The following is a 1,144,807-nucleotide window of genomic DNA, read 5'->3' on the forward strand; positions in this document are numbered from 1 at the left end:
ACGATAATATTTCGATTCTGAACCATCGTTATTACGGCTGGTGGCCATCACAGAACACAAGATATTTGACGAACGCCTGAATCTCGCTCAGACATTTTCAAGATAAGCTTGCATCTGTACAAGTTCCGAACAACAACATTCAAGTCGTCGGTTTTTTTTACCTATTCTAGTAACCTCTAGGGTTTATTCTAGATTCACTAAACTAGTAGGTGAGCTCACGGGGCTCAAACCTGACGTTTATTTTTATTTTATTTTATTGTATTTATTGGGTACCAACATGTTATACACCAGCACAGAAAATTACAGGTATCATATACATTGATTTCACACTAAATGCTAACACAATTACAGGTATCGACTGCATGCATTGAAAAAAAAGCGGTTCGTTGTATTTAAAAAACAAAAAAACTATATATAACATTACATGAAGACCTTCAATTATTACACATTTACTACCAAATACGCTATTACTTAATTGAAAAAGCTCATTGAGCAAGGCTGTAGACTTCTCGTCTAAAACTGTCAACAGTGCCAGCAAAAACGTCCAGAGAATACTTTGCAAATTATTTAATTCCCCAACTAGTCTGCTGAGAGGCGCGTTCTTACCAAGGTTGTTGTAGTATCTGGGAACCCTAAACACCATCAACTTCGAAGCCCTCAAAGACGTTGTTACTAACACGAACCCTAGCAAGAGCCGTGCTTCGCAGAATCGGAAACGCGACTCGGAAACGCGACCCACTGAGAAGATCCCGCGAGAAACTCAGTGAGCTAATTTACTTGCCGAGCCCTTGGTCGTTCATGGGGTACCTAAAAGCACCGTTAGTGAACCGGGAGGATCCAAAATGACGTGAGACCGTCGTTCTACCGACCAATTTACAGCCACTCGGTGAAAGACCTTCCCTACGTCGTCGTTCCCAAAGCTATTATTCGCTGTATCTATACTAATATATAAATCTACCGTGGTTTTTACGGATGTTCCGTTATAACTACTGAACCGTGCATCCGATTGACTTCAAACTTGGCATCCGTGTAGAAAATATATGTACTTAACGGATAGGCTAATATTTATATGAATGTTAGACTCCCTACACCAGTTGCGGGGGCGTTAATGATAAGAATCTTTGTGGGGGTGAGAAATAATAATGTTAATTTTAAATGCCCAGCAAAGCGGACGGGTACTTTATAAACTAGTTAGTACTTTAATAGTAGTATAAAATTTTGCTGTTCTTTTAAAATGTATTACTGTTGCTGACTAGCGCCCCGTCAACTGAAACAGAACCACGCTCCCTGGTGTCTAAAGTAAGAAATACAGCTTTTTTTTCTTTTATTGCTTGGATGGGTTGACGAGCTCACGGCCCATAGACATCTATAATGTAAATGCCGCCACCCACCTTGAGACATGAGTTGTAAAGTCTCAGTATAGTACAACGGCTGCTCCGCCTTTCAAACCGAAACGCATTACTGCTTCACGGCAGAAATATGCAGGGTAGTGATACGTACCCGTGCGGACTAACAAGAGGTCCTACCACCAGTAATGATTTTTATTACACGAAGCTATTCCTTCACCATGGAAGTCAATTGTGAACATTTGTTTAGCTTTTTATAAAAATTCTCGCGCAGTATATACATAAGTAGTGACGGATCGAGCTATTTGCGAAGCTTCTGTTACGAACATTTTTTGATATCCGATTTATTCATCTGGTATCCCCGGTCCGGAAAGTCTCGTCAAAATCGGCCCAGCCGTTCCAGAGATTAGCCGGAACAAACAGGCAGATAGACAGACAGAATCTCATACAAATTATGTGTGGCACAGAAGTGGAGTGAGAATACGCCAGAGTTAAAGTAGGTATAAGGATTTCTATAGTGTGTCATTGTGAGACACTGGCCGGCTTTTCCTCCGACCTACATAATAATACAAACCCATCTGCTTTTCATATATTATGCATGCGTATAATATTGAAAATTAAGAAAGGTGGATTTGACCGAACTAAAAATAAAAAAAGTATTCTTCGCCATTTTTAAAATAATAAAAATAATTATGTCGCACTCGTTTCGTCTCTCTTAAGAATAAAATCAAAAATAAAACCGACATCTGAAAGAAAAGTTTATAATATAACAAAAAAAAAACAAAACAAAACGTGCGTATATTAAAATCTTTTGATTTAAAAGTATAAAGAAGGAACGATTATTTTGATACGATATCAATTTCAAAGTGCTTTCGAACAAGGAATAACGTTCCATGAAAGCAGTATGTAATGCGGTTTGTATTTTTTTCGCGCGAAATGTTTGATTTACTGTTCTGTCGGCCATTTTAAAAATATTTTTAGGTTATTAAAAAGTTTTTATGTTCGCTCAAGTTCCTTTTATGTTTTTTTTGGCTCGTAAAAGACTTTTCTCGGTAATTTAATTCAACTTAATTATTTTAAACAGATCACAAATTAACGAAATCACCGATTCCGGATTTGTTAGCGTTCGTTTTAAAATTAAAAAAAACAAAAACAGTAAACATATTTTCGCATTGTATTACAACACGGCAAAATTTCAATTCAGTACTACATTCAAAAGATTGCAATTGTATTAATTCATTTTTTCCTTCATTACACTAATAAATCATATTTACGTTTAAAACACTTATTTGACAGTTATAGGGGCTCAGCTGTGACTCTGCCATGATTACCTACTGATGTACTGACTGCACGGGCAACCTTGACCACTTGCCATCAGGACGTAAGCCCGTCATTTATTTGATTATAAAAGAAAATGTATCCAATGAACATTGAAAAAGTTCACAGTAACTATATAAAAATCGATCAAACGAGACAAATTCTCGATTGACAGTTTGACAGACTGACAATGAATACTAACATTTTAAACTGACATTCTACTTACATGCGCTACTATTGTATTCAACAGTGCTCTCAACTTGTATACCCATCCTGACTAGAAACTCATTCTCCGTCGCTTTCACACGAACAGAGCGCTACATATAGCGCTCTCTTTCCCACTTAAACGGCAACTTCACATAATTACACTTCACTGCACTAGCACATTGTAATGATTCCAAAAAAAAAAAACAAGACTTGTTTTCACAATTGCTTTGCACTAATTAAATTAAATCACAGAGCACATCGGTCACAGAGCGTGTGTGTAGTGAGGCTGCGTGCCGCCTCTAACGCGCCGACCACAGATCTGAAATGAAAAAACAAAATTTATTAAACTACATATTATATCTGTCGGTTTGTGGTTGTTTCACGAGCAGCGAAACGACACAATTTTTCACAATAATATAGTTTATGAGCTAGACTGAGGAGACTACTAGTTATCTTGATAAAAGAACACGTTTCAATTTAATATAGTTTTTTTTTTTAATTTTTATTGCACAATATATATGGTTGAACGAGCTCACAGCCCACCTGTTATTGAGTGGTTACCGGAGCCCATAGACATCTACAACGTAAATGCCGTCACCCACCTTGTGATATGTGTTCTAAGGTCTCAGTATAGTTACAACGGCTGTCCAACCCTTCAAGCCGAAACGCATTACTGCTTCGCGATAGAAATAAGCAGAGCGATGGTACCTACCCGCGCGAACTCACAAGAGGTCCTACCACCAGTAATTACGCAAATTATAATTCTGCGGGTTTGATTTTTATTACACGATGTTATTCTTTCACCGTGGAAGGCAATCGTGAACTTTTATTATTATTGCCCATGTAGGCAGACGAGCATATGGCCTACCTGATGGTGAGTGGTTACCCTCACCCATGAACTTCAGCAATGCCAGGAGTAGAGCCAAGCCGTTGGCTACCATAGTTTATGGAAATGTCCTGATAACAGTGCCAATTATTCTCTACCTAATCGCTGGCAGCCTAAGGGGATATTCCAACTACGCGCGGCTTCGTAGGTGAGCTCATGAAGCGTAACCGGAAGGACTAGCTAACACTAGCCCTAGCAAGAGCAGTGCTTCGTAGAACCTACTACCGGATCGGAATCACGACCCACTTAGAAGATCCGACGAGAAACCCAGTTGATTAAGCAGTGCAATAACCTTTTCTTACGTCAGAATTTCTCTTCATCAATAATCTTTTCATAAATACACGTACATACGCGGACTCGTAAACATACAATATGAATTTAAATTCTTACATTTGCCGACGTTTCAACAAGTCGTATTACAATCATCGTAAAAAATCGTTTGCTCTCTTATGAAAATACGAAAAAATGAATCTGTTGGAGTGATCGATACAATTAAAGTGAAGCCATCAACATTTACTTTTGACTGACTAGTTCTTGTCTTCAAGATGACAAACTCCGACTAGAAAAAGCAATGAACCGGTTTTTACGGGTTAAAAGAAGCAACAAAGATTTGCATAGTTAGCATAGTTCTCGTCTGTGTTTTTTTTGTTTTGTGACTATCCGGAAAAGCGCCTGTGCAATGTTCCGCTAATAATTAATTCTATTAGCTACTATCTTATCGATGTTAGAAGTTCTCCGCGCTAAAAGTATTGATAATCTACCTCGTTAAATCTCGACTGGGATTAAGACAAGGATTCGATAAAGCCTTTGACGGCTTCAAAATATAACAAAAAATTGTCCCAAAATTTCGAGGTAATTGTCGATGCTCATGCTAAAGCTCCATCGGACACAACAAGCCTAGCATCCCTTAATTTGTCATTCATTACGGATATGAATAAATAAAATTGTCATAGAACACATTTTTTTGTTCCACAAGTTACGTCAGTTCTATTTCTCTCAAATTTCGAAGGATTCGAAAAAAAGAAAAGATTATTGTAAACTAAACAAAAATATGTTTGCGTTGACATCTCGCGAATTTCGTAGCACACGATGACAGCTCTGTTATATTTTATAGCTCTATGATTGTGCAATAAAACAGTGTGTGATATTTTAATATTTATATTTAAAATGTATTTTGTGCATCTCGTGAAAATAGTTTTTAGAAACTGTTTGAATCTTAACAAGATTTCTGTAAGACAATTTTGTTATTGTTCAGTCGTATAATAATATATACATAGAGATATGTCTGAGTCTATTTCACAAATGATTCCGTAAATGTCACTTCGTGGTAACTATATTTTGTTTATTTTAAAATTCACCACATTCATTTAAAATGTTTGATTTACCTTAAATTATATTTTGTCTTTTGGTGCAGTCAGTTTTTTAGAGTCAAGGGGTGGACTTATTTCACATCTCGTATTGAGAAGAACACTGCTCACGGTGTGCCCATTTGGTGGAGTTGGATGAGCCAAACAATATTTATGGAAATTCTTGTTTTGAGTCCGCACGGATAGGTACCATCACCCCACCCATTTCCGCCGTGAAGCAGTAATGCGTCTCGGTTTGAAGGGTGGGGCAGCCATTGTAACTATACTGTGATCTTAGAACTCATATCTCAAGATGGGTGGCGGCATTTACGTTGTAGATGTCTATGGGGTCCAGTAACCACTTAGCACCAGGGCTGTGAGCCCCAATCACCTAAGCAATAAATAAAAAATAAATAAAATATGGGTAAATACCGAGACTCTAGATGGTATATCATTAACATAGTCCTGTTGTGTTAACCGATTTTAAAAAGGATATCTTCTTTAATCCGTGTCCAACTAATGTCGAGTGTAGGTCTCTTCAAGTGCTCTCCATTAGTTTCGGTCTTTTGCCTTTCGCGTCCACTACCAGCCACTTTGACCAGGTCCTCGATCCACCTCATTGTATGTCTTAAAAACGATATGACGAGCCAACTTGTTAGATCTTCTGATTCATTAAATCAAAGAGTGATGAGTAATTGAGTCATTTATTTTTGTATGATTTCCAATTTCGTGTCATCAAAATAGTTCTATTTATTGAATTAAACCAGAATTCACGAGAGCGCACTCGTTGCGTTATTTTTTTTTTTATTCCTTAGGTGTTTGGACGAGCTCGCGGCCCACCCGTTGTTAAGTGGTTACCGGAGCCCATAGACTAAATGCCACCACCCGCCTTAAGATGTGAGTTCAAAGTCTCAGTTTTTACAACACAACGGCAGCCTCACCCTTGAAATTGAAATGCATTATACTGCTTCACGGCAGAAATAAGCACGGTGGTGGTACCTACCCGTGCGGACTCAGAAGGCGTCTTACCACCAGTAATTACACAAATTATAATTTTGCGAGTTTGATTTTTATTAAACGCTGTTATTGCTTCACCGTGGAAGTCAATCGTGAACGTTTGTTAAGTACGTATTTTATTAGAAAAATTGGTACCCGCCTGCGGGATTCGAACACCGGTGCATCGCTACGATACGAATGCACCGGACGTCTTATCCTTTAGGCCACGACGACTTCAAGTTTATGCATTAAGTAAACCACGTCCTCTCGCAAGTTAGCGTGGCGTGATGCCACTGGACCGCGAGAGCGTCGCCTCTCGTACACATCTTGGTCACTAAACAATGATGACACAACATCGTCATCGATCCAGTGTCGTCACCCGTCGTCACCCGTCGTCACGGCTGGCGGTCGCTGCCAGAGAATGTTGGCACGCTATCGGGTCACCGCCGAAAATACGCCCAAAGTATCAGTGGCGTTGTCACGACAATTGTCAGCGAATATTATGTTCTGTTCCGGTGTCGTCTCTCATTGACGGACTCTTGTGTGTCTCGATATTTGAAGTCGAGGAGCAAACACCCTGGTTAAAGGTCGAAACGCATTTTTTTTAACCTATGCTAGTAGCCTTAAGCCAGCAGCCCTAGCGCCCTAGCGCCCCTAGCGGCAAATGTTGGCAAACGTTCCAACTCCATACAGATTTGACTTAACTTTTACGCTATCGAGAACGTTAAAAAGCTCGCACTAAGCACACTGGTGATCGAAACGCATGATTGCGTCACGGCAGTAATAGGAGAGACGGTGGTACTTAGATGACCAATAACAATTCTAGTTAAATGTGTGCCAGGCGTATATTTTGCGTCAATATATCTGATGGTGATCGGTGATGCTTATGGACATCTGCAACGACAGAGGCACAGCCAGGCCGCCGCCTAATGTAAATTAAATTCTTCAGTTATAAAGAGGTATGTTGTGGCGTTATGGGAACACCGTGGTGTAGATTTTCTTTCAGTATGAAATCGGAAAATCACATGTAGAAACGCGCTTTAGATTTATATTTGCTAAAGTTAACATGATTTGTGCTGTTTTTATTCGACAAAAAAAAAAGATTACTGTCAAATAGTAATAGCAAATATTAATGTATTTTTTTAAGTAAAAGCTACGATTTTCTGTTTTCACACATAAATTCGCTGGGTACGCAAAGCTATTAAAGAATTAACGGACGTCAAAAAAACGATAGCTATTGATATTGGCATTGAAATTTTGTTTTCGTCTCACGGTCGGCAGGAATGGCTGTGTTATCTACGGTAGGAACTTAGCACCTGGCGGGCCTTAAGCTCGTCCACCAACCCAAAAGAAACTGGGTCCTTTCCTTCCTGGAAAATACCTAGCAGCAATAGCTTTGCTTGAGCACACAACCAGAACACATCACACCGTAATTTACAAGATTAGTAAAAATGTGGGTGAAAGATCACAAAGTACACGCCCTATTCGTTCAATGCGACGAAGAGTTTGACATAAAACTTAACTCATAGATAGACACAATCCACTAAATTTCCACTCCGCAAGTGTATAGCTAGCTTTTTGGATGTCGGAGCACCACAGTCGTCAAAGACGGCTGCTGCTCTGATACCATGACCATTAACGCTACTAAGTTTCGGTGATCTCCCCCACGCATTTTATCCTGTATATCAAGAAATTGCTATATATGGATGCCATGCATTACTATGCGGATAACAGCACGGGTTTTTTTTTAATGCTTAGGTGGGCGAACGAACTCACAGCCCACCTGGTGTTAAGTGGTTACCGGAGCCCATCGACATCTACAACGTAAATGCGCCATCCACCTTGAGATATAAGTTTCAAGGTCTCAAGTATAGTTACAACGGCTGCCCCTTCAAAGAGAAACGCATTACTGCTTCATGGCAGAAATAGGCAGGGTGGTGATACCTACCCGTGCGGACTCACAAGAAGTTCTACTACCAATAATTACGCAAATTATAATTTTGCGGGTTTGATTTTTATTACACGATGCTATTCCTTCACCGTGGAAGTAAATCGTGAACATTAATCAAGTACGTATTTCATTAGAAAAATTGGTGCCCGCCAGTGGGATGCGCGATATGTCGGCCATCAGAATCCCTCTGGGAACGTGGTGCAGGAGAGATGATCAAAACTGGTGTCTGAATGAAGAACTCCGATTAGGGTGAATTGAATTTAGCTTACTTCAAACGAATCCCCGTTAATTATTTCCAATTTAATAAACACTTGAAAAAACTACAGGAATAAAAATATTGTTAAACTAGCTGACCCGGCATACTTCGTAGTGCCTCAATCGATAAATAAAAGACCTAAACTTTTGTATAAAATAAACTTGAAACAAACAAAAGGAATCCGTCCGACGGGGACACATCAAAGGAAAAACAAAATTGGTATTTTTATTTAATTCCGAGCATTTTCATATTTATCTACCTTTTAAACCTTCTCTGGACTTCCACAAATAATTCAAGACCCAAATTGGCCAAATCGGACCAGCCGTTCTCGAGTTTTAGCGAGACTAACGAACAGCAATTCATTTTTATTTATATAGATAATAGATAAATTAAAATCATTTAAATGGCTCGGCAAGAGGTCGAGATGTGATATTTATCTTTGTATCGGTTTCTTAATTTCTAACTTTTTACGTTTTCTTATTATTACAATAACCCCTATCAACGACGTCGATCTTTCTCCCCAATAACTTGTCTTCTTTCCAATAGCCAACGCTAGCACACGCTATCTAATACTGTGTATTATAACATATACCATAGAGCTTTCCACCTCAAATGACCACCAAATAACATCGGACACGTGACTTCAGAAATAAATAATTAAATGGTTTAAGACTCGCACTCTCAAGCCTGGTACTCCCTTGCAACCACGAATCGTTATTGCTTCGGACAAAATAAATAAGATAATCTAAACGAGAACCAGTTTATTTAACTATAGCCTGACCACGTTCGTATAAACCTAGATTAGAGATCAAATAAAATTATGTCTAATTATAAGACGCAAAAATTATTTTCAGTTCTTTACGTTCGTGTAATATTTCCTCTGCTTTCATCTCGGCCGTTGATAATTTCTTTATTCTTTGATGTGACAACCAAGATGTCGTTATAACGAGAAACATACGTAAATTCTGCTTAACATAATAATTATAATAATTTAATCATGGAGTTCAATGGACTTTGAATAGTTTTTAATTCTATTAATTCTCAGTGAAATATCGTGCTAGAAAAAAAAAATGTTTTTCAATCGAAATATTGATGGAGCCGGTCATACGCAGGTTTTTATGTTGTAGTTTGTGCAGAACTCATGACGTCTGACCTCAAGCATGTGGCATGCGCGTGTCCAATGTGCTTAGAGCGAGCTTTTTAAGTTAAAGAACGTTATAAACTCGCACTAAGCACACTGGACACGCGCACGCCCTTAGCGGCAAACCTAGGCAAACGTTCCAACTCCATACAAATTTGAGTTAACTTTTACGCTATCGAGAACGTTAAAAAAACTCGCACTAAGTACACTGGACACGAGCACGCCCCTAGCGGTAAACGTAGGCAAACGTTCCAACTCCATACAAATTTGAGTTAACTTTTAAGCTATCGAGAACGTTAAAAAACTCGCACTAAGTACACTGGACACGAGCACGCCCCTAGCGGTAAACGTAGGCAAACGTTCCAACTCCATACAAATTTGAGTTAACTTTTAAGCTATCGAGAACGTTAAAAAACTCGCACTAAGTACACTGGACACGAGCACGCCCCTAGCGGTAAACGTAGGTAAACGTTCCAACTCCATACAAATTTGAGTTAACTTTTACGCTATCGAGATCGTTAAAAAATTCGCACTAAGCACAAAGGTCGTAATCACAATGAGCGAATTCTGCAGTTCACAGAGCTCCGATTCGGTAGGGCTACTTCCCGAACAATTGAAGGAAGTTTAGATGTCTTCAATCAGGATTCACCCAGTACCCGAGAGCGAACTCCCTCGACCGTCCGCAGACACCTAAAGCATGCTTTCGACAAGGACGGTAGAGATTGCGTGCGCACTTCGACGGTACAAAAACGGGACTGAACTGTAAATACAATGTAAAGCAAACGTATATAACATTCGCTTAGTCTTAAAACCAATCCGAACGTGCGACACCTCTGCGCTCTCGTCTTTCTAGAGCCAGTCTCGTTTTGGCACCCTTCTAATTCACACATGATCAATTGCCAACATATAATTTTCGATTGCACCGATTATTAAGTTTTTGTAAATATTAATTGATCTTTGAAATTTAATAAATAAAATTCTTGTCTTTTTTTATCTGTTCACGCCTGCCCGCGTAATAGTACAATGCCCCGGATACAGAGGTTGATCGCACGGTAACGGTGGAGAATCCCGGTCATCGTTCTCGTCGAACCCATAGCTGGCGATGAAGGGCTCGACGAGTAAATTGACCCACAGACACAGCCCACTGAGTTTCTCGCCGGATCTTCTCAGTGGGTCACGTTTCCGATCCGGTGATAGATTCTGTGAAGCACGGTTCTTGCTAGGGTTTCTGTTAGCAACGTCGTCAGGTTTGAGCCCCGCGAACTCACATACTAGTTAAGGTTACGCTGAAATAGGCGCTTAGGTAGGAAAAAAAAGGTGGAGAATATTCAGTTTGAATGGCTAGAAAAATCAAATTCCAGTACAATTCAGAAATCAATCCCGGATTTCCAATAGCCACTTATTACCTCGTGTGAAAGTCGTCTTCTTGTCCACCAAACTCAGATAAACAGTAGATGAAAGAAATTGATTTAAAGATGGAATTACTTATCTGTTTTGTCATTAATTTTGAACCGAGAGAGAAGGCATTTATCGTTTGATTCAGAGTCGAAAATGATACTGCCAGAACGCTTCTGATAGACTGAATCGAATTTATTATAAAATAGTGTGCCAAAATAAATAATAACATAAAATATGTATCATAATTTTGAATACATGACGCAAGTTATTATGAATTGCGTTTGAAATGATCCGCTAAAACGCTCGAGTGACTCACGCGCGACGATTCGCAGTTTACTCTGTAGGTATATATTTTTTTATATATTAAAGTATAACTAAATATATATATGTGAATAATGGATATATACCGTCGTAGTTATATCATATGTCGGACTCAGTTTTTCTTAGTAAATACGTGTTCACGAATAACTTTCACATCGGAAGAAGAACATTTATAATATAAACATATAAATAAAATTGTGAGTATCAGTTTGTTACGTCAAAATAAAAGTTTTGTACTGAATGAAAATTAATGTTTTTGTTTTAATTTTTTTTAGGAAAACCGGATCGATGGTGACCGTAGCGTCTTTCAAAGGCAAGCACGGACAACCGTCCATGCATCTTGGGGAGAAGCCAAGCTTGAGAGGAGTTGCTTCAAGAATCCATTTTTTTTTTGTTGCCGTATAGGCAGACGAGCATACGGCCCACCTGATAGTGAGTGGTTACCGTCGCTCATGGACGTGAGCAATGCCAGGGGCAGAGCCAAGCCGCTGCCTACCGTTTAATACTCTCCACAAGCCTCGTTTGAAGAAGGACATGTCAAGGACAAGGATATAAAAAAGAATTTTCACATCGATCTCAAATTTCTAAACGCCTAAGTTGCTACTTATAGCGTTAGCAATCTGCCAGTGAAAATCCCGTTAAAATCGGCCGAACCGTTTCAGAGGTAAGCAAGAACAAAACAGGAGACAGCAAAATTAAAACCCAATTTTTTTGGCATATGCACCATCTATGTTTTCATTAACGTTCCGGTTTTAAGAGTGACCAGTATTTAAAAACAATATCCAGAGATCAACTTTATGTCTCAAGGTACATGGGGGCATTCATATTGTATATATATACATATATATTCTAGGGCTCCGGTGAACCCGTTATATTAGATAATCCGAAGCAATAAACAATGATATCTCTTATGAACTCAGCTCCAAGCATTTCCTAACGCCCTGTATACAACAGCGAACATAATTGGATTTGATTGATATTTCCTATTCGGCCGTTCCACTGTATTCACACATACTCTATTTCCGTTTGTATACGTGATAAAAAAAATTAGGTTTCGTAAATAATCCATTTTTATTACGCTACTTTGCTTTGTGTAGCCGTTTTAATGTTAGCCTTACAGATCAAGGTTACGCGTAATCTTACTTGAGAGTTCTCCGGCTATTAGAGATGAGCTCCTAGAAATGGTCGTATCATTTCTTCATGGAATTGAAGCAACCCCTGCTATTAAACAGTAAATTAAAATCCCAGCCACAGACGTCAAAGCGTGGATGCATTTATCGTGCAATAATATTCTTCAATATAGAATATCGCTTCTCCTCATGCTGTGGGTCCCGCACCCCACATTATCAGAGTTCACGTCTGTTTCCGGAATAACGCAAAACTGCTATTTCCATATCACTGATAAACTTTAGCAAATACTGCATTGGAAGAGCTCCAATGGGATACACCAAGATATTACCGTATATTTCTAGTGAAAAGTGAAAATAATTCCAGTTTTATCCTAATTAATGTCTAAGAGTAAAATTATTATCATTACTCTGACGTTGGAGCGAATTGTAGCCAGCACGGGTAGGTACATACCAAGCACCGTGTTCATTCCTACCCAAGAACCAGTTTAACGGCCGTCTGGTGTAGTGGTAAGTGACATGGTCACTACACAAGGTGGTCGCGGGTTCGAATCCCGCCTAGGGAAGATATTTGTATGGTAAATATAAATGTCTTTTCCAGGGTTATGGATGTCTATTAAGTATATGTATGTGTATAGTAAAAATCTTACATTTATTTCCGTTATCTGAAACCGGTAACACAAGTTCTTTACGAACTTATCACGGGACCAGTTAACGTGGCGTGATTGTTTTTATAAATAAAAAAAAAATAAAAAATAAAAAAGTATTCTGGTCTGAGGTCGTTACAATGCAATGCAGATTTCGATTTACGTCTCAAAGTGGATGCTGGTATACGCATATATCCTTTATGAGCTCCCATCACTTCTCAAAACCAGCTAAAGTATTAAGCAATCAATAAAATTAGGCATGTTAGACATAAACAGCTGGATATGTTTTATTTTATACCAGCACTGAGGGATATATGTGACAACAAACACGTTTCACGTACAACCGTAAAGGATTCCTTCTCAGACTTTGTTTGAAGACGGAGATATTAAATGCACTTGTTCAAAAACCTCAACAAAAGCACGGCAATGATGAGCACTGGAAACGCGCAAGCAATGAGGTCTACTTTAATATGGATGGTGCGATTTTAAAGGGGAGACGGCGGGAGTATGTCAAGTAAAGTAAGAGTACATATATCAAGTTTTGAAGTCGTCGTGGCCTAAAGGATAAGACGTCCGGTGCATTCGTGTTGAAGCGATGCACCGGTGTTCGAATCTCAGGCGGGTACCAATTTTTCTAATGAAATACGTACTCAACAAATGTTCACGATTGACTTTCACGGTGAAGGAATAACATCGTGTATTAAAAATCAAACCCACAAAATTATAATTTGCATAATTACTCGTCGTAGGACCTCTTGTGAGTCCGCACGGGCAGGTACCACCACCCCACCTATTTCAGCCGTGAAGCAGTAATGCGTTCGGTTTGAAGGGTGAGGATGCCGTTGTAACTATACTGAGACCTTAGAGCTTATATCTCAAGCTGGGTGGCGCATTTACGTTGTAGATGTCTATGGGCTCCAGTAACCACTTACCATCAGAAGGGACGTATGTTCGTCTACCTACAAGGGCTATAAAAAAAACCATTCTCTAAATTAATTTACACGTAAGAGCAGCAGAAAAACAAGTAAAGATCGTACAATAGAAAAAAAAAAACTTTTTTTTATTATTTTATGACCTGATAATAAAACCTTTATGCCAAGTCTTATAAATGAAAAACGATCTTTTTTTTTTATTGCTTAGATTGATGGACGAGCTCACAGCCCACCTGGTGTTAAGTGGTTACTGGAGCCCATAGACATCTACAACGTTAATGCGCCACGCCCGCGTTTGTACATGTACAAATAAAACCAAATTTGTATACCTTCACAGATGCTAAATGAACCACCCTTAAAGAGTTAAACCTCAAGAAACACAAAACCAGCAATTCACTTGTGTGAATTTTGTGTGTTAATTTTTTTGTGCTAATTCTCTGATCACTTTGCGGCCAAAAATTCCAGAAAAAAATACTAGAATAAGCTGTAGACAGTGAATTGAAGATCTCTGAAAAGGTTCCAATACAATTCGTGAAACAATAACATTTATTAAATAATAAATAATCAATAATATTTAATAAATAATAATAAATAATTATTTAAACACGAGTACTTAAACACTCTCCTTATTAAGATCTCAATTTTTATAATAAGCTTTTTGTGATCTCATTCTTAGATTTAACTTAGTACCTAGTTTAAATGAGCTGTAAGTTTCTCCTTCAAATTTGTATGCCAACAGGCAGAATGTAGTGGGATTGAAAATATTTTATACTAAGACCATACTTGTACCTGCATTCTATACAAATAAATAAATTATTATTATTATTATATGAATTTTATTCGAAAGTACATGTTTCATTTCCATTAACGTAGAAGGTCCATTAAAAACGTAATGTCGGTATCAGCGTATGAATGAATCTTTAAATTGAATATTTCGATCTTCAGCGGTTATTTTCGGAGCGAATTCCTTGATGTTGTTATATTTCTACGTCTCTTTACTTTCAGAATGAATTAATGTGTGTCAAAAGAATTTTATTAGATAAAGAATATTAATAGGTGCAAGGTAGAGGGGAAAGAGGTCGACCGAAGAAGACATGGATGGAGTGTGTGAATGACGATATGAGAGAGAGAGAGAGAGGAGTGAGTGTTGAGATGACGGCTGATAGAAGAGAATGGAAGAGAAAAATTGCTTTGCACCCCCACCTAGTGGGATAAGGTGGTGCAAAAGAAGAAAGAATATTAATAATTTAGTTATCCATATGTTTTTTAGTCTCTCCTCCTTATGTCCTACCGAAATATTCAGAAAACCCGTACGCTCCAAGAGTTTGGATGTACTAGATGAAAAAATAAACCGGCTGACATATTGCTGCTATCTAAACCATTAGACTTTTCTCCCTTACGACCATCTTCGAAATTTTATTTCCTTTCGAATGATGACTGGCCTTAACCTCAAACCGGTAAGGCTTTACTTATATATCGCCTGATGTCATAACTGAAAAACCATAGATTGCTATAGCTTCGCCTTTGACCATCAACGGCTCGACTGTCCTTATACTGCTCATATTTTTATTGCTTAGATGGGTGAACGAGCTCACAGCCCACCTGGTGTTAAATAGTTACTGCAGCCCATAGACATGAGTTCCAAGGCCTCAGTATAGTTACAGCGGCTGCCCCGCGCTTCAAACCGAAACGCATTACTGCTTCACGGCAGAAATAGGCAGGGTGGTGGTACCTACCCGTGTGGACTCACAAAAGGTCCTACCACCAGTAATTAAATAGTAATACCAAAAATACGTAACGTGTATATTAACCGGAATTTATACGAAAATTAACTAAGCAAGAAAATCTACTCCAATATACTCCAATCCAAATCCACTCCAATAAACAATGTATTATGATTGTTGTCGAAAGCGGTTAAATAAGCATTATTAAGTATTACCCCATAACTGCTGGTCAGAAACTTGACAAAATTTAAATGAGAACAACACCAGTATACGACAGAAGATCACGAATTTTCGAATAAAAAACAATCGACTCACCTAGAAAAAAGTTCTGAGGTAACAAACAAACAAAAAAGTACAGAAATCTGGAAATCGATTAAAAATAATCCCATATAGCCTCAAAACAATCATACAAGGAACTAGAATTCCAGAAAGTTCTATAAAAATCGAACTACATTTGTCAATGTTCAGATAATGATACATTTATCGCCTGACTGGGACATCGCATCGGTGACGACAGCACACGACTAAAAATCACTTCACTAACACATGCCAGCCGTATGTGTCATTGTTTGGAAACAATGGCTTGTTGGCGCGATGCGTTGTAACTCCGGTTAAAGGCTCAAAGAAAATGACTCATCAAGAAAAAGCATTAACAGCTTCACTAATCTAATATGTAAGTATTTGTCCTCTGTTTGGCAACCGTGTAAACAGAACTATGACAATCTTCTTCTCAGACATTCCCTCGTTAATGAGAATCGTGACTTCTGTGATATTCTAGCTGTGTCTCTCGACTTATTACTATTTTTTGACTTATGGAGAGCTTGGTTGAACGGTTTTTTTTTATTGTCCTTATAGGCAGACGAGCGCACGGCCCACCTGATGGTGAGTGGTTATCATCGCCCATGGACTTCAGCAATGCCAGGGGCAGAGCAAAGCCGCTGCCTGCCGCTTAATACTCTCCATAAGCCTCGTTTGAAGAAGGATATGTCATAGCGCTCGGGAAACACCGTGGAGGGGAGCTCGTTCCATAGCCGGATGGTACGTGGCAGTGGCTCCAGATAATATGGATGTTTCCAGCTGCTGCATGCCAGTGGCACTTTTTTGGGCAGCGGCCCGAACCTTCTACCAGGTGTCCGCGCCTAGGGAACACGTAGGGTATGTGGAACTTGACGGTCTGCAGATGTTGGGAACAGATCGCGAACCCAAGGATATTTTTAGGCCCGGGGTCTGCCGTACCAAGTGACAATCCTCGCACTCTCTCACCGGACATCCGATCTCCAGCCGGAGTCAGGACCCGGTCAGAGTAGAGTGTTACCGCGGTCAACACTACAATCAGACTCGTATGCTGAGTGACCTGACGAAGCCACCGCTTTAGATTTCGAACTCTAGGCATCTTGCCTACCGGTAGTGATGTAACTTTCCTAGTTATCAAGGTTTCAGCAGACAATAAGACCGAAATGTTGCAGGATCCGATGAAAACATACGGTTGACAGCTGTTTATCATTGGCAAGTATGATGGCAAAACGTGAAAAAACAAATTCAATTGTGTGTACGCAAGCTGTGCAGTTCCAACGGGAACACTGTAGTACAGTACATTAGTAGAGTAATTTGTTTAAAAATAACATTATCTCTTTTACACATCCATTGGTTATCAAAGATTACTCTTTTAAACTATTACTTGAAAAATTCATATTTGTATTTCGTATTGACCTGTCTTGTCCGCCTGTAGTCCCTTAGTTTCATTAGCGAAACAACTGTCCTCTAGTTGGTCAGTCTCCTTTGGAGGCGCTCAGGCAGCTGTTAGCAAATCCCACTTCTCCTGGCCGAGCCTTTGCTCGCCCAGCTGTCCTGGTAAACTTGAAAGGCCGTCGGGACACCAGTAATCCTTCCTTCCTAAAATAACTGTAGTCCCTTTCAAGCACTCACATCCTGTTGTTGTTTAAATATAATCTGCCCAACGTTTCTTAGTGCATTCTTGTCATTCTTTACGACTTGGTCGCATCTACCGATGGACTTCTCATCTCTTACAAATATATGTACTCTTAAGCAATACAACATACTACCAATTTCGTTTTGACGAATCCCATGTTTTTATTTATTTATTACCTAGATGGGTGGACGAGCTCACAGCCCAACTGGTGTAAAGTTGTTACTGGAGCCCATAGACATCTACGACATAAATGCGCCACCCACCTTGAGATATCAGTTCTAAAGTCTCAGTATAGTTACAACGGCTGCCCCGCCCTTCAAACCGAAACGCATTACTGCTTCACGGCAGAAATAGACAGGGTGGTGGTACCTACCCGCGTGGACTCACAAGATGTCCTACCACCAGTAATTACGCAAATTATAAATTTGCGGGTTTGATTTTGATTACACGATGTTATTCCTTCACCGTGAAAGTGAAACCATGTTTTTTATTGCTAATATTATTTCCAAGCATTTATAATAAGTAATGTAATGCACAATATTCAAATGTTTACCAATCACCCGACACCTTAGTCGTAAGTGCCAACGAAAATTATAAAGCATTACAATTATCGGAAATAATGTAATGACAATAAAAAACGGTTAATAAAACCGTGGTTTTAATTCATTTTCTGTAATACATTTTCTAATTTTTTTTCCATATTAACTATTTGGAAGAATTAATGACTAATTTAATGAATAAATAACGATAATCTTAAATTTCGTACGATAGATGAACGTTGAAGAAATTGAACATAACTATTTCATCTTTCCTATGATATAAAAAATATTTTTTTGCTATTTTTAAAGTTTTTAAACTACTATTATATATAGATCGTTTATTAAATGTCTCATCCCGCCCTGTATATGTCATGAAACATAAATTTTATCGATTATACATTCATTTCTGTACTTCACAAAGTTTAGTCACATCTGCCCCGATGAGTGGATTCTATTTTGATAGCACATCGTTTTATTTCTCGCGAGCATACATTTATACGCCGGACGTCTGAAAGAGACTTGCTACAATGTTGTATTCGATACAATTAAATGAGTAATATTAAGGTTTTGTGAACAACGCTATATATACGTTAATAATATAGCCGTATCAAATGCGGTGTCGTTGGACCTTTTGAATAAAACTGGACTCAATTTAAAGCGGTTATTTATGTTTAATTGTAAATAATAAATAACGCCTAGATTTCGGAGATCTTTATTCTATATTTATTTCTTTATATCTTTAATTATTTTATTCGGAGATTCTCTCCTCGTGTTAAGCGGTTACCAGAGATGGCAGACATAATGACATATACGCTCGATACGGAGTGCTCTGAGGAATTGTTCGAGATGATACCGACATCTCGCTTTTACCATCGCACCGCCCGCCACCGGAGTAGAGTTCATCCATACTACCTGAAGCCACTACGTTCATCCACGGTGCGTTTCCAAAGATCTTTTTTGCCACGTACCATCCGGCTATGGAATGAGCTCCCCTCCACGGTGTTTCCCGAGCGCTATGACATGTCCTCCTTCAAACGAGGCTTGTGGAGAGTATTAAACGGTAGGCAGCGGCTTGGCTCTGCCCCTGGCATTGCTGACGTCCATGAGCGACGGTAACCACTAACCATAAGGTGGGCCGTATGCTCGTCTGCCTATACGGCAATAAAAATAAAAAAAGCCACCGTATGAAACTTCGAAGTCTCAAAAGCAAGTAACATAGTCATTGAATGTCAAAATCACTAATGTATGTTCCAACAAAATCCAGTAGGAGCTCTGAGGAGAAACGTTGAAGTTAACTCACTGAAGGTTTTTTTACGTGGAAAACATTGCAAAAACATTGTTTCGTTTGGAACTGCGATGAAAAGGAAATTATACTAGAAAAACGATACTACAAAAACAGTTAATGAAGTTGAATACTTAGAAGCGTCAGTGGTACACTTAATTAAAAAACTCCTTTTACGTATTTATGTCGCTTTTTATTTTGTGATTATCTTAATTTCGACGTTTATTATTCTTTATAGTTTTCGTAGTCATTATTAATAATTTACTGTTATAATGGCTTATTTTATCATAGATTTTGTAGACGGCAACACTATGATCTATGGTTTCTATCGTTCATTTTTATTTATTTTATTGCTTAGATGGGTGGACGAGCTCACAGCCCACCTGGTGTTAAGTGGTTACTGGAGCCCATAGACATCTACAACGTAAATGCGCCATCCACCTCGAGATATAAGTTCTAAGGTCTCAGTATAGTTACAACGGCTGCCCCGCCCTTCGAACCGAAACGCATTACTGCTTCACGGCGGAAATACATAGGCGGGGTGGTGGTACCTACCCGTGCGGACTCCCAAGAGGTCCTACCACTACTGATAAATGTGATAAATCATATGTTCGGTACCTAGTTCATAGTTGTGATCATTCGTTCCTCATTGGTTAAATCCATAATTTGTACATCATTCGAGAGATCGAGATATCAAAGTCGAAGGGAGCTTACAGAATTGACATTAACACTAAAGAGAATTTTTCAAACAAGAAATTGAATTGAGATATGGAACTTATTCGGAGAGAATTTAATAATGACGATCTCTCTTACTTAATTTTTTTTAACCGTTCTTTTCTGAACTGGCGGCCAGCAATACAAGCCCTGCAAAGTTTGATGCATTCGTTTTTACAGTTAAAATTACGCCACGTTTCAATCAATTTTAGTTACACGAATATTTTTAGAATCGCTTTGAGTTTGGGCCATAAAAAAGACGTGAACGCATCGCTCATAAAACAGTCCCGGAACTGACGGCTTAGTTTTCACGTGTGACGTCATTTTACTACATATTCTCTATCACAATAACACACAAAATACGTTTATTTTATAGTGAGTTAAAAAAAATGTCGTTTTTCTTGTCTAGAGGCCACGGCTCGTCTGGAATTAAGTAGTTACTAAAGTCCATGAACATCACACCATGAATGCTAACAACCCACATGAGATAAAATTGACCACTGCCCGTTATAAAACGGCTGAGCCCGTTCACTATCCTTGGGGCATCAAGCTACCATAGCCCTAGTTACAAGTTAATTCTAGAAACCTATTGTTCATCGAAACTATAGCATTGCATCCCGCCAGAAAGGTGTTATGAGCTTCTTCAGACACATCATGCGGTCTCCCAGACATGAATTAGAGAAGCTCATAATTTTGGGTCGCATAGAAGGTAAACCCGCCGTGGGCAGAACACCAGCCAGATGGTCAGGTCTGGTTAAGGGAGCACTTGGTGGTAATCTGTACCATGCGGACCACGCAACTCAAGATCGAACACTATGGAGGAAAGTCACACGTGGTCGCGATCCTCAGCAGTTAGGGGACGATGAAGAGGATCTGGAGAAGCGCTGTGATTAATGCAATTTTTTATTATAGCAAAATAATCTCTGTCACGATGGAATTATTTGCTTATAACACGCCTCTGGTTCTATACGTTACAAAACACAGCGTGACCTAGAATCCCTTCACTGATCTCTGGGTCTAACTGTGTTACTATGTGTGGTACTAGCGACTGCTTACTGTCATAAATTTTGGGTAGTAGTCAAGAATTAAATATCCCGTTTATTCTCATCGAGGCCAGAGTCTGGCCCACCTGACAGCAACAATGTCGGCACAGTAAAGGCGCTTTTCTGCCGCTAAGGACCCTCTAAAGCCACGTTTGAATATCGACGTATTGTTATGTGCTTAACCTTTTTAAGACTGAGAAAAAGATAAACCTATTGACTCACTCCGAAGCTCATTGATGCGCTATTGAATTTCCACACTCTCGAAAGTTTTATATGGAGATTGATTAACAATAATCATGAGTTTTTGTCTCAAGCACCGGTACCGTGTTTTTGTTTTGATTGTACGCGGTTTATATCGTTCTCTTTTCGCACACGTATTTTTAATTGGAGGGCCAAGAGATGGCATAGATAATGAATTGAAGAAGGAACAAGGAAAATAAAGTCCCAACAAGTATCATAGGGCTCTGGCAACGCCATTGCGGAGACCTCATTTCTAAGTCGGAAGTTGCAGATTTTAAAAACGAAAAATCTTCTATTTTACACCTCTGAAAAAAACTGCACGTTACTCAAACATTGCTAAATCATTTCTAAAATTTATTAATAGTATTGTGTGTGTAATTAGCGAGCAATTTATGCGTAAAATTCGCGGCCAACGGTTATCGAACGTCGATACTCCATAATAATGATTCAGTGTGAAAATAATGCGGCGAATTTAAATTGATGCCTTGCCGATATGGTACGATGTGAGAGAAATTTACTAGGTACACAGTATATTTAAAATTTTTAACATCTCTCATCACCAGCGTACAATTGTTTAAAAAATCAAAATATACGTTTAAACTAACTGACGGCCCCTTCCGTGTTGGGGCACATGTAGGTACACCCCACTACACCTTTAGATATGATGCCGAAATATAAATTGTCTTACATGCCGGCTTTTCGTTCAAATCGGAACCCTGATTATTTCTTTTGGAACGAAGTTCCATCCGAGTCCGTTTCCGAGTACCCTAACCGGGAAAAAACGTCCGTAACGTAAGATTTTTATTAGTAATGCACACAGTGTACGACTTAACTTTGTAATAACGTACAAATTAGTAATGCACACAGTTTACGACTTAACTTTGTAATAACGTACAAAAAATAACATATTTTTTTATCATTCATTGACCACGACCTCAGAGCGTTCGTTTGCGCAATATACTAACTCTAAACAACCGTGAATGAAGTGTACCAGAATAAGTTCGCACGTTACCGAATGACCGTGGGTTGTTGCGAAACCTTCAGTTTTATTTCCTTTAGACCTCGAATAGAACTTATCATAAATATTTTTATAACGTCGTTCCTATCCGGTGTCCGGTTTTTTTTTTGCTTAGGTGGGTGGACGATCTCACAGCCCATCTGGTGTTAAGTGGTTACTGGAGCTCATAGACATCTATAACGTAAATGCGCCACCCACCTTGAGATATAAGTTCTAAGGTCTCAGTATAATTACAGCGGCTGCCCCACCCTTCCAACCGAAACGCATTACTGCTTCACGGCAGAAATAGGCAGAGCGGTGATACCTACCCGTACGAACTCACAAGAGATCCTACCACCAGCGTCGCTATAGAAATAAAAAAGATACCACCGATAAATATGATTTATTTTATTTATTGTTCGCGTTAATTTTACAACAGACTTTCCTTTCTTTCCCATGAATATAACAACGAACGCGACAATGATTTCCCTAAATACGAAAATTAAAATATCCGTCGTTTCCTAAACGTGTTGGCACAATGCGATTTCCTGTAACAATGACGCACAATAAATATCCTGAAATCGTATGAAAACAGTTATAGCACGCTGTAACATTGCAAATGACGGCAATAGACGCATCGGCACAATTAGCTACGAATATTGTAATGGTTTTGTATAATGTTAACATCACTTCCTTGGATTTTATTTTTGTTTGCTTTCATAGAGCTTAGAGACCATAGAGCTTAGAGATAAATATTGTCTATTTTTATTACTAACACTAATTTATTAGCTTGACCGGTATCTGTCGAAGAATCGGAATCTTTCAACGTTGTTTTCACTAACTTCAAGACGTCTTTAAATATGGCACACGTGTCAAGGATGAATGACATTTAAATATCTTTTTTTAAGGAATTTTATGACCTGGTAACTAAGACCTGTTTAAGTCATGTCTTATTTTTATTCTTATTTTTATTTTTATGAATGATGAAATGATAATATGGAGTGAAACGACACGAAATGAAATGAAGATGAACATGATTAATTTGAGACATTAATCAACTGGGATGAAATGAGATGATATGGGATGACATAATCTCAGTAAAATGGTGGTCATTTACAGAGATTTTTTCAGTTGGAGGATCCCGAGAAGTTGCATCCATCGGCTTTGTTTAATTTTCCCACATTTGTGCACTTTCACAGATTCCTATATTAAACAGTTAATAAACCCCCGTTATTACACATTTAAACCTGAAGAAACACTAAATAGATAAAATAAAACAAATCACACAACTTCACTCCCTGCATTCCCGCCAAAAAGTTCATCTAAATATCCTGACAAGGATTTCGGAGGTTATTTTAATTTTTTAATTCAAGTTATTGTTCCATAGTAATTTTTATTCATATTTTTCACTACTACTTACTCGTTTTTTATATAAGCACTATTTAAAATAATGATATCGTAAAGTGATAGGCTATTTAGTTTAACCGACATTTTAGCAACTTTACAGCCATTTAAAGTTTAAAATTTGGAAAAAATATCACAACTAATAAACTACTTCGGCTATTGAAATGGAGTAAACTTTATTGAAGTTCAATTAAAAACAACGAACTATTGATGCTAATACCAAAATACGTGGTAGGACCTCTTGTGAGTCCGCGCGGGTAGGTACCACCACCCTACCTATTTCTGCCGTGAAGCAGTAATGCGTTTCGCCTTGAAGGGCGGGGCAGCCGTTGTAACTACACTGAGACCTTAGAACTTATATCTCAAGGTGGGTGGCGCATTTACGTTGTGGATGTCTATGGGCTCCAGTAACAACTTAACACCAGGTGGGCTGTGAGCTCGTCCACCCAACTCAGCAATAAAAAAAAAAAAAACCACTGCGACCGACCTAAAAATCGTCTATAAACATCGCAGCTTTCCCTTCAAACGTTTACAAACGCATTCAAGTCAATAAAAACGAGTTAAAATAGTAATAATAATACGTTTCATAAATCATAAAGTACATCATAGCGCGAGCCTCGTACTACGAACTCATTTATCGAACCGAATACAAATAGAATCGCTAATGTACGGCGTATCAGCCGACGTTCGCTTTTATTACAAGACCGTACTCGGGGATCCAGAATGCCTAGTGCGAGTTTCTTAACGTTGTCGATAGCGTACGAGTTAGCCCAATTTTGTATGCAGTTGGAACAGCGCCCCTAGCGGCAAACGTAAGAAAACGATCCCATTCCATACAAGTACGAGTTAACATTTACGCTATCGAGAACGTTAAAAAACTCGCACTAAGCACACAGAATGTAAAGATTACGATCGAGGCAGTGAGTAGATTCTTTACTTTGCCCATGATATCAAAATTTATCTAGTTTTTCTTTAGTAATCTGAATTTTTATTGCCTTTTATTTATGTATTGCTTAGATGTGTGGACGAGCTCACAGCCCACCTGATGTTAAGTGATTACTGGAGCCCATAGATATCTACAACGTAAATTCACCACACACCTTGAGATATAAGTTCTAAGGTCTCAGTATAATCACAACGGCTGCCCCACCCTTCAAACCGAAACGCATTACTGCTTCACGGCAGAAATAGGCGGGGCGGTGGTACCTACCCGTGCGGACTCACAAGAGGTCCTACAACCTTTGTAATTAAATGGGCATACTGCCTATCGGATGGCAGGTAGTTACCGCCGTTCATGGACATCAGCAATGCCAAGTCATTGTCTACTACAGAGGAGCAAACCTTGTTCGAAAAAGGCCATGTCATAGCTAGTTAATGCAAAGGTAGTTAATACTGTAACTGTTAGTTTGTAAAACGACTGAAGTAAATAAATAAATAGCGCTCGGGGAACACCGTGGAGCTCATTCCAGAGCCGGATGGTTCGCGTCAACACGGCTAAGGTATGTGTTAATTATTTTTCCAGAAGTCGACGAAGCGTGGCCGCGTGCTTTCCTTTTTTACTAATATTTTTAGTTCGCTCCAAAAAAAATTAGTAAAAAACTGAAAGTACTGAATATAACCACGAGATACTCATTGTCCTCGCCGGCCGGCCACCAAACCGTTGGTCAGTTCAGATAACTGCGCTCACTGGACTCTCTGTTGCCAGCGCCATGAGAGAAGCCGAAAACTGAAGGAAATGGAAGCTGATGGTACAAAGAGCCACGAAGGACTTTCAGGGACACGACCTTCAGCAATGAAGTATGCGACTAAGAAGAACTCATTGTCCGGTTTGAGAGCTAAAATTGAAGTCTCAATTCATTAGTACTCATGCTGTCCTACCCCTCTAACTAGAACCAATGATTGCTTCGTCGCTTAAACAGAGAGGGTAGTTTTTTCCACCCGTGCGCGTTACAACATACCAGCTCTACTTGTAACATAAAGCAACAGACTACGTGTTAAGGAATCTGGTTGGCAAATATCGTTTCAAATATCGTTAGTTCCAATTCCTGATGGATAATTTGGATGGTGTAGCAATAACATACTTAAGGTGTTCAGAGCTACCACACTTTCTTATTAACAGATGGACATATTATTTTCATCAGGATTATTACAAGAATTCAGATATAGAACTAGGTTTTAGCCCTGAGATGTGAAACCGGAAATTTATACAAAACAAATGCAAGTTTAGAATCCGGATTGTAAATTATATTTAACAAGGTTTGACTATGAGTATCACCAAGGTCATTAGCTTCTGGGCCAATAAGATGGCCACTTTTTTTTCCTACCTAAGCTGATAGCCTTGAGAGGCTAGTTTAGCGTAACCTTGACTAGTAGGTGAGCTCACGGGGCTGAAACCGGAGTGATGCTAACACTGACCCTAGCAAGAGCAGTGCTTCGCAGAATCTACCACCAGATCGCAAACGCAACCCACTTAGAAGATCCGTCGAGAAACTTAGTGGGCTGTGTCTATGGGGTCCTAACACGCGACTTGGTAATCAACTATCTTGAAACGATATTGTTTAAATTTTTATCTAGATTTGCATTGTGTTGAAATTCCAGCGGAATGTCCGTGCGGTCGTATCGATGCGATTAAGTCGGTACTGCTTTTTCGTAGTAGATCTGCTTCGAATACGTGTTTATATGGGTGTGAATATGGGTTAATTCGCTCGTCGAGCCCTTCGTCGCAAGCGACGGGTTCGACGAGGACGGTGACCGGAACTGCCACTAAAAATCGCACTGACCTACTGAACTATGTTGGGTTAATTTTGACTCCCCCGCTTCGACGTAGATACGTCCCTGCCCACAAAATTGGATTATTCATTCGTCAATATGAGATGTTTATTTCAATCCGCAGCTCTGATAAACTGCGTATTGCCGACGATAAGATTCGCGTTGGTGGCAGAATGGAAAAGACTATCAAAAAGATCAAAAGCACTAGTGAAACACGCGAGTGTGCTTTAACGATTAAAGCGCTCGTAGACATCCGTGGCTTATTGTGAGTATAGAGAAAACAGACGTTTGGGATTATTCGCGGGGTCATTGGTTTTTTTCAAAGGTTTTGAACTCATTCAACGGATTCACTCTGGTAATTCGGGGAGAATATTGGATTGCCATATCCTAGGATACATCCGACAAAGATAGAACAGTTACAAAAAAGATTTGAATACTGTAAAGAGTTGATGACCTTAGCTGTAATACATTGTACTAGTTAAAAAGTTTTAGTCGATTCATCTTTCGTTAGTCACCTGACTCGATACTTTGTGTCATTTTAATGTGTCTTTTCTTCTTGCCTTTAGCCCACATTATACGGGGTCAGCGCAATATGTTCTCTTGTTCCATTCAGGACTATCATATATCATCTCTGGACTCACACCCTTCTCTCGCGAATTCTCTTTCACACAGTTCATCTAAGTCTTCTGAGGACGCCCTTTTCTCATATTACTTTTCATTTCATGCGTCGTCATAATGTGTGTAGTCAAAAAACATTAAGAAAAGACAATTACAAGAACTCTCGCGATTGCTCTCTTGCAAAATTATGAATTTTATAGTCGAATTTCGGACACAACTTATACCTGTATTAATTAATATCTGTCATACGATTTAGCTAATTTTAGTCTGCGAATTTGGCACAAGCATCTCATTCATAGTAACACAGATTTTTTTTTGTATTACAATAGGATTGAGGCCGTATCTTTTTTTGATTTTTTTGTAAACGTAAATACGTGCTCTCGACTTATCTGGAATTAATTTTAGTCTGCACCAGTAAATAATTACATACACAGGCCGAATGGCTCACTCAATAGGTGATGTGATTTTGGTTTTTGCAGCACATACCTATGAAGATAACTCATTAGACCACTACTCCAAACGCGATTTCCAACTTAACCAATACACTAAGAGTGACTTTAGCTTCAATTCTACTGGCTATCTTAACCTTCAAGCCTGAACACACTACTGCTACGCGATAGAAATAACCAGTCGGCGGTACCTACTCGTGCGTAAAGCCTTACCAGTAAAACGACACTAGTGACTTATTTGAGGGACAAGAGTAATTCATATGTCTCTCCCGCTGTAAAACTATTTTAGATAATCCTATCGAGCCTTGGTATATGTAAGTAGGGAAACCAAGAAAAGCTTACGTTCAAATAACATATATTTTGGACGAATCGTGAAGCAGCTAATTGCACCAGTAAGTTAATAAGACTTATCGTCACTCTAGCGCGCTGGCACCAAGAGGACGGGACGACGCGTCGGTGGCTGCGGACTGCAATGCGGTCCGCATTGTCGTCACCGAACTTACTGTGAAGGAGCAACACGGTCGACGGTGTACCGGTTTCCGACCCGGCAGGCTGGTTCTGGCCCATCGGGGTATTCCGGAACATCAGCGGCATCGCCCCGGGTGGCCTGGTAGGGCCGCCGTACCGTGAAGATCGGCATCGTTGGTCGTCGACTATCGCCTCGATCGGGCGTCCTCGGGGTGGCACCGCGTGTCTGGTTGTAGTGTCGACCGCGGGAACCCCCCTACTCTGACCGGGTTTTGACCCCGGACGGAGATCAGACGTCGGGTGTAAGAGTGCAGGGGAGTCGTTTAGTGCGGTAGGGCCCTAAAATTCCTTGGGCCCGCGGTCTGCTCCCAACACCTTGCAGATCGTCAAGTCCCACATACCCCGCGCGCCCCCTAGGCTCAGAAACCTCGTAGGAGGTTCGGCGCCCAGCACGAAAAAAAAGGAACAGAATGTATATGAGGACGCGACTGGCACTTTGTTGTTTAGAAAATGATGATATCTTTAATAATGTAGAATTGAGATCGTGGCACGTAAAAATAAAATTATTCCACTGTTGCACTTTTACATTTCTTTTCCAAAATCTTCTTTATTATAATATAATAATTAAAAATTAATTTCCATGTTTTTACGCCTTGCTCATTTAACCGTCTTCGCCATCTTCCTTTTTTTCCTGTCATTGTGTGTGTCATTCTGTTTCCCTTCCCGTTTTCTCTCACTCACATCTTAACACTCCGTTCCACTCTGTTCTTACGTTCCGTTCTTACCGATTCTACATTATTGTAATTGCCTTTCATACAGTATTTAAAACTTGCTGATAACTTACACTAAACTTACTAACACTGATAACTAACACTTAACTAATAGCCGACTGAGTTTGTCGCCGAACGCGACCCACTGAGAAGAGTGGGTCGCGTTTCCCATCCGGTGGTAGATTCTGCGAAGCAGGGCTTTTGCTATGGTTTATGTTAGCATCGTGGTCAGGTTTGAGCCCCATGAGATCAACTACTATTTAAGGTTACGCTGAAATCGTCTCTCAAGACCATAAGGTAGGCTTAGATAGGAAAAAAAAAACTAATTTTAGTTAAGTAAATAGTAGTGTGTTGCGCCGATATACAGACATTCTGTAGCGCAGTTAATACTTCGCGCACTGTGATTGATCTATCTGTTTTAATTACTGACGAACGGCGAATCGATGAAGGTCTCGTAGCCACAATATTCTCGAAATGGGTTTACGATCGGCAATAAACGGTTGCGCGAACGACGTGGATCAGAATGGCAGCGCACAGCGGAATCTTTCTTGTTTGACAAAGAAAAACGGATAAGTTAATAAAATATTGCTTTCCGACTTTGGAAGTCGAAAGTTGAATCTCTGTCTAATCGCCGCCATTGTAATTTAGGGTTGCCAAAAAAACCCTTGTCGCCAAATTGGGAAATTTCATCTATTTTATGAATGCAATTAAGATTCGAATTAGTGTTACAGTGGCCGCCGATATTTACGTTGAGGTTCGTCTATCTATCTAAATATGAAGCATTAAAGGTCTAGTCTAGTGGTGTTGCTGTGTTTCGCTTATAGAAATCAGACAAAAGCCTGAAACACGCAAACACATTTATTTGAAGATATATACAAAATAACTGGACATTATTATGAAAATAAAGAAAAACTAAAAATAGGGAATATTTTTTTTTTGGTATTTAAAATCTCAATCTTAGTGATTTTTTATACATAATTATATAGGAAACGTAAAACAAAAATTGAGGAAGTTTAAGAAACACCATTAGAAAAAAGAGAAATCCATATTCATATGGCACGTTGCAATTAATATATCCATTGCAACGTGCCATATGGGGCCATATCTTTTCTCTTTATTTTGCCACTAAAGATATCATCTATGAAGGGGTGACGTCAGATAGGGTGTACTTCAATTGATGGCCTGTTAGTTAAGTCGATGCCACAGCAGAGCCCTGAAACTGCGATGATACTTTAAGACAAATATTTTTTTGTATGGAAACTAGCGACATCTTGTAGCGGATGCCCCTAAATTTATATGTTGTTACAGCTAAGGCATTTGATTATTGTATAACTAAACACAGAAAATAAAACATTAATAAGTAATACAAGTCTTTATTTGTTATAGACAAATTGATTAAATTTTATCAATTTGTGGTTTCTGATAATTTACAAAATCATTCATTAAAAATAAAATAGAGGATAGGTAATATGTTACTGCCATCTATAGGAGCAATGAGAAACTAATCGAAGCAAAGCCATCTAATGGCCGACGCCCGGAAACATTTTTGTTGAGTGCTTGAGTTGCTCATCTATAACTAATTTATGTCTGTTGTCTATGGCCACAGACCGAAACGTTATGAAACCTATTGAGAGGATTCCTTTAAAACCGCTTGCTCGTTTGTTAGATACAAAATAGAACCTAACATATGATATTCAAGTGTGATGCGAAACGGCGATGAAATGACCGATAAAATAAACCTTATTCAATAACTCGCAGTCAATCTACAGCCGAGCCCTTGTTTAGTAAAATACTCTCCGAGCTTAACATGATGATCTCATTGTTTGGTTCGGCACCGCTAATGCACTGCGCACTGATTGATGATCGATTGCTTGACTCGTATCGCACCGATGCTATTTGTTGTAAAAACAAAAGCAGCCCGATTTAGTAGATCGGTTATTTACGAAAAGCGTGAATCGTGTAATTACTTAAAACTAGAGGTCCCGCAGTAGTCGAAATTCGACTATAATTAATTGGAATTGTAAGTTTGTACACTATTATCATTGTATTTTATACTTCTATAATCACAAATTTCGCCAAGACTACACTATAAAAAATATTAACAAAGACAAACAATATTTAAGCTATTCTCAATTTGACAACAGACGTCAAGAACAAAAGTTTGACAATAAATAGTATGCATGCGTGTGTGCGTCAAATATATGGTATGTAGTGTGTGTAATGTTTTCTTTATTGATTTAATGTATCTTTTATGCATTAAGTTAAAAAAATATTAGCATTGTGCACTTCTTCTCTATATTCTCTATAAGTGTAGAAAATTTCATACTCCTCCGTCCGCGCAATTTTCGTAAAAAGGGATACAAAGTTTTTGCTTCACGTATTAATATATAGATAAAGAAATCTACAATCAGAATTCCTTACGTTTTTGTTTCCAAATTAGTGTTTCCTCGTCTGGAGACAATAAAGAGACTGTTAAAAGGACAGCCAGATCCCGAATGCCGAATTTTCTGCCGAATGTTGACTGGTCATGTACTGTAAAAAGCTGAGACTTAGAACTCATTTCTCAAGATGGATGGAGACTTTTCGTGGTTGATGTTATGGTAGATGTAACCACTCAATATCATAAAAGAATTCATGATTAAACTACCACCATTTTCTACGTAATACGAGTGACTATTGTCGCACAGTGTCCGGTCATCGTTCTCGTCGAAACCGTTTCTTGCAACGCAGGACTCATCAAGTAAAATAACCCACAGACACAGCCCACTGAGTTTCTCGCCGGATTTTCTCAGTGGGTCGCGTCTCCGATCCGGTGGTAGATTCTCAAACCGAAACACATTACTGCTTCACAATAGAAATAGGTAGGGTGGTGGTAGCAAGCCGTGCGGACTCACAAGACGTCCTACCACGAGTAATTACGCAAATTATAAATTAGCGGGTTTTGATTTTGTTACACGTTAATTTAGACTCGATGATAACGCCATCTTGTTGTGTCTTTAAAGCGGTTAGTTGCCCTCAATTAACACGTTAACAGTCCGGTGTAACGTATGTGGTACACGGTGAGCGGTTCCGCCGAGTTCGTGTACCCTATGAGGTACACGAGCCGATGTGTTTCTCTACGGGGCCTAGATCCACGGACTTGTCAAATTAGTTAGTGTTTCTTTGTGGACTTGTGGCCAAGGATCTAATAAATGGAGAAAGTCGAAAACAAGTCATATTTTTTAAAAATTCTTAGTATAGCAACACGACATAAAAAAACTTAGAAAAAAAGATACAAATTTTAATTGGTGAACTAAAAGTTTAGAAAAACAAACAACGCAATATGCTTTTTTGCAAATTTTACATTGCGTTGATACCCTTTTGGCTTTGGCCTGTGCATATGGAGCAAATCGACCTTCATCAAGAAGGTTTTGGCAGCATCCCACGCATCGTCTTCGGATGAATCGAGATTCTTTCTTGCCCAAAAACTAAAAAAAATGTGTTTTTCTCAGCGGCGTAACTTGAACTTGAACGTTTCATGTGCTGCTAGAATGCTTTTCTCTCCTTCTCTCTTTCGGTAAACCTTTTCTCTTTTTATTGACTGTGCCACAGAGGTCTGTATTGCGAGAAAGCATAAATTCTGTCAAAGGGTCGCTCGTGTAGTAGTTGTCAGTTATCATGCAACGACCTTCATCAAGTAAACCTTCTGCCAATGTTACTACCATACTTCCGGAGGTATCCAAACCAAAAACTTGCACATTTTGACCATTGTAAATTTGGTATCCCTAAGTGTTCTGCAGACCATAGTTTATAGATCTTCATGTTATATTTATGTGTTTGAGGGTATGTATTGGCAGAAAAGTAGTTTGCCGCGGAAGTGTACCATCGATATGGTAATAAACTAACCATACATACGTCTACTGGAACACTCATGAGCCTGTGGTACACGTTAAAGGTACCCGGTAATTTAATTCATAAGTCCGTGTACCGCCCGCTGTACACGGGTATATCCGGGGTCAACGACCATATTTTGTTACTTTTAATGCATCAGCCGATAGATGGACATCTCATAATGGGCAAAAAATATATAATCACACTTGGACACATGGCGTGTTTCGGAACGCTTGTATGGGGACTGTTAACGTGTTAAGAAAAATAGTATTATTATTCGCCAATAGATGTCGGGAAGAGTTCATTATTGAAACATTTTCTGAAAATAAATCGTAGCGTATATCGATTTATCGCCCCCGAAATCCCCTGTATACTAAATTTTATGAAAATCGTTGAAGCCGTTTCCGAGATTCAAATTATATATTCAAGAATTGCTCGTTTAAAGGTATAAGATAAGATAAGATTATCTCGAAAACAAAATTTTGTAGATACCGTCTTATTTGATTGAGCGGATCACACGCGGACGATTACTGACGTTAATTGATAGGCATTGATTGAATTATTCGATTGAACTAATCGATCTTAGTTCAGACTGAGGCATTCCGCGAGCGAACTTCTAAAGCGAAAATAACAAAGAAATGCGCAAATGTATCGAAAACATAAATCCGCGAAGGCATTCGACAAATACGATATTTCAAACGTCAATATTCGTTTATTTGCTGCTCCTCCGTTTCTGCAACTGTTCAAATAAATATACAACGGAGCTTTTATTGGTTTTTATTGATTTCGCTCTGAAGTGAAGTATCTTTTCTTTTTTTTTTATTGCCTAGATGTGTGGACGAGCTCACAGCCCACCCGGTGTTAAGTGGTTACTGGAACCCATAGACATCTACAACGTAAATGCGCCACACACCTTGAGATATAAGTTCTAACGTCTCAGTATAGTTACAACGGCTGCCCCACCCTTCAAATCGAAACGCATTACTGCTTCACGGCAGAAATAGGCGGGGCGGTGGTACCTACCCGTGCGGACTCACAAGGTAGGAAGTAAGAATTCTGTATTTCAGCATTGTATGTGTGAATTTTAAATGATTTTTGTTTTTGTCGATGATTAGACGGACGAAGAAGATCATAGGCTACATAGTAAGAAATTGTTGCGAAAAATCAGAGACAACACAACATAAGTACTTCCACATTTGGTTGAAAACATAATTGTATTTTAATTTCAATTGTAGGCAGCGGCTTGGCTCTGCCCCTGGCATTGCTGACGTTCATGGGCGACAGTAACCACTTACCATCAGGTGGTCTGTATGCTCGTCTGCCTACAAAGGTAATAAAAAAATATTGTAAAAAAAATTAAAATACATGATATATAGCGACAAAAAAGCCGTAATGATGATGCCTGGGCGAGTTAACAATATACCACACTGTAACTACTGTTTATAAATGAACGAAAATAGGAAAATTTATATATCGATTAATTAATCGATCGTTTTGATAACTCTACGAGATCGAATCAGAAATGAGGAGATCTGTAGAAGAACCAACGTTGCTGACATAACCCGTAGGATTAGTAAGCTGGGGCAGAAGGATCCTCGAGTGGCGACCACGTACTGGCAAGCGCAGTGTGGGACGACCACCAGATGGACTAATAACCTGGTGAAAATTGATGGATCCGTTGGATGCAGGTGGAAACGGACCGGCCGCACTAGACATTAGTTGGAAAGGCCTACGTTCAATAGTGGACAGTGGACAGGCTGAGACGATTGATTACTCGTAGTTTTATTCTTTTCCATTATAGCAGTTCCTAAACACGCATTCGATACACGTTTACTGAGAAAAAGCAGTACTGACTTAATCGCATCGATACGACCGCACGGACATTCCGCTGGAATCCCAGCCCAATGCAAAGCTAGATAAAAATTTAAACAATATCGTTTCAAAATAGGTGATTACCAAGTCGCGTGTTAGGACCCCATAGACACAGCCCCTTGAGTTTCTCGCCGGATCTTCTCAGTGGGTCGCGTTTCCGATCCGGTGGTGGATTCTGCGAAGCACTGCTCTTGCTGGGGCCAGTGTTAGCAACACTTCCGGTTTGAGCCCCGTGAGCTCAACTACACGTTAAGGCGAAGCTGATATAGCCTCTCAAGGCTATCAACATAAGTAGGAAGGAAATTTTTTTTGGGACGAACTCACATTCCATCCCGTACGAGCCGATGCATCCAAATCCATGACAACCTAGATGGCTACGTCGAAATTTCAACCCCATTGAAACGTCACGGGTCACGGCTTCTACAAATAAGTAGGGTAGTTCTAGATTAAATTGGCAGAGAATAATTAAAAAAATCGCACAGATCACTGAGTGAATCATTGACACAAATGATTTCGTTTTTTCTTTATTGCTTAAATGGGTGGATGAGCTCACAGCCCACCTGGTGTTAAGTGGTTACTGGAGCCCATAGACATCTACAACGTAAATGCGCCACTCACCTTGAGATATAAGTTCTAAGGTCTCAAGTATAGTTACAACGACTACCCCACCCTTCAAACCGAAACGCATTACTGCTTTACAGCAGAAATAGGCAGAATGGTGGTACCTACCCGCGCGGACTCACAAGAGGTCCTACCACGAGTAATTACGCAAATTATAATTTTGCGGGTTTGATTTTTATTACACTATGTTATTGCTTCACCGTGGAAGGTCTCAAGTATAGTTAATGGAAATTGGAAATGGAAGTATAGTTAATGGAAATTTTAACCCCATTGAAACTGGTCACAGCTTCTTACAAATAAGTAGGGTAGTTCTAAATTAAATTGCCAAAGAATACTTAATTAAAAAATTCGCACAGATCACTGAGTGAATCACTGACACAAATGATTTCGTTTTTATTCCCAATAATCTAATCCTGTTTGAGAATACCCAAACGTTCATGGATCGAATTGCTAGCGTTTGTACCGTTCGTGAATCTTTGAACAGGCACGAAGCCAAATGCACTGCTAATTGAAAATCGTACGAACGTTGTACCATAAACTATTAATAGCAGGTTTAAAACTATTATTATTTGTGTTTTTGTTGTCGCATTGTAGTCGGTGGGCGGGAAGAAACCGTGAAGGGATTTTAGACAATACGTTACTTAGTGCGTGACTTTGGATTTCACGTTTACTTCATTGGTTTTTCTTCGGAGATCGCTTGAAGACCGCGTACCTTGAACTCTGAGACTGCGCCCAGTAATCCAAGATACAAAGCTTCTAATTAATTTGGCACTATAGATCTGCAACTATAATTGGCTCTATATACTATCTTTAGGTATCTTTAGGTCTATCTGTTGCTTCTTAATAATTTCTTCACCCCTTTTTACCATAGCAGCGTACACTGCTGTTACTTAAGAAAACGTTCATTGCCATGAGGTCACCGGTGCCCTACGCGGCGCACTGAAGTAATTATGTCGATTTATGTTACTAAGCTCTTACATTGCCTAACTTTGCCTTTGTTTGTTAATGTATATTTTAGTATTCTAGGTCCTTTTTTTATTGCTTAGATGGGTGGACGAGCTCACGGCCCACCTGGTGTTAAGTGGTTACCGGAGCCCATAATCATGTACAACTTAAATGCCGCTACCCACCTTGAGGTAAGAGTTCTAAGGTCTCAGTATAGTTACCACAGCTGCCCCACCCTTCAAACCGAAACGCATTACTGCTTCACGGCAGAAATAGGCAGGGTGGTGGTACCCACCCGTGCGGACTCACAAGAGGTCCTACCACCAGTATGAAATCTCTTAGAAATAGATTCATTATCAGTATCTTCGGATTCGTCTTTTCTAGTCTACTAGATAGTTCAGCGCCTTAGTAAGAATATCGAAGAAAGACTTCAGTGCGCCACGTAAGGCACCGGTGACCTACAAGGCAGTCAACGTGTTAAGAATACCGCGTTTATATTACGGCATCATTTTGGTCTTTTACCCTCTGGCTCAAGAATGAATATGTCTATCTCCGCGCTGTTTTCCTAAAGCTTTAACCATGGAATGCGCCGTAGACACATGGACCTTTGACAGTAGCTAAATACTTTATTTAAGCAACTTATATTTTTTGAGTATAAAAATATTGGAATTGAGATTCGAAAGCTTATTTTGATTCTAATCGTGAATGTACAAATCGACTAGAACAGCCTTTCCCAAAGTGGGCGATAACGCTCCCTTGAGGGCGCTGCAGGCCTAAAGGGGGCGGTAAGAGACCTAGCAAAAAAAATTGGGGCGTTGTGTAGAAGCTTGGGAGGAGATTTGTAATTTCATCTAGGACTCTTAGATACCGACTGAGCTCTCACTATAGTGGTTTTTAAGTAGGCGAATAAATGGGAGCGTTAAAAAACAATTTATTCTCAAAGTGGGCAGTAGAAAAAATAAGTTTGGGAGCCTGTGGATTAGAATATTATGTTAGTTTACAAGGAATTGTGTTCGAGTTGCATTCTCTGAGTCTTAGTGTCACATTTCATATTACAGCTAGGTACTTGTCGCTTTCAACTGTGAAACGAAAACTAGAAAATTAATGTGAAATGTATTAAAATCATATTCTGTCTGTAAATAAGTTCACAATACTATATATATTTTATTTCCAATTAATATTAAGATTTTAAATTTTAACTATGAATTTAATGGTTTTTTTTCTAATTGTCTTACTATGTATAGAAAATCTTGCGGTATTATCTCCCAACGAAATAACACTTAATGAAATGTAGTCTAGTTATTTTTTGGTCTCATTTACTGCAGTTTTTAAAACCTTCTTGTTTAAGTAAGGTTATGTTAATCTGAATTTTATAATTTTTCATTTTATTATTTTTCCATTGTTATCTTTTTTTTCCAACACGTTGTCAACTATATAGCACTGTAGTTTGTACGTATAATTGATGACATTCATGCACATTTTCCGAAATTTGTCGATATTCTAATTTCATTACTTTCTTTGGTAAAACTAATTAAATAATTAATTAAGGTAAGTAATACACGTGAATCGAAAGTACAACAGCTAGACTTTATTTCACGACAGCAAATTACATGGTAGCTAACTTTCAAGATCAAATTACGAAAATTAGTTTTGCTTGCGAGTTTTCAAATTAAATCACCAGTGATTATTGGATACTCTTTAATACTAAATTATGTAATTACTGATGGTAGGACCTCTTGTGCGTCCGTACATTGCAAGCCTTTGTAACTATACTTGAGACCTTAGAACTTATATATCAAGGTGGGTGGCGCATTTATGTTGTCTATGTCTATGGGCTGCGGTAACCATTTAACACCAGGTGGGCTGTGAGCACGTCCACCCATCAAAAGCATTAAAAATCAACGTAATCTGCAGTATAGTTCAAAATTAATAAGAGAATAAATACGATTCTAGCTTTTAAGAATTTTATTTAAAATAGACAATGCATTGTACAATAATAGTCCAGTAGTTGCAGTAGATAGCGGCTTGACTGTGTCCCTAGCTTTGCTGATGCCCATGAGCGACGGTGACAACTATAACCGGCCGAATACTTGCTTGTCTACACGAAAACTATTTCTAAATAATACACACAGACCAGACCTAGCAGTAGAGGCGACAGAAGAAAATAGAAAAACCGGTTAAAACTAATATCATTCTGCATCTCACAATCGATCCTCGATCGCGTCCCGAATCGACATCCATGTATCAGCTAAGCCCTGGGCTCGATCCCGGATATAAATAGAAGCACACGACAGACTTCTACGAAGCAACACTTGAAGTGTACACGCGAAACTAAAATAGCTACGCATCGCGACCCTGTGGATGCATCGATATCATTTCACCGACGCTACTAGATGTCGTACGCGGTTCAAACAAATAAACCGGCATAATCCCAATTTCCCGACTATAATCATGCGTTTCAATGCGGTTACATTTTAAAATATTGGTTTCTTTAATGATTATTATCAACTAGCGACCCGCCCTCGATTCGCTTCGGAAACTGTAATTTCTTATTGATTTCTCCACTATTTAATGGGCGTTATTATACATATAAACCTTCCTCTTCAATCACTCTATCTATTAAAAAAAACCGCATCAAAATCAGTTGCGTAGTTTTAAAGATTTAAGCATACATAGGGACAGACAGATATAGGGACAGAGAAAGCGACTTTGTTTTATACCTACTATGTAATGATTAAAATGACCAGTCTTCATTTTTTTCAATAGTGTCAAACGATAAAGAAGATTATTTAAAAGTTATTGCTAAGTCATAATCAGGAAGATAGCTTGAAAACAATTTCACAATTCCATCTAATCCGAATAAACAGACAAGATATTGATATTTCGATAAAAATCATACGGTCCTTCGACTGAGATTCGGCTAAATGGATTCGCTCGCTCCGATTTGAGTAGTCAACATATGACATACATAATCTATACTAATATATAAATCTGCAGTGGTTTTTAAGGAATTTTCCGTTATAACTACTGAACCTTGCACCCGATTGACTTGAAACTTGGTATCCATGTAAAAAATACATGTACTTAATGGATAGGCTAATATTTGATCCCTATATATAGATTATATAGATTATACCGTCAGTAATCATCGCGAGTACGTTATGCATTTAAAATAGCCCACAATGCTGTATAGTTAGCTGGCAGCTTACACCTCAACCCCGTCACGGTTCGCGGTTAGCGACTTTACGATATAGAGACCGCAGTCCGCTCCCGGAGTGAGTTTACTGCCTGTTTAATATCTACCGAACATATTCTTGTACTGCCGTCCTGCGTAGTGTTTGTATTTTTTATTTATTGGTTAGATGTGTAGACGAGCTCACGGCCCAACTGATGTTAAGTGGTTACCGGAGCCCATAGGTATTTACAACGTAAATGCCGCCACCCACCTCGAGACATGGGTTTTATGTAAGGTCTCAGTTTTTACAATACAACGGCAGCCCCACCCTTCAAACCCAAACGCATTACCTACTGCTTCACGGCAAATAGGCAGGACGGTGGTACCTACCCGTGCGGACTCATAAGACGTCCTACAACCAGTAATTATGCACATTATAATTTTGCATATATTATAATTAATTTTTTATTTTTCATTATAATTTTACACAGTGCGTTTCCAGAGGTCTTTTTTGCCACGTACCATCCGACTATGGAATAAGCTCCCCTCCACGGTGTTTCCCGATCGCTATGACATGTCCTTCTTCAAACGAGGCTTGTGGAGAGTATTAAGCGGTAGACTGCGGCTTGGCTCTGCCTCTGGCATTGCTGAAGTCCATGGGCGTCGGTAACCACTCACCATCAGGTGGGCCGTATGCTCGTCTGCCTACAAGGGCAATAAAAAGAAGTAATAACAAACAAGATGGACCTCTCCATCGTGCACAGCTATCAGTAGTCTTAGTTGGAAATTTATAGATTCTATCCCACCCTTCCAAGTGGAACTCTATGGCAACAGTAATAAACAGGACGACGGTAGTTTCTTTATCACTTAACGTAAATGCTGCCGCCTGCTTTGAAACATGAGTTCTACTTTTCAGTTTTATAGTACTATGGCTGCCCCATACATGCATGTTGCTAACACTGGCCCTGGCAAGAGCAGTGTTTCGTAGAATCTACCACCGGATCGGAAACGCGACCCACTGAGAAAATCCAGCGAGAAACTCAGTGAGCTGTCTATGGGGGAGTTTGCATAAACACTGGTAAAAACCCGTGCGGACTCACAAGACGGCCTAGAATCAGTAAATACTCAAATTAAAATTTTTGCAGTTTTGATTTTTACTACACCGCGGAAGTCGCTCGCGGACATGCGTTAAGTATTAGAAATATTAGTACTTGGCAGCGGGATTCGAACACTAAGACAGTCGCATCACTCGATACTAATGCACCGGGCGTATTATCCTTTAGGCCGCGACGCCTTCGAATACCAAGCCGCGCAGACTCGCAATGATTTCTCACCGCCAGAAATTATGCGAAATATTCAGGTTTCACCGCTGCGCAAACCAGTAAGTAGTATCAAATGCGTGTGGGAGCTGACTATAACATAGCCATGACAATGGTGAGCGCACCACAACTCGACAGCTTACCGTCGCACATTCAAACAACCTCTGTTTTGTAAACATGCCTACACACGGGAACAGCCGATCAATTACAAAATGCACAATACACTTGTCATTTAAGTTATATCCTCTTAACCGACTGCGTATCTATCAATGTTACCTTTGTTTTTTTTATTGCTTAGATGGATGGACTAGCTCACAGCCCACCTGATGTTAAGTGGTTACTGGAGCCCATAGACCTCTACAACGTAAATGCGCCACCCACCTTGAGATATAAGTTCTAAGGTCGCAGTATAGTTACAACGGCTACTCCACCCTTTGAACCGAAACGCATTACTGCTTCACGGCGGAAATAGGCGGGGTGGTGGTACCTACACGCGCGGACTCACAAGAGGTTCTACCACCTTTTTGTGACTACCCATCTGACTTGTAGACTAAAATATGCATAAACGTCTAAGGTATTTAAAATATATCAACGCGGGAACGAATAGCTAAACTATTCAAATGTCAATGTTAAAACCGTTACGAATTGATTTATTACGAGTAAAAGTAATCAATCGTGAAACTCGAGCTAAGTCTACAGCTAAGTTTTAATGAAATTTCAAAGCATTAGGGCGAGCCTTAATAATATTACTAATATATAAAACTACAGTGGTTTTTACGGATGTTCCGTTATAACTACTGAACCGTGCATCCGATTGACTTGAAACTTGGTATCTATGTAGAAAATACATGTATTTAATGGATAAGCTAATATTTATATGAGTGTTGGACTCCCTACACCAGTTGCGGGGGCGTTAATGATGAGAATCTTTGTGGGGGTGAAAAATAATATTGTTACTTTTAAATGCCCAGCGAAGCGGGCGGGTACAGCTAGTTTTAGTATAAATAAGGCCATCCGAAGGCGGAAAAACAGACACGTCCTAGGAATCCATCCAATTCACTAAGTATATCATTAGACTCCTGCATTTCTAACACTAGGAGCAGGCTTAGAGACCGGTAACTTGGTAACGGTACTCGTCGAACTCGGCAAAAAATTCTACGTGTAACCTAACTCATAGATCAGCCCGCTGTGTTTCTCGCCGGATATTCTCAGCAGGGCGCGATTCCAATCCGGTGGTAGATTCAGCGAAGAACTGCTCTTGCTAGGTCTAGTGTTAGCAAATTCTCTCAGTTTGAGCCCGCGAGCTCACCTAATCGTTCGCGGGGCGCGGACAGCTGGAATAGCCCTTTAGGCGATTAGGTAAAGAAAAAAAATTACAATATTTATATTGCCTGATTTGTTAATCATGCAATATAAATAGATGTATATGGGCTCCGGTAACCACATAAGATTAGGTGGGCCATGAACTCGTCCACCGACCTAAGCAATAAAAAAATGTTTAAAATAAAGATATGAATAAATCTTCCCTTAATAAAAATACCGGATACATACATTAAATTTTATACTAGACCACAAAGACTGACGGTAGCTTGACGAGATAATTATCCAACGGAAAACACCTAAGAAATTTTAAGGGAAGAGGAGAACCCGGCACGTGCCGGAAGGGCGCCGGACCGGCACGCCGTACAATACACGTCCGAACTAAATCCGACGATTCGTAATTTTAAATTCTAGAAAGGCCCGCGCTCCAGTCTCCTTTATTTTTAGATTTTAATCAATGACAGATGACGTTCGAGCGAGCCAGACTATATCTCTGCCTCGTTAATGGCCACAATAACGTCTAATTTCGCTATTTTGTTGATATTTATTGGCGCAAGCTGCATTGATCCCGAAAACTGGGTAAGTATTACGCGACGGCCATTTTGAATATGAATTAATGATTCGGTTTTTTTTTTTTTTTTCTCGAACGCGATTATTGTTTCGTTTCTCATTTGTGACTGATATTTTTTATTACGATTTCACTGTGAGAATGAAATGTATTCGTTGATGAATTAAGAACAATTTATATCTATCTACATCTAGATACCTACGCTATCATATAATCTACATCTATATATCTAGAGATATTTAAGCAATAAAAAAGCATACGTTTATAATAATTTAATCCATTAATTATAATCTTCCCCTTTTTCTTTGTTTGGGTGTAATAATTTCTAATTGTAATTAATTTAAAAGGTAAATATTTAATAAATTTCAAAACACCGATGACAGTCTTAAAGACATACAATCGCTGGATTGTATTCCTTTCGAGACTGTCCCATACGAAGTTTGTCATTCAGATCTTTGTCGTAAATAAGCAAACGCAGCGATACCAAAAAAAGTATGCCACCAATCAACTTGAGACACTAGTTTAAAATAACTATTACCCTCAAACGAGAACTCATAACACGTTGTAGAAATAGACACGTGCTGAATTATTATGCGTAAATAAATATTTTGATACTTGCCCAGAAAGGAATGGTCTCAAAAGGCTACAAGTGTACACCGATTAAGCCACAGATAAGCGTTAAAAAAAAAGTCCAAAGATAATCCACAGTGCAGCCCTGGGCTTTGACTTAGCTTTGGTCTTACGGCCTCACGGACTCGTCGAAGCCTAATTTTTTCTGCAGCAACTATGAATAATGTGCTTAAATATTTCTCAATATATAAACTTAAAAATGTAGTTCTTATTTTAATATTAGAGCTTGTTAAGGTTTAGTGTATTCTTCAACGTTCCAAGTGGCTTTCGGAATTATAGCATTCCCTAAAACGTTATTCATAATATACGAATAAGGTTTTATAAAAAATACAAATAGTTGCAAACCTTTTCAAATCATGCGCCTATTAACAAGTATTTCTTATAATACTGTAATGTAATAATTAGACAAAAAGAATTAAGCTGTGAATACAATTTTACTAAAAAACCTGCTAGAATTATTCACGGTCACTATTTTGAAGTCGAAAAAAAAAACTTAATAAAACTCCAATTCGGAATTCAAATAAATTCCATAATTAAGCTGCATAGCGAAGGGATTGAATAATAAAATTTACGAATGCATTCGAATACATAAATCATTCGGAACATTTCTCGAAGTGAGCTATAAAGTCGATATTTAAAACAACTAACGAACGATTTTAACGAACATCGACTCTTTGATCCGCTGCGTGTTCTATATCATGGAACTGTTGAATAAAAACCTTCAAACGGCATTTCGGAGCTGCTTACGTAAACACTGAACGATTTTATTTGAAAAAGTCATCGGTTTTATTTTTAAAATTGTCATTTCCCTGTGACCGTGACTGCTACGTCCGAGGTGCGTAAAATATACAAAATTATTTTTGTGCGAATTTGTGAATGTAACTACAATTAAATGACTTTGCGGTTTTAAATGAATTTGAAAATTCTAGTCGCTCCATCGCTTTTAAGGCCTCGTACAACGCACTCTGACGTCAGTGAACTGAAAATTGAAAGCCAAATGCAGCGACATGCAAACGCGACTATTAAATTATAAATAAAAATATTTGGCCTTTAATACAACGATATAAAACTGACATCACACCGCGCTTGTTGTAAATTGATGAAAATAAAGCTTGCCAAAATTAACTATGATTTAATTTCGGTGTATTAAAAAAACTTGTAAAGTTGTTAATATTTACCATTTCCTATATCCGTGCGAAGATCTGCAAACATCTACGGAAACCAGACACTAATTACAGCAAATCGATAACGCTATGTATAACAACCAGTCTCACTGTGTATCGGTTATTGAGAATCGATAAAAATCATACGACACACTACTTTAATTTTTCAAACATCGAACGGATACGAAAATTGTGAGTCGCGGGAAGGCGGGAAAAGTAATGAGCGGTCCGCCCGGCACACGCGCTCTTGCCACTGAAACTGAGTTCGATGCCAACATTGCCAACCCGTCAACCTAACCGCCAAAGACGACGTCACACAACCAAAGTTTGCCAAACACATTCGACCAATTCGTATCTGCGCTAATTCATACTAACCGTAATACATCATGAGACCATTTTAATTCGTTTGTTTAATATGACCAACTTTTATTTGAATTATGAACTCTTAGTGTATTAGTCGAACAGTAATGTTTGTGTGTGTAATCATTATCGATGCTAAACAAAGATTAGGAGATTTAGATAGAAACGGACTAAGGGCGGAGACTTTTGACTTCTTATTCTTCTTTCTTTCCTATTACCCTCTGCTGGGGTGTAGGGCTCGAATCAAATCCTTCCATTTACATCAGTCTTGAGGACAGAGGTGGATTATCCGTAAGGCAAACTAGGCACGTGCCTAGGGGCGTGTAGTTGCAAAAGCCGCGCAAGCTCAGAATTTTTAAATAAATAAAGAAAATAACATATCGACGATTAAGAACTAAATGCTGATCTATAATCTAAATCTATAATAGATTATATTGCACAAGCATCTACATACTCGTATTATGCAATATTGCGGGTTTGTTTGTATTTCATTCGCGCATTAGCGTAAGTACAAGGGTCCTTCCATGAAAAACTTTTAATTGACTACAAACATACTCGTAAGAAAAAACGTCTACTAATACAAATTGTCAAAACTTGTCAAAAAATTTATTAGTCAAAGTACTTCTTTCTACATTAATGAAGTCGTCGTGGCCTAAAGGATAAGACGTCGTCCGGTGCATTCGTGTGTAGCGATGCACCGGTGTTCGAATCCCGCAGGCGGGTACCAGTTCTTCTAATGAAATACGTACACAACAAATGTTCACGATTGACTCCCACGGTGAAGGAATAACATCGTGTAATAAAAATCAAACCCGCAAAATTATAATTTGCGTAATCACTGGTGGTAGGACCTCTTGGGAGTCCGCACGGGTAGGTACCACCACCCCGCCTATTTCCGCCGTGAAGCAGTAATGCGTTTCGGTTCGAAGGGTGGGGTAGCCGTTGTAACTATACTGAGACCTTAGAACTTATATCTCAAAGTGGGTGGCGCATTTATGTTGTAGATGTCTATGGGCTCCAGTAACCACTTAACACCAAGTGGGCTGTGAGTTCGTCCACCAATCTCAGCAATAAAAAAAAAAAGTTAAGATTGGGTACGTAGCACCTGTAGGTACTAATATATAAATCTACAGTGGTTTTTACGGATGATCCGTTATAACTACTGAACCATGTATCCGATTGACTTGAAACTTAATGGATAGGCTAATATTTATGAGTGTTGGACTCCCTAATAATAATGACAATCCCTACTAATATATAGGTAAATGTGAATGTAAGTTTGTTTGTTACTCTTTCACGCGAAAACTACTCAACCGATCATCATGAAACTTTGTACACATATTCTTGGAGGTATTAGAAGTAACATAGGATACTTTTTATTAAAAAAAAACAAATATATTTTACGAAAAATTAATAAATTGTTTGTCAAAAAATCTCAAAATCTAGCTTCTTCAACGCCACCTATCGGTTCAGTAATTAAGTACTAATCCTGAGTACTGTAATACCGTTGCACTGTATTACTGACGGTCACGTCAGTATCCAATCCAATTGACTATAGTTTTAGCTGTTTGGGATTTTTCTATATTTATTGTTATTTTCTTCTGTCATTTTCTTCTGTCATTATGCAAGCTTATCTTGAAAATGTCGTAAGCGAGATTCAGGCATCTGTCAAATATCTTGCGTTGTATGATGGCTACCCGCCACAATATGGAGTGAAACGAAATAAAATGAAATGAGATGAGATGATATGGAATGAAATATAACCTTAATATAGTGGTGGTCATTTACTGAGATTTTTTCAATGGACTTTTTGGAGGATCCCGAGAAGTTACGTCCAGCTGCTTTGTTTCATTTTTCCACATTTGTGCACTTTCACAGATATTAAACAGTCAATAAACCACCGTTATTACACATTTAAACCTGAAGAAACACTAAATAGACAAAATAAAACAAATCACACAACTTCACTCCTCGCGTTCCCGCCAAAAAGTTCTTAACGTGGTATTTAATTTCATAAAACAGAGTACATAAAGCGCCTTTTCTGTTGGAAAAATATAACTAGTACTTAGGCCATAACTATGTATGTTTTATATAAACACGTCCAAGCGACCTCTGTATATACCTACGAGTATGTAAAATTTTAATTGTGATTAATGAAATATACAGCACGTTCCATTTTAAATTAATGTAGATCCACAAGTCATTTTATTATCAGGTAAAACTGTTTTATTAGCCGTTTTACGTAAAACGGCTCGGTTAAGTTACGATTGTTTATATATAGATTGTCTTTGTTCGAACTTAGAGATCTTTGTGTCGACGAAAGCGTACGAATTTATCTTCATTTTAAAACGAGCCTTTTTATTAACGCTGAGGAATTTATCATTTCGGATACCCGGCCACCGAGATACGGGCCGGGTTACGTCGGGCCCCAGCCTTGTCTTGTTCTCTATAAGAGGGAGAGTGCGAAGACCGGTGTCCTCGTCCTCTTTCTATTGATCCTAGGACACCACGTCTTGAGAAAGGGGTGCGAAATTGAGAACAGTGTGAGTTGCGCAAGATCCGCCCGCAAGAACGACACCCGACTAACCCCATTGAGTTTCTTCACTCCGGCTCCGGCACTCGGGCTCCTGGGACCCCTGTACCAGGAGCCCCCACGCCCGGCATTCGACAGTCCCTGCCGAAGCTAAGCGGGAGCTTTCTGCTCACACCAACCACTCATCTCGCTCGCGTCACCTTTAAAAACCAGCCTAAAATCGACTAACTAACCAACTAGGAAGGAACTGGATACGTAATAACATTCAAATTCAATTCTCAGTCATAGTCTAACTCCTTTTATTTACATTGCCACTTCTATAATATTTATCAGACTACGAAATGCAATGGACTGATGCCAATTCTGATCGTCAGTCATGACTTACGGGAGTGTGGTGTTCGCTCACGTGGCCCGGACACCCATAGACACAATTCAATCCATACAATCCCGCTTTTGCAGGTTCGCCATCGGAGCTCCTTGGTTCGTGAGGAACGTCGACCTACACGACGACCTGAGCCTCGAATCGATCCACAAACACATGAAGTCAGTGTCGGAACGGTACTTCGATAAGGCTATGCATCATGATTATCGCCTTATTTATTTATTGCCGCCACTGACTACTCCCCGAATACTGCACACGCAGTCACCGTCGATGCCCTCGTTCTTACGGATCCATCAGAGCCAACAACCCTTGCACTAGACGCCTTTAGCTCTAACACTAGGAGCTGGCTTAGGGACCCCGGTAACCGTACTCGTCAAACTCGGCAAAGAGTTCGACGTGCAACCAAATCCATGGATCAGCACGCTGCATTTCCCGGCGGATCTTCTCAGCGGGTTGCTACTCCGATCTGGTAGTGGATTCATTCGCGAAGCAGCTGCTCTTGAGTTGTAAGGTCTCCTTCGGAAGCGCTCGGGCAGCTGTTAACTAATCCCACCCCTCCTGGCTGAGCCAATGCTCGCCCACCTGTCCTGGTGAAACAGGAAAGGCTTCCGAGCCACCAGTAATCCCAGAATCATAAAAAAAACAAGTGGTGACATTCGCATTGCAATGTCTATGGACTCTAGGACTAACATAAAACAATATTCGCCGAAAGTTTGTCTGCCCATTTGACGCAATAAAAGAGACGACTTTGAAAAATAAATTTAACGGTGATCATAGACAACGAATCCGAGCCCCGAATATTGAATACTAGCTTTTACCCACGACTTCGTCCGCGTGGAATAGTTACTTTGGCATAACGCTAAATTTTACCCGCGACTTCATTTACAGCACTCAGGATTGGAGCTTCATTACTGAACCGGTAGATGGCGTTGAAGAAGCTAGATTTTGAGATTTTTGACAAACAATTTTTTAATTTTTCGTAAACAATATTTTTTTCTTTTCTTAATAATAAGTATCCTATGTTACTTCTAATACCTCCAAGAATATGTGTACAAAGTTTCATGATGATCGGTTGCGTAGTTTTCGCGTGAAAGCGTAACAAAAAAACTTACATTCACATTTATATATTAGTAGGGATTATTCTTGTCTGTTTCGGAAAACATTAAGGTGATGGTGCTTTGAAGTTATTCTTAAAAACAATTTATGTAACAGTAAGTGAAATTTGCTAAACATGAAAAAAATTCTATTGCAAACATGATTTACGTTTTGACAGGCGAATGCACGGCACACCTGGTGTTAAGTGGTTACGGGAACACACAGACTTATTAGTTAACTACATCTGTTTTATTTATTTATTTAGCCAGCTTTTAACTCCTCGGCTGAGCGTCGAAATCTCTGATAATAATCTTAATACAATATTCGGTCTCCTATATCAGTTATCTTCAGCGCGGATAGCATTCACGCCTCTACAAGATCTATCTTCTTCCATTTTACCTGCAACGCAGAGCTTCTCTGGGCATTCTCCACCCCTTCTGGCAATGCGTCCGATGTATTCTGAGAACACTCTATACCCGTGAAAATCTTTGAACAGCTTCTTAGTACTGGAACATAAATTATCCGACGATTCAACTCGACTTCAAATATGATTAACTGATGTTCCTTACGTTCAGGGACACTACGCACATTTGCACGATCTCATTATATACATATATAGGTTTACTAACGTAATTAATACTAGTATTCTAATGTAATAAAAGTTTTTACTATGACTAAACAATTTTTTTTAGGACCTTTGTGCAAATCTGTGAATAGTTAATAACGAACACCATAATCCACGGCATACTGTTGGTAGAACCTCCTGTGAGTCCGCACGGGTGGGTACCACCACCCTATTTCTGCCGTGAAGCAGTAATGCGTTTCGGTTTGAAGGGTGGGGCAGCCGTTGTAAATATAGTGAGACCTTAGAACTTATATCTCAAGGTGGGTGGCGCATTTACCTTGTAGATGTCTATGGGCTCCAGTAACCAATTAATACCAGGTGGGCTGTGAGCTCGTCCACCCATATAAGCAATAAAAAAATAAAAATATAATAGGAAATAAATATCAAAGAACCATATACCAAGAATGGTCGTTGAGGTGTTTTCTCGCAAATATTCTCAAGAAATAACTCAAAATACCTACGGAAATAGTGACTACTTATTATTTTTTCGCAAGGTGTCAAATGGCAAACTCACGATGTCCGTCGCGGCCCCCCGGATCCGATTTATTGGCGGTCACAAGGTGTCCGTCGCGACTCACCGGGCTAAACATGGTGTCTAGTCTGGCGGGTTATGTAGTGGAATTAAAGATACGTTTACAGCTTACTGAATTCTACAGTATTACAGCAAAATTTACATGCATTGTCTATTCAGCATGAATAGGTACATACCGATCATCGTTCTCGTCGAACCCTTCGCTTGCGACGAAGGGCTCGGCGAGTAAGTTAGCCCACAGACACAGCCCACTGAGTGTCTCGCCGGATCTTGTCAGTGGGTCGCGTTTCCGATCCGGTGGTAGATTGTGCGAGGCACTGCTCTAGCTAGGGTTCGGTGAGCAACATCGTCAGGCTTGAGCTCCGTGAGCTCACCTACTCAATTAAGGTTGCGCTGATATGGTCTATCTAGACCATTAACTTAGGTAAAAAAAATTACAAGTGAATGAAATGAATTGCATGCTTCACTGTTTTGTCAACCATAGAAAATGTGAAGAGAAAGCTTTAAAAAAAACCGGTATATTTAGCGAAAACCGCGAAACACGGTTAAAAATCATCTTAATTTCCCTTCGAAGAATACACGTAGACACGATTTTCAGAGAAATAAAATTAATTTTTTTCTCAAAGTGCTTGTTAGTATTTCAACTGAAACACGAAGCATCATCGCCGCCGTGGCATACTAAAATACTGTTTAAATGTTTCAAACGAAGTGTGATTCGCTTGCGAACATGAATTATGAATTTCTCGGTAGTCTTAGATGGGCTGTGGAATTATCGCGACAATGTTTGTTTGGAGGCAAACTTTCATACAAAGTGATTCGGTACAGTAGCTTCGGTTCAATTTATGTGCTGCTAAACCAATTACCTAATCATAATTACGAGTGTCCGTGGAAATAAATATATCAATTAAAAAAAAAAAAAAAAAAAAAAAGGTGAAATAAGGACCAAATGGAAGATCTTTTAAGTAACGCATGACGTTTAATGTTATTTTTAGCTCTTCTATACTAATATATAAATCTACAGTGGTTTTTACGGATGTTCCATTATAACTACTGAACCATGCGGTTGACTTGAAACTTGGTATCCATGTAAGAAATACATGTTCTTAATGGATAGGCTAATATTTATATGAGTGTTGGACTTCCTACACCAGTTGCGGGGGTGTTAATGATGAGAATCTTTTTGGGGGTGAGAAATAATAATGTTAATTTTAAATGCCCAGAGAAGTGGACGGGTTCAGCTAGTCAATATAATTTTTTTAAGATTTTATGGGCTGCCAACGAGACCTTTAAGCCATAATAATGTTAATTTTAAATGCCCAGCGAAGCGGACGGATACAGCTAGTCAATATATATTTTTTAAGATTTTATGGTCTGCCAACGAGACCTTTAAGCCTTTTCACCTTTAATTTTCTCTAAGCAATGATAGTGTGTAGAGCTGATGATTGATACGACATTCATGCCGTATGGTTTTCTGTCTACAAGGACAATAAAAAAAAACTTGCACCTTCGTAGCATCATATAGCAGCTTCATCTATCTATGATTAAACGGATTCCAAAAAACGAGAAAGCAAAAGTCTAGAGTAGCGTTTACTTTATTATTCACGAAAATAATTAAACTCACCTTTTTAATTATATTCGTTACATATTATTATTACAAAAATATTACATATTTTTAGCTAAATTACAAAAAAGCAACAACGGTCAATCGTGTTGCTAAAAGCAACCTCTTCCAGATCACCATCAAATGGAAATGACGTCATCCAAGGGAATATATTAATTGCACAATACAGTTTAAAAAATACTAAGTGTAGTTTAAGATTTTTTATTTACTCCTAAATAAAAACATAACTCTAATAAATAAATACTAAACACATCAAAATTAAAGTACGTTTTTTTATAAGCTGCATATCGATTAAAAACATCTTCAAATACAAAGATGTTTCCCACAGCTCACTAAAATTTCATAGTTTTTTTTTATTGCCCTTGTAGGCAGACAAGCATACGGCCCATCTGATGGTGAGTGATTACCGTCGCTCATGTACTTCAGCAATGCCAGGGGCAAAGCCAAGCCGTTGCCTACTGTTTGAAGATCGTTTGAAGAAAGACAAGTCATAGCGCTCGGGAAACACCGTGGAGAGGAGCTCATTCCGTAGCCGGATGGTACGTGGCAAAAAAGATCTCTGGAAACGCACTGTGGATGAACGCAGTGGCTCCAGGTAGTATGGATGAACTCTACTCCGTTGGCGGGCGGTGCGATAGTAAAAACGAGTTTTTGTTTCTCACACAAATGCTGCGACCGAAACACAAGAGACGTTTGCAGCTAAATGATTAGGTGGTATCGTAAGCGGTGACCTGTCGAGACGTCTTCACAATTGTAACCTGACATAACCGAGGTCGACCCGACATGACGATCAAAGGAAATGAAAGGAAAACAGTGATATTTCACAGATTTATTTGAAGCAAAGGGAATGACGAGAAACATTTCTCATTGCCTTTTGTCTTTTCATACTTTGTTGTATATTTTCGGTAACGTAAACGCGTCTCGTTGTGTGTAACCTTCTTTCTAAATGTTTCCTTGTCGACCGGAGAACGCTTTCAAATCATAATAATACAATTTATATATATCACAAGAAGCACTTTGAAAGTGAACGAATATAGAAATCTGACAAGGAGTCAGGTTTGATTGAGGTCACTGCCAATCAGATATAGATTCATCTATACTAATATTATAAAGAGGAAAGATTTGTTTGTTTGTTTGTTTCGAATAGGCTCCGAAACTACTGGACCGATTTGAAAAATTCTTTTTCCATTAGAAGCCGACATTGTCCCTGATGAACATAGGGTACTTTTTTTTTAATTTTTTTTATTTTATTTTTTTGGTTTCATGTGTGTTTTAATGTTTCCGAAGCGAAGCGAGGGCGGGTCGCTAGTATGAATAATAAAGAAGTTGATATGAATTTTGAAAAGACATCTCCTTTTCATATTTTCTGCATTATGTATTAAAACTATTATTAGATAATTGCATACACGAAGTGTTAGATGATTACTAGGTTCCTAGATATCACAATAAAGGTAAAATTTGACTAAATTACATTATATTATAATTTACGTTTATATTATGATAAATTACGCATTACTCATTAAATTTGTTTAATAAATGTTTCAAAACGGCTGGAAAACGGACACATTCATAATTTTATAAAAGAACTTCTTTTAATATATATTTTTTGTATTTGCTGCAACTGTCATTAGACAAGTTCATGGTTACCTACCTTGTAATTAGTTTAAAAAGGAGACGTCATAGCTATTACTGAAAGAGAAAGATATTTGTGGAAAAACAATCCCTATAGCATTGGCATGGGCATCCAATATTTACTCTAGTGTCAGTCACGAAGGAAACTGGGGAATACGTTTGGATTAAACTCTTTTCCTGCTAATAATATTAACGCGAGTCTGTAAACCGAAACACAATGAAACGCCATGTCCGCAGAGTGCTGTCGGGCAAACTTAAACTCGAATTTCACATGAAAATTTATGTCCATTGTCGTTTTAGCGCGGAAATGTAAAATCACTGACGTCATCCACTTCTTCTAAGTAGGGCACTGAAATTAATTTATGTGTATCAGTAATTCGGTGTATTTCAGGATTATCCGCAACAAATCCTTTGTGTACTATTAATTTGATTAATTAATTCTAACACACATTTAGCGCGTAGTTTTCCTTGTATTTCTTCCCTACGTATTCGCTAAGAGGCTATTTCAGCTACGTCCGGACCGGTAGGTGAGCTCACGGGCTCAACCTGAGAGAATTGCTAACACTAGCCCTAACAAGAGCAGTGCTTCGCAGAATCTACCACCGGATCGGAATCGCGACCCATCGAGAAGACCCGGTGAGAAACTCTGTAGGCTATTTTCTTGTAAAACGTTGGCCCATTTACGAAAATGAAGCTGTTTTAAATTGTTTTTCATCTACCCTTAATCATTAAAAAACAGTATCGTGTTCAAAAAATCCCACACTTTCTTTTTATTGCGAGAATTGTTCAGAGGCTTGCCCTTCGGCTGTAGAATATCCATAGATGTATATGACGATGATCCAGGGATGGCTGAGAGGCAGTTCCGTTATCATTCGGTGGAACTGAGTTTATTGCAATAATTGGAATAATAGTCAATAAAACCTTTTGAATAATAATTATTGTAACTCTCAACATATAATTTTCACAATGACAGGATAAATCGTCAGTTTCGTTTCAACTGACTGACTGACTGAGACTGAGACGACTCTAGTAACCTCGATGAGTTATCTTAGATTCGCCGAATTAGTAGATAAGCTCACGAGGCTCATGACGTTGCTAACACGAACCCTAGCAAGAGCAGTGCTTCGCAGAATCTACCACCGGAACGGAAACGCAACCCACTGAGAAGATCCGGCGAGAAACTCAGTGGGCTGTGTCTATGGGTTAATTTACTGGCCGAGCACTTCGTCACAAGCGACGGGTTCGACGAGAACGATGACCGGTGCTTGAGGTACCTCAAAGCACCGTTAGTGGATGGGGAGGTTCCGAAATGACGTGTTTAGGGCGACGTCGACTGTTTACCATTCGGTCCGCAAGATTGGCTATGTAGTTACCGGCAGCCACGACGAGAGGATTCTCGTGTCGTGCCGCTTTATCGAAATGGCGCATTGATGCCGAATGTAGATGATTACTGATGGACTCTATGGCCAGTCGTCATGCAGGTTGACGTTCCTGACGAACCACTGGGCTCCGACGGCTATCCTGCAAAAACGGAATAGAATGATTTAAAGAGACGACTCTGTCCCCGTACCAACATTTTATACTCTGGCGTTACGGCGTCTACTCTACTTTTTTGTGATATTTATCAAAACAACATTTTATCATTTAAAATAATAATCAAAACAATGTCTTAATATATTTATTCCGATGAACAATAGGTTTAACATAATGAAAATTTGTCATAGTTCCTTTTTTTCAGGTGTACATGATTAACGTATAATAAAATATACGATGAACATACGATTTTAACCCAAAAAAATTAAATATACGAATGTGAAATTTATCGGTAATCTGACCCACTCTAGGATTCTCTGTACTGCGGGAACCAGAACAAAACAGAAGCGCTTTCAGCCAGCGACACATATATGTAAAGAAAGTTATTCATTTCTTTAATTTGAATTATGTCACGCATGCGCTGTCGACATGTGCCGGAACGTCCGCGCATGTGCTGTAAAGTCGAGAAGCCTTGACAGATAAATATTATGTCATTGTGTAAAATTTTATAAAAAATTATTTCTATTTAGATAGTTACAAGATTATAAAATAAACTTTAAATGTCGTTTCTTTGTTCTTTCGGAGCAACACATTGAAGTTTTATTTTAATAAACATATAATACATATAAATAAAACAACATACCTAATAATCTTAAATATATATAAAGTTTATAGAAACAAACCAGATACACAGCGACCACTAATGATATGGCCAATGACAGATAACAAGACGAAAACAAACAAACCCACGGCAGGAGCAAAACGTTAACAGGGTACAATGTACTTGGCTGAAGGCCAGCGTAGTGAGCCGCCCCAGCTCGTAGCGTTACGGCCGGGGTCTTCACCGAGCGACTATGGAAGCTTTTGGAATCGCCGAGCGCTGTCATTGAAGTACTGTTTAATTTTAATTATCTACGAACAGAATGAAGGTCAACATTCGATAACGACTCGTCTGCAAAGACGTTCCAGTGATACTCTTACCAAAACTGTTCGTTCGATTAAGTCTATAGGTATAGTTTAGCTAATGATCAAAGGTAGGTTATACCTTGGTATCGTGATACCTTAACAACGCTTGATATAAGAATAGTAATAAAAAATTAAAACAAAATGAAAACTAACTTCAACAAAATAAACTGAGAATATTATATATGTAGCCGAAGTCAATTATATGTACATTACGTATTACTGAAAAAGTACCGGTCAGATTTTTATAAAATTGGACCACGTGAGAAGCAAAAGATTTCACAAAAAAAAGAATCATCAAATCGATTCACCTAGAAAAACATTCTAAGGCAACCTAAAATTTACTGGTGGTAGGACCTCTTGTGAGTCCGCGCGGGTGGGTACCACCACCCTGCCTATTTCTGCCGTGAAGCAGTAATGCGTTTCGGTTTGAAGGGTGGGGCAGCCGTTGTAACTATACTTGAGACCTTAGAACTTGTATCTCAAGGTGGGTGGCGCATTTACGTTGTGGATGTCTATGGGCTCCAGTAACCACTTAACACCAGGTGGGCTGTGAGCTCGTCCACCCATCTAAGCAATAAAAAATAAAATAAAAAAAAAAACCCACATAGAAGAAGAATGTTCCTAGAGACAATTTGAAAATTGAAAAAGCAATGCCCAATGAGTTTCTCGCTGGATCTTCTCAGTGGATCGCGATTCCAATCCGGTGGTAGATTCTACGAAGCACCGCTCTTGTTAAGGCTAGTGTAGCAATTCCCTCAGATTGAGCCCGTAAGCTCACCTACCCGTCATCGCGTAGCTGGAATAGCCTCTTAGGCTACCAGTGAATGGGTAGGGAGAAAAAAGCATTATTTTTAAAGACAAAGTTTGTTACACATTTTCACCGTTACGTTCGTCACAGATTTACTTTATAAATATATTGGTATTTTGCCTTCTCATTGAAATTTTCTATTCTATTTACCTTCTGCATCATGTCAATCAAACGTTATACATCCTAATAAGCTCTAAGCTACTGACTCAGACTTATAAATAAATAAAATAAAATAATATAAAAATAAAAAAAGTCTTATTTCCTGCTAAAATTATTCATTCAATGTTTGTTTATCTTATCTTCACTAATGTTTGGCAGGAACCCATTAAACATGGTGAAGGCCTCTTCCAAGTCCTTCCATTTGGTTCTATTTTGGGCTACCTGTATCCATCGAGAGCCAGCAATAGCTGTTATATCGTCCTCCCATTTTAATATCGGGTTATCCTTTTTTCTTTTCCCTTCTTGTAGTCCATTAAGTCTTGCTACTCAGACTCTATTCAGAAAAAAGTAAGTCACGAAGTAAGTCACGCTACAACGAAACCGCGTCTTATTCATGTGCGGCCCTTTGTTCGCTTCCTGATGATGCATTTATTCTTAAAGTACATATTTTTATTACGTGTTTTCAGGGAAATTCGTAATTCAGTCTTTATTAAATTAAGTGTAGAACGACTGATTTCACTGAGCGTTTTGATAGCCAATTCATTATCCGTTTTATTATATTGAAAAAAAAAAACTTTAAGCTCTCTTGTTGTCACTGAGATGCAACAGACATTGTCAGGTAATGTAGTAAAATATACAAATCAAAATGAGTACTGTTTACGTTTGAAAATCATAAAAAATAAATTAACATACTACTTGTTGATTAAATACGTGTATAAAGTATTTCATATGTATCTTTATAAACATTTTGTTGCGAACTGCCTTTATTTTATGTGTAGTATCTATGCGAATATAGATTAATGTTATTGTGAGCAAAAATGTTACATTGTGTTCATAAAGAAATCTAATGAAATAATAATGAGTTTTAATGAAATACTGCCTAATTCTACTTAAAGCTGTTTACATATTGGATGTCAATTAAAAACGCGTCCGAAAAATCACCTATGTCTCTTTCACACAAATTAAAATCAGCTTAAACACAAATCTTTTAAAATGATACGTATTCATAGTTAGTTATCCAAGCAGATCTAGATTAGCACCACCAAATTTCATCCCCTGGGTGTCGTAAAGGTGACTGAAAATTTATTCGGAGAATGAACAGCAGCGTTCTCTGAATATTGTATAAGCGTAATGCCATTGGAAGCCAGCATTTGGTCTTGAGGTAGAGCGTATAATAGGACCACACGGGCTAGTACCAGCACCCGGCTATATCTGTCGCGAAGCAGTCATACTGTTACCCAGGTAAGAGTAACGCAATCTATCGCCGAATAGCAGAAACGACTATCACAAGATCTAGTGAGATCGAGAACGTTCGAGAAGTTCAACACCATCTATTGTCAAATGGCGGAAACGCATATCAAAAATATCGACTTGTGAGGAATGTTCTCGATAAATCTAGAGATGTTGTATCGACTATGAAAGCGTTGCAGAGATGGCACGCAGTTAGTTACTAATCGGAACTACTCGAAGTGAAACAGCGAACGGATCATCTGAAGCGAAGCGAAAGAAGCGAATTGAAAAGCGAAAAGCGAAAAAAGCGAGTTTACTGGTGGCAGGACCTCTTGAAAGTCCGCGCGGGTAGGTACCACCGCCCTGCCTATTTCTGCCGTGCTCTTACTTACCAGATGAGCTATCCAGGCATCTAAGCAATAAAAATAATAATAAAAAAGGGAAAGTAGTTACGACTCAAATTCAAAAACCTCATTCAAAGGTTTTATTCGTTTTCGGAACAAAGAAAAAAAAACGTTAGAAATTCAAATTACATATGTCTCGTGCAATCTTAGTTAATTTATTGATTACTTCGTACAATTTTAGTAAAATAAGAATAACCGGTACGAACACCGGGTAAGTTTAAAACGTGGAATAAATTAGAATGACGCTTTAAAACAGTATTTCTTATTGATCACTTCGTACAATTAATTTTAGTAAAATACGAAGAACACCGGGTAAATATAAAACGTGGAATAAATTAGAATAACGCTTTAGAACAGTATTTCTTATTGATTACTTGGTACAATTAATTTTAGTAAAATACGAAAAACACCAGGGAAGTATAAAACGTGGGATAAACCAGAATGACGCTTGCTTTAAAACAGTCTCTCTCCGTCGAAGGGAGCTCCGTCCAGCTCTGGTTGCCTGGTACCGTCGGGGGGCAGGCCCCAGCACGGCCGGCACCCGTTGTGCGCCCGGTAGCGCGGGATGCGGTCGTCGCGGACCAGCTCGTAGGCCAGCCGCGCCACGCCGCCCTGGTAGTCGCTCAGTCCCGTCCGGTACAGACAGGGACGGACGTATCCCAGAACTGGAAGAAACGTGATCCGCTAGTGAAAAACACCTATATATTTTTTTACTTTTTTTTCTTGTCCTTGTAGGCAGACGTAACTACATGAGCACACGACCCGCTGTATTCATTGATTTCGACAAATTATTATTCATGGATAAGTCTGAACTCTGTTTTCGCAGTACGAGTATATATATTCCTGCAACAAATTTACTTTTGTATGACTGAATCCAATTTCGGTTGAATTTTTGGGTCTCTTTAATTTGAATGAATTCATTTGGGTCTCTTTATTCCCAGATATTCTTACACGAGAGGTATGTATCTTACCTCCTCAGTGGTTCTGCGTTTTTTTTTTATTGCCCTTGTAGGCAGATGAACATACGGCCCACCTGATGGTGAGTGGTTACCGTCGCCCATGGACTTCAGCAATGCCAGGGACAGAGCCAAGCCGCTGCCTACCGCTTAATACTCTCCACAAGCCTCGTTTGAAGAAGGACATGTCATAGCGCTCGAAGAACACCGTGGAGGGGAGCTCATTCTAAAGCCGGATAAAATCTCTGGAAACGCACTGTGGATGAACGCAGTGGCTCCAGGTAGTATGGATGAACTCTACTCCCTATGCTGATAGCCTTGAGAGGCTATTTCAGCTTCGCCTTGACGTGTAGGTGAACTCACGGGGCTCAAACCGGGAGTGTTGCTAACACTGACCCTAGCAAGAGCAGTGCTTCGCAGAATCTACCACCGAATCGGAAACGTGACCCACTGAGAAGATCCGACGAAAAACTCATGAGAAGGAGTGCAGAATGTTAATATTTTTTTAAAGTATGCATAAAAAATACGTTAAATCAATAAATAAAAAATTACACACACTACCCTGTAGGTATTTGAAACAACACATAATTTATAATATACTCTTTGCATATTGTCAAACTTTTGTTATTGCTTATAGTTTGAAATTGAGAATAAATTAATATTGTTTATCTTTAATATTATTTGTCTATAGTGTAGTCTTGGCGAAATTTGTGATTATAGAAGTATAACAAATAGTCTTTGAAAATATGTAGAATCATAATAGTGTACAAACTTATAATTTCAATTAGTTATAGTCGAATTTCGACTACCGGGCGACCACTAGTTTTAGTAAAATTAACGAAATTACCATTGAAACGTGCCAAACATTTGACAACAGCAAAAAAACTGATTTATAGCGCCTCAAAATTTAAAGAAATCGCCAACCAAACCATTCAATTCGTAATAATACATTGTGGTTTATTTGTTATGTTCTGAATCAATAATAAACACGTACTCACCGAATTGTTACCGCAATAACGTCATAACCGCTCTGACGAATGCAAAACAAAACGATACAATGCCATTATAATCAATCACTCTGACCATTGAAACAAAACTAACACAGTCATAGCGTGTTCCCTTGTGTGGCTTACACAGTGTTGTGCGTCGGAATTGGCGCTAGATTTTTAAATAGTTTAACATTTTCGTCGCCTACGCATTTTAAAATCTAAACTAAACGTTTCCAAGGTGTCGCCACATTAATCTTCCAAATTAACAATAAATCTTATCGGTTTTTATCAATTACTAGCGGACCCGGCAGACTTCGTAACGCAAAGGAAAAACAAATTTGTTGTTGTTTTACTTAATTCCGATCATTTTCATATATATTCACCTTTTAAACCTTCTCTGGAGTCCCACAAATAATTTAAAATCCAAATTAGCCAAATCAGTCCAGCCGATCACGAGTTATAGTGAGACTAACGAACAGCAATTCATTTTTATATATCAACTAGCTGACCCGGCAGACTTCGTAGTGCCTCAATCGATAAATAAAAGACAAAAACATCCGTCCGATGGGGATTAAACCTTCTCTGGGCTTCCACAAATAATTTAAGACCAAAATTAGCCTAATCGGTCCAGCCGTTCTCGAGTTTTAGCGAGACTAACGAACAGCAATACATTTTTATATATTATATAGATTATTATTATTATAAGGGACACAAATTATCATAATAATACGCTACGGTTCGAATCGTATTCTATTACGAGTACTGATTAGTTATTGACCTTCTTTTTTTTCCCACCTATGCTGATAGCCTTGAGAGACTATTTCAGCTTCTCCTTGACGTGTAAGTGAGCTCACGGGGTCAAACTGAGTGAATTTTCTAAAACTAGCCCTAGCAAGAGCAGTACTTCGCAGAATCTACCACCGGATCGGAAACGCGACCCACTGAGACATTCCGGAAAGAAACTCAGTGGGCTGTGTCTGTGGGTTAATTTACTCGTTGAGCCTTTCGTCGCAAGTGACGGGTTCGACGAGGGCGATGGCCGGTGCTTGAGGTACTTAAAAGCATCGCTAATAGATCGGAAGGATCCGTAATGACGTGCTTAGGGCCACGTCGACTGTTTACTATTCGGTCCACAGAATCAGGTATGAAATCCGTTAACAAGACTAACTAACTTCTAAGATGAGTGGGCAGCGTCTCTAGAGTCGGTTCGTCCATGTTCCGTTCATAAATCTCCTTTGCAAGTTTCATTAGCTCCGTGTCCTTGATGGCCAGCTTCGGACCTAACTCTGGTGTAGCTTCCACCACCTGGTCGCCTTTTAGCGCGCAAGGTTTGAGTTTCTTATCGCGCGGTTTGAATGGACGAGTTTTGAATTCTTTTGCATGCATCAAAGAAAAGATATTGGAATACATATTTATAAAATTCTAGTGAGTCTAGTGAGACCGAAAATTTATATAACTAATTAGGTTTGATTTCGTTCCTATATTTTTAAATAATGGAAGTATTCTCTTTAGATCCTAACTCTCTTCATTCCCCCTCTTTCCTCCGGTAACCACTACCACTGATAAACAAAAGTACCTACACATATTCCAGAGAACTCACGTTTGGAATACTTTATTTACACTGTTAATGCAACTCTCAACAAAAAATAATGAGAATCTTCTAAATGTTGATTTTAACTGGCGGTAGGACCTCTTGTAAGTCCGCGCGGGTGGGTACCACTACCCCGCCTATTTCTGCCGTGAAGCAGTAATGCGTTTCGGTTTGAAGGAGGGGACAGTAACCGTTGTAACTATACTAAGACCGTAGAACTTATGCCTCAGAGTGGGTGGCGGCATTTGCGTTATAGATGTCTATGGGCTCCAGTAACTACTTAACACCAGGTGGGCTGTGAGCTCGTCCACCTATTTAAGCAATAAAAAAAGCGATTTTCTCAAATACGATAACTGAGTGAAAACCATCAGGAAATAATAGCGCCATCGAAATAATAACAATTAAAGGCGGCAGATTAAACCGTACAAAAATAGTTTTAATTGTATTTGCGGATTACGAAAAACGAAGGAAATACTAAACTATATTTATATATTGAAATCAGTTACCTGGCGACAAGTGCGCGCAGTAATCATTGTAGTAAGTGGATTGTCCGCGAAGGCTCTTCATTGTTGTCTTTATGAAATTCTCGATTTCCTCATCCGTCCATTCTCTCTTTAAAATGACAAAACTATTAAGAGAATATATATAAACTTTGCTTGGAGAACTCATCAAACTCATGAGAAAACTATACCTAAAGATCTTGTAATTATCCGCCAATCAAATTATAAATCTGACGGATTTATTTTTTGTGTAGAACAGTCTTTATTACTCCTCGTTAATTACTCAGCAGAACATAAGTAAGTTACACGTTGTACTTCTTTTTTTTATTGCCCTAATAGGCAGACGAGCATACAGCCCACCTGATGGTGAGTGGTTACCGTCGCTCACGGACATCAGCAATGCCAGGGGCAGAGCCAAGCCACTACCTACCGTTATACGGTCCATCTGATGGAGAGGGGTTACCTACGTTTTCCGAACCCTTTTTTTATCTCAGGTGTCCAATTTGTGCAAGTGCCTTGGGCCTCCAATAGGAAGTGCGGAGGTCATCTCAAATCACAGATTGATCCTTTTATTTAATAGCAATTTCAAAGTCTGACGATCCACCTCGTATTAAAAGGCCACCGGAGACCAAATACATCAGCATAACGTGAATATCACCATCGTTACGATTGATGCTTTTTGAAACGGCACCGCGACTCGACATGCCTTCACAGTATATAGGTACATGAAATACGTACTTAACAAATGTTCACGATTGACTTCCACGGTGAAGGAAAAACATCGTGTAATAAAAATCAAACCCGCAAAATTATAATTTGCGTAATTACTGGTGGTAGGACCTCTTGTGAGTCCGCACGGGTAGGTACCACCGCCCCGCCTATTTCTGCCGTGAAGCAGTAATGCGTTTCGGTTTGAAGGGTGGGGCAGCCGTTGTAACTATACTGAGACCTTAGAACTTATATCTCAAGGTGTGTGGCGCATTTACGCTGTAGATGTCTATGGGCTCCAGTAACCACTTAACACCAGGTGGGCTGTGTGAACTCGTCAACACATCTAAGCAATAAAAAATAAAATAAAAAAAACATTTCAAAGATTAAACCGCAGTTATAATACAAAATTTTTAAAGTTTAATTTTTAAATCAAAATGATAAAGTAATCATAAAGTAGTCTTACATCCTGTGTGCCGCCTCTCGGGTCCATCCAATTCCCTTCCAATTTCGCCCATCTCTCCTCCGGGCGACATCTTAGCATGAAGAAATATAATTCAATATTACGATATTAACTTTGATAGGCAAACCAGCTGGCGGTCACTACACAGAAAACACATCGTGAATGCGAACCTTGACTATTTGGCGGGAACGCGAGGAGCGAAATTGTGCGAATTGTTTTTTTTTCTGATAATTTATTGTTTCTTCAGGTTTAAAAGTTAATAACGGTGGATTATAAATTATTTTTTAAAATCTATGAAGGTATATGTAATTCAATTCAAGTTTCAAAATTCAAACTTCAAACGCAGCTCAAATGGTGGTAAAGAGCCAATGCGAATGTCGGCGACCTTGAAACATGAGGTCCCAAACTCAATTATTACTTTTTTTTTTAATCCTATCTAAGCTGGTAGCCTTGAGAGGCTATTCCAGCGTAACCGTAACTAGTAGGTGAGCTCACGGGGCTCAAACCTGACGACATGGCTAACACGAACCCTAGCAAAAGCCGTGCTTCGCAGAATCTACCACCGGATCGGAAACGCGACCCACTGAGAAGATCCGACGAGAAACTCAGTGGGCTGTGTCTGAGAGTTCAATTATTACATATAACGGCTGAGCTACCGAAACGAAAAATTCATAATAATAACACATAGGTACTTACATTTTCGTTTTCTTAATCGGGTGCTGACGATATTCATCGAAATATTCTGTTAAGAACGACATCTTTCACATCAAATTTAACATCCCTAACATATTCAATTAAAATGTGCACTAATTACGTGTATAAAACAATGCACCTACTTGTAAATAAACATTAAAATGACATCAAAACCAATCAGAAATCACATTTGACAATTTGACAATCTTTTTTTACGCAATTTGGCAGTTGTTTGCGGTTCCTAATCGACTGAATCCTCGTCGCTAACTTTTTTCATAATAAGGACTGAGTTACTGCGGTTTCGCATGTCAACTACAAGGTTTTTTTTCATGGTCTTGTAAACATTTTATGTTGCTAACGGTTGACAAATAATTTGGAGGATATTTACATATTTAATTTGTGGTTCATTGCCCTGCGGTGTCACCAGTATTTTCATCTCCAATGAAGATTCCAAGTGGACAGTCTAATATCCTTAGGTGCATAAATAACTCTCGCAATTATTCGTATCCATCCCGGTATTCGCTGGTTAAATTCTATTTAAGATTCAAAACTCTGTATTGCACTTTTCAAATTTAATATTTACGTATTTACCACCGAACTAATGCTACGGTAGATACGACTACAATAAATTAGAATCTAATTTTATCGAAGATTATTAATCGTTATACGTCAACCAACGGTTGGCAACCCCCGGCCATCCATTCGCGACCTCTGCACCGTCGTATACATTTAATATCCACCGCAGAGCGTGACCGGAGCCAGTAAATCATCAGATAGCCGTATTTTTAGAGCTTTGTCGTAAAATCGTATCTGGTATTCCGAAGGTCATGTTCAGTTTTAAACGAATGCTACAGTTTTGTTTTGTATATATACCTAAGAGAATATTGTTTACGTTTACTAATTTTCAGTCCGGAGCATCGCATGTTAAATTGTAAATCAAGTGTCGGTGATTTTCACGTTCTTGTTCTACCAACTAATAATATAATAAATAAATATATATTTACTAACAATCACGCCACGTAAACTGGTCCCGTGCTAAGTTCGTAAAGAACTTGTGTTACAGGTACCAGATAACGGATATAAATGTAAGATTTTTATTATACACATACATATATTTAATAGACATCCATAACCCTGGAAAAAACATTTATATTTATCATACAAATATCTTCTATCTACACCAGATGGCCGTTTTATACTTGACTTGTGTTTATTTTGATTAAGCAGGAAACTTAACCTAAGATTATTTTATCGTAGAAAAGACAAGTACAACGTTCAGCTTAGATTCGAGGTTAAAAAAATTCATATCGATTACAAGAATTATTTCACTGCTCGTGTAATTAAGAGACTTTTTTTTATCTTGTCCCCCTTCGCACCATCACTAATTCAAATTACATGCCGTCGTCTCCAATTATTGGCCAAAAATACGTTATAAATGTAAAATACTTACGAAAAAAGACTGTGGGAAGTCTGGCTTGTCTTACGTATTGTAAAATCACTATAGTCCGATACTAGGCAGCTTTCAATTGTCGACAGAAACTAAATAACGTGATGTGTTATACGGGCCTTACAAATTGGGATATGCTAGCAACGAATTTACGTATTTACTACTATGCAGAAATATAGCATGTGTTGCGATGATTCTGCAAGTGTTCTCCTTTGCCGCATGGAGCACCCTTATACTATACAAGCGAACCGCTCCGGCTTCGCTCGGGTCTTCAAACAAAAAATTCAACGATATTTGCCGTTGTTTAATTTTTTTAAATAAAAGAACACTTATTGCGGCATAACTATAATAGTTAGACATAATTATGCTGTCGCGACACTTTCTGTAAATAATAATGTGTTCTACAAAGTCGTAGTACATTATTTTATTCTATCATCAATAGTTTTCGCAGGGCACGCGATGTAAAGAATATTTTAGGTATTTTTTTTACATTATTGGAGTTTTAGTAAGGATCCCTATTTTTTTTTTCAAAAAGACCGTGTAGCTTCCAAACAGTGAAAGAATTTTTCAAATCGGTACAGTAGTTTCTGAGCCTATTCAATACAAGCAAACAAACAAATCTTTCCTCTTTATAATATTAGTATAGACAATTGAGACTTCCATCTCTTGTTTTAAGGTGGGGGATGAAATTCGCGTTGTCTATGAGCTACGGTGTGCACTCCGCGTGAACCTCAAGGAGACAACAAGGGCACCTACAATGAGACATACAATGGGTGCAACGGGTGTATAATTAAGAAAAACACAAAACTAAAACTATATGTATTAAAAGTTTTTATTTCATATGATCAGTCATTTAATACGATCATCATACATTTGTTTTTGTGGCGGTACCACTAACAGATACAATATACAAACTTTTACATAATGTATTCCGGAAAACTACGTATTTGAATATGTTCTTCATCAATTTCAATCAGTGGCGTACGATTGATTTTATTGTCCAAAGGTTACGTGCGAATGATCACCATTGCCTTTCAAACATCAAATATACATTTTCTATCCAGTGCACTACACTGAACCACATGCGCGTTGATTCATTTAAACCATCATTCGCTACTGATTATAATGTTAAACTATTTTAAATAATTAAATGCTGAGAGTGACAAGCAAGATTGAAATCGAATTAAAATGGTATAATTGCCATCACGCACACTTTTAATGACCAACTAATCAAGATTCAAGACAAACTTAAATAAGTGCAACCTAATTTTATATATGTTTTAACCTTGTGCCGTTAACTCATGCGAGTCCAGTATGCTCAGTGCGAGTTTCTTAACGTTCTCGATAGCGTAAAAGTTAACCCAATTTTGTATGCAGTTGGAACAGCGCCCCTAGCGGCAAACGTAGGCAAACGATCCCTTTCCATACAAATATTAGCTAACTCTTACGCTATCGAGAACGTTAAAAAACTCGCACTAAGCACACTGGACACAAGCACGCCCCTAGCGGCAAACGTAGGTAAACGTAGGTAAACACAAGGCGAATGTACTTGTTAAATTCAACTGTTACAACACGATCCGATGACCTGGCTTCTTGTATTTTAGACAAAACTAAATGTATTCGTATATACTTTGCTATATGATAATGTATTCAATATCAACCAAGATGAAGTTGATTTTTCTGAAATTTCAATAAATTTTGATGAAATTAAAAATCCGATATATTTGGTCGGAATTCATTAAGATTTTATTGAACTTCTTCGAAGACCCAGAAGTTTCACGTCCAACGACTTTATTTCAATTTTCCACGCTTGCGTTCCCGCCAAAAAATCCTGATGGTAATGTTGCCATTATAAAAGCAAAGCCTCGTATGCAACGGGATCCTTTGTTATACTTATCTATACTGGGATACTTATCAATGATTTCAAACTGACCCAAGGACATCCTCATAGAACATTTCGAAAAATTTAAGTTTATCGAGTTTAATCTCGTCAAACTATATCTGATTACTAGCTGACCCGGCATACTTCGTAGTGCCTTAATCGATAAATAAAAGAATTAATTAATTCCGAGAATTTTTATATTTATCTACCTTTTAAACCTTCTCTGGACTTCCACAAGTAATTCAAGACCAAAATTAGTCAAATCGGTTCAGCCGTTCTCGAGTTTTAGCGAGACTAACGAACAGCAATTCGTTTTTATATATATATAGATAGATAAATAAATTTTGACTCTCATTTTCTACTTCTCGGATTCTTCCTCCATCCAGTTCCAGTTATAGTGGTGAGATGGCTAAATCTCACACCAACACTATAGCGAAACATACGTGTTCTAACCTGATGGGTGGAACAGCCATCTAACAATACTACATTTCTGAAAGCCAGACCAACAAGAAACATTTTGGGTTAAGAGTATCAGTACAGAGACAGTTAGACCAAATACCCTATTGAGTCGCAGACGATAGGTCTAGTATAGGCCTGATGCTTCCAACTTCTCGTCGCCATCAGAAGGCACAAAACGAGAGTGTTCAGATTATCAGCTAATTTATTACCTAATCCAGATTTTTTTTTCGATACATATTTTAGAACAGAATAATTGTTGGTAGAATATAAATAGATATGGCACTAAACTGGGTGCTAGGAGAATGCTTCCGAAAACGAAGACAGACGATAGTAAACAAAGTAAATTTTGTGTTCGTTGACCCGAACATCAGCTGTTTTTGATTTTGTGTTTCATTTCTAGTTTTTTTTTATAGTAAAGATATAAAAGATATAAAAAAGATATAAAAAAAAATTTATATCTTTTATAAATCTGTCGTTTCATTTAGCTGTACTAACATGATGGAGCGTAAATAATACTAATAAAACTTTAATTAAAACTTTTTTTAACCAGTATCGATTTTTTTCGTCCCATCATCAAAGGTGTCATTAGTACTATCGTCTGTCTTTGTTTTCGGAAGCGGTTTTCTAGCACCCAGTATATTCCAATACCACCGTGTACAAAGCTTAGTAGATGTAATCATGTCTGAATGAGGATTGGTCTGCAATAGAAACTAACACACAATAGAGGTTCCCGCGTTGAGGTCTGTTCCCGAGCCGCACCCGGCGACCTCAACACGAAGAAGTCATTTCACTAATTGATTCCGGATATTAAACGAGTGCACTCTGTGAGGAATTCACATTTTATTACTACGGACGAAGCAACAGTGGTATTTTTTTTGTAGTAGAAGTAACAAATTTCTTTGTCCTTAAAATAATTTATTATAGAAAATTTAAAAGAATTCGTTTACAGTACCTACATATAAAAACCTATTTTTTTTTGTTCCATACGTTATTTTAAAACGGTTCAAATCTTATTTTAAGAGATTGTTTACAAGAGCACTCTTACTTCATTTTAAAAATTTCATGTTTATTTTAAGTGTAATTGATTGCAGAAAATCATAAAGTTAATTATGAGATATTTTATTCATTCAATTTAAAACTTTATGTTATATGTCGTAGAGCAACATATTCGATATCAGCACAATATATAAAAATACATCAGCGCTATCAGAGTTTCAACAAGCACATTCCTCGGGCAACGCCGCGTAACAAAAACTATTGGACATTAACAAACTAACGTAACTATGAGTGATCCTTAACCAATTACAATCTAGAAACAAGTTAGTTAAATCAAATTTCATATTATTCTCTTACTAGAGATGTACAGGACGCGATTAGCTCGGCCGGCCTTAGGTGACAAAGGTCGTGGAGTTCGGTCAACATTACACATCGTCTTCTCGCATTCAAACTATCAAATTTTACAGGAGAGTGTTTAACATAATATTATATTTTTAATATCTATCTTTATCATCTTTATAACATTTATTTTTTAATTTTTACCAGTTACATCATCTGTCTTTTAAAGTAAGATAAAATTATGTATTAATTTTGTTAATATGTAGTCAAAATATAGGTAAACAAAAAAAAATTTAATCTAAACTACGCTCTTATGTCTGAGTATTTATGAGAAAAATTACTAGTGATACCAAATTATTCCGCATATTAACTCAATTTCGAATATTTTTGGAAATTGTACACTTTGAATGCGAAAAGACGACATGTAACAACATACATACGGGGCAATGAAACACGCGGGTAGTTTAACTTTCCTTCTGTGAAGTCGACTTACAACCCGCACCCTTGGGGGGGCCGGACGGACCTAGTCCCAGTACATCGTGAAGTGCTACCTTCATATTTAATGGCAAATTAAATGCATTCTTACTGGTGGTAGGACCTCTTGTGAATCCGCGCGGGTAGGTAATACCCTACCTATTTCTGCCGTGAAGTAGTAATGCATTTCGGTTTGAAGGGTGGGGCAGCCGTTGCAACTATACTTGAGACCTTAGAACTTATATCTCAAGGTGGGTGGCGGCATTTACGTTGCAGATATCTATGGGCTCCAGTAACCACTTAACACCAGGTAGGCTGTGAGATAGTCCACCCATCTAAACGATTAAAAAAAATTTGGAGATTATCTTCAATCAAAATATGTTATAATGACTTTTTTCATGACACTATTTCAAAATTATTACAGTTTATTAATTCTTGTACATAGTAAAAAACATATGAAAATAACACTTCAACGACAAAGCTACAACTAAATTTTTTTATTTAGTTTTAGTCAAAACAGAGAATCACGTTTGTATTGAATTAGAAAACCACATCCGGACAGTGGTACAACAATATTCAAGACAAATGTCCGGCTCCGATGTACTATGTACAGTACCTTACCTAATATGTCTAGATTATAATTCCTTATCGTTATTACGCCTAAAACAATTTAATTCTTAAAGATTGGTCACACTTGAAACGTTCCGGCGCGACCCCCGCGGCACCGCACGGTGACGTCACCGACGCCGCCCACACCGCACGCGGACGCAGTGACGTAACGCTGTTCGGTCACACATCTACAGAGTATATAACACGGATTACTATTTATATATTATGAAAACTAGCTGTACCCGTCCGCTTTGCTGGGCATTTAAAATTAACATTGTTATTTCTCACCCCCACAAATATTCTCATCATTAACGCCCCCGCAGCCGGTGTAGGGAATCCAACACTCATATAAATATTAGCCTATCCATTAAGTATATGTATTTTCTACATGAATAGCAAGTTTCAAGTCAATCGGATGCACGGTTCAGTAGTTATAACGGAACATCCGTAAAAACCACTGTAGATTTATATATTCGTATAGATAAAAATTCTTTAGTTTTCAAAATGAAAAACCCTGAAGTATTACGTCACGAGCCGCATGTTCGGCGCGGGGGCGGCGGGGGGCGCGGTGAGGGGCGCGGTGAGGGGCGCGGCGGGCGGCGCGGGCGGGCGCGGGGGGTCGCGGCGGGGGTGGGGGGCGCATCAGAAGCGGGCGCGGATGTAGACGGCGGCCACGTCGTGGTTCGCGTAGCCGAGGCGCTTGGCGTGCTTGAAGATCTCGTTGGTGGTGGCCGTCAGCGGCAGGGACTGCTCCAGCGCGTCGCCCAGCCCCAGCGCGAGTTTGAGGTCCTTCTGCATGTGCGTGAGGGGCTGGTGCGTGGAGTAGGAGGACTCGATCATGGCGCGTCCCTTGAGGATGAGGTGGGGGGAGGCGAGCGGCGTGAGGGCCAGCACGTCGAGCAGGTCGGCCTGGCTGAGCCCCGCGCGGTCGGCCAGCGCCAGCCCCTCGGCCAGCGCGGCCAGCGACACGCCGCCCACCACCTGCAGCACGGAGTTCATCTTCGACGCGTTGCCGATCTCACCTGCAACAAACACGCCGCCCCACTCATTGTAAACTCATGCACTCCATTCCTTAGTCATATTATTTTTAATAAAAACATTTTAATTTAATTGTAGTTGATTTTTCTTTATTTTGTTATACCGAATTTTTACTTAATTCTGGCTTAAATTGATCACAAGACTCGCTCAAGTCATCATGTGTTATCTTTATGAATTTGAAACCAACTCTACATACTAGAGTACTGTACATAAAATAATAAAAACAAATAATAGCTCGCCATGCAGTAATGTAAGAACGCTTAGATTTAAACGCTGACAGTTATGTAACGGAGGCGGCAACCCTGTAGCCAGCCGCATGGGGCCGGGGTGCGAGGGCCGGGGTGCGGGGGCCGGGGTGCGGGGGCCGGGGTGCGAGGGCCGGGGTGCGGGGCCGGGGTGCGAGGGCCGGGGTGCGAGGGCCGGGGTGCGGGGGCCGGGGTGCGGGGGCCGGGGTGCGGGGGCCGGGGTCCGAGGGCCGGGGTGCGGGGGCCGGGGTGCGGGGCCGGGGTGCGGGGGCCGGGGTGCGAGGGCCGGGGTGCGGGGGCCGGGGTGCGGGGCCGGGGTGCGGGGCCGGGGTGCGGGGCCGGGGTGCGGGGGCCGGGGTGCGGGGGCCGGGGTCCGAGGGCCGGGGTGCGGGGGCCGGGGTGCGGGGCCGGGGTGCGGGGGCCGGGGTGCGGGGCTGGGGTGCGGGGCCGGGGTGCGGGGGCCGGGGTGCGGGGGCCGGGGTGCGAGGGCCGGGGTGCGGGGCTGGGGTGCGGGGCCGGGGTGCGGGGGCCGGGGTGCGGGGGCCGGGCGGGTGCAGATCGGAAGGCGGGGGGACGCTCGGGGGACTGGTGAGTATTTATCAAGCGTAGTAGTGCAAATGAGCTGACAGCAGGTCTGATGATAATCTGTGACTGAAACCCAACCATAACCCATGAACATTATATGAACATCGTACTTGAGTGTCGCCGCCTTCCTCGACACATGAAGTTGAAGTTCCCATAACAGTATAACGGCTGGTTCTATCCTTCCAGCCGCAATGCATATTATCTGCTTTGCTGCAGAAACAAGCAAGACGGCGGTACCTACCCGTGTGGGTTTATGAGGTGCCCTACCTCCAGTATTACATGAACATTTTGCGATGAGGTAATTATACTTCATTTTGGGACTCTGTGACTTAAGTACGTATATATTTATTAGTAAAATTAGTTACACTCTATCGGTCGCTCGACACGACCACACCGGCCGTCTCATGTGGACTGTCCTAATCCAGTGGCTTTGAGTTTAAACAAAAACTGGATTTTTTTGGAAAGAGTATGGTCGAGTGTGGACACCCCTCCCGCACTGCCTCCACTAGGGTTCCCCGACCCCTGCCCCGCCCCTCGCCCGCCTGGGGGTGCGACGCGTACAACTGTCAACGCTCAAGTTTCCTCGCGTCCGAAACCGGACAATCTGACTACTACCAAGGTAAAACGAGTTCTTGCTCATCGCCTTGAAGCAGGACTGGCAGTCGTCGAACAGCGAGCGGTCGCCGGCCGCCAGGACTATGAGCGTGCCCTCCTCCGCTTGCGTTTTCGATCCTTGAATCTGAAAAGGTAAGGTTCAGTTTCATTTCAAGGCTCAATCAACACAAACAATCTATCGCGGATCATTTCCCAATCTATCTATATATATAAAAATGAATTGCTGTTCGTTAGTCTCGCTAAAACTCGAGAACGGCTGGACCGATTTGGCTAATTTTGGTCTTGAATTATTTGTGGAAGTCCAGAGAAGGTTTAAAAGGTAGTTAAATATGAAAATGCTCAGAATTAAGTAATGATAACGATTTTGTTTTTCCTATGATGTGTCCCCCGTCGGGCGGATTCCTTTTGTTTGTTTCAAGTTTATATTATACAAAAGTTTAGGTCTTTTATTTATCGATTGAGGCACTACGAAGTCTGCCGGGTCAGCTAGTTAAATATAAATTAATCTTAAACAATCGATCGAATGTAATCAAATCTTAGTCATATAATTTATTTTTATTTTTGTTGTTAATGCATTGTCAATTGCATTGTTTAATTGAGGTGACATTTGCGATGAACTTTTGTCAGTTTGTCAATGTTTTGTATTGATGATCACTTTGTTGATGCAACTTAATAAATAAGTAAATAAATAAACCCTTGCGTCATGAGGGCGAGGGCCACGGTCAGGGATCGGTCCCGTCAGTCGGTCCCCCTACCCGCGCTCGAACAGTGACCGACCTTTCACATAGATGCTACGACATGCGACAATAACTTTTTTTTATTGCTTACATGGGTGGACGAGCTCGCAGCCCACTTGGTGTTAAGTGGTTACTGGAGCCCATAGACATCTACAACGTAAATGCGCCACCCACCTTGAGATATAAGTTCTAAGGTCTCAAGTATAGTTACAACGGCTGACCTGCCCTTCAAATCGATCGGTGGTGGTACCTACCCGTATGGACTCACAAGAGGTCCTACCACCAGTAATGTGACACTAATTTTAAAAATCAGAGTGAATACTGAGAATTACAGACTGTATTTTCAGAGATGTTAAGGTCCCATTTAAGTTTGTTTACATCTGGACGGAGCTCTTCATCAAACAAGATACAGACAGAGTGGGGTCCTGACCTGGGCCTCCAGGTAGCGGCCGCCCTTGCCGCTGATGGCTTCCACGATGTCGTGCGAGGTGTCGGCGTCGATCGAGGTCATCTCGACGTAGCCCTTGGACTCCAGCGTCGGGCAGTGCAGCACGCCACAATTACCGAACACCATCTGCAATTTGTAATGTTGAACAAAACTGCTTTCTATACGCATCTATACGCTCTCTCTCTCACACGCATAACGGACTTTATGGCGGGAATGCGAGGAGTGAAGTGGTGTGATTTGTTTATTTTGTCTATTTAGTATTTCTTCAGGTTTAAATGTGTAATGGGTGGTTTATTAACTGTTTAATAACTGTGAGTGTGCACAAATGTGGGAAAATGAAACAAAGCCGCTGGACGTATCTTCTCGGGATCCTCCAAAAAGTCCACTAAAAAAACCTCAGTAACTGACCACCATTTTACTGAGATTATATTTCATCCCATATCATCTCATCTCATTTCATTTAGTTTCATCACAGTTGATTAATGTCTCAAAGTAATCATCCTTATTTTATTTCATTTAACTCAATATTATCAATTTCCATAAAAATATAAATATAAATTAAAATAAGACATGACTTAAAGGTCTTAGTTACCAGGTCATAAACTCCCATAAAAAACACCCATAACGATCTTCTTAAATGATAACACCTAATGATCTCTCAACACTAGTCCGCAGCATCTGTTCACGACTTAACCTAACCTAAACTATCTTAGAAGGAGGGAGCCTGGTGATCAGTAATACAGATCTTTGAACCTAGTACCGACTTCAGCTCTATCAAAGGCTTACAAAAATAAATTATAAGGTTAATTTCTATTTATATTTGTACTATACCTTTAAGAGAGAAATAAATTATTGTTTTTTAATTATTGTTATTATTATTATGTTTCTACATTAAGTAATTAATACACAGACGTTTCTTTGATGATGATCCCACAGACACGGCCCATTAAGTTTCTCGCCGGATCTTCTCAGTGAGTTGCGTTTCCGATCCGGTGGTAGATTCTGCCGGCTCTTGCTAGGGTCAGTGTTAGAATCACTCCGGTTTGAGCCCCGCGAGCTCACCTACTAGCTAAGGTTACGCTGACATAGCCTCTCAAGGCTATCAGCTTAGGTAGGGAAAAAAAAAGTTGATGAGAACTCATCTTCTATCAAGTCAGCTCGACTGCTTTTTTTTCTACTAATTCGCCGGTAGCCTAACGAGCTATTCCAGTTTTTCGCCGATATTAGGTGAACTCACGGGCTCAACCTGAGAGAATTTGCTAACACCAGCCCTAGCCAGAGCAGTGCTTCGCTGAATTTCCCACCGGATCTGAATCGCGACCTACTGTGAAAATTCAGCAAGAAACTCGTTAGGCTATTGAATATCTAAGGGTACACTTTCTGTATTTTTCTGTATATTTGTTAATATATATATTACGTTGTGTACAAATTCAGCACTGTCTTGTTTTGTCGCGCGCACATAGCTTACGTTGCAAGCCAGATTTTGTTTCTTTTTACTTGTGTTTTTTATGTATCTTTTTAGCTTGTGATGTGTATTGTGTGCCTTATAATAAATACATGAAAAAAAATCAAAGTAAGTACTAATTTTTCGATATAGACTGAACCACACCAGCCTGTTTTAACTTATTCCTCGTAAATGTAGAGAGCGGTGAACCATAATGCTCACGCTTAGCGAAGCATTTTCTCTTTGATATCCTTCTGTCTAACCGAAGACACACAAGATACGTGAATAAATATATTGATGGATGCACGCACTCGCTCTATTTCCGTAACGCGCCACGGTTAAAGGTCGGTGGAGAGCGGACACAACAAGGTTGGAAATAGTACCGGCTACTAGGGGGTGGCTTGTCAACAATGACCTCGTAAAGCCATACTTTTTATAAATGTGAAGTGTGTTTGTTTGTATGTTCATTTCGTCCTTATTTTACGTCGAAACAAAGCAACGGATTGGCATGTTTGTTTAAAGGAATATTGTTTAGGTCAGGCGAGTAACATTGACTAACTTTTATCTCGAAAAAACATCTCAATCCCACGGGAAACTACACTGACTTTTCTTTTACCAAGCAGGCGAGGCCGCAAATAAAAGCTAGTGTGTATACAAGACAGAGATCATTGACAACTTTTTCTTTTAAATAATAATTTACATTTCACACCTATTATTTGATATTCGCGGCCCGCTACGGCTCCGCTATTACATTATTTTATTCTATAATCAATAGTTTTCGCAGGGCACGCGATGTAAAGAATGTATTAGGTAATTTTATTAATTAGTAAGGATCCCTATTTTTTTCAAAAAGAGATTAAAGCCTATATCACTCGGGAATAGTGTAGCTTCCAAACAGTGGAAGAATTTTTCAAATCGGTTCAGTAGCTTCAGCGCCTATTCAATACAAACAAACAGGCAAATCTTTCCTCTTTATAATATTAGTATAGATTGATCTCACCTCTTTAGCTGCTTGAGGGTCAGCCACACATGAGAACGTGATGTCGGCTTCCTCCACCACATCGCATGGTGTCACCGCAATCGTGGCCCCGACTTTCTCGAAGTCTTTGCACTGCAAAAGAATAAGGCTAAAGTTTACAATTTGTAGATAAAAACAGCATTTCCTCCTCTACAAGGAATTCGGTTTTCGACGATCTTATCGGGAAACTGAAAATACGAGTTACTTGTTTTATTTTATTTTATAAATGGTTCCAATGCCTTAGGCATTGATTATGTACGAGTGATTTATGGAAAAAATATTCATAATTTCACATAAATCATAGTCGTCGATAGAAATTTTAAGTTAAAATATCCGAATCAAGATTTTTTTAATACAGCGCCACCTATTGCTTCTAAATTCAAATACTATTGTTTCTAGTCTTCTCCTAGTCCCGCTAGATGGCAGTCTCAGTTTGCTGTCACAGTCAGCGCGTCCCTACGTAGATAATCGATAGACGCGTCACGCGGCTCGCCGGCGTCAACGACCGCCACGACCGCCCGACGGCGGCGGCACTCGCTCACAACGACGCCATTTTGATAACGGCTCTATTCACCAAGACGCAAGTCAGGCAATGTGCCCGTTTCTGCACGATTCACAACGCAAAACTAGACACGGTGTCGCTTGCTAGAACACATATTTTGAGTTCTTTTTGCAGTTTTGATTTTTGTGGTGAATTGATAAACTAATGAAGTTCCACGGAGTTTAACCTACCTACCATTATTATAGATCAGGCTATAAAGTCTATTTTTGTCGGGACCTCCCGAAGCGTTATTACTGTTGACATAACCATAAACCTCATATTTCGGCAATCCTGGGATCGTAATAATAAACTTCTATTAATAAATGAAACATACGAAGAATTTGGGATAGTTTTGGTTTCGTTCGCCTTACTTCAAAATATCAATATGTTGTAATTAGTGAATCACCAGAACTATAAGTAGGTACCTATATTATATTATAATAACAGTGATTGAATTTGGACTTTTTAGTACCAACCTAGCTAATCAATTTATAGAACATTTAGGCAATTTAGGTACCTACATAATGAATTTGAAGTTTATGATTTAACGGATAAATATCTGAAAATCTGCAAATGCTCTGTATTTTATGAAATAGCTACGAATAAATTATAATAACGACATTCGCAAGGCAGCGAATACAATTATTTAAGGATATTAAGCTATTTGCTTTATATTCCATATCTATTCTATTAATCTCAGAAATGAATTACATAATTATTAACCTTTTTTTTTGGTTTAACTTTACGGTAATTCAAATTCCCTAAGATAAAAAGACAGTCCATATCAATAAAGAGATTATTATAGCTTTTTTATTTTTTCTATGTAGATTTATACTTATCACTAGGTTTTAAATTAAATTTCCCTAAGATAAGAAGACAGTCCATATCAATGAAGAGATTATGGCCGCTTTTTTATTTTTTCTATATACATTGATATATACTTATCACTAGGTTTTAAAGCTTAAAGATGACACTTCTTTTAATCGTGAGTTAATGCTTATAAATATCCTTCGATCCTGAGGTTCATTCCTTATTTTCTATCTTCACATTGCACATTGTACCCGTTAAAAAACCACTAATCCTTATTGTCAATAATACTAAGGCAACTCTTACTCTGGCTGACAAAGAACACGTGCTCCTGAGGCTGTTATGAGGCTCAAAGCATTTTCACTCTAGATATTCTCTTGACCAGCGCATAATGTGATCAAACTTGATTACAACTGAAATTTATGCGCAACAAACTTGAAACCTAGATCTACCACCGATATCTTGTCGTGATTCAGATAAATAATCTCAATGTTAATATAGAGATCAAATCCTTATTCTTCAGTACCGCAAACCATCGACGCTTATTAGGTGGTTAATAAACGTTATGAATCAGTATGTCATTTAAACGGCTGGACCAAATGACACGCGTCCGAACAAGTTTTTGTAGCTAATTACTTGTAAAGGTCGGCTTAAGGTCAACAAAACAGTTCGCTGGTATATCTGTCCGTTTACCTAGCTCGTTACGCTAGAACGCGAAATTTTTGCATTTCAGATGTAGGTAGGTACCTACTCACATAATTTATACATCAAATGTACCGGACGAGGTCGTGTCATTTCTGTGAATTTTGTTATTCAACGTAATTTATTTATAAGAATTTTCTAGCGTTTCTAAATAACGCGTAGTAGTATTTTGAAATATTAATTTTACTAATTACTAATGTTGTTAATTTAATTTCTTTTACAATTTAATCATAATTATCCAAGACCTGTGAGAGTCTCGGAAAATGCGAAATTTTATATAGGCAAATATGAAAATTTAAGCAAATAATTTAAGCAAATAATTATAAAGCAAATAATTAAAAGAAAATAATTATCCTGCAATTCTTTTAATAATCGGATTAACTCTTTTAATAAACGGAAGTGAAACAGAAATCTTAACGGTTTGATTGTTCTAGAAGTATCTTATAATCTATACAAAATGATCGAAATGAGCCTTGTATTTGACACGTCCTAGATATAAATGGATCAGACTTATAAGAAAGTTTAATGTAACAATGAAAATATATTTAGTACCGTATTTATTCTCTACTTGATACTAATGTATTCTTTTAGGTTTTCGAGAGTCACAGGCATGATTTAAACTATTTTTACGCTTTAATCTTACGGTTATTATTGTCATTAAATACATAGTTTAAATAGTCCACACTGTAAATAATCTTGACCTGATGTGAAATTTGAAGAATGTAAGATTATTTACAAAGTATCAGTCCTAGCACATAAGTCTCGCAAGCAGTTGTTACCTAGCCCCAATATTATCGACCAGCGTTCAACACATATAGGTCACGAACGCAATATGTTATTTCATACGTTAGCAGGATTACTACTGACTAAACTATTTCTGGCGAATAGCACTCGTGTGCACTAGTTTGTACGCCATATTATTACTACTGGTGGTAGGATCTCTCGTGAGTTCGCACAGGTAGGTACTATCATCACCCTGCCTATTTCTGCCGTGAAGCAGTAATGCATTTCGGTTTGAAGGGTGGGGCAGCCGTTGTAACTATACTGAGACCTTAGACTTATATCTCAAGGTGGGTGGCGGCATTTACGTTGTAAATGTCTATGGGCTCCGGTAACCACTAAACACCAAGGTGAACACCACTCCGGTAAACACCAAGTGGGCTGTGAGCTTATCCACTCATCTATGCAATAAAAAAAAAATGTCACCCTATAGAAATGAGCCTTCGAAAATATTATGCCTCTAAGAAGGCAGCGCTACTGAAATTGTGACATTTTAAACAGATACATAGATTTCTAAATGGGACAGTTAGTTAGTCTAACGAATTGGCGCACAGAAAATGATATTAATAAATCAATTGACAACAGTGGACGCCACTAACAACCTTGAGACGTAAGGTCAATTATGTTTTAAGAAAAGGTTGTTCTATGATAATATAAAAACGAATCGAGCAGTCAATATTGATTAATTAAACATGATGTTGCTGCATTAATACGTTAAGAGTATAAAAATCAGAGGAAAGACGAATACTTTTAAATGAATTTAGTAATTGACGATATTATTAGATACATTGACAAATATCATGACTGCAGCATGATTACAAGATTTGGATATAAGCACTAAACAACAAACACTTCACCATAATATCGTTTCTTACATTATCGGGTAATTCATCCGCCTTTTTTTAGGAAGAAAGGATTACTGTGGACAGTAAAATTAATTATAGTTGCTACATGATATTTATTATATTACACGACGAAAAGAGATTCTTTCTTACGTGGTCAGGTGTCAAAAATCCAATCTTCCTCTTTCATATATCTTTTAGTGCGTAGATAATTCTTAAGAAAATTAATAAATCGTTAAGGACTTTACGGTAAACGGCGATTAATCGATTGTACACTTAGTATATCTAAATTCTTAAGCCTCGATGATAACCTTTTAAAAAAAAAAGGTCAGTTTATAAACTCGCAATTCTTATCGAAACAATCACCAGTGAACAAAATCGGGGCGTCGCGAACTAGTGTCGTATTCAAATTCTCTCTAAATCTAAAATCGATAACAAATATCGCGACTCCTACGAAAACTTTCAATGGGCTAGACATACACGGTATCTATATATTAATACGTGAAGCAAAAACTTTGTATCCCTTTTTACGAAAATTGCGCGGACGGAGGAGTATGAAATTTTCCACACTTATAGAGAATATAGAGTAGAAGTGCACAATGCTAATATTTTTTAAAAATTATGCATAAAAGATACATTAAATCAATAAAGAAAACACTACACACATACCATGTATTTGACGCACACACGCATGCATACTATTTATTGTCAAACTTTTGTTCTTGACGTCTGTTGTCAAATTGAGAATAGATTAAATATTGTTTGTCTTTATTAATATTTTTTTATAGTGTAGCCTTGGTGAAATTTGTGATTACAGAATTATAAAATACAATCATAATAATGTACAAACTTAAAATTCCAATTAATTATTGTCGAATTTCGACTACTGCGGGACCTCTAGTTTCTAAGAATAACGCATCGGTATATATTAGAGACAACTGTTGAACAACAATATCAAAGTACGTTAATCACATCAAAGCATTAGATTTGTTGACAATAAAATTGATCGTAAAACAAGCGTTTAATTATTCGCGACAGACACGACGAAGGTCAATGGCAAATGTTTGCGCAGATGGTCAAGGCTTGGCGTTTTACGTTCTAATGTTTTACTCTTTTTTTTTTCATTCAAACATATTGATGCAGTGAGCACCCCTGGCTGGTAAGAGCAGCGTGGGTTCAATTCCCACATCACACTATCACATTTAATATTTATATGTCACATGATGTACACATCAATAACATCTATACTAATGTATAAATCTACAGTGGTTTTTACGGATGTTCCGTTATAACTACTGAACCATGCATCCGACTGACTTGAAACTTGGTATCCATGTAGAAAATAAATGTACTTAATGGATAGGCTAAGTGTTGGACTCCCTACACCAGTTGCAGGGGCGTTAATGATGAGAATTTTTGTGGGGGTGAGAAATAACAATGTTAATTTTAAATGCCCAGCGAAGCGAACGGGTACAGCTAGTATTCAATATTTATATATGTATATATTTAAACGTATTGTATAATATAGCGATGTAAGCATATAATTTAAAAGTGTGAATTTCAGTTTCTGGTTGCCGTAGTAACAAGGGAATCCTAGTTTCGGGCCAGATGACCGTATGTGGCAAGTCACACACAGGTGCAATACTACACGCTGTAACATTTAATGAACTTTATCGGAACAATCAATTCTAATTTAAGATGATCATTCCATTTGCAATTTAGTAATTAAGTTTAACAATAATTTATACTCTTACAAAAAGGCAGTTTCGCTTATCTAAATAACTACTTCCCTTAACTAAATACTGTCGTTACTATCGTTAGGTTACTTGCCTTTATTTATCGTTAAATATAAATAATGTAGAAAACAGCCAATTTACCATTAAAAAAAAATGCATTCGATACACTGCAGTACTTTGATAAATTAAATAAACAATGAAATGATTTTGTCTTTATTTATTCATAAGCGTGACTTTAGTGAGAAAGATAAATATTATTTAATGGTATTTTAAGATAAATAACTTCATCCAAATTCGCGTCTTAAATACCATACAGTTATGTCCCGTGAAGCTCAGCCAAGATCGATATGAAATTTTCATATTTATTATAATTCCACATTTGGCAACAAATCTGCTATATCATTGCTTCATCATTAATCCACATTTACTTTTGACTACCGGACATGGCTATATCCCAATACCCTGTTAAACACATTGAAATCAATACCATATTACAATTTCTGATTTCGTCTACAGATTTAGAAAAAAAAAAATGTATTTTCATCCCAACAACTGAGTTATTATGGAGCTCGATACTACAAATCAAATACGATTGTCCAAATTGTTTTGGTTTCATTATATTCCATAATTAAACTTATTTTTTATGAACAAAGGAACATTCCCGCAATGAAACTTTTATATTATGTTATATTATTCTTTTACTGATTTACATTACTATTTAAGTCCGAGTTAAGGAAAATTTATATCCACGGTTCGTCTGCCCATTTGCACAAAAACACAAGAGCAGCTAGCAGAAGAGATCATTGCATCTGTGCCAGTTTGCTGATTTATAATTGTTAAATTGCGTGCGTACAGGTAAATTTTTTGACCGCACTTCTATTAATGTTATCGTGTCAAGAGAACCACCAGTACCGCAAAATTTGCTTTTGTTTTCGGCAACGGTTCATTTATTTCCGGTATACATCCTACTTAAATTCCGTGACTCGTTCTCTTCTGTTTTGTCAAGAAGGTTAATGCTATTTATAACGAATAGTTTTTACCAGCGTTACAGCTCGCATTAATGTAGATTTCGTCAATCGATTCCCACAGAGTAGATATTATTTTAGGACGCTGCTGTTAATTATGTTGTATGTCGTTTCGTTTGGCCCTAATGCAATAAATAAAACAAATTAATCAAATTATCCCTAATTGGCCACACGCGGAAATTTAACGAACATTCTAGATTCTGCGTGAGAAAAGCTTATATTTAGCAGCAAAAAGGCACTTTTTCGGATTATGCTATCTCCATCAGAAATACCACAGATATTTTTCATTGTTCTGTTCTCAAGGCATTATTTTGAAAGTTATTAAATTCAGTACGCCAAGCAGTTATTTTATGTCTAAACTCCGGTATATATAGTATTTCTTCTGAAAGAATGGTCCCCTATGTCTTTTTATGTATGCTTGACAGCTTTTACGCAAAATGTCACGACAATCTGTTGAGCAGTTAAAACATAAAAGCGCAAATTACTTTCGCAATTATGTTACTGTAGATTTATTCATTCAATATTACATATTAAAAAACAGTAGTCGTCTTCAATGTGGCTACACGAAATGGTACAATGATGGCAAAATTAAAGCCACCTTTATATTTCAGGCATAATTCAATTTAGAATCATTCAAAATTGAATCATTACGTGGGCTCAAATCAAATATGAAATTGGTTAATGCTAATCACATGTATTGACAAGAGCCATGTTTGGGGACAAAGAAAGAAATAAATAAATACAGCGTTTTTATACATATTATAGCTTTAGAAATAAAAACTTGCACATAAAAAGCTTTACTACTACGAGTAAAAGTTGTTTTTTTTTGTTTAACTAGACCTCCTTCAGAGATTAGATTTTGTACGAATTAAAATGAAATGCGGGAATACAATACCTGTCTTCTATAGTATTTTGTATTACTATCTAAAGTCTCTAGATATCACAAAGTGAGTAAGTACTGCATGACTTGAATCAAGACTGTGAATCACATTAAAGTAACGGCTAATGTGCCTAATACCGTAATCTGGAATACAATGTAATTACCAACAACCGCATTTGAAAAACCTAAAAATGAGATTTGGCACCACAACAGAACTCAAAACAGCTCAGTCTCGTAGCTATGACTTCTTGAATAACCGACAGACAATGTCGTGATACCGCTACGAAAACGAGCGTAACAACACAACATCTATACATATAAATAAAATTGGAGTGACTGTTTGTAATATTGAAATAACCGTTTTTTACTATATGCATATGAATACATATACGGTACATAGACCAAAATAACATTTTTAACAATTTTTGTCTTTCTGTCTGTCTGTCTGTTTGTTCCGGCTAATCTCTGGAACGGCTAGACCGATTTTGATGAGACTTTCACTAATAGGTAGCTGATGATATAAGGAGTAACTTCGTAGGTTGCGAGGTGATTTAAAATTTTAAGTACAAAACGGACTTCACTTCCGTAATTAATGTGACTTTGTATCCACTCTGAATGGAATTATCGGTAAAAACGCAGTAATAATATAATTGCTCCGACGATTAAAATGATGCAAATTGTAATTAAAACATAGCTTATGTTTGCGTGGTACAGCAGTTGAATTTGCATCTCCATTCTAAGTTATAATTATATCCTCCTTAGATAGGCTTTTCCCCATGATATATTTGTAAAAAAAATATGTACCATAAAAAGTATCAGCGGCTCGGGCGCTTCGTATTTAACTAGTTTTAGAGTTACATTGCCCAAAAATGATTTAATTGTCTTTTCAACTGCACACTGCACTCATTGTTTATATTTTACTTGCCTTATACGGAACATCGCGAATGCGTTGGCAAGGTCACTATATAAAATGATTGACGCCGCAGCAAACATGAAACACTTCTTTACTATTCAAATACTCATTTATTACTCCCTTTATTCTTATTACAGCACAGTATAAACTCGAAATATATACAAAGATATTGTCTGTCTTCAATTAATATTAACATAAACGGAGAGACAGAAACGATGATAACTAGCAAAGCCTTAGTTTAGAAGTTGCGTGAATTATTCAGTGCTATCTTCATGTGTATCAAACCCATTGTAGGCCCATAAGCATATATTTGACGGTACTTTAAAGTAATTTATTAGTAAAATTCCGCGAAAACGATGTTAATAATGCAATTGCAGAATTATTTCGTATTTATGACGAATTCTAACCAACATTGAGGTAAAGTTTATTATATAAACAAACTACAACTGGTTGTGTATCAACATAATATCTTGAGTAACGGGTTTAAGTTCGATTTTCACATGTTTTTAAAGTCATAGTTACGTTATTTATTTATACGAACTAGAGGTCCCGCAGTAGTCGAAATTCGACTATAATTAATTGGAATTGTAAGTTTCTACACTATTATGATTGTATTTTCAACGCCAAGACTACACTATAGAAAAATATTAATATAGACAAACAATATTTAATCTATTCTCAATTTGACCACAGACGTCAAGAACAAAAGTTTGACAATAAATAGTATGCATGCGTGTGTGCGTCAAATAAATGGTATGTGTGTGTAATGTTTTCTTTATTGATTTAATGTATCTTTTATGCATCATTTTAAAAAAATATTAGCATTGTGCACTTCTTCTCTATATTCTCTATAAGTGTGGAAAATTTCATACTCCTCCGTCCGCGCAATTTTCGTAAAAAGGGATACAAAGTTTTTGCTTCACGTATTAATATATAGATTACGAGTACATACATAAATATTCACTATTGGCAGCGCTTAAAGACTAGTTTAGTTTGCACCAAATGTTTCTACCAACTCAAACTAAAAAAACGATCATAGTCCGAACTTATACCTGATGCGCCTTATGTGCACGGAGACGGTTGGTACTTCCATAGTTCAATCCAAGACTTTGTGGCGTAAAAATACACCCTGACTAGAATGTTCCAAAGTATTCATTTTAATCGAGGGAGCATTCTCGTCAAAAACAAAATCCATTAGTCATTTTCTCACTTGTTATGCTCGTCATAAGTGTACGTTAATAATATATTATTACAGTACCCGGTGATAAATATTGCACATCGGCCGTGGGAAAGAGAGGGTGAATTTTTGCTTCGTAGAGCCTTATATCTGTCGCATTGAGATTTAGTCTCCATAGATACCTGATCGTTAGTGTTTCGTCGCACACAGGTAACGCCCTACAACAAAAACAAAATTAGACGACTGTCTCTTTCTAAATATCGATGTGCAATATTTATTGCCTGGTACTGTACACTGTTTTACATTTTGATCGAAGTTTCCTTAAGACAACATTTCTATCAACCAAAACGTCTACTTAATGATAGATAACTCTATAAAACTCGTTATATTTACATTACTAGTTTTTCCCAAGACATCAAACATTACCATTTTAGAAGCCACACTTCCACTGTATGGTAACAACAACAAAAAGTGGACAAGAACTATTTTAACTCACAAATGTAGAACATCAAAAATTTGGAATAGGCAAACTGTCAAATGAATATTGTTAGACGTAGTTCAGAGTTTGGTGGTAATCTTGTTTGAAAGTCGGCGAACTTGTCAGAAAACAGTAAACCGTAGACGTCTGTTGTGACTTTGTTACAATCGATTTTACAATCTTACTACATTTTTCGTTGATTCTTTTAAATGTCAGCGTCTTACATGTTTTAATTTTTTTTTATTGCTTAGATGGGTGGACGAGCTCACAGCCCACCTGGTGTTAAGTGGTTACTGGAGCCCATATACATCTACAACGTAAATGCGCCACCCACCTATGATAATAGTATGAAATCGTCCATCGTTCCTTCGTAGGGTTGTTAATTAACTTTTTTTTAATGGGCGTTTGTTTTCTAAGTTCCTTCAAGGAACCTCTTTGCTGATGGTAGGGCGTTTTGCTTCCGCACGGGCAGGTACCAGTGGTACCGTACCACCACCTTGCCTTTTTGTGCCGTGAAGCAGTAATGCGTTTCAATTTGAAGGGTGGAGCGGCTGTTGTACGCACTGTAAAACTGAGACCACTCAAGGTGGGTGGGTGGCAGCATTTACGTTGTTGATGTCTATGGGCTCCTAAATTCACTTAACGCAACATGTACCATCGGCTAGTCTACCTATCTACATCTAAATGCAGATAATGTTTGATGACCTCACCAGCGCTAGGTGCAGTCCCGGGAGAAAAATAAAAAGCGTTCTGCCATTCCCTATTGTTCATAAAAATAATTTTATTAAAATTTACTCTTGTCGTAGAAATTTTCCACCCGAAACGCTTCTGCGAAGACTGTTTAAGTCAGAGCACGTTACAACTCTTTTTTGTTTTTTTTTTTTATTGCCGTGTAGGCAGACGAGCATACGGCCCACCTGATGGTGAGTGGTTACCGTCGCTCATGAACGTCAGCAATGCCAGGGGCAGAGCCAAGCCGCTGCCTACCGTTTAATACTCTCCACAAGCCTCGTTTGAAGAAGGACAGGTCATAGCGCTCGGGAAACACCGTGGAGGGGAGCTCATTCCATAGCCGGATGGTACGTGGCAAAAAAGATCTCTGGAAACGCACTGTGGATGAACGTAGTGGCTTCAGGTAGTATGGATGAACTCTACTCCGGTGGCGGGCGGTGCGATGGTAAAAACGAGATGTCGGTATCATCTCGAACAATTCCTCAGAGCACTCCCCATGGAACATACGGTACAGAATACAGAGGGAACCGAAGTCCCTCCGCAGACCCAGAGGTTCCAAGAACTATGCCAATCTATGAGCTTCGATTATGCCCGTAACTATTTGCCGTATACGGGTTTTTAATACAGAGAAACTAGTGTAGTATTTGATTATGGAAATGGTGAAATGCCTTTCATCGCGCCCGATACTAATTACTTCAGAATGAATAGTTTTTTTTGCTGTATGCCATTCTATTGTATGTTTAGTCTATCGATCAAATTATACGACCGTATTCAACCGTCATTACGACCTTCACAAAAAGAAAAATGTCCGTGTAACACATCCATATTTTATAATGATTAATGCGTATATGGTTCAGTGGTGCCCCGGTTTTATAAATTGATTATAAACTCAAACTTTTGGATGCCACGAGATTGTGTGAAAACACAGATGCATATTTGAATTTTCAAATTTAACGACAATCAATTTCAAGTTTTAATCAAAGGGAATTAATTTCTAGTCTATTTGAAGTCGTTGTGGATTAAAGGATAAGATGTTCGGTGCATTCGTATCTAATAGCGATGCACCGGTGTTTGAATACCGCAGGCAGGTACTAATTTTTCTAATAAAATACGTACTTAACAAATGTTTACGATTGACTTTCACGGTGAAGGAATAACATCGTGTAATAAAAATCAAACCCGCAAAATTATAATTTGCGTAATTGGTGGTGGTGGTGGTGGTGGTGGACCTCTTGTGAGTCCGCACGGGTAGGTATCACCGCCCTGCCTATTTGTACCGTGAAGCAGTAATGGGTTTCGATTAGAAGGGTGGGACAACCGTTTTAACTATACTGAGACCTTAGAACTTATATCTCAAGGTGGGTGGCGCATTTACGTTGTAGATATCTATGGGCTCCAGTAATCACTTAGCACCAGGTGTGCTGTGAGCTCGTCCACCCATCTAAGATATAAAAAAAACTTCTCTTTTGAATTTTTTTTATTACCTTTGTAGACAGACGAGCGTACGGCCCACCTGATGGTAAGTGGTTACCGTCGCCCATGGACTTCAGCAATGCCAGGAGCAGAGCCAAGCCTTACTCAAAAGGGTTATTTATCTTTTTTTTTCACAAAATATAATACATATATAGTAATTCGTTTAAAATTTTATTAGTTGATATCGCCACATACGCACACTCGTCTCGTGATAGGGAATAGAAGCCCGCCCACGTCACGTGAAATATTGCATCGCACACGAGTCCGTGAATCGCAACTAGGCCAGCGCTTTGGTTGCGGCCACAAAAACGGCGTTTAAACGAAACGCAACTACGGTCTATAAAATTACTTAAAAAAAGGGTGCGTGTACTTATGTACGCGCGTAAGAAGTTATACTTTATTTTTATTAAATTTATTTCTTTTTTTTAGATATTAAATAATTAATGAGGTAGAGGGGGAAGAGGTCGACCGAAGAAGACATGGATGGAGTGTGTGAATGACGATATGAGAGAGAGAGGAGTGAGTGTTGAGATGACGGCTGATAGAAGAGAATGGAAGAGAAAAATTAGCTGTGCTGACCCCACATAGTGGGATAAGGTGGAGAAAAAGAAGAAGAGATATTAAATAATTAATAATAAATATTTAACGTTAATAATTTAATAATATTTAATATGAATAAATCATTAAATCTTTTTTTTACGAGTGTACATGCGCGAAAGTTCACCTGCGGCTATATTCAGACTCGCCAAGTTACGTCGGTCGTATTGTAATGAGCGATTTAGTGGGCAACTTCATTCTGTTAATTTTGTGTCACGGTGCGCGCGCATCGTAAAATTTCACTCTCATCAATTTTTCATAAAGCGCCTAAAGAAGTATAACTTCAATATTACTTCAAAAACGTTTCTAAGTCGTATGTCATAACACCGCGCTTACACTTGGCATCGCTTGGCTGCGTACGGGTGTGCAATATGACAAATCCATTATTATCAACCGTATCCGACGCGACGTATGAAACACACAATCGCCTACACGCACTTGAAATATCGCAACGCACGACCTAAATTTGCAACTCGCGAATTGCTGCTTACAACAGTCCAATAAAGCAGTAAATTGTAATTATGAAATGTTATGCGCAGACATAACTGCAATAAGAGTTTATCCTACATGAAAAACCAAGAATGATAACCCCGCAACTCTCGCGTATACTACAGTGTGCTTAGTGTGAGTTTTTTAACGTTCTCGATAGCGTAAAAGTTAGCTCATATTTGTATGGAATGGGATGGTTTGCCTACGTTTGCCGCTAGGGGCGCTGTTCCAACTGCATACAAAGTTGGGTTAACTTTTACGCTATCGAGAACGTTAAAAACTCGCACTAAGCACACAGATCTGTCTACGGCAGTGGTTGGCACACCAAGGCTCGCGAGCCGCATGCGGCTCTGACTCTTCGGCTACGCTTCTTCCACGAAATCTTTCCGACTTTAATTGTTATCTAATTATTTCTGTGATAATGTCTCTTCCTATAAAAGCAAAACATATCTTAAAAAAATAGCTCTTTGAATAAATTTTAATTACATATCTATATTTGCCTATTTTGAGTGACAAAGTTGCCGACAACTGGTCTATGGCGATGTCTTCAGCACGAACGTTAAACAAAGACATACGATCTGGAGAGTTTCCAGTATTTTGTGAATCTAGAGATGATTTATGAGAGGAGTGGGGTCCGATATGCGTAAACTTAGAAATGTGGTATGCCCCTAAAGAAAACGTTGCACATTCAATACTAGGTAAAAACGTGAATATGCTGCTACAATTTATTTAGGTGGTTGTTTACGGAGTCCGTAGTGAAAAGTGATAACGTCGCTTACTGAGTTTAACCATACGTAATATTAATGAATGTCCGATTATTCGAAAGAAAACGCAAGACTAAATAGAACAGACCTATATGGTCACATAAATACACATAATATTTATACTTAATACATAATACTTAGACCCAATAGGTCTGTGATATACTCATAATACATCTTTTATTGATTTTTTTTGCGAATATAATTTTATTATACGCGGATCATTGAAATTCATCGTGCTATGTTTCTAAAAACACATATTCCAATCAATCTTGTACCTTCTTGCTCCGAAAGACAAGTGACGAAGTCAATACTAAAACTACTTATAGCATTAGATTTAAACCATTATTTATTTATTTACAGTGCCCAAATCAAGAGATAGTCTAGCTCAATAAAGAAATATGTACATGTATAGATGTCATTATAGGTCTGCTAATTCAAACATTGTATACAGAATTTTTCAACTTTGAATAATTAATTTTAGTTTCCGTTGTCCGTATGTGTGAATAGACGCGATAAGGTATAATGCGGATATGTTACGCTATATGCGTAATAGCTGCTGATATCAGCACTTATTTTTTAAACAAATTTATTATTTCTATAAATAAATATATATTTATCGTTTTTATTATATTATTACAATTTAAGCGATGTTTAAATTGGCCTATTGGTATATATAAAGCCGTTGATTCTCTTTAGACTGGCTTTACACGCTCTTAATAAACACAGGAAAAGTTTGTCACAGAAATTCGTAAAAATCTATATTTTTCTTGACAGCACCCACACGGTCAAATTAATTAATCGATAAAAAAAACGTTGAACTTGAAATTATGAAATAAACATAAATTAAACCATAAGCTACTTCAATATGTCTACAACTTTGGTAACCCTTAGATCAGTCTAGTTCCTGTAAAGGGCAATGAGTTTTAAATATGTGAACGCGCTGCCCACCTGGTGTTACATAGTTACTGGTGGCAGGACCTCTTGTGAGTCCGCTCAGGTAGGTACCACCGCCTCGCCTATTTCTGCCGTGAAGCAGTAATGCGTGTCGGTTTGAAGGGTGGGGCAGCCGTTGTAACTATACTTGAGACCTTAGAACTTATATGTCAAGGTGGGTGGCGCATTCACGTTATAGATGTCTATGGGCTCCAATAACCACTTAACACCAGGTAGGCTGTGAGCTCGTCCACCGATATAAGTAATAAAAAAAAAAACTCTAGAAAACAACGTCACAAATGGTTCTAAATTAAATTTAATAATTTTACATAACGTGATTCTTTCAGCAATACCTGTCGATTACCAATATTATTTCACACGTTCGATGTGTAATTACGATTATTATCCAAACCCAAACGTTTTTACTAAGACAGTAATTAATCAGAACGTTTCGTTCCGTTTATATCCCTTACTGGTGTGGCGTAGAAAGCTATCAAAATATCAGACAGGCTATCAGACAGGTAGGCAGCGGCTTGGCTCTGCCCCTGGTATTGCTGAAGTCCATGGGCGACGGTAACCACTCACCATCAGGTGGGCCGTATGCTCGTCTGCCTACAACGGCAATAAATAAAAAAAAGTAAAATATGTTTTGCAATCGCTAGTACCGTGACTCCGACCTTACATCGTAAACGGAGCCGCAAGAGTTTTATGCTTCATCCACAATATCTGCTTGTACCGTGTCATTCACCGTTTCACTTTGTAATGAAATGATAAATAAAATAAACTAGTTGAGATAATTAATCACATTTTCTCCGTTGTATGATTTATCCACACTAATATTATAAATACGAAAGTAGCTTTGTCTGTCTGTTCGTCGCGCTTTCACGCCAAAACTACTAAACCGATATAAATGAAATTTGTTACACAGATAGTCTAGAGCCTGAGAAAGGACATGAGCTACTTTTTAATGAGAAAAAAAGGGTTGAAAGGGGGGATGAAAAGTTATGTGGAAGTATCGTCATCTTGATAGCTAAAACTTTGAAACTTATTGTTTAGGCTATGGATTCGATATAAATAAATATGACATTAAGCTTACACATCAGAATATCACATAGGTTATAATTTATAAAAGCATAGTGGGAATCACCCAAAATATAACGATAAGTGTAAAGTAAGAAGTAAAAAAATCAGCCTTCTGCGAGCTGTTTTTGCCCGCGCCGCAAAAACCGTTGGAGTTACATGTATGTAACGTAAAATGGGACTAACAAAGCCCCGACAGTACAACATATCTATCTTTTATTTGTAAGCCATTAGCATATGTCTATCTTTTATTCGTAAGCCATTATCGCAAAAATAGTGAACAATGAATGTAAGAAGAGAAAAAATTTGATTTTTTGTTTGTGGAAGCCAGACAGGCGACTTACCGCAACACTCTGTTTAGACCTCACTGAAAGATGTAAAAAATAAAGTAGACGCAATTTCAAAAAAATCCTTGCAGCATAGAGAGCGACCCAAAACCGTACACACTCAAAAGCCAGAAATGTCAAGATCACCGAACATTCGAAGGGCATTACTAAGGGAGTCAAATGAGACAAACTGATCTTTAAATAAAGACACCTACCTCCCTCTAAGATCCAAAAAAGTAGTTTCTAATCAGAGCAGAGAGCTTGCGGTGTCTATATGAATCTAAAGCACCATAAAGGGCAAGGCGGTTACGTCACGGTTCACAGACTTTCCGAAAGGTTATGGCTATATTATAGTGACCTAGAGAATTCTGGACGGAATAATAACATTACGTATTCTTGCGTAGTTTGAATACTTCGCTTCTATATGAATGGATTAAATATTTTATGTTTTGCATTGTATATTTTGTGGGCAGGACACATTGCTCGCAGAACGGATGGCCGTTGGGGCCAGAAAGTTCTTGAATGGTGACCACGTACTGGAAGACGTAGCGTGGGTAGGCCTCCCACAAGGTAGGCCGACGACCTTTTTAGGTTCGCGGGGATCCGCTGGATGCAGGCAGCGCAGGACCGGTCTTTGTGGCGAGGCTTGGGGGAGGCCTATGTCCAGCAGTGGACGTCCATGGGCTGATAGGATAGGAGGAGGATTGTATTTTTGTTTAGCTTTTTGTTTGCTTTTATTTTTATTGTATTGATTTCAATTACACATGATATTGAATTAAATTTCATTTTTATTATTGCCCTTGTAGGCAGACGAGCATACGGCCCACCTGATGGTGAGTGGTTACCGTCGCCCATGGACTTCAGCAATGCCAAGCCGCTGCCTACCGCTTAATACTCTCCACAAGCCTCTTTTAAAGAAGGACATGTCATAGCGCTCAGGAAACACCGTGGAGGGGAGCTCATTCGATCAAAATATTTCAATTATAATAGTTATACTTTTTATTATTATAAATGATGGCCGGATGACTCCACGGGCCTTCGAGTGTTAACATTATTATACGAAGAAGAAGAAATTTAAACAACTTTGGTATAAGTTTTATAAATGTACAACATTTACTGGTTACTGGTGGTAGGTCCTCTAGTGAGTCCGCGTGGGTAGGTACCACCACCCTGCCTATTTCTGCCGTGAAGCAGTAATGCGTTTCGGTTTGAAGGTTGGGGGCAGCCGTTGCAACTATACTGATACCTTAGCACTTATATCACAAGATGGGTGGCGCATTTACGTTATAGATGTCTATGGGCTCCAGTAACCACTTAAAACCAGGTGGGCTGTGAGCTCGTCCACCGCCCATCTAAGCACAAAAAAACACGTATTATATTATTATGTATCTAAATTATATTCGTAAACATTTCTAAACATTTCTAGTCTACATCGTATAACAAAGACAAATAAAATTATTCAAATATCATAGAATTGAGTGGATAGTTCACATATCGACACGAATCGATAAACGAAACCGGTTCTATATCGTTACCCGATATGACGTCGATGTGCAAACTAATCAATATTTGTCGAAATTACCAATACACAGTGCGATAACGGGACCATTGGATTTGTTGAAGTTCATTACCGACTTTAGTGGTTAGGAAATACAATAAAGTAAACAATTATTGTAAAGAAAATGAGGTCCGAGGTTTGATTTATTTTAAAATGACATTTTTATACAAACACACTGAATATCAAAGTTGCTTCAAATGAGTTACAATGGAGAAAAAATTATTTAACTATCTAATAGATTAATGTTTTATCATATCTCCAAACCAATTTATTACGTAAATTGTTTATCTTGTGTATTTTTCTTGAGATTCTGAATCGACCTGTAGACTGATTTTTAAATAGATTACACATAATAATATGATGTAACCTTACCCTAAAAGTCGCATTGAAAAATTATAATATTTTAGAATATCTAAAATATTTTTTTCTTCGTGCAGAAAAAATCTTCTACACAAGCGAAAAATAAAAAAATACATAAATTACAGTTGTATAATAACATTAAACGGCATACGACGCTAAAAATAGAACAATATCATATAACAACTTTTTTTCTTTTTTTCTATTGCATAGATGGGTGGACGAGCTCTCAGCCCACCTGGTGTTAAGTGGTCACCGGATCCCATAGACATAAACCACACTCAATACCTCGGACATTAATATAATAATATAAAAATTAATTGAGTAAGTCCTCAAAATTATCAGATGGCACAAAATAATAAATGGCTTATACCAATTACATTAGACGATGTATAAATTACGCAATACTTAAATGAGTTTATAATTATATAACGCATTAGACTAGGTCAAAATTTGAATGATCGTAGCCGAGATTTAATATCGCGCCTCGCATTTAATTGTTAATATGTAGGTACTTTGTTCACGAGCGCTACCCGTCGCTGCTAACATAGTTAATGACGTGTCAGTTTCCAGTCTGGTCGAAATATGACCAATGAAACGTTTTATATAAAAATCTGGTCCAATTTTACTTTACTGACTTATACGTGTGGGAAGGCTGAACGACAAAGGGAAGATCTTCCACCGAGCGGGTGATATTTGCTCGGTAGACCGACGGTCCTAATGTTTTTTTTCCTACCTAAGCTGATAGCCTTGAGAGGCTATATCAGCGTCGCCTTAACTAGTAGGTGGCCCTAATGTTGTTGTTCAGAATTTGTATATATGCATGCTTATCTTGAAAATGTCGTAAGCGACATTCAAGCATCTGTCAAATATCTTGCGTTGTATGATCATATACCCGCCACATACGCACATAGCTCCGAACCTATTTCTGTAGCGAAGCACTCATGTGTTCCTGATTAGAGAGCAGTTGGTATACAATACAAATAAAACTGGGTGACGTCATTCAAACCACCTCATTTGGGTGACGTCATTCCCCTCACAGACGTAATTGGAAATTGTACGTTCATCTAGTTAAAAAAATACAACGAAACGACAATGTGCACGAAGCGTAAACCCATACAACATTACATCTCGGCATTTAAGAAGTCGTGTTGTGTCGACCGTTTATCATTTTATTACATCGCTTTCATACACAGCTCTGTACAGTTGACCATTTATCTTTGAAATACTAGACTTTTTTTATTAGTTCAATTGAGTAGACCGCTCACGGCTCACCTGATGTTGTGCTCGTAATGGATAGACACGACAACAAAGATACTTCTCACATTGAAACAAAATATTGAAATCCCAATGGCATCAAAATAGGACCTTTCAGAACACAATGCATAATTGTTTCGCGGCAGAAATAGACAAAAAAACCGGTAGAGACTATACGTGACTACGGTCATGGATTTAATTAATTTCGGATGAAACATGTCACCGAGAAAATGAAATATGGTAGACTTAAACACAGAAGAAAATGTAGAAATCTTGTATGTTAGTTAGTTCTGAAAGTTCTCCCGATAAGATCGTTAAAAAAACTACAATCACATGATCAAAACAATTTTGTATATTAATACATATTGATAAATGATTCATGATGAATTTATCTTTGACGTTTGTCAAAATACAATTCCAATTATACTTTGGATTAATATCGCCAAATCATATTATTGCGCCATATGTGTATATAAAAGTAGTCTAGGTTCTAGTAATCTAATATGTATAGAATATATTAATTGATGTGGCATGGCCTGAAAGTAATTAGTCTACAGTATATAGTCTATTTATTATTAGTCTATAAGTCACCCAAGGAAATAATTTGTCAAGTTCAGGGTCACGTAACTATTCAACTTTAAACCCGATGTTTTGTAATTTCTTGTATACGCACTAATAATAAATTACTTTAATTTCAAACGATCCTCTCTCTCTCTCTCTTCAATCGATCCCTCATTGCTGAGGATCGTGACTCCGTTTGATTCGGTCAACTAGCTGTCTCTATCGATCCTGTTTTGTATCCTCCTGTGTTGTCTCCATCGATCCTTGGTGGAGTGCGTCGCTGACAGGTACCCTCAGTTCCTCGGCTATTTGGTCCGACCATCGTTTGGGATCTCTACCCCTAGGCCTTTTCCCTCGATTGTACCGGTCACCATTTTTTATTTATTTTTTATTGCTTAGATGGCTGGACGGAGTCACAGCCCACCTGGTGTTAAGTGGTTATTGAAGCCCATAGACATCTACAACGTGAATGCGCCACCCACCTTGAGATAGAAGTTCTAAGGTCTCAGTATAGTTATAACAGCTGCCCCACCCTTTAAACCGAAACGCATTACTGCTTCACGGCAGAAATAGGCAGGGTAGTGGTACCTACCCGTGCAGACTCACAAGAAGTCATACCACCAGTAAAATCTACCTACCACTACAAGGCGTTCCAAATTGTTGGTATCCCTGCGTGCAACATGACCAAAACGATCCTAACAAGTGAAAATATTGTATACATTAAACAAAGATCTAATCCGCGACCTTCGATAAATTACATTCATACATTATTAATAGTTGACTAAAAGTAGGTGAACCGGGTCCGCTCAATTGCACATGTTTTCGATTTTTAACAGCGTCTATATTGTGTTCAGTTAGTGTTTTTAATCGTGTCTTGTCTTGTATTTTATGCACCTGTGTGCGAATTTCTAAAAATATCCGTTTCAGTAAGAACCAGTCCGAGAGAGACGGACATTTCTCCCACGTAACGACCGTGTAATAAACTTCTTTTCTCAGTATACTTTGCTTTATTTTTCCTTTATGCAAATGCTGTTAAATTGGTTGGATCTTTTGCCGTCGAAAAAAATCGCGAAGGACTATATCATCAACTAGCGACCCGTCCTCGCTTCGCTTCGGGAACTGTGATTTATTATTGATTTCTCCACTATTTAATGGATCTTATAGATATAAATTTTCCTCTTCATTTACTCTATCTATTAAAAAAAACCGTATCAAAATCCGTTGCGTAGTTTTAAAGATTTAAGCATACATAGGGATATAGGGACAGAGAAAGCGACTTTGTTTTATACTATGTAATTATTATAAATTAGAGCGCGGCTAGTAAGTTTAGAACAAGAAAAAAGAGAAAAATTAAAACGGTGTCGATTCTCTTGAGATACCCTAAAATCAATTTTCAATCAAAATAATAAAATCCACATAACGCGTTAATTAAACAAAAAAATAAACCTTCTTCGCTTCTTTTAAGCATCGTCCAAAAAATGTTTGTCGACGAGAAAACCGCAACCGTTTGTCATTTCATTGTTATAATTTTTTTAGGTCATACGTATTCTTTCACCGCTGCGAGGTCGCTCGTTAAACAATGACGCGAAGTGATCGTTTATTACACGACACAACTTACATTAGAATCACTCTTTCGTATGTATCGTGTGACATACAAGAGCCCTTAACACGTCATTAGGGATCCTCCCGATCCATTAACAGTGCTTTTAGGTACTTCAAGCACCGGTCACCGTCCTCGCCGAACCCGTCGCTTGCGACGAAGGGCTCGACGAGTAAATTAACCCATAGACACAGCCCACTGAGTTTCTCGCCGGATCTTCTCAGTGGGTCGTTCTTCCGATCCGGTGGTAGATTATGCGAAGCACTGCTCTTGCTAGGGCTAGTGTTAGCAACACTCCGGTTTGAGCCCTATGGGCTCACCTACACGTCAAGGAGAAGCTGAAAAAGCCAATCAGCAAAAAAATATTTACAAGGACGACAAATCATTTTTTTATGTACTGGCGTATATTTTATTGGAGTTTATAGAAATGGAAACCGTTGTTTATTATTGTTTATTATTAGGAACGTTACAAATCATTAATTGTTTTCACTTATAACATATCTACTAACAAAAAAATATGGAAACAATTTATTTCTTTGATAGAATAGATAAAAAATTACACGAGCGATTAAAACCTTTAGACCATATTGACTTCAATATCTTCTAATCAATAAACAACACGATGACAATTTATATTTAATTCATGTTTCGTCATCCATGCTGTGGAACAAATCTCATTAATATCACAGTTTTGATTGTCTTGTTTTGATTAACTTTATGACGGAATTTGACGATAAGCTTCTTATTTAATACATTACTACTTTATCATAGATGAATTAAAACTAGAGAAAATTTAAATAAGTTCATTATTATAAGTATTATTTTATAATTAACAGTTTGAGAAGTAATAATCTTGATATAGTCTAGATCTATGAACCCATGATTAATAAGTTTTTTTTTTATTCTTAGAGCGTTGGACGAGCTCACAGCCCACTTGGTGTTAAGTGGTTACTGGAGCCCATTGATATCTACAACGTAAATGCGTCACCCACCTCGAGATATAAGTTCTAAGGTCTCAAGTATAGTTACAACGGCTGCCCCACCCTTCAAGCCGAAACGCATTACTGCTTCACGGCAGAAATAGGCAGGGTGGTGGTACCCACCCGCACGGACTCACAAGAGGTCCTACCACCAGTAAACAGTATCTGTAACTTCTGATCACTATCCGTATCAACCATTATATGTAAGGATTCTCTAGCATTGATTTAGGGTTTCATTTTTAAGAGTAAGGAATTTTACCGTTAAATGTATTGTTTGAATTTTGTCGAGTTTATAATACATATAATTAATAAATTTGATTATTCAAAAATAATACATTAAACTATTACCATAATACATTACATTATCAGTGCAAGATCCTTCATACCAGAAATAGACATATACAATAATTAGCACAACAGCACTGATAACAAAACGGAACTAGGGTAAATGTCCTCTTCGCAGACCAAAGATTATGGACATTTGAACTGGTTTAAGCGGAAATTTACATTTAGAATCCATCAAGAAATATTTAAATAGATACGGATATTTTTATTGACAGTCCAATCTTTAATACCGGCAAGACACTGAAACAACTTTATATTTATTATATTTTCATAGTATGCTATTCTTCTGCCAGCTGAAAGTACTTGTATACTAATAATTCAGAATAACAGAAAATAGCTTTTGCTCTCTTGAATCCTTCACTGGGTCAAGAGAAAATTCAACCGATTTTTTGTCAGGGTCGTGTACACATACAAAGCGTTGTTTTGGTGCGGGCTGTATGGGCCGGTTGCTGAGATTAAGAAAACTTGTGCTTTGTGCTGCAATACGGTTTATTTGTATGTTTATACACTTGATATTTTATTAATATGATAATCAGGAAGATTTTTTTTTTTTTTTTTTAATTTATTTACGGCCAATGGTTACAAGACCTTATAGCCTATCTTAAATTAATTTTCACGCATGGAGTATGTAAAAATTTACAAGTAGTTATTAAACAAAACAGTATCAAATTGAAGTATTAACATTACTCGTTTGTTTTTAAACATTTCCTATTGTGTTAATAATATATCTATAAATTGGTTTAAAATACAACGGGTTTGATAAAATTTCTTCTAAGTCCATCCTTACGCCTGTTTGTAAAGGCGAGTCACCCTTAGAAACATCGCCCAGCTCAGACACTAAAATTAATCTATTTATACTATATTTATGACATTTCATAACAATATGTTTCAGATCAGCGACCTCATTGACACAAAATTGACAGTTTTTGTCCGTTGCTAAACGTAGTTTAAACAAATGAGCAGGAATTCTACAATGACCGAATCTTAATCTATTAATGGTGGTAATGAATTGTCTGGAATTAGCTTCTTTAAATTTGTTATACCAAGGTACATGTGGCGGGGTATTCTGTATCTTTGTATACCATTTCCCTTTTTCTTGACTTATAGACCTCCAGTGTTCATACCACAGCGTTTTAACATTTTCCGATATTTTCTGCTGGAAGTCAGTAAACGGTACTTTTGTTACATTAGTGTGGTCTTCGTCACATGCACCTCGCACTGCACAGTCTACAGCTTCATTGCCAAAAATACCACAATGAGCAGGTACCCATTTAAATTGGACATTCTTTCCTCTTTCGTTTAAATTTGCCAATATTTCTTTTATTCTATAAATAATATAGTTCATATTAAATCTAAAAAGATCACTTTCTAGTGCTAACAATGAACTTTTGCTATCAGTTAAAATTAAAAAGTCAGAACTATTTACATTATTAATATACAAAAGTGCTGTATAGATAGCGTAGCATTCAGCAGTAAAAATACTGCAGTGACTGTCTAGCTTGAAGCATCTAGATTTCTTCAGTTGTGGATCATAATATGCTGAAGCTACTCTACCTGAACATTTTGATCCATCTGTATATAATTTATAAATATTTATGTTAGGTAAATTGTTAATATATTCAAAAAATTCAACTTTAGACCCAATTTTTTGGGAATCTGTTTCTACAGTCATATTTACAGTGGTATAATTTTTGATTTCATATATAGGCAAAAGGTTAGATGAGTATATATTTTTGAATGTATTTTTGATGCTAAGAGAAATTTGGAGCATCTCTGGTAAATGTTCAGACACAAAACTGCTCATATTGATACTAGAACTGCCCATAAAATCAATAGGCAGATCCTTAGGTATTATCCTGTCAATAACAAAAACATTGTCAGTGGCCAATATCTTCAGACAAAATCTCTGTGCGATCTGAAGACGCCTAAATTTTAACGGCATAATGCATGCTTCAGCTTCCATGGCATTAATTGGAGTTGAGCACATTGCTCCTGTAATAATTCTTAATGCCTTGTTTTGAATTACATCAAGTTTTCGTAGATATCTAAGATTTGCATTCATGTAAGCTAATGAACTATAATCAAAATGGCTCCTGACAATGCTTTTATATAACAGAGACAAAACCTTAGGGTCAGAACCCCAATGAACTCCAGCCAGAGATCGCAGAATGTTTAGTCCTTTGCAGGCATTTCCAATAATGTTATTAATGTGTGTTTCAAATGTCAGTCTTGTATCTAACCAAACACCCAAGAATTTTTTATGTAACAACCAAGACAATGGACTATTGTTGTATAATATAGGTGATATCTCATTTAGGTTGACAACCTTTTTACTGAATAACATTGCCCCACTTTTATTTACACTTATATCTAAATTTAAGCTATTGTAAAAACATTGAATTTGTGACAATCCATTATTCAAATTTCTAATGGCCTTGTTAACTTCTTTATTTACACTATATACAACAATATCATCAGCAAACAACAGGCATTTAACAGAGGGGTCTACTAAATATCTGTTTATCTGTGAAGTGTAAATGCCATATAATAAAGGAGAGATTATAGCACCTTGCATTGTGCCTTTATAAACATATCTAGGTCCATGTAGGATATTGTTATATTTGACATACATTAACCGTTCATATAAAAATTGAAATATCCATTTACAGACTTTGCCAGGGACACCAATATCACTAAGAATCTGTATAAGTAAAGAGGGATTGACATTATCAAATGCACCACTTATATCAAGGAAAGCGCAAGCTGTGTATGAATGGCTGTGAAAAGAATTTTTAATATCTGTAACCAGAGACATATAGTTTTCTGCTGCACTTTTACCTCTACGGAAACCAAATTGCTGTTCAGGTAAAATTTTAAATTTTTCACTATAAAATTCTAATCTCAATTTGAGCATGCATTCAAATAGTTTACCTACACAGGATGATAGTGATATTGGTCTGTAAGAATTGTAATCATTTTCAGGTTTATCAGGTTTTAGTACTGGAATAACACACTGTGTTTTCCATGAATCTGGAATCATTTGAGAGGACCATAATAAATTATATATCTTTAATAGAGTCATTTGGGCATTAGGGTGTAAGTTACTAATTAATTTATAAGGGATGTCATCGAGACCAGGAGTACTATCTTTTCTAGATTTTAAAGCTATTTTAAACTCATTAATACTAAAAGGGTTTGACAAAAAACAGCCTTCAATATTTCCAGGTGAATTAAAAACTTCATTTAACTTAGTCATGTCTATATACTTCTCCGGTGGAGATATTGGAGCTAATTTATCTAAATAAGAGGTGATCCATTCATCATTCTTAGGTCTATTTTTTAATCCTATCCTTTTAAATTTTCGCATGTAGTTCCAAATAATAGTAATAGGAGTGTATCTATTAAAATTCTCACATAATAATTTCCAACCACTCTTCCTTTTTTCATTTAGTAGCCTTTTCTTAATTGCATCAACTCTTTTGTATTGGATGTAATTGTCTATTGAGGGGTGGACTCTGTAGTTTTTTAGAGCTAATCTGGAATTGTTAACAGCTGTGAGACAGTCATTGTCCCACCAGGGAGCTGGACTTTTTCGTTTATAAGGAACCTTGTTTATAATTTTAGGTATATTTTCTGATTTTATTCTATACAATATGTTACAAAATTCATTATAAGTTTCTAGGGGATTGTCAGATTGAAATTTTAAATTAAGAAATGACTTTTCACTTGCAGAATGGTATGTTGACCAGTTGGTCTTTCTATATAAGAAGCGCTCTGATGGCTCGCCTATTACATACTTTTCTATGGATGTTTGGATATGTGTGATTGTAGGGAAATGATAACTCCCCATAGGATCGTTATGCACTGTCCATTCACATAAAGGTGCAACATTTGGACTAACACACATTATGTCAATTGCAGATGGATTGTGATGAACTGTACCTACAGTGGTTGGAGATCCGGAATTTAGAATGCAAAGACTACATTCATCTAACAGATTGAATACATCGTTACCTCTGGAATTTGATGAAGCACAACCAAATGCAACATGATGTGCATTCAAGTCGCCAGCCAGGAATACTGGTTTTGGCAGTTTATTGATAATAGTTTTTAAAGTTTTGTATTTAAACCGTCCACCTCTAGGAGGACTATATGCACACAACAAGGACAAATTTGCATTCTTGGTTTTTAGAACAACTGCAGCTGTTTGCAAATATTCATGGTAAGGTGTACAAATCACCTGATATTTAAATGTGTCTTTTAATAAAATTGCCACACCACCATGACCGTTGGGTCCATTTTGAAGAACAATATTGTATTCAGGTATATTGAAGGGACTGTTTTCTCTCAACCATGTTTCATTTAACATACAGATATCAATATCATACTCAGAAAGAAAGTTAATCAATAAAGGTTTTTTGTTACGCACACTTTGAATGTTAAATTGAGCAATTGTTAGAAAAGATTTAAAGTTACTCTGTAAATTGTTAAAACTAAAATTTGCCATTGTCTAGACTAGGTTTTTTAAAAATATTTCCTTTATTTTATTAATTGTTATATTATCGTCATTAGATGAGTTCGCTAAAGTAACTAGTGATCTTACAATAGCGTTTAATATAATGTCGTTGTTGGCAATTTGTTCTTTGTTCATAATAATATTATCTTTCTTGTTAAATGAGTTGCTATTGTTATTTACAATAGGTTTTTCCTTAGTTTTTAAATGTGGAAAATTTTTGTCATTATTTGCTACTGAGGCAAATGTACTGTTTTGTTTCGAAATATCTGCACGTTTTAATTCTATTTTTTTTCTTTTTATAGGGCAGTCCCGGGAGACGGCTAAATGTCCCCCACCACAGTTAATGCATACTAAAATGTCAGACACACACTCTTTGTAATGGTGATCTCCTGCACAATATGAACACATTTGCTTACTGCGACATACTTTAGCGGAATGATTAAATTTGAAACATTTGAAGCACTGTATTAGAGGTGAAATATATGTCTGTACTTCGCAGCGAAACAAGTTGAGATACACATAACGGGGTAATGTAGTTGTTGAAAAAGTTATAGCCACAGAGCTCATAGGCATTAACTTCTTGTCTGCATTTCTTTTCATAAACCTCTTAATAGATATGATTTCAGCATCGCTACTAATATTTTTATAGATGTCTTCGTTGGATAAGTCTGTAGGCACAAATTTAATCACACCCACCTTCTCTACTAAGTGAGCAGGAATAAAGGCGCGGAATTTGTGCTTGCTGAGAAAGTTGTCAAGTTTGATAAAGCTATTAGCATCTGCAGCTTTTTGGAAATTCACACCAATTTTATATGCATTAATTCGTGAAACACATGTAATGCCTTTGACATTTTCATTTAATAAACCTGTTAATTTTATTGGATTTTTATTTCCGAGTTTTTCTTTTTCCTTTGACTCCACATAAACGGTATAGTTTGCAGAGTCGTTTTCCAAGAACAATTTAGTGTAGTTCGTTTTAAAATAGATTTTATATTTTTCTTCTTCAAAACTATTACTTACATCTTTGGTGTTAGCGTATTTTCTTTTCTTTTTGTCTGAATGCTCTTCCCCGTCACTATGCTGTCCCATTTTATTAAATGGGACGCAGAGCGTCAAAACTTCAAGTTATTAACTTAGATATCAGACGAAAATAATTTAAATTCAATTACGAAATTAAAAAAGCGCGCCTTGTTTGACTTCCCGCCAAAAAGTCCAATCAGGAAGAGAGAGAACAATGTTGCCAGTCATATAATTTTATTTTCCATACTAAAATGTTGGAGTTGCCAACAAGCGTGATTAAAAAAGGGAAAGAACTGGAAAAGAACAATTAAGGTGAGGAAACTGCTCCACCTTCTCATTTACCTAACCATTATCTTCACGGGCTCTGATAGAAGTCATTCCCCTTCCTAGTGTCTTAAATGTCTCTAGAACACTGATGAACCCAAGAGCGTCTCACATTGCTCTAATGAAATATTATCCACGACAGTGTAATAATTATCGTGGTTATTATTACACAAAATAACACGATGTAAAGTTTAATGCTTACGACGTACGCTATTTATTTAGAATTTAGTATCTATTTCAACTACAGTCTACCATTAGTTGCCCATTCATTTAACGTATCAGCCATCGATAAAATCAGAGTAGAATGTTTGAAATGATGACGCACAAATTAATATAGGATAGATGTATATTTACGTCGGCGACAGGGTAAATATTTGGCGACACTCCATTAAAAATTATAAAGTTTTGCGATCACGACAGATCACTTGCGCCTGTCGCCTGCACATCGCGACTTCAAAACGCAATGTATCAGATTTTGTTATTTATTTTTTTGCTTAATTTACGTAGGTAGTTAATATTTTTGTTCTTCCAATTGTGACGCCAGACATAGGTCAATGTCGAGGGCCGTACTATTCTCAAGCTTGTTTTGCGTTCATGGTATTTGGCGTTACATTATTATTTAGTATACTTGAATCGTTTCACCCGTGTTAAGTTTACAATTGGAAATTCCGAAAGAATGAAACACGTCGCATCTTTCCGGGATTAAGAGTAGCCCGAACTACTCACTGGTTTATAAGATACTAGCGACCCGCCCTCGCTTCACTTCGGAAACATTAAAACACACATGAAAAAAAAAAAAAAAAAAGTAGCCTATGTTCATCAGGGACAATGTCGGCTTCTAATGGAAAAAGAATTTTTCAAATCGGTCCAGTAGTTTCGGAGCCTATTCGAAACAAACAAACAAACAAATCTTTCCTCTTTATAATATTAGTATAGATAGTATAGATCAATTAATTTATAGATCCGCTAAGGCGTAAAATCATGAACAAGTGACGAAGAGAAGACTGTCGTATTTATGATAGCAGATGTACGTGTCATTACCAGGTGATGACATTTACTGGGACAAAAAAATAAATAATAGTTTAAAAAAACTAACAAAATACGCTTTTATAGAAAATCCAACTAAAAAATAGAACATAAATTTTAATAAATTTCAATTAAAAATAGTGCAAGAAAAATTATTTTATTGTAAAAAAAACCAGGGATGCATTGTACCAGTAGTTATAAATATTTTATGAACAGATGAGTAGAATGGTTATTTTGATAATATCCTGAAAAGCACCCCACGCAAAATTTATTTTCTATTTTTTAGTTGGATTTTCTATAATAGCGTATTTTGTTAGTTTTTTTAAACTATTATTTATTTTTCATTTTCTAGTTGAATTTCAATTTTTTCAATTTTAATTATTGAACTGTCAACGGTCCTTAATAAGTATACCAAATTTCGAGTTAATCCGACGTTTTGAAGGGGGTCAAAATCATGTTCAAAGATTTCGTTACAAACATACATACGTCTGAAGCTAATAAAAGGGTATTAAAAACTATCTCATCTACAATGCAGGTTATAAACAATAATGTGTGAATTTTCATCCATTTAACTATTATTACGTGATGAATTAAAAAAAATCGAAAAGTCCAAACTTTCACATTTATAATTTAAGTTTAGTATAGTTTACCCATAATGTTAGTCAATTAGCGTCATCGTGACTATTTCTGCGTTAGAGGTAACAAACATTTCAAAGTGGGCGGGACGCCAGACTATTTCATATCTATCTATGGTTGTGTATTCCAGTAGCAGCTAAACTCCAGACGTACTTTGAGTTCATTACAAAATAAATCTCAATAGTTTTTCGTGTTGTTTTATTCAAACTATTATCATTCCCGCACCTGAATCAAGAATACGAGGCGGTTAAACACATTAGCGCTGGTAAACCTTATAATTTCAAAACGAAGACAGAAACTGTAAACAATTTCTAAACATCCAAACAGACTTCTCCGAAACTAGTGCAACCAGTCGTTACTTACATAATAATTACACAAATGTTATGTTAATTGCACGTTTGATGGCTGAATTTTGAATGCGGATGAACATTAGCGTATCGCTTTCCTCAAACGAAATTATATCTTTAAATAAAAGAGCACACGTTTTACAAATGTAAATGCCGCTTTCATCAATCTTGCTCTCTACTTCGGATTAGTACATTTATATGGATTTTTGGAGATTCCGTGTGTCGTAGATATGATTAAAAAAACCGCACACAGTATAGCTTAAGTTTTTTTTTATTGCTTAGATGGGTGGACGAGCTTACAGCCCACCTGGTGTTAAGTGGTTACTGGAGCCCATAGACATCTACGACGTAAATGCGCCACTCACCTTGAGGTATAAGTTCTAAGGTCTCAAGTATAGTTACATAGTATAGTAAACTTACTATGAAGTTAAAGTAAAGTAAAGTAAGACAAGTATTCTTCTTCTTCTTCCAGTGCCTCTTCAATCCTGAAGGTTGGCCGTTAGCTTCCTGTATTCCTTTCTGTCATCAGCCAGCCGGAACAGCTGTTCGACGGAGGCAATACTGGTCCACTCCCGGATATTTATAAGTATAATATAGTTATATATATATATATATATAATATATATTATATATAATATATTCTATATATATATATATATTATATAGTATAGATATATGGTCATATAGCAAGAAAACCCTCTGATAACCTGGAGAGACTCATAGTGACGGGTAAAGTGGATGGAAGACGATCCAGAGGTCGTAGCCGAAAAAGATGGAGTGACCAAGTGTCTGAGTGTCTGGACATGAGACTGAGCCACGCACTTCACTGTGCCACTGACCGACATAAGTGGCTAAAAATTACAAAAAAGGTCACAGGCGGGCGCATCACGATGCTCAGCAATGAGCGATCGACTGAAGGAGGAGGAGGAGTATAGTTAAATTAAAAAAACAATAGTATTAGAAGAAACATCGAAAAATATTTTGATGCAACACTTTATTACACTTTTTAACGGCCTGTATGCTATTTGAGAGTCAAACTGTAACATAATCCGATTTCACTGCAACATGTAGACTAATAAGGAGAAATTTCAAAATTCGATTCGATAACTGTTTCGCAGACCAGAAACCGATACCCGTCGGAAATATCATATTACTCGGCCTCAAGCGGGGAGCAGGAATTAGATGAAGTAATCGATCACTGAAATCCACCTCGCTAAATATAGATTCTAATTCATAACATCGATTTATCAGGTACAAGGCGGAACGTGAGTACGTCCATATTTTAACGAGTATATCAAAGAATACTCTGCGTCTTACTCATTAATCTATACTAATATATAAATCTACAGTGGTTTTTACGGATGTTCCGTTATGACTACTGAATCGTGCATCCGATTGACTTGAAACTTGTTATCCATGTAGAAAACACATGTACTTAATGGATAGGCTAATATTTATATGAGTGTTAGACTCCCTACATCAGTTGCGGGAGCGTTAATGATGAGAATCTTTGTGGGGATGAGAAATAATAATGTTAATTTTAAATGCCCCGCGAAGCGGTCGGGTACTAGCTAGTATGGCAATAAGTTTAATCAATAAGCCTTTCCATTTTTTTCCTAAAAGTATGATTATAATGTTTCGCGCAACCGACTTTGAGTATATCAACAGTTACAATGAAATCCCTGCATTAATTGTTTTATAATAGAGTTTGTTTTAAAATAAACGTTTATTATACGGACCAGGAAAGCCTTAATATGTTCACCTGTAAATTTCACTATTCCCTCAAATTATGCAAAAAGATTTAAATGAGAAGGAGCTCACTTGATGTTGGGTAGCTATCTTCTTCTTTGTCTCTACCTTATACCACTAGGTCGGCACAGCCAATTTTTCTATTTCATTTTCTTCTATCAGCCGTCATCTCAACACTGACTCCTCTCTCTCTCTCTCATATCGTCATTCACACACTCCATCACGTGTCCACACTAGTCACGTGCATATTCTCTCTACGCATCACATGTCCATACCACCATAACCGGTGTTGGGTAGCTACAGAAGACCTTAGACACAGAGAAGTGAATTTCGCTCTCATCTTGAGAGTCGTACTTACGCCACATGAGATTGAAGTCAAAATGTACGGTATTAACGGACGCTCTCCCCCAAGATTGCTTTAGTCCAGAAAGGATGCTAATATGTAACTTAACGAGCCCATGAAACTATGTCACAATGCCCTCACCAGTAACAACGAAAACCAATAGATCCTACGAGCTCGATCTTATCCCTCGTCGTGAATTTGATTACAATGTCAGTGGCGTTCACTCTACCAAAGAATGATTTTCTGTTGGACTGTTGGATTGCATCACTACCCGATACACATACATATACCGAGCGCCTCACCAATATACAGAGTATCTATTTTTTTATATTTTTTTTTATTGCTCTGATGGGTGGGCGAGCTCACAGCCCACCTGGTGTTGAGTGGTTACTGGAGCCCATAGACATCTACAACGTAAATACGCCACCCACCTTGAGATATAAGTTCTAAGGTCTCAGTATATTTACAACGACTGCCCCACCATTCAAACCGAAACGCATTACTACTTCACGGCAGAAATAGGCAGGATGGTGGTACCTACCCGTGCGGACTCACAAAAGATCCTACCACCAGTAACCAAATAGCTCCCAGCATTTTACCAGCAGATTTGTCTTTGTGGTGCTTAATTTGTTGAACAGACGGGGGACTGAATCGATCTCCATATTTCAATACACTTAATGTTTAATACATTAACATCAATTAATATTCGAGGGGAACGACTTCCACGGTGCAAATAAGCATCCGACTTCAGCTTCTGTGCCAAGTTCAAAATCAATTCATTTGATTCGCCTTGACAAGGTTTCAACGGCCATCTGGTGTAGTAGTAAGTGACATGGTCACGACACAAGGGGGTCGCGGGTTCGAATCCCGCCAAGGGAAAATATTTGTATGATAAATATAAATGTCTTTTCCAGGGTTATGGATGTCTATTAAATATATGTATGTGTATAATAAAAATCTTACATTTATATCCGTTATCTGGTACCTGTAACACAAGTTCTTTACGAACTTATCACGGGACCAGTTAACGTGGCGTGATTGTTTGTAAATATTTATTTATTTATTTAAAAAAAAAAAAAAAAAACTATATGCTTTCATTTTTGTAAGATCGACCTTGTACGTTTCTTATTCAATTAGGATTAAGCAGAGTTGTCCGTGTTATTAAAAATTCATTGGAAACGAATATTATTGTTCAGCGCGGATGATTCAGCTACGTTAAAATGCGTTTCTTTGTTTACACATTTACGTATTTCCTGTGACGTGTTGCATTCGCCGTGTACCGAGATGGCCTTTTATAGAAGGTAAGATATCTAAACCGCAATAGAACGTCGTATATCTTTGCAACGAGATTCAATTATTATTTTCATTACGTGTTTCGACCGCTTGGTAAGGTCCTGATATTTTTTTTCATAATGAAAATAACGGAAATCCTATACGCAATCCATCTGATGGGAAGAGATCCTAAATTTTACTTATATTTTATTCCAATCAAAATTTTAACCTCGCGCAATGTATTACACATTCATGTAGTAAAGATTAAGCTCAAATTATCTCATCAGGTCGCTCATCGTCCATTCACGATCAAACGAAAAATTAACAGCTTTATTTCATAGCCATGAAACATTTACTTCAATATTCGCCGCGGGATCAGAGTACTCTTTCACGTTGGCATATTTCCGGGCGTCCGATCGTCTCCGGTTGAAAAGTTTCTGCTAAGTACGAAAATAACTCGCGTGACTTTGACATGTGCCACATACCAACAGACGTACAGGGAGCACTCATCAATAGAGATGTCCATTATGCTCTATTTTATCTATACTTCTATACTAATCTATATCTATACTAATCTATACTAATAATAAAGAGGAAAGATTTGTTTGTTTGTTTGTATTGAATAGGCTCCGAAACTACTGAACTGATTTGAAAAATTCTTTCACTGTTTGGAAGCTACATTATTCCCGAGTGACATAGGCTATAATTTAAAAAAAATATCAGGTGTCCTTACTAAAACTCCAATAATGTAACCCAAGGTGTAAAAAAACTACCCAAAATATTCTTTACATCGCGTGCCCTGCGAAAATTATTAATGATAGAATAAAATAATGTACTACGACTTTGTAGAACACATTATTATTTACAAAAAGTGTCGCGACAGCATATGTCTAAATATTATAGTTATGCCGCAATAAGTGTTCTTTTATTTAAAAAAATAAAACAACGGACCCGAGCGGGGCCGGAGCGGGCCGCTTGTAAATTATATTTATGAAACAACAAATACAGCATTCTTTGAAAACAAGTTAGAAATTTGTTGCTAAAGGTGGAAAATGATATAATATCAATTCATAATTTAGACAATAATAAAAACTGGCTGAGAGTATTGGGCTATCTCATAAAAGTCTTCCGTGGGGTTATAAACCATTATGTTTATCTTTTTTCATTACTTGTTTAAGAACTTCATCGACCAGTCTATTTTACTTTTTTTCAATCTTTTCTCAGTTCTTTAAACGAATTTCGGAAACCAGGTAAATATTTCAATTCGGACGAATCTAACTATCATTTTGATAAAACGATAACAAATAATATTGTAGTGCAGTCGTGCAGTATCGAGCACGCTCGCTTCCTCGACCGGTATTTTTACATTCAAAACAATATCGTTCGACCTAATTCGTTTTTTTTTTTCAAATACATTCAACAGACATACATTTTGCAGATTTTTTCGATTATTTTAATTGTTCAAAATTTTATTTCCCCCTTTTTTTTTTAAGCTTCCGCACCTAGCGCATCTTTGTTAAGTATATTAAATAAATTATTTTCCAGAAAATAAGCCATTATTTTCATAAGCACGTACACATATATGACGTAGCAGTATATTGGATTTTTTGGATAACAAATTTGTTACATTATTATGGAGGTCATGATGATATAACAATTATATTATTATGTATAACAACAACACATGCTTACAATCTGCATGTCTTAAACTAAGCATTATACACATATCATACGAACACATTATTGTTAGCAGCAAAAAGTAAAGATATTATTTTAAAATTATAAAAACATCGTTAATTAAATACTGACGCACGTACTTTATGTTTAGCTGTAGAAGATGGAGCCAATGTGAAAATACATTTTTAATACGGTTATTCTAAATTATTTCTTACATTTATTTACTCATTCTTGTTGCCATAGGTGTCTATTTAAGGTGCATGTTGTCATTTATTATCAACTCCTCTAGCGTGAGTTTGCTGATAAGATTCTGAGCTACTGATCGTGACCTAAGTTTAAAAATTTCGCTTATTTTATATCGAAATTTGTCTGGTAAGCCGTCTACGACCTTAATCCCCATATAGAGCCCCGCTTATCGTCACTTCGTTGCTCGCCACACACAAGCATGACTTAAATAAGAGCCATTACACGGTAAGTCTGGTTCTTGCATTTTGTCCTCGATTCCACTTTCAGTATCACAGGTTTGTATTGTATTTTTCAGCGATTTGTTATTGGTTTCCCAAAATAAAAATTAACTAAGCATCGATCGACTCCTGTCAGTGGTTTTTTTGCCTTGGGAGGCGGACAGACATACGGCCCACCTAATGGTGAGTGGTTACCGTCGCCCATGGACTTCAGCAATGCCAGGGACAGAGCCAAGCCGCTGCCTACTGTTGTACTCTCACAAGCCTTGTTTAAGGAAGGACATGTCATAGCGCTCGAGAAACACCGTGAAGGGGAGCTCATTCCAAGGCCGGATGGTACGTGGCAACAAAAATTTCGGGAAACGTACTGTGGATGAACGCAGTGGCTCCAGGTAGTATGGATGAACTCTACACCGGGCGGTGCGATGGTAAAAATGAGATGATGGAATCATCTCATTAATTCCTCAGATCTGATCTGAGTGACAAAGAGAGCAGACATTTACAACGTTATGACTGGTATCCATAGGCCACACAAGGCCATTCACTTTAGCTTGTGAAGAAGTATAAATTGTATTAAGAACCCTATCAAGCAACGAGAATCTTGTTAACTTCGTTGCAGAAATGACCATAAAATAGAACAACGGATACAAAACGCATTGAGATAAAGTATTCTGAGATTTCAAACAAGTCTCAAAATATTTTAGTGACATATTTCTATTAATAAAACAAACATTTAAAGTATTTATTATTAAAATAGGTCTTATAATTTGTCATAATTATTGCACAGTCATTTTACAATCACAAATGCCGATTTCTTTTTATCGTTATCGCAATCCGTTACATCGTGACGTGACATCGTGGTCATGGCAGAGTCGCTGGAAGATTTAGGGCGTATGCTCGGTGACCTCAGTAGGGTTTCTCAACAAGTGGGTCTTAAAATGAACATGGACAAAACCAAAATCATGTACAATGTCCATGTTGCACCCACCATAGTTACTGTTGGGAGCTCTACTCTTGAAGTTGTTGACGAATATATATACCTAGGACAGGCAGTCCGATTAGGTAGGTCCAACTTTGAGAGAGAGGTCAGTAGACGGATCCAACTCGGCTGGGCAGCGTTCGGTAAACTGCACAACGTCTTCTCGTCCAAAATACCTCAGTGCCTTAAGACAAAGGCGTACAACCGATGTGTGTTACCAGTGATGACTTACGGCTCGGAGACGTGGTGCTTCACTAGGGATCTTTTTAGAAGGCTCAAAGTCGCGCAGCGAGCTATGGAGAGGGCTATGCTCGGCATTTCTCTACGTGATCGAATCCGAAATGAGGAGATCCGTAGAAGAACGAAGGTTGCTGACATAGCCCGTAGAATTAGTGAACTGAAGTGGCAATGGGCCGGCCACATAGCACGAAGAGAGGACGATCGATGGGGCAGAAAGATCCTGGAGTGGCGACCACGTACTGGCAAGCGCAGTGTGGGACGGCCACCTACTAGATGGACCGACGACCAAGTAAAAAGCGCTGGGTCTCGTTGGATGCAGGTGGCGGCAATGGACCGGTCACACTGGAAATCTATTGGAGAGGCCTATGTTCAGCAGTGGACGGCGATAGGCTGAAATGATGATGATGATGAATCCGTTAAATACATTCACACGACGTTTCTCACGATTGTTTTTCAACTTAACCTATCTGTGAGTAAATAAATATACAATTATATTGCAAGGCCCCGCAAAGGTGTGGGTATCGTGTGTTTTCGACTAGGTACCTAATTTTCTTGTAAGAAACTACTTCACACGAAAATTGTGAATGCTTCAGTTCATGTATTTTCCGCTTGTAAAGTACTTTAGACAGTTGAAAACAGAGTAGAAATATTCTTTATGTCTGTCTATACGTTGTAGATTTATTGTAAAAATAACACGCCCGGAAATAGAACGTACCTGAACCGCTCAGGAATTGATACGAACGAAACTGTGGATGAGAGCCACAAATAAACTTATACTGTCGAAGATTCCAGAATTAATTAGAAAAAAAAATCCAACCGTTTTTTTAAATACCCTGCAATCGTGTATTTCTGATATAAAACGGGGTCTAAGTATAGTATAGGGAACCCAGTAAGTATGCACGAAAAAATAATTCAATCGAGGAGAAATCACTGAGATCAGACAAAAAGTCTTTTTAACTTTTTAACTTCCCTATTTAATCCAAATTTATTTCTAAACTAATCTCATTCATTTCACGACCAAATTGAATTGGGAAACGAAAACGGATTTGCCCGAACGTGAAATGTTTGTTTTTCCCTCAAACTTACATTATTACTTCGAAATTTCCAGACTTTTGTTGAAACAAAACGCGAATTAGTTCTAATGAAAGCTTTTAGTATGATAAGGTTATCAAAGACGAGCGCACTAACTACATAGTTTAAAATACTGCAATATTTGGTGCTGCTGTAGTGTATACGTGAATATGTAGTCGTTTTCTCAGGTCCTTTTTCTATTACAAGTGCCTCAGAAAATAATCGGCGTATCTTAGAACTATTTCTGAATCATTGTCAATCGAGAAGCATATTATTACATAAAATAAAACTAACAAGAAACTTCACCATGCGAAGCTATTTCTTCCATGAACACGATGGTCTATATATATCCACGACTAAAAATTTATTATTTTGTTTTCAATGGAAAATAACTGTCTCAACGCTGTCATTTGTGAGACACTTCACAAAAAACTCACTGCAAATCAGAAAAAGGCATCTCTGAGAAAATGTTAAAAATACATTACAATAAATTTATCTTGAAATAATTATATAATCGGTCCAACCTTGATGCGTTTATCAACTGACAACAAATCGTTTTGTTTCATATCTATACTTAATATTATAAAGAGGAAAGATTTGTTTGTTTGTTTGTTTCGAATAGGCTCCGAAACTACTGGACCGATTTGAAAAATTCTTTAACCATTAGAAGCCGACATTGTCCCTGATGAACATAGGGTACTTTTTTTATTTTATTTTTTATTTATTTTTTGTTTCATGTGTGTTTTAATGTTTCCGAAGCGAAGCGAGGGCGGGTCGCTAGTGTAAGATAATTTGAGAAATTTCTTAACGCCTCGTGCTCTTGTCATTAAAACATTATCTAAGATGGTGTACCAACAGAATGTGTTATCTCTAACGTGAATATTACAGGTGAGATGATAAACGAAGTTGGATTGGACAGGCTTCTTTGCGTCATATTTACACGCATCTTGCAATAAGTACATGATAAAAATCGGAACGAAACAAAGTGGAATTTGGGACGGAATTTATTTGAAAGTGGTTATTTTTAGATTACAATTTAAATAGCACTTGCATACCTACAAATTTATGTCACAATATTCATCTATATATTAATACGTAAAGCAAAAACTTTGTATCCCTTTTTACGAAAATTGCGCGGACGGAGGAGTATGAAATTTTCCACACTTATAGAGATTATAGAGAAGAAGTGCACAATGCTAATATTTTCTTAAAATAATGCATAAAAGATACATTAAATCAATAAAGAAAACATTACACACACTACCATGTATTTGACGCACACACGCGTGCATACTATTTGTTTATTGTCAAACTTTTCTTTGCAGTCTGTCAGTTATACTCTGTCAAATTGAGAATAGATTAAATATTGTTTTCTCTTTATTAATATTTGTCTAAAGTGTAGTTTTGAATCTGTGATTAAAGAAGTATAATAGTCCTTGACAATAGAATCATAATAGTGTACAAACTTATAATTTCCATTAGTTATAGTCGAATTTCGACTATCAGGGGACCACTAGTAGTATTTAACTTCTGTCTATATTTTCACAATTAAATGGCAAAAAATCTTGAATATTTATTCGGAAATTGCGAGTGTGAGAATCTTAAGAGATAGGCTATAATATATCATAAGTATCAACTCTGGCTATCTTGTGCCACTCATTGTTACTCCTTCTAAATCTTCTACATTGACCTCGCTTCCTCAATTCGTATGTTTTCGTATCTAAACCTCCCTTAATTCCTCTCCACTATCCCAAAGAAATGAGACATCAACGTAAGACGCATGTAAGTATGTTACGATGTCTGCATACTTCGGTAACCGCTCAACATCAGAAAGACCATGGAATCACTTGCCCAAAAAATTTGATTTAATATTCGGGTATTGCGAATTCAAATTGATTCATTGTCATTGATTAAAGACGATCGCTTTTTTTATATTATAATTTTAATAATTATATTAACGTTAGTTGAATCCAGATTATCTTGACCTTAAAAAAATAAACCGGGTTATATCATTCGTAATTTTTTCATTAGTTTTTCAATGCTTACTACAATTACAGATATGCCACAACACACAAGATTAAATTAAAAAAACAAACCAGTTTATGAAGCTTTTACTGACCTTTCCGTCATCACCTCATCATATCTATTTGCTCGTTTTAGTTATTAGAACTCGTCTACAAGGTCTTGCGTTTCAATGAAAATATAAAACTAGAATAGTTTTCTCAGTAAAGACTCGTGTTATAAAATTAACGTTTCAATACTTTATTCATCGATACCCTACGTGGTTAAGTTTATACATCACACAGATGAAATTTAATGGTGAGCGAAAATGTGAGCGAAGTAGTTAGAAGTAGTGTGTGATGAAGTAAGACTGGTCTCGTCTCATATGTGGTGTTCGTAGCGGTGGTCAAGTCTCTGGGCTCCACACTGGGACCGGATTTTTTTTGAAAGTATTACTAAAGTGATGAAGCTCATGAGTGAACACAATTTCAAGCAGTCGAATTGCCTAGTTAACGGTTTTCATAGTGATTCCGTTTAAAGCCGATAGAAGCCTAACAACATCGGTTAATTAAAAAAAAACACTTAAGTAACTCACTCGCAGTCACCGATTTATTCTCTCGAATTTAAATCAAAAACAAAATATTTAAGAATAAAAACTTAATACCTATATCTTCAAAGCCAATTTGTATTCAAAGAAAACGAATAATGATTTCGAATACAAAATAGCAACCGAGAATACATTTCTTGAAAATCTTTCAACACGAAGGTCGGAAAACCTCGCCGGCGAAAGCAAAGTTTACAACCATTAACATAAATAGAATATAAAACCCATCGCCCCAACTGGTATTAACACATCACCTTGATATTGACTTTTATTTATTTATTACATAGATGGAAGAACGAGTTAACGCCAATAAAGATAATGGTATAATATAGATAATTTTTTTTCCTACATATGCTGGTAGAGAGATGCTTGAGAGGCTATTTCAGCTTCATCCTAACATGTAGGTGAGCTCACGGGGCTTAAACCAAAAGTGTTGCTAACACTGACCCTAGCAAGAGTAGTGCTTCGCAGAATCTACCACCAGATCGGAAACGCGACCCACTGAGACATTCCGGCAAAAAACTCAGTGGGCAGTCTGTGGGTTAATTCGCTTGTCGAGCCCTTCGTCGTAAGCGACGGGTTCGACGAGTTCGGTGACCGATGCTTTTGGTACCTAAAAGCACCGTTAATAGATCAGGAGGATCCGTAATGACGTGTTTTGAGCGACGTCGACAATATAGATACGTACAAATTTCTTCATGAAGCAAACAAAAAAACCGGACGACCTTGTAGAATTTCTTCGGTCCTCACCCACACATGTGAAACATACGGTATTGTCTCGTGTGTGTATGTGGAGCGCGCAAGGTGCGCGTGATAAACATAATCCGTTTTCAAACGTGTTAAACGATCGGTGAACCGAACATTTTGCAATTACCCGTTTTAGATCACAGTTACCGGCTTATATATCATGGTGAAAGACAATTTACAAGTGACACACTTCAAATAATGTCAACGGCCTGATTTAGTAAAGCTTTGAATCATGAGGATAGATTTTACTGGTGGTGGGACCTCTTGTGAGTCCGCACGGGCAGGTGCCACCACCCTGCCTATTTCTCCGTGAAGCAGTAATGCGTTTCGGTTTGAAGGGCAGCCATTGTAATTATACTGAGACCTTAGAACTCATATCTCAAGGTGGGTGGCGGCATTTATGTTGTATATGTCTATGGGCTCCGGTAACCACTTAACACCAACATTAACTTTTTTATTTTTATTGCTTAGATGGGTGGACGAGCTCACGGCCCACCTGATGTTAAGTGGACCGTGAGCTATATACTATAATGGAATTATAATCTTGTCTATTATAATGCTAGATCTATGCTATTCGAATCCCACATGTTACAATAAGTTGTTGCTGCTGTTAGGAAAATTACTTCGAAGTGAAATATGGCAAGTTTTGCACCGAGATCGTATAAATCTTCGGAATTATGAATTTATCTGCGTAAAATTATAAATACTTTAGTAGTCAGAGAACGCGCGGTTTAACACCTTCCTAAGTCAAACTAGATGTGCTAGAATATTTACACGACAATGACTTTAATAAAACACATAACAAAATACATTGAATATGTGACCGGCAAGTAAACAAATATAAAAATGTGGTCAACGAGCGACAGACTTTCCTATTTAAAAGGGTTGCGAAATTTATCCGAAAATACTTAGATTGTGGATCCCAATCAAAAGACACGTATCCCAGAGGTTTCTTCGTAATAAAGAAGTTCCTGAGTATTGAACCAATTCAAATACATTTTTTCTATAATAATATGGAAAGCGTTTCGGCAAAAAGTATTTGCAGATCTAAATAAAAAATATAAACTATTTTTTTATTATATTTATTTTATTGTTACGATACTCGGAAGAGCTCACGGCCTATCTGATAGTAATTGGTTACCGAAATTCATAGACATCGACAAGATAAATGCCGCCCACCCACCTAGAGATATTAGTATGAATTCTCAGATTTTTACAGTGCAACGATTGCCCCACGTCGCAACGCGTTAGCGGTTCACGGCAGAAATAGGCAGGATGGCGGTACCTACCCGCCCGGGCTCACAAGACATCCTACCACCAGTGAAAAGAAAATAGTACTTTTAAAGTTTCTACCATCATACCTATGTGTGTCTGGCGCAAGCGATCATCCGCTCCGTTTTGAGGGAAATTACACCATGATACAATACAATTATATTTATTCGCTGCAACACCAGTAAGAAAACGTAATTTCTCATATTAAATTTTATATAGTACAGCAGAGTATGTATAAGCTAATATCGTAACACTTATTTACATTTGAAACGATTACGTTATCATTTCACACATACCATGTACATATGTAGGTTAATACAATGACAAATTAACGTAAAATTTTTTAAGATAAAGGCGAAAATTAACGACATTGTCGTCGACAAGACGTGCACGACAATGTATGTGGCAGATAAAATTTAATATTAAATTGAATAATTTTTTTATAAAAATAAAATTATTGTCCTTGTAGGCAGACGAGCATATGACCCACCTGATGGTGAGTGGTTACCGTCGCCCATGGACTTCAGAAATGCCAGGGCCAGAGCCAAGCCGCTGCCTGCCGCATAAGTATTTGGATTTTTCAGATATCAGATTATTTATATATGAAGATTTGAGTTTTTCGAATTATTTTGATCTGCATATTGTAACATATTTATTATTTGTGTTTCCAGGGATTTACGTGCTTATTGATTTTAAAGTTTATACAAGACTGACAAGACTTTAACAAGACAATAAACAAATTTGAAGAATTCTTGTTCTTTTTTTAATCTATTCAGCATTCTATTGTTGCTACTGAACTAGGAACGCTTCTTTGCAAAATTGGATCCCATGATCCCAAATTGGATCCCAAATGTTCACGATTGACTTCCACGGTGAAGGAATAACATCGTGTAATAAAAATCAAACCCGCAAAATTATAATTTGCGTAATTACTGGTGGTAGGACCTCTTGTGAGTCCGCGCGGGTGGGTACCAACCACCACCCTGTCTATTTCTGCCGTGAAGCAGTAATGCGTTTCGGTTTTAAGGGTAGGGCAGCCGTTGTAACTATACTGAGACCTTAGAACTTATATCTCAAGGTGTGTGGCGCATTTACGTTGTAGATGTCTGTGGGTTCCAGTAACCACTTAACACCAGGTGGGCTGTGAGCTCGTCCAGACATCTAAGCAATAAATAAATAAATAAAATTGATTTCTTATCATATTCCTATTCTCCTTTCCTACCCCTATCCTCATACATGTACAGATATAATATGTATATCACTGTAGTACGTAAGTAGACTAGTTACACAAGTCTTATTATCCAAGGCCCATGAAGCCCTTCAGGTGGCAAGGGCAAGATCATTTTACACTTCGTACGGAATCCACATTTTGTTTTGTACCGTCAGAAAATGCACGCCCGATAGAAACTGTTTCTTATACTACTATGTAACATATTTACTTTACAATTAAATTACATTTGAAGAAAATTCAATCTATTTACCCACCTATAAGAGTTGATCAAAAATGTGAAGACGTGATTATCATTATATTAATTACAATTTCGTATTACTTCGAAAATCTTAATGATTGTTTTTCCTTTCCTTGAACCCGTGATATATCTTAATACCTCAAAAGACAAATAGCAGAAATGAAATATCGACTTTAAAATAAATATACATGATCGAAATAATTTATTACACCGATTTTAAAAAATTGCTTATTGACGGCTTTTACGTTCATAAAATTTTCAATTTAATTTCGTGTTTCACCTAAGGATTGGCGAATCTGTCAATCATTAATATTCTACAAAGCGTTAATGGATGGTAAGCGACAAAAAAGTATTTGAATTGATGGGTGGACGATCTCACAGCCCACCTGATGTTAATTGGTTACTGAAGCCCATAGACATCTAAACGTAAATGCCGCCACCCACGTTGAGATATGAGTTCTAAGGTCTCAGTATAGTTACAACGGCTTGCCCAACCTTCAAACCGAAATGCATTACTGCTTCACGGCAGAAATAGGCGGGATGGTGGTACCTACCTGTGCGGACTCACAAGAGGTCCTACCACCAGTTTAAATTAAGCCGTGTTTTCGCCCTCTCCAAGGTTATGTTCCGTCTATAATAATTATTCTGCATTCAATTAAACACGTAGCATTCGTGTTCGTTGTAAACGATTAAACCATTTATACAAAAATTTATAAGCACCCGTAAAACAAATACCCAGCGCTTAGATAGGGAAAACAAAAGTATGAAATATTCAATATTTTTAAACGATAAAAAAGGGAAATAGTTTCGAGTCTCGTGTACCAGAAAAAGTCACGTGTCCAACAATAACATTTCTTATCTCTATCGATTAAATAGAATAAAACGAGATAGCAGAAACACGTGGCAACAACCGGTGTTCAACGCTACCAAAAATACTCGAAAGAAACTCACCTCGAAGATTTCCAAGAGGCACTTCGTTTTATTAATGAAAGAGTCTACTTTTAATAATAGTTCGAATTGTACTATTGTAATTATTTGACATAGCATGTGCGAAGCCAATTTGTGCGGTATTCGATAACATTTAGGATATAAATTTGCGTGCTGTGTTTTAATATAGAGCAGCTGCGTAACGCGACAAAACAACATATAAATATAAATAGAACAATGTAATGATAATAAATTGTCGGAAACTTCTAGAATGCGAATGTCTTTACTTGAAATTAATATTGTTAATGCCTCTCGACACGAAGCTTTGTGGAAAGGTTCTCGTTTTTACAAATTCGTACGTATTCATATTCTTTGTCGCCATTCCTCTTGTGAATGGAATGGTGAAGTTTTGTGAAGTGACCACCACCTGAACTGATGACCACGACCACTCTCACACAAACGACTGAGAAAGACAATATTGTCTGTGTTCATAAAATCCCGGATTCGATTGAATCGGATCACCGTTAAGAGCATTACATTTTTTCTATAGAATAAAATATAAGCGGCTCCTTTTTTAGATTACACAAGGTGTCCCATAAGTCCTTTGAAATTTAAATTTCGAATAAAATGCATACGGCGCGTACTTAGTGCAAGCAAAACAGTCAACCGATTAATTGGGCGCTTAGCACATTAATGTCCTGGATCATCTACGATGTCCTTCATCATGAACGTCATTCGTGAACGCATTAAGCATGTGTAATTTGGAAAAAAATACTGTAAAGAAATAATGTTCTGAATTAAATTGAAAATATATATCGTAGGTACATATATCCATTACGAAAACATACCTTCTTTAGATCTTTAAAATGCTCATGACTTGATCGCCAATTCATATTCTACGCTAAGAAGAATGCCATAATTTACAGGGCGTACAAAAATTATTCCCGGATATGTAGAAGGAATAGGAAGATTATTTACTGGTGGTATAGCCTGTTGATCCTACTAAGCATTTTTTATTTATTTTAATAAGTATTATTGTTAATTATTTTTAATGTTTTCAGTCAGCATTGTGACAAAAAAATATATAAAATATTTAAAAAAAAACTTATAACAGACCGGACAAACTCATTACAAGCTTCTACCGTTACTCATAACACAAGTATAGCAACAGCACACAAAACCTAAATTGAATCTGAATCTAATAAACTAAATAAATAAATAAAATACGGAGTAAAAATAAAACCATACTCTTCAAACTATCAGGGTTTGTTTTATGAATAGATAAGACGGTTTAGATGTATCTAAGCTGTTTATTATTTCCGTTACGTTACAAAAAGGACAACGTTCGAAAGATTATGTTTTTCTAAATTTAAAACGCGATGTAAAGCAATTAGTAATCGGTTGACGATCAGAATTTGTAATTTCGAGAAATTTCGGGGGGCATGTGCTATCTGCGTCTCCGTTACATTGCGCATTCACGAAATATTGATTATTACCCAGTTATTCAGGCTACCAAGGCCCAAATAAAGGACACATGCTTGCAACTTGATCAATAACAATATGAATATCATTTTCCGTTTACGTAAGAGAAGTAGTTAATTCCCGTTTTATCCTCTTTGCACCCAATATATGAACTACTTGTCGGTGATTTTCCGTTGCCGGAATTAGTATTTCATCATCAAGTTTCATTTCTTAACAATACGAAACTAAATAAATAAATTAAATTATTAATAGCGCTATTACTAAGTCCGGGGAACAAAAGAAGAATTTGTGAATTTAAAAAAGGCATTGGCTCGTAGTATACTTTCAAAGGACTTAACCATCGACGAATATATCTACAATAAACCTTATGGTAGAGAGGAGATGCATGTGACTAGAAGATATGTGATGAAATGGTGGTGCAAGGTAGAGGGGCAAGCAAGAGGTCGATCGAAGAAGACATGGATGGAATGTGTGAATGACGATATGAAGAAAGAGGAGTGAGTGTTGAGATGACGGCTGATGGAAGAGAATGGAATAGAAAAATTCGCTTTGCCGAGCCTACCTAGTGGGATAAGGTGGAAAACAAAGAAGGTAAACATGAATAGATGAAAGAAAAGTTGAATAACATTATTATCCGACCTTATCCGCGTATATCTATCTTATTAACATCATCAGATTATTATAGTATTGCTTTCCATCCTAATGCCGTATGAATGGAATTATACCTAAATGGATGGAATCATAAATGGAAAAGAAAAAAGCGGTGAGACTACCCTTTGCGGCACTCTCAATATAAATTGATTTGCTATATATAGTATTAAGGTAGAGCAAGCCTAAATATTGATTATTGATTATTATTGGCTTTAGAGTACCTCTTAGTAGATATTAGAGTAGTTCATGCTCTTAATTACGTGTACATTAATAACAACCAAATGTAGACATTCGAAAACGGACATCACGTAGATATTAATTCCGAAAGTGAACGTTTATTTTACTGCCACTTTAGACACACGAGCCTACGGTCCATCTGATAGTATAGATCATGGACATTAACAATGCCAAGGGCACAGCCTAACGGCTACTCACTGCTAAACTTGATAATGTAGAAACTTGACCGAGAGCCATGGACTACACTAGACTATATAGTAACAACATATTGTCGTGATGCGTAACGTTTTGTTATACAACTGCAAACGATTGCGACACATTAATTGGCAACTGGGCGCACAGAGCACACAATCTCATCAATTTAGGATAAGGTCCATTGTGTCCAGAACAGAGAAACATCGTTACAACATAATTATTTTGCGCAATAAGCAAACCTGAGAGGCGGAACAAAACAATATCAACGGTAAAATATTCATACAAATTTCGGATTTAAATTTAAATTTTGTACTTTGTACTTTTCTGTATATTTTTGCAGCTGCAGCAGTACTCATTTCCAATTGAAGACATGAGTGGATGAAGGGGATATTATTATGATACAATTTGTTAATTTTGAGAAAACGGCAACAAACTTTTGTTACTTGTACTGTTTCTTAGTACATAACTCCTTCATCACATGCAATTTTTAAAAACAGCCTTAAAAACCTGGAGTTTAAGGTCTAATATGGTTTATAGGCACATAACACCTTCATTCAAAGTAAAAAATAAAAAATCTTAAAAATTAACCACTTTATCCACTAATGTCTTCAATTCTATTACCAGATATTTCGAATACCATCAGTTCTCGCGGTGACGGATGACAAACGTCACTGTGAACGTAATTGGCAATGGGCAGAAGCTTAATCCACCAAACAAAATAGCCTGCACGGTGAAAGATATTTTCCGTGAAGCCGATACGAAATATGCTATCTAGTCTTCACTTCACCATTAAATCGATATAAATACAAAACAGTTTGCCACACGTGTGAAGGAGCATCAATTGAGAACGGCTCGACCGAGTTGGCTAAATAATTTTTCGTTGCGTTCGTAATTATGAAAAAGTTAAAGTATGAAAAAAGATTTTTGGAAAGTCAATGAGAAACATTTCATGTTGTATGAGAGTGTGGCGTCACAGCCGAGTTTGAATAGTGTAAAATCCTCATTGATAACACTTTAATTCCGAATTAGGATCTTAGTTACGCTTATCCCATTACTAAAGGACATAGGTTAGTTACACTTAGGTGTGCTCTACTCAAGCGATCATGAAATTTGGTGTGAACATAACAACGTGTATAGCGAAGAATATTCCTTTCATCCATAAAAAACGCACTATTCCCGATAGATTTGTACATTTGCGCAAGTTAAAACTATATAGTTTGAATATAAAGCAAGATACCGTGCTCTAATCTCAGGATGTCTGACCAACTTTCCATGCGGGCTGTGAACGAAAGCCAAACAATTGTATAGCAACGGTTCGCACGACAGAATTTACTCGGCATTATCCAAAAAGTTGTGATAAGCGTAAACCTTCACGGTTCTCGATTCGGAAGTCTTACAATTATCGTACAGCTCATGGCCTCGTGTTATCGCAGGTATCGTACTGAAGCACACGGGTAATACAAATTAATGACTGATGCCGGCCTCCTTGTGCTACATACTAACACGACTTTTCTACTATCTGTCCGTAGAATGATCCCGCATAGAAAAGCCACTTTTCTTCTCTTGCTGGTTGTGAATTCTGCTTCGGTGAGACTTGGGATACTTCGGTTTCGACCGAAGGAGATCTTATTGGAATTCAAAACACAAATATCACTTTTTTTGTCCCAGCCAGTGAGGTGCTTTTGGAGCTTAACAACAAAAGGAAGATCTTCCACCGAATGGGTGAAATTGCTCACTAGACCGACGGTGCGAATGTTTTCGTTCGGAAATTGTATACAAACTCTGCAAACTTATCATGAAATTATCGTTAGAAAAACTCAAAGTATCTGTAAAAAAATCTTGCGTTCTATGATAATAGCTACGCGATACACACAGATCCGGCAATTTGCTTCCGATTCCAAGAAAAAAATATTTTTACCAAAAGTATAAATGTATAAATGAGCCAGCAAGAATGATCCATCCAGCCAGATCCAGCAGATTAGAAGCCTTTGCCGACTCACAAACCATTGCATTGATAACAGTGATCTATGGCGCTGTGGTTATTTAAAAGCGATTAGATCGAAATAACCAATGACGTCATTCAACACACCTAGTCAACTTTACGTAATATGTGCTAACGGTGGCACGCGATAACCGTAATTCATTGTTTTAACCAATGCCAATATCCACCTTCATTCATGAAATCGAAATTTTGTATCCATTTGCATAATAAAGGTCGCACATTAGAAAGTACACCAACGGAAAATTTTGTGTCTCTTTATATTGGTACGTCATCTCTACTAATTAATACCACATCATATTTACCACAATCATATTTAGGCCTTATTCAATTCTGAATACCACCTATTTTGTTGTATTCACTTATTTAAAAAAAAATTAACTTAGAATATCTTTTTTTTTATGATTGAAGTATTGCTGGTGGCCCTGAGGCCTTTCCAGTTTCACCAGGACAGGTAACTTGGAATATCATTGGAATAACATTGACTAACAAATTTAAACACTTACAATTTCAAATTACCATGCTATCTGTTACAGACGACTTTGATAGCAACAAAAATTAGCACATGCACATAAATGTATTTCTTCAATTTATATTAAAACTATTATAACAAGAAAACAATCATCTCATAAATACAAAATTTATCCGTTTTCCTCTTAAACAATAATAACACAATATAACTTCTCATTTAAAATGAACCGAGTTACTATTTCTCAATTCCAAGTATTTAACCAGATATTTATTGTTTACTAGCTGACCCGGCAGACTTCGTAGTGCCTCAATCGATAAATAAAAAACCTAAACTTTTGTATAATAAACTTAAAACAAACAAAAGAAATCCGTCCGACGGGGTACACATCAAAGGAAAAGCAAAATTGTTATTTTTATTTAATTCCGAGCATTTTCATATTTATCTACTTTTTAAACCTCCTCTGGACTTCGACAAATAATTCAAGACCAAAATTACCCAAATCGGTCCAGCCGTTCTCGAGTTTTAGCGAAACTAACGAACAGCAATTCATTTTTATATATATATAGATAGATTTAATCTAAAACCATTGCACGTTTGGGCGAAAATAGTTGATTATGTTTAAACGTTAGACTGATTTCCTGTCTATCGCACCTGTCAGAATGGGCGGCTTATAGCCGGCGACCCGAAAATACCGCAGATCGCAGATTAAGCACGGTAATAGTTACACAGTAGACAGAAACACTACAGTAACTCGAACGAGAATGGCTTCAATATACGTTAAAACATTATCGCCGAACCAATGAGGAGATTCAACGAACAGTCGTATAATAAAAATCAAACCCGCAAAATTATAATTTGCGTAATTACTGGTGGTAGAAGACCTCTTGTGAGTCCGCTAGGTACCACCACCCTGCCTATTTCTGCCGTGAAGCAGTAATGCGTTTCGGTTTGAAGAGTAGGGCAGCCGTTGTAACTATACTTGAGACCTTAAGAACTTATATCTCAAGGTGGGTGGCGCAATTACGTTGTAGATGTCTATGAGCTCCAGTAACCACTTAACAGCAGGTGGGCTGTGAGCTCGTCCACCCATCTAAGCAATAAACAAAAAAAAAGTTAAACTGAGTACCTAAATGATTAATCAATGAATTCCTTAATTTCCTTTTATCTAATCTTTATCCGTTATCTATTTTAGCACGTGACAAAAACTAGCGACCGTCTGAATACATGAATTGCAAATCTGTTCGAATAGATAACAGGTGATGATCTCGTATTGTTGTTTTGCGGACAGTCAGACTTACATACGCTAAAATAATTAAAGCTAGAAGGTAAATTAAGAACAACATACTGCTCCAATTACGCGGTCCTATAAAGCGCATCATTTTATTACGGTCAGTAAATTTAATCATTAGGGAAACGTAACGCACTTTTATGTATGTATTTAAGTTTATTTATAAAATTTCGATTTATTATTGTAATTAAGTTGAATGAAATTCGTTGGCCCGAACTGGACGTACCTACGTAAATTATCACTGCAATATTATCGCAGTGATAATACGTAGAAACTTGGCAATCTCTGTTTTCATTTACGTACAATACTAAAAATATTAAATTTTTATCTACTCTCAATGAATAAGCACATCATTTTCTAATAAACATAATATAAAACTATTAAATTAATGCAGAATCTTTGATCGCACAAAACTAAAGTGTTTCGTGAATTCAATTTACATTATTCGCGTAATTTATTTAAGTGCCGAACCCTAAACAGATCGGTCGTCTTCGGCCAAAAATTACTTGCAAGCAAGAATGCGACGCGACGGTGTGTAGTGTGTGTCGCGAGTACACGGCCCGTTTCCGAAAGCACTTTCGGGGTCGCTCGGCACTCTCCGCTCCCCACAGCTGACTGGTCGAACGTGCGAGCGAGCGAGGTGATACACGCGCCGTTAACGTTAGACAAGGATCGCGTGCCGCGCAACTCGACGGCCGCCATTTAGTATCCAGTCCTCCGCTCCAACGTAGTGACAGCTAGCGTATTTTACGAATCAAACGCAAAGAAAATTCGTTTATTCAATGAGTTATATTCAATTTAAAATTGTTTGTGCACTATGTTGAACGTGTGAATCGTGAATGTGCAATGGAGTTTCATTTAAAAAGGTGAAGTTTCGTAACGTACGAGTGAGAATGAGTGTCTTCGGCGCGTCTGTTGTCGATGTAAAATAACGTGGATTATGCAAGTTGGTGTAAAATGTGGACGTGTGTTAGGTAAATACCACATATTTACTTCATAAATGTGTATCTGACGAGTATATGAGACGGTTTCAGTTGAATAAACATGATAACGAAAGTGATGGTAGAAGGCTAGGTCACAAAGTCGTTTAAGAGAACGAACATTTCCAAGTTAGACGGGAGCCGCGTTGAATTGGCCCATTGAGAAACACAGAGTTCTGCATTGTTGGTTACAAACCGTAGATAAATAATTAGTGAAGGCAGGAAACGGAGCAGCGTTCTCTAACCTCGCGCACCAACATTTCACGATAAAACTAAACGAGTGCTAATTTGCAAACTTGTTTGTTGATATTTAACATGATTTGAACATATTTAGGAAATGTACAAAGTCTTTTCAATTCAATAGCGTAGAATGAGAGCCAACATGTTTTGGCAAAACAAAAAAAAACTACAATATTAACGAAATCTTCTGTTAATATAAATGAATGTCATAAAAAGTCTCACGAGTCGCCGGTAGTTTTAAATCTAGGTCTAGGCAGGTAACTTGTTACTGATTGTGCATTAACTGTAACTAATGAACAACGCGACCGCAATGCGTTCTCGATTAAATATAAATCTTTAAACACTAAACGAAAAACTTTTAATGTGTCTGTCTATTTCGATGTATTTCCAGAGCTCGTGAACTCAATTTATTATATATCGAGTTCAATAACAAGCGCTAGAAATTAGTTTATTAATAAACGTAGTTCATCAGAGAGTGCTTCAATAATTATCCACATAAAGCCACATTTATGTATTGAAATTTAAATTATGATACTAAGTTTGCTCATACATTAAGTACTTGGATAGCCTTATCAGTAAGCTTTTGTGACTCGGTTTGAGACATGTTTGAGAGTACGAATAGTCGTCTCCTTCCGATTTACATTGATAGAAATTCTGTAAGACCATATAATTTTTTTTTCACTTTATTGTATCATTAATAAGCGTTATAATAAACGTTTTTATCGCTAACTCCAATTTATTCTAGAAAACCTTAGAATAGAAGCGATTATTGTAAAAGCTGGTATCGGATGTGTAAACATTACAATTAAATAAGTCAAATAACAAATAACTTTTAAATATAAAACAATTTCGATATTACCCTCTCTGCTGCACAACGTATAATTCAAGCGAGGTTTCATTACAATAAAATATGAGATGTTTACAATAAGTGTACACGTTCATAGTCAAGTATAGATAACAATGCTACATTTGCTATTCGCTATGCATAAATTACGTTTCACTGAACGTGCTGTTTTCCATTGTTGCAGTAAATAAGACTATGAGGGTTGTAATATAATGCGGTGGCTGCAGGCAGTATTGTCAGTAGCAGCTAGTTGCGCGGCTGTGGGGGTGGCGGTCTGTCCTGACACTTGCACGTGCGACGATGAACACCTGACCTGCTCCAATACGTCCGTCCAGGACAACAAGCTAACTAAGACGACGCTCGCCAAATACGGAAACCTCTTAGATACAATAATCTGGACAAACTCTAATATTAACTACCTCGAAATTGATTTGTTCAAAACATTTCCAAGACTGTCGTACATCGATTTGAGCGGAAACGTTATCAAGAAAACTGGAAACGGCCTGTTCGCGCAGTTCGGTCGACTGATTTACTTGAACATTTCCAGGAACCAACTAGAGGATATACCGAGGTCCACGTTCGCCGATTTAGAAAATCTAGAAGTCCTAGATCTGTCCCATAACCGGCTCAGATTCATACCGTTTCAAGTTTTCGAACCCATGCCCAAACTTCAGTACCTGGATTTATCGTATAATAAATTAGCAACATTTTTAGATTACTATTTCAATCCAAACAAACACTTAAAAACGCTGTTCCTAAACGATAATAGCCTAGTCAAAATAACATCTAACGCTCTAGTCAACTTGAAGGAGTTGGAAACATTGGATTTATCAAATAACAAATTAGACTACATACCGAAATCATTTTTCGACAATTTTGAATTGCTGAGGGAACTTAACTTAAGCTACAATCCTTTTCAAAACATATCACAAGACGCTTTCAAGAACCTCAAGAAACTGCTGTGGTTGAACATGAGCGGCAACAGACTACGGCTGCTTCCTCCGGTACTCTTCCAGTATAACGAAAACCTTCAATCTCTCTACCTCGATCACACTGAACTAACAGTTATACAAAATACTAATTTCAAAAATTTAAATAATCTCAAGAGACTTTACATTAGGAATAATTCGTATTTACGTGAAATAGAAACGTACGTATTCCAAGATACTCTCAATTTAACGCATTTAAATATTAGTTCGAACGCATTAACGTTCCTGCCGTTGTCTTTGAGCATGCTGGACCAGCTCCGGGAGTTGTGGATAGGAGGGAACCCGTGGGCTTGCGACTGCCGAATGGCGTGGTTCGTAGACTGGGCCGAACCGAGACTGAGCAGAGGAATCATAAAGTCTGAACTGAGCTGCGGCCAGTCTTACCCGGGCGAGATGTTGCCGATACTGCGCCACACGAACTGCAAGCCGCCTCGACTGATCTCAAGCAGTCCGCTGACGCTGTATCGACTGCAGTCAGACGCGTTATTAGAATGCGAATTCGTCGGTAATCCGACGCCTTCGATAACATGGATCACGCCAACCAGGACCGTGTTCCACTGGAACCCAGACCCGATCACGCCAGACATATTCCACAAGCACGGCGTCGCCCACGATCAGTATTATAACGCGATAGACAATTCGAAATCGAGAGTGAGAGTTCTTGAAGACGGTTCGCTATTTATCGGGAATATACACAGGGAAGACTGTGGAAGTTACTTGTGTGTCGGAACCAATCCTTCGGCGAACGTTTCCGCCGAAGTAGTCTTGAATATAGATCCTATGACCATGTACGAAATCAAAATATACAGTTTGATGTGGGGAGCGATATGCGCTGCCGGTTTCCTGGGACTCACGCTATTGGCCCAGGCGTTGCGATACATATTTTTCAGGTCAGTAATATTTATATTTTTATATTACGCGACTAGCGTTGTTTTTTACTATCGGTCATATAAATTTTATATAATATAACGACTGATCTATTCTTCAAACAGGAAACGCAAAAATATATAGTATAGTGGGTGAAGGACGTTTAGTAAGTAGTAGGACACCATTAAGAGGTTATTTTTAATTATTTTGAGTTTGCATTTTACATTCCGTTTATAAATTTAAGCATGTAATTCGTGAATACATTAGGTACAAAGTTACTTTAAAAAAAAATTGCCTAGCTCCCTTCAAAGAACCGCGTAAACGATTCTATACGATATTTCCTACATGTACATGGAGCGTCTTATCTATTAAACCACGGGCGATTTCAATGGCAAACATTGCTTATGCTATGTGATATGTGATAACACGTGATAATTCGTGAAGACGCTTCGTCCTTGAATGATTTCTGATTTCAATTAACCGTTCATAAATGTTTACGTAAATATGTCATATTTTCAGGTTCCGATTGATGGAGACTTGTTGCAGTTGTTGCGGGTGCGTACGCCGCGACGCGCCGCGCTCGCGACAAATCTACAGTATGTTGGACAACATAGAACAATATAAGAGACAACAACTAGAAAAATTAAGAGAAAACTATGCCGTTCAGGTAAATTTGTTTGTTTAGTTTCATGCGTAATTTAAGCGTCAATGTGTTGTATGTAGTGTGTGAGTGAGGATATTTTTTTTCTAGGTACATCGAATAAAAGAAAATTGTACACAACAGATGGAATGGATACAGAACAGTTACTCGAGTCAAGCAAGTCACCTCCGCAACATTAGAGACATTGGAACGAATCATTTGACCGCCATGAGGGACCAGTATTACGATCAGGTAGTTTATATTTATTTACATATTTTATTTTTGTACGCGGCTCTCAAAAATTTACCGTCGAACTGTGACTTATTCCGTAGGTGAAGCGCGTGAGAGAATACTCGACCAGTCAACTGAACTGGGTGCGAGAGAACTACGTATTCCAAAGAAACAAAATAAGGAAGTTCAGCGCGCATCAGATCCTCCGCATCCGCGAGTCTTACAAGTACCAGCAGCAAACCCTGAACAAAGTCCTCGAGAACCTGCCGAGCTTGTACTTCGAGAACTGCCGCAGCGGTTCGTGCGGCCGCAGCGACTCCATGGCCTTCGACCCCGACGTCGAGGTCATCGACATGTACCTCAAGACCAAGATAGAGAAGCTGTCCAACCTCGCCAGCCCCATTGCGGACGACGAGAGCAAGATATCGGTGTACTACACGCCGACGGAGCGGTCCGTCAACTCGCGGCGCAGCTCGCCCGTGCCGCTGCCCGAGGGTATCCACATCAACATGATTGAGTGCGAGCCCGAGCTGTGCTTGGAGCTGCCGTCCACGTCGCGGGGGGGCGGGGTGCGGGCGGGCGCGGTGCGGGCGGAGGCGGTGCGGGGGGGTGCGGCGCGGGCGGGGGCGGGCAAGCCGGCGAGCGAGCCGCTGCTGGGCGGGTGGCGCGGCGGGTCGCTGGGCGGCAGCGCGAGCTCGCCGGAGCTGCGTGCGGCGCGCGTGCTGCTGGCGGTGGAGCTGTGCGACGACACGCGCTTGTAGTGCAGGCTGCGGACGCGCGTCTACAAGCTGTACGCGTTGTCGGGCCGGGCGCCGCTCCTGTGATATCCTAGACTAGACGTTGAGTGCGTTCGAACGACGGCATCGTGCCGTGGGTATTAGTGCTGTAAATAACTGTGAACTTCGTTTCGTTAGTTTTCCATTTTGATGTATTTTAGGATGAATTCTAGAGCGTTACGCGTTTTATATATTTGTTCAACTTGAATTGTAAGTAAGGAAATTGTTACAGTTTGTCTCGATTAGTGCGAGCCCGGTTGTGAGCCGCGGCGCGCGCTTCAACTCTTCGATGATCTATATCGTACATTGGCATCGCCTAGTTCACAATTTTGTCATCAAACTTTATCATTCGATTACATTGTAAATAATATATTTTGTGAGTTTGTCGTAAAGTATCTATGAGTCTTGCAGTGATTTGCCAAATACAATTCAGTAAAAAATATATTAAATATGACGTTTCGTATGTAATGTATACAAAATATTGTTGAACATTTTCTAAATATATAACAAAGAGAACAACTAATCATGGATAAATAAATTATTTTTCAATTTATTCTCTCTCGTATTAATACTACACGTCCCTAATGTTAATTATATTCGCATTATAGCGATGCGTTCCAACTTTAACTTGCTTAGTTACAACTACTAGTCATATTGAAACATTAAAATTTATTTTTTTCGTAAAACTACACGAGCCCGTCATCAAGTGAAGCATGTTTTTCTGTTCATAAATAAAACACAGATTCGTCATAGCACGTTTATTGTGAATGTGATATAATGACGACATATTTTAAACAAGTCTACGGAGAATATTTACGTTTAAAAATTTTAAGAGAGCTAAAATAATTTGGTAATACGAACTACTAAATCTAAAAGATAATTTATTTTATTCTCTATCACCTATTAGGTAAATCCCGGTGTAACAAAGAGGTTAAATTTAACGAAAACATTTATTTGATTAACTACAAGGTTGTTTAAATATTATATGGTATTTTAATATACGGAATCAAGAAGAGAAGTCTCAAGCAGCAACATATGTATCCAGAGGAAATTAAATTATAATAAATAACTGGGTTAACAAAATTGGTAGGAGGAGGTTGGTAAGAGATGTTAACTACGAATATAGAAGGCTATAGGGGAAGAGGTAGACCTAAAAAGAAATGGATGGATTACGTTAAAAGACAATATGTGTAAGAGGAGAGTGAGCGAAGAAATGGTATATGCTGGAGTATGGAAGGAGAAAACATGTTGCGCCGACCCCAGGTGACTGGGAGAAGGGCAGGAGAATGAATTGGGTAAAGAAAATTAATTTAAAAACATTCTAGTGACTTATTGTTAATACTTTCGAGAAAACTGAAATATATGCATATTAATTTTTTTTTTTATTACTTAGATGTGTGAACGAGCTCACAGCCCACCTGGTGTTACTGGAGTCCATAGACATCTACAACGTAAATGCGCCACACACCTTGAGATATAGTTCTAAGGTCTCAGTATAGTCACAACGGCTGCCCCACCCTTCAAACCGAAACGCATTACTGCTTCACGGCAGAAATAGGCGGGGCGCTGGTACCTACCCGTACGGACTCACAAGAGGTCCTACCACCAGTAATTACACAAATTATAATTTTGCGGGTTTGATTTTTATTGCACGATGTTATTCCTTCACCGTGGAAGTCAATCGCGAACATTTGTTAAGTACGTATTTCATTAGAAAAATTGGTTCCCGCCAGCGAGATTCGAACACCAGTGCATCGCTCGATACGAATGCACCGGACGTCTTATCCTTTAGGCCACGACGACTTCATATATATAATAAACTGGGAGACCATATAATTTACTACATTTTCACGACGATTTTTTCTTCTTACTCTATTATAGTTTTATAGAAAATCTTTTTTAATAGTACATTTACGAGTTCATGATACCGTTCGGTTTTCTCGCTGTAAATACATCTACTAATTTACGTTTACGGACGTTACGTCACTTTAGTGACATCACAGTTTATCATGAGCGAAACAACCGACCTAAGTAATATTTCTTAAGATAATACTGCTTAATATTATATATAATATGGTATGTAGTATAATATAGTGTGTGGTATAATATACTTCTATATAGTGTATTTATAATTATTGATCGAAAAGGCTTTTACTGGTAGGACCTCTTGTGAGTCCGCGCGGTTAGGTCCCACCACCCTGCCTATTTCTGCCGTGAAGTAGTGATGCGTTTCGGTTTGAAGGGCGGGGTAACCGTTATAACTATACTGAGACCTTAGAACTCATATCTCAATGTGGGTGGCGGCATTTACGTTTGTCTCTATGGGCTCCGGTAACCACTTCACGCCAGGTGGGCTGTGAGCTCGTCCACTTACCTATGCAATAAAATAAAAACGAAACTTTTTCTTCAAAAGCCAGCAGGTCTGTATAGATACTACGGACATTCAACAAGTGTGTTATACTGACATCTAAGTTGAAATAAATGATTTTGAATTTGAATTTGAATTTGAAAAAGAGACCTCCATATACGAAATATATTTAAAATACTATCCGAAACCGAAATTGCATCAAAAAGGCGCTAAAAAGTAATCACTAACAGCCTAGTACAAACCTAAACTAAAAACGCTACCACCACAGACCGATCTAATTTCGTTGCAAAATTTCATTATCAGCTTTGCAACTAACAGGTCAATTTACTTCTAGGAATCTAACAGAGCGCTGACTGACGCACGAGAAATATGTACCTACTAGTCGACGCGTGCGGTGGCATTGTACTCGGGTAATTGACTGTGGCGGCCGCCCGGTCATTCTATTTGAAAACAATTTGCTTAAAAGAATCGAGTTTTTTTCCTTTACCTATGCTGTAAGCCTTGAGATGCTATATCAGCGTGTAGATGAGCTCACGGGGCTCAAACCGGAGGTGTTGCTAACACTGGCCCTAGCAAGAGCCGTGCTTCGCAGAATCTACCACCGGATCGGAAACGCGATCCACTGAGAAGATCCGGCGAGAAACTCAGTGGGCAAAATTCCTTAGGCAGATACATCGTTACGTTGATCGTTTTTTTATTACAATGATTATGGTAAGACTAGCTGCTGTCGTGTCTCTTGCAAGACCAGCCCGCAATGTATTATGAATTAAGGTCTATCTATCTATCTCAGCCTTTACTCTCCACCTCTAAATCATGAGTTTTATTTAAACAACAGCCTGAAGATATTTCGGTCCAAACAACCAACACCTAACATATACATTATAATGATTACTAGAAATATACGAAGCAATGTTAATAAGCCTGCCCTGCAGTTGTGTTATTAAACAAATTCATTTTACAACGCGCCGCCATTTTGCTGAGTCGCGACATTCCTGAACTGACTCTAGATCTTCCTTTATTCGATATTTCAAAAACAATTTAGATTTGCTTTTTGAATGAACTCAAATCAGAGATTGTTCATGTCCCGTTAACTTTTTTTATCGTATTAGATCAGTATACGCGCTAACTGCCTGCCCGGATTAAGGTGAAAGTTGGCCATTGGAGCCCATGGACATCACAACATGGACCCCGTCCTGGTCGGACACGTAGTCTCAACTGTATCTACAAGGGCGGCCCGGGGTGTGAGCCAGCGCGCCCTACTAACGATACCTTAACAACTATGACGTGGTGACTAACATACAATTCGAAATTTTTTCTCAATTTCCTTGTAAACAGACAAAAGAAATTTTTCATTATAAAAAATTCTATTAAAATATGCGGAAGTTGTGATTGTTCTATGCTGGAAAGAGAAAGTTACGTCACGCCTTAGAGACGCCCTGCAAATTAAAACTAACTCACTTTGTGTGAAAGAGAGGGCGCATCCCCTCACAATCCCTATCAAAAGATTCAACAATTCATTTCGCAGAACTTTATGACCCGACTTAAATGGTTCTTCTTCAATATTTTATTTTATATATTTACACTCTTTTCTAAGCCGGTGATCATAAAAAATATGTCATGAGTCTTAATCTATATTATCAAATATGTTAGCAAATCCACCTCCCGACTGAGCCCTTGAGTTCTCGTCTACCTACCTTGGTGAATCTGGGAGGCCCCTGGACAGCAGCACTCACAAAAATTACGTGCGCTCTCAGCGAACAGCAGATAGAAAACAATAAAATGTTGAACCTGTTCTTTAAAACCAGCTTTTTGGTGGGTGTTCAATTGCGATTCGAAGACTCAACCATTCAGCGCCAGTGGAAAACAGTTCTCGAACTCAAGTTCCGTGAAGCCGAGCTTTTGATGAGAATAAGCAGCGGTCTAGTCTAAGACTTACCTTGGCCGCGGTTCTGTTCCAAACGATGACCTTGTGCCCAGAGTTGAGGAGGTTCTTCACGATACCCGAGCCCATGATGCCGAGCCCGAGGAAGCCGAACTTCATCTGGCTGGCCTTGATGTTCTTCTCTAGAAGAGTCTCCGAAACGTTCTCCAGGTCCAGCGGGGGAGTCTCCTGTGAATGCGCGACAGGATTGAACGCTTAGAACAAATGTAACGGGGCTGTGATTCGAGACTGCATTACGTACTCAAACAATGACGTCATTGTACAAAAGAGCGACATATCTAGTGAGCAATTTATTGTTTATAAATCCATAATTTCTGCGCAGATTTTAATTTTTTCTTCGTAACTTGACTGTGTGACTTTGATAAATATTTTGCGAGACAATAAAAAAATTATAAACATTATACGGATCATTGATTAATTATTGGTATATTGGCTTTGATTTTTACTTTGATAACCGAGCAACAAGGCATACTTATATGGCATATGCCAACGATTTGAACAATAAATTCTTTGTTTTCTTTTTTTTAGTTGCCTCAGAAGGGCAGACGAATTTACCACCCGGTATCAAGTAGGTCCTATTGAGACACTCACTTTGAGACATAACATGAGACATGTGGAAGCGCTATTGATTTTGTCTTGTCATTCTATCGTCAGAAGGCTCAAATGTTGGCCACAGAATTGAGCTTTCAATGTGCCCTTACGATTACATGTTTATCTACTACGTCGCGTGCTTATTTATGTTTGTAATTCAAAGCTAGTGATGTCTGATATACAAGTACACGATCAAAAACAGTTGTACTGTTTACAACGACGGCTACCACAGTTTAAGACACATCCGAATGTTTAGACGACATGAAATGTACACGAAATGGACTCATTATAACATTTTAAATTCCCGGTGACGCTTTCGCACGCACCTTCGGTTGCATGGTCGAAATTACATCACACCTGAGCACGCCACAGCAACGTGGCTTTATGAAATACCAGCAATGAGTTACTTAGTGGTGAGTACTTAATGGTAGGCAGTGGCTTGGCTTTGCCCCTGACATTGCTGACGTCCATGAGCGACGGTGACCACTTACCATCAGGTGGGCCGTATGCTCGTCTGCCTACAAAGGCAATAAAAAAAAATTAAACGCCAAGATTGCTAACGGACGATAGCGTTAGACTATAGACGATAGAGCCTATTCAATACAAACAAACAAACAAATCTTTCCTCTATAATATTAGTAGCTTTAGGTAATTTTTTTACACCTTGGGTTACATTATTGGACTTTTAGTAAGGATCCCTAATTTTTTTCAAAAAAAGATTATAGCCTGTGTAACTCGGGAACAGTGTAAAGAATTTTTCAAATCAGTTCAGTAGTTTCGGAGCCTATTTAATACAAACAAACAATAAAATCTTTCCTCTTTATAATATTAGAATAGATAGTATAGATATATTTGATCAAATCGAAAAGGTGCTTGTTTAAGCGACATTTATCTTTGTAATTAAGGGTCCGTTTTATTTCAAATTACCATCAAGGGTTCGATGTTTTTAATTGAAATTCAATTAAGTTTACTCCATTCAAATAGCTGAAGAAGGTTTTTTGTTATATTATTTTTCACAAATTTTAAACTTTAAATGGCTCTCGATATGGGATAGGCTGAGTGAAGTGCGCTAATTGCACTACTGGAGCAGTCACTCTGACACGTCATTACGGATTCTCCCGATCCATTAACGGTGCTTTTAGGTACCACAAGCACCGGTCGCCGTCCTCGTCGAACCCGTTGTTTGCGACGAAGGGCTCGACGAGTAAATTAACCCATAGACATAGCCCACGGTGTTTCTCGCTGGATCTTTTCAGTGGATCACATTTTCGATCCGGTGGTAGATTTTGCGTAGCACTGCTCTTGCTAGGGCCTGTGTTAGCAACACTTCCGGTTTGAACCCCGTGAGCTCACCTACACGTTAGGGTAACGCTGCATATAGCCTCTCAAGGCTATCACCATAGGTAGGGAGAAGGCACTGTGTGTGCGTCGGTACGGAGCCTAACGGGCCAGCGAGTGTTCACTTCAGCGAGTGAACCTGGCGTCGGCTCATATCATGCGCCATAAGCAAAAATATATCCCGTGACTATTTACTACAAAATATCTTTGTGCGAAGTTTCATCAAAATCCGTCCAATTGTTTTAATGTGACAGTGAAGAAAACCATCCATCTACCCTCACAAACTTTAGCATTTATAATCTATATATATAAAAACTAGCGACCCGCCCTCGCTTCGCTTCGGAAACATTAAAACACACATAAAACAAAAAATAAAAATAAAAAAAAATAAAAAAAAGGAGCCTATGTTCATCAGGGACAATCTCGGCTTCTAATGGAAAAAGAATTTTTCAAATCGGTCCAGTAGTTTCGGAGCCTATTCGAAACAAACAAACAAACAAATCTTTCCTCTTTATAATATTAGTATAGATTATATAGCATAGAAGTAAGAAGTATAGATTACTTTATTCTTTCATCAATAGTTTTCGCAGGGCACGCGATGTAAATAATATTTTAGGTGATTTTTTTACACCTTGGGTTACATTATTGGAGTTTTAGTAAGGATCCCTAACTTTTTTCAAAAAATATTATAGCCTATGTCACTCGGAAATACTGGAGCTCCTAAACAGGGAAAGAATTTTTCAAATCGGTTCAGTAGTTTGGAAGCCTATTCGAAACAAACAAACAAACAAATCTTTCCTCTTTATAATATTAGTATAGATTACTTTATTCTATCGTAAATAGTTTTCGCAAGGCATGCGATGTAAAGAATATTTAAGGTGATTTTTTTACACCTTGGGTTACATTATTGGAGTTTTAGTAAGGATCCCTAACTTTTTTCAGAAAATATTATAGCCTATGTCACTCGGAAATACTGGAGCTCCTAAACAGTGAAAGAGTTTTTCAAATCAGTTCAGTAGTTTGGAAGCCTATTCAAAACAAACAAACAAATCTTTCCTCTTTATAATATTAGTATAGAAGTATAGATTACTTTATTCTTTCGTCAATAGTTTTCGCAGGGCACGCGATATAAAGAATATTTTAGGTGATTTTTTTACACCTTGGGTTACATTATTGGAGTTTTAGTAAGGATCCCTAACTTTTTTCAAAAAATATTATAGCCTATGTCACTCGGAAATACTGTAGCTCCTAAACAGTGAAAGAATTTTTCATATCGGTTCAGTAGTTTGGAAGCCTATTCGAAACAAACAAACAAACAAATCTTTCCTCTTTATAATATTAGTATAGATGAATTGGTGTTCGTTAGTCTCGCTAAAACTCGAGAACGGCTGGACCGATTTGGCTAATTTTGTTCTTGAATTATTTGTGGTAGTCCAGGGAAGGTTTAAAAGGTAGATAAATATGAAAATGCTCGGAATTCAATAAAAATAATAATTTTGTTTTTCCTTTGATATGTCCCCCCTGTCGGACGGCTTCCTTTTATTTGTTTTAAGTTTATTTTATACATTATCGATTGAGGCACTACGAAGTCTGCCGGGTCAGCTAGTACTATCTAAATGTTAAATTCAGTAATCAAATCTTTTATCGCTTTTTCAGGTCACCGTTCTAAATTAACCCATAGCTATACAGAGCCCACTGAGTTTCTCGCCGGATCTTCTCAGTGGGTCGCGGTCCGCGGTAGATTCTGTAAAGCACTGCTCATGCTAGAGCTAGTGTTAACAAAGTCCTCAAGTTAGAGCCCCATGAGTTCACCTACTCGCCCGACGAAGAGCATAATCCCTCGAGATTACCAGCGTAAAAGAACGCTTTTTTTATTAGACCGACCTGCAACTGTCTACCTTGGGCCATACTTTCACTCACTCTTCTAAAATTGTATTGTATTTATAGTGAGTGCATTTTGGCAATAATCGCTTTATTATCCAGTCGGATACCGTTAATAAAATAATTAAATAATCTAAAAATTTGTTTGTTATCTATAATAAATAAAATAAATAAGCCTTTATTATTAATGCCATAAGTAAATAAAACTATGTAAGTACTGCATAAGGTTTTTTTAAAGACCAATCTAAACGTGTGATGTCATATGTGGCTAATCGTTGTTTTAGTGTAAGTTTGTAGCTCTCATATCACAACAGCTTCTAATCGAATCCGATTACAAGCTAGGCGGGTTCTTTGTTTATATTAACTGTTTGTTTATATTAACTGCAATTATTTTACATGCAGTTCTTAGCATCAAGATCATTTGCATTATCCCGTCCGCGAGAAGCTAGAAAAAACCCATAGGCTACCAGCGAATAGGTGGAGGAAAAAACCATGTATTACATCAAGACTCTTTAGGATTTGAAGGCCTTGGATGACGGCTTAGGATCGGAAGGTAGCCGGTACCGTATCTCAGTAGTAATAGCGGTAGGCAGCGGCTTGGCTCTGCCCCTGGCATTGCTGACGTCCATGAGCGACGGTAACCACTTACCACCAGGTGAGCCGTATGCTCGTCTGCCTGCTCGGGCAATAAAAAAAATTATAAAAAGTATTACCTAGTAGTAATTTAAAACTTTCGCTCAAAAATCGTGATAAGAACCTGTTCAATAACGATGTTTGTAAAGCGGGAGTAGTATCTGATCGAGGTCACGTGCCAATACCTTCAGAGTAATACTTACAGGTCTCAATATATTCGACGGGCGCTGCAACAGGCTGGACTTCTTGGAGAACGAGTGGTTCAGCATCGACGGCTTCTCATTGGCGACATCGGAGTCGGTGTACGACCTGGAGAGGGAACTCTTCGCCTTCTTCCGCGGCGTGGACTTGACGCCGGCCGACGAGGCACGCTTTATAGGCTTCACCTTTGAAATGCCCAAACGTATCTATAAATATTTGAGAATGGTGATGAAACATGAATGTTTTCGGTGATGAATAAACGTGAATCTAATTTGAAATCAGCTATTCTTCATTGATTATTATTTATTTATTTATTACACTTCATGTAAAATTGACATTGGCGGACTTAATGCCTAAGGCATTCTCTACCGGTCAACCAAAGGTAGTGCAGAGTAAGTAGTGGTAGGTGCAATGAAATTTATATTAAGTTACGAATACATACACAAAAAAGTATACATATATACATACACACATATATACATAATAATATTATTATTACGTGGCTAGCTTGTTATATGGCTACGTGAAGAGTTACACTAAGCCAGGCCACAAATTCTAGTATTTATTTCTCTTATGTCGTTACTATAAATGAAATGGATGTACACATGTTTATTACTGGTGGTAGGACCTCTTGTGAGTCTACGCGGGTAGGTACCACCACCCCGCCTATTTCTGCCGTGAAGCACTAATGCGTTTCGGTTTGAAGGGCGGGACAGCCGTTGTAACTATACTGAGACCTTAGAACTGATATCTCAAAGTGGATGGCGCATTTACGTCGTAGATGTCTATGGTCTTCGGTAACCACTTAATACCAGGTGGGCTGCAAGCTCATCCATCCATCTAAGCAACAAAAAAAAAAAAAGTTAATTGCTTGCTCGTAGAATAGTTCGCAATGATCCTTCATCTTTACCATGGAATTTCCCAAACGAAACAGAATTGGTCCATACTGACCGCTGCGTTTATTGACAGTGCATTGTCAGAGTTCTTTGGCCACGTATCATCTGACTGATCAATCTCCCCAACTAGACTAAGATATATTCTAAACAGATTATTCCAACACAAAACGCCTAAATGTCAAGTTTTGTTCCAACCGTCACAAATAAAAATTAAGGAGAAGATTAGTATGAGAACCCACCTTAGGCGTGGAACTCTTTTTCTTCGCAGACTCTGGAGCGGGTGCATCATCAGCTTCGGTCGCCTCCTCTTTGCTGTCGTCTCCTTCGACGTTCTCCTTCAGTTTATCGAATTCCTCCTCCACGTTACGGGTGTGGTCGTCTAGATCTCCGAATTTCTGGACGTTACATTTTAATATAAATAAGCATGACAGAGTTATAGCGTCAAGTGTGCTCACGAGTTCACAGCTCACTAGGAATTAACTAAGCCTGCGCTGATAGAAACCACAACGACAACGCAGACGAGTATCTTCAAGCACGGAGACTAGGTAACTTTTGCATTAGAAAGACTGTCGAATTTTCACTCCCGATAACATTATTAAGTACTGTTAGCAGGACGTATTGTGAGTCCGCACTTGTAGATACCACCCTGCCTATTTCTGCCGTGAAGCAGCAATCCGTTTCGGTTTGAAAGGTGGGGCAGCCGTTGCAACTATACTGAGACCTTAGAACTCATATCTCAAGGTGGGTGGCGGCATTTACGTTGTAATGTTTATGGGCTCCGGTAACCACTTAACACCAGGTGGGCCGTGAGCTCGTCCACCCACCTAGACAATAAAAAAATATTTTAAAAAGTACTATTTTGATGGGTAGTTGAACGTTCTACTCTGCTGTACCGTTAAATAAAAAGGCTATCGAAGAGAACCCTCAGACGCGATGTTGAGCTTCTCCAAGGCCCGTAGACATTACAACATGAATATCAGCCTGTGCCGCCCGCAAGCCGAAACAATTTGCGATTGCTTTGCATAAGAATCAAGCGAAATATGCTATAGCCATACTTCCCCACCAGCGCAACGAATCGTTTGTCAGCTGTTTTTTTCAAATTTAAATAATTATAATCCATTTAAAGTTTGGGTTCGATGCAGTTAATCTATTGCAGTTAAGGAGGAGAAAGTCGTGATCCTAAACCATGAGGTTGAGTACGTGTAAGGTTCGTTACAACCGTAGTAAATTTCTGCCGCTAAGTCAGCACGTATTCCGTTCTAATGAGAGCTCTAGTTAGAAAAACTAGTCTTTCCATTAGTAGTATTGTAAAAGGCTAGGACGGAATATCAAGACTGAGTGATAAGAGATTCTATGCAATACACAATTGCGAACGGAAACATTAATCATCAGACAATATGCGTACATACAGGGTGGAAAAACCGTTTTCAAAAGCCGACACGAGAACAAAATAAGACAAGTATCCCTAAAACAATATTGATTGACTAAGGTAAACAAGAATACTCATTGAATTTGTAAATTAATTTGTGACCATCAATCTATTGCGAAGATCGACTGATTTTTACTGTTACGTTGCGTGTTATTAAATACAAAAGTAGCTGACTTAACCTAATAGGTGTATGGCCCTAATAAAGAATCATCATTCATCATTATCCTGCCCTTCTCCCAGTCACCTGGGGTCGGCGCAACATGTTTTTCCTTCCATACTCTTCTATCATATACCATTTCTTCGCTCACTCCCCTCCTACCCATATCGACTTTCACACAATCCATCCATTTCTTCTTAGGTCTACCTCTTCCTCTAAATCCTTCCACATTCATGGTTAACACTCTCTTAACAACCTCATTTCTCATTTCGTCTCATCACATGTCCATACCATCCCAAACGTGCACTCCTCAGCTTCTCTGTCATAGGTGCCACTTTCAGACTTCCTCTAACATATTCATTCCGTATTCTATCCATTCTCGTTACTCCACACATCCATCGCAACATTCGCATCTCTGCTGCATGCAATCGCCTTTCATCCGCCACTTTCGTTGTCCAACAAGCTGATCCATACATGGCCCTAATAAAGAATATAAAGAAATAAAATAAAAAAGTTATACATTGTACGTTTACGGCCCCTTTTCTCATTAGTTAATTTGGGCAAAATCCTAGATTATGGAGATTTATAGGATGCCCAAAGTTCCTCTATTATCACAGACCAATAGTTTCTTTTAGATAGCAATGTAAAATATTTCCTGCGCACTCGTTGTTACTAAGTCCTACTGGAGCCCATAACGTCCACAACGTTGACCCTGAGACACTCTTCAAACCAGGAAACATAACTACTCCACAGCAGAAATAGGCGCGACGGTGGTACTCGTGCAGGCAGGCTTGTAATTACCACCAGTAAATGCCGGTTGGAGATTGTCGCACCAGGTTATAATACTCAGCGAGAGCTGTCCATTCTCTGGTGAATTTCGAGTCATCTTTTACGACACTCAACAGCAAAAGATTGGGTGATGACATTCTAAGCCCAGAGACAGGGCCAATCAGTCAATATTTACATACATTAATAATAGAAAAGTCGTCGTGGCCTAAAGGATAAGACGTCCGATGCATTCGTGTTTAGCGATGCACCGATGTTCGAATACCAGGCGGGTACCATTTTTTCTAATGAAATACATACTCAACAAATGTTCACGATTGACTTCCACGGTGAAGGAATAACATCGTGTAATAAAAATTAAACCCGCAAAATTATAAATTGCGTAATTACTGGTGGTAGGACCTCTTGTGAGTCCGCGCAGGTAAGTACCACCACTCTGCCTATTTCTGCAGTGAAGCAGCAATGCGTTTTGGTTTGAAGGGTGGGGCAGTCGTTGTAACTATACTTGAGACCTTAGAACTTATATCTCAAGGTGGTTGGCGCATTTACGTCGTAGATGTCTATAACCACTTAACACCAGGTGGGCTGTGAGCTCATCCACCCATCTAAGCAATAAAAAAAACAGACATTTTGTCGTTGTCCGAGAACAGGGACCATAAAAATATATTCACTGACCTCAGGATGTTCAATGAAGTCTTCGATTTGATTCACGGCTTCTTTAAACGCAGCCGTCTTGCAGGATTTGATCAACTGCTCCTTAAACTCTTGGTACGGCTTGATGTTGATGTCTTCGATCCAAGCACTGGTTTCCATTGATTATTAGTTATAATATTGTACGTGCATGGTTAATTAACCTATCTATTTACACTAATATTTAATGCTTAGAAGTGTGTCTGTATATTGTAGATGGTCAAAAAGATCATTGTGTAATATTGATGTGTACGTGACTCGAAATCGAGATTTTTTTGAGTTTATTTTTACATTTTTTAATATCTTTTAAATCTTATGAATAGACTGAAACATGGGAATATTAATACATTAAGTTTCTCTATGATTAAGAGAACCAAAGATTTGACAAAAGAAAATAGTATTGAATATAAATACAGTGAGCTTATTGCACAATCATTATTTATTTCGTATACACACTATAGATTGTTTAAGATAATTAGTTAATACTAATGTATTTAGTATTTACTTTAGTGTTTTCTAAAGAGTTAAAACCAAGTTTACAATTTAATCGCGCGTTTTATATTTTCACTATAAGTGATACATACAAACTAAAGTATTGGAAACTTGTAAATAACAAACTTGAAATTAAGTCTAAAAAAAACTAGTAGACGTAAAAATACAATTTACAAACACATGAATGTTAACTTCTTAAAATTTAACTAAAGGTAATAAATTAAATTGTAAATAAATAAAACGTAAAGTTGTACAGCAGTTTTATTCAGCGAACTCTTACATAGCGTAAAGTGGGGGAGGGGGGGGTTGCATTTTTGTAATTGTCGTTGCAATGGGGTAAATGTTCACTGTCGCTCACAAATCATCAATGCCATGGACAAAACAGGACCCTTCTCATATTTTCTTTGAAATAGGGAATTTTCGGAGTTCATTCCAAAGTCATATGGTAGCAAACTAGATCTCTAGAAACGCACCGTGGTTAAACGAAGGAATTCCAGATAGTATGGATGAACTCTGCTTCGGTGACAAGCGACACGATGGTAAAAAGGACATGAAAGGATGTGCGTGCTGCATTTTACACACAAACTACCAGTCGCCTTAGCTCTTATTTAACTTGACGCGTATGCATCACTAATTCTAATGGCTAATACTAGGGTTCTCGGTAAATACTATGTTCTCGAGATCTAACACAATCGATCTGCTCATTAGCCTGCGATTAACAGATACATTTGAAGTTTGAACACTATAGTGCGCGCATGATAAGTCTGCGCGCGGCCAAAATCGGAACTAATCGTGTGACGCTATTTTTGTGCTGTGTTTATTGAATTATTAATTTATTATTAATTTTCTAAGTAAATAACAGCTAGCATTATGCCGAAAGCGATTAAAAGTGCTAGCAGGGATATTGTTTTGCAGCTAAAACGTGCTTGTGAAGAAGAATGAGACAAAAACGAGCCCATGTCACCGTTTAAGATAATTTTTGGGGCTACCAACTCATTAAATTTCCTGCATTATTCTCGATTTTATGGTTAATTATTCAATTTGTAGTTCTCTTCATTCCTTATTAAAAGCTGATATTGATCATAGATATGGCAGAACATCTTTAAGAAGCATCCTAAAGACTATAGGCTACAGTTTTAAGAAGTCTCAAGTCTAGTGTGACTTCTAATGAAAATATCCGAATCGAAGGCATTGACTTACTGCAGCAGCATTCCTATATCAAATTTAAAAACACTGCAATATATTAAATAAACTAATATATTAAACTAACTAAAACATTCTTATTGCGTTTTAATTTTCTTTTTTATATTAAATCCTAATCGAAATAACCTAGTACATCAACTGTATTTTGCTAATAAATCTCAATTACTTTTGGTTTTTAAAATAAAACATCACTTCATTAAACGAAGGAATAAATATTAGTCAAGCTGGCAACATTATGCACGCCACAAGTCGCACACAGACTTATCTTGCGCGCACTCTAGCACTAATTCCCTATTTAAACATCTTAGGACTTTGCGTGCAAAATTTCAGGTTTCTAGACACACCAGTCTAAACTACACGTTTTACGTCAATCAAGATGAGCTGTGAGTTCGTCCGTTCGCTTCTTCGTTCGTCAACGCTAAAAATAATCTATTTTCTATACGTATCTATATCCTAAAGGTTACGGATCAAAATTTCGATTTGGCATCAAATTCAATCATTGAACTGGTCCATTTAGTTATACATTGCAACCTCGAGTCGGAAGTCACTTAGTCCCTGTACCAAAGGATATGCGCACGCACAAATTAGGATGTTCCGCTTGCACATCGGGCTTCTTAATATTATTTTTAGTCTGCCGATGACCTTTGAAGTCATAGAATCAAATACGTGGAGGCTGATTTAGTCGTCCTCGTCGATGACAAATAAAACAAGAGTGAGAAAAAGATTTTTGATAATTAACTACAAAAATTTTACTAGATATCTCGAAAATTTACCAAATTCAATAATTTTTTGTCTTCACTATGCCTTTATATTTGAAATTGTAAATCAGGCCGCACACCCGTGTGACCATTATTTTGCACAGGATTTGTGAAAATTTTAATTTTTATTAATTGCTACGAAATGCCTTTCTTCAAACAAGGCTTGTGGAAAGTGCTGTGGTAGGCAGCGGTTTGGCTGTGCCCCTGGCATTGCAGACGTCCATGAATGACGGTAACCACTCACCGTCAGGTTCTGTCAATGATGGCAAGAAAAGAAATTCTCACTACAAATATAAAACTGGTTACCTTTTCTGCATTGCAATTTATGTTTGGTATTTCTAACAAAGTGAATGCTTATATTTAAATGGAATATCGGTACAGAATAATTTTTGATTCAGCCCAGTACATGTTTATAATGCTACTAATAGTGCCAATGGTTGTGAATAACAATTTTGAAGTTCAGAGGTGGTTGTAGTGTGTGATTGGAAAAATGTACTAAGAAAATAATTCTATTTAAAACATTGAATTTAATAAAACATTGAATATTTTTACCAATTTCCCAGTAAGGTTAATAATACAGATAAATTTTGTTTGCAATATTTATCATCTATTTGATAGTTTTGAAAATTAACATATTGTTATATAAATATTGTAGATTTCTTTATTACACTTAATGGCTAGACAAACATAAAGGCTACTTGGTGTACAGTGATTACTGAAGCCCACAAACACTCGAACACATAAAAAAACAACATGTTTCTTTTAATTTACCTTGATCTATATAACTATTAACTCAATTAAATTTTAAATTTCATAAAACCTATGGTATACATTGAATGTTTGTAGTATATTCTGACTTGGATGTCTTAGAATATTGTAGGTCACCATTAATAACAGCAACCACTTTTTACTAGGTCGGCCATAAGCTCTGTCTTCATAAGCAATTACCTTAATTGTTGTGCTTCATGTTTGATCTTTATTTTAGAGCATTAAGTTCTATAACTAGTCTACTATCTCATTAGTCTCTAGTACATCATTATCTTGGACAATATTGAGATTTATTACAATAAAATGAAATTTGAATGCATGTCACTAAGATGTGACGGCTAAAATTTATCACTGTTCATTCCATACTCACTAGTTATTTGTACCAAAGAAGTAAATGCATTGTACGTTGGTGGCCTTCTTCGGCGTTCTTAGTTCAGGAGTGGGAACCGCTACCTGGAAATTATCAGGGATCATAGTTAGGTTATACATTTTATCATTTGAATCAAAACAAAATTTGAAACATCACCTGTACTGAAAACACGATTTATTCATTACGATAACTCGTATTAAATCGCTTTTGAAGAATTATTAAACGTCAGAAAGCTATCTTATTAATTTCCCGCCCATAATTATGTTATTTTGGTAACATTATTTTAAATGATAATTATCACTATTAGTGAAATTAATGTTATTAAGGCAAAAGTATGGTCATGTTGTATCTATCAGTGCAATTTTCTAACTTAATAGATATGTGAAAGTAGAAAATAAATAGCATCTTACCCGGCCAGGCCAAGGACTGAAACCCTTCATTTTCGCCCTGAAACAAAGCCAGTACGCTATAGCATCACTGTATTACAACAAAAACATGAAAAAAACAAGTTATGTACAATTTCAAATACATACCAAACTAAATCCCCAAGTTTATATCCTTCAGACATGATCTACGTGCACTACGAACGAATAACCAACACGAACTAAACCAGCGACAAAATTCAATTACAAACAGACGCGAAGCTTGTTGGCTTCACCACAGGACTTTAATAAAATATAGTTTCTACTCTATGGCCACTTTTCCGCTAATCCCAAAAACCTATTAGAAACACACCAAAAATGTATTTTTAATAATGACACACTTGGTTATTAAAATTCATCGTTTCTTTGCTTGCCTGATAAAAAGCTGATATCATTAAAGTAAAACAGTGATTAAATAGTTTGGCTGAATGCTAATGAAATCAGAGTCGCAAAAACGAAAAATAGGGTTGCGACTTTCATCATTATTCAAAAAATATTTATAGGAATAAAAAACTAGCTACCTATCTAAAGAGTTTTTTAACTTATTGAGTAGTCCAGATCTAATAGATACAATAATAAATTACAACGAAGTTTTAGCATTTTCAAATAGCATATTTTTAGCATATTTTCATATTACAGTGGCTTTGACAACCTAACAGAAATAAACAACCCTTACATTTAGAGATACCATCACTGGAGACATAAAATGCAGTAGTTGTTTTTTACTTCAATTAAATTATTTACTCATTGTTATCGTTCGGGTAGTGATTAGTCGTGAACACAATGCCAGGTATTTATTAAAGTAATAGAAATATTAGTACCACCCAAGAGCTTGGATGTCGTCAGAATCAAATAACTAGATAGGAGAACACATAGCTGACCATTGTCCCTACTTTTAATGGAAATTTATTGGAGATTGTGGATTCGTTACGTTGCGTTATTAATAGTTTCTATTTATCCCTATTTATATCTCATTTGACATTTGACAATTCTTGACTTGACAACCGACAACCCACAACCGGAATTACCAGGTTCCGTCAAAATTCAAAGTAAAAAATAAGATGATAAACATAGTGTTTAAAATTTTTTAATTGCAATGCACGCAGACCCATTTAAATAATTAAATAATCTATCTAATAATAAAATAATTAACAAAAAAAAATGTCTAAAAGATATTTCCAGCAGAATTATGGAGAGAGAAAAAAAGCTAAATTGGACTGGAGCACAACTGATCATAACTTCCCTATGAGTCAAAATACATCCGTAAAAGGTATATAAATTCTCATAAATAAAGTCATGACAGAAATACCATAAAATACTAATAAAAATCTTGTCTTTATCATCGGAAATAAAATAACTTGTTTTGTAGAATAATAATGATCTGAAACGTTAATATCTTCAGATACACAATTTACACAATCAAACTCTTGGGGTAACGAGGAAGATGACGAAATGCTACTCATGGCCAGTCAGGTCTGTGAAAATGCCTGCAACGATAGCCAACTTCCCAACTACAGTATGTTTATACCGCCAGCTTCAACTAGCACACAGCTTCCACAGCCAAGCACTTCCAAAAACATATTCAAAACCCCAACATTGAATCCCACGAATTCAATATCTACACAATTAAAAGAAAAGTGCAACAGAATTTCATCCCCATTACCAGGCATAGCAAATAAACTAATGAAAGATAACTTGCAAGTGAATGTACCTGACAATTTAATTATGAATGACAAGATATACGAGAAACAGGATTCTGAAACTATTTATAAGCAGTTACTTCAACTACAAGAGGAAAATGTCAAATTGAAATCTGAAAATGGAAAATTAATTGAAAAATGTGTAACTAAAGAAGGTGAAGCCTCAATATTAAGGACTCAGCTAAAAAGTATTCAAGTTGCCGCTGACAGTGCCAGGCTAGAGAAAATGAATGTGCAAGAAAAACTGCAGATGGAATGGACGGAGAAAATAAATGCTATTAACAATCAGATGCATGATTTAAGGACCCAATTAGATTTTAAGGTTCGTATATGACAAATGATTCTGATTCTGTTCAATTTGCAATGAAATACAACAATTTTGTTTTATCAGTATGATAGTTTTTACTGTTTTTAATTAGATAAAAAAAAACTATTTTTGTATCAATATACAAATTCTCAATAACTTTACATTAGGAAAAATTTAAGCAACCGCTAAGCTGCTATTTTTTTCCTACCTATTCATTGGTAGCCTAAGGGGCCCACCAAGCTATGCGTAGACGGGCTCACTGACCCAGCTGAGAGAATTTTCTAACACTAGAGCTAGTGCAGATGCAAGAGCAGTGCTTTGCAGAGCCTACCACAGGATTGGAATCGAGGCCCACTGAGAAAGTCCAGTGAGAAACTCAGGGATGTAGCTTTACGTTGAACTCTTCATTATAATCAACGAGCTCAATAAGGACTGTGGCCAGGCCCTCCAAAAGCCTAAACACACCGAGTAGAGAAAGAGAGAGAGAGAGAGTGGATCCGCGGATACAACATGTTTCGGGCGACAGCGACTTTGCTTTGTCGCGTCTTCTGGATCGATCATGCAAATAACCTCACACACAATATGAGGTTATTGTGTCACGCCGCTTTGTCGAAATTCCCTTCTGACACTACCTAAAGGTACTTATGTATCGGTTCTAACTTTAGATCTTTGTGAAGGTCGACATTCCACACGTATCACGGTGCTCCGACGACTATCCTACAGAAAAGGGATTGGACGAGACCTGGAGAGAGTTGATGTGTGTACGGGTCGCGTGAGCGAACACTTGCATAAGTCATGACGAAACGTATACAAGTTTTGTAGAGTCTTACGAAGGGAAGGGACAATATACTTCGCTCGCAGATCGTAAGATACGGTCGACCAAGTAGGCTCGGCTGTGTACTGACTTGAATGTGTGGGGACCGAAAGTCGTGCGTCTATCAAGGGTGACGCCTAGGCCCTTTGCCTTCGTGGCCCACGGTATGGGCTGGCCGAAGATTTTAATGGCGGGTATGAAGTTGCCGCTCCTAATTCGTGACGAGATACGAGCAGTGGTGTGGTAGGGCAACCCTTTTTGAAGAGCACGGCTTTGCTTTTCGTGGGGTTGATGTCGATGCGCCACTTCTGGAACCCCTGTTCTAAATTGGTGGTTGTAGTCTGGCGTTTACTATGCATGAAAGGCATCTTCCTATCCGAGTAATAGATAGCCGTGTCATCCGCGAAAGGGGCTAACTACTACTGCGCTGGCGCTATGACCCCGCAGTGGGTCTTGGTCTCCGATAATAAACTTTGCCACACCACCTTGCCAGTCCGACACTTGAAGCTCACGTAAAATTCCACCTACAGCGTCAGACCAGCGGTACTTGGGCCTCCCTACAGGGCGGAGTCCCTCCTGTACACTGTTTTTTTTTTTTGTTTTTTTTTTATTGTTTTTTTTAATTGCTTGGATGGGTGGACGAGCTCACACAGCCCATCTGGTGGTGAATAACATGATTATTAGTTGGTTGGGTAAAATTTAAAAAACGCAGTTATGTATTTCGTGGGACCCGGGAGCTTTCTGTGATTGTATGTTCGCGATTTCTTCCTTAATTTTGTTAACGGTACTGGAGAGTAACGCGTCTGAGGGCGGCAGGGAAGCTCTGCGCTCGACCTCCCTGTCGATCAACTCGGTGTTATCGGGGTCCACGGCTTGAGCTCTGGTGGTACACTGCTCTTGCAATCACCGAATCGTCACTGAAAGCCGGGGTTGGCTTGAGGGGCGTACGAGAGGAAGCATAGTGGCCTTGGGTTTCCGCTAAGAGTCCTAGATAGACAGACGCCAATATGCTTGGTGACAGGGCGAGAGTCCTTCTAAATAATTCTCCCACATTTTTTTACGGGCTTCTTCTAGGCGAGATTTAAGGTCCCGCTGTAGACAACGCATTTTGATCTGGTTTGATTCTGTGGAATAACGATCGTCCGGATTAACGCTTTTATAACTTTTACGAGATTCCTGAGCTCGGACATTCTGATTGTACCCGCTATAGTGATGAATGTTTGTTCACAGAACCTCGAGATAATTAATGCTAAGGAGAGATGTAAAAAATTAGAATCGAACAAGCTCAACTTAACACAAGTTACTATTTCAAATAATGCATTAAGGTAATCATTTATTTTGACGTAAACAACAATATTGATGTTACCAAAAAACTACCCATAACTAATTTGATTACTTTTTAATAATATTTTTTTTTATTGTAAAGATAATGAGATAATGTTATAAATAATTATATTTCTAAGGGCATAAAAATAATTAATTTATTTTTTACTATAGAAGAATTGAAATACCAATGAACAAATCAGGTTCTTATAAAATCTAATTAGTTATCATTTTTAGCCACACCTCAAAAACCAACGGAGTCAATTCCTCTTTAACTCAAAGCAAAAAAGTCAAGATGGTCTCTGACATAACGCAAACCGAGAGAAAACTACACTTCCTGAAGCTACCAAAGAGAATACCTACAGGTTAAAAGTATAAGACAAAACACTTTAAGACGTAGCTATTTAAAGCCATCGAACCATTAAATAAATTACCTTTTTCTGTGAAATATACATTAAGCAAACCCTAATCACAATGTGAGTTCACAACACAATAATTAAAATTACTTTAATGGTTTAATATCACATGGGTTGTTTAATCTAATTGTTTTGAACCTTTCTAATAATTGCAGTCTTCATGGTCACTCAAGACTACGTTTTTAATCGTAAACATTTGAATATTACTGGTGGTAGGACCTCCTGTGAGTCCGCGCGGGTGGGTACCACCACCCTGCCTATTTCTGCCGTAAAGCAGTAATGCGTTTCGGTTTGAAGGGCGGGGCAGCCGTTGTAACTATACGTGAGACCTTAGAACTTATATCTCAAGGTGGGTGGCTCCTCCCACGACATGCCCAAGACGCCTAGCTCCCCACCGACCGAGGCCAAGTTGTTCTGGGGCGGCCTCTCTTCTAGATAGAATCTAGAGTAGGGCTTATTATGAGGCCGCACGAGTAGGTACCATCTAGTCTACTTTTACCGCAAAACTACATAAATCTCATGTCTCAAAAGGTTTTAAAGTAAACAATTGATATATTAAGAAGAAGGAGAGGTATATATAGAGGAAGAGGTAGACTTAAGGAAAAATGGATGGATTGCGTGAAAGACGATATGTGTAAGAAGGGAGTGAGCGAAAAAATGGTATATGATAGAGGAGTATGGAAGGAGAAAGCATGTTGTGCCGACCCCAGATGGCTAGAAGAAGGGCAGGAGAATGATGATGATGATGATGATGATGAACTGATATATAGAGCGACTCTTCGAAGAATTAAAAATTAACGTTACAACTATCGTTTTAAGCTTCATCAAAGCTGAGTCACATACTGCCACTCATTATTCAACCAACGGTAAAGAAGCCTTCGATACTGGAATACAATGAGAACTTAAGGAGGTGTCCGGAGACCGCGGCCCAGTGTGGAATGCTCGGCACGTCCCTTGGTATCCCGTCCGGGCAGACCCTCGAACGAAGTGCGAGGAGGACAAACCTTCAGAGCATTTACGAGGATATATGTAGTATCGCAGTCGGGACCGCCGATGAAAATAATTATTGTAAGGTGAGGGATAAATGTTTCCAGTGTGCTTAGTGGAGGCCGCGTCCGCGCGGGTGGGTGCCACCACTCTGCCTGTTTCTACCGTGAAGCAGTAATGCGTTTCGGTTTCCATCATGACCATGATTGATGATTGATATGACCAATAATATCCGCGCTGTACAGAATAAATGGGCAATGGGCCCAGAATCGAACCCTGTGATACACCATTAATGACGTTAGCCATGTTGGATTGAACATTACCCTCACCGCGAGGAATTCCATATAAGTATGACCTAACTTTTACGCTATCGAGAACGTTAAAAGACTCGCACTGAGCACACTGTTTAGGACGAAAAGTAGTTCGTCACTGACTCACATTGAATAAATAAATTACTTCCAATTTTTTTTATTTCTGACGTTACTGTTAATTCACGGATGAGGAAGGTCTAGTTTTAAATGTCCGTGCTCACAGGTATTCGAAACAATAAAACTAATATTGCACGAGACACGGCAGCGCCTGGTCTCCATATCGCGCAGGATGACGAAAGCCTTCCAGAAGGAGATCGACGAGAGGTACGCGGAGAGCGCCTCGACCTTCGTGCATGTCGACAGGGAACAGTTGTTGTCCAGCACGTGAGGAAACTTCATAACTAAAGATCTAATTATATTCGTGGGACAGCTGGTCTGTGTGCTTAGTGCGAGTTTTTTGACGCTCTCGATAGCGTAAAAGTTAACGCAAATTTGTATGCAGTTGGAACAGCGCCCCTAGCGGCAAACGTACGTAAATGTTCCAACTCCATACAAAATTGAGTTAACTTTTACGCTATCGAGAGCGTTAAAAAACTCACACTAAGCAAACTGGTCCTTATTGAGACCTCGTTTCTAGTGCTTGCGGGCCGCACAAGGCGATGTCCTTGGACTCCGGTAACTTAATACCAGGTGGGCCGAGAGCTCGCATGTCAGATAACACATGTTCAATTCACAAGTGAAACATTCAGAAGTATTCTATTGCATTCTCACGCAGGCTAAATCTATTTATATATGTGTATGTTTGTCTCTTTTTAGCAGACGTCATTGATTGTGGTCGCATTTCCAATTATTAAGCGAACACTTTTATTACACAGAATAGTGACTTTTGCGCTTCTGATCTCGAGGATTCGTAACACAATATTTCAAGTACATTGACGATCTGAAGTTCAATAACGAATAGTTTTGAAGTCCACGTGATACAAGTTATATTTTCAACTCATTGAAGTGAAACTTCTTTAGAATCGTGATTTCAAACTCGATGAAACGAAAAAATAAGTCCATAGAGACACAAACACATAAATTTTTAGGATTCAGCCGGCGAGAGAATGAGATAGAACACATTAGACGTTCTCGGTCTCCTCTTTGTGCGACTCTTCGTAGCATCCCCACTATCGTCCACTAAACATTGTCCATATGTATGCTCCTGTGTAGTATATCTATATCTTATTTATAAGTTTCATTTCTACCCTGTGTGACTGGCACACACACACACATTTTGGTTTTTCCACTCTTGGAATCATTAAAATACATGGCACAATGCAGTGAGCTGTACCGGGACGAGCAGGACATAGAGGCGCGGCGGGCGGCGGGGGCGCTGGGGTACGTGCGGGGCGCGCGGGGGGCGGGGGACGGGCTGCTGGCCCAGCTCCACGAGATATGCTCTCTTATACAAAAATCTGTAAGTTTCTATTCCTTAGAATTATTTCTTCTTCAATTCAAGAAAATATAAAACATTTTTTTAAATTCTTTTTTAAATAGCTTTGGATGGGCTATTACTGCTGAGATGGCTCGTGGTTAACAGAGGCTTAATTAAAGCGTATATGAAACCAGCCACACGGACTCTTGCGGTTCACGGACTATTGTCCTGGTCCCGGCCTTCATATTGGCACACGGGGCTGCTTATCGGCAGAATACTGGTACTTGCCGGAGGGTTGCATCTAGGACACATTGACATTAAAAAATATACAATTGAAAATGGTCGGCCTGCTTAAATACTGAGAGCCAGGTAGGCAGGCATTACATGCGGTAGGATCTCTTCTGAGTCCGCGCGGGTAGGTACCACCACCCTGCCTATTTCTGCCGTGAAGCAGTAATACGTTTCGGTTTGAAGGGTGGGGCGGCCGTTGTAACTATACTTGAGACCTTAGAACTTATATCTCAAGATGGGTGGCGCATTTACGTTGTAGATGTGTATGGGCTGCAGTAAGCACTCTGTTGCAGCACTGCGCGGCGCCGCACGCCGGGGTGCTCCTGGCCGCGGCGCACGTGTCGGCGGGGGCGGGGGCGCGGGCGGCGCGGGGCGTCCTCACCGCTATAATAAGGGCGAAGCCGCCGCCCGCCGTGTCCCGCGCGACGCTGCGGGCGGCCGCGCGACTGGCGCACCGGGGCGGACCTGCAGGCGCCCTCTGTCCCGGGACGAGCCCGGAGAAGTCGGAACAAGAGCGGGACCAAGGTACGCAGCATATCGACGCTAGAGGCAAACGTGACTAAGCGACAATAACTGCTTTGTACATAAACGATAGGCAATAACCATATTCGATGCGCAAAAAAAAAATATTTCTAGGTCTATTAAAATCATTTCAAACCTACAGCTAGATTCGTTAAAAATAATTTTTGTTCAGGTATTTCAACTTTAAATTAGTCTACTGTAAAGTTCACTCATCGTCGCTTAGTCACGTTTGCCTTTCAAACGTCGATATGGAATAGTGCGACCGCAAGCCCGCCTCATTAGAACCCTTTACAAAACATTAAATGGAGACGCATTAATGATTTCAGAACCGTGCGCCATGCAGATGCTTCTGACGCAGATAAAAGTCTGCCTGAGGCGTGCGGGGCGAGAGGGGTGGGGGGGACGCGCGGTCGCCGGTATCGCCGGGGACTTACTTCTGCTGTTCGGCGGCCTGTACCCCCGGGGCGTCAGCTTGCTTCCCGACAAATCCAGGTAACAACCACCAAGAGCTCGATTTCTTATACTTTTTGAAGTGAAACTTCTTTAGAATCATTGTGATTTCAAACTCGATGAAACGAAATGAAACGAAACGAAAAAGTAAGTTCATAGAGACTCAAACACATAAATGTGTAGAATTCAGCCGGCGAGAGAATAAGATAGAACACATTATACGTGAAGTTAAAGTATCAATTCACAGAGGGCGCTACCTCACTATTAAAAATGATTTACACATATTCACTAATGAAAAATTTTTACATATACTTAGACATTTAGGATAATTGTATTTTAATTTTCGTAATTATTTATAAAAACACGTGTGAATTGCACACGTGTTTTTTTTTTCTGGAGACCAAGCTAAATGTAGACTGGAATTGGTAACTCAGTTGTTATCCGAGAGTTTGCTATTTGCTATTGATGATTATTCAAGGTTATGATGACGAAACAAAATGTAAGTAATGTAATGAGAGAATGTAGTGTTCTGGTGTCGGCAGGTGCAGCTGTCCGCTCGCGCTGGTGCAGACCGCCGTGCTCAGCCTCCGGGCCTGCGCCGTGAGCCTCCGTGAGCACGCTGCAGCGGGAGCGACATCCGGTAGGCTACTCGCACTACTTACTCCACGTCACGGAACTAATGTGGCCTATATATGGCCTATAATTATAATTTTAAGAGCAACCGGCACAGCGTGTTGCCATCAAAATTATTTTTGATGTCTTGATTCTGGCTTTTAAAACGTCAATAACATATGTAGTACACGAAATTAAATCTTTGCGTGAGAGAGAGAGAGAGAGAGAGAACATACTTTATTGCATCAGAAAACAGTCAACAAGCAGATATGTTTGTACAATAGGCGGTCTTATCGCTAAAAGCGATCTCTTCCAGACAACCGTTTAATTACCCGAAATTCTGGACAGATAAAGATACAGCAGGTGTTGCGGTGTACTATTAACAACACATTATTAGAGAAACTACATACATACAATAAATATATATATACCGTTAAAGACAATATGAAATCACCATTTTTTTTTTATTGCCTACATGAGTGGACGAGCTCACAGCCGACCTGGTGTTAAGTAGTCACTGGAGTCCATAGACATCCACAACGTAAATGCGCCACCCACCTTGAGATATATAAGTTCTAAGGTCTCAAGAATAATTACAACGGCTGCCCCACCCTTCAAACCGAAACGCATTACTGCTTCACGGCAGGAATAGGCAGGGCGGTGGTACCTATCCGCGCGGACTCACAAGAGGTCCTGCCACCAGTATCAGCTCATTAACTGATACACAACGGAAGTCGACACCGTGAGCCGGTCCTCTGCCCACAGTCCGTGCGTGGGAGGAGCTGATGGCGGCGTGTCGCTGCGGCGTGCAGATGCTGTACCAGTGCTCGATGCGGGACGCGGACTTCGCCGCGCTCCTCAAGCACAACGAGGGACACCTCATTCAGTTCTGCGAGATCCTGAAGGACTACCCGCACAGCGACGTCCACTGTGAGTGCTCCGCCGCCCTCCCCCCAACCGGCGTCCCGTACGGATACCAATAGTCTTCTTCTTTATTTTTTGGCTCCGGTACAGTTTGTGCATTAGCCAGCGTCAAGATTTTCATAATTCGCCGTTTTAATTGTTTACAGTATATGAATAATAAAAAACGAAAAAAAAGGAAACTAATTGCTACATAAGATGATTAAAAACGAATTAAATTTACAAATGAGATGATATGTGATAAAATATAATCTCAAAACGGTGGTCATTAACTGAGATTTTTCAACTTCGCTCCTCGCGTTCCCACCAAAAAGTCATATTACCAATAGTCAATTATTTGTATTGATTACATTATATCTTTTCATCTTATCTTATTATTTCTAATATTTTTCGACATCAAATACATGAGATCGAATATCCATGATATGAATTTAACATAAATTCGAATTAAATTTAATTCTGATATGTTTAGAAAGAAACGGCAAATTTACAATTCGGTACAAAAGCGATTCTAGCAAATAATGGATACGACCTTATGATTCTCAGATTTACTGGTGGTAGAACCTCTTGTGAGTCCGCACGGGTAGATACCACCACTCTGCCTATTTCTGCTGTGAAGCAGTAATGCGTTTCGGTTTGAAGGGTGGGGCAACCGTTGTAACTATTTACGTTGTAGATATCTATAATCTATAATTTACGTTGTAGATATCTATAACCGTAACCACTTAACACCAGGTGGGCTGTAAGCTCGTCCACCCATCTAAGCAATAAAAAAAAGATCACATTCAAAGTATTATGTGACGTTCCAGCCAGCATGCTCTCGGAGCTGTCGTTGCCCCTGCAGGTGGCGCCGCCCCACGCGCCCCCCTCCTTCCACAACACGCCCTGGCTGGACAGCTTCAAAGACTTCACCATATCAGATTAAACACGGTGGAGGAGCACACGCCGCCTACACGGACAGCAAGAGTAGCGAGCCACTGCATGGACAACGCCAAGATCGTAATGGCAATAATATTTTGTGAGTCGTCATGGCCTAAAGGATAAGACGTCCAGTGCATTCGTATGTAGCGACGCATCGGTGTTCGAATCCCGCAGGCGGGTACCATTGTTTTCTAATGAAATATGTACCTAACAAATGTCCACGATAAGCTTCCACGGTGAAGGCATAACATCGTGTAATAAAAATCAAACAAAATTATAATTTGTGTAATGACTGGTGGTAGGACCTCTTGTGTACCACCACTCTGCCTATTTCTGCCGTGAAGCAGTAATGCATTTAGAGTCCTTAGAACTCATGTTTTAAGGTGGGTGGCGACATTAACATGGTTGATGTCTATGGGCTCCGGTGACTATTTAACATGTGGGCTGTGAGCTCGTCCATACATTTAAGCAATAAAAAATGGGCGCATGACAGTAGGGCGTGCCTACCCGTGAGTAGTGACAATATCAAATTCCCTTGACCAATATGTTTTGTGACTATTAAAACGTACAGATTATCATTGGATGTTTTTAAAACTATGGTTCGTGCGGTGGCGACTTGTATGTATGCAACCAGACTTGTGATAACTTCATGTAACTCCCAACGACTTATTCAAACATATACAATGTTATTTATTAAACATTTATTATTGTTGTTGTTTATTTGTGATTTTTTCTTAATTTTTAATTAATTAAACACAGTAACAGATAAATAAATAAAAAACTTCATCTAACAGCCTATAATTGCAACTGTGCTATATTCAGTAATGTATTTTAATACAATCACAATCACATGATTAATTTTAATTTGAGAAATGGGAGTCGCAGCGACCACGTTTGCACTTCTAATGTAACGCGCGTTCAGTACCTACATACTAAAATATGTTAACTCTGTGTTATAATTTAAACATGTAATAAATATTTTAGGCTGGATTCCGATATGATCCAGTGATATGTTCAACAATTAATGAAAATCCACCATAATTTATTTGTTCTTTTTAAGTTTTCAAACGAAACGTCATGTTTTTAATGATTTTGTTTTGAATAAAACGAATTTGTTTATAATAATATTTTTTATTTCTTGCATAATAATGCTAGTATAGTAAACTTACATTTTTCTAGGAATGTGAAAAAAATTAATAGAATATATCACAATAATTCTATATAATAAATAGGAAATATATTTTAAGACAGTAAAACCAAGAAACTGATTTCCTGTTCAATAGACTTGTGGTCATTAAAGACAATGCAAAAGATTTCATAAATTTATTGGCTTTAGTCACGCTGTATGTTAATACAATTATCAATGTACTTAATTAAAAATATAATTATTCATTATGTATGCAAATGTCTTGGAGAAGTTACAAATTATGGAGCTATAGTAGCCACTGATGGTGTCACTGGCACGCCAGGAGCGCTTACTGCATTTGGTCCGTGAAAGAAGTATAACATAAAACCAGTTGCCAACAAGAAATGAAAAGCAAGAATAGATCCGACAAGTATATAAAAATATTTTGATTTCTTCAAAGCTGGCAGCAGCCAGAATATGAGGACTGCTCCGGAGACAAAGGCAGCCATTAACACAAACAACCACTGGAGCCAAGAGATCTGGATGGTCCAGAATATAGCCACAGGGATGTAAATGGAAAGTGAATAGCCATATAAACAGAACAGAGATATCATAGTTGGAGAGTTCGAGGTCTGAAAAAAATATAATGGAGCTGTTATGTGTCTGAAACTATTACTATCATAAACATATTTCAAGATGAACAATGGGGATGTGTTTATATACCATTAGTTGTATCAATGTCTAGTTTTAAATATAAAAAAATTACTGGTGGGTAGGACCTCTTTGAGTCCACACGGATAGGTACCACCACCCTGCCCATTTCAGTCGTAAAGCAGTAATGCGTTTCGGTTTGAAGGGTGGGGCGGCCGTTGTAACTATACTGATATCTTAGAACCTATATATCAAGGTGGGTGGCGCATTTACGTTGTAGATGTCTATGGGCTCCAGTAACCACTTAACACCCTGTGAGCACGCACTGTGAGTTCGTCTCATTTAAGCAAAAAAAAGATGTTTTAACGAGCATATCAAAGAATAGTTTGCGTCTTACTCATTAATATCGCAATAAGTTTAATCAGCAAGTCTTTCCATTTTTTTGCTAACAATATTTTTATAATGTTTCGGCGTATCTGTTAGAAGGCAGGGGGCAGCAAAAAAAAAATACGAACCTGCGTCTCAATCTCATCTTGTACATCGGGAAGCGTAGTCCATTTCAAGACACCCCACAGTGCCAGAGGGACCAACCAAACGTAACATACTATGGCTGTTGCTGCATAAGACACCAAATGAAAATCATAGCGCCAGTGGACTGCCTTGTTAACATTCTGTAGATAACTTGCTATGTTCCCGCTCACGGCAATTGTAAAGATCTGTAAGAAAAAAGTGTTAATTTTTTTGTGAGATTGTGATAAATGAAATAAGCATTTTTTTTGCAACAGGTTTGATTTTTTTGACTTGTTTTCTACAAAACTTCATTGATTAGTTAAAATTAAAATAATGTTATAGAATGAGAATTAAAAACACTTTTATTGCAGAACTACAAATAATACTCTGTAAATTATAATATAAACTCTATTAAATTAATAATTATATAACAGGGACAAAAACTATTTATGAAATGTATGTTTAACTATAAAAAGAAAAGAAAAAAACTTCAAATGATCTAGTGCCTCCGCTAACCACTCCACAAGCTGTGACTGGGTTTGTTCACCTATGTATATTAATAAATAGTTACAGAAAAATTGGAAGTTCTTCTTTTCTGAAACTAAAACTATCACATAAAATTATAATTTTTAAAGAAGAATAGTAATAACAATGAAACTATTCAAAAGGTTGGATTTTAATGGTCAGACTTCGAAAAATTAATAGTTTAAAATATTGTTACTTTTTTCGATTTTTTTAAATTAAAAAAGCTTGCGGTAGACAGCGGCTTGGCTCTGCCTCTGACATTGCTGAAGTCCATGGGCGACGGTAGCCACTCACCATCAGGTGGGTTGTATGCTTGTCTGCAAGGGCAATAAAAAAAAAAGCTGTCTTAAATGTAATAAACTTTAAAAACATTTGAACAGTTTAATTTTATAGGTACTTTTTCTGAAACTAAGACAGCGAATAAATAGTGTCCATGAAATGATTACCAGTCGTAGAGCATTGTACAATGATATTCTTGTTTTATCGCTGCATTGGATTTTCTTCATAGAAGTTTAAACACACAATCCAAAAGTTTTCCTTAGAAATTAGGGTAGTGCCCACCTATTCCTATAGCAAACTATCAGCTAAAATGATTGGGAATCGTGCCTACTTTTAATAATAAAAAAACCAAAGGTAAAACACATAATAGTAAAAACTAACTTTTTTTGTTTATGAAGATAAACATTATCATTGAACTATTTTAAAGCATTTTCTTGTTACTTATGTGGTGATAACATCAATATAATATTGCTTCATGTTAAAAAATAACTTGTTAATTGATTTAAATGTGTGTAAATAAAAGCACCAGTAATTCTCAATGAGAAAATTTCTAGAGCTGTGTGTGCTCGACACTTAAAGCCCGAATAAATGTGCTTGAAGTGAGAACTGGGTGGTAGTGTCTTGTGAATCTATGCGGATAGGTAGCACTGCCCTGCCTATATCTGCATTTTATATTAAAACATAAAAGCCATAAGACAATTGAGAAAGCACACTGTAAGATTTCAGAAGTTTTCATATCAATGCAAAATATGGTTAAAAAAAATAAAAATGACGGCATCAGTGCCACATATGCAGCACTAACAATTTAACACTACATTATACTTATAGACGTATACAACATGTAATTTCCTGATCTATGCCTAAATTAATAATAAATGTGGATATTTGGTAAATTTCATAAACCTCATCAGTCAAGATTAAACTACTTTAAAAAACTGTAATGGAAACTTTAGTTACCATAAAATAAGATTGGAGGTAAGATTACTCTAAAAAAAGTAATATTTTGTTTGGATCTTGGTACTGTTACCAAGATCCAAACAAAATATTACTGATTACAGTGCCACTTAGGCTTGTGGAGCCCGGGCTTAGAGTGCATGAGGAGCGGCAAAATTTTTGAAATGTCAGAATTTCAGAGACAAAAAAAGTAGAGACAGTCTCCTTTGAAAATAAGTTGTTATTTTTTATTTTCCTTTTTTAATTATTATTTTTTAAATGTAAATTAAAAATATTGGTTCAATATTAATAAGATTTATTCTAACATTGAGAGTGGCGTAATAAACAGGGCTTAGGGCGGCATCAAGCCTAAATTCATCACTGGTTGCAAGTCACATACATTTTACAATAGACAAAAAACTACTTACATTTTAATATTTGGATTTTTATTGTCATTTTATTATGAAGGATGATGGTGGGCATCCATAACAACAAAAATTGTTTAATCACACATGCAAACGAGATTAATGTAAATAAAAATTATAAAGTCAAGACTATCATACCATTTTTAATACACTAAGGAATACCATTTAGCAAAATGTAATTGAAAATGTATAGGACTACGAAATTGCCTTTTAGAATTTATATTTCTTGTTTCGGTTTATATAATTTAGCTGAATATTGTGCCTCATCAATTAACACAGATTTAAGGTGCCCATTACCAGAGTCAATGAAATCCAGATAGGTCCATACAAGTCGGGTTTGCCTTTTATCTTCTCATCAAAATAGTTTCTAGAGACTTTCTGGGGCAATACTGATGATATAATCCTCTCCACAACTTCACTGGTCTGCACATCAAAGTATTTCTGATAATACTCTATTGTCCAGAAGTTGTGATTCGCTAAAATAATAAATACTTATTTATTAAATATATTACAAATGCCTAAATCAACAAGTTTTATTTTACTGTACAGTACTTTGAAAATGTTTATTTTTTAGATATATTTACAGAAAAGACTGCACAGCATACATCTGGAGAAAAAGCAATGAAATAATGTTTTAGTACTAGCTTCGAAGGTTTCGATTTCTAGAAAAAAAAAAGAAATTCTTACACTGAGGTTGAGTCTCTGCTTCTGGAACAGCTCCGGGCGTTTCGTCAAAGGAGTAATTTTGATTAGAAATATTACTATTATTGTATTGATTTGTATGTACTGCCTCGACATCAATACGCGCAGTTCGCTCATTGTGTTCCGGGGAATAGTCCTGGAAATTTAACAACTCGCCCGTATGGACGTTGGACATGATGACCGGTCACTTAGAATGTTTTCTTAAAATAATTTTATTAGAAAAACGAAATCAAACAAATTTTAGAAAATTTCACTGTACAATATTGGCTTGTCAAAATGTTAACGTCGTACATTAAATTCCAAGTTATTGCAAAAGTATAAAAATCGATATTGTTTCAGACCAAGAAACGAAACTTTACAATTAATTTATGCTTTAATATTTAGGTACTCTTAAAATTCATTAAAGTTGCTTTTGAATCACTTGTAGGTACGATTCCTAGTTTCTTTACACTATTCACGTGCCATCTATCGTACATCAATGGAACTATAATCTGGGGATGTCAGCAAAATATTTAAATAGAGTATCTGACAGTATCTGTTATTTGGTGTGTTTATTAAGTAAGAAGGTTTCAAAATGAAAATATTTGGTTAACTCTTATGTTTCAGTAGGTTACTTGAAACATGAGAGTTAACCAAATATTTTCATTTTGAAACCATTAATGAGAAACAAAAGTTTATTTTCACAGTACACATACTGAATTATACTTATTAACTCCATGGTAAGAAGAGACGATTGATATGTCCAATATACTTTTTATTGAAATTATTATCAAATCAGATACCAAAGCTTGAAAAAAAAATCGAAATGAAAAATTTGTTGGAATTCTTGAGAATTTTTGACTTTTATACAGTGGTTTTTATTCATTCGTTAAAGTGACAAAGGAACTGCTACCAGTACTTTGTAAAAAAAGTCTGAAACAAAGTCTGTGTGTGGTACGAAATTGAATGAAATTGATTATAGTTGAGACAGCATGTTGGAGTTTGTATATAAATGTAATGGCAGGCAACACTTGACACTTGATTAGATTTCGAATATTAGAATTATTTTAAATGTTTAAAAAAACAGATTTTATTCTCGTAAGAAAATGTCAGTACTTCTCATCTAGACACGGCAAGAGAAACATGTAATAGTTTTATAAAAAATATAAAGATAATAATTGTATAATGGTGTAAAAGTGTTCAAGTTATCTGCAATATAATTATAATGAAGTTGTGTTTTTAAATAGCCCCTCATCACCTACAGAACCCAATCCCCTCAAATTTTAACCGTCCAACACAGCACCGAGCTACTCACACATTTTAATGAGGTCAAATGAAATAAAATCTCAGTAAAATAGTTGAAATATGAATAACAGTTCAATGGACCTGCAAAGCCACATCCAGCGATTTTGTTTCATTTCTACATATTTATGTACATTGAGCATATTGAGAAATACATAACAGCTTATTAACCTTTTGTACACGATTAAACCAGAAGAAACATTATATTGATAGGATCTGCATATGGATGACATTACATAAAATATTCCGATCAGGTGGTAGATAAGCCCCCGAAGCACCTCTCTTTGGTCTAACAAGCCCGCTTCGAAAGTGCTTGGGTGGTTGTTATTAGCATTACAATATATGATTTAAATTACACATAGGTACATTAAACATCAATTATGGGATAAAAATTTAATTTGTGTATTTATGAATTCCCAAGAAGTTAGACTTATATGTGCCAAATGAATGAATGAAATGAATTATTTACTAAATCAATATTCCTATTTTTTTGTTAACATAATTTTAGTCATAAAAGGCTCCAAATCTTAACTTACAATTTTTTCCTTATAAATTTGTTTAGCCCTTTTTAAATTTCTGGACAACATCGCATAATTAAAAAAAAAAATAGATTTTATGACCTGGTGACTAAGATTTTTAAGTTATGTCTTATTTTAATTTATTATATTCTTATCTTTATGAAAAATTACAATATAGAGTGAAATGAAATTAAATAAAAATGAAAACGATTAATTTGAGACATTAATCAACTGGGATGAAATTAAATGAAATGGTATGGGATGAAATATAATCTCAGTAAAATGATGGTTATTTACTGAGATTTTTTCAGTGGACTTTTTGGAGGATCCCGAGAAGTTACGTTCAGCGGCTTTGGTTCATTTTCCCACATATGTGAACTTTCACAGATATTAAATAAGAATATAAATTAAAATAAGACATGACCTATGAGTCTTAGTTATCAGGTCATAAAATTCCTTAAAAAAAATGCTATCCTTAAAAAAAACTTCTCGGGATCCTCCAAAAAATCCACTGAAAAAGTCTCAGTAAATAACCACCATTTTACTGAGATTATATTTCATCTCATGTCATCTGATCTCATTTAATTTCATGCAATGGTGTGGCTGTGTTATGGACACGGCCGTTTGTTGTACGTGAATACGTCTCGTAACGGGTAATACAGCCCGATGTCGATACAGAAGCGATTCATCAGCGCATCATCCATCTGCGTAATTTCAACCGTCCCAGCTGCAGATGTACTGGCACCGTCGTTGATCAGCTCGGCCGCATTCATTACTTTACGTTGCCGGCACTGCTTGACTCGATCATATGGTGTTTTATTGGTACCATTCGATTGCTGTTGAGATGCCCTTTCCAACCGTATACGATCTCTGTATTTCGATTTGGCTTTTCAACGCGTATAGGCCGACATTATATATTTTTTGATATTATTTTTTTATTTTAACACCTTATTATATTCACAGTTATAATTTTACACTAATGTTATATATATAATCGATAGATTTTGACGAGAGCTGATGATTGAAACTTGAATGAACGTCGTAGCTTTCCCGAGTCGAAAGTTATAGTAAATGGAAATCTCGATACGCAGCAAAATTACCTTCAAAATGGCGGGGCTGCCCCCTCCCCCGCGCGCGATGTGTTACAGTCCTTACTTATCGTAATAAATTCTTTGATTCTTTAGCTATCCAGTGGTGTAACTGAAATTTGGATGGAGATGATAGATATGTAGCTACATCACTAAACTGTATCCCCCGATTTTGTTATCATTCGTTTTTTGGATTGCGTCCCCATGGAATTAATTAAAGACGTATTCACGTCAAAAAGTTTTTATTAAAATTAAAATAAGGCTTGACCTAAAAGTCTTAGTTACCAGGTCATAAAATCCCTCAAAACCAACCAGTAGAATTTTAATTGCAACACTTCATTCGTGCAGTTCATTCCATTCTATTTCATTCTTTTTTGACACCCACTAAATCTACTGACTCTACTGTCCACCATTTCGTGTTCGACTATCTGAGTGACGACGTTTACTCTCGATAACTGAAAAAGTCTGCAGCGTGTTAAACAAAATTACGCGTCAGATTGGTGTGCTATTTGTATATTGCGTATCTAAGAACGTGCCGTGGCTAACATTACAGTGCTTTATCGTTGAACAGTTCGTGTTATATTTAACAACGTAAGTTTTGTACGTGTTGTCTTTGTGAAATGCTCGCCATGTTGAAATAACCACGTAACCGTATTTAAAAATTTACAGTGATGTGCAGTTGATGCTAAAAGTTCGTGTTTGGCATGCCATCGTGGGCGGCCGTGCATCATGTCGAAAGAAATCTCCGAGGAATATGCGTCCAGTTTGGCGGATCTGACCGTCAACAGCAAGCCATTGATAAATATGCTCACAATTCTTGCGGAAGAGAATATCGAACACGCTGGGGTTATCGTTGAAACCGTGGAAAAGCATTTGGAGAAGGTGAATTTCCATTTTTAACAAAAAATACTCTTGAAGAGTTATTGTCCACACGTTCACTATATTAGAGAAAGTGGTCGGTGTTGACGCACACCAGTTGTGATAAGGAATGGTGACACCTGTTAAGTTTCGTCAAACCTCGTTTGTAACCAGTTAAACACGAGCAGGCATCTCCCAATAAGTATTCTAGAAATTTTCACTTATTACCACACATTCGATTAGATATATTTCCTTCTAAATTTATTTTGTAAGGAAGGTAATTCCTATTAAACAATTAAAATTACATTAAAACCGAACCTGGACTTAGTAAAAAAGTTATAACTACACTATAAACTGTAGACTTCTTAAGTGAATTTCTTAAGAAAGGAAATTGGTTCATGTGCCTGTGTTAATTTTCAGAAACACAAATTAATATTTTATAATTTAAAGTTATTAAAAGAAGCTCAGTATAAAAATTTTGTCTTATCAAGTGTTGAGGAATATGTAAACATAAAGGGGCCTCTTTAAACGTTTGAACAGATTGATAGGTTTTCCAGCACTTATATGTACTTAAGGAATAAACTGATTTGAAACATTTGCTTTCCTGTATTAAATTATGGCAATTATTCACAAAAGGCAAACATTTGTCATTCAAGTGCAATCTTTAAATCACTACCACAATATTTACTCAAACATTTTGATATATCTCTTTAAAATTTTTATTTTATTAGTTGGAAAGCATTTGTATCGTAATACAAAATATAGGAATAGGGAAATTTAATGTGGATATGCACTACAGAAGTTATGTTTATGAGAGAAAATATATTACTTAGAGTAGAAGGAAATGTCTAATGATAAAAAAATAAAAATATGTGATTGAAATATAATATATACCTTAAACATTCATATGTATAATATCATGCACACGTTTTTCTTTTTGTATAATCTTTTACATTGTCAAAAAGAACTAGAGAACCACTTTTATTACTAAGGTTTTGTGACTTTAGAAATCACATTTCAATTGAATGAGTCAACAATATTTTGCATGAGAAATCTTTACATGTGTATATGAGCTATAATACTGCTGATAAACTTTGAGGAATTTGTTTTTGATCATGTTATCCTTTCATAAAATTTTGTAGCAATTTATGAATCCACTAAGGTATGAGAAAAGTTTGCCATTTCTATAGGAAAATATAAGTAGTTTGACAATAGTGCAATTGAGCATGCAGCTCTTTTGTTTAAGGCAGCCATTGTGGAACAAAAATATATGTAGTTAGTAGTTTTTTTTATTTCTACAGGACGATTGTGTATATTCCAAATTTTTTGCTGTTGAATAGGACTTAGCTTAGATCCATTTCATAGAGCACCACATATTGAATCCCTTGATTCTCTTGTTGACCTTTCAATTCATCTTCCGGGAGATGCCTGTTTAATGACCAGTTACATAAATTAATATACCAATAATGGTATCTAATCTGAAAACAATTATTATTTCAGTTATGTATCACCTGTGAATGTTCGAAATAAAGCATTTTGAAACTGATTTCTGATTTATTTTCTAATTTGTTTTGAATTAAAATATTCAAATTAAAATTTGTATTATTGTAACCCATTCCATTCAGTACCCGTGAACCTAGGGATGTCCTTTACTTCCAGCCACCAGTACACATAGAATAGAAATCATTTTTCCTCCACACAGGTGCATCCCGATATCAAGTTGCCAGTTCTGTATTTAGTTGATTCAATTATCAAGAATGTTGGCGGAGCCTATACACAAAAATTCTCACAGAGTATCGTCAATATGTTTACAAGGACTTTTAAGCAGGTAAACTGAAGTTTAATTAATTAATTCAATTGTTTATTGTTCTAAACAGACATGACAAGCTAAAATAACATAATTTCTTTTGTAGGTTGATGAGAAAATACGGTCACAAATGTTCAAACTTCGTGAGACTTGGCACGATGTGTTCCCAGCGACGAAGCTGTACCAGCTAGATGTCAAGGTCAACCTCATTGATCCAGCATGGCCGATACAGGCCCAACCCCAGCAATCAAACATCCATGTAAATCCAAATTTTCTGAAAAAGGTGTTTCTTTTAGTTTGTTATTGTTTCTCATGCATGCTAGGTTTGCTCTGGCAACTAATCTGAGAAGGAATTCAGAAATAGCTTATCTTGTTTTGGGAGCTCATTATATGCCATTTGTAACTTAAATGCCCATAGAATGCTCGCACAAAAAGTATCATTATAATTCCATTACCTACATAATGTTGTTCGTAAATGCTGCTAATCACAACTCTTTAATTTGGTGACGGAACTATTGTAAATGGGACTGAAGAAAGGGTTAAGGAAAATTATTGTCATATCTTAATGGTTTTTGCAAAAAAATAATATTATCTGAATTCAGTGAAGTGATTAAAAAAATACATTAGTTATGAAGGTCTCATAATTATTTCCAGCATCATCATTAGTAAATGGCTTGTTAATCACTTCCTTCCTGTTCTCCATTTATTTAATTGTATTTCAAATTTTTGCAACCATTTGATAATGATTCTGTCTGAATTTTCGAATATTTTCTAATTTTCTTATCTCCCTCATACAAAAACGACCATACGGTCCGTCTGATGGTGAAATGGACGTCAGCAAAGCCACGACCTATGCAAATTTTGAAAATGATAGGCAAAGAAACTAAAGTCTAAAATCTTTACAGCCACCGGCTTCCACACCGGTGTTGACTGACGAAGAACGAACCATCATCGCTAAGAAAGAGCAGGAGCTGCTCATGCTACAAAAGAAAAAGATTGAGTTGGAATTGGAGCAGACACGGAAGCAGCTTGAGGTAGCTGAGAAGAATGCTAAAAAGGTAAGGATTTTTGCACAGTCGGCATGTTAATGTTTTAAGAATTGATAATCTGAGAATTTAGCTGTATATCTGTATTAAGATTTAACTAAGAATTGAGAGTGTATTTAAACTACATAGATACATACAAGTGATAGATAGTTTATAAAAACATTTGAAAGTTTCTTGCAAGATTTCTGAACATATATTGGTACAAAAAAATTGGCTGTTTCGTTCTATGAATAGAGAACTTTTTGACTATTATCGATTCAATGCAATGCATCGCTATTAACCCTTAACATTTTGAATTGAAATTTTGTTGTTAATGAGAAGCAACGTCTACCACGTAATGTGCGAAACATACAGAGAGTTGTCATTTTATAACATATTTCGAGCTGTTGTTACAAAAACATTTGGATAGGATTTTTTAACACTAAGTATTCTACAAAATGACACCAGAAACAAATGAAAATTACTCTTAAAACTACTCAAATTAGAATAACTTTTCTTTTGCTTAATTTTTTACATGCATGTTTCTTGTGGCCTACTAGTTCAGAAACTTCTTTCTTGATGTTTCTGGAGATCGTCGTGACACTTATTTGGTTAAACCAGGCTTCTAAGGTTTTCTAAGGCCTTTGGTTATAAAAAAAACAATTTGTTTTTTTTTGTGCAATTATGTATGTACCTAGAATTTCTTTATGAATTACTTTAATAATGAAGGAATAAGGTATTATACTAAAACATTGTCCTGCCCGTTTCTATTAAGGCTGTCTAGTTCTGATGGATGGTAAAATAGTGGCCATTGTCTCAAAGTAGTGTTTACATTGTTATACAAAATAATGAGCTCTAAGCAAGTATGCCTTGTAAATCCAAAGACAAGTCTTTTCGCTAATCTAGATGCTTCAAACACCAACACTCGCCAATAATAATAAAAAATAAGTTAATTTAAACATTTTGGTATTATGTACAAAGATCCTATGTTTTTGAAACCGTAGTCTGCAAGTGACTTTCAACACTTGCAGACATATTAAAACAATGAACTAAAAATTCATTTGATCGCTAAATACAAAATTAACATTAAATTAGTTTTTTATTTTTACAAATTAGTTTTTTACTGTTATGATGGACAAACAGTCTACGGTGATGTTATTAATTAGTTTTGCTGAAATTAAATAGCTACTAGAGTTCGTTTTATGTTAAAGTAACAATTACAACTTAATTATTTCATCACCAAACATTACCTTAAGACATTCATAGCCAATATGTCATTAAGTCATAAGCTATGAATGGAATGGTTCCTTCATAGTATTTAAATTGAGGTGCTATACACTAGGACTACCAATGACTAAAAATTGTGTAATTATATCATCTTGAACAGGTGGTGACAGCAGTCCCTCCCGTGGTAGCCGCAGCGACTGCGCCCGTCGCCCCCGCCGCGACTCCGCCGGTCTCCGTCGCTGCGCCAGAGGTCACGCCTGTACCTGTCAGACAGAGGCTCGGACCGGTGAGTCGATATTTGCGTTTTCTTTTTGACGTAGAGTTAAATTGTGGAGCAATTCGATGAATTTAGTTTTCTTTGTAGCCAATAAACAAAACGGGCAGTCGGATAGCGCCCGTGAGTGCGGGGCTGGCCGCCATGCGCCGCGACCCCCGCCTGGCGCGCGCGCCCGCCCCCGCGCGCCCCGCCCCGCCCGCCGCGCCCGCCCCCGCGCGCCCCGCCCCGCCCGCCGCGCCGCCCGCCATCGCCCCGCACGTGTTCGACATCAAGCCGCTCGACCGCGTCACCAAGCGGAAGAACGTCATCACCATCGACGTGCGCTGCCCGGCGCCCGCGCCCCGGCCCTCGCCCCGCCGGGACCCTCGCCTGCACAAGCGCGGGGGCAAGGCGCCGGCGCCCAACGCGGACGGCTACGTCGACGCCTTGCCCGACCCTAAAAAGATCAGCAAGCTCCCGCCCATACCAAAGATAGTCCGGGAGGCGCCCTCCTCGAATAAAAAGCGGAAAGATTCCCGCGAGAAAAAGAAAAAGAGGGACGACAGCAAGGAGAGCTCGAGCGGCTCGTCGCCGGACAAGCGGCTGCGCGCCAAGAACGGGAACAAGGCCCAGAAGAAGAAGGAGCCGGACGCGCCCGTGGCCTTCAAGGAGCTCAAGAACTATGTGAAGGGGCGGTACATGCGCCGCAACAAGGAGCCCTCCGAGAGCCCGGAGAGGCCCGAGGCCGCCGCATCAAGTAAGATATCAGTCTTAGTTCCGCGCAACGGTCCCGCTCGAGACGGATCTGTGATACTTTGTTTTAAGCCAAAGCGTTTGACACCATGTTGTGTGAAAATAAAATATTTTTCAACTGCTGGAGTATTCATATTGACGTGTTCTACGCCGGAGTTTTTATACCCTTTACTCATAATCAAATCCGAAGTACTATATATACTTCATAAGTTTAGTGTAGCGGTTTTGTTAACTCACCACCGATTGTATTTATATAGTTCTTGTTACACAAATTCATCGCACATTTTCTTACTTGATCAAGTCGTTTTTATAAGACTTTTTTGCATCATCAATTATAAAAAGCATTTATTAATATAATTAGAGTTAGTATAAATTTATCTTAGTAAAACTCACATATACCGAAATGCTGAAAGTGATTAATTGAATTCTGAAAAATGATTCATAGCTTTTGAATCAAAAGTTTAATGTACTAAAGCCGCACACATTCCCACAATCTTGAATGTGTACTTTGTAAGTTAAAACCGCTGTTATATTTCTGGGCACATATATTAGTGTTTGATGCGTGGATGTTTGCTTAATCCGACGCCTGTAGTCGCGTAAGTATAGTCCGTTCTGAACTAAGTACCCTATTTACTTTCTAGTATATACGGACAACATGAAATCTGTTAAAGCATCATGTACACTGGTCGAGTTCGGTGCTAATTGGATTGGAGTAGTTTAAATTGCTGTCGTCTAGAGTACATTAATATTTTTTTATCATCAATTATTTCTTTGGTGATTTGTGTGCTATAAGCTTACGTACGTGCTCCCGCACGCCACTCGGTACTAGTAAGTCTTACGGTAATTACGATAAAGATTTCAAGATTTACGGTAAAAAAGTATTTGTGTGATAGTGGTATTAATAAGTGCACTTCGGCAGATCCCCGTGGATCTTTGGTTTAAGTGAGGACTTTATTTATTATCTTGACGACCACATTAATTGACAATATAAACCGTAGTACAAAAGTGAAAAATTAGTCCTTACGGTTTTGAAACTCGATATACGCCTTTGTGAGATGCTTGCAACCGATATTGCAGCTAGCCCTGTTGTTTAGTGACTATTAAAACTTAAGCGATTTTATTCTTATGAAAATTTTGCTTCCCTTAACATGAAGCTGTTAGCGGGACTGGCTAAGTTATTTAGGTGTCAACTTTTAGAATTTTACGTATGGTTTCGTAGACTTTTCCATGCTAATAGTTAAAAAAGCCTGTTTAATATCACTCGAGGTGCTAGTTTGGTACGAGCAGGAGAATTCTTTGTCCTGAGATCCTGGGTCTGCAATTCTGGCCTCAACTCAAGGACCTGACGCTACTTCAACGGCAGGTTGCCTAATGCGGCGTGTAACCACGGCTCTGGCAGATTGGACAACACCTGAGCGACAGTCATCTGTTGAAGAATGCAGTGCACAAGTCGCGACCGCTACGACGTCACAGATGAAGCCGAGACGTGAACTTCCAGATCCAGTCCACATCCAGAAGCAGAATACCTCTCGAAAGTCAAAGTTCTGCGTTAAGTGGATTCACAACCGATTTAGAAATGGCCGCTGATGTAACGAAAATTGAGGTCCGCGCGGCGAGTTGAGGGGAGGGGTGCTGGACTGTCAGAAGCAGGGTTCCAGGTGTATGTTCTGGTGATCCAGGCTGTGGTCATCAGCGAACGCTGCGTCGTGACCGTGCCATTTGCTCACTCCAGCTGATACTCTACCATAACACAATTGCACTACGGAATATTTACTCACAGTTACCTGAGTTCAACGTACATACTTGTGGTTTTATTCCATAGTAAGTTATCGGAGCTTTATAAGGCTTTTTATCGTTATAAGACTGAAAGTGCTATTCGTATTTTGAACTAATATTTAAGAACAAGACCGTTTTTGCTTTAGCAAGTTCAAATATCGCGAAGATAATGGCTTTAGGAATAGTTCCCTCGCAGGAGGTCTGGTAATAATAACAACATTGTGGTATGTGGACATGCCGCGTAAATGCGCGTTTAGTGAACATTTGCAATAGTTCTCGAACATACTCTGCAATTACGGCTCTAATTATTAAGTATATTGTGTACAAGCGCGAAGCATAATTTTAAAGGTATTAATAGTTCACTAGATTTAAAAACTGTTCGTAAACAATCAATTTGTGAGTAACATGTATGGTAGTTGTGCAATTTGAATTTTCCTAAAGTCCGTATGCAGCCCCGTGGAGCATACGAGTGCTTCCAGCGGTGTTTGTAGCGATCGGCACGGCTGGAAGTTGCGAATATACCGTTTGTTAAAACATTAATTGATTAGTATCGTATTTGAAGTTACAAAGTACAGTCGTGCATAAAAGCGTATTGAATTTTCCGCAGAAATTTAAGAAATGACTTTGTCGTGACATTGAAATCGTACAACGACATTCTGTTCGTATGTTGCACAAACGTTACACATTTTAAAGCTCGAATTGTATATGTAATTTGATGTAATATTATTTTAACCCGTAACGTTTCGGAGGTGTCGCCATTTGATGTGGTACCTTCAGTGTGCTTAGTGCGAGTTTCTTAACGTTCTCGATAGCGTAAAAGTTAACCCAATTTTGTATGCTAGTTGGAACAGCGCCCCTAGCGGCAAACCTACGCAACCGATCCCATTCCATACAAATATGAGCTAACGCTTACGCTATCGAGAACGTTAAAAACTCGCACTAAGCAGAAAGAGGAAGTCTCGGTCGCGTTTTACGTTAAATCGATAAGCGAAAAGTTCTCTCCTACAAAACATGTTTTTAAATAATATTTTTAACAACGACCGGACTCTTCTCATGGAAAGCTTTTTTTAACTTCCTTACGACTTCATTGTTCTTGACTTACCCGGTCCGTACTCTCGTACATTACAATGGTATAATAACCTTTATAAGTGTATTTAGAAAATGCCGAGACCGTTCAAGTTTAAATTTTGTATTGTTTACTTTAAAAACATGAGGTATAGTGGAACAAGACTAAACATTATGACCTCGTAAACTAAGCGCATTGGTGCAAAATCATTACCTACGTAGGTATTCGGTTACTGCGCGCGCAGTTGATTGTTCGGTTTCCAACTAATATTTTAATTAGCGATTTCAATCCACCTGTCGGGTGTCAACCATTCGAATCAGAAAAGAGTGGGAATTGTGTTAAAATAACGTAACATAGACATTTATCAGCTAAATAACTTTTAAATTTGTGACGAATCGTTTTAAAAATATTTTTAAACGTCCACGTATTTACTAAAATACCAATACATGTACTATTTTATGTCTTATACAGCAACATAAAGTATCAACTTCAACATCACTTATCATTTTTGTTATCATATGTAGCCTCATAAATACAACATAGTCTAAATTTTTAAACGCGTGGTAATACCGCATGTAACGGTTGTATCAAAATAGTATCCCGAAATACGTAAATAAAATTATATTAGTATGTAAGGCGGGCTCTAGTTGAATTTTTCTGGTTAGAACACTTTGCACACGGTTATTCTATGAAGTCTTTCTGAATAAAAAACATCTTCATCTTTCAATATCAATTGCTAATAAATTTGTTAGCAAAATAACATAGTTTATTGAATATATAATTCTGTTTGGGGTAATGCATCTCCTATTAAAATGTCACTAATCGGGATTGACTACGCACTAATTGAGTCAACGATACACGTCTTGAAAAACGAAACAAGACTCGTGGAAGGTAAAGCTTGGAGGTTTAACAATACATACAAATTGGGTTGTCGGATTCTACGAAAATACCCATAAAAATTTAGATAATCTTTCAGGTGTGCCCGACGTAGTCGTAGAGAATAAGGACATCGATCTCAGGGTGCTCCCGCCCGCCAGCGAGCCGCCGCCCGCGCCCGTCGCCCTCAAGAGGTCCTCCACTGAAACGCTCGAACCAAAACCTAAAAGGAACAAACTTGACAAATTTGATATGTAAGTATGAGAACGCGGTCATAGGTCAATAAATAGTAGTTGATGAATACCGTACTTTTGCTTTTATTGTCTTGCTTTAGCATTGTCATATAACCGGTCATCGTTCTCGTCGAACCCGTCGCAACCGACGAAGGGCTCGACGAGTAAATTAACCCATAGAAACAGTCCACTGTGTTTGTCGCCGGATCTTCTCAGCGGGTCGCGTTTCCGATCCGGTGGTAGACTCTGCGAAAGGTTTGTGTTAGCAACATGGTCAGGTTTGAGCCCCTTGAGCTCACCTACTCGCCCGGTGACCTCACCCACTCGCCGGTGAAGCTGGTATGGTCTCTCAAGACCATCAGCTTAGGTAGAAAAAAAAAACAAGTCATATAATTTGAACATGAATCATTAATTACGACTAGGTAACGTACATCTACAATAAACGCTGAATTTTTATTACTTGTGTAATTTATTTCCAGTCTCTTCGGCAATGAAGATGTTGATCTCCGGAAGCTGCCACAAGTTGAAGAAATTCTTCCAGTGGCTCCGCTATCACCGAAACACAATGACTTGTCTCAAGAGAGTGGACCCGATAAGGTCGTTTCCCCTCACGACTCTCCCAAACAAAAAGACTGGAATGAAGTCAAGGAGAAAACTGAAAAGAAGGCTCCATCCAAGTTAGATTTAGTGCGAGCCAAGCTTGCAGAGGCCACTAAAGGCAAGGACAGACTGGGCAGACCTTTACTCTTCAGTAAGTCGCCAAGTAAGTATATTCTTACCTCATTATTTGCCTTTGAACGTACTCAATTACAAACGATTATGTAAAATGAATTTTATTTTTAGGTATTGAAAGAGAACGGAAGCGTACCTTAAGTTCTGAGGACACTGACCTTAGAAACGAAAATTCCGACGAGTACGACACCGAAGACCACAAGAAGACAATTTCCATCATAATGTCGCAAGCCAAGGAGCAGTACAGCGACGGGCAGATCGACAAGAACCAGTACAACACGCTCGTCTGTCAGGTTCTGCAGTTGAACGAGAAACTGAAGTTGAAAGAGGCGAAACAGAGAGAGTCTCTCGAAGTTTCTAAAAGGAGACTCAACGCGCACATACTCGAAGATAGCTTCAAGGTCGCGTCCCCGAAGTCGTCGCCCGGCGAGAACAACTACGGCGACATCGACGAGCGGGTCCCGCCCACCGCCTACCTGGACGCCCTGCACAACGGCAACGAGCTCGGGCAGGACTCCGACATGCGCGCCGGACCCGCCGACCAGACCGACGGACACAAGGCCAAGGGGCTGTTACCCAGGCCGCCGATGATGCCCATGTTCGGACCCTTCCCTCCCATGTGGAGGGGACAGCCTCACCCCCGGATGGACGAGTACGGCCCCAGGAGGTTCCGAGGGCCGATGCCATTCTTTAGGGGGAAATTCGATAACAGACTTATGAGGCCGCCCTTCGACCCGCGGATGACCGTGCCTTTGCCGACCCCGAAGCTTGGTATCTGTCAAGGGGAGAGCCCGCTCGAGCCCTACGTGAGGAGCGAGTCTCCCCCTCCCCTGGGCGCTCCTGGGTTCGTCATCCCGCCGACTGACTACCGAATCTTGGAGTACATCGAACAAGATCCCGTGAAGACCATACAGATAGACGGCGTGCCGCGCGAGATACGGTTCTACGGCGACACGGCGGTCATCATGCTGGACTGGGACGACCCCAGGGAGATCAAGTTCTTGCCTGGCTCGAGGCGCGTCACGTTCGACAACAAAGACTCAGTGGTTCTCTCGTTCAACGAAGAGAGCAGACAAATAGAAATAGACGACCAAGTGTTCGATATAAAGTTCGGGGCTCCCACCCGGGAGCTGTGCATCAACGGGCGGTGGTACGAGTGCTTCTTCGGAGGCCAGCCCGTGGGCGTGCTCATCGACGGGCGGCCCCGGCTGGTGCAGCTGGAGGGCCCGCTGCCGCAGGTGGACATCGGCAAGGCGAAGCGGACGGAGCTGGTGGCCGGCAAGATCAACCTCATAGTGAACGCGACGCAGATGTGCCCCGTGTACCTGGACGCTAAAGTGCAGAAGTTTACAATAAACGGACAGTTCTTTACTATCAGATTTGTTGATTCTTTGAAAACTGTTTTAATAAACGAGCAGCCATTTAAAGTTGAGTTTGGTGATTTACCCAAGCCCATAAGTATAGGGAACGAAAAGTTCTTCATAAGATTCTCGGCTTTACCCAGAAACGTAAAGCCGGGCTATATACAGATAGCTAACATGGAGGGAGTCACGCTGCCCAGCATGACGGCGGCGCCCGCGGGCCGCAGCGTGCCGCAGCCCATGGACACCGACCAGGAGCCCGACAGAGCCGTCAAGACTCCTAGCCCGGATATCAATCACGAAAATCAAGGTGAGTCACCCACTGAATTTATTATCCATATTTTTTTTGAGCTTTAACAAGACTTGTATGGCCTTCTATGGTATTTGATCGTAAAAATGGTAGTTGGATATATCTTTGGTCTTTTTAATATATTGACTAATATATGGAATAGAACTAAATAGGTACCTGTTTGCATTTTCACCATTTATCAACGTAACAGATAAATTTCTTGAAAACGTGACTTATCTTTACGTTAAATTGCAAAGTTCTGGGTTGAAGAGTTTAAATACCTATTGAACTGTTCCTCTCATTTTCCTTGCCTCGATAGTCCTCAATGCTCCTCCCTCAATGCAACTCCCGGGACTTGACCTGTGAATAACCTTCTCTTGGACTACCCTGCGCCAGCTCAGTTTAAACTCGGCTGTGTGGATGGCAACCGGAACTTAGATGTTGAGGATAGAGCGTATCTGGTCCGATCAATGCACTGGACTACTACCTCTAGCTCTTATTCCTTGCCAACAGATTTGAAAGATTCACCCGGGAGATCAAACTACTGATTCCTTTGATGGGTCAGGAGCTATCTTAGCGGACGCTTACGAGCTTTAGTCTTCTAGACGATCAACACAATTTTTTTGTTATTGTTTATATGGATGGACGAGCTCACAGCCCACCTGGTGTTAAATGGTTACTGGAGCCCATAGACATCTACAACGTAAATGCGCCACCCACCTTGAGATATAAGTTCTAAGATCTCAGTATAGTTACAAGGGCTGCCCCACCCTTCAGACCGAAACGCATTACTGCTTCACGGCAGAAATGGTCAGGGCGGTGGTACCTACCCTCGCGGACTTACAAGAGGTTCTACTACCAGTAAAAAATGCGGTCAACAGTGCATTATGCTTGTTGCTTCACGGTATATGGCCACAGGATTGGTCTTAAATACTCTTTGTGAAGCGGTCAGCGGAATCAATAGATACTACAAAGTAAATTTCGCCAACGTCCTTACAACACAGGATCGAAGTTTCAATAGCATTAAATCAGCGGTCATTATAATCTACAAATCGACTACACTGTAGGCTGCTTGGGCATGCTATCAACAAATCTGGACTTAAAATACGACCGAAGACCGAAGCGATAGGATAATAATACGTCATTAGTTTGGAATCTGCGGCCTCTCGCATGACTGGCACCCAGGATGATGAGTATCTACAAGACTTCTAGAAGGATTCTTCGAGAATCTTTCCTGATGGCTTAACTATGAATTCTATCTGTTCCCGACGATGTTCACACTATCTATGAGTCGGTAATACGTCACACTACTTCAAAGTAGATCTCTAATTTGTCTTTAATTACTCTACTATACATGCTTACTATATTTTAAAACCTCAATTAAACAATCAGGGTGTTGTATTATTTTACTAGTTAAACTTAAAAAATATAGTCAACGAAAACGAAATAAAAATTTGTCTAGAAATAAGGAAGTTGCTAGCGCTTTAGTATCGTGTTAGATAGAGATCACATTAATTTGTACAGTGACGTCAATTTTCATTAAAAATTCCTACACAAAATATGCGTCGCAAAATAAGGACGTAGCTACCCTTCTTAATACTTAAAATACAGTCCTTAATTAATTATTTGGTTTAAATGAACTCTATATCTGTCTAATATTGAGAAGTTGAGGAGTGCGCGTTTGGGATGGTATGGACATGTGATGAGACGAAATGTAAATGAGGTTGGTAAGAGAGTGTTAACTATGAATGTGGAAGGATATAGAGGAAGAGGTAGACCTAAGAAGAAATGGATGGATTGCATGAAAGACGATCTGGGTAAGAGGGGAGTGAGCGAAGAAATGGTATATGATAGAAGAGTATGGAAGGAGAAAACATGTTGCGCCGACCCCAGGTGACTGGGAGAAGGGCAGGATAATGATGATTGAATTTTGGATTTTAAACAGTAGACCTAAAATAGCACTTCTAACGGACGTTGTTGATCGTTCATAAAACTTAGTTTTGGCTTCTGGTTAAAGTAATATACTTATCAAGGTCATGTTGTGAAAGTACGAGGTGATACAAAACCTCAAAATTGTCGAAGTGTCGTACAATTTATTACTCGTTCCCTAAAATCTATTCACGAGGGATCATGTAGGGGCAGTTTAATATTGTGTGTGAGCGTCCTTAATGCGTTGCCAAACATTAGTGAGGTATGGTTATCTGACTATCCGTACTCATAAGCAACTGAAAACGTTGTCCACCAGGTGAGCTCGATGGTACGTTATTGCTATCATCGGAACTACGCATAAGTATACTTGTAAGGTTTTCAAATATACTTCCTAGATTTATTACAATGGAAACGAGTGGAAGCTTACAATATTTGTATTTAAATCGAAACGACCCGTACATAGCGGCTTAATGTGCGTTTATTTCGTAATCTGTGCTACCAAATATAAAGTGAGGTAAATACAGTACCCGGCGATAAATATTGCACATCGGCCGTGGGAAAGAGAGGGTTAATTTTTGCTTCGTAGAGCGTTATACCTGTCGCACATTACCTAATTGGCATTTAGTCTATACCGGATATATACCGGATCGTTAGTGTTTCGTCGCTCACAGGTAACGCCCTACAACAAAAACAAAATTAGACGACTGTCTCTTTCTAAATATCGATGTGCAATATTTATTGCCTGGTACTGTAAGTTAAACGCTCAAAGACTTTGTATAAAAAACTCAATCGATTTCTTAATGCATTGATCAATTTTGCAGGTCTAGAAATGTTGGCCAGCGTGATGCCTTCGAGCATAGTGCCGGCGTCCGCGTCCGAATACAGCGTGGCCGAACCCTTATTCGGGAAGACCGACATGATCCCGGGCCTCGACACTCCGGCCGACGAGAAGCCGAAACCGACTCTACCGATCCTCGACAGCATCAACGTTAACGATTTGTTCGCGAAGCTGGTGGCGACCGGCATCGTCCAAGTGCAGAACGACAGCGCTAAAGACCTGAAGATTGAAACTAAAGTCGAGGAGAAGATAAAACCGAAGGAAGACAAAGACGTCACGCACAAAGTTGATCTCTTGAAACCGGAGACGCTAAGGAGGTAAATAATTGTTATGTTTTCGGAGTAGCGTAACGAAAGTGGACATTCGTAATTGCGTTGTGGCTGGTGGTAGAGTGAGTTGGATCAGTTCTGCCGCGGAGCAGCCGTGTGTTTTCGTCGGAAGGGTGGGATTATTGTATAATAAAATACTAAAACATCGCTTCTCTTTTCTCAAAATGTGTGATGACATGGATATTGCGATGCCCATGGATACTGTTTACTACTTGACCCTTTCACCGTCCTCGTCGAACCCGTCGCTCGCGACGAAGGTCTCGACGAGTAAATTAACCCATAGACACAGCCCACTGAGTTTGTCGCCAGATCTTTTCAATGGGTCCCGTTTCCGATCCGGTGGTAGATTTTGCGAAGCACGGCTCTTGCTAGGGTCAGTTTTAGCAACACTCCCGGTTTGAACCCCGTGAGCTTACTTACTAGTTAAGGTTACGCTGATATAGCCTCTCAAGGCATAGGTAGGAAAAGAAAGGCAGTCGACAGTCGATAAACGACCGTCTGGTGTAGTGGTAAGTGACATGGTCACTACACAAGTTAGCACGGGAGCAGTTAACGTGTTCAGTGGTGCATGTACGGATGGTGTGTCGGCAGCAAGCAGGGCGGCGTGGTGCGGCGGCTGTACGGCGGCATGCAGTGCTCGGGCTGCGGCGCGCGCTTCCCGCCGGAGCACACGGTGCGCTACTCGCAGCACCTCGACTGGCACTTCCGCCAGAACCGACGCGACCGGGACTCCGCCAGGCGCGCGCACAGCCGCCACTGGCACTACGACCTCTCCGACTGGCTGCAGTACGAGGAGATCGACGAGCTCGACGACAGAGGTAGCGCACACTACAGTTGAAACCTCTTCAGTAATGCTCAGTAAAAGTTATGATTCTATATTGTATAATGACGTCAATGTGCATGTGTGCCGTACAACTTTTACTTCAACACTCATTTTGTGGAAAACGTTAATTTATGAGCAAGCGAGCTAGAAAGAGGAAAATTATTATTTAATTCAATTCTGCACTGAGTCTCTTGGTTTTAATAAACCCTACAAATGATGTCACTCAAACCGACATTTGCTTCTAGACTTATATTTCTTAATGAGCGATATTAAATAATAAAAAATTGAAATTGAGTCGAGATACTAATAGACCTTAACTTTCATTCACAGAAAAGAATTGGTTCGAGAGCGCGGGCAGCGAGGGCGGCGAGGCGGGCGGCGCGGGGGCGGCGGGCGCGGGGGCGGCGGGCGCGGAGGAGAGCAGCGCGGCGGGCGCGCGGCCGCGGTGCGCGCTGTGCGGGGACGCCTTCCACATGTTCTACAACCACGACAAGGACGAGTGGCAGCTGCGGAACTCCGTGCGCCACCACGACGACAACTACCACCCCTCCTGCTTTGAGGACTACAAGGTGCTTATACAGCTGCTCCAACATATTATATGTATATTACTGGTGGTAGGACCTCTTGAGAGTCGGCGCGGGTAGACCACCGCCCTGCCTATTTCTGCCGTGAAGCAATAATGTCTTTCGGTTTGAAGGGTGGGACAGTCGTTGTAACTATACTTGAGACCTTAGAACTTATTATATATATCTCAAAGTGGGTGGCGCATTTACGTTGTAGATGTCTATAGGCTCCAGTAACCGCTTAACACCAGGTAGGCTGTGAGCTCGTCCACTCATCTCAGCAATAAATAAAAAAAACATGATCTTCAAAACGTGATTACATTGCTTATTGCAGGCAGAATTCCCACCAATCCAAGATCCAGTGCCCTAACACTAAAAGACCTGTGTTTATACCGTTCCTAAATTGAAAATTGAATATCATACGAAACTATGATAAACGTATTACAGTCACAAATAGACAATACTAAAATAACAGTAACTAAGCAATTAAACACCCGTCATCTCCGAAGATGAGTCAATGTTGGCAGCAATGTTCTGTCCAATAAAAAACTAATTAATTGTTGTGTATATGTGTGTAATAAAGATATATATCTCTCATAAATTTTACATCGAATCCATAAAAGATACCACAAACTGAAATAAATCATTAAACAAAGACGTAAGGCATTACTATGGATATATTTTAATATAAATAAGTCCCCATTTTAATTAAAGTAATGTTAAATAAAATAGTTGTTTAAATCCTTTCATATTGCAAGTAAAAAACAATTTCTTAAACACGTCTGCAATTGTAGGACGCTAACCTTTAATTTTAAATTTCGAACAAGTATTAATTTATATCTTCCTTCAGGCCTCTCTGGCTAAAGAAGAAGAGAAAGAGAAAGTTGAAGAAACCGCCCCAGAAAAAGTAGAAGAAGACAACGAACCGATAGAGATCAAGGACTTCGACGACACGCTCGACCAGTCCGACAACGAGTCGGTAGTAGAAGTCATTGAACCCCCCGTCGAGATACCAGAACCTCTATTGGTTAGTCTAACCTTTGTATATACATTTTACTGGTGCTAGGACCTCTTGTGAGTCCGCACGGGTGGTACCACCACCCTGCCTATTTCTGCCGTGAAGCAGTAATGCGCTTCGGTTTGAAGATGGGGGTAGAGGTTGTAACTATGCTGAGACCTTAGAACTCATATCTCAAGGTGGCTAGCGGCATTTACATTATAGACGTCTATGGGTTCCGAAAACCACTTAACACTAGGTCTGCTGTAAGCTCGTCAACCCTATGCAATAAAAATAAAAAACAAACTGCTACCGTACATCGCTACTTTACGTAACTTTAGCAATATCTTCTGCACCATATACAGTGCAATATACACAGAGCTAATGACCCCACGATACTGTAAACTGTGTTTCGTTGTAGATTCCGGGCTCACAAGTAGTTCAGGAAAAGAAGACTAGTTTTCTATAAATATTGTTGTAAGATAATATTATTGTTTCGTTTTGAGGCTCTATTGACAAGAGATATAAGCTGATTAATTATAAAATAAATAAATATATAAAAGGAAATCTGTATTTATAGCAAACTGAATATTTTATGAATTTTCACGAATCATGAATATGCTGAAAGCTAAGTAAAACTCAACCATATTTTAGTAACTTCACATTGAGTGGATGCTATCAGTTTTGTTTTTGTCTAAGTTCATATTTGTCTATAACTTTGTTAATAAATTGTCAATATCAATGTAGTCATAGTGGTCTCAGCTTAGATATTCAGGCTAAGATACTGTACTCTGAGCGAAGTCCTGAATGAATATGTAATATACTAGCTGTATCCGTCTGCTTCGCTGGGCATTTAAAATTAACATTATTATTTCTCACCCCCACAAAGATTCTCACCATTAACGCCCCCGCATCTGGTGTAGGCAGTCCAACGCTCATATAAATATTAGCCTATCCATTAAGTACATGTATTTTCTACATGGATACCAAGTTTAGAGTCAATCGGATACACGGTTCAGTAGTTATAACGGAACATCCGTAAAAACCACTGTAGATTTATATATTAGTATAGAAGTAATTTATATGTGACAGATTGACGAAGGAGATGAAGACGATGTGGTGCTGAAGGCCGAGCCGATAGTGCAAGTGGAGGTGCAGGACGACGACGACACGGACGACGAGACGGTCGCGCACCGCGCCGAGCGGGACAGGCTCGCCCGCATCGACTTCTCCAACGTCAAGGTCAAGCAGGAGCCCCTCGACCCAGGTCACTGCTTCATACTTCTTCATACTCTGATACACAGGTCTATCCGGTGTGAAGCTGTCACAGCAACACCTTGGAACATGAAGTCTCAATTGTAACATAATAGCTGTCCCGGATTTTGTTAGGAAAATTAGTCCTGTGAAAGCATTTCAACACACTGTCGCATTGTTCGATACGAGCACACCTTTCAATTACAGACATGTCTTGTACTATATTGTTTTTTAGAATATTTTACATCTACAAAAGTGCAAATAAATAGTTTTAAATATGATTTTTATATATTTAATACTATTGGTGTAGAACAAATTGACGATTTCTTCATAGTCTGCATCACAAAAATGTCACACAAGGTTTGATCGGAGTTGTATTGGAAATACAACAATTATAGTTAATTATTTTATATACTAACAGTCTACACGTAAAGGAGGAAATAATTGTTAAAATACAATTGAGTTGTAAATTAGTTTATCTTTTCCATTTTTTTATCATTTCTAGAAGCTCATTCTGTCAAATCATTCTGTTCTTTGATAAGGTGTTGAATTTCATTTAAAATATATTCTATCAACCACGCAGATGATGAACCAATAATAACGGCAGAAGAAGAATCAATTCCACCGCCTTCTGTTGACATGATCCAACCCACCGTCCACACATCAATTGATGGAAACGTTCAACTGGAAGCACCCGCAGTGGCTCACGCTATTCCCCTGAACACAATTCGCATCAACATCTCTAAATCTTTGCCGTTAACTCAGCTCCCAGTTTCAAACAATGGTCTCGAAGACATCAGTGCTGATGATGAGCCTCTACCTCCTGGTGAGGAGGTGGAGTTGGAATATACTTTGAAACCAACCTTGGAAGGCATTAAGTTCAGCAGACAACCCCCAGTCCAGAAAGGCAATGAGCTATCAGGACTCTGCTCCATAATGTGAATTAAGAATTCATTGTGATTCAGTGTGGTACACATTTTGAAGTGCTAATTTGTTTAGTGTTCTAATTAATAGAAGGAAGCAGAATTTTAAAATCAACAAGTTTTGATATGTGATTTTAAAAATAGAGACTAATGTTTCAGTGAATACGATTATACACGTATTTTACTATACGTAAATGATTATAATTTGGTTTATTTTAATTTAAAAAGGAAGTTAGTTATTCCGATTCGAGTAGGTGCAATATCTATAATTCAGGTATTGTAAATAATTAGTACTCGATTTTTGTACGTTAATACGTATGTCGTATTGTTATGTACTTATTATATATTTGCTTAATTTATAATGTGTGAGTGCCTAAGCAAAATAATTTTATAGTATAATAATTACAAGTCAAATTAATAGTAAACATACTAATTTAATATTAAGGGAGATTCTCTGCAGAAATTATTGCTCAATAATAAAATAAATCTTGTTTTTGTAAATTATCACATTAGAATTATTAGTCTTATTAATCAATTCTAATAACTGAAATAATCGGTTTCTTTGCTTTGATAGATATTGTTTAAAAAAATAATCATAAACCGAAGCATTCAATTCGCCTAGATTTAGTGGGACTAGTTTGCCAATCAGTATTCCTTTCTTTTATTTTACGAATACAATTTCGTTAGTTTTATCAACCTCGGAACTTATTTTATTGCGGATTTATGATTGTACACAACTCTTGAAGTTTAATGAGTAGTGTAGTCCATAGTTTGCGTTTATGAGTTGAGTAGTAGTATTTATTTCTTTTACTCCTCCACTTATCTTCTGCTTACTTACTCAGTTCATTGCTCGCAAGATTGAGTCCAAACATCACAATGTAAATACAATATTAAACCAGATAGAAGTCTCAATTCCAATGAATAAAGTAATGTACAACACAGAGTTCGAGAAATGCGAATTGTAAAAACACTAAATTAGGATCAATATGAATTTTTACATTAAGATAATTACCTCAATAATTTAAGTTTGCACTGTGTACTGATTGGATATCTTTTTGTCCTACATGAAGTTATTAGTTGTTATTCTACAAGTTTTTCGTTTTTATTTCCCCACCTAATGATTGCTGTACAACTGCTTCAAACGGAAACGCCTTGCTGCTTCACGGCAGTAGACAAAGCTCACAAATCGGTAATAGCTACCCGCGCGAGCTAACAAAGACGCGCTACCATAAGTAAAAACTTACTGTTCTGTAACTAAGGAAATTTGATTATATAATGTTCCTGAGTATGCCTCTGTATATATGAGAAACGAATGTAATCATTGTCGAATGTAAAGGTCGATATTGAAAGATTCATTCTAAAACGTATTTATTTCTTATCAACTAAAATTAAAACAAAATGTGATATTATAATTAAGTTTATTTAGCATTTTAATGTTTAATTTGTTCACGGTTCGTGTAGTTTTTGTATATTTAGGTAAATATTGTACATATACAATTTGTAAATAATTAGTACTTTGTAAAATTTTAATCAATTTGTTTGGGTAAAGCTACATAAAGCACTTTTCTGTGCGATCTTCCGAATCTCTAGTTTATTGTAAAATTCCATTATTAATAAAATTTTTGGAACTAATCAGTAAAAATATGAATTTTCTTTTTTCCTTTTATAAGTAAGCATGATTTATTTGTCACTTTTGGTTTGTTTTGGTTTATTCTTATTAAATAAAGGTTGTAGTGATTCATTTTCGTTTTCATTTATTACCTTAAATAAGAAACCTTGTCTATTACTATCTTCTCAGTTTGTGTTCACCTTTATCAAATTGAAATATATGTTACGGGTAATATCTGGCATTGGAAATGATATTTATTTATTTTATATACCTTTTTTTTTTATTGCTTAGATGGGTGGACGAGCTCACAGCCCACCTGATATTAAGTGGTTACTAGAGCCCATAGACATCTACAACGTAAATGCGCCACCCACCTTGAGATATAAGTTGTAAGGTCTCAGTATAGTTACAACGGCTGCCCCACCCTTCAAACCGAAACGCATTACTGCTTCATACCTAGTCATTTGTTTGGTTTAAGCCTTAACTTCTTCACATGTCACAGTTATGAGGCCATCTTGGGAAAGGAAGTGTGTCTTTTATATTATTAACACCACAAAGCACTTGTAGTAATCTTTCTAAGCCCAAACCAAATCCTCCTGTGGGTATGTTACCAAATTTCCGCAATTCTAAGTACCAATGCAGTCGTTCTGAAGGTAGCTTTAGTTTTAATTTTTCATAGTTGTCTTCACGCAAACTGCCTCCAACTACTTCACCAGTGACTGGTGTTAACAAATCTAAAGCATCAACCTGAAAAGAAAAGCCTTATTTTTAAAACATTATTAGCCTACGCCTAATAGGGATGTTTTAATAAATTACTAGTATTGAGAATGTATGGATCCATGTTATTGTGTAATTGTGTCTTGAATGTCATTTTATGAGTTTAAAAATTTTTATTACTGTAGATGGTATTAATTATTGTTTAGGTGTCCTGTTAGATAACTATTTGTTTGTCATTACATTTATATTTCAAGATGTCGCATCTTATCAGTCTTAATTTTAATTACCTTACTACTGTCATTGTTGCTTTCTTTCATATAAAACGACTTCATGTCTTTGGGCCATTTTGTTACAAATACAGGACCTCCACAGTGATCTACCAAAATTAATTCTTGTTCTTTATTAAAATCCCCTCCGGTCCCAGACCCCTTTGTATTCAAAATAAGCTGAGCTTCATCATAAGTCAAAGTTACAAATGGCTTGTCCAACCAAATTGGTTTTTTATTTTCCTTATCAATCAAATATATATCTTTCTCATTTGTATTTCTTGTTTCCGTGAATATATATTTTAAAAGTTCCTCAATTACTGTTTGCAACTGGACAATGTTCTCACAGAATGCTAATTCTGCTTCTAACATGTAAAACTCAGAGAGATGCAATCTAGACCTTGAGTTTTCTGCTCGAAATGTTGGCCCGAGTGTGTACACATTACCCATTCCCCGGCAAATGGCTTCTAAATGCAACTGACCAGATACTGTTAGAAATGTTTTCAATCCAAAATATAATGAATCTTTATCCTTTCCTTCTTGCATCATTGCTTTTATGGTATCCTCGTTGTCTGGTTGAACCTTAAATACTTCACCTGCCCCTTCGCAATCATTTGAAGTCAAGATCGGAGTGTGGATGTTGATATAGTTTTTTGAATAAAAAAAATCGTGTATATGTTTAACGACAGCACTTCGTATTCTGAGTAGTGCCGATATGTAATTCGTTCTCGAACGTAAGTGTAAATATTGGCGTGTGTATTCGGGCGGGTGTGCAGTTCTAGGATTAAATGGATATCCGTCTAAGACGACACAAGGTCCCACAACATTTACTTCGTTAGCTAAAATCTCCAGTTGCCCTCGCGGACTAAGAGACAGTTTTCCTTTAATTTTAACTGAAGAACCGTACGTTAATTGTTCTGCTTTCAGATGTTTCGGAATTATAATTTGTAAATTCTGCGCGCTCGAACCATCACTGATATCAGCAAAACTAAACTCTTTTTGGACACGTAAATTTCTCACCCAGCCCTGAAAAATATTGGAGATATTGTAGACACATTTTCAAATTAAACAACGGTTCTGTACTAATTGGTATTTTATAATTGGTATAATTGGTATTTTATTACCTTCACTTCAGTAATACTCCCTACATCCGACTTTTCAACGATAGCTGCAATAGCACAATATTTTCTAGTAATTCCTTTGATTTGAATATAGCTCCTACAGCTCCTTAACCTATTAAATTCTAATTTAGTACACAACATTGTACACAATATTTTAAAGACAAATCAATATCTTGTTCATCGGTCATCAACAGTTTATCGTATTGACATCTTTTCATTGAGGTTATGTTAATGTTTATATATTTTTTGACAAATTGCTAGTGTGTCGAAGCGATATCCGAAATATTTCAATATTTTAGCGTTTTGATCTTCGATCAATGATCGAAGGTTTTGATCATCGAGTTACTATACTTAATTTATTAACTCCATGGTTTTGATACAGCGGAATACGATAAATCGATTTTTAATTGATACAACACAATGAGACTTTTGGCTGTAAGGTATGGTTTCGCTGGAATATCGCATCTTAAAATATAATGTCGTGGTAAAATTTTGAAGTCGTCGTGATCTAAACTAATCTAAAGGATAAGACGTCCGGTGCATTCGTGATGAGCGATGCACCGGTGTTTGAATCTCAGGCGGGTCCCAATTTTTCTATTGAAATACGTACTCACGATTGACTTCCACGGTGAAGGAATAACATCGTGTAATAAAAATCAAACCCGCAAAATTATAATTTGCGTAATTACTGGTGGTAGGACCTCTTGTGAGTCCGCGCGGGTGGGTACCACCACCCTGCCTATTTCTGCCGTGAAGCAGTAATGCGTTTCGGTTTGAAGGGTGGGGCAGCCGTCGTTACTATACTTGAGACCTTAGAACTTGTATCTCAAGGTGGGTGGCGCATTTACGTTGTGGATGTCTATGGGCTCCAGTAACCACTTAACACCAAGCGGGCTGTTAGCTCGTCCACCCGTGTAAGCAATAAAATAAAAAAAAAACTTTTGTAATAGGTACGATGGGGTTAAGTACAACAAATACTTTACCAAATTTAAAATTATACTTTTTACCAAATGGTATTATGTCAGTTCACAACCAATTAGTGACTGTGTCGTATCAAAATTTATCGAAACAAAAATATCTACAAGATTCGTTGCTAGATAGAAAATCAGATTCTTTAACATATTGGACAGCGACAGCGAGGACCATTGTTTTGTCAAATCTTTACTCTAGCTCTCAAATCAGTGGAGGTGACATCAGGCCCGCCGTCAGAATGTTTATATTTAATGTATAGATACAATTAGTTAAGCCCTATTAAAGAAATAGATTAGGTTGTAAGGTCTGAATGCCTTAATTAAACAAATTGTGTGTTCCATCCTTGTCAATGGGAGTGCTAACCGTGGTAGTTTTCCAATTCAGCACTAGAGCGCATTATGCGGCATAATGCTCAACGTTGAATGTTCCAACTACAGCAACGCTTCGCACAATCGAGCCCTTTCAAAAGTACTGCCTGTCATCAAATATTTTATTAATGGCTCAAATAACTCATGTTACCTTACTGTTTCATTAACATATATATTTTCAATAAATATATCACTTGTGAAATAATTGATTGATTTAAACTCGGAGCACTCGATAAATCATCGTCATCACTATAATCTGGGATGATTCAATTAAAAAGTATATAATTTTCTTAGAACTCATTTAAAAAAATTACTCAAAACGTAAAAAAATTCTAATGAAATAATGAAAATCCAAATTACTTAAAATATCCGTAAATAGTTTTCAACTAATTATTAATGTTTACTATACATTATTTAAACATTAATGAGGTTGCTAGCTCCATGAATTTTTTTTTTCAACACTGAACTTAGCGCACTCTGCTGATGCATTTGAAAACTAATTCACGTTCCAATTAAGCTTCAGCATTATTCGGCATTGTGTGCCACTGAGTCGAGTTCTGTAATTGGAAAACTACCCGTCTCTCCTTTGAATAGACACTGTGAGGTCAGACATCTTCGCCTTTCATAGATTAGAAAAGTAATTAGTGCATTATGACATGACAAAAAGAACGTCATCTGTCATCATCATTAATTTAGCGTTCATCGGTACCTAATTGTCGTACCACGTTCTGTGTCGCGATTTTACCTATTATTTCATAGTATTTTATATAATTTTAGTTTTTCAAGCACGAACTTCAATACCTTGAATCGTAAGTAAATGTATTAAATCAAATATTTGTACATTAAAATCATTCTTTACATTTTAACACAGATAACTTGAAGAGTCTTGTCTTTGTGATGCAGCAATTTCGTCTTTTTAAGTTTATAAACAGGTTTTAGTCACCGTGACGTCCTTGATCGTCTATTATAAGTTTATTAACATAACATTAGAGCTTAAAGGTTATTTTAAACTAATTAAAATAATTGCTATGTTATCTTTAAAAATTTGGTGACTGTGCCACTAATCCACTTATGCTTCTTAAAAACTCAAACTGCACTTTCTAATGTACTTTAAACGTTGAGTAATCATTCTTTCTTTCATTTTTTTTAATTTAGTGAAACAAATTGCTCTTGTGTTAGAAAATTATATTTCGATATTTTATCAGTCTCTTATCAGATATTATAAAGATTTAATCGCTTTACAACGTACAGTGTTTTACTATTGCTATGCTATTAGAACATAGTATTCATGACAAAATATATTATTTCTTACATTTACATTTTGTCATTTTTGTTAAAAATATTGTAAATAGAAAAGTCCATTACAGCCTTTCTATTATAAAGCATACCTATTTATATTTATAGAAGCAATGAAATTATCTAATGAACAAGAAAGACAAGTGACTTTCAAACCTAATAATAAACTAAACAAAGATGAATAATGTCATAAAAGTAATTACATTATCTTCATCATTAGCTATTAAGGTCAAGTAAATGTTAAAAACTAGCGACTTTATGATATTATTTGAATGTCCATTATATAGAGAGAGGTAACAAAAGTTATGAAGTGTGTTTTGACAAGCACTTGAATTGCAATGTGGTACCTACTTAATATAATGTGTATATATGTGTATGAAGTGTGTCTCTAGCACATTTCAGTATTAAGCTGAGCATGTTGTCAGTTAACTTAAAATTATACACATCTATATAATGAAGAAAGGAAAAAATGCACATGAATGCAAAATTAAAAATTCAGCTTGTAAGCTGCAACAGAACTATTTCTAGAAACATTCTAGTTGTACTTTGAAATGATAACAACAATGTACTTGAAAGTCAAACATTCTTCAGCAAATGAGCTATGATTGTGTTATCTGCACTGGAAAGAAACACTGTCTATTACATATTGAGTACTTTTAAATACTAACAGGTTTATGGGAGCCAAAAAACTTTTGTACTGCCTTATGACTTGAAATTTTTTTTCTGGTAAGAACCTGTCCAAACTTTGGAAAAAGTAGAAGATTGTTGGTGCAAAGTCTGATGAGTATGGTGGATGAGTTCTTGTTGAGCGTTATAGTGTAGGAACAGTGGGGACGAGCAATTAACCAAGAAGCTTAACCAAGCATCACATGTGGGTCGTGCTCGCGACTGTCCAGTTTGTGCGGCTCTATCTTAATGAGCTTTTTTACCTTGTTAATTTGACCCAAATTCATCAAACATTGTTTTGATCCTAAAGTTGAAAGCTACTTCTAATTCAGTCCCAGATTGAGTATCTACATTTTCAGCAAGCTACAAACTTTGTTGTCTTTTTATTTATTGGTTAGATGGGTGGACAAGCTCACAGCCTACCTGGTGTTAAGTGGTTACTGGTAGATAGACATCTACAATGTTAATGCGCTACCCACCTTGACATACAAGTTCTAAGGTACAGTATAGCTACAACGGCTGCCCCACCCTTCAAACCGAAACATATTACTGCTTCACAGGAGAAATAGGCAGGGTGATGGTACCTACCCATGCAGACTCACAAGAGGTCCTACCACCAGTGACGTCAAAATTCAATAACACAGTTAGGATACCATCAAAAATTTAGATTAAGTAACACTTTATTCTCTTCAGATTCATTTTAATATACAATTAATTATTTTAATTTAACTTTAAACAGAATATGGCCGATCAAAATCAGCAAGCAGGCGACACGGGTCCACCAAAAGGCATCCCAGCCTTGAAAGCTCACATCATTGCCAATAAAATAGACGTAGCTCTTTGGGGGGTCCGTGTAATCACCGTGCTGTGTACCATTGGATATGTGTTCCCGTTGTTTAACAAGTAAGCAACTAAACATAATTTTACTGGCCTTCATAAATTTTGATAGTGTGGTTAGAAGTTACAGTTAAGTTATATAATTCACTATCCATCTAGTAACAAATACCACAAATTATTGTATGAAGTATGAAGAACCATATCAGGATTTTTGTCCCTTTTCTTGAAACTCACCAAGAGCAAGCCGGCTCATTTTCCCACTACTTCTTAGGACCTCTCGTCCTATCAACAATGGCCCTTACTCTATTATCAGGACAGCTTTAATGCTAACGAAATAGATAACATAGCTGACCACAATATATATCAGTCCACCTAAGCTTATAATTGCGATTAATATTTGTACTTTGCAATAAATACAAAATGTGCATCTGATACACGATATAATAAAGTAGATACATATTTATTAAATTATAATGAATAATTTCCTCACAGTCCAGTGTCGGCATTCTACAAAGCGTTACTTGCGAACGCTGCGACTTCAGCGCTGCGGCTACATCAAAGAATTCCAGCACGAGAGATCTCCCTCTCGCGGGAGTTCATGGCGAGGTTCTTCCTGGAGGACAGCGCGCACTATCTATTCTATTCACTCATTTTCATGAACGTCGTGCCCAATTTGTGTATCCTTTTCGACAACTAAGAGCAGTTTAGCTACAAAATTTCAGGGTTCGTCGTGTACTGATAAAGATACTATTCAAGATTTTTTCATTTTCTGAGATGCCAGTCAGTGAAGTCGCGGCCTAAAAGATAAGAAGTCCGGTGTATTTACATCGAGCGATGCAATTATGTCGGTGGTCAAATCCCGCAGGCAGATACTATGTTTTTTTTTTTAGGAAATACGTACCCAATACGTTACGTCACGAACGTCTTCCACGATGAAGGAGTAACAATTGTGTAATAAAGATCAAAACAGTAAAATATAGAAATTTGCCTAATTACTGGTGGTAGGGCATACAGCTGAGTTCGCACGATTTAATATCATCATCCTGCCTTGTTCTACTAATTCGTCTCGATCCTCGATCTCATCTAATCGGTCTAATCATCTAATTCGACTTCGATCTCATGTTTTGAGGTACCGCCCCCCTGCGAAACCCTTTAGTCCGTAGAACCGTACACGGATTTATTTAGGAACGTTTTGCGTAAAAACTGGACGTGACCTTTTTGTTGTGGAGAATTTTAGGAATTTATGTTTCGCCTCGATTTCCTTTAGCCACTTCATCGTATTTTATTTCTTCAGCAAAAAAATGTAACCCTATATTTCGGTGCAGATATTTGAGAATGGAAAACGTTTTTGTAGAAAGTATGAGAATGTGAATATAGCTGAGAATACATACGCAAATGTGAATCGGACTATTTCAATGTGAAAGTCGTACGTGATAAGTACGACACGGTCGCTTAATTACAAAGTTTCACATTTTGTCATTATAACATTCGGGCATCGAGCCGTTTGCGGCCACGAGCAGGACCTATAGGCAACCTATTTATTCGTAACCGCTCATTGACAGTGCGATCAGAGATATTTTTGGCCACATATCGTCTGACTCCCCAACGTATTTCCCGATAGTTAAGACAGGTCTTTCATCAAGCGAGGCTTGCGGAGGTACTCTGTGACTTGGCTGTTCTCCTGGGGTCACTGACGTGTATAAACGACGGTCATTACTCACTATCATGTGTGCAGTATGCTCATCTACTTTCAGCAGCAATTTAAAAAAAGATAATTCTGGGATCAGTTTGTTTCTTAGTTGAATGTGTATTAATTCTGTATAACCTTGGAAATCCGCATTGTGTTCGCTCTTCAGAAGTATGACGTATCTGATTTTACAATATATATATTTTTGCAATGTAGGTACTACATTCTTCACGGTCCTAGAGCCAATGTATCTGCGTTAGCTCTGTATGTATCGGATTTCTGATGGGATAATCCGTCGACAAGCTACTCCTTGTTGATATTTCGTTGGTAGATCCTTCGGAATTTCTGGTTCGATTCAGACTTTAATTCTTTCTGTAATTTGTATCTAAGGTAAAAAAATTGAATGAGAAAAATTCGACCCTCTTGTTACAATGTTGACCTTGGTCCTCACTCATACCGATCCTGATATCCCTGCCGGGCTTTCGGGAGTGCAAAGGATTCGTTTAGTGGCAAAACTTTAAAAGCGATCGGTATTTCTTATTCATCACTACATAGTATAAAACAAAGTCGCTTTCTCTGTCCCTATATCCCTATGTATGCTTAAATCTTTAAAACTACGCAACGGATTTTGATGCGGTTTTTTTTTAATAGATAGAGTGCTTGAAGACGAATTTATTTGTATAATAACATCCATTAAATAGTGGAGAAATCAATAATAAGTTACAGTTTCCGAAGCGAAGCGAGGGCGGGCCGCTAGTACTGTATAAATAATACGTTGAATAGATGTAATTTATATTTACGCAGTTGAAGTTATACAAAAATGAATGATTTTGTAATTTCAACGTAACTCAAGGTAAACTAGTCATTAAATCAACATTTTTAATGATTTTATGTGTCATTTTTCTTGTATTCAGAAAAGTGTTTAAGGATTTTCAAATATCTTGAAGCCATCGGAAGCTTGATTCTAGGGTTTGCGATGTGAGCAGGCTGGCACTAGGAAGAAGACACTGGGGGAAACAAAAAAAGAAGATCTTCTTTTTTAGGTATTGCTTAGGGGGGTGGACGAGCTGACAGACCACCTGGTGTTAAGTGGTAATTGGCCCATAGACATCAACAACGTAAATACCGCGGCCCACTTTGAGGCCACCTTTTTTCAGTCTCAGTATTCAATACGAAATGTATTACTGTTTCACGGCAGAAATAGGCGGGGTGGTGGTAACTACCCGTGCGGACTCACAAGACTTCCTATCACCAGTATAATTTGTTACGTCTAACCTAGAGAATTATCTTCCGTTTTTGTTATTTCCAGGTTTTATTGCTTCTAGAATATCGGCTCTTTATGTAATTTATTCGAAAATAAGTTGCTTAAAACTTTTGTGTGTTGATTGTGTAGTGTATGATGATTCTCCTTAATGTTCGTACCTACAGTAATATTGGTGCCAATATTTTTATTTGCGCTGCTACACGCTGCTTCGTATTCCCTGACTATCCTTGATGTAAGTATAATTTTAAATTGAAGATTTAATAAAATGTGTCTAAGTGCAAACTTTATTTAGCAAAAAAAAGCAATTTGTAAGGTTATTCCGAAAAGATGACAAGAAAAAACGCGGGTTTTTTGTTCTGCAACCATTTTCGAGTGGCAATAGAATAAAAACTTTTCAAGTGAATTTTCCACTCTTGAAATAAAATATACAAAAACAACTTTTCTTGAAATTTCGAAATAGTTTTGCCGTCAAAGTTGTGTATAAAGTACAGAGATTGGTAACGTATTGTGTTCTATTTTAAATAATTATTGTGGTCGTTTGACCACAGACTTTTGCGAAATATCAGAAGAATATTATGTACAGGTAATTGTTTAAATTTTAGTAATTAAGTTTTATTTAACACTTAACATATTATTGAATAACTCGAAAAAACAAAAAAGATATGTGCTTGGTTTAAAATTAAATGTGTTGTAATATAATGCATTAACTGGCCTTGAAAACGTCATAGTATTGACCAAGCTAAACAATATCGCAATACTGCTTTCGACCAGCCCTTTCTACGTTTTCATTATTATATAGAAAAAATCTTCCACGAAAATACCGAGAAAAACAACAGAAATGTATCTTAAATAGTTATTTTTGAAGGATAATAACATAATTATATTGTAATGGATTCGAGCGAAGTTTCCCGCGTTCACACCATTTAGGTTATGGCGGTTAATGAGTTATTCAGTGATTTGTCTCGCTCGTGTAAATTTACCGCGAGATTTACGTAATTTTATTCTGGTTTCTAGAGTTTTAACAACAATAAGCGGCAGGTAATGGTTTGACAGGGTTCCTCGGAATTATGATTTTATTAAAATTTTAATTTCGATGATCTCATGTAAAAAGAGTAATAATACATGTACATCGTAGGTTTATTTTCCGTAATAATAAAAACGATGAAAATCTCGTAGTCTCAAAAAACTAACGCTATTTGATCCGTGGGCCGGCACCGGCCATTGCAAATAATGTTAATCTGACTCGTGCATATTAAAGAAAAGAGCAGCTTAATAAAATCGAGTCCGTAGAATAGTGTCCTGTTTCTTCACAAAGAGTACTTACTATGGGCCGACACGACTACTATTGTCCTAACCGTTTATTTATTTTTATTTATTTATTTATGTACACACAAAAAAGAAGACATAGTACAGAGTAATAGGAAAATTATGTACAAAGGCACTGCTTATTACCGTTGTTAGATATGTTTTGACATCACGTCCAAGGCGTTGTTTATATAGGTAGGTGGGACCTCGTCTCTCTACTTAAATAAATAAAATAGATACAAGCGGATATAATATCAGGGTATTTAACGTAAATGTTGTCTTATTTGCATTCTGATGTGATAACACTGTGTTACTAGACTCTTGGTCAAAATTCGTTGTGGGTGGCTCGTCTGCTCATCTCCCTGGTCGAGTTCCAGTCGCGGAACATTCTCCGGGCCGCGGCGCTCGCCGAGATCGTGCTGTTCCCGGTCGTACTTATTATGGCATTGTTGTGAGTATTGATCAAAATTTTCAGGTTTCAAAAGTATTTACCTTGTCCGAAATATTTGGTAACACCGAGATTAGTACTGGTAGTACTGATGACCCCTCTAACTATAGACCTATTTCAGTACTCCCTACGTTGAGTAAAATTTTTGAAAAAATTATTTTGACCCAACTTTTAGAACATTTTAATTCAAATAACCTGCTTCATAATAAACAATTCGGGTTTACCAGGGGCCGCTCTACAACTGATGCAGGTGCTTATCTAGTCAAAAATATTTTTAAATCTTGGGAGGAATCGCATGATTGTCTTGGAATTTTCTGTGACTTATCCAAAGCATTTGACTGTGTTGAACATGAAACATTGGTGAGGAAACTACATCACTATGGTATTAGGGATGGTGCATTGGAACTTATTACTTCCTATTTATCAGGACGGATACAAACAGTAGATGTGAAAGGTAATAGATCTTCAGGCACCTTGTTGAAAATGGGTGTACCTCAGGGTTCCATTTTGGGTCCTTTTTTATTTCTAATATATATAAACGATTTACCTAGTTTTATTGAGTCCCGACACGAGGTCGTATTATTCGCAGATGATACATCTTTATTATTTAAAATTAAACGACAACTACAAGTCTATGACGAAGTGAATGATGCGATTTCGTGTGTGGTTCATTGGTTCCGTATCAATAACCTATTATTGAATAGTAAGAAAACTAAATGTATTAAATTTACTTTAAAATGTATTAAACCATCTTTAAATGTGAGACAAGTGGATAGTGATGTAATTGTTTCTGAGGAATCATTGGAGCTTGTTGAGTCAACCGTATTTCTTGGTATAACAGTGGACTCCAAACTGCAGTGGGGACCTCATATTCATAAATTGGCGAGTAAGCTCAGCTCTGCAGCATACGCAGTAAAAAAAATTAGAATGTTAACAAACGCGGACACGGCTCGTTTAGTTTACTTTAGTTACTTCCACAGTGTCATGTCCTATGGCATTTTGCTATGGGGCAATGCGGCCGATGTAGAAATGATATTTATTCTGCAGAAAAGAGCTATACGTGCTATTTATAACATGCACTCAAGGGAATCCCTGAGGGAGAAATTTAAAGAAATTAAAGTTCTCACTATGCCATCCCAGTACATTTTTGAAAATTTGATGTATGTTCGTAAACATATTGAGGAGTTTCCTAAACAGTCGGACATACATAATAGAAATACTAGGAACAAACACAAGCTTGTTGTGCCGATGAGTAGGTTACATAAGATACGAAATTCATTCGGGTGTTTGTCTGTGCGCCTGTACAACAAAATCCCACATGATGTTCAGAACCTACATATACATAGGTTTAAGAAAACTATTAAAGAACATCTGTGCAATAAAGCTTACTATAAAGTCAATGATTATCTAGAAGATTGCACAAAGTGGGAATGAGTTGCTCGCTCCAGGCATTTCAATATTGTAGTAATTGTTACGTTATAATACTCAGTGTAAAAAATTCATATTTAAAAAAATAATAATATTAAAAAATAAATAAATAATAATTTTATATGTAAAAAAAAAAGACATGCCCGCTGAGTTTCTTGCCAATTCTTCTCAGGACGGAGGCTAGTTCTTGTGAATTGGCGGTAGTTCTTTTGACGTTCAACAAGTATGTACTTTCATTTATGTTGAATAAAAATTTTTTGATTTGATTTGATTTGATTTGATTTGATTAAAATGCTAATGAAATTTTAGTTTTTATCTATAATTCTATACTTAATATTATAAAGAAGAAAGATTTGTTTGTTTGTTTGTATAGAATAACTCCGAAACTACTGAACCGATTTTAAAAATTCTTTCACTGTTTGGAAGCTACACTATTCCAGAGTGACATCGGCTATAATCTTTTTTGAAAAAAATTTGGGATCCTTACTAAAACTCCAATAATGTAACCCAAGATGTAAAAAAAATACCTAAAATATTCTTTACACCGTGTGTCCTGCGAAAACTATTGATGATAGAATAAAATAATGTACTACGGCTTTGTGGAATACATTATTATTTACAGAATGGGTCGTGACAGCATATGTTTAACTATTATTGTTTTGCCGCAATAAGTGTTCTTTTATTTAAAAAAATATATACGTCAAATATCGTTGAAATTTTTGTTAAAGTCCCGAGCGGAGCCAGAGCAGGTCGCTAGTGGTTTATATAGCTGAGGAGCCACTGTAGTGACTATTGGGCCGCTATTATTGATAAAGATACTGTATAAAAAGGATCACGATAATAAACGTTTGCCCGACAGCGGTCACTGCGGCTTGATGAGTCCGTTCGTGTACTACTACTTCGTGACGTGGAGGTACGCGTCGCGCCGGAACCCGTACACCCGCAACACGTTCCGCGAGCTCCGCGTGGCCGCCGACGGACTCACGCAGCGCCCCTGGGTGCCCGCCGCCCTCGCCTCCGCGCTGCGCTCCGCCATCGACATCGTGTGCCGCATGGCGCCGCCCGTCGAGCAACAACAACAGTTAGTACCTAAATGCGCGTTGCTACGCATTGTTCCAGTATTAGCCATGCATTGTCACAACACTAGCAACCTATTGTTACAACCCTAGCAACGTATAGTCACACCTGACTTCGTACTTTTAAAACACTAGCAACGCATTGTCACAACACTAGCCACGCATTGTCACACACTGGCTTCGTACTTTCACAACACTAATAACGTCTTGTCACACACTGGCTTCGTACTTTCACAACACTAATAACGTCTTGTCACACACTGGCTTCGTACTTTCACAACACTAATAACGTCTTGTCACACACTGGCTTCGTACTTTCACAACACTAATAACGTCTTGTCACACACTGGCTTCGTACTTTCACAACACTAATAACGTCTTGTCACACACTGGCTTCGTACTTTCACAACACTAACCACGCATTGTCACACACTGGCTTCGTACTTTCACAACACTAATAACGTCTTGTCACACACTGGCTTCGTACTTTCACAACACTAACCACGCATTGTCACACACTGGCTTCGTACTTTCACAACACTAATAACGTCTTGTCACACACTGGCTTCGTACTTTCACAACACTAATAACGTCTTGTCACACACTGGCTTCGTACTTTCACAACACTAGCCACGCATTGTCACACACTGGCTTCGTACTTTCACAACCCTAGCAACGCATTGTCACACAGTGGCTTCGTACTTTCACAACCCTAGGAACGCATTGTCTCACACTGGCTTCGTACTTTCACAACCCTAGCAACGCATTGTCACACACTGGCTTTGTACTTTCACAACACTAGCAACGTCTTGTCACACACTGGCTTCGTACTTTCACAACCCTAGCAACGCATTGTCACACACTGGCTTTGTACTTTCACAACACTAGCAACATCTTGTCACACACTGGCTTCGTACTTTCACAACCCTAGCAACGCATTGTCACACACTGGCTTCGTACTTTCACAACACTAGCAACGCATTGTCACACACTAGCTTCGTACTTTCACAACCCTAGCAACGCATTGTCACACACTGGCTTCGTACTTTCACAACACTAGCAACATATTGCCACAATACTAGCAATGCATTGTCACAATACTAGCAATGCATTGTCACACACTGACTTCGTAATTTCACTCATTAGCAACGCATTGTCACACACTAGCTTCGTACTTTCACAATACTAGCAACGCATTGTCACACACTAGCTTCGTACTTTCACAACCCTAGCAACGCATTGTCACACACTAGCTTCGTACTTTCACAACACTAGCAACACATTGTCATACACTGGCTTCGTACTTTCACAACCCTAGCAACGCATTGTCACACACTAGCTTCGTACTTTCACAACACTAGCAACACATTGTCATACACTGGCTTCGTACTTTCACAACCCTAGCAACGCATTGTCACACACTAGCTTCGTACTTTCACAACACTAGCAACACATTGTCATACACTGGCTTCGTAGTTTCACAACACTAGCAACACATTGCCATAATACTAGCAATGCATTGTCACAATACTAGCAATGCATTGTCACAATACTAGCAATGCATTGTCACAATACTAGCAATGCATTGTCACAATACTAGCAATGCATTGTCACAATACTAGCAACGCATTGTCATACACTGGCTTCGTACTTTCACAACTTTAGCAACGCATTGTCACGAGCTTTTTTAACTTAAAACTTGTTCATTGGTTGTTTTATTTTCTACAGGTAATCTGCGTACGGAAAAATATCAAGTCATAATAACTAACGATACAACGAGTAGTGCACCGTACTGCATCAGTGCATAGTTCGGATGGATCCTCACATTACGATTCCACTGTTTACTAACTTTATGCATTTACGTATCTCGGGAACAATTTACACTATAATAATTTTAAAAAAATATATTTTTTCTGTACATTTTTGCTGCCCTGTTCATAGTTTGTTTTTGTACACTAATTATAAAAAAAATCCGGAGAATGTAAATAATAGATAAATTTAAGATTTTGACAGAAAATCTGAAATGTAATTTGTTTTTTTAAACTGAATCAAAATTATACTAGTTTTAATTTCTTGTTCTTATTACCTAATTCAAATAGGGTAAATTAATTTTGTTTAATGGATTTTGGTACGTAGTGAAGTATTAACTTGGTATTGTATATTTTTAATGAATGGCAGTATTTTTTTGCACTCATTAGAATTGATTTAATTAAACTAATAAAACATCATAATACTATATCATATAAAGAAGTTTATTTAATATTTTTCGTTCATTTAAGGAAATTATTCTCTAAGCTGTAAGAGGTTGTCTGTATTAAATAATTTTAAGTTAATACAAGGTTGACTAATTATAATGCAGTGATCAGAAAATAAGGATATTTGTTAACTCACTTAAAATGATTTTTTGGCATCGATACTTAGAGAATTTCATTTCATAACAGCACCAATTCATTAATAAAAGTGAAATGGCCACATTTGTCAAATATAAATAACAACAAATGTAAGAAGTTATTGCAAAACTGAATTTAATTGAAATGTCCTTATTTCTAGATCTATAAGTACATAAACGCCGAAATGCATTTGTTATCACTCTCCTACATGTGTTATTTATTTATTCAGAATGTTTTATGCTCACGTAATTTTAAATGTATTTGTGACCCATACTAGCGCTTCAATCACATACTTAACAATCAAAAAGGGATTTAAATGCATTTAAAACAGTCAAGTTTAATTATCCATATTTAATTTGAAGTTATTATCTCAAGTCACAAGCGGGCTTGATCGACTATGTCCCGTTTTGAATAATTAGTAAATGTAATTATTCATTATGTGTGCAATAAATGCAAGTATTCTAATGTTTAAAACGAATTTAAGTACAATTATTATGAACTACATTTGCATATTTTTTCAACTGTGGTGTTGTTTCTGCTATACAAATAGTATCTGCGTAATGCAGTTGGTTTTGGTTGTATGTAGTAGTTCTTTTTTTAAATAAAATATATTGGTAAAAAGTATTTTTAATTTTAATTTCACATTTAGGATTTGATGAGCAGAGAAATTTACACAGTAATAAACATGATATTCATGTGGATATCGTTAGTTTAAATTGATACAAAACTTGCATAAGGCCCGTCATGACTTATGCGAGTGTGGTGTTCGCTCACGCGGCCCGCACACGCATAGACACCCTTCAATCCCTACAATCCCGCTTTTGCAGGCTAGCCGTCGGAGCTCCGTGGTTAGTGAAGAACGTTGACCTACACGACGATCTGGGCCTCAAATCAATCAATCAATTCGGAAACACATGACGTCAGTGTCAGAACGATACTTTGATAAGGCTATGCGTCATGATAATCGCCTTATCGTTGCCGCCGCTGACTACTCCCCGAATACATCACGCAGAAGCCAGACACCGTCGACGCCCTAGACGCGTCCTTACGGATCCATCAGATTCAATAACCCTTGCATTATACGCCTTTAGCTCTAACACTAGGAGCAGGCTTACGGACCCCGGTAACCGTACTCGTCGAACTCGCATCCTTTTTTTTTTTTTCGGGTCGGGTCCGACCGCGGGAGCAGATCGCGGGCCCACCCACTAAACGACCTCCCTGCACTTTTACACCCGACTTCCGGTCTCCGTCCGGGGTCAAAACCCGGTCAGAGTAGGGGGGTTCCCGCGGTCAACACTACAACCAGACACGCGGCACCACACAGTGGGTCGATACTATGATTTTAGTGACTTAGGCACCAACTTTGTTTTTTTACATTTTTCTTTATGTAGATAGATAGAGCTCGTTAATCTAAATAATAATTGTTTTAGGCAAAAATTACAAAAACTTTATAGTTTGGTCAGAAAAATGTGTTTTGTGATTTTTTTGTATGGAGCGGGTCACATTAAATTAAATTCCTGCTAAGTACCGCGAGGTCCCGCTTTGAAACTTTATTTTCCTTACACCTTGTCTAGTCTACTATCATTTGATGCTATGAACATGTGCATAAAGTTGCAACTCTGCCAAATAAAAGGATCGAAAAAAATGAATAAATACGTAGAATAAAAACCTTTATATTTTTTTTCGTAAGTGCTTTTAAGTTAAATTTGATATGGATTAGTAAGTAAAAGCACGTAATGATACCCATAATCACATAATACCTAACAACAATACATTTAGTAGGTCTCTAATTAAGCAATCTCTCTAATTATTACGATAGTTAACATTATTTAATGAGGATAACTAGTTAAGCAGCCATTACTGGGTAGTAAAAAATATAGTAAATATTTGTTTGTCTCTGGAAGTATAATGCGACCATGTTTATTATATACTAACTAGTGTTCGTTTATTCGTACTACTACTACTACTACTAACATCTCGTGATTGTCGTTGTGATCTTCCTTTTTCCGTTATAATGAATAATTTTGTTAACAATTTAGAATTATTTATGATTTTAAGAGAGCAACTACAGTCGCTTTCTGATAATAAAAATCTCTTTCAATTCCTACAAAATCAAATAAACGTGACCGAAGAGAAAAGTATTGAGCTCCAAAAATTCTGGACGCACTTTTGTTCAAATATAAGTGCAATATGAAAACGAAGTAGTCGCATGTTAGCACAGTTTATAAGAAAAAAATGTGATTGGTTAGAAGGTGCAATAAACTGGCCCGAAGGAATGATACCTGAAGCTATCAACACTGCACAGGAAAGGCTCGAGATTTCTAATACTGAAGATGTTGGAAATGTACCACCCTCAAATGTACTACAGAAGCCTCGACATCTACTTTTACACCACGAAAACCTTTTGAAGAATTGGGATCCAGGCAAAAACGAAGACGCATTGAACAAATTTACCAATCGCTTTCGTTATCCCCGGATGAAATGAAAGCTACTACAATTGCTAGTTTAAGAAACACTGGAAATGAAGATATCGGAGAAATAATGAGCCACTTGTCAAATCACCCCGAAGATTTAGCAAAAAGTTAAGGAGTGTTTAAGTACAAGTAAAGTGAAAAGTAGTACATATTCTCCCGATAAGGCACTATTAGTTTCACTTAAATTAAGTAAGTGGCAGTATATAAACCTAAGAGAAGCAGCAAGTGAAAATGGGTCTGATTTATACCCTTCTTAATATAAAATTAAGCAAGAAAAGACCAAATGTTATCCAGGGAAAGACGAGGTAATTATTACTGAAGAAGGAGCTGCTATTAAAATGCAAGCATTACTAAGCTTGGCGCTATATAGGCTTTTAGATGTGATTACTTCGGATTTGGACTCAGCAAGAGAGCTACTGCTTATAAGCAAATAGGCTTTGATAGAGCCCCAGGTCAAAGTAATTATAAACAGAAAGCTGAAACAGAGTTTGATGATTCATCTATTTTCATGGTCAGTCTAGTTCCTATAAGGCTTCAGAAATTTGATGGAACAGTTGTTTGGGAAAACGATCTACCCTAATCAACTTTTTATCGCCATCCAATAATGTTTAAATTTACAAAAGAAACGCAGTCAACAGTGGCAATTATAAAAGCTAGCATAACAGAAGAAATAGAAAGACTTCAGCCATCAAAAATCAAACAAGTTGAAGTTAATCATCAATTACACTTAACGATGATAGACGGCAAAATAGCCTCATATTTGTCAGAAACATTTTCTGCTGTCTGTGATATTTGCAAAGCAAAACTGTCAGGGCTTTTTGGAGACACTTGCTTGTCAAAGAGAAAATAATGAAGAAATATTCCAGTATGGAATGCCATCTTTACATGCCTGGATAAGATGCATGGAGTGCTTACTTCATATCGGTAAATATAATTTTATTACTTCACAATTTTTTCATCGTATGTAGTTTCCTGTGAGATTATTTTTTATATGACACTTTTTTGTTTGCCTTATCGTTTGGACTTCAAGAAATGGGGTTGCAAGGGGGGATGACAAAGAAAAAATATCAATCAGAATAAGCGCTATACAGCAAGCGTTTAAAAAGGAATGCGGTTTACTTATAGATGTTGTCAAGCAAGAAGTAGGAACAACCAATGATGGCAATACTGCCAGAAGATTTTTTAGGGATGCAGAAGGAACAGCCCGCATAACAGGAATACGTAAAGATTGAATAGAGAGGTTTCACGTGATTCTTCAGACTGTTGCATCTGGAGAGCGCGTGGACCTTTCCAGTTTTTCCGAATTTTGTAGATATACTGCAGAATTGTATCCCTGGTATTATATGCCTTTCAGTATCCATAAATTGTTGGTTCATGGCGGTGATATACAATAATGAAGAACTTTGGTGCCATTCGAATAGATAAGCTCTCGGAAGAGGCAGCGGAAGCTCTCAATAAAGATTTTCGAAATATACAGAGAGTTGTTCTTCTAGAAAAATAAGTAGAACGTCGACTAATGAGGATATTTTACACAATCTTCTTTTGTCTTCTGGCCCAAAGATCGAATGGTGAAACAAAATATATAAAACTTAGAGAGATTGCGTAATTAGAGACCTACAAATGTATTGTTGTTAGGTATTATGCGATTATGGGTATCATTACGTGTTTTTACTTACCAATCCATATCAAATTTAACTTAAAAGCACTTACGAAAAAAAAAAAAAAGGTTTTTATTCTATGTATTTATTCATTTTTTTCGATCCATTTATTTGGCAGAGTTGCAACTTTATGCACATGTTCATAGCATCAAATGATAGTAGACTAGACAAGGTGTAAGGAAAATAAAGTTCCAAAGCGGGACCTCGCGGTACTTAGCAGGAATTTAATTTAATGTGACCCGCTCCATACAAAAAAATCACAAAACACATTTTTCTGACCAAACTATAAAGTTTTTGTAATTTTTGCCTAAAACAATTATTATTTAGATTAACGAGCTCTATCTATCTACATAAAGAAAAATGTAAAAAAACAAAGTTGGTGCCTAAGTCACTAAAATCATAGTATCGACCCACTGTGCACCACCCCGAGGACGCCCGACCGACGGGTTGTCTTTTTATTAGTGTATTATTAATTTTGTTTTGGTAATTTTAAGTAATGTTTCAATGATACTATGTAGGTGTGGACTTGTCCGAAATAAAATAAATCATTCATTCATTCATACATTCATAACTGTAATTAAGTAGAGGAACTTCTTGCCTATTAAGCTATTGAAAATATTATATAATTTGTACCCATAATGTAGAATGTCTATAATTATATTAGTACACTAGCTGTGCCCGTCCGCTTCACTGGGCATTTAAAATTAACATTATTATTTCTCACCCCCACAGATTCTCATCATTAACGCCCCTGCAACTGGTGTAGGGAGTCAAACACTCATATAAATATTAGTCTATCCATTAAGTACATGTATTTTCTACCTGGATACCAAGTTTCAAGTCAACCGGATGCACGGTTCAGTAGTTATAACGAAACATCCGTAAAAACCACTGTAGAGTTATATATTAGTATAGATTAAGTAAAAGTCCCAAGTTTTTCAATTTTTTTTTATTAATATAGTCTTATATCCTAAGCGACAGCGGCGACCGGCTGCGGCAGAGGCGCGGGCGCGAGGGAGCGCACTTCGCTGGTCGGCTCGAGGGGCACGGGCTCGTCCTTGGGCTCTGTCACCAGGATGTGGTCTGGTTGTGGTTTCTTCGGGCCGTTCTTGCCTTGCTGGTCCCACGGCAACATGATTTTGACCTAAAATCATAAAGTGACATATGTTAATTTAAAGTATCAGACTAAATTCGTTTCCAAATGATTCTTGTCCACCTGATGGTTGTCTGGAAGAGATAGCTCTTAGCGATAAAACCGCCAATTGTACTTTTTTGTATTTAATGTATTCGTTTCCAAATGATTCTTGTCCACCTGATGGTTGTCTGGAAGAGATAGCTCTTAGCGATAAAACCGCCAATTGTACTTTTTTGTATTTAATGTATTCGTTTCCAAATGATTCTTGTCCACCTGATGGTTGTCTGGAAGAGATAGCTCTTAGCGATAAAACCGCCAATTGTACTTTTTTGTATTTAATGTATCACACTATTTGTTTTTTGGTGTACAATAAATACTCTCTCTCTCTCTAAAGAATTATAGGTTTGCTAAAATCTCAACATATAAAAAGAACTGCAAAAGTAAAGATTAATATCCATTCAGATCATGTCCGACACGTCAGATATTTATTATTATGTAATGTTAATAGTCGCGTAGAGAAGTGTGTGTCATTATTTACAGAATCAATAATACAACACTTCACTGAAAACCATGCACTGATTTGACTAATGTACATGTGTAACAAATATGCAAATAACAAAATTTAATAAAAATATTTAATTAAAATCAAGGAATAAGAGGTGCTAATTTAGAGCAAAATAGCTATTTATGATGGTGGTAGGATTAAACCTAAGCCAGACTAGTGTCAAAACTAGTGTAGAAAATTGTTTGGTTTGCACCGTAACAGAGCCAATATATAAAAGACCCTTCAATAAACAAGCCAGAATACTCTTCCACTGCAAATTAGATCAAAAGCCACTGAGAGTGCTTGCAATCCCTGATTGCGTGGATTTTTAATTTAAGACTAGGATAGACATTTAAGATTCGAAGATGTTTTTTTTATATAAAAATACACCATTAGATATATTCATAAAACTCTATGGCCGAGTTCAAAGATAAAATCCTTGAGTATTATTCAAGTGCATTGGACTTCTTAGGATGCTTTGAAAGGAGTTTTTTAAAATGTCTCTATATAGTGAAATCTAGTGGTGAAGTTAGTGTGAAGAAATATTTCGTTATGATGAAGTAATTTTGTAAATAAATATTTAAACAGGAATAAAACAGTAATTATACTATTTTAATTTAGCCTAGTTGAGTCTAGCCTACGTTAATTACGAAGGTAGTTAAATTCAACAAATACCATAGCGATACCTATGGTAACAAATACCATAATAACATACATTAGTGATTTTGGTGAAGTTTATAATACTATCTCAGACACACACCTTATACTTTTATTTTCAACCCTTTTGGTTTTATACCAGGCTTCATTCTATTTATTTGTAGCAGTTTATACAAATGGTAGATTAGGTTAATCTTACAGGGTATAATTGAAAATTTATTAAAATTTTAATTTATTAACAGTAAGCTGTTTCTCACCTTGATTCCTAGTACTCCTTGCCTGAGAAGCACATGTCTGGTAGCAGTGTTGACGTAATCATTGCAAGGGTCTCCAGAATGGATCATGAGTCCATCTACAAACTTCATTGATTTGGCACGTTGACCACGCAGCTTGCCAGATACAACAACTTCACAACCACGGGCACCCGATTCCATGATGAAACGGAGAACACCATAGCAAGCACGACGTACAGCGAGACCTGAGATTACAGTGGATATTACAATTTTTATAAAGATAAATACAGCATCGAAATAAACGATAAATACATTAATGATAAATACAAATTATTGAAACTATTCTTGAAAACATACATAAGGAGTAAAGATATAATCTTCCTAAAAACTAAAGAATTTCAGATTAATTTACATTATTGTACATTAGGATCCAGTGCTTCTAAGAAGTTTTTGCGTGCAATGTGACTTCAAGGTGTTTTAGTTGAATTTTCTTCAAACAGATAGCAACTTTTAAATGTCATATGTCTGTAACACATTGCAACTTTTAAATGTCATATGTCTGTAACACATTGCTAATCGACTTCCACAAACTTTGTGGCTAATTTATTACAATTCTATAATTACGAGATTTTTTAATAAAATTAATATACACAATAGCCATTCGTAGTGTGTCTTGTGCAGAGGCTGGGTATAGACTTTTTGATTACACATCAAAACAATTTACATTTAAAATTAATGAATAGGAATTTTTTTTTTTGTGTATCATGTATGTCATGATCATAGTTATAGGATAATTCATGCACAATTAGATGAATGAATTGTTTCAAATGATTCTAAAATTAGTATGCATTTTATACAATTATTTTCAGATTTCAATGTTACCAGCATAACATGCAAGCATATAGCAATAGGCTGATGCAGTTATGATATGAGGATGTTAATATAGCCTCAACGAAAAACACATCAACTTATTCTGAATTGAAGTGTCAGGTGTGGGGCATACATACACATAGATATTTAATGTTTGGTTTAGTATCTGTAAATAAGCCACACATGTTATTTTTAACTAATTGGTGTGTTAAAGAATTTTTCTGTGCTTTTCATGCAAGTTTCACAATGTAGACATACTAACCTCCGATAAGCTTGTATCTTAGAGATTCGGCCTGGGCGATAGCGCAAAGACCACGAGTAGCCACCTTTTCAGCATACAATTCTACAGATTGCTCTGGAATGTTGAATCGCTTCTGTACTACGGAAGTCAGCTCACGGATTCTGCGTCCTTTCTCTCCGAGCACACTCTGTGTCCTGGTGGCCATAATAATGATCTCCGAGCGGATGGGAGTGACCCGCACTTCCACGCCGGAGTAGCCGTCCTCGGCCAGCTCCCTAGTGAGGAACTCATTGAGTTCCGCCTTGAAAACCCCATCTCCAACAAACTGAAAAAACATCAAGAGGTTATGTTTTTAGCACGTCGCTCCTGCTTTTGAATATTATCTTCGTTCATTGTATGAAATCGAGATATTTGTTTGTGATGTAGAAGGCTCCAAAATCACTGAAGAAAACTATGTTAGTGTAAAAAATGATGAAAACTATTTCACCGCTGATCACAACTGAAAATATCCACTAACATCACAAATTACACTTGCTAAATAAACGAACTTTCTGAACTGGTAAATGAGTTGAGTATTTAAAAATAAATTTAACTAAATATTTTGCAGCGTATAACACTAAATAAAACGTACTTTTCGCTTCTTTGAAATATTGTTCACGGCCATGATTGCAACGGGAGCCGAGAAAAAGAGGGACGGCGATGGCTGATGACAACAAGAACGTCAATGTCAAGTAATGTCAACTGTCAACTGTAATCGTTTTTAAATGTCTACCTACTCAATTTGATAGAAAACATGCAAAATGAAATAACAATGTGGGTTTAGTCGATGTATTTGTTGATTTTCAAACTAGGTTAACTTTAGTTTCACTAAATAGGCGATTCATTAAACAATAGCGCAGCAAATGGTAGTTTTCCAATTACAGCACAAGAGCGCATTATGCGGCATAATGCTCAACGTTGAATGTTCCAACTACAGCAACGCTTCGCACAATCGAGCACTCTCAAAAGTACTGCTCTCGCGTGATACTCGCAATCGATACCGACTCAGTGACAGAAAATTGACAAGTGTTTTTTTTTTAAGTTGGCATTGATCGAAATTTTGTTTATAATGTTTTATATTATCGTTAGTAATTGTAAGGCTTTCGTTTCGTCGTAGTTTCTTAGAAACAATCAATGTTAATTAAAATTGTGCTAACTTAGCGCACTCTGCTGATGCATTTGAAAACTAATTCACGTTCCAATTAAGCTTCAGCTTAATTCGGTATTGTGCGTCACTGAGTCGCATTATGCTCTGTAATTGGAAAACTACCAATACTCTTCACATGTTTTTTTAAACAGGATTGAAGTTGCAATGTTTTATTTTTATTTTTTTGTTCCTTAGTTGGGTGGACGAGTTCACAGCCCACCTGGTGTTAAGTGGTTGGTTTCCCTTGGTCTCCCCAATGTCCTTATGTTGTTGTTTGGTGCTTGTTTAATTTAAATGCAAGCATGTATTCAAAATGTCAATAGCGAGATTCAGATATCTATCAAATATTTTGTGTTCTATGATGGTTACTGCCACTTTTCCATATTTATTGATAGAAGAAACAACGATAATATACAAGTAAGTATTTGTTTTATTTGAGTTATGATATATAGATATTTTAAAGTTTTGGTATTGAAAAATTTAAATTTTAGTCTTAATATTTATGATAATAAAATTCGTGTCATAGAATCAAAAACGGATGAAGGAAAAGGAAAAACAAAAAAATAAACAATAATCGGTTGTCTGTAAAGTCGATTTACTGACGATAGTTGAACGTGACAACGTCATAAGAAAATACCATAGACCTATATAGTAGGGACACGACATATTGTTCTATACGTACTATTGCTTATATAAATAGCACCCATTTTGAAGGCACATACATAAACATATATCTATCTCGTTCTTACTCAGCACTTTAAGTCGCAGGAAAACAATATAACAGTATTTCAGTGCGTACATAAAATGAAACATGAATATACGTAAATGTCTCCGTCTCCGTCTAATGAGGCCGAAAATCCGCCATGTTTAGCGCGCCAAATGTCATTGTCACGTCAGTTCGGCCGTCTGTTTTGGGTTGTACATTATTTATTGACTTTGATATCGATTTAATATGATTGCTTATATAAAATTTCATATTTTATCATGCTTAAAACATACAAAAATAGTAATTAAAACGTATTTTATAGGATTTCAAGAAAGTCGATGCCCCAAAACTATTATCTATATATATTTAAATTCATTAAGGAGCCCTCATCCGAAAAATCGGGCACCATTTTTCGGTCGGAATCTATTGATCATGACACTAATCATAAATACCTCTTTAAAATATGTCATCAAAACATATTTAGATATTCTGTTTAGATATTTCGGGAAAAAGGCTACCGACAAAATCTCGTCGGAACTATTTAAATAAAATAGTTTTATTCCACAGTGAGTAAAACACTATTGTAAATTCGTTAAATATTTATTAATTAAGTGATTTTAGAGAGGAAGTCACAAGGAATGACGTTTGTAATTTCATTAACGAATAAATGTTTTGTAGGTGTTTTTTTTTATCAGGCGGTCCCTTGATAAGTTTAAAATTTGCGTGCGGTGCGGTAGTGCGCTGCACCTTCCTTGAAGTGCGCTGCGGTAGCGTGTTACGGACTTTAGAGTCAGCAAAACAATTAAAATAGATTGTAATAGTCTAAGAAAAACACGTACTGAAAATACGATAACATTCAGCATGCTAGAAATGGGCTGATGGCACTGTACTATGCCATATCTTTATGTTTTGCGGCAAACGACAACTTTATAAAATCAGTGTAGCAAATTTTAAAAATCGTCATATCGTTTACTTGGAAAATTTGAAGCACGAACTCGTCTTAGATTTCACATAATATCTAAATCACATCATCTTTGCACATAACAATATACTTACTTCCTATTAAAGTATAAATTCTACAAATACATTCATACTCAACAATATTTAAAATAAAATAAGCCAAGAACGTTTATCGATAAAACCTACTAACATTAAAATCTTCTGGGCAGCACTAAAACCGCCATGTTTTGTGGCCAGATGACGTCACAATGGCACGAATTTTTTGTTGACGTTTCATTTCCATAGGTTTCCTACTTCAGTGGAAAATACTGATGGAATGGTTTCATTTTTCAATTATCGCAATTATCGTTGCTATAAACAATTGACTCCACATTCACTTTTCACTGAACTTCATACTTGACGAAAACATGTAAATGTATTATTGTATAGCAGCTGTCCACGAGGATGCATCGCTCTCTCAAGTAGGAGAGAGACAGATGTCGAACGCCGCCGAATGCGGAGGCCGATTGTGCCTTTTTGTCACTCCTTGCGCGCTCTGGCTTGCGCTTCAAACCTTAAATGGAACGCCTCACGAGTTATGTTTTTTTGTGCGTGCAGCCGGCTCCATCGAATTATAAGAGGTTGTAACGTCAATAAAAGTCCGTTGCTATGGCATTTATGACACTGCAATGGTTAAATGGGTATTTTAATATATATATAGCCCAAGGAGGATTGACGCCAGGCTGGCAGCCGGTTGGAAAATTCATGCTAAATCCTTTTTTTTAGGACTGCAGGATTACTTGTGGCCCGGAGACCTTTCAGCTTTCACCAGGAGGGGTGAGATTTGCTAACAGCTGCCCGACGGATCCGCAAGGACGTGTCTAGGGAGTCGACAGTGCCAACAACAAGTATATACAAGTATTAACTAACAGCTGTCGTAGGTTAAATTCATATTTTGTGAATAATCAATGTTAACTAAAGGCAGGACCCGGAAATTCAAATTAAATGTGAAACTGTAATAAAATTTTCAAATAAGTTACGTCGGACGATCCGATTGACATACGGCGCCGTCCGTTACTCGGGCCGGCCGGTTTAAAATATGTTCCCGAAGCTTCTACCGGGGTTCTACGACAGGCCCCAGTAACAAGTAATTCTAAAGGCGAAGCAGACCACCAAAATCGAGCAATTACCACTTCGTAACGAACATTGGATTGGAACATGGAACGTCCGTGAACTGTTAATTAATGGCTGGCAAAATATCCACATTGTACTTACAGAATGTTACAGAACAGGCCTATTAAGTACTCATAGGATTACTCTAGAAACGCTTTCAATTAAATTAATTAATTATGATTACTGCTATAATTTATTTTACATTGCCTATTGAGAATGTATGTAGATATGTTTATCCGACAGCGACGGGGCAACGCAAAGCCGGCGCGGCGCACAGTGGGTCGATACTATGATTTTAGTGACTTAGGCACCAACTTTGTTTTTTTACATTTTTCTTTATCTAGATAGATAGAGCTCGTTAATCTAAATAATAATTGTTTTAGGCAAAAATTACAAAAACTTTATAGTTTGGTCAGAAAAATGTGTTTTGTGATTTTTTTGTATGGAGCGGGTCACATTAAATTAAATTCCTGCTAAGTACCGCGAGGTCCCGCTTTGAAACTTTATTTTCCTTACACCTTGTCTAGTCTACTATCATTTGATGCTATGAACATGTGCATAAAGTTGCAACTCTGCCAAATAAAAGGATCGAAAAAAATGAATAAATACGTAGAATAAAAACCTTTATATTTTTTTTCGTAAGTGCTTTTAAGTTAAATTTGATATGGATTAGTAAGTAAAAGCACGTAATGATACCCATAATCACATAATACCTAACAACAATACATTTAGTAGGTCTCTAATTAAGCAATCTCTCTAATTATTAGGATAGTTAACATTATTTAATGAGGATAACTAGTTAAGCAGCCATTACTGGGTAGTAAAAAATATAGTAAATATTTGTTTGTCTCTGGAAGTATAAAGCGACCATGTTTATTATATACTAACTAGTGTTCGTTTATTCGTACTACTACTACTACTACTAACATCTCGTGATTGTCGTTGTGATCTTCCTTTTTCCGTTATAATGAGTAATTTTGTTAACAATTTAGAATTATTTATGATTTTAAGAGAGCAACTACAGTCGCTTTCTGATAATAAAAATCTCTTTCAATTCCTACAAAATCAAATAAACGTGACCGAAGAGAAAAGTATTGAGCTCCAAAAATTCTGGACGCACTTTTGTTCAAATATAAGTGCAATATGAAAACGAAGTAGTCGCATGTTAGCACAGTTTATAAGAAAAAAATGTGATTGGTTAGAAGGTGCAATAAACTGGCCCGAAGGAATGATACCTGAAGCTATCAACACTGCACAGGAAAGGCTCGAGATTTCTAATACTGAAGATGTTGGAAATGTACCACCCTCAAATGTACTACAGAAGCCTCGACATCTACTTTTACACCACGAAAACCTTTTGAAGAATTGGGATCCAGGCAAAAACGAAGACGCATTGAACAAATTTACCAATCGCTTTCGTTATCCCCGGATGAAATGAAAGCTACTACAATTGCTAGTTTAAGAAACACTGGAAATGAAGATATCGGAGAAATAATGAACCACTTGTCAAATCACCCCGAAGATTTAGCAAAAAGTTAAGGAGTGTTTAAGTACAAGTAAAGTGAAAAGTAGTACATATTCTCCCGATAAGGCACTATTAGTTTCACTTAAATTAAGTAAGTGGCAGTATATAAACCTAAGAGAAGCAGCAAGTGAAAATGGGTCTGATTTATACCCTTCTTAATATAAAATTAAGCAAGAAAAGACCAAATGTTATCCAGGGAAAGACGAGGTAATTATTACTGAAGAAGGAGCTGCTATTAAAATGCAAGCATTACTAAACTTGGCGCTATATAGGCTTTTAGATGTGATTACTTCGGATTTGGACTCTGCAAGAGAGCTACTGCTTATAAGCAAATAGGCTTTGATAGAGCCCCAGGTCAAAGTAATTGTAAAGAAAAAACTGAAACAGAGTTTGATGATTCATCTATTTTCATGGTCAGTCTAGTTCCTATAAGGCTTCAGAAATTTGATGGAACAATTGTTTGGGAAAACGACCTACCCTCATCAACTTTTTATTGCCGTCCAATAATGTTTAAATTTACAAAAGAAACGCAGTCAACAGTGACAATTATAAAAGCTAGCATAACAGAAGAAATAGAAAGACTTCAGCCATCAAAAATCAAACAAGTTGAAGTTAAGCATCAATTGCACATGATGATGATAGACGGACAAATAACCTCATATTTGTCAGAAACATTTTCTGCTGTCTGTGATATTTGCAAAGCAAAACCGTCAGAGCTTTTTGGAGTGACTTGCTTATCAAAGAGAAAATAATGAAGAAATATTCCAGTATGGAATGCCATCTTTACCTGCCTGGATAAGATGCATGGAGTGCTTACTTCATATCGGTAAATATAATTTTATTACTTCACAATTTTTTCATCGTATGTAGTTTCCTGTGAGATAATTTTTTAAATGACACTTTTTTTACGTCTTATCGTTTGGACTTCAAGAAATGGAGTTGCAAGGGGCGATGACAAAGAAAAAATAACAACCAGAAAAAGTGCTATACAGCAAGCGTTTAAAAAGGAATGCGGTTTACTTATAGATGCTGTCAAGCAAGGAGTAGGAACAACCAATAATGGCAATACTGCCAGAAGATTTTTCAGGGATGCAGAAGAAACAGCCCGCATAACAGGAATACGTAAAGATTTAATAGAGAGGTTTCACGTGATTCTTCACTTTGTTGCATCTGGAGAGCGCGTTTCCAATTTTTCGGAATTTTTTAGATATACTGCAGAATTGTATGTTAATTTATATCCCTGGTATTATAATATATGCTTTCCAGTATCCATAAATTGTTGGCATATGGCAGTGATATACAATAATGAAGAACTTTGGTGCCTGCCATTCGTATAGGTAAACTCTCCGAAGAGGCAGTGGAAGCTCGCAATAAAGATTTTCGGAAATATACAGAGAGTTGTTATTCAAGAATGAGAAGTAGAACGTCGACTAATGAGGATATTTTACACAATCTTCTTTCGTCTTCTGACCCAAAGATCGAAAGGTGAAACAAAATATATAATATTTAGAGAGATTGCATAATTAGAGACCTACTAAATGTATTGTTGTTAGGTATTATATAATTATGGGTATCATTACGTGCTTTTACGTACTAATCCATATCAAATTTAACTTAAAAGCACTTACGAAAAAAAATATAAAGGTTTTTATTCTATGTATTTATTAATTTTTTTCGATCCATTTATTTGGCAGAGTTGCAACTTTATGCACATGCTTATAGCATCAAATGATAGTAGACTAGACAAGGTATAAGGAAAATAAAGTTTCAAAGCGGGACCTCGCGGTACTTAGCAGGAATTTAATTTTATGTGACCCGCTCCATACAAAAAAATCACAAAACACATTTTTCTGACCAAACTATAAAGTTTTTGTAATTTTTGCCCAAAACAATTATTATTGAGATTAACGAGCTCTATCTATCTACATAAAAAAAATTATAAAAAAACAAAGTTGGTCCCTAAGTCACTAAAATCATAGAATCGACCCACTGTGCGGCGTCGCCCGAAACATGTCTTGTTGACTCATCGAACTTGTCGATTACGATGAAGAATTCGACGTGCGAAGTGGCCCGTAGACACAGCCCACTAAGTTTCTCACTGGATCTTATCAGTGGGTTGCGATTCCGATCCGGTAGTAGACTCTGCGAGGCACTGTTCTTGTTAGGGCTAGTGTTAGCAAATTCTCTCAGGTTGAGCCCGTGAGTTCACCTACCCGTCCGAACAGCGAATAGGTAGGGGGGAAAAAGTAGGTATAGTAGGAGGCACAAGTCATGAGCTCTCGATAAAAGAGTGGGGACCGTGTGCGCATTGTACACTTAGGTTAAAATGGAATGGCAAATAGTCCCCCTACGTTGACCGCTAGGAGCGCTGTACCAACTCCATACAAATCAAATCAAATCAAATCAAATCAAAAAAGTTTTATTCAACATAAATGAAAGTACATACTTGTTGAACGTCAAAAGAGCTACCGCCAATTCACAAGAATTAGCCTCCGTCCTCAGAAGAATTTGCAAGAAAATCAGCGGGCATGTCTCTTTTTTTTTTGAAATTTTAGATTTTTTTAAATATTCATACAAGTTTGAGTTAGCTTTTACGCGGTCGAGAAGTTAAAAAACTCGCACTTTACTCCACTTGTAGGCTGGTTTCATTAGTGAAATGAAACAAGACATAAGTAGTTAGATGCAATTCAATATTTTTTATTTACTCAAGTTACATACATACAATACAAACGCACCATAATATACTTAGCATAACAACAACTGAAACACAGGATGTCTAGCTCTTTACCTAAAATTCATTGAAATGGTCCTAGCAAATGAACGGTAGCTAATAACAGTTTTAAATATTATAACAAAGTATTGCAAGGTAATCAATGAAATATTTGGCTATGATTTTTTTAACAAACAATTCTAATTCTAGGTTTACTCAGTTTTTATTGAGATATTTTTCTCCTACATTCTTTTTATAAGGTAGAGAAAAATTGGTTTAACGAATTTACTATTTATTATTGCAACGTATTTGCATTTAAAGCCTTGATAAAATGTTGACTATTCTTAAGAAGTTTGAATTTTTATAACACAACAATTGCTTAGATTTATCAATAAAATATAATCGAAATATTATTTTTCTTAATACCTTTGACTTTTTAAACAAATTACGAGTTCAGAATAAACCGCAATCAGTTGGTCATTGTTAACTGGTATTAATTTATATGATAATTAATATATGTTAAAGTTTAAAACAATGTAACAATCTAAAATGCATAATAATAACAAATATTGTAATGATCTTACACTAACAAAATAGTCTACATTTAACATAATTCACATAAACACGTAATTAATAAAAGTGAAGATTTTTATAAATACGAAATCCTATTATTTTAGTGAAAGCCTATAGTGAAAGCCTAGAAACAAATAACTAGATTTTTTTTATCAAATTCAATATCAATTTTATCAATGGAAAATTCTGTTGCTTGAAAACATTGTTAAGTTCGGGCGAATTACTGGACTGTACCCATCAGTCTGGTAAGTTTCCAATGTTCACCTGAAGGCGCGCTGTGCAGAGATTTAGCTCGAGAGCCCACAAACTATCAGAAAATAATAAAATAACCATTTTTTTTTATCTTCTTCTGCTTACAAGCAGAGAGAGAGAGAGAGAGGCGTAGAAATTATCCAGCTCGACGTGAATGTAAATTGTACGTCAAGTAAATCACTGTGCCCGATTTTAAACTTACTGTGCAGAGGTTCATCACACATTGACATACTCATATGTAGCACATGCCAACATATTGATCGAAAAGTTTCAATAAAAAATGTAAGATTTGTTGTGGTTCATAAATTTTACTTACAATTAAAATTAATAAAATTTAAAGTAGTATTTACTAAGGCATGTTAGATTACTAGATGATCTGAATAACTTTAATCGTTCTAATTGCATTTAGCTACATAAGCAATTTCGGAAGGTATTGACCACGCGTTTACGTACATTGTAAAGTTCAGCTGAAATGTAAGCTTACAGAATAATTCTGATTAAACGTGGTGATTATAAATTAGGATTAAGAAGTGAGACAAATCCTGAATATTCTTATAGACTAGAAAGTAAGACAAATAAATTGACCTGTTGATGGTCATAGTCATTGATCGTAGTTTAAATTAATAATTTTTATTAAATATAAAACTGCTTAAGCTGCATTACGCTTTGTATGGTTGAAGGGCAAAGCCGATTAACATAAATTTAATGAGATTTATGATATTTGTTACATAATTACATCAGGTAATTAAAAATGTAAGTTTAAATATTTTTAAAGGCAATAAACCACCCAAATCTGAGTTTCATAGCTTAGTAATTTTAATATGAGGCTTGTAACAGTGAATAGTGCAAATATATTAATTATATTCTATTCTATGCGAAAGCTAAGCGGCGTGACGGTCCGTTTACAATCGTTTCCTACAAATTACTAAAGTCACTTAAAACTGACTTACAATCTATATGGACTGTGATATAATACACAAAGTGTTTCTTATTCTATCAAATAAAAATGGTTTTTTTTTGTTTATTTTACTTATAAAACGTTCACCACCTACCTATTAATCTATTTTAATCTTATTTTAATGGACAGAATTGCGTGTAGCTTATGTGTTAAGCGATCTGAGTGTTTTAATAATGTGACTGATTTCACATTGATAAGTGCGTGTTTAATAGAAAAATAAGCTTTTGATACTATTTTTTCGATATTATTTTTATTATTGATTAAAATATGTAGTTATAAACAGTTAAGCCAACAGTTAAAAGTGCTATGTAAAAGCTGTCCTGTTAAAGATATTGATACTTGTGTGCCTACAAGTTCTCAACTAGATGCCTCTAGTTTTTTATTAATTATAGAAGTAATGTATTCTATTAATAGTAATGAACTACTGCGGGACGTGAGAATAAGGGATTCTAAACATTTTATACAATCGATTCGACTAAAAGGACTAAAATTCGACTATAAGATCTTAATAAACAATCCTAGGCTACACTATATTAATGACCTGAAAATAATTTTTGCTATATTATCTAGGTCAGGAAAAAGGTATGCCTATGCGTCTAAGTTATAATAATTTATTATTGAAGTTTATTTAGTTTTTATAATCACTGTTTGTCTCTCAATTTTCTATTTATGTACATTTTGGCACAGTTATAGGATAAATTATTGTGTAATTATGTAAATTGTGCGGGAAGCAGCAAAAAATCGTGCTGATACTTGAAGTTGTTTGACTTCTTAAAGACACTGTTATTATGTTTTTATTTGACTAGGCAACGTTTTTGACAGTTATAACGATGCGAGTTCAGGATTTTTTCAGTTAATTATCATGCGAATCGTAGACTTTTACTATGTAAATAAACTAGAAGAATTTTAAGTTTCAGTAATTTCAATAGCAACTCAAAAGAAAACAAGGGAAGCAAAAGAAAAAGTCATAATATAACCATTTAATAAAACCAAAAAATTACAACAATTTCAACTAATATATTAAAATTAAGTACTTAGTTACATACCCTCCACCACATTTTGAGGAAATAAGGAAAATTGGAATGTTTCAAGTAAATAATACTAGATCTTCTACATGTATAATAAAATAAAATGATTTGTTTATTTAACATTTCACAATAGAAATTTTGGACTTCTTTTAATAGTATTTAGATAAAATCGTCCTAAAATTTAATAAAGTTGAGCGTGAAAAATAGATGCTGGAAGTGCTTGAAGTTAATTATAACGGCCCAAATATCCATAGCGAATGCTTGCGAAGAACATAATTATAGACTTAATTTCTATTCGACTATAAAGATGTGATTGCTTATAAAATGATCAATTACAATTCCTTGCTTGCCAACATGACCGACCATGTCGGACTCGAATTTACATGAAAAAGTATAACAACAACAGTGGACAGCAGCGAATATCTTTAGTTGGGCAGGGCTGTATGCAGTATAAGCACAACAAGAGAGACACGTGCTTATTTTGTCTCTGTAATTTCTTCCCCGAAATATTTTCTACCACATGGTGATTTCCTGTACATTTTAAAATTTCAAGTTGATAATAAAGAATTATGTTACCAGTATGAGGGGATAAGTTAAAGAAAAGAAATGTGACAAGTTTGATTAGATTATGTAAATAAACAAATCATTGAAAATATTGCACCTTAAACTCCTATTATAATACTTGGACGTCAAATAATCAAAAGAGATCTAATCATAAGTTAATTGCAAGTATAAATAGCGAATAAGCGAAATTATCTCTGGATTTAATGAAAAAAATAGCAGCTTTTCTATGGCACTACTAAAATATTACATAAAATATCTACTTAGGTACTACTCTATAGCTGTCAATGAATTTCAATTATGAAAATTATATAACTTTATTTTAAATAACATTAATAACGGTTAAAGCTTAACGTTTGGATTTTTGAAATAAGATAATATTGTAAATGGAATGTTAAAATGATGCCATGTTAAGTACCACGCCATTTAATTAACAATAAAAAATTCAGTCATATCTCTGGTGTCAAATTGTAGCTGCTATGTTTGAATTTCAAACAATATTATGTCAATATAACGGACAACAAAAAGTCGCGTTTTTCAATTTTATTATATCAGGAAAGACCAATTTTTACCATATTATTTTTGATCTTGTTGTAAATAGTGTTTAACATTTTAGTCGATTCACATTACATTAGTCACAACACTCACAATATTATCAAAACGATACACTGTTTGTCACGCGAACTAACCGATCTAACCTAACATTATGTTGTCGCTAACATTGCTTTTTGTATTATTATATATAAATTTATAATTGATTTCTTTTTAAATCTAGTTCGTTTAGAAACTAGTGTTTATCAAGCCTCAATATCTTTGCTGGTACTCGTGATGCCATCTGTTGAAGTCTATGTGGAAAACAACCAGGGAACCGTTTTCAAGACCTGCTAGTAGGAATCTGAAAATTAAGATGTATGTCAGACATAGTTGAATAAATGATGAAGTTTTGTCTTGTGTATGATTGGCCATTCATAAATGCACTACATATCGCGGGTGATATTATATTTAAGCCTTCGATCAACAATACTGATCGAAGATTTAAGCAATGAAAATATAATGTTAAACTTTCTGTTGTTTTTAAATAAAGTTATTGTAAGATCGGTGCCTGATATCTATTGTATGGTGGCTGTGCGATTACCAGCTTAGGTAATTCCAATAAATAACATATATTCCCATGGATGTCGTAATTTCTAGCTATCATTTTAGGACAACGACAGCATTCCCAAGGAAGGTTGACGACAGGCGGTCGTTCGTAAAACTCATTTCAAATCCTTATGATATTCATAGCAATGGAAAATTGGACGTCTTGGGTGTCTGTTCACGACACCTTTAAGCCAAGTCTTATGTTTCCTTATATTCTTCTAGAGATTAGATGGGATGGAATAAGGGTTTTAGTAAATTTGTGGTTATTTAATGAGACCTTTTCAGGCGACTTCATGGAAGAACCCAAGAAGTTACGTTAAGCGGTTATGTTTCAATTTCTCACGTTTGTGCCCTCTCACAGATGTTAAACAATTAATAAACCACTTTTATTACCCATTTAAACCTTAAGAAACATTAAATGAACGTGTGAGCGTGCGTGCGTGCGTGCAGTACGTACTTCTGGTCGTGCGAGAGCGCGAGTGAGGCGACGGGCGCGCCGGCAGGCGGGAAGGCGTAGAGCGGCGCCAGCGTGGCGGCGCGCCACACCTCCACCACGCCGGCCGCGCCGCCGCACACCACGTACTCGCCGCACCGGGACAGCACCACGCACTGCGCACACAACACACGCGCGTCAGCCGACCACAGCCACGGTCGTCTTATGTACATATATATGTCGTGTAAATAATAATAATTGAAAACAAATCACGGACAGTCATCCGGCCCCAATCGGTGGTAAAGTCGGACCCCCTCCCTGGCCATTTATACCCTGAGACGAAGGATGAATAGTGCATTTATAATAAAACTTAAAGTACATCCTTAGTTTTTTTTATTGCTTAGTTTTTTTTTTTTGCCATCCTCCTTGAGACATGAGTTTTAAGACCTCAATTTTAACAGTACAACGACTGCGTCATCCTTCAAAACGAAACGCATTACTGCTCGCGGCAGAAATAGGCAACGTGGTGGTACCTACCCGTGCAGACTCACAAGACGTCCTACCACCAGTAAAATGTCTCAGGGTGAGTGAATGGTGGAATTCCCATCTACACGCTCCGGGGAACACCGAACACCAAGTGCGCTATGATCTCGTCAGCTGATTATGCTCTCGTACACCCGTTTGAGGTGGTATTAACACAGAGACATTGCCGCATTCTCATGTAGTGCAATTAACTTTTTTTTCTTTCGACATTCTCTGTTAGCCTAAGAGATTGTTCTAGCTACGTTCGGACGGGTAGGTGAGCTCACGGGCTCAGCCTGAGGAAATTTGCTAACACTAGCCCTAGCAAGGACAGTGCTTCGCTGAATCTACCACCGACCCACTGAATCGCGACCCAATGAGAAGCTTCCGTGAGCGGTGAGACGAAACAAAGACGGCGATCGGTGCTTGAGGAGCCTAAGAGCACCAAAAGTGGATCCGGACGATGTGACAAGACATATTTCGGGCGCCGGCGGCTTAAGCCGTTTTCTTGTGAGCAACTGTGAACTTAGTTGAAAGGGCATTAGTTAATGGCGGTAGGTATCTGATTACAAATTTAGTCGGTGAGGATTTTTTGTAATGATATTTGAAAATACGAGCATAGGTAGGATTAAATAAAAAAATAATAAAAAGGTATTGACGTTTAGTGGCATCGCGTTGCATCATGTAGCCTTCCGGTAGCAATGATTACCTGGAAGTTATCGTTGTGCGTCTCATGCCTGAGCCTCCGTCCGTTGAGGGTGTAGGCGGCGAGGTGTCCCTTGGCGTACGCGACCACCAGCACGCCCTCCCGGGACAGCGCCAGCTGCTGCGGACCCGACGCCTCCCCGCTGCTCAGTGAGCGCAGCACCTCGCCGAACGTCGTGTGGATCAGCACCGGACCGTCTGTGTGGACGGCCAACTTTATATAACTCACTGCATAATAACGTCGCGTCGCTCGGGACTGCGGCCGTTCACCTCGTGTGTTATCGGATTTTTAATTGTGTTACATTGCGTGCTTGGAAAACATTGAATTATATGAGTTTTGAATTACTTAACGTTTTTAATGGTATCTACCAATGCAATTCCGTGGTTCTCTAGTAGCGTCTTGATTTTCAAAAATAGCTCATTTACAATTATTAGTATAATACATATTGGCAATTTCTTAATAAAATTTCTTTTTCGCTTTCTCTGGCCTTACATACGCAATATTGACACGTGTCTGTGAAATTATTAAATTTAAAAACACTTCATATTGAATTGATATTGACATTTTGCATATCACAAATAGGTGCACAACTCTAGAGGTGCACAATGTAACATAAACTTGTGACGTCATCTGTTAGCATAAGTTAGTTAGACGAGGTGAGGGCTGCACTGACTGAGCGAGGAGGAGATGACGAGTCCGAGTTCTGCGGAGACGAGCACGCCGTTGACGGGCGCGTCGTGTCCCGTGAGCGTCACGCGCGGCGCCGGACTGTCGCCCTCGCCGACGATGCCGCCGTGCCGGGCGGACCTGCGCGACACAGACACAACACGTTAATAAGACCTGGTCCAAAAAGGGCGAATAGACCGCGAAATGTTTCGCGCGTCAGTGAGATACTAGGCACCAATATATCGCGTCCACAAGCATCGCGCGAATTGAAAATACGCGCGTAAATCGCGTGCACTACGCCAGAGCCTCGACTCACGCGTGATTCGCGCGTAATGCAATGGCAGTTGTCACTGGTGGTAGGACCTCTTGTGAGTCCGCACGGGTAGCTACCACCACTCCGCCTATTTCTGCCGTGAAGCAGTAATGCGTTTCGGTTTGAAGGGTGGGGCAGCCGTTGTAACTATACTTGAGACTTTAGAACTCACATCTCAAGGTGGGAGGCGCATTTACGTTGTAGATGTCTATGGGCTCCAGTAACCACTTAACACCAGGTGGGCTGTGAGCTCGTCCAACCATCTAAGTAATAAAAAAATAAACTACATAACAAACAACATTACCAGTGTAAACTAATTAATAAGCTTTGTGAGTTCAACAACCTGTGTTTAGGTTCCACCTACGATTCACTGTCCGGCAGCCATATATATGTATATATGAGGCCGTCAGCGCAAAATTGGCCTAAGCTTACCATAGTTAGTACGAAGGCAATTAGGTTTGAGGAGAGTAGGCAAAAAAAAACCATACGCGCAAAAAAAATGTTTACAACCCTATCTGTTATCTATGAATGAAACTATGGATAGGCTATGGATGAAACTATGGATAGGCTAACTATGGATTTGCATAAAAAAAAATTATATTTTAAATAAATTCCAATATACGTCATATAAGCTTGAATATTTTTTATGTGGGTTAAGCCACTTTTGCGCTGTTGGCCTCATATATCCATCGGGTCTGTGTTCGTTACACGGGATGAGCAGCTGGCCACACCGGTGTTGATGTGGGGTTTTAGACTTTTTGGCGGGAACGCGAGGAGTGAAGTTGTATGATTTGTTTTATTTTGTCTATTTAGTGTTTCTTCAGGTTTAAATGTATAATAACAGTGGTTTATTAACTGTTTAATATCTGTGAAAGTGCACAAATGTAAGAAAATGAAACAAAGCCGCTGGACGTAACTTCTCGGGATCCTCCAAAAAGTCCACTGAAAAATCTTAGTAAATGGCCACCATTTTACTGAGATTATATTTCATCTTATTTCATTTCATTTAATTTCATCCCAGTTGCTTAATGTCTCAAATTAATCATCTTCCTTTCATTTCACTTCATATTATCATTTTTCATAAAAATAAGAATATGAATTAAAATAAGACGTGACTTAAAGGTCTTAGTTACCGGGTCATAAAATCCCTTAAAAAAAAAGTGGCGTTCTATTATATCGGAATGGCAGCTCGATACTGACCAATGCCAGAGCAGCACGGTGCAGTCCTCGGAGCCGGACGCGATGTAGCAGTCCGAGGTGATGTTGCACTCGGACCGGCACACGCACGTCACCACGCCGTAGTGACCGAATATTATTTGCACTATTTTAGCTGGGGAATATAAAAAAAAACATTATGATGTTGCCAGAGGATTTAAAATGGCTGATTTAGCTGGAACTTTATTGGTTCATGTAACAAGCTATAAAAAACATACGGATATGTAGATATATAGGTAAACCTACAAATTCCTAAGGGTGGGCTATTGCTCAGGTCAAATTTGGGTAATCGAGTTGACTATCGCACTCGTTGCCGTCTAGCTATTGAATTCAATAACTTTTTCTTTTTTTTCCCCTACCTATGCTGATAGTCTTGAGAAATTATTTCAGCGTAACCTTAACTAGTAGGTAAGCTCACGGGGCTCAAACCGGGTGTGTTGCTAACACTAACCCTAGCAAGAGCAGTGCTTCGCAGAATCTACCAACGGATCGGAAACGCGACCCGCTGAGAAGATCCGGCGAGAAACTCAGTGGGCTGTGTCTATGGGTTAATTCACTCGTCGAGCCCTTAGTCGCAAGCGACGGGTTCGACGAGGACGGTGACCGGTGCTTGTGGTACCTAAAAGCACCGTTAGTAGATCGGGAGGATCCGAAATGACGTGTGCAATAACTGGTGCGTTACGTCCGCTTATATATTGATCGTTGACGTCGTAATCTGCTGGTGATGCGTTGATTACAAATGGTTATCGTTGTGTATGTGAGCGCATCACAGTGCAGCGTTGTAGGTAAACTATACCGTTCAATTAATGAACCTTTGAACGCGCTCCGAGACCGCAGATATCTCACATCGAAGTGCATACAACGATTCTATCGCATCGACGGTTTGGGACAGTTTAAAAATAAGCTCCATATCAATGGAATTTGATGCTGTAGTTACCAGTTTCAGTTGAGAAGACCCTAAAGCTATTATCCCAGAAGCCGGCCGCGATGAGGAACTTGGAGTCGACTGTCGTCACGAAGCAGTTGGAGCGCGCGCGGACCCGCTGGCTGAAGTTGTCGCCGAGCTGTCTCCGCGCCAGCGCCTGCGCCCCTCCAGCGGCTGGACAGGGAACACGCACGTGTAGGATTCCCAACAGTGTACACATGCATGGAGGTACACAACGGCAGACGAAACGGAATACGTCCGTAACATAAGCACAAAACAATCATAATTAAGCTAAGCAAGAGTACTTCGTGGTCGTCGTGGCCTAACGGATAAGACGTCCGGTGCATTCGTGTTGAAGCGATGCACCGGTGTTCGAATCCCGCAGGCGGGTACCAATTTTTCTAATGAAATACGAACTCAACAAATGTTCACGATTGACTTCCACGGTGAAGGAATAACATCGTGTAATAAAAATGAAACCCGCAAAATTATAATTTGCGTAATTACTGGTGGTAGGACCTCTTGTGAGTCCGCACGGGTAGGTACCACCGCCCCGCCTATTTTTGCCGTGAAGCAGTAATGCGTTTCGGTTTGAAGGGTGGGGCAGCCGTTGTGACTATACTGAGACCTTAGAACTATATCTCAAGGTGTGTGGCGCATTTACGTTGTAGATGTCTATGGGCTCCAGTAACCACTTAACATCAGGTGGGCTGTGAGCTCGTCCACACAGCTAAGCAATAAAAAAATAAATAAAAAACTTGTAGTTTTAATATGGACATATCGTCTGAGCCTACATGTGAGTGAGTGTGACGTGAGCACCAGGGCTCGTGGGATATGTATGACGCCGTTCACCTTGAGACATGAAGTTGAATATTGAAAATCTGCAATTTGTGAATGATTTACGATGAAAATAGGTTAGTGATACCTACCCGCACGGCTTCACAAATACGCCCTATTATATCAGTAGATCCGTATGCTGGGTTCACACGGCATTGTCCTGCACGTTTTCTTTGTATTCGTTATTTTAACGTACAATCACCCGAGTGTTCATACGGTAGATTTTCATTCGTGTAAAAACGAATGTGTGAACGAGACAGAGCTATACTATGCGTCACTGCAACGTTATAGTTCATTCGTATTCCTTGACAGGTCCGCTGCGGTGTAACGCGTACGCGATGTATAGGCGGTGTACGGTATTTTTTGCAGTAGTATGAAGCAGTAATGCGTTTCGGTTTGAAGGATGGGGCAGCCGTTGTAACTATACTGAGACCTTAGAACTTATCTCAAGGTGGGTGGCGCATTTACGTTATAGATGTCTATGGGCTCCAGTAACCACTTAACACCAGGTAGGCTGTGAGCTCGTCCAACCATCTAAGCAATGTGTAGGGTGCGGTGTGAGTTTGTTAGTTAAAGATAATGTTACTTAAAAATGTTTATTGTTAAAATATAGAGAAAATAAATTAAATGTTAATGTTATGAATGCACCCGGGTGACGCGGTTATTGATCGTGCAATGACGATTTGTGGAAATGAAGTTAACGCGTCACGCGAATTATGCTGACAAAGGTGTTCGGTAATATATCACCGAACACAATGAAAAAAAAAAGAACAAACGACATGTGAACAGTTCTATGTACAATGTATGTGCCACTATTCATTCATTAAGACGTATAGGTTAATAAAGGTTAGTCACCTTTAAGACATCCACAAGAAGCGGGTTAATGTCATCATCATCATCATCATTTTTCTGCCCTTCTCACAGTCATCTGGGGTCGGCGCAACATGTTTTCTCCTTCCATACTCCTCTATCATATACTATTTCTTAGCTTACTCCCCTCTTACATATATCGTCTTTCACCCAATCCATCCAATTCTTCTTAGGTCTACCTCTTCCTCTATATCCTTCCACATTCATAGTTAACATTCTCTTACCACCCTCATTTTCATTTCGTCTCATCACATGTCCATACCATCCCGAACGCGCACTTCTCAGCTTCTCTGTCACAGGTGCCACTTTCAGACTTCCGCTAACATATTCATTCCGTATTCTATCCATTCTCGTTACTCCACACATCCATCGCAGAATTCGCATCTCTGATGCATGCAATCGCCTTTAATGTATCCTTTACAATAGTGTGTGTGGTACTCACCCCAGACTGGGTCCATGAGTAGCGGGTGGGGGTGGGGGGGCGGATGCGCGTCGGGCGCGTGGCGGGCGGAGTGTGCGCAGCCCCCCGCCGCCCAGCGGTGGGCCGCGAACGCACGTGCCGCGCTCACCTACGCCGCATCACACGTCCACCGTTACGTACAAAATCAGTATAGTTTCTACTTCCAGCGAGGTAGAAACTATACTGACCTCCTTCTTCAAACGAGGCTTGTGGAGAATACTTAACGGTAGGCAGCGGCTTGGCTCTGCTCCTGGCATTGCTGAGGTCCATGGGCGACGGTTACCACTTACCATCAGGTGGCCCGCATGCTCATCTGCCTACAAGGGCAATGAAAAAAAAAGCACCGGTCACCGTCCTCGTCGAAGCCGTCGCTTGCGACGAAGGGCTCGACGAGTAAATTAACCCATAACCCACTGAGTTTCCCGCCGGATCTTCTCAGTGGGTCGCGTTTCTGATCCTTGGTAAATTCTGCGAAGCTCTTGCTAGGGCCAGTGTTAGCTACACTCCGGTTTGAGCCCTGTGAGCTCACCTACACGTTAGGGTGAAGCTGAAATAGCCTCTCAAGGCTATCAAAATAGGTAGGAACGTAAATATTGCGTTTTACATTTATTGAAATTAACACGTTTTTAGCTTTCAAACGTTGGGACTTTACGACATTATTATGTAAGGGACAGTGGAAGTACACTGAATGCGACCCGCGTGGGGCTCCTGGGACTGGACATACCGTGACAGCAGCCGGCATCGCCAGTTGCGGGTAGGTGTTGGCGGAGACGTGTACGACGGCCGCGTTTGAGGGCAGCTTGAGGCGGAGACAGACGTCGTCGGGGGCCGCCGCGAACATCAGGGGCGCTAGGTGCAATGCAGACGCGCGCGGCGGGTGCGGCTCGCTCAACAACTGCGCTGGGGTCTGACCGAAGCTGCGGATCTGGTCCTCCACGGCGGTCCTGGTCACGGGCTCCGTGATCTGGTCGAGTCTGACTCCGCCCTCGTACGTGAGGTAGTAGAACACGTTGGTGGCCCGTACTGCTTCCGGCCCTGGCGGTCACAGCGCGATGTACAACAATGATACGATTTAGTTAGGTACGTAGAAATGTTTGTTGACTGTTTCACGTGACTTTGGTGTTCAATAATGACTTGAAATTTATACTCAATCGACATACATACATTTGAACCTTTAAATTAGCACATCTTAATTTAGTAATAGTATACGAGAGGATGCACTGTAAACCTATCTCTATTTTCAGAGCGGCACTTATGGATGTTACAATTTTCGCGCCGTCGCTACCTTTAAGGACTCAGAAAAGAAACTAATAATTTTGTTTTTTAATTTAAAATTGAAGTAGCTTTATTACAAGATGAATTACTAAAATGGATTAGGATGGACTAATATGGAATAGGAAAATTTTAGTTTCTTAAACTAGAATAAAATTCGAAAAGCCCTGTAAATCCTGATGTACACAATAAAGGAAGTCGTGTAAGTTGTGGTTAAGTTAAACGGTCACCGAGCGGTGTACCGTAGTTCAGAAATATTCAAGCCAGAAACACAGAAAGAAGAATCAATTTATTATTCACAGCTATAGAAAAAAATATCATTGAAGGCCACAGCTTGAATATTTACCTAACACCAAAGTTAACGAAAATACCAAAGAGATCGAAATATCCCTTAAACAAATGACGTTGTCACAAAGCCCTACCTCGCTGCTTGTATCCAAAGATGAGATCGATCCACTGGTGAAGTTGGCAGCTGACGAACTCCGACTCCAAGGCCATGCGGTTGATGCGGATGAACTCCTCAGGCGATGAAGCCCATGGTGGAAGAATGACGTCCCCGGACGGAGACTCTGGGATGCCTAGCTTGTAGCCGGAGCTGTTTATCAGCATTTCAGGCAAGAAGAACAGCTCGGGGATCAGTTCCTGTGGGATGTCGAAACAATTATACGATCAAGATTTATTAACACGCTTTTATTAGCTTAGTACGTCTGTACGTTAGAGAATCTTCGAGCATCATTTTATTTTAACTTGAGAATTTGGACATGCTATCAAGGATTGATGACGATACAATAATTTTATGATTTTGCTCTAATATATTAACAGTGTCAAAAGAGCGAACGATTCAAACGCTTCCGTCGCACGTGACATTAACTATGTCACTTTGCATTATCCTTACTTCAACTCTAGCAACTCTCAGTACCATTATCCACGGAATCTACGTAATAAAATTGATGCCTGTGTAATTTATAAATTTGCGAAATTATTAATATCGTATTTGTGATGCGAAGTGGTCATGTCTATTGGTTTGAACAATTAAAATTTGATTCCATGTGCCATAGTAGGTCCGGTAACCACTTAACACAACATGGACCAAGTTCTCGTCTTTTCATTATCAAGAGAAAAAAATAACCAGTTCTTACGATACATAGGTACTGTTTTAAAGAATCTTGTCATTACGGATCCTCCTGATCTATTAACGGTGCTTTTAGGTACCACAAGCACCGGTCACCGTTCTCGTGGAACCCGTCGCCTGCGACGCAGGGCTCGACGAGCGAATTAACCCATAGACACAGCCCACTGAGTTTCTCGCCAGATCTTCTCAGTGGGTCGCGTTTCCGATCCGGTGGTAGATTCTGCGAAGCACTGCTTTTGCTAGGGCCAGTATTAGCAACACTCCGGTTTGAGCCCCGTGAGCTCACCTACACGTTAGGGTGAAGCTGAAATAGCCTCTCAAGGCTATCAACATAGGTCGGGAAAAAAAGAAACTTGAAGAGTAGTGATGTTAATTTAGCGTTCTGAAATCATAGAAATATTAAACATTTTTCGTGCCTTAACATCGGATGTGTCGCGTTGGCAGTTCTTCCAGGACATGGCGATGGAGGAAAACAGTCTGTTCGGATGATCGAATTTACCTCCCTGCAGCGCTAGGAACATTGTCGTCATTGGCTCCTGTGAAACATAAAGACATTATATGAAAATTGGCAAAGAGATGTTGCATTGCTTATGAAGTCGTCGTGGCCTAAAAGACGAGAGGCCTTGCATCGAGCGACGTGAAAATACCGGTGGTGTAATCCCGCAGGCGGTAATAGTTTTCTTACAAACGTACTTTACATATTCACGAAGGACTTCCATAACAAAGAAACAGTACAAGAACTATGTGACAAAAATATTTGCAACAATAAATTTCGGTAATGGTGGTATGATGGCCTATTGTGGGTCCTGGTGGTTAGATCTGCCGCAAAGCAGTAGTAGTGCGTTCCGGATCGAAGAGTGGGGCGTTTGTTGTACTTTGTTGTAAAAGCGAGACTTCGAACTCATGTGTCTAGGTGACAAAACAAAAACATGATTATGCCCAAAGCATGTTTTTATTTTGTCTACTACAATCGTAGTAAGGTCTATTTTACTTTTTTATTAGTCCATTTGACGATGCGTTTAAAAAGGATATTGGGTTGAATACCTACGTAATGGAATCCTTTTTATGAATGTGTATGTACAGATTTATCGATTAAATCCGCGAATAGTGAAAACGCGAATGAGGGAAGCGCGAATAGGGAGCTTTTACTGAAATCAAGTCGTGATCTAAATAAATAAGAATTAAGATTCCGTAACATTACCGTGATAAACCGTGGTAAGCGTTAACCGAATTACGTAAGCAAATCGATCCATTCACTTAAAAACGAACCATTATTTTGTAATTTCATTACGTTTTGTTGTGCAATTAGATCGTTGTACATTTAATCCATTAAGTACTGCGGTTTGCTGTAAGCTGTAACTGCTAATGTTGTTGTGTGCTTGTTGTACGAGGTAATATTATCTGTTAAAATTGATTTATTATAATAAAATGCATAGCAAATCATCATCAATACTCATTTATTTTCCTTATTATATCCTCCGCTATTGAGTGACGTGACTTGGCCAGGGTTATAATCGATTGTGTGAACGAAATACTTATCTAACAAATCTTCACAAACGTCTTCCATTATGAAGGGACAATGTAGTGTTATACAAATTAACAATGCAACTTTATTGAGGAATTATTGATAGGACGAATTGAAGTGAAGCTGGTAGTGGAATGGCCATATATGCTGTAGAAGTGACATCGCTAAAGCAGACGGATTCTCGAGTGGAGACCGCGCAGCGAAAAACTTAACGTGGGACGCCCTCTGGCTAGGTGGTTCTATGACCTCCGAACGGTGGCCGGCAAGAGATGGATGAGGAGAGCCGAAGACCGGGCTCAGTGGTGTGGATTGGGAGAGACCTATGACCAGCAGTGGACGACTGTGATGATGATGAGGGCGGATTTGGAGACAAGTTGGGTACCACGGTTTTGAATTCTGTTGCCGCGAAGAATTAATGTGTTTAAAGCATGGGGCAGTTTTTGTTTTAATTGCCCTTGTAGGCTGACGAGCATACGGCCCACCTGATAGTGAGTGGTTACCGTCGCCCATGGACTTCAGCAATGCCAGGGGTAGAGCCAAGGCGCTGCCTACCTACCTACTGCCTAACGTAATTGACGTGTGTGGTGTGGTGTCATTCACATTGTAATATCTATAGTCCATAGAATAATGCTTATTATAATAATGCTTATATTAGAATAAAACTTCACAATCTGTATGTATAAAAGGTGAGGTGTGTGTGTGTCTGCGTATACGTTCCATATAGACTCTGATAAGGACGTACCGACTTTGATGAAATTTTCAGGAAATCTTCAGATAAAATTTTGGTAGCGATCGGATCGAAGTCAAATCAAAGATCGGCCTGTAGAGCCAGCTAGGGTTTGACTAGCATGTCATAAGGCGATTTTTTTTTGTAGCTTAGATAGCTGGACGAGCTCTCAGCCCACCTGGTGTTAAGTGGTTACTGGAGCCCATAGACATCCATAACGTAAATGCGCCACCCACCTTGAGATATAAGTTCTAAGGTCTCAAGTATAGTTACAACGGCTGCCCCACGCTTCAAACCGAAACGCATTACTGCTTCACGGCAGAAATAAGCGGGGTGGTGGTACCTACCCGTACGGACTCACAAGAGGTCCTACCACCAGTAAATGGTAAAAATTATGGACTCACGTTCCAACTTATTTCTTGTAACTACTACTTACGATTCGAACGAGCCAGTTGAGCACGAAGGCAGCAGTGGAGTAGTGTGTGCCGTAGTGGAAGGGAGGCGTGGACTCGTGCTCCCACGTGTTATACCGCTCCTCGAAGTACGCACGTCGGCTGGGGTTCAATGCACCTATGGGCTGTAAGGCAACGAGAATGTATGGTTTACGGTTCGTTCAACATGTTACATGGTAGCGTGTCCAACTAATAATGATCAGCTACGGCAGCCTTTCCCAAAGTGGGCGATAACGCCCCCTCGTGAGCGCTGCAGGTCTACAAGGGGGCGGTAAGAGACCCAGAAAACAAAATAGAGGCGTTGTATAGAGACTTGGGAATCGATTTGTAATTTCATCTAGGAGGACTCTTAGACACCGACTGAGCTCTAGCTATAGTAGTTTTTAAGTAGGACAAAAATATTGAAGCGCTAAAAAAGAATTTATTCTCAAAGTGGGCAGTGGACAAAATAAGTTTGGGAACCTAAGCTTAACCTTAAATTTCTAAATTTCTCTTCTCTGTTCACTTTCTACATAAGTATATGTGATTTTGATTGTGGAAACATATTTGGTTATTGTTTTAGCTATATTTTTAAAAATATTATATGTTTGCATTGTACTTTTGTTTCCCAAATAAATAAATAAACCCCTGACAGCTACGGGCTTCTCAAGCCACTTTTTCCATTTAATCTGTCCGCAGTATCCCCGAATTATGTATTTGAATACCTTCCCCTACCACTAAAACATATATCGAGTAGATAAGTTCTTGGCCAGTATAAATATTGACGTAATATTGCAGATACGTGTTTCTCGGAGTAATCTCGTATAGCAATGATATTATACAAACATCATTTAAGAAGTTCAAATTTTATAGCTACATGATCGAAACTAATTCAGGGTATTTTCATTCTAACCCATAGACACAGCCCACTGAGTTTTTCGCCGGATCTTCTCAGTGGGTCGCGTTTCCGATCCGGTGGTAGATTTTGCGAAGGACTGCTCTTGCTAGGGCCAGTGTTAGCAAATTAAAATTTATTATTACATAGCACGGCCGTAAATACTAGTCGTATACTTTGCCAAGTGGATCGGCGCCCTGTTTTTCCAATCCTTTGAGTGTGTCATCTCGGTATAGATGTGAGTTTATTTATGAGATCCTGTCACGAGTTAGTCATTTCCTGTCATGTGTTGGGGAAATTGTCAATTGTCACACACACACGCGATGTGGCAAGCTCTATCAAGTGATCAGATCAGGCGCCAAGGCGTCGGAGATACTGCTGTTAATGTTATTTCATACTTGTATTTGTTTTGTGGACGTTTCTTTACATCGTCCCAGGTGGTAAACGAAGATGCAGTTCATCTGATGGGTTGTGGATAAAGTCGCCAAGAGCTTTATGTAATATCAGGTTCACAATGGCGGTTTGGGTGGCCGTATACTGTAAATTATTCTCTTAGTCAAGTTCAGCTAAACAGTGCTTGAATTTTTTAATAAACAATTATCATACAAATTTTTCACACGTGTTATTTGTTCCTGCTGTACACAAGGCTTCACTTGTGAACATCCCGGTCCATTAACGGTGCTTTTAGGTACCACAAGCACCAGTCATCGCCCTTGCCGAGCCCGTCGCTTGCGAAGAAGGGCTCGACGAGTGAATTAACCCTCAGACACCGCCCACTGAGTTTCTCGCCGGATCTTCTCAGTGGGTTGCGTTTCCGATCCGGTGGTAGATTCTGCGAAGCACTGCTCTTGCTAGGGTCAGTGTTAGTTACACGCTCGCATACCTTTGATAGATCCCTAAAGTTTGAAGGCTGGCTAAGGTCGAGTTCTTCGCTCTCATAGTTGGTGAGGATCCACGGGAACACGGGGTACTGGTTCAAGTCGTTGTACGTGCGACCTGTAATTAAAAAAAAACTCGTTTATATTATATGCGTAATTTAATCTTACTATGTCATATAGGAATAGCACCACTCAATTTCTTCTGGGAAATGTCGTGAGACGACTAAGGGATCCAATGGAGGGCAACGGAGTTCTATGTGTTCTCTGTCTCTCTGAGTATTAATATCAGCGGATTACGGTCGCGTAATCCTTAGATGGGTGAATTAGCTCACTGTCTACCTGGTCTTACTGAAACCCACAGACAAAACAATGTAATAGCTCACCAACCTTGAGACATGAGGTTGAAGTCACGTTTGAATCATATAACGATTGTCCCAGTCAGGTGTTTCGTGTCAGAACAGGACAGGAAGGTGGCATCTGTCCGTGCGAGTGCACAATACGTCACACTGGATTTCAATGTGCTTAGTGCGAGTTTTTTGACGTTCTCGATAGCGTAAAAGTTAATACAAATTTATATGCAGTTAAAACAGCACTCCTAGCGGCAAACGTAGGCAAACGTTCCGAATTCATACAACTTTGAGTTAACTTTTACGCTGTCGAGAATGTTAAAAAACTCGTTTTTTATTCCTACCTAAACTGATGGTCTAGAGTCTAGAGAGACTATATCAGCGTCACCGGGCTAGTAGGTGAGCTCACGGCGCTCAAACCTGACGATGTTGCTAACACGAACCCTAGCAAGAGCCGTGCTTCACAGAATCTACCGCCGGATCGGAAACGCGACCCAGTGAGAAGATCCGGCGAGCAACTCAGCGGGCTGTGTCTGAGGGTAGACTCGCACTAAGAACTCGCATAATCCAATCATTCGACATTAATTCACAGAGCGTCTCATCCATTAGGTCATGACGCTTCAGTCGTGATGTTTATTATTATAATTTTTTATTTATTTCTTAGTTGGGTGGACGAGCTCACAGCTCACCCGGTGCTCAGAGGTTACTGGAACCCATAGACATCTACAACGTAAATGCGCCACCCACCTTGAGATATAAGTTCTAAGATCTCAGTATAGTTACAACGGCTGCCCTACCCTTCAAACCGAAACGCATTACTGCTTCACGGCAGAAATAGGTAAGGCGGTGGTACCTACCCGCGCGGACTCACAAGAGGTCCTACCACCAGTAAAAATTACGTCAGAATATGTTCACCGATGGTCGGGCAGAGAGGTTTGGTCAACGGTTGCATTTGTGACGTCGTTCAGTTTGAGCTATCAATAAACATTTAAATCATTACATAAGAGATCGACCACACTTCGAACCGAAATTCACAGTTGACTAGTTGTTATCGCAATGTGCAGCGTAGACTTTCTTTGATTTCCTCGTATTATTCAGCACTAGGTCGAGTAACTGTAGTTAATGAAGAATTTCGATTCCAGCGCTCGCGACCTTTTTGTTCGTATGTAATTTTAGTTACTACGCCAAGTTATCTTTTATTGGCACGCTTTTATTAGCTAGTCCTCTATTTATCAATGTAGCGGAATCTTTTAAACTAATTTACAATTAACTTCGAGACGATTAACTTGAAAGTTTGCATATGTATCAAAAAACGAAGACCATACAATAATTTTAGTACTTTAACCTAATTAAATATTATCTTAATTTTTAGTTTGGCTTACTTATATTTATTTAAATCAAAATATGTCGTATATGTATTAAATATATTTGTATGAAGATTTTCATCAATAAACTAGTGATCATAAAAATTGCTTTCTACAAATAAAACCAAATAGCATGTTTTCTAATTTTTTTATTGCTTAGGTGGGTGGACGAGCTCACAGCCCACCTGGTATTAAGTGGTAACTGGAGCCCATAGACATCTAGAACGTAAAACCTTGAGATATAAGTTCTAAGGCCTCAAATATAGTTACAACAGCGCACCACCCTTCAAACCGAAACGCAGTGCTGCTTCACGCCAGAAATAGGCAGGGTGATGGTACCTACCCGCGCGGACTCACAAGAGGTTCTACCACCAGTAAACATATTTGTCTTATTAAATTTAGACTGATAGAAGTCTAAATCGAAACGTTATCTTAAGTTCCAGCAGCCCATAACTCCGGCCTCGGCGCAATGTTGTAACAAGCAAAACGTTTGCCAATACATCCTTCGCTTATTTTCTAGTCATAGGCACTTCAATGGTTTTGATAGTTGCATAAAAACTCATTGTCTATGGTATTGCGATTTTTTTTTTTTTCATAAGAAAATGACCTAGTTTTCGCACTGGAGATTTTTAGTTTGAGAATAAATACATCAGAATTGAATATTTGATGTTAATTTTATGAGTAAGCTGTTTAATTCTTAGAGGCAAGCTTCTCTTTGACTTTTGTATTGCGTTTCCAAATATACCACCTACTATCGTTGTGTAGGATATTTTTCCTGAAATTCCAAAAAACAATACTAAGCTCAATAATCGATAATAATAAATGCGCCATTGCATAGAAATAAAAAAGGTAAGATTTTCATTTTGTATGTATGTACCTATCTAGATTATATTACAGGATATTTTATGAATCCGCCAAATATTTGTAGGCATTTTATATATATATATTAATTATTTTCACGTTTCAGAGATATCGACATTATCATTTTTTTTTTTTTTATTGCTTAAATGGGTGGACGAGCTCACAGCCCACCTGATGTTAAGTGGTTACTGGAGCCCATAGACATCTACAACGTAAACGCGCCACCCACCTTGAGATATAAGTTCTAAGGTCTCAAGTATAGTTACAACGGCTGCCTCACCCTTCAAACCGAAACGCATTACTGCCATACCAAGACAAGACCAATTTGTTTGTATGATATAAAAAAAATGTGAAATTTTCAGTTGGAGGCTGCGTTAACTAGTTCATTACTAAATAAAATTGCCTATTTCTGCCGTGAAGCAGTAATTCGGTTCGGTTTGAAGGGCGGGGCAGCCGTTGTACCTATACTGTGATCTTAGAACTTGTATCAAGGTGGGTGGCGCATTTACGTTATAGAAGTCTATGGGCTCTAGTAGCCACTTAACACCAGGTGAGCTGAGAGTTCGTCCACCCATATAAGTAATATAAAAATATTAATTAACTAAATATTAAATATTAATATCAATCTACAAACATTTATACATACATAACATATTATTGTTCATTTTACAAATAATTGTAGTTTACAGTGAAACTCGGTCACAATCCGCTATCGCTTATTGTATGACATACATGATATCTTGAAACTACCGTCTCCGCGCGCTTCCTATCTTACGTCGAAGGCGCTAGGATAGGAACCTTCCTTAAAGTAGCAGTAACTGTACTAAGTTTCATCAGTATTGGTTTGGGAACGCATAGAGGACAAGCCAACAGACATAATTTTGTTTCCACCCGTACAATGTTTTTTATCCTTTGGTTTTAAGATTCCGATGTTTTTTTTAATGATGGTAGGACCTCTTGTGAGTCCGCACGGGTAGGTACCATCACCCTGCCTATTTCTGCCGTGAAGCTGTAAAGCGTTTCCGTTTGAAGGGTGGGGCAGCCGTTGTAACTATACTGAGACCTTAGAACTTGTATCTCAAGGTGGGTGGCGCATTTACGTTATAGAAGTCTATGGGCTCTAGTAACCACTTAACACCAGGTGGGCTGAGAGTTCGTCCACCCATCTAAGCAATAAAAAAACGAGTATCGAGTTTAACAGTTATCTTCAGTAATTTACATAGTTTGATTATATTTAGTAAAATCGGCTTCCAGGTGGTCGACCAGTTTCGGCATTCGCTGACAGATGCTCGAGAGTCTCCGAAGGGGATCTAATCGCCCAAGGGCAGCTGCTTTGCGAAAAAAGATCTAGATACATATCGGTTGTAATGTCAGTCCGTCAAACCTCTCAGGTACTGAATGTAATTGTTTGTTCGTCCTTTGACCTCAAGCCGTTATCGGCGGGTTCAAGACGACGATAAACGACAGTAACAGTTCAATTGTGATACCGCATTGTACTTTTCCCGGCCGGCGGGACGGTCGTCGCACGTAACCAGACAATTGAGTGCAGTGGGTCGTGGTAAAAAGTTACGACAAAGAAAAAAAAACTAACAAAATCGGTGTTCGAAAATATGTGTTTTTTTTTCAAACAACAAAATGAAAATTTAACCACCAATATCGTTTTGTTAAAAAAAAGAATAATTGTAAATTAAGAAACGAAGAAAAAATAATAATAGAAAAACAAAAAAAAAATGGCGTCCGAAAATTGAGAGTGAGTTTAGTTTTAAACACTTTAATCTGCGAATCTTTCAACAGATTACCGACAAGATAATACGTACATACATACGTTTTGTTCAATACTAATATTATTAATCCTGACATCAATGAAATTAAGTATACAATAACGAATTGTATGATAAATTAAATTATAAAATGTTACCAACGATAAAATTTTAAAATAAACTAAGTTTTCAATCTGCTAAAAGCAGTTTAGTGTTTTTTTTTTGTCAAAACAACTTCAGCTTGTATGTAATTTTTATATCAAATACTCGCTTAACACTTAACTTGTCCGGTACAAAATATATTATACTTAACATAAAAAAAAAACATACAACCACATATTTGTATAACATTATTAATACATTTGAAAAATGTGTTAGCTTATATGGCTTCCAAAATATTTTTGTATAAATTAAGAAAATTGATTGTGTTAGAGACTAGATGAACACAATTTTGCACCAACAATTTTGGACCGCGGCAGTGTGACTTTCTAAAGACAGTCAACGTTCAGCACTTACTAAGACATTCGGATTTAAAGTCAGTTTTATATTGAAATGTTCAAGAGGACAGCGGTTGAATTTATTAAGCGGTAAGTTTTACTATGAAATGCATTAGTATTAATAAAAAAATTAACACTCTTTAATTAGTTTGACCTCTACGTATATATCTACTGCTACTACTACTACTACTTCGAATTGGTGGTAGGACCTCTTGTGAGTGCGCGCGGGTAGGTACCACCACACTGCCTATTTCTGCCGTGAAGCAGTAATGCGTTTCGGTTTGAAGGGCGGGGTAGCCGTTGTAACTATGCTGAGACCTTAGAACTGATATCTCAAGGTGGGTGGCGCATTTAGGTGGGCTGAGTGCTCGTCCACCCATCTAAGCAATAAATAAAAAAATAAAAAACTATGTGAAAAAGCTACGTGATATATGAACGTAGTTTTAAACAATACAAGACTGACTTGAAAATTTGCGCACGTATGAAGGATCAATGCAGATGCAATAATTTGGTTTAATGACCTGATCAGAATGACCAAGATAAAAAGTTAACTTTAGTTCGGTTTGATTTGAAAACGTGTTTTTTTTTAAATTATAAACTTCATTTCAGGTACTATCATTGGATAGTTCCCAAAAATGTTTAGTAACTCGCAAAAAAGCGTGATAAAAGTTATTAAGTTTATCAATTGGGCGTCACGATCGGTGGTGATTGGATAACTTATATAATTTTTCTTCAGCAAAGCCCAATTACTACCCGATTTTTTTTTTAACTATTCGTATTTATAAAGAAAACGTTTTAGATTTTTGTGAAACCGCGGTTGCGGATCTACTGTGCTCTTGGTAATACAGAATACCAAGAATGCCAGAATTCCCCGTGAGCACAAGTAACCCATAAGATGGATAAGATGGATAGTAAAAATCGCTTAACTACAAATTTCGTCATAAATTATATCTGTAGGCTTCCTTATTTATTTGTTCGCCGTCGTTGATGTTCGTGGGGCGTGGTCCATTCGCGAAATATTTATCCAATTGAGATTATTGGACAGTTGTTGTCGTTGGTACCTACTTAAGGGAAGAAAAATGACGTATATCCACTATATACGAAGAGACGCAGTAAACATCTTATAAAACTGGTGGTACTTTACTGGTGGTAGGACCTCTTGGGAGTTCGCACGGGTAGGTACCCACTTACTTTCGCCGTGAAGCAGTAATGCGTTTCGGTTTGAAGGGTGGGGCAGCCGTTGTAACTATACTTGAGACCTTAGAACTTATATCTCAAGGTGGGTGGCGCATTTACGTTGTGGATGTCTATGGGCTCCAGTAACCACTTAACACCAGGTGGGCTGTGAGCTCGTCCACCCATCTAAGCAATAAAAAAAATAAAAATATTTGGTTTAAACGACATTTTTGTAATTTTACAGGATAGTCATTTAAAGTTGAACATTTCGAAAAAATATCGTAACAAAAAAAAAACTTCTTCGGCTATGACAAGAGTAAATTTAATTGAAGTTCAATTAAAAACATCGGACTGTTGATGCTAATAACAAATAAAACGCGCCTTTAATTACAAAGATCAATCTCGCATATTAAGCGAAATGTCGCTTAAAACAGACAAAATGACAGAAAAAATGAAGATGGCGAAGACGGTTAAGGCGTAAAAAAAGGTGTTAGATATTTTTTTATTAAAATATAATAACAGAAGGTTTTGGAACAGTGGAAGTTTTACTTTATGCGCTGCGATCCTTTTTTTATGATTGAAGTATTACTGGTGACCCGGAGGCCTTTCCAGTTTCACCAGGATGGGTGAGCGAGCAAAGACTCAGCCAAGAGGGGTGGGATTTGCTAACAGCTGCCCGAGCGCCTCCGAAGGAGACCTAAGAGCTCAAGAGCAGCTGCTTCGCGAATGAATCTACTACCGGATCGGAATCGCGACCCGCTGAGAAGATCCGGAGAGAAACTCAACGGGCTGATGTTTAGGTTAGGTTGCGTGTCGAACTCTTTACCCAATTCGATGAGTACGGTTACCGGGATCCCTAAGTCTGCTCCTAGTGTTAGAGCTGTAGGTATCTAATGCAAGAGTTATTGGATCTGATCGATCCGTAAGGACGTGTGCACTGCGATCCCTACTCTACATGTATGTATGTAAGTCTCGGGTGTATCATTTACTCCATCATCTATCGTTACTACGCCATCCGTACAATTACAATACGGATGTCTTCAAACATTCTTATTGAAAGATAGAATAAAATCTAGCAAGAAGATTCGCAATCTTGAGAAGAAACGAATTAAATAGGGTCACTATTTAATTCGTTTCTTCTCATGCATTTTTATGTATTTATACAATTCAATCGATGTAGATTCCTATATACGACAGCGAAATTAATAATGTATTAAAGTTATGGGTGAAGTGCGTATGAAGCGCGATTGAAATTCAATCGTAGTATCTAATGATTATTACAGTAAACAGAGGAGGCATACAGTATTAAATTCCAAAAGACGTATTAATTACAGAACGTTGATAGGTTTATATAATGAAATGCGCGTTATTAGGCTACGGAAATTGTATCGTAACTTTTTAATAAATGTCGGGCAACTGCACGTAAGGCACACGAAGCAGATCCGAAGTATTCCGCAGTAGATTAAATTGAAAACGTGGTAGGACGTCTTGCGAATCCGCACGGGTGGGTACCACCGCCCTGTCTATTTCTGCCGTGAAGCAGTAATGTGTTTCGGTTTGAAGGGTGGGGCAGCCGTTGTGACTATACTGAGACCTTAGAACTTGTATCTCTTATTGTATGACATACATGATATCTTGAAACTACCGTCTCCGCGCGCTTCCTATCTTACGTCGAAGGCGCTAGGACAGGAACCTTCCTTAAAGTAGCAGTAACTGTACTAAGTTTCATCAGTATTGGTTTGGGAACGCATAGAGGATAAGCCAACAGACATAATTTTGTTTCCACCCGTACAATGTTTTTTATCCTTTGGTTTTAAGATTCCGATGTTTTTTTTACTGATGGTAGGACCTCTTGTGAGTCCGCACGGGTAGGTACCACCGCCCTGTCTATTTCTGCCGTGAAGCAGTAATGTGTTTCGGTTTGAAGGGTGGGGCAGCCGTTGTGACTATACTGAGACCTTAGAACTTGTATCTCAAGGTAGGTGGCGGCATTTACGTTGTATATGTCTATGGGTTCCAGTGACCACTTAACACAAAGGTGGCCTGTGAGCTCGTCCACCTATCTAAGCAAAAAAATATACTTAAAACTGTTCAAAGTTGTGGGTTGTGTAGAAAGTTAGACTTTCCACAAGTAATGTATTCTTTTGACATTTAAATTATCTCTGGCGCTGAACAGATTGGCGCGCGTGTCTACAACTGTATAACTTGATGGTATTGTAATTTTGTGGTGTTTTTACGGAACGTCGTGTTTGCTGTATTATTTTATGTACCTTTATGTTTTCGTTTCGTTTCGTTTCCTTAATGTTAATAGAAAGCGAGGAAATAATTGATATTATAATATTATATATTTTTTTCCAATTTTATAGATTGCGCCAATAATTCGATGTGAGCATCAGAGAATGGAATTCATGAATGTCTTCACACATTTATGTTATGATGTCGTTTTTATTCTTTTTGATTTTAATACTGTTTCTGCTGTTGGGAACGATCGGAAGGCTAATGTTGGTTTAGATTAAACAGGGCACTACTGAGGCTAAATTAGGTAGTCTAACACCCGTATCTTTAGTCGTTCACATGAGCTTAACTCGACTCGACTCAACCTCCAACGCGCGTTTTGGTATGCTTAGTCGTAAAAATAAACTCCACTCAAACGTCCTTGGAAATATTTCCTAACCGGAGTGAAGTGAGCGAACTGTCAAGTCAAGGTACGTCGCGACGTACCTTGAACGTTCCTCAAGGCTGGTTTTCTATCAATGTCCACATAGTATGTGGACCGCAAATGGAAATATATGATATTGTTGTGCAATGGCCTGGATCTGTGCATGATTCCCGCATATTTTGATAATTTAATTTTGATAATATTTATTAATAAAGTAAATAGTTCGAAGTTAGACATTTGAAACACTTTATTTTATTTACCTACACAAGATTCATATTTTGCTTACTACCTGATAAATAAAGTAAATGCGATTATAAGTTTTATTTATATAATAATAAACTGGTGGTTGTGGAAAAGCACTTCAACAACACGATGCAACCAAAATCACACAAAAGCGGCGAATAAAAATACAAAGCCGGATCCGAAATCTAAAATAATAATAGGTTAGAAAATAAATAATACACTTTCAGATTTACCGCACGCGCACATATTGACGAATAACTCAGCAACCAAAACATTAAACAAGTTCATCTAGTGTCAAACAGACAGCGGCAGCTTGAGTTTGACATTAAACAATGACCATAGACTACAGAACACTATGGGTTTGATGCTAGCTTGATCAAATTTTCATCATTATTACCTCACTCGAGGACAGTTGAGGAATATTGTAATGGTCGACTAAAAATACCAAACTCGAGTAAGTTTGGAGGGAATGCTCGAGCATCATCGGATGAGTTAAGAGTGGAGGACTATTTTACGAAACGTCTAAAGATACGGGCATAAGTCTTGTCTAATCGACCGCGTTTAGGGCAATTACGAAGAGGCGTTCTATGTCCTGTGTTCGTTGCATATAACGGTCTCTGCATACGGCGGTCGCACTGACTCCAAATATTGCTTTGGAGCTAACAGCGTTACGTAAAATCAAAGAGTTTCAAATCGTGTTTAAATTCCATAGTCCGCGGCGATATCACTACATACTATAAAACCAAGTCGCTTTCTCTGTCCCTATATCCCTATGTATGCTTAAATCTTTAATACTACGCAACGGATTTTGATGCAGTTTTTTTAATAGATAGAGTGATTCAAGAGGAAGGTTTATATGTATAACAACATCCATTAAATAGTGGAGAAATCAATAATAAACTACAGTTTCCGAGGCGAAGCGAAGGCAGGTCGCTAGTGACTAATATACATTGTTCTTCAATATACTTTTATCAGAATTATTTTTTACACCGATTACAATCTATGTATGTGTCAGTTTCGTCCCGTATGTTGTGTGCATGGTAGGTAGCTAAACGAAATCAAAATTTCAGAAAAAAGAATCGAAATTTCGATTCCCATAATTATCAAGAGGCTAGACTACCATCCAATAGGTAGGCTAAAAAAGAGAGAGAATAAACGCTTCGTACTGTTATAGACGGTACAAAGTTTTGTGCAAAAGCTTACAAAGCATGACCCCAATATTTCCACACAAGTGTAAAATTGAATTTAATACACGTGGTTTTGGAAGAATTTTTTGGACATCATAATTACTTAGTACAGTCACTTTTTTTTTTTTTATTGCTTATATGAGTGGACGAGCTTACAGCCCACCTGGTGTTAAGTGGTTACTAGAGCCCTTAGACATCCACAACGTAAATGCGCCACCCACCTTGAGATATAAGTTCTAAGGTCTCAAATATAGTTACAGCGGCTGCCCCACCCTTCAAACCGAAACGCACTACTGCCTCACGGCAGAAATAGGCAGGGTGGTGGTACCTACCCGTGCGGACTCACAAGAAGTCCTACCACCATTACTTATCCGGTAATCGTAAATTAAGAGTAGTCTTCAGTAAATAAAGTCAGAGTAAAGAAAAATAGTTTTTTTAAAAAGGATCCACGGAGAACAATCCTAAGAGTACGTTCAAGCGACCCGAATGATCACCGATGTATGCAATGCTGTGCCGATCAATCGCGCACATTACCATACAATACAACGAGTTTATAAACCATCAATTTTTCCAACGGTCAAACAGGAATTCCTCAATTGATCGAATCATTAATCAATCACAATGCTAATGCCACAATTACCTGTACAAAGTTGTCATTTTACAGGTCTTAAGTTGATTAGTTTATTACTTTTATTTATCATGGTGGTAGGACCTCTTGTGAGTCCGCGCGGGTAGGTACCACCACCCTGCCTATTTCTGCCGTGAAGCAGTAATGTGTTTCGGTCTGAAGGGTAGGGCAGCCGTTGTAACTATACTGAGATCTTAGAACTTATATTTCAAGGTGGGTGGCGCATTTACGTTGTAGATGTCTATGGGCTCCAGTAACCACTTAACACCTGGTGGGCTGTGAGCTCGTCCACCCATCTAACTAAGCAATAAAAAAAAAAGGAATTATTTATTCAGTTCCGTAAATTATATTATTAGGTTACTTATTATTGACGTTAAATAGTACACAATTAATGAATACCATGCATATTTGAAAACGATAGAACAATATCAACAATTGTAAATGTTCTGTTGTGTTATTACGTACGTATGAATATGTATAGTAAATATATGACGGTGTATGTCGTTACGTAAGTGCGGAATAACATCAAGTAACATGTTCGTTGATTTATCTATAGTTTAGATTTAGTAGTAAAATTTAATTTTTTTTATAGATGTTTGGCATCTCCTTAAGTACATTATAAGCCTTTCCCAAAGTGGGCGATAGCGCCCCCTTGTGGGCGCTCCAGGTCTAAAGGGGGGCGGTAAGAGACCCAGACAAAAAATTGTGTAGAGCCGTTGTGTAGAGGTTTTAGAGGCGATTATTTAGAAGGATTTTAGACACCTACTGAGCTCTCGCTATAGTGGTTTTTTTACTGCTACGGAATTACTGCTTTACGGCAGAAATAGGCGGAGTGGTGGTACCTACTCGTGCGGACCCACAAGAGGTCCTACCACCAGTAAAAGAATCCGTAAAACGATACTTTTTATATTGTATTATAGATAGCCGCGAAAGTTTAAAACAAATCGTTCCTATTGATCTCAATTAGGTAAATAAATTTGACAAAGTAAATAAGAGTCCTGGAAATTTTACATACTTGCTCACATCCAAAATCATCTTGTACGATTGTTGTCAGGGATTGGCTCAACGAGTTAGATTACGAATTCTTCGAAGATTTGTTACCACTTGAGTTTTTGATATTTTACATGGAATGTTGTGCCAATTACACGTTACTTTTAATACATATACTATTTACACACACATACAAACGTGCACAAGTTATAACTTACTCAGGAAACTAAAACATCTCATTAGTTAGTAGTGACTCTTATATTTTTAGTTATCAAGTCTCGTTATCTTTGAAGTTGTCATGATCAATGTATTTTTGTTGTGACTTTTCAATGTTGTTGTTGTGTATCACAGGAGCACATCAAAATGGATACATTTCTATTAACTTTCTATCAAAGTATAAGTTATTCTAAGAATGTATTAAAAATCTGTCAATAATTATAATATTTACTGAAAAAAACAATTTGCTTACTAATTTATCAAAATTGCATGGTACAATTAAGTTGCTTTTTGAAATAATTCAGCGAACTGAATTTTTTTTAATAATCATATAATTAAATTAAAAAATCAACAAACAAAATTTAATCTCTGTAAAAGGTAAACCAATTCATACGATGTGAAAAACACCAATAAATACCTACACCAATAATAAATAAATCAAACCCACATTCCGTGGTACATTAGTCACGATCACTAATTACTGAACCATGGAATTATTTATGCAGGATTGAAAACCTGTTATTATTTCTTAAATTGAGATTAATATTATTCAAAGTTCAATACTATGAATACGGCATCAACATGGCATCGTGCTAATAACATTTAACAGGCAAAAGAGCTACCGCGCGAAATGTCTTGACCTATGTCTTTTTTTATTATATGGTTAGGACGAGCTCACGATCTACTTGGATCTTAAGTTGTTTAAGGAAGTTCCGATCCATTAACGGTACGTTCTCCGTCCTCGTCGAACCTGTCGCTTGTGACGAAGGGCTCGACGAATAAATTAACCCACAGACACAGCCCACTGAGTTTCTCGCCGGATCTTCTCAGTGGGTCGCGTTTCCGATCCGGTGGTAGATTCTGCGAAGCACTGCTCTTGCTAGGGCCAGTGTTAGCAACGCTTCCGGTTTGAGCTCCGTGAGCTCACCTACACGTAAGGTTTAAGCTGACGTAGCCTCTCAAGGTTATCAGCATAGGTAGGGAAAAAAAAGGAAGTTTAACTCTCAACAATATGCTCACGTATGGTAACATTGGAACTTACCTGCGATGGTATTCAGGAACATGAGGTACTCGAAGTTGGAGATCTCCCGTCGCTGCCACTTCTGCGTCATGTTTGAGTTGCGCATCAGCTGCCGCGGAGACATCATTGAGGCGCGTCTGTAGAAGGAATTACACAAAAATTCAATAAACTACATCGCAGAGACGAAAATTTCAACCAATAACAAATTTAAAAGAACTAGTGTTCCCGCAGTAGTCGAAATTCGACTATAATTAATTAAAATTATAAGTTTGGACATTATTATGGTTCTATTGTCAAAGACTATTGCATTTCTATAGTCACAGATTTTTCCAAGACTACACTATAGACAAATAGTCGTAATATTACTAATATTACAGATAAAGAATATTAACCTATTCTCAATTTGACCACAGACTTGAAGCAATAACAAAAGATTGACAATAAACAAAGAGTATACCTATGTGTGTGTGTGTCAAATACATGGTAGTGTGTGTAATGTTTTCTTTATTGATTTAATGTATTTTTAATGCATAATTTGAAAACAAAATATTAGCATTCTGCACTTCTTCTCTATATTCTCTATAAGTGTGGGAAATTTCATACTCCTCCGTCCGCGCAATTTTCGTAAAAAGGGGTACAAAGTTTTTGCATCACGTATTAATATGAGTTAGTTTCGCATTGTATTATATTTAAAGGAAGGTATTGACAACGTAATGCACTCTGTGCAGGATTGCGCGCTACATTCAAGTTTTATTTATTTATCATAATAAATAAAATAAAATTAACAAATAAATAATTGGGAACAAAAAACGCACAATCATCCGACCCCAATATAATATTATTGGTACCAGAGACTGACAAAAATACATATTTACGTTTAAATATATACACATAAAGATAATACACGCCCAGACAAAGAACAAACAAAATTGTAGTCACACGATAGTTTGCCCGATGTGGGAATCGAACCCAAAACCTTCGGCGCAACGGTTAGATGCGCTAACTACTGCACCACCGAGTCAGTCAAAATAAACCGAAGGATGAACTAGCTCACGACACACCTAGTGAAATGTGGGACACCGGATAGGAACGAAGTTCCTTAATATAAAAATATTAATTTTAAGTTCTATTCTAGGTATAAATAAACTAAAACTGGAGGTTTCGCAACAACCCATGATCATTCGGTAACGTGTAAACTTATTGTGGTACACTTCATTCACGGTTGTTTGCATAAGAGTTAGTGTATTGCGCAAACGAACGCTCTGTGATCGTGGTCAATGAATGATAAAAAAATATGTTATTTTTGTACGCTATTACAAAGTTAAGTCGTAAACTGTGTGCATTACCAATTTTTACATTATTACAAAGTTAAGTCGTGCACTGTGTGTGTTACTAATGAAAGTCTTACGTTACGGACGTTTTTTCCCGGTTAGGGTACCTCTCCGCATCGTCCCATAAGGAACTTCGTTCTAAAAGTTAGACTTTGATAGTGTTTTTATTAGGATCAGCTTTAACAGTTCTCAGAGTTAGGTAGTGGTTAGTGCTGGTCATTCAAATTATCAAAGAACACGTGTTAGGCGAACCGTCAGGCAATTTAAAACAAACCTGACATGCTTCAAAATTCCTCGATTCATTAGCACATTTATTACAGTTCTCATATGTTCAGATCTTTTTTGAATTTCACAAACTTTTTGTGAACGTCTCGATGATGTGTGTTTCCTTGAGTATTAAAAAAAGGGTAATAATGACCAGTAATAAAATCAAATTATTAAAAGAAACGAACTAAAAACTGTACGGTTTTATTAACGCGTTCGTATGGTGTTACCTATTATCTTACAATTTCCGTCGTTACAAAGACGTTGCATTTTCGTGGTCAAGGACGATTCAACAATCGCGTATTAACTGCACAGCGACAACGCGATACACGGTAAGAAACTAATAGTGTACAGAGTAGAACGACTAACCGAGAGGGGCGCGGGTCGAGACCCGGCAACCCGAAATGACCCGAATGACTGTATGGTTCTTTTTTTCTGATTCGTAGGTTTTGTTAAACGAGTCGATCTAGTGAACGACTCATATTTTTTTAAATGACCCTATCGTTCGCGCGGATTTTGAGACCCGGGTCGTTTGATTCGTTCGTTCGCGAACGACACATATCTAGTACAGAGGTCCGTCTGTTTCTACTTGGCATTTCAACTTCGATATAAAAAGATCTCAGCTGTCAGGAAACTGATCTAGTCAAGCAAAAGTCTAATATGTAAATATACGACTCACACAACTAATTAAAGGACCCGTTATACTGGTCCGATCGGTACTATCGATATTTTTGTAACGAATCAATTACATTGACACTAATTGATAAACCAAAAATCGTTTTAGCAGGATTATAAATGACCTGGAAGCTGCTTTGAAATAAAACCACTACTTATATGTACGTCCATCCATTTTAGGAGCCACAATGTCACATTAAATCTTATATTTTTTGCGACGAATCGCTAAACCATACTATATTGTTAGTTAATTGGTTTGTTTATTAATTAATTGTTGTTTAGATGTATGCGCAATAAATTTTATTTACTAATCTAGTTTTATCGTTTGAAAAAAGAACACTTTTCTGTAATAATAAATTAATTGTAATATTAAATTATTATTATTATTATTATTTTTATTAAAATGATATTCAAAACTTTAAAAGTCAGCATTGATTTTATTTTTTAATTCACACACGGTCGTCTAGTCCCGAACTAGGATTCTTTTCAGTATGGGAATTAGAGACTGAGATACATTAAATTTTTTTATATATTTTTTATTGCTTAGATGAGTGGACCAGATCACAGCCCATCTGGTGTTAAGTGTTACCGGAGCCCATAGAAATCTACAACGTAAATGCCACCACCCACCTTGAGATACGAGTTCTAAGGTCTCAGTATAGTTACAACGGCTGCCCCGCCCTTCAAGCCGATACGCATTACTGCTTCACGGCAGAAATAGGCGGGGTGGTGTTATCTACCCGTGCGGATTCACAAGAGGTCCTACCACCAGTAATTACGCAAATTAGATTTTTGTGGGTTTCATTTTTATTACATGGTGTTATTTCTTCATCGTGGAAGTTAATCGTGAACATTTGTTAAGTACGTATTTCATCAGAAAAATTGGTACCCGCCTGCGGGATTAAAACACCAGTGTATCGCTTGATACGAATGCACCGGACGCCTTATCCTTTAGGCCATGACGACTTCAAGAAGCAAACTTGTTCATAATACGAACTTTGGCTTGAAGCGAGAATCGAACCTACAACTCAGTTCAGCAGTTAGAGGCGTTACCTGAAAATCATGAAAAGGTACAATAAAAACTATAAATAACCTTTCCGCGTATCGCAGATATAAGTAATTTTTTTCCTACCTAAGCTGATGTCCTTGAGAGGCTATGTCAGCATAACCTAACAATTAGGTGAGCTCACGAGGCTCAAGCCTGACGAGGTTGCTAACACTATAACTTTAGCAAGAGCAGTGCTTCGTAGAATCTACCACCGGATTGGAAACGCGACCCACTGAGAAGATCCAGCGAGAAACTCAGGGGGCTGTGTCTGTGGGTTAATACCCACTACTGAGTTGCGTCCTGAGACCTGAACCCGTCGCGTTCGGTGAGGACGGTGACGGGTGCTTGAGGTACCTAAAGCACCGTTAATGGATCGGGAGGATCCGAAATGTCGTGCTTAGGGCGACGTCGATGGTCCGCAGGTTCGATGATATAAGTAAAGGAAGTTTAATAATAATTGGAAATAATGATAAACGGCAAATTTATAAGGGATATGAAAAAAAAAAAAAAACATTAAAAGTAGTTCTCAAATAAAATTCTTCCGAATATAATCCGAAACAGGTTTCCATAATTTGTGAGAAAGTGGTTTGAATAATTTAGATCCTAATACTTTTATGAGTGAGCTGTTAACGATGTATTTATTCTTCACCATGTTATTGCGTCTTGTGGAAACTTCTAGAACTGAATTATAAAATGCACTTAACGAGATTGTTTTGATATAAGCAGTTTTAGGAGTAGGGTATAAAGTTTTTTGCGTGTAGTTATTAAATTTCAATGAATGCACGAGTTTTTTACGATGTACCTAGTTGACTGATTCATCAAATTATAATTATTTAATAAAAATGTATTAAATCCAAAGAAAATTTGAATACATTAAGCCTAATTAATGGATACAGGACGCAGAGCACGTCAAAGCACATGTGAATGAATTTTATCACCAAGGAAAATCTTGTGTTAATTTTTTATTTTTGTTTTCAAGCTAGTATATATTTTTTCCTTAAAAGTAAACCATTATTTGTCAATTTACATGAAAGGTAAAAAAAAACTGATGAAGAATTCATAAGTTTTCATAAACATAGTTTTCATTCTAACGAATGAAATCTACTAGGGTAACATAGATATGAAAAAGTGTGTTGACACAATAAGCAATATTAATAATAAAGTTTTTTGCTCACCATTCTGCAGACCAAATTAACCATTCTCCAACTTTTGATACATAAACTAACAATTAGTATAATAAAATTGTTGCAAAAAAAGTATAAAATACATCAAATTATGCGCTATTAATTCCAATCTGATATTCGTATTGTAATTATAATGTGAGAATAGAAAAAGAGGACTACATCATTTTAGTGGTTTTTATCTGTTATTTTGATTTCCATTTGAATGATGTTGTTAAATGTGTTTGTTTTAACTTAAAGTATGATGACAAAAAAATTTTTGTAATAATTTTTCTAATGAAATACGTACTCAACAAATGTTCACGATTGACTTCCACGGTGAAGGAATAACATCGTGTAGTAAAAATCAAACCCGCAAAATTATAATTTGCATAATTACTGGTGGTAGGACCTCTTGTGAGTCCTTTTTTTTTTTTTTTTTTTTTTTTCTACCTATGCTGATAGCCTTGAGAGGCTATTTCAGCTTCACCCTAACGTGTGTAGGTGAGCTCACGGGGCTCAAACCGGAGAGTTGCTAACACTGACCCTAGCAAGAGCAGTGCTTCGCAGAATCTACCACCGGATCGGAAACGCGACCCACTGAGAAGATCCGGCGAGAAACTCAGTGGGCTGTGTCTAGGGGTTAATTCGCTCGTCGAGCCCTTCGTCGCAAGCGACGGGTTCGACGAGGACGGTGACCGGTGCTTGTGGTACCTAAAAGCACCGTTAATGGATCGGGAGGATCCGTAATGACGTGCTTTGGGCGACGTCGACTGTTTACCATTCGGTCTACAGGATCGGGTATGTAGTTTCCAGCGGCCACGACAAAAGGGTTCTCATGTCGTGCCGCCTTCTCGAAATGGCGCAATGATGCCGACTGTAGATACTTACTGACAGAGTCGAGCTCCAGGTCATCGTGGAGATCCACGTTCCTCAGGAACCATGGTGCTCCGACGGCTATCCTGCAGAATCGGGATTGAATAACCTGGAGGGGCTTCAAGTTGGTGCGGGCTGCGTGAGCGAACACTACGCTTGCATACGTCATAACGGGGCGTATGCAAGTTTTGTAGAGAGTTACCTTATTACGGAGGGACAGTTTGCTTCGCTTGCAAAGCATAGGGTAGAGACGTCCTAATATGAAGGCGGCACGGTCGCGTACCGTTTTAATATGTGGACGGAATGTCATCCCTCTGTCGAGGGTGACGCCTAGGTATTTGACCTGCGAGGCCCACGGTATGGGCTGGCCAAAGAGAGTGACGGGGCTAACGGCGGAGGTGTTTGCGCGCCTATTAGGGAGTGGGATGCTCGAAGTGGTATTCGGAGGGCGACCCCTTTTGAAGAGCACCGCTGTGCTTTTCGTGGGGTTGATGTCGATGCGCCACTTCCGGAACCACTGTCCCATGGTGGCTACTGCGATCTGGAGTCGCCGATGAAGCAGCGACATCTTCCTACACGAGTAGTAGATAGCCGTGTCATCGGCGAAGAGCGCTAGATGGGTCTCCGGAGACCGGGTATATCATTGATATACAAACTAAATAATAACGGGGAGAGCGCGGAGCCTTGCGGGACTCCGGCAGTCAGTTGACGGGGACGAGAATGAGTTCCCTCTACTCGATATCGAAACGAACGGTTCGACAAGAAGTCTCGTATGATGAGCACAAGTCTGTCTGGCACTCCCATGTTGTACAGTTTGTAAATTAAACCGTTGTGCCAGACTTTGTCGAACGCCTTCGCGATGTCGAAGAAGAGGGCGCCGGTCGGGATTTGTTTACGCCTATTTAGTCCTATCAGGATGTGCTCCGTGAGGCGGTGCACTTGTTGTACGCACGAGTGTTTAGAGCGGAATCCGAACTGTTCGTCTATGAGAATTTTGTTCGCGGTAACAAAATCCCAGAGGCGTTTCCTAAGGAGCCGTTCGTAAATTTTTCCTATCGTCGGGAGGAGACTAATCGGACGGTGGACTTGTGAGTCCGCGCGGATAGGTACGCCTATTTCTGCGGTGAAGCAGTAATGCGTTTCGGTTTGAAGGGTGGGGCAGCCGTTGTAACTATACTTGAGACCTTAGAACTCATATCTCAAGGTGGGTGGCGGCATTTACGTTGTAGATGTCTATGGGCTCCAGTGGACTGTCCTACCACTGTCTTTGGTAATGTTATCATGAGGATAGTATTATTTATATCTTCGCAGCATGTTCAATTCATTCTTTTGTAAAATGCGGTAAAATTTTAATAAATGTTTGACTGAGGGCAATGATTATCGAATCATTTCTCAATTAACTATGAATTAAAAGAATTGGGATGTGGCGGTAAATTTTAAGTTTCTTACGCTAGCATTATCAGTAGTCGAGGTCTGGTCCATCATCTGGTTTGAAGTGGTTTCTGGATCACATTGAGAAAACGAAGATTATACGATGTGAACACCAGTTGCTGCACGACTGTTTATTGCAGATCGGAAAATGTATTACTGGTGGTAGGACCTCTTGTGAATCCGCACGGGTAGGTACCACCGCCCCGCTTATTTCTGCCGTGAAGCAGTAATGCGTTTCGGCTTGAAGGGTGGGGCAGCCGTTGTGACTATACTGAGACTCTCAAGGTGTGTGGCGCATTTACGTTGTAGATGTCTATGGGCTTCAGTAACCACTTAACACCAGGTGGGCTGTTAGCTCGTCCACACATCTAAGCAATAAAAATAAAAAATAAAAAATTTACTCAATTTTTTTTGTAAAACTTATCAGATTTCGCACAATCAGCTCAAGATATTTCATTGTTCGCAAATCCTAAAAGTGTGTCAAATGATCTGACACAGTTCTGTATGCGGGCTAGTCCGAGGCTGACATCAAATCGCGATCAATGCTGTACGAAGGTGCATTAATAAGAAATACAGATTCTAGAACGTCGACAAATTAATTTAGATAACATAGATTAGTTTATGGTGTGCTAAAACCTATACGGGCTAGTTGTACGCGGTGTATGATGGTATATGCTTATGATTTCCGTCTGTAGCTCCGTGGTAAATACATATCGACAAATCCCGGTGTGATCTACAATCAATTACGTCGTCTCATAAATATCAAATCCTCAAAAATTATAATTTCCGTAATTAAGCAATTGGTAGGGCGATTTGAGAGCCAGCACGGGTGGTACCACCGCCCTGCTTATTTCTGCCTTGAAAAAGTAATGCGTTGTAATACTGAGACTTAAAATTCGTGTCTCAGAATGGGTACCGGCATTTATGTTGTTGATGTCTATGGGCCGTGAGCTTTGTCCGCCCATCTAAGCAATAAAAATAAAATAAAAATACTTCCACCGACTGGCTGGCTAAGTTTTAGAAAATTCAATTGTATTCGTTCCCGGTAATCTTTTTGGAATAAAACACCTGTTTTTATCTTCTTACCAAAACAGTTTAATTTTTAGGTTTCAATAAACAACAAAAATAGGAATACTTTGAGTTGAGAATATAGAATATAGGCATTGGAAACAATCGTGTTATTTTATGTTCGATTTTATTAAAGTCGCATTTGAAATAGCTATGTACTGTGTTGATTGATAGACACGATGACCTTGCAACAAAACTGACAGACAAATGGTTTCTATTATGATTGACCAACATTCAAACATTTCCTCGTACTCATGTCGCCCTGGTATAAAGATTGTCGAGACATCCTTTTGTAAAGTTTATCCTCACAGCCCACCTGGTGTTAAGTGGTTACTGGAGCCCATAGACATCTACAACGTAAATGCGCCACCCAGCTTGAGGTATAAGTTCTCAGTATAGTGACAACGGCTGCCCCACCCTTCAAACCGAAACGCATTACTGCTTCACGGCAGAAATAGGCAGGGTGTTTTTATCTTTACTTCTTTTATTCAGAGTATTACGATGTGGCATACATTAATTTAATAGTCCTTATTTTTATCAGAATAATATGAAAATTAAGCGATTGCAATTCGATATTATTTTTCCTACGTATGCCAATAGACTTGAGAGGCTATTTCAGCTTCTCCTTGACGTGTAGGTGAGCTCACGGGACTCAAGCCGGGAGTGTTGCTAACACTGGCCCTAGCAAGAGCAGTCCTTCACATAACTACCACCTACCACCGGATCGGAAACCCGACCCACTGAGAAGATCCGCTGAGAAACTCATGTGTCTATGGGTTAATTTACTCGTAGCCCTTTGTCGCAAGCAACGGGTTTGGCGGGGACGGTGACCGGCTATTTGATATGAATATGGATGCTAACTTACTTTATCATAAAGTTGAGAATCGTGGAACGTTTTATTACTACTACTTTTATGGTTGAATCTCGCGGTTATTATTTCTAACGTTTCCATGACTTTATAGTTTTCATGGTCACGGACAACTAAAATGAAGTCTATGTTTAAAATTAAATATTATAGACAGATAGTTCAGTAAGGCATTTTAGAAACATAATTTCTTTCGACCATTAAAAGAAAATGCAAATTTATTTATTTATTTATTAGATTCACACAACTGGATGAAAACTATAAACATTAAAATTTATCTTAAATAATAATAAAAAATAGTGGTGGGTGTGAATACACTTTCATAAGGTCGACTTTTATTTATTAAATAATAAAATAACAATATAATATGTGTATGTATATATAAAAACGTATCTAAATATTCAGATGTTATTTAATTTCTTTTATTGGCCGAACACTAGTAATAACAAAAATCGTAAAAGTATATTTAGTTGTCTGAAAAAATCATAGCCTTATCCCGATAGCTTATCCCCTTATCCCCGATCCAGGGGACAGAGTGCTCACGTATCCAGGTCGGCGGCGGCACTTGCGTCGCGGTGTCTATGGGTCCAACACAGGCCCACAAAACAAGTCCCCTCGCATAGAGGTTCAGAGGTCGATCGGCAGAAACCTTGAAGTGGTCTCCGGAAAAGATGCGAGTGCCTTGCTGCTTTATCATATTTTATACCTTATGCGTCGATGCGTCTGAGATTCCTAATTAATTAAAATATGATAAACAATTTTAAATTACATAATTCGCATAAACATTAGTTTATCAATATAATTCATTTATTTATTATACGTTATTATTTATGTTCATATATAATATTTATATATCTGTATTGTTTTGCCAAAAATTCATGTTCGTTAAATTGAGATTTTATATTGGTTCCGTCAAACAGTAGTTATGTTTAAATCTAGATTTAATATTTTATAAAAGCTAACAGAGTGTATCATTCTCCTACCCTTCTCCCAGTCACCTGGGGTCGGCGCAAAATGTTTTCTCCTTCCATACTCCTCTATCCCGTCACGAGGTCGTATTATTCGCTGATGATACATCATTATTGTTTAAAATTAAACGACATTTGGAAGATTATGACGATGTGAATGATGCTATCTCGCGCGTGGTACATTGGTTTAGTGTTAATAATCTGTTATTAAATAACAAAAAAACAAAATGTATAAAATTTACCACACCTAATGTTAGACAAGTTGACACTAATATTACTGTAAGTGGAGAGACACTGGAGCTTGTGGATTCGACAGTTTTTCTTGGTATAACAGTTGATTCTAAGCTGCAGTGGGGTCCTCACATATGCAAGTTAGCGAGTAGGCTTAGTTCTGCAGCGTTTGCGGTAAAAAAAATACGAATGTATATTAATGAAGATACGGCACGCTTGGTTTATTTTAGTTATTTTCATAGTGTTATGTCCTATGGCATTTTGCTATGGGGCAATGCTGCCGATGTCGAAACGATTTTCATCCTGCAGAAGAGGGCTATTCGTGCTATTTATAATATGCACCCGAGGGAATCCTTGAGGGACAAGTTTAAGGAAATCAAAATTCTAACTTTAGCGTCCCAATACATTTTTGAAAATTTATTGTACGTGCGTAAAAACATTGAACAATTCCCCAGAGTCTGCGATTTGCACAATGTGAACACTAGGAACAAACATAGGCTTGCGTTGCCGGCGGCTCAAATTAAGAAAATAAGCAACTCTTTTAGGGGGCTGGGTGTACAGCTTTTCAACAAGATCCCACTAAACGTTCAACTACTACCTGTTCATAGATTTAAGAAAACTGTTAAGGAACGTTTGTGCAACAAGGCATATTATAAAGTTAAGGATTATTTACTAGATGGCACTACGTGGGAATGAGGCGCTCGCTCCTGGCCTTTTCATTTTTCATTATTATTATTATTTTTTTAGACTTGTTTTTTCTTTTATTGTGAATATTTCTATTTATTTAAAAAAAAGAAAATATTTGAGAAAAAACAAAAAGAAAAAAAAAGCCCGCTGAGTTTGTTTCGCCGGTTCTTCTCAGGATTGTGGCTTTTTTTGGAACCGGTGGTAGAGTTAACATTGTTATTTGTATTTCGACATTCAACAAGTGTGTCATACTGACATCTAAGTTGAAATAAATGATTTTGAATTTGAATTTGAATTTGAATTCATATACTATTTCTTCGCTCACTCCCCTCTTACATATATCGTCTTCTTAGGTCTACCTCTAAGCTAACACAGAGCATATGAAATAAATACATTGCTACAATCATCATGCTTTTTTAATGGATAGGTTACCTTCAAGCTGCCTGTTTTTGGAGCAAAGCAGTCATTATTTCTGATTAGAAAGGTGGGTAGCCGTTATATAACAAAATTTATACTTCAACCTCATGTTCCGAGGTGGGTGTAGGTATTCACGTCGTGATGTCCATTGGCTACAGTGATACTAGGTGTGGATAAAGGGGGGAGAAGGACGACTGTGTGGTAACCGGGAATCAAAGACAGAGGTCAAAATATTGTTACGCACTTCGGGGTAAATCAATGTTCCACCAAAGTACAACTTAAAACTGTATTTATCACTTGGAACACACACAGAATACTTTAAGATTTTCAATTCGCTTCTTCCGCTTCGCTTCAGGTGATCCGTTCGCTGTTTAGCTTCGAGTAGTTCCGATTACTGATTGACTGTGTGCCATCTCTGCAACGCTTTTATAGTCGGTACGACATCCCTAGAATTATCGAGAATATTCCACACAAGTCGAGTATTGTGTGTTTCCGCTACTGACAATAGATGGCTTTGTACTTCTCGATCTTTCTCGATGTTACGAGTTCCTTTGATATTCGTTTCGGCTATTCGGCGATAGATGGCGTAACTCTTACCGCCGTAACAATATCTGCAAAATCGCCTGGTGTTCTGAGATATTAACTAGATTTACTCGGTGGAGCAGTAGTTACCGCTTCTGATTATTGCGCCAAGGGTAGTTAGTGGGTTCGATTTCCATATCGGGCGAACGTGCTTGTTATAAACAGGTTTGTTTGCTCTTTGTCTGTGTGTTTATTATTAAAAAATACTTCAGGGCGAGGTTTTATGCAAAATTACTTCAATCATGTCGAAAATTTGTACAAAGTTGTTTATAAACTGCAATAAAAAAGCGCTTTCGTTTTCCGCATTTAAGCGTTCGACCTACAGAATTGTTTATCTACATTAAATTTAGCAACGTACAGTCGTCTGTTGGGAACGGAATATTCCCTCAATAAAATTGTTCTTGAAGCTGTTGGCATTAATGGAACTGCTTCTAGGCAGGAAACGGAACTTTTAACATTTGAAACGGATTGTTTTTGATAAAAAAAATAGTCTCTCAACTCGTTAATGATGACAAACAAGAAGAAAAACCGGAAAATTGAATTTCATATTTTTCCATCCCATGCGTCCCTGCGATGTTAAATGTGTTGTAAAAATCTTTAATTTAGATATAGAGTTATACTCATAGATTGCTATGAGTATAACTCTATGAGAATAAGACGACCCGATTTTATTCGGCTATATTACTAATTAATTTAATTATCCAGCCACCGAAACCATAAGCATAAATTAAAATTAAATACTAAACAAATCCAGGCGCAGCGCTAAAGTGGCCGATGTGTGTCATGGCCGCGAGGTTATTGACCCGTCTGTTGTTGTGGTCGTGAAACCTTTTGGTGGTTACACGTACTTTTGACAAAATTGTATTATTAGTGTTGTGACAAAATATTTAGTACTAAGTTGTAGATTTGTGTCGATTTTATTCACGAACTAAACGAAACGGTTTTTGGAACGCGATTCCTTTACGCGGCTTGCGTTATAATTCCACTGGTAGAATTCGTCACGTACCGAAAAAGCGTTATGATCGGTCCATGCGACTCTCTCTCTGTCTCTTTCATACGCAAGTGTGTTCGTGCCTGCAAGTATCGAGATTCGAGCAGACGACGAGCATTTCGCGCGGATTTCAATTAATTTTAAGTGGTTACCGAAGCCCATGGACATCAACAACGTAAATGCCGCTTTTAGACTTGATGTTAATGTTCATTTTTGCAGTACAACGTTTGCCCGACCCTTCAGAATGTCTTATCCGACCGCAACGGGGCAACGCAAAGCCGGCGTTGTCAGCGAAATATGTCTTATCGGGTCCCCCAGATTCACTCTCGCTGCTTTTAGACCTCTCAAGCACCGGTCACCGAGCGAACTAACCCTTAGACACAACCTTACTGGAGTTCGACGAGCGAACTAACCCTTAGAACACAACCTTACTGGTGGTATGACCTCTTGTGAGTCCGCGCGGGTAGGTACCACCGCCCTGTCTATTTCTGCCGTAAAACAGTAACGCATTTCGGTTTGAAGGGCGGAGCAGCCGTTGTAACTATACTGAGATCTTAGAACTTATATCTCAAGGTGGGTGGCGCATTTACGTTGTAGATGTCTATGGGCTTCAGTAACCACTTAACGCCAGGTGAGCTGTGAGCTCGTCCATCCATATAAGGAAGAAAAAAAAAAAAAAAATTGAGTTTCTCGTCGGATCTTCTCAGTGGGTCGCGATTCTGATCCGGTGGTAGATTCTATGTAGCGCTGCTCTTGTTAAGGCTAGTGTTAGCAAATTCTCTCAGGTTGAGCCCGTGAGCTCACCTACCCGGCCGGGCGTAGCTGGAAAATAGCCTCTGAGGCTACCAGCGTATAGGTAGGGAAAAAAACTTCAAACCGAAACGTATTGCTGTTTCACGGTAGAAATCCGAAGGGTGGTGGTACCTACCCGTGAGAGCTCACAGCACGCCCTATCATCAGCAAACTATGCTAGCAGCAATTACGCTTTGTCAATAAAATCTATGTACTTAGTCTGGCCATAAATACTGTTACAAAGGAAAACAAAAAAAAAACTATGGCAAATAACATTTATTACTTTTACAGTGTGTTAGTTTAAAACATAAATATAAAACAATTTATAGTATAAAAAGCTTATTCGAAGTGGTCTCCATTGGCTGCAATACAGTCCTTTAAACGTTGAGGCCAGTTATCAATAGAAGCACGCACTCTTTCCATGGGAAAAATTTTCACTGCCAATCGTACGGATTGTTTTAGGGACTCCAAATTATCATGGCGTTTAGAGCAAGCCGTACTCTCCAAAACTGACCATAAATCATAATCCAGCGGATTAAGATCGGGACTAGACGACGGCCAGTCTTCAGCTCTGATGAAGTCCGAAACGTTCGTTTCCAACCAAGACAGCGTAGACCGAGCTTTATGACCTGGCGCCGAGTATTGCTGGAAGGACCATTCTTGATTATTGAACATGGTATTGTTAAGGGGCTTCACTACCTTCTCAAGAATGGTATCTTGATACACTTGTGCCGATGTTTTGATACCTTTTTCACAAAAGTATGGCCCAGTCACTCCTTCATAGCTAATACCCCACCAAACCATCACTGAAGTCGGATAGTGCCCACGTTGCACTCTGTCGACTAATTGGGAAGCTTCCTTAGAACTTTAAGCATAAATACGGTCATTTTGTTTGTTAAAATGTTGCTCAATTGTAAAAAATTTCTCATCCGTAAACAAAATTTTTCTATGACCTCCCTTTGCGTACCGCTTCAATAGTTGTTTTTCTGTCACAAACAGAGGAGGTCTCATTGCACCTATTAATAGCCCGGTACACAAACATTTTACTAATACCAAGCGTATGGAGAGTTTTAAAAATTGCATTTGGCTCCATACCTACTTTGTGTAATGCAATCACAGCGATTCGGTTCTCTTTATTACCCCACTCCATTTTAATATCGCAAAATATTGTACAATGTATTGGCGCCAAAATGAGAAAACTCAATGAGCAATCATATAAAAATGACAGATTCCAAATTAAAGTGTAATATTTTGTTTATTTTTAATTGTAACAGTATTTATGGCCAGACTAAGTATATTAATACGTGAAGCAAAAACTTTGTACCCCTTTTTACGAAGATTACGCGGACGGAGGAGTATGAAATTTCTCACACTTATAGAGAATATAGAGAAGGAGAGCAGAATGATCATATTTTATTTAAATTATGCATTAATAATATATTAAATCAACAAAAAAACATTACACACATTACCATGTATTTTGACACACACACATATATGTATGTTCTTTGTTTATTGTCAAACTTTTGATATTGGTTATTGCTTAAAATCTGTGGTCAAATTGAGAATAGGTTATTTTATGGTTATTAGGTTATGATATTGTTTATCTTTAATATTATTTGTCTATAGTGTAGTCTTGGCGAAATCTGTGATTATAAAATAGAAGTATAATAGTTTTTGACAATTGAACCATAATAATGTTCAAACTTATAAATTCAATTAATTATAGTCGAATTTCGACTACTGCGGGTTCACTAGTTATTTTAAATTTATAACGAAAACAAAAAATTCATTTAAATGTTTGGAAATACGGATCTGTATTTTTTACTTTATATAAATTAACTAAAAGGGCCGGAAGTAAGGCGGAGGTCAAGTGAACTTATCTGTCAAGTAAACAATTACAAAACTGGGAACTCACTTGATTATATTGTTTTTAGAACACGTCCATTATTCATGGAGTTTTCGAAAAACAAACTTAATTTTAATTATCAATAATTTAACTCGTAAACAGTCGTATTTCAAATCGACTCGATTAGATTACAAAAGCTCTGGCGTTTCTTTTAAGTTATTTTTGTTTAATTACGCAGTCGCGATTTAATGTTGCATATTGAAATCTTTAATTTAGAACGTAAATGCCGCCACCTATCTTGAGATATGAGTTCTAAGGTCTCCATTTTTACAGTACAACGGCTGTCCCAGTCTTCAAACCGAAACATTACTGCTTCACGGCAGAAACAGGCAGGGTGGTAGTTCTTACCTGTGCGGACTGACAAAACGTCCTACCTCTAGTAATTACGCAAATTATAATTTTGCGGGTTTGATTTTTATTACACGATGTTATTCCTTCATCGTGGAAGCCAATCGTGAACATTTGTTATGTAAGTATTTTATTAGAAAAATTGATACCCGCCTGCGGGATTCTTATCCTTTAGGCCACGACGACTTGAAACATAAAAATTCATTAATATTATTTTTAATGCATTGATGAGTGAACAAGATCGGGAGCCTGGGGGATCATGTGACAAAGTGAATGCCGTCAACCCCATTTGAGGTCTCAAATATATATCTCAAATATACAATATAGTATCTAATAAATAAAATTAAAATAGATTCCATTTATTCCATAAAGGTCCTACTTGTAACTTCCTAGTTGTACTATCCTATTAATTAACTATCCTACTTGTAACTTCAAAAGAAGAAGAAGAAATTTTCAGATCAACAGAAGTCAGTCTTTACTAAGTTATTATTATGAATTAAAAATATTTGTTTTTAAAAAAATCGAATCCCACGCATCGAATTAAACGTATTGGAGATTATTTTGGCGAATTCACCTCAGATGTTAAGGTCGTCCGAGTTTGGTTCAATGTTCTTTTTGTTGTCTCAAAAATAAATTCGTTATCTTGCGCAAGTCTCCACAGATTATTTAAAAAAAAAAAAGAATCGAGATTATATTATTGATTATTGTCTTTGATATTATACGATTTTTTTTTTAAATTGTTTTCTTCTGGAAGAGCGGTACACACCTTATGTAGTTTTCTGTATCGCTGAGAACATATACGCAAAATATCATGATGGTCGATTGAGCAGTAAAGTAAACCAACAAATTTATCTTTCGTATTTATTCTATTACTTAGTAGTTTTTGGAACGTTTGCTTTAAAAACGTTTATGTTGCATTCCCCTACATTATTTTCAATTTTACAGTATCCAATGTTGAAACAGTTTTATCATATTTGCGAGTACGGGGTTGTCGTAATCTGAACACTGCATGTCTCTTTGGATACAAGGATATTGAGGTGTGGCGGTTTGTTTGGCTTCAGGTTTCATTTTACGATAAAAGGTTCCTAGTGTGAGTTAGGCGCTGACCATCTTCGAAATTATATATATATATTTTTTAAGAAACCTATTCTTTTTCTCCACCTTATCCCACTAGGTGGGGTCGGCACAGCTAATTATTCTCTTCCATTCTCTTCTATCAGCCGTCATCTCAACATTTACTCCTCTCTCTCTCTCTCTCTCATATCGTCATTCACACACTCCAACTGGTGGTAGGACCTCTTGTGAGTCCGCATGGGTAGGTAGCACCACCCTGCCTATTTCTGCCGTGAAGCAGTAATGCGTTTCGGTTTGAAGGGTGGGGCAGCCGTTGTAACTATACTTGAGACCTTAGAACTTATATCTCAAGGTGCGTGGCGCATTTACGCTGTAGATGTCTATGGGTTCCTGTAACCACTTAACACCAGGTGGGCTGTGAGCTCGTCTACCCATCTAAGCAATAAAAAAAAATGTTTTCTTCGGTCGACCTCTTCCCCCTCTACCTTGCATTATCATTTCCATACATCTCCTAGTCACGTGCATCTTCTCTCTACGCAGCACATGTCCATACCACGCTTTAAGAAGCTTTTTTAAAAAAAATCGTTTGTACTTTATCCTACGAAAAAATTCGTAAGTAGGACAATTTTTCATTTTTTTTTTATTTTTTTTTTATGTCGATCGAACAAAGAAATGAAACCTTCGTTGAGTAAGGACGAATGTGGTTGGCAAGTTTATTTCCTCACACGTAATCGTTATTACCGATATTAACACATACATTATATAGTGCTGTAAGCGGCGATCGTATACACTCATATATGGCGTTTAAAATATAAACATTACATGTGATTTATCGTATAGATCAATAAATAAAATGTTTTTTTTTGTTTAATAAATATATGTAGTTATATTTATTAATCTGCAGTAAAACTGTAAAACATAAGCTGATGCAAAAGGCAGGCGATCAGAGTTCTAACACAAAGTCTCTGCAGTTAATGATCAATGGTTAAAGTCGAAATCTTTTTGATTCAGTTCAAGTATTGCGTGTTGCTTGACGCGTCATTTGCGTCTTTCTTAAAGGTTGTATGTTTGTCACTCACAAGAGACTCACAAGAGGTCCTATCAACAGTAAGGGTGGCAATGTTTACATTGTAATCTATTGGCTCCGGTAATTGCTTAACTAGAGGGTCGCTCGATCGAATGACCATCTCCGCTAAAACATTAGATTTGAAAAAAATTGTGTGGTGTCGTGGGATACCGGATAGGAACGAAGTTCCTTATTATAAAAATATAAATTTTAAGTTCTATTCGATGTATAAAGAAAATCATTATTCGGGTATACATTTTTTATTATGATTTTTTATTGATAAAAACAAAAGTTATTTTTGTACGTAATTACAAAGTTAAGTCGTACACTGTGTGAATTACTAATTTGTACGTTATTATAAACTTAAGTCGTACACTGTGTGCATTACTAATAAAAATCTTACGTTACGGACGTTTTTTTCCGGTTAGGGTACCCCTCCGCATCGTCCCATAAGGAACTTCGTTTCAAAAAAAAAAACAAAAAAGGAATACCGGAATTGACAATTTACGTCGAAATTCTCTACAGCCTTTAAAATGTTTAACAAGAGTAGGCGTGTGCAAGAATCTATTTTAGATAAAGCTATTAATTTTATTAATAACACTTCTATATGATATGCATGAGGAAGTCCGGTCACTTCCTATACGAAAGCCTTTATTATATTCCGAGCGGAAGATGGAGTTAAAGGCGGCGGTATACTTGCGATTTTATTCTCTTTTTTTTCTATGGTCTTGAGAGATCATTTCAACGTAACCTTAACTAGTAGGTGAGCTCACGGGGCTCAAACCTGAAACACTAATTTTATTCAGTTATGTAGTTGTACTATATCATACTAATTTTGTTTCTGAATAATAATTACTAACAGGCTCTTTTTGTACTTACATAGATAATTTATAATTTGCAAGCGGTCCGTAGAATTGAGTATCTTAAAAGTTCTTGTTATATCTCAGTAGGGTTGCTTGTGGACACGTCGACGAGCGAATTAACCCATAGACACAGCCCACTGAGTTTCTCGCCGGATCTTCTCAGTGGGTTTGCGTTTCCGATCCGGTGGTAGATTCTGTGAAGCACTGCTCTTGCTAGGGTCGGTGTTAGCAACTCTCCGGTTTGAGCCCCGTGAGCTCACCTACACACGTTAGGGCGAAGCTGAAATAGCCTCTGAAGGCCATCAGCATAGGTAGGGAAAAAAAAGTGAACACATTGAGAAACGGAATATTGTTTTTATTGGCAATTGTTGCGTAACAATGATGACAGAGTCACGGTTAGCCCAAAGCCAGCCCAATTAGTGTTTAAGAACATTACATGTGTGTATGTGTGCTTGTAAAGAGATTTTGCATATTTAGGGAGATATCACTAAAAATCTTCTATCAATATCAATATAACTTGTCACTATCAATATAACTTGGAGAAAATTCTGGAGCTTAAAGGAAATTCTAAAAGGGTCCTTCCCTCTTCACCTGAAAAAGACTGTGATGGATACCTGTATTCTTCCGACTCTCTTATATGGGTGCCAAACATGGACTTACAACACAAAAATAAAAACAAAATTAGCGACCTGTCAGAAAGCGATGGAAAGAACTATATTGAATATAAGAAAAATACAAAGGATAAGAAGCGAATACATTAGAGAAAAAACAAAGCTGATAGATGCTCTCAGGTACGCTCTGACACAAAAGTGGCGCTGGGCAGGACATCTTGCGAGATATACGGATAAAAGATGGACATTAGAAATTACAACATGGGAAGGACCAGCGGGCAAAAGAAGAAGAGGACGACCAAGAAGCAGATGGATCGACGAAATAATAGCAGCAACTGGAAAAGAATGGAGAAACAAAGCCAAGGATAGGGAAGAGTGGAGCAAGCTGGAGGAGGCCTATACCCGAATGGGGTTCCAAGCACAAGTTTATATTTAATTTTGTAATTTTTATTTGATAAGGTGTTTTTTTCTTTTTTTCTTTTTTTCTATTTGTGTTTTGGAAATAAAATGGGCTTATTATTATTATTATTATTATCACTAAAAAGGGAAAGGCCTCTGGAATGCGGCACTCTTGGTTACAGAAAGTCAGGGTGCGGTTTGGCCGCTGTATAATTTCGGTGCATTATTCATCAGAACAGACAGCCTTGACAGTTTCAATTGGTTTGCTGTTGTTCATCCTCCTTCAAAAGCAGTAAAAACTTAGAGTGGAACTTGAATAAGAAAATACAACATCTTGAATTTTCTGATGAGAAGGTATTTACGATAACTATTGTTTATTGTAAATATTTGTATTTATTAAAAAAAAAATGAGAAAGAATAAAAAAAAAAGCCCGCTGAGTTTGTTTCGCCGGTTCTTCTCAGGACTGTGGCTTTTTTTGGAACCGGTGGTAGAGTTAACATTGTCTATACTAATATTATAAAGAGGAAAGATTTGTTTGTTTGTTTGTTTCGAATAGGCTCCGAAACTACTGGACCGATTTGAAAAATTCTTTTTCCATTAGAAGCCGACATTGTCCCTGATGAACATAGGCTACTTTTTTAATTTTTTTTTTAATATTTTTTTTTGGTTTCATGTGTGTTTTAATGTTTCCGAAGCGAAGCGAGGGCGGGTCGCTAGTTATTTATATTTTGACATTCAACAAGTGTGTTATACTGACATATAAGTTGAAATAAATGATTTTAAATTTGATTTGTTATGAAAAACACCTTGTTACGTACCATTCAAATGCCAAATTTCAAAACCTACACGTATTTTTCAAGGAAACAATAAAATTTGCTGCACGCATTTGTGATGTGAGACTAGAAAGATTTAAGCAGTACCACGTATTCGATGAATTGCTTAAATTACTTAAAATTCCACGAACACAGCAGATATTTTATATTCGTTAAATTAACAGGATGCGTCAGTCGTAAGTGCGTGGCGTGCTTTACGTGTATTCATTCGTGCAGAAGTCGAGCACGCGCGTTACGTCACACATACGTATCATGTACATATGTAGGCTTCCTCCCCACCTAATCGTTGGTAGACTAAGGTGCTATTCCAACTTTGCTCAGATCGTGTTCACCTTTATTAAGACTATTATTTACATATTATTATTATCTACACTAATATTATAAAGAGAAAATATTTGTTTGTTTGTTTGTATTGAATAAGGCTCCGAAACTACTGCACCGATTTGAAAAATTCTTTCACTGTTTCGAAGCTACACTATTCCCGAGCGACAGGTTATAATCTTTTTTAAAAAAAATTAGGGATCCCTACTAAAACTCCAATAATGTAACTCAAGGTGAAAAAAAATTACCTAAAATATTCTTTACATCGTGTGCCCTGCGAAAACAATTAATCATAGAATTAAATAATGTACTACGACTTTGTAGAACACATTATTATGTAAAAAAAGTGCCGCGACATATATATGTCTCACTATTAAAGCTATGCCCCAATAAGTGTTATTTTATTTACAAAAATGAAACAACGTCAAATCTACGCAAAAAAATACGAAATAAATCTATAAAATTAAATAATCTAATTTAAAAAAAAATCATTTACTCAAAACGACATATCCTACATAAATTGAATTAATGTAGTAGAATCCGGTATAACCGTATTTTTATACACAACAGTCTTAATTAAACACCGAAATGATACGATGAATCCGTTAATTATTTAATTAGACAAAGTAATGAGGGATTTTTATGTTGGCTTAATCGGACAATTGAATTTAAGATTTTGCGGCGCTAAGCGTGTACAGAAATGATTATTAGCCTTTAGATTTTTTTATTGTCTTTATACGCTAACGAGAACATGTTTTTTTTTTATAAAGCGTTAGCGATAAATCGCTTATTTATGTGGGCGAAGCATATGGCTCACCTGTGGTTAAGTGGTTACCGGAGCCCATAGATATAAGGTAGATTAGATTTAAGGTAGTTGGCGGCATTTACGTTGTAGATGTCTATGGGCTCCGGTAACCACTTAACATCAAGTAGGTGGTGAGATCATCCAGCCATATAAGCTATACAGCGTAAATGCCGCCATCCACCTTTTTTTTAAATTTATTGCTTAGATGGGTGGATGGGTGGACGAGCTCACAGTCCACCTGGTGTGAAGTGGTTACTGGAGGCCATTGACATCTACAACGTAAATGCGCCACCCACTTTGAGATATAAGTTCTAGGATCTCAGTATAGTTACAACGGCTGCCCCACCCTTCAAACCGAAACGCATTACTGCTTCACGGCAGAAATAGGCAGGGCGGTGGTACCTACCCGCGCGGTCTTACAAGAGGTCCTACCACCAGTAATCTAGTCCGTCTAAGTTCTCAATAGTTCAATGGACGAGCTTGTCCGATTCAATTGCTTACCTTTGAAACATCAGTTCGGAGTCTCAACATTGACAATACTGATATAGAAACCGACACTCCTGATTATTTCAAGGAGAAATAGGCATTCTGTCTTGGACTTATCAGTAGTAGAATTGCCTACCTTATTATACCTATGTGATATCTATGGGGTCCGCTCACCGTTTAACAACAGATGAACTGTGAGCTCGTTTACCAGTCTAAGCAATAAAAAAATGAATTTATATCATTAGAATGTAAATAAATTACACGGTTTCTGAATTTCTTATCGGTAGCTCGACCCTAATATAAGACACTGAATGACGCCAATCGCCACGATATCTATGATCTCAAATGTTTCCTTTGCCCCAAAATGCTGACACACATACAGTGATCTACAACCGTAGTGTTCGACTGTCACTAAGCAAAATAGATTGGCTTCGAATTTCAAGCTTGTCTTACAGAGTCAGATAATAGAGGTTAAAGTATGAAATTGCCGTTTTATTGTAATAGGTACTTCGAATTGAGATAGAACCTTTATGGTTTGAGATTTATGAGTGAAACTTTTTTCAATTGGCACCTATGAAGTTTTTTTTTCTTTTCTTTTTTAGCTTGCACGGTTTGTGCATTTAGCCACATACAAGGGTAAAGGTAGGGAAACAGGAGAAAAAGGAAAAACGGATAATTAAAAAGAATGGATCAGGTAGGTATGTATATACATAATTACAATTTGATAATATGTTTCAGGATAAAATTTGAAATACATAAATAAATATCATAGTTCATAGTACATAACAAAGTATTGATAGAAGTCGGGAGTGGAATACCAAGGGATGTTAAGAAATCAATAAATGAGGAACAGTCATTTAAGGAGCACGCGAAAAAAATATGATTTAAATTGCCAACATCAGCGCCGCTATCACACATATTGTTATTGACTATACCCAATCCAATGAGGTTCTTCTTCTGGTAGGTGGCGGCATTTACGTTGTAGATGTCTATGGGCTCCGGTAACCACTTAACATCAGGTAGGCTGTGAGCTCATCCAGACATATAAGCTATACAGCGTAAAGGCCGCCATCCACGTCCTTCTAATGTGGACGTCCATAAAATGTGCAACATTCGATTATCGACTTTAAGTTGTTTTTTTTTATTGAGCTTAGACAAGAAAAAGGGATACTTCGAAAATTCGAGTGATTTTTGAATACGAGTTCTGACGCGGAACTAACGCTGCAGAAACAGCTCGCAATATCAACGTTGCGTTCGGAGAGGGGACTGCTAATGAACACACTGTGCGATTTTGATTTAAATGAAGGAAAAAAAACGAATTATAACGCGCACATCCCTATTTTGTTCTACTCGTGGGTATTGGAGGGGCATGGATGCGGGCGGAGCGGCAGAGACGTCGCCGGCCGACCACGAAGCTTCGAGAAACAGTCAGTCGATATAGCACCAACGAACTATACCTTACACCGATATCATTAAAATTATACACCTTAGACTGGGATAGTTTTAATAATTCGTTATAGAATTTCAATTTTTCAGTACAAATCGGCAATTTCATACTTTAACCCTTAATATTTTAAAACACTATTAATGTCTTATACGTATTACCGATGCTAGTTCAATAATCTCAAAAGTAATTTGTTTAACGCCGATCTATATTAAATACCCGTTATGCATTCAATCTATTTTAAAGAGTATAAATTAATTAACACATTAGTATTATCTCTTTAATTAAGAATATTGAAATAGTGTGTCTTAAGAATAACAAATTTGAAGGATTGGCGACTGAGGATTTGGTTTTCTTTCCAAAAATTAGTAAAATAACAGTTCTATGTTCGCTGATAATCGAAGAAATACAAATAAATTTAACTAAACAATGGCACCATAGCTTTATTTGCATTTTTGGTACTATGACTTAATGAAGAAATAATAAAGTGAATTCGTCAAATCGCTTTGTATTTCCGTAAATCTGTCCGCTATTGTTTTTTTTTTATTACTTAAGACGAGTGGACGAGCTCACAACCCACCTGGTGTTAAGTGGTTACTGGAGCCCATAGACATCTACAACGTAAATGCCCCACCCACCTTGAGATATAAGTTCTAAGGTCTCAGTATAGTTACAACAGCTGCCCCACCCTTCAAACCGAAACGTATTACGGCAGAAATAGGCAGGGTGGTGGTACCTACCCGTGCAGACTCACAAGAGCTCCTACCGCCAGTACAGTATTGAGCTCATTAGCTGATGAAAAAAGGTTACCCATTTTGCCTGAAGCGAGCTTTGTCCTGACATCGGGTCCGCGGTTCTTTGGTAGCTTTTTTTTTTTCCGATCTAAGCTGATAGCCCTAGCGGCTATGTCAGCGTAACCCTAACTTTAGTAGGTGAGCTCACGGGGCTCAAACCTGACGTTGTTGCTAACACGAACCCTAGCAAGAGCCGTGCTTCGCAGAATCTACCACCGGATCGGAAACGCGACCCACTGAGAAGATCCGGCGAGAAACTCAGTGGGCTGTGTCTGAGAGTTAATTTACTCGTCGAGCCCTTCGTCGCAAGCGACGGGTTCGACGAGAACGGTGACCGGTGCTTGAATTACCTAAAAGCACCGTTAGTGGATCGGGAGGATCCGAGATGACGTGTTTTGGGCGACGTCGACTGCTTTCCATTCTGTCCGCAGGATCGGGAATGTAGTTACCGGCGGCCACGATGAGAGGATTCTCGTGTCGTACCGCTTTATAGAAGTGGCTTTGGTAGCAATTAACCCAAACATACAACGTTACAACTGCGAATTATAAAACCAAATAATCTTTTGTGCATAATCATAGTATTTTTTGGACAAAAATACGTTTTTTTCCCAATTATATTGAATCTACAATAATATTTGTTGTACGCAATGTTGAATGACGTTTCCACGATGATTCGACAATAAATATGTGTGTTCGCAGGAATTATCATAATTTGTTTTTATTCTACATGAGTTTGTATTGGTTCTTGTTTAGAAGATCGTTAGAAAGTATTTGGTACTCTGCCAAAGATCTTAACAGAAATTATGTGATAATACAACAGCAAAACGCGCGGGAAACACCGGTTATCATCCGATCACCGAAGTCAAATAACATCAGGTATGGTCAGTACTTAGATGGGTGACCGTCTGGATTTTTCTAGTCGTTGTGGCCTGATACACCTGATTACCTACACGAATGGAATGAGTATGGCGGTTCTCAATTCTCACAGGCAGCAAAGAACATACTTTACTTATGTTCAAAACTTAAACCTTCAATGACTACATATAATTTTCGGTAATTGTATGTAAATTACGAGAATCTCTCATTTTCGAACCACCACCAACATTTTTTTTTGAGCAAAGCGTATAATTAATTTAGAGACACAGCCAAAGTCAAAGTAAAACTGTATTAAAAAAATATTGCCTCCTAGTTTTGAACGGGCGTTATACAGTACGCAGATACATCCAAGATTTAATCAGGAACTGCTGATTTCCGTTTCATGGAGATATTTAAAAGAATTTATTCGAAAATAAAATCAAATCAAAAGAAAATTTTTTTTTTCAAATTAATTTTTTTTAATTCGTCATAAATGAAAGTACATACTTGTTGAACGTCAAAAGAACTACCGCTAATCCACAAAAACTAGACTCCGTCCTGAGAAGAATTGGCAAGAAACTCCGCGGGCATATATATTTTTTTAAATATTAGATTTATAATTTTTTAAATTTTTGTTGTTAATTATTGCACTGTCGATTGCACCTATAATTGAGGTGACATCTGCCATGAACTTTTGTCAATTGTTCAATGTTTTGTATTGATGATAACTTTGTTGGTGCAATTTAATAAATAAATAAATAAACATAGTCGCGGTCACCCGTGCCTCCGCTTAAAGCGATATGCTATTAAATTCCCATCAGTCCTAGTGGAACTAGAGAAACATTGAGCCACTCACCCATCCCAATAAAAGGTATTCGAAACAGCTTCCGATATGAATATAGCTTTGCTTCAAAATTGACTTCAACGACAGTTCGTTAGTATGATAAAATCACGCCAATGTGGTTTACTTGTATTTTGTGAAGGAGGCCAAGTTGACAGTTCTCCGTAACCTGAGGTCGTGTGTCACCCACCCGTTCTAGGACAGGGTATGAATTTTAAATGAGCACTTGGAAAAACCCCGTTTCGCAAAACGCATTTTGGTACGTACGTACGTACGTAGCAATTCTGCGATTTGTCTAAAGGTCTTATTGATCAAAACATTTTCCTGAGGTTTTATGTATTTTTTATTGGTTTATTGTTTCCGAGGACTGGCCTGTGCCTTTGATTTATCAGTGATTCTGAGGTTCCGTAGAAGTGAGAAGAAGAAGAAGAAGGGTCGTCGTACCCCCTTACGGGGGTACGGAACGGGCCTCGGGGCGAACCCCACTGCCCGGGCAGAAGCTCCCTACCACATAGGGCAGGGGTGAGTTGATGCAGGGGGGAATGGGAAGAGGGTTCGTATGCGCGTTCGGCGCACTCCACATCGACAAAATATATACATATACATAATACGATGAGCTTGATGTAAGCGACGGATTGATGCCCGCGGAGGTGGCACCCCGGCGCCGGCTGCTGTCCTTGGCTTCGGTTTTTTTTTTTTTTTTTTTTTTTTTTTTTTTTTTTTTTTTTTTTTTTTTCCCCTTACAATCTAACTAATTCTAACTAAACTAACTACAACTAACTATACTACTATATACATCTATATACAAGAAACCAGGGCAACAGACAGCATACGAGGGGCCCGCCACCGGCCCCATGCCGCGGCCCCACCTCTACAATTCAGAGGGGGGCCGCGGCACTAGTTTGGCGCTCACCCGCTAAGAACTCACCAAAAGGGGAAGGCCGTCGCGGGGAGGGACCGACTTTTAGTCACTCCCCATAAGGGGGAGTGGTCCACCCAACGGGGGTGGGAAATGGGTCCCCATAAGGGGGCACCCCAACAATGTGGGGGGAACTGACGAGTGTGGACAGCTCAGTCCCATGGGGGCACTCATTATGAGCACTCCCATATCACTCCGGTTAAGCCGACTATCTTACCATAGAAGGGGGTTCTAGTAGCTCCCTTGGTAGCGCCAGACCATCAGGTGGTCTGGCGTGCAAGGGAGCTAAATTGTGGAGATGCTCGTGGGGTCCACCGTCAGCCCGCTCGTAAAGATTACGAGCTAGCCTCCGGATGAACTCCTCGAGCGACTCCACATCCAGATCCCGGGCGATTACGGCATTACTGACGTAACGCCCTGCTCCGACTATCGTGCGAAGAGCCAGATTCTGCTGGGCCTGTAACTTCACCCGCATGACCTGCGGGATGAGGTGATACCAGGCCGCAGCTGCGTACGTGATACGGGAACGGACATACGTCTTATAAATGCCGAGCTTAGTCCTGACCGGCAACCCGGAGGCTAACACCGGCCGGAGGAGGAATCTCGCGTAGCGAGCGGCCGCCAACGCCGATTTGGCGTGGGCGGTCATCCTCAAACTCCGGTCGATATCGACCCCCAAGTACCGGACGCTGGATCTAAACTCGACATTAGCGCCACGGAGACTGAGCTGTCCCGGGACGACTCTTGTGCGGACCGGACCGAAGAGGATAGCCGCAGTCTTCCCCACGTTGACCGCGACCCTCCATCGGTCCAGCCACTGGGGCAGTAAGTCCAATAGCCTCTGCATCCTCGAGATGGCCGCAGAGGGGAAGTTGGATGACGCGAAGTAGGCGCTGTCGTCGGCAAACAGCGCCAACTTCACGTCGGCTTCCCACGCTTGGAGGTTGCCCTCAAGCGTGGGAATGTCGTTGGTATAGAGAGCGTAGAGGAGTGGTGCCAGGACACTCCCCTGAGGAACTCCGGCCGTGACTGGGCGCACCGACGACTTGGCGCCCTCGACCGCGACAAGGAAGGATCTTCCCTCCAGGTACGACCCCAGCAGTCGCACGTAGGCGTGCTGGAGGTCCGTGTTCCGCAACAACTTGTGAACCAGTCCCGCATGCCAGACACGGTCGAAGGCCTTCTCGATATCGAGAAAGACTGCGGCCGTGTACTGGCGCGCGTTGGACCGATCCGCCAAGTGATGCATAACTCGGACCAATTGCAGCGTTGTCGAGTGACCGCTGCGAAACCCGAATTGCTCGGGTCTGAGAAGGATGTGCGGCGACACCCTTCTCAGCAGCAGCCGCTCGAACAACTTGCCCACATGCGACAGCAAGGTGATCGGACGGTAACTGGAGGGATTTCTCCTATCCTTGCCGGGCTTGGGCAAGGCAATGACCTTGCCCAATTTCCAAATTCCCGGGAAGTGTCCTGTGGACAGAATGGAATTGAACAGCCGTGTCATGTATGACACGACCGTTTCAGGGAAGTGGAAGAATGCGAGGGAGGGAATACCGTCCTCACCCGGCGCCTTGCGCCTCTTCATCCGCTTGATGGAGAGGCGCAATTCGCCGGGAGTGATGAAATCATCATCTCCCAACGGTGGCACCGGGGAGGAGAGTAGGTTCGCTACGCTCTCTTCCACCGATTGGTGGAATGCGGCCTCTGAGGATACAGAGTCATTTGGAGCGAACTGCCGCTCCAGCATTGCGGCCAGGACATCGGCGCGAGCCTGAGCCGAGAAGCATCGGTTGCCCCTCTCGTCCACAAGTGGACAAGTGGGGGCAGGCCGATTTGAGAGCTGGCGGCAAAGTCGGTGGAGGGACACGGAAGAGGGGTCCTCACGGGCCTCCTCAATCCGTTCCTCCCACGCATAGCCCCGAAAGGAGCTAATCTTCGCCGCCAACTCCGCTTCCAACTCATTAAGCTCGCGCTTGATCCTGGGACAACGAGTTGTCGCCCAGAGCCTCCTCAGGCCCCTCTTCCGGCGAATAATCGCTTTCAGATGGGCCGGGAGTATACCTCTGGGCCCGCCGCTGGGCACAAGAGTCGTCGCCTGGTCAATCGCTCCCCTGATGGAGTCGACAAGGCGGACCGCCGCGTCGTCGACCCCCTCAGGGGTGTTGGGGTCCTGAATTACGGGAAGGTCGACCAGTCGTCTCTTAACGAGCTCCCAGTCGACCTTCGGTCGTAGGGGCGAGGTCGCAACCCGGGTGAGCCCCATACCCAGTGTCACCAGGATAGGGAGATGGGGGGTACCCAGGTCGTACCGTGCCTCGATCGTTACGGGGCACCGTAGCCCCTTATGAACACACACGTCCAGTACGTCGGGCTGATATCGCGCGGCGGACGGGACGTGCGTGGGTTCGTCAGGGCCGACCACGGAGTAGTCGCCCCTATCGGCATCTTCTAACAGCCGCCTGCCCACTGCTGTGTTAAGTCGGGAGCCCCACGCGACATGCTTCGCGTTGAGGTCCCCGACCAGCAGAGCTGGGCGGCTGTCGTAATTCAGGGCCCGTCTTATATCCTCAGGGTGGAACTCAGGCCCCGGGGGTCTATACGCGGCATAAATCCGCATATCTCCCCCCGAGGTGTGTACCCTCACACCGACTGACCTTGTCGATGTGAAGGACAGCAAATCCAACCCATCATGTACCACGTCCCGCCTGACGAGGGCCGCAGTGCCCCTGAACGGCCGCCCGGCAGGGGTAAGCTCGTCACGTCGGTACATGAAGTAGTTTGGAATCCTGAACACATCCTGAGGACGTAGCTTGGTCTCGCCCAGGAGCACAACCTCAGGGTTGTACTCCCGGGCGAGAATCAAGAGGTCGTTCTTACGGGATTTAATCCCGTCGGGGTTCCAGTAGATGATGCGCAACTCCTGGCTAGCCATTGAGCCGCGCAATCATCTGGTAGAACCCCGACAGGAGCGCCCCGAAAGGGCTGGCTCCTGAGGCGATCTCACGGATTACTCCGGAGATCACCTCAGACAGTTTCTCCCATAGCTTGAGCAGCCATGCAGCAAAGCCGGCAGGCTGGGAGGCCTGCCGACCGCTGCGCCGCTCACGCTGCGGGCGGGGTGGGAGGGTTTGCAGATTTGGGCCCGAGGTCGTTGGGTCTTGGGGCTTCTCGATCGACGTTTTTTTTATTGGCCTGGATGTAGAGGAGGTGGAGGCTACTGCCTCTTCCGGCTCCACATACTCCACCTCCATTTGTTGAGGCGCCTCTTTTTGTGGCTTGGATTGGGCAGTTAAGGTACTGCCTGTGGCCTGAGTTTGCAAGGCTTGTTCTTGAGCCTTTGCCGCAAGTTTCTTCTCCTTTTTCTTTAATTTTTTGTTTTTATTTTTTTTTGCATTTCTTGCGGCTTTCCCTCCGGTAGTGCGTACCTGTTTTGCGGACGCAACAGCTGGAGCTCTTGGGACGGGAGCGGAGGATGTGGAAGGGCGTGGTGGGTTAGCCTCCGCCATCAGCGTTGCCGCTGTGGCGTGGGCCTCCACATTCGTAGGGAGGAGTGTGGGTTGGGAGGGAGGAAGAGAAGATTTTCCCTTCCCCTTACCCTTCCCTTGGGGGATCGGTAAAGGGGCAACGGTGGGAGTAAGAACTGGGTTCGCCCTTGGCCGCGGCACCGGTGGTAATGGAGGGGGAGCGGATACCCCCATCATCCTTAGCCTCCTGCGGTAGGTTACACACCGTCTGTCGACGGCGGCATGATCCTTACCACAGTTGGCACAGGTGAAGGGGCCCTCCCTCGGCCTCGGGCAGTCCGCCACAACGTGCTCACCTGCACATCGCACGCAGCGGACCGCTCGATGACAATTGTAGGAGGCGTGACCAAAGGCCTGGCAGCGGTGACACTGCGCAGGACCCTTGCCAGGACGCCAACCCTCAACCGTCACCCCCGGCAAGTATAGCAGTTCACTGACTGCATACAGGCGGGCGAGGTCGACCTTCGAGAGGTGGTCTAGAGCTACATGAAAAATGCAGCTCGGCCTACCTCTCTTGGCCTCTATACACCGGGCATAGCGTGCCGGGAATCCCAGTTCTTTAAGGGCGTTGATGACTGCTGCCGAGTCCGTGTCGGCAGGGAGGCCCCGAATCGCTACCTTAGTGGGAATGTCCTCCGACATTGCGTAACAGTACCACTTAATGGTACTGTCCGCGGCGGAGGCCCCCGACAGGTACGACTGGACCGCCCTGTATTCCTCCACGGATGTAGGCAGGAATCGAAAACCGGACCCATGGGGTCTCACCGAAGGAGCCCGGCCTAATCGCTCCCTAATGGCGGCCATGTGGCTAGGCCAATTAGGGAGCACCTCCACCAATATAGGTGGGTGGCGTTTGAGCTCTGGGGCGCGGCCCCTAGTGCCCGGGGTAGGAATGGATGATGTTGATGGGACTGAAGCTCTTGGAGGGATGGAACGAGCTGGAGGACGAGCTGCGGCTTTAGCCGCGTACGACGTTCTTGGGATGGTAGCTGGGGCAGCTGGGATCACATGAGACTGCGTGTGCGTATGCAACTGCGTGGCCTCTAAGTCCATATACCTCGTGGATTCGAGGTTGCCTGCCGTGCTGCTTAGGGCAGGGGCACCTCGAGGCCGAACAGAAGGGATGGGAGATATAGGAGGAGAAGGGGAACGAGGAGGGGTTCTCTTGCACCGTCGTACTTCCGCCGTACTGGCAAGAGCCCTTGGCATAGGAGTGGGTTTAGGAGTGGGAGTGGGTTCAGGACTACCACTGCGAGAGGAGGAACAAGAAGAGGAGGGAGTCGTGGTATAGGAGGGAGAAGAAGAGGAAGACTCCTCGCTGTTGTTATCCTCCCTAGACCTAGACGACGGTCCTATCCTGGCGCGCTTGTCACCTCCGGATGAGCCCTGGTCCGACTCAGACCTGGCCTTCTTTCGAGACTGAGTGGCCCCCGAACGAGCGGCCGGAGTAGGAAAGGTACTTTCCCCCGGACCGGTCTTCGGGGACCCCTGGGCCTCTCTGGAAGGTCCAGGCCGATTGGCCAGGTCAGGGTCCATAAGACCGGGGTTAGAGGTCGAAGGGCGGTGGGCAAACATGCGTGAGACCGCAGAGCGTCCCTTATTGGACGGGCCGGGTGTGCTGACTATGGGGGTGATGTCCCCCCAGACATGTTTTTGCCGACTCCTATCTTACCGAGTTCATCGGTCTTCCGAAGTAGTACGGATAAAGTAAAGTAAGAAGAATCTAAGGTTTAACCGGTAAGGAAAGCAACTTAAAATATGACGAATATAACTAAAACTACTTTATTATCAAACTGAACTGAACAATTAAGCAGGTGGCCGGTCGATGCTACCGCTATCTATTAAATTTATTGTAAACCTGTCAATGAAGTATCTATACTTTAATAATTATTAATGAACTGAAATTATTGGTAGTTTATGAATCAACTACTAGGTGGAGCTGTAGCTAGTGTTATTATTGAATCTAATTTATTTTGTAATAATAAGTGAATACTGAATTAATAAAAAAAACTAAGGGAGTCACACTCCGCGCAACGCGACAGTGGCTCAACTAATGTTTTTAACTAATTAGTTAGCTGAACTATTAAAACTAAGATCTAACCACTATGATATTGAATCAAATTCAAATTAGTACTGGACTGTAAAAACTAAAATAAAGAAAATTAAAAAGATAAACGTTATAATGAATAATGATTGTGATTAATTAAAAGAAAACAATTTAATTAAAGTAATTAGTAATTAAGTACTTGATTGAAACTATAAACTATCCTAACTAATGTGTCATTCGACGGCCGGCGGCCGAAGACCACTCGCCAGCGCAGCTCGGCCAGCCAGAGGACCCAGGATCTCAAGGTTGACGAAACAATTTCGTCGCACTATGAACCCCAGAGTCGACTGGCAGGCAGAGCCACTACCGAACACACGGTCCACGAAAACCTTCGCCAAGCAACACCACAGTTTACTAACCTGGTCGCTGGTCAGCTGTACCACTGTCGCGCCCGCAGGATCTGTCAATCTAACTTAATAACTAATGCTATCTACTAAAGAATTTAATGTATAAATTAAATAAACTAATCAAAACGATATATAATAGAAGTGTAGCGAAGGAGGTACAAACGTTGGTTAATTGTATAATAAAACAACAGTTTGTACGTGGTTAGTAAGGAAATGAATTTAGAAAGGCAACGGCAATCAACGAACGGCCCACTTACCATTGGGTGGGATTTGGTAAATTTCCTTGGTGCTATGTAATAAATTAAATTTAATAGAATTTGGATCAATATGAAAAACAAGTCTAAATGTGGGTAGTTGGGTGAAGAAAAATCTGTGTAAAAGAACAACGCCTCTGATTGGCTTACGGAACTATTGTAATTATTGAACTAATTTTATCTTAAACTAGGGAAATTTACCAATTAACTATGAATCTATGAATCTAACAATATATATACAAAATGAGAATGAATAAAAAACTTAACTACTATTTACTTACGGGGGTCACGATAAACTGGGCCACGGCTACAAGGAGTCAGTTAACCGGGTTTAGTAGCAGCCCCGCCTAACCCCTAAGGGTAGGGGAGGACTGGGAGCGGACACGGATGGCCAGACTCGGTGGCGCTAACGTAACTCGGTTTTATTCTTAAGAATAAAGTGAGTACGCAGCTTACACAGGTATGAACGACACCCACCCGCATTAACAGACGTTAAGAAATATGGTGTCGAACAACTTACCTGTTCCCGGGTCCCGAATTTCGTTTGCTCGGAGCGTCACCACACCGACACAACACTTCTGGATCACAACACTCACGCTTTGGGCACACACAATCGCACAGCACAAGCAATAGGGGCCTCGTAGCACTGGTGTCCCGGGCTGTAGAAGTGAATGAAACCCTTGTAAGTTTGTTCAGGCTGTCGTTGCCTCCTCAATTACGGATGAGGTTTGGTTGATAGGAAGATGTTATTAAACTCGCTGAATACAGGATTAATCGCGGTTACAAAAAATAATAATATAGTTTTCATTACCCTAGACGAATAAAGAAAACATGTTCTATAATCTAAATTTAAAATTTGAAAGAAAAAAAACCGACTACATATTTCCAAAATATTACCTATTGATAAAGTTAACAAACAGGCTTTTTAATAAAATATGTGTTTCTTTATCATCGTCAACCCACAGAAGTCCACTACTGGACATAGATTCCCGCCAAGATTGAATCCTGCCGCAATTTGCCGATTTATATAAAGATTGTTATAGTCTTCTTACTTAAGAGTTATAAACTATAGCATATGCAGAATTCGCATGTCAGATTTCGGTCAATAAGACGCTTTTCTACATGAAATTCTATGGTTTGATGATGATATGGAATGATTGAAGACGAGAAAAAGAAGACGAGCATACTACGCAGCTTACAGAAGTGATTAGCGTCGCTCCTAAAGTCCGCTGCCTATCGCCGAAGTTCAGAGAATTTAGCCAAAATTAAATTAGTGTATTGTCGTCGGTATCTGTTCTGATATGTATACAAATTTTTAAGTTAATCGGACATCTTGAAGTTAACAAAAATTACATTAAACAATTCCGTTACATAAATATATAGATACAAACCAAGTTATAAGTCTCCATTTTCCAGAAACACCCATTAAATAAACACACAAAACTCAATTTTACGTCTGTCATGTTATCGTAATTTCTGTAATGTAAACAATTTTCAGTTTCCGCTTAGGATCTCGGGTAATTTCTGTAGATGACCGCACGGTTTGATTGTTGTGTATTTGTTTATAGCTATTTTTTTTATTTCCCACCTGAACTCATCACACACGCACGACCCATATAGTGGTGAGTGGTTAGCTTCGCCCATGGACGTGAGCAATGCCAGGGGCAGAGTCAAGTCGCTGCCTACCGCTAAGAACTCTCCAGAAGCCTCGTTTGAAGAAGGACATGTCATAGCGCCCCACTTCAGTAGGGAAGAGCCTATTCCAAAGTCGGATGGTACGTGGAAAAAAAGATCTCTAGAAAGACACTGTGGATGAACGCAGTGGTTATTGGTAGTATGGATAATGGTGATTACCAGTTTATGGACTTTCTTACCCACAGCAAAATACCTTTAAACCAATATAAAGTCTTTAATTTCTCGATGTCGAATATGTAACGTAGTAAGCGACACGCTAAGGAAGATATTAACAAGCCTTATACATTACGAAGATTTTGTAATTATAATAACTAGAGGTCCCGCAGTAGTCGAAATTGGACTATAATTAATTGGAATTGTAAGTTTGTACACTATTATGATTGTATTTTATACTTCTATAATCACAAATTTCGCCAAGACTACACTATAAAAATATTAACAAAGACAAAAAATATTTAATCTATTCTCAAACAGACGTCAAGAACAAAAGTTTGACAATAAATAGTATGCATGCGTGTGTGCGTCAAACACAAGGTATGTAGTGTGTGTAATGTTTTCTTTATTGATTTAATGTGTCTTTTATCCATTATTAAAAAAATATATTAGCATTGTGCACTTCTTCTCTGTATTCTCTATATGTGTGGAAAATTTCATAATCCTCCGTCCGCGCAATTTTCGTAAAAAGGGATACAAAGTTTTTGCTTCACGTATTAATATATAGATAATAATTTCAATCAATACAAAAATACCTATTTGAAATTAATAATTTCTAGAAAAGGCTTTTAATAAAATTTGCATTGGAGAATTAAAGTAATTTTACTTTGTATAGTAAGTACCCAAGCTAAAATAATAGGTGTTACCAAACTACAGTTTACGTGTTTGGTGACGAGCGTACGGAAATACGATCTATTTGTTTATGGTAATTGAAATGTTTTCATATTACTCAAGATGTTATTGTATTCGATATTGAAACGCTAATTTCTGAAACGTTCCGACACTTAAGATTTCAAACTTGCGTCACACAATTTCATAACGTTACATTTGGAAGGTTTCAATGATGATTGTCTGACCTCTTTAAAGTACTGATACTATATAATTCAGTTTATGAATTCTTTAATGAATCGAGCATGTAGTTGCGAATAATAAACTATACGAAAACATGGTATAATTGGCGTTATCAACACTGAGGGCACTGTCCATAAAACCGTACGCATCTAGTAAACACCTACCTTTCTTGCATCCATTTTAGTGGTATTCTTATCTATTTTACTAAGCTCCTTACTCTTAACCTGGTAATTTCTTTTTAAGCAATGATGTCATCACGAACCACCCTATTTCAGCAGCGAGGCAACTATTGTATCAACTGCATAACATTTCATCCGAAAACTTGCTCCATTAGCTAATAAAAAAGTTTTGCAATTAAAATTATTTGTTATAACAATAAGTATTTAGTAGGAACCTCAGTTCGCTGGTGGAAAGATGGTAAGTGAATGAAAATCCTTAAAAACTATTAACCGCTGCAACTAAATTAGCTTTTCTATAACTGCACATTTATGCACACAGAGATCACAAGTGAAGATTATTATAATGTCTTATATAAAACCGCAGCGTTCATATACAATAATAGATATTTTCAAGTGCTATTCACTTTTCACGATGATGTAAGATTTTAGTTTTAAAGATAGTAGAATTATTATGAAAGTTTCTAAAGAGTCTCTTCGTTGAAAATGTGTGTCAGTTTAACTAGCCTGTTTTTCAATGGTATGTTTTCAATATTTTACGCTTTCTAATATCAATTGTTCACAGTCGAACATCGATTTGTTCATAATAATATACTTTTTTTTAATAATAAATGGATACATATTATCGTAATTGGTATTAGCATAAACAATGATGTAATTTTATACATATTCATAACCAGATGTGGCCCGCGGTTACGCCGTCCTCAATTTGGAATTCAAAAATAATGAAACATGTTGCATTTGTCGCCATTAAATGCATATTAAAGTTTAGTGAAATATATATATATATACATATATTTTTATTGCCCTTGTAGGCAGACGAGCATACGGCCCACTTGATGGTGAGTGGTTGCCGTCGCCCATGGACTTCAGCAATGCCAGGGGCAGAGCCAAGCCGCTGCCTACCGCTTAATACTTTCCACAAGCCTCGTTTGAAGAAGGACATGTCATAGCGCTCGGGAAACACCGTGGGGGGAGCTCATTCCATAGCCGGATGGTACGTGGCCTCTGGAAACGCACTGTGTGGATGACCGCAGTGGCTCCAGGTAGTATGGATGAACGAATGAAATATATAAATACACATATATAATACGAATATGAAATTTATAATACGAATATATAAATACATTCGACTCATAATTTATGTGTTTTTAAGAACTATGTACTTTCGTCGCTGCGTTGTGGAGACAAACCAAAAAACTCTCGCATCTGAATTATATTTATTTGCAAAATGTTTTAGTAAAAGGTTAGCAATAACGGCAATAGCCAAATCGTACAGGATTAAGTTTCCGCATCAGGAATACTGAGCTTGAGCACCGCAATTCGGAATCACATAATTATAACTAATAACGAAGTCTGGTGTCAGCGGCGGGCTTGAATGGATTATGTTAATTCAATAGATAGTTCAAATGAATAATATATCTACTATAATTTGACTTTTGCCTGTTGCGCAGTTTAATTCAAGAAAATCAGAACAAAATAATACCATATATATTATTTACTGCAAAAGGATCTCGAAGAGGATATTCGATTATAACAAAATTCATTAAATTTCGAAAAATAAACTTTCTATTACACGGCCTAAATAAGCATATACGTACGTATTGTGAGCGAATGGTATCGTATGAATGAGATGAGACTTACTGGAGGCTACAGTCTATACTGTACTGTGTTATTGTTTGTAAATCAGTTTCTGAGAAGTTCGGTGTGCGATTTCTAATGCGCGAATGTCATTTGTTATCGGTATTAGATTTTAATGGTTTTTATCGGTACGCGAGTTTTATTGTAATAGTTTGTTCATTCGAATAAAGCCGTAAGTACTATTCGGTACAGTTTTGCAATTGAGCTTATGACTGATTGTTTTGAAATGGGAATCGATATTAAGGATCTTTAGAAGTACAAATAACCATATAAAACTAGATAGTTATAGTTAGTTATTTAGATTTATTTAGTTAGTTATATAGATAGATAGTTTGGTTATCCTTTGTAGCCCACTGAGTTTCTCGCCGGATCTTCTCAGTGTGTCACGTTTTTTTCATATTTATTTTTATTGCTTAGATGGGTTGACGATCTCACAGCCCACCTGGTGTCAAGTGGTTACTGGAGCCCATAGACAACGTAAATGCGCCTCCCACCCTGAGATATAAGTTCTAAGGTCTCAAGTATAGTTACAACGGCTGCCCTACCCTTCAAACCGAAACCCATTACTGCTTCACGGCGGAAATAGGCGGGGTGGTGGTACCTATCCGTGCGGACTCCCAAGAGGTCCTACCACCAGTGATATTGACGATTTTTAAGAAGTACAACTAACCATATAAAACTAGATAAGTTTGTTTATCCTTTGTAGCCCAGTGAGTTTCTCGCGGGATCTTCTCAATGGGTTGCGATTGCAATCCGATTCAGCGAAGCACCGCCCCTGCTAGGGATAATGTTAGCAAATTCGGTGATCCTAGTATAACCCCTCGAGGTTATTAGGATAGGTAAGAAAAAATCCTTTGGAGCAATCAAATAACGTACTACCAGGACCTCCATGGGGGAGCGCCGTACTGTATCTTCCTACCCCCGCGCGCTTTTCAGCAGGGTAAAGGCTTTTTCGGAGTTTTTTTTCAGTGGGTTTTGAAGTCACTTTTTGGGTCCGTGCATGACACCTCAGCTTCAAAGGGTGGCAATTAAAAATAATTGGATCCAAATTGGATGCGAATTTTATTAACTGTTCATCCAGGTCTTCGCTAGGCCTGCAGCGTATCCTCGATATGTTCTGACGATTGCATCTGATGGAGTGCCGAACAAAAATGTGTTCAGATTTCAGATAAGGCATCGAGTAGAATTGGGTCGCTCACGTACTTCATACAACTAAATATTGGAGCGAAAGCTTTCGTCCTCAACATATCAGGCGGGGTCCAGTACTTGCTTGAAGCAGGAAGCGTCGGGAATGCACGGGGCGAAATTGAATTCGATGCTTAGATCCATCCATCGCAATGAAGAAGCATCGTGGATGCCTTTCGTCCTTTCTCGGATCACAAAGTTACTTTAATGTCTACAAAAAACACAAAAACTGTATCGAGAGCAATGTGTCGTCTCACAGAAATACCGAGATAATTGATTTACGTATGGTGTATGTAAATTTTTGTAACTGTTCAAAAGACTTATCCATTGTCGGTATGTATATAAATGACCTTTCGTTTATTTTCAAGGAATCCATGTGAGTAACGGTGCAGTAACAGTCATGATGTTGCCATAATAATAATAAATCCGCGATATTGTGGGCATTGTGAGGAAGTTTCTCACTCTGGAGTTTTTTTTCCTACCTATGCTTATGATAGCTTTAAGAGGCTATTTCAGCTTCACCCTAACGTGTGTAGGTGAGCTCACGGGGCTGAAACCGGAGTGTTGCTAACACTGACCCTAGCTAGAGCAGTGCTTCGCAGAATCTACCACCGGATCGGAAACGCGACCCACTGAGAAGATCCAGCGAGAAACTCAGTGGGTTGTGTTTATGAGTTAATTCGCTTGTCGAGCCCTTCGTCGCAAGCGACGGATTCGACGAGGACGGTGACCATTCTGGAGTCCTAACTACTGGTGGCTTGTGAAGTAGACACCGCCATCAGCGGCAATCTGTTTTTATATAGTGTTTTTTCCAAATCGTACATTTAATGTAATTGATAAGATTTTAAATAAATATAGTAGAATAATAATAATAAGCCTTTTTATTTCTTGTTTTACAATCTCAAGTAGATATAATAGATTACATTAAACTACAAATTTGACTTTTATTAGTAAGTTAGCTTAAATTATGTTAGTAATATAAGTACGTGTATTAAAATAATTGTAAATTAACCCGAGAAGAGAAAGATTAAGAAGTCCCGGTTTGGGTAAAGTACTCCTTTGCCCATTTTTGTCTGTCTTGTGCTATGAGGTGCCAAATATTGTCATACCGTCCACCAAACTCGAACAGAATGCTTCAAAAAGTCAAGTTTTAATTTCAAAAATCATGATCATGTTTGCGTGTAGAAAATTTATTACAGTATAAGATTTTCATTTTACGGTTCACAAATTGTTATCATTATAAACAAAAACAAAAAAAAAACGTATACTAATAGTTTTTGATTGTGGTTTTAATAACAATTATCACATGATAAAACAAAATTACAACATCCCAAAATGATTTTAAATTGTTGACGAAATCACTTAATTGACGGGCGCGAGAATAGCGAACGTCATATCTTATACGTACTGGTTCGAAACATCATATCACTTATCAGTCGCTCAGAAAGTTACGAGAACAACAATGCGTTATAAAACAAGAAGTGTGGACTAAATAACGCTTCAGTCCGCGAGAGCACATCGCAAGGTCAAGAACGAGTGGGCTCTTTGGTACTGGCTGAAAGGAGCACAGCGCGACACGACTTTATTATTAAAAAAAAAAAGAAGAATAAAATATTTTTAAATACAATTCGAGATTCAAAAATACGAATCGTGTGCGAGAGACGCACGTGCGCGGACGCGTCTTAATAACAACTAAAAAGTAACAATTGTGTCAGTCGAAGCGATCTATTTCGCAATTTCATTTATAAAAAATTGCGCTAAAAAGCACTGTGATTTTTTTTAAAAATAAATACACATATTCGTTCATATTGTGTACAATTAAATCGTTAAGTTGGGTGACTACGGGAATTTCGTTGAGTGAGTATATTTATTATTATATATTTATGAAATATAAATTAAATACTTTACGTAGATAATAGCGGTATTTACAAAATGAGATAGATTTTTTTTAGATGAAATAAAATACAAAATACAATAAAATAAATAGTAAAGATTAAATGAAAACAAAAGCTAGAATGTCAAGAAATATAATTCAGGTGTAGATATACTTATACACCCTTGAATATGGTCCCATTAATGAGTGATCGAGTTATGGCCAGCTATGGCAGACCGTGAGAAAACTTGAAGGCAACAATCTAGGAATTCTCAATATACCTAAAACATTAATTTTGTTATATATAAAATTTTGCAGTAGGCAGCGGCTTGGCTCTGCCCCTGGCATTGCTGAAGTCCATGGGCGACGGTAACCACTCACCATCAGATGGGCCGTATGCTCGTCTGCCTACAAGGGCAATAAAAAAAAATGCATACGACATTCTTGCTCATACGAATCTAGCTTTTCCTGAGCTATTTCATTAAGCATCGAATTGTAAACATCGAATTATATATTTTCCGTCATTTTGGCGAATCGCAGATCTCAATAAATCAAATGAAAACACTTTTAGTCTCTGAAGGCCTCCACACGCTTCGTCGTAATAACGCGGTTGATCGCTAGTAAAATTAAATCTATGTGACCGCGCCCTCAGAGCAGTGATTAGCTGGCAACCACCTTTTAGTCATTACATTCAATTTTTGCAATCATTCATGACGGAATATACAAAAAACAGTAGGTAGCGGCTTGCAGTAGGCAGCGGCTTGGCTCTGCCCCTGGCATTGCTGAAGTCCATGGGCGACGGTAACCACTCACCATCAGGTGGGCCGTACGCTCGTCTGCCTACAAGGGCAATAAAAAAAAAACATACATATAAATGTACATGTTCTAGAACATCCAAAATATCCACGCATTTATCGTATATGTACGTCATTACGTATTATTATTCCCGCCAAAATATTTTATCTTACACTTCGAATATCAACTGAAACGGATAAATGTCAAATTTGAGCACTTGTGTTTTTAATGATATATTTAATAAAATTTGTTATAATGTAATAAATTGAGAACTATTTATTTTAGATCTTACGAATTCAAAACCGCTTTTAGTTTGACGTGTTCTGCAACTATGCACAGAAAATTATATTATATAATATATTGCAATATCATTAAGAGTGCTTTTATGGTTTAATCTTGCGTTTTTTTATTTCGCACGTCTCGAGAAACACAGAGGTTTCGGTCACGGGCGATTAAGACGTTACTGAACGATATTTTAATGATGTGGTTTTGATATCGTCGGAAGCTCTAAAAAGTTAAAAATAAACGTTAGATTAAAAAGAAGTACTTTTGATTTCATTTGCGTCACAAATAAACCGACATATTATATGCTAAATATTAAAGTTAATCGGAAAGTAATTTTTTACGTTTTCAATGAGCGCCGAGCAATGATACTTTGTCTAGTTTCGCTTAATTATTGTTATTGGTATATTGGTATGAGGTACCAACAACAATTGTAACAATTTTAAACTGAACTCTAGAATGGATGCGGGGCAAAAACTATCCAAATTTTTTATGCATATATCAGATGTGTGTCGAAGCTCTCGATAATAGATACTACAATTTATACGTTGTCAATGATGTTGTGATAATTTATTGATTATTATTATTATTATTAGGGACTTTTTGGCGGGAACGCGAGGAGTGAAGTTGTGTGATTTGTTTTATTTTGTTTTTTAGTTTTTCTTCAGGTTTAAATGTGTAATAACGATGGTTTATTAACCGTTTAATATCTGTGAAAGAGCACAAATGTGGGAAAATGAAACAAAGCCCCCGGACGTAACTTCTCGGGGTCCTCCAAAAAGTCCACTGAAAAAATCTCTGTAAATTACCACCATTTTACTAAGATTATATTTCATCCCATATCATCTCATCTCATTTCATTTCATTTCATTTCATAAAACTAAAAATATAAATTAAAATAAGATATGACTTAAAGGTCTTAATTACCAAATCATAAAATCCGTTAAAAAAATTTACTATTTTTAGTTTGGCCGACGGTGGCTTGCTCGTCTACCGTCGTATCTATCAAGCCATAAGATGTCTAAGTTAATCATGAATGAAAACAGTAGTTGGATTCTTCGTATGTAGTTCGGAAAACGCTTTTTCTCCGTTATCGTGCGCCAGTGACGTACATCACAGCGTCACACATGTAGGTATGTATTTATCCGGAATAGCTGAAACTCTTCCAAGCGGATGTTTATCAGATGTTTATTGACATGTTTTGCGTTCCATACACGAACCAATGGTACGATAGTTTATATCTTCTCTTGTTAGTAATGAGCTATCAATTATTTAGGCTTAATTTAATTTAGTGGTGGTAGGACCTCTTGTGAGTCCGTACGGGTAGGTACCACCACCCCGCCTATTTCTGCCGTAAAGCAGTAATGCGTTTCGGTTTGAAGGATGGGGGACAGCCGTTGTAACTATACTGAGACCTTAGAACTTATATCTCAATTGGCGCATTTACGTTGTAGATGTCTATGGGCTCCAATAACCACTTAAAACCAGGTGGGCTGTGAACTCGTCCACCATCTAAGGAATAACAAAAATTAAGGGTAATGACCTGTACATATTGTATTTAATATCAAATGAAGACATAATAGATTGGTACGTTCATTGTGTTTGATCTTGAACCGCGCTGTTTATTTATTGTGCTCGTGGCTTAGATATTTGTGTTTGTTTGCCAGAGAAGTACTCACGATTAGCTAATTAAAATACTGCAGATTTATAAAATCTAAACGCGACTGTAGAGCGATTGCTATTCCTGACTTCAGTTAGGCCATGAGTGAGCCTCTACGCTGAAGTGCTAATTAATTAAACTTTAGATTTTGACAAAAACAGCGTTATTTTAGACAAAGTATTACACATTACATTTACTGGCGGTAGGACATCTTGTGAGTCCGAATGGTAGGTACCACCACCCCACCTATTTCTGCCGTGAAGCAGTAATGCGTTTCGGTTTGAAGGGTGGGGGACAGCCGATGTAACTATACTGAGACCTTAGAACTTATATCTCAAGGTGGATAGCGCAATTACGTTGTAGATGTCTATGGGCTCCAGTAACCACTTAACGCCAGGTCGGGTGTGAGCTCGTCCACTCATCTAAGCAATAAAAAAATAAAAACATTATCAACTGATGACTTCGTAGAAACGACAAAATTCGATATAGCATACACACATGCATATTTGTTCAGTTTTAATTTCTGTATTTCTTTTTATCAAGAAATAAATTTGCATCCCATTATATGTCATTGAATAATAAACTAAACCGAATACGAACTACGAAGAAGATAGCACACGCCGAATTCGTGCGTTGTCTGACAATGTTTTGACGCGACCCATGACTCATCATCTATACGGCAATAATTAAATGAGCCTCATTAACATTTCGTTAAGCTTTCGCGGGTCATAAAGATGTTTAATATTACTGCGACGAATAAAACCGATCATAGCGAGACGTTACTCAAAATCACAAAACAATGTAATCATTACGATCGGTCAATGGCATCACGCTAAGATCATAATGTGTCGTATGTGCCGAATAGCGATTATCTATCTTCTATCTATATATATAAAAATGAATTGCTGTTCGTTAGTCTCGCTAAAACTCGAGAACGGCTGGACGATTTGGCTAATTTTGGTCTTGAATTATTTGTGGAAGTCCAGAAAAGGTTTAGAAGGCAGATCAATATGAAAATGCTCGGAAACAAATACCTAGTCAGGTCATAAATTCTGTCACATGCTTAATGTAAAATAATTGAAACAAGTTTATTCATTATGTAACCATTCATATACCAAAACGAACTTAACAAAACATAGATTCTTATGACACTAAAGTTTATTCAAAATGACCTTCGTGATTTTGAATACAGGCCTTCAATCTGCGCGGCCAGTCGTCTATCGCAGCACGAACGAGGTCCATGTCAATATCGGCGGCTGCCTTAATCAAGGATGTCTTGAGTGACTCCAAATTGGGATGAGGCTTTGAGCACGCCTTTTCCTCCAAGTCTTGCCATATCTTGTAATCTAACGGATTCAAATCTGGACTGGAGGAGGGCCAGTCTTCGTGCCGGATGAAGTCGATTTCACGCGCCGCCAGCCAGTCTTGTGTGCTCTTCGCTCTATGAGCTGGCGCCGAATCTTGTTGGAATACCCAGTGCCTGTTATTGAACATGGTATGAGAAACAGGTTCCACAAGGTTCGTCAGGACTGTATTTTGATACACAACTGCATTCTTTTTTACACCTTTCTCACAAAAATGTACCTCTGTTAAGCCCCAATAAGAAACTTCCAACCATACCATGAGCGAGGATGGAAAATGACCTCGTTGGACACGCGGAATACGGTGCTCGCTTCTTCACTACTGTGTGCGTACACCTTATCATTTTGTTTGTTGTAGCTCTCTTCTACGGTAAAAATTTTTTCATCCGAAAAAAGAATTTCCCGATATTTTTTTCCCGCGTACCGCTTCAACAAAGCGCGGCATCTCTTCAGTCTCAGGTCCATTAGACGAGCATTCAAACGATGTCCTGTTTTTCTACGATATGCCCGAAGCCCTAAGTCTACATTTAACACCCTTTTCACCGTGGTTCTGCTTAACCCCATCTGCAGGGCCAACAGTTTCTGCTTACGTTTGGGATTTCTTTGAATTCGCGCCTTCACAGCTTTTATCACTGCTGGAGTCCTAACAGACCGAGGGCGACCACTTCTTGACCTGTCATCTACACTAGAGTCTTCATTGTATCGTTTGATGGTACGATAAACGAATCTTTTGGTTATATTCAAATTTTTCAGTATGTTAAAAATTTGAATTGGCGCGTAACCGCAACGATGCAACGCAATAACTGCAACACGGTCTTCTTTCAGCGTCCACTCCATATTTTTGTAATGAGTAAAATTTTAAAAGTATACATTTTTATTTTCTTGAACAATTCGAAATTCGAATTCAATAAACTTTTTTGTGGCCAGCATTCTAAAAGAAAAGTTTTTAGTGTGTGACAATACTTATGACCTGACTAGTTAATTTTGTTTTCCCTTTGATGTGTCCCCCGTCGGGCGGATTCCTTTTGTTTGTTTTAAGTTTATTTTATACAAAAGCTTAGGTCTTTTATTTATCGATTGAGGCACCACGAAGTCAGCCGGGTCAGCTAGTATTTAATAAAGATACTGACTACGATTGGGAATGGGAATGTAAGCCTGTCAATCGCCAAGACAATAAGACGATCTCAAAAGAGCGCAGGTATTCATTTTTAAGGCGTTTTCGTCCGCCCAATATCAGATACTTAATTTTTAAGGGATTTTATGACCTGGTCACTAAGACCTTTAAGGTCATGTCTTTTTTATTTTTGTATTTTAATCTTTATTCTTATTTTTATGAAAAATGATAATATGGAGTGAAATGAAATGAAATGAAGATGACTAATTTGAGACATTAATCAATTGGGATGAAATTAAATGAAATGAGATGATATTGGATGAAAAATGATATCCGTAAAATGGTGGTAATTTACTGAAATTTTTTCAGTGGACTTTTTGGAGGATCCCGAGAAGTTACGTCCAGCGGTTTTGTTTCACTTTCACACATTTGTGCACTTTCACAGATATTAAACAGGTAATAAACCACCGTTATTACATATTTAATCTTGAAGAAACACTAAACAAACAAAATAAAACAAATCATACAACTTCACTCCTCGCGTTCCCGCCAAAAAGTCCTATATCAGTTGCCAACATCGCCAGACGGATGTCAATGCATTGTCAACATGCACACACAGGTTTAGTTAAATAAATTTTAATAAATTTGAATTAAAAATAGTTTTACAATAAAATAAATTTTTCTTACACTATTTTTAATTCAAATTTATTAAAATTTATTTTAAATTTTTTAGTTGGATTTTCTATAAAAGCGTATTTTGTTAGTTTTATTAAACTAATATTTATTTTTCCTTTTTTTTTGTTAAAATCATTTTATTTTTTAAATATTGAATCGTCATCGGTCCCTAATAAGTATACCAAATTTCGAGTTTATCCGATGTTTTGAAGGGGTCAAAATCATGTTCAAAGATTCCGTTACAAACATACATACGTCTGAAGCTAATAAAAGCGTATTATAAATATTGCGTTTATTACTTTTAATATGTTGAGTGGTTATCAAAGCCCATACAGATCAATAGCGTAAATGGAGACATTTCTTCGCGGCAGAACTAGACAGGGTGGTGGTACCTACCCGTGCGGACTCACTAGACGTCCTACCACCAGTTAATGTATCTCAGACACCGGACTGCAACGATTCTTGTCTAATTTGAAAACGTTAACTCCTCGATTCGTAATTCTAGAATATTTTCAAATTTTATTTTTGAGTAGCAACGAACAATAGTAGTTTATAAATGCAAATCAGATCTTATCTGGTTTTCGGTTAAATTAATTAGACATGTATACGATGTGAAATAGTATCTCTGTTAAGTTTACACGAACATCCAGATAACGTTTCGCAGCGTCAAACCATTCTTTATGATTTATTCTAGCAATTTCCTTTGATGAAACTTTGTGTTGAAATTTTTAAGCACAAGTGAGGGTGTATTGTTTTGCATTTCTTACCATATTATTAACTGGCAGTAGGGTTTGTCGGTAATCTGGATGGATAGAGAACACCATCGTATTTATATCTGCTGTGTGTATAGAGAATATACATGCATTCTAATTAGAAGTATGGGACAGTCTTCTTCTGCCTCGTGTCTGACAGAGGGACTCATGTTGTAACGTCTATGGGCTTTTTTAGTTAGTGAAGGTGTGGGTCGTGAGTTTTTTATTTTATTTTTTTATTGCTTCGATGGATGGACGAGCTCACAGCCCACCTGGTGTTAATCCCACCATCTACAACGTAAATGCGCCACCGGCCTTGAGATATAAGTTCTAAGATTTCAGTATGGTTACAACGGCTGCCCCACCCTTCAAACCGAAACGCATTACTGCTTCACGGCAGAAATAGGCAGGGCGGTGGTACCTACCCGCGTGGACTCACAAGAGGTCCTACCACCAGTAAAATTCGTCCAATTAGTGAAAAAAAAAACTACTCCGGTGCATCATCGTATCTTAAAACGAGCTTATCATCATCCGCTGTCAATGCAATGTCAAGATAGGCAGGCGAGCTTTGGGTTTGCCTAACGTTAAACAGTTCTCAAAGTTCACAACTCGAATTCTGCCTCTCTTTATTGAGAGATGCGAATGTACCATCCATTATTAGAACGGAGAGAACAATTTCATTATAACTACGTTTTGATTACAATTTAACCAGTTGGGCGATAAATTTTTAATAAAAAAACGATTACATGTAATTGATATTCACATAATTACCATTTACCGTATCATTAATATATAACGTATGTTCAATTTATTGGTATTGTAATAAGCATTTCTTGTTTTGGATCGAGACTTTAACGTTAGCAAGATGTCCTGGTGATTTCTGCCGCAAACCAATCAAGTTTAATGAATAAGTAATCCGTTATTTCTACTCATCTGCGAGTCTAACCTCACCCCTCAAAGGAACCGAAGATATTCACTATGTGGTTTCTTAAAGAACCAATCAAGATGTGACCTTCGCCTACACATTTACTCCAGTATAAACTATTAATCAAAATCTTAGTCATTAAGAATAACATTTTGTTTAATGATCTGTGAATTTTATTGCTTAGACGGGTCAACGAGTTAACGGCCCACCTGGTGTTAAGAGGTTACCGGAGTCCATAGGCATCAATAACGTAAATACTGCCACCCATTTTGACCACGACCACTCCTAAGTCTCAGTTCTATGGGCTATCCCACCCTTCAAGTTGGAATGCATTAATGCTTCGCCGCAAAAATAGGTGTGGTGGTGCTCACCGATCCGGACTCACGAAATGCCCTACACTAGTAAAAGTACTCATTACGACAACTCTAATGAGGTCAAACTCATCGAGTTTACTGGTAATTATTAAATGGTTACTTTTATCTATCGAAGACATGCTTTCATTATCAGTACCGTATTGTTACCCAGATTACGTATTCTTTTAAAGTCACAAAATTGATATGACCTTTAGAAGTAGGCGACTTAAAATCTCACATACATATAAGACTTTCATGATTTGTTTACCTAGTCATTTATTTTAAGGAAACACGATTTTAACAGATAATATGAGATAATTATTACTACTTGTTACTGTTTAATCACGCTTTTTCATTGATTGTCATTATATTATTTTTAATGTTACCGATACTTTATCGTCGATTAAGCCATAAGAATATTTATACGACTCGCGAAGAAAACCAAAGAATATTCTAGATCACATAAGTCTTTGAGTTGAAGCTAAGTAGTAAATAAAATTCAGCGGAAAGAATGGTAAGCAGTCGACGTCGCCCAAAACAAGTCATTTCGGATCCTCCCGATCCACTAACGGTGCTTTTAGGTACTTCAAGCACCGGTCACCGTCCTCGTCGAACCCGTCGTTTGCGACGAAGGGCTCGACGAGTAAATTAACCCTCAGACACAGCCCACTGAGTTTCTCGCCGGATCTTCTCAGTGGGTCGCGTTTCCGATCCGGTGGTAGATTCTGCGAAGCACGGTTCTTGCTAGGGTTCGTGTCAGCAACGTCGTCAGGTTTGAGCCCCGTGAGCTCACCTACTAGTTAAGGTTACGCTGGAATAGCCTCTCAAGGTTACCAGATTAGGTAGGAAAAAAAAAAGTAAATAAAATTTAAATTTTATTGAAAGACATACATTTAATTCGATTTCTTATGGCGTGAATGAAGGGTGTAAGACTTGTTTAATGATATGTATTTACACTCGTTGAAACAATGGCGATTGTTCGAAGAAATGTTTTAAACAACACACATGGAAATGAATACTAACAAATGTTAAATGTGTTTAATGTAATTTGTATGTTAATTACTTTTTAATTTTATCGAATTGTACTATTGAAGTATCTTTAGCTTATTCAATTTTCGAATGTTATAGCTGTTTTAGAGAAGTTATGATCACACTAGCCGTACTCGCCCGCTTCGCTGGGCATTTAAAATTAACATTATTATTTCATAGTCATTATGGAGTCCAACACTCATATTAATATTAGCCTATCCATTAAGTACATGTATTTTCTACATGGATACCAAGTTTCAAGTCAATCAGATGCATGGTTCAGTAGTTATAACGGAACATCCGTAAAAACCACTGTAGATTTATATATTAGTATAGATTAAAAAGCATGCATGTCAAACGCTTCAAGTACTGTAATGTTTTTATATGTTCGCATTTATTTTCCGTTTTCTAAACAATAAATATCGTCTGCAAAGATTTCACAGCTGAACGCCTCGTAACTCTTTCCTAATCTATCCACAATTATATTCAATTATATTCACAATTATTATCTGTTATTTTGTTAAAGCATTGCCAACATTTTATTTTTAGCAAATCCAGCGGAAATGATGTAAGAACTCGCTCCCAATGAACATCTATTTTGGAGATAATATCGTCACTCAATAATTTCAATATTTCCAAACTCGTTGTGCACGTGCTTTGCTTACACGTGCAGGTATTATGCAATAAACACGATATTAGTAGGTAATAATAATCTCCAACAAATCTTTGGGCGGTTGATGAATACAAAAGGTCAAAGTCAAGATCGAACATGTACAGAACAACCTGCTTAGTGAGAGTTTTTTAACGTTCTCGATAGCGTAAAAGTTAACTAAAATTTGTATGGAGTTGCAACAGCGCCCCTAGCGGCAAACATAGGCAAACGTTCCGGCTCCTTACAAATTTGAGTTAAGTTTTACGCCATTAAGAACGTTAAAAAACTCGCACTAAGAAAACAGATCACTGGTTCGCCACAGATGCATCTGAGGCGCAACGCGACACTACAACTAATGCCTGCCTGTTCTATCCGCTGCAAAATCTTCAAAGACTGCGGCATGAAGATTTTGTAGCGTTTGACTTATGTTAGTAGAATATGAATAGAACGCCAAAGTTAATGGGCGTTCTATTTGAATAGAACAATTACATCGTAATTCAAATTGTACTGTACACGGCGGCTATGAAAATAAAAAAAGCAAAGCATATGTACGTACCAAAAATTACTCGTAAACTATTCACGATTACGTTTGAGAAAGCATTTGGCAGAGAATCAACTACGCACGAGGCACGAGTATTGTTGTGTTGTCTGTAATATTACAAACTAAGATAATATATGTAGATCGTTACACAGATTTAATAGGTGTGTTTATGATTATCGACGCTCACGCTGCCGTGCACACAGAAATCCAACATCTTCCTTCGATTTCATTGGGACGTGTTAATTAAATAGTTAAAATACGGATCTTCGGACGGGTCGTGATTCTGATCTGATGGTACATGCATTCGCGAAGCAGCTGCTCTTGGATATATAGACGTCCTTCGGAGGTACTCAGGTATTTGTTAGCAAATCTCTTGGCTGAGTCCCCGAACCGATAAAACCTTCCATGCCAAAAAAATTACAACGTTCATGGTAGATTGTAATTAATACTGAATAATAATATGGTATAGTAAGAGATGCATTATAGATAGCGAATAATTAATAATTATTATTTGTTACAAAGCTAGACTTTTAACAAACACAAATATTGAACACCTAACTGTGTCAATGAAGTCATTTATCGTTGTTTATTTAAACGATACAATGCTGTAATGATTCACTATTAGAATTGTCTTAAGAACATTAACACGATAGGCAAATTAATAATAGATCACATACACAGATTTAGGTATTTGTACATGAATAGAAGTGATAGGAGTTTTAACAAAAATCATACTTGTTTCAATCACAATCACGTTTTGTTCGCGTCATCAATAAAAACGTGGTGATACGGTCAGAGCCGGTCGGTTTACGCGTCTTTGTACAAACACGATAACCATTGCTAGACTATGAAGGCCTGGTACATCCATCTTGTCTTTTTGATATTTTACATTCGATAATCTCTTCAAAATAATTATTGTAATTAAAATTAAAATTATAATAATTATTAAGATTTTGTAACAGCCGATCTGATATTTTTTTGGAGTAGATAGTAGAGGCAAGGTGAGAGATTCGCGCGATGTTAGACATTTACTGATGATGCGCGTAAACATGCCCAACGCCCGATCCACGGCTCACATTGAGATCTGAGGCCTCTACCGGATTGGAGTATAGGATATTCTACCTACAAACATAAACGGATAATTGCTTCGCGACAGAACTAAATAGGCAGACAGTACCGACCCGTTGAAACTCTGAATATACCTAATATTCGTAACCAAATTAGATAAATGAAATATTAAAAAATAAAATAAAAAAAACTTTGCAGTTTTGATGTCTCTAAGTTGGCTGTTCCTGTATTATCGGAACCAGGGATAATACTTACTTCTATGGTACGCGAACTTATAACGAATAAATATATATATTTAGTACATATTATATATTGAATATCCAAAAGCAGATGTAAACAAAAGTAATCATGACATTATAAATATGTTAGTAACAACTGAAATGTTCAGAATTTAATAGATTTAAAATCTTACAAAAATAGTTTCTCTGATTATCTCAACACTTCAAAATTGACCGATAAGTGCTAAAGTGAAAGAAAAAAAAATCGATACATCACTGAAATGATGGATTTCGATGATTCCGATTACGATACGCATAATGCATATGATTTGTGACGTAAATAAGTGAGATAAATGAGACGATGAACTACCACTGAACACGGCCGATAATTCTCCATCTAGATTCTCTTTGTTTTTTTTTTCCCTACCTATGCTGATAGCCTTGAGAGGCTATTTCAGCTTTACCCTAACGTTTGTAGGTGAGCTCGCGAGCCTCAAACCGGAGAGTTGCTAACACCGACCCTAGCAAGAGCAGTGCTTCGCAGAATCTACCAGCGGATCGGAAACGCGACCCACTGAGAAGATCCGGCGAGAAACTCAGTGGGCTGTGTCTATGGGTTAATTCGCTCGTCGAGCCCTTCGTCGCAAGCGACGGGTTCGACGAGGACGGTGACCAGCTCTCTTTGTGATTTTGCGGTTTACTTGACAACTAAACTCAACACAGTCGCGCGCAAGATCTAGTCCCAAATTAAAATCTTCTTAGATTTATTGAAACGTTACAATTTCATTCAACTCTATAAGATTTTTAACACAATAAGTTATATGTAGTAGTTTTCAAAGAATGAAACCTCAACGGTTTTGATTTTATTACAATCGTAACAGACTAAACAAAAATATTTAAGCGATTAACTCCATATTTCCGTAATGTGTGACAGACACGGACATTTTGGACCCTTTAACGCATTCATAATTGGCAAACTGGATCAAATGACATTTAATTTTGTCTAATGTAATCATGTGGAAGAATACATTAAAAGTTGTTTAATCATATGAATAATTGTTCGATTTACTTTCAAACGTGTGAAGGTCTAATTGTTTAATAAAAAATGAGAATATTCCTTTTCCATGGCAACTTGAATGATCGCATTGAGTTCTTAGGTAGTACGTTCGTATCTTTTTCAATAAGTGGAATGGATATATGATTTATTTACTTTTTTACTATCGTGGGAGAAATTTACGTTCTACACAGTCTAAAGATGATACCTATAGATAAATCGTCCGTGCTATTATCTAAAACACACGAAAGCGATTAGGATTCGCAGATGACCGCGCCGCATGGATATTCCGGTAGTGAGAAATCATGCCCGAGTGTCAATCAGCAAAAAACAATCCGTATAATTAAAATCTTATTTATATGCGGAATAATCGGACCAGTCGGTTTTAAATGTTGAAATGCCCAGAGCATTTCCAAACATCCATACAAAAAATAATTGTGGCTATAGTTTAAATTCCTAATTAATAGTAATGTCGTAAGTTTATTGTGGTCCTCAAAAAACGTACATTTTCATAACAAAAATGTTAAATTTAGCATTTAGCTGTCTGGTTCGTACACGATCCGTATCGTTATCGTCAAAATTCTTAGCCAGCCAAACGTGAGAAACACAATGAGCTTTCGCATCTCTTCCTGTGTATCAGACACGTAGAGAATCTAAGTTATTTTAACAGACAAGCCTTGTAATTGTGTTTTTATTATTCTCCCTTCTCTGGGTCTACAGACTATATAGTCACCTCATTTTTTTGCTACGATTATTCCCGGAGAAGTGCTCTAAGGAATTGTTCTAGATCCCGTCATCACTGTTGTTATCAGACCAGTCGACCTTACTAATTGGAATCACTGCGTACATCCATAGTACCTTCGTTTCTAGATTTAATCTTTGTGGCTTCTTCTTCTTCTTATCTTTATCGCGACGCAGCATATCATCTTTTTCCATTCAGGCCAATTGCACATGATATCTGTACTCACACCCTTTTTTGCATATATCTTCTTTCATGTAATCCATGCAAGTCTTTTTAGGATACCCTCTCCTTAGATTTGGCCACATGATCATCCTTTCTTCGCATAACATGCCCACACTACGATGACTTTCCCTTTTTTTTCTGTCCCTACCGCTATCTTCACACTTTTCTATATATGCTCGCTATATATCGCGCGACACAGCATCAACACAAAAGCAATATTTAGAACCTTAAAATAATGTGTAACTAATTATTATTACACAGTTCTTAATCACCATTTAAGGCAACATAGTTTGTTGACAATTTGAAATTAATTGCATGTGAAATTAGTACATGGCTTATTTCAGGATAATGTGTGTATGTGTTGTATCAGTCAACGCGTATGTTTATAACTTTCAATACCAGTTTACTTCAGTTTCAGCGGATGCGTTCATGAATACTCACATAGTATAATACATTTAAAAAAAAACAGATTAATTTAATACATTAAGTCTAATAATTCCAAAAAATATCAGTGATGGTGAAGTCCCATGTTAGACTTAGAGGTACTGTTTTTATTTATTAGACGGCTAAACGAGCTAATACCTCCCCGGTGTTAAGTAGTTGCCGATAGATATTAATAACGAGTATGCTGTCACCCACCTTGAGACATGAATTCTAAGGCTCAGTACTGGAACGCATTACTGCTAAGCTGCAGAAATAGTTGGGGTGGTGGTATCTACGTATATCGCTCAGAAGACGCCCTTACTGCCTTTATTTAAAGTTTCAATTTATTAAAAAGGTGTATTTTTAAAGTGTTTTTTTTTATTGCTTCGATAGGTGGACGAGCTCACAGCCCACCTGGTGTTAAGTGATTACTGGAGCGCATAGACATCTACAACGTAAATGCCGCCACCCACCTGGAGATATGAGTTCTAAGGTCTCGGTATAGTTACAACGGCTGCTTCACCCTTCAATCGGCAGGGCGGTGGTACCTACCCGTGCGGACTCACAAGAGATCCTACCACCAGTAATAAAAATGTAATTTCTCCTCAGGAGCGTCCGAAGCGCTCGTGTAGCGGCTTCTGCTGCGGGCTCGGCCACGTGGAGTGAGCACCGGACACACAACATGTTGGCGAACATCAAAGGTTTCTGGAAGGTGTGCCGATATGGTGACCTATATATGGTATGTCGATTTTGTACATCTGACGGCCTTAAAACAAGTGGTTTCTAGACAATTATGGCGTAACGTACCGTGGATTGGGGGGAATCAGGATCCTTTCCAAATCCAACACAAATTTTCAATGGTTTTTCTTAGGGTAATTAATACCAATAAATAGAAATTAAAATGGTTCCGAAGGCTTAAATTTTTATATACGATGCGTTATTTATACATAGTTCATTACAAAAACTGAAAAAAACTAACTTGATCCGATTGACATTGGCTTTGGGGTTCATCAGATTACGTATGGGGACAACAGTTTTTCGATAGGGCTGACACTATTTAGTTGTTAGGTAGGTACCTAACTTCAGGTAATTAACTTTTTAATATCTTTAATGAGTTACAAAATTTTGATGACTAAATTAAACTATTTAATATTTTTAAACACTAAATAAAAGTCAATTTCAGTTCAACAAAGTTAAATCTAACAACTCCACAAAAGTATTGTGACATCCCTGATTTGTCCCTATTCTAACTCTGGTCTCTTTTCCCCCTAATCTAACGTACTCAATGACTTTTAGAGTATTACAAGTTATCTACATACCGAGGGATGAAATGGTATTTTGTTTAAGCGACATTTTTTGCAAAATTACAAGAGAGCATTATTTGAAGTTTAAAATTGGGTAAAAATATAATAACAAAAAAAACTTCTTCAGCTATTTGAATGGGATAAACTTAATAGAAGATCAATTAAAAACATCGAATTGTTGATACTAATATCAACTAAAACGGATCTTTAATTACTTTTTTTTTTCCCTACCTAAGCTGAGAGCCTTGAGAGGCTATTTCAGTGTAACCTTAACTAGTAGCTGAGCTCACGGGGCTCAAACCTGACGACGTTGCTAACACGAACCCTAGCAAGAGCCGTGCTTCGCAGAATCTACCACCGGATCGGAAACACGACCCACTGAGAAGATCCGGCGAGAAACTCAGTTGGCTGTATCTGAGGGTTAATTTACTCGTCGAGCCCTTCGTCGCAAGCGACGGGTTCGACAAGAACGATGACCGGTGCTTGAGGTATCTAAAAGCACCGTTACTGGATCGGGAGGATCCGAAATGACCTGTTTTGGGCGACGTCGACTGCTTACCATTCTGTCCGCAGGATCGGGGTTTAATTACAAAGATAAATGTCGCGTATTAAACGAAATGTCGCTCAAACCAAATAACTTTTGACCCCTCGATATGATTCAAGTCAATGTTTAATAAGTAAGATGCCCGGTACAGTCGACCTGTGCTGTGAGTATTCTTCTTCTATATCGTTCCCTCACTACTAAGGATCGCGACCACACGTGACGTTCCTCCACAGTGTTCGATCATGGGTGGCAAGGACTGCATGGTACAGACTACCACCAAGTGCTTCTCTTGCTAGATCTGACCATTTGGCTGTAGTTCTGCCCACGACGCGCTTGCCCTCTATGCGACCCGTAATTATGAGCTTCTCTAATTCATGTCTGGGAGACCGCAAGATGTGTTCAAAGAAGCTCTTGACACGTTCCCGGCAGATGGAAGAGAGCCTTTTTCGGATGTTTAGCTTCCTTAGAATGGATTCGTTGGTTCTCATGGCAGTCCACGGTATTCGTAGCATCCTTCGCCAAACCCACATTTCAAAGGCATCGATCTTTTTGATATCCCGGCTTTTCATGCACCATGTCTCCGCCCCGTAGAGGAATATGGGAAAGATCAGTGTCCGCACCAAGCGCACTTTATATATCTTAGGACAATTCTTAGATAATTAAGAAGAAGAGAATGTAAGCTTTTGTTTACGAATCGCTTTCACGAGATAAAACGTAATTTATTTATTTTATAACGTAAATTTTCAAAGACACCTTTCAAAGTATTGCAATAAATTGCTCAACAGAAGCGATTGTTCAACAAATCTAGAACGATATCAACGCGACTCGGTCTGTGGGTGTCGTGAATTGTTTAATTACCTTAAACGGCATATTATTGCAAAATATCAATTAGAACGCTTAATACGCCTCCGCTTAATGCGTTTATACACTAAAACGTTTTATTAATTCCACCTTCACCTTGACACAACGTGTACGGATATGTCGTCGAAAAAAGTTAATTTTTTATTTATTTTTTTATTGCTTAGATGGGTGGACGAGCTCACGGCCCACCTGGTGCTAAATGGTTACCGGAGCCCATAGAAATATACAACGTAAATGCCGCCACTCACCTTGAGACGTGAGTTCTAAATTCTCAGTATAGTTAGAGCGGCTGCCCCACCCCCACCCTTCAAACCGAAACGCATTACTGCTTCATGGCAGAAATAGGCGGTGGTGCTTACCCGCGCGGATTCACAACACCTCCTACCACCAGTAAATAAATAATTCAAATTTACGTTTTCACGAACTCGAGTAAGGCGAATGTGTGAGCCGAAAGATTATTTTTAGAATTCTCAAAGTTTCCACGAATATTATGAAAAAAAAAATAGCGCAGAACAAAAAATCTAGTTCACGGATATGAATCTACTATAATATATTTTTTTAAAAGGTATTTCCCACTCGTATGCATTTAAGATGTTTACAATTCGCGCCACATTAAAATGCTTTAGCAATTTTAGACGTTTTTTTGTTGTTGTTGTTTTAACAATACGATTATCTTGTTCGCATTTCAGAACTCAGTTACTGTAAATGTCAGAGTTTTTTTCTCTTCTATTGTTTTTCTATTGTTCTATATTTAGGCGCGAACATTCGTTACAGACTATCACGGTTCTCGCAAACATAAGCATTCGCATCGCTAAGGTCGGACATTCGGACGAACATTTGTGGAAAGTTTATTTTTTTATTTTTATTATTTAAATGGGTGGACGAGCTCACAGCCCACCTGGTGTTAAGTGGTTACTTAAGCCCATAGACATCATCGACGTAAATGCGCCACCCACCTTGAGATATAAGTTCTAAGGTCTCAAGTATAGTTACAGCGGCTGCCCCACCCTTCAAGCTTTGTGAAGTTTTTTGTGAAAGTGATTTATCTTTTCCGAAACCCATTGTGTTTTTACAATAGTCTCCTCCATGCTAGCAATGACTAGAGTTTGAGAAAATATAATACAAATATTCGACCATTGTCACGTCTGTTATCTGTCTGTCTGTCGTTAGCGTGGACTCGCGTAGATCGAAAAAAAATGCTAATTTTTATTATTATTATAAACAAAAATTCAACGAAAAAAGAATAATAGGCAAAGCTGCAATGACCGTGGTTATGCAAGTCCATTTTTAAACATTCAATAAGCACTTCCAGTTTTTTTTATTCGTACACAAAAACAAACGAAATGTTATTCTATATTACGAAACCGAGCCGCAGCCACTGTCAAGGTTAACTGACATATTCATCTGTATTGCATGAAATTATTAAAATGCTACATCATTACGTAACGTCGCGTCGTTCGCGTCGCTACATATCGGCATTGTAATACGGACTATATAGTGTGTTTAGTGCGAGTTCTTTAACGTTCTCGATAACGTAAAAGTTAACCCAATTTTGTAAGCAGTTGGAACAGCGCCCCTAGCGGCAAACTTAGGCAAACGATCCCATTCCAAATACAAATATATGAGCTAACTTTTACGCTATCGAGAGCGTTAAAGAACTCGCACTAAGCACATGATGGTAGGACCTCTTGTGAGTCCGCACGGGTAGGCACCACCACCCTGCCTATTTCTGCCGTGAAACAGTAATGCGTTTCGGTTTGAACGGTGGGGCATCCGTTGTACTGTAAAAACTGAGACCTTAGAACTCATATCTCAAGGTGGGTGGCGTATTTACGTCGTAGATGTCTATGGGCTCCAGTAACCGCTTAACACCAGGTGGGCTGTGAGCTCGTCCACCCATCTAAGCAATAAAATAAAATAAAAAAAGTATAATAATATGAAGGAAATTGCGAGACGTCGAATACAATTCGTCCAGACTAGCATCTGTTATGAAATAAACGTGGCGGCATGAATCGATGCGGAAGCCTTCTGTGTAGCATTATGTGGTAAGATAATTTGGCGTGTCGGTGTACATAAAAGCGACTTACGAATTTTTATGCTTAACAAAAACGTAGCTTCTATGTGCATACTGCAGTTCGGAACATTCTCGCTAAATTATTATATCTTATAGCGCCACAATAATAACAGGACTTAATAATCGGTTTTTTTTTGAGCACTTACATTCAATTGTTTTTCAAAAAAATAAAAAAACTATTTCACTACCTGGAGCCACTGCGGTCATCCACAGTGGGTTTCCAGAGGTCTTTTTTGCCACGTACCATCCGGCTATGGAATGACCTCCCCTCCACGGTGTTTTCCGAGCGCTATGACATATCCTTTTTCAAACGAGGCTTGTGGAGAGTATTAAGCGGTAGGCAGCGGCTTGGCTCTGCCCCTGGCATTGCTGAAGTCCATGGGCGACGGTAACCACTCACCATCAGGTGGCGCGTATGCTCGTCTGCCTACAAGGGCAATAAAAAAAAATTAACTTAGTCTTGTAGTCTAAGCATTACATAACTTACATTTTCTTGGTTTCCTGCAAAATTATGTAGTTTCGCTTGGTAATGGCCACGTAATCATCATGAAAACATCATAATGGTCTGGCTAATATGGCGACTATATAGTAAACGAAGAACGTAAATGCCGGTCAATTAGTTGAGAGATTACTTTTAAATTGAATCAGGTAAACGACTGTTTTAATTACCGTCTTTCAGCGCGTTCAGGTTTGATAATAAAAAAAAGGTATCTATTTCTTTTTTTATACTTTTGGTCTGCCGTGGTATCTTTTAATACAAAATTTGTAGATACAACTTATATGGGTACAAGACACTATTGTAATGCAACTCTTATTTTAAACTTAAAGTACTTAAATTAGGGCATTGTAGTGTTCTCATTGGCTCATTGACGCTCACGAAAATCTAATAAAAATATTATATAAACGCATATATTTATTACAGTACTAGTGTCGTGTTCCGTCGTGATTATCGTTTACTTGAAAAAATCGAGTTATATGTATATGAATTACATATCGAATATGACCTATTCTGATGTTTAAGTTATTATTACACTAGCGACCCGCCCTCGCTTCGCTTCGAAAACTGTAATTTATTATTGCTTTCTCCACTATTTAATGGATGTTATTATACATATAAACCTTCCCCTTCAATCACTCAATCTATTAAAAAAAAACGCATCAAAATCCGTTGCGTAGTTTTAAAGATTTAAGCATACATAGGGACATACAGATATAGGGACAGAGAAAGCGACCTTGTACTATGTAGTCTCATGTATGAAGTCTCATTGGAATCCGTGAAGTAGTTTTTGTGAATGAGTTTATTTATTTATTGCCTAGTTGGGTGAACGAGGTCACGGCACACTTGATCTTAAGTGGTTACCGGAGCCCGAAGATATCTACAACGTGAATGCTACCTACCCACCTTGAGGCGTGAGTTTTAAGGTCTCACTTTTAATCACAGCTGCCCCGCCCTTTAAGCCAACCCGCATTAATGCTTCACGGCAGAAAAAGGCAGGGTGATGGTACCTACCCGTGCGGACTCACTAGACGTCCTACCACCAGTAACAAATATCTGTTTATCCTCATAACATTTATAATATAATTGTGTTTAAAAAGTACTCATCTACCGGCAAGTATTTAAATAGCTATTAACTGCACATGGCTCATGAAATCTTAACGTAAATTGTTCTAGAAATCAAAATGTACGAATTATTAATATTCATTTTTAACTACCTAAACATTTAAAATAGCTATTTACATTCAGTCAAGTAATTTACCTGCGAATTTATTTTCAAACCACAAAAAATATCATGCAACATTCGTTCGGGTATTAGATTTATTATTACACCGAGATTATCAGTATAAAAACATTGATAAACTATTTTAGTCTCATCAAATAAAAAAAAAACAAAGCAAAAAGCACAGTGGACTTCAATCTTATAATGCGTCCGTGGCTTTGTTTGAAAAAGAAAAACAACAATAAGTATGTAACTGCTTTCGCTCACTCACTCATTTAAAGGCTCTATATAAATCTATTTCCGTAATTACTTTACTGGTGGTAGGACCTCTTGTGAGTCCGCGCGGGTAGGTACCACCACCCAGCCTATTTCTGCCGTGAAGCAGTAATGCATTTCGGTTTGAAGGGTGGGGCAGTCGTTGTGACTATACTTGAGACCTTAGAACTTATAATCTCAAGATGGGTGGCGCATTTACATTGTAGATGTCTATGGGCTCCGGTAACCACTTAACACCATGTGGGCTGTGAGCTCGTCCATTCATCTAAGCAATACAAAAAAAAAAAAAAAAATCGCCAATTTCTGCCGCGGAGCAGTACTGCACTCCAGTTTGAAAGGCGGGACATCTGTTATACTATTCTAATGAGAATAGAGACAACGCAATACAAGGTTAAACTAGTATCTGAATACTAAAATAGTAAACAATAAAGACATAAAAAAAGAACTAAATTAGTGATATTTCTGATTACCCACAACCCACAAAAAAAAAAACTCGACATAAAAGACACCGGTTATTCAAAAATGAACCTTTTCATATTATGTAAAATTATTAAATTATTATATATATAAAATAATATATATAAAAATATAATATATATAAAAATTATTAAATAGCATATTATTTACGTTGGCATAAAGCATCGGACGGACGTAATAATGGTCTCCGCTCTAGGTACTCGTACAATTAAAGATGAATACGAAATATCGGTTACATAACCAAAACGGCATTGGCAACACCGACTCGGGTCGAGTTCAAGTTCAATGACAAAACAGAATCTCCTACTACGAGTCTGTATGATTTTTTAATTAAATTATAAAAGATTTGTATTGTCATTTCTAGGGTATTCGAATAATTGTTTTAATTTATCCAAAATGGACTTTTTTTTTATTGCCCTTGTAGGCAGACGAGCATACGGCCCACCTGATGGTGAGTGGTTACCGTCGCCCATGGACTTCAGCAATGCCAGGGGCAGAGCCAAGCCGCTGCCTACCGAAGATGAATAGGCATTTTTACTCAAGAGGATACGCTAGACGTTACCCTATTTATTTTAGTAGGGTATATAATATACACTCGGTTTTTATTTGCCAAGATCGACATAAGAGATGATAGCCCATTCGGTATTAAACGGTTCTGTGTGTTTAGTGCGAGTTTTTAACGTTCTCGATAGCGTAAAAGTTAACTCAATTTTGTATGGAGTTAAAACGTTTGCCGCTAGGGGCGCTGTTCCAACTGCATACAAATTTGAGTTAACTTTAACGCTGTCGAGAACGTTAAGAAACTTGCACTAAGCACACTGAGCCCATAGAGACCTTAATATCAATGGCTATACCATTATTATCTTTATTTGTTTTGTTACTATGTTTGTCTCGATCTAATTAATAGAAATAGTGTCGTTGCAGCCGCTCGTGTGCCCTTTGTGACATCCCTTGCCATCAGGACTTTGAATTAAGAGATTATGAACGAAATCTTAAGAAAGAGATGAAAGCTATGTATTTCATTATAAAGGTTAAATTCCGTATGACGTATCAATTTTAGTAACCACATGTAAACCGCTTATTGTACGTCAGTCATTTGTATGGAGAGCTGTATTAAAATGAAGATAACAATTTGCTGTATCTAACAAAGAACGTCTATTATTATTATTAAAAACAGTAGACGGTGCTGTCTAGATAATGCACTTCTTATCATTGCTCTGAAATATGATAACGACAATTAAATATCACTATAATAATTAAATTTCAGAAAATGTACTTTTTCATTGTTGTACTCATTCGAGAAGACGTTAGACCAGACGATGTGTTTTTACGTCATTTATTTTTTAAATCTTAAAGTTAATTGTAGTCACGAATCGAAGAAGGAATCATATCAAAATGGCGAGACTTGTCATTTTTTTGTATTAAATTAATTAAGTACTAAAATCAAATGTAAAAAGATGTAGGTTTTCTAGTTCTTTAAAGATGTTCTAGAAGTTTAAAGTCGGTCTCGTATATTTAACATTTGTAACTATTGAGAGTTATAAAGAGTTTTAAATTGTACTAGAGGTCCCGCAGTAGTCGAATTCAACTATAATTAATTGGAATTGTAAGTTTGTACATTAATATGATTGTATTTTATACTTCTATAATCACAAATTTCGCCAAGACTACACTATAAACAATATTAACAAAGACAAACAATATTTAATCTCAATTTGACAACAGACGTTAAGGACAAAAGTTTGACAATAAATAGTATGCATGCGTGTGTGCGTCAAATACATGGTATGTAGTGTGTGTAATGTCTTTATTGATTTAATGTATCTTTTATGCATTATTTTAAAAAAATATTAGCATTGTGCGCTTCTTCTCTATATTATCTATGTGTGTGGAAAATTTCATACTCCTCCATCCGCGCAATTTTCGTAAAAAGGGATACAAAGTTTTTGCTTCACGTATTAATAAATTGTATGTAGTCTTTACTGGCTAGGGTAATTGAGAGTTAGCGCTTTATAGAAAAAAAAACCCTCGTCTTGTCAATGATTAAAACGCGTACTTTTGTGCTATAATTTACTTCGAATTAAAATTTTATTGTTGTTTTTATGGAAGCATTAAATAACGTTTTTATTTAAGCCCAATAAATATTTTTACCGCACACACGTGCCACAGTTAAGTTGTGTAACGAAATTATTTTCGCTCGATTCCCCTCCAAATCAATTAATTATTTTCAATCGTAGAATGAAGATTTTTAAAGATTATCTTCTATATCGTATGATACTAGTTCGAATTAATCCACGAATATGTACTTTCAAAGTTTATATATATTATGATTTATATTATAATTTACGACATTTACCGTTATGAGGCCTCTGAACTAGAGATGAAACGGATATCCAGTAACTATCCGTTATCCGGCCTATCCGGCCATGTTTTCACTATTCGGCCGGATACCGAATAGTAAATCAGTATCCGGCCGGATTACGTATAGTAAAATTTAAGAAAATCTCATGGTTATACAAAAGGCAAATAATACCACATAGGTATGGATAACTTTTATTTTTATAATCGCGACGTCAAAAGTGATTGTTTGATTAATTAGTTTGTTTAATATACTCAAAATTAACAAGTGGCACATTATGGTGAATGAATACCAAATCGTGGTCGCGATCTCCGTTCACGTGCGACAACACCCGGACGCGCAAGAATATTTCCGAAAGGGCCGAATATCCGGCACTCCGACCTCGCAGCTTGCCGAATATTCGGTATCCGGTATCCGGCTAAACCACTATCCGTTTCATCTCTACTCTGAACGCAATGCAAAAGAAAGCAATCCAACAGTTAAGTGTTACTACGACGGCGCGAGTAGCACTCACGGTTATTAGCCAGCGAACAAATAATTACACGTCCATTCTAATTTTAGACATATTTTTTTCTTTTTCGTCGAATAAACATAATTATTGAGTCTGTAATGTGTTTTATGATGCATGGTTTATATGTACATGGCTCATGAAAAAAATACGCATTTATGAATTAAATTATATCTAAGATTTACGTTTCATAGGATAATGATGTTTATTGCAAAAAGGATGACGTGTTGTACTTCTTCGGCTATTTGAATGAAGTAAACTTAATTGAAGTTCAATTAGAACGTTGAAGTTCAAAACATTGAACTGTTGATGCTAATCTATATATGTATATAAAAATGAATTGGTGTTCGTTAGTCTCGCTAAAACTCGAGAACCGCTGGACCGATTTGGCTAATTTTGGTCTTGAATTATTCGTGGAAGTCCAGAGAAGGTTTAAAGGTAGATAAATATGAAAATGCTCGGAATTTAATAAAAATAACAATTTTGTTTTCCGTTTGATGTGTCCCCCGTCGGACGGATTCCTTCTGTTTGTTTTAAGTTTATTTTATACAAAATTTTAGGTCTTTTATTTATCGATTGAGGCACTACAAAGTCTGCCGGGACATCTAGTACCAAATAAAACGCACCTTTAATTACAAAGATAAATGTGCACATATTAAGTTAAATGGCGCTTAAACAAAATAGAAATTCAGCCCTCGACTATATTTCACATCAAAATACGTTTAAAATCTTTTTCTACTTAACCTCAGTAGGCATTTATTAGTTTATTATTTATATTACGTGCGTGTCGAATGGTAGTTCTTATCGGGCGGAGATGAAACAAGAATTGAATTTGTAGTTCATTATTACAAAGTTATTGGCAACTGTTTTCGAACAGAAATATGTACTGTTTGTTTTTACAGTAAAGGATATTTAAAAAAAAAAGATGTTTAAGTAAGATATCGCTGTTTTCTGGGAACTTTTCTTTCTCGTGCTTTAAAGCTCGATAATTAACTTTTTCCTCCGACGTTCCTCGAGCGTACTGACATGTTTTAACAAAATTAAGAATTTACAATTTTTTTTGTATTATTACGACTGTTGGTCAAGTGCCACAACTATTACACACACTATACACTAACTCATATTGTATCAGAGTCTCACCCCTCAAGCCTTCAAATCAAAAACAAATATCTTTGGCAATTATCGTCGTGGCCTAAAGGATAGGACGTCCGGTGCATTCGTGCGTTGGTAGGCACCGGCTTGACTCTGCCCCTGGCATTGCTGAAGTCCGTGGGCGACGGTAACCACTCACCATCAGGTGGGTCGTACGCTCGTCTGCCTACATCTGTGTCGCTGTCGTGAGCTTGTCCAACTATAGAAGCAAAAAAAAACATACGCATAATCCACGATGGTACAGAATTGAGGATTTGAAAAACATTAAGCGCTGGAAGCATGTTTACCTCTGTGCTCATTACATAGTTAGTAATTTTGCTATTAGAACGTGCTATTATTAACGAAAAGTGTTCAATGTTTTTATTAATGACACGTTTGGATACATTAAAAAAAAATGAATGAATAGTCTGATAGATATGGGTTAGGTTTTTAAGTTACTAACATAGACTGTAACAAAATGTTATGGTTTGTTTTAAACTGAAATAAAGTATTAAGTATTAATAATAATAATGGCGCTGTGGATAGTTTAGAAAAAAAAACAAATTGTTTTATTTTTCGTACTTAATTCGTGGCCAGCGTTGCTATATACGAACGCCTCGTGCACGGATTATCGATTTCATTGAGAAAAAAAATTGTAACATAATATTATGAATTATGTTTAAAAAAAACCTTAGTCAGTTTTCTTTGCGTTTGATATTCTTAACAGGGGCCTATGAGCATCGGAACATGCCAAATGCCGCTGCCTATGATTTCATGGTTTTGTTTTATCAGCTTGAAGCGACTCATCTGATGGTGAGTGATCACCGTCCCTTAGTCGATAGTAATATCGGTAATATCCGTAGTGTTAGAATTGGAGTCGGCTTGTCATTGCGAAGTTTTTCGTTTGATAGGACGGTGTGTTGTGTAACACAATACTATCATGTTATTTTTTTCTACCTAAGATGATAGCCTTGAGAGGCTATTTCAGCGTAACCTTAACTAGTAGGTGAGCTCACGGGGCTCAAACCCTAGTTAGAGCAATGCTTCCCAGAATCTACGACCGGATCGGAAACGCGACCCACTAAGAAGATCCGGCGAGAAACTCAGTGGGCTGTGTCTATGGGTTAATTCGCTCGTCGAGCTCTTCGTCGCAAGCGACGGGTTCGACGAGGACAGTGACCGGTGCTTGAGGTACCTAAAAGCACCGTTAATGGATCGGGAGGATCCGTAATGACGTGCTTTGGGCGAATATTGTTATGAATCCTGCTATGGAGCAGCCATGCGCTTCGGTGAGTCAAGGTTGGAGACGGCAGTTTCCATCGTGGAAAAAGAAGTGATTCTATAAAATAAAAGTATGTAATAGTCGTCGTGGCCGAAAGGATAAGACATCCGATGCATTCGTGTGTAGCGATGCACCGGTGTTTGAATCCCGCAGGCGGGTACCAATTTTTCTAATGAAATACGTACTCAACAAATGTTCACGATTGACTTCCACGGTGAAGGAATAACATCGTGTAATAAAAATAAAACCCGCAAAATTATAATTTGCGTAATCACTGGTGGTAGGACCTCTTGGGAGTCCGCACGGGTAGGTACCACCACCCCGCCTATTTCCGCCGTGAAGCAGTAATGCGTTTCGGTTCGAAGGGTAGGGTAGCCGTTGTAACTATACTGAGACCTTAGAACTTATATCTCGAGGTGGGTGGCGCGTTTACTTTGTAGATGTCTATGGGCTCCAGTAACCACTTAACACTAGGTGGGCTGTGAGCTCGTCCACCCATCTAAGTAACAAAAAAAAATTTTTTTTAGTATGTACCTACTATTTTTTTAAATATTTATTTACGTGTACAGTTTTATTTTAAATATCAATTACGTGTGAACATGCATACGATCGACCGCAAAACAACAATGACTCTAAAACTTGATCTAATCTTAGAAACACTACGGGTTGAAAATAATAGAATCCAATATTTGTTTATTTTAATTGGACAACCACTCGTAATGACGCGATTTGATGGTCGTTGTAAGAAAAAAAATTTGGTAAATCCGACTGTTTAACTTGAAAAAAAAAACAGTTTTGCTTTTATCTTCGGTGATCGTCATCACAATAACTGGTCCTGCAGTGCCGCACCCAAATGACTCCAGCGACCTTCACCGGGGCGTCGATCCAGTACAGTCATGTATGGCCATGTTGTGAGCTCGCACGGTTTCCACCACCCTGCCGCACCGATCTGACAGGACAGCTGCCTTACAAGCGTAATTTAGTCAATGATCTTGACTTTATATCGAAGCGAGGGCTATTATTAGGGTATTTCGATTTAAATTCCATACATCACTTGCTGTTCAATATTCATTATAGAACGGTTGATAAATAAAAACATCCAACGCTTTACCAAAATATAGGTCTTGCTGATAGAAAAAAAATAGATTGTCACGCGCGCATTGTGTGTGAGTCAACAAAACTACTCATACAAAACATTCACCTCCTTACGTTTTGTAGTAAATGGTGGTAGGACCTCTTGTGAGTCCGCGCGGGTAGGTACCACCACTCCGCCTATTTCTGCCGTGAAACAGTAATGCGAAGGGTGCGGCAGCCGTCGTAACTATACTTGAAACCTTAGCAGTAATGCGTTTTGGTTTGAAGGGAGAGGCAGCCGTCGTAACTATACTTGAGACCTTAGAACTCATCTCTCAATGTGGGTGGCGCATTTACGTTGTAGATGTCTATTTATACTGATGAAGATACGGCACGTCTAGTTTATTTCAGTTATTTTCATAGTGTTATGTCCTATGGCATTTTGCTATGGGGCAATGCTGCCGATTTCGAAACGATTTTCATCCTGCAGAAGAGGGCTATTCGTGCTATTTATAATATGCACCCGAGGGAATCCTTGAGGGACAAGTTTAAGGAAATCAAAATTCTAACTTTAGCGTCCCAATACATTTTTGAAAATTTATTGTACGTGCGTAAAAACATTGTAGAATACCCCAGAGTCTGCGATTTGCATAATGTGAACACTAGGAACAAACATAGGCTTGCGTTGCCGGCGGCTCGAATTAAGAAAATAAGCAACTCTTTCAGGGGGCTGGGTGTACAGCTTTTCAACAAGATCCCACAAAACGTTCAACTACTACCTGTTCATAGATTTAAGAAAACTGTCAAGGAACGTTTGTGCAACAAGGCATATTATAAAGTTAAGGATTTTTTACTAGATGGCACCACGTGGGAATGAGGCGTTCGCTCCTGGCCTTTTCATTTTTCATTATTATTATTATTTATTTGAATTGTATTTTTTTGACTTGTTTTTTTGTATACTGTAAATATGTTTTCTTGTTTAAAAAAAAAAGAAAATAGTTGAGAAAATACAAAAAAAAAAAAAGCCCGCTGAGTTTGTTTCGCCGGTTCTTCTCAGGACTGTGGCTTTTTTTGGAACCGGTGGTAGAGTTAACATTTTCTTTTACATTTTGACATTCAACAAGTGTGTTTTTGATGACATCCAAGTTGAAATAAATGATTTTGAATTTGAATTTGAATTGAATATGTTCTCTTGAAGTCGTCGTGGCCTAAGGGATAAGACGTTTGGTGCATTCGTGTTGAGCGATGCACCGGTGTTCGAATCCTAGGCGGTTACCAATTTTTTTTGAAATACGTACTCAACAAATGTTCACAATTGACTTCCACGGTGAAGGAATAACATCGTGTAATAAAAATGAAACCCGCAAAATTATAATTTGCGTAATTACTGGTGGTAGGACCTCTTGTGAGTCCGCACGGGTAGGTACCATCGCCCTGCCTATTTCTACCGTGAAGCAGTAATGCGTTTCGGTTTGAAGGGTGGGGCAACCGTTGTAACTATACTTGAGACCTTAGAACTTATATCTCAAGATGGGTGCATTTACGTCGTAGATGTCTATGGGCTCCAGTAACCACTTAACACCAAGTGGGCTGTGAGCTCGTCCACACATATAGCAATAAAAAAAAAAGATGTCTATGGGCTTCGGTAACCACTTAACACCAGGTGGGCTGTGAGCACGTCCACCAATCTAAGCAATAAAAAAAATCTGAGTTTTAATTCAATAATTATAATCGTGTGTGTGATTTACGATAGTTAATGTAAACAAACGAACATATTACAGTTGTTTAAAAGGCGCTCCGTGACATCCGATCTCTAATTGGTGTCATCATTGTTTTATGGGGTCATCGAGACGTCGAGATATCCCCAGCGATGTTTAACTAGATAGAGCGGCACTGAACATTAGGCCCTGCGGAGGCGGTTCGTTTACACACAGCGCGTTCACAAATAAAACAAGCATCAAAACAACTTAGGGAACGAGTTCAACACATTCGTAAGGTTAACAGCTTTTTGCGAAGTAAGAAACCAGAAATTTCGAGAATAAGCTTCTAAAAATACACATGCAGTGCATTGTTATTCTAAACATAAGTTTGAACACAGAACTGCATTCTTATCAACATTCTTCAACATGGTCAGGTGACCAACGCACATATAGACATCATACGCGAATGGTGCTGGGTTTTGAGTCATGAAATAGCAATCTTTAACAACTAGAAATAGGTATAATAGTTTACTCTCAACGCGGTCTACCATCAGCTGACTTAATCGAGTAAGTGTCTCACACACCTGAGTACAATTATCATATCGCTCACGAGACAAGCAGTGAAACACGATCTAGAATATTCTAGAAAATGCTAATGTCATCGATCGTGAATTATAAATAATGGTAGTATTAGCATATCGTTCGCAATTTATAAAATCGAACACGAGAATTTCTCACCTGTTGTTGACACCAGTCGCTGAGCTGTTTTAATCTTGTCTTGCTTAATGATACAGTTTTTGTAGGTTTATCAATTTACGTCCAATCCATCACTGCTGTTATAATGTCGGATTTTTTATGGATATATAAAAAAAAAAACAGAATGATCGAATTCGACGGATCAAAGCGGTAACATTATATTTTGTTGATTTTTAGTTCTTTATGTTCTCGATTTAAGTCAATCAAACCCTTTTGATAGAATTATCTGTAAATTTGCCGTGACCTGCTATGAATTTCCTACTATAACGATATATTAATACGTGAAGCAAAAACTTTGTACCCCTTTTTACGAAAATTGCGCGGGCGGAGGAGCATGAACTTTCCCACACTTATAGATAATATAGAGAAGGAGTGCAGAATGTTATTTTTTTTTATTATGCATAAAAAATACATTAAATCAATAAAAAAAACATTACACGCACTACCATGTATTTGAGACACACACGCATGCATACTATTTGTTTATTGTCAAGCTTTTCTTATTGCTTATAGTCGGTGGTCAAACTGGTGGTCAAACTGGTGGTCAATAAATTAAATACCTAATTGTCTTTATTATTATTTGTCTAAAGTGTACTTACTTAGTCTTGGCGAAATCTGTGATTATATTCGTAGAAGTATAATAGAATCACAATAGTGTACAAACTTATAATTTCATTTAATTATAGTCGAATTTCGACTACCGGTGTACCTACCACTAGTAATCATAATTCGTCTTTGACATTAATAAGTGTTGTACAACTTATAAATTAATAATAATATCAAACTGTAAAATTCTAATCGTTTAGACATTATTTTGTACGCCGGTACCAGGCGAGCATGAGTTCTCAAGAGACAATGACACATCGCGGTCGGGTGAAGGTAACGTCGGCACGATCAAGGCTGATTCGTGTGTTTCACTACGGTTTATTTTCGCATATCCTTCCGACTCATGTTGCCCTAGTAAATAAGTCACGATGAATGCCTGTTAATTATTTATACATTTTTTTTCCTTTTTATATTTCCGCTATTTCTCTCGTTCCGGTCACTTCCACGTTCATTGTAAAAATACACATATCGATCGGTTTGAGGAATGTAGCGTAAATCGCATAGATAGTTTAACAATGAAATACAAACGCTGAAATAGCAAGCCGAAATAACAATTAATTTTACCTTTTTTTACACACACACACACACACAAACACACACACACACACACACACACACACACACAAAACACACATCTATACAAACATTAATGGAAATAAAGCTACTTGATATTTTATAATGAATTAAAGAATATATTTACAATAAATAGTTCAATGTGAGAACGTCCACTTAATAATGAAATGTTAAGAAGTGATGACCGCTGAAATCTGATGAAACACAAGTGCAAGTTGCGATCGTCGATACTTAAGTACATGCACAGTAAAGAGTTGCACTTACAGAAATGTCACATACTCGGAGCAAAATGAAAAACATATTTTATGGCCTCCCATTCACTGCAGGCTACATCGAACGAATTACACAAACATAGGAATCGCTAGAAGAGCTATTTGTGCTTAAAATTTTACAGATAATTCTGTTTATCAAGCGGTTTCGCGGTATCAGATCTACAATTGTTTTAGATGAAATTTGTATTTGGTGGCTATAGATAAAACATTTTTTTCCTACCTAAGCTGAGAGCCTTGAGAGGCTATTTCAGCGTAACCTTAACTAGTAGGTGAGCTCACGGGGCTCAAACCTGACGACGTTGCTAACACGAACCCTAGCAAGAGCCGTGCTTCGCAGAATCTACCACCGGATCGGAAACGCGACCCACTGAGAAGATCCGGCAAGAAACTCAGTGCGCTGTGTCTGTGGGTTAATTTACTCGTCGAGCCTTGCGTCGTAAGCGACGAGTTCAACGAGAACGATGCCCGGGGATAAAACATAGGCAAATACATCTAAAGGACGAGGCTAACTAGCACCTAACGTAACTTCTATTTGTTTTACATTTCGTGCAGTTGAAAAATAATTAATATCAATAATTTGTCAATTACTGTGATAGGCATCACCACGACAATTCTAAATTTCCACACATTCCAAACAACTTCATTTTACTAAGTAGATTTTTGTGACGATGTAGACATTTTTATGGAGTAGTTCTAGTAATTGAAATTATTAAAAAAAAAGGTTTTATTACGAAATTTTGTAACACATATACCTACTCGTGTGTATTTTCCACAGCCAGTTGAAGATATCACTTTTAATTGTACATTCTGTATCTTGACTGATTTTATTTTATTTGTTATTGTACCATGAATTTATTTATTTACATAAATGAAACTACAATTAGTTTAAAAAAATAAGCTTTCAATAATAAACGTTAAACATGTACTTAACGAGATTAAAATTTCACGAACAACGAAACCCGATTTCTCGTAAAAGTCGCTTCCGTCAAAACTTTATTTCCGTATCGGTTCCAATAAATAATATAAGTCGACCAGTTCATTGTAAGTTTCGTTCAGTGTATGTTGCAATTTGTATAAACGTTGGGATGTATTACTACATAGGGAAACAGATAGAGAAATACTTCGATTCAATTGGGGCTAACTTAACTGTGAGTAAATTTTGTGTTCAAGTGAATTGTGCTATATACATATATAATAAAAAACGAGTGTTGAATTATTAAGAAAAAATTTGTCATTAATCAGTCGATGGAGTTCTCAATTGTGTTTCCAAATCTGCGCAGGCCGTGTTTCAGATGAAATACTCTTTATGTTTATTGTTTATCACTGACAGCAAGCAAATAATATGATTAATGTAGAATTACGACAGGGAACTGGATATCTTAAATAAAATGCAGGGGCAAAGATTTGAAGTTTTTGTTTTAATTCAGACTTCGGATTTAAGTTACCGCTGTCAAAAATGTAATTAAGTTTTCTTTGTTTCGTGTTTTTAATTTTTTGATACGTAAGTATTATGTATTTGAAAATTATAATGTAATATATTTAAATTAACCTATTGTGTTGTGTGTAGAATTATTTCGTTTGTGGACTACAAAAGAAATAATTTAAACTCAAATAATATTTTTTTAACGTCCGTGAATATTTCGGTATAAAATTTTACACTAATTTACGTCACATTTCACACTAGGGGCGAAACTTTTAAATTTTACAAAGTATTTTCTTAAAGTCCGTGGGCAATGAAGTCTAATTTTGATATCTCGTTGAACATTACATAATATTATGTTGTCAAAACACAGATGTAGCATTAGAAATGTGTCCGTAAGCAGTGATTAACCATTTATATCTAAAGCATCAAGGATAACATGACTCCAGATTGAAACCAAGGAAGTTATTATGCGCGTAAGGCAAACGGAAGTTTTAATTATATTTTGAAATAACAAATAATTATTTGCAAAAATGTTAAAAGGCCTTTTAAGAAGTGTCATATTATTATGTATTTGAAATGCAATTGTGGTTCCGCTTGTTGCATTTACATTATTTAAAAACTATTTTAACAAACAAAATAACGTTAAACTCTAAAACTATTTAGAGTTTAACGTTATTTCGTTCGTTAAAATTTAAGAAATAATCCATTGGATTTTTATACAAAGAAGTGATTGATTATCTCAACTTTGTTGTCACGGAATTGGGGTCTGGAATATGCGACCGTGGAGGTTTAATTAAGCACTAGTGGCCCCCCGGTAGTCGATATTCGATTATAATTAATTGAAATTATAAGTTTCTAAACTATTGTGATTCTATTTTCAAAGACTATTCTATAATCACAAATTTCGCCAAGACTACACACTATAGAAAAATATTAATAAAGACAAACAATATTTAATCTACTCTCAATTTAACCACAGACGTCAAGAACAAAAGTTTGACAATAAATAAATATTATGAATGCATGTGTGCGTCAGATGCATGGTAGTGTGTGTAATGTTTTTTTTTATAGATTTAATGTATTTTTAGGCATAATTTAAAAAATATTAGCATTCTGCACTCCTTCTCCATATTCTCTATAAGTGTGGGAAATTTCATACTCCTCCGTCCGCGCAATTTTCGTAAAAAGGGATACAAAGTTTTTCCTTCACGTATTAATATATAGATACCTCCTTCTCTAGAGTATCAATTTAAATCTTTCCCTTTAACTAAATTTCATAAAATTTTTATTGAAGAACAAATACAAATTTTACCAAATAAAGAAAATTCGTTGAAAAAGAAACAGCTTTTTTCACAAAGAGATTTTTTAATCATAATTTGTAATATGTTCGTGAGTGCATTAAATTGCTATTTATATATTAATGTTAAGAAACGTTCTGGTTTGCTGGCCACAAATGTTTATTCATATAAATTCGTATCCTCTGTTGATTGCGCACTGAAAAACTCGCAAAAACATAAACACATTGTTCCGAAAACGATGTCAACGTGATTTTTAATGTGCAAATAATTTCGTTTCAGCAAAAAATGTACCAGGGCGACATGTGTTTTAAGAGATACACGATGATCACGTTCAGAACAATAGTTGATTGCGTTGAAATTACTTTTTTTGTTTCCATTTTTAATACATTTTTATTCTTTTTATTTTATCATTGTTCTAAGGTCTCAGTATAGTTAGGACCGCTGCTCCACCCTTCAAATCGAAACGCATTACTGCTTCAAAGGCAGAAATAGGCAGAGTGGTGGTATCTACTCGTGCGGACTCACAAGACGTCCTACCACCAGTAATTACGCAAATTAGAATCTTGCGGATTTGATTTTTATTACACGATGTTTTTCCTTCACCGTGGAAGTCAATCGTGAACATTTGTTAGAAAATTACATTAGAAAAATTAGTACCCGCCTATGGGATTCGAAAACCGTTGCATCGCTAGATACGAATGCACTGGACGTCTTATCCTTTAGGTCACGACGACTTTTTATTAATTAAATTTAATAAAACACCTCTTTTCACCTAAAACGAATAATGCAGAAAGATCGCATAGAGGTTATAATACCATACTCGTCCTAGAATAGTTTTTAGATTTAGATAGTTTTTTAGTACCACGATATGCATAAAAGTACCAAGACAACAAACATAAGCTAAAAGAATGTAGTTCAAAATGTTTATAGAGTTTTTTGTATGGGAATAACTAAGAGGCTATTGCGATCCAATTGAATTACACATTTAATAGATGTTGATTCGATATGATTGTCTAGCATTAAAGGCATGAGCGCAGAAACGTGCCCGTTTAATATTGTTTTCTTACAGACCACGTTTCGTTAATCTGCACACTTTCAAGCGGAAATTTCCTTCTGACAGGCTCGACTTGGAAACGTGATAATTACACCCCCTCTGTGTATGTAATGTGTGTTAATCGTGACCAAACAACCTTTGATGACTATGTGCTGTGAAAACTCATTGACATCTAAAGAACGGCCGTCTGGTGTAGTGGTAAGTGACATGGTCACTACACAAGGGGGTCGCGGGTTCGAATCCCGCCAAGGGAAGATATTTGTATGATAAATATAAATGTCTTTTCCAGGGTTATGGATGTATATTAAATATATGTGTGTGTATAATAAAAATCTTACATTTATTTCCGTTATCTGGTACCTGTAACACAAGTTCTTTACGAACTTATCACGGGACCAGTTAACGTGGCGTGATTGTTAGTAAATATTTATTTATGTATTTATTAAAAAAAAAAATTATAGTGAATTAATTTTAAGAAACAAAACAATAAGCTATTCTTAACATTTCAAACTGTTTTTAAGTGATTTTAAAATTTTGTTTCGATAATGAATTTTATCTTGTGAAATTAGACGTCTACTTCAAAGTTTAAATGTGTTATTAAAGTCTTTGTTAAGATTCGCATAAGTATCGAGTGACGATCGATGAAATACAGTTAATATTTAACGGCTAATGTGATAAGATCAAAATTGCATATTTTAATAGAGCCACAGATGCACGAGTCCCAAATGATAGGCACGTTCGTTTCCATTTATTTTTATGATGGAGCAACTTTACCCCTTCAGCTTTCGATTCAGAACAGGATGCTCGTTGTGTTGTTCTCAGAAAAGCCAACTAAATCACAACGAGGCAGTGATATAACCACAAGAATGAAGAGAGCGTATGCATACAATGATCAAACAACCGAATCTATACATATTATGGGTTAGAAGATTAGTTAGATTTATTATTATGAGTTACGAGAAGTTAGTCTCTCAAATGTCTTCGGGCAAGATAAACTACACTAATATTTATAGGTTAAAATTTAAACAGTTTCACATCTTAACGGGTGAGTGGGGTGAATGCACTAAATACAATAGGTTTTTCGTCAATTTATATACAGCCTGCGTACTGGTGGATACGACCAAATTAAGATGAGAGTTTTTTTTTCGTAATATAAAGATTTGCATCCGGTGTTTATTGCAATATGTATTATTAACTAACATACTTAGGATTTTTTACTGTATGTTCCAAGGGGTGCGCTGGGGTTCTTTTTTGTGATGTCATTTTCTTTATACCATGCGTTCATCCACAATGCGTTACCAAGGATCCTTTTTTTTTTGTTTGATGGCTGGACGAGCTCACAGCCAACCTGGTGTTAAGTGATATAAATTCTAAGGTCTTCGTATAGTTACAACGGCTATTACCCCACCCTTCAAACCGAAGGTGGTGGTGGTACCCATGCGGTATTTGTCACATATCCTTCCGATTTGGAAGGGTTTACACTTCGGGGTTTTTTTCCAACCCTTGATGACCTTCTTCATCGCGTAAGATGTGGTGGGAAGGTAAAAGCAGGATGTCGCACACACGAACCGAATAGACCGCCATCATTATGACTCTTTGACTTTAGAAAAATTTGCATGTTATAATAAGGCATTTGAAATTGATATAATTATTACATACATTAAAAAAAAAACCTCATAAATCGTTTTTAAATCTAGTTTGAACAAGAACGTATTTTAAATTGCATTAAATATACTTAGAATTAAAAACGTACAATTCATTTCCTCGGTGACTGCTATGAATTGTGTATGTACCATACATTTAAAGGAAATTAAATTTAATCCGCGGAAGTTGACAAGTGTGTAACGATGTGTGATTATACGGCCGCGGTCGCGCAGAAATAGATGATTATTCCTCAACCACGTGTGATCGCTGGAAACTAACTAGCAAGCATTATTAAGGAAAAGATCATTTGATGTATGCGAAAGAAACTCCTTCTAATCTTCAAATTCGATATAAAGATAACATCTTTGATTCAAAGGTGAAAGAATATCGGCGGGATTTTAAATAAAACAATAATAATAATAGGCATAAATTATAAAATGATTTCTAATCTGAATGGATACTAATGATCAACCACATCGTGTGTAGGGTTTTCTTAGATGGTCAAGTGGTTACAGGAGCCCATAGACATCTACAACGTAAATGCCGTCACTCATCTCGAGATATGAGTTCTAAGATCACAGTATAGTTACTACGGCTACCCCACCTTTCAAACCGAAACGCATTACTGCTTCACAGCGTATAGCAAAAATACAGAAAATCGAAGAAATCAAGTCATTAAAATGTTTGTTTTAAATAGTTGAATGTACCAGGACTTCATAATTGTTCGCAGGTGTTGGCGGCCCTTGCCGCGCAATCTATCAACATATCGGTGGGTTTCTGTCAGGGCTTCTCGGCGGTTCTGCTGCCCCAGTACTCGCTTGAGTATCCGTCCATATCGTACGAACAGAGCTCATGGATTGGTAAGATTATTATTAATATATAAATATGTAAAGAAAAACCTTTTTTATGTCAACTATTTACATTAAAAAAAAATTGAGAAAAAAAAGAGGAGTTCAGGTTTACTTAATTCAATGATACTGTGTAAAATAATAATTAGTTTGTGGAAAAAGGCTTTAGATGTTATTTTCTTAAAATTGTACAGTAAACGCAATTAAGTATTTTCTTATTATAAAACCATTTTTAGAATATTTCATATCATTATATTTACATATATGTAAAGAAAAGCCTCTATCATTTAAAATCTTGAAAACTCTTTAGTTTAAAAAATCTTTTTCTCAGGCGGAATCATTCACCTGTCTGTTATTCAGTAAAAAGGGAGTTCAGTTTTTTATAGTATAGTAAATACTAATTTTAATTTTAAAAATAAAATATTAATTTTAAAAGAGATTAAGTAAGGTCTTTAAATGTTAAAGGTTTTTCTTTACAGATAATTATTTAAAAAATAATTTATATCATAATAAATGCGAAATATTCAGTTTATGTTATGACCTCGAAATAATTATATACAACATTAAAAAAAAACCGTATAATATTGTTGTATAAAGTGTCTCATTTATTAACCACCACACCACATTGAATGTATTCATTATGATAGTAACAATTATTAACATTTTCAATTAAATGTTATTTCATAAGTTTATAACATAGACTTGTCACCCTACATTTTAGGTTTACGTAGGTACATATCTATGTATACTAGAGGTGCCCCGGTACTCGAATTTCGACTATAATCAATTGAAATTAATTTTGTAATCAAAGAGTATTTATTATACTTCTCTAGCACAGATTTCGTCAAGACTAAACTTTAAACAAATATTAGTAAAGACAAACAATATTTAATCTATTCCCAATTTAACCACAGACTATGAGCAATAAGAAAAGTTTGACAGTAAACAAATAGTATGCATGCGCATGTGCGTCAAATACATGGTAGTGTGTGTAATGTTTTTTTTTATTGATTTAATGTATTTTTTACGAATAATTAAAAAAAAAATTACATTCTGCACTCCTTCTCTACATTCTCTATAAGTGTGGGAAAATTCACACTCCTCCGTCTGCGCAATTTTCGTAAAAAGTGGTACAAAATTTTTGCTTCACATAATAATAATAAGGTATAGATGGTACGGGCCTTTCTTGAACCGACTAGCACGTGTTACCTAAGTATTCTCTTATACTTTAGTGTGTAGGATGAAATGATGTTTCGATTCAGTTCGTATATTTATAAAGCTCACAATTCTCATGTTATTTTTGTGCCTGCTTCGATCTGGCACGAGATGTTAACACAACAAGCTTTTCAGGTCAAACGCGACCCCATTTCGAGTGAACCCAAACGCTATTAATAATACAAATCCCAAAATAAGTTTCGCTTGTCTTTTATTTTTAATTAAAACTAGCTGACCCGGCAGACTTCGTAATGCCTCAATCGATAAATAAAAAAACATAAACTTTTGTATAAAATAAACTTAAAACAAACAAAAGGAATCCGTCCGACGGGGGGACACATCAAAGGAAAAACAAAATTGTTATTTTTATTTAATTCCGAGCATTTTCGTATTTATCTACCTTTTAAACCTTTTCTGGACTTCCACAAATAATTCAAGACCAAAATTAGCCAAATCGGTCCAGCCGTTCTCGAGCTTTAGCGAGACTAACGAAGAGAAATTCATTTTTATATATAGAGATTAAAATAATGAACGAGTTAAAGGTTTAGGCTAACTTATCCGACGACCCTACGTGTTTTTAATGACACTCGATATTAATTGACATTAAGTTGACATTAAATGCCCACCACCTATTGAGGTTTTCAGTTCAACAGAAATCATGATTACCGTAGCCTTGAAACGAGTGCATACGATTTCTTTGTGCGAACTGACAAGGTTAATTATTGAAATCGGACAGTATAATAGCTCTGAGGCATACACCGGCGACCTATGGGACTCGGATATAATTAACTAGCGACCCGCCCTCGCTTTGCTTCGGAAACTGTAATTTATTATTGATTTCTCCACTATTTAATGGATGTTATTATACATATAAACCTTCCTCTTCAATCACTCAATCTATTAAAAAAACCGCATCAAAATCCGTTGCGTAGTTTTAAAGATTTAAGCATACATAGAGATATAGGGACAGAGAAAGCGACTTTGTTTTATACTATGTAGTGATAATTCAATTCAATACATCATCTATATTTTTCACATAATGAATGTTAATAAACATATTTGCATCCATAGTTTAGTTTATTGTACAGGCAGCTAGAGTCGCGCTACATACGTTTTGCAGTTATCTAAAATTCAGAGAAACTGAACAGAAATTTAACTTCGCATTCCTCGTCTTCTAATAAATCTCAAAAACAGGAAACATTTTTTCCAATTGATGTCATAAAATGTCGCATTTTACGGTAGAAAATTATACAACTAAGGCTTAGAATAGCACCACTCCGTCTTTCCCGTCAGTGTCGGAAAAGGCGACAAAGGGGTCCACCGGAGAATGAGTAGCGGCTCTGAGTATTATTACATTTACTGGTGGTATGGCGTATTGTAAGCCCGCACGTATCACCATCTGGACTATTCTGTCGAAATAATCCATGCCTTCCAGTTTAATGGATGGGACTGCTGTTTATGATTCAGTTGAGACTTCTAACTCATGTGTCAAGTTGAGTGGCTGCATTCAGATAGTTACGTCTATGGGCTCTATATTAATTCACCCAGAAGACAAAGGTTACAACAACCTGCAACCGATTTTGTGTCAATAGATGCAAAAAACACAATGTTTTCGTGTTATTTACAATTTTACATATGGAATAATAAACGTATATTCGTACAAACATCGGTTGTGTAAACGAGATAGCGTTTGTTTGTGTTCCTTCACATCCGTGACTCTAAAAATACGGGTGGCGTTGCGTGCTCGGGAGGTTACGACTCCGATGAATGCGTGGTCACGTTTATATTGGCTTCGATATGTTTTATAGAACTATTTAGTGATTTATAGTTGATTTCATTGAAAATTTCAAACAATAAACAATAGTTACTGGTGGTAGGACCTCTTGTGAGTCCGCGCGGGTGGGTACCACCACCCTGCCTATTTCTGCCGTGAAGCAGTAATGCGTTTCCGTTTGAAGGGTGGGGCGGCCGTTGTAACTATACTTGAGACCTTAGAACTTATATCTCAAGGTGGGTGGCGCATTTACGTTGTGGATGTCTATGGGCTCCAGTAACCACTTAACACCAGGTGGGCTGTGAGCTCGTCCATCCATTTAAGCAATAAAAAAAATATATAGAAGTGGCATTTTCCGTTAAGATTCGCCAAATTCAAGTCCACACAATACCTATACGAATTAATTTTATGTTTTGTTCATTAAGTCTTCCTCGTGTAGCAAATGCGAGTCGAGCTCGTCATAGAGCGTCTTGTTCTGAGACGTTATCGGCGAATATTTACAAACACACATCGCAAACAACACGAGACTCGTAAAACGTTAATTATTTATTTTTATTTAATTATAAACAATGCAATCTTTTTATTGTACCTAATCACTGACTGATTCAGCCTCAATGATATCAGATGTAGGTAATGTTACAATATTGTTATCAAGACACAGTTCCTCCAGTTGCGTTGTCAATGTTCTATATATACCTAATATTCCGTCATCTTTCAATTGCAACTGATCTGTTAGCGTTACTAACCAATTAGCTGCTTTATTGAGTTGAGCATAGGAGCTCATCTGTTTAATATGAAGTCGTGATTCCCACTACAGGTTCAGAGATCGTAATTTAATTTTAAATTATTCAATTGCGAGTATGTATTTATCTTTCACTACATCTCACTAAGCAAGTATTAGTAGTTAGATTTTTTTCCCACCCTAGCTAAATAGTCTTGAGAGGCTATTTCAGCTTCATCGTAAATAGAATACATAAATCTATTGAGTAGATCATTATTGTTTTATCAAATATGGATAACCCGTCATGGCCTTTTGTTAAGCAGTTACTGGCGTCCATAAACATAACAACGTGAATGCCACTTAATTCTGATCATCGTCTAAGATGCCCGGTATATTCTTAGCGAGTTTTGCTCCTGCAGACACAACCCACTTTTTTTTTCCTACCTAAGCTGGGCCTTGAGAGGCTACGTCAGCGTAACCTAACAAGTAGGTGAGCTCACGAGGCTCAAACCTGACGCCGGTGCTAACATGAACCCTAGCAAGAGCAGTGCTTCGCAGAATCTACCACCGGATTGGGAACGCGACCCATTGAGAAGATCCCGCGAGAAACTCAGTGGGCTTGTAGTTAGAGTTAAATGTTAAATGAACTGAAGGATCACCTGTAATTTATTCTAAGCACTCTTGACAGTTATTGTTTGTTGTGCTTTTTGCGCCCCACCTCTTGGTTCATTTTGAGCAGGCTCTCCAAGCGTTTTACTAAAGGCACGTTTTGTCAACAGCAAGTCTGGGTGTGATCTCCAACCCCATTGGAGCGCTACTGGGCGGCATGATGGTGGACGCAGTGGGGCGGCGGCTGCTTTTGCAGTCGATCGTGCTGCCGAACCTCATAGGCTGGCTGGTCATAGCCTTCTCAGAGACCTACGTCTTCCTCTGCATAGGACGATTCATCACCGGATTTACTATCGGTATGTTTTGTTTCGTTTTAAATTAATTAGAGAATGACCGAGCTTTGCTTGGCATGTTTTTTTTTGATAAGTTGTGTTTTTTATAAATTATATTTATATTATTTGTTATTTTCATTAATAAACAAAAAAAAGTTTATGTTTAAGTTGATTATCGATAAAGTTGATTATTGAAAACAAGAATAAAACAATATTTCCTGAAAATAAATCGTAGCTAGATCGATTCATGGCCCCCGAAATCCCCTGTATACTAAATTTTATGAAAATCGTTGGAGCCCTTTGCGAGATTCAGATTATATATACAACAATTGCTCGTTTAAAGATATAAGATACTTGAAACTAATAGATAATTTCCTTTCAAATTCCAGGAATGTCAACGGTATCGTACATCTACGTGGCTGAGATCACGACTCCAGAAAAGAGAGGGGTGCTCAGCGCTTTAGGGCCCGGCCTGGTCTCCACCGGGATATTCATCGTCTACTCCTTAGGAGCCTTCATTCACTGGCGAAAAGTGGCCGCTATTTGTGCGGGAGTGTCTCTACTGACTCCCTTCTTGATGTACTTCGTCCCAGAGTCACCTCTGTGGCTCGCCTCTAAAGGACAAATGAAAGAAGCTTACAACGCCATGTTCTGGCTCCGTCAGAACAACAGCACGGCGCAACAAGAACTCATGGAGTTCACCAAAGACCGGAAGGAACAGCAGATGACCTTCAAACAGAAATTAGCACTCTTCAAACGGAAAAACGTCCTCAAGCCCTTCGTATTGTTAATAGTTTTCTTCATCTTCCAAGAAATGTCAGGGATTTACATCATATTGTATTACGCTGTGGATTTCTTCAAGTCTGTAGGTACTAGCGTCAACGAGTTCACGGCTTCCATCATAGTGGGAGGTGTGAGAGTCTTCATGGGAGCAGTCGGCGCTTGTCTTATTAACAGCTTCAGAAGGAAGACCCTGGCAGCAGTATCAGGACTGCTGCTGGGCATCGCCATGCTGGGGGCCGCGGTGTGCGACAGTCTCAATGGACCTCCGCTAGTGAAGCTCGGCTGTGTGCTATTACACGTTTCCTTCAGCATGGTCGGCTTCCTCCAGCTGCCCTGGATCATGTCCGGAGAGCTGTACCCTCAGGATATCAGAGGAGTCATGTCCGGGGCGACTTCGTGCTGCGCTTACGTCCTCATCTTCTTCAACATAAAAACGTATCCGAAATTGGAGAACTTGCTCACGAGCAACGGGACTTTGTATTTGTTCGGGTTCTGTGCAATGATAGGAGCGGCGTATTGCTTCCTGTTTCTGCCGGAGACTAAAGGGAAGACCCTCACGGAAATCATGAGGCAGTTCGACGATGATAACAAAAATGAGAAAGACCTTGAAGCCGGCTACAAAAGCGATAAGGGATGCAGTATCGAGGACAGGCCGGTGCAGAGGAGACACAGCGCTGGAGCCGCTGTTTCTTTAGAAAAGAGCGAAGACTTTAAGCCTTGGAAGCCAGATGAGTTGAATAAAACGGACACTCATTGTGATTGAGCTCTTTGCATTTATGGTCTCCTGGTACTTGGACTTCGATGACAACTTAACGTTACGAAGTTATATTTGAATTTTTATTACTTCTTCGAAATTATGGCGGACATTCATTGTGATTGAGCTCTTTGCATTTATGGTCTCCTGGTACTCGGACTTCGGTGACAATTTAACGTTACGAAGTTATATTTTGAAATTATTTAACTTCTTCGAAATTATGGTCTCCTGATAATTTGAGATTTTATTGCAGCGAATTAGATGTTTTTATTAGTTTAATTAATAAGAGTTACCAATGAATTTAAAACATTAATTATGTGTACTAGTTGTTGTTATATTTATTAAGTAGTTTTTTTGTGTAATTTTAATTATTAATCGTGAATTTTGTGATCAGTATTATTATAGGTTCAAATATTTTTAATTGTAGATTTAAACGAGAAAGTTTAAACATTCCTATTCAAAGTTTTAGTTTATAAGGAGGTGATGATTTAATATAATTTCATTATTTTTAGGTACAAAATAAAGTTGCATGTGTACTTTTTGGATGTTTACATTTTAGGGATTTGATTGTTTTCGTCATGTTTAATTATTTAATAGGGTTCGGAAAAGCAGCGTGCAATTTAAATGTGATTTATATACTGTATGTTACCATAACGTATGTGTAAATATTATATTAGGTATAATGAAACAATAATAGTTAATATATTTAAGGCTCTATTAATTATTGTGTATGGTGATTCAACTGTGATGACTGAAATAAATTTAGTGTTTCTTTAAATTTTTACTTTTATTAAACTCTCCAGTTCTGTTCCCAGTTTTGTAGAAAATTACTTAAAATCAAAACAGTTAAATACAAAAATTCAAAATGAAAAACCGAATTTTGGTGAGCGCACCATTTGGCGTCGGCTGATCCGATAATTTCATATTTTAGGAAAACAAAAACTGAAATATTCGCGTGACGACCAAAAGAAAATTATACAAACTTGTACATGACAATGATTGTTGGCTCAGTTTATGTACTGATAAAATTCTGACTATAGCAGCGCGAGTTCAATTTGTAATTAGTAACGCCATCTATGAACAGATTCTACTAATTACGTCCTTTGGTTTATTTAGATTTATTACATAGTGTTATTAGATGGCAACACATCGCGGTTGCTTTAAAATCGCAGGCTTTTGTAATATTTTCAATAGATGGCGCTCGTTTCAAGATTCATTTTCTTAAAGGCGTAAAGTTACATTAAACCTGGATGAACAATTATCTGTTTATCACAGCATCCTAGGTAATCTAGAATGTTGGATTTATATATAAAGACACTTACCTGGTCTGCGGGATGCCATACTTGATGCCGACACCAACTCGGGGTAGCGCTTTGATTACTTTCTTGACTGTCGCTTGGTCGGGAAATGCGAAGAATATTGAAGCTGAAAAATAAAATTAGATTTTGTTTGTTTAAATCATTTTTTGACTATGATGTATTTCAAAGCCCACTTCAGCGCGGGCGACTTGGACAGGAATTTTCAAGATATGCGGAAGCTTTTCACAAATAGTGGCACTTGTTCAACTGAGCGGATATGAATCCAATTTTGGACACCCGCGGCGCCGCTCAAACTTTTTTTTTTTGGATTGAAGGGTTATTGGTGGACCGGAGGCCTTTCCAGTTTCACCACGACAGGTGGGCGAGCAAAGGCTCAGCCAGGAGGGGTGGTATTTGCTAACAACTGCCCGAGCGCCTCCGAAGGAGACCTAACAACTCAAGAGCAGCTGCTTCGCGAATGAATCTACTACCGGATTGGAATCGCGACCCGCTGAGAAGATCCGGCGAGAAACTCAGCGAGCTGATTCATGGGTTAGGTTGCACGGCGAACTCTTTGTCGAGTTCGATGAGTACGGTTACCGGGGTCCCTAAGCCTGTTCCAGTGTTAGAGCTGAAGGCGTCTAATGAAAAGATTATTGGATCTGATGGACAACCAAACTAATAAGAACTTTCATACGAACTTGTTCAACTAACTAATCTTGATACTATGTCACTTAGGTAAGTTCGCCTAAGAAAACCAAAATTTCTTAAGACGCAAGGCAGATTTTAACAGGTTAGAGATATTTTTACTCACTTCTGCTGGCGAGGAACAGCTCGACGGCGACATTCTGCAGCAGGTAGCGTCTCGAGAAAATAGCTCGTATCTCGCTGAAGTACCATTTCCCGTGTAGATGCTCACAATATTTCAGTACCTGAAGCGAATGAGAAGAGCAACTTCATTTTTATTATTTTTTTATTATTGCTTAGATGGATGGACGAGCTCACAGCCCACCTGGTGTTAAGTGGTTACTGGAGCCCATAGACATCTACGACGTAAATGCGCCACCCACCTTGAGATATGAGTTCTAAGGTCTCAGTATAGTTACAACGGCTGCCCCGTCCTTCAAACCGAAACGCATTGCAGCTTCACGGCAGAAATAGGCAGCGTGGTGGTACCTACCCGTGCGGACTCACAAGAGGTCCTACCACCAGTACCAAATAATATATATCACTGAAATAAATTATATACTTAGGCAACAAAAGGGAGATCTTACACGGAGCGGGAGAGCTATTATTACTCGGCTGGGTATCAATTTTAATATTGTAGTTTAGAACTTGTCGTCAAATTGATGCTATAATTCTTATATGATAATTGAGGCCGTCAGCGCAAAAGTGGCCTAATCTGATCATAGTTATTATGGAGCAATGGAGGTTTAAGTTTTCATGAATCCGAATTTGAGTAGGAAAAAAAACAAACAATACACGCAAAAATAATGTTTACAAAGCCATCTGTTATGTATGGGTGAAACTATGGATAGGCCGGATTTGCATCAAAATGTATTATATTTTAAATAAATTGCAATATACATATAAGCATGATTATGCAAAAATGTGGGTTAGGCCACTTTTGCGCTGACGGCGTCAATTACCGCTACGATATAAAACAATTTAACGCTCCATCCTTCTCCTCCGGTGGTAGATTCTGCGAAGCACGGCCCTTGCTTGATAGGGTTCGAGTTAGCAACGTCGTCAGGTTTGAGCCCCGTGAGCTCACCTACTAGTCCGGTGACGCTGATATTATGGTCTCTCTAGACCAGTGGTGGGCAAACATTTTTAATGGCGGGCCACAATGTTTAAGAAATTCTAGAGGATGGCCAGAATTATAGAAAAAATGCATTTTGTATTAAAGCTTTTTAATAAACAAAATATCTTTTACTTTTACGCCTTGTTAGGCGTGTAAGACGTGTGATAGATAGTTGAAAAGAATGGGTTTTTTTCCAATAAATAAACTAATACCTGTGACACACTGCCGAGATAATTACAATCTAGAGTCTAGACCATCAGCTTAGGTAGGAAAAAAAAGCTCCACCCTATTTACTCTTTTGATATTATGTGAATTATTTATTTAGATTAGGGACATATATTCGACATAGCGACAATGTTATCGGATCATATCATAAATTTCACGAATTAATATCGAATTAATTAAAACATGTTGTGTTCAAAACTAATAAAAACGACATAAAACTTTGTGTAAATATTTTATAAAATGACAGGAGTAGAATATTGCACAACTAAATCACATATTTCACAATCGACTAGGTAGGTACACCGGCCTGTCACATTTGCACACCTAAAAACTATATACAAAAATAGGCAAAAATAAAACAGATAAGCAACAGTTTTTCACTTCTTTTTTTTCCTAACTACGCTGATAGCCTTGAGAGGCTATTTCAGTGTAATATTCCTTAACTAGTAGGTGAGCTCACGGGGCTCAAGCCTGACGTCGTTGCTAACATGAACCCTAGCAAGAGCCGTGCTTCGCAGAATCTACCACCGGATCGGAAACGCGACCCACTGAGAAGATCCGGCGAGAAACTCAGTGGGCTGAAGATTTCATACAGTAGCTATAGGTAGACGTTTATTGATAGCTAGCTTCAGTTTTTCTTTAAAATTATTTGAAATCAGGTTTATTTATTTTTCGAAACATTCATAACAAAATGATAAGGTACAGTTTAAAATTTTCGCGATTATCTTTACGTTATGAGCTATTGTTTGGCGGTTTTGATGGATTGCTCGTGATCATGTCGCTTGCAACACAACGATATATCGGGAAATTTATAAAACCAAAATGGGAATACATAAAATATGTGTTCGATTTCGGTCTTTGAGCGAATACTAGTTTATATTTTACTGGTAATAGGACGTCTCGTGAGTCCGCACGGGTAGGTACCACCACCCGGCTTATTTCTGCGCTGAATCAGTAATGCGTTTCGGTTTGAAGGGCGGGATAGCCGTTGTAACTATACTGAGATCTTGGAACTCATATCTCAAGGTGGGTGGCGGCATTTACGTTGTAGATATCTATGGGCCCCGGTACCCACTTAACACCAGGTGAGCTCGCACACCGACCTATAAGCAATAAAAAAAATCGTTTGCCACAAATTAATCACAGGCGCAACAGTGAATATACAACTTATACATGAACAAAATTAACACCATTCTCATAATTGGTAAGATTTACACAATCTATACTAATATTATAAAGCTGAAGAGTTTGTTTGTTTGAACGCGCTAATCTCAGGAACTACTGGGCCGATTTGAAAAAATTTTTCAGTGTTAGATAGCCCATTTATTGAGGAAGGCTATAGGCTATATAATATCACGCTAAGACCAATACAAGCGGAGCATCAATAAAGAATGTTTCAAAATCGGGTTTTTTTCCCTTTTGAGAGCTTCCGCTGCAGAAACGGTTAAAGTTTCGCTAAAATAATGTATGACAGAATTGTTCCCCTTTAAAGGATCTAAAAGAAGTCTGCGACAGCATATGTCTATATGTTAAGGTTGGCTCACTATAACTTTTTTTATGCTGACCAAATTTGTTCTAAAACAAAGCATTATTTGTGAACTATTCCACGCGGACGAAGTCGCGGGCAAACAGCTAGTAAACAAATAAGTTTACCTATTCTGTGTAAGCGAGTGACGGTAAATCAACTTTTGAAATATGATACATTCGGCATGTTGCACTCGATTATCATTTTATTGCCGTTTCAACTCAACGAAACGAACTAAAATATTCGAAATACACGTCACATAAAGAATATAGGATTAACTTCGACAACATAAACTCTAGTTTGAAATAACATTATTGGAAATAAATATTTAAAGTTCTCGTATAAATTAATTAACGACCACGATTAACTACGAGTCCCAGAGACCACATTTTTTTATTGATTCGAATTGATTTCGTCTTCACGTTTTTATCGTCCTTTTTATTTCAATTACATACTTGTAATGGTTTAGATCAGTGATTCTCAACCTTTTTTTTTGTTGCGGCACATATTTAACGATTTTAAAATTTGGCGGCACACAAAAAAAAAGATAAAAATTATTTACTTACTACAACACACTGTATAAATAGTTTATCAAAAAATTTTAATATACGAAATAAACTAAAATATACTATAATTTTTTTTTTGGGTTTAAATATATATTCATGTTTAAAATATATTTTTTTTAAAATGATATAATTTAATAATATTAACATTATTATATAGTAGCCGACTTAACCTAATAGGTGTATGGCTCTAATAAAGAATTAAAAAAAAAAACATTATTATATATTCGCAAAATTTGGCGGCACACTTTTGAAATTTGGCGGCACACAAAAGTGCCGCGGAACAGTGGTTGAGAATCACTGGTTTAGATATTTCATGAACATTGATCACATTGACGGATATTAAATAAATAGCATTCTAAACTCCTTCTCTATATTCTTTATAAGTGTGGGAAATTTCCTTTTCTCTCCGTCCGCGCGATTTTCGTGAAAAGGGGTACAAAGTTTCTGCTTCACGTATTAATATATAGATACTGCTGGAATAATACAGTATTGTTCATCCATTAAAGAAGTCGTCTGTGAACTCAATTGTGAACTCACTTGTAACTATACTTGAGACCTTAGAACTTATATCTCAAGACGGGTGGCTCATTTACGCCGTAAATGTCTAATCAGTAACCACTTAACACCAGGTGGGCTGTGAGCGCGTCCACCCACCTAAGCAATAAAAAAACGTGGAGTAGTACGTCCTAGAGTATTCGCTTAATAAACAGCTACAAATTGATTCTGCTTTGATTCCTGCAAATTTCGCGCACCAAGGCATCAACCGAGAGTCAGAAAAATCTGGAAAAGGTCACAAAACAAGAAGACTATTCTAAGTATATATGGGCGCAAACGCCACTGTTGGCAATAATTAACATAATAATATATAGTTTAGTTTATTATATGTTAATATTTATTAATTATTAGCAACAAAACTGTTAATCTACCATATTTAATAATTAGCAGACACTGTTTTGATGTGAAAATGTTCAGAATATGTTTAATGTTTATATTATTGTTTAAAAACACAAATGACTGTATAAATGATTAAATATGAATAAAGCATAAATATTAATAATAATTTATATTATAATTAACAGTACTAATAATTTAATTAAGTATTGTAATTGTTATGCAATGATGTTGTTGGCGCCATCTATTATTAGGCTGGATAATAACAATGTTAGTTAATATTGCTTAAAAGTAATTCATGTACAGTAAATTAAATGTGAGTCATGTAAAATCACTAAAATATGTATTTTGAATATTAAGCTATGTTTTGTGAATTGTTTCGCAGTAATTACATTTGTTTGTATAAAAGAAGTTGTAGTTGCTATAACCAACAAAATGGCTAATTGTGTAAAAACCACTGAATAACTCAGGCGTGGCTTTTTGTTGTAAACAAGTAATGTTAAAGTTTTATAGAATTGTATTGTATTTTCATTGTAAAAGAACTTTGTGTGTAAATCGTGGCTTAACGCCGACATCAGAAGTGGGATCACAGCCCCAAAATCAATCGTAAGCCCCCGAATGAAGCAATCCACTGTTGAACAAGTGATGGGTCTCTCAACCTGTATTAAAAAGGCGAAAAGTGATGATAGCTGCAAATGCTGTACCCTTGCGGTGGCATTATAACTTTTATTTGCCGCCGTTCAACTCTGATGAGGGCGTGACATCAAGACCGATGCGGAAATGTGGAAACTATCATGAAGCTAATTGTTTCATCGCATGAACATCGAGTTCAAAAGAACAAGCAAGACATAAGCCGATATCTGGTCTTTGTATTGAACCGCATTGGAGCAAGTGAGGGACGAACTGATCCATGCATTCAGTAAGGATGTGGATATTTAAAATGAGTTCTAGACCGTGGATGTTTTGGAAAAGCTACTGACGCTGAGATGGTAAAAATACTGATTTCAGGTATTTATCTTAAATTTATTCGATCCAAGTTATTAAGAAATACGCTGTGGTATGTATTTCGCTTCCTAAATAATATCGATTCTAAAAACGTTCCGAAAGCGTCAAATTGAAAATATTCTGTAAATATAATGTTAATAATCTAAACATAACTCAGTTTTATCACAATCACATAATGATTCCTTCAGTTTTCGTGGCACTTTTAGTAACACTAAGGTTTTAAATGTGGTTACTGCGTCACTTGCGTCATTTCGAGACAACTTGTTACCGCCGTCAAGATGACAAACGTATCACCACAAATAAGACTTAAATCATTGCAGATCTAGTTTAGTAAGCTAAACAACTTCATGTAAAGTTTTTGAGCATAAGGGGTCAACTGATTTCAAAACAAAGCATTGTGACTTTTAATGGAGAAAAATATTAGAACTATTATAGAATTTCATATGGTAATCATAATCATATGGTAATACTGACAGTCTTGCTGACTTCCTAATAGGTTTTAATCTTTTAAAAAATAACTTCTCAGTGTTGCACTCTTTGAGGAGAACTTATCTATTTTTATAAGTTTCTATCCAGTGAACGCTCAAGTTTGGAGTCATTATTCAATCATCATGTAACTTTTGCAAATCATGTTTCATAGATGGTGATCAGGCAGATAAAAGTTGGATTTGAAATAATTAATTTGGATAGGATAGTACAACGCTGTACATACTGTATGTCTCCTGTTTATTGTGAGGAGTTAAGCATATTACAATAAAAATAAAAATAAACTTTTAATAATATGCCATAATAAGAGACAGCTCATCCCTGTTCAGCAGCTCCATATTATTACTTTTCCTTTCATAATTATTTATTTTTGGATGAGTGATTAACTCTCTGCACCCTAGGTTTCTAGTGGGGGTGCTGCTTTATTATTAGTCAAGAAAAAGTATGGCACAGATCTCTATGTGATTTCTGTTTTTAAAACCTTAGTTACATTATTGGAACCCTGTCACTTTTCACTGTTCACCAAGATAAAAGATAATTCAGGAGTTTCAAAAACTTGTGAACAGTATGAAATTCAGTACCACATTATTGCAAAGAGAACGAGCATGGTCAACAGGCATGCTGAACTATTGATGGGTCATAAATGTCACATGTTTGTAAAATATAATTTAATAAGCTCTAACAGGCAGCTATATGAATTACAGTTGATTAAAAGCTACAGCACAAAAATAAAACAAAAAATGCAGAGGCATTAGGAGGATGATGTTCCCTACCTGCCATTAAAATAAAGCAAATTGGAAATGGTCCGCTGAATGATGTATTAGGGGAAGTTGAATCAGCTGGTGAGAAATGGATGGACGAGCGGTCTCTGCCATCCAATGTGTTTTGGTAAAGGTAAAGGTAAAGGTTTGGTAATGGTAAAGGTTTGATACAGGTAAATCTATCCTCTTAATGTCAGAGGATTCTGATAACTGAAAAATTGACCGTATGGGCAGAGAGATTTGTTCTGCTGTAAAATGATTGATAATTTGTTAAAGTGGCTACTTTTATTTTCCTATCCAATTATCCTTCCTAAAACGCTGGCGGGCCACCATGCGAATCCTTAATCCTGGTCTTGTTGGCTAGATCCCGTATGGGTGATGCCTTATGAGTTGGCTAGATCTCGTATGGGTGATGCCTTGAGAGTTGGCTAGATCCCGTATGGGTGATGCCTTATGAGTTGGCTAGATCCCGAATGGGTGATGCCTTATGAGTTGGCTAGATCCCGCATGGGTGATGCCTTATGAGTTGGCTAGATCCCGAATGGGTGATGCCTTATGAGTTGGCTAGATCCCGAATGGGTGATGCCTTGTGGGTTGGCTAGATCCCGAGAGGGTGATGCCTTGTGGGTTGGCTAGATCCCAAGTGGGTGATGCCTTGTGAGTTGGCTAGATCCCAAGTGGGTGATGCCTTGTGAGTTGGCTAGATCCCGAATGGGTGATGCCGAGTGTGTTGGCTAGATCCCGTAAGGGTGATACCTGGTAAGTTGGCTAGATCCCGTAAGGGTGATGGCTTGCGAGTTAACTAGACCCGTATGGGTGATGCTTTGTGTGTTGGGTAATCCTCTTGTGTGTTAGCTAGATCTCGTAAGGGTGAATAGTGCCTTGTGTGTTGGGTAGATCCCAGTAGGGGATATGCCTTGTTTACTGTTATGTGAAATGCTAAAACAGCGCAAGGGACGCGCTGGAATCAGTATGGCCGTATGGGCGCAAACGCCACTGTTGGCAATAATTAACATAATAATATATAGTTTAGTTTATTATATGTTAATATTTATTAATTATTAGCAACAAAACTGTTAATCTACCATATTTAATAATTAGCAGACACTGTTTTGATGTGAAAATGTTCAGAATATGTTTAATGTTTATATTATTGTTTAAAAACACAAATGACTGTATAAATGATTAAATATGAATAAAGCATAAATATTAATAATAATTTATATTATAATTAACAGTACTAATAATTTAATTAAGTATTGTAATTGTTATGCAATGATGTTGTTGGCGCCATCTATTATTAGGCTGGATAATAACAATGTTAGTTAATATTGCTTAAAAGTAATTCATGTACAGTAAATTAAATGTGAGTCATGTAAAATCACTAAAATATGTATTTTGAATATTAAGCTATGTTTTGTGAATTGTTTCGCAGTAATTACATTTGTTTGTATAAAAGAAGTTGTAGTTGCTATAACCAACAAAATGGCTAATTGTGTAAAAACCACTGAATAACTCAGGCGTGGCTTTTTGTTGTAAACAAGTAATGTTAAAGTTTTATAGAATTGTATTGTATTTTCATTGTAAAAGAACTTTGTGTGTAAATCGTGGCTTAACGCCGACATATACATACGTGTAGCCGACATAAACACGTGCTCCGGTGTCGTTAACAGAACCACGGCGGGGCATCGTAAACCGTTCGTTAGCAGTTTAATTTACAAGCTCAATAATTGTGTAAATCAAACCTCAGAGGCCGGGTTTTATAATTGTTTTAATGTCTCACAAAACGTTCGCATCTTAAATTATGTTCTCAGTGAGTTCAGTCTCAAGTGCTCTTTTTTTTTTAAATTAGTCATATTAGGCGTACATTAATCCAGCTACAGAGCATAAGTTTTGGTAGCATTTTGGTAGGCAGCGGCTTGGCTCTGCCCCTGGCATTGCTGAAGTCCATGGGCGAGGGTAAACACTCAGCATCAGGTGGACCGAATGCTCGTCTGCCTACAAGGGCAATAAAAAAATAATATGTGACCACGAATACCGCATCATATTCGATATTATTACTCATTACAATGATGCGAAATTTAGTTTTTAAAATCGTGAAGAAATCGCTGAATTGCCTGAAGGGCTCGAGTTCAGTTCCAAGAAATATCAATAGAGGAAACAAAAGCAGTCCAAATTTTTCAATCATCGTGAGTAGATTCTAATTGTAACTCTAGATTCTAATCTAGATACATACAAATGAATTGCTGTTCGTTAGTCTCGCTAAAACTAGAGAACGGCTGGACCGATTTGGCTAATTTTGGTCTTGAATTATTTGTGGAAGTTCAGAGAAGGTTTAAAAGGTAGATAAATATGAAAATGCTCGGAATTAAATAAAAATAACAATTTTGTTTTTCTTTCGATGTGTCCCACGTCGTACGGATTCCTTTTGTTTGTTTTAAATTTATTTTATACAAAAGTTTCGGTATTTTATTTATGGATTGAGGTACTACGAAGTCTGCCGGGTCAGCTAGTATATAATATAAAATATGAAGAAACAAAGATACGCAAGTAATTCAGTCGACAGTCTAATAGTAACATTTCATATTAACTTTAGGTACGTATAATAGAATTTTGCCTTCACTCCTGTCGAGGGCAGCCAGAATGCTATATAAATTGGTAGATCTAGGTATAAAGCGTCGCGTTTAAAACATATTTTGTGTAAACTTTGAGGGTGACGTCTTGAAATCGAGAAAAACCTCTTTAAAATAAAAGAAAAAAAACGATATTAATTTAAATTAAACATAGCATTGGTCTTTAGTTGACTTCTTGCTCGTGGTAGGCACGATTGGATAGTTCATGTTGCAGTTTGTTAACATAATATCCGATGGGCATAACGAAGCAGAACTATAGGATTCGATAGAAAACTCGATAAAAGTAAGAAAACCAGATGTGAACTTAACAAAACTCACGCCAAGCTTACTGGTGGTAGGACCTCTTGTGAGTCCGCGCGGGTAGGTTCCACCGCCCTTACTATTTCTGCCGTGAAGCAGTAATGCATTTCGGTTTGAGGGGTGGGGCAGCCGTTGTAAATATACTTGAGACCTTAGAGCTTACATCTCAAGGTGGGTGGCGCATTTATGTCGTAGATTTCTATGGGCTCCAGTAATCACTTAGCACCAGGTGGTGGTGGTGGAGCTCACAGTCGTCCATCCATCTCAGCAATAAAAAAAAAGCTTCAATTGTACAAACTATTAAGTTGCTAAGTACCATCAAAACACTTCCTGTACCAACTTAAGAAACAAACAAAAAAAAAAAAATATTATAATTTTTTCGTGATCACGAAAGTGTACCCTGAAAAACTGTATATTATTATATAATTACTATGGTTAATTTTTCTCCTTAGGAAACGCCTCTGGGATTTTGTTACCGCGAACAAAATTCTCATAGACGAACAGTTCGGATTCCGCTCTAAACACTCGTGCGTACAACAAGTGCACCGCCTCACGGAGCACATTCTGATAGGACTAAATAGGCGTAAACAAATCCCGACCGGCGCCCTCTTCTTCGACATCGCGAAGGCGTTCGACAAAGTCTGGCACAACGGTTTAATTTACAAACTGTACAACATGGGAGTGCCAGACAGACTCGTGCTCATCATACGAGACTTCTTGTCGAACCGTTCGTTTCGATATCGAGTAGAGGGAACTCGTTCTCGTCCCCGTCAACTGACTGCCGGAGTCCCGCAAGGCTCCGCACTCTCCCCGTTATTATTTAGTTTGTATATCAATGATATACCCCGGTCTCCGGAGACCCATCTAGCGCTCTTCGCCGATGACACGGCTATCTACTACTCGTGTAGGAAGATGTCGCTGCTTCATAGGCGACTCCAGATCGCAGTAGCCACCATGGGAGTGGTTCCGGAAGTGGCGAATTGACATCAACCCCACGAAAAGCGCAGCGGTGCTCTTCAAAAGGGGTCGCCCTCCGAACATCACTTCGAGCATCCCACTCCGTAGTAGGCGCGCAAACACCTCCGCCGTTAGTCCCATCACTCTCTTTGGCCAGCTCATACCGTGGGTCTCGAAGGTCAAATATCTAGGCGTCACCCTCGACAGAGGGATGACATTCCGTCCCCATATGAAAACGGTACGCGACCGCGCCGCGTTTATTCTAGGACGACTCTATCCAATGCTTTGTAGTCGAAGCAAACTGTCCCTCCGTAATAAGGTAACTCTCTACAAAACTTGTATACGCCCCGTCATGACGTATGCAAGCGTAGTGTTCGCTCACGCAGCCCGCACCCACTTGAAATCCCTTCAGGTTATTCAATCACGATTCTGCAGGATAGCCGTCGGAGCGCCTTGGTTCCTTAGGAATGTGGATCTCCACGACGACCTGGAGCTCGACTCTTTTAGTAAGTATCTACAGTCGGCATCGCTGCGCCATTTTGAGAAGGCGGCACGACATGAGAACCCTCTCATCGTAGCCGCTGGAAATTACATACCCGACCCAGTAGACCGAATGGTAAACCGTCGATGTCGCCCAAAGCACGTCATTACGGATCCTCCTGATCCATTAACGGTGCTTTTAGGCACCACAAGCACCGGTCACCGTCCTCGTCGAACCCGTCGCTTGCGACGAAGGGCTCGACGAGCGAACTAACCCATAGACACAGCCCACTGAGTTTCTCGCCGGATCTTCTCAGTGGGTCGCGTTTCCGATCCGGTGGTAGATTCTGCGAAGCACTGTTCTTGCTAGGGTCAGTGTTAGCAACTCTCCGGTTGAGCCCCGCGAGCTCAGCTACTAACGTTAGGGCGAAGCTGAAATAGCCTCTCAAGGCTATCAGCATAGGTAGAAAAAAAAAAAAAAAGTTGATTTTTAAATAATATTTAATACCGATAAAATCTATTCATAAGAGAACGAAAAAAGCTTTAAGCAAATATGTCTAAGCCGTATTATTTAGAATTAAAAAAAAAAAGTGCTTGCGTACAAAGTACACATGTCAGAAGTGAAACTTTTTTGGCGAACTAATTTATAAGTCTTGCTTATATTTATACAAATCTAAAACTTTAGATTTCCGAGAATTAGAGGAAGGGAAAAAGGAAGATATGTTCCCGCCAAAAGTCTGTCAAATGTCAATCTCAAACCTCAGTGTTGACAGTCACATTATGTTTAGATTTCTAAATTGTAAATGACTAATATTTTGCCAATTGAATTGACTAATTTAATTTCATGCTATTTGATTAATGTTCCAAATTCTTTTCATTTCATTTCAATTCCTATTAACATTTTTCACAAAAAATTTATAAAATATTAGGCTGTATGGTATGAAACATTTGCCTTTCCAGTTGGAAAAATACAACAACTACTACTACTGACATTTGACAAGTACTTAATTTCAATAGTAGTTTGATGTCACTTCCGTTGCATACCTGCGTGACGTTCTGTAAAAATTTTACCCGCACGCGCCTAAAGAAGTTTCTCTTCAAAAAAATTGCAAAATATTAAAAAGGCATCATCATGTGTGTAGTTTCACACGCAAAGTACACACACGTATTGTTGTAAATTAGGCCAGATTGTTTTACTACCTTCAAGCGTCGAGATTTCTATGGGGATATTGTGTGGGGTGCGCTGTGGGGAGCCATTGTCCATTGATGGGAAGTTGACAGTTGGAAATAATGGGTCCCCTAATTAGCACGCTCAAATACATTCTGTTTTACATTTTGTTTTATTCGAAGTGCTTTTATAGTTAGTCGCCTTTTTTTATGATAGGTAGATTACTGGTGGCCCGAAGGCCTTTCCAGTTTCACCAGGACAGGTGGGCGAGCAAAGGCTCAGCCAGAAGGGGTGGGATTTGCTAACAACTGCCCGAGCGCCTCCGAAGGAGACCTAACAACTCAAGAGCAATTGCTTCGGGAATGAATCTACTACCGGATCAGAATCGCGACCCGCTGAGAAGATCCGGCAAGAAACTCAGCGGGCTGATGCATGGGTTAGGTTGCACGTCGACCTCTTTGTCGAGTTCGACGAGAGTCAGTCGCCTTTTGAGTGAGGAGATAATACATACTTACTTCTTTCAATATAAGAACAACTAAGAATGCATTGGCAGATTTTGCCCACTGAGTTTCTCGTCGGATCTTCTCAGTGGGTCGCGTTTGCGATCCGGTGGTAGATTCTGCGAAGCACTGCTCTTGCTAGGGCCAGTTTTAGCAACACTCCGCTTTGAGCCCCGTGAGCTCACCTACACACGTTAGGGTGAAGCTGAAATAGCCTCTCAAGGCTATCAGCATAGGTAGGAAAAAAAAGGTAAAAACACAAATAACTGATATTAAAGACACTAATTAAGTCGAAAGTCCATGTTTGTACATTTATAATCGTATCTTATTTAGCTGCCTGCAGTTTATTATAAACATCAGTGTCATTCTTTTCACATTAGTATTTCATGTGAAAGTTCTAGTCAAGAGTTGAATAGTCTAAACAATAAATAAAAATGCGATTATTGAATGTACTTCGAAAACGCCATAAGCGTATCCAACTAAAAAAACTACACACCCGCACATAAAATATCTACTTTTATATTGTTCGATTCCTTTAATCTTAACGAAAACATGCGTTGGTTTTTGTACAAAACAATAGTGGTACGTGTTTAGTGTCGGGGGGCGCGCGCGGCGACGTCCGATCCAATCTAAACACAATTTGTCAAACCTCCCCCGTCCTCTTGTGAGGATACACGGACGGTCATAATACCGATACGCTTTTATTTGAAAGCAAAACAATATTATTATTTTCCTTTTGTGGAGTGTTGATGATTCGGCGATTGAATATTTATTTTGAAAATAAGTACTTATGTTTAAATGTTTTACGCCTTGATTGAATGATACGTATATCGCCAGATCAAGAAATATTATTGTTTGCAAATTTTTAAAGTTATACTCAAAATAGTATCAGAACAATTTGATAGTAATATTTTTAACGATTTCGCGCTCAATAAAGACTGAGGATAATTTCATTAGTACAGACCGGATAAGAACTAATACAGGCTATTAATAAAGGATGTATATGAATGACATATTACAAAATGTTTTCACCTCTGTTTCTTAAGCTTAAAGTTCACTTTCAATGCAATTCGGCGTTGTTGCTTCTTATATGTTTGTTTATTTCAAACAAAATGTTAACGTAAGCTTAAGTTAATGAAAAATCCATCTGAATTGCTTTAGGTGTTACAGTGATTACAGGTGTACTTAGATATATCTCAAATCAAGAGGTTTTCTTTTTTCTTGCTTAGATGGGTGGACGAGCTCAAAGACCACCTGGTGTTAGGTGGTTACTGAAGCCCATAGACATCAACAACGTAAATGCTACAAGTTCTAAGGTGTCTCAGTATAGTTACAACGGCTGCCCCACCCTTCAAACCGAAACGCATTACTGCTGCACGGCTGAAATAGGCAGGGTGGTGGTACCTACCCGTGCGGACTCACAAGAGGTCCCACCACCAGTAAAGCACCAGATGCATTTCACATTTCAACACGTGACAAACGTGCTTCGTACTGTTGTTTTATACTCCATATCTACCCTTTTTGAGTAACAGGCGCTATGGTACACATTCTGAGCACATCAATAAACAGAGTACAACACGCTTTATCTATATCGAATGGATATTGGTAGCTCGAGGGTTATTTGAGCCGTACGTGAGAGATAAGACACGGACGCTTCGAATGGCAGGCAACAGGGGTGACGATCACACACAATTCTAATTGAATATGCAATTTCGAGAAGGGTACATCTCTGAAAATGTAAAATGTTCAGGAAATGAAAAAAAACTGATTATTTTCTAAAGCAAGTAAAATTTAAAATATTAACTTTTGAGATATATTTAAGTGTTAAGTAGCAATTGAAAATTACTGGAATTATTATAAAATGGGTGTAGGTAAGCCTCAAAACTACATGTACATATATGAAAAAACGTATTTGACAAAATATGCGACATGTGCCCTTTTCGAAATTGCATATTCAATTATAATACTCGTTAGAATAAATTCACGGTTTGTACTTTTTATTGAAGTGAAGCTTCTAATGCGACTTCCAACAAGGTTGCGTTAAACGGTTAACGCTCCTGAGGAGGGGGAATAGAAAGAGACAGAGCGAGAGTGTATGCGTGGCACTCGAACGCATACGCGTAGTATACCTGTTACAGGCCAGCGCGAGCGTTAGTAACGAGTAGCGTCCAATATTTTAATGAAGTGCTAAAAAAAAAAGTATATATTTATTTTTCTATCTATAATTTAAAATAAATATAATATAAATGTTGAAGATGTCGCATCTCGTATACACAGCATTCCCTATTACAAGAGTAATCTGATTTAAGGATGAAAAATGAAGGCAATCACAATACTACACATCGAAAAAGAAGTTTTACATCATTCACGTGCACAAAGTTGCAAGCGCACTGTTTTTTATTTTATTTTAGCAGCGTGTAAGCCCTGAAGTTCTGTGTCGACATTACGACAATAAGCCCACTGAGTTTCTCGAGGGATCTACTCAATGGGTCGCGTTTCTGATCCGCTGGTAGATTCTGCGAAGCAGTACTCTTCTTTGTAGAGCCAGTGTTAGCAGCGCCGTCAGGTTTGAGCCCCGTGAGCTCACTTACTTGTAAGAATACGCTGACATAGCCTCTCAAGGCTATCAGCTAAGGTAGAAAAAAAAATTGGTTTGTGTCTGCGGGAGCAAATCTCGCTAAGAATATGCCGGGCGTCTTAGACGATGATCAGAATTAAGTGGCGTTGTGATGTATCACGGACTGCAGTAACTGCTTAACAAAAGGCCATGACGGTTCATCCACATTTGATACAACAATAATAGTCTACTCAATAGATTTATGTATTCTATTAAAATTACAGCCCTACAGTTCTGAGAGGTCATTACTCAGGTAATGGTCTCCTCTCACGATATTGTGACCGGGTGAACTTAGATTGTGAGAATTTGCAACTGTTCAACAGATTTGAGCGTGATGGAACGAATTCTGGGCCCAACAACACGAGATACTTCTTCGCATTGTGATATCTGTGTACAGTGAGCTACAAAGTGCATGGATAGTACAGTGATTAAATCGTATAGACATGCAACGCCACCTAACTAGGGAATACTATTTTTTTGGAACGAAGTTCCTTATGGGACGATGCCGAGGGGTACCCTAACCGGGAAAAAAGGTCCGTAACGTAAGATTTTTATTAGTAATGCACACAGTGTACGACTTAACTTTGTAATAACGTACAAATTAGTAATGCACACAGTGTACGACTTCACTTTGTGATAGCGTACATAACAATATTTTGTTATCATTCATTGACCACGATCTCAGAGCGTTCGTTTGCGCAATACACTAACTCGTATGCAAACAACCGTGAATGAAGTGTACCACAATAAGTTCGCACGTTACCGAATGGCCGTTGGTTGTTGCGAAACCTCCAGTTTTATTTTCTTTATACCTCGAATAGAACTTAAAATTAATATTTTTATAATAAGGAACTTCGTTCCTACCCGGTGTCCCACGACACCACACATCTTATTTTTATTTATTTACTAGCTGACCCGGCAGACTTCGTAGTGCCTCAATCGATAAATAAAAGACCGAAACTTTTGTATAAAATAAACTTAAAACAAACAAAAGGAATCCGTCCGACGGGGGACACATCAAAGGAAAAACAAAATTGTTATTTTTATTCAATTCCGAGCATTTTCATTTTTATCTACCTTTTAACCCTTCCCTGGACTGCCACAAATAATTCAAGACCAAAATTAGCCAAATCGGTCCAGCGGTTCTCGAGTTTTAGCGAGACTAACGAACAGCAATTCATTTTTATATATATAGATTAGACACACAATACACATCACAAGCTAAAAAGATACATAGAAACACAAGTAAAAGAAATAAAATCTGGCTTGCAACATAAGCCATGTATGTGCACACGACTAAGCAAGACAAAGTGCTGAGTTTCTACACAATGGTCCTTACATCTATACGACAAAACAACACGATAACGAAGACTAATCTAACTTATAATGTAAGGAAATAATTTGTGGTTGGTGGTTATACATACTATTTTATTGTAATATGTATTATATATTTAGAACTCATGAGAATTTATCGTTAAAACTTATAAGTATATAGCATCGTATTTCGAATAAGGCACAAAATATTTAAAATATAAATTAAAGATTTCTTGGAAATAGAAAAACGTTGCAAATCTTAAACAATTCATATTCATTAGTTTTACTCAAATGTTTACATAAAACACAAATTTTAATCAATGTGATACTATTTTCTATTCATAGCAATAAATATGCGCAGACACGCGAATTTGTGAAAAATAAATTCTTCAATAATATAATATGGTCTAAAAGCCAAAAAGAATCGTTATTGATTTCTGAAAATATAAATTCTGCCAATCTCTCTTCACAATTTTTTGTTTTTTATTTTTCAACAAAATCCAATAAGTTTTATTTTATACTGTGTATTAAATAAAATTTATATATTATATAAAGGAAATGGAATGATTTTTTTCAAACAGGTGTACAGAAATAATCTAAAATATCGTTTTGTCGAACGATTATGAGCCTTTCTGAGTTGAGAAAGGCGGGGCAATCACTGTAGTAAATAATTACCAAATGAGTCGTCAACTTGTCATCTATTTAAACCATTAAAAATAATCTCAGAAAGTTGTTAAGGGTATATATCTGGTATTCAGAATGTCTCGTATCTCACTCATAATGACGCACACATCGTCTTCTCGCATTGAAACTGTATAATTTCAAAACTTACTAATTTTACAGGAGAGTATTTTAAAGATATATTATATGTTATATGTTTATTATTAATCATATTTGCAACACGTATTTTTTATCAGTTACATTATCTGTCTTTTAAAGTAAGATAAAATTATGTATTATATTAATTTTTTCTCCTACCTACGCCTAAAATTCGGTTTTCGTCCCGCTGTACAGGGAAGAAAGTGTAACTTGTTCTCCCTGTGTACTGAGAAGTGCGCATGCGCATTAGTGTCTACGTCTGCTCTCACGCACCTAAAATTTAATTTGCAATATTGTGTTTAGTGTAAAAGTGAAATAAACAAAAGGCAATAAAATTTAATAGTGAAGTAGTAAACAAAGATGAGTTCATCAGACAGTTCTTATTCAATTAGTAGTGGTTTATTTAAACATAAAAAAACAGTTAAATTGTTTTTTATGAGTAGGGAGGGGGGCTCCGACCCCCTACCCCCGGCCAGGGCTTCGCCCCTGGACTCCGGCTCGGTATTCCACGAACTTTCGGCCTGGTAGGAGAAGAAATAGTATGTGCACCGCGGGAAAAAAGTAGGACATCTCATCCCGCGTGTAAAATTGGCAATTGGTGCACAATGTACTATTGTTAATAGTAGTCAATATATACCTAGGTAAACTAAAAAAACGTAAAAGTAAACTACGCTCTTTTGACAGTATTTATGAGAAAAATACTGGTGGTAAACAAATGTTTACGCATATTAACTAAATTTCGAATATTTTTGGAAATTGTACACTTTTAATACCAAAAGGCGTTATATATTATTATGAACGACTTTTAGCTTGGGAATGTAGCGACCTTTTAATTAACACGATTTCAAAAATCTTAAACCAAACCGAACCCTTAAATTTGACAATTTTCCCTTTCAAAAACGTAAACAGATTGTCCCAAGAGATTGTGAAAAGATCTATAGTTCTTTCCTAGAATAAGAAAACGATGGGCCAATTTAAAAAAAAAATGTCCAAAAACGTTAAGAATCGACCGCATTCATCCGGTGTATGTTAAACACTACGTCCTACGACCCGGGTCCCGAGTCCCGGGTCCTCATGCCGCGATGTTATCGGCGCCTGTAAATAAGGGTCGATCGGTGACAAGTGCGACCATTAAACAACGCGAAAAAACCATGCACGACTCGAGCAGTAGCGTCGGCAGAACAACATACAATTTTTGAATTTCGACTATTATACTCCTCTGATTGTATTGTGATCCCACATGAGCACGGTTGTGTCTATTTCAGTGGCAGAGCAGTCATAAAAATATAAATTGAGAATCCTTTTTCTTTTGCTCAAGTCCTAATCTATTTACTCTGAAGTGGTAGGACAGACTAGGCCTATTTTGGCCCTAAAGGATTTTCTTATTCCGATCGGGGTAAATATTCTCATCCAGCGCAATAGATCGGTAAGGTGAAGCCGCTTGGATCTAGTTTCTAATTTTCGGGCCCGTACGACTCGTCTCCGAGTTCCATTTCGGTGGAGATTGGATGATTCGGTGGACGGGATTAAGCCTCAACATGTGGTGTGACCATGTCCTGACTATGGGACACCAAAGGACTTCAACCTTAAGAGGGCATTCGCGTTGTGAATTTCTGAAACTATACGAAATCACTGAATGCTAAAGATAGGTAGACATATGTTTTTCTCTTACAGTCTAGGCGAGTAACTCTTTATTTATACTTAACGTAAAGATTTTTTTTATTGCTTAGGTGGGTTGGACGATCTCACAGCCCACCTGGTTCTTTAAGTGGTTACTGGAGTCTATAGACATCTACAACGTAAATGCGCCACCCACCTTGAGATATGAGTCCTAAGGTCTCAAGTGTAGTTACAACCCCCACCCTTCAAACCGAAACGCATTACTGCTTCACGGCAGAAATAGGCGGGGTGGTGGTAGCCACTGATTAGCGCATCAGTTGGTGTTTCTTATTCATGACGTGCTCTATTAATTTGAATAAGCGGCGAAGACTTCTACATCTGCGATTAATTAGCGGCATATTATAGCATTTGGAGGTAACGGATTATGAAAAAAATTGAAGAATCTTCCACATAATTACTAACTTAATGCATGGACAGTGAAAATAAAATTTGGAGTTCCGTTGTGAAAAAGTTAAAAATGAAACTGTTGTGTCAGGTGGGCTTGTTATTTTTTAGTATTTTCAAGTATCTATACATAATTTTTTTACAGCGGTAAGAATGTAAACGTGTATGTAAAATTTAAGGCACCTTTTTATTGCATATGTGGATGGAAGAGCTGACAGCCCACTTGGTTTTAAGGGGTTACCGAAGCCCATAGACATCTACAACGTAAATGCCGCCGCCCACCTTTGGTTGACTGGTATACAATGCTTTAAGCATCAAGTCCGCCAATGTAAATATTACATGAATAATGTAGCATAAAATAAATATAAGATGTAATAAATAAACGCGTGTAGTTTCGATCCGAATATGTGTTTCTAGTGCCTCTTTTGATTTCTAGTTTAAAATCTAAAAAAGCAGTAAATGAAGGTAATAATTATTTTACCCTGATGATATTTCGTCAAAGTAATAAAATCATTAATTCGTCATCGATGCTTACCACAAAAATTACCAGTCTTACGGTAAAATTGGTGAAAGTTAATTTTAAAAAATTACGTAAAATCAATAGATACACATCGATTAACTAATAAAAACGTTTTTAAAAAATAACGTATTAAAGAAATACATATTTTAAAAAAACAAAAATACTGTTTTCCTGACCGTACAGAAGCAAGCTGCAGCGGTTCCACTAGGATATGTAAATGTCGGATCGTCACTCGTGTCCACCCGTCGCGGCGTCGGTCCGTGGACCACAATATATATAAGTGAGTATAATATGTGTATTTCGGTAAGCATTGCGATTCATTGGTTTTAAAAGTAGTGTGACGTGTAGAGTGGTGCGGAGAGCATCGCTGTGGTGAACATGATGCAACTCGACACTCTTGCACTACTGTACTTGCGATATATCAGGAGTGGCCAACTTGATTAGAACCAAGATCTACTGTTTACTGAGGTAGCACTCTACAATCTACTAATGACATTTCTTTAAATTTAGTGAAACAATGTAGTTCAGTAGTCAGGTCATAAGTATTGTCACACAGTAAAAACTTTTCTTTTAGAATGCTGGAATTTCGAATTGTTCATGAAAATAAAAATGTATACTTTTAGAATTTTACTCATTTTTAAATATGGAGTGGACTCTTAAAGAAGACCGTGTTGCAGTTATTGCGTTGCATCGTTGCGGTTACGCGCCAATTCAAATTTTTAACATACTGAAAAATTTGAATATAACCAAAAGATTCGTTTATCGTACCATCAAACGATACAATGAAGACTCTAGTGTAGATGACAGGTCAAGAAGTGGTCGCCCTCGGTCTGTTAGGACTCGAGCAGTGATAAAAGCTGTGAAGGCGCGAATTCAAAGAAATCCCAAACGTAAGCAGAAACTGTTGGCCCTTCAGATGGGGTTAAGCAGAACCACGGTGAAAAGGGTGTTAAATGAAGACTTAGGGCTTCGGGCATATCGAAGAAAAACAGGAAATCGTTTGAATGCTCGTCTAATGGACCTGAGACTGAAGAGATGCCGCGCTTTGTTGAAGCGGTACGCGGGAAAAAAATATCGGGAAATTCTTTTTTCGGATGAAAAATTTTTTACCGTAGAAGAGGGCTACAACAAACAAAATGATAAGGTGTACGCACACAGTAGTGAAGAAGCGAGCAACCGTATTCCGCGTGTTCAACGAGGTCATTTTCCATCCTCGCTCATGGTATGGTTGGGAGTTTCTTATTGGGGCTTAACAGAGGTACATTTTTGTGAGAAAGGTGTAAAAACGAATGCAGTTGTGTATCAAAATACAGTCCTGACGAACCTTGTGGAACCTGTTTCTCATACCATGTTCAATAACAGGCACTGGGTATTCCAACAAGATTCGGCGCCAGCTCATAGAGCGAAGAGCACACAAGAATGGCTGGCGGCGCGTGAAATCGACTTCATCCGGCACGAAGACTGGCCCTCCTCCAGTCCAGATTAGAATCCGTTAGATTACAAGATATGACAACACTTGGAGGAAAAGGCGTGCTCAAAGTCTCATCCCAATTTGGAGTCACTCAAGACATCCTTGATTAAGGCAGCCGCCGATATTGACATGGACCTCGTTCGTGCTGCGATAGACGACTGGCCGCGCAGATTGAAGGCCTGTATTAAAAATCACGGAGGTCATTTTGAATAAACTTTAGTGTCATAAGAATCCATGTTTTGTTAAGTTCATTTTGGTATATGAATGGTTACATAATGAATAAACTTGTTTCAATTATTTTACATTAAACATGTGACAGAATTTATGACCTGACTAGGTATAATAAGTAGTATATTTTCATTTATTGAAAATAATAACACACTAGCTTTTACCCGCGACTTTGTCCGCGTGGAATAGTTCACAAATAATGATTTATTTTAAAACAAATGTGGTTAGCATAAAAGACGTTATAGTGAGCCAACCTTAGCATATAGACATATGCTGTCACAGACTTTTTTTTAGATCTTTTAGAGGGGAACAATTCTGTTATACATTATTTTAGCGAAACTTTAACCGTTTCTGCAGCGCACGCAGCGGAAGCTCTCAAAAGGGAAAAACCCGATTTTGAAACATTATTTATTGGTGCTCCGCTTTTATTGGTCTTAGCGTGATGTTATATAGCCTATATATACTTCCTCAATAAATGGGCTATCTAACACTGAAAGAATTTTTCAAATCGGCCCAGTAGTTCCTGAGATTAGCGTGTTTAAAACAAACAAACTCTTCAGCTGTATAATATTAGTATAGATAAAGCTGAAATTATATATATTAAAAGAATACTATTGTGTGGAAGAGAGGATAAGTAATGTGACGTAATGATCATTAAGAAATGGCACAAGATGAAGATGGTGCGTGTAGCAATTGGTGATTAGGTTGCTCAGTCTGTTCTATGTATTTATATTATATTTACGATCGACTGAACTAATAGCCACGATCGACCGGTCGATCGCGATCTACCGGTTGACCACCCCTGAGATATACTAACTATAATTGCATGTGTAATGTTACCACATCCTTTTATCGGTAGGCAGTGGCTTGGCTCGTCCCCTGGCATTGATGACGCTCGTCAGGTGGGACGTATGCTCGTCAGCTTACAAGGGCAATAAAACACTCTATTTTTTTCTCCCTACCTACTCGTTACCCTGAGAGGCTATTCCTGCTACACACGGAAGGGTAGGTGAGCTCATGGGCTCAACCTGAGAGAATTTGCTAAGACTAGTCTTAACAGGAGCAGCGCTTCGGCGAATCTACCACCGGATCGGAAACGCGACCCTCTGAGAAGATCCGGCAAGAAACTCAAAATGAAAATACCTTGCTTTGGAATTAGCTATAAAATTTGAATTTCTTAAATGATGTTTGTATAGTATCATTGCCACGAGATTACTTGTACAATGTTATTAATATGCAGAACCATTGGTTCTAGAATGACGTTTACTACGGCCAAAGAAATTGTCTCTTCTTCTATTTAATTTAATTAAGCGTCGTTATAAAAATGCTAATATAAGTGCTGTGTTTTGAAAATACGATAGTCATTTTACTTAGTTTTATTATAATTTCGTCTATAACACAGTTGAAGCGACAGATGCCTCGGTACATAATTTACTTAAAAACCTCTCCAAGACTTAATTAGGTTGTTGATTTCTTCAGACATCTTTTGGTTACTTTAGTGTTTTTAAATGGTTCATAATTTTAATGGTCTCTTCGCGGGATTCGTGAACACATTCTCGTTAATTTAAATTTACTTTGAATGTCATCGTATCGAATGTATAATGAAAAGTGTATTTTTTTTTCAAAACTCAAATTGAATTTACAATATCTGTCTAGTCTTAAACATTAATGGACATATATTTATAATCTCGAAGTTCACATCTACAAGCTCACATTGATAATTTAAAAAGCACGGTGTTTTTTATGTGTACACTTTCATTGATCGAGGTTCGAAGCGTTGCTTTAATTATTAACATTTTTCATTGCGTCAGTAACAGAGTCGGTGATAGAACTAAAAACTAAAAAAAAAACTAAAGTAAAAGTCATAGCTTGTGTGTGTGTATGATATTCATTCAAATGAGCTGATTTCAGATAGACGCCCTCCAAACACTAGGATCTGGCTTCCTTGGGTTAGCGTTCAGCTGACCATGGTACACAAAGAATCTAAATCTTCTCGATGCTATCAGTAATATTATAAAAGCAATATCGGAATGTTACTTCATTATTATGACCGACCCCAGCCACATCCCTGTCTAGGTTCACGAAGCAAATCATTAAAGGCCGATATCCCAAAGACATTCTGATGGATCCGCTTGATCCATTCTAGATGCTAGAGCACGCTACTGTGTTAGATCGAACAGCGATGCATCGCTACATACAATAATGTAAAATGACATAATTTTGAGTAAGGATACGGCGGTGTATTTACGTCTGCTGAGCACAGTGCTCGAGAGATACCAGGACATTTTGATTCATGAAACCATACAGGCATATATTTTTAAGAATGGCGCGTAATCGCATTGTTACAGAAATAAAGCCCACTGAGTTTTTCGTCGGATCTTCTCAGTAGGTCCCGTTTCCGATCCGGTGGTAGATTCTGCGAAGCGCAGCTCTTGTTTGGGTTCGTGTTAGCAATGTCATGAAGTTTGAGCCCCATGAGCTCACCTATGAATTCGGCGAATCTAGAATAGCCCCTCTGGGTTACTAGAATGGGTAGGAAAAAAAATATTGATAATCATATCATTCAAAATACCTTTCACGTGATTCATTTGAAAATGTAGTTATAAAGGAGCTCGCGAACGCTTCTCAAATGTGAGATGCAGCGTAGGAGAGTCGCATGGGAAGTCCTAATTAAAACTCCATACATCAGCGTCGAGACTACTACACTCGGCGCCCATTACTGAACCCGCTACCACTGGAACTCGATAACAATAATCCAATTGATATATGTATGTACTAAAATGTTTATTTTCAAAGGGTTCTCAACTAGATATAATATCAGAAGTGTCACTGAATGCTGATTCTGCAGTGAACTGATGCGGGATAGTAGGATTAATAAATAGCTTTTTTTTTCAACCTACCTATGCTGATAGCTTTCAGAGGCTATATCAGCGTTACCCTAGCATGTAGGTGAGTTCTCGGGGTTCAAATCAGGAGGTGTTGCTAACACAGGCCCTAGCAATAGCATTTCTTCGCAGAATCTACCACCGGATCGGAAACGCGACCCACTGAGAAGATCTGGCGAGACGGTGGGCTGTGTCTATGGCTTAGTTTACTCGCCGAGCCCTTCGTCGTAAGCGACGTGTTCGACGAGAACGATGACCGGTGCTTGAGGTACCTAAAAGCATCGTTAGTGGATCGGGAGGATACGAAATGACGTGTATAGCTTCTTAACAAGTTAAACGTCATAAAATTGAGTATTTTCATTCAGGCCGCGGTGCTCACTGGTGAGTCTTATTTTACTGAACCATTCGGGCCATAAGGGTCAACCGTGAGCCTTTTAAAATATCTAAACTAGATGGTAAACGTCGCTAATTATTAGCTTCCGTGCAAATTATCGCATTATTTTAGAATGAAATACTCAAGTTGATAAAAATTACTGATTCCCTGATTTTGGCTTGGCCCGAATGTCATAGTACGCTAAGCCCACCGGTGGGTCCTAAGGCGTACAACGTGTTAAGCTCAGTTGTCAGTGACCACTAAAACCGTAAAGTATGCGCAACGTCTCGTCGGAAGTAATCAAATGGTGTTAAAAAGCGAGATTAAACCTTAAAAGTAGTAATTATGTCTACGACTCCTGAGCATCGAAGTATATATATATAACTGTAAGTTAATAAAAGTCTTGAATTTATTATTATGAAATAAAGTGTTCTTCTTTGTATGTAGGTATTGATATACATATTTCGGTTATGTCGTGTTTTTTGTTGACTTCAATCGGCAGACAAGGGAATCTTTATGAATTGAATAGTACGCAATTCGAGTAGTTTTTTTATTTTACTTTTATTGCTTAGATACTTGGAAGAGCTTACGGCCCACCTGGTGTTAAGTGGTTACCGGAGCCCATAGACATCTATAACGTAAATGCCGCCATCCACCTTGAGACAAAGTTTTAAGGTCTCACTTTTAAGATTACAAATAGTAATAGGAATACGTGGTTTGGAGGGAAAGAACCCCCGTGCGTATGGCGTGCCGCAATCATATTCCAGCCTCGTGGCTTCATTGTTATATCAGTGAGCATTGCAGTAAGTACTGCAAATGAACTCGAACACGAATTAGCAGTTCTCTGTTCGCACACATAACAAAATGTTCCACAGGAGAAATCTTACAAATATCTCATATCAAACTCGATACATTAATATCATTCTCGACAACACATAGTATCGCTCAAATGTTCCCCGTTTCGCAGTTTGTCATTCCAAATGGTTAATAAATTCCCTGTCATCAGGACTGCTCTCGCTTCAAAGACTATTCCCGGATTCTTTTTTTGGGAGGCGAGTGAGTTTCAAGACATATTTTTTTTTTTCTTTCGTTTTTGTTTATATTTTACGGCGAAGTGCGTCTTTACTTATTGATTTTTTTTTTTGGTTTTGAGCGCGATCGTAAATATTAGAACAAAGTTATAGTAATGTGAGGTTCAGTTTTATTGTATCTGTGCAGAAGACTAAATACTAACATTTATATATATGCACGAGGATTCATTTATCTTAATGAAATAGGTGGATTGTATTTTAGTTATGTTATGGTATTTTATTTCTACCCTACAATTTGTATTTGTAGACGTCGTCGTATTTTTAAATTTACTAGTGGTCCCGTAGTAGTCGAAATTCGACTATAATTAATTGGAATTGTAAGTTTGTACACTATTAAGATTGTATTTTATACTTCTATAATCACAAATTTCGCCAAGACTACACTTTAAAATATTAACAAAGACAAATAATATTTAATCTATTCTCAATTTGACAACAGACGTCAAGAACAAAAGCTTGACAATAAATAGTATGCATGCGTGTGTGCGTCAAATACATGGTATGTAGTGTGTGTAATGTTTTCTTTATCGATTTAATGTATCTTTTATGCATTATTTTCAAAAATATTAGCATTGTGCACTTCTTCTCTATATTCTCTATAAGTGTGGAAAATTTCAAACTCCTCCGTCCGCGCAATTTTCGTAAAAAGGGATACAAAGTTTTTGCTTTACGTATTATTTTTAAATTTACTAGTGGTCCCGCAGTAGTCGAAATTCAACTTTAATTAATTGAAATTATAAGTTTGAACATTATTACATACAGCTTCTGTTATCACAGATTTAATATACTTCTAAAATCACAGATTTCTTCAAGACTACACTATAGTCAAATAATATTAAAGATAAACATTAATAACCTATTCTCAATTTAACCACAGACTTTATGCAATCAAATACATGGTAGTGTGAGTAATGTTTTTTTTATTGATTTAATGTACTATTAATGCATAATTAAAATAAAATATTAGCATTCTGTACTCCTTCTCTATATTCTCTATAAGTGTGGGAAATTTCATACTCCTCCGTCCGCGCAATTTTCGTAAAAAGGAGTACAAAGTTTTTACTTCTTTTTTTTTTAAGAGATTTTATGACCTGGTAACTGAGACCTTTAAGTCATGTCTTATTTTAATTTATATTATTCATATTTTTATGAAAAATGATATTATGGAGTGAAATGAAATGAAGATGATTAATTTGAGACACTAATCAACTGGGATGAAATTAAATGAAATGTATTGAGATGATATGGAATGAAACATAATCTTAGTAAAATGGTGGTAATTTACTAAGATTTTTTCAGTGGACTTTTTGGAGGATCCCGAGAAGTTACGTCCAGCGGCTTTGTTTCATTTTCCCACATTTGTGCACTTTCACAGATATCAAACAGTTAATAAGCCACCATTATTACACATTTAAACCCGAAGAAACACTAAATAGACAAAATAAAACAAATCACACAACTTCACTCCTCGCGTTCCCGCCAAAAAGTCCACAAAGTTTTTGCTTCACGTATTAATATATAGATTATTTCGGACGTTTCAAATAGGTACTTCCCGAAATGTCAACGTCAAACCATAAAGGAAGAACTAGCTGCTAAACAACCGAGATTGGTCAATCGCTCTAGGCCACTGCTGCTTCACGACAACGCAAGACCACACACTGCACAACAAGCAACCACTAAGTTAGATCCGGCTATGGAATGAGCTCCCCTCCACGGTGTTCCACGGTGTTTCCCGAGCGCTATGACATGTCCTTCTTCAAACGAGGCTTGTGGAGAGTATTAAGCGGTAGGCAGCGGCTTGACTCTGCCCCTGGCATTGCTGAAGTCCATGGGCGACGGTAACCACTCACCATCAGGTGGGCCGTATGCTCGTCTGCCTACAAGAGTAATAAAAAAAAAAGAAAGATGAGCTACAATTGGAATGTCTGCGACATCCGCCGTACTCCCCGGCCTTTGCTCCAACAGATTACCATTTTTTTCCGAAATTTAGACAACTTCTTACAAGGATTTTTTTCAACTCCGATGCGGCACTCCAAACCGCCTTTAAAGAGTTTATTGATTCTCGCCCTCATAGTTTTTTTTTTGAAAAGGGATCAATGAACTACCTATGAGATGGCAAAAGTGCATAGATAACAACGGTGCATATTTTGATTAATTAAATATATTTTACAAAAAAAAAAATTGACTTTATATTCCTCCCATACAAAACGCCAATTTCATATTATGTAAGGACCTAATATTATATCAAGTGGGCCGCAAAACCGTTTAGCCGTCCGTTATATTTCTTTTCAATCTAGTTCAAAAATCGATCGAATAAACATTTGCTTCAGATGGATATATTATCCACGTCTTTCCTAAAGATTTATTTATCTATATATTAATACGTGAAGCAAAAACTTTGTACCCCTTTTTACGAAAATTGCGCGGACGGAGGAGTATAAAATTTCCCACACTTATAGAGAATATAGAGAAGGAGTGCAGAATGTTAATATTTTCTTAAATTATGCGTAAAAAATACATTAAATCGGTAAAAAAAAGATTACACACACACGCGCATGCATAATATTTGTTTACTGTCAAACTTTCGTTATTCCTTAAAGTCTGTGGTCAAATTGACAATAGATTAATATTGTTTGTCTTTATTAATATTTGTCTAAAGTGTAGTCTTGGTAAAATCTCGAAGTATAATAGTCTTTGACAATAGAATCATAATAATGTACAAACTTATAATTTCAATTAATTATAGTCGAATTTCGACTACCAAGGGACCACTAGTTTTATTTTGTTGATTACATAATCAAGATTATTTAATAAAGTTTAAGTAAATAGTGATATGTGCGATAATAGTGATACCTATGCCAAGAATACACGAATCACTTCCTAAAATTTTACGAATAAAGGATTTAATTTTGAACTGAGATACAGCAGCGAACGTCTAGTATAATATAGTATCGTTTTGGGCCATTCTTACTATTAATTAACGCTATAGCAATACAGTTAATTAATTGCCACACTCTTTGCTTTAGGTGGTCGAGAATGGCGAGAAACGCGACCCACTGAGAAGATCCAGCGAGAAACTCAGTGTCTATGGAAGATGATGTGCACACGTAAATTCATTGAACCACGAAAACAGCAGACAGCACAAAACAAAGTATATAATAGATTTCGATAGTAATTCAGATAACCAGGAAAAATATCGGCAGATCCTAGTCCGAGAGGCGTGCGTAAAACTATTAACTGCTAGTCTAAGAGCGAGACGCGACCTAGTTTTTTTTTGTTGTCGCGACATATGCCATGGGATCAACGCGACATACGAGGGCTGTCAGTGCGGGATCACGGGATCTCAGCGACATGAGCACTGATTGTAAATCTTATGGTTTCCCGGGATTAGAGATGAGAGGTTATTGATGACGGTTGTTGTATGAGGATTATCGGTGTTAATGTTAATGGTTTATAAGCTTTAATGCGTTGAACAAATGAAGTTCGAATATTTCGTAGAATTAAAAAGCTATTACGTTGGTCTAAAACTTCCGATGCTTCGGAGATGCCTACTCAATTAAAACCAGCTGCATCATTATGGAAAGAAACAAAAATGACAGTGAATAAATTTTATTACGAAGTGTGCATGTGAGATGCTGTCTTGAGATATTAACACTAGATATGAAATGTATATGAATAATTTTTAACAACAAAATAATCGAACTGTTTTAATAGTGTAGCAATTTTTTTTTATTGCTTAGATGCGTGGGCAAGCCCACAGCCCACCTGGCGTTAAGTCGTTACTGGAGCCCAGAGACATCCACAACGCAGACGCGGCACACACCTTAAGATACAAGTTCCAAAGTCTCAGTATAGTTACAACGGCTGCCCCACCTTTCAAATCGAAACGCATTACTGCTTCGCGGCAGAAATAGGCAGGGTGGTGGTACCTATCCGCACGGACTCACAAGTGGTCCTACCACCAGTGATTACGCAAATTATAATTCTATATGTCTACCACTAATAACGTTTCTATTTGTCTTACAGAAACGTTCTTCATTTAAAACATCAATGAAAGCGTACTAAAAAGATTCACATGCGCAAATTAACTCTTCAAGTTCAGGTGAATTTCTAATTAAGATCGTTGCAAGCGTTTTTTTTAAAAATACGAATAAAAAAGTAAAGACCGGTGCAGACTGGCGTAGCGTCGCAGCGTCACGTTCGGTTAAGTCCGAGTGCACACGGCGCGGCGCGTGGCGACAAGCCGGATGTGGAATTACCGGCTTGCAAACAGAACATCTTGATGGGCAAATAATTTCCAAAATAATACGTCATTATTGCTACTTAATAGTAACTAGATGACGACCGAGCTTTGCCCGGTTTTTTTTATTGATAACGCCATCTTGTTGTGTCTTTAAAGCGGTTAGTTGCCCTCAATTAAGAAAAATAGTATTATTATTCACCGATAGATGTCGGGAAGAGTTGATTATTGAAAACACGAATAAAACAACATTTTCTGAAAATAAATCGTAGCTAGATCGATTTATCGCCCCCGAAATTCCCTGTATACTAAATTTTATGAAAATCGTTGGAGCCGTTTCCGAGATTCAGATTACATATATACATATGTAGCGGGTTTATATTCAGGTATCAACCCACTAACAGTCGATACGTTCAGGAATCGAACCCGAACGGCGTCCGGCCACAAGCAAAACGATGTCGGTATATTAAATGAAACAATACGGGAAATAGTTATATATTACGACAACACGATACACTACAGATTATTAACAAATTAACGAGACACAAAACAAACGACTAACAAATATGTGAATTTACACATATATACATACATATATATTAATTTACAGCAATTGCTCGTTTAAAGGTATAAGATGAAGACTCCATTGAGCGGTTGGTGGTGCAAGACGAAAATGAGGGTAAAATATCTCGCGATCTCCAACACGATGGACCGACCTCATAAAATTATTTGACTCACTCCAACATAAAGTCGTCGTGGCCCAAAGGATAAGACTTCCGGTGCAAACGTATAACTAGCAATCGAATTCGTGTTCGAATCCCGCAAGCGCGGGTACCAATTTTTCTAATGAAATACGTACTTAACAAATGTTCACGATTGACTTCCACGGTGAAGGAATAACATCGTGTAATTAAAATCAAACGCGCAAAATTATAACTTGTGTAATTACTGGTGGTAGGACCTCTTGTGAGTCCGCACGGGTAAGTACCACCGCCCTGCCTATTTCTGCCGTGAAGCAGTAATGCGTTTCGGTTTGAAGGGTGGGGCAGCCGTTGTAGCTATTGTAAGGTTTATTGTAAAATAATTAAAACAAAAATAATAAAATGTATCATGTTAAACTTAAGGCAATTATCGGATTGTCAAATAGCAACACTGTTAGTGGGAGCAATGGCAGTAGTGGGGACGTGACATAATAAAAACGGCGATAGTCTGTAAAAACGACACAGAAATCAGTGTATTGAGTAGTGAGCAGATATCTAAAGATTGTACAAGTGGAGTTACAAATAAAGCAGTATTAAGTGAACTATTGCAATCTGTGTATTTATTTACTGGCTCTGGAGTATGAGTCTACACTATACTGAGACCTTAGAACTTATATCTCAAACTGGATGGCGCAATTACGTTGTAGATGTCTATGGGCTCCAGTAACCACTTAACACCAGGTGGGCTGTGAGCTCGTCTACCCATCTAAGCAATAAAAAAAAAAACACAAATGATTGCTCTCACTCTGCGAAACATCGTGCCACATGGCGTCGCATCGTGAGAGCATCGGTATCGCAGGATCCGACTGATGCATGGCCACGACCACTCTGTCAAGAGTTTACGACTATAGGTATAGGAAGAAAGAATTGCTACTTAATAATATTTCGAATATAAGGCCTTGAAGTTATGCAAGTGACCTTTAATGTAACCCGCAAGACCAATTAACTATAACTAAGTAAATAATTGTGCATGTTAATAAAAGTGAATAATTCAATAGATCTCGACGAATCTTAGTTTAAGTTCTTAGTTTTAACCGATTTAGTGGGTTTTTTTATTATCCTTGTAGGCAGAGCATACGGCCTATCTGGTGGTGAGTAGTTACCCTCGCCCATGGACTTCAGCAATGACAAGGGCAGGGCCAAGCCGCTGCCAACGGTCTCTTTGTGTTATATTCGTTTTGGAGTCTTTATGTAATTAAATACCGCCAGCCTCATACATGTTTTGCGAGTGAATTCGATCAACCATTTGCACCTATGTATTTAAACTGTATCTGAAAGAATTATTGATCAGTGATAGCACTGCTCACTGTACTTACTTTACTACTACATACTAATATTGCACTATACAATTTGTTTTGCACGTGCTTTTCTAGTTTTACAAAATAGTGTGATATTTTTTTTCAAATTATATTTCAAATCCAAGCTTAGGATAGGATATGGTCGTCAATTCTGTCTGTGTTGCAAAAAAAGAAAACCTAAACGATTCTTATTAATAACTAGGCGTTTATCAATTTAAAATCATAACCAAGAACACCTTAGCCGTTACAGCCCACGGTACTGCACAATTAACTAGATAAATATTTTTATCACGTACATTTTTGGTACTGGCAACAAACAACTCAATCAAGATAAAATCTCCTCTATACAAATTAACGAAGCTATAAACCTCATTTCACACTCACCGTTCGGTAGTCGCAGTTTCTTATCAAACAACACGAAACACACCAAGTAGTATGGGTTCTTTAAAATTTGTTAAACGCCAGTAACGCTCGCGTTGAAGATAAAAGCGCATTGTCGGCACTCCGCCTTATCTCGACTGTTCGACTTATCTCTAACTACTTGTAGTTCTGTGTCAGCAGCCTTGATCGTATACTGCGTTATTTATTGGAATTAGAGGCTCCACGGCGACCAGAGACGTGCGAACCATACAAATGTTTAAACCGTTTCGTGATAGAAGTCGTATCAATGAAAGTCATATCAGTGGTCGCAGTTTCAAGAACGGGCTCGTGCTATGTTATCACTTGAAAGTCGTACGTGACTCAGGAATGCTCACAGTCGTCCTTTTGTGTTGTTCGCGAAATGAGCAATGTCTTGCGGCAGGAACGGTTAAGCCGCCGGTCATCGTTCCCGTCGAACCCGTCGCTTGTGACGAAGGGCTCGACGAGTAAATTAACTCATAGACACAGCCCACTGAGTTTCTCGCCGGATCTTCTCAGTGGGTCGCGTTTCCGATCCGGTGGTAGATTCTGCGAAGCACGGCTCTTGCTAGGGTTTGTGTTAGCAACGTCGTCAGGTTTGAGCCCCGTGAGCTCACCTACTAGTTAAGGTTACGCTAAAATAGCGTCTCATGGCTATCAGTTTAGGTAGGAAAAAAAAGGTTAAGCCGCTTTCTTGTGCGCAAGTGTGATCTTAGTTAAAATGGCATTAGTTAATGGCGGTAGGTATCTCATTACAAATTTAGTCGGTGAGGATTTTCTGTAATGATATTTGGAAATTACGAAACCATTGTTCGTTCTAAAATATTAGTGAAATGAATCTTTACACCACTATTTTTATTTCGTGTTTGTCTTTAACAAAACTGAACACATTGTTACAATCAGAGGTCGAAGTCGGCCCGGTCCGGCTAGTAGGCGTTATTCTTTAGACGAATTGTGAAAAAGTCTTGTACACGTTTTGTCTTCGTTAGTGGAATGGCCATGTTATATGTAAATACAAAGGCTCACTAGTGTTCTTTTTTAATTCAAATGCTTGCGTCGTTCAGAATCAATCGTTGAAATAATTGTCTACGAGTTTTGGAGGTACATTTCCTGTGAATACTTTCAAGCGTTTTAAGCGCTATTGAATTAAGTTCTTACTCACACTTATGTTTATTAAATTTCCTTGGGCTACGTATACGAACGAATGCGTTCTATCGCTCGAAAAACATAAAGGGGCCTTTGTTTTTTATTATATAATAAATATCGGAGCCATGTTCGGTGAAATGCTCTGCATATATGTATATTTTTTTAATTTACATACATATCACTGCGTTTCTGTGTTCCAATTCGATTGTTAAGCGCATTCGATTTAACAGATACGAGTTATTAAAACTCTTAAACCAAAATTAAAGATACGAAAATTACAAAATTCAAATTTACAGTTGTGGTTTTTTATTAACAGTGACTATAAGCAAAAACAAAAGGAAACAATCAAAGGAAATCAGAGTTGAATACAGCGCGACACACAAAAATAATTTGCGCATAACGATCGGACATGAAAAGAGCCGCATCGGAAACCACCGCCACGAAACAAAAGGAAGAGTATTATTATCTTAAATCTTTATAATAATTGCGAGCGACGTGTACGACTCAATCTGCGCCGTGGCGATATGCATCCTGAATCCAATTATCTTCAAAACGAAAATATCACAAAGAAACATAATTGTGAACGCGCACAAAAAAAAATACACTGGGCAACCCTACGTGACGAGCGCCGCAAGCTTAAATGAACCTTATGTCGCGTCGCTAAAGTTTATTCGGTGATCCACCACAGGGTGTACATGTGATGTTTGAGCATCAAGTATCTCGGTGCGGGCGTGGTATGTCCCCTCCTTTGGCGTACAAGGGTGGGCAGTTTAGTGTCAGCGGTGGGGGAAGACGGATGTCTGCACGATAAAATACTTCATACTTCAACACGATAGCGCATTCGATCCGACATAAATATTGTAGTCCTGAGACGTCTGGTTGTTTTTAATAGCCAATATTTTGATAGCGAATCTGAGAGCGCTAATGATTGGGTTGTGTCGTCCATCACTTTACTAGTAAACGTAATTATTTTGAATAGTTTTGACTGATACGTTGTTTTCTGTTATGATTCGCATTATTTTACTGTTGTTTAAGGTTCAGTGATAAATTGACGCAAGATCGGAACCTTTACGATCTCTTCGTCTCTGTTTGTCCGTGTGTCACAACCATTATAGATTATTGAGACCTTTGATGAGATTTTGAAGGTAGGTGTGTTGTTATTAATTGCTACATAATTGTTAATTACCATGGAGAAATACTAATTAAGGGGTTGAACAATTCAAAAAGTAATACGACTAAATACTTTTTTATTAATATCGGATCTTTTTTTGTAGGTTTAATGTTTTTAAGGTTCTATATCAGAATGACAGTACACAGGAATCAAAGTGTATACCTATATTTTTCCGCGTAATCCTTCACAAAGGTTACAATTGTAGACGCTTAGTTGTCTCTAAATAAATGATGTTTGTATTTTTTTTTAGGTTTGCATACATGAGTGAACTAGCTCACGGCCAACCTAATGTTAAGCGGTTGCCGGCTGTGATTCTACAAAACATGACTACTGCCATCCCCCTTGTGATGTGAAGTCGAAGTCTGAGCTGTGTTGTGTAATACATTTAAAAGTATACAAAATTTTATCTTCATTAATTTTAAAGTCAATATTCATTAAGCCTTCGCAATTTTACACACATGCAATAATCATCACATGAACGATAAGGCAATTGATAACTGGAATAATTTCGGTTTAAGGCAGCTTAGAGGTTTAGACTTAGGAGCGTTATGTGTTCTCAAACGCTCATATGTAGGTATTTTATAGACATCTTTCTGGCTTCAAACGCAATAGTCACAGCCAAGCTGCTGCTTCTATCACGTCCAGACTGATCCTTTTGGTTTTTCAATCACTATTCCATTGGCTGTTTACTGGTAAAGCGGTGACAATGTCAATGACATAAACGACGGCCAGGTGTATCTATCGGCGATCTCATAAAATATATATTTTTAAGCTTTCGTTCCTGCGGTGAGAATGTAAAATTTACATTATATAAATATTTATTATCGTATTCCTTGTCCGTTGCCCGATGCGTGGTTCAAATGTAAATAGAATTACTGAATGCGATAGTTCGTACATGTTTATGTGAGTCGGTGTCGGGTCGGTACGTCGTCGCGACGTTGTGAGAATGGATTGCGAAGGATGTATCCATAGAACAATGTGAGATCAAAGGAAGGGATAATAGCTTGTATCTGCATTGACGTATGTCAATAAACAGTGTCAGTGTGGAAAATTTTCAAGAATATGTCAATGAACGATTAGTTCGAGACTGGTGATTCGAGACCACCCTACCTATTTTTTCCGTGAAGCAGTAATGCGTTTCGGTTTGAAGGGCGGAGCAGCCGTTGTAACTATAGGTACTTGAGACTTTCGAACTCAAATCTCAAGATGGGTGGCGCATTTACGTCGTAGATGTCTATGGGCTCCAGTAACCACTTAACAGCAGGTGGGCTGTGAGCTCGTAAACCCATCTAAGAAATAAAAATAAAATAAAAAAAAGACACATCGTCTTCTCGCATTAATACTGTATAATCTCAAAACTTACTTATTTTGCAGGAGAGTGTTTTAAAAGTTTAGCATATTGTGATATTTTTAATATTAATCATCTTTGCAACATTTATTTTTTATATTTTACCAGTAACATTATCTGTCTTTTAAAGTAAGATAAAATTATGTATTAATTTTGTTAACAGTAGAAACAAAACATAGATAAACTAAAAAAAAAAAAACTAAAACTAAACTACGCTCTTTTGACAGTATTTATGAGAAAAATACTGACGATACTAAATGATTCCGCATATTCGAATTCGAATTTAGAATATTTTTGGAAATTGTACACTTTTAATGCGAAAAGGCGACATGTAAATTATGAATTCTTATTCATTTAAAAACAGTAATTGGCTCTATCTATATTGGTTTCGTGTTAGACATACCTATCTAAGCTTATCCAAATCAATTCCACTGAGAGTGAATGTCGCATTATATCACCTTCTTCAAAAACCTATTTTACGAGTAAGTAAGTATAGGTACCTATCAGCCAAGGTAAAATCTGGAAGATAATTAAATTACTTCGCTTCCTTTTTTTTAACAGTCCTTGTCGAGAATACGACCCACCTGTTGGTGAGTGGATACCGCTACTCATCGACTTCAGCAATTTCAATTTTTTTACAATTATTCGGATATCTAATCAAAGTTTTCTTCATGCCTAATCCTGGCCGTTTTTATAACTTGGTCACAAGAGACTCATGTTGTCTCCGACGAGCACTTATTCACGTAATAGATTTAATATAATCTGCCGCGGAGCCATCGCGCATTTCGGTTTAATGGTGGGACATCCGTTTTACTATGCAATCGAGAGTTCAACACGTGCCGGTCTAGGACTCCTCGGAATTGAAGAACGAGATATCATTGCTGATGCTTAGGTGACTTACGAAGGCCACAGACACTAAAACTAAACTAATTTTTCTCTTCCATTCTCTTCTATCAGCCGTCATCTCAATACTCACTCCTCTCTCTCTCATATCGTCATTCAAACACTCCATCCATGTCTTCTTCAGTTGACCTCTTCGCCCTCTACCTTGCACTACCATTTCCAAACATCACCTAGTCACATGCATCTTCTCTCTACGCATCACATGTCCATACCACGCTAACCTAACCTAACTAAACCTTAACAACCTTGTTGTTATAATGAACAAAAACATATTTTATTAACGACTTATAAAAAAGAATACGGAAGATAAAAGTATCTGTACTTCAATCCCCCTTATGCTATAATATTAATTCAACTGTATCCCTTGGGGTAGGTATTAAGGTGGGCGTGGGTAGGTCGGACATCCGGCGGAAGTGGGCGGGGCGTGTCGGGCGCCATTTTGCGGTTTTCGCGCGCGCGCCTTGCGTCTTCCCCGGTGAAATAAACCGACTGTTTTAATGTGGCTCTCAGATTACATGTACGGAGGATAATGTTTACTACATCAGAGTCATATGATTTAACAGAGATATTATCCAGGGTGAGCGCGTTGTCTGATAAAGACAAGATAATATGCTCAAGGATTCCTGATACATTTAATTGTTGAATATGGACTTTAATTATTAGGATTTTCTGCGAATAAAAATGATTTAAACGCTACGGTAAATAGTAGTTTTTATTAATTTCTCATAGTTACTGTAGATGCACGATCATGTTGTTCGAACGATTAAAATGTAAATAAAGAAATAAAATATGTTACACATAAGTGAATGAATTTTCTACGGTTCATTTCTAAGCGTATGACGTGTGTGCTGTATTTAACGTCGTTCAAGTGACGTCATCATTTCCCCTCTCCCGCAACTACCCTGGGAAGCATCGTAGCGAAGTAAGACTACAGCGGTGGTGTCAATTAAAGGTCTCTCGTTCGAGAAGTCACAGATTGAAAATTGTGCACACATTTTATGTAAATGTCTTTTAATGTTTTCGAATTAGTACGCAGCATATCAAGTAGCGTTGTTGGAGAACCTTCCTATAATATATTTGAGATGTAGACCTCATCTAGAGTCTTTGTTGCTCCGTTACGATGAAAGTCTTTATCAAAAATTGTTTTACGCATTATTTCAATGCGTAAATGCTTATTTTTATCGAACAATTTTGTTAAAACTTCGTCGGATATTTTCAAATTTCGTTTAGATCACCATTAGGTAAAATATTAATTTTGTTATTATCTGGTCACAACTTGAAAATGAAGGCAAAGGAGCTCTCTATAGTTCCCACAGCCTACACACTAGAGAGGAGACAAACATATTATAATTCTTTAGAACCAACATAATTTATGTAAGCACTATTAGGTATCTATATATTTTGTGCGGTCAAAATTCTCATCAGATTAATTATTATCATAAAGCCCGTTGCGATAGTCGTTCGAGTGATTAATTTATCAATTCCGTAGCACATAAATATGTTGCGCATTTGTGCTCCATAATTAATCGAGTGAACTGTTTCTCGGATGGACGCGATAAAATGACGAATCTAAACTGCCATCACATTAAACTGTCGCATTATGATTCTCGTGTGTGAGATATAAAACGCAAATAGACTCGTTAGGAGTTGCGCACAAATAAATAAGCGCGGCTGAGGGTTAATTTCCCGTTTCGGTCATCGAAACGTTTCGTTGATGCTACCAGGAGCTCATGAATCGCGAGAAGTGAGCCGCGACGTAAATCATGCAGCGGCCCGCTATTCATCACGCAACCGAAACCCATCAATCGTCCGAGACTGAAATAGAACGGCCGCGTATAGAAATGGGCATCTCACCTAAGGAAGACCGCGGGGAATGTGAAGTTGACGGGAATGCAACCGCTTGTATGCGAGTGAATGGATTGCTTTAGGATTTTCGAACACTTCTTCGTATCGATGACGACTTGGTAAACGCAGATGCATTGGTAATAATATTCGATACTGATTTTTTTTTTATCTCAACGACGTCCGACTAAGAAATGTTTTGGAACAGAAACAACAAGCATTGAACCGATATGTTCATTCCTCTATCTACATGGTAAACCCACTTAAATGTACTTCTAATTTATTCATTTGATTAGTTATATAATTATTGTGTATTATGCTATAAAATTATGTCAATTTTATTACTCTTACTAATAATTTCAATACAAATTAAAAATGTGAATGTTTAACGATAATTTATATAGAAATTCAAAATCGTATTATTTACAATCAGATTTGTTTTGACTAAACGAAACGGTCGCTCACAATAATATTAACTCATTCTACACGGAAACATTATCACGAAATTAATCAAACATGTAGGCCATCTAATCACGACATGCTAAACATCCTAAAATCAAATTAATATCCCCAATTAGACGCGAGATAACGAGCGGGCAAAAAATAACCTCATTAATAGATACGAACTTGTTGCCGCTACCGAATTAACGAGACGACGCAATCGTGTAATTACAGACACCTCCGCAGCCGGGAGGACCGCGATACCTACGGGCCGCGGCGGAGGCGGGGTCTTCCCGCGATCAATACTCCACAACGACTCGACTGGAACCAACCACCGCTGTTCTCGTCTCGCTCGCACTAACGTACGACCCTTCGAGGAGCAAGCGAGGCGGCACAGGCCGACGCCATTCGTCGGAGCGTCTCCCCATGGGCGTACTCGGACCTTCGTTAGCCGATAATCCGACACGGCTCAGTCGGCAAAAGACCGCGTGCTGTGCGCGTGCGTGCACCGCCGCACCCGAACCATGAGCTCCGCGTGAATTCCAATACAGCCACCATGCTCGTTCCCCCAGAGATGATGGCGGCCCAATCTAAACTAGTCTATCAAATGAATAAGTTCTACAACGAGAGAGTCGCCAACAGGAAGGCGCAAATCACAAAAACGATACATGAAGTGTGTCGGATTGTGCAAGATGTACTCAAGGAGGTGGAGTTGCAGGAGCCGAGGTTCATATCCTCGCTCACCGACTACAACGGCAGGTTCGACGGCCTCGAAGTGGTCTCGCCCCACGAGTTCGAGATCGTCATCTATCTCAATCAAATGGGAGTGCTGAACTTCGTGGACGACGGCTCGCTCCCGGGCTGCGCCGTCTTGAAACTGAGCGACGGGAGGAAGCGTTCCATGTCCCTCTGGGTCGAGTTCATAACCGCTTCGGGATACCTATCGGCGCGCAAGATACGGTCGCGCTTCCAAACGTTGGTAGCTCAGGCCTGTGACAAGTGCTCGTATAGAGATTGCGTGAAAATGATCGCGGAAACGACCGAAGTCAAGTTGCGAATTCGTGAAAGATACATAGTGCAAATAACCCCGGCGTTCAAGTGCGCCGGCTTGTGGCCGCGGTCCGCCGCACACTGGCCCCTCCCGGCGATACCCTGGCCGCATCCCAATATAATCGCCGAAGTTAAAACGGAAGGTTTCGATTTATTATCAAAGGAATGTCTCGCGTTGCAAGGGAAAAACTCCGCGATGGAGGGAGACGCTTGGGTGCTGAGTTTCTTAGAGGCGGAGAACCGTCTGCTGCAAGGCGGATGTCGGCGGAAATGTCTGAGCATACTGAAAACAATAAGAGACCGCCACTTGGACTTGCCGGGTAACCCGGTGACGTGTTATCACATGAAGACGTTGTTGTTGTACGAGTGCGAGAAACACCCGCGGGAGCACGAGTGGGACGAGGCCGCCATCGGCGACCGGATCAACGGGATCTTCCTGCAGCTGATATCCTCGCTCCAGTGCCGACGCTGCCCCCACTACTTCCTGCCGCACGTGGACCTCTTCAAGGGCAAATCGCCGACGGCGCTGGAGAACGCGGCCAAACAAGTTTGGAGGCTGACCAGAGAGATGCTCACTAATTCCAGAGCCTTCGAGAAGCTGTGAGCTAGTGTGCAGTGATGTGAGTGAGTGCGGCGTGTAGTTGTTCGGAAGTCATATGTATTGACGTAGGTAGCGTGTGAGGCCCGCGACGAGTTAGCGAGATGAGGTAATGGCTCGCACGGATCTACAGACTGTAAGTAGAAGTGACACGTACTTCCTACTAATAGAATTAGTATGATTTTATTCTATTATATTTTGTGATATATAAATGTAAATAGCTTAATCGTTGTACAATTCTAGTGATAGATATATTTTTAATTTAAACGAAAACCGTGTATTTATTTGACTGAAAAATCTTTTAGTAGGCATATAAAAAAGTATGGTTAAAATAAAATTATTTAAAAAATTCTATATAACGCTTTGATTTCTTATCCCTATAACATAAATTAGACTATCACATGAAACATAGAGATATCGGGAAGCGAAACTACACGTTTACAAGTGTTGAGTGTTGATTTTAGGCCTATGAGTTAGATTACGTATTGTACATCACTTCCATATTTATATTACCCGATTAGGAATTCCATTTAAAAAAAACGGACCACACATCATCCATACCGTACCTACAAATGGTTTTTTTATGTAGTTGAGAACTAAAAGGCTTAAATTTTGGATCACGGGTCCATAAAAATTATTTAATTATTTATTGTGAAATTTAAACATTATTACATTTATACGACGGTTCAAATGTTGAGAATTTCTGTTTATTTTTATAGATCAATACAAAAAATTTGTAGCACCAAGGCTTAATTTATTTCTACTATCCGAAACGACTATAAGAAAAACAATTAAAGGAATGTATGTCCATATGTATGTTTGTATAACGGTGGTTGAGAACAATGTACCTATTAAATATGTTAATCAAAATATGCTCATATACAATTCAATACAATATGGTCATATACTTAACATAATACACGAATGCATAAATACACATCAAGTGTACCTACTTGATTACAAATATACATAATATGTATATGTACATGATTTATTACATTAAGAAGAATACAATACGTGATGACTATGTGGTTAATAGAACATTCGATTCCTTGATTTTGTATTTAAAGACAGACAAATAAAAATTAGCCGGCAGCGAGTTCTTGTATGAGCAAGATTTCCTGAAATTATTATTAGCAAGATTCAACTTTAAAATGATGTAAAGATTTCCCTAAAGTCGTATAGACAATTAATAAGTAAGGAAACAATATACTACACACACTAGCTACACACTATTGAGACATGAGGTCTACTTCTCAATTGTATAGTATAACAGCTCGTCCTTCGAATCTTCCCGAAAGAATAAGTAATTGCACGATCAAATACAATAGTTATTCTTTTTGGACCGGCGAACGAGCTGATCGTGTACCTGGTGTTAAGTGGTCAACGCATCTTATAGATGTGATAAATGCCACTCGCTACACACTATTAAGACATGAGGTTTACTTCTCAATTGTATAATATAACAGCTCACCCTTCGAATCGGGACGTGTTACTGCTTCTGTTACCTGTTAATGTCGCTGACAAAAAAATTATCAAAGTGGTCGCACTGACCCCTATCTACCATTAAGAAAAATATGTAAAATTTTTACTCTAAGACTTAAGATCATGGACCACTGAATGGATGAAACATAATTTTTGTTAATTATTATCAGCTCGATAGGTTAATGACTTTTTTTATTTTTATTGCATAGATGGGTGGACGAGCTCACAGTCCACCTGGTGTTAAGTGGTTACTGGAGCCCATAGACACTTACAACGTAAATGCCGCCACCCACCTTGAGATATAAGTTCTAAGATCTCAGTATAGTTACAACGGCTGCCCCACCCTTCAAACCGAAACGCATTACTGCTTCACGGCAGAAATAGGCGGGACGGTTGTACTTTACGAAAGGGTTCAACTTCACTTACAAGGCAGTATCTTTTTCAATAATATCTGGTATACCGACAGGGCCCACAAAGAAATTCTAACATCCAAAAGTTCAAGGTTTGTTTTTATTAATTCTCAACAATCACAGTAATCAGGAGTATATCTTAACTGTGTAGGTATACATATTTAAGTGACACAGCTGTCGATAGCTGGTGCTTAGCGAAAAAGAAGGGCTCCAAAGGAATGGTTACCACGTTAAGTGAAAGGTCTGTATTGGTCGGTATTAAACAAAAGGTTGACAGGCAAATTTATGAAAGAAACACATGAAAACATTTCTAACTCTAAATGATTAGTAGATTGCTGTATTTAAATTATAATTTGTAATTACTGGTGGTAGGACCTCTTGTGAGTCCGCGCGGGTAGGTACCACCGCGCTGCTTATTTTTGCCGTGAAGCGTGCGCGCGTTTCGGTTTGAAAGGTGGGGCAGCCGTTGTAACTATACTTGAGACCTTAGAACTTGTATCTCAAGGTGGGTGGCGCATTTACGTTATAGATGTCTATGGGCTCCAGTAAATACATAGCACCAGATGGGCTGCGAGCTCGTCCACCCGTCTAAGCAATAAAAAAAAATTGCAATTTAAGGGCAATTTTACCCTAATGCGGTCTCTAGTGGGGAGTTACAACAGCAGGCGTGTGTCCTTGAAATGTCTTCCTAATGTTCGTCTTCGTTTGAGTGTAAATTTTAATGATATCCGAACACGAACCTTCAGTTCCATCTTGTTTACCTTCAATGATCGATCTGTGTAGCAGTCATAATGCGATATCGTTGTTCTGAGCATGTATACTCCAGGATTGACGTTAATAATGTTTTTTTAGTGTATGTCATTATTACAAGACTACATATCGACGCTTGAAAGGCAAACATGACTAAGCGACAATGCGTAAACTTTACAGTAGACTAATTTAAAGTTGAAATACCTGAAAACAAAATTTATTTTAACGAATCTAGCTGTGGTAGAATCTAGCTAGTAGCTGTAGGATTGAAATGATTTTAATAGACCTAGAAATATATTTTTTTTGCACATCGAATATGGTTATTGCATATCATTTACAAGCAGTTATTGTCGCTTAGTTACGTTTGCCTTTCAAGAGTCGATATGTATGTATGTATATATATATATTTTTTACGACACTACGCGTTTAATATCACGTTTATCTCCTTCAAATAGCGTACTCATAGACGACGGAAATATTAAATTGAAAAAAAAAAAAAAAAAAATGCATAACATAAATTGTATTGATTTTTTGGTGCGGTAATGTTTTTGTTTATTTATTCGTTACGCCGCCGTCCGGGCAGGTTTCTTTTATAAAATATGGACACATAAAATATATTCCTACGTGGGGTGTTGGGTTACACTTGATATTCTAGTGGTTCACTGTGGGTTGCTACAGATCGATCGATAATGGAGAAGTTTATGCGAAGCCGCTAACACTGCGAATTTTATGGGACAGAGATATATCGAATTAGATTGCCTATCTAAGACATTCCTTACTAAACCAATAATCAATCAATTTAATTTATACAAAAATTTCGTTATTTAGGACATAAAATTTTTTTAAAGACGTGTATTCGTAAAACCGTTTTTTTTTAATTTAGATTTTAGGCCGCTTAAATAAAAGCGGCTCTAAATAAAATAATAAAATGTTTATTTTTATGTAAAAAATGTACAATCTGTTTTCTAATGGCGGCTCATGGCCTCCTGGATTTTTTAGCCGCGCATGCGCGTGACGGAAGAAAAGGTTTCGCCACAAGATAATTAGAGAAGTATTATTTTGTATTTCCAAATATTAATTATGATCATTCTTCATTAGTATGTTAGTACCATCTCGGCATTTTCTTGCATTGCTATCCAATATTGAACTATGATAAAGAAATTCAATTGCAACTTATCAGGGAGCTAGTTCGTAATTAATTCAGAATGCAGCATAAACGTAGCGTCCTCTGTGAAATTGTGTTCAATTGTTAAATCTCTCAACTTTAAATGGGCTATCAATGTTTTAGAATACGGCAACATTTGACTATGATTAAAAATACTATCACTATATATCCTATCAGTATAGGTTGACATTTAAAATAAACTAATAATTAAATAGATTCTTCTCCGAATTGTGGCTCTTTTGGCATGTTCAATTACATTGAAATTTTGAGTTTTTATTCTAATTAATGACTTTTTTGGAGAATTCCGAAGGGTTGTAGAAATGATTGGTCACTTTACGGTGTTAATAAATTCTAGTGACCCAGCACGTGAAGTTTCCAAAGTAACTCTTGACTCTAATCTATCCGAAGTCAAAACGTGTAATGAATAAAAATAACTCGAGATTGAACCGTTAAATTGTTTTTATTAACATCTATTATTTGTTATTAAGCGCCATAATTGTTTTTCAACATTTTTATAAAAGGTAAACCTTGTTTAGTTTCAAGTTAAATGAATAACATTAGCACCGAGCCGCCCACGCGTGTTCTTGTTAGGCCTTTATTGGATTTCGAACTCGGTACGCGCCTATCAATGTTCCGTGTGTGGGTTTCACTAAAACGTATATCTGTTTGCTCTTCCATTGTTCTTGGGAAGAAAACGATAATTTCTGGTGTTACAAAGACATGCGAAACGTACCCAAGCTTCACAGACAATAGTTTGGAAACAGGTTTATGTATTCACCACGGACGACTGTTATGTGTCAAAATGTTAAAATAGAATTTCGCGTGGATTTTAATTTGAATGTGCCTAATAAAAATTGGAATACGAAATTTAACCGCTGATGTAGTTTTCATCATCATCATTACGTTTCCTAATCGATAATTCTAAATAGCATAATAAAATGATTTAATTAATTGTTTCGGCATTCAGAAGTAATCCAACAATAGCATTATAATTGTCAATACATAGGTGAGAGTCACTCAAGTATACTTTTAACCCACAGACACAGCCCACTGAGTTTCTCGCCGAATCTTCTCAGTGGGTCGCGTTTCCGATCCGGTGGTAGATTCTGCGAAGCACTGCTCTTGTTAGGGCCAGTGTTAGCAACACTCCGGTTTGAGCCCCGTGACCTCACTTACACATTAGGGCGAAGCTGATATAGCCTCTCAAGGCTATCAGCATAGGTAGGGAAAAAAATCAAGTATACATTTTACTTAGTAAGTATGTTACATGAAGTGTATTAGAATAGTGTCCAGTGTGTCACAGACACCTACCTGACTATGTATGAACACGTCACGTGACGACATTTAATTTCCTTAACAATAGAATACTGGCTGTTCTAGGCGGAATTAAGAATTTATCTATTAAAGTTCATATTCAAACCTGAACGCATGATTTCTTCACGGCTAAATGATACAAATCTGCAATAATGATAATACATAAACAGAGAAAGACAGAAAAAATAGATTTTGTCTTTTTTCAAACAAATTTGTCTTTTTTTTTTATTAGCTATTGACGACCTTAAGAATTTTCAATGAATTCTTTTTTTGGATTAGATCTTTACTTCTTCAAAAAGCTAAATGACGAAACAATAGAAAAAAGTACTATTGGCAATAAGTGTTAATCATTAAACGTTACTTTGATTTCACAATAAATGCAGCTGTGGATCTCAGCTCTAAAATATTGGTGAGATAATTTATTAACTACACAAAAGAATAAACCTACTTAAGCGGCATTAGTAGGTACGGGCGCCCTAGATTTAGCGCATTACATGATGTATAGCGACGCATATTATAACTGCATAATGTTGCCATATTTCGAAAACATTCCGATCTGATCTGAAGCGTTCTTTTGAATTGAGCAAAAAAATATTAAAGACTTAATAAAAAAAATATATAGGCCTTTATGAAAACCGAAATGATTGTAATATTTTTTTCTAATCACCAATATTATGACGTACGATCTCAATAAATAATCTACGGGGCGGACAGAAACACTCCGTATTCAATGAAACGAGTCGTTTTGTTGTTTGTAAGAGGCGAGAGAAGAGGCGTGACGGGCGGCACCCCTGTGCAAACAAACAAATTTAAAAACAATCAAAAGTTTCCGGGCCGAATTAATCTTTATTGTTTGTTGTTAACGTTTGTTAGTTTTACGTTTTACAAGCGACTCGAACGCAACCTTCGCTAATGATATTAACAATTTCGTTTGTGTGTATTCGTGAACACGTTTGATGTTATATTAACAAACAAATAAGATTATCTTATTGGAACAAAGTTCCTTATGGGACGATGCGGAGGGGTTAACCTAACCGGGAAAAAACGTCCGTAACGTAAGATTTTTATTAGTAACTAGCGACCCGCTCCGGCTCCGCTCGGGTCTTTAACAAAAAATTCAACGATATTTACGGTGTTTTATTTTTTTAAATAAAAGAACACTTATTGCGGCATAACTATACTAGTTAGACATATGCTGTCGTGACACTTTTTGTAAATAATAATGTGTTCTACAAAGTCGTAGTACATTATTTTATTCTATCATCAATAGTTTTCGCAGGGCACGCGATGTAAATAATTTTTTAGGTAATTTTATACACCTTGGGTTACATTATTGGAGGAAGGATCCCCAATTTTTTTCAAAAAAGATTATGGCCTATGTCACTTGGGAATAGTGTAGCTTCCAAACAGTAAAATAATTTTTCAAATCGGTTCAGTAGTTTCGGAGCCTATTGAAAACAAACAAATCTTTCCTCTTTATAATATTAGTATACCTATAGATGAACACAGTATACGACTTAACTTTGTAATAACGTACAAAAAATAACACATTTTTTTATCATTCATTGACCACGACCTCAGAGCGTTCGTTTGCGCAATACACTAGCTCTTATGCAAACAACCGTAAATGAAGTGTACCACAATAAGTTCGCACGTTACCGAATGACCGTGGGTTGTTGCGAAACCTCCAGTTTTATTTTCTTTATACCTCGAATAAAACTTAAAATTAATATTTTTATAATAAGGAACTTCGTTCCTATCCGGTATCCCACAACACCACGCATCTTTTTTTATGAAGGAAGGATTACTGGTGGCCCGGAGGCCTTTCTAACTTCACCAGGATTTAAGGTTATCGTGTTGTTTAATTGTCTTTTATACTAAATCATCGCCAGCCGACGGAGCAGATTTCATCCCTACTATCTCTGTCTGTTTAGCTCTCTTTTAATCCATTGCGTATCCAAGAAACAATTATTAGCATCCAGACTTTGAATTGTACTCATTTTGATACCTCTTATCTTTTAAATGAGTTTCTTAGTCGATTTTTTTTCGACTGGGACGTTTTACTGATGTCCACGAGCGGATTTAAGCGTAAAAAATATATCATGATGAAATTAAGTCGGGAGAGCGGAATAATGAAATATAGAATATCTAACATAATAATTTTTACGATCGTATAATACGGAAGTAACTAAAGTTCTGAACCAAATGCGTCTATAACACGGTCAATTGAAATGAGTGATAAATATAGATTGCTATATCAGAAAAGTCGTTCTGAATTTATAGGGATTTAAAAAAAAAACAGATTGTTATCACAACTACGGATCTCTAAAACTACCAATAAAAATTCACACATCAAATTTGAAAAAGAAAACAAAAAAGAACATTGTATCGTTCAAACAGAATCATAAACAATTTTGTAGATCCAAATGGCCACTTTTTATAAATAGTTTGAAATAATCAAGACGATAACCTTTTATTGGCCGAATTAGCCTATTAACTACCAATTAGAGATACCAGGCTCCCATAAAATAGAAGAGATCGATTGTCGTAAATTTACGACTGGTCACGGTGCGCTGTCTTCTGATACCCGCAGTACTGAAGATAGTAAACTATTTTATTGTTACTAGTTTAGTGAGAGTGGATGTTATCGAAGCGATCTCAACTCTATCAAGGAACATGTCGTTTTATTCCGGCATCTGTTCCCGGAACAAATAACACAGAAGAAAATGCTACCTAGACACCATTCAATGGGATACGTTTATTTATATTTCTAATTAGGCGTATTAATGAAATTATTCATTTTCCTGTTCTTACGCGGAAGCCTTAATATTTTTGAAAAATAGAAAGTATACTTTCTGTAAATATATACTATTTTTGGAGATATGAACTAGGTACTTATTAAAGTCCCGTAAGAACAATTCTAGTTTTTTTTTTCTTATATTGTTCGGGTCAAATAAATAGACTGATAAATAAACACGTTTTGTGTAGTACAAAATAATGTATGAGCCTAATAAGAACTTTACTTCTAAATTACCGACAGACACTTCAATTTCATTTAGTAGTTATCAAGTGAGTTATCAAAATTCCTAACAATTCGTGCAGCAGTTTCATAAATAACCTATCCGGTAAAGGAATAATATTTATTTTGTTGCCTTTGTATGTTAAGCAGACTCGCATATAGCCTACCTGATGGTGAGTGGACATTGGATGTTTGATCTCTATCGATTCCTAAAGTATTCATCCGATTGTGATGAAACTTGGTACAGTTACAGGTAATCCCAATGGCGCGCGATTCGTTTTAAGTAATCGATGTTTTAAATTCAATTAGATATAGAACGATGAGTGAAACGAACCTCCAAAACTCATGGCTGATGACTAATGGGTCATATTTTTGAGTTCATACAGTTGAATATCGTCGTCTTCGCATTGTACAGTTATTGAAAGATAGAACATCGACACACATCATATTACTTTATACTACTATTTAGTATGTATACATACTACTTATTATTATAAAACTGGGATTCCGGCCTCATTCATAAGCAAATATGTTTACCGTCGCCACTTCGACTAAGGGCTCTCATTTTCGCAGGATAATTCCCTTTTATTTTAAATATATATATTAAGTCTACCCTCTTGGCGTCAACCAGAGACGAAATCGAGGTGCTTCTTCGCCGGCTGGAGACTACAGCGTTGGATTTTGGACTTGCGATCAATCGTGATAAGACCAAAATGATGATCGTAGATCGTGCTAACATCAACCAACCGGAAGTCCAACATATAAGCGGGATGCGAGGTAGTTAATAGCTATGTATATCTAGGCTCCACTATCACCAACGCTGGAGGCTGCGAAGATGAGATCCGAAGACGTTGCGCCGTGACAAGATCCTCAGTTGAGAGGCTAACAAAGATTTGGAGAGACCGCAGAATAACCAAAAATACAAAAGTTCGGTTAATGAGATGCCTGGTCTTTCCAATCTTTCTGTATGGAGCTGAGACGTGGACGCTGAGGATGCAAGACCGTCGTAAGATCGACGCACTAGAAATGTGGTGTTGGAGACGTCTCCTCAGAATTCCGTGGACCGCGCACCGTACCAACATTTCGATCCTGAAAGAGCTCAACATCAAGGAGAGACTATCGTCAACAGTCCAATTACGAATCCTCAAGTTCTTCGGGCACATCACTCGTAATGAGGACTCCATTGAGCGGTTGGTGGTGCAAGGGAAAGTCGAGGGCAAAAGATCTCGCGGACGATCTCCAACACGATGGACCGACCTCATAAAGTCTGTTACTCACTCCAACATAAATGTTTGCTCTCACTCTGCGAAACATCGTGCCACATGGCGTCGCATCGCGAGAGCATCGGTATCGCAGGATCCGACTGATGCATGACCACGACCACTCTGTCAAGAGTGTACGAATAGGAAGAAAATATTAAGTAGAAAAAGCGTCGATTATTTGCGTGTACTGATTCGGTAATTAATTGAGACTAGTTCCTGACCTACCTGGTATTAATTGGTTACCGAAGTCCACAGAAATCACAACGTAAATGTTACTGCGCCTTAACTATTTTATTTTATTTTCATTTATTGGGTACCAACATTTTATATATTAGCACAGTAGATTACAAGTAGCATATACATTGATCTCACACTAAATGCTAACATAATTACCGGTAATTGCAACTTTGAAGATGAGGATGTGCTGAAGTCTTTGATAAAAAAAATGCGTATTTGAGTATAGAAATGATATTCGCTATATTCTGAAAATTACTGAACAAGCGGAAATCGCTTATAGCTACATGTAAAAAAACGTTTTGTAACTTATATTTTCATCTAGAGTAAGCTGTTAACGTAGAAAACGCGTTTCTGTTTCAAATTGGGAGATCTTGTTCGCAGTATTGACAGAATTAGCAAGATAGACACCAGCCATAGATTAGGGGTATAAATTCTAGTAAAAGACATTTTCTGATGTTATCGGATATGCTAATCTCAGAAGATCTAGAGGCAGTAAGACGTTCATCTTGTCAGATTCATATCGCACTCAACACGAACGTTTTCGTAGCCATCTGCGACGTAAACCCGATTTCTAAACACGGATAACATCAACCTTGCCACATTAAGATAACGATTGGGATGCTAATCTAATAAAGGAGTGAGCATAATTAGAGGCATGTGTCAACGACACAAGAATATTCTATCGGGCGCGATCCACGTGTCATACAATAAAAACCTATCATTATTCAATGGGTGCATCACGAAAAATTATCGATGTGGTATCCCGACAACATTAGTATGCGGTGTGGAGGCGCATAGTGGCGCCGTCGCACCAGTGGTCGTCGATCAAACATAACTGTGACTTACATCCACGTGACTTCTTTTGATTCGGTTATGACGTGTTGGCCACGAACACGGCGGCACGCATGAAATAACGAATCAAATATGTTTTGGTCAACTATTGTTTTCACTATGTTCCGTTGAAGTATGGAAATGGATTTTAATTCCTGTCATTTCCATTATGACACTTATGTTTTTAGGTAAGGATTGGAATTTATAGCTTTATGCAGAGATTGTGCTTTTAGGTACCTCAAGCACCGGTCACCGGCTTCGCCGAACCAGTCGCTTGCTTGCGAGTAAATTGACCCACAGACACAGCCCACTGAGTTTCTCGCCGGATCTTCTCAGTGGGTCGCGTTTCCGATCCGGTGGTAGATTCTGCGAAGCAGTGCTCTTGCTAGGGCGAGTGTTAGCAACACTGCCGGTTTGAGCCCCGTGAGCTCACCTACACGTCAAGGAGAAGCTGAAATAGCCTCTCAAGGCTATCAATATAGGTAGGAAAAAAGAAAAGAAAAAGAGATTGATGTTCACGACCAATATCGCATACCACAGCTATTTTAACGTGAACAAACTAAACTGCTGTATAAAATGCAATAATATTGTAATAGAATTCATTAATAGGATTCATAGATGACATATTTAAGAGCGTATGAGATTTCGGGCCTACGCTCGTATATATGTATTATAATATTATTTTGCTTTAAGATCACCTGATTTACCAATTATCACTACCGCGAGAAGGCCTATGTCCAGCAGTGGGAAAATAAAGGCTGATGATGATGATGATGACTACCGCGTTTATCGAGTCTATCAAAGCTGAAAGAAAGCACATCTTTATCGAAGTCTAATTTCCAAATATTCAAGGAAATTCTGTTTCATTCGAAGGCATATTATTAAGCCCGCTCGTTATTTCTATGGCCCGACAGCAAGAGATCATGTCCGTGCTATTGTCTAGACGTCTAAGCAATAACAAGTCGTTGTGAAATCGCGGCCCACCTAGGCCTAATGTTATCACAAGCGTGCATTGCATTAAATAGGTTTATTAACTCTCTATATAACAAAGGTAATCATTGGTCCTTTGAAAAAAACTACTAATATATTTTACACCTATGACTTTTTTTGTAGTCAAATATATCCGAACAGTACCTTTTGTCATTGAGAAGCAATTTCAACAAATAATCTTCGGAAAGTATTTAGATTGTTAGGACTGATATTTTGAGAAGTGATCAGTATTAGATTTACTATCAGATAATCCGAAATCAGGTATCATACAAAACCTAATCAAATACTACTAAAAGGCACGTTAGTTCTGTGTTCTCTCTTTCTCTGAACAAAGGTTTTCAAGTATTCGCTCATAGAGAATAAAAGGTTGAGCCACTTGGTCTACGGAAATCTTCTTATCCATGTTTTGTACTTTAGGTGTCCCGAGAGTATTCTTCCTTTTTATATTTTTCGTCCTACCTATTGCTAGTATCCTCGAGGGATTACACTAGTTTATAGGCGAGCTCACAGGGCTCAGCCTGGGAGACTTTGTTAACACCAGCTCTAGCAAGAGCAGTGTTGCTTATTGGGGATCATCCAGTCAGCTGTTTACGGGTAGACTGAAACATTTGGGCATTTTAAACAGCTGCCTACTCTCAAAGCCACATTAATTTAATAGGAACATAAATAACCGGATTAACTAGTTGAACATTCTAAATTTTGGGCCTCGTTTACTCTTTTTTTTCCTACCTATGCCTATGCTATGAAAAAGCCTCTCAAGGCTATCGCCTTGCGAGGCTATTTCAGCTTCACCCTAGCGTGTAGGTGAGCTCTCGGGGCTCAAACCGGAGTATTGCTAACACTGGCCTTAGCAAGAGCAGTGCTTCGCAGAATCTACCTACCACCGAATCGGAAACGCGACCCACTAAGAAGATCCGGCGAGAAACTCAGTGGGCTCGTTAACTCTGTACGAGAAAAATAGCTCCAGAACAAAAATTATGCCACGGCAAGCGCGCCGCGGGACGCCCCGTTATGTATGCACAGACGACGACACGAAAAACGTTTTTCTAATACAATAAACAAATCAATACCACATCTGTTTATTTGTAAAGTTTAATTTAACCTAAATATTTGTAAACAAAATATAATACGTTACGTTTTTATTCAATGCGTTCAGTCATTATAATTCATGAGTACATTTATATTCGTTACGTTTCATATTGTATTATAAATCGTATGATATACAAGTATTTTGGTACTGTTACTGTTCAATGGATGGTATCATACAGAAATGAGACGATATTAAAAACTTAAAAATATAAACTTTTTTCTTTTTCCTATTTAAGCTGACAGCCTTGAGAGGTTACATCAGGGTAACCTCACAAGTAGGTGAGTTCATGAGGCTCAAACCTGACGACGTTGCTAACACTGGCCCTAGCAAGAGTAGTACTTCGCAGAATCTACCACCGGAGCGGAAACGCGATTGATTATTTACTTCTTTTGTTTTTTTTTTATATTACGTTCCATACCTTCATCACTATATCATAATACGCAAGGGTTCTAGCCCGATGTAGTTGATTAAATATTAAGCGTTTTGCTATTTTCTCTCACGACATTACTAGAGGTATCCTTTAAACAGGTGCAAACTAACTAATTACTACAAACTAACTACACTGGTGGTAGGACCTCTTGTGAGTCAACACGGATAGGTACCACCACACAACCTATTTCTGCCGTGAAGCAGTAATGCGTTTCGGTTTGAAGGGTGGGGCAGCCGTTGTAACTATACTTGAGACCTTAGTACTTATATCTCAAGGTGGGTGGCGCATTTACGTCGTAGATGTCTATGGGCTCCAAGAACCACTTAACACCAGGTGGGCTGTGAGCTCGTCCAATCATCTAAGCAAAAAAAAAATAACTATGCATATTTCGTAGCCATCTATACCGAAGTCCATTTAATTCTTCAAATCGGAACGCATTATAGATTAGTAGCAGAATTAGGTTAATGGCCTTCTTGTCTAAAGGCATTTTTAACCGCTTAACAACAGATGACCCGAAAGCACGACGACCTCCCACGAAACTAATGCTATAAGACATAATTACCACATTTACTTAATGCGGTTTATTTGGATCCATAAACGACACTCCTAGAGTTCTCACATTCGCGTATCACTGTCAGAATTAATAGGCTCGAAATATATTGGAAACAATTTAATGTGTCACAATAATGTTATGGTTATGATGATTTCAATAATAAAAGTTATTAAAAAATTTTTATTAATTGGCCGTTTAAGATTATTTTATACATCAAGAAGGATAATCTCGTAATTTATGTATTTAAAATCCAGTATTATGGTTACGTAATCCGGATAATGGTCAAGGGTTGCCACTTATGAGAAAAAGGCACGCTGTCACTTACGACCTATTGGTCATTCATTATCGTATGTAGACGTATGTTGCGGCCTGATATAAATATTTTTTTTTGTATATTCTAGCGACCTCGAGGGGTCTTACTAGAATCACCGGACGAGTAGGTGAGCTCACGGGGCTCTAACTTGAAGAGTTGCTAACACTAGTACTGCGGACATATGTTGCGGCCTGATTTTTTTTTCCTACCTATTTTAGCGACCTCGAGGGGTCATACTAGATTCACCGGACGACTAGGTAAGCTCACGGGGCTCTAACTTGAGGACGTTGCTATCAATAGCCTTAGCAAGAGCAGTGCTTCGCAGAATCTACCACCGGATCGGAATCACGGCCCTCTGATCCAGCGAGAAACTCAGTGGGCTTGTCGCGGCCTGCCTGGTGCTAGGCAGCTAGAGAAGTCCATAGACACTGTGTGAACTCCGTCCAAATTCTAATTTAACTACACTGAGTAATAATTAATTATCCAATATCAGCATTCTAACATTAGCACGTTATTGTTTTCCATACCTATGCTGATAGCCTTGAGAGGCTATTTCAGCTTCTCCTTGACGTGTAGGTGAGCTCACGGGGCTCAAACTGGAGTGTTGTTAACACTGGCCTTAGCAAGAGCAGCGCTTCGCAGAATCTACCACAGGATCGGATACGCGCTTATTGCATATAAGATAATGTTGTTGGCCCGTCCTTGATTATAAGCTATTATATTTATTTATCTTAAAAATATTAATATATATTAAATTCGATTTGCATATATAGTTTCGATTTAGTTTTTTTTTTTAATGCTGTTGATTATCTCCTATTTAAGATATTAATATGAATTATTACTAATGTTCGCTTTGCAGCCGTCTCATGAATACGTAGGATTTATATTTAAAAAAATATTTTTGTTCGACGCGACCGACGCGAAAGGTAGGTACAGATAAAGGCAAGCGCAATGTGGGACGGCCACCATTTTTTTTTATTGCTTAGATAGGTGGACGAGCTCACAGCCCACCTGGTATTAAGTGGTTACTGGAGCCTATAGACATCTACAACGCAAATGTGCCACCCACCTCAAGATATAAGTTCTAAGGTCTCAGTATAGTTACAAAGGCTTCCCCACCCTTCAAACCGAAACGCATTACTGCTTCGCGGCAGAAATAGGCGGTGTGGTGGTACCTACCCGTGCGGACTCACAAGAGGTTCTACCACCAGTAAAAATTATCCCAGAGTAATGCTATCACGAACCCGCATTTACTGACGGTAGAGAATATTGTGAAATCCCCCATAAGTATGTGTGAACATCCTGCCTATTTCTGTCGCGAAACATTCGAGCATTCTGCTTTGGGTGATGGTGGAATTATGGAATTCATGTTGTGACATGTCTATGAGCTTCTGTAACCATTTAAGCCCAGGTAGGCCTTGAGTTCATTCACTCATTGGCGCAATAAATAAAAATGAAACTTGTGAATTTTATAATATGTATAAATTTTTTTTAAATATTTTCTAATGCAAATCACAATTTATCTCATTATGTATAATAAATACATATAAAATAATATTGTCTTAGATTTTAGGTAATAATATGCGATCATTGGTTCATTACGCACTATGATGGGATTATAAAATTGAAACAAATATTTTAAAACTTAATTTGCACACATTAAATTAATTTATTGGTTACATATTAATATTATAATTTTTTTTCTTGATGATAATAGATAATAAGCTCAGGTCAAAGGTCAAGAACAACTTTACTACTACAGTCGTTAGCTTTCTGTCAACTAATATTTACCATTGGTGAGTTTTATCGGTTCTCTTTTTCTGAACGAGGGCTTTTTTATTGATTAGATGTGTGGACGAGCACACAGCCTACCTGGTTGTTAAGTGGTTACTCGAGCATTTTTAATCTACAACGTAAATGCGCCATCCACCTTGAGATATAAGTTTTAAGGTCTCAGTATAGTTACAACGGCTGCCGCAACCTTCAAACCGAAATGCATTATTGCTTCACGGCAAAAATAGGCGGGATGGTGGTACCTACCCGTGCGGACTCACAAGAGGTCCTACCACCAGTAAAGCTCAGAAAAGAAGAAACTGATCATTATAATACGTGTGCTATTTATACTTTATTCTAAACGCTTAGAAAACATTTATACATTCGATACAATATTAAACAGTCGAGAAGTTCATTTGTAAATGCACTGATAGTAAATTCAGAATTGAATAGAAACGTAATAATATGCAAATTTATCGCGTTTAGCCATTCCGGGCGATCTCACCGACTGGTAACGCTTTTTTACCAACAAGCCCAGAGGCATGCAATATTATTATTATAACCGAGTGTATCTGTTTTCGCATTAAGTTATGTTTCAATGAAACTATGCCAGAATTGCTTTTGTTAAAATCCCTATCATACGCGTCCGCGTGGATTTTTTATGGATATCCGAGTCAATGTATCCACTGTTTTGTTTTTAATAATTTTGTCATTGCTTAGATGGGTGGCGCACTCACGGTTTACCCGCTGTTAAGTGATCATCGGATTCCATAGACATTCTCCACCTTAACTTACTAGGTGGGGTCGGCACAGCGAATTTTTATCTTCCATTCTCTTCTATCACCCGTCATCTCCTCTCTCTCTCTCTCACTCATATCGTCATTTACACACACCATCCATTTTTTCTTTGGTCGACCTCTTCCCCCTCTACCTTGCACTACCATTTCCATACATCTCCTAGTCACATGCATCTCCTCTCTACGCATCACATGTCCATACCACGCTAAGAGCCATATTCAATAGTCATTAACAACCTAAAAGCTACCACCCACCTTGAGATCTATCTATACTAATATTATAAAGAGGAAAGATTTGTTTGTTTGTTTGTATTGAATAGGCTCCGAAACTACTGAACCGATTTAAAAAATTCTTTCACTGTTGGAAAGCTACGCTATCCCCGGGTGACATAGGCTATATTTATTATAATATGTTTTCAAAAAAATTAGGGATCCCTACTGAAACTCCAATAATGTAATTCAATGTGTAAAAAAATTACCTAAAATTCTTTACATCGCGTACGCTACTTCCTAAGCGAAGCCGGGGCGGGCCGCTAGTCTCTAATAAAATCTCTTGAGATCTCTAAGCATCTCCGACTCGAAATATTAATGCGCCCACTGAGTTTCTCGCCGGATCTTCTCAGTGGGTCGCGATTCCGGTCCGGTGGTAGATGCTGCGAAGCACTGCTCTTGCTGCGGCTAGTGTTAGCAAATTCTCTCAGCTTGAACCCGTGAGCTCGCTTACTTGTCCGGGTATACCTGGAATAACCTAGTTACTAGCGAATAGGTACAAAAAGTATTAATGAAGTGGATAATGAGAACCAATTCATGAGCACCGGGCGACACTTGCCCGCGTTATTCGAGACAAATTTCAAAGTGATCCCGCATAAACGGCTCGAACGATGAATAATTCAAAAACGTTTCGGATGGTCATGTTTATTTCATCAAGCGATATTATCATAAGCGTACACGGTAACTGTATGTGCAAGGCTCAAAGCGTATAACGATCGATAATTTTCGCTACCGTACCACCGCCGGCCGCGACCCGAGAGCTAAATGGAATTTTATCACCATCCCAGTTAGTGTTCAATGCATATAAACAATATGTTACATGTATTTTGTAATATTCTTGTTGACTATTAAAGTATCAAGTAACATAGATTCGTATGCAAAACGTTTCATATCTTGTATTATGTGTATGTATAATATGCATAATCGATGCATAGAGTTTGTATGCGATAAGCTTGGAAGATAAGAAAGTTAACCCTGCGAATCCGAGTGGTCTGAAGAACTCATAGAACGGAATGACTTAATTACGAATATCCTGGATACTAGAGCAGTTCGAAGAGCCAGAGAGAACAATATTACGTACGAAATGAAGTCATCGCTGTAGCCTTCTTTATGAAAATAAATAATAGTTCAAAATAAACTAACAAAATACGCTTTTACAGAAAATCCAACTAAAGAATTTATAACTACTGATACCATGCACCCCACGCTTTTTTTTACAATAAAATTATTTTTTCTTACACTATTTTCAATTCAAATTTATTTTCTATTTTTAGTTCGATTTTCTATAAAAGCGTATTTTGTTGGTTTTTTAAACTATGATTTATTTTTAATAGTTTAGTTGAATTTCAATTTTTTCAATTTATTTTTTTGATATTGAATTGACATCAGTCCTTAATAAGTATACCAAATTTCGAGTTAATCCGAAGTTTTGAAGGGGGTCAAAATCATATTCAAAGATTCCGTTACATACAAACAAACATACGTCAGAAGCTAATCAAATCGCATTAAAAAGGCATCAAATGTTAATTACAAAAGAGTTTATTTATTGATTTGTTCTCTAAATTGTTTTTATGTTTGCATATTTGTTTAATAAAGATTAATGAGATAAATAGAAATTACTATTAATTGTCACAATTATCCGTGAGTTTTATGTGTAGTACATTTTTTATGCGTTGCTATAAATTTGTCGATGAGTATTAGTAGAAATATCCCACGGATGTCGGGAAACTTGCATCGGCGCTGGGCTTCATTAGTACTAAAAACCGGCTGTAATTGTAAATGTCATATACAAAAACATTATGTTTAATTTAAGAAACAATTTTATAATAGTTAATGAGAACAGTTGAAAGAAACTCAGCGGGATAAACCGCAGGTTTGACTTCTATATACATTAATCGTTAATACACAATTTATTTTATGTTTCATACTTTGTAACTTGACTTTGTAATTGAATAAGATTTGTAATCAATTACAATCTAATGTCTACGTTAGAAATATTTACGTATTCATTATCTTAAGCTTAAGAAGATTCCACATTGATAATATTTCCTACATACACATATGTATAAACAAAATTTATTGGCTATCTCTATCTCTATATACAAAAATGAATTGCTGTTCGTTAGTCTCGCTAAAACTCGAGAACGGCTGGGCGGATTTGTAAAAACGGAAAATATAAAAAAGCTCGGAATTATATAAAAACAAACAATTTTGTTTTTCCTTTGATGTGTCTTTTATTTATCAATTGAGGCACTACGAAGTCTGCCGGGTCAGCTAGTTCATAATAAAAAATTATATTATTCATGATAATAGATATTAAGCTACGTTCAAAGGTCAAGGACAACATTACTAGTACAGACGCTGCGTCTATACCTACCAATATACCAATGGTGAGTTGACAAGGTCCCTTTGGTTCCCCCCCCCCCATTCACTGGTAGCCTAAGAGGCTATTCCAGCTACACCAGGACGGGTAGGTGAGCTCACGGGCTCAACCTGAGAGAATTTGCTAACACTAGCCCTAGCAAGAGTAGTGTTTCTCAGAATCTATCGCCGGATCGAGGTCGGATAACTCCACCTGGTATTACTTGGTCATCATGACGTAAATCTCACGGTCCATCATGAGACTTCAGACTTTCCATTCACCTAGTAGGACGTCAGCTCGTCCACCTATCTAGGCAAAAAAGAGATTCTCTACTGATGCAGCAGTTTCTCAAACTGATCCCAACTTTGTTGAGTTTTACAGACAGCTTTTTGTGAAACGAATTAGCAATATCTAGGTGCCTAACACCAATGCACCGCTGACCAGTTTAAAACAAATGCTACGGTTGCAATGACCCGGTCCATATTGTGTTAACCTCAATGTCTAGACGAACTAAATTTATTCTAGTATTTGTAATACAATGACTCGATGCTAAATCAGCTGTGACGTATATGAAAGCTCGTCTAATCGAGACAAATGGATTACAATGCTCACTGCCTTCGATTTAAAGTTGAAAATCGCTTAACAACTACATAGTATGTTTTCGAGGGTCTTAATCGAATAAAACAACATTCACAAATTAACTGGTTCAATTCTTTAAAACGTTACTCTGTCATTTACTGGTGGTGGGACCTCTTGAGAGTCCGCGCGGATAGGTACTGCTTATTTCTGCCGTGAAGCAGTAATGCGTTTCGGTTTGAATGGTGGGGCAGCCGTTGTGACTATACTTTAACACCAGGTGGACTGTGAAGTTCGTCCACCCACCTAAGCAATAAAAAAATAAAAAAATAAAATTTAATCCGAAAGTAATATGTCGTATTCACTCGACATTTTCGTGATGGCACACATTTTAATTGTACAATTTCAGTATTATACATTCAGTATATTCTCTCCGCTATTTAACTGCGAGGCATCGACGTAATCAAAACTGTAAACTATTCAAAACATCAAAATAATATAATGAAATAAAGTGGTAAAAGTATTTTTAATTGACAATGCTTCTATTTTATTGGCCTGTTTCGCCTGTGTTATACGTATTTACGTAGATCTAGGTAATATCTTATATCTTTAAACGACTTGTATATAAATTCTTGTATCAATTCTTGTATATAAATATATTTATAATTTGAATCTTGGAAACGGCTTCAACGATTTTCATAAAATTTAGTATACAGGGGATTTCGGGGGCGATAAATCGATCTAGCTACGATTTATTTTCAGAAAATGTTATTTTATTCGTGTTTTCAATAATCAACTTTATCGATAATTTTGATTTTTTCTTTAAATAACCAGTTCGTATTTTTTTATTGTTCTGTCGGTAAGATCGAAAAATATTTTTTATATTGCATCATTATATCAATATGTAATTCTTATTTAAATATAATTTCTTAAAAACAAAATTTATCAAAAAAATAATCGATTTCATTCATTATCTAGTTCAAGACTAATACGTGAAACACGGCTTTACATTTTTAAATCTGGAGTCGAATATCGTACAAGATAACCACGCCGCCGCGCCGAGAGGGCGCCCAGAACATGTGAAATTCCATAGAGACGTATCGCACCCCTGCATACGTCTGGATTTAAAAAAAAAAACAAATCTTATATACCATATAAGACCGCCGAGGACAGGAAGACGTGGGGAAGCATTGTGCATCGAGTGGTCCACATTTTAGATTAGACACGACCTTCAGTAATGAAGAGACCGACTCAGAAGAAGAAGAAGATATACCATATAATCCATATCTTGTCCATTTTCTTTGTTATTATATAATTCTTGCACCATCATTCTCCTGCCCTTCTCCGAGCTACCTGGGGTCGGCGCAATATGTTTTTCTCCTTCCATACTCCTCTATCTTAAACCATTTCTTCGCTCACTCCTCAGATGATATGTGAGACACACAAGAACACATATCGTCTTTGACGAAGTCCGTCCATTTCTTCTTAGGTCTACCTCTTTTTCTATAGCCTTCCACATTCATAGTTAACACTCTCTTACAAACCTCATTGTCATTTCGTTTCATCACATTTCCATACCATCCCAATTTTATACAATTCTTTAAATTTATAAATTCCATTTTTTCCTACTCTATGTTGTTTATTTATCGTTAATGACGTCCGTGTGAGCATGTGTTAGTGTAAAGTATTTTCTTAGAAAACCTAGTATGAGCCTGCGTTATTCCCACACCGACATAAGTAGTGGCATTGTGCTCGTTAGAATCTGGCTACACTGGTCGTTCTTAAGATGCCCCTTATCCATCAGTTATACATATTTTAGGAGATACATTTTCGCGTATTAAAAATACTTCACTCGTTTTGCTTATTTAGGTGGACGAGCCTACAGCCTACCTGATGTTAAATGGTTACTGGAGCCCATAGATATCTACAACGTAAATGCCGCCACCCACCTTGAGATATAAGTTCTAAGGTCTCACTATAGTCATAAGGGCTGCCCCACCCTTCAAACCGAAACGCATTACTGCTTCACGGTAGATATAGGCGGGGAGGTGGTACCTAATTGTGTTAACCCACAAGAGCTCCTACCACCAATTTACTTCTCGTCCCTGTTTTCGATAATGTTCGCGAGTTTTGTATTATTTAATGATATACATAATAATATGTATTTAAAGCAGCCGACCGACTAGTTACAGTAAGTAACCAAGTTGTAACAAAACACCGCTGTATCGGTTTATTTAATATTTAATAATTCATCCGGACGGCGTGTCTCCTCGCGCGTGTAATGCGACGCGACGCGGCCGCGGCGACGTGACAGCGATTAGCGGGGAGCGGGTTGAGCATCAACAAACGCTGCATTCCTGGTTCCGAGTAAGCGTATACTATTGAACGATTTGAGCACTTCTCTGGTTGGGCAGGGGCGAGCATGACATAATCTCATAGGAGGTTGCGGTGCATGAATGGGCGGGTTCAGAGTAGTCTCAAGATGCGCGCATTATACATTTATTTTTATTTTTATTGCTTATGTCGGTGGACGATCTCACAGCCCACCTTATGTGAAGTGGTTACCGGAGCCCATAGACATCTACAACGTAAATGCCACCACCCACCTTTAGATATGATGTTCTAAGGTCTCAGTATAGTTACAGCGGTTGCCTCACCCTTGAAATCGCAAACGCATTACTGCTTCAAGGTAGAAATAGGCAGGGTAATGGTACCTACCCGTACGGATTCACAAGGGGTCCTACCACCAGTTAATAACACAAGTCACGAGTCAACGAGTTCTAGGGCTCATAATGGTTCTCGCCTAGAGAGGTATGCTGGAGAAGTATATAGAAACTTCGGGATATTCTCCGTGATTCGAGAGAACTGACGGTCGGTATCCTATCACGTCTTATTCAAGTTCTTTACACTTGTATTCAGATGCTTAGTTAATGAGCGACGTATTCATGAACAGTAGTTTCGTTAAAAAAACTAGATAATTCTTAAATCAATAAATTAAATGTTTTTCATTCCCCGCTTGCAGTGTAAACCCAGTTTCTTGTTCATTCAGCTATAAAGAATTAGAAGTTTTATAGTAAAGTACCGTCGGCAATACAGTCGCTATTAGGAACGGCGCGTAGGTAAACACAAATGTTTGATTTTCCACACAGCCCGGGCCATTGTGATCCGTAATAACATTTAATATCGATGTTTCACGGCTCCATGAATATCTTGGATTGAATCGTTTGGACTTTCATCTAATTTTTTTGTTGGTTTTGGTACTCATTTTAAGGGAGTTTTTTTTTTTTGGTAATTTTATTTTGGTTGCAGCTGTTTAAAAGCTGCTTTGAGTAGAAATTATCTTTTAGTTTTCTTTTTGTTAGTTAACATTTATTATTGCGCCACTACCGATCAAGTGTATTGAATTAATTTTAAGAATTTGGTGAGCTTGATGTGTGTTTTTTTTTTTAATTATTGCAGGCATTTACATACGTAACTACGCTAGTCATTATCTGTGTATACATATAAATTGTATTTAACGACATGACTTATAAATAAATATCGACAAACTGAAACATTTACACTTAAGAGGGACTTTTCGAAAATATCGAACACTCGCAAAACTTTTGCGCTGTATGTTCGAGATAAGGCGTCGTCACATAAAAAGCTTTTCTGTGTCATTAAGAATTAAAAAGAGCGAAAAAAGAAATCAGCGAAGGCAGGACCGTGACGCATCAGACGACATTTCTCACTATCAAAGCAAAAAAAGAAACAAAACAAAAACTTAAAATTACTGCAAAAATAAAAACGCTATCTCGTTCGATTGACGACCCTTTTATGGGAACGGATTTCGCAATTTTATAATCATTATCTTGAAATTGATAACGATTCCACGAACGTTCTTGTGAATTACATATCGTTAATGTTTTAAAAGTACTCGTTTGTCTTTAGATGACCACTACCGGATTTTTAGGTGCGAATTGAATGCATTTTTTCCCGCGCTTTTTAAACTAAAATTTCGATAGCGAAAACAAAATTATTGGTTCGGAATATGTAATCACGCGCGGCTCACTAGAGCGAGACGGTAGTATTTTATGCTAATGAGCGAGAGAGACAAGAGGAGCTATGATGGACGCCTCACGTCCACTGCCTCGACAGCGCCCGTAGCTCAACACGGCCGGCATACTTTCTCGGCGCCCTACACGAAAATAAACTTTCAACTTTTTATGCGTTCCTGGTATATTTAGACGATATTGTCACTGCGTTTTTCATTTAAAAAAAAAAAGTGTTAAATGGATGATTTATATTAAGTGCACGACGTTACGGTTGGCTTCCGGGGGAATTATTTACCGAAAGTCGCGTATTAAAAAAAAAACAAGTTACGTTCTGAAACCTCTGTAGTGCTCTCGGATACGAACCTTTGTCGGTACCGACCAAACGACGCGTGGATGTTCACGAAAAGGAAGTCAAAAAGTCGCTTATAAACTATAAAAATGTCCGTTTCCAAACTGAAAAATATGAACTTCGAATACAAACCGCCTAATTTGTGGTTGCATTAAATTTGAATACGGAGAGGTCCGTAGATACGTGTTAGTATTTTTATCGGGTTATTAACACTTTTTTATATCGTAATTTGTTCTTTTTTTTTTAAATTTACGGCTTCCGCAGTCATTTTATTAGAAGAATGTAGAACTATTGGAGCTATTTTATGGCAGGCATAGTAAAAATTTTAGTGTTTTTAGACGCATTCATAATATTCTAGAAATCGATACAATTTGTGTAAATATTGAACATAAAATGGTATAAAAATTTGATAATTTATACGATGCTTAAGTTAATTTCGTTATAATCCTTAAAATAGAAATTAAAAAAAAAACTGAAGAATTTGAAATGACTCATAAAATAAAACTTATTATATGGGTTTGTTTACATAGTTTTTATTTGTACCGCGGTTTGCGGCACTTCTAACGTATTCTATGTTAAATAAAGTACGTAATCATCATTCTCCTGCCTTCTCCCAGCCACCTGGGTTCGGCGCAAAATGCTTTCTCCTTTCATACTCCTCTATCATAATCCATTTCTTCGCTCACTCCCCTCCTACATATATCGTCATTCACGCAATCTATCCATTTTTTCTTAGGTCTACCTCTTCCTCTAAAGCCTTCCACATTCATAGTTAAATCTCTCTTAAGAACCTCATTGTTATTTCGTCTCATCACATGTCCATACCATACCAAACGCGCGCTTCTAACTTCTCTGTCACAGGTGCCAAATATTCTATGTTAAGGTAAGTATTAGCGGTATTTATGTATTGACAGCATGAGTAGCTATATGTGACCTAAAGGATAAGACATCCGATACATTCGTATCTAGCGATGCATCGGGGTTCGAGTCCCGCAGGCGGGTACCAATTTTTCTAATGAAATACGTACTTAACAAATGTTCACGATTAACTTCCACGGTGAAGGAATAACAACGTGTAATAAAAATCAAACCCGCAAAATTATAATTTGCGTAATTACTGGTGGCAGGACCTCTTGTGAGTCCGCATGGGTAGATACCACCACCCTGCCTATTTTCTACCGTGAAGCAGTAATGCGTTTCGGTTTGAAGGGTGGGGCAGCCGTTGTAACTATACTTGAGACCTTAGAACTTATATCTCAAGGTGGGTGGCGCATTTCCGTTGTAGATGTCTATGGGCTCCAGTAACCACTTAACCCCAGGTGGGCTGTGAGCTCGTCAACCTAGAACGATTTCGTATAAACTCCTAAATGTACGTGTCTACAAATGAACCTAGTGTTTCGACACATATATGTATATAAATCGAAACGGATTAAAATTATCTGTAAATTGAACAGCTTTTAGGTTGATTCACTGACTTTGATTAAAGAAAATTTACGCCATCTTAAAATTAATACATTAAATTTTTTTCAATAAAAAAAATGGGGATTACTACTAAGACGAAATAAAATGAACATAATTTTGAAAGCAATGAGCATCGACGAACGAATCGTGTACTTATAAGTGATCACCGAAGATAATACGATATTGAAAAAAAAACTTTGTGATTAGTATGCTGAGTCTTTAACCTCAAGCGGGCTGCTGGCGAATCTACCATCGACGACAATTATAATTTGAGACACAAACAAATTCCAAGTCATCGATCTTGAAATGTAAATATTTACAATAATACTAGCTGTACCCGTTCGCTTTGCTGGGCATTTAAAATTAACATTATTATTTCTCACCCCCACAAATATTCTCATCATTAACGACCCCGCAACTGGTGTAGGGAGTCCAACACTCATATAAATATTAGCCTATCCATTAAGTACATGTATTTTCTACATGGATACCAAGTTTCAAGTGAATAGGACGCATGGTTCAGTAGTTATAACGGAACATTCGTAAAAACCACTGTAGATTTATATATTAGTATAGATAGTTTATCCCGTCCGTGTGTATCGCGTGTGAGTAGTTCCATGTGTCATGTCCGTCTTGTGGGAGTCACACATTATTAAACGTAATTAATTTTCTATTTCTTTATTTTTGTTTACTTTTCAAAAAATATTCTCGTTGATTGTTCCTGACAATGATAGTATTAAATGTTGCCTTTGTGTGTTTGAAGTTATATTAGCACGAACGAATTGTTTGGATGTGGTAATTAATTTTTTTTTTTTGAACAAAGTTCTTTATGGGTCGATGCGGGGTTACCCTAACCAGGAAAAAACGGTGTGCTTAGTGCGAGTTTTTTAATATCACGTATAATTTTTTTTCCTACCTAACCGTTGGTAGCCTAAGAGGCTATTCCAACTTCACGCGGACCGGTGAGCTCACGGACTCAACCTGAGAGAATTGCTAACACTAGCCCTAGCAAGAGCAGTGCTTCGCTGAATCTAGTACGGGATCGGAATCGCGACCTACTAAGAAGATCCGGCGAAAAACTAGGTGGGTTGTGTCTATGGGTTAACGCGTACAAGCTCAAAGGACTTGAGCCATTTTCGGCCCAGCTACTCGTGCTCTCAAGGACATTAATGAAATATCTATAGAATAAAACATTTCATTTTTACATACTTATTATAAAATTTAAATTTAATGGTGGGATAATTAAAATCATAAATAAAAAGAAATTAGCATGACTAAGCTACATTGATAATATTGAAGGAGTTGCCATAGGTAAAATATGGTATGGAGTTGGAACAGCGCCCTTAGCGGCAAACGAAGGGATGCGGGAGGAAAGATGGCTCCGTGGCTCAAATTGGCGGTAATATAACATTATGAATATTTTAAAATCCATGATTAACGAAATACTCTTCAATCAGTGCCAGGAAATAGTATAAGCAAATATATTGTCCAGATGCACAGACAGCCGTTACATTTAATGTAATTAGTATTGATTCCAGTAGCCCTCGTCCCTGAAACGCCCTTCGTGAGCAAGAATACTGCTTTAAAGGGAAGTAACTTTCCGCGTAATGCAATTATTAATAGTGTATAATTAGCACCTTGATGTAATCTAAGATCTACATAGATAATGTTGTTCTTATCATTGCGCGACTGTCGATCAAGTGTCCTTACTGTATTAATTTCATTAATCTTGTTAGTTTGATGTGTGCGTTTTTTTAAATTATTGCAGCGTCCTAAAGCAAAGGGAAGATCTTCCACAGAGCCAAATGTTAGAAAACGTAGCTTGTACTTGATTCCAGGCATCTATTGGATTTGAGATATAAGTCGTCGTGGCCTAAAAGATAAGACGTCCGGTGCAATCTTGTTGAAGCGATGCACCGGTGTTCGGATCCCGCAGGCGGGTACCAATTTTTCTAATGAAATACGTACTCAACAAATGTTCACGATTGACTTCCACGGTGAAGGAATAACATCGTGTAATAAAAGTGAAACCCGCAAAATTATAATTTTCGTAATTACTGGTGGAAGGACCTGTTGTGAGTCCGCGCGGGTAGGTACCACCGCCCTGTCTATTTCTGCCGTGAAGCAGTAATGCGTTTCGGTTTGAAGGGTGGGGCAGCCGTTGTAACTATACTGAGACCTTACAATTTATATCTCAAGGTGGGTGGCGCATTTACGTTGTAGATGTCTATGGGCTCCAGTAACCACTTAACTCCAGGTGGGCTGTGAGCTCGTCCACACATCTAAGCAATAAAAAATAAAAAAAAAATTTACATAATATTTTTTGGTAGACTTCAATACTTTTTTTTTATTACCCTAGTAGACAGACGAGCGTACGGCTCACCTGGTGGTGAGTGGTTTCCGTCGCCCATGGACTTCAGTAATGCCAGGGACAGAGCCAAGCCGTTGCTTACCGTTAAGTATTTTCCACAAGCCTCGTTTAAAGAAGAACATGTTATAGCGCTCGGGAAACACCGTGGAGGGGAGTTCATTCCAAAGCCGTATGGTACATGGCAAAAAAGTTCTCTGGAAACGCACTGTGGATGAACGCAGTGGTTCCAGGTAGTATGGATGAACTCTATTCCGGTGGTGGGCGGTGCGATGGTAAAAACGAGATGATGGGATCTTCTCAAACAATTCATCAAAGCACTCCCCATGGAAAATACGGTATAAAATACAGAGGGAACTGAAATCTCTCCGCAGACCCAGAGGTTTGTAGTTGATCACTATGTAAAATTTATGTATTTCGCTTTCACAGTCAAACAGGGAATTTATATGTGAAATAAAATTTTCGGTATTCGATCCTCGGTGAAGAATATTATGATTATAAGCTTTTATTAACTATTTACATATTATATATGTTTGTATATAACAGAATCTCTTAAAAAATCATTTTCAACGATTTCAAGAGGCCGGATTAATTTGAAAATTTGAACACGCCTCGAGAACCGTTCACTATTTAATAATTATACAACTTCGCTCTAATAACCTGACCAGTATCAATATAATAAAAAAAACATGAAATTAAATTAATTCGGTTTGCTATTTATACGTTTTAAAAAAATATATTATTTCTTAATGAATAGGCGATCAACCATGTAATATGCATATTTGTTCGCAAAGTGATCTTGTAAATGCCTATCGTCACTGATGAAAACCAGTAAGGAGAATAAAGTAATCAGATTAATATTTATCTATACTAATATTATAAAGAGAAAAGATTTGTTTGTTTGTTTGTATTGAATAGGCTTCGAAACTACTGAACCGATTTGAAAAATCTTTCACTACTACACACTATTCCCGAGTGACTATAATTAGGGATCCTAATTAGGGAAATAAAAAATTTGGGATCCTTACTAAAACTCCAATAATGTAACCCAAGGTGTATAAAATTACCTAAAATATTCTTTACATCGCGTGCCCTGCGAATACTATTGATGATAGAATAAAATAATGTACTACGACTTTGTAGAACACATTATTATTTACAAAAAGAGTCGCGACAGCATATAGACAGTCTAACTATTATAGTTATGCCGCAATAAGTGTTCTTTTATTAAAAAAAAATAAAACAACGTCAAATATCGTTGAAATTTTTGTTAAAGACCCGAGCGGAGCCGCTTGTTATTTTATAAGTTTACTTTGTCCTTATCTACATAAGTACACTACACATTAATGACATTATTCTAGCTCATCTCTAAATATTATGTAGTAGGTGGTTCAAGCTTCTTCAGATCTTAAGTCTGTTTCTCCACTTTCTTCTTTCAAACCACGCAACCGATTTTAGTACTTCGATTTTAGTACTTTTAGGTCGACTTTTCAATAGGTAATAGAAAGGGCGATAAATAAGGAAGGTTCCGGTATATGATCGTAAATATTTTCGACACAATAGCCGAATTGTGACAGTTTTTTAGACAATTTAGAAAATAAAATGTTTTTTTATGCACATGACTAACGCTTGTTAGTAAGTAAATCAGAAGTTTTATCAATGGATTTTTTGGAAATTCTTCTTTAATTTGTATTTTCAAAATTTCAATTAAAAATTAAAAAAAAAGAATATTAATGAATGCGCAAAATCAAAAAAAATCTTTAGGTGTCAGTGGTTATGATCGGATTTCGATCACAGGTCGACCACTAGCAAAAATAGATATAGATGATGAAATCCACCGGCCCTTACCCTCTGGAAACTGCCAATAAACGGGAATCATCTGCCCGACCTTGAGTCAACACTTAAAAATGTAATGTATTGCGTTTCGCTTTGAAGGGTGGGGCAGACGTTGTAACTATACTTGAGACCTTAGAACTTATATCTCAAGGAGGTGGGTGGCGCATTTACGTCGTAGATGTCTATGGGCTCCAGTAACCACTTAACACCAGGGGGGCTGTGAGCTCATCCATCCACCAAAGCAATAAAAAAGAAGGTAGAATTTTGCGAAATTTGCGGCAAAAATCGAGAGAACGGTAGCAATGTTACTGAGTATCATAATAAAGAAAAACATATCTAACTAATAAGAATATTATAAAAATATGATAATAAATTATTAAGTTGCCAGTTATTAGTTTAAATCGCGAATTTTTAGTTGTCATTTTATAATAACTATAAACAACAATAATCGGATTAATATAGAAACTATTTAATGCGATATAACGCTGTAAAAATCTAAAGTTAATGAACATTTTCGATTCTAAATTACAGCGATTTGTTTGTAAATTGAGGCGGTTAACGAGTCGAGATACTATTCCTCGCGTGTTTGTGACTTTATTACGGATTTATGTTTGTATTTTTGGAAGTATCTTTTTAATCCTAATAATGACTGCAAATTGATTTAAAACACCAGCTTTATTCCCCGGTTCCATCCGCGATAAAGCAGAAATTAATGCTTCGCAAATACTAATAATGTAATGTAATGTAATGTAAGCTCAATTCATATTAGATTTACGATATTGATCGTATTCGTATTTACAAAGTGTTATTTAAATTTGTGATATATCTAAGCATTATGGAAAAACAGTTTTTTTTTTTATTGCTTAGATTTTTTGACGAGCTCACAGACCACCTGGTGTTAAGTGGTTAGGTACTGTAAATACGCCACCCACCTTGAGAATAAGTTCTAAGGTCTCAGGTATAGTTACAACGGCTACCCCACCTTTCAAACCGAAGCACATTACTGCTTCACGGCAGAAATAGATAGATCTATTAGAATCGGTCCATGATAGTCGAATGAAACTAATAAGAATGGATAAAAATAACATTAGTGATTGCCTGATTGGGATTAGGTACACTTAACAAACATACAACATTATTTACCTACTGTTTATAAAGAATCAATGCAATATGAAGTAGATTATTGAAACAAGATTAATCGAGTACGTTTTTCTTTGACCATGTGCCTAGATGCCTTGTGCCTTGTGCATACTGCCCACCTGATGGTGAGTAGTTACCGTCACCCATGGACGTCTGCAATGCCAGGAGCAGAGAGGCAAGCCGTTGCCTATCGTTTCTTACGTACGTACCGCAACGCCTATTGCTATTGCGAAGTATTCACGTTTTAAAATAGGAGACGAGTTAATCACAGATATATAATGATGCATTCCAATCCGATTTCGGTGGCGCGACCTGCTTTTGCTGACCGATAGGGTGCGACTGATTGTCATTGTCAATTATATTTTGGTATGAAACAAAGTATACTCTCTCCCTCTCTTTCTTTATTTATTTATCTATACTAATATATAAATCTACAGTGGTTTTTACGGATGTTCCGTTATAATTACTGAACCATGCATCCGATTGACTTGAAACTTGGTATCCATGTAGAAAATACATGTACTTGAGGGATAGGCTAATATTTATACGAGTGTTGGACTCCCTGATAATAATTACAATAAATAATAATGTTAATTTTAAATGCGAAGCGAAGCGGGCGAGTACGGCTAGTTTAGTTATAAAGATAGCAAATGTCATTAATGTTACACAAGAATAGGATTGATGTCGTTTAATTAACATCTATTATTTTTTAATTGTATTCGTATTGGTCCGGTTGACTATTGTGAGCTCCCGTCTCAGGGTTGGCGGTAAATATCAAGGGAGCTGGTCTGCTCCCTTGGTCTTTAGCAACAAAAAAAAGATGTGTGGTTTCGTAAGACACCGGATAGGAACGAAGTTCCTTATTAAAAAAATATTAATTTTAAGTTCTATTCGAGATATAAAGAAAATAAAAAAAATTAACTGAAGGTTTCGCAACAACCCACGGTCATTTGGTAGAGTGCGAACTTATTGTGGTACACTTCATTCACGGTTGTTTGCATAAGAGTTAGTGTATTGCGCAAACGAACGCTCTGAGATCGTAGTCAATGAATGATAAAAAATATGTTATTTTTTGTACGTTTCATAAAGTTAAGTCGTACACTGTGTGCATTACTAATAAAAATCTTACGTTACGGACGTTTTTTCCCGGTTAGGGTACCCCTCCGCATCGTCCCATAAGGAACTTCGTTCCAAAAAACTAAGCCAGTTCAATGATACATAAGTACAGTACAGAAATCTAATCATATGATATCTACAATAGAACGCGTGTAAGTGAAACAGATAATGCTCTGTGTAATTTTACGTTATTTTACTGTGGATGCAGCGCCCAGCGGGGGGCAGGCGCCACGCCGCGGACTCCCTCGCGGACATCGGAACTGAAGGGACAGTACTGCAAGTCGTTTTAATGTGATAGCATTTCCGATAAGACGCTAAATAATTAGGAGAGAGAGAGAGAGAATACACTTTATTGTACACAAAACACAATTTACATTCAAAAAACAGTCAAAAAGCAGATACATTTATACAATAGGCGGTCTTATCGCTAAAAGCGATCTCTTCCAGACAACCGTTTAATTTACAGAATTTCTGCAAAATATAAAAATATAGCAGGTATGTTGCGGTTAACCAAATAAATCTTTATTAAGCGTCAATTAGCAGATTATGGTCAACCGTCTTAATTATAGGTATTATTTCAAATCCAATCAAAACAAAAAATTTTTATTCAACATAAATGAAAGTACATACTTGTTGAACGTCAAAAGAACTACCGCCATTTGAGTCTATTGACCTGTTGGATGTGTCTCATGGGAGCAGTCTTGATTTGATTTCTAACATTAAAAATCTTCAATATCTTCAAATTATCCACATAAATTTATATACATAACATTGCTATTTATTATCCTAGTGACTTGAATCATAAGATGTACCTGTATTAATGCAGTTAATATAAGTGGTCACATTAAAATTTTATTCTTAAAAGTTGGCATACCGTTCTCACTATCCCCTCACCGCTTGTACTACACAAATATTTTATAACTAAACTATCGTGTGCAATAAATCTATAATGTTTATTTAGGCATCGTGTTCTTAGGGATTTTAATTACGGACTTATTTCGATTCACTTCGCTTTTATGAAGACGAAACTTTAAAGATTTATGTTCACTTTTAATTGTTTTAAAGTTTAATTTGAGTGCTTTTGTGTTAATAATGTTCTTTTATATGTTTCGTTGTAACTTCGTTCACAGACCACCAAAGTCGAGTCTACAATAGGTGCGTTGACAATATATAGAAGGTGAGTTAGTAGGACCTCTTGTGAGTCCTCACGGGTAGGTAACACCACCCTGCCTTTTGCTGCCGTGACGCAGTAATACATTTCGGTTTGAAGGGTAGGGTGAAGCTGTTGTAACTATACTGATACCTTAAAACTCATATCTCAATGTGGGTTGCGGTATTTACATAGTTAGTAACCACTTAACTTCAGGTGGGCTGTGAGCTCATCCACCCATCTTTGCAATAAAAATAAATTAAAAAAAGTGTGTGTGTCCGCTCCGACGCACGACTGGAGTTTACTGGATATAAAAAATTAAACGAAACAATACGAGAAATAGTTCTATATTACGACAACACGATACACTACAGATTATTAACAAATTAACGAGACACAAAACAAACGACTAACAAATATATGAAAATACAATAATGAGAGAAACGCGCGATCAGTACGAGGCTTTGTGGCGGACTGCCGGCGCAGCAGCCCGGCGCGCATTTCGTGTGACATGCGCATAACGCATTTCGTGTGACATGCTAGTACGATTTTGGTCCCCATAATTTTCATACCCCGGGCCTATATATGTAAATCGATTCTAAAGGAGTAAACTCCAAAAAGCATGCTAAAATTAATTTACAAATAATTTTCCAATTTAATTTACGAATTACCCGACATTGTCAGTCAGTCTATAAACGACAGATGGGGTAATAAATAACCCTTCATTTAACTTCATCATGAAAGTGTTTGAGTGAGTCAAGTACATATCCGACTGAACCGTATTATCAGGTGCATAATCACAGAGTAGTCAGTCGATATCAACCCTCGAATGTTCAAGTGTCAAGTGCCCTTAATATCGAGGTATAAACTAGCACTCCACATGTTGCGCAGTTATTGTAGAGACGTTAAGAGTCTTCTGTGACTTATTCTCAAGTGATACGATAATTAGTTGTTGATAAAATGTCTTGCCGTAGCCACAAAAACTGTCCAAATATTCAAAACGTAAGAGAAAACGTAAAATTAAAATAATAAACGCGAGATTAAACCATAAAAGATATTTATGCACAAAATGAATTCATTGGTTATTCCATATAGGTTTTTCTACCTATAAATAGTTAATAGATCGGCGACAAATCACACATTGGGTTTCAAACTAGGTTTCCCTGTACTATGGGAAGCAGAGACTGATGTACATTATTCCGAGTTTAAATTAGTGGAAAGGATGAATCTTCTGCAGAAATCTGCAAGACTGCTCACACGGGCCACTGTAAAACAACCCATCATGAAATTAGAACGTGTTATCAATGACCCTCACGGATGGCTCGCGTCGAGTGCTCTTGACATAGGGGCCCAAAGCACCCCTGTGTTACATTATCACTGACAGATGCGTGCTAAGCCGGGCTATACACCTGCTGTGTTAGGCGAGTCAAGTATGTTTGAAGTGGTCCTTTCTTATTGGCTATAACCGCCGCCGACTTGGGTCGTGTGCCGCCCGCCTAAGAGTGAGTATTTATCGATACGAGTACATTCGTCATTAGAACACGAACGCCTCACTTTTTTTTCCCTACCTCTTCTAGTAACCTCGAGAGGTTATTCTAGATTCGCCGAGCTTGTAGGTGAGCTCACGGGACTCAAACCGGAGTGTAGCTAACACTGGCCCTAGCATGAGCCGTGCTTCGCAGAATCTACCACCGGATCGGAAACGCGACCCACTGAGAAGATCCGGTGAGAAACTCAGTGGGAACGCCTCACGTCATAACCGCAACCACTTTAGCTTTTTTTATTTTTATTGCTTAGATGGGTGGACGCGCTCACAGCCCACCTTGTGTTAAGTGGTTACTGGAGCCCATAGACATCTACTACGTGAATGTGCCACCCACCTTGACCGACGTACGACTGCCACCGCGCTGGTCACGCGTGACCCAGTATTTTTCTACAATATCGATCAAACTTAATGTCTCAAGACAAGTCCCATACGAAATCTCGTAACTAATTTCGATCACCGATCGAGTCAACCGGATATTATATTTCATAGATACACATCTGCTTCGAACCACCAAAGGTTTCATAAAATTTGATGATAATATTATTCTGGATAACAGTACCTACTGGATGACAACTATAAAGCTAGTTTTACACGGTGCATTTTTATACATTTTTTATAATTATCTGAAATTTATAACAATTTTGTTTTTGGCTTTGTTGATAGACGAATATACGGCCCGCCTGTTGGTGAGTGTTTACTGGCTCATAGACAGATAGACATTAGCAGTGTGGCAAAAGGCGATAGACATTAGCAATGTCTATCGCCTTTTTTTGGGCCGGGGGCCGACTCTCCTGAGAGGTCTCCGCGCCTATGGGGCGCGCAGGGTATGTAGGACTTGACGATTTGCAGATCCTATCTTATTTTGAATCTTAGACTTATCATTTCATTACCAAACAGAAATATCCATTTTTGTATTTATAACTCTAACATTGTAGTCACAGAATCTCCTATGTTAATACTAATACCAAATTATCGATTCATGTGTTATTTTCTTAAATAGAAAAGCACGTGGCGTCTTGTAACTATGAAAAGTTTCGAACCGCTGACAATCATTAATTACTGGAGGCAAAGAATTAAGAAAAAAAGCTTTGAATTAAAATTAAAATATGTACATACATACATTCACACACAAATGTATTCCCAAAATACGTGATGATTTAAATTTGATAAAATATTATTATGACAAAAATATATTACGCGGGTAATGCTTTGATGTGTGAAGTTAAAAAAAACTACAAATAATTTACGAAAATATTAAACAAATTTAATGTAAAAACTGTTTAAATACTTCATTCGCATTTATCATGTAGTTAAACGATGAAAGAATAAAATTATATTTACTCATAATAAAAATTCATATGATTCTGTCAGACGAGCATAGGAAAGTATATACAAACAAGATATATCAATTGCTAAATGTCTTCACTGTTGTCAACTCAACTGCATGTAGATAAATTATAATAAGTCATCTTTATTATATTACGACGCGGGAAAATGTGACTCAAAACGAAGAATTGCAATTTCCACGAGCAGAAAAAAAAACTTTAATGAAAATAAATGACTTCTTTCACGTGCGCCTCATAAAAAATCATTTCATGGATGCACCGAAATAGTAACATAAAATTTAATATTTGTTTTTTTTTCCCGAGACACTGTTACAAGGTGAATTATGATTGTTTCGTATCGAATTTGAATATTTTAACGTCAGCTGTTGTTATTACTTGAATTTGTGATGTTTGAATATCGTAACGTTCCGTGATAATCGTCTTTGGAGTTTTTTTTTCGTTTCTTCTCTTTCGTAGGCGCGTTGTTGTCGATAGCGATCTGTTGTTATTGAAACACGTCTAGTTTAATCTTTTCCGCGTTTTTACAATTTTTATCCGCCGTTAAATATAATAAATATCTCGTTGGATCGGTTTTCTATTTTTAGGGCAATGTATTTATTGGATCCCAAGCGAAGATAGACATAAATATCTAAAAACGTATTTTTTTTGTTGTCTAAGTCGCATTTGAAATATTGTCACTTAGTAAAACAGTAGCGAATGTACCAGGCGCCCATAACGTTCATGGAGGATAATTTACTGCCACTCCTAATGGAAGCAACGCATTAAGCGAGCGTCTTATAAAGTGTTTACGTATAAATAGAACCAGAGGTACCAGGTGTTGTTAACTTGGGGGTAATTGCTTAATAGAGAACGTCTCATTAACTGTCCCCGAGATATTTTTAAGTGGCAGTTAAATTGAATACGTTTTAAAAGAATGCTTCGAGTGGCACTCTCGAACGGTTTCATAATTTAATTACATTGTATAAATCACTTTTAGATCCCATAAAAAAATTATCGGTTAACCAAAGTTGAGTTACCAGGGCATTATGATTTAGCAGAGCTGTCATTACTATGTTTCAAAACTACATGCACACAATACAATACAGCCCCCAGATAACAAATTAAAAAGCATAAAACGCGATTTTAGCGTTCACCTCACTTAACCCTTTCGAAGTTTCAATAAAATTACTCGTTCGCCCTCCACGAGCCGGGGGCTCTAAAACGCACTTAGTTGCAAAACGACCCTGAGCTTTTAAATTATGATAAATTGTCACCCGATGACAGGGTTCATTTGTAATATTCTGTTACGTAACCCGGCGCGGTGTTGTGCTATGAATTTGTAATATGTTTATGTTGGTCGAAAATTTGTTTGCTAAATTTTGCTTGTTAACATCTAAGCTATAACAATTAGCTGCCTATTGCTTGCTACACATCAATACAGTGGCCGATTTGTTTTTGAGTGAATTCATTGTTTGCGTTCGGCATGTGACCGTGTTGGATCACACTTGCTTATAGTGCCGCAGGATCGAGAAAAATGGACACCTTTCCTATGCATCCTAATCCGATCCGGTAGTAGATTCATTCGCGAAGCAGCTGCTCTTGAGTTGTTAGGTCTCCTTCGCTGCTGCTAGCTAATCCCACCCCTCCTGTCCTGGTGAAGCTGGAAAGGCCTCCGGGCCACCAGTAATCCTTCAATAATAAAATAAAAACATATGGACAAGGAATAATACTTCGATTTTTCTGAACTGAAAAATGACTTAGGTGTGGCTTGTGTACTAATATTCCTGTGTCATTAAACATTTCATGGGAGGGGTGACGGTGCTTACAAAAAGACAAAATTTCAATCGTTTTAAAGAAAGTGGTCTTGATTACTTTTATGGCTAGTAGCTTCACGCAAGATTTAGCAACATTATAAATATGACATCGCACTGAATGTGTAAGATTGTGGTTTTCCTCCTTCCCTGTTGGTTACAATTAAACGCTTTAATAAAATATTTAATAATACGCGAAGAATTGACTCACCTCTTAATAGGATTAAAGCTCGAAACTTCACCATAATGCTGCTACCATGCGAGCCGGAAATGAAAGCTATTTTATAGCCCTTTAACGTCGCGTGAAATTGTAATTAACAAATCCTAAATTAAAACAGTTTCAGGTTTTGGAACAAATTACAGTCTATGCGGGTACGGAAAATGTACTTAGTTTTAAACTAAATAAGCTTAGAACTGTAAAGCTATCGTCTGTTCTGACTTCTGAAAGCCTTAGAAGATAGCAGAATTCATATCAGTAAGTAAGAACAGAAGAATCAGTGAGAAAATAATAATGGTGAAACAGAAGTCGAATTACTCGAAAGTACTGATGAGCTTTTACGAGACGCTAACCGCCAACGGAGCACTGACACATGTGACGATAACTTAAAATTTCAAAGCACCTGTGTAGCGACTAACGATATTGGATTTTTTCAATAAAATAGGATGTGCCATAAAAAGCCGGCTTCCGACCCGGAGTACCTTCTCTGCGCTCAAGAGATTACACTCCCGCGGGACCAGTACCGTAAGTTTAGAGGCAGGGTTGTACATCATTACGAAAACGAACACGATAAATATTACTTATTAACCAATTCTTGATTCAAATATTTAAAAATATTCATATTGCAATATTTTATGGCGCTAAAACGAATAATAATTTTATGTTACATATTGGGATATTATTTAGTGAACGTAGCTGTCAGCCCTGTCGATCATAGGCGGGTTCTATACGAGACGTCCCTGCTTGTTTTGACTTCGACGTTTCCCGCGCATAAATCACAAGCCTAATGTATCGAATTGATGCAGCAGCGCGCATCGCTCAGTGCGACACCACCCTAAGACTTTTACAGACAAATAAGTACTAGACCTAAATGGATTTAAAGTTGATTTCAGTTTGATGCTTTTATATCTCTTCATGGTTAGTCAAATTCAATCCATAAAGACATACCGTCAAAGTTGAAGTTAATGTAGCAGAGAAAGCGACGAATACTGTTTTTGAAAAAATTGCAAGCTATTTTCTTTTGATCATTGGTGGTCGCCATTTGTGTCCTTTATTCCTGTTGTCATAAAGACGACAATTGAGTGTTATATATTATTTTAGCGGAACAATTTGTTTTGGTAGGTATGTAATCCACATGAAAGCTTTCGGATTAGTGTTTGATGACATCATTATTTTTCGGATGACGATCGTGTTGCGATTTCGTTCGCCCTGTGGGATCGAGGGGGCGAAAATTTGTTTTTTTATTTATTTCTACTCCGTTGTGATTTATTGTTCGGACTCAATTTTGTGAGTAGTAAGTGTACTTAGAAGATTGTCGGATTTTTTTCGAAATTCCTTGCCAAATTCATTAATTTAAGTAGGCGTCTTAAAAGAAAACTTCAATAGTGTTTTTTTAATGAATACGATGTGAGGTCTACGACACAGTATATTAATCTGTTTATAACAAAGGACGAGCGAGGATAATGTTCTAAAAACGATAGTAACAAAATATTTTAAGAACATTAATAAAGCACACCGCACTCAAAACCGGTAACGGAAACCCCGTGGCAGCACTACTAGGAAATCATAAATTACTATACTCAAAACTAAGCTCAATTATTTCCGTATAATCTTAGATCCTTTAAATCGCATGATTCGAACGCCCCTTGCGCAATAGTTCCTTCGATTCATGCTAACCTGGTACTTCTACCGTCCGAATACGACTGAATTACCCTTGCCTTGCTCCCTTCGCGTCCCTTGTTTCAATTTTCCGGATCACTGGACCCTGTCGCATCGAGATGTGGTCATTACAAAGAGGAAAAATCTCGCAGATGTTAGCAAAATGTTAATTTTGATACGAATCTCGGTTTGTCAACCATTAAAGCGACGAGGTACCTCGTAAAGTGTTTTTACGCGGAGGTTGATGAAACGATAACAATATGAGATATGACCTTGTTACGCTCGTAAAGTCTAAATTATGTCTTAAAATATATCAAATTTAAGAAAAAACAGAAGAAAAATCAGCCTAATACGCAGATGCCCGAGAATTTAAGGTATTTTAATTATTCTTTATATCTAAAGGTGATTTTGTGAGATGTTTACAAGGAATCTATGCCTGATCTAAATTCTTCAAATATCAAATCTTCATATAAAATTTGTTGATCATTAGACTTAATACGGAGTTCAAATTCTTCGGTAAAAATATATATAACCAAACGCAACATTCCGTGGAAAAGAATATTAAACACTAGCGACCCGCCCTCGCTTCGCTTCGGAAACTGTAATTTATTATTGATTTCTCCACTATTTAATGGATGTTATTAAAAAACTGCATCAAAATCCGTTGCGTAGTTTTAAAGATTTAAGCATACATAGGGATATAGGGACAGAGAAAGCGACTTTGTTTTATACTATGTAGTGATAAAGAATTCCGAATATATTACTTGGAGATGCATCAACGAGTGTTCACACGAAAGGGTCGGGGGTTGTAATCCCGGACGGGCCCCCGGGACTCGTAACCGGAGAACTAAAGTACAAACAGACAAATTTGTGTACGCACTACAATATGTTATACCCTCGCGTATTAGGATACATAACGTATACTTTTGATTTCAAAAACATAAACTTCGTTGTTACATATTTTATGTATTATTTACAAGTTTCCGAGAACATATTTGCCGTAATTTAAAATAATAAAGAAAGATACAATACTGAGTGAATGTTATCATATCACTTACCTCTCTACGTAGAATTGGCCAGTTATACACGTATCGATTATTTAAACGCAAATGGACAAACGGGATAACCCGAAACGACAATATATTTAAACGTTAAAGGAATAATCTCTTAATATTATACATCGGTTGTTGGGCATTATCATTTCATGTTTGTGACGTGGACATTTTTAGATTGAATCTTCCTATTAGCTGTAGTTATCCGGGACGAGATCTCTATGACCTGATATATGATGACTTTATGATTATGATAAATAAAATTTTGTTACAAATCTTTATAAAACTAAATCTGTTTATTTCGTCTGTCATCAGAATGGAGATTATTACGGATAAAAAGCGTCCAAGTGGCCACAGTTGATTAATAAGCATTGGCCATCGAACACCATGTATTGTAACGATGTAGTCCTTTTAAAGTTATGTCCTTTTCCCTGGTAGGGTATTTTGTGAGCCCGCTTGGCTAGGTAACACTCCCCCGCCTACTTCTGCGGGAAAGTAGTAATGCGTTTCGGTTCGAAAAATTGAAACGGAGACTTAGAAGTTATGTCTCGTAATGTGTGGCGGCATTTATGTTGTTGATGTCTATGGGCTAAGGTTACTACTTGAAAGCAGATGGAACTTGAGTTCATCCAAATATTTTTTCCTAACTATTCTAACCTAACCTTACCTAACCTCGAGGGGTTATACTAGATTCACAGACCGAGTAGGTGAGCTCACGGGGCTCTAAACTAACGACGTTGCTAACACGAACCCTAGCAAGAGCCGTGCTTCGCAGAATCTACCACCGGGTCGGAAACGCGACTCACTGAGAAGATCCGGCGAGAAACTCAGTGGGCTGTGTCTGTGGGTTAATTTACTCGTCGAGCCCTTTGTCGCAAGCGATGGGTTCGACGAGAACGATGATGTGTGCTTGAGGTACCTGCTGAAATTACATGTTTAGGGCCTCATCGTGTATTCAGTATCAAGTTCTTTATGCCTTTCTTGTGCTAATGACATCAGCTCGAGACGACATTCCGAACAAGCAGAGAAGCGTCGACTAACAAGCCGCCTGAACAAGTGTTTTAAAAGTAAAACTTATTCGAATTTCTTATTTCAGAGTTACCACACTTTTCGTGTACGACATACTTTATCGGCCATCAGTTCCGAGTGAGTCCCTTATAAAGTGTGTTTTACACCGTCGAGGGCGGCGGCGTCTCCGGTTACTTACCTGGAAAGATGGAAATCATATCTTAGTATAGAGCAGACAAACAACAACAAAAAAACACACACACACACACAACAACAGCAGAATGACAAACGGTGTCGAGATAAGAAGGTTTTTGCGAAATTTTTTTTTACAATTTCAACGAGATATAACGTTGATTTGTGTTGTGTAGTTTTTTGAGAATTATAATTATTGTTTTTAGTGCGGAAGAACATATTTCGAGAATATTTTTCTTTTATTATGTATCCTAAGCTTAGATTGTCTCAACGATTAATCCAATATCTCACTACTTTATCGTATTAAAGCGACAACGGAATACTAAGAATTCAATATTAAAAAAATTAAGTAATTTGTAGACACATCAGGAACCTGTAGTAAACGACATTATAACTATATACGAATCCGTAAAAAATATTACATCCGATTAGGGAGGTCCAAGTACCGTTAATCTGACGCTGTGGAAGGAAATTTACGGGAGCTGAAAGTGTCGGACTGGCAAAGTGTTGCGCAGCGCCGGGATGAATGGCAAAGTTTATTGTCGGAGGCCAAGGCCCACTTCGGGGTCATAGCGCCAGCTCAATAGTAGTAGTAGTAGTAGTAGGCTTCTACTCAACATTCGAATTGAATGATGTTCTACTGAGAGACCACAGCTCGAATCCGACTCCAATGAATACTATGAGAAAAATATTTGATTTACGAAGGCTTGCACTTATAATTGTTTCGTGACGTAGCGTTTACTTTATACGAATATATAAAGAAAGAAAGAAGGAAATAAATCATTGATTCGCTAAGCGTAGTGAAAATGAGTTATTACATAAGTGAAAAGGACCGTGTATGCTTTGTAATTATTTGACATGCGAATTTTAGTGCAATGCAAGAAATGATGATATTATATAATTTACCATTAATTGATTCATAATTCAACTAATAATTAATAAAATCTATTTATTTTCATGTATGCGCTACTTAACATTTGACGTCTGCTCAGCTAAAGAAAGATGTAGAAGACTGAATCAAAACTACTCAGCATTGATTAAATAAAAACAATTCACACAAGTTCGAACATGAAAATATTTGCTGGTGGTAGGACGTCTTATAAGTCCGCACGGGTAGGTACCACCACCCTGCCTATTTCTGCCGTGAAGCAGTAATGCGTTTCGGTTTGAAGGGCGGGGCAGCCATTGTAACTATACTGAGACCTTAGAACTTTTTTTTAACAATTAAAACGCAATAAAATGAAAAATAAACATTCACAGAAAATTCAATACACCTTCAGTGTAACTTCATTACTAAAACATCAAATTATATCATCGTTTTTAACTTGAATAACAATTTGCAACTCCCAAATATCTTGATACGTTCAATAAAAAACCAGTGAGCATTTTCGTTTGACTATCGTGATGATAATATAATAAAAATGGCCGATACCATAACTTTCTCGTGTCCAACAAATGTCTTAATTATTTTAATCGACACTTGATTATCTAACGAACTACTACTATTAAAGTCCTTTGATATAGGTAGTTTACGACTTATTTCATGTCAGAGCTTATGATACGGTCTACCTCGGTTTTAACTGCTGTCAAGTATTATGAAAACGTGATTACGAGATCCGACCTTTTTAGAGAGACATTAAAGTAAACCACATCCAGATTATGAAACCCTGGTACATTTAGAAAGACATATCTTTTATTTTGCTAGTTATTTAGCCTGCGCACGGCTCAAACGATAATAAGTTCAAAATTAAAACGCGTTTCCCGTCTCTATAAAACATTAGTGAAGTCAGTTTATTATCTAATTAATTGAAACATTTATCGCATTTTATCTTTATTTTAAGAAAGATATATGACTAAAATATACAATGTCTGAGTTATTAGGATGCTTAATTAGCTTTGAGCTGGCGACGTTATGTAAAATTTATGTAGCCTAATTAGTTAGTCATATCGTCAGAGATTTGAAATGTTGTATCAGGTAACGGTCTAATGTAATCCTGACATCAAATTGTTAAATAAAAAACACTCTATACTCGCCAGAGAAACTACTATTCAAAATCAGGACGGTAGCATCTGTCATCCCAGTATTACTGATTCATTGACATAAATAATGTCAACAGTCAACCATTGAGAGCCGTCGACGCCGCGACAGGATAGCCACCGCTCCCAAAAAAAAAAAAACAGCATTCCCGAGAACACAAGGCATAAATATATCAAAACGGAAACAATAGGGCGACTCCACCGACATCGCGTCACACGCCACCGACCCGCTCACATATTTCAAAAAACGCACAAATAAAAAAGACAAAATAGAATTTCGAAAAGCCAACATCGAAGAATAAAAACAAAAACAAAAACAAAAAAAAACACAAAAAAAACTACGTGACGGACATTAATTAAAACGGACCCACGACCAGGAATCCAGAAAAACAAAAGAGTTTAAACAAACCTTCGCAGTGGGATCCCTCGCAATGATCATCATCTCACATTTTTAATCATCGAACGTAAAGTCATCGAGGGCAATCGAAAAGTGACCCTGCGCCTCAGGGTTAAGAATGGAATCGCGACCGCAGAGGACGCATCGTTTATCGATATAAAGACCTGTTGAAAATTATTTTTTGGTCGGATTGTCACCGTTGTTTTAATGGTATTATGCATTGAAGAAGGGTTATCTGCTGGGTCCGATCTCGGGTCCAGGTATAGAGCCAAGATTGATTGAGAGGGATCCGACATTTTTATGTCTGTGCTCTGGGGTGTCGTCGACTCGCCACGAAGGGCTAGGTTATTAAATTAGTGCCATCGAACGGACAAAAAAAAAAAAAACAATAATTATCGCAGTAACTTCGCTCATCATTCTTTACGACGTTTAGGTGGCTTCGTGAATAAAAATATCGACATAATGAATTTGGACATTGTTCGAATGATTTGTAATGTTATGACTCACTAATATAAGAGTTTTAGTTTCGCGATATAAATATACATTTATGAAAACGACACACAAGAATAAACACTTCATTTATTAAATTTAAACATTAGTTATATCTTTAATCAGGACAAAAAGTTAGATCAACGATATTTAAATGATAGTGGATCATTAAAGAGTACGATACAAATCAGCGTCGGGCGCACATTACAATAGTTGTCAACACAACGTTCAGAGCCCGCCTTGGAAAGGATTATGACAGAGGCACAAAAGCGCAACGCTTAGTGGTAGGGCGTTGTAAGAGACTCGTAAAAACGTATTGTGCATTATTTGTGTTATTGTGTCCTTTTGTTAGTAATATGATGTCGAACATAATGCGAGCCGAGTGTGGGCCGAATCTGTTGTGTTTTTTAGACAATAATGTTTTTATTTGTATTTTATACCGGCCGATTTGAATTTGATGTGTTCATTTACAGTTTTATTTGTATTCTAAATAATCTGTTACTCGTGTGTAGTTGTATACCATTACACATATAACTACACGACAGATTTCCATTGCCACTATACATCTCGAGCTTAATTTGTGAGGTGAAGTTCGTTGGTGCAAAAGTCTTGCTTAATCAGCAGAAAAGCTATTTCTCGTATGGCTATGGTTGTAACATGTTGTCGATTTGGAGATCTGTGATTGAAATCTCTTGCTTTAATACATCGCTCCTACCCTACAGATTGGGTTGGATAATCATTTGGCGATAAAATATAAGCAGGAAAGGAAGTAAGAAACAAGGGCACCATCCGCGCAGACTTTTATCCTACTACCAATATGATTGTTTATTTGAGCAATTTATCGAAAGGATTCATTTTTTCATTTAGCTTTACGAATGAGAATTTACTTAGGCAATGTTTTCCCTGTATGTGCCTTAGTAGCTATACCTATAGCTCTTAATTATTTTTATTTGGTCCTAGCTGACTCGGCAGACTTCGTAGTGCCTCAATCGATAAATAAAAGATCTAAACTTTTGTTTAAAATAAACTTAAAACAAACAAAAGGAATCCGTCCGACGGGGGACATATCAAAGGAAGAACAAAATTGTTATTTTTATTTAATTCCGAACATTTTCATATTTATCTATTGTTTTAAACCTTCTCTGAACCTCCACAAATAATTCAAGACCAAAATTAGCCAAATCGGTCCACCCGTCTCGAGTTTTAGCGAGACTAACGAACAGCAATTCATTTTTATATATATAGTTAGATTAGATAGATAAATAGATAGATTAACGAACTTTAGTGCAATTTATTAAGAACATCGAAAAAAGAATTCCAAAAGAACAAAACATCTGGGTCCTTTTTGTCGTCTGATTTTCAACCAAATTGATTTATTTGGTTGCTGTTTATTAGCTCTAACTGCGTTATCAATAAAAAATGTAAGTTTGTCTTTAAAATGTCAATGACACAACAAATGAAACATTTCAATTTAGAGTTTGAATATAAATTTTGAGGTGTCATTGATTATGGTCGAATTTCGATCACTGGTCGAACACCAGTATTTAGTGACAAGTCGGTCGGACAATACCCTTGTTTGGTATTGAGGATCTGATTTGGTCTTGTCTCGTTAGTGTTTGTTTCCGGTGTCATAGCACTGAGAAATACGATATTTTGGGAATGTTTATGGTGGAACGTTTAACTTTAAACAAACTACGATAGTAAATGAAGCATTTCAATACGGCAGTCTTCCTAAAACATTCTCAGATATACTCACCGATTACTGAAAACTAGACGTAACAAACAGCGCACAGAGATTTAATCTTAAAACAGATCATCCGATACCCGACGTTCTCACAATACGGTATTACGTTACGGGAACGAGATGCCGAGACGCACCTAAAATGGCAATCTTACGCCTAACAATGGAGGATTTGTGAAGGGATTTGGATTCAAAGGGCCGTTGGGAAGGCTCTTTGTTTCTGTCAGCCCTTTTAAAAATTTCAGTCTTGAGGTAACTGGACCGTGGTGAGGTGCGGTCCCAGTATTAGAGAAGTCTTCTAAGTGAATGCTTAATGTTATTTACCAATCTAATAGCAGCAAGAGTTGTAGTTTTTTTTCCCCCTACCTATGCTGATAGCCTTGAGAGGCTATTTCCGCTTCACCCTAACGTGTGTAGGTGAGCTCACGGGGCTCAAACTGGAGAGTTGCTAACACTGACCCTAGCAAGAGCAGCGCTTCGCAGAATCTACCACCGAATCGGAAACGCGACCCACTGAGAAGATTCGGCGAGAAACTCAGTGGGCTGAGTTGTAGTCTAAGACGCCCGGTGTACGCGGCGTGCAGGGATCGACTTTACTAAGGTCATAAATACATGGCATTATGGCGGGATTCGAACCCGCGACCCCTTGTGTAGTGACCATGTCACTTACCATTACACCAGACGGCCGTTAAAATTGGTTTTCATTCATGTGTGATTATGTCATTAATGTATCGTCTTCATTTAATGACTCATCAAACAGTAGCAGTAAAATTGTGATTAAATCTTTTACAACCTAACATGAGATTTATCTCTACTATGCTTACAATATCATCAGTTTATCTTGTAACCGTACCGTAGCTAGATTAAATTTTATGACATAATCATTGAATTTAGAGATTGGCGCCGACTTCAATCTGGTTGTTTTGTCATAAATAACTTTCGATATGTGAATTTAATGAAAACTTTGTTTGTAAATTAACTTCTCTACTGTTATTATCGGTGCTACCGCTTGCGTCGAAGGGCTCGTCGTGCGAATTAACCCATAGATACAGCCCACTGAGTTTTTCGCGGCATCTTCTCAGTGGGTCGCGTTTCCGATTCGGCGGTAGATTCTGCGAAGCACTGCTCTTGCTAGAGCCAGTGTTAGCAACACTCCCGATTTGAGCCCCGTGAGCTCACCTACACGTCAAGGAGAAGCTGAAATCGCCTCTCAAGGCTATCAGCATAGGTAGGAAAAAAAATCGATGCTCGCTGTAAGTGGCACCACCCTCTTTAGATTATAAGCTCTGTTGAAGAGGCTCGCAGGCGGCGCGGCGTCGCTTTGTGCAAAGCGCGTGCGATTGTAGTGTCGGGTAATGGGCGTTTTTTGTCGCTCCACGGCGGAATCGACTGCGACTGCGTACCTCCGATATTAATGCACGAATTTTACAATAATAATTAAATTTACAAACAAGCGAAAGTCAATTTTAGCTTTTGGTATATAATGAGGATTGCCGTAAGCAAGAACAAGAAAGAACATACGTCTTTTTGGGTTTTGATAAAATTTCTAATTAGGCTTAAAACAAACGGATTTTGGATGAAATTACTTATCAATTTTTGTACAATGTGGCTTAATGCAATGTCGATAGATGGTACACGCGTGGGCGTTTCTATGTAATTAAGATTTTGGTATCATGGACCCGAAATATTTATCTACCCGAAAACAAATTATCTAAAGAAGATAGGATAGAAGAATTGAAGGAAATTTGGTTGAATCTTTTGTGACGTCACAAGTTAGCAAATATTGTGTGTAAATTAAAATGCACTCATCTCACACATGAAACACACACAACAAAATCTTACAACAAAAACTTCTGTAGGAGTTATCATTAGTTACAATTTTAGTAAGAAATATATTTCAATTTACCTCTGTATTCTACCTATATATTTATGGGTTTTCTTTAAAAAAACTTAAACATAGAATTCCTAAATACACGTTATGCATATAAATTATATTCGAAAACCGCTAACTAAGTCTTCGTTTTCTGCCTAATAAAAATATAGTCGTTTGTCTTTTAATTGTTCATAATATCTAACAAAGCTGATTTAGACCAAGACCTAACAATTTCAGTGGGGCAATATCACCTGAGTGAAATTTTAAACGGTATATTGAAATACGATAAGGCGTAAAGGTAAGTTGTAATGGTATTGTTCACTGTCCCGTGAAGTACGGCTGATGGTGCAGTCGATAACTCGTGGAGACAAAGGTCGGCACACACAAAGTCTGCTGGTAATCAAGATCTCAGCTCACGATTGCCTCGAAACAGAAACTATAGCGATTTTGTGTTGCTAACGATTTTAAATGGATCACTAAGCGCGCGATTCAATAGCTTGTAATCACGAGGGCTATTCTAATACTTCTTATCTTTAAATTATGTGATAGTTTCCTAACTTTTTGGCGGGAACCCGAGGAGTGAAGTTGTGTGATTTGTTTTATTTTGTCTATTTAGTGTTTCTTCAGGTTTAAATGTGTAATAACGGTGGTTTATTAACTGTTTAATATCTGTGTAAAGTGCACCTCACTGAAAAAATCTCAGTAAATGATCACCATTTTACTGAGATTATATTTCATCCCATATCATCTCATCTCATCTCATTTCATTTAATTTCATCCTAGTTGATTAATGTCCCAAATTGATCATCTTCATTTCATTTCACTCAATATTATCATTTTTCATAAAAATAAGAATATAAATTAAAATAAGACATGACTCAAAGGTCTTAGTTACCAGGTCATAAAAGCCCATTAAAAAATGTAATATTCATCGGAAACGGCAAAACCAGCAAAGTGAGATGTGCTTCTTCAGGTCTGGTGTTAATACATTTTACAATATTTAACAACCAGCAAATATGATGTCAGTCGATGAATCTCAAAGTTGAATTTGTCGTGAATTCTGTTAAGCGTCCATAGACAAATATATAATATTAAATATTATATACATTTATCAGGATAAAACTGAATAAAAGGCGCTGTATCACATGACGGAGGATCATATCATATTTAATTCCATTATGTACTATAGTACATTGAGTAATTGATTTAAAATAAAGCAGATTAATGAACAAATAGCACTCATAGATAGCCAATACTTATTACTTACTAGCGACCCGCCCTCGCTTCGCTTCGGAAACATTAAAACACACATGAAACCAAAAAAATAAAAGAATTTTTTTTTTTAAAAAGTAGCCTATGTTCATCAGGGACAATGTCGGCTTCTAATGGAAAAATAATTTTTCAAATCGGTCCAGTAGTTTCGGAGCCTATTCGAAACAAACAAACAAACAAATCTTTCCTCTTTATAATATTATAAAAAAAAAAAAAATAATATATAATATATATTATATTATAGTATAGATATAGATAACATTATAAATGTCAGAGTTTGTTTGTTTTGCGTCTTCGTTTGTCACGCTTTTACATTGAAATGAAGCAACGATTTGATATGAATTTTTTAGAGCAATAGTGTTAGGTCAGGAGAGTGACTTTGTCTATCTTTTATTTCGCACAAACATCTCATTCTCACGGAAAACTACATCGACACTCTTTCTTGAGAACGCGGGCGAAGTCGCCGGCAACAGTTAATATAAATACCAGATTTAGGATGAAAATTTGTATATTTATTATAAAAAAAACAATATTCCTAACCTAAAAGTACATGTTATTATCCGCAACACGCTTCGTCAGATTACCGTACAGATTTTTTAGTGGGTTTTTATGACCTGGTAACTAAGACCTTTGAATCATGTCTTATCTTAATTTATATTCTTATTTTTATGAAAAATGAAAATATGTACAAGTTTCTAGAGCACTTCAATCTTTCAGTTTTAGAATTCATTTCAATTTTTGGCAATTATATATTGCGGACAGGGCGTGTTGTGAGCTCGATTGGGTGCTGATTCGGTTGATTGGATTGGATGATACTGAGCAGTTTTGCATTACTTAGGACGATAGTACAACGACTATTTCACATAATTGTAACTTCGCGTCTTAAGATCGGTTGCCGTGTTCACGTTGCGACCTCTATGGGCTTCGGTGAGCTAAATACGGGGTGAGCTATGAACTAGTTGGCCCATCGAGTTCGATGATTGTAAAAAACCGCAAAAGCTTATAAATTGTAACGTGCAAACACAGGATCGGTTCAGTGCTGGGCAGTGACGCGCACGTGCCCACTAGACCCAGAGTAATGCGACTGGCGCCAATTGTGCCCGAAGATTATATACTAAACATACTAGGAGATAACACTGTTTTAGCCGAATTAGGTGAATAGTGAAATCACTCATTTGAAATGACTTAATAGACATTTTGAAATGTATAATTCTGAGAGGTACGTAACCGGTCTCTTGTTGGTCGTGGTTAGATTTTTTTTAATTCCACGCGATAATAAACCATCCCACAGTCCGTCTGATGGAAAGTGGTCACCTTTAAGACATTCATATTTTTTATAATAATATACCATCCTTTATTGCTAAAGTTATTCGTGAACACATTTTTGAGATGTTTTTGGGGAAATACACAATAACTTTAAATTAGCTAGCCAATGATCATTATGTCATAGTATTTCCTTTGGTTTTTGCGAATTATGATTGACGAATAATGATACCTACATTAGTCCTTCGTGACCACGAAAACTGTAATCGGAACTTTGGAAATAATTTAATGAAAATATTAAACGCGAAATTAACAATAAATTGTAATAGCAGTTTTAATGATGTTTGTCCGTTCTATTTATTTATTTAAGGATTACCAACAGGGTTTACAGTAAGACATAAAATAACATTGACATGTATAGAGCAATTGATAACTGCAACTCTAATTAGAGGCAATCACAGCATGCATTACATTAATATATCAACAGAGATTTAACAAAACTAATAATAATAAAATAAATAAAAGAAAAGAAGAATTTATTTCAAGAAGCTCAGTAATTCTTGAAAGTTCTGTTCAAGTCCTAGATTCAATGTAAATATTTATATCTCTGATTTATTTATGTGATTACGAATTATGGATTCGTTTGTGTGGTGATTACGGAAACCTGGAAACGCTTATTATTAAGTTAGTAGTAATTAAGTTTTTTTTGTTTGTTTTTCGTTACGCAAAATTTAAAAAATTTAAGCTCTTCACAGCGACCCGTCCAAAAATCCAAAACATTATTTAACAAAACGGTCTCAATTAATTACCTCGAAAGAGCATATTAGACAAGACCGGACCACTAATTATGAAAGAAACATGTGAGATATATTTTTAGATTAACACAAGAATTTGGATTGTATAAATACGCGATAAAATGTGTCAGTGCTACAAATGAAGTTAATGTTGATTAGCTCTGGGCGGGGAGGAAGAAAGCTCGTGGTAGGTCGTCGACGGGGAAGACGACCTGCAGTGATTGAGAGAAAAAAAGGAATTTAAAGTTTTTGTCTGCCGTTGTACCGCTATGAGTTCCGATGATGGCTTAAACTCACCTGGTGTGAAGTGGTTACCGAAAGTTCTTAGATAACAAAAACGTAAATGCCATCACCAAACGCCAGGCATGAGATCTAAGCCGCTTCAAGCCGAAAATCGACTGTTTCGCGGCAGAAAGAGGCAGACTGGTAGTATTTATCCTCCGGGAAACAACACATTCTACCACCAGTGATTACGTAAATTATAATTTTTGCGGTTTTGATTTTTATTACACGATGTCATTCCTTCAAGTTAAATCAAATCAAATCAACATTTTTTATTCAACATAAATGAAAGTACATACTTGTTGAACGTTAAAAAGAACTACCGCCAATTCACAAAAACTAGCCTCCGTCCTGAGAAGAACTGGCAAGAAACTCAGCGGGCATGTCTTTTTTTTTAATTTTGTTTATTTTTAATATTAGGTTTTTTATTATATTCATTTTTACAATGAGTATTATCACGTAAAAATTATTACAATATTGAAATGCCCGGAGCGAGCAACTCATTCCCGCTTTGTGCAATCTTCTAGATAATCATTGACTTTATAGGAAGCTTTATTGCACAGATGTTCATTAATAGTTTCTTCAGCGCGGAAGTCAATCGTGAACATTAGTTAAGTACGTATTTCATTTATACCTGCCCGCGGAATTCGACAACAGGATATTTCTGATCATACTTTAGCTTACGAGGACTTGATATTGTAGTAGTTGACTTTTTTTTTATTGCCCTTGTAGGCAGACGAGCATACGGTCCGCCTGATGGTGAGCGGTTACCGTCGCCCATGGACTTCAGCAATGCCTGGGATAGAACCAAGCCGCTGCCTACTGTTGCGTGCTGCCTACTCTCCACAAGTCTCGTTTGAATAAGGACATGTCATAGCGCTCGGGAAACACCGTGGAGGGTAGCTCATTCCAAAGCCGGATTGAATACTATGGGACTTTTCATTGCATGAGATGGACACACAAACTTTCAGTTCACGTGGCATTCATTGGTTAACAGAAACAATCATAGATATTTCATGTCTTTCTGAAACCAATTTCCTTTCTTTTTTTTATTGCTTAAACGGGTGGACGATCTCACAGCCCACCTGGTGTTAAGTGGTTACTGGAGCCTATAGATATCTACAACGTAAATGCGCCACCCATCTTGAGATATAAGTTCTAACATCTCAGTATAGTTACAGCGGCTGCCCCACCCTTCAAACCGAAACGCATTACTGCTTCACGGCAGAAATAGGCGGGGTGGTGGTACCCACTCATGCGGACTCATAAGAGGTCCTTATAGCACGATTGTCATGTCGTCGCAACGCTAGGAGTTTTTTGTCGTAATAGTCGATTACGAGTATAATCGTGTATATAAGTGCGCCATTAGTAACTGTATCGGAAGGCGTACGGTCACCCACTGAACTAAGGCTCCCCTCAAATTAGGTGGGTAGTCTAGTATCTAAGGTTAATTAATTAGTAATAAGCATCGTTACTCAATCGTGTAATTTTAATTGAAATATCAACGTTACTTCAACAGAGTCAGTACACGGTATCCCATAATTCACTATTAAATTATATGAAGAAAATAAGAATTACTACGGCAATTAAAACCATCGACAATTTTTATGGGGCATCACTATAGCATTGACGCCGACACGCCCACTTCAAGTACGGTACTCTTTAATTATTGTTTGTCCCTTTCTCGCATTACAACGTGTACCAGTTGAGGTACGTTCGCGACGTGAGAGTTGAGATTTTAATTGCTCTTTTATGAGATATTTTAATTTAATTTTCCGTTTGTTAAAAAAAAGATTTAGAAAAAATAATCCCTATTTTCGTATCTATTAGTAAATTGGTCGTGATATATTAAATATTATTAGATAAAGTGGTAGTTGAAGTCATTGTTTATTATTGTATATCACGCTATCGTAAGCAAGAGGTTGCAAGCATAGTGCCTTTTTTTGCAACAAATTCCTCACGTGTTTCGGTATAATGTACAGATGGGAGTTCACGTTCAGATTTAAGTGTGTCGCTATAATAACACTGTCAATGCGGTTACCTACCATATCACCTACCACTGAGTTTCTCGCCGGATCTTCTCAGTGGGTCGCGTTTTCGATCCGGTGGTAGATTTTGCGAAGCACTGCTCTTGTTAGGGCCAGTGTTAGCAACGTCCTCTGGTTTGAGCCCCATGAGCTCACCTACACGTTAGCGTGAAGCTGAAATAGCCTCTCAAGGCTATCAGCATGAGTAGGAAAAAAAAGGTCAACTAGTCTTCTGCAGTACTATTTAGTGCCAACGAAATCACGTATATGACGTCACGCAGACGCCCTTTGTATAGAGAAGGCGATGACAGCTGCTTCAGGATCACTGAGACGTTAAATATCGAAGGATTAGAGCTTACTTAACTAAAATCCTTTTGACAAGAGAATTTGTGGTTTAGGGGTTGAGGGTCGCAATAAATTTAATCGTGTCTGAAGGGGCCTAGAGAGAATGCAGTTTTAAATGTGTTTCAATTCAATCCAAGGCATTATTTTACTTTGCTATAAATTTTAATATCATATACACTTCACTTACCCGGGAAAATAAAAGCACTTATATCTTATCTTACACCTTTAAATATATATATCATTGCTCGGTCGGAAACGGCTCCAACGATTTTCATAAAATTTAGTATACAGGGGATTTCGGGGGCGATAAATCGATCTAGCTACGAATTATTTTCAGGGAATGTTGTTTTATTCGTGTTTTCTATAATCAACTCTTCCCGACATCTATTGGTGAATAATAATACTATTTTTCTTAATTGAGGGCAACTAACCGCTTTAAAGATACAACAAGATGGCGTTATCAAAAAAAAAACCGATCATAGCTCGGTCATCATCTAGTCGTAATTATATTAGAACTTTTCAGTCAATAAACGAGGAAACATATTAAAAAAGTGTTTAAAACAAATTTTAGTGTTTAATAACGCATTTATTATTTCCGAAGTTTGTAATACATTTTCGTAGTGTCAGGCGAATCTAAGTAATTTAAATGATGTCTGTATGTTAATTTTGTATCCTGTGAAGACGTTTCACGGCTTAGGTGCGGCCATTAGTAGGTGGTACATTTAGTGACAGTTATGTTATCCAAGTAATTTGCTTATTTATCTAGATTATTTAATCATTATTGCCAGGCCATAAAATCTAAAAAAAAACTAATTATTCGCGGACTCCCTATTAAAATACTAAAATCAATTTTGTAATTAAGTAGTGATAAGAAATGTTACTTTGGTAAATAAATGGCTTCGTGAATTTATTTATCTAAATTATTCAATTATTCACACGCAGGACTAATAAAAAAATACTAATTAATTTTGTAATAGTAATAAAGGTTGTGTTGGTACCAGGAGAGCAGAAAGTATTTGGAGTTGGTCTGTTTTATATTTGAAATTATAAAGATCGTCATTTGAATTCGGTTAGTTATATTATGCCTCTAAAAAGTATCAGGCTACGATACAAATAAATAAACAATCTTATAGTGTCTACAATTTATCTTTGAGGGTGAGCTAATGGACGAATCAGTGCCTAATATAATAACAGTCAGTGACAAAGATAATAATAGTAGTAATCGTGGACTCGCATGGGTATGTTGTTACCAATCACACCAAAATCTCATCATTTCTGCCGTTGAGCAGTCATGGGTGAGCCAATTGTTATCCTATACAATTTAAGACTAACGCCACAAGATGGTGTTCGCGTTAAGACATCTGTGGGCGCCGGTACTTACTTAAAACCAGAAGACTTTTTGGCGGGAACGCGAGGAGTGAAGTTGTGTGATTTGTTTTATTTTATCTATTTAGTGTTTCTTCAGGTTTAAATGTGTAATAACGGTGGTTTATTAACTGTTTAGTATCTGTGAAAGTGCACAAATGTGGGAAAATGAAACAAAGCTGCTGGACGTATCATCTTCTCGGGATCCTCCAAAAAGACCACTGAAAAAATCTCAGTAAATGACCACCATTTTACTGAGATTCTATTTCAATCCATATAATTTCATTTCGATTCATCCCGGTTGAGTAATGTCTCAATTTAATCATCTTCATTTCATTCCACTACATATTATCATTTTTCATAAAATTAATATAAATTAAAATAAGATATCACTTAAAGGTCTTAGTTACCAGGTCATAAAATCCCTTAAAAAAACTTAAAATCAGATGGACCGTGAACTTATCTGCCTAATACAACAAATAGACAGTAAAAATAAGAGCACGGGCAAAACCTAGATGCAGGACAGACATTTGTCAATAAGTCACAACGAATATCACACTTTATGTACCAGGAGAGCAGAAAGCAGTAAGAGATGGCGTGTCCGAAGAAGACACGTGTCGCTCGCGGCTCGGCCACGTGTCGCCGGCGAGTCAATTGCACGCTTCGGTACTACTTGACTCCTGACTTTTATTGTGATATATTGCATCAACTGCGCCTTTTTAATTTGGTATCACGGCTTACGCTACGCTTCCGCGGACAACTAGATTAGATTAGAATATGACTCTTAGGCGAACGGTCTTATACTGTTAAACATTAGTAATTGATCGCTAATATAAAGAATATTCTAAAAAGCATACACTGTTTACTAGACCCGTTAGATTTCTATATTATTTTCACAAATACAATAAACTTCAATAACAAATTTGGAAGTTGTGACGCACGCAATAACAAAGTAAATGTTGTAACACAATAATATTACATAAAAAAATTATCAATCTAAAAAGTAATATTGTTAAATGTACGTAAAGATTCCAAATCTTTTATTTAAGTTGAGATTTCCAGAAAAATATAGAATTCAAGTTTTAAAAAGGACGTTCAAACTTAAGTTTCCCTAATCACCAGTCCTTGAAGATGATGCTTTAGTCTTAGGCAACACAATATATTTAGATTCCGTAAACTGAACCATTGGCACAGCTGCCACGTTTTTTTCTCATTGTGATGCTATATCATTCGCGGGAATTGTGAGAGCCAAAGTGAAAATATCAATTTCCTCAAACTCATATCTGCATTTTGTTAAAATATGTACAATATCATGTTACCACGTGACACTTGCCAAATTCTTTCAGTCATAAACATACAGCAGAAGCCATAAAGCTGCAATGCACTCAAGAGAATGTGATTACGTAAATAAGTAATGTGATTGTGAAGCAAATGAAAACTAATGTTGGCACAGGGGTGGGGGGCGGCCATCCGGAAACATAATGGAGTAAAATCTAATTTGTACCAGCCCTTTGAGGGACACTACGGACAGCGAGAGGGGAACGAGTATATCTGAGTTTTAATAAATTTAGAAGCAATCGAAAAAACCCCTTGCGGGTATTTTATGCATTTTTTCAATTTTCAAAAACGATACTGACCATCAATGGCGATGGTAACGACGACAATGGGTCCAGTAGCCGCTTACCAAAATCGCCGCCAAGTAGCCTTTTTAACATATTTGACTTTTCCAAGATCGGTGGACAAGCTTAGGTACGCGGCGTTAAGTGGTTATCGAAGTCCATAGACATCTACAACGTAAATGCCGCCACCCACCTGGAGACATGAGTTGTATGGTTTGTATTTCATCAAATAATCAATTTGGAAGTTTGGAATCGAAGATACAAACAACAAAACGCTGAGGGCGGTAATGAAATCGAAATTAGATTAGCAGGGGTCTAATGAGCCAGGGGAGGGTAACGAGATTACATCCCAGACGAGGGGGATATTATAAGAGCGCAGGGATGATTTGTGAACCTTTGCTTGTGTTAATATGATTAGTAGAAGTTTCGTTTTGGGTTTACATTTCATTTCTGTTTGTAAGTTTGTTTCGACGAGTGTTCTATTTATTCACTAGCGTCGAGTTCTGATCACTTAATTTGTAAACAGAAAATTATTGTAGCGTCCGCAGAAGAAGATGGATTATGCTGCTCTGTATTCTAAGGCGTTGAAAAGTCTCCATGGCGCCGCGTCTATTTTTTCGTTGGTCTGCAGATGGAAACTAATCCACATTGGGCGGAGCTGGATGCCTTGGTGACACAGCCCCCGCGAACGAGTCGATCACGATGTGATTGCTAATCGATTTAAAACCCTGCCCTATGGTCAGGGCAAGGATTTCGCGTAAACACTTAAGCATTTCTGTAAATAATTTGTGTACCTACTACTTAATCCAATCAGTACCGATCAGTTATAGCAGTCCACGCTTTGACAGTCCAAGCTGATTGACTACAACAATCAGCGCGCTGGCGTATTCCGAGTCACTAATGGAATGTCGACTACAAATCGGTGCTTTCTGTTTGATTGTCATTTTAATTTCTTGCAGTGACTACACGCTCGTATTGACCACAGGCCAGGCTAGGCACCGGCAGTTTCTCGTACCAGGAAATTGGACTCGGGTCTAAGTCGACTTTATTGGGTCTGTAGTGTGACCAATGACTCAAAGAGTCCTTGTTTGTCTAAGCACTCACGGAACTGGATGACGCATTATAAACTAGGTACGATTCCAATCAAATAATTAAATTAAACGTCAAAGTCACGTAACCTAAAGGTACGTGGGCATCTCCGATCTCGATACAGCACGGGTCACGATAAGCAATGATGGATACACACAGAGGTAGGAGCGCTCGCGGCGGCGCGCACAAAGCGCGGTCGTTGATTTATCAATCACCGGCCGGCAGCGGAGGATCGTTAGCGCGCCGCGGGCACACGCGCCCTTTGCCGGCGCCGCACGGGGATGCCGAAGGATTGGCACGATTACTTGAGCTCAAAAAAAAAACCGCGGTTTTAATTACACAAGTATTCGTCCAACGAAATTCGACCGTAATATTAGCCACTTCAAGAATTAGATTCGTTTGATGTGTGTTTTACGATTTACGATTTTGTTTTGCTGTTGCCAAAAAAATTGACTTGCACGAAATAAATATTGATAACAGTCAGCCTCCAAGAGCTAATATACTCGTATATAATTAAAAAACTAAACATAAGGCTTGAAGCGCTAGCAAATCTTAGATCATTATTTTTATCAACTTCAAAGCGGCCGATTAACTTTGAAAATATACACACACATCAAGAACTATTTTTTTTTCCTACCTATGCTGGTAGTCCTGAGAGGCTATATCAGCTTCTCCTTGACGTGCAGGTGAGCTCACGGGGCTCTAACCGGGAGTGTTACTAACACTAGCCCCGGCAAGCGCAGTGCTTCACAGAATCTACCACCGGATCGGAAACGCGACCCACTGAGAAGATCCGGCGAGAAACTCAGTGGGCTGTGTCTATGGGTAAATTCGCTCATCGAGCCCTTCGTCGCAAGTGACGGATTCGACGAGGACGGTGACCGGTGCTTGTGATACCTAAAAGCACCGTTACTGGATCAGGCGGATATGTAATGACGTGTTTTGGACGACGTCGACTGTTTACCATTCAGTTATACCGTGATACGAACGTCATAATTATACTTATCTGTTTCGCTTTTGTCCATTCATGTAAAATTACACAATTAGCACGTTCAAAGAGCAAACGAAATGGGATCCGATTCGTTTCACTGAATCCGTCGTCTAGACTTTCATTAAAAAACACGTGTAGTAATTAAACCGTTCGCTATTTGGATAACGTATCGTAAAACCGACTCATCAGCAACGGGTCACGCACACTTATGATTCATGGCCCCGCCGACCGGCTCCGGACCCGACTACCAACTATAAATAACTATCGGTAATGATCAATACAAATGATTTATTATTACGATAAATAAATCGATGCAAGCTCGAATAAAACATCGATATTAAATCGAGTTCTGTGTAATATCATTCGAGTCCATTCGGGTCCATTCGACTAGGTTTGTTTTAGGTCGTTGAATTAATCGTGTTCTTTTCAACACGCTTTTATTGGCTTTAGTCTGTATTCACATTTGTCTGTATTTATCAAAATCTTTAAAACATATTTTTTTTCTGTTAGATTAACTTGAAAAATTGCACACGACACGTATCAAGGATCGTTGACAATGCAATAATTTTATATCTTCGCTCTAATATCCCTAGCTTTATCTTATACCTTTAAACGAGCAATACTTGTATATATTATATATAATCTGAATCTCGGAAACGGCTCCAACGATTTTCATAAAATTTAGTATACAGGGAATTTCGGGGGCGATAAATCGATCTAGCTACGATTTATTTTCAGAAAATATTGTTTTATTCGTGTTTTCAATACTCAACTTTTCCCGACATCTATTGGCGAATAATAATACTATTTTTCTTAATTGAGGGCAACTAACCGCTTTAAAGACAACAAGATGGCGTTATAAAAAAAAAAACCTCATCTAGTTATTATAAACAGGATAAATAAAAATATATGAATATATGTTGTTAATTCGATTTGTTATTGAATTTTATAATTTTTTGTAAGCCATAATAAATTAATATGTGAACGAATTCATTATCGGTCCCCGCGGGTTGTATTAATTGAAACACCACTGGTTGTTCCGACGAAATCCACTTTATTCTTCTTTTTTCCCCTATCTATTCTCGTTCGGTAAGCTCACGGCACTGTAGCCCTGGCCCTAGCAAGAGCAGTGTTTCGCGAAATCTACCACCAGATCGGAAACGCGACCCACTGAGAAGATCCGGCGAGAAACTCACTTTTTTTTCCTACCTATTCTAGTTACCTCGAGGGGTTATTCTAGATTCGCCGAGCTTGTAGGTGAGCTCACGGGGCTCAAGCCTGACGACGTTGCTAACACGAACCCTAGCATGAGCCGTGCTTCGCAGAATCTACCACCGGATCGGAAACGCGACCCACTGAGAAGATCCGGCGAGAAACTCAGTGGGCTGTGTTTGTGGGTTAATTTACTCGTAACGCCCTCATTAGTATCATTTTCTTTATATACGTTTTGGAAACAGACATCGACAGCGTAGTTTCATTTTACAACTAACGCCATCTATTGGCGACGTTCAAATAAAATTCACAAATATTTATTGCATTGCGTGTGTAATTAGTGTGTGAGTGCATGAGCCTCTATCCTACCGGCGCAGTACCGCGACCCAACCCGCCTGTGTCCGCAGCAGGGTTGTCGTGCAGTCGAGTGGTTTAATGAGCACTAAATACTTATATTTAATGTTGTCTTAACTCCTACTTGCAAATCGTGGCCGTAATTAATGTTACTTTACGGTTCGCGTTTATTATTTACTAGCTTTTGCCCGCGACTTCGTTCGCGTGGAATAGTTCACAAATAATGCTTTCTTTTAGAACAAATTTGGTTAGCATAAAAAACGATATAGTGAGCCAAGCTAACCTTAACATACAGACGTATGCTGTCGCGGATTTTTTTAATATCTTTTAAAGGGGAACAATTGTGTCATACAGCAGCGCACGCAGCGGAAGCTCTCAAAAGGTAAAAATAACCGCGATTTTGAAACATTCTTTATTGGTGCTCCGCTTGTATTGGTTGTAGCGTGATGTTTTATAGCCTATAGCCTTCCTCGGTAAATGAGCTATTTAACACTGAAAGAATTTTTCAAAACGGACCAGTAGTTCTTGAGATTAGCGAGTCCAAGCAAACAAACTCTTCAGCTTTATAATATTAAGTATAGATTAAAAGCGATTTATTGAAAACCGTTAGCAAAATATTTGAATAGCGTCGGATAGCACCTCAAGCGTTCGTGACCAGGAACCCTGTGGAAGATTCGACAGCCGTACAAAATGGTTTAAATTTTGTCACCATATAGATAAGAAGACCTTCGTATTTTGCGAAAAAGTTCGGCAAGCTCTTGATGCGAACAAGTATCATCTCACCTCGCTCTGATCCATTGGGATATAATTCAAATGCTCAGTCTCTTTCCGGGCTGTATAGTGATTATAAAGCATTTGAGACTAGGGTTCCTAAGGAACGTGGATCTCCATGATGGCCTGGAGCTTGACTCAGTCAGTAAGTATCTACAGTCGGCATCATTGCGCCTCTTTGAGAAGGTGGCACGACATGAGAACCATCTTGTCGTGGCCGCCGGGAATTACATACCCGATCTTGTGGACCAAATGGTAAACAGTGGACGTCGCCCTAAACACATCATTACGGATCCTCCCGATCCATTAACGGTGCTTTTAGGTACCAGAAACACCGGTAACCGCCCTCGTTGAACCCGTCGCTTGCGACGAAGGGCTCGACGAGCGAATTAACTCGTAGACACAGCCCACTGATTTTCTCAGTGGATCGCGTTTCCGATCCGGTGGTAGATTCTGCGAAGCACTGCTCTTGCCAAGGCCAGCGTTAGCAACACTTCCGGTTAGAGCTCCGTGAGCTTACTTACACGTCAAGGAGAAGCTGATATAGCCTCTCAAGGCTGAAAGCAAAGGTAGGGGAAAAAAATTGAGACTTCTACGCATCATTAAAAGCATCTAGATAACCATCAAAGGCCAAAATAATTTCCCATTTAATCGTGAACAACAAAACGACATTAGCATCTTTAATAATGATATCAGCAAGTTAATTCGTATAAAACCACAAGAAACAACTAAAATTCAATGATTTACATTTACGACAGACGCAATTCGAGTAAAATACATTGCAGACTTCAATATTACTTCTCATTACGTTCCACTGTATGTACAAACAAAAAATTAAAAAGGTACGCAAAATTATGCGAACACACAACAAACTAGGTGATTACATCAAATTAACAATGAGAATAACAAAATTTTATAGCAAAACTTCCAAAATTATGACGATTTAAACGCAAATAGAGGCAGGTGGGTATGCGCCCTGTTTAATTACCCTACCTACTCGCATACGTGATCTAGCGACAGCACTCACTGCCGCCTCACTTCTCGCACTCCCTACCCGAGGCAGGGAAGCGAGCAAGACGGGTAGCAAACTTTAACCTACAGCATATATAATTAACATACACCGAACGCTTCTAAACCAAACCTGAAATTCTCGAGAGATACGAATCTTGGAACGATCGCAGTGGCTTCATTTATACATTAAACTTTGGATATCTACATCTCGGAATTTCGGAATGGCCAATGAAATTTAACTGCGCGCTCGGAGACATAGTTTCGGTTCGGAAAAAAAAAACGAAAACCATTGAAAAACATTGAAAACAAAACGGTCCAGAAGTTTCCGACGTTTAGATGCGGTTTATCTTATTCGTTTATCTCGCGACGAACTCGCGTCGAGTCTTGTATCGGGAATTATCAATAATCGGGTATTCCGGATCGATTCCCTTAATCGTCTGCTTCACGTAAAAATAGGACCGAAGTGAAATTTTAATTTAACGTAAGCAGAGATTGATAATTAAGATTGTTGTTTGGGCGGTGAACGTATTTGACTCACAGAGCTTTAGAAGAAAAATCTTTTATTTTACATGTAAAAATTAATAATTTTTTTTATCGCTTATATGGGTGAACGAGCTCACAGCCCACCTGGTGTTAAGTGGTTACTGGAGCCCATAAACATCTACGACGTAAATGCGCCACCCATCTTGGGATATAAGTTCTAAGGTCTCAGTATAGTTACAACGGCTGCACCGCCCTTCAAACCGAAACGCATTACTGCTTCACGGCAGAAATAGGTAGCGTGGTGGTACCTACCCGTGCGTACTCAAAAGAGGTCCTGCACCTACAAAACAGATTAGTTTTATAATATCAAACTTAGTTTACTAAAATGTTGTGCGTCCAAACGGGTAGATTATAGAGTCCGACTCCTTGTAGTCCGTGTACCATCATGGAGCACTAATATATGCCGGTTTGAAGAGTTGGTCAGGTCTTATCCAATACAACTGAGAATTCGCATGTCTTGCAATTGTTCGATACCTATATCACGTATACCGGCTCGAATTACCGCTTAATATCAGATCGGCCTTCAGGTCACCTGTATGTCTATCAGATACACGTTCGTACCGCCAAGATTTAAGGTTTTCTTTAATAAATTTTGACCCAAACTGACAGTCCAATATCTAATTAAAATAACTATATAGTGTTGTTGCGTAAATAAATAAAAAATCTTGAATATTTAATAGCCAGTATTATTTCCGGTATTCGCGTGGCATAGACATAATTTAAACTATTTTTGCGATTTAAGCTCGCGTTGTTATTGTAAGCTTTACAGTTCGTTCGTATGTTCACAGACTATCGTATTGTAGTTTGTTGTAACAGCACAATAGTAACTGTAACTGTATTTAATATTTAACTAGAAATAATTAAACTTTCTTCATCTGCATATAATATCTCAGTGTTATGTCCGTTGCTTTCGGTGACCACAGCCTTGTGAAGCCTCCATCACAACCCGCTCAAACACGTTCGAAATCACCTTTTTCAGACACCCGTTGCCATGTATAATCCATGAGTACATGTGTCATGTTGATTGGACAAGCCGCGAGCAGTACAATGATAACGTTTTTGTGTCCGAAGTCGTATAGAACCCGATCGTGTTCAACAAAAACTTGTACTTGATAATTCATCCTAATGTATCTTTGTGTAATGTATTTTATTGGGCGTTTTTATGGGTCAAACAAAATTTGCTTTTGTGAAAATGTATTTCAAACAAAGGCTCATGGTCTCTGATATTTATCTCCTTAGGGTATGAATTTTCAAAAATCTTATTAGCTTAGCTAAGGTTCTGTTAGATATTCTTAATGTACCTAAAAATGCAATGTAAGGTACACGACGTAAATCAGCTCAGTTAGGTTGCCGATAGATCACGCAGTTCAATTCTAACCGCGCTCCCGGTGACACTTGCCCCAATTAATTTCAATTATCAGTTTCAAATGTTTTCATTATCAGAATTAAATAAACTCCTTTTTTAAAAAGCTTTTCTAATAAATCTTCGTAGCAGTTCGCAATGTATTGTAATGGAAATAAACAAAGTGAAATTTTAGATTCAAATCAAAAGCCCATAATCACACACAACCTTTCACAAGAAGCTGAAGATATTTGGTGTTAGAATAGAGCTTTATCGAACAGATAAACGTAATAACCGACCTATTTTTGTCGCTAAGCAATTAGTATCGCGGTTACTGTATTTCATTGTTATTCTAATTTAACAAGAACTTATTATTTAAAGTGGATAGTATTTGAGGTATTATATCAATCGTGAATCACTAGAAGGATACAACAAGGATACCTGATCTCCACCTAAATTATGATTCGATCCATTTAAATCACAAAACAAGTGAAGTACGCTTAGGAGGAAAAACCAACATGATATTGACAGATCCTTAAGAAGTTTTATTCCGGTATTTTCTACTGAAGCAATGTCTGGACGAAACGAGTCTCAATAATTAACTAATTCTGTTAAAATTTCTTATAAGAACGAACCGTTGGCTCGGTCAGACAACTAAATCTAGCGTTTTTGTTGGGGAGGTATTCGCGAGCAGCGCAAACAATCACGCTATGCGCGTCGGAGACACAGAAGGCGCGAGTAACAAAAACATCCTAGGAATACCATCACTTAATGAAACACAAGAATATGTTTTAAAGTCCTGTTTTAAATCAAAGTTTTAGCTTTTTGTACTTTTATATGTGCATAGTTTTATTCAAGACTAGCCGGCCCGCTCCGGTTCAACAAAAATTTCAACGGTATTTGACGTTGTTTTATTTTTTTAAATAAAAGAACACTTGTTACGGTATAACTATAATAGTTACATATAATATGCTGTCGCGACACTTTTTGTAAATATTAATGTGTACTAAAAAGCCGTAGTAGGTACATTATTTTATTCTATCATTAATAGTTTTCGCAGGGCATGCGATTTAAAGAATATTTTAGGTAATTTTTTTACACCTTGGGTTACATTATTGGAGTTTTGGTAAGGATCCCAAATTTTTTTGAAAACAGATTGTAGCCTATATCACTCGGGAATAGTGTAGCTTCCAAATAGTGAAAGATTTTTTCAAATCGGTTCAGTAGTTTCGGAGCCTATTCAATACAAACAAACAAACAAATCTTTCCTCTTAATAATATTAGTATAGAAATATTATTTGACTTTGTTTTCTGTTAATTTCTACGTTAAGTTTTAATTTTAGTCATCGGTATTTGTTTGACAAGTTATGTGTCAAATGGCCGTTAATATGCCACAACCCATCTGATAACCAATTAAATTGAGTCTTCAACGTCATGTCTCAATGTGGGTGACGGTATGCAGATGTCCATTGCCTCTTCGGTAGCCACAAACACAATGAAATTTGTAAAAGAAACTATCCTTGTTACTAGGATCTCAGCAATAATAAGGAGTTGTTAATGAAACATTCTAAATTTAGGAGGTATTGTATATTTAAGCATTCCTCAAACCTTATTTAGTATTAGTAAGTACTAAATCATTGAAGAATATGAATGACTTCATTTTCGTATTTAATGGTTACCCTACATTCATACATATTTCAGCAAACTAACAATACAATATAAATCATATTGAAACAGACTCTGAATGCATTGTATGTAATTCAACCCGATCGGGTAAATGATAATTTTTTGTTTTATTAACGAATCGGCCGGCCATTTTGGTTTTAGCAGTAACTACTTTATTTTAAAATTGTAACTTTTTTTCCTACCTATGCTGATAGCTTTGAAGCTTCTTCTTGACGTGTAGGTGAGCTCACAGGGCTCAAGCCGGGAGTGTTGCTAACACTGCAAGAGCAGCGCTTCGCAGAATCTACCGCCGGATCGGAAACGCGACCCACTGAGAAGATCCGGCGAGAAACTCAGTGGGCTAAATTGTAGCTATCTACGAACAGAATTCACTTCCCATCCTAAGGACTGCATTCTCTACCGCAATAAATAAAACTATGAGTTACAATCACTACACTCCTAGTCCGGGCGTAACATATTACATTACCGTATATCTGTGATATACATTACACGTCCAAATTATTACAAATGGACCACGTGTTTAGAATGAGAAGCAGAGCGGCATTCCACAGGCCGTCGGGTTCACAGGTGAAAATAAATATTCAATTGCTTAAGAAAAAAATAAATAAAATGATTATTGAGCACGAATAACGAGCATCGGAAGCGGAGTGAGCGATGGATTCGCTCCCAGTGTTGGACGCGGGCCCGGCCGTGACGGATAGCCCCCGCAGCTCAAAAGCGCATGTTATGAAATACATTTTATTTATTACCTAAAATTTTTATTAATCGATATTCCACTAGCATAATTTCCGTTCAGTCGATCGACTTGTCAGTTTTTTTTCAATAACGTCCAAATTTAGTAACAAAAAAAACAAAAAAAAACTAAACAAACTCGTTGTGACAAACGCCTTCCAATTAGGATCGCAGAATTTATAAGAGTTAAATACATGTTGAGAGCGAAGGAGGCTAAATTTAAAAACAATAGCCCCGGCCCGCGAGAGCAACAGCCTCGCTACGAGCCATATAAGGAATTAATCGTCGCCTCCACCGAGCGTTCTTCGAAAACGGTTATCTACGCGGCAATCTCGGAGAAATAAAGCAAAAAATGTGGTCACAGTGCTCGTAAATAAAATTAAGGTTACATGGTAACAAAAAATTAGGGAATTCGCTCACATTTATGGCCTATGGCATTTCTGCAAGCATAGCTTCAAGAGACTAGGGTTCATTCATTGATGGATAAGATTGAAACAACACAACATGCTTGGGTCAATTAAGTTTTAAGTTATCGTTTTTTGAATGTTATACTTGTATCTCAAAAAGGAGTTCTCAATGTGATTTCTGGTTTTGCGCAGAGATTTGAGTCAACAACTCAGCGTGTCGCCAGCGCCTACGCACTCTGAAGAGCACTAAAGAAACAAGGTCCATATAATAATTACCAAGAATAAATTCGCGAGGTTTTTATGTTTTGACATTAACATCCCCATGGGCTCAATTTTATTGCGAATTAACATTACAAAAAAGCGAATGTTTTAAATTGATATTTTTTTTAACAACTAGGCTGCCATAACCTTTAAAGAGGTTTTGCAAGAACAATACGTGTTCACGTCTCATAGTCATTGACAAAAACACATCTTTCTGCTTGTTTATGTTACAGTTTTATTGAACATCGGGCAATTATTTTAAATGTTACTGCATCGACCGTACCTTTAATATTCAATTCAATCGAATAGTTGCGTTGAGTGTGTATGTATCGATATACATATATTGTTGCATTGAGATCTCGAGGGAGAAAAGTATGCGCATGAATTAAAATGGAATGTTTTGTTCAAATTACATACAGCCCGCTTGCAAGTGAGTGGTCATTGTCAGCTTTCAAAGCCAAGTCAAACCACTAAACCTAAGTTATTTCAAACCTCATTTGAAGAAGGACGTATCTTACTCGAGAAACACCGCGGTGGAAATTTTAAATACAAAACTCAATGGTCTGTTGCGAAATTTATTTCTGGTTTATATCGTGCTTAGAGGTAGTGGTCGTTTCAAACAATTCTACGCTGTGAGCTGTTCACCAGCTCACATTTCCTGGTGGTAGGGAATTTTGTGAACCCGGACGGGTATCACAATCCTGCCTTTTGCCCCCGCGAATAAGTCATTCCAGTTTTTTTTCTATTGCTTAGATGGGTGGTTATCGGAGCCCATAGACATCTATATTGAGATATAGGTTCTAAGATCTCAGTACAGCTACAACGGTTGCCCAACCCTTCAAACCGAAGCGCATTACTGCTTCACGGCAGAAATAGGCAGGGTGGTGGCACCTACCCGTGCGGACTCACAAGAAGTCCTACCACCAGTAAAGGTGACGCAGCCGTTACAGAATACCATTGAATTCGACCTCATCAAGTTAAGTGGCGACATCTATATATTAATACGTGAAATAAAAACTTTGTATCCCTTTTTACGAAAATTGCGCCGACGGAGGAGTATGAAGATTTCCTCACTTATAGAGAAGAATCTTCTCTAAGAAGTGCACCCATAGACACAGCCCACTGAGTTTCTCGCCGGATCTTCTCAGTGGGTCGCGTTTCCGATCCGGTGGTAGATTCTGCGAAGCACTGCTCTTGCTAGGGTCAGTGTTAGCAACACTCCGGTTGAGCCCCGCGAGCTCACCTACAAACGTTAGGGCGAAGCTGAAATAGCCTCTCAAGGCTATCAGCATAGGCAGGGAAAAAAAAAAAAAAAAAAAAAAAAAAACTGAGAAGTGCACAATGCTAATATTTTTGAAAATAATGCTTAAAAGATACATTAAATCAATAAAGAAAACATTACACACACTACATACCATGTATTTGACGCATACACGCATGCATACTATTTATTGTCAAACTTTTGTTCTTGACGTCTGTTGTCAAATTGAGAATAGATTAAATATTGTTTGTTTTTGTTAATATTTTTTATAGTGTAGTCTTGGCGAAATTTGTGATTATAGAAGTATAAAATACGATCATAATAGTGTACAAACTTACGATTCCAATTAATTATTGTCGAATTGCGACTACTGCGGGACCTCTAGTTCATAATGTTATGTCTATGGATTTTGGTAACAACATAACATCAGGTGACCGTGAGTTCACTCAGCTACTTACGTAATAAAAAAATGCACTTCTTATTTAAATGATGATCATTTATTAAACCACATTGATAGACGAGGTTTCAGTGCGCATCGTCAGGAGGAAGCCTCAGAAAAAAAAGCTCTGGAGCAGCCTTCCCGCAGAGAGCTTCCCGTAGACACTCGTAATTATCAAGTATCTAATTGATCTGCGATGGTCGCATCTGTTTTATTGATCTAGTTCTGATCGCACACGTTAAGAATGATTTAATGATTTTGTGTTTGAAATTAGTTGCAAATACAATTCAAATTCCAATTGATCTTTTTCAATATCATATGGAAAGCTTTTTTTTTCTTACCTATTCACTGGTAGCCTAAGAGGCTATTCCAGCTACACCAGTTGAGAGAATTTAATACTAGCCCTAGCGAAGGCAGTGCTTCGCAGAATCTACGACTGGATCAGAAGCGCGAGCCACTGAGAAGATCCGGCGAGGAACTCAGTGGGCTGTGTCTATGGGTTAATTCGCTCGTCGAACTCTTCGTTGTGATAGACGAGTTCGCCAAAGACGGTGACAACCGGTGCTTAAGGATCCTAAAAGCACCGAGAGTGAATCCGGGGATCCGACAAGACATGTTTCGGGCGATGGCGGCTTTGCGTTGCCCCGTCACGGTCGGATAAGATTTTAAGTGTGTTCACTGTTTTATAACACCTACCTACCTACTTTAAACACTCGAGATTACACCGCAGACTATGAAAATCATGAGTGTCTACTCATGATTTCTCAATCATCAATCTTGGGACACGAAATCAATTTCAGTTGTATTATGTACAAATTCTCCACCCTCCTTTAAAACCGGAAGGCAGAACTATTTCCGCGGTTAAAATAGACAAAATGGCGGTGCCTATCCCAACTTTCCGTGACCAGAAACTACGCAAATTTATCCATTTTTAGTGTTTGATTTTGTGAGAACCTAACCTACCTAACGTGAGAACATGGAGATTACAAAAGAATGTTTTGCTTGAAACAATGATTTGTTGATGCTCTTTCACACTGCAAATATAGATTGTTTTTCGTATTTAGTAATAGAATACACGCACGGCTTTTAATTAGAAAATTTACTGATGGTAGCGTGTTTTGTGAGCTAGTACGGGTCTACGCCACCACCGGCCTGTTTCAGTCGCGAAGTGGTAATACGTTCCAGTGTGAAGGGTGGGGCAGCCGACAACTATACTGACTTGTTCAGGTCTCAAGGCGGGTGCTGGCGTTGAGGTCGTGAGGTTAATGTACTTCGGTGGCCATTGGACATGAGTCGCGCCCTGAGCTTGTTCATCATTCTATGCAATCAATAAATTTAACAAAACTATCTATTGACGCACAATTTCATGAATATCGGTGAATGAGGTCTTTTAATTATTCAACTTAAATTTTATTGTTTTCAACTTTCAGCTTCTCAGTAATTATACATTTCAAAATACTTAATGTATCTTTGGTAATTTGTTACTCCAATTCCTGTCAATGATAGAATCAACAAATTCTAATGCAATGCTGCGTCTTGAAAGCCGCACACACAAACTCGATCTTATCTTTATATAATGACACTTCGTTTTGTAATTTAAAAAAATTTCACGCATACCTAGTGATGTTTTAAACGTAATTATACTAAAAAACGTAAATAGAATACGAACAAGCTACGAGAAAAACCTAAATTCTTATAGCTCTGTTCAAATTCTCATTGGCTCTAAATAACAAAGTGCTTCTTGATCGCGAGATCTTAATCGTGAGAACTTTAAAGAATTGGCCCAACGTTTTGGTTTTATTCTGTGACACAAACGAGCTGCCCAACTCGGTCGCTATCGGCACCACATAAAGCATTACTCTCCCTTAATTTATTGTAAAAGAAACATCAATTTCCACGCGAACAATTAATTCTATTAATTAGGTTAAATTATCGCTGTACCCGCTGACAGCTGAGCGGTTAATTTATTATTTTTCAATTAATTAAATGTTCCTCTAGCATCTACAATGCGAGTATAACAATAAATTGGTAAGAAACTAGTTTTAATTATCTTTACTTGGTCTCTGCTATTTTAATTGGGATTCTTTTTGTAAACTTTACATTATTTTTTATGATGGCGTTTTGTTCACTTTCAGACTACAAAAATTACGTATCAAATTTTTTGTTCATTAAAAAAAGGTATATTTAGCTTATCGTTATGTTTTCTTTTATTGCCCTTGTAGACAGACGAGCACGCGGCCTACCTGATGGTGAGTGCTTACCGTCGCCCATGGACTTCAGCAATGCCAGGGGCAAAGCCAAGTCGCTGCCTACCGTTATGTGTCTATAGGGAAAACGAGATAAAGACGATAGCAGGAAAACTATGGACAAGGAAAGCTCTAAGCCGAGTAAAGTGGAAAGAAATGGAAGAGGCCTTTGTCAAAGTCAGGCAAACAGAACAAGTTGTCAATGTCACTCGAAAGGGTCTTTAAGTTTAATATTTGTAAATATCCTTTTTACGTCTCAATAAAGGATTTTATTATTATTGTGTATTTGATGCGGTTTTTTATAGATAGAGTGATTGAAGAGGAAGGTTTATATGTAAAATAACATCCATTAAATAGTGGAGAAATCAATAATAAATTACAGTTTTCGAAGCGAAGCGAGGGCGGGTCGCTAGTATAATAATAAAGTAGTGCATTTAATAGACATAGCAGTTCCTAACACTCATAATATACAGAAATCAATAACTGAAAAAATGCATAAATATACAAAATTAAAGGAAGAAATTACTAGAGTTTGGAAAATGAATAAAGTATATATTATTATGCCACTAGTGCTTTCCAGCACTGGAGTCATACCAAAGTACCTTCACCACTCCATCAAGCTATTAGATTTACCCAAATATATATATATATATATATTTTACCATCCAGAAAGCCACGATTTTAGATACGTGCCGGATTGTTCGGAAGTTTTTGCAGGACGAAACATCAGACGAAACTAAAACTGAAAATGAACTCCACTTGGCGTAGGCTCGTGGTTTTTCAGTATTTACCGAAATTCATAGAAATTCGAGAATAAAAACTTTGTACATAATAATAATTTATTTATTTCGCTCTTAAAGGTATACAAACACAAATAGCAATACAAATAGAAATTAACCTTTTAATTTATTTTGTAAGTCTTTGAAAAAGCTGAAGTCTGTACTAGGTTCCAAGACCTGTATTACTGATCTCCATGTCGAAAAAGAAATAAATGCCAAAGAAATTTCTAATCATTGATTTTATCCTTAAATGTGCTTGCTTACTGGACTGAAATACTGTTTACAAAAAAAAAACATTATCTTTTTACTTTTTTAATTAAGGGCGCATTAATTAATGAAATACAACAACAACATTCATTAGGATGCGGTTTGCTCATAATCAAATTTCTTTCATCCATAACTTTAAAAAAAGCCCCCGAAAAGAACTTACGGCGGAACGAAAGTACCAGGCAGGCATAAAACAAAAGGGGTCTAGTATATAAATCAAAATGCGACCGTTCGTGAGGAGGAAACGGTCAATCATTCCCCTTTTACTTACAAAACACACAATGTGCTTTGCTAGTTGACAGCGTGTTATTGGGCCACGAAAAACTAGTTGAATGATATATTGCCATATTGAATTATATTCCTGTAGTCGGATAGACGATATCACAGCCCACCTGGTATTAAGTTGTTAGCGGACGTAACCTGAATGCCGACTCCATACTTTCCACGGTAGAAATAGGTAGGTGTTATTTTTTATGATTGAGGGATTACTGGTGGCCCGCGGGCCTTTCCAGTTTCACAAGGACAGGTGGGCAAGCAAGGGCTCAGCCAGGAGGGGTGGGATTTGCTAACGGCTATCCGAGCGCTTCCAAGGGAGACCTAACATCTCAAGAGTAGCTTCTTCGCGATTGAATCGCAACCCGCTGAGAAGATCCGGCGAGAAATTCAACTAGCTGATGTTTAGATTAGGTTGCATGTAGAACTCTTTGCCGAGTTCGACGAGTACGGTTACCGGGGTCCCTAAGCCTGCTCCTAGTGTTAAAGCTAAAGGCGTCTTTTGCAAGGGTTAATGGATCTGATGGATCCGTAAGGACGTGTCAATGGTACTCATCCATACAGGCACATAACACGCCCCAACACCAGTAATTACTCAAAATGGTTTGATTTATATTGCGTATGTGTTACGTACTTACCCCTTTTTACTTTAACTTTTTACCCCTTTTTACGAAAATTGCGCGAAAGACTGTAATTTTCCACTTATAAGAGAATATAGAGAAGGAGTGCAAAATGCCAAAATATATTTTTATATTATGAATAAAAATAATTAAATCAATAAAAAAACATTACACATGTTTTTGACACACACCCGCATACATGGTCTTTTTTTTATTGTTAAAATCTGTGGTGTAATTGAGAATAGATTTTTTTTGTCTTTAATATTATTACATATTTGGCTATAGTGTAGCCTTGGCTAAATCTGTGATTATATATAGAATCTATCATAATAATGTTCAAACTTATTATTTCAATTAGTTATGGTCGAATTTCGATTCGATTTTAGATTTGTCATTGACAGAGTATCAAGCTGCGGTCAGACTTTTGCTGGCCTTTTGTTGCGTAATCCTGCATGAGTTAGTTCCACCAACATTCCGCCACGCTTGCAGCGAAGGACTCATGCTTGTCTTGAAGAATAAGACAACTAATAGTAACTACTATTAAGATAGAGATTACTGATTCCTCAAGATGCTCACTGATTCACAACGGTATCCACTTAATATACGGTGGATCGTAGGCCCATACGTAGTACATAGTAATAAAAAATAGTATAGATTATTTTTAATTAAATTTACAAATCGCTCATAAATTATAATCGCTTGTTTCATGGCCCTTTACAGTCTAAGGCATTAATATGAAGGAACATCACAAAAACCGAACATGGCACACCTTTAGCTTCAAAAGTAGTTTTTGTTGAATACTAACTGTTTTAAACATTAATATATAATATATTGGTTCGAACACTAAAGATTACTTTCATAAAATTAAATTTTTCATAATTACTATTTTCGTTTATAATTCATTATGATTACGATCGAATCTAAAATGACTTTATCACTGCCTAGTCAATCCGGCCGGCTTTGTTGGTCGATCTTTGATTTGACTTTGGTTCATTCACTACTAAGCATCACCGCTAGCCAATCTGAAGGTTTCGTGTAAATTTCATTAAAATTGGTCCAGCCGATCTATAGCCGTCTATAGAGGAACATCCATATTGAAATATTACTTTATATCTCTAGTGTTGTACGGCAGAAATGCTGACATTGACTGACCAACACATTCTTGATGGTTATTCAATCAACATCTCTTCCCAATTTCCACTTCCATTCCACCTTTCAACTTATAAACACTTAGTCATATTATGATTTTATTTCTATTTTCTATTTTCAGTAAACCAAGTTCCACATCCACAGGTTTCCATATAACAGTTCGTTGCTTTATAGGTCAGACCCGGTGTAACAGCGATACTTCGCTTTAGGCCCGTCCTGAGGCAATTATCAATTATCTATATAATAATACGTGAAGCAAAAACTTTGTACCCCTTTTTACAAAAATTGCGCGGACGGAGGAGTATGAAATTCCTCACGCTCATAGAGAATATAGAGAAGGAGTGCAGATTGCTAATAATTTTTTTTAAATTATGCATTAATAATACATAAAACATTACACACACCACCGTGTATTTGACCACAACACATACATATAAATATACTCTTTTTTTATTGTCAATTGTCAAAGTTTTGTTATTGTTTAAAGTCTGTGGTCAAATTGAGAACAGATTAATATTGTTTGTCTTTAATATTATTTATCTATAGTGTAGTTTTGGCGAAATCTGTGATTTTATTATATAAGTGTGATAATAGAACCTTAGTAGGTAGTAAGGTAGGCTTAGTAAGGTTTTTTTTTTTATTCTTTATTAGAGCCATACACCTATTAGGTTAAGTCGGCTTTAGTAAGGTTTAAACATAACTTTTCAATAAATTATAGTCGAATTTCACTACTGCGGGATTACTAGTTTTTGATAATTAGGTATTAAACTACGAGTACTTACCTAATTAAAAACTCATTGAGATCTAGATTTAACAAAGCACTGCTCTTGCTGGGACATATGTTATAAATCACACTCAGGCTAAGCTCGCTCATCAAAACTAGGCCAGAATAACCCCACGAGACTAATATTGGACACGTAGGCAACAAAACAACCCAACCATTTCATCGATGAATCACTTAAGTGAATTACTATCTATTAATATAGTCATAGAGTTGCTTTTACAAAAATAGTCGTAGAGTTAGCGTTTAGTCTGTGTTATCTACAAGAGTTTACACTGTATCATTAATATCATTATCCTGATTGTGTATATGTGATCCTGCAGCGAAGCAATCCTGTTCCAAAATAATCAACATAACACGAAATCTATACTAATACATGTTCTAAAATAAAGCATTATTTGTGAAGATGTTTTTATAAAGATGATATTAATCCCTATCCAAATAAATATGTTATTCATTACAACATTGAAACACCCAAGTCACCTCAAGATAGGCATTGACAATTATAGATTTTTCTGGATTTCTCCAAGATCTCATCATCAGATCTTGATGTAAATAGGACCATTCAGGAAGTTTACACTTTCGAACAAAACAAAAAAAGAATTATCAGAATCAGTTCAAGCGTTCTCGAGAAATCGGTGAACATACATAGATAAAAAAAATCCTTTTTTAAAGTCGGTTAAAAAGCGTGATTTTGGTACCTTAAATAACTCCTTAACATTCTACTATTCAACAATATTTTCACTTTCTACGTAAATGAAGAGGCGGGTAAAATTTAGCTGTTACGCCAAAGTAAATATTCCACGCGGACGAAGTCGCGGGCAAAAGCTAGTAATAAAATAAATCAATAACTCTAATACTTAGGACGGGAATACAAATTAAGGAGCTGTTATAAACGCATCAAGACTCACTCCTTTCAGGTTACCGGCACTTACACTAATCACATTTAAGTGCATGGAATCCATTCACTTCCTAACGCGTTCTACTTTCCTGGTCATTTGTTATTAAATCAAAAGGGTTTCAGTTTATTATTTCGTCATTAAGAGCTTTGTTTTGTTAAAATACATAGTTACGGTTTGGTAGTATTTTCATTGGAATCGTAATATTCTATTTGAATTTATATTAATTAATTTGAATTTCATTACGCATTACTCCCGCTGAGAGTAACTGACCACCCACCTTATGTTAAGTAGTTTGCGTAAATTAACACTTGGGTACCTAACTTCACTCCGATATACTACTCCGCGGGAAATACGGGTCGTCACAGCCTAAACAGGATAATACGTTCGGTGTGTCAATTGATGTCACTATGCCAGTGTTTAAATCCGACGAGAAACTAAATTTTCTACTCACATGTACAACTTTTTCATTTTTATTACTTAGATGGGTGGACGTGCTCACAGCCCACTTGGTGTTAAGTGGTTACTGGAGCCCATAGGCGTCTACAACGTAAATGCGCCACCCACCTTGAGGTATAAGTTCTAAGGTCTCAGTATAGTTACAACGGCTGTCCCACCCTTCAAACCAAAACGCATTACTGCTTCACGGAAGAAATAGACAGGATGGTGGTACCTACCCGCGCGGACTCACAAGAGGTCCTACCACCAGTAATTACGCAAATTAAAATTTTGCGGGTTTAATTTTTATTACCTTTAATGTGATGTATGTTTGAAGTCGTTGTGGCCTAAAGGATAAGACGTCCGGTGCATTCGTATGTAGCGATGCACCGGTGTTCGAATCCCGCAGGCGGGTACCAATTTTTCTAATGAAATACGTACTCAACAAATGTTCACGATTGACTTCCACGGTGAAGGAATAACATTGTGTAATAAAAATCAAACCCGCAAAATTATAATTTGTGTAATGACTGGTGGTAGGTCCTCTTGTTGTCCGCACGGGTAGGTACCACCACCCCGCCTATTTCCGCCGTGAAGCAGTAATGCGTTTCGGTTCGAAGGGTGGGGTAGCCGTTGTAACTATACTGAGATCTTAGAACTTATATCTCGAGGTGGGTGGCGCATTTACGTTGTAGATGTCTATGGACTCCAGTAACCACTTAACACCAGCTGGGCTGTGAGCTCGTCCACACATCTAAGCAATAAAAAAAAAAGTATAATCCAATCAAAACCGTACAAATTTTAATTTGCGTAAATTACTTGTTGTTGGACGTTTTGCACGCTCGCTTGGATAGTAAGTACCTAGTATGTACGCGCTGTATGTTCCGCGATGCAATCACACATTCCGTTTGAAGAGTGAAATAGGCGTCATAACAATAGAACTTAGACTTTGACTTCATATCTGAATATGGATACTGATTTCCATGGGCCACAATACCCAAGGTATAATTGTACCGTTAGGTGAAATTTTAAGTAAATACAATAAACGTGTTACAACACAATTGCTATCGGCGGCAAACATAATTTACTCTATACAAAAATGAGTGCATTAAAATAAAAGCAACAAAGAGCCTCGTTGATTATTCATAAGCGGATACGTTATCAATGTACACAGGGTTGCCAGAACTGTGCGCAAGTATTCTGAAAGAAAAAAGACGGCTAAAAAATTTGCTCAGCTAGACATTTTTAAGATTTCAAAACGTAAGGTGATGATGCTATATATGCTAAGGGGGTAAGAAAATTATAATTCCATTTTTGTTCCCTAAGTATTCACTGGTAGACATTCGGTAGGCAGCTGCTTGGCTCTGCCCCTGGCATTACTGACGTCCATGAACGACGGTAACCACTTACCGTCAGGTGGGCTGTATGGCTCGTCTGCCTGCTCTGGCAATAAATAAAAGATGGTAGCCTAAGAGACTAATCCAGCTACGCCCGGACGGGTAGGTGAGCTCACGGGTTCAACCTGAGAGAATTTGCTAACACGAGCCCTACCAAGAACAGCGCTTCGCAGAATCTACCACCGGATCGGAAACGCGATCCACTGAGAAGATCCGACGAGAAACTGATCATTTCATTTTTAAAAGTCTCATCATGAATCGTGAAGTCGCTATCGATACGATACCATTAGTATTGGTACTTCGATAATCGTCTTCGCTTTGCGCACTTGCAATTGATATGAGTCCAGCGGGTTTATCAAATTTGCAATTCTATCTTCACAAGTTCAGTAAACTGGTGTTTCTCCTGTTTTAAATATTGTTACGCGCTGGGGTTCGGGATAAATAAAATTTAACCAAAGTACCTACAACTTTAAACTGTATTCAACACTTCGAACACTTAAACACTTTAAAACTCTCAATTCGCTTGTTCCGCTTCGCTTGTATTTCTTGAGCGTTCTAGGCGCTTCTAGGTCCTTCGATATTCGTTCGACTATTCGGCGACAGATGGCATTACTCTTACCGGCGTAGAGTTCAACTTTGGCGCGAGTCGTTTTTTGCGTAATAAACTTTAATTCCGGACTAGATTCAATTGAGACGGCTACATGGCAACCCTAGCGTAGGATGCGGCACACACGAGGCTGATAATGGAGCATTCTCATTTGCAACGTTATCTGAAGGCAGCGCGACCGTGGCGCCGCGTAAATGCAATAACGACATGTTTACACGAGGGAATATTTATTAGCAATTTTGTGAATTATAAAAATAAAACCAGACAAGTGCGTGTCGGATAACGTACATCAAAGGGTTCCATAGTCAGTTCAGTCAAAGTTCACGATTGTGATACAATGCATTTGCGGTTAGTTCTTAACAGCATACATGTCTTGTCTCCTATATCTTGTTAAAACTTATTGAATTGAATAAGTCCATGTAATGTGTCTCAGATTTTTTAAAATGTTTTCAGTGATAATTTAGAAGTAAGAATAAGGAACACTAGAGGGTTTCCAAGCATATCTTTAAAAAAAATGGAAAAAACGAAACAGCTTAGTACCAGTTTCACCACTGCTTATCAAATGATTTTCTTGTAAATATTTTATTTATTAGCCGCTAAACTTTAGGATTAACGATTATTTATTTTTGGGAAATAGTTGTGTTTTCCACGTTTCCAAGAATAAATGTCAATAAGGCAATAAAAACGAAAGTGAAAAACGTACAATGAATCTAAATCTTTAAGAGTCATTTTTAAGGTCGAATTTCGAACACCGGGCAAATAATGATTTATTGAGTTGTACATATTTATAGCTTATTATTAATCTAATATTTAAAGGAATGCATTCATTTTCGCACACGGTTATCTAGCGATTTACAATAAACCTCTATATATAAAACTATTTGCATAACAGTCTCAATAAAATCAGGCAAATAGAGAGACATAATGTATAGACATATAAGTAGGGATTCCATTTTTTTCATTTCCTTACAGAACGCTAAAAAGGGTTAAATGATGTGGGGTTTTTATTAGTAGTTTTAGTTTTTAGTAAGCTAATTAATAGTCGATAATTTGATTGTTTACTTTGGTAACCGACGTCAGAGTCTACGCGATGTTTTGCAAGCGAAGTAAATTGTCTCTTCGTAATAAGGTGACACTCTACAAACTTACAAACCTACGCCCCGTCATGATCTATGCAAGTGTAGTGTTCGCTCACGCGGCCCGCACCAACTTGAAGCCCCTTCAAATCATACAATCCCGTTTTTGAAGGATAGCCGTTGGAGTACCGTGGTATATGAGGAGCGTAGCTCTCCGCTACGACCTGGATCTCGAGTCCAATAATAAGTATTTACAGATGGCATCAATGCGCCATTTAGAGAAAACAGCAGGCAAGATACAAAAACGCTCTCGTCGTGGTCGCCGGCAACTACATTCCCGATCCTGCGGACCGAATGGTAAACAGTCGACGTCGCCCTAAACACGTCATTTCGGATTCTCCCGATCCATTAACTGAGTTTCTCGCCGGACTTTTATCAGTGGGTCGCGTTTCCGATCTGGTGGTAGATTCTGCGAAGCACTGCTCTTGCTAGGGTCAGTGTTAGCACCATGGTCAGGTTTGAGCCCCGTGAGCTCATATACTCATTTTGTGAATCTAGTATAACCCTTCGAGGCTATTAGAATAGGTAGGAAAACAAGTTAAAGACGTCAGAGAATCAAGTTTGTGAAAGAAAAATACATTGCTGCTTGTGTAGTCAGCTAATGTTAAGCGGTTACCGAATTCCGTACATACATAGACATACTGCGGTCCAACGCGACATGAGATCGAAAAAGCATTTTCATTAGCCTAAAAGTATTGTCCAAATGGCATCTCAAAGAACTGACACATTCTAATTCTAGCTTAAACATGGATGAATGAAGATCAGACATGTGTAAGTACTGTGTGCCATGCAGTACGCGTAATATAGCACGACCGCGTACTGTAACATACCTATTACCCGGCAAAATTTAGCATGTCACATAACACTAAACATGATATGTTCATATATCTCAAATATTAAGTGTATGTTCATATCCACAGAATGACAGAACATATTATGTAAAGGTCGGTTCATATTTAGAGGTCCGTTGCCCGTTGCGTTCTCTTCTAAGTACTGTACTATTGTGTATAATAAGTTCGGGTGTCAAAAAAATGATGTACCTACTATTTATAAGTTGTAACTAAAAATATAAAATTTATGAATTTAATTTAAAAAAAAATCTAATGTAAACTTGTATAGAGTTTACTTGGTAATAATAAAAGGTCTACAATTTATAACGCCCGAACATTCAGTACAACAAGACATACGTAATTGTTAGCGGGCTATACAAATCAAACAATACAGGCATATTTTTGACAGGTCATGTTTAGAGTACTGAGTAATGTTCTAATGCCATATTACGCGGTACCAAATGTCATGGCATTTGGCATTACTTCATAGAGTACTGTTATGCGCATGTCTAATGAAGATGGAGTTTTAACTAAGTAGGTTACATCACATTTAAGTATATGGCCGATCAATATATTATTATGGCGAGGCACAGTGAGCCCGCGCGAGTCCGTCCGCTCGCGAATGCTTTTAGCGCCCGCCCGTTGCGGCGACATCAAAGCGTAAATACGTTTTATTGCGCGACGCCGCGTAAAACTTCAATAATTTACATCGTTCCACGATAAGGAGTCGCGTCGTTAAGTCTCATAGCTTCGCTTTTGTTTTTTCGTTTCCGAATCGAACCTCGGACGTTTTATTTGGCTCTTTTACACAACGTGAAAACTCTTTTACTCTGAAGTCGTCGTGGCCTAAGGGATAAGACGTCCGGTGCATTCGGTGGTTGAGCGATGCACCGGTGTTCGAATCCCGGGCGGGTACCAATTTTTCTAATAAATTACGTACTTAATAAATGTTCACGATTGACTTCCACGGTGAAGGAATAACATCGTGTAATACAAATGAAACTCGCAAAATTATAATTTGCGTAATTACTGGTGGTATGAACTCTTGGGAGTCCGCACGGGTAGGTACCACCACCCCGCCTATTTCTGCCGTGAAGCAGTAATGCTTTTCGGTTTGAAGGGTGGGGCAGCCGTTGTAACTATACTGAAATCTTAGAACTTATATCTCAAGGTGGGTGGCGCATTTACGTTATAGATGTCTATGAGCTCCAGTAACCACTTAACATCAGGTGGGCTGTGAGCTCGTCCATCCATCAAAGCAATAAAAAAAAAAACGTACTCGAATTGTTATTAGTCTTTGACTCGATTGCTTGTAGATACAGCTATACTACTCCATCACCAAGTTCGTAAGTTGATACATTAGGAGAAATCGTCAAGATTCGAGGAATTTCGGTCGTAATAGTTCGTTTGGAGGCAGGGGTCGCATCTTCAAGATCTGGTCTGATCTGAAATTCTGATTTTTTGCCCTACCCATGCTTACTATCATATGCTACCATAGCTTTGATAGGCTACTTCAGTTTTACCCTAACGTGTAGGTGAGCTCACGGGGCTCAAACCGGAGTGCTGCTAACATTGGCCCTAGCAAGAGCAGTGCTCCGCAGAATCTACCACCGGATCGGAAACACGACGCACTGAGAAGATCCGGCGAGAAACTCAGTGGGTGCGATAGCTATTATATACAGTCGAGACTTCGAGCTCTTGTCTTAAGACCAGGCGGGCTGTGAGCGAGTTTGCTCATTATTTTTTTTACATTTCTACATGTTTAGCTTAATAAATTGTAAAGATTTCCATTCTCATTTATGAAGGCGGAACTTTATTCTCATTTAGAGACCAGGTAATTAATGATCGCGTTACAACTTATTTAACTTAACGTAGGTACTGTATTCGTTTGAGACTGTTGTACAAAAACAAACAAAACATTTCGAAGTTCCACAATTTATTAAAAAAAAAAAACAATAACTCGAAAACAATAAAATAATTGTTGAACAAACAGCGGAGCCTAAAAGATCTCTACCGCCGGCGCTGCTCCTCAATTTTGATTTATGATATTTGTATTTACAGTAGGGCCGTAAATAGGAAATTAATGTAATTAAAATATGAAAAATAAAAACGTAATTTTAACCCGTTTTCTTGCATTTTGCATATTTGAAGAAATATATATATATATATATTCAGAAAACTTTTTTGCGTAGTGAAATGAACGTGCTTCACGGTGCACTCGATGTAAAGTGGTTATCAGAGCGCTTGGATCTCACGAGTGTCTCTCATCATACGAGACTACTTGTCGAACCGTTCGTTCCGATATCGAGTCGAGGGAACGCGTTCCCGGCCCCGTCACGTCACAGCCGGAGTCCCGCAAGGCTCCGCCCTCTCCCCGTTACTATTCAGTTTGTATATCAATGATATACCCCGGTCTCCGGAGACCCATCTGGCGCTCTTCGCCGATGACACCGCCATCTACTACTCGTGTAGGAAGAAGGCGTTGCTTCATCGACGACTTCAGACCGCAGCTACTACCATGGGACAGTGGTTCCGGAAGTGGCGCATCGACATCAACCCCACGAAAAGCACAGCGGTGCTCTTCAAAAGGGGTCGCTCTCCGAACACCACGCTGAGCATCCCCCTCCCGACTAGGCGCGTCAATACCCCCGCCCCCGCCGTTCGCCCGATCACGATGTTCGACCAGCCCATACCGTGGGCCCCGAAGGTCAAATATTTAGGCGTCACCCTCGACAGTAGGATGACATTCCGCCCCCACATCAAGACGGTACGCGATCGTGCCGCCTTCATTCTAGGACGTCTCTACCCGATGATATGTAGGCGAAGTAAAATGTTCCTTAGAAATAAGGTGACACTCTACAAAACTTGCATACGCCCCGTCATGACCTATGCAAGTGTAGTGTTCGCTCACGCGGCCCGCATACACTTGAAATCATTCCAAGTCATTCAATCCCGTTTTTGCAGGATAGCCGTCGGAGCCCCGTGGTTCGTCAGGAATGTCGACCTCCATGACGACCTGGACTTAGAGTCCATCAGTAAGTATCTGCAGTCGGCGTCCATGCGCCACTTCGATAAAGCGGCACGACACGAGAACCCTCTCATCGTGGCCGCCGGTAACTACATTCCCGATCCTGCGGACAGAATGGAAAGCAGTCGACGTCGCCCAAAACACGTCTTCTCGGATCCTCCCGATCCACTAACGGTGCTTTTAGGTAATTCAAGCACCGGTCACCGTTCTCGTCGAACCCGTCGCTTGCGACGAAGGGCTCGACGAGTAAACTAACTCTCAGACACAGCCCACTGAGTTTCTCGCCGGATCTTCTCAGTAGGTCGCGTTTCCGATCCGGTGGTAGATTCTGCGAAGCACGGCTCTTGCTAGGGTTCGTGTTAGCAACATCGTCAGGTTGAGCCCCGTGAGCTCACCTACTAAAGTTAGGGTTACGCTGACATAGCCGCTAGGGCTATCAGCTTAGGTAGGATAAAAAACGAGTGTCTGGTGCAGGCCACATCAGTATGCTCAGTGCGAGTTTTTTAACGTTCTCGATAGCGTAAAAGTTAAGTCATATTTGTATGGAGATGGAACGTTTTCCGCTAGGGGCACTGTTCCAGCTGTATACAATATTTCAGGTAACTTTTACGCTTTTATTAACCCATAGATACATTGGTGAGAGTCACTCAAGTATACTTTTAACCCACAGACACAGCCCACTGAGTTCTTTGCCGGATCTTCTCAGTGGGTCGCGTTTCCGATCTGATGGTAGATTCTGCTAAACACTGCTCCTGCTAGTTAGGTTAGTGTTAGCAACGACGTCAGGTTTGAGCCCCGTGAGCTTACCTACTTGTTAGGTTACGCTGACATATCCTCTCAAGACTATCAGCTTAGGTAGGAAAAAAAAGCTCATTCTCCGGTGAATCCTTTAGACGCCTTTTATGACACTCACGCGGAAGTGTTGGGGTGGACAGTGATAATGCACTTCCAAAAACTTATACTTCAAATCAGAAAAAACGAAATAGGTCTCACTATGTACGCTAATCATTTTAAATAGTATCACGAGCGTGCAGTCTACACGTGGACGATGAGTGATCACTGTCTGTCATAACTAAATGGTTGTTCACTGCTAATTTATTTTTTCAAACCCCTTTTCCATGTCATAGCGCTCAGTAAAACCTACCGAGGGGACTCCGTCGACTCATGAATCAGAGCTTTTAAGCGAACAGTCAGAACTTTTTTGGGTGTTGTTGAATCCCAGTCTACCACTGTTGACTTCGGATCTGTATTATCGAGAGTTTGAACGTCCTTTCTTCATTGTAACATCTTAAATCAGAATCTATACTAATATATAAATCTACAGTGGTTATTACGGATGTTCCGTTGTAACTACTGAACCGTGCATCCGATTGACTTCAAACTTGGTATCCTTGTAGAAAATACATGTACTTAATGGATAGGCTAATGTTTATATGAGTGTTAGACTCCTACACCAGTTGCGGGGACGTTAATGATGAGAATCTTTGTGGGGGTTAGAAATAATAATGTTAATTTCAAATGCCCAGCGAAGCGGACGGGTACAGCTAGTATTTTATATTTTAGCGCTCTCACCACTAGTCAGATAACCGCAATGCTTTAGCTTCATTTGGTTTCACATCTACCATGAGTCGATTGTTAAGCACTTGCCGAAACAGCTTTGCATTCTTTTGTTGCAATTGAAACTGAACTTCAAGATTAAATTGGACGTGTGAAGTATATGGGTTAAGTTGAATACGTCAAATCGCTTTGGCTCGTTTGCTAAATAAATTTTGTATTCAATATAAAATTGAAAGAAAAATTAAAAAAAAAGCACAAAAAGACACACGAACAAAAAAAAATCCGTTATTTTATAAACGGAGTGATTTGCGAGGCACTCGTCATCCGTCAGGGGATCAACAACCCGCTCGGACTCTCGCAATGTTTATTTTTCAATTTGAGCCGTCAGCGTGCCGGCCCTGATACAGGGCTGCCACACGCCGCGCTCGAAAATTACCGTGGTACCGAATTGATTACAGGGTTGGCTTCGTTTTGTTTAACAACCTGAACTTACTGTATGTAAGGTCTTTCGCGGTCACACCGGTGGTGCCAGTCTCTTGGTCTAAACTTTAAGACTGACTGTTCGATTATTTCAGTTCAGTACATAGGCATTCTTAATACTATATAAGAATATTTTCTAAAAATTTACTCTCTCTCTCTCTCTTCAATAGGTCCCTCATCGCTGAGGATCATGACTCTGTCCAATTCCGTGAACCAGCTGTCTCGAAAATATTTACTAATTTGGCTCAAAAATACACTTACAATTCATTACTGAAGCCATTTCCAAAGCCGTGTATCACGTTCAACCACGGAAGTATACATTCAGATGTAATTTCGAATAGTTTGGTTGGATATTCTTGATATAAAACAAACAGCGATCGACAAGGCACATTATCCAGTCTGCTATGAGTTATAGTAACCACACACGGCGCTAGCAAATTACCATTGACGGGCGTAACGCCCACACACTCGCGGACTGCACTCCCAACCCTTGCTCGTATTAATTGATAGCTACGCGTCTTAATTGATGAGGGAACTGGCTTTCACTCGCCCGTTACTAAGATTTATCTTATTTTTTTGTTGGTGTTAATTTTAATGGTGCCCTGCCTCGTGGCTTGTTAGCTGTGCTGTGTCGGTGTGAGCAAACATGGTTCTTTTTTGGATCACACCGGAAGACGCGATTGTAAAGTGGACAAAAACGTCATTAATAATATAATAATGTCCGGTTGGTCAAGAAAGGATGCTTGTATGAGGCCTTTTTGAGACACCACATATCTTGCGTGACCACGAGAAATATGCCATTATCTTCTTTCTTCCTCTACAACTTCCCTACGTTAATAATAGAGGTCAAACTTATAGGCGAGAAGAAAATTCGAGTTCGGATCTCGATGGATTACCAGTGATCACAAGGGTGATATAGCATCTTCTTCGGGTTTCGCGAGTTCTGAACATAATCAAAATGACTTTTACGGTTAAATCTCACATTTGTTTGTAATCATATTATTTCCGACGTTTCTAATATTAAGTGCTGATGGAAAACTTAACACAAAATGTTCAAAGTTTTTCTGTTAAAAATAGTTTTAACTATCATGACCCAGATTATCAGCTATAGGATGACTAGAGCCAAATTATTAAGCTAACTATTTAATAGCACAAAAGATAATTAGGAAGTTTCTGACAAAAAAATGATATTTTTTTTCGGTCAGTGATAACCCTGAAAACAATAACGTTGATACGAGGCGTCGGGACCCTGCAATTAGTCTGTTACCGGCGAGGCCGCGATCGCGATCCGCTAATACCTACTCACCCGACTAGCTTCAAGTTTCATAAATTTAATTACAAAGCAATACAATTGACTTTCAGTTTTATTTAGACGATGTAAAAGCCCAAATTTACTTGCACAACATTAAACGCCAAATAAAATTTGACAATGCATTCGTGCGGTTGTTTTACCGAAGTTTTCAGTGACTAGATTCGTTTTCGCCGGCAAACATAATTTGGTAAAGCCGTATGAGAGAATTACAGTCGTCTTGTTATTTATTGGTAAAATCGTTCAAAATTAGTTATGGGTAAAGAGAATTTCGCGTAAATATATTGAGTGAAAATTGATCTCCTCCTGACATGCGCAAGAAAGATAGCTGCCACACACGAAGCTTTTGGAGCAAGTTTTGTCACTAAAATAAGTTGTAGATAGACATTTTAATATAAGTTATATTAAGAAAAAGCTTATAGAGAATATAGAGAAGGAGTGCAGATTTCAATATTTTTTTTTAAATTATGAGTTAATAATACTTTAAATCAATAAAAAAATATTACACACACTACCATGTATTTGACACACACACACACACACACACACATATATATCTTTGTTTATTGTCAAACTTTTGTTACTCTTTGAAGTCTGTGGTCAAATTGAGAATAGGTTAATATTGTTTATATTTCATTAATTATTTGTCTATAGCGTAGCCTTGGCGAAATCTTTGATTATAGAAGTTTTTGACAATAGAACCATGATGATGTTCAAACCTATAATTTCAATTAATTTTAGTCGAATTTGGACTACTGCGGGACTACTAGTATAAGTTATATTAAGGAAAAGTTCTAGATTTTTTTTATAATGTTGACTTGGCGAGTGAACGTTAAGGATTTTTGCTTCTTCACGATCAGAAATATTTTGTTTCGATCGTGATAGGACGTACTATGAGGCCGCTTTGACTGCCACAGTCGTGCCTATTCCTGTCGGAAAAAACAGCGAATTCTGATTTAAAGGCTAAGGAAATCTAAGTCAATCACGTCGCATTTTTTGTCTAGTCTTGTCGATGGACGAACTGAACCTTAGGGAAGCCCTAGAGGACGTCTGTTGGCTGATGATAAATGGGTATTCTTCGATTTCAAGGAACGAAGTACTAGGTTGTCAGAAATATCTGAGAGCTCTTAATTTCCCAAAAAAATACAGCTAAATACTGTGGTACAAAGTACCATAGAATTTTGGGGCCTTTTAGATTTGGAGAAACGAAGCACTGAGTTGTCAGAAATATCTAAGAGTTATTTAATTCGTAAAAAAATGTTGCGTACAAACAACACAGTAGTAGTAACAATAGAATTTTGGAAATATTTAGATTTGAAGGAACGAAGTACTAGGCTGACAGAAGTATATAAGAGTTCGTAAATAGCGGAGAGCGTTGACCACACACACAGGGCCACACAAGAGGAAGGCGGTAGCGACCGTTTACTCTGACCACGACAACACGCCCGCCGGCGACTGACAAACTACAACCCGGTCTTAGACCATGAACCGCGTGCCATTCATTTTCATTTTGTCAAATTAATACGAACGAACACAAAATCGATAAGATTTCTCGATTATTAAAATGATCCTTTCGATTTGTCATTTCTTTCCTGTAACGGTGAAAATAGAATATTTGAAGAATATGCAAATAAACCTGAATCGCACCAAACAATATTTTAAGAAATTTTGCTCTTGCAATTCCCGGACAGCCGATCTCTTCTGCTAACTTGATATGATTTTATTAAAAACTTATGACAGTCATAGTGACCGAGAGCAAAGGGTGTTTAATATTTACTGTGCATGTAACTAATTCCTGTGGGGAATTCTACTTTAGGACAAGATAAGAAACAAGAATGAATTGCCTTCAGTTGTTATTACTTCTTCATCGAGTAAAAAGGTAAGAAGCATTGTTATGGAATCTTATCAATCGTCTGCGAAAACACTGTTAGAACCACTAGTCGTACAGAGGTACGGATCTTTTTCAAACTTCTTTTTTGCAAAGACAACCTCCATCATATTTACAAGTCATAGTGCATCCAAGTTACCCAAAGAATAATATGACATAAATTCTCCTTCAGACGAAGCAAGTGTAACAGAGGCATTTACGTTCTTTGAGAAGAGTATTCGGAAATACATTATTTTCTTATCAGCGACTCTCTTTCATTAAAAAATACAGCCAATTATCAGAAAACGTCTTAAACTAATACTTAATATTTTTAGAAGAAACTTACCCGCACTCAACCAGAGACCTAAAGGTGTTATTTCCACTTACCTGTAAAAAAAAGATACATTTTATAATATCGCATATTCAAAATAAATAAAAATAACTTGCTAAACAGACGAGCATACGGCCCACCTGATGGTAAGTGGTTACCGTTGCTCGTGTGCGTCAGCAATGCCAGGGGCAGAGCGAAGCCGCTGGCTGCATATATGAATTGCTTACTTAATATTTTTACTAACGAGCACACTAGCTTGTGCTCTAACTAGTGTGTCAAGTGATCACTAACACTCATAGACATCACAAAGTGAACGCCGCCACCTACAATGCTATGATGCTTCAATTCCAAAGTGTACTCTACTCTCCAGATCAGAAAGTACTAAAGTTTCACGAATCAATAAGTAGGATGGTGGACTATCAAGCGCGGGCTGACATACGCCCCACCAAGGAAAATCATGGGAGATATAACGCAGAAGGTGAGTGAGAAGAGAGTTATTACTACTAAGTATTATTACTTTTTTTTTATAGCTTAGATGGGTGGATGAACTCACAGCCCACCTGGGGTTAAGTGGTTACTGGAGCCCATAGACATCTACAACGTAAATGCGCCACCCACCTTGAGATATAAGTTCTAAGGTCTCAAGTATAGTTACAACGGCTGCCCCACCTTTCAAACCGAAACACATTACTGCTTCTCGGCAAAAATAGGCAGGGCGGTCGTACCCACCCGCGGGCCGTATGTTCGTCTGCCTATACGGGCAATAAAAAAAAACGTGTAAGTTAAGAGTATTTAGTGTCAGTCGCTAGAGCCAAAGTCACGTGTCCTGGCCCCTTGAAGTATAAATTCAAATATAATGCTATCTGTGAGCTTGTCGACGTCACCCAAAACACGTCATTACGGATCCTCCCGATCCATTAAGTGCTTTTAGGTACCACAAGCACCGGTCACCGTCCTCGTCGAACCCGTCGCTTGCGACAAAGGGCTCGACGAGTAAATTTTCCCATAGACACAGCCCACTGAGTTTCTCGCCGGATCTTCTCAGTGGGTCGCTTTTCCTATCCAGTGGTAGATTCTGCGAAGCACTGCTCATGCTAGGGCCAGTGTTAACGACACTCCGGTTTAAGCTCCGTGAGCTCACCTACATGTTAGGGCGAAGCTGAATTAGCCTCTCAAGGCTATCATCATTGGTAGGGAAAAAAAAACTGTAAGCACTGGTGAGAATACATTTTGTTAAGTGCAAATTGAGAAAAGTTGAGAAATAATCTACAACCTCCGACCACTCGCATGAGGGACACCCATAAAACCGCGCGGAGTTGTGTAAAAACAAAGCGAAGCTTTTCAAAGCAAAGTTCAGATATCGTGTCGCAGAACTTTTACAATAAAAAAACAATAGTTTTATGCGTGAGTCTTCCTTACTTTAGCTCCCCTACGCAAAACCACAAGAGTGTTACGGCACGTATTTCCTTGAACCGATTCCGTTTGGATTGAAATCACCTGTCTTTGCAGTCTCGACCATTTCATTAATCCAATGAAATTGATTTCGAAGTCATTATGTTTACCTAATGCTTCTGTGGTTACACAAGGAGAATGACGTTATCAATATGAGGATCCTCTACCTCAAAATTATGTTTCTTGTAAGTTCCGAACGCTTCGAGTCATAAACGTAATGTTTCAACACACTTCTACACTTCTAACTTCTAAGGTTTAGTTTCGCGATCATATTGGTTCTGAACTGCTAATGCGTGTTAACATTTTTTTAAGGAATTTTATGACTTGGTAACAAAGACCTTTAGGTCAAGTCTTATTTTAATTTTAATGCAATTTTTTTTATATGAAAAATGATATTATGAAATGAAATGAAGTTGATTAATATGAAACATGGCATGAAATGAAATGAAATGAGATGATATGGGATGAAAAATAATCTCAGTAAAATGGTGGTCATTTACTGAGACTTTTTCAGGGTACTTTTTGGAGGATCCCGAGAAGTTATGTTCAGCGGCTTTGTTTCATTTTTTTTTTTTTTTTTATATCTTTGATGGATGGACGAGCTCACAGCCCATCTGGTGTTAAGTGGTTACTGGAGCCCATAGACATCTACAACGTAAATGCGCCACCCACCTCGAGATATAAGTTCTAAGATCTCAGTACAGTTACAACAGCTACCCCACCCTTCGAACCGAAACGCATTACTGCTTCACGGTGGAAATAGGCGGGGTGGTGGTACCTACCCGTGCGGACTCCCAAGAGGTCCTACCACCAGTGATTACGCAAATTATAATTTTGCGAGTTTGATTTTTATTATTGTTTTTGTTATTCCTTCACCGTGGAAGTCAATTGTGAACATTTGTTGAGTACGTATTTCATTAGAAAAATTGGTACCCGCTTGCGGGATTCGAACACCGGTGCATCGCTACATACGAATGCACCGGATGTCTTATCCTTTAGGTCACAACGACTTTTTCCCACATTTGTGCACTTTCACTGATAGTAAATAGCTAATAAACCACCGTTATGACACATTTAAACCTGAAAAAACACTAAATATACAAAATAAAAGAAATCACACAAATTCACTCCTCCCGCTCCCGCCAAAAAGTCCCAGTGTTAACAGATTTCAAGTGAAGGTTCTCAATTAATAAACTACACGCCCGACAAAAGATAACGAGAAATTTATGAACAAATTTTTGGCCTAGCGATTTGTTCTTTATTTCCCTACCCAATCGTTGGCAGCCTAAGGAACTATTCCAAATACTGCAAGACGGGTAGGTGAGCTCACGGGCTCAACCTGAGCAAATTTGCTAATGTTAGCCTTAGCAAGAGCACTGCTTAGCAGAATCTATCGCCTGATCGGATTCGCGACCCATTGAGAAGATCCGGCGAGAAAGTCAGTGGCGATTCATTGCGACTAAAGAATCTTAGTCAATAAGCTCATCAACGTAAATCTTTTCCTCTTTTCGTCTTGACCTCTTCTGAGTCCGCATGGGTAGGTACCACCACGATGCCTATTTCTACCGTAAAGCAGTAACGCGTTTCGGCTTGAAGGGTGGGGCAGCCGTTGTAACTATACTGAGACCTTAGAACATACATCTCAAGATGGGTGTCGCATTTATGTTGTAAATGTCTATGGGCTCCAGTACCCACTTAACACCAGGTAGGCTGTGAGCTCGTCCACCCTTCTAAGCAATAAAAAAAATCCTCTATTAAATATTTTCATAACTTCAAAAATTTGTTCAAGAAGCCTTGATAAGGGCTTTCGAATAACTATGTTACCGATGCTTAAGTTAGTATCACCACCGAATAGAATTAACAATTACAAATAATTACATTTTTCGAAATATCTGTTTATTTCAACACATTTTGTGTAAGATTTTAAATTAAGAGTTTAAAGAGGTACACAGTTATATACACCTATAGATTAGATGTTATATTATAAATCACTCCTATTTACAAGAAACTTAAAGATATTTCTCATACAATTTGTAAATTGCTTCCTAATTTCTAAGCCATTGTTCGACGGCAATTGTCAATTAAAATCAAATTAACAATGCAATTGTCATTTATAATTTACACGATTACGGTATTTAAACTTTAGAACATAAGGTGTAATTTTGTTTGTGAATTCGGTTTTTATGAAGACGATTGAGCAGAGTATACAAATCGTGGTGGACAGTGACCGCCTTTGCGTTATTGTTTTTTAATCGGCGGTCCCCGCCCCCGTGGAGCCAGCGCCATCCATCATGATAAATCCACTTCTTAGCTTTTTTTATGTTCGAATAAAAAAAAAACTAAAGGCTGCTTTACACTGAAACTATGGCCTGGAAGTTAAGACTATTTCTCATTCGATTATTCTATTAGTTAGGAGATTTATCGAGTATTGTGCTGTGTATTTTTTTATTTATTGCTTAAATGGATGGACGAGCTCACAGCCCACCTGGTGTTAAGTGGTTACTGGAGCCCATAGACATCTACGACGTAAATGCGCCACCCACCTTGAGATATAAGTTCTAAGGTCTCAAGTATAGTTACAACGGCTGTCCCGCCCTTCAAACCGAAACGCAATACTGCTTCCCGGCAGAAATAGGCAGGGCGGTGGTACCTACCCGCGCGGACTCACAAGAGGTCCTACCACCAGTAAAAGGTATAGGTATGTATCATAACATTATTTCTGTTTTTTTCCCCTACTTAAGCTGATAGTCTTGAGAGACCACTTCAGCGTAAGCTTGACTAGTAGGTGAGCTCACGGGGCTCAAACCTGACAACGTTGCTAACACGAACCCTAGCAAGAGCAGTGCTTCTCAGAATCTACCACCGGATCGAAAACGCGACCCACTGAGAAGATCCGGCGAGAAACTCAGTGGTCTTTATTTCTGTAACGATGCGATTACGCGCCATTCTTAGGAATGTATGACTTTATGGTTTCATGTATCAAGATGTCCGTGAACCTTTGGTATGTCTCGAGCACCGAGCTCAGGAAACGTAAATACACCGCCGTCTTCTTACTCAAAGTTATGTAATTTTACAATATTTTTTCAACCGTCACTGATTTGTTATTACGTGTTCTTTTTTGTTTTTTATTGCTTAGATGGGTGGACCAGCTCACAGCCCACCTGGTGTTAAGTGGTTACTGGAGCCTATAGACATCTACAACGTAAATGCGCCACCCACCTTGAGATATAAGTTCTAAGGTCTCAAGTATAATTACAACGGCTGCCCCACCCTTCAAACCGAAACGCAATACTGCTTCAAGGCAGAAATAGGCAGGGCGGTGGTACCTACCCGCGCGGACTCTCAAGTGGTCCTACAACCAGTAATTGCGCAGATTATAATTTTGCGGGTTTGATTTTTATTACATGATGTTATTCCTTCACCGTGGAAGTCAATCGTGAACATTTGTTGAGTACATATTTCATTAGAATAATTGGTACCCGCCTGAGATTCGAACACCGGTGCATCGCTCAACACGAATGCACCGGACGTCTTATCCTTTAGGCCACGACGACTTCTAATTAGTTTCATTATTGTAACCGCCGCCTAACTAACATATATTCAGTGTGGAACCAGCCTTGCGTGCGGCCGTGCTTCGCGTTCAGTCTCCGTACTCCGTAGACGTTCGAAGATGAATTCCCCGCGGCGTCTCCGACATTCCTTCGTAACTTTAAAACAACATATAAATTAATAAGGGGATCGTAACATTTGTTTGTGACTAACTGATTCCTTCTTGCGTTATTGGTACTCGCTTTTATTATCGAGACCGTTTCTGTTCGAAGACTTTAAAACTTACCGTTTTGTAAGAAAATGTAATGTAAGAAAATAAAGAAGAATGTAAGAAAATAAATGTAAGTAAATGTCTGACAGCTGTGCGTGTGCGTGTTTGGGTGCGTGTGCGTGTGTGTGTGTGCGTGTGCGTGTGCGTGTGCGTGTGCGTGGGCGTGTGCGTGTGTGTGTGTGTGTGTGTGTGTGTGTGTGTTGATAAACTAGACACAGCTCGAATAACATAACCAGTGGTACAGTTCAGTTGAATCGTTTAAGGCAGTATACTGACATAAGCATCTGAATACTATTGTCCTATAAAACTGAGAATTAGAACACATCTCTCAAGGCAGGTGGCGGTATTTACTTGGCTGATATATACGGCTCCGGTAACCACTTAACGTCAAGTGGGCTGTGAGCTCGTTCATCTATCTAAGCAATCAAAAAAAATGCCACAACTCTTACCGTTTATTGGTGGCAAGGTTATCGTAAGTCCGCACGTGTAGGTACCACCTCTGCCTATTTCTGCCGCGAAGGAGTAATGCATTCCAGTTTTATAGGATTGAATAGCCGTTATACTACAAAATTAGAGGTTCGGACCTCCAATATTTTTTATTTTATGTGGACCGCAGTGGCTCCAGGTAGTATGGATGAACTTTACTCCGGTGGCGGGCGGTGCGATGGTAAAAACGAGAGCACTCCCCATGGAACATACGGTACAAAATACAGAGGGAACCAAAGTCCCTCCGCAGACCCAGAGGTTCCAAACGATCCGTGAGAATGGGATTATCGACAATCCGAACGGCCCTCCTCTGTATGGAGTCAAATGGAAGAAGCTGGTACTTGGGAGCCCCGGCCCAGAGATGGGAGCAGTACTCCACGCGAGGCCGGACTTGTGCTTTATAAAGCAAAAGCCTTTGTCCAGGCGTGAAGTACCGCTTCGCTCTGTTGAGGACTTACAGCATTTTAGACGCCAACTTGGCTTTGCCTTCCAAATGACTCCGCAACTGGACAAGCATTTCATATCAAGGTAGGTGACGACATTTACGTCTATTTAATACCTGATGGGTCTCGAAGTCGTTCACGTAGCAATACAAGAAAAAAATTAAGATTTCACCTTGAGACATATATATTCCAGGCATCAATCGTACCACACATCGGCTGTTCCTCCCTTCGAATTGAAACGCATGGCTGCTTCGCGGCAGAAGCGAGCAGATGGTAACCGTCCAGAATAAGAACTATTAAAAACGATTACTTATGTAAATATGAATTTTTTTGGTTGGTTGTATATTCGGACTAGCGGCCCGCTCCGGCTCCGCTCGGGTCTTTAACAAAAATTTCAACGTTAATTGACGTTGTTTTATTTTTTTAATTAAAAGAACAATTATTGCGGCATAACTGTAATAATTAGGCATATGCGGTCGCGACACTTTTTGTAAATTTTAATGTGTTCCACAAAGTCGTAGTAAATTATTTTATTCTATCATCAATAGTTTTCGCAAGGCACGCGACGTAAAGAATATTTTAAGTAATTTTTTTACACCTAGGGTTACATTATTTGAGTTTTAGTGAGGACCCCTAATTTTTTTCAAAGAAAGATTATACCCTAGTCACTCGGGAATAGTATAGCTTCCAAACAGTGAAAGAATTTTTCAAATCGGTTCAGTAGTTGCGGACCCTATTCAATACAAACAAACAAACAAACAAATCTTTCCTCTTTATAATACCGCAGTTCGGGACGCCATGAAAGTTTTTCCTCTGACGCAGTGAATTTTTGATTTTATTCAATTACTTGTTATTCGTCAGCTTGAAGGAAGAAAGACCCTTCATAATTACCTCTCTATACAGCTGTGCTCGTGTTTACGTCAGGGGAAACAACAATATCATCTATGCATACTACTAATTAAACACTGACTATTTTTTAAAAGAATTCTATAAATCGGTCAATTTTAAGGACAAAAACTTTAGCTGAAGCAGATCATAATTTAATTTAATTATCTTCTAAATGTCCAGGTACGCGAACACTTATAGGACAATATTTCTTTTGTTAACACAGCTATAGCTTGTTTTTAGCGAATAAATACAGTGACGAACAGACAGAAAATCCGTTTACCTAAACTATATGAACTCGAAAGGTTAGAATGTCATGTGTTTTTTTAAGCTCATACAAAGATAAGCTTAAAAATACTTAACGATGACGCAACCAAAATTAGATCGGTCGATTCTTTGTTTTTACTATTAAATTAAGGTATTTATATTATTTCTTTTTTTTTTTTTTTTTTTTTATTGCGTAGTTTGGTGGACGAGCTCACAGCCCACCTGATGTTAAGTGGTTACTGGAGCCCATAGACATCTACAACGTAGACGCGCCACCCACCTTGAGATACAAGTTCTAAAATCTCAGTATAGTTACAACGGCTACCCCACCCTTCAAACCGAAACGCATTACTGCTTCACGGCAGAAATAAGCAGGGCGGTGGTACCTATCCGCGCGGACTCACAAGAGGTCCTACCACCAGTAATTACGCAAATTATATGGTTTTGATTTTTTTTTTATATGGGTTTGATTTTTATTACACGATGTTATTCCTTCACCGTGGAAGTCAATCGTGAACATTTGTTGAGTACATATTTCATTAGAAAAATTGGTACCCGCCTGCGGGATTCGAACACCGGTGCATCGCTTCAACACGAATGCACCGGACGTCTTATCCTTTAGGCCACGACGACTTCAAAATTAACTGTTTTTTTTTGTGTTCAAACATAACTTCACACCTTTCACGTAATTATTAACTTAGCATAGTTAATGTACAATGCACCCGCCATTATCGGGCTGTTTTCCTTATGCGTATGCAAATCGTTGTCATCGCACGATACTTCGGACTCGGTAAATGGATATTTGTGGTTCGGTTTATCTAAACGACGATATAAAATTGAAAGATACATATTAAAAGACACGAGAAGGTGTTCGTTAGAAGCTATAACAACAAAAATTGTGCAGGGCCATTGTTGCTTCCATTTGTCATTTAGACGTAAAATGAAAACGGCTGTTTATACATTTACATATAGAAAAAGGTTGTTATGTTATGCCCTTCACACTAGTACCAAAGTCATATATTAATTCTTACAAACACATAATGCACTCAAACTCTTAGTTCTTAAGTTCTAAATCATTGTTACTATATAACATACTTATTCTCTTATGTCACTAAATCATTTGTATATTATTTACTTTACATCAAATCTTCATTTGTAATTATTAGAACATTAGTTAATGTGTATTCCTTTCACATTAGTAATATCCTGTCATTTACTAATTGTGTGCGTTTTGGATCCTAAATATGTTTACCAATAAGGTATAGTCTAATTGACTCATATACTAATTGTTTAGTAAATACTATTCATTTATAAATTCTCTTCCTCCTTGAAACTCAGGAGTTCAACATCAATCTTCAAGCTTATAACATCCTAACTCTGTCCGTGTAACATCAGATTTTTGTAAAGGATAAATAAATTCAGTGTGTATTATAATAAAGCTTTTTTTTTTAAAACTACAATACCCCTCACCGCGTAGCAAGCTCATAACAAGCTCATTTGATTAAGATTACAATTATTTTTGGAAGATGCGATGATTCTGTTGAATCTATTTTTAGTTTCGATTCTTATTTTTGATAGTATTTTTGTATTATTCTTGTATATTGTATTGTATTTTAAAGTCGTCGTGGCCTAAAGGATAAGATGTCCGGTGTATTCGTATCTAGCGATGCAACGGTGAAGGAATAACATCGTGTAATAAAAATCAAACCCGCAAAATTATAATTTGCGTAATTACTGGTGGTAGGACGTCTTGTGAGTCCGCGCGAGTGGGTACCACCACCCTGCCTATTTCTGCCGTGAAGCAGTAATGCGTTTCGATTTGAAGGGCGGGGCAGCCGTTGTAACTGTACTTGAGACTTTAGAACTTATATCTCAAGGTGGGTGGCGCATTTACGTTGTGGATGTCTATGGGCTCCAATAACCACTTAACACCAGGTAGGCTGTGAGCTCGTCCACCCATCTAAGCAATAAAAAAAATTAAAAAAAACACGTGATAACAAATCAGTGACGGTTGATTTTGTGTTCGTTAACCGATAAATAATCCAAAAAAAAAACCACTAAAACTATCAAGATATCATAATCTTGATAACGATCTGGTTTATTGCGAATCTGATAGTAAAATACTCTTTTCCGTGAGTTTAATGGTGATTTAATTTACAATTTTGAGTTCGTATTAATGTTCGTCATTGCTCGGGAGGCGTCAATGCTTACAGATTTTATTGGATTGTAACCCGATAGCCGACAGTTTGTTATCTGATATTGTACGATTCTTATCCGAGAGATCAACTACTGAGGAGTTTACGGGCGTTATTTGAAGTGGAAACAGCATTCCTAATTTGATGTCGAATTAAAGACAGTTCACAGGCTTAGTAACGCACGAGGATCAGCTCCCGGACTCTGTTAAGTGAATACCAGCCGCACAGACAGCCAATGGCAACCGTGGGTCTTCCTTGACGCATGAAGTGGAATATGTCATCTACCGGATGTACTGTTAAAGACCTTACAACTCTTCTCTCGAGGTGGCTGGCGGCATTTACATTGTAGATGTCTATGGGCTCCGGTTAACATCAGGTGGGCCGCGAGCTCGTCCAAACATCTAAGCTATAAAAAAAAAGAACTAAAAAATACTTCCAAATAAAATTAGATTATCGGCCTGATTTGTTAGACTATTTAAGGCCGATGGGTAAAAGGCAGTCAATCCGTACACCCATTTGTCTCTTTAAGCCATCAATCAACTTAAGCCCTGATTAGTTTTTCAACAATCATTTTCACAGCCGCATCGCTCGATACAAATACACCGGCCGTCCTTTAGGCCGCGACTTTAGACCATATTTCAGACCGTATTAATTAAAGAATTCAAGTGCCTCGCGACGGGTGACGACTTTCACGATGAGGATTGGCAGCGGTGGTAGGCAGCGGCTTGGCTCTGCCCCTGGCATTGCAGGCGTCCATGAGCGACGGTGACCACTTACCATCAGGTGGGCCGTATGGTCGTCTGCTTACAAAGGCAATAAAAAAAAAGAGGATTCTGCTAGGTACAAGTGAGCTGTCCACGTCTGTATCAAGGAATATATTCAAACTAATAAAAAACCAGAACACATTATAGTGACACGTTTAATAAACTTTATAAACGCAAATTGCGAATTTAATGCAATGAAATTTAATTCAATATTTGAAAACGTTTTAGTGAAATTTTCGACAATTTGTAACGTGACATAAAAAAAAAAAAAAACGTGACCGCGAAATTAATGATTTCCTTACAATTTACAATTTGATTGTGTTTGATTGTGATCGAGTGCAAATTTTGTTACTGAATATTTTAAAATTTACTCTCTACAAATATATTTTAAAGTATAAAATAAATAATAATTTAAAAAAACTAACAAATTACGCTTTTATAGAAAATCCAACTAAAAAATAAAAAATTAATTTGAATTAAAAATAGTGTAAGAAAAAAATTATTTTATTGTAAAGAAGAGGATATTATCAAAATAACCCTTCTACTCATATCTGTTCATAAAGTATTTATAACTACTGATATCATGCACCCCACGCTTTTTTACAATACAATCTTTTTTTTCTTACACTTTTTAATTCAAAATTATTTTCTATTTTTTAGTTGGATTTTCTATACAAGCGTAATCTGTTAGTTTTTTTAAACTATTATTTATTTTTAATTTTTTTGTTGAATTTCAATCTTTTCAAATTTTTTTAAATATTGAATTGTCATCGGTCCTTAATAAGTATACCAAATTTCGAGTTAATCCGACGTTTTGAAGGGGGTCCAAATCATGTTCAAAGATTCCGTTACATACATACGTCTGAAGCTAATAAAAGCGTATTAAATACATGCTTACTAACTAAGAAATACTATCTGTTTGTTGACTGTTTTCTAATGTCAATTGTATTTTGGTGTACAATAATATACTCTCTCGCTCTCTCTACTAGATAGATGACCACGAGATTATAGTGTGCTTCTTCAATATTACAACATTAATTTGATTACTGCAGTCAGATGAAATCGCAATCTGTGGTTTAATAAAAAAAAACCGTATTTATGCACCTTTTAGTTCTTAGATTCAAAACCTCCAAATTATATACGGACTACTTAAAATTTTAAAATAAGCTTAACAATAAAATTATCGAACAAATAAAAAATAATGGAAACTGACTTCTAAAATTAACATAACTTTTTCCATTAGAAAGTTTGTTATCGAAAGATAGATGCATAATGTTTTTATCGGAGCTGGAAGCTGACAAAAATATTACAAGAATAAAAATACCAAAGACTCTGAGTATTTAGAGAAGGTTAAGGGCAACTAGCAAATCTTTCCCATCAGATCTGATCAGATAGTAGAATGATTTTTTTTAATACCTTAGAAAACAGTATAGTGTAAGTGATGGTAAATGATAACCGTCGTTCAGACACCGGTGACACCAATCAACAAATTATCCGTTGTAATAGAGAAGGAATAGAAATTTTCTAAAATACATTCTTCTACTGATTGTGTAAACTATCCATTCAATATCAGTTTCTTTTCTCTCTGATTAAAATACTCTAATATATCTCTACAGGTGCAAAGAATTAGATAATTACTATCGTCATTTTAACATGTTAAAGAATGCGCTATCGTTTTGAAAATAATAAATTACTTTAAATTACCATCGATTTTAGGATATGTTAAGTTCAAATTGGATAAATTAAAGAAACTCATTAATTCCACGATACAATACTTTGAAGCGATCACTCTCAAAGTACCGGGGCGGTATGAAAATGAAGAGATGTATTATTTGTTTTAACATAAATCGTAAGCCCTGACGGAGCGTTTCACTGTTTATGATTGACGCTCTCCTCCGCACGCACATCGTTTTACATATAAATTACCAATTACGAGCCTCTCACAGAAATCTGTGAGTAGCAGAAGTGGCATTTTTACGATACGATTAATGCGTATGTATTTATAATCAGTTGAATACGCTCGACGAATTGCTTATTTTAAATAAATAAAAACGTGTTTTTAATCTATCTAAATATATATATTATATCGATAAACATTGATACCGGCCGGCTAATTAGGCTCACACGCTCTTCGCTATGGAAATCATATTTATTGAGAAATATTGTACAGCCTTACATAGAGCTGCTAAATAATTTATGGATCAGAGGGCTCCGCGTGTCCAAATGTTTGGCGAGTACAAATTTTTCGTCACTTTTGATTTAATTATATTCAAGACGAAACGTTAATCATATGTTAACACGTTATTTAGTTATTAGTAACTTTAATTTATTGCCTCAATAACCGCAAAATGTCATGAATTTCGCATTGTTTAACGGTGATACTTATAAAGTTTTGTTTTATATATTAATATCATGTCTAGGATGCTTTAATGTTTTATCTTACGCTGATACAACGTATCTATTTCTTCTAAAGTCAAAATCTTAGTGGCGGTAGCCACTTTTAATAATGAGTAATGAGGCAGAAAGAATTCAGGATAATTACTCGTCCGCCTCGAACAGACCGGGGGAGCATCTCCGGCTGCCTCTAATCTCCTGGTACTTTTGTGCATTAAATTGACAGCTCTCGTTTAGATCGATGATTGATTTACTAGCGAAACCAAACAGTAGTCACTACCGGAAACATTTATAACTAATAGTTTCTAAATTACGTATGAGATAAAAGTAATGTTTGGAATCTATTACTGACTCATTTCTGAACAAAACGAGCGGATAAAATAAATTGCTTTTCATTTCGAGTTTGCAAAACTACGATCGGAAATACTAGGCAATCATAACTGTACGGTAGGTATGTTTTGTGGGACACGAGCCCACCCGCTGTGGGCCCTCAGGCACGCACGCGTTCTTCGCGAAATTACTTGTGTAACTTTAAACAGAACTTTGAATTATTATAATAATATCATCTTTCTAATAACAATAATCAATGAGCTTTATATTAACTGATTTAAAAATAAACTTGAATAATTTAAGTTGAAAATTGGCCATATCTTCCTGTGGGCTTGTATAGTTTGAAATTCGTTTAATACTATTAATGCTGGATAAATCGTAACGACATCACACAATCAGTTAGTATACATTGCACGTGCGAATCAACATTTTTCTATGCAACAAACAGCGCTGTGTGAAAACACTCAAGAATGCGCCAAGCAATGGATTAGTTCCCATCTAGTAGATATAATTTCTAGGAACATTTCACATAACATTTCGTCTACTTAACGCCATTTATGTATTCCCGATCACGTCCGAAGATGACTTTATTTTGATATTGCACGCCCGTGGTTTATCGTCCATTGTGTTTTTATTCACACAGCCGGGGCTACGTGATCTGATTCGACGGCTTGCACATTATGAATATTTCACTAAGCGAATAACAATTCGTGTGGTAAGGTTTGTACTCGTATCACTCTTAGTAAGCTAGCTCCTGTGTGTAGCTAAGCGCCTGGTGATTTTAATACTCTTTTCATTTATTTGTGGCTTATGTTGTTAAATGCTTTGCTGTAGTCGATAAAACCTAGATTGAGGAGTGGGCTTATTAAACTCTTCGTATTTTTCAATAACTTGTTCCAGTGCCTGTATATGATCTAGTGTGCTAAACCCAGAACGAAAGCCAGCTTGTTCTATTGGTTTTGCATTTTCAATCTCTCGATGAGAAGATTTTGTATTTGTTTGCCAGTAAACTACTTGATCTATAGTTATTGATATTCGAGAGGGATTCACTTTTTATATAGTAATAATTATGATGTCTGACGTGAACCATTGGATTAGTATGATTTATACTATTTTATTATATTCATTTATTTACTTTCTATTTCGTTTGATCGGCGGTCACGTCCATCTAATGTAAAGTGTCTATCGGAATCCATAACCATCTTAAAGGGAGGCCCACCATCCAGCATGAGACTTGAGGTCTAGATCTCAATTGTATAATATGGTGGCTATCCCACTCTTCAAACTGAAAGGTATAATTGCTTCAGGGCGAGCGACCTTGCATTGCGTCCTGTCACCAGTGAATGCTGGTTGGTAATCGCAATACGCTGATATAGTATTCAGAGAACGCCGTTACCTATTTACCGGTTATATTCTTTGGTAATATTTACTTAAATCTTGATACTTATGCCTGTTATGGAAAATAATTCAATTTAATATACACAATATTCTAATCATCCCTTAAAGGGAAACAGGGACAGTTATCGCCTTGAAAAATTAGTTTTAAAACCCATATAAATTTTCTTCAAAAAAGAATGCAGTTATACGCCGTAGTCTCTCATATTATTTAAAATATACGCTTCTTTGTATGGTTGTGAGGTTTGAAGCTTGTTAACGAAAAAAAGATATGTTCTCTATCCCTAAGTTCTTCTTCGGTTCGTTTAATGAGCAAACCCGCTTAAGACACTTCATTAGGAACTAAGATTTAGCCCACTGAGTTTTTCTCCGGATCTTCTCAGTGGGTCGCGTTTCCGATCTGGTGGTAGATTCTGCAAAGTACTGCTCTTGCTAGGGCCAGTGTTAGCAACACCCCTGGTTTGAGCCCCGTGAGCTCACCTACTACTTCGGTGAATCTAGAATAACCCTTCGAGGTTACTGGAATAGGTAGATGATAACTTACATTTCCATTCTAATGTTTAATATACTTATTTTTGGTGATTTACTATTACTGCATGTGTATTAGGACGTAATATCTTCAAAATTAACACCAGAAATAGTAGCATGAAAACAATAAACGCCAATTTAAGTCCAAAGTTAGTTTTAATTGAGTTCTCGAAAACTGAATAAAACACTACATGATATTAATATTGAGTTCTATTTCGCTGATCGCGTTTTAAATTGAAATAGCCAATTAATTAGATTGTTAAAAAACATTTCATTTCCTGTTCAAAGATTAAAACGAATATTTATATCGCAAAAACGTTTGAGTTATTCCGATCGAAGGTGTTATTTTATTCGCGTCGTTGAGATAAAATACAAATGTCACGCAGTTGTAGCCAATAATGTTCGTCAGTTTAGTAACATGCCGTGCCAGGGGACCATAAAGTATTAAGAGAAAGGGCGCTTTTTTGTTTCAGGGAGTTAAGGTCGCGTGATGTGTCCCGCGGTCGGCGTGGCTCATACGTGTTCCATACACTTTTGAATTTTTAATCGATATCCCCGGCATGGACGTGCACGATTTTTGCGAGGCGGTGCCATTGAAATTAGCAGTAAAACCCATTTAATAGTACCAATTAACGCTATTGTCTTGATTTTAATTCCTTTTTATGAAACTACTAGCTGACTCGGCAGACTTCGTAGTGCCTCAATCGATAAATAAAATACCTAAACTATTGTATAAAATGAACTTAAAACAAACAATAGGAATCCGTCCGACGGGGGACACATCAAAGGAAAAACATAATTGTTATTTTTATTTAATTCCGAGCATTTTCATATTTATCTACCTTTTAAACCCTTTCTGGACTTCCACAAATAAGTCAAGACCAAAATTAGCCAAAACGGTCCAGCCGTTCTCGAGTTTTAGTGAGACTAACGAACAGCAATTCATTTTTATATATATAAGTATAGAAGAAGAAGAAGAAGAAGAAGATGAAAAAATTATGAAGCTATAATATGAACTCATGTTTACTACCGGGCTTAACTTATGGAAGTCAGACCTGGAAATTCTCTACACAAGTCATGAATAAAATCAATACATGTCAAAGAGGTTTAGAGCGAAGCATTTTAAACATAAGGAAAGTGGACAAGATAAGACACACAAAGATAAGAGACATCACTAAAGTTAAAAACGCTGTGAATTTTGCTCCAAAACTGAAATTGCATTAGGCTGGACCATACGAGCAAAGGAACACTAGACAAGAGAAAGAAGGGGAGAGTCTTAGCCCGCTGAAAAGATGATCTGAAAAGATCAGCTGGCATAAACTGGCACTTCATAGCACAAGACAGACAAAAATGAGCATCTATGGAGGAGGTCTTTACCCAAACCGGGATTTCTTGTTAATTTATAATTATTTTAATACACGTACTTATATTACTAACATAATTTAAGCTAACTTACTAACAAAAGTCATATTTGCTGCTTAATGTAATAATGTAATATTATAATCCATCATCCACGTCCATATTTTCTACTGGTGGTAGGACCTCTTGTGAGTCCGCGCGGGTAGGTACCACCACTCTGCCTATTTCTGCCGTGAAGCAGTAATGCGTTTCGGTTTGAAGGGTGGGGCAGCCGTTGTAACTATACTTGAGACCTTAGAACTTATATCTCAAGGTGGGTGGCGCAATTACGTCGTAGATGTCTATGGGCTCCAGTAACCACTTCAAACAGGGTGGGCTGTGAGTTCGTCCACCCATATAAGCAATAGCAATACAAAAAAAACACCTAAGATTGTAAAACCAGAAATTAAAAGGCTTATTATTATTTATTAAGAAACTATCTAAAATTTGAAAGCAATTAGATTGAACGGCGATCCCGTTTACGCGCCATTTCACTGAATCGCTCAACAGGATATTAACGACGACACAAATTAACTAAAATCGTACACAAGAGACCAACCAGAGAGATTGTTTAATTCCCACATCCTATTTGTAACCAGGAGCACGTGAGTTCGGAGAAGTTTTTGTGGCTTTTTTTTTCAATTATTCATCAATTAGGTACCGTTGTGTGGTTCCGCCCTGTCGTTGCCAGCAATTAGAAGCAAAGACGGCGCCCTGGGGTATCCGCGCGAATGCTTGGAATGTTTGACAAACTCTTCCTGTTCTATGCGTCTCTGGTAATTATTTTAGGCGTGGCTATGATTTTGACGACTAATTGAAGGAATTCTGATTTATGGCAACGATGTTTTTCAATTTTTTTTCAAATTACAGGGGATTCTTTTAATCAAACTTTAACAATAAGTTGATTTCCTTGAATATTATTATAGAATCATAAGTTAATCCAAAATACTAAACGAGCAGTTTTTCTATCTATTAACATATTTCGTAAACGGATCTAGAACGGTTCGAATCCATTTTTGTATTTAAATAAAGTTTCTTTTGTTTATTTATATAGTTTATCTTCGGAAAAAATATGCAAGTTTAAGCAAAAAAATTTTTATAATGCTACGTCATAAGTCGTTGAGATACTTACGTCAATGCTATTGGATATCTACCTAGAGATAGTTGTCACCTAAATCATGGAAATTAGAAAATAAACTTAGGTTCTGAATCAACAGAAAACACGAAACACGGTCACTCACCTAATACCTACGTTTTTAAATGTGTTATTTCTCGAGCAAAGAAGTCTGTACGAAATAGAAGTTCAAGAGATTTTTTTATATTATGTCATTCTCTCACAGAACACATCCGATGCATATCGTCTTCCCGCATTAAAACTGTACCTAGTCAGGTCATAAATTCTGTCACATGTTTAATGTAAAATAATTGAAACAAGTTTATTCATTATGTAACCATTCATATACCAAAATGAACTTAACAAAACATGGATTCTTATGACACTAAAGTTTATTCAAAATTACCTCCGTGATTTTGAATACAGGCCTTCAATCTGCGCGGCCAGTCGTCTATCGCAGCACGAACGAGGTCCATGTCAATATCGGCGGCTGCCTTAATCAAGGATGTCTTGAGTGACTCCAAATTGGGATGAGGCTTTGAGCACGCCTTTTCCTCCAAGTGTTGCCATATCTTGTAATCTAACGAATTCAAATCTGGACTGGAGGAGGGCCAGTCTTCGTGCCGGATGAAGTCGATTTCACGCGCCGCCAGCCAGTCTTGTGTGCTCTTCGCTCTATGAGCTGGCGCCGAATGTTGTTGGAATACTCAGTGCCTGTTATTGAACATGGTATGAGAAACAGGTTCCACAAGGTTCGTCAGGACTGTATTTTGATACACAACTGCATTCGTTTTTACACCTTTCTCACAAAAATGTACCTCTGCTAAGCCCCAATAAGAAACTCCCAACCATACCATGAGCGAGGATGGAAAATGACCTCGTTGGACACGCGGAATACAGTTGCTCGCTTCTTCACTACTGTGTGCGTACACCTTATCATTTTGTTTGTTGTAGCTCTCTTCTACGGTAAAAATTTTTTCATCCGAAAAAAGAATTTCCCGATATTTTTTTCCCGCGTACCGCTTCAACAAAGCGCGGCATCTCTTCAGTCTCAGGTCCATTAGACGAGCATTCAAACGATGTCCTGTTTTTCTTCGATATGCCCGAAGCCCTAAGTCTTCATTTAACATCCTTTTCACCGTGGTTCTGCTTAACCCCATCTGAAGGGCTAACAGTTTCTGCTTACGTTTGGGATTTCTTTGAATTCGCGCCTTCACAGCTTTTATCACTGCTGGAGTCCTAACAGACCGAGGGCGACCACTTCTTGACCTGTCATCTACACTAGAGTCTTCATTGTATCGTTTGATGGTACGATAAACGAATCTTTTGGTTTTATTCAAAATTTTCAGTATGCTAAAAATTTGAATTGGCGCGGAACCACAACGATGCAACGCAATAACTGCAACACGGTCTTCTTTAAGCGTCCACTTCATATTTAAAAATTAGTAAAATTCTAAAAGTATACATTTTTATTTTCATGAACAATTCGAAATTCGAATTCAATAAACTTTTTTGTGGCCAGCATTCTAAAAGAAAAGTTTTTACTGTGTGACAATACTTATGACCTGACTAGTTATAATCTCAATACTTACTAATTTTACAGGAGAGTATTTTAAAGGTAATATGTAACATTTTTAATATCTTAATTGCAACATATTTTTTTTTACCAATTACATTATCTGTCTTTTAAAGTAAGAAAAATGATGTATTAATTTTGATAATAGTAGTCAAAACATAGGTAAACTAAAAAAAACTAAAACTAAATTACGCTCTTTTGACAGTATTGATGAGAAAAATACTGGTGATGATACCAAATGATTCCGCATATTAACTAAATTTCAAACATTTTTGGAAATTGTACACTTTTAATGCGAAAAGGCGATTATGTTTGTCTCTTTTTAATGTCGCTTTCAAGCGTCATTTCCGCTGCATCGAGTTTAAATCAAAACGGCGAAGAAGAACGTTTCACTTCGTTATTTTTAAATCTTTACTCACGGCGTCGAGTTCAACAAAAAAACTCCGTAATTAGTGCCAGTTGCAGCGCAAGTGCATAGGGCTTAAGATTATGAGCTCTAGTACATTAAACAATTAACTGTCTGCATGTTTTGTAATAAAATAACGCTGATATCAATTTTTATTGTTTCAATGGGTGTACGAGCTCACGGTTCACCTGGTGTTAAGGGAATACCGGATCCCATATACATATGTACATCTACAATGTAAATGCCGCCACCCACGTTGAGACATGAGTTCTAAGGTCTAATATTTTACGGTTCAACGGCGGAAATAGGCAGGGTGATGGTATCTATCAGTGCGAACTCACAAGACGTCCTACCACCAGTGGAAATTTCAACCCAAGCGAACGAAAGCGAGTAAAACTCAACCTAGTCGATGACTGACGGACAATGCCTCGTTATTTTAACACTTGGGAACTAATAGGCGACCTATATTTTTTTTTCCCTTCCTATACCGATAGCCTTGAGAGGCTATTTCAGCTTCTCCTTGACGTGTAGGTGAGCTCATGGGACTCAAACCGGGAGTGTTGCTAACACTGGCCCTAGCAAGAGCAGTGCTTCGCAGAATCTACCACCGGATCGGAAACGCGACCTTTTTTTTTATTGCTTAGGTGACCTACTAAGAAGATCCGGCAAGAAACTCGGTGGGCTGTGTCTGTGGGTTAATTTACTCGTCGAGCCCTTCGTCGCAAGCGACGGGTTCCGCGAGGACGGCGACCGGTGCTTGAGGTGCCTAAAAGCACACGTCATCACGAATCAGGAGGATCCGTACAGACGTGTTTAGGGCCGACCTATCAAACAAAGAACGTGACATGTAAACTGCAATCAAACGAAAACGTTACAAATACTTAACGAAGTCTAGTGATGGGAGCGATAGCGCGGTATCTGTCGATAGATCGGCCTCACGCCGCAGGGGCCGGCTTATCGACTCGACATCTGGCGCCTAAATTCTTACATGAAACGTACACCGGTTGTAAATAACGAGGAATAGCCACTGACAGACGGACGCACGGTACAGACATAGTGAGAATGCGGTTGGATACTTATGGATGATATTTATAGAGAATAATTTAATTGAATTATAACGACACACTTAACTTGCACGATAATTAACGGCCATGTGGTGTAGTGGTAAGTGACTTGGTCACTACACAAGGCGGTCGCGGGTTCGAATCCCGCCAAGGGAGGATATTTGTATGATAAATATAAAATGTCTTTTCCAGGGTTATGGATGTATATTAAATATATGTATGTGTATAATAAACATCTTACATTTATTTCCGTTATCTGGTACCTGTAACTCAAGTTCTTTACGAACTTAGCACGGGACCAGTTAGCGTGGCGTGATTGTTAGTAAAACTAAAAAGTTAAATTTACTTTCCTTCTTAGGCTGGTCATATCCTAGCAAGATTTATTTTACGAAACAATTATACATTGCAGTTTGAAGTTGAATTAAATCTAATTGAAATTTCGATCACGGCTCAGCTGATTTAACTCAAAATAAGCATTTGCTCAGTTCACACGTTGTAGCAGTGAAACTTTCAAAACTATTAACATCTCATTCTCTAGCATTATAAATGCTATGTATTTTTGTCTCTTTTTACTGTCAGTTTTCTAATATCATTTCTAATATCATATCTAATATCATTCTAATATCATTTCTAATATCATCGAATTTAAATTAAAACGGTGCAAAATAAGCTTTCCTTTCAATATTTTATTCAAAACCTTCTAGACCAGGCGAAACTTCTCGCGAACGTCTCTCAAGTTAATACAGGTAGCTAGCTAGACAAGAGCACTTATAAGAGAAAAATAATGATCATGGGATACTAACGAAATGGATGGATTAATTTACGGAGATCAAAAGCTCACTCGGAAGAACGTCACTCGGGAATACAATTACCTAAGTTTGAAGAGTTCAATGCTTGTTAGTTTTGACTTGTCAATGGAAGATGCAAAAGTTATGGAATATTAGATGAGGTTTGCGTTAATGACCTACCCGCTCAATCATGTCCCTCGAGCCAAAGATTCGAGACTAGAAACACATCACAACGTTTTTACAAAGACGAAGGTAGAAAGAAATTTGTTATTTTACTAGTTGACCGTGCTCCGTGTAATTACTTTACCTTCCTGTACGCTCATAACGAAAATTATGTGATTGCTTTCTTAAAAAAATAAATTTTAATGAATTAGCCTTAAGTTGTATTAATACTATTCCATAAAATATATTTATTGTTGGTTTTCAACAGGTAAAACAAATAAAGTAAATAAATAATTTGGGAAATTCACAAATGACAATATTAACTGTCACTGACCATCAGTTAGACGAAAGAAGAATAGTGAGGTGTTCAATGAATAATAAGGAATAAGATTAGGTTTTTAATGCGATATTCAGAAGTTTCCAGAAATCAGTGTTTTCTATTATAGTACGGTAAAAGGTCTTTTTTAGCCCTTTAGAATCTTCTCAGTGGGTCGCGTTTCTGATCCGATGGTAGATTCTGCGAAGCACTGCTCTTGCTAGGATCAGTGTTAACAACACCGGTTTGAGCCCAGTGAGCTCATTTACATATTAGGGCGAAGCTGAAATGGCCTCTCAAGGCTATCAGCATAGATAGGAAAAAAAATCACACTTCGTTCATTGGCGTTTTTACTATTTGTGGATTAAAAAAATGCGACCCAATTCCTATACTTGCGGCTTTATTCGTGGATCTAATTGGTACATCGGTACATATATAGACATTAATTTAAAAAAAATCCAATATGTTAACCTATCCAACCGAATATCCTTTGTAAACGCGTTTTTCCATATTCACGATTTCTGTATGCGTTATATTACATATTTACGGAACATATACCCCGCGAATAAAGAGATTTTACTGGATACTTATATAACGAGCGAAGATCCACATCACTCCAACAAGTGATCGGATGCGTTATCACATTTTTACGATCAAACATTAAAGTGGACGAAGGAATGACAGGTAGATACTGTGTTCACGTGATGCTGTAACATTAAATCACAACAGAAGCAACTTTATCTCAACCGAATAAGGTAACAATCGTTCTTTGTACAAGGACAACATAAGTAAGTAGGAGAGCACGTGCGTCACGGGAGCTGTCAATGTGACGTAATATGTTTGTCTATGTCAATAGCCACGGTGCTGGCCTTCGTCAAATATTAGAAAAAGTACGTGTCGAGATTCATAACAATGATTGCTGAGAAACTAACCAGGGCTTAAGTTGATTGCTGGCTTATAGAGACAGTTGGGTATAAGGATTGACTACCTTTTTAACCAACGGCCTTAAATAGACGAACAAATCAAGCCGATAATTTAATTATTTTTTTATTGCTTAGATAGGTGGGCAAGCTCACAGCCCACTTGGTGTTATGTGGTTACTGGAGCCCATAGACATCTACAACGTAAATGCGCTACCCACCTTGAGATATAAGTTCTAAGGTCTCGAATATAATTACAACGGCTGCCCCACCCTTCAAACCGAAACGCATTACTGCTTCACGGCAGAAATAGGCAGGTGGTACAACCTACCCGCGCGGTCTCACAAGAGGTCCTACCACCAGTAATTGCGCAAATTATAATTTTGCGGGTTTGATTTTTTACACGATGTTATTCCTTCACCGTGGTAGGCGATTGTAAACATATTTGTTGAGTACGTATTTCATTATAAAAATTGGTATCCGCCTGCGGGATTCGAACACCGGTGCACCGGACGTCTTATCCTTTAGGCCACGACAACTTCAAACGTGTGTTTATTTAGTTCTTTCACACGATCTTACCGTCCATGAATACAGAGTTAACTATAGACACTATGGAATAGGAATACTACCCACTTTGAAACGCCATGTGGAGGTCTGGTCTGTGTGAAACCAACAGGGTGGTGGAACCTACACGTACCAGTTAAGATTGCGTCATCAGCACCAGTAAGTTGGCGAATGTTTGCGTGTTTGTTTTTCACGCAATTCTTTGACAGATAACGTTTGTTTGAGATAGCAAAGGAAATAAACAAGTGTGAGGTAAATATATAAAAATGAATTGCTGTCGTTAGTCTCGCTAAAACTCGAGAATGGCTGGACCGATTTGGTTAATTTTGGTCTTGAATTATTTCTGGAAGTTTCTGGAAGGTTTACAAGGTATAGATATATATGATAATGCTCAGAATAAAATAAAAATAACAATTTTGTTTTCCCTTTGACGGGGACGCGTCGGACGGATTCCTTTTGTTTGTTTTAAGTTTATTTTATACAAAAGTTTAGGTTTTTTATTTATCGATTGAGGCACTAAGAAGTCTGTCGGGTCAGCTAGTAGTTCCTTAAAAAAAAAACTTATCGCTGGGTCCCGGTCGCGGTCCAGGGGCATCACTATACATGTACACCGCCGTAATATACACGGAAAGGTGTTTATCGGGAAACTCAACAATTTTTATTTACGACACATAAATTATTAAGGCGAACATTATGAATTATAACATAAAAATAATTTGGACGCCCTTTAAGTTGTACTTTAAATTTTATATGTGTTTTAACCTGGCTCCGCCGATCCCATTCGCGTCAGAATACTTTTAAAACAGTAATCGAGTTCACGGGTCAGCTTTTTATAGTCGACGGTTAGAAATGTATCGACAGAATGAACATAAAAATAAAATATACTTAATTAATTACCAATTTTATACGTTCGTATGTAGGTACATCTTAAATATTATATTTTATATCAGTTGTTTATTAAATGAATATTTACGCGAAACTATTTCGCAGTTTCCATTAAAATAATCTTGGATACGACAATCGTAAACAACTAATGTTATTCTAAAACGATGAGCCTATTAGAAAAACCCAGAGTGCAATCGTTTTTTTTTTATTGTTACCACCCAGAGACGGCCATTGCGAATAACAAAAAAAAAACCAAAACTGAAAGCCATTAATTTATCAAAAAAACGTAATTATGAAATATGTTCCAATAAATCGATGTCTCTCCGTCAGCGACATAGACGGGATTCCAACTGGCTTCGAAACTGTTTAACGTCCTCTCCCCGCGGCCATAAACACGACACGCTTAATTAAAGCCGTACATTAGCATAAACAAATAAAATACTCCATTACGTATTCAATTTACAATCTTCGAAATCGGTTAAAATTAGTCGCAGTAAATAATATCACGGATAAAAATTTCGTTTATAAGGTTTGGCCCGTGGCACGAGTGAGAGCGGCGCGGAACTGAACGCAACGTTCTAGATGAGTAACACATGTGATTGCTCGATTATTATGCATTAAATTCATAATAAATTAAAAGATAACGGTAGGCAGCGGCTTGGCTCTGCCCCTGGCATTGCTGAAGTCTATGGACGATAGTAACCACTCACCATCAGATGGGCCGTATGCTCGTTTGCCTACAAGGGCAATAAAAAAAAGAAGATAATATAATTAAAAATTGTGCCTGCAAAAGACTGTAAATACTACAAAATAAGTAAACATTTATATCAAAATAAATTTCATTTTTTCATTTTATATTCTTCTCTTTGATTCAATTATTTTCACTGGAGTTATGACGGCTTATGGACCAGCGGTACAACTACACGTATCATGCAGAGTAAAAGCGCTGAGGGAACATGCGTTATTAATTCTAGAGTCTGATACAACTAGAATAATATAAGCGGGAGAAATGACCTCCGGAACTACGAGTAGATCGCACGTAAGATTTCCAAGTAGTAGGGGAGTTTTCGTTGCCATGATGAATTATGCACTGGTGCTATTATAGAATGTGAACTCGACACATTTTCCAATGTTTCTATATAAAATACATCCAGGAGGATGATACCCAGTCCTTCATTAGCTCTAAAGCTCCAAAATCAACCTCGAAGGATGGAATGGGATTCAAGATATGATATCCACCATCGACACTGAAGATCCACGATAAAGCTTTTTACTTTTAAAGCGCAACTTTGGTTTAGTAATATTGAACAAGATTTAACACGTTTTCAACATTAGGGGAACTGTCCCGAAGCGTTCTTCCCTTCACACACAAATCAGATCATCATTCCTCCACTAAAGACACAAGCGATCGTTACCGCTTATATTTTGTACCAGAACATCGATTAAGGCCGCAAGACACGCGCGCTCTTTCTGATACTTTTATTTTTTACGAAAAGCAAATATTGTAATTTGCAATACCATAACTCGTAAATTAATAATGCAACGCAAAAATATGTCTTTTTGACTTTAAACTTTAGATTTGAAACTAACTTTATGTGTTTCGATAATAATTTTATTAAATATTAATGACCATTGCACTATATCGGTTCGTGATTATTAAAATTATTCATTAATATGTCGACAACAACAACAGTGATGCGGATTACAAACGAGATGATATGACATAGTATGCGTAAATGGTATAGTTATATTTTATTATTATTTGTTGCTTAGATTTGTGGACGAGCTCACGGCCCACCTGGTGTTAAGTGGTTACCAGAGTCCGTAGACATCTACAACGTAAATGCCCTCACCTACCTTGAGATTTGAGTTCTAAGGTCTCGAATATAATTACAACGGCTGCCCCACCCTTCAATCGATAGGACGGTGGTATCTACCCATGCGGACTCACAAGACGTCCTACCACCAGTATACTTCGAATGCTAACACCAACATTAATGAGTAATACTGAAACAAGTACAAGTAACTTTAATGCATCTGACAATCTAATGTTTACGACCAAAAGGCTGATAAAACATCAAAAATCGTATAGAATCACGTGACGTCCTCATTAAGCTATGCAAACACAATCCTTTCTCATGAGATTTCCCCCGGAGGCCGCCTGGGGCGCGTGACACGCGGCGCTCCGCTGGACGCCATTGTCTCGATGTCTGAGACCGAGGATATGCCACACACTGCCCCTCCATAAGGGATGTGCCACTTATCGATAGTTTCTCGTGTCGATATTTTGATGAAGGTGCAAATAAATTCTATGCTTAGCGACGAAAGGGAAGATCTTTTTTTATTGTCTTTGTAGGCAGACGAGCATACGGCGCACCTGATGGTAAGTGATCACTGCTGCTCATAGACGTCAGCAATGCCAGGGGCAGAGCCGCTGTCTACCATTAAAAGATCTTCCACTGAGCGGGTGTAATTTCTCGATAGACCGACGGTCCGAATGTTGTTCTTCGGAATTTGTATATATATAGGTACAAGGTTATCTTGAAAATGTCCTAAGCGATTTTCAGGCATCTGTCAAAAATCTGGTGTTCTGTGATGGCTACCGCCACAGATACATTCAGTAATATTTAAGACGAAATAAGAATATAAGAGGAGCCTTTGAGTGAGAAATGTGGATTGTTTTTGCAGTAGATAAGCCGACGAGTTTACGGTGTACGTGATGGCGGAGGCCCAAATCTTTGAAACGTGAGATAGTAAGTAGTCTGAGTATACTATGCGTCTACTATCCTGCCATGCAGTGTTCTTGGCGCGATTTTTTTATCGTTCTCGATAGCGTAAAAGTTAACTGAAATTTGTATGGAGTTGCCCCGTTTGCGTACGTTTGCCGCTAGGGGCGCTGTTCCAACTGCATACAAAATTGAGTTAACTTTTACGTTGTCGAGAACGTTAAAACTCGCACTAAGCACAGTGACCGCGATGCGTGAATACGTTGCGGCCGAAATAGTTAGGACAGTGTTGCCAACTGTTTCAGACATCCTGTACACCAGTGACAATATATTCAATAGTTAAATAAACTACAAATATGCATAGTTACATATCTCTGTAGGTATATGTGAGTGCTTAATGCGAGGCGTTTGAGTGGTTGTATTTCCGTTGTTGTAAATATTGTTATTGAGTGTTTTTCTATTGTTTTAATGAGTCATAGACGTTTTTAAATTTCTGCGAGATTTTAATTTATTTCTTATAAATAGTCCGGTTACAAAATGATGCCTCCGAAATTTCTATTGAATATGTTATTTTTATTAATATTTATAAAATATACTGGAAGATTAAGCAAAATTCAAAAGAATAAAGGATTATTGTGTTACTTTAACCTTTTCAAGGAGCTATCCGTTAGCTTTTCGTGTTTGTAGTAAATGATGCGACAAAAAAACCAGCAGAGTAACGACAAGTTCTTTTATTTGTGCGAGAAAGCAGAAAGAGGGTAGAATATTTTTTTTGTTCCTACCTAAGCTGATAGCCTTGGGAGGCTATTTCAGCTTCAGTCTAACGTGTAGGTGAGCTCACGGGGCTCAAACCGGAGTGGTGCTAACACTGGCCCTAGTAAGAGCAGTGCTTCGCAGAATCTACCACCGGGTCGAAAACGCGACCCACTGAGAGGATCCGGCGAGAAACTCAGTAGGTAGAAATGGCGGGCAAGGCTTTTTTTATTAACACTATCCCCCTTCGTTGGCTTTGGTTAGTGGCAGTGGCGGAAGGGGGCGTGTTAATACGTGGCTTGGCAGCATAGCTGGCGGCAGGGCATGGCTTCTGACGTCACGTCCATTACATCTTATAAGTGCAAAAATATATGTACACATATAAGGCCAAGATGACAAATAAGTCTATTCTATATTAGATCAGCTTCGCATCCGAGTCAGGCTCTCAATTATCTGCCTCAGTTACTTCGGTCTCATTGCCCGCCGACAGCCGGATAAGTTAGACAAAGTGATTGTGACGGGCAAGGTGGAAAGAAAGAGACCCGTGGCCGATCACCTAGCCGCTGGTGTGAGCAAATAACCACCCTAACAGGACTGCCAGTCATAACCGCCATTCAAGAAGCTGAGGACCGGACGAGGTGGAATCAGCTCAGGAGACAGACCGCGGTCAAGTTTCAAGTACACGACCTTCAGTAATGAAGAAAGCGACCAAGAAGAAGAATATATACAAACATGCAAACACTTTTTGTTATAAATTTCGTTAAGTATTATATACTTGACGGAAGAACGAACAAAGACGACTAAGAATGTTAGTAATATTATTAGTATACAGTATTTATTACAGTATTAAATATATAGTCAGTTTAAAATATTTTTGCACTCTTATCTAAATAGGTAATATTCAGATTTAGTTTCGTTGGATTTCATCTCATTATGTATTTCTTTATAACCTTAATCTAATACAAAAATATAGGAGATGCCGTCATTATGTAGAATTTAGTTTAAGATTAACGGATTGATATTTGAATTAAGACTTTAAATGAGTTTTATTTTTAGATGCCAGTCGTTAAAATATTTCATGTTCTTTGCAGTTTAGATAACATTTAATTAAATCCATTTTATTGTCGAATACGCGTTTATTTCGATCAAACCAGCAACGTTTTTATTTTTTGACTATTACTCACTAACAAACATCCGTAAGTGTGGATTGTTTCTGCAAATTATATTGAAATCTGTTATAATTAATGTCATTATTTCATTGATGCGGTCTCTGAGAACTGTTTATTGGTTTTATTTAAATCAGTATACTAATTGTATCGTCATAAAATTAGATATAGACCATCTAATTTTATGTTGATTCTAGTTCAGTCTAGCGTTGAAAAATAAACAATTCTAATATTAAATGTTGTCTTTTTATTTCTGCACAATCTTTTTTATATAATATATAAAAAATCCTGATTGAGAATTAGTTCGAATTAATTAGTTACGCTACCGAATTTCTTTTAAAAATAACAATTTTATTACGTGTCTGCGTGATGCTACACATGTAGATAATATTAAGGAACGTTTAAGACTTTTTTTTCTTTTTAATGAGTTCGTCGCTGATTTTCAATTTTATAGGCAGTAAGAAATGATGTCTTCTGAATACATAGGTTTATTTAATCCTGCCTGGGTAAGAGTGAGTTTTTAAATAGCTTATTTAAAATTTATCGAAATCGCGACGTTTGATATGGCAACACTAACATGGCGCCCGATGCACCGAACGCCGCGGGGACGCTTTGTCCACGTACCTAAGTGCCTCATATTCGGTTACCTGGCTATATCACACGCCTATATATAATATTCATATCTCACATATAGGTCCAGTTCTAAAAGTATTTTATACGTCATCTAAAATTACGAAAAACAACATTGTCTTTTGAGGGTTAAGAAAGGTTCTCGTTTGTAGGCAAATTTAGTTCATGTGATGTTTTCGTTTGAGTGAAATCGATATAATTTTCGTTTTACTACGCTTTGAACAGACCTGAGATACAGTAAATAACTGAACAAAGAGATCTTGTCACACCTTATTTGAAACGACGGTTGTCTCGGAATACGCGGTATGTAATAATGCCGGGGTTTAGAACGAAAAAAAATTAAGATTAATCATTACTATTTAAATCCTTTTATTGCTTGATTTTATTCGTATTTCGTAAGTCATAGACATAACTGCTTTTACGGTTTAATCTCGCAATTTTTATTATCATCATATTATTTCTAACAATTCAAATTGTCCAGTTTTCGTGATCACTGACGAGCGACTAACCTGACATTTCGATATTGGGCTAACTACAGTGTTTTTTATATTATTTTATTTTATATTAATTAATAATATGTAAAGTAATTCTAAGCTAAAAAAAATATTCTAAAATTTCTAAGCTTTGAAATTGAAAATGAAAGACTAGAAACAATTTTAACGCGAGATTAAGTCAATTATTTAAAAATAATAAAATATAGTGATTTCATTTTATATTTAACGGTATAAATCTATTTTTTTTATTGCTTAGATGGGTGGACGAGCTCACAGCCCACCTGGTGTTAAGTGGTTACTGGAGCCCATATTTATTGTATGAATGTATTTTCTTTAATAACGTATTATGAATAGTACACCGCAACATACCTAATCTATCTTTATCTTTTCCAGAATTTCTGTAATTCAACCGGCTGTCTAGAAGAGACCTCTTTTAGCGAAAAGATCGCATACAAATGTGTCTACTTGTTGACTGTTGTTTTAATGTTGTGTATTAGTGTGCAATAAAGTATATTCGTATTAGATACCTTCAGCTCTAACACTAGGAGCAGGCTGAGGAGCCCCGGTAACCGTACCCGTCGAACTCGACAAAGAGGTCGACGTGCAATCTAACCCATGCATCAGCCCGCTGAGTTTCTCACCGGATCTTCTCAGCGTGTCGCGATTCCGATCCGGTAGTAGATTCATTCGCGAAGCAATTGCTCTTGAGTTGTTAGGTCTCCTTCGGAGGCGCTCGGGTAGCTGTTAGCAAATCCCACCCGTCCTGGCTGAGCCTTTGCTCGCCCACCTGTCCTGGTGAAACTGGAAAGGCCTCCGGGCCACCAGTAATCTTTCAATCATAAAAAAAAGTATATTCTCTCTTTCTATCTCTCTCTCTCTCTAAAAATGCAACATGTGATTACCAAATAAATACGATGTAGTATTACGTTATATTATAGAAACAATGCCATTGTCCATGAAGCGATTAGCTGACGGCTGCTGCGCTCTACAAGCAAACAGCTTACTTTAAAAATGGGCATCATAGAAATTAAGTCATATTCCTTATCATTCATTCATTCATTCATTCATTCATTATTATTATTATCAAAAAAGGAAACATTTCATTTGTCACGCACGGCTAATCAGACTGCGGTTTTTATACCTACCTATGCTGATAGCCTTGAGAGGCTATATCAGTTTTACCCTAGCGTGTAGGTGAGCTCTCGGGGCTCAAACCGGAGTGGTGCCAACACAGGTCCTAGCAAGAGCAGTGCTTCGCAGAATCTACCACCGTATCGGAAACTCAATGGGCTGTGTCTATGGGTTAATTTACTCGCCGACGGTGACCGGCGCTTGAGGTACCTGAAAGCACCTGGAGTACGGGGATTGCGGTTCTAAGCGTAAAGTCGACCGCGGCTATTAGGGTCGCGTGTTCTTCGCAGTCACATAGGACGTAGAGTCGCGGCTGCGTTAATAGGTACCGTACATGACTTTGTTGAATAAATAAGAGAGTCACGATGTCAGCGGCTCACGATTAGCTGCTTAGTGAACAGATAGTCTTATTCTTAAATATTATCTAAAAGTGATCAAATATGGCCACGCTCCGGTTTATTTAAGGCTAAAGTGTCACAGGTAACTATTGCAAAAATAACTGCAAAAAAGTCAATCGCAGCTTAAATATCGCTACCTACAGGAACCCTTTGAAACTGGAACATACTCCAGCACCAGATGAGGTTATGTGGTAACATAAGAAGACACGAATAACATTCTAATACTCGGAAATATTAATGCGATTCCAATTTGCCTACAAAATAAGACGCTTAAAAACGCGTGAAAAGCACGCAATGAAGTATAATATGTGATTGTGTCGATTTAAAATTTAAATTTCTTTTTTCGTGCGTAACGTAAGTTCATTTTCTATTAAGAATGATGTTCATTTGTTGATATACGATAACATAAAAATATTCAACACGAATAAACTTTTAAAAGATCACCGTGAATGGGTATAATATTCAAATAAACTATTATAGTCGAATAAATAACGGATCAGTACGCTTGAGTCGATTTATTAACGATTTATTATATGTTCATTGCATGTAAGAATAATTTCAATACTTGTTCATTTTTATAGTTCACAGCTGTATAAACGTTTTTAAGAAATTATATGTATTTGGCATTTGCCTAGCTGTTACCGGTGACTTCATTCACGTCGCACGGAATGATACTGTCGGAAAATAATATGCACAAATTAAAAATGATTTGCTGATTAAAATAATTTGAATTAATTACTTTTTGGATTAAGTTGCGTTATAATTTATTTGATGCATATCTATCATATGATGACTTAGTCGCATTTACTCGTCGGTACACCGCGATCTACCGAGCTCCGTCGTATCGAGTCCTGTTACACTCCTACCGGCTGCTATTTGTTTTTTTTTTTAAGGAAGCGTCAGAACGCTACTTCGACAAAGCGGCGCGACACGACAACCCTCTTATTGTGGCCGCCTAATTACTTATCCGACTCAAGTGACGGGGCAACGTAAAGCCGCCGTCGCACAAAACATAGCTTATCGGATCCTCTGGTGTGTGTGAAGTGAATCTCTCGGTGCTTTTATGCTCTTCAAACACTGGTCACCGTCCAAGTCGAGCTCGTCGTTTAGATTTTGAGTCGAAGAGTTCGGCGTGAAAACTAGCCCATAGACATATCCCACTGAGTTTCTCGCCGAATTATCCCAGTGGGTCGCGATTCCAATCTAGTAGATTCTGCGAAGCACTGCCCTTGCTATGGCCAGTGTTAGCAAGCATTCTCTTTCTCTCTCTAAGTTTTAAATTTTTTCGACAAACGAATAAGTTTTCTCCATGCAGACTACCTTCGGATTTTAAGCCATATCCAAATATCATTTTATTTTACTTTACATATTTGCAACAAGTAAGAGAAGGAATTTAAAAAACATTCTCTGTAATTACCTATGCTGCGGTATTAAAAATTATATTCGACCATCACATTAAAGGTCTAGATGTTGGGTTTGGTTACTGTAGAGTTATCCGGACAAGTAATCGAGAATAGAATAAAAATGAATTGCTGTTCGTTAGTCTCGCTAAAACTCGATAATGAATGAATTAATAACATTATTATTTCTCATTCCCACAAAGATTCTCACCATTAACGCCCCCGCAACTGGTGTAGGGAGTCCAACACTCATATAAATATTAGCCTATCCATTAAGTACGTGTATTTTCTACATGGATACCAAATTTCAACGATTCAATAGTTATAACGGAACATCCCTAACAACCACTGTAGATTTATATATTAGTATAGATTTGAAATTTAAATCTTAGAAATACAAATTGAATTGTAGTTTTAATTTAAATAAAATATCGTTTGACGACTTCTACATTGTTATGAGCTGGGGTTCAAGATAAGATAATGCGCGGTTTTATACCAAAATACAAATTTAATAACAGTTCTCAGAATCAACTTCACCAAATATCGTTCTGTACTCACGAGCGTCTGGTGCTCACTAGTATTTACTCAACTAATAATACTCTATGTTATTGTTTGCAAACGCAACTTATTAATGCCATAATTTGCTAAAAGATGACTCTCGCTGTCACTTATTGTGATGTACCAATACTGTTTTTTTTCCTACTGTTGATAGCCTTGAGAGGCTATTTCGGCTTGTGTCCAAGGGTTAATTTACTCGTCGAGCCCTTCGCCGGAAGCGACGAGTTCGGCGAAAACGGTGCTTGAGGTACCTAAAAGCACCGTTAACGGATCGGGAGAATCCGCAGGGACGCCAACGCGGTAACATATGTCCGACGAATTCGTCCTTAACAGCAAATAAGCACGTACTTACCTCAGGATCGATTTTCTTGTACTCCGGATCATCTTCGTCCACCTCGAAATAGAGTTCCGTGGATGTGAGCGACACTGTCCCGGGCGCCACTAGGCCGGGAGCCAGCAACTTCGCCTTCGTGCTGATGTTCACTGGACCTACGTCAGTAACAGATTTTTAGGGTTCCGTGTAAAAAGCGATGAAGACAGCGAAATCGAATGAAAGAAATAATAGTTTTTTTTAAAAATCATATTTCAAATTTAAATAATTCCCTTTAGTTTTATCCTGTTGATTTTAAGTTGGTCTTTTTTACTGGTGGCAAGACCTATTGTGAGTATGCACGGGTAGGTACCACCACCCTGCCTATTTCTGCCGTGAAGCTGTAATACGTTTCGATTTGAAGGGTGGGGGGCAGCCCTTGTAACTATACTCTCAAGGTGAGTGGCGCATTTACGTTGTAGATGTCTATGAGCTCCAGTAACCACTTAACACCAGGTGGCCGTGAGCTCGTCCACCCATCTAAGCAATAAAAAAAGAATACCTGGTAGAACCACGCTGTTCTATAAAATAACTATCAACAACTTTGTAAGCCGTGTTTTAGCTAATAAAATTTGATTTGATTTGAATAGTGACCAGGTTTTTTAATTATTTTAATAAATATTGCATCAAGTATTTTGTATTGGCTACGTATTCCTGTTCAATATCACGCTGTGTTGTATTAAGCTAAGCTAAGTTTTCTAAAGTGAGCGAGACGTATTCGTGCTATAAGATAGAGGTTCTATTAAAATAAATTAAGTTTTTGTTTGTTACACATTGAATATCAAAAGGTTTAGATAATCTACATAGATGTGGTGGCTCGGAGGTATAATACAGAGCAAGCGATGGGACAAGCCTATATTAACTTTTGTGTTAACCACACGAAGTGCAATAACATTAATTTCTTGTTTTCTCAATTTAATCGAAACAAAATAAGATTATTAGATTATAAATAGCTAGTCACGGCGCAACTACATGATCACTCATCAATTACATTGAAGTAGACATTACACTCTACTGGTGGTAGGACGTCTTGTGAGTTTGCACGGGTAGGTACCACCGCCCCACCCATTTCTGCCGTGAAGCAGTAATCCGTTTTGGTTTGAAGGGTGGGGCAGCCGTTGTAGCTATACTGAAACTTAGAACTTATATCTCCAGGTGGGTGGCGCATTTACGTTGTAGATGTCTATGGGCTCCAGTAACCACTTAACATCAGGTGGGCTGTGAGCTCGTTCACCCAGAAAGCAATAAAAAAAACACCCACCAGTAAGGTCAGCATCGATTTCCCGATCGTCTACCAGGAGCTCAGCGTCGTCGAGGAGCTCGGCGGCGGCCGGCGTGGGCAGCTGCGCCCCGCGCCCCGCCCCGCCCGCCGCCAGCCGCGCGTGCAGCTCCTCCGTGGCCTGCGCGGTTACAAGCGGACTTACAATCTCGTTTTTGCAGGTTAGCCGTCGGAGCTCCGTGGTTCGTGAGAAACATCGACTTACACGACGACTTTGATCTCGAACCGATCCGAAACTAATGAAGTTCGCGTCGGAAAGTTACTTCGATAAGGCAATGCGTCTAATCGCCTTACGGATCCATCAGATCCACTAATCTTTGCATTAGACGCCTTCAGCTCTAACACTAGGAGTAGAGACCCCGGTTACCGTACTCGTCGAACTCGGCAAAGAGTTCTACGTGCAACTTAATCTAAACATCAGCTAGTTGAATTTCTCGCCGGATTTTCCAGCGGGTCGCGATTCCGATCCGGTAGTAGATTCATTCGCGAAGCAGCTACTCTTGAGTAGTTAGGCCTCCTTTGGAGGCGCTCGGACAGCTGTTAGCAAATCCCACCCCTCCTGGCTGAGCTCTTGCTCGCCCACCTGTCCTTGTGAAATTGGAAAGGCCTCCAGGCCACCAGTAATACCTTAATCATAAAAAAAAAACAAGCGGACTGCTTCAAAGGCACCGAGCAGGTTTTCCGAATAAGAAACGCGAGGTTTTCGTGTGCAATTACAGCCCTATAGTACCTCATAAGAATATTCCTATCCGATATTCTTGTCCTAAAAACTGACTATGTAAATTACCATTTCTCCGACCTAAGTCATCACAAGCAGGCATTTTACATTTTAAATTCAACTGGAACACAAATAATCCAACACACGCTAGCGGTAGGCAGTGGCTTGGCTCTGCCCCTGACATTGCTGAAGTCCGTGGGCGACGGTAACCACTCACCATCAGGTGGGCCGTGTGCTCGTCTGTCTACAATGGCAATAATAAAAACGCTCCATGTTGAGACGTATGGCCAACATCCCAATTGCATTAGAATGTTCGGTGGCACTCTTCAACCAGGAGCCCATTATCCCCTGGCGGTAGATGTAGCGCGGCGTTACAGAGCGTGCTGACCTGGAGGATGGCGTCGTGGGGCGGCGGCTGCGCGTGTTGGCGCACGAGCACGGCGTCGTCGTGTCGGTGTCCGCGCGGGTCGGGCACCAGTCTCCTGCGGCGCCGGGCGTCGTCCTCCCACGAGTCTAGTTTCCAGAACTGCGTGCCGGTCCTACAAACGGTCTCTTTGTATTAAATAGCTCTACGAATGTATGACAGCCTGGTAACTTGATCAAAATATTTCACATTCCGGTCAAAGATATAATTAATACGTGAAGCAAAAACTTTGTACTCCTTTTTACGAAAATTGCGTGGGCGCAGGAGTATAAAATTTCTCACACTTATAGAGAATATAGAGAAGTAGTGCAGAATGTTATATTTTTTTAATTATGCATAAAAAAACATTACACACATTACATATTTTATGTATTTGACACAACACTATTTATATACTCTTTGTTAATTGTTAAACTTTTGTTATTTCTTAGTTTGAGATTGAGAATAAATTAATATTGTTTGTCTTTAATATTATTTGTCTATAGTGTAGTCTTGGCGAAATCTTGGCGAAATTATAGAAATATAATAAGTTGTTGACAATAAAATCTTAATGATGTTGAAACTTAAAATTTCATTTAATTATAGTCCATATTAATATTAATTTTAGACCACCACCACCACAAATAGGCATTTTTGCCTAAAATAGAAACTATTTTCTATTTTGTTCAGTAACAATATGATGTACCGCCTATTGTACAAACGTATCTGCTTGTTGACTGTATTTTGATGTTAATTGTGTTTTGGTGTGCAATAAAGTGTGTTCTCTCTCTCTCTCTCTCTCTCTCTATGATGAAGTTTAGTTACATATATATATTGGGATATAATCAATTAAATAGATATGGCATATTTTAAAGGGCTTACCCGGCCTGGTGGGCTGCGGCGTGGCGGAGCTTGTCCAGCAGGCGGGCGGCGGCCGCGGTGTCCCTCCTCCTCGCCGCCGCGATCAGCCGCTCACAGGTCCTCTCCTCGTCAGCGCGCTCCGCGCTACTCGTGGCGCAAAGGCACTGAGGGTTGTTAAAATGGAAAAAAAATATTGGGATTTCATTTTTCTTTTTTTATTTCCTAAGTGAATGAACGAGATCACGGGCCACCTGGTGTTACGTGGTTACGGGAGCCAATAGACATCTACAACGTAAATACCGCCACCTTTTTTTTTTCTTTATAGCCTGTTCCGAACCTCCTACGAGGTCCCCGCGTCTAGGGGGCGGGCGGGGTGTGTGAGACTTAACTATCTGCAGGTGTTGGGAGCAGACCGCAGGCTCAAAGAATTTTAGAGCCCTCCGCACTAAACGACTCCCCTGCACTCTTACACCCGACGTCCGATCTTCGTCCGGGGTCAGAACCCGGTCAGAGTAGGGGGGTTCCGGCGGTCGACACTACAACCAGACACGCGGACCCGTGCGGACTACAAGAGGCCTTACCACCAGTAATTACGCAAATTATAATTTTGCGGGTTTGATTTTTATTACACGATGTTATTCCTTCACCGTGGAAGTCAATCATGAACAATTAATTTGTTAAATATGTATTTCATTAGGAAAATTACAATTTTAAAATTTTATAACCAGACAAAACAAAAAAAACAATGTAATTATTCATTTGTTATTTTAATTTATATTAATTCATTAATTTTATGGTAGTATAATTTTATGGTAGGCAGCGGCTTGGCTCTGCCCCTGGCATTGCTGACGTCCATGAGCGACGGTGACCACTCACCATCAGGTGGGCCGTATGCTCGTCTGCCTACAAAGGCAATAAAAAAAAAATAAAAAAAAAAAAAAAATTCAATATAAACGGATGATATACCTAGTCAGGTCATAAGTATTGTCACACAGTAAAAACTTTTCTTTTAGAATGCTGGCCACAAAAAAGTTTATTGAATTCGAATTTCGAATTGTTCATGAAAATAAAAATGTATACTTTTAGAATTTTACTCATTTTTAAATATGGAGTGGACGCTTAAAGAAGACCGTGTTGCAGTTATTGCGTTGCATCGTTGCGGTTACGCGCCAATTAAAATTTTTAACATACTGAAAAATTTTAATATAACCAAAAGATTCGTTTATCGTACCATCAAACGATACAATGAAGACTCTAGTGTAGATGACAGGTCAAGAAGTGGTCGCCCTCGGTCTGTTAGGACTCCAGCAGTGATAAAAGCTGTGAAGGCGCGAATTCAAAGAAATCCCAAACGTAAGCAGAAACTGTTGGCCCTTCAGATGGGGTTAAGCAGAACCACGGTGAAAAGGGTGTTAAATGAAGACTTAGGGCTTCGGGCATATCGAAGAAAAACAGGACATCGTTTGAATGCTCGTTTAATGGACCTGAGACTGAAGAGATGCCGCGCTTTGTTGAAGCGGTACGCGGGAAAAAAATATCGGGAAATTCTTTTTTCGGATGAAAAAATTTTTACCGTAGAAGAGAGCTACAACAAACAAAATGATAAGGTGTACGCACACAGTAGTGAAGAAGCGAGCAACCGTATTCCGCGTGTCCAACGAGGTCATTTTCCATCCTCGCTCATGGTATGGTGGGAGTTTCTTATTGGGGCTTAACAGAGGTACATTTTTGTGAGAAAGGTGTAAAAACGAATGCAGTTGTGTATCAAAATACAGTCCTGACGAACCTTGTGGAACCTGTTTCTCATACCATGTTCAATAACAGGCACTGGGTATTCCAACAAGATTCGGCGCCAGCTCATAGAGCGAAGAGCACACAAGACTGGCTGGCGGCGCGTGAAATCGACTTCATCCGGCACGAAGACTGGCCCTCCTCCAGTCTAGATTTGAATCCGTTAGATTACAAGATATGGCAACACTTGGAGGAAAAGGCGTGCTCAAAGCCTCATCCCAATTTGGAGTCACTCAAGACATACTTGATTAAGGCAGCCGCCGATATTGACATGGACCTCGTTCGTGCTGCGATAGGCGACTGGCCGCGCAGATTGCAGGCCTGCATTCAAAATCACGGAGGTCATTTTGAATTTTTTTTTTTTTTTTATTGCTTAGATGGGTGGACGAGCTCACAGCCCACCTGATGTTAAGTGGTTACTGGAGCCCATAGACTTCTACAACGTAAATGCGCCACCTACCTTGAGATATAAGTTGTAAGGTCTCAGTATAGTTACAACGGTTGCCCCACCCTTCAAACCGAAACGCATTACTGCTTCACGGCAGAAATAGGCAGGGCGGTGGTACCTACCCGCGCGGACTCACAACAGGTCCTACCACCAGTAATTACGCAAATTATAATTTTGCGAGTTTGATTTTTATTACACGATGTTATTCCTTCACCGTGGAAGTCAATCGAGAACATTTGTTGAGTACGTATTTCATTAGAAAAATTGGTACCCGCCTGCGGGATTCGAACACCGGTGCATCGTTTCAACACTATTGCACCGGACGTCTTATCTTTTAGGCCACGACGACTTAAACTTTAGTGTCATAAGAATCTATGTTTTGTTAAGTTCATTTTGGTATATGAATGGTTACATAATGAATAAACTTGTTTCAATTATTTTACATTAAACATGTGACAGAATTTATGACCTGACTAGTTATAATTACAATAACGGATAATTACAATAATAAGTGTTAAAGGTTAATCTAAATTAGACATCCTGAATTAATCATTGACAGACTCTTGTCTACCTTCGTCGCCTTCATCGGTCGTGGCCACTGGCAATGCCAGGGGCACAGCCGCCACGGTACCAGGATAGCATAACATCAAAGAGCTCACCTCAAAATCGGCGTGTTTCAGAACGTCGTCAGCTCTCATTCTGTTAAGGATGAACTCTGCTTCATTCGCAACGCGGACAATGTGGTCCCTCATGGCGTGGGACAGTAACCGTCCCTCGTTGATGAGCTCGATGAACGCGAGGCCGGCGTGCTTCTGGAGGGAGTTCTGCCACTCTTGCGAGCAGAGCAACATCACGAGTTCCACTACCGAAGTGCTGGATTTAAATGTTTGGAGACCTGCGAGATATCACGTTATCTGTCAAGACAAGTAACCAAGAAATCTATCCTACGATGTATTCAGCAGCTTCTTCTAAAGATACTTATTGACGAATAGCATTACCAAAGCACCATAACTTACGGAGAAGACCACGAATGAAAACGAAATATTAAGAAACGTATTTTTAATGTTATCTGGTTAAAATATTTTTAGCAATTTAAAACAAGAGCATTTCAAACTACCATGCTTACAACAGTGTACCTTTACCCTCCATCAGGAGCTCCTGTCCGTGGCTTCCTACCAGGGTTTTAGAAAGGAAAGGAGCAAAATCTAGCATTATCTCTCTCAAAAGCGGACAGACAGGGCCCAGGGCTGTCTCTAGCTTGTGGGTCAGAGAGGCTTCCCGGGACACTCCGTCGGCCGACATCGAAGCGTTCATTGCATTTAGACCAGCTAGTGTCTCATTGTCCTGTAATAAACAAAAGGATAATGGGTAAGTTTTTAGTGACCACACAAGGGCGTGGATTTGAATTCGTGTTCCACATGTGGTGATACTGCGTTGCGTTGTAACATCATGATGATTTAAATCCATCTTTAAAGCTGATGTTGAGTGGTTACCGGAGCCCATAGACATCTACAACGTAAATGCCGCCACCCACCTTGAGATATGACTTCTAAAGTCTCACTTGTAACAGTACAACGGCTGCCCCGCCCTTCAAACCGAAACGCATTACTGCTTCACTGCAGAAATAGGCAGGGCGGTGGTACCTACCCATGCGGACTCACAAGACATCCTACCACCAGTAATTACGCAAATTATAATTTTGCGGGTTTGACTTTTATTAAACGGGTTGTCATCAACTACTAGTCGTTCTTTTGAAATCATAGTTAGGAGAATCCACTTGCAGCTGATCCTATCATCTTAGCTGCAAGCAGTACTTCAAGCTTGAGGCCTGCGGAAGCCATGCTGCTCAACTTACCGGATGTAAATGCCGTTGTGCAGCCTGAAGGTTTCTATTTTGTCGTTGTTGAATGTGGTGATGAGAATCTGTATTCCTCATATGAATTTGTTTGTCGATATCTGAATAGAAAATAAAAAATATATAGAAATGAACATTTTCTAAAAAAAAATACGCGGACCCGGTGTCTACTTTACGTCAAAATTGAATATATTTATTTCGTGTTTGGAAAAATAGATCAATGTATTCTCAGTACGTGACGAAGTTGAACGCGTTTTATTTATGACTAAAATTATATATAATATATTATATGGATAAGTGAGTGATTGAAAGACTGTATAAATAATTTCTAACAACCTTACATGAATATACCCCAGATTTAAAAAAAAGTGTGGAAATCTATTTCTTACGAAGTCTGCTAGCGTTGAAATAAAAATATAAATAATCTGATAATCTTTCAACGAGCATCCTCACAATAAAATAGAGTAAATTTACCTATATCTTAATGATTTTTTAAGTTATACCATAAACTCTTTTAAAAATTCATTAAATTAATTAAATAGATTGTTTCATAGCAATAAAAAAATTGCTTTTAGATTACAAAAAAAACATCGCTTTCTAGAATCATAGTGAGCCATAGCCGTGTTTAAAGCAAATTTATTTATTTAATTTTTTTTGTTGATACACAAAACAAATCACAATTATTACAGTACATTAGATATTAGCTAAATCGTACAAATAGTACCAAAATCTAATCTGAATTGTAATCTAAATGATATATGCACTCAGCAACCCGTCTTAATTTACATAGCGGGCGAACCTACAAATTGGATATTGAAAACAAAATTACAAATAAAAATTAAAAATTACAAATAAAATTACGAATCAAGGAAAAAAGAAACAAAAAAAAACGAAGTATCCAAATAAGTAGACAACTACAATACAACCAACACAAACATATTAATAACTAGCCATTGTTAAATAATATATCCTTCACGCATCTGACAAATCCCCTAAGTCTAGGTCCAAATTACACAAAGTTTATACACCACCGACCTTCATGTATGTTTCCTTCGTGGTCTCTCGTTCTCCCAGTAATGGTGGCCGGACCCCTTTCACCCTCTTCATTCAAGTTGACATCGGTCCAAGATTCGTCATTACTGGCCTGTCGGAAAATTTTGAAAACATCATTTTTTTCTTTGTCACCCGATATATAGCAAGATCGAGCATCGGCTGAACACTTTGACGTTTTGATTACTATGCTATGCTATGTTATGCAGATGGTTGTCTGACAAAGCCCTTGTATAGTGAGATGATAGTTAGAAGAGCATTAGTTACTAACCGCGTGTTTGTTATCATCTAGAGCGATCTCGCTGGAGGTCTCAGGATCATTGTTAGTAGTCTCATTAGAGTTGAGATGAAACGAGCCGGCGTCTTCGATTGAATCCACGCTCTGGAGTAAGTCAAACTAGTGAAAATCTTTAATTTGAAGAATGTGATGCAGTGCAATTGATTACCGGAGTTTTGGGACTTTTAAATATAATTCACGCGATTCAAGCCTTAATGTTCACAAATCTTGAATAATTTAAAGTAAATTTTAAGTTACGTATATAGAATTTTCAAAAAAATTAATATATATTCTGACGTATCTCAGTCTCAAACCTGTGTCTTCTTAAGCGTGATGAAAAACACATAATTGGTACATCAGCGCTTCGTCTGTGAGAACTTTTAACTAATCAAGATGAGGATTCTATAATGAATTGTACCAGAGAATCATAGACAAAGAAGAGTTCGGAACAATTCTACGCCAAATAGTTCGTGTAGACAGTGACGCTAATTGATGTTAGGTGAAGTTTTCTAAAAGGTGAAAAGAAAGACATGCTTAAGGGTTCAGGTGAAGAAGCAAGCAAAGCTAAAACCGTGCCGGAGAACATAAATCACAAACTACAGGAGACACGTTAGTAGCTAACAATAAAATAACATTTATCTGGTGTTTCCAAAAACATTCTTAATTTACCTACGCATATTTACATTTTGTCGAATTTCAAACATTGTGCTTCGTGTCGAAGTTTTTGTGTTAATTGTTAATTGTGTTGGATTTGTACATAGTTCATGACGTGAGCGTTGCTGAGCATTAATCTTGTGTACAAAACGTTCATCACGTTATTGTTATAATGTTGTGGAAGCTCGTGTGTGTAAGTGTCGAAAATTCTGGAATAATGATTCTTTTGGTGAAACGTTGTCGTTTTAAAGAATAAAAAAAGAAGAATATTAAACTGTATTTGGTATTTAAATTCATAAATAACAGGTGTATTTCGCCAAAAGATACCAGGAGACCAGAAATGATCAAAAAGTGTACGAACTAAACTTTAACATTTTCACACAGTTTAAATTTTATTACGACTTGTACAAACCAAATTGACCACTGACACCGTTATCCCGGACAACGTTTTGGACCTTGCAGTGGGATGCTTACAACAAGACAATAACATTCATTTAGTAACAGAAATCATTAATAAAGTACTCCACATTAAACTAAGTACACATATATTAATTAGTATGTAAACATATATCAAGTAATCAATGCAGTCAAATTCTTCTCGGCCATTTTCTATTTCATAAGATAGTTTGACGTTTCCATTGAAGTTGAATTTCTCTGCATCGATAAATACAAAGTACCACATCAAAGAAGGATCCCTGAAGAACAGAGTCAGAAGGAGACGCATGAACTAATAGAAAAGGACAGAGCGCTTTTCGTTTCTCCGTTCGATCTTCGACTAACCTTTATTTTGGGCTGCGGTTTCACTCGGAGACTCGACTTGAAAAGCGGCTCTTCCTTTTCTGGGGTGGGCGTGTCAGCCGGCTTACTCAGCTCGGGCTGTTCCGAAGACGGCGGCTTCAATTCTATGGCTGTGGTTTCTATTCTTGCCACAGCATCTTCCTTGGCTTCCGACTCCTTTATTTATTTTATTGTAACAGCAAAACAAGATACATGTAATAAAGCCTACACATCGAATCTTCCAGATTCATTGGCATTGACGGTAAAGGAAAATGTACATACAGCAAATGAACTTGCGAAACCAAAAAAATATGGGATGAAATCGATAAATTCCACAGCAGAAGGGCGGTCGGGGACATGCATTAAAGCCTCTTAACTAATTCATATTCGCTAACTTAAAATGAAATACAATTAAATATTCGACAACTACTCACGGACACATTCAATGCGCACGTTCATACAAAAGTCTAAAACGCAAATTCCATGCTAGAAATTCAATCTAAATTTACTGACATAAGTATCCTACTGTTTACATCCTAAATTTAGAAGATATAGATACATACGACAAAACAGATTAATATAAAGTTCCTAAGTAACAAACACAAGTTTTACTGCGTCAACAACGATTGTAACATCATTCATCGGCATGACTTGTGACCGTTGGGTTTGACCTTACCTTCATCGATGGTGAATCTAATTCGTTTATTGTAGAATTGTTCTCGTCAACAACAATCATGGCGTATTCCACATCATCCCCGTTGTGTTCTAAAAGAAAACGCAATGTTATTTTTTAAAATATTCCTGTCAAAAATACTGGCAACATCGATGAAGCTAGCTCGATAAAGCAGATAGTTTTTGCTATAAAGAAGGTTTTTTTTTTCTATTTAATAACTATTAATAAATTTAGTACTGACATTCCGGACTTTAGTTTTCGTACAATATATAAGATTACAAAGTAAATATATCTATTTATTGCAGAAATCCGAAACAATTAGGTACACTAAAAACTACTTATTTCAAAATTTGGAGTCATGCTGCTCTCAAAATCTAAGTTTTAAAATTTATGACGCAACCGAATTCGAAAGAACACAAAATACAAGCGGTGCCTTAGCAGTGGTGTGTTTTTGTTTTGTTTAGATATCTACAGGAATCAGAGGAGGAAAGATTTGGAATGGTTCGAAAGTCTTCAGGAGACCGAGACTTAATTCGATGATAGTATTTTTTGACAAGATGGTGTTAGGAAACAACACTATAGCGTCCGCCTTACAAATGAATTGCTTTTTGAAGAAAAGTGTTGAGACTGTAATGTAATCTTTGTGGTCTCAACTCTGTGGTATAATAACCGGCAAACTTCTTGAGCATTTGTTGACGTAGTGGGGGTAAGTTTGCGCATGGTACACTCACGTGCAAAAACATTATTTACTCTGCGTCATAATGCTATTAAATTATTAAAATCAACATATGTATTTATTTATATATTTATTAGAACATCAACAAAACATATACGTTAATAATTGTAATAATTTAATCTTGGGGTAAAATAGATATTCCTTCTATTAAGTCAAAACTAGAGCTGTTGCCAGGTCTTGGTTCAGTTGAAGCGAAGCTGGTATTTGTAAATTTTTTTTCGTTATCATAATCTTGACCATCATCATCATCACTGTTTTCATCACCCGAGTCGCTATCATCGTGATGAGTCGACATAGGGCTCATCGGCGTAGTTTACAACTCGGTCGATTCGGTCTTCTTTTTTGTCTATAATTAATTATTTTTTGAAGATATTCGATTCGTAGTAATCGAATGTTACTCTATTCATTTACCAGCTTCCGATTATTTTCTGTTCTTTTTTTCCATCTGAAGCCTAGCTCTTTCATAATTCGTCGTAAGCTTCATTCCGAGCCATTAAAATTTATATCTTCTTTAAATTTTTCGAAACCTTTCTACGGTACGGAGTTTCGCTGCTTGTTATGTAGTTATTATGATTACATCTTTTTATTACAGATTGAACGAAACTATCCATTCCGGTAACTTTCTTCTTCCCTGATCTTTTCTTACCCGGAGTCCGAAACACGGCGAGCAAGCCAGAGCCTTTAGCTTCGTTAATAATGCACCTAACAGTACTCACTGATGTTTTTGTTGCTTCCGAAGTCTGTTTTAATTTTTCCATATCATTCTTCCCCTGTTTTATAAAGAAGCAATATACGTCGTACACAAATTTTCTACCCTTTCTTTTAAGTACTACACCAGTTTGTCACGGCATAGTGTATGTTTTATAAAAAATCAATAAACACTCAACAAATAGCAATGGCAACAAAGTCCACAAGCAATTATAACAAACAACTTAACGATTAATAACGATAGACTTTCCACTGTACGCAAGCGTACTTTTGGGAGCAAGCGGAATGAGGGCGCGGTGCGGGACGCAAGGTTCGACTGATCTACCAATAACGCGCTCGATACGATTTCCCCTGCCGTCGCGCCTCACCCTCACCACCAAAGTGATCTAAAATTCGGTTCTGCGCAGTCAAGGTCATTTACTCAAGAAGTTTGCCGATTACTATACGTTAGAGCATGTTAGCAGGGTCTAGTGCAGTGTTTCTCAACCTTTTTTTACCATGCCCCATTGTAATATTTCTAAAATTTTTATGCTCCCCATACATAGAGTTTAACATAAAAAAATGATTTGTTCAGATAACATTCAATGATAGGTTTTAGGAAGAAAACACTATGAAATTGTTATTAAAATACAGAAAGTAATATTTCAAAACATCAAATAAAAAACTGAAATTCAAATTCAAAATAATTTTAACACAGATTATCTATATTAATTTTGTGGGATTGCCCCCTTATTTATCAAATGGCCCCCTTGTGGGGCGTGGGCCCCGCTTTGGGAAACAGCGGTCTAGTGTGAAAAATGTTTAAACAAGTTTCGGTCTCCAATAGCAGGATCTTTTTCTTATTGGATGCGGGCGTGTTGTCACAGAGTCCCGGTGCGATGCGAACGCTTCGTCCAGGCCTTGTTACCTGCGTGTGTGCGGTGGTAACTAGCGATGCGTGAGTGTGCGTGCGTGTTATTGTTAACGTGTTGGCTGCAGTCGAGCTTGCAGTGCGAGTGTGGATGTCGGTGAGCGGGATGCCCACCCGGCAGGAACTGTGGGTAGACGTGGTGCGACCACTGGGGGAACAGAGGCCTAGACCCTGGGGTTATAGGGCGAAGTCCAAGAAAAGTGCCCAGAAGAGGCCGGATTTTGAAGGAAAATTCGTATGTGTCAGTCAGTAAGGGATAGAGAGAAAGCGTAAATGTTTTTTTTGAAAGTGCGGTTTCATTTAAGCATATTGGTACCAGGATATCATAAACGAACAGAGGTAGGTATATATGTCAAAATTTGTTAATGTGTGCGAGGCGCAAGTGTAGTACGATGTTCGGATCAATGAATTTGATCAGGTTTTACCAGTGTCCAATTCGTGACGCGTATATCAAGCGGCGTGAAAAAAAGGAGAAACGACACAATTCAGATATACAGATGTATCACATCACCTGCGATGTACCGTCACGCTCGTAATGTCATTGACGCCCCTACTCGAACAAATTATTCAAGAATTTATAGTGTTTTGCTTAAATACGACTTTAACATTACTAAGTGACTGTACATTCAAAAAAACATGTATTTAAAATATTTTCGTACAGCTAAACAATTGATATAACGATTTATATGTTTTCAAAAACTAGTGCATACAAGCATACGAAGAAGCCGAACTCAAATGACATCTCGAGGTAAACATTTATGAACAAAATTTCTTTTTTATACTAATTAATCATTGTCATTAAATTACTTCCAACGTCTTAGTTCTTCATCTCAGTCGTCCAACACCACGAAAACCGTAATGTACATATAAGAAACGTCAGAAATAATTTAACTAAAATATTAAACGCGAATTCAAACCGTTTCATTGGTTTTAATGATGGCTACGACTCGCGAATGCCGAAGAAAATACTAAAACATTAATACTAATTATCGACAAATCAGACATTTCTATTTGAAAAATAAAATAAATAAATTTGGCTTGGAGTGTAAATAGTGATTTAAAAAATCTAGTTCAATTAAAGTGTATTATGTGCTTCCACTACTATTTATTCTTCAGTAAAATATTCAGAATAATCAGCTAATAATTTTATAAGGTAACATGGTTTTTAAAGTAATCAAATGTAAAAATGATCATAACACTATGCGGGTGTAAAACATTCTAATGTTTCTATTACAATATTTTGGATTGCAAACAAACATGATAATGAAAACTCGAAATATGTAAGGAATCTAAATACTATTACTACATATAATCGATATGAAACTAATTTGTTTCAAATTCGTAATATTAATAAAATAAAAGTAGGTTTTTTTTTTAAAAGATTTAAGCAATTTAGTAACTTCATTATGCACGAAGCAGCCTAAAAACAATTTGTCTGTTAAAATTAGTGTCTCTCTCTTTAGTACAGAACTAGCTTTTGCCCGCGACTCCGTCCGCGTGGAATACTTAATTTGGCATGACGCTAAATTTTACCCGCCTCTCCAGTGGAAGCTCTCAAAAGGGATTAAAACCCCGGTTTTGAAACATTCTTTATTAGTGCTCCGCTTGCATTGGTCTTAGCGTGATGTTATATAGCTTATAGCCTTCCGCAAGAAATGGGCTATCTAACACTGAAAGAATTTTTCAAATCGGACCACTAGTTCCTGAGATTAGCGCGTTCAAACAAACAAATTTTTCAGCTTAAACATATTAGTATAGATGATGACCATATCGCGATATTTATAATGTTAGCTCTCGTTTTAATTTTCCTACCGTGATGCTCGTGGGAGTGGTGCGGCCTTCTGGAACATTCCGGAGGCGCGTGGGCAGGAGGCTCCAGGATGTCGCGGTACTTGGACACCATCAGTACCGAGATGAAATAAACGATGGCAAGCGACAAGAACTGCGCTTGTTTCGTCTCCTCCTGGTGTTTTCGACAATTTATTGGTATTAATGTTCTTAAGACTGTGAAATTGGCGTGATAGATTCTGTCCTGCATCACTTCTAATTATGGAGAATATACGTTTTTTTTCCTACCTATGCTGATAGCCTTGAGAGGCTATTTCAGCTTCACCCTAGCGTTTGTAGGTGAGCTCACGGGGCGCAAACCGGAGTGTTGCTAATACTGACCCTAGCAAGAGCAGTGCTTCGCAGAATCTACCACCGGATCGGAAACGCCACCCACTGAGAAGATCCGGCGAGAAACTTAGTGGGCTGTGTCTATGGGTTAATTCGCTCGTCGCAAGCGACGGATTCGACGAGGACGGTGACCGGTGCTTCTGGTGCCTAAAAGCACCATTAATGGATCGAGAGGATCCGTAATGACGTGCTTTGGGCGACGTCGACTGTTACCATTCGGTCTACAGGATCGGGTATGTAGTTTACAGCGACCACGACAAGAGGGTTCTCATGTCGTGCCGCCGTGCCGCCTTCTCGAAGTGGAATATACGTAAGGAGTACTATCTCAGTGTATTAAAAAGTTTCCGCTGAAAAGGAGCCAATTAAAATGATGCCATTGTAGCAAGTGGAAGGATTTTAAAAATACTTCACTCAGTTCAAAACTGCTATCTATATTCATTACATTTCCACTTCCTACACTAGCGCTATTTCGGTGAGTCTTCAAACAATAACTTTCTGTTTACAGGTAGACACTTTTTCAATTGCTCCCTTATATAAGATGGTGCTCCTTAGCTCTACACTACATACTTCTGATCTATTCTTAATTACATCTCCCTGCGGTAGGTTGCGCGAAAATTTTAATGAATATCCTCTGAGGCAAAAATGATTTTTTTTTTAAATAAAAATCATAATAATTCTACCGAATCATATCAAAGAGATCTTAGCGCCAAAAGTACTTCATGTTTGAACTATTACCATGTCATTTTATTTATGTCATATGTCAATCGCAAAACCAATTTACTTATGTAGGTAGATGCTTTATTTAATTTATGCGCAAAATATAATGACTGTTAGATATGGGTCGTAGCTACTTACAACATCCCTGTAGATAACAGCTCGAAGTCGATTGACGTCCATGTCCTGCAGAAGCCTTTCCGGATCTTTGACGGGGCTGGAGGAGTCGGCAAGACTCGCCACGACGCTCTACACATATCAATTCACTTTGAGACTTTTTTTATCACACCTAGATTAACAAACAGATGATCATGGACACAACGAATTGTGGTACTTAAGTCTTCGAAATTAAATACATAATTACTTCGGGGTACAAAACTTTTGCGTTAATCACATTTCACTTCTTCATATCGAGATATCTATTTCGTTCATAGTAAGAAAAAAAACATGCAAAAAATTGTGTCTTGTTACAATTTTAAGAAAAAAAAAATGGACATATTTACATGCATACATAATGAGTGTGTGTAGCAATTATTAATATTATTACTGTGTGATTATTTTTCATGTTACATTCCGGCTCACTGTGCGCGATATTGGAACAATCTGTGCACCGTGAAAAAATATTAATTACAACTTAATTTACTTGAAAACGCGGTAAATAATTATGCAGATCCACTGAAAATACCAGGATAACATAAACGTCAAGAGGTATTTAAGCGGTAGGAACAAATTTGAAATTTGAATAAAATTCCCGGTCATTTCGTTTACCTTCGGCGAGGGCGAGTCTCCGGCACGTGCAGCCCTGGCGGCCGCGTACCGCTGGCGCTCCTTGCACTCGAGGCAATTGCGCACCGCACACGTGCACACCTACACACACACACACACGCGCGCGTACTAGCGGCTACTGCGTCGAAACGCAGCTACGCTAACACTAGAAAGTACTAGGAGGCTATGAAGTAATAAGAGCATAAAAATAAAATTTACTTCTAAACTTTATTCTAGATATTTTTTAGTATAGAAACATAGTTTCAAAAACTACTTATTGAAATAAACTAATATTTACTTATGACAAAAGGTATGCAATAGTTTCGTTTTAATAGAGAGAAATAATACAGAAAATACAATTAAACGGCTTTCTATATACCTCTATTAGTAAAATAAATTGTTTCAAATCGTCATGTGTTTCTTGAAATATTTTCTAATTGCGACAAATAAATCGGTTGATGTAAAAAAATTACATTTTAGGAATAAAAACTGTCTAATTTAAACGGTAACTATTATAATACTTTAGGTAAAAGAAGAAAAATACTCTTTTATACTCTTCTAAATTTCTGCAAACCTGGTATAGATTACAAAAATCAACAGATAAGAAAAACATTTAATGAATGTTTTTCTAATGCTATTTTTAATTTAAATTGAAAATGGTGAATTGGCTGACTATCATTTTTAATTTATTAAACAATAAGTTCATTATTTTTTTTCATTTAATTTTTTTTCGTTCTTATTTATTTAATTAGGGCCATTTTGGGAGTGGAAGAGTACAAAAGACGATTATCTTTATTTTCGATTGTCTACTCACAAGTCGGAGACACTGCCTCAGGATACCGCCACTGGACATATTCTTCTCAGCCTCCAGCTCGGCAAAGTTAAGGGCGCTTGCGAATATCAAAACGTCCGCCATGCTGACCAGTCGCTGTAGAAAGGTCACAGCCACCTCCACCGGCATACCCTGGGTCGGTTCGATGACATCGAGCTCGTTCTGAAGTATTAGTGGAATTGTCGGTTACCAGAACACATCGTCCAAGCGAGACCTTCAGGTATAAATACGAGTGGAATGGCGTCACAAACTCAGCTGTCAATGAGTTAAGTGTACTTACATTGGGTGACGTGGCCGACGCTAGGAGTGGCAGGAGCCCTCCACAAGCGATGATCAGGTTGTCGGCCAACTGACTGATCAGATGGACGGTGTTCACGACAAAGATGGCGTTCTCGCTGCTATTGACGAAGTCTATGACAGATTTAGTGGAATGACTTCGCCAAACCTGAAAAAAGAACGTGGAGTGGAATGTATAGATATCATCGCGGGAAGCTCTCTCCTGCTCACGTCTGCCGTTGTAGTGAGAGAATGACCTCATATCTCAAGGTGAGTGACCGTATGCTCGTTGTGGTCTATGTTTTGATAATTCATTACAGTCAAAGAAGTAGAATGAAAAATAAATAATTTAAAAAAATTGTTCGGATAACTATCGAAAAGTAACAGGGCATTAGATTCTAGAGGAGATATTCCAAATTACCTGAATATCAGTTTCCAATGAGAATAACACATCCGACAGCAGCCTCTGGTGGATGTAGGACCAGCGGAACTCGGGGATGCGGAACGGGGGCCGAGTGGGTCCCGGGGAGAACATGGGTCTGGAGCATTTCGATGGACGTTTCGATTCTGAAATTTAATTCAAAATTAAAACTAAATAAAATTGTACAAACCGTAATTCGTTACAAACTGTACTGTTCTAAAGTTAATCTCCATGAAATAACTTCACGCGTTTAAAAATCATTATAATTTATATGAAAACTGTGCTGTACTCACCAAAATGATTAGAGTCCACTTGTGTACTAGTGGACGCACTTCGAGGCCTTTTGGGTGATGATGAAGTGTTGGTACCGTGCGAGGCCACACCCTCACCTCTAGCACTATCCTGCTTACTCTCGCTGTCTTCGGGTAAACTGACCCGTCTTTTTTCTCTCTCACCCTCTCTACCTCTATCTTCATCGGATTCTTGTTCTTTCTTGTTCGCTAAAGATATGTTTTCACTGATAGTCGAGATTGGTGGAATTTCCGTCGTTTTCTGTGGCTCTGGTTCTTCAGTATCGGCATTTTCAATTTCAATGTTCATATTTTCTTCTGGAATCTTTTCGGATTCTGCAACCTCAGGTTTTTCAGCGTCCTCTTCTCTGGGACTAACCAAGAATTCACCGTCTAGTGGCAAAACGTTCCCTTCGTGAGGATGATCCGAGGGTAACACCCTTTGCGGGCTATTCTCTTCGGTAGGTTCAGTATTCTCAGCGCCCTTAGCCAATGCAGATTCTACAATATCCATAACGATTTCATTAGCTATAGACTCAGCAGCTTGTTTCTCGCTAACGATTTCTTCAATTTCTTGATCGAAGTCATCTCGACCGTTTGGCGTGTTACCTTCGGATTGCAATCCGCCGGATATCGCACCAGAGTCGGTGTCGTCGTCAGCTTTCAGCCTCACGGTCTCCAGCGCCACACTGAGCACGTCATTCACAATGTTTACAGCGACGTGCCTCGGATCGTCGATACCGTCTGTTGGTTCATCTAAGACTTCAACTTTTTCCTCAACTTCCTTTGGGCTGGTGGCTTCGCTGGGGGTTAAGTATAGTTCGGATGGATCTGAAAGCTCAGATTCTCTCTCAGTCACGATATTTAAGTCCGCTACTCTCTCGGGACTAGCAGTTTCACTCACAGACAAACTAGACGGTATTCCCTCACTCTTATCTGTGTTGTCATCTTTAGATACGGTGTCGCCTACATCTCTGACTGGAATATAATCTAAACTTCCTTGTCGGTTGAGTTTTTCGGGTTTCTCTAACGTCCCTAATCCGGATTCAGTGCCCATAATGGTATCTTCGCTTATAATAGATTCTACTAATTCGTTACTGGACTGTACAGCAGGGTTGAAGATTGTCTGTTCATTCTCAGACTCAGCTTCATCGATTGCATGTTCGACTTCAGAGTCGCGGATCACAGCATCACAACCATCCGCAGAGGGCACTGCGACATCAACAGTTTTAACGGGACTATGCACTTTACACACTTCACTATAAACGACTTGTGTAGTCCGATCGGATTCTTCCTCACTTTTATCACTTTCTACTTTAACTGTGGTACAGTTGCACGATTCGACTTCTCGCAACGAGAGCCCTTTTCCGATTTCGGTCTGCGCGCCGTGATTGAGGACGTTCTGCTTCCTGATGGACGCGGGAGAGCTGTCCATGCTGTCGTCTGTGTCCGGGATGACGCGTGGGGTGTGCTGGGTGTCGGCGTGCCTGTCCCAGCCGGATATAGTGGAGATGGGTCGCTGTTGTCTCTCGGCTGGATCTGTGATGTTGTCAGCTCGTCTCTGCTCGTAGTGTTCATACATTTGTGCAAACTGTAACTTGAATTCTTCGTACGAAACCTGCCGCAAGAAATACCCGTTGAAAAAACTAACATCCATTTGAAAATAAAATAAAGTAAAATCTACACCGTATTTTAAGTAGGTACTAAAATAAGTTAAGTCTTTCTTTCTTTACCTTTGAATGCACAATGGCTAGTGTGTCCACCCACACTCTCCAGCCTCCGTATTCATGTTTGATGGCGTGATGAAGAAGCATCCGGAACAGCGAGTAGACCATGTCAGAGATTTTCTGTTCCTCGGCGTTCTTTGGGTGGATATAAGCCATCGCTATGAGCCATTCCTGGAATAAGTATTTCATACTATGAACTTTATTTTGTTCTTATACCTGTATTTAAGTACATAGTCTATGAGTTTTTTTCATTAAATATATATTTATTAACTTTACAAGATAATTTGCCGGTTTGTAGAGAACAAAAAATCATAGGGAAACAGTATTTTTTTCGGAATTAAATAACATATGCTCTCGGTACTCGGCAACTTTTCAAACAAATAGTTAAAACTATTTTTACAGTTTTAACCTCCCCATTTATCATCTTCGACGTTTCCCATACTTGGCCTAGTTACGTATAGTATAGTATAATTTTATTACTAAATCAGAGAGTGGTTAGCATAACATTTAAATGTTGACGAATAACGTCTTAGTCGTCCGTCATCACGAAATACCGTATAAATAGTTTTATTTAAGTATCAGACTCGTAAAAACCAAATATGTAACACCATAAGATCTCAAAAGAATTAAATGTGATTTACAATTATATTAAAAATGAATACATATCGCACATACGGTGCGATAACGTCACTTATGCAAATTATGTATTTTTCAGGAGAAACGTTGGAAAATTCAACATCTTATTATATACTTCTTATATAGTTTTGCTAGGCTATAGAAATAAAAAGAACTACAAACTTCTTCAGTAAAAGCAAACATCTCTCTCGTCTCACCAATAACTATTAAAAAATGTATTTTCTCATACTCAGTTCAGTGTTCACAAAAATTGCATAAGTGACTTTAGAGTACCGTATGTGCGATCTGTAGTTAGTTATATCTTCATGTTCGTGGGTGATTCCTGAGGAGCCGCGCCCGGTACCCATCTCGTCGTTATTCGGCACAACAAAACGTCAACAATGCGAAATATGACACGTGTAAACATGTCATATTTGTCGCATCGTCGTACGTCTGGTTAGCCGCGCCGATCGCATCCATTGTTCAGGTTGCAATTCAAGATTCCATCTTCTCTGTTTTCTTGTTAAGCTATAGTGTGTGATTAGTTGTCGTATGTGACAATTGTAATGGGTAGGCGACGGTTTGACAGTGTTTGGGATTGCTGATGTCCATGAGTGCAGGCAACCACTTATGCGGAATTTACATTACGAAAATAGTGTCATGCATGTTGAACTCAGTTTCACGTAAGTAGTTCCGATATAGGTATGCGAAATTAATTTCGTAAAAAAATTTGTGTTGCGAAATCCACAATAGCGCAGTAACCATGGCGCCATCAGCATCAAAGCTATATTTTTCTATATTCAATGTAGCTATAGAAATGCTTATATGTATAAACTTTAAAAAAGACTATAAAAAAAAAGACGTTGGTAGATTCGAGGATGGCAATAAGGCATTTAGGTGCAACGAAGTTAGTCTCTGAATTAGAAGATCCTGAGAGCTATAAAAACTATTTTCGAATGAGTGAAGATAACTTAATTTTTTTACTGTAGGTGTTTCGAGTCTAGAGACACTCTTATCGTTGACCTGAGAGCGAAGCCGCTTTCGCGACAATAGATCGCGTTGCGTCTACACTATGAAATTAGTTGCATGACACTAATTTCACCAAAAAATCGCGCAGGGCACGAAACTTATTTGCATTCATGAAATTAATGCATGCATTACGAAAATATCAAATTACACGTGAAACTGTTGGTAAAACTAATGTCACGAAATTAATTTCATGACACTAATTTCGTAATGTAAATTCGCCCTTACAATCAGATAGGCTGTGAGCTTGTTTGTCTGCAATGGTCATTAGAAATCCTAATCACTACATAGTATAAAACAAAGTCGCTTTCTCTGTCCCTATATCCCTATGTATGCTTAAATCTTTAAAACTACGCAACGGATTTTGATGCGGTTTTTTTTAATAGATAGAGTGATTGAAGAGGAAGGTTTATATTATAATAACATTCATTAAATAGTGGAGCATTCAATAATAAATTAGTTTCCGAAGCGAACAATGATTCATTAGCAAAGAAGAATATGATAATAAATGTAAATTTAAGATCGTCCACCAGGAGCTCATAAGCTAAGAGAGGTGTGTCCGCACCTGCCACACGGACATCTGCAGCACGGTGCGTCGGTTCTCGCGGTTGTTGCTGCACAGCAGGGTCATGTCCGACAGGAACAGCTTCTTCACTTCCAGCAGCTGTTCCGTTTGCTTCGACTGCCTTATCAGCGTGGCCACCACCTTCAGGATCACTGCAAGCGAAAATATATGCCTTATACTTTAAGGTTTACTGGTGGTAGGACCTCTTGTGAGTCCGCACGGGTAGATACCACCACGATGCCTATTTCTGCCGTGAAGCAGTAATGCGTTTTGGTTTGAAGGGTGGGGCAGCCGTTGTAACTACTGAGATCTTACATCCTATATATCAAGGTGGGTGGCGCATTAACGTTGTAGATGTCTATGGCCTCCAGTAACCACTTAACACCAGGTCGTCCACCCATCTAAGCAATAAAAAAATATAAAAAAATAACCACACAATTCTTCAAATCAAATCAAATCAAATCAAAACAAAATTTATTCAACATAAAACAAAGTACATACTTGTTGAACATCAAAAAAACTACCGCCAATTCACAAAAACCAGCCTCCGTCCTGAGAAGAACTGGCAAGAAACTCAGCGGGATGTCTTTTTTTTTTAAATATTAGATATATTTTTTTAATATTAGTTTTTTTTTTAAATCATTTTTACATGAGTATTATAACGTAACAATTATTACAATATTGAAATGCCCAGAGCGAGCAACTCATTCCCACTTTGTGCAATCTTCTAGATAATCATTGACTTTATAGTAAGCTTTATTGCACAGGTGTTCTTTAATATTTGTATATTCCCATCGTTATTCGTGCAGTCAATCAAAAGATGCTCACTAGGATTTTCGAGTCTGAAGTGTGGCTGCGGCTCCGGGTGGCTGGTGTACAGTATCTGCTGCCCGACGTGCTCCGTGAGGAGTTCGTACAGGGCGTTGTAGACGGGCAGGGCCAGTCCCTCGCCGCTCGCCCCCAGTCTGGTCGCCAGCAACGTGTACAGGTTGTGTGGCGACATTACGTCGTATTTGCGTCTGCGAACAATTCGAGATGAAGCAGTTTTAGGCGTCAAATTATATTTGACTATAGTTTCTTTTGCCCGCGACTTTGTCCGCGTGGAATAGTTACTTTGGCGTAACGCTAAAGTTTACCCGCCTCTTCATTTACGTAGAAAGTGAAAATATTTTTGAATAATAGCAGTAGTCAGCAGTTCCTGAGATTAGCGCGTTAAAACAAACTCCTCAGATTTATAATAACTGAAGCCCTCGCTTTGTTACTTCAGTAATCATGAAAATAAGAAAAAAGAAATAGTACTTAACAGTTCAGGTAAATTCTGCTAAATTGTTACTGATCGAGTGTAAATCTATGTTTTATTTTGCATGGTTACAATATTTTTTATTTAGTTAGTTTATGTGGAATCAAAGTCTTTTTGGAGGGCGTTCGTGAGTATGTATTTAGTATGTGTTCCCTCCAAAAGAAGGGTAGTTTTGTTTGCGGGATTTGCACATCGTTCGATCAGTTCAGATATTCGTTATGAGAGTTCTCAACTTACTTGTGCGTGCTTCTGCTCAGAAAGAAACCGAGAAGTTTTAGCGCCTGTAACCTTATTAATTGACTTTCTGACGCCAACAGCTTGAATATTGTCCTTATTCCGCCCTGGAAACATCGAGAACACGTTTCAAAATAAACTAAAAAAACGTTCTAATGAGTCTAATGGTAATTTCGCTAAGCCCCTTCAAATAAATTATTCTGAATTTTCATCTCCTTCATTGTTCCTTGAAAGTCCTGCGACCGTACGCACCTGGTTAATTAATGATCGGTATACTAATTTTACTAAAAAATATACTTCCTAACTGACTAATTTTACTAATAACTAGATTTACATTTTTGTATGTACATGCATGCGACTAGGAGATGTATGGAAATGGTAGTGCAAGGTAGAGGGGGAAGAGGTCGACCGAAGAAGACATTGATGGAGTGTGTGACGATAAGAGAGAGAGAGAGAGAGGAGTGACTGTTGAGATGACGGCTGATAGAAGAGAATGGAAAAGGAAAATTAGCTGTGCCGACCCCACCTAGTGGGATAAGGTGGAGAAAAAGAAGAACTAGGTACATTTTTACCAAAACACATTTGGTTCGATGGTAGTTGATCTTACACAGATATTATTGAAGGTATTAATAAGTGCTTACTTTCGCGTCAAAAGCAGGTACCATAGAGCTGGGGTGCTCGGACATTAATGAGATCAACATCTGCAGAACATCATGCAAGTTTTCATCCTGAAAAATATCATTTTTGTTTTATTCGGTTGAGTGGTTGGCACTTTTGACTACTTGCAGGATAAGGTTTGATTCCCGGTCCGGAATTTTTTCTAGATGAACCGATTTTGATGATTATTTTTTCATTTGGAAGCTAATGCTTCTCATGTGGTCCCTTTTCATTATATTCAATATATTTGATTATTACCATTGTCCAAGATCTGATGAATAGTTTTTGAGTTATCCTTAGTAGAAGTACATGCTTAATTGAATGAATTGGAACATAGAATATATTCTCGTTTTATTTTGATGATATCGGTTAAAATTTTTGTATTAGTAATATAAAATTTAAAGGACTACTTGTTACAGGAAGAGGATAAAAAGGTTTTCCAATTAATTTCAAACATTTTTTAAAGAGTTTTTGTATAATTTAGTATTTTCGTGGCCATTATAGGCAGAATACTGGTCGGTTACTTCATAAAACGCAATTTAATCATATTTTTTACACACCAAATATTATTCCTAATGTCTTGTGATCAGAAAACAGAATTTTTTAAAGGTTTTTTAAAAAAAAAGAAGAGCCAAGTACATTATAAGGCACGAGACACACACGGTCATTTGGCTCCAAACTAGATTTCTCTCAATTTATTCGTCACACGAATGTTTGCCCGATCTGGGAATCAACCCTACAACCCTCGGCTCGGCAAAAGGCGCTAACTACTGCTTTACCAAGTCATATAATATGCTCGTAAATATCATTATTGAAAAGGCATTATTAATTTAACTACTCATTTTTAAATGATTGATGCCTTTTTCATATTTTCATCAAAAATGTACCAAGGGAACATACCTCGTGCATGGTAGTTAGATAGTTGAGTATAGATTGCAGTTCGTCCTCCTTGACGCCGTTCCCGATCATGATCAGTTGTTTCAAAAACAACAAAATGTACGCTCGGATTGTTAATATATCTTTGTGAGCTGGTCGAGGACCATCTGAAATAAGAAAAGCCGTAAAATTTTGCAACGCCAATCATTTCAAATCTGAAAAAAGCAGTATCAAAATTCATATTTACCGAGTCCTTTGGGTGCGATTCCACTTTTGGCTCTCGGGTTCACGACCCAGTAGTAGAACTTCAGTGTGTGAACAGTCTGCAAGACCGTGCTCACTCTCCTGACGCTTCCGTATATGTGGGCGTCAGCGAGGAAATCCGTCGCCAAGTAGCAGTAAAGCCTGGCCTGTACTGCAGCAGGAGTGTGGATCCACAGCGCGGGGTTGAACAATATGTGGTCCAGGAGCTGCCACGTCAGAAAAGTTTGGCAGAAAGACTGCGATTAACATAGACTTTATACTGTTCGATGGTCGATAGCGATATGCTCTCTTGCTCTATGCGATCCTAGTACGTTATATCATATTTATTGAATATATTAAGTAAAATATTAATCTAAGCGGCGATGGATTTATTGGAATTTCATGTTGGAGTCATTTTGAAGCATAAATATCTATTTGTGTGATCTACGGAAAGTGTAAAATTTAACAAAGTGTTTATTGCTTCTAATGTGCCATTTCCTCCGCAATATTTCCACCTAAAAATCTGTTTTGCCTTCGAGTAAATTATACTTGTAAATTGCTAAAACGATAAAGCATTTTGTAATAAAACCAGGGGTTCATAAACAGAGGATTGTAATCGTAAAGAACGAGTGTATATAACAGAGCGTGAAATATGGGGATTAGGGAGACGAACGAATGCTAAAAAGGTTTCACAAAATCCACACGCGACTGCTATAAAATAAATTTGTATTAAAACGTTACGATAATAATGTACTCCACGAAACGAATTTTTATTTGGATCCAGATAGACGGTACTGAGGATTTTATTTTATAATTTATTTAGAGATTAGTTGAAATTTCACGATTTTATTAATGAAGCGATTTAAATAATAATTATGTTTTGTTGGATATAGTGAAAACTTCATAGCATTTTTGGTAAAGTAATACCAGAGCGACATATTTTATTAGGAGGTTTGTTGTAACCGTAGGGTGTGGAACAGTGTTACCAACAAAGTCGTGAAAGCAAGAGGAACATGCGCTAACAACCATCAAATACAATAAACAAAATCAAAATTGTCACGTGCATATTTACATTTGTTTCTTGATCGCCAATTAATATTACCTAAATGTTTTATATAAACACTCTCCAAAAAACTACGGGCATGTTTTGACGATCAACGAAACATTGTAAATGCAAAAACAAATGCAAACGTTAACCAAAAAAATATGCACCACTTGTGTGTAATCAATTTTTGTCGGGTTCAGCATAGCTATCATTCACTACTATTTCAGACCTTATTGAATAACTATAAAGGATATTTTTGCCAAACATGTTTTATTTAAATTAAATATAATATTTATTATAATATTAAATATAATTTCTTTTTAATAAAGGTTTCAGTGGAATTTCAACACAGAATACGGCAATGCAAGAAAAAGGAAAAATAATAAGAGAAAAGAGAAGAAAGATTAATCGTATATCTATCGCGTTTTATCATCGTGGTACTCAAAAAAAAAAAAAAAAGGTTGTAATCTGTATTTATGTTTATTGGCATTTAAGTTTTCAAAATATGTATCTTGATCTGAAAGTATCTTGTTTTCCGCATGTTTTCATTTTGTTTCATTCTACTACTGTGCACCCGTCACGTCATTAAACTATCAGCCACCATTTCGACAATTTTTCTGTACAAATAGGTCCCTGATTTAAGCATTTTGTACTACTGTATAATAACCGGCAAACTTCTTGAGCATTTGTCGACGTAGTGGGGGTAAGTTTGCGCATGGTACACTCACGTGCAAAAACATTACTTACTCTGCGTCATAATGCTATTAAATTATTAAAATCAACATATGTATTTATTTATATATTTATTAGAACATCAACAAAACATATAGGTTAATAATTGTAATAATTTAATCTTGGGGTAAAATAGATATTCCTTCTATTAAGTCAAAACTAGAGCTGTTGCCAGGTCTTGGTTCAGTTGAAGCGAAGCTGGTATTTGTAATTTTTTTTTCGTTATCATAATCTTGACCATCATCATCATCACTGTTTTCATCACCCGAGTCGCTATCATCGTGATGAGTCGACATAGGGCTCATCGGCGTAGTTTACAACTCGGTCGATTCGGTCTTCTTTTTTGTCTATAATTAATTATTTTTTGAAGATATTCGATTCGTAGTAATCGAATGTTACTTTTTTCATTTACCAGCTTCCGATTATTTTCTGTTCTTTTTTTCCATCTGAAGCCTAGCTCTTTCATAATCCGTCGTAAGCTTAATTCCGAGCCATTAAAATTTATATCTTCTTTAAATTTTTCGAAGCCTTTCTACGGTATGGAGTTTCGCTGCTTGTTATGTAGTTATTATGATTACATCTTTTTATTACAGATTGAACGAAACTATCCATTCCGGTAACTTTCTTCTTCCCTGATCTTTTCTTACCCGGAGTCCGAAACACGGCGAGCAAGCCAGAGCCTTTAGCTTCGTTAATAATGCACCTAACAGTACTCACTGATGTTTTTGTTGCTTCCGAAGTCTGTTTTAATTTTTCCATATCATTCTTCCCATGTTTTATAAAGAAGCAATATACGTCGTACACAAATTTTCTACCCTTTCTTTTAAGTACTACACCAGTTTGTCACGGCATAGTGTATGTTTTATAAAAAATCAACAAACACTCAACAAATAGCAATGGCAACAAAGTCCACAAGCAATTATAACAAATAACTTAACGATTAATAACGATAGACTTTCCACTGTACGCAAGCGTACTTTTGGGAGCAAGCGGAATGAGGGCGCAGTGCGGGACGCAGGGTTCGACTGATCTACCAATAACGCGCTCGATACGATTTCCCCTGCCGTCGCGCCTCACCCTCACCACCAAAGTGATCTAAAATTCGGTTCTGCGCAGTCAAGGTCATTTGCTCACGAAGTTTGCCGATTACTATACATAGTACTCGAAATATTTGTAAGCAGATTTACCGGATGTGTATGACCTACCTGTTTTAATAGCAGATCAGAATTAGGAGAGCAGCAAGTTACAAGATGTTTCGTTAAATGCAGGAAGGAGGCGAGCGTATCAGGCGTCAGGTGGTCTCTGGAGCACCGCTGCAGCATGTGAGAGATCACGAGGAACCCGCGACACTGGAGCATGTGTTGCTGAACCGTGCTGCAGGATTCCACCAAGGAACACACGAACCCAAGCAGCTTCGAACTGTAAAGTTTTGCTTTTGTATAACTCTCCATACCTTTAGGCTTTTATACTGTCCTAGTAAGTTTTTTTTTGGGATGAAAGTATAGCTGGTGGATTTTGCGTTTTGAATCTGAATTGCGACCCGTTGAGAAGATCGGACGAGAAATTCAGCGGGCTGATTCTCCGGACTCTCTGAGTGAAGCCTCCCATAGCACTGAGACTGGATCGGGTGGGTAGGTAAGATTGTGTCTAAGAGGCCAATGGAGATTGAGTTCTCCGTGAGCCGGATACTTAGTAAGTTGTCGGCGGGTATTATTTAAAAAGGTCTTATTTTTACTTTAACTATCAAAAAGCACCAAAGAAATACTACACCAAATTTGGAATAATAATATTTTGTGGCCATTACAGAGAGACTAGTATATGGCCCACCTAATGGTAAGTAATCACCGTCGCTCATGGACATCAACACTGCCACAGGCACAGCGAGTCATTCACTATTAATACCTAAAAATTATCCGTGCAATTAATTGAAATACTATTTAATATAAACGAGACGTATCTAGCGAAAGGTTATTTTTAATGCTTTTAATTTATCAAACGCGTCTTAAATTAAGCAAAGCATGCAAAGAATGTGAAATTGTTTAATACAATGTCTGCTCTCGTATGAGGATTACAAATTATCTTAAATGAAACAAGAAGACAAGTACGTGTACTCGTGAGCGTAATCCACCTTTGATGTACGAATTTGAGACAAGGGCGTTCGGTCGTGGCTCACACACAAACCGTTTATATCCGGATATATCCGACTACATCCGGATTCATCCGCCTGTGACACGGGTCGGCGACGGTCGACTCTTTGAGCTGTCATCAAACGGTTGTTGTCGCTTTTTACATTTTGACCTTCGTCAATATATTTATGCACATATTTTTCTATTTTGCAAATATATAACATACTTGCATTTATTTTTTACTCGCAACAGTTACAAAAACTTTGACAAGAGACGACATTTTTTCTTTTCGTCAATTATATGATGTTTTAGAAAAGACTCAAAATAAAAGAGAATTCCGAAAATTGTATGTATTTTATTAGGTCAATCCTGAAAGTTTTTATTTCCTGACAACTTCATAAAATACCCTCCATTAAATTAATTAAGTTTCACTTAATTTAATAACAGCAACAACCCTATGCTAATGATATTGTCGCCACAGAACGTCCGCCATAAATCTACTCGGTTAAGCGGAGCAGACACCAGGCAATTAGGAGTTGGCAGGAGTTAGTTAAAGTCTTGTATTACCCGGTCGATTCGGATAGCTTGGAATTTGCAGAGGCGATTGCCGGCTGAGAGTGAAAGTGCATTTAGCCGATTAATGCGGTCTTACCCACTAGGAATATTAATGAACGCCTTGAGCGCTCGCTCGCAGATGCTTGCTTACAAAACCCGAAGCGCCCGTGATCCAGTTGCGAAATTTAGAACTTTATTAGTTCAACTAATATGTGCCAACTACCGAGTCGAAAGCCATCAAGAAACTTGTTCCTTCCTCGCCACGCCTTATGTAGTAGTCCCTTAGATAAACTTGTGAGGTAATGTGATACTACTACATAATAATATGTACTCGTAAGTAGTAGTAAGACTACACGACGATCGCAACCACTCTGTCATGAGTGAAACGATTGAGTACCTACAAGTAGTAATATAATATTGGAATGTATAATATATATATATATATATAATCCTTACAATAGTACCTATGTAGTTTAAATTTTATCATTCTGAATTTTTTATTCATTAAAACAATTCACGATTCACCGTAGGACTTGTTGATAGGTTTTTTATTCATAAGCTTCATATAAAACGAAATAAGTACTTTAAGAATAATGAGAATAACATTTAACTACTATAATATTAAAATACTATATTTTGTATGAATGTTTTGCCAGCAATAAATGAAGAATACCATCGCGTAAAGTCTTTAGGTGGTCACATTGGGCAGATCAAAAAAAGAAAACGGCCTACTGGTGGTAGGAACTCTTGTGAGTCCGCACGGGTAGGTACCACCGCCCTGCCTATTTCTGCTGTGAAGCAGTAATGTGTTTCGATTTGAAGGGTGGGGCAGCCGTTGTAACTATACTGAGACCATAGAACTCATATCTCAAGGTGGGTGGCGGCATTTACGTTGTAGATGTCTATGGGCTCCGATAATCACTTAACATCAGGTGGGCCGTGAACTCGTCCATCCAACTAAGCAACAAAAAAATAAATAAATAAACGGTGTATGTTGGTTTTTAAAGTACCAGGAAAGCATACCATAGCAAGGGGTCTCGTTTGGGATCGTTCGGAGGCGCGTCGTGCTGTAGGTCGAGTTGAGAAAACAGCGGAAACAAGACTTGCACTCCCCCTATCGAGTTCAGAGCGCTGTGTATCGAATGCGTTACGACTGCTTTCACTTCCTATTGTAATAAATAAAACATCATATAAAAACTCACGTATTAATTGAATATAAGTATGATTTCACACATTGAAACTTGGAAAAGTAATTATATAGTCTTTATTGTACTGAGTCTAAGTCCACAAACATTTTGCAATTCAAATAAATATGACTAGAGCTTAATATTTAAAACTCATGTATGAATAAACACTAAAAGAAATTCATATATAATGTGGTTGGTTTATATCGTAAAATCAATTTAACACATTATTTTTGTAAGAAATTGTTTAATAGATACCAGGGCATCATAATTGCAAAGGAGGTTTCACCTGTAACATTAGGGCATGGGGCGTGTGCACGAAGTAAGAAACGTTGCCCTTGGGTGCTGATTGGAGACACAGCTGGCCATCCGTCGCGACCGGATTATACATGAACACTATCGCAGACGACAGCTTACCGTCGTATAATACCTGGACACGGAAATCGAGATTAAAGAAAAGATTACGTAATATTTTTATTGTAAGAATTAAACAAAAAATAAATATGGTTTTTGATGTCATTACATTCGAAGATTCCAAGATCAAATTAAGGTAGAATATTAAAATGTTGGAGTAAATCAAGTAACGCAAAAATTATGGAAATTCATTATTAAAAATATAAATTAATACTATACTGATTTATTCATGAAAACAAGCACATACAACAAACAGCGAAGCACTACACCAGAGAAACACACAAAACTTTAAGCTACTGTGTAAGCACATAGATGTTTTGTGAATATGTCTTTGTGTAAAGTCGTTATTTATGAGCTAAAACCACTAAATCTTGTTAATAGCAGTAGGGCACTTTGAAACATGACGATAAGATTTTATTTTCGACTTTAATATTTATTTTTTTCCATTCCCGTAGATGGATACCAAAATCAAAATGGCACTTTTTTCCACAAGAGATATGAAGTTATGAAATAATTCTAAAGTTGCGCAACACAGAGAAATGATTAAAATTCCCTGACGCACTAATGTGAGGATATGACGTGCATATGATAAATTGAAAGAGTACTTTAATAAAACTAACTACGCATGCATCAAACTTATCCTGAATTACTATTAATAGAAAAAAAGATAGGTAGCATGCACACAACATCCAAAAATATGTTCATTTTATAAATGTGAAACACACTAGTAATATTATAGTAGTTAATGGTAGGCAGCGGCTTGGCTTTGCCCCGGGCATTGCTGAAGTCCATGGGCGACGGTTAACACTCACCATCAGATGGGCCGTATGCTCGTCTGCTTACAAGGGCAATAAAAAATAAAATATTTTATAATTTTTGTTACGGTACAGGCGGTGCGCGAACCATTTCAAGAAATATGCGTCTCATTTTCAGTACAGCAGTAGCTACAATCAAAGATTAGAGGAATGCTTAGCTGGCTACAGTTTCAGATACACGTTAACTATGGTCCAATAATATTTTTATTGCAGAACAAAAATATACAAACACTTTTCTCATTTTAAGTCTCTCCTTCGTAACATTCGTGTTGGCTTTCAAAAAGTTGGTGTAGCGTTGTCAACTACAAACTAGCTAAATCTAATTCTCTATTTTGTATGCATTGTTCGTGGATGCTAAAAATATTCCTTTATTTTAATACTGCGTGAACAAAATGGGTCCAGTTTAATTAAGTTTTGTTGGAAGTTTCAATTTAACTTAGATCTTCTCATTATGAAAATCATTTCGTTTATAGAATCTTATGTTTGTTTTGTGAGCGTTTGAATATGCTTTAGAATTTTACCGCATATTTTTATTTAGGAACAGATCGAAATAAAATAAAATAATAAAAACATTTCTAAGATGTTGCTTAACTTAGCAGATTTTCTAGTGAAATCTGGTGCATTAAGGCTAATCTAAGTACCGTCTCGACGGGAGAGCACTTAGCTTCTTCAGATCCCTGTCAGCCTGGTAAGTGCAGCAATATCTTAGCTTAACAATTTATGAAAAAAACCGGATGAAGGAAACATTAACTTAAATATCAAATAGTCAAACAAACGTTCTTAAATATGTAAAAACTTTGTTTACTGTCAAACAAATTTTATTGCAACTAACTATAATAAAATTCTACGAAAGTTTGGAAACCATTCAAAACATTAAGCGCGGCCAGTAAATGCTTCACAATGGAATCATTTGTACCGTGACAAAACTATTTCCTCGTAGCTTATGGTATCCTGGTAATTCAGCAACTGTGTAAAGTAGGACGCTTGCATAGTTTGCAGGCAACTGAGATACTTTGTTCAGCTTATGGTGTAAGTTGCTGAGTTATGGTGTGGCGTTCTGTCGCCGTAGCGCTTTATTGCATACCTAAGTTTAAGTTAGCAAGCGTAGCTGGAATAAGTTCCGCGTTGTTACAAAAGAAAACAATTGTGTAAGTTATTTTTAAGTGTAATTCTAATTTTAAATAGTTTTTTATTGCCCTTGTAGGCAGGCAGACGAGCATACGGCTCACCTGGAGGTGAGTGGTTACCGGCGCCCATGGACGTCAGCTATGCCAGGGCCAAAGCCAAGCCGCTGTCTAGCGTTTAATACTTTTTACAAGCCTGGTTTGAAGAAGGATATGTCATAGCGCTCGGGAAACACCGTGGAGAGGAGCTCATTCCAAAGCCGGATAATGCGTGGCAAAAAACATCTCATAATAGGATTATCTCAAACAATTTAAGTCTGTATGGCACATTGTGAGTCAAGTTTATCACAGTATCACCTGCCCATTTATTCCGCGAAGTATTCACACGCTCTGGGTCAAAGACTGAAGAAGCAACGACTATTAAATACAAATGATAGTCAACCGGGCGTCTCAAGGTGGTTGAAGGGAAATTGCGTTGTGATGGCAATGGATTATACTATCCATTTACCACTAATAATACATATACTCAATAATACATTAATATTAAAGTTAATTTAAAAGAAAATATATTTGTGAAAAGTAATACACGATTATCGGACTCCCAAATTACGATTCCCTATACTTATAACCAAGGGCGGATCCAGCTTTGGCGCCAGGAGGGGGTCACATAGTCGTGGGCAAGTTAAGAACTTATAATTTAATTTTGATAACAATAGATAATAAATAAATCATGATGTTCTTCAATTAGTCCAAGTTAGTTCAAGTCCTGGAACTAGCTAGCAGGGGGGGGGTCATGACCCCCATGACCCCCCCCCTGAATCCGCCGTTGCTTATAACATATACGTTTTATTAAACACACAGACAAAGAGCAAGCCCGTTTGTCATGCGAATCATTTTCCGATGTGCGACTCGAACCCGTGGCGTGGCAATCAGGAGGCGGTAACTCTGTGCCAACGAGTCATTAGTCATCACGATAATTTCACTACCAGGACAACATAATCAACAAGATGTAAATATGAACGAACACTGCCGCTTACTCCACATCGTTCGGGATAGAAAAGTTTTCGAATTTGTCAACACAGGGTTCGTGTTATATATAGTATAAACTCCTCTCAAGGAATTTAATATTAAAGTAGGCACAAGGCGTCCCGGCCGCTCGTTACCCGGTCTTGTTTACTCCGTTACTTACTTCTTTATAACTCGAATATTGGAATAAACAATTCATGAATGTGGAGCACATTCTCTGCTAGTAAACATCAGGGGGGGGGGGGGGGGGGAATTAGGTACGTCTCATTGTATTCCGGTTAACAACGCTGGTTGTTCGAGGTTAAAACTTTTGATGTAATCATTAAGGTACACTTTCAAACGCAACAAACAATTAATGAACGCACCCACTGAAGTTATCATAAATATGTGAGCGCGGTTCGTCGAAGATATAATTCCCGCATATGCATTAAATTTTCATTTATTATTATGGATGCAAAAAATCTCATCTTTATGTTCAACGATGCAAGCACCAGCGAACCGCGGCATCAAGCCTCGCTCTTAAAACACTCCAGAAATATAATTTCGTTTATTGAAAATGTCCCAGTATATTTTTTAAAACGAGTTCATTTCAACAAACATTATTCTGATTAATTTTTTTTTGTAGCAAAAATAGAAGACTTGATCTTAATAGAATCTGCAGTGTCGGCAGAAAAACGCATTTTTATATTTTTAGTATAATCGTATCTTTAGTTGTATTTAATCATACTTTATACTAGACGAACCAGGCTTCGCTTCGCTAATTTAAATACTCTAATTTGTTAAAACTACTCGCGCGTCACCGGTCGTACCTTGATGGTACTATCCGAGAAAATCTCCAGGTAGTGCCAACTATAGCTGCTTTTTTTTTTATTCCTACCTAAGCTGGTAGCCTAGAGAGGCTATTCCAGCGTAACCGTAACTAGTAGGTGAGCTCACGGGGCTCAAACCTGACGACGGTGCTAACACGAACCCTAGCAAGAGTCGTGCTTCGCAGAACCTATCGCCGGATCAAAATCGCAACCCACTGAGAAGATTCGGCGAGAAACTCAGTGGACTGTGTCTATGGGTTAGTTCGCTCGTCGAACTCTTGGGGATCCTAAAAGCACCGTTTTGACTGTGTTCAATGAACAAATCTCGCTTTGACTTTTACAGTAGCAAAGATTTACAGATTAATCAGACGTTTGCGTGTTCGGGAGACCTTTTGATCATAATTAATTACCGAAACTATAATTATCACCTTCAGAAATTAACGCTAGAAAAAAATATCCTGCGTCTGTTTTTTTAGTAAGAAAATCTTTTTTTTTTTATTGCTTAAATGCGTGGACGAGCTCACGGCCCACCTGATGTTAAGTGGTCACCGGAGTCCATAGACCTCTACAACGTAAATGCCGTCGCCTATCTTGAGATAATAGTTCTAAGGTCTCAGTTTTTACAGTACAACGGCTGCCCCACTCTTCGAACCGAAACGCATTACTGCTTCACGGCAGTAATAGACAAGGTGGCGGTGCCTACCCGCGCGGACTCACAAGACGTCCTAACACCAGTTAAAAATGCTTATTGTATTTATAATTTAAAATTCGGAACGATGGAAATTATCAAATAAATTAGATTAACATTAGCAATTAGACGAATCAAAGGTCCCGTCGTCACTCGGTAATTACGCTCGGTAGTCCATAATTTAATTTAAAAATCAATTAGAAAACTTTTAACGACTTCCCCAGCGGAGATTTTTTTCTTTAATTTATTCAGAGTATTTTAATTCAGAAGCGAAGAATTATAAATGTACGCTCATTTTTGTTCTGATAGAGATTTGTTTGATTTTTTCCATTGTAATAATTTAACTTCTAGTTTTAAGTAAAGTAAACAATATTAATTTATTGACGTACATAAAAAACGTAGTCGCCCGGTGACCACTAAAACTGTGAAGTAATCGATACGTCAAATTTAATAAAAAGGAAACAAAAAAGAAAGCGACATTTAATTCTAAGCATAATTTTAGTTATACAATTTAATATAAATAAATTTGGTGGACTTTTCATTCATTTCCTAAAGCCATGAGAAACTACGAGAGGGTCTCTTGATACTTGATTATATTTCCCATTCGAGATCTTACATAAACAATAATACATACGTCGGAGACGGTCATTAATTTGGTAGCTAAACGAAACGCAGCACTTTTTTTTTCCTACCTATGCTGATAGCCTTGAGAGGCTATTTCAGCTTCACCCTAACGTTTGTAGGTGAGCTCACGGGGCTCAAATCGGATTGTTGCTAACACTGACCCTAGCAAGAGCAGTACTTCGCAGAATCTACCACGGGATCGGAAACACGACCCACTGAGAAGATCCGGAGAGAAGCTCAGTAGGCTGTGTTAATTCGCTCGTCGAGCCCTTCGTCGCAAGCGACGGGTTCGACGAGGACGGTGACCGGTGCTTCTGGTGCCTAAAAGCACCGTTAATGGATCGGGAGGATTCGTAATGACATGCTTTGAGCGAAGTCGAATGTTTACCATTCGGTCTACAGGATCGGGTGGCGCAGCACGATTCCCGAGAGATGACAGCACAATTGCGGTATCGTCGGAACTCAGCTAACTTCGTGCTACGACAGAGCCTAGCCGATGGAGAGGAGCCGAGACGAGGAGCCTTCATGAAGAGCGGTGCCTCCGTCTTAAGAACTGTTAATTGTTTTCCTTCGCTAACGATCAAGTCACACGAGACCACTGGCTTCCGAACTAGAATTCCCTGTACCGTGGGCACCAAACTGATATACATACTTATATACAGACGAAAAGCAAACAAACTTGTTCATCACACAATGTTTACCCGAAGCGAGAATCGAACCCACGACGCTCGAATCAAGAATCAGGTGCGTTAACTACTGTGCCACCGAATCGCTAGATATACACTCACAAGTACCAGGTCATCATAAAACTGAGAGACGTTTCAATAGTTATAAGTGAAATTTTAATAGTAACAAGTTTGTTCATCTTCAAAAAAACTCATGAGTAAATCATATGTTCAGGCCGTCTCAAATCGGCCATCGTATTCTTAACTGTTCCTTTTATATTAGTTCTACAAATACAGCACGAAAGTATATTAAGCTCCACTGGCAATCTACAAAACGAATATTGACATTACCCAAAATAGAAACATAAAGAGCTTTTTTACTTCGCAAATTACGAATTCAAAGAGATTTACTTTCTCGTCGGGAGATTATAGGAATCCGTGAAGAACTAATTAAACATCGTAACAAGCTTTGCGAACTAACAGAGCGGAAACAAAACCGTTTTACAGATAAAATAATTTAATGCAAATTCAATTCGATTAGTTCTTATTGTGAAAACTGAATAATACACACAGCTTCTCGTTTCGCGACCAGAATGAAATTAATAATTCACGATATCTATAATATATAGACATAGTCTTTATAAATAGCATGCATACACACGGTGATTGTATAGTGGATATTCAATATTAAGTAAGTACTATTATTATTGTTACACCGGTAAAAGTAACACCATCTATCGCCGAATAGCAGAAACAACCATCAAAAAATGTAGTGAGATCGAGCGTTAGAGAAGTACAACGCCATCTGTTGTCAAATGACGGAAACGCATGTCGAAAATACTCGACTAGTGAGGAATGTTCTCGATAATTCCAGGGATGTCGTATCGACTATAAAAGCGTTGCAGAGGCGGCACGAAATCAGTTAATAATGGGAACTACTCGAACCTAAACAGCGAACGGATCACCTGAAGCGAAGCGGAAGAAGTGAGTTGAGAATTTTAAAGTGTTCTGTGAGTGGTTGAAGTGTTAATACAGTCTCAATTTGCACTTCGGTAGATTTTTTATTTATTCCGAATCCCAGCGCGTAACAATATTAATCTACAAACGAGGCACAGTTTTTGTGAAAAAAAAGTTTAAAGTTACAATGGACAACACTTTTTTTATTGCTTAGATGGATGGACGAGCGAACTCACAAGAGGTCGTACCACCAGTAATACGCACATACGATGGAAAATATAAATTTCACACATTTTCCTATATTTCCTATATAGATTTGACATAAAAGGTTTAAGACCTCTGGTTTATATTACTAGGTATTATTACGCGGATACGGACGACTGCGGTGTTTTAGGTCGACATTTGAATACTGAGTTATGTATACTGCTACACGATACCAAGAACATACACAGGGTCAATTGTATCGACCGCTGGACGTCTGATTTTGAAGACCCTTCAGAAATATCCGAATCTAAGTCACTGGTAAGATGTAACTCTGTGGTAAAATCGCTTTTTCCGTAAAAAGCCGTGTTAAAAGCTATATTAGCAATACGATAAAGTAAACAGCGAAACCTTCTAATGAGAGCGTGAACAATGCTATCTATCTCAAAACAAGACGTACCTCCTACATTTGTATTAGAAAAATATAAAACCTATTTTCCAACTCGCGCGTGATTGCTTCGCAGCAAAAATAGATGATATCAAACAAATTTTTCTCTGACACACGATTCATCCATACAAAAAACTTTTCTTTGTGTATTCTAGAGAGAAAAGCCTCAAATGAACATCGGATAGTTATTCAAGAACGAATAACGTTTTCGAAGTTACGTAATTCGAGTTTAGCGGCCACTTTATGTTGCCGAGTTGTCTGCGACTAGCATTGAGCTCACGTACTTGTTCACAAACTGATGTATTAGAAATGTTCGGAATATTAGTTATAATAGTACTAGTAGTAATAATATTTTGCAATGATTTCTTCGTGCTTATACTTTGTATGTGTTTTTAGTTTCTTACTAGTTTTAGAGTGTAATGCATTCCGTTTCAAGCAAAGCTGCATATTGAACAACATAACTTTTGTCTTAAGATTGAAGTATTCATACATTTAGATAGCAAAATTGTGAATATACTTTTAGTCAGTCTATTTAGTCAGAACTTCGACTGGCTGAACCAATTTGAATATGTTTTCATTGGAATATAAAAAATAATACTACTTAATATTATTATTATTATTCTATAGCCAAAATTATTATAGTTCTTGTATTTTTTTTAAATCAACTATAATAATTAATATTCGTAAAATAAAAACATTGTTAAATTCGATGAAAAAACAGTTATGGCAATATTTAAAAATAGTAAATGAAAGCTGTGAAAAAAATTGAATTGAATACGCTTACATACGCTCACAATGCTCAGAATTTATAACATTCTATTATTTTTGTTCAAGTAGCAAAACTTGGACATTTGTATTGAGAACTATATAGTTTCTGACAATAGACAAGTTTTGGGACGGTCGGGCCATGCGATTAGTAAACGTATGGAAATCTCTTTGTAAGCCGCTCGCTTTGTTAATGCACTAGTTGTTTTGTTTAAGCCATTTATACGACGATACATTTATATTGCTTTTCGGATAAAGTATCCGTGACGGTCCAGACAACACAGCATCTTCCGCACAAAAGCGTTTCACAAACGCGGGCATTAACTCGTCTTTTGTTATTTCTTTATCTTTCGGCGCCTAAACGATTTTCAATTAAATCTGTCGCCGAGTTGAGACGATTATCTTGAGCACTTAATTCTAAATTGTTTTGCCCGAATAACATTACGAAACCCAAGAGGCATGCGAAATAAATGATCCGAAAGCATCAGGATATCATGAAGTTAGTAGAAGTTTCACGGGCATCATTAACCAGGGTTAGATTTCGGATGCGAATCTAAAATTGAACTGTCTTACGTCGTGAACGTTTTGCATCGGGTCATGTATAAGTTCTCCGTAGCGGTCTACGCGGACTTCTGTAGTCGGAAGCTGCATTGGACACTCCGAGTCGAAGCGAAACTGACCCTGTCACCACAAGTAAACGGAAACACGGATGACATTAAATTATTGATAGAGAGAGGTAGTGGATGTTTTAGAATGTGTTTTTGTGACAGACAAACAGAAGCTAGTAAACAAACACACAAAATTGTAAGGGGCAAGCGACGCTGCATGCTTACACGCTTGCATGCTTCGATATCTACGAGCAGGGAGGCATGCGCGGCAGCCACTTCTCGCGCCTCATCCGCCAGCCGGCGTCCCCGGGGCGTCGCGTCTTCTTTAAACACTACGCATGCTCCTTCTGTTTCTGTTCTCCTAGTATCTTCTTGCGAAGCGGGTTCCAGGGATACGGGTTCGGGGGTTCGGGGGGGAGAGGATTCAGTATCTGGAGGTGGAGCATCAGCGTTTTCAAGCATGGGAGCGGTCGTCTCGCTCACCCTTTTGTGGTTCTCCGGCAAACTGATGTTGCATTCGTTGTCGAAACGGAACTGACTCTGTTGATCCACGGTCGGCAGGAAATAAAGTTTAAATATGTCTTTACAATAAATTAAACAAAAATTTAAAAGGCAAGTTATGTTCTTTGTAACCTTTTACTTATAATTTAAGTACCGTATTGCTGTATTTCTAATCTTACCTTGTATCCGGGCCCTAGTCTATGCATGGCGCATATCTGGTGAGTAGTTAGAGCTTCTCCGAACAGGTATATGGCTGCCATCTGTCCGCAGAACACCCTCTCCTCGTCCAATTCAGCTGTAGCACCGATGTAGCACTTGTCGAATGGCTGAAACAATATTGGTAGTAGTAACAAAAGTACTTTGAAGTATGCAACTTTAAATCTTTTCTTTCTTCCCAATGCTGTGTCCTAGGCTGTCGACATTTTGATTTATTACTGCGGTACATTATCAGCACACCTGATACTAAAGAGTTATCAGCTTTAAGACACAAGGTCAAAGCCGCTACTCACTTAGATACTTCAGGTCGAATTTCCATTGCATCGGAACCGCCGCCAACTGCTTTAGAGTATTTTCAAACCTCGTTTGGAAAAGAGCATGCTACAGCTTAGGATACACTCATCACTTTTGCTTAGCAACGATATCAGGTAGAACAGTGGCAACAGACCATGCTGGTTTGTAGGATAGTAATGTACAGGTATCTTGTCTTGTATCTACTATATGTATATATTATATAATATGTATTTACTGTCGATGAATGATGTGAGAAAAGTAAAGGAGGTTTAAGGATCCCAAATCTTAGTAATTTCAAATTATAATCACGGTATCCATTCCAGCCGTCTAATTTAATTTCGCTTCAATGAAATTACTATTTATTTAACAACTGTATTTGAATTTCAAAAACATGCGAGAGAAACGGCGCTTATTATTCAAAGCATTAATCAACATCAGACGAAATATTCCAAGTAAATCGGTAAATTAATTATGATGACAATTATCTCGACATTTCAAGTCAACAGTTATATTTAGTTTGTAATTAAAGTAACAAAAATATCTCCGATTTCGTAACTTATTGCGGTAAACGTTTCGGCAATCTAAATATCTATTAATGAACCGAATGAATAAATTATATTTGAACCGAATGAGTAGAATTTAAAGGTTAAATAAGCCTAAAATATATAAAAAACTCGCTTATATATCAAATCTTTTATCCTGTTCATACTAGTTAGGATTAGGATATTAGAGTTATAACATTATTGCATTGTTATCGATTCTTGATGCGTATGTATTTTCAAGTTAATCGGACATTGAGGAGTTCATAAAATAACCTTCAACTATTACAAACAAACAAACATATAAAATATCTGTACATACCAAGCGAATAAAAACGCTTTAAAAACAATTCAATTATGGTTCAATATCTGATAAAGAATGTCCAAAAAGAAGCTTTAGGATTACGTAGATTAAAACATCTATATGTTAGCTTGATTCTATGTTATGGCAAAATTAAAAAGGACTAGATTTATTATTGGTCCTATGGTGACCGAGCCAGTGGCGGTGAAAACTTGTCTAATATAAAAGGAACGAGGTTAGATCGTGTAATTTATTGGCGACATCCCGGCCCAATAAACGTTCAGAGCTCTCGCCGACAGAAAACATGTTTGTGCAGAATAACTATTCAGTTTAACCACATAATAGGATAGTTTTGCGTTACTCAAGAGGATGATTTTGTTACGAAGTAAATCCACGTAAACATACAAAAATCTATTCAAAATTAAACCGATCAAAATTTGATTTTGTTTGTTATCTTTCAATTGATTTAATAATATTTTTTGTTGGCTTTTTACATTATAATAGTAGTTTTGTATATTGAGATTGTCTAGTATGTTCCTTTTTATAGTTTTAGTATTAATTAAACTTTACCGTTAGCGCTTAATATTTATTACTAGATATAGTAACTGATTAACAATAGTTTTAATATATTATATAATAAATATTTTACTTCAAAGAAGGAGGAGGTTCTCAATTCGACTGTATGTTTTTTTTATGTTTGTTACCTCATAACTTTTAACAAGGTAAATCGATTTTGATGATTCTTTTTTTATTAGAAAGCTGACGCTTTCCGTATGGTCCCATTTCAATTCAGTCCAGTTCTGATAATGGTATCCACGAGAAAACCATACAAGTCTTAAATATGCATTAAGTACGTGCGCGACAAATAGATGAATAACTCAATAACTTAATATCACGCCAACCGATTTCGAAGATTTTTGTTTTAGTGTATATTAATTTGTTTTGGAATATCTTTTTTTTCTATTTGAAGTCGGTTTGTGTTAAAGAATGTCTACTTACAATTATTAGTACCAAGAGACCATTAAAAAAGGGATTTTATTGTAATAAAACATTTCAAAGCGACTATCACTCCTAATCCCGAAACACTAAAGTACTAGGAAAGCATAAAACTCAAGATGTGTCGTCATATTACTTTTCATTATTCAATTCGGTGAGCCGGATGTAGGCTCCGATTTATACAGGAATTCATTCGGATCGCGGTATACGTGGTGAAAAACTTGTCTAATATAAAATAAACGAGCTAGACCGAGAAATTTATCGATAGAATTCGGGGCCAATAAACGTGCCGAAATCTCCCCTCGCCACACATGTTTGCTTCGAACACCAGTTTTACCAGAACAAAGGTTACATTAAACCTGCAATAAATTCGCTATTTATCTTTAGACGAGAGTAATTGAAGACATTCAGGATAATAATTAGTGTTAATAAAACAATCCCAGAGCAATTACGACTATAAATCTTGAATATAAAGTTTTATTAAGTGTTATAATTCAGGGATTATTTTTAAGGAATAACAGTTAGTATAGGTATTATATTAATACTTACACTAAATATTATTTTTAATTATTTTTAAGATCCGTCTGAAATATGAATAAATATATAAAGCCCTTTTAATATGCGTGACCACGACTCGCCATCTGAATATTCATTTTCTTTTGCATATATGCATATATTATCTAAACTTGCATCGTGTGGCGGGGCCTTAACGCGACTAAGCTACCTACCTACTTGGAATATAGCACACTAATGTTTGACAGCTTGTTTGTGAATGATTTGTCTTCGTTCCGGTCGGTGTTTAAATGTCGTCTATTTAGGATTATTTTAAATAAGACGAATATTTAAATTTTAGACTAAAAAAATACTAGGGAATATTGAAAACATTACAAAAACACCATAATCCTATCTCAAAGAACCAAATCAAAAAATCTATACATTTAATAAAATTGGAGTGTCTGTTTGTAATATGGAAATAACCGCTTTTTACTACATGTATATTATTATTGGTTGAATATAATAGGTTGGGGATAAAGTTTCTTTGCATTTTTTAAGAAAATTCATAACGTTTTTTAAAATAGTTTATTTACATTTAACTAAAGCATGTAGGTACCATTTTGTTTGATAACTTTTTGCCATCTCGTAGGTGTAGGACATGATCCCATTGCTATAGAAATTTTTGGGGCTTCTGATCAAAATACCGCGACAACTGATTTCTATTTCATTATTTAAATTGAGTTCTATTTCAAAATATAATGTGCGCTCCGCAGTCCCATATCTTAATCTATAATATTGTCCCAATTCAGTCAATCCTCAAGATATTCTTTCCTACACATTAAACTCCTGCATTATCATGAAGTCCCCGTTCATTCGGAGACATTTGCATGGCATTACTGGTTATAAATTGCTTCTAACGACACATACGTGACGACAAGTCGAACGCGCTACTCGCCGAGTCGGGGATGTTCACCGTAGATAACCGAAATGTGTATTATGTTAAGCTCCCGTCGAATTATGAAAGCCTGGTACATAAAGGTGGATTAAGCGGTAGCTTAGCTTCTTAAATCATATAATTTATATGCATGTACTTCATCGAATCTATCTTATTGTTCAAGAAAAACGTTTTACAGTTTGCATAAAAATATATTGTTGTATGTGTAAACCAGTCTTTCCCAAAGTGTGCGATAACGCCCCCTTGTGGGCGCTGCAGGCTTAATGGGGGGGCGGTAATAGACCCAGAAAAAATGGGGGCGTTTTGTAGAGGCTTGGGAGGCGATTTGTAATTTTATCTAGACAGACTGAGTCTCACTATAGTGGTATTTAAGTAGGTAGAAAAAATGGGGGCGCTAAAAAATAATTTATTCTCAAAGTGGGCAGTAGACAAAATAAGTTTGGGAGCCACTGGTGTAAACAAAAGGTGTATAAAGGAATCTCTGAACGTCATTTTCACCGACATCGACTTGTTCGATTAACTTAAATATTCACATCTTTTTTTTTCCTACTTTTGCTCACAGCCTTGAGAGGCTATTTCACCCTAACGTGTGTAGGTGAGCTCACGGGGCTCAAACCGGAGTGTTGCTAACACTGACCCTAGCAAGAGCAGTGCTTCGCAGAATCTACCACCGGATCGGAAACGCGACCCACTGAGAAGATCCGGCGAGAAACTCAGTGGGCTGTGTCTATGGGTTAATTCGCTCACCGAGCCCTTCGTTGCAAGCGACGAGTTCGACGAGGACGGTGACCGGTGCTTGTGGTGCCTAAAAGCACCGGATCCGTGAGGACGTGCTTTGGGCGACGTCGACTGTTTACCATTCGGTCTACAGGATCGGGAAATTCACATCAAGGACCGATGGTAGTACAACAATTTTATAATACTTGTATTGAAACTTACATCATTGGTGGAGACGAACCAGGCCATCTCAGTGCTCGACGCCAGCTGGCCATTCACTAGACACTTGATTTCGCTTTTCGTCCATCTATTGTATATATAGACGACTGCTATGGCATACCATCTGTGAATAAAGAGTTCGACTGTAGCGACATATATAATTAAGTAACGTAATCTTTGAACTATTTACTATTCGATCACTGGAAATGGTAGGGCAAGGTCGAGGGGAAAGAGATCAAGCCAAGCCGTTTAATGCTAAAGACTTCTCAAATCCTATTTGAAGAAGGGCATGTCATAGGGTTCAGGAGACACCATGGAGGAGAGTCCATTCCAAATCAGGAACAGCAAAAAAAGTATTTGGAAATACGCTACGTCCGGACGCAGTGGGTCCTGATAATGTGAATGAACTACTCCTATGGCGGAGGAAACTATCTTAAAAAGACTTAAAAAACGGTAAATCATCATGAACAATTCCTCAGGGCAATTCCCATAGAACATCTGGCACTAAACACAGAGTATCGAGGTTCCTCCGTCGACCCAGAGGTATCATTAGTGCCTGTATAAAACAAGTTGAAACTGACAAATTGAGTAATTACACCAGGCCCTCATACCCTAAGAGGATGTTGCCCAGAAAAACAACTGACGAAATTCTACTAAAATGTCGACAGAATATCAACGAAAGCATAATGATATTAAAAACTTCGTAAGTTTGTCCGTGGGCATTAAATAAATTTACTTTGTAAACTAGCAAGCGATTACTCAAATTAGTAAAATACGTCCGTGTAGAATATGAGTCTGCATTATATTTTTCTCTGTCGAAATGACGGATCATCGCAAAACACAGATTGACTTCGAAACGGGTTTTGAAATTAAATAATGTAACATAATCATAGCGCGATTTAGGAAACTATTGTAATAACTCCATGTTCGAAATGCTACGGTAAATACGATTTTAATATAATATATATCATAAGGAATGCAAGTATTTATGAAGAATAAATACAAAAAAAAAGATCACCATCATTTTATTTATACATATTAAAGATCCAAGAACCGACATTAACTGCAGGATTACTGTTCTATGACCATTTTAAAACACGAAACTCCGTTTTGGGAGCGTCGGTAACTAAACATAGGTTACATTTTACTCTCGCTTCGAGATTCTTGAACAATAACTATTTTACCTCCTCGGTTGAAATTCGTATTTCACGCAGTGCTGGAACCCTTTGCCTCGGATCTTCATGGATGTAAGCACGAGGCAGTTGCCGACGAAGTGCGCTGTGTAGCCGACGCCTTTACTTGTTTTAAAGCTGCGAGGGATTACACGTATTTATCGTTTTTGAACTAAACTTATTACGCATTGTTTACTGGTGGTTAGGACCCGTGAGTCCGCACGGGTAGGTACCACCACCCTGCTTATTTCGGCCGTGAAGCAGTAATGCGTTTCGGTTTGAAAGGTGGGGCGGCCGTTGTAACTATACTAGAGACCTTAGAACTTATTTTTGGAGGTGGGTGGCGCATTTACGTTGTAGATGTCTATGGGCTCCAGTAACCACTTATCACCAGGTGAGCTGTGAGCTCGTCCACCCATCTAAGAAATTAAAAATTAAAAAACGCAGACAATTTCTGATCCTTCCCGTGATGTTTCCCTATCTGATCGTGATTCTAGATTGTTCATTTTCATTTAAAGATCATAAAATATAAATTTTCCCGTTAAATATTGTCAAAAAATATACCAGGATAGCATAAGTGAGAGTAGCAAGTACGTTTGAAACGACAGGTCTACTCAAGTCAAGAGGAAACAGCAGAACTCAGGTGCGGTCCGAACCGCCGCGTGTGTTTTACTAGAATACTAACCACTTAAAGGTATATCTCAGTATAAATTGACCCGGCGGAATGGTTGCGAGGATTACAACGTCACCTCTATAAGATTACGTGAGATATTTCGGTCGGAAGATAGAAATGAAGCTATATTCATTATAATCGATGTTGTTAGTTGGACAATACAATACGCTTTGAAAAAGCAAAAATAAAAAGAGATTTACCAGGTGGCTAACAGCTTGCTAACATCAGGTGGGCCGTGAGCTCGTCCACTTAGCACCGAGTGATCCGTTATTACGTACACCGATATCAGCAATAATAACATAATTCACTAACAAAGGTTCCGGTACCCGAACGCGGAAGATTAGGCTATAATTTCTAGAATTTTCTTGAAGATAGAATATATAATATGGATATAGTACGCAAGAAAATATCAAATTGCTATCTTTTTACTTCTTTTGGCAAATAATTTTCTTTTTTATTTGTTTATTATTCTATTCTACTTTAGCCCACTTTAAAAAAAAAAAAGTAACAAAACAAATAGGAAAATTATATATAACTAGCTGTACCCGTCCGCTTCGTTGGGCATATAAAATTAAAATTATTATTTCTCATCCCCGCAAACATTCTCATCATTAACGCCCCCGAGTCCAACACTCATATAAATATTAGCCTATCCATTAAGTACATGTATTTTCTACATGGATACCAAATTTCAAGTCAATCGGATGCATGGGTCAGTAGTTATAACGGAACATCCGTAAAAACCACTGTAGATTTATAATTATATTAGTATACACTAGTATAGACTAGTATAGACTTCTATATACTACTATATACTAGTATAGACTAGTTTATATGAATCAAAATCCTGAGGTGCTTCTAAAAGTTTGTCGAACGATTTGTCAATAGAAATACATACCAGTACAAATAAGGCTTTTCCCTTTCGATGTTGACGGAGTTGATGGGATCCAGTCTGAACCAGGTGGTGAACGTGAAGCCGTTCTCGTAAGGCCACCGCGCCAACGGCGGTAGTACTACAGCCTGAAACAATTTCAACATTGTAAAGAGGGTTGTGTTTACTTTTTGCTCACGGACCCCTAGCGTCTAGCTTCGGAGCTTACGTTCATACGCTAAGCTGATGGACAATTTGTTGAGTCTCTATTTCAGTAAGGATTATTAAGACACGTGTTCAGTTAAGTGACTAACGTATATTGGGATTACAACCTAACGTGCTATCGACGGCCCGACAATCCCGAGACTGACGTGGCATCGTTGCAATATAATTACCGCTCGCACATACATATAATTATTAGTTGCTATGGGTACATTTGTGGTCCCTACAAATTAAATGTAAATGTGTTAACTGCTCCGACTTATCCGACCTTAGTGACGGGGCAACGCAAAGTCGCTGTCGCCCGAAATATATCTTATCGAATCTCTCGGATCCATTCTCGGTACTTTTGCTCAAGCACCGGTCCCCATCCTCGCCGTAATCGAAGAGTTCGACGAGCGAACGAACCAATCGACCTAGCCCACTGAGTTTCTCACCGGATCTTCTCAGTGGGTCGCTATTCAGATCCGGTAGTAGATTCTATCGTTTGTCAAATGCGTTGAAATACGCGATATTAAGAAAATTGGTACCCGACTGCGGGATTCGAACACTGGCACCACATTGCATCACTTGATAAAAATGAACTAGGCGTCTTATCCTTTAGGCTAAGACGAATATTGAACCCAAAATATAAATATGACGATGCGTTTTGTGACTTAACATTAACCACCTAAATCCGAGGACGCGAGTTCATATAATTTAAAATAATATAATAAAAGAGAACCTGTGTAAAGCAATTGACGTTAAAGAAATTACTAAAGGGACAATTTCACTTTACCCTACCAAGTATTAAGTGTATATACCTGCCCGTTAGCACCACAACCACCTGAGCACTACCAGCCTCGAAAAACCGAGTTAAACTCTCGATTTTATTAAGCGGTAGGCAGCGGCTTGATTTATTAAGCGGTAGGCAGCGGCTTGGCTCTGCCCCTGGCATTGCTGAAGTCCATGGGCGACGGTAACCACTCACCATCAGGTGGGCCGTACGCTCGTCTGCCTACAAGGGCAATAAAATAAAATAAAAAAGTCACCGTAATCTCGAATTAAGTACCTACCTACAGCATAAAATACGAAAAACACTAGTAAACTTATACGATATTTTCGTTCCATCTATTAAATCGATTCCGATCAAATCTTGGCAAATGGAGTGGCAGTAAAAACTTCGTTTATTGTATGAGTTCGAAGCATTTCGGACTCCCGGTAAGCGATCCCTTCGCGCGATACACCATCAATAAAATCTACATACTTTTATAAGTTTTGGAGTGGAGTCTCTTCGTGTATGTGTATTTAGCTTCTAAAGCATACATCGCTGTCCAAGGGCCGACATTTTAATTGATACAATCGGATATTGATGCTTCGGAAGATCTAGATGTTCTAGAATTGTCACTTCAAAAATTTCTTTTTTTCAAACCATCAACATTTTAAACCTCAATAATAAGGACACAAAGAGTTCCTATAATCACTTCATTTATTTTTAGTGAAATTTTATTTCCTCCCGTTCCAAATAGGAATGATCCAAAAATACGTTCTTGTGAGTTTTGTTTTGTGTTCCTACCTAAGCAATTGAGCCTACCTAGCCTTGAGAGGCTATTTCAGCGTAACCTTAACTAGTAGGTGAGCTCACGGGGCTCAAACCGGAGTGATGCCAACACTGACCCTAGCAAGAGCAGTGCTTCGCAGAATCTACCACCGGATCGGAAACGCGACCCATTGAGAAGATCCGGCGAAAAACTCAGTGGACTGTGTCCGTGGGTTATTACTTTTGAAATAAATTAACTATCACAACACTATTATGTGTTTGTTCTTTAAACTAATAATTAAATTAACTTTATATAATTTAAAAATATTCATGTTTCGTTATACTGACACGTCGAGCATGGAAAAAAACCTTTCCTTCTGAGTTGTTTTTCCGAGTTAAGAAAAAATATTTGCTTATGAAAAAAAAACGTTATAAAAATTAAAGGTATTTCATAGAATTATTTGTACAACGTAAATAAATTCAATACATTAGAATTACAGAGAACAACAATGTTTTTGATTTTTAAGTCGTCCCACGTACATGCGTCCGCCCATACTACATACATAAAAATATAGTAGGTACATATGTAAAACCGAATTATTCTGTCGAAATACAGTTTCGGCTTACTAAGTCAATTGTGCCGTTTTTTTCCATATAAATATTTTTTAAGTCAGAATCCGCTTGGTCTTTAGTTGTTATCGAAATATGCAGAATGAAAGTACTTATGGGTGCGGGCACTCAATACGCACTACCGTCCATCCGATCGACTAACATTGTCATTAGACGCCTGCAGCATTAGAAGCAACCATAGGGACCCTTGTAGCCGTACTCATCAAAGAGTTCGACGTAAAACCTAACCCATCCACCACCACGCCGGATCTTCTCAGCAGGTCCGATTCTGATTCGGTAGCAAATGCGTTAGCGAAGCAGTTACTATTAGCTGTTAGCTTCAGATGTCAGCTTTGGAAGCTCTCCGTCAGTCGTTATAGCAATTCCTATCCTTCCTGGCTGATCCCATGCTAGTACTTACTGTCTTATCCTATCAGTAATAGCTCCCTACCAAAAAAAAACATTCCAACGCCGGTATGCACCATACATTATACAATGCATAAATCACTTATAATTCGGATTTTCTTTCTACTATATTTTAAAACAATCATGAAATTCCCCGAAGAACGATAAATGATAATTGTGGTTGTAAATGATTTAATTCCATAATTATTATAATACCAGACATGATTTGTAATTATGAAGTGAGAGAGAAAAGACATTCAACACGTCACTGCATTCCGAATGTCATGATTGTTTCGCATCAAAGTACCAGGCGTGCAGAATACAAGGTGTCAGCTGTGCGTCAGATCGTCGGATAAGAACGACGGAGAGAAATGGAGCCGGCTCGAGACGGGATTGCGATAAATAAGGAAAAAAACGGACACACTGATAGCCCAGTATGTCACGCGGATTACACCGCCGCCCCGGCCCGTATTTGAATAAGAATTGCCAATAAAGACGGTTGGCCCACTAAACTGCTCCTAAAGTGTCATGTTCTCCTGGTATCGATCTGTTTGAGAAAGTAGCGGTTTATAGAGGTATCTCTAGTTGAATTGTTTGGATCTATTTGAAATCTTTCTTGTTTTATAAAAAAAGCACAATGAGTTTTATTTTCACAAAAAAAAACAATGTTATAATAACACAAAGTTTCAGAACCTTAAAACATGTAACGCAATAACAATATAGTGAGTTACAAAGGTGAACCGTCCAAGTTTAAATGGCGTGGGTCGCCAGCCGCTTGGAGCCCGAGGCTAACTAAGCTCGTCCGTCATAACACATGAATACTTGCGTAAATACAGGAGTGGACGTGTGTGAAAAATTAAATTTATAAATTAAATATAGTAGCTACCTAAAGAAAAATAATGTATTTATTTGCTAACTAGCGACTTGCTATCGCATCGCTTCGGGCACTGTAATTTATTATTGATCTTATTGAATATTCTTTTAAACATACTGAGTATATTTGTAACTATACTGAGACTTCAGAACTCATATTTTAAGGTAGGCGGCGCCATTTACGTTGTAGATGTCTATGGGCTTCGGTAACCACTTAACATCAGGTGGGTTGTGAGCTTCGTCCATCCAACTAAGCATTAAAAAAAAGAAGGTCCTATCAGTAACAAAAACAATAAAAAAAGACAGTAACGAACAAAAAACCTAATTTTTCTTATGGTTCACTATTTTAACGATAATGGCTTACAAATAAAAGATAGATGCTGTTACGGATTGTTTTTTGTAGGGCTATTTGAGATAAACATTTCCCTTTTACATTACATACATAACTACATGTAGCTAGCTTCAACAGTTTTTGCGGCGCACGCAAAAATAGCTCGCAGATAGCAGATTTTTTTCCATCTTACTTGACACTTATCGTTATATTTTGGGTAATTCACACCATATTTTTATAAACTATAGCCTATGTGTTATTCTGATGTGTAAGCTTCGTGTCATATTTATTTTTATCGAATCCATAGCCTAAACAATAAGTTTCTAGCTTTTAGCTGTCAAAATGTCGATACTTCTTTCCATCTTAACTTAACTTAACTTTTCATTCCACCCTTTCAACCCTTTTTTTTCGAATTAAAAAGTAGCCTGTGTCCTTTCTCAGGCTCTAGACTATCTGTGTACCAAATTTCATTTAAATAAGTTTTAAATCGGTTCAGTAGTTTTGGCGTGAAAGCGCGACAAACAGACAGAGTTACTTTCTCATTTATAATATTAGTATGGATAACTGGTGGTGTGGTATCTTGTCATGTCTTAAGGTGAGTGGCGACATTTGTCTAGTGACATCTATGGCCTCCGGTAACCACTTACCATTGGTTGGGCCGGGAGCTTGTTTATACTTCTAAGGAATCAAAACTGAAACGAAAACAATCCGTTTCTATCAGAACGTTTATAACTATTTGTTTCAATTTTAATGCGCACAATTCACATATATGTACATATTTTTGTATATATTACATACAAACACTTTGACAAATCATGCAGATTCAAAGACGTTTTACCTTTCACCTATCAGTCTTTTAAATACTTTCGCATAAGTTACTGCGATCGTCCAAATCCGGTATTCGAATAATAAATAAATGAATAGATCATGCAATACCAAAAAAATTAGGTACGTTCTGGCACATCATCTTTGTAATAAGACAAAATGGAAGCTAATTATTTAACAGATATTAGAATTCCACATCGAAAATAAAAAATAAAAGAACTAATATCCGAGCGATGCAAAGAGAGAATCATTTAATCTCATTTTGAAACGACAGCTTCCCGAAAGTGGCCTGCGTAAAATCTCCACTTACCGAACAACTCATAAAGGAAATCTTATAGAGGAAAGTTTCCAACAATACACATTTTTGGGCCTCAAAAAAGATCTCGAAGGTTCGAATTAACGAGATGATTTCATTAAACTGCCTTCATAAAAATGGCCTCTCAAATACTGTTATTTATACAACACGGACGCAGCGAGAGCGGGGACTGGGTTCTTTTGTTTGTACTTAAATACAGAAAATGGAAAATTTATGCCTTTTTATCTTAAGGTTATCATTTTAAATGATTTCAGAACTCATTTCGTCTTGTTTCATTTCGTCTAAAGATTGAATGTAAAAAAAAACAACTACGTCCCAATGATTTATTTTTAATTGACTTCAAAAATGAAGAAGCTTGTAAATTCTACTGTATTTTTAAATGTGTGTGTGTGTACCTTTGACTTTTTTGTGGGCGAATCGATCTTGATAATTCTTTTTTTACTTGCTGGTGGTAGGACCGCTCTTGTGAGTCCGCACGGGTAGGTACCACCACTCCGACTATTTCTGCCGTGAAGCAGTAATGCGTTTCGGTTTGAAGGGTGGGGTAGCCGTTGTAACTATACTGAGTCCTTAGAACTTATATCTCAGGGGTTTCTCATGGACCACACGAGACATTTAAATGGCATGACACGTTTAAATGTGGTCAAGATCCAACCAGTAGTTTTTGAGTTATCATCAATAATGCATTTTCAATTAACTGCGGTTTTCTTTTTTGTTATCTTTTTCTATTGAAACCGAGTTCTTTATCGCTCGTTATTGATGAGATTAGTTTGGCTGAGGGCTGAGGAGCTACGCCGAATACAGTGTAACAATGAAAAATTACACCAAAAACGGACATCTTTTTGCGTTTATTTTTTTAACATATTTTCTATCAGTTTAGCTTGCCGTCAATTTTGAGAATTTGAGAGAGAATTTATAAGAAAAATATTTCTATTAATAACTAAAAATATATTTCTCATATTCCGTCAGAACAATTAGAGATTTACATATACCTAGTCGCTTCATTAACTAAAAGCTGTGTGACCTTGAAAGCTCTGCATTGCAGTAATAGGCATGTACTTCCCAATACTACCGCGCTCGGGTTTCAGCTGTTCATAGCTTAGTTGATGCAAAATAGTGACGCCGAAGGACCATATGTTGCGTTATGGTAAATGAGAGTGGACTGTATTTATTGGTTTTGATATCTTTATTAGTGGTGGTAGGACCTCTTGTGAGTCCGCGCGGGTGGGCACCACCACCCTGCCTATTTCTGCCGTGAAGCAGTAATGCGTTTCGGTTTGAAGGGCCGTTGTAACTGTAACTATACTTGAGACCTTAGAACTTATATCTGAAGGCGGGTGGCGCATTTACGTTCTGGATGTCTATGGGCACCAGTAACCACTTAACACCAGGTGGGCTGTGAGCTCGTCCACCCATCTAAGCAATAAAAAAAGTCCTTATGTGACAAATTAAAGATATGAAATATATGAATTCAATATGAATATATGAAATCTATGCGTCGGCCTTGGGGGCTGGAATTGAAAAAGGGGAAAGTGTCATAGCGGATGCGCTCGTGGACACTTTTGACGTTCCGAATTCAAACATACAGTCAAGCCATTAGCCAATTATATCGAAACGTCCAAAAATAGCTGCCACCACTAAAGGAGAACAGTTGTAAACAGTCATCGTGTGGTATAAATTAGATCGGAATACTCAAAGTTAGCGGCCAACCTACAGTAGCCTAGACAATAAAAGAACGAAAACAAACTGACCAAAGATTTATCGAATACCCGTAATTATTTAAAAACATTTTCAAAGGAAACCACTTCGCTTTACGGCAAGTCCTGCCGCCCGCCGTCTTGAAATATGAGGGGGGCTGTTAATAAATAAACTGTTGCTAATACAAAGCAGTTTCTCTTCGTTTCGTGTGAAATATTGTCAGGGGCGACAGGTGCTCCGTGAAACTTGTATCAATTATTGTTTTAAACAAGGGTCGTGAGTTATTTAGGAAACTTTAGGTGCGCTGATTTGTGCACGGGTTAACGAAACCGACATGCCTAATTGTATTGCATTTGTTTTGTTGCTATTCACCTTTCTGCACATGGATAGCTGATATATCTAAAGAACTCATTTTTAAACGATACTACTTTTATTTTTCTTCAAAATACTAACGATAGTTTCTTTTATATTTCGGAGTGATGTCCTACTACCAACCTCATAGCCTGATTAATTAGTTCTGTTGGGCAAGATTCAAGGTATCAGTACTCGTGGACAATCGTCTAACTGTCAGGATAAAAATATCCTGGTAAGATATCGTGTTCTGAATAAAAAGATGCGCGATATACTTGGATGGAGCGATGCGACTATGTTTAGGAGGGAGAGATTACTGGTGGCCCGAAGGCCAATTCGGGTTTCAACTAGAAAGATGAGCGAGGCACGGGGTCAGCCAGGAGGGGTAGGATTTGCTAACAACTGCCGAAGCGCCTCCGAAGGACACCTAACAGCTCAAGAATAGCTGCTTCGTAAATGCATCTACTACCGGATCGGAATCGCGAGCCATTGAGAAGATCTGGCGAAGAACTCAGCGGGTTGTAACCGTAGAATCTTATTACTCATCTGGTGAGAGATTAACCAGTCAGCCAATTTAGGCATTTTTATATTACTATATATTATATTTACTGGTGATAGGACCTCTTGTGAGTTTTACTGGTGGTAGGACCTCTTGTGAGTCCGCGCGGGTAGCTACCACCGCCCTGCCTATTTCTGCCGTGAAGCAGTAATGCGTTTCGGTCTGAAGGGCGGGGCAGCCGTTGTAACTATACTGAGACCTTAGAACTTATATCTCAAGGTGGGTGGCGCATTTACGTTGTGGATGTCTATGGGCTCCAGTAACCACTTAACACCAGGTGGGCTGTGAGCTCGTCCCATGTAAGCAATAAAAAAGGGCAATAACAATATTTGATCGGTAAATTATAACTTATTTTGACTTATTTTGACTCCATCTAAACAATTTCAAAACTTAACAATGTCAAAACTAGAAGCGCGCCAAACTCAGTCTATTACTCAGTTGAGAAAACACACTCCGAGTTACTTCCGATCGGAAGCTACTCCGTATGAAGCGAAAGCAGTGTTTTATATTTTCGATTCTCTTAAGGGCGCTGTCACAGCTGAAGACAGCAAGCAGCTTGTATCCGTAACAAATTCATTGTAAGAGAAGAATAAATAAATAATATATATCGACGCTTGAAAGGCAAACGTGACTAAACGACAACATGTGAACTTTACAGTAGACTAATTTAAAGTTGAAACACCTGAAAAAAATTCTATTTTAACGAATCTAGCTGTAGGATTGAAATGATTTTAATAGACCTAGAAATATATTTTTTTTTACGCATCGAATATGGTTATTGCTTATCATTTATGTACAAAGCAGTTATTTTCGCTAAGTCACGTTTACCTTTCAAGCGTCGATATCTACATTGCCAAGTGATACCGACACCATAAATGCAGTATGGTAAGTTACGATCATCATAGTTACTTTTAATATTTCAAATATTGTATAAAGTTAAAACTGAATACAATTATTACATTAGTGGTCCCATGACGTTTAGAAAGCTCGTCATTATAATCTTTATAACCGTATAAAGTCGATTTGTTGAACGAGTAGGTGAGCTCACGGGGCTCAAACCGGAGTGGTACTAACACTGGCCCTAGCAAGAGCAGTGCTTCGCAGAACCTACCACCGGATCGGAAACGCGACCCACTGAGAAGATCCGGCGAGAAACTCAGTGGGCTGTGTCTGTGGGTTAAAATCGAGTTCACTACTCATCTAAGGATTAACGATAAGGAACGACATCAAATCGTGAATGTCACCCGCGTTTGTTAGCATCCGCACATTTACTACCATATGCCATTACATCGGACGCGAAGCAATCGCGCCTTCCGTTCGAAAGGGTGGGATAGACTGAAGGACAGCCGCCGGTCAAATTATGTAGGTACAGGTAACCTTCCTACAACACGGTAGATACGTTCCTACAAAGTCCCGTATTGTGCGAAACCGTGTTATATGAGACTAGGAGCCATTACAAAAACAAAAGAGTATTTTTTCCGAATGAAATATCTCAATTAAGCCTGTAGATATTTATTTGTAACTGTACCTGAGACCTTAGAACTTATGTCTCAAGGTGGGTGGCGCATTTACGTTGCAGATGTCTATGGGCTCCAGTAACCACTTAACACCAGGTGGGCTGTGAACTCTTCCACGCAGCTAAGTAATAAAATAAATAAATAAATATTATACATAAAAAATAAGGAATAAAATTTCGGTTATTGCCATACATCGTGTGTTCATGGTGCATAATGTAATTTTCTAAATAATTTTAAACAAAAATCTCGTTATCATTTTGGGAAAATTGACTACGTCTTGCCTTTCGGTATACACATTCTTTGTTGTTAATTTGTAACTGTTAAACAAAAAATGTATCCGCATCTGTCACCTACGAGCTTTCAGTGTGACAGTGTCTTTAGTACGGAAACAGGAGTTTTGGATATTTTCCACGAGAGCTGCCCAAGTTCGAGACGGGAGCTCTCCTACAATGTGTACTGCGGGGATTTCATGAATCCGCCGAGTTTGTTTGTAGTAGAACTTCCTACGGGAGACTTGTGTATTCAATGTAAATAAATTACAATGTAATTGTGTACAAGTTTTTTTTTAAAAAGAAACTTTGTAATGATGTGGAAATGAGTTTTCTGAGGCCTTTTCATATACGGGATACGAATTAAGTAGCTGAACGCATTAGATACATGAGTTTTTACGTAACTTACGAGTCTATACCATAATTGTTATACATATAGCAGTTGCGACAAAAAAGATATAATGTATCATTAATTACAGATGAATAGTACTGAATTGAAAGCCGATAAATCTTTTGTAATCAGAGATAAGACAAGTCACTTGATTAAATTTTACTGGTTGATTTACAATATCATAATATGTGGATCGTAATTTCGTTCTCCGCATTAACGGGGGGCGTAGCTCAGATGGTAGAGCGCTCGCTTAGCATGCGAGAGGTACCGGGATCGATACCCGGCGCCTCCAACAAATTCTTTTTTAATTCGTCACTTTTTAATCAGTTTTATACTTTATTATATTTAAGCAAAATGGAATGAAATTTATCATATTTTGCGAGAAATAATTTCATAATCGTACACCCTAACAAGAAACAACCAACTAAGTTTCTTGCCGGATCTGGGTGGGTCGCGATTTCGATCCGATGGTAGATTCAGCGATGTTCGCTGCTCTTGCTAGGGCTAATGTAAGCAAGTTCTCCCAGATTGAGCCCCGTTAGCTCACCTATCAAACCACGCGTTGGAATAGCCCCTTAGTCTACCAAAGACTACTGGATCTTTCGCCACTGCTTTACTAAAGTAACTATATTATTAATCCGATCATCAATTCACGTAGGATATTCGATTTAAAAAAAAACACGCGTGGCACTCGGGGACTGCCGCGGTAAAGCTATTGCATAGCATTTTTTATCAACTTATGCAATTATAATTAGACAATAATGATTTAATATTAAAACATTAATAAAATAAAGACCACGCTATATTTATAAACATTAACAAAAGCAAAACATTAACTTTTCCCTTCACACTCATATTAAAGCTAGACCGCGCGAGAGAGAGAGATGGGCAGACTTTTCATGATGCGCATGCAGTGCGACGTCACAATACTACACAAGCGCAACGTGTGAATGTGTTGTACGCGAACCACATGGTAGGCGGAGTGGGGGTATTAGGTTTTATTTTCGTTACGGAATTTCTTAATTCGGTCGCCGCGATCAAAGTCCCCGATAAAAGCTATGCAATAGCTTAATATATTATTTAAATACTTACGGATCCTTTGCGTCCCGGGAAACTGAAGAAGACATCGGGTCCGTTCCTGTGTGGCATCTGTCGGAGCACATTTAGCAGCTTGGCTGAGTGTCGCGGCTGCAACAACGTTTAGATTATAGCAACAATAATAATAATAATAACAATAATAATAAAACATTTATTTCAGAAAAAATCCATAAAATAATAATAATACAATAGTCAGCACACAAACATTTCAACAATACAAATAGAAAATGAACAATATACTAATTCAATTAATTAAATATACAAAGGAAATGAATTAGAAACACATAATTATATGAATACAGTAGTAACCGCTCTATTTATTTATTTTTTATTTATTTATTTATTTATTTATTTGGGAAACAAACAGTACAATACAAAACATACAATATTTAAAAAAAAATAGCTAAAACAATAACCAAATATGTTTCCACAATCAAAATCACATATAAGTAGACAGTGAACAAGAAGAGAAATTTAGAAATTTAAATTACAAAAAAACAACAGCAACACAAAACGCACATATCATTTTATACATTAACTCACACTATAAAACTACAATACTTATCGGGCCAAATCACCCTATAAACACTCCAAAACAGCTTTTCTATATGCTACAAGTGACAAGCAAAAGATATCAGCATTGGAGAACTTAGCATCATACAACCTACAAGATCTACGGACAAAAGAGTTAGAAGCATATTTCGTTCGAGCCGTGGACATGTGGAAGGTCTGTTTAGAACGCGCGGAAATACGACTACATTTAAATGAAATTTTGGAAAGAAGATAGCTAGAATCAATCTCGTTATTTATTATTTTATATAAAAACATTTGATCCCTCAGTAGCCTGCGATCGACTAGAGAGACAAATTCTGTCGGTTCTGGAGAGTTAAAGCGACGACAATGGTATAAAAGATGCTTAAAAAACTTTTTTTGGACTCTTTCTAGTCGCTGAATATAAATATTATATTGGGGGTTCCATGTGACGGAGCCATATTCCAATATAGACCGTACAAAACTGTTGTACAACAGAATCAAAGTAGATGGTCTTTTAAAGTCTTTACCAACTCTAAGTATGAAGCCTAACATTCGAAAAGCCTTATTTACTATTTCATTAACATGAAAATCAAAAATCAAACTGGAATCCAAATAAATACCCAAATCACGAACAACTGTGGTGCGTACCAAAGTTTGACCATTAATAGAATAGTCATACAAGATATTCGATCTTCCACGTGAGAATGTTATAATAGTACACTTATTAGTATTCACTGTGAGTAAGTTATTTTGACAGTAAACAAATAAGTTGTTCAAATCATCCTGTAATTCCAAACAGTCGTTTAAGGACTATATAACTTTATATACTTTTTTGTCATCAGCGTACATAATGAATTTGGATTGCCGGAAAACATTCGCAACGTCATTGACATATATATTAAATAACATAGGACCGAGATGAGAGCCCTGGGGAACTCCCGAGGGAACAGGTGCATATGATGAACAAAAACCATTGAAAGTCACAGCCTGACTGCGATCTCTAACATAAGACTCAAGCCATCGCAGCAAATCACCGTGGACCCCAAGTCCATGCAATTTCTCAATCAAAATGTCAAAATTTATTCGATCGAACGCTTTGGAATAATCCGTGTACACCACATCAACCTGATGACCATCCTCCATGGAGCTCAATACATAATCCAAAAACTCACAGAGGTTTGTCTCAGTAGATCTATGGCTTATAAAACCATGTTGTTGCTCTATAATATGAGGCCTAATCAATGGAAATAAAAAATCGTAAACTATACGTTCAAACATCTTAGGGATGGCACAAATTTTAGAAATTGGTCTGTAGTTAGCTATGTTATGTTTATCACCGCTCTTAAAGACTGGCACCACGAACGACCGCTTCCAAATACGGGGCATAACACCAGTTGATAATGAGTGATTAAAAAGAAGATGCAAAGGGTAACACAGCTGAGCGTAACATTGTCGCAAAAAAACAGGCGGAATACCATCCGGACCAGCACCCTTGGAAATATCAAGATTTTTTAAATATTGCTTGACTTTACCCACCGAAATAAAAAATGAAGAAATATCTACACAGTTAAGGTTGTAAGAAGCAGGGGTATAACTTAACGATGATGCTGACTGTGTATTGTTAGTTAAAAAGGCAGAACCAAAATGAACATTAAATAAATTACATATTTCAGAACCATCAGATGAGCACCTATCATTTAAGAACAATTCGTTAGGAAAATCCCCAGCACTCCTCTTGGATTTAACAAATCTCCAAAATTGCTTACTGCACTTCAAGATATCATCCTCACACTTTGTTATGTGTGCATTGTAACAGCAAATTTTTAAGGCTTTTTGTCTTTCACGAAGAACAGAAAAACTTGAATAGTCGGCCAATCGACCATAACATTTCCATTTCCTGTGAAATTTTCTTTTTTCTTTAATCAACTTGATTAAAGCAGAGGAGTACCAGTAAGGGAAATTGGAGTTACCTCTTACGACCTTCACAGGCACATTATCAGAAATAATCTTGTCTAATATTTCATGAAACTTACCCACGGCCATGTCGACATCTAAATTCATAAAAGATTGTTTCCAATCAATTTTCGAAAGTTCCTCGTTAATAATAGAGTAGTCACTTTTATGGAAAAGCAATATGGACCGGCCAGGAGAACGTAGGGGTCTCACGTCTAACCCCTCAATCTGAATATCTAAGGCTGGATGATGATCATCCTCAGATACAAGAGGAAGGGACGAACGAACAACCTTACAAGCACAATTACTTATTACTAAATCTAAGCATCTTTTATTTATATTAGAAATCGAATTAAATTGTTTAAAACTATTAAAAGCTAAAAAATTAGAAAGACCAAAGACAAGTGAGTCCCACCGATCACCATTCAAGAGTCTAGCAGGTCCATCAACACCGATCAGCTCCCAAGAAGCATTCATTATATTGAAATCGCCGACACACAAAAATTCGTCACCGGGATTAGTAATAATTGTGTCAGAAATATCCTCAAAAAAACCAATTTCATCTTCAAACTGAGAGGAACATTGAGGAAAATAGCAACAGTAAAGATGGAGTAGTTTACTAACGTTATTGTGCTTAATATTTATTTTTATCGAAATAATATCAGCTGATCGGTTTCTGTTGGAAGGGAGACAGGTTAAATTAAAAACGGTAATTCCTCTACGCACAGCAATAAGTACCCCGCCACCCAAAGAATCATTTCGAGAGTTATAGTTCCGATCGCAACGGTAAACAACAAAACGCTCATCAAACAACTCCGAGTCATAAATACCCGGCATTAACCATGTCTCACTAAGACATATTATATCATTATCACATAAAATAATGTTTCTATAAAACAAATTAGTTTTACTACGTAAACCACGAACGTTCTGGTAAAAAATCTTTAAATTAGCCATTAGAGAGAGAGAGAAAAAATAGATCATATAAATAATTAACCAACAGTATTAATAGTCCACGGCTCAAACCACAGCATAATAATTGACATGTCAATACATAAGTACCTACACATACGAGATTAAAGATCTCAACATTAATCAAACACCCATCCCAGGAGTAAAAGTTCCAAACGAACAATATACAAAATTCTCCAATGCTAAACAATAAGTATTTTGCTATATCATAACAAGCCTTACATAATAATGTTATTAAAATAGTTAAAAAAACATGTAAAAGTTTCTCAAAAAACTGAAATAGTCCGATCATCAACTTTTGAAAAGAAAAAAACAAAATTATGATATATTTTACATTACAAAAAATAGCATGTGCTTTAAAAACAATGAATATAATAATAAGGAAAACACCTATATAATTTTTTTTAAATCATCTTGGGAAGCAATCACGACTGGCGGACTAACATCGTTTTTTCGCACCAGTATAGTACAATTACGTACCCACACGTATTTATAAAATTTTTCCTTGGCTAAATTTTTTACGTTTTTTAACAAAAGTTTATTATTTTTCGTGAGGTGGTCATTAAAATAAAGCCTAGATGAATCATGTGGGAATCCAATATCAGAAGATTTCAATTCCTTCAATCTCCGCAATTTAGCCAACATGTCATCCTTCCTATATCGGGATACAAATCTAAGAATAACTGGCTTTGATCTGCTACTGCTTCTGTCCATCGGCGCAACCCTTGTGACAAAATCGACGTCTATCTGAGGATTCAAGGCAAAACCCGCCTTCTCGGCAATTTTCGAGACCAATTCTATTAGATTTTCACCTTTCCTTTCGGGGATACCCAGAATTTCTGTATTAGATCTCCTGCTCCACTGCTCTTTTAAGTTGAATTGAGAATCAATGGATTGCATTCTTGAATCCAGTATACTGAGCTCGTTTTTGAGTGTTGGAATAACTTTCAGATGGTCATTAAACTCAAGAAATCTTTTTGATATGGCTTCATACTTGTCGCTAATGAAGGAGACACTATCACGAAGAGTTGAGATTTCACTCTTGAGTTCAAGAATAGTGTCCCTGAAACAAGCAACAGCTTCCTGGACTTCCGCGCGCACTATACTCCTGACCTGTTCCAAAGGGACAACCTGTAATTCAGGTCCCTCACGTTCCCTGGATCCAGTACGCAACGGTCTCATCGTAACATTGGATGTATCAGGCGCTCGAGCTCTCACATTGCCTCGGACAGGAGTGTCATCATTAACAGTGCGTGATCTAGTCGCACAATTAAGACATATCCATGTAGACTTAAATTCTGAATCCGGCGTCCAATCCTTTTTTGCAGGAAGAACACAGCCGATATGATAATAATTTCTACACACTGTACACACCAAGGTTGACTTCTTATTGTCACGAGTATTGACCACTTTATTACAGCAGGTGTACTCCATAATAAATTATAAATTACGAGATGAGATTCAAAGTAATATGAAGGCAATGTATAATTTAGCAGGTTAGTTCAGTTAATTGTTGGAGCAACAGGGCGACGACCAAACGCAGGTCCAGCGACGCAAGTTCACGCCCGGCCACTCGAGTACTTTTTTGAATGTTTGTAATTTCTTGTATGTCAATATTAGCTATCATTATGTCAATCAGTCAATTAATTTGGAGAAAAAATAAAATAAAAAGAAAATCATACACATTTCATAATGAAGAGTAAAATAATAATAAGGATATGTCAGTCTTGTCCGGTAATTATACACATCCATTTATGTTGGATCGGACAATCAGCGCGAGAAGCAATCATCCCGAGGATGCCATTACTACTGTCTCTCACTCGTCTTATAATTTCTTTACTAATGAAACTCACTTTAAAATCGATTCAGTCATTTTGGAAATTAGGCTGCATAATCACACATCAAAATGCGAGTTTTGTTATTCAGGTACCAACAAGCATTTGGACTTTAAGAAAACCCTTACTTCAAGAACACGAATGGCTTGATATTTCGCTCGTTTTTTGTACAGACAACCAAACCGGTCAATCTGGTCGGACACTGACAAATGAGATTTAAATTTCAAATCAAAATACGTTGTGGTACGTAAACATGTAATACCGTTCAATAATGTGTCTCACTTATTCAGTGAAAGGCACAACATAGGATTTACATTAGTTTTTAGTTGTAAATTTATAATTTTTAAATGGAAATTATCTCGATTTTAATATTACTAATATTTAAGAACCAAAATAATTGTATTTCAAACTGATGCTTTTTTTAATTTTTAGGTATCTTTTTTGTACATCTAATAAGAAACAATTAGTAAAACAGTTCAGCAATTTCGTTTACTTTATATCACTAAATAGTATAAAACAAAGTCGCTTTCTCTGTCCCTATATCCCTATGTGTGCTTAAATCTTTAAAACTACGCAACGGATTTTAATGCGGTTTTTTTAATAGATAGAGTGATTGAAGAGGAAGGTTTATATGTATAATAACATCCATTATATAGTGGAGAAATCAATAATAAATTACAGTTTCCGAGGCGAAGCGAGGGCGGGTCGCTGGTTCATTATACTTAAAATATTTCTTTTCAATTTGAATAATAAATAATATGCCATATGATATGATGACATATTATCAAATATCCTACATTGACAACATTGAAATATTATATTAAATAGCTAGACAATACCAAGCAAACATAAATATAAAGAGACTATGTCACAGCACCTAACAAATAGCGTCTTTGTTACACTGGGAGAAAAACGAAGCAAATGCGAAACGAACTTTTGCGCGCACTAATTGAAAGTGTTTAATGTGCATTTGGCATTTGTCCATGTTCATGTTACTTTTTACTTGTTACTTTTTAACTACAATAAAAACAAAGAATGTATTATTAATAAAATTAAATTAGAAAAATTAAATAACATTTTACTTAATAAATGTCATTCTTTCCTATAGTGTAAATAAAAATCACATGAATATGAAAAGAAAATATATACCTAGTCAGGTCATAAATTCTGTCACATGTTTAATGTAAAATAATTGAAACAAGTTTATTCATTATGTAACCATTCATATACCAAAATGAACTTAACAAAACATAGATTCTGATGACACTAAAGTTTATTCAAAATGACCTCCGTGATTTTGAATACAGGCCTTCAATCTGCGCGGCCAGTCGTCTATCGCAGCACGAACGAGGTCCATGTCAATATCGGCGGCTGCCTTAATCAAGGATGTCTTGAGTGACTCCAAATTGGGATGAGGCTTTGAGCACGCCTTTTCCTCCAAGTGTTGCCATATCTTGTAATCTAACGGATTCAAATCTAGACTGGAGGAGGGCCAGTCTTCGTGCCGGATGAAGTCGATTTCACGCGCCGCCAGCCAGTCTTGTGTGCTCTTCGCTCTATGAGCTGACGCCGAATCTTGTTGGAATACCCAGTGCCTGTTATTGAACATGGTATGAGAAACAGGTTCCACAAGGTTCGTCAGGACTGTATTTTAATACACAACTGCATTCGTTTTTACACCTTTCTCACAAAAATGTGCCTCTGTTAAGCCCCAATAAGAAACTCCCAACCATACCATGAGCGGATGGAAAATGACCTCGTTGGACACGCGGAATACGGTTGCTCGCTTCTTCACTACTGTGTGCGTACACCTTATCATTTTGTTTGTTGTAGCTCTCTTCTACGGTAAAAATTTTTCATCCGAAAAAATAATTTCCCGATATTTTTTTCCCGCGTACCGCTTCAACAAAGCGCGGCATTTCTTCAGTCTCAGGTCCATTAGACGAGCATTCAAACGATGTTCTGTTTTTCTTCGATATGCCCGAAGCCCTAAGTCTTCATTTAACACCCTTTTCACCGTGGTTCTGCTTAACCCCATCTGAAGGGCCAACAGTTTCTGCTTACGTTTGGGATTTCTTTGAATTCGCGCCTTCACAGCTTTTATCACTGCTGGAGTCCTAACAGACCGAGGGCGACCACTTCTTGACCTGTCATCTACACTAGAGTCTTCATTGTATCGTTTGATGGTACGATAAACGAATCTTTTGGTTATATTCAAATTTTTCAGTATGTTAAAAATTTGAATTGGCGCGTAACCGCAACGATGCAACGCAATAACTGCAACACGGTCTTCTTTAACCGTCCACTCCATATTTAAAAATGAGTGAAATTCTAAAAGTATACATTTTTATTTTCATGAACAATTCGAAATTCGAATTCAATAAACTTTTTTGTGGCCAGCATTCTAAAAGAAAAGTTTTTACTGTGTGACAATACTTATGACCTGACTAGGTATTATTGTAAGATAAGGCTTACCCATTTTCCATTGATAGCCTTCATTGCATTAAATAGTTGCTTGAGCTCCTTGACTGTGACGCTGTAGCTCGCTAACACCCCTAGCATCTCTATCAAAAGATCTGCAACAAAATAAACATACTTAACATTACTACTACTACATTTAGCGGTAGGCAGCGGCTTGGCTCTGCCCTTGGCATTGCTGCAGTCCATGGGCGACGGTAACCACTCGCCATCAGGTGGGCCGTATGCTCGTCTGCCTACAAGAGCAATAAATAAATAAAAACTTAAATTCGAATCGCAAAATCTATTTCACAGTTAGGTTTCTGGTAAATTCGATCAAATGATCAAACGAGAGGATTCCTTAGATCACCGTTAAACTATTTCAAATTCTCGAAACCCGATTACAATTCAATGTATTATTGTTACGTCGGAATTGCGTTGTTCGTTTCTCTACGAAATTAGTAGACACAATTCAAACATTGAATTAATAATGAATCTATTATACACATTGACAAATACAAATGTAACATAAGCCGTAGGAAAGCCATTGTAATTAATTAACATACTAGGTACGACCGAATTAATATTTCATCATGATGCCAAAACAACGTATGAGTTTCGCTCTAATCTGAAGCAACTCCTAAACTTGTGCAAGAGAGAAAGGTCTCTTTAGAATACAACTCTATATGCAGTCCCAGTTATGAAAGAGGAATTATGCTCTCGATTACTTTTTCTCTCATTTTAATACGAATGTTTGTGTTCATGTATTCGCTTTTATCCTTGCTCTGAAATAAGGTAATACGAATAAAAGCTGCAAAAGATTTGTGAAAAAAAAGCTATTTCGGTGTGGCATGAGGAAAAAAGCATGCATCGAATTCCATTTGAGTTTTTTCTTACTAGGGAAACATCGTTGGAAAAAGCTATGGAATCCATAACAAATACGATTTGAATGTACCAGGCGAGCATAGTCGCACGCAGGTAGAGCGATAATTACGAACGCGGATTAGGCCTGCACTCGACCCGCCCGCATCGCAACAACTTGTTATCAACGATACTCTTCCATTGAAGTTAATTGAAACGCGGATTGAATATCAAAGCCCCGTTCATTCGTTCAAATTGCCAATTTGCATTCAAACTTACCTATTTCGATCTTATTTCACCACAAGAATATCATCGATCGTATAAAATTTGCCATTTACATATAAATCAACATGTTCAACTTTGAAGAGTACGATATGAATAACAATATTAATTTGTTAACCTCGATATGGTACCGAAAGCGAAAACTTTAGTAAAGAAAAAGTAACAGAATTTATATTTTGTTAAATCGTGATTTGGTTATGTTAGGTAAATTACATGTTATTTTATGCAATAATATGCACCGTACATGTAGTAAAATCCAAGAGAACTTTTTTATAACAAAGCTGGCTGACTGTTTTAGTTTAGACAAATAAGATAAAGTTGCCAATAGTGTTTAATATTTTTAAGAAAAAAATCCATGAATGTTAAATTAATTCAAAAACGTTTTCATTTATTTGCATGAATAATTTTAGTGAACACAATTTAAATTTCAACCAGCATCAAAGAGCATGTGACGTGACAGGCAATCATGTAAATTATTCAACGCGAAAGTACCAGGACCACATAAATACGCAGAATTCTCATTTCGCACTGAATTCCCGCGCGCGTTATATTTAGCATACATCATTCGCGCTTTATGCTTATGCAAATAAATAATAGGGACGAGTGTGAACGTCATGAAAACGTTACCGTACTACACGAGTAAAATGTACATTATGGCGTCATTTCCCATCTCACATTTTCTATAAATCATTCACTGTGCATTTATTTACTTGTTCATCAATTCACGTCATGAACTTTAGACTTCATTTTTCATATTTCGTTTGCACACCAGGCGCGCATGAATGCGAGGAGTTGAACGCGTTCAAGTGATTCAAACATCAGGCGACTCGTGCTGCTTTATTCGTGGAAGCCGTATTGTGATTTAATGGGCGTTGCATTGTCCCAGGGCTTAGCCCGCGAGTTCCGTAGCTCCGAGTGGGCTAATCCCGGGCCAGTTCCGACATAATTCCCGGGATAGAAACACCGGCTTCGCTGCGGCTATTTCGTTAATGAAAGCGAATTAAAATGGAATTTTCTTTTACAATAACAACGTCGTCGAAAATATTGATTTATAGAGAAGATCCATATTTTAAAAATTACTTACAAGGCGCAGTACAATTTAGGGGATGATTTAGTAATTTGCTATGTTGAGGCTTATAAGTATTAGGCATACAAAATTTTAAGTAGTCCGTGGCGGCGAATTATACATATGAAAAGTAAGACATTAGAGTTATGTAAGCCTGTTTTAGAAATAATATGTTCAAGGATAATTACCACGAAATACCCATAGGCACGAATAAACTGCACATTACCTGCACATACAGTCATTAGAAATTATTTATGGCGAAATCCTCAGAAGCAGTTACCAAGATCTTGCCTAGAAAAACTGCAGATTTTTTTTTTTTTTTATTGCTTAGATGGATGGACGAGCTCACAGCCCACCTGGTGTTAAGTGGCTACTGGAGCCCATAGACATCTACAACGTAAATGCGCCACCCACCTCGAGATATAAGTTCTAAGGTCTCAGTATAGTTACAACGGCTACCCCACCCTTCGAACCGAAACGCATTACTGCTTCACGGCGGAAATAGGCGGGGTGGTGGTACCTACCCGTGCGGACTCACAAGAGGTCCTACCACCAGTGAAATTTCTTTCCACTTACATGGTAAGTTTTATTTAATTTTTTTATTTTGTTTTGTTATTAGTTTTATTTCTAAGAATTCATCGTCTTAGCTTTCTGCAAGACAAATATTATTGTTATAGTAGACATGAATTAGAGAAGCTCATAATATCTAATTTTCTAATGAAACACGTACTTAGCAAATGTTCACGATTGACTTCTACGGTTTTTTTTTTTTTTTGTTAAAGCTAATAGATACTTTTATTAAATTTCGACGCTATTGACTACTTCGAAATTTAACAAGATGCATAGGTATTTAAATATTAGAATATAATTATTATGAGAGGTAAAATAATTTAAGGGGGGTTTTGAGTAGAAAGTATATAAATATAATATATAACTTTATATGTAAATGAACGAAACTAAAATGTCATGTAAATTTGTAAGTGGTTAATATAATGTTTTGTAAAAGTGTAAATAGAAATGTAAAACACAGTGCATTAAATTATATTTAAGTGTTATTAAATTTTTTGAGGCTATAAATAATTTCATTTAAATATATCATAAATTTATTCAATGTTTCCTCTTTTTTTGTAATTTCATTGCAATCTTTAAAGTCTATGTTATTTATTCGACATATAGTCTCAAATTCATACCTTGTATTAAAATATTTTGGACAATGATATAATAAATGTTCCATCGTTTGTATGGTGTTTGAATCGCAGGGACAAAAAGGGTCTTGTGTTATACGAAATCTGTGTAAGTATGCTTTATGGTAACCATGTCCTGAGAGAAATTGTGTTACAGCGAAATTTGGTGGAACTTTATCTATAAATTTCTTTAAGGATGTATAATCTGGAAATATCTGCTTGGTGTATTTACAATTATCTACTTCATTATACAGATTAGTAATTTCTTTAGTAAGTGACTTTTGATTTATTTCTTTTACAAAGCTTATTGGGAATTTGGCATAATTAGTATTTGTTGGTGATCCTGCAGCCTCTTTTGCTGTTATATCCGCCAGCTCATTACCAGGTATGTCATTGTGAGCTTTTACCCATACGAATTTAATTTGGGTAAAAGCTCACAATGACATACCTGGTAATGAGGAAGGAATAGCATCGTGTAATAAAAATGAAACTCGCAAAATTATAATTGTGTAATTACTGGTGGTAGGACGTCTTGTGAGTCCGGACGGGTAGGTACCACCCACCATCCTGCCTATTTCTGCCGTGAAGCAGTAATGCGTTTCGATTTGAAGGGCGGAGCAGCCGTTGTAGTGTAATAACTGAGACTTTAGAACTCATATTGCAAGGTAAGTGGCGGCATTTACGTTGTAGATGTATATGGGCTCCGGTGACCACTTAACATCAGGTGGGTCGTGAGTTCGTCCACCCACTTAAGCATTAAAAAAATAAAATATATTGAAGGAATTTAGTTTTCATCCAGCCTTCAAACAACAATAGTCACTAATGAGTTTATTCATTATATCTGTGTGTCCGCAGCGAGTTCCCAGAGAGTGTATCAAAACAATCGGTATTAATTGAAGAAGCCGTGTTCAAATGAAATTATTTGTATTTTTATAATAACAATACTCAATAATTATTGTCTTCATAGAGACTATCTGAGGGATAAAACTATATATTATATAATTGTGATAAATAATATATAAACAAAAATGTCTGTCTGTGATTTTGTAATAAAAGTATACAGTTAAACTTGTAGAGTTGTATTTTACTTAAAGAAAAATAGTTTTTTTTTTTTTATGATTGAATTATTACTGTTGGCCCGAAGGCCTTTCCAGTTTCACCAGGACAGGTGGGCGAGCAAAGGCTCAGCCAGGAGGGGTAGGATTTGCCAACAGCTGCCCGACCGCTTCCGAAGGAGACCTAGCAACTCAAAAGCAATTGCTTCGCGAATGTATCTGCTACCGGATCGTAATCGCGACCCGCTGAGAAGATCCGGCGAGAAACTCAGCGGGCTGATGCATGGGTTAGATTGCACGTCGACTTCTTTGTCGAATTCGACGACTACGGTTACCGGGGGGAAAATTACGTATTTGTTGTTTGTTTGTCTGTTTGTAGAACTATTCGGGACGTTAATAGGGCCGATAGAAATGTCACTATTAATATTTTAATTCAAAACCTTAGTGTGACACTTGGCACGTGAGCTGATCATGGTGTAGATGTTGGAATAATAAATTAATAGAATTGTATTATAGTTTTCGTTCTGCAACCATTTACTATAGTGTAAGCCGGAAGTTTTTGTTGAGTTACGTTATTTTAATTGTAAATTACACTCGTCCCTAACTCGTCGATAACCGACCTCAAAAAAGGTCATGTTCTTAATATTGGCATTGTAGATTATCGATCCTACTACCCGAGTGTGGAGTCAGCGTCGTCGCGTAGATCAGCAATATCGAGAGTCAATGAAGTTTATACAAGCTTATATTAACTACTTTTGTAAAAAAAAAACATATTGGAGGCGCCGGGTATCGATCCCGGTACCTCTCGCATGCTAAGCGAGCGCTCTACCATCTGAGCTACGCCCCCTGTTGATAATGATAGTAAAAACATAATCCACATTAAGTTTATTTAATTGTACTACTGACATATTTTAAGAAAATACCCACCTAAAGCTACAAGGTAAGCTTTTTCTTTTAGCCCACATTATGCAGAATTGACGCCGCATATCCTCTTTTCCATTCGGGCCAATCTTATGTCATCTCTGTACTCACGTATCTCTTACACACAGTCCATCCAACACTTTTTAGCACGCCCTAAGCTAATAGCAGTTTATGTATCGATGCAGAAAATCAGGTATTATCTACGTTCGAACCGATTTCAACCAATCCTGCGATATTTTAAAGCAGGACAACTCGTAATCGCTACGGTTTTATCTTATGAAGTAATTTAACCACCATAGTTAAAGTGATTCGCAGTCTTTAGAAACTCCAAACAAAAGGCCCCATAGAGATATTAGAGTATTGAAAAAAATCCGTAATTCCTAATCACCAACGGGAGCGTATGTCGTGACAGCGAAGAGAAAACGACTTTCAAATGGACGTTCCTTCGTATAAGTGACAATTCAAGAAAAAAAGGATTGGAAGTTTAATTATGTTGAAACGATGATGGCTACTAGCGGACTGTTGTGATGTGTCTGCAGCTCTAGATAATACATAGCAACGCTACATGGTTGTGACATCGCCTTAACGTAAGTGAAAGAGGCACGTGCTAACCGCGGCCTTGCGTTTATAAATGTCAGTTGTTCGAGTTATTTAGATCACGTTTCGTCGGAAGGTGACCGAAATATTATAATATTAATGCAACAGGGGGCGTAGCTCAGATGGTAGAGCGCTCGCTTAGCATGCGAGAGGTACCGGGATCGATACCCGGCGCCTCCAGACACTCTTTTGTCAAAGATAAAGTTTCCTTTTGAAAAACATTTGTTTCTTCCAATACACAAGTCATACAGATCACATATGATCTTGTTTAGTCATGTTGGTTAAAAATTGATTCTTTCACTGTTTATTTCTTAGATTTGAAATCTGGACAGTGGAATAATTTTTAAGGCTTTACCATCCAGTTGTACTATCTTAAATTGGTACAATTACATATTTCAGATAAGAGCAACGTGCTTAACAAGATCTCCGAACTAAGACCTGCACCAAAACTTTATTTAACAACCTTTAACTATGCGGTTTGTGAGAGACTAACTACCCTAAACTCTCCGCGGCCTAACAGATAAGACACGCGGTTTACTCACACAGAGCAATGCGATCAGGTCCGTGTTCAAATCCCGCAGACCAAGCTTACTCAAAACGTGCTCACGAACAACTCTAGCCTATACACGTACGTCCTTACGGATCCATCAGATCCAATAACTTTTGCATTAGACGCCTTCAGCTCTAACACTAGGAGCAGGCTTAAGGAAGCTGGTAACCGTACTCGTCGAACTCGACTTGCAATCTAACAGATGCATCAGCCCGCTGAGTTTCTCGCCGGGTCTTCTCAACGGGTCGCGATTCCGACCCGGATGTAGATGCAAATCCCAACCGTCCTGGCTAAGCGTTTGCTCGCCCATCTGTCCTAGTGAAACCATAAAGGCCTTCGGGCAACCAGTAATCCTTCCTTCCCAAAAAAAAAGAGCAATTTCAACTTGTACAGTAAACTATTCTGCGTAATTGGTGATGGTAGAACGTATTGATCTCGCTCCGGTAGGTACCGTCGCCCAGACTACTTCTGTCACTCACGTGTGTGTGTTTGTGTGTGTGTGTGTGGTTTTTTTTATTGCTTAAGACGAGTGCACGAGCTCACGGCCCATCTAATGTTAAATAGTTACCGGGGCCCATAGACTCCTACGACGTAAGTTCCGCTACCCACCTCGAGAAACGAGTTCTTACGCCGCAACAGTGTCCCAAAGCAAAGCTTACCAATAAAAAGGTGATGGTAACTTTTTGGTGTTATTCACTATAGCTTTCTCCGATCTGGTCAAACAATAACGGCAGATGTATACTGTGCCGAACTCCGAACAATGACAGCAAAGTAGTGAAACAGCCCCGACTCATGAATCGATTTTCACCATTATTGCTCCATGATAACGCATACAGCACGAGAAACCGTTTTAACCCTACAGGAATTGCAATTAGAAACCATTCGTCTACCCTCCGTATTCACCAGACCTTGCTCCAACGGACTATAATTTTTTTCGTGATTTGGACAATTTTATAAGTGATAAAAAGTTTTCTTCCAAGGAAGCAGTTTGTAGAATGTAATTTAATGCTTTCACAACGAATTTTTTAGAATCTAGATCACCAGAGTTCTATCGCAAAGGCATACATGACCTTTTTTTTCCTACCTAAGCTGATAGCCTTGAGAGGCTATTTTAGCGTAAACTTAACTAATAGGTCAGCTCACGGGGCTCAAACTGGAGTGATGACCCTAGCAAGAGCAGTGCTTCGCAGAATCTACCACCGGATCGGAAACGCGACCCACTGAGAAGATCCGGCGAGAAACTCAGTGGGCTGTGTCTATGGGTTAATTCACTCGTCGAGCCCTTCGTCGCAAGCGACGGGTTCGACGAGGACGGTGACCGGTGCTTGTGGTATCTAAAAGCACCGTTAATGAATCGGGAGGATCCGTAATGACGTGCTTTGGGCGACGTCGACTGTTTACCACTCGGTCTACAGGATCGGGTATGTAGTTTCCAGCGGCCACGACAAGAGGGTTTCGACATGAGACATGCCGCCTTTTCAAAGTGGCACAATGATGCCGACTGTAGATACTTACGACTGAGTCAGGTCCTATTAGATGATAGCATTGTATGAATAATAATGGTAGATATTTTTTAATGGTGATATTTTGATTAAATGAATATCAAAAACGAATATCAATTTTTCAGCACAAATCGACAATTTCATACTTTAACCCCTAATATTAACACCATGTGAACTTCAACTGTCCAAACGATGCAATTATATAAATATATTATCAAATCAAATAACAATAAATACAACACGTCAGAGGAGCACACGAACTCTCAATGTTCATAAATAAATTTCCCCAGCCCGGTTCACCCCTAACGAGGCGAGTTTTCAGAAATAAAGAAACACGTGTTTCTTTTTACCCTTTGAAGAGTTTATTTACGAAAGCGGCTTCATCGTAACTTCATAAATATATTTTCTAGTGCTTTCGTCGAATACAACATTCGTTAAGAGATGGAATTCAATCGCCTTTCTTATTAATTCTTTGTCACTAAAGTAATGAGCAAAAGGCCTATTTATATGTTAAGTTTGACAGTCTGGTCCGCATTTACGTGAATCGTTTGAATTCGAAAAGAGGTTATAATACGTATTAAAAAAAAAATCTGATGTTTTTACAGAAACACCTCTCAGGAATGTACGTTTTACATACATAGTATTATTGTAAGGTTTGTTATAAAATAATTAAAATAAAATGTATCAAGTTAAAGTTAAGGCAATTATCGGATTGCCAAATAGCAATACTGTTGGTGGGAGAAATGCCAGTAGTGGGGACGTGACATAATAAAAAAGGCGGTAGTCTGAAAAAACGGGACAGAAAGCAGTGTATTCAGTAGTGAGCAGATATCTAAAGACTGTACAAATGGAGTTATAATTAAAGCAATTAAGTGAACTACTGCAATCTGTGTATTATTTCCTGACTGTTGGAAGCGGAGTTCTACAGTATATTAGAAATGACCGAAGTTGCTATAATGTTTTGGTGTTTTTTTTTTTTTCCTACCTATACTGATAGCCTTGAGAGGCTATTTCAGCTTCGCCCTAACGTGTGTAGGTGAGCTCACGGGGCTCAAACCGGAAAGTTGCTAACACTGACCCTAGCAAGAGCAGTGCTTCGCAGAATCTACCACCGGATCGGAAACGCGACCCACTGAAAAGATCCGGCGAGAAACTCAGTGGGCTGTGTCTATGGGTTAGTTCGCTCGTCGAGCCCTTCGTCGCAAGCGACGGGTTCGACGGGGACGGTGACCGGTGCTTGTGGTGCCTAAAAGCACCGTTTTGGTGCACTTTACCACAAAATGAAGCATCTAAAAATAAGCAAATTTGTAAATTGTTTAATTCGTGTAGCTGAATTAAAAATTTGATTTTGGAGGCGCCGGGTATCGATCCCGGTACCTCTCGCATGCTAAGCGAGCGCTCTACCATCTGAGCTACGCCCCCTGTTGATAACATATCGGAAATTACATGATATGTTGTAGATAAATCAGAGGTACCTACTGCGTCGAGCGAGGACATGGCTTATCTCACTGATCACGCAAACTCCTTTCACTCGCGTTCCGACGGTCAGTAGCACCGACAAAGAATCAGACATAAAACTTCACAGCGAGAAAGCAAGATTTAAAATTATATGTATACTAGACGTACTCGCCCGCTTCGCTGGGCATTTAAAATTAACATTATAATTTTTATTAGGGAGTCCAACACTCATATAAATATTAGCCTATCCATTAAGTGCATGTATTTTCTACATGGATACCAAGTTTCTAGTCAATCGGATACACGGTTCAGTAGTTATAACGGAACCACTGTAGATTTATGTATTAGTATAGTAGAGTATTCGATACAATTTGTTAACCGACTTCAAAAAAGAAAGATATCACGACATTATTTTCATGTGTTTTACAACAGAACTTGTTTCAAAGTGAATCAATTTAGATGATTCTGTTTTGTATTTCTTGGTGCTTCTAAGTTGGTTCCATTTAAATTATATCTAGATCTGAGCAGTAGTTCAAATTCACAACACGGACGTAACAAGTTAACTAACTTTTAACCTCGGGCTTCACTCGCGTTATTGTAGGGATTTATTTTTCTGTACACAAGGTTCCCAGGTTCCTGCTCTACAGCTTGGCAACGTGTATTGTCGGTTGAGTATTTAATGAGTGAAACCGTTAGAAACAAACAAAATTTCATATTTATAATATTACTAGCTGACCCGGCAGACTTCGTAGTGCCTCAATCGATAAATAAAAGACCTAAACTTTTGTATAAAATAAACAAACAAAAGGAATCCGTCCGACAGAGGACACATCAAAGGAAAAACAAAATTGTTGTTTTTATTCAATTCCGAGCGTTTTCATATTTATATACCTTTTAAACCTTCTCTGCACTTCCACAAATAATTCAAGACCAAAATTAGCCGGTCGGTCCAGCCGCTCTCGAGTTTTAGCGAGACTAACGCACAGCAATTCATTTTTATATATATAGACTAGCGACCCGCCCTCGCTTCGCTTCGGAAACATTAAAACACACATGACACCAAAAAAATAAAAAAATAAAAAATTTAAAAATTAGCCTATGTTCATCAGGGACAATGTCGGCTTCTAATGGAAAAAGAATTTTTCAAATCGGTCCAGTAGTTTCGGAGCCTATTCGAAACAAACAAACAAACAAATCTTTCCTCTTTATAATATTAGTATAGATAATATAACATTATAAGTACACATGTACATAGTATATTGTCGTCGTCGTGGTCTAACGGATAAGACGTCCGGTGCATTCGCGTTGAGCGCGATGCACCAGTGTTCGAATCCCGCAGGCGGGTACCAATTTTTCTAATGAAATACGTACTCAACAAATGTTCACGATTGACTTCCACGGTGAAGGAATAACATCGTGTAATAAAAGTGAAACCCGCAAAATTATAATTTGCGTAATTACTGGTGGTAGGACCTGTTGTGAGTCCGCGCGGGTAGGTACCACCGCCCTGTCTGTTTCTGCCGTGAAGCAGTAATGCGTTTCGGTTTGAAGGGTGGGGCAGCCGTTGTAACTATACTGAGACCTTACAACTTATATCTCAAGGTGGGTGGCGCATTTACGTTGTAGATGTCTATGGGCTCCAGTAACTACTTAACACCAGGTAGGCTGTGAGCTCGTCCACACATCTAAGCAATAAAAAAAAAAAAAAATATATGTATGATTACGTATTCGGACAAGGAACGAATGATATCGTATCGTAAAAATTAAATACGGACAATTGACGTTACAATTGATAAACTGAGTTAGCAGTACGCAGCAGCTCGACTGTACCCCGGCATTACTGATGTCCATGAGCGACGGTGACGACTTACCATCAGACTGGTGGTAGGACCTCTTGGGAGTCCGCGCGGGTAGGTACCACCACTCCGCCTATTTCCGCGGTGAAGCAGTAATGTGTTTCGGTTCGAAGGGTGGGGTAGCCGTTGTAACTATACTGAGACCTCAGAACTTATATCTCAAGGTGGGTGGCGCGTTTACGTTGTAGATGTCTATGGGCTCCAGTAACCACTTAACATCAGGTGGGCTGTGAGCTCGTCCATCCATCTAAGTAATAAAAAAATAAAAAAAAAGTTGGGCCGAAGTCTGCCTACAAAAAAGTTTGAGGGCAACCGTTTTTTAACACAAGTTTATCGAAAACTAGGTGAATAGTCGCATATACGATTTGATGTCTGTTGCACTAGTCACAACTTAACACCAGACGAGCCCTAAAATCGTCTGCCAATTAAATAAATATAACCAAATACGTCTGCTATCATTATTTTTAGCGCATATGAGATAAACCCGCTATTAATTTTATTGAGCGTAACTCAACAATACATTCATTATTGTTATCAGATGTATTTATTGATTTATTGTCTAGCTTAGATACCGATATAATACATAGCACAAATTAACTTCACGCCTTAGGCACATGAGGTTTTTTTTATCAGCAGTCTGGTGATGGTCTTCGGATCTTCGTATTCGAGGAATTGTTGTAAGTAATGGATCCATTTCACAATCGCACCCCCGCTAGGGGAGCAGAGGTAATTTTTTTATTTTTTTTTTATTGCTTGGATGGGTGGACGAGCTCACAGCCCACCTGGTGTTAAGTGGTTACTGGAGCCCATAGACATCTACAACGTAAATGCCGCCGCCGACCTTGAGATATAAGTTCTAAAGTCTCAGTATAGTTACAACGGCTGCCCCGCTCTTCAAACCGAAACGCTTTACTGCTTCACGGCAGAAATAGGCGGGGTGGTGGTACCTACCCGTGCGGACTCACAAGAGGTCCTGCCACCAGTAATTACGCAAATTATAATTTTGCGGGTTTGATTTTTATTACACGATGTTATTCCTTCACAGTGGAACTCAATCGTGAGCAGTAAAGTTGTTGAGTACGTATTTCATTAGAAAAATTGGTACCCACCCGCCTGAGATTCGAACACCGATGCATCGCTCAACAAGAATGCACCGGACGTCTTATCCTTTAGGCCACGACGACTGAAAATATCCTATTCACTATTATAAAGACCATAACTTCATGTGTGTAATTTTGAATTAAATAGCAAAATTAATAATACAATGAAAAAAGCTTGGAGGCGCCGGGTATCGATCCCGGTACCTCTCGCATGCTAAGCGAGCGCTCTACCATCTGAGCTACGCCCCCTGTTGACGTTTAATTTTAAAATAACGCTATATTATTATAATTAATAAACCTTAATATAAAATAAGTTTTAAAATTTTATTTCTATGAGACGTTAATTAATCTTGTTGTTTTAGTGCATTTTATTAATCGAGTGCCCGTAACTACGTCGGTATATTAATTATGTTTTCTTGCAACTTGTAGGTGGACAATCACAAGGCTTGCCTGATGGTTAGTAGTTACTCCAACCTATCAGGACCATCAGCTAAATAGCCTTCAATGAATGCTTCACGGTAAAAAATGCGTTTCACTTACGATTGTTACCAATTTGTGATTTATCAGCTCATTATAAATAAATTAAACACGACAACACTAAAGAAGATGAAGTAAGCATCGGATTCGGGAAAAACTCAAAATATTTTCGAGATTTAAAAAGTAACCGTAACGACTACGAAAAGTTTCGATCGTTCATTTTACCATCTAATGACCTTAGCTTCAGTGATGGTGACTTTTTTTATAATTTTTACTCGGCGCCTGTGGATAAATAATTGCTCAAAAAATAAATTGTACTCACGACTACCAGGACATCATAAATTTACAGGAAGTTTTTAGTCTTGTTATTTCTGTTGAAATCGTTGTACAGAGCAATCATATTACGTGCACAGTAAGATAAAAAATTCATGTATTTTCTTAGTTCTTTTTTAGACTGCTACCTACCTTTTATTTGTACGTTTTCGAGGCAAATATTTTTTTTTATAGTGCACTTTCATTTTTACATCTTCTGTATGGTATGGTTTTATTCATACGCCTACCAGGATTGCATACAAAATCAGAAAGTGGAGAGGTAGTTTTATTTCTTTTCCAAACAAGGCTTACTTCTATCGAGACTGATATTTGTTTTTGTTTCATAATGCTTGGGTTGTTTCTTTAGATTTTTACATTACATCAACATTTATTTCAGAATTATTTAAATGTTTGTTAGAAACGAAATTGTCGGTTTAATTAACTTTGAAATGTTTCACAAGTTAATAATTTTGTTTAATAAATTAATTATTATTTATGTACCTACTTGATGTCGTATTTATTATTTCAATCGAGTGGTGCTAGGTTTGCAAAATGAACAACATGGATATGCAAAGAAGTGTTTTAAAACGGGATCAGACAGTTCTCACGATTACCAGGACACCATGAAACCAAAAAGGTTTAGTAAGCACAAGCTTTTTTTTTCTCAGTAACTCATCGTGTATTCCCAAGATTACCAGGACGTTATAAACAACCAGGGTGTATCGAATAGTATTGTGTTTTTTAACTAGATATTATTTACACTAATAAGTACAAGAGAGTTTCATAATTAATTACGTCCCACACTCTCAAAGTCTTTGTTTCAGCAACCAGAGAGGGTTCTTTGGTGTAAATATATCAATAAATTCTAAAATAGCAAATATGATGGGGGCACATTAAAGAAAATATCCAGAAAAAAAATCTATTCAAAATTTCTGAACAGTAAAATCTTGAAATCCTTCATGTTCACATAACAACTAGGAGAAAGTTCACTAAGTGAAAGACAAAATCGTCGAGCATATGAAAAAAGAGTCCTGGAACGCTTTGATTAATGCATAAAAATTCATTTTAAAAAATACACACAACGAACTAAGATTAAGATTAATAATAAAATATAACGTTTGTAAGAAATTCAACAAAAATGAAAGTGTCACTTGGGCCCACAGATGGCCTTTTACCGTTGCATTAGAATTATTAATGAGACACGGACGAGGGAACGCACTTAACAGCAAATGAGGTGTAATTCAACACGACGCTTAGAGAGCTGACATTCTACACTTCTTCATTACACGGAAACACTGACCTATATTTCTTATGGCTGCAAAAAGTAACGCGGAATAAGGAGCATGATGAATCACGACACGCGAGGTATTAGGCTAGCATGACACAATAGGAGGTGAGCTGAGAACGAGCGCTGTAACAATGACTTCGTGCTTTAGAAAAAAAACAGAAATCTTCGTGATTAGTTTGTAGAAAATAAAGCTGCTCATAATTCTATGACTTTGTATATTTTTTGAGAAGGGCACTCTAGGAACATAAAAGTGAAGCCGGTTGCCATAAAACCCTAGGTGACCTAAAACACAGCACAAAATAGATTGTTTTGTCGCAATTAATCCAGGAGATCACAACCCAAGGAATTGTAGAAGGAATCGACAGTGAAATTAGGCATTTTCTGTGGAACAAGCAACTCTAAAATTCATTGTGTATGCTTGTTAAAGATATATACATAATATATACATGCATATGCGCTCGCGCGTTTTCTCAAGTTCGTGGGACAACAATAGTAATAACACTGCAGAATATAATCTAAACGACATTCCCGTAATATTTTCTGCATAATAATATGTAATATGTATGCACATGCATATGTATATGTATGTATTCCACAAAATATTTCAATAATTTTGCGTTTTACACTTCTCTTATTTATTTCATACTAGCTGACCCGGCAGACTTCGTACTGCCTCAATCGATAATTAAAAGACCTAAAGTTTTGTATAAAATAAACTTAAAATAAACAAAAGGAATTCGTCCGACGGGGGCACATCAAAGGGAAAACAAAATTGTTATTTTTATTTATATTCCGTGCATTTTCATATTTATCTAACCTTTTCAACCTTCTCTAAATAATTTAAGACCAAAATTAGTCAAATCGGTCCAGCCGTTCTCGAGTTTTAGCGAGACTAACGAACAGAAATTCATTTTTATATATAAAGATTTCATATTAATTTCCAAAATCAGAATTTTAGATAATATAATGTCAAAACAGTAAACTATTCGGTAAATATATATATATATATTTAAATATAACGTATAAATTTATTATTATATATGTAGTAAGTAAACTCTACCTAGTAAAATAAATAAAAAACTTTTTTATAAAATGAAGGGAGGGGTTAACAACCATTTTAGTACCAGGACTCCATATTATGTAAGAGGTGAATACAAAACTTACCGTCTGCAGTAAATTTTTTTCACTATGGAATTGGAACAAAACCAACAGAAAAAGAGACAATCTAGTCTTAGAAGATAAAGCTTAATTTACTTCTTTGATGAGTGGGTAAAAAGTAAAATTTTGGTGGCAGATGAGTGGGTAAAAAGTAAAATTTTGGTAGGTTCGATTCTGGTTGCGTCAAATGTTTCTCACGGAGTTCTTAATAATTTAACGTATATCCCAGACTCAAATCGTGGTTCTCAAGCTTACCAGGGCACCATAATGGCAGTAGAGGATGGATTTTTGTTCTTTTTTTCTGACACAATTTATAAGGGTTTTAGATTTTTCTCACAAATACCAGGTGAACATAACTATACGAGAGCTCTCTGTGAAATATTCGCAAGTTTTTGAAAGAAGTTAAGTATGACAGAAGTTATACGGCATAACAATGTTACCACGGTATAACCCACACACACACTTGTGAACCTAAAGACGCCATTTGAAGAAAGTAATTTCTCAGGATTACCAGGATAGCATAACGCTTCAAGAAGTATACAAGTGGTGGTTGCACTTAAGGGCGCAGGTAAGAAAAAAAAGTTCGAATGAGATAAAACATAGGCGTCCGCCCCCTTGCACTAAACACACCGATACCATCCACCGGATAGATTGCTGTCTCGCTCTTTTATTTTTTTAACCCGATTTGTATACGTAGTTTTTCAATGGGAATTTATGGTAAGCAAAATTTATAGGAGTGTAGAGAGGTAAAAGGTGTAAAGGGTTGAGTACATTCATTAAAAAAAAAATGTAGGTATTTGAAAGCTCAGGAATTGTATTAGATAATGGTTATAAGATCTTGAGAAGTATGTATACATTTTTCGTGTGTTTTCTTCAATTAAATTTCACGCTCATTTAATTCATCACAACCGGGTCTTGAGACATGTGGTTTTATTCTCAAATTTTAAGCCTAAAGTAGGAAGTAACTGAAAAACGAGCAATCCTTTCCATGACTTCAGACAAGCAGGCTAGCCGTCTTACTGATAAGGCTACGAACGATACAAACTATGAGTTTACCACGGATATCCCCCAGACTACCAAATTTCTGCTACATATATATTTTTGAAGTGAAACTTCTTTAGGCGCATGGGGGTAAAATTTTTACAGATGTAACGTCACGCAGGTATGCAACGGAAGTGTCTTAAGTACATGTCAAATGTCAGTAGTAGTAGTTGTTGTATTTTTCCAACTGGAAAGGCAAATGTATCATACCATACAGCCTAATATTTTATAATTTTTTTGTGAAAAATGTTAATAGGAATTGAAATGAAATGAAAAGAATTTGGAACATTAATCAAATAGCATGAAATTAAATTAGTCAATTCAATTGGCAAAATATTAGTCATTTACAATTAAGAAATCTAAACATAATGTCAACACTGAGGTTTGAGATTGACATTTGACAGACTTTTGGCGGGAACATATCTTCCTTTTTCCCTTCCTCTAAGTCTCGGAAATCTAAAGTTTTAGATTTGTATAAATATAAGCAAGACTTATAAATTAGTTCGCCAAAGAAGCTTCACTTCTGACATGTGTACCTTGTACGCACGCACTTTTTTTTATTTCGATTCGGCCATGACTTCTAAGATAATATTTACAGAATCTATATTACATAAGAATCAATTACAGTATTCAATGTTCGATGTAATAATAATTAAAAATCATGAATGTCTTACTTTATTTGACTCTGAAGTTGTATAGCTTTCAAGCCAAGTTCAACCATATCTCCGAGTACGTAGATACATTTAGCAGTGATCGGAACACAATATAAAGGCGTATACATACCGGCGACGACGGTCTCCGCTCGCGGTAGCCGCTGCAGCACGTGGTGGATGAGTCCCACGTCGGTGCACGCCTGCAGGTTGCGGACGCTCTTCCGCAGTATCGCGATAAACACCGACCATATCTCGGCCTGGAACCAAAGATAACATCGATCGGTACTCTGACAAGAGTGATACGACATACGATACGATACAGATTTCTCACGCGGACGGGTAGGTGAGCTCATGGGCTCAACCTGAGAAAAAAATTACTAACACTAACCCTAGCAAGAGCAGTACTTCGCTGAATCTGCCTCCGGATGGGAAACGCGACCCACTGAGAAGATTCGGCGAGAAACTCAGTGGGATGACAGCGAGCCTTACTTAACCCCCTACCCAGCATAGGCAGAGAGCTGGTTCATTAGTCATTTTAGTAAAATTTCTTAATATTTTTAGATCTATGATAATTTTGCATGTATTTTACATAAAAAATCATGAAGGATTTGTCTAATTGATAGTGATAATTGAATTAAAACAAAACGCATTATTTAAAAGTACTACTACTGTGCACGCACAGATGGACTAAGATAACGACATGATTGCATTAGATACACGGTAGGTTTCATACTCTATTACTATTACATAATTCGTAGCTATGATGCGTCTCTTAGCACTTTTATTTATATCTACATCAATTGCTGTTAACAGTAAAAAAGCGTATTACAAAAGCAGTAATTTTAAAATACTAGCTTTTTTTCACGCTATTTTTACCCGACCGTATATCTTTGTAACGGAATCTATAAATATCAAAGTAATTTTCAACAACTTAAAAACAATGACAATTTTCAATTAGTCTAATATCGTGACTAGTAATAACTAAGGTTAAATATAATTTCCTTTTAGTTCGGCTCCTATTAAAGCGAGTTTTTCGGTTTTAAAGTATGTATATTATTATTATTATGACTACAAATACATCGACAGCCCTCCTGACGGAAAAGTACACGAACAAAATTCAATTATACAGAAACCACATGGCGGCGTAACAAATGAAATATTAAGCCGGTAGCGAGTTATACATTCGCAATGAGTTAAAAAGTTTAAATGAAACCGCGGGACATTTATAGCTTACTGAAATATTGCCTTGACGACTCAGGGTTGCCAATGAACCCAATTTTAACATTTTAGACTTTGTGGTCAGTCCTTTACCGTATGATAATCAGACGGGTGCACATGTTTGTCTTATCGATCAAGTTCTGCTTTTTTTATTGCTTAGGTGAGTGGACGAGCCCACCTGGTGTTAAGTGGTTATTGGAACCCAGGACTGGGCTGAAATGAAGATGATTATTTTAAAACTTTAATCAACTGAGATGAAATGAAATAAGAAGAAACACTAAATAGACAAAATAAAACAAATCACACAACTTCACTCCTCACGTTCCCGCCAAAAGTCCCCCTATGAAACAAATATTCAAAAAAGCCATAGCTAATCGGGGCTGAATACCGACCGATATTGCCAGATTCTAAACAATATTATTAGTTGTCCAAAAATTATTTCTCCGCTGGCCACTCGCGGTTTCATTACAGATAAATCCGAAGTAGTGCGTCAAAATCCGAACGTCCTCATTCAAAACTCTGTTTGAAATAAACAGAGGGCTGTGTGACACGATCCGCGGACCGGAGGGAAATACTTTTAATGAAATGCTTTCACATGGTTCGCGTTTTTAATTCAGCACGGCTTGATTCGTGCCAGCGCGGATGTGGTGTGAGTACATGACCCACAAGCGCACGTGTATTAAAAAAACAAATGTATATAGTTTATTTTTTACACTTATTTGGGTACGTTAATTAAAAGTATCGTTTTTATACGACGCGAGGCTCCGGTCCAAACACGATTACGAGGCGCGGGTTTTGTGGGTTATTTATCTGAGCCGTTTTGACTGTTTGAAATGTTTTAGTCAATTAATGAAAGTACTAAATATTATTTTCAATTTGATTTTTTGTATCTGTACCGTCAAATGTACTTTTTGGTATTTAATTTTCGGATTTATTTATTTATTTTGTGTACAATAAAGCATACTCTCTCTTTTTTACAATAGCTATTATTATTATTTTCGGTTTGTATACGGATCGACACAATCAACATTACTGTATTTCGTTAAGAAAGGTTTTGTTTAATTATATTGCAAATAACTACATTGAGTTTTATAACTGATTTAATACAAATAAAAAAAAAAAAAACCAGGACGTCAGTGGAAGCGTGGAGTTGTACAATCCACTCGTCCACAAAAGCAGTTTTACGGGCTCTAACGAGACGACTTGTAATTATATTACATTCTTCAACCGTTAGCGGAACAATCTCGGCGAGATTACGAGTTGGCGGGACGTTCGAGCCTCTCTTGCGGAATTTTGCAATTTTTTTCCCCCGAGATAATTGTTTTTTTTTATTGCTTAGCTGGGTGGACGAGCTCATAGCCCACCTGGCGTTAAGTGGTTACTGGAGCCCATAGATATTTACAACGTAAATGCGCCACCCACTTTGAGATATAAGTTCTAAGGTCTCAGTATAGTTACAACGACTGCCCCACCCTTCAAACTGAAACGCATTACTGCTTCACGGCAGAAATAGGCAGGGTGGTGGTACCTACCCGTGCGTACCTAAAAAACGTCCTATCACCTGTAATTACGCAAATTATAATTTGCGAGTTTGATTTTTATTATACGATGTTATTCCTTCACCGCGGAAGTCAATCGTGAACATTTATTAAGTACGTATTTCATTAGAAAAATTGGTACCCGCCGGCAGGACTCGAACACCGGTGCATCACTAGGATCGAAGGCACCGGGCGTCTTATCCTTTAGGCCACGACGACTGGTCTATACACATCACCGAGTAACACTGGGTGTGCGGCTTTATCCTTTCCACTCTTCGTTCCCGTCCAACTTTGTACTTCATTATGAGTTAAGACGCACACGGCTCATTAAAGTTTCAAATATAGCGAGTGAAACTTTTTAGTCTAATGTATTTTACATAGCATTAACAACCAAGTAGCGTTAGTATGCGGTTTCTTGTCCTTAATCTACACGCAGGATCGTCGCAACATGTCTTCTTGTTATGCCGCATAAGGATTTTGGAGTTACGACCGGTCACCTGTCTTAGCCTAACACTCTTGGGTTATATCTTCATTAGAAAAGGCATTGCAACGTCCCATATGGAGCCCACTGAGTTTCTCGCCGGATCGTCTCAGTGGGTCGCGTTTCCGATCCGGTGGTAGACTCTGCGAAGCACTGCTCTTGGCAGTGTTAGCAACACCCCCGGTTTGAGCCCCGTGAGCTCAACTACACGCTTTTTTTTTTTTTTTTTTTTCTTTTTTTTTTTTTTTGTCAGGATGAAATCGCCGGACTCCCACCCTCCACTGGGGATGGAGGGTGGGGCATGTCGGAGTCGAACCGACTAAAACCTCCTGTCGCTCAACAACCAACGTCCAACCCTCGCATGAGACAGAACTCATGAAAAGGCAAGGGGAGGAGAGTGAAGCGTTTAGTGCGGAGCACATCTCTCCCATCACCCTCCCCTCGGGACGCCGGGCCAGCGATCGTCGGCGCCACGACCACAAGCCCTCTCGGTCACCTACACGCTTGGGTAATGCTGATATCAGCTAATCAGCATAGGTAGGAGAAAAAAAAATCTATATTATGGAGTAATTTTTCTTTTTCTCTTTCTTCTATTGGTGTTTCGTTTACTTCATCCGTTCTTTGTTCTAGGAATAGCGTTTTATTATTATTATTAACATTTACACCAATATTTTGATTTCGAAATACGAAAAGATAAAAATAACACAATTTATTAATTTATCTGTATTTCCTTAATAAAGTCAAACTGACATTATCTTTTTAATTAGGATTCAAAAGTTCAATGAATATGTTATAACCAGCAACATTGTAAAAAATAATCACCAACAAACATACTACGTTTATTTCAACATTTTATAGAATGAGGAAACTTAGAAAAAAAAAAGCAAATGATATTATTTCTTTGTACAAAGCATCTCTTGAGAAATATATCTCCCATTGGCTGGTTTTGTGAAAATTCTGGGCACTCAGCCCCCGTCGTCTATCACTCCAGACTGTCGTCGTGTCGCTGTGATCCTGGTACTTCTTGCGCACGTGATATATCACTTAATTAGATTAAGACAGGAAAAACAACCTCCACGTTCTTCTGGGAGCCTTGTGAACATTGTACGGGGTGACTCGGTTCTCTTTAAGATTGAGATTAGGAATAAACATTCTTCATTTTACAATTTGTGTACCAAATATAAAGAAATTTCATAGAGAAAAAAACAATTAAAACTTTATAAATCATTAGCTCCGTTGTAGAAGTAACTCCTGACATATTATTTAGGTAAGCACTACGATTTTTTCTAACTCTTATTTCACCTGGGTTGCCCAATACCCTGCCCAATTCATGGACCGCGGATCAATCTAGGAATGAACATATACAAATCAGCATGGCATTGCCTGGCGCTGTCCGCTATTCCATTTAACATTAAATCGTGTTCGGAACAAAAGGTTCAAATTTATTCTGTGAAATAACAAACACGCTAACTGGCATAATCCGGCGGGGAACATTGCATCGAAAAAGCGCTTATCCATATTTATGCGATTCCGATACACGATATTGTTTACGGTATTCGAAATGGCAATTATACTAATGCTCGGGGTGATTTACGCTCGTTGTTACGTTTTTACGCGCATTCCGAGTACAAAAATACATTTTAAATGTTTCGTAATTAATCCTGAATACTTGAAGATAGACCAGGAGGATATCTTTAAGATAACTGTTATGAAGAGTTAATGTTATTAAATTATATAAATATAGCCCTTCATAGAAAGGGTTTTCGTGTACCAGGATAGCATAACAAACAAGAACGTCGTCATTAACTGAAGAATGGTATCTTTAAGAAGCGAAGATATACAAAAAGCAAAATAAGTAAATTATACTAATAAATTGACGATTGCTTGACGACTAACAAAAAAAATTAATCTATTAAACACACACCTATTAAAGGGGTTGATGCTTCACTTAGTTTCAACAAGGCAACATGAATTTGAAGAAGTGTTCTCGAGCACTTCGGATTTGATATAAACCCGACCCTCACAGGGCGTGGCCTTCATGAACTACAAAAAAGTCGATGTAAAAAAGTTTAGAAAAGGACGACGAATAGTCTGACACTTCACTCAGGTAAGTGTGCGTCTTGGTCAAGATAGTAAACAGTACAATGTACATGAGGTATATTTAGGTTTGAAAGATTGTACTTTATTGATTCATGCATTTTTAATTTAATTTAAAGGACTATAAGATCACGCTCTAGGCGAGTTACCAGGTCTCAAATGTATGAAATAAACAGGACGGATGGTAGATACCAATATATTATACCTGTACGAATTTACAACACTTCCAACCAATGTTTTCACCGATAACATGACCATACCGTATATTTTCAGAAACGCAAATACCAGGTAGTAAGAAAATATCAGAGTATTTTAACGCGATTGAACAGATACGAACGATACATATTAGCATTGTACATAATCGTGCTTATTACCCTATCGTTATCACAAGTATTAATATTTTCGCTAAATTGGTATCATAAAAGCCATTAAGAAATTCATAGGTACGTGTTTGCAAACGGTTATTTCTTAATTTACATTTTTAATCTATGTATTAATAACGTAAAATATATATATTACTTAAATGTAAATATGACATGATATATGACGGACGGAAATGTATGAAATGTGGCACAAACACAATTTATATGGAGAAGAAGGGCAGATATTATAATATTTCTGTGACGCTTTAAAAATAAATTAAATAAACAAAAAACACACATATGCGTTTTTTGTTATTGTTTTTCATTTTAAATGTTATATGATTTTAATTAAGAAAAATATAAGCAAATTAGCTGTGCAACTTTTGTTAAAATATATGTAAAGGAAAACGTGTTTTATGTAATTTTTTATATAAAACCTTTGAAACTTTTTAGATTAATTTTTTTTTTCTTATATATATCGACTGAACTCTTTGTCATTGAGAAAAAAGAGGAGTTGAGTTTTACTTAATTCAATGATACTGTGTAAAATAAAGGCTTTAAATGTTGTTTTGTTAATATGCCGAAACAAGTGTTTTTTTTTTTATTTAAAAAAATAAAACAACGTCAAATAACGTTGAAATTTTTGTTAAAGACCCGAGCGGAGCCGGAGCGGAGCCGCTAGTCTAGTATAATTCATGTGTTGATACACGAAGACATCCGGACTACATAATAGTTTTACTACATTAGAATTCTGTGCAAGATTTGTCTTACCTGCAAGCTGGGCGGGCAGTGGTCCAGGAGTTCCAGCATGTGTTGTATGTTCTGCGCGTCTTGGATCACGAAATTTAGCTCCATGTCGAACTCGCCGCCCACCAGCTGTAAACAAACGAAACATAGTCACAAACACAACATTCCCACAAAAACTTAAGTTATATTAGAGACTAGCCGTACTCGCCCGCTTCGCTGGGCATTCAAAATTAACATTATTATTTCTCACCCCCACAAATATTTTCACAACTGGTGCAGGGAGTCCAACACTCATATAAATATTAGCCTATCCATTAAATACATGTATTTTCTACATGGATACCAAGTCTCAAGTCAATCATATGCATGGTTCAGTAGTTATAACGGAACATCCGTAGAAACCACTGTAGATTTATATATTAGTATAGATTTCTGAATACAGCAATGTTTTTTGGGTAAATATTGTGATTTTCGTCAAAGTGTCTCCCCGACTGAGACGTCTTTGTTCGTTCATGTGTAAACGCCATTGGATCTCGGCAACCGATTCATCAAAATCTTTTCTTTCGCCCCGCCTCAGTGGTCCTGTCTTTCAAAGAACGTTCTAGCTACGTAACTTTTATATTCATGCTTGCGTCGACTTCTGACAGCCTGGTGCTAAAGATGTAATCTACACGAGAGATACGACAAAAACATAGAAATAAATTAGATTTTTTTTTGTTGCTTAGATGGGTGGACGAGCTCACAGCCTACCTGGTGTTAAGTGGTTACCGGAGCCCATAGACATCTACAACGTAAATGCCGCCACCCACCTTGATGAGTTGAGTATGAGTTGGTCTCAGTATATTACAACGGCTGCTCCACCCTTCAAACCGCAACGCATTATTGCTTCACGGCAGAAATAGTTAGGGCGGTGATACCTACCCGTGGGGACTCACAAGAGGTCCTATCACCGGTAATGTAATGTACGGATCTAATGAATTACACACTAAGAATTGATTATTATTACTTAGCATTTCTCGTAAGTATGTATATAAAATTGTCGAACACTTTTTCCTTCAAGTTTGTGACCGAAGGAAATATTGGCTATATATTGAAAACGTGAAGAAAGGACAATGGTGTGTTCTCGCCGTCGTCATGTTCGACGGACATTCAATTTGCGCAATCGGTCAATCTCTGTATAGGTTCTGCACGCCTGGTACCGGACCATTGTGTTCATCACAATGGGATCCGACACTGAACATGAAAAATAGAAGAGTAGCCATATTCTTATGTGACTTTAGCTCAGTTTCCTCAAGCCTAATATTAAACTCGTCAACGTATATAATTTGTTTTAAAAACATTATCTATTAATTGATACACACCCCATACTTAGCGGCGACTCTTTTTATAATTCTATGGTAACAGGCATTACAGAATCGGTTCATTCCACACAGCTAGCAAACCCTTATGGTGTCAATATACCAGGATAAAATATTATGAAAGAGCTGATTTTGTTCGATATGTTTTCCAATCTACCATATTCTATCTTTCAATGTTTCCAAAACTTTCAAGAATTCAAAAGTGAGATTTTATTTTAATGTTTATATGAATTTTGGGAAATCTGACATTTAAGCTAATAAAAGAGAATTTCATTTTCAGTTTTGACGTAAAGATCAGTGGAGCAGGAACGAGACGTAGTAACTTTCTTTTGACTTAGGTACGCGATTTTTTGTTGTACGACAGACAGACGAGCACGCGACCCACCTAATGGTAAGTGGTTACCGTCACTCATGGAAGTCGGGAATGCCAGGAGCATGGCCAAGCCGTTGCCTACCATAAATATAAAGTAAAATATAAAATATTTAATTATAAAGAACACGCCAATAGTCAGTCGCTATTTAAAAAAAATGTAATAATATAAAATAATTATACAAAGATATGAGAACAATAAGGCAAATTAAAAATACGAAATCTACAATTAATAAAAATTACACAACAAAATTCAACTATCGACAAATAGCACCTAAATCGTCCGTCGGAAATAATAAAGGCGTGATTAAATCGAAAAACTAGTTATAATTACACTAGATATACGGGACAGAATAGCAATATAAAATGTCGTAAAATTTTGCATCAAATTTGTATCTTGTTTAAAGCAGATTATCATTAGCACGGGTTATGCAGCGTTCGTTGATGGAGCGACAGGTCGGGCCGGTACTGGCGGTGACCGCCGGTAATTTGATTGCTTGCCCGCCGGTTATTGTCGCTCACGTTACCGACCCTGTATCCGGCGGACTGATCCGGATCCGGCTATCGCAATTTCAGTGCTGTTGTTTCTATCCGTTTGTGAATTATTTTAAACAAGACGATTCACTTTTGTTTTCGTCGCCTATATTCTGTTTAAATTAAAATCTACCTCGTTTTCAAATGGCACTTATTGGCAGTCGTAAATATTTAAATATACTAAGACATAATAATATTACAACACATGCTGAGGTAATTCTATTTATTTATTTATAGTTATTGACGATTTATAGTATTTACAATTTTATTCGGTTAAAGGATACTTTTTTTTAAATATCAATACTACACTAAAGAAGATTATACTAGATTATACTATCTACATTAATAGATAAATATAATCTTAAATCTTGAGCTAAGGTAATTTGGGTATTTGGAAAAATAAAACGTATTTTGAAAACTAGCTAGCGTAAAAATAATATATGTAGTTCATTTATAAAATAATATTACAGGTTATTCGTCCTGTTACAGCGTGGCCCATGTACCAGGCGAGCATAATCACGGTGGAGTTAAATAAACCAGACGTAGGTACATTAACATTCGCAGCGTAATTACGCGGAGTGGACGGGCGGTGGCACCCGCTGGGAAATATTCCGGATATCCGGATTTATTATCAGACGAAGTCACGTTTTCGAACGCCATAGTTTATCTATTCGTAACAATATTATTAGTCTCTTATTGTCCCGATTTAGATATTCAATAATAATAAGAACCTCAATCCAACTAATTGCTATTTCTTTGAAAACCCCCATTATTTTGTGTACTTATGCGCCAGTAGACTCCGGGGGATATTGGCTTCACCATCACCGGTGGGCGATCTCATGGGGCCCAGTCTGGGAGGGTTTGCTAAAACTGGCCCTATCAAGAGCAGTTTTCGATCAATCTATCACCGGATCGGAATCGCGACCCACTTAGATGATCCGGCGAGAAACTATTTGGGTTATTTGATGATGATGGTGCTGTCAATAAGTTTTGAGACTAAATGCAAAAATACAGTAAGATCGAACCGGACTATAACCAGAATAGGAATCCTTTGCGAAGATAAACATTCTTGCTCAAATTTAATATTAAAATAAATAATATGTATTTATTTATTTATTGATTTGCTTCACAGATAGTTGCGACACACGACTAAGATGAAACGGTTTATGTTGCCATCATTTCACGATCCCAGGAGATCATAGATAGCGAGAAGTTTGTCTCCATCTTTCGTTCACAATAATAAAGAAAGAAACAAAAGAGTCTAAACGTTACCATTTCGTTTCCGTACGGTATCAAGCCGCGCAAGTCGGGGCATTAGTTACGGGCGAGACAAAGTGGCCATAAAATCTCACGCAGAAACGTCGACGTGACAGATCGTGTAGTGCAACCTTCTCAAGCTTCTCGCGCGGTACAAATGTTGGCTAAATACATTTTAGGATTCTGTTAAAACGACAGAATTAGCCAAATTGACGTCTCAAACCACAGTCGCTCGCTCGTTTGACATTTGAAAGAACAATTTACTGAATTGTAAAATCGTTATTCAAAAACTCAAAGGTCAAGTGCTCGCCGTACATTAACTAACTTAGACCAGAGGGAGCACTAAGCGCCGCACATTACGGCTCAAACGGGACTCAAGCCTTTCGCCTTCTCTAAGAAATGGCACATAAACAACATCTTTATCTCTTCACATTGTATACAGAGCAGCGTAACTCTTACCGCCTAAAAAATTAAGAACATTTTCGTTCACTATTACATTATTAATTCTAATCGCTGTCCTTGTCATGTCGCACATGTGCCTGACTTTTATAGAAAAGGATAGATAGATATACTACCTACGTAAAACGCTTGCTATCCATATAGAGAGGGGCTTTTATCATCATACTTACGAACGACCCTTTTTTCGTGCCACGTCGCTTTTATCCCATAAGCTTGTATGAATTCCTGCTAAGTCATGAGGTCCTGGTACTGCGATTAGACGAGTGTTCCGAATTTCGAAGTAGGTGTCATTTGAATTTTTAACAAAGTCAAGAAAGATTTTTAAAGGACAAAGTTAAACTAAAAAGGGTTAAAAGTGCGGTCTTCTTTACCAGGGATTCATATTTTAAAAGTAGTGTTCCGGCGGTGATCGAATTCCCCTGAGGGCAGTTATGGAACATTAAGAATTCACACGGTTATCGGGAACGCAGCTCAAGTAGGAAGATGATTTTGACGATTCGTCTAACTAGGTTAGGCTAACCGACCGGTTTTATGTTCAAGTATTTTTCTTACTTCAAATAATAACGAAAGCTTGTGGACTACAAACTGCCTACTTACTACTGTCTCTCACTGTAATGGTTAGTTGCGAATCCAAAACTACCATAAATATGCAATAAAAGTACCAGGGTGACATAAAGAGCAAGCGATGTCAATTTGCAATATGGGATGCTGTAACCCCCTGCGGCTATGGGCCGAGAGCCGCTTGAATAGAACACGGAGGGGTCTTACCCTAGTCGTTTAAGTTTGGTTTGATGGTTTAAATATTTGCTGACAGGCGAGCTTTAATGAACTATTCAAGGACTGAATGGATGTACCCAGTCGATACAATAGAATCGTGAGAGCTTTTGTGATTAAAAGCTTTTAAACGAATGTTAGATTTATGAATTATTTGTTTTTAAGCAATGGAATTTCACCAATGGAATATATCATATTATATATATTTTTATCTGGTATTTTTAGGTATATGTGAAACTACTTACTTTTCAGTGGCCAATTCTACTATCGAAAACCAGACTAGCTAGGTCTTTGAGCCAACTGAGTTGGTAAAATGTAGGACAAATAACCTGGTATGAAGTCGGAGTTCGTTTCGACACGTGAGGTCAAAGGTTCAATTTTAGTGTCTAAAAAGTATCCCCACCTCTCAAATGGCAGCATGAATGTCTCCCGGTATACCCTATCCGAGATTATCAACTTATTTTGTAGCTAAGAAGCTAATTAAAGTTTTAATTTTTATCTTGAAAAATATAAGTTACATATTTTTGCGGATCAAAGAGAATTAACCGTCCAATAAAACTTTTCTTGCGCATCTAATGTCGTATCTCGTATCCACATTTTAGTGATGTCCACGATTCAGCAGTAAAAACGTGGACACAACCAAGTAACAACAGTTACCATTACAGTAGACTGTTATAGTGACTAGAGGACAAACAACTTTATCTTCACAGAATTAACATTTATTATTGTATTTTATAAGTATGTTGTCCTATTCCATGTCAAGGTTGACATCATGAGATTTTTATTTGAAAACAAATCTGAGGGTTGGCACGCACACAGAATGCGACTCGTAAATTTTAATAATTTCGTACTTAGAGTACCTTGCATGTTAATTGGCTTCGAATTATGATGCGATAATGAAAATTGCACACGGACGATAATTTAGAAAATATTACAAGGGAAACCCAAGTGGCGAAACTAGTATCTATATATTATAAATAAAACTACGTTTAAGTAAACACCCGTTTGACAAAGTTTTTTTTTAATGATGGATGGAACTAACGACTGTATGAAGGTCCGCCATTTTCAGATTAAAAAGCACAAAATGTTATACCTGCTTCTAGTCAGAAAGAAATGAAAACATACCACGTCATTTTTTTTCATAAATGTTCACGTCAAGAAATAGGGCTTGAACTTTATACATTTAAATAATAGTTATGACGGAAAAAGCTAATTTAATATTCAAGCTTCTTATTTAAAGTTTAGTTTAGGAAAAAATAATACATTTATAATTACTACTTCTGACTTTTATCATAACATCCTCTCTTCCCATGTGAAGTCGGGACGAGTCGCTAGTGTTTTATATTAATAAGTTAAATCGTCTTTCAACATTAGTGACAGCGTGATAGGAAAGATATTGTTAGATGGAGTACTTATCCAATAAAACCCTCATTGCCGACATTAAAGACAACAAAGAAAAAAAAATTCTTAAACGTCTTATTCGCCGAGGAAATAACACATAAACTAAATATAATATGTATTTTACATAAAATATGTAATAAATGAACGCCCAATTAATTTCACAAACTTCTCAAATTTATATTATATAATTAACAAATTGAGACTTGAAACAGCATAAATATGCTAGAATTTAAATAATTTAGTACCAGGGACGCATCAACCCTGAGGAGGTTACAGGCTGCTAACCCTTGAGCCGAGGGCGGCGGGTCGACGAGTTCGTCGTTAATAAAACGGCCTCCATCTCTGCGTCGTTACGCCGCACATACGCGTAATTTACGATCATCGTCTTGCAATAAAATCACTTTCACATATGTTACTGCTGACTATTCAAAATATGTAATCATAATTCTCTTCGACACAGTTTATTCTGTAGCGAAACTCAGCAATAGAAATTACCTACCTACTTTTGTTTTTTTTTTGTCTTTTAAACGTTTTGTCTTTAAAATGCAACTAGTGGTCCCCCAGTAGTCGAAATTCGACTATAATTAATTGGAATAATTATAAGTTTGAACTTTAATATGGTTATATTGTCAAAGACTTCTTACTTTAGGCAAATATTAATGTAGACAAACAATAATAATATTCTATTCCCAATTTGACCACAGACTATATAAGCAATAAGAAAAGTTTGACAGTAAGCAAATAGTATGCATGCGTGTGTGCCTCAAATACATGGTTGTGTGTGGGTAATATTTCTTTTTTATTGATTTAATCTATTACTGTGTTATTGATTTAATCTATTACTGTGTATTTTTTTGCATAATTTGAAAAAATATTAATATTCTGCACTCCTTCTCTATATTCTCTATAAATGTGGGAAATTTCATATTCCTCCATCCGCGCAATTTTCGAAAAAGGGGTACAAGGTTTTTGCTTCACATATTAATATATAGATTCCTAAAAATGAAAAGAAAAAAACTATTCGTATCCATATTTCAAACTCGTACTGTTTTTTTAAGGGCGTTGCCCTAAACTTATATTACAAAGAGAGGTTAAATGACCCGCACATAAAATGCAAAGCAAACAAAAAAAACAAGACGACAGGGCATACGGGTCCTATAGGGTACAGAGACGGCATCTCGAGCGCACCCCGCCCCTTTACCGTTCGACCCCTTCATAGTTTATGATCGCCTGGTACTTTGGCTCGGTATGTGTGACGTAATTGGCATAATAAACATCAAAGTTTCATTGAACAAACAAATTCCTTCCTGGTTTGGATCTATTTTTCTTATATCTAATGCTAATTTCCTTGTTAAATATTGCTAGTAAGATAAAAAATTAATTCGACTTGATTATCTTACGAGATCTCATTGACTGATGGAACAATTTAAATTCTAAAGGGGATTTTAATTGTTTTTTAATACGTTGTATTACGTGTGCCTAAGTGTGCAGTGAGGCAACTAAATTTCCCTGAGCGCTCACAACGTAAAGTAAAAATGCATGTACGAATGCCATTATGTAAACAAGATCACGGGCTATTAGGCAGAAGCGCTTTTAGCGAAAATGTTTTGTTGACAATTTGTGTCGTCGGTACATGATAACTTACACGAAATACTTTCTTGCAGTTTATGGTATCCTAGTACGGATGACGTAAATGATGCTTACGTCTCATTTTGTTGTTTTGTAGACGGATGAACGTGGTTACGACCCACCTGGTGTTAAGTGTGAATTCCGCGATTCTCTATGGAACTTGAGATCTATGATTCAAATTATTAAGTTTATATTTCGTTTTTATTACACGATGTATTCCTTCTTCGTGAAAATGGACATGCGTCAAACACGTACCTATGTATTTCATTAGAGAAATTGGTACTTGCCTACTGGAGAGGTAGATGAACAAAATGGACGCTAGGTTCGCTTGCAACTGCTAGAACACATCATAAACTTCCAAAAAAGTATTTGATATATTTATATTACATTTATATACAAAGTGTACATTAGCAATTACGAATAGCGAACGCCTTTGACCGGTAAGTATCTCATGAATACGAAAATTGCATTACGTACATACTCGCTGTCCGTCGTGTTATTTTTTTATTATTATTTTTTATTGCGTAGGTGAATTACATCATCTATGAGATATGAGGTCAGTCTCTATATATTGTACACCTACCCCACCATTTAATACTGGGATGCATAACTTCTTCTGTGGGCTAAGTGTCACGTCAGTTTTTCTACGAGTAAGGTGACCTGTGATTCGAGGAATCGATCAGGACATGTATAAGGCGTCGACGGTGAATGCTTTTTGCCTTTTTGGCCTAAAGCCACTGACCTTACGAAGTGGTTTAATTAATACAATAAATACTGTTCAAAATGACCTATGGCTTGCAGCTTGTAGCTCGCTGGACGTAAAACTAACTCATAAATTCGATTAAACACTCATTTCAACTAAAATTACAGTAATTAAAACTTAGTTTACTGGTAAGAATACTCTAGTTTTCGTGGTCGCTAAACGCCACGAAATCACGTCTCCGTAAATAAGAAAATGACAATAAAAATGCGAGATTAAACCGTAAAAATAGCTTTAATTATGTCTACCTACGGCTTGCGAAGACGGCTGACGATAAGACAATTATTTCATCATATTACTATGTATGTACTACATACTCGTCTACACTACTAAATGGGTTGCGTTTGATTGACACTTTCGATCAGCGTGATCAAAATACAGAACTACATTTTCAACAATCGAAAATTTAGTCTCGCAGCCCTTCAAGTCAATTAAAAACGGAAAAATTTCATGTTGTTTTTCAAAATGAAGTCTCGCTTTCAGTGGTTGTTCGTACTTGTTATTGAGACGCTTTCATTAGCTCGGCCTCTGTATCTATGTACTATATTATATTTTTACTTTTTTGATTTTGTTTTTCACCCCACTGCTGTGCATAGCTGCCTGCCCAATGATTCGCCACAATAACTGGTCTTACGTAACCTGCTTGAATTTATTTTGACGTACTTTTCACCTACACCTTTTTTGCGTACAAGGACAATAAAAAAATATGAACCAAGATTTTTTTTGAGATATATTTAATTTTAGCTCGGTTCGCTATAAACGTTACATATACGACACATCAGCGTAACCTAACAAGTAGGTGAGCTCAAGGGGCTCAAAACTGAGGACGTTGCTAACACTGGCCCTAGCAAGAGCAGTGCTTCGCAGCATCTACCACCGGATCGGAAACGCGACCCACTGAGAAGATCCGGCGAGAAACTCAGTGGGCTTTTTTCACAATTCCTACTCTCGGCATTAAGTACCTGCCGCGATGGAAGCGTGAAGGTGCACACACACACACACATACACGCGCGAGTCGCACGAGGGCTGTTCACGACTCCACTCAAACGTTTCGCGTTTCGAGGGCTCACACTAAATGCGCTCCCGAGAATCTTCGAAATGTTATTTAGCGTTTATTTTGCATTTCCTTCGCGTTATTCTTTCCGTTTATGATTTCCTGGTACGAGTAGATGCTTTTTTTGTTTTATTTCTTCTGAAATACAAAATGTTTTTAAGTTTATTTTACAAACAGTTTTTGTAGCGATAATACACGGGATACTACTAGACCGGAAACCCGCCCTATCCTTTTCGGAAGACACCAAAGCTCGACTTTTATTTGATGGCAAGAAAGTTGTTTTTCCCCCCGGAATTTTACGTTCGAGTAATTTCGCTACGTATGTATCTTTAAATAGATTCAAGATATAAGAAAAGGAAGTAAACTCCCGTTTGGTAGGATTTAGTAATATAAAATTCATTCGCTTTGCAAGAAGTTTATAGTTGTTTATAGTTGATTATATTTTATCTATTTATCTAGTAATTAATTTAATGCTTTTTATTTAAAAACGAACTGGTATATATATATATATATATTTATTTATAACAGAGGATAAAGTACAATATAAATCGTGATTATGTCCGCAAACAACATGTGAGTTACTAGGAGAGCATTACTTTAACGAGGTCTTCACGAGATATTCCAGATAGCGCTCCTCAAATTTCGGCGCTCCTATGAACCCGACCGAATACATCAAACGTGGTTCGATTAAACAGATCCTGGTGCCGTTATGAGTTTCCACTCATCCATATCTAACTACAAACGAGGGATAACGACCTGATATGCTTGTTCACAACTACTAGGATTACATAAACGCATTAGAACTATTCGAGTTGAGACTTAGAGGTCGACGACACTTGTAAAACATAATCAAAGGAAGCACGTATCAAATGTGAATTTCACTTAAGCCAGTAGTTTTCAAACAGAATACACGATGGATATTCGCTGCGGAAAAAATATACTAAAGCACGAAGAGAAAATATATAATGTGAATTAATTTGAGCCTTTTTCGTCCCTTTGTTAGAGACGGCGTCGTTTATCTAAAAGCCCGATTAACTCAGTTAAAACATTGACAAATGACGTCACCTAAACATCAGCAAGAAGCAAATTAAAACTTAGAAGGCAATTCACTTTGGAACGGGCCTGATGTATTATAGACATTTAATCTCTCAGAAAAGTGATTTCTTTCCAAACAAAGGACTTTTACACAGTTCTAGTTATGAAACTGAGATAAGATAGCCTTAAGCATCAATCACATTAAGCAGAAAAAACGGGGCCCGTCCTAATTGACTTTCAGAAAACACTAATGATTTTCTTTCGCTCAAATAACTTTATTGTTTCCTCGGAGGTGTACTATTGATTTGCGAATACTTTTATCAACAGTACATTCTTAGCTTTGTTAGACGCATTCAAAATTAATCTTATGGTTTGATTCCGCGTTAATAATTTCCATTTTTTAACCTCGAAGACGTTTCCAATGTAATTAGTAACAGTTTGGCGTTGGAAACCTATGCCTTGTTGTATTTCTGACATACAATAACTTCTTTATTTCATTCACACTAATCAAAATATACTGGCGATATGACGTCCTAGTGAAACTGTTATAAAGATTTCTTTTTTACAACAAATTATCATTAATAACATCGTATGTAATTTTACAAGATGGTTGTAAGCTGTCTTAAATAAATAAAAAACAGGCTATTTAACATCAGCTTGTAGATCGCGTAGCAAACTTCCGATTGTAGTCCGGACGTTTGTAATAGACTGCAAGCTAATCGAACAACATTTCCATAGAATAAAAAAATAAAAAAAAACTTTGAGTAACCATAACCGAACTTTTAATTAATACGAATTTTTTTAAATTTTAATTTGGGCTTGCTTTATCTCTATATATAAAAATAAATTGCTGTTCGTTAGTCTCGCTAAAACTCGAGAACGGTGAACCGATTTGGCTAATTTTGGTCTTGAATTATTCGTGGAAGTCCAGAGAAGGTTTAAAAGGTAGATAAATATGAAAATGCTCGGAATTAAATGAAAATAACAATTTTGTTTTCCCTTTGATATGTCCCGCGTCGGACGGATTCCTTTTGTTTGTTTTAAGTTTATTTTAAACAAAAGTTAAGTCTTTTGTTTATCGATTGAGGCACTACGAAGTCTGCCGGGTCAGATAGTTCCTTATATAAATTCGAATAGTTTAGTTGTGATGGTCGCAGGAGACTATGACGGGAGCAGCTCGATTACCCCTGGCATAACTGACGTCAATGAGCAACGGTGACCAGTCACCACCAGGTGGGCCGGGTCGTATGCTTGTCTGGCTAGTAAGCTATTAAAACAAATGAAAAAATAAAGTTAAGTTAGTTTAAGTAGTATTTCGATATGGATACAGAAGCTATTTTGTGGGTTCAGCCTTCGCTGACCAGCGTTCTTTATCACAGAAAGACATGTTTGTCGGCAATATGGTGGTGGCGATTATCAGGCCACCAGGCCAGGCCTGGCCTATTTAATGCACACCAAATTATGCGTCCTATTTTGAAAAGTTAGAGAGAAAAGTTTACTGGTGGTAGGACCTCTTGTGGTCCGCACGGGTAGGTACCACCGCCCCACCTATTTCTGCCGTGAAGCAGTAATGTGTTTCGGTTAGAAGGATGAGTCAGCCGTTGTAACTATACTGAGACCTTAGAACTTATATCTCAAGGTGTGTGGCGCATTTATGTTATAGATGTCTATGGGTTCCAGTAACCACTTAACACCAGGTGGGCTGTGAGCTCGTTCACACACCAAGGCAATAAAAAAAAAAAACGATACACATATACTACCAAATAAAAAATCATAACATTTTCCGTTCGTGCTGAATATAACATCGAAACTGTTTGTATGTATACACACATGCATAAGGTAGGTAATTCACATGTTGAAGTCCAAAGCAAAATCACTTCAATATTTCACATATGTCGACACGTCACGGCGGGAGGTCGAAAACTCTAAATTAATCATAATAATTCGATGCGAGTGCTTGAAACCGATGTCATATCTCGACCCGAATCATGAACAGAACCGAGCCGAGACAGTCCGAGGGCCCGGAGACAAAGGGAAGGCCCTTGGCGCCTTCGTTGACAGATTATGGACCCTTCATCAAGAGTAAATGAATTTAAAAGGCGTCCCACTATATTTGGCGCGTTAATTAATTAATGTTGCTGGTATTTTAAATGTGACTGTGTATTGCGATCGTCTCAGTGTTCTGCAAAATAAAATTGAGATGCTTTGTTTTCGGTGATCAAATTAAAATCGATATTCAGCATTGCAAGTTCTACAGTTAATAATGGAGGTGTCAGCAATGTAAGGATTTCAGTCAAGTCGTTACGATACCGACTCGTCTTTCATCTTTAACGTCCGTCTGGTGTAGTGGTAAGTGACATGGTCACTACACTAGGGGGTCGCGGGTTCGAATCCCGCCAAGGGAAGATATTTGTATGATAAATATAAATGTCTTTTTCAGGGTTATGGATGTATATTAAATATATGTATGTGTATAATAAAAATCTTACATTTATTTCCGTTATCTGGTACCTGTAACACAAGTGCTTTACGAACTTATCACGGGACCAGTTAACGTGGCGTGATTGTTAGTAAAATATTTATTTATTATATTTATTATTATACAACGTTCAAAGGACTTGAAAATTTTATAAGGCTCAGGAATCGTTGAAGGAATTTGTTGATAATTCACGTTTACATATTTATCACAGAAAGAAAAAAAAATGGCGAATGCAACACACGAATATGACCCGCTCTTAATATTCTGAAAGTAAAGAAGTTAAATGTTGAATATTTTATTGATGTATATTTTTATCAATGGTGGTTATTGACAGTTTTTTTTATCATATCAGTTATATTGTTTGAATCAATATTTATGCTCATGTTGTTTGTGCTAGATGTAGAATCATGATATTAAAAAAAGATATTAACTTGGCTCAAAGGCCTCGATTCCAGGTCAATAAATAAATAAAATAATTTCGTCCCAATAACATCTAATAGTAGGAAGTCATGACGAAGAAAACATTTCAATTTCGTTTCCCTTGCATAAAATAGTATTGTATTAAATAATCTGACAAAAACCCGCCATTGATATTCGAAACGAAAAGCGTCACAAACGTAGTGGCTGCAGTGTATAATCTATGGTCGCTGCATTCGTAAATTCGTAATGCTGACGTAAGACTTGACCTAACGTCCTATAAGTCGTCGTGGCCTAACGGATAAGACGTCCGGTGCATTCGTGTTGAGCGATGCACCGATGTTCGAATCTCAGGCGGGTACCAATTTTTCTAATGAAATACGTACTCAACAAATGTTAACGATTGACTTCCACGGTGAAGGAATAACATCGTGTAATAAAAATGAAACCCGCAAAATTATAATTTGCGTAATTACTGGTGGTAGGACCTCTTGTGAGTCCGCGCGGATAGGTACCACCGCCCTGCCTATTTCTGCCGTGAAGCAGTAATGCGTTTCGGTTTGAAGGGTGGGGCAGCCGTTATAACTATACTGAGACCTTAGAACTTATATCTCAAGGTGGGTGGCGCATTTACGTTGTGGATGTCTATGGTCTCCAGTAACCACTTAACACCAGGTGGGCTGTGAGCTCGTCTACCCATCTAAGCAATAAAAAAAAAACAAAAACCTAAAAGTCTTAGTTACCAGATCATAAAATCCCTTTTAAAAATGCTGACGTCATAGCTTACTTCAGTGCAAATGTCATCCGCATTATTAAAAAAACAATGTTTTATTCCGTTTATGTCACCCCTAAGCACCAGCCAGCAATGTCTTTTTGCGATTTTATTAAAATGAAGATTAAAAACTTGCAAAGACCCGTTAACTAATAATCCCTGATTTACAGCACCGCAAATTCTTACTTAACGGAGAAAAGGAATTTAAATTAAATTTATTAATTATTAATTGTATTAATATGGTTGAACACAATCGTTTTCAATTTTCGTTTCGTTTTATTATTATTATTATTTTTTTTATTGCCCTTGTAGGCAGACGAGCCGACGACGTCGTTTGAAGAAGGACATGTCATAGCGCTCGGGAAACACCGTGGAGGGGAGCTCATTTCATAGCCGGATGGTACGTGGCAAAAAAGACCTCTGGAAACGCACTGTGGATGACCGCAGTGGTTCCAGGTATGAACTCTACTCCGGTGGCGGGCGGTGCGATGGTAAAAACGAGATGTCGATATCATCTCGAACAATTCCTCGGAGCACTATTATTATCCTTAAAGACTCCGGTATTTTGGACTGTATATTTTTGGTCTGACTCTCGATTTGAATCATAATAATAAGTTATAAATCAAATTAATTCGGTTTATGTACCAATAAAAATAAAATAAAGAAGTGTTTGTTCATGCATATTCGCAAAAAAAAAACGATATTGTTCTACAGCGTACAGTTTAACGAGGGTCGTTCCGGTTCGAACGCGTAATCTCAGGTAATGAGCGGGGATTTACTATAATTTAATTTGAGTTCACGACCTCTGAGTTACAGAGGTGTTTAATTAGAGCCGCCGCGTTACCGATACCAGTTTGCAACCGTCGGCTCCTTAAACAAATTTTAATATTAACGATTTAATTCTTTGGCACAAATACGTATCTAGTCTTGCCATAAATACTGATATCGCAAAATATTGTACAATGTATTGGCGCCAAAATGAGAAAACTCAATGAGCAATCATATAAAAATGACAGATTCCAAATTCAAATGTAATATTTTGTTTATTTTTAATTGTAACAGTATTTATGGCCAAACTAAGTATATACCATGGACAACGAATGAAATTTAGATTTTAAATAGCTAAAGCCAGTAAGTAAAAGAGTAAGGTTAGTTTCGATCTCGAAGTACCAGGACTGTATGATTACAAAAGAAGTAAAAAGTAATTTTAGCCACAAATATAATAATAAGTAAGGAAGTTCTGTTGAGTCTTCCTAAGTATCTATGAGCTAAAAAGTAAGTATCTTCCGACGGCAGTCCAGTATGTTTAAACAATAGACTAGAAGTAGTGTCTTAAATCCTACCAGGATCACATAGCGTTAAGCATCTTTGAAATCTTAGAGTTAGGCGCCAATAGTTTATATTTGCAAATTTTAATACTACTAATCGTGTCCCGTGGTACTGCCAGTCTTATAGGATTGAAACGTTATGATTGAAATGGGAGTTCTATTTTATGAAAGAATTCGAAAGAACACGTGTGTAATTATGATTTCGGCACCCGGCATCGTTGCGATACAAAACGTTTAGTAATTTTTAAATCTAATCATGATATTGAGTTTTAAACACAAAAAAAATATATCGATACCTGTATAGTATACATTTTAGCGATGCTTCAAAAAACAAATGGTCAGACAGCTAAAACTAAATACATAATAACTAACTAAACTAACTAACTAAATACTAAATACAGCCTTCAGATATACAACAACACTACATTGTTATCTGTGTTTAAATCTTCAATGCACGTGCATGATTATCTTTTAATAATATAAACTGTAGTGTGTATAATAATATGTACTGTGTATAATAAATAGTATGGACTGTGTCGCAGGGGACGCTTTGGATAAGAGCGACAACGGGCGACACGAAATAAAAACTTGTAACTCAACACAACAGGCAAAGTAAAAAAGGGTCCGTTTGCATTATTCATACGAATGCTAATGAAAATGGCAGATCTTAAAACTGGGAGAGTAAACAATACGAACTTTATTGTCTTTAGGTTCGAGTCTAAAAGAGAGAGGAGAGAGGATCGCGTCTTCCGAGGTGCGTAATGAAAATTTTACGACGCGAAAACAGTCCGTGCAATTAACAAATTCCTTTATTTGGTTTTTATCGTTCGTACTACAATAAAACCACTGTGTTCCGAACAAACTGTCGCGCGAGCAACTGCGGAACATCATGGTTATTTAATTTGTTAATTAGTAAACAGACGTAAAGGACAATTGAAACATCTGAGTACTTTGTGTGCATGCATAATTCGATTGAATAAACCAAAGAATTATTGTAAAAAAACCGTGAGGTGCATGGTGTTATCTATATATATAAAAATGAATTGCTGTTCGTTAGTCTAGCTAAAACTCGAGAACGGCTGGACCTATTTGGCTAATATTGGTCTTGAATTATTTGTGAAAGTCCAGAGAAGGTTTAAAAGGTAGATAAACATGAAAATGCCCGGAATTCAATAAAAATAAAATTTTTGTTTTTCCTTTGATGTGTCTCCCATCGGACAAATTCCTTTTGTTTGTTTTAAGTTTATTTTATACAAAAGTTTAGATCTTTTGTTTATCGATTGAGGCACTACGAAGTTTGCCAGGTCAGCTAGTTAGTTATAAATATTTTTCTGACAGATATGAGTAGAAGAATTATTATTTCAATAATATCTTAAAAAGCACACGCACACGCTTTTTTTTAAATAAAATATATATATTTTTTATACTATTTTCAATTTAAATTAATTTAATTTAATTTCTATTTATTAGTTGAATTTTATATAAAGCGTGTTTTTTAGTTTTTTTAAGCTATTATTTATTTTTCATTTTTTAGTTAAATTTTCTATAAAAGCGTATTTTTAAAACTATTAAGTAGTTTAACATCAATTTCTGCCTTATCGACTATAGATAAAAATTATATAAATTGGCAAAAATCTTATTTTGCAAATTGAATAATGGAATAATCTTATCAAATTAGTGTATTGTCATCGGTCCTCGATGAACTTACAAAGTTTGAATGAAATCTGGCCGTTTAAAGTGGGTCAAAATCGCGTCTAAAGGAGTCAGTTACAAACATACACACAAGTGAAGCTAATATAAAGCATGCTAATAAGCGCGTAAAACTAATTACGCTGTTATCATTATGCAACTAACTAGCAATCGTTGCAAAGAATCGTTAGAGAAGTAATTCCCCGCATTCAGAAGACTACAATAAATCCATAATGTACCAGGCAATTAGTAACGCGGAGTAGGTCGTTTTATTTAAAACCAGACGCGGAAGCTTAATATCCCCCTTAACTAGGGTCGTTGGGGCGCATCCGACAACCACTTAAATGCATTCAGACAAGAGGTATTTAAAACGTCTGCTTCACGGAAACTAGTTGGAAAAGAAATTTAGCGATGTATCTTTTGCCTTTTTGCAGTTTCATTTAAAAGTATTCAGTATTCTATTTAATGTTACTAATAGTTTAATGAACCGAAAACGCGTAATCATTTTTATTGTTCCTCGGAGCAATTTGAAAAGAACTAAATTGCAAATTGCCTTAATTACATAACTTATAAGAAAGCAGCGGCTTGGCTCTGCCCTTGGCATTGCTGAAGTCCATGGGCGACGGTAACCACTCACCATCAGGTGGGCCGTATGCTCGTCTGCCCACAAAGGCAATAAAAAAATAAAAAAAAATTAATGTCATTTGACTTGCTATCGAATTATATTAAACTACTTCCTTTAAATAGAGGTCTGATACGAGAACAATAAAAAAGGGAGGGAGTGTGGAGTGCGGGCGTGGCTGTGGCTGTCTTATGTCTTATATTCGGGGGCTCACACGAATTTTTAAAAAGACAATAATACATTATTTATAATACGTTGCTAGTAAATTAATTTAAAACTATACTTAGCCTTAGCTTTTACTGGTGGTAGGACCTCTTGTGAGTCCGCACGGGTAGGTACCACCGCCCTGTCTATTTTCTGCCGTGAAGCAGTAATGCGTTTCGGTTTGAAGGGTGGGGCAGCCGTTGTAACTATACTGAGACCTTACAACTTATATCTCAAGGTGGGTGGCGCATTTACGTTGTAGATGTCTATGGGCTCCAGTAACCACTTAACACCAGGTGGGCTGTGAGCTCGTCCACACATCTAAGCAATAAAAAAATAAAAAAAATTAGCTTAGATGTCATAATATTTCCCTCTGCATTTTATTCAAAATTAAGAATGCATTTATTTATCTATAAAGAGTACATATTAAGAGTGTTTGAGTAATTGATATAATAATATTCCTAATATTCCTGATAATTTTCAGAGAACAATGAAAAACTAAAGTACGTTCTAGGTGACCGTATATTTTCTATTTGATTACTGGTTATAGGACCACTTGAGAGTCCGCGCGGGTAGGTACCACCGGCTGGTACCACCGGGTGTACCACCACCCTGCCTATTTCTGCCGTGAAGTAGTAATGCGTTTCGGTTTGAAGAATGGGGTCACTCCTTTATAGCTAATACCCCACCAAACCATCACTGAAGTTGGATAGTACCCACGTGGCACTCTGTCGACTAATTGGGAAGCTTCCTTAGAGCTTTGAGCATAAATACGGTCATTTTGTTTGTTAAAATGTTGCGCAATGGTAAAATTTTTCTCATCCGTAAACAAATTTTTTCTATGACCTCCCTTTGCGTACCGCTTCAGTAGTTGTTTTGATTTTACCACCCTATTCCCTTTTAAAATATCAGTTAAGAAATGACCAGTACGTCCCTTATAGGCTGCAAGTCCTAAGTCATCTTTTAAAATACGCGACATAGTTCTAGGTGTTATCTTCATCTCCCGAGATAAAATCTTTTGCTTTCGGACAGGATTTCTTCGAATTCTTTCCCTTACTACTTTGACCACCTTTTTCGTACGAACACTACGTGGACGGCCCGATCTTTTTCTGTCACAAACAGAGGAGGTCTCATTGCACCTATTAATAGTCCGGTACATAAACAGTTTACTAATACCAAGCGTATGGAGAGTTTTAAAAATTGCATTTGGCTCCATACCTACTTTGTGTAATGCAATCACAGCGATTTGGTTCTCTTTATCACCCCACTCCATTTTAATATCGCAAAATGTTGTACAATGTATTGGCGCCAAAATGAGAAAACTCAATGTGCAATCATATAAAAATGACAGATTCCAAATTCAAATGTAATATTTTGTTTATTTTTAATTGTAACAGTATTTATGGCCAGACTAAGTATAACCTGAATCTACGATTTTCATAAAAGTTAGTATACAGGGGATTTCGGGGGCGATAAATCGATCTAGCTACGATTTATTTTCAGAAAATGTTGTTTTATTCGTGTTTTCAATAATCAACTCTTCCCGACATCTATTGGCGAATAATAATACTATTTTTCTTAATTGAGGGCAACTAACCGCTTTAAAGACACAACAAGATGGCGTTATCAAAAAAAAAATCGAGCAAAGCTCGGTCATTATCTAGTTACTTTTTAAAGAGAGCAACGTCAAACGTAATTATTGCCTTTGTTTCATGCTACCTAATTCAATTAATCCTGGTTTCCGCTACCCTCAATACAAATAAAACTCCAGTCAGAAATTTATTGGTCTACCAGGAGCGCAGTAATAAGAAGAGCTGAGTCGTCAGCCTGCAGTCGACACTGCAATATTGATGCGGCGGTGCACGAATGGCCGGTGGCGAGCTAGCTATACACACGAATACGGAGAGTCGTCAAGCTCACAGAACGAAGCGGTGCTGACTCCAACTTGGGTCAGCAGAACGTTATTCGACGAAGATTGAAAACTAAAATATATTATTTTTAAAATGTAAAGGTACTGTTACACATGCTCTAAAATAGCATGCTAAAAAGCGTGCTATTGAGTATGCTCAATACGAGCATGCTTATGAACAACTTACATTTGCTAGCAATAGACATGCTGGTTTTAAGTATGCTATTTATTTATGTATTTTGTGTATGTATTTGTATTATATCTGTTGCAAACGACTGATAAAAAATCGCACGCCTGTTGATTTTTAAGCACACACGAAATGAGCATGCTACTTTTGAGCAACATTCTGACACCCATGCTACTAAGTAGCAACTGCTCAAAGCATGAAAGCATGTACCTTTACGGCTTAATTTGTAGCGTATTAAACAAAAAAACAATTCGATTGTTTTTAACAATTTAATATAGAAGTGAACTGTGAGTCCGTTTGTCCAAATATAGCAAAAAAACCACGTCTATTGTACAAATCTATCTGCTTTTTTACTGTTTTTTGTAAAATGTATTCTCTCTCTCTAACGTCGCTTACATTAACGGAATATTACAGCTGTATCTTTTTTAATATATTTTTTATTGAATTTAATATATTCACTCAAACGCATCACTCGTGAAACGATGCATGGTGGAATTCAAAGAGGAAATTTATTGTATTTCACAATAATTTCGCTCGCTGCGGATATTGAAATAGCATACCGAGGAGTCGCTCTGATGCATTCTCAGGGAATTAAATGTTAAATCGAACAAAGGAACATTGACTCGGGCACAACGGCGTCGCCTTTGAAGCGAATAAATAGTTTTCGAAGCATTATCTATCATGGCTGGAATTTATGTTACAAAGATATTATGTAACCCACTCATTTGAAAAATAACAATCCTTCAAGTGAGTGAGTTGCCAGTATCTAGTAAAAAATATATTTAGTAATTGATTTTATATTTCATGCAAAAATATTGTGATGTTTCGTAATCATGAACATAAATGAAAACCTATTTTCTGCACAAGAGTATAAAACATTTAATTTAAGAACAATATTTTGTTTTAAATGAAATTAATTAACCTTTTATTCTTTAAAAGGATGCAATTGATTGATTGAACAGCGTTAATAAAAAAACTGACGGTAGCACTGGGGTATATAAGAGGTAGGTACTTATAGTAAATGAAGCATGTTTAGTGGATGTTAAATATGCAATTCCTTTTCATAGACTAAGATGTAACATTTATTAAATTTTTGCATGTAAGAATATGAGTGAGAGTGTCGCGGGAAAATATGTTAGTGCGTCGCTTAGTAAAGAAGGTCTAGAGCTACTGATCTGCACTGATGCAGCAGAGTGACCTGCCATAATTTGGAGAAGGGCCTTATCAAACCCTTGACGCATGCTTCTAATAACACCATTGGTTGTAGTGTTAACCGCGGGAACCCCCCTACTCTGTCCAGGTTCTGACCCCGGACGAAGATCGGACGTCGGGTGTAAGAGTGCAGGGGAGTCGTTTAGTGCGGTAGGGCCATTTGGATCTAATAACACCAACATATGTCTAAATCTAAAAAACAACGTTATTAATTGTCTTCTCTTTCGAATACTTTTCTTTCGTAATCACGGATAACTAGTGTTATTCATAATTTGTATATTGTGCTAATTACTGTCTTAATTCCTATAAAAATATTTGACAATTAAGTTTCATTGCACTCAGAGAGAACTAAGAGTATCTTGAGGGAGGCCTGGAAGTTTGTTTGATTTTTCATTTTCACTATAAGATCTGTCATATCTAACACCTGGTAAATAGCTTTTGATTATACTATATACATTTTTTATTAAGCCTTGTTATTTACCAGGTCATTTAGATTTAAATCAAGTAGCAATGTATACCTGATATTCGCTATTTCCTGTGTATTAACGAAGACCAACAACAAGTACATTATAATATTAAATGTCTGTTAAGATATAACCGGTCCTTTTGCCCGGCCGCACACAACACGCGGCTTCCGCATCCGTTTCCGGCGCACACCACGCCGTTTGCTCATCACTAAGACTACAGAACTAAGTTTGTTACTGTTTCATCCTGTTTTCTTATCCTTACTTACTTACAATTACGTCCTCTGTTTTTTTTTTCTTAATAATAACGTTCATTAAAATATATGGATCGACGCAGCGGCCATCCAGCAATTCATTTGTGGTGCGTTTAAAGTATTGTTGTAGATACAGCTGTATCCTAAATGCGGTGAATACAGTGAACATTATAAATGTAGTTAGGGAAAATATTAATTTGAGAGTCACTGCCCTCCGTCCTTTAACACCATATGGATTGTTTCATATTTGGCCTTTTAATGGCAAAAAAAGGAAGAAATATTATTTCGATAATGAAAAAAAAAACGCTGAATTCCAACAAAATAAACTTAGTAAAGTTTGGCGAAAATGATTATGTGAAAGGCGACAAAAGAGAAGTGAAACAGACGTAATGACGCGCGAGGAATTGTCCGCCGCGCCGCCGGGCAGAGCGTGGCTCTCGTAACGCAGTCGACGGCAAGCTTTGAATTTTTCTGATGGAATTCAGAGCCGGAGGTCAGAGACTAACCGGCCACTAAAACCGTACGCTCGTGTTTACCTGCCTCGCGAACAAAACAATCTCTAACAAACCATAACCGAAAACGCTTCTAGCGTTTATGCATTCCTGGTGAAAATTTGACCTCCGCGTTTGATGTTAGATTATTTTTCATGTAACTAAATATATTCCTTTGTAACTTTCCTAAATTCCAAAAAAATATTGACTTTATGCTATCACTAGAATCAGTACTATTAAAATTTATCTTACATACAGTTCACGTAACAGCAATGGCGCCTAGGTTTCGTGCGTTTATTATTCGCCGCTCGTGCGTTACTAATTGTAATACCTTCCGCGTCTCTGACAGCCTGGTGCGAGTGTTAGGCCGGCGGCATAATAAGCCGCGTCTGAGCTACGGCTAGGAATGATAGGTCTTACGGGATCAACGCCGACACGTTATTTTGATCACTAGCACTGTCGAATTTAGAGTTTGTAATGGCTGATGAGTTAAATTTTGTTTTGACACCTTACTCGCAGTATAATGGACGCTGCATCCGAAAGATTTCTTGAGTGACGACCATGCACTGTAAGGCGGAATGTGAGAATCCTTATATTTTGGAACGAGACTTCATGAAAATTGTGATAATCGGCCCCGGTGGTTTTTAATGCTTTCATGAGAAGATGAGCTCACGGCCCACTCCGTGTTTAGGGGTTATCTGAGGCCATAGATATGAACAAAGTAAATGGCGCCACCCAGTTTGAGACATTAGTTCTAACTGTTCTAAGTCTTAGTTTTACAGTACAACGACTCCCCCACCCTCCAAACCGAAATGTATTGCCTCACCGCAAAAATAGATAGGGTGGTGGTACCTACCAGTGCCGGTTTTCAAGACGCCTGGATCTGAGTAATATGTAATGCCGAAGTCTGCAAATGTACTATGTAATGCGTGTCGCAAGTTTCAAATACATGACCAAAATTGACTTTTTTCCAACTTATTCGCAGGTAGTCTAAGGAACTATTCCGGCTATGCGCGGACGGGTAAGTTAGCTCACGGGCTCAACCTGAGAGGATTTGCTACCATTAGCCCTAGCAAGAGCAGTGCTTCGCAGAATCTACCACTGGATCGGATTCGCGACCCACTAAGAAGATCCCGCGAGGAGCTCAGTTCCAAAATTGACAGTTTACACAAACATGATAAAGAATATTTTTGCTAACCCCGTCCATTTAACAAACTCACATACAACAGCGTCATCATTCTCCTGCCCTTCTCCCAGTCACTTGGGGTCAACGCAACATGTTTTCTCCTTCCATACTCCTTTATCTCTATACCTAATATTTCTCATATCGTATTTCACGCAATGCATCTATTTTTCCGCAAACTCACATAAAACAACAGCAAATGGCAATAATAATAATAAAAAGACGCATTGTAAGATATAAATCTACTGAAGGCACCAGGCCGACATGACTGCAGAGAGATTATCCGGATCGGCCGGGAGTGTCGTGTTTCTGGAAGCCATCCAACGCTACAGTACGCGGACCGTGCAACTTACGACTTGGCTTACTGCTCCACCAAATAAATGTTAGGAGCGAATCTGTTGGCCTTCAAATTGTCATACTGAAGAATTGTTTTATTTTGTTATAATAATCACCTTTTCCTTACTTATTTATATAGTTTTTCGAGAAACATGAAATGTTTTTAGATGTTCATACGAATATAATCTCTCTCTCTTCGATCGGTTCCTCACTGCTGAGGATCGTGACTCCGTCCGATTTCGTCAACCAACTGTCTCCATCGATCCCACCCTGCAGCCCGGTGGAGTGCGTCGCTGATAGGTATCCCCAGTTCCTCCGCTATTTGGTCCGACCATCGTTTGGGACTTCTACCCCTAGGCCTTTTTCCCTCTATTTTACCGGTCACCACAAGGCGTTCCAAATTGCTGGTATCCCTACGTGCAACATGACCAATATACCGCAATATTCTTTGTAGGCAGATTGTGGATAGACGTTGAATCTTTTCTATTTTTAACTGCCTGAGAATAGATATGTTGGTGCGGCGGGCCGTCCATGGTATTCGTAGCATACGTTGCCAGCACCACATCTCAAAAGCGTCGATTCTCTGCCTACCTGCGGCTTTGAGTGTCCACGTCTCTGCACTATATAGAGCAATGGAGAAGACAAGGGTGCGGACCAGATGTATTTTAGTTCGGTGGGTAATATTACGAATATAATAATAAATAATAATATAAAATTTTAACTTAATTTGATATAGGGCAAGCAATGAACATAGTGTGAATGGCTGGCCAATCTCGACCAAACCACGTGAAAAATTACTTGAAGTAGCTACTTCAAGTAACTGTAGAAGTAACTGTATATTTAGTTTTTTCTAAAAATGAAGGAAAACGAAAAAAATCAACACTAAATAGATACAAGTTAAAAGTAGCGTTTGTTTATTTAAGAGGGTAGTTACAATGATACAGTAGTCCAATTGTAATGCAACGTTCTGTAACGGTATTAGCATTATAAATGAAGTCTTTAGGCTCCCTCCGCGGCGTTTTATGTTAATACTTCAAAGTTTTTGCTAAAAAAGACCCGACTTCAGAACGTTATTTTAGTATTTTGAATAAGTTTTCGTGGTAACTCAAGAATACTTTCGCGATTGAAAACACTGAGAAAAATTATTTGAATGTTAACTGTTTTTATTTAAGCTAATATCTACAACATAAACGTTTCACTAACGAATGAGAACGTAATAAATTCCGAAACTAGGTATAACACGAGGAATCAATTGTTTCAATGGAATCCAATGTGCTGTACGGAAACGTGAAAATCGTCGCTGAATTATGCAGAAGAGTTCCTACTCAAATGTTAATTTAATTTGGTTGCGTACTTAACCACCGCGTAATGCCTCGGATATTGGCTCAATCATCTCCTGGCGTCGTCTGCTCGCCTGGTGCGAGACGATTATTTAAATGTATGTTTGTACGTCACAGGGGATTAACTCGTAATTGATACAGTTATTATTCGGTGACTTCAACAATATGCAGATGAATGCTAAATATGTTAATCTATGGATAATATTTGCTCCTTCGAGCACCGGCTTGAGTCTGTTCGAAATTTCAAAGTACACAAGATTATCCGGTTTTATGGATTGTTGTGTTGATCTTTTTGTTCTCTTTAGTGGAAAAACAATTAAGCTGACGACCGCAGCAGACGACAAGGTTCCATGTGTAGAAAATTTTTGATGATAAAGGACATGGGCCATTTTCGGCCCAGCTACTCGTGCTCTCAAGGACACGAATGAAATATCTATAGACATTTCATTTTTACATACTTATTATAAAATTTAAGGGTATTTTAATGGTGAGATAATTAAAATCTTATATAAAAAGAAATTAGCATGACTAAGCTACATTGATAATATTGAAGGAGTTGCCATAGGTAAAATATATTTATATTTTAAACAATTCACATTAAATCTTCTTAAAAAAGCTGATGATGATGTTAAAGTGTAAGTGTATTGAGAGCAAATCATATGATATAGGTAACCTAAAAATCTTATATCATTTTTTAAATATCTCTGTATCCCCATGAACAATATTGATTTTAATTTGTTTATAATAAAAGGGATATATAGTCTGTTATTTAAACTTAATTTCATTTCTGTCCTTGAACTTCGTTTAGTGGTCCGTGCAATGTATGGAGAGTGGCCCATGTCCTTTGTTTTAGAATAAGAACCCTGCTAAACACAAAGGTCAGCGGTGGAGTGTTATGAACTCGACGCTACAGTGTACTCTCCCTCGGAGGGCCCCAAGAAGATTAAACGTTCAACTTCCCGTAGAATCGGACTTGGGTTTTTCTCCGAAATCTCGCCGACGGATCTAAACGAGTCTACGAAACTTTTAATTAATTCAACTTTAAATACACCTTGAATCTTTAATGGGGAAATCATGACGGAGTTTTGGGTGAATGAATTTTAAATAATCTTACATTAAAAGATACTTTTTTTTTACAAATTGTTCTCAAGTTATTTTTCATTTTTAAATTACTTTATTTAGGTTGTGTAAAAGTTGTTTTACTATTTTTAGAGACTAAATAATAATATACTTTTTTACTGGTGGTAGGACCTCTTGTGAGTCCACACGGGTAGGTACCACCACCCCGCCTATTTCTGCCGTGAAGCAGTAATGCGCTTCGGTTTGAAGGGTGGGGCAGCCGTTGTAACTATACTGAGACCTTAGAACTTATATCTCAAGGTGGGTGCGCGTTTACCACCACTTAACACCAGGTGGGCTGTGAGCTCGTCCACCCATCTAAGCAATAAAAAAAATTAATTCCCTATTTTGAACAGACCAAAAACTATTTATTTAATTACATATATTTCCATTGTCTGTATTTTGCAACAGGTCGCGTAAAACATGGACAGCAGACATTTTGAATGTTCACGTGAAAAAACTCTACAGATTTTAGCCAAATCAAACAAGACGAATTCGGATTGAAACCATTTCAAACAAATAGTCCATATTGGTACTGTCTGGGTGTCATATTGGCGTAATACTCATCACAACACATACAAAATACACACGCTTCGCATTGAGCATGAAATTTTATGTATTTCGACATCAGTGAAAACAGTTTTTTTAAGGTTAACTCGTCAGTAATGTTCAGAAATCACGGTGAATTCGTCCCCGTAATGCCTGTCGCGTCGTGCGCGCCCCTCGCTATCGACATATGTACATACATCAATACCAAATTAACCTTTGATCTTATGAAAGCAATTTTTGCAATTCTCATTCCGTACACTGACGTTCCATTCCCAATTGATACAAATGGGTTTGCTTTTCTCATTGTAACTTTAGTTGGGAGGGAAATATTGAATCGAATTTACGTACGAGTTTTAGATCGCTAGAGCGAGCTGCAAGCTATGGGTCATTTTGAATAATATAAATGAAATCGCTACGTAATATCATTAGACACCTTGCGCCAGAACGGTACAGTAATTGAGAGCCTAAACATAAATTAAAATCCACGATTGCATCGCGTTCCTCTTCAGTAGGATCTCTCTTGGTCCTTCGTCATGAGACATAGAAATGAATCTGACACTCCTGAACAAGTTTATATAACACAAAACTAGACTTTGACTATGGCAAAAGTAAAAATATAGAACTTCCTATGATCTTCCAAGTCAACTAATCTTTTAGAAAACAAAACAGACAAATAAAGATAGTTTCGAGTTCAATATTGACCAGGATAACATGACAGGTAGAGAGCTTGTCACGGAACACCTGTCGCATCGTAATGAGTCTGAATACGTAAGTGTGGATCAATATGCCGGGCCCCGGGGAGATCCTGCCAACTCACGAACTAAGGAAAAGCGTCAAGAACCATGTTTACCGTTAAAGCCTCAAATTCTTTCACGCAAATGATAAAGGTAGGCAGGAATAATATCGAGAAACAACTATAAATGTTGGGTCATGCAAGGGCGGTTTTTCTATGATTAAATATACATAACCTTAACTTCTAAGCCTGAAGTAGCTTGCGACAATTAAAGGCACATTGTGAAGTCGTCGTGGCCTAAAGGATAAGACGTCTGGTGCATTCGTATCGAGCGATTCAACAGTGTTCGAATCCCGCAAACGTGTACCAATTTTTCTAATGAAATGCGTACTTGACAAATGCTCACGATTAACTTCCACGGTGAAGGAATAACATCGTGTAATCAAAATCAAACCCGCAAAAATTATAATTTGCGTAATTACTGGTGGTAAGACCTCTTATGAGGCCGCACGGGTAGGTACCACCACCCTGCCTATTTCTGCCGTGAAGCACTAATGCGTTTTGGTTTGAAGGGTGGGGCAGCCGTTGTAACTATACTGAGACCTTAGAACTTACATCTCAAGGCGGGTGGCGTATTTACTTTGTAGATGTCTATGGGCTCCAGTAACCATTTAACACCGGGTGGGCTGTGAGCTCGTCCACCCTTCTAAGCAATAAAAAAAAAACTTCATACAAATTTGAGTTAACTTTTATTTATCGAGAACATTAAACTCGCACTAAGCACACTGTTCACGACCAACCAGACGCTAAGCGGTTACAGGAACCCATAAACATCAGATCGTGAATTTCGTAGCATCGGGCGGGCTTTTAACAATGACCAAGGTTGTCAACCCAAGGTTGCCAACCTCTTGATCGGGTAGAAGAGGCAAATTTATTGTCAAACTTTTCTTGAGTAAAGTTTCTCGTAATTTTATCCCAAAAAAAATCCTTACAAATGTACGAGAAATGAACATTCATTTTTTAAGAAAATAATTCCACAAGTTTACTTTTTATTTCCTGTGATTCGCTTTAACGTTGAATTGATTTATTTTCGATTAGATATTAATTCGACTGTTATTGATAAAGCGACAAGCGTGACGAATAACGACATTCTACGATACGATGATATCTTGAACTCTTAAATTTTTTTTTAGATATTTATTTCTTCTTATCAATAGTCCATCACATTCATTGAAACCTTGAGATTTAGATGCGTTTCACGTACGTTATATATAAAAAATGACTATTTCCACAAACAAATTCATTAATCACAGTAGAGCTCGTTAATAGCTAACCTCTGCCCGATGATTTGCAAGCGAAGTAAATTGTACCTTCGTTACAATGGTCCATACGTTCCGTCATGACCTATGCAAGTGTAGGATTCGCTCACGCAACTCGCATGTACGTACTCTCTCTCCAGGTCACCCAATCCTTTTTCTGCAGGATAGCCGTCGGAGCATCGTGGTACGTGAGGAATGTAGTTCTTTACGACGACTTAAGTTTAGAACCGATACGTAAGTATCCAAAGGAAGCGTCAGAATGTTACTTTGAAAAAGTGGCGCGATACAAAAACACACTAATCGTAGGCGCCGCTAATTACCCGACCGCGACGGGGCTACACAAAGCCGCCGTCGCCTGAAACATGCCTTGCCAGATTCCTGGAAAAACTCTCGGTGTTTTTAGGCTTTTAGGGCGTGGTGTTATTTTGCGTACAAACAAAGTTGATGGTGTATCTGGTGAGCACCACTATGCGGGTTCGTCGTCATATATATAAACTAGCGACCCGCCCTCGCTTCGCTTCGGAAACATTAAAACACACATGAAACAAAAAAAAAAAAAAAAAAAAAAAAAAGTAGCCTATGTTCATCAGGGACAATGTCGGCTTCTAATGGAAAAATAATTTTTCAAATCGGTCCAGTAGTTTCGGAGCCTATTCGAAACAAACAAACAAACAAATCTTTCCTCTTTATAATATTAAGTATAGAAGTATAGATGTCGAAGTGGCAACCATATTACGCTCATGGCCACTCATTGTGTGTTCAAAACAGGAGTCCGGGTGACGAGTTGTATGTCTACGAGTTGAACTCATGACCCTGATACATATAGATAGGTAGCAAAAACTTTAAAATTTACTCTTGTTTATATAATTGAACACAATTCATTATTTATGGCTTGATTTCATTTATTTATTTATGGTTATATCTGTTAATCTATAATAATTTTGTTTATTTATATTGACGGTAAAATTAAATTTTAATAATCGTTAAATGTAACAGGCGCGCATAAACACATAGAAGTAAACGTTTTTCATGCGAAGATGTTAATAAGGCAATCTGGCAGAGCTGAGAACTGATTACACGCTCCAATGTGCGTGTCTCGCGAAACGTATTATTTAATGTAAAGACGTCCCCTAATGTGAATTTCTATGTACACGTGTATCGTTTGCAGAAATTATATAGTTCTCTTTGACAAAATTTGAAAACCTAGCTTTATAACGAAATTATTCGCTTCTGACATTCCCGCAATATATAATTTGATCACACAAGTATATTTAAAGTAATTTAAACTCGTACCGTACCAAGCGTATGTGCAGTTATTTCTAGGGGACGGCAACATATAAGCATATAAATAGGCAAAAGACAAAACAGTGCGTTTTCAGATATCATTTTTGCTACTAAACAATCTGGTTTTTGAATGAAATTTACTCCAGTATGGCGACTTGGCTCTATGCCACGTCAGCCTTCTAAGGCAATAAAAATATAAATAAATGTTAAGAACCATTTTCTCCTTTGTTTTACGATCGATTTTTTTTTTGTTTGGTAAAAAAGGCGATACCATCTCTCCCTATTTCTGCCGATACATTTGGGAGAGGAGAAGTAGGTATACACAATAATGTTTTCTTAAGTGAGTACAAACCAATAATTAAAAACATAATACGATATTTTTAAATTTAGAGACTGATTTTAGTGGAATTTCAAACCAGGTTGACAAGGAAAAGCATTGCAAATCTTACCGTCATACTTGACAAGTGTACTTTTTTATATTATTAACGTTTGAGCAACGTTTACATCTACGTTTTTATGCGCGCCTGGTACATTGAATTTTTTTGTTTTTTTATTCAGAGACAGATGAACGAGCCCACAAGCCCACTTGATATTAAGCGGTTACCGGGCCCATAGACATCTATCTCAATGTAACTGCCGCCACAAACCTAGAAATGTGAGGTCTGAGTCCCAATTGTATAGCATAAAGGCTATCCCCTTCAAACCGGTTCCAGCTTCTCAGCATACCGATGATAACGTTACCCAACCACCCGGCCTCACAAGAGTTCTACCATCGTTAATCGTGCAAATAATATTCTTTCCGGGTTTGATTTTTTTCAGATTCTCATTAAACTAAAATCAAAGTCAGTCGTAATTAATATTGGTTACGTCATTAAAAACGACTCTGCACTAACAAGGACATGAAAAAGCATATTCATTGCGATTTTAGGTGAAACAACTGCATTTAGTAAAGCCACTCTCTCAATTTGCTTAAAGCGTTTCCACGGACTGCGTCTGACAGCTTTGTTATCCACACACGGACGTCTGTTCAGATTTACGCTCAATAACTGCAAACGAATGTTTCAACTTTATTATTTAGTGAATCGGTTTACAAAACGTTCCAAATGATAAATGCACTTACTAACTAACTGTACTTAGAAGACAGTCTTTCTTTTAGTTAAAGGTAGTAGCAACAATCTTGGTAAGAGCAAGAGGTTCCAGCCAATTAAAAGGTTTCCAAGTTTTCTTTTCTCTAATTTAATTCGCGGCATTTTGCTTACTTCCATTAGAACTGGAAATCCCACAATTTTATGGTTAATGAAAATACATTTGATGATCGTATTCCGACACAATTATCGTCAGCACTCACATTCACCACCGCAGAGTTAGGAACCACAGAGCTTTCTTCAACAATTTCTTAACATTTTTAGAACTGGGGAACAGCTGGGTTATTGAGGATGTTGAACAGCATACATAAAACATGTACATCACGGCGAAGTCGGATAGGCAACCAATTAAGTTGTGATCTGTACTGCGAAACATGATCATATTTGCGTAAACCAAAAATAAAGCGTATGCATAAATTTTGTAACCTTTCCAGTTTGTTCCATCCGCGGCGTCGAGGAAGCAGACATCCGCATAGTCAAGGAGAGGAAGCATAAGGGATTGGGCCAGGGTGACTTTAGCTTCAAAGGGCAAGAAACGCTGAAGACGTTTGAGAGACTGAAACGTACAATGCACTTTCCTGCTAACTAAATTTATCTGACAGGACCAAGAGAGATGACAATCAAGAACGATACCTAGGTTTTTTGCTGTTTTAGAATAAGCGAATGGAATTCCATTTAGCGTCACAGGGGGCAAATTAATGTGGTCAATCGTGTTGTACCTATAGGAACTACCAATTACTATGACCTGTGATTTTGATGGATTCACAAGAAGTCCAAAAGATTTAGCCCAAGCACTAATTCTACCAAGATCTCCATTGATTTCAGCAATAGCTAGAACAACATCATCAGCTTTAAAATGTCTATAAATCTGCAAATCGTCAGCGTAGAGATGGTAGTGAGAAGTCAGTACCTGAGTGATTTCATTAATGAAAATAGAGAAAAGGAGAGGAGATAGTACGCCACCTTGAGGTACACCCACAGTTAAATCACACCATTTCGATGTAGCATCATCAGAGCGGACACATTGCGAGCGTCCCCGAAGATAAGAGTCAAACCAGGTTAGAGCAAGTGGAGATACATTAAGAGATTGAGAAGATTACATTAAGAGAGAGAGTTCGGTGCGTAGACTCGCACATTAGAAGTTAAGGTGTATAGAATGTGGACCGGAAAATTGGAAAGAAAATTACACGCCACGCTAATCAAATACAACAGACAGCTGATACGCGATTTCTAAAACTTGTGTTATTTTTTTTATTGCCTTTGTAGGCAGATGAGGTTACGGCCCACCTGATGATAAGTGGTTACCGTCGCCCATGGATTTCAGCAATTCCAGCCGCTACCTAACCACTGACTAACGCTGTATGCGTACCCAATGCGTAAGATGCCTAGAACAAAGACATAATTCTCCGAAAACCGATAATCTATCGTAAAAACATTGACTCTGAATCGAGCCAATGACACCCTGACAGACGAGTCGATCATAATTTTTTAATATACATCACAACTTCCGACAAGACAGGCACAGAAGAGAACGTGTTTAAGTGAATTTATTTCGCATAGTTGTGGTACGCTTCGAGAGGATTGTAACTTTAAATTGATTCTTGTTCGCACGACGGAGAGCCTTGAACTACCGTCAGTGCCGAGCGAAGCCGATGAACAACGTTCTTATAACAACTTCGAGGACTATAAGTAGACTTTACAATAACACTGCTAGTTCAATCACATATTGTTAGGCAGCCGTAGAACACATGCAACCTACAAATCTGATTTATATAGCGATCGAAGCTACAGGGCAGTTTGTTGTCGACATTGCCTCTACACTCGGAAATTATTCGACGTTTGGTTGTAATGAAATTTCTCCATTATACAATATACTTGAAGTCGTCGTGGCCTAAAGGATAAGACGTCCGGTGCATTCGTATCTAGCGATGCGACGGTATTCGAATCCCGCAGGCGGGTACCAATTTTTCTAATGAAATACGTACTTAACTAAATGTTCACGATTGACTTCCACGGTGAAGAAATAACATCATACAAATCAAACCCGCAATATTATAATTTGCGTAATCACTGGTGGTAGGACCTCTTGTGAGTCCGCACGGGTAGGTACCACCACCTTGCCTATTTCTGCCGTGAAGCAGTAATGCGTTTCGGTTTGAAAGGTGGGGCAGCCGTTGTAACTATACTGAGACCTTAGAACTTATATCTCAAGGTGGGTGGCGCATTTACGTTATAGATGTCTATGGGCTCCGGTAACCACTTAACACCAGGTGGGCTGTGAGCTCGTCCACACATCTAAGCAATAAAAGAAAATACAACGTTTTTTTTAAAATAAGCGTATCGAATATAAACTATATTCGCGGCGGACAGGACCGCAGTCCGCGGGCGGCGCCGCGACGTCCCGGCGCCACGCGTCGCTGTTAAATCCGGTGCCTCTACTATGTTATTACTCCTTTATACCTTTTACCGATGAAACATTAATGTCGAATTGCCGATATTTTGCGCGTACAAATACTCGTGGCTGAGACACGCGGCGTCAGAACGGCGCGGCGCCTTTACTCTCGTCATAATTACGAGTTCAGCAGTACTTTTACAAGATTATTGTTATGTTTACTAGAGCCTAAATCCTGAATCTTATGTCCACTTTGTGTTTTATTTCGATAAGACTTTGTTTTCAATCTTTGAAACAGATTTCCACACGTATATGTTGATTGAAATAAAAGGTATCGCGAAAGCGTGGCCGATCTCATCTTTAATCGTTGATATAAGCTTTCTTATTTCAACAAGCTCCGTAAAGATGGGGAGAGTACCATCGTTCCGACAGTTTAAAGGGCAGTTGTTATTAGAATTATTAGTTCCACCTAAATTTTCTGTAACTGAGCATTGATTGTCAAGACCTTTGAGTCTATCTAAATCGTGTTAATCTTTATAAATTACTAGTTGACCCGGCAGACTTCGTAGTGCCTCAATCGATAAATAAAAGACCTAAACTTTTGTATAAAATAAACTTAAAACAAACAAAAGGAATCCGTCCGACGGGGGACACATCAAAGGAAAAATAAAATTGTTATTTTTATTTAATTCCGAGCATTTTCATATTTATCTACCTTTTAAACCTTCACTGGACTTCCACAAATAATTCAAGACCAAAATTAGCCAAATCGGTCCAGCCGTTCTCGAGTTTTAGCGAGACTAACGAACAGCAATTCATTTTTAGATATATAGAAAGATATATTGCACAAAACAAATGTTTAATAGTTCACCGGCACGTATTCCGTAGACATAACGAGGTGCCGTCTACCCCGGGACAAGAGACATTTGTGTACTTTGTGGGTCATCGTACTCCCGTGGGGGCAAGGAGGGGGCAACGGTGAATTTTCCTCTGCCCGACCAGAGCTAATATACTGGTATTATCAATCAAGAATAAAATATACGAGAAAACCTCGATACATTGAGTTCGTTTCGCCTATCTGTTACATCTAATTCTAAATTGGAATTATAAAGAGGAAAGATTTGTTTGTTTGTTTGTATTGAATAGGCTCCGAAACTACTAAACCGATTTAAAAAATTCTTTCACTGTTAGAAAGCTACGCTATCCCCGGGTGACATAGGCTATATTTATTATATTTGCAAAAAAATTTGGGATCCTTACTGAAACTCCAATAATGTAACCCAATGTGTAAAAAAAATGACCTAAAATTCGTTACATCGCGTGCGCTATTTCCCAAGCGAAGCCGGGGCGGGCCGCTAGTCTAATTCTAAATTGGAACAAATGACGTTTAACTTAATTAATTTTTTTTATTGCTTAGTTGGACGAACGAGCTCACAGCCCATCTGGCGTTAAGTGGTTACTGGAGCCCATAGAGATCTACAACGTAAATGCGTCACCCTCCTTGAGATATAAGTTCTAAGATCTCAGTATAGTTACAACAGCTGCCCTACCCTTCAGACCGAAACGCATTACTGCTTCACGGCATAAATAGGCGGGGCGGTGGTACCTACCCGCGCGGACTCACAAGAAGTCCTACCACCAGTAATTACGCAAATCATAATTTTGCGGGTTTGATTTCTATTACACGATGTTATTCCTTCATCGTGGAAGTTAATCGTGAACATTTGTTAAGTACGTATTTCGTATTTCATTAGAAAAATGAGTACCCGCCTGCGCGATTCGAACATTGTTACGTAATGAAAATAAACTTTGTACGTTACACATTCTAAAAATTTAATTACGAAATCTCGAAACATTTGAAGATTCATATACCTAAGACCAGAAAGCAAAGTTTCTGAGTAAACAAAACGACTTAGCACAGTACAAGTTATTAGACATCGTTTATCTTGGAGTTGAGAGTTTTCAACACTCATAATGGATAAAGTAGGATATCCTCCTGGCAGCCAAAACGAATTCCCGCGAGTCATTCGGAACGCGGAGGTGTGGCGAGGTGATCATGTTATTTAATTATAATTTCTAATTATAAATTGACAGCACCATATTTAGGTGTGACTTAAAAATTAATAAATTAAAATAGTTCTCGTGATCACACGAGAATACATATAATGAATATATCCAATATAATTAAATAAAAATAATCATTCTTTGTTTGTTTTGTTCGTATTGTTACGTCGGTAAGAGTAAAGCCATCTATCGTCAAATAGTCGAACGAATATCGAAGGACCTAGAAGCGCCTAGAGCGCTCAAGAAGTACAACGCCATCTATTGACAGATGGCGGAAACTACCACTAGAGATGTGTGGAATATTCCACAGTTTTTTGACAGTGTTTTGGGCATCAAGGCGACGTTACACAGAATAAATAAAATTGAAGTGTTTGTTCGTAGTGTCAAATAAAAAGCTTTTGTTGTCAACTACAAACGGACTTATAAGTAAAAAACTTTTTTCTGTCTGTCTGCCTGTTCCAGCTAATCTCCGAAACAGCTGGACCAATTCAACAAAAATTTCGGTGGCATATAGCTGTTGTTATAGCGAGTGGCTTAGAAAATAATTAGGGTTGTGCGCTAAAAGGAAATCATGATGTTGTCAATGAAATCGACTTAAATAAAGAAGTTATTAATATTAAAGCCAGACCGAATCGTAGTTGGGTCAGCTCGTCTATATATTTATATGTATCAAGTTGATATTTATGTACATATATATGTTTCATATAGAGTTCGAAGCGATTGGACGGATTTCGATAACATTTTCTGGAAACATTCAGACTGGCCTGCGGGTGATCCTTTGAACTTTGGTACCGATTTGATCAAGGTCAAACAAAGACCGGCCAGCAGAGCCCGCCGGGTTAGAACAGAACATAAATAAACACGACACAAATGTGTTTATATCGATTCATTATTTTATTGGCATAGAAAACAATTTCAATATTTCAATTGTGTTAACGGTTCTCCTAACGATTGAAACCATAACACATGAACATTATGATCGGGGACATCAAAACTATAGTAATAAATCTGGTCTGCACCACACAATACACTCGGTATTGTTCGCACCGGATCACGGTAGCTTGTAGATGGCAACACAATTTACCGATTGGTACTTCGTTCGCGAGCGAGGCAACGTCGATACAAACACCAATTAACTGATACGTTGAGGCCATTTTTCTAATTGTTAGTCGACAAACATCTCTATTAGGTTATTAGGGGAAAATAACTATACTTTTTATTTTTATTGCTTTGATGGGTGGACGAGCTCACAGCCCACCTGGTGTTAAGTGGTTACTGGAGCCCATAGACATCTACAACGTAAATGCGCCACCCACCTTGAGATATAAGTTCTAAGGTCTCAGTATAGTTACAACGGCTGCACCATCCTTCAAACCGAAACGCATTACTGCTTCACGGCAGAAATAGGCGGGGTGGTGGTACCTACCCGTGCGGACTCACAAGAGGTCCTACCACCAGTAATAGAATATTTTATATCATTGTTACTTGTATGGGACTTGTTTGAAAGCTATAGCGTTTATCAATACCTTAAACAGATCGATTGGATGCGTGAGGACGTGTCTACAATGACGATAGCACTGTCTCCTGCACGAGCATCAGGTGACATCAGATGCTCCTAGTTCTCGGAGACCTCACTGTCAACACGCGAATTGAGAGACACCCACCTTGAGACAAGAGTTCGTAGTCTCAACTGTATTGCTATTGGCTGCCCGTTTCAAAGATTTCTTTAATATTTTTGGAACGAAGTTCCTTATGGGACGATGCGGAGGGGTACCCTAACCGGCAAAAAGCGTCCGTAACGTAAGATTTTTATTATTTACGTTCGTCTTTTACCTTCAGTCACAAGGCAGGAAGATAGGTTCACATTGTGGTTTGAATGGACGCCAGTAGCTACTTAGGCGGATCGTGAGTTCCTGGGCCCATCTCTTGAAATTCTATAATTGCCTTTTGGAACGAAGTTCCTTACGGGACGATGCGGAGGGTTACCCTAAGCTACGTCCGTAACGTAAGGCTTTTATTATTTATGTATAGTCTTAGTATGATGGCTATACAGTGTCTAATGTATAGTCTACGTGATGACGATTATTATTATTATTCATATAAATAGCTGTTTCTTTGTATATTATTATTATATATTTTTTATAAATCATTGTGAATAAAATAAAGTTGATAACTTTGTAAAGTAGTTTTTGATCAATTAATAAAAAAATCATAATACCCGAATAATTATTTTCTTTATACCTCGAATAGAACTTAAAGTTAATATTTTTATAATAAGAAACTTCGTTCCTATCCGGTGTCCCACTACACCACACATTTTTTATTGCTTAGGTGGGAGGACGAGGAGCGGAGTGGAGAGGACGTAGAGCCCTTAAATGGTTTTTTTTTTCCTACCTAAGCTGGTAGCTTTAGAGGGCTATACAAGCGTAACCGAGCGCGTAGGTGACTTTACGGGCCTCTAACCAGAAGTCGATGCTAACACTGGCCCTAGCAAGAGCAGTGCTTCGCAGAATCTACCACCGCTTCGGAATCGCGACGTACTGAGAAGACCCGGCGAGAAACTTAGTGGGCTGTGTCTATGAGTTAGTTTACTCGCCGAACCCTTTGTCGCTAGCGACGGGTTCGACGAGAACGATGACCGGTGCTTGAGATACCTAAAAGCACCGTTAGTGGATCGTTTGAGGGCTATCAAGGACTGTATGCTTTACGGCCGCAATAATCGTAAGTAGAACATATTGTAATCGTATCGTATCGTATATCGTAATCGTGGTATCCAATAGTCTGCCAATATGCCCGGGCACCAGTAAACAAAAGCGTTTTATAAAATAGTTTCTGAGTGAACGTAATTTCCACACTACAAAACCTTTGTTTAAAATTCGTTCCACATCGTTTTTAATTCTACCTACCCACCAATAAAAAACAAAATTAATTAAATAGCAAGGTATTGGACAGTGAATACGAATTTGTATTCTATGCCGCTGATAATAAAAGTGTTTTACTTTAATGATACGACGGCGCGTAATGAAAACGCAACGCCTACCGAGGGACTTATGTTAATAGCTAAATAATTCATGAAATTAATCATAATTTCCCTTATGTTTTTCGTTTGTATATGAAGAAACATCAAAGAGTACGAATCTTTTTTTAATATAATTTCGAAATTGTTTAAAACTAAAGTATTTAATGTGTGGGATACGCGATGCGGTGTACTTGTAGTTGTGCAGTAATTCGGTACGGTTCACTACGGTAAGTGGCATTTTAATTTTAATAATAATGTCTCTAAGCTATTTTAAAAAACGTCTTTTACGTTAAAGGTATAGGAAATAGTTTGGTGATAGGGCGTATTCTACCTCCTATCTCATTTTAATCTCAATAACCATTAGAACGCCAAATATCACGCGTTGTGATTGACAAAATCAATAATATATACTAACCATAGAATGTCCGCGCGGGTAGGTACCACCACCCTGCCTATTTTTGCCGTGAAGCAGTAATGTGTTTCCGTTTGAAAGATGGGGTGGCCGTTGTAACTATACTGATGCCATAGAACTCATATCTCAAAGTGAGTGGCGGCATTTACGTTGTAGATGTCTATGGGTTCCGCTAACCAATTAACACCAGGTGGGCTGTGAGCTGGCCCGCCCACCTATGTAATAAATAAATAAAATGTAAAAGACAACATCACATAATTAGTATAGATGAAGATGCTTTGGAGTTAATTTAATTCCCCATGCATTCCTGTCGCTCTGACGTCGCAAGCATTGAGCCGTATCGTCTTGTCGCACGGATTAATCCAAGATAATACGATGAAGCGAGTCAACGTACTTCGCCTTGTAATTGTGTTTTCCTATTTGTTACGTTCGCTGATCCCCTAGTAGCATGAGATTAAAATTGCTCACTAACGTAATTTTCATTGTACGATGTTTAGACTTTCATTGCCCTTGTAGGCAGACGAGCATACGGCCCACCTGATGGTGAGTGGTTACCGTCGCCCATGGACCTCAGCAATACCAGGAGCAAAACCAAGCCTCTACCTACTGTTAAGTACTCTCCACAAGCCTCGTTTGAAGAAGGATATGTCATAGCGCTCGGGAAACACCGTGAAAGGGAGCTCATTCCAAAGCCGCATGGTACGTGGCAAAAAAGGTCTCTGGAAGCGCACTGTGGATGACCGCAGCGACACCAGGTAGTATGGATGAACTACTCCGGTGGCGGGCGGTGCGATAGTAAGCGTTTTCAATTCATAAACATTATCTGTAACGCAACTGCGTCCGTTCGTACGCTACAAAGGGAAACATATTTTTTGCGATTCCTAAAATAAAGTGGCCATTACTAGGTCATAAAAAATAGCGCAGAGCCAGTAATGGTTCGTGGCCCGAATCAATATATAACCGAAAATAAACGGGCAGCGGTGACGCGTGACAGATCCCTGCAAATTTTTCAACAGGTACTTGTGTATTCCGCCCGCGTTTACACCGCACTGTGTATATCGATTTCTGTAAAAAAAAAACTCCCCCTTAAAGCTTCATGTGTTTACGATTTAAATTCTTTCACGCTTTAAATAAACTAGACGATGGCCGAGCTTTTCTCGTTTTTTTTTGTTTTCGATAAATTGTTGTTTTTAAAAAAAAAATATATATTCAAATATGAATTACATATTGATAAAATTATGAAATATCCCAAGATCCTTTAGGCATTTTTAAGTGAACTTCTTCTTTGTCGTTTCCTCACTACTGAGGGTCGTGACCACCTTGGTCCAGTTTTTGGTCCAGCTTCCTCCAATGTTGCCTGCATTCGGCCTGCTTAATGGCGCCCGGGACGCTGGTGTTTGTGGCCTCCTTGACAATGTCCGTTCACCTGGTTGGCAATATTCCTCGACTTCCCTTTCCTTCCACGTGACCTACAACTATTAATTTTTCCAAGTTCTCAGGATTTTGTCGGGCCACGTGTCCGAAGTACTTGAGGAGACGCTGCGTACAGATCGCAGATAAACGGGTCTTGACGTTTAGCTCCTCGAGAATTGACACATTTGTTCGGCGCTCCGTCCATGATACGCCCAACATTTTGCGCCAACACCACATTTCAAATGCGTCAATTCTCGATCGGGTACAGGTCTTGAGGGTCCACGTCTCAGAAGCGTACAAGAATATGGAGAAGATAAGGGTTCTCATGAGCTTTATCTTAGTTTTTTTTTTATGCTGCGATTTCTTCAAATTTTCTCCAATCGCTTCACGGCTGATTTTGATATCTGGGCCCTCCTGACCACCTCCCTGTCACAATCACTGTCACTGGATATTAATGACCCCAAGTACACAAATTCCTGCACCACGTCCAGGTCACGCAGTTCGTGAGTGCGTGTCATTGTGCCAGCTCTATCGACAAACAAGCGGCATTTTTAAGTGAACACGTGAGTTAAAGACACAAATAATATAAATAAACAATTCATTTCCTTGGTCTAACCTTAAACCAAACACTCATTGGCTTCGGGTGGCTTAACAACGCCATCCGCTGAAATAGCTTTAGTGTTATTGTGTCTTGCTCTCAATTATGAAAAATAGTATTATTATTCGCCAAATGATGTCGAGAAGAGTCATAAAGTTGATTATCGATAAAGTTGATTATTGAAAACACGAATAAAACAATATTTTCTGAAAATAAATCGTAGCTAGATCGATTTATCGCCCCCGAAATCCCCTGTATACTAGATTTTATAAAAATCGTTGGAGCCGTTCCCGAGATTCAGATTATATATATTACTAGCGGCCCGCCCCGGCTTCGCTTGGGAAGTAGCGCACGGTATGTAAAGAATTTTAGGTAATTTTTTTACACATTGGGTTACATTATTGGAGTTTTGGTAAGGATCCCTAATTTTTTTTTTAAATATAACAAATATAGCCTATGTCTCCCGGGGATAGCGTAGCTTTCCAAAAGTGAAAGAATTTTTTAAATCGGTTCAGTAGTTTCGGAGCCTATTCAATACAAACAAACAAACAAATCTTTCCTCTTTATAATATTAGTATAGATATATACAAGAATTGCTCGTTTAAAGGTATAAGATGTCATACTGTTGTTTCTCGATTAACATTATTCCTGACAAGTATTTTCCGCACACTTGTAAATTCGCATCATGAATATCCCGGGCACGTCATCATACGCGGAGAGTGCACTTGGCCCATGTTTGTTCTGTAAAAAGCAGCCAGGGCTCGAGAGCGCGACCTCTGTGACGTGCTTGTGAGCGTTGTGCGTGTACTTCTTCGGTTTTATGTTGTCCTGGTACAGTGCTATTACTTTAACTTAACTTAGCTCAACTTTATTTCTAATAATTTTCGTTTTTGAAATTCTAAATTTACATAAAATATGGACAACGATAAAAACATAGATAATACACATAAATTAGTTATAGGCAACTCAACCACTCAACAAAAATGTTTACGGGCGTTGGCCTCTAGATGGTCTCGCTTCGATTAGTTTCTCATTGCTTCTGTTGATGGCAGTAACATATTACATATATTTTATTTTTAAATGATGGACGTAAATTTTAAAAAACCAAAAATTGATAAAATTTTATTCATTTGTCTGTAATAAATAAAGATTTTTTTATTTTCTGTTTTTATTTATACAATAATTAAATGCCTTAACTTTAAAAAAGTTCGGGGGCATCCGCTACAAGATGTCGCTAGTTTACATACAAACATTTTTTTGGTTAATATCGCAGTTTCAGGGCCCTGGTTAAAAACGATACTGATTTGAAACAAAAATACGCCAGTATAGTGCTGTTATTTGGCCAGCTCAGAAAATTCTAGAGCCAGTAATAAATAAGTGAAACACAGTTCATAATGTAACTCCTATAAAGGAAAACCGTTTCCATTGCGATTAAAGACAAAAATAGACACAAAAAGACTCGATTCAATAAAATCGTATTCCTAAAATCTCCAAGGAACGATAAGGCTAAAACTTCGTATTCTTCCAAATATATAAGTATATAAGTGAACAATTTCCTCACAGCCGAACTTTGTTACGTATGCGAGAAACGTGTAGCACTAGGGGAACAGAAATGGGCAGAAGGTGTAATGAAAATCATCTTGAAAGTTTTTTAATTATCGTGCTCGCATTATGGGCGCACAAGTACTCATTGTGCAAACGGTCTAGTGAACGCAGATCTGTGTTCTCAATTTATCTATTGCAAATACAAATGATAATTAAAAAGCAATCAAGCTTACCTGGTATTTTATAATAAATTGCATAGTGTTAATTACTAGTGGTAAGACCTCTTGTGAGTCCGCGCGGGTAGGTACCACCACCCTACCTATTTCTGCCGCGAAACATTTGAAGTGTGGGGCAGCCGTTGTAACTATACTTGAGACCTTAGAACTTATATCTCAAGGCGCATTTACATTGTGGATGTCTATGGGCTCCAGTGACCACGTAACACCAGGTGGGATGTGAGCTGGTCCACCCATCTAAGTAATAAAAAAAAAGTGTTAATTTATAACAGTAATTAATAATAAAACTATGAATGAAATGTTTCAGCGTCAATACCAACAGAACAAGAACATATTCGTTACACTTGTAATTAACCGAAGTTAAAGGTAGGTAATGAAATGAACGAAGATATTTGACTGTGCTCCATTAACTGACGAGTTCACGGTAATGGCTCAAGTTTTCAGACGGATTTTATTGACATAGACCTAACTTTAAGCCTCAAGTGTACTAAGAGAGCAGAAATGAGCGGAAATGAACGAAGTTCTGGCTGTACCTCATGATGTTTTGTACGTTTTATCGATTGGAACGGAATGGAAACATTATCAGAAGTTTGAGGGGTTTGAAAATTTGAAACTTGAAACAAAACGACAGCCTCTTTCCAAAATTGGTGAAAGTAATTTTGAAGTTGAATCTTTTTGTTGTAGACTCTGATGTAATTCTTTTGTCTATAGATAAAAACGCTAAATTGCAATATTTTGAGAAGCCATAACGAGAGTAAACGCCGATTCACGCGTCCTGATTGAAACCAACTCTGTAAACATGTCCGGCCACAGACACTTCAGGCTCCGCGAAAAACAATCAACTTGATGATTTCTTTAAACATTTTTAAAGGGTAGGTCTACCGTATTGACTTAATGAGGCTTTCACCACAAAATTTCCTCTTCGTTATCTCAAGGTTTCTAACCTTGACAAATGAGGTTACTTTTTTTTTTAAATCTTAGATGGCTGGACGAGCCCACAGCCCACTCGGTGTTAAGTGGTTACTGGAGCCCATAGACATCTACGACGTAAATGTGCCACCCACCTTGAGATATAAGTTCTAAGGTCTCAGTATAGTTACGATGGCTGCCCCACCCTTCAAACCGAAACGCATTACTGCTTCACGGCAGAAATAGGCAGGGTGGAGGTACCTACCCGTGCGGACTCACAAGAGGTTCTACCACCAGTAAAGTACCAAGTACCTTGAGACAACCTGATTTATCTGTGTAATGTCTATCAGTTCCACATAAAAGAAGTTAAGTCATAAGTGTTCGTCTTATGAAATAAAAAACACTACTAGGGCACCATGACGTATGGAAGGTGTTTAAAACGCCCCCAGAGGTTCCATTTCACGATCCAACGGATGTAATTCCACAGATTCGATATCGCGATGCGAGATAAGCCGCTCTGGCTTTTCGGGCGTATTTACGTGAATTGAAGATTTATAAGATCTCTTTATTCTCCATCAAAAAGTATTTTATGATTATCATCGGCTTTATGAAGTGTTCCCCAAGCAGCCGACTGCTGGCGAACTATACATGGTTGTCACCTTGCTGTGTGGATGAGAATCTACGCCGAATAATTTAATGGATTTGAGATTCGTTGGTTTTTGATCAGTAACATAAGGTTTTTTTTCGATTTCGGCTTATTCCACGGTCCACTACGTATTGAGTTATTTTTAAATCGACTACTAAATTTGAAAAAAATTTACAGTGAAAAGCCTCGCCCGGTTACGCTGACATAACCTCTCAAGGCTATCAGCTTAGGTAGGAAAAAAAGTGAAGACTTGATTACATTACTTACGTCGTGAAGATTTTTTATTTGCAAATGCTTTTAGTAAATATCACGAAACCCATAAAAGAGTCGCAAAAACATTAAGTATCAGCGTGCTATCAGTGAAGACATTTAGCATTTATGACGGATATTAATCGCAAAAGGTGTTTCACAAATTTGGTATCCCGTTGTCTTGAACCCTAAATAATAGGAAGACAGTGTCACCCAATTTTTCAATGGCTTCGACATTATCCCAAGCAAGTCCTCATCTTCGACATCAAAGCCATTATGTCTTACTTTAACTGACACTTTTTTTTTTTCCGGGCCGAGGGCAGAACCTCCTACGAGGTCCCCGCGCCTAGGGGGCGCGCGGGGTATGTGAGACTCAACGATCTGCAGGTGTTGAGAGCAGACCGCGGGCCCAAGGAATTTAAGGCCCACCCACTAAACGACTCCCCTGCACTCTTACACCCGGCGTCCGATCTCCGTCCGGGGTCAAAACCCGGTCAGAGTAGGGGGGTTCCCGCGGTCAACACTACAACCAGACACGCGGCGCCACCCCGAGGACGCCCGACCGACGGGTCGTCGAGGCGATAGTCGACGACCAACGACGTCGGTCTCCGCGGTACGACGGCCCTTCAGGCCGCCCGGGCGATGCCGCTGGTGTTCCGGGATACCCCGCTGGGCCAGAACCAGCCTGCCGGGTCGTAACGCGATACACCGCCGACCGGGTTGCTCTTCCACAGTATGTTCGGCGACGACAGCGACGACGAAAATGCGGACCGCATCGCAGTCCGCAGCCGCCGACGCGTCGTCCCGTCCTCCTGGTGCCAGCGCGCTAGAGTGACGGTAGCGTGCGGCGCAGTCTCAGCCCCCTTAGGTCGCCCCGTGACCATCACCGGGAGGAGACTGCCTCCTCATAGGGGCCGGAGCTGGACAAACGCCCTCCTTCGACCCCCGGCTCGACCTGACACTGCGTTATGTCTACAAACTTCACAAAATGTATTTTTTTTGGCGGCTTGTGCTGTTTTTGTAATAAAACTTCAAAATCGATTTGATCATTTAGGTGGACGAAAAAATAATAGGAAAAATACGGGGGCCGTCCATGATTTACTGTTTTTTTTTTAATATTTTACTGGTGGTAGGAACCTCTTGACAGTCCGCGCGGGTGGGTACCACCACTCTGCGAGTCCGACAGAAGCACCCGCCGCCTGCGGACGTGCTCATCGACCACTCAATCGCCCGGCCATTGTTCGCCTGGTTTTATTGTTAGCCCGGCCTTTGTTCACCCGGCTTTTGTTCGTGGCACATCTGCCGACAAAGTGTGTTCCCGGAAGTGTTTGTTTTGTTTTGATTTATTTTGTTGTTTCCTTTTTTTTTGTTGTTCTTTCTTTTTCCTGCAGTAATTGTGCCGCATCGCCACCTGTGTTCAATCGAACCGCTAAGTACCGAGAAGTTGGGGCCTCGCCGCTAGGCGAGTGTGTTTAAGACCCGGGACAGCCCCACCTGGGTCAGACATCATGGAAGCTTTATTTACAGAATTCCTCCGACTTCGCCACCCAAAGCTCACTTCTGAGTTTCTGGCTTTCAAGGCCGATCACGCCGTGAGCCCTCTCGCGGATTCCGCCGTGCTCGTCGCTCCCGCGTCGTACACCGCAGCGTCCGCCATGCCTGCCGCTCCCGCGTCGCCTATACTAGTGGGTAAAACTGCTGCGTCGTCCGCCGTGGCCGCCGCTCCCCTGGCGCGATCATCCGCGGGTTCCGTAGGGTCCGACGGACGTCCTGCATCTGCCCGTAGGTCGCCTGCTCCCGAGCCTGCTGCCTCCTCGTCCTCCGACTCTGACTCGGACATGGAGGTCGACCTCGCCCCGCCTCATCGACGGATGGATTCACCCTGGTACAAAAGGGTAAGAAGCGCGCTGCGGAGTCCCGAGCTCCCGCGGCCGCTAAAATTAGTAAAGCCGCGAACGCGTCGCGCCCTCGCCCTCCGACCCCCGTCGCTCCCCCTGCCCGTGCCACACCGTCGCCGCGTCCAGTGGCACAAAATAAAACTCAGACCCCTCCCCCGGTAATCCTTCAAGAGAAGGCAGCTTGGGACCGAGTTTCCCTGGCCCTTCAGGCCAAAAAAATTAATTTTATCAGCGCCCGTAACCTCGCGAACGGGATTCAAATTAAGGTAACGACACCCGACGACCATAGGGCCCTCTCAAGCTACCTCCGAAAGGAGCGTATAAGTTTCCACACTTATACGCTTCAGGAGGAGCGTGAACTTCGCGCGGTCATACGCGGCATCCCAAAGGAATTAGATGCCGATCTCGTCAAGGCCGACCTTCTAGAACAAGGTCTGCCGGTCAATTCCGTGCACCGTATGCACACAGGACGCGGGAGGGAGCCATACAATATGGTTCTCGTCGCTCTCCAGCCTACCCCCGAGGGCAAGCAAATTTTCAACGTACGAACAGTCTGTAGGCTTTCCGGAATAACCGTCGAAACCCCCCATAAAAAAGGCACTCCGAGCCAGTGCCATAACTGTCAGTTGTACGGGCACTCTTCCCGTAATTGTCATGCGCGCTCCCGATGCGTCAAGTGTTTGGGCGATCACGCCACGAGCCTTTGCACTCGCGATCAAAAAACTGCTACGGAACCGCCTAGCTGCGTCCTGTGCCGAACACAGGGTCACCCCGCGAATTACCGTGGTTGCTCCCGAGCCCCTAAAATAAATCGCCGCGTCGCCCGCCAAAACCGCCTCCGAGCTTTCGGCCCAGACATCAAAGCCAGGGCACCCTCTGTGCCGAAGGCTAAGCCTGCTTTCGTGCCGGCGTCGGTGCCCAGCGTCTCGGCCTGGGCTAAACCGTTGCCGTACACGAACACGGCTACAACTCTCTCCCCCGCGACTCGTCCCACCCCCGCGATACGTCCCTCCCCCGCGACCTGCCCTCCGACCGCGTCCGACAATCTCGCTCTAGCGATCGACTTTTTTCAGTCGATCAACTTTGATCGCGTTAATGCTTTGGGCGACGCCATTCGCGCCGCCTCCACTGCACAACACTTCATCGCCGTTGTGCAAGAATACGCTGACGTATACGCGTCGTTAAATACGTACGTCCTGCCCTCACTCCGCCGGTAATCAATGGCGTACATAAGTAGAATCAAGCCCCTATCCGTAACGATAGGATTTTTTAACGCTTACGGTCTCACAAATCAACGTGATCAGGTTTGTGATTTTTTGCGTGACCATCAAATTGACATCTTTTTGGTGCAGGAGACCCTGTTTAAGCCCGCGCGCCGCGACCCTAAAATCGCGAACTACAACATGGTTAGGAACGACAGGCTCACTGCTCGTGGTGGTGGTACCGTCATTTACTATAGAAGAGCCCTACATTGCGTCCCACTCGACCCCCCCGCGCTTTCTAACATCGAAGCATCAGTATGCCGAATCTCACTGACTGGACACGCGCCGATCGTTATCGCGTCCGTTTATCTTCCACCGGATAAAATTGTTCTAAGTAGTGATATTGAGGCGCTGCTCGGCATGGGAAGCTCTGTCATTCTGGCGGGTGACCTAAATTGTAAACACGTCTGGTGGAACTCTCACACCTCAACCCCTAATGGCAGGCGCCTCGACGCGTTAGTCGATGATCTCACCTTCGATATCGTCGCTCCGCTGACCCCGACTCACTACCCGCTAAATATCGCGCATCGCCCGGATATACTCGACATAGCGTTATTAAAAAACGTAACTCTGCGCTTACATTCGATTGAAGTAGTTTCAGAGTTAGATTCAGACCATCGTCCCGTCATTATGAAGCTCGGTCGCGCTCCCGATTCCGTTCCCGTCACGAGGACTGTGGTGGATTGGCACACGCTGGGCATCAGCCTGGCTGAATCTGATCCACCATCGCTTCCGTTTAGTCCGGACTCTATCCCGTCTCCTCAGGATACCGCTGAAGCCATAGACATCGTAACGTCACACATCACCTCGACATAAGATAGGTCATCGAAGCAAGTTGTAGCGGAGGACTTCCTTCACCGCTTCAAATTGCCCGACGATATTAGGGAACTCCTTAGAGCTAAGAACGCCTCGATCCGTGCGTACGACAGGTATCCTACCGCGGAAAATCGTATTCGAATGCGTGCCCTACAACGCGACGTAAAGTCTCGCATCACCGAAGTCCGAGATGCCAGATGGTCTGATTTCTTAGAAGGACTCGCTCCCTCTCAAAGGTCTTACTACCGCTTAGCTCGTACTCTCAAATCGGATACGGTAGTAACTATGCCCCCCCTCGTAGGCCCCTCAGGCCAACTCGCGGCGTTCGATGATGACGAAAAAGCAGAGCTGCTGGCCGATACATTGCAAGCCCAGTGCATGCCCAGCATTCAATCCGCGGACCCTGTTCATGTAGAATTAGTAGACAGTGAGGTAGAACACAGAGCCTCCTTGCCACCCTTGGACGCGTTACCGCCCGTCACCTCAATGGAAGTTAAAGACCTGATCAAAGACCTACGTCCTCGCAAGGCTCCCGGTTCCGACGGTATATCTAACCGCGTTATTAAACTTTTACCCGTCCAACTCATCGTGATGTTGGCATCTATTTTCAATGCCGCTATGGCGAACTGTATCTTTCCCACGGTGTGGAAAGAAGCGGACGTTATCGGCATACACAAACCCGGTAAACCAAAAAATAATCCGACGAGTTACCGCCCGATTAGCCTCCTCATGTCTCTAGGCAAACTGTATGAGCGTCTGCTCTACAAACGCCTCAGAGACTTCGTCTCATCCAAGGGCATTCTCATCAATGAACAATTCGGATTCCGTGCAAATCACTCATGCGTACAACAGGTGCACCGCCTCACGGAGCACATTCTTGTGGGACTTAATCGACCAAAACCGTTATACACGGGAGCTCTCTTCTTCGACGTCGCAAAAGCGTTCGACAAAGTCTGGCACAACGGTTTGATTTTCAAACTATTCAACATGGGCGTGCCGGATAGTCTCGTGCTCATCATACGGGACTTCTTGTCGAACCGCTCTTTTCGATATCGAGTAGAGGGAACCCGCTCCTCCCCGCGACCACTCACGGCTGGAGTGCCGCAAGGCTCCGTTCTCTCACCGCTCTTATTTAGTTTATTTATTAATGATATTCCCCGGTCGCCGCCGACCCAGCTAGCCTTATTCGCTGACGACACAACCGTTTACTACTCAAGTAGAAACAAGTCCCTAATCGCGAGTAAACTCCAGAGCGCAGCGTTAGCCCTCGGACAGTGGTTCCGAAAATGGCGCATAGACATCAACCCGGCGAAAAGCACAGCAGTGTTATTTCAAAGGGGAAACTCACCGCTTATTTCCTCCCGCATTAGGAGGAGAAATATCACTCCCCCGATCACCCTCTTCGGCCAACCTATACCCTGGGTCAGGAAGGTTAAGTACCTGGGAGTCACCCTGGATGCATCCATGACATTCCGCCCACACATAAAAACAGTCCGCGACCGTGCCGCATTCATTCTCGGCAGACTCTATCCCATGATCTGTAAGCGGAGTAAAATGTCCCTTCGGAACAAGGTGACACTTTACAAAACTTGCATAAGGCCCGTCATTACTTACGCGAGTGTGGTGTTCGCTCACGCGGCCCGCACACACATAGACACCCTCCAATCCCTACAATCCCGCTTTTGCAGGTTAGCCGTCGGGGCTCCGTGGTTCGTGAGGAACGTTGACCTACACGACGACCTGGGCCTTGAATCAATCCAGAAATACATGAAGTCAGCGTCGGAACGGTACTTCGATAAGGCTATGCGTCATGATAATCGCCTTATCGTTGCCGCCGCTGACTACTCACCGAATCCTGATCATGCAGGAGCCAGTCACCGTCGACGCCCTAGACACGTCCTTACGGATCCATCAGATCCGATACCAAACCTTTGCATTAGATGCCTTCAGCTCTAATACTAGGAGCAGGCTTAGGGACCCCAGTAACCGTACTCGTCGAACTCGACAAAGAGGTCGACGTGCAACCTAGCCCATGCATCAGCCTGCTGAGTTTCTCGCCGGATCTTCTCAGCGGGTCGCGATTCCGATCCGGTAGTAGATTCATTCGCGAAGCAATTGCTCTTGAGTTGTTAGGTCTCCTTCGGAGGCGCTCGGGCAGCTGTTAGCAAATCCCACCCCTCCTGGCTGAGCCTTTGCTCGCCCACCTGTCCTGGTGAAACTGGAAAGGCCTTCGGGCCACCAGTAATCTCTCAATCATAAAAAAAAAAAAAAAAAAAACCACCGCTCTGCCTATTTCTTCCGTGAAGCAGTAATGCGTTTCGGTTTGAAGGGTGGGGCAGCCGTTGTAACTATACTTGAGATCTTAGAACTTATATCTCAAGGTGGATGGCGCATTTACGTTGTGAATGTCTATGGGCTCCAGTAACCACTTAACACCAGGTGGGCTGTGAGCTCGTCAAACCATCTAAGTATAAAAAAAAAAACATCTATTTAATAGCATCATAACTAATTACGTCCAGAGAGATTAATTAAGAAAAATCTTTTCCTTCGGCCGATATTGTCGGAGCAAAACGTGTCATTGTCATGTGTGCCAGTTGTGAGTGCAATGTAACGTCCATGGATAAAACCGAATAGTGATGAGTAAAAAACCGATGAGCATCAAATTTTTAAGAATATACGTAATTACCATGTTTCCACGAACGGACATCACGATTAAAGTATAACATTGTAAGTACCCTCAGCCTGTGTGTACCACGAGGCAGATGAACCCATGAGCATTCCGTTTTGAAAGTCATGGCTGTCATAGAATTCTACTGAGATACCGATATTATGTTGAAAGTAGGTGACGATTTTGCGATTAGTCTAATGGTAAAAAGCCTACTTCTATTTATAGCTTACGCAAATCTCATAAATATTACGGTCTACATTTAAATAGCGCCTCCTAAATATTTTCTTCTCAGTATTATTTATCGACATACGATAAAAACTGCGGCTTAAATACATTTATATTTATTTCATTAAAAACGTGCTTTACAGTCATGAATATCATAAATCATTTTATTGTTCAATTTTATTATTTAATTTTATTTAATAATTAAATTATTAATCCGCACGTTTCGAGACACTATATATACACATGTGCTCTGTTCAATTGAAAATATAAATCCAAATATGTTGTTTATACGCAGCCTTGATTTTTACAAGAAGCTATTATGTTTATTGGTGCTCATGGTGATGATGCAACAGTTCGCAGCAGAGCCGGTGATTAATTCTGTTTATTTTATTAATTTTAATTTTATGCAGCCGTACTGGTGGTAGGACCTCTTGTTAGTCCGCACGGGTAGGCACCACCAACCTGCCTATTTCTGCCGTGAAGCAGTAATGCGTTTTGGTTTGAAGGGCGGGGCAGCTGTTCTAACTATACTGAGACCTTAGAACTTATATCTCAAGGTGGGTGGCGGCATTTAGACGTTGTAGATGTCTATGGGCTCCATTAATCACTTAACACCAGGTGGGCTGTGAGCTCGTCCACCCATCTAAGCAATGAAAAAAAACACTCGTAATAAATTTTTCAAGAGTTCTATCTATGGTCAGATGTATTTACAATCCTCAAGTTACTAAGTGGTTACCGGAGTCTTGAGAATTCACAACGTGAACCACCTATGTATGTCTGCCTCAAGTCAGTCTAAATTTTTATACAATCAGTTGTTAGCAAATCCCACCCCTCCTGGTTGAGCCTTTGCTCGCCCACATGTCCTGGTGAAACTGGAAAGGCCTCCGGGCCACCAGTAATATTTCAATCATAAAAAAATTTACCAACAACAGCTGTAAATACTACTAATCATTGTAAACAGGCAAATATAAAAAACACAGAAATACCATTTACCTTCTTCATTATTCAATCGATATGTCGATATATCGATTAACGTCGCATTTTGTTTTTCCTTAAATTTTCAACAACAAAACAAAAAACAAAAAAGTTAATGTAAATTTTGAGTGTTCTGTGATTATAAGTCCAATATCGATGAAGTCAAGTCTATACATACATTTATACAATAAATACGTACAGGGAAATTCAGATAAATTCCTACCAGGCAGTTTCTGACCGATTTCCTTTTTATTTGATGAGTATTGTGGGTTGACCAAAATAACTTCCCTACTCTCTCTAATTAAAAAGTCGTAACCTAAAAGACAAAACAATAATACATTAGATTATTTATTATTCAACATCCCGGTCACCGTCCACGTCGAACCCGTCGCTTGCGACGAAGGGCTCGACGAGTGAATTAACCCATAAACACAGCCCACTGAGTTTCTCGCCGGATCATCTCAGTGGGTCACGTTTCCAATCCGGTGGTAGATTCTGCGAAGCACTGCTCTTGCTAGGGCCAGTGTTAGCAACACTCCCGGTTTGAGCCAGGTGAGCTCATCTACTAAGGTTACGCTGACATAGCCCCTCAAGGCTATCAGCTTAGGTAGGAAAGAAACTCAACATTTCTAAGTAGGATCAAATCCTGTATTATGGGTGTCGGAAAGATACTTTTTTTTTTAACGCTGGGGAATCCATTTACGGTTACCCGGTCGAGAGGGGTAAGAGACCGGGTTATGTCGGACTCCGGCGTCTCCAGAGAAGAACAGGGAGAAGAAGAAGACAGGGGTCCTCCTCTTTTCCCAATTCCTGCCGGGAGATTACGCCTTGAAAAAGGTGCGCGAGGCACTGCACGGCGTCAGCCCCCGCAAAACCGACTACCGACTAAACCCCATCGAGCCCCACCACTCCGACTTCACGAAACCCACGGTACCGCACAGTGCGCGCCGAAGGTGTCGGAAAGATACTAGGCAACAACAACGCCGACTACAACCGGGGTTCTAGCCTGGACCAATCTTACAAACCACTCAACCACTAGAGGTTCAGCCGTCTAATAGTATATTTATTTCAAGGTGTCAAGAGAGAAGAGAACTCTGGGATGGCTCCGTAAAGATTGCAACAATCCAATCTATTGGAAACACGCCAACACGGCGATCGAGAAGTATGGTCAGTTACACAACATCAAGCACAAGTTCAAGGTGCATAAGGTTGTCGAGGTGAAGCAGCTCCTGTCCAACCTCCTCACGACGATATCCTTCATGGCGTGCTCAGACCTGAAGCCAGGCGTGTACGTAAACTGCGAAGTGAGCTTGTATGAGGGCGGCCCCTGTTGCGATAACTGGAAAACCGTGTGCCCTAATTTATATTAAACGTTAATATTTGAATAAATTGACGTGAGCATGAATAAATCGTTGCTTTTTTTAAAATTAGTTTACATTTAGAGCTCTTCTTGGGACGATTTTGGTTTGCTTTTCGTGACGCGAGTTATTTGGGAATTGCGGAATATGCGAGTGCGGTGAATCAATTTATCGAACACAAAAATGATTTTAATCGTTTTCTTTTCCAAGTATTTTTTTTGGTAATTTCATTTTTTGTCTTAGCTTTTTTGTTTTGTTTTAAATCCGACATAATCTAATGTTAGGCACGTCAAACAAAATATGTTACAACTCCATATGTGTGTTGTTCAACAGATAATGTATGCCATAATTACCTTTTTTACTCAAAGCTAGTAATTTCTGAGTTCCGAAATCTTTGTTCCAATTTGAAGGAAAAGACAGTCATTCTAACACGAACGTTTGACTTCAAGACGTATGGTGATTTTTCCGTTATATTTTAGTTCTTCTTCATCTTTAAATATATTATGAAGTTATATCCCTCATGTAATTTTGTTGAAATAAATGATGCGATCAACCGAAGTGTATATGAGATGTTGCAAGCGAACAAACTCGTAATTATTTCGAAGAACAAATTCGTGCAAAATTCTAACAAACCAAAAGCTGCATTTAAAGTAATAAAACTTTACAATCTTCCCTGTACTTTGCGCCACCTGCTCTTACAACTCCCACTTCACATTATGAACTTAAAACAAAACAACTTATATTAAGCTTTATTGTTCAGGCCTTAAGGCCATTTTCAGAGTGGTCGTTGTCGTCATGACGTAATTTTATTGGCTGACGTGGCCCTCTCACAGCACCCGGCATCTGCTTCTGTTTGTTTATTATCAGGCTCTCCGAAAGCACGAGTGGATGAGTCCATCGTTTTGATGTCCGCCTTCGAGACCTCATTTGAAATCAGATCTTTTTATATTATGATCGCTAATAATCTGAATAGACAGATCGAAAAGCATTAAAATATAGAATTTACTAGCTGACCCGGCAAACGTTGTTTTGCTATATATAAGATTTCTAGGGAATTTCTAGTGTAAAAAAAACCTAACTTATTGTAAGTGTATAAGGATGTGGTAAATGAGTGAAAGAAGCATGTAGGGCTGTAAACTATCAGGGAATATAAAAATAACAAAACCTCATTCAACCACATAATGCCTCATTTTAACAAAAAAACAAATTGTGCAAAAAATAAAAAATAAATGTTAGGGATTTTTTTTTCACAGGAGAAAATGGACAACCCTTAACACTTAAGAGGTATGAAAAATAAATAGTAGCCGATTCTCAGACCTACTGAACGTGCATATAAAATTTCATAAAAATCGGTCAAACCGTTTCAGAGGAATATTATTATGGTAACTAACATTGATGTTTGAAGTTCATCTTGAAGCGAGACCGGTCCTTATTGGTTCTGCGAATTCGGCGTAATGTTCTGTTTGTTCTTGTGACACGAGAATTTTATATATAAGATTCAGATAAGAAACAACGAGAATAAGAATCCTCGAGAAATATAAAGATAATAAAATAATAATATTTTTCCAATAGTACCAGGATAACATGATACATGGGAGATATTTGAAGGAGCACCGCTGACGTTCCGTGTTCCATTTCACGATCGAACGGATGCAATTCCACGAATCCGATATAGAAGTATACGGCGACAGCTAAACCGCTGCCGGTGTCTGCCAAATACAGTATATATAAATATAATATATGCAGTAGTGTTTCTGTTATTTATGGTGCCCTAGTATATAATTTTTTAAGCCTTATTATATTACTAGCTGTACCCATCCGCTTCGCTGGGCATTTAAAATTAACATTATTATTTCTTACCACCACAAAGATTGTCTTCATTAACGCCCCCGCAACTGGTGTAGCGAGTCCAACACTCATTTAAATATTAGCCTATCCATTAAGTATATGTATTTTCTATATGGATACCAAATTTCAAGTCAATCGGATGCATGGTTCAGTAGTTATAACGGAACACCCGTAAAAACCACTGTAGATTTATATATTAGTATAGATATGCAGTAGATGTGTTTCTGTTATTTATGGTGGCCTAGTATATAATTTTTAAGCCTTATTTATATTATTAATTCAGGGGTTTTTGTTCGCGCGACAGCGCGACGTTTGTAAATGTTCGGCTCAACTCGGGTGCCGTCGCCCGTACGCACCCCGCACCTCTCATAACAGTGCGGTACATGACGGCACGCGGAGATACGCTCGTTCGATATTGAGTAAATTGTGCGCGCGCGCCCTTCGTTATATACTAAGTAAAAGGTTGAGTGTGAACCGGTGAAAAGGTGTATGTGCCACCCATCGCAGAGGAGCACCACTACGACCATGATAGTGCCAGCATCAACCTCCAAGTAAGTCCCGTTTTCCTACCTACCCTTTCGTGTCCGCTTATTCTCCGCAGAGTTCATATGCTCCCTTTCAGCTCATCAGCTCACGTTTAAGGTGACGCTCACCTGCGTCACCATTTTTTGGTCCTTCAAGCTTTGAACCCTAAATCCTCTGGATACAATCCATTGCCCTCCATAGACCCACCCAAATTTTTAAATACAAACGGATCAAAAAAAAAAATTGGCCCTTTGTAGGTTTCAATCGGTTATAATCAGCCCATTATTTAACTCTAAAACTTATTTACTATAATAATATCTTCATTTCGTTGTTTATAATAATTACTAACACGGCAAAAGTATATAAATTGTCTGCCCATTATACAATCACTTCATTCCAATTTACCCACAACAATAAAAAGTTATTATTAAAAGTTAAAACGAAGAACGTAAACAAGTAGGGACTTATCGTCTCGGCTCATCGAATGAATATTATATATACCTATCTAAATATAATTCTAATCATATAGACCTCATTAGTACATTAGTTTGATTTTTAAAAGTGTAGAACATTGATGATTTTTTTCATTAAATTTGTTGTCAAAGCGTATCGTGATTTGTGTCATTTCATTATACTTTAACTTTTATCGTAATTACATACTTGTAGGTACGTACAATTCCTACGATATTTAGGTGCTTGCGCGCCACAGTACAGTTTACAACAGTAAATCAACTGTAACTTTGATTTGTGCCATAGTTCGGTGTAGAACAGTAGGTCAAAGGTTTTTGGAAAAAAAAAATTGTTTTCATTTACATTATCATTACACAGGGTAGGTTCAGTATACAGGGTGCCCCATTTTGTTTTTTTTATTATAATTTATTTTTATTTTTAGAACACACTTTTTTTTTCTTGTCTTTTTTTTCTCTTCACCTTTGTTTAGTTAAGTCCATATATTGTTATCAATGCCGTCGAAATCTCAGGCAGCTATTTTTCGAGAAGCAACAAAATTCATAACATTATTAAAGGAAATTGCCTTGTCCATACTGGCTGGGGACAGAATAAAATATGACATGGCCGATTTGTCTGCTCGCTTGCCTAGATTGGATACCAATAAATCTAAACTAGAAGATGTATATTATGAGATCCTCGATGACGAGGATCTCTTAGAGGAGCAGGAAAAAATGTACACAAAAAATTATGAGACCTCGATTGCTGACTACCATGACATCTTAGTAGCATGGGAAAAAATAAACTCGAAGCCTGCTTCCTCACCCAGCTCTCAACCCTCAACTTCTAGTACGCTGACGACTGTTCTGCCTAAAATTGCCCTCCCCAAGTTCAGCTCAAAGGTCGAAGATTGGCCTTCATTTATCACAATTTTTAAAAGTCTCACGGATGATATGCTCACTCTCTCAGATTCTGTCAAACTCCATTATTTGTTTTCATGCCTATCGGGCGAAGCGCTTGGTATGGTGTCTCATCTCAAAATTACTAATGAGAATTTCTCCGTTGCCTTGGACATTTTAACCAGGCGCTACGAGAATCGCCGCGTGCTGATTGATAGGTTTGTGGACATCATAATGAGCCTCCCAAATATACATTCACGCTCTAATATCCGCACACTCTTTTTGACACCTTTGATTTCCGCGCAATCAGCCCTTAGTAATCTAGATCTGCCCATGAAAGACTGCGATTATATCTTTGTCTCGATAGTGGTGCGAAAACTCAAAGGTGAGCTCCGCACTCTCTTCGAACGTAGACATGGGTCGCGTCAGTCTTTACCCACTTTAAAAAATTTAATCTCTTTTTTAGAAGAACACGCGCGCTATAATGAGACCGAATGGTCTAATACAACATACTCCCAATACAATCAACCTTCTCAAAAGTCTGGTTTTTCTCGTAGGCAGTCTCCCACTTCTAAGCCCCTTCAAGTTACACGACAAACACAATATCAACAGCGTCGGCCTTTTACCCCAAATAATTCCCGCCCAGAGTATCTACCCCGAACTACTGCCCCACCATGGCAAATTAACTCAGCTCACCCTACTCAGCTCTCCCAAAATAATAACTTATATTGTCCATATTGCAATACAAAAGGGCACAAACTAATTACGTGTACTCGCTACAATGATCAGCCAATACAGGGTAGATGGGACTTTATTAGAGCCCGCGAGCGTTGTCAACGCTGTCTAGGACCGCACTATGAAAACGAGTGCAAAACCACGGGTGTGTGTAAGGAATGTGGAAGTGCTAATCATCACACCTCACTTCACCGCCATGGCGCATCGTCTCCAACACAGTCATCTGCACATCTCCTTCCCCTGAATTTACGGGAGCAGCCTAGGCAGCGCCCTACTCATTGTCCTCGGGCACGCTCGTCACATGCGACCTCGCATACGCCGAGCCCATCACACACACCACAAGTGGCTTCACCACATTTGCCCTGGTTGTATAAAGAGGCAAATAGGCCAGTCTCACCCCAAGAGTATCAAACTCATGGTTCTTCGCTACATCAATCGCGATCACCACGCCGGAACCAATGACTATCTACCATCACAGAACACGACCAGGAAGAGAAATACGCTCAGCTCATGCACACCCATACAACACACACTCGTCCCACGGTATCAACACAAACCATAACTTCAGCACAACATGAAAACCACAACCCTAATACACCCATATTATTGCCTACTGTCACCTTAGAAATAGCAGATGTTCATGGTCAATTTCAAAGAGCACGAGCCTTATTGGATTGTGGCAGTATGGTAACATTAATTACTCAGCGCATGGCTCGAACTTTACAACTACCCCTAAAGAATACTTCATTACAAATTTCGGGAGTGGGAAATCAGCGCACACAGTACTCCAAGGCATCAATCAAAATTGTATGTCGACCCACTCATAGCGAAACACCTACGATAACGGCTACAGCTCATATTTTAAAACATGTTACCGGTTATCTGCCTCTAGGGAAGGTACAGGATATATCACATATGGTAGACCAGTCAACGATCCCCTTAGCTGATCAAGGATACCATACACCAGCTCCAATTGATCTGTTGTTAGGCTCGGATATCCTCGGACAGGTTTTAGATGGGACTAAAGTCTCATTGGGGCCGGCAGGCCAATAGCCTTCGGCACGGTATTTGATTTTGCATTGTTAGGACCCATACACGATTTGTATACTGCTCCTGTAAGCAAAACTGAATCGGCTCACATTGTCAGCGCACAACCAGAACTCGAGGTATCTACACATGACATTCGCAAGAGCCTTGAGAAGTTCTGGGAATCTGAAGAGCCCCAACTTCATGTTGAAACTACCCCTTTGCAAGATCAGTGTGAAGAAATATTCCGCACTACCACTACCCGTAAACCCTCAGGTCAATATACGGTAACTTTACCCTTTTTACATAATATGCCCGAGCTAGGAAGTACTCATGCCATAGCATTGCGCAGGTTTCTTAATCTTGAAAAGAAGTTACAAGCTGACCCATATCTCCGTGTGAAATACATTGACTTCATGGCAGATTATCAGAAGCTGGGTCACATGTCCCCATGCCACCCGAGTACTTTTGCTCATAAGCCTCACTTCTATATCCCTCATCATGGTATCTTCAAGTCGGGATCAGACAAGCTACGCACTGTTTTTGATGGTAGCTGTAAAAGCTCAAATGGTGTCAGCCTAAATGATTGTTTACACACTGGTCCAGCTCTTCAACAGGACATTGTCGATATTATCTTGTCGTTTAGAACTCATCCCGTAGTTTTCAGCACTGACATTTGTATGATGTTCAGAAACATACTCATACATCCCGATCAGAGGCGTTACCAGCTCATTCTCTGGCGCTCTTCGCCAGATCAGCCTCTGCTTACATATGCCTTAAACACTGTTACATACGGGTTACGATCAAGCCCATATCATGCTATACGCACTTTAATCCAATTAGCGGATGATGAAGGTCATCGCTATCCTGCAGCTGCTCAAGTGCTGCGCAAGTCCATATTCGTCGATGATATTCTCACTGGTCACGATTCTGTAGTAAAGGCTCAAGCTCTCCAAAACGACTTGATTAACTTACTAGCCTTAGGTGGTTTTCAGCTCAGTAAATGGACCTCAAACTGCCCTCAGCTTCTTGAAAGATTTCCCGATGATCAGTGTGACATGCCCAAGGACTTTGACATTAGCCCAGACTCCAACTCCATAAAAGTATTAGGTATACAGTGGATTCCTCAATCGGATGAGTTAACTTATCTTATTTCTCTCCCCTCAATAAAACAAATTACCAAACGCTCAATCCTCAGCACAGTCGCCTCTCTTTATGACCCTAACGGTTGGGTTACACCTGTTATCTTCCGCGCAAAGCTTCTCCTACAGAAGCTGTGGCTTCTAAAGTTAGAATGGGACGAACACACCCCTGTTGAAGTGCAGACAGAATGGAACCGCATATCACAGGATCTGCCCCAATTGTCAACCCTTCGTTTGCCTCGCCTTATTTGTACAAACAAACTTAAGTCTACTTACTCGCTTCACGGGTTCGCAGACGCCTCAGAGGCAGGTTTTGCTGCCGTTATTTATCTCCATGAACTCGATGAGCACAGATGTGTCAACGTATACCTCGTAATTGCTAAATCACGAGTCGCACCCGTTAAAAATCGTCTTACCATCCCCAAGATGGAGTTATCTGCTGCAAGTCTCTTAACACAGCTTATGATACGTGTCTCGACTCAATTGTTATCCCATATTACCATAAAGCAACACATATGCTGGTCAGACAGTACCATTGTCCTAGCATGGCTAAACACACCTCCTCATAGACTTCAGGTCTTTGAAGCTAACAGGGTTGCCAAGATAACATCCAATCCAATCACCTCCACATGGAAACATGTTCCTACAAACCTGAACCCTGCAGACTGTGCGAGCAGGGGAATGTCTGCCCAGTCACTATCAGCTCATGATCTTTGGTGGTCTCCTAGCTGGCTGAAGGAGCCTCCTGACACCTGGCCCAAAATGCCTCCTGCTCTAGGCCACCATGCATTACCAGGTCTGAAGCCCAAGAAAGTACCAGCTCATATAGCAGTTCCTGACCTCGATCTTGACTTGCTTACTCGATTCAGTTCTCTCGACAAGCTCGTTGGAGTGACAGCTTGCATAAAACGCTTTATTTTCAATTGTAGACACAACTCAACTGATAGGCGCTCTGGTCCCTTGACAGTTGGAGAACGTAGAGATGCTCTGTTATTCTGGGTTCGCTCTGTTCAACACAATGAGTTTGCGGAAGATATTTACCGTCTTCAGGCAGGCAAGATTTGTACCGTTCGACTTCAGCGTCTTTCACCCTTGATGAAAGATGATCTCTTGAGAGTTGGTGGTCGCCTCACTCATGCGCCAATAAGATACGATGCTCAGCATCCTCTCGTTCTGCCCAGCTCTAGCCCACTAGTTGATCTCATCGTAGACCACTATCACAGAATAAACTGTCATCCCGGGGCTGACACATTACACGCTATCCTCCGTCAGCAGTTCTGGATACTCTCAGCACGTCGTGTCATCAGGCATCGCGTGTACAAATGCATTAGATGTTTCCGATATCGCGCTCAGGCCAGGGCTCCGTTGATGGCTGATTTGCCCGCAGACAGAGTCACACCCCAGCCAGTATTTAGTCAGGTCTCTACAGATTTTGCTGGCCCGTTTCTCATTAAATCTAGTACTTTACGTAACGTCAAACTCATGAAGGCATACTTTTGTGTCTTTGTTTGCTTATCTACTAAGGCGGTTCACTTGGAACTCGTTTCGTCACTCAGCACTGAAGCGTTTCTTGCTGCAATGCAACGGTTTGTATCGCGTCGCGGTACTCCTACTCTTATCCGTTCTGACTGTGGCACAAATTATGTAGGAGCTAAGAATCATCTCATTGAGGTACAAGATTTTCTCGCGCAAAATAATGACACAATCACGCATAGGCTCGCTAATCAGCACATAACTTGGCTGCTCCAACCGCCCACGGGACCCTGGTTCGGGGGCCTTCATGAAATTGCGGTCAAGAGCACTAAGAAGTTACTTTATCATGTTATAGGTGAACAGCACCTCACGTTTGCAGAATTTTCCACACTTTTAACTCGAGTCGAGGCAGTACTTAATTCCAGACCTCTCTGTCCACTTTCGTCAGATCCCTCCGATTTTGAGCCACTAACAGCTGGCCACTTTCTTATTGGCCGTCCACTCACCGCTCTTCCTGAGCCATCTTTTGATGATAGGCCATTATCAGCTCTTAAGCGTTTTCAGCTCATCCAAGCTCTCTCTCAGCGTTTTTGGACTCTGTGGACCAAATCCTATCTCCATACCCTCCAAACCCGCTCCAAATGGCTTTCCACATCCTCACCTTCTCAAGTTGGAGAGCTCGTCCTCATCAAAGAGGACAATCAGCCCCCGCTGCAGTGGAAACTTGGAAGGATTATCCGCACGTTACCCGGCAAGGATGGAGTGATCAGAGTCGTGGATCTGGACACGAAGCATGGAAGTTTGCGGAGACCTGTGTTCAAGTTAGCCAGGTTGCCGCTGGATTCAGCACATGAAGAAGTTCAGCCCCGGCCGCCCCAGGATGTTCGCGCGACAGCGCGACGTTTGTAAATGTTCGGCTCAACTCGGGTGCCGTCGCCCGTACGCACCCCGCACCTCTCATAACAGTGCGGTACATGACGGCACGCGGAGATACGCTCGTTCGATATTGAGTAAATTGTGCGCGCGCGCCCTTCGTTATATACTAAGTAAAAGGTTGAGTGTGAACCGGTGAAAAGGTGTATGTGCCACCCATCGCAGAGGAGCACCACTACGACCATGATAGTGCCAGCATCAACCTCCAAGTAAGTCCCGTTTTCCTACCTACCCTTTCGTGTCCGCTTATTCTCCGCAGAGTTCATATGCTCCCTTTCAGCTCATCAGCTCACGTTTAAGGTGACGCTCACCTGCGTCACCAGTTTTTTCATCTTGAACTGTATGAAATCAATGTAATAAATACCTTTTTTTTTATCGCTGGGGAATCCATTTTCGGATACGGATATTTATGTGCCAGAATTTTGCTAACGTGAAAACATCCATAGGGAGTCTTGGGTTTAACATTTATCAAATTTTTTGAGAAAGAACAGAACTCAGCTAAACGCAAAATTTACGGAATGCGCATCCGTAATTACAGAAACAGTCAGAAAAAAAAAACGACTGTTGATGCAGACTTCCGAAAGAGGCCTTTTTTTCTCGTAAGGACAATGTAAAATCAAAGCGATTCAATTTTTTTTTCCTACCTATGCTGATAGCCTTGAAAGGCTATATCAGCTTTACCTTAGCGTGTAGGTGAGTTCTCGGAGCTCAAACCGGAGGTTTTGCTAACACTGGCCCTAGCAACAGCCATGCTTCGCAGAATTTACCGCCGGATCGGAAAAGCGACCCACTGAGAAGATCCGGCGAGAAACTCGGTGGGCTGTGATTCTATGCAATGTTCACTGTTCTTAATGTGTAACATCTTGTGAACATTTTTTCATTAATATTATTTAACATTTTATATATGTTGACACTTTAATTTTACAGTTACTAATATAAAATTTATTCCCATAACAAAAATTATACAATTTTAAACTCCGCAACCCAACCGAACTTTTTCCCTTTGATAAAATTCAAAGGTAATTTTTTGCTTCGAAATAAAAAATATATTTTGAAACATCATAGTAACCTGAAACCAATTAGTATTTCCAATGAGCCATCGATATGAATATTTCACAAACGAAACCAGTAATTATGAGATTATTTTTATTTAATTAAATCATCGTTAATAAATATTTTGAACGCTAAGCAATGGGGAGGGTGATGGGAGAGATGTGCTCCGCACTAAACGCTTCACTTTCCCCCCTTTGCCTTTTCATGAGTTCTGTCTCATGCGAGGTTTGGACGTTGGTTGTTGAGCGACAGGAGGTCAGTTCGACTCTGACGTACCCCGCCCTCCATCCCCAGTGGAGAGCGGAACCCGGCGATTTCCTCCTGACCAAAAAAAAAAGCAATAAGACATACATGTGTCGATGTGTCTGTGTGTGTATGTTTCTTATAGACTGAAGCGGTTGAGCCGATTTCAATAAAATTTTCAGGAAATGTTCAGATTAGCCTGCGGGCGATCCTTTGAAGTTTGGTCCCGTCAAAGAGCGGCTAAGCAGAGCCAGCTAGGGTTTGACTAGTATTAAATATCAACATCATTAGAAGGTTATTTTGCATTATTAATTTCTCCAATAACCACGTATCATCAGGTGAGCTATGAGCTCGTTGGCTCTTCTACGCCTTTAAAAATCTTTTATTATTGGTGGTAGGACCTCTTGTGAGTCCGCGCGACCACCACCCTGCCTATTTCAGCCGTGAAGCAGTAATGCGTTTCGGTTTGAAGGGTGGGGCAGCCGTTGTAACTATACTGAGACCCTTAGAACTTATATCTCAAGATGGGTGGCGCATTTACGTTGTAGATGTCTAAGGGCTCCAGTAACCACTCAACGCCAGGTGGGCTGTGAGCTCGTCCACCCATCTAAGCAATAAAAAACAAAAAAAACTTTGTACCAACAAACGGCTTAAATTATATTCAATATTTAGAATCATAGTTTTATTACAAAAAAAATAAACTTAACGTTACCTACAATAAAGAATGTCGAATAAATAATAAAACTATAAAACTGTAAATACAGTTGAATCGAATGCCATATCAACAAAGTTATTTTTCGTAAGTTTCTTAGTGAAGCTATACTCATAATTTGGCTGTATTTGAGTTCACGCTGGCTCTCTTGCTACGTAGTACTATTTTAAGCCTCGAAAAGGCAAAACTAGAATTGAGTATTTTTTTAAACATTCAAGATACCCTGAGGAATCCCTCAGGAGGGCTATTTCGCCCTACACGATGCTGGCGATACGGACTGTTCTACACCAAGATTTCTCTTTATCTTATGTACTTTACTCTCATGATATCGAATTTGAAATTTATCTGAAATTGTAAGGCACTCAGGATCGAGTAGTGACGTATCTTTATACATACTGAAACCTTAATCTAAGAAGATACGACTGATTTATTCTATTCTAATCTCTTTATTTATAAACTAATAATCTACCGCAAAACAATCATGCGTTCCGTTTTACACAGGTAATTAAGATTTCAAACTTATACACTTAAGCTCAAGGAGGTCATCGACTCATATGTCGTTCTGAGCTATTAAAAAGATCGGCTAAGCGTTGGACATATTACTAGCAGTGATACCGCCCTGCGAGGGTTCAAAATTTGCTCCACCACCAGTAAATATGTACAAGCACATACCAGGCTCTCATGAGGGGACAGGAGCAAACATATTTTCTAGCGGCCGTTTACATAGGACGAGCTCGTTAAATTAGACAAAAGGTCGACCCGAACAAAAACAAGAAATTTGATTAGCATTCGAACCAATCGTCGTGGGGATGCCACGGAATACTGATGAAGGCAGCCAGCCGCTTGTCGAAAATAATGTTGTTTGTAACAGAATTTGTTTAATAAAGTCTCCCGAGTACAAAGAAAACAACTTTTGTTGTTGACGAGCAGATAATTTCAGACAAACAATGTTGCATACGCTATTGAACAAAAACAAGTTTACTTTTGAAAGTTTAATTACGTTTCCCATCTCTCGAAGACAATTACGATTGTAATACAATTAATTTTTCCTCCTTTTTACACACCCAGCTTTTGAAGTGAAACTTCTTTAGAATCGCTGTGATTTCAAACCGGATGCAACGGAAAAAACGACAGGTAAGAGACACAAATACAAAAATGTGTAGGATGAAGCCAGCAAAGAGTGAGACAGAAATATACATACTATTTTATATTATCGGTCTCTCCTCTTTGTGCCATACTTCGTAGCGTCCCCAATCCCGTCTTCTAAGCATAGTCGCCTGTAATTAGTGAGCCAGAGCGAGAGAGCAGATGTCGGTGTGTATGTATATTGCACACTGTTTAATACTTGCTTGTATTTGAGCATTTAACGTGTGTTAGTGTATGTGAAAACTACGTGAGCTAATACTACTGTACACTGTATGCGGCTGCGTATTACAGGTTTTTAGTAAGATGTCAGCGTGGTGTGTTATTGTCTAACAGTGTGTTTGTGACTATTGAAGTGAAAACTTCTTTAGAATCGTTGTGATTTCAAACCGGATGCAACGGAAAAAGCGACAGTAGAAAGAGACGGACACATACATTTATAAGATTTAACGTGGGAGAAAATGAGATAGGAAGCATTACAGTGTTTTTTTAATACAGCGCCATCTATGAGGTGGTTTATTAATAATGTTTATGAAATCTATTGTTATTATTTTTAATTTAGGATAATACTTGAAGTTAAGATTTTAATTCACAGAGGGCGTTAGCTCATACTATAAAAGTTGATGATTTGCAATTATGTACTTGGTCTACTAAGGACAAAATTTTACATACATATACATAAGATAATTGTATTTTAGTTTTTGAAGGTTTCACTTCTATCACGTGTGAATTGCATACATGTTTTTTTTATATCTTGTTGTGCTAAATAATAAATTTTATAAGATGCCGAAAACTAATGCCGAAATGTGTCGTCAATATCGACGCAAAAAAAATGAAAATACAATTAAAATGAAAAAAAATCCAGGAAAAAGTTCAACAGAACGTAGTCGCGAGTTTCGTGCACGTAAAAAACAATTATTGAACAATCAAAATAGATGTTCAAATATAAGTGTTAATGTGACTGATGTAATAAATGGTAAGTGTAAATATTTTTATATATATTCATCTCATTCTTTTGTCGATTTACTGAAGGTTCACTTCTATCGTGTGTGAATCGCACTCACACCGTTTTTTTTTTTTTTTGCTTAGATGAGTGGACGAGCTCACAGCCCACCGAGTGTTAAGTGGTTACTGGAGCCCATAGACATCCACAACGTAAATGCACACATCCACAATGTAAATGTATTTTTTTTATATTTGTTAAAAATACGCACATTGCCACAGTACAAATACCAGGCGCCCATAACCCGAGTAGATGTTAGATAATACCAAAGAACGAAATTAGAGCTGAGAGGAAAGACGGATGGCTGAATTTAGATGGACCCGAGAGATTAGACCGCAACTCCACTGGACTGGAAAGGATACATAAATCGGAGGTTTAGTCCGTCTATAACACGATACCTAATAGAGACGATTTTGCATAAAGGTACCGAAATAAGACCCACGATTCCGTACGGTAATAACACTTTGAATACATTTATTTGAGGAGTGGTTATCGCCCTAACAACCACTAAAGCTTACTGAAATAAGCTAATACTAAAACTCATTGAATCAGAACAGCGATTCGAACTTTTTAAAAAATAGTTTTTATTCGTTGCTTGTTTTCAATTTCCTAAGAATGTTTCAGGACAGAATAACGGAAGTTTAGTGAAAATGATTCTCTTATTTTTCCGATAATTCATCAGGAAATCGCTGCATTCAAAATCACAATGATATTTTCACTCCGCTTTATTTAAACAGCTGTTTTAACGGGTTATTTTTCATCACACGTCTCGTCACTCGCATCACGCGCGCGGCACGTCGCTTCGTATGAAAACGCCCGTCACGTCTCAAGTCAGGTGTGGAAATCTCCCCGTATCTAACCCTCTGCTTCATAAATTACCTCCGACCTGCTTCCCATGGGGTACTTCTGCATGGGTGAAAACAGAAAATAAATACCACTTTTTTTCCCTAAAATAATGTTTGACTTTGAATAAATGAAAAGTAAATACTAGGATCGCAGAACTCTTTTGTAGGCTATTTGTCTCCGTCGCGCGAGTATGTACATAACAGCACACGGTCGCTACCGCACGAGTCATTTGATTTGAATACGGAATTCGAGTCTTTTGTAACGCGCGTGCGAATCCCGCTCAGGCTTGTTGCCCTTTGTTGAACTGCTTCAACTTTCTCAGAACAGTACAAAAGGCTCGTTGTAACGCGCCCTGGGGAAATATTGAGTTTACTTTCCGAGCCTCATTTAGGTCTGTTATTTGAAACATGATTTCAAACGCAAATTCACTATTTAATTTATTGTATTGTTTTAGGCGAGAGCTCAACTAGGTTTGCGAGTTATTAGACCGTCACAAAAACAAATAGACGGGAAAAAGTTGAATTTTCTATTATGGAACAAAAATACATACATATATTTTATGTAACTTTTTTTTCGTGAATCTTTATTGAATTTGCGTCGGTGTCGATGGGCGTATAACCGGGGTTTCCGAGAGAGCGGATCTGTCGCCCCGAGCGGGAATCGAATTTAGGACCCCGAGAGCATCCTAAATTGATTTAGCTTCACCCTTCTAGTCGTGAGGTTACGCGGGTTTTACAAATGTGAGGAGCATGCGATTTAAAATTTCGCACATTTTACCTTGAGCGCTAAATTAATCTCAAATTGAACTCAGTTTTAAGCTCAGAGTTTTCTTTCGGCCTCTGCCTACTTTGAAAATAAAGCTGAGTAGGGCATTTTAGGGTAAATGGTTGCGAACTGAAACATCAACCTTCTCAGGACGTGTGGCGGCATTCACATTGTCATATCTTTGAACTCCGGTAACCACTTAACATCAAGCGACCGAGACCTTGTTCCGTTTAGTGTACAAAAAATTAATGATTTAAAATTATGCTGGTAACTATACTGGTATACCTACACGTGTCCAAAGACCACGGACCGGTTAAGTTTAAGATATTCACTTCGCAACTCATAGCTATGTTTTCTTTAATAAAGTAAAAGATTAATCGGTGCCGAGATAAATCCCACAGATCACACAAAGGTTCCAAGCGCGCGTCCTCGTCTTACCTTCAACTAGTTATGATGTCCTGGTAACATCATTATTCCAAATATGGGATAATCCGATCAGAATTTGCTTGGGGGCGGTTGGTTAATTGCGTTTAGATTGGACGAGAGATACACAGGAGTATCGTAAATACATCAAACATTTTACTATAATCATTTGCAAAACGATATTTTTTTTCAAAAAACATAAACACGTAACTCTGTATCGTGACTGAGCGCCCAAGTCTATTTTTTGGTGTTAAATTCGCGCCAACCCACCTCTTCCTCATATTGAAAATTATAAATTGTAATCCGTTCGAGAAACCTCTTGAACCTGGTGGCAGAGAGACTTATCAAGCAATAATAAAAGACGTAAATATTTTTTATCGACGCCTCCATTAGGTGCGCGAGAGATGGCGAAATGACGCCATTAAATACATACTATTTCCTCCTCCTCCTCGAGTCGTGTTCCTCATGTCTGAGGGTCGTGACCACCATCACCCATGAGCTTCAATCTTAGGATCTTTTTCCACTTTCCCCTGTCCACGGCGTCATGCAGCGCGCTGTACACTGTACTGTCCAAAGCGGTGCGGATCTGATCGGACCAACGAGTATGGCTGCGGCCTCTAGATCTGTTGCCTTCAACTTTCCCTGTGATCATAAGTTTTTCCAGGTTATCGCCGTCTTTCCTCGCAATGTGACCAAAATATTCGAGGATCCGCTTCAGACATACAGTAGACAGTCTGATTTTGATGCCCAGTTGCTTCAATATCGACACGTTAGTCCGGAAGGCTGTCCACGGAATACTATTTAGTGAATCAAATTTGGTGCCGGATGACAGTGCGTTATTTTTTCTCAGTTTATTTATTTCAACTAAAAATACTATTATATAAATATATATGAACTAAATACTATTTACTAAATATACTAATAACTGGGAACAAACCACGCACGGTCATCCGGCACCAAATTTGATTCCCTGTAATTGGGTTCCAGAGATTGACATACATACTTACATACGTTTAAATATATGCTTAAATATATAGTAAACACACAAAGAGCAAACAAACCTGCTTATCACACGAATGTTTGCCCGATGTGGGAATGGAACCCACGAGTCCACGACCTTCGGCGCAATAATCATACACTTCCTTCATACAACTCATTTAAATACTGTTTGCACAAAATAGTTTCTCCGTGAAGTCGCTGATATTGTATTAGTCGTAGTCATAAATCGTTTACAAAATCAAAAATAGGCAACTCCGTTATTCTACGAAAAAAAAAAGTTATGATATCAATGGTTGCACAACATATTTCTGGAACGCAACGTGCGTTTTACGTCCTGCATTCCGCTCAATTAGTCGCTGGCGGTCGAAGCCGGTTCATTGGTCAAACGTTACAGAATATGATCGATAGGTACTAGGGATTCGATCGACCACACACGCGACCTAAATCTTTTGTTACCACTCATAATAAACAAGAAGGAAAAATCTTTGATTTTATCTTAGAACAATAAAAGTTGCCAACAATGTCTTTATTAACAAACAGGGCATGAGAACACAAGTGTATCGTTTCCGAAGCGATGATATTTCACGTCTCATCGACGACTGATCGTAAATATTGATTTCGTAACTACCGTAAATATATTGTAACTCCGCAATGTAAAGCGAAGTCGCTGCTTTTATTCTCCCCCCGCATTACAAGGAATCGTTGACCCCGCGTATCAGCTGATATTTGCACTAAACATAAAAAAACTTCAAGCAAAGCGAGCCCGTTTTACTACCAGTCTTACATCGATACAAATTAATAAAATTCGAGTGTCTGTTTGTAATAATAAAATAACCACTCTTTACTAAATGCGTATGTATAGGTACACAGTACTAAACCAAAATAACTTTTATTTTTTATTTTGTCTGCCTCTGTTTGTTGCGGTTAATCTCTGGAACGGCTGGACCGATTTTGACGGGACTTTCGCTGATAGGTAGCTGATGATATAAAGAGTAAATTTTTTAGATTAGCTTCGCCCCGCGGCGTCACCCTCGGTACGACAATAACCGCGGGTAAATCGCGGGACTGAGCTTGTTTTAAATATGCATAGAGTTACCTTACAAATATTATGTAGTATATAAGTCTTTTAGTTTTTCTACATAACCTTTCTGTCTTTTCTAGTAAAGGGAGTTTTCATCGGGGAGATCACTAATATGTAGACAGGTCGCGAACTCTATAGAATCTTTTTAATCGTGTGATTGTTGTTGTTAATTTTATTCAATTTATTTTTATTAATTTTGATGCTGTTTTTAATTTTTTATCTATATACTTTGCGAAGCGCGCATTAAGCTTGTATAAAAATTTCTTCAGAAAAAAGCGGAATGTCTTGAAATTTATAATTTAACATTTTAAGGTAAAGTTAGTGACATTGAACTTTAGTAGGAATGAATTTTGGAATTTCCACAAAATACTAATGTAGCATACGGAAAATATATACATAATAATCATGAAGTCGATATTCAAAAAAGAAAGCGTGTAATTAGTTAAACCTAAACGCTATTATAGCACTACTAACGATATGAAACTCGAAAGCATCAGTTAATACAGGCAGTGTACTTGAAGAAAGTAGTAATCGGTAGTTAAGGGCAGGTCTTAGACAAGAACGACTCGATTTATCGCCTTTTCCACGACTTCGCTCACGCTTCCAACCTATTTATATGTCCATTATAAGAAAATTTAAAGGGCGATAAAGCCATTATGTCCCAGAAATATTTCAGTAGAAAAATCTGACGCTGTATAAAGCGATTTGATTATGAAAATCTCGTTTCCATTTAACGGTGGCGGTAATTTTGAATTTTGATCGAAATTGAAAGTCGACTTTATTCCGAAATAATAGGATTATGAGAATATTAACGTTGATACCACGCATATTGAAGCAGTCGTCGGACGCTCTTTATCTATAATTCATAGCATCTCAATCTTTCGCTACAGAAACAACGTCGCTTTGAGAGCAAATCATTCTCCGGACTGAGTCCTCATACATTTTTATTAGAAGATACTTTCTGAATTTCATTTGGACGTAATTAAATATCTTGTAGGATTGAATCGGGTATTTTCTTTTAACGAACTCATCGAGGTATTCAGTCGATCAAATTATTACAATGACTCCATTATCTATCGTGATTTGACAACACAATATAATGTAAATATTTTGCATTTTTCGATAATATGAGGTTCTTCAAAATGAATGATATCCTTCGTTTTTTTATAAAATATATACCTCAACATGGCTAAAGAGAGAATATTAATGGAATGATATGGGTAAAAGAGCCCATCTTCTTCGATCTAGTATAACCGTAAGCTTTACCCCACCTTCCAATCCCGAATGCTGGTTGATAAGACTTGGTATGGTCTTTCATGAACTAATCGTTGCTTCATTTTGAAAGGGTAAATAGTGAGATCTGAACCTCATTTTTTATGGTTGGGAATGACATTAACATAGCAGAAACCATGAACTTAGCAATGGTTCTTCTGCTCATTTCATTATTACTGGTGGTAGGACCTCGTGTGTGTCCGCGCGGATAGGTATCACCAACCTACCTATATCTGCCGTGAAGCAGTAATGCGTTTCGGTTTGAAGGGTGGGGCAGCCGCTGTAACTATACTTGAGACCTTAGAACTTATATCTGGGCGGCGCGTTTACGCCGTAGATGTCTATGGGTTCCAGTAACCACTTAACACCAGGTGGGCTGTGAGCTCGTCCACCCATCTAAGCAATAAAAAATTCTATGGAAACAAGACAAATTACGCTGTTCTGCGGCTTTGCATCATAAGATCGCATTTACGAAAATTATATATTTTGCGCAAGCTCCATTCCATTCAAAGCGGTTAATTTAATGTCTCCTCAACGCCCCACGTTTGTCAGCGGCCTGAGTCCGCCCGCAGAGCTGTCCTTTGTTTTCTGAATAAACAGTTTCAGCTGTCAGTGACTTTGATAAAATACGCGGCGGGATCCGGAAGGTGGCCACCGGCGTCTGTGGTCTGAGGAAGTGGCAACCGGCCACTGTTGAGTTTATGTATTCCCGCCACAGACGGTCCACCGCTTATTGTTCACAGAAGACTAATAGGACGAGTGTAATCGTTGTCTTCTCGCCCGATTGTATTTATGGCCCCGCTGCGCTAATGCTTTTGTAGTATTGTTGTACAATACCACAAATGCCCAGAATTTACCGGCCACATTTTGTTTAGAAGTAATGGTGTTTAGCAAGCATTGCTACACGATTTTCTAAAAGCTACTGCTACGGAAAGAAACCGCATATTTTAATGGCAAGCAAACCAAATATTCAATATCAAATATTTAACATATGATATCTGGCTACAGGTAGAATTTTTAGTCTTAATCCTGGAACCCGTCGATTCTGTTTATAATTATCTGCTGATCTTTTGACTATATTTAAATTCATTTTGTTTATAACATATGCCAATTAATGAAATGAATATTTTGACGAGTTTAGTACGTGCAAGTTGTGATTAAAATATGAATCATATTTTGGGTTTTATGGCCCCAAAACCCGCCCAAAATGATAATGTTTTACAGCTATGAGTCCGATAAGTGCAGACCTCCGGCGTACGTTTATAATAGACTTTGGTTACGTTATAAAAAGTTGCGAGCTTTTATTACGTACACTCAAAATCGTTGGGTTATTCATATGGAAAGTTGAGTTGTAAAGCCGCGGGCCACGCTTTTGCGGTGTCTTTGTATCACTGTTTTGTAGGCACAGCGCACACACTCTCACAATAGAGTATGTGTATAGTGTGGTTCTGTTTACTTAGACAATTTGAATGGATAATCTAATTAATACGCTTTTATTAGCTTCAGACGTATGTATGTTTGTAACGGAATCTTTTCATGATTTTGACCTCCTTCAAAACGTCGGATTAACTCGAAATTTGGTATACTTATTAATAGACAATTCAATACTAAAAAAAAAAATTTTTTTTTATAATATTGAAATTTACAATAAAATCATTTTTTCTTACACTATTTTTAATTCAAATTTATTTTAAAAAAAATTATTTTTAGTTGGATTTTCTAATAGCTATTTCTAAAAGCGTATTTTGTTAGTTTTTTTAAACTATTATTTTTTCTATATTTAGACTTGTTTCAGATTATCAGTTTTCTACAATCATCTGCTTTGTATAAAGTACAACTATTATTTAGCTGAGCCCACTGAGTTTCTCACCTGATCTTTCAGTGGATCGCGATTCAGATCCGATGGTAGATTCTGCGAAATACTGCTCTTACTAGAGCTAATGTTAGCAATTTTTTTTGGATTGAGCCCGTGAGCTCACCTACCCTTCCGGGCGTAGCCGGGATGGCCTCGTAGACTACCAGCAAATAGGTAGGAAAAAATATACATTTAGCTGCAATCCAATTTGATTTTGGTTAAAAACTTTTTATTACATAATTTGAATAGATGATCTAAGTCCTAGAGTCATTAAATAAATTTCGTATACAAGATACTAATAGATTATTTTAGTAAACATATCCTAGGAAGCTTTACTCGTGGTAGGACGTCTTGTGAGTCCGCACGGGTAGGTACCACCACCCTGCCTATTTCTGCCGCGAAGCAGTAATGTGTTTCAGTTTGAAGCCGTTGTACTGTTACAAGTGAGACCTTAGAACTTAAGTGAGAGACTCATGTCTTAAGTTGGGTGGCGGCATTTACGTTGTATAAGTCAATGGGCTCCGGTAAACACTCAAAACCACGTGGACCGTGAGCTCGTCCACCCATCCAAACAATAAAAAAGGCAATTATAGAATTTCAAGAGATAAGCCCAGGTACTCACGATCCGCGTAAGAAGCTACTGACGTCCATTGAAACCACAATGTGAACCTGTCTTCCTGCCTTGTGACTGAAGGTAAAAGACGAACGTAGCCTTCACAAGATATTTATTACTTTCAGTGAAAAATGCTTGAAAGCTTCGCTTGTGTCTAGAGTACCTCGATGAATCACTATTCTTTAAAATTCGGTTCCAAAATACTCAAAACAAGAAAGGTTTCAACATTTTTGTATCAATTTTCCACAAATCAGCAATTTCAACTGTCGTCATTTATTTTAATTCTCGTTGAAGATCCCGAAAATATGAATTTCTTAGATTCCAATGGCGTCCCTTAAAATATAATTCGGTCCGTAATCATCGAGATTATTTGTTGGGATCTCGTCTTGACAGGTAATTACGTCATTCGGCGGATAAGGACCGGACGAATTTTTTTACCCGGATATTTTATAGCCGGTTATTATTCAGCCGCGCACTAGGGTTGCAAGGGTGGATCAGTTTATTATATAAAGTTTAACCTGTTTTGAATTTAATTCGAGTTACGATAATCAACTATGTGATTTAAGGATGTACAGTCAAACCTGGGTAAGCGAGAACTGGATAAGTGAGAAAACTCTATAAGTGAGAGGAATAATCAGGACCCGTCATTTTAAGCTCTCAAAACCTCTATTAGAGAGAAACAGAAACCTCTGTAAGAGAGAGTCGTTTTTCCCTCATGGACCTCCGTAAGTGAGACTGCTACTTATCTACCTCTATAAGTGATAGTCGAGCTTTATTTATTTATATTATTTAGGAGGAACAAATGAAAAAACAAATTACAAATTTAACATCTGCTATTTTATGACTCATTCTTAACTTTTGTGGAACTTCCTTCTATTGTTTTTGAATTGTTTTCTCGTCAATATTGAACCTATTCTATTTCGTGGAACTAAATAACGTTGTTATTTTATCGCATTCTTTTCGAATGGACACGTGTCCCTGTGTACCGTCCTGTTGGTCGGACTTACTCAGTTTATCGTTAATCAATTGCGAAGGAAAGTTCTGTTCTGCATCATGTTAAAACGGAAAATTAAAGTACTGTCATTAAGTGAACAGTGAATGCGTTTGAATCCGGAAAATCGCGAAATGATATTCAGAGGGAGCATTAGCGAGAAACTCGGGTTAGTGAGAAACCTCTATAAGTGAGAATGAGATTGTGCTCCCTTGAACTCTCGCTTATCCAGGTTTGACTGTATTTCTCAAATATTAGACAATTCCCAAACACACTTACTGGTGGTAGAACCTCTTGTGAGTCCGCGCGGATGAGTACCACCACCCTGCCTATTTCTGTCGTGAAGTATTAATGCGTTTCGGTTTGAAGGGTGGGGCAGCCGCTGTAACTATACTTGAGACCTTAGAACTTATATCTCAAGGGGGGTGGCGCATTTACGTTGTGGATGTCTATGGGCTCCAGTAACCACTTATGTGCTGTGAGGAAGTCCACCCATCTAAGTTTAAAAAAAAAACCACATTGTTTACTTTAGTGCCGTTAATTCCTGATTTAAAAACAGTTTACAAATCTCGATTGCATAATTAGTTTTTGTCAATGCATTTGCACAACATTGCGTACTATAGCATAATTAAACAACAACTGGAGCTCAGAGCGGTCGGTCTTGTAAAACTCGTTAAGCTTACAAAGAACAAAATGCGACATTGTCGGCTGCGACTGCCTTTGCCGTTCCAATCATAGGAAACCTAAATAGGAAATATTTTTACTGGTGGTCAGCAGATTCAGCAGTGATAACAGTATGTCGGAGGCTACAGATGACACGAGTCTCGCACGTGACCCTGGCCACCTCTACCATTTGCTAATCATTTCTTTTGATTATACACACTAGTAGTATCTCCACAATTACCCTACATAATTTCCCGGTAGTCTTTTCAATCGTAAGGCGTTTACCAGGGTTGAGTTGCGACCTGTTTCGACAGCGAAATATTTTATGCGTCCTAGTCTCAAGGGGTGGTCTTTTTATAATGATACTGAGACTTTTTCGTTATGCGCGGTGACATTTTCTTCACGATCAGTTATGGTAACTTCTCAAAATCAGGAAATTACCACTAATATGATAAGCACACAATAATTGTACTATAGCAGTATATGTTATTATTAAATTGATGTGAACAGAGCGACAACCCTACATGATCCGTCCATTCAAACAAATTACAGTTGCCATTTATTGCCCGGATTAATATGTCCACGGAGCGGTCCGTCTTTATTACGTTTATACGACTTCTGTGGACAAATACGCGTTCAATAAAATCAAATAGAATTATCAGTGGAATGGATCATGTTTTACTACGACTTTTCAATTGGAAAATTTTGTTTTTATTTTGATAATAATTAGTTTGTTCTTGTTGCGTGAGTTAGGTGTTCCTTTGAAGACGTGGGTCGACCCTCCTGATATGAATAAGTGGACAGAATTATTTATGCGTATTTCGTTTTTGTAGACATATTTAAAAGACTTGTGGAACATCAGTTTTGTATTTCTTTCGGTTACGTATGAAGTGGAAAATTTGTAAACATTTTTCACGCAAATCATTGTTCAGTGGTTTTTTTTAGCAAATAACTATTAAATTTTCACCTGTTCTTTGCCTATATACTGCTTGTAAGTCTCTGCTACTGACTCTGATTTATCATAAGACATAATAAGACGGACTACTTTAAGAATACACCGTGATTTTATTGAATACAAGATGAAATTTGTGTGGTTACACAACTACTCAATTAGTTATAAAAAATATCTATTATTAAATAAAATTGGGCATAAATATGCCCATAAATATGAATAATATGGAATTGATGAAGAGAAGAAAGGCGTGCCACTCACTGTATTGGCGCGGTGAAAAAAGTAAAACCGTTTACAGACTTAGTTTAAAGTTTTGGAACCTATGAATGACTTGAAATTTAAGAAATAAATATAGTAGGTATAATAAATTATTTTTCATTTTTACTCACGTTTTTTTTAATTTTTTTTATTGCCTAGCTATGTGGACGAGCTCACAGCCCACCTGGTGTTAAGTGGTTACTGGAACCCATAGACATCTACAACGTAAATGCGCCACACACCTTGAGATATAAGTTCTAAGGTCTCAGCATAGTTACAACGGCTGCCCCATCCTTCAAACCGAAACGCATTACTGCTTCACGGCAGAAATAGGAAGGGTGGTGGTACCTACCCGCGCGGACTCACAAGAGGTCCTACCACCAGTAAGGTTCTTTCATTCTTTCAAATTGTGGATACGCAAAGAATAAAAATAACTCTTAAATATATTTTTTACTAAAAATCAATTCACACACCCCCGAAATTAGACCCACAGTTACCAGGCGCTCTGAAGTGACATAAAGGTAGATACGACAATTCAATCATGCGGCCATTACGTATCCGCTCCGCCCCTTAGCGATTCTCAGCGGGGCGTCCGCATAGGGGTTCGGAAACGTTTGCAATTCTGCGAATGCAATACACCTTCTTAAATTTATGCTCTCCCGGTGCTTTTATTGCTATTTTGTGTCTGTTTACCTGATGTTGATTCTTAATGTGCTTTGTCGACTTACCTGCAAAAATATAAATTAAAACGTTAATTATAACAGTAATTATTATTAATCCACTTCCCTACTTCATTATTATATTGAAACGTTTCATTTCAATCACCAACTTACATACACATATGCAGCTAGTTCCGAAATCCAAATCATCATCATCATCGTCATTATAGTCGGTTGCTCTTGGCAGAGCAGACGTGGTCATGTGGAATCTTTGTTTATTAAAAGCCTTGACAGATGATCCTTTTTATCACCGCACCTCCCGCCATCGGAGCAGAGTTCATCCATATTATCTGGAACCGCTGCGTTCATCGACAGTGCGTTTCCAAAGATCTTTTTTGCCACGTACCATCCGGCTTTGGAATAAACTCCCCTCCACGGTGTTTTCCGAGCGCTATGACATGTCCTTCTTCAAACGAGGCTTGCGGAGAGTACTTTATGGTAGGCAGCGGCTTGGCTCTGCCCCTGGCATTGCTGACGTCCATGAACGACGGTGACTACTTACCATCAGGTGGGCCGTATGCTCCTGTGCCTACAATGGCAATAAAAAAAAAATGTTCTCCATAGTTCGCGCATGCAATACAGTAGTAGCATTTTAAGTGTTAAAATTTGATATTCCAAAATGATAGGTTAGTAGCTTCTTCTGCGTTTAACACTTATCATCAGGTTGGCCATTACCTTGCATAGCATCTAGCGTAATAAAAAAGGAGCATCGCCTCAAAGATAACAGAATGTACATTGCGCATCCAGCATTAGGACAGCACACAAGTCACGTAACAAATTGCGCAGTGCAGTGCGACGCGACGGCCGCGTGTACAAGCTGTCCCCCGGGGGTCGACCTTCTTTTTACCTCGCAAAAGAATCATCCATACGTAACAAACTTCTTTCATACTGCTCCAAACTTAATTAAAAATTCTTTGTGAATGCAAACGTGGTGAGCTGGAAACTTGTTCGACTTTGTGCGGCGAGAAATGAAAACAAAATATAATGTATTTCTTGTCTTTTTGCATTGAATCGATTTAAAGAATCTTATTTGTTGGTAGAGACAGGCAGATAATTTAACGGCCTACTTTGTATTTTAAGGTGAGTGAAGTCCATAAAAAACCGAAGCTGTTTAATGAATTCCTTAAGCTTACTGGTGTTAGGAACTCTTGTGAGCCCGCTCGAGTAGTTACCACCCGTGAAGCAGTAATGCGTTTCGGTTTGTCGTCGTTCGTTGTCGTCCACCCATCTAAGCAATAAAAAAAGAAAATCGAAGGCAGGCAAATATGCGACCCACCTCGCGATGTCTGACCATACAATACAACCGGCGGCACAGCCAAGTTCCTGCCTCTAACGACTTACGTAATACCACGTAATGCAGCGGTAACATCGTGGAAGGGAGACTGCAACGTCAGATATTCGATATCAATATTCATATTTGAAAACGTACTGTGGACGAATACAGTATGCACAAGCAATCATTATTCATACGTTTCGAGAATAGACAAGATATTCGATCGAATTCATCGATACAATATTTTATTGTTGACGCGAATCGATTGACCTGTTCACGTTAACGTGAACACATAAAAATGAGCAAGGCCCATCAAAATGGCTGACCGGGCCAAATTTAAAAGAGCCACACATGGTTCTAAACCGGACACCCTCGGAAACAATACGTTGACGTCAATAAAAAAACTGTAAACATTGTAACGACGACGAGAAAATGAAAAAGAAACATTACGACGAGCTGTAAACTGACAAATTATTAATTTACAAGGCCCAAAAATAAAAGCGAGTTCGTGCACGAGCTCTTATTAATCCGTATAATCAGGGCAGGGCGATGTTCGCAAAAAAAAAAACGGGCCGGTAATAAAACGTCGTCTTCAATACGCAACCTCGGGCGGACCGTCAAAAAAGCCCTTTACATTCATGCTACCCTGGTCCTTTATGGAAAATATTAGCTACGTCAGGTAGGTATGAGAAAAATATGGTTTTTACTGAAGGTTTTTAAAAAGTCGTCGGGGCCTCAAGGATAAGACGTCCGGTGCATTCGTGTTGAAGCGATGCACCGGTGTTCGAATCCCAGGCGGGTACCAATTTTTCTAATGAAATACGTACTCAACAAATTTTCACGATTGACTTCCACTCTGAAGGAATAACATCGTGTAATAAAAATCCGACCCGCAAAATTATAATTTGCGTAATTACTGGTGGTAGGACCCCTTGTGAGTCCGCGCGGGTGGGTACCACGACCCTGCCTATTTCTGCCGTGAAGCAGTAATGCGTTTCGGTTTGAAGGGTGGGGCAGCCGTTGTAACCATACTTGACACCTTAGAACTTATAACTCAACGTGGGTGGCGCATTTACGTTCTAGATGTCTATGGGCTCCAGTAACCACCAGGTGGGCTGTGAGCACGTCACCCATCTAAGCAATAAAAAAAGGCCCTTCGATCAACTTTGTTTTATCTCGTGCTTTGCCATGATGCAACACATGTAGACAACTTGGAGCGCCTGATGGTCACTGGAAAAGTAGACTGAAAACGTCCTAGAGGCCGGAGCCCCAAACGTTGATCCGACCAGATCTCCGAGGAAACCAGCGGACCACTTAGCGCTGCACTACACCAGGCAACTGACCGGAACCGATGGTGGCTGGCAGTCGACAAGCTGAAACGGAGTCACGATCCTCAGCAATGAGGGAGCGATGGAGAAGAAGAAAAAGATGCAACACTGAGAAACAGTGCCGTTGATACAGTAGGCACCCGACAGAAATCTCGAGAGACAAATTGAAGGAAATCATAACTCTAACTTTAACTAGCAACTCAATGCATTTGTTAAAATTCCATGTATATGTATTCTATGTAAATATAGGTATATTAATTGACAAATAGTTTATATTGAGAAATATATTTACATAATAAAGAGTTTATAATTTGCATAAGTTGAACACTAAGATATAAGCGTGGGCTAGCGTGGGCAGCGCCTCGAATTAACAAGAAAGAAGTTGCTCTTTTAGGAGCACATTGACAACAAGATCAAGCGAAACGTTCAATTACTATTAGCATAAAGATTTAAGTATACGTGAATGATTGTTCACTAGAGGGCGCTGCGTGGGAGTGAACCGCCTTTATCAGTTTATTTTGTATTTTAATTTCGGTTATTTCTCATTTTGTATTTAAACTATTGTTATGGTAATATTTTATCTTCACTTTCAATAAGAATGATCAGTGACATTCGAATTAAAATAAGCGGACACAATTAAGACGTTCGCGACTTAATCTAGCGATTATTCTAATTTTGTTTGTTTCTATGTCGGAATTATTATATAGAATATGTCGAATATTATTAATTTAAATTTTTAATTGCATTCACCGAACGTTTGAACCTCGATCATAATTACTGACGCTTTAATATTTAGATTCATTTTCCCTTTTGTATCGTTATTAACATTAATAAACTGATTATTCGCAAAAACAAATTATTAATCTTATTATTTTTTTGTTGTTAAGATGGATGGACGAGCACACGATCCAACGGGTGTTAAGTGTTCACCGCAGCCTTTAGATATCAACCAAATTAATGCCGCCACCCACCTTGATGAATGAGTTCTAAGTCTCAGTTTTTAGATGTTGGGAGCAGATCAGTTTAGATGTTGGGAAGGCTTAAATGACGAAGGGAAAGATCTTCCACCGAGCGGATGATATTGCTCAGTAGACCGAGGGTACTGGTGGCAGGACCTCTTGTGAGTCCGCACGGGTAGGTACCACCACCCTGCCTCTTTCTGCCGTGAAGCAGTAATGCGTTTCGGTTTGAAGGGTGGGGTAGCCGTTGTAACTATACTGAGACCTTAGAACTTATATCTCAAGGTGGGTGGTCCATTTATGTCGTAGATGTCTATGGGCTCCAGTAACCAGTTAAAACCAGGTGGGCTGTAAGCTCGTCCACCCATCTAAGTAATAAAAAAAATTATATTTTGGACTATATGGCTTCAGTCGATCTCTTTCACGAACCTAAGACAGGAAAATATAACAGAGACGAAATTGCTGTGCTACAACGAGTACTGTAATGTTTAGTATAAACGGTCAGGCAATGCTGATAACAAGCTCACACCAAGCGCGAAGAATTCGTCAAGCAATTCCAAGAATACTTTGAAAAAAATAAAATCACACTTGATACTATTAAATGTTGTCGTTCGTTCTTACAGAAATAATATGGAGTTTGAGCAGACTGCGCGAGCCGACAGCCTGACGAGGGTTGACGTGTCTGCTGCTAAATTGCGCGAAATCTCTTCGACACGCATGATTCCCTGGTAACTGATAGCTTTAAGGGCCAATAAACTAAATTAGTGGCCCTCTTATTAATTGTACGCAGATGAACCTGTTAGAATTTAATTAATTACTATGTGTTCTTAGTAGGCTTTAATTATGTATTGTGGTTACGACTAATTGAAATTTCAATATATTTCTGGTGGCGTGTGTGGAGGTCGAACTCAATTGTATTAGAATTATGCATGATCGCTTCGCGACAGATAGATAATAGTTAGATAGCGAATTATTGGAACAACCAGTATTAGTATGACAACAGGTCTGCAGTGATGAAGCAACATTAATACAAAATTATGTGATATTACTTCACTACACGACGTTATTCCGGAGTTCGTGAAAATGCTGTGTTGGGCATATCAATATTTGAAAAAAAAACGGCACTTGCGCTAAAATCAAACCACAGTTCAAACACTCACATTTACATAAGGCGACGGAAATTTCCAGAACCAATACTTATGAAATGTATAAGACTTGAAAAAGTTCAACGTTAATGACACATACATTAACAGAAAACATTGACATTATATTTTCTCGTAAATCTTCAATGTGAAATTAAACTTAGTTAGTATTAATAGAAAGGGCAAAGTGGATGGAACCTTTTATGAGTTTCAACTAAAAACGGTCAAGTTAATGTCAGGGGTGACTTCACTAAGGTCGTCGACTCTTTAAGGTCGGATTGACTGAAAACTCACACAAGAATAATATACTATACATGTTAGAATATGTTGACTCTGGAATCTGCTGGTCATCGCATCAAAGTCAAGTTCAATCAAGCAAGCCTACTCAGTTTACAGTGAGCATTTCGTTGCAATAAAAGGCAGAGTTAAATAGCACAACTTAACTGACAATATTAATTCTCCGTAAACTTTATTTATAATACATAAAATATTACGAATATCTAATCAATGAATACGTTATTTTCCGTCGAATCCTGCATCTACTCTTAGACATAAATTTAATTTAAAAAAAATGTGGAACGCTTCACGATTTTGCGAGTGAATCTTGCGCAGGGGCCATACTAATCTTGTCTTATCGTTCCAATTTTAGTATATGTACTGCCGAAGTAAGTATTATATAATGTCAATAATATTGATTTATATGTAAGTCTGTGAAATAAATAAAAATGTGTGTGTGTGCAAGTTACACATGGTAGAAGTGAAACTTATAAAAAATTAAAATAATCGTAAGGGTCAACCACTCCGCAGTGCAATGGATCAGCCGCAACCCGGGGGAACCGCCTGCATGATCACGGTATCCCGACGCCAGGTAGGTATGATTTAGCAAGAGAAATACGAGAACGTAGGCAACGCACTGGCGTATACGCTGGTGACCGTGGGCGGCGGTGAATCACTTACCATCAGGTGACCCGTCTTGCTCGTTTGCCTCTTAGTTGTTATAAAAAAAAAAGTGTGTGTGTCCGCTCCGACGCACGACTGGAGTTTACTGGATATAAAAAATTAAACGAAACAATACGAGAAATAGTTCTATATTACGACAACACGATACACTACAGATTATTAACAAATTAACGAGACACAAAACAAACGACTAACAAATATATGAAAATACAATAATGAGAGAAACGCGCGATCAGTACGAGGCTTTGTGGCGGACTGCCGGCGCAGCAGCCCGGCGTCACCTGCGATAACGCGGCCGCGCGTTGGCTCCTGATTGGCGCGCGCACGCATCACGCAATCAGGAGCCAATCAGGCGCATAACGCATTTCGTGTGACATGCTAGTACGATTTTGATTGGCGCGCGCACGCATCACGCAATCAGGAGCCAATCAGGCGCATAACGCATTTCGTGTGACATGCTAGTACGATTTTGATTGGCGCGCGCACGCATCACGCAATCAGGAGCCAATCAGGCGCATAACGCATTTCGTGTGACATGCTAGTACGATTTTGGTCCCCATAATTTTCATACCCCGGGCCTATATATGTAAATCGATTCTAAAGGAGTAAACTCCAAAAAACAAAAAAAAAACGTCTATCAACTGTGTAACATCTCGTCACCGCAATTCAGGAATTGTTGAATTTACGTGTAGCGACATCTGTTGATAACAAACTATATAGAAATAAAATAAACATGGCGCGTAACGGAAGAAATTAAGATGGCGTGTAACCGAAAAACGTTACATACGTTTTTTCTTCCCTACCTCGATAAACAAGTTTCACTTCAAAAATTATGATTTTGTAAATAAATCTGATAAAGTCTTAAGCCCTTAAAGCGAAGCCTGCACCCGCGCGAACAATGTACAAAGCGTACCTAGTAAAACGCGCGGGGCGTCCATGTGTACAAAACGAACGAATGAATCCGAGAAGTTGCCGCGTCCAATTATTCAGTCCGCGTTGTGTGTATCGCGACAAAACTCATCTAACTTTCGGCCGCGCCACTCACAGATGTGAATAATTCGACGAAAATACAACCGAAATCCGAGGAATTTTCGCGAGAACTCACCGCGCGATGTGACGAACCGAAAAGTCCGCTCTAGACGAGCCATTGTGCGTGAAGGACTTATATATCCAACCCTAATACAATTTGTGTAGGTTCATAATTGTTTTATTTTTATTTTATCTTCATTATAATTGTATATTAGGAAAAAACTCAATTAATTGTTGGCAACACTCAAGTTGCAGATAATAAAACGTTATTTTTCCTAAAATACCTTACGAACAAAACACATTGAATTGGCCAAAACATAAAAAAACCGTTAATACGAAAGACCTGTCATAATACCGGAATCATTACTGATTTTATTTCCATTACATTCATTCCGGATTTTATTTTGAAGTCGTCGTGGCCTTAAGGATAAGACGTCCGGTGCATTCGTTGTTGCGATGCACCGGTGTTCGAATCCCGCGGGCGGGTACCAGTTTTTCGAATGAAATACGTACTTAACAAATGTTCACGATTGACTTCCACGGTGAAGGAATAACATCGTGTAATAAAAATCAAACCCGCAAAATTATAATTTGCGTAACCACTGGTGGTAGGACCTATTGTGAGTCCGCACGGGTAGGTACCACCGCCCTGCCTATTTCTGCCGTGAAGCAGTAATGCGTTTCGGTTTGAAGGGTGGGGTAGCCGTTGTAACTATACTGAGACCTTAGAACTTATATCTCAAGGTGGGTGGCGCATTTACGTTGTAGATGTCTATGGGCTCCAGTAACCACTTAATACCAGGTGGGCTGTGAGCTCGTCCACACATCTAAGCAATAAAAAATAAATAAAAAATATTACTGGTGGTAGGACCTCTTGTGAATCCGCGCGAGTAGGTACCACCACCACCCTGCCCATTTCTGTCGTGAAGCAGTAATGCGTTTCGGTCTGAAGGGTGGGGCAGCCGTTGTAACTATACTTGAGACCTTAGAACTTATATCTCAAAGTGGGCGACGGCATTTACGTTGTAGATGTCTATTGGCTCCATAACCACTTACCACCAGGTGGGCTGAGAGCTCGTCCACCCAACTATGAAAAAATTTTTTATCACATAAATCCTGAAGAAGTGCTGTGCGAAGAGGCCATCAAACAAGAAGACGGGTTAAGATATCAACGTGGCACTGTTGTGTATTTTTATTTGCGGAAGGCAGTCATCCGCGCTCGCTCAAGCGTCCGCCCCGCGGCGAGATTGAAAACAATTTCCTCGACGACAGATGTCTATTCTATCAATGCTGCTGCCATGTTTATTTACGTTTATTTCTTATTTATAAGCCCCTTTTTTTCTTATCTCTTTTAATATTCTGTGCCAATAAATTTAGTTAGGCAATAAAAATTCAATCTGACAGTAGCTAATAATCTATATATATTAATACATGAAGCAAAAACTTTGTATCCCTTTTTACGAAAATTTCGCGAACGGAGGAGTATGAAATTTCCCACACTTATAGATAATAGAGAAAGAGTGCACAATGCTAATATTTTTTTAAATAATGCACAAAAAAATACATTAAACCAATAAAGAAACCATTACACACACTAACATGTATTTGACACACACACGCATATATACTATATGTATTTGTTTATTGTTAGTCTGTGGTCAAGTTGAGAATAGATTAATATTTATTTCCTTATTTGTCTATAGTGTAGCCTTAGCGAAATCTGTGATTATAGAAGAGAAGTCTTTGACAATAGAACCATAATAATGTTCAAACTTATAATATAAATTAATAATTAATTATAGTCGAATTTCGACTACCGAGCGACCACTAGTATGTATAACAAATTAAAAGCTGCATCGAGCTGTATTTAAAATGGAAAAACAATTTTAATTTATTCACTTTTAAAAATATAATGAATAAATTGAAAGAGGGCAATACGAATTTTACATACTCATACATATTTTATGCAATCATTGTACCAGGACAACATAAAGTCGAGGAGAGAACAGTCACAGTTCCCGGCCTCTCTCTCCGAGACGTTTGGCTGTAGCACCACTGCGCGTAATTCTGCAGCGAAATGTAATTAATGCGGACTACGAGAGAACAAACTGTACGTAAAACACAAAAATATACAGCCCCGATTATTGTCCTCCCTTCTCAGAGAGCTAATTTAATTTGCGGAGAAATGTTTGAACCTTTTTAAAAAGATCGTTGTCATAAACGAACTCCAGCTAAATTATACGAAATTACAGTTTTTTTATTTTCTTTGAGTGAATTAAATTACCTTCTTTGTATCATTTAAGAAGCTGAGTGAATTAAAATTGACATTCTTTATCATAGAAACTATTAAGGTTACCAATGTAGTTAATAGGCACTTAGAAATCGTTAGGTATTTTACTGACAGTGCTGTAAGCCGCGAAAAAGACTTACGTCATGGTTTGAATGTCGAGGTAACCATTATGCAGTACATCTTAACAACAAACGGGTCGTGAGCTCGTCCACCCATCCAAGCTGAAGTTCAATAAACAAAAAACAACAGTAACAAAACAATACTTTTAAAATGTTTATCAGAGACATGGATCTTCGGCAAAAAGGAAATTATAAGGATGTAATTACTGTTTCATTTCCAAAGCTTACGCTTCAGAAATCGGGAAGATAACAGAATAGACGAGGGAGAGGACGGGGAAATGTATTTGTAAAAACAATATTTCCGTCGATCCATTATTGCGTGAAAAGTATTGAATTACTTCAAAAGAGACGTCTTTAAGACGAGTGTAATTGATTGTTTAACTTGGCTCGCCCGATTTGCTATTTCCAACGCTTAAAGTGTTTGCTGAGATCTGTCGAGCGGCGGAAAAAACAATCAATTGAATAAAATTGAAAACGCATTTTGCCACAGCTCTCTATTTATATTACGATCCAGAGAAAATCCGGCAGAATTCAAATTACACAAACTGGGACCCAATATCAGTTGGCTTGGTGTCAAACGCAATTAGTTTCTAGTAAGCATGACGCGAAATATGTACATGTGTTTAAATTCGTCACGGCGTATGTTAAATGGTTGCAATGGTGAAATTGTCCACAGTAGGCAGCAGCAGCTACTATTATTGTTCATGAATGTCGGAGACCACTTACCGTCGGGTGGTTCGACTGTTCGTCTGAATGACGGTCCTACATCTTAATACTATTGTAATTTGTATATGCAAGATCGTGCGTCAATTTTATCTATATACTTATACCTAGTCAGGTCATAAATTCTGTCACATGTTTAATGTAAAATAATTGAAACAAGTTTATTCATTATGTAACCATTCATATACCAAAATGAACTTAACAAAACATAGATTCTTATGACACTAAAGTTTATTCAAAATGACCTCCGTGATTTTGAATACAGGCCTTCAATCTGCGCGGCCAGTCATCTATCGCAGCACGAACGAGGTCCATGTCAATATCGGCGGCTGCCTTAATCAAGGATGTCTTGAGTGACTCCAAATTGGGATGAGGCTTTGAGCACGCCTTTTCCTCCAAGTGTTGCCATATCTTGTAATCTAACGGATTCAAATCTGGACTGGAGGAGGGCCAGTCTTCGTGCCGGATGAAGTCGATTTCACACGCCGCCAGCCAGTCTTGTGTGCTCTTCGCTCTATGAGCTGGCGCCGAATCTTGTTGGAATACCCAGTGCCTGTTATTGAACATGGTATGAGAAACAGGTTCCACAAGGTTCGTCAGGACTGCATTTTGATACACAACTGCATTCGTTTTTACACCTTTCTCACAAAAATGTACCTCTGTTAAGCCCCAATAAGAAACTCCCAACCATACCATGAGCGAGGATGGAAAATGACCTCGTTGGACACGCGGAATACGGTTGCTCGCTTCTTCACTACTGTGTGCGTACACCTTATCATTTTGTTTGTTGTAGCTCTCTTCTACGGTAAAAAATTTTTCATCCGAAAAAAGAATTTCCCGATATTTTTTTCCCGCGTACCGCTTCAACAAAGCGCGGCATCTCTTCAGTCTCAGGTCCATTAGACGAGCATTCAAACGATGTCCTGTTTTTCTTCGATATGCCCGAAGCCCTGAGTCTTCATTTAACACCCTTTCAACCGTGGTTCTGCTTAACCCCATCTGAAGGGCCAACAGTTTCTGCTTACGTTTGGGATTTCTTTGAATTCGCGCCTTCACAGCTTTTATCACTGGTGGAGTCCTAACAGACCGAGGGCGACCACTTGTTGACCTGTCATCTACACTAGAGTCTTCATTGTATCGTTTGATGGTACGATAAACGAATCTTTTGGTTATATTCAAATTTTTCAGTATGTTAAAAATTTGAATTGGCGCGTAGCCGCAACGATGCAACGCAATAACTGCAACACGGTCTTCTTTAAGCGTCCACTCCATATTTAAAAATGAGTAAAATTCTAAAAGTATACATTTTTATTTTCATGAACAATTCGAAATTCGAATTCAATAAACTTTTTTGTGGCCAGCATTCTAAAAGAAAAGTTTTTACTGTGTGACAATACTTATGACCTGATTAGTTATATAAAAATGAATTGCTGTTCGTTAGTCTCGCTAAAACTCGAGAACGGCTGGACCGATATGGCTAATTTTGGTCTTGCATTATTTGTAGAAGTCCAGAGAAGGTTTAAAAGGTAGATAAATATGAAAATTCCTTTTGTTTGTTTTAAGTTTATTTTATACAAAAGTTTAGGTATTTTATTTATCGATTGAGGCACTACGAAGTCTGCCGGGTCAGCTAGTCTTCAATAAAAACAAACTTAAGCTTAAATCTTATCAAATAAATCATTGAAAACTTTCTCTAGCAACATAAAAGCCCTGTAAACAAACTTATCGAAATTGTTCGAATGCCAATCGTCGCTCCTCCATTATGAGATTACCCGGATACCCGGGCTAGTTCCCGGAATAGATCAAGATTTTATTCCGTTACCGTAACGAGACCAGGCCATTCCCGAAACCGGAAGATCAACATTGTTATTTCCTTACCAATATTATAACGGTTTTGCCGGTTAATAAAATGGTTACTTCAATTACGTGTTCGGTTAAAAATATCGATGGTAGGGTTATGTAGTTGTGATAATTATAATAGTCCGCCGTGTCGAGAGTTCTGGTCAGGGTTAAAAAAGATGTCTATGGACATTCCACTCTATTTTACCAGATGGAGTATGAGCTTCTCTAATATAAAACAAATGGTTTCTCTTACTGATTGGTGGTTTTAACAAATAACGAACTGTTCAAGCTTATGTTAGCCTGGTACTTTTTTTCCTTTTTTACTCAACTAGTATGTATGTGTGGTATCTGTTTGTCTGGTACATACATGGCTGATGGATGAGGACGGAATGTAATTATGCAGAAGGAGGCGAAGTTCAGACAAATGTGAAAGTGATTAATGAACACAGTATACATTTACAATTAGTTACTTAAAGTTATGTTGATCTGGTAATTTTTTAAAATAGCATACACAATAGACATCATGCCAGTTGTCCAGATCAATGCCGGGCAGTTCTTAAAGCCCCAGTATCTTCACACGGTTCTACCGCAACCTATTTTGAAACAATATAGAGAGGTGAAAGATGATTTGGTTTAAACTATCTTGGGTGATATTGAGATACGTATTCAGAATCAGCGAATTTTTGTCTATCGATTCACGAACAATTCGATGATTATTTTAATTGACTTTCAATTAAGTTTACCTCATTCAAATAGTTGAAGTTTTCTGTTTGTCTTGATATATTTTTCAAAATTTCAAAAATGTCGCGTAATGCAAATAGCATTTCATCGTTCAATATGAAGTCTCGATGGTACTCAGAAAACCCGTCCAACCAAACGAATGGTTCGCGGCAATAATTTGGAAGAAATTACCTTAATAATCCACACTAAGTGCGCGATCAAAATCCGCCCTACCTGTACCAGTAGTAAATTAGGAATGGGAAGACAAGCAGAATTTCGGATGGAGAACTCACATGTAGTACTGCTAATACATCAAGGGACAGGAACTTCAATTTAAGTTATTTTTAAGTAATTTATTAAGTTCCTAATTAATAAGTAAAACAGCAATAAAGGCTTATTTTATTTATTACCTGGTGATATGACTATAAAGCCTCGTGTCTTATTAAACAATTACATAGCTCCACATGATATCACCGACGGTTTTGTGAGCCTATACGGGTGGGTATCACTGCTCTGACCATTTCTGCCGCGGGGCACTAACACTTTACCGATTTGGAAAACGAAAGTCGTTATGCTATACAATTGAAACTTAGACTTAGAGTTAGAGAGAGATAGAGACTTAGTGTCCTCGTGGGTGGCGGCAGTATGGATTCCGGTAGCTACTTAACACCAGGTTTTTTTTATTGCTTATAAGGTTAGGCGAGCTCACAACCCACCTGGTGTTAAGTGGTTATTGGAGCCCATAGACATCTACAACGTAAATGCACCACCCACCTTGAGATATAAGTTCTAAGATCTCAGCATAGTTACAACGGCTGCCCCACCCTTCAAACCGAAACGCATTACTGCTTCACGGCAGAAATAGGCGGGATGGTGGTACCTACCTGTGCGGACTCACAAGAGGTCCTACCACCTTGATTTTTATTACACGATGTTATTCCTTCACCATGGAAGTCAATCGTGAACATTTGTTAAGTACATATTTCATTAAAAAATTGGTACCCGCCTGCGGGATTCGAACTAGTTCACCCGCGAAGCGAGTCGTAAAATCGTTTTCCCATTTACATCAATAAAAAATCTACCAGGCTTACATAACAATAAGGAAGTGGAAGAGTCCGTACATAGCGTACGTAAAACGGGTCCATTAATCTCACATCGATCCGGAACGTGCGTCCTTATGCATAATTACATTGGATCCCGTCCGTCTGCCTTTGTCCGGAGCTTGCTACCGACACCGCTACGACCAGGAAGTTCCTATATGTATAGACACATACATATAAGTACGTACGGACGACCGCTTCGCGTCCATTCCGACAGTTTCCTGAACAATTTTGAGGTATTATCGAGTTATGTTACCGTTTCCCGAACTATTTATAGGACTATTCGTGTCTTTGTGTGCTGAAGACAGTTAAATACAGACAATAATTACAATGAAACGTAAGTAAGAGTGAGATATTAATTGCACAACAAATTTCACATTACAGCCTTATGATGTAAAGTAGAATAAGAAACTTCCATACTTCGTGAAAATAATACAAATTAGTAATATTTCTAATCACCAAGCCAATCTAGTCAAATGAGGTCAAGAATGTGTTTTAGCTTTTTTTTTATTGCTTGATTTGAAAAAACGGCCGGTTCGCTGCAGGTATCCGCATCAACACATGCGAGTGCCAAAGTTCACAGGTAAATTACTTCTCAACACATGAACGAAGATTCCGACGAGGAAACACAACACAGGCCTGTAGTACTGTAGTTGTTCGGGCCTTGTATATATGTAATATCTTGAAAATGTCGTAAGCGAGATACAGGCATCTGTCAAATATCTTGTGTTTGTATGATGGCTACCCGCCACACATCTACTGTTTCAAAGTGAACAACGATCATTCACTCGGCCATATCTATAAATATAGGTAATAACTTAATACTATATGTCCCGTCAGCACGTATGTTAATGTGAGAAAAAATAATCTACACAAAAAACATGTCGAAATAGAATTCCTAGCAAACTTTTGATTAAAATTTAATTATAATAACTTTCGCTCTCGTCATATATCAAAAGATCAAATCTATAATATCCATTCATCACTTTGTAGAAGATGACATTTTGATCATTAAACTTGAGAAATTCAACCTCGAAAGTATTCTATTTTGATACCAAAGTAATTTACAAGTTGGCAGTTGTTCAAGTCCGAGTTCAGGAATAGTTCAATTTAACTTCCAGATACTAAGGACTAGTTTCTTTAAGGAACGAAGTCCCGACTGATATAAGTACTAATATTGTCACGACCGATATATGAACTAATATTGTAAGATGAATGTTAATTTTTAAGCTATTGCAAAACTTTTATCGCGGGACTTGAGCGCGGCGACCGAACCAAGAAATTCCGTAACGAAAATAAAACCTAGCACCACCCACTTCGCCTACCATGTAGCTCGCGTTCAACACATTCACACGTTGCGCTTGTGTAGTGTTTGTGAATAAGCGCGCGGCGTGACGTCGTGCGCATCATGAAAAGTCTGCCCATCTCTCTCTCGCGCGGTCTAGCTTATGAGTGTGAAGGGGACTGTTAATGTTTTGCTTTTGTTAATGTTTATAAATATAGCGTGGTCTTATTTTATTAATGTTTTAATATTAAATTATTATTGTCTAATTATAATTGCATAAGTTGATAAAAAATGCTATGCAATAGCTTTAACGCGGCAGTCCCCGAGTGCCATTTGTGTTTTTTTTTTGTTAATGTTTCTGACTATAAAATTATAATCATCGTAGATATTCAAATGTGAGAAATATTATCATCACACAAAATAATAAAGTAGATGGTAGAATACAGAAAACGAAAGAAAAGCAATATGTCTGCAATTCACACGTGGTAGCAGTGTAAGCCTTTAAAAATTTTGGCTTCTAGATAATGAGACGAATGCAAGATTTAGGAAGAGGATAATTGTAGGGTTTAGTAATGATCATAGTGGTAGTTTTCCAATTACAGCACAAGAGCGCATTATGCGGCATAATGCTCAACGTTGAATGTTCCAACTACAGCAACGCTTCGCACAATCGAGCACTCTCAAAAGTACTGCTCTCGCGTGATACTCGCAATCGATACCGACTCAGTGACAGAAAATTGACAAGTGTTTTTTCTTTAACTTGGCATTGATCGAAATTTTGTTTATATTATCGTTAGTAATATTATTTAATGTTGAAAAAAATTGTAAGGCTTTCGTTTCGTCGTAGTTTCTTAGAAATAATCAATGTTAATTAAAACTGTGCTAACTTAGCGCACTCTGCTGATGCATTTGAAAACTAATTCACGATTAAGCTTCAGCATAATTCGGCATTGTGCGTCACTGAGTCGCATTATGCTCTGTAATTGGAAAACTAACATTGATACAAAGTTTGCTAATTATTTATATTTTACATTTTATTCGTATGTATATATTTATTCAGAATGTATTAAGTACCAAAATTAGGTACGAAGCAGAGCCACAAAGAGAACCACGAATATAAGAAACACCGTATAATGAATGCTTCCTATCTCATTTTCTCCCATGTTCTTATAAATTTAGGTGTCTGTTTCATCGACTTTCGAATCACAAAGATGCTAAAAAACTTCACAAAAAATCTGTTGTCTGTAAAGTCGGTTTACTAACGATAGTTGAACGTGACAACGTCATAAGAAAATATTCAACGTCATAAGTTTCATTTTTCAAAAGAAAATTTTAATTTTATTTGTTTAATTGATATTTTGTATGGATATAGAGAAGGAGGTAAATGGAAATCACTATTGAATTGATCAAGTTACATTTATTTGTACGCATAAATACATTTATGTCAATTTTTTTTTTTACAATGTACGTGGTTTTTTTACAAGTATGAATGTGCTTTGAATTGTATTTGTATAGCAGCTGTCCACGCGGATGCATCGCTCACTCAAGTAGGAGAAAGACAGATGTCGAACGCTGCCGAACGCGGAGGCCGATTGTGCCTCTTTGTCGCTCGTTGCGCGCTCTCGCTTGCACTTCAAGCCTTAAATGGAACGCCTCAGAGCGAGGTAACGCCGCATGAGTCATGTTTCTTCGTGCGTTCAGCCGGCTCCATCGAATTATAAGACGTTGTCACGTCAAAAAGTTTTCACAAAAAATATTAAAGACAATTTGTAACTAGGGCAACACGAAAGCGAGGAGTTACAATACAGTAATGATAACACGTGACAGTTGATACTGTTCAATACACGAGCCTCAATTAAAGAAAGAGATGCCGGATAAAAACAAATAATCGAGAATAAAAAACGTAACGAAGCAATTACTGGGCGCCAAACGAGCGTTCTCCCGATGAAAAGAGACAAAACAAATGGCTTCATTAAAGTCTTCCTCTTTTTTTTTGTGAGGGAATCGCCAAACAAGAGCCAAATGTACGTAAACTTTATGCGGGCGTCGGAATTAGAATCAAAGCTGAAATGTTTATTGAGAATTGATTGCTTAATAAAACGGCCGCTTTTTCCAATACAATCACGACTCAATTCTGTCATAAGCATAAAGGCAGTCGCGGTATAAGCAGTACTCATTAGGGATTCCTTTTGGAAACAGAAACGACCCAAATAAGTAAATTCATAGTCAGTAACTTGCCTTTTTTTAAATGATTCTAGAGATTATTGAAGAATAACTTTTTGAAGAAATTTCGAACTTAGTTCATAATTCCCCAAAATATCACACATAACAAGCAAAATCTCAAGCCTCAGGATTTGTTATATTTTCCGAATGTATACCACATTATTAGATGTTCGCAAAAAATACAATTTCTGTTACAGCGTTATATTTTTTGCTCCAAAAAAGGACCAAAAGTTCTCATATTGCTGCGCGGCACGATATCCGACGTAATTTTATTACATGCAACTTAATATGGTTTCGTGTGAGAAAATATATCGGGGACAAACAGAGAAATGCTGCTTTGATTTATATGTTAGTCGTCGTGGCCTAACGGATAAGACGTCCGGTGCATTCGTGTTGAGCGATGCACCGGTGTTCGAATCCCGCAGGCGGGTACCAATTTTTCAAATGAAATACGTACTCGACAAATGTTCACGATTGACTTCCACGGTGAAGGAATAACATCGTGTAATAAAAATGAAACCCGCAAAATTATAATTTGCGTAATTACTGGTGGTAGGACCTCTTGTGAGTCCGCGCGGGTGGGTACCACCACCCTGCCTATTTCTGCCGTGAAGCAGTAATGCGTTTCGGTTTGAAGGGTGGGGCAGCCGTCGTTACTATACTTGAGACCTTAGAACTTGTATCTCAAGGTGGGTGGCGCATTTACGTTGTGGAAGTCTATGGGCTCCAGTAACCACTTAACATCAGGTGGGCTGTGAGCTCGTCCACCCATCTAAGCAATAAAAAAAAAAAAAAAAAATGTATTCACGCACACACAAAAATAAATAAAAAACTTTCCTTTCCGTATTAAAACTTTAAATTACTATGAGCTAGCTGACAACACAATGCAGGTATGGTTCAATTAATGTATTTCAATTAAACAGGTATTTATATCATAATTTATTCAATCAAATGACAGTGGTTCTTACGTTTTTCATACTAAAGATGGAGTCAGCAGGAGATTGTTCGATGCTGAAGAAGAAAACAATGGTCATAGAATATTCATATGCGAACAATGTGATGAGATCAGAAACGGACAAAATGTAAGGGTCGTATTCCTTCAACAAAAGTCAGTAATAAAACCACCTTCGCGCTCCGGAAATAATGGTCACGTTAGACGCACGGTGAACTTGTACAAATAAGGGAGGCCATATCAACGTTACGCGAACCCCATAACAATAAGCATAATCTAAATGGGTCGGATTTGTTCGACGTATGGGCTTATGGGGATGTTATTCTTGGGGTTTGGCTCCACGGCAGGTGAATGAGTACTTTACCGGTCGCTCGAAAGGTAAACTTTACATTAATGCATTCTGAAGTTTTACATACATCCACAAAAGGTCAGACTCTGTGGTTAGCTCGAGGATAAAGTGTAGGGGAAATTCGACGTCGACTAAAAACGTTTTTTATCTCGGCTGGTGGATGAAGCGTTGCGCTGTAATTATTGCGTAGTCCGAGTAAAGTGTAGTTAAAGTAATTAACCTAAATTTAAAACTTTGTTCTTTAACTAACATTGCGTAACGAGAGGACAATGTTTAATGTCAGAATATTTGCAAGAAGCAGTCGAAACATTAAGTTTACTTAGTCAAACACCAAATAACTTATAAAAAAAATTATCAATTTAATTAATAAAAATGATTGTTTCCAGTTAAATCGTAGCTGGCCCATTTCAACATAGCCGGAATGAAACAGGGTGTATCAAATTCGAGAGCACAACGAGCTCTCCAAGACTGAGGGCCTGCATTGGGCGTTAGGGCCAATTAGAAACGACCTCTCGCTGGAGACTCTTCAATCTTCGAGCTGAGACTTTACGTAAAACATCGCATCGGTTTTCACTGAACTTACCACTCTGCAAAAGATCTTGATATGTTTTAACACGAATTCATTAGTTTTAATTATTTTTTTGCTAAATCACTTTTTCAAAAACCAGTGACAGTGCCAACATAAATAATTTTGATTTTCCGAGCCGAACCTTCAAACAGAATACTGCAAATTACGCATCAAACATTCTTGCTATATCGAAATTCTCGCTTGAGAGAATATTCATTGGATATTCTATCCGTATTTAGGTCGTCATGTTTTTGTTATCTCATCCGTAACTACATGAGCACACGACCCGATGTATTCACTGATTTCGACAAATTATTATTGATGGATAAGTCTGATCTCTGTTTTCGCACTAGGAGTATATAATGTACATAGGAGTACACAATTTACTTTTGTATTGACTGAATCCAATTTCGGTTCCTTTGAATTCATTTGGGTCTCTTCATTCCCAGATATTCTTACACGAGAGGTATTTATCCTACCTACTCAATGGTTCTGCGTATTTGGTAAATAAGTAGATGTTTCAATAAAAATCGGTTTAAATAGCCGTTCTCAAGATACATTTTTGTTAATATAGATAAAATAAAAATTAATGGGGCTGAATTTCGGTTTTGTTAGCGGCAGGAAAAGGTGAGTAAGGGATATACGTATGGTAGGGTGTGCTGTGAGCTCGGACGGGCAGGGACCACTCTCCTGTTTGTTGCTACCAAGTCATACCTTCCAGTTTGCATTATAGAATATTTGGTCATGGAGTATGTATGTATAGCCCTTTCTTCAATATCACGGGAAAGAGAGTTCCTATATTCATTAAAAAACATCACATAGTCACATATACGCTTCGCATTTTAGAAAGCTAACGGACTGATCGATTCTCAATAATAGACTAGTGTAATAAAAGCACCTAAATTAATAAAGACATGATTAAGCCGGTCGTTGTATACCGTCGAGAGAGCAAGATTAAATGTAGCAGATTCTCGGTCCGAGCTGAGACTTGATGAGATTATGAAAACATTCTTGTGCGTCCTTCATAATGTCGCATTATATAATAAAAATGTGCATGTAAGACAATAGCTATGTGGCCATTTTATTACGGTTAGATGGTAACCACTAGTATGGACCGACTGAAGGCCTTTTTTGTTATTAGTCGAGTTATTACCAATCATTTAAACATGATCTCTGTCACACGAGAGATATACAGTGTAGTCTCAATGGTTCTACCGGCTTGTCTTTTATAAAATTAAATAATTTTAAATAGACATGCTTTAACAAAAACCGACTTCAAATAGAAAAAAAAAGATATTCCAAAACAAATTAATATACACTAAAAACAATAATCATCGAAATCGGTTGGCGTGATATTGAGTTATTCACCTATTTTTCGCGCACGTACTTAATGCAAATTTAAGACTTATATGGTTTTCTCATGGATACCGTTATCAGAACTGGAATAATTGAAACTAAAATTGGACCACACGGGAAACGTCAGCTTTCTAATAAAAAAACGAATCATCAAAATCCATTCACCCAGGTAAAACTTACGAGGTAACAAACATAACAAAAAAACATACCGTTGAATTGAGAACCACCTCCTTTTTTGGAGTCGCCTAAAAACAAAATCTACAGAGCTTTTCAAAGCTATTACGCTGGCTAGTGTGCATCAGTGCTGCGTACATTTCCAAATGAGACCGGCGCCAGTTTGGAAGTGCAGACACTAGTCGGAATCCAGTACTAATCCTATTACATCCACGTTTAGTGTGTGTCAATCAGCGTTGGTGCGACATAATCCCGGTCCGCGCTGATCAATGTGTCCTCCTCATCCACTGGATAGCGCACTCGCAACGGACGCCTGCATTATCGAAACGTTTTCAATGTTCCAAATTTCTAATTACAATCAATAAACTGGTGGTAGGACCTCTTGTGAGTCCGCGCGGGTAGGTACTACCGCCCTGCCTATTTCTGCCGTGAAGCAGTAATGCGTTTCGGTTTGAAGGGTGGGGCAGCCGTTGTAACTATACTGAGATCTTAGAACTTATATCTCAAGGTGGGTGGCGCATTTACGTTGTAGATGTCCATGGGCTCCAGTAACCACTTAACACCAGGTGGGCTATGAGCTCGTCCACCCATCTAAGCAATAAAAAAAAAACCCCGCAGATTTCTTTTGCGTGAAATAATATTTCTTATTGTGATTCCTGTAATTTATACTGGAATACTGCCATCAGTTTAGAAATATTAGAACGAAGAATTTAATTGTTTTCTTTAGCATTAGTTAAGTAGACTTTTGGGGCCAACTGGTTTTGAAATATCAAAACTAGTTGAACGGTAAAAGTAGTTTTAGTTATATATTTAGTTAGTAAAAGTAGTTTTAGTTAGCAAAATATGTTAAACGTGAAAGTTAGATTACATTAAAATATGGATTAACTTACTATCTCAATTTTTTTTTTTTTTTTTTAGGCAGACGAGCGTATGGCCCCTTTATGGTAAGTGGTCACCGTCGCTTATGGACATCAGCAATGCCAGGGGCAGAGCCAAGCCGCTGCCTACCTTTAAGTTTGAAGAAGAAGAAAAGCCTTGTTTGCCTTTCAAATTCTATAAAGTCGTTGATGGCAGTTTCTTTGACGGTTGTATCACGAGATGGACGCGACAATGCTACTGATGGATTTCAACTGTTTCCTCAACCGCATTTTTCTTGACGCTACGATAAAATCTATTCTCGTCACGAAAACCTCCTGATTTTATTATTTCAATAAATTATATTACAGTGTACTGGGGAACAACATGAAACATGCAATGAATTTATGATCTATCAGGCGACGGTATTATCAAAACGATATATCCACATGATTACTATCGTTTGATCCCGAGATATCATTAATGAAGCTGGACACACTTAGTCTATCGGGAGCCGTCCCGACTAATCCTTTCCGGTTTATATCACGATAAATTATCGCCTGCGATGTGTTCCCGTCATAATGAATCCGACCGGATTTATCGGACGAGACCGGCCGAGAATTGAATCAAAGCTTAATGTCTTGGCCGCGCGACTATGGGATGAAATATGCTCAGATCAATACCAGGACGCTATAACATGCTAGGAAGTTTATGAACGGAAATCTGAACGAAGATAACGTAGATCGTTGACATTTAAAAGTTATACATATATATCAGCGCAAGCCTGCTATTTAGTTCATTAAGATTAGTTAAAGTGAACTGTTTTCCAAATGTTAAAATTGTTGGTTAACGGTTATAAGTCCAACCCAAGTCAACAACTGTTTGAGACGGTATTTAAGAGAATTCATGACTAAACTACCCCCACTGCTGTACTATAAATACAAGTGACTATTGTCGCACAAGACCATACCCGATCCTGTAGACCGAATGGTAAACAGTCGACGTCGTCCTAAGCACGTCATTACGGATCTTCCCGTTCCACCGTCACCGTCCTGAATTAACCCATAGACACAGCCCACTGAGTTTCTCGCCGGATCTTCTCAGTGGGTTGCGTTTCCGATCCGGTGGTAGATTCTGCGAAGCACGGCTCATGCTAGGGCCAGTGTTAGCCACACTCTCGGTTTGAGTCCAGTGCGCTCACCTACACGTCAAGGAGAAGCTGAAATAGCCTCTCAAGGCTATCAGCACAGGTAGGAAAAAACGCACAAGACATTTCGGCTCGAGCTGTCTGTTGTTATCGCTGTACACTTGAAATGTAATAAATGAAATTCATTGGAAAAGTGAGTCTTAATTACTGTCACTATGGAAGGCAATGATAATGATGAAGAGAATTTTAAAAACACCATGAAACCAGCCTCTTCGTCATATATTATAGTTCGTATTAGAAGGTCTTATTTCACTTTGATGAAATAAGTCGTCGACATTTCTGGATTCGTATCTGGATTCGCCGTTAAATAAATCAACAAACGAATGAACTGCGCACGAATGATCACTTATGATAATAATAAATTTACTGAGCTAGGAATCCGGAGTCTTCTAATAGATTTCGCTAGCGTAAATAACACATAACGGTATGCCATCCTTCATCAAAAAACCCTCGTCACGTTGCGTGAAACCAACTAAATAATCCGAGACCACTTTCTGGGGATAATAAATATGACACCTCCCGTAGTTTATGTCTCCCTGGTAGCCGGACACGACAAAGGATTGTTTCAGATTTCACCGCACACCTTAAAATGGCGTAATTATTCAAAAACAAGATTATCTCATCCTTTGTTTTACTTAATTACGATGAAAAGCTTATTTGCTTTCATGTTACGGGAAAGTAATTAAATTCTGTAAAACATTTTCCTCTTTAAATTGTTAAAATTTCAATTTAGTCGAATTTTCTGAATCCTTCAACGCGACAGTCACAATTACATCGAATACTTGGTATTTAATAAAATAAAACAAAATAAGGTGGTAAAACATTCATGTAATATTCAAAACTAATAAGTTTGACAACAAAATGTTCGCCGCAGTCCCCTGCCTAACGAGTCTTCAATTTACTCTGAGTGTGAATCAATTTATCAACATGGCCGACGAAATATGCGCAAAATGTGTCACGTTTCTCTACAATAAAGTTACTCGCGGGAAATTCGCGGTATTAAATTTATATTTTCCCCCGTACGTAGAAGAGTCTAGATTCTTATCGAATTACGAAACGACGCCGCGACGCCACGCAGAGCGAATAATGTGAGTGGCAGATCTTCGGATAAATTACAGAGCAAGTTAGTTCTGAGGGCGGTTAAAGAGACAGTGGACAAGTTCTTTGAGAGCACTTTGAATATTACAGACAATTGAAAATGTATAACGTACGAGGGCGGTACTGAAAATTTCGGGAATTAACGAAGTGACACAACATTACTATTCAAAAATCTATTTATTGCTTTTCGAAGTATTCTCCGCGAAATTTGACACATTTTTCCATACGATGGAACCAATCATTGAAGCAACCATTCCATTCGGAAGTTGGGGTCTCCAAAATGGCCGTTTTGTAGGCGTCCACAGCTTCTTCAGGTGATGAAAATCTCTGTCCACGCAATTTATTCTTTATTTTAGGGAAAGTATAGAAATCATTAGGGCTTAGGTCGGGGCTGTACGGCGGATGGTCTAATAATTCTATGTTTTCTTGCTCTAAAAAATCTTTTGTTCTGTGCGCGGTGTGAGAACTCGCATTGTCGTGATGGAGGATGATGCGGCGGTTGCAGTTCTCTTTACGGAGTTCAGAAACGACCTGTGGCAAACAAATGCTAGCATACCATTCTGCATTAACCGTTCTTTGTCCCTCAAGAGAAATAGTCGTAACATGGCCAGTTTTGGAGACAAACGTGGCCACCATTTTTTTTGCAACACTCCGTGAACGAACAATTTTTGTTAGCTTTAACTCATCTTCGAACACCCAAACTCGTGACTGGTTTTTTGTTTCGGGTTCGTACGCGTATATCCAGGATTCGTCACCTGATACGATGTTGTATACAGCATTTGAGGATCCTGCGTGGAATCTTTCGAGAATTCTAACGCACCAAGTAACGCGAGCCGCTTTTTGCTCTTCACAGAGCGAATGCGGTATCCATCGGGAAAACAACTTTTTTACACCTAATTGTTCATGCAAGATTATTTGTATTTGACTCATGTCAATGTCTAAAGTTGCCTGAATTTCGCGGTATGTCACATGTCGATCTTCCTCAATCAGCTTACGCACAGCATCAACGTTTTCTTGGGTGACTGCAGTTTTTGGACGACCTTGACGGGGATCATCACTGAGCTTGACACGTCCACGTTGAAACTCAGCAAACCAGCGATAAATTGTGGTTTTGGATGGGGCTTCATCACCAAATGCAGAAATCATCCGGTCAACACACTGTTTTTGTGTTAAACCACTTCGAAAGTCATAATAAATCATCGCTCTTGAATTTTCTCGAGTCAATTCCATTTTCTCAACGACTAAATAAGTTTGACAAAACCTCGTGACAAAACCGAGAATCTTTTTTTAAATAAATAAATGGTATTCGATTTTTAAAACCAAGGAGTTTTCAATTAAAAAGATTTTAATATGACAGGAACAGTGGAAATATTCCATTCCCGATACTTTTAGTGCAGCCTAGTACTAGCTGACCCGGTAGACTTCGTAGTGCCTCAATCGATAAATAAAATACCTAAACTTTTGTATAAAATAAAGTTAAAACAAAAAAAGGAATCCGTCCAACGGGGGACACATCAAAGGAAAAACAAAATTGTTATTCTTATTTAATTCCGAACATTTTCATATTTATATACCTTTTAAACCTTCTCTGGACTTCCACAAATAATTCAAGACCAAAATTAGCCAAATCGGTCCAGCCGTTCTCGAGTTTTAGCGAGATTAACAAACAGCAATTCATTTTTATATATAAAGAAGAAGAAGATGTTCAAGTCTGCTATTAGCTTAATATTTATATTGGCTAGGAATACGTAGTTTGATTGCCTTAAGCGAGTTTCAAGGTAGACCAAAGTTACTTTTATTTGTCATATACGACTTCTTTTAGGATCCGATCACGGTTATCGGAATCCTTATGCTCCCAGTACTAGAGGTGTAAGCATTTCATAATTGTGGTAGTGGATCTGGTGGAACCGTAACGACGTGTCGTCTATGACGTCATCGAGCAGATATCACAATACAAACTCCACCAAGTTGAGACAATCACGTCACTATATAAGGTCATCCACATTATATTACATGCAATGGACAGATCATACAAATTACTGCTTCGTCAGAACTAAGGACTAGTAGGTCGCCTTGTCCAAAACTTCCCAGAGAAGAGGAAGCAATGAACAGAAGGTTTACATAATAAGACTTGCAGTTTTGTTCGCAAACGAATTGTTAGCTTTGAAAGAAAATGTCACAATCACGCGAACGTTCGCTTTGAGTTAAATATTCACTGAGGTAATAGTTATAGGCAGGTTCTTGTCTTTAAATAACTAGACCTGTTCTAAGGTTTCGCTCGCATAAAAAAATAAAACACGTTACATTTATAAAAAATAAAATTATAATTGAGGGATCACTGGTTACCCGGAGGCCTTTTCAGTTTCACCAGGACAAGTGAGCGAGCACGGGCTCAGCCAGGGGAGGATTTTATAATATATACTATGGCAGATCAAAAATCCATTGTGGATAGCATTTATGTAAAATAATTAACGTAACGTCCACATCGCAAAATGAGTATCTATACCAAGCTTAGACTCTATCGGCCTATTTTAATTTATTATTTTTTTATTATCCTTGTAGCCAGACGAGCACACGGCCCACCTGATGGTGAATGTTTACCGTCGCCCATGGACTTCAGCAATGCCAGGGACAGACCCAAGCCGCTACCTACCGCGTAATACTTAATAGTTCAGGAGTCGATAAGTGATATTTTACTTTTCTGTACAATCAATAAGTCTATACTTTTTGAACATCACCTCCTTATTTTTCTAATTTATTTATCAATATTAATTTGTTAACAGAGAACGCACAATGTAGGCTTTAATAAAATGTGATTGGCCTCGTTTTGTGAAAGGTTTCAAATGGTAAAAAGCCCCAAATACTTTACACAATGCTTCTACGTAATCACGTAAGTGCGCACCTAGACATGTGCCCTTTCTGATTTAGACTCGCGTATTTGTAGTTAAATAGAACTGGAGAATTACTTTTATGCGTCGTAATTTTTTTTGGGTCACCTTTAACGGACTTTACTTCTTTTCAATATAAAAAAGTGTATTTTGTTAATTTTTTTAAACTATTATATATTTTTCATTTTTTAGTTGAATTTCAATTTTTTCAATTATTTTTTTAATATTAAATTATCATCGGTCCTTAATAAGTATACCAAATTTCGAGTTAATCCGACGTTTTGAAGGGGGTCAAAATCATGTTCAAAGATTCCGTTACAAACATACATACGTCTGAAGCTAATGAAAGCGTATTAAAAAAGATCGCTTGCTCTTTTACAAAATACATAATTTGTTGGGAGGCTAGTTGCGAGCATTAAGATTCCTCATTTAGAATCCGCGTCGAATTCAATCACGTGCTGTTTCAAGTAATCGTGTCGCCTGCGGCAATCATATCTGCACGCATCTAACGAAACCATGTATATTGCACGAAACGAACCTATCATTATATTTTAAAGATATTAATTAACTTATCAGACGTATAGACAACACATACTAACGTAACCGTGTTCGTATCAATCGCAAGATGAACACAACACTGTTACTGTGACCTTGGCTAATGCGAGACCGCGATAAACCAGTAGAAACTAGTTTCCAATCTAAGTTTCTGGGAAATTTAATACGGGCCATCTCATTTACAGTTCATCAATCTAGATGTGAACATCTATTTACCGATCGTACACGAAATAACCTCTCGGAGTCCTCGATAAATCAGTCGAGTGACAACCGAGCGTCGACCTGCGCCGACGTTTTGATAGATGCGAGCGGCTCTGTGTAATGCAACGGACTTGTAGCCTGTCAGTCGGTTTGTTCACTTTCAACTCTTTGTTTACTGGTGTGCAACGAACTACCTTGACCCATTAAGGAGAAACTGTGAAAGCTATCGTGTATCACCGTAAATAGGCTAAAGTTTCCTTGTGGACCTCTTATGAGTCCGCGCGGGTAGGTACCACCACCCTACCTATTTCTGCGGTGAAGCAGTAATGCGTTTCGGTTTGAAGGGCGGAGCAGCCGCTGTAACTATACTTGAGACCTTAGAACTTATATCTCAAGGTGGGTGGCGCATTTACGTCGTAGATGTCAATGGGCTCCAGTAACCACTTAACACCGGGTGGGCTGTGAGCTCGTCCACCCATCTAAGCAATAAAAAAAAGTATTGACGGCAAATCTTAATTATTATTTTTTATTGCCCTTGTAGGCAAACGAGCATACGGCCCACCTGATGGTGAGTGGTTACCGTCAGCCACGAACTTCAGCAATGCCAGGGCCAGAGCCACGCCGCTGCCTACCGTAAAATAACCGTAATTAACGGAGTCCATGGACATCACAACAAAAATGCCATCTGCTTTGAAGCAATTGGTCGTAAGGCACAGATCGTAGTCTAAAACTTGCATAAGGCCCGTCATGACTTACGCGAGTGTGGTGTTCGCTCACGCGGCCCGCACACACATAGACACCCTTCAATCTCTACAATCCCGCTTTTGCAGGTTAGCCGTCGGAGCTCCGTGGTTCGTGAGGAACGTTGACCTACACGACGACCTGGGCCTCGAATCTATACAGAAATACATGAAGTCAGCGTCGGAACGGTACTTCGATAAGGCTATGCGTCATGATAATCGCCTTATCGTTGCCGCCGCTGACTACTCCCCGAACCCTGATCATGCAGGAGCCAGCCACCGTCGACGCCCTAGACACGTCCTTACGGATCCCTCAGATCCAATAACCTTTGCACTAGACGCCTTCAGCTCTAGGAGCAGGCTTAGGGACCTCGGTAACCGTACTCGTCGAACTCGACAAAGAGTTCGCCGTGCAACCTAACCCATGAATCTTCTCAGCGGGTCGCGATTCCGATCCGGTAGTAGATTCATTCGCGAAACAGCTACTCTTGAGTTGTTAGGTCTCCTTCGGAGGCGCTCGGGTAGCTGTTAGCAAATCCCACCCCTCCTGGCTGAGCCTTTGCTCGCCCACCTGTCCTGGTGAAACTGGAAAGGCCTCCGGGCCACCAGTAATCCTTCAATCATAAAAAAAAAAAAAAAAAAGATCGTAGTCTCAATTGTGTTGTAGCACCACTGTCCGACCCTTCGACCGGACCGCATCAGTTTCCGAATCTCTGAGGCCGACGTAGGTCCGGTCCATTTAATGCTTCCTTAAATAGCTACTTTTTTAAATGAAAAATGTAATGTGACAAGTTCTACACACTTTACGTTGCCTCAGAATATATAATTTATCAGTTCATACCATTTAATTTTTTTTCCTACCTAAGCTGATAGCCTTGAGAAGCTTTCGGCGTAACCGGGCGAGTAGATGAGCTCACGGGGCTCAAACCGGGTGTGTTGGTAACACTGGCCCTAGCAGGAGCAGTGCTTCGCAGAATCTACCTCGGATCTGAAACGCGACCCACTGAGAAGATCCGGCGAGAAACTCAGTGGGCTCTATTTAACAGTAGGGCGTCTGTACAGTGATAGCCTTTAATGAGACAGTCGTTGAAAAATCTAGACCTCACTCTCGTATCAAAAGATGGCGACACTCTTGTTGACCTCAACCGCTTTCGCGTTCAATCGCTTAAGATCTGGTGGGCCGTAGCTCGTCATCTCACCTATAGACATTTAGTTGTAGAAACTCAAAATATGAAAAGCTCACGGTAAGCAACAAAAAAATACTGTGACAGAAATATATAATCGGAGGCGATGGCAGTCAGCGCGACGTTTCGGCGCCTCCGAGGACCGGAATTAAGACAAACTGCTTGGCGCAGTCGCCTCGCCTCGTCAATCACCCGGTCCCGGATCGTTCACGAAATTCGCAAGTTTTGTCGACTCACCATATCTTTTACACTTCTGATGCCCTGGTAACTTTTTGCTTATATAAACTTGATATTCTTTTTAAAAGGAATTTCAGCGGCTCGTGGCCGGCTAATGAGTCTTTGATCTAATTCAAGTAAACATTAGGTTCACTTTCAATTCAAATCTCTATTTGACGCACTATTGGCAAAAAACCAATTACGAATCGTAAATGAATGAAATCTAAATTCCCTTGTTGAATCATTTATGACATGTGATCGCTATTTTAACAAGAGTCCCAAACCGTTTCGGCTGTTTGTTCGTTGTTACGCACAATATTATATATTCGCTGTAAAAGCAACGACCCTACAAACGGCGCTCGGGATAAAGGATAAATTTATGGCGTTTTCGACATTTACAAAAAAAATTCAATTTTAAATCACGATTATGGGTTATATCCATTGTTCTCGGCCTTTGGGCTCATTCGTTGTATTTTACAAACGAAAATAATAACTCTAGTACGGTTTGTACGTTGTTTTCATGCAATATGCTGTGAATTGTCCTAACGAACATCGATATAATTTTAATGGATTTGGTTTAACATTTTTTTAAGCCATTACAACTGGTAAAGCAGTTTGCAAAAGTTATTCACGATAGGGGGTTTGTTTAGTATGTGTCAAGATCATAGGATGATCCGGAGATTCAAATTCCCAAGGACGGCGACGAGGACCACAAAGGACAACAATGTGGTGACGATAGACCGCAGCCACCGCCTCACATCGGTGATCCGAGGCATTACGAGGATATATGTGGCATCGCCCAAACTTTTAAGGAGCTGTCTTGCTGGTAATCAAACGCTTCGATTTCAGAGGAGGAATTTTCCCAAACAGTTTATACATATTTTTATTACGCAAACTGATTTAAAAAAACAAGCAGAAGTGTAAAGATTTTTGTACAGAATTTGAAAGGGAAATGTGTTTGTGCTTTTCATTAATAAAACACATAAGAGTCAATGTGTGTTGTATGGCTTCGTCATAAAGTCAGATACCCTATAGACCATAGAGTTATGACAACTAACTATAACACTTGTTTTGTGTCGTACGCCTCAACGTAAAGCAAAAGTAGGCACTTGGTGTCCCATCCCTGCCAAACCACTCATCCACAAGCCATTCTCTTTCTCTAGATTCTCTTTGAAATAAACTCTGTATCACTGTTTACACAGATCTTTTACAGAATAACAACTTTTAAGCACAATTTATTAACAAACACCCATCGCGTTGGTACTTACTATAAAACAACAAATTGTTTTGAAACTTTAATTTACTCGTAAATTATGTTGTTTATTAAGGTCGTATACAAACAACGTTTCATTACTTTAGTTTTATAATAATATTTTACGTGTCACAAGCACAAGCTAATTACGACAGCATAACGAGCAAGGAGGTGGCGTGCGCTAAAGACTTCCCGCTGCGAATGTCAATTAACGAAAGTTTTGTAATATGAAGCGATACGTGAGGCATCTACACTCAATAATGGAAACTTGCTACCTCTTAAGGAGTTATTAGTTCCTGGTACTTAGCAGCAATACACAGTAATGTTTTATTTTATTTTAATACTTACTATATAAATGATGTTTTTTTTTATTGCCCTTGTAGGCCGACGAGCATACGGCCCACCTGATGGTGAGTGGTTACCGTCGCCCATGGACTTCAGCAATGCCAGGGGCAGAGCCAAGCCGCTGCCTACCGCTGTTTCGAAATCATTTAGATTTTGTGTCACCTTTAAACATTTTATTTATTTCGAAAGGCACATATTGGCTTAAAGCTAGAAAGTAAAAAGAAATAAAACTCGGAAAAAAACGTAAGAAAAGTTTACAATTCCGTTAAGCACGTCGTGTGTAGGCAATTTATTCCCGCGAGGCGCATTAATCACAATCTACGACAAATCACTCTCTGTAGGCTTTTAGCACGAGTCCTGCTCAAATGTTGCCTCGGCACATGTTTTTCTGACGTTATTTAAGTACAGGTACCGCGCAATAACGTACGATTTGAACGTACTAGAAAAACTAACCAGTTTTCATGAAAATTATTATTTTCAGAAAAATACACAAAAATTAAGGAAGGTCTTATTGCAATTTCGTAATAGATTTAATAGCCGTCTATTTCTCTCTCTCGTCCTATCTATCATCCGACACGGTGGTGGAATATGCTTTCCTTATTTTTCTTCTCAATGTCGCTTTGTCATCTGTATAATTGCCTTCCCACCTGTCCTTCAGCACTAGATCTTTCCGCCTCATCTTGGGTCTTCTTCTATGTCTCCAACCGGGGAGGTCGAGCAGCAGTGCCAAATTTCCGATGTGGTCTGGTGACCTACTTTTAGTGACTATACAATATCAGCCTACTCTCCTGTACCTTGTCGGCGGTGTCACGTACACTGAGGTTTCCACGTACGATCTTGTTGCGGTTTTTATCGGGCCTGGTCACGCCACAAATCCACTTCAGCATCTTCATTTCAGCAACATGGATGGCATGCACCTGTTTTTGGGTTGCCGCCCATGTATTGCTGACATACAAACAAAGGCAGGCTCAATATCTCATTTGTTTTATGTTTTAATGTGTCGCCATCAATCAAGTGTTGTTGTTATTTAAATACCTAATGTGTAATGGATAAGTTCGGACATTTCCGGATTCATTCGAATCCCGCAGGCGGGTACTAATTTTTCTGATGAAATACGTACTCAACAAATGTTCACGATTGACTTCCACGGTGAAGGAATAACATCGTGTAATTAAAAATGAAACCCACAAAAATATAATTTGCGTAATTACTGGTGGTAGGACCTCTTGTGAGTCCGCACGGGTAGGTACCACCACCCCGCCTATTTCTGCCGTGAAGCAGTAATGCGTTTCGGTTTGAAGGGTGGGTCAGCCGTTGTGACTATACTGAGACCTTAGAACTATATCTCAAGGTGTGTGGCGCATTTACGTTGTAGATGTCTATGGGCTCCAGTAACCACTTAACATCAGGTGGGCTGTGAGCTCGGCCATACATTTAAGCAATAAAAAAAATAAAAAAATTGTAGGCAGCGGCTTGGCTCTGCCCCTGGCATTGCTGAAGTCCATGGGCGACGGTAACCACTCACCATCAGGTGGGCCGTATGCCCGTCTGCCTACAAAGGCAATAAAAAAAAAAAGGCTTTAGAGATGCAGACAAGCTCACGGTCCATCCCGCAGTAAGCAGATACTGAACTATAGCTCAGAATAAATAAATGTTCACCATAAAATTCGCTTTAAGTCCTCTGTAAGCCTGTGAAAGCCGACACATCAGTTCTCGCCCTCTCAATGACCGGATTCAGTAAACGGACAAACCGAAATCCGGTTCTCGCCCAGAGCCGGTCCAATTTGGCAAGTTTTAACCGTACCGGATAGGGGAGTGCACGTCAAATTGAATCTTGGCGTCGGACGTTCGTTAGTTTGGCGCTGTGCCGGCGCGCCTCCAGGAAAACAATAATATATCAATTTATTTGGCAGATAAAACGTTGAGGGAATCAATGGCGGCGTTTCCTCAATGCTGACGATTATTAGTACATGTAATGTTATGATCGATAGGAGTCATTCCAAATGAAACTATTCGGTCTAAAGATATATACATACATGGGTTTTCGATCGACTGTACGTCTTAAAATACGTGATTGCGGCTACTGCTACGACTTCCTCATCATCAGATCGTTCTAGGTGTCTTCAATAAGCATTGGTAGAGTGCTCTGAGAACGCACAGATCGAGACAAATGTGCTGCGTTGCGAATGTGCGTGAGTCTATAGGATGAGCTAGTTGTTGTAAAGCGGCTCTGAATTAGTGTTGTCCATAGACTCTAGCGACAAAGAACAAGCTTACCAAGAAGTAACGACACATGTGCTATGACACTTCGCATATTTCGTAAAATTCATATAGAATATTTACTGTGAGCCCGATTGGGTCGGACGGTAGAACTCACGATATTGCGCTGTCGATGATAACTTAACATCAAGAAGGCCGTGAAGTCAGTTCACCATACATTCTTACATACGTAAAAAAAATCAAAAACCATCACGTCTTTAAAGTCTCTTACATGACGAGTTTGTAAAGATCGTATTAATAGAATATAAATAGCGGCAACCTAAATACTCGTATATTGATATCGAAGAGAGCGTTGGAAAATTTGCGAGCTCCGCAACAATCTCGGCGCACACTTCAAAACGTGATATAAATCGATTGACGTGACGTATTTCAGCAATTAAAATTTGACTCGCGATATTACAGAAGCAACGAAAATTAAGCCAGCCACTTGAAAATTTAATAGATCTGTCGTGTCATACCAACCGAGACCCTATCCACCTCTGGATAGAGTCAAAAATGATTTCTCTCGTTAAAGCAATTTTGGCGGTAGATATCAATAATTTCGTTTCTAGCGTTCGGAGGAAGCGCACTTGCCCTCCCATTTGTGGATTTATCTCGTCTGTACATAAATAAAACGTATACTTATCGCACGATGTTTGATTAAATTTTGTATGGCCTCCTTACGGGAGCGCGTTTTGTTAGAGAAATTCGATACAAACAAGAAGATAATCGGATAAAACAACCATATCGAGTGCTTTATCGTTTAATAACATTAATACAATTAACTATTTTAATAGGAGCCTAGTTTGGCGGACTAAGCCCTAAACAGGTCATCACGTATCCTCCCGATCCATTAACGGTGCTTTTAGGTACCACGAGTATATTAACCCACAGACACAACCCACTAAGTTTCTCGCCGGATCTTCTCAGTGGATCGCGTTTCCGATCTGGCGGTAGATTCTGCGAAGCACGGCTCTTGCTAGGGCCAGTGTTAGCAACACCTCCGGTTTGAGCCCCGTGAGCTCACCTACACGTTAGGGTGAAGCTGAAATAGCCTCTCAAGGCTGCCAGCATAGCTAGGAGAAAAAAGGGGGACGACATAGGGTCTAAAGTCTAGTGGTTTCGCAATTTAATTCAATTTACAATTGTGACGTGTTTTTAATTCTGCCACTATCATGAGACCATTCTTTTCGTTATACCTACATATTTATTTTTATGGATTAGTATGAGAGAATACCTTTTTTACATTATATCCTAAATCACAAGCATGGCCAACTATCTTCTTTCCGGTTCTAAAAGGCAATGTAAAACAACAACATATTTAGTATAATATACCTCTCCGCGCTAAAAATAGCCGTCCGGACTATGTATATTGTTTCATGAATATTATCATTTGAGGAAAATCCAAGGAAACATGAATCTTAGGGAAGTTTACTTTTTTTGGCTTTGATGAGCGCTTGATTTATTCATAAACAAACGTTTTAGTCCTCGGCGAGCGGACGTGCGGTAAATGTTTCCTGTTTTATGTTACTGGGTCTATGACCCTAGTGGTTTACCTATTGATTACAATATTTATTGTCTTTGTTGGTTGATGAGCAAACGGCCCACCTGGTGGTGAATGGTTACCGTCGCTCAAGGACGTCAGAAGTCATAGCGCTCAGAAAGCAACGTCGAAGAAAATTCATTCCAGAGCCGGATGGTAGGTGGCAAAAAATATCTCGGAAAAAGCAGTTTATTTTGTTTTTATTTTTATTGATGACTTCGGCCATGCAAGGGCACAGCCAAGCCGCTGCCTACCGCTTAGTACTCTCCACAACATTCGTTTGAAGAAGGACATGTCATAGCGCTCGGGAAACACCGTGTAGGAGAGCTCATTCGAAAGCCGGATGGTACGTGGTAAAAAATCTCTGAAAACGCACTGTAGATGAACGCAGTGGCGCCAGGTAGGGTGAATAAAATCTTTTCCAGTGACGGGCGCTGTGATGGTAAAACCGAGATGACGAGATCATTCCAAATAATTCCTAAAAGCACTCTACTTTGACAGTAGCCTCAGACTATGCGAACAAGCAGCCGAAATCATATAGAAAGAATTCATATAAGTAGAAAGAATGAAAAAAAACAATAAATATTCGTCTACATCCTACTTTTCGGTTTCGGACCACATTCCTCGCACGTATCTCATTTCCCGTCCACTCGTGAAGGTCAGTAAATACTTAGCAGAGCACAATCACTCAGTGGTCTCACCTGCGCACACCTACACGCACCGCGCACACTTCACATTCGAACTGCCAACATATTGGCGGTCGCAATTAAACTTAGATATTTACTCACTTAAGCCTTTCTTCGTCGTTAAATAGATTAAACTTAAAGAGATCAACGATTGGAACTAAATATGAAACCTCCGCCCACAAATCCGACTTCAAAGTTTTAATTAAATTTTATAAATAATCGATACCAATATATAAATCTACAGTGGTTTTACGGATGTTCAATTATACCTACTGAACCATGTATCCGATTGACTTGAAACTTGGTATCCATGTAGAAAATACATAATGGATAAGCTAATATTTATATGAGTGTTGGACTCCCTACACCAGTTGCGTGGGCTTTAATGATGAGAATCTTTGTGGGGGTGAGAAATAATATTGTCAGTTTTAAATGCCCAGCGAAGCGGACGGGTACAGCTATATCCGATAATTATAAAAAAAGTTATAAGCTCTGGAGATGGATTTCATAGGAAAAATCGTGGCCACTCTTCAGGTTATGTCACGGATATGTCGCTGGCCACATCTCGCTAGTGTGATTTGAAAAATCGTGGCCACTCTTCAGATCATGTTACGGATATGTCGCTGGCCACATCTCGCTAGTGCGATTCGATAACTCCAAAGTTTCCATGCTTAGATGCCTTGTGCATCCTTTAGCTTGAAACAAAACAATTATTTACCTGAAACAAAGAGAAGGCACTCATTAGTTTTGTATTACAAGTATCTTTCGACTATCGATGAACAATAACCCTATAATAAATAATAGTTTAAAAAAACTAACAAAATACGCTTTTATAGAAAATCCAACTAAAAAATGGATTTTTTTTTTTAATAAATTTGAATTAAAAATAGCGTAAGGAAAAATGATTTTATTGTAAAAAATGCGTGGAGTGCACGGTATCAGTAATCATATCATAAAAGCGTATTTTGTTACATTTTTTATACTATTATTTATTTTTAATTTTTCAGTCGATTTTCAATTTTTTCATTTTTTTTTAAATATTGTGTTGTCATCGGTCCTTAATAAGTATACCAAATTTCGAGTCAATCTGACGTTTTGAAAGGATCAAAATCATGTTCAAAGATACATACTAACATACTTAACATACATACGTCTGAAGCTAATAAAAGCGTATTAAAAACTAACTATTGTCAACGTAGATACATTTATTGCCATTGTATTTTGAGATACAATATTTGTTCGTAATATCATGTTATCGTGTAAACAGTAATATATTATTTGCTCCACGTGATGCTCATGCCGCCTGAAGATAGAAGACATACAGCCATCGATGATATTGTTACAGCACAGCTGAGTTTCAATGTTTACTTCTCCCGCGGACCAGTCATGCGTCCCGGTTTCAAGGGGGGAGACCTGTTATATACTGATATTTTGATTTTGTTATAACTTTTATTGGATCCGATAAACAGAAAGTTAGCAATGACTCATACTGTGCGAAGTAGAAACAAAAAAAAACAAATTAATTACCTATATATTTTACATACTTATTGAATGTTAAAATAAACTCTAACAAAGGTTTTAAAAGTAACAAGCCTGATGGGAAAAAAAAAACTCAGCACGCTTGACTTTTTTTTTATTGTGACATTTTATTTTACCATTCCCACAATTAATTAATGTTTCGAAAACAATAAGTAGCTTTCCTTCATAAAAACAATACAAAAAAAACATTTGACGCGAACGACTTAAGCCGCTCGGCGACCTGGTAAACGCTCATCAACTAAATAAATGTTTAATTGAACTAGATCAACTAAGCTAAGATGAACTAAATTTTTTCTATGAACTAATTTTTAACGGTAGGCAGAGGCTTGGCTCTGCCCCTGGCGTTGCTGAAGTCCATGGGCGACGGTAACCACCCACCATCAGGTGGGCCGTATGCTCGTCTGCCTACAAGGGCAATAAAAAAATAAATAAAAAAAGTAAATGTTCAACGTGTGCTGCGCATATTTCAATACTTCAATTTTCCAAACGAGTCGAAAATTAACTCTGTATTACTCCTGTAAATCTCGTACGCAAAACATGCCAGAAATTTAAATTTCAATTAAACGGTGAGTACCTTTAGTTTTAATGTAAGATCTAGCTCCTGAATAAGGTGAGCGTTTAGCAAAGCTTGATTCTCGGTTCCGAAGATATTTTTTTTTATTGCTTAGATTGGTGAACGATCTCACAGCCCACCTGGTGTTAAGCCCATAGACATCTACAACGTAAATGCGCCACCCACCTTGAAATATAAGTTCTAAGGTCTCAAGTATAGTTACAACAGCTGCCCCACCCTTCAAACCGAAACGCATTACTGCTTCACGGCAGAAATAGGCAGGATGGTGGTACCTACCCGTGCGGACTCTCAAGAGGTCCTACCACCAGTAAATAGATCATGAACTCGCGGCTAAGATCAGTAAACGCGATTCAGTATGCACAAAGGTTATTTATGAAGTAATGGAAGATCTAAATGGTTCGGGCGGGGACGGTAATTATTCATGCAGGACGAACTCCCGGAGATCCGGCTCACAGACGAAATCAATACGCAATCAAACTGTCGACCGCAAACGCTTCGCTGCAAATATTTTCCCATTCACAATCGTGAAAGTTTAGGAGGGCGTCATTTGATTTCGAGTAACGCTCCCAAATTATTTACCGGGACCGTCTCCCGACAGCTGCACAACGGACCGCGGGTTAAACGGGCCAAGAGGGTTTTTAATCAGAGCGAGCAAGTCCGGCCTTTGATTGACTTTCGCACGTTCATGTTACCCTGGTACAGTCTTTCTGAGTATAGTATAAATTAACTTTAACATTTACCAGATCCGCTGATATTATAATAAACTAGATGATGATTAGACTAAACTAGGTTTTTTTTTGGTAACGCCATCTTGTTGTGTCTTTAAAGCGGTTAGTTGCCCTCAATTAAGGAAAATAGTATTATTATTCGCCAATAGGTGTCGGGAAGAGTTGATTATTGAAAACACGAATAAAACAACATTTTCTGAAAATAAATCGTAGCTAGATCGATTTATCGCCCCCGAAATCCCCTGTATACTAAATTTTATGAAAATCGTTGGAGCCGTTTCCGAGATTCAGATTATATATAGGTATTAACTAGTCAGGTCATAAGTATTGTCACACATTAAAAACTTTTCTTTTAGAATGCTGGCCACAAAAAAGTTTATTGAATTCGAATTTCGAATTGTTCATGAAAATATAAATGTATACTTTGAGAATTTTACTCATTTTTAAATATGGAGTGGACGCTTAAAGAAGACCGTGTTGCAGTTATTGCGTTGCATCGTTGCGGTTACGCGCCAATTCAAATTTTTAACATACTGAAAAAATTTAATATAACCAAAAGATTCGTTTATCGTACCATCAAACGATACAATGAAGACTCTAGTGTAGATGACAGGTCAAGAAGTGGTCGCCCTCGGTCTGTTAGGACTCCAGCAGTGATAAAAGCTGTGAAGGCACGAATTCAAAGAAATCCCAAACGTAAGCAGAAACTGTTGGCCCTTCAGATGGGGTTAAGCAGAACCACGGTGAAAAGGGTGTTAAATGAAGACTTAGGGCTTCGGGCATACCGAATAAAAACAGGACATCGTTTGAATGCTCGTCTAATGGACCTGAGACTGAAGAGATGCCGCGCTTTGTTGAAGCGGTACGCGGGAAAAAAATATCGGGAAATTCTTTTTTCGGATGAAAAAATTTTTACCGTAGAAGAGAGCTACAACAAACAAAATGATAAGGTGTACGTACACAGTAGTGAAGAAGCGAGCAACCGTATTCCGCGTGTCCAACGAGGTCATTTTCCATCCTCGCTCATGGTATGGTTGGGAGTTTCTTATTGGGGCTTAACAGAGGTACATTTTTGTGAGAAAGGTGTAAAAACGAATGCAGTTGTGTATCAAAATTCAGTCCTGATGAACCTTGTGGAACCTGTTTCTCATACCATCATAACAGGCACTGGGTATTCCAACAAGATTCGGCGCCAGCTCATAGAGCGAAGTGCACACAAGACTGGCTGGCGGCGCGTGAAATCGACTTCATCCGGCACGAAGACTGGCCCTCCTCCAGTCCAGATTTGAATCCGTTAGATTACAAGTTATGGCAACACTTGGAGGAAAAGGCGTGCTCAAAGCCTCATCTCAATTTGGAGTCACTCAAGACATCCTTGATTAAGGCAGCCGCCGATATTGACATGGACCTCGTTCGTGCTGCGATAGACGACTGGCCGCGCAGATTGAAAGCCTGTATTCAAAATCACGGAGGTCATTTGGAATAAACTTTAGTGTCATAAGAATCTATGTTTTGTTAAGTTCATTTTGGTATATGAATGGTTACATAATGAATAAACTTGTTTCAATTATTTTACATTAAACATGTGACAGAATTTATGACCTGACTAGGTACAAGAATTGCTCCTTTAAAGGTATAAGATTTAATAAAAAAAGTCGAGATGTTAACACAATCGTACGAGTATCTTTTTTTGTAAATTAGATTTCTCGTCCATAAAATCAAAAATTTCCCAATCTGTTTCATCTAAAGTCTTTAGTTTTAACGGCACACGAAATAGGAATAGCGGTTTATCCAAAATATTTATTATCACTATGTTATGTACTCTAAAGTTCAACAATTGTAAAGATTTACATTTCACTTCGAATATAGTTAATTTTATTATGGCATTGTACAAGCCCATCATTCACATGCGGGAAATACATTGCAATACATCGTCTTCTCGCATTAAAACTGTATAATCTCAAAACTTACTAATTTTACACGAGAGTGTTTTAAAGGTTTAACGTGTGATATTTTTAATATTAATCATCTTTGCAACAATTTTTTTTTATCACTGACATTATCTGTCTTTTAAAGTAAGATAAAATTATGTATAAATTTTTTTAATAGTCGTCAAAATATAGGTTCCCTAAAAAAAATAAACTACGCTCTTTTGACAGTATTTATGAGAAAAATACTGACGATACTAAATGATTCCGCATATTAACTCAATTTCGAATATTTTTGGAAATTGTACACTTTTAATGCGAAAAGACGATATGTGACTCGTTTAAAAGAAACGTATAAAAGAGTGACGCTCAATTCTCCGCAAAGAACGACTTTGGAAGATTCACAAACAAAATAAATTGTAGGCGGAAGAAGAGTTCTAATGTTGCCTATTTATCTGTTGGGAGCGCCGCGACGCCGCCGCCCCGGCCGCCGCCGAGTCGACTCGGATTTCCCACGGGGTCGCATTAATACTGCGATTCCGAATGGATTTATTTTCAATATAGTGCGCTGGTTAGAGGGGGGATTTTGTTGATGACGAGTTCATAAATTGTAGAATGTGCGATAAATTTCGCGAGTGTCTCTTAATCGACGAAATAAATCTTCTGGAAACTGTGAGTACAATTTATTTGTTAAATACACGCAAAACAAAATCCGCTTTAATCGAATAAAGCATTATGCTAGAGGCGATATCCCGTGAGCTCACTTACACGTCAAGGCGAAGCTCAAATAGTATCTCAAGGCTATCAGCATAGGTAGAAAAAAAAAGCGCTGACTTACATACTTCATATTGAATAAACAAAAATATTGTGTATTTAAAATTCAAATTTTCTCTCTTTTAACTTTAATTTGTTGGTATCATAATATTTAGTAGCGTTATCAGAGATTCCTGAAGTCGAGGGACCGGAATGCAATAAGCGGAGATGTTTCATTTCGTCTTATCGCTTCATTTAACTTCAGAGTACGAAGCAATAAGACGCGACGGCTGTTCCAATATTTCCAATGCATATTCTTTGCTATTATCTACTTTTATGTTAGCCCGGTAATTATCTTTTGATATATCTTTTATGTGCCATGTACAACGATACAACGATTTATAAGATATTAGCGACCCGCCCTCGCTTCGCTTTGGAAACTGTAATTTATTATTGATTTTTCACTATTTAATGGACGTTATTATACATATAAACCTTCCTCTTCAATTACTCTATCTATTAAAAAATCGCATCAAAATCCGTTGCGTAGTTTTAAAGATTTAAGGATACATAGGGACAGAGAAAGCGACTTTGTTTTATACTATGGTAGTGATTATATTTCTGTGAAAATCTTGAACGCATCAAACATAATTCCAAAAATCTATCGGACCCTTATGACTAAAGATTGAATTACAGTACACATTACAATAATTACAGACAGTACACACACGACTCGTAAAATATACATTAGAATTATTAAGTACAAAATTAACGAATTCCCTTTGCGCCCCATCGCGAAGATATTGCGATACAAGAATCAACATGGCCGATGCAAAATTAATGTGACGTGCTGACACAGTGCTCGTAAAATATTCATCGTCACGTTACGCGACCTGACAGGCAAGTCTGTCATGAAAATTATTACTTTCAGATAAGAGTTAATACGACAATTAATTCGTGGCAGTGGCCATAGACCCAAATTGTTTCCCACCTAACTTCCTGCAACTAACTATATATTCGTGATTCCTAGTCTGGCTTCCCGCGAAAAAATCAGCTTCGAAGGTTGCTGGTATTTTGCTTAATGTAACACACTGGTCTGATAGTTCAGAGGACTCCATATTATAATTTCCATTGATTCATATAAATACTGTGTACTTTAGGTTACTTTATTTATAGCCATGAACGTTGATGACACGTCTGTGATGCTAGTAAAGCACAATTAAATTTTAAATTACATTGAATCTGATGACATTGCAAGAAGACTCAGCGAAAGAAAGTCTAAACTGTTTTACTTTATTTAGTTTATTTATAAAAAAATAAAATCTTTAACACGGATAGTGACTCTAGTCAGATAGATAGATAAAGAATCGAACCCGACCTCCTCTTTGAATATTGACAGATAACTAACAACAACAATGAAGTCGTCGTGGCCTAAAGGATAAGACGTTCGGTGCATTCGTATGTAGCGATGCATTACTGGTGTTCGAATCCCGCAGGCGGGTACCAATTTTTCTAATGAAATACGTACTTAACAAATGTTCACAATTGACTTCCACGGTGAAGGAATAACATCGTGTAATAAAAATCAAACCCGCAAAATTATAATTTGCGTAATCACTGGTGGTAGGACCTCTTGTGAGTCCGCACGGGTAGGTACCACCACCCCGCCTATTTCTGCCGTGAAGCAGTAATGCGTTTCGGTTTGAAGGGTGGGGTAGCCGTTGTAACTATACTGAGACCTTAGAACTTATATCTCAAGGTGGGTGGCGCATTTACGTTGTAGTTGTCTATGGGCTCCCATAACCACCTAACACCAGGTGGGCTGTGAGCTCGTCCGCTCACATAAGCAATAAAAAAAATTTACGTCTGTTGCATCCTTGAAAGGCGCGATTACCTCGAGACGCATACACAAGTGGTGCCGCCTACTCGCACGAGTCGCAATACGTCTGACCACGACCACAGTACATGAACGCTTTCCTTATTTACAAGGAACCATTAAAGCTAGAAAGTGTGTTACATGAGCCAAACTCCCGCAGGCGACGACCGTCGGCTCTTAGGTAATTTCCTGTACATTATTCTCGACTCACTACCTCGTCCATCCGTCCATGGAAAGGACACCATGATGTCTTTCAGATTGTGTGCGTGTTACTGATGCGACGTCAGTTACAGAACCAGTGATTTGGAAGCTCTCGCTCGCTATAACTGACAATTATTGGATTGCGCTTTTATAGTTTTTTTTTTTTTTTTTTATTGCTTAGATGGGTGGACGAGCTCACAGCCCACCTGGTGTTAAGTGGTTACTGGAGCCCATAGACATCTACAATGTGAATGCGCCACCCACCTTGAGATATAAGTTCTAAGGTCTCAGTATAGTTACAACGGCTGCCTCGCCCTTCCAACCGAAACGCATTACAGCTTCACGGCAGAAATAGGCAGGGCGGTGGTACCTGCCCATGCGGACTCACAAGAGGTCCTACCACCAGTTGGTCCACCACCAACCACCACCGTTACTCGATAGCATTGGAAATTTGACTCCATGTTCGATGGTGGACGGAGACATTCCCCTTGTGATTTGGGCTCTGTTTAGCGCTCGACTCCAGCAGGTTATTAGTTACCTGTTTAGAGACCTGTTAATAAGGGAAAATACGGCTCACTCGATGGAGGGTGATCACCGATGTTTATGAAATCAACAATGACACAGTAAAGTCGTTCTACGCTATTGAAAACTCTTCAAACCTCATTTAAAGAAGAATTTATATGTAGTAATGTAGCATTTATGTGTAGTAGTAGTGTAGTGTGTGGAATGTGTGGAAAAAAACGTGCTTCGTTTACGTGTGTGGTTCGACTCAAACAGGATTACATAGTTTTATGTAAGGTGAAGAGCAGGTAAATGGAATAAAACGTGTGTATATAAGAGTTGTTTCGTTCCTATCACGTGTAAGGTTAACGAGGTTAGGGCTAACACTCTGAGAGGTTGAGAGGGAGAGGGCGTTAAAAACCACTTACTCTAAAACGACTTTTACGCGGCGTAGTGGCCACTCTGGACGAGCCCCGGGAGCGCTCGCGGACTCAGTGGTGGAGACGAGCGTGTGCGCGCGGTTCCACTCGTGCAAATATTCACTTTTCTTTTTTTATTGTAATAGACTTCAATGAAACACTCACATTAATGACTTTAGCCCGTGTAGCTTCCAAACAGTGAAAGAATTTTTCAAATTCATTCAGTAGTTTTGGAGCCTATTCAATACAAACAAACAAACAAATCTTTCCTGTTTATTATACCTATATTAATATAAAGTATAGACAAAGAGAACATTTAATTCGATTTGATGTCATTTACATTCTTTTTATGTCCATATTTTGTTGTTGTTTTAATAGCCAAATAAACACTATTTTAAATGTTTACAATGAGTGCTCTCCAACATTTTATATGATATATTCTTCTTAAGGCACTCACGGCCACTACTAAAAGTGTAATAAGCTACACTTTCTAAACTTACCGACAATACAATATTACCAGTATTATAGGGCGCAAATATCACACCCTAGAATTTTGGTAAGTTGGAAAAAACAGTAAGGCGGTGAGGAAATGTTAGTGAGGTTGTAGTAGTGTTTCAAGAAGGCCAAGTGAGGTTAAATTACCTCGGATTTCAGTCAGCAATTTGCAGTACAATAGGAACAAATTATTACATTTTTGTAAAAAACATAATTACATATTGATAGTTATTTCGAATCATTTATGACCTAATGGTACGTTTTGTAAATCTGAGTGATGACACTATCGGATTTAAAACTTGGCAGACCAATTTCCCTGAATAAAATACATTCCTAGCACGTGTTAAAGACGCCTTCTTGGTTGTTGGAGCAGCGAGGTATAATAAAAAAGAAATTACATAAAAACATAATTCACCCTCAAAGAAATTATAACGGGACGAAATTGTATTTGATATTTAAGGGAGTCCTCGTCATCTCGGGATAAATTGTTAAGTTGCGTCGTACCTTTTATACCGGGATCCTCAATGTTTTATTCATAATCAGCCTCACAAAACATCGATTTTGTCGGAATCCATTAAAACTGGGTAAAAGGTCGTCTTAATTTATATTATTTTTGATTGACGTTGATGGGCGACGGACATCATTACCTACCTGAAACGCTCCTTTGAACGGGCTTTTACAAGTTTCTATTAAATCCCAGCCATGTTTCACTAAGTGTGCGTGGTACTTTGCAAATACATCGTACATTGATAGTACGTTACGAGAAACGTTACTTGATGTATAAACAACTGTATCAATTCAAATCTTAAATAAGTTCACATTTTTTAGAAAGTGCTTTGCCAGAGAGAGCCAATAGTGTACTGCCATTGATACCTCAAAGGCAATGCGTTCTTAAAAACACACACAAAATAAAATACATATTTACATTCCTTTACGTATCTATGATGGCGCGGTTTAAACCTAATACAATGTTGTTAAACCATGAGTACCTACAGAATCTATAGATGATATGAATTTAAATAGGTAAATTAAAATAAAAACATTCAAATGATTGAAGAGACTTAAGTTTATTCATGTTAAACTTTGGGAACGGACATACTGCGGCGAATATGATGATAAATATTCAAAGAATTCCTAAAATTACGACGTCAATTATCTCGGGCCCTTAAATATTTAAGGACCTTCTAAGAAATGTACCAGGGAATCAGAAACAAGTGGAACAATCAAATATTTAGACGCAAGCGGAGGGCACCCATCCATCCCGAGTTTTCGAGGGGGACACACGAGAAACCAAGTCGTTCTTAATTGTAATTATTAAAGAACGCTCTCGTCACGGCGCCCCGCCGACTGCCATCGGAAACTTTGTGTATTTGTTAATTCCTCATAATTCCGTCGCCATTATAAATACTTGTTGCCGCCATTGTGAACTTTGATAATTTCGAAATTTAATTTGAACGATGCTATGCTATGTTATGCTAATATCTAGTGGCTCTTAAAAATATCCTTCCAAAAACAATTAGGATTGTACAGATGCTTCCGAGTTAACTATTAGAAATGAACGTGGCACCCATCATATTGGATGGGGTTTTTATTGAAATTCTCGTTTAGGAAATAAATTATATTTGTTTTTTCATCATTACTATTAATAGAGGATCCCAGGTGTGTCCCAGGTGTGTGTGATCCCAAATGTTTCAGTAGGTACTTTACCCTGTAAATCTAATTGAAGTTACTGTTATCACTACTATAAGTACTTTTCATCACATAATTATGTTCTATGGTATATTGCCCAAAATATTTAGATACAGGCACAGTGTACAGTGCTGTATAAATGGAATAAAAATATCGCAAATGAAATTATCAAGTTTGTGGTCCAACTTAGAGCATTACCGTGTGTGGAAATATGTTTTAAAGTTACGGTTGCGAAAAAAACTATATCGCTAATGTATAATAGGTACAACAAAAGGCCTTCAACTGTGATGCTTAAACGCTCTGATTCCGTCAGATCATACAGCAGGTCGCCCCCAGAGTCGGTCACGTTTTCACCAACTGTTGCCATTTCGGCACGTACATATATCTCTCCATTCCTTATATTTTTGAGTCAAGTCAGCCCTGAATTTCTTCTGATGACGCAGATCATTTCTTGCGTGCGTGCATGAGTTACAGTCGTAAATGTGGAGATTTTCAATATCGCTTGTCAATTTCCTTGTGTTCAATTTCAGTTATACAAAATTACTTTTTAAATTGTCTTTTTACTTGTTGTTTGCGAGTAGAATGATCGGCAAGCGACAATGTTCGGTTTGTTATAGTTGTTATCACAATTTAGCTTCGCCGTCATCTTGTTCATTCGTGATTTTGAACTTAAATTACAATAAATAACTTTGGGAAAATCTAAGCCGTAGGTGGCTTTATTAATTTACTTATAATCATTCGAATTTCAATTCCACAATTGATAGCTCTTTAGTGTTCTCTAGACCTTAAATGGCGTTTAACTTTCATAGCTATACATATCTTTAATGAGCATGAAAAATCTACATACGCTCCAACCAACATTGCAAAAGAAATTCAGCCAATATTAATGTAATTTCGTCTTCTATCCTTTACGTATTTATCTCACTTCAAGCGTCGTACTTTATTAACAAAAGGCTCTTCTCAGTGACTTTCAAAAGAATTAGCGAGGAGACAGCCTACCAGGTGAACAGCGCCGTAAAGAGCTTAGCTTAATTATAACCGTTCCAAGCGCGTCGAGACTCCCGCGGTTTACCGCTCACCCAAAGCACCTCTTTGCACATTACCCTGACCCGTTCCACTTTTAATTGTACAGTTAGCTATTCAGAGCCTCTTATCCCCTAGTAGTCATTACAACTTTATGGGGTTTCTTTAGTTCTTCACGAACGAGTTTCCTACGGAGCATCGTAAATTACGTGATCTCACAACATAATGATGCAACTGCAATCCAACTCTCTTTTAGGTATCGATCAAACATTTTAATGTTTTAGTGAATTATGTGAAAACAATCAATTTGTTAAAGGAAGTCTGCAAGTGGCACCTGTGACAGAGAATCTGAGAAGTGCGCGTTTGGGATGGCATGGGCATGCGATGAGACGAAATGAAAATGAGGTTGGTAAGAGAAGTATGAATGTGGAAGGATATAAGAGGAAGAGGTAAACCTAAGAAGAAATGGATGGATTACGTAAAAGACGATATGGGTAAGAGGGGAGTGAGCGAAGAAATGGTATATGATAGAAGAGTATGGAAGGAGAAAACATGTTGCGCCGACCCCAGGTGACTCGGAGAAGGGCAAGATAATGATGAATGTCATCCGGGTAAAGGCATTTTTATAGATTTTCGCCACTAGTATCTTTTTTTCCTCTTAATAATATAGTACACTGCTAATCTACTGCATGGTTTGAACTAAACAAACGTTCTTATACATACTGACGGACACGAAGCTAATGTAGTACTATAAATTTACTTCACACTGTATAAGTATAATATGAATACTCTTTCAAAAGTGGCCACATCCTTCACATGTTATTGACGTTGAAATATTATTAACGAAACAAGAAATCATTCGTACAAGGATAATGAAGAAGGATTACATTTAATGGAAACGGCTGACCTCATTATTAGTGCGTAATTCGATATCATTGGCTGAATACCAAACTTGTTGATTGAGTATCTGCTACTCACATTTGTTACACACACTTTTATATAATTGCTATTTACAAAAAAACATGAGAATACGAACCGAATCTGTTGTTATTATTTTTAAGAAATACTATTTAAGCCAGAATTCTGGGTAACAAAACGTGCCTGCAAAAATAAATGTAACAATAACAATAATAGTACTCAAACAAACAAAGTAAATATCCTTAGTAATTTCTCCGTTCATTAATAACTGACAAAGCTCCTCAGTACTGCTAAGCTCCTTGTCTCATGGGCTCTCCGATCTCCAGGAGTATCTAAACTGAACTCTACTGCATTCGACTTTAAGGCGCCCTCTTGTCTGGTTTAAGTGGAATCCTCTTTCAGAGCTATCTTAGAAATACGTACAATTAATATTTAACATCGTTATATAATCCTTTGCCTTTAATAATGATTAGTCAAACCAAGCGAGGCTCTGTTCCGCTATAGTTACCACACTCACCGAGAACGCTTTGAGGAATACGAGGCACTGGATGATGCCCTCCATCGTGTCTCCGGTCAGACAAAACGTGCCGGTCAGGTGTCTGCCCTTCTTGTCTCCGATGGCCGGCGCTGCAGCCAGGCTAGCGTGGACGAGGGCGCCGCGTGGCCGGGCGTCCCTGGTCGCTCCGAGTACGCCCGGGAGCGGCGCGCCTTCCATCAGCCTAGCCAGCGGGTCCATGCCCGCACTACTCACACATCACAAGCACGTTCACTGCACTATAATAATATCACGGTTATGTGCAAACTTCCGCACACAAGACACAACCTTAAGATCGGTTGATAAGGTCGAGTCGCGCCGACACCGAGAGCACCGGGGTGACGGCTCCCTGGAACAGGCCCCTGCACTCTTCGCACTGACACTTCTGATTCTCCGGATTCCAGCACTCGCAGTTCAGCAGTACCGTAACAAACGTATAAATCAAAACCGCCATGCCAATTATTATGTATATTTCCATACTGCACTAGCACGAAACTTTGGCACGTGGTTATCTGTTACCTATCCACGAAAGGATTTTAGAAATATATAAGCTATCGATAGGGATACAAACAACAGTGGTGTTTACAAATTTTAATATCTAAAAAACAAGAGTACCGAAGCGATATGCAAAATTATAAAAACAGTAAGTACATTACGACATTAGTCCATTTATCATTTTAACGGCGTCGGTTTCATACAAACGTAGCAATTGGCAGAACGCCGTTTCGGGGCTCGTATTCATACCGCGAGTGATTTACATACGACGCATGCTCGTTCACCGTCAGTTAATGCAATCATTTCCAACATCAACCAGTGTTTTACATACAAAACCGGTTCCGGACGCACGTGAACCTTTTCATTTTAAATTGAGAGATTTTTCATGTGTGTTATTTATGAAATAATATAAAACGTGAAAGTAAACAAGTTAATTATCGTAATAAACAGGACTTAGCTCTCATCATGAACCAAACATCTCCCCAGCAGGAGGTATGAAGATGTGAGCAAACTCATTGCCCACTGATTGGCTTCATTGTGAGCCGAGATCGCGCGATTTTATTCTCACGTACAGATGTTCAATCACGACGTATTCAATCGACTGATATACACTTGTGTACCATTGTGTTCTATATTAGCCATAGATTTCACGCACAATTTTCTGACAAACGACTGAGAAAATTGTTGCGACATTGCTTTCTCGCTGGATGAGACAATCATTCACTCGTGTTCGATTTGTGGAATCGTACCATACTAATTACAGGTGCCGTCTTCCAAAATATACGTGAAATGCCATTGGGTCAGTAAAGCCAAATTAACTATCGTTACTTTGAGTTTGCAACGGCCGAGTGCCTTAAGCGGAATTATCTACTGTCGAATTCAAAATTCAAATAGATTACGTAGCCATTGGCTATTTTCGCGAACTCGGGCGGAATCGGAATTATTCAGAGTTCGGTTTTGAATGGTTTCCGGATATTTGCCAATTAGGCCGGTATTTACGATTCAAGTTGTATTCAGCTGCTTGGAACACAAATATTTGAGTCGCGTTCATTAAAAATACAATTCCAAACAAATTATTTTTCATAAATCTAAGAAAGTTCTTAGTAATTTCTTGTAAAACAACAAGGTTTAAATATATTTCTATCAGAGTAATCTCAAACAATTTCATAAAGTCGACAACAAGTTACATTATTACAAAAGGTTTTATCGCGAATGAATCTCAACTTATATGAAGTAGCGATCTAAAGACAAAGGAATCTGTGGAAGGTATATTATTAATGTCGATTAGGATGATGGTGTCGTGTAGATTAACTGCTAATGTATTATGGGTCCCTGGTAACTGAATATTAATGTATTCGCAGGAGTTATGTCAATGTGATAAATGTCGGATCGTTTGTTTTAGACATTCGATTCGTCATCCCCATTTCTAGTGTTGCGGAATAGGGGTGTTGGGGCTTTGTTTCCACGAAGATTCATAAATTAATTGATAAAACTGTACTAAAAACAAATATTTTTGTCATTATAGGTATATCTCGGGTGCACTTAGAAAACGTTTGATTTTTGATTTGATGAAACGTTTGATTCGATCAGAGCGCAATTAAATGAGTTTTAGAGGCGCAAGCTGTCGAACATTATTTTTCAGTGGTTTTTTCGTCATAACCGGACTTTTATACAATTATGACGTTTGCTGAAAGATTTATTACATAAAGATACAAATTACATTTTTGTTGTTGTCATTATTAAATACTTATGAAATGTCAAAATAAACTTCACCATCGGTTCCAAAAAGAGCCACAGTCCTGTAAAGAGCCGACAACATATACCCAGAGGGCTTGTTAATGACACGACTTGTTCAATTATGAGCCCTAAAGCCTGTAAAGACATAAGGAGTATTACTAACTTTTAATATCAGGTATAAGGGATGATGACATTCTTCAAAGACGGCTCACTCCACTTATTAAGCGGCACTAAGGCAGCATGACAGGCTTTTTACTGGTGGTAGGACCTCTTGTGAGTCCACACGGGTAGGTACCACCACCCCGCCTATTTCTGCCGTGAAGCCGTAATGCGTTTCGGTTTGAAGGGTGGGGCAGCCGTTGTAACTATACTGAGACCTTAGAACTTATATCTCGTGGCGTGGGTGGCGCATTTACGTTGTAGATGTCTATGGGCTCCAGTAACCACTTAAAACCAGGTGGGCTGTGAGCTAGTTTACCTATGTAAGCAAAAAAAATTACAGAGTGTTACAAGCCGTGCCTGCAGAGTACTTACTACCCTCTGAGACATAACCTTTTGCGACATGTGCCCATTAATCAAATCGATAACTAAAAACTGTTCTTACAAGACGGAGCGCGCCCCGGATTAACCGCGCGGATTAACGGACAAACAGACCGGCTGTGTATTTACATATTAATAGGGATTATCGCTGTAGACAGAACAAAACATTAGCGTTGATAATTTGCAGAAGGTTTCATTGTTCATTTACGTTTTGTTCGAAAAACGCCATGATTTAAAACCGAGGGTCAATACTCAGAGTTAATTAAACTATCGAACCACAAGTTGTCCATGTTTATTGTAATAGTACCATTGCTAAAGGTACATCGCACGCCACCATGACATCAAGAGAATACAATATCAGGTGAAAGCCGCCATTATCTTTAAATCATTAAGCAAAAAACATCAATAAATTTATTTCGATTACGAACCACTAGTAAGAGCGTATCGTGACGTAGCACGGGTAGATTCCACCATCCTACTGATCTCCTACGCGAAGCAGTCATCTGTTCTGGTTCGAAGGGGGGAAAGCCGCTTTACAATTCAATTAAGACTTCGACTCCGTGAGCAATTCTGTCCCCAGTTGACATTAAAAACACGACATCTTAAAATCACAAATGAAATAAAATAAAATAAACAATTACAACAACACGTAACAATACAGAAACAAATTACAAAGAAAAATAAATACGAACGTAATTTCAAATTCAATTCAGTAATCAGATCAGAAATAATATCCAATTTCCTTTACGAAAAATTTAACCCTTCGGGAAAGCGACAGGGAGCTTTTATACCGTCAACCCCAAGGCAGCCCCAAGGCGACCCCAAGGCGACTCCGCTAGGGTTCTCGGGCGCGACTATACCGCAGATTCTTTTATTGAGTTCAGTAACTTAAGTACGACGGACGACCTACTTACTCCTAGACTTCTCAGATTTCTTGAACGAGCGAGCAAGGCTTCTGTTGGTACTTTGCGCGCCCTGGTTTAACAAAAGTCACTTATAAAGTCCGAACCAATTGGAGCCATAAAAACCTTTCACGATTATATCAACTTAAATGTATATTGTAGTCGTGAGTGCGCAAAACGCCGACACAAGAGTACTTGCTTGGATCCATTCTGTACTTTGTGCATTGTATTCTGTACTCTGTACTGAGTGCTCTATGGAAGTGTTTGAGATGATCTCGTCATCTCCTCCTGATTTATTTTTATTTTTATTTTTTTATTGCCATTGTAGGCAAACGAGCATACTACCCACCTGATGGTGAATGGACACCGTCGCCCATGGACTTCAGCAATGGCAGGGGCACAGCCATACCGATGCCTACCGTTTCGTTCTACCTACCATCCAATTTTGAAAACGACTCTCCTCCAAGATATTTACTGAGCGTTATGACAAGTCGAATAGAGATCAACGATCGACGGTAATCATTCACCATCAGATGCACCATATGCTCTTCTGTTTTCCAATAAAAATAGTGAAAAATGAAAGTTACGTTATCTAGAATGTATAATATCTGTTATGATACAAAGACAATTGTTCTTCCTTCGACGACAATAAAACGTTACAAATGTATATATGTAGGTATATACTCATCTCCCGGTCGTGTTCAGCCCTGTGCCGACCCACTTCCTTCGAAATACATAATTAAAGGCACAGGAACTCCGCCGGCGACCACAGACGGCTCAAAGCGCCGCTGGACGCCGACGTTTTAAAACCGACAAATGACGGATGTGCGCGCCGGCTCTCACTAATCACACGACGAATCGGTCAAACACCGCGTTTTGTGAAACGGTTAATGGAACTACATATGTATACGTACATACGTATGTGTGTCTTTAATGGCTTAGACCAGGGGTGAGCAACCTTTTTAATGAACGGACCAATTTAAATTTGAATTTGTTTTGGCGGGTCGCACATGTATTAAGTCTTATTAATAATTTACGAAACTTTATTTATAATAAATTATATTGGAATAAAAATATATAAACCTAAAAAAAAGTAAAAATTTCATATATAAATTTTAATGCAAGATAAAAAAAACAAGAAAAGAACAGAAAAATTAAATGATGAGAAAAATTCGATAAAATAAATTCAATTTTAGAATTGCTTCGCGGGCCGCGTGTTGCGGACCTTTGTTTAGACCTTGGTTTAGAGAATATTCGTTGGATGCATTGGTGGCGAAAATTAAAAAATTACGTCAAGTATGGGTGTCAGTTGAATAGCAACAACGACTCTTATTACAACCGAAATGCAATATTGCTTTGCTCAACGTAGGAATATATTTGGGTTTAATTATCAAAAATACATCAGTTTTAAAAGAGTATCGCCTCTACCTACTAACTTTATCACTGATATAACTAACTACACGATATCCAACTTTAATTAAATTGAAAATAATCACAAGCCTTTAAATTTAATTCATACAATAGCACTATTATTATTATGCTTTCCCTAAAATAACAGTAATTTAAATGCAAACGGTAAATATTACTGAAATTAAATACAACAATAAATAAATAAATAATATAATACAATAATCTAAAAAGGCTCGGTGCTAGCACCGCACTCCCGCGCAGCGCCCTCTGGTGAACAATCTTCAACCTCCCTCCCGCCTTATTGTACAAGCGTTCCCAGACATTATTCTTAAAATCTATACATCGAATGATGAATGGCTGTTTGATTTAAGCGTAATTTCGCTTAATACGCGGAATTTATCTTTATAATTAAAGGTGCGTTTTATTTGGCACTAGCGAAACATTAAATTATTGATAGGCGAGTTCCGCCATGTTGCGCGCGGTACGACAATAACTGCAGGTGATGCATAAGTTACTCCTTATATCATCAGCTACCTATTAGTGAAAGTCTCATCAAAATCGGTCCAGCTATTCCAGATATTAGCCGGAACAAACAGACAGACAGACAGACAGACAAAAATTGTAAAAACTGTTATTTTGGTGTATGTACCGTATATACATTCATATGGATGTAGTAAAAAGCGGTTATTTCAATATTACAAACAGACACTCTAATTTTATTTATATGTATAGATTAGCAGCAAGCATTCAACGTTTGAATTGAATTTTAATTAAGTTTACCTCATTCAAACAGCTGAACTTTTTTGTTAATATATTTTTTCTATATTTTTAACTTGAAATAACTCTAAAGTTACAAAAATGTCGCTTAAACCAAATAGAAAATTTTACCGCTCGATTTGTACATAGACCATTGCGATTTTGAGTTCCTGAAACACCAATTTAATAGAGCTTAGTTTTTTGTAGCATTCGGAAACGTATTTCAGTCGACGGATTTATGCGCTACTCTGTAATCAAACGGGACCCGTCAGAACGCAAAGCGTGTAGATATATGTATGCACATATATGTATGTATGTATACGTTTGATTAGTCACGCGTATGAATATCGAATTCCATATTAGGTTGAAATTGTGTGGATTAAAATTTAGTCGATCGGAGTCACGGTAATCGCTATGTAATTTATTTCCTGCAATTTTAATATAAACGGTGTTAACGTATTTTCAATTGGCATATGGAGTAGAACTAGCACTTTTTGAAATCGATTTTAACACGTTAACTGTCATGTAGGTCACCGGTGCCCTACGTTACTGGTGGTAGGACCTCTTGTGAGTCCGCACGGGTAGGTACCACCGTCCTGCCTATTTCTGCCGTGAAGCAGTGATTCATTTCGGTTTGAAGGATGGGGCAGCCGTTGTAACTATACTTGAGACCTTAGAACTTGTATCTCAAGGTGGGTGGCGCAATTACGTTGTGGATGTCTATGGGCTCCAGTAACCACTTAACACCAGTGGGCTGTGAGCTCGTCCACCCATTTAAGCAATAAAAATAAAAATAAAAAATTGTATAATAAAATCTTACATTTATTTCTGTTATCTAGTATCTGTAACACAAGCTCTTTACGAACTTAGCACGGGTCGAGTTAACGTGGCGTGATTGTTAGTAAATATATATTTATACATATATATTATAATTTATTTAACTAATGTCATTAAAACGAACGCATCGTTTATAATCTCATCAGCGCATCACTCATTAAAGCCACATTCCAATTAATTCTCCTTTAAAGCGATTAACGTCATTAAATTAACGGACAAAATACAATACGCATAACAATACTATTTAGATAGCAATGTATTTATAGTACGGGAAATCAGATCACGAGGGAGGCGTTCTTATGAAGCAATGTATTAAGTTTCTTCCGACAACTAGCAACTCATTTTTCCGCGATCTAGGAAACTTAGACAAAGATACTTGTGCTAACTTCCACACGTATCTCAAACGCCTCTCTGTCATCGTTTGGAACTTCACGAGCAGTCGCATAGTTTCATGAAGAGACCGTAACTTGCAGGCGTAAGTCAGGCATTTGACTCTACAACTTTCGTGTTTTCCTTGTACCGTATTATTGTTTGTTTTTTTTTGACTTGACAACGTCTTATAATTCGATGGAGCCGGCTGCACGCACGAAAAAACATGACTCATGCGGCGTTACCTCGTTCTGAGGCGTTCCATTTAAGGCTTGAAGTGCAAGCGAGAGCGCGCAACGAGCGACAAAGAGGCACAATCGGGCTCCGCGTTCGGCAGCGTTCGATATCTGTCTCTCTCCTACTTGAGAGAGCGATGCATCCGCGTAGACAGCTGCTATACAATAATACATTTACATGTTTTCGTCAAGTATGAAGTTCAGTGAAAAGTGAATGTGGTGTCAATTGTTTATAGCAACGATAATTGCGATAATTGAAAAATGAAACCATTCCATCAGTATTTTCTTAAGACGTTGTCATGTTCAACTATCATCAGTAAACCGACTTTACAGACAACCGATTTTTTATTTATTTAGAAAATAGAATAAAAACGCATTCACTAATTTTCTGCACATAATTCCATCGTGCAATTTACAGACATAAAAAAACACCTCAAATCAAAAGTGACATCTATATCGATAGCATGAAATATATAGACGTTCCCGTATGTACATACATTTAGGTATTGTATTTTCCATAAACACAACTTTCCTTTATCGCACAAAACTGTAGGAGCAATCCGAGTTTATTTTCCACTGAAGACCGTAACGCCGTAAAGGAAACGGCACTCTTTATTTTTCTTACGAACACTTTGAATTTATGCGTTCCTAGTAGTTTTCTTTTTCATCTTATCTACATCTCGATAGAGCATTCCATCTTTTCTAGTCTGCTTGTCCCTTTACTTATTACAAGGATACGTTTTCTTTTGACTTATCAAGATTGGTCAATACCCTTTTAACAGATATTGTACACGAGAAAACATCACTGAATGCAGAAGGCACGGATTAACAAGACGCCGCCAATCAGGCTAAGTTTAGCGCTAAGCAAAGGCAAGCGTACCGTGAAACCGTCTTGTAATTAATTCAATCAGCGTACAGGAGGGCGCGAATACGAATCCATGTACTCGTTCGCAGCAAGAGATAGTTGGCGTGGTCTAATTGCGCGGATCGAGTTTTGGCTCAACATCGCACGACTCTTGACTTCAGTAAATTCTTAGTTTAATTTAAGGGGTTCTTGCATATTACATATCACGATTTCTCCATATTAGAATTTAATACACAACTTTGTATAATAAATATATACTAGAGGTCCCGCAATAGTCGAAATTCGACTATAATTAATTGGAATTGTAAGTTTGTACACTATTATGATTGTATTTTATACTTCTATAATCACAAATTTCGCCAAGACTACACTATAAAAATATTAACAAAGACAAACAATATTTAATCTGTTCTCAATTTAACAACAGACGTCAAGAACAAAAGTTTGACAATAAATAGTATGCATGCGTGTGTGCGTCAAATACATGGTATGTAGTGTGTGTAATGTTTTCTTTCTTGATTTAATGTATCTTTTATGCATTATTTTAAAAAAATATTAGCATTGTGCACTTCTTCTCTATATTCTTTATAAGTGTGGAAAATTTCATACTCCTCCGTCCGCGCAATTTTCGTAAAAAGGAATACAAAGTTTTTGCTTCACGTATTAATATAAGTATATAGATAACAGTGTTCGTATTTGTTGACAGTTGACCATGACATAAAGTTAACCGTCTTTTCGTTGAATCGCTATTCAACAAACAATTTCGATACTCTTTTTTTCTTTGCACCCAGTGAATCCTTGAAAATTAGCCTTTTCGAGTCACATTAATGTATTTATAGTTGAATGGCCGATAGATACATTATGTCGGATATCACATAAATACACAGGAAAATGCGGCATTAACGATCACAACATGAAACTTTTGTTTTTATTGCTTAGATGGGTGGATGAGCTCACAGCCCACCTGTTGTTAAGTGGTTACTGGAGCCCATAGACATCTACGACGTAAACACGCCACCCACCTTGAGATATGAGTTCTAAGGTCTCAAGTATAGTTACAGCGACTGCCCCGCCCTTCAAACCGAAACGCATTACTACTTCACGGCATAAATAGGCAGGGTGGTGGTACCTACCCGCGCGGACTCACTAGAGGTCCTACCACCAATAAGGTAAACTGTCAGCACAAAAGCGTTACTGCTGAGAATTGGTCAGTCTGTCCCACATTTCGCTGGTCTGCACAATCTCTATTCTCGAGCAATTCTATATCCAATATATGATTTGATAGGAATACGCCGTCTTCCCGTGACTTGGTCCCCGCTCTTATAAATCAGTGCGTTGTATTTAGTACATCGGATCGTCGGCAAACAGTACGTGACTCAAGTGATTAATGATCACACTCTGGCACTTGTCGCGTTATTTATCGTCGCTTCACTGCGCTCTCAAATACACTGAACGAAGGCTAGTCAATAACGGAGACGAAATGTTCAAGTCGATTAGGTACTTTGATTTTTATTTTTTATTTACTAGTGGTAGGACATCTTGGGAGACCGCGTGGATAGGTACCACCACCCTGCCTATTTCTGCCGTGAAGCAGTGATGCGTTTCGGTTTGAAGGGTAGGGCAGCCGTTGTAACTATACTTGAGACCTAAGCACCTATATCTCAAGATGGGTGGCGCATTTACGTTGTAGATGTCTATGGGCTCCAGTAACCACTTAAAAGCAGATGGGCTTTGAACTCGTCCCATCTAAGCAATAAAAAATAAAAAATAAAATATTTAGGTATTAAATTGAAATTACCGGAGAAGCAATGGATTAGTCTTACGGTAAATTAAACAATGCTGTTTGCTTGTTCTATTAGCATTAGTTTTAAAATAAAACCTGTTTCTACTTCAGTCACGCAAATAACATTTTTAACATTAAATTTTAAAGCCCATTTTCAGATTAGATACAAATTATTATACGAGTAATACGTAGAGGAAAACAAAAACAATAATTTTATTTTTATTACAGTGACTTAAAGTGGATTTGGTTCTCCTCATAATATATAATTGTAAATAGACATGCTTTAAAAAAACCGACTTCAAATAGAAAAAAAAGGATATTCCTAAACAAATTAATATACACTAAAAATAATTATCATCGAAATCGGTTGGCGTGATATTGAGTTATTGAGTTATTCATCTATTAGTCGCGCACGTACTTAATGCAAATTTAAGACTTATATGGTTTTCTCGTGGATACCGTTATCAGAACTGGAATAATTGAAACTAAAATTGGACCACACGGGAAGCGTCAATTATCATCAAAATAGATTCACCCAGGCAAAAGTTATGAGGTAACAAATATAAAAAAAACAGTCGAATTAAGAACCTCCTCCTTTTTTGATGTGGGTTAAAAATTAGCCTTCACTTTCCAACAGAAATTACCAGGACTGCATAAGTAGGTATAGAAATCATTTTATTTCGATACGCGTTTCAATTTGTTCGTTCCGCGTAGCATGAGAGGATATCTACGTGAGGCGGCGTAGCGCGCCTACGATTCTACGCTACAGCGCTACAGTCTACGCGTGTACTACGAATGTCTACATCGTAACGGGATAATAAGTTGTACAATAATCCGCATTTAATTTTAAATTGCATTAGAAAAATGTACTCAGAGAAGTTGCGCTATCACATGAGCATATTTGCTCTCGAATGAGGACACTAGTGAAACCATTCAGATGAATGTAAGAAAGGATCCAATCATCTTTCAAAATAAAAATACGAAATTGGTTTACTTTTCACAAATCAAATTTATATCATATCGAAGTACCTATCAATACTAAAATTAGAAATTTATTGAGCATTTCAATTTTAATAATGAAAGGAGAATAGAATTAATCGTCCTTTATTTGACAGACCGACACAGCCACGGGTTCAAATCTTGATGACTTGTATATTTTTTGTTTACAAAAATTAACGTCCCAAATTGATTTAAGTCTATTTTATTTGTTTTATTCGTAATCTATTTTATTACGATAATTAGTAAGGCTTAATTAGTTATTAAAGTGCGCGATTGCCCTCGTATTGACCCCAATGTTCTCTAATGTGACCCGTTCGTGCTGAGGTCACGATCTATGGTTAAACTTAATAATATAATTCTGAATTAAGATGTAATCTTTGCAGTGTCTATATGATTAAGACATGCTCTTAGAATGATGGTCCATAGACGAAATCACATGATTCTAATAAAAAGTTATAGCTGGCGGACCGCAGATTAGGAATAAGGGGATGCGACCCCTATATAAAAAGATCTACATTTTTTATTCCACTAAACGGGTTAAAACTTTTAAGTAGTTTACTCGCGAACATCACTACGTGACTGTAGTTACTCCCCTACAATAGCCGTACTGTATTTTTTTAAATTTTATTGCCTAGATGGATGGAAGAGCTCACAGCCGTCATGTTTGAAGTCGTCGTGGCCTAACAGATAAGACGTCCGGTGCATTCGTGTTGAAGCGATGCACCGGTGTTCGAATACCGCAGGCGGGTACCAATTTTTTTAATGAAATACGTACTCAACAAATGTTCACGATTGACTTCCACGGTGAAGGAATAACATCGTGTAATAAAAATCAAACCCGCAAAATTATAATTTGCGTAATTACTGGTGGTAGGACCTCTTGTGAGTCCGCGCGGGTGGTTACCACCACCCTGCCTATTTCTGCCGTGAAGCAGTAATGTGTTTCGGTTTGAAGGGTGGGGCAGCCGTTGTAACTATACTTGAGACCTTAGAACTTGTATCTCAAGATGGGTGGCGCATTTACGTTGTGGATGTCTATGGGCTCCAGTAACCACTTAACACCAGGTGGGCTGTGAGCTCGTCCAACCATCTAAGCAATAAAAAAAAAAAAAGCCCACCTGGTGTGGTTACCGGAGCCCATAGACATCTATCTACAACGTAAATGGACACCACCCGCCTTGAGATATGAGTTCTAAGGTCTCAGTATAATCACAACGGCTGCCCCACCCTTCAAACCGAAACGCATTACTGCTTCACGGCAGAAATAGGCCGAGTAGTGGTACTTACCCGTGCGGACTCACAAGATGTCCTACAATTAATTACGCAAATTATAATTTTGCGGGCTAGATTTTTATTACACGATATTATTACTTCACCGTATAAGCCAATCGTGAACATTTGCATAAATTGTACGTAGCTATATCAATACAAAAAATAGTACTTGCCAGCGGGATTCGAACACCATCGCATCGCTAGATACGAATGCACCGGATGTCTTATCCTTTAGGCCACGACGACTTCAAAAGTTATCAATGTTTGGCAGCAAAAAATGACAAGACTGTGGCGGTACATACCGAAGTTTCACCTACTCATATCTGTGATCATTAATGACCATTTAATTAGCAAGCGCGTCTTCAACTCGCCAACCCATTTAATTAAAAAATAATCATTTTGTAAGCAGTAGCTGCCTTGCCATTAGCACTGCGACCTACAAAGCTCTGTTACCACGCCGTCAAGCGTTACCAGCACGCTTCGTATGCAAAGCGTGGCTCGTGCTATTCACTACTTCGAACCAAATCGATCCTGACTCCAGATGAAACTTAACTCGGATAACTTAAGGAAAAATATACGTGCCCGAGAAGCAATCGGCATCAGCCCTCGGGCGCCTTAACTATCACAAATGTTGGACTCTGGTCACAGTCGCCCTTGGACTTTAGCTATTTTAGACCAACCGTTATGTAAACCTAAGAATTAATTTCAACTTTTAACACATAGATATTTTTCCCACGAGGTATCATTCAGTTAACCTCGTCCGATGAAACTAAAGATCTACTAATAGAGTTTTTCTGCTCGATTACAGGAAATTGTAAGATAAGCAATTTGGCATTCAAAAAAATTTTAATTTTCCTTTATACAGAACGATTGTTTTTGTTCGACATGTTCAATGGGGAGTGAATTAAAAAATTCACCACAGCACCGCCCGCCACCTGGATCTGGAATAAAAACCCTCCACGGTGTTTCTCGAATGATATGACATACCTGTCTTCAAGGAAATTTGAGGAAAATCCTTAGCAGCAGGCAGCGGCTTGGCTGTGCCTCTGGCATAACTGATGTCCACGAGGCCTTTTACCAACAGCGGGGCCGTATGTTTCCCCGTTTTTTTAGGCAATAAAAAAGGTACTCTATACATCGTAACACAAAAATCTCATATAAATACTCTTTACTAAAAAAGGCCGCCCGTGATCAATATCATAAATGAAACAAAAAACATAAAACACCAGGCGCACATGACCCGCAGGAATTACACGCATGTCGAATTGCCAAAGCAATTTTTTTGTGAACGGCCAAACTCAAGTCGAGGGGCCGCGGGGTCAGCTTGAACACAGAGAGAATCCATTGCTCGCGACATTACCGAGAGCCGACAGGAATCAGAAACGGGAAATAAAAAAGATTCGTTTATTACAGCGCGCCAGATAAAATATAGAATAAGTCTCGCGGTGTTGCGACGACTAATGTGCCAACGGAATGAGATACGCCTAGTCCACTGCTGTTGTACTGCTTATTAGTTCTGCAATTATTTGTATTTGCATTTTAATTATCTTTCCTAATGACTAGGATGGCAAAATTTTGAATAATGTAACGAAATCTTTAACTTATCTTTAACTTTATATTTATTTAAATAAATGCGAAACATGAACTTATTTTCTAATATTAATTGACCTATTCAAAGCAATGTGTTCTGGCAAATAATAATTTACGTAAACGATTACCGGGCCTTCAGAAACGTCAAGGAGCTAAATAAAATCTTCCCGTAGTTCGAATAAACGCTATTTGAATTTAATAATCCGATTACTTAGAAACAACTTTTGTCTATATTTGAAAATATAGTCGGCAATGAACAACAGCTACTGAGAATAAATTGGAATTTCTCGTTAAGGTTACCGGAGGCTAACACTTACTCAAGACAAATATTTTAGAAGCGATCTTTGATAACTCGGCATCTTATTATTATTACAGGTAGCTAAGTACTTGTAATCTACATTGTTTGTCATAGTTTCGCATTATTTCAAGTTTAGGTCAAAACGTTCGTTTATATCGTTATTCATAATCATTTTAATTCATGACGGCGGTTAAGGAACATTACAAGATCGTGGTCATCATTCCGGCTTGTGCTGGCACAAACAAAAGGTTAGAAAAAACACATTTTCCAGTGAGTGAGCCTCCAATTATTTTAACCTGATGTAACCGCAGCACGTCTTGTAAATGGTTCAGTTAATCGCAGATAATAATAGAAAAGTAATTTTTTATCTACCGTTTGTACACAGATATCTGTAATTGAATCACGACATTGTTTGGACATTCGTATGGATTTAAATGGAAAAACCAATTTGGTACTCCGACAACGATTAGTAATTATACTAAAAAGCTAAGAAAGACCGTTTTTTTTATTGCTTAGATGGATGGAGGAGCTCACAGCCCACCTGGTGTTAAGTGGTTACTGGAGCTCATAGACATCTACAACGTAAATGCGCCACCCACCTCGAGATATAAGTTCTAAGGTCTCAGTATAGTTACAACGGCTACCCCACCCTTCGAACCGAAACGCATTTCTGCTTCACGGCGGAAATAGGCGGGGTGGTGGTACCTACCCGTGCGAACTCACAAGAGGTCCTACCACCAGTGATTACGCAAATTATAATTTTGCGGGTTTAGCTTTTTTTATTACACGATGTTATTCCTTCACCGTGGAAGCCTCGTGAACATTTGTTAAATACGTATTTCATTAGAAAAATTGGTACCCGCCTGCAGGATTCGAACACCGATGTATCGCTACATACGAATGCACCGGACGTCTTATCCTTTAGGCCACGAAGACTTAAACATAACGAACATAATGAAATAGCAAAGGGATAAACTCCAAAATTTGCTTTTGATAAAGCCTCAACCACGGCCGAAGTCGTCGTGGCCTGAAGAACAAGGGGCCCGGAGTCTCGTATCGAGCGACTCCGCTAAACTGGTGTTCAAACCCCACGAACAGGTGGCAATTTTTAGGGAATACTTGTGTAAATAATATAAGTAAAATTAAGGTCAAGATATCAAAAATGCACATTTAAACATGATTATCATAAATGACATCCAACAGAAACCGGTTTTTTATTAGATGTGGTTTACTGGTGGTAGGACCTCTTGTGAGTCTGCATGGGTAGGTACCATCGCCCTGCCTATTTCTGCCGTGAAGCAGTAATGCGTTTCGGTTTGAAGGTGGGGCAGCCGTTGTAACTATACTTGAGACCTTAGAGCTTATATCTCAAGGTGGATGGCGCATTTACGTTGTAGATTTCTATGGGCTCCAGTAACTACTTAACACCAGGTGGGCTGTGAGCTCGTCCACCCATCTAAGCAATAAAAAAAATTTAAAAAAATGGATTGAGAGCTTGTTCGTTCATCTATGCATTTTTTTTTTAAATATATAAATTAAATTTAAATATATTTCGTATTTTTCCAATTTACATTATTTAAGTGTGTTCCTTTTATTTTATTACTAGCGACCCGCCCTCGCTTCGCTTCGGAAACATTAAAACACACATGAAACAAAAAAATTAAAAAAAAAGTAGCCTATGTTCATTAGGGACAATGTCGGCTTCTAATGGAAAAATAATTTTTCAAATCGGTCCAGTAGTTTCGGAACCTATTCGAAACAAACAAACAAACAAATCTTTCCTCTTTATAATATTAGTATAGATAAGTACAGACTGATTATTCATACATAATGATGGAACTTTAATGCTTCCAAACAATTTTTTGTAATGAGTACTCGTTGGTAAAACTAGTGTTCTTGGCACAATTAGCTATTTATTATAAATTAGGATAAATAAAAAAACAAGATTCCGAGATATAATAATTTTCCAATATTCCTACAGTCTCTTCACAGAACCAGAACACAGCTACTGTTTATTTTAACGGCTTACAAAACGAAATTCGTGCTTTCAATTTAGTAATTCGCCGGAAAAAATTTTGATCGGTCGACTCTGTAGCAAAATTCTTTAATAAAATTGAAACAGAAATTTCGAGATACAAAAAATAAACGCTTGATAATGGTACGGAAATCAGATCGGGGGTTCCGTAGTTATTATGCCCTTAAAATTAAATAGCAGATTAAATTTGCAAAAAGCCGTCATCGGACCTAGGAGGGTTTGTTGCAAGTGGCTAATAACTCTTTACATACATATCACGGAAAGCTTGATTATTGTAATTATAATATCTATATATATAAAAATGAAACCCGTTTTCCGTTGTCACGACATAACATGAAAACGGCTTGACCGATTTGGCTTATTTTTTTTTTGTAGTTTTCTAATACTCTGTACAAGGTTCTTACGGAAACAAATATTAAGAAAATCTCTCAGAAAGATTGAAAAATATACATTTAATTTTGCATATTTATTTGTGAACTATTCCACGCGGACGAAGTCGTGGGCAAAAGCTAGTCTTCAATAATTTCGCTCTGTCTCAAAGAAACTTGAGATTTAAAATGAAATTTTCACGAACGAATTGTGAAAACTGATTTATTTAAGGACTTGACCAACAACGAGGCTGGTGGTGTCACTCATATTTATCGTACTAGGAGATACCTTACGAAAGATGAAATTCCAATTCTAAAATAAAATTTCGCGACAAAATTATTCATATATATATAATATTGCTTTTTGTATATAAATCTATTTATGAATAGGCAAACATAAAATAGTTAGGTACAGTTTAGTCCTCTGTTAGTGAACCGATTTTCATTGTTTTTTTTTATAACTTTATTGTTATTCACGACTATTGCTATTATATTATTTGTCAATAAATTTGTTTTGTTGTCAACAAATTTACAAAAAAAGTGAGAATAACATAACAAAACAAATCTAAATGAGTTGCCGCTGACTGTGATCGACAAGAGATCAGTGATATGTTTGCTAAAAACGATGCCAGTCAACACTTCAAACCCAAACCGTCTCTCCACTATCTTACAAATGTAAGCTGAATCCGTGCACGACACGCGGTTATCATAATCAGTTGGAGCTCGCGAGAAGCAACGTGTGTACTTAAGATATTCGAACACAAGCTCAGCGTCTAAGGAACGCATTCAAATTTCGAACGAACGTAAACACCACCGATGTTTGCTATAAATTAAATCACTGTTTTGATAATATGTTATCCTGGTACTTGACATACATGACGAGAATGTTCTCGGGCCCGCGACGGCGGCGTCGTTACGCCGGAGAGGACGTCCGAACACTGAAAGCGTCCCGGGATCCCGCCGCTCCTCCCTCCTCGCCCTCTACAAACCCCGCAACTGAAACTCTCAATTATTTTATTGGGAAAGCTAATGAGTCGAAAGGCATCCACTGACCCGTTGTCCGATACTACCTTGATTTCGATTCAAATTGATACAATCGGATATTAATCGGTCAATTGTTCAAAAATATTTCATACTAGCTGACCCGGCAGACTTCGCAGTGCCTCAATCGATAAATAAAAGACCTAAGCTTCTGTATAAAATAAACTTAAAACAAACAAAAGGAATCCGTCAGGTGGGGGACACATCAAACAAAAAACAAAATTGTTATTTATTTAACTCCTAGCATTTTCATATTTATCTACCTTTTAAACCTTCTCTGGACTTCCACAAATAATTCAAGACCAAAATTAGTCAAATCGGTCCAGCCGTTCTCGAGTTTTAGCGAGACCAACGAACAGCAATTCATTTTTTATATATATTTCATATTAAAAAAAGCTATTTATCGGCAATGTCACTTAAAGTAACCAAACTCAAATTCAAAACGGATTGCTGATTTTTAAAATAAAATGAAAATATGAAAGTAATCTGAATTATTTCCGAAATTCACTGGTGGTAGGACGTCTTGTGAGTACCACCACCCTGCCTATTTCTGTCGTGAAGCAGTAATGCGTTTCGGTTTGTAGGCGAGGCAGCCGTTGTACTGTTAAAAGTGAGACCTTAGAACTCATGTCTCAAGGTGGGTGGCGGCATTTACGTTGTAGATGTCTATGGCCTCCGATAACCACTTAACACCAGGTCGGCCGTTAGCTCGTCCCCATTAAAGCAATAAAAAAAACACGATAAAATTATTTTAAACAACAAAAGTAAACAATAGAAATAGCTGTCGTGGCACAAATCGTGACCGTAACACACTGAAATGGATTACCCGTTTTAATATTGACTTAAAGTTTTATGAAGTCTTTCAAAACAATATATTTAATGTTTGCCTACAAAACAAAAGTATTCCCGGTGCGAACGGTAACAAAATTTTGAGAAAACACAACATGGTGGTACTTCAATTTACTGTTTACGTCTTTATGGAATAACCTAATAGTTCACAGCCTTTAGAAATCAAGACGTAAAACTTTCGGAACATTTCACTAACTTGAACAGCTTCTAATTTAAAATTCAAATTTCAAAAACCAGTTTCCTATATACTACGATCATTCATGGTGAATTTGTGTCCATAATTATGAGCTAAAATTTCTGGATGGTAATAATAAAATGAAATGAAATGCGTTTATTTCAGGCACTTAAGTCCATAAAATTTCACACACAATTACCCTAATTTTTTAATCAAAACGAAACAAAAACCAAAATTAAAATTTATTAGAATTATTAAAAAATAAAAAATAAATCAAATGAAACTGGTTTAAAATTATTAACCACCACATAGTAACCACCACTATATCAGCCACTACGTGTTAGATTAGCGAGAGATAGATGCTTATTACAACACTGTCTGATATAGGGAGGGGCAATCCAGTCGGTCGGCAATCATAGCCGGGACCGTGTTGATATTATGAGAAATTTGTACGTAAAACAATATCAGAACTATAATTTACATCGGCACACCTTATAACCAACTCAAATAATAAATAATAGTTTAAAAAAACTAAAAAGCACGCTTAATATAAAATTCAACAAAAAAATAGAAAATAAATTTAAATTGAAAATAGTGTAAAAAAATTTATTTTATTTAAAAAAAAGCGTTTTGCTGCTTAGTTGGGTTAACGAGCTCACGGCCCACGTGATTTTAAGTGGTTACAGGAGCCCATAGACATCTATAATGTAAAAGCTACCACCCCCTTGAGTTCTAAGGTCTCACTTTTAATTCTAATTCTACTAATTTGTTCTTCTTCTAATTTTAATTCTACTGAAATTAATTCAATTATCACCGATCTGCATTACTGTTGCGTCTTTTAAGACATTTCGTTTCATCAGATTAAGAAAAACAATCTCGTTTCTCTGTTATACGTCAAACAGATACAAGACTGACACATTTTAAACAACATTTGACGAAGCATGTTGCGGATAAGAACATATACTTTTAGATTAGGAATGTTATGTTCTTTTTTTTATAATAAATAAAATTTTAAACAACTACTTCACACTTGTGGTAAAAAAGAATAGTGTGGGCTGTGGGCAACGTTTCTCGTTCGCAGCCCATTCAGTTTCAAAACACGTTTCGAGAATGATCGGTGTTACCTGGATTCAGATATTGCGGCCATTAAGGAAAAATTGCCGAGGTTATTACACGAATAAAACGTTATTTCATGACGTTATTTACTTAGAAATATTAAGTTTTTGCCGTGTAAAACGCACGTTATTTGTTTTTGTTATAAAATCGGTCAAGTGAATATTCGAGTATGGTTTTTTGTAAGTATTACAATAATTTGGCTGTAGTATCTCTTCTGTCCAAAAGTAACTCAAATCTGATGTTATATGGTTGCCTTAGCCTGAGATCAGAGCGGTCAGAGATTACAAATGTACGTACATATCAAATTAAGTAAATGAACAAGATGAATTCATTATTACTGAAATGCTACTGCGAAGACATCGTGAACTGAAGGATAAAGACGTCGGGTGTGCTAGTTAGTCGCAAGGATATACTAGTGACCAAATTACGCAGACATGTGGCAATATCTCTAAAGGCGACGCGTGCTTAATATGGAATCACGAACCATTTATAAGGCCCATCTCCGAGGTTGTTTTAAAAATAAAATTAAATATAATTAAAATAAAGCTTAATGATTTACATATGTATACAAGGAGGAGGGGACCCTTAGGCAACCGATTGACGCGAGAGCTGAGAATAAACGTCTGAAACACGGGCTAGTTGTGACTTCACTCACGAAACTCCTGACAAGGCATAAATATCGAAATGTATGACCGAGGGCTGTGTCATCTACTTGGGGTTCAATAGACGATTATAACAGAACGACTTCCACGATGAAAGAAACAGCATCGTGCTATAAAAGTTTTTCAATTTGCGTAATCCCCGGTTATTTCTGCAGCGAGGCGGTCATGAGCGGTTTGAAACGGTTTGAAAGGTGGGACTGTTGTTCTACAACAAAATTGAGGCTTTGATCTCACGTGGCGAGGGGCGGCATTCGAGCTGAGATGTCTATGACTCCAGTTACCATGACGTACATTCGTTTAACCATCTAAGCAATTAAAAGATTTTTGTTTTAATTGTATAGGTGGGTCGATGAGCTCACGACCCACCTGGTGTTAAGTGGTTACCGGAGCCCATAGACATCTAAAACGTAAATGCCACCACTTACCTTGAGATATGAGTTCTAAGGTCTCAGTATAGTTACAACGGCTGCCCCACCTTTCAAACCGAAACGCATTACTGCTACACGACAGAAATAGGCGGGGTGGTGGTACCTACCCGCGCGGACTCACAACACGTACTACCACCAGTAAAACGTTAAGAATCTGTTAAGCGTTGAAACGTTAAATATATTTAAAAAAGGGCGACTTCGCCAATTCCAACACCGTGGTTCTATTTTTTTTCTATAATGATTAAACATTGTATCATTATAACGACCTCTTAACATACTTACATTCGGTAACTGGTACATGTCACCACTACTAGAGGGACTATTTACTTTCGACAGCTTCAAATATTTCCATTCCAACTTCTTTGAATTCAAAGGGAACAAAATGTCAATATTTGTCAGACGAATCGTGAAGTAGTTTCGGGAAAACCTTAGCATTTTTTCGGTCAGAAAGTAAGAGATTCGTATTGTATCGCAAAACAGATAACTTTGATTCGTCTGCGGAAACTAAGATTTGTCTGCGCCTTGTGATTCAGTTTAGCGAAAGATATATGAAGAACGTTTAAGATCGTTTAACTATCGATAGTATTTTCACGATTGACTGTCGCAACTTGCCAACTTTTTTTTTTTCTTACCTAAGCTGGTAGCCTTGAGAGGCTATTTCAGCGTAACCTTAACTAGTAAGTGAGCTCACGGGGCTCAAACCTGACGACGCTACTAACACGAAGCCTATCAAGAACCGTGCTTCGCAGAATCTACCAACGGATCGGAAACGCGACCCACTGAGAAGATCCGGCGAGAAACTCAATGGGCTGTGTCTGTGGGTTAATTTACTCGTCAAACCCTTCGTCGCAAGCGACGGGTTCGACGAGAACGATGACCGGTGCTTGAGGTACCTAAAAGCACCGTTAGTGGATCGAGAGGATCCGAAATGACGTGTTCAAGCCAACTGAAACTCATCACTGCTTCGCAACCACAAAACCTGATGCTGTGTAACCCACCCGGTTCGGATTACGGAATTCATGACCTGGTAAGAAACTTTAAAGAATTAAATAAAATCAAGTCAATTTAAATGGACTGGGATGTATAAATTTACCAAGCAAACATGACTCGTGAAGAGGTGTAAAATCAATAAATATTCAGATTGAACGCGTCTTTTAACATTGAAAATGTGATCAAGTGAGCGAACCCTGTGGTGCCGAGACATCCCTCTTTTCGTCTGATACTTTGAGGATTTTTTCGATTATTTGCATAAATAATGAAGTATTTATGTGTGATTTGCGTCAAATTCTAAGGGGATTTCTTCGAGTTTTACTGTATACTGTACTTTATTACTTAACAAATGTTCACGATTGACTTCCACGGTGAAGGAATAACATCGTGTAATAAAAATCAAACCCGCAAAATTATAATTTGCGTAATTACTGGTGGTAGGACCTCTTGTGAGTCCGCGCGGGTGGGTACCACCACCCTGCCTATTTCTGCCGTGAAGCAGTAATGCGGTTCGGCTTGAAAGGTGGTGCAGCCATTGTAACTATACTGAGGACCTTAGAACTTATATATCTCAACTTGGGTGGCGCATTTACGTTGTAAATGTCTATGGGCTCCAGTGAGCACTTAACACCAGGTGGGCTGTGAGCTCGCCCACACATCTAAGCAATAAATAAAAAAGTTTGGCAAACAAGCCTTTGACACCCCTTAGGTTAGGTTGTAACTGAAGCTCATGTCGGAACACGTGCACGCCGCTACCCTGATACTATCTATACTAATATACTAAAACTACAGTGGTTTTTACGGATGTTCCGTTATAACTACTGAACCATGCATGCGATTGACTTGAAGCTTGGTATCCATGTAGAAAATACATGTACTTAATGGATAGGTTAATATTTATATGAGTGTTGGACTCCATACACCAGTTGCGGGGGCGTTAATGATGAGAATCTTTGTGGGGGTGAGAAATAATAATGTTAATTTTAAATGCCCAGCGAAGCGGACGGGTACAACTAATATATTCTATTATTATCTTAATAGAACTATAACTTATGTTCCGTCCTTCAACACTCAGGAACGAATTTTTACTTCACGGCAGAATTATATTAAATCAACAACAATACACAAAAAGACTAGTTTTTTTTTTGAAACGAAACCATTACGTCAAGATTCATCTTATCTAAAAGCACGGCTTATCTCAAAATCCATTAGGAGGAAAGCAGAAGATTATTGTGTCTTAATTATCTTCTCCGCAATGCATTTTGGTAAAGCCACGGCACTCCATGTACCAGGGTATAATAAGTTCTTGGCGGCGTAATTATCCCGTCCCGAGGCGAGCCCGGGGATTAGCCGGAGCCTCGCCGGCCGTTTCGAGCCTTAATGTGAATCAGCTATCTAAAAACCGATGCGGACTGATGAATCGGTACATAAATAGGCACAGACAAAACAACTACGCACGATCGCTCGTCTCTTTGACTAACGATTTTCTTATCTTTGGTTTTATCCAAAAACTATCGACGATTTTCACTGTTATCCCCTACACAAAATGGAAAAAATATCTTGTGAGATATCAATCATTCTGGTTGGATTTTGATGATAACACTAGAAACTATAAATCTATTACAATAGAACTATGTAACTGGTAGTGCACGATTTCTGACTAGCATTGTTTTAACCTGTTCGCTGGGAGCATAAGGGGCTATTCCTGTTTCTCGCGGACGGGAGAACTTCTGACTAATGGTGACAAAATTATATGACGCAGAATGAACCGATATCTTCACTATTTCCTGACACAGTGGGCGTATAATGGGTAATCGTGCAAAAAGGTTGCGCAGCACCAAATGATGACAGTTCCGAAACGTCTTCATTCTTCCTAATTTGGGCAACGAATGTGTCTGGAATTAATTCGAGCGATGACATCTCGACTTCGCCTAAGCACGCCACCCGAAGTGAACCGACCTTTGACGAGTAGGTGCAGCTCTCGTCCACTAGATGGCGCGCTTTCGTTTCGTTTTTGGTGCTCGGATGTGACATAAATATGTAATATATTTCAATCTCGAACCACTTTTGAAGTTCTATTAAGCTCGCAGGTGGTTTTCATGAATGACAAAATAAGCATTCATTAAGGAGAAGAGCACTTTGAGTAATACAACTATGAGCTGAGCCAGCGAGACAGTTAAAGCTGTTTTAACTTTTCAGTTTAATAACAATGATTTTTTTATTTTTATGATTGAAGGATTACTGGTGGCCCGGAGGCCAGTTTCACCAGGACAGGTAACAATGATCTCCTCGTATCGCGTTAAAGACTGAAGACTACAGATTTGAATACAACTAACATCTCATTGAATCATTAGGGCCCGCTCGCTAAGGCTAACTCCACGTCCTTCTCGCGTACGGCCCATTTAGAGCTATGAAAAGTGATAAAAATTTTAACTTAAAGATCCTAATACCATTCATGCAAATAATCAAACGACTGTCTTATTACATTCCTCAAATACAGAACTACGTATGTATACAAAATGAATATTTGTACTGTTTGTTTATTTATTCAGGTCCTATGTGTACATAAGTCGTTTATCCGATGTTATTGAAACTTTGTTCAGTAGTACAGCTTTCGTGGTTCAATGGGTGCGACAGCTACCAATTTTCCTAAAAAATGCAATGGACCAAAAAAAGCAAAGAAAATACAAAATTCAAATCTTTGTTTGTTAATAAAACGTCCTTAGTCGTGCCTAAGCATTGTGCAAATTCTTAGGAATTAAATTAAATAAATTTATGTGTAGGAAATGATCTATATATTAAATACGAAAAGCAAAATTTTGTATCCCTTTTTACGTAAATTGCGCGGACGGAGGAGTATGAAATTTTCCACACTTATAGAGAATACAGAGAAGAAGTGCACAATGCTAATATTTTTTTAAAATAATGCATGAAAGATACATTATATCAATAAAGAAAACACTACACACACTACATACCTTGTATTTGACGCACACACGCATGCATACTACATATTTATTGTCAAACTTTTGATCTTGACGTGGGTGGTCAAATTGAGAATAGATTAAATATTGTTAGTCTTTATTAATATTTTTTTATAGTGTAGCCTTGGCGAAATTTGTGATTATAGATGTATAAAATACAATCATAATAGTGTACAAACTTACAATTTCAATAAACTATAGTCGAATTTCGACTACTGCGGGATCTCTAGTTTATATAAATATGGTAAACATTAAATTTTACATTTCCATTTTTCCACCCTTTCAGTCGGATTGTTTCGCGGCAGAAATATTTAACGTAATTCACCAAATTCACTTAAGTCAACTTAATTCAACGGTGCATATTCTGTCGATTATTTAATATTTTTTAACCTTTCTATGCTCCTTGTAGATATGAGAACAAGCCTTCTTTGCCGGCGATCAGCAAACTATTCCAATACGAGTATTCTGCGAAGCCTGAAAGAATCGTCTGTCACGCTTGGCTGGAGCACTGTAAGCGAATCATGACCCACCCACTGGCGCAGACCGTTCCAATATTCATTTAATTTTCTCCACAAAGTATCAAACGGGTGAAATAATTTTAACATCAAATTGAATAAGTTTGGTTCCAGGGCAGATAGCGTCAAGACCTTCTTAGTCAGATCTCAGTAGCTACAGGAATGTTGTAGCAATGTATAAATCCCCAAGATTTAATTCGACCCTGAAACTTGCGGATTCCCAAAATCGCGACCCCCTCTCCGCGTAACACGAGCTCGGAAAGGCTAACCTGAATTAAATACACGTCACGACCAGGGAAGCGTATAATTTATACGAAAACTCATTCGAGTATGTAATTTAGCGGCGAACTGTTCTGTTTTAAAACGAGCGAAATGTTAAAGACGTTAACTCTGCAACGTGAAACTCGGCGGGACGCGCCGGCGCCGCCCCGGGCGAGGCTTAATTTAATTAAGAATACACCTCCGACCTCCGACACAAACAGAGCGAACGCTTTAAAGTCGCCTGCGATATTAGATTAAAACTGTTTAAAAATCGAAAAGAGAAACAAACTTCAAATATATTATTTCTTATTTGTGGTAGGACCTCTTGTGAGTCCGCGCGGGTAGGTACCACCGCCCCGCCTATTTCTGCCGTGAAGCAGTAGTACGTTTCGGTTTGAAGGGTGAGGCAGCCGTTGTAACTATACTTGAGACCTTAGAACTTATATCTCAAAGTGGGTGGCGCATTTACGTCGTAGATGTCTATGGGCTCTAGTAACCACTTAACACCAGGTGAACTGTGAGCTCGTCCACCAATCTAAGCAATAAAAAAAATAGATCTTGCTGCGGTACGAGCCACAGCGCCATTTGCTGTACAGCATTCTCGTAAAGTGCGTCACTAAACCCAAGACTATCTTGAATCTCTAGTAACATGTGCGAGCCGCGACAATACATCGTGATTAATTCTAAAGATGTTTCCAGCGATCCAAACAGCACCATATAATTATATTCCTTTGGATTTATAAGTTCCCCTCCACCGGTGAAGGGTTCTGACGCCGGCACGTCGACAACGTCGAGATAAAGTTTTTGAAACTCCTTTAACGATCTCTCCCCTTGACCAGTTTATAAGAAATAGAACTACGGAGATTACAGGGCGGATGTTTGGTAACTTTTATTTGATTTCGCGAAATCGAGATTAAACTTTAACAACTTAAGGATCGGGAGAACTCAACGAAACACCGGCCGAATAACGACCACTCACTTAAATTTGTTTCAAGAGATTCTAAATCTTCGAAAAATGTCTTGATTTAAACTTTGTTCATTACTCTGATGAAATTCAGTCTGTTTATGAACTGACTGAATCACGAGGTCGATTTAAATCTTATATTTCATTGAACATTGCGAGATTTTTTTTTCTTGCTTAGATTGGTGGATGAGCTCACAGCCCACCTGGCGTTAAGTGGTTACTGGAGCCCATAGACATCTACAACGTAAATGCGCCACTCACCTTATTACCACCGCAATTAAGTTAAATTTAAGCAAAATTACGTAGAAACCCAAGAACAAGTATTAATTTAAACTCACCGCGTGGTCCACATATTATAAAACGCCTTCCAAGTTGAAAAATAAATACCAGTTCATTAATATGTTTCATAGAGAGATGTTTTAACAAAGAATTACTTAAAGCGTTCAGAGACCACACAATTCCACACACGCCGATGGCTCTTTACACAACGTAAAGGACGTAATCCACTTATCGTCTTACGTGCCTCCTACAGCCCGTTCTATTATGCACGCAATTTATTTATCTGGGTCTTTCACGTCATACGAAAACGTGTTCAGTACCTTTCGGTTTATAGAAGTAACGAAATCCAGTAGTCATTATACGAACAAATACAGTCTGTATCAATTATTTACGTAACCATTTATATTGGAAAGAAACCAATCAATCGAGACTTTTGTTTTGAATCGGATTCGCAGAAAAAACATTTAATTGGAAACAGAAGAAGATTCGATGAGTACACTTTTTATGTCGTCAAGTGTAAAAAGGAAAGTTTTAATCTTTGGTTTTTTACAGCTCTTAATAATTTGATGGCTCATGCCTTATCTGATGTTAAATAGATTAGTTACCGAACCACATCAGCAGATGTCGGAACCTGAATAGTATTTAATATAATTTGTAAAAAAAAAGTATATGTAATTTGTAAAATATACTAAGTGCGTCTCGTGATTCAGTCAACGATAATTTTTGTTGTTAAGTTCTAATAAGTAAATTGACACAAGTTGAAGCGAAGCTCTCAACGGTTTTATTTAATTATCCAGTATACGATGTTATCTGTGGCTCACATTAACAGCACTGAAATATAATTAATTTGTTAAGTCTAGTCTCGGCTTAGCTTTTTGACACTAATTGATTCATATTCACGTGATGCTCAAGCCTGAAGATAGACAAACACGTAAATTCGGTGCTTTGGGGTCAAGGAAACTTGTATACTAAATCGTAGGGTTTTGTAAAATATCTTCGAGATCTTAAGAGATACATTTCTGCTAGAGTTTAGCAGTAGACCACGGTTCGAGACGACGGGGACCAGTCACCATCAGGTACCTCGTAAAACATGTGAAATAGATATTCTTACATAATATTTTATCAACATTTTACGTCTTTTACTGCTATGTAATCTAGCCAAGATGGAAACTTATCCATTATAAATCGCCTAATAGCGATAGAAAATATTTTTGTACGTTATTTGCAAAGTAAGATGAAAAAGTTCAAGTGAATCGGGAACTAACAATGGCCAGGCTGTTTGGTAGACGAATGCTGCGGAAAAACCCGTTATGAGAGTTGGTGCAAGCCACAAAAGAGGGGCGAGTTGATTCTTAACAAAGGTTACATAGAAACGGATATGTTTCAATAGCTCATTTTTACATTTTGATAACACTGTTTTATCTTTTCATTGATGCATGGATCTACTGCAAATGACCGATATAGTAAAAAAAATGTAATTTTGAGTTTGATTTTTTTTCTCACTTTTTGCTCCTGTATCGTAATATCTTACGTACACATGAGTTTTATACGTTTATTGATATATAGAAGAAATCTGGTAAAAGGTGAATCGCGCTAACAACGACTACAAGAAATTATTGAAGACAAACAGGCAAACATCAAGCAGGAAGGGTTTCTGTATAGCTTTCTATACAGTACTTTTATTTAGAGAAACTGGTTCTTGTGAGCTATGAGTGAGAATTTAACAGGTCACCGCGACTCATCAACTAGTCATGTTCGCTTTTAAAACCAACACAACACCAGCTCCAACTATGAGTACATAAATATTTACTTATTTATAGTATGCAAAACTTTATCTTGCGTTCCATAAGTGGTGTTCCGTGGTTGGTCACAAATACTGAAATACACAGAGAACTGGGGATGCCTACAATAATGCAGAAAATCGCAAAATTTAAACAAAAACACCACGAAAGATTGGAAAAGCACCCAAACAATCTGGCCGTCGCCTTGAAAAAACGAAGTTACGGTAAACGACTCAAGAGAAAAGACGTCATATAGTTCATTGACAAATCTTTAAATTTAGAGTAGATGGCTCTTTGGATATATATAGTATAATCAAGAGGATAATCTAGTAGAAAGTTATTAGAAGAGGCCTCGATACTCAACATTGAGGATTATTGACGCAAGAAGTAGGATCCACCCTCATTAAAAAGCGAAAACATTACATGTTTCTTGTATACGTCGAACAATACCAGATCGTCTATTATGTAGACTTCCACTTGTTTCGATTCAAACGAACTATTTAACTAATCCTACCTTTGAAAAGGGCTTCGTTAATCAAACAAATCGATTGTAAGCTCATTCATCTAACAATTTCTATTTATTTTGAATTCAATTCAGTTCGCTTTTAAATTACACCAACCAACAAAGTAAGAAGCAAGACGCCGAAAGCCGAACAAACTTAAATTGGATATCCTCAGCCCCTCCGCCCGCCGTGCTACTGAAAAACTCAACAATTAATGCAACGAAAGATTGTACATCCATTATCAAACACGATATTGACTTATCGATCGCTTTGAACACTTCAACTTAGCGTTTATTAAAACATCATTTTAAGAATCGACGACAGCTTGATTATTGGAAACCGGGATTTGATTTTATTCTAGTTCTATCGTCAAACTTGCCTACTTGGGGTAAATCGGGCACCGGCGACTTCTATATTATGTCTATAGTCTGTAGTAGCTACACATCTGTTGCAATAAAAATGAAAGATGTTTATAAAGACCAAAACAAAACTTCAGACATCAATTGCATTGTGATAGTGATTAAGTCCCCGAATAGTTTTTATGAATGAAACGTCAAAACCATTCTCCAGTAAACCGCCTGTCCGGCATGTCGCCCTGGTACCGCAGAGGAGTTAATGCACATGTTACGGACACTTGATCAGCACGCCGCCCGGGGCTTGATTACTACGGAATTAATCTGTGCGGTCAACCCAACCGAAATACAGATGCACACAACGTACAGATTGATTATCATTGTCAATTCAATTTAATGCGCACAAATAGTTCCTACGAGTATTATCAATTATATCCTCCTCCTCCGTGCGTCGTGTTCCTCAGTGCTGAGGGTCGTGACCTTTACGATAAGTAAAGGTTTTCTTTGTGAAAATTACTAGTGGTGGGTTCCCGCGTCCTGCCACAGCAGAATTCCAGAGGCTATTTAGTTCCTCTGGGCTACTGAAGCCCTAGTTTTTTTTTATTGCCCTTGTAGGCAGACGAGCATACGGCCCACCTGATGGTGAGTGGTTACCGTCACCCATGGACTTCAGCAATGCCAGGGGCAGAGCCAAACCGCTACCTACCGCAGAGACAGTTCGAGACAGTTGACCGCCACCCTTTGCTCGGCGTTATATTTTTACAGCTAGGTAGGTGGCATACCGACGCCAACCCTCCTCTTTTCTCGTCCAGGCTATATAACATGTACCTAAATACACTAATGATGTCACCAGCCTTCTCAACCCCCAATGCAAAAATAAATGTAAATGGAATACCCTCTTTTGCCTATTGGGTTTTACTTGAAAGCAACTTAAAGGTGAAATTAGAATTATTTTCTAACCATGAGTCTCCAACACATTTCTTCCTCGCACTATGCACCTATGGTGGGAGAAAGGAATGCCAGCGCTCAAGGCTGCGAAAGATCTTCGGCATGTTTGGAATTTATTTCCAGCCAATGAAACTCAGCCGCATTGATTCTATTGCCAGGAGTTTCTTACACTCGCATACAAACATTTTTGAAACTTTTGAAACTGAAAGCGCGTCATCTCTCATCCGTTAAATGCACTGTGACAGAACATTCCCGAAGTACCAATTTTAATCAGAATGGATTGAGCAGCACATAAATCCTAAAAACCATTCATTTTTAATACGCTTTTATTAGCTTCAGACGTATGTATGTTTGTAACGGAATCTTTGAACATGACCCCCTTCAAAACGTCAGATTAACTCGAAATTTGGTATACTTATTAAGGTCCGATGACAATTCAATATTTTGAAAAAATAATTGAAAAATATGAAATCCAACTAAAAAATAGAAAATAAATTTTAATAAATTTAAATTAAAAATAGTGTAAGAAAAAATGATTTTATTGTAAAAAAAAGTGTGGTGTGCATGGTATCAGTAGTTTGAAATATTTTATGAACAGATACGTGTAGAAGGTTTATTTTGATAATATCCTGGAAAACACACCATTTTTAATTCAAATTTATGAAAATTTATTTTCTGTTTTTTTAGTTGGATTTTCTATAAAAGCGTTTTTTTTTTAGTTTTTTTAAACTATTATTTATTATTTAGCAACTATAATATCGTTTTTCGTTTTCGTTTCAGGAGCCAATAATTCGAAAGAAGGAACCCGTATTCGACATCGACGATGATCGTAAATAAAAAAAAAAGTATCTTTCATTGGTTTTGTCTTTTGATATTGTAGAAATCAAAACGTGTAGTAGCGCGTCACAGCGTGGCACGACAAAAGAATTAACCTGTGCACTCTCCAACTGGGGCAGAGCCGTCATCAAAGGAAACACTAGGCGAGCTCACCTCCTGCCGCGCTCTGAATGCCTAGTACCTGGGGGGAGCGAGGCTGCGTGCTGTGTGAAAAACCTAAAATCTAGGTCATGACGTCTCTTGTGATTATTGAATTACAATAATTCAGTTTCATTTTATTATCTGGGCGCGGTCCGATCACGATTTGGAATGAATTAGGAGTACCGCCTTTCTTTTGAGTACATCTTGTAGTTTTTTGGATAGTTGTAAATCTAAATTTATCTCTATTGATATTTTTCCTCTTCCATGTTTATATATGTTTGAGATATGTGTTTTTGTACAAAATAATTTAAATTTATTTCAAAACTAGCTGTACCCGTCCGCTTCGCTGGGCATTTAAAATAAACATTATTATTTCTCACCCCCACAAAGATTCTCATCATTAACGCCCCCGCAACTGGTGTAGGGAATCCAACACTCATATAAATATTAGCCTATCCTATAAAGTACATGTATTTTCTACATGGATACCAAGTTTCATGTCAATCGAATGCATGGTTCAGTAGCTATAACGGAACATCCGTAAAAACCACTGTAGATTTATATATTAGTACTAGCTGACCCGGCAGACTTCGTAGTGCCTCAATCGATAAATAAAAGACACATCAAGAGGACACATCAAAGGATTTTTTTTCCTACCTATGCTGATAGCCTTGAGAGGCTATTTCAGCTTCGCCCTAACGTTTGTAGGTGAGCTCGCGGGGCTCAACCGGAGAGTTGTTAACACTGACCCTAGCAAGGGAGTGCTTCGAAGAATCTACCACCGGATCGGAAACGCGACCCACTGAGAAGATCCGGCGAGAAACTCAGTGGGCTGTGTCTGTGGGTTAATTCGCTCGTCGAGCCCTTCGTCGCAAGCGACGGATTCGACGAGGACGGTGACCGGTGCTTGTGGTGCCTAAAAGCACCGTTAATGGATCAGGAGGATCCGTAATGACGTGCTTTGGGCGACGTCGACCGTCAAAGGAAAAACAAAATTGTTTGTTTTTATATAATTCCGAGCTTTTTTATATTTTCTCACCTTTTAAACCTTTCCTGGACTTCCACGAATAATTCAAGACCAAAATTAGCCAAATCGGTCCAGCCGTTCACGAGTTTTAGCGAGACTAACGAACAGCAATTCATTTTTATACATAGAGATAGATGTATGTAAACACGCCCTTCAAGTACCAAATCAAAGATTGACAGTTAATTAGAAAATTGTTTAGTGTATGGTCATTAAAATTTAAACCGTTTTTACCTGATATTATCAAGGATAAAAAGAACCTACAACTCAAAAACGATGTAAAGAATATTTTTATTAAGAAACTAGCGACCCGCCCTCGCTTCGCTTCGGAAACATTAAAACACACATGAAACCAAAAAAATAAAATTAAAAAAAATTAAACAAAAATTAAAAAAAAGTAGCCTATGTTCATCAGGGACAATGTCGGTTCTAATGTAAAAAGATTTTTTCGAATCGGTCCAGTAGTTTCGGAGCCTATTCGAAACAAACAAACAAACAAATCTTTCCTCTTTATAATATTAGTATAGATACTATTATGATATTAGTAAATTTTGAAATGATAATAATAATATGTAATTGATATTGATCAGACCTATTATTTTCTGATTTTAATGGATTATGAACGTAATTAAATTCTTTCTAACTATAATTTATGAATGTTATATTATAAATTGACATATTAGTAATCTTCAATTAGTTTTATATTTGCACACTTTTTATTCGAGTAAAAACATGCTGGAATGTTAATATAAATTTTTATAATACCTTTATTTATGTACTTACCATGTTTCTGGCAAATTGAGTTGAGAATCTGAGATGTGCAGTATTCATTCGGCATTGATTAAAACAAAATTGGACATTAATAATTTATTTGTAAAAAATAGATCAATTTAAGACTTTTTATTGCCGTGTAAGTACTAGTAAGTAGACTAGCATACGGCCCTTATTATGGAGAGTGTTTAGCCATTACTCCCAGGGGCTAACCTGCTGCCTACAGCCTAATAAAATGTTTTATTTTATTTTGTTGAAAGTGTTTATTTTTTTATAATTAATTGAAAATGTCATCGCTATTGACGGTGATGACATCATCATGGACATAAAAGAAATGGAGCCGTTGCCTCAGATATGATACTCCATTCATCAATGTCACCAGTTCATTTTATAAATAATTTATATTTTTTCTACGAACTAAGTACCGTGTCTCTGAAAATAAATAAATAAATATTTACTAACAATCACGCCACGATAACTGGTCTCGTGGTAAGTTCGTAAAGAACTTGTGTTACAGGTACCAGATAACGGAAATAAATGTAAGATTTTTATTATACACAGACATATATTTGAATATACATCCATAACCCTGGAAAATACATTTTTTATATATTTATCATACAAAATATCTTCCCTTGGCGGGATTCGAACCCGCGACCTCCTTGTGTAGTGACCATGTCACTTAACACTACACCAGACGGCCGTTAAAAGACTTTCGAATAGTTATAAACCGCAAGTCTGTAGAGAGTTTTAAAAATGTTCAAGTCGTGACTACTTTCACCATAGATAATACTATGTGTATTAGTAATTAGTTATAGTTACGCAATTCAAGTACTCAAATAAAAAGTATACGGGCGTCGGCCACTAGACGGCTTCGCTTCAATTAGTTTCTCATTGCTCCTGTAGATGGCAGTAACATATTACCTATATTTTATTTGAAATGAAAGATTTCGTAAATTTTTAGAAACCACAAATTAATAAAATTTAATTAATCAATTTGTCTATAACAAATAAAGGCTTGTATGATTTTTTTTATTTTTTTTATTTTCTGTGTTTAGTTATACCGTAATTGAATGCTTTACTTTAACAAAATATAAGTTTAGGAGCAGCCGCTACAAGATGTCGCTAGTTTCCATACAGAAAAAATATTTGTCTTAAAGTATCGCAGTTTCAGGGCTCTGACTTTCACGCTCGGAATTAGGAAACTGTTTTGAAGTTATCATTATGATCATAACAAAACTGACATTTGAGTACACAGAGTATACGAAGGTATGAGTTAAAGTATCTATTTGCAAAAATCCGTGGTCTGATGACAAACAAAAACCAAATATTTAATTAAAAATATCAGTACCTAATTCAAGATTATTTTTACAAAAACGATTTTCTGTAATCAGTTTAACCTATTCCGTGCAATAGTTTTTTGATGAAAGATAATAATAAGGCGACTCACTGCATATTATAGTAATTTCTTCATTTTTCCCGAGTCGTAGACATAATTAAGACTAGTTTTACGATTTAATATGGAGTTTTTTATTGTCATTACATATATATATCCGACGTTTCTAATTGTTTACAGTTTTCGTGGTCACAACCGACTAATGTGTTATCGATCGTTAATGTCCGTTGATTTACAAATAAATTTGTAATTGTTATTAAAATTTATCATCAAACGAAGAACATTTCATTTTTATATTTTCATTATTGCTGCTGTCCATAATCTGCTTCAAAATTGAATTATAAAAAACCAGAACGAAAACTTCACTATAAGGTAAATAAGTATATTTGTACCAGGCTAACATAAAACACAGGAAATGAAGGTGAAACACAACCACATATTACTATTATTATTCAACATGATAAAACTGGTCTCGTAAATAATTCAGGACAGTACTTTTGATGAAACATCGCACAAGAGCACCGGCTGAGCACCACGTCACTTCACACAGTTTTTCCTTAACAATTTTGAAAGTTGTCATTGAAATTTTTGTTTCCCAAATCGTCTTTTCGCATTAAAAGTGTACAATTTCCAAAAATATTCGAAATTGAGTTAATAATATAAGATGTTAATACATTTGGTATCACCAGTATTTTTCTCATAAATACTGTCAGAAGGGCGTAGTTTAGTTTTTTTATAGTTTACCTATGTTTTGACTACTATTTACAAAATTAATACATAATTTTATCTTACTTTAAAAGACAGATAATGTAACTGGTAAAAAATTAAAAACATAATGTTGCAAAGATGATTAATATAAAAAATATCACATGTTAAACCTTTAAAACACTCTCGTGTAAAATTTGTATGTTTTGAGATTATGCAGTTTTAATGCGAAACGTGTTTTATAAATAAAGCACCGTTATCATATTACACATTTTAAAGTCGGTACCTCAACGATAATATATTTATGCTTAAAAACTTGATACAAAATAATTATGTATTCACATTACAAGGACAAGAGTCTTAAGAAATTCACAGTCGGTCGCAGACTAGCTGTCTGAAGCTAATTTTTAATGCATAGTCTTTTAGAAATTTGTAATTATGTCACGTTGCTCGTTATATTTCTTTGTTGATTTATACATTTCATCTATAAAAAATAACAAATGTTTGTGTATTTGTCTTCTGTGTGTTTCTATTCAATTCTTTCGATATTTTTTTATTGCTTAGATGGGAGGTCGAGCTCACAGCCCACCCGGTGTTGAACGGTTACTGGAACCCATACACCCACGACGTAAATAAGCCACCCACCTTGAGATATAAGTTCTAAGATCTCAAGTATAGTTACAACGGCTGCCCCACCCTTCAAACCGAAACGCATTACTGCTTCACACGATTGTAGTAAAACTCTGTGAAGGATTGCCAGGTGGCGCGCGAATACACCCAAGATACATTCAATACAATATGCTACGTGGTTCGTATCAAATTTTATAATGAATACTGGTAAGTGAGTGGACAAGGTAGTTACGACTTTTCGCAATTGATAATGCAAATGCGTTATTTGGATCAAGTACTTCTTTAGAAAGGTAGGACTTGTATTTAACTCTGTAATCAGCAGGGGGCGTAGCTCAGATGGTAGAGCGCTCGCTTAGCATGCGAGAGGTACCGGGATCGATACCCGGCGCCTCCAATACTCAATTTTTTTTAATTTTTTTTACAACTGTTAATACGTATCTGTATACTACATTCTGTGAAAATTAAAGTGTTTTTTATTTATTCTCAGGTAACACAACACTAGTTATAATATATGAAGTATAGGATACCGTTCTTAAGCTTAACGTTCCTATTTGTACATTTAAAATGTATATTTTAATTTGTTGCAATGAATTATGTATATAATGTATTATTTTATTTACATCAAAATACAGTTTATCTTAGTAAAACTATAGCACAAATTGAGTTGCTCTTATAAAGAGAAACAACATTTAAAGCTATTGCTTCACCACTTTTTTATGTTTTTTATGTTTTTTACAATTCAAAAAATGTTTTTATATTTCTTATGTTCTTTCTAATCTTTCAATATTCAAATTTTCATTTATGTCATCTTTATAACAAACTAGCTGAACCGACAGACTTCGTAGTGCCTCAATCGATAAATAAAAGATCTAAACTTTTGTATAAAATAAACTTAGGAATCAGTCCGACGGGGGACACATCAAAGGAAAAACAAAATTGTTGTTTTTATTATATCCAAGCATTTTCGTATATTTATCTGCCCTTTAAATCTTCTCTGGACTTCCACAAATAATTCAAGACCAAAATTAGCCGGTCGGTCCAGCCGTTCTCGAGTTTTAGCGAGACTAACCAACAGCAATTCATTTTTATATATTATTATATAGAAGAAGAAGATTAACCTGCAGTTACATACGAATATTTTTATAAAAACTACACGCGTATTCATCTATAATAGTTATGCGAAAATAGATAGCATTGAATTCAAAATATAATATCTTTTTTGCGGTAGACAGCTCCTGGACTAGCAAATGAGCCATCCACACTTGAGCATTGTCTGACATCATTAACAACGTTACATCGCACTTGATCTGTATTATATACGATACATACTCAACGAGGGAGGAAATGAAATGAGAACGTGAAACAACCACTTCAGTACATTCGTAATTATGTAGGTTTCAGTTGCGAGCCGAGAACAACACTAGCTCGCACGGCAGGCCTCTGTAAAAGGACACTCAAGGGCTCGGCGTTTTCTCTTTGTCATCTCTGTCGCCCTGGTACCACTCGAGTCGGGCACGGCCCTCCCTTACACGCTCTGTTGATTTGTTTAAAACAATCACTCAAATTTATGCCCATTTATTTGAATGCATTGTTTATAAATACGATGATGATGTTGTTTTAGGAGATATTTGTTTTAATTACGTAAAACAATATTGTTTTCATCGACCGGGGCATTCGTGTATGCGTAAACAAAACGAATTCGTGTAATATGTTCCCGGATACTAAAGAGTTGGTGCATGGTATAAGTAGTTATAAATATTTTATGAACAGATATGAGTAGAAGGGTTATTTTGATAATATCCTGAAAAGCACCCCACGCTTTTTTACAATAAAATAATTTTTTCTCACACTATTATTAATTCAAATTTATTTTCTGTTTTTTAGTTGGATTTCCTACAAAAGCGTATTTTGTTAGTTTTTTTTAAACTTATATTTATTTTTCATTTTTTAGTTGAATTTCAATTTTTCATTATTTTTGTTAATATTGAATTGTTATCGGACCTTAATAAGTATACCAAATTTCGAGTTAATCCGACGTTTTGAAGGGGGTCAAAATCATGTTCAAAGATTCCGTTACAAACATGCATACGTCTGAAGCTAATAAAGGCGTACTAATGACGAAACAAATGTATAATTTTCAGCGGGAGGTTTCAATCCATCATCGGCGACTTTCACCCTTTTATGATCATTTTAAACATTAGTTAAGGCATCGTAATTATTTGAGGACTGTTTAACTTGTTTCAGTGTGAATAAGTGTCAGTAACAAAGCGTCTCGCGTTGCGTCGCGCAAGGAGCCTCAAGTACCTCCTCTACCGTGATGTCATCCGGGTATAATGCGGCCTTTGTTTTGTGGTTAACTTAAAAACATATTTTGTTTCTTTTTTGTTTGTTTGTATACGCGTAATGTCCTTAAAAAACTAATTAATTATATACATATTAATGTAATTAACTAAATAAATTAGTATGATAAATAGGATATTTTATTATTTGGGTTATGATTACTAAAATAAATCAAAGGGTTCTCGGTCGTAAAGGAGGCACGCCGTCGCCACACGGACCCATTACAAAGAGCTAAAATAAATCGAGGTCCCAAACATTATTTTAATTAATAAATGAGCTTTCAACGAGCCCATTCCAGAAAGAGGACCACGAGTTTTTACTGCAGCCTCAAGACAAAGAGTCGGGACCACTCGTGTGGGCTGTACTGATTCAAAACATAATTCTGACTTAAAACTAATTTTAATTACATAGATAAATAAATAGAATGTCATATAAATAAATAGAATGTCAATAGAAATCAATAGAACTTGCCAGACCATTTTTTACTTTTTTTTTATATTGGCCTTGTAGGTCGACGAGCATACGGCCCACCTGATGGTGAGTGGTTACCGCCGCCCATGGACGTCAGCAATGCCAGGATCAGAGCCAGGCCGCTGCCTACTTATTTGCATCGGTACGTTTCTCTTTCATGGCGACACAAAAATCATTTTTTTCTTCTTTTTTTTTATTGCTTCGATGTGTGGACGAGCTCACAGCCCACCTGGTGTTAAGTGTTTACTGGAGCCCATAGAAATCTACAACGTAAATGCGCCACACACCTTGAGATATAGTTCTAAGGTCTCAGTATAGTCACAACGGCTGCCCCACCCTTCAAACCGAAACGCATTACTGCTTCACGGCAGAAATAGGCGGGGCGGTGGTACCTACCCGTGCGGACTCACATGAGGTCCTACCACCAGTAATTATGTGAGGTTATTTATTACTCCCGGGGGAGCCGCGTACGTAAGTTGGATATAAATTATTCTACTAGGATATATAAGTATAGTACGTACCTACCTAACAACTGCTCACGATTGAGTTCCACGGTGAAGGAATAACATCGTGTAATAAAAATCAAACCCGCAAAATTATAATTTGCGTAATTACTGGTGGTAGGACGTCTTGTGAGTCCGCACGGATAGGTACCACCACCCTGCCTATTTCTGCCGTGAAGTAGTAATGCCTTTTGGTTTGAAGGGTGGGGCAGCCGTTGTAACTACACTGAGACCTTAGAACTTATCTCGAGGTGGGTGGCGCATTTACGTCGTAGATGTCTATGGGCTCCAGTAACCACTTAACACCAGGTGGGCTGTGAGCTCGTCCATCCGTCTAAGCAATAAAAAAAAAGTTTCTCGCCGGATCTTCTCAGTGGGTCGCGTTTCCGATCCGGTGGTAGATTCTCGAAGCACTGCCCTTGCTAGGACTAGTGTTAGCAACACTCATGATTAGAGCTCCGTGAGCTCACCTACACGTCAAGGAGAAGCTGAAATAGCCTCTCAAGGCTATCAGCATAGGTAGGGGAAAAAAGTACGTATTTAATTAGAAAAATTGGTGCCCGCTACGAGATTCGAAGTTTCCATATTGAGAGCTGTCGGTGAGATGTTTTGTAAAGGCAGATAGATAGGTACCACCGTCTATTCCTCCCGTGAACCAAACACGCGTTCGGGTATGATGGATAGGATTGTTGTTATGCGCAAAATAATATGTAAATAATAATTACTCTGTACAAAATCAACGGTCCAAGCCAAAAAAAGGTCCGGTCCCCGTTACGAGTGGCTATGGAGTCTGAAAACCCGCTTCACACCGGCTAAGCCGTTAACTCGTCTACGATAGTTATAATACAACTAGCTGACCCGGCAGACTTGGTAGTGCCTCAATCGACAAATAAAAGACCTAAGCTTTTGTACAAAATAAACTTAAAACAAACAAAAGGAATCAGTCCCACGGGGGACACATCAAAGGAAAAACAAAATTGTTATTTTTATTTAATTCCGAGCATTTTCATATTTATCTACCTTTTAAACCTTCTCTGGACTTCACAAATAATTTAAGACCAAAATTAGCCAAATCGGTCCAGCCGTTCTCGAGTTTTAGCGAGACTAACGAATAGCAATTCATTTTTATATATATAGAAGAAGAAGAAGATAGATAGATAAATAAATCAAGTACCCACATATTTGTATCAAATTTATTCAGGTGGTATCGCTGCTACGTAAATGAGTCGGTGTAGTAATTCATTACTACAGATTGTTTAATAAAAACCAACAATAAATCAAACCGGCGCAACAGAAGATCCAGCTGTTACGTACATTTTTATATTATTTTATGCTACGACTAGCGACCCGCCCTCGCTTCGCTTCGGAAACATTAAAACACACATGAAACCAAAAAAATATAATAATAAAAAATTTAAAAAAAGTAGCCTCTGTTCATCAGGGACAATGTCGGCTTCTAATGGAAAAAGAATTTTTCAAATCGGTCCAGTAGTTTCGGAGCCTATTCGAAACAAACAAACAAACAAATCTTTCCTCTTTATAATATTAGTATAGACTACAATGAAATAATTTAGCTTCTTACACAGCCTGCCTGCCATCTTTCGGCTAAAAACAGAATTTCAATGTCTTTGACGCGAACGATGTACGTGGCAAATTCACAAGTTCTTTCTCATAAAGCGCCATCTTACGAGAATTAAATGGATTAGCTCAAGACTACACGTTCAGAAACACACCCAAGTTGTCGCATGATTGAGAAAACTGTTCTGACAATGTTAGTTCTCAAGAACGTCCACTAGATGGCGTTGCTAGAAATTTATCTGTGACACACTCAAGCAAGTTTTCGTCTCTTTTTTTCTGTTGAATATTGTACTAATTTATTTCTATTAATTCAATTACTTACGATAAATCATAACTATCTTCACATTGTGTGTTCATAATGTGGACTTACCTGAAACAAACACAAAATTTTACTAATTTCATTACATTTCACATATCCACCATTTGACATGAATAGCTCAACACAGCAAAAAAAATCACTGGAAGGCGTAACTGACGTAAAAGTCACACATAAGGATAAAACATGACTTTTTTTTGCCTTTGTAAGCAGACGAGCATTCGGCCCAAGCCGCTGCCCCTGGCATTAAGTACTTTCCGCAAGCCTCGTTTGAAGAAGGACATGTCATAGCGCTCGGAAAACACCGTGGAGAGGAGTTCATTCCAAAGCCGGATGGTACGTGGCAGAAAAGATATTTGGAAACGCACTGTCGATGAACGCAGCGGTTCCAGATAATATGGATGAACTCTGCTCCGATGGCGGGAGGTGCGATGATGAAAAGGAGATGGGGGGATCATCTCGAATAATTCCTCAGAGCATTCCCCGTGGAACATATGGTATAAAACACAGAGAGAACCGAAGTCCCTCCGTAGACCCAAAGGTCCCAAACGATGATGAAATGAATATTCAGTACAAGAAAAAATACTGGCTGATGGCTCGGAACTCATTATTGTCAGTTGATAATACAAATGTAATAAAACAAAAATACTCCAACCCGTACGTACCAACGGTTTCCACACGACCTACGCGCTGAAATGATGTTTACAAAGTCATCTGCTATCTACGGATGAAACCAGGGATAGGCCGATTTTGCATCAAAATTTATTATGCTTTAAATAAATTGCAATAGATAAGCACGAATATGAATTGTGGGTTGGCCCCTTTTGCGCTAACGGCCTCATATAGCCAGCGCACCTTGATTTGTTAAGACACAGAAATCCAGCGAACGCTGAGCATAAATACAGTGCAAGAACGTTTTATGCACCATCCGAATGTTCTAGCAATACCTCTGGTCGACATCAGCTGCAGAAACCGACTGAAATGACGTGATATCCAGAGGGGAAATTCAAATAAGAAATTAACACAGATTTTTTTTATTGCTTCTATGGGTGGACGAGCTCACAGCCCACCTGGTGTTGAATGGTTCCTGGAGCCCATAGACATCTACAACGTAAATGCGCCACCCACCTTGAAATATAAGTTTTAAGGTCTCAGTATAGTTACAACGGCTACCCCTCCCTTCAAACCAAAAGGCATTACTGCTTCACGGCAGAAATAGACGGGAGAGAGACAGTGAGAGAATTCTTTCTCTGGGAAGCTCTCCAATATCCAGTTTCCACACTGCATCGAATCCACTCATAATCCTAGGACTGATCGCAGATTAACGGAAAGAAAGAAAAAAACCAGCAATGACCCAAGATTTCACTGCATCGCAAGCGAATATGTAAAAGAAAACTATGTAGTTCCAAACGGATTACGTTGTAGGTAATAGAAGTATTAGATTAGATATTAATGATTAGAAAATTAACTAAACTAAGCCACCTATTTTATTTTTATGCAAGGAAAGATTTTTTACAGACATATGTGACCTACGTTATATTATATTTTAATATAAATAATATGTAAATACGTACTTAGTAGTCCCACAATAATAAAATCGTTTACAAAAGTATAATTTTACGTGATTATCGGAGATAGGACATATTGTAAGCCCACACGGGTAGATTCACAACCTCCACCTATTTCTGCCGCGAAGCAGTAGAGTTCCAGATTGAAGAATGGGGCAGGCGTTATACTACTTGATTGAGACTTAGACCTCATTTCTCAAGCTTAGTGGCAGCATTAACGTTGAGATGTCTATAAACTTTGAAAATCATTTACCGCCAGGTGAGCTAAGCGCTTGTTCACTCGTGTATGCACATCATACAGTCTGATAAGTAATATAATTAAAGTAGTTGTGAATTATTTTTAAAAAGTTACAAAAAATCAGAGAAAGTTATGATAAAAAGTTCACTAACTAGATTCTTTTAGTGTCAAAGGAATTACAGAGAATGAAGTAAGTTGAACGTCCCCGAGGGTCCGAAGATCCGACCGGAATGTCCCAACTACCCGAGACTCTTTCACTAAATTCAGTTTTCCACGAGCTGAAACTTTTGAACTAATCACAAAGTCGCCGATCGGAATTTTGTCCTTCGAAGTTCACTGAAGGGTTTACTGATAAAGGTTGATTTGTTGCTAACATTATTTATTGAGTAAGATCAGCAGGCGTATTAACAATCTAACTGATGTTAATTGATTATCAAAATTTGTAAAATTTTTATTGAAGTAAGCCGTCACAGGCGCTTCTACATCGTAATGGCTTATCACTAATTCGAAATGTAGTACCACTAAGATTGGCCGAAAAAAACTCAGGGTTGGTTTTATTACAAAATATTCACAATATTCTTATATTTAGCAACAATGTTGGTAAATGATTTTCTTAAAAAAAAAAAGGGTCGACATTGAAAATAAATGGAATTTTTAATTATTGGTTGAATTATGGACGAATGAATGGTAAATTATATAATATATATTATAATATCTTGCACTGCACTAAAATTCGCATGTCAAATAATGACAAAGCATACACGCTGCTTTTAACTTATGTAATAACTCATTTTCACTATGCTTGGCGAATAAATGATTTCATTCTTTCTTTCTTTCTTGTGTGTGTCTGTGTGTTGTGCAAAATGTCAGACCTCTCTACCCTCTAATCTCGACCGTTTTGGTTGTCTCGTCCCGATGATAAAACGGCATTGTTTTTTTTTTAAAATCCAATACTGGATTTCCCTTGCTTGATGACCTGAAGCTAATTAGCCTTGCTGTAGTTTTCGTATTTGGATTTCGTTTCTATTGCTTCTTTGCGTACAGTGGATAACACCCGTGGCTTGGGAAACTCAATCCAGTGTTCAAGTCCGGACTGCAATGCGTACTCAGCGAGGACCGATTTATATGTTTCGTTGTTTTTAATGTGTCGCACTGTGGTTGTTTGTCCGAGCTAAGCTGTGAGACTCTCCAAGCCAGCTTTCTCTGTAGGTACCGGAGTGCTTGACGGGAGAATGATAAAAACAGGTTTTATAGCATATTTACTGACCATTCGTCGTTACTGTTACATCCTTAAGATGCGGCAAGAAAAGTGATTGTCGTTCCACTTGATCTTTAACGAACGTTCCTTCGTTTTATCGTTCACATGATAGTCACTATGCTTAAATACCTCTCAGACATGATTAATTTCATTCAGATAGATAAACTCTACTTATAGCTAGTTTACTACGACATTTAGATTACGTGCCATCCTCCATTACTCAATACGATTTAGTCGTTCAAAATCTTATACCTTTAAACGAGCAATTCTTGTATATATATAATCTGAATCTCGGAAACGGCTCCAACGATTTTCAAAAATTTAATATACAGAGGATTTCAGGGGCGATAAATCGATCTAGCTACGATTTATTTTTAGAAAATGTTGTTTTATTCGTGTTTTCAATAATCAACTTTATCGATAATCAACTTTATGACTCTTCCCGACATCTATTGGCGAATAATAATACTATTTTTCTTAATTGAGAGCAACTAACTACTTTAAAGACATCATCTAGTAATAACTAACGCCAAGAAATTTTATCTTTCATTCAAGACAAAAATTACAAACAAAAAGTTTCCATATATTTTACATACCTATCAGAGTTCCGTATTAAATATGGGTAGTATAAGCACAGAGTAAAGCAACGGCCTCACACCTCAAAGTTACACGGTCGATGTAACAAACTAAATTATTTATGAACGTGACCCTACGTCCCACGTCTCGCGCGGTATTGTTGCCTTCGCTTACATGTTAAGTGCTTTGTGATTATGCGATCCTGGTACAAATGTCGTGAAAATAAAACATTTTTTAAAGGAATTTTCGTTTTTTTCTTGGCTGTGGGATCTGAACTGTTTAGAGAGAGAGAGAGAATACACTTTATTGCACACCAAAACACAATTTATATTTAAAAAAAACAGTCAAAGCTGTTTACATCTATCTCTGCCCAATATTGTTGAAAAAATATTTCGAATATCTCTACTACTACTTTTTTCCGCTACCTATGCTGACAGCCTTGAGAGGCTATTTCAGCTGCACCCTAACGAGTAGGTGAGCTCTCGGGGCTCAAACCGGAAGTGTTGCTAATACTGGCCCTAGCAAGAGCTATGCTTTGCAGAATCTACCACTGGATCGGAAACGCGAACCACTGAGATCCGGCGAGAAACTCCAGCTACTACAGTACATTAGGATCACCACCCCTTTCATAGTAGCAGTACCATATGTTTTATCATACAAAAATAAATAAGAATTCACTTACGAAAACCGGACATATATTACGGGATTTTTCTTGCGTTGCGATCCTTGCATAAGTCGAGTGTAAAGTTTCGAGCACGGACTCTCTGTAGCTGTACCACGTGACTGATCGAAGGTTTTTTTTATATTGCTTAGATGAGTGGACGAGCTCACAGCCCAACTGGTGTTAAGTGGTTACTGGAGCCCATAGATGTCTACAACGTAAATGCGCCACCCACCTTGAGATATAAGTTTTAAAGTCTCAAGTATAGTTACTGGACTAGATTATAGTTACTACTAGATTGGAAGCGTAGCGGAGTGCCAAGGTCGGGTCCGGTGGCTCGTCATCCCTGACAATTAAAGAAATCGCACATTCAGATTTTTAAAATGGTATACGGATTTCCCCAATATCTTTAAAACTTCAAACATTTATGGTTGAATAATCTTTGTACTTACATAAATATGGGCACAAAATGATTACAAGTACCTCGGCCACAGGTCTTTTATTGACATGTCTGATGTGGATGTAAAAATAACAATATCGGCCGGTAAATTGATTTTCGAGCAGAGTGTATTTGACAGATACTGAAATGAACCACATCTGACGGCGAACGAAACGAAAACGTAATGAAAGCCTAAAGGAAAAATAATGATTTATCTGAACGAATATTATTAGCAGCTAGCATTATTAATGTTTATGTTGAAAAAAGAATGTTAGATTTAGAAATCTTTTGAGGTCGCTTAAAAATGTGATAATAGTTTAAATTTATTAGCTTACTAGCTGATCCGGCAGACTTCGTAGTGCCTCAATCGATAAATAAAAGGCCTAAACTTTTGTGTAAAATAAACTGAAAACAAACAAAAGTAGTCCGTCCGACGGGGGGGGACACATCAAAGGAAAACAAAACTTATTTTTATTTAATTCCGAGCAATTTCATATTTATCTACCTTTTAAACCTTCTCTGGACTTCCACAAATAATTCAAGAACAAAATTAGCCAAATCGGTCCAGCCGTTCTCGAGTTTTAGCGAGACTAACGAACAGCAATTCATTTTTATTATATAGATAGAAGATAGATAAAAGATAACAGATAATAAGTTATAAACCAATTTACCTTTTGAATAATTCTATACATTACGTTGGGCAAATTCAGCAATTTTTTATGTCAGAGCCTTTCGACCGCCATTGCGATTCGAATCTGGATGAAACGAATACACTACTTACACATACAATTTATCTTAAGCAGAACCTAAGCTGCTGGGGTCACAAACTTGAGGTTTTGACAATTGATTGATGCTTGTTATGTTTAACACATTGACTGCGTTATGCGACTTAAGAGCCCCACACGCGACTATTCCCTGGTGCATAAGGCAACTAGTCCACATTTCTATAAGTATGGGTATATTCGAAAACATTTTTGAGGCCTATAAGGTCTCATAGCATAAGCAAGTCCAATTATCCAAAAAATCCCTCAAATAGTTTCACAGTCAACGTGTTAAGCATCCACTAAGGATTTTTGGATATTTCATCCTAAGAGCTTGTATTAAAATCTGACATTTTAAAGTGAGAAGCACGAACTATCACACTGATTGTGTACAAATGTACGTATGACGACGTTCTTAAAGTTTTACCCTCAAGAGGGTAGCACAAAGCTGTAATAAAACTTGATACTGTTGATATAGCATCCCAAGGAAGGTTTCTCTGCCGTTACAGAAAGGTAGAGTACTAGCAGTGAATACCAAAAAAGCAAGGGAAGCTTTGTAATCTGAACCGCCATTAAATAGCACAATTTTTTATTTCTGATTTCATTGACGCTACCAGGCTAACATAAATAACATAAGCTCTCACTATAATGTCCCAACTCAGTATCGCACTTCAGTCTAACTCGGTTCGCGACGCGCAGTAGATTCCTTGCACACACTTAAAATAAGCTACCCAACAAGTTCGAAATTGTAATTCTATTCTACGAAAGTTTCAATGGAACTGTTTATTTTGGAATCTAATCGTTTAAGATTAATAAACAGGTTGCACTTAGTCATATTTAAAATAGGCTTGCGTAATGATAAATACCCGTAACTAAAACTTATGAGCTGGTAAACTTCAGTTTCCATCAACAACATTTTTTTTTTTTTTTATTGCTAGATGAATGGACGAGCTCACAGCCCACCTGGTGTTAAGTGGTTACTGGAGCCCATAGACATTTACGACGTAAAATGCGCCACCCACCTTGAGATATAAGTTCTAAGGTCTCAAGTATAGTTACAATTCACACAGCCAAGTTGGTCCATATTGCTCAGAACCTTTCAAGCCTTGTTTCAAGGCCAAGGTTCCAAGGTCCTTGCGCGACAACCTGTCGTAGCGTTAAGGAAGCACCACGAAAGGGTTCTGTCCAAGCCTGAATTGTGCGTGCTAGAAAAGTCAAACTAATTTTCCGATCTAGACTATACAACATTGCTCTCGCGTAGAATAAGTCGGCGACATTTGTTCTGTATCGTCAGGCGGTTTCCGTTTACTGTCCATTTTTTTTCTCTAATACTAATAAGTTTCATTTCGTGACATAATTATGGCAATATCTTTCCCGCAAGATTCACTTGGATATGTTTTCCTTATATTTTAGGTAGGTATTTGCTCTCTTATTATTCAAAACGTACATGGTTATTCAGCACAGATATATCTGTGTTATTCAGACTCCATGCTCGGGCTGATCCCGTGATAACTTGTCGCTTATGTGCAGAGCCAGTAACGGAAAGATTTTTCTTTGTTTGACCTCTCTCTCTCTTTCCAGCTATTTATCCCAAATGGTGGTGGGGTCAGCTTTCCTTACTTTACTCCTCCACTTTGCTCTGTCTTCGACATCCTCGTCAGCAACATTGCATTCCCCTTTGTTCTTCAGCACTACATCCTTCCACCTTGTCTTGGGTGTATCTCTAGGTTTCCGACTGGGGAGGTCGAGCAGTAGTGCCAATTTCCGACGTAGTCAGGTGACTTCCTTTTTACGTGACCATACCATCTCAGCCTACTCTCCTGCATCTTGTCGGCGATGTCCCGTACACCGAGGCTTCCACGCACGTACTCTTTGCGGATTTTATAGAGCCTGGTCACGCCGCACATCCATCTCAGCATCTTCATTTCAGCAACTTGAATGGTTGGTATGCACGTTCCTTTTGGTTGCCGCCCATGTTTCGCTGCCAAACATAAGATCAGGCGAACAGGCTTCTCTTTGTTTGACCTAAAATCGTTATTAATATTTTAGCAGTAGGTGCATACCCTGTGTTGCCTTGTAGTCATTGTAGGCGGAGTTCAGTAGAAATAAAAAACTTAAAAATATACAGTTTATGAGTGGAATAAACAGAACTCTGTTTAGTATTATAGTTATTATCATTTCGATGTTAGTAAGTTTTACTGAGTATAAAATTGATAGGCGAAAAATGTGAGTTTTAGGCGAGGTATTCCAATCAGTTTTAACAAGTAATAGGAGCCTCATCTTCAATAAGACCCTTGACTGGGTACTAATCGATAAGCGATTGTCAGTTGTGCCGTGGCTACCGCCGTCAGACTACAGGATGTCAGGGCCCGGGTTTTCATACACACTGTCTATCAGGTTCTACCCGTGGTCCGCAGATGCCACCGTGAATCTCGCCACTCATCACACATTACAGATACGTGACGACATTCTCTTGTGTTTGGGTTTCTGGACTCCGATATGAACTTATCGTTAAATAGACTGGTTTACCCAACTAAGAAAATAACTGAATAAACTCCTCGCAGCCTGTGAATTGTACTAAACTCCAAGTACTTAAGCAGCGAAGTGAAAAGCCGTTCCGCTCTCACAGATAACGAGTTACCTCGCTCCTCACCTCATTATCTGAGAATCGAGGCAGCCGATAACAACATTACCATTTGATGAATTTCAATCTAATATTATATCTGCGTAGTGTATCGGTAAGATTGGATACTGAATTGAAACGAAGAACGTAAATAACCAATACAACAGAATGTAGACGAGATTTTGTACGTGTGTGACCCGGAACTCAAGGCGTCTCATATAAATGAGGTTGCAGGTTCAGATATCTACTATTACATAACATACCGTTTTTTATAGCTTAGATGGGTGGAATAGCTCACAGCCCACCTGGTGTTAAGTGGTTACTGGAACCCATAGACATCTACAATGTAAATACCGCTACCCAACTTAAGATATGAGTTTTAAGGTCTCAGTATAGTTACAAGGGCTGCCTCACCCTTCCAACCGAAACACATTACTGCTTCACGGTAGAAATAGGCAAGGCGGTGATACCTACCTGTGCGGACTCACAAGAGGTCCTGCCACCAGTAATTACGTAAATTTTAATTTTGCCGGTTTGATTTTTATTACACGATGTTATTAATTCATCGTGGATGTCAATCATGAACATTTGTTAAGTACGTATTTCATTAGAAAAATTGGTACCCGCGGGATCCGAACACCGGTGCATCGCTAGATACGAATGTACCGGACGTCTTATCCTTTAAGCCACGACGGCGCGACACACCGTGCCTGCATTAGAGCTATTGACGAGTACAAAGAGAGGTGGTGGAGTGGTCATCGCTTCATTAACACGATGATATTTAAAAAAGCATTCGAAGCAGAGTCGTCAACTATTGTTCTTAATTAAAACTATTTTAATGGCATTCATTATGTGGTGTGTTTGTTAACGAGGTTTTGAACATTTAACAGTTTTTGTCACCGTCTGAGGCGTAATTATTCATGAGAACTAGCTGCGCCAGGGAGACAGACATTGAAAAATATTTTGGAATCAGATTTGAGTATTAGAAATACGCGACCTTCACAGAAAATTTAATTCTTGAAAACGTCTACAGGCATTTACCAGTTGATTGACGTTTTATGAGTGCAAGCGGGCGAGCGTTGCTCTCCATCGATCCGCTTACTAATTATATACGTTATGAGGAAGTATGATCATTCTGTGTTTATTATATTTACAAACCTTTCTTCTTATTGTTGTGGTCAAACGTACGAACTGGCACAGAATTTTAAAGTTCAGAAACATATGTATAATGTTATTTATTACCATTTATTTATAGCTTTTGCCCGCGACTCCGTCCGCGTGGAATATTTACTTTGGCATAATGCTAAATTTTACCCCCACTTCATTTAAGTAGAAAGAGAAAATATTTTTGAATTACCTATAGAATGTTAAGGAGTTATTTAAACCCCTATTTTGAAACATTCTTAATTGGTGCTCCACTTGTATTGGCCTTACCGATGATGTTATATAGCATATAGCCTTCCTCAATAAATGGGTTATCTAACACTGAAAGAATTTTTCAAATCGGGCCAGTAAGTTCCTGAGATTAGCGCGTTCAAACAAACAAACTCTTCAGCTTTATAATATTACTATAGACTAGGATAGATGTTGCGGAGAACAGCTATTTATTGTTTGAACACATACCTGTGTAAGCGAAACATATTAGAAGGCGCAGTTAGACATTATGCAGTTTTCTTCTGAGGGCTGACACAAGTGGACGACATTCACGTTACCGTGGCCAGACGCATCTCCTGATGTCCATTGGCGCATCATTCTAATACAATGCATCAGCATGAATATACATTGTAGTTTCTTCTTTTTTATATATATACACGGTTTAGTCGTATCTCAAGCGCAGATGTAATCAAATACATTAAGGATTTCTTAATCTTGTTTCGTGTCCTCAGCGAATAAACTACCCCATCAAAACAAAGGTTGGGCTATAAAGCCACTGACATTTGCCGAGGATTCCGACGTGGGGTCAGTGTTTATTATGTCATTGTGCTTGATGACGTCATTAATTCCCCGAAACTGTGTTACGTCACAAATGCGCGGCCAAGGGACATTAAACTAATGTTAGTGTTGTGTATTCCAGTCTAGCAGAAAAGTACACTAAATCAGAAATTGTACAAATCTATACAATTTTTTGGTACTTATTTAAATCTTGTAATATTTACAAGTAATGCAGTAACATGCTTGGGAACTCACGATTTGGGTTCTTGGAGCATCTGATGTCGGTCATTTCCCACTAGATGTAGGTAAAATGGACCAAGTGACAGAATTCAGACTTTTACTACTCGGGAATCATGCTTCTTCTTGCATCTTGAATCATTAGTGAGAAGAATAAATTGGAAAATACTATGTATAAAATGTATGATAACTTCTTGTGCGGCCTGGATTTTCTGCTGGCACTATTACTGGGTTAAGCCATTGGTTCGCTTCATCTACTAGTTTTTATTTATTTCATAGATGGGTGAACGAGCTCACAGCCCACCTATAGTTAAGTGGTTACCGGAGCCCGCCACCCACCTTGAGGTATGAGTTCTAAGTTCTCAGAATAGTTACTCAGTATACTTAGCCGTCATGTAATGGGTTAAGCCTAGTTATTACTAGGATTCATTAGATTATGTTAGAGATAGCACAAGGCAAAGATGGTTGGTGTCGTGGGTACGGCGACACGATGACGCTGAGGCTAAAAGAGGCAGTATACAGGAACCGTAATTCCCTCTCTTTTGCTGTTCGAACAGCATTGGAGGGCGGGTCGTGGTGGCCTAATTAATGTTCTCGGAGCCCTATTATTACATTGTTTTATGCGAGTGAATCATGTTCTTGTGTTCAATACTGTCATTTAATAAAATAAAAACATTCCGTAGAATTTCTTAGCAAATTCATTGATATGCTAGTCGTTTAATTATATTCAGTGATATAGAAATGAATATCCGAAAGTACATTTTATTCTTCGTTTAGTTATTTTTTTATTGCTGAGATGGGTGGACGAGCTCACAGCCCACCTGGTATTAAGTGGTTATTGGAGCCCATAGACATCTACAACTTAAATGCGCCACCCACCTAGACATATGAGTTGTAAAGTCTCAGTATAGTTACAACGGCTGCCCCACCCTTCACACCGAAACGCATTACTGCTTCACGGCAGAAATAGGCAGAGTGGTGGTACCTACCCGCGCGGACTCACAAGAGGCCCTACGACCAGTAAAAATTTACCACCAGTTTTAATTTAGCTCTAAAATTCCAGTTGTTTTATACAGACTGTAACTTTTTAAATGACATCGATCGTATGATATAAAATCGAGCGGAATTCAGTATGAAGTTATTCGTGCTCCTTACCAGGACACCATGACAAGTCGAGAGGTTCTTGAACGTTTCATTTCCGAGACCCCGCGTTTCTAGAAAGGCCGGAGAGTAACAAGTGCTCGCCGAGATTGAAAAAGTCGATTGTTGTAGTACGGAAAAGAAAAAAAAAGATATTTTGGCGTTTGGCCAGAAATATTGTCGCAATATTTTTGTTCCCGTGTTCTCACACTACATTACTTGAGTGGGTTTGGGTGTTTTGTGTAAGGGGAATATCTCCGACAAAAATTTATTTATTTTTATAAAGTTGTATGTACTAGAGTTCCCGCAGTAGTCGAAATTCGACTATAATTAATTGGAATTGTAAGTTTGGACACTATTATGATTGTATTTTATACTTCTATAATCACAAATTTCGTCAAGATTATTCTTTAAAAAAATATTAATAAAGACAAACAATATTTAATTTTAATCTATTCTCAATTTGACCACCGGCATCAAGAACAAAAGTTTGACAATAAATAGTATGCATGCGTGTGTGCGTCAAATACATGGTATGTAGTGTGTGTAATGTTTTCTTTATTGATTTAATGTATATTTTATGCATTATTTTAAAAAAATATTAGCATTGTGCACTTCTTCTCTGTATTCTCTGTAAGTGTGGAAAATTTCATACTCCTCCGTCCGCGCAATTTTCGTAAAAAGGGATACAAAGTTTTTGCTTCACGTATTAATATATAGGTAGATGTATAAACATATTTCCAAAGCGAACATGTAATTTGGAGAGTGAGCAAATATTCCATGTGACAGTAAACGTATCTTATGACTAAAATTTCTAAATTTAGTACCAGGATCACATAAATAGCTAAGAAGTATGAAACGTAGAGATCTCTCGAGCGTGTGACAGTTTCTCAAAGTGACATTATCTTTACGAATATCCCAGCAAATGTTCTTTGGAAAGCCGATGATGTTAAAATGTCGCTCAACATTAGGGACAGGCATTGAAACATAGGACCGTTGAACTGAGCGTCGTGTGACTTTGTGTCGGCGTCGTTGCTCACAACATTGTCAAAGTTAACAGATACAGATTCTGTATCTTGAAGGTTGTGACCGCTGGTGAACACATTTAATTTCATAATTATAATTGCTAGTTCTCAACACATCAACGAATTTATATTTGTCGTTCAATATTAGTTCAAAAGTGTTTTTTTTCTTTATTATAAACTGAAGAATTTTATAGAAAAACAAAAAGAAACCTAAAAGAACGGGTCGCACAGTTATTGGAAGCCTAATGAAATATTGATGAGCGTTGTGTTCTCCGTACGTAAGGGTGCTTCAAAAGAATCCCATAATGTGATATTGGAAGAGAAGAATCCTTTGATTTTTATTGGCTTATATTGGCTTGTGACTCTTACATTGTCTACCGTAGATAAGTGGAATATACACTCGAATATACTGGTGGTAGGACCAGTGGTGGATTTACACTAGGGGCAGTTGGGGCAAGTGCCCAGTGGCGGCAAAATTTTGAAAGTGAAAATTATATTTTTTAGTCTTATCAAGATTACTCAATATAATTAATTAATTCTATTAATTAATAATTTTCTGTTTAATTGCTAATACAACAAATTCAATTCACCCATTATTTGCGAATTATAATTTGGGTACTTTTGGTAAAACATTATAATCAAAATGATTTAATCATTCTATTTCCTTGGACATTTAAAATAATAATCGATTTTTCTATTTTCTGTGTGTAATATAATTATGAGACACCCTTAGTGCAAAATTTATAATTGTTAGAAAAAAAAACAAATATTTATTTATGTTTTTGGAATGTATAACATAATTATGATAACGTTTTTGCAATCAATTAGTTATTTTAATTTTGAAAAATAAAATATATAAACTATAAGTTTAGGTAAAATTCCAGTATTGGGACAGATTTTTTCTGGTGCCCAGGAGCGGCATTAAGTTTAAATCCAGGTAAGTAATCCTGGGTAGGACATCTAGTGAGCCCGCACGGGCAGGTACCACTGCCCTACGATTTCTGCCGCGAAGCATGCATTTCGATTTAAAGAGCGGGGCAGTCGTCATAACGCAAAACTGAGATTTAGAACTCATGTCTCAAGGTATTTACGCTGTTGATATCTATACGCTCCGGTAGCCATTTAACATTGGCTGGGTTGTGAGGTTGTCCACCCATCGAAAATTACTTTTACAGTTTGATCTCACGATATTTTAATTCGTCCGTGAGACCACGCAAACAAAATGCCGGCTTTGGCTCTCTCGAGGCGGGCAGCTGCCATCTCTACAAGTGTTCGTTTCCAAGGAAGTTGTTTGAATTAATATAATATGCTAAACAAATAAGTGCAATAGCTTATTCCGGTTAGAAATTTCAAAAGCAGAATATAACAGCCGACAGACAGTTCGAAACACAAACAAACTAGAACCATAAACAATGGCATTAAAGTTGAAAGTTGTTTATACAAAGTTATTTCTGTGTCGAGCGAGTACACAACGACGCTAAAGTGCAGAACATTAATAATTGGTTTACTCTTCTTGTTCGTCGAGTGCTATTTTGACTCAAATCGTTCCGTTTTCGTTGAAGAAACAGGCACATACATTCCTTATCATTAATCTAATTATTTAATTATAGTTTTAGATTTATCTTTTTTTTTATTGCTTAAGTGTGTGGACGAGCTCACGGCCCACCTGGTTTTAAGTGGTTACCGGAGCCCACAGACATCTACAACTACAACGTAAATGTCGCCATCCACCTTGAGGTATGATTTCTAAGGTCTCAGTATAGTTACAACGGCTGCCCCAACCTTCAAACCGAAAGGCATTACTGCTTCACGGCAGAAATAGGTAGGGTGGTGTTCAGCAAAATATTTTTTCTCTCACAGTTTTCAATCTAGAGATCTATAATATCTCGATTATCGCTTAATTTTAACATATCCATTCATCTTTTTTTTATTAATTTAAATATACTTAAATAACCTAACTACCTAAGCTTATGTATTTATTTAGAAAACAAACAAAAGTTAAGCTAAATGAAAATTATTATTTAACATCAAACATTAACATCGAATATAGCGCAGAAACTATTTCTATTTTAATTAGATTTTACATCATCCTGTACGTAGCTAATTGCTGTTGGGCTAAAATTAACCGTAGCGCTTTCGTAGGACCGTAGCGACGTAGCGACGTAGCGCGTAGCAGCGTAGCCGTCTAAAACGCAAATGCAATCTGCCGGGAGTTAGCATCTAAGTAGAAACTGCTTGACGAAAATGAACCTCATTTCTTATAGATCCAAGGTTTATCTTGCAACGCTTCGTCTTAGTGGAAATGTTTCCAGGAGAAAATTCATCTTATTTCAATTGTCTTTTTGGTTTAGCTGCACCAAACCATCAACGCTTCGGTATCTTTTCATTTGATGAAAGAATTGAAAATAAATTTATTCCTTTGTTTTGAACAACCATATTCCTATATTCATTGCAGGCGATTTCAAACCTTATCGTTAATGTGTTAAAGTATATTATTATTTATTAAATCAGATAATGTGTAGCTGGATGAAGATATTAAAGTAAATTTTGAGTTCGGATGAATAATATATAATCAACTATATTGACTTCAGTGGTTTATAGATCGGATTATTTTGGAGTACGGTTTGGACTTGAAATAAAAGGAATGCAAGCATTCTTTTTATTTATCGAAGACATACAACCATGCGAGTAATGCTCACCTGCTAGTTGACTTCCAGCTATAGTTATCAACTGGTATCACTATCGGTAGGTGGTGTTTTGAGCTCGCATGAGTTGGACTGCATTTTTTTTATTGCCTTTGCAGGCAGACGTAAATACGTCTCACGTGATGGTAAGCGGTTACCGTCGCTCATAGACGTCAGAAATATTAGGGGCAGAGCCAAGCCGCTGCCTACCATTGAGCACTCTCCGCGAGCCTCATTTGAAGAAGTACAAAAGCAGTAATGTTCAACCGGAGTTTGAAGGGTGTGAGAGCCGAGTTAAAAAAATTAAATAAGAGACAGACCTAATGTGTCACTGTGAGTGTCACTCATGTGTCCAGTTGGCACCTAACAACAAAATACATAATACTTGCAACTCACTATAAGGATGAAAGTTTGATAATTTATTACATATTTTTACTGGTGGTAGGACCTCTTGCGACTCCGCGCGGGTAGGTACCACCGCCCTGCTTATTTCTGTCGTGAAGCAGCAATGCGTTTCGGTTTGAAGGGTAAGGCAGCCGTTGTAACTATACTGAGACCTTAGAACTTATATCTCAAGGAGGGTGGCGCATTTACGTTATAGATGGGGGCAGTGAGCTCGTCCACACATGAAAGCAAATAATATTTTTTTTACATATTTCGTTTATTTGACGGTAGTCGTTTTTTTACTGTTTCGACTACTAAAACGCTTTCCTTACATCGCGTATTCGATTTACCGACACGTAAAGTAATACGCTATGACACGAAGAGTGTTAAACACGCATCAAATAACATCTCACTTGCGAAATAAGGTAAGTTGAGAAGCTATGAGGCGACAGGTACATTCCTACATACACCATTTTCTATTTTTTCTTTTTTTTATTGCGTAAATGGGTGGACGTATTCACAGCCCAGCTGGTGTTAAGTGGTTACTGGAGCCCATAGACATCCACAACGTAAATGCGCCACCCACCTTGAAATAGGTCTCAAGTATAGTTACAGGGCTGCCCCACCCTTCCAACTGAAACGCATTACTGCTTCACGGCAGAAATAGGCAGGGTAGTGGTACCCACCCCCGCGGACTCACAAGAGGTCCTACCACCAGCAATTATGCAAATTATAAATTCGCGGGTTTCATCTTTATTACACGATGTTATTCCTTCACCGTGCAAGTCAATCGAACATTTGTTGAGTACGTATTTCATCAGAAAAATTGGTACCCGCCTGGGATTCGAACACCGGTGCATCGCTTAACACGAATGCACCGGACGTCTTATTCATTAGGCCACGATGACTTTTAGATGACTTTGACACAACACGGTGTCTGAATTGTATATGTCGTCTCAAGCCAGAAAATAAGTAGTCATCATCGCTCATGGATGTCAGCAATGCCATGCCAATGACACAAACAAGTCGCTACCTGTCGCTTAGGACTCTTTCAAACGTCAATTGAAAATGCCGCTCAGAAAACAACATAGAGGGTAGTTTATACCAGTCCGATGCTACGGTGGAAATTATCTCTGGTAACGCTCTATGGATGAATTAAAAATAATGAGTCATAATGATGGACAAAGGATGACTCGATATAATTCTGCTCCAGTGAGTGAGATCCAAGAGATGCCGGATCATTTCGAATATTTTTTCAGTCTGCTTGACGTCAACTCTCCCTAACAATAGTGGGTGTTGAATTGACAAATGAAACCCTGGTACCCTACCGTACAGGGTTATCAACTTAGAAAAACTGTAAAATAAATAAATGATTTTTTTTTCTTCAATAAATTTGACCGTAGTTAGCAAAACATTCAGAAGCAGACAAATAACACATTAGACGTCGTCTCTGATCACGACAACACTAAAGTGTTAAAAACGTCGCAGATAATAAAATTAAAATAATAAACGCCAGATAAAAAAGAGAAAAAGTAATTATTATTATGACAATATTATTTAGGTTCATTCCATTATTATACAATAGAATTTACAAATTTTGAAGATTCTTGTTCGATTCTTTTATTTACTTCATAAAACGTGTAATTTAAAAACAATGTTTCAAAGTCTATGCTTACTCGTAAAATCACTTTTATTTATTTATTGCTTAGATGGGTGGATGAGCTCACAGCCCACCTGGTGTTAAGTGGTTACTGGAGCCCATAGACATCTACGACGTAAATGCGCCACCCACCTTGAGATATAAGTTCTAAGGTCTCAGTATAGTTACAACGGCTACCCCACCCTTCGAACCGAAACGCATTACTGCTTCACGGCGGAAATAGGCGGGGTGGTGGTACCTACCCGTGCGGACTCACAAGAGGTCCTACCACCAGTATCACTTATAAGATTATGAATATAATACGATTCTTAAATTTCGTTATGTCACGTTCCAACTACTGTAAGCAAGAATACAAACTCAATCTAGAATAAAACTTAATGTATTCTTCCCTAATTAATATTATTGCCATATTCAATTCACTAATGTTATTCAAGAAATTCTCCAGACTCATCTAGCAAGACTCACACAATATTTGCTCTTTATCGTAAAAATAGAACCTTATGACTTCATTTTGCATAAGCACTTCATAAGATTAATAAAATGCAAACGAAACAGGAATGTATCCCAATTGCATAAGTTCTATATTTCAACAGCAAAGATACAGATGTGGGCCATTTTGTTCGAATTCAAGCGAATTATGTGGAAATATGAAAGGTTCTTAAAGCTCTTGTTATAAGGTTGAATATAAGAAGAATGTTGTAGCGTTAGCGTTAGGTGACATAGACGGATTTCGGCCTTATTGTCATTCTAATAAAGGACAAAATAAGACGCTCAAAAGCCAAATTTACATACGGGAGCCGAGAAGCCACCTGTAACAGGTGAGTTAGTTAACATTTTGATGAATATAAATATATTCTCGAAACAAGACTTCATTTACATATTCCATTGAAATAACATGAGAGTTCTCGTATTGAGGCAGTTTAATTGCCGAATTACTGATGAACGTAAAAAGAAAGACCTAAATTAACCCAATTTTCACTTTACGTTCTCATTCTCATGACCTGCTTGCTGTAGGGCTGGGTGCAAGCTTTGACTCTGGGTGGCACTAACCAGCCTATTTCTGCCGCGAAGAAAAATTCAATTGAGACATCAAGCTCTACATCTCAAGGTGAGGTGCTCTTAACGGTAGGCAGCGGCTTGGCTCTGCCCCTGGCATTGCCGAAGTCCTTGGGGGACGGTAACCACTCACCATTAGGTGGGCCGTATGCTCGTCTGCCTACAAGGGCAATAAAAGAAGGTGACGCTGGTATCAAATCGCGCGTCTATGGCCTCCGCTACACTCCGCAACCTCAGCACAAACAATATAGGACAGAAGACAAAGCCTGTTTCAGAGTCAATTACTAAGCCGAAGTGTTTCGTTCTCTCGTCGTCGTTTTCCTAACTCGTGAAAGCGTCTAGGCCAGGTTTATGTCAGAAGTTTTCAATGAAACGAGCTTTCGGCTTCATGTGTGACGTACCTCATTTATTGCAGAGTACCATAAGTTCGACTTAAAAATGATTTACCTACCGAGTATATCCCGTGTGTTCCTACTTTCAAGCTGGAAGCCATGACTGGTTAGAGATTAGGACGGGTGGGACCTACCCAGGCAAGGTACATAACATCACCGGTTACGAGGTTCTATCAATGCGATGTTTCATTTTCATCACACGCTGTTCCTCCACGACACAATCCGTTCTTGAACTATATGGTGCACGTTAACTATAAAATATACTTTCCTAGATACTTTGATATTATCTATTATCCTGTGCGGTTTAAACACCGCCATAATCGTATTGTTGGATGTAAATAAACAGTAGCTTTTCCTTAGCGCCATGATAGCTTCTCTAGAGCGCACTATATAAGTATGACGAGTATTGTAAAATGTAATCAATGGGCCATTCAAGTCATACGTTTTTAGATAAAAAACTAGCTGACCCGGCAAACGTTGTGTTGCCTTAAATAAGATTTCTAGGGAAATTCTACTGTAGAAATAAAAACCTCATTTAACCACATAATACCTCATTATAAACAAAAAAATATATCCAAAAAATTAAAATAAAAAATAAATGTTTGGGGTGGACAACCCTTTTCACTTAGGGGTATGAAAAATAGATAGTAGCCGATTCTCAGACCTACTGAACATACTATTGATATACAAATAAAACCAACAAAACATGGCTGAAAAATGTATAGTATTATATAGCTCTCAAATATATTAAGTGTATAATCTATGATGTATAGTGAGTAAGTAAGACAGGAGACCGGCTTCGTCCCCATCCCTACTACGTGATGTTTGCTGGATCAGTGGTGACACCTGGTGGGGATAGCTAATCGATTAATAGTTGATCAGTAGTCGACCGGCGAGCGCGGGAGATCAAATTCAATTTAAAAAAAATCATAATTAAAGGAACTTGAAATTATAAACTCTGAATAAGAATTTATCGTACTACAATAAAATTATAATATTTGATTGCCATCTTGCAACCTTATTGCGGATGGAAAAATAGGGGTTGATCGTATAAGAGTGAAAATTGAGAGTAATATGATTTTTTTTATTTTAATTCATGACAAAATAAAAATAAAAATGAAAATCTTGCCAAAAAAATTAAAGTTTATAATTAACAAATAAAAAATAAGGGTTGATCGTAGAAGGGTGAAAATTGAGGATTGTATGTATTTTTGTATGTTGTATCATAAAAAAATAGAAATTAAAAATTTTGTCTAAAAAATAAAAAATAAATTTAGGGGTGGACTACCCCTAACATTTAGGGGGATGAAAAATAGATGTTGGCCGATTCTCATAGATACCGGATAAGCACAAAAAATTTCATCAAAATCGGTCAAGCCGTTTCGGAGGAGTATGGCAACGAAAACTGTGACACGAGAATTTTATATATTAGATATCTTATCAAATCGTAAATTACAAGTACCGTATTATGAATCCGTCTCAAAATTACTAAATTTGGAATCTTTTAAATCTATCGGTGGGAGTGATTGTCAAATAACAAGCAAATGTTGCACTTAATAGACAATGACATTGACGCCCTTTGGACGCTATCGTACAACAAGATACAGCGTGATGTTACGCATTCACCTTATGTTACAACTTTCAAATTATTAATTAGTTCGTAATAAAATTTGTTGGGAATAACTGGGTTGATAATAAATAACTTGAACTTGAAAAATGCCTCGCGTATATTTTAGAACAAACATGAACAGACGAAGTGACAAGTAGACAGTATAGCCAATATAATTGGTACAAAAAACAGTACTGGCAACATAAATATGGGTGCGTTCTCATATTCCAACACTCCCTCCTGAACGCAAACCCATTTTACTTATACAATACAAGTGTTTTTCTAGCATTACACCCTTTGTTAAATTATCAGCTATCATATTAGAACCATTAATAAATAGAAATTTAACTTTACCCTTTAATATGTTTTCTCTAAGAAAGTGTAATCTAATATCTATGTGCTTAGTCTTAGGTTTATAACAATCTGTTGACGCTAGTCTTATTGCACTTTGATTATCACTATAAATAACTAACGCACTGTCCAGGCCTTGGCCCAGTTCTTCTTGTAGTTGACGAAGCCACAAGGCCTCCTGGGTCGCCGACGCCATCGCCATATACTCGGCCTCTGCTGTAGATAGGGCTACAGTCTGTTGCTTACAGGAACTCCAGGATATGCATGCATTTTGATAGATAAAACTGTAGCCTGTGCATGATCTCCTGTCTAATGGGTCACTTGCCCAATCTGCATCGCAATACCCAGTTATTGCTTTAGTCTTCTTTGACATAACATAACTTGAGATCCTTGGTGCCCTGAAGGTATCTCATGATCCTTTTAACTCCAAGCCAGTGTTGAGCTCCTGGATTGTTACAGAACTGACTCAATTTATTCACTGCAAATGTGATGTCAGGTCGTGTTACCTGTGCCAGATATATAAGACAACCAACTGCTTGCCTGTATGGGAAATTGCTGTTTTCATTTTCAGGTTTCTTATCAAATTTTATATTTACCTCTATGGGAGTACGCACTGGTTTGCACTCAGACATGCCAAAGCGTTCTAAAATTAAATTGATATATTTCTCCTGGTCAATCATAATCATACCTGCCTCACGGTTTCTTTTAACGTTTATACCAATACATTGCTGAATCTCACCTAGGTCTTTCATACAGAACTCTAACATTAATTTTTCTTTGATTTCTATAACTGTATCTTTATCATTTGTAAAAATAAGAAAATCATCGACCCATACTGCAATATATATCATTTTAAACTTACTTACTGAATAATAAATACATGGGTCAATCTTAGACCTTTCTAATCCTATTTTAATTAAAGTATTGTTCAATTTTAGGTTCCATTGCCGGCTAGCTTGCTTAAGTCCATAGATTGATTTATGGAGGTGACATACCTGGGCATTTTCTTTGTAACATTCTGGCTGTGACATGTAAATATCTGTGTCAATGTCACCCTGAAGAAATGCACTTATTGCATCCATCTGAATCATTTCCAGGTCATACTTAGCAGCTAAAGCAAGCAAGAATCGAACTGAGGAATATCTGACCACGGGAGCATATACCTCATCATAGTCATTTCCTTTTCTTTGAGCACATCCTTTGATTACTAATCTTGCTTTAAATCGAACAATATTCCCTTTCTCATTTGTTTTACTTTTAAATACCCATTTACATGGTAAAGCTCTTTTGTCTGTTGGTAAATCTACTAGTGACCAAGTTTTATTCTTTGTCAAAGAGTCATACTCCTCCTGCATGGCCTTCTTCCATTGCTCAGCATGCGGAGATGAAAGAGCTTCATCAAGAGTCTGAGGGTCATTTAAATCAAATATAGGACAAAAATAACTCACATCCGGGTCATCCTCCTTTACATACCATGCTGCTCTACGTGGACGTAAATTTATATTACGTGCTGGAGTCGGAATTTCCTCTGATCTCTCTGGTATATAGGATGGATCATCATCATCTCCGGACTGATAGTCATCACTGGAACTCTGGTCCAAGTTGTGCTGAATTTCTTCCTTACAGGGTTCTTCAGGTGACTGCGTTCCAGGACTGTATTCCATACTGCTGTCAGGTAAACAAGGTAAGTACACAGAATTATCAAATTTTTGTACACTTTCTAAAAATACAACATCTCTACTTTTGATGATTTTATTAGTGCCTGGATCTAGCAATCTGTATCCTTTGGTAGACTCACAATAACCAACAAAGATATATTTTCTAGATTTAGCATCCCATTTTTGGCGTTTTTCTTTAGGTATTTGAGCCATAACTTCAGAGCCAAAAATCTTTATATTAGATAAATCAGGTTTCTTACCGGACCACATTTCTATAGGTGTTTTACCATCAATTGACTTTGTAGGTGATCTATTCATTATGTAAGCCGCTGTTGCTAGGGCCTCTCCCCAATATAATTTTGACAAATGAGCATCAAGTAACATACATTTGGCCCTTTCTACCAATGTTCTGTTCATCCTCTCTGCAAGGCCATTCTGTTGGGGTGAGTATGGGGTACTAGTTTGGTGTTCAATCCCATGCCTACTTAAAAAAACATCAAATTCCTTGTTACAATACTCTCTTCCATTGTCTGACCGAACAATTTTTATCTTAGTACCAAGTTCATTCTCTACTCTACTTTTAAAAGCTTTAAATACTTCCAGAATGCTCAATTTATCTTTCAAAAAATAAACATATACTTTTCTAGTGAAGTCATCAATAAAGGTAATAAAATACTTCATGCCTCCCAGAGATGTTTGCTCCATCGGTCCACATAAATCAGTGTGGATGAGCTGCAGTGGTTGTGATGCTCTCGAACCAATATTATTGAATGGCAGTCTGCTTTGTTTACCTTGGAGGCAGGTAGTACATCTGATTATACCTTTACTTTGTTCTTGAAATGGGCTGACTCCCTCTACACACTCTGGTAACTTGTTTACATCTGTGAAGTTCAGGTGTCCCATGCGCCTATGCCATAAGACAACATCATAAAAGTTATTTGAACATGTTAAGTTTGAAAAAACTTCTCTGTGAGTATTTAATTGGTACAAGTTGTTGATTAGAATAGCTGAACACAGGAATTTATTGTTTTTGTCATAAATATCACATGATTTATCTCTAAAATTTACTTTACAGCCATTTTTCACCATTGCACTTACTGATAGGAGATTGGCAGCAAGTTTTGGAATGTATAGAACATCTTTTACCTGAATTTTAATTTGATCCTTACTATTTATATACAAATTAACCTTTCCCATATTCTCCACAGGTAGCGGTGTCTTACTGGCAACTGTTATGGTGGGTATCGGTGGACTTACTATATCATACATCCAGTCACATCTGTTAGTCATGTGCATTGAGGCACCGGAGTCCACATACCATTGGTCCGTATTCATAGTCATTGGTGAAGCTGAAAATGCTGCAACAAAACTTTTACTGGTGTCTGCTTTCTCTTCATTTTTCTTCTTTGTGACACGACAATTCTTTGCAAAATGTCCATGTTTATTACAATTATAACATCGGGGCCCTCTATTGTTTTGGACCTTAGCAGTATTCCTCTGACTGGCTACTTTCCTAGTGAAGAACGCTGTGCTTTCTGAGCATTGAACTTCCTGCAGGAGCTTCGTTTTAATGGAATCTGCGCTAATCTTTATCCCTGAACTCTCCAGACCCATTATCATTGGCTTATATGTTTCAGGTAGGCCAGCTAGCATGAGTGTACCGAGCCACTCATCATCAATCTCAAACTTTATATTCCTGAGTTTGTGAGCAGTTGACATGATCTTGTTCACATAGTCGTCTACGGTTCGTGAGCTGTCCAATGTAGTTGTGATGAGATCTCTTAACAAGGCTACTCTTCTGTACAACCCGCTGTCATCAAAAGCTTGTTGTAAACTGTCCCAGACTTCTTTACATGTATTTGCACTTTGTACATGCACGTAGTTGACAGGATCTAGTAGGAGTATCAGCTTAGACTTTGCCTTTACTTCTTTCTTTTCATCCTTGTTGGTTCCATCGACACAGTCCCATAGATCTTCTAGTTTAAAATAAGCCTCCACGGCGAATTTCCAACTCGCATAATTGTCTCGTCCTACGAGCCTGTCTATATGAAAGGGATTGTGGCTAGTATTGGACATCGTTTTCATGTATTAACAGAGTTTTCAATAATGACGCTAACTTCGGGTACCTAACCTCTTCGAACACGCCGGCCGGTTTTTCTTTTTTATCAGTTCACGGAGTTTTTCGACTGTTAGTTACTAATTTCAACCATTACAACCACCAACCACGCTCTGCTACCATGTTGGGAATAACTGGGTTGATAATAAATAACTTGAACTTGAAAAATGCCTCGCGTATATTTTAGAACAAACATGAACAGACGAAGTGACAAGTAGACAGTATAGCCAATATAATTGGTACAAAAAACAGTACTGGCAACATAAATATGGGTGCGTTCTCATATTCCAACAAAATTAATTTCATAACAATTATTTTTAGAGGATCTAGCTGTTCTATATAAAATAGTGTACACTATCAAACATGGCAAAATCTCTGGCCGTGATATTTATCAGCTTAATGTACGGTCCCAACGCAGGAAATTATTCACGGCGCCACGACCCAAGGTCAAGGACACACCATACTATACCAATTTACAACCGCTCAATTTATGACTTTTGTTGTGCCTTTACACTTTTATTATTTTCACAATCAATCATCCTTAATACCTCTCGAAAGAGTCACGACATCTCGACATCTGCTAATGACGTACAATAACTAACGAATGTACCTCTGCAGTCGCAGTAACGCTTATTGTAAGGGGATGCGGATCATTTTTCATTGCTGCGTCGTAGGGACAAGATGAGAAAAGTTGACGACGCTTGCTACATTTATCCGCAACAAGAAGAGGACAAAAGAGGGACATTCGCGGACTCACCCCCTTGATGAATGTTTTCATCTCGGTTTGAGTAATCAGTTTTGTTGTTTAGTTGTCTCTCTTGTTATGGAAAATGAAATTTTCATTGCGTTTTGTTAACGTCAGCTGAACTAACAAATCACTCAAAAAAGTGAGTGTGTGTGCAAGTCACACACGGTAGAAGTGAAACTTATAAATAAGATATAGATATACTGACTATCCCACTACACCGGAGCATACATATGGACAACGTTAAGTAGACTATAGTGGGGATGCTACGAAGAGTCGCACAAAGAGGAGACCGAGAACGTCTAATGTGTTCTATCTCATTCTCTCGCCGGCTGAAACCTATACATTTGTGTGTTTGTGTCTCTATGGACTTATTTTTTCGTTTCATCGAGTTTGAAATCACAAGGATTCTAAAGAAGTTTCACTTAAAAAAAAATGGAATATTAGTTTCACAACTCACACCCTCCCTAGTTTATACTATACAATTGGAGCACTTTGATCCAATACATAAAACCCACAAACATTCACAGCGTGCGTCAAAATGCACACGGAGAATGGAAATTGAAACGTCTTGCGTTTATAAAACTAAAAAAAGCAACAACATCGACATACCTCCCCATTTACCACTTCAAAGGGCACATTTTCCAAAAAAAAGCCTTTCCTATCCAATACGATGTCAAAATTCAATAATTCCGATGTGATCTGCAAACATTCCCGCGTCGGGCCGGGCGTACACGGTCGGATCGACGCGGATAAATATTAGCTCTCACTTGTGTGAGGCGGTCATATCCGACAGCCTTTTATAATAAGCCCTTCAGAAAAAAATCGAAGAGTGAAATTTATTTTCGGGCGAAATTCAATAATATTACATAGAAAGAAATGTTGCAGCAAATTAATTTTGTATCACTATTATTTTTGAAGATGAGAGTGTTTGATAATAATCCCCTTGAACTACATCTATATTTATGATTTATCCTAAGCAGTTTGACGCGTTCGTCGCCCACTTGTTTTAAATGGTTACCGGAATACTAAGACGTCACAAAGTAAATGTCACCGCCCACTTTAAAACATCAACTTTCAATTATATTTATAATCGCTAACCCACCAAAAATATACGCTATTATTATCTTATTTTTCTACCTATCTCTATATAGAAATCCTATCTTGTATAGTAGTATACTAGTTGGACGTTTTGTTGGGTGGACGAGCTGGTGTTAAGCGGTTACTGGAGCCCATAGACATCTACAACGTAAATGCGCCACCCACCTTAAGATATAAGTTCTAAGGTCTCAGTACAGTTACAACGGCTGCCCCGCCCTTCAAACGCATTACTACTTCACGGCAGAAATTGGCAGGGTGGCGATACCTACCCGCGCGGACTCACAAGAGGTCCTACCACCAGTAAAATCAGTAATCTTATATTATCTTTAATATTTGTAATTAAAAATATTTTACGGTTTATTGTTTTCTAGTTTCCTATTTTATACAGAATCAGATAATAGTTAGAAAATTGTTCAGGAGCTGAGGAATCCTTAGTTGTACGTAACCACAAAAATATATTATTTGTTGTTGAAACGCCGACAACACCGCAAGTGAAACCGTTACAGCTTTAACTGCGCTTACGACTCGCGATAAGAAAAGAAAATATTTGTAAACCATGTTAAGAGTATCCTACTGATGCGCAGTAGATAACTGAATACTTTGAACGTACAATTAAATATGTTTTCGTACAATATCACCTGCTCCGTGGACGATCTTACCTTTCTAGTGTTTCTATGTTGTACTCGATAAGACTGACGGTCCGAATGTTGTTTTTCCGAGCTTATGTATGTGAAAGCTCATTTTCAAAACATCGTTAGAGCGATACAAGTTTATATCTCTTTTATTCCATGACAGCAACCGCTACATCTACCGAAGCTATAATAGCACTATAGGAATAACCGGTATAACAAAATGACGGAGAATTCGTTCTCTCGTCACCGACCCCAAGTCTGAATTAGATGGGCCTCCACCACCATCCAAAGTATGATGTGTACGGGCTATGATCGTGGGTTCGTTGACGCATCTAAACCAATAAAACAAACACAAAAAGGAACTGGAGCTATACTTGAGACTATAGAACTTATATCTCAAGGTGGGTGGCGCATTTACGTTGTAGATGTCTATGGGCTCCAGTAATCACTTAACACCAGGTGGGCTGTGAGCTCGTCCACTTATATAAACCAATAAAACACACACAAAAAGAAATATTTAAGGTACTTCTATTTCCCTATTTAACATAATAAGCGTCAGTTGAACCGGTCAACATCAAAGCTTTGAGTTCAAAAGAACCGATGGGAAAATTTACAAGACCGCGCGCCTCCTCACAAATGAATCCTTTCCGGCCTTAGTCAGGCAGGACGCAGGGCTGAATGAAAGAGGAAAAAATGCTTCGAAGTTTTTTGCTTGAAAATTTTAATGGTAGATTGCTAACTGCCTGAAACCTCTCGCATCGTTTTCTTGATGGTGGTTCTATCGGTAAGTTCTTTTTTTAGCGACGGGCTAATATTGTTAATAATATGAACAACGCCAGTTGGATTGGTCGCTTAGGATATTTGATATTCGTAAACTCAACTCCACTTAACACTAAACGGGTCGCGAGTTCTTTTATCCGTCTATACAATAAAGGTGGAAAGATGTATCTAAGAGAATAGTCACAATAATTTGTCTCTGTTTTAGCTAAGCTTCACGTACAATACGAAGAAGGAACATTTCGACATTGCCTCTCAGGACAAAGTGCTTTTAAGCTGTGGACTTCTGTTCCATGAAGAGTTTTCCAAGAAACAATTCAAAGCACAGAAGGCAACGACTTGACTGAGCATTGAAGCAGCAATTAAGTCTTTGAGCACTGCCTTCTAAATGTATCAAAGGCACGCATTTGTTAAAACGACTCGTTACATATTGTGCGTAATGTGTTAAAAACTGCCACGAATATGTCCCCAACAGATCTCCAAGACACAATTCGCTATATAGCTAGCGTGTGAATAACAAACAAACATATAATTTCTTTTAGATACATCTATACTTCTATACTAATATTATAAAGAGGAAAGATTTGTTTGTTTGTTTGTATTGAATAGGCTCCGAAACTACTGAACCGATTTCAAAAATTCTTTCACTGTTTGGAAGCTACACTATTCCCGAGTGACATAAGCTATAATCTATTTGAAAAAAATTAGGAATCCTTACTAAAACTCCAATAATGTAACCCAATGTGTAAAAAAATTTCCTAAAATTATTCTTTACATCGCGTGCCCTGCGAAAACTGTTGATGATAGAATAAAACAATGTACTACGACTTTGTAGAACACATTATTATTTACAAAAAGTGTCGCGACAACATATGTCTAACTATTAAAGTTATGCCACAATAAGTGTTCTTTTATTAAAAAAAAATAAAACAACGTCAAATATCGTGGAATTTTTGTTAAAGACCCGAGCGGAGCCGAAGCGGAGCCGGAGCGGGCCGCTTGTACGAGATAAATACAATCATTCAGTTTGATAGCATTTGTACAGGGATCCGCGCGCTGCGGCAGACGTCCACAATAAGACTTGAAACATTTGACAGGGCGAGTGTACGGCCTCGGTAATATTCAAGCATCATTATGTTTCAATAAGGGCCGCCCTGTGCTTGAACGTTCGACTTTACTTGAATGTGCACTTGTGCACGAAAATCTATACTATACTAATATTATAAAGCTGAAGAGTTTGTTTGTTTGAACGCGCTAATCTCAGGAACTACTGGTCCAATTTGAAAAATTCTTTCAGTGTTAGATAACCCATTTATTGAGGAAGGCTATAGGTCATATAACATCACGGTAAGGCCAATACAAGTGGAGCACCAATAAAGAATGTTTCAAAATAGTGGTTTAAATAGCTCCTTAACACTCTATAATTCAAAAATATTTTCTCTTGCTACTTAAATGAAGTGGGGGTAAAATTTGGCGTTATGGCAAAGAAACTATTCCACGCGGACGGAGTCGCGGGCATAGGCTATTTGAAAAATAATTTCGAATATTATCGGCCAAAAATACTTGCTTTGTTGTCGAATAATACAGAGCATGCCTTTATCCCAACCAAATATAAATAAACACAGGAATAGCTCAGCGACGAATAATCTTATTTTTAAATGTTATGCTGCACAATAATTATTTTATTGAAATTGATAAACTGAAATCATTAAATGAGATCTGAACCAAAAATAGACTAATAATGCAAAAATAACAGACTATGAGTTTGAGAAATATAAAATTATATTCAATAATCTGTTGTGATGACGTGACGCCAAATTGAATTTTATTCAAGTTTTAACGAATTATTGCGTTGAAAATAAAGGACTCATAATTATTTATTTGCAATTCATAAATTTAATGAAGGTTAATCTTATACCTTTAAACAAGCAATTCTTGTATATATATATCATCTGAATCTCGGAAACGGCTCCAACGATTTTCATAAAATTTAGTATACAGGGGATTTCGGGGGCGATAAATCGATCTAGCTACGATTTATATTCAGAAAATGTTGTTTTACTCGTGTTTTCAATAATCAACTCTTCCTGGCATCTATTGGCGAATAATAATACTATTTTTCTTAATTGAGGGCAACTAACCGTTTTAAAAACACAACAAGATGGCGTTATCCAAAAAAAACCGAGCGAAGCTCGGTCATCGTCTAGTTATACCTGAAGTAGTGAAGTGAGAATATTATCTAATTACCGCATAGTCCAATATTTTTGGGAAGTAAGACGTTCTTTCTTTTGTGTAGCTTTTGTGTCTAGCTTTACGCTAGAATGCAATGCTGGCTAACATGTCTATTTCTGTTACAAAATATTACACGTTTCGGTTTTACAAATAAGAAAGCCGTTATTACAATAAAATTTAGACTTAGACTGAATGTTTCAAGTTGGATGGCGGTATTGCACGTTCGAACGATATGCCCCGGCATCATTTCCCCGGGAAACGCCTGAGCGACGAGTTGGCCGTAAACTGATCTTCTTATGCGTAAGCCCGTGTTAGGCGTGCTTTCATCCCAAGAGATCACAAATTTTATCATTAATTTACATTATATAATTAATTTTAAAGTTGGCAATGTTTAACATGGATGATGCTAGGGACTAGGGACTAACTATGCTTGTTTTTAAGCTGTATATTCGTTTATTAACTTGAATTAATTAATAACCACCAAATTACGTAACATTAATAGTCATTGAGTGCCAACCCTAAAATAGAAAGTAAAATAATGTTCTTCTGAGTGCTAACCCTAAAACAGAAGGCAAAATAACGCTCTACCGAATTCCACCCCTAAAATAGAAAGGAAGATTTTCGTCTCAAACGTACTTTCGTTTCGTTAAATGAATATTTCTGAGTTGATTCCAATGTCCGCCTCCCTCCTAAGGGATTAATGCCTATTGGAGTTCCCTTCAATTATTAAACTTTATCCGACTTAATTTAACAAAATGAGTGTGAGCTGTGATCGGTAACAATAAGATTTCGAATCAAGCAATACGATTATTCATTATTTAAATTTACAAACAAACCGGCTGTTTAGCTATATAATGATCAATTTTGTAGCAAGTTGACTCAATTGACAATGCACCTACACTAACGTAAGTGGCAAGAAAATAACGTCTTATTGATGAGATGGGCAGGCAAAGTTTATAGCTCATCTGATGTGGACGGTTACAACGCCCAAGCACTATTGCCACCCGAACACTATCAACCTTCATTCATGAGGTCTCAAAATATTTATACTGTCCCCAAGACAAAAGGAACTGAAAGTACCTTAACTCAAATACAGCGCCGGGAAAACGAATAGGCTTCGTCCGGACGGGGGCTTATCTACAAATTGTATCCGAGAACGCTAATTAATTCATTTAATTAAAATCGTTACGTTGATCGCTTCAAATTACTCGTATACAACAAATTTGACATTAATTAAACACAATTTTATTGTTCAATCCCGAAGCCCGCGAGAAATAGTGAAAAATTCGATTCGCAAAGAAACGTATTCACTACATAGTATAAACAAAGTCGCTTTCTCTGTCCCTATATCCCTATGTATGCTTAAATCTTTAAAACAACGCACCGGATTTTGATGCGGTTTTTTTTAATAGATAGAGTGATTGAAGAGAAAGGTTTATATGTATAATAACATCCATTAAATAGTGGAGAAATCAATAATAAATAACAGTTTCCGAAGCGAAGCGAGGGCGGGTCGCTAGTTACCTCTATATTATACATACTGGTGGTAGGACGTGTTGTGAGTCCGCACGGGTAGGTACCACCGCCCCGCCTATTTCTGCCGTGGGGCAGTAATGCGTTTCGGTTTGAAGGGTGGGGCAGCCGTTGTAACTATACTGAGACCATAGAACTCATATCTCAAGGTGGGTGGCGGCATTTACGTTGTAGTTGTCTGTGGGGTCCGGTAACCACTTAACACCAGGTGGGCCGTGAGCTGGTCCACCCATCTCAGCAATAAAAAAAACATACTAAGTTATTATTGGACTGTGGAACGGGGCAGGTGTGGTAGCGAACAATATATACCTGGACTTTTGAAATAGTTCAAACAAAACTGAAATAGGTGAACGCAAACTAATTCACGGACCACCTGAAGGACTCGTTTGAAAAAGGACATGTCATAAAACTCAGGAAACACTGGAGGCAAGTTCATTCGTTTGTGGAAATAATCTCTGGAGACGTATTGTGGACGTATAGTACAAAAGGCCACCCACTCTCGATGTCACGTGATCTATTCACTGCATCGGTTTCCGCGGGCCACTTCTATACCAACAAAAAATTTATCCGTGTCCCTACGCGACAATAACTGCTTTATACATAAGTGATAGGCAATAACCATATTCGATGCGTAAAAAAATATATATTTCTAGGTCTATTAAAATCATTTCAATCCTACAGTTAGATTCGTTAAAATAGATTTTTTTTCAGGTATTTCAACTTTAAATTAGTCTACTGTAAAGTTCACGCATTGTCGCTTAGTCACGTTTGCCTTTCAAGCGTCGATATATATATTATATCTCACGAGTGAAATGCAAACAGCAACAAAACCTTTTCATAGTCCAACAATTAGACCCCGGAAGTTCACCTTACGCACACAATGCTACGACGAGACGTCAGAGCAGTGCTTGTAATTAGGGAGGATCCTCTTACCTGAAACAAGGAATTTATTTTATTAATCAATTTTGTATGTTTAAATCGTTCTATTGTTGATTAGTTTCGATTAATATATTTTATGTGACCCATGTCCTTGCTTAATCAGTAATGTACATACACTACTTATGTTTTCACTTACAAACAGCTGAGCTGTATAAATGCGTACTTATTTTGTAACTTTCAGCCATGATCACGAAAGTGTTTTCAAAAATGAACCAGTTTATATAAATTAAAATGAAATGCTTACTACAGAGTACAGTTTGAAAATCATCGTTTATGACTAAAGTATCACAGATTAGCTGGTTTCTTTATTGATTGGACGCCCCCGCCCCCCCCCCCCACCCTCCACGTGTTAAGTGGTTACCGTTGTCCATAGATATGAACAATGTAAACGCCGTCATCCACCTCGAGACACGAGTTCTAAGTCTCAAGTTCTACAGTACGCCGACTATCCCACCTTTCAAATCGGTACGCATTACTGGTTCGCGAGGTCACAAAATTTCTTACAACCCATCTGCAATTATTTAGCTATCAAAACTCATAGGTTTTCATCACAGCGTGCTTCTCGAATTCCACTTCAAGACATGACGTAGAAATCTCAGTGAAATACCGGCCAACCTTTTTCATCGGAAGGCATTAATGTTTTACGGCTAGAAATAAGTATTGTAATTGTATATGTAAAGACATTAGGAAAAAGGCCGTTAATATAATATGTCTGAACCCAAATTTACCGCTCATCCGGTGAAATTACCGAAATGTTTTCGAATCGTGAAGATAACTCAACTAATCTCGTATTACAAACAAGCCATTAACTCCACCGAATCCACACAAAAGACTATACTACGTACATTATTCAACACAAACGTGTAACATACATTCTCGGGGCTATGAATATTTAGTTACAGCCACCCGCCATTTTTACGGCAATCGTAAACATGCCCGCAGCGATTCCTCACGGATATGCAGATAACCATAATGTGTGCTTCAGTTGGATATCTAATGTTGATAGTATTTTGCGTTTCCGTATAATGATGAGTTACGACCGGATGTATTCTAAGCGATCTCGCAAAAGGTAGGTGATTTTTCATACAATAAATTCAATAGGCAGCAGCTTGGCTGAGCTCCTGGCTACGGCCTAGAGCTACGGTGACTACTTACCATCTGTTAGGTCGCATGCGTCTGCCCCCAAAAACCGATAATAAAACAAACAGATGTAAAAAAAAACACTAAAATACACTATTATATTGTAATTATAAATAAGATACGTATCTACAGAATTCAATGATAGCTTAGCATCCAGTGGGTCATGTCTTCCCATCTTGACTAACCTTTCGTCAGTTAGTTTTCCAAATTTTGAATAAACCCAAAAAAAAGAATCAAATAACACGTAAATTTTAATGGGTTTAGATTTCTTTACCACATCACCAAGTACCCATTTCTCATTAACTGTCCAAAAAAGGGAGAAGAATAAATCCCAAATTAATTACTAGATGATAATAAAATGGCCACAAAAACAAAACAAAGTACACCCATAAATTAAAACTTTAAATAATATGAAACATTCATTTAGCAGGTACATTGTTATAGTTTGGCTAAAGATTTTTGTTCTAACATTTTTGGTTGAAATTTTACTAGAACCTTCATTTAATTGTCAAAGAAAAAGAAACTCGCCTGTCGTGAATGTCGTCCCCAACTTCAGAGATGTCTAATTGTTTTGTATTACGGCCGGGCCACCCTCCACACCGGAGCACATGGGTGCTTCGTCGCAGAAATACCAGGATGGTGGTGGTGGGCTGAGAATACGCCCTACCACTAATACCGCGCAGATGCACAAACTATTTCCTTTCTATCTCAATAACTTCACATCTAACGACTGTGTATAATGCTTGATATTTGGTAACGATGAAATCATGATTGGCATTTACTCATAACCAAACACAAGTATTTAAATGAACCAGAAAACTTAAGCACTTCTAAATAACATTGCAATTGTCTACAACAGCAAAATAATTTTCACGGCGGCACTGGCTCGCGGCCGGAGTCTTTGTCCGGAGTTGTTAACAAACGGAGGCCAAGTTAACAAGTGCCCCGGGGCTGACGCAGAAACTTCGAACCCATTAACTTATTTAGGTCTCGTTAGGTTAATTTGTGCGGACTCGAGCGGGTTTCTTGCGACAAAAATTTCCTTCAAAATGATTACTCAACTTGTACCTACTGTTAATGGGTTCGGGGTTTTAACGAATTTCACAAACTGCTGAATAATTGTTGTTAGGTTAACTAAGGACAACTAAGTAATAGGGGACAGCACAGTCTTTTTGGTACTTTTATTTTTTTCTAGCCCACTAACTTTGTTTAGGTTTTTTTTTGCCATTATATGCAGACGAGCATACGGCCCACCTGATGGTGAGTGGTTACCGTCGCCCATAGACTTCAGCAATGCCAGGGGCAGAGCTAAGCCGCTGGAGATGTGTTACAATGTTTGTGTCTCCTTGAACAAATTTACCCATGAAACAGATGCTACATATATACGTAAAAAAAACAACACTGCAAATATATTTGTGAATTTTCAAATTCGTTATTTCAGTAACTTATTCATTATTTGAGCTTACATAAAACCAAATATCAGTGCGTGTTATTCTTTGTGTGCGTTCGAACATCACTGGTCCGACGAATTCGAAACTTGGTGCAATTTTAGTATAGAAGGATTACTAGTGCCCCGTAGTTCTTCCCAGTTTTACCAGGAGAGTGCCCTCTTGCCTGATCCTTTAGACAAGAGGGGATGGGATTTTTTAACAGTTGCCTGAGCGCCTCCAAAGGAGACCTAACCACTCAAGAGCAACTGCTTCGCGAGTGAATCTACTACAGGATTGGACCCGCTGAGATGATCCGGCGAGAAACTCAGTAGGTTGATGTTTGGGCTACTTGAACTCTTTGCAGAGCTCGATGAGTACAGTTACCGGGGTCCCTAAATTAGCTCCTAGTATTAGAGCTGAAGGCGTCTTCTGGTGCTGAGGTTAGTGGATCTAATGGATCCATAAGGATGTATCTATGGTGTTGACGGAGACTAGCTCCTACATGGACAGGAGGCGGGGAGTAGTAGTTAACGGCGGTAACGATAAGGAGATTATCATGACGCATAGCCTTATAGAAGTACCGTTACGACTACGACGCTGACTGGTGCAATTGTCATCTGCATTTCGGGAGATGTATTTCTCGCAGCAGTATGAGAGAAGAAGAAGGGTCGTCGTACTCCCTTACGGGGGCACGGAACGGACCTCGGGGCAAGCCCCACTGCCCGGGCTGAAAGTCCCTGCCATGAAAGATAGGAGTGAAGTTGATACTGGGCAGTATGAGCGTTAGGTAACAACAGGTGGCGCACGAATAGTTTCCCAATGTGGGTGCACAGCGATGACCTTCACAGACCGTGGACGGGCTTCACAGGTTTCACAGAATGCATTATTTGAAAGTGACCTTTATTGAGATGGTTTTTTGTGTTTTATGTGAAATATTGCATTTTACCGTGACCTTGGGCGGTTTTGACCCCTGACCATCATTATATCATATGACATTATGAACCGCTAACCGAGTATACAAAAGGTTTACTTAATCTAATTACTAAGAAATAATTCAAGAGAACCAAATTTCTTTCCTACTGAAAATGATACTTATTAAAAAAAGAGGAAATCTCGTTACGATCCCAATTCTGGGATTTGGCCAATACAATTGGCAGTCAACAGCGAAATACAAAATCTTCAAGGAAAATCTTTTACAAATTACAAATCACATGATTACTCAGACATGAAGAATGCTACAAAAGACGGCTAAACTCTATAGAACGGCATTGTTAGGTGCGAGATGAGTTCCCCAAGAGCGATCATGTTGTCAACTCCGGAACGATTTCAGATTGCCTGAGAGATATATCTGTGGATTGTACGTACTAACTAGTATTTAAATATCTGTACTAAGCATGACTCGCACTTTCAACCCGTTATATTTACAATTCTAAAATAATGAAACGCGTAACATTTTTTTCGGGTTAAGACCGGCCTTGTTCTCGGGGCCATAAGTTACATTTAAAAAAAAAAAAATTCATATCAAATTACTTATATTGTTAAAATGTCATGTGATTTGAGGCTTTCGCTAGTCGTGGACATGAGTTTGCGGTTAATTAATCATTTATTTTTCATTATTTAAAAGTTCCATTTTTAGTTAAAAAAAGATGTGTCGGAGCATCAGTGGAAATAGCTTTGATCTATTATCTATTAGATTTGAAACGTCAGATTAATTACCCGGGTGGAATCGGAGATGACGCCGAGATTGTAATGGTTTAAGGGTAGACTTTTTACTACATGGTAGTGTCAGTTAATCTGGGATGACGTGTGACATTTGAAAAGTTAGTCTATTACGGTGGGATGATTAGACAGTAGTAGACAGTCATTTGAGAGAGAAGGCATTCTCTTTTGAGGTCGCATTGCGGTCGCTCGCATTACACTTCGCTTCGATTACAAGAACAACTCACGATCTCAGTTTTAACAGAGTAGATTTCGTTTTGACACAAAAATGAAGTTTCAATTACATTATCCGCCAGGAATACTGGCTGTCCTCATAGTCGAACAAGAAACTGCTTTTTTTTTTTTGGTCAAGATGAAATCGCCGGACTTCCGCCCTCCACTGGGGATGGAGGAACCGGCGGTCGTCGGCGCCACGACCACCAGCCCTCTCGGTCGGCAGGCTATCCGAAGCCCGCCTAGATGGCGCCGGTTAGAGTGAGCAAGTAACTGCTTAGATAGAGCCAGACAGTTCAATTGTACCTATAGGTGCCGATGTAATCACGAATGCTTTTTCACAGACGTAGACAATTGCCTTAAGATAAGAATTTACTTAATCTATAACATTCAAATGAATTTGTCTTGCTTTCTCTCGTATAAATTCCTATATGATTCTTCCGATAGGGATGAAATTTTTGCGAGGAAGGTTTTTGGAACAGCATCTATCTCCGCAAGACTGGTGCCACGAGAGTACTTACAAGAAATCTGTGTAGTTCAGGTAATATTTCGCGATAATCACAGCGTGGCCGTATCTCACTAGTCTTAAGGAAAACGAACTCGTGGCTTGGCTGTGTTGAATCTCTATATCGGGCAAGGATTAATAAGATATAATAAGAATAATATAGGGGATTACAACCTAACTTGCTATCGACAGCCCGACAATCCCGAGACTGACGTAGCATCACTGCAATATAATTATCGCTAGCACATACATATTATTATAATTATTAGTTGCTATGGGGACATTTGTGGTCCCTACAGCCATATCATACGTGCCTATTGGGAGCGGTTGTAAATTAGAGACTACGCTGGATAATTGTGGGCATACACGTGGTCAGCAGTCGCGGATCGCGATCAGTTAACTGTTAATAGCAGTGACAGTCGTTCCACTCAAGTGGCTTGCTCATGTATCAGCTAATTAAATTATTGAATACACACTTGGTGACTTAGCTCTCTAGGGTCGCGCTAAGGACGAGACGGAGCCGGTTAGTGTCTCGTGTGTGGAGTGCCCTCGTACACACTTTGCAGCGTCGCGCTCTTCACGCGGCGTTACTGCTGTACACCGCGTTACTTCAAACGGTTGCAGCGGTCTTCCAGAACAACAAAGTATATTCTAGTCGAGCAATTAATAAGTACTACAGAAAAGTATTTGTCAGCATACATACCATGTATGGAGATGTATGGAAATGGTAGTGCAAGGTAGAGGGAGAAGAGGTCGACCGAATAAGACATGGATGGAGTGTGTGAATGACGATATGAGAGAGGAGTGAGTGTTGAGATGGCGGCTGATAGAAGAGAATGGAAGAGAAAAAATTGCTGTGCCGACCCCACCTAGTGGGATAAGGTGGAGAAAAAAAAGAAAAAAAAGAAGAGTCATACCATACATAGAAAATACAAAGAATATTTAATGTATTTTTTCAAATCCAGCATCTTCAGGTTTAAATATGAAGCGCAGGAAATACTGCATTAAACCGTGTATAACTTTATCAAAAGAATGTATTTTTCTGTGTGTAGCTTATGATGAAACTTGATATAGTTTTTGGCAGCTCAAACAAGGCTTTTGTCACAGTTCCCTAAACGTATCGCATGCGGCTCGATCATGACATTTAACACTAATTGCACCATAAAATCTGTCCATCTATGTCATACAAATGTAGACATGACCGAAACAACCAATACTTAATTATCAAGCTTTTAGCCCAGAACAATTACGTTCAGAATTCCACTATTGGCTGAGAGTCCACTAACTCAGTTATGTGCGTTTGCAGTTTGCATTTCTTGGAAGACGTTTCCAGAGCCTTGGGTTATTATAACTATGCTGACAGAGCACTACACGTGGAAAGTAGTGGTAAGTGACATGGTCACTACACAAGGGGTTCGCGGATTCGAATCCCGCCAAGGGAAGATATTTAAATGATAAATATAAAAATTTATTTTCCAGGGTTATGGATGTATATTAAATATATGTATGTGTATAATAAAATCTTACATTTATTTCTTCTATCTGGTACCTGTAACACAAGTTCTTTACGAACTTAGCACGGGACCAATTAACGTGGCGTGATTGGTAGTAAATATTTATTTAGTAAAAAAAAATGTTTAATAACAAAAAAAAAAGCTGTTTAATGTTTTGTGAACGAAAGTAAGTTATGTGACGAGAAATCGAATTCGAATCGAATTCGAAGAAATCGAATTCGAAAAATCGGAAGCAAAAGCCTCCGTTAGCGAGATCCTGTGTATTTCGGGTTCTGGGGCCGGTACTAATTATTTTAAGTAAATAAAAGGCCCTGCGGGTGACCTCAAACAGCTTACACGATTAAAAGACAAATTCTATTGTAAAATAAAACGAACAAAATTTACAAATTTCCGTCCGCACCGCGCCCCGGGCTCCTTTCTTTAGCAAAAAAAACACGAATACTGAATTATAAATGTTTTGTGACAAAATATGATAAATATCATCATTAGTCCAAGATTTTAATATTTGTATTAAATGCACAAACAACAAAACTCCTACCAGTCCAACTGATAACAATGTTGGCTACCATCTTAAATGCTGCTATGACGCACTGCATCTTTCCGGCGGTATGGAAAGAAGCAGACGTTATCGGTATACACAAGCCGGGCAAACCGAATAATGAAACCGCTAGTTACCGACCGATTAGTCTCCTCCCAGCGATAGGCAAAATTTACGAACGGCTCCTTCGGAAACGCCTCTGGGACTTCGTTACCGCGAACAAAATTCTAATAGACGAGCAGTTTGGATTCCGCGCCAAACACTCGTGCGTACAACAAGTGCACCGCCTCACGGAGCACATCTTAATAGGGCTAAATAGGCGTAAACAAATCCCGACCGGCGCCCTCTTCTTCGATGTAGCGAAGGCGTTCGACAAAGTCTGGCACAACGGTTTGATCTACAAACTGTACAACATGGGAGTGCCAGACAGACTCGTGCTCATCATACGAGACTTCTTGTCGAACCGTTCGTTTCGATATCGAGTAGAGGGAACTCGTTCTCGTCCCCGTCATCTGACTGCCGGAGTCCCGCAAGGCTCCGCACTCTCCCCGTTACTATTTAGTTTGTATATCAACGATATACCCCGGTCTCCGGAGACCCATCTAGCGCTCTTCGCCGATGACACGGCTATCTACTACTCGTGTAGGAAGATGTCGTTGCTTCATCGGCGACTCCAGACCGCAGTAACCACCATGGGACAGTGGTTCCGGAAGTGGCGAATAGACATTAACCCCACGAAAAGCACAGCGGTGCTATTCAAAAGGGGTCGCCCTCCGAATACCACTTCGAGCACCCCACTCCCCAGTAGGCGCGTAAACACCTCCGCCGTTAGCCCCATCACTCTCTTTGACCAGCCCATACCGTGGGCCCCGAAGGTCAAATACCTAGGCGTCACCCTCGACAGAGGGATGACATTCCGTCCCCACGTAAAAACGGTACGCGATCGCGCCGCGTTTATACTAGGACGACTCTACCCAATGCTTTGTAGACGAAGCAAACTGTCCCTCCGTAACAAGGTAACCCTCTACAAAACTTGCATACGCCCCGTCATGACGTATGCAAGCGTAGTGTTCGCTCACGCGGCCCGCACCAACTTGAAACCCCTTCAGGTAATACAATCCCGATTCTGCAGGATAGCCGTCGGAGCACCATGGTTCCAGAGGAACGTGGACCTCCACGATGACCTGGAGCTCGACCCCGTCAGTAAGTATCTACAGTCGGCATCGCTGCGCCACTTTGAGAAGGCGGCACGACATGAGAACCCTCTTGTCGTGGCCGCCGGAAACTACATACCCGATCCTGTAGACCGTTTGGTAAACCGTCGACGTCGCCCAAAGCACGTCATCACGGATCCTCCTGATCCACTAACGGTGCTTTTAGGCAATACAAGCACCGGTCACCGTCCTCGCCGAACCCGTCGCTTGCGACGAAGGGCTCGACGAGCGAATTAACCCACAGACACAGCCCACTGAGTTTCTCGCCGGATCTTCTCAGTGGGTCGCGCTTCCGATCCGGTGGTAGATTCTGCGAAGCACTGCTCTTGCTAGGGCGGTGTTAGCAATTCTCCGGTTTGAGCCCCGCGAGCTCACCTACACAAGCTAGGGTAAGCTGAAATAGCCTCTCAAGGCTATCAGCATAGGTAGGAAAAAAAAAAAAAAAACAACCAAACCAACAAAAAAACAAAGCTGATAGATGCTCTCAGGTACGCTCTAACACAAAAATGGCTATCTAAATCTCAAGTTGTACACGCCACATTCAGCAGCGCATACATTAATAGTTCTAGAATATTCTTTTAGATGTTATGATTATTTTGGCACGTTTGGGAAAACAGATGAGGTTTTTTTTGTTTTTGTAAACTGATGTTTCAATAAAAGTTGGATTAATTACGCCAAAGATGTGTAATTTTTAACAAGTGCAAACATACACACAAACTGTTTGTTATTATAAGCTTAATGGACAGACCACCTCACAGCCCACTTGATGTTGGTCTTTTTTTATTGTTTAGATGGGTGGACGAGCTCACAGCCCACCTGGTGTTGAGTGGTTGCTGGAGCCCATAGACATCTACAACGTAAATGCGTCACCCACCTTGAGATATAAGTTCTAAGGTCTCAAGTACATTTACAACGGCTGCCCCAACCTTCAAACTGAAACGCATTACTGCTTCACGGCAGAAATAGGCGAGGTGGTGGTACCTACCCGCGCGGACTCACAAGAGGTTCTATCACCAGTAAGGTGGGTCTGTCACCAGAGCCTCTAGATACCACGACCTGAACACCGCTGCTCACCTTGATACATAAAATATCATAATTGCATTGGTACAGCCGCTGTATAACCCTCATACCAAGATACGTAATTGCTTGGTAGCGGAATCGGGCAGAATGGTGGTACCGTCGACCGGTCCTGTTCTGAGCCCTGTCTACCTAGCCTACCACCATTATGTCTTAGTTACGGTCGTAAAATGTCATACAAACAAGAGAACTTCATCTCTTCATATAATGCACTTAGAATGTTGAAGTTAAACAAGTTATAAGTTAGCTGGTAGCGGTCGGGGTGAGCGCAGTAATTTCCCTCGAGGAGTGCGCGTGTCCATACTAACAACGATTTACTGTCGGTCTACACCGAAAACGATAAGAAAAAATTCGATACATGTCGTGGTTGGTTAACGTGAAATCATACTGCTTTGTTTTTTCTTAGGTCAGCGGGAATTAAATAATACGACACTTTACACTAACTTGTATTTATTTCCACTTTTCACTTACAGCAGTAATTTACAGTGATCGTATTTACACTTTCAACTCTCTGCCGAGAATGAATGCTACCCCGATGCGCTCTAAAATATTGCCTGATCGCCCCACCACAACAGAATGGTGATATGATCGGCATCGTCACTAGATGGGTGGAGCCAACCGAATCAATTGAATAGTTATTTAAAATTATTATTAAAAAAAGAAGTGTGGCAATCGGGGATTGCCGCGGTAAAGCTATTGCAAAGCATTTTTTATCAACTTATGCAATTACAATTAGACAATAATAATTTAATATTAAAACAATAATAAAAATAAGACCATGCTACATTTATAAACATTGACAAAAGCAAAACCTTAACTGTCCCCTTCACACTCATAAGCTAGACCGCGTGAGAGAGAGATGGGCAGACTTTTCGTGATACTCATGCAGTGTGACGTCACGCCGCGCGCTTATTTACAAACACTACACCAGCGCAACATGTGAATGTGTTGAACGCGAGCTACATAGTAGGCGTAGTGGGGGTGTCAGGTTATTTTCGTTACGGAATGTCTTGATTCAGTCGCCGCGCTCAAGGCCCGCGATAGAAGCTATGCAATAGCTTAATAAATTCAGTTAATTATATCTGAGGTAGGTACTATTATCTATTTCCAGGAATAATTAGATTAGTTTTACACATATGCGCGATTTATTATAGTTACTATAGATATTATAGATACGTATATAATTATAATAGTTATTATATAGTTATTATAGATACTTTACATATTATTAAGATTTAATATTATACAATCGACAACGTCAACGGCAACTAAGTCTTCACGACCGCAGACTTTATTATAATTTATGTAATATCCTCGCAGCTTGTATTACCTAACACTATTATGACATTCAAACGTTACAATACATTTGTAACTCGATACCAGATATCGGAGAAGCGTTCTTGAACGCGAAGAAAGGTAACTGAGAGTCGTGGATAATCTTTCATTATTGTAGTCTACCCGCAATTAACGAATATACAGTTGATGCGTGTGTTCAGCGGGAGTTCAGCCAGTCAAGAAATGTTTGTTAAATCGACAAGTCACGTTGAAGCAGCATTTACTGTAAACTAAAAACAGGAATATTGGTGACGTCACAACGCGTCATCTTGAGCGGTGGTGAGGTTAGCAAGTTGGGACTAGTCGCGATGGTAGGTCGTGAAGGATCCTAAGCACTCTGAGTTAACAATTTAATTTAATTAATTTGTGTATCGACATAATAATGAACACAAGATGGATAAATAAGGTTTATAAAGGAAGAGGCGGTCTTTTCGCTATGCGCGATTTTACCAACATATGGTTTGAAAATATAATAACAAAAAAACTAATGTTTTATCCCTTAGCTTTATGTAAGCCTAACTTTTTATTTGGCATAAAATTTATTAATGATCTGGATAAGATCATGCTTCAATGTACATAGAAACATCACAAAAAATCGCAAGCTGTGGTTCTCTGAATTCGCCGAATTCCAAAGTTTACATTACATCGGTGTTGCGGTTTCCTTTGTGGCGTATTCTTGTTGGAAATGTAGGTCAGAAATAATCAACAAATCTTAAACGAATTTAATTGGGACCACCTTGGAATCTAACCCGGGACGATGAAAACAAGTATCAACGTAAACGGTTTAGTTACGGCGGTGAAATGGAAAACAAATAAACAACATACAGTCCGATTGCGAATCTCCACTTGAAGTTTTAGTTCATGAAACAATTCGAATAGAGGCAATTTGAAAATGAACGTAACAAACACGCCTTTGCCCAAAATGGATAAAAAAGAAAAATGTAAAAAGGCTTTGTCGTAAAACACGATTTCTCAATAAATAAAAACATGTTCCCTCGTTGCTCTACTGGTTACTGTGAGCCGTTGTTTAGTGTTCGTGGTATGGATGTATTATACTTTTATTTTCTCTCATGTATCGTCCCACCGATCAACATAAAGCCGTTGAGGCAGCAGTTCCCTAATCTTCATACTGGGTAGAATCAACAAAAGGGTAATGGAATAGAGAGTTAGCAGATACATTGATATATACTTCTAATATGTTTATAGCTTAATGAAGCAGGGGTCACTAATCAGTATATTATTGGTAGCCTTGGGTGCTATTCCCACTACGCCCGGTTTGGTTGGTAGCTTACGGGGCTCGACTTGGGAGGAGTTTCAAACACTAGCAAGAGCTTCGCCGAATCTGTCACCAGAAAGGAATCGTGACGCACTGAGTAGATCCGACAAGAAACTCAGTCGGTTATCTTTGAGCTAGTTCGCACGTACGAGGACAGCGATATGTTTTGGAGTACGGCAGCTGTGCGTTGCCCCGTCGTCTGGACAGGGTAGTAAATCAGCAACGACCACCATAAGAGGGTTATGATGGCGTGCGGCTATGTTAAAGTAGCGCTCTAGCGTTTTTTAAGAAGCTTACGTATCGATCCTAAATTAAGGTCTTCGTTAAGATCAACATTCCTCATGTAGCACGGTGCTCCAACGACTATCCTACAGCAACGGGATTCATGACCTGGAGAGAGTGAATACGCGTGAGCGAACACTTCACTTGCGTGGGTCATGACTGAACGTATGTTTTGTGGAGTGTCACCTTGTTACGAAGGGACAATTTATTTCGCTTGCAGACCATAGGGCAGAGTCGACTGGGTAGGAACGCGGCTCGGTCGCGGACTGTCTTGATATGTGAACGGAATGTCATCCCTCTGTCGAGGGTGACGCCTTGGTACTTGGCCTTCGAGACCCGAATTCGAACCCGAAAAGACTCCGGCCGAGAATTGACGCGGGAGAGAGCGGGTTCCGTCTACTCGATACCGAAACGAGCGGTCCGATAAAAAATTTCTGCTAAGGCCAATCCATTTTTTCTCTATCTATTTAACTTTCATCCTACATATGGAAGTCTCCTGCTGAACATAGCCCTCCTTCAAGCTTTGCCACAACGACCTTCAAAGTCAGTTTAACTTGTGGGAGACCTACCTACGCCAAGTCTTCCGATGGGTAGTCGCTACTTGAGAACTTTTCGGCCTTAGCGGACATCTGTCCTAAGAGCAATGTTCTCACTATCAATTCAACACCGCATTCCTTTAGGCTATGTCGGTTATCATGGTTATCCTGCTAATCTCATTCCTGACTTGATCTCAAATATGATAAATCAAGAATAAAACTGTCGTGTATCTTAGGCATAAATTTAATTCACTTGAAGTTTAATTCTAAAACCTCTTGAAAATCTTAAGAAAAATAGAGGGGAATCCTTCACCGGTGCGCCAAATGATCGAAACTGGGGAAGGCAATTTGTTTATACGAGGGGCCATTTTGAAAATGTGCTACGAAGGGCAAGGAATGCCTATTTCCCATTTCAATTTTTTATAACATAAATTTATTATGATTTATTCATCATATTGTTTTATTTATCTATTGTCTTACACACAAACAAACTGACCTACAGATATATTATAATCTATATATTAATATGTGAAGGAAAAACTTTGTATCCCTTTTTACGAAAATTGTGCGGACGGAGGAGCATGAAATTTCCCACGCCTATAGAGAATGTAGAGAAGGAGTGCAGAATATCATTTTTTTTTTAATTATGCCTAAAAAATACATTAAAGCAATAGGAAAAACATTACACACACTACTATGTATTTGACGCACACACGCATACATAAGTACTATTTATTTATTGTCAAACTTTTGTTCTTGACGTCGGTGGTCAAATTGAGAATAGATTAAATATTGTTTGTCTTTATTAATATTTACTTAAAGTGTATTCTTGGCGAAATCTGTGATTATAGAAGTATAATAATTCTTTGACAATAGAATCATAATAGTGTACATACTTATAATTTCAATTAGGTAATTACAGTCGAATTTCGACTACCGTGGGACCACTAGTACTTTTAAAATGTTTGATTTCTCGAATCTTTTGTATTCTGGAGTTTACTCTTTAAAATTCGATTTCAAATCACTTTTTTTATTGCTTAGCTGTGTGGACGAGCTCACAGCCCACCTGGTGTTAAGTGGTTACTGGAGCCCATAGACATCTACAACGCAAATGCGCCACCCACCTTGAAATATAAGTTCTAAGGTCTCAGTATAGTTACAACGGCTGCCCAACCCTTCAAGCCGAAATGCATTACTGCTTCACGGCAGAAATAGGCGGGGTGGTGGTACCTACCCGTGCGGACTCACATGAGATCCTACCACCAGTAATTACGCAAATTATAATTTTGCGGCTTTGATTTTTATTACACGATGTTATTCCTTCGCCGTGGAAGCCGATCGTGAACATTTGTTAAATACATATTACATTAGAAAAATTGGTACCCGCCTGCGGGATTCGAACACCGGTGCATCGCTAGATACAAATGCAATGGACGTCTTATCCTTTAGGCCACGAGGAATTATATCCAGGTACTAAACGTTTGATGAATAGTAAAATCGAAGGTTAATATAAAGTATTTTTTTAAATAACTTGATGTTAGCATTATTTAAGCACAATATTTCAAAATTCAAACTTTTTGTAACATACGTTACTAACTGAATAGATGGCTGAACATTTATGTATAGGTAACATGATCTATTTACACGATTTTACCGAATCAATATAATTAAATATATATACGAGCTGTCATCCGAGTGTCTCCGCAGAGTCCTTGAGTACTTTGGTCGCAACCCAATACGTTGGTCCGACCAGATCCGCACTGGTCTTGATGCCACACTTCACAACGCCCTCCACACCGCCAGAGACAAGAATAAAGGTAGGAAGATTGTGCGTGCGAAGGTGATACAAAAGGGTGGTCACGACCCTCAGTGGTGAGGAATACAACGCAAGGAGATGAGCTTTCATTTATAATAGTGGCGCTTTTTTTTTGCCATTAGCGTATTGAAACACATGATCGCATCTAAACAATAAACTACAATCGCGCATCGGAGCTGACACGCGCAGTTATTGTTTTCTTTTAAATATATTTCGAATATTTTATTTTCGTGTTTGTGAACTATAGTTTTATATTCATAAGGCGATACAATATTGTGATGTATACGAATAAATAAGACGTTTTTTGAATTGAAATCGTAAAATAAAATTATGCTAAATAGTTCGTTATCCACTGGTGACTTTGAATAAATTTCACGATCAAGGTTTGAAATTAATGATTTTTTACTTCTGAACGTGTTGTAAATACATATGTCAATATTATTTTTATGTGTGCAGTATTCAAATGTTAAGTAACTAGAAATAATTCAGAAGTTTTATCTATAAATAAAAAGTTAAATTAAAATTCTATATAAATATCGCTCACGTGCATGTTTTTAAAATCAGTTGTTTTTGAGAATAGTGACTTGTAAATCTTTGTATATAGATTTGTTATTTCATGATATTATGCTAATTAATAATAATTTGTTAACTTGTTTTTGTTGCAATATGGGCAAAAGAGCTCTTGGTTCACTTAGCGTTAAGTGGATACTGGAGTCCACAAACATCAGAACGCGAAGGTAACAACCGACCTTGAGGTATAAAGTCGAAGTCTGAAGCTTTCCAGAAGCTCCCTTGCGTCGGGACGAAAATACTTATTAGTTAGAGCCCCGGCCTAGTCTCATCACACCAAACAGCTATCCATTCTGACCCTCATAACCGAACATACCGGTTAGACATTTCCGTAAATTTAGTATTCTACTCGTTAAAATTATTCCGACCCTCCCAATGAAATCTCCGTACACAGTTGAGCGTTAATTACTGGACTCTTCGCTCGCGCTGCCAACGAATCAGGAAATTGACACATCAGGCTCTAAGCTCGGCGAGGAGATAATTTAGTAACCTCTACTTGTTTTATGATATTTTCATATATTTTTTTGTGAAAAATACTATAATACTATAAATGTGAAAAATTGTATATTTATATGTTAGTTTTTCTATCACACAATAATGGCTGAACGGATTGGGATAAAACTTCACGAAAATATAGTTCTTAAGCCGTGTTAAAAGCGACGCCAGGTAACATGTGCTGTAGTAAATACAACAATACGATCGTTAGTTCGTGTAGTAATATATTATAGTTCAATTTAATCAGATTGCGCTTCCCGTCTTCCTGCAATATTAATTACAGGTTGGCTAGTGTACTACATACCAGGTAGAAGATGCGATATCAAATTTGAATACGTTACGTTTAAAAAATAGCTCATGTTCACGACGTCCTGGTAGTTAAAAGGGTATATCTATAACATTACGTGAACAAATTAACAATGGGGTAATGAAATTAATACTAAGGCGATAACTAAAGTGCATCACGGCCTTAAACAACCATTAAGTTTTATTGTTACCGCAAGTGGGCAGACGAACTCACAGCCCACCTGCTGATAAATGGTTACTGGAGACCATAGTCACTGCGAATTGAATGCCGCCACCCACTTTGTAACAAAAGTTCGCAACGAGCATCACGTGCTGAATTTTGCCGATACAATAACTAGATGCACGTAAGATATGTAAACGAAGGATAAACTCTAAATACCCGATCCTGCGGACCGAATGATAAACAGTCGACGTCGCCCTAAGAACGTCATTTCGGATCCTCCCAATCTACTAAGGGTGTTTTGGGTAACTCAAGCGCCGGTCACCGTTCTCATCGAACCCGTCGCTTGGGGGTTCGGCGTGTAAAATAACCCATAAATAAGCCCACGGACTTTCTTGCCGGATCTTCTCAGTGGGTCGCGTTTCCAATCCGTGGTAGGTTTGCAAAGCACTGCTCTTGCTGAGGCTAGTGTTAGCAACGTCTTCAGGTTAGAGCTCATCGACTCTTTTTGCGAATCTAGTATAACCTCGAGGCTACTGAATAGATAGGAAAAAAATCCAATCCAAAAATCCAATCCGTTGTAACTATACTTGAGACCTTAGAACTTATATCTCAAGGTGGGTGGCATCTCAAGGTGGGTGGCATCTCAAGGTGGGTGGCGGCGCATTTACATTGTAGATGTCTATGGGCTCCAGTAACCACTTAATACCAGGTGGGCTGTGAGCTCGTCCACCCATCTAAGCAATGAAAAAAAAACGATTTAAAATCTTAAAAATAACACACAACATTTTAAATGTTAATACAAAAATTGGATGAAATTGTTTGAGACAGAATAATGTGACAAACATTCCCTTTCATTATTTAGTAATAGTTAGTTAGTAAATAAATGTAATTAAATATAATTCGTCTTCATGATTCATGATCGAAATATAAGGGTCTGGTTCCAACCGAGCATCAAATCCGTGCTCCTGCATCGAACGCAGTATAATTAAATTGCTCTAGTTCCGTCGTTCTCTGTGAGCCTGGTACCTGTGTTGATTACTCGACTGAAGACAGATTATTCGATCGTAATTGCTTTGCACTGCATTGTAAATTGGGTAAATCTTGTTGTACAATGAGTGTTATTAAGTATTTATATGGCTTGATACATATAAATACCCATATACGTACATACATATATCATATCATAAAACAGTATTATAAAATCCGATATGTTCGTATATTTAAGAACAGTCATAAAAACAGAAAGGGGTAAATAAAGATGAGTAGTATATTTTAGATACATTATAATAAATATAGTTATTACCGATATATTTAAGAAGTATTTTTGTCAGTTTGTTCATATCTTTCTGGAATTATAGGATTGGATTTTTATGATATTACGGGTATGTAGTTTTCACAAATAGAAAATAAATTGGAGCAGAAGATAAGCCTTTCTTTAATTAAAATTAGACACTGCAAATTACTTAACGACGTATATTTTTAACCTGTCAGATGTCAAAGGTTGCTTTTTTTTTTTTGTCAGGAGGAAATCGCCGGACTTCCGCCCTTTTCTGGCGATACTGGGCGGGGTATGTCAGAGTCGAACTGACTAAAACCTCCTGTCGCTCAACAACCAACGTCCAAACCTCGCATGAGACAGAACTCATGACAAGGCAAAGGGGGGAAAGTGAAGCGTTTAGTGCGGAGCACATCTCTCCCATCACCCTCCCCCTCGGGACGCCGGACTGGCGGTCGTCGGCGCCACGACCACCAGCCCTCTCGGTCGGCAGACTGTCCGAAGCCCGCCTAGATGGCGCCGGTTAGAGATGTTACTTAGCAAATAATTTAACTATTTCACAAGCAACTCTATTTTTCAACGTTATTATTCTCAGATCACACAACCGATTTAAAAAAAAAGCTACCGAAATAGTTTGGATGTGATAAAATGGAATATAGGCTACTTTTCATCCTACTTTTTTTATGAACAAGGTTAATGGTGGCCCGGAGGCCTTTCCATTTTCACCAGGACAGGTGGGCCGCCAAAGGAGACCTAACAACTCAAGAGCAGCTGCTTCGTGAATGAATCTACTACCGGATCGGAATCGCGACCGCTGAGAAGATTCGGCGAGAAACTCAGCGGGCTGATGTTTAGGTTAGGTTGCAACTCTTTACCGAGCTCGACGAGTACGCTTATATGGTCCCTAAGCCTGCTCCTAGTGTTAGAGCTAAAGGCGTCGTCATCCTACTGCTGAGCATGGGACTAATACGGTCACGCAGTACAAAGTGAGCCCACCGAGACGGACGCGGACGACGAGCTAGCTAGCGGTTTAATAACTATTTGTACCTAGTATTTGTCTACGGGATTTAAACACTGGCATAGTCACATCGTAAGTCGTGGCAGGCTAAAACTCCAATGGTTAGATGACGTAGGCCTTCAAAGTTATCGGTGTCAAGAACTGGAAGGATAAAGCCCTGAACAGAGCAGCCTGGAGAGATATACCGGACCAGACCCAGCCTGGGTTGTAAGGCCTAAGATGACGATGATGATAGCCACATCACTAGGTGCGAGTACACCCAGCGTGTTTTCTTTTATGCTACTTCAGTTCTTCAATTTAAGAATATTTTCAGAACTATAAAACATGCTTAATTTAAACAGATTCAACGGTTTTAGTCTGCGATTCTTATTCATTATGTTATAGTTATATTATACTCGCTACAGAAAATAAATTTCCATGCAAAAACCACCCAAACTTTAATATGGCTGGCGCTTATCCAACACCTGGGATGCTGTTATTGGTGAAGATAAAATCCCAAATCATTCTACCATGCTTTAAGATACTATAAGTTCGTTATGCATAAAATTAAACGCAAAGTTTACTAATATTTTTTATAAAAAAAATAGACGGTAGTTAGCACAATGTTCAAATGTCGACCAACAATATCTTACTAGGCCGCGGCTACGAAAACTTAAACAGCCAAATGTTCGGAAATAAATAGCGACAATAAAAAACGCCAGATTAAATCATCAAAGTATATTATGTAGTTTTGATCATGACCGCGACTCGCGAAAACCGAAGAAAACCGAATACTATAATGAAACGAGCCTTGAAAAAATACAGACAACAATTTGCATTGAAACCCCTGAGAGCATTTTAGATTGCAAATTACTCACTCAGCCTTCGTTGCTCGTTCGAACCGATGGTAAAAAACGAAATCATTCTCGCTGGAGCGCCGCGCCGCTCTGAAGAATATTATGAAATCGTTTTATTTTTTCAATGTTTTATTACGTCACGTCTCGTAAGACTTTAAAACTAAATTGCAGTAGACTAGAGCTCTAATTGTGATTGCAATAATGCACTTTCGATCTTTATGGCAGTTTCAAGCATCCGTGGCTTAAAGAATAGTCGCCCTATGTATTAATTTCGAGTGATGTGCTAATTTTTCTGACTAAAATCCCAAATACGTGTTCACGAACGAATTCAGCTACATATGAAGGAACAGACCGTATCTTAAAATGGAATGCTTTTTTTATTTCCATTATTCTGGCGATAGAACGTATTGTGAGCCCACGCGGGTAGGAGGCAATCACGAATTTTAATTTGGAAGGATGAGAGATGAGAGTTATCCTGAACTAGATAAGACTCCCTCCCGCTAAATATACTGACGTGGGTGGGTAAATAATCACATTGCCATATCTGGGTTATGGGTAATGCTTAACATCAACTGGGTCAGCTCGTCAAACTCACTGCGTTTTGCGTTGATTTTTTACATAGTTTAGTACATTTGTACAGGAAAACATGCATGTTTTATAACATGCAATTACTGGCGATTCCTCACGAAAAACCCGAACCCATTTCAGCAAAATGACAAATGACATTACGCACACGCCGTGTAATGGAAACGTCGGATGTAACTAACTCAGATAACTAGCGCTCCGAGCGGGTACCAATCAAATATTACAAAGGAAAAATTAAAATAACGCCAAGGTAACAAAATGAGGACCTATTCAATGAGAGAACTAACTTTGTACGTACGCGTAGTTAAGCTTAGTCCAATTATCCTGTAAGTTTTACCACTGATCGATTTTGTCCCGGGGCGGGTCGCCTTAGCGCTAACCATGTCATGGCGTCTACTAAACAGTAATAAAGCCATTGTAGCGAGGTCGGGCGGAGGAAAACCGATTCAATATGAACGGCAATCGGGCATTTACTTCCGAGCGCACATGAGTATGTATGCAAATGATCATATAGATAGAACCGAGTAACCAGTCACCCATGAAACAGAAGAGATGGCTGATAAATATTGCATAGCTCTGACACGCTCTGTGCGCCTAGTAGTCGGCTATCGAACCATGTGAAGCGGTCCCGTAAAGCGCTATATGAAATGTTAATACGCCGCCTGACACGGGCAGAATCTGAAAAAGGTTGGAGCAATCATATTAAAACGTAACTCGGGATTTCGCGCCGCGCCATCGCTGGATCGAGGGGTGAAATAAAACTGCCTTTTCTGTGGCTTTTACCGCTGACATTAACTGTAAGCATCGCCGCTCATTTGAATCTCAATCACGACAATCGTTGTACACAGATATAATTCACTGAATATTAAGTAAAATTTTGACAGTTTGTAATTTCTAAAATACGGGTCAATGAGGCAGCTTTTAACAGTGACAGCATTATGAAGGCGACGTACTCATAACCTAAAATCGACCGAAAGGGCAGGGCTGGGCGAATTCAGGACAAGCTGCCGTGAAATGTCACACAAGAGATTAATTATCTACACCTGAAAGTAACAAATTTAGCTCACCTGTGCTGAAAGATTCCAACCGATTATCGTCCTTCGGAGGTCTTAATACTTAAACATTTCCAAAATGGTTCCGAGGAACTCTTTGTTTAAAATCGTGAACCGTTCGCTGTTAATATTCTACATCGGTTTACAACGGTGAGTCGACATTACCTATGCCATGTGAGCTCCGTGTGGTCTGGAGCAGAAAGAAAATAATTATGAATATATAGAACACTGGAAGTGCCCTCGGTCATTATAAATAGATGATATAATATTTTCTAAGTAAAATGCCGGCCCCTAAACAATTAAATGAAGAATCCTGTAATATTAAAATGTATTTAAAACTGCTCAAGTGAGTAATCTATACTTCTATACTAATATTATAAAGAGGAAACATTTGTCTGCTTTTTTTGTATTGAATAGGCTCCGAAACTGCTGAACCGATTTGAAAAATTCTTTCACTGTTTGGAAGCTACACTATTCCCGAGTGACATAGGCTATAATCTTTTTTGAAAAAAATTAGAGATTCTTACTAAAACTCCAATTATGTGATCCAAGGTGTAAAAAAAATACCTAAAATATTCTTTACATCGCGTGCCCTGCGAAAAATATTCATGATAGAATAAAATAATGTACTACGACATTGAAGAACACATTATTATTTACAAAAAGTATCGCGACAGCATATGTCTAACTATTATAGTTATGCCAAAATAAGTTTTTTTTATTTATTTAAAAAAAATAAGCAACGTGAAATATCGTTGAAAATTTTGTTAAAGTCCCGAGCGGAACCGGAGCGGGCCGCTAGTTAATAATACTTTTCCGGTTTAATTTCGCGTTGAATATTTTCGTTACGTTATTTCCGACGTTTCGTATACTTTACAGTTTTCGTGGTCACTGACGCCTCACCGGAAACGTAGTATTAATTACGTCTATGACTCTCGTAAGCCGAAGAAAATACTATATACCAGTTAATAATGTGAGTGTCTTTAAGAGTGCGAGTCGTTTGTCACATTTAGTTCAAACTTTATTGTTGTTTCATTGCAGAGAAAATGTACAATAGATTTCGCGTGGGTTATTTCAATAGACGAGCGTATTTAATACTTGACGTACATTTAGTGATGGTCACAGCGAAGCGTGATCGGAATTCACTAGTGAACACAATAAAGTATTCACTTCTAAGTTCAATTACTATGTTTTTTTTTTATTGCTTATATGGGTAGACGAGCTCACAGCCCACCTGGAGTTAAGTGGTTACTGGAGCCCATAGACATCTACAACGTAAATGCGCCATCCACCTTGAGATATAAGTTCTAAGGTCTCAAGTATAGTTACAACGGCTGCCCCACCCTTCAAATCGAAACGCATTACTGCTTCACGGCAGAAATAGGCAGGGTGGTGGTACCTACCCGCGCGGACTCACAAGAGGTCCTACCACCAGTAAATGTATTTGTGATAATAATCGTAACGTAATATTGTGATCCTTCATGGGAACTCCAGGTGTGAAACACATTATTCTCGCACAATACCTTCCTTTATGCGTACACTTTTCCTCGCAACTGTCAGATCCAGACGATTACAATGCCGTACACAATTCGTGAAGAAAGCGACGTTGAGATAAATCGAAGCTATACGCTATAGAACAAGATATATTTGTAATACGCTCCGCAAACGTCTAGTTCAATGAGCCTTGAAATTTTTGGCGCCTTCTGTGTTGTACGAAAAAAAAATATTTTGTCTGAGTAACCGGCCACTCGTAACCTTATAGAGTTAATTTCGTATCATCCCTATTTCCCTCAGGGGTTGGCTGATGTTTTTTTGTTGTTGATGGTAAACGTGCTTCGGGATAGAAAGGGTTTTTGGTGTTGCTATTAACAACGGATGATTGATTTTAAGGAGTCGCTCAACTACTGACTACAAGCTTTCCTTAACTTTTTTTACTTTTATAGTGAAATCAGATCCCTGTGTCACATTATTTTTAACCAATACCGTTAAGACTATCGTTTGATGATATTATCATTATAATTAATTGTAAAATAGTCCATAAGTCAGGCGTCCTGACATATACCTAATTTTAGGCAAATAAGTACTTAGGTATAATACTTGTCCTTGATTTTCCTTTGACCGGTCAGAGTAAGGGATTGGCGGGGTTCTTAAGGAGCCCTACCGGAAGTAGCACGCCTTAATGCACGTCCAAATACAAATCCAAAACAGGGCAACCACCTCGTTCAGTGATGAGCAGAGCGATTTAACTTTGATCTATTTATTTAGTGGTATATGACAATTATAAGGGTGTGATATATTCCTGCACAGGCTACGATGAGCTACTTATCAGAAATTTTGTTGTGATTTTTCTATTAATTGTGACTCTGTGAGGTCAACAAGACACGAGTGCATAACCGTTCGGTTGACCGCACGGTGACAGTGAGTGTCGCGCTCGCAAACCGTATCCTCCGACATCCGTGTGAAGGACACTACTGGCTGTCGATTGCAAACACATGTCGTGTTATGGAAAGCGTTAAGTACTCAACTGAAGTAAACGTCAACTGAATATTTTAGTACATATCCTGCTCACATCTGCATGTGACTAGGAGATATATAGAAATGGTAGTGCAAGGTAGAGGTGGAAGAGGTCGACCGAAGAAGACATGGATGAAGTGTGTGAATGACGATATAAGACAGAGAGAAGTGAGTGTTGAGATGACGGCTGATAGAAGAAAATAGAAGAGAAAAATTAGCTGAGGTAGGACCTCTTGTGAGTCTGCACGGGCAGGTACCACCGCCCTGCCTATTTCAGCCGTGAAGCAATAATGTGTTTCGGTTTGAAGGATGGGGCAGCCGTTGTAACTAAACTTGAGACCTTAGAACTTATATCTCAAGGTGGGTGGCGCATTTAAGTTATAGATGTCTATATGTGTAGCTTTCACGCAAAACAACAGCAATGTTGAAACGACGCTACGATAACGTCTGTAACAAACAAATCAATAATTACTTGAAAAGGATTTGAAATCACTAAAATTACTAGACATTTTCTTTGTACGTTGGTGGAAGCACACGAAAGCCCATTAACGAAGTTTTGGGGCTATAAGTTCCCAGTACACAGGCACACCTGCGCAATTAGTTTGAGTGTTTTCGAATTTAGTAGTTTACCGAATTGTGGCGTAAGTAGTTTTAATTATTTTATTAAATTATAATAGTGATCGCGCTCAGTTTACTCGCGTCACGCAACCTCCACTAGAACAGCTTGCTGGAACAAAACTAGAGGAACTCTTGACTTATGAAGTGACAGAAAATTGTCAACAGATCATAAACTATTTATTTATAAACTTAGTTCTATTTGCGAATGTGGTCTTGACGAAGGCTCTCCAAATCACATCTTTTTCAGTTGCCCTCGTCTATCTTCTTCCCTCTACGATCTCCTTCCTCCTGATATTCCTCGCCACATTGATCTCAAATCTCTTCTTTCCCTTGTCAACCTCAATTCCGTTTATATTCTTAGTTCACTCATTCACCATAATAATATTAAGCTGTAGTTTGTCTGTCTTTTAACCAACTAACCCCTGTATATATATTGTGTGCGTCTTATTTGTTTTAGGTACATCAACAGCGATCCTGTCACCAAACATTCTTAGCTACTCACTTAATTCTTAGTAACAGCCTGTGACCTTGCTCGTTCACGAAGCCCGCTATAGAAAGCAGAGTATTATATACACTTGACACTTGACATTGGCGAAATCTAAAAGGAAACGCCATAAACCCAAGAGATAGATAGATATTTATAAACTGATCCAAGAACAAGCTTGTATGTGGCATGCAACTCTGAGAACCGTCTACTACTCAGACTTCTTACCCAATATCTTATATGTTCTGTTTCCGTTTTTTGTTACGATAAAAACATAAAAACTTCACCCTTTACGGTCGTATGCATGAGAGCAGATTGAGTCATCAAACCTATATATCTCTCTTCTTTTCTGAACATAGCCTCATCATAACAACCGGAAATTAATACGTCCGCAAAGGGTTAGGTATTGTTACTTCAATTGATGAAATTCCAGAAATTTTGCAATCAAAAATAGCATTAGATTAGGAGCTCAATAGCGATTTATTACTTGAAAAGGTAAGAATAAGGGATCTTATAAAGAATGAGAATAAAACTGTTTTGTTTCAGTGTTATTCTCGATGGAGAAGAGCATATATCATTGCATAATCCATCATATATTTCTAGTTACCAAGATTATTTGCAGCCACCATAAGAGATTAAAACACAATGTGCAGTAAGTATGGATGCGACAGGCTACGGAAGCAAATTGCGTAACATTCTTATTGAACGATATGTATTTTCATAAGAAACAAAACAATAAAAACAGTTTTGCGAAATAAATGTAACATCACATTTAGAATAGAAAAAAAAACAGTAGGCGTCGTTGAAAGGTAACAGCGGCATTGGGATGTCTAAACAAGCGGTTTTTATACATCGTGCATTTGTGAGATGGAGCCACGCGCTCATTAACACAACGACTAAGACTGTCTAACCGATGCTACACAGTGCACATTTAAATCAGTATTTAAGTTACCATTTACCATTAACATCGCTATATTAATTTTCAAAATAGTACATGAGTTTATCGAGCATAAACATGCTTTGCTGACCTAAGAAGAAATGGATGGATTGCGTGAATGACGATATGTGTAAGAGGGGAGTGAGCGAAAAAATGGTATATGATAGAGGGGTATGGAAGGAGAAAACATGTTTCGCCGACCCCAGGTGACTGGGAGAAGGGCAGGATAATGATGATATCAGATAGTACGATGAGAGAATTAGGGGTTCGCTCCAGCAGTTTTATTTTATTATTTTTTGCGCACTTACTATTTTTGTATTAAAAAAATGTTAATATACTTTTAAAAAGAAAAATAACTATAGGAAGAAACGTAACAAAATTACTATAGGTAATTTAAAAGATTAAGAACGTTTTACGACAAATATATTTAATTGATTGATTTTGCATACAAGGACGTAAAATTTTGTTTACGTACCCACTTTTTCCAATGTAGGCACTATGTGCTTGATCATTTGAATAAGTTCTTTTCAATGTTTTTTTAATTCTTCTTCATAGTTTTTTATTATTACTAACCTACTCAATAAACGCCTATAGCGAATTATGTCAATAATCACTTTCTATAATAGATAACGCCGTAGGTGAGTTACATTAGAACGTGTTTTACTAACCGTACTGACTGTGTCCTCTCAACTGTGGGCCGGTGCCGCTCGTACTGTCGCTTCGGAACAAAAGCGCAGTAGTCGACGAGGAAACACGCGGACCCCACACATAACGACTGTGAGATTATTCCAAACAGGAGTAAGAAACTACGAACTTCAAAATTAAAACAAATAGTGTTTTTATAAAGGCAGTTTTTGAAACATTAATATGCTCCGGTTTGAGGGGTAACGGGACCGTTAATACAGCTAGTGAAGTCGTCGTGGCCTAAACGTTAAAACGCCCGGTGCATTCGTTGCGATGCACCGGTATTCGAGTCCCGCAGGCGGGTACCAATTTTTCCAATGAAATACGTACTTAACAAATGTTCACGATTGACTTCCATGGTAAAGGAATGACATCGTGTAATAAAAATAAAAACATGCATAATAATAATTTGCGTAATTACTGTAGGTAGGTGTAGGAGTTTTTGTGAGTAGGCGCGGGTAGGTACCACCACCCTGCCTATTTCTGCCGTCAAGCAGTAAGATGTTTCGGTTTAAAGGGCAGGGTAGCCGTAGTTAAAAGTGAGACCTTAGAACTCATGTCTCAAGGTGGGTGGCGGCATTTACGTCGTAGATAGCAATGGACTCTGGTAACCACATAACATCAGGTAGGCTGTGAGCCCGTCCACCCATTTAAGTGTTAAACCTAAAACCAGAAACTACTATACGGAGAAATTAGGTAAAATAAATAAAACCGATGAATCATGATAGAAAAAACATAGAGCTTCATCGATCCAGTGTACACACACACCCATGAAAATGCCAACGAAACGAACCCTTTTTTATTAATTCTATTTCTTAAAATACATTGTTTAAACAGTTATCTCAAGACAAGAAAAGAAAGATATAGTAGCTCCTGAGAAACGAAACCAAGAGTGGAGGTTGACCTCAAACCCCTTTCCGTGATTTATTGTAAGATGTCGGCTGATTTATGTTTTCTTTCAACTTATACAAAGTTACGGGATAACTAAACTTAATGTTTGTATAATAGATCCGACAAAGTCATTGACCGTGTCATGTTTATGATACGTAATATTTCAAAATTAGTATTCGAGTAAAAAATGTATATTATGCATTAGTAGTTTTCAAAAGTCATACTTTGTACTTTTCCATAGTCATCATTTTCAAAGTTCAATAACCAGAGAAATACTGACTGTCTGATTATACGAATTATAGACGATACTTAGATTCTTAGCTTCGAACTGTTATTAATTTTAAAGACGAAAATAATTTAATAAAACTAACCTAACCTAACCTAACCTAACATAAGACGTGCTCAAACAACTGTAGTTAACATCGTAACCTTCAATCTGCCTACGCCAAAAAGATGCAGTTTTTTTTTCCAAATCCACATCAATAAAGACGGATGCTATAAATTCGTGATCGTAATTCAGGTTGTCACACTTCGCGGACGAGTTGGTCAGGTCGACAGAATCTATGACGTCACGCTTCGTTGCCTCAAACACGTTGAGCACACAATGTGCGGCAGACTGAGAGCACACATCAGCTGTACCAAAAATTTGTCAGATTTTGGCCTTATTTTTTTCATAGTCTTTAACATTGATTTATTATATGTATTGTATTCAAATTCTGCCTGTTTTAAAGGCATAATAATTTTTTATAATTTTTTTCCAGTCCTATTAGCGTTAGTAGTATACGAAATTAATAATGTATTAAAAACATAAAATATGTAATGACTTTTCCTAATTTTTTTGAACGATATTTCATTGATGTAAGACCTCATTGCTAGAAAACGTCACGTAAGGTAAAAACGTTATGGCCCTATTCGACATTCTTTCTCGCCACGACTACTTCAAGCTACGACTCATTTATATACGTGTAGCTTGTCACGTAATATTTCGCTGTAGGATTACTACGACGTAGACAGCTACGTTGGCGTAGAGCAGTTACGTCACTACATTGTAAGCCCATGATCTTGCTACGAGATATGCACAAAACCGATTATATTGATTCTGCGAGTATAAACAAACGTAATTCTTGTAACATATCAGTATGCTTAGTGCAAGTTTTTAACGTTCTCGATAGCGTAAAAGTTAACTCAAATTTGTTGCAGTTGGAATGGCGCCCTTAGAGGCAAACGTAGGCAAACGTTGCAACTCCATACAAATTTGAGTTAACTTTTACGCTATCGAAAACGTTAAAAAACTGGCACAAAATACACAGGTACTAAAAATATCTGTGCAGTTCACACTTGGCAGAAGTAGTCTATCTCTTTCTCACGCAGGATAAATCCTGTGATTGTTCCTTTTTGGAGCCAGCTAGAGAGTGTCATATACGTTCCATCGAATTTCAAATTACAATTGTACTAAATAAGTTCAACAGCAATAATGAATAAATTTTTTCACATTTAAAGCCCCCGATCTGAGACTTTCTCTTTGTGTACCCGAAACACACATATGAAGCACGAACACATATGTATACGGCGACGGAAACAAAATATCTTAAACAAAACTGAATCGGGTCCAAATCCCTCGGCACTGTAGTGAAGGTAAAAGTACACTCAACTAACGAAGCAACTCCAAAGTCGTTATAGCCGCCACTTATCAATGTCACCAATCATCTTGAAAACTTCCACATATGTCCGACCTTAAAACTCACATCCTTCAAACATTTTCAGCGATAAACCAAAACTTCAACAACTCCTGACAAAAGATGAAAGTAATCAAAGTGAATAATAATCGTTTTATATCGACAGTAGCGAGCTAATGTTCTCAACTGTAGAACCAAGGGAGCCTCGTGCCAGTAATAATATCGCACTTAGCACTTAATGTTTCACACACCGGGCGCGATACCAACAGCATGCACTTACTCTAAAGTACATTAAATTCTTTCAGGAAAGTATAATACTTTTTTTTAATTTTATGTATGAAGGTCCTGTGTCGGGTGTATTATGAAACTACATTGATAAGTACCAGAACAGTACCAACTACGTCTGATACGTTTTTGAATAGTATCACAATTAAAGTATACATTAACAGCAAGTAATAATATTTGTGAATGTATGTCATAGAAACTTAAAAAAATGCAAATTACAATCAGTTATCTTTTTGTCATCGAAAACTGATAAGCATTTACGTTAGTAACTAGATATTACGTAACATCTAATCTTTTTTTTAATGATTGAATGTTTACTGGTGGCCCGGAGGCCTTTCCAGTTTCACCAGGACAGTTTGGCGAGCAAAGGCGCAGCCAGGAGGGGTGGGATTTGCTAACAATTGCCCGAGCGCCTCCGAAGGAGACCTAACAACTCAAGAGCAGTTGCTTCGCGCATGAATCTATTAACGGATCGGAATCGCGACCCGCTGCCGCAAACAGCCGTGTCGTCGGCGAATAAAGCTAACTGGGTTGGCGGCGACCGAGGAATATCGTTGACGAATAAACTAAATAGGAGCGGCAAGAGGAATGAGCCCTGCGGGGCTCCAGCCATGAGCGGTCGCGGGGAGGAGCGGGTTCCCTCGACTCGATATCGAAAAGAGCGGTCCGACAAGAAGTCCCGTATGATGAGCACGAGACCGTCCGGCACGCCCATGTTGAATAGTTTGAAAATGAAACCACAACGGTTTGCGACGTCGAAAAAGAGAGCTCCCATATATAACGGTTTTGGTCGGGTAAGCCCTACGAGAATGTGCTCCATAGTCTTGTTGTGTATTACAAATGAAAGTCGGAATTCCAAAGCAGACTGATTTATTTTTGCAACTACCTGCCCTTTTATAATGTGACTTAATATCTATACATAACATTGTCCTCCTCTTAAATTAATGAATACAAATTCCCGAATGCTGAATAAATGAGAGAACATGGTTGAAACAACGCGTTATATGATATTGTTTACACATGACAGTAAAAACAGGCAATTTCAAAAGTGAGTGTTCACAAGAAACAAATATCGTATGATTATAACTAACATAAAAATACATATACACAAATGATGTTTATACTGCTATTTCCTAACTAAATGGTATGCGAACAATAACCCTATAAGGCTCTAAACACAATTTTCACGTTGTTCTTATTCTCAACATTTATATTACTAGTATACCTGTCATAAATACATGTATATAATCTTATACACACATATGTAAATATATTTAGTAATTTTGGTCCTTAATTCTCTGAATATTAAAGCAGCTTTACGGCGCTGACGCGATGGTTGCAAGACATTCGGCGCCGGCGAGTGACTAGGAGTCACAGGTTGTGGACTTTCCGGTCCCGTGTCATAGCTGGAGTTGAGCTCCTTTTCTTCGGTCATACCCGGACTTTCCCGAACTTCACCCACACTATCATTTACTGATTTTGTCTCGAAATCAGTGTTTAATTTGGACAAAGAATAACGTGATTTTCGACTATTATTACTTATTAAAATCTGGTCGATGTGACGTTTGTGTACCCGCCCGTCATCTGCTGTTACCCTGTATGTCACCGGACCTGAGCGGTTTTTTATTGTTCCTGTGGTCCATTTCTTTTTTCCCTGTGTGAAATCTTGCAATAGGACCGAGTCTCCTTCTGCAGCCTCCCTATATCCGGCTGTGCCTGCATTATAGCTTTCGCTTGCCAGCTGTGCTTCTCGTACTATGGAGCTAGTATTGGGACGCAACAGATCCAGTCTTCCACGCAGGCGACGTCCGAACAAAGCAACTGCTGGTTCGCGCCCTGTAGTGCTATGCTCAGAATTTCTGTACATAAAGAGAAATTTTGTCAAGGCGGTATTGTCGTCTTCCTTTTCAATTAAAGCCTTTTTCAACACTCTTTTTATGGTTTTTACGGCGTTTTCCGCTGCAGCATTGCTAGATGGATGATACGGATGTTTTATACCGTTTTTACTTAAATATGATCTAAATTCGACCAACGAGAAAGGTGGTCCGTTATCAGTTACTACCTTTTTTGCTAAGCCAAATCGAGCAAACAATCGTCTGAGACATGCGATTACTGCCGTGGCTGATGTACAGCTCAATTTTTCCACCTCGATCCATTTTGAATGAGCGTCCACTATAATTAAGTAATATTTGTTATTAAACGGTCCCAAGAAATCAAGATTAAGGCGCGCCCACGGCTCTTCCGGCCATGGCCACGAGTGCAGCGGCACCGATGGTGGTGCAGCGCGCTGAGATCGACAGGCCTGGCACTGAGCACATACACGTTCAATGTCCGCATCGACTGTCTCCCACCATACGTAGTTCCGGCTTAATTGTTTCATCTTAACAATACCCGGATGTCCCTCATGTAACTCCTGTAACACAGTCTCTCGCAATGAAGTTATAATTATTATTCTGTAACCCCATACAAGACAACCGTGATCAATATGTATGGATTCTCTTCTGTTAAAATAGGGTTTTTCTGCTTGTTCTTTACTAACAGAGGGCCAGCCAAACATGACGTAACCGTAAATTTTGTTTAGTAAAGGATCCTTCGTAACTTCCTTTTTAATTTCTTTAAAACTGAGTGGAAAGCTTTCTTGAACGAAGTTTAGGTAATTATACTCCTTAATATTATTCTTAAAATTAGTATCCAGTGGAAGTCGTGATAGCGCGTCAGCCTGGCAATTATCTGTAGAACTAATAAATTCGATCTCAAAATCATACGCAGCTAGCTTTACAGCAAATCGTTGCAGACGACTCGCGGCGGTTAGAGGTATACCTTTATTCTTTCCAAGAATATAACTCAAAGCCTTATGATCACTTCGTAAAACAAAACGTCTCCCGTACAAATACTGATGGTGTTTAGTAACCCCAAACATTATAGCCAAAGCTTCTTTGTCCAGCTGAGAATAGTTAAGTTCGGCTGGCGCGAGAGTCCGTGACGCACAGCTGACGAGCCGCTCAGTGCCGTCGATGTGCTTCTGAGTGAGGACGGCGCCCAGTCCGTACTGGCTGCTGTCAACGGAAAGCACTAATGGCGAATTTGGGTTATAATGTGCCAGTACCGGGGAGCTGCTTAACACTTTTTTAATTCGTATAAATGCTTGATGACATTTATTTGTCCAACACCATTCTACATTTTTTTTTAACAAATTATACAAAGGTTTCAAAATATGACTCATATTAACAACGAAGTTCGAATAAAAATTAACAAGACACATAAAACTTCTCAATTGAGTTAAATTCGTAGGTGCGGGGGCGGCCACTATAGCATCAACTTTCTTTTTGTCAGTGTGTAAGCCCTGTTTGTCTATTTTATGGCCTAAATACGTAACAGAACTTTGAAAGAATTTACATTTGTCATAATTAATTCTTAATCCGTTTTCTTTGAGTCTCCTCAACACTGCTCGTAGATTTGATAAATGTTCAAACCTGTTTTTTCCGGTTACACATATATCGTCCGCAAAAATAACGGTTGACGGCAGACCACTTAGAATCTCTTCCATAATCTTCTGAAAGTTTTCCTGAATGCATTTAATTCCAAACGGAACGCGCTTATAGACAAAAGTACCAATGTGTGTCGTGATCGCTGTCATCGGCTGGGATTCTTCGTCTAAGAGGCATTGCTGGAATGCATTAGATAAATCCAATTTTGTGTAATATTCACCACCACCTAAAGTGGCAAACAAATCTTTAATGTGCGGCAAAGGATAGTGATAATCCTTCAGACGTGGGTTTATTGTGATTTTATAGTCGCCGCAAATACGAATATCGTGCGTGATTTACATGTTCCTAAACCTCCAGCAAACACTTCTAGAAATTCGTTTCGTAAAGCCTCCACCGTCGAGGTCGTCTCAGAAATCGAATGACATTTTAGAAAACTTAATTTTAATATTTTAATCCAAATTCGGCCTAACAGTGGCGGGCCGCCGTTTTTAATTACATATAGTTTTAATTTGGCGGAGTCACGACCACAAGATACGTCTACCATTATATAACCGATAGTCTCAATTACATCGCCTGTATATGAACTAAAATTCAAGATTTCGCTTTGTATAGGAATACACATAAAATGCTTTTCATAAAAAGCTTTAGATATGGCCGAAATTTTACAACCCGTATCAATCTCAAATTTACATGGAACATTTTGAACAAAAATTTTCACGTAATATGGTCCTTCACCCTCGCTACTGATCAGGTCCTTTAAGTTATAAAAACTATTATCACTAGAATCACAATCACTATGGTTTAAATAGTACTGACCTCGGCTTTTTTCAATCTTTTGGTTACCTTTACGGTTCCGAAACATTGATTTTAGGTGTCCCTTCTCGCCACATGAGTCACAGGTGTAGTGCTTGTACCGACACCGACCCTCCGCATGGCCCAGCTTGCCGCAGCGTCTGCAGGCGCAGCGAGCCTCCGCGCGCGCTCCGCCGACCCGATGCATGCCTTCGCTCTCGGACGCAGCCTGTGAGCTGCCCCCAGTGCCCCCAGCCGCCATCGCATGTCGATCCGCTGCTTCCAGTGCTGATGCCAACTCAACAGCGCGCTTGTAATCTATATCTTTTTCAGCAAACAGCCTTGATCGCATCTCCTCACTATATAATCCTGATACGAATTGATCGCGTAGATTAATTTCTAATGTGATGCCGAAATTGCAAGTTTTAGCCAAATGTTTCAAACTTTGTAGATAGGAACGAATGCTTTCGTTATTTTGCTGCTTTCTTTGCCTGAAGATATGACGTTCTGCTATTTCCGATCTTTCAGGTTCTAGATGATCTTTGACTAATTTTACGAGTACGTCGAAATCCTTTTCTTCTGGTAAGTCCGGAGCACACAAGTCACACATTAAGTCATAGCACTCAGACCCAACTAAGGTCACGAGCGTTGCAACGTGAAGTCTCTGTTCAATGTCGTTGAGTTCCATGAATTGTTTTACACGACGAATGTATGTGTCCCAATTTTGAGATCCCATATCAAAACTTTCAACTTTCCCAATCGGCATTATTACAATTTAAGAGAAAACACGCGTCGAAAATGTTTTTAAATGATCCCATCCTCGTCGCCAGTTGTTGTGTATTACAAATGAAAGTCGGAATTCCAAAGCAGACTGATTTATTTTTGCAACTACCTGCCCTTTTATAATGTGACTTAATATCTATACATAACAGGTCTAATCTTCATCTTAAGGTTCGTTTGAGTACCAACGTGCAGTAGAGCCAAGTTTATCTTAAATAAAATAGTTCGTGCATCTGTCAATTAAATTCAAAATAATAAATAAATAAATTGTTTAATGCTTTCAATAACAAGTAAGTCAGCTTTTTTATTTATTTAAATCAATAACATTTTGTATCAAATACATATATTATTTTCTAGGAGTTAAAGGTTTTGTTCGAATAATCCTATTGATTTCAGTCACTAGGTTTTGACTTGCGAATGAACTGATATCGCAAGACAAGCAGTAATATAACCTAATAGATCTTCAACACCTCACACATACACGAAGAGAATACAAAGACAGAGAGTGCTGAAATAAACTAAGCTAACACTTTAACTTCGCTCTTGTCAACCACAAAATTACACTCTTTGAATACATTGCGTAGTTTTGTTACCTGCACCTCTTTTTGGAGGTAAAATTATTATTTTTCTATACGTCCATCGCTGAATGAACATAATTGATTCTAAAAGATTCATATATAACAAACGAAAGGGGAGACTGACGTAAACAAACACCACAATCCGTCTGTGCCGTCGTTAGACCTGACCAATATTGACCGAGGTTACGTCTTATACCAAACACATATTATTATAGTAATTTTAACTGCGTAAATAAAGTGAGCGTAAACAAATTAGACCGCAATAATACGAATATTGTGGAAAATGTATCGTTCGGGCTTACGAGCCGTTGAACATATAGGCACATAAATGAATATGCGAGAAAATAAACGGGAGAATTAATTTCAAGATAGTATATTTTTGTACTAAGCGGTTGCGTGCGCAGAGCCTTTTCTCCATTACAAGGATGCTTACTAATTATGACATGCTGTGGACGCAATGTGTCATCTCATAGATATATTTCCCTGCTATCTCCATATTCTGTTTCATTGTAAAAGCTCTGGAGAACAAAAAAAAAACATTATTAATTGCTAAAATAGATGGACGAACTCAAGGCCCACTTGTTGTTAAGTAGTTACCGGAGCCCAAAGACAGCAACAATGTAAATAACCCCATCCACTTTGAAACATGAGTACGAATTCTAAATTTTACAACACACCGACTGCGCTACTCTTTATACAGGGTGGCCCATAAGTCCTTTGAAAAGTAAAATTTGAATAAAACGAACAGGGCGCGCGTGAGCGGTGCAGGGGAAGCGTGGGGAGTAACTTCGGTTTCTGGGAATTTAGTCGCGATGGAGCGTTTTACCGGAGCGGACCGTGCGTTTTGTGTGCGCGAGTTTTATAAAAACGACAATTCGGCAACCGTTGCGCGGCGTAAATTTCGAGAACACAAAGGTTTACACAACTTTGACGACACTCCAACTCTTCAAACGATTAAGAACTGGGTTGCTAAGTTCGAGGAGACCGGTTCGACGTTAGATAAACCGCGGTTGGGTCGCCCAAGGACGTCACGTACGGAACAAAACATAGACACAGTGACACAGTCTATTCGCGAAAATCCGACACAGTCAACTCGTAAGCGATATGTGGCTATGATCGAAGAGTTTTTCATACCAGAATTGCAAAACTTTTCAGGCTTTAATGCCAGGACGTGGTTTCAACAGGATGGGGCCACTTCTCACACCTCTAACACTGCTATGCCCGTTATCCGTCAACTTTTTCCTGGCAAAGTTATCTCTAAGAGAGGAGACATTTCCTGGCCTCCACGTAGTCCAGATCTGACCCCGATGGATTTTTTTTTGTGGGGCTACCTTAAGGCTAAAGTATACGACACAAACCCGCGGTCAATTGAGGCCCTAAAAGAAAACATCCGCAGAGAAATGACAAGCATTTCAGCAGTGACGTGCCGCGCAGTCATCGACAATTTTAGACGTCGTTTGCAAGAGTGCCGTGATCGCAACGGATTACATTTAGGAGATGTTATTTTCATAAAATAATTCCCGTTTTTTAAGCTTTTTATGTAAATAAAAATTTAATTCATAATGTAATTAGTTTTATTTTAATAATTTTTTTTCATATCAAAGGACTTATGGGCCACCCTGTATTAAAACGTATTACTGCTTTATGACAGAACCTACCCGTGAGGGCTCTTATGGCGCCCTACCACAACTAGGAAACATAAAAGTGACAAGGAAATATGGTAAAATTAAACCAAGCATATTCCTTATAACGCAATGGAGCCAACTCTCAGACACAGCCCACTGAGTTTCTCGCCGGATCTTCTCAGTGGGTCGCGTTTCCGATCCGGTGGTAGATTCTGCGAAGCACTGCTCTTACTAGGGTCAGTGTTAGCAACTCTCCGGTTGAGCCCCGCGAGCTCACCTACAAACGTTAGGGTGAAGCTGAAATAGCCTCTCAAGGCTATCAGTATAGGTAGGAAAAAAAAAAAAAAGCAATGAGCCAATTTTGTATTAAAGTCCTGCCAAATAATCGCGAAGCACGACCCTAACTTGACAAACCGCGCAATAAATCACAAGTGCGAAACCGATTCCCGTTCCAATCGGACCAAAATTCGGTAGCAAGTTTATTTAATCATGTGACATGTCTACTTTCCCGCTGAAACGTATCTCAGCCGATGCAAATTCCCCGAGGCGCCATAAACTCGTGCCCTAAATTAAACCACAAACGCTGCCTCTCACCAAGATTATGTACACAAAACATATTAACTTTGTTTCGGTTACACGCGCCTGTTTCAATATCTAATATGAGAAGTTCCACTGAATTTTAATTACCTTATCAGTTTTTAGGGCAGAAATATGCTAAAGAGAATTGACTTTTCCCAAAATTCGAAACACAGTATACACTTTTAACGCAAATGAGAATATCGGAAATACTAAAAACTTTTCCGTCTAAAATGTCTACTGTACCATACAGAAATTAGTATGTTTAAGCGACATTTCGTTTAATACGCGGCATTTATTTTTGTAAAGTCCGTCTTATTTGAAATTAGTATCAACAATTCAATGACTGATGAACTTAATTAAGTTTACTCCATTCAAATTGCGGAAGTAGTTTTTTTGGTATGATTTTATTTCCAAATTTTAAGCTTTCCTGTAAAGATGCAAAAATGTCGCTTCAACCATTAGCCTTTCACCCCTTGAAAGTACTACATATATACTCACAATATCACGACGCAAGCCGCACCGATGTCCAAACATCCTTCACGGCTACGAACATTTTTAAAAAGTAAATCGAATGGTAGACAGCCATTGCTTATGACCCTGAAATAGCTGATGTCCATGAGCAACTATGATCACTTACCGTCAATACAGCGTATATTTTTCTATCTTCCAAAGATAATAAAAAAGACCATCTTCGAGTTCTCGAAGGCTAAGACTAAAACTGCGCCAAGAGTGCAGTGATTACAATTAAGATTGTATCTTTGTTATTAGCCATGATCTTAAAAGCAATATTTTAAACGCGTTCACTTGGAGCTCAAACAGTACTCCGTCATTGTCGTTCATTATTACTGAAAAGGGACTGAATATAATTCCGTCGCTGGTACAATACACTCCCTTTTCATAATAAAACAGGGTACCTAATGGTACACAATTACAGATAAGCAGTGCCACGCTTATATTTTGTACATTTACATAATTTACATTCATGCACTTTGCAAAAATACAAGAAAATGTAATTTTTAAATTTTCCTTTTTTCGGATTCCAAAACCAAATGAAAACAAATTGAACACGTGACATTTCGTCATGTATTGTTGCATGTTGATCATTCTACTCGGAGGCGCAGATAAACTAGATAAAATATGAACTAATTATATGAAATACAAATAAAAGTGTGAATCTAGTTTTAAAAATAAATATTTACGGATAGTATTCGCATTTAAAAAACAGGCAACACACACAAAGGGGTAAATTTACCGTTACGGGGCCTTCTAAATTACTTTTAAAAAATCATATTTACCAACCATTAGATCAAGGAAAAGACAAATAAGACACATAAGACTGCAAATAAACGTCAACGCGCTAAGGGCACGCTTTAGTTTCACTTTGTAGTTCTCGAATCTTACGATTAAACAAAGTATTAACGACTACCGAAACTAGGGAAACTAAATCAACTATGTTTTTTTTTTGTTTTTTTTTTAATTTGTTTTCATGTCATATTTTGAATCCGTTTATGGTCATCCCGAGCGTTGCTTCATCCCGCAAGTGTTATGCCGAAATTGGAATCTTATTTACTACTAATGTATGCAACACAATATAGTACTGTATATTTTAAACGTAAAAAAAACTACAAGCGCGCCCGGTTGTAGACCATGCCACAAAGAAACATTTTAAACAAATGCAGGTAGTCGGAAATGTTATTGCGCTTCGAGAACATCCTTTGGAGGCGCTCATCTTTTAATTGGATTCCGAGTTTTATTTTTGCCATCTACAACTTCTTATTTCGCTTAAAATGTCGCAATTCATTCGGCACGATGGCAGCGAGACCTCGATATTCAGAAATCAAAACATAGGTGTACGACATTCATAGCCTTTATTTGTTGCTGTCGACATGTGGAGAGCAGCTCGGATCGCCGACCGTCATAAATAATATAATAACAGCGCGTCAAATTCCACGATACCGGTGTTTGCGATCCGAGAATATATCACGGACTCCGCACCTTCTGACGACAGGATTTTGCGGTTTAATTCTTACCTTGTTTTATGTACAAGGTCGAAAATTTCATTGAATGTTGTCGTTTAGATCAAACTGACTCTTTTATGATTTCAGTCACATATTTTAACGAGATAGTGTGCTGCCTGCTTCGGTTTTCGCGAGTCAGAGACTTAATAAAAATTACTTTTAGGGTTTTAATCTTTACGATAACAGTATCATAGATGTTAGGTCAACGCCCATCATTTTCTGTAAAAATTTGGGTTCAATATTCAAGGTCCTCGCGTATCATACCCGGAATTACCTATTTTTTAGCGCGTATTTGGAAAACTGAGAAATTGCAAACTGTAATGAAATGAAAGTGATAAACGACAGAGTAAGCTGTAAAACTAGAGATAGTGTGGTTGGTATAAATGAATTCACAAAGAAATAATCCAATAGAAACTGTTTTTAATCCAAAAACTTTATTCTTTCTTTCTTCTAATTATGTTTCGGTAGGTACCTTCTGAGGTGGGAGTTTCTTTATTTTAACAATCGCTAATCCACAAGTCAGCAGGAAATATAAACGAGTAAATGATTAGGATATTTTCCCACTGTCCAGTTTCCGATGAAATCGGATACAGGACCGTTAATTTTCTACAAAAAAGTAAACAGACATCAGTTTTACTAACTAGCTGTTGCTTTTTAAAGCTTTTTTATTGTTATGTCATAAGGCAGACGAAGATTCGAGCCAACTGATGGTAAAGTGGTCACTACTGACAATCGTCAGCAATTTCAGGAGCATAGCGAACCCATAGCATAGTCGCTACCTACCGCTGAAGACTCTCCTCAAGCTTCGTTTGAAGAGAGACATTTCATGGCGCTCAGGAAGCACCGTGGAGGGGAGCTCTTTCTAAAGCCGGATGGTACGTTACAAAAAAGATCTCTGGAAACGCAATGTGGATGAACGCAGTGGTTCTAGGTAATATCTCTCTATGGTGCAACTCTATGATGCAATGGAGGCGGGATCGTCCCGAACAATTCTGAAGAGCACTCCCCATAATACAAAACATGGATAAAACCGATGTCCCAAACGATCCTGAGAACGGGATTAACGACCCTGTCAGAAGTCAAGGTAGGCCCAAATTTTGCTACAGCTTTATTAGTTAGTGGCCTTTTGAAGATAAAACATGGATTTCATTTATACAAAATAGATAAAAATAAAGACTATGTGGCTCTTTGTAAAGATTGTAAGATTGTAGATACTTAAAGTCCCCCAAGCAGTTGAGAAACTTCGGCAGTAGGACGCAAGATGGCTGGTGTATTCATATTGGCCCCGGTTCATATTCGATTGGCCCCGGTAATCGCTTAATACCAGATAAACAGTGAGGCCGCCTACACAATAAGTACCTAACTGGGTTAATCCCTATTACCATTTTATGAAAAGTTAATTTCTGTTATAAAAAGTTATGGTGGAAATGAACGTATACAACAAATACATTTAACGAAGCGATAAAAATAGAAGTAAATGAGAACCTTTTACGTTCGACAAACGATCGTTTTTTGTGAAAATTCCTCAATCCGTTTTCACGTTAACACAGCCTCCAGGACTGAAGCCGGAACCTTCGGAGTTAGGTTCCCTGGTCGTTACAGAGTTATTAACGGACATAAAAACAACGTTAAACCTTTAAGGCTTCTTTCAAGGGAAATTTCCGGAGAACCGTAGACAGAGAAAAGATTTCTTGAGTTAGTGTAGTAGATTAGAGACGTTTAGTCGTGCACGGGTCCTCATAACAGCTGAACACGATAGTCAATATACCAGCACATTGATGTGTTTGGAACTAAAAATTACGTACAGCATGCAATTGAAGTTTCAGTCTCCGAGACCTATGCTATTTGGTCATCTGTCCAGTTAGTTGAATCCAGAATACGTAAGAGATGGTTTGCAAACTTTTTCAGATAGGTAACGAAGGCAAGTAGTAACTATGATAACAATAAAACACTTTCTTTTACATTAACTGCTTAGTAATAACATATTTTAATCAAACGATATATCGGCGCTTTTAAACTGTTAGGTGTTCTAACATTAAGTTGGTACTCAAATTGATATTCTTACAGATCTACATTATTTGTTGCTTTTACATACATTATTATTGCTTAAAGGAGATAGTAGAATTAAGCCCTCATGGACTAAGCCGGACTGAGCAGGATTAAGCCTCACGGGACCCTCATGGATATTCTGTGACCTTCCCCTGGTGAACCTTTGTCTACAACCTCTTGCAGCATAAACTGAACCGGTGTTCTTGGACATGTTTTCTTTACGGTCTCAAAACAAAAAACGTGATCTCTGAAGGCCTAATGCCAAATGACAAATGCTCTTCAAGCTGAAGCAGTTAAAGGGTATATGCAGGGGAGTTTCTTTCTCCTGAGAATACCCCCAAACTAAATCAGCTGCAAGGCCTAGGCTTCTACAATTGCCTTTGCAGCTTACCATATTCCGTGAGTTTTGTGATTAGAAATTATAGTTTATAACAGCTCAGTAATTCTCTGGGTAACAGTCATCAAATCTTCTCAATAGATCTTTCGCATTTAGTTATCCTGGTGTTCTTTGCTAGAATGGTTTACTTTCAGTAGACGCCCAGTAGTTAATATTGAAATGAGCTTACTTCTATATTAACTCCTGGACGAGTCCTCTCAACATACCTACGTATGTGTCCAAATACAATACAGCTCAGGTTGCACTTTTTTACTCATTTCACTGAAATCACTGACTACTGTTACAGTTAAAGGTTCGCATAATATTTTCATATATCAATTTGGGATGGTTCGCAAACCTTACGGTTGTTGTGGCCAGGGAGGGCTGATTGCTGGACCAGAAGATAAATGCAGATATACAATCGCTTACGTCTCATGGACATTAAATAGTGCCGAGTTCGATACCTTGGGCCTTGATCTTTTTAGCATAAAGACTAAAATAACTATAGAGCACAGATGAGTTAGAGTCATATAGTATACAACTGTTCATGTTATTTACCAATAACAATGCCGAAGATTATCTCTATTTTCTTCGTCTAACTAACCAAATTAGCAAAAATAATACTTAACACAATAACAAAATAATTTAAATTCCAGTAATGGCTGTTTAACATAGTTCCCGTAGTATTTTCATAATACTGAGTTGATGAAGCGGTCACCAAGAGATCAGCCGGCATCGGTCCCGGCGCTCGCTGCGACCGGCGCCCGGACATTGCGGGCCGGTGAACATCAATCACCTGGGATTTAACGGGTTTATTGATTTTGCGTTTGTACGAGTCGAGGCTAGAACGTTTTTACTTTTTGCCATAATTAGCGTCGAACGAAGATAAAATGTGGCGTACGTTGTCAGAGAGTGAAGTGAAAATAAGGTCTCAGTATAGTTTCAACGGCTGCCCAACCCTTCAAAACGAAACGTATTACTGCTTCACGGCAGAAATAGGTGGGGTGGTGGTACCTACCCGTGCGGACTCACATGAGGTCCTACCACCAGTAAAGAATTAAAAATTAATTAACTTATTATAATTTATTATACTTGTTTTATTTAAGCATTTATTAGATTACATTTATTTTATTTTATTATTCAAGTACTTTCTTGAAGAAGGCTTTATAAAGGTATTCTATTAAAAACTTTATACCGAAGTTTAATGTTTAAAGATGATTTATCTTGCGAACTCAATAACTATCCTTTAGGTATTGTTACTTCATCTTTCGTCCGTAGTAATAGTAATTCCTGACCTTACTTTTCCGCTCAACCCAACTATTTCCAATTGTGATTTCCCAATCCGAGCCCTGTCATTCAGACAAACGGGCCGATCGTAAAATGAACCCAAATCGAGCTACGACATTGAAACATGTTGTCTAGACTTCACCTGACTTACGTTACCTTTAAGCTTAAATTTGAAGAAGTCACTCTAAACATACCTTTCTACGCTACGTTATTTAAATCGCAAAGATACAAAGCTTGAGAACCTAATCAGGTCACAGTGACACTAGAGAATTTAACCCAAGGTTACTAATCAAAAAATGATAAGCAGCGTTCCCAAAATCATTTTTATTCACCTCACAAACACACCGTAAGTTGCAACTGAAAGAAACGCGAACTATATTGAGGAGTGCGAGCGCGAACCGCATACAATATTCACAGACCGTAGCGAAGAAGCTCGGCTTGCTGAACAACTAACATTTTCGAATTATTGTACCCGATAATGTGATTTTCTGTAGTAGTAGTAGTTTTATTTTTTCAAATGGAAAGGCAAATGTATCATACCATACAGCCTAATCTTTTATATATATATTTTTTTATTTTATGAAATATGATACTATGAAATGAAATGAAGTTGATTAATATGAAACACGGCATGAAATGAAATGAGATGAGTTGATACAATATGGGATATTTTTATGGAAAATAATAATATGAAGTGAAATGAAATGAAGATGATTAATTTGAGACATCAATCAACTGGAATGAAATTAAATGAAATGAGATGAGATGATATGGGATGAAATAATATACAATCTCAGTAAAATGGTGGTTATTTACTGAGATTTTTTCAGTGGACTTTTTGGAGGATCCCGAGAAGTTACGTTCAACGGCTTTGTTTCATTTTCCCACATTTGTGCATTGTCACAGATATTAAACAGTTAATAAACCACCATTATTACACATTTAAACCTGAAGAAACACTAAATAGACAAAATAAAACAAATCACACAACTTCACTCCTCGCGTTCCCCGCGATGTTCTGTTCGAAACACATTTTATGTCAACGTAATTTTCTTTCTTTGAATATCTCTGCCAGTTAAAGCAAAGGGAATTTAACTGGTACGAAAAAAATAGATTTCTGGATTTACTCAAATAAATATTACGTAAAAACAAAGGGCAGCCTTCGTTCTGGCTTTCCGTTAATATTAAAACACAAACGATTGTCATAATCATTGCAGATTGTTCCGGTTTGAAGTAGATACGAAGGATACCTGGTAGGAATGAAGTGTTGTAAAACAAGCACTTTCGAATTCTCATGTTACCTGGTAGGAATGAAGTGTTGTAAAACAAGCACTTTCGAATTCTCATGTTACTGTTAGCGCTGCACGCAGTTTAAGACAACTGAAAGTCAGCAGACGCGCTGGATTAATGAACTCTTGACGCGGGAAGGGCGACGTCTACAGGTACAATTATGTTGATGTAGGGATTTTTAGCGTATTTTAATCTTTGGATTACTACAAGTTAGTTGAACTCGAAATATCTCGACCATGGAACTTCCCGTAACTTATTTTCAAGAACTTCTACTGAACACTTTTAAGTCGTCGTGGCCTAAAGGATAAGATGTCCGGTGCATTCGTACCTATCTAGCGATGCAGCGGTGTTCGAATCCCGCCGGCAGGTACCAATTTTTTTAATGAAATACGTACTTAACAAATGTTCACGATTTACTTCCACGGTGAAGGAATGACATTGTGTAATAAAAATCAAACCCACAAAATTATAATTTGCGTAATTACTGGTGGTAGGACCTCTTGTGAATCCGCACGGGTAGGTACCACCACCCTGCCTATTTCTGGCGTGAAGCAGTAATGCGTTTCGGTTTGAAGGGTAGAGCAGCTGTTGTAACTAAATTGATACCTTAAAACTTATGTCTCAAGGTGGGTTGTAGATGTTGTAGATGCCTATGGGCTCCAGTAACGACTTAACATCAGGTGCGCGGTCAGCTCGAGCACCCATCTAAGCAAAAACAATAAAAAATTTTTTGTTTAGGTATTGTTATTGATTAACATATTTAGAGTCTTTCTCCGTGACTTATTGTTCGGCCCACGCTTGGAGTGTGGGTGCTAAACAAAAGAAAGGGAAAAGTTTATATTTAACTGTGCAAACAACTTCACCAAAAGCAAATATTCCACTGGTAAAACAGTGCTTTTGTTTTAAACACGCTACATACCACTTGCATCTTTTCTGTTTGATGATAATAATATTGTTGACGTTGACAAATCAGTAAAATGTCTATACCGTACTTAGGTACATTGGATTACGGAAGTACTGAAGGGTTTCTTGTTATCTATATAATAAACAACAAAGGTTTGTACATACATACATTTTTAATATCATATAAAACAGACATAATTTTAACGAAAAGCCTTCAAAAATACGAAGGCAAGTGCCATTATTTTTATTTTTAATTGCGTGAAATGCATGAAAAAATACTATCTTGAAAAAGGTTATGATTTATTAAATGCAACTGAATTTGTTATAATTTCAAAACGAATCCATTCGTCGCTAAGCTCCCCTCTTCCGCACTTTCATCACGATTAGCATCAAAAACAATTTAAATACAAGTGAATAAAACTTGAAACGTCTGGGGCGGATCCCTTCGTCACAGTAAAAACGTGAACGCGGATTGCCTCAGGCGATCAGTTGGCACGTTCGCGCCGCCAAATATAAAAACTTTTTTCACGTCTCCTCTGTTATTTATTACTTTTTTCTTGGAGGCTTCGTGGGGCTTCTCGCTGAGACTTCTAGATTCGCGATGACAGTTTTCTTCGACTTTAAGAAATCAGAAATAATACATTTTGCTGTTTAATCCTCAATACAGAAAACATGAAAAGATTTCACGGAATCTTACTGCCTAATAATTAAGTAGGTTCTTCGCTGTTATCTGTATTACTTTTGTATGTTGTGTGTGGTTTATTCACACGGAGAACTACAGTCGCAGTGAAGTAATTTAATTTTGTATTTTTAGAATTTAGACGGACGGTCTTATCGCTAATAGCTATTTTTATACACAAAAACCGTGGATATACAATTATGGTGCTTTTAGGTACCTCAAGCACCGGTCATCGTTCTCTTCGAACCCGTCGCTTACGACGAAGGGCTCGACAAATAAATTAACCCATAGACACAGCCCACTGAGTTTCTCGCCGGATCTTCTCAGTGGGTCGCGTTTCCGATCCGGTGGTAGATTCTGCGAAGCACTGCTCTTGCCAGGGTTAGTGTTAGCAACGACGTCAGGTTTGAGCCCCATTAGCTCACCTACTAGTTAAGGTTACGCTGAAGTGGTCTCTCAAGACCATTCATTAGCTTAGGTAGAAAAAAAATGCAATTATATTATATAACCAAAAATCTCCAAAAATGCGTTCTCAAAATAATAACCAACTACAAAATAAAGCATTTTTCTGATGATTTCTTCTGTGATTTCGTGATCAACCCCAGATAGTTTTATTGGTTCTTATTGTATTGCTTTGATCGATCGCCGGACGCTTCGCTTCTCTGAGGTCTGTGATGTCTGTGTGGGAGTCGATCAGTCGCCCATAAGTAAGAGGCCCGATTAAAATAAAGACAGAACTTGAGACATGAACTTCAAAAATGAGGTGTGTCGTGATTACGTCGTACTTTTAAGCACCATATTTCACCAATTATACTATTTACTTTTAGTATAGTGTTTTCAGTTTTGCATGTAGACCGAAATAACCTCCGTATGTTATTACTTAGTTCAGACAATTGCGAGCCTTTTAAAGAATATTTTACAGTAAGATGCTCGGCTCCACTTTCATACGAACTACAGGGTCGTCCGCTAACGGAGGCAATAAATTACATTAAACAAAACCAATGTAGAGGCGATGAATTGAATGTGAGTGCAGAGAAGCCTTAACAAGTCAATGGCGTCACATTGTATTGATCCTAAATGCATGCATTTATTCTACACTCGTCGCATGCTTTGTGTTTAATTTAATTATATTATATATTAAGTGGCAGTCTTGTAAAGTGTACATTTGTTACGGCTGTCACATTTATAATCATTCGACATACGTAAAGATGAGCATAAATGCTGATCGACCACCTGGTATGAACCGCTTCACAGATTACAACATATTTTTCTGAAGGCAATTAAGTATTGTATCGTTATCTTAAACGACATTAAAAATATACATAACTATTAAGAGGTTATGAAAATCTTGGAGTGTTGTTTTTATTATGACACCGAAAAAAAACTAAATCCAATTGAATCGAAGCACACAAAATCGTTATTTGCACACAGCAGGTAAATATGCTCAGTGGAAATGACGTAATACCGTCCGACTCTCCCCGCTGCCCTATCAATCACCGGTTTAATTCGCCGTCACTCGTGTGTGACCTGAATCAATATCGCATACATCAGGTTATGCCACCCCTGGTTCCAGGTTGCACAAACTTGATAACATTTATATTTTCATTGAATACACCTATTATTATATACACCAATTTTAGGTGCTTACTGACTCGGAAATACCAGACTTGTCGCTAACTACTGTAAGGTTTGTTGTAACAACTGTAATATAAAGAGTATCATGTTAAAAATAAGACAATTTTCGTATTGCCATTTTATGGTAACGCTGTTGGTGAGAGCGATAGCAGTAGTGGGCCTCATAATAAAAAAGACGGTAGTCGAAAAAAACGGGAGATACTCTTGAAAGCTGTGTATTCTGTGGTAAACACATATGTAAACTTGTACAAGTGGAGTTACAAATAAATCAACAGAGTATCAAGCGAACGACTGCAATCTGTGTATTTATTTCTTGGCTGTTGGAAGTGAAATTTACACTACTCCAACTTCGAAAATTAATCGATAAAAAATATGAATCACATATTTAATGTGTTTACTAGCAGTGTTAGTTGTGCCCACGACACTATCGATATTCGCAAGTGTCTGTGTGTTATTTTCGAGGTTCGAATAGCTCTTCAATGGCAATAAACAAACAAGTTGAATCTTGAATTAGTAGTTACGAAGAAGTTAAACTTATGCTCAGTGCATATGGTAAGGTCATGCAGTGTACTTGTGATGTGGCACATTCAATAGTACAGTGCTCAATAATTAGCGGTCAGCCACAAATCGACTTAGAAACATTTGACGCAAATTTAGCAACTAAAATAAAACACTGTTTGAAATACTCTTAATGAATATTCATCGGGTGTTCAAAATAGACACGAGCTCTACGAATTGGAACTAGGTTTCGTCAGATACACATAAATTATATATCAAGAGATACCTTTATTGATATATTTCATTTGACTAGTTCTTAATGAGCTTAGCTTATGTGTGTGCGCGCGATAGGAGTGTGCAGTTGATGAATATTGTTAATTAATTCATTCAGCGTTTAACGAGACAGCGCAGTATCGATCCAGACCCCTGGCACGCCGCGCTTATCGACACGAAGCTACTCTCATTTTATATCAAAATCTCAAAGAAAAAACACAATTCAGGTGTCGTGAGAAAAATCTTCATCGTTCATATAATAGACTCCTACATTTCTCATCCATCGTTCTGAGTTTTATTCTTCTTTTTCGTAGAGACCATTATCCCGACTTGAGACGACGACCGACAAAGATAAATGCATTCTTCTTCTGCTTTTGACAAAATCATAAATAGTCACGAAGCGCCAAACCAAAAATAGATCTCTTAGTATATCTATTACTCTGTAATGAAGTTAGGAAATACAGATGGAATACAGTAGCACTACCGAGAAATCTTTCGAAAAATTTCCTGGAGAAATATTTAAAAATTAATATTGTTCTAGACAAATTAAACCCGCAAAATAATAATTTGCGTAATTACTGGTGGTAGGAGGACCTCTTGTGAGTCCGAACGGGTAGGTACCACCGCCCCGCCTATTTCTGCCGTGAAGCAGTAATGCGTTTCGGTTTGAATGGTGGGGTAGTCGTTGTGACAATACTGAGACCTTAGAACTATATCTCAAGGTGTGTGGCGCATTTACGTTATAGATGTCTATGGGCTCCAGTAACCACTTAACACCAGGTGGGCTGTGAGCTCGTCCACATATCTAAGCAATAAAAAAAAAGACAAAATTAAGCAGATTGTATTATTAAATAATTGTTAATTATTAAGAGTCAAGTTCCGATGACACAACACATAGATTACACACTAAATTTGAGACACAACATGTTGATCATTAAATATAACAGGTTTGGTCAATTGCCGACAATTAATTGACACTCAGTATGCATTTTTGGAGTGCTTTTTATATTATATAGTGCTCGTAACAAATTCGATCGATTTATTCTATTATAAAATGTAGAAAAACGCTTTGCCTTCTACCGAAAAAGTTTTGGCCAGACACTAGGAATAATCATTTGCAAGGTGACAATGACCCAATACTCCGAGGCTTCCGATTAGTGGGTTCGACTACTCCTTCTCCTCCTTGCGTCGCTTTTCTCATTACTGAGGGTCGTGACTCCGTCGCTGCATCATTCTTACATGCACCTCTCATGTGTTGCGATCCTTGGCTTCGTGGAGGGCATCGTGGGACTGCGTCCTCTTGGACGTTTGCCCTCTATCTTCTTCGACTACTATGTATTTCATATTAACGCTAGATACGTAAGCGATTTAAATATAATAATTTGAGATTTTGAACTAACTTACATAGTCGCCTGACAGTCTAGTTAAAATTGGTTGGATGTCGAATAATTGAAGTTTCGCAGGAAATACATAAACTGCCGACAATCTTCACAAGTTCGCTCCTAAATAGGGACTATAGGCACGCCCGAAAGACGCGATTGGATTATAGATAGAGTACGAGACTGGACATCTTGTTGATAACTACATATAATGTTTGCACTAATATAATTAAACAAGTCCGTTTAAGTCTGTTTAGTGGCTATTGTTTACTAAACATTTTTTTGTTCTTATTCTCTACATCTCTGCATCACTTAAAGATGTAATGAGAGAGAGACTAGAAAGAGTATTAAGACAAGCTATGTAAATTGAACTCGATTTCGTTTTAGTTGCCACTACATTCTGTGGCATAACGTCTTGTGAGTTCGCACGGGTAGGTACCACCGCCCTGCCTATTTCTCCCGTGAACCAGTAATGCGTTTCGGTATGAAGGGCGGGGCAGCCGTTATACTGTAAAAACTGAGAACTTAGAACTCATATCTCAAGGTGGGTGGCGACATTTACGTTGTAGATGTCTATGGGCTCCGGTAACCACTTCACACCAGATGGGCCGTAATCTTGTCCATCAATTTAAGCAATAAAAACAGGTTTTTACCCTACCTATTCGCTGTCATTCGGACGGGTAGTTGAGCTCACGGGCTCATCCTGAGAGAATTTGATAACACTAGCCCTAGCAAGAGCAGTGTTTCGCAGAATGTTCCACCGGATCGGAATAGCGATCCACTAAGAAGATCCGGCGAGAATCTCAGTGGGCTGTGTCTACGGGCTACTTCGCTCGATTATGACGAAGAGTTCGACGAGGACGGTGCTTGAGAGGTCTAAAAGCAACGAGAGCGAATTCGGGGATCCGACAAGACATATTTGGGGCGACGGCGGTTTTGCGATGCCCCGTCACGGTCGGATTATGTTAGTTATGCTACTGTACCGTATGGATCTTAGATCAATATTTCCTCAATAAATCTCTAAGCTACATTTAAATCGGTTCAGGCATCTAATAATAGGCACAACCGTGGACATAAAATGTATTTACTATATTATCCTAATACAAATAGAATCGATATGTTTTGTCCATAATAAGTCACTTGAGGAGAGCATTAATCAAAGTCTAGAGCTAGCCTTTAGAATAACACTCAGACGTGATAATTTTTACAATGCTAATAACATTACCAACAGATGACTAGCTGTGACACTTCACACCACCTTATAGTTTCTTATATCTTGAAGCTAATGTGTGTACTATGTGTTGTAGCCTTAATATGTTTAACGCCGGATCGTTTTATCTTTTCCGTGCATATTTTTGAATATCTTAACTTATCTAATGTAAGACCTATTGTAAATCAGGGGTTTTTATCAGCGTCAAGTCAATCCAAGTATTGAACGCGACCTAATGTCACTACCATTGTTGATCCCAAACCGAAGGCTGCCGCTGGAGCCGCTGAAAACTTAGTTACAAACAAATCAAAACCTTAAAACCGTACCGCGCGTCAACATTCTACCTATATCACATCCGTTTACATCTCAAAATCAAGTGAGGATCTAATCTATTTTTAAATAAAGAAAACCAAAAGAGGTCTATACAACGGTACATTTAGATATATTAGCGCAAAAACTTACCCTGTCCTAACAAGAATTTGAAGAAATCTTGATTAGTACAGATAATAAATTCCGAATGAAATTTAGAAGATTGGTTTACGAAGCAAGTAGTTCGCTCGATAGACAATATTTCCTTTGCGTTAAGTAAAAATAACAAGAATAATATCTATTTTATTGTATCTTTGTATTTATTCACAGGCTATATCTAAAATTCGTCGGAAAAAAGATAACAAACGGCCCTTCGTCTCGGTATTAGGACTATTCAATAAAACTGCAAAGGGTTTTTTACTTTGAACGTTCAGAAAATCATCTTTGGTTATAATACGCTTTATTCCCTCCAACACGCTTTCATCCTAAGCATTGTGTTAAGTCCACATCTTATTATGGCGCAGTAGATGATATATTTTATGAAATTTAAAAGTACAGTAGATTCAAGACGGGATTATAATCACTTTATTAATTGTTTAGAACACTTGCAGTTGTTATTGGACTACAAATCTTAAGGTGTAGAATGAAATCGCCCCGTTACCCGTACTGTTGGAGTGCCGCGTCGCCTCACCTGCCTCCCTGCCTGTTTCAGCTAAGAATAAAATCAATGAACACGCCTATTACCTAATTATGCAAATTATTTCAATTACAAAAAAGATATCATGATTATTACAAATTTCTGCTGCTCATCGCTAGGGATTTTTTGCAAACCTCATTTGAAGAAAGACTAATGAAAAACTCTATGGTGGGGATTTTATTATAAATCCGCATATTGTCCCTACGTTTCAAAATAATGATTTGGCAACCACTGTGCATCAACGTAGCGATTCTAGATGGCAGAAGCGATCGGTGGTGATGAAATGATAAATAGAGTAGATGGGAATGACCCTGTTATACTAACAACGAAGTCAAAAGAGTTGCACTAAACCTAGATATAGTGTGACTTCCCCCGAGGTCGAAGCCTTGCTGTTGTGTAGCATAAGGTTTTAACCAGACGTTAAGTACTGCTTCGTTCTATTGACGACTTCAAGCATTTTGGCTTTACCTTCTCAGCGATTCCGATAAAGACCAAAATTTCAAGGGGATTCTCCTTGAATTTTTTACCCGAGAATTTCGACACTTTCATAATTTCACAGCGATACTCCTCAAAATGGCGGCACCATGACTGACCCGTCCTTCTTTATGGTAACTTTTATACGTGATAACAAGATAATCAGATAAATTATGATTTAGTATAATTTAAAGTTGAGTAAGCTCAACTAATAACTGGTTAGTCACATAACGACTATGACTACCGTCACGGTAAAAGGCACAAAAATTCACAAATCTAATTTTATAACTTTTGGACAGATATTACCTATTATATATCGTACAAACATATAAAGAGACTGTCGTTATCCATCACTGCGAAAATTCGGATCTCAAAAGTTTACCTAGTATTTCATTTACGTTTGAAAACGTCTCTACGTCCAAGGCAAAACTTTCGGTTCATTTCATTGAGAGAAAGGGATATCTGCCCTTACGTAAGCGGCGGAGGCAATCACTGGAATATCTCTCAGAGTATATTGGCTTAATCTAGTTTCTGCCAATATTTTTACGTTCCGTTGTTTTTTTCAAGAGGCGGACTTAAGGTAACCAAAGCATTGTTATTTTATGTATTGTAATGAACGAGGGAGTTCGATCTCTGACAGGCTTATGAAGGCTCCGTTAAGCTTTTCCTATGCATTTTTTTCATTCTACCATTTCTGCACCAAGTTGAAGTACTTTTGAATATGATACTTGCGGGACAAAAGTGAAAGCGTCTTATTGCCGTAATGTCTAATAAAAGAAAATTTGTAATCTCGCACTTTTGTTTTTATTTACTTTGTTATTACCGTCACTGTTAATACCAATTAAATTTCAAAGTTGTCCCGGCCTAAAGGCTACGATGCCCAGTGCATTCGTATCGGGCGATGCGGCTGTGCCGGTGTTCGAATCCCGAGGCAACTACCAAAATTTGTGAAACACGAACTAAACAAGTGTTCACGAATGTCTTCCGACGTTGAAGTTATGATATAGGGTAAGCCGCAAATATTATAATTTGCGTAATTAATTACTGGTGGTAAGGCATCTGATGACTGCAGGGTATGTACCACCATCCTGCGTCTTTCTGGCGTGAAGCAGTAACGCGTTTCGGTTTGGAGGGCAGGGTAGCTGTTGTACTGTTAAAAGTAAGACCTTAGAACCCATGTATCAAGGCGGGTGGCGGTATTCACGTTGTGGTCTTTATGTTGGTGAGCCATGAGCTTGTTCCTACCCAACAAGAAAAAAAAAACAATGGTTGAAAGATCGAAAATATTTCCCGCCTTCCCAGTGTCCTTTAATAGAAAAGGTATCCTGGCACGTTAGGCCCATTACGGATAGATTACACACATCCGAACCGGGGGTCACGTTTAATTGGGTTCCACGCATAACCATTACGTACGGAATTATATTCCGTTACGGTGGGCATTACTCGAGACCTTATTTAAGGATACATTTATTAATTACAAATGTTATATGTTAAGGGTTGTCCGGGTGTTGAAGGTTGTAGGGGGATGAAATAAAACTCGAATTAGACTGGCTTTTATTATGAAATTAATGCCTTTGTACACTTATGGGTTATATTTGTTTCTGTTATAGTAGTTACCTATTGCACCGTACGAGTAGACGAGCTTACGGTCCATTTGGTGTTAAATGGGCATTGGGCTCCATAAGCATCATAACGCGAATATCCTTAATCTATAGATGTAAGTTTAATATATTTTATATGGGTTCCATTTTATTACATAATTTTATTTCTTAAACGTGGAAGTCATTTGTAATAACTAATAGTTTAAAAAAACTAACAAAATACGCTTTTATAGAAAATCCAACTAAACATAGAAAATAAATTTTAATAAATTTGAATTAAAAATAGTATAAGAAAAAATGATTTTATTGTAAAAAAAGTGTGGGGTGCTTTTCAGGACATTATCAAAATAACCCTTCTATTCATATCTGTTCATAAAATATTTATAACTACTGATACCATGCACTATTTTTAATTCAAATTTATTTTCTATGTTTTAGTTGGATTTTCTATAAAAGCTTATTTTGTTAGTTTTTTTAAACTATTATTTATTTTTAATTTTTTAGTTGAATTTCAATTTTTTCATTTTTTTTTTATTTATTTATTTATTAAATATTGAATTGTCATCGTTCTATAATAAGTATACCAAATTTCGAGTTAATCCGACGTTTTGAAGGGGGTCAAAATCATGTTCAAAGATTCCGTTACATACTAACATACATACGTCTGAAGCTAATAAAAGTATTAAAATTGATCCCTACTTGATTCGAACATTAGCATAGTTTGCTGAGTACACTAGGCATCTTATCCTTTAGGCCGCGAGTTCAAGAATTTCATTCTAGTCTAAACGTTTGTCCTTATTCCAATGCAACTGCTCCTTGACACCAGCTGGACTGAACTCGACTACCTGTCTTATTTACACAGTTTTAAGTGAACAAAACACTAGTGTAATAGTATAGCTAGTAAAAATATATTCTTGTCTAGTAAATTTAAATATCCTATTTTATAACTATGAAATTACAAAATTCAAGGTAGCGTCGTTGCGCGTTTATTACTAACGTTAGATAAGAATGTGGTTCCCCGTAGATAACACATTATTGTCGCCGATATAAATCTGCTAACCACTAATCACTAAATAATGCAGTTTGTTAGTTTTATTTAGAGATAAAAAGATTACATACTTTGTGTGTTATATTCCTTTGATGTTCTACATGTTTCGTAATAATTTTTAATTTGTATTCGTATCTTTATTAATTCTCAGATTTATCATAATACACTATACTCACTCGCATACTTTTTCAGGTCCTCCGCACGCATAGCATATACCAGCGGTCGGGGAACTGGGGTAAAATGAAATTTTGAGGGGGTAAAAATGAAACTTTTGTGAGTAAAAAGTATATATTGAAAAGAAACTTCTTTAGAATTGTTAAATTTTTAGTTATTGTTTTCTTTTCAAAATTATCATAGGGGTATAAATGAAAGATGCTAAAAAGAAGCGATTTCGTTTTTTTTTTTGTTCTTCGCCATAGGGTAATATCACCTTACACAAAAAGATTTTGGGGTAATAATTAAAAAGTTCCCCGAGCGCTGGTATATATGATTGATGAGCTTAGGTAGTGTATAGTTAAGTTGAATGCTGCGCGGATGATATGTATATGCGGCGGCGGTATCCCCCTGAGTGCGCATTTCGTGGATAGTGCAATAAAGTTACAACTGATAAACTGATAGTGCAAAATTAAATTCATTCGATAGACGAATCGATTTCATTTAAAATGATTTGTTTTGGTGAAACATTCAATGTATTGTCACGTCGGTAACTGAGAGATTGAAACTTAATGATGATGCAAAACTATAAAATGATTATCTTTTCCCGCCTATTGAAAAACATTGTTAAAAGACGACATAATCTTAACGGATTGGCATTAATTATTCGAAATAGTTACCAACAAAACACTTACATATGTACGCACATATTTAATTATTTCTACTTGTGGATTCATAATAAGAAATGTTGCAATACACAGTATCGTTTGTAAAGGATGCGAAAACATAGTATCATAGTAAAACATAGTAAGAGCACATGGATGCTAATTAAATTTGATAATAAAAGATAAGACAGAAACGTGTAAACATAAATACTGGTGGTAGGACCTCTTGTGAGTCCGCAAGGGTAGGTACAATCACCCTGCCTATTTCTGCCGTGAAGCAGTAATGCGTTTCGATTTGAAGGGTGGGGCAGCCGTTGTAACTATACAGAGACCTTAGAACTTATATCTTAAGGTGGGTGGCGCATTTACGTTGTAGATGTCTATGGGCTCCAGTAACCACTTAAAACCAGGTGGGCTGTGAGCTCGTCCACCCATCTAAGCAATAAATAAAAAAATATGAATCAAATAGTTGTACTTAATAGTGTAACGAGATCATATTATTCGCTGATGACACAATTTTTTTGTTTAAAATACGGCAAATGAATAATATTCAGTGACGATGTGGAATATACCATCTCCCACGCTTAATTCAATTTTAACTATATAAATGATGACACTACAGTACTAAATTTTAATGTCAAACAATTCTATACAAATGGTTATATGCGGAGATACTTTCTTGACGTGCCGTCTTGGTATAACGACGGATATCTAAATGCAGCGCCGGCTCACACATGCAACGCAGCAAATCTACTAATTTCTGCAGCATAGGCAGGAAAAAGTATGCTTATCAAAGACACGGATCTATTCGTTTATTACATTTTACGTTTTATGACATTTTGTATTGTATGTATTGTGTATTTCTGGGGTAGTGCGATTTGTAATACGCACCTCAGACTTATCCGGGAATATTCGGCAAGTGGTACGTACTCATAACGTCATTAAAGTGAATCAAAAGATTTTTCTATTCTCCACTAATTGACCTGGCAGACTTCGTAGTGCCTCAATCGAGAAATAAAAGACCTAACCTTTTGTATAAAATAAACTTAAAACAAACAAAAGGAATCCGTCCTACGGGGGATACATCAAAGGAAAAACAAAATTATTGTTTTTATTTAATTCCGAGTATTTTCATATTTATCGACCTTTTAAACCTTCTCTGGACTTCCACAAATAATCCAAGACCAAAATTAGCCAAATCGGTCCAGCCGTTCTCGAGTTTTAGAGAGACTAACGAACAGCAATTCATTTAAATATATATATATAGATAGAAGATAGATTAGCGATAGTACTTTTTAAGGAATAGTTTGGTCCGTAGCTCAATTTAATTCACCGTTAACAAATTATTGTGTTGGCAATGACAGTAAAAATTAACAAATTTTTATTTGTTTACAATGTTCTTTTTCATTGGCGGTTAAATTAAAACATTCACAGCAATACGACCGGCTAATGGACACGGCCACGTCGGTGAGACCACGTCATGCAATAACCTCAAATTATATACTTATCGATTTTTAAATGTGTGGTTTTGTTTTCTTTGTCATAACTACAGCTGAATTTTACTTCTTTTTAAGCAAACATCATTATCTGTTTCGGTACCAAACTTTACGTTATTATTTACATATGTAAAACGCGTGGTCTGTATCGGTACGTACTTCTAACATGACTACCTATTCACTCGTGAAGTTTTTTTTTTTATTACCACTGTTAGCCGATAGCCGCTTGTCCGTGAACGATCACCATCATATGGTTGTCAGTAATACAAGGAGCAAAACAGGCAGCTATCTACTGCTAAGGACTCTACAAAACAAGTTTGAATAAGAACACGTCATAGAGTTCTTGGAAAGCAGCACGGACTTCATTCCAAAGCCGGATGGTACGTACCAAAAAAAATACCTAAAACAGCACTGGGGATGAACGTAGCGGTTCTAGATAATATTGATAAACTGTGTTCGAGCTCAGAATTCAGATCGGGCGGAACTATAGTAAAATGGAGATGAAGGAACCTTCTCGAATAATTCTGCGAAGCACTCCTCATCATACAAGACACGGAGAGAACCAAATCTCAAACGATCCGCGAGACTGAAATGTATGTATGAGCCGGCAATGTATGGAATCAAACCGACATACATAATCAACTTACGTAATTACAGGTGTTGCAAGGATGTCGTGAACTGCATATCATTCGATCTTCAATAGTGTTCATTTAAATACGACTGAAATTTCGACCTCATGTCTCCAAATGAGAGAAGCCATGCTTTGTGATGTCTAAGGACTCCAGTAACCGCTTAACTTTAATGAAAAAGAAAGTCGATAATGCGTGCAATGAATGATTTCTACTTTTTCTAGTACATTCTAGCGACTTTTTATGCAGAAATGGCAAGATTATAATCGCATTTCGTCACAGTTGGAGAGTTCGAAATAAATAAAAACAAATAGGTCTGTAGGTACGTCCATAATATTTTAATTTAATTCTAGTTTGTTTTATGTATATCAGGATTAAGAATGTTACATTCATAAAACGTAGAAAATGACGATTTTGATGGAATAATGAATGCTTCTAAATGAGTTCTTCTGTTTTCTTATTAACTACTATAAATCGACGATTTATTATCAATCAAAATATTCTTGAATAATCTTGAAACAGGATTTCGTTATATAATGGAATGAGATGGATCAGGAGATGATCGGAATCTGTGGAAAGGAACACCAGAAGAATATTAGAAGTATCAAACAGTTTCTTTAAAAAAAAAATTAAGGATACAAGCATCTCTTTCGAAGGTGATCTTTTGATGGAATAATGAATGCTTCTAAATGAGTTCTTCTGTTTTCTTATTATCTACTATAAATCGACGATTTATTATCAATCAAAATATTCTTGGATAATCTTGAAACAGGATTTCGTTATATAATGGAATGAGATGGATCAGGAGATGATCGGAATCTGTGGAAAGGAACACCAGAAGAATATTAGAAGTATCAAACAGTTTCTTTAAAAAAAAAATTAAGCATACAAGCATCTCTTTCGAAGGTGATCCACAGTCGACCATGGACAACGGCGATACGAACTTATCGCTGTCACCTTCTTTCTGGTTATAGTGACGTACCTACGTTTTTAAATTGTCATTACTCGCTGGGAACGTGTCTCATAGAGCCTCCAACATCCTAATCAGTCAAGGCCAGTTTTAAATGATGCAATCAATATATATTACATATTCTCATGTGAATTTAAACAAATGAAACTAATCAATAGGACACTGATGTCTCGTGCATAAAGTTACTAGACAAACAGTAATACGTGTGCAAATAGTTGCATTATAGGTAGTATTTCTGCGAGGAAACAATTAGTAATATGTAAGCGAGCGCCGGTTGCAAAATATCAAAACAAACCCGCCGGTACACATTGTAGTAACAACACGATCGATAACAACATTCAAAACAAATTTTACATTTGGTTTAAACCACAGACTTGTGTATAAATTGTATAATCACAATACCCAAATCATTATAAAATCAATAACAACACAGAATATGAATACAACTTAAAAGAGATCATACATTGTCTAAGTGAATCCGTCCAATACTCATGTTTTGTAACGCTGGTGATGGGCTACTTATGTTGGTTACGTTGTCGACTTACCAAGTGCAGGACGGTGTTCACCACTTCCCTGTTGGTAACCTGTCCGACTTCAATCAAACCGATAAGAACTGCAAATTTCAGACTATCGTTCGTCGTCATGCGAACCACTTCTTCTGGTCTTCTTATGTCACTAAAAGGCGGTGATTTTAAGTCCGCCATGATTAAATTTGTCACAATTCACTGATACACAAAATTATAATCCACTCACGATCATAAAATTCAGAAAAACATTAGTTTTTCAGCTCACATGATAACACACCGAAGTCGCATTCTGCCATCTTGAAATGTAGCAATGCTGCCATGTTGTGTATTTCAAAAACTTCCAAGTAAAACATGAAGTGGTAGCATTTTGAGTTACTCAGTTTTGTTGATATTCATTGTAATTTTATGTGAATATGTTCTCGAAAACTATTTCTGTAGCATTATTATCATCTCGCCCATAAAACTTTTAAAGTATTAGGCATTAAAATGGCACTTAGGTTATATTACCGTATAATCATTAAAAAACATGAACTTTTCAATTATTTTATTTCGTAATTTAAATTTTGTGCAGTGAAGCAAAACATGCATGATTTTAGAGACATAGCTTTCCTAGACATTCCAGATGAATTTAAATAGTACACACACAGTAATAGTAAATTTGATTATGCATAACCAATAAGTCTAACCACCCTAGCTTAGTTTCTAGAAAGTATTAAAGTCAGTTTAGTTAATATACAGTCTACCTCTTTGTGTGCAATCATTTCGTGCTGGTAATTCTTACTACAAATTCAAAGACGGCAACATAACACAATGTTGTCATTTTTTATCTTTTTCGATTTAAACAAAAAGGTATGAACTCCATATTACAACGTATTTAATTTAAACTATTGTAGTACTAAACTTATTAAAAACAAAACGTCCTAAAGATCAATTCGCATGATATTATGTCAACTAATTTTGCTGATATTTAAACAATTTAATGAACAATTATTTGAACTAGCTTTTCGCGGGGCCATGTTGGTAGCTTTGAAGAGTGAAGTAACTTACTTTAACTTCATGTTGCACATATCCATTCGTTCATTCAAACTCAATGTTGACTGATTATTATTCATTCAATCCGCCAGTCAATACGTAAACATGGCGGCGATCGATGTTGAGCCAACTAAAGTGAGTTTTAAGTGATACTTTTTGAAATAAATGGGTGTTCAATTCAAGATTAAATAGTATACAATTTATAAATATCATGTTCATTGTTGTTTATCCGCGCTTTGTGCAACTACTGTGTTAAATATCAAATTCGCGACATGGGCGTTACTAGTTGAACTTCATTAAATCAAAATAACATACATTGCTATATCAAATTACCAAAGCACAAATAATTCTGTAATTACTACATAATCATTCAATGTACATCAGGCAATCACTTTCAAATTCTGTAAGCCTAATACTTGTTATAATATAGCTGAATCCGCATTGTTTCCTTCAGGCGGAACCTACCCTACGCACCTTGAAACTTTCGGGACATGTTGGTTTCGACAGTCTACCTGACCAGCTAGTCAGTAAAAGCATACAGAATGGTTTCGTCTTCAATATCCTGTGTATAGGTACGTATAGTTGTGATGATTCATGTTATTCGTTACGATGGGTGTTACTCACACAAAAGCATTTCTTATCCGCTTAGGTATTCCGTGTATTTGTAAGTTCAATATGCTTAGGTTATAAAATGTAACAGAATGAGCTTTCGTCTGATAATTAACAGACATTTGGATTTGATCAAGCTAAGGAAGAATGTAAAGTTAACAATAGATATTAAATAATATGTTTATTTTAATAGTACCTGTGTAAGAGGAAAGTATTATAATTTAATATGTTTATTTTAACAGTACCTGTGTAAGAAGAAAGTATCATAAAGTCGTAACACTCAATGCAATATTAAGAATCATTTTTTTGACTTATGATTTGAATGTTTGAAAAAACTCATAATTTTAGGTAATTTTAACATTATCTTCCACTCAATTTAAACCTACTTTTTAATACCCATAGGTGAAACTGGCCTTGGTAAATCAACTTTAATGGACTCTCTGTTCAATACCAACTTTGAATCATCTCCGAGTCCTCATAACTTACCTACTGTTAAGTTGAAGGCTCACACTTATGAGCTGGAGGAGAGCAATGTCAGGCTGAAGGTAAAAAAACTCAATTATTTGCTTTCATTTATGTAATTGACTCTAAAAATCAAAATCCAGTTTATTGACCTGCATAAGTAGGCACCAATACTATCTGCCTTAGTGCTGTTGGGAGGTAGTTGTCTGTTTTTGTCCAAAGGTGGGACAGTCATTACACAATCTAATTGAAATATAGACAAATATGAGAATGATTTTTAGAACAAAATTTGTAGAAATTTACATCAATATTTGTAAGCAAAGAGAATTGCATACATAAATATGATTTGTATGAGATTGTGTTTTTGCTCTAAATCTAGATAGTCAAGTTGTATTTAGGGACTCAATAGCTATCTTCTGAGGCCTAATACATTTTTTTAGATGTCATCATTAGAGGAGTATTATAATAATTATATTGTGAAAATTTACTGGAATTCCATGACAGAAGATAAAGATCAGTAAATGTTTCGATACTATTAATTAATATACTATTGTCCATTTACAGTTAACAATCTGTGACACTGTCGGTTACGGTGACCAAGTGAATAAAGAAGACAGTTTCAAAGCGGTGGTGGATTATATTGATGCACAGTTCGAGGCCTATCTCCAAGAGGAACTCAAGATCAAACGTTCACTGTCCAGTTATCATGACAGCAGACTGCATGTCTGTCTGTATTTCATCTGTCCAACAGGTATGATGATGCATTAATATCCATGAATAGTTGGGAAGCTTCAAGAATTGTTTCTTAAAATATTCATTACTGTTTATATTAGTGTCTTTGATGCTGAGCATTGTTGTTTTAGAATTGTATATTATATTTTAAAATGTTGAATTCATTTGTGTGAAGGAAACCAATATGAGGCTAGAGATTAAAGACAAACATACCCAGGAACTGATATGTAGGCCAATGTTACTTGACCATAAATCAGTTGGAACAATTTTTTTTTTTTTTTTTTTTATTGCTTAGATGGATGGACGAGCTCACAGCCCACCTGGTGTTAAGTGGTTACTGGAGCCCATAGACATCTACAACGTAAATGCGCCACCCACCTCGAGATATAAGTTCTAAGGTCTCAGTATAGTTACAACGGCTACCCCACCCTTCGAACCGAAACGCATTACTGCTTCACGGCGGAAATAGGCGGGGTGGTGGTACCTACCCGTGCGGACTCACAAGAGGTCCTACCACCAGTGATTACGCAAATTATAATTTTGCGGGTTTGGTTTTTATTACACGATGTTATTCCTTCACCGTGGAAGTCAATCGTGAACATTTGTTGAGTACGTATTTCATTAGAAAAATTGGTACCCGCCTGCGGGATTCGAACACCAGTGCATCGCTTCAACACGAATGCACCGGACGTCTTATCCTTTAGGCCACGACGACTTCAAAATTTAGATAATGTTATTCTATTATGTATGTATATATGCTGTCTGCTCCAGTAAATGTTCAGTCAACCCCATTTTGATAATTGCTTGTCATTTTCTTACACAATACCTACTGTGCCAGTGCAAAAGATCACTAACATTAAATAGGTATCCTTATTAAATCACATTTTCAATACAATAATAATATTCAAATTGGTTAGTAAAACATTTTTATGGATGGCCGATAGTTGCATCAGCTTCTGTTTATATAATAAATCCGTTGAGAAATAACTTTGACGCGCGCACGTGTACTGGTGGCTTCACTAGCCTCGTGCCCCGGTTTACTAAGCTCCCTGGAGCCCGAGCTAACGGGAAGCGCGATCTACTTAACGCTTGCTACTTTCTATATTCCAAATGGGTAGCTCACGTATCGCCTTAATGCGAGTGGGTCACCCGCCGCGCCGACCCACAGCGCGGCCTTTTTTTTCTTTTTTTATTGCTTAACTGGGTGGACGAGCTCACAGCCCACCTGGTGTTAAGTGGTTACTGGAGCCCATAGACATGTACAACTTAATACGCCACCCACCTTGAGATATAAGTTCTAAGGTCTCAGTATAGGCCTGTCTTCAGAACTTACGGAAATTCATGTAATTTTGTGCGTTCGATTGTTTCCTCCCGTCGTCCCACCCGCGAAGTCTCGAGGGGTACAATTCATTCATCACATGTAACATATCCTGTTATATTATTAAATTTCTTTGTGAACTGTCAACTGGTATGTTTAACATTCCTTAGCGAGTGATAAACATTTGTCTTAATTAGTGTACACAAACACCAACAAGTGTATCGTAAACATTTGTCGTGGCTGTTCAAGTGTAAATTATTATTCTGACACAATAACAACAAAAATATTTTACCATAATATCAAAATCAATGTGCCCCTAGTTTGATTAACCTTTTGACTGCCTTTTTTTTTATTGCTTATATTGTTGGACGAGCTCACAGCCCACCTGGTGTTAAATGGTTACTGGAGCCCATAGACATCTACAACGTAAATGCGCCACCCACCTTGAGATAGTCGTCTTTTCTTTTAGTCGTCGTGGCCTAAAGGATAAGACGTCCGGTGCATTCGTATGTAGCGATGCACCTGTGTTCTAATCCCGCAGGCGGGTACCAATTTTTCTAATGAAATACGTACTCAACAAATGCTCACGATTGACTTCCACGGTGAAGGAATAACATCGTGTAATAGAAACCAAACCCGCAAATTATAATTTGCGTAATCACTGGTGGTAGGACCTCTTGGGAGTCAGCACGGGTAGGTATCACCACCCCGCCTATTTCCGCCGTGAAGCAGTAATGCGTTTCGGTTCGAAGGGTGGGGTAGCCGTTGTAACTATACTGAGACCTTAGAACTTAATCTCGAGGTGGGTGGCGCATTTACATAGTAGATGTCTATGGGCTCCAGTAACCACTTAATACCAGGTGGGCTGTGAGCTCGTCCATCCATCAAAGCAATAAAAAAAAGATATAAGTTCTAAGATCTCTCTGTATAGTTACCACGGCTGCCCCACCCTTCAAACCGAAACGCATTACTGCTTCACGGCAGAAATAGGTAGGGCGGTGTTACCTACCCGCGCGGACTCACAAGAGGTCCTACCACCAGTAAAATGCCATGAAAAAAGATCTCTACCTAATCGCTAGTAGCCTGAGAGGCTATTACAGCTACACGCGGACGGGTAGGTGAGCTCACGGGCTCAACCTGAGAGAATTTGCTAGCACTGGCCCTAGCAGGAGCAGTGCTTCGCAAAATCTACCAGCGGATTCGGAATCGCGAGAAACTCCCACTGAGTTTCTTATCCTACCTACCGCGATCGGTCAATATGACCGGTAGAGAAAATATTTTACAGTTGTCTCAAAATAAAATATTTTCTAGTTATCTCAGAGTTGATTTTAATTAAATAGAGTAGACATCAATATTATTGAGTGAGGCAAGTACGGCACTTCTAAAACGTTTCATAAGCAATTTGCAATATGCAATTTTCATACAATTGCTTATTTGGAGTGCTCTGAGGAATTGTTTGAGATGATACCATCATCTCGTTTTTACCATCGTACCGCCCGCCACCGGATTAGTGTCTATGGGGTCTAGTGTCTATAGGTGACCGCATGGCGCATTAAAGTAATTATGTCGATTTCAGTAACTAAAGCATAACATACAAGTATTCACAAATAATTACATATGTACACAATGACATGTTGGAAATTATGATACCTTGATAAGATATTGTAGTGACCATTGCAGGACAGTGTTCAGACAAATGAATTTCCAAATATTCAAAGATAAATATTAAATTTGTTCTTTATCAGGTCATGGTTTGAAGTCCATTGATTTGGTGTGTATGAAGAAACTCGATACCAAAGTGAACATCATACCGATCATCGCTAAGGCTGACACCATCTCCAAGACTGAGCTACAGAGGTTCAAGGTTTGTATACTGACCGCAGTACTTGATGTCATCTGAAGGGACTACACAACCTGCTATACTACTCATTACTGTTCATATGTTCCTACTTATATTGTCTTTCTCAAGAGATCTGGTCTTATGCATAAAGAAATGGTCAGAAGAATGAATAAAAAACAGAACGAAAAATAATAAGAAAAATGATGCTTAATTTTTTCAAATTGCACTAATTATCAAGTCTTCTATTTGAATTATAGTTCATAACACGTAATGATGATGAGGAAATGATTTAATTTTTAATATAATAATTATTTTCCCTATTGTAGAGAAATTAAAAAAAAATCTTTTTTTTTATTGCTTAGATGGGCGGACGTGCTCTCAGCTCACCTGGAGTTAAGTGGTTACTAGAGCCCATAGACACTACAACGTAAATGCGCCACCCACCTTGAGATATAGGTTCTAAGGTCTCACTCAGTATAGTTAGAACGGCTGCCCCACCCTTCAAACCGAAACACATTACTGCTTCACGGCAGAAATAGGCAGAGTGGTGGCACCTACCCGCGCGTACTCACAAGAGGTCCTACCATCAGTGTTATTTCTCTACAACCTACATAACCGAGTCTGCCAATAAATCACTGAAGCCCACACCTGAAGTTATTAGCGGCGTCACTCACTCGAACCGAACACTTGCAGTCCAAAATAATGCAAGAGCTGCAGTCGAACGGCGTGGAGATCTACCAGTTCCCGGTGGACGACGAGTCCGTGTCCGAGGTCAACGGCTCCATGAACTCGCACCTGCCCTTCGCCGTCGTCGGCAGCACCGACTTCGTGAAGATCGGCAACAAGACCGTGCGCGCGCGCCAGTACCCCTGGGGCACCGTGCAAGGTACGCAGCGCTACCCACACGCACAGCCCGCTGAGCTTCTCAGTGGGCCGCGTTTCCGATCCGGTAGTAGATTCTTTTTTGAAGTGAAACTTCTTTAGGCGCATGAGGGTAAAATTTTTACAGATGTAACGTCACGCAGGTATGCAACGGAAGTATCGAAAAAGAGAGAGAGCGATCGAGACCGATTGAGAGATTATAATTTTTGAAGGTTTCACTTCTAACACGTGTGAATTGCACACATGTTATTTTTTTTTTATTGCTCTTGTAGGAAGACGAGCATACGGCCCACCTGATGGTGAGTGGTTACCGTCGCCCATGGACTTCAGCAATGCCAGGGGCAGAGCCAAGCCGCTGCCTACCGCCTACCTTCTGTGAAGCACTGCTCTTGCTAGGGTCAGTGTCAGCATCACTCAGATTTGAACCCCGTGAGCTCACGGGTTAAGGTTACGCTTAAATAACCTCTCATGGTTATCAACTTAGGCAGGAAAAAAAAAACGTTCATTGGGACCCTTTCCAAATTCAACGCCAATTTCCAATGATTTTTCTTAGGGTAATTAATACCAATAAAATTGAGATTCGTATAGTTCCGGAGACTTAAATTTTTATATACAATAAATTATTATATACAGTTCATTACAAAATACACATAAAAACTAGTTTGACCCGATTCACCTTGATTTTGGGGTGAATCGGATTATGTATGGGGACAATAGAGTTTTTCGATAGGGCTGGCTCTATTTAGTTGTTAGATAGCCACCTAACTTCAGGTTTTCAGGTTTCAGGTCAACTTTTAATATTTTTAATGATTTACAAAACTTTGATAACTAAATTAAATTATTCTTAAACACTAAATAAAAATCGTTTTCAGATTAACAAAATTAAATTTAACTCGATTTGTCCCTATTGTACTGTACTTCCCCCTCCATATCTCAAGTGGTGGTTGTGTGGTTGCAGTGGAGAGCGAGTCCCACTGCGACTTCGTGAAGCTGCGCGAGATGCTGATCCGCACCAACATGGAGGACATGCGCGACAAGACGCACGCGCGCCACTACGAGCTGTACCGCCGCGCGCGCCTGCAGCAGATGGGCTTCGGCGACGTCGACCGCGACAACAAGCCCGTGCGTGCCCCCTCCTCCTACCCAAGCTGACAGCCTTGAGAGGCTATATCAGCGTAACCTTACCTAGTAGGTGAGCTCGCGGGGCTCAAACCTGACGACGTTGCTAACACGAACCCTAGCAAGAGCCGTGCAGAGCAGAATCTACCACCGGATCGGAAACGCGACCCACTGAGAAGATCCGGCGAGAAACTCAGTGGGCTGTGTCTGATGGTTCGACGAGAACGATGACCGGTGCTTGAAGTACCTAAAAGCACCGTTAGTGGACCGGGAGGATCTGAAATGACGTGTTTGGGGCGACGTCGTCTGCTTTCCATTCTGTCCGCAGGATCGGGAATGTAGTTACCGGCGGCCACGATGAGAGGGTTCTCGTGCCCCCCTCCACCCCCGTCCGCCCGCCGCGCCCCCGCAGCGCCCCGCTACACGGTGCCTTGTTGTGCAGGTCTCGTTCCAACAAACGTACGAGCAGAAGCGCAGCGCCCACCTCGCCGAGATGCAGCAGAAGGAAGACGAGATGCGGCAGATGTTCGTGCAGCGAGTCAAGGAGAAGGAGGCTGAACTCAAGGAGGCCGAGAAGGAGGTAAACTGTTTATTGATTTGTCACTAATACTGTAAAAGTTGTGTATTAGTGTACATTCGTGGACTACGGCTCCGTGTGCACTGGGCGGCGGCCGTGCGATCCGTTTGAGCTATCGGCTACATCAAGAGGTGGTTCTTATTGTCGCTGTGGAGCGTGACAATGGCTTCAAGTATATATTTTTTTCCGTAAAGTATAAACCTCCAAGTAAAATATAAAAAGTTATTGACCTGTGTTAACAAGGCATATTAAAAACGAGGAATTTCCAGTTGCACGCGAAGTTCGACAAGCTGAAGAAGGACCACACGGACGAGAAGAAGCGGCTGGAGGAGCTCCGCAAGAAGATCGAGGACGATGCCGTCGAGTTCAGCCGCCGCAAGCAGCTCGCCGCGCAGCCGCACCACACGCTCACCCTCGGCAAGAACAAGAAGAAGTAGCCCACGCCCTTGACAATGTCATCGACACCCTCATCTCACCGGTCACTCCGGCGGCTCGGCTACTCGATGAATAATTAATTTAAACGTATTTCAAGTTAAAACTCGCGTCTAAATATAAATTCGACGCTTGAAAGGCAACCGTTGCTAAGCGACAATGCGTGAACTTTACAGTAGACTAATTTAAAGTTAAAATACCTGAAAAAAAAATTATTTTAACGAATCTAGATGTAGGATTGAACTTATTTTAATAGACCTAGAAATATTCTTTTTTGTGCATCGAATATGGTTATTGCCTATCATTTATGTATAAAGCAGTTATTGTCGCTTAGTCACGTTTGCCTTTCAAGCGTCGATGTGTTGGTCAAATGGAGCCGCCGGACGCGCACGCGTCATATGAACGTAAAGTTTTTATATTTCGCATCTTTTCTGATCACAAAACGTATTTATTATTGGGTCTAGACTCGACTATGAATCTGTATCGGTGTCTCTTGGCACAGATATTAATACGTTTACTTTCCGAACTTGGTAAATAAATATTATTAGTTTTTAAGTTTAAAAGAATATATTTGTAAAATAATATGGAATGTTTGAAAATAGTATTGCTTGAAGAATGTTTCTAAACTACCAAAGTATATATAAGTATAAGTATACGTTGAAATTATTATAAATGTATTCAAATAAGTTCTCCTGTTTGCTAAACGTATTTCCCTAAAACCCGGAAATGAATATACAGTATTGTTCGTTCACGTGTTGTCGTGTCGTGTCGGGGCGCGGCGGGGCGGGGCGGGGCGCGGCGTGTCCGGTTCGATAGGAATCGTGACCAAATTTTTATGCCAAATAAGGATTGTTTAACAAAATTAAGATTTTACTCCTTAACTGCCCTGATTGCGTGTAGTATATTTATGTTCTAAAGTTTCATTTTTCGATGAATAAATTAATAAAGTTCTCATTTCCTTACATTTATAAAATGTTCGCCTTTTGTTGAACATCTATATATCAGCACAACGTTACTATTTAGTTAACTAAAATTAGAGTTAGTTAAAGTTAACTGACTCCTCAATGTTGATATTGTTGGTTAACTACTATAAAGTCCAACATGTAAACAAATGTGTGAGACGGTGTTTAAGAGAATTCATGACTAAGCTACTCCCACTTTCTACTTTAAATTAGAGTGACTATTATCGCACAAAACATTCCGACTCGAGCAGCCGAACGAGGCGGAGCTCTCGGTTGTATCTTTGTACACTTGAGATGTAATAAATAGAATTCATTGGAAAAGTAAGTCTTAATTATTGTCACTATGAAAGGCAATGACAACAGCGAATAGAATGACGTCATCATTCGCGCCAGTATCAGTAGCTGACGTCATCACTTTAAAAACAACGTGAAGTCAGTTACTCCCTCTCATATGTTCCTCTTCGTTCGTCGCCCCAGGCGGGAGCCGCTAGCGGGCGTGCTCATGATCAGTCTGAAACTAGTCTACTCACGAATGTTCACTATTGCAAACCAGTCGGGAAAGTGTTCAACAGACCATTTTACATCTGACGTGTTCTTTTTTTAATAGATTATCGTAAAAAAAAGAAAACCACAGTTTATACACACCACTTATTACATAATTTATTATTTAATCAATAAAAGAGCTCTGCCAGCGACCGCTCGTACCGACATCTGCACACTTCACATTGTGGACGTCCGCAACGCCTGGAGGTGTCGCTTCAACTTGATACAATACGTCGGTTAGTGTTCCATTGCGGAGTAGAACTGGACCAAATGAGAACTGGTTGTTCCCGTGCAGTTACGTACTCATTCCTATTATTTACTGTACTTTTTATATTATTTAATATGATTTTGTATTACCGAATGTGGTAAATAAAATAATTTGAAATATTTTTGTTTTATTTTAAATTACCCTCTCCGTTGAAACTAGCGCAGAAAATAATTAGAAATTTGGTTCTTTTAAGATTTTTTAAAATTGTTTAAATTTTTTATTTATTATAAATATAGGTACTAGGACTATGATATTATTATGTACTTGAACAATTTTAATTGTCATGTTTATTGAATACTCTAGCGTAACACCATAATATTTTCTGTGTTGACGGAGTGGCCGTGACCACGTAGCCCTGGCCTGCCTGACGGGTAGCACGACGCCAGCTCGAGATTCCCCTCCCGGTGTGGTCCGTGAACCGCGTTATAAGTACTCAGTGTAACAATACTCTGATACAGATATTCCACATTACGATTTGTACTTTAAGAGAGAATTCTTGCCAAAGATTAAATATAACTAGTATGTTTTTACTGTTTTTATAGTTCACCTGTTATGATTTTAACTTTTATTGGAGCTATCTTTGGTCTAACCGAGGGACTTCAACTCTCGACCGACTAAATTCTTAATTCGCGATAACTTAAACATCGTTGATCCTTTTGATGCTTTAAAACAAGAACATTACAAAATGCGAAACAAACATAAAATACTAGATTTCAAAACAAAAACAATATTAATCAATGATTTTTAATAGACAACTCTTACTTACATTTCCGATGGTCTTTTAATCCCTTGACAAATTGCCTTATTTAGCTTCAACAGTACACAGAATTGAGAATTTAATTTTGTTTGCACGTTTAGTTATCTGTTGATCTTGTAGATAGACGTACATACTAATTAAGACAGTGAGAGAACTCCTGTGCAAAAAATCCAATTATATTCAATTTTATTATCATAAGAATGGTGGTAAGGCAACGATGCAAATTTATAAATATTGCGGGCTTGATTACACGATCTTGATTCATGAAAAAAATGGTACATAGTAACATTCCGTTTCCAATTAATCATATACAAGCGAAGCCCAGTAAGTAATAATAGTGTGTTGACTAGTACACGGAGCGTGATCTCACCTGCTTACTATTCAACTACGATGCACTCGGAGGATACGGAGAATTACGAATACTTAGTTGTGAGAATTATGTTGCTGCTTCCCCGAATAACACGAGAGAGACTACGGCGCCGCGGCGCCTGCGCGATACGAGCATATCCGTATAGCTGCAGTCATTATTTCAAATACTTTTAAATAAATTTTACCTATGTTCATCTATCTATATATATAAAAATTAATTGCTGTTCGTTAGTCTCGCTAAAACTCGAGAACGGCTGGATCGATTTGCCTAATTTTGGTCTTGAATTATTTGTGAAAGTCCAGAGAAGGTTTAAAAGGTTAGCTAAATATGAAAATGTTCGTAATTAAATAAAAATAACAAATTTCTTTTTCCTTTGACGTGTCCCCCGTCGGACGGATTCCTTTTGTTTGTTTTAAGTTTATTTTGTACAAAAATTTAGGTCTTTTATTTATCGATTGAGGCACTACGAAGTCTGCCGGGTCAGCTAGTTTTAAATAAAATCACCAGTTCTCAACGTTCACCCGAAGGTGCACGTTCTCATGATATATCATTTCTGTTACCACCTAAGTCCAAATTTTTATTACACTTTGTATTAGTTACTTAGTTATAATTATTATCAATGATATATGATGATGATAATGAACTTTGATAGCAATGTAAAACTTACACTCATTAACACAGCTTACCGACAATTTTTGTTTACTTATATATTTATTTATTGCCTACATGGGTGGACCTGGTGTTAAGTGGTTACCGGAACCTATAGGCATCTACAACGTAAACTCCGCCCCACCCACCTTGAGTTATGAGCTCTGAGATCTCAGTATAGTTACAACGGCTACCCCACCCATCAAACCAAAACTCATTACTGCTTCACGGTAGAAATACTAATAACCGTGCGGTTATTAGGTAGGTACCACCACGCTGCCTATTTGTCTGGACTCCCAAGAGGTCACCAGTAAAAAGGTAGGTAGGATAAGCCTACTGTTTCTCGCCGGACCTTCTCAGTGGGTCGCGATTCCGAATCCGGTGGTAGATTTTGTGAAGCTCTGCTCTTGCTAGGGCTAATGTTAGCAAATTCTCTCAGGTTGAGCCCGTGACCTCATCTACCTGTCCGGATGTGGTTGGCCCCTTAGGCTCTTAGGCGCCTCTTAGGCGAATAGGTAGGGAAAAAAGGTAGAACACGTAAAAAATGTTTCTTGGTAAAGAAATAAATAACTAGTAAAAGTAAAAGGTGAAGAAAATATGATTTGGATATTGTAAAAATTGTAATACTTTCTGATAACAGTTTTATAAAGTTTAAAAATGTGTAAGTTTTACTACAAAAGTTTGAAAACGGTCAATTTGACCGGTGCTGGTACCCGTAAAGTAAATAAAAAATTGTTCTAGTACACTGAATTATGAAACCTATAGGTCTATGTTTTACTATCATTATTCAAAAACGTGACGTGACGTGCGGTAATCATATGGAACCAAGAACTCATTTGACACTTTACTGTTGATTCAGTTCAAAGTACTCTTATTCTGATTGACTAAGTTCACACAGATGTATTTTGATGACTAAACTAAGGACACTTTGAGTGGCTTGGGCAGTTCGTAGCACATGGGCTTGTACAACTTCTTGTAGTAGGTGTATCGCCGTTTGTGAGGAGTCACCGAGGCTCGCACGGGGACCCGCACGTCCGCGGCCACCCCGCCCGACTTGCGACACTGGAAACGTACGGACTCTGTTACGTTTTTTTTTCAAAATTCTTTGCCTGTATCGTTGCCTTAAATCTAATAATAACACTAACAGAGTTCTTTAACGTTCTCGATAGCGTAAAAGTGAACACAATTTTGTAAGAAGTTGGAACGTTTGTCTACGTTAGTCGCTAGGGGCGCTGTCCGACTGTATACAAATCTGAATAACTTCTGCGCGATTGAAAACGTTAAAAAACTCGCACTAAGCACACTGTTGTAAATCAAGTCATAATTAAATCTAAATATCAATATTATGCTGGTTAAAAACACAATTTAATTTTGTTAAATAACAGAAACATAATTTAAAAAACAACTTAAAAGTCGTTGTTGCCTAAAGGATAACACGTTCGGTTCGGTTCGGTAAAGGATAACGACTCGTGTTGAGCGATGCACCGGTATTCGAATCCCGCAGGCGGGTACCAATTTTTCTAATGAAATACGTACTCAACAAATGTTCACGATTGGCTTCCACGGTGAAGGAATGACATCGTGTAATAAAAATCAAAACCCGCCAATTATACGGGTAATTTGCATAATTACTGTTGGTAGAGCATCTTGTGAGTCCGCGCGGGTAGGCACCACCACCCTGCCTATTTCTGCCGTAAAGCAGTAATGCGTTTCGGTTCGAAGGGTGGGGGCAGCCGTTGTAACTATACTGAGACCTAAGAACTCTTATCTCAAGGTGGGTGGCGGCATTTACGTTGTAGATCGTCGTTGTGGCCTAACGGATAAGACGTCCGGTGCATTCGTGTTGAAGCGATGCACCGGTGTTCGAATCCCGCAGGCGGGTACCAATTTTTCTAATGAAATACGTACTCAACAAATGTTCACGATTGACTTCCACGGTGAAGGAATAACATCGTGCAATAAAAATCAAACCCGCAAAATTATAATTTGCGTAATCACTGGTGGTAGGACCTCTTGGGAGTCCGCACGGGTAGGTACCACCACCCCGCTTATTTCCGCCGTGAAGCAGTAATGCGTTTCGGTTCGAAGGGTGCGGTAGCCATTGTAACTATACCTGAGATCTTAGAACTTATATCTCGAGGTGGGTGGCGCATTTACGTTGTAGATGTCTATGGGCTCCAGTAACCACTTAACACCAGGTGGGCTGTGAGCTCGTCCATCTATCTAAGCAATAAAAAAAAAAAAAAGATGTCTACGGGTTCCGGTAACCACTTAACATCAGGTGAGCCGTGAGCTCGTCCTCCCATCAAAGCAATAAAAAAAAAATGAATCATTTTCATTTTAATGTCGATTCCAGTGTAGGTGCAGTAGGTAATTGTAAAGTGCTGGACATACGTCTCTCCTATTGTGCAATCGCGTGTCCGTCTGGACGCTGATGATGAAATGAAGTAGATTTTTTGTACTTGAAGTCAGAGTTAAATCTGTTTATTTATTTTTTAACAGCATTATCGTTCTAAATACTTTCTTGTGTGACGGGTAACGTATTTTACTTAGGTAAAGTGAAACGTCTTTGTTTCTCTTCTATTTAAATTTTGATTGATAAAAGCGGTAAAAGCCAACTAACTCAAAGTGCACTTACCTACTTAATTGAAGCTGCTCCAAACAGTACAGCATATAAGAAGCTTTTTGGCACTAATCTATTCGACGGCTTAAAGCACTAAAATTATGTGAAGTTACTGACTTAAAATCGCAATAATACTAAACCAGACCAAGGTAATAATATATTAAATTTCAATTTAAAATATGAGAAATATTAACTAATTGAACATTGTTTAATTTTGAGTTTTGTTTTACGCAAGTCTTATTGGATGAGAGCAAATAGATAGTCATTCAAATCAAATCAAACATTGTTTCAACGGTAAAGTGTTAAGTATAGGTAATCGAAGAAATACTTAAAGGGTTTTTCTAAATACTTAAGTCTGAAACTTATTAAAACTGTTTTATTATAGTAATAAATTACATGAATGCTAAGTCATATAGTTATTACAGTATATGTAACTACAAATACTTAGTTAATTGAAAGTCTGTTACAGAATTACAAAAAGTTTATTATCAACCATACATAAACTGTTGGCACAACACATTACGAGTGGCAGTGGTCGGTTCATCATTATTTAAGAAAATTACAAAAGTGCTAAGCTCATTGAATACACACATTTTATATTTAAGAATTTACATCCTCTCAAACAGAATAAATATAAAAACAAAATACTTAAGAGTGGTAACTTTTTCTGATTAGTTAATTTTTCGTATGGGATTTATTGTCTATATTAATTATTACCAAAAAGTTCGTTGGTGATTGATAGGAAAATTGGAAGACCTTTAATTCGTAAAGAATTACAAATTTTGAAGTTGTTTTAGAAAAAAAGGAAGACGAAAAAGATATTGATATTGCAAAGATAATTTCTTGAAAAACTTTATTAAAATTATACTTTTATTGTGGGTAAAGAGCCTAGAGCACTGTTGTTACAGATAAAAGGTGAAATTGAACTAAAAAAGCAAGTGTTGAATGAAAGTGTATTTCTAAAAATTTTTATCAAAATACGTTATCAAAAAGGCATCATGGTAACACCGGTGTGACTAAATTGTAACCTTAAATTTATTTTGTTGCATATCAATAATTTTATATTAACAGCATTTCTTGAACTGATTAAGATTTCTACTTATAATAATTTTACAATATAGAGCTATGGTGTCAGAATGAAGATATAATTTGTAACACGCAACAGTACAGTGTCTATTTCTAAAAATAGTGCTATTATATGATCTAATATGTCCAGTGCAAAAATACTATTCTCGTATCAAAATATACCATTTGTGGAAGAGCTACTCAACGATTTGTACGGTTCATGTTCCTTGAGGCCACCTGTCGGCGAGGGGCTACACTACATCAATCTGCCCCACGCTCCGCGCACTATTTCAGTGACGTCTTAATGCTAGGTATCATAATATGTATGGTTTTACTACATTTAAGAAAATTCCATTGAAACGCGTATATATTAGTGCCATTCCCAGTAAATTCCCGAACACGCATTTCATAAATAAAACTTAATAACTAATCTTCACAAATAACATTACAATTATATGAACACGAATCGTAAAATTAAAATAAGTAATTAATATTATTATTGCTATTAGAAAGAAGAAGGAATTAAATTAAATTAAAATATTACATAGGTACCGATATCGAATTCCATTATGACTAGGTTTCGCGCTAAAATGGAAACACTCAATTATAAAAATTACCAAAATTACTCAAAATTATTCACCAGGAGATAATAAAAACAAAGAGATTACTCGCGGAGATCCACACGAACGTGACGACAGAGAACGATTGCAACCATAGGGCGTCACTATGTTAACTCACGTCAAATTTTAAAAACTAAAAAATAAGAAGTAGAGCATTTATCTTGGAGGCACCTCCCGTGGCGGTGGACTGCGGTACTTCGCCTTGATGTGGAGGAATGGCTTATTGGCGCACTCCGCGTCCACCATGCTCGCCGCCAGGGAGAGTCTGATGCTCTCTTCGATAGCCGCCTGCGTGAGGGCGCCGCCGCTCGCCGCGCTGAGACTGCGAGCCTTCCGCGCCGCGCCCCCCACCGCGCCCCCCGCCGCACCCCCCGCCGCGCCCGGCGCTCCGCCAGCCGCCGGCACTAAGCTCTGGCTACGGAGTTTGCGCGGCGCCGGCGAGGCAGCGACGGTGTTCACGGACTTCTTCTTATTACGGATGGACCGCTCACCACCGCCTTCACTCGCGAGGCTGGCGCTGCGGGACTTCTTGGGCGCTCCGAGCAGGTTTGCGGAGGTCAACGACTTGCGGAACTCTGCGGGTGGAGTACGGACCGAGCGCGAGATTGGCGTGGAGGGCGTGCTGTGGGATAACGAGGGGGCGGGCGACGGGGCGGTGGAGCGTAGCGGCAGGGACAGTGCGGGACGTCGTGGAGTGGACGTCCGCGGTGGAGGCGGAAGAGGGGAGCTACGTCCACTGCTGTGCTTGCTAGACGCGGCGGGTGAGGCGGGGGTGACTGGTGAGGGGGGCGTGACGGGCGTGACGGGTGTGACAGGCGAGGCTGGTGTGGTCGGTACAGGCAGCACTGATGCGCGGCGTCCTTGCGTGACGAGGCGCACCTGGCACGGTTCATGCCGCGACAGGAAGTGCTCCAGCGTGTCCCAGCCGCCGCCGACACGCACCATCATGTGGCGACCCTTCAGCAGCTGGAAGTAAAAACCTAACTTATAAGATGGACTTGATGCGGAACACCACACTACTACTATTATTTTGCAGCAATCATTCGTTCCGATTTCGATTCCCAGTCGAAGCTAACATCTCAGTTATACATATTATTCATTTTTTGGATTTACTTATCCTGGTCTGACATGTAGCACGTGAAAACATTTTACTTTCCGTAAATCTTTATATTTTTTTAATTATGAATTTTCTATAAGAAAATAATAATTATATAAAGTGTTAATACTTAATGTAACATTATCTAGGATCCCCATCTCATAGAAGGGACCGTAAGATGAAATTGATACATAAGAAATAAATAAATTTGCAAGTATTGTGACAAATAGCTCACCCGAATGAAGACATTCCTTCCTGCGATGTTGTAGCGTCCTTCTCCGACCTTCTTCACTTTGAGCAGCTTGGAACATTTCCCGGAGTTACAGCTGCAGCCGCGTTCCATCAGCCGCGTCACGAGTTGCACCTGATCACATCAAGAAAGATTAAGCAAATCGTCGATTTTTACGGATATGTTTGCTTTTATTATAGTCTGCTTTTTTTTTTATTGCTTAGATGTACGCGAATCCTCATGATACGTCCTCCAGTGAAGCTTGTACTTGATTCACTGGAGGATTCGCAGATTCACACCGCAGTCTTACGTCACTGTCATCATCATCATCATCATCATCATCATCATCATGGTTCCAACCCGGCTTCGGCAACGGCGACCAAAATTTTCTGTTCAATAACTTGAAAGCTAATGTCCGCTCCTCATGCGCTCTAATATGGCTATGGTAGCCTATCTTGTTCTTAAACGTGCGCAAACAGAAGCTACACGTAAGAAAACCACCCACGAAATTGTAAAAAATGGTCGAAGGCGGTCTATTTTTCATTTTATTTCGTCTGTCGTCCAGTTCGCGCCTCCTGTCGTTTTCAAAGACATACACGCCCCGCTGCACCAAGCGTCTCCATTCCAAACGATTCTGTGCTTGGGCCTCCCAACGAGAGGGGTCAATGTTGTACTTCTTACGTCACTGTACATACAACTCAGCTCCACAAAACTAAGCGATCCGAAGCTTATTTCAGTTGCTATTTAAAAAAAAAGTTTTTAATAAACAATATTTAATTACGCTAATCGAACACGACGTCTCGAGGAAGTTTGTGGCATCATGTGCGAAGAAATACGTGTCACTTGTGTGTGTAGTTGAAACTTACTCTCTTATCGAGTTCATTGGTAGGTTTGAGCGGCACATCGGAGTCAGTGCTGCCCACCGTCCCCTCAGACTTGGTGCTCTCGGCGTCGGCGTTGTCCACCGCTGACTCTTGGCCTGCAGACAATTTTTTTTAATTAATTGCTTATGTAGGTTGGCGATCTCGCGGCCAACCTGGTATTAAGTGGTTATCGGAGCCCATAGACATCTACGACGTATATGCCGCCACCTACCGCGAGACATAAGTTCTAAGTCTTAGTTGTAACAGTACAACGGCTGCCCCACCCTTCAAACAAAAACGCATTACTGCTTCACGGCAGAAATAGGCAGGGTGGTGGTACCTACCCGCGCGGACTTCTATAAATAATGTTATAATATAAGTAAAGAATCACTTCACAAAGCTAATAAAAACGCTTACATAATACGGAGAAATATTTGTTGAAAAGATCGACTTTCACTTACTTTCATTTGGATCTGGGGTTGGGGCCGAATTTTCAACCAGAGTTCTGTAAAAGACAAATATTACTTTTATTTACATTCACCTTCTTAATATACATATTATAACACTTAGCTTAGTATTATTTGTCAAGTACCTAAGTGCAAGTGTATTGTCAGTAACAATGGTTATTTAACAATATTTATTTATTATTATTATTATTATTATTTAAAAAAAAGGCCGCGATAGGGATAGGGATAGGGAGTCGCTATTGCTGCCCTATACTGAGGCACTGGACTGAAGTCCATGTTGGCTCAAGACCAGCCATGGTCAATGTAAAATAAATAAAATCTACTGCTTTTTTAAGATTTCGTATTACTAACACTTCATATGGAATTTAATTCTGAAATAAAACTTATTTATCTATACTAATATTATAAAGCTGAAAAGTTTGTTTATTTGAACGCGCTAATCTCAGGAACTATTGGTCCGATTTGTAAAATTATTTCAGTGTGAGATAGCCCATTTATCGAGGAAGGCTATAGGCGGATATACAAGCGGAGCACCAATAAAGAATGTTTCAAAATCGGGGTTTTTTCCTTTTTGAGAGCTTCCGCTGCTTGCGCTGCAGAAACGGTTAAAGTTTCGCTAAAATAATGTATGACAGAATTGTTCCCCTTTAAAAGATCTAAAAAAAAGTCCGCGACAGCATATGTCTATTTGTTAAGGTTCGCTCACTATAACATTTTTTATGCTAACCAAATTTGTTAAAAAAAAGCATTATTTGTGAACTATTCTACGCGGACGAAGTCGCGGGCAAAAGCTAGTTTATTTATTATTATTTAATGGTATCGAGGTACCAGGAACTCATAACTCACTTGTCGGGTTCGGGCGAGCTGTCTCTGAACTGCCAGGCGGCGCTAGACATGGCCGAATCGAGGCCGGAGTCGCGCTCTTCCATCGCGATCTCTTTCTCTAGCTGTACCAGCCCCGGCGGCTCTATGTTGAACTTGGTGGCCAGTCTAGCCACTTCCAACAGGCAGAGGATCACTTGGCGGGGTTGGTTGTGGAGAACTAAAATAATAAGATACAGAATGAGAAACGGACTTTGTTTAAAAACGTCATTACAAAAGATACAATGTGATGTTTGTCATAACAGTTTTTGTGGTCGTCGCGTCCTAAATGTTAAGACGTTCGATGCACCGGTGTTGAGCGATGCGACTGTGCCGTAGGTACGTACCAATTGTTCTAATTATATTTTAAACTAGCGACCCGCCCTCGCTTCGCTTCGGAAACAGGAAATTTTATTATTGATTATTTACGACATCACATCGAAAACTCCAAATAACTGTATTTGTCCAGTATTTAATGGATGTTATTATACATATAAATCTTCCTTTTCAATCACTCTATCTATTAAAAAAAGCCGCATCAAAATCCGTTGCGTAGTTTTTAAGATTTAAGCATACATAGGGATATAGGGACAGAGAAAGCGACTTGGTTTTATACTATGTAGTGATTCCTTTCGTATAACGTTCTTAGGGTATTTATTATATTTGTCCATTACATAGTATAAAACAAAGTCGCTCATGTTCATTAATGTCTTCCATGAAGAATGGAGCTATAGTATCGTGTAATAAAAATCGAGCTGAAATATATATAAATATTTTTATTTCATAATTTAACAATTTGACAATGACTTTTAGTTACAACGAGGATGACGGCATTCATACTGTCTCCGGTGACCAATTAACACCAAGTGGGTCGTGAGCTCGATCCGTCTAGTCTATACAATAAAGTTGAAATAAACCAATCGCGGGCGCATTTCTACCCGCGGGAGCCCACACCAAACTAAATTTTTTTTAGCTTATATGGGTGGACGAGCTCACAGCCCACCTGGTGTTAAGTGGTTACTGGGACCCATAGACATCTACAACGTAAATGCGCCACACACTTTGAGATATAAGTTCTAAGGTCTCAAGTATAGTTGCAACGGCTGCCCCGCCCTTCAAACCGAAACGCATAACTGCTTCACGACAGAAACAGGCAGGGTGGTGGTACCTACCCGCGCGGACTCACAAGAGGTCCTACCATATTATAATTTTCTCTCAAAGCTTCAGTAAAATACCGAGACATGTCGTGATGTGATTCTCACCGAGGTCATCGCTCTCGAACAGCAGGTTCTCGTGAACTCCAAGCTCGCGGCAGAACGTGATGAAGTTTTCCGTGTTGTCCCTGGAGAAGAAGCTGCGCCGGGCCGCGCGCTGCCAGCAGCGGCCGCGGATCTGTGGCACCACCTGTACCACGCGCAACGTACAACACACACACATTATACAAAAGAAAAACATCATCACAACAAACTTGAAATGGAGACAAACAGTATTTTCTTAACAGAGCAATAAAAAGGAAGACGTTCTCAATTCAACTGCATTTTTGTGGTTTTTTTTTACCTCACAGCTCTTTTTTAGGTAAATCGATTTCGATGATTTATTTTTTATTTGAATATGATACTTCTCAAATGATTCTATTTAATCAAGATACGACCAGTAGTTTCTGAGTTATCCTTAACAATTCATATTTAATCGACTAGAATATATGATATTACCATTTTATTTTGTTGGATTTGTTTTTTTTTGTTAATATTTTGAATTATTAGCACACACACTTGACATGTGAAGCCAAAGAATCGAAACGATCGTGCGATTCGGCTTGACGGCTGATGACGTACAATAAAATTGATACTTCATTAACATAGATATGATTTTGAGATCAAAATGGGTGGCGGCATTAAGCCTAGGACTGACTGGTCGGTCATTATAGGATATATCCAGTATAGTCTGCTGATGATAGGCCGCGAGCTCGACAGTTGATTTTATGCAACAAAATAACTTTTTGTAAGAACCCATATTAATATGACTCTAGCATATTATGTACATTTTTTTTTTTTTTATTTCCTTTGTAGGCAGACGGGCATACGGCCCACCTGATGGTGAGTGGTTACCGTCGCCCATGGACTTCAGCAATGCCAGGGGCAGAGCCAAGCCGCTGCCTACCTATTTTTATGTCCATGGGTTTTTTCTTGTGGTTTCGATCTCGCGACAATTCTTTTGATAAATTATTGATATAATCCTAAAATATATCTCTAGATATCTCTATGCCTGTTCACAATTACAATACGAATGCAGAAAATCTGGCTTTGTCTTTAACATCGACAGTTATTGTTGAAACTGACAAAATATTGAATGGTGGTACCTAGGACCTCTTGTGAGTCCGCGCGGGTAGGTACCACCGCCCTGCCTATTGCTGCCGTGAAACAGTAATGCGTTTCGGTTTGAAGGGTAGGGTACCCGTTGTAACTATACTGAGATCTTAGAACTTATATCTCAAGGTGGGTGGCGCATTTACGTTGTAGATGTCTATGGGCTCCAGCAACCACTTAACACAAGGTGGGCTGTGTGCTCATCCACCCATCTAAGCAATAAAAAAAATTGTAGTAATCAAAACCATGGATGAATTCAACAACGCGCAGTGAACGTATATCTATTTATTTATACGCAGGACGATACGGACCCCCACAACGAGTCCCTGGTCGAGCGCGCCCCGGGCTCGCTCATGTATGACGCTCGCCAGCTGACACAGCTCCACGCCGTTGTCCAACACGTCCAGAAAGTTCTCCCCGGTCAGGTATGTTATGCCTAAAACGATCAAAAACATGTTCTAGTTTCATTTATTATGTCGACCAGTTTTCAACTTGTTATATACTCGACTAGCTAGCTGTACCCGTTTGCTTCGCTGGGCATTTAAAATTAACATTATTATTTCTCACCCTCACAAAGATTCTCATCATTAACGCCCCCGCAACTGGTGTAGGAAGTCCAACACTCATATAAATATTAGCCTATCCATTAAGTACATGTATTTTCTACATGGATACCAAGTTTCAAGTCAATCGGATGCATGTTTCAGTAGTTATAACGGAACATCCGTAAAAACCACTGTAGATTTATATGTTAGTATAAATAAGAATGGCGGACGAGCTCAGACCCTCCCTGATGTTAAATGGTTTACGGACCTCATAAAAATGACAATGTTAATGCGCTTTCCAACGCGATACATGTGATAGAATTTCATTGTGGTTATTGTGACACCCCGCAAGTTGAATCCCAAGATTGGTTCGCGTCATAAATAGACACACACAAAACATCCTTCTACTGGAAATAATAAAAAAACACGAAACCATAATATTACACATATCGAAATACAGAATAAATCAATTCAGATCGTTTGATCCTAATTCGTTGTTTAATTTGTTATTTGAATTGTCTAACAGACCTCAGTCAGTCCTTAACTGGTACAAAGCATGTTTGTAATGTGAAAGGTTAGCGATTAACAGGCCGCGGTACCAGGTTATCATAAAGGCGTGGTGGTCTTATTACAGTTTCCAATAGTGCAGAGAGCCAGGTCATGGGAACGCGCAGTTCAGTCGCGGGCTAACTGCGGTCAACGTGAAAGTCTGTCCTTTTTAGGAAGTAATTACTGTGACCATAAACGGTATACAAATAGATTGGACATCAGAGTCTTATTGACGTAACGCGAGATTATGTCCACTATTATCAAATTACTAGTATAATACTTGCAACATTATTCTTAAAATGCTAGTTTATAAAGCTCAAAATACTACGATCGTCACTTAGTAAGTTTATTTGATTGGTTTGATCATTGCCATTCGTGTATTATATCCATCGACTCGATGTAATTAAGAGCTCTATAACAGCTTTCTTTACTAGAACTTTCTTAACCGAGTGTTTTTTTTTTGCTAAATGAGTGGATGAGCTCACGGCCTATCTGCTGTTATCGAAGTGGTTACCGGAGCCCATGGACATCAGCAAAATACATGTAGTCATCTATGAGTTCTAAGTCTCAGTTTTACAATACAATGGCTAATGAACTTTCCAACGGAAGCCCACTACTTCTTCACGGCAGAAATAGGTAGGGCGGTGGTTCCTGCTCTTGCGGCTAGGTACTTCCGAGTATTATATAATGCTAGCATATAATACATATAATTTCAGTATTTAGTAATGAATCGAAACTAATTCCACCAATAATTTCCTAAAACTATTATGACAATAACAATCCGTGAGCACGTCGTTAATATTGTAATGAAAACTAAAATTATCTTAATTGTGATTTGTGAGTCAGTACTTGTCGTCTCCCGTGGTCACCCTACTCGAACCATACGAATTGAATGTTTGCAATGTTACAATGTTTTCATTGAAACGGCTATCAATTTCGAACAAAACATATCAACGTCTCAAATCGTTATACGGGGTACGGATGTGAGGTATTTTATGTTCTGAAATGGAACATTTACTTCTTTTTAGTAAGTTAGTAACTATTATGAGATATAATGTTGCTGATATTGACGTTCTTGAAAATACACTATAATATTTAAAAGATTTAAAACAACCAATAATTGCTATTGCTTAGCTGGGTGGACGAGCTCACAGCCCACCTGGTGTTAAGTGGTTACTGGAGCCCATAGACATCCACAACGTAAATGCACCACCCACCTTGAGATATAAGTTCTAAGGTTTCAAGTATAGTGTATGTATGGAAAATGGAAAATTCTACAACAAAAAACTACAAATATACCTTGTAAAAATTTAGACTAAATATAGCATATGCAACAAGACTGAGTAACATAATTTTTAACTGCTATATTGAATAACAGTTGGCGTTATTTAGTTTCAATGAAACAGCTCGGACCGGTAATGTTCACGTTGGAAGTGCCAATAAAAGCGCGTTCTCGTTGAAAGCGCGCCGCGGACCGTGAAGCGCGTCGCAACTGCACCGCTGACTACAGAAACGCATCAATTAATGTGCTTATCTAACGGAGAACGGCCAGCCGTTAGTGTTCGGCGTGCGACTCATCATCAGCGGTTAATGTGCAATAAACAAAAACATTAAAAGGAAAAACTGCGACTCTGAATGGACTTTCTCCTCGACGATACACCGCAGAGCTCCCACTTCGATAAAGGGGCACGACACGAGAACCCTCTCATCGTGGCCGCCGGTAACTACATTCCCGATCTTGCGGACAGAATGGAAAGCAGTCGACGTCGCCCCAAACACGTCATTTCGGATCCTCCCGATCCACTAACGGTGCTTTTAGGTACCTCAAGCACCGGTCATCGTTTTCGTCGAACCCGTCGCCTACGACGAAGGGCTCGACAAGTAAATTAACCCTCAGACACAGCCCACTGAGTTTCGCGCCGGATCTTCTCAGTGGGTCGCGTTTCCGATCCGGTGGTAGATTCTGCGAAGCACGGCTATTGCTAGGGTCCGTGCTAGCAACGTAGTCAGGTTTGACCCCTTGAGCTCAGCTACTAGTTAAGGTTACGTTGAAATAGCCTCTCAAGACTCTCAGCTTAGGTAGGAAAAAAAAGCAGAGCTATGGCACATTCTTCTTGATACTAAACTTGAAAAAATACTAGGCAGTAGGTTCCGGATTATCTATGTTTACGAGCAATATTAATCACCTATCATCAGGTACCACTGCTAGCTCGTCTGTTTGATTATATTCAGAATGAACGAACAAACCGTGCAAAAAATATAAATCTGTGTTATACTCAAGCGTATTCCGATTTTTTTTAATTCTTACTCACTGTCTTAAATATTTATTTTTTGTTTCAGGATAAGAAAAAAATCAGTTTCTGATGGGAGCCTCTCGAACGCACCCATTGTTTTTGTACTTTGAGCTTCGAATCATCTTTAATCAAACATTATTCTATTCAATTCACGACTGCATCGGACGTGCGCTAATATATGGCAGTAAAGTAGATTATTATTTACATATGTTTTGATTGGAAGTTGTTTGTTATTGTTTGTATTTTCATTTGTACATTTCATATATTTGAATAACAATTCGGTAGGTTCAGAGAGAGACATCCAAGGTCGCGAGCGGCCGCCACCGGCCGGTTCTCGAACCTCGGCGTTCTTGCAACTTGCACGTAATTGCGGATTTGCACATGTACATACTTCTGAAATAATATGAAATCGACCGCGTCTATATTATTTATTTCTGACATACGGCTGGAGTCTCAATATGTTTTTTTAGCTATTTTTGATTTTATTTCCGTGACATTCGCTAAAAATATAATTTGATTCAAACAGTCAGGTGTACCAACATAACGGAACCGACCTAGGAGTTTCTTCTCTGGCAAAAATATTTTGAAAACGCAAATAACAGGCAAGATTTAATGTTTTTTTTTATTACTTTACTAAGTTAGGTTAAGTAGTCGTGGCCTAAAGGATAAGACGTCCGGTGCATTCGTTGTTGCGATGCATCGGTGTTCGAATCCCGCAGGTGGGTACCAATTTTTCTAATGAAATACGTACTTAACAAATGTTCACGATTGACTTCCACGGTGAAGGAATAACATCGTGTAATAAAAATCAAACCCGCAAAATAATAATTTGCGTAATCACTGGTGGTAGGACCTCTACCCGATGATATGTAGGCGAAGTAAAATGTCCCTTAGAAATAAGGTGACACTCTACAAAACTTGCATACGCCCCGTCATGACCTATGCAAGTGTAGTGTTCGCTCACGCGGCCCGCACTCACTTAAAGTCATTCCAAATTATTCAATCCCGTTTTTGCAGGATAGCCGTCGGAGCCCCGTGGTTCGTCAGGAACGTCGACCTCCATGACGACCTGGACTTAGAGTCCACCAGTAAGTATATGCAGTCGGCGTCGATGCGCCACTTCGATAAAGCGGCACGACACGAGAACCCTCTCATCGTGGCCGCCGGTAACTACATTCCCGATCCTGCGGACAGAATGGAAAGCAGTCGACGTCGCCCAAAACACGTCATCTCGGATCCTCCCGATCCACTAACGGTGCTTCTAGGTACTTCAAGCACCGGTCACCGTTCTCGTCGAACCCGTCGCTTGCGACGAAGGGCTCGACGAGTAAATTAACTCTCAGACACAGCCCACTGAGTTTCTCGCCGGATCTTCTCAGTGGGTCGCGTTTCCGATCCGGTGGTAGATTCTGCGAAGCACGACTCTTGCTAGGGTTCGTGTTAGCAACGTCATCAGGTTTGAGCCCCGTGAGCTCACCTACAAAAGTTAGGGTTACGCTGATATAGCCTCTCAAGGCTCTCAGCTTAGGTAAGAAAAAAAAAAAAAAAAAAGGTGGTAGGACCTCTTGTGAGTCCGCACGGGTAGGTACCACCGCCCTGCCTATTTCTGCCGTGAAGCAGTAATGCGTTTCGGTTTGAAGGGTGGGGTAGCCGTTGTAACTGTACTGAGACCTTAGAACTTATATCTCAAGGTGGGTGGCGCATTTACGTTGTAGATGTCTATGGGCTCCAGTAACCACTTAATACCAGGTGGGCTGTGAGCTCGTTCACCCATCTAAGCAATTAAAAACTCTGGCGTTAAGGTTTTCGGAGAACGTAGACATTACAACGTGAATATCATGACCTGCCTTAAAATTTTAATTAGAAAGTCTGCATGCGGGATTCGACCACCAGTACAGTCGCAGCGATCGATACGAGTGCACCGGGCGTCTTATACTTTAGGCTACGAGGACTCAGCAGGTATCGTCCTGTCTGCACGGAGGTCCTACCACCAGTACAATAGGCACCCTCCCGCGGCACCAGACGGGCCGTGTCTTCGCATCCAGTAAGGCAGTGCTCACGTAACAAACATCGATAATGCAGACCGCATTTTCTTTAAAATGGTTCCTGGGTAAGGAGCGATCCATCTGACCATGATAATTAATTTCCTGCAAAGAGTGTTGTCAAGCTTACTTATCTCCATCTACTTGGTATTTACAACACTAGTCCTGTAGTCGGGTCTCACGGATGTGACCTCCTTGGCTCATGACTAATCTATGATTTGTACTAACTGTAACATAAGGGTGTTAACTGCGAATACGCCGCGGGTTAGTATAACGGAACTGTGTGGATATGCAAGACGCGACGTTATTAAAATACTTTCAGTGGTACAAGTTACAAGAGATTTTTCATTATTCTGTCAAACTTAAAGATTAGTGACTTAATCAGTGTTTCCATCAAGAAGTAATGAACACAAATTTGCAAAATGCCGTTAACTTCTTCTGTGATGTGCAAAGAAACGTAAACGATAATAATTTATTGTAATTAAACGGTAGCGAGAGATTCAAAGTTAAAATTTAAGCAAATAACGCCTTATTAACAGACCGATACAGCTGGAGATACTTTAATATGAATGTGACCCGAGCCGTCTGTGATCCGTGTACTGTATTCGACACAGTGTTCAAACTAAATTATCATTTTTTTTAGATTAACTTTTACACGTTTTTGTATGTGTTTGTGTTTTTGTTCAAAAAGTTTATATTGGTCAAATTAATTTACAAGAATGAGTATAGTGTATTTACGAATCTCGTAAAGATGTTTTCTCTTATCAATTGTACCATTCGCAAGGGTTGTTTAAATATTCATTGTATACAGTCTGGGCGGTTCGCAGCGGCTCCACGCGGCAATGCTATATCGAATCCATTCAGAATATTGTATGTCGAGTATATTATTTAATACGCTGTGAATGATTTAAACATTTAAATCCCGAGAAAGGTTTATTTTCATAGACATTCATTTTTCTAGAGATATAAATAAACATAAATGATAAATTGCAAAACGAAAGTAGTAATTTTATTTAATAAAAATATATACAGTGGGCAAAAGGTAGATATTTATGATTTAAAATAAAAGTAAAATGATCACTATGACGCTGATACTGCTCTACATCTTCACTCTTTGCTCAACCAACCATTAGTTCGATGATCTATTTAAAAAAATTTGGTCATGTCTTTTTAATTTCTGTACTGTCGTTTTAGCACAAGACAGATGGACGAACTGAGGGCCTGCTGGTGTTACGTGGTCATCGGAATCCGTGGACACCACAATATGAATGTAACCACTCAATTTGTTATTTGAGGTCGAAATTTTAATTGTGTTCTTTATCGGCTGTCTCACCTTACAAATCAGACGTAAGATTAATTCGCGGTAAAAACAAGCAGGGTGGTGGGACAACCCGCGTGGGCACACTATCCTCTCTACTACTAATAAACGCGGGTTCAATCTCAGTATGCTCAGAGACTGTTGTGGTTCGTTTTCATCCACGGGAAGATCTGTACTGACTTTTGTTTTCCACCTCTCAACTTACTGACATTTCAATGCTACTAATACTAAAACAAACTAATATATAATCTAACCTGTAAAAGCACTGTGACGAAAAAAAACTGTTGTTAATTGTTTCAAGAACATAACAGTCTTTTTCAATTGAAATGCAAAGTAGACAGACCTATTAAAAATGTCATCATAACAATCAGTGAGTGTAATAATTGATGCTACAAATAGACCATAACGTGGATAGAGTCAGTAAACTCATTATTGCGTTACGTCAGAGTGCGCGTGCGACAAGACAGAGGCTACCAGCGATCGCCGCCCGAGCGTTGCCACTAACTGCACTCGGCTATGCTCTCCTGGTACATGAAAATGTTTTTTACGGAAAATTCACGAGTTTTCCGGCTTTTTCACCCCTAAGACCCCTCCCCTCTACAATATCGCTTACTCAGCACTATGCTGAATCTTTGTTATGAAAAATTAATCTTTAACCAGACGTCTGTGGTGCGAAGCAGGGCAGCAGAGCTATTAGACATCACCACTGATATGGCGCTGCCCATTTTGTGCTGTTTGTCACCTATCCTGTTCCTAAAATAGGGACGCAGGTTTCAGACGCAGGATTCTCGATTGTAAGCTGTTCTTGACTATATTATAAAATTTAGCCTATTTATACAGTTATATTGGCCTTGTTAGGCTAGGCACGGTCAAGTATTAAGTAATTGCCGTTTATTTCTAAATTAAATTAGTACATTTATAATTTATAACATCAGCACGCAAGCTTAGTTAGTAATGATTTATGATGCTTGTTACTGTCGTCTTAACTTGTAAATCTATTTCTCTTAGATATTTGCAAGCGTGAATATAATATGAATACTCTGAAGATCGTAAATAAATATTTTAACCTGATGCTGACGTTACGATATGGCTTATGTGATATAAATTTTCCTTAAATATTGAATCTATTTACTTATGTATACAGTAGCCTAAATTACTTATTATAATATGGTGAGTCAACATAAGTGACACAAGTTACAGGGATGTACAAAACTACAAACCAAGATAATAATGTGATAATGTTTTTTGATGACAATGTTTATCCAGAATCGTTTTCATCATATTAAATATTTTCATTTGGATACAGCGTTCAATTTAAAAGGCAACACATTATAAAGCTACTGATTTATTGTAGACCGTCTTAGACCGAATAGAAGTCTTGTCTGTATATGTAAACAACCATTTGAACCCACGTGAGTCAAGCCCGCGGTACTAGGGTCGAATAAAAACATGGCTATCGTATACGACACGCATACAAATACGCCGTGTACTGAATACCTATTTACTTTTTACCAACCATAGGTATATTACAGAAAATATACTTCGAAACATTTCAAAACATTTTTATTTTCCATATAAATAAGTAAATCAAATTTGTATCTACCAGAAGAACATAAGATCAAGAAAGTTATAGCATTGTAAGGTTTTAAATCAATAACTTGGATTTTTGTATTTAGCAGTTGTATCTCTGTTACTAAATTTCTAGTTCTAAAAGCCTTGCTAATATTAGCTGCTCATCTTGGAGAAACCTACGGAAATTGGTATTTTCACGCTTATGTAAAGCTGTGTCCACATGAGCAGCAAAACCTGTCGCGACCATGCAGTATACAACGGTACTCCCATTATAGGTTGGCATTAGCATAGTTTCAACTTCAACTATTTATAAGTACGCATTCAATATATTCAATTAATGAAAGTTTTATAAGTACTACCATGTGATGTGTACTTTTGTTTATGCTTGAAAATTGGTAAAAGAAGCACGATGTTTGGTCGCTGTTTTAGATACAATGATTTTTATTGCCTAGGCAGTAAGGGAAAACGGTAGCAGGTAAAGAGTCACCAATGCTCACGGACATCAGTTATTGCAGGAGATCAGCCAAGTCGCTGCCTACGGAAATACATAGATACGTTTAGCGGTAGGCAGGGGCTTGGCTCTGCCCCTGGCATTGCTGAAGACCATGGGCGACGGTAAACACTCACCATCAGGAGGGCTGTATGCTCGTCTGCCTACAAGGTCAATAAAAAAAAGAAGTTCTGACAATCACTTTTAAACAAATTATTTAAAAAAAAACACATTTTTTCTTCTTTCTTTCTAATAATAAAACAACTGAATGTAGTTGATAAATACCGGTGGATGGGCATATTGTTAGCATACTGGGGTAGGTAAAACCATCCAGCCTATATCTGTACTGCAAAGTAGTCAAGTGATGCCGTTTGGGCAGCCGTTATACAATGCAGCTTAGTCTCAGACCTCATACCTATATCAAGAAGGGTGGTAACATTCACGTGTGCTGTCAGTGGACGTCAGTGATCACCTAGTACCAAATAGACCGTGAGTTTGTCAGCCCCTATTGTGCAATGAAAGTCGAAACTGAAGCAGCCAACATTATACAATCAATACATACAACATCTTTATCAATTTTTTCGAATATTTCTCAAGATCGAATCGTGAAGTTTGAAATCTGTATGTACACAGGTTTATTAATATTCAAAATTAATTTCTAACTGAGACCCGTGCAACTAGATAGATGGTATCTAATCACTTTAGAACTCGTGACAAAATTAATTCATTTAGCTAGTCGCTTCGAAGTTTTTTTTTAAAAACGTTGCTTACTCATTACGGCCGAAACTAGGCCCCTGCTGTTTTTTTTAATGGAACTGGTACTTTATTATGGAAAAATGCTTACAAATAAATCAGTCAAAGTGTTGCCAGTTACTGACCACAGCACTTTCTTTTCTTTTTGGCAGATTTCGAATACTTTGATCGTAGTATGTAGTATAGTATATTGGTGTTTTGTAGCTATCCACTGACCGATGTCCTGTCGATGTGTGTGTGTGACTAGAGCTACTGACCAGCCATCGAGCAGAACATACCTTAGGAACGTTATACGAAAGGAATTCTCCATAAAATAATTGGTAAGTACACGCTTACAACAATCACTGTATTGCAGTGGCGTGGCGCTGATGATCTTTGTTTTGTGTTAATAATAAACATTTGGATCACAGTTAATAATAAACATTTGGCTCACAGTAACCTGGTCTGGTCGTGGATATATATAGTTATATATGGCCAATACTAATTATTATATAACATGAATTGCAATCTTGAGACGCAAAATTGAAGTCCTAGTTCTACTGTAATAGCTGTTGTTCTTATGAAATCACATGATCTGAGCTCGATCTTGGAGTTAAAACTGAGATTTACGCAGTCATAGAGTGTGTTGTTAAATTAATTATTTTGGTAATTCAATCAGCCGCGCTCAATCATCTTTTGTACGGATCTTGAAACTCGGACGCACACTGTTGGATACAGTCGTAATAAATGAAGAGATAGAGATAGTCCCATGGATTGGGCACATTACTTTTTCCTACAAGACGATTTCTGCCGGTGAGCTCCTACAACAAGCCACGATAAGGAACGTGGGCAGAGGTTCCTCACAAGACTCACCAATAGTCTTATTAATCCAGTCAGCCAGGTCCTCTTGTAGCGGAAACAGCTGCCTCGCCTGCGAGTACAGGATCTTTTCTCTGTAGAAGTCTTCGTCATCACAAGGAGCCTGGGCAGCCAGCGCGCAGTCGGCTCTCTCGTAGCTGCTGCTCATCTTCCTGTTCACCACTACATCCGCATGACCTACATGGCGAGCCTCCTCCTTGCCGTCCAAGTTGCTTCGGACGTACCTTTGAAGGAAAATCTTAAGGATCAATATCACAATATCATCCTAAGCAAATGCAAAAAAAATATAATTTGATTATCAAAATCCATTCTTGACGCTTTTGATGTTATGATAAATGAATTGCGTAGTTACTGGTGTTAGGACTTCTTGTGAGTCCGCACGGGTAGGTACCACCACCACCACCTCGCCTATTTCTGCCGTGAAGCAGTAATGTGTTTCGGTTTGAAGGGTAGGTCAGCCGTTGTAACTATACTGAGACCTTAGAACCTATATCCACCACTTAACACCAGGTGGGCTGTGAGCTCGTCCACACATCTAAGCAATAAAAATAAATATATAAAAACTATAAAAACTATAATAAATGCTAAAATATTTTAAATTCAGAAAATATTTGAGTCTGACATTAACCAATTAAATGTAATAAACCATGTAAAGGATAGGGTAATTACTGATGGAATTACCGTACGAACTATATCGATAACAAAAATGTCCAGTGCTTGTCGAACTACGCACACTTTAGTAGTTGGGTTCACATGTTCGTAGCACATGATGAAGGTTTCAAGATCAATATTTAAGATTTGTAATCAATGATATCCAATATGTACAGATGTCTGGTTCAAACCAATTTTCGGTGAACAAATATCATTAATTTTTTCCTTTCAGGTAGACATGCCGCAATTATAACAGATACTGTCATAAATTCTTCCGGAACCTTAAAGAATCAAATTTCAAACTTCTCTCTATATTTAAATCGGATAAAATCAGTAAAAGCTCACTCGAAGGCGTTGGTCCTTTCGAAAGCGTTGAATATTCTGTCAAAGTTCCCACTGAGCGGGCGCGGGAAGGGTTTGTGTTCAGGACTCGACACCGGGCCCCAGGAGGTGCGGCTGCCCAGAGCAGTCGGCCCGCACCGATACAGCGCCATTTTGAGTTCTCACCTGCAAAAACGAGATAATGATTAAAAATCAATATACAACATAGATCTATCTATATAATATACAAAAATTAGTTGCTGTTCGTTAGTTTCGCTAAAACGCGAGAACGGCTGTACCGATTTGGCTAATTTTGGTCTTGATTTATTCATGGAAGTCCAGGGAAGGTTTAAAAGGTGAGAAAATATAAAAAAAACTCGGAATTATATAAAAACAAACAATTTTATTTTTCCTTTGATGTGTCCCCTTGATGTGTCTATTTATCGATTGAGGCACTACGAAGTCTGCCGAGTCTAGTAATACAAATAAAAATAAAGTGTATTTTTATGATAAGTCATTTCCATTATTTTGAACAAATACAATAAGTCAACATATGGATCGACTTCTAAGCTGTACATACTAAAAATATCTTATCTTTTGTTGACAAAGTTACATCTTAGACCGACTCTAAGAGGCCGCTGCGGGCCTCACTGACCCAAAAGCTTATGTTAAACGTATGAGTCCAGGTCTATATATAGCCTAGACTGAACCGCAAGCCTAGAATAATTCGGTAAAGCACTTTTTGTTTCAACTTGATCACCTGCCAGTCGTTGTCCATAATCGTTATAACTACCGCAGACGGCGTTGGTTGGGCGTCCATCGTCACTGATGGACGTGATTGAGCTTATTTGGGACTCACTAAATGACCAGATACTAATTACAGAACTGCGTGTAGTGAGCTCTGAGGCTCCATAAGGCTCTACCATTTTTATTAATTGTACCGATACTGTGGTAGCCCGGCATAGGGATTACATATCGTTTAAATATCATAGATCGAAGTATCAGAATACTGACAGTTCCGATTGCATCACCTTACAGTCCGGACGTGTTTTTGCGAGAAACTGTCGCTGCCGTCGCGATCTTGTGTCTTGAGTTTCGCTGCATTGTCGTTGTCGCATCGATCGCGGCATTGTTGCGAATTCTTGACGCACTATCGCTGGCGTCGCGACCTTGTGTCGTAAAAGCAACTCGAACTTGTCGATTGTGCATTCGTAACGACTTCACATTATCATCCACTCATATCATTTATTAAATTTATTTATTTATTCGGCGAGTAAAACAGTCTCTTTCGAGACTAACCCCCCCCTGAGATCACCGCTTGTTGTGGCATTCTCACAACCCAGGGGGGCCCCACCTTCACAAACTTCCACCCCAATCCTAGCCGACTGCCGTTTTCACGGCAAAGGCACTCCCCCCCCTTGGAGCTGGTAAAGCTCAGGGGGTGAACTCCTACTCAGGGGACTCGCCTTTCGGCGAGTGTGCCTTAAGTCCCGGGGACGCCCCCCCCGGGCAAAAACGGAAAAAAAAATGGAAGAAGAGCTCTTAGGGTTTCTCGGGTTACTTGCCGAGAAGTACCCGGTGCTATCCAACCTCACGGCCGAATTCGCGGCCTACAGGGCCGCCCGCGCGAGTCCCGCCCCGCCCGCGTCCCTCGCCGCGTCATTTCGAGCCGCGCAGTCAGGCCCCGCCCCCAAACCCAATTTGAGCGCACGTACGCACGTAGCGACTCACGAAGCGCCTAGCGCCAACGAAGCGCCTAACGCACCCGCGACGTCATTCTCGCCAATCTCATCCGTCGCGTCGTCCGTAATAATTAACTCAGGTTCAGACTCCGATACCGGATCGGAGATGGACTTCGAGTCCGCGACGAGCCCGCAGCCCGGAACCTCGGATGGGTTCCAAACGGTAAAACGCGGGAAAAAACGTACTCGCGCCGTGGAGTCCCGGAGCTCCACGACAAAACAAACCAAGTCAGCGACTGCCTCCCGTCCGCAGGTAGTCGTGACACCGGAGTCGGACTCCAGCCGCCGCGCAACCCCACCGCCGCGTCCCAAGCCCGCACCCGCGCAAAAAACCGTCGTCCCGCCCCCGCTGATTCTCCAGGAGAAGTCAGCATGGAACCGCGTCTCCCAGGCCCTTCAGGCAAACAAAATAAATTATACCCATGCGCGTAACGTCGCGCATGGGATTCAAATAAAGGTCGCAACGCCGGGCGACCATAGGGCTCTATCCGCGTACCTCCGAAAGGAGAACATAGGTTTCCATACCTATGCTCTTCAGGAGGACCGCGAGCTCCGCGTAGTAATACGCGGAGTTCCGAAGGAACTCGACATAGAGTACGTAAGGGAGGATCTGACCGCTCAGTCCCTCCCGATAGTAAGTGTGCACCGGATGCACAACGGACGCGACAAAAAACCATATAACATGGTTCTAGTCGCTCTAGAACCAACCCCGGAGGCCAAGAAAAAGATCGCATGTCTCGCGACAGTATGTGGCCTATCCGGGGTTACCATTGAAGCCCCCCATAGACGTGGCACTCCCGGACAGTGCCACAGATGCCAACTCTATGGCCACTCGGCTCGGAATTGCCACGCGCGCCCCCGCTGCGTGAAGTGCCTCGGCGATCACGCCACGTTAGATTGCTCGCGAGTTAGGGAAACCGCGACCGAACCTCCAAGCTGTGTCCTATGCCTTAAGCAAGGGCACCCCGCGAATTACCGTGGATGTCCTAGGGCTCCGCGAAAACGTCCGACCCACCCAGCACCCCGTACCGTCGGCCCAAAGACTTCGGTGCCTCCAGCACCGAAACCCGCCTTCGTACCGGCTGCGGTTCCCACCGTCTCGGCGTGGAATAAACCGCTGCCGTATACGAGGTCGGGAACACAAACAGCACCCCAGCCCCCGCTCGCGACACGTCCCGCGCCGCAGCCCCTGCTCGCACCTCCCCCCGCGTCCGCGTACCGTCCCCCGCGTACCGTCCCCCGCAACCCTCAGCCGTCAACGACTTCACGCTCGTGCGCGACTTCGTCACGGCGGTCAACTTCAACCGTCTGCGATCGTTCGCAGACGCGATGCGAAGGGCGGTAAACCCCGAACAACGGCTCGCGGCCGCGTTCGAATACATGGACGTTTATGAGTCCGTGGCCCGTACTTTCTAAAATCACCGGTAATCAATGGCGCAAAACGCTAGAGAGAAACCATATTCCCTTACGTTAGCATTTTACAATGCTAACGGACTCGCGCGACAACGCGATCAAATTTACGAATTCCTCCGCGACAATCTAGTAGATATTCTGCTAGTGCAGGAGACCTGCCTGAAGCCCTCGCGTCGTGACCCGAAAGTCGCGAATTACGTCATGGTTAGGAATGACAGACTCACCGCCTCCAAAGGCGGGACTGCCATTTACTATAGGCGGGCCCTGCACGTTGTCCCTCTCGATACCCCCTCGCTCTCACATATCGAGGCGTCAGTGTGCCGTATCTCGCTGACGGGACACCAGCCGATCGTCATCGCATCCGTCTATCTCCCCCCGGACAAGCCCCTTCTGAGCAGTGACATCGAGTCACTGTTCGGCATGGGAGACTCCGTCATCCTGGCAGGCGATTTAAATTGCCACCACACTAGGTGGAACTGCCACAGTTCAAACATAAACGGTAGGCGTCTCGACGCGTTTATAGACGACCTTACCTTCGAAGTAGTCGGTCCCCCAACTCCAACATGTTATCCGTATAACATCGCGCTCCGTCCGAGCACTATAGACCTGGCACTGCTGAGGAACGTAACTCTGCGCTTACGCTCCATCGAAGCAATGTCAGAGCTCGACTCAGACCACCGACCTGTCGTTATGCAGCTCGGTCGCCCCCACAACCCAGTCACAGCTACGAGGACCATGGTGGACTGGAAGAAGCTGGGCAAATGCTTAGCCGATGCCGCTCCACCAATCCTCCCCTGCGGCCCGGATTCAACTCCATCCCCCGAGGACACAGTCGAATCCATAAACATCATCACGGATCACATCTCTTCCGCGATCATAAGATCCTCAAAAGAAGTCGATGTGGAGGATAGCTTCCACCGCATCAGACTGTCCCCCGAACTTAGGAACCTCCTAAGAGTTAGAAACGCGGCAATCCGGGCCTACGATCAACTTCCCACGCACTCAAACCGGATTCGGATGCGTCGTCTACAGCGGGATGTAAAATCTCGCCTAAGCGACGCCCGAAATGAGAATTGGGATAGTTACTTAGAAGGACTCGCGCCCTCTCATCAAGCATACTGGCGACTAGCAAGGACTCTCAAGTCCGAAACTACCGCTACTATGCCTCCTCTCGTACGCCCTTCAGGCCAACCACCGGCTTTCGATGACGATGACAAGGCAGAGTTGCTGGCCGATGCACTGCAAGAGCAGTGCACCACCAGCACTCAATACGCGGACCCCGAACACACCGAGGCAGTCGACAGGGAGGTCGAGCGCAGAGCTTCCCTGCCACCCTCGGACGCGTTACCCCCCATTACCTCTGACGAAGTTAGAGAAGCAATAGACAACCTTCAACCTAAGAAGGCACCCGGCTCCGACGGCATCCGCAACCGCGCGTTAAAACTCTTACCAGTCCAACTGATAACAATGTTGGCTACCATCTTAAATGCCGCTATGACGCACTGCATCTTTCCGGCGGTATGGAAAGAAGCAGACGTTATCGGTATACACAAGCCGGGCAAACCGAATAATGAAACCGCTAGTTACCGACCGATCAGTCTCCTCCCAGCGATAGGCAAAATTTACGAACGGCTCCTTCGGAAACGCCTCTGGGACTTCGTTACCGCGAATAAAATTCTAATAGACGAGCAGTTTGGATTCCGCGCCAAACACTCGTGCGTACAACAAGTGCACCGCCTCACGGAGCACATCTTAATAGGGCTAAATAGGCGTAAACAAATCCCGACCGGCGCCCTCTTCTTCGATGTAGCGAAGGCGTTCGACAAAGTCTGGCACAACGGTTTGATCTACAAACTGTACAACATGGGAGTGCCAGACAGACTCGTGCTCATCATACGAGACTTCTTGTCGAACCGTTCGTTTCGATATCGAGTAGAGGGAACTCGTTCTCGTCCCCGTCATCTGACTGCCGGAGTCCCGCAAGGCTCCGCACTCTCCCCGTTACTATTTAGTTTGTATATCAACGATATACCCCGGTCTCCGGAGACCCATCTAGCGCTCTTCGCCGATGACACGGCTATCTACTACTCGTGTAGGAAGATGTCGTTGCTTCATCGGCGACTCCAGACCGCAGTAACCACCATGGGACAGTGGTTCCGGAAGTGGCGAATAGACATTAACCCCACGAAAAGCACAGCGGTGCTATTCAAAAGGGGTCGCCCTCCGAATACCACTTCGAGCACCCCACTCCCCAATAGGCGCGTAAACACCTCCGCCGTTAGCCCCATCACTCTCTTTGACCAGCCCATACCGTGGGCCCCGAAGGTCAAATACCTAGGCGTCACCCTCGACAGAGGGATGACATTCCGTCCCCACGTAAAAACGGTACGCGATCGCGCCGCGTTTATACTAGGACGACTCTACCCAATGCTTTGTAGACGAAGCAAACTGTCCCTCCGTAACAAGGTAACCCTCTACAAAACTTGCATACGCCCCGTCATGACGTATGCAAGCGTAGTGTTCGCTCACGCGGCCCGCACCAACTTGAAACCCCTTCAGGTTATACAATCCCGATTCTGCAGGATAGCCGTCGGAGCACCATGGTTCCAGAGGAACGTGGACCTCCACGATAACCTGGAGCTCGACCCCGTCAGTAAGTATCTACAGTCGGCATCGCTGCGCCACTTTGAGAAGGCGGCACGACATGAGAACCCTCTTGTCGTGGCCGCCGGAAACTACATACCCGATCCTGTAGACCGTTTGGTAAACCGTCGACGTCGCCCAAAGCACGTCATCACGGATCCTCCTGATCCATTAACGGTGCTTTTAGGCAATACAAGCACCGGTCACCGTCCTCGCCGAACCCGTCGCTTGCGACGAAGGGCTCGACGAGCGAATTAACCCACAGACACAGCCCACTGAGTTTCTCGCCGGATCTTCTCAGTGGGTCGCGCTTCCGATCCGGTGGTAGATTCTGCGAAGCACTGCTCTTGCTAGGGCGGTGTTAGCAATTCTCCGGTTTGAGCCCCGCGAGCTCACCTACACAAGCTAGGGTACGCTGAAATAGCCTCTCAAGGCTATCAGCAAAGGTAGGAAAAAAAAAAAAAAAAAATCAGAATACTGAAAATTGAACGTGATATTAAAGATGTTAAAACAATTCTCATTGTACAGAGTGTTTCATTTTTGAACAATATCAATATTGAATATGAGTCATTTTCTTTAATTCAGGGTTGAACTTAAAACTTGTATCGGTATAATCTCGAACATAATATATGCAAATTGAACCTTGAACTTCACAGCAAAGGCACCGCTGAGGGACAAACCGGCTAGATCAAAAGCTGCCCATATATGCAGTGCGTACTGCGCCGTGCGTGCTCTAAAGGCGCGTTCACCGTTCCTTCCACTTACATACCGACGCTTGTAAGGCAAATTCGACTAAGCGACAATACGTGAACTTTACAGTAGACTAATTTAAAGTTGAAATACCTGAAAAAAATCTATTTTAACGAATCTAGCTGTAGGATTGAAATGATTTTAATAGACCTAGAAATATATATTTTTTGCGCATCGAATATGGTTATTGCCTATAATTTATGTATGAAGCAGTTATTGTCGCTCAGTCACGTTTGCCTTTCAAGCGTCGATACGGTTCCTGATTTTTATCATAAGCTTTTTTTTTGTTTGCCTATTGCGTTAATAGGAGATAATAGGTTCACAAGAGACCGAAAAGAATGGTGTGCCTTTGAGAGAAGACCTACACTCAGCATTGGGTGGAAACGGGTTTTAGAAGAAGAATAAGTTCACCATGAGCCGTCGAAGGGCAACAAGTCATACTAAACCCTTTTTTATTTCTATTGAATTGACCCTGGACGGTCTGGAAATATTGCTTCTGGGTTCAGTCTATTATGCCATCATTTTAACTTTATATTTTTTATTTATTTATGGTATAGACGTATGAGCGAGCTCACAGCCTACCTCGTGGCACGTGATTGCCGAAGCTAATAGACCATGTAAATGTCACCACTTATCTTGAGATCTATGTCACAATTGTATAGTACTACGGTTGCTCCACCCTTCAAAAGAAACGCATTATTAGTGATGTCGTGCAGGCTCACAGGACACTAACACTAGACTAGACACTGCAGCGTCCCATTTTCTCAATTCACATTCTTTGCACGGTGACGGTTTATGTATTATTAGGTTTTGCTGTTGCAAATATTAGGGTAGCTTGTCGAATAAGGAATTTTAACTGTGATAAATTACGAATTATACTTAAATTAAGTATTATCGATTTAAAAAAATGCTCGCCTGTAAATAAGGCATCTAAATCATCTTCTACATTATCGTTGTTAGAAATTCAGTTTGAAAAATAAGGGTGCAGTCCCGGCAACAGTTAATGTTTGTTTACGACGAGCGTGCCCTACTAAAGATGTGTTATAGTTAGATACAATTAATCCAGTTTATGATACGTAGTATGAGAATGGCTATAATGAAACCTACCATTAGTAGATAATTATTATTTCATAAAAAGTTAGGACGCGTTTTATTTGATAGTTTATTAAACGAAAACTAAATTATATTTGTCTTTTAACGAAAACTTACATAATTCTATATTATTATTAGCTGACCCGGCAAACATTGTTTTGCCATATATAAGATTTCTAGTGTAGAAAAAAAAAACTTATTGTAAGTGTGTATGGATGTGGTAAATGAGTGAAAGAGGTATGCAGTGCTGTGAACGATGAGGGAATATATAATAAAAATAACAAAACCTCATTCAACCACATAATACCTCATTATAACAACAAAAAAAGTCCAAATAAAAAAAAATGTTAGGGGTGGACAACCCTAATCACTTAGGGGTATGAAAAATAGATAGTAGCCGATTCTCAGGCTTACTGAATATGCATAAAAAATTTCGGAGAATCGGTCAAGCGGTTTCGGAGGAGTATGGGAACGAACATTGTGACACGAGAATTTTATATATTAGATAAATTCGAATTTTATTTGCAGCGAACGTCTGGTCATTTTTATTTCAAACATAGAGAAACCTGTAGGTTGAAGTTTCATTCAATAAGGTTTTGGCCGAGTTCCTGAACACTGATTAAAAGAGAATCGGCTTATATTATCCAAAATTGCCATTTACTTTATGATACTCGGTTGATCACAACTTTATTCCGCGTCACGTAATTTGAGGCTAGTACATCATACACTAATGCCACATCATATACAAAAGTGTTCGTAACAATCAATTAACAATTATTAGTTTACAATGCGGTTGCGGTCATTAAAATCGTCTTTAATCATATTATTATCAATTTAAATGTTTTGTTGCTGGTATCCGATTGCTTATTGTCCAAATTACAGTCCAAAAAGAACAATACATTTACGATTATATTACAATGACATGTGTAGATGATTAAATTAAGATTATGACAGACGAGCCTTTACTCCGGGCCGTCGACATGTGCCCACAGGAGTGGCGGTCGCTGTTCACGAGGGATTCCATTGTGCGCACAAAGTAATACATTAGCGCGATATGTACATAGTTTTGTTAATTGTTCCTAAGGAGAATTGAATGGCGATTTTATAACGATTTTCTCACTGTCAGACTTGCTCACGGCCCACCAGCTGTAAAGTGTAAAGCTTTAAAGCGGAGTTTTCATGCTGTAATTACCAGTAATTAATTAATTAATGGTCAATTCAAGTCAACCCTGAGATAGTATAACAATCAATTTATTGCAATAAAAGTTGTTGTATTTTCAATATTCTTTTCTAATAGCTATGATGGGTAGTTTAGCTCACGGCCTACCTGATCTTAAGCGGTTGCGAAGCCCATAAACAGTAGCATAAGATTGAAGTCTATTAATGTGTATGGCTTTGTGCGTTGTTTTTTTTATGATTGAAGGATTACTGGTGGCCCGGAGGCCTTTCCAGTTTCACCAGGACAGGTGGGTGAGCAAAGGCTCAGCCAGGAGGAGTGGAAATAGCTAATAACTGCTCGAGCACCTCCAAAGGAAATGTAACTACTCAAGAACAGCTGCTTCGCGAATGAATGTACTACCGGATCGGAATCGCGACCCGCTGAGAAGATCCGGCGAGAAACTCAGCGGGCTGATGCTTGGGTTAGGTTGCACGTCGATTCTTTGCCAAGTTCGAAGAATACGGTTATCGGGGTCCCTAAGCCTGCTACTAGCGTTAAAGCTGATGTTGGCTATAGTGACCTATTATAACCTTGAAACAGTTCGGCTGGCGTGCGCTGACCATCGAAGCCAATAAACAAAACAATGTCAATGAAAAATAAGTTTAATATCGTGAAATAAATTATGAGTGCAGTTCACAGGAACTAATATAACTTACAGCACCAGAAGTGAGCAGGGACGAGCCGGCACCGGCCCCGTACCGACACGACGCCGTAACGACATAAAAACATCCATCTTTATGAATTTGGGACGAAATAATACATAAAAACAGTTACTAGGGATATGTGTCCTCGGCCAATTTCAATAAGGTAAAATATTGTCGAGCAACATTCTAAAGAAATCTCTATTGAGCTTTTCAAAATTTCATGCTATTTTCGACTTTGCATTCTTACAATTAAAGGTCGAATTCCATTTTTACTGTATTTTGGTGAAACACGCAATGTCTGGTTTCGTGGATTCACATTGTAATGCTCCCGAAGATGTTCTATCGATTATCCTTCATAATGTAAGAACGGAAGAAGTTTGTAGGAGCATTTAAAAGAACCATTTCCTCCCTTATGGTTTGTCATAAAAACGAGTTGATTTATTATGGGTCGCGTAATGACTTGCAGTCACGTGATCCGTTTGCTCATTCGATCAGCATCCTGCATATACCACTAATAGTACTGTGGATTTTAAAGGATCACAATTATCTAATTGCGATCGAGCCTGTCTCACGTGTGGGATGGTTCACAACTAATTAGATAAATAGTTATGTTCGCTATAGATTCAGTTAGAAAATACTTATTTGAATTTATGAATCAGCCCGCTTCGTCGCTCTTTTTCTAATTACTTGAAACTAGCTTTAAAATGTGGCATCGCTCGCTTTACATTAGACAAAAAACCTTTAAATAAATGATGTAATCTTTTTCTAGATGAGACCTACGCTATGTTCTCCTTTGTACTCCTGATGACATGTTTTCAAAACGAAGTACTGATTAAACTAACCACACGTGTAAGCGCAACAAATTCATGTTGTAACCCTATATTGTACTATATAAGAAATGTAATGTACTGCTTACCAACAATTACATGTTTCATTTTCATCGCACAAGCGGAGTGCGAAACAGCAACAAAACAGACAGCCTAACAAATAACACACAAACTTTTGTTGTATTAACGAAGAAAATATCATTTTAGTAACAATTTAAACTTGTATAATGATTTAGCTAAATGTCACGGTAACATTCATATCTTTGAACATAGCCTAGACTCAAGAGATTTGTCAAATGTGTGAAGAATATCCTATTTAACAATGGCTAGTTATCAATATTTGTAATTTCAATTGGTGTTTAATAGCCAAAGCTATGCACATTAATATGGTTTTGCTGAGTGCACATACTATTTAGATTGCAATCCAGCTAATATGTACGATTTAGCTAATATGTACTGTAATGATTGTAACTTGATTTGTGCATTGTTTTAAAAAAAAAAAAAAACTATCTTTGTACCAGGCTGTCATGTGTTGTAGGAATTGCGAAACGTAACCTTGCTCACAGCGGCGACACCTTCGACCGTCAACGTAGACCTATGACACGACGGGCACTGGTCGCACTAGCGCCCACGCTCGCGCACTCACCATGAGAATTTATTAAATGTACCTACAAACAAAACATTCGGCCAATCGAAACAAAATAATAACAATAGAAAGATTGCGGTGAAGCATTTCCATATACGATACTCTAAGAACTTTGATTTCATTTTAGTCGTATTTATAACGTACTAGCTGACCCGGCAGACTTTGTAGTGCCTCAATCGATAAATAAAAGACCTAAACTTTTATATAAAATAAACTTAAAACAAACAAAAGAAATCCGTCCGACGGGGGACACATCAAAGGGAAAACAAAATTGTTATTTTTATTTAATTCCGATGTAATTTCATATTTATCTACCTTTTAAACCTTCTCTGGACTTCCACAAAATATTCAAGACCAAAATTAGCCTAATCGGTCCAGCCGTTCTCGAGTTTTAGCGAGACTAACGAACAGCAATTCATTTTTATATATATAGTGTACTGTATTTTTTGTAGTATGTATACATCTATAGTATTCTATTGTAAGCCCGCAAGGGTAGGTACCAATATCCGATCTATTTCTGCGACGTAATACGTCACCCGATGTGGATGGGAAGTTATATCTATAGACTGCTGTGGTTATATATGTGTGCCATGAACTTGGCTACTCATACAGTACAGTAAAAACAATTGGAATAAAACTAATAAAGCCTATAGCAATTTATTTGGTTTTGTACAGTTTACCATTTTATAGAATAGCGGCGATAAACAAAATTCGTTTGGAATCAATCCGTCTCCGCGAGCAGCCCCGGGTCAAGTTGATCAAGATTCCCGTAGAGTCTCAAGAAAATCGTTCATTTACGTAAAATTATCGAACAACCCAGGCTATTTTTAATATCGACAAATTGAGACCGCCCTCTCCGAATCATTAGAAGGATAAAAATGTATTTAAATGCACTGCAGATGCTCATGTAGTGCGGATATATTACAAGCAAATAAGATAATGTTGAAACTAATGCGAAAAAGAAAGATAAGAAGTACGTTCAAATATTTGTCATTTCTTACAATAAAGATATACAAATAATTATTAAACGAAATAAAAAAACCAACTGCTAAATCGAAGAATAATAAGTCTATTAACTATACCTTAATACTTGAACGTCAATACAGGTATCACCGATTCACACACTATTTCATTTTAATTCTTCATCTGCCTCAATCTGGAATAGGTAGCTTCACGAGCAAGGCTCAGTCTCAATGCCGGCTGGTGATATACACGTTATAATGTCTATGGGTTTCGGTGACCAATTAATACCAGATGGGACAGTACGCTTTTCTGATTATTTAAACTTGTAAAGGAACGGAAAAAAATCTAAGTAGCTCGCAATGTAACTATACCTATACCTTAGAACTTATATCTCAAGGTGGGTGGCGCATTTACGTTGTAGATGTCTATGGACTCCAGTAACCACTTAACACCAGGTGGGCTGTGAGCTCGTCCACCCATCTAAGCAATAAAAATATAAAAAAATCTCACAGCACCAGGCGCTCATAACTCTATAGAAGCCAGTTAAGGCACATAAACTAGGTGGCAATCAATATTTCATTGCTCAAGTGGCGTCTTCCTTTAAGAAGGATAGGTCAGGACAATGCACCCGCTCTCCGCACTGCAGCACGACGTACCCGAGGTCCTTAATTGGATGATCGCGGACGTGCCTGCCTTTCGATGAGCTACAAGTGATTTAGGGTTGCACTTACAAACACTTTATCGATCACTTCATGAGATGTTATGAATCCGGTACGGTTGTTTTGTAACTAGCCTCTATTAAATTATGGAAACTGGTACTTTGTGATTATTGCAATTAGACCTCATTAAACTATTTTTTAAATTTTCAATTCTGGAATTCTGGAAACCATGTGTCCATTGGAATTCGTTCTTGAACGGGTTCCAGAACCAATCTTGTAGTATCCAGTTGAAAAAGAAATCCAATGGACACATGGTTAACAAACACCATACGCGCAAATTTATTTAAATTTAATCATGATTTACATACTTTGTTACATGTACAAGTATTCTAACAAAAACAATAAGGAATTGTTAAAAGCACATAATAACTACCCATTTGCTAACTCTTTTACTAGATATGCTTCATCACCACGGAAATGACTGACGTAAACAATAAACACAGTCAAATACAAAATAGCTCAGCTTCCAGTTGAACACGTGCGCGTCCTGTGGATTCGTACCGACAGTTATCTGTTTCCCACCCACAACGCAATGGCGGCCAAGAACCAGCACGCGTGTATACAAAGAAATAATACCCACAGTGCGACGCCGCGATGGTAGTAAATCACGTCGGGAACCTTAGCAGTGGGCTTGTGGGCATCCATACTAATGTCGTACTATCGGGTTGCAGTACTTAAGTCCGCTGTTGTGAAGAAAGCCATATGGGAAATAGACTGATAAAGATAGCTCTGTATTCGTTGAACTCCTCTAGTTTATGCTTCCCTGGTTGTTGTCGAGCGAACACAACTATGAACTGTGTGGTTTCAAATTTCAAAGTCTGTTTGTTTGTCATCGTTCATTATCTCTAAGCAATCTGTGAATCTATTTTAAAATCTTAAAAGTAAATATTAAGTGAGGCAGTTAAAAACTAATTAAAATCAAAACGAAATGAAATGCCATGTTTACATAATACGTGATTTAAATTGTAATACATCTCACAAGGACATCGGCCATAAGTCGTTGACCCGATCCAGGAAGGGCCATCTTGTAAGGACGTTGGTCGTTGAATCTGATTAAAGACAAGATTGAACGATACGAATGAAGTAAGTTGACCAATGAATGGTATCAATCAACCTAGTTTAAGTATAAAACGATCAATCTTTTTAAAAGAAAAAAAGGAGTATTATTAATTGGCCCTACGCATATAGAGGCTTTTACTGTATTTTTAATTATAGTACAGCCAAAAACAATTCAAAACAATCTATTTCTAATAAATTTTTATTTCTACATTTTCTCTGAAGGTTAAGTCAGTACAGTTCGCCGCTAATGTAGTGCTAATGTAGTGTCACCCAATGAAATTGATGAATGAAACATTTTCCTTGTTTGGAAATGTCATTGCGTCCCGTCTCAATGATGGAGAGACTGGGGAGTCTATTTATCTAATATTTAAAACTTTTTATCTGTTTGTGTACGCGAACACCCATCATTAATCAATTGACAAAGAAAATTACTGGTTGCACGCGGGTAATACCAGACATTCTTTAATTGGTTGTTAATACCACAATATTTAGGAAATCATTAATGTAACGTATCATTTGACTTCCTGGTCTCTGGTTTAGATTTCAGAATGTGAGAAGTAAAACTGGTTTCCCGGTACAGTACTGTATTGGTTTGTGGTGAGCGCGGCGTCGCGGAAGGGACACACAACTTCGCACTCCGGTTGCGGTCACTCTTTATTTTATATAGACACTGTCATAGAATTACAGGAATATAGGGTCCTCGGAACTTCCTGCAACACAGTCCTTCTTATTTACGAAAGGACACGTATCCGGTTTGAAGCCTAGGTTTTAGTGTGTTGCCTCCTCATTTTCACGCTTGTTAATTATTAGGGTTGCCACTTTCCGTGCTAATCATGATTTATCAGAAAGATTGGAAAAGAGGACGCAATCGCGAAAGGACCTAACCAAACTTGGTTATCATGCTATGCATGCTTATCATGCTTGGTTAGTATGATAATAGGTTACCGGAGCCCATAGACACCTACAACGTAAATGCTGCCTCCCACCTCGAGAAATGAGTTCTAAGATCTCAGTGTCTACAGTACAACGGCTGCCACACCCTTCAAACCGAAACGCGTTACTGCTTCACAGCAGAAATAGGCAGGGTGGTAGTGGTACCTACCCGCGCGGACCCCGTATTTCAAAATACAGACTTATTTATTATAGCTAACTTATATCAACCCATTCAAAAGCTTTGGAATCCGGCTTTGAAATGAGCTCCCCTTTATGAGCGCTATGACATGTCCTTCAATCGAGGCTTGTGGAGAGTACTTAACGATAGGTAACGGCTTGGCTCTGCCCCAGGAGTTGTTGTAGTCCATGGTAACAATTAACCATCAGGTGGACCGTACGCTCGTATGCCTACTAGCGCACTAAAAAAAAGTTGTTCTCCGAAATAATAAGAATTAATATGAACGATCTATTAGTAAATTTACTATTTACATGCAATTCAATTTTTAAAAATAACTCCAGAAAATAGTAAACATAGTTTCCCTACCTATCTATTGGTTTCCGATAAGCGATAAAAGCTGTTTCAAAGATATTCATGGTTCATTCATAAATAGGTGTTCAAATTGTCTCTCAACAGGACCTGTGTATGTTCACATCGCAGATGATCCCGAGCATCACATCATCGCTAACAACAACACAGCGCAAGTACATAACACGGTTTCCCGTGTGTAGTTGCGTTTACACGTTTGACACTGAACATACCTTGCTTCCAATTTATAATCTGTTAACTGATTATTGTTACAAATTAAACCCAAGGAGGGCTTTACTGTTCATCACAAAATTAATTAGCTAATCGTTTACGCAATAAATAAATAAATGAAGTTTCTGATTAGCATCACCATGACCTCTATGTACACGGATTAAGAACCGCTTTTAAAAATTGGCAAGACAGCGTAACATTGTTAAAATTTTTATACTTCTGACTACGTTATGAAAGTCTTGCGTTACGCGAGTAACTACAATTCTCAATTACGTTTCTATTTTGTTATAATTTATTAACCTGCTTGTTATTCGAAACCTGATCCTATTTAGCATTTTATACAATCCTCGGTCCCGGTCTACTGACCGTGATGATGAAAACGAACGCGAGATGTGTAGCGGTATTCCTCCGCCGCACTGCATGCTAATAGCACGGCTAATACCCCGGTAACCCAATGCCCCGTTCCGTGCACACGCGTGTCGCCACTCTAACCTCTTCGCGTTATGCTCTCCTTGTACGCTGGCTGAACTTGTGTCTAAATTGTTTAATGAATTCATGAAAATCTGTTTTGCAATTTTATCATGTAACAAATTAAGTAAAAATACATAATATTCGAAGCATATAACAACAGAATTCTAGATAACATATTGTTACGCTGGTAACAGTAACGCCATCTGTTGTCGAACATCAGGAATGAATATCAAAAGAACTAGTAATACCGAGAACACGCGATAAGTGTAACACCATCTATTATCAAATAGCAGAAACACATATCAAAACGACTTGTCCTATCGGGAATGTAGTTGTAAACTTGTCGTGTAGACTGTAAAAGCGATATAAAAGAGATTACACGAAGGCAATTAGTAATAGGATCTTTTCGAAGCGAAACAACGAACAGGTCACCTGAAGTAAACGAAAGGAGTTGACTGCGAATGGTAAACTGTTCCTTAAGTGTTTTAAATGCCAAACAGAGTTTCAATTTGTACTTCGGTGAAAGTTTTATTTGTCCCGAGCCTCAGCGCGTAAAAATATTTTCATAAATTAATTCCAAATATTGAATGTCGAATACTTACACACTTAAAACATTATTATTAATATCCTCAATCGCGAACAGATAAAATCTTCAAATCGTAAATAAAGATTCTCAATTACTTGATGTTAATTTGAAATGAATACAACGTATAATGTAGGTTTAGTGTGAGCAATTTTCTATAGCTTTTACGTGGGAAAATAGCAATGCTTATAACGGCACCTCCTCACGCAAATAGTACCCTGGTAACCCAATGCCCCGTCCCGTGAACGTATTTCGGTTTTTAATAGATGTTTTACTTACTAACCTCTGCGGTACTGTGCCATCCTGGTACATTAGTACGCATGGTTACATGAGTAGAAAACAATTAGGTAATAATAAATAGATAAATATGACCAGGTCACGATCACAATTTAGTCAATGAATACAGTTATCACACCTAATAGTAGTTAAGTATTGTTATTGCTCTTAATGTAATAATACTTACTACAAGGTTGACATTACACAATCTAATGCCATAACGGCTATCACTATGCACCATCACCAGCTTCCGAATAAATAATAATGGGGTCTAATTTGCAAACCCAGGAAATAGAAATCGAATCTAATATTTTGCTTTACAATTAATGTTTGTATCGATTAAAATCTTAGACATAATATTGTTCATTTCATGAATATTTAAAATAAATTGCGTTGATAGGATGAACTAGCTCACGGCACAGCTGGGGCTAAGTGGTTATCAGAGTCCACGGACATCAAGTATACCACCACTACTCTTGAGACATGAGGTCGAAGTCTCAATTATACTGGCTGTCGCTGACGGGTGTGTGTCTAACTTCTGAAAAACCATCAAATCTTACTGAGGAAATATGACACAGTTTACCTTCCCCAAACTTTAAAGAGCATTCTATTTTAATAAACAAGGCCAAAATTAGATCGGCCGTTCCCGGTTAAAGCAAAAAAAATTCTCAGCGAGTTTGAAGCCAGATGTCCGGCGAAGATGGTTGGTAACTAAAACCGCGTGAAAAAGTCTGTTAATTAAGAATTCTACTCATATGAAGGTGGAATTTGATCCTGCGAGAAAAACTCTAACGTTTTATATATTTTTTAAAGAACTCAAACATTTAACCTCGTCGGGTTCACTGTGTTCTAAGCGCGGATGCCGAGAAAATTAACGGATGAGTTTTAAAAGTTGTTTGCAGTTTTCAAATTGATAATTGTTTCACAGAGAATCACAGCTCAGACTGAAACTACCTACATTTGTCTCCATACAAACCGGAAGCTTGAATGTCGAGTAGGCCGGATGGTGGTCCCTGTCAACATCTGCGAAGCGTCAAGACCCCCATACCCTGAGCGCTCCCAAGGCGCGAAAAACTCATGTATAAGGATCGGCCCCTGTCCGAAAAATAATCCTCGCAACAATCTTACCTTACTACTTACTTATTACTTACTTTATTACTGGTGGTAGGACCTCCTGTGAGTCCGCACGGGTAGGTACCACCACCCCGCCTATTTCTGCCGTGAAGCAGTAATGCGTTTCGGTTTGAAGGGTGGGGTAGCCGTTGTAACTATACTGAGACCTTACAACTTATATCTCAAGGTGGGTGGCGCATTGACGTTGTAGATGTGTATGGGCTCCAGTGACCACTTACCAGGTGAGATATGTACTCGTCCACCCCTCTAAGCAATAAAAAAATAAAAAATAAAAATCTCGGCAGTCCACATTTTGTTTTGAGTCAATTATCGCATTTATCCTTGTGTATCATCAAGGTTGGATTGTAAGCGTAACGGCTCGTGCCAGCCAGCGTGTCACGACCAGCCTCGTTGCATTTCAATTTATAGCTCAGATATGCGATCGATTTAATTCAATAGATCGACTTTCGAGATAACAGACAGCAAATATTATTACCGGGTGCGACTTCGATGTCTGGGTTTTATTGGCTCATATCATTTTTTGCATTTAGCTGTGACGCTTCACTCAAGCAGGTCAGTACATCTGTTTCTTTAAAGCAATAATATATAAAGGTAAGTATCGAAACACATTGCATAAAATTATTAATAATAAAATTCAATTATTTTGACGTAATAAAAATAAATCATGTTATAAAACAAATATTTAGCAACATTTCGAAAAGCTTAATTTACAAATTAACAAAACTTAATTGATGATCATTCATATGACACAATACGGTGTGTCGGTTTCTTCACAAATCAACAGTATTTCTATCGATAAAGGTCAAATATCTCGATTAGTTACCGTAAAAGGATCGATAATTAATCGATGCGAACGCGATCTTAATTGACATTCACGAGCTGCGATAGTTGTGATCCCCGCGGCCTTGTGCCCGCATTCGTCCATTAGATTAAAATTAAAATTGATTTAGACTAATTAGGGTTGAGGTGAATGCTTGTAGTACTGCTATAATCTGTATGTTGATCTAGTAAGGTTATGGCAACGGAGTCGCGGAATTAAGTTAGTTTTTATAGTCGCAACCATAAGCGTACTGACTATACCATTGAAGCCAAAAAATATTCTGCATGCAATAACAAAAAAAAGTGAACGAATAAAAAAATTAATTAAATTTGAGCACCATAAGACACAGGAGGAAAATAATAAAAGATGTTATCTTATTTGTAAACAAAACGCACAGATTGCCACCGTTTCACGAGGGTTTTCTGAGAAACAGGTCAGTCACCTCGCCGAAACGTACAGTATATCTATGTAAAAATAGGAAATTTAAAGATTTTAATTCAATACTATTGTGTGTATTTTTTTTACAGCCTTGATACAACATTATAAGTTTGGTTCGATTTTAGGCGATACAAAAATCCATTAATAAATTCTCTCTCAACTTAAACGGCTATCGTAGCTGAAATGCATGATTACTTTTTATGCCGAATGACAGTAACTACTGGCAGGATGGATAAAGACATATCTAAAGACAAAGTCTAATTAGCGATGCCCATTATGCAATTAACTATCCGGAGATAATACAACAAACACTGCATTAGTTACTACTTATTTAAAGTCCATATTATTATCTAATATTGTATTTTTGTTAATATTTTATAAATGGTCTCCTTTCAAATAACTTTGTAAATATTAATCCACGTCATAGATTTGAAGTTCTTCAATCAATCATATTGAATTACGAAATAGAATTTACTTTTGAAACATAGGCCTCAAAAATGTAAGGAAAAATATAGGTAAATATGATTTATTTTATGCGCATTGAGGGGAACTAGCTCACTTGGTGTTAAGCGGTTACCGAATTCTGCCACTCACGACTCTCGCAGCTGAGATAGGCAGTGTAGTGATACTTTCCGTGTGAACTTACGGTACGTCTTATCTCTAGTCAAATTGTTTGAAGCCAGAAAGGATGAAGCCAACGACAGAACTATAAATGATTCTGAATTGAAACATTAAATCAGGTTAGTTCCTTTCTGCCTCTCGTATATTTTATAGTAAGTAGATCCCGATTTAAATATTAGTGTTATACACAGAGAAACATCTGTAACTCTGTAGCACGGCTCCAGGGAGAGAAACCTCCATAAATTGTGTTACAAATGACACTGTATTAATATTACAGCTCTACGTTCATATAATTTTACATTAAATTACTATAAATTTCAACTTGATAAGAAAGTTTATGTCTCTTGTCAATTGTATATTATTTCGAACAGATATTCAAATGTTGTTTATCTGAGAAATAAACGCTTCGTGCTTTTCGTAAAGTTTTAAAAGATGTAGCGAAATCCAAAATCTATTAAGGTTTGGCATTAGCTGGGTAGTCGGACTCATAGCGTCCCCGTTGACAAGGGATTTCCGGAGCCTATATAAGCTAGGTGAATATTGTCACCTATCCTGAGATATCGGATCTTCGAATCAGAAAACAAAATGGTACACGGCAGTAATAGGCAGCACTGTCATTTCTCACCAAAGGCATTCAAAATATTGATCACAAGCGGCCCGCTCCGGCTCCGCTCGGGTCTTTAACAAAAATTTCAACGATACTTGAGGTTGTTTTATTTTTTTAAATAAAAGAACACTTATTGCGGCATAACTATAATAGTTAGACATTTTTTTGTAAATAATAATGTGTTTTACAAAGTCGTACATTATTTTATTCTATCATCAATAGTTTTCGCAAGGCACGCGATGTAAAGAATATTTTAGGTATTTTTTTTACACCTTGAGTTCAATTATTGGAGTTTTAGTAAGGATCCCTAATTTTTTTCAAAAGGATTATAATAGCCTATGTCACTCGGCAATAGTGTAGCTTCCGAACAGTGAAAGAATTTTTCAAATTGGTTCAGTAGTTTCGGAGTCTATTCTATACAAACAAACAAATCTTTCCTCTTTATAATATTAGTATAGATATAGAGTATAGATTTGCGATCTACGGAGGGAGCCTTTAGTTCTCATGAAATATAATTGATACACCAGCTAATAATTTAAAATTGATAATTGGCGTAGACCAGGCGTGTTGCATAGTTTAAAATACAAAAGTAATCATGTAATCAATTAATAAAAATGATGTGTCAGTTATAACTGGTTTATACCAATAACTCGGTAGAAGCGGGCACGTGCGACGCGTGCGCGCTGTGAAAGTGAATCGTATAATTAATTTTTGTACGCTCACGCTCCGATGAGTTGCGCAGAATATCTCGACTCGGAACTGTTAGAAAACTGTGCATATAACAGAGAAAAATAAAAAAAAGACGAATTAAAATGTTATTATATTCAAATCATTGTAACATAATACTCAAATGGCAGCATCAAAGAAAACAGAAACGATAATTAATGGTACTTTTTTATGTTTGAGATATGACTGGTGGCCCGCAGGTCTTTCCAGCTTTACCAGGGCAGGTGGGCGAGCAAGGGCTCCGCCAGGAGGAGTGGGATTTGCTAACAGCTACCCGAGCGCTTCCAAATCAAGAGTAGCTGCTACGCGAATGAATCTACTACCGGATCGGAATCGTGACCTGCTGAGAAGATCCGGCGAGAAACTCAGCGGGCTGAGGTTTAAGTTAGGTTGCTCTTCAAACTCTTTGCCGAGTTCGACGATTATGGTTACCGGGATCCCTACTTCTAGTGTTAGAGCTAAAGGTGTCTAATGCAAAGATTATTGGATCTGATGGATCCGTAAGGACGTGTCTAGGGCGTCGACGGTGACTGGCTCCTGCGTGATCAGGATTCGGGGACATTAATAGTACTGTGGAGTATGTATGCCAGTATTACTGCGATATTACTGCAATAATTATATTACTATTCGTGTGTAATTTCTCGGTAATATTTCAGACAATACTAAATGTTAAAGTACGCTTATATAAAATTATCTGGCCTTTAGAGGCCAGATACTCGTAATTCTTCCTTAAACCTTTCGAGCGAAGCGCAAACTGATAATTGAATAGGTGACAATGTACCAAGAGAACATAAACACAAAGGTGTTGAAAGTACCGTTATGCGATTATATTATTCACAAATGGCCAGTCGTAAAGAGTGCAGTAATCCTTCGCAATGTCGCAATGTCGCAACGGTACATCAACAAACCAAAAATGGCCCTAGAGACCATTCCTAGTGAAGATAAGCCGATAAACTTCACATTCGGTTGAAGCAGAATACATACGTCTTTTGTTTTTCACGAGAAATCTTTATTTGATATTTACGGATTAATGTGTAATGCGAATTTAAAATCTGTTTTTTTGAGATCCTATCGCTTATTTGCATAAATGATAAAATAATATTCATGAAAACACCACTATCGGGTTTGACGTTGCGTTTGGTTAGTACCTGCATATTTAATGCAAAGATGATTATAAAGTACATTGTATGATTGCACTAAAGTGAAGTGTGGTATTTTCATCGACTCTAACATCTACAGTGCTCTAAGCTAAGTTATCTTGCTAATATTAATCATTAAGTTAAGACAGTTTTAAAATTCATACAGTGACCATACTAACAAATACACTAAACATAATATGAATAGTACAATGGTAATTCAAAAGCAATGTTTGGCTTATTATAAGGGTTTTACGACAATTTTTAAATGTTATTATAGTCCAGCAGAGATCCTACCCGAAGCTCTCTATTGTCAGCTCCCCTCCTTTCTATCCGGAGGCAGGACTTTTGGCCCATGTACTTCCACCGTATATCTGTTGCCTTAATCGCGTTTAGATTTAAGAGGATTTTTTCATGAACTAATCATGATAAGAAGTTCAGAACAAGACGACTCACAAAAATGTTGCCAAACAATTCATAATCATTTTTTCTCGTAACCGACAACAGACTATTAGTATGACTACAAATCGGACATGCGTACAATCAACATATTATTATTATCACTGCTGCTGACAATAATTTGTACTATGTCGAAATTCAATTGTTACTATACTATACTTTATAGTGATAAAGCCAAACTTACCAGACCTCAGCGGGCGCGACTCGTCATATCGAAGCAACTGAAACAAAATGAATCATTCATTACTTTACTGTACAGGACATACCCTAATATATATTTTTTATTGCTTATGTGGATGGACGAGCTCACAGCCCACTTGGTGTTAAGTGGTTACTGGAGGCCATAGACATCTACAACGTAAATGCGCCACCCACCTTGAGATATAAGCTCTAAGGTCTCAAGTATAGTTACAACTGCTGCCCCACCCTTCAAACCGAAACGCATTACTGCTTCACGGCAGAAATAGGCAGGGCGGTGGTACCTACTCGTGCGGACTCACAAGAAGTCCTACCACCAGTAAAGGTAGATTCTGTTATACTGTTAAAAATGAGACCTTAGAACTCATGTCTCAAGGTGGGTGGCGGCATTTACGTTGCAGATGTCTACGGGCCCCGGTAACCACTTAACACCAGATGGGCCGTGAGCTCGTCCACCCAATTAAGCAAGAAAAAAATACCGGAAGAGACAAATGAAAAGTAAAATTATGTAATCGTTTATTTCTGATCTAAATTTATAATTGTTTTGTTTTAGTAATCCGCATCCGATAAAATTTACAAATTCAAATATTGATAAATTAAAATATACTTAATATCTTTGCATAAACAAGTTCGAAATGTCTAGAAATACAAGTTATCACCTCAACACGCAGTGCTAGAGGATCGGCTTTCTCCTGTAGTCGTCTTACTTTGATTTACCAAATGAAAATAACAAGCCAGGCCGCGACCCGGGAACAAGGCTTGCCGCGGTCCCGGAGCGCAAGTTCGTTTTGCGGCAGAAATAGCCGCGCCGTAAACTCCCTACCCCGTACAGCACACAATCCTACCTCCGGAAACAAACTTCTATATTTTTATATTGAATCAAATCTAAATTCCATTAAAATAAACTAATCGAACGGAAGAATACAACGTTAATTATAATCTTATTTAAATTCATAGCCATATCCTCGCTATTACGTAAAATTTGTTTTAAAAATATATAATATAATGGAATTACGTAAAATAAAGATTTTGTACGAACATTCCATTAGATAAAAACTAGAGACTAATAGGAAGCGAACGCTTCGACCTACATTTTATATGTTAATTGATTAGCGAACGAAAACTAAGAAACATGAATTCGGATGCATTGTTAGATACGTCACGTTAAAATACTCTTGTGCCGCCGTGGTACCGCGGTTTGGGTGGTAGAACCTCTTGTGAGTCCGCGCGGGTAGGTACCACCGCCCTACCTATTTCTGCCGTGAAGCAGTAATGCGTTTCGGTTTGAAGGGTGGGGCAGTCGTTGTAACTATACTTGAGACCTTAGAACTTATATCTCAAGGTGGGTGGCGCATTTACGTTGTAGATGTCTATGGGCTCCAGTAACCACTTAACACCAGGTGGGCTGTGAGCTCGTCCACCCATCTAAGCAATTAATAAATAGAACCTATCAAAGTGTTGTGTATTTTTTTCAATTGTACATTATTAATACTTTTAGATTTAAATAACGTGCAGTAACAAACCGCATTTTGGTATAATTTTAATTATTTGATTTAGAAAGGATTTTTCAAATAATATCCTTTGGTGATTTATTTGATTTATACATTTACACAGTGGCCCGGATGAAATTTTAAACTCAAGCCCAATCTCGAGGCCTGAAACCTAACAAGTTTAGTCGGTTTTGAAAAATGTGGTACTATTTTCATATTTATCTTAAAATAGTTCAATTAACTAGTGATTAACATAGCATTATATAGCATAGCATAATATATTATTATACACATACGAGTATGTACATATACTGTTTCCCGATTCAGGCTTTTTTTTGTATTACTAAACTATCTAACTAACGTCTCTCAATGCTAATCATCATCTTTTATTTTATTAAGATTCATTCAGGTTAAATTTTTGGTTAAATTTCGTTTTAATTTCGTTCCGTTTTTTTATGTTGCAGATTACAAAAATATTCACGAGCTATCAGGAATATCATAAAAAAGATATTTTTAACTTTGATCTCAAAATATAGAAGAATTAAAATTACGTAAGCAGGCCAACTATCGTTTAACAATGATTCATAGATGGGCTTAATATCAACAGAGAATGCGCGTTATTATATCTCCTTGACCGTGACGGCGAGTCAACAGTCGACAGTCGACAGACAGACGGTCGAGAGTGAAAACGTAAAATAATATAATATAAAAATATTATAATCGTAGCATATCATTAACATAGACAATGTTATGTTATCATTATGAAACTCATTTTTGTTTATGCATAAAATGCAAAAACGCGGATTACCCACTCTTTTTTATAAAGCAAAATGTTTTTTCGTACAATACTAAAATTCGTTCAAATGTAAATGAGAGAAACTTTCAATCTGATATTGTGGGTAGTTTTCAAAATATGTATAATTATATGACGTCATCTCCATTGAAAATCCGATGTGTGACAGAGATAGCGAGTGTTCACTATATCCCACACTTGGTTATAAACATCTTTAAAACCTTTTTTTCCATTTTTGAAAAAGGTTTCTACTGACCTTGGTATTGTATAAATCTATATTAATAACAGTTTCAATTAATTTACAAGCTCTGTATATGTACTTGCAATAATTGTCTTTGCTCATTATTACTACAGATTGTTTTTTACCTCAAAGTCCACCTGGTTTTATGGGCTATCAGAGAATGATGTCTTATTGTTTATATCACGGCTACCCCACTCTTCAAACCCGAACCCATGACTGCGTCGCGGTAGTATTTACACATCCAGCGTATTCATACGCGAGGTATTTTATTTCAAGAGAATTCGATAAGCAGATCAGCTCCGTCTCCGGCAACACCTGGCCATAGACTAGGTAATGCTGTCAAGTCAAGTCGACTTAAATATTTTACTGGTGGTAGGACCTCTTGTGAGTCCGCACGGGTAGGTACCACCGCCCCGCTTATTTCTGCCGTGAAGCAGTAATGCGTTTCGGTTTGAAGGGTGGGGCAGCCGTTGTAACTATACTGAGACCTTAGAACTTATATCTCAAGGTGTGTGGCGCATTTACGTAGTAGATGTCTATGGGCTCCAGTGACCACTTAACACCAGGTGGGCTATGAGCTCGTCCACACGTCTAAGCAATAAAAAAAAAAAAAAAAAATTGAAATCTCAATCGGAATGTATCTCCTTAAAACAAATTATCATTTATAGAAAATAGATGCGAAATTTTCCGGTAAAAAGTATATTTTTAATTCGATCGTACTGGCAACATTTACTTGTTCAAATTGAAAACTACCAGCCATGAATGAATTAATAGTTACAGCGTGAAATTAACGCTAATCACCTTATGGTAGTAATTATATTGAACTGAAATGCATATCATTGCTTTGAATAGGTAAGTAGGTATACTTCGCAAAACGAAGTAAGCTGTAACAATATCGAATAGTTTATGTAACAATACACCCTCAACGACTACGTAACTACAATTAATTGGCCCACATTTTGTGTTCCAAAGATTTGTTTCGCTAATTGAAGCAACAATGTGTGGTGCCTATCTTTTCAACTCTTCATTATTAGAGTAAAGGCAGACGACGCCACGAATTAAAAGATTATGTGTTTTTTTTCAAACTGGAAACCGTCAAGCGTTACTTGATACTCAAACCTACATATATATACTTAATTGTCACCAAATTAAGACTTGAGCCTGTAGCCTCGATACATTGTCTATTGCCTTATTCTTATCTAATTCTTGACTTTTGGATCACAACAGAATAACAATTCAAATTCAATCGTCTACCGTGAAGGGATTCCTTTGAAAGTTGCTTTAAAACATTTCACTTCAAAATTGATATTTGAGGGAAAAAACCTATAATTTGTTGTGATTATTAGAAAACTCGGTGATCAGAGAGCATGAAATATTACGACTGTCGAGATGAAAGCCGCGATGGAGCTCATTACCGAGCCGGATGGACACCGCGATCCGTTCGCTCATTTAACACCTAGAATCATTATCAGTTTTAGTGTAAAACATCTGTAACAGTCAGCTCTTTTAACATTGTTTATCCTACACTCTATTGGGCTATTCCTCAGAGAACGTATGTGATCTTGGTCGTCTGCAACTAAGTTTGTTCTAACTCACGTTGTTGTTCCCCAATTCTTGTTACCAGATCATTGCTTTCGTCCTTTCTTATCCCTCTCTCTCTCTCTCTCTCTTCGATCGGCCCCTCACTGCTGAGGATCGTGACTCCGTCCGATTCCGTCAACCAGTTGTCTCCATCGATCCCGTTTTGTAGCTTGGTGGAGTGCGTCGCTGACAGGTACCCTCAGTTCCTCCGCTATTTGGTCCGACCATCGTTTGGGACCTCTACCCCTAGGCCTTTTTCCCTCTATTTTACCGGTCCCCACAAGGCGTTCCAATTTGCTGGTATCCCTGCGTGCAACATGACCAAAATACCGCAATATTCTTTGTAGGCAGGTTGTGGATAGACGTTGTATCCCTAACTTTACTTTTTACTGCCTGAAGTTTAAGATAAATAATTGAAACTTCTACCGTTTGACTTCGGTTCATATTCGTTGACGTTGACCGTGGTTTACTGATTCTTTCTGACATAATCCATATGACTATTGCTATTAGGATTTCGAGTCATATGTATGTCTTACGATGTAAACAACCTACTCATCGGGACACCGGCGGGAAGGCAACCGTGGCTAAGCGTTCCCCTCCTCATACAGTTCTAAACGAACGCTTTATAATAAAATGAAAACTAAAACTATCGCTATACTGTTCTGTATAATATCGTAATTGTCATAACCATTACAATTCACGTAAATGTTATCAGATCTCTATAAAGTTCATAATCAATTACATTAACTAATGAAATTAAGCATTTGTTTAATAATTATAAAACTAATGTCATTATCAGAAGATAGATCTCATTAATAATCACCACATTATTTAACAGTAAATGAGTGTTTAATATTTAGTTAATGGCATGCGACTGAAGTTTAGTCAATAATAAAGTTTGCACGATTCACAGTCGCTACAGCATTAGAAAAACTAGTTCTCAATTAAGGTTTTTTTTAATTCGTACAGTTCACATGTGAAATGTTGTAATAGTCTAAAATTACCCAATACCCGCGCACGGTGTGTTGATTGTAATGCTGTATCACATTTTATTGGCTCCCACGATTGATTTACGGTCGATCTATAAAATTGAATGCCGTAAATAAATACGGGTGAATGGCTGTGAAGTTATGATATTAATTTACTCTTAATCGGTGGTTAATCGTCGTGGGAGCTTCTAAGGTGTACAGACATAAAGATAGGTGAGTTATATACATGTGCAAGTTTTCAATTTTTTAATCAAGCATGACTTTTCTTAGTTTCTGGATATATTTTTGTTTACTTGATTTACATTTATGTAAAGTCGTCGTGGCCTAAAGGATAAGGCGTCCGGTGCATTCGTATCTAGCGATGCAACGGTGGTAGGGTCTTGTGTGGTCTGTACCTACCCTGCCTATTTCTGCCGTGAAGCAGTAATGCGTTTCGGTTTGAAGAGTAGGGCAACCGTTGTAACTATACTGAGATCTTAGAACTTATATCTCAAGGTGGATGGCAGCACTTACGTTGTTGATGTCTATGGGTTCCAGTAACCACTTAACACCAGGTGGGCTCGTACACGCATCTCAGAAATCTATATAATAAAAATGAATTGCTATTCGTTAGTCTCGCTAAAACTCGAGAACGGCTGGACCGATTTGGCTAATTTTGGTCTTGAATTATTTGTGGAAGTCCAGGAAAGGTTTAAAAGGTAAATAAATATGAAAATGCTCGGAATTAAACAAAAATAACAATTTTGTTTTTCCTTTGATGTGTCCCCCGTCGGACGGATTCCTTTTGTTTGTTTTAAATTTATTTTATACAAAAGTTTCAGTCTTTTATTTATCGATTGAGGCAATACGAAGTCTGTCGGGTCAGCTAGTAACAAATAAAAAATATGTAAGCGGCCGTTTTGCTTAAATAATGTGTCATACGTCAGCTTACAAATACCGGTATGGTATCACAGAGGAAAAGAATACAAAACGAAAAATTAGTTATTTTAAGACGTTTGATTAAAAAAAAATTTTTTATCAATTTGTTGGTTGCATCAGTGTAGGTAGGATTTGTCGATATGTCGCGGCTCAACCGCTTTTTTCAGTGCGAAAGGTCGCATTACCGTTATACGACGAAGCAACTTCGCGACCTGGCGGACCTTCCATACGATACATGAAACGTTGCGGGTTTGATACTGAATTGGTCTGTAGCCGTTTTTAGTGTTTGGCCGTCTTGCACATAATCCAGCGGGCCCGGCGGAGGTGGTCCTGTTATCAAAACAACAAAATCTAGAATCCGATTGCAACGATTTACCGGAGAGATGTGGTTGAATTGATTGAAATTAACCAAAAAAAAACCTAATATCCGATTTTAGCGCGACCTGTCAGCTCTAATCTTAATTCTAAACTATCCAGGGTATTTTTTTTAATTTTTTTTTATTGCCTAGATGTGTGGACGAGCTCACAGCCCACCTGGTGTTAAGTGGTTACTGGAACCCATAGACATCTACAACGTAAATGCGCCACACACCTTGAGATATAAGTTCTAAGGTCTCAGTATAGTTACAACGGCTGCCCCACCCTTCAAACCGAAACGCATTACTGCTTCACGGCAGAAATAGGCGGGGCGGTGGAACCTACCCGTGCGGACTCACAAGAGGTCCTACCACCAGTAAAAAATCCATAATCCAATCCATAATCCATAATACACATAAAACATTGCATAAAAATCGGTTCAGATATATAGGAGTTCAGTGACAAACACGCAGTATACTTATTTACTTAGAACATGCTCATAAAAACATTTTAATAAATCTTATCTTATGTACATCTTATCTCATCTTATGTATTAATGTTACCATTACAATTAAAATCTGCACCACGCCTGCGTTTCAGACCTACTCAGCTTGACCACTAAAAGTTAGCGCATACTTTGTTAAAGTAATTTAAATTTACCGCATTTCTCAAGCATCATTAAAACCACAGACGCAGTCACGGGCAATCGAAATTGAAAGAAAATCGATTATTCGTAAAACAATTAGTGATTACAAGGAGGTCAGACTGAACCGATTCCGAGCGACCTCGTTCTATCAATATTTCGACACCTCGCTTATATTATATCGACACAAACTGAAATCGATTATAGATCCCTTCGATACTATTTCATTAAACGCGTGTTCTGTTTCTTACTTTTTTCATGACTTCAACGACAGGCGGTCATATTACCCGCTTAATGATAGTTTTACGACTGAACGCAGACCTTCATGTATGCTGTACTGGACTCAACTCGGGTGAATGGCCACATTTCAACGTTTTCTACTCTCTTATTGCAATCACATGATCCAGTTCGAGTTATTTTTATTATGACTTCAATGAATTATTTCAGTCACATCTTCAGTATGTGAAGTGTTATGAATCCCCAGGTGATGGGTTATACGAGCGACAAAAAAGACCAGGGAACCACTAACTAAACTGGTTATTTCTGGACTCCCCAATAATTGAAACAGTCGGGCGACGGTATTAAGGTTGCAGTTTATGTACTGCGCATGTTTAGAATCAAATGGGTTTATGTTGGTAGGAATTAAACAAAAAAAAATTAAGAGTGGAACAACCTTCCAACATCAGAGATGCAGTACTGGATTATGACAACTAACCGCCTCCCCGGACAATTTTAAACAATGATATTCTTACTATAGATAGTGGACTTCGTAGATCGTAATGACGACTACACCGCGGTGACGTGGGCGGCTCCTGCACCGCACTAATTGTTTATGGACCTTTTGCTCTTGCATCATACAAGTGTAGTCTGACACCAAATTACTCAAATGTGGAATGTTCCATTGACAAAACATGTACGGCGCAAATGAAATTCACTAGATGAATTACAGCGAGTCACATTAACATACACTTTGAAAAACAACTTCACAACGTAACGGAAAAGAAGATTCTTGGTAATAAACTAAAATTGCCGGATTCAAACATACCTAATGGTGACTGGGCGTCTTGTGAACCCAAGCCCACGTAAGGTATCACTATCCCGCCTTTTTCTACAGCGAAGCAGTTATGCTTTTCGCTTTGAAGAGTGGAGGCTGCGCCGTAAGGTTGCACATATGCACACTATAAGACTATAAGGACCCGAAAAAACACAGGAATTTTGATATTGTAATTGTTTATGCAAAATTATTGTACTAATTGCTGCCGGCATTAAGATCCACGTACAATTGTCATAATTACTGCGAGTATCACGAGCTGTTGGGGTCAAATCATGAATCGTTTTTAGCGCACGTCGTCGATTCCAAAACAAAATGTCCAGTGGCACACACACACACGTCCTACATCATGTACCGCCGTGTACCGGGCATATTTAAGAAGCGATAATGTTGAAACAAAAAGCCCTTACAAAGACGTTATTGTTCACCAACAACACGTAACGGGGCGGTGCCGATTGATGCCGACGAAACAATACCAACGGCTGATCATTATAAAACGCATTGCCTGTATCGACTCGGTGTGTCGCTGTAAGAGAGAATTGAAAATCATCTTGATGCCTTGATACTGAATGGTGAAATCAACATTTTTTGATACGTCCTTTTTATTTTTTTAAATGATATTTGTCAAACCATTATATTTTATGTGTAACTCAAAAAACTAGTCAGAGCTTAGGATTGAACTAGATTTAGGATTGAACTGGAAAGTATTCCGAAACATTTTAAAACTGTCCAGTACGTAACATGTAAAACTTTTCGTAGTTCTAAAAATAGGCCTCAAATATTGTACTAGAGTATTAGCAACGTACTGCAGTAAAAGTATGGTGTTTTGATTTATTTAATATCGCTCGGTCTTAGCACCTCTTCAATAATATTGATTAATAATATACCTAGTCTGTTATGTTCACTATGGATGACTGGTCGTTTCGAGACCTCCTTATTCAACAGTACTACTAAATACAATCCTTAAATTAATTTTAAAACAAACTCTCAGTATTTTCCGATATCTCGATACAATCGTTAACAGTTCGGTAGGCAGCGGCTTGGCTCTGCTCCTGGCATTGCTGAAGTCCATGGGCGACGGTAACCACTTACCATCAGGAGGGCCGTACGCTGCCTATAAAGCCAATAACAAAAAAAAGTTCCTGGAAACGTGAGATAATACTTACATATTATAAGATTTCTTAGTTTTATATGTTTGTATTAGAGCTTAATGTATGCACAGCCGAGTTCATAGCGTACACTGATCATAAGCGGTCACCGGTTCCGAACTTACTGGTGGTAGGTCCTCTTGTGAGTCCGCACGGGTGGGTACCACAAGCCTATTTCTGCCGTGAAGCAGTAATGCGTTTCGGTTTGAAGGGTGGGGCAGCCGTTGTAACTATACTTGAGACCCTAGAACCTATATCTCAAGGTGGGTTGCGCATTTACGTCGTAGATGTTTATAGGCTCCAGCAACCACTTAACACCAGGTGGGTTGTGAGCTGGTCCACCCATCTAAACAATAAAAAAAAAAAATATGACGCTCGCCGTTCGCCTTCGTTCTATCAATGATAGAAGTCGCGATTAATAGAAGACCAATTAGAACTAATTATCCTAAGGACGGTAACCCATTACAAGTTGCATCATTAAACATTAAAAGCGTATTTTTAAATTTTATTATTTCCTTATTATTATGTCATAAATTCTGAAGTAATAGACGTCAATTCCGAGCCTGAAAATAGTCACTACGACGTGTGAGAGTCTTATACTAGAGACGGATGATACAGGATTAATAGCGATTTAATGAATCCTTAAATATCAACCTCAATAAAGGAGAAGAAAGGCGCATAAAGGGAATATCTAGTGATAATTATCAAAATCAACCCTACACAAACAATAGCGCAGAAATTAAAGTAAAAAAAATAGAAGTAAACAAAGAAAGTGAAATATATCTCGCGCTTATCTAGGCGCGCACGTCACGGTGTAGAGCTACTGATAGCGCTTATCGGAGACGTTGAGAAAACCGTTTTCCTTTCCTATAAGTATGCGATAACATGTAACCTTGATCTCCGCTGTACCGCAGCGTGCGCAGAGAACTGATTTTTTTATTGCTTAGATGGAGGGACGAGCCCACGGCCCACGTGCTGTTAAATGGGCACCACCTTATGCCACGGCCCGTTTTGTTACATGAATCCCCAAAGAACAATGGCAATTTTTTACCTGAATGTTTTAAAAGGCGTCTAAGATTAAGACATAAATGAAACTTCATCATTTTATTTGCTAGTTTTTTATACGATGTTAGATTTACGTGGCAAAGCCACAAAAAAATGTTAATTTAATAAGCTTTTAATTCGATTTTTGTGTACTTCCGGTTTAATACATTTGTAAAGGATGGCATTTATACTATTGGCACAAAAAAGCAATATTTTTTGATAATTAATAATATTCAGTATTTAAAATGAAAATAATAATATTAATTATCCTTTGTTACAATTAGTACTTAATTAAATAACTAAATATGTAATAGTAATGGCAGCACTGCAGATGAAATGATTTTTACAGTATGACAACTGACATAATGCGCATCACTGTGCCCGTCCATAAGGCTCGTGAGTGGAAGAGAGAGGGAAATACTCGCTTCACCGCTCCGATTTTTTATGACCCAAACGTCCCAAACTGCATGGACAAAATAATTCTACTAGGTATAGTAAATTAGCTTTGCAAGCCTTCGTTTGTCGCAAATATGTGACTAATTCGTTCAAAAGGTTAAAAGTACCTATCTCTGACACACATTTTTACACATTTACAAAGAAGAAAGAACACACTATATAATATGTATATGTACCTAGGTAGCTCTGCAATTGCTAAGGGTACCTACTCGAGTACTATTAGAGGTGTATCCTTGGTTCATCTATGATAATGAAACTAAAAATGTTATTTAAACATATCGTTTACTTATTTTTTCAATTTGTTATAGTCCGTGCCTACAAAAATCAGAGACATCTCTTATTGATAGATAACCTCAAATTATAAAGTAAACACGTTGATATCTTTTTTTTGTGACTTTCTAATACCAAAAATATTTCTGATTAAGCTTAAGCTATGTTATTCCTATCGTTTTAGTATTTTTTTGTTTCAAGACGCCTCAAATAGATATCAGGTAAAATGTTGTATAGAAAGCTGCCATTGTTCTTTCAGTTTTACAGTAAAGCGGTTGCCCCACCCAACGGTTTTGAAGTCTGCGTGGCTTAAAGGATAGAACGTCCGGTACATACGTATCTAGCGATGCACCGGTGTTCGATTCCCGCTGAAATACGTACTTAACAAATGTTCACGATTGACTTCCACGATGAAGGAATAAATAACATCGTGTAATAAAAATCAAACCCGCAACATGTGCTCTGCACTAAACATTTCACTCTCCCCCTTTGCCTTTTCATGAGTTCTGTCTCATGCGAGGCTTGGACGTTGGTTGTTAAGCGACAGGAGGATTTAGTCGGTTCGACTCTGACATACCCCGCCCGCCATCCCCAGTGGAGGGTGGCAGTCCGGCGATTTCCCAATGACCAAAAAAAAAAAGCTGCCCGCGGGATTGCTCGATACGAGTACGGCACGGCCTCTTATCCTTTAGTTCAAGATGACTTCACAAGATGTTCTTTTTATTACCTGACAGCTGCGATATGCGACGATATTAAAGACAACACAACCCCTATATGCCTACACTGTCTGATTGTGTTGCGGGATCCAATACTAATTAGCTTTCTCTCGAGTTACCTTTACTTTACCACCAGGAGATGAGATGATAGGCTCGTTGATAGGATAAATAAATAAAAATGTATATAAACATAGGATTTCAGACAGAAGGTATCTACAGAGTCGCGTACCCACCCGCCTTCCAAGGTATGGATCAAACTGTTATTATTAAGATCCCCTAACCTAGAAGCTTTTGAGTCTCTTTTTTATTTACACATAACTTTTCTTTCCAAAAATGTTATGTTTTATATTAAATAAATAAGATTCCCAGTTTCTTTGGAGAAGTCGGGAATCATACACGGATATCGGGCGCGGTCGCATCTTGCTTCTTCATCATCGAAACATTTAGTTATTTGTGAGAAATAATACAAGTTACTTATTTAAGTATAATCCTGGAGTATAACTGCACTTGCATTATGTACACACGAGTGAGAAACACGAGAGAGAAAATAAACTTGTATCCTAATTAGTTCATCAAATAATACTAACATAATATCTTAGTCTCAGTGTCATCAGTCGAAACGCTAATTTAAGAACAAGTGATCTTATTAGATTAAAATACAATAACAAACCTAGAATCCCTTACATAGAACATTACCGAAAAAAGCATCAAACGCGTGTCAGACAACAGATACACAGTTTTACGCAAAATAATAAATTAAACTTACCATAAATATGTTCCATGAATACTATTATCAGCACTGATTTATTGATTCAGATAATAATTAAACTTCACCAACCACGAAATATTAAATTTGCTTTAGTTGACGACGCGCACTCCGGGCGATCGTTCAGCCGCGACTGGCCCAGACTCCAGACCGTCGGCCCGTCGGCAACGTGCCCAAGCGAACAATAAGCTGGCTGTAGCATCGACGTAATATTCGTAAGCTTTAGACTCGGAGCTTATATAAAAAGCTGCCAATCGAATTTTGCAAATCAAAATAATAATAATAACTACTTTGGTTTTTTTCTCATAAAAGAGCAAAATATGAAGTCCAAACTTGAAAGAAGTTTTACTCACTGTTACGTTGAATGCGTTTTTTTTAATTGGTGACGGCAGAAATAAGGCTTAAGAATTTAAATGAAACTATCACTACAATAATTACAGTAGAATAAGACACACTTTAATATACCCTGAGAACAAATTACTAATTTGTTGTTATGTAAAATATCTAAATAAACTATCTCCCGTGACGAAGAGACAACAAGCAGAAGAAAAATAATTATGTTCAATGCTGAACGGTATTACCGCTAGTCATACTGATCACCTCATTAATGTAACTGGTGACACACACGGTTTCTATTCCCGGTAAGGAATCAATATCTCTATTAAATACTAGCGGCCCGCCCCGGCTCCGCTTGGGTCTTTTTCAACGATATCTGACGTTGTTTTATTTTTTTAAATAAAAGAACACTTATTGCGGCATAACTACAATCGTTAGACATTTATGCTGTCGCGACACTTTTTGTAAATAATAATGTGTTCTACAAAGTCGTAGTACATTATTTTATTCTATCATCAATCGTTTTCGCAGGGCACGCGATGTAAAGAATATTTTCGGTAATTTTTTTACACCTTGGGTTGCATTATCGGAGTTTTAGTAAAGATCACTAATTTTTTTCAAAAAAGATTATAGCTTATGTCACTCGGGAATAGTGTAGCTTCCAAACAGTGAAGTAATTATTCAAATCGGTTCAGTAGTTTCGGAGCCTATTCAATACAAACAAACAAACAAATCTTTCCTCTTTATAATATTAGTATAGAGGTCTGTCGTCCGAGATTTGGGCGTTCTTATTATTATCATGCATGCTGCGGTATACATAAGTTAGAATCACATAAGATTCTCTCCTAGGCGTAGCTACTACCTGACAGCAATTAATTCATACTGTTGGTCAACAATAGAAGAAAATTCCTTAAAGTTATACTACCTCAATACCAGTATTAGAGACTGGACGGTATTATGCATAAGGTCAAGTTCAGATTTTGAGGCCAAATTGCTCGGGATTCGTTCTGCATTTAAATAGTACAATGAGCTTACTAATGCTACCATTTACTATCATATAATTTCAAACTATATATCATTAAAGTGCAACTGATTTAATTTTCACATAAGTAAACAAGATTTATTTTTTCTAACTAATCGGTGGTAACCTAAGAACCTGTACCAACTGTAGGTACTGGTAGGTAAGCTGACGGGATCAATTTGAGAAAATTTGCAAACTAGCAAAAACATTGCTCCACAGAATTTACTACCGGATCGGAATTGCGACCCACTGAGAAGATCCGGTCGCTCGTGTCAATGGGCTAATTCGCACGCCGAACTGTATATCGTAATAGACGAAATCGACGAAGGCGGCGACCGGTGCTTGAAGAGTCTAAAAGCTCCGTAAACAAGATAATCAGGATGCATAGTAGCGAACGGTTTCCAACTGGAATTTTGTTTGAACTACTATTGATAATAGATCCTGGATGACTTTATTGGTGGGCGGTGGCATCCGTGTTATATTTGTGGAATCTCCGGCCATGGAAAACCATAATTTTAACATTATTTCAGCAACACATAGTAAAAAATTTATGAATGTCTCACTACCGCATACATCATGCACAGCATCTGCAACCCATGTGAATCAATCTCTCGCCTCGCACTCCCACCAATTCGAAGGCTCTAAAGTTAGACAGAGATGTAATATCCGCAGTACGAGCTCCCTCACCCCCGAAATTCAAAGAGAAGATATGATGAATTTATTCCTAAATTTGGACAATCAATAATACTTATCAGAAAACGAAAACTTTCAAATTAAAATTAACTTGTTTTGTTATTTATTAAGTATTATCTACAAATATTATGAAGCAATGAATGTTTGTCCTCTAGGCGTTCTTAAGCCATTTATTCGTGAGTGAGGGAGTTTATGGTACAATGTACGTACGATAGATGGCACGCTAGTAGTTCCAACAAAGTCGATGTTTTTAGCAGTGGAGCATCACCAGAATTTACATGTTTATTATAATTAGCACAACAGCTAAAATAAGATGGAAGATAGTGCAGATGCGACATCTCATCAAAATCCACTTCGCACAATTGAATAAGTGGTCCAAGCTAACAACGGGCATCTAATTGATATTTGTTTTTGACAATGTTAATGTCCATTTAAACTTGTTCGTCTACCTCCTTAGTGTAATTACCATCATCAGCTACTAAATAGTTGTAATAGTTTAGAAACACACTTTGTGAATAATAGTCGTTAACATGTAATGAGCGAAAACGATATGAGTTTACTAGAGCTTAGGTTTGCCGCACACGGGCCACTAGCCACATCCACAATCGACGCCACTTGAAGCCAGAAGGGGCTACAAAAGAAGCTGACGCGCGCGACAGCCACTTGTGTTCCATGTTGCAGTCGGTGGCCGCTACTTTTTTAACGCGTGCTTGCTTGGTGGTAGGACCTCTTGTAAGTCTATACGGGTAGGTACCACCACCCCAACTACCTTCTGCCGTGAAGCAGCAATGCGTTTCGGTTTGAAGGGTGGGGCAGCCGTTGTAACTATACTGAGATCTTAGAACTATATCTCAAGATGGGTGCCGCATTTACGTTGTGCATGTCTATGGGCTCCAGTGGCCACTTAACACCAGGTGGGCTGTGAGCTCGTCCAAACCATCTAAGCAAAAAAAAAAGTATCATAATGGACTCCACCAAAAAATGAAGGGAGAGAGGGGGTGTATAGTCGCGCGAGTGGCTTGTGTCCGCGTTTTGTGGCCGAGCCGACCACTAGAGGCGAGCAGTGGCGATTGTGGCGTGTAGAGACCACCGACGTATACACACAGTGTGCGGCGAGTCCATGCGAAGTGTATAGAAACAACAGGACACAGGTCGATGGCTGCGTTTTGTGGTTCTGGCTGGTGGCCCGTGTGCGCCGACACTTAGTGTTGATACAGCATACTGCGAGCTCTCGTCGGTGAGTACCGCCTTGTCGGTTCTGTTCTTAAGCAGTCGTGCATCCTGGTCTGAAGAGTGGACAGCCACAGTATAAGAGAAAATTCGATTAGATGTCGCTTGGTGGGTGGCGGCATTTACATCGTGATGTAGGCTGTAGGAACCACATAACGACAAATATATATAGCGTGTTCGGAACGCGCCCGTAAAAAGTTTAATTGCAAAGAAACAATTGTCATATTATGTATTTCTATAAGTTTTTCTTTTATTTTGTCTGTGGTTGTCAATAAACTGTCAGCTACGAGATGCGCTTCTTAATTTTTTTATTGCAAAATCTTCCTCCTCACAAACCCAAAATATAAGCAAGAAACTGTCCGCTACATACATGGCGCAATTAAGAGTTTAGTTATATAACAAGATATATATTTTTTCAGACAATTATAAATATCTTCTAACAATAAACAAACTTATCTATCTATTACCCAGAGATCAAAGGTCATCGTTTAATACCGTACTTTAAATAACTTTATTGGTTTTTGTTTAAACATTTGACTTGGGTAACAGATAACGACCCTTTTAAGTTTTAAGGGCCACCGAAATGCTCTCACGTTATGTAACATGTCTTTTGTAAAACACATGTCTAAAATATTCTACTCTCTTACTAATACTTTCATATACTCTTAATAGGCAGTTGTTTCATCCAATGCTCTGAGGTATTGTTTGAGATAATCCCATCATCTCGTTTTTACCACCGCACCGCCCGCCACCGAAGTAGAGTTCATTCATACTACCTAGAACCACTGCGTTCTTCCACAGTGCGCTTCCAGAGATCTTTTTTGCAACGTACCATCCGGCTTTAGAATGAGCTCCCCTCCACGGTTTTTCCCGAGCGTTCTTCTTCAAACCAGGCTTTTGTGGAGAGTACTTAACAGCAGGCAGCGGCTTGGCTCTGTCCGTGGCATTGCTGAAGTCCATGGGCGACGGTAACCACTCACCATCAGGTGGGCCATAAGCTCGTCTGCCTGCTAGGGTAAAAAAATAATCAAAATGTAGTTTTAAGCTTTCAGAATAAATAATATGGCACAAAAAATGGTCCCACTAGTGATAACTGCTCTGCAAAACTAATTGTTATTGGTAGGTATAATAAGTAATATAACTGGAGCAGTTTAGTGTGGCAATTGAAACTAAGACTTAGGTCGTCTGTGGGTACAATAAATCATACATTTGACCCCGGCAAGGAGCAGGGTAGCAGCAATTAAAGAAACATGACTAGCGCACTGAAACTTAAAACATTGTGATGTGGCTGATGTCATACTCATTTACAAAGTTTACTTCTTCAATCAACAGTGCTTTAGGCTCTGACCTCAATACTTACTATGTATTAATTAGGTACATATAAGAAAATACAATCAATCTTTGTCTTACTAAAGAGTTTGAAGGCCACTTTAGTAAGCTACTTCTTTATTGTTTGTTTAAAAATGTGTACTGTTACAATTGCTCAGAATTGCTTACGAATTGGTTTGATATATAGTCAAAGTAGCAATTGAATTGGGATAAGGGTGTATAGGATCCGGCGAACGAGATAAAAGAAGATGACGTGTAATACGCGAGTTACCAAAGAGCAACAGATAAACCCCGACATACAAACTAAAGGGTTTTTCAGATTTTTTTTCGTTATTGAATTAACTACTCGATACTGCCATATGATCCGGACTTTTTTTGGCTACAGAAATGCAAAACCAGTATGGCTACAACACCTTTTTCCAGCAAGATGGAGCCACTTCTCATGTTACAAATGGCTCATTAGCTGCTCTTCAAGATTTATTCCCTGGAAGAGAAATAAGTCGCCGAGGAGACATCAACTGGCCACCGAGGAGCCCTGATTTAACGCCTGCTTATTTTTCTTATGGGACTACCTAAAAAGTCAAGTTTACAATCCATTGCCATCCAACCCGAATACTTTGAAGCAAATAATCACAGAAGAAATCAACTCTTATTCCAAGAGCGATGCTCCAGCGAGTGATTGAAAAGTTTAGCTCCAGGTTAAATGTGTGTGAGCAAGTGAATGGTGCGCATTTGCAAACGGTTGTTTTCCATAAATAAACTTCAAGAACTACTTTTTAATTTAACAATAAATGAAACGAGTTTTAATAAATTTATTTATTTATTTATTTATAACTTCTTATACTAGAAAGTATAAAGGCGGACTTAATGCCATAGGCATTCTCTAACAGTCTACCTTAGGGGAGTGCAGAGATGAAGCTTGGTAGGTGTAGTGTGAAGGGGATATTACTTAAACATATATTATGTGTATATATAACATACATAATACATAGTACTTAAATAAATACATATACATAAATATATAGATATATATAAATATATACATATAAAAACATATATAAACAAATATTATCAATTAGATGACTCTGCTAACTCTCTGAGAAACAGTTCTCGAACCTTCGTCTTAAACGCTTCACGTGTAGTGGCCGACCTTATTTTGAGTGGGAGCGCATTCCATAGAAGAATAGACTGAATTGTGAATGAAGAATGTAAAAAGTCAGAACTATGTGGAGGACAGCGAAGAAGAAGATTGTGAGATGAACGAAGATTTCGGCTGTGGTCAGACCCTAAGTATTGAAAGGAATTAGTTAAATAAGCAGGTGGATTTGGGGAGTGCAACAAAGAGTAAAGAGTACTGAGAGCACGCAAGCTACGGCGTTGACGAATGGGGAGCCATTTGAGTTGGGAGCGATAAGAAGATACGTGATCGTATTTCCGAAGATTATAAATAAATCGAATATTGTTGTTTAAAGAATAAATATTGTTGTTTTTTATTTCACAGCTAAAAACGAAAAACATTCTGAGACACCCGTTAGTTCTTTCAAAGTATTGAAAGGACTAATTAACATGAATATAGTATAATTAAGTACAAAGACGACATTATCAAATGGACACATTAAAATTTCATAGTACTATGTACTCAATCTCTTTTTAGATTAAAATAGCAAGGTAATACAAGTATGCTCGCCATGTCTAGACAAGCGTGTAAGCGGTATTGTAAATATGCCGCAATATTGTCCTGGCCACCCCTCTCTGCGACGTTTTTACGACTATTTCATGGGAATAACAAACCATAGGACACAATAACCCGTTTCTGTCGTACATACCTACACAAAATTAACAAACACGAAAGAGAAAAAAATACTTCCTATATTTCATACATGATAACAGAAGTTACCAGGAATCCATGTTTGAAAGAAAGTAATTCTTTGATCTTGTGCGTTTAACGTGCTGACTGATGTTTGGTGCAACGTTTGACCTAAAATGGATGTTTTGAATTCCGTCTTGTTTCTAATTTGGTCTGTTTATATTTTTTTAATATCACGTCATGTGCATGCATGTAGTCGCTTTTATAAATATCGTCGTAATATCAACTATAAATGATCATAAGCTTGTACGTGCTTTAAAATAATTATTAGAAACGGGGAAAGTACGTTCGCTTGTTCATCCTTTACGTACAGATTTAGATTTATTTTTATAACTTAGTATCATTTGAAATTTAAAAGTACTAGGTTAGCATAAAACGAGGGAGTAATAACTACGTACATTCCAGTGATGAGTGCACACGGACTTCTATTTTCCTATAGTCAGGTTCTTATTTGTAAGTACAGCTGTTTAATAAATACGCTCTTGACATAAAAAAATTATAAAGGCAAAGTATATGAAACAATGGCTGTAGAGGAATAAATTATAATTACGGTTGCTTTCATGCCAACTAGCGAAGGCTGAAAAACAAGGGGCCGGCTCAGCTGTGCAATCGTATGACTTCACTGAAGGCACATGTTTCACTCTGCTCCGGAATACATATTGTAATTACATTAACAAATAAACAACAAATGTTTTTGAATTATTAATTGAGGAGCATGACCTCGGTGACGACGTAAAAATGTTGTGTCGGTATTTTAAAAATAAATATTTATATAAGTGTTTAAGTCGAGTGACGCGCTACATTATCGAACATTTTAAATCTTTGTTTGATATATGTATTTATTATTTATTTATAAGCTGAAGAGTTTGTTTGTTTAAATGCGCTAATCTCAGGAACTACTGGTCCCATGGTTAGATAGCCCATTTATTGAGGAAGGCTATATAACATCAGGCTAAGACCAATACAAGCGGAGCACCAATAAAGAATGTATCAAAATCCGGTTTTTTCCCTTTTGAGAGCCTCCGCTGCTTGCGCTGCAGAAACGGTTAAAATTTCGCTAAAATAATGTATGACAGAATTGTTCCCCTTTAAAAGATCTAAAAAAGTCCGCGACAGCATATATCTATACGTTAAGGTTGGCTCACTATAATGTTTTTTTTGCTAACCAAATCTGTTCTAAAATAAAGCATTATTGGCAACTATTCCACGCGGACGAAGTCGCGGGCAAAAGCTAGTGTATTTATATATTGTGGTATCAGGGCAATAAGAACTATGTAATTACAAAGCGTGGGTGTCCCTTTTCTGTATAGAGACAGACATGACCGAGACTCGAGCACAGAGCACTCCATCCCCTCTCTATTGTTCGCCGCGACAGACCGTCTGGCTGCAGTGCCACTTGCACATCCGTACTCAGCAAAATTTAAGAGGACGATCTCCACCATAATTTTCAAATCTGTTGAGTAATACGTTTTTGAAATACGAACGTTCATTTATATATGCACTAACCCAAATTATCATTATTCTTTGAAACAAATCTGAAGTAGGCAGCGATTTTAAATTGATATAATACGAGGGCGGCACTGAAAATTTCGGGAATTAACGAAGTGACACAACATTACTATTTAAAAATGTATTTATTGCTTTTCGAAGTATTCTCCGCGAAATTTGACACATTTTTCCATACGATGGAACCAATCATTGAAGCAACCATTCCATTCGGAAGTTGGGGTCTCCAAAATGGCCGTTCTGTAGGCGTCCACAGCTTCTTCAGGTGATGAAAATTTCTGTCCACGCAATTTATTCTTTATTTTAGGGAAAGTATAGAAATCATTAGGGCTTAGGTCGGGGCTGTACGGCGGATGGTCTAATAATTCTATGTTTTCTTGCTCTAAAAACTCTTTTTTTCTGTGCGCGGTGTGAGAACTCGCATTGTCGTGATGGAGGATGATGCGGCGGTTGCAGTTCTCTTTACGGAGTTCAGAAACGACCTGTGGCAAACAAATGCTAGCATACCATTCTGCATTAACCGTTCTTTGTCCCTCAAGAGGAATAGTCGTAACATGGCCGGTTTTGGAGACAAACGTGGCCACCATTTTTTTTGCAACACTCCGTGAACGAACAATTTTTGTTGGCTTTAACTCATTTTCGAACACCCAAACTCGTGACTGGTTTTTTGTTTCGGTTTCGTACGCGTATATCCAGGATTCGTCACCTGATACACTGTTGTATACAGCATTTGAGGATCCTGCGTGGAATCTTTCGAGAGTTCTGACGCACCAAGTAACGCGAGCCGCTTTTTGCTCTTCACAGAGCGAACGCGGTATCCATCGGGAAAACAACTTTATTAAACCTAATTGTTCATGCAAGATTATTTGTATTTGATTCATGCCAATGTCTAAAGTTGCCTGAATTTCGCGGTATGTCACATGTCGATCTTCCTCAATCAGTTTACGCACAGCATCAACGTTTTCTTGGGTGACTGCAGTTTTTGGACGACCTTGACGGGGATCGACAGTAGACAAGCTAAAACGGAGTCACGATCCTCAGCAATGAGGGAGCGATGGAGAAGAAGAAGACGGGGATCATCACTGAGCTTGACACGTCCACGTTGAAACTCAGCAAACCAGCGATAAATTGTGGTTTTGGATGGAGCTTCATCACCAAATGCAGAAATCATCCGGTCAACACACTGTTTTTGTGTTAAACCACTTCGAAAGTCTTGAATTTTCTCGAGTTAATTCCATTTTCTCAACGACTAAACAAGTTTGACAAAACCTCGTGACAAGACCGAGAATCTTTTTTTAAATAAATAAATGGTATTCGATTTTTAAAACCAAGGAGTTTTCAATTAAAAAGATTTTAATGACAGGAACAGTGGAAATATTCCATTCACGATACTTTTAGTGCAGCCTAGTATATTCAAGATCTCAACCAGTACCTACCAGTTACTAGTGGTAGGACCTCTTGTGAGTCCGCACGGGTAGGTACTACCACCCTGCCTATTTCTATCGCGCAGCAGTAATGCGTTTCGGTTTGAAGGGTGGGACAGCCGTTGTAACTATACTTGAGATCTTAGAACTTATATCTCGAGGTGGGTGGCGCATTTACCTTGTAGATGTCTATGGGCTCCAGTAACCACTTAACACCAGGCGGGCTGGGAGCTGGTCTACCCATCTAAGCAATAAATAAAAAAGTTAGTCAATGTTAAAGAAAAATAAAAATTAGAAGCGTTTGATGGGACGAAGTCGCAATTGTATACGAGACGTCTGTCGGTTTCCGTCTCGTCAACAAACGATATTATTCCTTTTAATAGCTTTGATCCGCGCCCCCTCGACGCGCCGCGAGACGGGCGAGGCTAATGTCAGGGCGTCCGGCGGTAAGCCCCCGGGAATGCTTCATATTAATATGTTTTGTTGCATACCAGCTACTAGTCCGTACCGTTTTACCCTCACAATCCAACCTGCCGGGATTCCGCGCTCATTTAAACTCATTCTATTTCTGTTATCGTGGTACGCTCCATATTTCTACGGATTTATTTAAGTACAGTTCGGGTAATTTTTTACTTAAATTTTAATGTTAGAAGTGTTTAGGGCCATCGATATAAGTATTTTGTGATGATCTCAGTCAGCTAATGCTGCGTACCGGTTCGGTTGTGAACCTTCTGAACATTCTCAAGCTGTTTGTGTTAGTTCTTCCCCATCATTCATCCCCAGTATCTTCAATATTCTGAACTCCTCTAATTTTTATCATGAGCAGCAGTATCGAACGCGCCGTGAGTGTCCATTTCTGTCCTGGAGCAATCACGTGCTTTTTTTTTTATTGCATCGAGGGGTGGACGAGCTCACAGCCCACCTGGTGTTAAGTGGTTACTGGAGCCCATAGACATCTACAACGTAAATGCGCCACCCACCTTGAAATATAAGTTCTAAGGTCTCAATTATAGTTAGAACGGCTGCCCTGCCCTTCAAACCGAAACGCATTACTGCTTCACGACAGAAATAGGGAGAGTGGTGGTACCTACCCGCGCGGACTCACATGATGTCCTACCACAAGTGTCCAACGTGAAAGCCAGTAATATCTTTACTAATAAGTCAACGGCTTGTAACTTGCTGATATTCATGAGCGATGGTGACCACGAAACTTTAAGTAAATACGGAATTTCGTCGACTTTGGATGGTAATAAAAAAAAATCAAAGCAAAGGAGAGAGTTCGACTTTATTTATATCTCCAGGTGGACGAATAAGGTTCAGAATAAAACGATGTATTTTTACAAGGATTACCCGAGATCGCTTTGCTTCTTAGCGCAGCATTTACTCGGCTCCATTTACGGCGTTTAGTATTGAAACGGCACCATCAATCTAGTGTGAACAGGCAGGTGACCCAAAACGGTCACATTACTAATTAATGAATTATGCAAAACTCCTTAAAAGGCCACTTATGTCTTCATGAAGCTATTTGCGACTGGTAACAAGCCTAGTCAAGCATTTTAAATATTTGTATTCTAATTTACTAAAGATTTCTTACTAATTTTGCCTAATTATCCCGTTGTGGTTATAACAGCATTTAAAGTTATAGCTACGTTGAATTCTAATTTAGTTTTGCAAGCCGTCTAGTGGGCCCGATCAGGCGGTAGATGCCAACCAATAACCTATTTCTGCCGCGAGCTATCTGAGTCCCGATTTGGGACATCACGATTGACACTGACCTCAAAGCTCAAGATAAGTATCAATGCGATCCGGTTAGAACTTAACACAATTGGCCTGTAAATTCCACTGCCCAGATAAATAAATAAAAGAAAAAGTTCTTGACAGTCGGATCTCTCCTCAATAATCGTTTTTAAAAACGGGCAATACGTCGGCCATAAGCTCGTATATACACTCTGCCATTCCATCAGACTTCCGAAAATAGAAGTATAAGTAATACTGATGTAAGTTATTACCGCGGGTGGTCCACCGAAGGAAGTGTGAACAGAAATGTGAATGAATCAAATATCAGAACGTGAACCTTGATCGATATAACGTCGTAAAATACGCGAATAACCTAACAGACATGAAATTGATCAGTAGTGATACTCAGAGAAACTCATAAAACTGCATTTTACGCCTTTTTTTCATGTCCTACAAAAAAAATAGTTTAAAAAAAGTAAAAAATATGATTTTATAGAAAATCCAACTAAAAAATAGGAAATAAATTTTAATAAATTTGAATTAAAAATAGTGTAAGAAAAAATGATTTTATTATAAAAAAAAAGCGTGGGGTGCTTGGTATCAGTTATAAATATTTTATGAACAGATTAATAAAATGTTGGATTTTCTATAAAAGCGTACTTGTTTTTTTTAGTTTTTTTAAACTATTCAATATTTTTCATTTTTTAGTTTAATTTCAATTTTTTCAATTTATTTTTTAAATATTGAATTGTCATTGGTCCTTAATAAGTATACCTAATTTCGAGTTAATCCGACGTTTTGAAGGGGGTCAAAATCATGTTTAAAGATTCCGTTACAAACATACATACGTCTGAAGCTAATAAAAGCGTATTAAAAAACAAGTTTAATCGACATTTCTTGGGACAAACGTGTATGCAACTGCAACGTGAACTTAGATCCTTATAACAAACCGCACAATACATAATAATTAGGTAGTAAATTATCTTATATAGGCAATATATTAAACTCGATCTAAAATACATGTTAGAGAACATTCGCCACAGCTCTGAGGCCATCAACCGGTCGGTTTTAGTGAGACGGATGGCCGCGGGGAGGATGCGGGCGTTATTTTAAAGGGCGGTCGATGTTTCCTCCTCTTTCGGCGACTACTTAATTAACTTATGTTACGTTATTATTGTAAACAAATAGTCCCAGCCACTCGCGCTACGAACTACACGGGAGCGGGATAGCTGTCCATTATTAGCTAAGTTAATGATACAGCGATTACTGGTGGTAGGACCTCTTGTGAGTCCGCACTGATAGGTACCACCACCCTGCCTATTTCTGCCGTGAAGCAGTAATGCGTTTCGGTTTGAAGGGTGGGGCAGCCGTTGTAACTATACTTGAGACCTTAGAACTTATATCTCAAGGTGAGTTGTGCATTTACGTCGTAGATGTCTATGGGCTCCAGTAACCACTTAACACCAGGTGGACTGTGAGCTCGTCCGCCTATCTAAGCAATAAAAAAAACATGGTACAGCGAATAATATCAACTGAAGGTCTCTCCGCATCAATACAATATTTTTATGATTGAAAGATTACTGGTGGCCCGGAGGCCTTTCCAGCTTCACCAGGACAGGTGGGCGAGCAAAGGCTCAGCCAGGAGGGGAATACAATATTGTGCATGTAATCTGTAATACAAAATTGCAATGATTGCAATGTAGGTACCATAGTTACATAGGTAACAAACTAAAAATACGACAATCTAAGCAGAAACACTGAGGCATTAGTCATGATTTTTCAATAATATTTTGCAGTATTGTCATTGTGCATTTTTCATTTGTAATTTTAGTAGGTTGTCCGTGACGTACATTTGTAATTCGCGCAGCTGTGAATATCATTAATCGTATGAAAAACATCGATTGCTTGGAACTATGCGCACTCCACCTGCCTCCCGCTGATGGTAGTATGACCTAACCGGGATGGTCAACAACAACTGGTTATGGACGCATAGACGACAAGTAAACATATTAAACAAACGAGAATTATAATTAAACCGACTTAAAAAAAAAAAGGAGGATGTTCGACCGTTAGAAATCGATTGTATGTGTTACTTCAGAATTTTTTTCTACAACTAGAAAAATTTCGTCAGCCGATTTTGATAATTCTTTTTTTACTTAAAAACTGGTGTCCCATTAAATTTTGTCAAGATCTGACCAGTAGTTTTTTAGTTATCCTCAATAATGCACATTGCAGTAACCAAGAGAAGTGTAGGTAGATAGCTGTAACTATACACGTTGAAACAACAGCGTAATGAAAATTGCTTTGCGATTGAAATGTGCTGATAAGTGGTTATAACGATAAAAACCGCACTTAAAATTTAGTTTATCTGCTCTTTATTGTTCATTATAATTTATGTGATAAACTTACAGCACGCCGGGGGACAATCTAAATCATCTGTACTCTATAGCAGCAGCCGCAATCAGTTCACAGCTGAAGAGTCTGCAAGTCCTCGTGTACCCTTGTAACGCTAGAAAAATTGAAATTGTTTTTTTTTTTTAAATTAACGCCCTCTAGCGTATACGTGGCGCAGTGTGGGGAAATAATATGATTATGAAACGCTGCTTATTGCACTTATTCGACACTGCATGGCGTGACTGTACTTCTTGTCTGTGGTTCGAGGGTGAGATTGTCACAGCACTATAGGCGGAACTTTCGAGAACCGTAAGACTATTACTATAAAAGGACAAATCACTGTCCGAAGCCTTTTTCAATCAACATATCTCGAGCTGCAGTGCAAGTTTTATCACGTATTTACCAAAGTCAATTTAACAGTTCCTTGGTGTATTTTTATTCAACCAGGGTAAGTGTTTCATAATTTATTCTCCACACTGTGTCCACAACCTTTATCTAAATCGAAGTTAACACCACTTTGTCTTGTCGTGTAGGTCCTAATAACTGTTACATTACATGTACATGTTAGGGTGCGGAGCGTGACCTTACTATCACCTTCAAGATCCCGCAGTACTTTTCTGAGTGGACGCTGCCGGAAGCGAGGCGCTCTGGCTAGGCGATCCAAGAAAGTACTTGACTACCGTAAAACAAGAAACACACCTGCATACACAACCTGGCTCGGATCCAGCAACCCCAGTTGCGGGGAAGCAATCCAGTAATCGTTCATCGTCATTTTGTGAACCAAACTGGTGATACCGTCATTGTTTATAATATTGTTAATTTTAATCTCACTTTCTTAAATACTTACTCATGTGTTCGGTATACTTATCGACACATATTTAATCAAGGATACCTTACCACTAAATTCATTCTGTGTGAACAATTATAAACATTAAATCTGTATTCGTGTGTAGTTAATAAACTCAAGTGTAATATATATTGTAATTGTGTCATTTATTGGCGTGAGTCTCCCAGAGCGGTAAGTGGTGGCGCCCTGAGATCCTCCTCACAGTCTCCTGTTCACCGGTTGTCTACCGGTGGTGACGTGTCTAGAAGTGGTGCGACTCGGCCCCGTGTCTCTCGACCCATAGACCACCTTTTGGGGAGTGACGCGACTGGGCCTCATGTAACATCGGCATACCAGGGACACCCTTAGACACAGACACGTTATACCCTCGCCACTACTACGGATGTTGCATACAATAACTACAACCGATCATTAACAAACAACACACTTTTAATTGAAGCCATTATTACTTAACTACGATCTGTTTGTCGGAGATGCTGTTAAAAAATAGATGTTTTTCTATTTGTGAATGTAACGGAGAACACGGGTAATTGACGGTCTGTCGGCTCCGGAGGAAGCGTGCTGCTGCGACTAAATATATACATAAATATTTATGCGTCTCTCGATTTGTACCGACACCGATTGCTTTGCACTGTCTTCGGCCTAAAAGATAGAAGATTGAGAATTTTATTTGTTTAATAATAGGTACATACTGCTGGTTTTGTATGCAGCTATCCGAAACTAACCCAATTACACGTACCTACATATTTGTCAAACAATTCGTAGATCGTAGATTCGTAGATGCGATAGGCAGCGGTTTGGCTCTGCCCCTGGCATTGCTGAAGTCCATGGGCGACGGTAACCGCTAACCATCAGGTGGGCCGTATCCTCGTCTGCCTACAAGGGCAATAAAAAAAAAGATCAGTTGGAGCATTTGATTGTCTTTTTAGTCTGTCGTCTCTATAGGATCGGAGTCAGGGTTTTGTTTCCAGTTGGAATGAGGAATATATTTTATTGTTCTACTTTTGTATTTGGGAACTCTTGTTCTTGCCGATAGCACAGGAAAATATCAGAGTTTAGAATTGTTAAATAAGAAACATGATAGGAACCAAAACTGTGCCTTTAATGCAAGACATTGAGAGGCTCTAACACTCTTCCATCCCACGTGCAATGTACTAGATCAGATCCGTGACGTGCGTAGCGGCGTGTACACTTCCGCCAGGACCGGTCCGGGCGGGTCCGTGTTGCCGGCATGCTCTGTGACTGCGGGTAAACCAATAAAAGGAACGTTTTATTTTGCTCCGAACATTTGCAGTACGTGATCAGTTTTTCGTCGCATTTGTTCAAGAAGTCTGTATTGACGATGGTAAAACAGTTTTTCTATACCAATATTATAAAGAGGAAAGATTTGTTTGTTTGTATTGAATAGGCTCCGAAACGAATGAACCGATTTGAAAAATTCCTTCACTATTTGGAAGCTACACTATTTCCGAGTGACATAGGCTATATTCTTTTTTAACAAAAATGAAAAAAATTACCTAAAATATTCTTTACATCGCGTGCCCTGCGAATACTATTGATGATAGAATAAAATAATGTACTACGACTTTATAATTATAGTTATGCCGCAATAAGTATTATTTTATTTAAAAAAATAAACCAACGTCAAATATCGTTGAAATTTTTGTTTAAGACCCGAGCGGAACCGGAGCGGGCCGCTTGTATAATATAAATTTCGATTATTAGTTTTGAAACGGTTGTGTTCAAGGGAACAGCTCGTGTGCACGTCACAGAAAAAAGAAAAAAAATTGTAACTTCGAATATCAAACAAAACTGAGAGCAATCCAGACATTACAAAAAATGTCTTTTCGCAGATACTTTCTATTTTGTTGAACAATACACACAATATGCGAACAAAAAATTCATACGCAAACATACGTCGCGGTCCAAGGGCTTACGCAACGCGTGTACGCGAAAGCCTAATTAATTAGTCACAGTAATCACAATGATTGCCGTCCAGTCCACTGCTGCTAGCGCGCCAGGGAAAGTGGAAATAAATGCTATATATTTTAAAATACACGCAGATTTTGTAGGCTTTTGTGTATGTATGTAAATTTGTGTTTATGTAACAGCCGACTAAATGACAGTTAGTAAAATTTCGTAATGAAATGGTTGGGTATATGGTATATGGTGTATTTTTTAATTTCGTCCAGGATACACTGCGTTACGGCGATAACAGTAGCATGTCGATACCTACCGGTGCGAGCTCACGTTATGTCCTACCACCAGCAAAAACCGGTTACAATGCATGTTGTATGTATGTACAAAATCTAATAATGTACTCTAGTACACTGGTTTAATACGATTAGCAATTATTAACAACTATGTAGTAACAAAAAAGCAACAATTTTTAGCGACTCCTGGTGTGATTCCGCCATGATGACATTGATAACTTAACGGACTCTATCCGTGAGCTCTCAGCACACAACGATCTTTAATTAAAATATTATTTGGATCTAAAAATACTCAATATATTTGAGTTGCATTCTCTGTACATTTTATGAAGGGCTGTGTAAAGGCATTTTAACTTTTTCGTACTCATAAACGTTACATGTAGTAAACATAAATATGTAGTATGAAAGTACAAAACAACACAGAAAATTGCTAATAAAACTAAACTATATAGTTATTGCAGTTTAACTATTATTGTTATTTGTTACAAATAAATACCTTTCATTATTCTTTGTTATAGAACTTTTATGGTCCTTAAAAATATGTTTACTTTTAAGATTATTTTTTGCTTTTTTTGTCGTAGCCTTATATGTTCGCGTTATTATAACTCCTGTAATAATCTTTGAGTATAATTAGTTCAGTCTAATTCCGGTAGCCTCCTGTATCGCAGCCTGTTTGAATGTAATGCCAAATATTGTACGATCCTTCTTTATCTTATCATCTCAGGAAACGCCATCGCAACAACATCTTTATTTTCAAGGAAAGTCCTGTGAAACAGATGCATATAAAACTTTATGCTTTCAAAATATAGTTCATAGTATCGTTGTTAAAACATTACGCAAATTGTTTTAGTACTAAGTGATAATGTCTACAGAAGGGATCCGTACAAGTACGTACACCGCGTGGGCGTGAAGATGTTTCTAGGTTGATATTATGATCGCACTTGTCAACTCTGACGAAACGTATTTTGTGTAACATTAAGATAATATTTGATATTGTGATCAGTAATTACATCTTTCGGTTGTCCGTTTACACCGGGATTAAACCAATCTTATTGTTGGTAAAAAATTTAGCTGCAGATCGACAGACGTGGTGAGCTTTTACCAAACTTGTCAAAATGGGTAGTGGCTTCTACTTCGTGACCTGTATTACGGGCTCCAGTAATCACTTAACGCTAGGCGGGCCTTGAGCTTCATCTGTACAATAATAAAATGATTGGAAATCGTAAAATTAATCAAAAGTCGCCATTAATTTCTGGACTATTCAGTAGTTTAGCAGCAACTGTCCACTTCTTCGTTCGGACCAGGAGAGTTTTTCTATCGGTACCAAACAAATAATTAAATGAAACTAATAATTAATTTACTAATGAACTCATAACAAATTTTTTGATAACATTACCTCTGTGCTGGGACATTTGTATGTGAAAGTGTTGAAAATATTATAACTATAAACATATTTTAGCAGTAATCGGTTTACCTATATGTTATATCATTAACAATCAATGAATTGTTGTCAATCGAGAAATTCGTGAGTTCTGCTCTGAACTTTTTTTATTATTATTGCTTAGACGGGTGGACGAGCTTACAGCCCACCTGATTTTAAGTGGTTACTGGAGCCCATAGACATCTACAACGTAAATACGCCACCCACCTTGAGATATAAGTTCTGTAGGATAGTGGTGAGAGAACGTTATTGTATTCCAGCTCGAAGTATGTTCGGATTCTGATGGTCACTTAGCAGTAAGTGTACTGCGATTCTCATTATCGAATCTTCGGTCAAATTGTGATTTTTTCAACACCCAAAGTAGATACATTAAGCTGTCGATCTTAAAATGTTTTAAAATCGAACTCCATTTCAATGCACAATATGACTACCGCGTGCTCTAAACCAAATATCCTATAAGCCCCTTACACTGTTAAAAGCCCTCCTGTGGCCCTCGCGCCGGCAGCCAACAAAAATAATCTAAGTGCTGCTATAAACAGCGCCACAGATATGCACTGCCAATAAAAAATAAATAACTCGAGTCTGGAATTTTTAGAATGCCGATACTTATACGCCTTTTACGTACATTCAAATACTTTAAACTTCACTTTCATCTGATTTTATGGTTTGAGCTGCCCGTATCATTTGCAATAATTTGAATAAATACAGCACAGTGGAATATTATTGAGACGTAAAGTGCGCTACTACTGTGTCGTGTGTGTACAATTATAACACTTTTCTCTTTTTTTATTAATTCAATTGTGCAAAGTAACTACGTTATAAGTTTTCATAAAATAAATATGCAAATTTTTTTTTAAACAAAAAATGTCGAATCAGTCGTAGTTTTAGCCATTCCACTCGTTTATATCAAAGGATATAACAGTCCTATTGATTGAAATAGCAAAGACACCCTTAGCTGTCTTATTTTGCTTTTGTGTTCGACAACAGAACTATAGAATAGAATAATTTTTGAAGAGTTTAAAGTTGTGCTGGAATACCTTGTCCAAGAGAAAAGATCAGCCTACATTGGCTTATAAAAGCAAAGCTTGATAGCTGAAAGACGTATATATGAGGATAATATTGTTTCACTAACACACAATCAGCGAATTTAGGGCAAACATCCTCACTCTTAACACAAAGATGTGGCGATTCAACAAGCTCACAAATGATAAAACGGCGACATCCTGCCCAGCGGTGAGCAGACGGTGTCACGCTCGTAATAAGAGGTACACGCACCGGAACATGACTGACGAATAGTTCATAAACCTTGATGAATCCTCTTAGTTTTGTGCTCGCGGAGAGACAAATGAGCTCACAAACATTAACAAAAGCTCTATCAGACTCATGGAGTAACCCTGCTATAGTTTATTGAGAAATATGTTTCTGGAATGGGTGTGAAGAGCACTGCTCCGCGAAATTAAAAGTGTTGTAATTTTGCATCGAAGACTCAAGATAGCAAGTAGCGACTTTGGTACATATATACCTTACGCTTTGTAGAGATTACGTGCTTCGGATCACGGTTTAAAAAATGTCTATTAGCCAATAAAAAATAAAACATTATTGACATAGTTTTTGGTATTTTTGCCGAAGTTTTGAACAAACTTATCAATTTTCATGCGAGGAGAAAATTTGTTTTTTTTTTAATTTAAAGTAATGCATTTTAAAACAATATCAATGTAAGACTACAATTGTGTGTATATTATAATATTATAGTTACGTAATTTGGGATAAAATATATATTTTTACCTAAAATACAATACCAGCCTATTAGCATAAAATTCTGTTCTTTTAATTAAATCTTGACTTCATTGATACCGCCCACCCAGGCGAGGAGACGTCTCAAATTGAGGGATGAGACTGAGGAAAAGTTTATGGTAATAGAATGTATTCATTTTTCAAGTGACCAAGACTCATAGATGTTAGTACAACTTAAAAAAAACTATTCCAGAATATATGTTCAGCAGTAAACAAAAGGTAAGACACCTCAAACAGCATAATAAATAAAATCGTCGACAAACAACACCACCAAGTGACCGAAAATAGTGACGAGCGCGGCGGCGGCGGCGGCGGCGGCGGCGGCGGCGGCGGCGGGTACTAGTATTATAATGCGCGCCGACTGACTTCTCGTTAGTTTTACGATGCTTTCCGGCCTTCAGGACGTGGACGAAATTAATTTTATATCCTCGAATACATTTTCACTCTGTTTGTCTAAAATTAGCATCAATAATTTAGACTACCGTTAAATTTATTGACTTTCAGCTATTCTGAAGCCACAAGTCACACGCACTCTTTTACGATGAGCTCGGTATCAGTGGTGTTCGCAAGTCATCCGTTTTAGACAAACATCATTATTCATTTCCATCGTCCTCATCCATCACTTAATAGGTGTAACTAAGTATTTTTGGCCATTAACCTTACAAAGGGCTTCTGCTTTCCCAGTACGTGTTGCTGTCACTGTTATCAAACTGTTACTGTTTACCAACGACAATAGATACTGTCTTTTCAAGTCTATGCTACTTATATGAATTTATCATATGACCTGTTAGCTGCGTGTCGTGTGCGCTCCTACCGCCAATTGCTTTTTTTTCTTTAAGTAAAGGTTTTGGAATATTCGTAACATAATATATCATTCATTGATTTTTTTTTGCTCATGGGGATCAGCGCGCGTAGACAGATAGACAAACAAGCCTCTTACCTAGAACTGCTAGGTTTTCCATTGAGATGAAAATTTTTTTTTTTTTTTATTGCTTAGATGGGTGGACGAGATCACGGCCCACCTAGTGTAAGTGGTTAGCGGAGCCCATAGACACCTACAACGTAATTGCCGTCACCCACCTTGAGATATGAGTTCTAAGGTCTCAGATTTAACAGTACACCGTTGCCTCATCCTTCAAACCGAAACGCATTACTGCTTCACGACAGAAATAGGCAGGGTGGTGGTATTTACCCGTGCGGACTCACAAGACGTCCTACTACCAGTAAAGACGTAAAAATATATTAATGGATTTTAACTTATTAGAATTGAAAAATAATTATTCGAACTTCAAAGTAATGAGATTATAAAATAATGACAGCCAATAAACTCCAAACGAATTCAAACATCGATTACGATGATGTGTGCGTTATTTCGACGCCGGAAACGGAGTAATGGCGGACGAAAACACGAGATTTTGCGGCAAATTAGTGATGTACAGACGCACCGCGGGACAGAATTTTTGCAAAATAAACTTCTCAAATGAATCTGTTTTATTATACAAATATGTATATGACAAATATATTGATTTACATAAAATGTAAATACACACATGTAAATGTAATAAAACAACGAAAAACATTTTATATTTATTTTATGTCACATTATTTCAATAATATTACAATTTAAATGAATTCAAATATAATGTCAACAGAGGTGACAAGCGTCATTGTGTACGTTGGTGTATTAGTCATACAATTAATAAAAGCTTTTCAATAACATTGTGTGTTTTCAATGTTTTTCAGTGTAATGGTCTAAGGCTACAATTATGTGACAATATTGTAGTCATTAAAATCAGGGTGGTTATTATTTCATTTTGCGCAGACCACAGGACACAGGGGAAACTATCCTAGCTGCTTCAAGCTTTACCTCTACTACTCTCCGAACAGTAATATCCTCATCTTATTCTCCAACCCAATCCTCCGCTTGTATCATCTTGATTTGCTAATCCAAGAACTATCATATCGAAAGAGGGCGGACCTCGAGTAAGGCGCCGATCTGAATTGAGCCCAATGAAACTACAGCATGTTTTGCGTTCTCCACGGAGGGAGTAAAACGAAGAAGAATTGTAAAACAATTATTCTCTGAACCAAACATTTACATTCACATCTCTATTCCCAGTACTACGGTTATCAACAATACGAACGGCATTGAGAGAATGATGCGTGGGAAATACACACACAGCACCATATTATGTCATTCGAATAAAAACATAATTGGTCACAACATTCGTACGTTATGGACACACGTGTAAATACTACAGTAAATATTAAGTTTTGAACTAAAATCTTCGAATATAAAACAAAAGCGTCCAAATAACTGAACTGTCAACCAACTTAGCCCTTTGAAATTCTTATTAAATTTATATTTATTCTTAACAAAGATTAATTGTTAATCAACCATTCATATAACAACCATACGAGCCCATCTAAAAAACTGCGTCTTAGAAGATTTATTATTTGTAACTTTGTTTGTGAGTTTATTCGTGAGTTATACGATCGCGCAACGCTTATTCAACGAAAACTTCTGGTTTCTTGCCTACCATTGACCTACGACAGATTGGACGAGAGTTCCAGCCATTGTAGTAACGTTTCATAATAAATATTCTCAGCGAAGGAAGCCATCTTGTAGTAGGCAGTGCACAATAAACAACTTCTAAAATAAACAGTATGGAAGGTTTGCGCGAGCCTCAGGATATTTTCCATTCACAACATGGCGCGTGGAGGTTTAATTGTGGGTGTTGCTACATATTCAACATCGTGATGTTTTTTACAATCGTCCGTCCCTCGCCACACGTGCCTGTAGCGCATTATTGACTGAGACATTACTTTAAAATACTTAACGTTCATCTACAAAAAATCTTTTCTCGAATGCATGAGAAAGAACATTTTTATCCCGTGTAAACAAATATTAACTATCGAAAAATTTCAAGGCGCCGACTAACGTCTACACCAATATCAATGGATAGATCCGTGCTATTGTCTGACCATTTGAAGACGATAATCGCACGAAGCACTTTCGAACAGCTAAACGAAAACAAAAATACCCATATTCGTGGACCGACTGTGTAAATCAGCACCTAAGATAACTTCTTTAAATGCGACAATTAGATATAAATAACTATTTGAATTTAACGACGTCGCGGCCTAAAGAATAAGAAAATGGAGCATTCTTATTGAGCAACGTGATACCGGTATTCGAATTCCGGAAGCAGGTACTAATTTTTCTAATCAAAATTCGTGCTTAACGAACATGTGCTAAGCACGAACGGTGGAACGAATGATTTCGACGATAAAGGAATAATATCGTGTAATAAAAATCAAAACCCGGAAAAAATATAATTTGCATAATTTCTGGTGTTACGACGTCTTGTTGAAACCGCGCGGATAGGTATGACCACCCTGCCTAGTTCTAGCGCGAAGCGGGTTGCGTTTCCGATCCGGTGGTAGGTGGTAGATTCAGCGAAGCACTGCTCTTGCTAGGGCCAGTGTTAGCGACACTCCCGGTTTGAGCCCCATGAGTTCACCTACACCTCAAGGAGAAGCTGATATAGCCTCTCAAGGCTATCAGCATAGGTAGGAAAAAAAAGGTGGCGTGCCTCGGCAGAGTCGAGATGCCATCGCTCGAGTGGAAATTGGAATCGAGACACTCCAAGGCCCTAAAACTGCGATACTTTAAGACAAATATTTTTTTGTATGGAAATATCGAATGCGAATGTAGCGAATGCCCATAAACTTATATATTTTTAAAGTTAAGGCATTTCATTATTGTGTAACTAAACACAGAAAATAGAAAATTAATATATCATACAAGTCTTTGTATGTTACTGACAAATTGATTAAATTTGATCAATTAGTTGTTTCTGAAAATTTACAAAATCCTTCATTAAAAACTAAATATAGGATAGGTAATTTGTTACTGCCATCAACAGGAGCAATGAGAAACAATTTTTTTTATTATTTTTTTATTGCTTATATTGGTGGACGAGCTCACAGCCCACCTGGTGTTAAGTGGTTACTGGAGACCATAGACATCTACAACGTAAATGCGCCACCCACCATGAGATATAAGTTCTAAGGTATCAGTATAGTCACAACGGCTACCCCACCCTTCGAACCGAAACGCATTACTGCTCCACAGCGGAAATAGGCGGGGTGATGGCACCTACCCGTGCGGACTCCCAAGAGGTCCTACCACCAGTGATTACGCAAATTATAATTTTGCGGGTTTGATTTTTATTACACGATGTTATTCCTTCACCGTGGAAGTCAATCGTGAACATTTGTTGAGTACGTATTTCATTAGAAAAATTGGTACCCGCCTGCGGGATTCGAACACCGGTGCATCGCTACACACGAATGCACCGGACGTCTTATCCTTTAGGCCACGACGACTAACAAAAACTAATCGAAGCGAAGACATCTAGTGGCCGACGCCCGTAAATATTTTTGTTGAGTGCTCGAGTTGCTTATCTATAACTAATTTACGTGTATTATCTATGACACATTCGTTGCCTGGCTTGGGAAGAGTGAACACGTCTCGGAACTGTCGTTTCATGCTGCGCAAGCTCATTGCACGATTACCCACGATGCGCCCACAATGCCAAGAATTAACACGTTAACTGTGTTATGCTGCTTAAAAAGCCCCATGCGCGACTGTCTACTAGTGCTGCAGTCAAAAGCTCGTCCTTTCGCTCGGTGCGAAAGGCGACTATATCCACATTTCTAACAGCATCTGCATATTCAATAACGATCCTTTGTGAGGCCTATCAGCTCTCATACGCACTGTGAAGAAGTCCAATCTTGCCTCGAAAAGACCTCATGCGCACTGGCTGAAAGTCCCTCAAAAATAATCCTGCATTCAACGTGTTAATGAAGATATCGGTCCATTCTACGACATAATAATATGTTGATAGTTCGTGTGGGTAAATTTGTTGGTAGGAATAGGTTTTCACAATTCACGTTGTGTTCTGAAAAACAATCTAAAAAATTCTTGTTAGATTAGATCATTTAAATTAATCAGAGAATTAAAAAGAAAACTCTGTAAACAGGGGTGAGTATAATGTTAGTTTATTTAAATAAGAGTCAGAAGTTTTAACCAAATACATGAAAACACCGTCCGCACTCCCAACACACTATTTAGAAGTCTTTAAATAGTGTTTTGTTTCTCTATCTCAATTATTCTACCGGAGCGTCCGGAGCCAAGATCGCGAATTCGCTTACCTGAACAAATCACATGAAGGAAAAAAACGTGTAAAAGTTTCCCTACATCTTAAAAGCATTTTCCTTGTTTTATCGGAAGTTGCTCTTCCTACATGGAGGAAATTGTTCGCAAACATAGACTTTGTGTTCAGGTCAGTTTGCAAAATCATTAACTGTCTCAAGATCCCATGGCCTTGTAATAACTTGAAGCTATGGATGCTTATTCAATGAAGTTCGTTTTCGACAAGTTTTTATTAAGTTTTCGATTGACGAGTGCCTACTATATGAGTCACAAGAAGTTTTAAGTGTGAAACTATCACTTATCTAAGTTGCTGTTAGTGTTTGGCTCGTTAGTGTATTTCGTAACGCAAGTGTCGGGCGAGTGCGTCATACTGTGTCTTCAAAATTGTACTGTGATTATTGTTTTAAAGTTAAATTCTTATTTTCGTTTTACGATATTCTGTCCGGTGACCACAGAAATACAATACAAACAAATAATAATAATATTGCTAACAGTTAGCAACTGACTCAAAGATACACAACCCAATCTACATAATAAATAAAAGTTAATAACATAGGACAAATCTTTATAAATAAATATAAATACCTTCCAAATGTAGATTAACGATCACTTCTTCTTTGTCTCTACCTTATCCCACTAGGTGTACGACGATTTTTTCTATTCCATTCTCTTCTATCAGCCGTCATCTCAACATTCACTTCTCTAATTCTCATATTGTCATTCAGTCACTCCATCCATGTCTCTTCCCCCTTTACCTTGCTCTAGCATTTCCATACATCTCCTAGTCCCATGTATCTATGTCACATAACAGTCATGTGCTTAAATTAAGTCAGTAATTTCATAATTATTGGAAATGTACCATAATTAGACCGATAGTAGATAAATACTAATTAATATACACAACATGTCAAAGAACAGAGGGGTTATGATTTGTATCACCACAAAACATACTACAATTATATCAATGTACAATGCAGTATTTAAGATAATCATTGAGATAACATCAGATAATTATTGTACGAGCTTAAATTTAATAAAAACGAACCGGACCTGGTCACCTTGACTGAAATCTGCGTGAATATGCGTTTTTATAAAACAATTATTTACCGAACTTTGTCTCCACGATCACAGATATTACCGGAACGTGTGGCAGTGTCGGCCATCGAATCGAAGCTATGAGGCAAAAGTCTGAATCGAGTTAGCAACTATTTGTTAAAAGGACTTCTATAGATGTATACAAGTTCTGAACAGCATTCGTTTATTTTTTTTCCTACCTAAGCTGAGAGCCTCGAGAGGCTATATCAGCGTAACCTTAACTAGTAGGTGAGCTCACGGGGCTCAAACCTGACGACGTTGCTAACACGAACCCTAGCAAGAGCCGTGCTTCCCAGAATCTACCACCGGATCGGAAACGCGACCCACTGAGAAGATCCGGCGAGAAACTCAATGGGCTGTGTGATACTCGCTCGCTGGAAGAACGTGCCCTTTCCATAGATCCCAAAGTACCCAGCAGTGCGGGATCACAACGAGTCAAAGTACACCCTACCACTAGTACCGTATGTTTGTATAATATCTAGAGATCGTTGTTGTCTGTTCTCCGGCAAATCCCTTAACTTCTCTGTACACAAACCCTAACGCTTTCCAACAAAACTGCTTTATTCGTTTAGACCACGTTTCACACCACATACATTAAGTGCACAAGCTACTTGAAACTGAGATTTAGAACTCGCGTCTCAAGGTGAGTGCCAGCATTTATAATACGGTGTAGATGGCTATGGGCTCCGGTAACCACTTGACATCAGGAGGATTGTGATCCATCTGTCCAAGCAGTAAAAAGGGTGCGCGTACTTATGTACGCGCGTAAGAAGTTATACTTTATTTTTATTAAATTTATTTCTTCTTTATTTATTTAAATTTTAATCAATTTGAAAAAAAATCGATTAAACATCCTCAAACACGCATATTGGACATCCCTTTTCTTGACATCGTATAAATTTGGTAATTCTCGGTACGATTCGGAAAGTTCACCTGCGGCTATATTCAGACTCGCCAAGTTACGTCGGTCGTATTGCAATGAGCGACTTAGTGGGCAACTTCATTCTGTTAATTTTGTGTCACGGTGCGCGCGCATCGTAAAATTTCTCTCTCATCAATTTTTCATAACGCGCCTAAAGAAGTATAAATTCAAAAAGGTACAAGTAGTCGCGAACACGTGATGGAAAATTAATGACAGTTAAATTGAAAATTAATTAAAAACTCACACACGTTAAAACCAAGGAAACACACTAAAAGAATGTCCAGTCAATGTTTAATTGAAACACATTATTCTGTTATTGCGAATAGCGTACTTCGGTAACGTAAAAAAAACTTTAAACGAAATAGTTTGGAATTAAAGTTGAATTTCGTTTGTCGCTGATTGCGTACGAACTATTCATGTGTTTTTTGCGCGATGCACAAAAGGAATGTTGTTCAACGTTGTTACATTCGAGTGTGCTGCAAAAAGCGATCATGAACAACCTCAGCCCGGTCCGGAGTATCCAATTCAACTTAATTAATATGTCGTTACGTTCGGCCGATACACATCGATGCGACGGAACACACTTATTCAAGTGCCTTGTAGGTAAATACTTTAATATGTTCCTATAGTTTTAGCAATTTTATTTGTGTTAAATGAATTTTTTTTTGGCCAAGCAGGCCTGGCCTTCACAGCCTCTTTTATGTCTCCTTGACTACCACCGATTCGGAATGCAGATTAACTACTGAGAAGAAACGGCAAGAAACTCAGGGTTTGCTGCTCGTTTCCATAAAAAACTACAAAGTATTTCAAATCAATCCATAATTTAATAAGGATGACTAGTGAGTATTAAATGAATCTGGTTTCCACTTTGGGTAGTTAGTCCTCAGGGAAAACTGAACAAATTAAAAACTACAAAAATGTTAGTAGTGGCTCATCTGGCATTGTTCAAGTCTATGAGCATCGGTGACCAGAGACAATCAAATAGGCAATAAAAAAACTGTTACCTACTTTAATGATTCACAGGAAATAATCACGTAACGGAATTTCCTCATTAGAATCCTCTAATTAGCCTTTTTTTTAATGATTAACGGAATTATTTAACAATTGTGTTGCGTCATATAGATAGGAAGGTACCAGGCGTCCAGAACTGAGCAGAAGTTGCGGTACATTTCGCGCTTCATTCAAGCATTTTGAATCAAACTTTTATCGCAATGTCTACTAAAATTTTAATAAACTCGTGACGACATGTTTTTACTATTAACATAAAATTCAGTGTTACATTGAACTATAATCATAATAAACAAATCAATATCTAACAATGAAGGCACATACTCAATCACAAAGCAATAATTACCCACTCATATTTCTAGTCTTCAAATAATATTCATTGCATTGTTTGAGGAACATCATAGAACATTTATATATCTTACATACACGTTGCTGAATCGGAAGCGGCCGCCACATTCAATTCATGAAAAGATCAATAAATTGCTTACAAAAAACATTCGAAATCGTAACGTTCAGTGCATGCAACGTATCTAAAGGAAATCAGTGAAAACATCAAGCAATGCGGTTCATTAGCGTGCCAGCTGTCACCAGGTGGCTTCATGATCTATTACTGTTGCTCACAGCACTGAGCACGCTACTGACCGAACCGACTGCGCTGGCTCCTCCTTCACGTTTATATTTAGTTGCTGTTATTTAGTTTAACTTAATTCTAAAGCAACCGGCGCCGCGGCGCGCCGTTTGCTGTAGCGTAGACGGATCGCTCACCTGTAAGCGCTTGTGAACATTCCAAATGTTTATTTTAGAAAAAATATTTCCAGCGAGGTCCGTGAGCGCGTTTATCATTTAAACCACTATCAGCATGATTCCACAACTTAAAACTGCTGATCCTTGGTCATGTAGTTATCCTACACGCGGCACCACCTCCCTGCCTATTTCTGCCGCGAGTAAATCAGACGTACCCGATTCAAATTGCTATTCTTTACTGTGATATCGACCTCGTCTCTCAAGGTGAACAACGACAGTTAGTTGTGTATTGTATCTTTTGATCGAGTAACCTTCCCCGACCCGCTGACAGCCAAGGATTTAAGCTAAGTAAGTAGGCATGCAAAACGACCCATCAATGAGAAATAAAAAATACCTTCTTACAAAGAGGCCCCAAAGGGCGACACGACAAAATTATAAAAATATAGACTGTCCTTCGATCCATTAACGGTGCTTCTAGGTACCACAAGCACCAGTCACCGTCCTCGCCGAACCCGTCGCTTGCGACGAAGGGCTCCACGAGTGAATTAACCCACTGAGTTTCTAGCCTGATCTTCTCATTGGGTCGCATTTCCGATCCGGTGGTAGATTCTGCGAAGCACTGCTCTTGCTAGGGCCAGTGTTAGCAACACTCCCGGTTTGAGTCCCATGAGCTCACCTACACGTCAAGGAGAAGCTAAAATAACCTCTCAAGGCTATCAGCATAATAGGGAAAAAAGACTGTCCATGATCTGTTCATGTTTCTTCCTGCGGAACTGGAACCCTTTAGTACCGACGTACAATGGAGTTTTAGTGAAGATTCAAGATCGGTTATCTTGCACCACAACGTCGTTTAAAGCAAAGGGTGGTGTCCATCGATTTTGCTCACAAAAAAGCTCGAATAACACTAAAATGTTTGTCAACTACTGACATGACAATAACATTGTAAACAAAAAAATGTGGTATTTTATTAACAATAAATGTTTCAACTTCCGCATGATCCAGTAAAACAAGGGTTTCGTAGAACTTTTACAGGCACTACCTGAGTGTTATTACCTGTCCTTCCCGTTTGTTCGAAGCAAAAACAAATAAATAGTACCTACACAAATGGCAACGTACCTGCAACGTTAGTGATACAGAGTACATACACTTCGCATTTCATAAGACGATTACCATGAAAATTGAGTGAAAACAATTAAAAATTAATTGCCCGTTAAAAACAGAGCTCACCTACCGTCTTAAAAAAAAGTAAAAACTCACCTACATTTACAGTAACGTCGGCAGCGCTCCCCTCGCACTTCAATGCACTATAATCACAGAACTCTCACTCACCGAAATTAATTAAAAATATATTTAAACGAACACGCCAAAATCCCGTGAATTTCTCGCGTAAGCACGTCGCACACGACCACGCCGTGCGGCAGCTGCGTGCGTTATGGCAGCAGTAGGATTGGTTACATGCAGCAACGGTTTGGTGGCTTTTATTGTGTCTATGCAAACTAGCAGTTAGCTGCAGACGTTGCAGTCAATGAGAATACGAATACTACCTGAGAGCTGCTGTCAGTATGCCCCGGTCACCGTCCTCGTCGAACCCGTTGTTTGCGACGAAGGGCTCGACGAGCAATTTAACCCACAGCCAACTGAGTTTCTCGCCGAATCTTCTCAGTGGGTTGCGTTTCCGATCCGGTGGTAGATTCTGCGAAGCACTGCTCTTGCTAGGGTCAGTGTTAGCAACTCTCCGGTTTGAGCCCCGTGAGCTCATCTACACGTGATATAGCCTCTCAAAGCTATCAGCATAGGTAGGGAAAAAAAACTACGCGAGGACTGCAATCAGTATGCCGCATGCACTGGCACCATCAGCACCAGCCATATTCGCAAAACATAAAATGTAATAAATTAGCTGATCGTAAACATCCAGTTTTCAGCTCTACCCAACGCAACAGTTTGGGCTTTATATCTTAATGTGGGTCACTCACTTCGCTTTTGCTTACGATCAATGATAACCACTAAACACCAGGTGGGTCGTGAGCTCATCCACCTATCAACAATAAAAAATAATCTTAGGCTATAGTGGCAATAATAACATAATGACTACCAATTACTGAATTAATTATATTCACTCGTTCATAAAAAACATTTAGTGGGTGGAAGTAATGAATAAGCCGTGTGATCTTAAATGAGTGTCTATTGATTTTGGATTCAAAGAAGATGACTGTGATGTACTATTATCCTATATCCTGAATTTACGTTAAATATACAAATCAATTCTGTTGTAAATGTAATACTATAAAATAACATTGATCATCAACGATACTCTCCGTAGATAAATATACCTGATTCAGACACCTGTTATCTCGGAGCCTACATTTTTTATGCATATGTATTTGCTCTCTGGTTCTACAGTGAGCGACACTTGGCTATTTCATCATTATTTAAACATTAAAATTCGTCATCCAATCCATAATCCTCTTCAATTATCTTCAACATTTTATTGTATGCATTAGTTCACGATTTAATCTAACAAATTCATATTTCCTACAACGCTATGTAAACAAGTATGTATATTGAATAAATCCCAGTAGGTACGGTACAATCCTGAAAGTAGGATGGAGAGTTGCACGTCGTTAGCCATTGTCTCATTACACAGTTTTGAGAAAAAGTTCATGAAGATGCTATGTGTAATCTGTATAATGAAAGTGAAAACAATACTCGCATACACTTTTACGGTTCATTATGTTTTGAAACATGTAATTTCTTTTAAGTTTTGCAACGGAGCCTGAGAACGTTTACATTAAATACAATGTTTTAAATTAAAAGTGAAAATCTTCTAGGTTTAATTTATTTCTTTCCGAAATCAAAAAAGGAATCTTGGAAATAATGTACCTGTAGATATCCCCGGATATAACCGATACCTGTAGATTCCATATCGCCTGTTTCGCAACGTTACGTCGAAGCGACAGAGAAGAAGGCTGAGGTGCGTGTGGGGTCACAACACGTCGTACCGCCAGTAGGTAGTTAATATATAAATCAAGGCAAAGGCTTCTTTACCTATTCCAGCCACACAACTGTCGGCAACTCCACTTGGAAGAGTAGGCTAGCCTTTATATATAAAATACATCGACCTCACAGCTTAAGACGGTGACAAAATTGACGTTACGGTAGCCACCCAACGCCCAGTAGGCCACAAAATCCTCGGTTCGCTTCGCTAAAGATATACCCGCATCTTCTGATAGACGGTCGGGCGAAACCGTGATGCTTTATCTAATTAAAGAAGAAGAAAGAAGCTATAAATAATTTCAAGAGCTACTCACAGCCAATGTACCTACTGCAAGAGATATTGGTCATTTTGAATGTCGTGCGTGACCCCACAAAGCCACGAGCGATTATTTAAAAAAGGAATATAGCGGCGTCTTTGTGCCTCAGTCGGATGGAATCAAGGGCGTGCCGCTGGGCTGAGATCTATTGATATGCTTTTGCCCACAAAATATTGCTTTAAAATGCCCGATGCTTAATATGGTATATTTATAAAATTATTTTAAATAAGGTAAAAATTATAAATTTAAAATCCAAATGCCTATGAGTCAAATAGCTGACTAGGTGAGAGGCCCGTCTCCGCAGGGAGCGTTTTTTTATTTATTTTTTATTGCCTAGATGTGTGGACGAGCTCACAGCCCACCTGGTGTTAAGTGGTTACTGGAACCCATAGACATCTACAACGTAAATGCGCCACACACCGTGATATATAAGTTCTAAGGTCTCAGTATAGTTACAAAGGCTGCCCCACCCTTCAAACCGAAACGCATTACTGCTTCACGGCAGAGATAGGCGGGGCGGTGGTACCTACCCGTGCGGACTCACAATAGGTCCTACCACCAGCGTGCTCTCAAAGGACTTGTACGGAGTTCTTGCATGTTTGCTGGCAACGCCACTCCAAAAATCGTAGCGCGGTCTTATAGCTTGAGATATTCGAGGATACAGCGCCGTCTCATTTGAGGCAACATGCGTTGTTGGCGGACAAGCTGCCCTGAAGTTCGAAGCACTCGCTACTAATTTCCAGTTGCGGAAGCAAGCAAAAGGACGTGAACAAAACGCTCTTCTCCCTCCGCGCTAACTTGACGCTGTTGAGTTGGAGGCCGGAAAAGATGTCTCACCCACAATCTGGGCCTCTCTGTGCTTCGGATTCCCCTCGTTTGGGAGACCGACACGGCTTGTTGAGCGATCGGCAGTTTTATTAAGTTCAACTCTGGTATACCCCGCCTACCACTCCAACACGTCAGCAGAAGACCGACGAATAATTTATGAATCAAATAGTGTATCTCATAATGTTACAATTATTTGCTCACCAGATATTACTATATCGTCTTAAAGAACCCTACGATCTTCACTGATCATTTTGAATACGGTAAAATAAAATGAAGACATCAATTGTAACAATAGCAAAACAGAAAAAAAAGTATTTCAAATAAAAATGTGATAATTCATTTCAGCAAAAACTTGGAATTTGGCAGAAACGAAGTTAGCCGGAGAGGATAGATACCCATGTCAATAAGTTATAATACAAAGTAAAATTCCACATCTTGAAATCGGAGAGTAAATTTCAAAAGAACTCAACGTGATGCTCTAACCGAAGATAAATCTCCAGCTTCATTATAAGATTGATTGAATATCTACATATAACAAAAAGCTGTCTTAAAAACTATATAAATTTACGTGTGGAAAAATACTGTAATACGTGAATCAGACAGAAAATCTCATACACAGAAAATTTCAGTAATACTGTGGTTCTTTTTATCTTTCCAGCGCAGACGAGTGTACTGAACATTTCTTTTTTACTGCCTAGATGGGTAAACAAGCTCAAGGCCCACCTGGTGTTAGTTACCGAAGCCCAAAGGCATCAACAACGTAAATGCCGCCACTCATCTTGAGACATGATTTCTAAAGTTTCAATTTTTACAATACAACGGCTGCCCCACACTTCAAGCTGAAACGCATTACTGCTTCACGGCAAAAATAAACAAAGTGGTGGTACCTACCCATTCGAGCTCATTAACACCATTTGCACCTTAAGGTAAATTGTTACCATTACCCTTGGTCATCAGCAAGACTAATGTGGTGTAGCCGGGCGCTGTCTGTCGCCGAGGGCTTTTCAAATTTAGTTTGGGAAAGAACATGTCAAAAATGAAGTAAATCAGAAATTGTGTCAGATAGTATCACTTCTTTTACTGACTGACTTACTTGTACATGTTATAATCTAGAAAGTAGTGACAAAACCAATTCCTGGTAACATTCAGGAATGTCTGGAATGAGTCCCTTTCGAACAAGTGCAAGGAGTGGCGCTCGCCTGTTGGGTGCGCCAACATGCCACAGAGCATATATCTATAGTGTACAGTAATATCGTTGATGTGAAAGCGAATTAAACGTTTATTGCTTTTTTACTAACTTATACGGATATAAATTACAGCGTTTTATTACTTACCCTACCTCGCGACTGATTTAGAGCTTTAATTTTTAAGATAAAGACGTCCTGTTACTGTCGCTAGTTGAGGTCGTAATCAAGATTCCACATTTATTAACATACCTCATTATTAGCAGGGCGTAAAGTCACTCCACTCGTGTAGGTGACACTATTCTATCCTTTTCTACCGCGAAGCATCTCGTGATCCAATCAGAAAGGTAGGAAAGTCATCACACTTCACACATCGAGTGGAACGATGGCATTCACAACCACCATAGTTCCAACTTGATACCAAGTGGGTGTCGAGCTCACTTGGCTGTCTGAATAACTATAAAAAAGGAAGATACTTTGTAGCAGCTTTCTGCAATGTAGTTATCCGTTATACGATAACAAAGATTCTTGCAAATCATAATAAAGTGATCAGATTAGGCCCACGCGCCGCCCCCATACCTGCTCCACGGCGTCGACGCGTCGATAATTACTGTTTAATTACATAAATGACTTGCAATGACCACAACCATCCGTCACAATACTCCCACAGTAAGACAGCTACAATGTACTCTCACACCGATGACTTGCTCCTATATATTGCTTAGTAAAATCACTTACTAGGCCCAAAAGGTGAGACTTGTGTTTTGTAGAAATGGATATTTGTGGTTTTTTTCTGAGATTTATAGGTTCACGAAAATATAAAAAACCTATTTTACTATTTTTGTTGTTAATGGCAACTTAGTACGATATTATTTCGAAGATTTTTCGGTTTTGAAGGACGGGTATTCCGCAATAAAATTAGCATCACGACCATCAGGTGCTCACGACTCACATCAGGCGCATCGTTGAGAGAAAAAAAACTGGGCTTCATCTTGAAGATCACTTATTAAGGGTAATTGATTCAATTTTTTTGTGTAAAATATTTTCATTATGACCGTAAACGACATGTAACTAACTGCTCTTAAGATTGTTTCTACCGCCGCTACGGAAAGGTAAAAAATCTGAATTTGAAAGGAAAACACTAAGCAATAACCACTCAGCTTTCTCAAAAAGTCGTTTCAAAAGAAAATGTAAGGAACTAGTCTAGAACACGGTCAAGTGTCAGGCGGCATTCTGTTGACTGAAGCGTCGGGGAGTGCTGATACGGCCGGATCGAGACCGGGCCACCGGGTCGCTTGTGTAAATGAAGTATGAAAGAGATTTTATCTACGTCTTAAAAATGTAAGTAAATATTAAAACGCTTTTGATTATTTTCCACTTAAATGTCTCAACCCGTGGTGTTATTAACCCGTGGGGACACCTCACGCTACTGTGCGGACCGGTGGTACCTGCAGTAGCTCAGGAGTACGGGTATGCAACCCGTATCTGCTGATATGTAGCTGGATTCATAAGATCCTGCGATCATAACACTTGGGCACTTGGGCGTTGATTGAACATTAAACTGAACCAAGAGCTCTTCTGCCGAACTTGGTGAAAAAAATAACATAATAAAAACTTAAATGTAAATCTATACTTATTTTAATATTATAAAGCTGAAGAGTTTGTTTGCTTGAACGCGCTAATCTCAGGAACTAATAGTTCGATTTGAAAAGCTCTTTCAGTGTTAGATAGCCCATTTATTGAGGAAGGCTATTTAACATCACGCTAAGACCAACACAAGCGGAGCACCAAGAAATATTGTTACAAAATCGGGGGTTTTTTCCCTTTTGAGAGCTTTCGCTGCGTGCGCTGCAGAAACGATTAAAGTTCGCTAAAATAACGTATGACAGAATTGTTCCCCTTTAAAAGATCTAAAAACAAGTCCGCGACAGCATATGTCTATATGTTAAGGTTGGCTCACTATAACGTTTTTTTATGCTAACCAAAGTTCTAAAATAAAGCATTATTTGTGAACTATTCCACGCGGACGAAGTCGCGGATATAAGCTAGTAATATTATATCCACATCGCACATTTACATCCTTACATTGACCTCGTCAACTAAGTATTTACAATAAATTCAAAAACTAATATAATAACTATTAATACCATTATTAGAAGAGTTGTCGAACAATATGCCACTTGTGCTAATGCTTTCATATCGTGCATACAAATTCGAGTGCTAGCGTTAACCAATAAACGGGAGCAGCCCTGCATTGCGGATACCGGGAACACTGCGACGATCTCACACAAATTACTGCAACTTTCCTGCTCGCTACTGCATTGAATTTCCAAGAGTAACAGGCGTGCAAATTGCCGTCTACGATTGAATACAAACGAAATTCAACCATTTATTGAATTGTCGACGGCAGTGTAAATTTTATTATTACCAATGTGCGTAATTACGAAATTATAGTTTTCATTTTATTATACAAACTTATTCCTTAACTGTGGAGTCGTTAAATTGCAATCGTATCACAAAACTCAATACACCAGGCGTGAACTTATCCTTTATCGCTCAAAGACATCTAACCATTACAACACGTCTATATCACTACACCAACACAGGAAACGTTGTCTTAAGAATGAACCACGAGGAAGAATTTTATTTTGCTTTCATAAACAGTATACAGACGGATTTTTAATCGGATTGTGATGTTTGGTGAAAATTCGACTCCACTAATACGAATCGCAATTGAAGAATGCAATGCTACAACCCAAATTTCAGAACCTACAGCAACCTTTACAAAAGTATGTTGCGATCAATGCTTGGTGGTCGCTACAGCCCTAAACACGTCATTACGGATCCTCCCGATCCATTAACGGTGCTTTTAGGTACCTCAAGCACCGGTCACCGTCGCCAGATGTTCTCAGTGGGTCGCGTTTCCGATCCGGTGGTAGATTCTGCGAAGCACTACTCTTGCTAGGGCCAGTGTTAGCAACACCTCCAGTTTGAGCCCCGTGAGCTCACCTACTAGCCCGGTTACGCTGACATAGCCTCTCAAGGCATTATGTACAACTTTCTTTTCTATTTACTAGACATTATCTATATTTTTAAAATGATTGATAAGGATTAAGCATTGATTAAAGATAAATATAATATAATAAGTATAAAGTGGTACGTAGGGCGCAGAACCGAACCGAGTGGAGAAGATTGACATACAGTCACGATCATCAGAATTGAGGGAACGACCAGAAGAAGAAGAAAGATAAATAATCAATAGACACTTCTACTGTTACCACTTTAACAATAACCGTGGAGGCCGAAGTTACGATTTCGTCTTGTGTAGGTATTAAATTTTAAATGGTCGCGCATGAACTATGGCATGAACGAAATTGAAGCGCATGACATTTGACATATTATTAGGTCCAGACAGTGACAGATTTACAACATATGTGATCAACCAACTGTCATCCGTCATTATTTCCCATCACTCATCACAGTCCATCACAGTTTGAACGCCGCGAAAATATACGAGACCTAAAAATTTCCACGGAAACTCACAAATATTCCATAATTTAATGTCCTAACGAAAAATCGAAATGTTCGCAAAACCGTATAAGTTGAAATCCAATAACACGTTAAAGAATTCAGAAAAGTACAATACACCATTATTCCCTTTGCAAAATACTAAATTTTAAACAAAGCTTGTAAATAAATATTCTTAATGTACTTCTTTTTTATTTCTATTTTAGGAAACAGTTAGCGCAAAGGATCATTCATGAGTTTCCGACAATAACTGAAGAGAAAGTGAAGCAGCTGGTACCCGCCAAATCGATAGGCATTTGCATGAAATTGGTGTTGTCCTCTGGAGACATTGTAAATGTGTACGTGATAGACGGGGTGCCAATTATAATGGAAGTAGCAGAAGGGTTGGTCCCGACGGTGTGCGCGCTCTGGCAAGCTCCTGAGATGGTCCCACATATCATTATACATACACCGGTCTTTCCAAAGGTAAATTGAAAAATAATACACATATTTTAAAAGCTGCTTTAAACTGAATTAATTTTCCAGGTCCAAGGTGGAGCTCCTCTATACCTCCCAGGAGTAGAACTACCAGCAGGAGGTACAGGTTTCCCACAGTTTTGTAAAGGTGAATTAATTGCAGCACATACTAGTAATAATTCTGCCACAGTTATTGTTGGTCGAGCTATTCTTTCCAGCGGAGACATGCTACTGAGAACTGCGTAAGTTACTCTGACATTGACTGACTATATTGCTAAATGAACTATATAGTAATGAAAATTAACAAATCAAGTTAAATTGTATTTAATTGTTTTTCTTTAGTAATCTCTTCTAATCAGATATTTGTTAGGTGTTTATATGATATTGTGTTAGTCTAAACCTTATAATTCATTCATTTAATTAATATTTCGCTTTTTTATTTTAATTATAACTATTTGCATTATCATTGGTACATATAATTGAGCTGACATTTGTCATGTATTTTAATGTGTCCATTTACAAATATTTAAAAGTAGTGCTCGCTTTGTTGGTTCTACTATTCAAATAATCAAAATTATAAAATGATGGTATTGTAATTCTGGACCCTGGTAAACACTAGACATTAGGTCTTCTTCTAGGTAGTCTGCCTACTATGCTACTATTATATACACATAAATTTAACCTTACATCGCTGTCAATGTGTGGGAATGATCACTATCATTAAGAGAAGTGAAACGCTATTTAGTTTAAGCGACAATTATGAAAGTTTACAGGAGCCATTTAAAGTTTAAAATTTGGAAAAAAGGTCATAACAAAAAATCATCTTTAGCTATTTGCATAAAATAAACTTAATTGAAGTTCAATTAACAACATTGAACTGTTGATGCTAATACTTTGGTATTAACACACCTTTAATTACAAAGATAATTGTCGCATATTAAGCAAAAGGACACTAAAATCATCTCCTTGATATGATAAATTGATGCATCGACAACAACAACACAACTACACCAAATTCACTTCTTATTTTCTAGTGGAGTATGCATGGAGACACTTCATGTATTTGGAGATCATTTAAGCAAAGATATAAAATTTGGTAAACTTGAACGTCCAAAGCTTGGACCTCCTGCATATGGTGGTGGCAATGCAGCTCAAAACTTGGCCAACAATATACAGAAGGTGATTGTAAAATTACTGTAAATTTTTATCACATAAAGTAGATATATTACACTAAATTAATTGTGACCTAAAGGATAACTCATAATGACTCAATACAAGTGGCTATTCAAGTACACTGATTGTTCAAATCCCAAAGGCAAGTAACAACTTTTCTATTGAAATGTAATGAATTTTCTTATGAAATATATTGTACATAAGCTCACTTTCACAATGAAGGAATAGTAACATTGCATAATAAAAATGAAAAATGTGAAATGGTATAATTTGCGTAATTAATGTACAATTGAGACAGCTACCTTAAGGCTCAAGAAGGATGGCAATACTAAACACAGCTAGGTTTAATTTCTTTATATTAACTTAGAAGTTTTAAAATGTGGTTCCATACATCTATTTATCTATTTCTTAGATGGGTGGACGAGCTCATGGTATTAACTGGTTACTGGAGCCCATAGACATCTACAACGTAAACACCGCATCACTTTAAGAAATGAGTTTTAAGGTCTTCATTTTTACAATACAACAGCTTCTCCACCCTTCAAACCCTAACACATTATGACGGACATGCTTCATGACAGAAATAGGCAGGGTGGTGGTACCTACCCGTGCGGAGTCACAAGGCATCGTAATTTTGCAGTGTTGATTTTTTTTACGCTATGTTATTTCTTTACTGTGGAACTCAATCGTGAAAGCTTGTTGAGTTTGTATTATGTATTTAATTTAAAGAATAGGTACCTGCCTGCAAGATATGAATGCACCAGGCATATTATCCTTTAGGCCATGACAACTTCAAATCAAACTTTATCAATTGTCAGTTAAGCATACAACCAGCTGTAAAGGAGGAATGGCCTGCACTCGGCCAGCCGCCTGCTCCTGTACCGAACGAACCACAACTGATACCTGAACCACCGAACCCAGTAGTTGATACACCTACCCAATTAGAGGATGGAAACTGTTTAGCCAGTAAGCTAAATCACATCAATTATTAAAATGTTTATTTAAATTATTAAATGTCTTACCTTAAATTTGCAGGCGCTGGACTAGCACCTGCCCAACGCTTTGATCTTTGTTATCTTCTGTGTCCTCCCTTTCTTCCACTCCTCATCACCAAACACAGTTGCATCAGCCCTGTAATGTGTTAGGAGATCAGAGTCTATGGAGACCTGGGTCAATAAAAAGCTGTCACCCTTATAAAGTTTGTGATGTATAGTTTCCACTTCCTCCAGCTCTGGATAGCTGGCTTCGTCTCTTGTCCCCAGCGTGTAGGTGGATGAACATTGATTTCTTCGTGAACTAAAAAAGTAATTTGTAAAAAGTGTAATACAAAATAAAACTCCATTAAAGAGACTACATAAAAGCTGACATAGAAGAAAAATATATATATATAAATAATGAATTGAATATATTTTTGAGTTAATATAAATACATTCAATATCTGGTTAGCATTAAAGTTCAAAATGTGTTGTTTCGTGTTGGTCGACCCACAGCGTCTCCTCGGTCAATCTTTTTAAGTGTGATTTCAAACATCCACTTAACATTACATTTTAATTTCATTCCAGTAGATTCCGATGAGGAAGATAATGTGCCTACCGACATGGACGGGTTGCTGAGGTGGTGCATGCTGTCCTTCCTCAAGCTGGAAGGGAACAAGGTCGAACTGCCGCTCAAAACCAACCTGCTCTACAGGTACGTGCACAGAGGGCTCGCACGCCACACAATCTGCTGCAGACTTACTGAGTCTGCGTTAGTGGGGTCTGAACCTTAAACCATAGTAAAATTAAAGATGGCATCATTTCGACTTTGATTAAATATTTAATTTTATGATTTTTCAACAGAAATATCAACCTGTACCGGTGTCTCGGTTATTAAAGATTATATTCTTCGTGTTGCAGAAATCATCTGATGGCTCTGTGCCCGGCGGAGCGGACGCTGGACGTCAAAAAGTCATCCTTTAAGAAAATGGGGAAGTTTTTAGAGGCCATGGAAAAGGTAGTTTGTACATTTTGTAGGCGTCGCGTGTCAGCAGCTGGCGACGCGCCCCTGCGTCACATCTGCGAGCTAACACTGCGGCCTGTTCCAAGGAAGGCCTGGTCCGAGTCTGCGAGCTGGAGAAGGGCGTGGACGCCGTCGTGCAGCTGTCCCCCTCCCACCCCGCCGTGCGCGCGCACCCGCCCCCCCGCGCGCCCGCCCGCCCCGCCCCCCGCGCCGGCCCCGCCCCCCCGCGGCTCCGCGAGGTGCAGTGCGTGACGGCGGCCGTGGCGCCGCTGTTCGCCCCCCTCAAGTACTGTACAACTGAATCAGTGAATAAGTTTCGAAAAATCAAATTGATATCTTTGAATTTTTAGGAAATATTTTCTACTATTTAAACTTTACAACTATTTTCTGGGACACTCTGTGCACTCCTGTACCACCGGGACACACTCACCGGGACAACTTTATTATAATATCCATCCCCTGTCGGGCAGGATAATAATAGACATTTGTATTACGAAGAAGGGCCTATTGTCATAGCGCCGCAATTCCTGCAGCCTTCCGCGAGTTTAGGGATTCTGGGAGTCGACGTCACGAGGTGCTCAGTATCGGAGTCATTTGGAAGATAAAGCCGAATTGAACTCCAAACTGCTGAGAGTCCTCAGCAGAGCGAGGCTTGCGCTTTACAAAGCACAGGCTCGCGTGGAGGACTGCAATGCCGTTACTAATAACGCGGTCCGTAGCGCACACAACATGCTTAAATATTAAACAACTGACCAAAAGTTAAAAAAAGCCTTTTTGTGTACAGGAAGGGCACCGCGCTGACACCCGCGGACGTCCGCGCGACCCTGACGGGGCACGTGAGGTCCGCGGGGCTCGCTGTCCCGGGGCAGAGCGCCGTCCGCCTCGACCTCACGCTGGCCACAGTGTTGGGTCGGCAGCCCGGGGTATTGCTATTCGTTAACATTGAGTGTTCAAAAATTAGGTCCTTCAGTTGTCACCCTTCTATATCTGCACCCAGGTCATAGCGTCTTTGTTGCATATACTTCAGAGGATGTGGACCGTTCCTCAAAACTGATGGATGACTTATATATGTGTAGCTTGTACTAAACGTTGCAACAATTTTAAAACTTTGTGTATTTACATTTCACTCTGTAGTGAAATGTAAATACACAAAGTTTTGTTAAATTTAGTTAAATGATTCAGAAAAAAAAGTATGTACTATGTATGTATGGACTTAACTAAAATTAATGACATACTTTAATGGCGCCAGGAACACATAACGTGGGAGGAGCTGATGTCGGGTGTGCTGAAGAAAATGACTCCGAGTACTGAGATACAGTTCGCCGACGGAGAGCTGAGGCTGTCCAGGAGCCGCCTCGAGCCCGTCACCATGCAGGTCGCCAGCCGCAGCGGAAACAAAAAGGTCAAGTCTACATCATTGCTCACCACCAGCCCTCGCACACGAGGCAGGAGCCACCTACCACTTAGGACTTTTTAAACTCGTACTTTTATTAAGACAAGCTCAAAGCCCACATGGAGCAAAGTGGCTACCAAACCCTGTAGACTCCACCAAGTAAACGGCACCCCAAAGTTCGGTAACCCTGCTATCCTATTCTTAAACTCAAATATTGTCACTTTTTGGTTAAACCTACTTGTGCAGCCAGTAAATGAATCCCATAATATTGAGGGTATATGTATCAACATATATTCTTATTAGCAATTTAAAAATTGCCATGATCATAAAATATTATTGTATATTAAAGGTCAAAATTTAACAAATGATACCAATATTTAGATATTAATTCAGAAAACTCTTCCGACCTGCGTCACGATGTTCAATAAGTTATCCCAGCGTCAAAGAACAAACAATATGTCGGTCAGCGACTTTATAGATTGATGACAATGATATACTACGGTCTGCATCCTACAGGTGACTCTAGTGTCTAACCTGGAAGCATATGGATTCAACCTGTTGGAGCTGAGCGCAGTTTGTCAGCGAGGAGTGGCAGCCTCCTGCGGCGTCACGCGCTCTCCTGGCGCTAAACACGACCAGCTCATGCTGCAAGGAGACCAGGTATATACAACCTACCTACAATTGTTACATCCGTTTGTCTACTTCCATGATACCTACTATACTACTTTGGGTTAGAAAATCTTAAAAATTCAGAATGAATTTCCCAAATCATGAACTAAAGAATATATATATGCAATTTTTTGTATAATGCTAAATAGGCAATCAACCTGTTTTGGTTACTGGAAATCATAGACTTAACCCAAAACAGAACATCACAATCTCAATTTGTTTATGTCAACACTTGGTGAGATAGGCAGTTGTAAAAACAGATGTTCTCTCTAAATTTAAGGAGATGAATAATCACTAACATTCATTATACAACGTGTTACAAAATACCCTGTAAAAAATATAATTAATTATCAAAGCCAAAAATGTTGTCAACCCTAGCTGTCATGTCAGGGAATCAGATTATTTAACAGAAAGGCCTACGTACCCATTTTACCTTATAATTGTCGATGTATGTACTTTAATAGTTTTTCTATTTTTCATTCATAAATGTTTGCTACCTTAATACAAGGATGTCATTATCATTACTCAAGTACTTCTCGTACATGTCAAAAGTTTTCTCAAAGTTTTCCCATTACGTGATTTAGGTAGGTAGAAATGTAGGTACATTCTGCATAGTTTAGTCTTTAATTTTACTGAAATAGGGGTTGCACATCAGTGAAAATAATTTTTTTTGTTGTTACTGCGGTTCTTAAATATTGGGAATGGACAGGTCATCAAAGCCCCATTTAATCTCCTTTCGGCTTTACGGGTAGTTTTGTAACGCCCTGTATACTTTGGACCACAAACAAATCATCCTTACCTTTTGTTATGCATTTGGTCATCTATTTTAGTAAGTCGGTAAACTATATTTTTTCTCTCTATCATTGTTTATCCTATCGTACCTATTTTGAAATCAATGCATATTACTTTCTTCTTTGATTATTTCAATTATTTTCCAGACACATTTTGTTGCTAAACTACTGATCGAAAAATATGGACTGCCAAAAAAATTTGTAGAAGGTGCTGACAAGGCATTAAACAGGAAGAAGTAGTCTTTCAAACGGGCTATAATAGTGATAAATAAATAAATTGTGCAGTGAGTTACGTTTCAAATAAAACACTTGATTACTATGTTTAGTTCTATTATTTATTCCTATATTAAACTCTCCTACTGTATATAATTATTTCTCATAGAGTTTTAAAATATATATGGCAACACAAGTCATTTTTAAATCACAAATTTAAATGGAAGACAAAAGACTAAAAACTTACACAATAATATGGCCAGCCTAGGTTGAATATTATGTTCCCAAGTTCATATTACTATGCTTTGATTAGGCCTTACGCTTTACAAATTTATTATTATAGTTTTATAATCATATTTTTCATTTACCTATGCAAATATCCTATGTGATAATGTTCCTTAATTACTAATAACTCTATTTAATCCTTATATAAACTTATATGTATTGTATAAACAATAACTCTCTTATAATTCTAAGATTAGGGTGGGTTTGTGTCCGTTTTAAGAAATATACAAATATTCTAGATTAATATGGTAATTCATACCAAGAAAAGCACTGAAACATTACTAAACTATTAATATTGCTTATGAACTATAACCACAACCAAATTTAAAAGCTAAAAGACATTTAAAAATCTAATTTATTCATACATAATTTAGAGATCAAAATTATAATGCTCCAATGATGTAGTACTTAATATATACTATTACAAATAGTTGCCAACTACATAAGATGTCTATAATTAAATGTTGTAATCACCTTCACCATAAAATATCAATTATATTACCAACTAAATTTTAGTTGTAGTTCTAAATTTAAACGGAGTTTTGAAGTTCAGTAATGACTTACGAGTTTTAGACTTCTTCAAATCAGGTTGTGCTGTTGGAGTTTGTGGGTATTGATTTGAGTTCCTATACTTATCTGATACACAACTCACACTCATAGAATCAACACTCCACTGATTGTGTACTGTAGAGAATCTTGAAGAGGTAGAGCACATTGAACTTAAACTAGTCTTGGATGGTGTTTTTTTAATGCTGTTAGTGACATGCATGTTATTGCTTAACATGTTCTTGGTCACTTTTGCCTGCTTCGAAGGAGAAGAGTGACTACAGTTCTTGGAAGCTCTTTTTTCTGTGCTTAATTTTATTGGATCCAAATACTTGAACTTTGTAATGTCTGTTGTTACTTTACTGTTGCCATAAGATTTGTCAGCATTCTCCAGCTCATAATAAGTCAGAGTAACACTCTCATCACTCTCCACAAATGGATTAGATGTAAAGTGAACATGCTTGTTAGATACATCTGGAAAGATGTTGCGTCGGGGCATATTATCTTTAGTGAACTTTGTACTGGTCACAATCATGCTGTTATCTCCTGTATCAGCAGACAGTGAGCTATCAAGGTCTTCATACCCATAGCTCTTCCTGCGCCCTCTTGAACGCACTGATGATGCCCGTCGGCGTCGCTGGCGAGGTCCAATATCCCTACTGTTATCTTTGAAGTGTGTTATCAGTGGAGGCAGAGTTATCCCATTACTGTTATCTTCAAACAGAAGTTCATTTGAGTTATTCAGTGGTATTATCTGAGTGCTTGGACTGTTGATAATTTCTTTGGCTATGATGTCTTTTTCTCTCTTATTAAGTGACTCCTCACGCTCACGCAGAGCCATCAGACGTGACATCCATTGCTGACTCAGTGTCTCTTCTGATATTTTCTGTGGGCAGTTGTAGGCTGTGATAGCTGAAGTAAATGGTTTTCTAATGCGAGGGACATATCCAGGGAGCTCCAAAGCCAATGCAGCAAGATTAGGTGATAGAGAATTCCTATCAATATGTGTTTCCTGAATTTCGGAGCCAAAGTTATGTTTGATGTTGATGTTAGAATAAATCGGACTATCTGTTACATTGAACACAGTCCTAGGTAAAGGCTCTACAGCCCTGCCTAACTCTATGGCTTTTTCAGAGTCACATTTGTTTACTTCAGAGGATACTTGTGGAAATTCTTTTGACACCAATATCTGACCCATTTGTGTGGGATTAGGCAGAGTTCCTAAATTGGCCAGCACTGTGGGATGATATAGCACAACATCAGGTCGTAGAATGGAGTCCCTGTCTTCTATGAGGAAGCTTATGACGTCCCTAAGATCGTCACTATAATGAAATTCCTTTATCTTGTCACAGGCGTTAGGAGTGTAGCATATTGTGTGAATTAAATCGCCAACTTGGCGCATCACGTCTGAAGTAGAGCCTGTAGCGGTCAAATTGAAACAGTTGATGCGAAGTTCTCCATTTTCGCTCACAAAGACTGATTCTGGCGTTAGGCATTTCTGCAACACAACAGTGTTCACCTCTTCTACCGATTTATAAACTCGAGCCAACTCGTGCAGGAGACGCCAAATAAAGCTTTCCTCTATGTGCTTGTCTGTGGCCTTGCATTCCTCGATCAATTCTTGAACATTACGCCACGAATTATATTCAAGGACAAAGTACAACGTCTTGGATGGAGAATGCAGTATGGTATCGTAATATCGTATGAGGTTAGCGGATAACACTTTGCTTATAATTTTAACTTCATTTACTACGTTTTGTATTTGTTCATCACTGAACGCGGAACAGTCGTACGCCTTCCACGCGAAAATGTTGTTGGTGACCTTGTGTCTCACTTTATAGAACGTACCGCCGCAGAAGACATCTAAAACTTGAAAATCCTTTAATTTTTCAGACATTCTCGAGAACTATTTGCCAGTTATAACTATTTCACACATTTTATTAACGGAACAAAGCAAAAAGACTTTTGAATTTGAACGACGGTTGGAGAACACTGAAATAGTGATGTCCAAGTTATCCTTTCAAATAAATCGACAAAATACGTTTCATTCAAATGTAACGGTTGAGTAGAAGCATGTTGTTATGAACAATATGATATGCTTCCAGAACACTTGCTATCGGGGGGTTGATTTTCAACAAATTTTGTCGAGGCTTTTGAGCATTTCTCCATCATCCGATTGTGGTAGAAATACCCTCACTCTATTCGTTTTTTAAGAACTGATTATAAATCGTCTAACTATTAACTATTAACATCAGTAAAAAACTCAAATAAAAAAAAATATACGAAAATCGCTGGATCACGGATGTTCTGGCGCTTGAGGAGGCTTTCCAACAAGGAAAATCGTCCGAAATTTTTGGAAAATATTTATACAAAACAAAAATATGAAGGAAAAATATGAAGGTCAACTTTCTCTGAAGAAAAAAATCTTATTTTACGGTTCGTTTTATCAAAAACATCTCAAATGAACGTATTAGGCTATAATTATTTTTCTTGTAGTATTTTTATTAATAACAATAATTTTTTTTTATTGCCTACATGTGTGGACGAGCTCACAGCCCACCTGATGTTAAGTGGTTACTGGAACCCATAGACATCTACAACGTAAATGCGCCACACACCTTGAAAATAATAAATTTTCATTTCAGAATTAAATTCCTTATGAAGTGATAGTAATACAAAATCTTTCTTAAAAAAAAACCAGTACATTTTATTTATTTTACATTGACCATGGCTGGTCTTGAGCTAACATGGACTTCATTCCAGTGCCTCAGTATAGGGTAGCAATAGCGACTCTCTATCGCGGCCAGGAGGCTGTTCGGGCCGTCCCGGAGCCGGCTCCACACGGAGGCCACACGCCTACGAATGATCGCGTAAAAGCCATCTATGTGAGCCTCCGCGAACATCGTCGACGCGCTACAGTACCAAGACAGCCCCAGCCCCCTGAAGCCGTTGTTATATTGGACGCGCAGGGCTCCAAACGCCTTTTATTAAATTAAGTTGGAAAAGTACCTATGCCATATGAAGTAATTTCATTTCATTTATTCGCAACCCGCCTGACATCATTGCTTCTATAGAATGGTTGGCGTGTGGCTAGAAAAACAGAGTAGAAATAAGCAGGTAGGTAGTAATTCAAATTAGAAAATCGGTCGAGAATACTACTTTTTCATCGTGGTATCAAACTAATATCTAACCTTTACTGCTGCAGCCAAAAGTGTAATGTAATAAAAATGTGTGTACTCACAATTAATAGAGATAGTACTCGGAAAGAGCGGATAATGTACTTCCATAAGATTTTCTACTCCGAGGGGATGAAATAAAATACTCCATTCTTTTGTTTTGTCTTTGTATTGTTAGTCCGAATGAGTAGGTATGGTCGTCCTTTTTTTTTTTTTTTTTTTTTTTTTTTTATGGTCGTCCTGCCTGTTGCTGCTGTAACTGCAGGCATACCTTTGACGGGTTAAGCAGCTGCTATACAATAAATTAAAACTTTATCCTCGCATTTCGAGGTGGGTGTCAAACTTCACTTTATGATTTTTATGCTTCTCGATCACCGATTAAGTTCAGCTGAGCCCAGATATAGCCCACTAATGTTGTGGAAACAATAAATTTAATTTGAGATATTGTGCCAGCTTTTTTTTATTACCCTTGTAGGCATACAGGCAGACGAGCATACGGCCCACCTGATGGTGAGTGGTTACCGTCACCCATGGATTTCAACAATACCAGGGGCAGAACTAAGCTTTATCATGCTATTAGCAGCAATCTAATTAGCATTGCATTGCAGCATTCAGTGGTTTTGATTTTTAACCAGTAATAGTAACAGTATAGTTTCATCAATCAAAATCGATATATGGTACAACACTATTTTCCGTTCAAAAATTAAACAAGCCCACTGACTTAAAAGTCTAAAAATCCAGGCCATTAACCGAATTAAAAAAATTACAACCGGAGTTAAAAAATATGCTGTGAAATAATGATCTTTTGAACGAATTAAAGTCGAGTTAATCACTTTCGACGGAAAATGAAGTTAATGTTGTTCCTGATCACGATTTACTTTTCATTAAATTTCATTAGCTGACTGAATTTGACGATCTTTATAATCATATTACTGGATAGGTGATACAGCTATGAGATTTTAAGATTTTTTATTCTTTGTATGTATGACAGCCGAACCCCTTAATATTGGTGGAAATTCCCATGTATTTGAAAAAGTAGCATCTCTAAACAGAACAACAAGCCAAATGGACTTAAAATGATAGGTTGCTTTCCTGGGAATAGTGCGCTACCAACTTATTAAATCTATATCTCATTTGCTATAATTATATTGAAATTTAAATTATCAAGTTTATTAATCAATTAACTTAAAAAATTATTTGATTCATACATTTTGGCTGTTTGAAAGTTCTTCGTTCGAAAGTAAGCTCTAAAAAATAAAGTGTGCACTGATTCAAAATGTGAGTTATAATAAATTAATATGTGCATCGCAAATCTCAACAAAGATACTAGGGTTGGAAAGACAAAGTTAATATTTGGTAATTTTAAATTAGTCGCATTTTATTGGTTACTTGACTTTCAGCCTATCTCTTAATCTTTTAATTTTCGATTATAATCCGCAATAATTTTTTAGTATTTACTGCGTTCGTTGTAAGTACAACAAAATTAATTACTTGTCGTAATTGAGTACTCAGCATTAAAAAAAACTTCAGAGGTGTCAAGGGACACCCGGATGGAACGAAGTTCCTTTCGATTAATTAGTGAAGGAATTGTAATTTTTTTTTTAAGTTATAATAATAAATTATGGCATTATGAAGAAGAAAAAAACAATACTATGAACTAAATTACTATTGTTGAAACGCTATCTCGAGAAACTGTACTCATTACGCGGACCAATCGGATACGAGCAATGTCACGCGATAAACGCCTACACGTTGATTGGTCAGAATGACGGATCTAAAAAGTGTCGTGACAACTTTTCGTAAGAATTTTTTCCGTCTAGCCCCCTTTCACAACGCGCGATAAGGAACTTCGTTCCAACAAAATGAATTATAAAAATGGGAACGTTTTTATCGAGTCTACGATGTTGTAAATCATTTACAGTACCAGATAGTAGTCGTCGTGGCCTAACGGATAAGACGTCCGGTGCATTCGTGTTGAGCGATGCACCGGTGTTCGAATCCCTCAGGCGGGTACCAATTTTTCAAATGAAATACGTACTCAACAAATGTTCACGATTGACTTCCACGGTGAAGGAATAACATCGTGTAATAAAAATGAAACCCGCAAAATTATAATTTGCGTAATTACTGGTGGTAGGACCTCTTGTGAGTCCGCGCGGGTGGGTACCACCACCCTGCCTATTTCTGCCGTGAAGCAGTAATGCGTTTCGGTTTGAAGGGTGGAGCAGCCGTCGTTACTATACTTGAGACCTTAGAACTTGTATCTCAAGGTGGGTGGCGCATTTACGTTGTGGATGTCTATGGGCTCCAGTAACCACTTAACATCAGGTGGTGTGAGCTCGTCCACCCATCTAAGCAATAAAAAATAAATAAAAAAAAATATATTATGGACTATTCGGATTGCAATCTACGTTTGCTCACACAAAAGTCAAGATGAAAATAATGATTATCGACATGTTATGTCATATATGCTTTGATTTCAATCTACTAGTTGGAAATGGACATACATTTTCCATAAAAAAAATAAAAAAAACCATCTTTGCCGAAACATAAATAATGATTAATAATGGGTTAATATCCAATTGTATCCGTAAAGCCTTAAGCTTAAAAGTCCAATAACCAATGGTAAATAAAAAACGGTTAGCTTTGAATTAATAAATTTTGAATGTTTTTCTCATCTTCAACGGTTAATTCTGATGGTTCGTAAATATCAAAATATTGACTTTTTGGTGAGAACCCAAGGAGCGAAATTGCGTGAATTGATTTATTTTGTTAATTTGGTGTTGCTTTAGGTTTAAATGTGTAATAGCGGAGGTTTATTAATTGCTTAGTATATGTGAAAGTGTACAAATGTGGGAAAATCTAACAAAGCCGCTGGACGTAGCTTCTCAAGATCTTTGAAATAGTCCACTCAAAAAGTTTTCGTAAATAGGTAACCATAATTTTACTGACACCATATATTTCATGACATATCTCCTCATTTCATTTAAACCTCAATTGATTAATGTCTCAAATTAATCAACTTCATTTCATTTTTCATGAAAGCGAATAGAAACAAAAGATTAGGCTGTATGATGGAATACTTGGGATTTGATACTTTCACCTTTCCAGTTGGAAAAATGAAACCTACTACTCGTCAATTCGTAGATTGTGAGTCGTTTTTATATACACACATTTGGTTTAAATGTATTCTAAAATATATCATATTTGGAATAAGTAGAGGTTAAAATATTTTTAGTCTATGTTATTATAAATTTTGAAGGGAAAATAAAAAAACAGCAATAACAATTTAAAATATTTATTTAGTGAGTAGGTATAAGCGTGTACGCAGCACAGCTGACTAGCAGTTTCCAAATAACATATCACATAATTCTCAGCTTCATTCTCAATTTGAATATTCCTAAAATAAAGCCAATAAATACCGAACAGCACATCACCTAGTTACTGCATAAAATAAGTTACAAATGGCTTTATTTGATTTCTAAAAAATAAATACATTTTTAAAACCTCATTACTTTTAGTAGAGTAAAACTATAGTTGTCAAATCGTTACTTTTAAACTGGTATCTCGTATATTTAAAATAATATATTCTTTAAAAGCTTAATGTAATCAATAAGTGTTGTGCGAATATTTAGATGTCTACACTCAACTCCTCTATTTAAATAGGTACCTAAATTATATTTACAATTTTTTGTTTACAAGAAACAATGACTAGAAACTGCATCTAGAAAAATTGGAACTGAAATTTTTGATGATCGCAAAAGGATGCATGTTAACAGTGGAATGAGTTGTCTTTGGTAACATGTTTGAACATTTATAATGTAACCATTTTGGATTACATACTTTGGAAACATCATGATTTATAAGAGAGTTCAGTATATACCTTAATACAAATTTATAAAATAATGCTAAAACATTGCCGATTGCACAATTGTAGCAGATATCAGAAACGTAAGACAAAGAAAAACACAATTACATTATGCAATCGTTATGTTAGTACAAATTTTATTATAGTAAATTATCTAATATCACTTGCTCCAATAAACACTCAACAATTGAAGCTCAAAATAAAACTATTACAATAAAACAATAACAAGTAAAATAATATTTAAAAACAATATGACAACCTAAAATTGACTAAAACAAAAATTCGGTTTAAAAAAAAGAATGTTTTCAGCTGTCACAGGACCTCACTCATTGAGACCTAAGAATTAAGAGTTTATTGTGAATGGACACACACATAAATTTCATTGGAATAGATAATTTTATGAACTGTAAATTGAAATAAATAATACAGAAAGCATATTTGCTGTTCTAAATACTGGAAATTAACTTAAATGAGATCATCAAAAGTTATCCATCCCCATCTCATGTCTGCTTTGTGACCATTGTGCTATAAAAAGCAAGGATATAATTTAATGAATATTATATAGTATCTTTAACTTAAATAACAGCATTCTTGCCGCTCAAGTGCAATGCAAGTGATAAAACTTCCATAAGGAAAGCAAAACAATACCTTTGATTAATCTTGAAATTTGCAACATATAATTATATACTTTTATTTCTTCTAGTGAAACTGGATTAATTTATTGGCTTGTGACACGAACATCATATCACAAAACCCATTTTATGAATATTGTTTGAGAAGTGCTAGTGATATTCGGTGGCCTCAATAGGTTCATGACTGATACAAACATATCATCGGTAGACTTAGGAGAACGAATCGCAACGAAAACGGATTACCTTCAGTGATCCGTTTTATTTTGACAAATATAAATCTTAATACCTAAAATATTTAACACATTGAATGTTCAATCTCTAAAGTCGAAATTGAATTAATATAAATTTCATTACTTGTAAGTAATGTAATTTATACCTTAATTTAATTCATAATTTACCACTTTAGATTTATTTCAGTTTTATAATGTATCAGTTTATATTTATAACACAAGTGAATCAGACTTTTCAACATCGGTCCAAAATTTTTATGATACAATAATTATTTTTGTACGTACACAAACAATTTCTGTAATGAGAAAGCTCTTGGTTATAATTAAATTTTGTTGTATTAATGAGTAAGAGCCACTTATTGTGTAAAAATGTACGAACATTTTGTTAAGTTACACAAGAGTACACAGTGGCTGGGATGGGCATTTCTCACACTTAATTCAGAAACCGATTGTTGTACATGAGTAGTTAGAGGCTTAGTCCCGCCTACCGCACCCCGGCGGTCCCAAGACGGGGGGCGGGGCGGGGTGCGGGGGGCCGCGGTGCGGCGCGGGGCTCGGCGCGAGAGGGCCGCCCCGACCGCCGCGCCCGCCCGCCGCCCCCCGCCCCCGCAGTGCTCTCCGGCTCCGGTTCCCTGCGAACTGCAACTGCGGACGGAGCGTTCTGAGGAAGAAATTTTTTTTTTTTACGTTCATTACATTGAGAAATTTATATTTAATTAAATTCTCATTAAAATTGTTTTTTTTAATATATGTTTAATAATTAACGTATCATCTTAATTATTCGTGGGCAAATAAATATACCTATGTAAATAAAATATATTTAAATTAAATAATATAAATGTTAACAAATATATTTACTAGATAACACAAAACATTAGATTATACAGATTAGTTGTTGATTTATTGTAGTCGTCCGCCGCTGCGAATACCGCAGTGTTCCAAACGTCTACAATACGTCTATAAACGCAGTAAGGTGGGGCAGCCGCTACACAGCTGATTAGTGGGCGGTATGTACGAACCTGCGGCGGCACGTAGAGGCGCGTGGTGGGCGGCAGCGGCAGGGGGGCGAGCGCCAGCAGCGCGCGCGGGGGGGCGCGAGGGCGGGCGCGGGGCCGCTCGAGCAGCGGCTCCAGGGGCGCGGGGGGGGCGAGGTCCCACACGTCGCGGTCGTCGTCGTAGCGCGCCCGCAGCGCGGCGGGGCGGCCGGCCAGCGGCACGAAGCTGTCGGCGAGCAGCAGGCGGCGGCGCAGCGCCCCCACCAGCGCGGCCTGCAGCGCCTCCCGCTCGCGCCGCTCCGCGTCGTGCGCCTCGCGCTGCTCCACCATCTCCTCGCGCAGCCCCGCGTACTTCGACAGGCACTTCTTCAACCTGCGACAACCCGCGCCGCGTGTACTCACCCGACAATATATTCGCAGAGTTACATTTTAACTACATACAAAAAAAAGAATGTATCGCAGTCGGATCAGTTATTTCAAATAGTTTCTTATTGAATGTTTTTGTAAATATGCTTAAGTAGAAACATGCCGGTTGCAGAAGCGCTTCGGGTGGACCGATATAATTTGACGGAGAGTTGAGAAATAAAGAAGTAAAGATTGCCGCGCCCAGTAAGTCGGCTGTGGGGGCGGCGAGCGGTCCACTGACCTCTGCGTCTTGTGGTCGACCTCTTGCTGCAGGGTCGCGAACGTGTTGGTGACGATGGCGGCGGTCTCCTCCTCCAGCTCTATCTTCTGCTGCATCTCCACCTCTCTGTTCTTCCTCTCCGCGATCTCGAGGTTCCTCTGCTCTAGTATAATTTGGCTCTCGTTGAGGTTGTTGATGAGGTCCTTCCCCGCACCGCCCTGCACGAGCCGGTCCTCCAGCGATCGGATCTGTTGCTCCAATTCTTCAGTCTTTACTTTTTCTTGTTCTATCGTAGATTCCGCTAGAATGTTCTCGTTCTCTATACTGAGCGTGTCGTCTTCCGCTGCTGAAATAATAATTGTAATAAATACGGCATGTGTAAAGATGGCAGACTCTTTTTAACGTCAGCTGTTCCCGCGCTTGCGCTGTTTGGCAGTCAGTTCGGGTTAATGTAGAATGTCAATAAAACAGCGGTGACAGAAATGAAGAACTATAAAGTTATAAAATTTAACATCAACATTGACATCTACAACGTAAATTCTCACCTTCTGGTTGTCGCAAATGCACGGGCCCGCGGGTGCTCCGGCCGATACCTGCATCGCGGCGCCCGATGGGAACAGATAGAGACAGAGTCGGCGCCCCACTTACCGTTGTCGGGGTGCGGCCTGGCGGGGCGCGGCTTCCTGGGCCGCTTCTCGATGAGCTTCCTCTGCTCGATGAGCGCGCGGAGTCGCTCGATCTCGGCCTGGTACTCGCGCAGCTTGGCGTCCTTCGGGTCCTCGTTGCGGACGGGCTTGTTCTTTATCGCTGAAATGGGTGCAGTCCAGTGTCATGTTAGGGTCCTCAGCTCCGAGGGTAGCGGTTACAAAATTTGTTCGGCTATATACGAGGCCGTCAGCGCAAAAGTGGCCTAACCCACAATTTATCATAATCATGCTTATAATTATGTACCTAGTCAGGTCATAAATTCTGTCACATGTTTAATGTAAAATAATTGAAACAAGTTTATTCATTATGTAACCATTCATATACCAAAATGAACTTAACAAAACATAGATTCTTATGACACTAAAGTTTATTCAAAATGACCTCCGTGATTTTGAATACAGGCCTTCAATCTGCGCGGCCAGTCTATCGCAGCACGAACGATGTCCATGTCAATATCGGCGGCTGCCTTAATCAAGGATGTCTTGAGTGACTCCAAATTGGGATGAGGCTTTGAGCACGCCTTTTCCTCCAAGTGTTGTCATATCTTGTAGTCTAACGGATTCAAATCTGGACTGGAGGAGGGCCAGTCTTCGTGCCGGATGAAGTCGATTTCACGCGCCGCCAGCCAGTCTTGTGTGCTCTTCGCTCTATGAGCTGGCGCCGAATCTTGTTGGAATACCCAGTGCCTGTTATTGAACATGGTATGAGAAACAGGTTCCACAAGGTTCGTCAGGACTGTATTTTGATACACAACTGCATTCGTTTTTACACCTTTCTCACAAAAATGTACCTCTGTTAAGCCCCAATAAGAAACTCCCAACCATACCATGAGCGAGGATGGAAAATGACCTCGTTGGACACGCGGAATACGGTTGCTCGCTTCTTCACTACTGTGTGCGTACACCTTATGATTTTGTTTGTTGTAGCTCTCTTCTACGGTAAAAATTTTTTCATCCGAAAAAAGAATTTCCCGATATTTTTTTCCCGCGTACCGCTTCAACAAAGCGCGGCATCACTTCAGTCTCAGGTCCATTAGACGAGCATTCAAACGATGTCCTATTTTTCTTCGATATGCCCGAAGCCCTAAGTCTTCATTTAACACCCTTTTCACCGTGGTTCTGCTTAACCCCATCTGAAGGGCCAACAGTTTCTGCTTACGTTTGGGATTTCTTTGAATTCGCGCCTTCACAGCTTTTATCACTGCTGGAGCCCTAACAGACCGAGGGCGACCACTTCTTGACCTGCATCTACACTAGAGTCTTCATTGTATCGTTTGATGGTACGATAAACGAATCTTTTAGTTATATTCAAATTTTTCAGTATGTTAAAAATTTGAATTGGCCCGTAACCGCAACGATGCAACGCAATAACTGCAACACGGTCTTCTTTAAGCGTCCACTCCATATTTAAAAATGAATAAAATTCTAAAAGTATACATTTTTATTTTCATGAACAATTCGAAATTCCAATTCAATAAACTTTTTTGTGGCCAGCATTCTAAAAGAAAAGTTTTTACTGTGTGACAATACTTATGACCTGACTAGTTATATTGCAATTTATTTAAAAATAGTATATTTTGATGCAAAACCGGCCCATCCATAGGTTCACCCATAGATAACAGATGACTTTGTAAACATTTTTGCGCGTATTGTTTTTATGCCTACTCAAATTCAAATTCATGAAAACTTAAACTTCATTGCTCCATAATAATTATGGTAAGCTTAGGCCACTTTTGCGCTGACGGCCTCATATAAGAGAAAATAAGTAATTTAACTGCATTCGTCTATTTGTTTTCTTTGGAAATTATAGATAATATTGAATAGGATAAGTCTCGGTACCTTTGGCGCGGTGCGCGTACCGCAGCGTGGTGACGGTCTCGTCGTAGTTGTAGGAGGCGGGCCCGATGTTCGCGATCATTATGGTCTTGCTGTTGCCGCCCAGCGAGTCCTGCAGAATCCGAGTCAGCTTCGAGTCCCTGCGCACACACAGATACTTCAATATTCTGTACCTTCCACACAATCACCGAGTCGACCGTTCATGAAAAACGACATTTAATTGCAGGGATGCGTACCTGTACGGCACGTGGGGGCTGTTCTCTGCGAGCGCGGAGATGACGTTTCCCAGGGAGGAGAGGGCCTGGTTGATGCGGGAAGCCTCGCGCAGTCTGTCCGCGGAGGCGCCCGTTTTGGACTGCCGCTCGCTTCCCGCCAGGTCCACGAGGTTCAACTTGCCCACGCTGAAAATATTCAAATATCTGTTATTGGAACTGAACTTGTTATTTATCTGGTCGGGTTGTTAGTGACCTTCTACCCGCCAAATCAATGTCTTTCTTGATGTCCACTTCAAGGGACATGAGCGAACTCGTTCTTGTCTCGAGCGTGTGAAAGCGTCGCCGACAATTCTAGCTCGGGACTATTAAGCATGAAATTATCATGTATGTCTTCAAATGTCTAAGCTTCCCGTGTGCGATGTTGATGTTTCGATTAACTAAATAGACAGAGGCGCGTCTGTATTTTGTAGTTGTTTGTGTAAACCATTACAATATGTCCTGTAGCAGTACTTGAAGTGAACCATTTTCAAGAAAGTCTTTTCAAGTAAGTTCACCGGTCATGTAGTCTTCATTACAGAAATCGGTACCTGCTTAATGGATTACAGGACCCGTATTCGGACCCGTGTTTGGGCTTTATAGGTGTTGAGATTGTGAATCTTGTTTCTGTATTCATGCCTGTTTCATCTAGCAATCTAATTCTTTTCAGAATCAGTTTCGAACATTTGCTTTATGTTGACGGTGGGTTTTTAGATTAAATAAAATTTACGATCATTTCATAAAAAATAAAACAGTGTTGTTGAGTGTGTGTGGTAGGTTAGTTTAAATCAAAATTTAATTGTGCATCTGATCTGCAACAGCTGTCCCTTCATTTAGTTTAGTGGTTAAATCAAATTTTACAATAAATTTGTTAATTCAAACTACTGTTGGTATGTCATATCGTTCCGATGTCGTGCCGAAACTAGGATCAAGGATAAATCGTTTCCCCTTTAAAAAAAATTAGAGCGCAAGCAGTCTATATTGAAAGGCCTTTGATGGAATGGAATCCCTGCCCACCGTTTCTTTGATTGGGCCCATAAAGAGGGTTGAGGATTCATTTTTAAAATATGCCTTATACCTTTTACGGGTATATTATTGACCTGGCTGAAAAACATCTTAATTAAAAAGCTTATTTGCGTTTCACGATACTTTTGATCATTGCATCTGAACCATGTAACAATTGACCGTATATAGTTCATTGATCGGTTCTTCTCGCCTTTAGTCTAGGCGCCCCTCGACGTCCCTTACGTATATACATATATGCCTTCCGGCGCAATATATCTCAACTATCGGAGTACTAGACTCGTCCATCGCCTCGCGCCGCTTCGCTGGCAGTTGCGCTCCTATTAAACGTTTCCTCCTTGTGTTCCGTTCTCACACTTATTGCTATGAGAAACCAAAACTATGCATTATATTTCTATAACGATGTTTTGAACATAATTCTGATGATAGATTTTTAATACAGAAACATTTTAACATTCAATGTAAAACACATTTATTTTTATAAAATTGAAAGACAAATATGGAAATTATAATACCAAGGATTTGGCCTTTATTTCTTTATTTTGATGGGTATTTCATAAAACAAAGGCACAGGTTCTTGAGAATAAACATCTTTAGAATATTATATTACTTGTGTAATATAATGTATTTCTTTACTTGTTTTCAATTGCAAACCTTCATAATTATGCATTGTATTTAGTTTCCGTTCTTATTATTATATTCTATAATCGTACCCGCTACGTGATTTTGAGTGATTTTTGGAAGAAATAATCTATTTTCATCAAAACAATGTTTTTAATTAATCACCCGATTGGATATAAATCTAAAAAAAATGTATACGTGATTAGTTTAAACAAACCAGAGGCTACAGCGCAAAAGTAGTTTTAATTATACTATAAATAAGTACCCAAGCAAACCGAGTAATAAAGTAATCGAGTTAAAAAAAATCTCAATTAAATAGCTGCGGTTTGTTTTGTTTTTAATCTAATTCGTAAAAAAAATTGTTGTTTGTTTGACACTAAATGTTAGCCCCTTTATTTCACAATTTCAAATTACATCAAATTCGGTTCTGCCACTGCGGATGAGGTGACCGTAATACACAAAAATCTTGATTATTTTATTCGACGTAATATTTAAACACAGACAGATAACCGTTTTAAAGAAAGTGACAATTAAGAATTACAGTCGTAAGATTTATTTAAACCAATAATTGTAGCCTCATAATAAAATCTCTCATGTTACTTTGTTTGATTTATATGTCTATAAAATGTAAGAACTGATTAGTTGCCATGTGCGACGTACTATCGATCAATTGGGCATGTTCTTCCCAGTCGACATACAAATTTGATATTTGTAGGATTGACGTTGTAAGTTCTAAAAAAATCCCAATCTAAGGCTTTAGTACTAAAAACCAAAATTTAGAACAATTTTTTTTTATTGCTCACGGTCAACCTGATGTTAAGTGGTTACCGGAGTCCATAGACATCTACAAAGTAAATGCCGCCACCTACCACTTTGAGACATGTGTTCTAAGGTCTCAGTTTTTACAGTACAACGGCTGCTCCACCCTTCAAACCGAAACGCATTACAGCTTCACGGCAGAAATAGGCAGGGTGCTGGTACCTACCCGCGCGGACTCACAATACGTCCTACCAACAGTATTGTGTTACCAAACAATGAGTCTGCTTGAAATGTCCGTGAGCTGAGAGTAATGCAAAACATGTGACGTACCCACTCGCAGCGAATCATGCGACTATCCCCCGACTCGTAAATGCGACGGGCTTATGATCTACGACTAATACATTAACTTATTGACTGATGATGGAGTGTAAAATGAGTCTACACGGTTGTCTGACAGCTACAGATTGGCCTAACGTCACAAGGAGGACGACTCCTTCCTGTTGCGGTATCTGTGGGCCGTGAGCACTCGACGGTGGTCCGTGAGCTCCTCGATGTAGATAAAGTAATAATAATATTGCTTTTTTATGAATATCACATTTGGCTACCTGAACTAGGTACAGAACTAGAATTGATATTGTCCAATCCGCAAATATATGAAATAATTTCATATAAACATTGAATGTATCATAAATTAATATAAAATCCAGGCGACATCAACGTGTATTTAATAACGTGCTTGTTGCCCATGAATGAAGGTCGCGATCATAATAATATTTGATCAACTGATAATAAATTTCAAATTACTGATTGATTTTTCAAGTTAAAAATTGTTTTAATTCGCATTATACTAGGCCGATTTATCTCGTGTAACCAAAGTATTTTTTAAAAATCTCAGGCTCAAGATTCCTTTGGTTTTTTATAAATATTCCGGATAAAGACATATCATTGGCACAATCATTACAAGTTGCAAATGTTAATCTGTTATAAATAGGCAAAGTGAAAACGATTTCTCTGTTTGTCAGCCTATATTTTTTACTTCTTTTTTTGTTTAGTATGTGAAAGTGTACAGAAAATAAATCGAAATCTTACGGAATTATGGTTGGTTACATTTCGATCGTTTTCCGCACACTAATTTAAAATAATATTGTTGTAACCTTTTGTTTTTTTGTCATTTAAATAATAAAACCATCATATGTGAGCTCAAAATGAGCATATCAAGATCAAGTGAAGGTTATGTGTACTGAGTACATACAACCTTACAACCTAAAGTGTATATTGAGTTGTGTCAGTTTTACTTGTAACTTATTTTCTGGAATGTATCCATTATACGAAAAAACAATGATTCAAAATCTAAAATGACTCCTAAACATAACATTGTTCTCGGAAAACTGATACAACACGTTCCTGAAATCACGTTTAGCATGAATAAGACGTGTTCAATTGCACACAATTGCGCACACCGGACAACGTACTAAATCCTCATGTTCACACTGTAGTCAATAAAATATTTCAATAATTTCGTTACTCTTAATATCTTTAAGGATTTAAATTCTTAGAAGCTGAAAATCCTACCGTAAGATATTTTGCAACCGATAAATGTCGCAAGACGTAGGCTTGGACAAAGTCTGATCTTTCAATTTCAATTTCAAATTTAAATAAAACAGTTTAATCACATTTAAAATGAATAAATACCATTTCAGGGAAGATTTCTTTCCGCGTCTCAAATGGAAATTTAAAATATATTTGTCTCATCCTTTCACAACGCTCTATTTTATTTCGGCACGTTTTCCTTCAATTTATCCCTTTATAGAGAAAATACTTGAAGATTTGGATAGGTAATTTAATCTAATGGGCGATTGCCATTTTCTTCTTAGACCTTCATCGCGTTACTGATTTGAGCTTTCTGTTTATTTAGTACGACGGTTGTAAACGATAACAATAGCACGTTGCGTAGTTACGCACGCATTGATGCATGGGCCTGCTTGCGTCGATGTGTATCGTTTCCTTCCTGAGACGGTCCACGTCACCCGCACGTCACTCTACATTATGGTAACGCGCGCCCATTTAGAATAATGATACATAATTCTTTTTTTTTTTGAGTATTATCGGTGCTTGTTCATAGGTGTTATTCGTAAAGCTCTATTTGTATTGTAAAATTTGAAAAATTAGAATTCATATTTCAAGGTGGATGGCGGCATTTACGTTGTAGATATCTATGGATTCCGGTAACACCAGACGAGCCGTGAGCTCGACCACCCATCTAAGCAATAAAAAATGTATACAGTGTTACATATTACACAACACACGAACTATTTGTACTCTTACGTTGACAGCCTACACTAGGGGTCGCCAAAAGGCGGACCGCCGCACAGTGGGTCGATACTATGATTTTAGTGACTTAGGCACCAACTTTGTTTTTTTACATTTTTCTTTATGTAGATAGATAGAGCTCGTTAATCTAATAATAATTGTTTTAGGCAAAAATGACAAAAACTTTATAGTTTGGTCAGAAAAATGTGTTTTGTGATTTTTTTGTATGGAGCGGGTCACATTAAATTAAATTCCTGCTAAGTACTGCGAGGTCCCGCTTTGAAACTTTATTTTCCTTACACCTTGTCTAGTCTACTATCATTTGATGCTATGAACATGTGCATAAAGTTGCAACTCTGCCAAATAAATGGATCGAAAAAAATTAATAAATACATAGAATAAAAACCTTTTTTTTTTTTTTCTTAATTGCTTTTAAGTTAAATTTGATATGGATTAGTAAGTAAAAGCACGTAATGATACCCATAATTATACAATACCTAACAACAATACATTTAGTAGATCTCTAATTAAGCAATCTCTCTAATTATTAGGATAGTTAACATTATTTAATGAGGATAACTAGTTAAGCAACCATTACTGGGTAGTAGAAAATATAGTAAATATTTGTTTGTCTCTGGAAGTATAAAGTGACCATGTTTATTATATACTAACTAGTGTTCGTTTATTCGTACTACTACTAACTACTACTAACATCTCGTGATTGTCGTTGTGATCTTCCTTTTTCCGTTATAATGAATAATTTTGTTAACAATTTAGAATTATTTATGATTTTAAGAGAGCAACTACAGTCGCTGTCTGATAATAAAAACTCTTTCAATTCCTACAAAATCAAATAAACGTGACCGAAGTATTGAGCTCCAAAAATTCTATACGCGCTTTTGTTCAAATATAAGTGCAATATAAAAACGAAGTAGTCGCATGTTAGCACAGTTTATAAGAAAAAATGTGATTGGTTAGAAGGTGCAATAAACTGGCCCGTAGGAATGATACCTGAAGCTATCAACACTGTACAGGAAAGACTCGAGATTTCTACTACTGAAGATGTTGAAAATGTACCACCCTCAAATGTACTACAGAAGCCTCGACATCTACTTTTACACCTCGAAACCTTTTGAAGAATTGGGATCCAGGCAAAAACGAAGACGCATTGAACAAATTTACCAATCGCTTTCGTTATCCCCGGATGAAATGAAAGCTACTACAATTGCTAGTTTGAGAAACACTGGAAATGAAGATGTAGGAGAAATAATAAACCACTTGTCAAATCACCCCGAAGATCTAGAAAAAGTTAAGGAGTGTTTAAGTACAAGTAAAGTGAAAAGTAGTACATATTCTCCCGATAAGGCACTATTAGTTTCACTTAAATTAAGTAAGTGGCAGTATATAAACCTAAGAGAAGCAGCAAGTGAAAATGGGTCTGATTTATACCCTTCTTAATATAAAATTAAGCAAGGAAAAACCAAATGTTATCCAGGGAAAGACGAGGTAATTATTACTGAAGAAGGAGCTGCTATTAAAATGCAAGCATTACTAAACTTGGCGCTATATAGGCTCTTAGATGTGATTACTTCGGATTTGGACTCAGCAAGAGAGCTACTGCTTATAAGCAAATAGGCTTTGATAGAGCCCCAGGTCAAAGTAATTATAAACAGAAAACTGAAACAGAGTTTGATGATTCATCTATTTTCATGGTCAGTCTAGTTCTTATAAGGCTTCAGACATTTGATGGAACAGTTGCTTGGGAAAACGATCTACCCTAATCAACTTTTTATTGTCGTCCAGTAATGTTTAAATTTACAAAAGAAACGCAGTCAACAGTGGCAATTATAAAAGCTAGCATAACAGAAGAAATATAATGACTTCAGCCATCAAAAGTCAAACAAGTTGAAGTGAAGCATCAATTGCACATGACGATGATAGACGGCAAAATAACCTCATATTTGTTAGAAACATTTTCTGCTATCTGTGATATTTGCAAAGCAAAACCGTCAGAGTTTTTTGGAGTCACTTGCTTGTCAAAGAGAAAATAATGAAGAAATATTCCAGTATGGAATGCCATCTTTACATGCCTGGATAAGATGCATGGAGTGCTTACTTCATATCGGTAAATATAATTTTATTACTTCACAATTTTTTCATCGTACGTGGTTTCCTGTGAGATTATTTTTTTATGACACTTTTTTGTTTTCGTCTTATCGTTTGGACTTCAAGAAATGGGGTTACACGGGGGATGACAAAGAAAAAATATCAATCAGAAAGAGCGCTATACAGTAAGCGTTTAAAAAGGAATGCGGTTTATTTATAGATGTTTTCAAGCAAGAAGTAGGAACAACCAATGATGACAATACTGCCAGAAGATTTTTCAGGGATGCAGAAGGAACAGCCCGCATAACAGGAATACGTAAAGATTGAATAGAGAGGTTTCACGTGATTCTTCAGACTGTTGCATCTGGAGAGCGCGTGGACCTTTCCAATTTTTCCGAATTTTGTAGATATACTGCAGAATTGTATGTTAATTTATATCCCTGGTATTATATGCCTTTCAGTATCCATAAATTGTTGGCTCATGGCGGTGATATACAATAATGAAGAACTTTGGTGCCATTCGAATAGGTAAGCTCTCGGAAGAGGCAGCGGAAGCTCTCAATAAAGATTTTCGGAAATATACAGAGAGTTGTTATTTTAGAAAAATAAGTAGAACGTCGACTAATGAGGATATTTTACACAATCTTCTTTTGTCTTCTGGCCTAAAGATCGAATGGTGAAACAAAATATATAAAACTTAGAGAGATTGCTTAATTAGAGACCTACTAAATGTATTGTTGTTAGGTATTATGTAATTATGGGTATCATTACGTGCTTTTACTTACTAATCCATATCAAATTTAACTTAAAAGCACTTACGAAAAAAAATATAAAGGTTTTTATTCTATGTATTTTTTCATTTTTTTCGATCCATTTATTTGGCAGAGTTGCAACTTTATGCACATGTTCATAGCATCAAATGATAGTAGACTAGACAAGGTGTAAGGAAAATAAAGTTTCAAAGCGGGACCTCGCGGTACTTAGCAGGAATTTAATTTAATGTGACCCGCTCCATACAAAAAAATCACAAAACACATTTTTCTGAACAAACTATAAAGTTTTTTTCATTTTTGCCTAAAACAATTATTATTTAGATTAACGAGCTCTATCTATCTACATAAAGAAAAATGTAAAAAAACAAAGTTGGTGCCTAAGTCACTAAAATCATAGTATCGACCCACTGTGCGCCGACCCATTTTGTGCGGACCGCGAGAACACTGCAACTTGCACAGTTCATTACGTAACTTGCAACAAGTATGTACGGTTTCCCGTACAGTTCTGGATAAAATTTGTGTGTATTAATAAATATACAGAATTACAAAAATTTGCTTTGAATCTTCTGACTTTGTTTGGGTCAACATATAAGCATTTTCATTATAAATACTTTTTTCTATAAAATGTTGTGCGTACCGCGATGGCGGGGATAGTCACTTCATATCTTATAACATGGACCCCGATCGAAACTAATTGGTGACCTCTGGCCTACACCGTACATATGGTAACATGGTATGTTCTCAGTGGACTCTAGAGGACGCTCAATCGATTTTAAGAATTAAGTAAACACCTGACATTTCAAAAACACGATGAATCAACAATAGCTACAATGTAAATGTTTACATTTGTACTTCGACTACCGCTATATTATTATGCACAAGGTAACCTGTATCACAACAAAATAGTACACACTAGTTAATCAACGATTTGTTCCGTATAAATTAATTATAAAATATTACCAAGATAACTTAATTAATCGGAAATATACAGGACGGACAAAGGAAACAAACAGTGGATTAAATGAATTACCCACGATATTTATTGAAAGTATTGATTCATTTAGCAGATGAGCTAGTTCGAGACCGGAGTGGTCGAGAAATTGCTATCAATTTAATAATAATTTGGGGTAAAATATAGTTAAAATAAATGAAATCCACAACTAAACAAGCCTTCAAGGATAGGATTTTCTCCTGTTGTAGGTGCCGGAACCATACAGATACGAGATAAGTCAACTTACTAAACCCTACCAAGGCGCTGTAATCAACTTTATAGGAAACAACAAAAAGAGAAGATTGACCATCGAGCGGGTAATGTCACTTGGTAGAATGACGGTCCGAATGTTGTTCTGAACGTGTACATAAACCAGCTTGTCTAGAAAATGTGCTTAACGTGATTCAGTTTTTTCCGGATTTCTTCTACTCTGTAATAACTACCACCAAAGTGACGTCAACTGCTTTGAATGACTTGCTAGACTGCTTGTGTGTGTTTGCGAACAGGCAGTGCTCATAAAATTGAAACAATTGCTTTAAAGAAGCATTTTAATATATTTTTATGAAAGCTCAAAATAATAAAAGGGTAGTGCTGTACTATCGACCCACGCGTCACGACAGTTGGCGGCGCGCTGGCTGACCCTCGCGATGTGCGAATTCACAGCCCACGATTGGTATAAATATTGGCTTTAAAGGAAGTATTAATATACTATGTTAGTATAGTATACATATATCATTCGTGTGTGAGATCATTTTAAATTACCTACTTGGTTATAATTTGGTGGACGCACCAGTATAAAATTCGTAGTACATTTATCATTCAGGATATTTTTTTGACTTTTTGTTTATACTTCCTGAATGATTACAGGGTGTTTGGTGAATCCTACATATTAAAGTTGCTGACTGATTTAAATAAATACTGGTACAAGAAGTAGAGAATTTGAGAAATCAAACAGTAAAGTTTTCGCTAACGACAGCGAGCGCGTGTCACAATATAATAGCCTAAAAACAAATTATAATATAAAAGCAGTCAAGTGGCTGCCGTAACTTAATACACCATTGTGATATGGAAGACATCTCTCGGCAACAACACGAGGGCGGATCTATTTTTGCTCAAGTCGCTTTTATATGACTTGTCTGTAGTTTTTTGCCCTTTTCTTGTGCTCTCGACGTCTATACCATAATTTTATAACAAACATTTTTTTTAAACCTTATCCTATAAATTACCAAGTAATCCATACATTAGAACCAATCACAATTTTCATTATTTTATTTCTAAAGATGACATCATTTTATCCCAAAGTATGTAGAGACATATAATATAGGGATCTATCTCCCAAATGACATCCGTATAATGCCCACACGGACAAAGTATGAAGTGATAATTATGGTTCTGGATTTGCTATTGACGACGGAATTATAATGAATCGCAAATTTGTAATGTCCTTTTATTGGAAATTGGTAAAGACGTCATTTAACAGAGCAGCAGTATATTATTATGATAGCAACATTTATTTTAAACCGAACAATATTAGTCGTGCAAATCATCATAATATTATGATAGAATTCCAACGGTTTGTTCCGTCAAAAAACTGTCTACACATTGCATAACAAAGTATAATATTTACAAAAGTACCGTGTAAATTGTTCATTACATAAACTATTGTGTGCGTTGCCCGACTGTTTGTACATTATGGTGTGTACTAATGACCTCAACGAGTCTATGTACGGTTTGTAAAACAAATATAATGTTGCGTTATCAAAGTTTCCTTTTTCGCACATTTGTAGTTTGCAGACTCTACATTTGAGGCTTTATATACATTTATGGTTTAAAAATAAAGTTCATTTAAAAGTTTATTGTATTAATTGATTCTTGGTCGTGTCATAGATGCACAGATAATTTTATGGTACTATGACAGGCCTATTACATACATGGCTGCTTCCACTTCCTTATCCTCTGTAGTAGTATCACACCTAGTTTCCTATCTGACATCCTAATTCCTACACCAAGTTGTTTTGTCAATTAGGATCAAGGAAGGCGCTTCACATCAGGAGGACCGCGTGCTAATCCGTTGATCCAGCAAATTAAAAAAAACATCTACTACAGTAAATATTGATATTTAATTAGCTTTCTAGCCAGCAAGAGTACGTATCTACCGGTGGCCATAGGTCATCCGAGAAAGAAAATTTTAAAAGGCAACTTTTCATTCTACTTACATCCTTTGATAAGACGAGTGATATTAAATAATTCAAACAGATTAAACAGTGACAGGAAGGAATTGTAAACGGTAAGATCTGTGATCTTTTCCAGGAGTGAGCTGCTATCACCGACAAACAATTGTAGGTAAACAGCACATAAATGCGTTAAGCTACAAGCTCGCTCTGAATGCTCACCGCATTGTGTTTTTCAAGGTCAGCTGTCAGCAGTCAGGCGCGAACTTAGAGGGGAAGCGGCTTTTAGTCCTTATTTAATTTATTATTTCCTTATTTTACTAACTTCAAAAAGGAATTGATACAACTACTGCTGCAATATCCCTTGTACTTTAATTATGTTAATAATCTAGTCAATCAAATGACCACTTTTCCTTTTGTTTGATCGTGATTTATACGTCAGCGTGTAATATAGGTATTTTAGGCACTTAAACTGCTCGAACGTAATTTTTCGTATGGTACGTGGTGGTGACAAGAATCTTTCATGGACCGCCAAGTAGCAAGCAAACAAACCTAAAAACATTAATATAAATACGAAGATAGTTTTAACATAATTTTAAATTATATCATTTCTTTTATTAATAGGCAGACTAGTTAACGGTTCCACCGCAATTATCATCCCATGATGTACGCAATATATCTACACCACTAAATAGGTTAACAGTCGTGAGCATTCATGAGCACGCTTCAATTTCTGTATATATCATTATTTTCAGGAATATTGATAACCGATCGTAAGCCAGCAATTAGATTACACATATTATTTTGTATGTGTTGGATGAGTATAATCTGTGCAATACAACAGAAATGCACGTCAAATTTACTTTGACAATATCTCATATCTCAGTCTCAGTAATATACCGCACTTCGCTCTTAATATTTGTTTCATTTAACTTCGAATCTGTGTAGAGGCGATGTGTCATTAATATTATTGAGCTGCTGACGGCGTGAACACCGTGAAGCCTTCACGCTAGACCGCCCTCGCCGACCCACTGCCCTCAACGACCACACTACATTATATCATCAATACGTCGTTATGTCTATGTAGGACGTGTAAGTCTTGAAGCAATAAATGTAGCTGAAAAGTATGATAATATGTATTATGTCCCCTCAACCCGCGTGTACAAATGCTGTTCATCCGGTCGGTCGAATAACTAAAACTCAATGTAAATACGCCCATGTTGAAAGTCACAAAAACAAATTGGGTTTATATTTTATTTGAAATTTTCACATACATATTTTCGCAGATTATACACAACAACAAACAAAGTTCAAGAATGCTATAAGATAAATAATACCAAAAGATCAAAAGTTAGATCATCGTTTTCGTTTAAGGCAAGGGCCCGGGTGAGTCAAGCTGCATCGCAAGCGAGTCGTTACTCACACGCGAGGACTCGTCGAGATCTTCTTTCATGGGGAGACCTCGCACGGAGGCTTACTCGAACGAGGGAGCCGAAGGAAGCTGATAAATTTATTTAACTCTACCTATACTCCGGAGCGGACGCTTAGGTATATAAACTGAAAAGTACAAGTTAAATAGTTCGGTATGCTTCAAATGTGTCTTTGCGATTACCGGTATTGATCGGTGGTCATTTTGTATCTGATGATCTTCATGACTGACTTCGAACGAATTATAAAATAATAACAACGTAACAGTAGGTGTTGCGCTAACTGAAAGTGTAGCGCCTGTCGATTTTGGTGATATCTACTCGTATAGAGGTTTATTATATCCTGTCAATCGCAAATATTCCCGTCGTTAATCTCCAAATTGACTAGTTTGGAATGGTCCATATGCAGGCATTGCTGTGACCTATATAATGTCGTTTGTCTGCAGTTTTGATGAGTAGGTATCCGTTGGCGTGACGTGAATAGGACGTCGAGTCCGCCAAAACTGAATATTACACACAAACCAGAATCCACGAGTGTCACGCTCTAATTATTCGGACAGGCGGTTACAGTATTCAAACATTATGATATTTCTAGTATTTATTCATAATGCACATTACAAGGTAAACACAACGCAACTACAATGCAAATTATTGGTCAATAGTAAGATATCTTGCATACGGGTAGACTGCACTGCGTCTCAGTGCGTTCTGAAAGTGGGTTAAGCTACGCGCCGCTGACTTTACTGCAAAGGTTTCAGTGTAAAGGATTTCAGAACAAAATGAGCTCAAGCACAAAAGCAAACAAACGCTCAAAATTAATGCGATGAAACTTGTATTAATGACGTCATAATCGTTTACAAGCAGCAATACCATTAAATCAGTTGTACATTTTTTAGAGAATATCAGAACATTCCGTTTTTTACTTCGAACAAGTGCGCGCGTGACCCCCGACATGATCGATGCCTTATTATTTAGCAACAAACCAGTCGAGGCGTTGGATTGAATCGTTCTAATGACTGAAAGGAAGCTCGAAGATATTAAGATACCTATGTATTAATTGTACTTTTTTTTTCGTTTTTATATTGCTTAGATAGATGGACGAGCTCACGGCCCACCTGGTGTGGAGTGGTTATCAGAGAGATCTTTATTAGCAGAGTCTTTAATCTTCGAGTATTTTAAACGTTATCTTGGTGCGGGGAATGACGAATTAACGATTTTAATAAATGAATCACCACGTGATGGAACCTGTTAAGTATTCGAATAATTGGAAATAATATAGTGATCCTATGTGTCCCATCGTATAATAAATTGGCAATAAAAAACGCGAGATTACATAGTGCAGTTTTAATTATAAATATATAGAGTTTAAGATTTAAAGTCACGTTTTGATAGCAAGCTGAACTAAATAATAAAATAACTTATTTCTTATCCCGGTGATCCTAAGTCAGAATAATAGGCAAAAGTAATGAAATTAATGTTGTTATTAGTCGTCCACGTGTTTGCAAAATTTCAAGTTAGTTGGAGGTTTTGAAGTTAGTGAAAATAACCTTGAAAGATTCCGTTACATACACGTCACATTCATACTGATAGTATCTTAAGGTCGCGTCAGAACGTTACTTCGACAAAGCGGCGCGGCACGATAACCCTCTTATTGTGGCCGCCGCTAATTAATTATCCGAGCCAGGCGACGGGGCGACGTAAAGCCCTTATCTCCAGAAAAATGTTTTTTTGGAACCCCCGGTTCCACTCTCAGTATTTTAGGCTCTTCAAGCACTGTTCATCGTCCTCGTCGAACCCGTTGATTCCGACGAAGAATTAGACGAACGAACTTATCCATAGACACATCCCACTGAGTTTCTCACCGTATCTTCGCGTGTGGGTCGAGCGCAGTAGGTCGCGATTCCGATCCGGTTATAGATACTGCGAAGCACTGTTCTTGATAGGGCTAGTGTTAGAAATTTTTTTCAGATCGAGGCCGTGAGCTCACCTACCCGCCCGGGCGTAGTTGGAACCAGCGAATAGGTAGGGAAAAAACAATAATGATATATATATACTAACCTAATAAAACGTGTTAAATTAAGAGTATCGATCTCTGAGTCTATTAAAAGTTTAAGACTGAATTGAAAAGGATTATTACTTTTAGTTCTACCTACCTAGAATCTTCATCATCACTCCAGAAACCAGAACAGATTCCAAAATTAAAGTCTTCAAATTTCACCATGTTCCGATACCCTCAAACGCAATAAATTAAACTAATTCACATTAACATTAAATCTGCTGATGTGGTTACAATCTTAAAACGACAAGCAACAGTACTGAAGGCTGAACACGTAATGCGCGCGAGGAATGAGAAGTGGGATACATCATCACTAAATTAATGCCTCAATTGACACCTACCACTACGGAGAATATAGAATCAGCAATACAAAAACTGAAAAATTCTGCCCATATTAAAATTAATTTTAAAAACCTTCGCTTGCCTTGTTTAAATATATATGTATTGATATGTATTTGAACTACACTGAATTCAGGATCGTCTCGTGCCGGTGACAGTTACATAGCAGCCGCCACACAAGCCGTCCGTTCGTGCGTACCAGACGCTACAGTTGCAAGGGAGCCGATCAATAGCAAAAGGGTCATTGCTCCCAACACAAGACACGAACTTCATTAGCTGTTCCCTCTCGTGTTCCCCCAACGACGACCTCAACCGAAATGCTACTTCGATTAACCTTGCCTACATATCACATTTATCTGAACACAACTTAGGGCACATGTCATATTTCACTCGTGAAATCTATACATCTATGTATGTATGTACAGCCATTTCGTTACCTACATCTATAATAGGATTAATAAAAATATTTCCGATTTTTCTTTCATAAAGGCCTTAACAAACAGTAGAAAATAATTATATAATACAAAAAGAATGGAATGTAAACAAATTTTGACGTTTCAGTAATTATTATGGTCGAATCTCTGTCATCAGTCGAACACTAGTTGTTGTAAATTTGCATACTCATTTTTGTGCTGCTGGTAGGTTATATACTCATTTCTGTCGCAAAGCGTCCATGAGTATCTACTAGTACAATACGATACATGTGACGCTGACCGCGTGAGACAACGGCAACTAGCCATTCTCATGTGAACAGGACACCATGAACAGGAGAGCCGTAGCCTACGTGCTGATATACCACTAAGTACATTATGTTTGCATCGGTACCACGGTGTTTGCCCCCGGTCTACCCTCGCGCGCACCTTATCGTACGTTCTATAGGCTCATGACTATTTCTAGTCGCCAATTGTCGCTAAAGTTAATTTGAATCTTGGATTAGTAGAAATATAATTTATTTCGTAATTATGAAATCATTTATTTGTATTTTTTAACAAACAGCGGCAGTGCGCGTATCTCTTCAATTATTGCTCGAATTGTCTACTGTTATGTTATTATCATCACTTGGTGAGATGAAAAAGAACATAATACATATTAGCGAAACTATTAGTTCAGAGTTGTAATAGTCTCTGCACTGAATTCATTCATTTGCGGTGTAGTTAAATCAACAAACCTGGCGTGTTATCAACACACTTAGTCCCTAATCACAGCCGATTCCAGAATTGTAACTTCCCATTTGACATTTAAAACAATAACATTTCCTAGACTATGACGAATACAAATTAGTCTGAATCAAAAAATGTTCGCAGACGAGGGATGAGTAACACAACGTGGGCTGTTGCTGCTCTATGCCGACGGAAACATCGAATAAGTTTGATAATTAGAGGTACGATAATTGGATTTTAAATCAAGAGTTCAGGCAGATACGAGTGGCACATACAATGCATGGGTAGGTCTTGACGGCACCGCAGACATTCTTACACAATTCAAATAATTTGCGTGCATTTAAGATGGTTCTATCGTCGTGAAGGCTTAACAAATTGGTACACGATTAGGTTTTAAGTAATAGTTACAACAAAACAAAACTAGTTTTATAGATAGTACTGAGTAAGACACATCGAGTTGGAGCAAACTTGATGAGTTTAGTCGTACCCATGCAAGGGGCGCGGTGCAAGCCGAACGCGAACCAGCGACCCGATACAACGATATTCTAAACACTCATGGCACAAGTATTTATCAGCTCAATTACATATAAACGCTGGCAAATATTCAAATCAATACGGCACAGAGCAATAAGTTCAATTCGACTCACAATCCCATTAGGTGAGGCTAATAAAATCATTCTAAATGTATGTACTGAAACTAAACTTGCAAATTAATGATGTAATCCGTTTGCGAAAGGGTTGATATTGTTTAGCAGTTGAGCTCATCACACGAGCCTTATATCATTAATACCAATAGACTATGAGACCTTCAGACTCAATACACGAGAACAAAATAAATTTCATTACGATTTCAGTAAACGAATACATTTCACTAGTTATCTATTTTATTTATTTATTGCATAGATGGGTAGAAGAGCTCACAGCCCACCTGGTTTTAAGTGGTTACTGGAGCCCATAGACATCTACAACGTATATGCCACCTACTTTAAGATACAAGTTCTAAGGTCTCACTTTTTACAGTAAAACAGCTGCCCTACTCTTTAAACCGAAACGCATTACTGCTTCACGACAGAAATAGGCAGGGTACCTATCCGCGCGGACTCACAAGACGTCCTGCTAAAAGTAATTAGGCAAATTATAATTTTGCGGGTTTGTCGGCAGTACTAGCGGTTAGTTTTGTAAGTTGCTGGTCGAGTTCTTGCAGTAGGATCAGAGTGTGGGCGGACCGACTCACCGCTTGCGAGGGATTCACATTCTATACCAAGAGGGGTTTTGTCCTTACCTAAGCTGATAGCCTTGAGAGGCTATTTCAGCGTAATCTTAACTAGTAGGTGAGCTTACGGGGCTAAAACCGGAATGTTGCCAACCCTGACCCTAGCAAGAGCCGTCCTTCGCAGAATCTTACTGGAACGGAAATGCGACCCACTGAGAAGATCCGGCGAGAAACTCAGTGGGCTGTGTTTATCGGTTAATTCGCTCGTTGAGCCCTTCGTCGCAAGCGACGGGTTCGGCGAGGACGGTGACCGGTGCTTGTGGTACCTAAAAGCACCGTTAATGGATCGGGAGAATCCGTAATGACGTGCTTTGGGCGACGTCGACTGTTTACCATTCGGTCTACAGGATCGGGTATGTCACGGGTAGGTATATGTCGGGTATACCAAGAGGAGGCACTGACCGTATTCGATTAGTCTTCCTGTGGGCCGTCTCGACGGTGACGAGGAACACGGCGTGGCTCCTGGACGAGTGCTCGTTCATGTCGGTGCGGCCGGCGGCGCGGTGCTTGTTGCCGGCTCGCATCACGCGCACCATCTCCGCCGCGGACTTGCACACAATTGACGTCATCTCCGGGATGTAGAAACCGTTCAGCTCCTGTCAACCAACACTAGGTAGGTACGTGGCGCACAAGCTCGTGGTCCAACGCCAGCACGCCTGCCTTCCTGCAGGTACGGTACCAGCGTCCGACCGTCTCGTCTGATGTGCATAATTGGAGGCAGAACCCAAGCCAGTGTGGGTCAGTAAGGCAGTATTACGGTCAAGTCTATTTATGTCACAAATACAAACCTATTCTTTAAATGCATAATAGCTTTGCGACCTAAAGATGAATATGAAACCCTCACAATCTCTGTCTTTTGAAATCGATAAATTAGTCCTATAAATATGTAGTATTTAGTGACGTACTTTGTAATTTCAATAAAACATAACACAATATTTTTTCTTTTAAATTCATTATCATTATAATATGTTACCAGTTAAATAAATTTTTAAACAAAAGTGAAGATCAGTAGGCATCGCATGAGTCACCTGGCGTTGCATAACAATATGATCGTATATAACGGGCTGTTGTATAATGGATTGTGTTCAGGAAATAATTGCAGACTTCTAATTAATTAAGAGCTGTAGGTACCTATTTTAGAGAATCCGTCGTCTTGCCCTAATCCTGCTACATGAGGTCAGACACGTATCCAGTATCATGTTAAGTACAACTTTAAGATAATGTTAAGGGTGTCGCAAACCCGTCTTAAGACATGTATTATTTCATGATAACGTATTTTTTATTTATTTACTGCTTAGGTATATGAACGAGCTCACGGCCCACGTGGTGTTTAGTTACCGGAGCCCATCTACAGCCACATCTACAACGTAAATGATGCCACCTACCTTGAGATATGAGCTCTAAGGTCTCAGTTTTATAGTAGATACAGTACAACGGCTGCCCCGCCCTACAAACCGAAACGCATTACTGTTTCACGGCAGAAATAAGCAGAGTGGTGGTACCTACCCGCGTAGACTCAGACGTCCCGCCACCAGTAATTACGCAAATTATAATTTTTTATTTAATTTTTATTACACGATGTTATTCCTTCACCATGGAAGTCAATCGTGAACATTTGTTAAGCACGTATTTAACGTAGAAAAATTGATACCCGCCTGCGGGATTCGAACACCGGTGCATTGTTAGGTGCGAATGCACCGGACGTCTTATCCTCTAGGCCACGACGACTTTTTTATTGATATTAATAATATATTGTCAGCGTATCACTAACATCGTAAATCAGTGATGTATTGCGCGGGAACTTGTTAAGGAATACCGAGGAGAAATCATACCAGTGGTTCAAAGCCCGAGAAACTGTTTATTTAAACTAAAACTCATATTCCTTATTAATATTCAAGCCTCTAATTATATTAACGCACAACAATGCGTAAACACCAACAGTTGATGTGTAGCTCAGAAAATAACAAATGTGTGGCTTGTCGGGTCACTTTCGTTTTCAGAGTCCGCGTCGCGGTCGTAATTACCTACACGTGTGCGGTCGTTGGATAAATATTTAATGGGAATTCACGATGCTATATTCAAGCAAACACTGAAGCACGCGATCTTTTTAACGGTTCATGAATATACTATATAATTAATGATACATTAAGCTGTAGTTCTGATTTAAATTGCGTAAATATATTTTAAAAAAATCCTAACTGTTCACCGGTAGCCTATTGGGGACTATTCCAGCTACGCACTGACTGATAGGTGAGCTCACAGGCTCAACCTGAACGAGTGTGCTAACCAAGAAGAGTGGTGCTTTCCAGAATCTACCACAGGATCGGATCCGTTGTGAAAGTCACTGGGTTTGAATTGAACATATAGACCTTGTGAGTACAGGGGGATTAAGATATTTTTACACAAAATCGGGAGACAGTGTCTGACGAAGGTTTAATTGCATATCTTCATAAGAAATTATTATTAAGAAGAAAGAAGATTATTATTGTATATTTAAAATAAAGAAATTAAAAAAAAAAACAGATATTCCATAACTAAGATTTTATTCGAAGTATTTTTGCAATTATTCCTGACGATGTGAAATCAAAGAGAACTTAAAAGTAGGAGTGGAGATCGATACTTGATAGTCACATTGAATTTCCAGTCAAACGTCGCGTGTTCTATTTTAATTTGTTAAAAGTTCTAGTCTAGACTCTAAATACTTCAGTCTGGCTCGGAGTGTGGCTATCGGAAGTATAACGCATGTTTTTATTTTTTATATTTTAAGTTATTACGTACTACTTATTATCTAACCACTTTCTTAGGTTTGCTTTGTTAATAGTTTTGACCCAAAATAACGAATTATTTCGAAAGAAACCGGATGAGGGGATGCTACAATAATCATGTCTAATTTCAATAGAAACCTAAACGAATAATTTGAAGCTTTTGTTGTGCTGAAAAAATGACCATAAACATAGTTGTACAACATTATAATTGGTTATGCCATTGACCTCGACCTAGTGTCCAGCGCCACGGCGCGACGCGACGCATCAAGCAAGTGGATAAGTGACGTGATCTCATTGTTACAATCTCTAAGAGTTCATCTAATATTCAAATTTAGGCCTTAACGTAGGATTTAATACTGAGTTTCTAGTTCGTGTATTTATTTCATGTATTATCGTCGGCCAGCAGAGTCTATCGAGAAACTTGTTGTTCAGGGTAGGGTCAATGGTAAGAGATCTCGTGGACGAATCCCCATGCGTTGGACTGATCAGGTGAAAGACCTTACTGAAACCCCACTTAACGAGTGTGTGCGCCGGGCCTCGGTTCGCAAACTATGGAAAACATCTGTCAAGGCTTTAATGAGCAAGAATTCCACATGACCACGACTGCTCTGCCAAGAGCAACCGATTATGATGATTATGATACAAAATATACATTGAAAAATTTCAGTGTCAAACTTTAACCGTTGTCATGGAATCCAATATTAATTGAGTAGAATCTAGTCTTAGGTTTAGTAAAACGATGGGTTTTAAGTTTTCTAAAAAAAACTGTACTGTTAATATATAAAATTGAGCCGAGCCCAATCACCCATGGCCACAATCACCCAGAGAACACCCAAGCACTAATCTCTTTGACAACTTTGCTTATTTCAGAGTAGTAATGAAGTCAAACAACCTACAAAAATATTCAACAATAGCTTTGTAACACAAAAAAGAAGCTAAAATAATTAAAATATGTTTATTGGAACGATTTAACAGTCGTTAGGTTACGTAATGGGGGTATTAATCCGATGTGATAGTGTAACAAGCAGTCGCGTCGCCCGGGAACGACGCCAGCTGTTCAAGCTCATTGTTACAGTTCAACGGAGAGATGACATTAACAGAAACGTTAAATGGGTGCTGTTGGATAGTTTACGAAATCGATTTTATCGAATTATCGATTTCGAAGCACTTCTGGAAAATTCGTCTCAAATAGAAGATCTTAAAAGATTTAAAACGTTTAAAGGGGGACAACAGAAAACGCTGTCGGTACGAACACAGTGCTAAATAGTTTGACACGTGGTCATATAGAATTTATTCCATAGTTTTTTATTTTAATTATTTGATATAACAATTAAAATCGGTTGTAAAACATAATAACTCAATTTTGCGTTAGCTTTCAAAGGATAAAATACCGCCTCACCTAACACATTAAAATAATCGTTTATTTTAAAACAACTTTATCACGTAGATAATTACGATATCGATATAATAATTACGTAGCCATTACTGTGTCCGCGCGATTAGCTCCAGAGATCAATGTTTATAACTGAAGTACCTACTACATACGTTTCGCAAATAAAATAAGATTAAGACTTTAAATGAATTTAAAGTAATTTCATTGTAAATTTCGTAACGATTCTTCATAAAGGTGTTCGATAAAGGTATTTAGATTACACTATCAGTTCCTTGATCAAATACATATTATTATTTGAAGTCCTCGTGGCCTAGAGGATAGGACGCCCGATACATTCGTATTGGGCGATGTAACTATGCCGGTGTTCGAATCCCGCAGACAGGTGCCAACAATGTTCACGATTGATTTCCACGGTGAAGGAATAACATGGTGTAATAAAAATGAAACTGCCGAAATTATAATTCGCGAAATTGCTGGTAGTAGGACGACTTTTGAACCCGCCCGGGTTCGTGGGTTGCCGTGAAGCCGTCAGGCCTGACAGATCGAGGGCAGATGCATTCGAGAATGCATACTACTGTATTGGAATCCTGACCCGTAAGAAGATCCGACAAGAAATTATTGTCGTTCCTCTCAAATCGTCACCACTACAGAAAACACTAAAAATAATCATCAATTAAATAGATCTGAAACATTAACTCAAAGGGTGACGTGAATGTTGTCAGTCGACACGACGCCCGGCCTGACGGTTCGGTGTATGTCAATTGTTAAGGTTCTGTCTGTGGTCGCTACTGTCCCGATTATACAATATACGAAACAAACAACAGAAGCGTCCACTCTAATGCGACGCGTTTCGCCATCGCTTCATCTTGTGTTCTCTGCGAGACACGCAACTTTTACCCCTCATTGACAAATACCACATAATGGACCAGAGTTGGGTTAGGAAGAGGTTTTCAATGGTTACGTTCACATAATAAGTACTTTATTGCGTGTTTCTTTACTGACAGCAAATTTAAGAAAATTTGATGTGTTTAGAATGAGCCAATAGGATAAATGGAATGAAAGCGTCCGTGTCTTTATACGGAAGACGCCTAACGTACCCGTAGCCGTGTACTAGTTTTTCTAAGTTATTTAAAATCTAACATATAATCACAATGACTATCATAATGATGGATAAACACAATATAATACTTTTCTATTTATTTATTGCTTAGATGGGTGGACGAGTTCACAGCCCACCTGGTGTCAACTGGTTACCGGAGCCCATAGACATCTACAACGTAAATGCCATCGCCCACCTTGAGACGTGAGTTCTAAGGTCTCAGTTTGACAGTACAACGGCTGCCCCACCCTTCAAACCGAAACGCGTTACTGCTTCACGGCAGAAATAGACAGGGTGGTGGTACCTATCCATTCGGACTCACAAGAGGTCCTACCACCAGTAAATGATCACATGACTGTCTGCCGGAAGACGCGGCCATGGTCACCCACTACTATCAGCATTGGCTGTAATCTAAATATCTAAGTAATTATTTCATCTACCCATCTAACTCCTACGTTGAGTGTACTGAAGACTCCAGTAACGATACAGCAGCGGGCGGACCGTCAAATACTACACTTCAGCCTTAAAGGTGAGTCTCAAGGTCATGGGTTACGGCAACCGTAACACTTTAAAATAATAACTGTATTGATTAAGAATACATACTGAAAATAGCTGAGCCACTTATAATTTAAAATTTCGACCTTAAGATTTAAGTTCACAGGCATCGGCAAACGCTTCATTTTCTTCACAGCCAAAATCAATTACGTGATATTTAAGTGTAGTTAGAAAAAAAAGCATTGAAAAAAAACGTTACTGATAAGTAGCACGTAATGTTCCGGTAAATAAGCTCACGGACGAATTGGAGCCGACGTATCGCGAGGTCGCCTGCCTGGCAGTACCCGAGCGAATACGAGATATTGAATATATGTGCCGCGCGATACATACCTGTCCTCTAATGGTCAGTTTCTTGCAGTCCTTCGATAGCAGATCCCGTACGTCCTCTAAGTACAGTTCGACGTAGGAGCAGGACACCAGATGCGTGACATCAGGAGAGGCGTTATTCTCGATGTGCGCCCATATGTGTCGGAAGGCTCGCGGGATGACTCCCTCGTGGTCGGGGGTACCCTCCATCGTGTGGGTCTTGCCGGTGCCTGTCTGTCCGTAAGCGAACACGCAGCCATTGAATCCGTCCAGTACCGACGCGACCAAGGGACGTACCTGCAATAACAAAACAACTAAGCTCGTGCACGCATAGAAGAGTCTAGATGCACTTCCATTTTTCCTGGCCTGGGGCGAGGTCTACGTTCAGCGATTCACATCTTGCATTTTAAGTTTATAATTTAAAAAAACTTGAGTACATGGAAATATAATTTAATTTAGTTAATTCCTAAAACGTACTATACTAATAGTAACGAACGATAATTGATAATGTATTTCCGATAAGAGCAGTCTACAAGAAATCTAATCGATTTGTTAATGAGCCGACCTCGCGCTCACATTGCCGATGACTAATCTCGACTTTAATATTAAGACTTCACTACAAAAATAAAATGATTGGCAGCCGTGACCCTATCACATCACTGATGTCCATGAGCGACGGTGAGCTCTCCAGCGGGTGGACCGATAACTGTAATGTTTAAACGATGTACATGTAACAGAAACATGTCGTTGTGAACAGTGACGTCACGACGTGCCGTGAAGCACCAAGCGTAGCCTTGACTCACTGATGTTCTGTTCGGTACTAATTATACTGTAGGGCTGTACATATCAATATAAATGGATTATAAGACGGCTTATGAGTGCGCGGGTCAGTTCCATATCCCCACACATTGCCATCGCTGGACAATTATGTATTCCGTTTTGAACTGTAGAATCGTCGAAGTATTGTTGAGACAAGGACTTTGTCTAAAGTCGAGCGATTTCTCAGCATACCTATTGGTAAGCAACTTGGATAGCTTCTCGCATCGGTGGCTGTTCAAAGACCCGATACGAAATAGAAAAAAGAGACCAAAGCGTGAATAATTGGTAAAAATCGTAATGAAATATTTAAAGAGTTGAAACCGTCTATACAACAGCCCTGTGCGACCGTCCAGTGCGAACCACAATGTGTATTATTTCCGAACAAAAGGTGATCAAACAACACACAAACAGATAAATATGTTTTATTTCGTTTGAACAATGTTTCCAGCACGCCAGCGCGCCAGCACACCGAGGCGAGGTAAAAGTTAAAACGTTAAATATGATGTTTGATTTTTTATTTACAGACTTTGAAAAGAGAAGACAGATTGAAGTTCCGAACGATTGTTTAAAAAAAAATCGTTTAGAATATTTACACACATATAAACATATGTTATATACACAATACACTACAGTTTTTTTTTCAATTTCACCAGCGCAAGGACATCAAAAATGGACATGCAAACCTAGATACATACAATGATAAGTACCTAAGTCTTAATTCTCCTCTCTACCCAAAATACAGTATTTGGGTGTCCCAAAGGTAGGAAAAGGGTAAAATGACAAACAGTCCGGAACTATTAACCAACAACTAGCGCGGGAACATCATCACACGTAGAATATGAAAAAAAACGTTCAAAAACACACATCAAAATTAATATAGAAAAATGATTGAATTAAATATCTTGAATAATTTGAATTTTTGGAAATATCAAACCTCGTCATACAATAAATGTGAAAACTCATGAAACCGTATTATCGATGTACAACTAAGTGCACATATTATGTTAACTGCTCTGATAGGCTGATAGCGCTGGACGGTCGCACTACCTCGCGTTGTGTTCATGTTGAGATGACTTTTTTTATCTCCCTTTCTATGCTGATAGCCTTGAGAGGCTATTTGAGCTTCGCCCTAACATGTAGGTGAGCTTACGGGGCTCAAACCGGAGTGTTGCTAACACTGGCCCTGGCACTGAGAAGTTCCGGCGAGAAACTCAGTGGGCTGTCTATGGGAAAGATGACATTGGTAACAATTAGTGACAAGTCAGCTTGCGACTCGTCTCTACAAACGTACTTGATTTCCACGACTAGTTATAGATAGCTATTGTGGGTTGGCGGGTGAAGAAGTTTAAGCAGACCACTAAATATGAATAAGGGAATGCAGTGCGTAGTAAGACGATTAATTAATGAAACGATGTTGTAGATATAGACCAGTCCGTGCTGCGTTTTTAGCGAAAAAAATCAGGCTGACGTCACAAATGTGTGGAGCTATAAAAATAATGATATCGCCAATAAACGCTGCAGGAGGCCGTGCGCAGATGCTAAGCTCTATGCTATTTACGGACGACGTTTGAAACCTATCATTTCTATTATGTGAATCTATGTGTATGTATACTTCATTGTGCGACTGCAAATAGCGAGAATGATATTTAAACAAAGTTTATCAACATGAGTTTGAGAGAAATTACTGTTCCTGTGTTAGTACATACCCCGTTTGAGAAACAAAAGACTTGGAAATGCGAGTATGAGTTCAAATTACTATTTTTTTAGTCTCTTGAAATAACTACATTAACCGATGACTTATTTTTTAGCCATCTAAAATATAATGAAATCTAAATTACCAAAAGGCACTCGCGATGCGACCAACATAAGTTGTTGGTAAATGTTGATAACTAAGCGTTATGACGTCATTGTAAATGATAACCGAGAAATCGGACACTGAAACAGGAGCGATGTCTCACGCCTTCGACTACTCACAGTACACGCGAGGTGGCGTTTCACTTGATTGGCGCCGCGAATACGTGTTATACGAACGCACAATAACCCGTTGGTACATAGTAATCTGCACAATTCATGACAATGCCAGGGGGTTGCTAAGCCTGCTTCCTTATTGTTATTTTAGATGGCAGTACGTTTCCATATAACTTGGAATGCAAACAGCTGGAACGGGTCGTGGTTGAGTTACAACATGGCAGCCCACGCGCGGTGTGCGCTCATCGTCATCGCGCTCGGCGTGTCCTCGGTTACGCTTTCAATGTCTCACCTCGGACTACTCAAGGTTCCAAACGTTTTTTACTAAAATCGATTCAATGGAGATGTGGGCAGTGCAAGAGTTCGACCTCGCTAGAAGGTAAGCAGAGTCAGAATGTTTTGAATCACCAACGGCCCATTGTATTGCTGGTATTATAAAAAACAGTAGATGAGTTCGAGTATTTAAGAGTGTTAGACTAATATAATATATGAATCCTTCAGAGTATCGAATGAGCTGATTATATACACACGTTGTTTTATTGATGAGTGTTTATTTATCGTTGTCAAGTATTAACGCGGTAAATGTTCAATAGTTTTAACGAGTTGGGTGAGTATCGTTCAACCAGACCAAATTAATGTTCCACACATGGAGAGCGATTTAAACAGAGCGCCGTAAAAATGTTTCCCGGAAATTAGGTTGATATGCGCGCGCTGCGCTGAGGAAACTGTAGAAATGCGAACGGAATTGTTGCAAGATGCAATGTATAAATATACTGGGTTGAATCACTTTAATTTTGTAGGCGCACGGAAGGGCTTTTAGCAGAAGTCAGACCAAACTAAAAAAAGTTTTCGATCGTACATCTTTACAGGTGTGCCAGCAGAGTTCCACACTGCAGTCGCCAATTCGAATCTGGTCCCATTAGTCCAATTACGTAATCGTAATAGTGCATTAGCGTCTGGACGAGAGAGCTGCATGTTTTTGGTAAGAGCACGGAGCTGCGCGCGCGTACTGTGACAGCGGAATGTGCGACGAACGGATTTCTCCGCGGCTGATGCAGCGCCACTTTACACAACGCGCCACTGAAACCGGCGCCGCGGCGTGCGGCCACTGAAGGACAGGGACAGTTCGTTAGACTCGACAATCAGATATGTTTTCAACAAACAGCAAGTGTCATACTTTAAGAGCGTTCTGAACGGTTTAGAACATTTTATTTCAACTAATTATGACGTCCGTCTTTAGATAGTAACTAGCTGTACCCGTCCGATTCGCTGGGCATTTAAAATTAATATTATTATTTCTCACCCCCGCAAAAATTCTCATCATTAACGCCCCCGCAACTGATGTAGGGAGTCCAACACTCATATAAATATTAGCCTATCCATTAAGTACATGTATTTTCTACATGGATACCAAGTTTCAAATCAATCGAATGCATGGTTCAGTAGTTATAACGGAACATCCGTAAAAACCACTGCAGATTTATATATTAGTATAGAATAAATATAGATTGATTTTCATATAATTACGATGATATTCCCACATATTCAGCGACTAGTACAAGATCCAAGCACACGTTAGCGGTAAGCTTTATTGAAGACGTCTAAAGTACTTGGCTCCGTCTTACCTACCTACCTGACCTTCGCTACGTGAATACAATTTTTCACGGCTTCCATTACCGTTCACTTCCTTACTATTAGCATTTACAGGTAAACTGCAATACTGAGATCAACCACGTCCGCGTAAATAGTAATATTGTTTTGAGGTGACTGATGTCAATGTTTTTGTCAAATTCTTAAAATGTAATTGTCCTTCTGCGGTGGTCGTGTTAAGATAGTAAGTTATTTACTAGGGACGAAAATTATGTCTATCGGTATTTTTCTCTTTTCATTTCACATTTAACAATTTAGATTAAAAGCATATCATTTGAAGGATGTAATTAACCAAACAATTAAGCGTGGCCGTGAAAAATAGCAATTAGTTCTTAGTTCTTTCTTTACCCTATTTATGTAGTTCTCGGAAAATTAAGATTTTTAGTTTAGCTTAATCGTGTGTACGCTATCGCCTATCAGTACGCTTAGCACTGGTCTCACGACAGAACATGAGATTATTAATTTAATTTATGTGCTTATTTTTTATGATTAGGTATCTAATTTACTATTTATTTATTTTAATTTATGTTTCTGCCAACATCGTAATATGAAACAAGATGGTACTGTCTAAAAACGATTAAATATTTAAGACAAAATATTTTGTGTATTGTGCGGATGTTAAGATATTATTAAAATTTGAAAACTTTTCTGTTCTGTTCTACCCCAGTGCCTCGGTCTTACATACTCATATAATGCGTATAAATTTTATATTTTGTTTCAAAATAGAAAAGGTGTGATCAAACTATGACTACGTTTGTAATAGTAGTGACACAGAGGGTTGTTAAGTTTTTTTTTAATTGCTTAGATGGGTGGACGATCTCACAGCCCACCTGGTGTTAAGTGTTTACTGGAGCCCATAGACATCTACAACGTAAATGCGCCACCCACTTTGAGATATAAGTTCTATGGTCTCAAGTATAGTTACAACGGCTGCCCCACCTTTCAAACCGAAACGCATTACTACTTCACGGCTGAAATAGGCAGAGTGATGGTACCTAACCGTGCGGACTCACATGAGGTCCTACCACCAGTAATTACGCAAATTATAATTTTGCGGGTTTCATTTTTATTACACGATGTTATTCCTTCACCGTGGAAGTCAATCGTGAACATTTGTTGAGTACGTATATCATTAGAAAAATTGGTACCCGCCTGGGATTCGAACACCGGTGCATCACTCAACACGAATGCACCGGACGTCTTATCCTTTAGACCACGACGACGACAAGTACGAATCTATAGTCTATAACGATAGGGTTAAAGAACTGAACGGCTTTCAAATGGAATTATTGAACGATTACAATGCTTTAGTGTCGTAGAGTTTGTTTAAGAAGCGAAGGCGGGAGGGTGTCCCAACTCACCATCTCGTCGTATATGGTCTGCGTGTCGGCCGAGCTGTCGTAGGCGGCGTCGTACGTGAACAGCTTGTCCTGGCCCTTCGGGTTGTACACCTGGACTGCCCCGCGCTCCGGCCATACTTTCACCACCTACATTCAAGTCATTATATTAACTATTATTCGAGGATTATTGTAAGATCCACATCCGTTGATGTTAGTAACTACGATTCAAGCATTAGTTTCCTACACTTAGCCGTAAAAATTGCAGTCAATTGAAAGTAGTTTTGTTCCACTGGGTAACGTTTTAATTTTTTCATTAATACCTGCCATTTTGTGCTGCACCACCTGATTTTGTCCTCACTAAGTCGTAACCCAAATGAAAAAAACTCATTCAGAATTATTATAAGCTTATTAAAGTATTTACCTGAACACAAAGCACCGTGTTAATTAACAATTAATCTACAAAAAGTACTACTAATAATGCCGCCGCCAGTAATATCTAAATTTTAATAATTAGTTAATCGATAACTTACATTTAACACTATAATATAACGGATCGACTGGTTAATTTACCCGCAAGGGATACATAAATAAGACAGCAATGTTAACTCTCATTCTAATAATAATGTTAGTACTCGTATTATTTAAGTCTCCGTTAACAATTACTAAAACTTACAAATCTTATATTTATATAGATATTACCTAGTAAGAAGGGAGTGAGCGAAGAAATGGTATATGATAGAGGAGTATGGAAGGAGAAAACATGTTGCGCCGACCCCAGGTGACCGGGAGAAGGGCAGGATAATGATGAATGATGATGATATTACCTATGTAGGTTGTACAGGTATGTTAGACTATTGATATAAATACTTATTATGTTGATGATATTGTGTCTACGACTTTGTACAGTTTGAAAAGATCTGTAGCCGCGGCGGCATGTCCCCGGTGTCCCTTGCAGTCCGACAGTGTCGATGTCCAGCACCGACCACGTGGACGACACAATATCGGATACTTGTCTTTTATTTAACGAGAAAATAAATATTGTAACTGACCCCTTCCTCGTGAACGCAAAAGGCGGCAGCTACATACAATTCACATCCTGAGTAATAAAAACATTTACATCGTGATATAAATATTTCATTGTTAAAATAAATCTGTTCTGTCTTTGACCTTAGAGCATGTATTACTTTAAGTATATAAGTATGGTATAAAGAGAATCTACTAATAAAACCGACAAGACAGTAAACATAGTGAAAATTACTAATAAAATCAGTTGTTATTATTTTATTTCATTTCTACCGCATTTCAGTGAAAGTCAACAATAAGTCTACGTGGTCCTCTCATATTTTTTGTGTCATTATTATAAGAAGAGATTATATTTCATGCATAGAACATCTGCTGATATACAATTGTCCAGTCATTTTCTTTTAGATCGCTCACATTCAAAGCTTTACTATTTATAAAAACAAAAGCTGAGTGATGCGTTAGGAATCAAAGAGATTCCCAAAAAACGAATGACGTTCAAGGTGAAATAATAAAACCCTGGTGATCTATGTATACGCGCGGGTCACGCGTCCCGTGACGTCCAGGCTACTGCTCGAGAATTCGCTTTTATTCATTTTGGCAAAAGTTCAATCTTTCAATCTTCAACTTTTTTAAATTTATGGCACTCGTTTTGTAATTTTATAAAAAAAAACTCTTGCAAATTACGTGAATTCCACTAAGACACAAGAGTACACCTACCCACTATGGTAATGTCATTATTTTCTGCCTTACACATTAGTTTAACGCTATCATAATTATATTAAGCTAGCTGTCCTTGAGCTGTTAGGCCTGCTTGAGAGACGCTCAGGCAGTGTTGGCAGCAACTCCGCCTCCTGTCCGCCTCCAGAGCTCACCAACACGACCTAATAGACCTAATTAACTAAACTATTTCGTCAGTGACTACGTAAAATGTCAAGTATTAGAAACGCGGATAGTAATATAACAACAATAAAAATAGTTTTAATGAAAACTGATGAGAATGCTGACTAAACAAACTTTGCGAATATATAAGAACTATATTAGGTACCAAATGTATTCACATATGAACTACCTAGTTATTAGAATATTCGCTCACATCAACGTCAAACATTCATTAATTATCATAATACGAGTACACATTGGATAATTCATTATATTAAGTACGTCCTAAGTTGTCGTTAGCGCTTATTCATTCACTGACACGATAATAGCAAAAAGAAGACAGGTGCTAATTCCTGTGATTCCCGGTACGAGCAAATTGAAATATATTTTACACGGTGTATGCACGGTGAGCTATTTAATCTAATCAAAAATCTTCCGGCCTGCAAGTGTATTTTTTTCTCTACCTATTCTCTGGTAGTCTATTCCAAATACGCCCGGACTGGTAGGTCGCCCACGGGCTCAAGCTCTCATGCTGCGAATTTACCCTAGTACATACGGTGTTTCGCAAAATCTACCACCGGATTGGAATCACAACCCATTGAGAAGATCTGACGAGAAATTCTGGGGGCTCACCGGTCCTAGTGAAACTGGAAAGGCCTTCGGGCGCCAATCCCAAAAAAAAACTCAAGAAAAATGAACATACAATAAAGTATTTCTAAAGATTAGTATCACTTTTCGTGTGTGCTATCAGCGTCAGTGAATGAAATACGTCAGTGCTTCCATAATACTAAGATTTAAATTTTCTTCGTCGCAAGAACTTGACCACCACCTCATTAAAAGTTAAATGTCAAAGCGTCCTTAACCTACGATCGATAGATTAACCGTTCACCGTGTACTTGAAATACTGACACTGAAATAATGGTCTTCTTTCCCCACGGGGGGCGGTCAACAGGTATCAATTTTTCTGATGAAACACGTGCTCAGCAAAAGTTCACGATTGACTACCACGGTGAAGGAATAACATCACGTAATAAAAATTAAGCCCGCAAAATTCTATTTTGCGTAATTACTGGTGGTAGGACCTCTTGTAAGTCTGCACGGGTAAGTACCACCACCCTGCTTATTTCTGCCGTGAAGCAGTAATGCGTTTCGGTTTGAAGGGAGCATGATGTCTATGATGGGCTCTGGTGACCACGTAACACCAGGCCGTGAGTCTGTCCACCCATATTACCAACTAAAAAAAATTGTCATAAGAATAGTAAACTCTCTCTACTTTCACCGTGTATTTGGAAATTTGAGGACTCTCTAGTAAAGACTCCTTCTCTATTTTTGTGTTCGTCTAAATGTCCCTTCCGGGAGCTTGTTACTAAAAGGATCATTAGTATGTATAATATGATTTTTAAATACATCTATTGGGCAGCTTCTTATTTCGTATAAATTGAGGAAAGACTAAAAGAATCCAGCAAATTCATGCGTAAAACAGATTTCATTTTTTTAAGTTATCCGTTATTTTAATGAACAGTATTCCAAGTTTTATGACAGTAATAATGTTTTAAATGCATTTCGTTGTCTTAGAGGTACAAGTATTTGAGCCATATCAAGGTTACGAGAAAACGTATTTCTGTGTTGAATTAGATTTAAGCTTAGATTTGGTTGGTGGTTATAAAATGCCAGGAAATAGATTTTAAATTCTCGTTAATTTAAATATGGCTCAAATCTGCGGTCAAGACGACGATCTGTCTAAAGTCCGTTCCACCGAGTTAGTGCCCAACGACCACCGCGTGTCCAATAGGAGCAGCTGTCGTAACCTGTACTGGTCCTTGGAACTTTTTGTTGTCCACCGGGTTCCTGGAGGAGAGACGCTCGTACCATTTCTGTTCTTGACGTGATTTCTTAACCTATAGATTATTAAGAGATATTAGAGAGGAAGAAGGTGCACTTACTGGATAGGTTGTACTTACTAAATGTATTATAGTTATTGCTAAAAAAATTACAACTAACTTTATTATATTAAACCCAAGTTTCACGATTTTGAAATGTACACTCGTAAATAAAATTAGAAGATTATATTTTCATTTTTGGCTTTATTTGTTGCGTGGCGTACTAAATAGTTAGCTCATTGCGTTACATATGATATTTCAGAGAAACTGTCTGCACAATAGCACTACATATCCAATTCTGAACGAATGATCTCGCCTGATAGGCAAGCTTCAGACCCCAGCGCCATCTGCGCAACATTATACCTTATATAACATTATACCTATTTCGCCTATTTGAATACGGACATTTAAAATATAGTATGCCCCTTTTTAGTTTGATAAAATCTCAATTTTAATTTTACGAATTCACATTATGCTAATTTGGTTTTCTTATGAATGAAGTTTAGGTGAGATCAGTACAGTTTTGGTTTCCATAAATGAAATAATTCAACGATAAAATATTCCTAGTTATTAAATTGATGAATTATCGTCATAGAAGGCAGGAAGCCGATTTTATACTCAACCGAAATAAACACAAGTGTGCGCATGCAAGTGTAATAAAGGTACAAGAATTAGGAGTGGATAATAATTGAATTTATTACATTCAAATTGCATCATTAGACACACATCATATTGCATAATTAGGCACAAGACAAAATTATTGAGAACGCGTTAAGCTGAGATATAGAAGTGTTGACAATATCTTCTTGTACTCAGTCACTCGTATTCCATCGATGCGTATTGAATATTGTACGTCTGCCGACCTTCTGCTTTGAAGATTTTCCAACGTGACTGGTTCAAAGCGGTCTACATCCTTGTGGTTTCCACGGTCTTAATTAGACCGGTTGTTAGGAATCAAAATCTTAGGAAACCGCCTGGAAATAATTTTCTTGTAATTGAAGATTGAACAATACACGGAAGAGTTTAACTTTAAGGACAAAAACAATTGCAAACATTATGTTACATTATCTCAAGAGCTTATGTCGGTTGGTATCACGCATTACAACAAAGCAGAGGTCGTTTAAGATTTACATAACAATGGGTATTAAAAAAAAACAAGATTTTTTGAATTTGAACGTCGCTTTAAGAGAACTATCGTGATATGAGAGCGACATAATGGACACTGAAAATGAATTTGTCAAGGTCCTACTGTACACTGAAATAGTGTAAGTAGTAAGAACAAATTTATAAACAAGGGCCATAATATTATGAACGGATGCACGAAGACGTCTGGTAATCAATTTTTATTGTTTTCTTCATAGATTACACTTATCTATATCACATACCTACGTGTACTATGAAAACTATTTTTATAAACATCAAAATAATTTTATTTTATGGAACGTTTTTGAGAAACCGGAAACATTAATACGTTCAAGACTCTGAAACATCATGATTGAGAGGGACTCGGCATTAGACTAGGAGCATCTTATTTTGCAGTAACATATATTTGTATATGAAATAAGCCAAACCTTGAAAGTTAAGTGTAAGTTCCGTACAGGAACTACACGCACCGCTTTCAGACGTTATCGAGGACGCTAGCACGAGCGGTGCAGCGGCCGAGGTGGGCGCAACGGCGCGTACCAAGTTCGATCGTCAACGATCGAACTTGGTGGGTTGAGCAGAACTTGTTATAGTGAAGAGCGACGTTGACGTCGCGCCCTCTTCACTTCAAAATATTATGTTTTTTTTATGAATGAGGGATTATTGGTGGCCCAAATGCCTTTCTAGTTTCACCAGGACAAGTGGGCGAGCAAAGGCTCAGCCAGGAGGGGTGGGATTTGCTAACAGCTACCCGAGCGCCTCCAAAGGAGACCTAACACTCAAGAGTAGCTGCTTCGCGAATGAATCTACTACCGGATCGGAATCGCGACCCGCTGAGATGATCCGGCGAGAAACTCAGCGGGCTGATGCATGAGTTAGGTTGCGAGCAGGGTTACCGGGGTCCGTAAACCTGCTCCTAGCGTTAGAACTGAAGGCGTCTAATGCAAGAGTTAATGGACCTGATAGATCCATAAGGACGTGTCTAGGGTGTCGATGGTGACTGGCGCCTGCGTGGTCAGGATTCGGGGTGTAGTCAGCGGCGGCATAGTTATGTTTCATCATAACATTAGGCAAGATATCCATCATTACATTTTTCTACTTCAAAGTCTATTCATATTTTTCAAAACATATCATTTGAATGTCATGAAACTTGGTGCAGTTATTATCACTGCGGCAGCAGGACCTGTGAGTACCTACCTACAATAAAAAGCGATGTTTTTCATATAATTACATCAAATAAAAAAATTACATTCACAAAATTTTTCACGCTAAATTAACATTCAATGCATTTAGTGAATATAACAGGCGAGCTAGATAATATATTAGATGCCGCATTATGTTCATTAGCTTGAGTTGGTTTAGTAATATTCCTTATATGACAGCAAACCGGAATCCTTGGAGACATCACGTATGACCTAACGACTAAAAACGACTTTTGCTGTCGATGTTATTACTACAAAACTTTAAAAATAAATTCAAACCAACTAAATGACATCAAGTCTATTTTTTGTTTTTCTGTTAGCGTTTTTATGTCTAGATTGGCAATTCAACGCACACTCACCTTACGCTAGGGTTAGACACCACCAAGTGTATTTATATATATCGATATGTGGGGTCGTATCGGGTCATAAAGGGTTAAAACGACAATATTGGAATAATGGATCAGAGTCTGAGTGAAGTCACAGTAGTCTCTTTTTAAATACATATACATATTCTTAATTGAACCTTTTAATTTCTCATTTGCGCAAGTCCCTTGCAGAGAGTAAACAAGTAATGATTGCACAATAAGTAAGATCGTTAATCTCGCACTCTTCAAGGTCGATTTCCATCCCGAACTCTGTAACCGCAAGTTTCACCTTCACAAAAAGAACACAAATACGAGTCTAATTCCTCCGGTGGGAGAGAAAAACTCTTGGCAAGACTTGATTCAGCACAAGCTGTGTGCATACCGTCTTCTCGTCTAGTTTTTATTGCAAACCATTCATTCCGTCCGAGATGACACATTCTTCGCGTTTTTGCGGGCGCAGCGCGACGTTCTCCTTATTGTGCCACGTTTCTGTTGTTTCAGATTAAAATCTTATCGCATAATTTATTTTAATGTGCGTTCGCGTAATGTTCAGGTTTAATCTTAGTTCGAGTTCCATTCGACGAAGAAAGTCGACATATTCATCATTCGTATCATTGAGCAGAACAAATTCAGTAAAATAATCTTTGATTTCTGCCAACGTGTGTATTGAACGGATCTTAATGATATCAATATCCAGACCTAGATACCTATTTTATTGTAAAGCAATTAGACGGCGTTGTTCTTTTTCTAAGGTTGTGTAAAAACGCTCTACGACTGATTACCTGTAAATAAATACATAAAACTATTCGTTGGGAGCAGAAGGCCACGTGTCAGAAGATCTATGCCTTAATATGGGATCTAGTCTCGAAGTCTGCGCGGGTCAAGAATCATTGCTCTAGATTGAGTCTAGATTTATTGTTCATGTCAATATACTACTTAGTCTACTGTTCGATAGCCTCTATTCTGTAGGATACTCTCCAAAAAATTCGAATGATTACACATATATAGTCTATTCGTTGCAGTTTTTTTTTCTTAAATTATAAAAATTAAGGTCATTCAATTGGCCATCTCTAAATTTAGCCTTTATTTTGTTGTGTTAAAGGTTTTTTATTGATATCATTGAGCAATTACCTACAGACTCCAAATCGTATCTAAGATACACAGAGACAATTTATAGACCGGTCATATTAATTGGCTAACAACAATTATATTATATTATACGTGCGGTCACGAGCACGATACTATGACGCGTGCTTCTTGTCACTCGACACTGACCTGACGGGTTTAGGACTTTTCTTATGACAGACTATTCTTTGAAACCAGCCTGGAATGAAATAATCAGTACTCGAGTTTCAATTTCAGAAACAAGTCACGCTTACAATTTTAAAGTTGCTTTTATTTATTTGCTGTAGTGGGTGGGAAACGGGCTCATGATCCGTGATGTAACATAATTACAATGCACCCTACATGCCATTAAATGACAATAAAAAAGCTTTTACCTAATTTTCTTTTTTTTTATTGCTTAGATGGGTGGACGAGCTCACAGCCCACCTGTTGTTAAGTGGTTACTGTACTACGGCGTAAATGCGCCACCCACCTTGAGATGATTTCTAAGGTCTCAGTATAGTTACAACGGCTGACCCACCCTTCAAATCGAAACGCTTTTCTGCTTCACGACAGAAATAGGCGGGGTGGTGGTACCTACCCGTGCGGACTCACAAAAGGTCCTACCACCAGTAAAATCCTAAAAACCTACATCTGCATAAAGCAAAGTCGTAACAAAATAATAAGTGTTACGCGCTTCGAAGACGGGGGCCCGTATTCCAAGCCTACGCTCTAAAGACCCACCCAATTTCTTCTCATTTTACTTATTCTGACCCATACTTTTATTTTCTTTCAGATTAACCAATCGAATTGGAGTGGATAATAAAACTGTAAACTGTAGACAAGATTATTTTTTCTCAGATGAGATCACAATGTAAACAATAATATCTGAACAATAATGATTCATTCTTAAGAAAACAAAACCAGCTCCTATTCATTTTTGATCAACACATTTGTATAGTGGTATTTGTATTTAATCTAATAATTGATCCATTCAATAAATTACATAAATTAAAACTACATTCTTAGTTTTTATTTCTTAGTTTTTTTAAACATATTTAATACCTTTTGAAGCATTTGTAAACAAAAATATATATTTGAGACTGTATACATAATTACACTGAATTAACTTTGTTGAGCAATGAACCCTTAAGTGCATCTTGTAAAAATAAGTGCAATGAGACATGATCACTGTTATGAGTAAGGCTGAATTATTTTTAACTTCAAACACTCATGTGCACTAGCAGTTTTTGTTTGGATGAAGAATATTTTTTATATCTGCATTTTACTTTACTAACACCTGTTATTTGATTTGGTATCAGTGGATTATCTACAATTTTTGATGATGATTTGATGACAATTTTGATACTAAATATTTATTTAATGACACAAATAAATCCATTCAATCCAATCCAAAGTTTAATTTCTAGCAAACCTTAAAAATAACAATTAATTACATATTCTTATAATCTCTTTTAATTAACATTTATTCAATATTTCCTTATCCTAACCACATTAATATTTATCTACTTATTATTGAATAAAATCATTCATATCTACAATGCACGTTGTTAAGATGTGAGTATTGCATTAATCATCTCATAGGTTGGCATTGGGTTTCAATTAATAAACAAAGATAATTATTCAACAATCCCATTATTTTATTTTATTTATTTATTAATGTCATCTTTCCATTTAGAAATAAAGATGTTGAACATTTATTAATAAAAAATATTAGTGGGTATTTTATTAATTTGTAAAAAAATGAATTTATAAAAGAGTGAAATAACTTCACATGTTGTGTTTTATAATGTTGCTTGCAGTTAGTCTGCTGCTATGGAAACTAACTTTTTTTCACAACAAAACATTCTATAAAATGGTTTAGCTAAATCTGATATGGTAATTCCTTACCTTACATTTAAATAGCTAAGACATAGAATACATTCTAAATCTGCAAAAGGTAGTTGATTAACATAATAATATGGTTAATGATTTATTAGGACTCATACATAGATCGTGGCAGTCAGCTGTTAACTAATTTATGAATGAGTTCCATTGTGTAATTGTTTAAAGATTAACCATCCAAGGCATCGATATTCGGAGTATTTAGGCCCACGCGTCTGTTGTCGCATTATGAGCACCGAATTCCTCTAACAATGTTGCATATTCATGAACATTTTCAATCACTACAAGGATCGATGTGGCGTTCGCAAGACTCATAATCTCATGCTTCAACGTGTAACAAAAAAAAACGCAATTGAATTATTTTTCGAACGCTGATCGAACAACACAAGTTGACGCAACGATTCTACGCACCCTGACACAAACATTACGCGAATCGGGAAACTCACCTCGTCGTAGCCTTCCTTTTTTTCACGTTCAGAGAGAGGTCTGCATCGTACTACCACTTTCACACATTCGTTAAGTGCAGTTCTTGGCCGAGCAGACTTCTCCATCTTCTAACACCCTCGTCTCGTTTATTTACTCCTCCTGACACTAAGTCACCGATATCGATCCATTCGGGGACTCCTTGTCGGCATCACCTGTTCAACTTGACGCGCACGAATATGTAACCAAAATTTTAATAAACACAGCAGTTTATCAAAAATTGTATTAAGAGATCTAAATGTTTACACGCCACAAATTAATAAAATCGTAAATTATTAATTGCACGCGGATTAAATCCGACCGCAACGGACTGACATTTCTTTTCTACTGAATTTGATTTCATTTTGTTTTCCCGCTTGGCATTGCCATTGGTGGATACATATATTTTGAATATTATTAGTGATGCTCGCAGGATTTTTTTTTCCATAAATTACGATATGGAATTTATTTCAACGGAATAGAGCTTATATTAGCTATTTTTGTAAGGCCTTAAAGACTATAATTCCTGAATAGTATTGTACAGATTGCTGTCAAAAAACGACAACTTTTTTTTTTGAAAAGCACTGGCTTTGCTAATTGATCAGCCAAGTTAGGAATAATTAATTAAGTTTGGTGAAAATATTAAATTATCCTTGGATTTGATTTGATTTGAAGCAATTGGACTAAAAAGGGTTTTAAATAAATTTGAATATAATTTGATCAACTATTTGTATTTTCTATCACATTTCATTCATTGACAATTCATTTGTCAAATGTCTACTTTAGATTTTTTTGTAGGTACCGTATGTACCTACATACCGTACCATATTAATAGTTATTTATAGCCGTATTGTTGATGTAAATAAACACAAACTAATGATTTGATAATAGTTATTAGTGATATTTTATTAATTACGTGGAAATAAAAACTTATTATGTCTATCATCTTTTAAAATTCAAAACATGTCTATAAATCTCTCTATATGCTTAAAACGTGCAAGTAAAATATATCACGAAGGGGTGGGTTTCCAAAATAACATGTTCTCTATTTAAGCATCATACCTAATATGTAATATTTTCGAAAAAAATCACGGATTTTAAATAAAAACAAATTCTAAATTACAAATTCGTTGTAAACCTTGTGATTTAGGAAATAATCGCTGGCGTAGTGGTGGTGGAGAGCAGTAGCGATGTGCGACATGAGGGCCTTTCACTCACTATGGAGGGATGTGTCAACTTGCAGCTCAGCACCAAGAATGTGGGCATATTTGAAGCTTTTTCAAATAGCATTAAGGTAATAAGATAACTAACTAGTAGTAATACTAATTAAGAAATAAAAATCTATATAAATAAACTGAACATTTTAAACTAAAGATAATCGTTTTTTGCAGCCAATAAATTTAATAAATGTTACAGTTGAGCTAGCTCTCCCAGGTAAGATCCCTGTAGGCATCACAGAGATTCCATTTGAGATGCCACTGCGGGCCCGTCAGGCTGTATCTCCAGGATATCCTGGTCTACTGGAGACTTACCATGGAGTGTTTGTTAATATAATGTACACACTAAAGTGTAATATGAAGAGATCATTTCTCAATAAGCCACTGTTCACCACTTGCCAGTTCTTTGTACAGTATAGACATGTGAGTTATGTTTTTATATTTCTATTAGAGTTTATATGAATTTTTTAGAGAAAGTGCATCAGGTGTTGACTTCGTAACAAAACATTTTGTAAGCATGTGAATGAAATTTAATATAATTCAGTCATCCCTAATAACACACTACTCTTATAACATAATTTCATGGCCCTTGTACAGGGAGTCCAAGTAGGAGTGGGTAATATCAGTTTTGCCGCGTATCGAATCGTATCTATATATCGAGGATCAATATCGGATATTTAATCTATATATTTTCTGAATCTATATATTGATGGATGCTAGTAGATTTTCTTGATTCATGATATTTGAGATTTGAAACGATACGCTGATATAATATCGTAGTAGATATAGATTTAAGTCAACGTTATACGGTTGGTTTTCTGATATCAATTTATAATATGATCTTAAAGTAATAAAAAGAACATGAAAATAAAAATATAAAAAAAACTTTCCTTCATGCTTTTACCAGGCTTAGGACTGGCTACATTATTTTCAGTTTTTAGTATTTTGTGTCTTAATTTAAAATTACAAAATATACCAAAAGAGTGTAGATTTCAAAAGTTTAATACAAACACAAGAAATAAACTCAATTATTTGGATTCAACTAAAAATAGAAAAATGTGTACTTTAAAAATCAAACACAAAAAACTTTTAAGTATTTATAAACACTTGTCCAAAAATTCTAGTTCAAGGTCAAAGCGCGTGAAATTAAATTCAACGATGCAAATAGGCTATACTGCATTCAAGTTAGGGTCGAAAGTTGAAACTTCTTTCCTTAATTGTATCCTGCTGATACGCTAAGAATAATCTACAGACATATGGACTTAAATATAAGGTTTACAATTGTATGGATAATGCCTGTTTCTGTTTCATTCATCACATGATATCCCTATCGTGCGCTCACTCACTCTGGCCGTTTCGATACGAACCAAACGAATATTGCTGATATTAACGAATCGGTACGATATGCCGATGCGCATCACATCGAGCAATATCGTGTATCGGCTGATATCGAAATATAGATTTCGATTCACGAATCGGTACGATATGGCGATGCGCATCACATCGAGCAATATTGTGTATCGGCTGATATCGATATATAGATTTCGTGCGGGGCGATATCGGATTCAACGATATTGCTGCGATATATAGATATTGAATCTATATACGATTTATATCACCCACTTCTAAGTCCAAGTGAGGGAGGGGCGTGAGAAATAAAAGATATTATTGACTAATATTTAAAAACGTTTATTATTATGAAAGATAAATAAATGTAAAATTATTTCGCTTTTTAAATATTATTGCACTTTTTCTATCTAGACTGGGAGGGCTGTTTATGCTCCCTCTCGAGAAATTATCTTATTTAGGAACACTTCCATCACAATCACAATTTGTTGGTCAGATGTATGGCTAGTGGTACCATCTTGTTGGAACTAAGTTCTCGAATTGTAACAGTTAAATTGTTGCAATTGTCAATGCGGTGAAATCTCTAACTGTTTGTAAATGACTTCTGTTTGGAATCTGAACCAATATTCTCAAACATTTCTATCCATCTTCTGATTGTGTTCTCACTTGGAGCACTGCGTTCAATATTCTGCTCGAAATAAACACTGAGCAGTAACTAGAAAATTATTGTTTTGATAATATGTGCGCACGCAAAAAGCGCGATGCGGTCCCTATCCATTGCTACTTAATCTCCAAGTAGTTGTCCGCATCTCAACGCACTCCCTGCGCTTAAACACCTCAGCGTAAAGTTATCGCTAGATCATCCTCTCCCCCATTTCGGTTGGACACCCTGTATAATGTTAGTTGTTTTTTATTATTATTATTATTTTATTGCATAGACATAGCCCATCATATTTCATAGTATCTCAACATTAATGGAACCACTCGCCATATTTCAATCCATGTCTTAATTATATATGTAGTAATAAAGCACATAATTTATATTTGAAATATATTCTTAATAATTTTAAGTGATTGTCAAAGTTTTTGAGAGAAGTGTATGAATGTTTGTACATAGCAAGAACGCCCAGTACAGAAGGGTGTGCGGTGCGAGATGTCCGGTGCGTCGGTGCGCGCTGCGGGCACAGTGCCGCACTTCTCTGTGTTCGCAGATCTCACCTCCACCGTCTGCGCGTTGGATGCACCTGTCACTGGAAAGGCAAGTCGCTGCGATATCTGTGTAGGTTAACACGTGGACTGTGATCATCACACTTTGACCATAATAAGCTTCGATCAATAATTGTTGATCGAAGATAATAAGATAGATAGCAAAGGATAAAGTCATGTGTTTTCTAGACTGGAATGCTAATCAACACTCTCTTAGTTACTATTTAGCTTCAAATAAAATAACATAAAAGTATCAATGGTCCAGCTTTTAATTAGACCTATCGTTTTATGATGAAATCTTTATATCATACATTTACAAATATTACATACCTATTATATTAGTTATTAAAGCGTATTAAAAATGATAGTGGAAAGAGGCAATAATAATACCCCGGAGATCACCAAGATTGCAAATTGTAAGGTCATTTCATCTCATACCTACCTAGGTTCCATTTGACTCCATACAGACGAGGGCTGTTCGGATTGTCGATAATCCCATTCTCCCGGATCGTTTGGAACCTCTGGGTCTGCGGAAGGACTTCGGTTCCCTCTGTATTTTATACAATATCTTCCATGGGGAGTGCTCTAACGAATTGTTTGAGATGATCCCCACATCTCCTTCTTATCATCGTTCCTCCCGCCATCGAAGCAGAGTTCATCCATATTATCTGGAACCGCTGCGTTTATCGACAGTGCTTTTCTAGAGGTCTTTTTTGCCACATAACATCCGGCTATGGAATGAACTCCCTTCCACGGTGTTTGGAGCGCTTTGACATATCCTTCTTCAAACGAGGCTTGTGTAGAGTATTAAGCGGTAGGCAGCGGATTGGCTCTGCCCCTGGCATTGCTGAAGTCCATGGGCGACAGTAATCACTCACCATCAGGTGGGCCGTATGCTCGTCTGCCTACAAGGGCAATAAAAAAAAAATAACATGTGTGCAATTCACACGTGTTAGAAGTGAAACCTTCAAAAATTAAAATACAATGATCCTAAATGTCTTAAGTATATTATTAGTAAAATTTTGTCATTAGTAAATAATTGTAAAACACCTTTTATAGTATGAGGTAGCGCCCTCTGTGAATTGATATTTTAACTTCACGTATATCCTAAATTAAAATTCACTACAAGAGTTGCTTCATGCTACGTTCGCCCTGTCTTACTCTCTCTCTCAATCGGTCTCGATCGCTCTCTCTCGCTTTTTCGATACTTCCGTTGCATACCTGCGTGACGTTACATCTGTAAAATTTTTACCCTCATGGGCCTAAAGAAGTTTCACTTCAAAAAAAACTAGTGACTAACAGTAGTGGTTACTAGGATGAAATTCAACGCCGCATTATCATAACGCGATTGGATATGGACAGACTCTCAAAAATATGGAAAGACCGCAATATCACCGAGACCACTAAAGTCCGACTGTTAAGGGCACCGGTGTTCCCCATCTAATTGTATGGAGTTGAAACCTGGACTGTCAAAGAAAGTGGAAAAGGTAGGATCGATGCACTAGAAATGTGGTGCCGAAGTAGAATGCTCCGTATATCTCAAACTGAGCATCCCACCAACGCCTCGCTCCTAAAGGAACTTAACAACTCAAAGGTTGGCCTCAACAGTGTAGTTCACGATTCCCCGATATTTTGGACACGTATCGCGATAGCTAGCAGTCTTCCGAGAAACTTGTTGTACAGGGTATAAAAGACCTTGCGGACGCTGGACGGATCCATTGAAAAACCTTACCAAAACCCCACTTAACGAGTGCGTGCGCCAAGCCTCAATTCGCGAATTATGGAGAACATCAAGGGTACAACAAACAAAGATTCCACACAACCACGTCTTCTCTGCCAAGAGTAACCGACTATGATGTTGACTTAATAAAACTACTATATTAATTTTCACAGATCAGAGTTGACGAGTGCTCGGTACCCATCAAGTCCATTGAACTACAATTAGTGCGCGTTGAGACATGCGGCTGCGCTGACGGCTACTCTAGGGATGGTGAGTGATTTTCGATATATTTGTTTGTACCACAGCCGATGCGACACGTGCTGACTCGCAGCAGCAGTGTAGGGGAGGAACTACCTCACAGTATTTTGTTTCCAGCAACCGAAATCCAGAATATCCAGATAGGGGAGGGAGACGTGGTGCGCGGCCGAGACATCCCGCTGTACATGGTGCTGCCGCGACTCTTCACTTGCCCCACCACCACCACGCTCAACTTTAAAATAGGTAATACTGCTCGACTGATTCAGGTATTACAACCCCCTGCGTTAAACAGTTCATCGCCATTCATTTAGTGGTGGAATACGGCGCGTGACGTCACACCGCTGGGTGGCAGCTTCAGTTAGACCCAGCGCTGGATGAATGGCAACAGCTCGCTGTGTGCGAGTTTGCTTTGTTACTGTTATATTTTCGCTGCCTACTCGTTGGTAGCTGAAGGGGCTATTCCAGCTACTGGCGGACCGGTAGGTGAGCTCACGAGCTCAACAACCTGAGTGAATCGGCTAACACTACATACCCCTAGTACATGCTGTGCTTCGCAGGATCTATCGCCGGATCGGAATTGCGACCCACCGAGTGGGGTAACTCGACTGTTGGTTCGATTGTACTAATTATTGATTTTTTTTTTTTTGCAGAGTTTGAACTGAACATCGCCGTGATATTTGAAGACGACTACTTGGTTACAGAAAATTTTCCGATATTACTTCTAAGGTGCAAGTAGTTTGAATAGAAAATTTAATAAAATATATTGCGGTTTATTATTTATATAAACAACTACTTCTTTTAAATTGTATGCAGCAGTGTCCGCCGGGGCCGGACGGACACCTCGGGACAGATTCGTTTTATGCATTACAGTAACTCTTTTGTTCTCTTAACTCGTTAACAGCTGCTAAACAGAAATGAGGATCGTTTGTCGGACGGAGACAGTGTCCTGCGTGCGTGCGTGCGTGCGTGCGTGCGGGCGTGCGTGCGTGCGTGCGTGCGTGCGCGCGTGCGGGCGCGCTCGCTCCGAATAGTCGCTGCTCGCGTGCATGTCGATACACGATGAAACACAATAATTACAACGTACACGGACACGTGTTGCGTTTATTACATTACAAAAATATTTGTCGGAGACGATTATTAGTTTGGTAATTAAACGAAACGCAGCACGGATCCCGAGAGATGGCAGCACGATTGCGGTATCGTCTGAACTCGACTGACTCCGTGCTACGACAGGGCCTAGTCGATAGAGGTGCGTAGACGCCATTAAACTTACCAACCAGCCTTCTTGAAGAGCGGTGCCTCCGTCCTAAGAACTGTCATTAGTTTTCGTTTGCTAACGTCAAGAGAAGATTTATAAATTATTCTAAGACAACAAACGTGATTGGTGTACTCAATATTTCTCTTGGTTTGATTACCCTATTCGCCTCTACGACGTTTGACGATGGTGTTAATAATGGTGGTTTCTCAGACATATAATAATCAACAAACAACTCAAAATCATTAATCAAACATTGAGCATCGCAAAAATTACAAAATTTACTGTAACACAAGATTAATCCAGTACAGGTTTTTTATAAAATACTAAATACAAGATTTGATACAGTATGTACAAAAGTTTTCTTAATAACAACAAGCGGCCCAGCCCCACCCAGCCACAGCACAGCACGCTGCGCGCCGGGCGGGTCACGTGTGCACGCCGTCACTTTACAGTATTAAAAAAGTCCGTTGTCGTCATGACTAAGTAATCAGGGAACAAAGGGCATTAAACACTTTAAGTAGTGGAGTTTAAGTAAACCAGGCTCTTCAGAACACTGGCTGTTGGAGTACTGCCTTGTGTGGGAGGCGACCTCGCGCGGATTCTCCTCGCGATTTCATATTCCCAAATTACTACATGAAATAGGATTTTGAGCCCGAGCCCCATGCGGTGCGGGGGCAGCGCCGGGCCGGGGCGGGGCTGGTCGCCGGGACGGGGCGGGGCGGGGCTGGTCGCCGGGACGGGGCGGGGCGGGGCTGGTCGCCGGGACGGGGCGGGGCGGGGCTGGTCGCCGGGACGGGGCGGGGCGGGGCTGGTCGCCGGGACGGGCCGGGGCGGGGCTGGTCGCCGGGACGGGGCGGGGCGGGGCTGGTCGCCGGGCCGGGCGGTCAGTAGTCGGCGAGGTCCTGGTCGTGGTGTCGCGGCTGCACGTAGTTCCTGCAGAGCCCGTAGAACTGCTGCGGGCGGAGGCTCCTCTTTATGGCGTCGAACCTGTGCGCGTACACCCATCTCTGTCAACTGCTCCGAACGTCCCTCCCCAATTGTAAAGCAGTTTAACTCATATTTAATAGCTAATATATATTTCACATTTACATCTCGTTTGTACCATCGTCCCGGAGTAGAGTTCATCCATACTACCTGGAGTCACTGCGTTCATCCACAGTGCGCTTCCAGAGATCTTTTTTGCCACGTACCATCCGGTTTTGGAATGAGCTTCCCTTCACAGTGATTCCAGACCGCTATGACATGATCTTCTTGAAACGAGGCTTGTGGAGAGTACTTAGCAGTTGGCAGCGATTTGGCTGTGCTCCTAGCATTACTGACGTCCATGGGCGACGGTAACTACTCACCATCACGTGGGTTATGTGCTCATTTGCCTACAAAGGAAAAATATGTTTAAAATATTATGGCCACCCCGCTCTCTCTCCTCGACCTGACCAGTCGGATAGGAGCGCGGTTTTTACAAGTTTGTGAATGCTAAGTTTGACTAGTTAATGGGGGGACGCACCTCCAGCCCACGTGCGCGCGGCAGTCTCGGCACAGCGCGACGGTCCAGCTGTAGCCGGGGAACCACGAGTAGTCGGCGGAGGGCGGGCCGCCGGGCGCGGCGCGCGCGCGCGTCACCGTCACCACGCCGTGCACGTACCCGCCTGCAACGCGCCCGCCGCGCACGCACGCAGTCTCAGGTTTAGTCAATTAACGAGGTGACTCCACTTCATTCATTGGATATACATTTGAAACGTTAGAAATATGCGTGACCAAAATACACCCACTGCTACCCGCCGCGCTTCCTACCGGAGCCCCGCTCTCGGCGCCAGTTCAGGTTTTCTAATTACTAGTTAGTGCCTTTCGACTTCAAACAGAAGAGAGCCCGCCGTTCGAACTGTCGATGACCCTGGTCTCTCAGGTCCTTTGGCTCTTGGTCGGCGGAGCCGAGTGCCCGCTCCCCGCGCCCCGGCGGCGAACATCTATAGTGAGAAGCAATTTCTGCCAGGTACTGAACTTCCCTCCGCGGTGTCTCCTGGGCACTAGCTCGGTGGAGCCCCTCGTGTTATTGATATTCACGAGCGACAGGGACCAATTATCACCAAGTGAACTTTATGCTCGTCTGTTTTCGAATTCTATAAAGTTTGTGGAGTTGTTCGTGTAGTGGGCCGCGCACCCGGGTTGGTGTAGTTGGAGTGCACGCCGTGGCTGGACATGGGGAACACGTGCTCGCGCTGCGCCACCTCCCCGCCGCAGGACCCGCAGCACAGCGCGCACTTCTGGGCGCGGGAGAACTGCTCACAAACAAACTTTAAGGTCATTTAAGGTCAACGGGGCGACAAGACAAGTGTGCGCACTCTAGCTAAAGGGGTCGTCGTCACAGAACGGATTTCGGAGCAAACCCCACTGTCCGAACAAAAGCTCCCTGCCATGAAAGGTAGGGGTGAGGCTGATGCTGGAAGGAATTGAGGGGGGCTGTTCATAGCGTGTCCGGCTGCATTGTACATCTATATATACTTAATACGATGGCTTGACGCCCGAGGACGGCGCTCCCCGTCGTCGAATTATTTTTTTTTATTGCTTAATGGGTGGACGAGCTCACAGCCCACCTGGTGTTAAGTGGTTACTGGAGCCCATAGACATCTACGACGTAAATGCGCCACCCACCTTGAAAATATTTATTGAATATTGTCCTCTTCCATTTTTTTTTAATTTTTTATACATCTAAAACTAACCAAAAGTAACTACAAACCACAACCACAAACCACGTCCACGGCACGTTTATTGGCGCTCACCCTCTCTAGGCTCCCCATAAGACCAAGGCGGGGAGGGACCGACTTGACTACCACTCCTCAGAAGGGGAAGACTGTGGACAGCACAGTTCCATGGGGGCACTCGTTATGAGCACTCCCATATCGCTCCGATTAAGCCGCCATAGCAGGGGGTTCCAGTAGCGCCCGACCATCAGGTGGCCTGACGTGCCATCAGATAGTGCCGCCCTTTATCCGCTATATCTTCTCTTTTATAGTCTGTGATAGTTTGACATTTAAAATATTTCATAACATTGACTGCTGTATAAATACTCTCCCATGGAGAAAGAGCGTGTTTCAATAGACAATTGAGTAAAACTTAAAGGGTTACAAAGGGGAGAGGCGCACCTGAGTGATGAAGCGCACCTCGAGGTGCAGCCGCAGCAGCGCGTCGTCCACCGCGAACAGCGCCAGGCGGTCGCGCGCGCCCAGCGTCAGGTTGGACGCCACCCAGTACGACAGCGACACGGCGCCCTCCGGCAGCGCGTCTGTGGGCACGCCGCGGCGGTCAGTGTCGGCGCTGTCCACGCTCACCCTGCGCTCTCGGGGCGGCCGCCTCACCCAGCATCAGCGTGTCGAAGTACGCCTTGATGATGTTCCGCATGCGCTCGTAGTCGAACATGTCGTAGACGAACGCGGGCCACGCCGTGAGCGCCGCGTCCACGTAGCGCAGCCCCCGCCGCGACCTGCGGAGCGATACGTACAGTGGGGGGCACGGGGGCGCGACAGTACAGTGGGGGCACAGGGGCGCGACAGTACAGTAGGGGGGCACGCACCTGAGCGAGTCCAGGCCGGGGGCGCGCAGCGGCGGGGGGCCACACACGTCGGGCAGCACGCGCACGTCCGCCAGCCGCAGTCTGCGACAACGGACTCGGTTACGTCCCCTCGTAATGTGCTGTTTGTTAATCGCTCTTATTGTTCCTTAACATATTCGCACAGGAACACAACACGGAGACAGGGAAAATGTAAGTTAGTAAAACAGGGCGAGATTGCTTCTAGTGGACATGAACGACTACTAGTAGTAGCAGTGGTGGTAATAGTAATAGTAACAAAATGTTTTGGCAACGTCTATGTACCTTATCTGCATGCGGTACAAAACACTATGTAAAGCTGTCAACCGATTCCAAGTAACACTCAAAACATTTTGCAACAAATTATTGCAACACAATGTTTACTGTTTAACTCTATCTACCATACTAACACAGAGAATATACTGTTGAATTCGAATGTGTAGGTAAATATTACATATAATTTATGGTTTTACACCCTGAGTAGAGTACGCGTCACATAAAAAGAACGCTGGCGGTCAAGCTGCGCAGTAGGCTATTTATCGATGTATTTGGTGGTATGAGGTGCGGCGCGGGGCGGGCGGGTCACCTGCCGCATGCTTGCCGGTGTGCTATTGGTTCGTCAGTCGACCTTTGCTTTCCGCGCTAGGTTCACGTTACGTTCGTTCTCAAAATACTATCGCGCACATAAGTTTTAATTACAAAATGGTTTTACATAGAAAAATGATTTATGACGTATATTGTTTTATGAAGAAAGAGGCTGATAATAATGCAGTTGATAATTTTAAATAATGCATGAAACGGACCGCAGTGGCAACAAAATCATCCGAGTCTAATTTAATTTTTAGGGTTCCGTACCTCAATAGGAAAAAAACGGAACCCTTTGATCACTTTGTTGTCCGTCCGTCCGTCCGTCCGTCTGTCTATCTGTTCGTATTCAGATTAAACATTAAACGCAGAAATTAAACATTTTTTAAATTTTATTTCATAAAAATCTATCTAATATATTATTTTTAATGTACATACCTACCATGTACGATCTTCCCACCGTACAATTTTATTATAGTTAAGGATTGCTGACCACCAACAGTACCAGAACGTCATGCTTACTCGCGATGCGATTCGCTTTTTGCCGCGTGACAACAAATAATGTAATATGAAATTTAATTACAGTCAAGAGAGTGCATCACTAACTATCGTACAATTCACATCAAGAGAAATTATCATTTTTATAACTTTACCTAATCTTTAACTTTCATAAACTACTTTAACTTCAAACTTATGATATCTTTCTACGCTCTCCTGTAACATGTAACTACATACAGCTACAAGAGTACAGAACTACTAAACTGTAAATACTTATAACCAATATACAAAGTCGCGAGCGAAAGATTACTTCAAAAATAAAACAAAAGTACTTAGTATTTTCGTGCGCGAGTGTATCCATGCGCAAACACACCCCCTCCACTTTCTTCCAGCGTTCTTTTTACGTGACGCGCGCTCTAATTGTTGCTTAAACTACACTTGGAGCGTACCACCTGGGTCAGGTCGGTGGCTCGTCCTGTACCTACCTGGCGTAGAGGTGTATGGGCACGGAGGACTTGGGCATGTGGCAGAAGCGGAAGCGGTGCGTGGCGCGCGCCTTGAAGCTGAGCGCGGCGGGCTCGGCGGCCCCGCCCAGCGCCGCCTCGTACACCTCGCACAGCGCGCCGTAGCCCGACACCGCCGCGCCGTTGTCGCCGCTGCGCACACACGCCGCCGGCACCCGCGCGGACGTATTATAATGCAATCAAACATAGGTTTTTGACTACGAAACTGGCGTTTAGTATACAGAAAACTAAAGTTTTTTTAAGAAATAATTTTTATTTCTATCACCCTCGGTATCGATGCTTGCAACGCTTCAATGCCCTTCTTGAAGTACTCTGATGTACGGGAGCCATCAAACTATTCAATCATTTTGTACTGCGCTCTCGATTATTGATTCTTTACCCTGCCAAGAAGTTGTTCACACTTTGGAAATAGTAGAAGCTGTCGGCGCCAAGTCTGGTAAATACGGTGGATGATGTAAAGTAAAACTTCCAACCCTAGCCCTAGCTTACAGACCGGCTGCTGTATCGTATGAGGTTGAGCGTTGTCGTGTGGGAGCAGCTGGTACAAGCGATTAAACATTACTGTCGAGAGATTTGCGAGCTTCTCGATCATTGTGTCCAGTTCTTTACTGTACACATTCGAAGTAACGCTGGTGTCATTTGGTGAGAAGCAGCGATGGACTACACCGGCACTAAGCCATCAGAGTGACCATGACTTTTTAGAGGCAACATTTTGTTTGATGTATTGCCTGGGTTCTTAGCCAGGGTCTCACCGACACCTTGACCACTTATCAAAAAGAATCCATTTTTTATCGCAAATGATAATACCGTTCAAAGTCCCTTCATTTCTGTGTCTGCACAGTTTGCAACGCGAGGCACACCTTAACGCGTTCGTCGCGCTGGCGAGCGTTCAGTACACATAATTTTTTTTGTCCTTGCCAATGTGACGCAAATGGCTTTGATGTTTTTTTTTTTTTCCTACCTATGCTGATAGCCTTGAGAGGCTATTTCAGCTTCGCCCTAACGTTTGTAGGTGAGCTCACGGGGCTCAAACCTGACTACGATGCTAACACGAATCCTAGCAAGAGCCGTGCTTAGAATCTACCACCGGATCGGAAAACTGAGCAGATCCGGCGAGAAACTCAGTGGGCTGTGTCTGAGAGTTAATTTACTCGTCGAGCCCTTCGTCGGAAGCAACGGGTTCGACGAGAACGGTGACCGGTGCTTGAAGTACCTAAAAGCACCGCGGGAGGATCCGAGATGACGTGTTTTGGGCGACGTCGACTGCTTTCCATTCTGTCCGCAGGATCGGGAATGTAGTTACCGGCGGCCACGATGAGAGGGTTCTCGTGTCGTGCCGCTTTATCGAAGTGGCGCATCGACGCCGACTGTAGATACTTACTGATGGACTCTAAGTCCAGGTCGTCATGGAGGTCGACGTTCCTGACGAACCACGGGGCTCCGACGGCTATCCTGCAAAAACGGGATTGAATAATTTGGAATGATTTTAAGTGTATGCGAGCCGCGTGAGCGAACACTACACTTGCATAGGTCATGACGGGGCGTATGCAAGTTTTGTAGAGTGTCACCTTATTTCTAAGGGACATTTTACTTCGCCTACATATCATCGGGTAGAGACGTCCTAGAATGAAGGCGGCACGGTCGCGTACCGTCTTGATGTGAGGGCGGAATGTCATCCTACTGTCGAGGGTGACGCCTAAATATTTGACCTTCGGGGCCCACGGTATGGGCTGATTGATGATAGAAAAAAAAGATACAAATATAGTTTAAAAAAAACACAATCAATAAACAAATGACTGAATTTGAATAAAGAATTTCATATACTTCCGTATACTTCTGAACACATCTATTATTGAATCTATCTCATCATCATCTATTACTGCTTCGTTCGTGCTGTTCGTCTTAAACAAGTATCAATGACAGTTTAGTTAGATGATTTTATACTTATTGGGATGTACTTTTTACTTAGATATGTGACCTAGCTCACGTCCCGTGCAGTGCTATATGGTTAGGAAAGCGATAGATATCACGCTGCGGATGCCGCCGCCTCTTCTCAAGGGTGCCTTGAGACGGCCAGTCAGAATGTATTGTGTATCGGCTGTGGCAGCCTTTAAGTCGCATGAATACTTATTTCTTCGTGGCAGAATTAGTCAGCATAAAGGTACCTTCCTACCCGTGTAGTATAACTTGTTGTAAAATATTGATTTTTCTTTAATTTTGATCTTTATCTATATATTAAGAACAAGACTTACTCGGGGCACAGCAAGCCGAAGAGTTTGTCGTCCTTGATTTTCTGTACGATGGCGGCGTCGTGCGCGTTGGACACGAGCATGGGCACGGTCTCTCCCGGGAACACGGCGCCGTGGTGCGCCACCACCGGCACGCGGCCCTCCCAGCCCGCCTCCAGGACCACGCGCCCTCGCACCGAGCTGAGCCCTCCGCCCATGTACTGGGTCACAGTTCACTTGTTAGCTTGGGCTACTTTCTACTTTTTTCACATAGTTTTCGTGGTATATACAATTATGTATAATATTGTACATTATTCTGTATAGAATTGTTAAATTACTACAGTGTTTACGATTTTTTTCTATATCGGGCTAATTAAGTGCAGTCTACAGAAAATTAAGCATTTGTGCATGTTAGAACTGTGCTGTTTCTAAGTTAGTTACCAGTGGAAATTTAATATATTGCTTCAATATTTAGCATTACCCCAGGAATGGAGCCATAACTTATAGTTTTATTAGAACTTTATTACTCTGCGCTGTTGCTTAACCTCACCACAGTTCATGACTTCCTGCCAACTGCACATTACATATAAATAAGGGAAACTAACCAAAAATGTCGAAATTATGTTAAACTTAAAACATGTTCATTATTCATATTTCTGTTTTTAAATACTTATGTATGTATCCTTCAAAGGACCAAGCTAACTTAGTTACTTTTGGATGTATACAGATGCAGTGGATATATGATAACTCATTAAGCCAAAAGTACATTGTAACTGTTGAGAGGGAACAAAAGTCCATTCCTGTATGTTGAAATTATATTATACAGACTCTTCTTAAAAAAATGTGTTTAGATGGGATCCTAGAAGCTGCTGCAACAATTACAACTAAATAAGTAAAAAGGTTGTAAAATCAATACTGTGGCAAAATAGATAAAAGAAAGCAGGTGATTGACTGACAACCCAAATGTTATTGCTTGGAACTTGTGTGCAAACTTTTTGCATACAATTGGATGCCATAAGCTCAAACGGGTTTAATAATAATTTGTATATCAACATTTTCAACAGACTTTCTATTAAGAGATGTTTGGTTAATATATGTTTTCTCTTAGTCAGTCCACGTACATCCTCAAGTACTTTGAATTTTCAAGTTGCAGATATCTATGTTGTTTAAGGTGACTGCAGGGAAAGTTTGTCTTCGGGTGGCGGTCTTCGGCTACTTAAGTAAAATTCAATGAAAAAGTAGAAGTTGATAGGAATCTTTTTATAATGTTCATGAGATGTCCTGTATGCAAATTTGTCATAAAAAGGTTGTTAGTGTCATTCAAGTATTTATTAAATATATTTTTTTCTATCCTATGATACAGCTACGGCTACAGCTTTCAAAATCAATGCAGTCCTATAAATACTGTGCAAAACCAACATCCATATCTCAGGTGTCAATCATCGCTAATAGATACATTGTGATGCATGAGGGAATAAAACTGCTGGATCTCTGGTTTTCAAAGGATAAAGATATAGGAAGCTCTCGAGGTATTGTTTCGCACTGCCCCCCACTGGAGTAGAGTTCATCCATACTACCTGAAACCACTGCATTCGTTCACAGTGCGTTTCTAGAGATCCTTTTTGCGACGTACCGTGCAGCTTTGGAATGAGCTCCAACATTAGATTTGGATTTGAACACCATCGCATAGTTGAATACAAATCCATCAGACGTCTTATTCTTTAGGTCACAACTACTTCAAATTATAATAAAATAGTAAAAAAAATAACAATAAACAACAATAGCATTACAATAAACCTCTTATATAATTTATGGATTAATTTATTTAAAAAGACAAATAGATTTGTAAGTCAGGTTAAAAATTTTACAAGCTGAAGTTTCACTAATTTTTTACTTTAAATACCGGACTCAGTTTACTAACTGACTTTGTCACCAAAGAGAAATCTTTTTAAAGGTTTCTACACTAAAGGCACTACATGTGTAAATGTTAATGGTGAATATTAGATGTTATTCATATTAAGATAGTAGGGCAGGCTTACGGAATGCGAGGCAGCTAAAGAGATGTCAAAGTCTTGCTCATCTTCTGAGGTTGTCTGCTCGTCATCCACTTCTTCACTAGCAGAGACTCTTTGCAGCGATTCGCTATCAAGTGCTGTAAGAAAAATAAAACACACGAGTAAGTATTTCATACATCAACATTGTCCTATTTCGTCTCTCGTTGTCAACTACGCAAAATAAATAAATAAATAGCCAAAAAAATTTAACTACTAATTATTAACAAATAGAGAATGACATGTAACTCTACTTACAGTTCTCATCTAGATCCATTGTTGATAACTCTGTTATCAATGAAATTTTGAATTAATTTCCGAACCCTCGATGGACTCTCGCATAAATCAAAGATGTGAATAACAAGTACATTCCACAAAACTACCTATAAATTAAATCGGATGCGTATTTATTGGATATAGTTCCTTTTATGACATATTCTTTAATAATGTTTAATAAGTACTTGGATCATTGTATTTAAACAAGATCTTTTTTAGAGATTTTATTAAACGTCAATAACAAACACAATCTTTTTAAATTTAGTGTATTATCTATGATATTAAGTATAAGTAATCTATGCTTAAACCACAATCCTACACAGTAAAACGGGGTGAATAGGAAAAAATTCCAACTTCATGAACAATTAATTTTAAGGTAGTTGTTGATGTTTAAAATGCTATATCAGGATTAAAATTATTGAATCTTGGGGGTATCTTTGTTATCCAATTTAAAGCTATGCAATTAGCATTCCAGTTTAAGCAAAAAAAGCAAAAATAGGTGCTATCCCTGTTTACCCAAAATTTGCGGTTTTTGAGGACGAAATTAGTGTTAATAGAGAAATTTGCTAGGGCTGGCACTCCTTGGTTTTAATTTATTTAGTTGCACCAACAAAGTGATCATCAATAAAAAACATTGAAAAACTGACAAAAGTAAATGGCAGAGATCACCTCAATTATAGGTGCAATCGACAGTGCATTGACAACGAAAATAAAAAGTATATAACTAAAACTTGATTACATTTCATTACTTATGATTAATTTATATTTACTTGGGAAATTATCCGCGACAGATTTTTCCTGTGAGTTGAGACAATTAGAAAAAACATCTATTTCATCACTTAAAGTTAGTTCAGCGCAATCGGACAACTCCGAATGAACATTGACAGAGACTGCGCTACCGTGGACGTTATTGTAGTCCCAAACGATTCTGTTTAAGGGAGAGTAAGCACCTAAATTCGAATGAGCGGAATTTCTTATAAGCGGTTTATATTTCTTCGTTCTTAGTAAGTTCTTAGGGGCTGATATTTTTATCTAGGATAAGAGATTAGGTGTGTCCGTTATTCCATGGATTAATCAGGTGGGTACCCCCACTCTGAACAAATATTAATATATATTTATTATGTATTACTTAGACATTTTTGTCCACCTTGAGATTTCATTGTTCTTGTTACATGTCTGTGCAAAACCAACTTACTTATGTTAAATTGCTTAGCTATTTCTACTAAATACTTATTCCTAATTTCATAGGCTTCTATTACTGTTTTTAATGTTAAGGGATCATATCTCTTATAAGGATTTGCACTCTTTGATACGTACATGTGAGGCATATCTAAAAATAGAGAACAACATATTACTGATAATATAAATATTTGCCAAACAATAAAACAACACTGCATTGATAATTTTGAAAAAAAGTTCTAGGCAAAAACATCATGAATAAACCAGATTCTTACCAACAAATTTAAAAAATATTTTTATAACTACTTATCAACCCTACATACCTGTACCTATTTATACTTAGGCCGTTTCCATTTCGCTTATTCTCATCCCAATTGACCCCTTTTTGTTGTTATTTTTATTTTATCAAATACATTAAAACCAATAACAACTGAGTCTTACTTTTAATATTTATGATGGTTCAAACACTAAATAACGTTTATAAATCACAGTCGTCTTCTATTATTATCAAATAAATAAAAGAGAGCAAAGTTTCTAGCACTAAAATAATTACCACCACAAGAAGTTAATTTTTTATAAGTTAGCAGCTATTATCATGCATATTCAGTTGTTTTATGTTTTTCAACGTTCTACTATTCACAAAAAGTAGAAGATTTTGCAACGATTAAATAACTAATATTGAGCGTCGAAAGATTTTCCTAGTTTTATCCCCATTCACCTCTCAATCCCTAATCACCCCATTTTACGGTACATATCTATTAAGTAGAGTGGATTAAGGGGTGCTACAGCGCTACCAACTGTTCAGAAACAAAATCCCTAAAGCAAATCTATTTCAAAACTCAAAACCCACAAAAATCAAAGTTGGTATTTCAAACCAAAACTTACGTTTATACTGTCTAATTATTTCTTACGTAGATCAAAAAATATTAAAAATGAACAAACTTCAACAATACTTCAACAAAAAAATGTCAGTGAAGACGGCCAATTAATCGTTAAAGTACCCACGATTAAGCGCAGTTTTAATAAATTCAGTTATTTTTAATGGTATTGAATATTAACAAGCATATAGAAATTTCAGTGATTTCTAATTATTCTAAGGATATTTTAGGAGTACAACTTTCGTGTTTAAGTGATACTATTCATTACCATGCAATAGGAGACAGTTATGATACTTGTATTTTATAATAAAACTAATAATTCCTAAATTCATTACGCAGTTCAAAAAATCATAATTAAATGACTCATTATAACAACTATAAGCTAGTAAGTAGGTATATAAGTTTATTACTACATATTCTTATTTTTATGAAAAATGTTAATATGGAGTGAAATGAAATGAAACGATTAATTTGAGACATTAATCAACTGGCATGAAATTAAATAAGATGAGATGAAATGATATGGGATGAAATATAATCATAATAAAATGGTGGTCATTTACTGAGATTTTTCAGTGGACTTTTTGGAGGATCCCGAGAAGTTACGTCCAACGGCTTTGATCCATTTTCCTACGTTTGTGCACTTTCACAACACAACTTCACTCCTCGTATTCCCGCCAAAAAGTCCCTATCATTCTGTTTTTTTTAAGTGATTTTATGACCTGGTAACTGAGACCTTTAGGTCAAGTCTTATTTTAATTTTAATGATACGTAACTTTTTTATATGAAAATTATATGAAATGAAATGAAGTTGATTATTATGAAACAGCATGAAGTGAAATGAAAACGAAATGAAATGACATGAGATGAAATGATATGGGATGAAGTATAATCTCAGCAAAATGATGCTCATTTACTGAGATTTTTTCAGTGGACTTTGTTTCATTTTCCCACATTTGCGCACTTTTACAGATATTAAACAGTTAATAAACCACCGTTATTACACATTTAAACCTGAAGAAACACTAAATCGACAAAATAAAACAAATCACACAACTTCACTTCTCGCGTACCTGCCAAAAGTCCCTATCATTCTGTTTTTTTTAAGGGATTTTATGACCTGGTAATTGAGACCTTTAAGTCATGTCTTATTTTAATTTGTATTCTTATTTTTATGAAAAATGATATTATGGAGTGAAATGAAATGAAGATGATTAATTTGAGACATTAATCAACTGGGATGAAATTAAATGAAATGAAATGAGATGATATGGGATGAAATATAATCTCAGTAAAATGGTGGTCATTTACTAAGATTTTTTCAGTGGACTTTTTGGAGGATCCCGAGAAGTTACGTCCAGCGGCTTTGTTTCATTTTCCCACATTTGTACACTTTCATAGATATTACACAGTTAATAAACCACCATTATTACACATTTAAGCCCGAAGAAACACTAAATAGACAAAATAAAATAAATCACACAACTTCACTCCTCGCGTTCCCGCCAAAAAGTCCCTATCATTCTGTTTTTAGTCTGTGCCATAGATTATACACCTTCAGTTCTACACCTAACATCTGTGCTCATTATCTCAAATATATTAAGTGTATAATCTATGCTCATTAGCATTACGTTATTTCTCGAATGCATGTCTTGTGAGTTGTTGTTGAAAAAACAACGAGAAGTGCAGAAATGTGAATAAACAGTGTCACGTTACGAATATTTCGTTTAAAATGTATCGTAAAATTGTGTGGTGTTACGTATTTGTGTTGACCTTATTGGATATTTCGTTAAAGACCAGACTGTCGGCCCAAGGAAAGAGTCATGGTAAGTTCGATTTTAAAATACCATACGTTCATTTAAAGTAACTAAAATCTGTAGTTAACTAATCCTTTTAAAGCGCCAAATTAGTCTCGAAGGAGGTGGTAGTCTGAATATCGAATAGGATCAACCTATTGGCATGTAACTATTGAGGCGGTAGTGCGCGCCGTGATGTTATTTTGGACTGGGGCCGAGGCGGATTTATTTGTTATTTTTCTTTCACTTTATAGATAGTATTTTTATCGACCACTTTGAAATCTGCTCAGCGTACGCGGAGCGCGCGTAAATCGTGCGTTGCAATGCAGGTGGTTGCAGCTAGTCTATTACCCCCGCGCTCTCACCACCCCTCGAGAAAATTCACATGTGCTCAATTATGTACCTATTTAATATTTTTTAGCTCTGGCTATAGAATTAATGTGATTTAGTTTTCTCTTAAACAAAATTGAACTAACCATGTAAATAAGTAATTAAAATAGATTGCTCAAAAAATTCTTAATTTCAGGTGTCACACTACATGATTCTCTGATAGAAGGGATCAGTTTTCAGGTAATTGTTCTATTTTACATGTAATAACGGAATAAGATAATAGTAACCATATTTGACATTGTCAAGGGACACATTATTAAAGATATTTCTTCTAAATGCACATTTTCATACTAATACAATATAAATGTCATATTTTTACAACATTGAACAAAGTGAAATGTTTATTGATATTATTTTAGGGTGTATGTATTTTTTTATAATAACAATATGTATAATAATAATAATAACAATGTTAAACACACAATTGACTAAACAAAGCTATTTTTTTAATAAAAAAAATCAGATCAGTTTAGGTCACAATAAATGGTTTTTCAAAAATTGGATGGTTGTGGCTTTATTTTATTTTAAAAAAAAAGAAACTATTATGATGTACAGCTCTTTCATGTGTTATTGATGTCTTATTTAAAGTAGAATCCTAGTAATCAAAGTAAACTTATAAACACTGTGATCTCCTTTTCCTTGGTTCTAACTTTATATTTTGATATTCTATGGTTTTAGTTTCATAACCTACATAGTAGTATTGGCCATGGTCTTTACAAAAGACACTTTTAGTACACACCTATGTGACTAATGAACATTGCATGTAGATGCAAAATACAAGTAAAATACAGTGAAACAATTGAATGTCTTGGGTATATGTCTGACAACCTTAAGGATCTCTTTTAAGCTTGAAAGAAGCTTGCTTTAAAGCTTGAAAGAATAAACATGTAAGACAAACAGAAAGTAAGTCAACGTGGTATAAAGAATTTGACCCCCGGTGCATTTATGGGTTGTTTTCAAATTTGGGGCCAAAAGCGAGTTATTTGATTTGATTCTCAAAACCTTAATGATGAACACACCTAAACACAAAAAAATGGAAAATTAGAGAAAGTTCAAATTAATGAAATTGTTACTTTTTTGTCTGCAAAATTGAAAACGACCCTGATATCAAGTGATGCAACTGTGCCAGTATTCAAAATGTCCCGACAGGTACCAATTTTTGTAATGAAATACATACTTAGCAAATGTTCCTGATTGCCTTCCATACTGAATGAATAACATTGTGTAGTAAAAATGAAATACACAAAAATTATAGTTTACATAATTACTAATGGTAAGCAACTTGTGAGTCTGCATGGGTACGCATCACAACATTGCCTATTACTGCTGTGAAGCAGTTACATATTAGAAGGGTGTTACCCCCGTTGTAGTGTAAAAACAGAGGCCTGAGAATTCGTGTCTCAAGATTGGTGGCATTTACTTTATTGATGTCTATGGGCTCTGGTAACCACTTAACACCAGCTGGTTCGTGAGGTTTTGTAAGACAAGAAGAATAGGTATACAAGGAAAAAATTAATTTCTTGTATTGTCTGATACTTTTCTGACCACACCGAACACAAGTGCAACAATGCAAGTCAATTACAATGTTGTGTAGTGTCTGATATAACAATTTGTCAATATCTCTACATTTACAAAATTTTGTAATATTAAATTATTTCACAATATGTTCCATTCATGTGAAACTTTGGAAAAAAAAAACAAAAAAAAAACATTCTGTAATAGGAGTTAGTGTTATTTGAGCTTTTTATTGTTCCAACTATGTTGCTCTTTAAATCCATTGAAGACAGGCTACATTCCTCCGAATGATAAGTGGATACTGTTGTTCATAGATATTACCAATGCCAGGGGCATTAAGTGTCTGCCTACATGAAAATACTTTTTTGGAGCCCAGTACAAAGAAAGTCAAGAGATGGCTCTTGAGGCATGCTGAGTAGACTGCATTACAGGATGGCGTGTTGCAAAACAAAATTGTGTAAAAACACTTGATGATTACAAACAGACTAAGCAATAAGGATGAACTGTAAAAATTAGATGAGAGGAATTGAACTGTCTGAAAATCAGAGTATTTTTTTATTGCACAGTGTGAGTGAGCTTACAGCTTCAATTCTCTTGTAACAACGATTATGCATTATTGAAAACGATCTCCGCATCCGAGTTACGAGTTTTTTATTTATTGCTTAGTTATGTGGTTACTGGAGCCCATAGACATCTAGAATGTAAATGTTGCCACCCACCTTGGGATGAGTTCTAAGGTCTCAGTATATTTACAACGGCAGCCCCGCCCTTCAAACCGAAACGCATTACTGTTTCACGGTCCTACCACAACTAAAAGCGAGTAAATTAATAACATTAGCCTGTCCTGGTAAAACTGGAAAGGCATTCCGGCCACCAGTAATCCATCCATCCTAAATACTTCTAATAGGAAAACGTTAGATATTAAGAGCATATAATGTATGTAGGAATGGGGGAGCGAGGCAGGCGACAGTAAGCGCGGTGCCGAGGGGATATGGCTGCAGCCGCCGAGTTTGGAGTTCGGGCGCGCCGCGCTGGCCGAGCCGCACGCGCGCCGCGTCACCCTTACCAACCTCGCCAACACCACCATACACCTCGCCTCCGTGGCCGGCACCACACCTGACTTCCATGCCTCATTCTTTGAGTCAAAGGTAGGCTTCAACGTATTTAATGTTATGCTTACGGACGAGTCGTGAGTCTTGCGAGTTTGGGTACTTGTTTCATTTTCCACCTAATATTAAGCGGGGTTATCCAAATCCGCTAATGGACTCACCTTTTTTTTATGAGTAATGTTACGACATTCAGCCGATTTCTACTGCGTTTCTTATATTTCTTACAGTTGATAAAATAAATACCTCCGTTATAGCAGCGACAGTTATAGCTGCCGTGAAGTAAATAATTTTTCTGTGCCGACGGGTAGACAGAGAGGAGTAGCTACTTTAAGCTCACTAGCCACTGTACTATGTAACTAAACATTTTCTTTTTCTTAACATACACAGTTGTTCTTATTGTTTTCTAACACAGACGAATATTTTCCACCGAATGCGTGACCGACTATTCAATACTTAAAGTAGTTTAAAAACCCACTAAAGGTATTGGATATGAGGTCGAAGTATCAATTGTATTGTGTGAACTCTGTCTCACCTGTACGAGTAGAACAGGAGCGCCAGAATAGTTGAGCAGCAGCGGGGCGCCGGCTGGGGGCTGCGTGCGTCGCTATTTTATAAATGACTTTAAAGTATGCACCTCTATTCAGCCTGAATGCATCAAATGTGATGTCAGCAGTCAGCGGCTTTGCTCTGCCCCTGGCATTGCTGAAGTCCATGGTCGACGGTAACCACTCCCCATCAGATGGGTCGTGTGCTCGTCTGCCTACAAGGGCTATAAAAAAATATCCTAGGTTTTTTGATTGTTTACAATTCAATGACCAACGATATTCTCAAAAAAAATCACCCTATAAATAGCACCAGAATGAGTTTTTCTTCTTAAATTATGGAAGAAATCTCTCACGTCATATAAGAGAGCCTTCTTCCAGTCCATCTAGGTAAGCGGATCGGCAGTTTCGGTTCTGCCTTAGTGATAATATAATGATAAATCATTGTCGTCTTCCTTCTGTTAATAAAACTCTCGGCATATCATTCTTCCTCACTGACACGACGGCCGAAGACCCAGCTACAAGTTGGTAATACTGCCCTCCAGCCTCGCAGCCCTAGTCGGACCGACTGCAGTCGCTTGTCCCTCAGCTTTACTTAGAGAGGCACCAGAAATATTGTTAGGACAATATATTATACACGCGTAATACATACATGTATGTTGAAGCGATAAGACTGGTCTTTTAGATAAAGACTTGAATTAACACAAGACCGTTGTCAAATATTATGCAACCTGCAATAAAGTTATTTATATGTATCTAGTAGATACGTTTTATCGGCTCTCTGATGCGATCAGCAATTAAAAACGTAATAGTATGACGTCATCGTAATCGGCAAAACATTTTCCACGAAACAAAAAAAAAGTGTAATATACCTAGTCAGGTCATAAGTATTGTCACACAGTAAAAACTTTTCTTTTAGAATGCTGGCCACAAAAAAGTTTATTGAATTCGAATTTCGAATTGTTCATGAAAATAAAAATGTATACTTTTAGAATTTTACTCATTTTTAAATATGGAGTGGACGCTTAAAGAAGACCGTGTTGCAGTTATTGCGTTGCATCGTTGCGGTTACGCGCCAATTCAAATTTTTAACATACTGAAATTTTTTAATATAACCAAAAGATTCGTTTATCGTACCATCAAACGATACAATGAAGACTCTAGTGTAGATGACAGGTCAAGAAGTGGTCGCCCTCGGTCTATTAGGACTCCAGCAGTGATAAAAGCTGTGAAGGCGCGAATTCAAAGAAATCCCAAACGTAAGCAGAAACTGTTGGCCCTTCAGATGGGGTTAAGCAGAACCACGGTAAAAAGGGTGTTAAATGAAGACTTAAGGCTTCGGGCATATCGAAGAAAAACAGGACATCGTTTGAATGCTCGTCTAATGGACCTGAGACTGAAGAGATGCCGCGCTTTGTTGAAGCGGTACGCGGGAAAAATATATCGGGAAATTCTTTTTTCGGATGAAAAAATTTTTACCGTAGAAGAGAGCTACAACAAACAAAATGATAAGGTGTACGCACACAGTAGTGAAGAAGCGAGCAACCGTATTCCGCGTGTCCAACGAGGTCATTTTCCATCCTCGCTCATGGTATGGTTGGGAGTTTCTTATTGGGGCTTAACAGAGGTACATTTTTGTGAGAAAGGTGTAAAAACGAATGCAGTTGTGTATCAAAATACAGTCCTGACGAACCTTGTGGAACCTGTTTCTCATACCATGTTCAATAACAGGCACTGGGTATTCCAACAAGATTCGGCGCCAGCTCATAGAGCGAAGAGCACACGAGACTGGCTGGCGGCGCGTGAAATCGACTTCATCCGGCACGAAGACTGGCCCTCCTCCAGTCCAGATTTGAATCCTTTAAGATTACAAGATATGGCAACACTTGGAGGAAAAGGCGTGCTCAAAGCCTCATCCCAATTTGGAGTCACTCAAGACATCCTTGATTAAGGCAGCCGCCGATATTGACATGGATCTCGTTCGTGCTCCGATAGACGACTGGCCGCGCAGATGAAGGCCTGTATTCAAAATCACAGAGGTCATTTTGAATAAACTTAAGTGTCATAAGAATCTATGTTTTGTTAAGTTCATTTTGGTATATGAATGGTTACATAATGAATAAACTTGTTTCAATTATTTTACATTAAACATGTGACAGAATTTATGACCTGACTAGGTAGTTGAGAGTTGTTTGTTCCACACCGATGTTTCATTATTGCACGACTTTCTCACGCTGAGGAATCAATTATTACTGACGAAAATACTATCTTTTGAATTTATTATGTTGTCAATATTTTTTACTTTTAAGATTGCTAGAGAATTGCCATTTCAAATTTTGAAATTATTAAAAATTTATTTCATGACGTTTTATGTCGAGGATAATGACTTACGTTTTCAAACAATACATAAATAAAATAATTCAATTCTTTAAAAGACTAATTTCACACGATGCTAATCTCTGTGGGAATAACAGGCGATCCTTTAAATCCGAACACATTTGACTAACCGTCCGGTAGCCTCGCAATAGGACTAGGATAGAGTGAGAGTGGGATCGACCCGCGTGGCATAAGCTTTTTGCAAAATAAATTTATTGTTTCATGTAATACATCAGAATGTATGTATATAACATATGTGTATGTTTATTCTTGATGAATCTATCTGGTAGTTGACCGGTGTGATGTTTAATAAAAACAAAAGGCTTAGGCCATTCTAGGAAGGTATTTATCACAGCACGGTGTTCTCACGCGTAGTATCTTTCATACATTCAGTAATATTTCAATAATAATTTAAAAAAAATTAGTAATAGTGTCTGCCGAGAGCCACCGTGCGTACTGATATGTAATGTAACGTATTTGTAACTACAAGTAGTGTTTACTGCTTGAAGTGAGAGCGCGGTGACATGTGAATGCTATTTTCATACGATCTAGGGTTATCAGTGCTCACTATCGACAGGATGTGACCACTGCGCCGCGGTCTCACTACATATCTCGATTGATTCTAGAAACAGACTTTTAATTCAATTATTTCTATTATATGACAATTTTAATTCTATTACGAAAGATAAGTCAACCGCAGCTTATCAAATCGTAAGAATAATATTATAACGCATTTATAACCGGTTCAGTACGCCGAGTACGCGCAGGAAACTTACATAACAATACATCTAATATAATCTATGAGTTGTACGCGTGCTATTTTTTAAATAATTATTCAATTCAAATATGAAATCATGAACGACAGTTGATTTGCTGTCGGATATGTGTGTATGTATGTGTGGCCCAAGTTGGCAGTTGTGTGTGGGCCTCGCTGTAAATCAGCTCTTACTCAATTCATATGTTAATACATTTTAACGTTTAGGCTTCGATCAATAATACTACTGATCGAAGCGTTTAGGTCTTGTTATCTCCGAAGTATTTACGTTACATCTGTTGAAATCCGCGCAGCGCGACCCTTTTACGACGAAGTATCGTGAGTAGGTAGAGAGTGCTCGTTCCGATTGTTCGATACGTTTGTTCTGATTTAATTTCTTTATTTGGCTACTTTGAACCATGAGACTTTAGTTTCAATTGTGCGCAAAATATTTTTATAAAACTGGCGGAAGTTGAATATAATATAGGTATATCCGTGAACAAATATTGAGAATCACAAATATGAATATACTTATGAATATTCTTTTATTATTCATGTAGGCAGATAGGCATACGGTCCACCTAACATATTATAATAAAATTATTAAATTTAAATGTAAATTTAGCTTATTATTCGTGAAGTTAGAATTGCAGACATCGAAGAAACCGAATTTTAAGGGAAAAAAATAATAATTAAGAAAAGAACAATTTTACAGGAAAGAAGCATTTTTGTACTTATATCGGTATTTAGTTAGGCCCCTCCAGCTCTATGAAGTGGTTCCAGTCTCTTTCGGATGTCTCGATCCCTATTCTAATTATATAAAGAATGTTGAGAGATTCCGTTTTATAACTACCGTACTAAATGTGTATTTAATATCTTTAAAATTAGCGAGGACAGTATTTGTTTCCTTAATTTGTCTTCCAAGCCTATCCTATGCTTGCTCTATGAGAGTTAAGTCGGCCGAGCGCGCTGATCACCCCATAGCGTTGTTGAACAAATGGACCAATGGCATCTACAATTTCTTCCCAAGTCTCAGCTACGTATCAGTGTCCCGATTCTAATGACGCAGAGCTGCTTCACGCCCCCACACTATAACTCTCGCCTATGCTCCCTTTTTAATGATGTCATGTTCAACGTACTCCTCTCCTGAACGTCTCCAAGCTTTATTCTTTTCATCATCTGGATTCAAGTTAGATTTGGACTAATTTGTGTCCTATCAACTTGACCGTCGTTTAGATCGGACATAATGTGCAGTAACTATTCACACTTAACACGATAAATAACTTTTTTTTTTTTTTTCCACCGGAGAAAATCGCCGGATCCCCACCCGCGCGGCAGGTGGGGTATGTGGGAGTTGAACCTCACTAAAAACTCCTGCCGCTCACAACCGGCTCCCTACCTCGGACCGGGCCGGAGCCCAGTCGGGGCTATTGAAACGGCGGGACAGGGTTGACGCAGAGCACATTACATCCATCCCACCGTCCCACGGACGCCGGACCGGTGGCCGCCAGCGACACGACCACCGGTTCCCTCGTTCAGCGGGCCGAGAGCCCGCTTTGATAGCGCCGCGTTACACCTTCCCCCAGAGCGGTCGGGGGAACGCGGTCTACCATCACCCGGCTTCCTATTGCGGGTGAGCGTGCAAAGCACGCCACCCCACGTCTGGGTCTCTCCCCGCACAAAACGGGTGGGACCCCTAGCTCTTAGGGGGCCAGGTCACGGATACGACCCCGGTCCCGACCCCCTGCTCGGCGGCGGTGGGTTTCTGCGTAGTGAGGAGAGCTTTCCCTCACTCGCCCCGCCGCCTCCTTCTGCGAGATGGTGCACTCGCAGAAGTCGAGCATAGCCTTCCATGACTCATCGCTGCCAAGCATCGACGCCACGACGCCAGGCAGCGACAAGTCAGGTCCTATCTTTGCGACCAGGACACGGCGCTGCACCTCCCAAGCGGGGCAGACAGCGAGCGTATGCTCCGCCGTGTCCAGGTCGTGTCCACAATGGTGACACCTCGTCGTCGGCTCAGCCCCTATCCGGCGCAGGTACTTCCCGAAGCATCCGTGCCCGGTCAGCACCTGCACCAGACGAAAGGTGAGACGTCCTTCGCCACGATTCACCCAGTCATCAAAGACCGGGTAAACCGCCTCGACGGTCCGTAGCCCCCACGTGGGGTTGGCCAATCGCCTCGACCACGAACGATAAATAACTTAGCTAAAGCTTGACACAAAACCAACATTTTAACTAAAAATTATTAATTTATTTAAGTTATCACTTACAATGTTACATTGACCTAGAAGACCAGTTTGTTGATAATGTGCCAAAGAAGGCTAATGAAAGCGATATCACAGGGACAGTGCTTGTTGACAGAAAAAAAAATCCTCAGTGTGTGCATTCAATTCGTACGACCTGTATTAATATATTTACTTCTTGGTGGCACTGACTGGTGATGGTCGTCTTGTGCGCCCACCCGGGTAGGTACCACCAGCTTGCCTATTTTTTGCCGTGAAAAAGTAAAGCGTTTCGGTTTCAAGAGTAGGGCAGCCATTGTACTATAAAAAATGAGACTTACCATCCATTTACTATCAGGTGGACGGTATAAATTTAAAAGATCATACCTCAATCAAAATCATTTTAAATGAGTGTCATTTAATATCGCAAACAACGAATCAATTGCTCATGAATTGTTTTTATTTTGTAGAAGACGTGACAGTTGCGTCACATGAGTAACTGACCCGCGCATTACATTTCATTTACATACAGTTTATTTTTATTGTAAAGTTGAATTATTTTTTTATAACTGAGCTGGTGGCCTTCCGGTTGGTTCGTGGTGGTACTTGTGTTGAGTCGTGAGGCCGAAGTCTTAATTGTTTTCTATACCGGGTATCCCGCTCTTCAACTAGAACGCATTTTAGTTTCCGCAGAAATAATATTATGGTACCGAACCGTGCGAGTTTATAATACGTTGTAACATAATTAAGCGGTAAACTTCGAACGCTAGGATACGGCTTATTTCAATATAACACACGAGATTTTGGTTCAATGTATTTATTACGAAGAATAATGTATTATTTAAATAATGGAGAGTAAAATGTCCAAATAAGTGAATGTGGTCGCTTCACGGACTGCACGACGTCTCCTGAGACCTTGCTACCCACAGTATCGATGACGTAACTCCATTACGCTACTGTTTATCTATTAGCAGCTGTTTGTTTCTCTGTCAGTATCTGTGCTGGGAGAGAATACGTGCTATTTACGACTAACCCCAGAGTTTTACTGTATATATGAAAGGGAGAATCCGATGGAGTTAAACAGAAACAGAATGGCATACCGATAAATTAGATGTGACATATACATAAACATATATAGGTATATATACAAACTTATTCTAAAAATGTTGTTATCGCGGCCTTGGTTTGATTTAAATATTTTCTGTTTTAAATTATATGAAAGCTTAGTTATGTCTACCAATCGCAAAAACCGAAGAAAATGCTCTATGAAAGCTATTGCTCCATTACTCCCTCCGACACCAGAAGTCGTGTCAGCAATCTGGCGCTGGGAGAATTTGCTAGGAAGTGCCAGTGCTGGCTCAGAGCCTTAGTGAGTCTTAACAGCTTGATCGCTGCGTTGCGTCAGTGGCGTGAGTAGTGCACCTAGAACAGAGCAGCTACGACGAAGATGATTACTCTGAGTGTCGATGATCATGGCGTCGTGCTCACAGCAGTCTGTTAGCTGCAGCGGCGTGGCGTGGCAGTGAGGGTGCCTTCCGCAGGACCAGGCAGCGCGGCATGTCTGCTGCGATCTCAACGTTCATGACGCGCTGAAGCTGCAAATATGGAGGCTGCAGTTCTTTCGCACAGATGACCAGCTTGTGTGTACGACTAAAGGAAGGTCGTTCACGGAGCGGGATAACGATAGTTACAAAATCTGTATGGTCATTCCCCAGTCCTTTGCTTTTTAATTTTACTCATACTGCCACCGTTATCAATATCCGCAGTTACGTGGGTCTCTACGTAGAACCAAGGTTCACTTTAAGAATACACTCGGTACATTGATTTACTCTACTACAATTGTGGTTCTTGAATCATTACTACATACAATATACATTAGTTTCATCAACAAACAATTCCTGGATTACTGAAGTGTAGTGCTATGGGGTACTCTGTTGGATGATGAGTCTTAATTTGAACGCGGTCAAGATACTGCTACTGCACCGATACGGAAATACGTTATTTTTAACGTGTAACCGCGAGCGAGCGAGAGAGCGGAGGAGGGAGGTTGCGTGGGTGACGATGAAATTGTCCGATTTGCGCTGCAACACATGATTAACGTAACTCTAATTATAGACACACATTGCATACACATATATTGCAACGTGCTATGCCGAAGTCTACTGCCTGCAGCCTCTGCACTCTCCGCAAGTTACTTTGTGAGAGACAAAGTAATTGGCAGCGGCTTGGTAGTGGGGCAATAAAAAATTTTTAGACAGGATTGTGGTTCGACATTACGATATAAGAGTCCAAACTTTTATTGTGCGACATATTTGTGTCATGCTAGCTCCATAAATAACAATTACCAACCACACTTTGTTGCCTATCAACATGGTGGTTTCAACGCTTTCGCGGTTTATTGTTTTCTGTATTCTATTTAAAAATTGCGTCGTATTTACATAATATCATAGTGGAATACATTGTTTATTAAACGGTAATATAAAGAATTTAACAATATAACAAACTAGCTGACCCGACAGACTTCGTAGTGCCTCAATCGATAAATAAAAGACCTAAGCTTTTGTATAAAATAAACTTAAAACAAACAATCAATCCGTCCGGAAAATTGTTATTTTTATTTAATTTCAAGCATTTTCATATTTATCTACCTTTTAAACCTTCTCTGGACTTCCACAAATAATTCAAGACCAAAATTCGCCCCGTTCTCGAGTTTAAGCGAGACTAACGAACAGCAATTCATCTTTATATATATAGATAGAAGATAGATATAAATGAGATTGTATAGAATGCACAAGACAGCACGTGCGAGTGAGTCCATGGGCAGCGAGCCGGCGCCGCGCTGGTGCGGAAGCGCGATGCAGCGCCGCGTTGCCCAACTCTTTATTTCTGGAAGTGTGCCGTGCTGCGACACCGGTCGGCTTCCTAGTTTTCAACTGAAAGCTCTTTGTATTTGTATCCGTGCCTTAATGGCGCGGCTCTGATTTATCTTCAACCTCGGCCGGTGCGACTCCACTAAACCGAGTCGAGTCGAAATAAGATACTCGTTTATTTTGAACACTATGCGTTAAATGTATAGTATCAGGATGCAAATGTAGGGCTAAAAGTAGAAAACGAATGAATCGACTGCAATGACCCTGGCGGCCACTGCACTGGCGTAGTGGTGACGTTAGCGATACGTGGACCAACCAATCAACCCTGTAGTGTGGAATCTTCTTCTATTCATAATTAATACGCCCCACACAACCTAACAACAACTTTTACAACATTATATTTATTAATATGTCTTTGATCGGTTTTAACTTATGCTCGGTGAAATGTTGTAGTAAGTACCTTAGTAAAGTCAATACAAGGGATACGGTTGTGCGGAATGTATGCTGGATGGATCGATGAATAATAACGCACGAGCGCTTGTGGCTTGCTCAGATCGGCAAACGAAGTCACGAGTCGTGGCCCACCCGCCACGCAGGCACCATAAGTCGTACCAATAAATATCGGTTGGGGATCGTGGCATGCTAGTGTTTAGAGAATGCTACCGGTCATTCGAACACCTTGTCGCCTTTTCGACACTCACGAAGAGAGATGGGCAGGTGTTATGCCAAGCCGACCCCACGCACCGAAAACATATGTATTTGTTCTGGTCGAATCTTGCAAGATATATTAGAACCACTACTTTTAATTCTACGGAATTAATTTTTTAATGTTGGTTCAGTTGCAATAAAAAGCCATTGCCAGTCGTCAGGATTAGCTCCGGAGGAACTTTTCAACGCTCAACAATACTTTACTATAACATGGACACTGCGCTCAGGGTTGAGTTTCGAAAAGGCGAGCTCAATGTTTAGTAATATATTAGTTAGTTAGTAATATTAAACATTGCATAGGCATTTAATTATGATAACCCTTTCTAAGAATCACCTTTGTGGGAAAACGGCCCACTGAGTTTCTCGCCGGATGCTCTCAGTGGGTCGCAGTTCCGATCCGGTAGTAAATTCTGGGAAGCGTTGCTTTTGCTAGGGCTAATATTGGCACATTCTCTCAAGCTGAGCCCGTGAGGTCACCTACACGTCCGCGCGTAGCTGGAATACCCCCTTAGGCTACCAGCGAATACGTAGGGAAAAAAATTAGGAAATTTTATTGCCCTTGCCCTAAATCTTGCGACAAGATTTAGAAGAATCATAGAAGTTGTTTAATGAATACACTAATGCGTTTAAATATTTCATTCAATTCCAGACACTGGCGCCACAAGCCAACACGACGTTCAGTGTCGTGTACCTGGGCCGGCACGAAGGCCCTGCCTCCGCCCACCTCTACATACACACCTCGCTCGGAGTGTTCAAGTACCCCGTACGTTACCGAAAATTATGTTTCAAGGAAATTAATATTAAGATTAATGCTATTGTTTCATTGGGAGCTGCGACCGTGACTGCTGTTTTTGGATCTTTTTCCAACTTCATATTTATTTAAATACATATTGCTAAAGTAGCATTCCGTGCAGCTACGTCCGCGCGGGGGACCCGGCCTCGGCAGTGGAGTGGACGGTACCTAGCTTACGGTCCGGACGTGAAAGCGTTATAGACAAACAAACAGTTTCATAATTACAATGTTGGCAATAACTTTGCGATACTTTCAGAAATACTGGTCTCAGCAGGACGGGCCCAGTCTCGAACCAGTGATCTCTTGATGTGTATGCATGATACCGCTGGGTCGTGTACGATGGTGTTTGTGCTGCAGGTGTCGGCGGAGGGCGTGGCCAGTGAGTGGGGCGTGTGGCCGCTGGTCGGAGTGCGCGTCCCTCTCAACGCGACGGTGGAGCCTCTCCTCACGCTGTACAACCCCACGGCGCACCCCGTGCAGGTGCGCGCACGCTCACTAACCAGCCCAGCGCTTGTTCGCGATAAAGTATCCCGCTCTTTTGAAAACGAGTAGGTGCTTGTCGTAGGCAAGTTATAACTGTGGATAAAACGTAGGCAGCTCTACTCTTAGCTAACGGCAGAGGGGAGGGATGACATTACGATTAATGGAAGAAGTTAAATTCATTCATATTTTTAAAAAAAATGTGAGCCGTCACGGGACGCCTGGCAGATGTGAAACATCGACATTATTTTGTAAAAGCAATATGCAGAAAACAGATTGTGATAGGAACTAAATATGTCATAATGATAAAATAAAATATTACGAAAAAATAATTTGTTTTCAAGTAAAACACAGGTAATGTGTACTGTAGTAAACAACACTGTATACACTACGGAGTATACACTATAGGTATCCGAGCTCAGTGTAGCGAGAGAGATGGCTTAACGCCGGATCGAGTGGGAGAGAATCGCACAGTCGATTGCGCATGGCGACGCGTCGCCACGGCATGTGTCGCCACGCCAGAAATCTGTTTTATGTGCGGCTATAGATGTTTCACATCAAAAAAAAATCTAAACCAGACGGTGATATATTTGTTAAAGGTTACCGAGGTATATTCGTCGGGCTCGTGGCTAGGGCTGTCCCTGGCGGGGGGCGGCACGGGGGCCGCTCGTGCGGCCTGGCTGGTCCCGGCCGGCGCCTCACGAGCCCTCGTGCGGCTCCGCGTGACGCCCGTGGGGCCGGCTCTGCAGACCGCATACATCCGCGTGCGCACCAACGGCACCGGGGCGCCGCTCGTGCTGGCCGTGCAGGCGCGCGCCGTGCCGCCCGGCGAGCACCTCGCGCCGCTGCACCTGTCGCTCGCGCCCCGCGGCTCCGGCGACCCGCCCGACACGGTAACTGCAGCGCCGCGCCCCGCCCCGCCCCGCCCCGCCGCGACCCGCCCGCGCTAACCGTGCTCCTTGTCCTCAGTTCGAGCTAGAAGCGGGCAACAGCTTGGGCAACTCGGTGACAGTGGAAGGTGCGGTGTGGGGTGCGACTTGCGGGGACGCGCCCCCTTCCCCGGAACCCCCCGCGCCCCCTCCCGCACACAATGGACAGAACGACAAGTCCACCACTAATGGTACTTCCTCTCGCTTACTCCGGTGTAGTGAACTTTGTGACATAATGTCGCACGTGGCGACATCCACGCCGTCGCGTCCGCGAGCCCCGCCCGCCCTCGCACCATCAAAAGTATTAAAATTGTTTGAAAGATTTTGTTTGTGGGTGCTGAGCTTGAACGTTGTCTGATATTAAAAACTTTGCAGGTAAAAGATCCGACGGCGTGTATTTGTCGCTGGAGACTTCGCGTCTGGAGCCGCACCAGCCGCTGCGCCGCGTGGGCCGCGTGACGTTGGACTGTGAGTGTAGGGGGCTGCGCGGTTGATATGAAGGAACACACTCGGTCACATTTAAATTTCCTAACGATTGTATCGTGCCAGCAACAGTCAAGACATGCGCGCGGCAGTCTCGCAGCGAACCTACTACCCTCGTAAAGTTATTTAATTTTAAAACTTGAAAATCGAAAAAAAAAAACAACTAATACACAAGTATTTTATTTTGGTTTTGTTACTTAAAGACCAGAAGTGGTCGAGGGTAGTCAGCAGTAGTGGACCACTGTGCTTATTGTGACGATAAACCGCAATACGTGTTCCAGACGGCGAGATGTGGGCGGCGGCGGCGGGCGCGGCGGCGGCGGGCGCGGCGGCGGAGGGCGCGGCGCGGCAGGCGTGGTGCGGCGGCTGGCTGCGCGTGGGCCGCGCGCGCGCCCGCTACTCCGTGCGCGTGCTGGCGGGCACGCTCGCACTGCACCCGCCCCGCTTGCTGTTAGTGACGATGCACCGACTGTGTCTATCATTGCTAAGAATTACTACTTTCAATCGTAAAATTTTACTCAAAAACTTATACGATTTTAAACGTAACGTAGTGTAACGGTTACTAACATTACAGTTTCGTTCACATCTTTTTGTCGCACCGCTAAATTTGTTCAAGAGTGTCTGATTCGGTTCTATATAATTATATTATTCTTGTGTCAGTTTTATTACAGCGGACGAAAAGAAAGCCTTGGAAGAACGTGAAATTCGCGTTCACAACGAGTTCCCGGTGCCCCTCCACATCACCGGGCTGCACTACCCGCCGGAAGTACTGGAGCATTTCCACGTGAGTTTTTAGAATATATTCAATGAATCGAAATGTAATATCTAACTATTAAAACACGATTTCAAACACACGCGGCCTCGCCAGCACGAGAGCGCGACGCCGCTGGTGCTGGGCGCGGGGGAGCAGGCCCGGCTGGGCTCGCTGCGGCTGCGCGGCCTGCAGCCCGGCCTGCTGCTGGACGCCAACGTCACCGTGCGCACCAACCTCACGCACTACACGCTGCCGCTGCATCTGTACTCCGGCCAGCTTCTACTGGTAGGCTCCTGCCCCCTCTCGGCGAGCGGCCCCCCATCCACAGTCCTGATGTGCAGTGTGTAACGCAGGAGTGGGAGTGGCCGGCCGAGCACAGCAGCGCTGAAGAGCTGCGGCTGGGCGCCGTGGGCACGTCCACTCGCACCGTGGTGTGGGCGCGCCTCCGCAACCCCGGCCCGCGCCCCCTGTGCGTAGTGGAGGCGCAGGCCGACCTGCCCGGCGTGTCCGTGTGGCTGGCGGACGGCGCGTGCGTGGCGCCCCGGCACGCCGCCCGCGCGCGCCTCACCGTGCACGCGCCCGCCCGCCCCGCCGCGCTGCGCGGCCGCCTGCGCGTGCGCACCGAGCACGCGCTGCACGAGACGCGCCTGTCCCTGCGCGCGCTGGCCGGCCGCCTGCTGGTGCACCCGCTGCACTTCGGGTACGCCGCGCCCTACGTGTGGGCGTCGGCGGCGCTCGTCCTAGAGAACAGCATGTCGGTGGGCATGCGGCTCGTCAACGTGTCGCGCCCGGAGCCCGAGCCGGCCGTGTGGTTCGTGTCGGAGGGCGGCGGCGCCGAGTGGTCGGGGCGCAGCGCCGCGGGCCGCGTGCTGTTCGCGCCGGAGCGCCTGTGCGCGCCGCGCTGCTACACGGGGCTGGACCTGCGCGAGCCGGGTCCGTGCCTCGCCCTTACCGACTTACTAATTCAATTTCAAGTGTTGATGAAACTGTGACCTGACCGTCCGCCTTACTGCGACAGAGGGCGCGGCGTGGGCGGCGCGGGGTGCCGGGGGTCTGGAGGCCGACGCCGCTCTGCACGCCGCGCGGTTCGCACAGTACGCCGCCCTGGCGCACACGCACGTCAACATCTCGCTGCACGTGCACACGGACCAGGTACGGCCCGGCAGCGCGGCTGGCGCAGTGCCCGGCGCGCCCCGGGGCTACAGCGCTCGGTCCCGCAGGTGGTGCAGGCGCGCGCGGCGGGCGGCGCGGGCTGGGCGTGGCCGCGGGTGGCGGCGGGGGCGGGCGCGGCGGCGGGGGCGGCGGGCCCGGCGCCGCTCGGTGCGGCGACCACGCTGCGCCTGCGCGCGCGCAACCCTTCCGCGCTGCCGCTGGTGCTGCAGCCGGTGCTGGCGCCGGTCGACCTGCGGCTGTGAGTGCTCGGTCCCGTACTGTTCTCCCCCATGCTGCGAGTGTCTCACAACGACTCCCGGAGATTGAGCCTGTCTCACAAGACTCGAAAGATTCTTGTAGCATCTCGGCACACCGCTCTGCTCTGCTCTGCTGATGTCGTGCTATTTCTTAGTTGCTGTTTAAAGCTTGACAAAAAACTTATCCTTTAAACACTAATAGTAAAGTAAATAGTTAAAGCTCTGTTTAGGCTGATCATCTCACGGATCACTTCATGTTACGCGCTTATCGTAATTCATTGACGCCATATCGCCCACGCAAGATGATCACTTTAGAACAATAGACTGAAATCTAAATATTGTGCAAGCCGGCTCGCAGCTCCGTCCACTAGCCCGTGTGCTCCGGGTGGGCCACTTGCGGTGCTATTTCGTATGTAAGCATTAGTAAATAAGAATATTAAAAAAAATTATAAAACTTAAAATATATACATATCATCACTTAGTACATTAAACCAGGACTGATGCTGTAGAATCTCCGCACTGTAAGAGTGAACAGTGCGTGTGGACCCACGACGCCTTCGCGCTCAGCGAGTGGAGGAGCACGCAGGGACTCGCGCGGGAGTGGAGCCCGGGGGAGGGGGGCGCACCTCCCCGCCCTGCCGCGCGCCCCTCTCCTCAAGTCCTGCCGCCGCTCCTGCTCGCGCCCGATGCAGAGGTCGAGCTCAAGATCACGTTCACGCCCGACGAAGCCGCCGCCCTCACCACGTACCTGTACCTCAGGTAAGGACGACGCCGACCCCGCGCTCGTCCCCGCGCTTCAAACAAAATGGTGACCGAACTGTGACACTTGCAGAAACAATTTAACGATAATCGAAGGCGTGCAGCTGTGGGGCCGCGGCGCGCACCCGCGGTTCGAGCTGGCGGGCCGCGCCGCCGGCAGCCCCGCCGCGCTGGTGCTGGAGCTGCGGGACTGCGCCCCCCAGCCGCTGCGCCGCGCCGTGTCCGTGCGCAACACGGGCGACGTGCCGCTGCGCCTGCACGACTGGCGCGTCGCCGGCCGGCCCTGCGAGGCGCGCGGCTTCCGCCTGTCGCCCTGCGCCGCCCTCGCCCTCGCGCCCAACGAGTCGCGCGCCCTCCACCTCGCCTTCTCGCCCGACTACACGCTGGCGCGCGTGGCCGCCCGCCTCACGCTGCGGGTCGAGCACTCCACCGCCGAGTTCTCCCTGCTGGCGGTGGCGCCCGCCGCCCTCCTGCCGCGCTGCCACTCCGCCCTGCTGCGGCCGCCCTTCGACTCCACCATGCGCACCACCGGCACGCTGCTCGCGCTCGCCGTGTTCGTGCTCGTGCTCGCGGCCGCCGCCATCGACGCCGAGCGGGAGCTGCGGCGGTCCCGGCCCCCGCGCCTCTCCGCCCCGCCGCTCAGGGCGCCGCTCGACCTGCGCGCGCTCGCCGCCGAGCCCCCCGCCCCCGCGCCGCCGCCCCCCTGCCTGCCGCCGCGCCCGCCCGCGCGCCGACGTCGGACGGCTCGTCGGCCGCCCGTCCCGTCGGATCCACAAGCCGAACGTCGGGCCTTCGAGCGTTGGCGCTCTAACGTGTTGCGTTCTGCCGAAGACGAGGACTCCCGATCGAGCGAGGACGCAGAGGCGGACCGCGGTCCCTCCGGTTCCTCGGAGAATGCGCTCGCCGTCAGCGCCGAGACGCCCACGGCTGCCGCACTCGAGATGACGAACGACGGGTACGAAGCCGACCCCGAAACCGAGGAGCGACTGGTCGGCAGCGACGAGGATCTCGGCTCCACCGCAACCATATCCACGTCTTCCGCCTCTTCTTCATCTTCTTCGTCTTCATCTTCCCCTGTGGAGGAACGAGAACCGGTCGACGACGATGACGTCGGCGGTCGCGAAAAAAGATCGTTGAGCGATACGCCCGTCGGTGCGGACGGCGATCCCCTCGTCGAAGTCACGCCGAAACGTCGGTCTCCGCTGCGGCCCGAGGACGCGCGGGAGGGTCGGGAGGAGCGCCGGCGCCGGGAGGGAGGCGACGCGGCTCGCCGGGAGCGCGACCGCCCGCGCCGCGACTCCGATGGGGCCATCGTGCGGCCGCGCCCCGTTGGACCAAAACACCACGCGCGAAGGGAAAAATCATCCAAACGACGGTGCGAACGAGCACCCGCCTCCCCCGGACCCGTGGGCGCGCGGGCGAGCCCCGCGGCGGCAGCGGGGGGGCTTCGGTGGGGCGCCTCGTGGAGCTCAGTGGTTGCGAGAGGTGGGGGCGCAGGCCCGGAGCCGGCCCCGCTGCCCCCTATCGGCTCCGACGTCCGGCGCCGCCCCCCTCCGGCAGACAACTCGCTATTCTACTTCAACGGCGAGCAGAGCGTGGTCCCGCGCCCCGACGCGGACTTCGCGTGGCGCGCCTCCCCGCCCGCCGACGCCGCACCCTTCGTCTCCCCTCCGAACGATCCCTATCTTGGTGAGTACTGCCGACAACTAACGGGTTACTCTGTACTTTTCGACCTGTCTTATTTGGTTACGAACGTTTCTCAGTTGCGAATATCAACATCCCGGCAGTCATAGGACTCCACATTAAAACTTATCGAAACAATCGTTCAGGCTTCGAGTCACAAAAATTTTTGTCGTACTCACAAAGTAAACAAAACAAAAAGCACGCGCCGGCGGACCGCAGTGGCCGGCCCGGGGACGCAGCGGGGACTAGCCCGGGGGCGCTGTGGGAACCGCGGGGGCTAGCCCGGGACGCCGCTCAGACGCTCTCAGCCAAGTCGCCACGTGGCTCGGCAGCACCGCAACACCGATGGGCAGTTCGCAAGTGTCGACTGTGAATCACTATCCACTGTGAAGGTCAAGCTGATATGATTTAAAGTTCTTGGTAGCACAGAGTCCAATCTTCAAATCATATCAGGTTACGGACCCGCACTACGAAAATGGAAGGTATCACAGGAAAGCTTCAGATCGGCCTCCTAGATGGAAAAAATTGGGACACCTGGAAATACAAAGCCTTATGCTTACTACGCACCGTACCGTCGGCCCTAGAAGTAGTTGAAGGATCGTTCCAGGAGCCTACTCGTCCACCTACCGGATGCGGCGATGCTGAATTGGCGGCTTATCAACAACAAAAAGATAAGTTTGATAAAGCTGATGCCAGCGCTATCCTAATACTTACCACCAATATGCAAGAAGACACACTTCGAAAAGTTATGCGGTTCACTAAAGTACGTGATGTCTGGTTAGAGCTCCACAGGCTGTTCGACGGAACAAATGCGGACAAAACCTACAACCTGTGTATGAGTTTCTTCAGCTTTAAGAGGGATCAAGCAGACGACATAGCCACTCACATGTCAAAATTAAAGAACATCTGGACTGAACTGAATCAAGAACTCAAGAAGGACAGTAACCAAGAGCTACCCGAACTGCTACTTGTTTGTAAGATACTGGACACGCTTGATGATTCATACTTCAGCTTCAGAAGTAGTTGGCTCCTACTGCCCAAATCCAACCGTACTGTAGAAAACCTAACTAGTCATCTCTGCGCATTTGAAAGGGCACTGCAAGGTAACAACGTACCTTCGCATCATTCGGAAGCCCTGGTTTCGAATACGGAAAAGAAGAAGGACAAGAAGCTTAAATGCAACTACTGCCTAGGTATTGGCCACAGAGTACGCAACTGTCAAAAATGGATCCGTGACGGTAGACCTCCTAAGAGCCAAAATCCGACCCAGACAGCAACGCCTTCTACTTCAAAGACCGCTAATTTGTTACTCATGTCTTTAGAAGATAACGAAATCTTCACAGTTTCACGGGACAACGAGAACTGGTACATAGATAATGGTGCAACAAGCCACGTCACCAACAGAGCTGATATTTTCCAAACCTACGATCATTTCAATGAGAACTACACTGTTACAACGGCCGCTGGCAATGAAGTCCGTGCCAAAGGCAAAGGAACAGTACAGCTCAGAGGATATGTTAACGGGAAACAAATCGACATCAGTCTGCAAGACGTCTGGTACGTTCCGGCCATAAGTAAGAACCTCTTCTCCGTACTCGCACTTCACGACCGAGTCCCGAATAGCACCTTTTCATCCAGGACAACTGAATGCAACGTCATTGTCAACGGGAAAGTGTGCTTAATAGGAAAGAGACAAAAACAAGGTGGCTTATATCGACTGGAAGTAAAACCCGTACTGCCAGAAAAACCACCCGAAGTCTTTGCAACTACAGCAACGATGCAACTGTACCACGAGAGACTCGCTCACCAAAATAAAAGACACGTAAGAGCGACGATCCAACGGGAACTAGGTCTAATCCTGCCGATGGATAAAGAGACCTGTGAAGGCTGCATCTTTGGAAAGGCGCATCGACTCAAATTCGGTACAAGAACCCGAGCTACCGCGCCCGGAGAAATCGTACACACCGACGTTTGCGGACCGTTTCAACCTAGCTTCTCAAACTATAAGTACTACGTTCTGTTCAAAGACGACTTTACTGGCTACCGTATGGTGTACTTCATACGCAAGAAGTCCGAGGTCAAAGACAAGTTAGTTTTGATGATCGCTCAAACTAAAACAGTCGGACACACCATAAAATGCCTTCTAAGTGACAACGGCGGTGAATTTGACAACGCGTCCATAAAAAATGTTTTAGACACACATGGAATAGCACAGCGACTCGTCACCCCGTATACACCTGAACAAAACGGAGTAAGCGAAAGGGAGAACAGAACCCTAGTTGAGACAGCAAGATCAATGATGTACGCTCATGAGCCATTACCGCAAGTGCTATGGGCAGAGCTCATTAATACCGCCGCATACATACTGAACAGAACAGGTCCCACAAGTTCAGATAAATCTCCGCATGAACTTTGGTATGGAAAGAAACCTATTATTAAACATCTCCGAATAATAGGCTCAATCGCATATGTCCATATTCCAAAGCAGAAGCGTAGAAAACTCGACAAAAAGGCGATAAAAGGTCGACTTATCGGGTACGACGAAGATTGCTACCGTATCTGGGTCACAGACGGAAAACACTCGACGCTCGTCCGCTCTCGTGACGTAATCTTCGATGAGAAACCTCTTCCCATCTGTAATAGTGAAATTCCTAAAACAGAAGTTGAGACAAGAGAATATCCGATTACCATAACGCCAAACACGAACTCAGAAAGAGAAGTTGCAATTCCAGAGCAAACACACGTTCACGAGGGAGATACAACTACCGAAACAAACTCCAACGACCATGATCATGTTCTCGAGGGAGAAGAATCGGATCAAGTCCTCTACGAAAACCATGACCAGGAAGACGAAACGACAGTTCCAGAAGAATTATTTTATGATGCTGAACCACCGCCAACCGGCTATAATCTTATGCTACCAAGAACTTTAAATCATATCACAAGCTAAGTCAGATGGACGATGTCCGACCGCGACGGGGCAGCGCGAAGTTGCCGTCGGATCTCCGAATTCACCCTCGTTGCTGTTAGACCTCTCAAACACCGGTCAACGTCCTCGTCGAACTAACCCATAGACACAGCCCACTGAGCTTCTCGCCAGATCTTTTCAGTGGGTCTGCTAGGGCTAGTGTTAGCAAATTCTCAGGTTCAGTCAGGTTAGTAGCTGGAACAGCCCCTTAGGCTACCAGCAACTAGGTAGGGAAACAAATGGACGATATAAAATATAAATACGACAGAAATACAAGTTTATTACAAACTGCATAAGACTCGAGTACTATAATAAAATTATTTTAAATTTCCTTTTTTTTTTATTGCTTAGATGGGTGGACTAGCTCACAGCCCATCTGGTGTTAAGTGGTTACTGGAGCCCATAGACATCCACAACGTAAGTGTGCCACACATCTTGAGATATAAGTTCTAAGGTCTCAAGTATAGTAACAACGGCTGCCCCACCTTTCAATCCGAAACGCATTACTGCTTCACGGCAGAACTAGACAAGGTGGTGGTACCTACCCGCGTGGACTCACAAGAGGTCCTACCACCAGTAAAAATTGCAATTTCACCCTTATTGCGAGGACGTAAAGTTGTCACTTTTTAAAATGTAATTTTGAATAAATTACTGCATTGGTTTTATCGTTGCGAGTGCGGAGGTCCGGCATGATATCTTAAGTTCGGATCCCATCTTAACCAAGATGATATGTGACAAAAATATTATCTCCACGAACAACACACGTAAAAATGTCCTCACACCGGGACTCTTCATTGGGAGTGAGTTACAACACACGTGGCAGATATAATATGTCCGCGGCTGCGTTATTGAGTGACATTTTGAAGAGTACAGCACCACAATATTTTGAAAAGTTCTTTCATTCGACCCCTGCGGCCGAATGAGCCACTGGGATTTTAAAAGTTTTAGTAGTGTGCAGCCCGGGGGCTCGCGTGCGCACCGCGCTCAGCGCCGCACTCAGAGGTTTCATTTTCAATTAAATATTGATATACTACTGTGTAAAATACATAATTTCCATTCCAAGTCACCCATCCGCGATATTTGTTAACCAAATAAGACAGGTATCGAAAACAGTTAACGTGAACATTTAGATACTCCTACGTGGTTATATGAGAGTGAGCGACGTTTGTATGTTGCAGAAGAGTGTGCGGGGGTGAGCTCTGGGTACGGCGGGGTGTGGGGCGGCGCGTGGGGGTGGGGCGGCGCGGCCCTCCGCCCCCCGCCCGGCTTCCCCGCGCAACCCGCGCGAGTCTACGACCCCTTCAGTTCGCTGGCCGCCATCTGGGCCCCGTCCGCCCCCCTGTGGTCCCCCGGGACGGACGCGCCTCAACGCCCCGAACGGTCACCACCTAAAGTCCCCGGCGCTCCTCTGGACCGAAATTCCGACAACTAAACGCAACGCTGTGAAAAACAACGGAACTCTAGAACAAATAAAAATACTTTACCTCTTGGACTCTCGACGTGATCTTCGTCCCGGCTTCAGACGGTCTGAACTGAGATTTTCGGTTTTGACTTTAATTTATGTAAAGAAAATACATACAAAACGTTGTGCCCATGACGGGAAGTAAAACATTCTTTATCCTACTGAAAATATCAAGGTTCGTGCAAGTTAACATGTATGTGAACTGTAGTGTGTGTGCTCCGGACGCTCGGCGGCGCGCTAGTCACTGTCCGCGTCGCCACTCGGCCCTGCCATGTCAATCACTCTCTTACACAGTTTAGATAATATGGAAACAGCAAACACCAGATCTGAATAATGAACAAAGTGTATGTATTAATGCCTTCCTATGCGGACGCGGGCTGGGCGATGCTCGCTTACAATCAGTTGAGATATAACATACTACGCCTGATTGTACTTAATGGGAAATGTAACAAGCTTTATATTTGTGTGCATTGTACACATGTTCCCTAAATGATGTCTGTTTAAGACTGAATAAACTCTTTGTCAAAACAGTTTACTTTTATTTGTTGATGTTGCACACGTGTGCAGGTGTATGCAATATGCGGCCTCACGCAGCGATGTGTCAGAGCATGCACCACAGAACTGTTTTTACTTCAGTTATCTGCATGTTTTAATTCCTCACTGTTTATAGAGCAAACTTACACTACCTGTAGTAATTCTTATTTTTTCTAATGGTATTTTTCTTGTACATCAATGTATATTCTGAAATAAGTAAAATTTGTACGTATGAAGCACTGGCATGATATTAAAAATATCCCTAACATATTTCCATACTAGCTGACGCCGCTTCCGAGGGACTCCCAGGTAATTTTATTGACTTAGTAGCCACCCATCCCTTTATGCCGCTGCTGAACCCGAGCTGCAGCTGAGGGTTAATTTGCTTGCTGAGCCTTCCTTGAGGTACCTAAAAGCCCAGATAGTGGATTGGGAGGATCCGAAATGACGTGTTTAGGGCTTCTCGTCCCTCTTGGCCTTGGCACGACCGTTTATCGGTCTTTTACTGGTATTTTACTGGTGGTAGGACCTCTTGTGAGTCCGCACGGGTAGGTACTACCGCCCCGCCTATTTCTGCCGTGAAGCAGTAATGCGTTTCGGTTTGAAGGGTGGGGCAGGCGTTGTGACTATACTGAGACCTTAGAACTATATCTCAAGGTGTGTGGCGCATTTACGTCGTAGATGTCTATGACCTCCAGTAACCACTTGACACCAGGTGGGCTGTGAGCTCGTCCACACATCTAAGCAATAAAAAATAAAAATAAAGTATTTTTGATAATGGTTATTATTTTTTTCAATTATGAAGATATTGCAACACAAAAAAAAGGATCTACATCAGCATAAAACTTGTCATTTATCATATGAGTTATAATGTAATATGTATAGTTCTTATTTTTATATAAAAAAAGTTACATTACTAAATTTATGATGACTATGATGTCAGATATGATTACAAATTACTAGACCATTCAGGTGGAACATTATTTTAAATTAAACTAATATCTGTATTTGGTAGAGTAATCTTTCGGTGAGACAACAAGACCTCGTCCTTTTCTTGCCCCTCTGTACACAGTTTCAATAATATCAATCATTTCCTGCTTGTCTTCGAGAGGCCAGTTGATTTTATTGTTGTTGCCAGTCCCCAAGTCAATCATTATGTGTTTGTTGCGGAAGAAGAACATCACTGTGCATGGATCGTATAATTCATACCTAGAAAAAAGTTTAAATAATATTATTATAGGCCTTGCTTAGTCATTTTATATACTAGACCCTTTCTACTAGACTAGAACTTTCAACCTTTTTTACTTAATTATGTATTAACATACTCTATATATACATGACACCCTTAAATGCAAAGATTTATAGTTGGGAGTGATGGTTGTTGGTATTTACATCACTCATATGTAATACTGTTGTATGGTTAATATTTAATAAACAATTGTATATTTAACCAACATGTATCCCTGAGATGCAATTTCCTAGATCACCTTAGATAAAAATTGAAATATCGTATTTCTAATTTTCACAACACACTTGACTTGCAACATTCCAGTGATCAAGAACTGCTGTTCTACTCTAGTCTTAAAATCAACAATTTGAAAAAAATTATTAACAATGTAGATAATGAAATTCATTTACTGTATGAACCAGACTTATTAAGAATTCCTAGAAAACTCATAGTTCTTTGCTTCTTCACTTATGATACTTTTTTAATAATTTATAAAACAACAAATTTAATAATACAACATAATTTCCTTAAAACACTGGAGGTAGGAGGACTTGTGTATTCCACAAAGGTTTTAAGAAAACCTATCAAAATCTTAATTTCAGAAATAAATTTAGAACAAGTAGTTTTACGGTATACTTACATTTTATTAAAATCTGGAACCTCTGTAATGTCAACTAAATATATGACAGCAAAATTTTTTACTTTTTCCGCAATGCTGTATAATACTTCATCCATTTTCATACATGTTGGGTCCCAGTCGTGTCCAAACCTTATAACCTAGATATGTAAATTAGAATTAACTACATTTAATATAGTTGAATCATAGGGCAAGACAATTAGGCCACTAATTAAATAACTATTAACTGTTTTGGCTCAAAGCATTTTGTTAGTTCCTTTAATTCAAAATCTATTGTTTTTTATACTAGAAGGTTGAAGGTCTTGGTTTCTACTGCATTTATATACTTTAACAAATACCTATTGATGTAAGGTTAGAATATAATTATTATTTTTAGTCTTCAGATACTAAATCTCAGATTTCTACATTCTATGAATCTAGTTAAAACTCACCACTACACGGTCTTCTTCTGATAGAATGGCCTGATCTACTTGCCAACCATTGTGTAGATGTCCTAGCATATAACTCATTTTGCAAATAAACTACTTTACGTATTATTTCAAACAAACGATTATTCCTGTATTCTTTTTTCTGGAAATTGCTATTGCTATGAGCAAAATATAATCGTGTTGTAGGACCACTGAACAAATATTGATATTATTTTGCTCACTGAAATTTGCCTTTCACATCTAAGACATTCCAAAGTTATTTTATTCTCACATTTTGTTTCTCGTCACTGTTCACGTTTTCTATAGAAGTGTGTTCAAAAAGTTGTGCCTACTACGCCTAACGAGCGATTTTAGAGTAGTTTAGAGCAGGCGTTCTTTTTTGTTACTTCATAACAAAAAGAATGTTCTGTGAAATAGAGAACTTTAAATTTATAATTATTTAATAATATGTAGGTAATAAGATATGACTATTCTATGAGTAAATTTACAAACACTGACTTTTACCAGGTCATAAAATACCTTAAAAAAAATCACAGACCACAGTATGACGTATGACAGTAGCAGTTCCATTTACCAACAAGAAAGGCGGAGGTATCAGTCCATACAGCGTAATCTTTCATAGAATTATTCTGTTATTTATATCAATTTAATATGAAGTTAATAATGATATGGATGAAATGAGGTGAAGTTTATTTATTTGAGACTTTAATGTTAATCATATATTTTATCGTTACAACTCTTATAGGTACAACAAGGTATTTAAATTAAATTATATGGGTATAGGATATAGGTTATAGTATTTAAATTAAATAAAATTAATAATTTTGTACAGCGACCGGCGCGGCGCGTGCGCGTTATTCAATTTTTCTTTATCGACCCTCCGTATTTTTACGAATCCTGCGCAGGCGTCGCGGCGTCGGTCGCACGGCGTTGTTCGACACTTTAGGGTTCCGCTTAGCGTGCGAGGGTTGTAACGTAATGTTACAACTGAAATCGTCTGCAAAATAAAAAAAGAAAATAAAAAAAACCTTAAAACAAAAGTATTTATGTTCAAAGCAGTTATTTTATCGATTGTACCACTGAGGTGACAACAATAGTTCCCACCTCCCCCCGAGACGTAGGTTCGGCTGGCACAGACACTGCGCAGCCGCCGCGCCGGCAGTCGTCACTAGAATCGACATCAACCCCACGAAAAGCACAGCGGTGCTCTTCAATAAGGGGTCGCCCTCTGAACACCACGCTGAGCATCCCCCTCCCGACTGGGCGCGTCAACACCTCCGCCCCCGCCATTCGCCCAATCACGATGTTCGACCAGCCCATACCGTGGGCCCCGAAGGTCAAATATTTAGGCGTCACCCTCGACAGTAGGATGACATTCCGCCCTCACATCAAGACGGTACGCGAACGTGCCGCCTTCATTCTAGGACGTCTCTACCCGATGATATGTAGGCGAAGTAAAATGTCCCTTAGAAATAAGGTGACACTCTACAAAACTTGCATACGCCCCGTCATGACCTATGCAAGTGTAGTGTTCGCTCACGCGGCCCGCACTCACTTAAAATCATTCCAAATTATTCAATCCCGTTTTTGCAGGATAGCCGTCGGAGCCCCGTGGTTCGTCAGGAACGTCGACCTCCATCACGACCTGGACTTAGAGTCCATCAGTAAGTATCTACAGTCGGCGTCGATGCGCCACTTCGATAAAGCGGCACGACACGAGAACCCTCTCATCGTGGCCGCCGGTAACTACATTCCCGATCCTGCGGACAGAATGGAAACCAGTCGACGTCGCCCAAAACACGTCATCTCGGATCCTCCCGATCCACTAACGGTGCTTCTAGGTACTTCAAGCACCGGTCACCGTTCTCGTCGAACCCGTCGCTTGCGACGAAGGGCTCGACGAGTAAATTAACTCTCAGACACAGCCCACTGAGTTTCTCGCCGGATCTTCTCAGTGGGTCGCGTTTCCGATCCGATGGTAGATTCTACGAAGCACGGCTCTTGCTAGGGTTCGTGTTAGCAACGTCATCAGGTTTGAGCCCCGCGAGCTCAACTACAAAAGTTAGGGTTACGCTGAAATAGCCTCTCAAGGCTCTCAGCGTAGGCAGAAAAAAAAAAAAAAAAAAACGTCACTAGACTTCCTTGTTAGTCTTACGTTTGGAGTTCAGTTAAAGTTCGTTTTCAAACCAGACGACTTACCTACAAATAATTTATTTAATTTTTTTTTATTTAGTACAGCATATCGTGTGCTGTGCTTAATATTAACGTTATTAAAATAACCGGATTCGACCCCGCTTTTAGGGTGAGTTGGAAATGGCATATTATTATTTTTTAACGCATTACTTCTTTTTTTATTTTTTTGCTAATCATGCACAGCTATACTTCACTTGTTTTATTGCTTTAATTTTTTATTGTGCATTTACTCCGTTCTGGTTGACCACTACCACGATAATCTCGCCACAAGATGTGGGTACCTTGCTCGAGTTCTCGTTGGTCAACCAGATCGGAAGGTAGATAAACCAGTTTGTGAAATTGGTCTTATCGCTTCCAGGGTTCATGACTAGCTGCTTTTTCGCTCTTCTTGCTTATTGCTTCACCCGATAACTGCGTCTGTGCTGAAAAGGTCATCTCCGCCCAGTGACCCGTACCCTGGTGATCTAGCCAGTCCAGGAAACCTCCAGGAGTCCAGACGTGGTGCTTCAGCGGGTCAACCCACGTCCGTTGGCTGCCGGAATTCAGGAGGGTAACCTACAGAGGGAGAGTCAGATCGGCCGTACAACCACGCCCTACAAATTTGTGTGCTCAACGGCCTGTTTTTTTTTTTGTAATATATATTTTTTTTACTGAGACACTAGTGTTTTGTTTTTTCGTAAGGGAAAGACTAAGCAGTTGTCGCAGGGTTAATTATTTTACTTCGGTTCCGCACGTTACAAGACTAATTAATTGGGATGAAATAAAATTAAACGATATGAGATGAAACCGATACACACACTTTAGCATCTGAACATAGCTATCGTTAAGTATTCGTATGTCGTCGTCGTGGCCTAACGGATAAGACGTCCGGTGCATTCGTGTTGAGCGATGCACCGGTGTTCGAATCTCAGGCGGGTATCAATTTTTCTAATGAAATACGTCCTTAACAAACGTTCACTATTGACTGCCACGGTGAAGGAATAACATCGTGTAATAACAATCAAACCCGCAAAGTTATAATTTGCGTTATTACTGGTGGTAGGACGTCTTGTGAGTCCGCACGGGTAGATATCACCGCCTCGCCTATTTCTGCCGTGAAGCAGTAATGCGTTTCGGATTGAAGGGTGGGGCAGCCGTTGTAACTATACTTGAAACCTTGGAACTTTTTTTTTATTTTTTATTGCTTAGATGTGTGGACGAGCTCACAGCCCACTTGGTGTTAAGTGGTTACTGGAGCCCATAGACATCTACAACGTAAATGCGCCACACACCTTGAGATATAAGTTCTAAGGTCTCAGTATAGTTACAACGGCTGCCCCACCCTTCAAACCGAAACGCATTACTGCTTCACGGCAGAAATAAGCGGGGCGGTGGTACCTACCAGTGCGGACTCACAAGAGGTCCTACCACCAGTAAAAATCTTATATCTCAAGGTGAGTGGTGCATTTACGTTGCAGATGTCTATGGGCTCCAGTAACCATTCAATACCAGGTGGGCGGGACGAGCTCACGTCCACCCATCTAAGCAATAAAAAAAATAAAAAAAATAAAAAATTATGCTAGTCTAACAGGCTGTTCACTGTCGGTGTTTATTTATTTATTTATTTGGTGATTTATTTATTTACTCGTTAACACAAAAATATTATTGAAATTATTAAGTACTATTATAATATTATGCTAAAAATAAAATTATTTTGGAATAAAGTATACCCCAACTATCGGCAAATACGTCGGCATCCTGGATTTCGGACAGAAATTCGTTTAACAGCGCAATTGCCCTGGCCGTTGGACAGTTCCTAGCTCTACGGGTCCTCAGACCCGCCAACGCCGCAAATAAGTGGTGGTGGCGGCCAGGGACGTCTTAAACTACGATGGGGCCCTTGGACACACAAGAATTTGAGGCTCTTTTGGAAAGTAAAAAAAACTAATTATAATAACATTTTTTTACTGAGTATAACCATTTATTATACGTAATCAAATACAGTATGATATAATGTCATTAATGATATTAGAATGCTGCTGGTTTTTTGGTTACGATTTCGATAACGGTTTCTTTCGGGATATCTGTTGAGCAAAATCTTCAATTATAGGCATAGTATATGCCTTGTAAATACCTTCTGACTACTGATTTGTGAAAAAAGTGTAATGTGCCCTTCGATCAACAATAGTATAATAACTAGATTTCGGGTCAGTGCAGAAAATCCGTCTCGTCAAATAACAGCTCACTTGAAATGTGAGCTCTTATTTTGTTTAGTTCACTTCAAACACAGCCAATGTCAACCCGTCTCACAATACCGCAGTGTGTATTCAAAAGTTACAAAAACAATGCCCGAAACAGCAATTTAACGGCCGGAGTATCTTACTTTCGGTAAGTACATGAAGTATAAACTATATTTTAAGCTTTAAACTTATAAATAATACTAAATTTTGAACAAAATTACCGATTTTTAACCACCGCTACAAATGTTGGCCAAGGCTCGGCCAACACATGGACAAACTTTTGCTTAACAGAACAGTAAATGCATGGAGTAGATTCGTGTTGTAATAATTTTTTAAAATTTTCTAGCATTACTTCAAAATTAGTTGGTTAAAATTGGTTAATGCTGCTTTTGTGTCTGTTTGTTGGACTCTCATTAGATACTTAGCTTTCCATTTTTATTTTAGCTTTCCTAGTAATCACGTGTGCAGAATGGATCTCGATTGTCGCCAGAGAAACAAGAGATGACTTTTATAAGCCAGCTAAGATCTCCGCTGATTGACACTGGACATCTTTGCCTTCCGTGCTCACGGCTACTGAAACGTGGCCGAAACATTGTAATAAAAATATCGCGCTTGAAACCGTTTAAACGTTGTTTTATTATGTGCACTGGTCGCGAAAACTTAAAAATATATATTACACAAAAACGTAACGCTAATAAAATAATAAGTAATGTATAGATACTAACAAACATACATTTCCAAAACATAAAAAGTAACCAACTAAACTTTTACTTTAATTCATTAATAAATTATTTTAGTGTTCAGCGCGACTCCCTTTCCTCCTGTAGTAAATAGAAATCGGCATTTCAAGAAGCAAAAATAAATAAAGCAAAACGATGTTAGTTCTCAGAGCAATTAAGGGAAAAGTTACTTTATTTGTTGCTCATTAAGATTGATTTAACATTAAAAGCTGTTTAACATATGTCTTTTTATAGGTAAGTGACAGGAGTAATTTATTGCTTTGCTCATTTTATGTGACGAATGATCGTAAGTATTAGATAATGTTTTGGAGATTTGTGACTTTATTATTAGGTGCCATAGTTGTAATTAGTTTGAACGTAAAAGTGTTTCAAAACTTTTTTCTCCGTTTGTTAGTAAACTAATGTAGCTATATAAGTGTATATTCACGCGGACAGTTTTTGCTTTAATTTTGTACGTATCCCTTTATCTAGTTACTATTGTTGATCGAAGAATGTGCCCGACAAAAATGTTTTGAGAATAAATGTGTGAGAGAAATTGTCGGTCTTTCGGGGCCCCCTGAGAATGGGGGCCCTAGGCACGGGCCCCGTGTGCCCTTAATGGTAAAGACGGTATTGGTGGCGGCGCACTCCCGCCCGCGCATACTGTTGCGGGACGAATAGTGTCATTTGCCGTAGTGCCACGGGATTATTGACTCTATTCTGTAATAGAGAACAGTAATGTACGAGTAGATGCAACTTTCGCCTGTGGTTTAGGGTATCCAGTCCAACCATACCTGACACAAAAAGCGTTTAATCGAAATAAAATTCCTACCGAATAATGCATGCAATTTGAAGCAAATGTCTTTTTATTAGCTCGGTGTGTGTACATATGTGTGTACACACGCACGTTCGTATGTATCTATGTAACAGAATGTTTGAACGTTATATTTACCGACATTAAAGCGTCGGATTTAATTGAAATTTCGTTCAGTTATCAAAGATTTATAAAGGAGTCGTGTAATCGGTGAAGAGCGTTAGATGGGACTTCGGAGACCGCGGTACATCGTTGATATACAAATTAAACAATATCGGGGAGAGAGCGGAGCCTTACGGGACTCCGGCCGTTAGAAGGCAGGGGCGAGAGCGAGTTCTCCCTACTCGATATCGAAACTAGCGCAGCGGTTCGACACCACGGATCAGACCGTTACGGCGCTCGTCGGGATGGGCTTTCGCCTATTCAGATCTATTAAGATGTGATCTGTGAGGCGGTGCACTTGATGGAGGCACGTGTGCTGGGCGCGGAATTCAAACTGCTCGTCGACTAATACGTTTAACGCCATTAACTAATGCCATTGGTTTTTAACGCATTAAAACGTTGGCCACATCTACGTAGCGCCTATATTAACGCGTTAAAACGCAGGTGGAGCAGTAGCATCTTACTAATTCAAACATTAAAATAGGTTGGTAGTGCCAATATTTTTTGTATTTGAGATCATAGATAATTGCATAAGTGAAATATGTGCTTTTAGGCAAAACGAGTTTATAAATGTAAAAGACTGAATAAATACGAGAGAAAAAGCAGGGCAGGTCTCCTGGGGTGAAACAAAGATGGAAAAGCAATGGAGGCACTTAAAACTTCGACATTAAATAAAGGGTTGAATCAATAAAACAGATGACATCGGTATTATTAGTAGTATTTAATGAAGTTCACAAAGCCAAACTGATGGAATACGTATCCCTGATTGATGGTCTTTTCCACCGTCTCACTGAAACCAGTTTTTCAAGCTTGTAGGGGTATTTTTCAAAATTGACAAATAATACGCACAAATATGGAAGTATTTTGTTTAATATAGATATAAGTAGTATATAAATAAATGGTACTCTCAAACACTCGTCACACGGCTACCTCAATAAATACAACTATGTACAAATCAACATGCATCTTTCACTTCAACATTTATATAGTATATATAGATATATGAGTTGGGTATCTACATTACTGAAGTAGCAGGCAGGTGCGCACCGTGTCTTGGTTTCTTTAAAATAATTACTTTAACAAATTTTAAAGGATATAGATAATAAGTATGATAACAACTTAACAAACTTTGTTATTTATCTTCGCGTGTGCCAACTTTAAGTAGGTATATACTGCCAAATACACATTGAACATCATTCAATTAATATCATTAATATTAAAGTCCATAAATTATAAATTGTCTTATTTCAAATAACAATATATGTACATATTTGTAAGTTGTACTTTTACATACCTAAGTATTTTTGTGTTGACGTGGCACGTTTGAAGCGTTTGTATTCATAAAAATATTGATTAGGATTTTAAGTACATAATATGCAATACCACTTATTACAATATACAGATGTATAGAATAGCAACATTATGGATACGGGTGTCAATATACAATAATATAAGATTCGACCACACACTTTAAAGTGGTTGTGTAAAATATGTTGATTAGTTATTGTCTTTTTTCCGATCAGAATAAATATAAATATACACAAGGATATCACGATGTCCTATTCATCACGATATTCTTGTCGCTGCAACAGAAAACATGCAAATTGTTGACAAAGAATATAGGAAATTAAAATTAGATGTTTCCGTGTCTAATTTATTGTCAACTCTAGTTCGACGTCTGAAACTTTTATGGTGGATAAATTTTGGAGTGAAGTCAGCCAAATCTGTGATGCGAATAGCATACCGAAGTATGGCAATTTGTCCCGATTTATGAAGCAATAATGCATGGAAAACAGGGGCTACGACAGCTGGAAGGAGGATGTCGCAGATTTGATCCTTACAGAACTATTATCAAGTTAATGGACTCAAAACAACTTTATGGAAATGTTACCTAACATTAAGTCGATGAATTTTAGCTTTTAGTTTCTTTTAAGATACCAACCAGGCCATAAACACAAAAAAATAGTTGTGTGAATATTAGAAGCAGTTGGCACTCGGCTGAGCTCGTCTCATTCGACGTCACGTATAATAACGACAACTTCTAGATTAATAGTTAAGTCATACAAATAGTTAATCGTAAAAATGTTACAAATTCATTTACAATGTTTGATAATTTTAAAAACAATACTGAAATTAAATTTATGAGCAATTTGTTACAAAATGTTGCATTAATTTTATAGTTTTTTTTGTTCATATTTGTTTATTAGTAAATTAATAAGATAGATTTTTCTAACTAAAAAAATTACAATGTCTGTAGTTGAAGTCCTTGAATTAATCTGTCATCGCAAAACAATTAAAACGAATGAGAAAACGAGTCTGTGTCGCGGGACTCCGGCCGGCAGTTCCACCGTTGAGAATTTATTTTTAACTGCATTAATATATTGTCTACATACTGTATAATAATATATTCTTATACAATCTTCAACTGCCCATTCAGAAACAAAATTACTTTATTCACAGTTTGAACAGAAGTAGCCACTGAGGGTCGTCGCACACGGGCCACCGACCACAACCACAAAACCCCGCCACCGGAATATTTCCCCTAATTTTCATACATTTTTTAAGTGTAACTATACTTGAGACCTTAGAACTGATATCTCAAGGTGGGTGGCGCATTTACGTTGTAGATGTCTATGGGCTCCAGTAACCATTTAACACCAGGTGGGCTGTGAGCTCGTCCACCTATCTAAGCAATAAAAAAAAAAGTAGAGTGCGGCGGCCACCGACCTCAACCGTGTGCGGCGAGTCCATATAAACTGTATGAAAACAACAGGAAATAGGTCGGCGACTGCGTGTTGTGGTTGTGGCGGGTGGCCCGCGTGCGCCCGACACTGACTGGGCATCTTCTGCTCCTTTGTTTAAATTCGAAAAAAAAGATTAAATTAAAGTTTCTATTACACTACTTGACAGTATTGGCCTGGGTCTCGCAACACGCGGCCGCGCGCCGCCCCGACGGCTGCATGTCGTTATTAATATTGTAATTTTTACAATGCAGCTGTTGTTTCAACTGGTATTTAAAACATTAATACAATAATGTGAAGCAGCCACTGGTGAGTGCGGCCCGTGGGAGCGACTGAGAGCTAGCATTTCACACCTTCAGTTTGCCCCAAGTGTTTTATAATGACATTTTACTTAAAATCAGTTTTATTTCACTTTGTTTCGTTAACGAAGGAATAAGTTGAAGTGTCCATTACAGATGCCGGCGCCTTGCCGGGGACGGGGATCACTTTTTGGTTCAAATGTTTAACAATTCAGCATATTGTACGTGCGCGCTCTGCAATACATTACAACCAACACACGTAGCACACGGTAAATACACACTAATGTATTGTAAATACTTCATAATTTATATGGTTTATTATCTAAAGTTATCTAATCTTATCATGTAAAATTTCCTAAATAAATAAATAATTTACTTATATTATTATGCTATCGTAATACTTTATTCTTAGACCCATGTAAACGTGAACATCCCGGATGCACAGTTCACTGTAATACTGTAGTTCTGTAGAAAACTATCTAATTGTATGTCCATTGATGATGAAGATTCAACGAAGGCGCTTCACTAGAGAGCTACCGTCGGCGGAGCGAGGACCCGGCGGATCCATTCGGTCAGAGGGACGCTGTGAGTGTGGCTTCTAATGGACGGCACTTTAAGACACTTTGAGATCGCTGCGTGCAAGGGAGCATCGTGGGATGATTACGACTTAGAATAATTTAAGAGTACGGCAAGCTGGAGTAAGTGTGGGAGGGGAGGCGGGGGCCGGCTGCATCGAGTCAACGAGCGTCCGGCTCCTCCTGCTGCAGCTCCGCCTCTGCTGCCGACGGGATCGTGTGCAGGTGGCGCGGCGCCGGCAGCGCGGGGGGGGACAGCGGGGGCTCCTCCGCCGACACCGCGGGCTGGCGCGTCAGCCGCGGCCGGCCCGCGCCCCCCGCCGCGCTGCCCCCCGACCGCGACGTGCGCCACGTGCCCGTCGACGCCGTCGCGTTGGACCCGGACGAGTCGTTGCGCGACGACGACAGGTTCGAGTCCTGCGACGTCTTGCGAGCCACCAGCCACGACACGGCGCGCCGCGGCGGCGGGGGCGCGCGCCCGTACGTGCGCCACGAGTCCGAGCGGGACGACGAGAACTCCACCGACGACGACACCGAGCCCGTGCGGGCGGGCGCGGCGGCGGGCGGGCGGGGCGCGGGGGCGGGCGCGGGCGCCGAGCGGGGCCCGCACGCGCGCAGCCAGCGCAGCAGTCGCGCGCGGCGGGCGGCGGGCGGCGGCGGGGGCGGCGCGCCGGCCGGCAGCAGGCGGCGGCACGCGCACGCCGCGTGGTGCTGCCCGCGGGACGAGCGCTCGGCGAGGCTGTTGGTGTTGGCCGGCGTCTGGCGGTTGCTGAAGTTGGAAGAGTGCCGACAGCGGCCGATGCCGCGGGTCACCCTGGACTCCTCGATTGCCTTGCAGACAAGCGCGCAATCCTTCTTGAATTGTTTCGTTAAGATCGCGTATAAAAATGGGTTGCAGCAGGAGTTCAGCGGTAGTACGAATACAGTGAAAACTTTAGCCTCCTCCAAAGAAACGAGCTGCAACCCGAACGCGGCGGTTAGAGCGAAGAAGGCGATCGGAGACCAACACAGGAAATCCGTGAACACGAGCAGCGCCATCCGCTTCGCGATGCGGGAATCGTTGGAGTTCCATGCCTGGGAGCCCCGGATGGCGCAGTACATCTTGAGGTAGCAGCCGAGCAGCACCAGGAAAGCGACTCCGTTGATGGCGAGCAGGGACACCACGTAGCCGAGCGCGACGGGCGAGCCGGTCTCGAAGGGCAGGCACACGGCGAACTTGCGGTAGTCGGACACGCCCAGCAGCGGCAGCGACGCCGCGGTCAGGGAGAAGCCCCAGCCCGCCGCCATCACGAAAGCGGCGTGCCGCAGCGACAGTCTCTTGTTGAGGTGCATGGCGTGAGTGATGGCGTAGTTCCGCTCGAGCGTGATGACCGCCAGCGTGTACACCGACAGCTCGGAGGACAGCACGCCGAGGAAGCCCGCCAGGCGGCAGCCGCCGGACATCTGCCAGGCGATCGCGTGCGCGCGGAACTCTCCCAGGGTTCCCGCATCCACGACCGCCAAGAAGCCTGAAATTGGAAATGTTCACGTTCTATAATCTAGCAATTAGCGAAATGTCATCGTAAGTGGTATAGACCTACCTAAATATATTCCCATGAAGAAGTCAGCGGCGGCGAGGTTAGTGACGAGGAAGCGCGGCACGTCGATGCGGCTGCGGCTGCAGATGAGCACGAACACCACCGTGCCGTTGCCGAGCAGCGCCAGCAGGAACACCGCCCACACGCCGCAGCGGAGCGTCCACCAGTCGAACAGGTCCACGCACGGAAGGAATGGACCTGCCGAGAACCGATGTCACTCATTCAATAAAATCAGAATACAGTACGAGCCGGATGCCGGTCTTGTGGAGACCACTGAAAAATTGTATTAAATACATATTCTTATTCTCTATACATATTTCTCTAAACCTATGCGCACCGGGTAGAGGCAGACACTGGACGCGTCTCGAAGGTTCGACGCGATGTTCAGAGACGCCTTCTACCAGATCGGATTCCCAGTCCTCCAGCATGGCCTGCCAGCGACTGCCGCCAGCAGCCGACACGTTCACTGTAAAATTAAAATAATATTTTAGAATTATGCCCCTTCGAGAGATTATGTAAATTGGCTTGTTGTTATTTACGCACATTGCGACCACACGTCAGTGGCGTTAAGCCAGGCTTCGGCGTCGATACTCTGTGAGGGGATGATGACGAGGTCGGTGGAGGCGTCTTCCTCCGAAGTCTCCTCCTCCGTGACGGTGCCGCCCTCCATCAGCGGCATGAACTCGCAGCAGTGGTACGCGTACGACAGTACCAGTGTCTAACAGCATAACAATACTTTTTATCGTTTATAGAGATCGGTAAAGAATTGTAGAGCGAAAAGGAAATGATCAGTGAAGAAGCCGAAAAGGCTCTGGGTAATAATGTGCTGAGAGGGTGTCCTTAGACTTGAATGCACTGTGTGAAAGAGGACATGCGTGAGAAGAGTGTGAGTGCAGAGACGACGCATGATAGGCCTGAGTGGAGACGCTGCTCCCCACATAAGGGTAAGACGAAGGTAAACAATTTGTGCACAATTAAATTTTGAGTACAAAATACCCACCCTTAATTAGACATATTTTATTTTAGTATTTTTGTAGATAGCGACTTGGCTATGTCCCTAGCATTACAGACGTCCATGAGCGACGGTAACCATTCACCATCATGTGGGCCGTATGGTCGTCTGCCTACAGTGCCAATAAAAAAATGAAATACGGTCATGAATGAATAGCAAAAATTGTATCCATTTTTTTTAAATAACATTCAAATTTAAGTTTGTTTAAAAGTTGTATTGGGTGCTTCTCAAGTATGTATTATTACTGGTGACGCACTAACAATACCGGTTTTAAGTGCCACTAAGGTAATGGACTTGGAATTTACACAGCAGTGTTTATGTCACATTTGTTTATCGTTAAGTCAAGAGCTAGGGTTTAGCGCGTTCCGCGGCGATTTCTATCAGTCAGCCCCGGCCGCAAGCCGCGTTAAGGAACTTGTACTAAAATCTTGCACAGTCATATCTCCCTGAACTTCAAAATCCTCTACCGAATATAATGAAAATGAAATGATAAGTTTAGCGACAGATGCAACTCATATGAAGAGATACTTATGGCTGTCGGACCTGTATCCTGGGAAAGACGTCCGGCGGATGGAAGTGCCGCAGGTTGGGGTTGTTGTGCGCCTTGAGATGGAGGAGCCGCTGCAGTCCGCTGGCGGGCAGCCACGGGAATATGTTGTTTCCCACGTTCCTGGAGCCATGTTGTTCACATCAGGTACTTGTGTTACAATGAGAGCTATTATTTAAATCACTTATACACTAAATAATCCAAAAAAAATTGGTGTATATATGTAATATCTAATTTCTATGCATAATTTAGTTTCAATTACTCACAAATCTTCCAATTTAGAGATCGATACGAACGCCTCCATGTCTATATGCTCTATTTGGTTCTCTTCAAGATTCCTAAAAACGAAATGAGAGTTAAAGAAAGAATCGTTCTTCAAATAAAGTTACATCTCATCGACACTAAAAAAAAAAAATTAAAACAAAGGAAATTGAACATTAATAATATGACGAACGCTGTAAGGTGATCCGAGGGTACGGCTCCGTCTCCTTCGAAGCGGTGTGCGTCCTCGCCGGGAGGCCTTAGTACCTTACTCTTACTTAGGGGGAATCTCTTAGTCTGATACTTTTGTCTTTTCGGCGTCTTATATCGCGTCCAGTCTTCTCTTTTATATCATCTTATGGCTTCCCATCCCTCCACTGGAGAAATGTTGTTGGGACTACCACCTTGGCTATTGTCACTACGAATCATCGACGTGTTTTGTTTGTGGTTAATAGCGGTAGATGACGGTTTTTACTCGATAAATCCCAGGCTTTGTTGTTTCACGGGGCCCGGAGGCATCAGAGGTGTCCGCGTCGGGATCGAGGCAACTGGGTTGTGGTACCTCCGTCTCGTACTAGACGGTTGTTGGAGCTTCCGCGCTGACTTTGAAAAGTTGAGTCCCCGACTGATGGCGGCCGTGGGCTCGCTGAGTATGCTGTTGCCGAACGTCAGTGGGCCCGATGAGGCGGTGCGCCGCTTCTACACGGGGTTGGTGCGGTCGACATCAGCGTCAATGCCCTAACGCTCGACAATGTCGCGGCGTTGGGACGTACGCAGCGCGCGATCACAGTTAGGTCTCCTCTCTGGTCACAGAATCGGTGATGGTCACAAGATGACTGAAGGCTGCAGCCTTTATCTCCTCCGATCACACTCTACCATCACACTAGCGCGCTGGCACCAGAAGGATCGTGTCAGTTTCTGCGGTCGCATTGTGGAAGAGCAACCCAGTTGGCGGTGTACCACGTTCCGACCGGGAGGCTCAGCGCCATATCCTGGTGCACCAGCAGCACCACCCGGGCGGCTTGACAGGCCGCGGCACCGCGGAGACCGGCGTCGTTTGTCATCGACGATCACCTCGACGACCCGTCAGGCGTCCTCGGCGTAGCGCCACGAGTCTGGTTGCAGTATTGACCGCGGGAATCCTCCTACTCTGCTCGGGTTTTGACCCCGGGTGGTGATCGGACGTCGGGTGAGAGAGTGTAAGGAGAGTCGGTTGATGGGCAGGGCCTTACAGATATCCTTGGGCCCGCGGTCTGCACCCAACGTCTGCAGACCACCAAATTCCATATACCTTGCGTGCCCCCTAGGCGCGAACACTTCTTATGAGGGTCGGACTACTGCTATAAAAAAACGGTGACGGTGTTTAAGTTATAGTGTCCATGGCTGTCACTTAACACCAATACGCTGTGAGCTTGTGCCAAAAATTTGAATCATAATTTCAAGTAACTTCAAAGTAGTAACTTTAAATTTGCAAATTTATTAGAAGTTAGACATTTTAATGGTCGCCGACACTTCGTATTCAGGGAGACTTCATATCAATGTCTGGGAACAGTCGTAAAATCATATTGCAAGGAGACGTGCCATCAGCACGGTAATGTCTAAGAGTTTACGAGCGAAGGCCGCCTCACGTCGACTGTGCTGTTATATATACTACTCACTGTGGGTTTAAGCCACCTTTCAAAATGATATTTATAATCCTAATAAACCATATAGCAGACTGGAAGCGATTGAACACTGCGGGCCGAAGGTACAGCAGCCATGCATTCATTTAGAGAGGAATTAACAGATAAATGATTAGCGGATTTTATTTCAAGTAAATATCTATTTACTTATTATGATGACCGCGATATTTAGTATTTTAAGAATACTGTAAATATGGACGTTCAGTATAGTGATACAAATCAAAAAAATATAAAAATTATAACTACTCTATTGGATTGGCCTCAGAAATCGAAAAACAAGCGTCAAGTGCTCGTCTTAGCATTGTGTGTAGTGACCGATCGAGTAGCCGTCAGAGGACGTCTTGGCGTTGTTGGCACATTTGAATCCCCTTTTGTGACGTTATTGAAGGCAGGATTTATTCATAGAGCCGTGTGTCTGGACGGATATGTATGACTCGGTTCGGCGGCAGCCCATTCATTTTGAAGGATGGATTAGATGGAATTTGGATCGAGTGGTTAGTTTTTTCAATAGGAAATTGGGTATTGTTACATGTCAATCAATCAAACGACTTTATACCAGACGAGCCGTGAGCTCGTTGACCTATTTATATTCAATTTGAAAAAGAACGATTTTTGTTCCCTAGTCAATTAATTAAATTAGTACCTTATTCGGGATATCAAAGAAATAAGAGATCACTAGAGTCGCTCGGAAAGGAATACATTTGGTAATTGTGGATGTAAGTTTGCCAATAAATTAAATGTTTATTGAACGTGCAAGAGAACTGCTTATTTGTTTGTTGTTCCCAGAGCGGCCCGTCCTCACCCCGCCCCCACCCCGCCCTCACCCCGCCACGCTCTGACGCTGCAATCTTTATAGTACTTCAGCGCTATTGTCAGTTGTTCAGTCACTTCTTTGTTAAATCTGTTCATTATTGTCCACAGCGGAGACTAACTAGCCGAGCCGAGCCGGCGCCGGCGCGGGCCGTGGCTCAGCTCCTCGCAATTTGAACTCGTTAGTCAAATGAAACCACTTAATTCTTGAAGAATCTAGTGATTGGTAATTGTAAACTTATGTGATGACCTTTAGTACCCGGTCTAGTTATGGAACGCTAATAATATCAGCTAGGTACATGTATAGTAGATACAAAGAGTAAACCTTAAATTTGAAATACACAGTGAGTATGAAGATAAGTTTTCAAGGTAAGTTTAAGAGCCCTCGTAACCTTCATTATTAGAGTCTTAGATCAGATCCGCAGGTCTGGTTTGCTCGCGTATGGCCGGTAAGTCGGGTAGGATGGTAGGCAATGCTCACAGTCTCTGTAGGTCCGGTGTGTGTATGAAGGTGTCGGAGGGGATGTGCCGCAGCCGGTTCCTCGCGAGGAGCAGGTCCAGCAGTTTGTGCAGGCCGCGGAACGAGCTGCCCTGCACCGCGCTGATCTCGTTAGACGACAGGTCTCTGTGGGCAGGTCGCCTTCTGTATACCGACTACCGAGGACACTGTGCTCCGACACACCGACGGTCTTTTTTTTTGTTATTGTTTAGATGGGTGGACGAGCTCACAGCTCACTTGATATTAAGTGGTTACTGGAGCCCATAGACATCTACAACGTAAATGCGCCACCCACCTTGAGATATAAGTTCTAGGGTCTCAAGTATAGTTACAACGGCTGCCCTACCCTTCAAACCGAAACGCATTACTGCTTCACGGCAGAAATAGGCGGGTGGTGGTACTTACCCGCGCGGACTCACAAGAGGTCCTACCACCAGTAATAAAAGTCTCAAAAGGTAAACAGTTATTGTAAAAAACTGTTCAATTCCGTGTCTTCTAAACTGTTGCTGTACAAGCGGCGAGGCGCCTCGTGTAGTACTCACAGTAAATGAAGTTCGGAGCATTCGTGCAGGTCTGGAACGCGATCTATGTAGTTGGACTTCATTTCGCTGCAACAAAGACAGCCATTCGTTACTAACTACAACGCTGCTGGATAGAATATGTTAATGTTATATATATTATATTTTATATATATATATATATATATATAAAATTTATTTTTTTTATTTTTTATGTTAATGCACTGTCGATTGCACCTATAATTGAGGTGACATCTGCCATGAACTTTTGTCAATTTGTCAATGTTTTGTATCGATGATCACTTTGTTGGTGCGACTTAAGAAATAAATAAAAATAAAAATAAAATAAAATAAATGTTTGAGTCTAGTATACTGTTGGCGGGAGGGCCGGACGAGTAATTAGATAGCATGGCATGTTCCTCTGCCGCGTAGTGCAGGCTGGGGCAGGACCGTGCTCGAGCGTCTGCCACACAGTGACCGAGCGGTCGTCGGTTGTCCTTAACATTAAGCTCAGCTGGGACAAAAATATGAGAAACTGCATCATAATCATGGAACACTAGCTGATTTGGATAAACACTTTGAACTTTTAAAAAAAAAATTGCTTATATAGGTGAACGAGCTTACGGCCCACCTGATGTTAAGTGGTTACCGGAGCCCATAGACATCTACAACTTAAATGCTGCCATACACATTGTGACATGAGTTGTAAGGTTTCACTTTTACAGTACAACGGCTGCCCCGCCCTTCACACCGAAACGCATTACTGCTTCACGGCAGAAATAGGCAGGGTGGTGGTAGCTACCCGTGCGGACTCACAAGACGTCCTACCAACAGTAATAACGCAAATTATAATTTTGCGGGTTTGATTTTTATTACACGATGTTATTCCTTCACCGTGGATTTCAATCATGAATATTTGTGAAGTACGTATTTCATTGGAAAAATTGGTACCCGCCAGTGGGATTTGAACACCGGTGCATCGCTACATACAAATGCACCGGACGTCTTATCCTTTAGGCCACAACGACTTCATTTCAACTACACTCGCGAGCAAAAGTTTGGAATCACTTACTTGAAATTGGTTCCGCGCGATCTTGTGTACTGAATATTTTTTTAATAATCATAAAAATGACATAATTTTAAAGGTTTAACTTTTAACTTTAAACTGATACTGAATTCATTAAAGTCAAGCCAGTATTTAAGAAGCTATCCCGGATTAAGTGAAGGAATAACGAAAAAGACGTGTTTTAATTGTTTGATACGTCGCGAGTTGCGACCTATTGACTCCTGTAAAAGCACCTGCTATCGGATTTTCTTTATCACTCGACTTTCACACGTTGACCGGTATACATCTCCGCTAATTTTGACCCTTTAACTTGTACGACAATGGAGACAACACCTACAGAAGCAGCACAAATGGTAGCCCTATTGCAAGAAGGGTTCAACCAGTGGACTGTCGTTCGTCGACTCCACATAAGCCAGTCCTAGGTTTCGAAAGCTTACAAGCGCATTCGGGAGATTTGTGGCTTTATCTAGAGACCAAGATCTGGACGGCGTCGGTGCACATCAGAGAGGGATGACCGTTTTATCGTGTCAACCTCTCTCCGAAATCGGCATTAACCTGGTGTCGACGTCCAATAGGACCTCCGAGATGTTCGTGGGGTAGCAGCCAGCGAGTGGACAGTTTGTCGACGACTCAAGCAAGCGAATTTGACTCCAAAAAGGCGTGCCACAGGCCCAAAACTCACGGCAGCTCCCCGACAAGCACGCTTTCAATTTGCTCGCACCCATCTTGATTGGGAGGTTGAGCAATGCAGGCAAGTCCTGTTTTCCGACGAGAGCAGAATGTGTTTGCACGGTAGCGACCGAAGAGGTCGGGTCTACAGGCGGCCTGGGGAGCGATTTGCGCAGTGCTGTTTCGCTGAAACAGTGGCTTAGGGGGCGGCTCTTGTATGATGTGGGCCGGCATTTCATTCGACGGTAAAACCGAGCTTGTTTGCGTGCCTGGCGCGGGACGAGGTGGCGGTCTAACTTCGGACCGGTACATTTCCGATATTCTGCTGGAACATGTCGTTCCCTATGCGGGATATATCGGTGATGCTTTGCTCCTTATGCACGATAACGCTCGTTGTCACACTGCCCGTGTAACAACTGAATACCTCGAAGAAGTCGGTATCGCCACATTGGACTGGCCAGCGCTCAGCTTGGGCTTGAATCCCATTGACCACGTGTGGGATGAACTGAAGAGGAAGGTTCGTTCCAGAACTCCTGCTCTTTCATGTCAGAATGAGCTGAAATCGGCGTTGATTGAGAAGTGGGAAGTTATCCCACAAGAACCAATTCAGAAGTTGATCAGGTCTATGAAGAATCGTCTTCGAGCAGTTATTAGGGCGAGGGGAGGGAACACCAAGTACTGACACATAAATTGAAGGCTAAATAAAAAAATTATGAATTAATTTTTGTTTGTTTTTTTGTTATTCATTCATTATTTTTTCATATTTCCTTGTTTTCCTACCTCCTTCACCTAACCCGGGATAGCTTCTTAAATAGTGATTTTAATGAATTCAGTATGAGTTTAAAGTTAAGAGTTGAACCTTTAAAATTATATCATTTTTATGATAATTAAAATTTTTTTTTAGTAAGCCAGATCGCGCGGAACCAATTTCAAGTAAGTGATTCTAAACTTTTGCTCGCGTGTATATTTGTGTAGACAGAATGTTGTCAAGCAACATTAGGCACGTAAGTGTTTTTAGGTCTATTGTACGGCACTTTTTTTCAGTTTGATTCTCAGGAATGCATTGCGGCCCCTTGGCAGGACGTTCACGCTGCGGTAAGCACTAAACGTAAGGTGGACCATAAGCCCATACATCGTTTATGCAATAAGTAAAAAATATCAGTCTCGAAGCGATTTAATTAAATATATTGAAGCGCTGCAAAATGTACTCAATTAGGAACTCAAACACAACGTTAATTGGTTCATGAAACAGTTCGGGTGTCTCGCGGTGCAAGCGAGAGACGACAGCGGAGGCGGATGTGTGTATCTGCCGATTGAAATCTTCATTGCTCACTTTTTATTTAATTCTAAAGAGCTTCTAGTATTTTCACTGATATCGCGACGCATTCTGAACGTGGGTAAGTATCACCTATCTGTTTATTTTATGGTGCACACACACGCACACACACACCCACATACACACGCACGCACACGCACGCACACACACACACACACAGTTTTTTATGGCAATTCGAAGAATACAATTATTTTCCAAATATCATTAACGGATATATTTGGGAAAGTATATGTATTTACGTACATAAATGGTAGTATCAGTAGTTATACTTCAAAGTCAAAGTTTCTTCGATTTTGTTCGATACCTCTCGTAGTTGTATTTTGCACCGACGGGAAGAGATGCGGTGGTGCCATTGTTGGCGCGTGAAGGGTAGTTGGTACTCACAGCGACTGCAGCAGAGGCGCGTGTCGACAGAGGTCCGTGGAGAGCCGCGTGAGGCGGGCGCGCTCCACGCGGAGGGTGCGGACCTGCGCCGACCCGTTCAGCGACGGAACCTCGCGGAGTCCGCGCGCCTCCGACAGGATGCTGCAAGTTCAACGTCCTATTAATGGGAAACAATCGGCCTATTGCATTCGTAATGCTGTCATCACACACAGTAAAGCATTCCAATCATCGTCAATAACAATAAACCCGAGTTTAAATCGTAAAGAGAGATTAATGATTTTGTACCGTTTTCGTGCGTCGTAAACATAATGACGAGTAGTACCTACAGCTGCGAGTATTACGGCTTAATCTCGCGTTTAATATTGTCATTATAATAATAATATGTATTAGAAGTATTAGGACTTCACCTACGAAAGTGCCGTTTACGGTAATATTATATCATCGTTAGGCTCGCGTGCCTCATCATAATATTGCGACAAATTTATTGAAGAAGAAAAAGAAATTTTAGAAGAAATTAAAGCTAAGTACATAATTAATTCACTAAGCGTTTATATGATACTGATTTGGAATACCTGAATTAAGAAATACTTTTCTAATTCTCCTTGCTCAAGTTAATAAAATAAGACAGTAATTGCAAGTTAACCGCATGTAATGCCGTAGCACCGCTTCTAAATTACTTCATATTGGTGATTTAAAACTCTTACGAATACTAAAGATAAACTATCGAACATCAAAAGCGAGAAGAGAGTAAAACATTTCACAATAAAGGAATTTACTTTATGTATTTGTGAGAGATTATTTGTACGTATATGTTCAACAATAAGAGTATATTGGGATCGGCTCCGACCGTTGCCGCGTTGTCGTCCTTATACCTAATGCGGTAATGTACGTGCGAAGGCCGTGACGTCATCGCGACCTGCCCTTTGCGAACCGGTACCGACCAAAAACAACTAAATCGACCTCGCAAGGCGCACCCGACCGACTCTCTGCTCGTAAACAAGCACGGGCCCGCTCTACTACTCATCAACCCTGTAATGACCTCAATAAATGCGTAAATTGTTCTCGATAAGAAAGTAAGCCGAATGAATATAGGAACGGGTTTGATTTGTTGCAAAAATAACTCATAGTTTCTGGGTTCCAATCACGGCCAAAATACGTCAAGCTGCTATGTCAGAGAACAACGTCATCAGGCTGCCATCCACTGCTGCTGTAATTATATTGACGAACGTTACGGACACACCACAATATCACAGTCTGTTAGCTTGCAACTTCAAATATATTGTTAGGTAGAGTCCGCGATAGTGGTGTGCGTGCGAGGGTGTTGTCGCCAGCACGACTCAGCACGTCCCGTGTTGTGTTGTGTGTTTGGAGGGGTCGTGCTCGAGGGGCGACAATGCTCGCTCGGCCAGCACTCAGCCCGCCGCCCTAACTGCGTTATGACTTGTCATATGTTTAATGAAAGCTTTTAAAGATAAAATTACATAGGTTCCCGTTTGCTATTTCTGAATTATATCTGAATCGACTGTTTATCCAATACAAAGATCTGTTAATAATAACATCTGGAACTAAGTGCATGAACCGGTGCTAGTTGCTCAGTGTCAGCTCAGTTTGTCCGTCACTTGTTCCTTACCGGGACTGCGGCTTCGAAACTGGTTTTCTGGGTCTAGTCTGGGTGTCATCTCATCCACTCTCACTTCATTTAACCGATTGGGTACTAATACATTATTATCAGTAAGACAAGTAAGCTGTAAAATGTCCACTTTTCTACTTCAAAAGTAATGGACGTCATGCACTATAGAATTCTAGAATTTTTAGAAGGCGAACTAATATTTAGATAACTAATATTTTGAACAACACTATCATCGCAAGAGAAGCAATTGACCTGAGACGGGCGGTATAGTGTAGGATTCATGAGCTTTATGTAATGGAAATAATTAGTAGCGACAGACAAAGCGACGCGGAAGGACGCGACGTCCTGAGTCAACTGGAAATGGTTTGGAATAACAGTAATAACGTTAATGATCACATTAGTCTAACGTTCTGTGTACAGCCGCCTTAGAGGAATTATTGACTACAATGCGTTTATTTTATTTCAAATAGACCTTTACGGACACTTGCATATAATTTGACCACCGGTCTGGTTACATGCAGAATTAAACATTTCTTAAATAATATAAAGTAGGCATGAGTAGATTGTTGTTGAAATGTACTCACAGCGTCCTGAGATGCGGCAGATGCTGCAGCGCATGTCTGTGGAGGCGAGTGAGCGGGTTGCCGCGGAGGTCCAGCCGCTTCAAGAGACGACATTGTTGGAGAATACCGGCCTCCACCACCTCGATACGGTTCCCACTCAACAACCTGGTGACATACAGACAAATGTATAGCTACCGATCTATACTTTTTTGACGAATAATATACTTAATTATTGATGGTTTTTTTTAATAGTAGTTATTGGAAAGTCAAATATTCTCAAAGAGAAAATTAGCTGTTTCAATTCTGCTTTAGGCATCCAAACACTTCACAGTTGATCTTGTGTTTACCTATCTGTTGATAAGTGGACGAATGTACTTTTATGATCAACTAGTTGACCCGTCCGCTTCGCTGGGCATTTAAAATTAACATTATTATTTCTCACCCCGCAAAGATTCAAATCATTAACGCCCCCGCAACTGGTGTAGGGGGTCCAACACTCATATAAATATTAGCCTATCCATTAAGTACATGTATTTTCTACATGAATACCAAGTTTCAAGTCAATCGGATGCATGGTTCAGTAGTTATAACAGAACATCGGTAAAAACCACTGTAGATTTATATATTAGTATAGATGTAGTGGCTTTTGGTTTCACAAGACAGAAGGGCCGCCCCTTGTTGCGAGAGTTCTTAGTTAGTTCAAGTGTTGTGTTCAATAGCTCACAGATCTTGTAGCACGGGCAGTAGCTGTATCGCTGGCGGAAGTTCCGATAGTAGGTTTTCTTCCAGGCGTCTGCAACAAACAAACTTTTATAAACAATGGTGATACCTCAAGGAGACTCTTTATATATTAGATACGTAGCGGAAAATCGTCCGCCGAGCTGGATTCTCTGCGGTGGACTAACCGTCCCAATGTTGTACTTGAGAAGTTTTATTTGAAATTTCTTCGTACTTCCTGTAGCCTCTGTGCTTACCAGGCATATTTTCTGAGACGTACCCCGGCTTTGGAACGACCTCCCCTTCACGATGTTTTCCGAGCGCTATGACATGTTCAAGCGAGGTTTGAGGAATCTTCAATAGTGTTACGCCGGTAAGAGTAACGCCATCTATCGCCAAATAGTTGATCGAACATAGAAGGATCTAGTAGCACCTAGAACGCTCGAGAAGTACAACGCCATCTATTGTCAAATAGCGTAAACACAATACTAGAGATGTGTGGAATATTCTCGATAATTCTAGGGATGTGGTATCAGCTATAAAAGCGTTGCAGGGATGGCACGCAGTCAGTCAGTAGTCGGAGCTACTCGAAGCGAAACAGCGAACGGATCACCTGAAGCGAAGCGGAAGAAGCGAATTGAGAGTTTTAAAGTTTTTGTTGAATGTTTTAAGTGTTCTAAGTGTTAAATACAATTTTTAGTTGTACTTTGGTGGATTTTTTTATTTATCCCGAACCCCAGCGCGTAACAATAGTATGAGACGGCTTAACTGTGCCTCTAGTATTGCTGTTTGTTATGAGCAACAGCGAATACCTACTATCAGGTGGACGGTGTGCTCGTCAGCATACATGCTAATGAAAAATACTCTTCGCCCATTAGTTGGAATTTGATCAGAATCACCAACTGTAGTAAATGTTCTCGTTTGGTTTGTTAATGACATTTTTTCGTAAGCTCTTACTTAAGTTTTCTCTTTAAGCTAAATGCTTCTAAAAAATAACATTACATACCATTTTTTAAACTTGTGCAAAGTAAAATAAAAAGTGTTGCATAATTTATGGGACTCATAGTTTCATACGAGAAAAACAACCGGCCAAACCTAGTTCCGGGCGTGGGTTGGCGCCACACACAGAACATAACATCGGTACCATCTATTATTATTATCCTAATTTATTTTGTTGCTCAAATGAAAATGGAAACAAGTCACATTTAGAAACAACAAATGATACGGCGCATGAAAACATAAGAACCTAAAATCGTGACAGCGATGGCGCTTACAGTCGGTCGGAGTGGTGGTACGGTCGCACGGTCGCACGATCGCACGGTAGTACTAGCACTGATGTTGTCCGCTGCGGATCTCGTCCAGGTAGATATTGGGGAATCAACCTTTATTGACCGTCGAACTCTGCCTGTTTTATGTACATATACAAATCTGCATATCAGTACTACTCAGTCTAGTCGAGTGATCTATCATGAGATAGACTAAAGTACTTTTAAACTATTGCTACACTACAGTACAAGTGACTTCGCCTATATCCTCCCCCTCCGTGCGTCGTGTTCCTCAGTGCTGAGGATTGTGACCTTTACGGAATACAAACGTAAAGGTTTTCTTGGGAAAATTGCTAGTGGTGGGTTCCCGCGTCCTTCCACAGCAGAATTTCAGAGGCGATTTAGTTCCTCTGGGATACTGAAGTTCGGGTTACTTGACCGCCGCCCGTTGCTCGGCGTTATATTTTTACGGTCGGGTAGGTGGCATTCCGACGCCAACCCTCTTCTTTTCTCATCCGGGCTTGGGACCTATATTAAGGTATATTAATGTGCACCCGGTCGGCGGTGTATCGCATTCCAACGTGGCATGCTGGTTTTCGCCCAGCGGGGTATCCCGGAACACCAACGGCACCGCCCAGGCGGCCTGGTAGGGCCGCCGTACCGCGGAGACCGACGTCATTGGTCGTCGACTATCGCTTCGACGACCTGTCGATCGGGCGTCCTCGGGGTGGCGCCCTACTCTGACCGGGTTCTGACCCCGGACGGAGATCGGACGTCGGGTGTAAGAGTGCAGGGAAGTCGTTTAGTGCGGTAAGGTCCTAAAATTCTTTGGGCCCGCGGTCTGCAGATCGTCAAGTCCCACATACCCCGCGGGGCGCGCGAACCTCGGAGGAGGTTCGGCCCCCGGCCCGAAAAAGATAATAATTTATGTGCAGATTACTTAGAGCATCAAGAAGTCTGCGCTGTGCCTCTACGTTACTCTTGCACTGATCGTTGAGGCTGAGGCTAGCGTTAACGGAGTGACTAGCTCTGTTCTGGTCAGAGCATAATATTAATTGTATTCCAGTTGGAGATTAAAGCAAAAATAAACATCGATTTAGTTTCAAACGGCTACAATGATCCGATGTACAAGAAGTATGCCATGGCCGGATTATCTTAGTTCCTTTATCTACACCGGTAACATATCCGTACAATAGTAAATCCGTAGGCGGTGCACGAGATCCTCAAGGTGACGCGGCTCGAGTCCCGCGACCTCACCGCACTGGACTTCGAGGCGGTGTCGGAGCTGAAGGCCGCCGACGGCATCCGGTGCCAGGCGAGGATCTACCAGCGACGCTCCCATTGTAACGGTAACACAGACGTCATATGTCCAATCAAACAATTAGTTTTTATGAATAAAATAACAAAATAATTTGTAGTTTTCTTTATGCCTTTAAATGAACCGGCCTGAACTCGGATCTAATTCGTCTGCGTCGCGCTCACGGTCCGGCGACTGCCAGCCTCAAAAATGAGGTTGGAGCTTTCAGAATGGGAACGTAAATATGTCACGCAGTCTGAGGGCATTAACAGCTCACGGTTTGGTCTGCCATATGTAACAAGCGACGGATTTCCCTGAAAGTCATATCATTACCAACGAACAAGTAGGTACTGATGCTCAGGTTGTTTTCCTCCAAGATAAACTAAGTCCCTCTAATTACTATATTCATTATGTACCAGTGCAAGAGGCTGCTTGCTACGAGCTTGCAGGAGCTTTTATCATCGCCCTACTTGTTTTGTGGCAAAAAGACCATATTGTTTCGCAGGATAACTCTACTTGACGGTCTGTGAGAGCGTGCTAGTGACGTGGGCGCGTCGGCCGGGCGATGTGCCTTGTGTCACCGGATGTGCAGAGAAGTGCATTCCTGTAACGGTGACGCAGCTGTTGTACTGAATGTACTTCCCGCCGGGAGCTCACACTCTCACGATATTGCGCAAGTGATCTCTTTCTGTGTGTGACGTAAATTACGTAACCGCGGACCTGACTACTTCAATTTGGGTATTTACTAATTCAAGATTTTTCCTATTAAGCTTTTAAGTATGTCTAGTCAATTACAAAGTTATGCGCACCTTACGACCTTCATAAAGTAATCCTCCTTGGCGCATGCAAATCACGTTTTTATGGGTAATAGTCGAGACGTTATCTCGAACTGGCGACCCCGTGATCTCTTCTTAAATAATTCGAAAAGTATACAAACTGTTCGGCTTATTCTCATATGAAATACACTTAACCTTTTTCACATGTAAATATCGTACAGAAGCCCAGTCTAGCCTCTAATAGGCTTACAAAATGATAATGTTCTCCCTAGATACGGACCATTGGAAACTTTCGAGAACTTATTTTTGTTTGCGCGAGACGCGTGGAGGCGCTGGCCGGCCCGCCGGCCACAGTCGCTACAGGGAATCACTTCGCTCAACTTCATAACTGCATCGCGGCAGAAATAGTGCTGACATCTGCCGCTGAACTCATCGCCGTTAATTGCTCATGTATATTTACATATTATACACATTGTGCGTTTATTACATGACGTGACTCCTTCAGCGTAGAAGTCATTCGGGAACAATTCTTAAGTACGTATTCCATTACATAGCTCGGTGCCTGTCTGCGGGATTCGAACACGGGCGCAGTCTCGCCACTCGATACGAGTGCACCATCTTATTCTTTAGGGGATGACGAATTATAGCTCAGTATTATTCAACCGCTCTGACAACGTATAATAACGTTTCCACATCACTTAGATAGAGCAAAGAGTTTCGTGTAAGTGGATCTGTCACAGCGGCTTGATGGCTGCTGCGAGCCGGCGGGGGCGCGCGGACGTACAGCGTGGGTGGGGGGACAAAGGCGTGTGTTCGCTATCAATATTCATAATCAGATTATACTAAACGAGGAATTGGGTCAAGTCCTTGATGCATTGCTTAGCGACAGATGTTCATTCAGTTCACATTAAAAAATTTATGCTTAAACTTTATGATCAAGACTATTATTTTCCCGGTAACCGTACTCGTCAAACTCGGTAAAGAGTTCGACGTGTAATCCAACCCATGCATCAGCCCGCTGAGTGTCTCGTTAGATCTTCTCAGCGGGTCGCGATTGCGAGCCGGTAATAGGTTCATTCGCGAAACAGCTGCTCTAGAGTTGTTTAATCTCCTTCGGAGCCACTCGAGCAGCTGTTAGCTAATCCCACCCCTCTTTCTCACCCCATCCTTCAATCATAAAAACAGTATTCTTTTATTAAAAATAGATGAGTACATATAACAGATACACACCGGTACCGGTCCCAACTGGATACAGACAGAGACTACCTGGGTCCAGTGTCCGCGAGCAACAGATCCTCAACTCACGGGCCTTCGCGCCGTACGGGCAAGTTGGAGGCACCAACCCGTGAGAGCTCTCGATACGTTCACCAGTACCACCACTATACGCTGGTCGGCGGTCGCAGCGTGCAGCGTGTCTATACTCAGATAGTGCTGCGCCTGTTCTCTGGTGGATCACTTGAGCGCCATTTCCAACAGCCGACATCGTATGGAGTGAAAAAAATTATTTCAAAGAATCCCATGGTTTGTAACAGTCTTGGTAACGGGCGCCTTTAGTTCAAAGTTAAACGTAACATATCGATACTGATTGTCGAAACCCAGAGCCGGAGCTTGTAAAGTGATATAAATCAAACGAAGAGCGAACGAGTAACGCACGAACTTCAAAGAAAACAAACGATGAATATTCAGATTTATGTCGAAAACATGTAATGTATTATAATCGCAGGGGTTTCAGATGAAACGAAGATTGTACAAAAATAAATTCAAGTAGGTACAGTAATATATCCGTTTATACGAGTATTACACGATAGTATTAAAGAACTCGTTGCCCGTTCGGCCTGTGTTTTATTTTTATCGGAAGAAGATATTACTGGTTACCTTTCCAGTTTCACTGTGACAGGTGGGCGAGTACAGGCTCAGCCAGAAGGAGTGGGATTTGGCAACAGCTGCCCGAGCGCTTCCGAAGAAGATCTAATTGCTCGGGGGAAGCTGCTTTGCGAATGCATCTTCTACCTCTCCTAATTCTCATCTACTCTTAATGCTAGAGCTCTAGGCGTCTAATAACAATGTTAATGGATGGGATGGATCGTGTCTAGGGCGTCGATGTTGACTGGCTCCTGCGTAAACCAGAGTCAAGACGTAGTCAGCGACAGCCCTGATGAGGCAATTTTCTTGTCGCATCACCTTATCGAAGTACCGTTCCGACGCTTGCTTCAGGTATTTTCGGTTGGATTCGGGATCCAAATCGTGGTGAAGGTCGACGTTACTCATGAACTACTGTGCGCCAACAGCTATCCTGATAATGGTATTTTAAGGACTGAATGTTGTCTATGTGGGTACAGGTCGCGTGAACGGACACCACCGTGAGCGAACAATACGAAGGAGAAGGGAAGGAACGAGTTCCGTCAATTCGATATAGAAACGAACGATTCGGCAAGAAGTCTAATAGGATGAGCACCAGACTGTTTGGTAATTTGTCGAACGTCTTTGCTATGTCGAAAAAGAGGGCTCCTGTGTAAAGCGATTTGGATCGGTTAAGCCCTACGAAAATGTTGTCCGTGAGGCGGTGCATTTGTTGTACGCACGAGCGGAATCCAAACTGCTCATTTATAAGAATTCCCTTGGAAGAGACAAAGTTTCTAAGGCCTTTGTAAAGCAGACGCCTGGTACAGTTTGCAAAGAACCCCTAGGAGGCTCATCGGGCGATAGCAGACGGCTGCTTCTTTCACACTGCGGGAAAGATGCAGTTCGTCATAGCGTCATTGAAAATATAAACCAACATCACGATGAACTGGGCTGATACACGTTTAATGACGCAATTGGATTTGCCGTCGGAGCCTTTGGTGTCTGGGCCAGCAGCGCAGAAACGGTTCGAGGCAGAGGTTCGATTTGGGTGCTTTGGGGCAAGACGGACAAAAACAGGGCTTCTTAATGGCACACCCATCTCCAAGTTAGATCCAACTTAATTAGTAGTTAATAAGTCAAGTTAAGACGTACTATAGGTACTAAGAGATACTAGAGGTTGACAGCCCTGCACCGGTCGACGCTCCCCTGCGACCGACATCTCAAGTTCAAGGACTGCGTATTAGCTTTGTGTTACGACAAAGTGAACAAAATTTGATATACAGCGGAATTTCGGGACCAATATCTTTCTCTGCGGTTGAGGATTATGTTAATATGTAAGTGCGAACAGCTCAGCAACGCAATTGTGGATTTCTAATGTACATATGTAAGTAGCCGTATATGTACTATGATGTACACTATGCAGTTTTGTTATATTTCTTTCATGCAATGCCAGGGACAGTCTACCAACACATGTTTTGTTAACCTCTACAATATATATTAAATTGATAGTTTTTCTGTATTCAATTACATTGATAATAACAATATCATTATCGAATGGTTGATATTCATAGCGGGGCGGTACTCACAGCACGTGCAGGGCGGGAGTGTTAGCGAAGGCGCGAGGCTCTATGTGGGTGATGCGGTTCCTCTTCAGGACTCTGTATGACCAGAACAAACACGTTTTAGTCATGTACATACTCTATTACTATTTTTTGCTTAAATGGGTGGACAAGCTCACATTCCGTCTGATGTTAAGTGGTTACTGGAGCCCATTGACATCAACAATGCCATTGTCGCCAGACACCTTGAGACATGAGTTCTAAGTCTCAGTTTTACAGTAAAACGGCTGCCCACCCTTAAAAACGAAACGCATTACTGCTGCACGGCAGAAATAACTGGTGGTAGGGCCTCTTGTGAGTCCGCGCGGGTAGGTACCACCACCCTGCCTATTTCTGCCGTGAAGCAGTAATGCGTTTCGGTTTGAAGGGTAGGGCAGCCGTTGTAACTATACTTGAGACCTTAGAATTTATATCTCAAGGTGGGTGGCGCATTTACGTTGTAGATGTCTATGGGCTCCAGTTACCACTTAACACAAGGTGGGCTGTGAGCTCGTCCACCCATCTAAGCAATAAAAAAAAAAAAATACACAGGGTGGTGCGAGCTCACAAGAAGCCGTACGTACCCCCAGTAACTACGCAAATTATAATTTCGGCGGTTTGATTTTTATTACACGAAGCTATTCCTTCATCGCGGAAATAATTCGTGAACATGAGTTAATTACATATTCCATTAGAAAAATTGGTACCCTTTTATTGCTTAGATGGGAGAATGAGCTCTCGGCCCACCGGATGTTAAGTGATTACCGGCGCCCATGGCCATCCACAACGTAATTGTGGCCGCCCGCCTTGGACATGAGTTCTAAGTCGTTGTACTATAAAATTGACAGCGGCTGCCGTACTCTTGACAATGTCCAATAAACATTATAAGGGGACTTTTCCCCCGGGACCTTCGTTACCTTCGCGACACCCTGTCCGCTTGTACAGCGGGCACCCGTTGCGGACCAACTCAGACTATCCGAGATTTACTCATGTTCATTCGCATCACGTGTTGGCATCTACATGAGAGTGCACTAATTTATGGTAATTAAGGAAAAATATTGGATCTTTACAAAAAAATTACTGGGCAATGAATTTTATTTTCAGTTCATGTAATATATGTGAGAGCTTACCGAACATACATTAGCCTAATTGAATATGCATCAAACATAAGTTTCTTTAACAAATAAAATACAAAAGGCGTCCTTTTCATAAATTACGGTACTGGCGCATGGCGCCGACAATCCCCGAAGTACGTTTGACTTTAAATAAACGGAAACTAAAGACTTGATGGTGGAGGAAGAACCCTTGATGCCCCAGGGCTACAACGACTAGTAATCACAACGGGATTAGTGGAAGACTTCGGAGCCCTACGAGTCGGTCCCGAGGTCGACAATTATCGCTATTGTTTCGTTACCGAGTTCAAAGAAATCTCTGAGCTTTGCGAAGCTTGCTTTGTTGTTATACTTTAATGTTACATTCAGAGGTTCTACGTGCGAATAGCAAGAGGACTTGCAGATTTATTGGAAGAAATGTGCATATCATTAAAATGATTCCCAAATTTCATTTACACGCTAAGAATTATATATAAGTTAAAATGGTAAATTCCTAATTGGGTAAATTTAACATCACGGTGTTGATATAGGATAGTTCTACGATTAGGGCACCAGAAACACGCAAGTACCGCAACAGTCGGCGCGGCCGTGCGTGCGGTCTCGCAGTGGCTCGGGAACGCAACGTGAACTCAAGCGACAAGACGCCCGCCGCCGCCGCCGCGCCGCGCCGGTTACATGTAGAGGAGGTTCGAGCGCCAAGTGCCAGTTCTTTATTACTGAAGACATCAATCGAACGAGCTTGAACTGTCTCGGTTTAATTGATGACATTCTGTATTGAACGCTCTCCGCCGACCACTTTATTACAAGCGACAACAGCTTTATTGCACATCACGCGCAATATAAAGCAAACAAGTCATAAATAAACGTGAATACTCGCACACCGCGTCCCGCGACCGTTAACTGTCGATGCCGATCACTGCTACCGCGAGCTGCCTTACTTATGTTTACATTATAATGTTCTCTAAAACTGATCTGTACGAGTGTTCGCATCCGACACTTCGTTTTGACGAGCGACTGTAATAGTGAGATCAGCGCGGAGTGCGGAGTGGACCATATGTATGTATACAGTACACAGTAGCACGTGGCGGTCACGGTTAGGACGGATATAGTTTTGTGGAACGCTGTGAAAACCGGAAATTATTTTCAGGAATAGTATTTTTTATATTTTGAGGTCACACAAACGAGTTGTCGGTCCGTCGTAAGGTTTAGCCCGTGACGACTTCGTTGTATTTATTTAGCATTAGTGAACTCTCAGTTGCGAACACCTAATCTATACTAATATTATAAAGCTGAAGAGTTTGTTTGTTTTTTGAACGCGGTAATCTCAGGAACTACTGGTCCGATTTGTCTCTGATTTTCTCAGTATTAGATAGCTCATTTATTGAGGAAGGCTATAGGCTATAGAACATCACGCTAAGACCAATACAAGCGGAGCACCAATAATGTTTCAAAGTCGGGGTTTTTTTCGCTTTTGAGAGCTTCCGCTGCATGCGCTGCGGAAACGGTTAAAGATTCCTAAATTAATGTATGACAGAATTGTTCCCCTTTAAAATATCTAAAAAAAAGTCGACGACAGCATATGTCTATAAGTTGAGGTTAGCTCACTATATCGTTTTTATGCTAACCAAATTTGTTTTAAAATAAAGCATTATTTGTGAAGGTGTTTTTATTAAGATGATATTAATCCCTATCCAAATAAATACGTTATTCGTTACAAGTGTTTGATTTTAAAAGAAATTTATCCACACTTGATTTTAATGAGTATCTTGCTATGAGTATTTTAGTGAGTATGAGAAGATATCGCAGTTTTAAAATAATGATCAAGCGCGTGATCAATGGTTAATATTGATGTATAAGGCGCCGGCCGGGCGGTGCGCTGGCACCGAATAAGAACAATAACAAGAAACACCCAAATCACTTCAAGATAGGCTTTGAAAATTATACATTTTTGTGAATTTCTCCAGGATCCCATCATCAGGTCTTGATGATAACAGGACATTTCGGGAAGTCTACCCTTTCGAACAAAAAACAGAAATGAGAATTATCAGAATCGGTTCAAGCAATCTCGAGAAATCGGTGAAACTCGGAGTGCTCTGAGGAATTGTTCGAGATGATACCGGCATCTCGTTTTTACCATCGCACCGCCCGCCACCGGAGTAGAGTTCATCCATACTACCTGGAACCACTGCGTTCATCCACAGTGCGCTTTCAGAGATCTTTTTTGCCACGTACCATCCATTGGAATGAGCTCCCCTTCACTGTGTTTCCCGAGCGCTATGATACGTTCTTCTTCAAACGAGGTTTATGCAGAGTATTTAACGGTAGGCAGCGGCTTGGCTCTGCCCCTGGCATTGCTGAAGTCCATGGGCGACGGTAACCACTCACCATTAGGTGGGCCGTATGCTCGTCTGCCTACAAGAGCAATAAAAAAAAAACAAACATAGATACAAAATGGTGATCGAATCGATAGCCTCCTCTTTTGAAGTCTGTTAAAAAGCGTAATTTTGGTATCTTAAATAGCTCCCTAACATTTTATTATTCAAAAATATTTTCACTTTCTACGTAAATGAAGACGCGGATGAAATTTAGCGTTATACCAAAGTAATAATTCCACGCAAACGAAGTCGCAGGCAAAAGCTAGTAAATATATAAAATGTATGAGCGCCACAGTGAGACAGGTGTTAGAGACGAACAGAGTCTAGAACATTCGTATAGAGTCTGAGGCGCCCCCTCCCTAGTACCTCGTGTCTGTATTATTGCGAGAACTCTTCATTTCTTTGAGTGAGTACAATTTTCTCGTCCATTTGTGTTCGTTTTACGTTCGATCGTTTATATTCACGGCCACTTCATCCGACGACGACTATAAACTCCAGTGATCCATTCGACATTTGTTTGGAGGCTTCATATTTCTAGTTCAGGACGTGCCGAGATCTCGGGGGCGCGACATAAACCACACAACGGCTTACTGCCTTAGATATTGTTTTGGTGTGCGAGTATCTGCGAGTGTACACGTTCGAACAGACGCGTTCAGTTTTAACCTTCTTTTTTTTTGCTTTAAGCTGCTCCGTGCGTTTACCGCGATGTTTACGTTTATTGCCCTTGTTGTTGAGATGACTCTGCGTTGTTTACAATTCAGTTGTTTCAAGCATCTAATACATTTCATGATGTTTCGGTGGACCGGACGACGGTACAGTCATACGGTGTATAGATATAGTGAGAAAAGATTTTCTTTCGTAATTTTTCGGAAAAGTTCGTATTTAACGTGCTCTCTATCTATCTATCTCTTAGGTTTATGGCGTTTCCTTTTAGATTTCGCCAATGTCAAGTGTCAAGTGTATATAATACTCTGCTTTCTATAGCGGGCTTCGTGAACGAGCAAGGTCACAGATATTCACTAAGAATTAAGTGAGTAGCTAAGAATGTTTGATGACAGGATCTCTGTTGATTTACCTAAAACAATATACATACATACAATATACATACAACATATATATACAGGGGTTAGTTCGATAACAGACAGACAAACTACAGCTTAATATTATTATGGTTAATGAATGAACTAAGAATATAAACGAAAGGGGAGTTGACAAGGGAAAGAAGAGATTTGAGATCAATGGGGCGAGGAATATCAGGAGGAAGGAGATCATAGAGGGAGGAAGATAGACGAGGACAACTGAAAAACATGTGATTTGGAGAGCCTTCATCAAGACCACATTCGCAAATAGAACTATCCCTGATATGAAGTTTAGCCAGATGGACGGGGGTACACGTATGGCCTAGCCTTAATCTACAGATCGTACTTGTAACGCGTTTATGTAAATCTTTGAAGTTGCAGAACCAAGGTCGGGGAGGAATAAAGCCTTGAATATCAGCGTAGTGTTTACCTTTAGAAAAACTAGTCTTTTGCCAACAAGAATTCCAAGAAGAAAGCAATCGTTGTTTAGCTATTGGGAGTAAATCATTAGAATAAACTCTGTAATGATCCATACAGCCAGTTGTTGTGGCGTCTTTGGCACAAAGATCTGCAGTTTCATTACCTAAAATGCCACTGTGGCCAGGCAACCAAGCAAGGACAACTTCAATGTTTTTAGAATGGCAGCTGAAAAGTAAATTTTTAATTTTTAGTATGTAAGGAAATTTAGATTTTGATTTAAATTGGTTACCAACGATAGCCTGTAAACAACTCTTAGAATCAGTAAGAATAACAGATTTATTTAGATTATGGGACTCAATGAATGATAATGCTTCCAGAATAGCTATGGACTCACCAGAGAAGACTGAAGCTTGAGGGGGGCATTTAAAATTGAGAATCACATTGTATTTGGGAATCCAGACAGCGGAGCCAACACAACCCTGGTCTGACAACTTAGAAGCATCAGTGTAAATGATGAGCCAATCGGACCAATGCTTGGCGATGTATCTATTTAACTGGGAATTTGCAGAATGACATTTTTTTTCTATGCCGAAATCTAAAAGAACTTGAGGCTGAAAGATAAGAGCCTTAAAAGAGATGTCGAAAAGAGGAAATTTTTGATACTGAAATACAGGACAAGGAAGGCGGAGATAGCTGAAAAACTATTGAAAAGGCCGGGATAATCCTTGTGGTACCAATATTTATTAGAAGAGATAAAATCAGAAAGGATATGGAGTTTAGAGATAGCAGGATGATAAGGAGATTGAATGACTTTAAAAAGGAACCGGTCAGATAAGTATTGTCTTCTAAGGAATAAGGGAGCATCGCCGCATTCTACCTGAAGAGCATTAATAGGTGACGATTTCATAGCTCCACAGATTAATCTCAGACATTTAGATTGAAGTTTGTCAAGGGAACTCATAGCAGATTTGTTACAAGGGTCAAGAAGGAAAGTGCCATAGTCTAAGTGACTACGTACTAAGGCGTTATACATAAGTTTTTGAGTATAGGGGTGACAACAGCCCCACCAGACACCAGACAAGGAACGCAGAATGTTAATATTTTTCTCACATTTTTTAACAATATGATTAATATGATGGACACCAGTTAATCTAGTAACGTGCTCTCTCAAATAGCTTCAATACAATGACATTATTCATTTTGACATACGATCATTCATTGACAGTTCGGTGTCATCGTATTCCGATAAAGATCCGAGTTTTCCCGAAGGAAAATAATTTCTCACTACCTCAATACAAAATATTCTAATACTGCACGACTGAATTTCAGGTAACTTTACACATCCACTGAACTATCGTTTTCAAACTCGTAATATTTCATGTGAAAACATAATAAATACTTACTTACTAATAATAATATATAAATAATTACTACACTAAATACTTATATTCCATCTAAAGGCGAATTTAATTTTCTATAGTACATATAATTAAGTGGTATTAGTTGTTGTCTCGGGCCGACAGTGGAGGGTCCCGTTAAATGTCCAGTAGTTAAGCGGCAACTATTTGTCGAGCTTGTCGGGTAATGAATGGCGCACTCAGCGGAGGCGGCCCGGGCGGAGCGCCCTCACTCCCGCACCTAACCACCTCATCTATTGTTCCAATTGTTGTTGAGATCCAGCCGGGCGACTGCTCTCCGAGTGTTACTGCGACTGTTACCGTTACTGACGTGTTTTAAATTTATTTACATTTGTGAGATTCGGAAAAAGCGGCACGCGCGGGGTGCGGGCTGCGAGTCGTCACAGTCGTGCAACAGAAAAACACTTAATTTTATATCTGTCACACACAGAAGCATCATATGGAAGGACTGTGATTGCTCTACTAGAGTAGGTAATAGATTTAATACGGTAAGTGCGGTGATGGTCGTTTATTGAGCAAGGGGCGGATCGGAGGTGACGCGTGACGCGTGACGTCAAATGCCGCTGACGCCGCGCTCTCGGGCGCCGGTCACCGAACCCAGGGTGACGTTTTTACTAATGCCGGCTGTCTCGGGTCGGCCTTCCAATCAACGAAGGTGTCGGTTAATCTTTATTGATCAATCAGAAAGATGCGGCAAACAAATTATGGAGCAGTACATAATACTATAGGCCCTAATCTTATATTTTTCTATATGTTTAGTCGTGAACTTTAAGTAACAAGTAAGTTTCAAGTTATCGATGACAAATCGACGACCGCACGATGGCTGTCGAGCTTCAGCAAGCGCGGCGCGTCACACACGCACACACGCACGCACACTACAACACCACATATTATTATGTGCATATATCGCAGATGTTCAGCAGCACGTACCTACGCACCAAAAGAAATACAAAGTACTTCAATTAAAGTGAGTGCACTTGCTTGTTCACGACCTAAAATTGTTATTTTGTTCTTTAAAGACGAACTAATATACAGCCCATCTGATGGTGAGTGTTGACCGTCACTCATGAACATCAGAAATGCCAAGGGTAGAGCCATGAAGCTGTCAATGGACACCTTTTCATTGAGTTTTACCGCTTACCACGCACCGATCAATCACACCCAATGGACTTCCCGTAGCATTCACTACAAATGTTCCGTACTCCGTCACATCACCCTCCGGAGGGGAAGGGTAGGAAAAATGTTTAGTTTATTTCCCCGTCCTTCAAACCGGGATACAGTGAAACTGCTATCGCAGCACACAGCAGGAACAGCCCGGACGGCGGTAGACACCCTCGCGTAGTCTCGCGTGTCGCAGAGCCCGGTCTGTCTCCTGGCACTGACACTGACACTGACACTGGCACGAAGTAGACTAGACTGTCGGTTGTTTGTAGCTTGTACTTACAGGATAACGTTCAGTAGAGCCAAGAATTTAAAAATGCTATTTATTATTCAAACATTGTATTGTTCCAATGCACTGGAACGTAAAACCGTATTGGAAACACCTTTTAATCTTGAAAAGTGAATACATGATCGATTATTGTAGGTATGTAAACGCGGAGAGGCGCTGAGCTGCGGTGCGGGGTCAACGTCCCCGGGGAGCTACCTCGGTCGGATTTATAGGCACTGCTAATGGATGTGGAGCCATTACCGCCGCACACGAACCAATAGGTACCTAGTCCGCCTCCGAGCCGAGCTATCGTTATGGATATAATATCTAATTATTGTTCAATTAGTAGAACGCTCTTATCGATATGTCTCTGTTAAGTGATGGGCACGCGAGGCCCCGGGCTCATCGCTGCTGAGGCCTGTCATGGCCGACTCTCTCGAAGTTCGATGTCCAAATTGTCAGAATGAGAATAATGTTACTTTATATGTATTATCACAAGCGAGTGCGAGCCTCATCCACAGAGGTTTCAAGAACTCTCCGAGCACGTATTGGAAGTTTTCGATTTGAAGAGTTTCCTCCCGCGCGGGTGCTTCCCTATAGGTACATACTACATTTATTGGATTGGGATAACTAGAGCAGGGCCGGAGACCACACACGACGCCGCCGCGGCCTCCGGGCTGTGTACCTACTAATGAGCACCCTACACAGATCTTCCATTATATTTAATAGATCTGCGGTAAAATAATTAGCTGTAAGTAGCTCTAAACAAAAATCTGTGAGTGACAATGTATTAATAATTTAGGCAGAATAATACTATGTGTATGAGGTGATTCTTGTTATTCGCAAAGTACGTTTTTTAATCTTTAATAACAAGGCGGCCATGAGTGATGAGGACATCAGAAGGTTTTAGAACGTTACTTTAGTTCTCGCAATAATTATAATTTCTCTTCTAAAAATCTCTTCAGAACATGTGAAAGACCCAATACAGAATGAGGCCTGTAAGTAGTGCAATAAGCTGCCGTGTCGTGTCGTGTCGTGTCGTGTCGTGTCGTGACGTGACGTGAGTGACCGAACGAGCGAGTGGGAGGGCGCTCGCGCTGATTGTCTCATCCATGTGAAAATTGGTGGATCCAACGACACGCGCTCTGAATATAATAGAGTCGTACCTACTAGCGTAGCTTCATAGCTGTATCTCAGCAGTATGGGACTTTGTAGAAACACAACGTGCAATAGTAAACGATACGAGTAGTCCGCTCGTGGAGCTGCGAGCTGAGTGTCGCTGAGCCTACGTAACGTGAGGTACGCGTTGACTAGCTCCTGGACCGGCTGCTGCTAGCGACGGGGGTGTCGGTGTGCTGGAGTGTCCGTATGATTGTGAGCAGTAGCGTGAATACATACAGCGTGTGCAGCGCGGGCAGCGGAGGCAGCGAGGAGTCTGACAGCTCGGTGATCAGGTTCCCGGAGAGACTCCTGGCGACAAATACATTACCGTTAATACAATCAGCTTCGTTACTTTAAGTACATATACATATTATTATATATAAGATATTCTGTGTGTCCTGAGACGATTAGTTGAGAAACACTCGAGCGGTTTCACTAGTGTCATGTTGATACGTTCAGTCGAAGAAGGATCGAGAACGGCTGATTTGTTTGTGGTTCTTAGCTCAATTGTTTTTTTTTTGTTGTTGTTAAATTACAGCAACTGTTTTCCATTTTGGCGCGGAGTTTAATTACAGCTTTTAATTAGATTTGCTGTGCTTAGTTATTACGCTAATGTGTAATAAGAATTTCGTAAAACGACATCGAACAAAGAGTTTGTTAAATTTTGCATCGTCAATGAAATTTTGTGTTCGGAGTCAGCGAAAATGTTACACAGGGCTTGAGGTGAATCGAGTGTATGCACAGCACGTTGTACACGTATGAGTGGTACAGAGCGTTCGAAAGTGGTCGAGATGTGATGGTAGATTTGCCTCGCCTGTAAATGAAGTTCACTTGCAAAAGTGAAGGAAATAGTGTCCGAAAATCTTCATTCAATTTTGCGATAGAGAGCCGTTTTCTGCATCTAATGAGTCGATAGGTTTGAAACATATTGCCGCTTGCCTCGTCCAATTAGACCTGAATTTTTCTCTAAAAACCCAATAGCATAAGTCGCGGGAGACGTACGCGAGTCAATTTCGACGCAACATTCACGTAACGCAATGTTCCTGTTGACGGACGAGACGCGGTTACGAGTTACGAGATCAACATACAAACACCAACCAGCTTCAACGTGGCGCCTTCCGACTGAACTGATACCGAATACCGAAAATACCACGCCAGAGTCGATCTAAAGCGTTTAAAAAAGGTTTTGATGATTGGATTATTCGTTGGGGTAAAATAATACTATGAAACTGATAAAACAAATTTGGATGAATAAATCACATTTGATGTATTATTGATCTTTTCCCGGAACCTTCTTGACAGAGTCTTAAACTATATGTATTCTATTATTTCTATTTTGTGCAATACTTCCTTCGGTCGTCGTAGAGCCAAACAAAAATCAACGCGACTTTTACAAAAACTCTAACGTACCAGAAAGGTATAAAATGTTTTTTTTTTTATTGCCTTTGTACGCAGACGGGCATACGGCCCACCTGATGGTGAGCGGTTACCGTCGCCCATGGAGTTCAGCAATTCCAGGGGCAGAGCCAAGCCGCTGCCTACCAATAAGAGAGAAAATAATAAGCCGTGATTAAGTCGTAGGCAGTATTGAACAATGTTTATTATAATTTTAATAATGTTCTTACGCAAGAAAAATTGGAAAATCACAAACCATTCACAAACATTAGTTTGGAGCTGCCCCTTCAAGAATACGAATTATTCGACTTGAGGTGACTTTACTTAATTTTCAGATGCCACAATCCAGTTCGTGTCTGCCAAGCAGCCTCTATGCGTTGCCGTATGAAAACGGGGTGGCTTTTATTGCCAGACGAGCATACGGTCCACCTGATGGTAAGTAGTACCATCGCTTATGGACATCAGTTATGCCAACACAGCTGATGTCAAGGAAGGTACAGCCAAGCCCTGACTGCTGCGGAGAAAAAGGAGAAGGAGGGATCATCTCAATGCCTCAAAACAGTTCCCATGGAACGGTACAAAACACACAAAGAGAAGAGCAGACCCAGAAGTTCCATACGATCCGTGATAACGGGATTATCGACAACTCGTACGACCCTCATCTGCATGGAGTCAAATGGAATAAAACACGAGGGTGCTCCGGGGGTGCCGCGGCGCCGGGACACCGGGTCGACGTCTTGTCGTCACGCAGCGGTCAGCGCGGTCAGCGCACACTTCACGAGATAAAGGATAACGTATAGTGACAGGCTCTATCTAGGACCGAGATAAGGCGCGGGGGCGGCGGGTGGAGGGGGGCTCCTATACTGATACTATCACTTGGTTTTTTTTTACTAAAGTAACACGAGTACAGAGGACATTCACCTCGTTAACTATTGATTTTTAAAGTTAAGGCGAGACTCAGCGTATTCGAATTCTTAGCTTAATTTTTTTTGTGTTATCTATGGTACATTTTTAATTCTTATGTTCAAGTTATTGGAATCCATAATTATTGGAAAGTACTTAGTCTGGCCATAAATATTGTTACAATAAAAAATAAAAAAAAATCTATTGCGAATAACATTTATTACTTTTACAATGTGTTAGTTTAATTTAATACATAAATATAAAACAATTTAAAGTATAAAAAGCTTATTCGCAGTGGTCTCTATTGGTTGCAATACAGTCCGTTAAACGTTGAGGCCAGTTTTTTTTTTTTTTATTGCTTAGATTGATGGACGAGCTTACAGCCCACCTGGCGTTAAGTGGTTACTGGAGCCCATAGACATCTACAACGTAAACGCGCCACCCACCTGGAGATATAAGTTCTGAGGTCTCAGTATAGTTACAACGGCTAACCCTTCGAACCGAAACGCATTACTGCTTCACGGCGGAAATAGGCGGAGTGGTGGTACCTACCCGTGCGGACTCCCAAGAGGTCCTACCACCAGTGATTACGCAAATAATAATTTTGCGGGTTTGATTTTTATTACAAGATGTTATTCCTTCACCGTAGAAATCAATCGGAGAACATTTGTTGAGTACGTATTTCATTAGAAAAATTGGTACCCGCCTGCGGGATTCGAACACCGGTGCATCGCTACATACGAATGCACCGGACGTTTTATCCCACACCCCCGATTACTCTCTTTAGACAACCCATACCCTGGGCCAGGAAGGTCAAGTACCTGGGAGTCACCCTGGATGCATCCATAACATTCCGCCCGCATATAAACAGTTCGCGACCGTGCGCATTTATTCTCGGCAGACTCTATCCCATGATCTGTAAGCGGAGTAAAATGTCCCTTCGGAACAACGTGACACTTTACAAAACTTGCATAAGGCCCGTCATGACTTACGCGAGTGTGGTGTTCGCTCACGCGGCCCGCACACATATAGACACCCTCCAATCTCTAAAATCCCGCTTTTGCAGGTTAGCCGTCGGAGCTCCGTGGTTCGTGAGGAACGTTGACCCACACGACGACTTGGGCCTCGAATCTATCCAGAAATACATGAAGTCAGCGTCGGAACGGTACTTTGATAAGGCTATGCGTCATGATAATCGCCTTATCGTTGCCGCCGCTAACTACTCCCCGAATCCTGATCATGTAGGAGCCAGTCACCGTCGACGCCCTAGACACGTCCTTACGGATCCATTAGATCTAATAACCTTTGCATTAGACGCCTTCAGCTCTAACACTAGGAGCAGGCTTAGGGACCCCGGTAACCGTACTCGTCGAACTCGACAAAGAGTTCGCCGTGCAACTTAACCCATGAATCAGCTCGCTGAGTTTCTCGCCGGATCTTCTCAGCGGGTCGCGATTCCGATCCGGTAGTAGGTTCATTCGCGAAGCAGCTGCTCTTGAGCTGTTAGGTCTCCTTCGGGGCGCTCGGGTAGCTGTTAGCAAATCCCATCCCTCCTGGCTGAGCCTTTGCTCGCCTGTGAAACTGAAAAGGCCTCCGGGCCATCAGTAATCATTCAATCATAAAAAAAAAAAATGTTTTATCCTTTAGGCCACGACGACTTTTAAGTTATCAATAGAAGCACGCACTCTTTCCATGGGAAAATTTTTCACTGCCAATCGTACGGATTGTTTTAGGGACTCCAAATTATCATGGCGTTTAGAGCAAGGCGTACTCTCTAAAACTGACCATAAATCATAATCCAACGGATTAAGATCGGGACTAGACGACGGCCAGTCTTCAGTTCTGATGAAGTCCGAAACGTTCGTTTCCAACCAAGACTGCGTAGACCGAGCTTTATGACCTGGCGCCGAGTCTTGCTGGAAGGACCATTCTTGATTATTGAACATGATGTTGTTAAGGGGCTTCACTACCTTCTCAAGATTGGTATCTTGATACACTTGTGCCGATGTTTTGATACCTTTTTCACAAAAGTATGGCGCGGTCACTACTTCATAGCTAATACCTCACCAAAACATCACTGAAGTCGGATAGTGCCGACTTTGCACTCTGCCGACTAATTGGGAAGCTTCCTTAGAGCTTTGAGCATAAATACAGTCATTTTGTTTGTTAAAATGTTGCTCAATTGTAAAAAAAATCTCATCCGTAAACAAAATTTTTCTACGACCCCCCTTTGCGTACCGCTTCAGTAGTTGTTTCGATTTTACCACCCTATTCTCTTTTAAATTATCAGTTAAGAATTAACCAGTACGTGTCTTATAGGCTGCAAGTCCTAAGTCATCTTTTAAAATACGCGACATGGTTCTAGGTGCTACCTTCATCTCCCGAGATAAAATCTTTTGCTTTCGGACAGGATTTCTTCGAATTCTTTCCCTTACTGCTTTGACCACTTTTTTCATACGAACACTACGTAGACGGCCAGGTCTTTTTCTGTCACAAACAGAGGAGGTTTCATTGCACCTATTAATAGCCCGATACACAAACATTTTACTAATACCAAGCGTATGGAGAGTTTTAAAAATTGCATTTGGCTCCATACCTACTTTGTGTAATACAATCACAGCGATTCGGTTCTCTTTATCACCCCACTCCATTTTAATATCGCAATATATTGTACAATGTATTGGCGCCAAAATGAGAAAACTCAATGAGCAATCATCTAAAAATGACAGATTCCAAATTCAAATGTAATATTTTATTTGTTTATTTTTAATTGTAACAGTATTTATGGCCAGACTAAGTATAGGGTTATTGGAATACACATCAAATGATTAATAGGTACCCCCACTGATCTTGAAACACGAGCTCAAAGTTTCAATTGGATTATATGACGTTTTTACCATCGCACCGCCCGCAACCGGAGTAGAGTTCATCCATACTACCTGGAACCACTGCGTTCATCCACAGTGCGCTTTCAGAGATCTTTTTTGCCACGTACCATCCATTGGAATGAGCTCCCCTTCACTGTGTTTCCCGAGCGCTATGATACGTTCTTCTTCAAACGAGGTTTATGCAGAGTATTTAACGGTAGGCAGCGGATTGGCTCTGCCCTCTGCATTGCAGACGTCCATGGACGACGGTACCACTCATTAATAGGTGGGCCGTATGTTCGTCTGCCTACAAGGGCAATAAAAAAATAATAATATGACGCCCTTCCCACTCTTCAAATCGACCCACAAGCCTTCCCAGAGGAAAGAGGCAGGATCGTAGAACCAACTCGTGAGTGCTTACAGTATGGCCTACAGTAAGTTCCAGTAAGGATCTGAGCCTTCGCTTCTGTTTCGTTAGGACTGTCTAGTTGATCCGAGCTGAATCTTCTGTTGCATAATGATTGTGTTCCTCGTGATCCTTTGCTTCGCAGGAAGACGGGCATCGCGGTGAGTCGTCAATGCAATGGCAATGCCCGACCCAACTGTGTAATGTAAATAAACAACAAGGAGACGGCCCAGCCTTGTGCCGGCACGCGACATCACGTCTCACCCGTCTGCATACACAACACACTCCACATTGAACCTCACGTGCTCAGCGTGCTCTACATACATACAATCAACGGGAACTGTTGTCCGTGACGCGTCCGAGCTCTCGCTCCAGAACACGGTTCAGAAATTATATATTGTAATTAATGTAATTAAATCATAATAATAATTCAGAAGACTACTAGCGGGTTTAAAAGTTAATAAATGAATAAAGTATGAGTATGTGTGGTAAACGTGACTTCATCTGAGAGCGAGGACGTGCGCCGCGTGCGAGCCGATATCTTCATCGACAAAATAACAAATAACATTTATATAATTTGTGACATTTTTGTTTCAAGAGACGACCACGATCTTAACAAGACAAGTCATGATGTGAACTCCGGGGGGCTGCATCGACTCGGCCGGTCCTTGTTACTGAGTAGATATGTACCATGTACCTTGTCCTCGTATTATCAGAACGAGAACGTAGCGGGGCCGCCATTAGATCGTACCTTCAATAGTTTCGATCACTTTACAAAGCCCCCCACAGGCTGTTCAATGTGTCGCACGTCACTCGTCGCTCGATGTAGCGTCTGTATAGTCCTCGCACGTGGTCCGAATGATCTTCTAAAGATAAACCCATATCGGCGGAGAGTGTAACGACCTCGTTCATCTCGCGCAACGTTATTATAAACACGAGCTCGTAAGAATTATGAATGAGCCGTGGACTTGTTTATTTTACACAAAATACAATAAGAGAGTTTCGAATAAACGATGTGGAGCATTTAAACGAGAGAGGCGAGCGTGACGAGCGTGACGCGTGTGACTGTGATGTGTGTGACGAGGTGGTCGAGGTGGCTGGCGCTTCGATTATAACTCAAGTACGTGAGTACACACACACACACATCTGTTGAAATTATCAGCATTTAAGAAATTAATGTAACGGCTTGTTACAATCACTTGGCGGCTTCTATTTGCGTTCATTTAACGTTGCAAATATATTATGTACCTACATTGTACATTTAGTTTATTTATCTCTGAACAAAGGAGGCGCTCTGACGGCTACAAGGTCCCAGGTTCAAAGCCGTACAAGTAAATATGAACGTATGTTCAGGCCGTGTCTGAACACACATATGTACCTACACGGAACGAATAGACCCTGCAACCCCACACATAATTAAAGCAAGCTGGAAGCAGAATTGTTGTTCAGAGTAATATGGTTTTAAAGCGACGCAAACAAAACATTACAATTCATTATCACTTATCTATGGAAGGAAGGATTTTACAAGTAGAAGGTTACAATATTATCATCGGAACGGTACGAAACGGATTTGCTCTGATAGCGCAACGAGGGCGCAGCCGGCTCCTGCTCTCGACGCGACCACACGCGGAGTGCACCGCCACGCGCCTTGAGATATGAGGTCTTCTAACTCGCAATTGTATCGTGTAATGGATATCTCACCCTTCAGACCGGAACTCATAGCTGGTTACACACGAACTTACGAATGGTGATGTTTGATGTATAGTACACGATGCTATTCGATCATACTGGAAGTCGCTCATGAACGTATCTCCTTAGAATAGTTTCCACGTATATAGAATAGTAGCCACGGTCTAGTTCTTTAACGTGTGTATTTTCTTTTCAACTCTGATATGTGACGATCGCTGCTTTGGGCTGTAATGGTCTGCCCGTCTGCGCCCGTGTATGAAAATAACAGTCCACTGAGTTGCTCACCGGATCACGATTCCGATCCGGTGTTAATATAAGCGAAGCACTGCTCTTGGTAGGGCTGGTGTTAGTAAATTCTCTCAGGTTGAGCTCGTGAGCTCACCTACTCGGCCGGGTGTGGCTGGAACAGCTCCTAAAGCTACCAGCGAGTAGGGAGGAAAAAAGATAGAAGAAGCTTCGTACACAGGGCGCGTGACCTTGCACGAGATGTAGGTACACGGCACACGCCGGTGGTCGCCGGGCCTACCCGGTACCGACCCAGCTGCAGGGGGAACTGTCGCATAGATACATTCAACACGTAATCACTTGTGTGAGTCGATCGAGACGCGACTCAAGACAACATTGATTACATGTGTTCGCGACGCGATGCGCCTTCCCAGGTGAAGATTGTGAAGCTGAACAACACAGTTTGCCTTTCGCGATTCTGCGCCGGGTCCTTCGGCATTGTAGTAGACTAGATACAATACAATAAAAACCTGAAACGCGCTAATGATATTTTCAAGAGAACTCTTATATACAAGTTCTGAATAATAACGTTCGGACTGGCGGCTGTCTGTAAGGCGGCGATCGCGACATTGTCCATACAGATATTAATGCTTCCTCTGTGCATCCGGTTCAAATAGTAAGGGAGTTGAGTCGGGCCGGGTACAGCTCTACTACAGTCTACTATCAGCGAGAGACCGGCCCTGATCACCATAACATACATATATTATTAATTAATTAAGAAACAGCACAGCTTGCATTGCATTGCAGCTTGTGGTTTTAGTTTTTGTTTATTGCATAGACGGGTTAACGAGCTGACGACCCACCTGGTGATATGTGGTTACTGTAGTAGCAAGTCTCAGCTGTATAATAAAGCGATTGTAATGTTTGTCGGTATGGATTAAGTAAGTGGGTTGGTGTGACAGCCCACTGGTGGGGGTCGCTCGGCCCGGGCAGCGAGAAGGACACTCAAACAATTAAAAAGTACGCAGGACTCGCTGAGATTTGGGGATTTTCCTTCAAAAAGGACCTTGAAGAGGAAGATTTATGTTCCGCGTTTCGAGATCGATCGAATTTCCTGGATTTCTGCGAGGAACATCGTAATAGTGTTGCTGAGCGTTGAGCCGCGCTTACGGAGGCGTTGTGTTACTAAATGTATCAATTGTGTTATCCGAACATCTTTGTTTACAAAATAGAACTATATGTGAGGCGTGAACAACACTATTAGTATCATCATAATATTATTTTTTTTTTTTTTTTTTTTTTTTTTTATTGCTTAGATGAGTGGACGAGCTCACAGCCCACCTGGTGTTAAGTGGTTACTGGAGCCCATAGACATCTACAACGTAAATGCGCCACCCATCTTGAGATATAAGTTCTAAGGTCTCAATTATAGTTACAACGGCTGCCCCGCCCTTCAAACCGAAACGCATTACTGCTTCACGGCAGAAATAGGCAGGGCGGTGGTACCTACCCGTGCGGACTCACAAGAGGTCCTACCACCAGTAAATATATTTAGGTACGTCAGAGCCGTTGATCAGGACACAAAAAAATATGTTGGATCGTTTGTTTGCCACTTCCTTGCTCTGAAGCAGGCACGGCCACACTGTGCTTCCGACCCGTACTCGCAGTACGTACCTACTCGCGTGACAATAACAACGATTCATCGAGTCGTATAAGAAAGTCGATTTGTTTAACGTCATTTACCGGATAGTTTTATTTTACTGGGTCTGGGAGTAACGAGCAGTTCTACAGGCAGTAACAGACATTACGAGCAGGCTCGGGCACCCCGGGGGGAGGGGGAGGGGGAGGCAGCCACGAGGACACATTATCGTTTTCCTTATTTGTTTCGCAAACCGTTAATGTCGCGAAAGTTTGCCCTAGATAAATATATTACTACTAGTACTATTTTACTATAATATACTAGTTAGCGGTTGTCAGCCCTCTCTTTTTGGGTGTAAATTCACGTTGTGCTGTCACTTATCAGCGGGGGGGAGGGGGAGGGGTCATTACAAATTATCTGATCACTAACTGAACAATAACAATACAACGGAAACATTGTTTTTTCAACTTATCTTCAAAACAACTTACGTCGTCTCGTGGTTCAAGGCTGACATTAACACTTAACCATTCAAAACAATTGTGTAATGAGTGCGAGGGTCTGTTCCGTCGCGGGCTCGCCCTGCCCTGCGGCGCACGCAGCATGAGCGCATTCTGTGTATTCATTACAATACCTATGCGATGAACTTTCTAATCTATACAGTTTTGTGAATGTTCAAGGAGTGTTGCGCAGTGTTCAGTGATGATGCGGATGGGGTGTACTCACAGCGTCTGCAGGTGGTGCAGCGGCGCCAGCGCGTGCGTGGGCACGGCGCGGAGCAGGTTGCGCGACAGTCGCAGCGTGCGCAGCCCGCGCGCCCCCACCGCGCCGCCCTCCAGCTCAGAGATCAAGTTGTCCTCCGCCGACCTGAACCATCACAGGTACGCTAAAATGTCAGTCGTCTGCCCCGACGAGCACTCCACTAAACAAGCGGGTGAAACACAACGTCGACAGTCTTGTGTCCTGCTGCGTGTTGTAGCCGAGTACTCGCCCAGCTCTCTCCCACTCACACGATCCGAGGCAAATACTCGTCTAGATACGCACAAAGGGTGTCGCTCGCTTGTACAAGTGTAAGAGACCATTCTAATGTAGCAAGAATTGAATCAGTTTGCACTTTGAGAGAGAATGTAGAGTACTGCTGATGCTGCCCCCGGGCTCTGCGTCGCGCCCACTCGACGCGCCGTCGCTACTCAATGTGCAGTCCACATTATTGTCGATACATGCATCTTTCAAATATTTGAACGGAAACACTTTAGCACGTCCAATACTTTAGTTAAAGGTCAAAAAAGAAAGTCGGATTAAACAAACTGCACAATCATCTCTCTGATATAATAATTTCAATGCAAATGTTGCATGTAGCGCTCTGTGTCGCACCGTCTCGCGACACACGCGGGGTTCGGTGTGTTCTGTAGAGTATGTGTGTTTGCATTGCGTAGTTTCTTTTACAAAAAAATAAGTGTCAAGTGCCAACAATAATATTAGAGAATGTCTAATGTAGATCGTATTGGCAATAGCAATAAAAGCAATTACTAGAAAAGTTGATTTAAATTCTATGCGAGAAGGTCACGTTTGCGAAAGTAAGTGCTGTATAACGAGTACGCGGCGGGAGTGATGAAGTGATGTACACACTTGCGAAAATATTGGCGAGTGTCGTGTGAGAGCGCCGCGGGGAGAGTTCACACGGTCCTACCGCCGCCGCGCCGCGCCCCTCCGACGGGAGGAGGGGGCGGGGAAGGTATCCTTAACTAACTGATCATTTGTCAATGTGTCCAGCAGTGTGGCAACTACAACGTGCAGCACCCGATGTTCGAGTCGCCTTGAGCGTGATGTAGCGGAGAGGTCGGCGGTGTCCCGAGGCCGCTCTGAGGACTCACATCGTCAAACACGATTTTAATATGTTGAAAGCTTTTCCATAAAATGATCGTAAAAAGTAATGATTTCATTGAAGTTTTGTTATTGTTCCAAGAAAACTTAAAATGATTGTTGGACTAATAGACTTGATTACGGAGTGCTGTAAACAAGCTGTGTAAACGAGCTACCCACTGCCCGGGCACGGTGCGTGCCGCAAGCCGACCAGCAGTAGTGCATCGTGTCGTCCAGTGTGAACGCACCTCGCCGCCGCGCCGGAGCGGAGGACCGTCCACTGACTTCACGCGCACATCTAGTACACATCTAGTACACACTAATAGTCGTGTTGCACCGCTGTGTGCGTGTGTGTGGGTGCACAGCCTCCACACAGGCGCGTCACTGTATGACGTGTAATGCGTGCGAGGTCGGCACATGCATATTTGTGTGCAATATCGCAATATTATAAAATAGTAAATCATCGATCAAATTGACTTCATCAGTTCAATGTGTTACCGGTCGTGGAGGGATTACAAGTCCGCGCGGAGACACTACGGTTCAGCTTGGACCCATCCTGCGGAGATGTGGACCTCCACGATGAGTCCATCAGTAAGTATCTACAGTCGGCAGTGCGCCATTTCAAGAAAGCGGCACGACACGAGAGCCCTCTCTCTCATCGTGGCCGCTGGTAACTACATTCCCGATCCTACGGACCGAATGGTAAATATCGCCCAAAACATCATTTCGGATCCTCGCGATCCACTAACGGTACTTTTATGTACCTCAAGCACCGGTCATTGATCTCGTCGAACCCGTCGCTTGCGACGAAGGGCTCGGCCAGTAAATTAACAGTCTCAGCCCACTGAGTTTCTCGCCGGATCTTCTCAGTGGGCCGCGTCGCCGATCCGATGGTAGATACTGCGAAACACTGCTCTTGCTAAGGTTAGTGTTAGCAACGTTCTCAGGTCTGAGCCCCGTGAGCTCATTTACTACTTAACGTTATGCTGAAATGATCTCTCAAGCTCAGGAAGGAAAAAAAAAGAAAAAAAACGCAAGCAAAAACAAAGTTGTTTACAGAAGCTAATTAATATTGTAGGATACGTGACTGCTGTAGTACATTGTTATTTTTTTCATTGTTCGTTATTATCTACTCCAACAGTATTTCAAAAAGCCTAAATACGATTATTCCTAGGTATGCAGATTATTGACTAACCCACTTTCCGCGTTTATTATTAGGAGTGATTGCGAAATGTTTTCATATCTCAATAGATAGGCCATATTGTAATGTGCTGTCTGTGCGCTCGAATGTAATATAACGATACTCGTAAATAATGTTCGGCGCACATACATACAGACGCGAATGTTACAACAACTCCGCCTCTCCGTGCGAAGGAGCCGCGGCATCACGGTATTCATATATTCTGCAGAAATATCGAGTACACATGACGTGTATGAACACAACCCTATTATGTAGTTTACCTTCAGCTTACATTTGTTCAGGCTCGAACAGGCTCGCTTGCAGGTCACCAAAGCTGGTAAAGTATTGGAATATGTCTTATTTATCTATGAAGTTGCCGTTTTGTAATACTATCCAGTTGAAACGTAATTGACTGCAGACACAGAAACGAAGGGACTTTGAGCCGCATTGTCGTCACTTGCGATGATAAAATTGATTCTTTTTGATACTCGTAAGCCGTCATCATGTTGCTGACACCCTGGTTCAGCACCCAGGCAACGCCTCAAACATAATGTTCCTTTAAAAAAGTTGTAGTGGCTCTTTGGTAGTCTAGAGCCGGTAGAATTCATCAAAGCTTCTTAGCAAATGGCACCAGCAGCGCGAATCTCAGGCCTTGTTTAATCGCCCGTCCCCGCTGCTCCTACACGACAGCGCTCGACCTCATGCGACTCAACAGACGGTTTATAAGCTACAAGAGCTAAGGTTGAAGTTTCGCTGACAGAATTCTACATTTCCAAAGTGTGGGCAACTTCCTGCCGGGAAAATAATCAATTTCTTCAGCGGCTTTATTCTCGTATTTATTTCAGAGCCGTAGATCAAATTACATGTTCATAAAAGGTAGGTCGGATTACATGCAATCAATTTGTTATTTTTGTTGTTAAATAATTCGAGAACCGAGAAAACCGTCATTTATTTGTGTTTATTTAATCGAAATATTTATTGTACAGGCGCTCCGATTGTTTACCAACACGTTTGAAGGTATTTAGTTTTGACGCCCGGAGCAGCGTGGCGACACAGGATCGACATACAGCAGATAGCTCAATGCGAACTACCCTTCCAGCATTCCCTTAGTTGATAAGAAAGCTTTGATATCACTTACAGCTGTGATTAAATATTTCAGGAATGTCTAAGACCTATTGTTTTAGTTTTATTGTAACGAATACACAAGTGTAATACCTAGGGATATAAACATCCGAAAAAGACTCTCTGCCGTTTGTTTCAGTTTGTAAGTAGTCGGCGGCGGCACTCTCACGTCGTCGGTAAAATTGGGACCTCTACTTATTATTACTAGAACAGTTTAGATGAGTGAACTACAACACTTATATAGACATGTCAGTGAGCCGGGTACTATGACTGCCGAGTGTTGGGTGTAGAGCGGCGCGGCATCGAGGACGTGCACAAACATCGGGATTAGCGATTGTAAGCGTTACTCACAACACAGCAATGGGCCCATTGTCTAGTGAGCTCACAGTGTTCACAACAAACATGTTCAATGTCGTGGCCGGAACAGCCCTGGGGCAGATAGGAGCGGCGCACAGTGGGTCGATACTGTGATTTTAGTGACTTAGGGACCAACTTTGTTTTTTTATAATTTTTTTTATGTAGATAGATAGAGCTCGTTAATCTCAATAATAATTGTTTTGGGCAAAAATTACAAAAACTTTATAGTTTGGTCAGAAAAATGTGTTTTGTGATTTTTTTGTATGGAGCGGGTCACATTAAATTAAATTCCTGCTAAGTACCGCGAGGTCCCGCTTTGAAACTTTATTTTCCTTATACCTTGTCTAGTCTACTATCATTTGATGCTATGAACACGTGCATAAAGTTGCAACTCTGCCAAATAAATGGATCGAAAAAATTTAATAAATACAAAGAATAAAAACCTTTATTTTTTTTTTCGTAAGTGTTTTTAAGTTAAATTTGATATGGATTAGTAAGTAAAAGCACGTAATGATACCCATAATTACATAATACCTAACAACAATACATTTAGTAGGTCTCTAATTAAGCAATCTCTCTAATTATTAGGATAGTTAACATTATTTAATGAGGATAATTAGTTAAGCAGCCATTACTGGGTAGTAGAAAATATAGTAAACATTTGTTTGTCTCTGGAAGTATAAAGTGACCATGTTTATTATATACTAACTAGTGTTCGTTTATTCGTACTACAACTAACATCTTGTGATTGTCGTTGTAATCTTGCTGTTTCCGTTATAATTGATAATTTTGTTAACAATTTAGAATTATGATTTTAAGAGAGCAACTACAGTCGCTGTCTGATAATAAAAAACTCTTTCAATTCCTACAAAATCAAATAAACGTGACCGAAGAGAAAAATGTTGAGCTCCAAAAATTCTGTACGCAATTTTGTTCAAATATAAGTGCAATATGGAAACGAAGTAGTCGCATGTTAGCACAGTTTATAAGAAAAAAATATGATTGGTTAGAATGTGCAATAAACTGGCCTGAAGGAATGATACCTGAAGCTATCAACACTGCACATGAAAGGCTCGAGATTTCTAATACTGAAGATGTTGAAAATGTACCACTCTCAAATGTACTACAGAAGCCTCGACATCTATTTTTGCACCTCGAAAACCTTTTGAAGAACTGGGATCCAGGCAAAAACGAAGACGCATTGAACAAATTTACCAATCGCTTTCGTTATCCCCGGATGAAATGAAAGCTACTACAATTGCTAGTTTGAGAAACACTAGAAATGAAGATGTAGGAGAAATTATGAACCACTTGTCAAATCACCCTGAAGATCTAGAAAAAGTTAAGGAGTATTTAATTACAAGTAAAGTGAAAAGTAGTCCATATTCTCCCGATGAGGCAATATTAGTTTCACTTAAATGAAGTGGCAGTATATAAACCTAAGAGAAGCAGCAAGTGAAAATGGGTCTGATTTATACCCTTCTTAATATAAAATTAAGCAAGAAAAGACCAAATGTTATCCAGGGAAAGACGAGGTAATTATTACTGAAGAAGGGAGCTGCTATTAAAATGCAAGCATTACTAAAATTGGCGCTATATAGGCTTTTAGATGTGATTACTTCAGATTTGGAGTCTGCAAGAGAGCTACTGCTTATAAGCAAATAGGCTTTAATAGAGCCCCAGGTCAAAGTAATTATAAACAAAAAACTGAAACAGAGTTTGATGATTCAACTATTTTCATGGTCAGTCTAGTTCCTATAAGGCTTCAGAAATTTGATGGAATAATTGTTTGGGAAAACGACCTACCCTCATCAACTTTTTATTGCCGTCCAATAATGTTTAAATTTACAAAAGAAACGCAGTCAACAGTGACAATTATAAAAGCTAGCATAACAGAAGAAATAGAAAGACTTCAGCCATCAAAAATCAAACAAGTTGAAGTTAAGCATCAATTGCACATGATGATGATAGACGGCAAAATAACCTCATATTTGTCAGAAACATTTTCTGCTGTCTGTGATATTTGCAAAGCAAAACCGTCAGTTTTTTGGAGTGACTTGCTTATCAAAGAGAAAACAATGAAGAAATATTCCAGTGTGGAATGCCATCTTTACATGCCTGGATAAGATGCATGGAGTGCTTACTTCATATCGGTAAATATAATTTTATTACTTCACAATTTTTTCATCGTATGTAGTTTCCTGTGAGAAAATTTTTTAAATGACACTTTTTTTGTTTACGTCTTATCGTTTGGACTTCAAGAAATGGAGTTGCAAGGGGCGATGACAAAGAAAAAATAACAACCAGAAAAAGTGCTATACAGCAAGCGTTTGAAAAGGAATGCGGTTTACTTATAGATGTTGTCAAGCAAGGAGTAAGAACAACCAATGATGGCAATACTGCCAGAAGATTTTTCAGGGATGCAGAAGAAACAGCCCGCATAAAGGAATACGTAAAGATTTAATAGAGGTTTCACGTGATTCTTCACTCTGTTGCATCTGGAGAGCGCGTTTCCAATTTTTCCGAATTTTTTAGATATACTGCAGTATTGTATGTTAATTTATATACCTGGTATTATATATCCCTTCCAGTATCCATAAATTGTTGGCACATGGCAGTGATATACAATAATGAAGAACTTTGGTGCCATTCGTATAGGTAAACTCTCGGAAGAGGCAGCGGAAGCTCGCAATAAAGATTTTCGGAAATATACAGAGAGTTGTTATTCAATAATGAGAAGTAGAACGTCGACTAATGAGGATATTTTACAAAATCTTCTTTTTCTGACCCAAAGATCGAAAGGTGAAACAAAATATATAATATTTAGAGATATTGCATAATTAGAGACCTACTAAATGTATTGTTGTTAGGTATTATGTAATTATGGGTATTATTACGTGCTCTTACTTACTAATCCATATCAAATTTAACCTAAAAGCACTTACGAAAAAAAATATAAAGGTTTTTATTCTATGTATTTATTAATTTTTTTCGATCCATTTATTTGGCAGAGTTGCAACTTTATGCACGTGTTCATAGCATCAAATGATAGTAGACTAGACAAGGTATAAGGAAAATAAAGTTTCAAAGCGGGACCTCGCGGTACTTAGCAGGAATTTAATTTAATGTGACCCGCTCCATACAAAAAAATCACAAAACACATTTTTCTGACCAAACTATAAAGTTTTTGTAATTTTTGCCCAAAACAATTAATATTGAGATTAACGAGCTCTATCTATGTACATAATTTTTTTTATAAAAAAACAAAGTTGGTCCCTAAGTCACTAAAATCATAGAATCGACCCACTGTGCGGCGGGCGGGGGCGGGGAGGGGCGGGGCGGGGGCGGAGGAGCGCGTCCTTCGGACTTCGATTGCAGTATATTCAGTAATTACATTCAGATCGTATGACATCGACGTCACGCGGCAGGAGCTTTGTTACTCTACAAACAGCTTATAATGAACTTTACTGCTCATTTGGGACATATTTTGCGATCTCTGTATTTCAAGAAGTGTGACAGTTAGTATTAATAGTTTCAAAGTAGCTAGATATTTAAAAGAATGCTCGGAACTATCTAGCTACGGAGCGAGTATACCGCGGCATCACGCTAACACTACGGGACAGATATTGAATAAAGCCGGTGCTATAAAAAGAACCTTTAAAAATTAAACGATTAAACATTGAAACAAATTAGTTTAAGTTTTTGTTTTATGTCGGTTCTTTGCCGGGACCGCCCGCGCGCCCGCTGGAGACGAGGCGCCTACTACTTACTGTATGTACAGGACCTACCTGTATGTAGCAACCTTACAACAATACTATATGTATTTACTCAAACGACCCGGTCTAACTACGATGTGTCAACATGGTGAATTCTGACCTGAACGTATATAATCGCAGGAATATGTTTGCAGTATATTTATTGAAAATGGTTTTTTTTTATTGCTTAGATGGCTGGACGAGCTCACAGCCCACCTGGTGCTAAGTGGTTACTCGAGCTCATTGACATCTACAACGTAAATGCGCCACCCACCTTGAGATATAAGTTCTAAGATCTCAGTATAGTTACAACGGCTGCCCTACCCTTCAGACCGAAACACATTACTGCTTCACGGCAGAAATAGGTAAGGCGGTGGTACCTACCCGCGCGAACTCACAAGAGGTCCTACCACCAGTAATTACGCAAATTATATTATTGCGGGTTTGGTTTTTATCCCACGATGTTATTCCTTCATCGTGGAAGTGAATCGTGAACATTTGTTGAGTACGTATTTCATTAGAAAAATTGGTACCCGCCTGGGATTCGAACACCGGTGCATCGCTCAACACGAATGCACCGGACGTCTTATCCTTTAGGCCACGACGACACGAATTCTATAAAGTTAATAATGTTTTGTCATTTGGTTTCCGACCGATCGAAGAGGCCGAGCGCAGAGACAGAGTCGGGGACGCGGTTGTATCGTGTGTCCCCGCTCTGAGACTGTCCCGTGGGGCAAGTGAAGAGCTGCACCGGACTGTGCACCGGACTGTACAGCGGACTGTGCCCCGCCTCTCGGCGTCTCCAAGGCTCTTTGCCTTTACTCTTCACTGTTTCTTGGACAGATGTACTCTGCCGTGTTTATTGCTCTGTAAAATAATTAATAATAATAATAATTCTGTTTCACCCCCATAAAAGTATATAGTTGGGTCACGAATATCCTGTATTAAATCCAAACTATCAGTGATCAGAGCCGACCTTTAGTTTGATTGCTTGCTTTAATAGGGCACTAGCCAGTGTGCATCACCGGATTACATTTACGATTACACAGTATTATTATGAATTGATTGTTATCCATTACCGTCTTGGATCATCAGTGGAGATACACTCACAAGGCGCGAGCGTGTTATCGAACGTACCTAACGCGTGGTGTCGTAGTGAGTGAAGTGTAGTGTCGTGTGTACAAATGCTCCGTAACATCAAGTTATCGGCGCGATTACTTCCAACGAGGAATTAATTAATGACTTGAGGCCTTGGAGCGTGCTTCCGTGTCCGGAGGCGCGCAGTGCGGGCCCGCCTCCTCCCGCGGCTCCTCGTTGTGTTATCTGTTTATCGACTGCCCGAGACTACTTGTTATTTCGTGTACTTCCGTGTTGGTCAACATTTTGTGTACCGATAACATTTGACATTGTCAAATCAATAAAGTGATTGTGCACACTTGTGATAACTGTTTTACGTGCACGAGCTGACGAGTCACCAGGTGCAAAGCGGTCACCGGAGTCCGTGGACATCATAACGTGAATGTCGCCGCGCTTTAAGCACATCAGAGCCACACAGGCTACTAGATTGGGGCACGGACGTCCAGCCTGCTGGTAAACGTAGACGGTTACTCCTTCAGCAGACCTCTTCCCGGCAGCGGCCCTGGGGCGCAGCGGGGCGGTCAGGCACGCGCCACGTATTACTTCATAAAAAATGTATTTTTTGTAAATAATCATTACTGAATCAGTTCTAATAGCTGACACTACTAATAGCTAATAATAGTTTCATTGGTGGTAGGATGTTTTATCACCAATAAGTGCGCAAATTATAATTTATTTGGGATTTTTGTTACACGATGTTATTCCTTGACCGCGGGAGTCATTCGTGATATCCGTTAACGGCACCGAACTATATCAGTGATGAGATGTTATTCCGTAGTGCATATGTGCGGCACGCGGGCACGCCCCAGCGCCGGCGCCGCGCGGTGCAGCAGGGGCCCAGCGCGGAGTGTGCGAGTACATGGCGTGTAGTACACAGCGCGCTTGGAAGCGTGCCAGCGAGGAGCAGGTACGAGCGGTCGACGCGGTACATTATACATAAAGATGAGCGGTGTCTAGTAGCCTAGAACTAGTGCGGTTTATATGCTACGGAGCATGCTGCTTGTTTCTTGGCGGACGTTCGTTTGTCACACGTTCAGCGAGTGGCACGATCCAACTCGAGAAGGTGCGCGGAGAGGCGGTCGTGGGCCCTCCGCCGCCGCCGCCACGCGACTCGGTTGAACGAGAGGACGGCGCCGACACCCAACTAACTTATTCACTTAAGCGCAGAATAAATTACATTTTTGTACGTGAACATTTCGCGAAGGCGAATTTTGTGAAAAATAGCTCCATTTATTTTGTTGTTTCACTGCTCGGGGTAGGAACAGAGTAAATGTCAAGGTCGGGGGGAGAATTGTCCGTATTCGTAGAAAATATTTAATGTTATTTACCGCGAGTTATTTTTACCGCAGAGCTCACTAACAATTCGGGTAAAATTGTTTAGAAGTCAAATCGAAAATATGACGACACTAAGCGCGCCCCGCGACTCTATCGACACTGCCGCGGCCCTTGTGCTTGGCTGCAGCACATTCTCACATTGTCGTGCAATACACTAATTAAGTGAATGTTATCTACATTTGATTACTTTGAAGTGCGTAGTAGTGCAAGCAGAGTGTGATGCGCGAGGAGGTGCGGAGGAGGCGCGGAGGGAGGAGGGCGGGTACGTACAGGTAGTGCAGACGGCGCAGGTCCCGCAGCGCGTGCGCGGGGAGGCGGCGCAGCGAGCAGCGGTCCAGCCACAGCCGCGCCAGCGCCGCGCCCGACAGCGAGCCCGCGGACACCAGCTCCAGCCGGTTCGACGACAAGTTCCTGCACCAACCACCTGCTGTTAGTCGTTAGTGGAACACACAACACACTCACACTCACGCACCTCTGTTGCTCATCAGATTTACTTTTTGAGTTTGAATGCGCCCGCCCGACAGAGCGCCATAAAACAGGACTTATTGAATCTTGCAGTAGGCATGATTGTTATTGGGTGGTTTTAATATTAGAGTTAGTGCAATATTTGTGATTTGTCTGCTGACGTGCAGCGAGCGAGCGGGCGCGGCATCTCCTGTACGGATCTCGTCTGTAAACATCTATAATTTACAGCTACCCTTGACACGTCACCGGCGGATGTTGTTTGTGTGTTTGTTCATAGAACTCATAAACTTTGTTCGCTTCGTATCAATTTAGTTTACGATCACTTGTGCAGTAACTGAATCGGTAGGTTCAGCTAGCCACCGGCGCGGCGCTCGGCCCTACTCTACACCCAACAAGTTAACGTCTACATACGAGTCAGTCTCGGGGGCAAGTTGTTAGTTGTAGAGTGATCCCGCGGGCGCAGGTCGCTAATAATATACTCGTAATCATTGTCTTAACATTTAACGTTTAACACAAAATCAACTGTCATTTTATGAGGCAAGACCTTTATGAGTACCTATATGAGAGTGTGAGTGTATGCGTGTCTCAATTAGAACCAAGCGTGTGTCGGCGGCGCGCCCGCTTGCCGGGGCACTGGACCGCGCCGCCTGACTGACATCTTTTATAACTTATGAAGGACTGATTTCAATATAGCTTCCTTCCTGTAAAACATTCTGACGTTATTAGCTCGAGTTCTTGCGGCGTGCACCTGTCGCGGCACCGCGCACGCTGCGCTGGACAAAAATAAATAAAACCAACAAACAGTGCAATACATAAGGAACCTAACTGCACTATTCCAATCCATTCCCAAATGTGCGTTGAGGAAAGTGCGTCATAACAGGGATAATTAAAATGTTTTCTATTAAAATATTTCTTTCTAGGATACTGCACTAACAGATATAAATAGATATGTCGTTTCCTAGCAGTCATTGATCATATCGCCGCCGCGTACTGTGGGAGGGTGTCATTACATGTAATTCGCACATCCGCGTACAGCGGGAGTCTGCTTTCCAAGATTTCTTATACGGAGGTGGACCTGAAAGAGTTTTGTAAAATAGGGGATCCTTTCACAAAAACAGCACCCACATAAAGCACCTCCTCGGATTCAGAGTACTTACACGACTTATGTATGCTTACCTAAGTAAAGGTAAGCATACTAAGCAGGCCCAAATATTTCTCATATTGGCTTTTAAGGTTACCTTGAACGATTTCCGGACATTCTCTATGACATGGGACCTTTAATTCCAAGAGAGTCCGACAGAAATGCGACATTATTCAGGAGTGATCCCCGATACATGAATATTCAATGAGTTATTGGCATATCTGTAAATGGGAGCGTGGCGAGCCCCCTCCCCTGACATCGGCGAACTGAATACTGCGATGGAGCTGTCGACACTACTATATTATATGAATTGTAAGTTAAATGTTGCGGGCGTAGCCCACACTCCGACACTAAAATATATTATATATATTAGGTATTAGAGACGCCCTCTGAGGACCGCAGCACTCTCGCACAACTAAAACAATATTTTAAGATCTATTTTTTACTTTTTAACTATGAGGATGATATTAGTTTTCTAAGCAACGGTTACTGAGAAAGGGTATGTTCAATATGTTTGTATCACTCTGCAAGTCATAAAGACCTCTGAATAATATTAAGTGATTGTTTATTGAATTACAAATGCTCTCGAGAAATAATGTAGTAATAAATAACATTACTGTACAATTTTAGCCAAAGAGGCTATTTCAGCTACGCCCGGACGGGTAGGTGAGCTCACGTAACACTAGCCCTAACAAGAGAAGTGCTTCGCAGAATCTCCGGCGAGAAACTCAGTGGGTCGAGTCTACGGGTTAGTTCGCTCGTCGAACTCTAAGTCGCAATCGACGAGTTGAACGGGGACGCTAACCGGTGCTTGAGGGTCCTAAAGCACCGAGAGTGAATCCGGAGGATCCAATAAGATATGTTTGAGACAGCGGCAGCTTTGCGTAGCCCCGTCGCAGTCGGATAAGTGTACGTAGTAACGATCCGTCAGCGCGGTCAGCTCGGGGTGCAGAGAGGAGTACGAGATTAGTACTACCGTTAGACATAGAACGCTTTCAGATAAGTTTTATATGCACCCCCCCCCCCATTTTATATTGTGGAATGTTACGGTCGTAGTGTACGGTAACTCTGTTGTTCAATAGCTTAGCTTCAATTTAGTTTGATTCGTTTGTTTTTCCGTAAGTGTGCCTACGTCTGCGGCGCCTCGCACCGCGACTATAAATCTCAACCGAACAAAACAAAGGGGCCTTCTCCAAATAGATGATCTATGGTCGTTCGTTTCGCTTACAAAATACAATATCATTCAGCATGTTCGGGCTCTCATAAAGTGGACCTCTCCAAGTTGATAGCTCTCTCCGGAGACGCTGGTTGTGTGAGTCTCGAAAAAGAGCCTCGTACATCAAATATACTTTATTGTATTTTCGTATTTTCGTACTGTTCGCTTTTTCAATGTGCAAGTCAAATGAAATGTTGTTAATGTCTTCTAAACGTGGACCGCAGCTTGACTTTGTTTCGTAGTGGTGCATTCGATCCGCGTGTTTCTTGTTTTGATTAAGTTTTTCCACTCACACTACTTATCAATGTATTTTCTGCAGTTTTCGTCAGTCGTAGAGAAAATTACGACTTACACTGTTTGATCTCGGGGTTTTTACTGTCACTGTTTATTTCCGACGCGTTTATTTTATGCGATTATTTGACAGTTGTCGTGGTCACGATTATACATACGGATCACTAACGGTTATCTTTATATAAAAAGCTTTTCAACACTTGTATGTTTCATTACATAACAAGTAACGATATCTTCAAGCCTGGCTGTTCGTTTGGCTTGGGTTTTCTTATCTTCACGATAAGACGATTCCAGGTGTTAGAAAACACCATCAATTTCTTTACTAAAGTTAAAAAGCTTGGTTATTTGAATGGTGTCGTGTACTATACTGTCGGATGCTAAGACCCACTTCGGGGTCATAGCGTCAGTGCCTGTGGTAGTGTTGGATATTATCAAATTTTATAAATTAGTTGGTGCCACTGTCCGGAGCCAGTGGACAAGCTGCAGTATTGTGTCCCCGGTTATTCTGGACACCCGCAATGGGCTGTATGAGATCCTCCAGTCGCAGTCCAGTTTATAGACACCGTGATCCTGCAGGGGTATACTCTACTTAACAGATTAAGATTTTCGTATGTAATATCGACTAATGGCACTTTCGTCGCCCGTCACCACAAAAACTATAAAGGATTGGAAATGTCAGAAGTAAATGGTGATAATAAAAACGCGAATTAATAACATGTTGTTGTCGTTATTAGATTTGTTATATAAATGACTAGTATCCATTTTCTCTTTTACACAAACATAAACCATTGGGACCTGTGGGATAGTAGCGGTCGTCATGCAAGTAATCGGCCATTACAAGTAAATATCTCACCCCCCCTGACCATGACATATCCAGATGAAACTTGAAAGGCCTCCGGGCAAGTAATAATTCTTCCTTCCCAAAAAAGAAAGATACAGGATGTGTACTCACAGGTCGCGCAGTCCCGTGGCCGGCAGCAGGGCGTCGCGCGGCAGCGACGAGATGTTGTTGTTGGACACGTCTCTGGAACCAACACCATCATATACATATATAACATATACACAGCCACTTATGTATTATATATAAAATCAACGTATCATTTTATATAATTTAATACATTTTATGAAAATTTAGATTGCATATTTTAAAACGGTGAAAAGATATACAATATTGGTTTCGCGAGAACGTCGCACGATGGGGCGCGGCTGGTCGGCGTGACGTCACTGAAGCAGTACTGTTGGTATCTGGTGAGTGTCATGCCGGTGAACAGTAAGTAGGCTGTATGAGAGTTTTGTATATGCCAAAAACAGTTTTCAAAATCGGTTCAGATATTTCAGTCCCCTGGGAAACAAAACGAAAAGAGGAGGAGGGCCATAAACGGAAAAACAGCGAAAAATAGCGCAAGTTTTTTTTAGAGTAAAGAACCAGTTCAAGGTAATAGAGAGACTGATAAACTGACTCCCACCGAGAATAAATTTTGTATCGTGCAATCCTGAGCAGTGCAGAATTCAGGGATCACCGACCTTCAACCAAAGAAGAGATTAAAAATGGTGTCGACCTTTTTAGCAATGGTCGTTATCGAAGTCGTTGGAAGGGTAAAGCTGTCACCAACAAAAAATCCAGAGGGTTCTCAATAAGGCGAAGTGGTACATCACTTGGACAAATACTTTTGGTTTACAAAGCAAAATTCCGGGCTCGCGTGGAATACTGTTTCCATCTCTGGGGGCGTGCTCCCAAATACCAGCTATTATGACACGAACCGGGCACGCCCAGTGTATCTGTTATAGTAAAAAACAATATTCGCTGGTCCTTAGTGGGGCTATCGGTTTCAGTTCAATAATGAATACACAGATTTAATCTCAGCCACTGCAGAAAATCTGGCAAAAGTGGCACGTACCCAAAAATAAAGTCAGGAATTATTAAATGGGCCGGTGCATATGGACAAAACCACGTAAATGCCACTGTCCGTGTCTGGGTAGACGGTCCACCATAGCTCTTAGGATCTGGAACTTATCATTGGAGGTCAATGTGTTGCCACATTTATTGAAAGAGTACCATTTCAATTTCTAGTCAGGAAAATGAATTCTAAAGGACGTAGATCATCCCTAAAGATACATACTCGTCAATGACTTCATAAATTACTAAACAGAGTAGACTAAGAACCAATTATCAACATTAAAAAAGTTTGAATTTATGACAATTATCTAACATCACGTCAGACTTGGCCATTCCTTTTATATGATATCGGCACAACCCTCCTGAGTATGTTAGAGGCGAGTGTCATAATTATATCCGAGTTGTAGCTTGGACTAGTACATTAAGCTGACTCCTGGACTTTATTCAGGGATCAAGATAGTTTTGGGATGAAATTAATGAAAACATCGGAGCTCTACAGACACCTCAGTCACCAAAAAGTAGGTCCTGGATATTCTCATGCACACACGTGCAGGAATGCATTAAAGATATTTTACGATTGATACAATTGTCTGCCCAATGTTTCCGCGAATCACTCATTCGTTGTTTTATATATTATAATTATACTCAAATCACAGTCGTAAAGTGGTAGCTCGTTAAACAAATCTACTAATACATACTAACACCGACCCACCGAACGATCGGTAATAGCAATTCTCGAAGATACATAGCCTTGTTTACTCCGTAACGCATCGTTTTGTTCCCTCCGTGGCGTTCGTGGCGCCCGTCCGTAGCATCGAATGAGGAAGACGTAGGTTCATCAGTTGCACAATTTACGCACATGGGGATATTTGTATAATGAGGTAATGAGACCATTCCATCCCGCCCGTTCCTTTTAATGATCCTATAAAGGAGAATTGCTTCCGACGATCCCGCGCCAGATACGAGGACGAGGAAGGCACCTTCAAACCAAACATTCTATGTAGGTGTATATTCTTATGTATTATTACGGATGAAGCTCTCATCATAGGAAGATTTCAGCCTACCTGCTACTCTATATTGTTAGAATGTAACGCAGCATCTGTTTACTAATTGAACTTAATAATCTAAAATAGGTTAGATAGATGACATCCCAGCAGCAACCAGGGCAGATCGCATCGGCATTCGGTCAGTGAAACCATAGTGTTGTTTATAGCATGAGTCGAGTGCGAGGCTGCTGTAGGTGGCTAGTTGGCTACAGTGTCGTTTACGCTATAAAGGGTGCAAACGATGCAATCCCCGGTTTATATAGAGGCGCGGGGGTGTGGGGGTGGCGGCGGGCGGCGGGCGGCACGGGGTCCTCCGTACGCGTTGGCCGTTTTATTTGCGTTGTTGGTTTTGTGTCGTCGTTTTAGTGTCGGAGAGAGAGTGCGGCATCGGTACCTCACTAAACAGTTTACGAGGCGCTCCGCTCGTGACGACTGACCTCCGCACTCCGCACTCCGCACTCTAGGCCGTTACAGGCCGCGACCGTTACAGTTTATTCGTTTTTATTTCGTAGCGTTGTCCTTGTGAAGATTATGTGCTGTTAGTCCCTCTTTGATGTTCATAGAGACATTACATCTGCATATCCAACAGGGCCGCGAACTTTGCTCAGACTACGTTTCAGATAACATTGTAGCAAGTAGTGGTGAAAATGCACATGTGTACATCTGCATCATGTTTCATAAATAAATAATGAATCGAGGGCAAACCACACGCGGTCGGGCACCGGGCCCCCACATGGACTCTGTATATTTAGCTAATAAGAGACGGGAATCTTCTTTATATACGAGTATTTCATCAGTAATGACCCAGATAAGATACTAGAGATGGTCAGACGAGTAGTGAGATTATACACGTTCCTGATCGGCCGAGGGACAACAGTGGACTGCGCGTTGTGTCTGGAGCGTGCAAGCAGTACCCGGTAGTTACAGGCTGCGCGGTTGTTTACGTGTTTACAAGGAACACTGTGCCCTAAAGGATAAGTCGCCGGGTACACTCGCATAGAGTGTACGCGACCGTGTCGGAGTTCACATCCCGTTGGCAAGTGCACAGTCTCGAGACAGGCAATTCGAAAGCATATTCTATGACGTGTTCACGAATGCCATTGTTTTCGAACCAAGACGGCAAAAATTAAATTTGCGTAGTTAGTGGTCGTACAGTTGTTTACCCGCTGAGAAGGTACCGTTCTACCTAGTTCTAACGCCAATTACAATGTGTCCCGGTCTGAATGTTAGGTTAGCCATCGATATAATACTGGTTTGCACCTTTTCTCAAAGCAAGTTGTGATAGTCAGTTAATGCGTCAGCTGAGAGTCAAATAGAATGTCTCTAATAATCAATTTACATCAGATGTGCTGTAAAATCATCGACCCATCTACATTGGGGACAAGACAGTGAGAATAGCTACAGCGGCAGACATGTATCCCGTACATTCTATCTTGTTACGATCGACATTCCACGAGTATGCGGCCCACCGCATATATATAGTCACCATAGATTATACACTTAATATATTCGAGGTGGTCACCATTGTTCATGGACGTCAGCAATGTCAGTGTCGCAGTTAAACCGCTACCTACCGCTGAAAACTCCCCCAAGTCTCGTGACTTGAAGAAGGACATGACATACATAGCTCTCGAAAAACACGTGAACTAAAGTTTATTCTAAAGCTGGAGGACTCGCGGATAGAAGAAGCATTGTAGATGAAATCAGTGGTTAGAACCGTGATAGTGAATTACTTAATTGTACTCCGGTGCAGAGCGTCGCTATTGTAAAAATGAAATGACGGAATCATTTCGTATAACATTCCCTATGGAGCTTACAGTACAGAGTACTGAGAGCAGAGGTCCTCGTAGATCCGAAGAATCCAAACGATCGAGAAAGGGTACGGCCCTCTTCTGTACGGAGGCAAATGAAAAGTCCTGGTGTTTGTGAGCTCGGGTCAAAAAGGAAGCAGTACCTCATGCGAGTATCACATGCCGAACCTGTGCTTTGTGAAGAACAAATTTTTGTCTAAACCCGGAGTATCGTTACGGTCTGTTAGGACTCTCAATGCTTGACCTGCCGACCAGGACTTGCCAAGTCCAAATAACTCCGATACGGAGCGAGATCCGGTACATCGCATCGCCTCTGTGCCATAGAGATTGAATCCGGAGATCCGACAAGACATGTTTGTTGTGTGTTGCCCCGTCGCCTAAGTCGGATAAGTAATTAGCGGCGGCCATGATGAGAGGGTTATCGTGTCGCGCCGCTTTGTCGAAGTAGCGTTCTGACGCTACCTTAGGGTTACGTATCAGTTTTAAATTTAGATCGTCATAAAGGTCAACATTCTTCACGCACCGCGTTGCTCCAACGGCTATTCTGCTGAAACGGGATTAGATGACCTGGAGAGAGTTAATGTGTAGGCAGGTCACGTGAGCGAACACTTGCATAGGTCATGACGGAACATATGCAAGTATTTTAGAGTATCGCCTTGCTACGAAGGAATTATGATATTAATGTTGTTAACTGCAAATTACGAATATTAGATAAGATTTACCTTTAAATTAAATGTTGTTTGGTTAGTCTATTAACAAATCTTCCGAAAGACGCTACTAAGCCTCGGCGCAACTCTGTGTAATATCTTGAGGAGGTTTCCCGCCGTTCACGTCCAGCTCGAGCCTTCACCACAATGAAGCCCCTCTTCTCTCAAAGAGAATATTTACAAAGTCACGTCAGAACAAACGTCGCAGTCAGTTTGTCTGTTGTTTGTCAGTACACCTCTATACCTAGGTACCTATTGGTTCAAAACATGCGTTGTCACGTAGTCAAGCTAATATTTAATACTTAAATGATTTTAAAATTACAGATTTCTGTCTTTTAGTCTTATAGAATTTTTTTCTGTCTTTCAGAATTTATCTAATTAACTGTCAGTTCAGGCGCAGGATAACCGATACTTCAGGACAGAGAGACCGCTTGGAACTTGATGAGATAAAATGTCTACTGTAAATGTATTCAGGGCGGAGAATCCTTTCCAACCCCCAACCCAATGTTCCGAAACCTTCAGCCTGTGAACACTTAGTTGATATCAAATTGACGAACAAGTTCAAGGGAGGACAGAGACACAACACAAGTACCTTGCAGAAGAGCTACAACAGAAACACTGTTCGATTTCGATATTTCTGTTTCGTGTATTAAATTATAATTAAATTATCTATTAAGTTATTATGAATACATGCGGGTACACATACTATTCAGAAACCGACTTAAGCTCAATCTACACCGTTTATAATCAGAGCGAGCGATGTACCCGTATAGGTAGATCTAGGCATCCACCAGGTTTCGTATTGTGGCTGTAAAGATTAGCTCTAAGATAAAAGTCTAAAAGAAAGCGTGTCACCCTTCTGTGTCGGTTAATATATTATGTGCGATAACGAGCCGGTGGCGGTCGTTATTGGCGCCATCAATCATCGGCCGCGGTCGCCGACACCAGCACGTCCTCCCGACACCCAACCCTCCTCCACACACCACCCGCGACCACCCTCCTCACCACAGCCTCCGACGCACACAGTTCGTAATTTCAATGAACAGGGCCGTTGGTCATTAGCACATCTGGATTGTTACATGTTTCATTGAACCCTGATGGTTGTTGTACTCAAGAGTGGCTCAAGGGCTGGGCACGTGCCGCTCGCGTTGTCCACCAGAACGACGCTTGTCATGTCCCTTATTCACATATTTAAGATTTATGAGTAATTTATTTTAACAATCTTTTCAACTATTTTTTGTTTAGTTTAAGTCGCAAAAACATAACGTATTGAAATTGAAAAGAGATGATTCGTCTACACCGTCTTCACCAGAATCCTTTCTGTTCCTCCGAAGTTCTTCCGAAGAATCCGAGCTGACATCGTTTGAGATATAAAACCCCTTAAGTTCAGCTCTGAGGGTAGTTTTCAAAAGCAAATCTTTTAGTTTTTATTTGGCGAAAATACGAGTTTAAAACTACGATTGTTTTGTTGTATTCAACAATGTGTGCGCGAACCGCAGTGTCTGGTGACGCTCGTCGATAACGCAGGGTGCATCTAGACAGGGGTGCGGGGGAGGGAAGCGGAGGGGGCGAGGGTGCAGGTCATCGACCCGCGATCGCGCCTACCGTTTAATTAATTCATTAAGGTCGATTTGGCCTTAAGCTTTGGAAGCCGGCTTCCCGCCCTTGTAATGTTAGCTCGTTCATTATTTCCGCTAATTTATCGGTAGCAGCGGGAGGGCGTCATTCGTTTCACTTAACTTTACAATTTATTCGACGTGTTGGTGGATTTAGGCGATTTATTGTTTTAAATTTATCTGGTCGAATTGTTACGCCATTAAGCCCTCATTAGTGCATCGTGTCCGGACGAAGTGCGAAGCGAGTGCGTGCGACCGCAAGCAGACGGTAGCCGCGCCCGGCGCCCCTACCGACGGCAGCACCGCCGCGAGTATTGTGAATGCACCCTCCGGGCCTTCCACTCTGGGCCTGCTGTATTTTTTGATCGTTTACTGTTACTACTCTACAATATTCTCTTATCATCGGTAGCGAATAGAGGAAGGCCGCGGAATGTTCGGTTGCTGTACGCACGCACGGCCGTTCTCACAACAAAACACATTGATTTTGATTAATGTTCGACCTCATGTTTAAAGGTGGACGACGGAGTTCATGTTGTTATGTCCAAGTGATTCGATAAGCACTTATTACCAGGCGGACCGAGAGCTCGTTTGCTCGTGTACGTTGTTAGGACTGTTTATATACATTCCATTATTATTTGTATGTAAGTATCTGTACGAGGCCAAGCAGTTACGTGCTACATCCTCGTGTGTACGTGGACCCAAAAGATGTTTTGTTCCTGACTAACTTTGCACTGTAATGTATGAAATTAAAATTTTAACGAATGAATTGACCGGTTTTTTTCCCGGAAAATACTAAAAGTAAAGATTTATAACAAATAAAAATTATCTAAATTTCGAGGTTTCAATAATTAGGGGCGAATTTAAATCATTGGGCCAACGATAGTTTTAATAATTTGGTGACATCGAGAGACACCGGTTACTCACTTTTTTTCGTACCTATGCTGATAGCCTTGAGAGGCTATTTCAGCTTCTCTTTGACGTGTAGGTGGCTCACGGGGCTCAATCCGGGAGTGTTGCTAGCACTGGCCCTAACAAGAGCAGTGCTTCGCTGAATCTACCACCGGATCGGAAACGCGACCCACTGAGAAGATCCGGCGAGAACCTCAGTGGGCTGTGTCTATGGGTTAATTCACTCGCGGAGCGCTTCCTCACAAGCGACGGGTACGACGAGGACGGTGACCGGTGCTTGTGGTACTTAAAAGCACCGTTAGTGGATCGGGAGGATCCGTAATGACGTGTTTAGGGCGACGTCGACTCTTTACCATTCGGTCCACAGGATCGGATAAAATTACTCAGTAAGCTCACGAGCTCGTACCGCGACTAGTGCGAGTAGTGCGAGCAGTGCGGGCAGTGCGAGCAGTGCGGGGCGACGCAACCGGCCTTGGCGTCGGTGTGTGTGCGTGCATGCGACCTCGACACGCATACACACTCGCGGACCTCTGCGTCGCTGCAAGTGTCTGCACTTGACCCAACCTTAATATGTCTGTCCCAGTATGACCGCTGAACTAGATTATTCGTAGATAGACTCGGCTGACAACTCCCAGAAGCGATGCGAGTGTTACGATTAGTATGTTTACTAAAGGTGCCGTCGGATCTCAAATAGAAACAATAGAATGGTAATGAATAGAAGATAGAATCTGCTACTTGAGTGCGCGCACCTCAGAGCGCTAGAGCAGGACGGCCCTGGCTCAGTGGCGGTAGGGCGCAGCAGTTTTCCTATTCCAGTCTGTGTATAAAGTATATAAGGAAACATGTACAAAGTTACTAACAACCGTTGCCTGAACACATAACACTTCCTTCTCACGTGCGGATTCCTCGACCTCGTCTAGACTAAAGTCTTTCTAGTCTTTTATTGAGTTTACATCAGACATATGATAATATACATAAAAATATTTACACAAATGTATATCGGGAAAAGACACGATGATTGTCGTAGTTAAACTTGTAATGTTATCTGGGATTGCGCCCAGTCCGACACACGCAGCGGGGGAGCACAAGTGTCAGTGCGTCACAACTGATGATGCGATTGAGGCGGAAGTGCGGTGGAGGAGTCCAGGGTCTGTACTGAACTGAGGCCGTATGCGCCAGGCTTGACTCGAGCTACGACGAAGCCGCTGCATTTACTGGTTTACGTCAGCGTCCGCAGTTGTGTGCTCCCTTCTCGGTGAACAATAGAAATAGAGTAGGGGTGTGGTCTTACATAGATAAAAAAAAAATCCTATTCGCTTTTAGTCTAAGGGACTATTTCAACTTCGTTTGGACGGACAGGTTAGTTCACGGGCTCAACTATTGCTCTTGCAGTGCTTGGCTGAATCTACCACCGGATCGGAATCGCGACCCACTGAGAAGATCCAGGATAAACTCGTGGGCTGTGTCCATGGGTTAGTTCGCTCGTGGAAGTGTTCGTTGTAATCGACGAGGACGGTGACCGGTGCTTGAAGAGGGTGCACGTATGGTCCTCCCTCAGTCTATTCTGTGGCCCGCTTGGACTCCCTTACTAGCCACAAAGCACGTTGTTAGTGTTAGTTGTTAGCCATAAAGCACAAAGTCGTAGCGCCAGTGTGGACCCTATTCAGAGATGGATGCTGTAGCTATCTCTGCTGCTGAGGTCGGCGTCGCTCGGCCCGCTCGTCTGTGCGCGGCTAGTTACTGTTCATCGGATCCATCCTCGTTTAGGAGTTATAAATAAATCTACAGTAACCGATAAAATCTCGACGCCCCTACCGTTGAGATTTTATCGATTAGCGCAGTGGTGGTGCGTGTACAGAGTCGTGCGTCTGTTTAGAAAGCGCCTTATCGATTCAGGTCCCGCGCGAGCTGGAGGTCGCGACTTGCAACACCGTGCACCTCGCGCGCACTCTACATTACACTAGACTAGACTAGACTCGACTCGACTCGACTCGACTCGACTCGACTCCTCGGCTAGACTCGAGTAGCGGACGGCGGCGGTCGAAGGAAACCTCAGCTCAGTGACTGCTCCCGTGAGTCTGCTGATATTGCACAGTTTCGTATTCGTTCATATTCTTCTCAGTCGCATGCACTCTTGGCAGAGTGGTCGTGGTCATCACTTCGGGTGGTGGTGCGCTTCAGCAGACGTCGCTACTCCTCGTGTACTGCGGACCTTCTTGCGCATTCGTTAAAGGGACCGTTTAGAGCTGCTCGTTCATATTAATCATTAAAATATTATTAAAATTAACATTTAAAACTCATCAATTGACACAAATAGAAAATAGTAATGAACGCACACATACAGAAATAATAATAATAAAAAGATGATGTATGTACGTAGTCAGTGAGCAGAGAGTACATCTATTCGTGCAGGATGGTAGCGGCATATAGTCCCGATCAAGGCTTCCCTTAGCAACAGTTCACCGTCCTGGGGCTATACATTGCGTCACTGCGCCGACTGCGCCCTGTGTGCGTTGTTCGGTGTAATCGAGTCCAGAACATACGGGCACCATTAATTTGTCAGAATAGAAGATTTATTGGACACTTTATTCAAATTAACTCGAATAAAACGGATCAAACGAAGCACGCACGACACGCGGAAGTATGTAGACATGAATGATGTTGTAACTGCGACACAGAATACACACGGCGTTGCTATTTGAAGATCTCACACACACGCGCGTGGCTAGTGCATCTCTCTCGAACTCACATGGAACAGTGTGGCGGTACGAGCCACACGCGCGTTAGTAAACAGGATGTGAGGGAACAGACAGGTGATGGTGCACGCGGGTCAACTTGACGTAGTTCATACGCAAAAATATCAGGATCGGAAAACTTGAATAGCGCGTAATGTGCAACAATTTAAAAGGGCTGACAACCTGCTCTTTACATTGCGGGCTTACGAAGACTGAACTTAATAATAAAGTTTGACTGGTCCTGCTAAATGATTATGTTACACCCCATGTACTCGTGGATGAGAGTCACATGAGCGAGAAGTTGCCATGTAGAGTAATGTGGAGGGAGAGGAGGGGAGGCTGTAGCCGGCGCCGCGTGCGGGACTCGCAGCGGATCTCATGTAATATAATATATTTAGATGCAGATGGTACCCACTACAGTGTTTACTTAGATATCGGCACCCGTTGTGCTATGCGGCTTCGCTAAAACACTGCCTGGTTATTGGTCATTTGCTGTGGAATAATAAGTTCAAGAGGACCCGGGCGGTGCTGCCGCGGGTACCTACCCGCCTCCTATTGTACAGCTGTTATTTTTATGGGCGAATGAATGTTCACATTATAATTTGGCCTTGTTCAACCACGCACATATAAAATGATGACACGTTAACAGTATTATCCAAAAATAAAGCTAACATCTATGTTAATAATCTGTATTCCATTTATAGTAAAATTACGGTTCATTGTCTTTCGGCACATCGATCACCGCTCTAATAAAACATTAATTATACGGGTACTGCGGATCGGAAACCAGCCCGCACCGACACATGCTCGCACGCAGAATCTGGTCGTCAGCGGGAGCGGTTATCTGGGTCACTTTGTCTTTGTTACAAAGCGCTCAAAGCGTTTGTGCCGCTTACTTCCTGCGGACTGCGGAGTGATCTATATCATGAGCCATGCCATGAGTATGTCTTGAGCCAGCGCAACAGTGTGAAGGCCGCTGTGGAGGAGGGCCGCGTTACCGGAACATCACGCTCCAGTTCAGTGAGCGCCGAGGGAACTGTATCATCACCCGCCCTCGGTGTCGTCCCGGCCCAGTGCAATATCTACCGCTGTGAGTTGAATATTGTAACATCTCCGGGGCTCACTACTCAGTTACTTCGATACGTGCCAGGTACGAGATGAGGTCCTCTGTGTCTACGCAGATAAATGATACTCCGATATTACGATTCTGGTTAAGGCCAAACAGTGACGAGGACACATAGATCGTACCTCTTAAATTGTCATCTCGCTGGTAAATTCCAGCATCAAACAAACTGAGAACGAAGCGACAGGTGTTTGAAATGAATAATGCATTGAGTACCCGACGGCCGATGCGCCCCGCACAGACCCAGCTCACTGAGTTGCCATGGCTGGTGCTAGCAAATTCTCAGACTAAGCCCCGAGAGCTTGCCTACACACTCGGTGAAGCTACTCGTAACATAACCGCCTCAGGTTACTTACTGGCAGTAGGCAGGCAACATGCGGCCGCGTGAGTTCGTAGCGAGCTCGGCGCGAACATTGCACCGCTTTTGTCGTTCTCGTTTTTGGAGGAAATTTAGTTTATTTACGTTAATGAAAAATTGAAAGAAACACCATTGAACTGTAACACACGTATTTTTTTTATTGCCATTGTAGGTAGACGAGCATGCGGCCCACCTGATGGTAAGTGGTCACCGTCGCTCATGGACGTCAGCAATGCCAGGGGCAGAGCCAAGCCGCTGCCTACCGTTGGTACATTACATACGAATGTACATTAACCATGAAGAGAAGTATCACCGAGAACGCGCCTGCCGCGCCGGTCCCGTCGCCGCGTCGCCCTGTACCAGCCGCTGATCTGGAGCGAACTTGAGTTAGTTGCGCGCTATACGTCTCGGTCAGCTCACGCGACGGACGCGCACTATTGTGATACTGGCAAATCTGTGCAGGTTCATGAACACAATGTAACGTAACGTAAAACGTAAAACTTTTAGTAGCTGTAAGAGCTTTTGAGTCGTGAATTCATTTGAGCAACAGTATAAGCGCTGCACGTTTTTTGCTTTGGCTGGTCCTGAACTGAATTAACTGAACTATACAAATTTAGC

The 1,144,807-nt window shown here is 38.8% G+C and overlaps 25 protein-coding genes, 3 long non-coding RNA genes and 7 other non-coding genes across 82 annotated transcripts; 18 read left to right on the top strand and 17 right to left on the bottom strand.

Annotated features, from left to right (window-relative positions):
* Positions 1-58,315: 58,315 nt before the first annotated feature.
* On the bottom strand, positions 58,316-64,942 carry LOC114248036 (uncharacterized). Its single transcript, XM_028181158.2, has 5 exons — positions 64,085-64,942; positions 63,392-63,461; positions 62,224-62,329; positions 61,299-61,499; positions 58,316-58,846 (listed from the first exon to the last, which is right to left on the bottom strand). Exons 1-5 carry the CDS (start codon positions 64,144-64,146, stop codon positions 58,635-58,637), a joined length of 651 nt encoding a protein of 216 aa, XP_028036959.2. The 5' UTR covers positions 64,147-64,942; the 3' UTR covers positions 58,316-58,634.
* A 3,821-nt stretch (positions 64,943-68,763) lies between these two features.
* Positions 68,764-151,045, bottom strand: Ndf (Nucleosome-destabilizing factor). 4 transcript variants are annotated; one of them, XM_089739273.1, is made up of 11 exons: positions 150,962-151,045; positions 150,839-150,875; positions 150,429-150,511; positions 146,823-146,949; positions 144,015-144,170; positions 142,882-143,064; positions 138,230-138,403; positions 76,400-76,510; positions 73,938-74,081; positions 72,771-72,894; positions 68,764-71,309 (listed from the first exon to the last, which is right to left on the bottom strand). In XM_089739273.1, the coding sequence occupies exons 1-11, from the start codon at positions 150,994-150,996 to the stop codon at positions 70,930-70,932; spliced, it is 1,554 nt and encodes a 517-aa protein (XP_089595399.1). In that variant the 5' UTR covers positions 150,997-151,045; the 3' UTR covers positions 68,764-70,929. The 4 variants fall into 4 exon arrangements, with proteins under 4 accessions (XP_089595399.1, XP_028036958.1, XP_028036957.1 ...); XM_028181157.2 differs by having other exon boundaries at positions 72,768-72,894; XM_028181156.2 differs by having other exon boundaries at positions 142,882-143,085.
* On the top strand, positions 128,884-134,049 carry LOC114248034 (uncharacterized). Of its 2 annotated transcripts, none has more exons than XM_028181153.2 (5): positions 128,884-129,332; positions 130,607-132,301; positions 132,798-132,945; positions 133,030-133,170; positions 133,251-134,049. In XM_028181153.2, the coding sequence occupies exons 2-5, from the start codon at positions 130,635-130,637 to the stop codon at positions 133,908-133,910; spliced, it is 2,616 nt and encodes an 871-aa protein (XP_028036954.2). In that variant the 5' UTR covers positions 128,884-129,332; positions 130,607-130,634; the 3' UTR covers positions 133,911-134,049. The 2 variants fall into 2 exon arrangements, with proteins under 2 accessions (XP_028036954.2, XP_028036955.2); XM_028181154.2 differs by having other exon boundaries at positions 129,063-129,224.
* An 811-nt stretch (positions 151,046-151,856) lies between the features above and the next one.
* LOC114248031 (uncharacterized) lies at positions 151,857-162,967 on the top strand. Of its 2 annotated transcripts, none has more exons than XM_089739653.1 (12): positions 151,857-152,120; positions 152,253-152,872; positions 154,902-154,996; positions 155,232-155,359; positions 156,230-156,483; positions 156,932-157,092; positions 158,032-158,167; positions 158,710-158,941; positions 159,265-159,429; positions 159,921-160,028; positions 160,766-160,930; positions 161,731-162,967. In XM_089739653.1, the coding sequence occupies exons 1-12, from the start codon at positions 152,012-152,014 to the stop codon at positions 161,844-161,846; spliced, it is 2,289 nt and encodes a 762-aa protein (XP_089595779.1). In that variant the 5' UTR covers positions 151,857-152,011; the 3' UTR covers positions 161,847-162,967. The 2 variants fall into 2 exon arrangements, with proteins under 2 accessions (XP_089595779.1, XP_089595780.1); XM_089739654.1 differs by having other exon boundaries at positions 151,858-152,120; positions 159,265-159,430; positions 159,931-160,028.
* Positions 162,954-167,476, bottom strand: LOC114248014 (protein YIPF2). The gene is made up of 4 exons (XM_028181129.2): positions 166,979-167,476; positions 166,589-166,767; positions 164,135-164,335; positions 162,954-163,600 (listed from the first exon to the last, which is right to left on the bottom strand). Exons 1-4 carry the CDS (start codon positions 167,166-167,168, stop codon positions 163,268-163,270), a joined length of 903 nt encoding a protein of 300 aa, XP_028036930.2. The 5' UTR covers positions 167,169-167,476; the 3' UTR covers positions 162,954-163,267.
* Positions 167,477-170,252: 2,776 nt separating this feature from the next.
* On the top strand, positions 170,253-191,536 carry Pcf11 (Pcf11 cleavage and polyadenylation factor subunit). Of its 3 annotated transcripts, XM_089739652.1 has the most exons (17): positions 170,253-170,471; positions 170,550-170,762; positions 172,441-172,566; positions 172,652-172,828; positions 173,451-173,603; positions 174,958-175,083; positions 175,162-175,241; positions 175,275-175,810; positions 179,625-179,778; positions 180,237-180,520; positions 180,601-182,160; positions 184,890-185,223; positions 185,827-186,053; positions 186,389-186,627; positions 187,472-187,648; positions 188,711-188,885; positions 189,456-191,536. In XM_089739652.1, the coding sequence occupies exons 2-17, from the start codon at positions 170,610-170,612 to the stop codon at positions 189,812-189,814; spliced, it is 4,860 nt and encodes a 1,619-aa protein (XP_089595778.1). In that variant the 5' UTR covers positions 170,253-170,471; positions 170,550-170,609; the 3' UTR covers positions 189,815-191,536. The 3 variants fall into 3 exon arrangements, with proteins under 3 accessions (XP_089595778.1, XP_089595776.1, XP_089595777.1); XM_089739650.1 differs by having other exon boundaries at positions 175,162-175,810; XM_089739651.1 differs by having other exon boundaries at positions 172,652-172,804; positions 175,162-175,810.
* On the bottom strand, positions 191,197-193,928 carry AsnRS-m (asparagine--tRNA ligase, mitochondrial). The gene is made up of 3 exons (XM_028181128.2): positions 193,512-193,928; positions 192,409-193,413; positions 191,197-192,151 (listed from the first exon to the last, which is right to left on the bottom strand). The coding sequence occupies exons 1-3, from the start codon at positions 193,647-193,649 to the stop codon at positions 191,894-191,896; spliced, it is 1,401 nt and encodes a 466-aa protein (XP_028036929.2). The 5' UTR covers positions 193,650-193,928; the 3' UTR covers positions 191,197-191,893.
* Positions 193,929-195,392: 1,464 nt separating this feature from the next.
* Positions 195,393-207,866, top strand: Kr-h2 (transmembrane protein 33-containing Krueppel homolog 2). The gene is made up of 7 exons (XM_028181137.2): positions 195,393-195,657; positions 197,550-197,713; positions 198,140-198,324; positions 200,763-200,830; positions 202,221-202,354; positions 204,639-204,860; positions 206,584-207,866. Exons 2-7 carry the CDS (start codon positions 197,553-197,555, stop codon positions 206,585-206,587), a joined length of 774 nt encoding a protein of 257 aa, XP_028036938.2. The 5' UTR covers positions 195,393-195,657; positions 197,550-197,552; the 3' UTR covers positions 206,588-207,866.
* A 4,445-nt stretch (positions 207,867-212,311) lies between these two features.
* Positions 212,312-215,846, bottom strand: RpS3 (ribosomal protein S3). Its single transcript, XM_028181148.2, has 4 exons — positions 215,689-215,846; positions 215,079-215,382; positions 213,971-214,191; positions 212,312-212,521 (listed from the first exon to the last, which is right to left on the bottom strand). Exons 1-4 carry the CDS (start codon positions 215,719-215,721, stop codon positions 212,348-212,350), a joined length of 732 nt encoding a protein of 243 aa, XP_028036949.1. The 5' UTR covers positions 215,722-215,846; the 3' UTR covers positions 212,312-212,347.
* Positions 215,847-223,257: 7,411 nt separating this feature from the next.
* rg (A kinase anchor protein rugose) lies at positions 223,258-857,058 on the bottom strand. Of its 22 annotated transcripts, none has more exons than XM_089739295.1 (56): positions 856,761-857,058; positions 596,823-596,927; positions 590,486-590,612; positions 573,013-573,113; positions 565,238-565,333; positions 554,291-554,412; positions 552,732-552,857; positions 551,551-551,671; positions 546,995-547,141; positions 546,540-546,854; positions 546,280-546,387; positions 537,460-537,600; positions 537,010-537,152; positions 534,511-534,724; positions 531,533-531,785; positions 531,310-531,452; positions 530,394-530,480; positions 529,756-529,859; positions 529,047-529,237; positions 528,219-528,370; positions 526,019-526,183; positions 524,289-525,903; positions 523,996-524,141; positions 523,579-523,743; positions 523,281-523,460; positions 522,470-522,568; positions 521,843-521,950; positions 520,622-520,772; positions 518,807-518,980; positions 516,459-516,547; positions 515,786-515,959; positions 515,418-515,474; positions 514,346-514,456; positions 514,060-514,168; positions 513,025-513,125; positions 512,312-512,513; positions 511,829-512,064; positions 508,952-509,094; positions 508,055-508,205; positions 506,931-507,069; positions 505,652-505,788; positions 341,338-341,455; positions 340,548-340,650; positions 254,586-254,701; positions 241,621-241,733; positions 239,848-239,988; positions 237,576-237,695; positions 236,450-236,669; positions 235,480-235,790; positions 234,738-234,864; positions 232,601-232,762; positions 231,649-231,778; positions 230,143-230,276; positions 229,473-229,666; positions 228,266-228,417; positions 223,258-227,563 (listed from the first exon to the last, which is right to left on the bottom strand). In XM_089739295.1, the coding sequence occupies exons 1-56, from the start codon at positions 856,917-856,919 to the stop codon at positions 227,473-227,475; spliced, it is 9,639 nt and encodes a 3,212-aa protein (XP_089595421.1). In that variant the 5' UTR covers positions 856,920-857,058; the 3' UTR covers positions 223,258-227,472. The 22 variants fall into 22 exon arrangements, with proteins under 22 accessions (XP_089595421.1, XP_089595412.1, XP_089595410.1 ...); XM_089739286.1 differs by lacking the exons at positions 546,540-546,854; positions 856,761-857,058 and adding exons at positions 724,352-724,888; positions 741,737-741,811 and having other exon boundaries at positions 512,306-512,513; positions 531,533-531,755; XM_089739284.1 differs by lacking the exons at positions 546,540-546,854; positions 856,761-857,058 and adding exons at positions 724,352-724,888; positions 741,737-741,811 and having other exon boundaries at positions 512,306-512,513.
* Positions 246,374-340,003, top strand: LOC114248019 (trehalose transporter 1-like protein). Of its 3 annotated transcripts, none has more exons than XM_089739297.1 (5): positions 246,374-246,534; positions 309,865-309,994; positions 332,920-333,049; positions 337,527-337,712; positions 338,078-340,003. In XM_089739297.1, the coding sequence occupies exons 1-5, from the start codon at positions 246,500-246,502 to the stop codon at positions 339,232-339,234; spliced, it is 1,638 nt and encodes a 545-aa protein (XP_089595423.1). In that variant the 5' UTR covers positions 246,374-246,499; the 3' UTR covers positions 339,235-340,003. The 3 variants fall into 3 exon arrangements, with proteins under 3 accessions (XP_089595423.1, XP_089595424.1, XP_089595422.1); XM_089739298.1 differs by lacking the exon at positions 246,374-246,534 and adding an exon at positions 295,013-295,373; XM_089739296.1 differs by lacking the exons at positions 246,374-246,534; positions 309,865-309,994 and adding an exon at positions 327,768-327,918.
* On the top strand, positions 375,881-382,762 carry mab-21 (nucleotidyltransferase mab-21). The gene is made up of 3 exons (XM_028181138.2): positions 375,881-376,012; positions 376,086-376,195; positions 380,990-382,762. The coding sequence occupies exon 3, from the start codon at positions 381,312-381,314 to the stop codon at positions 382,407-382,409; it is 1,098 nt and encodes a 365-aa protein (XP_028036939.1). The 5' UTR covers positions 375,881-376,012; positions 376,086-376,195; positions 380,990-381,311; the 3' UTR covers positions 382,410-382,762.
* On the top strand, positions 564,365-564,437 carry TRNAA-AGC (transfer RNA alanine (anticodon AGC)). The gene has a single exon. It is a non-coding gene; the product is annotated as a tRNA-Ala (tRNA).
* TRNAA-AGC (transfer RNA alanine (anticodon AGC)) lies at positions 578,217-578,289 on the bottom strand. Its single transcript has one exon. It is a non-coding gene; the product is annotated as a tRNA-Ala (tRNA).
* On the top strand, positions 579,068-579,140 carry TRNAA-AGC (transfer RNA alanine (anticodon AGC)). The gene has a single exon. It is a non-coding gene; the product is annotated as a tRNA-Ala (tRNA).
* Positions 582,362-582,434, bottom strand: TRNAA-AGC (transfer RNA alanine (anticodon AGC)). Its single transcript has one exon. It is a non-coding gene; the product is annotated as a tRNA-Ala (tRNA).
* On the bottom strand, positions 585,603-585,675 carry TRNAA-AGC (transfer RNA alanine (anticodon AGC)). The gene has a single exon. It is a non-coding gene; the product is annotated as a tRNA-Ala (tRNA).
* LOC114248004 (uncharacterized) lies at positions 648,463-651,162 on the top strand. The gene is made up of 2 exons (XM_028181113.2): positions 648,463-649,185; positions 650,866-651,162. Exons 1-2 carry the CDS (start codon positions 649,096-649,098, stop codon positions 651,160-651,162), a joined length of 387 nt encoding a protein of 128 aa, XP_028036914.2. The 5' UTR covers positions 648,463-649,095.
* Positions 681,039-681,144, bottom strand: LOC114248037 (U6 spliceosomal RNA). Its single transcript, XR_003624924.2, has one exon. It is a non-coding gene; the product is annotated as a U6 spliceosomal RNA (small nuclear RNA).
* On the top strand, positions 760,536-760,608 carry TRNAA-AGC (transfer RNA alanine (anticodon AGC)). Its single transcript has one exon. It is a non-coding gene; the product is annotated as a tRNA-Ala (tRNA).
* Positions 857,059-857,758: 700 nt separating the features above from the next.
* Septin2 (septin 2) lies at positions 857,759-867,637 on the top strand. The gene is made up of 9 exons (XM_028181130.2): positions 857,759-857,909; positions 858,229-858,346; positions 858,786-858,928; positions 859,410-859,596; positions 862,641-862,759; positions 863,429-863,621; positions 864,576-864,739; positions 865,179-865,316; positions 865,583-867,637. The coding sequence occupies exons 1-9, from the start codon at positions 857,880-857,882 to the stop codon at positions 865,748-865,750; spliced, it is 1,260 nt and encodes a 419-aa protein (XP_028036931.1). The 5' UTR covers positions 857,759-857,879; the 3' UTR covers positions 865,751-867,637.
* Positions 867,638-872,382: 4,745 nt separating this feature from the next.
* gas2 (growth arrest-specific protein 2) lies at positions 872,383-956,474 on the bottom strand. Of its 6 annotated transcripts, none has more exons than XM_028181118.2 (11): positions 956,295-956,474; positions 913,739-913,775; positions 890,901-891,062; positions 889,899-890,128; positions 879,795-879,919; positions 878,380-878,521; positions 877,103-877,298; positions 876,251-876,294; positions 875,793-875,905; positions 874,933-875,061; positions 872,383-874,567 (listed from the first exon to the last, which is right to left on the bottom strand). In XM_028181118.2, the coding sequence occupies exons 3-11, from the start codon at positions 891,047-891,049 to the stop codon at positions 873,758-873,760; spliced, it is 1,938 nt and encodes a 645-aa protein (XP_028036919.2). In that variant the 5' UTR covers positions 891,050-891,062; positions 913,739-913,775; positions 956,295-956,474; the 3' UTR covers positions 872,383-873,757. The 6 variants fall into 6 exon arrangements, with proteins under 6 accessions (XP_028036919.2, XP_028036918.2, XP_028036922.2 ...); XM_028181117.2 differs by having other exon boundaries at positions 956,299-956,472; XM_028181121.2 differs by having other exon boundaries at positions 913,744-913,775; positions 956,299-956,471.
* A 7,339-nt stretch (positions 956,475-963,813) lies between these two features.
* On the top strand, positions 963,814-970,687 carry eIF2D (eukaryotic translation initiation factor 2D). Of its 2 annotated transcripts, none has more exons than XM_028181139.2 (12): positions 963,814-963,997; positions 964,095-964,353; positions 964,414-964,586; positions 965,379-965,523; positions 966,336-966,483; positions 967,080-967,206; positions 967,413-967,509; positions 967,602-967,801; positions 968,300-968,438; positions 968,765-968,917; positions 969,425-969,568; positions 970,516-970,687. In XM_028181139.2, exons 1-12 carry the CDS (start codon positions 963,942-963,944, stop codon positions 970,606-970,608), a joined length of 1,734 nt encoding a protein of 577 aa, XP_028036940.2. In that variant the 5' UTR covers positions 963,814-963,941; the 3' UTR covers positions 970,609-970,687. The 2 variants fall into 2 exon arrangements, with proteins under 2 accessions (XP_028036940.2, XP_028036941.2); XM_028181140.2 differs by having other exon boundaries at positions 967,083-967,206.
* On the bottom strand, positions 970,682-973,716 carry LOC114248025 (uncharacterized). Its single transcript, XM_028181143.2, has one exon. The coding sequence runs from the start codon at positions 973,307-973,309 to the stop codon at positions 971,372-971,374; it is 1,938 nt and encodes a 645-aa protein (XP_028036944.2). The 5' UTR covers positions 973,310-973,716; the 3' UTR covers positions 970,682-971,371.
* Positions 973,717-977,279: 3,563 nt separating this feature from the next.
* LOC149499653 (uncharacterized) lies at positions 977,280-1,021,787 on the top strand. Of its 3 annotated transcripts, none has more exons than XR_016325585.1 (4): positions 977,280-977,520; positions 977,634-977,738; positions 1,009,798-1,010,025; positions 1,010,516-1,012,038. XR_016325585.1 is itself a non-coding variant. In XM_089739263.1 (4 exons), the coding sequence occupies exons 1-4, from the start codon at positions 977,627-977,629 to the stop codon at positions 1,021,053-1,021,055; spliced, it is 480 nt and encodes a 159-aa protein (XP_089595389.1). In that variant the 5' UTR covers positions 977,531-977,626; the 3' UTR covers positions 1,021,056-1,021,787. The 3 variants fall into 3 exon arrangements, 1 of the variants encoding a protein (XP_089595389.1); XM_089739263.1 differs by lacking the exon at positions 977,280-977,520 and adding an exon at positions 1,021,029-1,021,787 and having other exon boundaries at positions 977,531-977,738; positions 1,010,516-1,010,628; XR_016325586.1 differs by lacking the exons at positions 1,009,798-1,010,025; positions 1,010,516-1,012,038 and adding an exon at positions 1,021,029-1,021,787.
* Positions 977,871-1,023,086, bottom strand: LOC114248024 (kinesin-like protein Klp68D). 3 transcript variants are annotated; one of them, XM_089739257.1, is made up of 11 exons: positions 1,022,584-1,023,086; positions 1,016,347-1,016,436; positions 1,012,658-1,012,783; positions 1,006,884-1,007,156; positions 1,001,144-1,001,337; positions 983,718-983,882; positions 983,485-983,621; positions 981,587-981,745; positions 980,960-981,281; positions 980,338-980,686; positions 977,871-979,979 (listed from the first exon to the last, which is right to left on the bottom strand). In XM_089739257.1, exons 1-11 carry the CDS (start codon positions 1,022,686-1,022,688, stop codon positions 979,803-979,805), a joined length of 2,097 nt encoding a protein of 698 aa, XP_089595383.1. In that variant the 5' UTR covers positions 1,022,689-1,023,086; the 3' UTR covers positions 977,871-979,802. The 3 variants fall into 3 exon arrangements, with proteins under 3 accessions (XP_089595383.1, XP_028036943.1, XP_089595384.1); XM_028181142.2 differs by having other exon boundaries at positions 980,960-981,284; positions 1,022,584-1,023,055; XM_089739258.1 differs by lacking the exon at positions 1,016,347-1,016,436 and having other exon boundaries at positions 980,960-981,284; positions 1,022,584-1,023,017.
* LOC149499654 (uncharacterized) lies at positions 990,349-991,133 on the top strand. The gene is made up of 2 exons (XR_016325587.1): positions 990,349-990,570; positions 991,013-991,133. It is a non-coding gene; the product is annotated as an uncharacterized LOC149499654 (long non-coding RNA).
* A 308-nt stretch (positions 1,023,087-1,023,394) lies between the features above and the next one.
* Positions 1,023,395-1,029,108, top strand: LOC114248011 (vacuolar protein sorting-associated protein 26C). Its single transcript, XM_089739262.1, has 7 exons — positions 1,023,395-1,023,619; positions 1,023,750-1,023,893; positions 1,023,991-1,024,239; positions 1,026,281-1,026,421; positions 1,028,263-1,028,359; positions 1,028,465-1,028,590; positions 1,028,998-1,029,108. The coding sequence occupies exons 1-7, from the start codon at positions 1,023,563-1,023,565 to the stop codon at positions 1,029,081-1,029,083; spliced, it is 900 nt and encodes a 299-aa protein (XP_089595388.1). The 5' UTR covers positions 1,023,395-1,023,562; the 3' UTR covers positions 1,029,084-1,029,108.
* A 755-nt stretch (positions 1,029,109-1,029,863) lies between these two features.
* On the bottom strand, positions 1,029,864-1,039,608 carry LOC114248032 (protein cereblon). Of its 3 annotated transcripts, XM_089739259.1 has the most exons (11): positions 1,039,458-1,039,591; positions 1,039,333-1,039,362; positions 1,039,063-1,039,175; positions 1,037,048-1,037,244; positions 1,034,757-1,034,927; positions 1,033,174-1,033,254; positions 1,032,959-1,033,083; positions 1,032,746-1,032,885; positions 1,031,764-1,031,881; positions 1,031,110-1,031,251; positions 1,029,864-1,030,592 (listed from the first exon to the last, which is right to left on the bottom strand). In XM_089739259.1, exons 2-11 carry the CDS (start codon positions 1,039,349-1,039,351, stop codon positions 1,030,490-1,030,492), a joined length of 1,209 nt encoding a protein of 402 aa, XP_089595385.1. In that variant the 5' UTR covers positions 1,039,352-1,039,362; positions 1,039,458-1,039,591; the 3' UTR covers positions 1,029,864-1,030,489. The 3 variants fall into 3 exon arrangements, with proteins under 3 accessions (XP_089595385.1, XP_089595386.1, XP_089595387.1); XM_089739260.1 differs by having other exon boundaries at positions 1,032,764-1,032,885; positions 1,039,333-1,039,608; XM_089739261.1 differs by lacking the exon at positions 1,033,174-1,033,254 and having other exon boundaries at positions 1,039,333-1,039,608.
* Positions 1,039,609-1,043,012: 3,404 nt separating this feature from the next.
* Positions 1,043,013-1,067,940, top strand: Tmem131 (Transmembrane protein 131). Its single transcript, XM_089739256.1, has 17 exons — positions 1,043,013-1,043,233; positions 1,043,730-1,043,773; positions 1,046,053-1,046,256; positions 1,056,342-1,056,455; positions 1,056,843-1,056,965; positions 1,057,565-1,057,858; positions 1,057,935-1,058,085; positions 1,058,270-1,058,362; positions 1,058,659-1,058,827; positions 1,059,038-1,059,161; positions 1,059,246-1,059,416; positions 1,059,485-1,060,064; positions 1,060,150-1,060,283; positions 1,060,352-1,060,542; positions 1,061,036-1,061,299; positions 1,061,373-1,062,988; positions 1,067,129-1,067,940. The coding sequence occupies exons 1-17, from the start codon at positions 1,043,140-1,043,142 to the stop codon at positions 1,067,380-1,067,382; spliced, it is 4,620 nt and encodes a 1,539-aa protein (XP_089595382.1). The 5' UTR covers positions 1,043,013-1,043,139; the 3' UTR covers positions 1,067,383-1,067,940.
* A 774-nt stretch (positions 1,067,941-1,068,714) lies between these two features.
* Positions 1,068,715-1,070,772, bottom strand: Dim1 (thioredoxin-like protein Dim1). Its single transcript, XM_028181131.2, has 3 exons — positions 1,070,243-1,070,772; positions 1,069,815-1,069,951; positions 1,068,715-1,069,155 (listed from the first exon to the last, which is right to left on the bottom strand). The coding sequence occupies exons 1-3, from the start codon at positions 1,070,318-1,070,320 to the stop codon at positions 1,068,942-1,068,944; spliced, it is 429 nt and encodes a 142-aa protein (XP_028036932.1). The 5' UTR covers positions 1,070,321-1,070,772; the 3' UTR covers positions 1,068,715-1,068,941.
* A 3,814-nt stretch (positions 1,070,773-1,074,586) lies between these two features.
* Positions 1,074,587-1,075,278, top strand: LOC149499655 (uncharacterized). The gene is made up of 2 exons (XR_016325589.1): positions 1,074,587-1,074,799; positions 1,075,096-1,075,278. It is a non-coding gene; the product is annotated as an uncharacterized LOC149499655 (long non-coding RNA).
* Positions 1,075,279-1,077,198: 1,920 nt separating this feature from the next.
* Positions 1,077,199-1,142,786, bottom strand: LOC114248009 (follicle-stimulating hormone receptor-like). 5 transcript variants are annotated; one of them, XM_089739265.1, is made up of 17 exons: positions 1,142,350-1,142,784; positions 1,132,940-1,133,011; positions 1,129,145-1,129,285; positions 1,118,852-1,118,992; positions 1,109,242-1,109,313; positions 1,099,999-1,100,070; positions 1,093,240-1,093,308; positions 1,092,537-1,092,680; positions 1,090,323-1,090,463; positions 1,086,892-1,086,957; positions 1,086,332-1,086,475; positions 1,083,364-1,083,435; positions 1,083,094-1,083,220; positions 1,082,082-1,082,256; positions 1,081,876-1,082,004; positions 1,081,542-1,081,736; positions 1,077,199-1,081,469 (listed from the first exon to the last, which is right to left on the bottom strand). In XM_089739265.1, the coding sequence occupies exons 1-17, from the start codon at positions 1,142,397-1,142,399 to the stop codon at positions 1,080,124-1,080,126; spliced, it is 3,156 nt and encodes a 1,051-aa protein (XP_089595391.1). In that variant the 5' UTR covers positions 1,142,400-1,142,784; the 3' UTR covers positions 1,077,199-1,080,123. The 5 variants fall into 5 exon arrangements, with proteins under 5 accessions (XP_089595391.1, XP_089595394.1, XP_089595393.1 ...); XM_089739268.1 differs by lacking the exon at positions 1,118,852-1,118,992 and having other exon boundaries at positions 1,142,350-1,142,786; XM_089739267.1 differs by lacking the exon at positions 1,129,145-1,129,285 and having other exon boundaries at positions 1,142,350-1,142,785.
* Positions 1,100,083-1,107,251, bottom strand: LOC149499656 (uncharacterized). 2 transcript variants are annotated; one of them, XM_089739271.1, is made up of 3 exons: positions 1,105,391-1,107,251; positions 1,105,007-1,105,221; positions 1,100,083-1,104,572 (listed from the first exon to the last, which is right to left on the bottom strand). In XM_089739271.1, exons 1-3 carry the CDS (start codon positions 1,105,417-1,105,419, stop codon positions 1,104,517-1,104,519), a joined length of 300 nt encoding a protein of 99 aa, XP_089595397.1. In that variant the 5' UTR covers positions 1,105,420-1,107,251; the 3' UTR covers positions 1,100,083-1,104,516. The 2 variants fall into 2 exon arrangements, with proteins under 2 accessions (XP_089595397.1, XP_089595396.1); XM_089739270.1 differs by having other exon boundaries at positions 1,104,923-1,105,221; positions 1,105,391-1,107,249.
* LOC149499657 (uncharacterized) lies at positions 1,123,358-1,125,357 on the top strand. The gene is made up of 2 exons (XR_016325588.1): positions 1,123,358-1,124,800; positions 1,124,910-1,125,357. It is a non-coding gene; the product is annotated as an uncharacterized LOC149499657 (long non-coding RNA).
* Positions 1,142,787-1,144,807: the final 2,021 nt, after the last annotated feature.

The sequence above is a fragment of the Bombyx mandarina genome, chromosome A1, assembly GCF_030267445.1.
Source record: "Bombyx mandarina strain Sakado chromosome A1, ASM3026744v2".
Lineage (NCBI taxonomy): Eukaryota > Metazoa > Arthropoda > Insecta > Lepidoptera > Bombycidae > Bombyx > Bombyx mandarina.

What these genes read in the sequence shown, in the direction of transcription:
- Septin2 (XM_028181130.2), top strand. Translation starts at nt 857,880, where the DNA reads ATGGCGGCGATCGATGTTGAGCCAACTAAA. An exon ending in TCGATGTTGAGCCAACTAAA is followed by an intron (nt 857,910 to 858,228) that starts GTGAGTTTTAAG and finishes TGTTTCCTTCAG; the next exon opens with GCGGAACCTACCCTACGCAC. An exon ending in CCCCTGGGGCACCGTGCAAG is followed by an intron (nt 863,622 to 864,575) that starts GTACGCAGCGCT and finishes GTGTGGTTGCAG; the next exon opens with TGGAGAGCGAGTCCCACTGC.
- AsnRS-m (XM_028181128.2), bottom strand. Translation starts at nt 193,649, where the DNA reads ATGTTGTGTACTAAATTAGAATTTAATAGGTTAAGGAGCTGTAGGAGC. An exon ending in GGAGTATTACTGAAGTGAAG is followed by an intron (nt 193,414 to 193,511) that starts GTAATAAAATAC and finishes AATATTTTTCAG; the next exon opens with GGCTGGGTGAGAAATTTACG. An exon ending in GCAACAATGACAGTAGTAAG is followed by an intron (nt 192,152 to 192,408) that starts GTAATTAAAATT and finishes TTTTCTTTTCAG; the next exon opens with GTTGATGCTTTAGATTTGTT.
- Dim1 (XM_028181131.2), bottom strand. Translation starts at nt 1,070,320, where the DNA reads ATGAGTTATATGCTAGGACATCTACACAATGGTTGGCAAGTAGATCAG. An exon ending in CAGAAGAAGACCGTGTAGTG is followed by an intron (nt 1,069,952 to 1,070,242) that starts GTGAGTTTTAAC and finishes TTACATATCTAG; the next exon opens with GTTATAAGGTTTGGACACGA. An exon ending in GTTCCAGATTTTAATAAAAT is followed by an intron (nt 1,069,156 to 1,069,814) that starts GTAAGTATACCG and finishes ACTTTTTTCTAG; the next exon opens with GTATGAATTATACGATCCAT.
- rg (XM_089739295.1), bottom strand. Translation starts at nt 856,919, where the DNA reads ATGGCGGACTTAAAATCACCGCCTTTTAGTGACATAAGAAGACCAGAA. An exon ending in CTTCAGACTCGAAAATCCTA is followed by an intron (nt 528,371 to 529,046) that starts GTGAGCATCTTT and finishes TTTCGCTTGCAG; the next exon opens with TGATCCTGAAGGTGGTGGCC. An exon ending in AATCGATGCTGACCTTACTG is followed by an intron (nt 505,789 to 506,930) that starts GTGGGTGTTTTT and finishes TTACTGACGTAG; the next exon opens with GTCCAGTGAACATCAGCACG.
- LOC114248011 (XM_089739262.1), top strand. Translation starts at nt 1,023,563, where the DNA reads ATGTCTATAAATCTCTCTATATGCTTAAAACGTGCAAGTAAAATATAT. An exon ending in CTTTTTCAAATAGCATTAAG is followed by an intron (nt 1,023,894 to 1,023,990) that starts GTAATAAGATAA and finishes CGTTTTTTGCAG; the next exon opens with CCAATAAATTTAATAAATGT. An exon ending in TCTTTGTACAGTATAGACAT is followed by an intron (nt 1,024,240 to 1,026,280) that starts GTGAGTTATGTT and finishes GTTTGTACATAG; the next exon opens with CAAGAACGCCCAGTACAGAA.
- LOC114248036 (XM_028181158.2), bottom strand. Translation starts at nt 64,146, where the DNA reads ATGTCGTTCTTAACAGAATATTTCGATGAATATCGTCAGCACCCGATT. An exon ending in CCGATTAAGAAAACGAAAAT is followed by an intron (nt 63,462 to 64,084) that starts GTAAGTACCTAT and finishes CTTCATGCTAAG; the next exon opens with ATGTCGCCCGGAGGAGAGAT. An exon ending in GCTGCCCACTCATCTTAGAA is followed by an intron (nt 58,847 to 61,298) that starts GTTAGTTAGTCT and finishes CGTTTCTTCCAG; the next exon opens with TTCTGGGATACGTCCGTCCC.
- LOC114248024 (XM_028181142.2), bottom strand. Translation starts at nt 1,022,688, where the DNA reads ATGGAGAAGTCTGCTCGGCCAAGAACTGCACTTAACGAATGTGTGAAA. An exon ending in AGGAAGACTAATCGAATACG is followed by an intron (nt 983,883 to 1,001,143) that starts GTCAGTGCCTCC and finishes GAATATTTTCAG; the next exon opens with CGTGGGCAAGTTGAACCTCG. An exon ending in GTACGCGCACCGCGCCAAAG is followed by an intron (nt 981,746 to 983,484) that starts GTACCGAGACTT and finishes CACCCATTTCAG; the next exon opens with CGATAAAGAACAAGCCCGTC.
- Tmem131 (XM_089739256.1), top strand. Translation starts at nt 1,043,140, where the DNA reads ATGTATCGTAAAATTGTGTGGTGTTACGTATTTGTGTTGACCTTATTG. An exon ending in TAGAAGGGATCAGTTTTCAG is followed by an intron (nt 1,043,774 to 1,046,052) that starts GTAATTGTTCTA and finishes TAATGTATGTAG; the next exon opens with GAATGGGGGAGCGAGGCAGG. An exon ending in TCCGAACGATCCCTATCTTG is followed by an intron (nt 1,062,989 to 1,067,128) that starts GTGAGTACTGCC and finishes TGTATGTTGCAG; the next exon opens with AAGAGTGTGCGGGGGTGAGC.
- Pcf11 (XM_089739650.1), top strand. Translation starts at nt 170,610, where the DNA reads ATGTCGAAAGAAATCTCCGAGGAATATGCGTCCAGTTTGGCGGATCTG. An exon ending in ATCCAAATTTTCTGAAAAAG is followed by an intron (nt 172,829 to 173,450) that starts GTGTTTCTTTTA and finishes AAATCTTTACAG; the next exon opens with CCACCGGCTTCCACACCGGT. An exon ending in TATCAATCACGAAAATCAAG is followed by an intron (nt 182,161 to 184,889) that starts GTGAGTCACCCA and finishes TCAATTTTGCAG; the next exon opens with GTCTAGAAATGTTGGCCAGC.
- RpS3 (XM_028181148.2), bottom strand. Translation starts at nt 215,721, where the DNA reads ATGGCCGTGAACAATATTTCAAAGAAGCGAAAA. An exon ending in AAGATACAAGCTTATCGGAG is followed by an intron (nt 214,192 to 215,078) that starts GTTAGTATGTCT and finishes CTGTAATCTCAG; the next exon opens with GTCTCGCTGTACGTCGTGCT. An exon ending in AAGGAGTACTAGGAATCAAG is followed by an intron (nt 212,522 to 213,970) that starts GTGAGAAACAGC and finishes TTATGATTTTAG; the next exon opens with GTCAAAATCATGTTGCCGTG.
- LOC114248019 (XM_089739297.1), top strand. Translation starts at nt 246,500, where the DNA reads ATGTTCAAGAGGACAGCGGTTGAATTTATTAAGCG. An exon ending in GCGGTTGAATTTATTAAGCG is followed by an intron (nt 246,535 to 309,864) that starts GTAAGTTTTACT and finishes ATTTCTCCTCAG; the next exon opens with GAGCGTCCGAAGCGCTCGTG. An exon ending in CGAACAGAGCTCATGGATTG is followed by an intron (nt 333,050 to 337,526) that starts GTAAGATTATTA and finishes TTTTGTCAACAG; the next exon opens with CAAGTCTGGGTGTGATCTCC.
- LOC114248009 (XM_089739264.1), bottom strand. Translation starts at nt 1,120,452, where the DNA reads ATGATTTACTATTTTATAATATTGCGATATTGCACACAAATATGCATG. An exon ending in ACTCCCGCCCTGCACGTGCT is followed by an intron (nt 1,093,309 to 1,099,998) that starts GTGAGTACCGCC and finishes TGTTTGTTGCAG; the next exon opens with ACGCCTGGAAGAAAACCTAC. An exon ending in ATCTCTAAATTGGAAGATTT is followed by an intron (nt 1,083,221 to 1,083,363) that starts GTGAGTAATTGA and finishes ACATGGCTCCAG; the next exon opens with GAACGTGGGAAACAACATAT.
- LOC114248034 (XM_028181153.2), top strand. Translation starts at nt 130,635, where the DNA reads ATGCGGTGGCTGCAGGCAGTATTGTCAGTAGCAGCTAGTTGCGCGGCT. An exon ending in TTGCGATACATATTTTTCAG is followed by an intron (nt 132,302 to 132,797) that starts GTCAGTAATATT and finishes TCATATTTTCAG; the next exon opens with GTTCCGATTGATGGAGACTT. An exon ending in GAGAAAACTATGCCGTTCAG is followed by an intron (nt 132,946 to 133,029) that starts GTAAATTTGTTT and finishes TTTTTTTTCTAG; the next exon opens with GTACATCGAATAAAAGAAAA.
- LOC114248004 (XM_028181113.2), top strand. Translation starts at nt 649,096, where the DNA reads ATGTTGTTTATACGCAGCCTTGATTTTTACAAGAAGCTATTATGTTTA. An exon ending in AACAGTTCGCAGCAGAGCCG is followed by an intron (nt 649,186 to 650,865) that starts GTGATTAATTCT and finishes ATTTATTTCAAG; the next exon opens with GTGTCAAGAGAGAAGAGAAC.
- Ndf (XM_028181155.2), bottom strand. Translation starts at nt 150,996, where the DNA reads ATGTCTGAAGGATATAAACTTGGGGATTTAGTTTG. An exon ending in TCAGTCCTTGGCCTGGCCGG is followed by an intron (nt 150,512 to 150,838) that starts GTAAGATGCTAT and finishes GATAATTTCCAG; the next exon opens with GTAGCGGTTCCCACTCCTGA. An exon ending in GGAACAGAACCGCGGCCAAG is followed by an intron (nt 76,511 to 138,229) that starts GTAAGTCTTAGA and finishes ATTCTTTTGCAG; the next exon opens with TGCAAAGACTTCGAGAAAGT.
- gas2 (XM_028181118.2), bottom strand. Translation starts at nt 891,049, where the DNA reads ATGGCGCTGTATCGGTGCGGGCCGACTGCTCTGGGCAGCCGCACCTCC. An exon ending in AGCTCGCCCGAACCCGACAA is followed by an intron (nt 876,295 to 877,102) that starts GTGAGTTATGAG and finishes TGTCTTTTACAG; the next exon opens with AACTCTGGTTGAAAATTCGG. An exon ending in GAAGGAATGTCTTCATTCGG is followed by an intron (nt 874,568 to 874,932) that starts GTGAGCTATTTG and finishes TTTTACTTCCAG; the next exon opens with CTGCTGAAGGGTCGCCACAT.
- mab-21 (XM_028181138.2), top strand. Translation starts at nt 381,312, where the DNA reads ATGCTCGTTCCCCCAGAGATGATGGCGGCCCAATCTAAACTAGTCTAT.
- eIF2D (XM_028181139.2), top strand. Translation starts at nt 963,942, where the DNA reads ATGTTCGCAAAACCGTATAAGTTGAAATCCAATAACACGTTAAAGAAT. An exon ending in AAAACCAACCTGCTCTACAG is followed by an intron (nt 967,207 to 967,412) that starts GTACGTGCACAG and finishes TTCGTGTTGCAG; the next exon opens with AAATCATCTGATGGCTCTGT. An exon ending in TGTTGGGTCGGCAGCCCGGG is followed by an intron (nt 968,439 to 968,764) that starts GTATTGCTATTC and finishes TAATGGCGCCAG; the next exon opens with GAACACATAACGTGGGAGGA.
- LOC114248025 (XM_028181143.2), bottom strand. Translation starts at nt 973,309, where the DNA reads ATGTCTGAAAAATTAAAGGATTTTCAAGTTTTAGATGTCTTCTGCGGC.
- LOC114248031 (XM_089739653.1), top strand. Translation starts at nt 152,012, where the DNA reads ATGTCTAAAAGATATTTCCAGCAGAATTATGGAGAGAGAAAAAAAGCT. An exon ending in TGCAGCGGGAGCGACATCCG is followed by an intron (nt 160,029 to 160,765) that starts GTAGGCTACTCG and finishes CTCTGCCCACAG; the next exon opens with TCCGTGCGTGGGAGGAGCTG. An exon ending in CCCGCACAGCGACGTCCACT is followed by an intron (nt 160,931 to 161,730) that starts GTGAGTGCTCCG and finishes GTGACGTTCCAG; the next exon opens with CCAGCATGCTCTCGGAGCTG.
- LOC114248032 (XM_089739259.1), bottom strand. An exon ending in TTCGGCTTGCTGTGCCCCGA is followed by an intron (nt 1,034,928 to 1,037,047) that starts GTAAGTCTTGTT and finishes GTGTGTGCGCAG; the next exon opens with CGGCGACAACGGCGCGGCGG. An exon ending in CCCATACACCTCTACGCCAG is followed by an intron (nt 1,033,255 to 1,034,756) that starts GTAGGTACAGGA and finishes CCGTTGTCGCAG; the next exon opens with ACTGCGGCTGGCGGACGTGC.
- LOC114248014 (XM_028181129.2), bottom strand. Translation starts at nt 167,168, where the DNA reads ATGTCCAACGTCCATACGGGCGAGTTGTTAAATTTCCAGGACTATTCC. An exon ending in AGCAGAGACTCAACCTCAGT is followed by an intron (nt 166,768 to 166,978) that starts GTAAGAATTTCT and finishes TTATTATTTTAG; the next exon opens with CGAATCACAACTTCTGGACA. An exon ending in AAGATGAGATTGAGACGCAG is followed by an intron (nt 163,601 to 164,134) that starts GTTCGTATTTTT and finishes TATTTTTTTCAG; the next exon opens with ACCTCGAACTCTCCAACTAT.
- LOC149499653 (XM_089739263.1), top strand. Translation starts at nt 977,627, where the DNA reads ATGAAAGCGAATAGAAACAAAAGATTAGGCTGTATGATGGAATACTTG. An exon ending in GAGTTCGACCTCGCTAGAAG is followed by an intron (nt 1,010,026 to 1,010,515) that starts GTAAGCAGAGTC and finishes ACATCTTTACAG; the next exon opens with GTGTGCCAGCAGAGTTCCAC. An exon ending in GAGAGAGCTGCATGTTTTTG is followed by an intron (nt 1,010,629 to 1,021,028) that starts GTAAGAGCACGG and finishes ATTTTCTTTCAG; the next exon opens with ATTAACCAATCGAATTGGAG.
- Kr-h2 (XM_028181137.2), top strand. Translation starts at nt 197,553, where the DNA reads ATGGCCGATCAAAATCAGCAAGCAGGCGACACGGGTCCACCAAAAGGC. An exon ending in ATTCCCTGACTATCCTTGAT is followed by an intron (nt 200,831 to 202,220) that starts GTAAGTATAATT and finishes CTGTGTTACTAG; the next exon opens with ACTCTTGGTCAAAATTCGTT. An exon ending in GTACTTATTATGGCATTGTT is followed by an intron (nt 202,355 to 204,638) that starts GTGAGTATTGAT and finishes TTTGCCCGACAG; the next exon opens with CGGTCACTGCGGCTTGATGA.
- LOC149499656 (XM_089739270.1), bottom strand. Translation starts at nt 1,105,419, where the DNA reads ATGCCCCCCTCAAGCTTCAGTCTTCTCTG. An exon ending in TCAAGCTTCAGTCTTCTCTG is followed by an intron (nt 1,105,222 to 1,105,390) that starts GTGAGTCCATAG and finishes TTTACTTTTCAG; the next exon opens with CTGCCATTCTAAAAACATTG. An exon ending in TTTACATAAACGCGTTACAA is followed by an intron (nt 1,104,573 to 1,104,922) that starts GTACGATCTGTA and finishes ATATTGTTTTAG; the next exon opens with GTAAATCAACAGAGATCCTG.